The sequence below is a fragment of the Lepus europaeus genome, chromosome 13 (assembly GCF_033115175.1).
Source record: "Lepus europaeus isolate LE1 chromosome 13, mLepTim1.pri, whole genome shotgun sequence".
Taxonomy (NCBI): domain Eukaryota; kingdom Metazoa; phylum Chordata; class Mammalia; order Lagomorpha; family Leporidae; genus Lepus; species Lepus europaeus.
The window spans coordinates 28,448,129-29,297,577 of record NC_084839.1 but is presented as its reverse complement, the minus strand read 5'-3'; the positions used below and the strand labels follow the sequence as shown (position 1 = coordinate 29,297,577).

Genomic DNA, 849,449 nt, shown 5'->3' with positions numbered 1-849,449 from the left:
AGGAAAATCACTGGCCTAATTAGTAGGTAACTTGATATAAAGTAACTTCCTCACTTAAAGTTTCAAGAATGTGCAACAAAGCAACACCCACGGTTGCCACAGCAACACGGGCGCTCCTGACTGGGTAAGTGTTCCTGGGGCTGTCCCAGGTGAAGCCTGAGCGAGACAAATGCCCGCATTGTGCCTCTTGCCTCCCCTTTCCCTCGCTTCCCCTCTGCTGCTGAGCCGCGGCAGCAAGGACACACTAACACACCTTATCCTTCCTGTCTCTGCTCCTTCCCGGGCCTCCATCGCGTGCAGCCCTTCCCTGTGGGCGTCTCTCGCCACCAGTTCAGGACAGAAAGGACTCGTAGTCCCCCCTCCACCCTTGGTGCCCGTGCCCTGTCGGGGGAGGCACCAGGGAGTGTTTACTGACCGGGCACATGAATGTACGGGTGGATGCTGTTCCCCAGGCTCCGGTGGGCTCTTCAGCTCCCATGAGGACAAGTTCCAGATTCCATGCTCACTTGCTTTGACGTCTCTTCCCCTTGCCTTAGCTAAATCCCTATGAAAATGAGCCCCAACCTTCCAACTCCACCTCATTTTGCTCATCTCTATCTCCACCTGCTTTCAGCTGGACCCACTATTCACAGCCTAAATGATTAGATATCCGAAAAACAGCAGCACTAGTTAAAACTCTACCTTTTCCGGCCGGTGCCTTGGCTCAATAGGCTAATCCTCCACCTTGCGGCGCCGGCACACCAGGTTCTAGTCCCGGTTGGGCACCGGATTCTGTTCCGGCTGCTCCTCTTCCAGGCCAGCTCTCTGCTGTGGCCAGGGAGCGCGGTGGAGGATGGCCCAAGTGCTTGAGCCCTGCACCCCATGGGAGACCAGGAGAAGCACCTGGCTCCTGGCTTCGGATCTGCGCGGTGCGCTGGCCGCGGCGGCCATTGGAGGGTGAACCAGCGGAAAAGGAAGACCTTTCTCTCTGTCTCTCTCTCTCTCACTGTCCACTCTGCCTGTCAAAAAAAAAAAAAAAAACACTCTACCTTTTCCATGTTCCACTTGTCCAAAAGCAAACACATCATTTTCTTTCTTTTTTTTTTTTTTTTTAATAACAAGAGGAAGTTTATTTCATTTGCAAATGGGCCGTCTCAACAGCACCCTCTAGCAAACACATCATTTTCTTCCCCATCATCCCATCATTCTTCTTCCCAAGAGCTCAGGTCCAGCGCACATCACCACCACCCCCTCAACCTACAGCACTAAAGCTCACGGGAGCCTCCATGCCTCTCCAACCTGCCCTGACTGCTGTCTCCTGAGGAGCTAACTGCTCCTCCCATTCCATTCCACATCCATGGCTCCCCTGTTCCACGTCTCACTGAGCTCATGCCCCAGCCCTGAGGGGTTCCCTTACTTGGAGTCTGTACGTCCATGGCTGCTGGATTCATTTTCTCTACCGTAGAGCTCAACATTTTCCCATCTTGCTAAAAGAAACTCGGGCTGTTCGTTCTGAATAGACCCCAGGCACGTGAGACTGCTCACAGTCTGGACTGATCTGTCTTTCCTGCTTCTCCTCCCAGCAGGATTCCCGTAGCCACAGCTCTGCCTTTCTGGCTGTCTCTCTGTCTCTCTCTGAGAGCCTGGCCAGACTTCTGCTGGGTCCACTCTCCCTGTGTGCTGCCTCCCGTCCTGCTCTGAGCTCCCACCTGCCTGCATGCCATTTTCCTACACTCTGCGCCTCCTCCCCCACAGCCCGTGTCAAGTGTCACCTCTCCTGGGAAGCCTTTCCCAAACCTTCAGTCACTAGGATTAATGGCGCTGTCCTGAGAGCGCAGCCCGTGGCTATCTGGGTGTAGGTGGGTGGCCAGAGGGAGACAGACAACTGCCCCTGGGAACCTGAACATCGGGGATGTTAAATTTCTCTCCTAGAATGAACCCATAAAACCAGTAATAATGGAAAGGAACGAAGCACCTGCTAGGCTCAGAGGAACAACTCCTGGTACTCAGAACAGATACAGCTCTCGCCCATGGTGGCAACAGAAACCCAGAAGGGACTCCAAAGCAGCACCTGGCTTTTCCCAACCTTTTTCAGGGGAAGACTTTACTGATGGGGGCGGGGCACTAGACTGCAGGACTGAAGTGGTGCTGAACAGGAAGGGACTAGGCCGCTTTCTCCTCTGGTCTCACCTTAACGCTCCTTTCCAGCTCATTCGGGGATCTGTGATTTGGGCTTCTGTTGTCACATCCAGGTGAACTGGACCTGAGCCTGCCAGGGTGACGGCTGGTCTGCAGATCCTATGAATGCCCCTGGCAGCCAGCCCACCGCCATTGCCACCCACGGATCCCATTCAGAACACTTGGCATGAGAATCAGAGGTTACTGTGTGTGGCTGGGGCTTTTCCATTAGGCCAGGGGTTGGCAAGCTGCTTCTGCAGAGTCAATATTTTAGGTTTTGTGGGCTGTGAGGTCTCAGCCACTCAACTTCGCCTTTATAGTGGGGGCCAAGCAGCCAGAAACAATATGTAAACAAATGAGTATGCTTGGCTTCCAATAAAACATTATTTACAAAAACAGGTGGGAAGCCAAACTGGGCCCACAAGCCACAGTTCGCCAGCCGTGGTAGCAAGCTGTGAGCGAGCAGCAGCAACTCTGTATCTCCTCCTTGGAGCCACCCCATATGCACCTAGAGCACGCTACACACTCACTCTGCAGAACTGGACTGAACGCCTTCCCCAGCAGGTCCGTAGGCCTTTGCCTAGCAGTGACCGTGATGGACGCTGAACCCTCCTTCCGGTCTGGAGGAATCTTAGCGGTGCTTCTCCTCGGGGAAGAGCACTGCTTACAGAACCCTTGACACCTGACACCTGATTAACATACTTCCGGGAGGCCTCTGCTTTAGTGTAATAACTGATTTGCCCTCCTGATGGCTGTCGGGGACTGTTAGCGTGTCTGATCTGTGCATGACAAACTGGGAGAATGACACATCACGCTTGTGTCAATTGCCTTCCAAGAGCTACTGGATAAATCCTTGCTGTCTAACCAATTGGTCTAAGGAACTGATTTTGACAGGAGCTGACTGCTTTCTGAAGAAATTTAAAGCAATCAAAGTAAGGATGTGAAACAGGGACGTTCCCTTATCTCGGGAAAGCATACAGTCAACCCTCCACCGTTCATAATATCGGCAGCACCACCACCTGCCTTCCGCTGAGGGTGGTAGGAGCTGCGGCCTGGGCAAGGGGCAAATGGTTCTCCTCCCAGGTTGGCAGCTGTGCCCTGGGCACACTCCACTTTGCCTGCACTTCAAGCCTGCTGCCAAGCCTCACGAAGGAACCCTCTGTCCAGGGCGCGCTATCTTACTGCATCCCTTGTGCCCGAGAAGGTCACTTCTTATTGTTTCTTTTCAAAAACTATTCCCTCTCCCACTGATTCCAGACAGGATGCTCACGTCACCCACACAACGATGACTGTGCTTCTGATGTCGGCATCCTGAGTTCTCGTTCCTTTCATCTCAACTTCTGCAAATCACTATCAGAGACATGTTAATGCATAAGGGTTTGTTCCTATGGAGTTTCTCCCGGTTTCAACTAAGAACTCCATATGAGCTATCGCCTACACCAGTCCAGCGACTTCTGTGGATTCTCCCATTTCCTCTTATCTGACTCCCATCCTCCCTGATCTCTTAATAAGATTGTCTCTCTGATTTCCTAGGGCTCCTCCTTAACTTCCTTCCTTTATTTTGCTCATCATCTCCTGGAGGGAGAGGCAATCCTCTTGGACTTTGCCAGCTCCTTGGCTAGCTAACAAGCAAAGTAATTGTTCACCAGCCCGGGAGCAAGTGGAGGCGGCACCCTGCCTAAACTAGCAAGACAAAGAAGACGCGAAGGTCTTAATTTAGCAGACAGTCTGATCTGGACCGAGAGCCACGTGAGAAGTCCAGACACAAGAACACAACTTCTAGAAGTGGCCACATGCCGACTGTGACATGCTACAGAAGCAGCTTCCATTAGTCGCTGGAGTAGACAAAGTAGCTATGAGTAGGCGAGGAGGGGATTCTGGGATAGGGGTTCCAGCAAAGAGCTCTAGGGAGAGGGGCAGTGGCTTTGGAGGGAGGGAGAGGCCTTGCAGGGTTGGGCCTCCCTGATGCTTGGTTCCCTTGGATAAATTCTGCTGTCCACTGGCTCCCGAGGGCTGGTGGGAAAGTCCTTTGTCCTCCTGCTCTAACACTGCCTCCCTCTTTGCTCCAGGACCGTATTCTACCTGCACAGATCCCTCTGCCTGCCCTGCCTCCTTTAGGGGCTTCTCTCAGGAGAAGAGGCTGTTTCATCTCCTTGTTGCCCAGAGCTGTGGACTCTACCCCACCACTCCCACCCCCATCTCCTTTGCTCGCCTGAGTTCTCCCTGGCACCCATATTCACCCCATCTTGCTTCATACACTGTACCTGAGCAGCAGACCTGGGAGGGGGCGCACGCCCCTGGGCTGCTAGGTAAGGCTCATCACAGGCCCCTCCACAGACTGTCAACACTAGCTACAGGCAGCCTCAGCTTCTAATCCAAATGCTGCCACTTTTCAACTGGGTGAGTGGTTTCATTATTCTGAGCACCATGTCTGATGTGTAAAATATAGACAATAGCCCCAAGCACAGGTACTTAGACACACTCATATTTCCTGGCATATGATCAACTGATATATACATATCTCCTTACCTAGAAAATGGATGAGATGGCACCTGTTTCTTGTGTTTATTTTGAGGGAAGATAAATGAGATGAACCAGCACAATGAACGGTATCCTTAATTAATAGCCATTGTGGGGAGATGCGTGGGCTTCTGGTTAAGGTGACTAACTCAAGTCAGATTAGGTTTGAGAGCTGGTTCTGCCACTAATTAGCTGTGTGATGTTAGTCTCAATTTCCCCAACTATAAAATGGGGACAACTACAGAACCCACATCATAGGATTGGCACAATTAAGTGAGCTCATCCACAGAAGGCACCCTCCTGCGCTCAGCTACTATTCTTGTTGTTCCTTTCATTGTTGTATTGGTCATTCTGTCCCCGCTGCTGCTCCCTCCAGCCATGGATTCGGAGAGACTTGGGTTGTTTGATGGGCCAAGAAGGAGAATAGTGAATGGAAGAACCTAGAAGGCACAAGAGAAACCCAACACTCTGGAGAGAGGAGAATGGATGGTAGGAGCAGCTAGAAGGGCCAGGATCCGAGATGTGGGCCGAGTCAGGCTGAGCACTGGGCAGTCTGCTGCTTTGATTCCTGTCTTACTCCTCTCTCCCATTGCTGTTATTGGCTGATCTGTAGACGTTTGCTGAAACGGCTGTTACACCTGGGTCTCATTGAAATCACGCAGCCTTTCCCTTCGGTGGGTGTTTGCCCAGCCCAGTAACTATATAAATGTTCCATTTGTGATGGAATAGTTCTGTTTCAGATTTTCTTTCCCAAACTAAAAACTAGAGTTATCCAAAACACTGAAGACAATGGCTTGAATGTAACACTCCATAGGAAAAACTTGTCGTTTCCTACCACTTGCCTTTGCTTTACCCTCTGAGTCCAGGCGGAGGCTCCAAAGGGCAAGGGTCGCACAGTGAAGAGGATGGAAAGGCAAGGCGCGGGGAAAGAGCGTTGTTGTCAAGTTTTCCACTTCCTAGAGAGAAGGGCGAAGCTTAAACTAAACAGAGGCAGCTTTTACTTGTTTGGAAACCCAGTCAGGCTCCTTGCTTGGTTCGGTTGCTTAAAGTTTCTACAGAAAACAACGAACTTCTGCCAAAATTACTTTCACAAAGAAAACCTTCTGTTGTATTTGCTGCTGATGGAAGTTACTGTGTGTGGAAGCCAATGAACTTAGCCCCTAGTTCTTGGCTCTGCCATTGAACCACGCGCGGGAGAGGGAGGGAGACTCAGGAATGGGCCAGAGTTTAACTCTGGCATTTTCAAACACAGAAAATGGACCATAGCTTCTCTAGCGAGGAGCCAAGGCAGAGCATGAAATTATTTAGTTGTGGTGAAGTGAAAGGAGGAGTGTTCCCGAGGCAAGGACTTGGAGTCAAGCCTCATTTCTCTTTCACTTGGTTATATGAGGTGTAAATCTCAATTTTCTTGACCATAAAATTGGAAGATAACGCTTGATAATAGGGTTGGCTGAGGCTTACAGGAATTAGAGAGGAGTGCGAGAGGCCCTTCCCAGGAGCCATGTGTGTGAATGTGATAATACATATGAAGATTTTCCTTTTATTAGCTGCAGGAAAAAAAGGAAGTTTCTGGATGTTCTTGAGTATATGGGAGGGTGATGTGGCATTGGTGGCCTGTGCCCTTGTCCTCATTGGGAGCGTATGCTTTCCTGTTCCTGACCCTCACCTCTGGCCTCACCTCTGAAGCCTGGCTTGGAGACACAGCACAGCCTCCGGGCCCAGGTGACACAGTCTTGTTAGAAGATGGGGCAGAACCACGGTTTCCTCATTCTCCCAAGACTCTGTGGCATCTGTGGGGCTCAGGGAAAACCCCAGCATCACAGTGCTGCTCTCTAATGCCACATGGGCCATGAGTGAACCAACATGAGGTCAGGAGAGCAAGGGAGGATGGGTTCAATCATGTAGGAGCTAATTTTAGATGGCCGCCAGGACACTTGGCATCCCTGGGAGAAGAGTTTGAGGGCGTGGGGGTCAGGTGGCTCTCAAGGGCTTACAGTCCTGCAGATGGAGCCTTCAAGTTAATGAAGACCTCAGAAGTTGCTGAAGACTGGGGAAATGTGAAATACTTGTACCTTCTAGTGTTTCAGTGTGGATCGAAAGAGAGAAAAGCCAGGTGAGACACTATGCAAATTTAAAGTGCTATAAAAGAGTGGGAGACTGCTATTAAGGATAAGACTTCCTGGCATCCAGGGCAGCTGGGGGTGCTGCCAAGGTCAGACACAGATCAGGCACAGCAGGAAACCAGGACACAAATACCTTGCAAAGAAATGCACCTGCCACGTTTCAAGCATTCTTCTTCCTAGGAGTGCTGAGGACTCAGAGGTGAGCATCAACAGTTTCTGCTCTTCAGGAGCTCTCAGTCCAGAGATGTTCTCTCTTCTAGAGCCCACTCTAAGGCCTGCTCCAGAGCCCTGGGAAGAACCCGCATGGCCTCCTTGGAGCCCTTGGGCTCGGCAGGGTCTGGGCTCTAGAGAGACTCTCAGGCCCCAGTAGCCAAGTTAGGAGGGATGCCATTTACCCACTGGCTGTTGGGCAAGGCTGCCAGACTGAGGGTTTAGCACAGAGGCCCAGGGTGGGGCTATCTGAAGGCAGACCACATAACTACAAGCAAGCACTCATAGGAACACACACTTGAACTATCTTTATGTCTGTTGGAGGTCACATTTTGCCAAAACAGAGTAGTGTATAAAAAAATTTTTAACATTCCTAGCTAACAATTTCAGCTCTCCAATAAAAGGAGAAACTGGTATTCTGGACATAATTTTAACCAATGAGAAAGAACTGGTTTCTATATAGAAATTATGGGGATCTTGGGAGAATGTGGCCATGTCTTTTGGGAGTCCATAATAGCAAGGAAAGGGAGCATTACATGAATTCCAAGGCAATGTAATAACGAACAACCCCAGGGAAGAGAAAAGGACACAGAGACTCATAAGCCAGTGCGGCCACACAGAAAACTTTCTCATGAACTAAAGTTTTTTTTTACAGGACTTGTTTACAAGTGATACTGTGATACTGAGGGACACATATCCAAGAACCAACACAAAAAATGAAGGTTTATCTAGCAGGCTAAAACCTCAGCTAACGAAAAAGCCAAGAAGCAAATGAGAGTTTTAAAAAAAGTGTTCCGCAATAGATTTAGATTTAGTGCAGAGAAGGAGGGAAAAGAGTGGGAGAGAAGCAGGGAGGAAGAGAGGGAGAGAGGAAGGGACAGGAAGGGAGAGAAGGAGGGAGGGAGGGAGGGGAAAGTCACACAAGATCTGGTCCATGTTTGTTTGTTTGTTTGAGTATGGGACACAAAAAGAGGGACAGGGATTTTTTTTTTAATAATATATTTTTAAAATTTTTAAAAATTAATTTGAAAGAGTTACGTGTGGTAGAGAAAGAGAGAGAGAGTGAGAGAGAAAGAGAGAGAGAGAGACAGTGAGAGAGAGAGAGAGAGAGAGATCTTCCATCCACCTGCTCACTACCCAAAGCCAGGAGCTCAGTACTGCTTCCGGGTCTCCCACATGGATGCAGGGGCCCAAGCACCTGGGCCATCCTCCACTGCCTTCCCAGGCGCATCAACAGAGAGATGGATCAGAAGTGGAGTGACTGGGACTCGAACCATGACCATATGGGACACAGCAACACAGGTAGAGGCTTACCCCATCACACCACCACGCCGGCCCTGGTACATGTGCTTTGATTGTGACCCCAGTTGCTCAGTGATCAATGCATCAGGAAGGGGCTGGGGAGAAGCAGAATTTAGGAGACTCTCATCATCCCTAGTAGAAGGACAGCAGTGGTGCAAACTAAGGGGACTGAGTCAAATCGTAGAGATGTTCATTTGTAAGGCTGTTAAGACAAAAGACAGCATGTACGGACGGCTTGAATGTGGAATTTGAAGGATAGGAAGAAAAATGACTACAGTGATCTAAAAATGGACTTGGGTGCTGGACCCCGAGGGCGCTGTCAAACAGCACCTGGGGACTGAGGGTGAACTGGGCAGATTCAGTGATGACAAGAGGACTCCTGAAAACACATGTCAAGCACCCAGTACGTGACGCACGTCTACCCAAAACTCCAGAAAATGGCCTTGTGGTTTGGCATGATTCTTATCCTGCAAAGGTTATAAACCTTGTCACAAGCACCAGCAAATCTTTCCAACAGAAACTCACACTGCTCCTGGCGAGCAAAGGGAAATTAGCAAAGTGTCATGTATGTGTATGATACAGGTTAAAACATATGAATGCTTTCCGAGCACTTAAAATATAGAAGGCACGCATGCTTTCAACACACATACATAATACACACGAACGCCCAACAGACACAAATACCACAGCGTTTACTAAAGAAAGCACATTCTCATCTTGCTACGTCATCTGGAAAAACTAGCCTTTGAAAAGACCAGTTTTTGAAATTTGATAACCTTAAGACTTTTCATGTCAGAAGAAATCCCAAAAATGAAATCTCCCAAACCTATCCCACCCCAATAATCTCACCTTCCACCTATGGAAAAATGCCCGTCTTAGAAAATCATAAATACTGGGTACTAACTGCAGAGCATACAAGAATTTAACTGTGGCAAAGATTCTTTGCTAGAATACATTGATCTTAAAAAGATCATTAGGCTCAAATCACAGACAAGCATTAAGACTACATCTTTTGCATTGCCTCCAGCTATCGAATGCTACATCAGTATGGCAACAATTAAACTGAAGAGTTCAGACTCCAAATCACAAATGAAACTCAGCCATACCACTCAAACTATTGTTGGGCCACACAAAAGACCACCGGCTGAGTAAAGTTTATGTGGGAAACTCACCCTCAATGTCACGTTCGTTTAGAAGGAAGGCACAAGCAGTAAAGTGTGCCAGCAGGTGTGCTTTTGCATATTTCTCATTCAGAGACATGGCCTGTGGCTTCCACTCCAACGAGGGGGTTCTGTTTGACTGTCTGGACCATCCCACAAACAATTTGTCACACCATAAGAGTGGCACGTTTGGAGACAGAGACAGCACATCTCATATGGTGAAACATGCCCGCCTTGTCAATTATAATCATTGGTCACAGGATAATTTCCTAGACCACATGTCGTGAGCTCACCAGAATGCTGCGCCCATTGAGTAATGGGTGACAATCTCTGCTAGTGAGTCTGCCTGGAAGACATGCTTATTAAAAACCACAAGATATAAATGGCTGAAGCACTCTCCTACAGTAGCAACTTTTGGATGGTTCTATGGAGAAAACGTTTTCAGGGGAAAAAAAAAAAAAAACAAAACTTTTTACTACCAGACACAGGTTTTGGCAGAGAGAATCTTAATGATGTTAGGCTAGGTCTTAAAAATATCTACTTTTGAGATTTTTTCCAGCCCACATTTGTTTTATCCAGCTGTGCTGTGAAACGTCTTTATAGAAAAGTGAACAATTTAAAGGATAATGGAGAGAGGCAGTTCAAGAAAATATGTCCAACAACACATTGTCCATTAAGCTCTCCTAAGAGAGACTCAGTCAGGAGCAGGCATTTGGAGGGCTTCTCTTAAAAAAATAAAATCAAATCACACTACCAGCAATGTGTTCATTTTTGTTCACAAGAGAAAATAATTATGAGCTTTTGGGTCCATGAGAGAGAGAAGCCCAGACAAAAATCTAGGCTTGGCACCTTGGGGGAAGCCACAGAGGACGGAGAAGAGGCCTGGGGGAAAAGAGCCCGGGGGCCATGCAGGGAGGGCTAGCAACGTGGAGGGACAGGCTGAAAAGCTTTGAAAAATAACCAAGTGGCGGTTCAGAGAATGGTGAAAGAGGAGGTGGAAGAGTAGCCTGGGTCCCTCTGTGAGCTCTCTCTTTTTAAAACTTTTATTTAGTAAATATAAATTTCCAATGTACAGTTTATGTATTACAGTGGCTCCCCCCCCCCCCATAACTTCCCTCCCATCCGCATCCCTCTCCCATTCCATCTATGAACTCTCTTTTCCTGAGGCATAAAACCCTTCTAGTTCTTCCTGGCTTAGGAATCGCTGTCCTCAGTGCTAGAAATAAAATAACGTAGGGTAGTTTTAGCACAAAAGGGGAGCAAGTTTTCTTTGCAGCATGTTAACTGGCGTATTAGGGTGATGGAAAATGCTAAGGGGAGGGGAACAGTTGAGGATAGGCACCGCCCCCGTTTTCAGCCATCGTCGCTGTACCCCAGCTTTAGTCGTCCCCAGGAGGGGCCAAGAACACATTGGCTTTAGAGTTCATTCAATTGAACAAATACGTATGGAATATTTCCTGCAGACCTCCACGCAGCCTGGGCAGATTTTCTAAGGCAGTGCCAGCTCTTTGATCACTGGGGGCTCTGACATCTGCTCCTGTCATCTGCACATTTATATACTCACTCACAGCAAAGCTTATGGCAAGACGGAGGAATAGCAACCAGAGGCCCCAGCGAGCAGTATGACTTGCCCAAAGCTACAAGAGCTGAAGACAACAGCACCTTACTCTCTCAAGCTAAAAGGTGACCAATGCAATTGGATTATAGAACAGTCTACGTGTTGCTGAATAGACAATACTGTTTGGAGGTGCAGCCTAAGCTTCCCAGGCTAGCTGAGCCTTGAGTGCAGTGTTATGGCCCCACTTATAATGGCGCTCAGCCCTCCCATAGCACTTGAGCCACCACCTCCTCGCAGGTTCTCTTCGGTACACCAAAGGCTAAAGGGAAGTTACCTAACATGATGCTCAGGAACAAGCCCATGGTTCTCTAGCTACATCTCAAGACCCTGTGAAGTGCTGGTGCCCACCAGGACAGCCTGGCTTTCCTGTGTAGCAGCTCCTCTGAGCCCATGGAATTCCACAGCCATTCTGTGCCTCAGGGACTGTAATGTGGCCAAATCTGGCAGCCTGGCTCCAGTAGTCACATGCTCAACCCCAAGCTTCCAAGGTCTTCCAGCTTTTGTCCTGCGCTCTCTTATATAGCCATGTGCTTGCCAGCTTGCTCAATTCAGGCTTTCATTACCCTCTGGCCCCCATGTTCTATCCATTTGGGGGCTCTCCGTTAAGTCAGGGGACTGACTGCTGGTGGAATTGCAAGCACCATAGCAAGTTATGGAGAAGAATTGGCTGGGGGAGATAAAGGAGGCCCCCCATCCCTCCCCTCCCGACCTCCCCACCAGATCCCATTCTGGGCAGTTTCTCCACGGGAGCACTCCCTCCTACACTCGTGCAGGACTGACGGTTCACTCTGGGGTTAAAGACTTCAGGCTGGGAGACCATGGCTCTGTGCCATCTCAGCCACTCACCTCTTTAGGCCTTATTGATAGAATCAGTCTCATTCAGTAGGTACCTTAGGTGCCTTCTAATTTTCTAAGGATGTGATGTTGTGAGAGAAAATGGTATCAGTTTTCTACCTTTTTGGTGAGAAAGCTTTCTATACATACAGAAAGAAATTATTCTCTAAATTGAGAAACTATTCATAGCCTTTAATAGAAACAACAGGGGCTGCCACTGTGGCATAGCAGGTAAAGCCACTGCCTGCCGTGCTGGCATCCCATATGGGCGCCAGTTCAAGACCTGGCTGCTCCACTTTTGATCCAGCTCTGCTATGGCCTGGGAAAGCAGTAGGATATGGCCCAAGTACTTGGGCCCCTACACACACCATGGAGGACCTGGAAAAAGCTCCTGGCTCCTGGCCTCGGATTGACCCAGCTCCGGCTGTTGCAGCCATTTGGGGAGTGAACCAGCGGATGGAAGACCTTTCCTTTTTTTTTTTTTTTTGACAGGCAGAGTTAGACAGTGAGGGAGAGAGACAGAGAGAAAGGTCTTCCTTCCATTGGTTCACCCCCCAGATGGCCACTACAGCCAGTGCGCTGCACTGATCTGAAGCCAGGAGCCAGGTGCTTCCTCCTGGTCTCCCATGCAGGTGCAGGGCCCAACTCCACTGCCTTCCTAGGCCACAGCAGAGAGCTGGACTGGAAGAGGAGCAACCGGGACAGAATCTGGTGCCCCAACTGGGACTAGAACCTGGGGTACCGGAGCCGCAGGCGGAGGATTAGCCAAGTGAGCCGCGGCACCGGCCAGACCTTTCCTCTTTCTCTCTCTCTCTCTCTTTCTGTAACTCTACCTATCAAATAAATACATCTTTAAAAAAAAAAAACCAGAAACAACAAGAACAGCAAAACAAAAACTGATCACACAAAAATTTTTACATAAATTTTTATAGGAGCATCCTTTCTGAGAGCCAAAAACGAAACAAAACAAAAATAGAAACAACCTACATGTCCATCAACTGATGAAATGGTCGACAAAATGAGGTGTATCCATACAACATAATATTTGGTAACACAAAGGAGTGAAATACTCACACAGGCCACAGCATGGATGAACCTCAAAAACAGCACACATACAAACACATCCACAGGAGAAAACAGACGCAAAAGGCCACGTGTGATGCAGCTCCATTCACGTCAAATGTCCAGAGCAGGCACGTCCACAGAGATAGAAAGCAGATTAACAGCTGCCAGGGGCCGCAGGAAGGGAAATGGAAAGTGACTGCTAATGTGTAAGGAATTTTGTCTAATGGGCTATCACGGTTCTTCCATATTGTTCCTACCATTAGTTGATCGACACTTGGGTTGTTTGCACTTTCAGACTATTAATAATGCTATGAACCTTCATACCCACATTTGTGTGTGAACATATGTCTTCAATTCTCTTGGGTACATGCCCAAGGCTGGAATTCCTGGGTCACATGATAATTTTATGTTTAAATTTTTGAGGAGCTGCCAAATTGTGTTGCAAAGTGGTTGTGCCATTCCCTGTTCCCAATAGCAATATATGAGTGCTCCAATCTCTACAGCCAGGCCAGCTCTTGTGATTTTTCTGCTTAAAAAGTTTTTATGATGGCATCTTAGTAGGCGTGAAGTGGTATCCAGTGTGGTTCTGCCTTGTACTTTCTTGATGGCAAATGCTGTGGAACATGTTTGCATGTCCTTGTTGGTCATTTTTATATGGGAGAAGCACCTATTTAAAACTTGGCTTGTCTTTGTATGGCTGAATTGTGAGAGTCCTTTACATATTCTAGATACTAGACCCTTAGCAGATGTAAGATTTACAAATATTTTCTCTAATTTTTTAGACTCTTTTTCTTGATTTATCTTTTGTTTTGTTGACTTCATATCTTTTTTTAAAAAAACTGTTGCTAAATACAAGGTCATGGAGATTTACATCGTTATTTTTTCCTGAACTTTGTATATAGGTCTTTGAACTATTTTAATTTTCTGAATAAAGATTGATTGATTGATTGATTTAGAAAGGCAGAGTTAGAGAGAGAGAGAGAGACAGAGAGAGGCAGAGAGAAAAGTCTTTCAACCATTGGTTTACTCACCAAATGGCCGCAGTGGTTGGAGCTGGGCTGATCCAAAGCCAGGAGCCAGGAGCTCCTTACAGGTCTCCCACATGGGTCTGAAGGCCCAAGCACTTGGACCATCTTCTGCTGCTTTCCCAGGTGCATTAGCAGAGAGCTGGATCAGAAGTAGAGGAGCCAGAACTCGACCTGTGCCATAAGGGATGTCAATGAGGTAGGCTGCAGCTTTACCCACTATGCCACAGCTATTTTAATTTTTGAGTATGCTGTGACATCAGGTTCCAGATTCATCTGTTTACATGTGGTTTGGCACTTGCACTAGCACTGGTTGTTTTTTAGAACACACAAACACACTGGCATTGTGCAGCATGTTAATCCACCACATGTGTCGCCAGCATTGCATATGAGCACCAGTTTGAGTCATGGCTGCTCCACTTCCAATCCAGCTCCCTGTGAATGGCCTGGGAAAGAAGTAGAAAATAGCTCAAGTCATTGGGCCCCTGCACCCATGAGGAGACCTGGAAGAAGCTCCTGGCCCCTAGCTTCAGCCTTGGCCCAGCCTCAGCTGTTGTGGCCAACTGGCAAGTGTACTAGCAGATCAAAGATGGGTCTCTCTCTTTCTCCCTCCCTCCTTCCCTCTCTCTCCCTCTCCCTCTCCATAACTCTGTCTTTCAAATAAATAAATCTTTGGAAAAACACACACATACACAAATATTCTTTCTTCACTGAATGGTCTTAGCATAATTAACCATAGGTGTACAGGTTTATTTCTTAACTCTCAGTCTGCTCCGCTGGGCTCTGCATCTGTCCCAGGTCAGTACCACACTATTCTGATGATTGGATCTTTGCAGTAGGTTTTGAAATCAGGTTATGACTCTCCAGCCTCATTCTTCTTTTTCAAGATTGTTTTAACTATTCTGGGTCAAAATCTTCACACATGATCTATCCACTTTGAAGACCTGTGTTTTCTCCCTGAGATGCCCCACAAAGAGAAGAAGGGACAAGACCAGAATAATGTGAGAACACTGCTGCTCACTAGGCTAATCCTCCGCCTGTGGTGCCAGCACCCCAGGTTCTAGTCCCGGTTGGGGCACCGGGGTCTGTCCTGGTTGCTCCTCTTCTAGTCCAGCTCTCTGCTGTGGCCTGGGAGTGCAGTGGAGGATGGCCCAAGTGCTTGGGCCCTGCACCCGCATGGGAGACCAGGAGGAAGCACCTGGCTCCTGGCTTCGGATAGGCACAGTGCGCCGGCCGCAACGCACCAGCTGTAGCGGCCACTTGAGGGGTGAACCAATGGAAAAAGGAAGACCTTTCTCTCTGTCTCTAACTCTGCCTGTCAAAAAACAAAACTTAAAAAAAAAATAATGTGAGAACACCTTTTCCTCCACGCTCTCACGTCTCTGACTTGGCTCTACTACTTGGTCTTAAAATACAAAAGGATCTCTCTTTCCCCTCCGCCCATTTCACTCCACTATCCCTATGGACTTGTACAAGTTTTCTGTATTTGTAAAACCCACATACCATGCTTATATAAATAGGGTCAAAGGCACCTATGTTCCCCTTTCTGCCAATGACATGTTTCCTGGGCAAATTCTGTGATGATTCTAAAAGGGCTGGAATCCCTGAGAGCCTTGTATTTCTCATAAAGAACAAGTTTAGGCCTTTGGCCAATTATTTCCATTCAGGGCTAATGACTATAAGAAGTTTAACTCTTTCTGGGGAATTAAAACAAAAAGCACACGGCAGTCACAAAGAAAAAAACAAGAGGAAAATGCAGTGCTCTCTATTTTAAGAGTCAGAAGTGATGTACATTTCTGAACATAAATTAGCTGTTTCTTTTACTAAATTTGAAATCAAAAGGAAATGAAGTACTCAAACTATCTATCACAGATAAAGTGTTGTATGGTCATAGAAAAAGGGTATGTAGCCTCAGACTGGGGAGAATTTGAAAAAAGCAGAGATGTGTGTTTCTGTCTGAATCGATCCTGCAGTCAATTATTTCAGCCCTTTTTGTTTCCGATAAACACATTCCACTAAATTAAATATAACAAGCTTTTGCAAGAATGTTCCAGAAAACCATAGGGCAGCACGAACAGTCTGGTACTAGAGGGGCACGTGAGGCACTGGGCTGCTTTCCGAAAGTTACAAGTTTAACAGCTACACTGGGGGCAATAGATTTGGTTCTAGGGGCCTTTTCTGCTTTAATTGGCTTGCTTAGAACATGCCAGAAGTTGCTCATAACAGCAGCCACACAGGAGCAAAGCAGAAGCCCAGGAAATCTTGCTGCTTCAAGGACTCCTGACAACCACGCTCGCCTCCGTTGCAATTGCCCTCCATCAAGGGAAGAAATTGAGTCCCAGAGGCAAGGCAGGCATTCCAGGCTCGGGGCAGCTGTGACCCTTCCATCCCTTTTATCCACTGTAACAACAACATCTCTCGAGAAAGTCTTAGATGCAAATAAACTTAGCTGAGGAACTGCAGTTGGGAGAGACAGAATGTGTTCATTTTAAGACAAAAAACATCATGAGATACCACAAATCTATAAACTCAAAACTGCCTTGCAGAGGATAAAAAGTAGCGCGGCTTAAATGCATAAATATATTCTGCAGATACAAAGCCAAATTCAAACAAACAGACCAACGAGGGATGAGGAATTTCATATTACTGCCTAATCCCTGAGAGTGAAACAAAATAGGCAACAGCGTGATGGTGGCAGCCCCAGCTGTAAGGTTACGACTCATTTAGTGGGGGAAAGATTATATTTTTAGCTTCTGTTTCACAAGATAGCCAATAATACAGCAAACATTGGGACCAGATCTGATGACAAATAATGCTGGCTGTGACAAGCAGCAGGTGGCATGATGCTAAACAAGTTTGGGGCGTGTCTCATTATTAAAATATTCTGGAATAGCAAACAGAGGTCAATAGAGGTACTGACCATGCACTATCCTATAGTGGCTGTGCGTTCGCTGCTTCCTGTCCATCAACTTTCCTGATTGATTTTTTTTTTTTAAGATCCACCTCCCTCCACCCAGGTTTGGTCATGCCACCATGTAGCCTTGAGGCATGCAGTTGCTGTCCCATACAGGTGCTGGCCTCCCCACCCTGTGGTCCTCCTCCCTCCTAGCCTCTGCCCAAGTTTCACCCAGGAGATTTTGCCCTTCTTCCTGCTCTTAAAAATCATACTTCTGGAGAAAAGACCCCAGTAGCACAACCTCTTAAAAACAGTCTACTTGGGAATGACCTGGGCCGGGTCACAGCAGGGCCCCAAAGAGCAGATTGCCAGGGAATCTGGCTAAGACCGCAGGAAGGTTTTAAGTTCCACATAAATCAAGGGCATCCCAACAACTACCACACATTTGTAATGTTACAAAGAGAAGCTTCCAGAACCTCTCTCCCAGACACACAGTTATGGGGCCTATGGGGTTTAGACATGATCTGTTAACACGCAACGGGGAGAAGCAGACAATGGTTGTGGGATTTAAAACGAAAATAAAAAGCGTGCACAGAAGGTGTACAGTTGAGCTGAAGCCACTTGCTACATGCACTTGCTGTGCGCTTGAAATGGAACCAGTGCAGCTGAGGAGCGGAGTTTTCGATTTGATTTAATATTAACATATCTGTCCACTTTTTCTGGATACTCTAATGAAATACCTGAGGCTGGGTGACTTAATTCACACTGTGAAAAGAGGTTTGTTTAAGCTCACAGTTCGGATGTCCAAGGTCAAGGGGGTGCGCGTGGTGGTGACGGTCATGCTGGCCTATCTCCAAGGCAGCACAGGGCATGGGATGGTGAGGGGGTTGACGGGGGAGGGAGTGAATGAGAGTGAGAGTGAGAGACTGTGTCTGTGCCGCCTCTGGCCTCTCTCTTTAGAAAGCCCCCAGTATTCAAGGCTCTCCCCAGACAGGGTTGGCTGGGAGGCATGGAGGCCACAGGAGCTAGTTTTGCAGCAGCAGCCTTGGTGACACCAAGAGGAGGAGCGAGGATCCAGATCTTGGGAGTTTTTCACGACCCTCAGTGTCCTGTGAACCCCTGAGGATGGCCCTGTCAGCCTTCTTCGTTTATTGCACGTGGTGCTCACTGTGCTCTACAGCCTTCGGGGAGGGGAAGCTGCACAAAGTCAGGAACGCTGTCTCCTGCTAAATTCTTGTCACTTAGTCCCTGGTCTGACACACAGGGCCCGTGCTATGACGCAACACCCACATGCCATAGCCAAGTGCCCAACAGTTCAAGTCCCGGCTGCTCTGCTTCTGATCCAGCTTCCTGCTAATGTGCTTGGGAAAGCAGCAGAGGACGACCCGTGTGCTTGGGTCTCGGCCACCGACATGGGAGACCCAGAAGAGGTTCCTGACCACTTGGGGAGTGAGCCAGGAGATGGAAGATCGCTTACTCGCTCGCTCTCTCTCTCTTCCTCTCTTTCAGATAAATAAATATTTCAAAAATTATATCACTTAACAGCAACTCGGGTTAAGAGTTTGGGAATGACATTGAAATGAAAGTGCAGAATAGAAACGAAAAAGACTAAAACCAAAACAGAACAAGAAGCCCCCAGTATTCAATCATGGGGGCTCCACCTTTTGGCCTTATCTAATTCTGGTTACCTTTCCATCCTCTTAATACCTCACAGTGGGGGTTAGATTTCAACACATGAACCCTTAGGGGATGCACTCCAACCATAGACACGCCGTGGAAACCAATTAATTTAGAGTCAGGCTTAAAATCTTTTCCCGTCAGATACAGCTTTCTTGTTCCAGAAGGACTACGCTTGGGTTTAACCACTATATCATGCAAGAGAGTAGTGTGGTTATATATACATTGTAACAAATTCTAAGTATTAATCATTTTTAAAATATCCATTATATATAGAAATGGTACTAGTTAGGATACACTGGATTAAGTAAAATGCAATGTTAAAATTCAGTTCTGGGAGCAGATGTTTTGCCTGGTGGGTAAGACCCCCACATTCCATATTGGAATACCTGGATTTGACTCCCAGTCCCAGCTCCTGACTCCAGCTTCTTGCCCACGTGGGCCCTGGAGGCAGCAGGTAACTGAATTCCCACGGCTCACGTGGGAGATCTGCATTGCATTCCCAGCTCCTGACTGTGGTCTCAGCCTAACTCCAGCCAGTGTGGGCATCTGGGGAGTGAAATAGTGAGTGAGGGCTCCCTCTCTCTCTGTGTCTGTCTCTTTCTGCCTCTCAAATCCACAGAAAAACATTTTAAAACATTTTAAACAATCAATTTCCTTTGACCCTCTTGATGTGCCTGTTAGCTCCACATCGCCGGTGGGGCTTGCACTCTCCCCAGGGGCTGCTCCTGCTCTGTGGGACAACTGAAGATCTTCAACTGCAGAAAGGGCACGGCTGCCGCAGATCAGGGCAGCTGAAAAAGATGGATGAGGAATTACAGATGCTGTGATTTCTTTGGCTTTTATGCAGGGACTCCATTTCTTTTCTTCTTCTTTTCTAAGATTTATTTATTTGTTTGAAAGGCAGAGCTACAGAGAGGTCTTCTATCCAACCTCTGGTTCACTCCCCGGATGGCTGCAATGGTTGGAGCTCAGCAGATCCGAAGCCAGGAGCCCGGGGCTTCTTCCAGGTCTTCTATATGGGCGCAGGGGCCCAAGGCCTTGAGCCATCTTCCACTGCTTTCCCAGGCCACAGCAGAGAGCTGGACCGGAAGTGGAGCAGCCAGGACTCACATCAGCGCCCACATGGGATGTCGGCCCTGTAGGCTGTAGCTTTACCCGTTGCACCACAGTACTGGCCCCAGGGACTTCATTTCTTTCAAACAACTGAGGAAAGTGAAAATGCTTAAAGCTTGACATTTTTACTCTGTAAAAACAAGGCTTAAAATAAGATGGTCAGGATGGAGTTTTGACCCCTCCATTATGTCACATAGTGCCACGTGAGACGCCCTCCTCCCATATCTGAGTGCCTGTCTTCAAGTACTGGCTCCACTCCCAATCCTAGCTTCTTGCACATGCACGCCCTGGGAGGCAGCAGGCGATGGCTCCAGTATCTGGGTTCCTGCTACCCACATGGGAGACCAGGACAGAGTTTCTAGTTCCTGCCTTTGGCCCGGCTCAGCCCTGACTGTTAGGGGCAGTTAGGCAGGGCACTAGCAGATGAGAGCGCTCTTGCTTGCTCGCTCGCTCGCTCTCTCTCGCTCTCTCACACATACACACACACATACACATTGACTCTCTCCTTCTCAAATTAATAATTTAAAAAAATTTTGTATATTCATTCAAAATTATGTTCCCATATTGTCAGTGGCCTCAACCGTTAAATTCAGTTCTTAGACAAGGGAACAGAAAGTATCCTGGGCTGTGGGCTGGGCCAGAGTGTCTACTCTGCACGCACAGAATCTTGGGAGGAATCGGAGTTATTGCGGAGGGGCCGCCCACGCAGGTGGGCCAAGTACTGTCAGCAGATGGAATAAATTACTTCCAGGTCATGCCAGTCCTATGGTATATAGTATAGACAGTATAGATGCTGTCATGATTAGTGCAAATAAATTTACTCTAGCAGGTTACCGAAGTCAGAGTCACTCCGGAGGTGATTACTTTCCCAATCAGAAGAATCAACACTTGCCTTACTCTTGGTGCATTGGTGCTTTTGTGCACATCAGAGCATGGCACACCAGGGATTTCAGCCCCCAACTCAGCCCAAGGCGTGACCTACAAGACTATGCTGAGCCCTGAAATATTCTGATGCCCAAAAACTTCTTCATGAGATCCGCTGGGAACCAGAGCAGCCCCATCATCGCTGCAGAGCCTGGGGACTGTCATGCCCCCTGGGGGAGCCACAGCCACCTTGCCATCACTGCAAACCACAAGCAGCGAGGCAGGGCCAGCAGCCGCCCAGTGCACCTGCCCTCACCACCGCTGACACCAACCTACACCAGGCAGCACCTGCAAAGCAGGGGCAAAGTCACCTCCATGAAGGTTTTGGGGAGCATGTGGTTCAGTGTCAAGAAGGGATGTGGTCTCATCAACAGGAATGACACCAAGGAAGCCGGATTGGTACCCCCAGATGGCCATATAGACGGACACCCCCAGGAAGTGCCTTGCAGAGCAGCGATAGAGAGACATGGGGCTGCTCCTTTCCAATGCATTAAAGTTGTTTACGTTCAGAATGGGAGTTCTCAACCTGGGTACTATGATCTTTTGAGCTGGGTAATTCTTTGTTGAGGAGGCTGCTCTGTGCATTAGAGGGGAGTTAGCAGAACTCCTGGCCCCTACCCACTCAAAGCCAGGAGCACCCTTCCCTTGTGACAATCAAAAGTATCTGCAGACAGTGCCAAACGTCTCCTGCAGGATAAAAGCAGCCCGGTGGAGAATCAATGATTTAAAATATCAGAACATCATTTGTGACATTATTTTACTTTCATAATTTGCATATTGTAACAGCAAGTATGTGGGTTTGGGAATGTGATATATTTGACCTGTCAAATCCTTGGCCAACACATTGCTAGTATGTAGCATGTGCTAGGTATGACTGAGGCAAGTTACTTGACATGTCTGAGCCTCCGTTTGCTTAGCTCTAAAATGGGGGGATCAGTGCACCATCTTCCCAGGGACGTTGTGAGGATTCCTAGAATGAAGTTCCTGCCCATTCAGACTGAAGGCAATTGGCCAAGACCCCAGGGCCTGGGAGGGTGGAGAAATCTCAGTCTCCAGGGTGAGACTCTGAAAGGGGCTGGCAGCCTCCTGGAGAGGGGTAAGCGAGGATCCAGCACCAGCCCATGGGCACGGTGAGTTTTCATGAAAACCTACAGGTTAGACTTTATGTCTGATAACGACTATTTCTAGCACCACCAGCCCTCACCCTCAACAAAATCACTTGACATAAGTAAGGGGTTGCAGTAAAGAATAACATAGTTGTCAGTGTGGTTTACCTGCCATAGATCAGAACCACTGATGAGTCTTTCAGGTTGTATAAAGACTGAACGTTTTATTTCTACCCTCCAATCTAGCGCAGTTACAGTGCTATTGGCACAATGAATAGCCAGGCCCAAATTCAGATGGCTGGGACCCCAGCTTCCTCGCTTGCAAAAATGTCAGGGCCCTGTGGCACAGCGGGTAAAGCCACTGCCTGCAGCGCCAGCATCCCATATGGGCACCAGTTCAAGTTCGGCTGCTCCACTTCTGATCCAGCTCTCTGCTGTGGCCTGGGAAAGCAGTAGAAGATGTCTCAAGTCCTTGGGCCCCTGCACCCACGTGAGAGAACTGGAAGAAGCTCCTGGCTCCTGCCTGCAGATCAGCATAGCTCCAGCCATTGCGGCCAACTGGGGAGTGAACCAGTGGATGGAAGACCTCTGTGTGTGTGTGTGTGTGTGTTTGTAACTTTGACTTTCAAACAAATAAATTTCAAAAAAAGGAAGAAAAAATGACAGGGCTTACAACTGTGCTATACGCCAACAAGATGAACAAAAGTGCCACGATGTACCGGCTAAGGCAGCAGAGCAGAGAACTGCGTCCAACGTGAGCTCTGTCAATAATCTGCAACATGATCTTTGCGTAAGTCAGAACTTTTTAAGACGTGAAGCTCCTCACCTGCTCCATGAAATGATTACTGCTGGTATAGCAACTTCACAGGGGTGTTGTAGAGACAAAGTTAGCCGCTGGTACATTCAAAAGAACATGAAAATGATTAGGTGTTGTGCACATTTAAGATAGTTTTTTTAAACTTTCTATTTTAATTTTTAATTAGCTTTTAACAGAATCAATGTGACTTGCAGATATAATTCGAAGAACATAATGACATTACCTTTATCCCTCAAGACACTTTTTAAAAGAACTGATCTATTAAGTTTGTTTGAAAGCTCCTATTCATTCCAAGAACTGTACACGGAGTGAGGTAGTTGCCTAAGTGTTAGTAGACAGCCAAGGGTGGGGAGGGAGGAGAGGAGGAAACACGAAAACAAGAAAGATGTCTTCCCTTTCCTCAAGGATCTCCCTGGGCCATGGGAGAGACAAAAATGCGTATGAAGGAACTTGGAAAAGTTCACAGAGGAGTGGGCACTTGGCCTGGTGGTTGAGAGGTCCGTACGCATACTGGAGTGCTGGGCTCCCTACCTGCCTCAGCTCCTGTTCCAGCTTCCTGCTAATGCAGATCCTAGGAGGCAGCAGGTGGTGGCTCAGGTAGCTGGGTTCCTGCCACCCATGTGGAAGACTTGGATTGGGTTCCTGGCTCCTGGCTTTGATCCAGCCCATTCTGGCCATTTTAGGAATCTGAAAAGTGAACCAGTGACTAGGATCTCTCTCTTTCTCTCTCTCAAATAAATAAATGACCTTTTATTTATTTTTGTTTATTTATTTGACAGGTAGAGTTACAGACAGTGAGAGACAGAGAGAAAGGTCTTCCTTCCGCTGGTTCACTCCCCAGATGGCCACAACAGCCGGAGCTGTGCCGATCTGAAGCCAGGAGCCAGGTGCTTCCTCCCGGTCTCCCATGCGGGTGCAGGGGCCCAAGCATCCTCCACTGCCTTCCCAGGCCACAGCAGAGAGCTGGACTGGAAGAAGAGCAACCGGGACTAGAACAGGCACCCATATTGGATGCCAGTGCCACAAGCGGAGGATTAACCTAGTGCGCCACGGATCTGGCCCCATAAATGACCTTTTTTTTTTTTAATGACCTTTTAAAATGTTAAAAAAAAAAAAGTGAAACATTGAATATAAGTTCATTTTGGTTTATTTTGCAGCAATAATTTTGAAGTCCATGCATAAACTTTTTCGTATTTTCATATTTCTCATGAATTTTTTGAGGACCCTATATATGCATGCATTTCATACTTTTTTTGCATCAAAGTAAACTTGCCTTTTAATTCCAACTTCCATGAACTTTTTTAGTCTCCTCACTCAGCCATAAATCTCAGCAAGGAAACAGATGAAGTGTTCCCGGAAGTCAGGTGACTTCTCATCACAGAATCAGTGTCCTTCTCAACCAGCCAATGCTAAGAACTTAGGGAGTTGGTGCAGTTGTATGAACCTGAGATAGTAAACTCTGTTCTCCACAGTTTTCATTCTGCTGTAAATCAGATCCAAAGTTAGACTTGAACAAGATGGTTTTGCAGCTCTTTGGGGAACACTATGACTCAAAGATCTGATTCAGAAAAACAAATATTTAATCCATTCATCAAGAAAAAATGAAAGTGATCAGCAGAGAGCCACCAAAGACCCCCCAAGACACTGCCCAAAAGGGACTTTTCCAGACGGGGCCTAAACACACACCTGCATCAGTAGAGAAATAGACTATGAGTTCCAGGGCTTGGAGCCGAAATGAGCGAAGGCAGGCCACTTGGGAAAAATGGAGCAGCTGATTTCCGGGAGCCTGGGCTTTTGTCTGCACCCAAGGGAAGGCGGGACGGAAAGTGAGCCTTTTCTTCGCCCACGGCTTGGTCCTCGCTGGGCCTCCGCAGTTCTCTGGGACCAGCTGAGGGCTGGGGAACAAGGAAGTGCCTCCCTGTTATCTCACCAGGAACACCTCCTGGGGCCCCACCACGGTCAGGCATGCGGGTCAAGCACACACGCTCCCTAGACTCTGCCCTGCTTCCCTTTTCTCTGTCTCCTCTTGTAGTTTCCACCCAGCTCCAGAGCCTGCCCAGGCCGTGCTCTCGTGCGGGCCCTCTGGGAACTATTCACGGGTCCCACACAACCTTTGGTTGTCAGTCAGGTTGACAAGGATGACACTTGGTAAGTGTGAACACGGGCCTAAAGTGGAACTCCTCTCCAGTCCTCAGCACTCCTTCGGATTTTGAAGAAAGCCCTCTTTGTGCCGCAGCAACGTCCCTGCTGACATCCAGCCTCCCCCCAGCTTTCGCAGCCACCCTCTGAGTTATCGCCCTCATTTTCACTGGTGTCCCCTACTCCGTGACCCCTTGCTTCTGCAGTAGTGTCTGGGAAATGGATGTGGTTACACACGTACCCAAATCCCGGATTTGTAGTTCAGATTCACAGAAACAGCCTCGGTTTTTGCCCTGTACACCAGTGTCCTACGGCTACGGCAGCAAATTACCATCAACGTCACTGCTTCAGACAACAACACGCGTTCATTCTCCTCGAGTTCTGGAGTCAGAATGTAAAATCAGCTTCTTTGGGCCAAAGTCAAGGACCAGTAGGGCTGCGCTCTCTCTGGAGGCAGAAGGAGAGAAGCCTTTCCTGGCCGTTTCCAGCTTCTGGAGCTGTACTCTCAGCCTGTGGCTCATGGCCCTTTTCTCTGTCTTCAAAGCCAGCCCTGGCTATGTCCAGCCCTTTCTTCTGTGTCCAACCTCCCTTGGCCTCCTCCCTAGAAAGTCACTGTGATTGCATTTAGGGCCCAGCCAGATCATCTACAAAAATCTCCCCATTGAGAAATCCTTAGATCAATCACATCTACAAAGCCTTTTTTTGACACGTCAAGTAACAGTCATAGGTTTCAAGGGTTAGGACCTAGATAACTTTGAAGGCCATTATTTAGACATGCACATTCCATATCAGAGTATCTAGCTTCAAGTCCCAGCTCTGAGTATCCTGGGAGGCAACATGTGATAGCTCACGTAGTCTGGTCCCTGCCACCCACATGGGAGATCTTCTTACTAAGACATCCTATGGCAAATGGAATGTATCCTTTTATAGCAAACTCACTCCAGTGATAAAAAATGCATTAATCTACCCACCCCACGCCCACTGCCTAATCACCCCCGTTATCCCCTACCTCCCAACACTGCTGGGCAGTATGCTTTTGGGGGAATCATTTCACCCATACCTCCACTAACTGAGCAAAAAGGGGCAAACAACCTGAGCATAGCCAGTACAGAAAATTCTTCAGTGCTACCTCTGGTGGGGGACCACTAAAAACAAACAAGCAAACCAAATCCTCGTGAGTCAGCAGCTGGGGAGCCTTGGTTGGCAGTCACTGGGAGAAGAACAAGCAAGTGTCCCACGAGCAAAGACCACACTCCAGGCTTACTCTTGACATTTTGCAAGGCCAGAGCAAAGGTGCAAATGGAGGCCAACACAGCATACGTCCAGCAAGTTTAAAAACATTAAGACAACATAATGTTAACTAATATGTGTCCTCTCCTCCTGCCTTGACCAGCAGACCTTCTCAGGGACCTGTCAGTCACATTTAGGATTTTGTGGGGCACCCATGGTTCGGTAGGAAACTCGGAGATAGCCCCTGGCTACTCTGCCTTTCTCTTGCTACTTCCCTGTTGAGCAACTGAGGGCGCCTATTCACACGTGGACGATGCCAACCCATACCTGCTGAGCTCCATCGCCATCTCCCACAGAGAGCTGTCCCTGGGCCACTTTCAGGGGGTTGGTCAGCAGCAGCACTGACTGCCCGTGGACAAGCAGACCAAGCAGGGATCTGTTGTAAATGGACCACGCGTGAGGTAGGAGTGAATTCATGTTCTATGCTGCGTCACAGGGCTCACAACAGGTCTTCATTGTCTCCAAGGGTCCAGACATGGCTCAGCTGGGTCCTCTGTCCAAGGTCTCACCAGACTGACCAAGGTGTCACTGGGGGCTTAGGAGACTCTTCCAAGTTCAAATGGCTATTGGCAGACTCTCTTTCCTTGTGACTATGAAACGAATGGCCACTTGCTTCCTCACGGTCAGTAAAAGAATCTCACTTTTTTTTTTTTTTTTTTTTTTTTTTGACAGGCAGAGTGGACAGTGAGAGACAGAGACAGAGAGAAAGGTCTTCCTTTTGCCGTTGGTTCACCCTCCAATGGCCGCCGCGGTAGCGCGCTGCGGCCGGCGCACCGCGCTGATCCGATGGCAGGAGCCAGGTGCTTCTCCTGGTCTCCCATGGGGTGCAGGGCCCAAGGGCTTGGGCCATCCTCCACTGCACTCCCTGGCCACAGCAGAGAGCTGGCCTGGAAGAGGGGCAACCGGGACAGGATCGGTGCCCCAACCGGGACTAGAACCCGGTGTGCCGGCGCCGCTAGGCGGAGGATTAGCCTGTTGAGCCGCGGCGCCGGCCTAGAATCTCACTTTTGAGAATGGCTCAGGCATCTTATAAGGAATTTCACCTAAGTCAAATCCAGAACAATCTTTTTCACTAACTTGCAGCCAATGGATTAAAGTCATAATTGCATCTACAAAATCCCTTCATGTTTGCCTTATGACACAGGATCTTAACCATGGGAGTGACCTCCACTACATCCACAAGTTCTCTCTCCCACACACACTCAAGGAGGAGGAAGAGGTCTCCAGGGGATGGGAACCTTGGATGCCATTGTGGAATTCCTTCCACCATAGTGGGCTTCAAGTGGGCAGCCCCCTATAGCCCTGTGGACTTCTCTCCTTGTTGAGAACAGCCAGAGAATGACTGTGAGGCTTGGGGTGAAGGGCTGGGGCCCCTCATGCCCCAGTCTGAGGGAGGTACTGCACCTTGCTCAGCAGCTCATGATCAGAACCCCATCAGTAACCCCTTGAAGCAGCCCATACTCCAGTGCTGAAAGACTCCTTCCAAGGACTCCTCCGCAGCTTCCCTTCCAATATTTCCTGCCCTTCCCTAACCAGAGTGGTCGCTCCTGGGAAGACAGGAATTTCACAGCTGTATTAAATAGGCTTGATAATTCTGGAGTTACCAGCAGTTGAGTTGGTTGCTTGGAGATTAACATATTGTCAGGAAAATGACTGGTTTTATATTAGAATGTGTAACAGAAAGTTACATCTGCAAGTGAGTTTTGGCATGCAATACAGCACCCTTGGGAGACCATACTCTTCTACTAAAGAGGCTCCCCTTGCATGAATAGTTTTTAGAATTCCCCTTTGGGAAGAATCTTCAAAAGCCTGTGGCATACTTGGAAAAAGTAACCCAGAATAGCAAATCTTCATTCATTAATAGTGGATTTAATTTGGGAGAAAACCAATTTCATCCGTATCCAAAGGCTAGAATCAATGTGCAGGTGATCTAATTGAATTGTAACAGGGTTTTATCAGTCAGGGTTTCCTGGAAAAAAATAACCAATAGGATAAACAGAATCATAACGGGAGATTTATTGTAGGAATTGGCTTGCATGATTATGGAGGCCAAGAAGTGACATGATCCACTGTCTGCAATGGAAAACCAGGAAACCCAGTGGTGCAATTCAGTGCGAGGTCAAAGGCCTGGGAAACACAGGGAGCCAATGGTCAGTCAAGGTTAGAAGCCAAAGGATGGCTGGTGTCCCAGAGTCCAAAGGCAAAGGACCCAGGAGCTCTGATGGCTCCGGGCAAGAAAACACAGACGTTACAGCCCAAAAAGGAGAGGGCATTTGCCCTTCTTCCACCTTTTTGTTCTATTCACACCCTCAACAGATTGGATGCTGCCCATTCACACTGGTGAGGGTGGATCTTCTTTACCCAGTCTGCGGCTTGAAATCCTAATCTCTCTGAGAAACATCCTCACAAACACACTGTGAAATAACGTGTCACCAGTTATGTGGGCATCCCTTACCCTGGTCAAGTGGACACCTAAAATTAATCATTGTGCAAGGTACTACATACAGAAGTGCTTTTCTCAAGAAGCTCATACTACTTACAAATGTGCTCAGAACATGCTATGTGCAACGACTGAAAACATCATGACATACCCAAGTGACTCCCTTGAAGAAAAATGTATTAGTGCTTTGGAGATAACAATGTGAATAGCACAAGCCTATCTACGAACTAGAAAATTTTAATGTTTTACATGACATTAATGAAATTGAGGCTCAGAGAATATGTTTTCCCAAGGTCTCATAATTGTTAAATGGCAGAGTCAAAATTCAAGTCTTTATATCCCAAACCCAGAAATATTACCATTAACTCTGGAAGGGCAGTTATGTGCCACTGTGTTTTCACTGTCCTCATTCGTATTCATGGCAGACTTTGCTGGAAGCTAAGGTGTTCTCTCTGGCTGAGCTAGATTCAGCCCCAGAATCTCCAGGCAACAAACAATGAAATGAGACTGATCGTCAAGGGATTTTTCTTCTTTTGCATTATAGCAGGTTGAAGAAGATAGCACTCATTTTAATGTATAACTGCCAGTATGTTTGTTCAGAATCTAAAGTCATTTCCTTGGGGCTGGTGCTGTGGGGTAGTACGTTAAGCCTTCGCCTGCAGAGGCTTCCCATATTGGCGTCGGTTCTAGTCCCAGCTGCTCCACTAATAGCCTGGGAAAGTCCCAGCTCTCTGCTGTGGCCTGGGAAAGCAGTGGAAGATGGCCCAAGTCCTTGGGCCCCTGTACCCATGTGGGAGTCCCAGAAGGAGCTCCAGGCTCTTGTCTTCAGATCCACTAAGCTCTGGCTGTTGCAGCCATTTGGGGAGTGAATCAGCGGATGGAAGACCCACCCCCCCTCTCTGCCTCTCTGTAACTCTGTTTTTCAAATAAAATAAATAAATCTTTAAAATAAACAGATAGATAGATACATACATACATAAAGTCATTACTCAATTGCCACACAATATGCCAGTGAATGTCTTTTGCTCCTGGGATTTGTAGTAAGTCCTGGACTCCTAGGACTGATGGGGAGACAGTAGATCTAGGTGTTCTCAATCATGTATATTCCTCTTTGCTTGTCCTTTAAAGAGTTGCACAAGCCCCTCTAGACACACAGAAAACATCTCTCTGAAGATACTGTCTCCCCAAGCTAATTATTGCTCCAGTTGGCTCACTAAGAAGCCACAGCCCAACATAAAATCAATCCCATATGAAATGGAATAACTACTTAGCTTTTGGCAGTTTTAGGCTGTGTCTGTTTCCATATGTACCCATTTGTTTAAATTAAGTTGTTCTCCCACCCAGCTTTATTAAAGTGTAGTTGGCAAGTAAAAATTATATATATTTATGGTATATAGCATGATGTTTTGATGTATATATACACACATTGTGGAATGATGATATCATGCTAATTAATACGGCCATCACCTCACATACTGATCATTCTTTGCCAGTGAGGACAGTTAACATCTAATCTCCTAGAAGCTTTGAAGTAGACAACACATTATTAACTACAGTCACCATACTGTACTTCCCATAGATCTATGTATTCTTTAGCTCTCCCAAATGTCTTCATCCTGCCGAAATGAAACGCTGTACCTTTTGATCAGTGTCTTTCTGCTCCCACCCTACTGCCACCCACCCTCTAGTCCCTCTGCTTGTTTCAGATCCCACATATAAGTGAGATCATGCAGCATTTGTCATTCTGTGTCTGGCTTATTTCACTTAACATACTGTCTACAAGTCCATCCATATTGTCACAGATGACAGGATTTTCTTCTTTTGAGAGGATGAAAGTATTCCATTGTGTGTATGTATTGCATTTTCTTTATCCATTTATCTATCGATGGACACTCAGAATGACTCCGTATCCTGGTTATTGTTGAAGACGTTGCAATGAATATGGGAGTACAGAGAGCTTTGCAAGATGCTGATTTCAATTCCTTTGTCTAGGCACCTAGAAATGATAGAAATGATAGCCCTGAGTTGCTTTGCTTTTCAAGTTGAATAAAGCAATCTCATAGTTTGTCCTGCTCTTCCTGCTGATCTGTATTTTTCAGCTGCTAAGTACTTGTTTTTAATGATAATTGAGTGTTTCTCTAAGAGTTCCCGGAATTCAAACATCAGAACCACAAAAGGATTTTTTGGCTTTATTATTGTTATTTCTAAAATTTAACATACCTATAAAAATTGTACACTTTCATGGGGTACTATATGATGTTTTGTGACACTGTGGAATGTATAGTCAAGGTAAACATATTTTCAAATATTTAGCATTTCTTTATAATGAAAGCACCCAAACCCTAGCATGCAGGGTTTTTTTAATAGAGAAAAATACAGTACATTAATATTATCTATAGCAGTTCTGTTAGGTAGGAAGTCAGGAATGAGCTTCTGTGTGTACAAAGGCCTAAGGAGACATCTAGGTCCAGCATCTGCATCTCAAAGTCATCCCGATAACCTGCCAGCTGCAGCCCAGTATCTGCACTTCAAAGTCCTGCCCCTTCTACCGATAACCAGCCTTCCTCTAAGACTTCTCTAACCTGGGCTTCCTCCTGTCTGATAACTTCAAGGGGGAAACTCAGAAAGGAGTTTTTTGTATTTACATCCAAAAAGTCCTTTGTTCCCGGAGGAGCAGAGTGGGGAGGCAAGGCCCATCCCCTTACCCCGCCCCAGCCTCAACCAGACTGCACTCTCAGCCCTCTGCCTCTATGCTGAGCCGCCCACACCTGGCCTGGTGGGCCATGCAACCTCGCTCTCCCCCAGTCTGAGCGACTGGGCGCTCTCTCTCAGGTTCTGTCTGGAGAGGTGCCCATCCATTCGTTCTTTTTTTTTTTGACAGGCAGAGTGGACAGAGAGAGAGAGAGAGAGAGAGAGAGAGAGAGAGAGAGAGAAAGGTCTTCTTTTGCCGTTGGTTCACCCCCAAATGGCCGCTGCAGCCGGCGCACCACGCTGATCCGATGGCAGGAGCCAGTTGCTTATCCTGGTCTCCCATGGGGTGCAGGGCCCAAGTACTTGGGCCATCCTCTACTGCCTTCCCAGGCCACAGCAGAGAGCTGGCCTGGAAGAGGGGCAACCGGGACAGAATCCGGCGCCCCGACCGGGACTAGAACCTGGTGTGCCGGCGCCGTAAGGCGGAGGATTAGCCTATTGAGCCACGGCGCCGGCCTGCCCATCCGTTCTTACGGATGTCCCTGCCCTAATAAACCTTGCTATTTGCTTTCCACTTACTCTCTGTCTCACATCTCAATTCTTTCTTGCGCGAAGACAAGGACCCTTGCAGTTCTCTGGTAACAGTTCCATTAATAGAACCCCAGAACTTCATACCCCATCTTACTATAACCTGGTACCCATCAATCAATCTTTTCCCATTTCTCCTCTCCAGCCTCTGATAGCCAACTCTGATACATATACAGATATGTATCTTTAAGATTTATTTGTTTGCAGGGCTGGCACTGTGGTGTAGTGGGCTAAGCCTCCACCTGCGGGACCATCCCATATGGGCACGAGTTCTAGTCCCAGCTGCTCTTCTTCCAATCTAGATCTCTGCTGATGGCCTGGGAAAGCAGTAGAAGATGGCTCAAGCGCTTGGGCCCTTGCACCCACATGGGAGACTCAGAAGAAGCTCCTGACTCCTGGCTTCGGATTGGCCCAGATCTGACCATTTGGGGAGTGAACCAGCAGATGGAAGACCTTCCTCTCTGTCTCTCCCTCTCTCTCTCTGTAACTCTGCCTCTCAAATAAATAAATAAAACATTTTTTAAAAAAGATTTATTTACTTATTTAAAAGGCAAAATGACAAAGAGACAAAGATCTTCCATCTGCTTGTTCATTCCCCAAAATGGCTGCAACAGCCAGGACTGAATCAGGCTAAAGCCAGGAGCCAGGAGCTTCCTCGAGGTCTCTCAAGTACTTGAGCCATCAGCTGCTTCCCACATGCATTTTCAGGGGACTGGATTGGAAGCAGAGTGGCCAGTACTCAAATGGCACTCTGATGTGATATGTGGGCTTCCCAAGAAGCCATTTAGCCCATTGTACCATCATGCCCACCAACCCCCATTCTATTTGTGACTTCTATGAGATCACTGATTTTTTAGACTCCACAAGAGTGAGATCATATGATACTTATCTTTTTGTCCTTGGCTTACTGGGAATTTTTTAATATCCTAGATAATATCTGATGTATGGTGATATTTCTCAGGAATATTTATCTTTAGCAAGTTCCTTGGATGATTTAATAACTACTACAGGTTTCACTTCAAATTAAAAGGTAGACAATTGTGAATGGCTGTTTTTCTTGCCCAGGAAAATATCATCTATCTTTTATCTGTCTTTTATCCATCCATGCATCTATCCATTCAATTCTTTAAAACCACAGAACAGGGAAGAGAAGGACAAGTGAACTAAATTCCTAAGAACAGTGAACACAGGGGCAAAAAGGGACTGAAGAGTTTACATGCAGGTCAATAGCTATTTTCTAAACAAAGCGCAGGGGTAAAATGATTTAAAATATTAGCAACTTGGGAATAATCTCAAATAGTTTAATATATATGGAATTAGAGTACCAGAAGGCAAGAAGAGAGAAAATTGGGGAAAAGGAATATCTGAAGATACAGCATTCAAGAATTTTCCAAAATTGGTAAAAGATATTAAACAATAGATCTGAGAAACTCAGAAGACCCCAGAACCAAATAAAGAAAAAATAAGTCAGAAGAAAGAATACATTTTATATTTCAGGGGAGGAGATAGAAGGAAGGATGTGGGTGACAGTCTACTTCTCATCAGAAATAGAACCCAGAAGATAATGGAACAGCACCATTAAAGTTTTAACAGGAAAAAACTGACATGTCAACCTCAAATTCTATGTCCAATGAAAATACACCTCAAAGTGAGGGATAAATAAAAATACTCACAAGGAAACACAAGCTGAGAGAATTTCATACCAGCACACTCAAAGTACAAGCAATGGGCCATTTTGTTGCCATCACTACACTCTCTAGGGGTTCTTGTAAAACTAAAGGGGAATTATTCGGGATGGAATCTTGAATCTAAAGAAAAGAATGAAAATGCACTAGAAAAGGTAAACAGTGGGAAATAAGATTATTTTCAATTTTTTTTAATTTTTAGAAGATGTTTGAATGTTTAGATAAAAATAATAGCAAGCATTGTAGAGTTTATAGCATATGTAGAAATAAAACACAACAACATAGCACAAAGAGATGGAGGGGTAAATGGAATTATAGTTTTAATCTATTACTCTGTCCATGAAGTGCTGTGATATTTATTCACTGTAGACAATGATAAATTAGTTGCATATTGAAATCACTAGAGCCTACATTAAAAAATAAAACAAAGAAGCATAGCTAAAAACCAGTAGAGGAGATAAAAGGGATATGAAAATAATAATCCATCTAAGAGAAGGCAGGAAAGAAGGAACAAAGAAACAAAGAGCACATGGAACAAACAGAAAATAAAGCAAGATGATTCATAAACCCAGCCTCTGAGAAATCACGTCTAATGTACACAAGAGACTAGGCGCTGAAATTAAAGCGTGGATCTTTGGAGACGAGATGAAAAAGACATGCATTTTGTTCTGCTGTTTTGGAGAGGAATTTGTTCAAGTCTTTTCTATTTCCACTTATCATCTGCTTTCCTATGGAGTCTTCTACTTTGTTCTATCACTTGGGAGGGAAGACTGAAATTCTCAATTAAACCTTTTTATTTTTCTTTCAGTTTTTGTTGTGTGCATTTCAGAGCTCTATGATGAGGGATACACACATTCAGGATTAGTATAGCCTCTTGATAAACTGACTCCAGTCTGATGATGAAATGTTTCTCTTTAGTCATAATATTCCTTGTCCTGACCTCTACTTTGTCTAATATCAATATATCTACTCCAGCTTTCTCATGACCCCAGTCTTGCTGGTATATGTGTTGCCATCTTTTGATAAAAGAGATACAAGGTCCACAGTTTATTCAGACTTCCTTAGTTTACAGCTAAAGTCTCTTTTCTGTCCCAAGGCCTCCTCCAGGATACGTCACAGTTGGTTGTCACGTCTCCTAGGGCTCTTCTTGGCTATGAGTTTCTCAGACTCTCCTTGGTTTTAGTGACCTTGACCATTTTAAGGAGGTCAGTGTTACGGTCAGGCATTTTACAGAATATCCTGCGAGTTTGGTCTTTTTCGTGGTTAGACTGGCGCATGGGTTTGGAGAAGGAAGGCCATGCAGCTTCTTTCTCAGGGCATCACACATGGGTGCACAACCCACAACCCACAACCTCCTGCTGAGGTCCATGCGGCTCACCCGGCTCCTCCACTGTAAAGCGACTTTCACTCCCTCTTCCCATCTCAGACCCTGGAAGCAGGACACGCTACACAGCCCACACTTAAGGGGTAGGATTTACACGCCCTCTCCTCTCCCTTTGCACACTATCTGGGATTCTCCCACAGGGACAGTCATCTCTTCCCCCTATTTATTTATTGAGTCAGTCAATTGTTTCTATTGGCATGGACTGGTGTTTCTGTTTTATCTCAGACAACAGTCCAATACTACATTACTTATTTTCTTGCTCAAATTGTTTCAAGTTTGGCCCTTAGAAGCCTTTTCACTTGGCTCCTGTACCCCTTTGCTGTGCCTCCATGTGTCTACTATCTTCCCTTTTTGAAGTACTTTCCTACTTGCTAGCACTAGATGGTTAGCCCAGCCCTTTCTGTAAGGACTTCTAGCTCCTTTCATTGGAGAATGGTGTCAGGAGGCAAGACCTGGCTCGGGTGTGCTTGTTGCTACTGGGGTGTTGCGGCTTCTAGGCCTTGTCAGCTGACACCAGGGAAATGGGTGAGGTACTACCTCATGCAGCTAGACAGACCTGCAAACACTTCCATATGCAACCATCTGTAGCTACAAGCCAAATACAAGTTCCTGCTGGTGTCTCTATCCCTGATCTAGCATCACACGGCCCACACTAACCCTCTGCTCTTAAGAGCACTGCTTCTAAAATGTCATTTCTTGTCCTGGCCATTTCTTCCCTCTTTTCCCCTAAATTATCCCACTTAGAAACACTTCTCTTCAGCCTTTATAAAACTTCTTAAGCCAATTTTGTATATTTGCTCAATAAAGTCACTGTCCACTCATGAAAAGTGTTTGCTGAAATATTTAAAATGAGGAAGAAAAAATTACAATTAACTATGGCAGATCTGTATTGCAAAGCATCAACCAACTGGTGCATTGGCTTCTGGCTCTACCATTTGCCTACGGAGTGAATCCCAACAGATATACTTAGTTGTTCTGTGCCTTAGCTTCCCCATCTACAAAAGGGGCAGAGTACTTGACTTGTTCTCTCACTAGGTTGCTGTGGGGGATCAAATGTATTATAGGAGTAAAATAACTTTGCAAAATAGAAAGCAGTGTGAATAGATCTGAAATCATGGAGAACTTTGATCAAGCTCTTAGGCCCATGCATGACATTGTGAGGAGGGAACACTGTCTCATTTAACTCCCCAAATGGGATACCTATTACCATTCTCATTTTCCAAAAGGAAAACAAGGCTTACAGAATTTGAGGATTTGATAAGTGGTAGCCATGAGAGCAAATTGCACTTCCTGGTAACTTACCGTGGGCCCATCACTTCACATGTATTTTTTTAAAAGATTTATTTTATTTATTTGAAAGACAGAGTTACAGGGAGAGTCAGAGAGAGAGAGAGAGGTCTTCCACCTGTTGGTTCACTCCCCAGATGGCCACAATGGCCAGAACTGCGCCCATCTGAAGCCAGGAGCCAGGAGCTTCTTCCTGGTCTCCCATGTCAGTGCAGGGGCCCAAGGACTTGGGCCATCTTCTACTGATTTCCCAGGCCATAGCAGAAAGCTGGATTGCAAGAGGAGCAGCCAGGACTAGAACCGGTGCACATATGGGATGCTAGTGCTTCAGGCCAGGGCGTAAACCCGCTGCACCACAGCGCCAGCCCCTTCCTGATGCAAGCAGGTTCCCATGACAGGAGAGGAAAGTGAGATAGAGAGAGGACTCCACAGCTAGGAGACCACAGAGTTGGCCTTGGAACTCAAGGCGCTCCCCTCCTTATACATATGAAATGTGTCCCCAGGTCTCTCTTAACCATTAAGTTAAACTGCCTCTACCATACTCATTCTTCTTACTGAGGATGTCCTTGAGTATTGAGAACATACTAGGTAGCATTTGTTGGACTCCAGGCATTGCAGGTCCAAAGTGACCAAGACAAAAAATCTCTGCTCTCATGACCCTCACACTAACAAATCTAAGGCAATGCTTTTGTGTCCACACGGAAAGTGTGCATCTCTACCTAGAGTCGCCTATTTTATTTAAGATGACTTAACAGTGCCTTTCCTTAAGGAGTTATGTCAGAAGGAACCTATGGAGCATTGTTGTCACTTGATTTGTTGATTATTTTATCCCAGAAGCCAGAAAAAAAAAAAAAAATGACCGAAGAGGGGTGTGTCCTCCCGATCCATCACAGTGGCGCACTGCTTCCTCTCTCTGAGCACCTCACAGTCTACAGTCTCAGCTGTCCTGGGGCAGCTGGCTCCAGCACCTTCTCTTTGAGAAGAGTCAAGAAAAACGGGACCACTTTAGGACATCGTTGTGGATGGATGTGATGCTTAGCGCTGCTACAGGACAAAGCCAACAGAGAGACGAGGACCAATCCAGAAAGCCACAGAGAAGAGGAGCCAGCACGCAGGTGTGCCTTGGGCAGAGCGAGCCTTCTCAAGGATTTGTTATATTAGATCATGAATCTCATGTCTCAAGCCACCCTGAGTTGGATCTGCAGCTAGAAGCCTCCTCACTGATACGATGTCCCGAACGCCTCTTTATTATTAAGAGCATGTATGCCTGGGAATCTTTGCTATAAAACACCCTATTTCCCAGAGGCACTAGCCAAGAAATTCTCCCACAAACCAATGAAATCCTCAGTCTTTGTGGTCAAGTGCCCTCTGTCTGCCCTCTCCTTCTCCCCAGCTTTATCCCCTTAGACAACGACTCAAAGACACTTGGAACATTGAAATGGCGCTAGCATTACCCAAAGCATTTAGTAAAGCTATGTGGTGCTGACTGGAGACACTTGAAGAGAAACAATGCTTTGAACTAAAGCATGTTTCCTCGAGTTATTGAATCACACAAATGGGACCCACTTAGCCATATACCCCCACTGTGCTATTCATCACCGGCTGCTTTGGTGAGTGCCAAGGGTTTCTTGGGGCCTCCAGAGCACTGCTTCTCCTTTCCAGGCCCATCCTTGATTACATCCAAAAGCACTAAAAACAAACAAGGCATGTTAATTACTAAGGGTTATTCATTATTTTGTTCAAAGCCACAAAGCTCTAAACAATAAGAACAATCTATTTGCTGAATTCACTCACTACAGTCTCCAAACCAGCCAACACAGGCCCAGTCTTCAGTACTTGTTGAAAATGTCCTTTCAGTGTAAGCCACAGAGCCCCTGCAGAAAAGTTATGAGATCGTCCTGTGGGCTGGAAGCCACAATTAAGTCTTTTTCAAAGGACACGCAGATAAGACTACTAGGTAGTTAGGAAATCCGTCGAGTCCCCCCTTCCCCAGAAAGCACAGAGAAGAATGAAATCAACACGCATTATCCCATAGTGACTTCACAAATGCTCCCATTTTCCTGTATTGGCAGCACATATAATTATCATGATGGATATCTCTACGTGACTCACAAGTACAAACGAGAGTCTCATTTCCATTTTCCTCTTTCAGAGACATTTACAATTAAACTTTCAGCCATGATTTCAAAACAGAATGGAGGCCAAGAACAGACCTTGAACGTTCGAAGGGGACAAGAAGGTTTTGCCGCTCTCTGGAGGTGGGTTATGGCTGGAGAGAACACTTGGTGGGACATCCGCGAGGGGCACTGAGGCCAGAGAAAAGCTGCATGAGCACCGGCGTGCCTACTCTGATCATCACACACTTGAGAGACCGAAATTCTAAAGGTGCTCAGGTCCACGTTTTGTCCCCAACTTAGGGCACACTCATTCTGAATTTCCATTTTGCAAGGATCTTCATGTATGCACGTTAAATAATCCCCATATACAATCCAAAGTGCAGCAGCTTCAGAACTGACTCCAATCTGCTCCCCCACTTAATTAACCCACACAGCCACGTCTACTCATTGTGACACCTGAATGATTTTCTTCCAAATACGGGCATCATAAAGTCTCCCATGGCTCCCATGCCAGCCATACAGCCTCATTGAAATTTCTTTTTAGAGCATTTATAGATTTTTGCAGCTTTCCCCTGATTAACAACCATCCCAGAATAAAAGCAAAGTTCAGAAAAGGGCTAGAGCACAGTATGGGGACAGACAGACGGACCTGGCCAGAGTCTGGGTAAGACTCCGTATCCCCAGGCAGGAAGAAAGCAAACCAACAGCTGCTTCTCCACCGCAGCGAAACAACATCTCTCCCCTCTTTATTCTTAAGTACTGGATCTCAGAGGAGCTTAAACAACTGGAAATCAAGCTGTGGAAACAGACAGTGGTGAGGATGACAGAACAATGTCCATGCACTTAATGCCATTGCAATGCACACTGAAAAATGGCTAACATGGAAAATCCTATGTTATGTGTATTTAACCACAATAAGGCCATTTTTGAGTTGAAAATCATAAAACATTTAAGGAATAATCGAATGGTAGGTGAAATTAAAAAATTTAAAACCTAACCTTTTCTTGTGGCTTTTGGGTACACACAAAGGCCTTTAAGAGCTGACGAAGCTCACAAGCAGCCGATGCAGTTCTATTTCTCAAGTGCTGTGTGGACGGAGGCCCACGCATGCCTTTTGCTTTCTCTACCAAGAGAAGCGCAGGATGTCTGATGATTAAAACTCTAAGTGATTCCAAACTTAAAATGGCTTTAGTCTACTTCTGGACAGGGCCCTCGCCACTGCTCTCTTATCTGGACAGCTCCAGTCACACTCATCTATCTGGTCACCCACGTCCACAGGGCACGATAGGAGACCAAGAAATCCAACTGTCTGTGTGCTGAGACATGCTTGTTTCTTGGAAATGCTTTTTTCTATTGGCACATTGCATGGATCAGGTTACTGTGGCAAAGCGCTAACAAGGTGGTATATGGATTTTATTAAACATTTAGCATCTGTTTCCCAAAATCCGCTAGTAAGGGAAAGCTAATAAGGTGATCCCGTCCATTCTCTTACAGGGCCCTGTCTCCTGGGAACTGTGTGCCTAAGGTGCCCCAGGAGTCTCGGGCTACAACCAAACAGAAAAACAAACCATTAGGCGCTCTCTCTGACTCGGCCTTAGTTTACACTCGGCCAGCATATGATCAAAGTTTATGCTCCTTTTCCACATAAGTTATTTTTCCAGCTAAAAATTGCTCCCAGCTGTTCTGGCCCAGATGCGCTGGCAGCCCGTGCTGTGAGGGCCGTTTTACAGGTGACGGAGCACTCAGACAACTTGTGTTCAGCTGGTCGCCAACACAGCTTGGGACTTCTTTCTTTTTGACAGGCACAGTGGACAGAGAGAAAAGTAGAGACAGAGAGAAAGGTCTTCCTTTTACCGTTGGTTCACCCTCCAATGGCCGCTCGTGCACCGCGCTGATCCGATGGCAGGAGCCAGGTGCTTCTCCTGGTCTCCCATGGGGTGCAGGGCCCAAGCACTTGGGCCATCCTCCACTGCACTCCCTGGCCACAGCAGAGAGCTGGCCTGGAAGAGGGGTAACCGGGACAGAATCCGGCGCCCCGACCGGGACTAGAACCCGGTGTGCCGGCGCCACAAGGCGGAGGATTAGCCTATTGAGCCGCTGTGCCGGCCACAACTTGGGACTTCTAACGCCACTGCTCCCCCAGCCTCTACCCCACCCGCCACACACAAAAGCTGCGGTCCCCTGAAGCTTCCCTAGGGGGCACAATCAGAAGGGGATTTCAGTGCTGTAGGCTTTACTCGTGTAGCAAGAGAAAGATAAATTACTCAGCGCCCCCTCCTCCAAGAATTCTGCCTGCTTCAAATGGCCCCAGACCAGTAAGAAAATGATCAGCAAGTGTCCTGGGGATTTAGCTTCCAGGAGAGAGAGGTTTTGATACCTGAGTGAGCCTGTTAAGTCGCCATTTATCTTTCAGCTTCACTCTTCCCTTTTGGTTTAAATGAAGTCATTTTTTGTCACAAAGAGGTTTTTGTAAAATTAGTGCAGTGTTTGGGAAGTTAGCACAACTTGGGTGATTCTGCATCCAGGTTTTCCCAGGACAGTCCTAGGCCATTAACATACATGATCCTTCATTTTAAAGAGTTATTGTAGGGGCAGGCATTGTGATGCAGCAGGTTAAGCTGCTGTTTGGGATGTCAGCATCCCATTTTGGAGTGCCGGTTCAAGTCCTGCCTGCTCCAAATCGGATCTAGCTCACTGCTCATGTGCATAGGAGACAACAGATGGTTCAAGTACTTGAGTTCCTGCGACCCAAGTGGGAGAACTGGATGGATTTCCTGGCTTCTGGCTCCAGCCTGCATAGACATGGCCATTGCAGTCATTTGGAGAATGAACCAAATGAAGGAAGGATCTCTCTCTCTCTCTCTCTTTTTTTTTTTGACAGGCAGAGTTAGACAGAGAGAGAGAGACAGAGAGAAAGGTCTTCCTTCCATTGGTTCACCCCCCAAATGGCCACTACGACCAGCACGCTGCACCAATCAGAAGCCAGGAGCCAGGTGCCTCCTCCTGGTCTCCCATGCAGGTGCAGGGCCCAAGGACGTGGGCCATCCTCCACTGCCTTCCCAGGCCACAACAGAGAGCTGGACTGGAAGAGGAGCAACCAGGACTAGAACCTGGGGTACTGGTGCCGCAGGTGGAGGATTAGCCTAGTGAGCTGCAGCGCCAGCCCTGTCTTTTAATAAATAGATAAATCTTTTAATAGGTGAATAATTACAGTGGTTCCAAGCTGGGATGTGTTTCGGAGACCTCTCCCCATCGTAAACCTCCACCGTTCTCAGCCTCCAGCAGTCTCACGCCATGGTGACGGGACACACTGCAGGAACTGAGTTCGCACCTTAACTCCTTTCGAACATCTGAAGGATGACCACAGTTCCCTTCTCTTCTCCTAGCTGTTCCCTGAGAAGGCACAGCACATGTGTCCTCAGCCGGCGGCCTGATAATGCAGCGTGCCCAATCACGCGGTTCCGGGCTCTCGGTGGTAGAGGTAGGAGATCTATTCGGCCTGTTTCCCACTGCCTCTCACTAGTCTGCTGTGGACTGGGAGGCCCATGAAGCTGCCTGGCCACACATCAGAAGGTCAGTGGGAAATGTGGGAACACAGAGGTTAGGTTAAATGAAATATATGCAGGAAACGGGCCCGAGCAGCATGGTAGAGAGAATACAGACTGTGGTTTGAATAGTGGCTCATATATAGTGGTTTTGGCACTGATTTTATACTTTACGGCCAACCATGATTTATTGCATTATTTGGTAACATGTTTTTCTTTTGCAATAAAGCTTTTTGGCAGCAGTCAGCTTGAAAAGGTCACAAGATCTTTTTAAAAAAATATTAAAATATTAAAGTTGTAGGTGAATGTGTAATTTTCACAAAATATTTGTTGACATCTAGCATCTACTATGGGAATGAGGTTAAGGATATCACTGGCCACCTGGAAACCAGAATCCATTAATTTGCTGAAGGAACAGAGAACTTACTTCAAAAGTTAGAACAGGATGAGTAGCCTTATCTGAAAGGCTAGGGGCTGGAAGTAGTTCAGATTTTATTTTTCAGTTTTTGAAATACTTATATACACATAACAAGGCTTCTTGGGAATGGGACACAAGCCTAGATGCAAAATTCATTTATGTTTCATATATATCTTAAACACAGAGCCTGCATTTTAACTTGCATCACTGATACAAGTGATGTCATGCTATCACTCAACGCATTTCAGATTTTGGAAAATTAAGGATTTCAGATTTTTGAAATTAGGGACCTTCCACCTGTAGTTACTTTAGGTAGAGCATGACCAAGGTGATGATTCAACACAAACAGCTGTATTAGGTGTTTTCATATCATTCTAGGAAGCTTAATTATTTGGAAGGTGGAGTGCCAAAGAGAGAGGGAGAGACAGAGAGATCTTCCATCCACTGGTTCATTCCCCAAATGTATGCAACAGCCAGGTCTGGGCCAGGCTGAAGCCAGGAGCCTAGAATGCCATCCTGGCATCCTGGCATATACACAGTGAAATGATCATTATAGTAAGCCAATTAATTTATTCATCAACCCACATAGTTACACTTTAGTGTGCGGTAAGAGCACTTAAAATCTACTCTTAGAAAATTTCCAGTGTATGCTACTATATCATTAATAATTGTGTCTATAGCTGTACTTCAGATCTCCAGGTTTATTCATGCCACATAACTGCAACTTTAAATTTGAAATTTGCAAATTTAAATTTGAAAGACAAAGAGCCAGAGACAGAGATGAAGACAGAGACCTCTCACCTACAAGTTCACTCTGTTAATGCCAACAGTATATCTGTTGTAGGCAAAACCAGGAGTCAGCAATTCAATCCAGGTCTCCACATTGGTGGCAGAGACTCAGGTACTCAAGCTATAGGGTGTATGTTAGCAGTGGCTGGAATTGGGAGTGGAGCTGAGACTCAAACCCAGAAACCCTGATATGCAGTGTGGGCATCCCAAGTGGTGGCTTAACCACTGTGCCAAACCTTGCTGCCGTAACCACAACCTTGCACCCTCTACCTATGTCTTCTCATTCTGCAACATTTCTACCCCACTCCACATCTTCCACTCTAAGTGTTCAATTTTTTTTTTTATTTCACTTGTAAGGGAGATCACGGAGTATTTTCCATAGCACTACGTCCTCCAGTCTCATACCTGTTGTTACAAAAGGCAAGCCATTTCTTTTTTCAAGCTGAATAATATCCCATGGTGCACCCACGTGACAATTGCTTTATCTATTCATGCTTGGATAGACATTTAGGTTGGTTCTGTGCCTTGACTATTGTCAATAATGCCGCAAGAGCATGGAAGTATAGAAATCTCTATGAGATGCTCATTTTATCTCCTTAGAATATTTACCCAACAGGAGGATTGCTGGGTAACAGGTCATTCCATTTTTTAAAATATTTTGAGGAATGTCCATATCATTTTCCATAATAGTTATGCTAATTTTAATTACAACCAACAACGTATCAGGGTTGCCTTTTCTCCAAACTCTTATCAACACTGGTTATCTCTTAAAGCCAATCTAACAGGAGTGACATCAATTTTACATCAGGACCACCAGACGCTTCCAGTGAGAGGTCAGTAGATTCCACCAATGGCTTATTTTTTGAAAGAACAAATTCATGGCATACAGTTAGGTCTTCATGAAGTCCATTTTGTTGAAGCTGAAAAACCTGACATCTTTCAAATTGTTACTAAAAATCCAGATCTGACACTTCATCACTAAGAAGAAACTTTATTTTTGAGGAAGTAAATTTCCCTGGCCAGCATCCTGGTGAGAACAATATTCTTACTAAATTAAGAACCGTGGGCCGATGCCGTGGCTTAACAGGCTAATCCTCCACCTTGCAGCACCAGCACACGGGGTTCTAGTCCCGGTTGGGGCGCCGGATTCTATCCCGTTTGCCCCTCTTCCAGGCCAGCTCTCTGCTGTGGCCCGGGAGGGCAGTGGAGGATGGCCCAAGTGCTTGGGCCCTGCACTGGCATGGAGAAACACCTGGTTCCTGGCTTCGGATCAGCGAGATGCGCCAGCCACAGCGGCCATTGGAGGGTGAACCAACGGCAAAAAGGAAGACCTTTCTCTGTTTCTCTCTCTCACTATTCACTCTGCCTGTCAAAAAAAAAAAAAAAAAAAAAAAAAAGAACCATGGAGCAGAAATATGCTCAGACTGCAATGGAACGGACATAATTAGAGCTTTTATGCAAATGAGTTGTGGTGGCCTACCAACAGCAATGGGCGCCGGGTTATCAAATTGTACACACACACACACGCTCACACACATGCATGTACACACACTACAAACTTTGCCTTGCCGCCCGCCAACTGACTCAGAAAGCCTCGAGCCTTTGCATCAGTCAGCTGTTGCTGCTTCAACCAACATACCCGAGCGGAGCTTCTCGGGAGGAGAGGAGCCTCTCGGGAGGAGAAGGAACTGGCTCCCAGATTGGAGGTTGTCAGGTCAGCATTGGCTGGGCCCACGACACTGGCATCCAGGAGAGGCTGGTGATGCCGGAAGCAGAGAGAGACACAGGAAGCACGCTCTGCATAAACAAGCCAGCCTCTCGTGAGAGCCGACTTCTGAGGACAGCCCCCTGCCACCTAAAGACCTCCCTCCAGGCCCCCTCTCAGACATCCTCATGATATCAAGTCCCAGCCATAGTCCACCAGCCCTTAGTGTCAGATTTCAGGTTTAAATGTCTCCCTGGGTTTGGGGAGCTAGATCCTGTTCAACCCATAAAAGCCTGCATGATAAACTACTTTGCTAGAAGTACCCAATTGTCCTACATAACTCTGAATTTCCGCATTTTTTTCAAAACCAGTTGGATGTTTTGAAGGATTATTTTTTCATTTGAAAGGCAGAGAGAGACAGAAATATGGAGAAAGATCTTCCATCTGCTGGTTCACTCCCCAAATGATGGCGGGGAGTGGTGGTAGGGGGGCACTAGGCCAAAGCCAGGAGGCTGCAATTCCATCTGGGTCTCCCGTGTGGGTAGCAGGGGCCCAAACACTTGGACCATCATCTGCTGCTTTCCCAGGCTCATTATAAGGGAACTGGATGGAAACTGGGACACCCAGGATTTGACTCAGAGCTCAATACGGGATTCCAGTGTTATGGTTTAACCCCACTGCACCTCAGTGCCAGCCCCCATTTGGAAGTCTTGAACCAAAGTGTTGAGTGAATGGGGTTTACTAAAAATTTCATTTTTTTAAAATATTTTTTATTTATTTGAAAGGCAAACTTAGAGAGACAAGAAGAGACAGACAGACACAAACACAATCTTCCATCTGCCAGGCTGAGCCAAGCCAAAGCCAAGAACCCGGAGCTTCTTCCAGATCTTCCTTGTGGGTACAGGGGCCCAAGCACTTGGGCTATCTTCTGCTGCTTTCCCAAGCCCTAAGAAGAGAGCTGGCGCCAGCGTCTCGGCTCAATAGGCTAATCCTCCGCCTTGCAGCGCCGGCACCCCAGGTTCTAGTCCCGGTCGGGGCGCCGGATTCTGTCCAGCTCTCTGCTGTGGCCCGGGAGTGCAGCGGAGGATGGCCCAAGTGCTTGGGCCCTGCACCCCATGGGAGACCAGGATAAGCACCTGGCTCCTGGCTTTGGATTAGCACAGTGCACCGGCCGCGGCAGCCATTGGAGGGTGAACCAACGGTAAAGGAAGATTTTCTCTCTCTCTCTCTCTCACTGTCCACTCTGCCTGTCAAAAATTTTTTAAAAAATAATAAAAATTAAAAAAAGAGAGCTGGATCAGAAGTGGAGCAGCCAGGACTTGAACCAGTGTCCACATGGGATGCCGGCACTGCAGGTGGAGGCTTAACAAACTACATGTCAGTGCTGGCCCCAAACTTCAATTTTTGAGCTTGAAGCTTTTATAGAATCGCTACCAACGTAACAGTCAGCCACATCATTTGTGGGACCCAGTATAAAACGAGAACACAGGATTCCTGGTCAAAAAATTAAGAATTTCAAGGTGGCAGCGGTAGAAGGTCAAGCCGAGCAGGGGGCCTTCTCAGCAGTGTGCCCAAGTTGTAAGCTACTGAAACCTGCTTCGCAGAAGGGAAGACCTTGAAATGTACTCTGCAAGTGCAAGGCAGCGGAAGGGGACAAAGACTGAAGTCCGAAATCCTCCACCTGTGCCCTGGACTGTGTCAACCTGGGAGAATATTTTCATGCAGCGCCTATTTTTATTGGGATAAATTTAGATTCTGTCCCAGGATAGGATGTAATTGAGAAGGCTTATACTTTTTGAGTCATCTAAATGTGGTGAACCATTCAAAAGAATCCTAAATAGAGAAACTTCTTGGACAAGTTGTATCACAGAAATACTTGTCACAGAAGAGCACTCTGAAGAGAGGTCAAAATGAACTGAGAAAATATGTGGGATGGATTATTTACACGTGTCAATATGTTTTTAGAAGCAGCATTGAGAGCAGCCTTTATTCCGCAGAGTTCATTTCAGCCCGCATGGTCCCTCCCCGCCCTGGGAAGGGACATGTTCTCAGTGGAATAAGCCATGGTCAACAGAGCAGAATCAAAGACCCAGCAATTGCAAATTAATTAATCCCTACATGCAGATAATTCTATGGGAAAAGTTAAGCACAGAAAACCTACTGAAAAATACATCCTGTAGAAAAATAACATGACAAGATAGGAAAACAAACTGAAGTTTATGTACTAATAAGTACAAATAATAATTGTTCTGTTTATTTTTAACATTTAGATAAACATAAGGAATATTAAATTTTGCTTTAATGAACTCAGATGTTATTTCTTCAAAAACAGTTTTGTCTTTGAAAATAACTTCTGTATAAAACCATTTTATAAAGCCATCCATATATGAAATCAATTTGGTGGGGAGGGTGTTGTGGTATATTAGGTTAAGCAGTCACCTGCAAAGCCGGTATTCCATAAGGGTGCTGACTCATGCCCTGGCTGCTCCACTTCTGATCCAGCTCCCTGCTAATGTGCCTGGGAAAGTGGCAGAAGAGGGCCCAAGTGCTTTGGCCCCTGCACTCATGTGGGAAACCTGGAAGAAGCTCCTGTCTCCTGGCTACACTCTGGCCCTGCCCTAGCTGTTACACCATTTGAGGAGCGAGCCAGCAGATAGAAGACCTCTCCCTCTGTCTCTCCTTCTCTCTTTATAACCTGTGTTTCGAATAAATATTTTTTAAAAAGAAAGAAAAATGTTATTCAGCATTTAAAAGATAAATTAATTTGGTGATCAATGAATGCACAGCTCAGAAAGTCATGTCCAGTTATTTTTACGCCTCCTTCACTGTCAAGCACTCGATTTGGATGACACAGTATTAGGTATCCTAGGAATGGTGACAGTAGCCTTCATTTATAGGCAGTCCCCAAGTTTTGATGGTGTAACTTAACAAACGTTTGACTTTACAAATGGTGTGAAGGCAATACACATTCAGTTGAAGCCATTATTTGAATTTTGGTCTTCAGGCTAGGGATGCGTGGGACACGACACTCTCTCTCACCGTGCTGGACAGCGACAGCCAGTGGCAGCTCCCCGTTACCTCTGCCAACCCGAGAGGGCAAACCACAGATACTCTGCAGTGCACTGTGTTGCTAACACTGGGATGTCCCATGTGTTAGAGGTTTTAAGGGCATTTTCAATTCATATTTTCAACTTACAAGGATTTATCGAGATGCAAGTCCATCTTGAGTGGAAAAGCATCTGCCTCAAGCATTGTGTGAGCTCCATACTTAGTGGCAATAGCTCACCTGACCCATGCACCAAGCCTAGGAGAAAGGTAATGGCAGAATCAACCAACTGGGGGCTGGTGCTGTGGTGCAGCAGGTAAAGCCACCACCTGTAGGGCTGGCATCCCTTATGGGTGCTGGTTCAAGTCCCAGCTGCTCTACTTTTGATCCAGCTCTCCGTTATGGCCTGGGAAAACAGCAGAAGATGGTCCAAGTCCTTGGGCCCCTGCACCGGCGTGGGAGACCTGGAAGCAGCTCCTGGCTCCTGGCTTCAGATCAGCCTAGCTCTGGCTGTTGTGGCCATTTGGGAAGTGAATCACTGGATAGAAGACATCTCTCTCTCTCTCTCTCCCTCTCTCTCTCTCTCCCTCTCCCTCTCTCTCTCTCTCTAACTCTGCTTTTCAAATAAACCTTTTTTTAAATAAATAAATAAACAAACAAACAAACCAACTGAACTGACAAGGAATCTGGGCCCTTAGGTGGCTCAGCTGCATCTCCGAAGTCTGGGGCCTGCAGAAGGCTCCGAAACAAAGCCTTAGAGGACTCCCAGAGCCCAGGACTTTAGCTCATCCCCCAGATGAGTTCACCAGAGCCTGGCTTAAAAAGGAACACTGCCCATGGACATTTCCAGGAACAAACCCAGATCTCTGATGTCACCGTGGAAACCTGCTGCCTCCACGCATGACTAACTGATGGTGCGCGCCACGGCTGATTAGCTCTTATCTTCACTCTCTGGTTCTGTTAATAAAGGGTGACAGAAAAGCCCACTCAGTCTCCAGCAGTTCCTGGAGCGCCAGCTCTATCGGTGCAAGGCCCTGTGGGGGTACCAGGACCGTCAGATCTGGCTCCCGCCCCACGAGTGAGGAGGCCAGCAGTGACGGGTGTCAGTTAAAGCATCTGGGCCATTGGGCTTCCACGACCCTTGGTCCTGCAGGAGCTCTCCTCTGGCAGAGAGAGAGAGAGAGAGAGAGAGAGAGAGAGAGAGAGGGAGAGGGAGGGAGGGGGAAGGGAGGGGGTGATGCAGAGTTGGGCTGGACTCCTTCCGCAGCTCTGAGGAGTGTGGCAGCATGATCCCCTGTCACAGATGTGACACTGTATGTTAGTGAAGACACTTGGCCTCCAAAACCAAGCATGAATAGTAGAGAGAGACAAAGAGTGCTTATCAAGATTTTTGGCAGGAGAAGTCCCTTAATTTATGAGACTTTTTGGTGTTATCATTTCGCTAGTATTCTGTGCTATGAGCTGGATATTTCCTTATCTGTGAACACAGAAAGGCAAATAGCTTTTTGAATAACTGGCCAAAGGAATTTGCTCCAAAGAGACCAACAAATTTGGAAAACTCATGAAGGCTTTTTTTTTTTTTCTTTTTGTGCTTTGAAAGATTTATTTATTTATTTAGATAGGCAGAGTGTCAGAGAGAGATCTTCCATTCACTGGTTTACTCTCCAAATGACCAAGGCTGGGCCAGGCCAAGGCCAGGAGCTCAGGAACTCCACCTGGGTCTCCCATGTGGATGGCAGGAGCCCAAGTACTTGAACCAGGGGGCTGGATTGGAAGTGGAGCAGCCGGGGCTTGAACACGCATCGCAAGCAGTGGCTTACCCTACGGTGCCCCAACACTGGCCCCTGTGAAAACTTATTTCATCTCAAAACTCACAACGTTGCATAGAGCACAAGTGCTTTATCCCAACATATACGTGCTTTCCCTTATAAAAGGGGACATGACATCATGATGGTGATAAACCAAAGCACACCAAGTCAAGTTCATATATGAACCACCGGGATCTTTACCAGCCCACTGGTACTGAGGGGCCACCCAGCAGGCTCTCGGAAGCATCTTACAGTTCTGAGGTGGGTGCTTTGGAGAGTTCATGATTCGTTCTATCAGGGAGAGGCGGCACTGAGCACACCTCGAAGTGGCATCTCATCACCGGGACCCCCTGGCCTCAGCTAAGAGTCTTCTAGAAGACGTCTCGATCTTCCTAAGCACGCACTGTTACTTTCTGACATCAACTTGACTTTGGCAGTCTGAGAAAGGATTTCTTGAAAAGTCATTTCAAGTCTGACTCTGAAGCTCACTTCAAGGCAGTCCTTCCACAGGGCAGGATCGTACAAGAACGGGTCCTTTGAGCAGCTGGCAAAGAGAATTTTAGGAAAATCCCTTTCACAGCTATAAAGGAAAGAAGGGCCCACTGCGTTCTCCCCCTCTCCCCCAGAGTAGCTCCTTTCCATGCTCCGAACAGCAAAGGAAACAGCTTCTTCTGGAGTTTTCAAGCACTCACATATGCCTGGGCTTAACGTGGCTAACACGTGGGGAGGATGAAAAACCTAGGATTAATTGTCTCCCCTTTTGATGTCCCCTTTCCTCAAAGCTGACATAATAATAGCGACTCCCGTGCATGCTGTGATGCGCTGCCCGGCTTCCCATTCAGCTCTACAGCCCCAGCTGTCGCACAAGCTGCTGAGGGCTCACAGCCCAGCCTGGCCTCAGATGTGGCCCTCCTGGCTCTTGGTGAACAGCGCAGCCTGCGCGAGGCCCTGCCCCTCCCAGCAGCAGCCCACAAGCCGGCACTGCTCCGCTACTGTCACTCAGATCAGTTCCCTGGGAGATCATCCCCTTGTGCAACCCTGTGTCCCTCCCAGCTCACAGGTGTCCCCACAAGCGCTCCCCAGATAAATCACCTGCCAATGACTCTCCAACTCAGGCAGAGGCAACCTAAGACAATGCACAGAGTGCAGTACCTCCGGGAGGGTGTGGTGCACCCCCCAGGGGAACTAAGTGGTGATGAAAAACAGACTAGCTTGTAGGGGCTGGTTCTGTGGTGTAGCGGGTAAAGCCGCCAACAGCAGTGCCAGCATCCCATATGGGCGCCTGTTGGAATTTCTGGCTGCTCCATTCCCGATCTAGCTCTCTACTATGGCCTGGGAAAGCAGTGGAAGATGGCCCAAGGCCTTGGGCCCCTGCACCTCCACAGGAGACTTGGAGGAATCTCCTGGCTCCTGGCTTCGGATCAGCCCAGCTCTGGCCGTTGCAGCCAATTGGAGAGTGAGGTTGTACGAGGCCCTAATGTCCCTTTCCAATTGTGGCTCCCAGGACACACTCCATGCCTCCCCCCCCCCCCCCCGAAGTGGAAGAGACTGCACCTGCCACCCCTCCTCTTTCACAAGGGCTCTCCAGCATGCACGTGTAGGCAGGAGCCAGGATGTGAGTGGAGGATTCCTGTGCCCTGGGCCAATCGCTGTCAGCCTCCAGGGCTGCAGCCTCCCTTCACTGCTCCGGCTCGGCCTCCTGCTGCTAGAATCCGAATCCCTCCTGGACCATAGAAGAAAGGCGTCCACCAGCTGGAGGTGTTACCCCCCAACACACACTGTGCTCCAGGCCAGCTCCTCTTCCTTGGCGGGATTTGTCTGTCCATCACAGCTTCACAGAAGTCTGGGGGTGGGCCTGGGGGCAGGGGAGGGTGTGAGGATGGTAACTCGAGGGGAGGTGGATGACAGGCAGAGTGGCATTGGGAGTGGCAGTAGGATGAGCACAACACAGAGAAGGAGAGGGACGCGTAGAGAGTGGAACGTAACCAGCAAGGAGGCAAAATGAAACAAGTGGAATTGTGCCAAAAAGCTTCCACACAGCAAAGGACACAATTAAGAGCAAACAGAACCCACAGACTGAGAGAGCAGACCACACATCTAAGAGGATGCTAATATCCAAAACCCACAAGGAACTCAACTCAATAGCTTGAAAATAAGTAAGGTGATTTTCCAATGGGCAAATGATCTGAACGTCCATCTCCAAAGCAGACAGATGACCAGCAGATACAAGGGGGCGTCACACATTCTGAGATCTCTTTGTTTAGTGGTGCATTAAGCCATTGCCTGTAATATTAATTAACAATATGCTATCTAAAAAACAGTCGGGGGGCGGGGGAGGCAGAGGCCCATGGACTACATTGAATCTGTTCTCTTTGTATTAATATTACAATAACATGGAAAAAATAAAGTATCAGGGGGCTGGTGCTGTGGCATAGCAGATAAAGCCACGGCCTGCAGTGCCGGTATCCCATATGGGTACCGGTTCGAGTACCGGCTGCTCCATTTCTGATCCAGCTCTCTGCTATGGCCTGGGGAAGCAGTAGAAGATGGCCCAAGACCTTGGACCCCTATATCTGAGTGGGAGATCTGGAAGAAGCTCCTGGCTCCTGGCTTTGGATCAGTGCAGCTCCGGCCATTGCAGCCATCTGGGGAGTGAGCCAGTGGTTGGAAGTCTCCTCTCTCTGCCTCTCTCTCTGCCTTTCAATTAATCAATCCTTTTTAAAAAATAATATAAAAATCTGTGGAAAATGCACTTTATAAAAAAGAAAAATCACACATGGATTTCAAAATAAACTTAATCTGTTAATTTCATTATCCATGAATTTTAGAAGTATCTTCATATACAAAAAAATGCTCAGCATGTATAATATTGAGGAAATACAAATTACAACCACAATGAGATCTCACCTCACATCTGTGAGAATGGCTAGTATCAAAAAGACAAAAGAAGGTCACATCGTGGTGCAGTGGGTTAAGCCACTGCATGCCATGGTGGCATCCCGTACTGGAGAGCCAGTGTGAGTCCCGGCTGCTCTGCTTCTGATCCTGCTCCCTGCTAATTCACCTGGGAAGACAGCAGAAAGGGCCCAAGTGCTTGGGTTCCTGCTACCCATGTGGGAGGCCTGGATGGAGTTCCTGGTCCCTGTCTTGGGCCTGATGCATTGTAGCTATTTTGGTCACCTGGGGAGTGAACCAGTAGATAGAAGATTTCTCTTACTCTCCGCCCCTCCACCCCAACTCCCTCCAGTGCGGTTGTCTATTAAAAAAAAAAAAAAAAAAGGACAACGATGGGCAATGACATGGGGCAAAGGGGACCTTGGTACTTTGTTGGTGGGGATGTAAGTTAGTGCAGCCATCCCGGAAGGCACTATGGGGGTTCTTCAAAAACTGAAAGCAGACTCACCCCGTGATCCAGCACCCATCCAAAGGATGTGACATCAGAGTGTCAAGGAGACATTGCCCTCCCATGTTTACTGCAACACTAGTCACAACAGCCAAGGTGTCGAAGCACCCTAAATGCCCCTCAATGTGTAAACGATCAAGAAAGCGTGGTTTAAGTACTCATATATATGTGGAATTCCTCGTAGCCTTCTAAAAGAGGAAATCCTGCGCTTGGTGAAGGTATGGATGAGCCTGGAGGACATCATGTGAAAAGAGAAGCCAGGCACAGGAAGGCAGAGGCTGCATGACCTCACTTCTACGGCGCTGCAAGGAAGTTTGTCTCAGACACAGGGCAGCGCAGTGTTCTCCAGATGCTGGGAGGGGGAAGAAGGGGAAAAGGGAGACATTGATTGAAGGGTACAAGGTCTCAGATGGCAGGAATCAGTTTAAGTCATCTATTGCACTGTATGCAACTATAGTTAATAATTATATAGTATGTATTTCAAAACTGCTAAATGTCGATTTTATTGTTTTAATGATTTATTTGAAAGGCAGAGTTACAGAGAGAGAAAGAAAGACAGAGAGATCTTCCATCCACTGGTTCATTCCCAAAACTGCCACAATGTCTTGGGCCAGGCCGGAGCCAGGAGTTGCCTCTGGGTCTCCTACACGAGTGCAGGGGTCCAACCACTTGGGTCATCCTCCATGATCTTCCCAGGCCATTAGCAGGGAGCTGGGTTGGAAATGGAGAGCCAGGACTCGAACCAGAGCCCACACGGGATGCCAGCACTGCAGGCGTGACTTCATTGTGCTGCACTACAGTACTAAAAGTAGATTTTAAATATTCTCACCACAAAAAGATGGTAAGAGAGGTGATGGATATGTTAATTAGCTTGCTTTGATCTTGCCATCACATTTTCACATAGTAAAACATCACACTGTACCCTATGAATACATACAACTATTTTTAATATAGTTATTGTTTGTCTAATTCATATCTAAACTGAGTGGGACATAAGGTTCTGGCTCAGTGGAATTCATAATATCTTCAGTAGTCAACGAGAAAAGTCCTTAAGTACTAGGACATGGTTCAGCTCGTGATGTCATCTACATACTTTCCAAAATTCTAATTTTTACTTAAAAGTTCAAATTTTAATTTGGCAACAATTACCATCAGTTACTTTCCTTGCTCTGACGAGCTCTGTTTTCTGTTTTCAAAGTATCTGCCATAACCATGGTCCGTCACTGGTCCCTCCAAGTCAAAACGGCATCGCCTGGGAAGAGCAGGAACTCACCTGCAGTCCCGGCCCCCCACGGCGTACGTGAAAAGTGTCTGAAACAAGCTTCCCATTCCAACTCACAGAGCAGTTTCAAACACCTGTCCACGCACTCAAGGGTCAAAGTGAAGAATTTTTACTGCCTCATCCCAGGTGTTTGAGTGAAACTGGATTTTGCTTTCTCTCTTTTGTTATGACTACATGGCAACCAAGTAGTACAATTTGGTTTCCCTGCCTTGATTTGAGTTAAAACAGCCACAGCTCTGCCCCCCATCCTCCCCCTCACACACAATGCACGCTCTGAATAACCAGTGCAAATGTCCCCACGGCCAACGAGGCAGATCACGTCTGGCATGCTCCCCCTCCCCCAGGTTTGCAGACCACACCCAGAGAACTGCGGAGGCACAGTGATGGAGCCAGGGATGGTGTTTGCTTGGGGCAGTATGGATGCCACCCATAGCACACTGGTCCATCCCTTGGGGCTGAAACATAAAAGAGGAATACAAATTTCCTGGGGGAATCAGAGCAGCTGACAGGCTAGGGAGAGGGAGCCTGTGCACAGCCTGGGAGGCGTGGCAGACCCGGGGCACACAGAGACTCAGCGCGCTGCAGCTTCATCCGTCTGAGCCCAGTGGCCACCATGGCCCGCCTCACAACGTCACAGTTTACAACCTAGAAGTGACAGTCCACTAGCCATTAATATGTGCCGGCATAGTTCTCAGTCCTCATTCAACCTCTGAAATAACCCTAGGGAATAGATGCTCTTCTGTGACCTGCTTTTACTGAAGAGGAAACTAAGATGGAAAATGCAGAGGTTAGGCCGGCGCGGTGGCTCACTAGGCTAATCCTCTGCCTGCGGCGCCGGCACACTGGGTTCTAGTTCCGGTTGGGGCGCCGGATTCTGTCCCGGTTGCCCCTCTTCCAGGCCAGCTCTCTGCTGTGGCCCAGGAGGGCAGTGGAGGATGGCCCAAGTGCTTGGGCCCTGCACCCGCATGGGAGACCAGGAAAAGCACCTGGCTCCTGGCTTCAGATCAGTGCGATGTGCCAGTGGCCGCCATTGGAGGGTGAACCAACGGCAAAAAGGAAGACCTTTCTCTCTGTCTCTCTCTCTCACTCTCTCACTGTCCACTCTGTCAAAAAAAAATTAAATAAAAAAAAAAAAGAAAATGCAGAGGTTAGATAGCTCATACCGGATTGTACAATGAGGATGGGACAGGGCCACGTGGCCTGACTCAGCGTGTATTAGGGTACGCCCCTTCTCACCAGGGAGACAGAGATCCATGAGCTGCAAACCTGGGAAACACCAACTGGTCAACCTGGGTCACACACCCATCCTGGAACCAATCACAATGCAGGACACACGCCCGCCTCTCCTGGGGACATCCCCAGTCATGAAGAACCACACAATGGATAGCATACACCAACAAGAACGGAGGCTGTACAACACCACCCGAGAGCACGCGTGATGAGTCTCCCCCACACGGTACCTCCTGTGCAACGCCATCCACAGAGAGCTTGGTAAGCAGCAGCAGCAGTTGGGGGTGGTTCTCAGCCAGGGCTGGGCTCACCTTTCCGGAGGTGCTTAGCAACCAGAAGGGAGGATGGGATGGCGTATGTTCTGCAAGGTGACTGGCTAAATTCACTTTCTAACAATGCAATAAGCCACACACTTGTGCATTTTTCCAAGTGGATTTTTCATTCTCATGAACTTTGATTTTTATTAAGTCTGTAGTAAAAAAAAAAATTAAACATGAAGGAAAAGATTCATGATTTTTTAAGCCAGAGTAGCAAATGGACTTCTTAGAATGAATAAAGGATTTATGCCCATGTGCTAAGGGATAACAGGAATAATAATGAGAACCCAAGGATGTAGGGGCATTGGGCTTCCAATGTGTTTTAATTAACATTTGTTCAAGCTTCACTCATTAGCATTATAAAGCAAGAGGAAGGGTCCTGCACACAGGAGTACATGTGCCAGACTTTTCCAATTAGGCATAAAGCATTAGCTCCATCGGCTGCACCTGCCCATGCCACCCTGGGCATGGGTGAGTGATTGCTGGGCTGGGCAGAAGGTGCTGAGCCCACGCCTCCCCATGCCCATCACACCCCTGTGAGCACTGCTCCATTTTCTAGGTTATAGGGGCTTTCTCAACCTTCTAACCTCAAGCTCTCTTCTCTAGCAGATGCAAATATCTCACACTTTAATGCTATTTGAAATTTCAAAATTAATTAAATATTATGACAAAAAACCAAGCCAAGCCACGGGACAAAGTGCTGCTTTGTTTCCATGCCGCCTGCACGGCCCCCGGGAGACGTCCTGCTTTATAAATTACAGGCCTTTTCATTTCCTCCAGGTTTTTGATGAGAGAGCTGGGGATGTGGCCACCAGGTGGGTGCAGTCCTTGGCCGTTACGAGCCCATGGTCTGGCTTCCCGGAGGGACAGGGGCCTAAGCAGCCATTGGGGCGTACCTACTTTGTTCTTCATAAAACCCACAAGCCCTTCCCGAGGAAATAAGCAGCAGTTCGTGGCAATGGCTGGTTTTTATTGAGTGCCTCCGTAGGCCACACACAGCGTGAGGTCTTGCCCATGTGTTCCCTACCTCTGTTCCCACCCCAATCGGGCGGGAGGTGGGGAAGAGAGCCGTCATTCCTGCTGGATGACCAAGGACCCTGAGCTCCAGCGCGACCGTGTGCTCTGCCCAGTGAGAAAACAAGGATGCGGAACGTAGACCCTGCCCAGCCTGGCCCCAGAGTGCACGGCTCTGAGCAGTAGGTCAGGCAGCTCTTCGGCAGAGCTGGGATTTGAACCCTTGCTATTCAAGTCCCAAAATGTCCATGTTACCGCGATGTAGGGGTGGTGGGGGGTAGGGGTGGGGGACGTCTGGCCCACAGGCCACATAAAGCCCACGGAATCATTCAGCCTGGCCCTGCCAAGGAAACTGCAGGGGAGCTCACAATTCAGTACCTCTATAGCAGGCTCATTTTAAAGTTGCTGATTGTGTAGGGCCCCTGAATGATATTATAAATATGCACATGGATTTTGGGGGAAAAAGGTACCCCAGCAAGTATCAGAATAACAGAAGGGACTCACTAGGAGACTGGGGAGGCCTGGTGATTCCAGTTCTAATTCCAGGGCCTCCTGGGCCAGGGTGAACTGTGCGGATGACTGACATGGTGAGGGCTCTGAGCAGTGTGGGTGGGCTTGGACACTAATGAGCCCTGTGAGTGAAAAGCCAGACAGCTGCAGCAGCAGCACTGGGACCCAGAGCTCGAAGCAGATTCACTCACTGTCCCCTTCCACCCCTCTGGAGAAGTTGGTGTGGTCCGTGGAGGTCTCAGAGCCATGCCATGCAATGCCATGAGCCTTAACAATGACCTCATGTGACAGCGATGCTGACTCTCCAGGTCCTAGACCTGCAGGTGCTAGGAATCTGGGCAGTGCTTCAGACACCCTGGGCTGCGGCATGGGTTGTGCACAAGGGCCCCAGGCTCACTGGGTCCAGCTGGAGCTCTGACTTCAGAACTGAGGCAGGGCCAAATTAAGCAAATAAGCAGCTTGCCGTGGCTGTCCCGGGAAAGGAAAAAAGGACAGCCTAAAATGGCCAAGGAGGTGGACAGCAGATCGGGACCCCACTGATTTTTCAGCTAAGTATGACTCTGTGACCTAAGATGATGAAAGACAGTTTGCCCGTATTACTAGACAGACAACTACCAATGCATTCATGGGCATGCACACGGAGACTCCGGGAGGTCGCCAGCCTTCAAGGGGCCCCTGCAATGTGGGACTTACTTTCCTGTGGCCATTTCTGCCATCGTCTCACCCCCATGCCAATCTCCTGTAACTGCCGGCCCCAAGCAGGCTGCAAACTCGACATTGGGTCAGGATGGGCTGGAGGAGGTGCCACCTCTGGACCAGCAACCCTCCTGCCCCAGTGCCTGTAGGGTCCTAAAATTGTGCCTCCAGACCCCCAAACTCCAAAGGCAGACTTCTGGAACAAAGGAGGGCACGATTTCCCTTCCTCCCCTTCCAATGTCTACACCCAGATAGCTCATCCACACCCCCTCCTGGGAGAGGGCCATAGGTAGAACCTAAAAAACAAGCACCGGTGTGACCATGTGTCAACCTCTTGCCGCATTTAGAGTGAAGCTGCAAGACACAAAAAGGCTTCGAAACAACTGAACACTCCCAGGTGTTCCAGCTGCTGGAAATCACCACCTGCCACTAGCACGTGGGACAGGTCCTAGGTCCCTGCTGCCTGAAACGTGGTCCCCGCCCAGTAGGATGGGCCTCAGCTGGGAGCCTGTTGGAAACACAGAGCCTCAGGGCTGGCCTGGCCTTCCAGACGCACAGTCCACAGTTTTATAAGATTCCCAGGGGTGTGCGCACACATTAAAGTTTAAGAAGCGCTGCTGTGCCTCCCTCGGAGACCCTGGCTCCTGGCAGAGGGTTTTGCCAGCGTGCACCATCCCCTTTGCCCAACGCCAGAACCCCCGCAGGTCCACATTCCCACGCGCACTCCTCTGCCTCCGCCCCGCCCGCCTCCCCAAACTCCCTGCGTCTCTCCGGTCGTCCTGTATCCCCCCATCTGCCCCCTTCTACTCCTGACTGCCACGGTAGCCTCTATGGTGTGGCCCCCCCCTCCCCCCGCCCCGCGTGCGCACTATGAGATTTTCCTCTGCACACTGGCGTCCAGTCTCGCCGTTTGTCATTCCCCCTTCGTCTCTCCCTGGACCTGAGCTCCCGGTACTCTTTGCAGATCTGTGCTCACAGTTTGCTTGCCTTCAGCAGTGGCCCCACACGCCTCGGCCGCCTGCAATCCTTCCCCTCGGTGGTGGCCGTGGCAGCTCAGTCACCCCTTCTCTGAGCCGCCCCGTGTCTTCGTTCTCATAGCCCTTGTTTATTTCCACCTGCTCTGGTTTATACACCTCCTGCCCGCTGCTAAGGTGAACCCATGCAAAGCGGGAATCACGGACCTTACTCATGTTTGCTCCTAACGAGGCTGTTAACACACAGCTGACGCCATCAGAGATCAACCCCCAGATCTGAAACACATGCAGCTTCCCGGCGTGTTCCTCATGGGCGTATTTACGAGAACCACAAGTATGGGGGCCTCTTTAACACACTGTGAACCAACCACGCTGGTAGAAAATATCACCATACCTTTAAGTGGGGTATCTTGGAAAACCTGGCCTATCTGATCCTGGAATAAATGGCTGTTGAATAATGAATGAATAAGGACAACTTATTTTTCCTTAATCCAGTGGCAAGTTAGGGCTTAGGTCTCTCCTCTCTGTAAGCTAAACACTGCATTTTGAGACGAGTCAAGCCTTCAGGTGAAAACCAACGGCCTGGGGAAAGCAGGAGTTAAGATGTTCTTACCCTTGGGGGAGCACGGGACGTGACTGTGAACAACGCCGCAGATTTCCGCGCGTGGCCGGTGGGAGTCCTGGCAGTGGGGTGCACACACACGTCCCCCCAGGCCGCTAGGGCAAACGCGCCGGCTGACAACTCCGTTTCGCAGACCGAGGAAAGCTCCCCCAACATGGAAGCTGCCATGGAAGGCTGAGACTCTATAAGCAGTGGAGGGTTCTGATCTACGGCACAGCGACCCCTCCCACCCGCCCGGTGAGCCGGGCTGGGTGCTGAGGATGGGAGAAATGCAATTGGGAAATTCTCCTTCCAGCTGAATTTGCCAGATTTGCTACTTGCAGTTAACTCTCTTACCACGAGCTCTGTTTCGGGGCTGTGCGGCGCAGGGTTACCTAGGCAGGGAGACAGGCGACAACCTGGGCCGCCTGACCCGGACAGCCGGGGCTCAGGTCAGCGCGGATCCCCGTTGCTGGCCACGAGAATGACTGAGGATGAGTCCCTGCCTGTGCCTGGGAAGGGCTTCCGCACAAGGGGCTGCCGGATCAGCTTGGGCAGTCCTCCGCAAAGAGAAGATCACAGCTTGCAGCTGGCCTTGTGGCGCGGCGGGGTAAGCTGCCACCTGCAAAACCTGTGCAGGTCCTGGCTGCTCCACTTCCAATCCAGACTGTTGCTAGTGTGCCTGGGAAAGCAGTGGAAGAGGGCCCAAGTACCTGGGCCTGTGCCACCCATGTGGGAGACGCCAGTGGAGCTCCAGGCTCTTCGCTTCTCGGCGGGGTCGTTGCCACCATTTGGAGACTGAACCAATGGATGGATGCTCTCTTTCTCTTCCTCTCTCTTTGTAACTCTGCCTTTCAAATAAATAATTAATCTTGTAAAAAAAAAAAAGTCTGCAAGCATTGGCAGACAACTATAAGATTCTCAAAATCACCAAAACCTTCCTAAACAAAGTAGAGAGTATTTGCTTTATTTTTTTTTTTCTTTAATCGATTCTTCAGATACTAACTTCTCTTTTTAAGCAGTATCATAAAGCTGTAGTCTTATCTTAGGTGCAGATGTCCGGGGAAGGGCCAATAAGCGAAACACCTTCCATATTTTATCTCTGGAAATTCGGCTCAAAAAACAAAATTCAAGCAGTTTTGGTGTCCGGTCACCGGATAGGCTCTGGTTTTCATGACTAACAGCAGCAGTGTCGAAGGGCTGTTTTTAGAGGCCAAACGTATCCAGGGGTGGGGCCGGGCGCCCCTCGCAGTTTGCTGTAAGAAGCACAGAGGAGGGGGGCAGGCTGCGCACCCTACCTGTTCCACCACTAGCAAATGGAGCTTCTGGCTAACGAGTGTGGAATTGTTTCCATAGAAGTCTTGATGGAATTCAGATCGGCTAAATAAACAGCCAGAGAAACAGCCACAACTCAATTACACTCCCCTGTTTCCAATTAAGTAGGAAACCTTGGGTGCGGTAACCTTGCAGCTTGGCAATCTTTGCCAGAGATGAACTCCTTCAATTTTTCTCAGCTCATCAACAGCTTTTGCTAGCAGGCTTCCCTACTACATGTGTGCAGGAAATCGGAGCCAAGCAGGCTACCCTAAAGCATTAATTGATTCAAGAAACATCTCATGGCCAAGGCTGTGCAGGTAGGGTGAGGCTTGAAGCTTAAACAAGGGGCCGCCACGTAAAGCGAAAGCAAGGATTCCTGCTTATGATTTCCACTCCAACACACTTAAGGAATCATCTGCCATCAGAAATCTAACAGAGAAGCTAACAGACCAGCCAACGACATTGAACCCTTTGGTTCTTCTGCCACTGCTGGTAGCTCTGGGTGTCGGAGGTCAAAATAACCATGATGTCAATATTTATAAAGCAGTTTCCAGCGATGCCTCAGTGCGCCAATCTCTAAGAGGGGCGTGATCTTTTAGGGAAAAGAACAGAATCTTTGTTGTTGTAAGTGTAGCCTGAGTGTCCACCAGGAAGCAGCCAGCAGAACTCACTGCATAGCTAATTTATGATTTGGGGGTCCTATTATGATTTTGGGGGCCTGCAATGACCCCAAACTCATCCCCTTTCTGCTGTGGCTGGTGCAATACTGTGCTACTGTAGCTTCATGGCTTTGCAGTCGGGCTGAGGTTCCTATTAAAGCCTTGTCTGTGATTACCGATGAAGACCTTAAGCAGGCCTGGCACTATGGAAAATCCAAAAGTGAGGCAGGCTTAGGATCTGTCATGCACCCATCCAAGCCTGTCCCACTCATGCTTCGGGACACTTCCTTCCCTCCAGCCAGCCTGAGTCCCAGGGCTCTGACACATCAGTAAAGATCGAATCCTCAGGTGCTTGGTTGTACAAAGATGTAAATGACCCATTCAATGTTAGCGTGTTATTTCTTCAAAGGACTTTTGTACCAGGGCTCTTCATAGAGTTCATGGAAATGCATATGATGAAAACACTATTCACAGATTTCAAGATGTTTTTGCACCAAAATAAACTTAGCTTCTGATTCCATTTTTAAGTGAACTCTTTGTAGTGCCCTTGTATTGACCAAGATTTAAAGCCTGAAAGTGGAAAACCTGCAGCCAAAGGAGTTTCAGAAAGCAGCGAGCTCCATGCCAAAGATGGTCTGCTTTCTGTCTATGTGCGGATGCGGCACCAGATTCAGGAGCAGGTCCCCATGGCTGACTCCCAGGAAACACCTGCTATCCTCACTCTTGGGTAGTCCCAGCCAGTAATTTGCAAAGGTTTGTGAAGGTGTGGTACTACTTCTCCCTTAAATGTTCTGTAGACTTCATTGGTGAAGATATCCAGGCCGGAGAAGGTTATTCTTTCTGACACTAATTGAATCTCTTCATTTGGTTCAGATCTATTCAGATTTGCTATTTCTACTTGGGTCAGTTTCAGTAGTCAGTATCTTTCTAGGAATTTCTCCATGTCATCTAAGTTATCTTTTTTGGCATATGGTTATTTCCTGATAGTGCTTTTTATTTGTAATGAGCATGTTAGTAATATCCCCTAATAATCCCTGATTTTATTAATTTTAGTTTGCTCCCCATTTCTTTCTCAGCTTAGTAAAGGTTTGTCTACTTTGCTGATCTTCCCAAAGAATCAACTTGTGGTTGTGTTGATACCTTCTATGGCATTTCTGTGCTAGATTCCACTCCTTCCCACTTTCTTGTTCTCTTTCTCCTGATTGCTTTAGGTTTAGCTTGCTCTTTATTTCCAGTGTTTTAAGGTGGAATATTAATGATTCCAGGTTATTCTTTAGTTATTTAACATAGGCATTTATACCTCTTCCTTTCCCTCTAGGTACTGCTTTTGTGGCATCCCATAAGTTCTGCTATGTTGTATCTTCTTTTTCACTCAATACTCAATATACTCAAATATTTTCTAATTTCCTTTGTGATTTCTTTTTGATCCACTGGTGATTAAGGAGGAGGGTTAATTTCCACGTATTTATAAATTTCCCAAGAAGTATAAAGAACATATTCTTGTATTATTTCACTTCTTTTAAGCTTACTGAACATTGTTTTAGTGCTTAGCATATGATTTATCCTGGAGAATACTTCACGTGTGCTTGAGAAGAATGTATTCTACTGGTAAATGGAGTGCTCCACAGATGGATGCTAAATCTAATAGGCTTAAAGTGTAGTTCAAGTCTTCCAGTTCCAAAATGGTCATCAGTCCAGTCTTTTGGATCATGATATGATTCAATCAGTAGAAACTGTGCCAAACTGACTAGAACAAAAGGGCCAAGTACAGGGGAACTCCTTCTGCCTGCATGCTTGAGCCAGGATACTGGTCTTTTCCCGATGGACTTGAACCAAAACATCAACTCTTTTTGCATCTTGAGCGTGCTGGCTTGCAGACTGGAACTTAAACAATTAACTCTGCTGGCTCTGAGACTTTTGGACTTGGACTGGAACTACAGCATCGTCTCCCCTGGTTCTCCAGCTTGCTGACTACAGATATGGAAAGTTCTTAGCCTCCACAATCATGTGTGTCAATTCTCTCGAATAAGTAATAAATAAATGCACACACACACACCCTATTGGGTTGGTCCTGTTTCCCCAGAGAATCCTAATAAACAAGATGTTAGCAGTGACATTCTGGGATTATGAGTCAAACATTCAGATGAATGGCACACAGCAGGAGGCTGGATAGCATTACACAGCACTGACTTCTGCACTTTTATGCTGATGTCCCAGTTGAGCCTCCAGATGGCTCTGGATCTACTTAATATAATCTCGTTAAAGATGAGTATGAAAGTCTCCCCTGGGTTTATAGGTTCCCTTCCAACCATATGTTCATGTAAATATTTTTTCCTTTCTTTAAACAAATCCGAGTTGGCTTTCCTGTAACTTGGAACCCAGAGTCTTGCTGCTAATAGAATAAGGACTTGAATAATTTTGCAATTATAATGGTTCAATAGACTCTATTTTACTTAATTGTGGCTTAACATTAAGTCACAACTATGTGTGTCATGGCTTTTAAAACATTTCAGTAGTTTACCAAACACCTGCTCATTCCCTACTTTGGCTTTACTTGCTACCAAAAAGGTCCTGCAAGGCAAGTGTCCATCATAGATGGTGAGATGGATATTCGCATGTACAAAGTTGCCTGGGAGTGCTCTCCAAGATAATACCTATTGGAGAGTGGGGAGACAGACTGTGTAGAGGGAGAGATTGAACACCAGCACAGTCACAACCAAGGGCACAGAAAATTCCAGGGGAGCTCTGCAGCAGGGAGACTTTCAGAATTGCACTGATCTGAGACAAGACTGCTGGGCCTTTGAACCCCTGCATCAGGCAAGGCCATCCTGGGGAGAAGTGCATCATGGCAGTCTCAGTCATCAGTTCTCCATATCCTCACCAGCAGAACGCACACCGTGGCCAGGAAGAAGGATCTGGGTGGTGTGCTACGGCATCCAGCACAGTCCTTCCTCGTTCTATAGCCTGAATTCAAATCCAAGTCTTTCTGGATTTGAAGTCCTGATCATCTCTATGGCTTGTCCTTGTGTCAACACTGTCAGCCTAGTGATGCATTCTGGGAAAGCTAGCACCTGTTGTTGTGTCCACCTTCAACTGCAAATATGCTTCCATCACATTCTTCAGAGCTAGAAGACATAAACCAGGTAGAGATGCAGCTACACCTGACGAATATTGCTAAGAGTCACATTTCCCAGGTAGCCTAATGAGAAGGGGCCTGTGTTGGGTAGAAATTTACAGACAAAATGGTCAGGGCAAAAACTTCATAGGAATCTGTCCACTATGCTAAGCACAAATAAACAGAAAGTGTTATGTTGCCAGACAGAATTCAAGGAGGCAAAGTTATTAGTTAAGATTGAAAGGGAATTGGCAAGAAATATACATGACTTGAGGCATCCTTGTTTAAGAGTAGAACTGAAAGTCCTTGCAATGAGCTTGACCATGCTACAGAATGGTCTCTCTCGCCACGGTTGCCTGGCCCTACTTCCACATTCTTTCTAATCCTCTTTCCTCCTCCAGCTCCAGGGTCCACCGCACACACTGGGGATTTGGCATCTTTAGCTGTGCCATGCTGGACATCCACAGCTGGTGCGCGCAGTCCCTCATCCTGGGATCTGCTTCTCCCTCTGCTCCAACCACTTGGTTCCAGTGAGAGTCCTGGCTGCCTGCCCTCAGAGGTGTGCACTTGACCCAGCCCTTCTCTGGAATGTTTGGCTCCGAACTAAGGAGAGGGAAAGGCATGTTCTCTTCAGCAGAGAAGAGTACGATGCAAAGCCGGGCCTCCCAAGCAGAAACTTGAAGCCCGCCTGCTGAGGAGGGAACAGCAAGGCGGAGGACAGGCGGCCTGCTGGCTCCAGGAGTCTCAGACCAACCACACCCTTGCTCCCTTCAGGGTTGGTTGTCTGAGCCTCGAACACCACTCCTGGGTCCAAGCTGGCCAGAGCTGGGTGTCTGTCCTCCGATTCTTCATTCACCTCACACAGAAGGAGGCAGCTCTTACAGAGAACAGCTGGTACCGCCCTCTCTCCAGGCAAGAGGGTCCTTAAATAAGGAAATAAGGCAAACTCCACTCTTTCTTCTGTATTCTCTATTCAGTCTTTAATGGCGCTCAGAGTGAAGCATTTTCTTATTTTCTCTTAGCCACCCTGTCTTTCAGGCTTTCCTCAAGAATGGGACTTGATTGCCCATCACCTGAGGTCACCAGGCCCAGTTTGCACAGGCGTCCCCCAGGTTCCCTCTCAAAACTGGACTGCCAGGGCTTCCCCAGAGGGCGCCCTTGCTCACCGACCTCGGGCGAATGTCCAGGGAGGCTGGAAGTAAAATCACCTTATTAGCTAACAAAGATAGGCAGCCTTCAGAACCAATCACCTTTCATTCTAACACAGAGAGATTCATCAGGCTCTGATTTTTTCTCTCTTCCTAGATTTAGGAAAAACTGCACACTGAAGGAGTCTACATAGGCCGAATTTCCATCCTGTCTTTTCATATCATTTTTTCATCTCTCTGGATATTTAAATCTTGCTGCAAATGTAGAACCCACACCTCAAGGGACAGGTGGGTGAGGTCTTGAGCCATGGCAAGGAGACTGTGGGATTATCTTTCTCAGCTCTTGCATGCCAGGCCATTAATACATCCAGTGTCAAGTTTGGGTTTTAAATAACTTGGTGACCTTCAATTAAAAAATTTAATTAAAAAAATACATGAAACTTGTTCACCTTATATAAATAAATAAAAATAAAAATAAGTCGGTGACCTTTCCCTCTACTCTTCTGGGACCTCCCGAGTCAGAACACACGCCCATGGCTCCCTGTAATCTCTCAGGAGATCAGTGCTACCCTGTTCAGACAACAAGGCGGGGTAGGATTGGCAAAGCAAGAGTCCAAACACATCACAGCCCCTGAGCCACACCCAGCAGGGGTCCCGGGTCTCTGATGCTCTCACCAGGTACCCATCTGGCACCAAGAATTCTGTCACCATTCTGGAAGCCCACTTAAGGCCCAAGTTCTTCTGGGGTCCCTTAGGAAATTCTGGGGGATGAGCAGGGGACCCAGGAAAGATCTGTCATTCTCTGGGGGACCAGCCAGAGTTGCAATAGACCTGCCTTGGGTAGCTATGAGCCCAGGAAAAACTGAGTTCATGATTCCCCTTCAGCTGAGCATTTTTGATACACCTTTGAGTATCCCCACTATGTCAGGGCCAGGTCCCTCCTGGTAGGTTGGTTTGGGGAACATTAAACAGATGAGGATTTCCACCACCCTCCCACCTCCTGCATCCTCCTGGGAGAGGAGGCTGTTGATATTAAGGAGCTAACGACAGTTCAGCAGGGAGGTGGGTGAGGCCCTTGGCCTTGGCAGCACGCACACGACAGACCTGTGTCTCAGCAAATGCAGTCAGCAGAGAGACTGGGAGTTCTGGCTTCTTTGGTGCAATGGGCTACTAAGAGGTTAAATGTGCCTGAGGCAGGTATTCAACGGGCATTAATAAATCTACAACAAATGACTACAGGACAGGAAAGCAAAGAACAACGTGCCCAATGGCAGTCTCAACCTTCCAAACACTCCTAGTCTGGAAGAGCCGGGAGAAATGTGATCTGTATTAGAGACTTTCTCAGTGATCTAAAAAAACGAATGCATTTGATTTCCCACTGCAGCTGTTTATTGAAAGAGCCATGGGTAGTGGGATGTGAAACCATTGGTGGCTGGCTCAGTTGTCCGAAGACCGAGTGGGTGAGGTGTGGGACCCTGGGAATTGGGAATTCCTTCTTCTTCCTCCTTCTGACCCTTGCTCCCGCTGCCACCAAGGCCTGTGAGCCCTCATCATTTCTTTTGTTAGTCCCCTATGTTTGGAAACACTTGGGGAGACTCCCACACTTAGTCCTAGCCCTGAGTCTCCAGTGCATGCATTGTCTCCATGCCCTTCCTTTATGCCTTGCACGGCTTATTACTGAGAATGTTCGTTCTGGACACAGTTAAAGGACAGAAACACAGAGGAAATCCCCCTCAGCAGGGGTCAGGTCGCTGGGGGGAGGGGCCGAGGGACGGGGAGCATGGTCATCGGGTGTGGCCTCTGGAGCGCTGGGTGGCCTGGGGTGGAGTAAGCAACCTCTGACCTTCCACAATCAGCAGCCTGGCACAGGCTCCTGTCCCTCCTCCCTCCTGCTGAATGTGAGCGAGTCCCACGGCAACATCAGGTAAGCAAGGCAGGGGGCAGGCTTCTCTTAATTACTCTTTTTTCTTTAACATTTATGAAGGCGTGAGTGCCTACCCCTCCCCCTCTCCCCCACCCCTGCCCGATTCCATCCATGCAGGCATAGCAAGAAGAGTAACACTTACCGAGAAGCCAGCACAGGTTAGGACAGGAGCGTGTGACTTTTACCCATCAGTCAGAATTACCTGTAACAGGTGTGCTGGCCACGCCCTCAGCATGGGGTTGGAGGTCCCTGTCCTCGTGGGTCCATGGCTGTGCTCTGCTTTCTCTAGGAGCTGGTTGGTATTGGGCCTCTGGGTCCCTGTCTGTGAGGCTGAAGTCCATCCCAGCGTCCCATGGGTTGTCAGGAGGATAAAACGAAGGGATTCTTGGAAAACTGCATGGCTGCCTGCTACCTAGCAGCACTCAGCCCACTGGAGCTGTTAGCTGATGAGGCCAAATCTGAAATATAACGCACGTGAGAGAGAGACCTGCACCCTCTCACTGTGTGTGGTCAACATCTTTGGGTTGCTGTATGATGTCCAGCTGTCGATTTGTCCTTGACCTAGTCTTGATCAGGGGTAGAGATGCGGAGGCAGCGGCTTAGGCTGGACCCGGTTCAGAGCAGGCAGGTGGGGCCTGAGACTCCGCATTTCTAACCACTCCCCGGGTGCCACACCCTCACCAGGGAGTCTGCTTTCTCCTGCATCCTCCCGCTGCCTCTTTGATTGACCCGAGTTGCCTCTGCCTCCCAAGTGATGCCGAGTCCCTCATCTACACGGCTCCCCCACGGTGGTGGAGGTCCTGGGGCGCCTGGCTGGAGCATAGGTGGGCACTGTGGGTGCAGTGCCAGTCAACTGTGGCAATTCAGGGGCTCTGTACAAGCACTGCTGGCCGTGCAGCTGAGCCCACCTTGTTGGAAGCGTTTCAGGGGGGAGTCATGTTCAAGAAGCCAAAGAAAAGAACCATCCACTCTGGAACTAGTTGCTGGGGGTGGCAGGGAGCCTGGGAGGATCCGAGTGGCACAGCTCGGTGGGGGATCATCTACCTGCCACCCACAGACCTCGGAGTGTTGCGTCCTTCCATTCCAAAACCTCCATGGCCCTGTTGCCTGCTCTGTTGAGCCTCGTGCTCACAGCAATGCAAATCACTACTTTCGCACGTTCTCCATCCGGCGCCTTCTGGAAGCCCACCCCCAGATAGGACATCCTCCAGACTCTAAAGGAAGTGACGCTGGACACCCTCTGTGGAAAGTCCAGGCAGCGGTCGGAGCGTACAGGAGGTGCCTGAAGACCCCTACGAGCAGCAATCTGGGGTGGGGTTTGTCTTCGTCTGTTTTGAGCGGCGCTCACACCACACTACAGGGCTGGGTCATTTACAGGGGAGAGAGACGTATTTCCCCCAGCTGTGGAGGTTGGGAAGTGCAACACCGAGGGGCTGGCACGTGGTAAGGGCCTTCTGCTGGGTCACCCCACGGCGGGAGGCAGAGGGGCAGGAGCCGAACTCAGCCTGTTACCACTCCAGGGAGCTTGGCGTAGCCCGCCTGTGGGGACACAGCCCTTACAGATCCCCTCTCAACACCACCACATCAGGGACCAAGTCTCCAACGCGTGAACCGTGGGGGGCACCTTCCACCCACAGCACGTGTGTTCCTGTGTGTGGACGGACAGTCCCGCCTGCCCAAACCCCAGACATAAAGGAAACTCTACCTGAAAAGGATCTTCCACTGTGAGTTTGCCATGACGTGACCAGCTTTCCACCCAGCTGTTTATCCCAACAGGCACCAGGGAAGCCCTGACCAGCCCAGAGCGTGGGCACAGACACCTGGGGAAGTGGGGGTTCCTCCCTCTCTTCTTCCCCAGGACACACTGTGTTTCCACAGCAGGCCGCATCTGGGGGTGCTGGTGGGGTTCGTTGCTCTTTCCCCCATTTCCCTCACGTCTGGGGATTTTCCATAGTGACATAAATCTCCAAGCCTCCTCCTGGCAAAGTACACTCATTGCTACCTCAATTAGAACAAATGAAATATTTGGAAATTCCCATGGCCTTGGCCAAGACCTCACTAGGGTGGGTTAAAAAACGTCTGACGTTCTGGATTCCCTTCTTTCCATGCCAGCCGAGGGCACATTTCCCTGGCACATCACACCCTCCTGCTTGCCTATTTAGGCATTGAACTTCGTGTGAGCCTCAATGCACAAAAATACACAGGGCAGGAAGGTCACTTACGAAGCCAAACCTCCCAGCGTTGGGGGAGCTTCCTGTTACCAGATAGCTGAGCAGGGGGTCAGCTCTGGTCCCTCCAGCCCTTGTGACCAGGGCACTGGCTCCGAACCAGACAGCTGATGGCTGGGGCAGGACCTGCCACAGTAGGAGTACAGAATGGGGGGGGGGGGGGACACTTGGGCTGATCCTTGTCAGGCTGCCTCTTTCTGGCTGAGGGTGACCTCTTGACACCAAGGTTTCTTTAAAATAGGGACAGTGATCTCTGCCCTGGCTATTTCCATGGGCTGTTGTGGGAGTAAGGGAACATATTTAACCATGTCACTTTGAGAGCCAGCGAGTATTATTCCACGCATAAGAGCTGGGCTGCTCATGAAAGGCGGAAGGAGCATGCTTATCCCCACACACGTGCGTGCAGGGGTGTGCTGGTGGCTAGCCGGCCTTCCAGGATCTGCCGGTTCCGTCGTGTCAACGTTCCCACCGCGGCTGACGGGCAAGCACCCACGTGATGCCGGTGGTCGTTGGGTTGAGAGGCCCGGAACCGACGCTCGGGGCTGAGTACCCCAGTCCCAGAACAGATGCTTTCCTTAAGGAAGGGATGAACACGCAGGGCTCACCATCTGGAGCTAAAGTGGCCCAGAACGGGGCGGACCCACAGGAACGCGGGAGGACCCCGCCGCCCGTCTGTCCGGGATCTGGGTTCCAGGGCGGCGCGGCCTTTGAAAAACAAGTCAGTGGGAAGAGGCTCCCGGAAGGGAGGAGAGGAAGGCGTTCCAGGTGAATTAATTACTCCAGGAAAGAGCTGGAGTGTCGGGGGCTTCCTTGTGCTGAGTCTCAGAGCAAAGGAAAAGTGCTTTGTAAGCCAGTCACGTTGCCATCTCCATCCTCGCGGACTGGGTGCCCCACCCACGTTCATGTCCTCGCTGTCGCTTGTGCCAACAGCAACATCCCCGCCCTGGCTTCCTGCAGGGAGCCCAGAGAACACGGGGCAGCAGACTTGCCCAAGAAGCACCTCTTGGGCACGAACACGGTGCCCAGGTTTCTCAGCTGCGGGATGGAGCGGTGGCTCTCAGGGAACTGAGCAGTGGCCTGGGTACAGCCAGGATCCTTGGAGAGAACTGGGTGCCCGGGGTGCACATCAAACCTTGTTCTCCAGCACTAAGAACAAGCGCGGCTCCTCCGACTTACAGTTCCTGCGACAGCTTCTATGCACCCGTGTGCCCGGGCATGGGCACCCCGTCTAGCCCAGCCCCAGCCCGCCTTAGAGAGCAGAGCAGCTGGCTCAGGGCCTCTGCACAGGCACCGGGAGCGAGGCGGAAGCGAACAGGGCGCTGAGAGGAGGCGACCCCGTCTGCTTAGTGTGGAAGCCAGGGCTCGCTCATCCCGGGACACACATTGCAGACGCAGTCACTGCCACTGCTTTGCAGAGGGGCCCTGAAACAGCCATCAGGAGGCCAAGGGGTGGCAAGAACAAATCCTCCTTTTTGCTAATGCCCTCAGAGGGAGGAGAGGGACAGGGGGGAACCAGACAGAAATTCCCGAGTTCACAGCTAGTCAGTCAGCAGGCAGAAGGAACCATAAGACACCTAGAGAAATGAGACCAGCTCTTCCAAGACAAAACAGCTTAGGGGCAAGACATGACTGCGGAAGTTTGACCTACATTTGGCATTCCTCCCACACCCTTGGGTTCTATCTCCATTCATCAGTTCCTGTGGACCTCGCCTGCCCCTGCCCTCACCGCTGGACCCAGGGTCTTGGAAGGAAGGGAGCGAGCTTCCTCCCCCCTCAGGGCCCTGAGCGCCCAGCAGGGGAGTGTGGAAAAGCAAATCTCTGGAGTTTCTTTTTTCCACATCTTTCAGCTAAGGCTCACCCTATGCTCCCTTTCTCCTCTTGGCTACTGAGCTGTCACCTGCCACCTCCCTCGCTTCTGTACAGGGGACAACAGGGCTTCAGCACTCACACACTTTATGTTCTCAGTCGGACTAGCTATGCTTGAGGGCAGGGACAGTTTATTACTGAATTTTGCGCTCTAAGCCCTCACGCAGTGCCTGACACACAGGAAATGTTTATTAACTAGAAGTGAACGTGGTCAAGGCTGGAGAACAGTGGGTCTCTAATTCCTGAAATCAGGGAATACCTTCTCTAAAACTTGCAGCACAAAGTCCCATGAGGACATGGTTCATATCCAACTAGTTAAAAAAAAAAATGCAATTGGATTAAGATGGCAGAATAGGGAGAGAGCTTGCTGCTAGAGTCAGGAGAAGACAGTTTTAAAAAAGTCAAAGAGTGCAGTCTCAGGGAAGAGTTAGGGAGAAAACAGCAGAAGAAACTACCCAAATTGGAGGGACACAGTGGACCTCATGGAGGGCAAGGACATGCACAAGTCAGGACCCCAGCAGCCCAGAGCCTCTGCAGCAGCGTTGGAGAGTGAGACCAGACTGCAGCAGCCTAAGCCATTGGCAAAAAAGCTGCAGGAAGAGCCTAGAGGAAATCCAGCTTGGAGCCCCATGAAGGAAAGTGTACCCGTCAAACTAGAGGAAAAAAACAACAAAGTGGGGGGCATGTTTTGTCTCTCCCCAATCACCCTGCAAAGGCATCATTTTGTGTTGCTGTGGATTCATTTCTGAGAGGAGGAGTGTGGTGGGGGCAAGAGGCACGGGGTCACCATACAGACCCTGGGTGAAAGCAGGCAAGAGGCAAGCAGCCTGCAGACTCATTTATTTCAGTTGCAACAGCTGCTTATATAGCCAAGGCATCCAATCTGGTCAAGGGGCAGTCTATGCCCTAACCAATCACAGCCTGTTGCCAGGCAGTTTCCAAAGCCATTCAATCACAGCCTGTTGCCAGTCAGGCTCTGTTGCCAGGCAGTTTCCAAAGCCATTCAATCACAGCCTGTTGCCAGTCAGGCTCTGTTGCCAGGCAGTTTCTGAAACCATCCAATCACGACCTGTTGTCAGTCAGGCTCTGCTGTCGTGTGGTTTCCGAAACCATCCAATCACGGCCTGTTGTCAGTCAGGCTCTGTTGTCATGTGGTTTCCGAAGCCATCCAATCATGGCCTGTTGCCAGGCAGTTTCTGTTGTCAGTGGCCATCTTGGCATGGCCTTCTTACCTTCTCATTCCACCACAATTTTGAACATATCTAACAGCTGCCTCAGCTCATGCCCAAGCCCAGGAACCAACCAAGCTGACTCCTCAGTCTGGTGGAGAGAACAGACAAGGGGCTGGGTGCTTGGGACTGTGAGAGGCATGTGTGCCGGGACTGTGAAAACACATAGGCTGCGGGGGAGGACTCGGTGTGGCTGGGACTTTGGGCAGTCACTGCTGGAGGCTACACATAATCAGGGCTTTGGTTATCTGGAGAGAGACATTACTGGGGAATCTGAGCTTACACTGAGGACTTCACAGATCCTTTGTGTGGTCCTTGTGGCAGAGCAGATGAATAATATACTCATTGGGGGTAGTGCCGAGGCACTAGTCTCCTTCGAAGAGAGGAGCTCAGCTGACTATGACAAGAGACAAGAAGAAACCTTCCCTCTGATAGCAGACACTCCACTAATCCAATCAGACAAACTCCAACGATAAAAGCCACCATAGCAAAAAAAAAAAAAAAAAAAAAAGAATAAAGAAACCAATGAGTATCTCCACAAATGCTGAATAACAAATGCACCAATTCAAGAAAAAAGATGGCCGGCGCCGCGGCTCACTAGGCTAATCCTCCACCTTGCGGCGCCGGCACACCAGGTTCTAGTCCTGGTCGGGGCGCCGGATTCTGTCCCAGTCGCCCCTCTTCCAGTCCATCTCTCTGCTGTGGCCTGGGAGTGCAGAGGAGGATGGCCCAAGTGCTTGGGCCCTGCACCCCATGGGAAACCAGGAGAAGCACCTGGCTCCTGCCCTCGGATCAGCGCAGTGCACCGGCCAATGGCGTGCAGCCATTGGAGGGTGAACCAACAGCAAAAGGAAGACCTTTCTCTGTCTCTCTCACTGTCCACTCTGCCTGTCCAAAAAAAAAAAAAAAAGATAAGGAAGACAACATGACACCTCCAAAAGAATACAACACTTTAATACTAGATTGTGAAGATGATTAAATGGAAGAATTGCAAGAAATGGAATTCAAAAAACTGATCATAGGATTACTTAGAAGTAATCAGAAGCAAATGCAGAAACTAATGAAATCCATACATGACATGAAAGAAAATTTCTCCCATGAAATTGAGATCTTATAAAGAAATCATAATGACATCTTAGAAATGAAGAATTCAATAGAACAAATAAAAATACAGTGGAAAGGCTTAATAGGAGAATCAGTGAAGCAGAATAAAGAATATCCAACTTAGAAGACAAAGCACAGGAAATTATACAGTCATATGAAACACAAGAAGAAGAAATAAGAAAACTAAAGAACACTCTTGGGATACTATCAAATGACCCAACATATGGGTTCTAGGAGTTCCTGAAGGTATGGAAAGAGAGAATGACAGAAAATTTCCCAAATTTGGGGAAAGAAAATGACATCCAAGTACAGGAACCACTTAGAATTCCTAATAGACATGACCAGAAAAGATCTTCACCATTGCACATTGTAATCAAACTCTCAACAATAAAACATAAAGAAAAGATTCTGGGGCCGGCACCATGGCACAGTAGGTTAATCCTCTACCTGTGGTGCCGGCATCCCATATGGGCAGCACCAGGTCTGGTCAGGCTGCTCCTCTTGGAATCCAACTCTTTGCTATGGCCTGGGAAAGCAGTGGAAGATGGCCCAAATGCTTGGGTCCCTGCACCCGCATGGGAGACCAGGAAGAAGCACCTGGCTGCTGGTTTCGGATCAGTGCAGCTCTGGCCATTGCAGTCATTTGGGGAGTGAACCAATGGACAGAAGACCTTTCTCTCTGTCTCTTCCTCTCACTGTCTATAACTCTACCTCTCAAATAAATAAATAAAATCTTTTTAAAAAAATTCTAAAATGTGCACAAGAGAAATGCCAGATTATTTTCAGAGGATCTCCAATTAGACTCACAGCAGACTTCTCATCAGAAATGCTACAGGATAGGATAGAATGGTGAGATATATTCCAAGTCTTAAGAGAAAAAAAACTGTCAACCCAGAATACTATACCCTGCAAACTCTCATTTATGAATGAAAGTGAAATAAAGACCTTCCATGATAAATAGAAACTATAAGAATTTGTCACCACCCATCCAACCCTGCAGAAGATGCTTAAGGATGTGCTGCACACAGAAACACAAAACATGGTCATAACTGCAGAAGAAGGTAAAGGAAGAAATATTCCAGTAAAAGTACAAAGGAAATCCAAAGTAAAAAATAGGAATATTTATGGAAAAATGGAAGGGCAGAGTCATCACTTTTCAATAGTCACTAGTCACTAGTCAACAGGCTCAAATGTAAATGGCCTTAACTCTCCAGCTGAAAGACACAGACTGGCTGAATGGATTTAAAAACAAAACATCTCTTTGTTGCCTACAACAAACACATCTCACCAACAAAGATGCACACAGACTAAAAGTGAAAGGATGGAAAAAGATATTTCATGCTAACAGAAACTAAAAAAGAGCTGGTGTAGCCATCCTAATATCAGACAAATAGACTTTAACACAAAAACTGTTAAAAGAGACAAAGAAGGACACTATGTAATGATTAAGGATCAATTCAACAGGAAGATGTAACTATTAAAACATATTCACCTAATTACAGAGCATTTGGCTATTTAAAATAAATGTTAAGTGATCTAAAGGGAGACATAGACTCAAATACAATAGTAATGGATGATTTCAATATCCCACTTTTAGCAATGGACAGATCAATGAGACAGAAAATCAGCAAGAAAACAGCAGACTTAGACACTATATACCAAATGGATCTCACAGATATCTACACAACTTTTCATCCTACAGTTGCAGAATATACATTCTTCTCACCTGTGTTTGGAATTTTCTCTAGGATTGACCACATACTAGGCCCCAAAGCAAGTCTCAACAAATTCAAAAAAATCAAAATCATATCAAGCATCTTCTCAGACCACAATGCAATGAAGCTGGAAATCAGCAACTCAGGAATCTCTAGAACGTATGCAAAAACATGGAGGCTGAACAACATGTTCCTGAATGAACAGTGGGTCACAGAAGAAATCAAAAGGGAAATCAAAAAATTTCTGGAAACAAATGAAGATGACAACACAACATATCAAAACTTATGGGATACAGCAAAAGCAGTGTTATGAGGAAAGTTTATAGCAATAGGTGCCTATATCAAGAAATTGGAAAGACACCAAATAAAAGAACTATCAGCTGATCTCAAGGATCTAGAAAAACAACAGCAAACCAAATGCAAAACTAGTAGGAGAAAATAAATAATTAAAATTAGAGAAGAAATTAACAAAATTGAAACAAAAAAATACAAAAGATCAGCAAACCAACAGCTGGTTTTTTGAAAAAAATAAACCAAACTGACATGCCATTGGCCCAACTAACCAAAAACAGGAAAGAGAAGATGCAAGTCAACAAAATTAGAGATGAAAAAGGAAATGTAACAACAGACACCACAGAAATGAAAAGAATCATCAGAAACTACTACAAAGAGCCGTATGCCAACAAACATGGAAACCTAGAAGTGGATAGATTCCTGGACACATACAACCTACCTAAATTGAGTATTAGGACATAGAAAACCTAAACAGACCCATTACCAAGAAGGAAACTGAATCAGTAATAAAGACCTTTCAAACAAAGAAAACCCAGGACCAGATGGCTTCACTGCTGAATTCTACCAGACATTTAAAGAAGAACTAACTCTACTTCTTCTCAAGCTATTCAAAACAATTGAAAGGGAGGGAATCCTCCCAAGTTCTTTCTATGAAGCCAGCATCACCTTAATTCCTAAACCTGAAAAAGATGCAGCTGAGAAAGAGAATTACAGACCAATTTCCCTGTTGAACATAGATGCAAAAATCCTCAACAAAATTCTGGCCAATCAAATCCAACAAAATATCAGACAGATCATTCACCTGGACCAAGTGGGATTTATCCCTGGTTTGCAAGGATGGTTCAACATTTGCAAATCAATGTGATATATCACATTAACAGAAGAAAAACAACCATATGATTATCTCAATAGATGCAGAGAAAGCACTTGAAAAAATACAACACCCTTTCATGATGAAAACTCTAAGCAAAGTGGGTATAGAAGGAACATTCCTCAACACAATCAAGGCAATTTATGACAAACCCACAGACAGCGTCCTATTGAATGGGGAAAAGTTGGAAGCATTCCAACTGAGATCTGGAACCACACAAGATGTCCACTCTTGGCATTGCTATTCATTATAGTCCTGGAAGTTTTAGCCAGAGCCATTAGGTATGAAAAGGAAATAAAAGGAATTCAAATTTGGAAAGATGAAGTCAAACTATCCCTATTTGCACTTAAACAAACAACCCAGTGAAGAAATGGGCAAAGGACTTAAACAGACATTTATCAAAAGAGGAAATCCAAATGGCAACAGACACATGAAAAAATGTTCAGGATCATTAGCCATCAGGGAAATGCAAATCAAAACCACAATGATGACCGGTGCCGCAGCTCACTAGGCTAATCCTCTGCCTGCGGCACCGGCACCCCGGGTTCTAGTCCCGGTCAGGGTGCCGGATTCTGTTCTGGTTGCTCCTCTTCCAGTCCAGCTCTCTGCTGTGGCCCGGGAAGGCAGTAGAGGATGGCCCAGGTCCTTGGGCCTTAAACCCGCATGGGAGACCAGGAGAAGCACCTGGCTCCTGGCTTCAGATCAGCGCGGTGCGCCGGCCACAGCGCACTGGCCACAGCAGCCATTGGGGGGTGAACCAACGGAAAAGGAAGACCTTTCTCTCTGTCTCTCTCTCTCACTGTCCACCCTGCCTTTCCACAAAAAAAAAAAAAAAAAAAAAAAAAACACACACACAATGAGGTTTCACTTCACCCCAGTTTAAATGGCTTTCATACAGAAATCAACAAATAAGAAATTCTGGCAAAGATGTGGGGAGAAAGGTACCCTAATCTACTGTTAGTGGGAATGTGAACTGGTAAAACCACTATGGAAGTCAGTTTGAAGATACTTCAGAAATCTGAATATAGACCTACCAATGACCCAGCCATCCCACTCCTTGGAATTTACCCAAGGGAAATGAAATCAGCAAATAAGAGAGTTATCTGCACCCCCATGTTTATTGCAGCTCAATTCACAATACCTAAGGCATAGAATCAACCTAAATGCCTGTCAACGGAAGACTCAATAAAGAAATCATGGGATATGTACTCTATGGAACACTACACAGTGGTAAAAAAAAAATGAAATCCAGTCATTTGCAACAAAATGGATGAATCTGGAAAACATCACACTTGGTGAAATATGCCAGTCCCAAAGGGACAAATACCATATGATCTCCTTATTCTGTGATAACTAATAGAGCACCTAAAAGGAAATCTGTAGAAGTGAAATTGACATTTTGAGAAGCAATGACTTGAACAGTCTTTGTCTTCACTATTGAGGAACAGTTTTTGTTTTTGTTTTTCTTAATAGAGAATGAGACTGGGAATGGGAAAGGGAGGAGAAAACGGGGTGGGAATAGGGGTGGGAGGGTAGATATGGTGGGAAGAATCACTATATTCCTAAAGTTGTTATTATGAAATCTGTACTCATTAAATAAAAGGTTTCTTTTGGAGGAAAAATGCTTCTAATGCAGTCCAGGAGTCTTAGTTTCTAGCAGTGTGATGTGTGTTGGTTTAGAAGTGGACCAACCATTGGAACCACCCCCAGTTGAAATCATTGTGGAAACACCTGTGACTGAGGGGAATGAATATGGAGCACATAGCACAATAAACTCACAGCTTTACTGAGAAAACAGCAAAACCAGAGCATGCTGCCTCCACTCTGAGGGGAGCTCTAAATGGGCAGGGACCCTAACACACGTGGCCTGCAGTGACTGGGCTTCTTCCAGACCTACTGCCTCAGTCACAGTGCCGGAGCTGGTGGCACCTGCTGCTCTCCCACAGGGCTTTTCCAACTTTAATCAGCTGATGTGCACTAGGGCTCTTCATGAAGGGACCAAGCACACCTGGTTTCCCCAGCTTCTTTGACCAGAGTCCCTCTGTAGTAGCACTTTGGTGAGTAGCATCTGGGTCCTTTGGCACCATCTTACAATCTGCCCTGTATTTAACTCCAGAAATGCTGGGGCCATGTGAGGACATGCCCAAGGAAGGGCGGGGAAACTGTTTTCCGTCAAGGGCCATTTGGATAGTTATAACATCATTTGTGGGCCATGCAAAATTATCAACTTAACAATTAGTCTGCTTTAGAGTTACAAAATGTTGAGTCCTGCCTGTGGTTGTCCTGGCAGGGCCAGACCAAATGATTTCATGGGCCTCATTTGGCCCATGCACCAGAGATTCCCTGCCCTGAGTGTAGAGTTGGTCACACAGAGAACGAGAAGCTTTGAGTCTCCTATCAGAGACCGGAGGAGGCAGAATCTGAGGAGGGGAGGAGAGCAAACCAGGATGAAGGCCAGAACAGGACAAGTGCCCTGAGCAAGGCCCAAAGTAGTGTGAGAGGGAAAAGAGAGGAGACAGAGCCTCTGGCTTTGGGGTGGCCGTGGCATCTGGGAGAAATCTCATGGAAGAAGTGACCCTGCAGTAGGCTTTCCCCGGCAGACATGAGGTGGTGAAGGGAGAGGGGAGCCCTGTGCAGGAAGGAGAGCAGAGGGACATGGGAGGGACAGACCGCAGTGTTGCGGGTGGGGGTGGGGGAGTGAGGCTCCATCTCTGTGGGTGAAGCACGAGCTGCCTGCTCGGAGTGCTGCAATGGGGACAGATCTCGGGGAAGGGCTTTGGGGTCCCATCATGAATGACACAGCAAAGAACTTGTCCTTCAGGGACAAGTCTGTTAGGTGTTTTAGCAGTGGAGTGATGTATCTAGAGCTTCATTTCAGATCACAGAGGCTTAATGCCTGCCCTTATACAAGTATGGTCTGTTGATTCACAAATAACTCTCCAAGGGGAAGGGTGATTTCCACAAATACAGTTACAGTGAAAGTGCACTGAATTTAGTTGGTGTATCAAATTCCCATCTTTGAACTAACGAAACATATCCAAACTGCTTGTGTACCCAAAGAATCCAAAGATATATTTGTACATTACTAGTTAGTACTATGGATATATCCCAGGGTACTTTAAAAAGTTCATGGAATTAAAAGATAAATTTATTTTGGTATAAAAATCTTGAATCTACAGTTTTTCATACATTTCAAAATGTATGTTATGGAGGGAAAAGCAATGAGAAATCTACTGTATCAGTTGTCTATTGCCATATAATACACGGCTAAGATTAACTTAGCAACTCACAGACATAAATATCTATTATCTCACACTTGCTGAGGAACAAAGTACAGGGACACATCAGTCAGGCCTTACTTTAGGGCTTCTTACCAAGCTACGACCAAGGCACTGGCTGCAGCTAGAATCTCTTCTGAAAGATCAACAAGGAAAGGCCTTGCTTTGAAGCCCACTTTTGTTGGCAGAATTCAGTTCCTTGAAGGCTGCTGGAGCATGGGAATACCTCAGTTTCCTTCCTGCTAGTCTTTGGGGGCTGAGGGCCTAGAGGCCACCCTCAGTTCCAGACTATCTGAGCCTCTCCACGTGGTGGTTTGCTTTATCACTGTCAACCCGAATCTGCTAGTAAAGGAGGAAGCCACTGTCTCATGTAACCTAACCATGGAAATGACATTCCTTCAGTTTGCCAACATATTATTGAGGAAGCAAGGTACTCAAACGTAGGAGATTCCAGAAAGCTCTAACTACCGGAGGAGGGATCTTGGGGGTCACTGTGGAGGTTGCCACCACATCTACACTTAACAAAGTTCATGGCAAAGTGGCTGACAAGAAACTCATGACATTTGAAAATAATTATGCCCCAAAAGGAATTATAGAACTTAGGATCAATGCAAAGAAGCTCCGTCAAGGATAAATAACCCTATGCCAAGCACTCCCTCAGCAAGATGGGACTCCGTTATAAAAACAACCATGAGAGGAGGAATGTCACCCTCCCTTACCACAGGGAACCCCACTCTGCTGCCAGCCGGGCATCTCCTTGGGACTAAGTTCAGCCAGTCTGCTTTCATTCGAGTCCTCAGATGTATGCAGGAACTGGGAAAAAGAAAGACACTCTTTTGTTCTGTGCAGATGAAATAAGATACTCTTCCTTCTGTCTAGTTCATACCCCTTCCTGGGATTGCCTCTTTCACATAAAGAATGTACCAGCTACATTCCTGAAGATGAGAAACCAAATGCTGTCAGGGCTGATTTGTGGTTCTCAGAGGAAGAAAGTAAAGAGAGCCAGGGGAGGTTTTATCTGGCTGTGTAACTGTTAGAGGAGGACAGTGGGACTGGCTAGGTCACTGATGGCTAATGAAATACAGCGTCTTTGATCTGCAGTGCACCATCCATGTAGGGTTCCCTGAGACATTTCCTTCAAACAGGCATTTTTAGAATTCTTCCTGAAAAGCTTCAAGCCTTAGGGTTACCTTTTTCTTTTTTTGCAATGTCCTGGGTTTTGATTTATCATCCCTTATGCAGTTGCGGGTGAGAGTTCACCTTTATTTGGTGAAAAACCATCAAGGCACACATTTTAAGTGCTCACTCTGTCACTGTTGGTGTGTGGATCCTCCCAAGGACTAGCAGAGAGAAGCCAGCACGCAGCCAGTGCTGTGAAGTAAGTGGAGGGTGGCAAAGCCTTGCAATCCAACTTGGCCAGCAGACATTAACAGGGACTTTTTCCATCAGACTGCAGAGCCCAGAGGGAATGCCACAGGATATTAAACATGTCAGCACCATGCTTTTCCAGAAGAAATGTGAGAGGCTGGCTTTGGTCACTGAGATGACCACACTTGATCAATGACTACATGCTGGCCCAGGTTCCTGTGGGTTATTTAGTGCCCCACTATTTAGCCAGACAGCAATGTGAAAAATCACAGGATCTTAATTGTGTGAGACAAAAGGAATAAAGAAATTAGAGAATAAAGTCAAATTATCTGCACTTTTTGGATAAAACCACTGTAGAGTTGTAAAATGTTGCTGTATTTTGTTTAAAGAAGTGCATGGTGGTGAGGGTGGACAGGATGTTAGTCACAAGAAGTGAAGTTTGTCACAAAGTTTTGCCTCAACAAGCAGAATGCTTTCTCAAATGTGAATTTTATGAGTTACAAGAATAATTATTTGAGAAAAGAAGAGGTCCTCTCAAAAGAAGGACCAAAGAGGTATGGAAAAATGAAAAAAAATCTCTAGGGAGGAAAGCAGACACTCAAGTCTACATTAAAAGCCACTGCAGTGTTCCTGGGATGGGTGTTGTGCAGGGAGATAACCTGCCACTTGGGATGTCATATTCCATTCCCATAATGGAGCATGGGCTTGGGTCCCCAGCTACTCTGCTTCTGACCCAGGTTCCTGCTAACGCACTGGAGGAGGCAGTGGTAGATAGGTCAGGTCCCTGGGTCCTCGCCATTCATGTGAGAGACTTAGATTGAGTTCTGAGCTCTTCTTCAGTCTTTAGCCTTGGCTACTGCAGCTTTCGGGGAGTGAATCAGCAAATGGAAGAGATTACGCTCTATGTCACTCTGCCTTTCAAATAAACAAAAATCTACAACTCAGAAGCCTAAAATATAACCATGTGTAACCATGACCCAATAATAAATGTGGCACTGGCATTCCTCAGTAGCTCCTTATGCACCCTCCCGACCAACACCAATCTATACCCACAAGAAACCACTTTCCTGTCTCTTGTGACAATCATTTTCTTGATATTGGTTTTAACACCCAGTATGCACCACTAGATAACATGGTTTAACTTCATCTGCTTTTCAAATTTTTATATTATATACAGGATTTCATGGAAAATGTGCAAGACCTTTTTAAAATTTGAATGAGAGAGAGTGAGTGCTTCCCCCATCTGCTTATTCACTCCTCAAATGAATGCAACAACGAGGTCTGGACTGGGGCCAGAACTGGAAATACAATCCAGTTCTCCCATGTGGGTGGCAGGAATTCAATCAGTTGAGCCATCCTCTGCGGCCTTCTAGGATCTGCATTGGTGGGAAGCTGGAATGGGGAACCAGGGATTAAACCCAGACACTCTGATGTGGGATGTGCACTTTTTAACTGCTAGGCAAACTGCCTGCCCCTTCCCATGGGCCCCCACCCCTCCATGCAGACATGAAGCATGCATGTTTATCCACATCTGGCTTCCTTTGCTCAACATAATGTTTGGTGAGAGGTTCACACATACTGTTACTATGGTGTAGACACAGAAAATTCATCTTCATTGATGCAGACTATTCCATTGTATGACTATCCATCACTGATGTCTCCATTTTCCTGATAGCAGACATTTGGATTGTATGACATTGCTATAAACATTGTTGTATAAAAGTTTTGGTGAATACTTGCATGCATTTGTGCTTGTATATATGTGGGCACTAGGGGTGAAATGGTTGCATCACAAAGTATATACATCTTCCAAGTTAGCAGATACTGACCAACTGTTTTGCAGAATGCTTGTATCAAGTTCAATTGCCATAGCAACATTATAGCGTTGTTGTTACGCCACATCCTCATTAACACTGGGTATGCACAGTAATGTTAACATTAGTGGTTCTGTTGAATATTTGATCATAGCTCACTGTGATTTTTAATTTGCATTTCTCTGACGACTGAGTCTAAGAATATTTTTATATTTTTATTGCAATTCTCTTTTATGAAATGGCTAGCTTTCTTTTTTCCTTGATTTAACTTTTAATTTTTCAAATATTACATAATTTATCTTTTTCCTTTTACACATATGGCAAATATTTTCTTCTACTTCTTTGGCTTGATTTTTCCTTCTTCTTTTCATGTCTTTGATGAACCGAAGCTCTTAATTTTAATGAAGTATATTATTTGACCATTTTTTCCTATGGTTAGTATTTCTTGTATTTCATTCAACAAATCTTTATCTTCCCCAGTGTTGTGATCTTCTAGAAGATTTACCTTTTCACAATTATGTCTACAAGTCATCTGGAATTGAATTTTATGTATGGTGTGAGGTACAGGGGTCAAAATTCACTTTTTTCTATATGGAACCTAAATCACCCAGTACTATTCATTGAAAGAATTATCCTTTGTCTATGCTCTGGCAGTGTCATCAATCAAATGCATGCATGAGTGTATGTGTGTTTCTGGATTCTAAGTTCTGGTCTACTTGTGTTTATACTCACACCTGTATCATACTGTCTTACTGTCACTTTACAATCGATCTTGACATCTGGGAGTATAAGTCTTCAATTTTGTCCTTCAGGACTGTTTCGGTTGGGGCCGGCACTGTGACGTAGTAGGTTAGGCTTCTACCTGCAGCACTGGCATCCCATATGGGCATTGGTTCGTGTCCCTGCTGCTCTAATGATCCAGCTTTCTGCATATAGCCTGGGAAAGCAGTGGAAGATGGCCCAAGTGGTTGGGTTCCTGCACCCGCATGGGAAACCTGGAAGAAGCTCCTGGCTCCTGGATTAGGCTTGGCCCAGCTCTGGCTGTTGTGGCCATTTGGAGAGTGAACCAGTGGATAGAAGACCATTCTCTCTCTGCCTCTCAAATAAATAAACAAATCTTAAAAAAAAAAAAAAAGATTTTTTCGGTTAGTTTCAATCCTTGAAATTCTATATACGTTTAGAATTGTATTTTTACATAGTACAACACATTAAGGACAGAGATCCTATGTGGGGAGTAAGTGCACAGTGACTCCTGTTGTTGATTTAACAATTGACACTATTGTTTATGGCATCAGTAATCACCTGAGGCTCTTGTCATGAGTTGCCAACGCTATGGGAAGCCTTTTGAGTTCACCAACTCTGATCTTACTTAGACAAGGTCATAGTCAAAGTGGAAGTTCTCTCCTCCCTTCAGAGAAAGGTACCTCCTTCTTTGATGGCCTGTTCTTTCCACTGGGGTATCACTCACAGAGATCTTTCATTTAGGTTTGTTTTTTTTGTTTTTTTGTTTTTTGCCACAGTGTCTTGGCTTTCCATGCCTGAAATACTCTCATGGGCTTTTTAGCTGGATCTGAATGCCTTAAGGGCTGGTTCTGAGACCAGAGTGAATTAATGATATAACTAGTACTCAAACAGTACTTTATACTTTGTGTTTCTGTGTGGGTGCAAACTGTTGAAATCTTTACTTAGTATATACTAAATTGCTCTTCTGTATATAAAGATAATTAAAAATGAATCTTGATGTGAATGGGATGGTAGAGGGAGTGGGAGATGGTAGGGTTGCGGGTGGGAGGGAGGTTATGGCGGGGGGGAAGCCACTATAATCCAAAAGCTGTACTTTGGAAATTTATATTTATTAAATAAAAGTTAAAAAAAAAGAATTGTATTTTTAATTTTCACAAACAAATCTACTGGAATTTTGACTAAGATTATATTGACCTTATAATTAAAGACAACCAACATTTTTACTATAATAAGCTTTCCTAATCATGGGCACAGTATTTCCCATGACTTATTTATTTATTTAGGATTTCTTTAACTTCTTTGAAAATGTTTTTGTTTTCTGCTGTGGCATCTGCCTTTATCAATCTTTAAAAAGATCAATTCCTAAGTATATGAATTTTTCTATGCCATCATAATTAGTATTCTTTGAAATTTTTGTCTTTTCAAAATCCCTACAGGCTATGTTAAAGTGTATTGAGAACTATATGGAAGTTCTGAATTTGAGAATCAGTATTTTTTACCAGTTCTGAAGAATTCTCACCTGTTAACTCTTCAAAAATGGATTCTCCATTTTCTTTGTCCTTCTAGAATTTTGATTTGACATATACTTCTGGAAATCTATCCTCTATGTCTCCTAACTTCTCTTTTATTTTTCTTTCTGACAGAAAATGTGCTGTGTTATCTCTAAAGCTCTCCTTCCCTTCACTACATCTTTTTTCAGCTCTATATCATCTGTCATTTAACACAGTAGCTCTTAAAACAGGGTCATTTTGACCACAAGAGACACTTGACAACAAGTGGAAACATTTTGGGTTGTCATTGGTGGGAGGGATGTGCTACTGATACCTAGTGGGTAGAGGCCAGAGATGCTGGTAAACATCCTACAATGCCCACAACAAGGAAGGATTATACATATTCAGCTCATGTATCAAGTGTCAAGGTTAAAAAACCCTGGTTTACCCTATGTTGAGAGACAGTGAGGTCTGTCTCATTCCTTGAGTCATTCTTCCTTCCATGGAATAAATGTGGAATGAACAAAGATGGTATTGTTCTATTCTTTCCCTTCCAACTATGTTCAGTACAAGTATTCTGTCTTCTAAGGAGCACTGAAGTGTGGAGAATTAAATGTTCTTCCAAGAACTCCTGTATCTCACATTTTCCCATCAGTACCACCCTTAAATCCGGGCAAGAGGAGCCTGTACCCTGTGTCTTTCACTTGGAAAAAAGTGCCCTCTTGGTTTTTCCTCCAGACATACAGGGCTAAGGGGACATGCCCACCTAAAGTCTGTACCACTCTCATCTTGCAGATGAAGCTCAGGTACCCCACATCCCAAGAGTTCCCTGCCCAAAGGCTCAAAAGCTTGCATCCAAAGGCAGGAGGTCTCTCCCCTGCATCCTACTCCTGAAGGCACAAGGGCTGCTGCTCTGTGGGCCAACAGGTATGAAGGATGCCCATGTGGAGCTGTTTGTAGATAATATGGACAGACCTGAGATCTGTAATTGGGGTGGGCATATGTTATAAATGAGCGCTGCAGAGCAGGATGGAGCTGGGGAGGCCTGGCTCTTCCTGCACTCCCATTTCTGTAATTTCCAGATGTTTGAGAACTCTAAATGAAACTATGGCCTTCCAAGTCATTATAAAGGCTTATTTGTCAAGATCAAGCCATAAAACAAATGTTATTTAAGTTTCTTATATTGATTATAACTTTGAAATTTCCCATATATGATATAGTATGCAGGCTTCTATTTGTACTCTGGCCCTGAGCACTACCACTGTTCCATGTGTTTTATCTGGAAGCTTAATAAAGTTGTTTTGTTTTTTTTTTAAATCTCCTCAGATATATTTACAAATGCAGCTCAACTTATGATGAGGTAACATCCCAATAAACCCATTGTTAAGTTGAAAAAAATCCTAAGTCAAAAATGCAATTAAAAGACCTAACCTACTGACCATGATAGCCTAGCAACAAGGTGAACTGCAGAGCATCAGGTGCCGACCTTCATGACCACAAGCTGATTCCAAGCTGCAGCTCCCAGAATGCTGTACTGTGTACTGCTAGCTCAAGAAGGATCAGATGCGAAATCTGAAGGGCTCAACTGAATGTGTGTGTCGCTTTTGTACCATACCAAAGCTGAGAAACCTAAAGTCAGTGATTGCCGTTTATTTTGATAAGAAAATGTCTGGGAGGACATACAGAAAAATGTTAGCAGGGTTATCTTCGACAGGGAGGGGACTTGGGGGTGATTTAAATATTCTCTTCTTGCTTATCTACATTTTCTATTTTTTTAAGATGAACACAGGACAGTCCTAAAATTTCCAAAGAGGGAAGTTGAACATTAATCAGGGCACATCTACTTGAGAAAAACTAAGCACGTGAAACACACTCTAGTTCTGTTGCTGTGATGTATGTGTGTGTGTATGTGTGTGTGTATGAGAGAGACAGAAAGAGAACTGTTGACACACAAGCAGGTCTTCTGACTGGACAGCTGTAAAAATACCAAGGTGGCTTTTATCAGCCCTGGCACCAGATAACCCACAGGCCAAAGTGATTACAGTGAGGAGTGAGGAAGGGCACACAGAGACGGAAAGATACCTCGCAGCCCTGTTTCTCAAACGCCACGGCCAGGACCCCAAGGGGATTACAGAAACTGCAGCCAGGTCGTAGGCCACTCCCATCCAGGACTCCTCCAGAGCATCCACAGTGCCCCTTTCTCTGATCTTAACAAGAACTAACTGTGCAGAGCTTCTCACAGAGTACTTCACATACCTCATCCGATAAATTCGGTCTGGTCTGCAGGGTGGGTATCTGCATTTCATAGCTGACGAAATTGAGAGACAGGGAGGGCCAAGGGCTCAGGTGTGATCACAGCTGGGAAGTGAGGCTGGGACTTCAAACCCTCCGAGTGCATTCTGGTCAGTCAATTCCCATTGGTTTTCTTCCCTTTCATTCTTTCTCTTTCTGTTTTCTAGCACCAACTCGAGAAATCCTGTTGATAGGAACTTGGTTCTCTTTCTCCTTCACTTCATAAAAATCCATATTCTTTCCTTTAACCTTCCTCTTATTCCCGCTTGCAGTCCAATAAAAGTTGCTGCAGAATGAAAATGCTGAGAATCACAACGCTCTGGGGTCAGGGCCTAGCACTACTGAGTCTCACGAGGCTCTGGAGAGGGGAACAGAAAAGGCTGTGCCATCTTCAAGTGGTTTCGTAGACACTCACTCACACTGTATGTCTACTGAACCCCTGCATATCCAAAGCACCTTACATGCATCTTATTGATTGCTCTTTCTGTAACATCTCTGTACAGTACAGATCACGGATAGGCTACCAGTAGGGAAACCAAGCTCAGAGAGGTGAAGAAACACCCTTGAGGTCCACAAGCACAGAGCCTTCGAGAAACAAATCTTTGTGAGCAGCACTGTGTGGTAGTTTCTGTGTGCCTACAGATACTGAGCCCTCAGTCTGGAGAATGTTAGCAATGCTGGGGCTTGCTTTTTAACATTAATGTGGTTTACCTTCCCTCACTCTCTCTGGCAATAACATCACAGAAGATTAAAAAACGGCTGATACTTACCATTCAGGAGACCACTTTAGTAATATCAGTTTTCCGCCTTGTAGCCTTTGGCAGGATTCCTTTTTCATAGATCACAATGTTGGCGCAGGGCCAAGAGATGGTGAGGTTGACTCACAGGTCACTGCAGTTTATAAGAAGTCAGAATAATAAAAAGGAAGGCAGATCTGACATCACTGGCAAGGGAAAAATTTTGGTGTTGTGCTAAGTGAACTAATTACAGCCAGCTCTGAATAATATGGGAGGAGGAAAGAACTTGCTGAACAATGCCAAGCCCTAAGAAAAAAACAATGTCTATGTAGAAAGTCAAACTGCTACACTAAGAGCTTGCAAATACTCTCAAAACTGACCATTAGCTAGTTGTTTATCCTGAAGTCAAAGAACAGAAACAACTCAGAGTCCGCTCAAACACTTCTATTAACTATTGTGAAAGACAATGTGCTTTACGGTAATGAGAACACACAGACAGACACACACAAATACACAAACAATTCATTTTTAAATTGCCTTTGCTACAGGCTACCTATCCAGAGTAAAAAGCACCTTTTTGTTCACTAAGCAACAATTTTAAAAACTGAGGAAAAATTTCAAGATAAGGTCAGCTTTCAAATTCACGTGGTGAAAACCAAATGCAGCTACGATTATTATTAGGCCTTGGACTGTGAAAGACTCTAAGAGTTAAAAGCAAACCAACACTACCTTCAGCCCATAAGGGATTACTCTTTTATTAGTATAGTCTTGGGATTAGTGGAAATGTCTGTCTAATGAATGCAGCTACTATATTTGAGCACACGCCTGAATAAGCTACTTGTTGATAGAAACCTATCTATTTATAAGCACTTCTGCATGTTGTGAAAAATCCATCTGTATTACCACAGCATGGCACCCACCATTTGAATAAAGGCTCTTTGCCATTTCACTATAGGGCCTGTTGAATGAACAGGCAGAAAGGAAGTGTGCTGCATCCACTTAACAGATTTTATTCCTCACTCTTGGCCAGTAAAGTAGAGTTGCCTTATCTAAACAGCAATTCAGATCAATGTGGATGTTGTAAAAACAGAAACGTTAAAAAAGAAATACTTTCATCAGACTCACCCAAGGTTTAAACTAGCAGTTCTACTATAATTTGGACAAACGGTCACAAACAGCCCAAACTAGTCCAATCTCTGCTTATGTCATGATCTTTGAACTAAGTCTGGAAACTGGACAGATATTTGCTATCATTGCATCTTCACATTTCTGCTTCCGAAAAGCACACTCATAGCATGTCCAGCAGAAACAAGCACAGTATGAAAGGAATAGCTTGGTATACAATCGAGTAAGTCATCGCTGTCAACAGTGGGGGTGCTCACCACTGCGCTCAGGCTCCAGTTGAGGGGAAGCGAAGCCCTCCACCCTGCACAGGGCCTCCAGTGCATTCTGGGATTCTGTACTTCCTGGTTTCCCATCCCTCAACACACACCGCACTGCTCCGCTCCCCAGACTCAGCTTCCTGCGTGAGGCTCTGGGTGCTGCGAAGACATTCCTCTTCCATTTTCACTCCTCCACAAGGAGGAACCCCATCTGCTACTCTAACGCTTTGGAAAAAAAGGCTGAGGAGGAATCTTTAATATTTTTTTAGAAACTACAGTAAATAATCGTAACACAACTCAAGCTATTATTCACTGGGACCTCTCAGAGTTTCCCTTGGAGAACTTTATGAATGATGACACGCAAACAGTCCAGCTATCCTAGCGATAGAAAGAGAAGGCAGCGCCCAGCTGGCCGCTGGAAAGTTCAGGGCAGCACAGAGAAACAGCATCGGCTTCAGCAGCCTTTGGGTTCTGTGTACTTCACGTTGTAGAGCTGGTGACCCTTCGTTTCCTAGTGGTATCACTCGCAAGGTTCTTCTGATGTAGGGTACAGTGCCCGGCACTCGGTAACTTTCAGCAACTATTATTCACACTGCAGGGGCTCAGTAAACATTAGGGAATCAGAATTTTTCTGTTTTTCCAATGAACAAAAGACTAATTCTGAAAACAAAAAAGTATTAGTGCTAGAAAACAAAAGTTGAAACTTATGAAACAGAAGACATTTGGAAATATAAATATTTAACTGTATCAATGCCAAACACATAAGACCCTCCCTCCCCCCCGCCCCCCCCCCATTAATGATACATAGCTGTTTAAACAGACACTGTAGTTGTTAATAACTCTGAAGTTGCATGAAAGCCAATAAGAGATAGGCCACACTCATTTCACTTAGGAAGAAACTAAGTAAGTGTTAAATAGTAAGTGTTAGCAGGTGGTAGAGACGAGTTTTGATCGTCACAAGATTTTATCTCTCTATATTTTGATTGGAAAATCACAAGATTTTATCTCTATTTTCTTCAGTGATTTACACATAAGATTATTAAATAAACAAACAAGTTTATATCTTAACAAAAGAAGACATTTAATAGTGCTTTCTTTTGTGAAGTGAGGATACAAGGCAGCGTCTTGTGGATTTGGGTCCAGCCCAGCATTGAAGAACATGTCTGGGAAGGGTGACCCTTTGGTTGTGACTGCTATAATCACTTATGCCTTTCTACCTTGAACCCAAAGGAAAGCAAAGTGAGAACCAAAAATTTCTAAAACTCTAAAGCCCTACTTTAGTCTTCTACTGGATTCCTGGAATCCTTGTCCTATTTAGTATTCCTTTTCAATCCATTTTCTATAAGGGTTCACAGCTTGGTAATAATACAGTTTGTCTTAAAATCTTGCTCTACCCATCCATTCAACCATCCACCTGCCCACTTATTCTTCCCTCAGTGGCTTTCATAAGAGATTTCAGAGGACTTTTAATACTAACTTAAGCTACTACCTCATTTCACTCGTCTTTCTCACAGGTATTATCTCTAAGAGAAACTGCACTGGGGCATACATAAGCATTTCAAAAGGCAAGTGTAACAACAGCAAGAGAAGCAGGTGGTTAAGCAAAGAGGGCATTCAGTACTGGAAAGCATCCAGAACCCAAATTAATGAAGAAAGTATTTTTTAAAGATTGTTTTCTAATACTCAATGTTTTTTTGGATTATCAATCTTTAAATTTTCAAAGGCAGTTGAAATTCAAAAGGAACTAGGGGTAGAAATCATACACATCTTATAAATAAGAACATGGAAAAAAACAAGGGTCAAGTGATTTATGCCTGGGACCCAAAATTCAGCAACCCAAGCCAGGACTTAGAATTCCTCACTCTGACTTTTGTACTGAGATTATTAAGCTCAGCTGCTGCCTTCAATATTTGTTTCCACAGACATTACTAAGAAAGCATTTTACTTTGGCATTTTTTTGTAATATGGCACCATTTATAGCTGTCTTCACCCATAATAACCTTATTAAACAACCATCTTTAGGGCTGGCAGTATACACAATGAGGGAGGTAACAACTTGGTTCTGAGTGGTTAATGGTTGAGTCAAAACTTGGTTGTGTCAATTTTTTTCTTGCATTTTCTTGATTTAGAAGTTAAACCATGCTCACATTACTAATTGAGCCAACCCTCGTGTATATTTCTGACAGAAACACAAAAATCTCAAGAAGTATAAATGTTTCCATAGCCAAACACACTTTTATCAGTTTTGGATAATACAGCAGCCAATCTAATGATCCCACAAACTTGTACTATGTGATTTCTTTTCCCTATTTAGACTAAGTTTTTCCAAAGAATGATCCAATTCCTGTGTGTGTGTGTGTGTGTGTGAGAGAGAGAGAGAGAGAGAGAGAGAGAGAGAGAACACCCTATTTTAAAGAGAAAACCAAATCATTTACTTTTTTGTACTAAAATAGTTCAATAATAATAAAAATACTCAATTCTACTGCAACTAGAACTATGACTATAGAAATAGAAAACTTTTTAATTTAATGTACTTCAGAAAGCACAAACATTTGGGAATATCACAAAAGTAAGAATTTAGCTTTAAATTAGAAATTTATTTTAAAAATCATTATCTGTGTTCCAGCCAAAGAGCTCTGAGAGAAAGCCCAGAAGGTGACAACCCCTTTTCCAGAAGCTGTCCCCTGCACAGTCAATACTGATTTCGAAACTGATTGCTGAGGTCTTGGAGCTGCACTACCACGGTGTCCATAGCTGCCATTTCATCAGCTAGCTCCCTGGAAATTTCTCCACTTGCCACATCTGTAAAAAGTTGCTGCAATAAAAAAATAAAGAACTATCAAAGCAATGAAAAATGCTTTAAAAAAACAAAGTACAGAATTAAAATCCATTTTGCTCAATATCATACCATCACAGTAGCAATGGTAGTATTTGTTCTGTTCTCTGGAAAGTGTATGAGCTTTAAAAGTTCAACAACGTGTCAAAATAACTTACCTGTACTTACAAATAACAATGAGCTCTGCTCTTCAAAGCAGCTACCTTAACTACTGGTCATTCATTTCAGTATTACAGGGTAGTTTTAGATAACAGGTGCAATTCATTCAACAAAACAAATCTATTTGCTATTTATGCAAGCAAACCAAATGTATTTTAAATTCAAATTAATATAAATCATACCGTTTATGCTACTTATTTGAAAGTTAACTTCAGTTTAGGCCTCAGAGAACACAGAGATCCTCAGGATTTGGTAAAAGCCAAAGAAACTCCAGCAAAATAAAATAAAAATAAATGTGCCCTCCCTCTGGAAAGGGAGGTTTATTGCAACATACTTCAGTAATACTCCCATAGCTGACAACATTTTGGAATGCTTCTCCAGGGACTGCCTGCTGAGCCAATATGGGCACCCAAGAAAAGGAGCGAACAGGATTTTTTATGACCACATTTTGTGTCTGTGCACACATGTGTGTGCATGTGACTGTGTGCTAACCTGAGGTATAATTTACTCAGCGTGCTGTTTATCTTTTCCACCAGACCTTGACAAGATGAGCTGTACAGATTTTGTAACAGAATGACACAAGAATTGCAGTGTGCTCAGCAGAGAAAACGCCTTTTAGCAAAATCACCTGGACTCACACAGTGTGTATGTTTAAGACAAAGAATCACAAGGTTTGCAATCATAATGAATCTGCATCTCTTCCTAATGTGGGAAGGAGGAAGCAGAGAGAAACTAAGATTCAGAAAGCAGGGATAATTTGCTGAGAGTTCCCAAGAGTGAAGGCAGTGAAGTGTGTTCTAACTCAAGGCTCTCTGGCACTCTGGTGAATGGACCCCATGCCACTACTGCAGCCAATCTGTAACGTGACAGGGCATGCATGGACTGATGGCTTAAGTGATTCTCCGGGTTCCAGGAGTTTATTTCCATGAAATTTCTGGCCTGGCAGGAAAATACCAAAGATTCATGCAAACTGAGCCTATTGCAAACTATTTAACACAGTTATCTCAATTCACTTCCAAGTTTTTGAAGTGTTCTAAAAACAGAGCTTTTGGAAATTCAATTTAGCAAATGCAGTTTATTCCAAAAAGACAAAGCATATGAACCACTACAAAACCAGAGACTCCCAAATTTCATATGCAAAAGGTGCTTCAAAGGAGGCACTAGGAGGCCATTTTTCCCGTTCACAGTGATCCAGCTGGGATCTAATAACAAAATCTAAACATGCGTGATGTTTTGAGGCCTTGTTTTCAGCATTTGAGAACCTACCACAACATGAAAGTACCTGCACAAGCAATTCTATTTAAGTCATAGAACTACTAGATTATGTAAAAGTATCAATGTCCAAGAAAAAATTCTGCACAGAGATGAGGGACCCAGAGTTTATCCTTAAGAAATAAGCAAGTAGGGCCGGCGCCGCGGCTCACTAGGCTAATCCTCCGCCTTGCGGCGCCGGCACACCGGGTTCTAGTCCCGGTCGGGGCACCAATCCTGTCCCGGTTGCCCCTCTTCCAGGCCAGCTCTCTGCTGTGGCCAGGGAGTGCAGTGGAGGATGGCTCAAGTGCTTGGGCCCTGCACCCCATGGGAGACCAGGATAGGCACCTGGCTCCTGCCATCGGATCAGCGCGGTGCGCCGGCCGCAGCGCGCCTACTGCGGCGGCCATTGGAGGGTGAACCAACGGCAAAAGGAAGACCTTTCTCTCTGTCTCTCTCTCACTGTCCACTCTGCCTGTCAAAAAAAAAAAAAGAAAGAAAGAAAGAAATAAGCAAGTAGGGGGGCCAGCGCCCTGGTTCACTTGGTTAATCCTCAACCTGTGGCACTGGCATCCCTAGTTGCTCCTCTTCCAGTCCAGCTCTCTGCTATGGCCCAGGAGGGCAGTGGAGGATGGTCCAAGTGCTTGGACCCCTGTACCCACATGAGAGACCAAGAAGAAGCTCCTGGCTCCTGGCTTCGGATCGGCACAGCGCTGGCCGTAGCAGCCATTTGGGGAGTGAACCAATGGAAGGAAGACCTTTCTCTGTCTCTCAACTCTCTCACTGTCTATAACTCTACCTGTCAAATAAAAAAAAAAAAAAAAAAAAGGAAATAAACAAGTAGGGCTGGCACTATGGCGTAGCAGGTAAAACCACTGCCCAAGACACCAGCATCTGATATGGGTGCTGATTCGAATCTCAGCTGCTCCACTTCTGATCCAGCTCCCTGCTAATGTGCCTGGGAAAGCAGCAAAGGATGGCCCAAGTGCTTGGGTTCCTCTACCCATGTGGGAGATCTGGAAGAAGCTCCTGGCTCCTGGCTTCAAGTTGTCCCAGCTCCAGCCATGGTGGCCATTTGGGGAGTGAACCAGCTAATAGTAGACCTCTCTCTCTCTCTCTCTCTCTAATTCCACCTTTCAAATACATAAACAAATTTGTGTTGAAGCCTGGAGCTTCTTCTGGGTCTCCCAGGCAGGTGCAGCCGTCTTCTACTGCTTTCCCAGGCCATAGTAGAGAGCTGGATCAGAAGTGGAGCAGCCAGGACTCAAACCGGCGCCCATGTGGGATTTGGCACTGCAGGTGGTGGCTTTACCTGCTATGCCACAGCATCGGCACAAAACAACCTTAAAAAATATATATCTATATCTATATATCTATATAGATATATAGATGGGTTAGTGATCTAATCAAAAGTAGAAAACATAATCCCAGTTTGGAAAGTCACAAATATAGTTTGCTGCTTTGACTTTGAGAGAACTTCTGCAAATTTCTGAGACACATATATCTGAAGTTGTGCTGGCATGCTGGGAGGAAATGCAGGTAGATAAATAGGGAAGTAATTACCTAAAGAGGCAAAAATGAGGCCTCAACCAGAAAAGATCAAGCAATTAACAAAAAGACACATTCTAGGAATGTTTTCCAGAAATGGTCTCTACGTGCCATGGACTTTCAGAAGTGAATCAAAATTCATCTGAACCCAAGATTAAATGGTGAAAGTGGGTAAAGATTAGAAAACAAACTGTGCTGGAAGTGAGGTTTTTTAAAATTTTGTTTCCAGAGATGAAAGCCAATCCTGGCTGCACATTAGAAACACCTAGGAAATTTAACAGATCCCCCAGGCTCTCTTCCACGCCTGGATCTGTATCTGCCGCAGAGACAGCCCAGGATTCCAGTCTTCAAAAACGCTTCCTAAGTGATTCTCACACACACCCTGTGCCAGCACTGCTCTCCAGGTTGGTATCGTCAGTAACAGTATGTTTCAGCTGTCACACCTGAGTCACCCATCGAGACAAGTTTTTGTCAAACTATCTACACCACTTAATATTTTTCCCTCATTCATTTTTTCTTGCATAAGTCTTTCTTAAAGACTTTTAAATTACTAAAAATAGTAAACAAGCATAAATATTCATGAAATTATAAGTCTGATGACTTAGTTAATACTTTTTTCTAATATGCATCAAAATACATATTAAACCCAAATGCCACCAGTGGGGATATATGCCATACTTTGAGAAAAGTGATAATAAAGAGAAGAGCACGGTTTAGTTTAATAAACAGAAGAAAGCATTAACGGTTGCTTTATAAGCACTCACTGTGAAGACTCCTCAGTTACCCACATTTACGGTGGTCTAGCCACTGGTCCAATAACACCTTCACCAAGATAAACTGCCTGGCTGTTATCTCAAACACAGCATGGGGCTGCACTAGCCTTGATGTAAAAGATTTAACAGCGGTAAGCTGATCCTAACAACCTTTTTCTCTATGGCAGCTCTAATTAATCCACACGTTGTGCTCACCTTTGCTTTAGACAACAAACCCTGCAAATTGAGTCGAACTGAAGACAGCACTTGCACAGCTTCTTGGGGACTGGATTTGTTTTTACTGCAGTTCATAGCCACTGGAAGACAAAGACACGGGAAATATCCATTAGGAACTGGAATGATAGTTTACAGATACAAAAACCAATTATTCACTCAGAATTTTATGGTAACTTTAGAAATATTTCTACCTGGAAAGTTTTATTTTTGAAAAAGAATTAAAGATTAAGTGCACAGAGACCAGCATTGTGGTGTAGAGGACTAAACTGCTGGCTGTGATGCCATATGAGCACCAGTATGAGCGCCAGCTGGAGTCCTTAATGAGAACTGACAATTGCTGAAGCTGACAGTCCAGGGAAATGGCATGCTTCTAGGCACAGGTCAATTCTTCCTGCATTTTCCTGTTCACATTCAAGGTTTACAGCCCCCTTCGGGAAGAACTGATGCCAACACCATGCATCTTCATTTAGAGAATGACCACAACCAGGCGTTCAAGGTTCTGAGCCACGCTTGGCATCAGTGAAGGTGCTGGGAAGCAAAGCCACTCGCCCTGACAACTCTGCCTCCAGCACTCTGGCAAACCCATTCTCTTAAAACCTGGAATCATGAAGGAGCGTGCTCCTCCCTGGCTGGGCCCGGGCCATGAATGCTTTATCAGGACAAGTGAAGAGTGTCACAGAAACATCATGCCTGATATTTCTCCACTGATTCATTATTGTCTTGTGTTCTTTGAAATTAGGCTCACTAGATTAAAAAAATCAATAACCAGCCCCTATTTTAAAACTACACAAATTAGTGCATGAGTAAACTCTACTTCATACCCTAGGAAACAGACTAGGGATGGAAAGTAGGTTTCATTTTGCAAGCAAACACTACTCAGTCCATAGAGGTTGCCTGTGACTAGCAAAAGAATTTGGCATTGGGGTCGGTGCTGTGGCGCAGTGGTTAGAGCCCCGGCCTGCAGTGCTGGCATCCCATATGGGCGCTGGTTCAAGTCCTGGCTGCTCCACTTCCAGTCCAGCTCTCTGATGCGGCCTGGGAAAGCAGTGGAGGATGGCCCAGGTCCTTGGGCCCCTGCACCCGCGTGGGAGACCCAGAGGAGGCTCCTGGCTCCTGGCTTCAGATGGGCTCAGCTTTGGCCATTGCGGTAATTTGAGGAATGAACCAGTGGATGGAAGACCTCTCTCTCTTTGGCTCTCCTCTCTCCGGGACTCTGTCTTTCAAATAAATAAAATAATTTTTTTTAAAAAAAGAGTGTTTGGCATTAATTAATAATCTCTTCCATGGCCAGCAACAACTAGGTTTGACATTCCTCTCAGGATAATGATTAGACTGACGTTTCTCGGCCAGTGGCTGAGAGGACACGTGGTACTTAGCAATATTAATCCAATTTTCAGAGGGCACAGTTGACCCAGAGATAGTGAGGATTATGATGTCTGTTTCAGTAAAGTTATAACTACCATGGCAGAGGTATTTGGGCTGTTTAACACCTAGTAACTTATATCAAAAACAGCTGTGATTCTTTTTTTAATCCCTTATTTTCATTCTAAGAAAAATAATACTAAAGCAAAAAGACAACACACAATATGTTTCCTTTCTTTCCCAAAGGCATCAAAGACAGAAACAAAGATAAAGGTAGAAATAGAGGTGGGGGGAGGATGGGGGAGTGGAAGAGGAAAGGAGGGAGGGAGAGAGGGAGGAAGGAAGAAAGGAATGAAGGAAGAAAGAATCTGTTGTTTCAAATCATCAGAAAATCCAAGAAGGGTCAGAGTTGTGGTGTAGTGGGTTAAGCCACTGCCTGCTATGCTGGCATCCTATATAGGCACTGGTTCCTATCTTTACCGTTCCACTTCTGATTCAGCTCTCTGCTAATGCACCTGGGAAAGCAGTGGAAGATGGCCCAAGTGTTTGGGCCCTGCACCTGCATGAGAGATCTGGAAGGAGCTCTAGTGTCCTAGCTTTGGCCTGGCTCAGCCCCAGCCTTGGCAGCCATTTGGGGGAGTGAACCAGAAGGTGGAAGATCAATCTCTCTCTCTCTCTCTTACTCTCCCTCTGTCACTCTGTCTTTCACATAAACAAATAAATCTAAAAAAAAAAAAAAAAAAAAAAAAAAAAAAAAAAACCTCCACACTTTACAAATGGGCAGGCACACAATGACAATTCTGCCATAGACAGGTCTCAAGTACAGGTTTCCTACTATGTTGAGACCTCAACGTCTTCTCCAGCTTTCTGATGAGCATGGTCACACTTAACAATAGCAACCTATAGGGAGTAAGCCATGTGTAGACTTTGAAAAAGTCTATTTCCTCTTCAGAATGGGGTGGGGCGAAGGAATATGACGGAGAGAAAGACCCAAAGGAGAAGAGAAGAACAGAAATCCAAGAAAGCAAGAAAGAGCACTGATGTACGAAAGCAACAAAGCCAAGATTAAGATTTATCTTTATAAATCCAAATGTCATTAGAAAGCAAAGCCAAGCATCCACTCAAATATGCTTAAAACACCGTAGGAGCACCAACATATCATTCATTAATGGTAATGGAGAACTTAAAAGAATAGATAGTTGTTTTTCTACAAGTATTGACCTGTTGAAAAAAAAAGCAGTGTCAGTAACAGTTTAAAATTAAGTAACATGAAAATTTTTCCTGGAGCATTTTTCATCTGCATATTTATATTTGACAGGTTTAATACTATCACTTCATGATTACAGAAAATATCTTGGCTTTGACTGGTACTGAGCCAGCAATTCACAGAAATGTTTAGAGTTGGTTAGTTGAAGTAGATAAGATAAATTCTTCAAAGTAAATCCTATCCGGCTATTAATATACATACTACACCTTAGTGTGATTTTCTCTAAACATAGTACCATACCCACAAGGCCAAATACATAAGGACTGAACTCAACCTGAGCCCAGCTATCATGGGCCAACACAAGCCACGTGAATTCTAGTAACCTCAAAACATCTTTTCACTGGTCAGTAGAGATGACCTTAAACTTTTCTACACTGAATTTCAACTGTAGAGTTTAGCACGTCTACCTTATCTGCCAAGGGCTAGGTGGCCCAGGAAGTTGGATATTTACATCTTTTTGGTCAAAGATATCAAAGGCCATAAGAAGAATTATTAACTACCAGGCCCATTTCTAAATTGTTTGAATGTTCTGTGACTTCTTTATAGTCAAGTTAAACTTTATCCTTGTTCGGTTCCCTTTAGCTTTGAGTCCCTTATCACACAGCCTAGACCCTCTACTTCAGAAAGAACAGAGAAAGGGTGGGTGGGTAAGGGTTTAACACTTGAACTCTGTATAAAATATTGCTATGTGTTTAAATATTTTCATTTGTTGTTCCTAACGACCACTGGTCAGTATTTTACCATTTTACCAATGAGAAAAACCAGGCTCAGAGAGTTAAGTAATCTACCCAAGTCACCTACAAGTTCACAAGATACCTGGTCCTAAGGCTTTGGTTTTCCCAGTTCCAAACCTCTGCCCTTTTGCATTGTTTCTTTTTGGCTCCCTATTTGTTATACATACTGGTGGCTGGAAGAAATTAAACAAATTAGGACAGGTTCACAGTACTTGTAATTCAGCTCAAACATTGGAGTTTTATTATTTAATTGGAACAGCAATCCCAGGGCACTGTAAACCCATATTCAAATATAAATATAACCAAAATTCACAAATTTAACTGGTATATTTTTCATTAATTCCAGTAAATTAAAGCAGTCTGTCTGGACCACATTCTCCCAACAAGCATAAAACTTATGCTTTTCATTTTATTTGAAAGGCAGAAAAGCAAAGACACAGACAGAAGAGAGAGCTCTTCCATTCACCAGTTCACTCCTCAAATGCCTGCAAAAGCCAGAGCTGAGCCAGGCCAAAGCCAAGAGCCCACCACTCAACCCAGGTCTTCCCATGGTGGCAGAGACCCAAGTACTGGAGCCACCACTGCTGATTCCCAGGAAGGACAACAGCAGGAAGCTGGAATCCAAGCAGAGCTGAGACTCAAACCCAGGCACTCCAGTACCAGACGTAGGTGTCCCAAGCAGCACGTTAACTGCTGTGTCAAATGCCTGCCCTAGGGATATTTCTTCACAAGTAAGGTTACCCCCAACTAACAGCCTCTTAAGTTTCCCAGAAACAGGGATTCTACTTTGTATTTCTTTTGTATATGCTGTAGCTCTTTGTATATTGCTATGTACTCTACTGAGCTATCTTTATTTATAAAGGAAGAAGACTACAAGTAGTGAAAAAGTTAACAGATTTCCTTTCCCCCCACCACTCCACTAAATCTTATTTTAATGGATTTCAAAATTCTATGACAGATTTTTGGTCAAGTTGTTCCCATTAGAAAGAATTGATTTTTAAAACTAATAACTTAAAGCTGCCATAGACACACAAAAAACAAATAGTTCATAAAATATACTCCTTTCTTACTGCAGGTTTTATGATGCATTGTTATCATTAACCAGTCTGACTATTAAACTTCAATGGCCAATTGAAACAAACAGTTCTGTGACCGTTCTTCTACCACAGATTATGACTGGGGAGGCAGGTGTTGCGATAAAATATTCATTTAGCCTTCTGAGGTTTCTGGGTTGAGTTGGTGACCTTGCCAGCTCCAGCAGTCTTCTTGTACACTGCTTGCACGACATCCATAGCAACTGTCTGTCTCATATATGAACAGCAAAATGACCCAGAAAGAGAGAGGCTTTCAACACACATAGCCTGCTGGGAACCATTCCAATGCTGTCAACATCGCCAGATTTCAATCCAAGACCATATCCCAGCATCCTGCCAGAAAGGTGATCAATCTTTTCCTTCAGCTCAGCAAACTCACAAGCAAGGTGAGCTGTGTGACAATCCAGTACAGGAGTATTGCCAGCACTGATATGGGCGGGATGATTCGGGATAACCTGAGCAGAGACGCCTGCTGCTTCCATTGGTGGTTTCATTTTGCTGTCGTGAGCAGTGCTGCCACAATGAACAGATTTCTACAGGCAGGCTCTGGACACTGAAGCCCACATTGTCCTAAGGAGGAGTTTTACTCAAAGCTTTATAGTGCATTTCAGCAGACTGAATGGAACAAAGGTGACTACCATGCCAGATTTAAGAAAACCAGTCTTCAGACAGACTACAAGGAGGATACTACCAATTCTGTAAACTTCCTGGAGGGGCAGGTGCAAGGGCTCATTAGTTGGATGAAATTTTGGGAGGATGCAATACAGAGCTTCAAGCAGGGTGGTTACACTGGCATTGCCATCTTGGCAGGTGACTTTCCATTCCTTGAACCAAGACATGCTATGCATGACCCCAGTGTGCTGTCACCATGGCAAATAAAAACTGGCACAAATGATACTGTGTTTGGTTTGCAGCCAGTTTTCTTAAGGTAGGAGCTGACTTCTTTAGCAGTTTCCTTGTATCTCTTCTGGCTGTAGGGTGGCTCAGTGGAATCTATTTTGTTAACACCAAACAATAAGGTCATACCCCCATTTTTTTATGCCAGAAGTGCATGCTCATAGGCCTGCCCATTCTTGGAACACAGTTTCAAATTCTCCAGCATCAGCAGAAACAATCACAACAGCACAGTCAGCCTGGGATGTGCCTATAATCATGGCTTAATTTTTTTTTTATTTAATTAAAAGACAGACACAGAGACAGAAATAGACACAGAGATCTTCTATCTATTGGTTTACTCTCCAAATGCCCACAACAGCTGGGGTTGGGCCAGGCCAAATCCAGGAGCCTGAGACTCAATCCAGGTCTCCACATAGGTAGCAGGGACTCAAATACTGGAGTCATCACTCGCTGCCCCCCAGGGTATTAACAAGCTGGAATTTTGGCAGCAACTCCAACCCAGGCACTCTGATTTGTGTTTTTGATAATGTGTCTGTGGCATGGGGCATCAAAGACAGTCATGTAGCTCTTGCTGTCTCCCACTTCCGCAGGGAGATGTCAGCAGTGATGCCATGCTCATGCTCAGTTTTCAGTTTATCCAAGGCCCATGCACACTTGAAGGAGCCCTTTCCCATCTCAGTGGCCTCCTTCTCAACTTCTTCGATGGTTCTTTTGTTGATTCCACCACATTTGGAGAATGGATGGCCAGTGGTGGTGTCCAGTGATGACAAGTTGATGGGAACCTTTTTCTTTCCCATTTTAACTTTGATTTAGTGCTGGTTTTCAAGCAACCTGTGTTTATGGTTGCAAACCCATTGCAAAAAAGGCAACAGATTTCCTTAATACTACATAATCAGCACAACACAGACTCTGCGTGAAGATTATACACAGTTGTAAAGTTATTTCACATATCTCAAAAAGTTTCTCGTTTCTGTCACTTACTCAAACAGTATGTAAGCCTCTATCCTGTTCCTCTGTACTGCTCCAACGTGCCTATTATATAGTAGTTGGCTATAAACGTTTGGGGAATTAAATATAATAATTCCAATGTGATGAAATAATTTGAAATTACTTGCAGTGGAACTTTACTTTTGACTAATATTCTTTTCTATTAGGAAAAATTACAGTATGTCAGATATCAAATGTTACATCAAATACCTTGTGCAAGTCCTAAGGCTCTTTGAACAACTTCCTTAAATGATGCAACATCTTTCTCCCAACAACTGGACTGTGTGTCACACTTGTATGCCTTCAAGAGGTATTGGAAGGCCTGAGGGAAGAGAGAGAGAAAAAAAAAAACATTTAGAATTCACATTTTAAACTGTTTCCTGGAAGTCATATGGAACTTATTCCAACTTGAAAAAAATAGCATCTGTGACATACAGCGCTGTCTTTATTATTCTCATCAAAGAAAGGGTACAGATGCACGCCCCATAGCAATAAGCAATTATAAGAAATCAAACAGCTGTATCTGGATAGAGGCACGTCTCTGTAACCAGGAACACACAGAGGCCAGGATTAGAAGTGTACATATTTCCTTAGCATTTGTAGCCATCAGTTTAGCAGACCTGTTCAGAGAAAAAGGCATGAAGGTGGTGAAAACTATGGAATTTCTGGTTGGTGTGTGATCTCACAGAACTTTAAAGCACTCTCTTTTAAACTCCTACAAATTCTTGAGGGAGAAGTCACAGATCAGAGAATTCAGAGCACCCTTAATTCGATATACGCAAGAGCGCATAATTCAAGAAGGAATGGAGAGACAGACGTAGGAGTGTGTGCATGTGTGCATGTGATATGCGTGCTTCTGACTTACAAGGCAATGGTAGGAGCCAGCTGTGTGGACTGAGGGAGGAGAGAACGGCTAAGAATCCCACAGATTAGCTGTACTGTGGCTAATTCCAAACCCACGCAAGGAGTACATTTGATTTGTTGTGAATGTTTTGAAAAGAAACACAAAATAATTATCCCAACCTTGGAAATTGTGGGGGCTCATTCGAGTTCTAAGATAACAGACTAACAGCACAACGTGAGTGTAACTGGTGTGCTGCTGCAGTTGTGAGAAGGGAAGGGCAACCTTTGTAAAGGACTCCATGTTTAGACTTTGAAAGTTCTCCAAAATCTTTCATCTAGTTCCTTTTGCTTTTTCCTGTTAGTAGTCGTCAGCTCAGACCTAAACACTCTTTCTGTCCTTGTACTTACAGTCTTTAGCAATGAGCCCACAGAAAGGGGTGTTGGGTAAATAACAAGAGCCAGCTGTTTGCTGGAGGGAGGTAGCAGGCCAGAAAGACCCTTTTATAGGAAATATAGAACAACTGTATAAGGAAAATTTATCAAAAATGAAAAGGCAAGTGTTATAACTCTTAACCTGTCCATAATTGAAAGCACTTCTGTTAAAGGCTGAATCAGGGGGCTGGTGTTGTAGTATAGCCAGTAAAGCCACCACCTGCAGGGCTGGCATCCCATACGGGCACTGGTTTGAATCCCGCCTGCTCCACTTCTAATCCAGCTCCCTGTTAATCCACCTGAGAACGAAGTGGAAGACAGTCCAAGTACTTGGTTTCCTGTACCCTTATGGGAGACATAGAGGAAGCTCCTGGCTCCTGCCTCAGCGCTCTGGCCATTACAGGCATTTGGGGAGTGAACCAGGAGATGGAAGATCTGTCTCACTTCCTCTCTCTCCCTCTCTGCCAGTGCCTATTCCTTTGTAACATTGATTTTAAAATAATAAATAAATATATAAAAAATAAATAAAGCCAGAGCTATTAGGCAAGAAAAAGAAATTAAAGGGATACAAATCGGGAAGGACGAACTCAAACTATCCCTCTTTGCAGATGATATGATTCTTTATTTAGGGGACCCAAAGAACTCTACTAAAAGACTGCTGGAACTCATCGAAGAGTTTGGCAAAGTAGCAGGATATAAAATCAATGCACAAAAATCAACAGCCTTTGTATACACAGGCAATGCCACGGCTGAGGAAGAACTGCTAAGACCAATCCCATTCACAATAGCTACAAAAACAATCAAATACCTTGGAATAAACTTAACCAAAGATGTTAAAGATCTCTACGATGAAAACTACAAAACCTTACAGAAAGAAATAGAAGAGGATACCAAAAAATGGAGAAATCTTCCATGCTCATGGATTGGAAGAATCAATATCATCAAAATGTCTATTCTCCCAAAAGCAATTTATACATTCAATGCAATACCCATCAAGATTCCGAAGACCTTCTTCTCAGATCTGGAAAAAATGATGCTGAAATTCATATGGAGACACAGAAGACCTCGAATAGCCAAAGCAATCCTGTACAACAAAAACAAAGCCGGAGGCATCACAATACCTGATTTCAGGACATACTACAGGGCAGTTGTTATCAAAACAGCATGGTACTGGTACAGAAACAGATGGATAGACCAATGGAACAGAATAGAAACACCAGAAATCAATCCAAACATCTACAGCCAACTTATATTTGACCAAAGATCCAAATCTAATCCCTGGAATAAGGACAGTCTATTCAATAAATGGTGCTGGGAAAATTGGATTTCCACGTGCAGAAGCTTGAAGCAAGACCCATACCTATCACCTTACACAAAAATTCACTCAACATGGATTAAAGACTTAAATCTACAACCCGAAACCATCAAATTATTAGAGAGCATTGGAGAAATCCTGCAAGATATAGGCACAGGCAAAGACTTCCTGGAAAATACTCCAACAGCACAGGCAGTCAAAACCAAAATTAACATTTGGGATTGTATCAAATTGAGAAGTTTCTGTACTTCAAAAGAAACAGTCAGGAAAGCGAAGAGGCAACCAACAGAATGGGAAAAAATATTCGCAAACTATACTACAGATAAAGGATTGATAACCAGAATCTACAAAGAAATTAAGAAAATCCACAACAACAAAACAAACAACCCACTTAAGAGATGGGCCAAGGACCTCAATAGACATTTTTCGAAAGAGGAAATCCAAATGGCCAACAGACACATGAAAAAATGTTCAAGATCACTAGCAATCAGAGAAATGCAAATCAAAACCACAATGAGGTTCCATCTCACCCCGGTGAGAATGGCTCACATTCAGAAATCTACCAACAACAGATGCTGGAGAGGATGTGGGGAAAAAGGGACACTAACCCACTGTTGGTGGGAATGCAAACTGGTTAAGCCACTATGGAAGTCTGTCTGGAGATTCCTCAGAAACCTGAACATAACCCTACCATACAACCCAGCCATCCCACTCCTTGGAATTTACCCAAAGGAAATTAATTTGGCAAATAAAAAAGCCATCTGCACATTAATGTTTATTGCAGCTCAATTCACAATAGCTAAGACCTGGAACCAACCCAAATGCCCATCAACAGTAGACTGGATAAAGAAATTATGGGACATGTACTCCATAGAATACTATACAGCAGTAAGAAACAACGAAACCCAGTCATTTGCAACAAGATGGAGCAATCTGGAAAACATCATGCTGAGTGAATTAAGCCAGTCCCAAAGAGAAAAATATCATTTGTTTTCCCTGATCGGTGACAACTGAGCGCCAAAGGGGAAACCTGTTAAGTGAAATGGACACTATAAGCAACAATGAACTGATCAGCTCCTGTCCTGACTTTAGATGTACAATGTAATACTTTATCCTTTTTAGTATTTGTTGTTGTTGTTGTTGTTCTAGTACTATTGGTTGAACTCAGTAATTAACACACAATTATTCTTAGGTGTTTAAATTTTAACTGAAAAGTGATCCCTGTTAAATCTAAGAGTGGAAAAAGAGAGGGAGGAGATGAACAATTTGGAACATGCTCAATCGGACTGGCCGCAAATGGTGGAGTTAGAAATGTGCCAGGGGATTCCAACACAATCCCATCAAGATGGCATGTACCAATGCCATCGCACTAGTCCAAGTGATCAATTTCAGCTCACAATTGATAGCTCTGATAGGTCTAAGAGTCAAAGAGATCACACAAACAAGATAAGTATCTGCTAATACTAACTGATAGAATCAAAAAGGGAGAGAAAGATCCAACATGGGAAGTGGGACACACAGCAGACTCATAGAATGGCAGATGTCCTAAACAACACTCTGGCCTCAGAATCAGCCCTCAAGGCATTCGGATCTGGCGGAAGAGCCCATGAGAGTATAGCAGGTATGGAAAGCCAAGATATCATGGAAAAAAAAAAAAAAAAAGACCTAAATGAATGATCTCTGTGAGTGAGATCCCAGTGGAAAGAACGGGGCCATCAAAGAAGGAGGTACCTTTCTCTGAAGGGAGGAGAGAACTTCCACTTTGACTATGACCCTATCAGAATAAGATCAAAGTCAGCGAACTCTAAAGGCTTCCATAGCCCTGGCAACTCATGACTAGAGCCTAGGGAGATTACTGACGCCATGAACAGGAGTGTCAAATTGTTAAATCAGCAACAGGAGTCACTGTGTACTTACACCCCATGTGGGATCTGTCCCTAATGTGTCGTCTAAAGCGAAGTGATGCTATAACTAGTACTGAAACAGTATTTTTATACTTTGCATTTCTGTGTGGGCACAAACTGATGAGGTCTTTACTAATTATATATTGAAGTGATCTTCTGTATATAAAGAGAATTGGAAATGAAAAAAAAAAAAAAACAACCTGGTGTTAAAATGGAAATGGCATAGAAAATTAATTAATTTGAAAAAAAATTATGTAGGTTCTCTGTCTTTAATGTGCTGTACATTGCTATTTAATGCTATAATTAGTAATCCAATGGTAGTTTTTTCAATTTATGTTGCTATATGGGCAAAATGTTGAAATCTTTACCTAATATATACTAAACTGATCTTCTGTATACAAAGAGAATTGAAAATGAATCTTTACATGAATGGAAGGGGAAAGGGAGCGGGAAAGGGGAGGGTTGCGGGCGGGAGGGAAGTTATGGGAGGGGGGAAGCCATTGTAACCCATAATCTGTACTTTGGAAATTTATATTCATTAAATAAAAGTTTAAAAAAAATAAATAAAGGCTGAATCAGAACTGAAATTGAGCATATTAATTTTATGTTTCAGGGTATTAAACTCTTCCTCCACCCATCAGAAACACAGATCTGCTAAACATGTGCTCAAATGCAAGGGCCCTGGAGTGTACAAGCAGGACTTACCTTTTCATTCTCATCAGGCTTTTCACTCTGCCCATTTCCATACACTTGGGCATACAGCCTCCAGATTTCTCCATCATTTGTCACTCTCGAAGTGACTCTGCCAAATAACTCCTGCAGCTTTCCTTTGAGGCTGGTTGCAACATCTCCACTTCGATCAGCCATTCCATCCATCACTGCCTTGACCAGAATTTTAAGGACCTTGAAAAATACACAGTAAAAAATGGGAAGCTAGAAACCACTAAACAATAACAAAAACACAGCTACCATAACTGTCATCAACAATAACGAACCCTATGAAACTGTCAGCATATCACCATTAACAGTTTCTAAAAAGAAAACTCCAGTCGGCCTGCACCTCAGGCTGACCACCTCTCGGGATGTTTCTCCTCAGGCTCCTTGGAGATCTCATCTGTCATGGGTCCCATGCTTGGCACTCCTCTCTTTTCACTTGGAACACTCTGAATGATCTGATCCACACCTGCACTTCAAACATGGGACCAAGTCTCCTCTGGCAGCATCTGTGCACCTCCAGCCAGACTCTTCTCTGGAGCTCCAAGACCATGCACCCCCAGATCCACCAGGCAGGTTCCATGAACACCTCACCCTGTATCTTCCCAAGAATGAAACACAGATCTCAAGTCTCTTTCTCTCCCCTAATCTCTAGGTAAACCTATCCACATAGCTCCTAGAATTAATAACCTGAGCATCAACCTACCGTCTCTTCTCTCCTATTTCTGCCATCTCTGATTTGATTCAACATCCCCAATGAGTCCTAAATCTAGCCTCTCTTTCCTAATTTTAGGCCTCCTTAGCTTCCATCTGGATTGCTATGATAACATTCTTTTTTTTTTTTTTTTTTTTGACAGGCAGAGTGGACAGTGAGAGAGAGAGAGAGAGAGAAAGGTCTTCCTTTTTGCCGTTGGTTCACCCTCCAATGGTCGCTGCGGCCAGCACATCGCGCTGATCGGCCAGCACATCGCGCTGATCCGAAGCCAGGAGCCAGGTGCTTCTCCTGGTCTCCCATGCGGGTGCAGGGCCCAAGGACTTGGGCCATCCTCCACTGCACTCCCTGGCCACAGCAGAGAGCTGGCCTGGAAGAGGGGCAACCGGGACAGGATCGGTGCCCTGACCGGGACTAGAACCCGGTGTGCTGGCGCCGCAGGCAGAGGATTAGCCTAGTGAGCCGCGGCACCGGCCGCTATGATAACATTCTAACACTGCTTGAAGAGGTCTTGACCCTGCTAATTACTGAATTATAATTAGTTAAGCATGTGAAGTACTTAAAGAATATCTCTTCTTCCAACTACCCAAGGTCAACTTGTCATTTAGCAAATTCTTGGTTCTCTTACTAGAGGGTGCTCAATCCACATTCTATCCCAAATGCTTTCAATGCTGATAGACAAATTCAATTGAGCCCCATCAGAGGATACATCATTTTGAGAAGGCATATTTGTCATTTTACATTAGGCTGTGTCTCAAAGTCAGCGCCCTGAGAGCACAGAAGGTGCACCCTGAATCTTCCACTCCCTTGATGGAGGGATAGCTAAGACACCCAGATCCATCTAAAGGGCCAGCTGAGGAAAGAACTCCTAAGACCTTGATGTGAGGTCCATGGACCACTAGCATTAAATCACCTGGGAGTTAGTTGGGATTGCAGAATCCTGGGTAGAGATGCTGATCCATCTTGGATCAAGATTCTGCATTTCTAACAAACTCCCAGGCAGCGCTGATGTTCATAACCCACAGACCACACTCTGAGGAATAAGGTCCCATGAGACAAGAGCACACATATTTATTCCTACCCTGAACAGGGACCTGGCCATTATATCTTCATCTTATATCACCAGGGTCTAAGGCTTATCACATAAACCTGGTATTTAGCACCAACTCAATAAATACTCATGCCTGACTGGAAAGAAGACCGAATGAATAAACCTCTTTCAGAAAGTATTGATAAGAGATATGGGACCAGTGTGACACATTGCTGCGTCCTCACAGAACTTTCTGACTCAGGCATGAGACACTGCAGAGGAATTGAGGCTCCTCTAGAACATCAACACTTTAACGTGAACTCAGACAAGAGCTCCTGATTACATACAGTGATACAACTAGGTAGGAGAACATTTGTGCTTTTTCTTTCTTGCTTGGACAAAGTATATTATCTCTGTCTATAAATTTACATTACAACCCCAAGTGTGTATTTTAAAATCTGAAAGTCACAAAATTCACATTATAATCCCAGTCCTGGCGCAGGAGAAACACTGTGAAGTGCACTGCTTGCTTCAAGTGATTGTTCTACAAGCATTTCAAGGACTAACTTTTTCTTTTTTTTTTTTTTTAAGATTTATTTTATTTCTTTGAAAGGCAGAGTTACAGAGAGGCAGAGGCAGAAGCAGAGAGAGATATCTTCCATTTTGGTTCACTCCCCAAACAGCTACAATGGCCGAAGCTAGATGGGTATAAGGGCCTAAGGACTGGGGCAATCCTCTACTGCTTTCCCAGGCCACAGCAGAGAGCTGGATCGGAAGAGGAGCAGCCAGGACTAGAACTGGTGCCCATATGGGATGACAGCAACGCAGATGGTGGCTTTACCCATTATACCACAGTGCCGGCCCCAAGGACTAAGATGTTTTAAAAGGGATGGTTTATTAAAATAGTTACTAACGCGTACAAACAAAATATACCAACTGAGTAAAATACTTTGCTTCTCCTGGAATCTCACAGTTGGCCCAACGCTCCATTCCCTCACAACAGCCTACTTGATGAGCTACTGGGGAAGAGTAAGCTTTCAGTCTTCTTGCCAATGAAACATGGAGAGCTTCAACGCTATATGACAGGGAAAGAGTGAAGTGTGTGTGTGTGTGTGTGTGCACAAACGTAAATGAGTAAGGAAGCAGTAAAGTATGTGAACTGAGAGAGGTAGGGAAGGAAGGGAACTGTTGGGAGGGCAAACACTGAAGGCTTCTATTCGGTTGATACACAGATACTGCAAGGGGAAAGGAGCAACAACCAATTTGTTTTCACACTCTCAGTTTTTATGTTCAATGACCAGTAAATGACAGGATCTGGAATTTAGAAGAGGTCCATATCAGAAGAATGGGCAACAACTGTCTTTCACAGCTAGAGTAGATATGGCCTAAACAGACTACTGTTGGGTAACAATAAAGCTGAGGAAAGAATCTTAGGGATCATGTTTAAGAAGAGGCAGATAAACAGCACCCACCAATGAGACTTAAAAATAACAGCCAGAAAAGGCCCTACTTTGGAGGAACCAAAGAAGAGGTCAGCATTGTAGCACTGCAGGTAAAGACACTGCCTGGGTGCTGGTTCAAGTTCTGGCTGCTCTACTTCTGATCCAGATCCCTACTAACGTACCTGGGAAAGCAGCAGAGAACGGCCCAAGTCCTTGGGCCCCTGCACCCATGTAGAAGATCCTGAAGAAGCTTCTGGCTCTTAGTTTCCCCCTGGTCCAGCCCTAGCCATTGCAACCATTTCAGGGTACGAACTAGTGGATAAAAGATCTCTCTTTTATCTCTCTCTGTAATTCTACCTTTCAAATAAATGAAATAAATCTTTACAACAGGGGGCCAGTGCTGTGGCATAACAGGTAGGGCTACCGCCTGCAGTGCTAGCATCCCATATGGGCACCGGTTGAAGACCTGGTTACTTCATTTCCAATCCAGCTCTCTGCTGTGGCCTGGGAAAGCAGTGGAGGATGGCCCAGGTCCTTGGGCCCCTGCACCTGCATAGGAGACCAGGAGGAGGCTTCGGATTGGCATAGCTCCGGCCACTGCAGCCAACTGGGGAGTGAGCCAAGGAATGGAAGACCTCTCTCTCTGTCTCTCCTCTCTGTGTGTGTGTGTGTGTAATTCTGACTTTCAAATAAATAAATAAATCTTTTTAAAAAAGGAAACAAAGTAAAAGGATGTACATCTATAAAAGATCAGGACTGGAATATTCCACTGGATTTGGCAAGCCTAAGGGTTAGTGACTATTCCACAATGAAAGCCAGAACAGAAGATAATTTTAGAAAAGAAGTTAAAATGAAAAACATGACAACTAAGGCAATTATCAAGAAAAATGAAGAGAAAAAAACTTACTATAATCATAGTATCTCCAAAACCCATTCTGAATATCATTTCTATCGTCATATGATGTTAACAGAGAGTGGTCATTGACCCAAAATTTTTTTTTAAGATTTATTTATTTGAAAGGCCAAGTTACGGGGGGTGGGGGGGAAGGACACAGAGACAAGAGTGAGATCTTCCATCCACTGGTTTAATCTCCAAATGGCTGTCATGACCAGAGCTGGGTTGATCTAGAGTCAGGAGACAGGAGCTTCTTCCAGGTCTCCTCTATGGGTGCAGGGATCCAAGCACTTAGGCCACCTTCTGCTGCTTTCCCAGACACAACAGCAGGAAGCTGGATCAGAAGTGGAGCAGCCAGGACTCAAACCAGTGCCTATATAGGATACTGGTGCCACAGGCAGCAGCTTTACCCACTACACCACAGCACCAGCCCCACACCAGAAAATTTTAATATAAATATATTTGGGAGATAAGGAAGGGAAGTAGTAGAAGGGCTGGTATTAATACAGTTAAGTTCCTATTTAATGTAATAGAAAGTATGAGGTAATGCCTTATTTTTAATGAAAAATAAGCAGTATATAACTATTAATATGAACTATAGAAATCTGCAAATAGCAAAAGATGTACTAAAGAATTTCTCCCCTTTGGACAGAAGGATCTTAAGGAGTAGGCAGGGGTAGAGCAGGAAATTACTATATTTTGGAATAAGCCTTTTATTGTTTCTAAACTTAAAAACCTACATACTTGTGCTATTTTAATAAAATAAAATTTTAGTTTAAAAACAGAGACAAGGCAAAAATAAATGTAGTCAAATATTTGCAAAGGTGAAAAAAAAAAAGTCGGCATATGTGAATATTCACTAACTAAACTTTAAAATCTGTCCTGTAATGGGAGGTAGCCTTTAAGTATGTATCCAGGTGACTGAAAGCTGGGGAGGCGGGAGTGCTGGGATGGTTCTGGCTCATGCTCTAGAGTTGCTGACACAGTGTGCTCTCATGAAAATTCATGTATACTGTATACTTTTCCATATGTATATTACATTTCAATAGTTAATAAAAAATTATTCCCTCCAACTAAGAAAAACCCATGAACTGAAGGAGAAATATATATTGCTTTATTTAAAACACTAACAAATGGAGCTAACATCAAGTCTTAAAATGTGGCTTTAGGGGCAAGCGTTTGACACAGCAGTTAAGGGGCTGCTTGGGAGCCTGCATCCCACATTGAAGTACCGGGGTTCAAGTCCTGGCATCACTACCAATTCCAACTTCCTGCTAATAGTGCACCCTGGGAGGCAGAAGATGGTGGCTACAGCAGGAGACCCGGATTGGGTTCCTGGTTCCAGGTTTCTGTCTGGCCCAGTCCCAGCTGTTGTGGCTATTTGTGGAGTCAACTGGCAAATGGGAGTTCTCATTTTCTCTGCCTCCAAATAAAGCATGTACATATGTACATACATACATACATACATACGTATATAAATTTTAAAGGGGTTTCAGAGTCAGAACAGAATTGTATTTTTAAAAACTACTTGAATAATTTTACAGCTTATTGGCTAACAATAGTCTTTTCATTGTTCTAAGTAGCAAATTGGAAATATCACATTCTAGTTAGTCACAAAGATTATAAAAGCAGTAACTTTTAGCATACATTCAACTTTTCTTTAGGGTAGATAGTCATAGTTTAAAGGAGCAAAGAGTGTTACAGTAGTATTTCCTTGATTAAATGAATCACCAACAAATACATTCCCTTCTTGGGCAGTCTACAAGTTTATCAGACAAGTTTATCCCTTGCCTTATCAAAGGTAGAAAAAAAAAGATACAAACTTTTATCCATTGTTGTGGGTAAGCTGTTTTTATTTAAGCCATTAGTAACTAGTCAAAACTATAAATTATTATATACATGTAAGTAGCTGCAGAGTAAAATACTGAAGGTTAAAGTTTTAGAAGTAAAACAACTCTTTCTTGGGAAAACAGAACTCAAAGATAAAACCACAGGGGCTGTGTTGCTCATCTGAAATAAAGACAAAGACAAAGAACTTTAAGTCCAAAGTACTGGCTCTGCCACCTAACTACACATCAAGTGTTTAGGAGCAGCCAGACTATAGTGGGGAAGAAGATCCACATGGGCAGCTGTGGAAGTATGAGCGATGCCACAATATGGGCACTTACAGGGAAACTGGTAAGGAACAGTAAAGAGAACAGGTTTTCTGTTCACTACACACAGGACTGTTGTATTAAAGGAGTCAGTATACACACATGTATGGGCTTTGAAAACTGAAAAGCAAAATAACCTATAAACTAGGATGATTTTCACTGATTCTCAACTACTTGACTCTGTCAAAAGTAAGCAATAAAGCCCTCATCACTGGCTCCCTTACAGTCTTTTCCTGACAATTCAAAACAGGCCTACAGAACACCAGAAGCCACCACTACAGTGCCAGCCCTGATACTTCCCCACTAATTCACACTGTGAGCTATCACTGCGGGCCAAGCCCTGTGTGCTCAGCGTGATTTGCCTAATTTCATTAAGTTCTCACAATAATCCCCGGAAGCAGGCACTTAATTACCCCCACTATACAAATGAAAAACCTGAGGCATGGACACATAAAATCAATTTTCTTAAGGTCACTCAAAAGTGAGTTGTGTGGCTGGGTTTTGAACACCAGTGATATTTGTCTCCTGAGCCTTTATGAGGATGGTGAGTAGCAATCATGATGGAGGCTGACACCTCCACATGGCCCTTCCCATGTTTCAGGTGCTCTACGGGCACACTTAGCCACCCAGCAATCCTATAAGGAAAGTGCTATTGTTATATATATCCTACAGAAGAAGCAATTAGAGCATCGAGACATTAACTCCTCCAAGGTCACAGCCTAGGAAAGGTGGACTTGGATTTGAAATCTCAGCTTGAGTTCTGAATCCTACTCTCAAACATTTGCTGTATTAGTTTACAAAGTACAGCTCCCTACTCCTCTGTTATTTCTTTCTTCCTAACAAGTTCTTTTACATTAGAATGATTTCTCTTTTGTGAAATATGTCTGTTAGCACCATTTAGCATTCATTTTTTCTTTGCTAAATAATCAACCAAAACCAGAAAGATCTTTTCTTTTATAGTTCACTATTTTATTACAAATTTTCACCAAGGCTTTTAACTAATACAAAATAGATGGAAATAAAACCCAATTGATCTATTAGCCATACACAAGCACCACTAACATTAGAGTGAATTTCTAGTCACTTTACTACATGTTGTTTTACAATACAATACAATGTAAACTGTTTTATCTTACCTTTTTCACTTAATGTTATGCTACAGAATTCATTTCATATTACTTTTAATATATCATTTTAATATATTCAAGGTATCTTATTGGGTTGATAGGCCATAGTCTATTTAGCAGTTCCCCTGCAGTTAGACGTGTAGGCTGGCTGGCCCTGAGGGTTCCTTACTGCTCTGCCCTCCACATGCAGAGGTTAGCTGACTCCCAGGGAAATGGCCTGGGAAAACAGCAGTTCCTAGCTCAGGGAAGGGAGCTTTCTTGAAGAACCAGCTACTTGGTGGTAGTGGGAGGCAGCCACGGCAAAGCCCATCGAAGGGTGAGTTTCTCTATAGCACAAGTTAGATTCTGGGCTTTAGCCTCTGCCACCAAGTACACACTATCAGTTGAATGGCAAACTTCCCCAGGGAAGTATGAGTCAACAGGGAAAAAGTACAACATCTGAAAGGGCAACCATAATAAAATAAGCCCATCAAACAGTATATGTGTAAAAGAATTAAAGAGTCATGCATGGGAAAATTTTTAATTGTTTTCATAATATTTATCCTCAGGAAGATAAGAGAGAAGACCAAGGGAATGATAAAATCCCTTGGGTGCAGTACACTAGGATATGAGGAAGAAAAACAGCTGGAGTGCTCTGCCAGAGAAAGACAAGATGAGTCTGCAAGGCAGAGTGTGAAGCAGCAGCTGGTGAAGTAAGTGTAGAATTGTGGAAGCCAAGTGAAGAAAATGCTTCAAGGCTGAGGAGTGACCACTGTCTACAGGATGTGGCAACACAGGCCTTGAAACCAGCACTTGCAGGACACAGAAGACAGAGCCTGCATGGCATGAGTTTCGAAGAGAATGAGAGAAGAGGAAGGAGAGAAAATATGGAAAGATGCCTCTCTTGAGGAGTCGGCTACAAAATGCAGCAGAACAATGGGGTGGTAACTGGGGCAGGGGTTGAGTTTTGTGTGTGCAGTTAAACTATTTATGTATAGCTTGAAAACATCGATAACTTTGAAAAATTAGGACAACAGATACATGCATTCAGTAATATCTTCCCATTTGTAACATAATACAAGTTATTAAGGTAAATGTAATCCATTGTGATTACAATTTAAGATTCACTTGCATATTTATCTAAAAATTAGTCCTTAGAATCCATTCTAAAGATGATTCTTTAGTCTGCTCCCCACCCCTACCCAACTTTGCGTATATTAGAGGTAACCTTGTAAATCTAATGAGAATCTTGAACCTTATCCACATAATATATACATAGCTACATACATGGCTTACTATTTTTTCATGTATGTCAGGTAATATCACACTGTTCTGAAGCCCAGTAATAGAACTATCTCTTCTGAGAAAGGCTAATTTGTCCATCATAGTCCAGGACTCCAGTCTTTTCTATCAATATTGTCTTTGACTAAATATCAGTCTTTCTGAAAGCTTTATTAGTTTTCTATCAAACTCCTTCCAATTCTTTTTTATTTATATGGATTTTTAAAGATTTATTTATTTATTTGAAAGTAGGAGAGAGAGAGAGAGGTCTTCCATCTGCTGGTTCATTCCCCAAATGGCCACAACAGTCAGGGCTTGGTCAAGCGGAAGCCAGGAGCCAGGAGTTTCTTCCAGAACTCCCACGTGGGTGCAGGGGCCAAGCACTTGGGTCATCCTCCACTGCTCTCCCAGGCCATTAGCATCAAGTAGCTAGATTAGAAGTGGAGCAGCTGGGAATCGAACCGGCACCCACATGGGGTGCTGATGTCACAGGTGGTGGCTTTACCTGCTATGCCACCAAACCAGCCCCCTCCTTCCAATTCTTAGCATCTCCTCTTTCACTAACAGATGTTATTTGGTAATGGAAGACTTCAATGTGATTAGCTGAGATCTTGCTCGCCCTCCCTTGCATGTCACCTCCTACCTCAGCTCCCCGTGAGGCGCCTGTTGGATGCACTTTCTTACCTTGATCAACACCACTATTCTCAAAGCCACTGCTATAGCTATTTTCTCCCTGGAACTAGAAGTTCTGGAGGGCTGAATATTGTTCCCCCAAAATTCATGTCCCCATAGAATCTCAGAATGACCTTATTTGGAAATAGGTTCTTTGCAGATGTTATTAGTTGAGTTCATACTGTACCAAGGTGGGATCTACATCCAATGACCTGCAAGTATCCTTATTAAAACAGGATGGGCTGCACAGACACACAAAGGAGGTGAATACGGAGGCGGAGAATGAAGTTAGATTACCACAAGGCAGGGAACACCAGGAGCCACTATAAGGTGAAAGGAAGGAATCTTCCCTAGAGTCATCCGAGGAACAGTGTCAACTCCTTGATTCTGTTCTTCTGGCTTCTAGAACTACATAGACAATGAACTGGTTTTATTGGAAGTCAAGTTTGTGGTAATTTGTTACGGCCACTCTAGGAAACTAATAGAGCAGTCTGAAGTGCAAATACCAGGTTGACATTCCAAACACTAAAACCAATTTCCCAGGGCACTTATTTAGCTTCTAGTAATTACTTTCTCCTTCAAGTTCAGTAGGTAAGAAATAACTGCATGTCACTGTCACAGCCAGTCTCTGCTGTGGATGATGCCCTCCAGCACCTCACTTCATGGGTCAGAAGTCATCCTTCCTCCATGTGCACAAGTTTTAATATCACATTTCTTGATCTTTTCCTTAATGAGACATGGCTTTGTATCGTAATAAAGTATTTCCTCTATCCCTAAGCTTATAAAAACATTCTTTTAGTACTTTTATGAACAGTTTCAGTTATGAGCTGATCATTATCAGGATAGCAGCTACACTTAAACAGCACTCATGTGTGCAGGTACTGTTCCAACTCACCTAATCTTCCTAATATTCTGTTCATTTAATTTTCGCAACAATCCTGTGAGGCAAGTACTACCATCATCCCCATTGTATGAAACTGAGACACAAAGTGTTAAATAATTTGCTCAAGGTCATACAGGTAGTGACTTAGAGAAGTGGAATGCAAACCCAACCTAACTCCAGAGTCTACTCTCTTACATACAACATAATCCTGCTTCTTAAGGAACTTCAATTTAAACATTGTGTTCATCTGAATTTATTTTGGTTTAAGGCTTAGCCAACTATTCCAACATATATTGAATAACCTATTTTTACCACCATAGATTTAAAATGCTATTGTTATCATGTACTAAATTCTCACACCAACTAGAATCTGTTTCTGAATTCTCTATTCTGTTCCATTTCATTCCTACAGCAGATGTTAACTCTTTATATAATAAGGATATTATTAGCTTTTTATGTTTCCTATTTGCTGCAAATATTTTGTCACATATTTCTTTAATGAAGTCATAAAAATTCCTTTGAGTTTTCTTTTACTATGTCAAAGTTCTAGAAATTTGGTAAATTTCCACTAATTTTACTAATTTTTCTCTGAGATAAAATCATGTTTAGCATGTATTTGGTCAATTTGGAATTCATTTGATGGATCATAAAATTATACACAACTATACACCCACATAGATATGCCTAGAAGCTTAGTGGGATTTCTTTTATTTCCTCCAATTGTTTTCTCTGTTGTAAAATACAAATAATTTACCATCCTAATTATTTTTAAGTGTACAGTTCAGGGGTATTAAATACATTCATAATGTTGGGTAACTGTCTCTACCATTTATCTCTATAACATCTCATCTTGTAAAACAGAATTCCTATCCCACTAAAAAAAAAAACTCCCTAAGACAGGGAGGAAGGACCCGGCTCCTGGCTTTGGATTGGCACAGCACCAGCCATGGCGGCCATTAGGGGAGTGAACCAACGGAAGGAAGACCTTTCTCTCTGTCTCTCTCTCTCTCTCTCACTGTCTAACTCTGCCTGTCAAAAAATAAATTGAAAAACAAAACAAAACAAAACAAAAAAACTCCAAATCTCCCTCTCCTCTCAGTTTCATGCACCATTTTAATTTTTATCTCCATGACTCTGGCTACTCTCCAGTACATCAGATAAGTGGATTCATACACCATTTGTCTTTTTTTGTGACTAACTTACTTCACTTAGCATAATGCCCTCACTTTTAATCCAGATTGTAGTAGAGGTCAGCACTGCCTTCATTTTTAGGCTAATATTCCATTGTTTGTATATACCACACTGGTTCACCCATTCATCTGTTGTTGGATACTTGGATTGACTTTCATGTTTTAGCTAGAGTGAATAATATCACTATAAATGTGGTTGTAAAAATATTTCTTTGAGTTCTTTCTTTCTTCTGCCTTTTTTTTTATATAGACCCCATACCCAGAAATGGAACTGCTAGATCATATGGCAATTCTATTTTTAATTTTTTTGTGGTACTGTCATTACTATTTTCCACAGTAGCTATACCATTTTATCTTTATTCTAACAGTGCACAAGGTTTAAAAATTTCTCCATATTCTCTTGCCAAATTTGTTATTTTCTGGTTTTTTTTTTTTTTTGATAGTTGCCATCCTAACAGATATGATGTGGTATCTCATTGTACTTTAGATTTGCATTTTCCTAATTAGTGATGTTCAGCCTCTTTTTGGGTGCTTATTGGACACCTGTATATATTCTTTAGAGAACTGTCTTTTGAAGTTTTTTCCTTATATTAAAATTTCTTCACAATTACTTCATTGATGAGCTTTAGGAGTTCTTCATATATTCCAGATATTAATTTCATATCAGGTACATGATTTGAAAATACTTTTTCCTATCCTGTAGGCTGCTTTTTCACTCTTTTGACAATGTTTTTTACTGCACAAAATTAAAAATTTTTCACAAAGTCCAATTTGCTTTTTTTTTTTGTTTCCTATACTTTTGTTGCCTATACCAAGAAATCACATCAATTCTGATGTCACAAAGCATTCGGCTCTATGTTTGCTCCTAAGAGATTTAATTTTAGCTCTTACAGTCAGGCCTTTGATCCATTTTGAATTAATTTTTGTATATGACATAAGGTTAAGAACTCCATTCTTTTGCATGTGGATATCCAGTCTTCCCAACACCATGTATTAATAAACTGTACTTTCCCAATTAAATAGTCTTAGCACTCTTATAAAAAAAATCTATTGACCAACATTCAAAAGTTTATTTCTGGATTCTCCTACTGGTCTATATTTCTGTCTTTATGCCAGTACTCTTCTGTTTTGTTTACTCTAGCTTTGTAGAAGATTTTGAAACCAGGAAATGTGAGTCTTCAAGATTTGGTCTTTTATATCAAGGTTATTTTTGTTTATTCAAGGTCTGTTGAGATTCCATATGATTTTTAGCATGAGTTTTTCTACTTTGCAAAAACATATATTGGTATTGTGGTAGGCAATGCAATGGATTTGTAGATTACTTTGGGTAGTACAGACATCATAACAATATTAAGTTTTCTAACCCGTGAACACAGTTCTTTCAGTAACACTTTATAGTTTTTGTTGTGCAAGTCTTTTACTTCCTTGGTTAAACATATTAAGTATTTTATTCTTTTTGAAGCTACTGTACATGCAATTGTTTTCATAATTTCCTCTTCAGAATGTTCACTGTTATTGTACAAAAATGCAACTAATTTTTGTGTACTGACTTTGCATCCTACTAAATGGATTTAATTTATTAGTTTTAAGAGGTATTTTTGGTACAATCTTTAGGGTTTTCTACATATAAGATCATATCATCTTTGAACAGCAATTACTTTACTTATTCCCTTTTTTTAAAAAAAATTTTGGATGTCTTTTGTTTCTTTTTCTTGTATAATTGCTCTAGTTAAGATTTCCAGTTGAGATTCCAAGATGGTGGAATAGGGAAAGGATGCACTGCTTTAGGCTGGAGGAAAATAGTAGCAAGAAGCGGAGGTAGTGCATTTCCAGGGGAGAGTTAGCAAGAAATCTGCAGTGGAAATTCTATACAAGGAAGAGGGGATGCCATGGATCAGCATGGAAGATGTGGATGAGCAGCAACAAGTGTGGACACAACATACAATCTGCACAGCCAAGAGCCAGAAGAAATGCCAGCCTTGCAGAATAAGGTGACAGCAGACTGTAGGAACCTGTGCCACTGGTGAAACTGCTGGAGGGAAAGCCTGGTGGAGTACACTGTCTTTCAGTCTGGCCTGGAGCCCTAAGGGAAGTGGGGTACCTGCCTAACCAAACAAAAAGGGGCATGTTTCTCTTTCCCCACCTCCCCACAATGGCACTTGACAACCAGCTGGGATAGGGTGCTATTTTGACACCAGTAGTGGCTGCAGAGGCTCTTGCACATATCTGTGATCCAGGGATTTTACAAGAAGGAAAAATCCACATTCCCAACTGGCTTTGAGTCTGGCTGGGAGGATTGATAGGGGGTTGGACACCCACATAGGACTGTGAGGTGTCCCTATCCTATCAACACATCACAGGCTCCAGGGCTCAAACTGCCAAAGCAGAGCACCAACAGACAGATGGCTCTGGGAACATCTTTGCCTCTCTGTGGACGGAACAGGCTAGTGAGGCACAGCGGATCCTCTGCACCCTGTGACCATGGGAGCCTTATGTGCTCAGACTATGGGAACTCTGTGACTCCATGAAAGGGTGCAGGGTGTAGCTGGGTCTCTGGGCAATCACTGTGTGTGGCGCCAGAAGCTCTGAGGTCCCTAATTGCTTGTAGTGGGTCACTGTAGCAGGATCTGTACTCACACAGGACTGTAGAGATCCTTTGTGCAGTTCACATGGCAGTGCCGGTCAGTATGGTAACCACTGTAGGCTAACTCAGGGCACTGATCATCTTGGAGAGAAGAGGTGGAGGTGTGATTATGCCAACAGAGGTGATCATACGCTCTCCCCTGCTGACAATAGAGGAGATCTAGCACAACCAACTTGGATGTCACCCTGAATACTCGCCTAACCCTGGAGCACTGATCAGAGAATTTGTCATCCCTTGTCCAGCCTTACAAATGATGCTTAAGGATGTGCTACACACAAAAACATAGAAAGATAGTCATCATTTTGAAAATTTGTGAAGAATCTCCCAGTAAAAGTACAAAGGAAATCCATAGCAAACAATAAGAACATCTACAGAAAAATGGCAGGGCCAAGTTGTTACTTATCAATACCAACCTTGAATGTAAATGGTCTAAATTCTCCAATTAAAAGATACAGTCTGACTGAATGGATTTAAAAATGAAAGCCATCTATCTGCTGTCTACAGGAAACACCTCACCAACAAATACACATGCAGAATGAAAGTGAAAGGATGGAAAATGATATTCCACACTAAAGGACAGCAGGTACAGCTATGCTAATGTCAGACATAGTCTCCAATACAATAGTAACAGGGGACTTCTAACACTCCAGTTTCATCAATGGAGAGATCAACTAGAAAGAAAATCAACAAAGAAACAGAGTTCATTGACACTATGGACTAAATGGAACTGATATCTACAGAACCTTTCATCCCACAGTTGCACAATATACATTCTTTTCATCACTGCATTGAACTTTCTATAGGATAGACCATATGCTAGGCCATAAAAGAAGTCTCGGCAAATTCAAAAAAACTGAAATCATACCATGCATCTTTTCTGACCACAATGGGATGAAGCTGGAAATTAACAACTCAAGAATCTACACAAGGAGAGTAAGCAACATGCTCCTGAATGAATAGTGGGTCATAGAAGAAATAAAAAAGGATATCAAAAAATTTCTGGAAAGAAACAATTAAAATTAGAAAAGAAATAAACTAAATTGAAACCAATAAAACAATACAAAAGATCAGTGAAATGAAGAACCGGTGTTTTGAAAAAATAAACAAAGTTGATATTATCATTGGCCCAACAAACAAACAAACAAATAAAAAAAAAAAAAGAGGGAGATGACCCAAATCAATAAAATAAGAGATTAAAAAGGAAATGTAACAATAGATACCATAAAAATAAAAAAAATCATCAGGAATTACCACAAAGAGCTGAATGCCAACAAATCAGGAAACTGAGAAGAAATGTACAGATTCCTGGACACATACAATCTACCAGAAATGAGGCATAAAGACATGGAAAATGTAAACAGACCAAAAACCAAGATGGAAACTGAATCAGTAATAAAGACCCTCCCAACAAAGAAAAGCCCAGGAATGGATGGCTTCACTAGTGAATTCTACCAAATTTTTTAAAAAGAACTAATTTCAATTCTTCTTAAGCTACTCAAGAACAAATGAAAAGGAGGGAATCCTCCCAAACTCCTTCCAAGCATCCCCTTAATTCCTAAACCAGAAAAAGATACAACACAGAAAGAGAACTATAGACCAATATCTCTGATGAACAAAGATACAAAAACCCTCAATAAAATACTAGCTAATCAAATTCAACAATATGTCAGGAAGATATTTCACCCAGACTAAGTGAAACTTATCCCTGGTATACAGGGATGGTTCAACATTCATAAATCAATAAATATGTTACATCACATTAACAAACTGAGGAATAAAAAACATGATTATCTTAATAGATGCAGAGAAAGCATTTGATCATTTCATGATGAAAAGCTTAAGCAAATTGGGTACAGAAGAAACATTCTTCAACACAATCAAGGCAATTTATGACAAACCACAGCTATCATCTTACTGAATGGGGAAAAGTTGGAAGCATTTCCACAAAGATCCAGAATCAGACAAGGATAGCCACTTTTACCACGGCTGGTCAATATAGTCCTGGAAGTTTCAGCCAGAGCCATTAGGCAATTAAAAAAAAACAAAGAGATACAAAAAGGAAAAAGTCAAATTATCCTGATTTGCAGATGACATGATTCTATATATAGGGGAACCAAAAAGCTCCACTGAGAGACTATTCGAAGAGCTGGCACTGTAACGTAGCAGGTAAAGCTGCTGCCTGCAGTGCCAGCAATCCACATGGGTGCTGATTTAAGTCTCGGCTGCTCCACTTCCGATTGAGCTCTCTGCTATGGTCTGAGAAAGCAGTAGATGATGGTCCAAGTCCTTGGGCCCCTACACCTGTGTAGAAGACCTGGACGAAGCTCCAGGCTCCTGGCTTCAGATTGCCCCGGCTCTGGCCATGGTGGCTATTTGCAGAGTGAACCAGTGGATGGAGGAATTTCTCCCTCTCTTTCCCTTCCTCCCTCCTCTCCACCCTCCCTCCCTCCCTCCCTCGCTTGCTCACTCTCTCTCTCTTTCCCTGCCTCTCCGTAACTCTGCAGTTCAAATAAATAAATAAATCTTTAAAGAGAGACAGAAAGACTATTGGAACTCATACAAGAGTTTGGTAAAGTGGCAGGATATAAGATTAGCACAAAAAATTCAATAGCCTTTCTACATAAATAATGCCATGGTTGAGAAAGAACTTCTAAGATCAATTCCATTCACAATAGCTACAGAAAAAATTAAATAACTTGGAATAAATATAGCCAAGGAAGTCAAAGACCTCCACGATGAAAATTACAAAATATTAAAGAAAGAAATAGAAGAAAACACAAAAAATGGAAAAATCTATCATATTCATGGATTGGAAGAATTAACATCAAAAAGTCTATACTACCAAAAGCAATTTACAGATTCAATGCGATCCCAATCAAAGTACCAACAACATTCTTCTCAGATCTAGAAAAAAATGGCGCTAAAATTTATATGGAAACACAAGAGATCTCAAATACCTAGAGAAATCTTACACAATAAAAATAAAGCCGGAGGCATTACCATACCAGATTTCAAGACATACTACAGGGTAGTTACAATCAAAATAGCCTGGTACTGGCACAAAAATAGACACAGAGAAAATGCAACAGATAGAAATTCCAGAAATCAATCCACATATCTACAATTAACTAATCTTTGACAAAGGGTTAAAAATGAATCCCTGGGGTGAAAGGGCTAATCTCTAACAAATGGTGAAGGGAAAATTAGCTCTTACAAGACTCTTACCTTACACCTATATCTTATAAAAAAAAAATCAATTCAGAATACATTAAGAATCTCATTCTATTACCTGATACCATCAAATTACTAGAGAATGTAGGAAAAACTCTGCAAAACACTGTTATAGGCAGACTTCTTAGAAAAAACACAAGATTAGCCTAGTGAGCTGCGGCGCCCGGCACACCGGGTTCTAGTCCCGGTCGGGGCACCGGATTCTGTCCTGCTTGCCCCTCTTCCAGGCCAGCTCTCTGCTGTGGCCAGGGAGTGCAGTGGAGGATGGCCCAAGTACTTGGGCCCTGCAATGCATGGGAGACCAGGAGAAGCACCTGGTTCCTGCCATCGGATCAGCGTGGTGTGCCAGCTGCAGTGCGCTGGCCACGGCGGCCATTAGAGAGTGAACCAACGGCAAAAGGAAGACCTTTCTCTCTGTCTCTCTCTCTCACTGTCCACTCTGCCTGTCAAAAATAAATAAATAAATAAATGAAATGAAAATTTAACAAAAAAAAAAAAAAAGAAAAGACACAAGAAGCACAGGCAATCAAAACCAAAATAGACAAATGGGAGCACATCAAAGTGAGAAGCTTCTGCACTGCAAAGGAAACACTTGGCAAAGTGAAGAGGCAATGGACAGAATGGGAGAAACTATTTCCAAACTATGCAACGAACAAAGGATTAATATCTAGAATCTATAAAGAGATCAGGAAACTTCACAGCAACAAAGCAAAAAATCCAGTTAAGAAAGGGCACAGTACTTAGCAGGCATTTTTCAAAGGTAGAAATTCATATGGCCAAGAGACACATGGAAAATGCTCGGGAGGGCCAGCACTATGGGTTAAAGCCCCGGCCTGATGCGCTGGCATCCCATATGGGTGCTGGTTCTAGTCCCAGCTGCTCCTCTTCCAATCCAGCTCTCTGTTATGGCCCAGATAGCAGCAGAAGATGGCCCAAATCCTTGGGCCCCTGCACCTGCATGGGAGACCTGGAAGAAGCTCCTGGCTCCTGGCTTTGGATTGGCACAGCTCTGGCCGTTGGGCCATCTGAGGAGTGAACCAACAGTTGGAAGACTTCTCTCTCTCTGTGTCTCTCTGTCTCTGCCTCTCCTCTTTCTGTGTAACTCTGACTTTCAAATAAATAAAAATAAATAAATCTTAAAAAAAAAAAAAGAAAATGCTTGGGATCACTAGCCATCAGGGAAATGCAAATTCAAACCACAATGAGGTTTCAGAAAGCTGAAAACAAATCTACCATTTGACCCAACAATCCCACTCCTGGGAGTTGACCATAGGGAAATGAAATCAGCATTTGAAAGAGTTTTATACCCATATGTTTATTAAAACTTAATTCCCAATAGCTAAGATATGGAATCAACCCAGATGTCCATCAACTGCTGACTGGATATAAAGAAATTAGGGTATATATAATAGAATGCTACTCAGGTGTAAAAAAATGAAATTCTGTCTTCTGCAACAAAATGGATGCAACTGGAAACCACTATACTTACTAAATAAGCCAATCCTAAAAAGACAAATACCATGTTCTCCCTGATCTGTGGTAACTAATAGGGTACCAAAAATGTAATATACAGAAGTGAAATTGACATTTTCAGATGTGATAACTGTTCACAGCCCTTGTGTCCATTGTTGAGGAACAATTTTTTTTTCTTCTTACTATTTGTTTAATTCTTTACTTACTGTAGGGTTAATCTTAAAAGTATAAAGTAAACTGAAAGTACATGACTGTAAAAATTAAGAGAGGGAATGAGAAAGGATGGAGGACAGGTGGAAGCATAGGTGGGAGGGAAACTAGGATGAGAAGTATCACTATGTTCCTAAAGCTATATATTAGAAATACATGAAATTTGTACATCTTAAATAAAATTTTAAAAAAGAAAAAAAATCCAGTTGAATAGACATGAAAGTGAGTAACCTCCCTTCATTCTGATCTTAAGAGAAAAAGCTTTCAGGCTTTCATCAAAGTGTGATGCTCTCTGTGAGCTTTTCCTGTATGGCTATTATGTTGAATATTTTTTATTAAGAAAAAGCTTTGTATTTTGTCAAAATTTTTTCCTACATCCATTGAGATGATTCTGTGGGTTTTTTCTCTTTTATTGCAATAATGTGACTGATTATATTGATCATATTTTTTTAAATGTCGAGCCATCATTGCATTTTAGGAACAAAAAGCACTTGATCTGGTGAATAAGATTTTTAATATGCTGCTCATTCAGTTTGCTACTACACTGATGAGGACCTCTGAATCAATGTTTATAAGGGGTTTGTTCTATAATTTTCTGTTGTGCTTGGCTTTGGCACCAGGATAATGCTAGCCTCAGTGGGATAGGAATGAGTCAGGAAGTATTCCTTTCTCTTCAAATTTTTTTGGAAAGTTTGAGAAAACATACTGTTAATTATTTTGTACGTATTTCATGTAATTCATCAGTGAAGCCACTACATCCATAAGTTTTCTTCCTCAGGAGACCTTTCACTACTGATTGAATCTCTTTCCAATTTATAGGCCTATTCAGATTTTCTACTTCTTTGTGATTTCATATTGCTAAGTTTTGAGTTTCTAAGAATGTGTCCATTTCTTCTAGGTTATCCTATTTGTTGGGACACATTTGTTCATAGTACTCTCATATAATTCTTTTTTCTGTAATCAGAAGTAATGTCCCCACTTACATTCCTTATTTTAATAGTTTTAGTCCTCTTTTTGTTCTTCCTTTCAAAGAAATAACCTTTGGTTTCACTGACTATTCCCTACATTTCTATTCTCTATTTCACTGATCTCTGTGTTCTTATCTTTATTGTTTCCTCTCCTGCTAGTTTTGGGTTTGATTTGCTCTTTGTTTAGTTCCATAGGTTGTAAAGTCATGTTGTTAACTTGAAATTTTTATTGTGTTTTAGTGTAAGCATTTATAGCAATAATTTTCTCCCTTAGCACTATTTTTGCTGTATCTGATAAATTTTTTAAAGATTTATTCATTTATTTTAAAGTCAGAGTTACACAGAGAGAGGAGAGGCAGAGAGCAAGAGAGAGGGCGAGAGAGAGAGGTCTTCCATTTGATGGCTCACACCCCAATTGGCCAAAATGGCCAGAGCTGTGTCGATCCAAAGCCAGGAGCCAGGAGCTTCCTCTGGGTCTCCCACATGGGTGCAGGGGCCCAAGGACTTGGGCCATTTTCTACTGCTCTTCCAGGCCACAGCAGAGGGCTGAATCAAAAGAGGAGCAGCCAGGACTAGAACCAGTGCTCATATGGGATGCCAGCACTTCAGACCGGGGCGTTAACCTGCTGCACCACAGCACTGGCCCCTGTTTCTGATAAATTTTAATATATTGTGCTTTTATTTTTATTTGTCTCTAGATGTTTTTGAATAGTTGATTCATTATTTACTTTTTAAAATGCTGCTTAATTTCTGCAATTTTGCAAATTTTTCAGTTTTTCTTCTTTTACTAACTTGACTTCATCCTGTGGTGGCTTTGTTTAATATCTTTTAAAATCTACTGAGACTTAATTTGTGGCCTAACATATGGTCTATCCTGGAAAATGTTTCATGTGCACTTATGAAGAATGTGTGTGTTCTTTTCTAGGTTAGAATGTTCTGTATACATCTGTTTTAAAGTTTGACAACATACAAAATCTGCTCCTTTAACAGCTCTGTTCTTACACTTTTTATTTGATGATGTCATAAAATTATAGTAAACATCATGAAAAAAACACAAACTAATAATTTATGATGCATTATTCTCCAAAATTAAGTAGGAAGTAAAATGTGGGGTTCAAAACCAGTTACAATAATACTAGCATTTAAAATAGTCAATGTATTTTTAAAATGTCTTAGTCATATAGAAAGCAATAAGTGGACATGAAAACTATTGTTACTATAATACTATAGATTGAGTATCCGTTATCCAAATGTCTCAGATTTTAGAGTATTTTAGATTTGCATAGATTTCAGCATTTCTTACTTTAAAATCTGTAATCTAAATATCACTGGGTTTGGAACATTTCAAATATGGATTTTCAGAATAGGAATGCTTAGTCTGTACTAGTTTTTATAACTATCATGTTTTTAGCTTTACTGAAGCCCTTTTCTTTCTTTCTTTCTTTTTTTTTTTTTTTAAAGATTTTTAATTATTTATTTCAAAGGCAGAGTTACAGAGATGCAGAAGAAGAAAGAGAGAGTCTTCCATCTGCGGGTTCACTCCCCAAATGGCTGCAACAGCCAGAGCTGTGCCAATCCACAGCCAGGAACCAGGAGCTTCTCCCAGATCTCCCACATGGGTGCAGGGGCCCAAAGACTTGGGCCATCTTCCACTGCTCTCCCAGGCCATATCAGAGAGCTAGATCGAAAGTGGAGTAGCCAGGACCTGAACTGGCAGCCACATGGGATGCCAGCACTGCACATGGTGACTTTACCAGCTACGCCATAGTGCCGGCCCCGAGATCTTTAATTTTTTATACAGTTTCAAGCTACGGCTTTATAGATTTTCTTTTCTTATTGCAGGGCTTCTTTGAGAATTTCTTTCAAAATGGTAACGAACTCCCTCAGTTTTTGTTTACTTGGATATAAATTTCTCCTTTATTTCCAAAGAACAGTTTTGCTGGATACAAAATTCTTGTGACTTTTTTTTTTTTCCTTTACCACTTTGAATATATCAGCCCACTGACTTCTGTCTTCTAAAGCATATGGGAAACCTGCTGATAATCTTATAGCAGATCCCTTGTGCATGATGAGTGAGAGATTTCATTTTAATCAGAATAAATAACCCGGTAGCCCCTCATATCCTACCCAAGCTGACATCATGCCACTAAATATAAGTGATGGCGAACAAATCCCTCGCCCTCTTCTCTAATTCATTTAGATAATATCCAACTTGTGTTTCATTCTTTATCTTAAATCCATTTCCCGTGTCCATCATGGACCATACATATCAGATGCAGTAAGCAGAGAATAACTAAGACAAAGGCTTCTTAAATGGAGCACTGATTATAATATGCTTAAAAATCTGTACAAAGAGAAAACTATGATTATACTCTTCCCCCAACACTAACCTTGAAATTGTTGGCCAACTCTTAGCAAAATCTTGGCCTAAAGAACAAGGTGTTGACCCTTTGAATCCTGGAGGTCCTCATAGCAGGAAGGAACAGGACTGCCTTAGGTCCCATTACAAAAACTTCCAGGAGGCTGCAGGCCAGGAATTAAGCAATTTCCCACCACTCCTGCTTGGCTAACTCCCTGGCCCACTTGGAGCTCTCAGCGCTGTTTCCTAGACTGATAACCTTGATCCTTGGCTTTCCCAAACCTCAGTTATCAGAGCCAGGCATGTGGTTGAGCATTTTCTTTTTCATTCCTTCAACAATAAATACGTCCATATACAAATAAAAATCTTAAGAGTGTGGAAAAGTTTTAGGTTGAATAGGCCAGACTTAATTCTTGGCTTTACTATTTATTAGCTAAAGATGGGCCTCATCAGCCTTACAAGACAAGTTTACCTTGCTGAGCCTCTGATGCTGCAGCAAAACTAGACATAAAGCCTAAATTACAAAGCTATAAATTCTACAAAAGAAATCCATTATTTTCTTTCAGGTAATTCTCCACCATCACTTGCTTTAAGACTTCAGTGCTGGGGCCAGTGCTGTGGCATGGGGGTAAAGCTGCCGCCTGCAATGCTGGCACCCCATACTGGCGAAGGTTCGATACTGGCTGCTCCACCTCTGAACACGCTCTCTGCTATGGCCTGGGAAAGCAGTAGAAGATGGCCCAATTTCTTGGGCCTCTGCACCCATGTGGGAGACCTGGAAGAAGCTCCTGCTCCAATCTTCAGATCAGCTCAGATCTGACCATTACAGCTATCTGGGAAGTGAACCAGCGGCTGGAAGATCTCTCTCTTTCTCTCTCTCTCTCTGCCTCTCTATAACTCTGCCTCTCAAATAAATAAATAAATCTTTAAAAAAAAAAAAAGAAAAACTTCAATGTAGTCAGCAACCTGCCCCACTGCACTATAACACCACCTTCAGTTTCCTGAAAAAAAAAAAAAAAAAAAAAAAGAAAAAGAAAAAGAAAGAAATCCACATAAAAAACCACATCAGTATATGGGAACATGTATTGCATAATTCTACTTATAAGATATTTGAGAAAAATCACAACTGAACTGTGGTGATAGAAATTAGAAAGTAACTGGGTAGGTGTGTGGCAGGGGTAGACATTCTACTGATTTGAAAAGGGCATAAGAGAACTTTGTATGAGAACGAAAATTTCCATAACCACTTTGAATGGTGAGTACACAAGAATATATAATGGTAAAAATACATCAAACAAATGCTTAAGATCTGTGATTTTATTATATGTAAATTATACTTCAAATTTAAAAAAAAAAAAAACTTTGTCACATACACGTGAAGATAACTGGGAAATTTGCTTTTTAATATAAGCCTCCCCATAGACTTCAAGTCCTGAAATGATGAGAATAATTTGGCATGCCCACACATGATTTCTATCTTCAGGTCCTACTAGCTATATAACTGGTCAACTTTAAAATGGGGAATATTAGCATCCATCAAATGTATTGTATGCTGAATAAAAGATGATCTACATTAAGTGGTAGGAACATAGTAAATACTCCTTTTATGTTAATTTCCTTCACCTCCCCTTCCACATACAAACAACTAATGAAGTATAGATAATGTAATACTTGAATCCTTTTTCCAAAATGATTGCCAAATTATCAAGAAGAAATAAGAAATAGGGAAAAATACCTAAAAAATCAGTATGAGAATTTATTCTGAGGAAAGAAGCAAGGACATACACAGGACCTGTTTACATGGATACCCATGGCATTATTTTTAATACTGGAAACTGAACAGGGACTAATTACACAGAAAAATGAGTCTCAGGATAAACAGAAGTATGTACAATATGGGCATGAATATTATCAGTAGGCACTATCACTGAAAAGTCCTGAAATGATGAGAATAATTTGGCATGCCCACACATGATTTCTATCTTCAGTTCCTACTGGCTATATAACTGGTCAATTTATATAATACCTCTGGGTTTCATATTTATCCACTTTAAGATGGGGAATATTAGCATCCATCAAATGTATTGTATGCTGAATAAAAGATGATCTACATTAAGTGGTAGGAACATAGTAAATACTCCATTTATGTTAATTTCCTGAGTTCAAATTTAAGAAATGGAGAGAGGAGCTGGCGCTGTGGTGCCCTGGCCTAAAGCGCCAGCATCCCATATGGGTGCTGGTTCAAGACCCGGCTGCTCCACTTCTGATCCAGTTCTCTGCTATGGCCTGGGAAAGCAGCAGAAGATGGCCCAAGTCCTTGGGACCCTGCAGTTGCGTGGGAAACCCAGAAGCTCCTGGCTCCTGGCTGTGGATTGGCACAGCTCTGGCCGTTGCAGCCAATTGGGGAGTGAACCATTGGATGGAAGACCTCTCTCTCTCTCTCTCTGCTTCTCCTCTCTCAGTGTAACTCTGACTTTTAAATAAATAAATAAATCTTTATTAAAAAAAAAAATCAAGAGAAAAAAAGGAAATAATATTTATCCACTCACTTCTTATCACAAATACTTTACAAAAAACAGAATACTTTTTAGGTAATTTACCCCACCAGTTTTAAAATGAGTATGAATTTACACATTTGCACACATATGCACACACACAATAAAAAAAAAAACTTAAAATGACATTATCTAAATCCACATCCATTAAAAAATAGAATAAGAAAAGAAAAGAACTCCAAAGCAAATTAAAATAGGATGGGGTCAGGTAGTCTCAAACATGAATACCAGAGATTTTTTAAAAGACAATTGCTGACATAGATGTACAGTTAAATTAAGTAAAATTTTCGTACACAAGATTAAAATATTGTAGGCAGCCTATCAACCGTCTTGGCGTGCACTGACTGGTTGTCATAAAGCCCAGTGACAGAACATCCCAGAAGGCCAAATATGCCAGAGCCCATCAAAAGGTATCTCGACTTCCTTTCAATGATGCCTTTATCACTGTATGGTGATTCAAACTCCACTTGCCAGAGGCTAAACCTGCCATCACGAATCTTTGACATTGTTTTTTAAAAAAAAGATTTATTTATTTATTTGAAAGGCAGAGTTACAAAGAGGCAGAGGCAGAGAGAGACAGAGAGAGATCTTCCATCTGCTGGTTCACTCTCCAAATGGCCACAACAGCTGGATCTGAGCCAATCTGAAGCCAGGAGCCAGGAGCTTCTTCCAGGTCTCCCACGTGGGTGCAAAGGCCCAAGGACTTGGGTCATCCTCAGCTGCTTTCCCAGGCCATAGCAGAGAGCTGGATCAGAAGTGGAGCAGCCAGGACTTGAGCTGGAACCCATATGGGATGCTGGCACTGCAGATGGCAGCTTTACCCACTAAGTCATAGCACCGGCCCTTCTTTGACACTTCTAAAGACAGCTACTGAGGCCGTTGCTGTGGCCTGGAAGGTAAAGCCACTGCCCGCAACACAAACATCTCATATGGGCACTGATTCGAGTCCCAGCTCCTGGCTCCTGGCTTCAATCTGGCTCAGACCCAGTCACTGCACTTGTGAGGAAATCAGCAAGAGGAAGATTTATCTCCCTCTGTCTCTGTCTCTGTCTCGGTCTCTCTCTCTCTCTCTCTCTCTCTCTCTGAGCCTTTCAAATAAATAAATTTTTTAAAAAAAGACAGCTGCTGACAGGGCCTCTCTTTTTGATACAGACATATTACCTCTCTGTGATTATTTCTATATCTGAACACCGGAAAGTTTTCTTTTTTTTTTTTTTTTAAGATAGGCAGAGTGGACAGTGAGAGAGAGAGACAGAGAGAAAGGTCTTCCCTTGCCATTGGTTCACCCTCCAATGGCCACCGCGGCTGGTGCGCTGGGGCCGGCGCACTGCGCTGATCTGATGGCAGGAGCCAGGCGCTTATCCTGGTCTCCCATGGGGTGCAGGGCCCAAGTACTTGGGCCATCCTCCTCTGCACTCCCTGGCCACAGCAGAGAGCTGGCCTGGAAGAGGGGCAACCGGGACAGAATCTGGTGCCCCGACCAGGACTAGAACCTGGTGTGCCGGCGCCGCAAGGCGGAGGATTAGCCTGTTGAGCCACGGCGTCGGCCCTGAAAGTTTTCTATGAAACACTAAAGATAATCATTTCACCTGAGTTCCTAACATGAAAAATATACTAACAGCTACAAAAACTGACATCTTTATAGCATTTTATGCTTCTCAAAGTGCTTGGTATATGAAGAGTATTTTGAGCCTAGCAGGACCTCTTGTTGGTGTTCCTGTGTGCAGATTAGGATTGCAGGAGGGAAGTTTCAGGAAAGCAAATCCTAGGACCAGCACTGTGGTATAATGCGTAAAGCCACAGTCTGCAGTGCCGGCATCCCATATGCGCAAAATTCGAAACTTGGCTGCTCCATTTCCTATCCAACTCTCTGCTATGGCCTGGGAAAGCAGTGGAAGATGGCCCAAGTGCTTGGACCGCTGCACCCACATGGGAGACCTGGAAGAAGCTCCTGTCCCTGGCTTTGGAAAGGCCTATCTCGGGGTGGGCTGCTGCACCCATTTGAAGAGTGAAGAAAGACCTCTCTCTCCCTCTCTCTCTCTTGGTCTCTGCCTCTCTGTAACTCTGTCTTTCAAATAAATAAATAAATAAATCTTTAAAAAAAACACACAAATGTCATTCTTGATGGCTTTTGAAAATATTGAACGTTTATAGAAATTAATTTTAAACTCATTGAAATATTCATGCTCAGATGAAATATAATTGTACTAAAGGAACTTGACTTCATATTCTGAAACTGAGAAATAATGGAAGAATTAGAAGAAAAGAAATAAAAAATTAACTGGCCATGAATTTAAACTTAAAATTTAACTGTCTTCAGAAAAAAATTTTAAATTTCACTTATGTTTATAAGGATGTAAGTTAAGTACTCTGCTAAATCAGGTATAAGACTGAAACTTTTTAAATGAACATCAGAACACAATTGTGCTACGGTTGAAAATATCTTATGATTAGAGGAGTGAGATGCTATGAATATGATCACAAAATATGTATGAAAAATCCACTTAAGATAAAAGTTAAAGTATTCAACTTTAGGCTGGAAAATGCTTTTCTAAGAGATTTTTTATCTTTTTCCAAAAAATGTTCAAATGTATCTCCATGCATTTTGGGGCCCTTTAATTCTTTCTTAGGAAAGGATCTTGAAAGATTTCTAAGCAAATGTTCTTATCATTCCTGTGCATTTGATTCGGTATACAACACTCAAATCAACAACCGAAAGCTGTATCTTTTTGAGATCAAGTAACTATACTCATATTATTTTTTCCATAATTCTCTCTGTTGGTGTCTACCACTGCAACTACCAATAAATCATTCTTTCTTCTCCCCCATACATGTATAGATGTTCAAATACAGCAGTATCATCTAAACATTAGCAAGAATTTTTTTCATTCTGAGGAGGATGAAACTCTTAAGCTGGGGTTATTAGCAAAAAAGAAGTTTATGCAAAATTCTCCCATATTTTTCAGCTACTGTAATTAGAAGAAATAAGGGGGATCCAGGCTGAATCTATTTTATTGTGCATTATTATTTTCAGTACAGGAACTACTTTATGTTTCTCAGGTATCAGTTAGCAATATTTGGCACATTTGGTATAACTGAGTCAACTAAAATCAGCACTATCTTGATGACTTCACAACTTTCTATGACAGAGAAGTAACAGCTTTCAAAACAACCTTGGACGGCGCCACGGCTCACTAGCCTAATCCTCTGCCTGCAGTGCTGGCACTCCGGGTTCTAGTCCTGGTCGGAGCGCTGGATTCTGTCCCGGTTGCTTCTCTTCCAGTCCAGCTCTCTGCTGTGGCTCGGGAAGGAAGTGGAGGATGGCCCAAGTGCTTGGGCCCTGCACCCGCATGGGAGACCAGGAGGAAGCACCTGGCTCCTGGCTTCAGATCGGCACAGCGTGCCTGCTGTAGTGGCCATTTGCGGGGTGAACCAACGGAAGGAAGACCTTTCTCTCTGTCTCTCTCTCTTACTGTCTAACTTTGCCTGTCAAAAAACAAAATAAAACAAAACAACCTTTGGACAGGTACTCCACTTGATATGGTTAGTTTCTTTAACACAGAGGAGAAGATACACATATGCATTCCAGAGTCAGACATAGCTTACAAGAGTCCAAATGTGTCCTTCATAGATGTAGGGAGAATTAAATAAGCTAATTCATATAAAGTGCTTAGAATAGCGTCTGAAACAGAACAAGCCCTCAGTAAAAGTTAACGATTACTTTACCATGTCCCACTTTGACCTGCTCTGTGTCTTGAGAAGCAGGGGGAGAACAAGTGAGACAGAAAATAGAGGCTGGCGCAGTGGGTTAGAGCCCCAGCCTTCAGTACAGGCATCCCATGTGGGTACCAGCTTGGGTCCTGGCTTCTCCGCTTCTGAACCAGCTCCCTGCTAATGTGCTTGGGAAAGCAGCGAAGGATGGTCTAAGTGCTTGGGACCCTGCATTCACGTGGGAGAAGCTCTTGGCTCCTGGCTCTGGCCATTGCAGCCATTTGGGAAGTGAACTTGTGGATAGATCTCTCTCTCTCTCTCTCTCTCTCTCTCTCTCTACCTCTCTCTGTAACTCTTTCAAATAAATAAAATGAATCTTAAAAAGAAAGTAGAAAATAGATGGTTACCTATCATAATCCACACAAATCTGTCTCTTATGGGTAAACAGGAACCTAAATGTAGCAATTTGGGTTTCTTCTGTATAAGGGGACTTAAAAACATTTTTGAGAAAATGAAATTAAAAGATATGATTTTTTCAATGTAAATATTTTGAAATCTATGCTTAGGGGAGGAGTCCTTAAAAAGTATACATAAAATGAACATTATTCATGGAGTTCAAAAAAATTTTTTGTAGCAAAATAAATTTATCTTTTAATTCCATTTTTAATAAACTTTTTGAAGTACCAACTCCCACTGATGCCAAACATGAATGGAGAATCAGAATTTTCTCCAGATCCAAAAATTCAAACTAGTGAACCAATTGCTACTAATCTTTAACAGATATGAAGGACTGCTGAGGGTTAAGCATAGATTTAAAGGGGAAATCCAACTCATATTGGAAGAAAAGCAGATCAGTTAGAAATTGGAGGCACAACACAGAGGATTAATGGGATTAGATTTAAGTGTGATATTTAGAAAGGACCAACCAAAACAACAAGAATAAGAAAAGTAATTAAACAGGTATCAGTTAACTCCTGCAAGTGGTTATATGCTTCTACTTGAAGTCACAGCTTTCAGATGAAGTGCCCAGAACCTGAACCTTAAAATAACCTAGCCAATTAACTGGGCTCTAAAGACCATGTATACAAGTCAAAGGCAGAAACTCTAAGACAAGTGCTCAAATAAGATGAGTTTTGGAATAACTGGGGTAAAGATAACAGGGCTGAAGATCAGTGAGATATTAGATGATATTCCTAATTTTCCATAATTCCAAATTTACCACTTTCGATAATATATGTTGATTATTGCAAATAAAATGTTAAGTTTTCTAGCCTTTACTTCATACCCCATAAGCTCCTACATACCCTACCGTTTTGTATACATGCCTTCAGTTACTATCAAACCCAGTCTGCTTTACTTCACCTTTTGGATAACCCACATATTGCCTTCAATGTCCTGAACTGTCTGAAAGGATAACTTCATTTCATCAAAAAGAGGACAATCCCATTAAACACTACAAAGGAAATGCTGGCCATCGTTTCTATATCGTTCAGATCACCTGAAGGTACGCAGTAAATGCTCATTAAGCGAGTGAATAAACGAGCATGGGATTTCGTTCAACTACCACACGTCACGGGACACACTGAGAAACCCAAAGGAATAAGTAACACAGACCGCATTCTATTTAGTTATACAAGCTGACTATATATATGCAAACCACATAACAGATTTTCAGAACTGACTCACAGTAATACTGAATTTATGACTATACAAAGACATTTTGATTCTGGAATTCCAGAATTAATGTGTAACAGAATATTTGACAAGAGGAAAATAAAGATTTTTTTTTCATATAGTATACACAGTTAACCAAATTCTCTTATGCATAGTCAAGGAAACAAAGTACTTCATATAATCAAGGATTAACATCAAACCCAAACTGAAATAAAATATAAATATCCTACCTGAACATCTTTGTATTTGTCTCGTAAGTCTAAGAGCCGATGATAAGCTTTAATGGCTTCTGAAAATTCTCCAACGTCAGTGCTGGTAAGGATGTAATTTTCCCAGATTTGCCAGTGTTCATAGTTACACTTGAGAGCTTCTTGTAAAGTTCTAAAAGCTTTTACTCTATTGAAAGTCAAATTTTAGAGACAGCAATAATTAATTCTTTTTTATTACAATAAGCTACAGCTAGATGTGTGGACTGTCGCTCCTTAATCATCCATGTTAGTAAACAGATTTAAAGGCCCAAATCATCCCAAGCCACTTCAAATTTCCCACAAAATTCAATGACAGACCCTGTGGTATACACAGCATACATAGGGAGATTGTCTCTTTCTAATCTGCTTGCTAATAACAAGGACATTTTCTCATAATTGGCTATCAGTTACCACATAGTCTGAACGGTCAAGAGCAACTGCAAACCTGCAACACGAAATGTAGTGAGTATAAAGTGGACAGTCCTGAAGTGAGGAGGTCAAAACAAAATGAAAAATGTCTCATATTATAAATGAATCCACAAAACGAAACTCCCACAACCTGTGGAAGGGGAAAAATTTCTATGCCAGCTAGGAAAGACAGTCAACAAAATTAACCAACAGGGCACAAACTTGTTACAGAAAAAACTAATTTTTTTTTTTTGATAGGCAGAGTGGACAGTAGAGGGAGACAGAGAGAAAGGTCTTCCTTTTTGCCGTTGGTTCACCCTCCAATGGCCGCCGCGGTAGGCGCGCTGCGGCTGGCGCACCGCGCTGTTCCGATGGAAGGAGCCAGGTGCTTCTCCTGGTCTCCCATGGGGTGCAGGGCCCAAGCACTTGGGCCATCCTCCACTGCACTCCCTGGCCACAGCAGAGAGCTGGCCTGGAAGAGGGGCAACCGGGACAGGATCGGTGCCCTGACCGGGACTAGAACCCGGTGTGCCGGCGCTGCAAGGCGGAGGATTAGCCTACTGAGCCACGGCGCCGGCCAGAAAAAACTAATTTTAAGGAACAATCTAGCAAGTCCTTAAATAAATGTGTTGAGAATACTGAAAGAGACAAATAAATAATTTACAGTTAAAAGGAACAAGAGATTGTGAAACAATAACTGGCAGAAAAAAAAACAAGGAGATGGGAATACAAATGAACTGGGAATTTTAGAATTAAAATAAAAGAGACATTAAAGTAAACAAAACAAAAACCTCAACAGGTGGCAGAACTGGTCTGAACACAGTTAAAAAGAAACTAGAAGATAAAACTTAGGAATTCATACAGACTTCAGACTAAAGATCAGTAAAGAAAGGAAAAAAGGGAGGGGCCAGCCTGTGGCATAGTGTTGGTAAAGCCACTGCCTGCAGTGCCAACATTCCATATAGGCGCTGGTTTGAGTCCTGGTAGCTCTACTTCCGATCCAACTCTGTTATGGCCTGGGAAAGCAGTGGAAGATGCCCTAAGTCTTTGGGCCCCTGCACCTGAATGAGAGACCTGGAAGAAACTCCAGGCTCCTGGCTTTGGATTGGTACAGCTCCAGCTGTTGCAGCCATTAGGGGAGTGAACCAATGGATAGAAGACCTGTTTCTCTCTCTCTCTCTCTCTCTGCCTTTCAAATAAAATAAATCTTAAAAAAAAAAAAAAAGTGAGAGGTTAAGGGTCAAATATAAATGATAGAATTTTAAGAGTAAATGGGTAAAGAATATCACTATGTACTGAAAAAATAATAGTTGAGCATTTTCCAGGACAGAACAAAGATCTAAATTCTATGTGTATTCAATGTAAATTCTATGTATATTCTATGTAATTCCATGTAAATTCTATAGTATATTCCACATATCAAACATTACAAAGATAAACCAACAACTAGACACATTTTGTGAACCTGCAGAATATAAAGATATTCCTAAAACTTACAAAGGAGAGACAGAGAACAGTATATATTTCATCAGCAATAAAATATGATAGAAGACCACACACACACACACACACACACACAAAGATGTCTTTCTTTTAAAGGCAGCAAAATGACAGAGAGAAGGAGAAACACAGAAGTTGGGGGGGAGGGGGGAAGGGAGGGAGGGAGGGAGAGATCAGTTCACTTTCCAGAGCTAAGCCGGGTCAAAGCCAGGAGCCAGGAACTCCATCTGGGTCTCTCATGTGGGTGGCAAGGGCCCAAGTATTTGGGCCGTCATCTACTGTCTTCCCAGATATATTAGCTGGAAGCTGGATCAGAAGCAGAACAGTAAGGACTCAAACCAGCATTCCAATATGGGATAATGGCATCATAAGCAGCAGCTTAACCTATTTTGCCACAACAGTCCCAATAGAATATATTTTTAAAGTGCTAAGTGAAAATAATTGTCAACCTAAAATTTTATAACCAGCTAAACTTACCACTCAAGAGTAAGTGCAAAACCATTTTTATATGTATAATAGTTTGTCATCTCCTGACTATAACTAAAATAATTATTAAGGATCTCCTCTTGCAAAAATAAAAGGGATTATGAAAAGAAACAAATATTTCTTCAAATTCAGCCATACATAATTTCTATGGGTTTTTTTCTTTTTGTTTTCCTTTCTCCACTCTACCTATTCCCATCCTACCCCAACCCCACACAACAGCAACTGCCTTCAACAGTGCTGGATTAAGACTCCTCAGTTCTCCCATCTACTAAGAAGTAGCAGTGAAGTTATCTGAAAAGAATTCAACAAGTGGATTACTACTTTTTTCCTTTATATCCTTCATTTTCTAATCACAATTTCCTGACCTCAAAACATTGGCAATGAATTATTTTTTCTTTTTGGGAAGTATATCTTCTTTATAAGGATCTTTATTTCAGGATTCATTTACCAACCAAACTATGATAGAGATACTACACTATGAGTGTTGTACACAAAAAGGAGAAAGCTTTCCCAAGGGATTGGTAGTGACATGAGGCATAGGGGAATCAAAAGAAAGTGAAGAGAGCACTTTATGAAGAACTTTGTGATAACAAAGGGACACATGAGATAGTTTAATGGGCCACTTCTAAGGCACAGACAGGATTCCATTGAGGACTGAAGTAACAATCTCATGAGTCCAAAATTAGCTGTCTGGAGTAGCAGCAAAGAGAAAAAAGGAAAAGCAGAAAGAGTAAAAAGGCAAGGACAAATGATTGATTTCATCAGACTCTGCAACCTCACTTTTACACAAAAACCTATTTGGGGAGCAGCAGGAAAGCAAGAAAGTATCAAAAATAGGTTTTTGAATACTATGCAAGAACCCTTAAGAGAGAAGTAATATTTGTAAGATTACTGGGCTGAAAGACAAAGCAGTGTATCGAGGGCCTGAGTTACTAGTAAAACTCACTGAGGTCATTCTATAACTATGAAAGGGAATTTTCCCTGCCCATTGCTCTAAACCAAAATGGTCTCCAGTGAGTTTAACATAATCAGTGGCAATCAAGAACATAATATTATTGTCTGAAGTGCATGGGAGAACAAACAGTACTTTATTTATGAAGACTGTCAATGTACATGGATTCAATGTCTTCAGAAATATCCTGTGATCCACAAAGAAAAACTAAATTCAATTTAAAAATAAGGCCAAATAAAAACGGAAACATATCCATTCTCTAGTGAATTTACTGAAATTCTAGCAGTAGCAATCTTTGCCTTTTCCCTTTCTTTTGCTTTCTGTAGCCAGTCAATAGCCCAGCTGGTTGTCCCCTTTATAAGCTGTTTGGCATCTGCCCTTTCTTTTTCCACTCTAGTTATCTCATGCCTGGATTGTTACAACAGCTGTCTCCTAACTGGTTTCCCAGCCTCCAATTTCCTCTCTAGTCTGTCTCATACACTGCCACTAGATAAATCTTCCTAAAAAGCTTCTTTCTTCATGAAATTACACCGTGGAAATCTCTGGCCTCCTATTATCAAGAAAATAGTCTTAACTTGTTAGTCAGATAATCAACATATCACAGTGTGACTCCAGACTACCTTTCCAACCTTATCCTCATTAGACTCCACATATTCTTTAGCTGGACTATTTTATGTCCTATCTCCTAAACTATTTCATTCATTCATTTCTGTCACTCTGCATTTGGTCACATCATTTCCCCTGCCTAGAGGCTGCCCTCTGGCCCTTCTAACCATCCTTCAGATTTTAGCTTGAGTCTAACATTCTCTCGCAAGCATTCCTGACCCAGGACCATTCACTTTCCCTCTTCTGAGATCCGCACAGGACTAAATGAGCATCTGGCATATAAGCCCTCTATAAATATCACCCACTACTATTACTGCCCTCTTTGTATTCACGCTTGCTACTCATTGCATATAGTTTCCACTGCAAACCAATTTCTTAATAATATAGCATAATATTTTACTTTATAAGCATATTTTCCCTGAAGATTCTGGTTCATATTTATGTACATTTCTTAGTAATGTCTAATACAGAACAAGCAATCTATTTAAAAAACTAATCAACAGAGTTTGCCAATTATAAGTATGCTTACACTACCATGTAATGAAATTTACAATGGAAAACTTCACTATGAAATAAATATTTCAAGCAGTATTGCTTATTTTATTACATATTAAATGTTTTCAAGAAATACTATATATTTAGAAGTCAAAAGACTATGACAGGTTAAAATGTCACATGGGACTTCCTATGTCCCATATTAGAGTGCCTGGGTTTAAGTCCCAGCTCTGCTCTTAATTCCAGCTTCTTGCTAATGCACACACTGGGAGGCAACAGGTAATAGTGTTAAGTTGCTGGGTCCTTGTCACTTTTGTGGGTGACTTGGACTGAGTGCCCGGTCTTGGCTTCGGCCTGACTCAGACCGGCTGTAGTGGGCATTTGGGGACTGAACCAACAGATGGAAGATCTGTTTCTTTCTCTCTCTCTCTTTTTTTTTTTTATAAAGATTTTTATTTATTTATTTGATGATAAAGTTACAGACAGTGAGAGAGAAAGACAGAGAGAAAGGTCTTCCCTCCACTGGTTCACTCTCCCAAATGGCCACAACAGCCAGAGCTACGCCAATCCAAAGCCAGAAGCCAGGTGCTTCCTCCTGGTCTTCCATGCCAGGTGCAGGGGCCCAAGCACTTGGGCCATCCTCCACTGCCCTCTCGGGCCACAGCAGAGAGCTAGACTGGAAGAGGAGCAACCAAGACTAGAACCCGGCACCCATATGGGATGCCGGCGCCACAGGCAGAACATTAACCCTAGTGCACCAAGGCGCCAGCCCCTCTCTCTTTCTCACTCTCACTCTTACTCTCTGTCTTTCAAATAAATAAATAAAATTGACATTTGTCCCTATACCTACCTACCTTCCTACTTACCTACCTACCAATCAGAAGCCAAAGTGCTATGTTACACTGTTGTAAGTCACATAAGAGGGTGGAAAATGGAAAAAGACACAGAGGAAGGCACAATGTTTCAGTGTTCCATCAGAAAAAGATCTCATTTGCAATTTCAAAAGCAAATTTCTTCATATTTGTCTGATATACTTACTTTTGTTTTAATCGGATATAGGAAGTTGATAAATTATTCCAAGCCTCAGCATTCTGAAATGAAATACAATTCAGTTATTGACTATTCTCATTTAGATGAAATAATTGCTGAGACAAAAAATACAACACATGTTCCTTGTCTTAAATGTGCTCTTTAAAATTATAATTTCCAACAAGATATGTTTAAAGGTCTGATACACTAAATTAAACTTTTATAATCAAAAACATTTTTAAAAAGTCAATAATATGACATACCTCTTACAGCTAGTTTGGAATTTAGTCAAGATTTTATTTTTGAATTTAGATTTATACAACAGTTCAACAATTTACAACATAATTTACATAATACACAAATTAATAACAAATCCAAGGCAGTTTAGAATATTAGTTTTTTATCTTATATCACTTTGCTATTTTAACACCATCCTTTTAAAAAAAATTTTTATTTTATTTACTTGAAACATAGAGTTACAGAGAAAGGGAGAGACAGAAAGGTCTTCCATCTGCTGGTTCACTCCCAAACTGGACAAAATATAGGAGCAGTTAGACAACATGGCACATTAAAAAACAATCAACCAAGTGTTCTACCTATAGGTAATCTCAGGGCTGTAGCACAGAAAAGCAGAAACCAAACAAAGCACAGCAAGGTCTTACTGAGTTGAGGAAAAAGATCAGAATCCAAGGATAAAGAGGCAACAAGAACTTGCAGTGCAAAATACCTGGAAAAAGAGACTTGTGCAAAGAATGAACTCAAGATATCTCAATAGACATTCATTTTGAGGTCTCAGGTGAATACTAAGCTGTACCTGTGCAAGGCAAAATTTCTTAACCAACTACCAAAGAGCTGTAAACTGAATGGAGATGTTGCAGGTCACACAGAGCTAGGAGTTACTGGAATTCCAATGAGGAGCATTTTCATTGCTCACCCATGTCAATAAATTCAACCCCATAGGATACACGTCTTCATTTCTCTTAAATAAAAACCAAAATGTGAAATTGATTGATCATATTCTTGATGCTATTATAAGCATTTATCATGTTAACTTTATTTCCCAGTTGTTCGCTGACAGAATACAGAAATACAATTTTTTGCCTGGCGCCGTGGCTCACTTGGCTAATCCTCCGCCTGCGGCGCCAGCACCCCAGGTTCTAGTCCCAGTTGGGGAGCCGGGTACTAGTCCTGGTTGCTCCTCTTCCAGTCTAGCTCTCTGCTGTAGCCCGGGAGGGCAATGGAGGGTGGCCCAAGTGCTTGGGCCCTGCACCCACATGGGAGACCAGGAGGAAGTACCAGGAGGCTCCTGGCTTCAGATTGGCGCAGCACTGGCTGTAGTGGCCATTAGGGGAGTGAACCAACAGAAGGAAGACCTTTCTCTCTGTCTCTCACTGTCTATAACTCTCTGTCTCTCTCTCTCTCTCACTGTCTAACTCTGCCTGGCAAAAAATTAAAAAAAGTAAATAAATAAAAAGTTTTATTTATTTTTTTTTAATTTTATTTATTTACTTAATTATTTTAAAGGGTGAGCAAAGCGGGGGGTGGGGAGGGTGGGAGAGAGAGCACACTCTTTATTCACTGGTAAACTCCCCAAACAGCTGCAACAGCCAGGGCTGGGGCAGGCCAAAGCCAGGAGCAAGGAACTCTAAAAACTCTATCTTGATGTCTCACATAGGCAGCAGGGACCCAGGTACTTGGGCCATCTGCTGCCTTCCCAGGTGCAGGGAGCTGGATGGAAGTGGAGCAACTGGAACTTGAACTGGCACTCTCATACAAGATGCCAGCATTGTGAGCAGCAACTTAACCTGTTGTGCCATAATACTAGCCTCTCTAACACTTTAAATATGATCTACCTTCACAATCTACTTTCTGTTAATAATTTCAATGGGAGATGTTTTTGGTGAACACTGATATTAACGTTCTAAACTAAAAAGTGAAATAATAAAGACTTGAGCAGAAATTCATAAAACAGAATTAAAAAAGAGAAAAATAAATTAAAAATGTTGGTTCTTCGAATCATCAAAATTGATAATCTTTAACCAGACTGACCAAGAAGAAAACAGAGAAGACTAAAATTAACATCAAGAATGAAAAAAGGGGATATTCTCACTATTCTTACAGATATACAAAGAATTAAGAGAATACTATGAGCAATTAAATAACAAATTACATAACCAATACATTATATATCATAGATTACAAGGACAAATTCCTAGAAAGACATCAACCACCAAAGCTCTGTTTTGTTTATTTATTTGAAAGGCAGATTGACAAGATGGAGAGACAGACCGATCTTCCATTAGCAGGAAACTAGATTGCACACCAAGTAGCTGGGACTCAAACCAGCATTCAGATACAGGATGTGGCTGTCCTAAGCAGTGGCCACAACGCCAGCACACCTCCTAAAGCTGACTCCTTAAAATTAAACAGACAATCTGAATAAATCTGTCACATGTAAAGAGACTGATTATAAATCAAAAAACTGCTTGCAAAGAAAGCCCCAGGACCAGAAAGCTTCATTGGTGAATTTTACAAAATGTTTTAAAAAAATGTAATACAATCCTTCACAAAGATTTCCAAAAAACAGAAGTGGGAACACTTTGTAATTTATTCATAAAGCCAGTATTACCCTGACACCAAAATCAAAGACTTAACAAAAAAGAAAACTACAAATATTTCTTACGAAATATAGAAACAAAAATCCTCAATAAAAATACTAGCAAACCAAATTCAGCAGGAGATTAAAAGGATTTCATACTATCACCAAATGGGATTTATCCCAGGAATGCAATGCAAGATTGGTTTAATGCCTACAAATCAACCAACAAAAAATACTGCCTTAATAAGGACTGGTATTGTGGCACATCAGGTTAAGCCACAACTTTTGATGCTGGCATCTAATATCAGAGTGCTGGTTGGAGTCCCTGCTCTGATGCTTCTAATCCAGTATTCGTGCTAATGCACCTGGGAAGATAGCAGAAGATGGCCCAAATGATGGAGCCCCTGCCAACCATGGGGGAGACCCAGAGAGAGTTCAGGACTCCTGATTTAGGCCTGGCCCAGCCCTGGCTGGGCGAATGAACCAATAGATGGAAGATCTCCTCTCTATCACTGTCTTTCAACTATAAAAAAAAAAAAAAAGAATAAATAAATTTGTTTTTTAAAAGATTTATTTATTTATTCGAAGGCAGAGTTACAGAGATGAAGAGGCCTTCCATCCGCTGGTTCACTCCCCAATTGGCTGCAATGGCCGGAGCTGCACTGTTCTGAAGCCAGGGACCAGGAGCTTCTTCCAGGTCTCCCATGCAGGTGCAGAGGATTTGGGTCATCTTGTGCTTCTTTCCCAGGTCATAGCAGAGAGCTGGAGAGGTAGTGGAGCAGCCAGGACTCAAACCAGTGCCATATGGGATGCCAGCACTGCAGGTAGTGGCTTTATTCACTACGCCACAGCGCTGGCTCCAATAAACGTATTTTTCAAAATACTATCTTAATAGAATAAAGGAAGGGAATATGCCACATAGTCATCTCAACAGAAAGAGAAAAAATTCAGTATCATTTTATGACAAAAATAGTCAGCAAACTAGGAATAGAATAGAACTTTCTCAACCTGATAAAGGAAATCTACAAAAAAACCACAGCTAACATCATATTCAACAGCGAAAAATTGAAAGCTGGAGCCAGCATTGTAGCATGGCTGGTTAAGCCACCTGCAACACTATCATCCCCTATGAGCATCAGTTCAAATCTCAGCTATTCCACTTCCAATCTGGCTCCCTGCTAATGTGCCTGGGAAAGCAGCAAAAGATGGCCGAAGGGCTTGGGCCCCTGCCACTCATGTGGTAGACAAGTATGGAGTTGCCAAGTTCCTGGCTTTGGCCTGACCCATTTGGGGAGTAAATCAGGGGATGCATTTAAATGAAACACTTATGTGCAACACTGTACTGGAAGGGCTAGCCAGGACAAGAGAGCAAGGAAAACACAAAGCATCTGGAATGAGAGGAAGAAGTAAGCCTAGGTCTCTTTGCAGAGACCATGTAGTAAAAATCAATTGTGTTTCTACACACTACCACTGAGCAATCCAAGGACAAAATTAAGAAAACAGCTCCATTTATGATGGTAAGAAAAAGAATAAAAATCAGAAACAACAAAAGAAGTGTAAAATGTGTACTCTGAATGTATAAAATAATATATTTCATATTCATGGTTTAGAAGATTCACTATTTTTTTTTTTTTTTGACAGGCAGAGTGGATAGTGAGAGAGAGAGACAGAGAGAAAGGTCTTCCTTTTTGCCGTTGGTTCACCCTCCAATGGCCGCCGCGGTAGGCGCGCTGCGGCCGGCACACCGCGCCGTTCCGATGGCAGGAGCCAGGTGCTTCTCCTGGTCTCCCATGGGGTGCAGGGCCCCAGAACTTGGGCCATCCTCCACTGCACTCTCTCCTATTAGCCTACAGAATCAATGTATCCCCATCTACATCCCAGCTGCCTTTTCTTACAGAAATTGACAGGGCTAAACTTTCATGTGAAAATTCAAGGAACCCAGAATAGCCAAAACAAACAAAAGAATAAAGCTGGAGTATTTACAATTATCATTTTCAAAACTTTCTATAAAATTAGAGCAAACACGAGAGTGGTACTAGCATATATATAGACACGTACATAATTAAATATAACTGGTGATCCATACATAAACCCTTATATTTAGTCAACTGATTTTTCACTAGAGTGAAAAATACTTTTCAGTAGGGGAGAGAATAATCTTTACAATAATTCTGAGACAACTGGATATTCACATGAAAAAGAATGAAGTTGGGCCCTTTCCTCATATCATACACAAAACATTGACTCAACACAGTCCTCAGCCCATGCCTCAGCTGTTGAGGAACAGTTTTGTTTTTTTTTTCCTTTAATTTATCTTATTTTACTTACCCTTTTTTTCTTTCATACTAATCACTGAACTCTTTACTTAACATAGAGTTAACCATATGTGTATAAAGTTAACTGAAAATAGATCTTAGTTAAAAATAAGAGTGAGAATAAGAGAGGGAAGAGGTTGGGAGGTGGGAGTATGGGTGGGAGGGCAGGCACAGAGGGAAGAATCACCATGACCCTAAAGGTGTAACTGTGAAATGTATGAAGTTTGTAACTGTAAAGCAGTATAGTTCTGCATAGATTTGTACAGACTTACTTCTAAGGATACAGCTTAAAAACTTGCCATGGGGCCGGCGCCATGGCTCACTTGGCTAATCCTCCACCTGTGGTGCCGGCACCCCGGGTTCTAGTCCCGGTTGGGGCACCAGGGACTAGTCCCGGTTGCTCCTCTTCCAGTCCAGCTCTCTGCTGTGGCCCAGGAGGGCAGCAGAGGATGGCCCAAGTGCTTGGGTCCCTGCACCCACATGGAAGACCAGGCGGAAGCACTCAGCTCCTGGCTTCGGATCGGTGCAGCACCAGCTGTGGTGGCCGTTAGGGGAGTGAACCAACGGAAGGAAGACCTTTCTCTCTCTGTCTCTGTCTCACTGTCTATAACTCTCTGTTATATCTGTCTATGTCTCTCTCTCACTAACTCTGCCTCTCAAAAAAAAAAACACCTTGCCACGGGATCCCAAATCCCCTTAAGCTGGGTAGTAAGAATAGCACTCTAAGTGCTATATGGATAGGATCAAGTGTTACAGTGATCTTATAACTAGGAGTAAGTGTTTGGTAATAATAACAGAATTAAAAAGGAGTGAATGCTCCAGCATGAGAAGCAGTCCATACAGCAGACTCACAGAATGACAATTGCCTTAAGTAGCACTCTGACCCCAGAATCAACCCTTAAGGTATTCTAGTTTGGCTGCAAAGCCCAGGGGAGCATTTCAGGCATGGAAAGCCAAGACACTGTGGCAAAAATGTTCTACATAAAGGACCTCTGTGGATGGGACCCCAGTGGAAAGAAGTGGCCACCAAAGAAGGATGCACTTTTCTCTGAAGGGAGGAGAGGGCTTCTACTTTGCCTATGGCCCTGTCAAAATACTGAAGGAGTGTGTGGAGCCAAAAGGCTTCCATAGCCTAGGAAGCTCATATCAAGAGCCTCGGGTGACCACTGATGTCATACATAATAGTGTTAATTGTTAAATAAACAACAGGAGACACTGCACCAACTTCGCATGCTGGACTTCTATCCTCAAAGAGTTGTATTATGAGACTTAATAGTAAAACTTGTTCTCAAAGAATTACTTCATTTTAGTGTATTAAGTGGAGGATATCCTTATGTCACAAAAATTATAGTTATGTCTAAGTGCTTGTAAAAGATGTATCATTCTTGGGTTTCTAAAAAGTTTCTTAAAAAAAATGAAATTTCCATCCATATACAATGACTTTGAACAGCCCTTGTCTAGACTGTTGAGGAACAATTTTTGTTCTTCTTATTTTTAATGTTTTTTTGTTTTAGGTTTGTTTTGTTTTTCTTTCTCTGACCTTTTGCTGACCTCTTTACCTAGAACAAAGCTAATCTGTGTATAAAAGTAAATGAAAATAGATGTTAGTAAAAAATAAGACTGGGAACAGAAGAGGGAAGAGGATGAGGGTTAGGAGTGCAGGTGTGAGGGTGGGTATGGTGGGAAGAATTACTATGTTCCTAAAGTTGTATTTATGAAATGCACACAAATAAATAAATTAGTCCTAAGACCTATACTTAAGAGCTAACACTATTAAACTCTCAGAGAAAAAAAAAGTAGGAGTATATTTATGGTCTTGGATTTGGCAATGGATTCTTCTTTTATATATGATACCAAAAGTATGAGCAAGAAAAGAAAAGATAAATCAAGTTAGAGCGCATCAAAATGTAAAACTTTTGTACTTCGCAGTACACTATTCATAAAGTAAAAAAAAAAAAATTAAACAATAGAATAAAATAATTGCAAATCCCATATCTGATGAGGGATTTATAATTAGCATATAAAAAGAACTCTTATAATTCAATAATGAAAAGACAAATAACCAATAACTTAAAATGGGAAAAGGATATAAACAGATACTTCCGTAAAGATGATACACAATGGCCAATAAGCACCTGGGAGGATGCTCCACATCATTTGCCACCAAAGAAATGCACATCAAAATCACAAGGAGATGCCACCCATTAGGATGGTTACAATTGAAAAGAGAGATAACTCTTATCCAGGATGTTGATAAATTAAGACCTTCACACAGTGCTGGTTGGAACATAAAATGTTGCTTTGGAGAAAGTCTGGGGGACTGGCGCTGTGGTGTAACAGATAAAGCCACACCTTAAGCACCACCATCCCATATAGGCACTAGTTCAAGTCCCGGCTGCTCCACTTCCAATCCAGCTCCCTGGTAATGTGTCTGGGAAAGCAGCAGAAGACGGGCCAAGTCCTTGGGCCTCTGTACCAACATGGGAGACCTGGAAGAACCTCCTGGCTCCTGGCTTTAAACTGGCCCAGTTGGGGAGTGAATCAACAGATGGAAGATCTCTCTCTCTCTCTGTAACTGCCTTTCAAATAAGTAAATAAATAAATGAAAGAGAGAAAAGGTCTGGCAGTTCTTCAAAATCATTAGGTATATACCCTAGAGAAATGGAAATATAGTTACCAAAACTTATAAGTGAACATTCACAGCAGCAGTACCCATAATAAACAAAATGTGGAAATGATCCAAATGTTCATCAACTAATGAATGAATAAATAACAAGTGGTGTAGCTGTACAAGGAACCGTTATTTGCCCATAAAAATGAATGAAACACTAACACAGGCTACAATATGGATGGACCTTGAAAGCATTAACCTAATATAAAAGAAGCCAGACACAAAATCCCACATATTGTAGGGTTCCATTTATATAAAATGTTATATTTTATGCTATAGAAACAGAATGTACATCAGTGGTAGTCTAGAGCTCGGGGAAGGAAAGGGTTGATGGTAGGATGAGAAGTTGTTTGGAAAGAAATAGAGTGATTACTAATGAGTACAAGGGTTTCTTATCATGGTATCAAAGATGTCTTATAAGTGATCATAGTGATGGCTGCACACCTCTGAAATTGCTAAAAATCATTGAATTTTTCACTTTCATTGAGTGAATTCTATGTAACATGAATTTTTTCTAAATAAAGCTCAAAAGAATGTAGGTAGAAAATGTAAATGAAACACACATGGCACTTCATTATATACTCAGTTAAGTATATTTTTAAGAAATTATTTTATCAAAATTATTTCCTAAATAAAACTTTGAATAACATAGCTATTATGAAAGGATTCATAAATCGTATTTCTTGAGGTGTGACCTTTCTTCAAATGTATACTTTTTTCCAAAAACAAAGGGAATTACTGTTCTGAACCATACAGTACAATGTGGTTAACTTAGAGATTACTAGATTACTAGAGAGCTGGGGCCAACATTGTGGCATAGTGAGTAAAGATGCCGCCTGCGACCTGGGTATCTCATATGGGCAATGGTTCAGGTCCCGGCTGCTGCCCATCCAATCCAGCTCCCTGCTAACACACCTGGGAAAAGCAGAAAATGGCCCAAGTGTTTGGTCCCCGGCACCCACATGTGAGACCCAGATGAAACTTCTGGCTCCTGGCTTCAGCCTGGCTTGGCCCTGGCCATTGCAGTCACGTGGAGAGTGAACCAGTGTTAACTCTGACTTCCAAACAAATAAATAAATAGTTAAAAAGAGACAGACAGAGAGAGACATTGCTAGAGAGCTATAAAGGGAAAGAACACCAAACTTACATCAGGTTCAAGGGTCACGCAACGCTGAAACGCCTTTGCCGAACCTCCATAGTCTTCCAAGGCCAAATAGGCACAGCCTAGAGAAAACCACACCCCGAGCTGCAAAGGCAAAAGAGACAAAATCATTATCACACATAGAAACATCTACAGGATGCAATCTAGAAATCATTTAAGATACTATCAACAAATATACTACTAGAAAGCATGCAGAACAAAACAATAAATACTTGTCTAACACTATAGTTTAAATATAGGAAATTTAGTAACAGAGATTAATTTTTCCATATAATTTTCCAAGGTAATGTGATGTTCAAAGAATGTACAACTGCATACCTTTTGCTGAGGAAGCACGAACACTGTATTTCCTCTGCTGAGAAAGACCCTGCTTTATGTTAACCAAATTCTTTAGATGCAATGGGAGGCTCTGATTATAAGCCTTTATTTTAGAATCTGATATTATAATCCTGGAATTATTCAAATATGTGTTACTGAGTACTATGTAAAAAGTATGCAAAGTAGCAGCTGATCCACCACTGATGAATATAAAACTTAAGAGGACAAATTTCTGCCTTCCTTCATCTTCAGATTAGTCTACAAATACTTCTCCAGTTGAACCAAGAGCTAAACAACTCTAGTATACAAAGGTACTTCGAAAACTTCATGAAAAAAATGGAATTAAAGGATGAATTTATTTTGGTGTAAAAAAAAAAATTTGAGATCCATGCATACATGTCTGCTGAGACATGCCTGATTTGGTAAGTCGGGTGTTTGTGGAATCATTTTCTACCAGGTCCCTCACCAGGTGTTGCTGAGAGGAGACTGAAATTCCTCTCCCCCACTCCCGGCTCCCTCCCTCCTGCTCGTTCTAGCCCCTTTTAGATGATATGTTTCTGAAAAGGTGCCTTGCATATGGCTGATGAAATGGCTGATGGCATAATCTTATTCTTGGGCACTCAGAGTTTTCTTATTAGATGACTGACTTAGTTATACAATTCCTGCCCAAACGAAGGGAGATTGATAGTCCTCAAAGCATGTCACCGTGTCTGGTATGCATTCCCTGATGTTTAATTGACATAGGGGTAGCAGCTCAATAAAGGAAGTTGACTCATTTAAAAAAAAAAAAAAAAAAAAGAAAGAAAGAAAGAAAATATAGGCTCACGTTTCAGCATGGAAAGCCAAAACACTGTGGCAAAAAATAACCTAATAGTAAGCCTTTGAAGTGGATGTAGGCTACTTAAGGTATGTATCTTCAGACCCCAGAGAATTGGGTGTCAATCATGCTAGGGTTTATGATAGCCACATTCCTGGTGTTGTGTGATTCAGAAGGTCTATCGTCTTGTCTCAGCAGGCAATACTGAGTAATGCTGACATTTCCAGCAGGAATATCTCTGTGAGTGAGATCCCAGCAGAAAAACTGGCCATCAAAGAAGGAGGTACCTTTCTCTGAAGGGAGGAGAGAACTTCCACTTTGATTATGGCCTTGTCTAAATAAGGTCAGAGTTTGTGGACTCAAAAGGCTTCCATAGCCTTGGCAGCTCATGACCAGAGCCTCAGGTGATTACTGATGTCATAAATAAGAGTGTCAATTGTTAAATCAACAACAGGAGTCACTGTGCACTTGCTCTCCATGTAGGACCTCTGTCCTTAATGTGTTATACTATGAGAATTAATGGTAAAACTTGTCTTCAAACAGTACTCTATACTTTGTGTGTCTGTGTGGGTGCAGTCTGCTGAAATCTTTACTTAGTATATACTAAGTTGATCTTCTGTATATAAAGATAATTAAAATGAATCAATGAAGAATGGGATGGGAGAGGGAGTATGAGGTGGGATGGTTTGGGGGTGGGAGGGTGGGTATTGGGGAAAGAACTGCTATAATCAGAAAGCTGAACTTAGAAAGTTTATATTTATTAAATAAAAGCTTTCTAAAAAAAAGAATCACAGAAAATTTAAAAATCAATTTCAAAATGCAAAAATCAATTTCAAATTCACTGGTCAAATTCTCTGACCACACAGTTTTAAGGAAAATTCATTTGGAAACTGTGAAAGAAAAAATTTTCTGCATAACTGCTGGATTAAAAGGGAGATGAAAACTAAAAAAAAGAGAACATATAGGCTCAGAATCAGGACTGCCAGAGTTATTCAAAATGCAAAGCCTGACTGAAGTCAGTAAGATTTGTAAACGCTGAGATTTTAAAAACAGATCAAATAGGAAGTAGCTATTCATATTACAAGAGTTTTTTACATCACACGGTTTCCTCAAAATTCAATAGCTCCTACCAAAAGGAAGATTAAACTGATAAAAATTCAATGAAATTCGTCAGAAATGCAGCTATTATGAGGGGAGTTTTGCTTTCCTTTCGCACACAGGCGGCAGCAGACTGCAGGGGACTTTCTCACTGCTGCACAGGGCCAAGGCAGCGACACGTCAGGGTGGGAAAGGCAATGAGGCGCTCTGCTCTCTGTCCAGAGCCTTGTACAGAGTAGGAGGCTGCCTTCGCCATCCCTCCTCCCTCAGACACTCTCACAAAACGTGTTCCATATGCTGAGGCCTGAAAGGTCTTTAAGTAGATAGACTTTCAGAAAATTAGAGATAGGGCTTAGAAAGCAAACATCATTGGGCAATTTAACACTTTGCCATGAATACTCTAGGGGCTATAAGTAACTGCTCTCAGGAGTCATTACGGAGAACAGATTTTTTTTTTTTTCCCCAAGATTTACTTATTTACTTGAGAGGCATAGTAACAAAGAGAAAAAGACAAAGAGAGAAGTCTTCCATCCACTGGTTCTACTCCAAATGGCCACAATGGGAGGAGCTGAGCCAATCCAAAGGCAGAAGCCAGGAGCTTCTTCTTAATCTCCCAGGTGGGTGCAGGGGCCCAAGGACTTGGGCCATCTTCTACCGCATTCCCAGACCATAGCAGAGAGCTGGATCAGAAAAAGAGCAGCCAGGACTCGAATCGGCGCCCATATGGGATGCCAGCATCGCAGGCAGAGGCTTAGCCCTCCATGCCACAGCGCTGGGCCCTGAAGGCCAGATTTTGTAAGAGGGGTAGGTAAGCCTGAGAAGAGTGTAGGTAGGTATCTAGAGGGAGCAGGCAGAAACAGAGGTACTAGGTAGAAACTAAAAGTAGGCAACTTAAACTGGGCTCACTACTTTGTTTTCATCTGGTTATCTGTAGCATCAAATGTAAAGAACGGCAAGGCAAGAAACCATGCTCACTATACATGGCCCAGTCCGAGAGGGCCTGAAGCCTGATGGTAACTTACAAAACAAGTTAACTTCCAACCAAATCAAAGTTTCAAAATCTGTGTACTGTATTTCAATTCTAAGGTACACATTTTTCCCCATCATTTAACATCTCTAAAATAGAGATGTATCTTAAAACCAGTAACCTGTTGGAATTTTATTGGCAGCACTTTTTTTTCTTTTTATGCAAACAATGCAGTGCCTCTCACAATTGACCGCTTCCTAGATAACAAAGAATGGCTGTAGCAAGTAGCAAGTTTACTCAGCATAGGGGATAGGTGGGTCTCCATCAGGAACCATGAGGCTCCCCCAGCACAGGCACCCTGCTCCCCTGTTCCCTACAGCAGCATCCAAGAGCACAATTTCCCCTGACTTGCGAGTTGTTACAAAGTGAGTCCATGTAAATCCAAGATTTAAATAAATAACTTTATTTCTGCAGTCTACTGGAAAGATTTGTTAGTTACAGACATCTAAAAATAGCAATTACTTGACAGCTCTAAATCAGCCTGGTGGTGAGATTACTATTCATTTACCTGTAAGCTATAAAAACCAATTCATGCTTTGTAACTAGTATCTTACAACCAAAACAAATTGAATAAAAATCACACAGATGACTTAACCTAATATAAAGAGTTATGGTTCTTTTTCCTTTTTACTCTTGGGTATTTTTACAGTTGTTTTAATAACACATTTCAAGGAAAATCCAAAAATTATTAACTGCAGATTTCATCTGCTGATAACATACAATTACAATGGGAGAAGACTCATTTATCAGGAATCATGCAATATCTTATATATTTATTTATAAGTGCAGGATCTTCTAGCTGCTTGTAGCTGACCACTAAACAATCCATACCCTGCTTCTTAACTGAGGCCCTAAGCATTTGGGGGACTAAAGAAAATATTTGGTGCCTTTTTAATTGTTTTCTTTTTGTTAATTTAAACTATTACCCAAATCAACTATTACCAATAATGACTGGCATGTGGTTCAAAATGTTCGTACGTTTAAGCACAGAAAATCATTAAGAAAAACAATATCAAAGAAGCCTCCAAAATAAAAATCCTCACAATAAAGTTCTATGTACTTCAGCAGAAGACCTCTATCATCTAGTGCAAGAAATAGAATGCTAGTTTCCTTACTTGTCCTGGTAGCTACATTTAAAAAGTAAAAAACAGCGGGTAAAATTTTTTTTAGGGGCTGGTGCTGTGGCATAACAGGCTAAGCCTCTGCTGCGGTGCTGACATCCCATATTGCTGCTGGTTTGTATCCCAGTGCTCCTCTTCTCATCCAGACCAGATGGAAGACCTCTCTCTCTGTCCCTTTCTCGGTAACTCTACCTCTCAAATAAATAAATCTTCAAAATTCTTATTTTAATAATATTTTAATTCCACATATCCCAACTGTGATTTCTTCAACATGTTAACATATCAAAATTACTGATACATATACTTTTTTATAACAAGCCTTTGAAATCTAACCCGTGTACCATACTGACAGCATGTTTTGGTACTGATCAGCCCCATATCAAGGACAAACTGCCACATGTGATTAATGGCTGTTGTCCAGGGCAGCACAGCTTGAAACTGCTTCCTTGGAACACCAAGGTAGATCTTGGAATACCTTGAATCCTCCTCTTCTTCCTCCACAAAAAGCCAGCTTCTCTGAGATCCTCCCATGAGCTCCTGCCTCTCATATACTATAGTTACTCCCATTCATCTCCATACAACAGCAGCAAAAATTAATAGCAATTAATGAGCATCTACTACATGTGCTAAGCGCTGACACACCATGAGCTTTCCACAGATTACCTCACATATTCCTCACAATAACCCTGCTGGGTGATAACATCACTCTCTAGAGAGAGATGAAGAAGGAGATGGGAGAGATTCAACCCACTCAGAGTGACTCCAAAGCTCTGGTCTTCTCCATTTGGCCACACTGCCTTCTACTACACATTCTGCTCACCCACAAGCCATGACTTATGACAACATTTTATCCTTGTCACTGGTAAAGAGGTAAGGGAGGAAATAGTGCAGTTAACATGGGATGGAGGCTGGCATTGTAGTATACTGAGCAGATAAAGCTGCTGCCTGTGATGCCAGCATCCCATATGGGTGCCAGTTTGAGTCCCAGCTCTTCCACTTCCAAAACAGCTCCCTGCTAATGGCCTGGGAAAACAGAAGAAGATGGCCCAAATGTTTGATCCTGTACTCACATGGGAGACTTGGAAGAAGCTCCTGGCTCCTGACTTTGGCTTAGCCCAGTTCCAGCTTTTGGAGCCATTTGGGGAGTAAACCAACAGATGGAAGATTTTTTTCTCTCTCTCTCTTTCCCTCTCTCTCCCTCTTTCTTTCTCTCTCTGTAACTTTGCCTTTCAAATAAATAAATAAATATTTTTTTAAAATGTGCTGGGACCTCCCAGAAAACCCATTTTTAGGAACCAGAAGTCCATTTTCCTCCAAAGGCTCTCTGCAGCAGGCTGGGCAAGTAGACCAAGAAGAAGTGGAAGAACAGACGGCTATGCTTAGTTGGAGAGAAAACCTCTCTTCAAAGAGACTGAGCAACAGTGGAGTGAGCTAACCATCTGACAGAGAGGCTCAGTTGAGATTTCTGAGTGCTTCTTTTCAGGGCAATTATGAGGCCAACGAACCATAGCAGCCAATGGCCATTACAAGCTGACAGTCTGGTAGCAGTCATCTCTGAGGACGCCAATACAAGTAATACAAAAGCAGGGTCAGATGTTGTGGCACAGCAGGTTAAGCTGCCATCCCCTGGGACAGCAGCATCCTATAAGGGCACCATCCACCTGCTCCAACTCTGATCCAGCTCTCTGCTAATGTGCCTGGGAAAAGCAGCAGAAGATGGCCTGAATGTTTCAGCCCCTGTCACCCACGTGGGAGACCTGCATGGAGTTCCAGGCTCCTGGCTTTAGCCTAGTCCAGTCCCAATCATAGAGGCCATTTGAGGAGTGAAACAAGAGGATAGAAGATATTCTCTCGCTTTCTCTCTAACTCTTCCTTTTAAATAAATAAAATAAATATTGAAAAACAAGAAATAATGAAAGATACAAGCAATCCAACTATTCTGACTGTGATGCTATCTGTACATAGAGAGAGGTTCAGCATTATTCTTAGTAAAATGTAAAGAGTAGTAATGGTTCAAAATGTGTCTCTCTTTGATTTTCTCCTCTAGAATGTAACAGAGGACCCAGATAGATGACTGAAATCTAAGAGGTTCTGAGTAACTGTATGAACTTGGCTGTGACACTTTATCTCTAAGTCACAGTTCCCCAAGTATTAAATGAGGGAGTTGTCTATGCTCACACTCCAAAGCTCTTTAGACTCCCCAGATTCTGAAAACCCAGGGGCCACAGGGTTCAAAAGTATACTAGTGCCATCTAGTGGCAATACAAGTATATGGATAATTCAAATAATATATTTAGAATTAGCAGGTTTGAAGAGCTAGAAGTGAATCAATTCAACTAGAAGCCTTACAAATCAATTCTAAGGAAGTTAAAAGGGAAATGAGGCCTATGTAAGAAGTAACTGACATAAAGCCACACAACAATTCCTGGTTCTTGATGTGTAATATTGCGATGAAGAGAGTAGCTGCAGTACTTACTAAAACTCAGTAATGAAAAGAAAAAAAAAAAAACAACTCAGTAATTAAAACAGAAATTAAACAGTTTGCTATTCTGAGGGATACCAAAATAAAGCATCACTAGACAATGGGCATAAATTGCTTTTACAATTAAACAGTTCATTTTTACTAGGGTATTTAAAACACATCTGCAATAGGTACCGATTGCTTGTATGCATCTCACACTTTTCTTTCTTTTTTTCTTTTAAAGATTCACTTATTTGAAATGACAGAGAGAGAGAGAGAGAGATCGATCTTGCTTCCACTGGTTCACTCTCCAAATAGCAACAACAGCTGGGATTGGGCCAGGCCAAAGCCAGGAGCATTAGCACGAAGCTGAATCAGAAGAGTGGAATGCTAGGACTCAAACTATGCATTCTAAAACAGGAAGTGGGTATCCCAAGCAGCAGCTTTACCAGCTCACCGCACCACAATGATCACCCGTCACACTTTTCTTTCTTAAATTATAAGCCTGTGGGGTCAGCACTGTGGCTCAGTGGCTTAAAACCCCGTAGCACTGGCATATGCCGTAGCACTGGCATCTCATATGGGCAGTTTAAGTCCCAGCTGCTCCATTTCTTCCTCTTTTTTTTTTTAAAGATTTATTTATTTATTTATTTATTTATTTATTTGAATGTCAGAGTTACAGAGAGGCAGAGGCAGAAAAAGAGAGGTCTTCCATCCGCTGGTTCACTCCCCAAATGGCCTCCACAGCTGCTCCACTTCTGATCCCACTCCCTACCAATGTGCCTGAGAAAGCAGTGGAGGATGGCCCAAATGCTTGGGCCCCTGCATCCATGTGGAACAGCTGGAAGAAGCTCCTGGCTCCTGGCTTCAGCCTGCTCAGTGCTGCCTGTTATGGCCATTTGGGAAGTGAACCAAAGAATGGAAGATCTCTCTGTGTCTCTGCCTCTCTTTCTCTCTCTCTCTCTCTCTCTCTAACTTTTCCTTTCAAATAAATAAATAAATCTTTAAAAAAACTGTAGACTCCAGATTTGATATTACCTGTGATGAGTGCCCACTGAAGGATTCTGAGGAGAAAGGAGAGCTTATGTTTATCTAGGTCTTCTGTATAAAATCAACTGTAGGAGATTCCATAATGGCAGAATAGGGAAGGAGCTTACGGCTCTAGTCTAGAGGAAGGTAGCTTAAAAAAAAAAGAAAAAAGTGGAGAGAGTGCAATCTCAGGAAAGAGTTAGGGAGAAAACTGCAGAGGAAACTCTACACAAATTAGAGGGAGACCATGGATCTACGTAGAGGATGTGAATGTGCGGAACTCAGGACCACAGCAGCCAAGAGCCTCAGCACCAGCTTTGAAGAGTAAGGTGAGACCAAACTGCAGCAGCCCAAGCCACTGGTAATAAAGCTGTGGGAAGAGCCTGGCATGAGTCTGGCTTGGAGCCCTGTAGGGGACACTGTACCTGCCAACCTAGGGGAAAAAGGAGGAGGGGCACATTTCTCTCTCTCCAACCACCCAGCACCAGCGTCCTATAACTACCTGAGAGAGGGCAGGTGTCATTTTGGACATAAGCAACAGCTGTGCCAGCTTGTGTCCATGTGCCCAGCAAGCAGCTGAGAGGAGATGCTTGAGTATGGTTGGGAGAACTGACAGAAGGTTGAGTGCTTTTAACGATGGGAGCCTTGTGTGCTGGGACTGTGAAACATTGTGGCTGTGTGGAAAGGGGCAGGGTACGCTGGATCTCTGAGCAGTCACTGTAGGTGGCACCACACACTCAAGGCACCCTGATTGCCTGTGAGAGTCATTGCTGTGGGATCCATGCTCACACTGAGGACTGCACTGATCCTTTGTATGGTTCTTGTGGGAATGTGGATAATTACTGCACCCACTGGGGCTAGTACCCAGGCATTGGCCTCCTTGGAGGAAAGGAGGTGGGTATGAGACTACATTAACAGAGCTGATTAAACTCTTCCCTCTAATAAAAAGAGAGAGAGAGAGAGAGAGAGAGAGAGAGAGAGAGAGAGAGAGAGATTTACCACACCAAACTTGGGTGTCACCTTGGATACTCCCCTCACTCTGGAACATTGAGCAGAGCTTCCTGGCCATACCCAGCACATGCCTCTCGGTATTCACTGAAAGAGTGGACACTCTACTAAGCCAGAGAGGCATAATCCCAAAATAAAAGCCATCAGAGGAAAAAAAAAGAAAAACAACAAGTATCTCCAGAAATGCCTAAAAATAAACACAGCAATTCAAGAAACAAGAATAAGGAAGACAACATGATGCCCCCAAAGGAACACAAAAACACTTCAATACTAAAATGTAAAGATGAAGAGAGTGAAGAAATGCCAGAAATTGAATTAAAAAAATTGATTATAGGATTACTTAGATATAACCAGAAGCAAATCCACAAATTAAAGATATCCATATTTCACATGAATGAAAATTTTTCTCATGAAATTGAGATTTTAAAGAGAAATCAAGAGCCAGCGCTGTGGTGTAGCAGGTAAAGCTGCTGGCTGCAGGGCTGGCATCACATACAGGCGCTGGTTCGAGTCCCAGATGCTCCACTTTCCATCCAGCTCTCTGCTATGGCTTGGGAAAGCAGTGGAAGATAGCCCAAGTCTTTGGGCCCCTGCACCCATGTGGGAGACCCAGAAGAAGCTCTTGACTCCAGGCTTCAGATCGGCACAGCTCCAGCTGTTCAGCCTGGGGAGTGAACTGGCAGATGAAAGACCTCTCTCTCTGCCTTTCCTTCTCTTTCTGTGTAACTCTTTCAAGTAAATAAATAAATCTTAAAAAAAAAAAAAAAGAAAGAGAGAGAGAGAAATCAAAGTGAAATATTTTTGGGGCCTGCACTGTGGCGTAGCAGGTAAGGCTGCTGTCTGCAGTGCTGGCATCCCATATGGGCTCCAGTTCAAGAGCTGGCTGCTCCACTTACAATCCAGCTCTCTGCTATGTCCTAGGAAAGCAGTAGGAGATGGCCTAAGCGCTTGAGCCCTGCAGCTGCATGGGAGACCTAGAACAAGATCCTGGCTCCTGGCTTCAGATGGGCGCAGCTCCAGCCATTACAGCCAACTGGGGAGTGAACCAGTGGATGGAAGACCTTTCTCTCTCTCTCTCTCTGCCTCTCCTTATCTCTCTGTGTAACTCTGACTTTCAAATAAATAAATAAATCTTTTTAAAAAATGAAATACTAGAATGAAGAAAATTATGGATCAAATAAAAAATGTGGTGGAAAGCCTTAACAATAGACTCGGTGAGGCCAAAGAAAGAATATCCAAGTTACAAGACAAATCATTGGAAATTTTACAGTCAGACAAAAAGAAAAGGCAGAAGCAGCAGCAGCAGCAGAAGAAGAAGAGGAAGAAATTAGAAAACTAAAAAACAGTGCTGGAAATTTATGGCATACTATCAAACAACCCAACATACAGGTCTTTAGAGTTTCTAAAGGTATGGAAAGAGAAAATGGATTAGAAGGCCTTTTCAATGAAACAATCACAGAAAACTTCCCCAATGTGGAAAAAGAAAGCGCCATTCAAGTTTAGGAAGCACATAAAACTCCTAATAGACATGACCAGAAAAGATCTTCACCATGACACACTGTAGTCAAACTCTCCACAGTAAAATATACAGAAAAGATTCTAAAATGTGCATGAGAGAAACACCAGATTACTTTCAGAGGATCTTCAATCAGACTCACAGTGGACTTCTCATCAGAAACCCTACTGGCTAGGAGAGAACGGTGAGATATATTCCAAGTCTTGAGAGAAAAAAAAAAAAAAAACTGTCAACCCAGAATACTACACCCTGCAAAGCTCTCATTTATGAATAAAGGTGAAATGAAGACCTTCCATAACAAACGGAAATTGAAAGAATTTCTCACCACTCATCCATCCTTATAAAAGATGCTTAAGGTATGAAACACAGAAACATTGTTATCACTATGAAAGAAGGTAAAGGCAGAAAATCTCCCAGTAAAACATAAAAAGGAAATCCAAAGCAAACAATAGGAATATTTATGTAAAAATGGCAGGGCCAAGTCACTACTTATCAATAGTCACCTTGAATGTAAATGGCCTCAACTCTCCAGTTAAAAGATACAGACTGGCGCCGGCGCCGCAGCTCACTAGGCTAATCCTCCACCTTGCGGCGCCGGCACACCGGGTTCTAGTCCCGGTCGGGGCACCGATCCTGTCCCGGTTGCCCCTCTTCCAGGCCAGCTCTCTGCTGTGGCCAGGGAGTGCAGTGGAGGATGGCCCAAGTGCTTGGGCCCTGCACCCCATGGGAGACCAGGAGAAGCACCTGGCTCCTGCCATTGGATCGGCGCGGTGCGCCGGCCGCAGCGCGCCTACCGCGGCAGCCATTGGAGGGTGAACCAACGGCAAAAGGAAGACCTTTCTCTCACTGTCCACTCTGCCTGTCAAAAAAAAAAAGATACAGACTGGCTGAATGGATTAAAAAATAAGACCCATCTATTTGCTGCCTACAAAAAATACATCTCACCAACAAAGATGACCTTATTGTAATCACTAAAACAAATAACTTTTATCTTCACTGTTTTAGCTTTTAAATTGAATTTATAACACCCTTTTTAATAATATACAATGGTTTATCTTTGACAACGAATTTCTAAAATTTTACTTAGCATCAATTAATTGGGTAGAAAAATTAAACCATCATGAGAAATATGTTAATGAGTTTTCCATATGGAGCATTTGATATTATTAATACAAACTGGTAAATTTGGGGTAGGCATTTGGCACAGTAATTAAGATGCTACTTGGGATGTCTGCATCCCCTAACAGAATGCTTGGGTTTGAATCTTGACTCCATTTCTGATTCTAGCTCCCTGCTAATGCATATCCTGGGAGGCAGCAGGAGATGATGGTTCAAGTACTTGGTTCCTTACCATCCATGCGGCAGTCAGATTGAATTCTGGGTTCCCAGTTTCAGACTGGCCCAGATATGGCTATTGTGGGTATCTAGGAAAAGAACCAGCAAATGGAAGAGCTCTCTGTCTTTGTCTCCATCACTGTCTGCTTTCCCAATAAAATGAAAATAAACATTGAAAAGAAATTCAAAAACATAAAACTGGCAAATTCAACTGTCTATGGAGTACTTTGGCTAAGACAGGTAGTGCAGAAACAGCTATGACTTCATTTTTCATGTACATGTAAGAAAACCTGAATACTGACGAACCCGAACGAATTTTATGCATTTTCATTTGCTCAAGGTAAAAAGTCAAGATTCAAAGAATGAAAGGAGAATTTACTTTTCATAGTTGCAGGCACATTAATTTAATCTCTGGATCATATGGGAATGCTAAAATTAAAAAGGAAACTGGATCTGAACACAGAATGTTTGTAACTAGTGGCTGGAAGAGTAGGAACAATAAAAGGAGTTTAGATTTAAAAAAAATAGGGGAAGCTGAGTGTTGTTCACCAATTGTGACAAATATACTGAGATATTAATAACAGGGGAAGCTGGGACAGATGTTGTGGCTCAGCAGGTAAAGACACTGTTTGTGATTTTGCCAATCCATATCAGAGTGCCAGCTTGAGTCCCAGCTACCCTGCTACCAATGCAGCTTCCTGCTAATGAGCCCAGGAAGGCAGCATGGGATCGTCCAAGAGCTTAGACCCCTGCCACTCACACAGGAGACATGGATGGAGTTTCTGGCTCCTGGCTTCCACCTGGCTCAGCCTCAGCTCTTGCAGTCATTCGGGGAATGAACCAGTAGATGGAAGATCCCCCTCTCTCTCTTTTTTAAATATTTATTTATTTATTTGAAAATAAGAATTACAGAGAGTGATATGGGATAAGAAGAGAGAGACAGAGAGAGAACCTTCCATCTGTTGGTTTACTCCCCAGATGGTCACAATGGTCAGGGTCTCATCAGAGTGAAGCCAGGAGCCAGGAGCTTCTTCCAGGTCTTCCAAGTGGATGGCAGGGGCCTAACCACTTGGACCATCTTCTGCTGCTTTTCCCATGCTGTGAGCAGAGAGCTGGATCAGAAGTGGAGCAACCAGGACACAAACCAGCACCCAAATGGGATGCCAAGGTTGCAGGTGGCAGCTTCACCCACTATGCTACAATGTCAGCCCCTCCCCAGATTCTTAAGCCTGTTGCTATCCCCATTTCCCACTAAGCTTGCCAACTGGTAGCCAGGTAACTTCCTGTTTCTCATAGGCCCCAGCACAGCACAAATATCCAGCATATACCAAGGGGCTTATAGCGATATTGGCTCAGGTATTTCTCCCAAGAGAAGTCAAGACATGGAGTTGGCTGTCCTTAACGACTTGAGGTAAGCACAGGTCTTACTAGCAAAAAACCTGCATGCTGTTCTTAGAAGGGAACTATGTTGTTTAAGTTGCATCTGGCAAAGATGGGAGTCAGAGGAGACCGGATGTTACTGTGATCCCTCAGATTCATGTATATTATAAAGTGAGAGCTCTGTTCACAACACAGGCACTAAACATTGAACAGTATTAGATGAGACCACAGCAGAGATGAACAAAGTGGGTGCTTATAAAACGTGTCTCACCTTCTTTTAATGCAACCACTGGCAATATAACTCTATTTAAAAATGAAACATGTGGGACAAGCACTACTGTCTGAGTTACCAGGAGAACAGGCTTATGGAAATGGAACGGTGAGCCATGCTTAATGAACTCTTGAATTCATGCCTTTTCTCAAACCCTCTGCCCCCGGGGAAGCCAGCTCGTGTCCTGAACATCTACTCACTTCCCATCACTCACGCAACACCTCCTTCCCATCACATCCCAGCACAAGCTTCCCATGGCCCCAGCAGGACACAGACTGTTCACCTCTTCTGAACTCCCACACCCCTTCTGCCTTTGCATGTCTTCATATACAGAGCCAGCAGCATCACATAACCCACAAAGGTGAGTGACCAGTTGACTACGGAGGAGAGTTAAGGAAAATAAATGTAAAACAGGATGGAGAGTTTGACAAAAGAAAAAAAATGTGCGTTGAGGAGGGGTTGGATTATTAACAGTAAGTAACATCTTCCCTTTTCAGTGTTTCACACGCTGACTTGAGATCAAAGCAATTTCTTTTTTACTTTTTGCATAAATCTAAGAGGCAATGGGAGTAATAATCACCTAGGAACAGGAGTAACAATTCATGTTTTAAATTGGGTCCTGTGACTGTGAGATCATGCCTAGGAGCTTCGCTTAGCTGTCCCTCCCACGTTCTTCTGCTTCTAGCATGTCACTGACTCCAGCAATCTAAGGTTTAATTTTAGTTTCAGAATTGTTTGGGAAAACAAAGCAAGTGGGGTATAGGTGACAGGAACCTCAAAAACACAAATGTAAATGGCACATGTCTTCTGGGTTCTCTAACAAATGCACCAGAGACAATACGCATAGTTTTGCAGCCTAACCCTGATAAGACAAAACACATCTATTTCTGTGCTAACCGGACTTTAGAAAGTTAGCAGGATGCACAAAAGCCATTTTTAGTTTGCCTGACTTCTGTTATTAAACCTAATTGGTTGGGTATGTCTGCAAAAAAGAAGATTAAATTTTTTAAGTTCTATTTTCCTGTTTTCCTTTATTGCAGTACTTAAAGGAAACAACCCAGCACATAGGAGCTCGTCTTCTTCAGAGAAGAGCAGCTGGTGCTCAAGTCTGGGTCTGCAGCAGTACTGCACAACTGAAGCATCCAATGCCTGCATATTTTGGCAGGGCATACAGTCTGCCTGAATTGGATCCATATGACAAGCTGTAAATACCCTTGCATAACATCTGTCTGAACTGTGACTCTGCTTTGAGAAATTGTCATTTCTTTGTCTAAGTAATTAATTCTAAATGACATAATGAGGCCATCAAGACCTGTCAAATCTCCCGTGCAAGTTCCTTCTCATCATCCCTTCCATCCCAGGGCCCCACCCACACTGACAACTGTCAAGGCTAAAACCAAGCTATTACACAGTCTCCTAACCCTGCCTACTTCTAGTGTCTCCCACAAGCAGTGTTGCCAAGGCAATATTTCTGAATTACCTCCCTGCACACCACATTTTTTCATTTAAAACAAAGCCCCAGACAAATCAGCCCCTGAAGGTTTCCTCTGCCAAATAAAAAGCCAAACAATTCATACTCACATTTAAAACCTTTCATAGCCTGGCTCCAGCTAGCATTCCCGCTGTACCTACTCTGTTTCTCTTACTCTCAAAACTTAACCTATTCACTAACCCCTTTGTCCTCTACACACACACACACACACACACACACACACCCTTCTCTGTTTCCAAGGCGTTGTTTGTACTCTCTCCCTGCCTGGAAGGCTATAACCACTACCCTTCCTTTACCTACTCAAGTACTACTTCGTTTTTGAAAATCAAATTCAGCATCCTCTCTTCACTGTCTACCAAAGGTAAAAATGTTCTCTTTGGACTCTAAATAAGTAGTACTTTACGAATAACCCATTTGTTATTTCTTTGATGCACTGAATTGTTAGTTAGTTTTACCTGTGTTCATTTCACTAGATTGTACTGAGGGTACAAAGCAAACCATGTGGTTATCTGTTGTTACTTCTCTATCCTCTGGCTCAGTGCTACGTGCACAGCAGACAACTAGTATATATTTCTCTGAAAAAATGGTCAATGTTCTTCACCCCTTCTACAAATACTTACTGAACGCCTACTATGTGCAAGGCATTGCTGTAGGTACAAAGAAAATCTCAATGAACCATACAGATGAAAATTCTCATCTTCATAGAATTTACATTCCAGAGGAGGAGAAATAGAATTTCTTAAAGTTAAGTTATAAGTAATAGAAGGTGCTAAATGCAATGAAAATAAATAAAGCAGGGAAGGAAAATTAGGAGTCTAGGGTAGAGTGTGATTTTAAATGAATGAGTGTGGAAGACCACTCTGAGAAAGTGACACTGAGCAAAGACTTCAATGAGGTGAGGGAGCAAAGCATGTAAGTATCTAGAATACTCCGGAAACAGAACAGCAAGCGCTAAGACCCTGAGGCAGGATTGTGCCTGGTATATCAAAAAAGAACCAAGAAGATGATGTGGGAGGGAAGATTTAGGGGAAGAAAGGAAAAGAATGGACAGAAACTCCACTGAGAAAAGCCTTGAGAGCCATGAAGGACTCTGGCTGTTGTCAGTAGTGCAATGGGCAACAGAGGGGTAACATACTTGACCCAAGTTTGAAAGGATTAACCTGGATGTTCACTAGAGAACAGGGAAATGGGGGAAAGGAGAGAGGCAGGAAGATCAAAATAGGAGGTCTTATAACTAACCAGGAGAGAAATGATGGGAATTTAGACCAGGAGGGTGGCAGGTGGAAAAAAGTAGTCTGATTGTGTAGATACTTTGAAGACAGATATTTAAGGATTTGCTGTGGGCTACCAGGGAAAGAGAAGTCAAAGATGATTCCAAGATTGGATAGGGCTGCCATTTATAGGGATAGGGGTGAGCTTAGGGGGAATAGGTTTTAGGAGGTGGAGAACATTTCACATATTAGAAATTTTAAGTTAGAGTAATGAATGGGGAGCCTGAGTAAGCAGTTAATAAACAGAATTTCAGAGTTCAAAGGAGAAGACAGGACTGACAAGTGTTGTAGTTGTCCATGTACAGCTGGTATTTAATGCTCTGGACTGGATGAAATCAAGAGAGTGAGTGTAGACAGGGACAAGACTCAATGACTAAGCCTAAGGCACCCATGGGAACCAGCAAAGGAGACTGAGGAGAACAGCCAAGGAGGCATTTGGGAAATGATAATGCGGCCACCCTGAGAATGGACTGACTTGATGCAATAATTTATGTGTGTGTGGGATCTGGCATTGATTAACTGACAGTGTGGCAAGGAATTCATTTTCCCTACTCATGGCAGCTGTGGTTAGGTAAACTTCAGTCAGAGGCTACTATGACAGCAACGATATGACACAGTTTTCTAAGAAAGATAAATATCAGTAACACAATACAGAGTAAGTACTGTTATCTAACAACAACAACAAAAACAGAGTGAAACCAAGTTAGGGCAGGGTTTCTCAACTGCAGCTCTATTGACATAGGCCAGATTATTCTTTATTATGGGGGACAGTGCTGTGCATTATGGGAATCGTGCCCACTAGATGTTGGTCACCCACTGTAAAAACCAAATATATCTCCAGAATTTGCCAAATGTCCTTTGAAGGGAAAGGGAAAAAAAGCACTCTCAACTGAAAACCATGAGTTAGAACAAGTGGTCAATAAAAATTGACTCCTAAGGACACTTTAAGCATTCCTGCAGCCAAGTACACCTTTTACTTGCGACTGATGTTCTGTACTTAGCCCTGTGCTTGCCTCTTTTCCAGGCTTTTTACCAGTCACCTAATTTAGAAGGTTCTTGTCATATTCACCACCTACACTGGGAAAAGTAAACAGATCAACCAATCAAAAAATGCACTCTGCTCCTGATTCCTGTTCTTGTACACCGTATAAGGCAGCAGGTGATGGTGCAAGTACATGGGGCCCTGCCATCCATATAGGTCCACACTTCCAGCTTTGGTCTGCCCCAGCCTCAGCTGCTGCAGTTGTTTGTTGAACGCACCAGCAGATGGGAGCTCTGTGTGTGTGTGTGTGTGTGTATCTCTATACTTCAAATAAATAAATAAACATCTATTTTTTAAAAGACAGTTCTTGAGTCTACCCAGTTCAAAACTGGACACGCAATGCATGTTCAAAGCAACAGTATTTGCAATAGCTAAGAGTTAGAGGCAACTCCACTGTCATTGAATGATGGGTAAACAAAATGTGGTATTTACCTACAAGAGTCTCCAGAGTTAGATGGTTCTGACATCTGATGAGCCTTGAGAACACTATCTACATGAAACATGCCAGTCACAAAAGGATAAACACTGTATGATTCTGTTTTTGTGAGGCACATGTATTAGTTAAATTCATGAGACGGGCTTTTGTGGGCATTTGGGGAGTGAGTCAGCAGATGAAGGATCTGTGTCTCTCTGCCTTTCAAATAAAGTATAAATAAATAAGTTTAAAAAACTCATCAGACAGAAAGTAAATGATCGCTACCAAGGGCCAGAGAGACAGAGAGAGACAGAGAAAGAGAGAGAGAGATCAAGGGGAGATGTTTTTAAATGGATACAGAGTTTCAGGTTTACAAGATGAGATATTCTGGAGATGGGTCGCCAACAATGGGAATGTACTTAACACCACTGTAAGTAGGAAGAACCGTCAGACGGTTCATTCAGAACTGGTAAAGATGACAACCAGAGTTAAGTCACCGCTTGCGCAGCCTACATCCATAGTGAAGTGCCTGGTTTGAGTCCTGGCTCCTCTACTACCAATCCTGCTCCCTGGTAACGTGCACCCTGAGGGGCAGCACGTGATGATGATCCAAGTATTTAGGGCCCTGTTGCCCATGTGGAAGATTCAACAGGTTCGAGTCTCCTGGCTTTGGCAGGCATTTGGGATATGAACCAACAGATGGAACAGCTCTCTTTGCCTGTTTCTCAGTCTCTTTGACTTTCAAATAAAATGAAAACAAATATAAAAAAATGGTTAATATTGGCCGCCGCTGTGGCTCAACAGGCTAATCTTCCACCTTGCGGCGCCGGCACACCACGTTCTAGTCCCAGTTGGGGCGCCAGATTCTATCCCGGTTGCCCCTCTTTCAGGCCAGCTCTCTGCTATAGCCCGGAAAGGCAGTGGAGGATGGCCCAAGTCCTTGGGCCCTGCACCCGCATGGGAGACCAGGAGAAGCACCTGGCTCCTGGCTTCGGATCAGCGCGGTACGTCGGCCGCAGCGGCCATTGGAAGGTGAACCAATGGCAAAAGGAAGACCTTTCTCTCTGTCTCTCTCTCTCACTGTCCACTCTGCCTGTCAAAAATAAAATAAAATAAAATATTTTTTAAAATGGTTAATATAGCAAATTATGTTATTTGTGTGTATGTGTTAACCACAATTTAAAAAATATCACAACTGTTGGCTCCAGAGTCAGACATCTGTATTAAAATATTGCTAAAATGTCCAATGAATTACCTGGCTTTTAAGTAAACCTCCAGTAAATGTTAATAGCTAATTATAAACTACTATTTCCACTAGAATTATACCATAACCATGTATATGTTTTTCAGAAGCCATGACTTTGATTATGCCTTTGACTGGTGAAATGAGAAGACAGTTATACACCATTTTGTAGAAAAAGATGACTACTGGGGCCTGTGTTGTGGCATAGCAGGTTAAGCTACGCCTTTGCCAGTGACACCAGCATCCAATATGGGCACCAGTTCAAGACACGGCTGCTCCACTTCTGATCCAGCTCCCTGCTAATGAGCCTGAGAAAACAGCAGAGAGCAGTCCAAGTGCTTGAGCCCCTGAGCCCATGTAGGAGACCTGGATGAAGCTCTGGGCTCCTGGCTTCGACCTGCCCCATCCCCAGCTGTTGCAGCCATTTGGGGAGTAAACCAGTGGATGGAAGAGCTCGCTTGCTCACTCTCTTTCTTTCTGTCTCTCCTCCTCCCTCTGTAACTCTGCCTTTCAAATAAATTTATTTTAAAAATCTTTAAAAAAAGAAAAGAAAAAAATGACTATTTTTGATAATGAAATTACTTAGTAACAGAACATGCTAAATACAAAATAAAGCTAATCTCTTTCCCCTCAAATTAGATCTTCTCCCATGGATCCATCATGTCACTTAAAACATGGATCCTGTTTTACAAATCTTAACAAATTTTTACAACCAAATTTATTTGTTTATGCAAACATTCAACTTTTTTCTTTGGTTATCAACAATCCATTCAGTATATTGCACTGTTTATTACATAGGTGTTTCTTTCATTACTGATTTCAGCTATTACTTGCAGAGTCCTAGTCTGTCTGCAATTTTGACTCTCGTTCATTTTCTTCCCAACCAAGCTGCTCAAAATGGTATCCAACTGTAAAAGCAACATGAGTATTAGAGTCAACGACAAAGAAGAGAAAGAAATAACAAAATGGAACAGAAAAATTAAAGCAACAGAAAGTGAGGGAAAACTTACCTACTCGCTTTTGGTGACAAGCAAGAAGTAGATTACAGACTACGTTCTTAAATCTCCAAGATAAGCTCACTAGTTATGAGGATAGAAAATGGGTACACATTCAGCAAGAATCAAATCCAGTGAAAACTGCCAGGCCAAGAGCAGGCAGGGTTTTCTGAACTGTCTAACCTGCATGGGATTGATCCGGACCGAGCGTTCAAAGCACTCCACACACTCTTGGAACTCCTTGTTTCGAAGATGAAGGAGGGCTTTGGAACGCTGAGCTCGAGCACTGCGGTGGTGGGACAACTCCCAGGCCTTGTCATAGCAGGAGTGGTCGCGGAGGACATCGCCAAGTAAGCAGTATAAGCTTGGGGTTTCTTTTTTCTCCAGCTCTTGTCTAAGGATTTCTTCTGCCTAGAAACAACAATAGAAGTAACAAAATTGCTTAATCGTAACTAATTGCTAGTTTTTAGCTAATACACATCTTTTATCCCACAAGATCCAAAATTTTATTTTCAACATTTGAGAACACTTGCTGATTTCATGCGCCTAGGACACAGGATGAATAAGAGGACTAGCAGAAGACAAGGGCAGCACAAGTGAAAGAGAGAATGAGATGAATGGGATGAGAAGGGAATGCTACTTTACTGGCCTTCTGGAATCCTCAAGGAAAGTCACCAAAAACAGGCTTGCTTCACAAGAGCCAGTGAACTATTTAGTGCTCCCTGGGGGTGGCACTATTAGGAGGTATGGGCCTAGTGGGAGGCCCGTAGGCCATTGGGGGTATGTCCACAAAAGGCAGCTCTCAAAGAGGGTGTCATAAAAGCCCGAGTTTAGGTCCAAGCCTTCTCTGCTTCCTAGCTCACCATGTGCTTCTTTCTACCAAACATACCCTCCATTTGCCACAGGCTCCTTACCAGAGCCAAAGCTTGTGCTATGCCAGTTGGATATTTAAACTTTTTTCTCATTTTTTTTATTTTGTAGGCAGAGAGAGAACTTCCTCCTACTGGTTCATTCCCCAAATCTTGGCAAATGTTGGGAGCCAGGATCTCAATCTGGATTTCCCACGTGGGAAGCAGGGACTCAGCTATGTAAGTCATCACTTGCTGCCTTCCACAGTGTGTATCAGTAGAAAGCTGGGATCAGGAGCAATGCCTGGACTTGAACCCAGGCACTCCAATATAAGAGGACATTCCAAGCTGTGTCTTAACTGCTAGGGCAAATATCCACTTAGACTATGAATCTTCAAAACTGTGAACTAAATATATATCTCTTATCTTCATAAGCAGCATTTTGCTGTAGCAACAAAAAGCTGACTAATATTGGTATTTTTTCATATGTTCACAATTCATAGGCAACCCATCACTCAAGCTAATTCTGTACCTGTTAATGCCAATCTTTCACTTTCCCCCAACCATGTCCACAACCCATTTCTGATAAACTTAAAGGTAATAAGAGGCAGTAGCAGCCCTAGTTCACATCCTTACAAACATAAACACCTTCATATAAACAGCAGTGGGGTCATCAACAATGCTAAGACAGTCTTTGCCAACAGGGATATAGAAATGCAGAAAAGCCATCCTTTAGTAAACTGAGAACTTAAAGTCCATAACATACATAAATCTGAAAGTCTACTTGATTTTCTTTAGCTGGACATAGCTATAATTCTTCAGCAATATTGTTTCTATGAAATTGTTTAAAACAGGGCTGTGCTTCTGATAGGCTGAAACATCTTTGGATGTTGGCCCTTCTACATTTAATTTGATATGGGTGATGCAGGCTTTTAGGCCTAGTCTGAAAATGGAACCAGAATTTATAAAACAGCTTCAAAGGGAACACTATTCTAACTCCCACGTAGCAAAAATAAACATGAGGTTTTAGAATATAATCAATGTAATTTCTCTATTTCCAAGTAATACAACAGTCACTAATGCGTCTAATCATAACTCTGTAAGGTCACCTATGGAGAGATAATACCCAACCAAAATTACACCTAAAACACTATAATGGCAGCAGAATTTTTGCTGAGATCTGGCAGGAGGGGTAAAAGCACTTTTCTTGACAGACTGGTATTGAAACTTGGAACTCATACAGTCCTAGAAATTCTGAAGGCTAATGCACTTAGCAAGTTCCTTTCTGTCTTATCCAGTTATAGTGATTTCTGTGGTCTGCAATTAAGCAATGCCTATTAGAGAAAATGAGTACAGAACTGACTGCAGGCAGTGTGCCCTTTGGAAAAATGTGATTGGTATCAGATCTGGTTAGGTTTGAAGGAGTGGGTATGCAGTAATATGAGGGGGTGAAACAATGGTAGTCCATGATATCCAGGGATGAAAGAATCACATAAAGTATCACTTGTAGTAACTGAGACTAAAGAACCTACCTAATGCAAGCCCCTGTGTATGCAGAGATGGGATATTATAATGGCACAAGTCAACTGCATAGTTGGCTTGCTGTTTCAAGTTCACTGGTCAGCTCAAGAAAGAAAATGATGCTTGGTGTTTTAAATCTTCAAGGTCAGAGAACCAAGGAATTTTTACAATTACTTAAAATAATTTAGTTTCCCTCGTAGCTGCCAAGCTGGTACATCCAAAGTCAAATGTGGGTCAACACTAGAATTGTTGAATTAAGATGTATGACTAATTCCATTTCTCTTAGCTCTGTGTTAAACTTAGGGTATTTGGTTGGGCTAATCAAATGTTTTAGAGGATGTGAGGGTGATCTGGCTGCGACATCTGTCACCCCACTGATCGCTACGGTTGATTCAGCTGATCTGACTGGCCAGGAGGGTGTCCCCTTCCTCCCTCACTGCTTCATGTGCATCCCTCCTGACGCCGGGCACCGGGAAGAAGAGGATGACCTCACCTGCTAGAGGAAGGCCAGTCTTCGGTCAAGGGTATACAAGCTGCTGCACTCCCCTGCTAGAACCTCCAAACAAGCTCTCAAGTATGTTTCAAACTTCCATTTGGTTTTCTTCTGTAGATTTTTAGTCATACACTATTTTATTATTCTTTAGTGGTTGCCCTGGGTGGACCTGAGACCACAGTAAAGGTGATACTCTGTGACTTTCAAAGCTGGGTGGTTCTCTCAGAATATTTATGTGGAGCCCTGAGCTCCCATGTAAGTAGTCCTTCCGCCTGAGGTCACCATACTGTGAAAAGACCTACACTAACCCATGAGGGAAAAAAATCACATGGAAAGGCCCTATGATTGGACAAGGAGGCAGAATTGCCCAGTTTGTCCTCAGCTGTCTCGGCTCCAGCTACCACTTGACTGAACTGCATGCAAATCTTAAGCCACTGCCTGCTCAAGCTCCTCCTGAATTCTTCATCCACAGAAACTGTAAGAGAGGAAAAAATGATTGTTTTCTTTGTAAGCCACTAAGTTGGAGTAAGTTTGTAACATAGCAATAGTTACTGCAATAGCTGGTTAAAGCAAGAGGTTAAGTCTAGTGCCAGCTGGGGCCGACGCTGTGGCGTAGTGGGTAAAGCTGCCGCCTGCAGTGCCGGCATCCCATATGGGCGCCAGTTCAAGTCCTGGCTGATCGACTTCCTATCCAGCTCTCTGCTATGGCCTGGGAAAGCAGTGGAAAATGGCCTACGTCCTTGGGACCCTGCACCCGCGTGAGAAGACTCAGAGGCGGCCCCTGGCTCCTGGCTTTGGACTGGCGAAGCTCTGGCCATTGCGGCCAATTGGGGAGTGAACCAGCAGATGGAAGACCTCTCTCTCATTCTGTCTCTCCTTCTCTCTTTGTGTAACTCTGACTTTCAAACAGATAAAGAAATCTTAAAAAAAAAAAAAAGTACCAGCACCATGGTCAAGAGCAGAAGACAGCACTGATTACGAAAGGGCAAGACCACTGAATTTAAATAGGGACACTTGGGATGATTCAGAACACAAAAACCCCCAAACCCTCTAAGTTTCCTACACCAGCAGAGGTAGCTCTCCCCTATCTGATAGGAACAGGGCTATCTTCCTCAAGACTATAATGACTGGGTGCTTCCATTCCTCACTGCCTTCAGACATACAAGTAAACTTTCATGCAGAAAGAATTGCAAGATTTTGTGAACTTACAGAAAAACTATCATAATTTAAATCAAGCTGAGCTTAGAGGCTCATCAGAAAGCTCTGATTCACATTGCTAATTCAAGCAGCTGAGGATTATTCTAAATCATTTTCTCAACTGCTTGACTAAAACCTGGACTCAAATGTGGCTCAAACTAAACAGTGGAGATGCCAGAAATTCCTTGGTGTTATGTGGAGGAAGGAATCCAATAACTTAGAACAAAAAGGTAGTTGTTAATTCTTCATTTGCAACCTGCTCACCCACCCCTAACTATGTCCCTTAATTGGGCCCAGGGGATACTCCATTCAACTTGGCTTTGAGAAATACATAGCATATGGGTGAACCAGCTTTCTTGGAAAGTGCTATAGTAAATGTCTTGTGTAAGGTGGGGGAAAAACTTGGATGTCCTTCTGTTGAAAAGAGTTTTCTTATTTCAATGGGAACGATTAGAACCCAGAGTAATAGAGACTTATTGATGGCACTGAGCCTCTAAAACCAAGAAGAACAGAGTAATTTGCAATAGGCATAGCCTGAGTGCTAATTAGAATGTTGGACTGGAATGGCTCTTAAGAAATGAGAGACTGATCCCGAAACTTCAGAACCAAATTAGATGGGCAGCCAACTAAGTGCAAACTTGATTCATGTAATAGAAATTAATTATTTAAAGTAAAATACAACACAGGATTGGAGACCAGATGCCTGCCCTTGATTCTCTATGCTAAGATGCTGTCTCTCACCTGACTCTTATCCCTGAGTCAGTTCACAGACTCAAAGCCTCTGAAGTAAAAATAAAGAAGCCAGTATCATGGAGGAAGGACCCTGCAATAACATAACAAATATATAACTTAATTCCTCTTCCCTGGTCTTCTCCAAAGAAGTAAATGTAACCATTTAACAGGTAATTGGATGCTGAGGAAAAAGACATAGCTCATCCTTTTAGAGCTAGCACTTAGTTCATGCTAATCCTTTGAGACAAACATCATCACTGTGACATGAGAGTGGATTTATGAGAGTCAGTCCATCCCACAGAGGGCTGAGTAGTTCACTGAACCGACCCCATGCTACTTCCCTAGTTCCTGAATACATGATAGAGTTAGACACACTAAGTAATCAGCAGAGCCCCTAGTGAGTGTACCTATATTAAACAGGCCAGGTGAAATCCCTGAAGGTTCCCCTCCCCATTACAGAATAAACCCAAAGCAACACTGCATATCTATGTAAACTCTCAAAAACTTAAGAAGATAACTTGGAAGAGTGTGTGTAGAAGGGTGCATGTGGTGGGGGAGGAAGCTGAGGGGATTTATGAGTGGTATAATCTGCCCATTTCAAATGAGCAACGGGTTCTGGAAAATGTCATGGATTATCACAAACACAATAGTGGTGGCTCTAATTATAGCTATTGTGCAGACATGATGTCCTGATTTTTAGGAGCAAATCATTAGAGTTCCGTCACATGGCAAGCAGATCCTGATACAGCAAATCTGCTTCTCTCTACTCAGCAACTAGACAACTCAGATCCAGTGGGCCTTCACCAGTTCAGACAGAAGTACCTGTGTCTATAACACTGCAGAATCACACAGGCCTTCATTGTCTCACCATCATATTAGACCCCACCAGTCAATGACTTTGATGACACAATCCTAACAAAACTCAAACATTTGGGGCCAACACTGTGGTGCAGCAGGTTAAAGCCCTGGCCTGCAGCTCCAACATACCATATGGGTTCAGGTTCGAGTCCCTACTGTTCTGCTTCTGATCCAGCTCCCTGCTAATGCACCTGGGAAAGTAGTGGAAGATGGCCCAAGTCCTTGGGTCCTTGCACCCAAGTGGGAAACCCAGAAGATGCTCCTGGCTCCTGGCTTCCGATTGGCTCAGCTCCAGCTGTTACAGACATATAAAGAGTGAACCAGCAGATGGATGACCTCTCTCTCTCTGTCTCTACTTCTCTCTGTAACTCTTTCAAATAAATAAATCTTTTTTTTAAAAAAAGTCAAAAAGTTAAAAAATTTCATGTGCCAAAAAGACATGGAAATAATCATACACTTAATACTATAACTTGTCATTAGAAAAATGTTCAATTTATTAAAAACAATTTGATATGTTATCTCTAACTCATCTATTAAATAAAGCAAAGTTTGTAAAATAACTGTTTAATTACATTCACTCTAGGAATGCTTCAATACACGAATCCCTTTTGAAGAAATGCTTTTAGTTTTACCATATCAGAACTCTTCCTTAACTATGCGACACAATCTATAAAACGTTCTTACCTACTGGTAGCTTGTCACTTTCCAAATAAGTCAAATCCCAAATTAAAGAGCTAATCCCCTGCAGAGTCATACATGGTGGATTATGCCACATCACCTTGCTTAAACTGGAATCCCTTTTCCATCTGACTGCTAGTAGTTTGGCCGGAGAGGAACTTGTTACAGAAGTGAACGTCAGAAGTAAATCAACAATCTTTATTGGTGGAAAACTGTCATCGTCAAAAAAAAAAAAAAAAAAAAAATGCAGACATACCTATAGGTCCCAACTTGTTCTTGTTCAATATATCCAACTTGTATTCCCAACTGCGGGGCTTGTCAATAGCAACCCCAGGTCTCTCAGACTTCTACTACATGAGTACAATAGCTTTCCACAGATCCCTCCATGAAAGGGAGAACCTTGATGGTCCCATTCCAATGGCTAGAAATACTTGGCTTCTCAAATCTCCCTGTAAGATCTGACTTCTCCTCTTACGCTACTGTTCAAGCAGATGAGTGATTACCTCCCTCATCTTCTGACTGACTTCTCTAGCTCTTTCCACATTTTCTAAATCCTTATTCCCCAAAACACCCAGAGTAGCTCTGCTTCCAGAAACAAAAATAAGCCTAGATGATATCATCTTTTTTTTCCCTTTTTAACCACTTAAATTCTTTATGTATCCTTTCCATTTGAGAGTGATTTAGATGTTAGTTTTTATCTATTTCATTGTTAAATGTATTATCAGAATCTCCACAATAATTCTGAGACACAGATACTAATATGCTTTGAGACAAGGAAATAAAAGTTTCGATTTCTTGATCAGTTGGTCAGCCCTAAACCAAAAGATACTGAGTTGAAAAGAAACTTGGTTCCAGGGTCCATGCTATTCCATAGGTGAACATCAGCAAAAATGGTGGTTTACAGACACATGAGAATTCCCCCTACTAAAAGGCAACTGCAAAACTGTGAAGTGTCAGAACCAAACTTTTCAGAACTTTGAAAGTTGACCAAAAACTTGCAAATCATACAGGAAGTATTTATTCAAGAGAAATGCCTAACTCTTGGTAAGAATACCAAGGTCTGTGGTATTTTAACTTGCACCATTTCTGTCACTTTTTTTCCAGCTCTGTAAACCTTGAAAATGGAAAGTCTGCAATCCGGATGAAAACTAGTGGCTAGGCAGCCACTGGAGGGAGTAGTATGGGTTTGGAGCTCCTTTAAAAGCTTCAGTCTCAGAAAACTGTCATTATATGTCCAGTCTGATGGTTCCCTGAAAAAGCCTACATTTACAGCTGCCTTTACATGACCTAACTCAGTTGTCTAGTGAAAAACCTAGGTCAAAAACAATTGATTGATTCATCTTGCTGCTGGCTAAGATGGAAAGTAACAGAGCAAACTAAAAAGTTTAAAAGGAAAAAAGGGAAATGAGATATAGAGAGGGACTTAGAAAGCTCTAACATACACCTGGGTATTAAGAGAGTGACAAATAGGTAGACTTGTGCGCATGGTCAAGCCCATGTACATGCTCAGGAAAGACCTGAGAAGATTCTAAACTCTTACCTTAGAATGATCTTGCAACTCTGCACAAGAAGGAAGTGAGAATTCAGGCAGAGAAATAAACTCCCTGGCTCAGTATTGAAAGCCAGCCGATATGAACACAGAACACAATAGCAACGACTGGGAGGCTTTGTTGATTTGGACATTCAAGACATTTTCTATGGAATCTCATTTAGGCATTCTTTGGAACCCAACAAGAGAGCCTCAAATTACATGAAGGAAAAACCAACAGAACTGACAGGAGAACCTACTCTACCTAACAACAGTCAAATAAATCATACATTCTCTCGGGGCCAGCGCTGCGGCATAGAGGGTGAGACTGCTGCCTGCAGTGCTGGCATCCCATATGGGTGCCAGTTCGAGACCCGGCTGCTCCACTTCCAATTCAGCTCTCTGCTGTGGATTGGCAAAGCAGTGGAGGATGGCCCAGGTCCTTGGGCCCCTGCACCTGCATGGGAGACCTGGAGGAGGCTCAAGGCTCCTGGCTCCTGGCTTTGGATTGGCACAGCTCTGACCATTGCAGCCGGCTGGGGAGTGAACCTCTCTCTCTCTCTGCCTTTCCTTCTCTCTGTGTGTAATTCTGACTTTCAAATAAATAAATAAATCTTTTAAAAAATGTATACATTCTCAAATACATACATTTTCTAAGATGTTAGGCCATAAAATACATCTTCGATAACGTTGAAAGAATTGAAATCACAGAAAGTAATCTGGCTTCTTCAATCACAGTGGGATGAAATTAGAAAACAATAACAAAAGAATATATGAGAAATTACAAGTATATATTAATTCAACATACCCCTAAATAATCAATGAGCTAAAGAAGAAATGACAATGAAAATACAAACACACTGAGCTAAAGAAAAACAAAACTATGATGTGTCGGGGCTGGTGCTGTGGTGTAGCAGGTAAAGCCGCAGCCTGCAGTGCCAGCAACCCATAAGGGCGCCAGTTTGAGTCCCAGCTGTTCCACTTCCAATCCAGCTCCCTGCAACTGGGGAAGCAGTGAATGATGGTCCAGGTGCTTGGACCCCTGAACCCATGTGGGAGACTGGAAAGAAGCTCCTGGCTCCTGACTTTGGACCAGCTCAGCTCTGGCCATTGTGGCCATCTGGGGAGTGAACCAGAGGACAGAAGATCTCTCTCTGTCTCTTCCTCTTTATCTCTCTGTGTAACTCTGCCTTTCAAATAAATAAATAAATCTTAAAAAAAAAAAAAAAAAACCTATACTGTGTCAAAGCTTATGAGAACACTTCAAAAAGTTCATGGAAATAGCATATTATAAAAAACTATGCATAGATTCAACTTTTTTTTCACCGAGACAAACGTCTTTTAATTCCAGTTTTTTTAATGTACTTTTTGAAGTACATTCACATAGGGAATAGCAAAAAGAATGCTTACAGTGTGAGGGGGAGCATTGTGGTGGAGTGGGTTAATCCTCCGCCTGCACTGCTGGCATCCCATATTGGCACTGGTTTAAGTCCCAGCTGCTCCATTTCTAATCTACATCCCTGCTGATGTGACTGGGGAAGCAGTGAAGGATAGCCCAAGTGCTTAGGCCCTCTATACCCATGTGGGAGACCTAGAAGAAACTCCTGGCTCCTGGCTTCAGGGGCCCAGCCCTGGCTGTCGCAGCCAATTGGGGAGTGAACCAGCCGATGAAAGACCTCTCTCTCTCCACCTCTCTCTCTGTAACTTTGCTTTCAAATATATAAAACCAATCTTTAAAAAAAAAAAATGCTTATCAGGAAACTTATAGTATAAATAACTATATTTAAAAAGAAGAAAGGTCTCAAATCAAAAACCTAACCTTCCACCACATGTAACTAGAAAAAGAACAGCAAACTAAAGCCAAGCAAGCAGAAAGAAAACAATAAAAATTAGAATATAAATAAACAGATGATAGAGAAACAATAGATAATCAACACACTATAAGTTCTCTAGCTTATATTTCTAAAACCAGAAATAAAAGAGGGGACATTACTACCAACCTTATAGAAATTTAAAAAAATTTGTAATGGAATACTATATGCCACAGGTATACCACAAATATAGGACAAGGCTCAGAATATCAAATCATGCCCACAAAGAATTTGCCTGATCAAAATATTCTACAAATATTTATCCTACTTCTAACTGCACTATATCATGGACTGTGAAGATTCACCAGAGCCTAAGACCTAGTGTTTGCAGTCTTTGCAAAAAAGACAAAATAAAAACATACAAATGAAAAATGTAACAGTAATCAGAAAAATGTTTGCATATGGAAATAATGAGGTATCAAGGATGTAAATTATTTCTCATCAACACTCACCCACCACAACTCTTGTAAGAATGAGGATCACAATGGGTAGTACCTAACTTGTTGTTGAACAACACCAGTTCTGGGCATTTGATTCACTGGAGGGAGTCTGTGAAGACAGCGGGGCAGCTTTCTAGAGAAGGTAAAGGAACACTAGAGCAGTGACCCTGCTCAGTCTGAACTGACCTCTTCTTTTCTCAAACTACTACCCCGCATTTCTGTGATGGGCAAGTTAATTCTTTCTCCTTGAGACCTTACACCTCTTATTCCTGCCAACAGAATTAGCTTTCCCAAGAGCACTACTTGCAGGCAATATATTTCCTTTCTTCAACTAGTCATAGCACATTCCTCTGTCAACTCTCTCTCCAAGATGTTTTAGTTTTTCCTCCCCTCCACTTATCTACTCAAATTACCTAACTTATTACCAAATAATGAATGACAAAAGATGTGCTTGGTAAAATAAATAAAGTACTAGGGCACTATGCACAGCCCACATAACATCACTTTTACAACATCAAAATGTGGGAGGCCAAAATGCAAAACCTTTTCTATCTCTGACCATAGGTTGCTCCTTCCCTATGGGAAAAAAAGGTACATTTTTATAGGAAGCAATAATTTTTCATCTACACATACATTAAATAGGAAAAAAGCACATTCCCAAATGCATAAAGATATATTTAAACGGGCAACTGGCTCTAATGAACCTGCAGTGCCTGCAAAAATCTTGTCAGATACAAACATCAAAGACCATTATCCAACTCACCCACATATACATACACACAAATCCAGGCTGTTTCGATAATATTATTAGCTACTGGAGAGACAGGGAGAGACAGACAGACAGACAGCAAGACAGCAAGAGAGCTCCCATCTGCTGGTCTGCTCCCCAGATGCTCACGACGGCTTGGGCTAGACTTGGGTTCAGAGCCAGCTGTTCCATGTGGATGACAAGGAACCAACTACTTAAGCCATCACCTACTGTCTCCTAGGGTCTACGTAAGCAGCAGGCTGGACTTGGGAACTGAAGATGGGAATCAAACCTAGGCACTTTGATATAGGATACAGGCATCTTAACAGCTAGGACAAATGCCTACCCCAAATAATCTATTTTATTTTGTAATTCCCCACAACTAAGTATTATTCTTAATACTATTTTGAGGCAACAACTGTGTATAAAGAGTAAATCTCAACATTAAATCAAGTCAGCCAAGATTCAAGCAGAACCTACAACTACAGCTGGAATAGCACTCCACTTAATGAAAGGCTATCTGCACCTCTCAGAACAAGGGTCACAACCTCAAACACCCAGAGGTTCTTGCCAATTTTTGAGAAAGAATAAAGTAGGCTCGTGAGTGGGTATCCAGGAGCCATTGCTCAGTTCCATCTAGTGAGTATAACAATATGGGAATCTGGCCTCGTGTTTCCATGTTTTTTTGACCCTTTAAGAGAAGCCAAGAAGCTTAAATCTGAGAAAGCTTAATTGTTTCTAAAACACTATATAAAATGCCTCTCTGGCCTACATGAACCCATATACTGCTAGTTTGCAACTTCAGATTTAGAGCATTAAACTTCCACCCTAGAGTAGACATCAGGTGCTCATTCTTGAACTTCTAGATAACAGAGCTCTTCTTTCTTGAGGGAATCCATTGCTTATGTGGTACAGGTCCTATCAGAGAGGCAGGCAGATGGACTCAGGCTTTTCAGGATTCCACGGAATTCTTCTGTTCGATACATGGAATTGACTGTATTTTCCTCTGAAATTAAGATTGGGCTTCCTGTGGTCATTATAGTTGGTGTGGATTGATTCTCTCTCTCTAAGATTTTATTTATTTATTTGAGAGGTAGAGTTACAGTGGGGGAGGGAGGGACAGAGAAAAAGGTTTCCATCTGCTGGCTCATTCCCCAAATGGCCCCAGTGGCCAGAGCTGGGCCAATCAAAAGCCAGGAGCCAGGAGCTTCTTCTGGGTCTCCCACATGGGTGGCAGGGGCCCATGCACTGTGACCATCTTCCATTGCTGTCCCAGGCCATCAGTGGAGAGCTAGATCTGAAGAGGAGCAGCTGGAACATGAACCAGTGCCCATATGGGATGCTGACACCACAGGTGGAGGCCTAGCCTGCTCTGCCACAGAGCTGGCCCTTGACTGTCTCACAATCAAGAGTCCTAACATCCCTAGAAAACTGTGTCACATAATCCATTCTATAGACTTCCAACTGCAAGCTAAAGATCTGTGAAAATGAAGGAGACTTGAATCAGGCAAGTAGTTCAAATGTCAGTCCCTATATACTAAATGTGTGACCATGATCAAGTTAAATGTCTATTTTGAGAGTCTGGCCTTCATTTGCACCTTACCCCGAAGAAGCTGAAAGAATTAGATGTGAAATGTATCCAGCACTTTTGTCAAGCACACAGTAAGCACCAAACTAATATTTGTCTCCTTCAACTCTCTCCACTGGAAAACCAGATTAGAAAGTAAAATGTTGAGGATTCCCTACCAGAAAGAAGGAAAGGACTTGAAATGGCTTGCAGGAATCTCAAAATTTTCCTGTAAATAATCACATGAGTCAACTATGCACAGTCTCTCCAAGGACAGACAAACCGCTGTTGTCAACCATGAAGTGGGCAATTACCTAACTGAACCAACAGGTACTGAGGAAAAAAAGGCAAGAGAAGAAAACCTACTGACAGTAGGAAATTAAAGCTAAATTTTTCCAATAAGGTTAATTTGAAATAAACATCAAATATTTTATGAAAGTGTGGAAAATCATGAAAGAAGTCCTATGAATCTCAGAAAGAAATCTGAACAAGATACAAGTCAAATGGATTATTGCTTTATAGAAGGATAGCACAGAAAGAAATACTGAGCTGTAGATATGAAAGCCAAAGAGAATTTGGAAACTGTTCCCACATCAACCTCAGCATCTCAGCACATTAAGCATTCTGTCCATGTGTATCTATGTTATGAGACCATAACATCTTGAAGGTAAGCTTAGGTAGTCATCTCTGGAATATGACAGCCAAAATACAAAAAATTCAACTGAAAGTCTCTAAGACTAATTTCTGAGGGCCTTCTGATAAATTTTTTTTTTTACAGGTAGAGTTACAGACATGAGAGAGAGAGAGACAGAGAGAAAGGTCCTCCTCCCGTTGGTTCACTCCCCTAGTGAATCAGCGCTGCACCGATCTGAAGCTAGGAGCTTCTTCCGGGTCTCCCATGCCGGTGCAGGGACCCAAGCACTATGGGCCATCCTCCACTACCCTCCCAGGCTACTGCAGAGAGCTGGACTGGAAGAGGAGCAACTGGGACTAGAACCCGGGGTGCCGTGCCACAGGCGGAGGATTAGCCAAGTGAGTCACGGTGCCGGCCAAGGGCCTTCAGATTTTAAACAGATATATAAAGATTCCTCTCACTTGGAACAAAAGGAAAACTCCTTTAGGGGACACACTCCAGCTGAAATCCATATTGACTGAATTAGAACAGAGTTAAAAACAATTTGTCCTAGTGAATAAAGAGGTCAGACAGCAGAACTCAAATTCCACAAACCCTTTTACCACCTATGTGGCAACTTCTTAGGACTAAAAGGTCTGAGGAGCAAAACTGATAACCGAAAAGGAGATTCTGAGTTGCTCAGGGTCCTCACCCTGGCAATGTATCTTCTGATCAAATGGTCCACTGCTGAGAGGCAACTGAGAATTTCAGATATACATAAGCAAAAGCATTAATATACTGAAAAACATGCCGTAGTGGGACTAACCTACATTTATGATGGTGTGTTTTTTTCCCCAAGTAGTTAGACAGGAAATTTGAAATCTGAGGGAGGGAAAATCCTAGCCGTTTTACTAAGATTCCTTGGCCAGCACCGCAGCTCACTTGGCTAATCCTCTGCACCCCGGGTTTAGTCCCGGTTGCTCTTCTTCCAGTCCAGCTCTCTGCTGTGGCCTAGGAGGGCAGCAGAGTATGGCCCAAGTGCTTGGGCCCTGAACCCGCATGGGAGACCAGGAGGAAGCACCTGCCTCCTGGCTTCGGATTGGTGCAGTGCCGGCCCTAATGGCCATTGGGGAGTGAACCAACGAAAGGAAGACCTTTCTCTCTGTCTCTCTCTCTCTCACTGTCTAACTCTGCCTGTCAAAAAATTAAAAAAAAAAAAAAAAAAAAAACCCTACTAGGATTCCAGGAACAATCTGTGAGGGACAAGGCCTTGGGTTTTCAGTAAAGGATATTGATAAAAGTTCAGAATCAAGTAAAAAGTGAGATAAAAGATTTCAGGAAAATATTCATTCTTGACTCAGAAGGAATTATAAACAAACTTCCCTTCTTAGCTGTGATTTGCAGTTGGATTTTGTGAAGCAGCAGAATTAAAATTCTAATGTGTGAGAAGAATGAGCTTCATGTGAACTTCATCCGTCTACCTTATACGAAAGGGGAATCAGCAGATCAAAAACTATCAGAAACCCTCCTGGCAATCAAAAAAGAGCTCTAGACTCAGACAGAAGCAACTACAATCACTGTCTTTAAAGAATACAGAAATGACAGAATCAGGCTTAAGAATCAGAACTTTACTCCAGGAGGTGGGAGAAAGGCAGGTAAAAAATTTAAGTCACATTCACACTATTAGTTAGATTGGCCTTCTGAAAACAGCTTTAAAATTAAAATAATAACAATAAAAGGGGGCTAGCGCTGTGGGTAGTGGGTAAAGCTGCTGCCTGCAGTGCCAGCATCCCATATGGGTGCCAGTTCTAGTCCCAGCTGCTCCACTTCCAATCCAGCTCTCTGCTATGGCCTGGAAAAACAGAAGATGGCCCAAGTGCTTGGGCCCCTGCACCTATATAGGAGGCCCGAAAGAAGCTCCTGGCTCCTGGCCTCAGATCAGTGCAGCTCTAGCCGTTGTGGCCATCTGGGAAGTGAACCAGTGGGGAAGAGTTCTGTCTCTCTGCCTCTCTGTAACTCTGCCTTTCAAATAAATGAATAACTTTTTTAAAAAATAATAAAGGATATGGGGTGGTTGTTTGGGTTAGGATATCCATGCCCCACACTGGAATGCCTGGATTTGTCTCCTGGCTCCAGCACCTGATTTCAACTTCCTGCTAATGCAGACCCTTGGGAGGCAGCAGGTGTTGGCTCAACTGCTGAGTTCCTGCCACCCACGTGGGATTATGATTACAACCCCAGCCCCCAGGCTTCAGACCAGCCCAATCGTGACCTTTAATTTGGGGAGTGAACCGATGGATGGGAGGCTGGGGGTACATGTTCGGTCTCTCTCCCTCTCAAATTAAAAAACAAAACAAAACTGGTGTGTACGTGTGTGTGTGCACACATGGAACTCACACGTCTTAGGGTATAGTCTAATTCCAGCCTTTCTCCCTGAAGCAAGCAACAAAAGTAGATTCTAATTTTCACTCCCGCAGAGGCATTCAAAGTTAAAGAGAATGACCACTGCGAGTTGCTCTACTGTCCTTGACACAGAAAATAAGAACAACCAGAGAGAGCCAAGAGCTTGCCTAAGGACAACCCTGTTTGCAGAAAGGCAGTTTCTTCATTTAAATTCTTATTCTATGAGCACCAACTGAGAGGTGAAAAGTGCAAAACACTTCACCACACCCTAGCCAGACACTCCCAGCCAGAATCCTATGTGTTGGTGCCTGGTCCTATTGACTCTCTCCTGGAGCCAACTGTTCACTAATTACTTTGTACATTTATGTGTATGACGACACTGTGCTCTGGCTTGATTTTTCAAAGGGTACTTGCCAACATAAATACTCCAGGTCCAAGATAAGACAGAATAATTTAAAACAGGCCTAGTTATTCAATTAACTGATCACCCGTTATTTGCATTACCAAGTTATAGAGTGTTTTAAATTACTTTACCTACTTATTCAAGAGAGCACAACAGGTTTTTAACTTAAACAGCATATGACAATCATGAAATAATTACATATTTAAAAAGGCAGTATATAAGAGACACTTCAAAAACAGCATCACATAAGAACAACATGCCCACAGTGCCTTTAGCATTTACCAAGAATCAAGATTCTCTTCCTAAGATTCTTAAAGGTAACTGTTTATATTCCTGAGAGATTAAAACAGGGGGAGAGGGAAGTCCCTTAATTTGTTTTTAGAGAGAGAATATAATAGCAGCAGTTGGAGAGATATCTTCTGCTAAAGCAGGAAAAAGATGTAAAGTCATCCATAAGGGGTATGCTGTTTGGACATCTGCATCAATGAAATACCTATTCACTGAACACTTGCTAGTCATTCAACCAGCAAAGTATTCTTGGGTAATTTTTATGTGCCAAATTCCACAAGGTTCTAAGAAAGCTGTAAATAATATTGAAACAAGTCTGGTTCTTAAACAGCTTACATTTAGTAGCTCAGATAACCCAGCAAAAGGGGTACGAGAGCTACAGGAGCTCAAAGGAGGAGGGCAACAACAAATTTGAAAGAGAGGGAGGTATCAGGGAAGGTTCTATAGGTTCAGTGGAAAACACTGTCAGGGAGAAACCTGAAGAATAAGCAGGAGTTAGGCGTTGAAGGACACTGTTCCAGAAAGACAATAGCAAAGGGCTGAACAGGGACAATGATCAAAAGCCAAGAAATTACAAGTAGTTTAGCCTTGCTGGAACATCAGTAACAACCTGGATGATACAGCAGGAAGGAGGATGAAACAGAAAAAAGAGCCAGGTGGTAAGGCAACGGGCGATGGATGCAGGAGCCAGATAATGAAGTGTCCGTAATTCATTCACTCTAAAGAGATGAAGCGGGGCTGGTGCTGTGGCATGGCAGATAAAGGCACCAATCTGCAGCACCTGCATCCCACAGGGGCACCGCCGGTTCATGGTCCCAGTTGCTGCACTTCTGATCCAGCTCCCTGCTAATGTGCCTGGGAAAGCAGCGGCAGATGGCCCAGGTGTTTGAGCCCCTGCACCGTCATGAGAGACCATGAAGAAGCTCCTGGCTCCCAGCTTCAGCCTGGCCCAGCCCCTGATGTTACGGCCATTTGAGGACTGAACCAGGAAATAGAAGATTTCTCTCTCTGTCTCTCCTTCTCTCTCTCTTTTGATAACTCTGCCTTTCAAATAAATAAATAAATAAATCTTGAGAGAGAGAGAGAGCAAGCGAGATAAAGGGGAGTTACTGAAGGGGGCAATGACATGGCCAGATGTGTCTTTAGGAGATCACTTTGGCTGTAGCATGGGAAAAGAACTTGCAGGAATCTTTTAAATCATATGATGAAACTATCCTGGAAGAAAAAGGCCCCAAAACACAAAAATCAAGCAACTGCTAAAGAAATCTTAGCTGCTTCAGAAATAAAACATTTACTTGCAATGTAAAGGAAAATATTTTCAGAGTCCATGGTTACAATGATCTGCCAATGTAGCAAAATAAAAGATATGGCTACTAAATCTCAGGTAAACCTTGCTTCTTGGGAACGAGAGGTTCCAATACTTATGTCACCTTACCCCTCACCCTTCACCCCAAGCAGCTTTTGTCAGCTCAGTCTTTGTCTCTCATTTAAGAACCAAATTTGCTCAACAAAATCGGAATTTGCCATCAGCCAGGGGAAACTATAAGTGGGCCAGATAACTTAAAAAAAAAAAATAGTAAATGCTAATGGATGAGAACTAGTTCTGATCCCAAGATCATGCAAAATTAATCTTAGTTATTTTGCAGCATTAAATAATGAGAATGTTTGCAGGTATTATCCAAATTACAAAGTCTGAGACTCCAATAGTGAGGTGTAAACATGAGCATTAGAACACAATAATTAGAATTAGACATTTCTCCAAATTTGCCTTTTAAAAATAAATTATGCTGTTAAGCATTAAATGAAGGATCAAAATTTCACAAACTTCCAGTTAAATCAAAATGTGGTGACAACTACTGGCACATTACCAAACACTGAAAGAATCTCAGCTGTTTGCCTCCCACTAGAAGCAAAACTTTTGAGAATCTGTAGCTAAACTGCTCTGCAAATACAGCATAACAAACACAGGTAAAGGGGGTCTTTTATAGGACAAGTAAATTTTTTGTTTTAAGATTTTTTTTTTTTTTTGAAAGACAGAGTTAGAAAGATCCGTCTACTGGCTTATTCCCCAAATGGCTATGATGGCTGGGGCTGAGCCAGGCCAAAATCAAGAACCAGGAGCTTCTTCCAGGTCTCCCATGTGGATGGCAGGGGCCCAAGCACTTGGGCCATTCTCTGCTGCTTTCCCAGGCACATTAGCAGAGGGCTGGATCAGAAGTGTTGTAACCAGGGACCAGCGCTGTTGTGTTGTGGGTTAAGCCTCCACCTGTGGCACCGGAGTCCTATTTGGGCTCCAGTTCGTGTCCCAGCGGCTCATCTTCAAATCCAGCTCTCTGCTATGGCCTGGAAAAGCAGCAGAAGATGGCCCAAGTGCCAGGGCCCCTGCACCTGTGTGAGTGACCAGGAAGAAACTCATGACTCTGGCATCAAATCAGCTCAGCTCCGGCCATCGCGGCCATCTGGGGAGTGAACCAGCAGATGGAAGAACTTTCTGTCTGTAACTCTACCTCTCTAATAAATAAAATCTTTAAGAAAAAAAAAAAGGGTAGGAACCGTTACTGGAAACAGTGCATAAACGGGGTGCCAGTGTTGCAGGTGCCGGCTTAACCTGCTCTGCCAGAATGCCAGCTCCCAGGACAAATTTCTAAAATCAACCTTTAAAATTAAAATTCTGGGTATGTGCTGCTGTAATTCACACAAAAAAATCAAGACAAAGTAAGTGAGGATACACTCCTAAGAAATAAAATATGCATATTTTCTAGAGTATTTAAAAACACAGGCATTTATCATTATAAGACAATTCTTTCAAGGTCATGTGCATTCCTAAAAATAACTATGTCACAACTACTTAGCCAAATTTGTTCTTGTTCTCTGAAAGGGATGGATTTGTTGTAATTTTTCTCCTACATTTAGAGAAAGTCTCAAATTTCCAAGCATTCTAAAAAAATTTTTACAAAATATGCTTTGGATATTTGTAATTAACCAACTTCCATAATTACCTAATTTGTATATACAGTTACTATTTATTTATTAACCAATAGAAAAAAACTGGCACAGTAAAGAATAATGCAATGGGAATTACAACAGATCAGAAGCCAAGATATTCATTCATCTATTTACTGCTTTGTGAAACAAACATCTTTGTACTACGTTAGTGCCTGACAGTGAACCAGAAAAAAATATTAAAGTCCCTGAGGAAACATAATACTAAATTTCATCAAATATGAGATTCCATCAATCATGAAACAAACTTTTAATGGAGTATGAAATGCTTTTAATTATGAATTTATACTTTGAATAAATCACATCAGCCTACCATTGTTTTGGTTTTTTTCAAGCTATCCAAGAAAAATTTAGCAATTCTTCCTGCCTTCAACACATTGCTTAACATTTTAAATGGCAACTAACTCGTATACATCTCATTACAAAACAAGACTTCATCATTTGGTTGTTTTCAGTTTTGGATCCCAGAAAGCATTTGGTTGTTGCTTTTAGAAAAAAGTAATTGAAACTATGATGTGTCCAATAACAATTATTTACTTCACTAGCACCAAATTTATACCTCTTTGTTGCTGTCTTTTTCTCTATATTCAATAACTAATTGTTTCAATATCAACTCATAATAAAATCTTTTTGAAGTTACTTCAGACAGCAATTAAATCCAGCGCATAAAGTCTGATAATGTGTCTCTGCTTCCACTAAAACGAAGACAGTGAATACAGCTTTAACTAAACCTGTTTATTGACACCTGAGAGCCACCTGACAGCAACTGGAAGATGCCATTGATCGTTAGATCCCCTGAAGTTTCAGAGATGCTAAAATAGGAGAAAATGCAGGGTACTTTAAAAATATGTAAAAACAGAATTAAAACATAAATGTATTTTAGTGCAAAAAATTTTCAAATTCAGGGCTGCTGTTCTGACACAGTAGGTTAAGCCACCAGCTGCAATGCCAGCGTCCCCTAAGAGCATCAGTTTGAGTCCCTGCTGGTCCCCTTCTGCTTCAGCTTGCAGCTAATTTGCCTGGGAAAGCAGCAGAAGATGGCCCACGTGTTTGGGCCCCTGCCACCCAACAGGGAGACCCAAATGGAGTTCCAGGCTCCTAGCTTCTGCCTGGCTCAGCACCTTCCTTTGCTGCCGTCTGGGAAGTGAACCAGCAGATTGAAGACCTCTCTTTCTGCCCTTCCTTTTCTCTAATTCTGCTTTTCAAAAAAATACATAAATCTTTTTTAAACATGTTTTTGAAATTAATAGATCAAAAGTTTGTGGAAGAAAATATTATGAAAAAAACTATACATAGATTTCAGAATGTTTTGTACCAAAATAAATTTGTCTTTTAAAATCCCATTTTCCACAAACTTCTTGAACTACCCTGTCAAAGTGTTAGAATCAGCAGTAACAGCAAGAACACACCTGCGACACTGTGAGGTAAGCACCATTCTGTGTACTTCACATGTCCTATGTCACAGAAACCTATCAGGTAGGTCACATGCTTCCTGATGAGGAATCTGAGACAAACAGGGGACAGCAACGTGTCCAGGAACACAAAGATAGCATGTGGCAAGGCCAGCCTCCGACTCTGGGCAGGCAGAGTCCAGAGGACACGCGCGTAACCACTGCGGCACACTGCCTCTCAAGTAGATACCAATAACTAGCTCTGTGATCGAGGCACAGCGTAAAGGACTCCTTTCCTTTCCAGGAAAGCAGCGAGCTGGAGTGGATGATTATGAAGCTCTTTTCCAGGATGAAAGCATTACATTTCTGTAATCCTCTAAAGTACAACTTTAGTTCTCTGCTGGTTTCTCCTAGAGTCCTTCTCTGACATTAACTGATGAGCGAAAGAAATGTAGTTTTTGCTATTAGTCTAAAACAGACACCCTCAGAAAGGTATTAAAAAAAAAATCTACTTGAACCACTGTTTCTCTTCTTTACGGTGATGACAAAAGGTTAATCGTAGATATAAATGATCCAATTTGTGGGCTTCACTCTGCTTGTGTACTTTACTTAGTCATCTAAAATTTTAATCCAAAATTAACATATGATTTCAATGTGTCAGTTTTTATAGTTACTCACAAGGCAGAACCCCTTATTATTCTTAAAATTCAGTTCATGTATGAAGGAAAAAACAATAGATTAATAACAGATGCAAATATTGCAACATTTTCTCTCTTGACCCAATTTAAGGGCGGAATTAAGTGCGCATTACACACTTAACAACTCTTCTGCCCCAAGGGGGTCGTCACACCCTTTGAATTTTCTTACACAGGCTGAGCCAGCTGCTCTCCCTCTGTGTTAACCTCCCTTCAGGTCCACGGCCTCTGAGCATCAGGCAACCCAGTAATAATTAAAATAATTCCTAATATTTCACTCTGAAGTTGTCCTACAAAACATGAGTCAGCAAAGAAAAAAGATCAAGATGTACAGTATCTTCAAAGGTTTCATTATACTTTCTTCATTATATAAAATAATTCATTCCAAGAGAAATTAAAGAAAACATTAACAAGTTTTCTATAAAAGGAAGCAAAAAAAGAATACAAGTGAATATTGGAAAAAGTGAGTTTAAAAAACCAAAACAAGTGAGAATATATTCAAAGCAAGAAGGCTCTCACCAGTACATCAAATTTGACCATTCCATACCTTCCCATGCTGTCCGGCTCTTTCATAACAAATAACAACATCTTCCCACATTTCCAGCTTCTCAAATATCTGCAGTGCTGAACTGGTACATCCCAACTCAAAAAGCAAACTCGCGAGCTGGCGCTAGAAAAATAGAAAATCAAGTTACGATAATTAATACTTGATGTAAACAGAGTCCTGCTTCACTTACAGGTGTACCCGATCTGCCTTTTCAAGAGTTGCTGATTGGAATAAACACAAGATTTCAATAATCCTTCTTCTACTAAGCATGTGTGATGATAAAATACTATCTTTACTTCAGCAAGATTCATTATAGGCAATGAAGAACTTAAAAACAAGACAGATACTGATCAAAATATCCAATGCATCGAATTTTTTCTAAGAACTGAAGAACTGAAAAGCAAAATCAATATTTCTTTCTTACCTAGAGATTCTATATATATATGATAATCTTGTCATAAAGCTGAGATCCAATAAGCCAATCTTAAAACTTTGAATTGTGAATAAAGATGACATAAAATCTAAGTATTAGCTCTTCTGAACTTTAACCATGAGAGCATCTCTGGTTCCTTCTCACTCAGGTCTACTTAGATTTATTTTTAAGCACGTTCAAACAAACTTAGCTACCTAACTTCTTAGTCACTGGCAGATAAAAAGAAAATTGGGGTAAAGTCAATGAAAGTTAAATGTATTCAAAAACAACTACATTACCATTTATAAGTGGTCCATTTTGAAGTAACGGACAGAAAAATTAGAAGAGTTAAAAAAAGGAGATGAAATTCTTGGATAAGGTATAGTTTCACACTAGTGGGGGTTGTGTTGTTTTCTCTTTTAAATACAAAACTCAAAACTCAAAATATATTTAAGTTAAAAGGCTAATAGAACTAGATGGTCCAGGATTGAAAAAAAGTAAACTAAGATATACCTGAAAATAATAAATGAAATAAGGGGGGGCTACTATTTCTGCACCCCATGAAATGTAGAATTTGGCTAATCTAGAGCTTTTGATTGGACATTTTCAAAAACTGAATATGGCATGTGGAAGCTGGGATAAATCTTCATGCTCATGCAGTAAGGAGCTGAGTCTTTTCACTGAATATATGAAGAAAGTGATATTCACGAGGTTAGTTACTGGCAGAGTAGTGGCTGGGTTACATCTGATTATGCAAGAGAAAAGTGACTTAACTTCTACTTTAATGTAAAAAGATCTTTATCTAACTGCATAAGGATCCTGAAATCCATAGATTCCGAAGCAGATAAACGGCCTAAATTCTATGTGAACAGTTTTTAAGTTTCCTAATGCTTCTGTTCAGAAACATAAAAGGCTATACCCTCAACAGACATGTTCTGTCATAATAATAGCTCAGAGTCTGAATGTTTATACACTTCAGAACAAACTGAACTAAGCACTTAACAAACTAAACAGATCAAGGTTAAAAACACACCCCCAGATTCCAGCAATTCAAACTGTTTCTCTGAGGAAACTATTCTATTTGAAAGATACAGCAAAACTTTTAATTTGCCTATGGCTTACTGAGATTCCTGGCACATACAAAGCAAATACCAATATATAACAACTTTCTAGTTTATTCTTTAAGAATATAATCTTATGGGACAACTGTTGTGGTGCAGTATAAGTTAAGTAGCTGCCTACAACACCAGCATCGCGTTTGGGTCCCAGTTGCTCTACTTTTGATTCAACTCCCGGCTAATGTGCCCCAGGCCTCTGCCATCCACGTGGGAGATCTGGAGTTAGCTCCTGGCAATTGGCTTTGGCCTGGCCCAGTCCTGGCCATTGTGGCTTTCTGGGGAGTGAACCAGCAGATGGGAGATCTCTCTCTCTCTCTCCCTCTCTCTCTTTCTCTCTCTGTAATTCTTTCAAATAAATAAATAAATCTTAAAAAAAGAATATAACCTACTCTAAGAAATCTTCTAATGGGGATTCTGAGCCACTGATTGCTCTTTATAATCCTAAATCATTACCTATGTGCATAATCCACCAGAGGACAGAGACCTCTGACAATAGGGCCAGCACCATGGCTCACTTGGCTAATCCTCCGCCTGCGGCACCAGTACCCCGGGTTCTAGTCCCAGTTGCTCCTCTTCTAGTCCAGCTCTCTGCTATAGCCCAGGAAGGCAGTGGAGAATGGCCCAAGTGCTTGGGCCTCTGCACCCACATGGGAGACCAGGAGGAAGCACCTGGCTCCTGGCTTCGGATCGGTACAGCGCCGGCCATGGCGGCCATTTGTGGGGTGAACCAACGGAAGGAAGACATTTCTCTCTTTCTCTCTCTTGCTATCTATAACTCTACCTGCCAAATAAAAATAAATAAATCAATAAAATAAGATAAAATGACAATAGTTACTAAATCATTTAGAAACCTCTGGTACCACTTGACTCAGCTTAGTCACTGTGCCTCAGCTTCCTCACTTGGAAGATAGGAATATTTCACATTGTTGCAATATAAGGTAACATATTCAGAACAAATGCATATATACTATTAAATGCACTTTAAAAAAAAACAATTATTTTATTTATTTGAAAGGCACAGTTATAGGAAGGTTGAGTGAGTGAGAGAGAGAAGAAAGATCTTCCATTCATGGTTCTCTCCTCAGATGGCCACACATAAACAGGGAGCTGGACCGGGAGTGGAGCAACCGGGACTGGAACTGGCACCTATATGGAATGCCAGTGTCACAGGCGGTGGCTTAACCTGCTATGCCACAATGCCAGTCCCTTAAATGCACTCTAAAAGCTGGTTGTTAGTAGCAGAAGGAAAGGAGGCAAACCAGACTAACAAGTCAGGAAACCAAGGATCTAAATGAGATACAGCAGTATGGATAACACTGGAAAGTTAATTCCACTGGCCTCAATTTCCCTCTCTGTGAAATTAAGAAACTGGACTGGCATTAAGATATTCTGAGTGCTAAAATTATATAAAGCAGGGGAACTACATCTGAATATGGTAGAATCATGCAGACAAGGGGCTGGAATCACCATACCAATGTGGGGCTTTGCATGCTATACTAGGTATTCTCATATATTCAGAAAGAAGAGAGTACTAAAGAATACCTCACAACGTGAACAATCAAATAAAGGCTTTCTTTCATTTTTTTCTGAGGAGCTTGATTAAAAGGTACATTCTCTGATAAAAAAGCCGTAAAGGAATTTGACATCTAAAAAGTTATTCTGGAAGGGAAGCATTTGTGGTTCTCCAATTACTTAATTTCTAAGATTCTTTGCAAAATGCTTTAAAAGTCTAAGATCACCTTAATGTAAAGAGTCATTTGAAGTAGCTGGCAATCCCCAGCTGGGTACTTTTATTCTTTTCACTGAAATCTTTGAAAACGCAGACATAAATTACAATCAGTCTTTCCTAATGTATTTACATTTCTCATGAGTATTTTCCACACCAATGACAACCAAAGTACCTGAACGGCCCAGTGAGGTGGTACTTGACAACAATAGAAAATTTTCCGACGCTCCAATACAGAAGTGGTTTCATCTTCAAATTGGTCTGCAAGAGCCTGAAACACATACAACACAATTTGAAACTATAAATAAGATTCTTACCATAAAAGTTTACGAATGTACATATAAGCAAGAAAGAACCAGGGTCATAGGGCCAGCATTATGACGCAGGGGGTTAAATACCACCTGTGATGCCACTGGTTCGAGTCTGTGCTGCTCCACTTCCAATTCGGCTCCCTGTTAATGGCTTAGCACTTGACTGAAGTGCTTGGGCTCCTGCCACCCATACGGGAGATTCACAAGAAGGTCCTGCCTCCTGCCTTCAGCCTGGCCCAGTCCCAGCCAATGGGGCCATCTGGAGAGTGAACCAGCAGATGGAAGATCTCGCTTGCTTTCTCTCCCTCTCCATGTGTAACTATTTCAAATAAATAATTAAAAAAAAAAAAAAAGATAGGGCCGACACCATGGCTCACTAGGTTAATCCTCTGCCTGCGGTGCCAGCATCCCATATGGACGCCAGTTCTAGTCCTGGTTGCTCCTCTTCCAGCCCAGCTCTCTCTGCTGTAGCCCGGGAAGGCAGTGGGGGATGGTCCAGGTGTTTGGGCCCCTGCACCCGCAAGGGAGACCAGGAGGAAGCACCTGGCTCCTGGCTTCAGATCGGCGTAGTTCCGGCTTGTAGCAGCCATTTGAGGGGTGAACCAATGGAAGGAAGACCTTTCTCTCTGTCTTTCTCTCTCTCACTGTCTAACTCTGCCTGTCAAAAAAAAAAAAAAGAAAAAAAGAAAAAAGAAAGAAAGAAAGAAAGAAAGAAAAAGAGAAAAGAGTAAAAAAAAGGAAAAGAACTCCAGTCATTTTGACAAGGTGATAAATCTGTGTTTTTCCCTGATTTTCTTTAAATGCTTAAAAAGAAAAAAAAAAAAAAAAAAAAAAGGCTGGTAGGTTTCAAACTCAAAGAAAAAGATAAAGAAATGCCAGCTCTAGCTACTTGGTTTGGTTGGTTTATGCTATTTTTATGTGTTGAAACACTATACTGTACTCCATAAAAATATACAAACATTACATGTTGATGAAAAAGTTTAAAAGAAAACAATTAAAAAGTCTGTTAATGTGAATAAATCTATCTACTCCAGGTTTCTTTGAAAGAGTGTCACAATGACTGATCCTTCTGTATAATTTTAAATTGTGTCTTTATCTTACTTTTAAAGTACTTTTATGTCTTAAATTGATAAGCAAAAATCAAATATGTTTAGATGCAGGAAAAAAAACCACAATCACCATTTACATAAATACATACATTAAAAATTTACCAGAGTAATTTTTTTAAAATTACTGGGGCCAATGTTGTGGCGTTTTAAAAAAAACCCTGCCAGCTGCAGTGCTAACATCCCATATGGGCACCAGTTCGAGTCCCGGCTGTTCCACTTCTGATCCAGATCTCTACTATACCCTGGGAAAGCAGAGGAAGATGGTCCAAGTCCTTGGGCTCCTGCACTTGCGTGGGAGACCTGGAAGAAGCTCCAGGCTCCTGGCTTTGGATCAGCCCAGATCCAGCCATTGCAGCCATTTGGGGAGTGAATCAGTGAATGGAAGACCTCTCTCTCTCTCTCTTTCTCTCTCTGCCTCTCTGTAACTCTACCTTTCAAATAAATAAATATTAAAATTTAAAAAAAAAAAACAAGAGTTCCTACAAAGGTTTTCTCAGAGAGCTCGTCTTACTGATGTTAGTTTACTTTTTCTAAGAAAAACTATTCTTTAGCATACCCATTTCATAACTACAAAGCCACTGTGACAGTGCCACTTTCTACTGAATATCAGAGAAAAATCTTAGGAAAAACTTCATTTAGGTTTATTTTCTCAGGAATCAAGTCAAAGAAAAAGCAGATCTATATGGTCAGAGAGCAAGTCCTCACACTCCTAAGCAACAGAGCTGTAAGCCTGGGCATTCACCCATGTAGGACCATCAGGCAGGGGACAACTGCAACTTAGGCACACTCAGGAATCTCTTGGAGGTTCTGAAACTCCTAGTGAGGTACTGAATAACTGAATTCCAGGACGCTACATTAAGAAGCAGACCAACAAGACCAAAACGGCTGACTGTGAGAAAAGGTGCCAGGCCCAACTGCAAAGTTAAGGGCTGGCACCATCCCGTGGTCAAGTGATCAGTCACCAAAACAGCTCACATGTCAACACCAAAGTGAATACAGATGCACTCTGAAATTCCTTGAAGACACACAGACAGCCGCTCATTGCCAGGTTCATCCTCCCCTGCTTCTTCATTTGCCATTCAGTTCATGCTAAGTGTTCATATGTTTCTGATAAATTTAGACCTTCTCTCAACTGAAAACCATCATGTGCTTTTTTTCATAATGCAGTACCAAAATTATTATTTTTTTGCCAGTTGACTAGTCTTCACAGACTTGTATTAATTAGATACTAATGATAGGCACATATAGGGTTATGTAAGGAAATGTCCTTGTCCTATCTGAAGATAAGGTACCATATATATATATATATAAGGTACCATATATATATATATGTTTTTTTTGACAGGCAGAGTGGACAGTGAGAGAGACAGACAGAGAAAAAGGTCTTCCTTTTCCGTTGGTTCACCCCGCAATGGCCACTGCGGCCGGCATGCTGTGGCCGGTGCACTGCGCTGATCCGAAGCCAGGAGCCAGGTGCTTCTCCTGGTCTCCCATGCGGGTGCAGGGCCCAAGCACTTGGGCCATCCTCCACTGCCTTCCTAGGCCACAGCAGAGAGCTGGACTGGAAGAGGAGCGACCAGGACAGAATCCGGCACCCCAACCGGGACTAGAACCCAGGGTGCCGGTGCCGCAGGGGGAGGATTAGCCTAGTGAGCCGTGGCACCGGCCAAGGCATCATATTTTTTTTTAAGATTTATTTTATTTATTTGAAAAACAGAGTTACAGAGAGAGGCAGAGACAGAGAGATCTTCCATCTACTAGTTCACTCCTCAGACGGATGCAATGGCCGGAGCTGCGCTGATCCGAAGCCAGGGGCCAGGAGCTTCTTCTGGGATTCCCACATGGGTACAGGGGCCCAAGGACTTGGGCCATCTTCTGCTTTCCCAGGCCATAGCAGAAAGCTGGATCAGAAGAAGAGCAACCCAGACTAGAACCGGCGCCCATATGGGATGCCGGCGCTTAGGCCAGGGCTTTTAACCCGCTGTGCTACAGCGCCGGCCCTGATAAGCTACCATATTAATAATTTACTCTCCAATACTTCAGGATACAAATAACTTGTAGTATACTTGTACCTGTTTTATAAGTTTGAAAGTTTTTCAAATTATTACAAAATTAATTTCTAAAATTGAAAATTTCCAAGAAAGTAAAAGGGATAGCAACTAAAACTTCCTCAGAAGAAAGAAAGGAGGTGGCTGGCACTGTGGTACAGTGAATAAAGCTGTCTCTTGCAGCACTGGCATTGTAGGGGGTCCTACACTGGAGTGCCAGTTCAAGTCCTGGCTACTCCACATCAGATACAGCTTCCTGCATGTGCATCTGAGAAGGCAGTAGAGGGTGATCCAAGTCCTTGGGCCACTGCCACCTACGTGGGGGACCAGGATGGAGTTCCTGGCTCCGAGCTTCAGTCTGGCCCAGACCTGAGAGTTACAGGATTTGAAGAGTGAATCAATAGATGGGAGAATTTTTTGATCTCTGTCTCTCCATCATTCTGTCTCTCAAATAAATAATTTTTTATTAAAAAATAAAAGGAAAGAAATTTAACATATCAAGGTAAAAGTTAGCCCACGACAAAGAGATCAGTTTCTAAGCAGCGGAACTGTTCCAAGATCAGGGATTCTCTATATGGTACTAGAAGGAGAACGCCTTTGTTAGCCTAAGCAGAGCCTATGGAATGAGCTCAGGTGTGAGAAAACACTGCACTGCACTTCTTTGGCAAGCCAAGATCTTATTCAATCAAGCCAGAACAAACTGAGACAAAATCAGACTCCTAAACCATCTGGGTCAAAATATTTGTAAAGCTTTCTGGCCTCATTTCACAGAAGCCTCACAGCATAAATATTGTTTCTGCTCAACACTATTTAATTGTGAAAGGGAGGGCACAGAAGAATAATTTTTGGCTAAATACAAATGGCTACAATACATAAATGAAGAGATCAGTGAATTACTTATAAAAAAGGGGGAAGTTTTTTTAATCATTACTTTTAGACAAAAGTAACTAATGTTGGGGCCGGCACTGTGGCATAGTGGATAAAGTCACTGCCTGCAGTGTCAGCATCCCATATGGGTGCTGGTTCGAGACCCAGCTGCTCCACTTCCAATCCAGCTCTCTGCTATGGCCTGGGAAAGCAGTAGAAGATGGCCCAAGTCCTTGGGCCCCTGAACCCAAGTGGGAGACCTTGAGGAAACTCTGGCTCCTGGCTTCAGGATCGGCGCAGCTCCGGCCATTGCGGCCAGTTGGGGAGTGAACCAGCAGATGGAAGACCTCTCTCTCTCTCTCTGTAACTCTGACTTTCAAATAAATAACTTTTTTTAAAAAAGTAACTAATTTTCATTTAATTAAAAAAATCAAATGTAACACCATAAAATTACTAACTTCTAATTACTGCAAAATATTTTAAAACAAAAAAGTCATTTGCTGTAGCCGTTATAATTACATAAAACATTAAGTGCACAGTAAATACTTCCTGATTTGCTAACAAATTTTTATGTATTTCAGAGACTCTCAGATACTTATGGAAGATATCAGAGCATCTAAGTGTCTCTGATTCTCTAGGATACTCTCCAAAATGGTAATGACCACAGGAGAGAGCAGGGGAATCCACACTCATTTGAGCTGCATACCAGAAATAAGCCCCTGCACAAGGAACTGATTAACTCATACATACGATAAAAATGAAAAACATAACTCTAACCTATTTCCACTCCCACACAGAATATATTTCTTCCAGCCTTAAGTATGGCAGCCACCTACAGAAGATTTACCTACTAACTAAACTAAGAACATTAAACTACCATACAAAAGGGGTAATGGGTATTTGTCTATTTCCTCCACTGGATCCAAATTATTCTTTTATTTCCTAATTTACTAAAATGATGGGGGGGGGGGGCAGTGACAGTTCAACTCCAGGCTGCTCCAGTTCTGATCCAGCTCCCTGCTAATGGAAAGGCAGCAAAGCATGGCCCAAGTGCTTAGGCCCCTGCCATCCATATGGGAGATCCAGATGAAGTTCCTGGCTCCTGGCTTTGGCCTAGCCTAGCCCCAGCAGTTGCAGCTCTCTGGGGAGTGAACATGGGAATAAAAGTAAAAGATCCCCCCCCCCCCGCCCCGCCTTTCTGTGTGTGTGTATGTGTATGTGTGTGTGTCCCTCTCCCTAACTCTGCATTTTAAATAAATAAATAAATCTTTAAAAAAAAATACAGGGACATTGTTATACTACCTCTCTAGGTTTTCCAGAAAAGCATTCTTTCTAGCAACCCACTCCAAAATAATACCATCAGATTCAAACAAACTGGAGTAACTTTACAAGTGTGGTGAACAGGAGGAGCAAAGGTAGCAAGTAAAGTCACTTGGATTCTGTTCTAGGTCAAACCCCAAAAAGCAAACAGTTTAGCACAACGGCACTTATCTATGAAATGATTTTTTAAATAACTCCTGCACTTCTAGCAGGAGTAAATATGGTTTAATCAAAAGTGTTTTCTTTCAACCATTTGAGGTCTTTAGGTTACTTTTAGTTCTAGAAAAATGAGCCTGCGTCACAGTGAGGCCTTGCTTATTAATGTGTCTATTTATTGTACATGAACATGACATCAACAGTGTGCTCAACAAGAGAACAACACTGCACAAGTTTAGAATACACCCAGGAATGTAGGTAAGTGGTCTCTAAAGCAGTGTGTGCTGCCTCTTCACAGACCTATTTTATTTCACAGACCTAAATGTCATGAATCTCACACTTGGAAGTCATGGCACTAGGTCATAAGCAAAAACTGCTATGAGGAGTTGGTCTGTAAGAGACTACCATCAAAATGGAGAGGGAGAGGGGAATTGAAAGCAAGACAGGGTGAAAGCAAGCAGGCGGGGTGAAGAAAGGTCATTGATAGGAAAGATACAGAGAGTGGGGAGAGGTGAATCAGATGAAATCCAGTCTCAAAGGCAAGGTACACCAGAGAAGACTTCATGCTGCGTGGACTGCTGTGACACCCGACTGTGTTCAAGTCAGAAAATTCGCTTTTAATGTGATTTCTTTCCAAACTTCACCTGAAATTATTTATATATCGAGTGTCCTTTGAGAAATATATTTGTGTCCTAGCACAATAACAACTCCCAAATATTCTACATGCCAGTTAGTACCACAGATCAGGGAATGTCTCTGTGGAAGAGGGAACAAAAGAATAAAACCCCAGAAAGCAATGACATGCTCTTTCTTTTTAACACTTTTGTTTTTAGCAGAGGCAGAACTTACCAGAAAAACTGGAGAAGATTACTTTTGTAAATCAGCACGTGGAGAATGATTACGTGTGTAAGGGTGATTCTGAACATGGACTGGTATGATTGAATTTTATTTATGTGCTCATATCTAAAAGTATGCCACAGAGATCTTCAAAAGAGCAGAGCTAGTCCCTTTCCACTGATGGCTATTCATTCCAACAAGGTATCAAAGTGTTTATAGGCTTTCTGAAGAGCCAAGCAGAAATTAGCTGACAAACTAGAGGTATCCCTGATCATATGTCAGATCACCTTACACTTGCTTTGTCGTGCAGTCTTTGGACATGAATGTGTAGTGTAGGAGAATGGGATTTATTATAAAAGTATGCACTTAATCAAATATATCCAACAGTGGGGCTGAACAGCTTTCTCTGATAGGAATTCACAGTCATTCAGCTGTGATTTACAGAGCACTCAACCTAACTGCAATTTCCAGCTCCCAAGCCCAGGGGAATTTCCAGTGGAACAAGGAGAATGAGAATTAAATTCTATTAACACAGCTACCAAGAAGCAACAATACCATTTACATCTATTGGTAACCCAGCATTACCTAATATATAGGAAATCACAGATCTCAGAGAGAAGACATGTCCAAAGTCAGAAAGCCAGGACACGGGTCAGCCTGTCAGATTCCAAAAACCAGAGCTTGCAGCTTTCAGAAAACCTTATCTCCTAACTAACTGTACTATTATCAGTTCTAAGAAAATAAGCAGGTTCTCATTAGAAAAACATTGAGAGCTCTATTTAATCTTTCACCTAACTTCCATAATACGAGAGTCAGGCCATGGCTCAGTCAAGAAAACACTCAGGTGAGGCTTCTGTTGCAGACGCACACTTCAGTGTGGAGCCGACGGGAACTGGGTCTGCGAATAGAACTGGGGGAACCTAGGTCCCCTAACAGCCAGGAGCAATCCTCAAGGAAACCCAGATGGCTGGTGCAGGTATCCTCTAATCAGAATCATGACCTGTGCAGCAGTTCTTAAACTTTGTTATTTCAGGGCCCCTTTCAGCTCATAAATACTGAGGGACTTCAAAGAGCTTTGGTTTCTGTGTGTTATAATCCATCAATATTTGTCAGAGAAATATGAGAGATTAAAAGATAAAAATGTTACATTAATTCATTTAAAAATAATAAACTGGTGACATCACATAAATGACATGATTTTGTAAAGAGTATACTTTCCAAAACAAGTATTTTTTTTAATGTCTTGAAAAGAGTGGCACTAACAAGTTTTCTAATCACTTTAACGGTTGGCATAACAGACAGCCAGGCTCTCAAATCTGTTTCCATAGTCCTCTGTCACAATACAATATTTTGGCTGAAACTTATAAAGAAAATCTGGCCTCATCAGATACGTAGTTGGGAAAAGGAAGAGTATGTGAGTGGGTCTGTCAGTTAATTTTGGATATTACTCTTCAATACTACATCAAAATTCAACTGTGGCAGCTTCTGAAAGATTACTTGCAAATGTGGAATTTGAAATCCTATGTATGAACTTTTCTGTTAGATTAAATCCCACTATTGTAAAAGCAAAAACAAAAAATTCACTGGTCCATCTTGGACTTTCAATGGATTTTTTACTCAAGCCTGATCTTGTAACATCATGCACTGGTAATTCTGAAAATAAGCTGATCTTCCAAATGTTGACATATTTCATGTAACATCCTAAAATTACAGGCAGCAATATCGACACTGATCTCATCATAAAGGTTTTATCTTAATACTTCAAGTATCAGGAAGCTGTTCAATTATAGATTTAAGTTTTCTTTTTTCTTGGAGGCTTAAAAGTTTATTTTATTTTTATTTTATTTTATTTTTTTGACAGGCAGAGTGGACAGTGAGAGAGAGAGACAGAGAGAAAGGTCTTCCTTTGCCATTGGTTCACCCTCCAATGGCCGCCGCAGCTCATGCGCTGCGGCCGGCGCATCGCACTGATCCGAAGCCAGGAGCCAGGTGCTTCTCCTGGTCTCCCACGCGGGTGCAGGGCCCAAGCACTTGGGCCATCATCCACTGCACTCCCGGGCCACAGCAGAGAGCTGGCCTGGAGGAGGGGCAACCGGGACAGATTCCGGCGCCCCGACCAGGACTAGAACCCAGTATGCCGGCGCCGCAGGCAGAGGATTAGCCTAGTGAGCCATGGCGCCAGCCTATTTTTTTTTTTTTTTTAAGATTTATTTTATTTATTTGAAAGACAGAATTTCAGAGAGAGATAAAGACAGAGAGAGAAAGACAGAGGTCTTCCATCCATTGATTCACTCCCAAATGGCTACAATGGCTGGAGCTGAGCCAATCTGAAGCCAGGAGCCAGGAGCTTCTTCCGGGTCTCCCACGTGGGTGCTGGGGCCCAAGGACTTGGGCTATCTTCTGCTGCTTTCCCAGGCACATTAGCAGAGAGCTGGATTGGAAATGGAGCAGTCAGGACTCAAACTGGTGCCCATAAGGGATGCTGGTGCTTCAGGCCGGGGCTTTAACCCGCTGCGTCACAGCGCCAGCCCCTCAACATTTTATTTTTATTTTAACAAAACCTATCAGTTATTTTCCTTGAAAAGATATACTTATCTCACTTATTTTTGAAAACATTTCTGTCAAATACCCAAGTCTAAACACCCACAGTTTGTCAGTTATGCTGGCAAGAGTGTCCCATGGGAAAACCAGAACGTTCTGCTTTGTCTTGAGAAAGCCAATGCACTTAAACAAGCAGTTCAAGTGTTTCATATTTCCCATATTGTCACATAGAATATTTAAAAGGCATATTTTCAAGGGTGAAGATATACCAGAATAATCTTTATCAAAGATATTTATAGGGGCTGGCGTTGTGACATAATGGGTTAAGCCACCAGCTTTGACACTGGCATCTTATATGGGCCCCAGTTCATGTCCTGAATGCTCCAATTCTGATCCAGCTCCCTGCTGATATGCTGGGAAAGTACCAGAGCACCTGCACCCACATGGGAGACCTGCAAGCTCCTGATTCCTGGCTTCAGCCTGGCCTAGCCCTGGCCACTGCGGCTATTTGGGGAGTGAACTAGTAAACAGAAGAAATCTCTCTCTCTCTCGCTCTCTCTCATCTTCCCTCTCTCTCATCTTCCCTCTCTCTCCATCTCTCCCTGCGTTCAAATAAACAAATGAATCTCCAAAAAAGAGATATTTGTAAATAAAAGTTTCTAAAAAACAAAAACAAAACTGTGAATGTGTGGCAGTGAGACTTACAATGACTATCAGTATAGTTTGGTGTCCCACCTGGATTCAAGTCCAGAGATCAGAGGTTTAACCACCCACTGTTTCCATACCAATGTTATATTAGTCAGCTTGTTACTATAATGAAATACCTGAGGCAATTAATTTTATAAAGAGGAAAGTTTTATTTAGCTCACAGTGTCAGAGGTTCAAATGCAAAATCAGGAATGGGTTTGGCATCTTGTAGACACAGGATAGCAACAGCAAAGCATGTGCAGAGGACTGCATGGCCAGCCAGGAAGCAGAGAGCAGTTGAGCACAATTAGGCTGTTATAACCCACCTCTTCAGAAAACTACATTTTGAAGGCACATCCCAGTGACTGAAGGTTCTCCCACTAGGCCTTACCTCTAACTACCATAATTGGATTAAGTGTCAACACTTTTAGTGTGTCTTTTTCTTCTTTTGAGAGACCAAGAGACAGCAAGCAAGTGAGCAAGAGAGATAGAGAGTTCCCATCTGCTGTTTCACTTCCCAATGTCCACAACAGCCAAGCAGCCAAGGTTGAGCCCTAGCTGGAGCCAGGAGCTGGGAACTCATCTCAGGTCTCCTACATGGAGGGAGGCATTCAAGTGCTTGAGCCATCACTTTTGCCTCCCAGGGTTTGAATTAGCAGGAAACGAATCAGGAGCCAGAGCCAGGACTTGAACCCAGGTATTCCATCCAATATAGGATGCAGGTGTCCTAAGTGGCATCTGAACCACTGGGCCAAATATCTACACCTGCCCCCCTTAGTGCCTATTAACTTATGACTTTGGGGGGGGGGGGTTAAAGTCCTGCATGAGTTTGGGGGCCTAATCATTTTTAAACCAAAAACCAGTATGCAACTATTAGCACTGAGAAAAGATAACTAATATCTCAGTGTTACTATGTACGCAGTTTGGACTAATGGACACCCTGAAACAGTAGAACAACCCCCTGTGGGTCCACAAACTATATCCTAGAACACTTGCTTTGGGATTGGAAGAACAACCTCTCATGTCTACCCTGCACGTGAACAACCTGCAACTTTCTCTCAAAAGTCCTCCAGTGAACATATTTAGTGTTTAAGGAAGTACTTAAAAGTTCCTTTGTAGTAACTTGTTTTAAGAGATTAGGAAATGAGAATAAGTTGGCCTGTCTACAATCTACAAATATTGTCAAGTACAAAGATTCACAAATATTTGCTTATTAAAACCTAAATGAAGGCCGGTGAAGCGGCTCACTAGGCTAATCCTCCGCCTGCAGCGCCGGCACCCCGGGGTTCTAGTCCTGGTTGGGGCGCCAGATTCTGTCTTGGTTGCTCCTCTTCCAGTCCAGCTCTCTGCTATGGCTCGGGAAGGTAGTGGAGGATGGCCCAAGTGCTTGGGCTCTGCACCCGCGTGGGAGACTAGGAGGAAGCTCCTGGCTCCTGGCTCCTGACTTCGGATCAGCGCAGCGCTCCGGCCGTAGCAGCCATTTTGGGGGTGAACCAACGGCAAAAAGGAAGACCTTTCTCTCTGTCTCTCTAACTCTGCCTGTCAAAAATAAATAAATAAATAAATAAATAAAACCCTAAATGAATATTTTTGGTTTTGTTTTTCAAGATTTATTTATTTATTTGAAAGGCAAAGTTACAGAGAGAGAGAGAGAAAGAGAGAGAGAGAAGGAGGAGAGAAGGAGAAATAGACAGATCTTCCATCTGCTGGTTCACTCCCCAAATGGCTGCAATGGCTGGGGCTAGGCCAGGATGAAGCTAGGAGCCGGGAGCCTATTCCTGATCTCTCACGTGGGTGCAGGAGCCCAAGAACCTGTGCCATCCTCCGTGCTTTCCTAGGCACATTAGCAGGGAGTGGATTGGAAATGGTGCAGCCTGGCCTCAAACCAGTGCCCATATGGGATGCCAGCACTGAAAAGAGCAGCTTAGCCCTGCACGACAGCACTGGCCCCTAAATTAATATTTGAATACCCAGTGTTGTCCTTTCTACAAAAGTTAAAGGGGCTGGGTCTACTTGATATAGGGAAATGAGGCAGGGGTAAATGAGCTGGAATTTCTGCCAATTCTGCATTGTAAGTCTATCCTCTTACTTGTCAGTGTGATGTGCCCACCTTCCCAGGATGCACCTGTGTCTCATCCAGGAACAGGGAGGAGGGAGGCCAAGACAGCCACACTGAAGTTAAACTCCATGTGGTGGTGCCATGAAAATTCCAAAAGCCTCATGAGCAACGAGCTCCACCCAGGCCCACTCTGTTTGTTTATTCAACTGAGGCACCACCCCCGATCTCATCACAGAGACTAACAGGAGAGGGGTTCTCTTTTGCCTTTACCCATGTTTGTGGATTCTTCTCTGACCTCCTTCCCCTCTCTCTCCTCATCCGCAACTCTGACACATTCATGATGGATACCCATCTGTGTGTATGTTCACTCTCTATCTCTTGTAAATAAACTCTGCTTCACTTGTACATTGTATGGATGCCTATGCTTTGAATTTTTACCTCTGTGGGGGCAAGAATAAATAAAATTAGGATACCTGGGCCCATAACACAATAATAATAATTAATCACCACTTTCCTGAGTAGGTCTTACACAAATGCAAAGCACCCATTCTTCAGAGAACTCAACTTCAATTGATCCCAGGTAGTATTCCCTCAATACATTGACCTCAAAGTTGCCTCTTGGCAATCAGATCGCTGTTAAATCATAGCACTGGCCTCCAGAGCCTGGAAATATGCTGTTAACCTCTGTGCTGTATGAACTCAGGCATGAGACAGAAAAATATCTGGAGTTGCTAAGGATCAACAAGCAACATCTGCTTATGAAGTCTTTCCCCAGCACACCCATAATCCCCACCCACACCCTGATCCATAATCTCTCAGGGCTAGGCTGAAGAGCTCTGTTTTAACAAGCATCTGAGAGGGCCAGCACTGAGGTATGGCGCGTAAAGCCTTTGCCTGCAGCACCAGCATCCCATGTGGGCACCAGTTCAAGTCCCAGCTGCTCCTCTTTTGATCCAGCTCTCTACTATGGCCTGGGAAGGTAGTAGAAGATGGTGCAGGGCTGGCACTGTGATGCAACGGGTTAAAGCCCTGGCCTGAAGCGCCGGCATCCCATATGGACACCGGTTCTAGACCCAGGTACTCCTCTTCCGATCCAGCTATCTGCTATGGCCTAGGATAGCAGCAGAAGATGGCCCAAGTTCTTGTGTCCCTGCACCCACGTGGAAGACCCAGAAGAAGCTCCTGGCTCCTGTCTTCAGATAAGCACAGCTCCAATCATTATGGCCATCTGGGGAGTGAACCAGCAGTTGGAAGACCTCTCTCTCTGTCTTGACCTCTCTCTGTAACTCTGTCTTTCAAATAAATAAAATAAATCTTTAAAAAAAAAGAAGATGGCCCAAGTCCTTGGGTCCCTGCACACACGTGGAGACCCAGAGGAAGCTCCTGGCTTTGGACTGGCCGAGCTTCAGCCATTGCAGCCATCTGAGGAATGAACCAGTGGATGGAAGACCTTTCTCTGTTTCTCCCTCTTTCTGTATGCAACTCTATTTCTCAGATAAGTGAATAGATAAATTTTTTTTTTCTTTTTGACAGGCAGAGTGGACAGTGAGAGAGAGAGAGAGACAGAGAGAAAGGTCTTCCTTCACCGTTGGTTCACCCCCCAATGGCCACCGCGGCCAGCACGCTGTGGCCGGCGCACCGTGTTGATCCGAAGGCAGGAGCCAGGTGCTTCTCCAGGTCTCCCATGGGGTGCAGGGCCCAAGCACTTGGGCCATCCTCCGCTGCACTCCCGGGCCACAGCAGAGAGTTGGCCTGGAAGAGGGCCAACCAGGACAGAATCTGGCGCCCCGACCAGGACTAGAACCTGGTGTGCCGGCACCACAGGTGGAGGATTAGCCTGTTGAGCCGCAGCACGGGTCTAGATAAATCTTTAAAAGAAAAAAAAAAAGCACCCAAGTAGTGTGTACATACATTCAGGTAAATTTGGGAAATTCTGCCTAAGGATGTTAAGGACAGGGTACACAGGGTATTTTACCTGGAAAAACTAAAGCATCAATTCAACCAACATAATCTGTCCACAAAGAATTTAGGTTTGTCTCTCCTTGGAACTGAAGGTACTTTTGGTGACTCTGGATGTGCGCACTAAGAGGATGTACTTTACTGCATACCCATCTGTAAGTTCCTTTACCAATACCTATTTCTCACTTCTCTGCAACTTTCTGGAGGTTTTCACTTCTTCCTATCCATAAAAAAGTTTATCTTATGCTGTAGTTCACTTGTCTCATGCCTTCATCTATGAATTAGACATTGTCCATTTTTTGCTAAACTGTTATCATGAACTTTGTATCCTAGTTCCAGCTATCAGCATGCCTCTGGAGGCCTCATTTCTTGGCCTTATCAGTAGCCAATTCCACTCATCCACTCACATGTTCTTTTCCCACACAGACCATATCCTGATATTGTGTGCCTTTCATTTCCTTCCCCTCCCACATAAACTGCAGACCCTTGAGAAGCTGAGCTCTGCAACACAGGCTTTCTCACATAAACCTCTATTCACGTCCTCCTGCCTATGCTCATTCAATTCCTTTCCTCCAAGGTTATGCCAAGTCTCCTACTGATACCATTTTGCCTTCTTAAGTTCTCAAGGCCCTTCCTTAAAACAGTATGGTGCAGTGGAGAAAACATGGGCTTAGAATCAGGTAGATTTGGCTTGATTTCTAATCTTGCTATAAGATCCTGGGTAAATTGCTTAAATTTTCTGCCCTTTCCTTTGTTGATCAGAAAAAATAAGTAAATAATGCCTTAGTACAATTACTTATGAGTGCTCAGCAATGATACACGATTAATTAAATGGTAATAAACATACTTAGCTCTGTATAAATCATAGTAACCACAATTATTACAACAAATAAAAGCACAGCTACAATTACGTGAGCAAATCCTAACATACTTTTCCATAACTTTCAAATATATATATATATATATATGCACATGATTATTAATGCAGGTAAACTACAGAGTGAGAAGGGGAGATATGTATTCATATCTTTCACATTTGAAAAGTTCAATGGTGTGGGCCAACATAATACACATGAATTCCAGTATTAAATAGCGTTTCTAGGTAATAACAATTGCTTTTGATCGGTTAGGAAAGATTGGGCAGTTTTATTTTTCTTGAACCTAAACTTTCCCTCCTATAAAGTGAAGACAATAATAATAGTCAACATTAATTGAGGGTTGAATGTGTGCCAGACACTATTCCAAACATTCCACAACTATCAACTCATTTAATCCTTCAACATAGGTATGAGGTTGGCACAGCTGCTATCCCCACCCAACAGAGAAGTGAAGCATAAGAGGTTAGGGAGTTTAACCTTGGTCATAGCAAAAACAGGATCTCTCTTCCTCTTATATTGTGAAGTCTATGGAAAATGAAATCTGGAATTCTTCTGACAACAAACTTCCTTATACTAAGCACACAGAGGAGAATGAAAGTGAGGAGAGAGAGAAAGATCTGATGACTTCCTTAAAAAAGATTGATGTATTCATTTATTTATTTATTTGAAAGGCAGAGTTCTAGATAGAAAGAGAATCTTCCATTTGTTGGTTCATGCCCCAAGTGGCTGCAAGTAGAGAAGCCAGGACTTGAATTGGCACTCATATGGAATGCCAACATCTCAGGCAGTGGCTTAACCCACTGTGCCATGCCAACCCCAATCTGATGAACTTTTTGAGCCTGAGTCCAGCTATCTGTAAGCCTGAAATACTCCTAGGTTTCCAAGCTAAAACAGCAAATTAATTTCCATTTGTACAGCCAATTTGAGTTGAATTTTTGTACCTCAAACTAAAAAATTCCTTAAGAGATCTGTTCTTAAATTTTACTGAAGGAGAATTATCAAGCCTTGAATAGTTCTAAACATCAATCTGTCCAATTAAGGCCCTTATACCTAGGAGAAGGATGCTTAATATGAAAATCAAATGCAATTTCTCAAATTCTGAAGCCATGTCTCTATGTTAGGCAAGCCTGATACAACCCATGTCAGCTTAAATTATTAGATCAAGTGCTCCACTCCACTCCAGTCCTTCCTGAGTGGCCCCAGAATGGCAGCAGTGTACTCTTCTCTCACACAAACAGTTCCACATCTAGGCCAACTCCAAGTCTGCCAACTGTCAGACAGGAGAAAATACCACCAAGCACATGAATATTCTGAGACATGACCACATAAGAGAGAAGTCTTGAATGTGACCAAAAGACCACTTCATAACACAGGTGAAAAGTTTTGTTTTCTGGTGTGTTAAAAAATATAGTGTGAATCTACTCGAGTTAAGAGCTCATTCATGAACTCCCATCTCTTATCACTTCTTATGAGTGCAGAGAGTAGTGATTTACGCATTCATTCATCATTTTTCAGGAAGCCCAGTAAGAAAAAACTGACATGCTTTTCTCTCTTTTCCTTCCCCTTATAAACATGCAGCCAAACAATCGTATAATGCCACTGGGAACTCTGCCTTACCCGCAGTGTAATCATAATCACTACCTTGTTCCTGTTAGCTTTGGCACTGGGGCTTGTTACGATACTGAAAATTGTACTAGAATGATATCGGAAATACAGGTCTCTACAGTTCTCACGTCACCTAAGTACCACATAAAAATAGTCTTTAATTTAGCTAATGCTTTAATAAATACACAATTTAATTTTTTCTCCGAAAATAACATTTAACAAACAACCATCAACCGATCATCCTGAGATTATAAAAATAAGAAAAATGAAGAAACTGAAAACTCAAGAAGCTTACATCCCAGCTGTCAATACGGGTATAATTAGCAAATTAGAAACTAATTAGAAACGTAATTAGCAAACGCTGAAGTAAAGCCAAGAAAGCAGAGTCCAGAAATAAATCATAGATGAACGGTCAGTTGACTTTTCAATAAAGGTGCCAACCAGAATAGGAAGAGGCCAGTCAGTGGTAAGGACAGAAAGTAGAGAGTGGCAACAGATACCTGACAAACAATGAAGACCCTACATAACACAATTCACATATGAGCTATGAGGTACAAGTGAACTTCAGAAAGCCTTCTCACATGAAGCTTAGAATGGAGCTAAGACAAGTCAGAAGCTTGGGTCTGCTAACCCCCAGATCAGTGTTTGGCTCTCGCTAACTCTGCCTGGGAAAAAAAAAAAAAAAAAAAAGCAAGCAAGCAAGCAAGCAAGCGAAAGAAAGAAAGAACCACACTTAGATCATTATTCTCAAGTGGAGATGATCCTCATGAGCTAGTTCTCTGCCCAATTATGGTGCTCTTGCCAAGTGTTACTCCTCCTGACCACATGCAGAAGGCATTCTGATGGGCTACTTTGACCCAAGGTCTGGCTCTGATCTAGGGGCACTAAAGGAGACCCCCACGCTGATACACCTGATGTAGATTCAATTTGAGTTTCCAAAGTCAACCTCAGAACCCATTATCTGAATTGCTGTTTTTTTTTTTTTTTTCCAGACCCTGCTACCCCATCCTTCAACCAATTTAACCTCTTATGATGTGTAGGTGCCTCTCCTAATCAGTGCCAATCCTAACCAGTAGAAGACTTCTGTATCTTTTGCAGTCTCCCTGAGTTGAGTGATCTAATAACTTACAGTGTTTAGTTCACTGATCTATGCACAGCCCATTGGTCACTCTTGTAGGGATGTTGCCATATCCCAGATTGTGACCTCCATAACTCAGGATCACTGGCTAATGTTTCAGACATCCTCTGGGAGGAGGCTGTCCTCACTGAGGTCTCTATGCAATATTGTTCCTGACTCTACCAGCTCCTCTAGATGCCTACTCTGCCTCCCAGGCTTAAGCATACTGCCTACCTGCACCATCTAGAACGGGGTAGAGAATGTCCGGCCTATGGGACACATAAGACACATGAAATCATTTGATCTGGACCTGCCAACACAGCTGCAGGAAGGACTCAAAACTCAACAATTATCTATAGCAGGCTAATTTTCAAGCTGATAATTTCCTATGGCACACGGATGCTGTTGAAAATATCCAAATGGCCTTTGGCAGAAAAAAAAAAAAAAGGTTTCCCATTCCTGATTTAGAAGATAGATCAGACATCACATGTCTTATCAAAGAAGAAAGAAGAAAAAAGGGGAAGAAGAAGGTGGGGAGAGAAGGGAGAAGGAAGAGGAGGAAGAGGAAGGAGAAGAAGAAAAAGAAGAGGAAGAAGAAGGAGGAAGAGGAAGAGAAGAATAAGAATAAAAATAAGAATAAGAATAAGGAGGCCAGCGCTGTGGCACAGCAGGTTAACACTCTGGCCTGAGGTGCCAGCATCCTATATGGGTGCCAGTTCTAGTCCTGGCTGCTCCTCTTCTGACCTGGCTACCTGAGCCATCACCTGCTGCCTCCCAAGCTGTACTATAGCAGGAAGCTGGCATCAGGAGTGGAGCTGGGATTCAAATCCAGGTACTCTGATAAGAAATGCAGATGTCTGGGGCCAGTGCTGTGGCACAGCGGGTTAATGCCCTTGCCTGAAGCGCTGGCATCCCATGTGGGTGCCAGTTCAAGACCTGGCTGCTCCACTTCCAATCCGGCTGTCTGCTATGGCCTGGGAAAGCAGTAGAAGATGGCCCAAGTCTTTGGGCCCCTGCACCCGTGTGGGAGACCCAGAAGAAGCTCTTGGTTCCTGGCTTCAGATTGGTGCAGCTCTGGCCATTGCAGCCAACTAGGGAGTGAACCAGTGGGTGGAAGACCTCTCTCTCTCTCTCTGCCTCTCCTTTCTCTGTGTAACTCTTTCAAATAAATAAATAAATCTTTAAAAAAAAAAAAAGAATAAGAATATAAGAGTGAAGGAACAGGAGATTTGGGACCTTCTCTAAAGAAAAGCATCTCTATTTTACCAACCAGATGACCCGATTACTTCGGCCCCCCAATTCAAGGCCCTAGGAAAAAATGTAGAATGAAGATCCCTACCAATCCTACAAAAGCCTGCCACTTAGAAATATCATGGCCAGAGCCACAGAGTTTGTAGCCAGCCTTCCCATTCAAAGAAAAAAGTTCCCAGAAAGCGAAACCCACTTAATAGAGGAAACTGTCAACATAATCCACTTTGGTATCATCAGATATTTAAGGAAAGGCAATACTCATGAACAAGAAGGGAAAATCTGAACATGATTTACCAAACAGAGAGAATGCACAGAAAGAAGAAGATTTTTTTAAAAAAATTCTAATTAACAACATGCTACGAAATTACATGATATTGTATCTACAAAACAATGAAGAATATTATGAAAAAGAATAATTAGGGTGAGCCTTTGGAATAGTGGTGAAGTCACTGGTTGGAATGTCTGCATCTCATATTGGAGTGCCTGGGTTTGAGTCCAGCTTCCAATTCCAGCTTCTAGCTGATGCTCACCCTGATCAAACAGTTGGATCCCTACCACCCACATAGATTGAGTTCCTGGCTCTGGGCTTTGGCCGGGCCCAGCCCCAGCTATTGAAGGCAACTAGGTAGTAAACCAGCAGATGGGAGACCACTGTCAATTGCTTTCTCTCTAAATAAATAAATAAATAATAACAATCAGAGAAATATAGTCTTTCTGGAAATTAAAGATAACTATCAAAGAATGGGCATGTCGCACAGAAGTTAAGATGCCACTACGGACATGCAAATCCCATATCAGAATGCCTGGGTTCTAGTCCCAACTCTGCTCCTGATTCTAGCTTCTTGCTAATGCATCCCTGGGAGACAACAAGTTTTGGTTAGAGTACTTGGGTCCCTGCTATCCATGTGGGAAATCCAGATTGAGTTCTTGGCTCCTGGCTCCAGCCTGGCCCAGCCCCAGTTGTTATAAGCATTTGGCGTGAACCAGTAGATAGGAGATCTCTGTCTCTTTCTTTCTTTATCTCTGTCCCTCTAATTTCCAAATAAATAAATAAAGAATTTTTCAACTTTCAAAATAAAATTACATGTAAGACGAATATTAGGAATGAAATAATGATCAAAATTAATGATACAGAAGAGAAGGTAAAAGAAATCTCCCATAACATCAAGAAAATATACCAAGATACAAAACTTGGGAAAAAAGAAAGCAGATAGATCTATCAAACTGCAACTGCAGAACTAAATTGGAGGGGTCAGTGCTGCAGCACTGTGGATAAAGCAGCCACATGGGATGCCAGCATCCCATATGAGCATTGATTTGAGTCCTGGCTGCTTCACTTCTGATCCAGTTCTCTGCTAAGATGCCTGGGAAAGCAGAGAAAGATAGCCCAAGTACTTGGGGCCCTGCCATCCATGTGGGAGACCTAAATGGATTTCAAGGCTCCTGGCTTCGGCCTGGCCCAGCTCCTCTGGTTGTGGCCATTTGGAGAGTGAACCAGCAGATGGAAAATCTCACTTTTCTCACTCCCTCCCTCTGCCTCTCTTCTCTTTATAGCTCTGCCTTTCAAATAAAAATATATCTTTCTAAAAAGATCCCCATTTAAAAAAATTTGTAAAAGAACTGAATTAGAATAAGAAGATTATTTTGAGAAAAGGAAGGAGAATAATTAAGGAAATAGAAAACTCCTCTGAATTACAAGAACATGAATACTCATATCTGAAGAACCTAAACTGCACTTTAAGCAACAATAATCAAGGCAATTGACGGTCTAAAAAAAAAAAAAAAGTTTTAATGTATTTATTTGGGGCCAGCACTGTGGTGTAATAGGTTAATGCCCTGGCCTGAAGCACCAGCATCCCATATGGGCTCTGGTTCAAGACCCGGCTGCTGCACTTCCGATCCAGCTCTCTGCTATGGCCTGGGAAAGCAGTAGAAGGTGGCCCAAGTCCTTGGGCCCCTCCACCTGCATGGGAGATCCAGAGGAAGCTCCTGGCTCCTGGCTTCAGATCAGTGCAGCTTCGGCCATTGCAGCCAATTGGGGTATGAATCAATGGATGAAAGACCTCTCTCTCTCTCTCTCTCTCTCTCTCTCTCTCTGCCTCTCCTCTCTCTGTGTAACTCTGCCTTTCAAATAAATAAATAAATCTAAAAAATGCATTTATTTATTTATTTGAAAGGCAGAGTTACATAGAGAGAGAGAGAGAGAGAGATCTTTCATCTGCTACTTCACTCCCCAAATGGCCACAAGGGTTGAAGCTAGCCTGGTCCAAATCCAGGAGCCAGAAGCTTCTTCCAGGTCTGCCACGTGGGTGCAAGGACCCAAGCACTTGAGCCATCTTCCGCAGCTTTGCTAGGCTGATAGGAGGAAGCTGGGTTGGAAATGGAGCAGCAGGGAATCAAACTGGCACCCATATGGAATAACAGTGCCACAGGCGGCAGCTTTACCTGCTAGTCCACTGTGTAGGTCCTGACAACTGACATTTATTAAGCACCTGCCACCTGAGAGACACTACTCTAAATACTGACTCCGGGGTGGGCATTTGGCCCAGCAGTTGAGAAGTCAACTGGGATGCTGTATCTCATATCAGACGGCCTAGTGTCCAGACCCTGGCTCTGCACTGGATTCCAGCTTCTTGCTAGTTTGCACCCTGGGAGGCAAGAGATGAAGGCTGAAATACTTGGGTTCCTGCTACTCCATGAGAAACCAGGATGGTGCTTCCAGTTCCTCCTTCAACTTGGCCCTCTCCAGCTGATTTGAGTTCTGCCTGTTTCCCTCCTTCTGTGTCTGTCCATCTGCTTCTCAAAGAAACATCAGCTCATATACTCCTCATACAACTCTATGTCATATATACACAAGGAAACTAAAGCACAGAGAGGTTAAGTATTTTTTTTCCAGGCATCAGCAGCTATACACGATACAGCTGGGATCTGAAAGCAGGCAGTGTAATTCCAGAGCCCATGCTCAAATTAAGATACATTAAGAATTCCAAGAGTGGAGAGACAATTCTAAAAATTTTCTAAAAAGAAGAAAAGAAATATAATTTACAACAAAATAAGATTTAGACTGTTGTACTTATCAAACCAGGATGCTGTGATATATTAAAGTAATAACCTGGGAAAAAAAAGATGATTTCGAAACAAGAATTCTACGCCCAACAAAATTTGGGTTTAGCCAAACTAAATCTGGATGGGAAAGTACTTTTCCCAAAGATTCAAGTTTTACTATACATGTTCTTGATATAAAAAACACACATGAAAAGGTAATACAGGGGACCGGCGCTGTGGTGTAGTAGGTAAAGCCGCCATCATGCAGTGCTGGCATCCCATGTGGGCGCCGGTTCTAGTCCTGGCTGCTCCACTTCCAATCTAGCTCTCTGCTGTGGCCTGGGAAAACAGTAGAAGGTGGCCCAAGTCCTTGGGCCCCTGAACCCATGTGGGAGACCCGGAAGAAGCTCCTGGCTCCTGGCTTTGGATCAGTGCAGCTCCGGCAGTTGCGGCCATCTGGGGAGTGAACAAGCGAATGGAATACTCTCTCTCTCTCTGCCTCTCCTTCTCTCTCTGTGAAACTCTAACTTTCAAGTAAATAAATAAATCTTTTAAAAAAAAAAGTACAACAGAAGTATAAATATTTAAAGTTATAAAGGAACTCACTAAACAACAAACGTAAACCACTAAAAATGAACTGGGAATTGGGGAAGAACGTGTATCTTTCATTTAAAAATCACTCTGGGTAGACTAAAATATTTTATTGACTATAATATTTTATAAGCATTATTATATGCTGTAATGCATACATCATAATTGTTAATTATAATAATTTATTACTATATGCAGTACCAAAATATTTAATATGCAGATTAAAAATCAAAATTAAAGAGCACCTTCAAAAATAGGGGATTTGCTAAAAAGATTATAGCACCTCTTTTAGCAGAGTGACACACAGCTGTTAAAATGAATGAGCTACTTCCATAGGTATTGGTGTACACAGTTTATCAAACTATTATGTTAAGATATAACAGGGAATAAAGCAGTACAGATTGCATGAGCCCATTTATGTTAAAACATTTACATTTATTTATGCATAAAAAAAGGTCTAAATGGTATAAATCACTGAGATTGGAAAGCAAGTGCTATGGTCTGGATATTAGTTTAAATGCTCCCCAAAGGTCCAGGTCTTATGCTATTATATTAAGAGGGTGAAAAGTTAACCCATCTATGGTTTTTAGCAGAGGGGCCTTGGGGAAGTAATTAGATTGGATTTGATGGGTGGAGCTCCTGTCATCAGATCATGGTGGCTTCAGAAGAGACAACATGTGCTGTCTATGGCCATGTAACACTCTGCACCACTTCACGACTCTGCCAGCAAGAATACCATCACCAGATGCCCAACTAATGGGTCCACATGATATTGGACTGTGAACCTCCAAAATCATCAGCCAAAAGATACCTCTTTCCTTCATAAGTCTTAGATATTTGCTGGAAATATCAAAAAGCTAATACAGCAAGCAAGGGGGAAAAGAAAGCTGTTATTTTATACTTTCTGCTTCCACACTTCTTTTTTTTATAAGTATTCTGTAATTAAAACAATTAAAAACAGTAACTAAGTAAAATACATTTGGCTACTGCTAACCATGAGCTTGGTTGAAGCATTACATATAATGCCTGCAAAGTATAGTAATACTAGCAATGTAAAAGAATCATAACATTTCTTCCTGAAATTATTAAACAAGTATAAGGCCAGTATACAAATCCTGACAGTATATTACTGTGACTAATTCTATCCCATTCAAGAATTTTGTTATGGTCACCCTTAATTATTACTAAAAATTAAACAGCCTATAAAGGAAGGTCTACCAGCTTTCCATAAAAACGTCTCCGCCCACACAGGAACAATGATCTCCATCAACGGTAACAACCATTGTCTTCTGGGTCCTACTCCCATTAACCATGATAAAAATCCGTATTCCTGACAACCATGTATGTGACTACAGTACCAAGAACAGATTTTTTTTTTTTTTTAAGATTTATTTACATTACTTGAAAGGCAGTTAGAGAGAGAAGGAGAGACAGAGACAGAGATCCTCCATCCGCTGGTATACTACCCAAATGGCTGCAATGGCCGGGGCTGGAACAGGCCGAAGCCTGGAGCTTCTTCTATGTCTCCCAAAAGGTACAAGGGCCCAAACAATTGGGACATATTCTGCTGCTTTCTCAGGGCATTAGCAGGGAGTCCGATAGGAAGTGGAGCAGCTGGGATTTGAGCAGGCACGCATATGGGATGCCGGCATTACAGACAGTGCTTTAACCCACTGCTCTACAGTGCTGGCCCCAAATAGATGTTCTTAAAAATAATTCAATGAGGGCCAGCGCCGCGGCTCACTAGGCTAATCCTCCACCTTGCAGCGCCGGCACACCGGGTTCTAGTCCCGGTCAGGGCACTGGATTCTGTCCCGGTTGCCCCTCTTCCAGGCCAGCTCTCTGCTGTGGCCCGGGAGTGCAGTGGAGGATGGCCCAAGTGCTTGGGTCCTGCACCCCATGGGAGACCAGGAGAAGCACCTGGTTCCTGCCATCGGATCAGCACGGTGCGCCGGCCGCAGCACGCCGGCCGCAGCGGCCATTGGAGGGTGAACCAATGGCAAAGGAAGACCTTTCTCTCTCTCTCTCTCTCTCACTGTCCACTCTACCTGTCAAAAAATAAATAAATAAATAAAAAGAAGAAAAAAAGAAAAAAATAATAATTCAATGAAAATTTGTGACATCTGACTTCACCACCAGAGTCAGGAAAGTCAACTTCAGCATGAACAGTCTCCAATGATAGAAAAGTGCTATAATCTCAGACTCCCAATTCAATGAAGGGTCATCCCAGAAATTCAAGGGCAAAGCAAAGGATTCTTGCTGAGCAACCACCTTCAGAGGCACAATTATTTGAACGGGGCAGATTTTCCAATTTAAATTAAAAAGTTTAAGTGATACCTAAGTAATTAAAATTCATTGGAAATATTATTTTCATAATCAACATAAAATATTCTTTTTTTTTTTTTTTTTTACAGGCAGAGTGGACAGTGAGAGAGAGACAGAAAGGTCTTCCTTTTGCCGTTGGTTCACCCTCCAATGGCCGCCGCGGTAGCGCGCTGCGGCCGGCGCACCGCACTGATCCGATGGCAGGAGCCAGGTGCTTCTCCTAGTCTCCCATGGGGTGCAGGGCCCAAGCACTTGGGCCATCCTCCACTGCACTCCTTGGCCACAGCAGAGAGCTGGCCTGGAAGAGGGGCAACCGGGACAGGATCGGTGCCCCGACCGGGACTAGAACCCGGTGTGCCGGCGCCGCAAGGCAGAGGATTAGCCTAGTGAGCCGCGGCGCCGGCCATAATCAACATAAAATATTCTAACATTAACCCCCAATTACTACATTTGTTCTTAGCCAAAAGTCTGAGAAGTGATAACCCCCAATTACTGAATGGAGTTTCCCTAATACTAAGTTTTAAGGAGCAAAATGAAAATTAGAAGACAATCACAAATTTAGTTTGCACAAATTTTTGTCATAATTTTTTAGTTTGGACATAAACAAGATGGCTCCTTTGAGTGTACACAGTTTCAATTAATTTGCTTCATATTTGGGTTATACATACAAAAAGAAAGAAGATAAAGATGTGGTCTTAGGATAAAGAAAATGTTCATTATATGGATTGGGTCAGATGGGGAAGGGAAAGCTGCAGGACAGAGCACTTCTATATACTTCATTGGTTAAAACAAAAAGCAGAGTAACATACTGAAGAATGTAATTACAGTTTCATTCAAGCAGTTTCTGAATCTCAGTCACCAAACAAAGTTTCCATGTGCATTATTTTCAATAATTTCACGAGATGGGGTGGTTTTCAAGGATTTAATTTCCCCAACCTGTAGTTCCCTTCTTCCTCTGCAGATCTCATCACTCAGATTTATTTACTTTTAGGTGTGATGCAATACTTTCTTCTTTCATTTGGATGGCTCACTTAAAAATCCATCAAAGTCTGCCAGTTTTTAGGCCTGCCAGCAGAGCCTTCAACACAACTGCCTGTACCGATGTAAGTAAAATAGTCCAGGGGGCTGGCGCTGTGGTGTATGTAGCAGCTAAAGCAGCCATTGACATGCACTGGCATCCCATATGGGCATTCTAGATGCTTCACTTCCAATCCACCACCCTGCCTGGGAAAGCAGTGAAGGACGGCCCAAGTGCTTGGGCCCTTGCACCCACATGGGAGACACAGAAGAAGCTCCTGGCTCCTGGCTTTAGATCGGCCCAGCTCAGGGCATTGCAGCCACTTGAGTAGTGAACCAGTAGATGGAAGATCTCTCTCTGTATCTCCTACTCTCTCTGTGTGTAACTCTGCCTTTCAAATAAACAAACAAAAAAGGTAAATGGTCCAGACTGTTATTACCTAGCCAGACAAATGGGCAAACCATACCCATATCCCCTCAGCTTGTAACAGGACAAGAGGAAATTTTCCTTAAGGGCCTCTTCTTGCTTATTTTCCTTCCTGTTTAACATGCTATCAGCTTATCATTTTGTATAGTCACAGAAGGGAACAGATGTTCATGGAAACTAAAAAAAAAAGTTTTATCTGTACATGTAATTTTAGATCATTTTCCTCCTATTCTTCAGAGATGTGGTAACTTCAACAAACACAGCAATATCAAATTCTGAATCAAAGGAATTGGCAATAGTTCAGATTATGAGCTAAATGAATCAACAAAAGTAGAAAATTAAACAAATTTTGCATTCATCCTAGCACAAGATCTGGCTAATTTCTGAAATTTGGCAGCTGGTGAAGGGCACAAAGATTTTTCTGAGGTACCACCCTGTAAAACAGAAATAATCACTTCCTAATTCTATGCTACCGGTTGAGACTCAGAATGAAGGGGCCCCAGTACACCAAGGCCAAGGCAAGGGCAAAATGTTAGAGCACAAGGATTTCATTCTTCTTTTAAATTCATGTTCCGGGGGCAAGTGTTCAGCCTAGTAGTTAAGAAACCAGGTAGCAACGTGTCCTATATTGGAGCACTCAGTTTCTTATCCCTGGCTCCAGCTCCAGCTCTGGCTCCTGATCCTGGCTTACTGCTAATGCAGGCCTGGGGAGGCAGCAGGGATGGCTCAACTGGTTAGGTGCCTGACACCGAGATGAAAGACCTACATTGAGCTCCAGGCTCCCAGTTTTGGCCTCAGCCCAAACCCAACTGTGGCAGGCACCGGGGGAGTGAACCAACAGATGAGAGTTCACTCTCTTTCTGCCTCTCAAATAATTTAAAATAAATAACTATTACCCACTCAGTGCATTCCTGTTATTTGATATCTAAAAACATAACTCTCACAGTTCAGAATGATGCAAGTTTCAAATGAAAAGTATATACTGGCCGGCGCTGTGGCTCACTTGGCTAATCCTCTGCCTGTGGCGCCAGCACCCCGTGTTCTTGTCCCTGTTGGGGTACCGGGTTCTAGTCCTGGTCACTCCTCTTCCAGTCCAGCTCTCTGCTGTGGCCTGGGAAGGCAGTAGAGGATGGCCCATAGTGCTTGGGTCCCTGCATCTGCATGGGAGACTGGGAGGAAGCACCCAGTTCCTGGCTTCGGATTGGCGCAGTGCCAGTCGTGGCAGCCATTAGGGGAGTGAACCAAAGGAAGGAAGACCTTTCTCACTGTCTCTTTCTGACTGTCCATAACTCTCTCTCTGTCTCTCTCTAACTCTGCCTGTCGGAAGGAAGGAAGAAAGGAAGAAAGGAAGAAAGAAAAGTACATACTTATATTATCATTCTTCAAAAAGTTCATGGAAAATATGTTTTATAAAAAAAAAATGCATGAGATTTCAAATTATTTTTTGCCAAAAAAATAAATCTATGTTTTACTTTGGTTTTCAGTTAGCTTTCTGAAATACCTTTTTAACATGCACTTATAAACACATAAAAGATTTATTCTTAGGGGTGGCACTAAAGCTCAGTGGGTTAAGCAGTTCAAGCCAGTTCAAGACCAGCGGCTCAACTTCCATTCAGCTCTGCTGCTAAGGGGCCTGGGAAAGCAGTAGAAGATAGCCTAAGTACTGAGGCCTCTGTACCCACGTGGTAGACCCGGATGAAACTCCTGGCTACTGGTTTCAACCTGGCCTAGCCCTGGCCATTACAGCCATTTGGGGAGTAAACCAGCAGAAGGAATATCTCCCCTCTCTCTCTCTCTCTCTCTCTCTCTCTGTCTCTCCCCACCCTGTAATTCTGACTTTCCAATAACAAATACATCTTTACAGAAAAGAAAAGATTTACCTTTATACTTTTTAATTTGTCACTATAAAAGAAAAATGAATAATGACCTTATTACTTCATATGCCAAAGTGAATGTAGGAGATGGGGCCAGCACTGTGGTGTAGTGGGTTAAGCTGCCGCCTGCAGTCTTGGCATCCCAAATGGGTGCCGATTCGAGAGCCGGCTGCTCCACTTCCTGTCCAGTTCTCTGCTGTGGCCTGGGAAAGCAGTGGAAGATGGCCCTAGTCCTTGGGCCCTTGCACCCACGTGGAAGACCTGAAGGAGGTTCCTGTCTCCTGGCTTTGGATCGGCACAGCTCCGGCTGCTGCGGCCAACTGGGGAGTAAACCATCAGATGGAAGACCTCTCTCTTTCTCTCTCTCTCTGCCTCTCCTTCTGTCTTTGTGTAACTCTTTCAAATAAAATAAATAAATCTTAAAAAAAAAAGTGAATGTAAGAGATGAACACAAAGTAAGTAATTTGTAGGTGAGTATATCCTTCAATAAGTGAAGGCATTATAGTAAGAACTGGTAAGAACAAAAGAAGACATTCAAACTGGTTTCTATAACACACAAAGAAGTATTATTCACAGTCTTCTTGAACAAGAAATTTTACTGGTTGAGCATCCCTAACCCAAAAATCTGAAATCCAAGACTTTCTGAGCCAGACCAGTGTTTAAAAACTGTCAGATTTCACAGTATTTAAGATTGTGGAGGTTCAGATGCGAGATGCTCAACTGCTAGAGTAAATGCATTTTAACATTTTAGTCACTTTAAAATTTATAGTTTCAGAGTGAAATGAATTTTAGTAAATAAAATTCAAACCACCCAGTAACTCAGGATGAACAGCTAAGGATGTTAACCATGGAACAGCCCTTCACCTTCCCTCTCTACTTTACACTGGGCACGGCTGCAGAAAGTGGGTCAGCAAATGCCTTACTGTCTCCAAGGGACTTTTGCCACAAAGGCACCTTGCCTGAGATCATGCCAGTTCCTGAGGCTGCTTACGGAAGGAGGACTGAAGGCAAGGGACGGGGGCCAAGCCATTTCAGCCTAAGGGAACACCAAGGTGGGAAATATACTTCCTACACTATGTCGGGCCCTCACCTCAGTTCAACTTTTCCTCAGTGCAATACTGCTTGGTCCAAGTTCTCTTCAATGGTGTTACACTTTAATAACACCTTGCACCCCTAGATCTGCCTCAACCATCTGGAGAAAACAACCTGTGACAACAATTTAGTATATTGAGACAAGAAACAAGATGGTAATTACTGAAAAGAAGGAAGATGATTAAAACAGTGTAAGACAAACTGCTGAGCACATACTAGGCCCTGGGTAAGAAGTCTGCTGATTCAAATGCTGTGCAGGAAGAAAAGCAGCAGATTAAGCCACGGCTTGCCACACCAGCACCCCTCATCAAAGGGGTGGTTTGAGACCCCCAGTGGCTCCACTTCTGATCCAGCTCCCTGCTAATGTGCCTGGGAAAGCACTGGAACATGGCCCAAGAGCTGGGGCCCCTGCACCCATGTGGGAGACCAGGATGGAGTCACTAAATAGTGCCATCTATGAGGAATAGCCATTTACCAGACAACAATCTGGGGGCACCTTGACCTTAGACTTCTACCGCCAGAACTGTGAGGAAGTAAATTCCTGTACTTTACAAATCACAGTCTCAGGTATTTCATTATAGCAGCACAGACTAAGACACGGAATCTGAAATCTTATATCTTTTTGTGACATTTTCAATTTTCCTTGCTAATAAATGTATATCACGGGTAGTTTATCAGACAATATGTGAAAGCAACAAAATGCTACTGTCTCACTAGAGAGGAGTAGTGTTAAATGGAGACTGAGGCCTGGATATGGATTAATTTTACGTCATTAGTGGATATTTTTGCATGAGGATGAACATTATTTCCTCAGACAACTTGTACTTGTGAGATGCTTTATTTTTCTTATTAACCCTTAATTTGTCTGTTTTTTTTTTTTTCTTTTGACAGGCAGAGTGGACAGTGAGAGACAGAGACAGAGAGAAAGGTCTTCCTTTTGCCGTTGGTTCACCCTCCAATGGCCGCCGCGGTAGCGCGCTGCGGCCGGCGCACCGCGCTGATCCGATGGCAGGAGCCAGGTGTTTATCCTGGTCTCCCATGGGGTGCAGGGCCCAAGGGCTTGGGCCATCCTCCACTGCACTCCCTGGCCACAGCAGAGAGCTGGCCTGGAAGAGGGGCAACCGGGACAGGATCGGTGCCCCGACCAGGACTAGAACCCGGGGTGCCGGCGCCACTAGGCGGAGGATTAGCCTATTGAGCCGCGGCGCCGGCCTTAATTTGTCTCTTTTAATGCTCATCATAAACCTCCAAAGCATTATTTCTGCAAGTCAAATCCTAAAATGTGTATTCTGCAAATAAGGAAATGTTTGAGTAAAATGTAAGCCACCTAATTCTTTCATTCATAACATACATGGATGTTTATTTATAGCAATGGAGAGCTGGAAGAAAAACAACATATTAATTCCTACCTGCGTCTGCCTCATTGCTCGTTCCACTCGGCGCGTGCTTCCTCTCTCAAGCTTCGTCCGGAGCATCAAGGCTGCCGTCTGAATGGCCCAGAACTTTGGTTGTGAAAGCAGACACTGATAGAAGAAGAAAAAACAAAAGACCACAGACAGAAGACTTAAATGCTGGATGACCCACTGTGAGTAGGACAAAATTCATTCTTCTAAAAATATCAGGATGCCGTTGAATGCAAATATGAAAATCTCAGCAAAGAAAAGCAAAGGTTTTTCCTTTTTCGATTTGTATTATAAAAATTCATTGTAAAACACAAGAATGCTTTATGGCCTTGCTTAGTATAAGGAGCCTCTAGTTTTAGAGAAAATACTTTTCTAGAAGGGGCATCTCAAGAAAGCCTGGCCTATAACAAAACTATGAATAGGAACATACTGAAACATAACCCCAGGGAAAACAGTGCAGGCCATCAATTCAGAGAAGTAATAGAAACCACTAACATGATTACAAATGTAGTGAAAAATAAAATGGAAGTTTCAGGTAAGAGAAAACAGTAATGGGATGTGATAAATGGAGACTGCTTGATATAATGAACACAAGATCTCATTGATGGGGGTCAGCACTGTGGTGGAGTAGATTAAGCCTCTACTTGTGGAGCCGGTATCCCACTTGGGCACTGGTTCATACCACAGCTGCTCCTCTTCTGACCTTGCTCCTTGATAATGGCTTGAGATAACAGTAAAAGATGGCCAAAGTGCTTGGGCCACTGCACCCATGTGGGAGACCAGAAGAAGCTCCTGGCTTCAGATCAGCCCAGCTCCGGCTGTTGCGGTCATTTGGGGAGTGAACTAGCAAACAGAAGGCCCCTCCTTCTCTCTGTAAATCTACCTCTTAAATAAATAAGTAAATCTTTAAAAATAAAACAAAAAGAATCTCACTGATGAACACTTGGAATTCAATATTGTCTGTGGTTGATAATTCACACATATCTTTCAGCAAAGATGCTGCAAAGAAAGTGAAAAGATGTGCCTGAAAGCTAACACCATTCTTGATAACTGTTGCTTGTTTCTTTTTCTTTTTTTACTTATCTGAAATGCAGAATTATATACATATAGAGAGAGGGAGAGATAGACAGACAGATCTTCTATCTGTTGGTTCACTCCCCAAATGGTCCCAATGGCTAGAGCTGGACCAGGCCAAAGCCAGGAGCCCAGAGCTTCTTCTGAGTCTCCCACATGGGTACAGAGGCCCAAGCACCTTGGTCACCTTCCATTGCTTTCCCCGCATATTAGCAGGGAGCTGGATCAGAAGTGGAAAAGCCAGGACTCAAACCAGCGCCCATGTGGGATGCTGGCATCACAGGCGACAGCTTAACCTGTTACACCACAGTGCCAACTCCTGTTGCTTGTTTTTAAAAGTCAAGTGTGGCTCAGAATCAGCCCTTAAGGCATTCGGATCTGGCTGAAGAGCCCATGAGAGTATTGTAGGCATGGAAAGCCAAGATACCATGGAAAAGAAAAAAAGAAGAAGACCTAAATGAAAGATCTCTGTGAGTGAGATCCCAGTGGAAAGAACGGGGCCATCAAAGAAGGAGGTACCTTTCTCTGAAGGGAGGAGAGAACTTCCACTTTGACCATGACCCTATCGGAATAAGATCAAAGTCAGCGAACTCTAAAGGCTTCCATAGCCCTGGCAACTCATGACTAGAGCCTAGGGAGATTACTGACGCCATGAACAGGAGTGTCAAATTGTTAAGTCAGCAACAGAAGTCACTGTGTACTTACATCCCCTGTGGGATCTGTCCTTAATGTGTTGTCTAATGTGCAGTGATGCTATAACTAGTACTGAAACAGTATTTTTACACTTTGTGTTTCTGTGTGGGTACAAACTGATGAGATCTTTACTAATTATATACTGAATCGATCTTCTGTATATAAAGATAATTGGAAATAAAAAAAAAACCTGGTGTTAAATTGGAAATGGCATAGAAAATTAATTAATTTTAAAAAATATATATTATGTAGGATCTCTGTCTTTAATGTGCTGTACACTCTTATTTAATGCTATAACTAGTACTCCAACAGTATTTTTTTTTCACTTTGTGTTGCTATATGGGGGCAAACTGTTGAAATCGTTACCTAATATATACTAAACTGATCTTCTGTATATAAAGATAATTGAAAATGAATCCTGATGTGATTGGAAGGGGAGAGGGAACGGGAAAGGGGAGGGTTGTGGGTGGGAGGGAAGTTTTGGGAGGGGGAAGCCATTGTAACCCATAAGCTGTACTTTGGAAATTTATATTCATTAAATAAAAGTTTAATTAAAAAAAAAAAAGTCAAGTGTGGAACACATCCTAGTCTAATCGATCCCTCAAAATCTAGGTGTTTATTAGAAGCACATGGGAAGCTTCTGGTATTTTTTTTTTTTTTTAACGTAAATCGTATCTCGAAGATCAGGATCTGGGCATCAATATTTTAAAAAATATCCCTCCTGCTGCCCCCTAGGTAATTCTCAAGTGTAGTCAAATTTGAGAACGATTAGGCTAAGATAACACAAGTATGTATTTTTGGTCAAATTCATTTGGAACTCCAAATTCTCATTAAAGGTTAGTAAGAAGTCCTTCAAGAAAGCATAAACTATAGCACAGTCCCTACAACTCCATACCATACCAAGCCAAGCCAAGGTAAGCCAAGCCAAGCTCATTTCACTCATTGTTGTTAGCTGCCTGGCCCCTGTAGGCATCTGAATTATCAACCTCTAATTTAAACCAACCCCTTTTTAATTAAGAAGAAAATGAAGCAACAAAAGGCTAAATCACTTGCTCATTGCTATGCCTACCCTAACAGCAATAGCTGGTAGTAAAACCTGATCTCCTAAGTCCCAGAACAGCATCCCTATTGTGATTACTTAACTCTGTAAATGAACTTGTACTCATTGAAACAGCTAAATTCAGATATGATAACCTCCTAGAAGTGAACGATACTACCCAGGAAATATAAGAAAGTAGAGTAATGTAAGTACAGGCCTCAGTAAAGAACCTTGGAAACAGTGAAAAAAGAGGAGTAAGCAACAAGTACACAAGCAAGGGATGAGGAGAATCAAGGGCAGCAGTTCAGCACAGCAGTTAAGATGCCTCTTCGGGTACCTGCATCTCATCTCATAGAGCCTGGGTTTCAGTCCCGGCTTCCTGCTAATGCACTCTCTGCAACAGGTGTTCAAGTACTTAGCTCCCTGCCACCCACACTGGAAGCCTGCATGGAGTTCCAGGCTTCTGGCTTTGGCCTGGCCCGGTTCAGCCCCGCCTGGCTGTTTTGGGCATTTAGGGAATGCACCAGCCGATGGAAGATCTCTCTCTGTCCCTCTATTTGCCTTTTAAACAAATAAAAATAAAAAGAGGAGAATCAAAAGAATGGGCTCTTACTGAAGTTTTTTTATTCCCTAGTCCACCTGAGCACCTACTCTGTATAAAGCAGTGCACTGGGCCCCAGTGAGAGGGTATCAAGCAAGACAGACAAGGTCCTGGCCCTCAGGGGACTCACGTCCCAATACAATGCCTATCAGGTAATCTTCTATGACTAACTCTAGAAATTAAGATATTTTCTATCTCCTTGAAATAAAGTTTTCAAGATTAATGTATAATCTTATCTGGTTAGCCTTCTTTAACTTAAATCTACAAAGAGATTTTACCAATATAGCTAGCTATATATGGCATTATCAACACATGAGTGATAACACAGAAGAATTTACAAAACCCATTCTTTAAAATGTGTAACACTATTTAGCACAAGATTTTACTATAAAATGTAACCTCAAGAATTTTCAAAGCAAAGGACTTTTCTCATTAGGTAAATCTGCAAACCTGATTCTACAAATTTTAATGGGTCATAACACTGCCTTCTTTTTCTTCTCATCTCATTAAAGAGACTATTATCTGTGACTTCAAGTCAGCAGGATGGAAGACAACTAAAGAACAGTGCTGTGCAACAATGAGGAAAGTCTCCCAGGTCAGCCAAGGCTGGATTAGAATCCCTGTGCCACCAAGTGACATGACCACCTACGTGGCCCGGGGACGTGACTCAACTTCCCTGGGTCGTTTCCTCCTCTCTGAAACTGGAATGGCAAGCCCCACCTCCCTGAGCTGTGAACATAAGGAAGTCTCTGGGAGTCCTCACAGAGAAGCACGTCTGGCCACTCCAGAGTCTCCCCCTTACTATGCATTTTCTCTCCCTCAAGTCACAGCATTCACTTCCAAGCCGCCCTCAGCATTTAGGCCACAGGCTTGTCGGAGTGAAAATCCAACTTTTTATTGTTAAGACTTATTTTATTTATTTGAAAGGAAGAGAGAGAGAGAAAGAGAGAGAGATGGAGATGGAGAGAGAGAGAGATGGAGATGGAGATGGAGATCGATCTTCCATCCACTGCTTCACTCCCCAAATGGCCCTAATGGCCACAACAGCCTGGGATGGGCCGGCCAAAGCCAGGAGCTCAGAGTTTCATCCAGATCTCCCACATGGGTGCAGGGGCCCAAGGACTTGGGCCATCTTCTGCTGCTTTCCCAGGCGCAGGGAGCTGGACAGGAATTGCAGCAATAGGAACTCAAACAAGTGCCCATATGGGATGCTGGCATTGCAGACAGTGGCTTAACCCAATATGCCATAGTGCCAGGCCAGAAATCCCAGTTCTAAGAAGGTTGTCCTAAAGGTTTTACACCAAAGAGATGAAATATTTTCCTCAGAAATACAACGAAGTCAGGCTCTTTTCCACACTGCAATGGGAACAGAGTTATGCCCGAGACTTTTTGTGAAGATCAAGCAAAACACTCTAAACTGAATGTAAAATGCAATGTGACAGACATTTGAAAAATTGTAAAGCAGGAAGGAGGAATGTAATTACCTTGACTTAGAGATACAAAGACCTGACATAGTTTTTCTGAAAGGAAATTACTATAGAATAGTTATATTAATATATCTTATACAACACTGTTGTCCATGAGGTAATAATCAATCAGAATACGGACAACAGGTTTAAAAAAAAACAACGTGGCCATATTGTGGCACAGCAGGTTAAGCCGCAGCCTGCAGTGCCGGCATCCCTTATGGGTGCTGGTTTGAGTCCCAGATGCTCCACTTCTGATCCAGCTCCCTGCTAATGTGCCTGGGAAAGCAGAGGAGGATGGCCCAAGTGCTTGGGCCCCTGTGCCCCTGTGGGAGACATGGAAGAAGCTCCTGGCTCCTGACTTCAGCTTGGCCCAGCCCTGGCTGTTGCGGTGTTGCAGACATTTGGCGAATGATCAGCAGAAAGAAGATATTCATTTATTCATTTCCCTTTCTCTCTCTCCCCCTGCCCCCCATAACTCTGCCTTTCAAATAAATAAAATAAAACTTTTTTTAAAAAAACTATAATGATCTATTGACTTAAGAAGAAAATTACATTTAAGGATTTTTTCAGTCTAATAATTCAGCAACCAAATCCAACGGCGAGAATACCAATCTAATGGACCAGCTGGTGAGATGTCAGGCCACATATGGATGTGCAGACAAGAGTTGATTCAGAGTCTTCATCATGTCCCCCAGTAGGGAGCTACTGTTCTTAACTCCATTGATTTTAGGACCAGAGAAGTTATCACCCCACTATTTACCTGAATGGGTATCTTGTGCTTCAGGTCTAAACTTAAATGTTACTTTGTCTTAGACCCTTAGCAATTACCTTTTCTAAGTGACTCCATGTCTACCCAATTAATGCCACTAAACTGTACTCTTAAAAATGAATAAAATTCTAGACATTCTGTTCTGCGTATTTTATCAGAATAAAAAACCTAGCGTATATTTTAAAACATTACTGACAAAGTTCTTTAAAAAAAAAAAGCGATCTTACATTCAAGTTCAGTGTTGCTAAAAATCTGACAGTGGGGCCAGCGCTTTGCATAGGGGGCTAAGCCTCTGCCAGCGGTGCCGGAATCCCATGTGGGAGCCAGTTCGAGTTACAGCTGCTCCATTTCAGATCCAGCTCCTTGCTGATGGCCTGGGAAAGCAGTGGAAGATGGCCCAACTCCTTGGGCCCCTGCACCCACGTGGGAGACCCGGAAGAAGCTCCTGGCTCCTGGCTTCAAATCAGCTCAACTCTGGCCATGGTGGCCATCTGGGGAGTGAACCAGCAGAGGGAAGACCTTTCTCTCTGTCTGTAACTCTACCTCTCAAATAAATAAATAAAGTCTTTAAAAAAAAAAAATCTGACAGAACACATAAGATAGAAATATAGCTATATCCAAAATAATGTTTCATTGTGGTTTTTTAAAATCACTAATTATACTTTTGGGTAAAGCACACTGCCTGTATAATCAACATCTCCCAAATTTGAGAATGTTCCTCAAAAGCCAGATTACTTCAGCACATGAAAAGGCTCTGATGAGCTTCTACATGATCAGGGTGATGCCATCTGAGCCAGTGATTTTCCCTCACTGCACCCTCTGGTTCTCTCAGGGAAGAAACCCCAGCTACAAAGGATCTTCCGAAAGTTCCTGGAAAATACATATTAGAAAAAAAAACACACATGGACTTCAAAAATGTTTGCACCAAAATAAACATATTTTAATTGTATTTACAAGAACTTTTTGAAGTACCCTCAACATATTTGGTTAACCAATGTCTTCCCTATGCCTGGCACATTATAGGCCCTCAAGAAAGGGACAAAGAAAGGAACCCCTTCTTTACCTTTTTTAAATAGGGACAGAGGTAGATAGAGGTAGTTTATCTGAAATAGAAATATAAATTAATATGAACTGGTGCTTATGGAAATTACCTGATAGTTCTTCTAGTATTCCCTAGGTAGAATTGGGAACATACTCTCTCAAAGACACAACACTGTGGTAAGTAAGTACATGAAATAAAACTTTTAGTACTATAATCTAGGTGGATCTGTGGCTTATATATAAAATATAGTATTTTCATGTTTAAATATTAGTTTTATCTGGAATTGATTTTATATATACTATAATACAAGGGTTAAGATATCTGTTTTCCATATGGATATATAAATTATCTAATGCCATGTACTGCAAAAACTACCCTTTTCCCACTGTTCTGTACTGCCTGCCACATATATCATATACCAGATGAACCACATACATATGGATCTGTTTCTGTTCTACCGGCTAGTTGTATTTCCTATGTCAAAACATCTTAATTCAGTCCTTTTCAAACTTGAAAGTGCATAAAAATAACCTAGAGTTGTTAAACAACATAGAGTCACTGGCCCCAATCCCAGAGGTTCTGATTCAATAGGGTTTGGATAGAGCCAGAGAAATTCATTTCAGTAAGCTCCCATGTGATGCTGTTGCTGCTGGTCCTAGGACCACACTGATAAGCAACACTGTACTAATTAGTACACTTCTGTAATAGGTCTTGCTATCTACCACACAAGTCCTCCAGCTCTACACAGCCTGAGCTATTCCTAGCCATTAGCAATTCAATATGAATTTTAAAGTCAGCTTTAGTTCCACAAAAAACAACAGAAACAGCAACAACAACAAAATCAAACTGCTGGTAATTTGTTAGGGATTGCATTAAATTATGTAGGTTAATTTGGAGAGACTTGAAATTTTAAAATCTTCAGTTCTCCATGAACAAAGCACATCCTTCCATTTATTTAGGTCTTCAGTAATTTCTCCTAGTATTTTTCAGATTCTTTTTTTTTTTTTTTTTTTTTTTTTTGACAGGCCGAGTGGACAGTGAGAGCCCCAGCAATCACCATTCTAGTTTTCACCTCTTGGAATCTGATCACTCTTGGTACCTCATGTAAGTGGAACCATTTAGTTGCAAATGTTTTTTAAAGTCCACTTATTTTTAACTTCTTATCTGTTAACTATAGTGATTCAATGGAATTTAAGTTCACTAGATTACTAAGCACTGGTTAAAAATCCAAATGGCATTGAAAAAAGCCTCAGAAATGTGGTGTGTTCAACCAGCCCCACTTAGAATTAGGACCTTGTTAAAGAACCTTACGCCAGGGCCCGCATTGTGGTATAGCCCGTAAAGCCTTCACCTGCAATGCCAGCATCCCCTGTGCGTGTGGGTTCAAGCCCCAGCTGATCCACTTCCGATCCAGCTCTCTGTTATGCCTTAGAAAGCAGAAGAAAATGGCCTAAGTCTTTGGACCCTGCAGTCATGGGAGAGATTTAGAAGAAGCTCCTGGCTCCTGGCTTCAGATCAGCCCAGCTCCAGCCATTGCAGCCATTTGGGGAGTGAACCAACAGATGGAAGACCTTTCTGTCTGTCTCTCCCTCTCTCTGCCTCTGCCTCTGCAATTCCGCTTTTCAAATAAATAAATAAATCATAAAAAAAAAACTTTAGGCCATTTGCAACCATGTACTTGTACATGAATGGAACTTCCACCACTTTTACACATCAAAACAGAGGCTAGAACCACTTCATGTGAGTGATAACATCTGTGTGACTGTTTAAAGTTTTCCCATTTCTCAACTCCAATGACCAAAATTGATAAAAGGTGATTCACTGAGCTAATAAACTTTTACTGTATATACTATTTTAAAATACTAATAAATATTTTATTAATATGAATATTAAAATAATCCCTAGTAATTATAATTTTACTTATGGTTACAACACTACATAAAGAATCAATCTACTTAGGCAATTGTTGATGAATAGTATATTTTAAGAACAAAAGGAAGGTATTTGTTATAGATTAGGAGAGCTACTCTGCAAGACTGAGTAGGAATGTATCACTTTAAGACATGCCACCGGGGCCAGTGCTGTGGCATAGCAGAAAAAGCCACTGCCTGCAGTGCCAGCAGCCCATATGGATGCCAGTTTGAGTCCTGGCTGCTCCACTTCCGATCTAGCTCTCTGCTGTGGCCTGGGAAAGCTGTAGAAGATGGCCCAAGTCCTTGGGCCCCTGCACCTACCTGAGAGACCAGGAGGAGGCACCTGGCTCCTGGCTTTGGGTATGCACAGATGCAGCTTTTGTGGCCATCTGGGGAGTGAACTAGCAGACAGAAGACCTCTCCCTCTCTCTGCCTCTCTGTAACTCTTTCAAAAAATAAAATAAATTTAAAAAAAAAAAAAAGACATGCCACATAATTTCACTAAAACTGCAGGAAACTCGGCTAACTGCCTGAAATGAAAAAGGCAGTGAGCACCACTTTAACTCACAATAAAATGTGAATTTCCATAGTACACTAGCCATACTCTCTATATGGGTTTGTGTGTGTACACATATGCATACACATACATATATACTTGGTAATTCAAGCCCCAAAAAAGCAGCAAAAAAAAAATCTTTTGTGATACCTGTGATACCATCAAGGAGATGTCCTGTGTTGTTTCCAATAAAAACAAACTCCCTTTTCATTCTTATCACTGCAGATTTCCAATCATCTTCTTCCCAAGGTCTCTAGGCTCACTTTATATGAGACACAAAGTTTACTCCTTTGAAAATGAAGCAGCTTTCAGAGAGCTGCTTGTTCCACATGGAGAGCAAGACCAGCTCAGACCTCCTGTCATTTAACTATTAGGCTATACTAATGCCAAATCGGATGGTGCCCACCAACGTCAGGCTGACCTTACAAAACAGTGAACAAGGCCGGCGCCGTGGCTTAACAGGCAAATCCTCCGCCTTGCGGCGCCGGCACACTGGCTTCTAGTCCCGGTTGGGGCGCCGGATTCTGTCCCGGTTGCCCCTCTTCCAGGCCAGCTCTCTGCTATGGCCGGGGAGGGCAGTGGAGGATGGCCCAAGTGCTTGGGCCCTGCACCCGCATGGGAGACCAGGAGAAGCACCTGGCTCCTGGCTTCGGATCAGCGCGATGAGCAGGCCGCAGTGGCCATTGGAGGGTGAACCAACAGCAAAAAGGAAGACCTTTCTGTCTCTCTCTCTCACTATCCACTCTGCCTGTCCAAAAAAAAACAAAACAAAAAACAAAAAAAAAGTGAACAAAAGAATACCATAAAAAGCAGAAATATTGACCCTTTACAATGATCTACTTTAAAAAAAATCCATCTTTAAAATCAGTACCAAATGACAATAAATTACTCTATAAATATCCTTGGTAGAATTGGCACAGTACTTCAAATCCCCTATCCTTGTTCTATAGACCATTTAGAATGTCTCAAAGTTGTCTTTCCCTAAAGCTCACTGTTGCCTTAAACAAATCTTCCACTACCACAGCTGAAGCAGCCCAGCAGCTTACATTCCACCAGCCTGTCCCTTTGTTCATGCGGTCTCACCCCATCTAAATGCCATCCTTCTTTCAAGGCCCAACTCCAAGCCTTCCTTAGTGAACAAAGCCTTCTTTGATGCAGTCTATTTTCTTCCTTTCTTAAGAACTATGGATAATATTTATCTTTGTTATCAATTTGTAAACTCAACTCCCTGGTCTTGCTAATTGCATTTATGCATTTATCTGACCTGAGGTAAATTAAAAACTCCATGAACGTAAGTCCGTTGGTTCATGCCTTTGTTTCTTCCACAGGCTCTACTAGTCTGCCATATGGGCGCCAGTTCGGGTTCCAGCTGCTCCACTCCCGATCCAGCTCTCTGCTATAACCTGGGAAAGCAGTGGAAGATGGGCCAAGTTCTTTGGCCCCTGCACCCATGTGAGAGAACTGGAAGAAGCTCCTGGCTCCTGGCTTCGGATGGGCGCAGCTCTGGCCATTGCAGCCAATTGGGGAGTGAACCAGGTGGATGAAAGACCTCTCTCTCTGCCTCTCCTTCTCTCTCTGTGTAACTCTGACTTTCAAATAAATAAATAAATCTTTCCAAAAAAAAATAACAATGAGGGGCCAGTATTGTAGTCTCTCAGGTTAAGCCACTGCCTGCAAATACCAGGAGCCCAGCTGGAGTCCTGGGCAGTCCACTTCTGATTCATATTCCTGCTAGTGTGCCTGAGAAAGCAGCAGAAGATGGTCCAAGTGCTTGGGTCCTTGCAGTCACACTGGAAAGCTGGAAGAGAATCCTGGCTTCTGCTTTAGCCTGGCCCAGGCCTGGTGACTGCAGGTGTTTGGGAAATGAACTAGTGGAGGGAAGGCTTTTCTCTCTCTTGCTCTCTCTCTCTCTCTAACTCAGCCTTTCAATAACTTTAAAAAAAAAATGATAAAAATAGGGCTGGTGTTGTGGCATAGTGGGGTTAAGCTACCACCTGTGACACCAGCTCAAGTCCTGGCTACTCCAGTTCCAATCCAGAGCCCTGCTAGTGCTCCAGGGAAAGCAGCAGTTGATGGCCCAAGTGCTTGTGCCCCTGCAACCACATGGGAGACCTGGATAAGCTCCTGGCTCCTGGCTTCAGCCTGGCCCAGCCCTGGCTGTTGTGGCCATTTGGAAAGTGAACCAGCGGATGGAAGATCTTTCTATCGTGCAGACTCTCTCTGTAACTGCCATTCAGATAAATAAAAAAAATTTTAAAATTGGGGTCAGCGCTGTGGCTGACTTGGTTAATCCTCCACCTGTGGCACCAGCATCACATATGGGAACCGTGTTCTAGTCTCGATTGCTCCTTTTCCAGTCTAGCTCTCTGCTATGGCCTGGGAAGACAGTGGAGGATGGCCCAAGTGCTTGGGCTCCCACACCCGCACGGGAGACCAGGAGGAAGCACATGGCTCCTGGCTTCAGATTGGTTTAGCTCTGGCCTTAGCGACCATTTGGGGGGGGTGAACCAACGGAAGACCTTTCTCTTTCTCTCTCTCTCTCTCTCTGTCTTCTCTACCTGTCAAATAAATAATAATAAAATTAAATTGAGTGAAAATAAATAAAATGCTGTTTAAAGTCTTTTAAGAGATCTAGTGACATTTAAATGATCTTGCTATTATTCAAAGTAGTTTTGATATAGAAGTTTAAAATTAACTATAATGTAAGTTATAAAATATAAACACCTGTGAATTTAGGACTGGATTTTTTACTTAATTTACCCATATGTTGCTCATAGCCATAGGTCATTTATTTTCACTTTACTGGTGAATATTTCATAATTAAAAATCACAATTTATCCATCCTGCTATCAACATTTATTGTCATATTTTTTGCCACTATGAACACAGCCATTATTAAATGTTCTCATCAATACCCACGGGTGCAGATGCAAGAGTTCTCTTAATTAAGGATGGAGCTTTGGGAATTCCTACAATGTACAACTTCTTGATGTTCTACAAAGTCACTCTGTAGTGATTAAGCATGCATTAAATTTTTGGAAATTCTGATCTTTAACTTCAAATTATTTTCAGAAGTTATATTTTCCGTCCAGTGCCGCGGCTCACTAGGCTAATCCTCCGCCTGTGGCACCGGCACCCTGGGTTCTAGTCCTGGTCGGGGTGCCGGATTCTGACCTGGTTGCTCCTCTTCCAGTCCAGCTCTCTGCTGTGGCCCGGGAAGGCAGTGGACCAAGTGCTTGGGCCCTGCACCCACTTGGGAGACCAGGAGGAAGCACCTGGCTCCTGGCTTCAGATCGGCGCAGTGCGTCATAGCGGCCATTTTTGGGGTGAGCCAACGAAGGGAAGATCTTTCTCTCTGTCTCTCTCTCTCACTGTCTAACTCTGCCTGTCCCAAAAAAAAAAAAAAAAAAAAAAGTTATATTTTCTTTCCAAAATACTCTAATAACTAACCAATTGAAACATTCCATATACTTACTGGATACTTTGAATCAGAAAACCCTTATGTATGCAGCCTTTGATTTGTTGTTTGCTGCCTCCAATGACTCCGAATCTTTTTTTTTTTTTTTTTTGACAGGCAGAGTGGACAGTGAGAGAGACAGGGAGAAAAGTCTTCCTTTACCGTTGGTTCACCCTCCAATGGCCGCTGTGGCCGGCGCACCACGCTGATCCGAAGCCTGGAGCCAGGCGCCTCTTCTGGTCTCCCATGCGGGTGCAGGGCCCAAGCACTTGGGCCATCCTCCACTGTACTCCCAGGCCACAGCAGAGAGCTGGACTGGAAGAGAGGCAACCGGGACAGAATCCGGCACCTGGACTGGGACTAGAACCTGGTGTGCCGGTGCCGCAGGCGGAGGATTAGCCTATTGAGCCGCGGTGCCAGCCTCAATCTTGGTAGTATAACTTTTCTTCCTGTCTGTTGATCTTTAATTGGCAGCTCCTTACACAATTTTCATTTGGGATCAGAGATTTTTTCCTCTGGAGAAGACTGGTTTCTGCTGCCGTGGGCCAGATAGCACCATGAATGTAGGATCGCTTCAGACCTTCTTGAGGGTTCTGGCTCCATGGAAAGTTCTAGAAGTACTATTACCCTCAGGTAACCCCCCCTCCCAGCTGCTTGTTGTTCAGTTTCAGTTTCCTGCCTCTCCAGCTCTGCACTAGATCCCAACTTCGCTTTGTGTATCTGTGTACATGAATGTTTGTTTAATTCACCAGTGAAAAGAATGTTTAGACATATCCTCTAACTTCCGTGAGACCAGCAACGGCTTAACAAGTGTGTCCTTTTCATGGCTTTACTTGCTTTGCAACAGGTAGGTCTCTCAAAGTACCCTGTCTGCTATATTTCCAGAATTTGAAGTCTCTGATCTCTGGCCCATTAGTGCTCCTATTCTTTTAATATGTCTCTAGGCTTACTTCTTAATTCCTCCCTATTTCCTATGTTAATAAAGATATTAGTACATCTCCAAGAGAAAGGTACTGGCCAAAAGCGGAGCAATCCCTGGAAAATATCTGACCTAGCAGAGATCAGAGCTCCAGGAAGATTCAAAACGGAAACCTAAAAGATACACCAGAAGGTTGACAGTTCGCTGGCGTCCTGACCATGTGTGAGACAGCCTGCTTAAATCTCCAACTCCAGATAAGAATAGCTATCTAACCTAAGACCATGTCAGACTTTGTTCACTTTCATATAGATTTTTAAAAGAATGTTTTTCTTAACTTTTAAATTTCAGATATTTTCTCATTTTTTTCTCCTTCAGAAAAGTTGTAAGAATCCTACAAAGAATTTTTATATATCCTCCACCCAAATTCTCTAAATGTTAATGTATTGTCATTCAGCAACAGTATCATCTTCAGGCAGTTACAGGATATATAAAAAATGACAGATTTAAAATAACTGAAATCTACTAATCAGCTATTTTTATAGTCATCAACACCTTAAGTTACTTGAAATAGATGTCAATTACCTATGCTAATTTATATAGAAGTGGAACAGTAGGGACACAAAACCAGCACCTATACAGAATGCTGCCTTCGCAGGTAATGGATTTATCCAATATGCCACAATGCCAATCCCTCTGCACTTTTTTCATGTTGTACTTCAAAGAACAGAAGGTTTTAATTTTAGGGAAGTCAAATTTATCACTTTTTTTTTTCAGCTTATAAGACAGATAGAGAAAAACAGAGTTCCAAACATACCTAGGACCAGACCAAAGTGAGGATCCTAGAACTCAATTCAGGTCTTCCACGTGGATGGCAGCAACCCACCCACCTGAGCTATTATCTGCTGCCTCCCAGGATATGCACCAGCAAGATGTCAGAATTGAGTAGAGCTCATACTCAAACCAAGACACTCTGATAAGGGATATAGGTATCCTAAGCAGTGACTTTACCACCAGGTAAAAACCCCACTTTTTTTCTTTTATGGTTCATGCACTTGTTGGCCTAGCTAAATATTGCTCACAACTCTAATGGTGCAACAATCTTACTTGAAGGAAACATTGTACAAATGTTTTGTAACACTGCAGTCAATAATCTAGGATGATGATTGACTTTTACATATAAATTTTCCTTGATTTCTCCAATGAGTCATGAATAAATTTTCTTTTTTAATTGTTTAATTTATACATACACGAAGTTTTCTAGATAACCAATAGTGATTGGTGTCATTCAATTTCCTATGGAAAGTGAATATATTCCATATGATGTCAATGTTTTTTAATTTTTATGTATTTATTTGAGAGGCAAAGAGAGCATAAAGAATGAAAGAATGAGAGAGAGAGAGAGAGAGAGAGAGAGACACAAAGCTGCCATCCACTGTTTTATTTCCAAATGCCACAACAGCTAGGCCAAAGCCAAGAGGAAAGCATTCTGGGCCTTCCACATAGGTGGCAGGTACTCAGCTACCTGGGCCATCATCTGCTGCCTCCCAAGCTGTACTTCAGCATGAAGCTAGCATCAGGAGTGGAGCTGGGATTCAAATCCAGGTACTCTGCTAGGAAATGCAGGTGTCTTAACCAGCATCCTAACCACTAAGCCTGCCCTAATGGCAGTTTTTTATTCATTCATTTATTGAAGATTATTTTACTGTCCCAGCACATGGCCATGGTAATCATACCATATGTGTTTGAAGAGACCATATACTCTGAAAATACTACCAAAAAAACATCAATTTTATCAGGGAAGTTGATGGTATTGTCCAAATTCTCAATGCATTACTGATTTTGTATGCCCAGCTATGAAGACTATGAAAATCTTTGAGTTCTATTTGGAATATTTATCCATTAACATTTAATATAATTATCTGTATGGTTGAGTTTAGATAAAGAATCCTAGCATTTATATTTTGTCCTATTGTACTGCCTTTCCTGTCTTTCTAGATCACTTTAATATATGTTTCAGTTTGTCATTTTAATTTTTCAATGGGCTTCTTTTTTTTTTAAAGGCAGAGTTACAGATGCAGAGAGAGAGAGAGAAGTCTTCCATTCGCTGATTCACTCCCCAAATGGCCACAATGGCCGGAGCTGGGGTGATCTGAAGCCTGGTGCCAGGAGCTTCTTTCAGGTCTCCCACACAGGTGCAGGGGCCCAAGGACTTGGGCCATCTTCTACTGCTTTCCCAGGCCATAGTAGAGATCTGGCTCTGAAGTGAAGCAGCCAGGACTCAGACTAGCACCATATAGGATGCCAGTACTACAGGCGTAACTTTACCTGCTACACAACAGCGAAGGCCCCTCAATGGGCTTTTAGCTAGGAGCTTCTGCAGTTTTTAACTAGTTGCCCTAGAATAATTAATTTTTCACAAGTACTTAGAACAGTATAATTATTTGCATTAAAGGTAGTAATTTTGCAATTATACGGATGCATTAATCTACCTTTGTATTCTTTCTGCATCATTTAGAAAATACCAAGAAATAATTTTTAAAAAGAGAAATATGTATTTTAATGACACTGGAAAGAAAAGGAGGCTCTGTTACATATATACAGATGTTTATGGCTTCAAGTGCTCTTTACTTCTCAGCATCTGAGTTTCCATATGGAACTATTTCACTTTAGCTTGAAGAATTTCCTTTGGCTTCCTTTATAGTGCAGGTCTGCTGACAACAAATTCTTTTCATTTCTACTTTATCTCTAAATGATTTCATGTTGGTCATAATTCTGGGTTGACATATCTTTCTTTCATAAATTAAAAAATGATGTTCTACTGTCTTTTGTCCTTGATAGTTTCTGAAGAAAAGTTCAAAGTCTTTGTAATCATGTTCCCCTTATTTAATGAGTCATTTTTCTGTCTGCTATCAGGATATACTCATTAGTTTATTTTTACCTGGTTGATCAGTATACACAAAATTATGATTTTGTTTTATCTTTCTTAGGTTTCACTATGCTTCTAGAATCCATAAATATATGACCTCCACACATGTTGAAAATTTTAACTATTATTTCTTCAAATATTTCTTTCTGCTCTATTCTTTCTCTCCTCTGGAACTCCAATTATGTATAAATTGGGCTTTTTTAATATTGGAGATAGAATAGAAAGAATGCTTCTATAAATCCCTGTCCATTATTTTAACCCTTTTATTGCTACTGTTCTTCAGAATGGACAGTTTCTAGAGGTCTATGTTCAAGTTCACTAATTCTTGCATCTTCATTAAATGGCTACTCTCAACCAGTGCCATTTTTATTTCACATTTTACATACTTGGATCTAGGATTATCATTTGGCTCTTTTTTATACTTCCTATTTTTCTCTACAAATTCTCTTTTTTTTAGAGCACTTTCCCCTATGTCACTGAGAATACAGAAAGACTTTTCTTTTGTTTATATTGTACCCTAATTCCAGAATCCAGGTCATCTTAGAATTAATCTCATTAACTATTTTTTCTCTTGTGAATGGTTTGCACTTTCTTCATTCTTCATGGTAGATGTTATATTGTGAAGACTAGGAATTTGACACTATTGCTCCAAAGTGTTAGGCTTTTTTTGTTTTAACATACAACTTGGTTTAACTAAAGCTGTACTTGGGGATTCTTAGATGGCTGCTCAAGTCTCATATGAGTTGTTTAATCCTTAATGAATCTATTCAGAGCATGCCCATTATATGCATGGCTCAATGGTGACTGGAAACATTGATACACAGAATGTAAGAATACTCATCTGTGATTCTCTCCTTAAAATATGCTTCCTCCTGCTCACATTCCAGTACCTATGGTAACCCCAAACTCTGTCCTAAGAAAGACTGCAGAATTGTTACTAAAGCTTTAGCTACTCTGAATACAATATACTAAGATCTAGTTATAGGGTGGAAACAACACAAATAAGAAAACTAACCATGTCAATCCCTTCTTCCAACAACTACAACAAAAAAGTAATCTCCAAAATCTTTCTGTCTTTATGTATTCCCCCAATGTCATCAGGTAACCAGAAATTCTGGGGTTTCGTATTTTGTCCATACTTATAATTTTTAACTACAAAAGGATGGTTCTAATCAGAGCTTAGCCACTACAAAACAAGTAGAAGTTCTCCAAAAGCATTTCTGAATCAGCTTGGCAATTTCCAAACAGAAAAAAATAGCCTCCTGGGACTCCAATTGCTATTGGATCTATTTTAAAGCTCAATTTGGGGAGAAATGTCAATTCAACAATATTGAGTCTCCCAATCCATGAATAAGGTAAAGCTCTGCATTTACTTACAGCTATAGCTCCACTCATCATTCCTTGTCCTTTTCAGGGTCCAGATCATGCACTGCAGTTATATTTATCACTAAACATTTGATTTTCTAAATGCTATTGTAAGTCCTTCAAAAGTTTCTTTCCCAATCATTCATTGATATTATATATAAATAAAACTAACTTTTTTTATGTTGACATGTGGTATTCAATTAGATTATTAGTTCTATTAGCTGATTCTTCAAAAGTTTTTTATATACAAAATTATGTTGTCTATGCAAAAAGACAGTTTTACACCTTCCTTTCCAAACTGCACATCTTCCACATCTTCTGTCCTAGCTGGTATTTCTAGTTCAACATAGAATACAAATGGAGAAAGCAATTTTGTCTTTTACCTGATTTTTAAAGTGAGAGGGATTATTTTTCATCAGTAATTTTAGTTATAAATACTTTTAAAGGGGAACCGGAGCTGTGGTGCAGTGGATTAACACCCTGGCCTGGCGCGCTGGCATCCCATATGGGTACCAGTTCAAAACCCAGCTGCTCCACTTCCTATTCAGCTCTCTGCTATGGCCTGGGAAAGCAGTGGAGGATGGCCCAAGTCTTTGGTCCCCTGCACTCACGTGGGAGACCCGGAAGAAGCTCCTGGCTTCGGATCAGCGCAGCTCTGGCCATAGCAGCTCTCTGGGAAGTAAACCACTGGATAGATCTCTCTCTGTCTCTTTCTCTCTCTTTCTCTCTGCCTCTCCTCTTTCTGTGTAACTCTTTCAAATAAAAAAAAAATACTTCTAAAGGTTTATTTATTTACTTATTTATTTAGAAACTCAGAGTTACATAGAGAGAGGGAGAGACAGAGATCTTCCATCCCCTAGCTAATTCACTCCCCAGATGGCTGATATAGCCAGCAAGGGCCAGGCCGAAGTCAGGAGCCAGGAGCTTCATATGAGTATATAACATGGGTGGCAGGGCCCCAAACACTTGGGCCATCTTCCATTGCTTTTCTCAGGCCATCAACAAGGAGCTGGATAAGAAGTAGAGCAGCTAGGACACAAACTGGTGCCTAAATGGGGCACTGGTGTTGTAGGTGGCAGCTTTATCTGCTGTACCACGTTGGTCCCAGTATAGATTTTTCTGTTTTATCTTTTTCTCTTGTTTATTATTTATTTAAAAGGCAGAGTTACAGAGAGAATTCCATCTGCTGGTTCACTCCCCAAATGGCCACATGGCTGGGGCTGTGCCAGGCCAAAGCCATGAGCCAAGAGCTTCTTCCAGGTATTCCAAGTGGGTGGCAGGAGCCCGAGGACTCAGGCCATCTTCCACTGCTTTTCCCAGGCCATGAGTAGGGAGCTAGACTGGAACTAAAGCAGCTGAGATTTAAACATGTGTCCATATGGGATGCCAGGACTGCAGGTGGCAGCTTAGCCTGCTGGCCACAGTACCAGTCCCTACAGGGTCCGGCACTTTATTAAGGTGATAGTTTCTTCTATTCCAAGTTTACTTTCTGTACAATGGTTTTTTTTTTTTGTTTTTTTTTTTACAGGCAGAGTGGATAGTGAGAGAGAGAGACAGAGAGAAAGGTCTTCCTTTTTGCCGTTGGTTCACCCTCCAATGGCCGCTGCGGCCGGCGCATTGCGCTGATCCGAAGCCAGGAGCCAGGTGCTTCTCCTGGTCTCCCATGCGGGTGCAGGGCCCAGGCACTTGGGCCATCCTCCACTGCCTTCCCGGGCCATAGCAGAGAGCTGGCCTGGAAGAGGGGCAACCGGGATAGAATCCGGCGCCCCAACCGGGACTAGAACCCAGTGTGCCGGCACCGCAAGGCGGAGGATTAGCCTGTTAAGCCACGGCGCCAGCCCTGTACAATGTTTTTAAACATCGTAAGAGTTCTTACAATGTAAGGGTGCTGAATTTTTCTAATGGCTTTTCTGTATCTAGATAGGTAATCACTTGGTTTTTCTCCTTCACTATTCTAATAAGGCAAATTGCACTGTTCCAGATGAAACATATTTTGTATTCCTGAGATAAGACCTCTTTGGTCATTACCTAGTACTCTTTTCATATATTGCATTTTCATATATTTTGTCTAGCTTGGAGCTAAACAATAGGAAATAAGTCCAGTACCAGTTATTGCAACATGGCTGGAAAGGAAATTCACAAATAAGCATTAACTTAACACATGGTTAACTGTATAGAAAAAAAGAGATCAGTCTCCAGGTCAGTTTTGATTTGGAAAACACCTGGAAGAGAAAATGCAGCAGAGAAATTATGTAGCATAACGTTTTAGATAAGAAGGTGAGGGCTTGTAACTGCTCTTCATCTTCATTTGGCGTGTCCCTCTTCTCTGTTTGCTATCACCACATTCTCTTCGTGTTTTATTCCCACCAAATTGACTATGACATGTGTAGCCATGGTTTCCTTTTTCTTTGTTTTACCTTTCTTGGGTCTCACTGTGATGACTCATCTGTAACGTCAGGGACTTCTGAAGTAATTAACTGTAGTAACACAAAGTTAAATTGTCCAACAAATGGAAATTTCATGAGTATGTACTTCATTTACATTTATAAAGATGGAGTTAATCAATATACAACATATAAATTATACCAACTTATCACACTGTAGATGTACAATTCTGCAATGTATAAGATGTACAATTACAATCTGACAATTCAAAAAAAGAAGTATTCTCTAGAAAAAATAGATGTTGTCACCTTAATCTGGGAAAATGATTAGGAAACTGTTTTATGTTCATAAATAAGTATTTATCAACTAGCTTTAAATCAACAGTAGACACAGAAAATATATACAATATAATGTGTAACTTCCAGAGGTCTTATTACTTCTTCCATTTCCAGAGAAATCTTGGGACTTCAGACAGTCAGGAGGCAAGCTGCCAGTATCAACTCACACTTAAACAAAACTTTTGCCAATGAAAACTGAAACACCTGTATGAATTAACTAAATTGTTCCCATTTTCAACAATAAAAGGAAATTAAAAACATTACTGAATGTCACTGACTTGGCTCATGTGAAAGGAAATAACGTCGCTATCACAGCTAATTTTAAATTATCAAGTCCATACAGCACAAACGGCTCTCTAAAACATAGGTTATTTTTGCTATGACTCAGTTTTCCTGAAACATGCAGATACAGTATCTCAGGAACAGCACTACGTAATGACAGTATTAAACAAGTAAACCTATTATCTTTATCTCAAGCTTCTGCTTTACTGAATTAAAATACTTTCCCAACATATCTCAAACATATTTCAACATGAAAACAGTGACAAAAATTTCTCCCCCCAAAAAGAAATTTCACTATAATTTGAGTAAACTTTTGGATAGTTGACTAAAACTGAACAAAATTCATGACCAATAAGCCATTTGGGGTTTTTTTCCATTCAATAAATATTTACCTAATGCCAAATAACCATGGTCCTTACCTCTCCAAGTACCTTACAACTTTGTGGCAGCAGCATTAAGATTTCTACTGCACTTGCTCCTCTGTAACAGAGCATGACACCTGATAGTCTCAATAGTTCACAGTCCCGGTTTCCAGCCACGCAAGCTGCTGCCAAAGAAGGAAAATGCACGCCCAGCAAACACAGCATATTCTTTCTTTCCTCTCTACTCCTTTCACTGCTACTAATATAACCAACTCCAAACAGGTCTTAGCTCTCTAGGGTGGGTAACATGGGAACCCGCTCCTACAAAGCAGTGACCAGCTGGCCTGGCACAACACTGAACGCTCTGAGTGCAGCAGCCACTACCTACTCTGGAGGACTTTCTTAGATGTTCTTCAGTTTGACCCTCAAGGTAAGTTTTGAGTGTTGAGGCAGGGACACATTACACCTTCTCTCATTTTGCAGAAGAGGAAGATGAAACAAGTGGTCTTGCTTACCATCATGCAGTTCCAACTAGTGATGGAACCAAGCAGAGTGATACAGCAATAGAAATCAGTCCCATTCCAGGGTTGTAGTATATTTCATTCATTCTCTTATTCTGTACACATTTATTGAGCAACAGCTATTTGTAAAGTAATGAAGTACTATAGCAGGCCTTGTATAGGACCCAGGAAAGAAGAGAGCTCAGTCTCTAAAGCTAGGAATGAGCTAGCACTATGGCATAGTGGGCTAAAGCCTCCGCCCTATGGCGCCAGCATATACAGGTGCCAGTTCAAGTCCCAGCTGCTCCTCTTCTGATCCAGCTCTCTGCTATGGCCTGGGAAGGCAGTAGAAGATGGCCCAAGTGCTTGGGCCCTAGCACCCACATGGGAGATCCAGAAGAACCAACTGCCTCTCTGATCGGTCCAGCTCCAGCCATTGTGGCCATTTGGGAAGTGAACGAGTGGATGGAAGACTTTTCTCTCTGTCTCTGCCTGTAACTCTACTCTCAAAATAAATAAATAAAATATTTTTAAAAATCTGGGCATTCATAGTCCTATAAAAAAAAATGACATTTACATAACTACTTACCCTGTAAGCCAAAAACAACCCTTGAGGCACAAAAGTTTACAGCTGCATCCTCAATGGCCAGCATCTTGCCTGTATATATTAAGCATTTACCATGTATCAGATGAATAAACAGAAAATACACAATATTTTATATACTTTACCATTTTCTTCCCAAAACTTAGTTGTCAAATTATTTTTTTCTATGTTTATTTATTTATTTTTGATTATTTGAGAAGCAGAGTGACAGAGACAGAAAGGGAGAGATCTTCCATCCACTGTTTCATTTCTCAAATATCTACAATAGCCAGGGCTAGGCCCGGCCAAACCAGAACCTGGAACTCCAACCAGGTGTCCCATGCCAGTGGCAGGGACTCAAGTACTTGGGCCATGAACTGTTGCCTTCCAGGGTACACATTAGCAAGAAGTTGAATCATAAAAAGGAATAGCTGGGAGTAGAAACAGGCACTCCTATGTGGGATTTGGCTACTCAAGAGGCAGCTTAACCCACTGTGCCATAAATTCTTTATGCTATATATAAAGTTAACAAATAAACAGGGTTATTTCCAAATAGCTACCTAAAACAAACATGATAGAAAGATCCACATCTACAATTTCTAAGAATACTGAAGAGGGGAAATAAAGCAGTTATCTAGAAGACTCAACTAATATCCAACCAGTTCCAAGATGGCATAGAAAATAAAACTAACTAAAAAAATTAATATTATGGTACAAAGCAAGCTAATTTTCTTTCCACAAGATAAAACTACACTCTTTTGGCTCATCTGACAAATAACAAAGGAAAAAAACATCAGAACAGAATTCGAACTCGATTCCCAAGGTAGCAAAATTTTTTGAAAATCATTTGAAAAAATGATAAGCTTAATCAACTTGCATTCATTAAAGAACATATGCATCTATTTTTAATCAAAAAGGCAAAAAGATAATGACTGACTCCTCCCTCTGACTTTCTCTTCTTGAAAACCTTCTGTGGATCTCCACTTTTCAAACATCTATTACTCCATCCTTGTTTTTCACTGTCATTCTCCAACTGCAGTCTATCCAGCAATCTTATTGTTCTATATCCCATTCTCACCTTAATTCTCTATACTGCAATATAATTCTCTACCCAGGTATTCAACTAAAAATGTCCTCAAGATAAACAGTGCACTGCTCTTCTCTGTCCACGTCTCTCCCGACTGCTCTACACTGCTGAATGCTGATGAGCACCCTATGTGCTAGACACCCATCTTCCCTGGGCTCTATGGCCCAGGCTCTCCTGCTTCTAGCTCTCATTCTCACCACAGTCTGTAGGCTTCCCCACAGCTCTATGCACAAAAGTCACGCACGTCAGTGGTTCTGTCTCTGTTATTTCACTTTTTCATTCAAAAATATTTACTGAGCATCTATTACCTGCATGGGATAAAACAATGAAATAGTTGATCATTGTTCTCAAACCTAAGCAGGTATAAAGAAAAACAGTTATGTTTACATCAGCAGCAAGACACACGTGACTTATAAACTAAAATGATGACTCGTTTTTTCCCCTTAATTTCCTTAGGTGGCAGTATTTCAACATGAAAAATTCAAGTCAAGAACAAATATAAAGCAAAATAATTTACAAGGAAAAAACATGGCAAGGAAAAAGATGCTACTCACTGATGTAAATGCCAGCAGCTCCTCTTCAGTTAACTTATGCACGGGGTTATTCTTTTGGTAATTTGTGCTTTAAATGACATAAACAGTAAATTAATTATAAAATGCAAGTTACACCTAATGAACTATAGTTTTATAAAAGCAAGGTAAAATGCTATATTTTTATATGAAAGCATAACTATAGTATTATAGCAAACATACAAATGTAGCTATGAGTCTGTCAAAAATAAGAAAAAAATTCATAAAATGCTGACAAATAAAATGTGATTGCTATCCTAAATTTTAACAGAATTTACCTTATGAGGAAACCAAGAAACCCAATCTGTGTGCCACTCACACGAAAGAAAAAAATTACTATAGCATCAACCTCTATCTATTAAATACACCAAATAAATAAAGATTACTATAGCACTAAATAGGTAAAAATTAAGAAGTTGTCAGAGCAGAACCCAAATCCTGAAATCCTGCTGATTCTAGTATAACTAATAAAATCATTTTGGAAAACAACTTGGCAGTATCTTATAAAGCAGACATTTACTTATCCTCATCCTAGGTAAAGAGCCCAGGCAAACTCTTGAACGCTTTCCCTTCTGAAAACTGAATAAAAGTTACAACTCCTAAGGTTGCTAGAATAATAATAATGTGACAGTATAGGGTATAATGCCCAGCACACGGCATTGCTCATAAATAGGTGCTATTCGTCTTATTCATACAGTGTCATTATGAACAAGTAACTTTTCTGAAGTAAATGTAAATTCTATCACTGGAATCAAATGTGATAGGACAATTGTGATGGACTTAGAACAGAAAAACAAGGTGTGATCCCTGTTTTAAAACTGACACATAATGTTGGTTCAAAAGTTCCCAACATTAAAAAGTCAATGTTTAGGGAGATGCAAATGCTAATGACCCTGATTTGATCATTACATGGTCTGGGGGTACTTGAAAAACTTTGTGGAAAAATGGAATTAAAAGATAAGTTAGGGGCCTACGTTGTGGTATAGTAGGTTAAGCCTCTACCTGCCCATTCCATATGGGCACCAGTTGGGGACCCAACTGGTCCACTTGCAATCCACCTCCCTGCTGATTCTCATTAGAAAACAGCAGAAGATGGCCCAAGTGCTTGGGCCTCTGACCCACATGAGATATATGGATCAAGCTCTTGGCTCCTGGCTTCAGCTTGGCCCAGCCCCAGCCTTTGCAGTTGTTAGAGAATGAACCAGCAGATGGAAGACCTCTCCTTCTCTCACTCTCTCTGTCTCTCTCTCTCTGTCTCTCTCTCTCTCTCTCTCTCTCTGTAATTTTGACTTTCAAATAAATAAAATAAATCTTAAAAAAAAAAAAAGTTAAGTTGGGGCCAGCACTGTGGCATAGCAGTGCTGGCATCCCAAATGGGCGCCAGTTCGAGTCCCGGTTGCTCCACTTCCGATCCAGCTCTCTGCTGTGGCCTGGGAAAGCAGTGGAAGATGGCCCAGGTCCTTGGGTCCCTGCATCCACGTGGGGAATCCAGAGGAAGCTCCTAGCTCCTGGCTTTAGATCGGCACGGCTCCAGCCGTTTCAGCCAGTTGGGGAGTAGCCAGGAGATGGAGGACCTCTCTCTGTGTAACTCTGACTTTCAAATGAATAAATAAGTAATCTTTTTTTTAAATAAAAAAAGATAAGTTAATATTGGTGTGAAGGTAATTTAAAATCCATGCAAAGGACTTTCATGATATGCACTTTGATGAACTTTGTGAAGACCCCACATAAACATGCTTAGAGTTATCACAGTTGTGTAATCGCTTTTAAACAAATAAAAGGGGACTCCAGAACTGAACTCAAGTTTACTGATAGTATATAGGAGGTAACAAAATGCTATGAGGTAAACACTGAAGGATTAGTTCTACTGAGTTAAAGAAGAAATTTTTTCAAATGCTCCTTTCCTAAATTACCTATTCCTAATTCAATTGGTCTCAATATTGTAACTGTGAGATATTTAATTCTGAATGTTACTATCTCTGATGAAAAATGTGATATTTATATTATCTAAAGCATCTTCCTACAAAATATTCATTACAAAGCTAAAAAGAGTAATTTTACATTGGAGAAGCTAAGTGAATACTACTTTAGGGGTAGGTATTTGGTCTAGCAATGGGGACATAGAATACCCACACATCACATCAGAGTTGCCAAGGTTCAAGTCCCAGCTCTGCTCCTGATTCTAGATTTCAGCTAGTATGCGCCCTGGGCAGCCGCAGGTGATGGCTCAAATGGCTGGATGCCTACCACCCATGAGGGAGGCCGGAATTGGGTTCTCAGCACGCAACTTTGGCCTGATCCATCCCAATCTGGCCATACTAGACACTCAAGGAGTGGGCCAGATTATGGGAGGTTACTCTCTCTGTCTCACACATGAATAAAAATAAATAATTTGCACTTCAATCATGTGACCAAAGTTAACAGCACCAGTAGCAGGACAAAACGAAATTGTGTTCTAACTCCTAGGATGCAATGAGAACCACAACACTTAACTTCTTTGATATCCCTGCTAACAATGCATAAGGTGAATATAATCATTACCATAAAAACTCACTTGTAAATTTCAAGTGCCAAGATCATTAAAGCCAAACAAAAATGAGGAACAATTCCAGGCTGTCAGAGACCACTAAGTTAGACATGACAATTAAATGCAACACATATGATCTGAATTGGATCTTTTTTTCTAAAGGAGATTATCAGAAAAACTGCCAAAATTTGAAAGGGATCTAAGAATTAAAATATACCAAAAGATGATTGTTCACTTTGTGATTTTGACACCTGTTCTGTGGCTATATGCACAAAACACTGTTATTTGTTGGAAATAAACACTGAACTGTTCAGGGATAAAGATATACAGCATGAGAAAAACAAAAGTTCTATGCACTGTCCTGCCCTTGCAACAATTTTGAAAATGTTTTACAAAATTTATTAAAAAATAATTCTATTCTTTGAAACGTAAATATCCTCAAAGGTGAACACAGTCATTCTGACATATCTTCAACAGTTGATTAACAATCTACTCTTGGGTAGGTGATTGAACTACGAGGTAAGATGCCTGTTAGAATTCCTGCATCCCATATTGGAGCTTTTGGGTTTGATGCTAAGCTGATGGCTCAAATAATTGGGTTCCTGCCACCCAAATGAGAGACTTAGATTGAGTTCCCAGTCCTCGACTTCAGTCCCAGACTTGGGACCACTACGGGCAATTGGGGAGTGAAACAGAAGATGGGATCACTGTGTGTGTGTGTATGTGTCACACTGCCTCTCAAATAAATAATGCACAATTTATTAAAACAAAAAATAAATGAAAGAAAAATCCAATGTATTGCTAGCTAAGGCTAATCAAAGAAATTTCCTTTATAAAGGAAAGAAGACAGGAAATTCCTACTTAGCAGCCCAAGTATTCTTTTCATAAGCATTACCAAATGTTCTGTTCATTCACCCACAATCTTTAGGAACTCCTGGAACACAGATTTTCCCCAAATACAACAGTACCAACGTGCAAGGTGTTCGAGGCAGTTAAGTCAGTCCTTAACTTACCAGACTCCAAGGATAACAGCAAGCTCTTCTGCACAAAGGTCAGGCATTTGAAACTGTTCACTGTCTGCTAACTTGATCTCATTCAGAACAGTATCATCGTTGAGCTCAAGATTCTGGTAGAATACAAAGGAAAATATTTGGATCAAAATTTAAATTTGATTCATTCAAAACAATGGTATGTATTATTGCTATGAGGGATAAAGTTAAGCTACCTTTTAAGATTTATATACTATATAAATAATATAGTACATATTATATAATTTATAACATTGCCAATAGGCTTTTCTATCTGGGTGGGACATACTTGGAGGTAATTTACAGAGAGATATATCTTTCTGTAACTCTGCCTTTCAAATAAATGAAGTATTTTAAAAGTAAAATAAAATAAAAAGATCATGCAAGGCTTTGTGGTACAGCAAGTTAAGCAACTGCTTTAATGCTGGCATTCCATATGGGAATGTCACTGCTTCACTTCCAATCCAACTTCCTGCTAATGCACGTAAGAAGGTAGCAGATGATGGCCTAAGTACTTTGGTCCCTGACAACTACATGGGCGACCCCTGACTCCTTGCTTTAGTTTGGACAAAACCTGGCCTTGAAGCCTTTTATAAAGTGAACCAGGGAGCCAGCACTGTGGCATAGTGGGTAAAGCCGCCACTTGCAGTGCCAGCATCCCAGGCAGTTCAAGACCCAGCTACTCTTCTTTTAATCCAGCTCTCTGCTGTGGCCTGAGAAAGCAGTAGAGAATGGCCCAAATCCTTGGGCCCCTGCACCCACGAGGGAGACCCAAAAGAAGCTCCTGGCTCCTGGCTTCGAATCAGTGCAGCTCCAGCCGTTGCGGCCATCTGGGGAGTGAACCAGCGGATGGAAAACCTCTCTCTCTGTGTCTACCTCTCTCTGTAACTCTGTCTTTCAAATAAATAAAAGTAAATCTTTAAAAAAAAAAAAAAAAAAGCAAAGAAAAAAAGGGGGGCCCAGTGCTATGGCATACTAGGCTAAGCCTCTGCTGCTATGCCAGCATCCCATATGGGCGCCAGTCGGTGTCCCAGCTGCTCCTCTTCCAATTCAGCTCTCTGCTTAAGGTCTAGGAAAACAGTAGAGGATGGCCCAGGTGAGAGACCTGGAGGAAGCTCCTAGCTCCTGGCTTCAGATCAGCCTGGCTTTGGCTGTTGTGGCCAATAGGAGAGAGCACCAGCAGATTAAAGACCTTTCTCTCTGTAGTTCTCTCTCTCAAATAAATAAGTAAAAATCTTTAAAAGAAAAAAAAAAAAGTCTGAAAAAGGACTAACAATCAGAATATGGAAAACGTTTTATAACTGATAAAGAGATAAATAACCCAATTAAAACGAGCAAAAGAGTCATAAAACACTTCAAAAAGAACACATACAAATGGGCAATAAGCACACACAAAAATCCTTGACATCAGCAATAAATGGGGAAATACTAATTAAAATCAGAAAGAACTACTACACACAAATTACAATGACTAAAATTAAAAAGATTTACAATACTAAATATTGGCAAAGATCTGAACCAATTAGAACTTTCATACATTGCTGGTGGAAATATAAAAATGGTGCAATCAAAGAAAACAGTTTTCCAGTTTCTTAGAATAATGAGCCATCAATCTTATTTCAATTCTAGTTACCCAAGAGAAATGAGAACATATGTCCACACAGAGGCCAGGCCTAAATGTTCACAGCACTTTTATCTGTAATAACCCAAAACTGGAAATCACCCAAATATCTGTCAACAGGTAAATAGATTTCAAAGGTTATGGTATATTTAACCTATGAAATTCTGTTCAGCTATAAAAAAGAACTACTGACATATGCAATCACACAGATAAATCTCAATAGAATGTTGAAAAAGAGGACAGACACAAAAGCATACATAGTCTGTGATACCAAACATATGAAATTCTAGAAAAGGCAAACTATCTGTAGTCACTAAAAGTAGACCAATGTTTAGCACCAGGATATGGGAGATTAAATACAAAGGAACAAGATGAAACTCCTTGGGGTAACAGAGTATATCTTGAATAAGCTGGCTAGGCCTATATATTTCCCAAATCTTATTAAAATGGGTCAATTTTTCTATAAGTAATACACTTCAATAAAAGCAATTTTAAAAAATGACGCCCCTCCCCTCAATAAAACTAGTGGAACCACAATAGGATATCACAAAACATACACACTAGAATGGAAAAAACTAAGTCAACTGACAACACAAAGCACTGGCAAAGACAGAGCAACTGGCACTCGCATACATTTCACTGTAGGGATGTAAAACAGTACAACCATTTTGGAAAACAGTTTCGTAGTTTCTCATAAAGTTAAAAATATACTTCCCACACAACCCAGCCATTCCATTCCTAAGTATTTACCCAACAGAATGAAAAACACATGTTCACATAAAGATTCAACTACTAATGTTCCAAGCTGCTACTAACAATTCAAATGCCCACCAACAGCTAAATAAATGCATTGTGTTTTATCCACACAATGAAATATGTGTGTGCTTCAAAAAGTTTGTGGAAAATGGAATTAAAAGTATTTTTTATTATGGTGCAAAAATTTTAAATCCACAACAGTTTCTTCAGAAAATGCTTTTTTCTATGAACTTTCTGAAAACTTCCTCACAATATTCAGCAATAAACAGCATGTGACCTGGTATTACAACATGGATGAACCTCAAAAACACAAGGGTACATGACAATTTTTTGTACATGTTAAGGAACTGTATTGTTCAGTTTTCAAGATTATTGTGTAAGGAAGACTGATACAGGTGTTCTATGCTGTCCTGAACCTTGTTAATTACACTTACAATGTATTTTGGTTCCACATCACAATGACGTGTTCCCAATTACCCTTTTATTCTTTTTAGGCACTTTTTTTTTATGTTGTTGCCCTTTCCCTTTGCATTGTATTGCTTTGACAACTATAATTTGAATCAGAGCTGAAAGAGGTCCAGAATAAAGTATATTTTATATTATAAAACTAAAAACACAAGGCTAAATGAAAGAAGCCAGACACAAAGTACATTTTGTATGATTCCATTTATTCAAAAATTCTAGAAAAGACAGGTCTAATTTGTGACAAAAAGCAGATAGTGAAGGGAAATTATCCAGTGGAAAAGGATTTTGAGAGGATTTTTGCTACCTTGAAAATTGTTCTATATTTTCATTTAAAATGTGGTTACACTGCTCTTTGTATTTTTCAAAGCTAATCAAACTGTCCTTTTGAAATAGGTATATTTTATTTAAGTTATCCCTCAACAAGCTTGATTTAAATTTTTTTCTAATTCAATAGAAATACAATTAACACAAAAAAGCCTTTAGGAGCCAAACAGAGCCAGGCAGAGATCACCAATTTCATAAGCCTAGAATTTACTTACAGCTAAGAGGTCAAGCTTTGGAAACAGGGAAAAGCTAATCAGTCGATCTGCTCCAATCACACACCAAAGTTAACAGCTTTTCTTTTCTATCATCCAATTCACTCTAACATAAGCTTAGCATTCATCTACAAGGCTTTAAGTAAAGAGTACTGCAACCCCAACAACTGCTAACTAGGAGGAACACAAAACTTCAAGCTGCTCCTCAATCTCCATTCCAAAAGTTCCCTCTTCAAAGAGTCCCCTAGGCTTAACAGGCTAATCCTCTGCCTTGTGGCACCAGCACACCCGGTTCTAGCCCCGGTTGGGGCACCAGATTCTATCCCAGTTGCCCCTCTTCCAGGCCAGCTCTCTGCTATGGCCCGGGAAGGCAGTGGAGGATGGCCCAAGTCCTTGGACCCTGCACCCGCATGGGAGACCAGGAGAAGCACCTGGCTCCTGGCTTTGGATCAGCGAGATGCGCTGGCCGCAGCAGCCATTGGAGGGTGAACCAACGGCAAAAAGGAAGACCCTTCTCTCTCTCTCACTCTCTCTCACTATCCACTCTGCCTGTCAAAAAAAAAAAAAAAGAGTCCCCTAAATGTATAGAGGCAAGTGTACAGCACACTGGTGATAGTATTTTTTTTTTTTTAAAGATTTATTTCTCTGAAAGGCAAAGTTACAGAGGCAGAGAAAGAGAGAGAGAGAGGTCTTCCATCTGCTGGTTCACTCCACAGATGGCCATAACAGCAGGAGCAGGGCTGATCTGAAGCCAGGAGCTTCTTCCAGATGTCCTTCACAGGTGCAGGGGCCCAAGGACTTGGGCCATCTTCCACTGCTTTCCCAGAACATAGCAGAAAGCTAGATTGGAAGTGGAGCAGCCAGGACTCGAACCAGTGCCCATATGGGATGCCAGCAATGTCGGCAGTGGCTTTATATGCTACACCACAGCATTGGCCCCGGTCATCTATTTTTACCACAGACCTTTCAAATGGAGTTACATAGGTAATTTTAAATTTCCTAGTAATCATATATAAAATTTTTTTTTAAAAAAGATGAAATGATTTAACCTAATGTGTAAAAAAATGTTATCCTTGTAACATGCATCAACAGGAAATCATTAGTTAGATATTCAGTCTTTTTTTCATACACAGTCTAATGTCTGGTATAATTTTATACTTACAACACATCTTAATTTGGACCAGACAACTTTCAAATGCTCAACTATCACATGTGGCTGATGACTACTGTACTGGACAGGGCAGCATGTGTATGTGTGTGTATGTATAAATATATATACACACATTGATACAACCTGCTTATTAATATCCAATGTTTAATAATTCACTTGTAGAATATCTTTATACATCCAATCTAATCTTTTAGTAAAGTATAATGTGGGAAAAACAAATGACTATAAACTAAGAATATAGTAACTTTTCCAAGTTCTCAGCCAGGGTAGGCAGTAAGGAATTCAAATTCTTCCTCTCAGCCCAAGACTCCCTCCCTCAGCCACAGAAGACCTGAGTACATCCATGCTAGCACAGGGGATTATTTATTTGTGAGATACAAAGAACAATTCAGAGAGTTTCAATCTTTCTTCTTATTCTCTACATTCCTATTCAGCACTTTTTTGAAAGTAAAATGGGTCTGCAGCAGTACTTCCTTACCTAACTGTTATACAAGTCTCCATATTTTTTTTTCAAGGTTTTTAAAGATTTATTTGTCCATTTGTAAGGCAGAGAGACAGGGGAAGGGGAAAGAGAAACTGAATCTGAGAATCTTCCATCACTCCTTTACTCCTCAAATGGCTGCAACAGCCAGGGCTGAACCCAGCTGAAGCTAAAAGCCAGGAACTCCATTTGGATCTTCTACATAGTGACATTGGAATTGGTCTCAAGTACTTAGGCCATCATCTGTTTCCTCCCAAGCAATAAACAGAAAGCTGCATGCAAAGTGGAAAAACCAGAACTTGAACCAGCACTTCAATACAGAATGGGCAATGCAAGTGGCAGCTTAACCCACTATAAGGTCCCCATATTTAAATATTGTTCTGCCTTAGTCCCACTTTACGCTCCTAACATTCTACTGAATCAAAAAATCAGGACATAATTTAGCATCAATTTTATAAATTAATTTATTCAAAAGTCAGAGTTACAGAGAGAGAGGGAAAGACACAGAAAGAGCTAGATCTTCCATCCACTGGTGCACTCCCTACATGGCCGTTGGGCCAGGTCAAAGTTAGGAACTTCATCCAGGTCTCCCACATAGGTAGCAGGGGTCCAAACACTTGTGCCATCATCTGCTGCTTTTCCCAGGTGCGTAACCAGGGAGTCGGATGGGAAGGGGAGCAGCCGGGACACAAACCAATGCCCATATGGGATACATCACAGGTGGTGGCAATACCAGCGCAGCATAATGCCAGTCCCAAACAAACACTTTTATTTTCCCTCTCCCCACTCCAACAACTGAATGATAAAGAAAAGGAACCAGTTCTTTCATGTGTACAATAGGATTGCTAATTATTGTTGGCTTATTGAACCCTGATATCAAATAGCTTTTGTCTATGTAGTCTCCCATTAATAACAAGTCACAAATCTAGGAAGACCCATAGGGGAAAAATTACATTCTTCACTGACAATAAAATTATCCTCCTTCCCCAATTGTTAAGATATCTGTGTTCACACTGTTACATTTCTAATCAAGATATATTTTGTAATTTCTACAATTGATAGAGTGACACTCTTTTTTTTCCTGATGCATTCCATAATTTAATAGCATCATAAGGAAATATATAACTAATCAAACAAGTAATTCTATCATCCACTTGTGACAATAAAGCTATGGTTCTATCTAATCCATACTTACATCACAAAACCTGTATCTTAAGGATAACTGAGAAACAGGATTATCTGAAATTATTTTATTTCAAATAGGTATAAATAAATTCTATATAAAATTGTATAGCATCTTTATACATTCTCCATAATAATCATCATATCCTATTTATCATCAAAGGACACAATTTCATTTGGAGCCTGTCACTCCAGGCCGCTGCCTCACAAGTAACATTTGATGACTTAGGGAGAGAGAGCTCCAACAGTGAAAATGACATGACAGCAGACAACGCAGCAATGCCTAGTCAGCCACCTCCCAAATACCCGTGGGATGAACTTAGACAACCTCGAGGAGATAACCCATATGAGGTCATCCCATCCGCACCCAGTGAGGATCCCCACATTTGTGGCAGTCCCCAGGCACCCCAGGCTCTCAGGGCAGCTGCTAGACCCCATCCCACCCATATGCTTGTCGTTAATCTCAAAGTGGATGCAAAATTCAGGCCCTGGATCCCAATGCCTTTAAAAAGGCTTCTGCTAAGCAAGGGCCGAGGATATGCTTGTGTCTTTCCAGAGAATGCAGGGCAGCCCATTTGGGTACCAGAAGAAACATCAAGCCTGCAACTGACAGTCAACCAGAACCAGCTGAACAAGACTGAGAATCCGCCTTGTTAGCAGATGCACCTGCCCTATCACCCTACCCTGAGGAACTGCCCATAGCCACATCCGCTACTGCTTTATACTCAACTTAACTCTGGTCAGTCATTCGAACAGCCAACAGCCTGTGTGCAGTCACGCCATTCCTGATTGCCACTGTTCCTCATTCCTACCCCATCTGAGCAAGCATTCCTGTGGTCTCCCGTTTGGAGCACTGGTTAGTCAACAACGGGTAAGATCCCCTGTGGGACAACCTAAGACAGAACGGGGTCAACAATGGTATGGCCAAGAATCATGCCTCCCGTTCCTCAAAAATAAACGAAAAGGGGGAAATGTGGTGGAATGAGAAGGCCATGCCAAGATGGCCACTGATAACAGAGCCTGACTGGCAACAGGCTATGACTGGATGGTTTTGGAAACCACATGACAACAGAGCCTGCCTGACAACAGAGCCTGCCTGGCAACAGGCTGTGATTGCATGGCTTCAGAAACCACAAGGCACCAGAGCCTGCCTGGCAACAGGTTGTGATTGGTTAGGGCACAGACCGCTGCTTGACCAGATTGGCTGCCTTGGCTATTTAAGCTGCTGTACCAACTGAAATAAATGAGTCTGCAGGATGCTCGCCTCTGGCCTGCTTTCACCCGGCTCCCGGGGTCTGTGTGGTGACTCCATGCCTCTTGCCCCCACTACTCTCCTCCTCTCAGAACAAATCCACAGAATCCACAACAGAGAACATCACATTTAAAAAAAAAAAAAACAGGGGCTGGGGGCCAGCGCTGTGGTGCAGTAGGCTAAGACTCTGCCTGTAGCACCAGCATCCCACATGGGCACCGATTCATGTCCCAGCTGCTGCTCTTCCAATTCAGCTCTCTGCTGATGGCCTGGGAAAACAGCAGCAGATGGCCAAAGTGCATGGGCCCCTGCACCCACATGGGAAATCTGGAAGAAGCTCTTGGCTTCTGGCTTCCGATCAGGCCAGTACCAACCACTGCGGACATTTGGGAAGTGAATCAGCAGATGGAAAACCTTTCTATCTCTCTCTCTCTGTAACTCTATCTTTCAAATAAATAAAATCTTTAAAGAACAAAAAGAAAAAAAAAAAAAAAAAAACATTGTAAGCACAGCTTACAATGCCAGCATCCCCAAACAGAGTGCCAATTTGAGTTCCCGCTGTTCCACTTCTGATCAAGCTCCCTGCTAACGTGCCTGAGAAAGCAGCAGTTGAGGGCCCAAGTGCTTGAGCCCTTGTCATTCAAGTGGGAGACCTGGATGGAGTTTCTTTGTGCCTGTCTTTGGCTTGACCCAGATCTCTATGTTACTGTGCCTTTCAAATAAATAAATGAATAAATAAACAAATAAATAAATAAATAAATAAATCTTTTTTAAAAACAACAATGCATTACCGAATAAAATACTTGAATTCCAAAATTAATGTCTTCCCACAGATGCTGTGTTATGGCCCAAAACTCAGGCTTATGACAGTTACCCAAGGCTTAGAGAAGAGATAGATTGACATAAAAAAAAACTAAGGAGGGTCCGGTGCTATGGCATAGCAGGTAAAGCTGCCACCTGCAGTGCAGGCATCCAACATGGGAACCGGTTCAAGATGGGGCTGCTCCACTTCCAATCCAGCTCTCTGCTATGGCCTGAGAAAGCAGTAGAAGATAGCCTAAGTGCTTGGGCCCCTGCACACACATGGGAGACCCAGAAGAAGCTCTAATTTCTGGTTCTGGGGAGTAAATGAGCAGATAGACAACCTCTCTCTCTGCTTCTTCTCTCTCTCTGAAATTCCTCCCTTCAAATAAATAAATAAGTATTTCAAAAAAAAAAAAAAGAGAGAGAGAAAGAAAGAAACCTAAGAGTAGAGTTCAGTATCTAGTCATGCAGGGAGAAAATAAAGGACAGAAGCAGGAAGAAGCCTAGCTCCCCGGCCATCAGGGACTGCTGCGGGGTGCTCACCCAGTCCCCGCACTGAGATGGCAGAGTCAGCAGCCTGTGGACCCCTATCCCTGAGTTACTACAGCTCTCCCTGCCATCCTCCATGCTCCTCTGAGAATCAACAGCTGCTCCTCACTGAAGTTGTCATAAAAACACACACTGGGAGCAAGCCCAGGAGATGGACATTCATCTCCTGGGACTACTGACTGTCGCCACTCCTCACAGCCACCCCTGGCTTCCTCCCTCGACGTCACTCTCAGAACACAGTAAGATTCTAGTTAGTGTTCAGTGTGCCCCAGGTAAATCTGCTTGTAGCCTCTAGAAAGAATCAAAGCAAAATACAGACTTTAGGTACGTTAAGATCACCAAAATGAAAACCAAAAGTGTGGGCTAGGGCAATCTGAGATAAGAAAATATCAATGCTAACAGCATCCACTGAAGTGAGTAATGAGACTTATAAGCAGGTAAACTGACCAAGAGTCAAATTCAGGCTACAAGAAGAGAATTCATTACAAACGTCAAAAGAAAAAAAAAAAAAAAAAGCACTGAGGCAGCACAGAACTAATTAAAAGGAATTCTGACCATCTTTTTTAAGAAGCTCAAGAAATTCCAAGTCTAAATGTTCAAAATATCAACAGAAGGCAAAAGTAAGGAGACAACCATGGTAGCAGCTAGAGAAAGTTGTCTCTTGTGGCTAGTGCTGTGGCACACCTGGATAAAACGCCACCGGCAATGCTGGCATGCCATTGGGGTGCTGGCTCACATCCAGCTGCTCCACTTCCCATCCAGCTCCCAGTAAATGCTCTTGGGAAAGCAGCAGAACATGGTGCAGGTCCTTGGGCCCACCACTCACATGGGAGACGTGGATGTATTTCCAGACTCCTGGCTTCAGCCTGGTCCAGCCTCAGCTGTTGTGGCCATGTGGAGAGTGACCCAGCAGATAGAAGATTTCTCCCTCTCTTTCTCTCTCTCTTTGTCTCTTCTCTATAACTCTGTCCTTCAAGTAAATAAAATAAATCCTTTTAAAAAATCAGTATCTTGGTCTACCCTTGGTATTTCTTCAAGGGGTAACAAATAACTGCATTATTAATTAATATTTATTGCATTGTACAAACAAAACAGCATTTACCTCTACTTATGAGTAAAAAAACAACAAAGCTTAAACACAGGGTATCCCTGTCCCAGTCACCTTGAAAATGCTCAAGAAAGGATAAATTAAAGTCTCTCCCCAATCCCATTCCATGTTTCTTTGGTATTCACTTATTGAAAATGGTAGCCTTGGATATTAACTGAATTGAAAAACTTACACTCCAACCTACCTTGGCTAAGTGTTCCTGAGGAGTAGGTGCTGGACTGAATTCATGGTGCGAAAGAACATCCCCTTCCCTTTTTACATCCAGAATGAGTTGGGCCACATAATTTTCCTGGAATCGTGTCCTTTTCCCTAAAGCACCTGAAAAAATAAAATAAAATTATATTGATACATTTGTTAATTAGATCTACAGGAAGAGTAATAATTTCACAGAGTTTTAGAATTTATAAGGTGTTTCGTCCATTTCACATAAAAGAAACCTGAAGCCCACTGATGTTAAAATGACACAGTTATACAGGCAACAAACTATACAGCCAGGACTCAAATCCAAGATTTCTACCACCAGATTCCACACACACTTTTTTATATCAACTACTTCCCTTGTCAAAAGACTAACACACTAAACTTTTTAGGTAGAAAAATCATCCTTATCTTTATATAGAAGATTAAAAAACAGTTTCTGAGGTACAGTCACTTGTTCAAGATGCCTGGGCTATGGGCCGGCACTGTGGCATAGTGGGTAAAGCAACTACATGTAATGCTAGCATCCCGTATGGGCGCCGGTACAAGTCCTGGGTGCTCTACTTCCTATCCAGCTCTCTGCTATGGCCAGGGAAAGCAGTAGAAGATGGCCCATGTCCTTGGGCCCCTGCACCTGTTTGGGAGACCCAGAGGTAGCTCCTGGCTCCTGGATTTGGATTGCCACAGCTCTGGCCATTGTGACCATTTGGGGAATGAACAAGCAGATGGAAGACCTCTCTTTCTGCCTCTGCCTCTCTGTAACTGCCTTTCAAATAAATAAATAAATCACTGGCCGGCGCCATGGCTCAACAGGCTAATCCTCTGCCTTGCGGCGCCGGCACACTGGGTTCTAGTCCCGGTCGGGGCACCGGATTCTGTCCCGGTTGCCCCTCTTCCAGGCCAGCTCTCTGCTATGGCCAGGGAGTGCAGTGGAGGATGGCCCAAATGCTTGGGCCCTGCACCCACATGGGAGACCAGGAGAAGCACCTGGCTCCTGCCTTCGGATCAGCACGGTGCGCCGGCCACGGCGGCCATTGGAGGGTGAACCAACGGTAAAGGAAGACCTTTCTCTCTGTCTCTCTCTCTCTCACACTATCCACTCTGCCTGTCAAAAATAAAAAATAATAATAATAATAAATAAATAAATCATTAAAAAAAAGATGCCTGGGTTTGTCAGTAACACAGCCAGACTAAAAGTTAGGATCTTCAGGTTCCAGATCACACAGTATAGTACACTGTCTTCCTCCAACACCACAATTTTTTTCATTAAGGTTCTGAAATAACTGTATCGAAACCACTTTAAAAGAAACAAAAGCTCCAACATTAATTCTGTGGAAACACCAGGCTAACAAGTCTGGATGTTAATCTGTGATAAATTCAGGTCCAAGTCAGCCATCAGCATTCTGAACGTGTTACACAAAAGACAGCCACTGAAAGAATTTAACACAGCTTCCTTTTTAATAGTGAGCCTGCAGCTGAGTGGTAAAAATAATAACCTGATTCTCATTTATATTTGTGAGTCCCAAATTCACATTTTTAAGTTCCTCACCCCTAAGTTGGAAAAACAGAATATATGAAAGATTACATGGTAAATATACCAGCAAAGATGAATATACAGAGAACTGTACTATTAATTTTAACATAGTATTAAAAAAGTCTCCCAGGACCAAAATAATTAAAAGCACAATCCTTGAAATTAACCTCACAAGTTATATTATATGTAAGTATATTTTCAAATACAGACAAGACTCCAATGTATACATGGCATTAATCCAAAACTTATAAGCTAGATATTAAATAATTTTTCTCACACAAACAATATAATAAAAGGTGGCTAAGACCCCAGCCAGGCCACAAAGTCATATTTAACTCATAATACATGTAAAGAATTTTACTGCTAGCACTAGTTCAAGAGAAAGCACAGAAATTGGGAGTTAATAATAGGCCTTAGAGAGAATCTAGACGTAGCACAGGGAGGACAAACAGGGTCAACCATTTCAACAAAAACAGACAGACAGTCATATCTTGGAATGCTCAGTCCAGCTTCAACAGTTTTAAATGCTGTGACTAATTGATGATGTCTGACCAGCATTCACTTATACAATATTGAATGCCAGCTACAGTGTGAGACATTAGGGTGAGCAATATAAAAAAGAAAACAATGTTTTTTATTTGTATTCAGAAGAAACATAGAGAACTTAGGAGAAATTCTGTAAATCATTTGTTCACTCAGTAAATATCTGAGTGTACACTATATAACTATATTATAAGGCAACGAAAAAACATCTGGCACAGCGGGTTATGGGTTCCAGTTTGAGCCTTAGTTGCTCTGCCTCAGATCCAGCTCCCTGTTAGCATACCTAGGAAAGCAGTGGAGGATAACTCAAGTCCTTGGGCCTCTGTACCCACATGGGAGACCCAGAAGAAGCTCCTGGCTCCTGGCTTCCAACTGGCTCAGCTCCAGCCACTGCAGCCATTTGGGGAGTGAACCAGCAGATAGAAGACCTGTCTCTTTTGCTCTCTCTCTCTCTCTCTCCCTCCCCCCTCTCTGTAACCCCTTCAAATAAATAAAATAAATCTTTAAAAAAGAAAGAAGAGGCTGGCGCCGTGGCTTAACAGGCTAATCCTCTGCCTTGCGGCGCCGGCACACCGGGTTCTAGTCCCGGTCGGGGCGCCGGATTCTATCCTGGTTGCCCCTCTTCCAGGCCAGCTCTCTGCTATGGCCCGGGAAGGCAGTGGAGGATGGCCCAAATCCTTGGGCCCTGTACCCGTATGGGAGACCAGGAGAAGCGCCTGGCTCCTGGCTTCGGATCAGCACGATACACCGGCCACAGCGGCCATTGGAGGGTGAACCAACGGCAAAAAGGAAGACCTTTCTCTCTGTCTCTCTCTCTCTCACTATCCACTCTGCCTGTCAAAAAAAAAAAAAGAAAGAAGAAACATCAAGTAAACAATATGGTCTAAAATTCTGCTCTTGAGGAACTCCTGGTTAGGATCCTCACATGTCATATCTACTCTAACTTCCAGTTAACGGGCATCCTGGGAGGCAACATAATGGCTCTAGTAATTGGGCTCCTGCAGTGCACATAGCAGATCTGGACGGAGTTTCTGTCTCCTATCTTCAGCCCAACTCAGGTCCAGCTGTTGTAGCCAGTATGGAAGTGAACTAGGAAATGGAAGCCCTCCTGCAACTCTCTCTCTCTTTTTCTTTTTCTCTCTGCCTCTTTGCTTTTTAAATAAAGTCAAATTTTATTTTAAATTCTCCTCTTAAGTAATACCAAAAAAGCAAGATGGAAGCAATAGGGGAGTATTTACAAAAAAGACAATGCAGAGTCCAAACTAAAGCTGGAAATCAGAAGAGACCTTCAGAGGCCCACACACAGAACCAAATGGTCAAAAGTTTGTGGAATGCCTGGATGCTGCATACTATTAACATGTGCCTCACCTAGACAATAAATGGGAATCTCAGGGAATAAAGAAAATGAATAATTTCAAATGTATTCTTAAACTATGAATTTTTAAATAAAATCTTCAAAATCTAGTTTTAGAAAGAATAGGATATAGCAAATCAAATTTCAGCATAAAATACAAACTACCAGTATATTTATTAGTTTTATCTTAAAAAAAAATCAGTATGCACAAAAGTTCGTGTCTTACCTGTCAAATTAATTTGTAAGTTGCCAAGGTCTCTAGCAATATTGAACTGATCTTTTGCTTTCTTATATTCATAATAATATAAATATATATATGCACTTTCCAGATAGAATTGAATAGCCAAATATCGACCCGAATCACCTGCAAACAGATTCTCTAGTTTCAACACTGCAAGACAAAAGATATTAAAACTATGATGAGAAAAAATGTATTAATCAGGAAATTGTTAAGTTGATAACATGTAAAGCCAATATTACATTTCCACTTTTAAAGAATTTTAAATGCAGAAAGTAAGGAAGGTAAATACAGTTAACACATAATAGCTATCATTCTCTTGGCTCCAAAAATGAAGCTAAATACATATACAAATTATTTATTTCACACAATCCTAGGAGATCTAATTCATACCCTGCTCTTTCTCAGAGTACTTGTCTTAACTGTGTTATTAAAAAATGTTAACAGAGGCCGGCGCCGCAGCTCACTAGGCTAATCCTCCACCTTGCGGCGCCGGCACACCAGGTTCTAGTCCCGGTCGGGGCACCGATCCTGTCCCGGTTGCCCCTCTTCCAGGCCAGCTCTCTGCTGTGGCCAGGGAGTGCAGTGGAGGATGGCCCAAGTGCTTGGGCCCTGCACCCCATGGGAGACCAGGAGAAGCACCTGGCTCCTGCCTTCGGATCAGCGCGGTGCGCCGGCCGCAGCGCGCCTACCGCGGCGGCCATTGGAGGGTGAACCAACGGCAAAAGGAAGACCTTTCTCTCTGTCTCTCTCTCACTGTCCACTCTGCCTGTCAAAAATAAAAAAAAAAATAAAAAAATAAATTTTTTTAAAAATTTAAAAAAAAAAATGTTAACAGAAGATATTGACACAATGTACTAAATGGATTTGCAGGAGTTAAACAATGAATGAAATGTGATGAAGAGGAGACCAGCTCACAGCTTCTGTCATGGAGAATTCAAAACTTCTCCCTTAATAAAACGGAGGGGCGCAGTGGGTAAAGCTGCTGCCTGCAATGCCAGCATCCCATATTGGCACCAGTTCAAGTGCCAGCTGCTCCACTTCTGATCCAGCTACCTGCTTATGGTCTGGGAAAAGCAGTGGAAGATGGCCCATGTGCTAAGGACCATGACACCTGCCTGGCCCACCTCTGTCCATTGTGGTCATCTGGAGAGAGAACCAGCAAATGGAAGATCTTTCTCTTTTCTTTTCTTTCTGTAACTCTTTCAAATGAAATAAATAAATCTTTTTTAAAAAGGAGGAAGGAACAGATATACAACCATATTTATCTAAGCTAATATAAGTATCAAATAACAACTGAATGAATATTGGTTTGATAATAAGATTCAAATTTATTTCTCAAATACCTGAGACATGAGGATAATAACCTAGAAGCAACATCCGAAATAAAATGACTGTCGAAACTAATTCTAAAGTGGTTGCTTGACACACACCAAAGTTGTGAGGGTGTCAAACATGTCATCTCATTCAACTAATTATTTCAAAAAGAATCCCCTGATGAACCATTCCTCCCAATATTTCCAGGAATGGGTTGGTGAGCATTTCACAAAGCAGTCCACAAAAATGACTGCATAATAAGTGAATGGAAAACGCACTTCCACTGTATGAAGAATGATGATAATTCCCTCATCATTAAAACCGAAAGAGAAGTTAAATTTAATGTCTACTCTGCCTAGAACACAGTATTTCACAAGTTGTATTTTTAATTTCTCACCATGTCTTTGAACTGATATGACTTTAACGTTAAAAAACTGAACTCAAGTAGCTTATTGACTAGCTACCTCCATTAAAAGGCAAAGTCCACCTATTATGTACACATGTATCATCTTGGCTTTGATCTTCTACTCTGTGCTGTCTCTGCTCAACTTAGGTATTCAGAGGGAATAAAGGAGGGGGATAGACACCGAATTTTTTCTTTAAGAATTAGTTTAATCTTGAGGTTCCAGCAGCATGGTCAGCTATCCTCCTCAATAAAAATGCTTAAAAACTTTAATATATTTATATGTAAACTGCTATTCTGGCAACACAATAAAGAAATCCTCAAGGAACAAATAATAAATGAAAACTGCAGCCTGAAGAAGTACCACAAATAATGAAACCATAGCCTTCCCTGAGGTTATCTACCAAACCCTAGGGGTGAGAAAATTATATGGCTCAAGGAACACCAAAGATAAAAGATGAGGCCTAGACTCACCCAAAGCAGGCAGTCCTGCAAGAGATTTACATCTAAAGTTGGGATACAAAGAATTCTATCGTCAATGTAAGGTTAAAATACAGGTAAGTCTACCACTTACTGTGAAAGAAAAAAGCAAGCAAAGTGACAGTAGGTGAAGGGAAAAAAATGCACTCCAAGAATTCTGGTTTTTTTTCCTTTTTTTGACAGGCAGAGTTAGACGGTGAGAGAGAGAGAGAGAGAGACAGAGAGAAAGGTCTTCCTTTTGCCATTGGTTCACCACCCCCAAATGGCCGCCAAGGCCAGCACGCTGCGGCCAGCACACCATGCAGACCACCTGGTCTCCCATGTGGGTGCAGGGCCCAAGCATTTGGGCCATCCTCCACTGCACTCCCTGGCCACAGCAGAGAGCTGGCCTGGAAGAGGGGCAACCGGGACAGAATCCAGCACCCCGACCGGGACTAGAACCCGGGGTGCCGGCGCCACAGGCAGAGGATTAGCCTAGTGAGCCGCGGCACCAGCATCCAAGAATTCTTAACCACAAGCCAACCTTCACACAAATCTGAACACCAAATCCAGGCTATCTATGTAGTCCAAATTTTTTCAATTGAAGTCAGTCAAGGAGGAACCAGGAACAAAAACAAATCCTCTTCAAAAGGAATGCAAGTTCGAGCAGGCGCCGTAGCTCAACAGGCTAATCCTCTGCCTGTGGCACTGGCACACCGGGTTCTAGTCCTGGTCGGGGCACCAGATCCTGTCCCGGTTGCCCCTCTTCCAGGCCAGCTCTCTGCTATGGCCCAGGAGTGCAGTGGAGGATGGCCCAAGTGCTTGGGCCCTGCACCCCATGGGAGACCAGGAGAAGCACCTGGCTCCTGCCTTTGGATCGGCACGGTGCGCCGGCCACAGCGCGCCTACCGCGGCGGCCATTGGAGGGTGAACCAACGGCAAAAGGAAGACCTTTCTCTCTGTCTCTCTCTCACTGTCCACTCTGCCTGTCAAAAAAAAAAAATAATAATAATAATAATAGTAGGCTCCACTCTTGACTCCAGCTTCCCGCTAATATGGATGGACCCTAGGAGATAGAAGGTGATGTCTCAAGTAATTGGGTTCCGGCCAACCATGTGAGTGACATGGACTGAGTTCCTGGCTCCTGGCTCCACCTCCTGTCCCAGGGACGTTGCAGGCATTTGGCGAGTACCAGCAGATGGGAATACTCTCCCTCTGCTTCTCTGTAACTCTACCTTTCTTTCTTTCTTTTTCTTTCTTTCTTTCTTTCTTTTTTTTTTTTTTTTTTTTTTTTTTTTTTTGACAGGCAGAGTAGACAGTGAGAGAGAGACAGAGAGAAAGGTCTTCCTTTTTTCCATTGGTTCACTCTGTAACTCTACCTTTCAAATAAATAAATAAATCTTTAAGAAGTGGTCCTCAAAGAGGCCGGCGCCATGGCTCAATAGGCTAATCCTCTGCCTGTGGCGCCGGAACACCGGCTTCTAGTCCCGGTCGGAACACCAAATTCTGTCCCGGTTGCTCCTCTTCCAGCCCTACTCTCTGCTGTGGCCCAGGAGTGCAGTGGAGGATGGCTCAGGTCCCTGGGCCCTGCACCTGCATGGGAGAGCAGGAGGAAGCACCTGGCTCCTGGCTTCGGATCGGCGCAGCATGCCGGCCGCAGCACGCCGGCCATACCGGCCACTTGGGGGGTGAACCAACAGAAAAAGGAAAACCTTTCTCTCTGTCTCTCTCTCTCTCTCACTGTCTAACTCTGCCTGTCAAAAAAAAAAGAAGTGGTACTCAAAGAAGGAGGTACTTTTCTCTGAAGGGAGGAGAGAACTTCCATGTTGCTTATGGCTTTGTCTAAATACTGACATTTTACCTAGGCATTTGGGGAGTAAACCAGTGGATTGAAGATCTCTAACTCTCTTCTCTGTCACTCTGCTTTCAAATAAACAGAACAGATCTTAAAAAAAAAATTACATCTTGTGTTTCTCAAGTGTACTATATTTTAGGATGATCAAATAGCCCTGTTAAGGGAGAATTCCTTTAGAATTCTAGGAAAAACAAAGTAAATGGAGTGACTGAATTATAAAATCATTAGGAAAGTATTTAAGATTAATAAGATTGAACTTTCAGGGCCAAAATACACCTTGAGTAAGATGTCACCCTAAAGGAAGCCTTCTAAAGTCCTCAATTAGATGGACAGAAGCTATGCTTCCTAAGTTTGAAAAGCACAGAGTCACACAATGATATCTAAACAAGAAAGTACTAGCCAACACCAACACATTTCTACCTAAAAAATCCTCTTTCCCCTGACCCCATTCACTTCTGTCTGCTGATCCCTTCAATTTTTCCATCCTTTCCTTTTTCCCACCCCTCCCCCACCAGCTATTTTCCTCTCTTCCATTCTTTATCCCTTAATTACTATGTATTGAGTTACTACACATTCTTAGAATTGTGCTAGATCCTACAGTAAGGCTAAGACCTGCTTTCCATTAAAAATAGAATAGCGAGAGGAGGAACTAGGCAGCTACAAAGAGAAGACACACCATCATTATTCCATATGTCAATCGGACACTAACTTGTGCACTACTGACCATCAGTACTAAAAGGGGAAATCCATAAGGCTGGGAAAGTTAAACTTTCTCAGAAGAGTAAGTGGACCTTGAAAGAAGGGTGGAATTTGGCTACTACCTCACCTCAAGTCTACAAAGTTCACCAAAGGGTCCACATATGTCTCATTCACTGCTGTACATCTAACCATCTATCATAGTTGGTGCTCAAAAAATTATCCTCAGAGTAAACAAATACTTAAAAACCCTTTCATGGCTGTCACCAAAAAAAAAAAAAAAGATATTTGACATCTTAGTGACCTAGCTTCTGCCTACCTGTTTGAACTACCACCTGTCACATACCATCTAACATTCTTCCCCAATCATTCCAAACTACTGGAATTCCCAGGTACACAAAGATGTTTCAGGTGTCTATGCCCCTTTTTGCGCATATGTATACCCTTTCCAACTTTTCTACTTAATAGCCTACTCTCTCTCCAAGAGTCAATTTAAACATCAGCTACTTTGTGAAACCTTCAACCTCTTAAGTTCAGACTAAAGTTATCTTCCCCATCATGCCTTACTTGGGCCTTTTTTTCTCCCTACATTTATTTTAGCCCCTGTATTCACTAATTACTACATCTAGCAGTGTCTGAAAAACAACAAGCATCTGAAAAAAACTTTTTAAATTAAATATCAAATTGGGTAGAAGATAAATGCCAAAAATAGAACTGAGAATAATTCCAGGCAATCCTTATCTTAAAAAAAAAAAAAAAAAAAGTTTCTTTAAGGACATCACAAAATTGCTATGCAGGAAGAAAAAAACAGTACTGGTGTAGAAACAGGGAGAAAGAATAAAGGTCAAGAAAGGGCCTACATGTCAGCATGTCAGGTACAATCCTTCACACATGAAGAATCATAAGTTCACCCTTAAGTAACTGGAGGGCTGGCCATGCAAAAGGAAAGGTAGGCCTATCCTGTAATTCTCTAATGCTCAACAGCAGTGCTGTCCAAAAGAACTTTTTTATGACTGCACTGTCCAAATGGTAGTCAAACATAACTTATGAGCACTTGAAAGGTGACTAGTGACATTGAGGAAGTTTTTAATTTTCATTTATTTAAATTTACATGGACTTTTGTTGCAAGTATCTACTGCACTGGGCAGCACAGCTCTACGTGGAAGAAACAATGGTTATAAGTGGCAGAATAAAAAAATATGTTTTCAAATTTTTATGTATTTATTTGAGAGGCAGAGAAGACAGAGACAAGAGAGAGTTCCCAACAGCTAGCTCATTCCTCAAATGCCTGCAATGGCTGCAATTGCTAGGGCTAGCCTAGAGCTGAGACGGCAATCCAAATCTCCCATGTGGATGGTAGGAACACAATTACTTGAGCCACCACCTGCTGCTCTCAGGGTCTGCCATCAGCAGGAAGCTGGAATCAGAAGCCAGAACTGGGCACTGAATCCAGGTACTCCAATATGGGATGCAGACATCCCAATCAGCATCTTGCAAACTACCAGGCCAAACATTTGCCTCCTAAAATATTTTTTAATTAATAAAAAGAAACATGTTATAGCAGCTATGAATCCTAACAATAGAATGAGTTCCTTCTCAAATTAATCTCTAAAAGTGTCCAAGAGAGGTAGATGTTTGCCATAGCAGTTAAGACACTGGTAAAGATGCCCATATCCCATATCAAAGTGTCTGGATTTGAGGCTCAGGTCTGCTCCCAATTCCAGCTTCCTGCCAGTGTGCACCTCGGGAAGTAGCAAGGATGGTTCAGGTGGTTCCCTGATACTCAAGTGGGACACCTGAACTGACAATAAGGGACCCATCCTGGCTTCAGCTTGGCTCAGCCCTAGCACTGTGGGCATTTGGAGAGTAAGCCAGCAAACAGGAGCTCCCTCTGAGTATCTCTGACTCTGGCTTTCTGCCTGTTTATACATATGTATGTATGTCTGTCTCTCTCCCTCCCTCCCTCCCTCTCCTTCCCCTTTTCCTTCTAAAATAAATTTAAAATATAAACAAATAAAAGTATCCAAGAAAAGAAGAGATAATTTTATTAAACACAAGCTTCCAACAAGTCCAGCAGTAGAATGAATAAGAGGCTAGGCTATATATATATATATATATATATATATGTATTTTTTTTAATCATATTATTTTACACCTGGAAAGGATTCAAAGATCATTTTATAAGGAAGGAAATCTTGCTTGTAAGCCAAAGGATTTTTTTGAAGCCACACAGGGAGTTATTAACAGAGTAGGAACTAAATGCCAGATTTTAAAATTCTATGCCCTGTTAATTGTCTTGATTGTGAGGATTTCACACACTTACGTAAAATTGTCATCAATCATATGCTTTAAATATGAGTGTTACTGTGGATTAGACTTAATAAAAGCTTTTTAAAAAAAGGCACTATGGGGGCTGGTGCTGTGGCGTAGCAAGTAATGCTGCCACCATGACACCAGCATCCCATATGGGCACCAGTTCAAGTCTCAGCTGCTCCACCTGCAATCCAGCTCTCTGCTAACACCTTGGGAAGGCAGTGAGAGAAGGCTCAAGTCCTTGGACCCCTGCACCCATGTGAGACACTTGGAAGAAACTTTTGGCTCCTGGTTTCGGATCAGCACAGCTCCGGCCATTGCAGTCATTTGGGGAGTGAACTAGCAGATGGAAGATCTGTCTCAGTCTCTGCTCCTCTCTCTCTCCCTCTCTCTCTCTCTTTGTAATTCTGCCTTTCAAATATATAAATGAATAAATATTTTTTTTTAAAAATGGCACACTATATCTACTATTAAAGTATCTTAAGTTCAATTTCAGAAGAGTTATTGTGAGGAATAAACTAGTTAAACATTTAAAGACTTAGTGCTTTGATATGCATACACACTACAGAAATGTTAGCTGTATTATCATTATTGGTTACTAGAATTCTGATCTACTGACCATCTCGGAGAAATCTAAGTGAAAGGGTGAGCAAGACTTGGAGTCAGAAACCTCAGATCACAGTTCTGGTTCTTGGGCAACTTCTCTGAGTCTCAATTCTTTGAAAAATGAATTAGTGAGACATGATGATCTCTAAAGGACCTTTCCAAACAAAAGATTTCAGAACAGGATAAGAGCTGTAGGAACGGAAAAGAGAAACAGATATGGGACCCTTAGGGAAGAACTAAGATTTAAAAACTGGCTAGATGAACAGCATGATGGAAAATAATGAGTCAACTAAGAACACAAAGTTTTCACTGAAGTATAAGTCAAAGATCAGCAGGCTGACCCAGGAGACTCATATATATTATTCTAATAAATCAGTAGGTTCACCATGAAAATGAATATTTGTGACCTTCCATATCAAAATGTCAATCAGTACATCTACAAGGTACATTAAGGGACAGGCAGTTAGCTCAGCAATTAGCCCACATCCCATATCTGAGTTACCTGGGTTCAATTCCTAGTTCCAGCTACTGATTCCAGCTTCCTGTTAATGCAGACCCTGGAAGGTTGTGATGATGACTCCCACGTGGGAGACCTAGATCCAGCTTTGGCCTTGCCCAGCCCCACCTCCTGAGGGTATCTGGGGTATGAACCAGGAGATGGAATTCTCTATCTCTCACTCATTCTGTCTCTTTCATATTCTATCTCTCTAGCACCTAAATAAATTTTTTAAAAAATAAAAAATTAAATAAAAAGATTTTTTTTAAGATTTATTTATTTATTTGAAAGGCAAGAGTTACAGAGAGGCAGAGGCAGAGGAAGAGAGAGAAAGGTCTTCCATCTGATGTCTCACTCCCCAGTGGCCACAACGGTTGGAGCTGCGCTGATCCAAAGCCAGGAGCCAGGAGCTTCTTCCAGGTCTCCCACATGGGTGCAAGGGCCAAAACACTTGGGGCATCTTCTACTGCTTTCTCAGGCCATAGCAGAGAGCTGGATTGGAAGTGGAGCAGCCGGGACTCGAACCGGCACCCATACGGGATGCCAGCACTACAGGTGGTGGTTTTACCCACCATGCCACAGTGCCGGTCCCTTGAAAAATTCTTTCAATGTGGACACAACCTCACTCCATAGGCAGAGCTCTCTGTAGACATCACAGCAGAACTTGTTTTCTCATAGACGGGAACTTGATGACTTCATCTTCAAATAGCTCAAAACCCCACAATAAATTCTTGTATGCCTTTAAATAGTCTAGAGAACCGTGGTTTCCTTTAGTGCAATATATAAAAAAAAAAAAAATGCCTAGATTGTGCTGAGGAACATGTTTCAAGATTTTAACTTTGGCCGGCACCACGGCTCACTAGGCTAATCCTCTGCCTGCAGCACCGGCACACTGGATTCTAGTCCTGGTCGGGGTGCCGGATTCTGTCCCGGTTGCCCCTCTTCCAGTCCTGCTCTCTCCTTGGCCCGGAAGTGCAGTGGAGGATGGCCCAAGTGCTTGGGCCCTGCACCCCATGGGAGACCAGGAGAAGCACCTGGCTCCTGGCTTCGGACCAGCACGGTGTGCCAGCCGCAGCGCGCCGGCCACAGCGGCCATTGGAGGGTGAACCAACAGAAAGGAAGACCTTTCTCTCTCTCTCTCTCTCTCTCTCTCTCTCTCTCTCTCTCTATCTCTCACTGTCCACTCTGCCTGTCCAAAAAAAAAAATTCTAACCTACTCCTTTCACAGATGTGATCAGCCCAGCAAAGTTATGCTGACATTCTGCTAGGCTCTATCACTATGCTGTGCTTGGACAAAAAATATAAAGATCACGATTGAACATAAAATCTTTTGCTTATGTTCCATAGATGGAAAAAGATTCTGGCAACTCTGTGATGATGCTTCCAGGGCGACATTTCAAATATAATATCTTTCTCGGAATGCTGAACAGTACCTCAGTTATAAATGGTCAACACTGAGGTCAAACTGCAGGACAAAACACTTTAAAATAAAAGTATTTATGCAGACCTATTGAGACACAGCCAGAATGTCTAATTATGTCTAGTCACCAAATTATGACTAGATAAAATGAAAAATGCTCTTGACTAGGCTAGAATCTGAGCAAGATCAAAAAAATTCTTGGTCACAAAGAAAAGCAAATGATGTGCTGAAATATGCCGCAGAAAAGAGCTGCAGCCACCTGGGAATGAGTCACTGAGAGTCGTATTTTCTAGATAGCTGAGCTGACTGTTTTAGAATCTAATTTTAACTCTTACAATAGAATTCCCTCTAAAATATACCATGTGGCTCCTACCTGTTAGGAACATAAAGAATGTTTTTTCTTTTCTCAATAATTAAGGGTCAACAATATAAAGATTAGTCACTGAGAAGTGGCAAAGATGTAAACATAAATGCAGTTATACAAGATCGGATAATTGGAATTAAGGGAAGAAACGTCTTTCCTGGGGCCGGCGCTGTGGCACAGAGGGTTAAAGCCCTGGCCTGAGGTACCGGCATCCCATATGGGCGCCAGTTGCTCCACTTCTGATCCAGCTCTCTGCTGTGGCCTGGGAAAGCAGTAGAAGATGGAATAAGTCCTTGGGCCCCTGCACCGTGGGAGACCCAGAAGAAGTTCCAGACTCCTGGCTTCGGATCGGTGCAGCTCCAGGCATTGTAGGCAATTGGGGAGTCAATCACCAGATGGAGGGCCTCTCTCTCTCTCTCTGCCTCTCCTTCCTTTGTATAACTCTGAATTTCAAATAAATAAATGAATCTTTAAAAAAAAGAAATGTCTTTCCCTAAAGCAACTGCATCAAATTTGATTTCCTTAAAAACCAAACTCCAAGTGACATCTTGCTTCTTGTTCATTTATCAATTTTTCCACAAAAGTACAAATGAAGCATAGATGACTGTATTATATGCTGTGCAGTAAAATGGAACTTTTCCTAAGATTAAATCGTTGGCTTAGGGGCCAGCATTGTGGTATACCGGGACACCAGACACCGGCACCCCAAATGGCACTGGCTGTTGTCCCAGCTGCTCCATTTCCAAACCAGCTCCCTGCTGACGGCCTGGGAAAGCTGCAGATGATGGTTCAAGTGCTTGGGCCCATGTCACCCACATGAAAGCGAGGGAGGACTCTCCTGACTCCTGGCCTCAGACTGGCCCAGGACTAGCAGCCATTTGGGGAGTGAAGCAGATATGAAAGATATCTCTCCCTCCCTCCCTCTAACTCTTTCAAATAAATAAATAAATCTTTAAGAGAATAAACAAACAAATAAATAGCTGACTGAATCCTGATGCCATCTTCTTCAAATGCTTTCATTGTCCTCTGGAAAAATCACTTTTGCTTCCCATTAATATCAGTCACATTCAACTCATCCCTGACTTTTAAAACGTGACCCCATCTCATGAAGAAGAAGCTTATCCCAACTGTTCATTCTTCCTTGTACTAAGCTTCTTTACAGAGCATATATCATTTGATTTAAAAAACACAAGCATGTTATGGCATGAACAGTAGAAGACTTAGTCTATGGTCTTCATTTTACTAAACACAGAAAAAGGACAACAGCATTGACTGCTGAATGGAGTATCAATTCTTAATTTTCTCTAAATCCTATTTCATATTCTATTTTAAAGACAGCCCCACACGTAAGCAACGATATTACAGGAAGATTCAAAGTCCCACAGAGTACCTGGATAGGATCAATTTTTTCATAACTTCTATAATATTTTACTTTTTGAAAAACCTCATTTGGAAGTTAACTTAGGAGGCCAGCACTGTGGCATAAAGGGTTAAACAGCTGCCTGTGATACCAGCATTCCATATGGAAGGCAGTTCGAGTCCCAGCTGCTTCACTTCCAATCCAGCTCCCTGCTAATGTGTCTGGGAGAACAGCAGAAGATGACCCAAGTGCGTAGGACCCTGTACCTACGTGGGAGATGCAAAAGAAGCTCCTGGCTTCAGACTGGCCCAGCTCTGGCCATTGGGGCCATTTGGGGAGTAAACCAGCAGATAGAAGATCTCTCTCTCTCTCTGCCTCTCCTTCTCTCTCTAACTCTGCTTTTCAAATAAATAATCTATTTAAAAAAAAAAAAAAAGGAAGACACTCCCTCTCTATTAAAAAAAGAGGTAATGAAGTTAAAATCTGCAATCAAGATGGATAAGGATGGGGCTGGTGCTGTGGCACAGCGGGTAAAGCTGCTGCCTACAGTACTAGCATCCCATATGGGCGCCAGTTCAAGTCCTGGTTGCTCCACTTCTGATCCAGCTCTCTACTGTGACTTGGGGAGGCAGTAGAAGATGGCCCAAGTCCTCGGGCCCCGGCACCCATGTGGGAGACCCGGAAGAAGCTCCAGGCTCCTGACTTCGGATCAGCCCACCTCCAGCCGTTGCAGCCATTTGGGGAGTAAACCAGTGAATCGAAGACCTCTCTCTCTCTCTCTCTCTCTCTCTCTCTCTCTGCATCTGCCTTTCTGTAAATCTGCCTTTCAAATAAATAAATCCTACAAAAAAAAAAAAAAAATGTTCAAAAAAATGATGGACAAGTATATTTGCACCTGGGAAAGCAACAGAGGATGGCTCAAATGCTTGGGCCCCTGCCACCCACATAGGAAACCTGGATGGAGTTTCTGGCTCCTGGTTTTGGCCTAGCACTGTGTTGGCAATTTTAGCCATCTGAGGAGTGAATCAGATGAAAAATCTCTCTGTGAGTCTCTCCCGCTATGTCACTATGTCTTTCAAATAAAATAAATATTTTTAAAAAAAAAGCGCAAATATAAGTATTCCCAAGGACCAACCATGCTTCTTAGAGGGAATTCTAAAACTTTTCCCCTATACACAGTATAAGTTCAGTAACTGTTGTCTATTCTTTTTCACCAAATACATATTAAATATTTATTACTTTCTAGGTAGAATGCCAAGTAGATATAAGTTTAGGAAACATTTCAGCCTTCAAGGAGCTCACAACCTACTGAAAATATATATGGCTTAGTAAACTAAATTTGCTTATAAAAATCTTCTGTAAACCAAAAACTTTTTTGCAAGAAAAAGATAAAAAGAAATTAGAGGGCAGCGCCATGGCTCACTAGGCTAATCCTCCGCCTGCAGCGGTGGCACTCTGGGTTCTAGTCCTGGTTGGGGCGCCGGATTCTGTCCCGGTTGCCCCTCTTCCAGTCCTGCTCTCTGCTGTGGCCCGGGAGTGCAGTGGAGGATGGCCCAAGTGGTTGGGCCCTGCACCTGCATGGGAGACCAGGAGGAAGCACCTGGCTCCTGGCTTCGGATCGGCGTGGTGCACCGGCCACAGCGCACCAGCCATAGGGGCCATTTGGGGAGTGAACCAACAGAAGGAAGACCTTTCTCTCTGTCTCTCTCTCTCTAACTCTGCCTGTCCAAAAAAAAATTAGAACAGAGCTAGATTTCAATAGCAAGCAAAAATCTGACACATACCTTGATCAATACAGTTCTCAGCCAGAGCAAAAAGCTGAGGTGAGCGTTCTTCAAGCAATTGCTGGTGAATATTCACACATCGCAAAGTCCACCACGGCAAGCTCTAGGAGAAAAGCACCATGGAAGCTGAAATTAAGGAACTCTTGACAAAAAAAGTTTCTTATTAATTGAGATCCATTTCTAAAACTGATATTCATAAAATTAAATTTATTCCTCAATAAGCTTATCCATCCACTGTTACGCTTTCAATAATAAGACAAAAATCGGCCAGCGCCATGGCTTAACAGGCTAATCCTCCGCCTTGTGACGCCGGCACACCGGGTTCTAGTCCCGGTTGGGGCGCCGGATTCTATCCCAGTTGCCCCTCTTCCAGGCCAGCTCTCTGCTATGGCCCGGGAAGGCAGTGGAGGATGGCCCAAGTCCTTGGGCCCTGCACCCACATGGAGACCAGGAGAAGCACCTGGCTCCTGGCTTCGGATCAGCGAGATGTGCCGGCCGCAGCGGCCATTGGAGGGTGAACCAATGGCAAAAAGGAAGACCTTTCTCTCTGTCCCTCTCCCTCACTATCCACTCTGCCTGTCAAAAAAAAAAAAAAAGAGCGCTTTAATAATAAGACAAAAATCTACTTCAACATCTTTCACAAGAATAACATCTCACGGCCAGCACTGTGGTATGTATAGCAGGTTGAGCCACTGCCTGCAATGTCCCTTCTGGGCACAGGTTTGGATCCTGGCTGCTTTACTTCTGATCCAGTTCCCTATTGGTGCGCCTGGGAAAGCAGTGGAAGACGGTACATAGTCCTTGGGCCCCTCCACCAACATGCGGGACCCAGAAGCAGCTCGTGATTCCTGGCTTCAGCCTGGCCCAGCCCCAGCTGTTGCAGCCATTTGAGGAGTGAACCAGTGGAGAGATCTATCTCTCCCTCTAACTCTGCCTTTCAAAGAAATAAAAAATAAATAAATAAATAAATAAATAAATAAAAGAATAACATCTCACCTCCATTCTCTCAAGATTTGCATTTTGTTTTAGCCACATGGACTTCCTGATGCCAGCTGGAACTCAGCACTTCCTCCTCTAAAACATTTGCTGTAATTACCCTGCTCTGCTCCAGCTCTCCATCACCACAACCCAAGTCCCAACCCCACTGGGAAACTTCTCCAAACAACCCCACGTCGAGGTAGTTTTCCCCTCACCTGAACTTTCAGAACATTATTTGTACTTCCCTTTGCAAATACGTCATGCTGGATGCATTCAAGTAACCTTTAGGTTCCAGTGTTATTCCCCATCCAGCAAGCGAGATAAGAAATTATATCCCCTTCATCTTTGTATGCTCTTCAAAACAATGTATTTTCCACAAACTACACAGAAAGAAATGCCTTAGATTCAGATATTCCACAAAACGGGCAATCCCATCCACACCCTCATGAAACCTCTTCCATGAAGCCTTCCCCTACAAGTGCAGCACACACTGACTTCTCGCTTCTCTGAACCACTATGTTATTCTTAGACGTTGGTACCACCTCAGGTACCACTTGTTTTTCAAGTATAAAATTCTAGCTGGACCATATATTTTTCAGAGTAAAGATTATATTTTATACATTATCTTACTAATACACAAGCTGAACACAGAGTAACATTTTATTTTATTTGCTGATGTTTGCTCTTGCTTGAATAATACATCTTCATTTAAGAAAAAACAAGAAACAATAATGAGCTGGTCATATAGAGGCATATACCATGAAGAGTAAAAATCTCTATTAATGGCCCTAATGCCATAAGAAAACCCAAGACATTTACATTATTCATCTAGAGCTTAGTCAAATGCATATGCATTTGTGTCTATATATATACAAATACAAGTTACAGAAGGCATCTTTAAAAGACTCCCTGAAGTATCATGGGTGACCAATACTGAATCATCTAAATTAAACTCCTTTATTTTGAACTATTTTATTCATGAACTATATGTCATGAAGATATAAGAAACTAATTTTCCTTTTTTTTTTTTTTTTTTTTTTTTTGACAGGCAGAGTGGACAGTGAGAGAGAGAGACAGAGAGAAAGGTCTTCCTTTGCCGTTGGTTCACCCTCCAATGGCTGCCGCAGCTGGCACGTTGCGGCCAGCGCACCGCGCTGATCCGAAGGCAGGAGCCAGGTGCTTCCTCCTGCTCTCCCATGCGGGTGCAGGGCCCAAGCACTTGGGCCATCCTCCACTGCACTCCCTGGCCACAGCAGAGAGCTGGACTGGAAGAGGGGCAACCGGGACAGAATCCGGCGCCCCGACCAGGACTAGAACCTGGTGTGCCAGCGCCACTAGGTGGAGGATTAGCCTAGTGAGCCGCACTTCCGACCGATTTTCCTTTTCTAATAGAATACCTACTAATAGAAGATCATACTTGGCCGGCGCCGTGGCTCAACAGGCTAATCCTCCGCCTTGCGGCGCCGGCACACCGGGTTCTAGTCCCGGTCGGGGCACCGATCCTATCCTGGTTGCCCCTCTTCCAGGCCAGCTCTCTGCTGTGGCCAGGGAGTGCAGTGGAGGATGGCCCAAGTCCTTGGGCTCTGCACCCCATGGGAGACCAGGAGAAGCACCTGGCTCCTGCCATCTGAACAGCGTGGTGCGCCGGCCGCAGCGCGCTACCGCGGCGGCCATTAGAGGGTGAACCAACGGCAAAGGAAGACCTTTCTCTCTGTCTCTCTCTCTCTCTCACTGTCCACTCTGCCTGTCAAAAATAAAAAAAAAAAAAAAAAAAAAAAGAAGAAGATCATACTTGATGGACAAAAGCACTTTTTTACTTGGATTTAATTTCTTCATTTGATTAAAGGATTCTTCATTCCTTTCTCTACCGGTACACACCACAGCCTAGTTCCCTTCTAAACTGCTACTCATCTCAACTGCTACAACAAATAAATTTTGACCCTGTGACAAAAACCTAATTATTATTACTTTTTATTTAAAAGCAAGATTTATTTAAGTCAGAGACTTCCAGGCAGAGTGGTCAGGAGGGAAGCTCCAAGAGAGGAAACGCCCCAAAAGGCTGGTGGTAGTGGCGTTTGTAAGCACAATTTTGGGGAAGAAGCTGTCAGTCAGCACAAGGCTGGGACAAACCCATCAAAAGACCTGATTTATATTATAATCTTTTCACCCTGTCTGACTAGCTCATGATAAAACAAGACTGGTGGGACACCTAACTTGTTTTACAGTAAACTGGGAGCTCAGAAGGGTGGCACCACTCCCTGGCTATTCTCATGGTCAGACTGGAGACTCCTGAGGAATGGGGCAGGCACTTTTAATCTTGTAAAGGCAACTTCTGGGCATTTTGCACCCTTAACTTTCTAATTATTAATGCTTTTTCTTAGTCCATATAAGGAAAGGTAGAATTATCTAACAAAAAGTTTCAAAACCTTTCCTTGAGGCGTTACCTCATTTTCATTCTTTTCCTATCACTAAATCTAATGAAGTCAGTCTACATTTCAATTATCTGTCCTCTAGCCACTGTCAGAATTAAGTGAGTCAGGTTTGGCAACTCATTCTTTTTCCAGACATCAAGTCAAAAAGACTGTCTTTAAAAAAAAATGACATAAGAAATTGAACAATTAAACGTCCAATCAGTAAATTAATTCAACACATAATCTTTATAGGAGGGAGGGGAATGTGAAACAAACATACAAATAGCCCGTTTTTCTACTGGAAAATAATCTTGTTCCATTGGCCAAGAATTATTTAACAGAAAAATTGGGGCATTAATACAAAAGGAAATATGTAGCCTCACTTTAGACAGTTTCTAGATTCTATCTCCTATTTATAGCACTAACTACAGAATAGTCTGGGAGAGAAATCATGCTGGTCAAGACCTCCTATGTGGCACAGAGAAGCAGTATACTCAAAAGTCACCCCACAAACATTTGCTGACTTATCCCACTCAAGAAAACTGATATTGAGGGAAGTCAACAAGCACAAAGGTCACACGGTGGTTAGGAGGCTGGGCCAGACAAATTAGTCTGCTTTCAAAGCCAAGATTCTTGGTTTTGTTTTTTTTTTTTTTTAAAGATTTATTTTATTTATTTGAAAGGCATAGTTACAGAAAGAAAGGGGTGGGGCCAGCACTGTGGCACAGCAGGTTAACACCCTGGCCTGAAGCACCAGCATCCCATATGGGCGCCGGTTTGAGTCCCAGCTGCTCCACTTCTGATCCAGCTCTCTGCTATGGCCTGGGAAAGCAGTAGAAGATGGCCCAAGTGCTTGGGCCCCTGCACCCACGTGGGAGACCTGGAAGAAGCTCCTGGTTCCCGGCTTCAAATCGACGCAGCTCCAACCATTGCGGCCAATTGGGGAGTGAAACATCAGATGGAAGACCTCTCTCTCTATCTGCCTCTCCTCTCCCTGTGTAACTCTGACTTTCAAATAAATAAATAAATCTTTTTTAAAAATTAAATAAAAAAAAAAGAAAGAAAGAAAGTGGTAGAGACAAGAAAGAGAGATGTTCCATCTACTGCTCCTTTCCCCAGATGGCTTCACCGGCCAGGGCTGGGCCAGACCGAAGCCAGGAGCCAAGAGCTTCTTCCGGTCTCCAACATATGTATAGGGACCCAAGGACTCAGTGCATTTTCCACTGCTATTACAGGCAATCAACAGGCAGCTGGACAGGAAGTAGAGCAACAAGGACTCAAACTGGTGCCGATATGAGATGCTGTCAACAGTGGCAGCAGCTCTACCCACTACACCACAACACCAACCGCAGCCAAAACTCTTTTTAACTCAACATTTACACACTACTAATTCTAGTCTATTACACCTCACGGACTGGGTGAGGGGTTGGGTGCAGAAGGTAGGGAATCATCTTCTTTTACACTTTGACAAAAGTAACAGTATCACCACAACTTGATACATTTCTTAGGAGTCAGGCTACTCAAAAAGGCTAAATTTACTTGGACAAGTGAGTGATACTTTTTGATCACTTTGTCTTCAAGTCAAGTGAAAAGCTGTTCAGCATCAGCCAAGAAATTAAAGTAACTCGCCTCTCCAACCCACAAAGCATGTCATCCACCAACAGCAGTTCACACAGTTACTAATTCTCACACCTTGGGGACAGTACATGGAGTACTTTTCAAATGATACTTAACATGCTGAATGACCAAAGTTTTCAACCAGCAAAACTTAAAACTTAAAAACTACCTCACATTAATAACCATAAGTCTCACTAGAAAGAAAATAATGTTATTTAGCAGCCCCTGCCTTGGTAATATTTACTTTGGGGTAAGTCTATATGTAAAACCCTAAATGACCATTTATCTCAGATCAAATTGAGAGGAAATATTTTATTTAAGCTACTGTCACTAAAAGATCGAAGATAAGGCCCCACATCTGCTAACATATGTTGAAATCCATCTATTAAAAGCTCTTTTAGGGGGCCAGCACTGTGGCTCACTTGGCTAATCCTCTGCCTGCGGCACCGGAATCCCACATGGGCATCAGGTTCTAGTCCCGGTTGCTCCTCTTCCAGTCCAGCTCTCTACTGTGGCCCGGGGAGGGCAGTGGAGGATGGCCCAAGTGCTTGGGCACCTGCATCCACATGGGAGACCAGGGAGAAGCACCTGGCTCCTGGCTTAAACTGGCACAGCGCACCAGCCATAGTGGCCATTTGGGGGTGAACCAACGGAAGGAAGACCTTTCTCTCTGTCTCTCCTTCTCACTGTCTGTAACTCTACCTGTCGAATAAATAAATAAAAAATCTTTTGGGGGAAAAAAAAAAAAAGCTCTTTCAGGGGTAGGCATAGTGAAAAAGACAGTGCAGAATGCCCAGAGTGCCTGGGTTTCATTCCCGGCCTGCTTCTGATTCTAGCTTCCTGTTAATGAGCATCCTGGGAGGCAGCAAGTGATGGCTTCAAGTATTTGGATCCCTGACATCCACATGGGAGACCTAGACACTGAAGACTAAGATGGAGTTCCAGGTCCTGGCTTCCGCATGGCTCAGCTCTGACTGTTGCAGGCACCTGTGCAGGAATTAAGCAGTGGATGGGAGATCTCTCTTTGACTATTTCTCTGTCAGTCTGCTTTTGAAATAAAGTAAAAGAAAAGAAAAACTATTCTAGTACAACTGCTTCCAAACCCTCCAGCTCTTGTAAAAGTAGCTGACAGGGGCATCACCTCTCTTCTTCCCCCTTCTTTAAATATGTATGGAGGGATGGATGGATTTTTATTTGAAAGGTAGAAGGACACAGAGAAAAAGATAGCTCATCCCCCAAATGCCTGCAACAGGCTGGACTGGGCTAGGCTGAAGCCAGAACCCAGAACTCCATCTGGGTCTCTCCCATCATTACCTGCTGTCTCCCAGGTTGCACACCAGCAAGAGATGGATCAGAAGCAGAAGCAGGACTTGGACCTAGGCCCTTTGATATGGCATGCAGGCATCCCAAGTCGTGCTTAACCCACTGTACCACAATACCCATCTCTCTTCTACACTTGATATTAGCCAAAAGGCTGACAAGGCATCCTACCTCTCTCTTCTTTAAAGCAAAGTCAAGGGGCCGGCATTATGGCATAGTGGATTAAGCCACATATGGGTGCCAGTTCGAGTCCCAGCTACTAATGCACCTGGGACAGCAGTGGGAGATGGCCAAAGTTCCTGGGGTCCTGCACCCATGTGAAAGACCTGGATGAAGCTCCTGGCTCCTGGCTTCCGCCTGGCCCAGCCCCAGATGATGCAGCCACTTGGAGAGTGAACCAGCAGATGGAGGCTCACTCGCTCTCTCTTTGTAACTTTGACTTTCAAATAAAATAAGTAAATTGTAAAAATAAAGTCTATATCTAAAGTTAAACGCTTGGGGAAGTAAGCTATTAAACAGTACATACCAACTTTACATTTAGCCAACAGAAATTTTGTGTTTGTTAATACTTTAAGCCAACACGTAAACATTAGGAGATTTCATGCAAGATTTAGATTTACAACTTCTGACAATATAGGGTCTGCATCTGAATCCAACAAAGATGCAATAATCACTAAAAACAGGAGTTGGCAAACTATATCCAGCCTGCTGCTTGTTTTATGCTACCCCCAAACTAAAACTAGTTTTTATATTTTCAAATTATTGAGAAAAATCTAGAAAAGTATCTTGTGTCACATGAAAAGTACATGAAGTTGAGGCCAGTACTGTGGCATAGCAGGTAAAGCCATCACCTGCAGTGTTGGCATCCCATACGGGTGCCAGTTTGTGTCCCGGATGCTGCACTTCTGATCCAGCTCTCTGCTATGGCCTGGGAAACCAGTAAAAGATGGCCCAAGTCCTTGGGCCCTGCACCCACATGGGAGACCTGGATGAAGCTCCTGGCTCCTGGCTTCAAATTGGCCATTGTGGCCATCTGGGGAGTGAACCAGAGGATGAAAGACCTCTATCTCTCTCACTCTCTCTGCCTCTCCTCCTCCCTCTGTGTAACTTTGACTTTCAAATAAATAAATAAATCTAAAAAAAAAAAAAGAGAGAGAGAGAGAGAGACAGTTTGTAATGCGACATCCCATAACAGAGTGCCTGGGTTTGAGTCCTGTCTCTGCTTACAATTCTAGCCTCCTGCTAATGTGCATACTGAGAGGCAGCTGCCAATGGTCATGTATCTGAGTCCCTACTACCCATGTGCAACACCCACATTGAGTTATAGCCTCCTGTCTTTGGTTTGGCCAAGCCCCAAATGTTGAAGACTTAAGGAATAAATGGGCAATTGGAAGACTTCTCTCACTCTCTCTGCCTTTCAAATAAATAAAAATATATAAATAAATTACCCATTCTCAGCTACTCTGGTACACAACAGAAAATGGACTCAGAAGCCTGGGTATGGACCCTTTTCTTCCCTTACCTGAACAGCTGTCAGTTTGTGTCTTATATGCACTAGGATAACGCGTGCTAACAGCAGCAGTATAGGCTTTGCAGTCAGGCTGTAGATGGATTCTCCATCTAGAACAAGCAGGCTCAAAACAGCTGCATCCAGTCTTTTGACCTGAAAAAAAAGTGTAAGTGAAGATGATATAACTTAACAAAATAACAATCTTTATATATTCTGTAGTAATACATGTATTTCCCAGCTAATTCAACCATGAAACAAACGCATTGATCTACCATACAGTTGTTGGCAACAGACAAAATCGTAACACTGCAAATGCCTAGAGATCTGCTAATCCAGCCTGCCCTGACAGGCTCAAACTTTAGAGGAACAAGGCACTCCATTAAAAAAAGTTTAAAAAAGGGAAGAGGTAACTCAAGAAAATGCTGGAATCAAATGAGTATCATTGCTTCATATATTTACTTACAATAAATATCATCTTAACAAAAACATTATGTTAAGGATTTTTATTAAACACCTACATTTCACTCATGCTTTATTAGCTGGCAAATGTCACTACACAGCATGTCTCAACTTCATAATTCCTATTAAAGTCAAACAATCCACAGGCCTTATATATCAAATGTTGTATAGGCCCACAACTATGGACCAGCTTGAACAGGTTTCCTAAAAAAAAAGATGTCTTTGAAAAACCCACTCCTCTACTCAACAAATTTTCTACAATGAACAAAGCACCCATGTTTCTAAAATGTGGATTGCAGAATTTTAACAGCTGCCACAAAATAGACAGCAGGGATGCTTAACTATTAGTAATATGGACTCATTTCACAGGCAAAGGAGGGTGTCCTTTCTCTGTTTTTTATTAGATTGCAGGCATGAGTAAATTTTTTAACTGGAGCCTCAGCTTCATCAATTATAAAATGAAATAAGTGAACTCATAGGGTTTCTTTATGAATTAAACTCAACAGTGGTGGGTATTTGGCATAGTGGTTGCATAGCTACTTGGGATGCCCAAGTGCCTGGTTCAGGTCTCAGCATTTGTATAATGAACCAGAAGATGGAAAATTCTCTATTCCCCCACCTCCTGCCTTTCAAATAAAATGAAAATTTAAAAAAAATTTAAAGAATTAAACTAGATAATCCAAGTTATGCCACAGCACAGCTCAATAGTAAACACTTTGAATATTTAATATTTTGAATATTGTTTAAAGTATTGAATAAAGGCAATAAAGAAATAGAAATGAGTTCATCCTGTTCTACTTTAGTCTTCATTGAGAAGTGCAGAGAAACAGACTCTAACATGAGTTAACCACCACCAAGCTGCAAATAAAGCTTACTGTTCTCAGCACTAAAAGTGGAAGGGATTTTAAAAAAAACAAATTTCAGTAATTAAGGTAACAGTTTGAACCAGTTACAATCGCCTCAATTTTAGAAAAGAAATAGGTCCATAAAAGTGAAGCCGTTGGCCAGCGCCTTGGCCAACAGGCTAATCCTCTGCCTAGCGGCGCCAGCACACCGGGTTCTAGTCCCAGTCAGGGCGCCGGATTCTGTCCCGGTTGCCCCTCTTCCAGGCCAGCTCTCTGCTGTGGCCCGGGAGTGAAGTGGAGGATGGCCCAGGTGCTTGGGCCCTGCACCCGCATGGGAGACCAGGAGAAGCACCTGGCTCCTGGCTTCAGATCGGTGCAGTGCACCGGCTGCGGCAGCCATTGGAGGGTGAACCAACGGCAAAAGGAAGACCTTTCTCTCTGTCACTCTCTCTCACTGTCCACTCTGCCTGTCAAAAAAAAAAAAAAAAAAAAAAGTGAAGCCGTAACTTTGCACACCTCAAACCAATGTTGCTCCTAGCACCCGAGGCTACCTACTCCACAGATCTCCCTCTTCCTGCCCTTGAGCAGGACCAAAAGCTACTGCTAGGCATTAGGAGGGCATCAAAGACTAGGCTAGAATGATTTCTATCCTTCTGATGGGCACAATTACATTATGGGGATGTGGAAAACAGATACTGGATACTAGAAGAAGATCCACTTTGGAGAAGAAATTCATTATGAGTTCAGACTTGGATGAGTCTGAGGTACATGGCGAGAATCCCATTTGGAGGTACTGAATAAATAGGCTAATATATTGATTTATTTTTTTCAAGAATTATTTTATTTATTTGAAAGACAGTTACAGAGGGAGGTAGAACCAGAAAGAGAGACCTCTTGCATTCCGCCAGTTCACTCCCCAAATGACCACAACGGCCAGAGCTGAGCCAATCTGAAGCCAGAAGCCAGGAGCCAGAGCTTCCTTCGAGTCTCCCACACGGGTGCAGGGATCCAAGGATTTGGGCCATCTTCTACTGCTTTCCCAGGCCACAGCAGAGAGCTGCATCTAAAGAGGGGCAGTTGGGATTCAAACTGGTGCCCGTATTGGATTCTGATGCTGCAGGCTGGGGCTTTAACATGCTGTGCCACAGCACTGGCCCCTACTATGCTGATTTACCAACTCAAGAGAAGTGGGCCTTTAGCCTAATGGTTAAGAAGCTTGCAACCCATATCAGAACATCTGGGTTCAAGTCCTGACTCCAGCTTCCTGCCAATACAGACCCTGGGAGGCAGGAGTGACAGTTCAAATAGTGGAGTTCGTGACATCCACATGGGAGATCAGAACTGAGTTCCCAGTTCCTGGCTTCAGACTGGTCCAGCATTTAGGAAGTGAGCCAGTGGTTGGCAGTGTTTCTCCATTTCTCTCTCTCTCTCATCTCTCTCTATTTCTCTCTCTTCCAAATATATATAAAAAATATATTTTTAAAGAGCTCAAGAGAACTTGTCTAACATGCCCAAACTACTTCCATCCTCATGAAATCATGTTGTAACATCCAAGCCAAACTGGTGAAGACAAGAAGACATAAAGCCTGACTTTAACAAAAAGAATGCTGGGTGGTGTTATGGCACAGTCAGGTGCCACACATGGGTGCTGGTTTGTGTCCTGGCTGCTCCAGTTTCAATCCAGATCCCTGCTGTTGTGCCTAGGACAAGAGTGGAAGATAGCACAAGTACTTGGGTGCTTACACCCACATGGGAAACTCAGATGAGGCTCCTAGTTCCTGGCTTCACCCTGACATAGTTCTAGCCATTGAGACCATCTGGGGAGTGAACCAGTGGATGGAAGATCTCTCTGCCTCAATCTCTGTCACTCTGCCTTTCAAATAAATAATTTTTTTAAAAAAATCTTTATCCCAAGAGGGAGGAGATGTACAATTTGGGACATGCTCAATCGGACTTGCCCCAAATGGTGGAGTTAGAAACATGCCAGGGGATTCCAATACAATCCCATCAAGGTTGCATGTACCAATACCATCTCACTAGTCAAAGTGATTAGTTTAAGTTGATGATTGATCATAAAGATGGGATTAAGTGTATAAGGGATCAGATAAACAAGACTAGTGTCTGCTAATACTAACTGATAGAATCAAAAAGGGAGAGAATGATCCATCATGGGAAGCGGGATACACAGCAGACTCATAGAATGGCAGATGTCCTAAATAGCACTCTGGCCTCAGAATCAGCCCTTAAGGCATTCGGATCTGGCTGAAGAGCCCATGACAGTATTGTAGGCATGGAAAGCCAAGACACTCTGGGGACAAAAAAAAAAAAAAAAAAAAGATCTAAATGAAAGATCTCTGTGAGTGAGATCCCAGTGGAAAGAATGGGGCCATCAAAGAAGGAGGTACCTTTCTCTGAAGGGAGGAGAGAACTTCCACTTTGACTATGACCCTGTCGGAATAAGATCAAAGTCGGCGAACCCTAAAGGCTTCCATAGCCTTGGCAACTCGTGACTAGAGCCTAGGGAGATTACTGACGCCATAAATAAGAGTGTCAAATTGTTAAGTCAGCAACAGAAGTCACTGTATACTTACTTCTCATGTGGGATCTGTCCTTAATGTGTTGTCCAATGTGAGGTAATGGTATAACTAGTACTGAAACAGTATTTTTACACTTTGTGTTTCTGTGTGGGTGCAAACTGATACTATCTTTACTTAATATATACTAAATCGATCTTCTGTTTATAAAGATAATTGAAAATGAATCTTGATGTAAATGGAATGGGAGAGGGAGCAGGAGATGGGAGGGGTGCGAGTGGGAGGGAAATTATGGAGGGGTGGGGAGCCATTGTAATCCATAAACTGTACTTTGGAAATTTATATTTACTAAATAAAAAAAAATCTTTATCCCAATCACTTGCATAAATATGGCTATCTGTTCTAGCAAAAGTTCAGATCATTATCTTCTAAATAAAATCCCTAAATAGAAACAGTAAACAAGTAATATAATAGAGTAAGAAACAAAATTATACAAGGAGATAACCCATGATTTCTGGATATCACTGCCTCCAATACTGAAAGCTAGTAGTCAGTTACCAAACCTCCTACTTTTCAATACAAAGCTCTCTAGAGATGATATTCACAAATAAGGCAAGGGGCCAGCACTGTGGCATAGTGGGTAAAGCCTGCTGCTTGTAGTGCTGGCATCCCATATGGGTGCCAGTTCGAGTCCTGGCTAATCCACTTCTGTTCCAGCTCTCTGCTAATGCAACCGAGGAAAGCAGCAGAAGATGGCCCAAATCTTTGGGCCCCTGCACCCACGTGGGAGACCCAGAAAAAGCTCCTGGCTCCTAGCTGCGGATCTGCCCAGCTCCAGCCACTGGAGCCATTTGGGGAATAAACCAGTGGATAGAAGAACCTCTCTCTCTCTCTCTCTCTCTCTCTCTCTCTCCCTGCCTCTGCCTCTCTGTAACTCTGCCTGTCAAATAAATAAATAAATCTTAAAAAAAAAAAAAACTGCTATGTGAAAAAAAGCTTCATTTATTAAAAAAAATACAGCAAATAATACTTAAAAGAAGAAATGAATGAATAAACAAATTTATTTTCCTAGTGTTACTCATGGATCATCAAGAAATATTTAAATGTTTTTCTTTCTTTCTTTTTTTTTTTTTGAAAGGCAGAGTGGATAGTGAGAGAGAGAGACAGAGAGAAAGGTCTTCCTTTTTTGCCGTTGGTTCACCCTCCAATGGCCACTGCGGCTGGCGCATCGCGCTGATCCGAAGCCAGGAGCCAGGTGCTTCTCCTGGTCTCCCATGAGGTGCAGGGCCCAAGGACTTGGGCCATCCTCCACTGCCTTCCCCGGCCATAGCAGAGAGCTGGCCTGGAAGAGGGGCAACCGGGATAGAATCCGGCGCCCCAGCTGGGACTAGAACCGGGTGTGCCGGCACCGCAAGGTGGAGGATTAGCCTGTTAAGCCACAGCGCCAGCATTGTTTTTCTGTATCTTCTTACCCTATGATCTAACACTGACATTCTGAGTTCTAAATGTGCTTCCAGAGATTTTGAAAAATGGCCTGTTTTAAAGAGGATTATTTATATTTTCAATAAAAAAGACAAAGCCAAGGTTATAACTCCCTGAAGAACAATCCTCAGTGATGAGAGCATATGACATATAAAAATGCATATTTATCAACATAATAGTGGAAAAAGCTCAACATGTAGAAGCCCGAGACAAACTTAATATAACCCCAGATTCCATGAGCTCAATCTTTAAGTGTGAGAGATGATCCACTGCTCAGACAAGGGCCTCAGTGCTATTCCTCAGGGGCTGAAAAGCACCAGTCTCAAAAAACAGCTCAACAAATGCCAAAGTCATGTTAAAAGAGGGAAAAATTAATTTCGCTGTGATGACTGTATTCCATGACCATAAAGTATGTTCACAAATATTTGCACCCCACAAGAACCAACAAAGATGAATCAGCACAGGAAAATGGCAGCTAAAACATACCAACGTGCCACTCCCAAGGTTCAAAACTTTAACACCCTCTGTCTTCCAAATAAATGCTACCATCCTTGGAAAGCTGGTAAAGAGTGTAAATATTAAAACTTTCTTGAAAACAACTTGGTATTAACCCTGAAAAAGCTGAACAGCCCTATACCCTATAACAACTCCATTGGTGGATATATGCACATGTAGTGTAGCCTAATATGGTCTGACTGTTGAAGTCTCCCTCAAACTCACATATTGAAATCCTTGCCTCCAAGGTAATGGGATTAGGAGGCAGGGGTCTTTGGCAACTGATTGGCTCATGAGAGTACAGCTGTTGTGATAGGATTCATGGCTTCATAAGAACTCAGAGAGCCAGCCAGCCCTTCTCACCAGGCGAGAACACAGACGTGCAGCGCTATCTATGAGGAAGCAGCCCCTCACAGACTCTAAGTCTGCTCGCACTTTGGTAGAAGTCTCCAGAATTGGAAAAAATAAATTTCTGATGTTTGTAAGTCACAGTAATTTGCTGTCTCCCAAATAGATGGAGAAGGGTTTCTAAGTCTCTTGAAATACTGATTGCCTCTGCCAGTGTTGTGGCTTACTTGGCTAATCCTCCACCTGTGGCACCAGCACCCCGGATTCTAGTCCCGGTTGGGGTGCTGGATTCTGTCCCAGTTGCTCCTCTTCCAGTCCAGCGCTCTGCTGTGGCCTGGGAGGGCAACGGAGGATAGCCCAAGTTCTTGGGTCCCTGCACCCACATGGGAGACCAGGAGGAAGTACCTGGCTCTTGGCTTCGGATCAGTGCAGCACTGGCCATGGCAGCCATTGGGGAATGAACCAACAGAAGGAAGACCTTTCTCTCTGTCTCTCTCTCACTGTCTATAACTCTCTCTCTGTCTCTCTCACTGTCTAACTCTGCCTGGCAAAAAATAATTTAAAAAAAAAAAAATACTGATTGCCTCAGCACTCAAGGTAGCCAAGCATAGCCAGGGAAAAGTAAAAATAGCCTCTTCTTAGCACACTGTAGCAAATACTATCATTTTTAAAGTATGCAATGCTTTGAAAATCTTGTAAATGATTTCCAGATGTGTTCCTAATAGCACTGACCATACCAACAAAAATGGAATCAAGAACATAATAGATGTATAAATTATGGTATGTATATTCACACAATTAGAAAATTATATAACACTAAAAATAATAGTATAGGTTCAAAAGTCTATCACTGAGGGGCTGGCGCCATGGTGCAGTAGGTTAATCCTCTGCCTGCGTTGCCAGCATCCCATATGGACGCCGGTTCTAGTCCCGGCTGCTCCACTTTCTATCCAGCTCTCTGCTATGGCCTGGGAAAGCAGTAGAAGATGGCCCAAGTCCTTGGGCCCCTGTACCTGCATGAGAGACTTAGAGGAAGCTTCTGACTCCTGGCTTCAGATCAGCGCAGCTCTGGCCACTGCGGCCATTTGGAGAGTGAACCAATGGAAGGAAAACCTTTCTGTCTCTCCCTCTCACTGTCTGTAACTCTAACTCTCAAATAAAAATAAAAATCTTTTTTTAAAAAAAGTATATCATATAACAAAGGAAGTCATAAAGAACATATGCTGCAGATTTCACTAATAAAAAGTCCACAGTTGGCAGCATTAAACATCTATGGATACACCTTAGCTGTTAAAACTATGAAGAAAAGCAATGGATTGATGAACACAAAATTCATGAGAATGATCCATGAGAGAGGGAAGCTAAGGATGCTGCCAGGAAGCCTACAGAGGGGACCGTCTATGGCAGCATGTCCCAACCCTTAAGAAGTCACAGCACAGGGAGAACACGGTATTAACCGCACAACAGGCAAATAGAGAAGACTGCTAAACAGAAAGAGAATATAGTTCGAAGGCTCTCAGGAACCCAGGCCCTTCACATTTGCTGAAACAGGAATCTAACATTAGAGGAGCAAGTCAAGAGACATAGTCTATGATGCCAGTAACGTTCTACCTCTCAAGCTAGGTAATAAGTACAAAGGAGACTTAGTATTAAAGCGCACATGTTTCATATGCTCTTGAATATTTGAGTTAGTTCCAACACAAAAATGAAAACCAAGGGCTTGCTCAAAGTTTCCTAAGCTCTGATGTGAAACCCGTCCAGTCTGCTACTTGGCTCCACTCCTGCAGTCACAGCATTTTCCCCACAGCTCCATGCTCTTCTCCTCCCCTCTAGATATCTGCTCACACAACTCCACCAAGAATGCACTTCCTCCTCGTCTCTACCTCCCCACTTCCCACTGACCCTTCATTCTAGCATAAAACACACTCAACTAAAAGGTCTCTTTTGACAAAACATAGTTTCCAAAAATCTCTTAGTTAACACCAGTATCTCTTATGGTCTAAACTTCTCATATAACCACTTTGAATTGTTACTGGAGTTTACAGGCACTTCTATACTCATACAGAAGAAAGAATTATGGATTTGGAACCAGACAATGTGGACTCCAACCCTTCCACAACAAAACCTTTGGCAAGTTTCTTTCACCATTCTGAGCTTCAGTATTCTCATTTATAGAACACCTCAAATCTGTAAAGATCAAGTTGACAACGCACATGAATTAAGCACAATTCAAACTGCCTATCAGTGTTCAGTAAATACTTAGGACTCTTTTTGATGGACTTCTAATCTATATGACAGGGCCTCAGAAGTCAGAAACTGTTTCATATACAGTACGAGAAGGAATAACACATTCCATATAAGGAAATTTCTCAGTCGTTGAAGCTTATCACTTCAAGTAGCAGAATCTTTGGTTTAGGATTCCTTCCCTCTTCACCCCAATTTGGATGAAAACCTTTATAAAGTACAGGTTTCTATGAGTTTTCTTTAAGATTTATTTTATTTATTTCAAAGACAGAGTTACAGATGGAGATAGAGACAGAAAGAGGCCTTCCATCTGCTGGTTCACTCCCCAAATGGCCGCAACAGCCAGAACTGAGCCAATCTGAAGCCAGGAGTCAGGAGCTTCTTCTGGGTCCCCCACTCAGGTACAGAGGCTCCAGGACTTGAGCCATCCTCTGTTTCCTCTCCAGGTGCATCAGCAGGGAGCTAGATCAGAAGCGGAGCAGCCAGGACATGTACCAGCACCCTTATGGGATGCCGGCACCACAGGCCAGGGCATTAACCCGGCGTGTCAATGGCACCAGCCCCTAAAGTATAGTTTTTAAATTGTCTTCTTTTTGACCTTAAAAATGACGACTAACAGTCAGTAGTATGAATCTCAACTATTCTATTGCTACATGGAAATAGTAATTCACTAAGCTCTTGAGTACAGATTCAACACTAGACTTTTCAGATAATGCTCCTTTGGTACTTATTTTCTATCCACTCCACCATCAGATTATTAATATTTATCTCCAATAAGTCAATTCCATATTTCTTTGCTGCTTCTAACTCTGGAAGCCAGGTAACAGGAAACAGGTAGGCCCCTTTTACTATATAAGCTACAGATGCTTATAGGCCTTTTTTCTCAGCTGAGTGACTGACAGCTGTGTTCAAGATCACCAAGACAGTGAGATAAACCCAGATGATCATACTCCTTCTACAGATCACTTCACCAAACTCCTTCTACAGATCATTTCACCTACACATCCCAATGCATATGCGTCCAAAAATGCCTAAGGAACTCAAATGGCAAGCTCAACTGATGAGTTACTAAAGCAGGTCAATAATATTCTTTTCATAGCACCAATGGGCATCTCTGGGCCAGACAATTTAAGAAAGTATTTGTAATATCAAAAAAAACTATCCCTAGTAGTCACTCTTTTTTTTTTTTCTTTTCTTTTTTTTAAGATTTATTTCATTTATTTGAAAGGCAGAGTTACAGAGAATGGGACATTCCATCCACTGGTTCACTCCCCAGATGGCCTCAATGGTCAGGGTTGGGCCAGACTGAAGCCAGGAGCTTCTTCCAGGTCCCCAGGAGCCATTCTTTAGCAGTGTAGCAAAATTTACCAGTTCCAGAACAAACATTAATGTAAGTATGGTAATATAAGCAACTGGGTGAGTGCCACAGGTGTCTGTGTTTTCATAAAAAGAGCAGTTACTAGAGCTCCACAGAATGGGGAAATGTCTGAAGAGGAGACTGAGATTGACAATGGCACTTCTGGAAATAACTGAACATTTGAATAAGCAATCTCAGCAAGACACAGACTACAAAGTCACAACTCTCTCCTGCCTACTACTAACTTTGGCTTATGAAGACCCGTTCGTGAAGAATCAATACCACGATAACAACAGGCATACCTCACTGAATTGCTGGAACAAAACAGATGGCAAAAAATCCTGAGGGTGTAGATCAACAGGAGGCCCCGTCCAGTTACTCTGAACAAAAAGCTGTAAACTGCTCACACCAAGCAGGAATGTCAGCTGCTGTCTGCATATAAACATGATTAAAGAAATAGACATGAGCCACTCTCACCAAAGCACGCCAAGCACACTATCTCATTTCACTTTGACCATGCAAAAACAGCCAACCAACATTTAGTGAGACCATCCTAAAGTAATACTAAAAAAAATTCTGAAACTTAAACAACCTAGGTCTGCAATGTTCAATAGTATAACTATGAACCACACATGGCTCTTTTAAATTTAAATTAATTACAATTAAATACAATTTAAATTCACTAACTGCAGCCAATACCTAATTTGAAACTTTCTAGCAGCTGCATTTTTTTTAAGAGAGAGAAATTTATTCCTTTGTTTTTTTTTTATATATTTTTATTTATTTGAAAGTCAGAATTACACAGAGAGAGAAGAAGAGGCAGAGAGAGAGAGAGCCATCCATGGCTCACTCCCCAGTTGGTCTCAATGGCCAGAGCTGCGCTGATCCGAAGCCAGGAGCCAGGAGCTTCTTCCAGGTCTCCCATGTGGCTGCAGGGGCCCAAGGACTTTGGGCATCCTCCGCAATCCTCCCGCATTAGCAGGGAGCCCAGATGGGAAGTAGAGCAGCCAGGACTTGAATTGGCACCCAAATGGGATGCTGGCATTGCAGGTGGCAGCTTTACCCACTATGCCACAGCGCCAGCCCCCTCTTGTTTTTTTGTTAATGGATACTGGGATGGGGATTGCCTGCACAAATGCTATAAATTTGTTACCAGAATCTAGCCTACATTTTTAAATTTTTAAAAATTTTTTTCATAGTGCTTATGCATATCTTTAAAAAAAAAACATATTTTATTTATTTATTTGAAAGGTAGAGGCAGAGAGAGAGAAGCAAAGAGACAGAGACAGAGAGGGAGAATTGAGAGAGAGTGAGTCTTCCATCTGCTGATTCACTCCCCAAATAGCCAAAACGGCTGCAGCTGGGCTGATCTGAAGCCAGGCGCCTGGAGCTTCTTCTGGTTTCCCACATGGATGCAGAGGCCCAAAGTCTTGGGGCATGTTTCTACTGCTTTCCCAGGACATACCAAAGAGCTGGATAGGAAGTAGAGAGCCAGGACTAGAACTGGTTCCATATGGGCTGCCAGCACCACAGGCAGCAGCTCCATCCACTACGCCTCAGCACCCGCTCCTGAAGATTTATTCATTTGTTTGAGAGGTGGAGTTACAGAGAGCAAGACAGAGAGGAAAGTCTTCCAACTGCTGGTTCACTCCCCAAATGGCCACATGAGATGGAGGCTGGGCTAATACGAAGCCAGGAGCCAGGAGGCTCCTTCTGGATCTCCCCATAGGTACAGGGTCCCAAGCACTTGAGCCATCTTCCAGTACTTTCCCAGGCCATAGCAGAGAGCTAGATCAGAAAAAGCAGCAGACAGGACACGAACCAGCACCCATATAGGGTACAAGCACCACAAGTAGAGGCTTAGCCTATTATGCCACAGCACCAGCTTGGTTTATTTCTTAAGGGGACTAAGTGAAGCCATTCACTAGAAATAATGATAAAATAAAATTGCAGGGGCCGGCGCCGTGGCTCACTAGGCTAATCCTCCGCCTGCAGCACTGGCACCCCGGGTTCTAGTCCCGGTTGGGGCGCCGGATTCTGTCCCGGTTGCTCCCCTTCCAGGCCAGCTCTCTGCTATGGCCCGGGAAGGCAGTGGAGGATGGCCCAAATGCTTGGGCCCTGCATCCACATGGGAGACCAGGAGGAAGCACCTGGCTCCTGGCTTTTGAATCGGCGCAGCACGCCAGCCATAAGTGGCCATTTGGGGGGGTGAACCAACGGAAGGAAGACCTTTCTCTCTGTCTCCCTCTTTCACTGCCTAACTCTACCTGTCCAAAAAAAAAAATTGCAAGCATTTTAAAGATAATCAAGATTTAATGTGGGGTGCTGGTGTTGTGGCACAGTAGGTTAATCTTGCACCTGCAGCGCCGGCATCCCATAAGGGCATCGGTTTGAGTACTGGCTGCTCCACTTGCGATTCAGCTCTCTGCTGTGGCCTGAGAAAGCAGTAGAAGATGGCTCAAGAGTTGGGGTCCTTGCACCCGCATGGGAGACCTGGAAGAAGCTCCTGGCTCCTGGCTTTGGATTGACCCAGCTCTGACCACTGCAGCCATTTGGGGAGTGAACCAGCTGATGGAAGACCCCTCTCTCTATAACTCTGCCTCTCAAATAAATAAATAAATCCAAAAAAAAAGTTTACCTTAAAAAAAAGATTCAAAGAAGTGTACATTTTCTAGTGAAAAGGAAATAGTCTAAAGTCTTGCCTACAACTAAAAACCTTTATGAAGATCAGTGGGTTAACAGTTAACTAATACACAATTACACATCAGTCTTCCATATGAAATTTTAATCTTATACCACTTTGCTTCTCCATTCTGGATGGCCTTCTGCACAAGACTTCTTACAAAAGATGACTTGGGGACCCGCGCTGTAGTGTAGGGGGAAAAGCTGCCACCTGAAGAGCAGGCATCCCATATGGGCGGCCAGTTTGAGTTTCAGCTGCTCCACTTCCGAGCCAGCTCTCAGCTTTGGTCTGTGAAAACAGTAGAAGATGGCCCAAGTCCTTGGGCCCCTACGTGGGAGACCTGGAAGAAGCTCCTGGCTCCTGGCTTCGGATCAGTGCAGCTCTGGCCGTTGCAGCCAACTGGGGAGCCAACTGGGAGTGAACCAGTGGATGGAAGACCTTTCTCTCTCTCTGCCTCTCCTTCTCTCTCTGTGTAACCGACTTTCAAATAAATAAATAAATCTTAAAAAAAAAAAGATTACTTGGTACACCATGAGTTCCAAGGAAACAGAAGCCAGGTTTCTCAACAACTACTAAAATCAGTGCTTTACCCTATCAAGGCTCTATTAGATGTATTCAAAGTCTTCCTATAAAAATTTTAGATAAAATTCTACCTTTCCATTTTGTCCACATCTGTTGAGTTGTCAAGGAATGATATGATCTTCTCCTCCAGGAAGCTGTCAATCTTTTCTTCAGCCATTGTTGTTGAATTAAAAATATTCTGAGTCACTGAATTTAGGAACACAGCCTCATAGGTCCCTTCTAGCAGCAACTGCAGGAAAAATGCACTCTCTGTAATAGAAAAAAAAAAATTAGTACAGTAATCCAAAAGAACAACTTTTTTTACACCGTTAAGTATAACCCTACTAGGTGAATCTACCATTTTAGCATGCAAAAAACTGTGCACATTTAGAATACCTGATACACATTCATCACAACGTACTGACAAAGTCCCTATGACACAAACTCCTAGGATTAGAGACTCCCTCATGCTATTCTGAGCAGCAAGCTGGAAGCTGGAATCAGAAATAATATTCTTTATTAGTAGTTACTGAAACCCTTCTGGGAGGTGGGCATTCCACACGGTCATTAAGATGCCAACTGGGGCCAGCGCTGTGGCTTAACAGGCTAATCCTCCGCCTTGCGGCGCCAGCACACCGGGTTCTAGTCCCGGTTGGGGTGCCGGATTCTATCCCGGTTGCCCCTCTTCCAGGCCAGCTCTCTGCTATGGCCCGGGAAGGCAGTGGAGGATGGCCCAAGTGCTTGGGCCCTGCACCCGCATGGGAGACCAGGAGAAGCACCTGGCTCCTGCCATCGGATCAGCGCGGTGCGCCGGCCACAGCACGCCAGCCGCGGCGGCCATTGGAGGGTGAACCAACGGCAAAAGGAAGACCTTTCTCTCTGTCTCTCTCTCTCTCTCACTATCCACTCTGCCTGTCAAAAGAAAAAAAGAAGGTCTAGGTTCAAGCTCTAGCTGCTGCTCTTGATCCCAGCTCCATAGTAACGCTGTCTCTCAGAGGCAACAGATGCTGGCTCAAGTAGTTGGTCTCTGCCATCCACCGGCAAATCTCAGATTGAGTTCCTGATTCCCAGCTTCTGGAAGGTCTATGTGGGCATTTGGGGAGTGAATAAAACAGATAGATAAATAAATAAAACAGATCTTTCTTTGGCTCTCCCTCCCCATTTCTTGTCTCTCTAAGGGTAAATTCACAAAGATTCCACTGCCGACAGAAAAGCTTCCTTATCCAGAGATCTGGGAATTTCCACACTTGGGCTCCTCCTATTTCTGCTCTTCATCCTCATCAAGTCACTCCAACAGGCTGGTTTACACATAGGTCCCCTGCAACTCTTCTGCACGCGTGGTTTCTCCACTGAACTCCTCCACTTTGTCAGTCTCACCCTTTCATCAGAAACCAGCTCAAATCTGACCTTCCACGAAACTTCCTGACCACCAGCCTTCAGACCGGGGACTGTAAATTTCCTCCTGCCTGACACCTGTGTGTACTTAAACACACACACACACAGTCTTTATATATTGTTGTTATTTCCCTCCCAGGGCCACCTAAATTCCTCAACCAGACATCCCCATCTCCAGCTAATAAGTAAATGTGCCTTTAAACTCTTGATTTTTCTGGCAAATGTGCACCGATCACAAGAATCACACCCTGGCTGCCTCGTTTCAGCTTTTCTGCTTCCCAGCAGCGTTACCTGGAACCAATCAATCAATCAGTGTGGCAATGTTTTCATCCGCAAAACTGAATTCCAAGTGGTACCTACCTTACGTCTGTCACAGGGGTTAGGTGACTGAATGTGAAGAGCTCAGAAAACAAACTGACACTGCTAATGTTGATCACCGAACCTGGACGGTGAGCAGTCTGGGCTAAGCCCTCACAAGGAGCCTGAGCGCCATGCCCACCCTGTCAAGGGCTCAACAAACCCCAAGCCCTAAACCGACAGCTCTGGTTGGGGAGAGGGAAGACACGGGGCCAGAATCCAGCTGCCGGCACCACGCTTTTTCCCTCCCAGCTCCCACGCTGGCCGGAGGCCCTAACAGGTGCATCTCTCTCACCTGAGCCGGAGCTGCCCTCCTGCTTCCATTGCTGCCGCTCGGCCTCAGTGGGAAAGCCCCTCAGAACCGCCAGCTCCGGGGTCCACGCCACCCCGGACATCGCCGAAGCCAAAACAGGTTCCTGCGAGGCCTCACACAGGGGTCAAAGAAACAGAATAAAAGGAAAAAGGCCCACGCCGAAGCCCACGGGCGACTTCAGTGACCGTAAAGACACCCACGGCCCTAGAACCCCGTGTGCGGAAGCCAGCCCAAGGAGGCAGCCATGACAGCAGCGCGGGGCACCCTGGGAAAAACTCGCGTTCCCGGGTTGGCTTCCTCCCAGACCAATGGGAGGTGTCCGGGGTCTAAGCCCCGCCCAGGGGCGGGTCTAAGGGCGGAGGCCGAGCCCCGCCCGCCCCCAAGGGGAGCTTTCTCGGGCAGTGAAGGGAAAGGGGAGAAAAAGGTGTGGCGCCTCGGGATGAAACGCAAGGTGAAGCAGAGCTCTTGGCCATGGTGGTTTAACAGGCGAGCATCCTGCTGACGCGCACCCAGCAGGTGATGGCTCAAGTAGTTGCATCCCTGCCCAGCCGCTAGGGAGACCTGGATGGAGTGTCAGGCTCTGCTTCAGCTTGGCCCAGCCCCAGCTGTTACAGGCATTTTGGGAGAGAACCAGTGGATAGAAGAAATGTCTCCAGGAGGAAGCACCTGGCTCCCGGCTTCGGATCGGCGTATCTCCGGCCATCGCGGCCATTTGGAGAGTGAACCAACGGAAACAAGACCTTTCTCTCTGTCTCTCTCACTGTCTAACTCTGCATGTCAAAAAAAGGAAGAAATGTCTCTCTCCCTCCCGCCCTCTCTCTCTTTGCCTTTCAAATAAAGTTTTTTTTTTTTTTAATTTTTTTAGGGGCCCAGCTTTGTTGTGCAGTGGGTTAAGCCACAGCCTGCTCCAGCATCCCATATGGGTGCTAATTCAAGTCCCAGCTACTCCACTTTTCAATCCAGCTCCCTGCTTGTGTGCCTGGGAAAGCAGCGGAAGATGGCCCAAGTACATGGGGTTCTGCACCAACGTGGGAGACCTAGAAGAAGCTCCTGGATCCTGGCTTCAGTTCAGCCTAGCTCTGGCCATTGCAGCCATTTCTGGAGTGACCCATGGAGTGCAAAATCTCACTCTGTCTCTTTGTTTCTCCCTCCCCCTCCCCTCTGTAACTCTGCCTTTAAAATAAATCTTTTTTTTTTTTTTTTTTTTTTTTTGACAAGCAGAGTGGATAGTGAGAGAGAGAGACAGAGAGAAAGGTCTTCCTTTTTGCCGTTGGTTCACCCTCCAATGGCCACTGCGGCCGGCGCATCGCGCTGATCCGAAGCCAGGAGCCAGGTGCTTCTCCTGGTCTCCCATGGGGTGCAGGGCCCAAGGACTTGAGCCATCCTCCACTGCCTTCCCGGGCCATAGCAGAGAGCTGGCCTGGAAGAGGGGCAACTGGGACAGAATCCGGCACCCCGACCGGGACTAGAACCCGGTGTGCCGGCGCCGCAAGGCGGAGGATTAGCCTGTTGAGCCACGGCGCCGGCCCTAAAATAAATCTTTTTTTAAAAAAATTGTTTTAAATACCCTTGTGTGGGGGCTGGCGCTGTGGCATAACAGGAAAAGATCTTTCTCTCTCTCTCTCTCCTTCCCTCCCTCTCTCCTTCCCTCCCTCCCTCTCCTCTCTATAACTCTTTCAAATAAATAAATAAATCTAAAAGAAAAAAAAAAGGCCCTTGTGTACTGCACCCCCTCTGGACCCCTCCATGGTGCTGGAATGAAAGCAGTGGATGGGCCAGGGGCTCCCTCTTAGGGACTCAGCTCTACATGAGGCCTCCTTGGTTTAGCCTCGCACATTCCCACCTCGTAATCCTCAGCCCCAGCATTATCTGGTGGCCCCAGTTTCTCAGTCTTTTAGGTATTTTTCAATGTAGATAAAATTTCCCTTACCTTTTCCTATTGCCTTTTTATTTTATTTTATTTTATTGAGAGGCAGAGAGAAAGGTCTTCCTTTATCGTTGGTTCACCCCCAAAATGGCCACTACGGCCAGCGTGCTGCGCCAATCCGAAGCCAGGAACCAGGTGCTTCTCCTGGTCTCCCATGCGGGTGCAGGGCCCCAAGCACTTGGGCCATCCTCCACTGCACTCCCGGACCACAGCAGAGAGCTGGACTGGAAGAGGAGCAACTGGGACAGAATCCGGCGCCCCAACCGGGACTAGAACCCGGTATGCCAGCGCCACAGGTGGAGGATTAGCCTAGTGAGCCGCGGCGCCGGCCTCCTATTGCCTTTTTAAGATACCGCTTTCTCTAACCAGCTAGACCTAATCAGTTGCCTAGCTTCTAAATGTTGTCACTCACCCATCTCCCTTTCCCTTGTATCCTTAATTTCCCTTATCTTTTCCATTTTCTAGGGGTTTTGAAGAGGAAGAGAAATCAAATGCATGTGTACAATATACCATTTTTACCAAGAATCTTACACTGTATTTTTATGAGGTTTTTTTTTTTATTTTATAAGGATTATTTATTTATTTGAAAGGCAGAGTTAGAGAGGCAGAGAGAGAGAAAGGTCTTCCATCTGCTGGTTCACTCCCCAAATGGCTGGAACAGCTGGAGCTGCGCCAATCCAAAGCCAAGAGCCAGGAGCTTCTTTGGGGTCTCCCACATGGGTGCAGGGGCCCAAGGACTTGGGCCATCTTCTACTGCTTTTCCAGGCCATGGCAAAGAGTGGGATCGAAGTGGAGCAGCTGGGACTCAAACTGGTACCCATATGGGATGCTGGCACTGTAGGCTGCAGCTTTACCCACTATGCCACAACACTGCCCCCTTACTTTTTTTTATATGACATCTTTCTCCAGGCAGCTTTACGTTTAATACATTTATATGTTTGATCAAAGGGAGGCAGGATTTTCCATTAGCTCAAGCATAGAGAAGTCAGGATTGCAATCAGTATTTTATGATCTTTCAATTTCTTTTCATATTTGTGAACATCCATGTTTAATAATCATAATTTTAAAGTATTTGCAAATCTTCCTAGCAGCTTTATTTGTAATACCCCAAAACTACAAACAACCCACATTTCCATGCAGAGTTGCATTGTGACACAGTCATATGCTGGAATACTATTCAGTTAAATATATTAAATAGAATGAATTCTTATAAAGGCAATATTTAGGATTATCAAAATAATTATGCTGGAGGGGGAGCCATGTAGTCTAAGATTCTGCTAATACAAATCCACAAAGGGAAAACTGATCTCCTGATCTGTAATGATGGAGAGCATATAAGTGGCTTTTTGTTGTGAGGAGGAATGGGGGAGGGATTACAAAGAGCAGCAAGGAAACTCTGGGAGTGGTGATGGTTTATGGGTATATACGCACCCAAAAACTTCACTTGTCTTAGGACAAAGGAAGCCAGCAGGGTAGTCCCTCACTCAACGTGACTGGTGTTCTTAGAAAGCAGCTGTCTTGCACCCAAGCAGAGAGGCCACAGAAGAAACCCACGCTGCTGACACCTGGATCTGGGACTCGTAGCCTCCAGAATGGTGAGAAAATGAGTTTCTGTTGGTTAAGCCACTCAGCCTGTGGTACTTTGCTGTGGCAGTCCAAGCAAACTGATACACTATAAGATGCAATAAATTGAGCTTTGACTTTTTATTTCAGGTTTTGAGTAGAGGGTCCCAGCATCCTTTAACAACTCTGGAGGTTCCACAAGATTATTGTAACATCTTGGCGAGGCAGCATTCCAGGGGACCCTCAGCCCGACACCGGCCCCTCGAGTCCAAACGCTTCTGGTACCAGGAAGTCAGTCTCAGTACTAGGAGATCTAACTAGTCTCACTGTTCTCCCTTTACAAAATGCATCCTTTTATCTTGGCATTTATGATGCGGTAGCTTCTGCAAAATGTCACTAGACCTTGGGGCCAGCGCTGTGGCTCACTTGGTTAATCCTCCACCTGCGGGCTGGCATCCCATATGGGCACCGGGTTCTAGTACCGGTTGCTCCTCTTCCAGTCCAGCTCTCTACTGTGGCCCGGGAAGGCAGTGGAGGGTGGCCCAGGTGCTTGGGCCCTGCACCCGCATGGGAGACCAGGAGAAGCACCTGGCTCCTGGCTTTGGATCAGCGTAGTTCCAGCCGTAGCAGCCATTTGGGGGGTGAACCAATGGAAGGAAGAACTTTCTGTCTCTCTGTCAAAATAAAAAAAAAAAAAATCTGTTAAAAAAAAGTCACTAGACCTAGTACTTCATTGCAAGAAATCAGCTCATTTGGTGTAGAGGTGGGCTCCATTGGCAATTAGATTAGACATAGGTCTTGATAAAATTGTTAGACCTTTGGCTTGGGAGGTATACCCAGAGGTCTCTCTCTGGCCCTGTCACACTTGACCACAAAAAGTAGCAGCCTCAAACAGCAAACGTTCATGATCTCACAGTCTGTGAGGGCCAGGACTCTAGGGGCAGCTCAGCGGAGCGCTTCGGGCTCTGGGTCCCTCCCAGACGTCAGCAGGAGAGAGGCCTCCTCCCAGCTCCTGTGACACAGTCCCGAGGGCCTGGCTGGAAGGCGGCCACAGACATCAGTGCTTTTCCACATGGGCTTCTCGCAGACCAAGAGACCATATAAAGGTGGCAATCTGGATCAGCTGGGGAATATTCTTTCATTTTTACCATATTCAGTTTGTTAGAAGCAAATCTGTAAGTTCAGCCCACAGCCAAGGAGACGAGAGGAAGGGATCACCAGAGCTATCTAAAATGTCTATTTATTTTCATCTACTTGAGAGGCAGAGAGAGAGAGAGAGAGAGAGACAGATCTTTTATCTGCTAGTTTACTCCACAGGTACATGCAACAGCTGAGTCCAGGCCAGGTGGAAGCCAAGAGCCAGGAACTCCATCCAGGTTTCCCATGTGGATGGCATGGGCCCAAACACTTGAGCTGTCATCCAGTGCTTCCCAGGATGTATTATCCTGAAGCTAAGTCAGAAGCAAACCCACCGCCCTCTGATATGGGATGCATGTCCAAAGCGGCAGTGTAACCTGCTGTCATCTTGCCCACCCCAGAGAGCTCTCTTAGAGGCAGCCTGCCACATCATTATCATGCGGCTTACTTGGTCTTTGTTGAGGTTGCCTACAGGGACAAAGTCATGTTCCATGTGTTTTAGTTTTGTCCTGAGTTATCTTTTTCAGAAGAATATATAGGGAGGGCCCGGCACTGTGGCACAACAGTTTAAAGCCCCAGCCTGCAGCGCCAGTGTCCCACATGGGCGCCTAGTCCCAACTGCTCCTCTTCCTGTCCAGCTCTCTGCTGTGGCCCAGAAAGGCAGTGGAGGATGGCCCAAGTCCTTGGCCCCTGCACCCGCATGGGAGACCAGCAGGAAGCACCTGGCTCCTGGCTTTGGATTGGCACAGCTCCGGCCGTTGCAGCCATCTGGGGAGTGAACCAATAGATGGAAGAGTTCTCTGTCTCTCCCTTTCACTGTCTGTAACTCTACCTCTCAAATAAATAAATATTTTTATGTAAATCAATATTTTATATATATGTATAAATATATCCATAGGTAACAAAAGGAGCCAGTGAGCCATTCAGACTGGACATGAGGGACATGAATGACCAATTTGTGAAAAAGGGATTGATTCAACTTTGCCTTGGTCATCTATAAAATCTTTTTTTTTTTTTTTGACAGGCAGAGTTATACAGTGAGAGAGAGAGACAGAGAGAAAGGTCTTCCTTTCATTGGTTCACCCCCAAATGGCCGCCACAGCCGGCGCCCTGAACCGATCTGAAGCCAGGAGCCAGGTGCTTCTCCTGGTCTCCCATGCGGGTGCAGGGCCCAAGCACTTGGGCCATCCTCCACTGCCTTCCGGGGCCACAGCAGAGAGCTGGACTGGAAGAGGAGCAACTGGGACAGAATCCGGCGCCCCGACCGGGACTAGAACCCGGGGTGCTGGCACCGCAGGTGGAGGATTAGCCTAGTGAGCTGCAGCGCCAGCCCATCTATAAAATCTTTACAAGGGCACTCCCTTGTGAATTTGTGAAAAGTCATTTGATTTAATCTGAACTCTAGGGCCAAAGATTATTGGGGCACTGATCACACAGTACATTTTTATTCTTCCACTTGGTTGGGGAATCTGAGATAGGGCCACCAAACACACACTGTGCATCATTCATTCATTTATAAATGAATAGTGGGGCTGCTGCCTGCAGTGCCAGCATCCCATATGGACGCTGGTTCGAGACCCAGCTGCTCCTCTTCTAATCCCGCTCTCTGTTATGGCCTGGGAAAGCGGTGGAAGATAGCCCAAGTCCTTGGGCCCCTGCACCCGCATGGGAGATTTGGAGGAGTCTCCTGGCTCCTGGCTTTGGAGTGAACCAGCAGATGGAGGACCTCTCTCTCTCTCTGCCTCTCCTATCTGTGTGTAACTCTTTCAAATAAATAAATCTTTTTTTTTAAAAAAAGAAATGAATAGTTTACTTAGACATTTTAAAGGTAACCAAAAGAGTGATTTTTGGTATATTCAGAAAATTGTGCACCCATTATCAGTAATTCTCTAGGACTGCCAATCATTTATAGTGGCCTTGAACTTGGCGTGTCATACAGTCTGTCTGTCTCAGAGTCTAAGCCTCTTACTAGAAAAGCTTCTTATATTAAGTCACAGCACAACCACAACTCTTGAATTTTTCCTGGAAAATGGAAAAGTTAAATAAACTAAAGGGAAATTATTATTTTTTTTACTTAGGATAGTGGCCATTTTGAGAAACTTTTGACATATTAGAAAAAATGAGTATGTTTAAGCAGCATTCTAGAACAATCAGGAGACAAAGTACCAGTTTTCTTCTTTATTGGAAAAGTGAGACCTTAAAGAGGAAGAGGAGAAAGCCTCTCACAAGGCTGTGAGCCTCAGCAGCTTACGTCAATGCCATCCTTGCGTGTGTCTCACTTTAATCTTTCCCTGATGTTCTAAATGAACTCTTTCCACGGTGTCTCTTCACAGGGGAAAAATGTAAAACCCCACTGTAACAGATAAAATCAGCTCCAGGTGGTAGGGAACTCAGATAAGGATTCTTACCATTACTGGACACAGTCGGGAACAGAAGCAATAAAGCCCCAATGCTACAGGAACCTAACCTCCGGGACCCCTACCCAGGTCGGCACCTCATCCTAAGATTTCATAAAATTTGAAGAATGAATGGAACACAGATAAGTGTCACAGCTTAGGCTGGGGGGGGAGGGGGGGTTATGGGCTTCCAGCTGAAGGATGAGATTGCATCTTTGTAAGTGATGAAGACGTTCTAGAATCAACAGCCATTAGGTGGCACATATCCGTGGCTGACCTGAAACCAGTGCACTGTGCACCACAGATGTGCACACTATGAAGGATGTGAAGTATATTCCAATGAAGGCACTTTTTTTTTTTTACAGGCAGAGTGGATAGTGAGGGAGAGAAAGGTCTTCCTAAATGTCCAACAGTAAGGGATTAACTAAGTACATCTATATTATGCAGCCCATACTTTTAAGGATAGAAAAGTGCATAATATAGTTTTAAAAAGATGTTAAAAATTTAAATACAAGTTATTTAGAAAAGTATATAAAATAGGAGATACTAGAAAGTAATTTCACATTTTGTATTTTTAGTATTTCCCAATTGTCCATATGAGCTATACATTAGAGTTCAACTATCACAACTGAAAGATTCATTATTGAAAGCAGGTACACCTAACACCCTGCCGTGCTCTGACCACCTGCCCCAAGCCAGAAGCCTCAACACAGTAGCTTGGGTCAGGCTCCTCATTACATGGTTGTTTCAACCTGGCTGCCCGTCCCCACTTCCAAGTTTAGCGAGCTCCCTACAAGTCTGCAGCAGGGTCTGCCCCCATGTCTAGTGTGACAGATGCAGTGGGCAGTCTGCTTACTGTCTGGAAAAGTCTGGGTCTCCCCAGTATGATCACCTCCCAAGACCTGAACCTCGTTATTTCATCAAACTGATGTACCTCCAGCACCTCCACCATCAGTACCAGTTTTTAATTTTGGAAAAGTATGTGAGGTGAAACAACACAACAGCAGAAACTTGTCAGAAAAATAATCAGCTCTGATTTGGGGAATAAATGACCAGTAGGTAACGCCTAGGTAGGGCCTGAAGCTTGCCTGCTTGAGTTGCTAGCACAGTGCTAGGCACATCAGGGTTTACAGACCGCTGTGTCTGCAATGAGAAAATGGGAGTGAGCAACGTGATACCACCCCAACATTCTCAGTGTACCCTGCAGATTCTGGTTTTAGTACTAGAAAGGTACTTAGGCAGTTATTTCTTAAAGACTTTTCCATAAAGATAGCGACTTTATAGTTAAGTTGTATGTGCTTTTGGACCCAGAACGCCCTGTTTCTGCTGGGCTTTGCTCCATCCACTCCCAAGTTTAACACTCACCCGTTCCCTCGCTCCTCGGCTTGTCCACATGCTGACGTTCTTCTCATACCAAAAAACGTGTATTTCTCCAAGCCACCAGTGGGCTCTTCCTCTTCACTCGCTAACTGCCCCAGTCTAGAAGCTCCCGCCTGGACGCCACTGCCAGCTCTTAATGCTCTCCTAGCCTTACTGCAGCGGGCGGGATGATCTTCCTGGAACCCAGCCTGACCAGGTTGCTTCTCTAATCCGTGCTACTTGAGGGCTCTCTGCCAGCTACAGAATGTCAAAGCTCCTTAGGCAAGAAAGGCTTTCGATGCTACCTCATTCGACATTCCCACTTGACCTCTTAAAATCCAGTAACATCTAACAAGGTGCCATTAACTTGATCTCTCCTTTCACCCTCTACTGTCTGGCTAACTTCTTCACTTTCAGATTGTTTTAGGAAGGCTTTCCCGACCATGCATCAGCACAGTGCCCCTTCCTCAGCACTCCCAATGGTACTCAGCAGGTAACTGTCCCAGAACCCACTGCTCACACTGGCAGTAATTCTCATGTCTGTCAATCTACTGAAGTGCTGAGTACAATGTGAGTGCTCAAATGTTTGCTGACATAAAATCTGGAACTCAGATACAACTATTGTAATGGTTTCAAATTTAGTTTTTAGACCTCAGTTTTTAACAGAACATGAATTGGACCTCACGGTGCTGGGATTGTAACTTTCAGTTTATAAAACTTTCTGAGGGCTGATGATGGCCAGAGGAGAAAACAACCCAGCCAGATTTTTAATGATTTCACAAAATCCAAAATTGGAGAGAAATGATATGCTTGACAGCAGCTTTTATCATCCAGCCCTGGGAGTACCCTGAGAACCCAACAGGAAGGAGTCTGGAGAGCGGACAACAGTCCGGCCAGCTCCACGTTTCGGTGACCATGTCCGTCAGCTTCGCACTTTGCATAAACGGACACTACGAGTCCTTCATGATTGTCAGAGTGGCTCACTACCCGGCTGCACCTAACACGAGGGTTCGAGAGCTTTCAGTCTCCTGGTTACTTGTGCTTCTTCTTCCCTTATCAGGCTTATGGAAGTCGGTGCCCAGTACACGAATGAGGACCCCGTCTCCGATTCCACCTTCGTCTTCAGAGCAAACCCTGTTTGCGGAATCCAGGTGCTCCTGGCCCATTCCAGCCTGCCAGCTCCCACAGGCCACTTGATTTTCCACGAATACTGTCAAGAGTCAGCTTAGCTTTTCTCCTGTGGTGATTGGCCTCACAAAGATGTCCGCTGTTTGCTCATGCTTGGGTCTAAAAAGAAGCCAATTCTTTATAGAAACAGCACTTCACACCATGGCAAACTGTTTTAGAAACAAGACATACTAATTCACCTAAGTCTTTATTTATTTGGCTCTAGGAAGAATCTGCAGGAAAATGAGCCTGTATGGCAGGTACAGAATGTACTGTAACAGCACCAGAGGCACTCCTCCCTCCTCCACAGCCTCAGCGTTTCATACATACATGTGACTTCAGGAATAAACCAGATAGTCCAGGAACAAAGAAGCCCTTTAGGAAAACACAGTCAGTTGAGAGTGACTTTTCAAATTGACCATTTCTTTTCATAAACTTAAGTTCAAATAATGGATACATTCAGAGGCCCAAATATTGGCATAGAATAAAATCATGTTCATTTATTTTTTTCTGCATCTTAGAAGGCATAAAATTAAATATGTTGAATGTAATAAATTCATCCATACAAGTGCAAGTCTCCAGCTACAATGTATTTTATGGCAGATTTATTATTTAAAAAATGTACCAGTAAATCAAAAAAGAGGGAGTAGGTCCATTTAACTTTTATTGAAGTGTATGTAGGAGGTCCTCAAAAATCAAATAGGAGCATGAAGATATGGCCAAACATAAAACCTATCAAATTCCGTGACAAGTTGCTGACTTTAAATAGTAGTTGTAAGAATGACCAATATATATTCTTTGTTAACAACCCCTCACTCTACAGTAAAAAAAAATAAAATAAACATTCAGTAAACATTCTTTCCTAAGGTAGTTTCCCTTATAATCAGTGATTTATCCATTTCTTTGTATACACAAATTTGTTGAACATACCAATCAGTGGTTCTCACAATTGAAAAATAAAAGCACAAAAAAGTTTACACTCTTGTACAGGTAAATAAAAGATCACCTTGAATTAAACTGGATCTCCTTAAGGGCGTAGTATAGTTTCATTACCTATTACATAATTAGTTTCTTACATACAAATATTGACATATTTGGCTTGTGCTTCGAAGCCTTTGTGTCTCTGACATCCAGGTGGCCACAGCTCATAGCTGGAAGTCTCCCGGGAGCTCGCTGCTGCTGTTGCTGCTGCTGCCCTGACCGCGCGTCAGCGTCTCCTCCACATCGGCCGCGTCCCTGCACACCTCGGCCTCGGCGGCAGTGGGGTCCAAGCCTTCAGGGCAGGGGAGCTTCAGCAGCTCCTCCCGAAGCTGTGCCGTGTGCCGCTGTGTGGGACAGAACCACTGTGGTTAGAACTGTGAACCTTGGCACTCGAAAGCCACATCATTCAAAGTGGGAACTGGGTTTTTTTTTCTTAAAGATTTATTTTTATTTATTTGAAAGGCAGAGTTACAGAGAGGTAGAGACAGAGCGAGACACATTTTCCATTGGCTGGTTCACTCCCCAAATGGCTGCAACAACGGGTTGGGCTAGGCCAGGCAGAAGCTGGGAGCTGGGAGCTCCTTCCAGGTTTCCCACCTGGGTGCAGGGGTCCAGCCACTTGGGCCATCCTCCACTGCTTTCCCAGGCACATTAACAGGGAGCTGGATTAGAAGGGCAGCAGCCAGGACTCGAACTGGTGCCCATACGAGATGCCAGCGCTGCAGGCCCCAGGAATTGGGTTTTAACCACGCTGCCAACACCCTGCATGTCAGTTTCCTGAGCATCCCCTTGTCTGGCCACCGTTACTAGCAGCACCACAGAGGCAGCGGGACTGATGACAGGGGACATCACTAACTAATACATGTGCTCTGAAATGAATGACACTGACTCTGGCTTCTCCTACACTGGTATGCTGCCCTGGGTGAAATACTTTTCAAAGACAAGTGACTGAATTAAAACAAAACCAATGTGATTTTAGTGAATAAAAACATGTATTTAGCAAGTACTACACCCTATGCAAAATGTTTACAAAATATTTTACATTAAGTTTTATGCAATGCTTGAAATAAATATTTTAAATGATTTCATCATATATTTTTAATTTAGCAAAGGATAAAGATGCGGCCAGATAATGTCACTTCATAGTACCCCATGCCACAATTTATGGAGGGAGGCACTGATGCGAATAGAGTGGCTGACTGTCTGTGGGTGTAAAGTGGGTCTGTCATTTTTTAGGAGGAGAGAAATGACCATTACTGTCACACCAAGGACTCTGAAAAGGGAATTCTATCAATAGCTGACTTTGAAAATTACCTAAGCAGGGGGAGACATTTGGCAGTGGTTAAAAATGGCGTGGGATGTGCATATCCCTCTCAGAGGGCCTGGACTGCAGTCCCGGCTCTGGCTCCTGACTCCGCTTCCTACTAATGCACACCCTGGGAGGCAGGAGGTGATGCTCAGGCACTTGTGTCCCTGACGCCATGAGGGAGACCTGGTGTAAGTTCCAGCTCCCAGCTTTGAAAAGGCTCAACCCCAGCTGTTGAGGGCATTTGGGGAGTGAATCAGCAGATGGGAGTTCTCTGTCCATTTCTGTCTCATTTCTCCCTGACTTTCCACCAAAAGTTAAAGTAAATAAAAACGTATTATAACAAAAAACAACAAAATTAACCACTACTTACACAGGGTAATTTTCATGTATGAGACACTATAAAACTTAAATAAACACATATTGCAACAAAAACAAAATTAGTCAGTATTCACACAGGACACTTTTCATGTATAAGGCACTAAGTTAAACAATGACATTATAAAAGCAGTAAGCAAGAAAGATACAATCTCTGGGACCAGTACTGTGGCATAGCAGATAAAGCCACCGTCTGAAGTGCCAGCATCCCATATGGACACTGGTTCGAGGCCTGGCTGCTCCACTTCCAGTGCAGCTCCCTGCAAACAGCCTGGGAAAACATGGAAGATGGCCCAAGTGCTTGATCCCCTGCACCAACGTGGGAGACACACAGGAAGTTCTTGGCTCCTGGCTCAGTCTGACCCAGCATTGGCCATTGCAGCCATTTGGGGAGAGTACCAGTAGATGGAAGATTTCATTCTGTTTTTCTCCACCTCTTTCTATAGCTCTGCCTTCCAAATGAATAAATAAAATCTTAAAAAAAAAAAACCAAAAAACTAAGAAATTATCACTATAATGATCTAGCTGTTTTAAGACAGTTTTTTTTCTTTGCTTTTTAAAAAAAATTCATGTATTCTGAAAGTCAGAGCTACAGACAGAGAGTTGGAGAGACAGAGAGAGCTCTTCTATCTGCTGGTCACTTCCCAGATGGCCGCCCCAGCTAGGGCCGGACCAGGCCAAGGCCAGCAGCCAGGAGCTCCTTCCAGGTCAACCACATGGGTGGCAGGGGCCCAAGGATTTGGGCCATCTTCCACTGCTTTCCCAGGTGCATTAGCACGGAGCTGGATTGGAAGTGGGGCAGCCAGGACAGGAATTGGCACCAAATGGGATGCTGGTGTCGCAGGTGGAGGTTTTACCCACTACACCACAATTCTGGCCCCAGCAAAGACAGTTTTAAAGTTAGAAGGGGCCAGCGAAGACGGAAAAATATCTGAAGACAGAGAGAGGGGAAGAGAACTAGTGGAAACAGAAGACACAGAAGTGAGTAAAGACAGAATTCTGAGGCCGGAAAAATTGTGGCTGTCTTGACAAATGATTCCTACACGTGGAAAAAAATCCTCCAAAACCATCATGTTACCTTTTGCCTTCTGTGACTCACCCAAGTTGCAAACAAATTCTGGACCTCCCCCAGAGACACCAGAGCCACTGTGGCCAATCAGGCTGTTAAAGGCCCTGTAACTCACACCCTGTACCCTATATTATTCCAAGTACTAAAATTCTGGAAGGCAAAAGGCCTATAGAAGTATTTATGATGGGGATGGCACTATGGCATAGCAGGTAAAGTCACCCAGTGCTGCAGTGCTGGCATCCCATATGGGCACTGGTTCAAGAACTGGCTGCTCCACTTCTGATCCAGCTCTCTACTATGGCCTGGCAAAGCAGTGGAAGATGGCCCAAGTGTTTGCACCCCTGCACCTGGGGAGGAGACCCAAAAGAAGATCCTAGCTCCAGATTGGCTCAGCTCCGGCTGTTGCGGATATCTGGGAGTGAACCAGCAGATGGAAGCTCACTTTCTCTCTCTCTGCCTCTGCCTCTCTGTTACTCTGCCTTTCAAATAAATAAATAAATCTATGACCCTTCTTTATTTATTTTTTTAAACTTTTATTTAACAAATATAAATTTCCAAAGTACAACTTTTGGATTACAGCGGCTTTTCTCCCCATAACCTCGCTCCGACCTGCAACCATCCCATTTCTCACTCCCACTCCCTCTTCCATCCCATTCTTCATCAAGATTAATTTTCAATTATCTTTATATACAGAAGATCAACTTAGTATATACTAAGTAAAGATTTCAACAGTTTGCATCCACACAGATACACAAAGTATAAAGTACTGTTTGAGCACTAGTTTTAGAGTTAATTCGCATAGTACAACACATTAAGGACAGAGAACCTACATGGGGAGTAGGTGCACAGTGACTCCCATTGTTGATTTAACAATTGACAACTTATGATGACAGTAATCACCTGAGGCTCTTGTCATGAGCTGCCAAGGCCATGGAAGCCTCTTGAGTTCACAAACTCCAACCTTATTTAGACAAGGCCATAGTCAAAGTGGAAGTTCTCTCCTCCATTCAGAGAAAGGTACCTCCTTCTTTGATGGCCTGTTCTTTCCGCTGGGATCTCACTCACAGAGATCTTTCACGTAGGTCATTTTTTTTTACCACGGTACCTTGGCTTTCCATGCCTGAGAAACTCTCAGCTGGATCTGAGTGGCCTTCAGGGCTGATTCTGAGCCCAGAGCGATGTTTAGGGCATCTGCTATTCTATGAGTCTGCTGTGTGTCCTGCTTCCCATGTTGGATCCTTCTCTTCTTTTTAATTCTATCAGTTAGTATTAGCAGACACTAGTCTCGTTTATCTGATCCCTTATACACTTAATCCCAACTTTATGATCAATTATCAACTTAAACTGATCTCTTTGACTAGTAAGATGGCATTGGTCCATGCCACCTTGATGGGATTGATTTGGAATTCCAGCTCTACCTTTAGGGGGAAGTCCGAGTGAGCATGTTCCAAACTGTACATCTCCTCCCTCTCTTATTCCCACTCTTTTTTTTTTTTTTTTTTTTTTTGACAGGCAGAGTGGACAGTGAGAGAGAGAGAGACAGAGAGAAAGGTCTTCCTTTTTGCCATTGGTTCACCCTCCAATGGCCGCTGCGGCCGGTGTGCTGCAGCTGGTGCACCGTGCTGATCCAAAGGGGAGCCAGGTGCTTTTCCTGGTCTCCCCTGGGGTGCAGGGCCCAAGCACTTGGGCCATCCTCCACTGCACTCCCTGGCCACAGCAGAGCTGGCCTGGAAGAGAGGCAACTGGGACAGAATCTGGCGCCCCGACTGGGACTAGAACCTGGTGTGCTGGCGCCGCAAGGTGGAGGATTAGCCTATTGAGCCGCGGCACCGGCTTATTCCCACTCTTATATTTAACAGGGATCACTTTTCAGTTAAATTTAAACACATAAGAATAACTGTGTGTTAATTAAAGAGTTCAACCAATGGTATTAAGTAGAATAAGAAAATACTAAAAGGAATAAAATAGTAAGCTGTTCCACTACCGGCAGGACAAGGGCTGATCAAATCATTGTTTCTCATGGTGCCCATTTCACTTCAACAGGTTTCCTTTTAGGTTGTGCACGACCCTCCTTTAAAGGCAGACAGAGCACCTTCTGGGAAGGTCCACTCACCTTGAGAGCAGCTGCGTGGTGTGACATGGTCCTGCCGACGCGTTTATCACTGCTGTACTGCTGGATGTCTGCGATCCACTCCTCACACTGCGCCATGATCTCAACTCTTTTCAAGTAAAAATGCTTGTGTATGACCTTGGTGGAAAAAACAGCCAAGGGAACAAAATATTTTTACCATCAGGATTTAGAAGACAAATTATAAATATAAATAAATAAAGAAAATTATAAATAAAGAAAATTAAAAGACACTGCCATGTTTTGCTGTGCACAAAATTCAATTTTTAAAGAAAAAGATTTATTTTATTTATTTGAAAGGCAATTACAGAGAGAGAGAAAGAGACAGACAGAGACAGAGAGAGACACATCTTCCATCTGCTGGTTTACTCCCCAAATGACCATAATGGCTGGATCAGGGCCAGGCTGAAGTCAGCAGCCAGGAGCTTTTTCTGGGTCTCCTATATGGATTCAGGGTCCCAAGAACTTGGGCCATCCACTGCTGCTTTCTCATACGTTAGCAGTGAGCTGGATAGGAAGTGGAGCAGCTGGGACACAAACTAGTCACCATTTGGGATGCCAGGGTCGCAGGCAGTGGCTTTACAGGCTACGCTACAATGCTGGCCCCACAAAACTCAAGTTACCGAACTCTTTATCATTAGCAGGGAGGAATCAGGCTCATATCAATGACACATGTTGAAACATCCAGTTCTACGGCGAAAATGGGGCATTCTGGGTCACACACTCAGCACATACACATATAATGCAACATATTCAGAAAGGGAATAACATGGAGAAAAGATTAACATGGAGAAAAGAATTTAAAAGGAACTAACAACCAAAACACTTCTGTCTTTAAAAGAGGACTCAAAAAAACTTAGATAAGTAAAAATACTCAAAATATCAAAGACATTAACAGAGAAACCAGAATGGAGCCCTAGAAACAACAGTACTTACCCTTATCTTCTGGTTAACTTATAGACAGAATCTTACTTTATGAAACTAAATTTCCTGACAATGACAGTTAATATTTGGGATTTTAAAAAATTCTATCTTTGAAAAACTAGTAAAATTGTAAGGCAAGTAGGATGAGTCTATTTCTGATAAATTTTAATGGAAAAACAAACAATAATTTGAAAACATATTACTCTGAATTCTGGCTGATCTGCGACAGGGTTCAATGAGCTTATCACTCACAAAGAAAAGGAAGGTGTACCTACAAAGGAAAAATCACGAGGAAGACCTGAATTCGATGCCTGTGGCAACACAAAAATGAGCTAACACACAGCCTGACATGAGAAACATGATAAACCCAGGGAGTTCAAGAGGACTGAGTCATATCTGATTAGAAAAAAATCCGGCAAGCATGGAACAAATGTGCCGTCACTATTGCGAGCCACGTTCTACGTGATGAGGTGGATGATTGTTTCAAATCGGTGATTTGTTTTTTGCAAAGGTCATTTCTGCACTTGGAGTCTCCTGTGTTAGTTCTTTGAGGAACAAACTGCATTTGGGCTGACCATTAGGATGCCCACATCCCAGACCAGAGCGCCTGGCTAAGATACCTGGCTCTGGCTCCAGACTCCAGCTTCCTGTTAATGCAGACACTGTGAGGTAGCAAGATGGCTCAGGTGAGGGGGTTTCTGTCACCAACACGGACACCTAGATTGAATTACTGACTCCGGCTTTGCTCCCAGCCATTGTACTCATCTGGGGAGTAAACCAGCAGATAGAAGCTTGTTTTCTACCTCTCAAAAAAGAAAAGAAAATTCTATGCATAAACCAACACATTATATTTGAGTTAAAAAATTTCACTTGTACTCTTATTTGAGATAACAGAGACATGGACATAGACACACACAGACACACTGCTCTCGTTGACTGGTTCACTCGCAAAATGCCTAGGAAAACCTGGGCTGGGCTAGGCTACACTGAAGCTGCAAGCCAGGATCTCAACCCAGGTCTCCCATGCATGTGGGTGACAGGAATTCTATTTCTCTTCCTTTTCAAAAAATATTTATTTTATGTATTTGGAAGACAAAGTTACAGAGAAACGGGGTGGGGCAGAGAGACAAACCGACAGAGAGGGAGAGAGAATTTTCTATCTGCTGGTTCAATCCCCAAACAAAGGGGCCAGGAAGAGCCAGGTCTCCCACATGCGTGATGCCCACTTTTCCCAGGCAATGAGCAGCAAGCTGGATCAGAAGTGGAACAGCAGGATACAAACTGGCATATAGGATGCTGGCATCCCAGGTGGCGGCTTTACCCATTATACTACAATGATGGTATTACCTAAAAGACATCTCACTGTATTTTGGGACAATTTTATTCTTTCTTTTTAATATTCACTATTTTATCTACCTTATTATCAATTTTTAAGACGAATTGTGAAAAACAAAGTTCAGAATACTAGTTACTGTAAATATAAAGGCAGGTATAATACAAACTACACTCAAAATATCTTTTAAAAAGTCAGTAACATTGCTGGACATACCTCTTTAAAACATGGTGAAGGGTTTCTGATTTGTTCTAACATTGCCCATTTAACTGTTGCCTGTCGAATGTTTCCATCGTACTCTCGAGAACTCTGTGTGCCACTGGGAGTGCCTCGAGAACGCTCGTATCCTGGCTCATTGAAATAAGGCTCAGCTACCAAGATAAGGGACTGCACAGATACCAACACCTGAGGAATAAAGGAAACAAAGAACAGTTATAACAGGAGATTACTATCACCAATGAATCGATATCTCGCTTTTAACCACAAGCAGTCTCTTTCAATGTGTTTCTACATAAATCTATCACCATAAAATTGATGTCCATGATGACATTAAAGTAGCAAAGAAAAACTAAATTAGGTACAACGACGTTTACGTAAGATTTATTCTCTTTTTGGCTGGCACCACGGCTCAATAGGATAATCCTCCGCCTGCACTGCCGGCACCCCGGGTTCTGTCCCGGTTGCTTCTCTTCCAGTCCAGCTCTCTGCTGTGGCCCGGGAAGGCAGTGGAGGATGGCCCAGGTCCTTGGGCCCTGCACCCGCATGGGAGACCAGAAGGAAGCACCTGGCTCCTGGCTTCAGGTTGGCGCGGTGTGCCGGTCATAGTGGCCATTTTGGGGGTAAACCAAGAGAAAAGGAAGACCTTTCTCTCTCTCTCTCACTGTCTAACTCTGCCTGTCAAAAACAAAAAAAGATTTATTCTCTTTTATGTTCTTGAATCCTTGAATAAAAATATATGAATATCCTATTTCCTAGAAATGCTAAAAAAATTTGTTTACAAACATCCCAATCCAACTGAAGTAAGTATGCTCAAATAATTCATACTCTATACGACCATGAAACTAGCCATGCACCATGCACTCTTATTTTTTTTTTTTCCTTTTTTTTTTTTTTTGACAGGCAGAGTGGACAGTGAGAGAGAGATAGACAGAGAAAGGTCTTCCTTTGCCGTTGGTTCACCCTCCAGTGGCCGCCGCGGCCGGCACACCACGCTGATCCGAAGGCAGGAGCCAGGTGCTTCTCCTGGTCTCCCATGCGGGTGCAGGGCCCAAACACTTGGGCCATCCTCCACTGCACTCCCTGGCCACAGCAGAGAGCTGGCCTGGAAGAGGGGCAACCAGGACAGAATCCGGCACCCAGACCGGGACTAGAACCTGGTGTGCTGGCGCCGGCCAATGCACTCTTATTTTTTTATTTTTTATTTTTTTTAATTTGACAGAGTTACAGACAGTGAGAGAGACAGAGAGAAAGATCTTCCTTCCATTGGTTCACTCCCCAAATGGTCTCAACAGCCAGAGCTACACCGATCCAAAGCCAGAAGCCAGGTGCCTCTTCCTGGTCTCCCAAGCGGATGCAGGCGCCCAAGCACTTGGGCCATCCTCCACTGCCTTCCCAGGCCACAGCAGAGAGCTGGACTGGAAGAGGGGCAACCAGGACTAGAACCCGGTACCCATATGGGATGCCAGCGCCGCAGGTGGAGGATTAAGCTAGTGCATCATGGCGCCGGCCCGCTATGCACTCTTAAAAATACTTTCAAGGAAAACTATGCCTGAGGCAGTTTTATATTTTTATTCCAAAGAAAATTAACTGTCACATGATCACAAACACCATTATTTAAATTTTTCAATGGCAAAATGGTCTCATGGTCTTCCGATCATTTGTGAATCCTTCCTTATTCAGCAGCAGGTTTATTTCTGTAAATGTAGACAATACATACTAATAAGGATATTCTAGTTAAAATAATGTTTCTAGCTAATATACCTAGAGAACCAGCTAATCTAACTTCTTTGAAGGCAGAAAAACATCAGATAATCCAGTCACTTCTAAATTTTAAAAGATTAACAGAAAAATAATATTTTCACTGGAAAAGATGATTTAACAATGTCACAGGGTAAGCATTTTAGGAGTCTAGGGACAGGCCGGCGCCGTGGCTCAACAGGCTAATCCTCTGCCTGCGGCACCGGCACACTGAGTTCTAGTCCCGGTCAGGGCGCCGGATTCTGTCCCGGTTGCCTCTCTTCCAGGCCAGCTCTCTGCTGTGGCCTGGGAGTACGGTGGAGGATGGCCCAAGTGCTTGGGCCCTGCACCCGCATGGGAGACGAGGAGAAGCAGCTGGCTCCTGGCTTTGGATCAGCATGATGCGCCGGCCGCAGCGCACCAGCCACGGTGGCCACTGGAGGGTAAACCAACGGCAAAGGAAGACCTTTCTCTCCGTCTCTCTCTCTCTGTCTATTCTGCCTGCCAAAAATAAATAAATAAATAAGTAAGTCAAGGGACACACTTCCTTAGAAAACTTTAAAGAGCATGTACTTGAACCTCAGATATCTAATGTAAGGTTAGAGAAGATTAAACATGGTCTAGAGTAACCAGGTTATGGAAGGCAATATCAACTACAAAAGAATTCACTGCACACGCTTCTAGACCAAGATCTCAAACTCTCTAATTGCAGGGAAAGTGGTGTTTGCTCTGCCTGTTCACTTTCCCCAAATTCAAATCTGACACTTCTGAAACAGCCTCCCAGGGCTTAGTCAGTTCATGTTCTCTCCCTTTTAAAATAATCCTCCTCTTCTAATAGTGTGAATAGATCTTAAGAACCACTTTCCTATAAAAGGAAGAAAAGAGTTTTCAGTTTTTGTAAATTTTTGCCTATTATAAATCTACTTTTAACCTTATCATCTCCTCTAGATAAAAAAACTTTGTAACTCTCGAGCCGCTGCAGAATCAAATAATGATTTACCAATTACTTCAGATTTATGGCCTTGTTGATTTAAAACAGCAAAGCAAAGCTCAATAAAGGAAGCATAAAGAATGGGTATTCTGGGTACCAGAGCAAAGAAAACTGCATTTCAGAATTAAATCTGTGGGTAACTTACTGTCTGCTATGAGTAAAGATATAATGGTTTATAAAGTTTGCACTTGATACGGAAACCATGAACAATTTATTAGCAGATATATTCCCTGGAATATTTAATGGCACAGATTCTTCTCACTTGGCTGGACAGGAAGCATTATCTTCTATTATTTTAATACACCTTTCTGGAAGCATACACATGGTATTTTATTGTAAATGCTTCCTAACTAACTCAGCTCATTGGGAATAATAATATTCACTGCTGTACCAACTGAGATAAAAAAGTCTGCGGGCTGCTTGCCTCTGCCCTGCTTTCACCCGGCTCCCAGGGTCTGTGTGGTGACTCCACGCCTCTTGCCCCCACCATGCTCCTCCTCTCAGAATGGATCCACAGCAACAAACAGGAAAAACTTGCAGAGTAGGTCAACATTACTAGGGTTACCTGAATTTAATTTATGGTAATCTTTCTTTCTTTCTTTCTTTTTTTTTTTTTTTGACAGGCAGAGTGGACAGTGAGAGAGAGAGACAGAAAGGTCTTTCTTCCATTAGTTCACCTTCCAATGGCCGCTGCGGCCGGCGCATCGGGTGATCCGAAGCATCCTCCTGGCCTCCCATGTGGGTGCAGGGCCCAAGGACCTGGGCCATCCTCCACTGCACTCCCGGGCCATAGCAGAGAGCTGGCCTGGAAGAGGGGTAACCGGGACAGAATCCAGCACCCCAACGGGGACTAGAACCCGGTGTGCCGGCGCCGCAAGGCAGAGGATTAGCATAGTGAACAGCGGTGCAGGCCTGTAATCTTTCTTAAACACTGAATTGTAAATATGAGTTTAAAATATGTAGGAAACAGGGCCGGCGCCGTGGCTCAACAGGCTAATCCTCCGCCTTGAGGCGCCGGCACACCGGGTTCTAGTCCCGGTCGGGGCACCGATCCTGTCCCGGTTGCCCCTCTTCCAGGCCAGCTCTCTGCTGTGGCCAGGGAGTGCAGTGGAGGATGGCCCAAGTGTTTGGGCTCTGCACCCCATGGGAGACCAGGAGAAGCACCTGGCTCCTGCCATCGGAACAGCGCGGTGCGCCGGCCGCAGCGCGCTACCGCGGCGGCCATTAGAGGATGAATCAACGGCAAAGGAAGACCTTTCTCTCTGTCTCTCTCTCTCTCTCACTGTCCACTCTGCCTGTCAAAAAAAAAAAAAAAAAAGTAGGAAACAATGACTGTTTCTGTTTCCTAAATGAACAAGCAACAAAGTTAATTTCTATTATTAGTATACTTACTTGTCCATTTGTTTCCTGGGATACTAAGGAATCAACAAGAAGTTTTGAAGTGACATTTAGTAGCATTTTGTTTTATGTATCAAGTGTCTGGTGAAAACTAACATGAAGGTGAAGACTTTCATGAAATCCCTGTATCAAATGTTCTGCAAAGTAAGAACTACAAATCTCAAGTTTTATGAGCTCCAGGATCCCAAATCTCATTATTAATTAAATTACCAAAAAGCTACATCATGTATGAAGAAATATTATAATACCAATAGTGTCTTTTAAAGGTAATTTTGACAAAATTTTGTTTTTTCTTATGCCCTAACCTGAGATTTTAAATCCCAAATATGAGAGTAGAAATCAAAAACTTTTAACATGTGCGGTTCTTTATTTTCTAAGTGAAACTATCAGGAAAATTTTGTTTACTTGCAAAAAGCTTGAGGTCTGAGGATTCCACTTCTCTTCTGGCCTTCCATGCCATGTATTTAAGATGCTTAAACAAACCTGAAAAAGAAGGGTAAAAACAGCAACAAAACTGAAAGGGTGGCTTAAGAGACAACCATCATAACTAGAAGTGAAAGCAAATTACTATTGTGTCAAAGTATCTTGGTTTTATGCCCCCAAATAAATCTCCAGTGGCTTTTCTATTAAAACAAAACTGGTATCTTCGTATGTGGTCCAAACTGTGTGGCATTATAATTTATTCATAATAAAAAATTATGAGGCAGTACCTACTACATGCCAACATAAATAATGTATTTTTAAATGAAAAATAACTCAGTTTCAAAATACAGAACTTTGCAGTGAGGAAAAATGGTAGTGATTTATAATTTTGTAAATTTTATTTATGAAAATGGAGTATGACTTAATGGAAGACACTCTGATTTCATATCAGCCTCTGCATTCAACTTGTGACAAAAGATTGTTATGGCTGGAGGATTCGGATATGGATATGGATCAAATCTGGCCTCCCACCAACACCAGCTGGCAAGGGAAGAGTTCAGAGACTCCCCAGGAAGATACTGAGGAGTCTCGGAGCTCATCGAACACATTTTAAGGCATGGCAGTTACTTGTTCACTTAGATAGTGAGGCTGAACTCAACTCGGGTTCCAAACACAGGGCAATTGGGTCACTGTGAGGAGAAAAAAAAAATGGGGACACCTGATTTACACTTGTAAACATACTCTTGTGATAAAAATAAAACGAGGGGACTATTCCATATAGCATATGTTCTTCTGGCATATAATCATCTAGCAATATTAAAAAAACTCAGATTTTGTGAACATTTAGAATTTCATGTAATGTGCAACAAATCAGAAAATAAGCAGTCCTTAAAAAGAGCAGAGAAGGCCTCTTGGAAGGTCTGTTAATAACCTAGACTTGTATCTACATATCCTTGTGTATTATCCGAAGTACTATCACTCTCATCACCCCATTTTATGTTTAGAGAATTCTTGTGATAACTAATGGCTTTGTCCCTTTCCCTGTCCTTTTCCCTATATCACTAAGCCTTAAGGAAATTAATCTCTCTAATCAACTAAAGTGGCCAGTGCTGTGGTGCAGTGGAGAAAGCTACTGTCTGCAGCTCTAGCACCCCACATGGGTGCCAGTTCTAGTGCACCTGCTCCACTGCCAACCCACCTCCATGCTCATGCATTTGGAAAAGCAGTGCCAGATGGCCTCAATACTTGGATCCCAGCAACCATTTGCAAGACTTGGATAAAGCTCCTGGCTCCAGCCTCGGCCAGCCCTGGTTGTTGTAGCCATCTAGGGGGTGAACCAGCAGATGGACGATCCCTGTCTGTCTCTGTCTCTCTCTGTAACTCTTTCAAAGAAATACCTTTTTAAAAAAATCACCTTTATTATTTCACACTTAAACGCTCGTCAAGTAAAGTTAACATTGCCATGAATATTTTCTCTTCCTAGTCACAGAAATTCTATTCTTTGCTTTTCAAAGCAAAGTTAAGGTCTGCTCCTAGTGAAATCTTTCACAATAAACTCAGGAAATGAATTCTAGTTTTATTGTCTAAGCTAATGAAAATGATGAAATGCTAACTTGCAACCACAGTTCTCAGACAGGCTGAATACCTTTGAAACAAAGAAGGAAAAAGCAATGGAAAACATGGGAACATCATTGATAAAGGTTCTTTTCTTTTCTTATTTGACAGGTAGAGTTATAGACAGTGAGAGTGAGAGAGAGAGAGACAGAGAGAGAGACAGAGAGAAAGGTCTTCCTTCCATTGATTGGTTCACTCCCCAAATGGTGCTGCAGCCAGCGCGCTGCGCCGATCCGAAGCTAGGAGTCAGGTGCATCCTCCTGGTCTCCCATGTGGGTGCAGGGCCCAAGCAACTGGGCCATCTTCCATTGCCTTCCCGGGCCACAGCAGAGAGCTGGCCTGGAAGAGGGGCAACCGGGACTAGAATCTGGAGTCCATATGGGATGCTGGCACCGCAGGCTGAGAATTAACCAAGTGAGGCACGGAGCTGGCCCCAATAAAGGTTATTTTCAAGCACTTGCTATTCACATCATCAAACAAACATCTCCTTGTGAAATTTATACATTTCTTCTAATCTTTTGTCGCATATTAAAGGTTATTCCCCATGGAATTTACCATTAAAATTCCATCAAACTATGCAAATTTACTTTTGAAAGTGATTATGGTAATCATTTGGCCTAGAGATTAAGATGTTACTTGGGATGCCCACATCCCATATCAGACTGCCTGGCTCAAGTCCCAGCTTCTCTGCTTCTAATCCAGCTTCCTGCTAACGTGTACCCTGCGAGGCAGCAGGTGAGAGCTCAAGTAGCCAGGTCCCTGCCATCCCTATGGGAGACCCAGACTGAATTCTGGGCTGCTGGCTTTAGCCGGGCACTGCCCTAGCTGTGGCAGGCATTTGCATAGTGAGCTGGAGGCTGGAAGCTCTTTCTTTCAAATATGACTATTATTCTGCATTTAATTTTCAAAGGTTTACTGTCATATAATGTTTACTACACTTTGTCAGTTTATTTACTTTTGATGGAAATGAATAATTTTCAAAAAATTACTTGAAAGGCAGAGCCACAGAGAGAGAAGGAGAGAGGGAGGCTGAGAGTAAGGGAGACAGACACACAGACTGATCTTCCATCCACTGGTTCACTCCCCAGATGGCCACAATGGTTGGGGCTGGACCAGGCTGAATCCAGGACTCTGAAATCTCATCTTGGTCTCTCATGTGGGTGACAGGGGTCCAAGCACTGGGCCAACTTCCACTGCTTTCCCAGGCACATTAGCTAGGAGCTGGTTCAGAAGTGGAGTAGCCAGGACTCAAACTGGCACCCTAGTGGGAAGCCAGCATCTCAGGCAGTAGCTTGACCCACTGCGCTATAAATGCCAGCCCCGTATCTTCCTATTTTTCATATAAAAATGTAAAACTATTTTATCATAAATTAAACTTTAAAAGTTCACAACTGTGTATGTTAGGGAACATAATGGTAATTAGGATGGCAATAAAAAAGTTATGATCATATGTGAAAAGAGAACAGAGAGGTGATTCTTTTGTCATTTATCTCCTTACAGGTACTTGTGGAAAGACGACTGAGAACTGGAGTCAATGAAAGTAAAAAAGCAGGCCGGCGCCGCGGCTCACTAGGCTAATCCTCTGCCTTGCGGCGCCGGCACACCGGGTTCTAGTCCTGGTCGGGGAACCGATCCTGTCCCGGTTGCCCCTCTTCCAGGCCAGCTCTCTGCTGTGGCCAGGGAGTGCAGTGGAGGATGGCCCAAGTGCTTGGGTCCTGCACCCCATGGGAGACCAGGAGAAGCACCTGGCTCCTGCCATCGGATCAGCGCGGTGCGCCGGCAGCAGCGCGCCTACCGTGGTGGCCATTGGAGGGTGAACCAACGGCAAAAGGAAGACCTTTCTCTCTGTCTCTCTCTCTCACTGTCCACTCTGCCTGTCAAAAATAAATAAATAAATAAATAAAAAAGTAAAAAAGCAAAGAGGCTAAGACAGATAGTGGCTCTGCTATATTCAAAGTAGTGGGCCATCGAATGAACTGAGTTATGTTAGCCCCTCGGTGACTTCATAAGGTCACTGAGTTTCTTAACACTATAGTGTCCCTACGCTTTTCCGCTCCTTCTTTTATTCTTCAAGCTAATCTGTGAATAAAGGGAAGGACGGCATGAAGAAACCTGTAAGCTCTTAGGACAAAAAGTGAAGAAACTGCTCGAATGGCAAAGAGCCTTTAGATACTGCCATGGTTTGAGTATTATTTTAACATCTCCAGTAGGCCCATGTGGTAAAAAGGCTTAGACCCCAGGGTGGCACTACTGGGAAGTGGTAGAACCTTTAGGAGGTGGGAGGTTCTTAGATCACTGAGGGTGGCCGCTTGGAAGATAGTTCTTGCGTGTCTTCTAGAATTATACAGGAGGGGAGGTGGTGTCATAAAAGTCAAAGTTCAGGCACCCGCTCTGTTTGCTTCTTGGCTTGCCATGTGTCCTTCCTCCAGACACGCTTCACCAGTGTCACCGCATACCCTCCCCAAAGGCCAAACCAATGGGCCTGCGGATCATGAACTTAAACTTCTGAAACTATGAGCTAAATGAATCTTTTCTCTTTAAAAAAAAAGACTGCAATTACATTACCTTGCCGTCGTTATAAAGGTTTGGATTGAATCGTACACTGTGACCACCAGTGGTCTCTAGATTCACAAGAGGGGGTGAGCTGGGATAATCTTGAGGAAAATATACATCAAACTCAAAGCAGCCATTTGCATAGGGGGTATCCGCTGGGCCAGTTATCAGAACCTAGTATGCATACAAAAACACAGAGACCTGATGTTACAGTTATTAAATGCTGACATTCAGAACAATACAATCTGACATGAAATAAGAACAAACTTCCAACTGCCTAAATATGTATCTACCAGAATGTGCTAACATGAAAATAAGTTAAACATAAACACAACATTAGAAAATGGTTTTGGATTAGAATTAAAGTGATTTGGTTTTGGTAAAAACAGACTATTCAGAGAGATGCCTTATAGATATCAAGTAAATGTCACGATGAATAAACTTCAAGTCAGCCAACAGCTATTTATTATGTCCTTAAAAGCTGTGGGAGAAAGCCAGAGGCACTAGTGTCTCAGTCTGTGCAAACTATGATTTATGCTTGGGAGATCCACAAACTCCAAGTGTGAACTTGTGTGGTCCAGTTAGTGATAAAGTATCTTTCTAGGCAATAATCCTAAAAAAGATACCACTGTAAGTGCAGGCTAAATAGGCAAAGTCCACAAGACTGCTACAGGAATGTTACACATAAAAAAGCAAACAAACCATGTCAGCAAGCAAAGGATCTCTCATGAGTCAACACATAGAGAAGTGTATTTGAAGAAAAAAGAAAATGAATTAAATCATAAATGTAAAGAAAATATGTTCCCCTCCACCTAGATATCAAAATTGTATGATTTTCTGATGCAGCAGTCTCTCAGATATTGGGTCGGACCATGACTGTGTTAAAACATAAAGGTACAGTTATTATTGTATTACCATTGCTTAATTCAGAGACTTTATGGATTTTAAAATGTGTACACTTCCTAAGAAAGAAAAACAAGACTAATTGTTGAAGAGTGATATTAGAAAACACAAGGTAAATTATCCTGGAGGACAAGGAAGACATCCTATAACCTTCTGTCTACTAAAAGCACTGAGTCCTTTGAGACCGTGTTCTAAAGCTGCGGCATGCAGATAAAGCCTTTACTCAGGAAAGTGGATCTTCTGATGTTTTCTTCTAGATATTTTCAACAGCAGCCTAACATACTCTAATCTTACAACTGCACTCTAAAATAGTCAACAAAGTTTTTATTAAATTTATTAAAATTCACGCTGTTTCTAGTATATATGAAAATCTGAGTAATAAATGACATGAAGAGACAAGAAAAAAAGTTGTTCTTCCTACCTTCATGATGTCAAGCCGCTCCTCATCACAGCGTACAAACACACTGGAGGATGACGACAGAGGCAGGGAGGTGGAAAGCGTCACAGCTTCCTGGGCAAGGCGACGGGCTCTGGCAGCACTGTTCGCGTCACTGGCATTCTTCACCTGAGACATGTAGTGGTAATTTACTTTAAAACCCAATTTCCCATCTTCATCTTCAGAAACCATTTCAAATGTATCTAAAAGGAGGGGCGAAATTAATCCATTGAAAAAGAAGGGAACTGTATTCAAAGATAGTTGTTATAATGACAAAAATCACAAATATGTCACCAATCCTTTTTCCCACACAAAACAGAGAAGACCGCAATATAGACTATAAATGAAAACAACGGACTATAAATATTTCAGCAACACCTATGTTTTATAGGCATTAACAGTGTTGGATGGAAAATGTAATAGAAGCAAAGGCAGGAAATAATGTTTCATCTAAATGATTTAGGTTAAGTAACAGTATAAAGTAGTAATCTATTACCAAAATAGGGTATTTTACTGAAATAACTCAAGATATAAAATATACAAAATACTCTCACTATATTTCATTACTACAAATATATCCAGTCTTTATATACTTCCATTGATTTGGAATTAGAGAACAGAAAAAGCAGGCTGAGAATTATGTTAACAGAACAAAAGATTATTAAGATAATGTTTAAGTGACTCAGGAGAAAAAAAACTATTCCAAGTACTCACCAAGTACACAATGAGCTAATTCTAAATCATTTACTTAGAGCATCTCAGACAGACATATAGAAAAAAGTAGATCTGAACTTCATCTCTGACATTAACTCAATTCCTCATCACTGCATATACAGAGATTTAAATAAGTTCTAATACTAAATTAAAACCAGTTAAAGGAAATACTATGATTATAGGTAATGAGGACTTCTGATCTTACATTCTACATATTTCTAAATACATGGGAAAATAGTGATTTTCCAATTAATATTAATCCTATAAATTTTACCAGGAGCTTATTTAAAAAGTGCAAGGTCCTGGGCTAAGCAATTTGGATCAAATGATACAGAAGGAACTATGTATCTATCTGCCTTCAAGGAGTTCAGGATCTAGAAAAACAGGAAGACCTACAAAAAGTATTACAGGTCTGTGTACTACACTGTTAGAAATCAGAGTGATACAATCTTTAACAAATCTTTCCAAGACAAAGAAACTTTGGTTCATTTCAAGCAGAAGCTACATATATAACTATAACTGATGAGATGCATTATGTCTCACTGAAACTACTGACTGGTTCTTATCAGTAAACTCCTAAACTGGAATTACTCCATCTGCCCAACACTTGTCTTTCGTGGACTACAGGGATAAATTTCTGTTGAATTTCATGAACAGTAATCTACCAGACACCAAAATGGGCCTATCCTTATACCCAGAAGGAAACTTTTGGCATTTATTCATAGATAATAGGGTCTACTAATATCAAAACTTTACTAAAATATTGTCTAGTTGTTGAAAAATACATCCTGTTTCGCTCAGCAATTCCTCTTACATTAAAAAGGAATCAATCATGGATATACACAAATACTTATATATATATATATATATATATATATATATATATATATATATATATATATATTGGTGGCCACTGAGATGCTGTACATGTTACTAAAAACTTGGGAGACAACCCAAAGGTGCACTGATTAAACACAAATGACATTACACAAATGACATTACAACATATGATGGAATATCATAATGCAGGAAAATCATTATATTAGAAAATGTGGGTATAGGGGATGGCGCTGTGGCATAGTAGGTTAAGCCTCCGCCTGCAGCGCCAGCATCCCACAGGGGTGCTAGTTCATGTCCCGGCTGCTCCTATTATGATCCAGCTTCCTGTTAATGTACTGGGAAAGCAACAGAAGATGAGCCAACATCTTGTGCCCCTGAATTCATGGGGTAGACCAGGAAGAAGCTCCTGGCTTCTGGCTTTGGATTAGCTCAGTTCCACCCATTGTGGCCATTTAAGGAGTGAACCAGCAGATGGAAGACCTTCCTCTATGTTTCTCCTTCACTGTCTGTAATTCTGCCTCTCAAATAAATTTCAAACAACATTTTTTAACAAGGGCTGGAGTTTTGGTGAAGCAGGTTCATGTTCCACTTCTGATTCAGCTCCCAGCTAATGTACCTGAGAGAGCAGTGGAAGATGACCCAAGTGTTTGAGCCACTGCCACCTACATGGGAGACTGGGAGACCAGATAAAGCTCCTGGCTCCTGGCTCCGGCCTGGCACTTGTGCCATCTGCTGCTGCTTTCCCAGGTACAGTAGTAGGGAGCCGGATTGGAAGTGGAGCAGTTGGTACTTGAACTGGTGTATATGGGACATTGGCAATGCAGGCAATGGCTTAACCTGCTATGCCAAAATCCTAACACTCTGACTCCACCATTTTATTAGGGATACTTATGTGATCTATTCATCAGTGTTCATTTGTCCAGAGTTCTAGAAAGGGAAAGCTAGGACTGAAAGCATATAAATTACAAGTTCTGAGGATGAATTTCAGGTAAGATTAAAATTATAAGCATAGGGGCTGGCTTTGTGGTATACAGGGTAAAGCCACTGCCACCTGCAATGCTGGCATCCCATATGGGCACCAGTTCTAGTCCTGGCTGCTCCACTTCTTATCCAGTTCCTTACTAATGTGCCTGAGAAAGCAGCAGAAGATGGCCAAAGTGCTTGGTGCTTGGGCCTGCACCCACGTGGGATATCCCGAAGAAGCTCTTGATGCCAGCCTGGCCCAGCCCTAGTTATTGTGGCCATCTGGGGAGTGAACCAGTAGATGGAAGATATCTCTCTCTGTCTCTTCCTCTTTCTGTTTAACTTTCAAATAAATAAATAAATAAATAAATAAATCCTTTTAAAAAAAAAGCATAACAGATTTTGGTCAGTTCTTGGTTTCTTGGCCAGGATGCATACAAATGGGGAGGGAAGAAACAAGAGAAAAACTTTTTTGTTTTGTAGACATTCGGTTTATATTCTATTTTTCTAGGTTTTTAAAGGCCTCCTACTGAAGTCATAATTTTCACAAATTGATGAGATAAAGGTGATACAAAATTTTCAAATGTATCCACATGTAAAATATTTCTGATTTTACATGCAGTTCTTAAAAATTTTTATTTGACAGCCAGAGATACAGACAAAGCTCCCATTCACTGGTTCACTCCTCAAATGCCTACAATGGCCAGGGCTGGGCTGGGCTGGACTGGGCCAGACCAAAGCAAAGCCAGGAGTTGGGAACTCAGTCCTCCATGTGGGTGACAGGACAAGCAGGTTAAAATCTTCAATTTACTGGAATACATGTCAACAGCAATGTTGAAAAACTGAAAGTGAGATCTTCATGCATGAAAAAATTTCAACTTACCAAACTGTAATTTCTTCATAACAGCCACATACTTTTCTTCAAGAGATTTTAACACTGACAAAGGTTTGGGTTTCATAGCCGCCTTCTTGGAGTGTTCACCTAGTTTTTTTTCTGTTATTTAATATTTCAAGATAAATAACATCAGTATGCATTTTAGAAGATTAAACGTAAAACCAATTCATATCAGGAGTTCAAATTCCAGAACATTGCCTGTCTCTTCAGTTACCTTCAGATTTTATTATTTTGAGAATAAAATATTTCTATTTCATAAATATGACAAATCCACTTTCAAAATGGAAGTAAAATAATAAATATAAAATCCTTGTGATCTTCTGTAGCTAATATTTGAAAATACCCATATAAACTAAATTCTGACAGATAGTCTTAATGTACTATTATCTCCCTAATACATTAACATTTTTCAATTTTGTTACTTTCAATGGGAATTAAAAAAAGAAATTTATGATGCATGTTCTTGGCCAGTCACATGCAATTTTAGCAATCTTATCTAATAGAGATAAACATTTTCAAATTAGAGACTATTAGATTGACAAGAATAAAACCTGAAAAGACAGTATTTTTAGGAAAATGAACTTGCTTGAAAACCATGAACTTTACATTGTAAAGCAGAAGAGAAAGACAGTTTTCAGTAGATAAAGAAATATCTTTGGCTTAAATGAAAAGTAGCCTTGCGTGAACAGTAGCGTACCTTGATTGGCCTGTCGCAAACTGGTGGTGGCAGCATAAACTATCTCAGCAGTCTTTTGGATGTCTGGTACCAAAAGAGTAAGTCCTTCTGGTTCTTGATCAGATGCATCTGGTTTTACTCCTGTTTTAACATTTTCCCTTTTAGATCTGAATTTATTTTAATATGGAAAGAAACACAAGGAAAATTAAAATATTAGGACCAAACAATAAACATCTCCATAAATCAATAATAGTGGTTAAAAATAAAAATGCCAGTTTATATTTCACTTGTCATATACATAATATATAGTAGTAGTAGTTTAATTTAGACTCACTACTGCTTTGAAATCTTAGGCTGATGCCCAGGATAATAAAGTTACAAGTTATGCTCCCTTCTAATATAAAAACGGAGAAAAGACAAACATTGTACAAACATCCGGCTCTAAAAGACTCAGATATCTGATTATGTCTGTACATTCACAACTTCCAAAACACAATTAATCCAGAGACAGAGAAATCACTTTTATACCCAAAAGCGACAAGTGTTTGTCTTTTATTTGCTTGGAATACATTAATTTCCAAGAAAAAGAAATACTAGTCCAGAGTAAAATGGAAGTTCGGTGCCCGATATGTTACTACAATGTGCTTCTACACCTGGATCTTTAAACACTAAGTTATAGTTATAGTGCATAAGATTTTAAAGACATTATTATGTTCTTACCAGGTTCTAAACTGTACCAAATTTTGTGACAAACTGTTATCATAGTAGGATGCATTACAACAAAGTTTCTGCATATAAGATATCAAAATTCTTTAAAATTTTCTAGGTGAGTATAATAGCAGTTTAATAAAGATTATAAGAGGTGTCTAAAAAGCTCATAGAAAATGCATATTATAGGAGGAAAAAACTATGTATAGATTTCAATCTTTTGCACCAAAATAAAACTTAACTTTTAATTCCATTTTCTATAAACTTTTTGAAGTAACTTTGTATTCCCTTTTCTTCTACTTCAACTCTCAGCATGTTATTCACATAATAAATACCTTTACGATTCAGCTTCTTAGAAATCTACAACTTCATTAAATAATTCAAAACATACTAAAGTCACATATAAATAAAGAGGTTTAAAATATTAATGCTACGGTATGATTTCAACTACAGATTACAAATTTTTCTAATTGTATACCTACCAAAAATTACTTGGACATTAAGTTAAAATAATATCTTACAGTGTGAGCATGGAGCTTTACAGAAGCATAAAAAGACTAAGGGAATGAAGAAGAATCCTTAGCAAAATAATACTGTGTTACCTTCATACAATTAAATTTTTATCACAAAGACAAAAATCTGCCCAGAAACAATTCAATGCTTAACTGTAGGTAGGTAACAAGCAGTAAACTTAAGAAGCCACAGAGCAGGGTAGCAGGGCTAAATATTTGGATACAATATTATGCATGCATTTTGAATTTGGTTCCTCTATGGAGTATGAAAAAACTAATATCCACAAATATTTCAAACTATAAAGTACATATTATCTCACTTTGTAAGATGACTTAACTGAAGACACATAATGTGTAACTGCATTATTTCCTCACTTCCTGTATCCTCTTTTCACATTTCCTGAGCTATAAGAAGTCACAGAACACTATGCCATTTGGGTAGGCACCTGGCAGACATACTGAAAGCTACTTCATTCTTCAACTTCTGTGTGTACATATGTACATGTGTGTTTCCATGTACACTTAAAAACAGTATAGTGAATGTTTAGAACTTGAAATTTGAATTTTTAGTATTAGAGTCAACCAGATATCATATTTTTTATAGCTATGAAATAAAGTTGGGACTCTGGCTTCACAGTACGTCTGGCCATTTCTTAATAAAGACATGACTCTGGCAGAGAAACACTTAACAGATTATCAACTGCATTTTCAAAAGCTAGTAACAAACAGTGTCAAACACCGAGAATCAGGAAAAGTGCCTAAGTCACTGCACAGTACCCACTCTGATTTACAAGGACTTTTCCCTCCCCAACTGTAAATGATTCTCTATTAGTGAGGCTTAAAAAATTCTTAAGTAAAAGGGTCATTAAACTCTGAACAATATAAGAAAATTATAGTGAGTTGTTTGAGAAAAGGGTTATGGTTACAGCTGTAACAAAACACAGATGGTATCCTAAGCCTATGGTTGATCAACTGACCCACCCTGTGCTCCCAATAAAGATCTGAGGTAAAGAAACATATCTTGCCAAGCAGAGAAGGAAGATATGAAAGGGAAGCTCATTCTTTCTGAAAGGGCATTTTCTCCTTGAAGAAACGAGAACCACTGGCGTGGAAAGTGGACTGTATCAGTGCAATTCAGGGCTTTGCAGTACTCACCACCCCAGCAGACAGGTCACCCCTGGAAAGCGATGGGTTCCGACTTTAGAGCCCTATTCATCGATACCAATTTCCTAATCCCAGTTTTTACAAGAAGATTTCTACATTATTAAAACAGTGCAAACAGGATGGCAAAAATTCTGTTTTTTCGTAAAAAAAAATTAGTGAAAGGATTCAGAGAAGCTTAAAAATATTTTACACCAAATGCATAAAAGAAATGATCATATATATCTCATGTTGAAGACAATGGTTGAATCATAAAGCAGATACATTTTAGACCTTTACACAGGTTCTGATACGAATTTTTACTTAGATAGTCTCTGATAAAACGATACAGAAAAAAGGGGGTAATCTCCAAACAGTGAGGCTATGTCAAATACATGAAGGACACACACTACCTTGCCTATTAATGATTGCAGCTAGTCATCGTCTGACATTAAACTATAGCCAGTCGTTTCTTTTCTACAAAAGTTGCAGGTTACTGTCAACCCATCTGTAGGCCCAGTTCATGAAAAAAGGCCATACCTTAGCTCACATCCTGAAGTCTGTGTGAAAAGCTATTTGAGTTCAAGGCACCTAGCTGGAAGTAGGTCTTTGAGACTGACAATGGATCCAACATGGTAAAAGCAATCAGCGACGGCCGCTACCATGGTATCCGCTGCTTTGTGCAGACGTTGAATCTGGTTGTGATCACTGCCCTGAAGAAATACGAGGAAGCAACTGAAGTTTCTACTGTTGCACAGAATTAGCTGCAAACATTTTCCACTATGCTGTGAATTCCAACTAAACTAATAAAATAAGCAAATTTTGGCTCTATGACATATAATCTGAACTAGGATGTGAGCAAAATGGGCAAGTCTTTCTTCTGAAAACAAAAGGGAAAAAAAACCCTCAAACCTCAACATTTGGTTACACTGAACTAACTGCCTCTACTAACTATTGCTCAAATTAAGCAAGATAATAGGAAGACTAAAGACGTATAAAAATTATGTTTGTTTCTTATCCATCAACTGAAAATAGTTTACTACAGCTATTTTCTTGGTAGAAAATTAGCAAAGACTTCTTTAAACCCTTGCACTCCTAATTTTAAAACCAAAAGTATCATACAGCTGAAATAAACATTTAAAAAGTAGAGTCACTCTGAAGAATTTATCTGGAGTTATGCTGAGAGATCCAGTTTCAGGATTATTAAGGATTAGCATTTTAAAAGAAGATTCTAAAACAGTAAGAGAATGAAACTTCTACATTTACCTATTAAACAATCATATCATGTTCTCTAGTTCCAAAACTCTTTTAGAAATTACAATTTAAAGCAAGATAAAAGGTAAGCTGAAAAAATTTTTTTAGTATTATTACTGCAGAGACTGTTTGCTTCTAACATTTCCAGAAAGAATTTCTGAAATGACCCAGTAAATGAGATGGAGACCTCTGTAAGATGGTTTCTGTGACTGATTTATAGCTTAAGTTTTTTTTTTTTTTAAAGATTTTGATTCCATTTTATTTTCAACTTTAACTCTTTCTAAACAAAGTATCAGTTTAATTTAAAAAAAATTTAAATACAAGCTTAACAGTATAAGAGAAGCAAATACTGAAAATAGAGGTGTAAGAAGCATTTAAAACCATGACTAGAATTCTGTGTCAGAAAGAAATACAGTAACTTTAAAGCCAGAATACACACCAGCAGATATAATAAAGGTACTGCATGCTACTATTGGATGGAGTTGCCATGAATAATACAATTCATCAGTTTACCAAGGGATTTCCAAACCAAGCCAAAGAAATGTTAAAATAAATGCTTACACCCCTGTCTTGACCAACAAATACAAAGTCAATGAACAAGTGAATTTAAGGTCATCAAAAATTTTTCTAGTCAGAAAAATCAGGCTTTTTTTCATTCTGTAGGTGTATGAGGCAGAAGTAAAAGATGAGAAACCAGGAATTGTTTTCCCAATAGACACTGAAGTGGATTTGGAACTAAAATTAATTCTTAACTGATAGAAGCCCTACAAGATCCAGAATAAAAGGGTTGAAAAACAAGAGCCTAACAGTAAATACGCCTTTTATGAAGTGGGTCAGCTAATCTCTTACTGTTTTGCTGGACAAAAAGGAAGTGAGGTATTTCTATAGAAGAACTCAGTTAATTTAAAACATGATGAATGTCTCCATCAGAAAGAAACGAGGAGATGGCTAACAGCAATAAAGGCTGCTTGCTTCAGTGCCCACAACACCGTACACTGAACACCCAGTCATCTGTCCTCAACCAAGACTGAAAGCATGTCCTTCTTTCAAGTTTTTGCTAAAACTCTCATGTATCATATATCAGTGCAGCTCTGGCCATTGTGGCCAAAGGGGGAGGGAACTAGCAGATGAAAGACTCCCCCCTCTGCCTCTCCCTCTCTCTGTAACTCTGAATTTCAAATAAATAAGTAAATCTCTTAAAAAAAAAAAAAGCAAAAAAATTCACAAAATGAACAAGAACAGTGTTTGTAATTGGGGGTGGGGCTATAGCTGCTTTTAGCAACACAGAGAAAACAATTTTCCTACAAACACACTACCCTGATCTACCTAAGTACATACCGAACCAGACTGAAAAGACAACAAAGGTAAAATACTATCATCAGTGATTGAACAATTTTCAGAAAGATGGTTTTTACTAATATAAAATGGGTAAAGCTGACACAATCATTTTAAGTGACCATATATAGCTGCTGCCTTCTCATGCAACAGACAACTAACAAAACACAATGAGGCTTAATCTGCCAATAGTTATTAAGAGGCACAATTAGGATGCTAAGTATACCCAGTGAAATATAATGCCTTTTAATGTCCTATCATAGTGCTAAATTACAAACTCTTCAAGGGGAATACAAAAAAGATGGGTAAGAGGACAATATCAGAAAAATTCTATTAAAATCCACATTATCATACATGATTTTTAAATTATCAAAAGTAGATTTGTTTTTTAATTTAAAAGTGTTTTTACTACATTGTTACCATTTAAGTTTTATATACTGTAAATATTCAAAGCCAGAATCAAGTCCTTTTCTCCTGTTCTCAACTGATCCAACCTAATCATTCATTAGAAGCTTAATTTAGTAGATACATATATATTACATAAAGCCATTGGAGATCTGAGTTCTTATCATAGCTCTGCCACTGAACATCAGGAAACCTCACACGTATCACAGTCTCTGCTGACTCTGCTCTCTCCATTTATTGAAAGGGTAATCTGAGGGTACAAGTGTGACAAGAGGTTAAGAGATTGTGATTCAGCATCCCATATTAAAGTGTGTCAGTTTGGGGGTTGGTGCTATGGCGCAGTAGGTTAATCCTCTGCCTGCAATGCCAGCATCCCAGATGGGCCCTAGTCCTAGTCCTGGGATGCTCCACTTGCGATCCAGCTCTCTGCTATGGCCTGGGAAAGCAGTAGAAGATGGCCCAAGTGCTTGGGACCCTGCACCCGTGTGGGAGACTGGAAGAAGCTCTTGGCTTCAGATCAGCAAACCTCCGGCTATTGTAGCCATTTGGGGAGTGAACCAGTGGATGGAAAACCTTTCTCTCTGTCTCTCCCTCTCACTGTCTGTAAATTTACCTCTCAAATAAATAAACACAATCTTTAAAAAAAAAAAAAAGTGTGTCAGTTTGAATCCCAGCTCTGCTTCCAATTTTAGCTTTCAGTTAATACACACCCTGGGAGGTAGCAGGTGATGATGGGTATTAACGGTTGGGTCCCTGCCTTGAACAGGGGAGACCCCAGACTGAGTGTTCATCTCCTGGCTTCAGCCTAGCCCAGCCTCTGTGGGCACTTGCAGAGAGAACCAGCAGGTGGGCGATCTCTTTCTTGCCTTTCAAAAATAAATAATTTTTTTTTGAGGGGGTGGAGGTGATCTGAGCTAAGAGCCCCTTATAGTAAGCTCTTAAAAATCTATAAAGATAATATCAACAAGTTAATAACTCTGATGTGCCTAGAAAGATATGTTATAAACTATATCCCACTTAGCAACAGATTCCAAATTCAACAATTAAGCCTGCTTGAGATTTTCTAAGATAATCAAGTTAGTGATAATTGTCCTGAAACATCTAGCTCATATAAGGCAATTTGATAATGAATAAATTATGTTTTATATTAATGTACCAGGCTTCTGAGGTAGAAATACTGTATCAATTTATAAATTTCAAGGTTTTTTTTTAACCTTAGGTAACAGAGCAAGTTGTATTTTGGCATTAGAGCAAAGTGTTTTTCAGGAACCAAATAAGGCTTAAGTCATAATCCAAGTGTAAAACCTAGGAGATCAAAGAGCAGCAGTGCTGCATGAAAACAGAAGGCTCCAGACAATGTGCCAATGCTTTCCTCATAAACACTGGAATCAGGGGACTCAGCAGCTTGGTCTTAGTCCTGTTAGTGCTAAGTTGTCAATGTTAAACTCCAATCACTGTTCTCCTTCTCGTACCGCAGAAAAAATAAAGAACAAACTAAACAATTTTAAAGCTGAATTCTAGGGCTGGCACTGTGGCATGCGGGTAAAGCCACCACGTGCGGTGCCAGCATCCCATATGGGCACCCGTTCGAATCCCAGCTGCTCCACTTCCGATACAGCTCTCTGCTGTGGCCTGGGAAAACAGAGAAAGCTCTTGGCTCCTGCCTTGGGATTGGCTCAGCTCTGGCTGTTGCGGACATCTGGGGAGTGAACCAGCGGATGGAAGCTCATTGGCTCGCATGCTCTCTCTCTCTTTCCGTTTTTGTACTTCTGCCTTTCAAATAAAAAAATCTTTAAAAAGGTAGGAGGGCAGGGTAGGTAGCCATAGCATTTCTTTCATGTCACAACATGACCTTGGGTGTAAATGACATTGGATACAGTCTTGTTATCCAATAGGCTGTGTCGATATGATATGTTCAGCCCCTAATAATAAGCAGGGGGTCGGCACTGTGACTTAGCAGGTAAAGCTGCTGCCTGCAGTGCCAGCATCCCACATAGATGCCGGTTCGAGTCCCAGCTGTTCCACGTCCAATCCAGCTCTCTACTATGGCTGGGGAAAGCAGTAGGAGATGGCCCAAGTGCTTGGGCCCCTGCACCCCCTCCCTTCACCGCCATCGTGGAGGACCCAGAAGAAGCTCCTGGCTCCTGGCTTTGGATTGGCACAGCTCCGGCCCTTGCGGTCATCTGAGGAGTCAACCAGCAGATGGAAGACCTCCCTCCCTCTCTCTCTCTGCCTCTGCCTCTCTGTAACTCTGCCTTACAAATAAATAAATCTTTGGGGAAAACAAACAAACAAAACCAAAAAAACAGCTCATGCTGGAGTTCAATAAAAAGAACAAAAAACCTGAAAATCCTACACAAAAGCTAAAGCTGTTATTACCACGTGCATTTTATCCACAACACAAGTCAGACTTATTCTCAAGAAAAAAATGGAAACCAATAAAAGCACAGAGGCTAGGACAGAAATACACTAAACCAAAATTAATTTAAACTGGCAGAACAATAGGAGTAGAAGAAATATTTTTGCCTCCTGTCTACCTAAGGACCAATGTGACAGAAATGAACATGCACTTTTGCCAATTTTGATCTCTCATGGCTGGTATGAAGTAGATGCAGCAGCACTGGGCTCGTGTACAAACGGACATGGAATCACAGGTTATCTCTGGCAGGTGCATGACACTGCTCATGTCACACAGAACTTCTCTACTTCAGACGGATATACTGATTACCCCAATTTCATCATTACACAACAAACACATGTATAAAACCATCACACTGTACCCAGTAAGGATGTGGAATTATATGATATTCAAAAACACAATCCTAAAATAAAAACAAAATCAAGGCTAGCTTAGCCGTCTAATTTCTTTCAATTAAGTAAAGAAAATGGGGGGTGGAGGGTGGAAGGAGTAAGATGGTTAACAGACATCTCCTTTCTTCTCCTTTTTCTACTCTGTTAATTTATATTGCGGAACCAGTGCTGTGGCGTAGCGGGTAAAGCTGCCACTTGCAGTGCGGGCATCCCATATGGGCACCAGTATGAGTCCCTGCTGCTCTACTTCTGATCCAGCTCTCTGCTATGGCCTAAGAAAGCATTCAAAGATGGCCCAAGTCCTTGGGCTCCTGCACCTGCATGGGAGACCCGGAAGAAGCTCCAGACTCCTGGCTTCGAATCAGGGCAGCTCCAGCCATTGTGGCCAACTGGGGAGTGAACTAGTGGATGAAAGACCTCTCTCTGCCTCTCCTCACTCTGTGTAACTCTGACTTTCAAATAAGTATCTAAAAAAAAAAAAAAAAAATTACATTGCAAAGCACTTCTACTTTTAGGGGACTTGAGGATAGAGCCTATGAAACAGCATTTTGCAATGTGTAGGAAGATGCTAAGTGGTAGTACAGTATTAAATAACTGAATCACACAATGAGGAAGCAGCTATGAAGGAAAAGTTCTCAGTAAGCCTTTGGCAATTCTTTAGCACTGGTTAAATTTCTATTAAAAATAGGGAGAGGGATCTGGTGTCAGTGACTATTTCTATTTTAATTTGTGAACTTCTTGCTATTTTATGTTCCTAGAAAAGGCAAAATTATAATGACAGAAGAACATATCCAAGGATGCCAAAGGTTATGGGTGTGACGAAGGCTTGACAGCGAAGGAGCAGCACTAGCACGCAATAGTTGGTAGGGTGATGACACAGTTTGTTGTTCTGTCCATGACTGTGGTGAAATAAATTTAAGCATATTAAAATTCTTGGAACTGCACATCCAAGAAAAATAGTCAAATTCACTCTGATAATTAAATTATAAAAACAAGTCATTGTATCATATGGTAATTACTACTCTTCAGCTTCCTTTTCAAAATTCAATGGTATGTCTAAACAGTTTTTTTTTTCACCTAAAAATGCTGACCACTTTTACTCTTTTCCATTGTTGTACACAGATATACTGTGCCTTAAACCATCCTCTGTGACAGACATGTATTTTATTTTTCCAAATTTCTCATTTTACAAACAAAATCTGGGAGCAATTATTTAGGATAATGCTTCTTTGTACACCTTAGAGAACACTATTTTCTTCACAATAAACAGATCATCCATTTCTTTTATTCATTTTTACTCTTCTGTATATGCCAAATTATATCAGTAATATTAATCATAAGTTTTTCTCAAAACAAAATGTATCCTCTTTTTAAAATGCTATTTGATCTGAAGAAAAAGTCTAAACAAACAATAGTACAAATATAATTGGTATCAGATCTAAAAGTTTTTCCTCACAGGTGTCCAAGCTCTATGGTCTGACAAAGAATTTCTACTAAAAAAAATATGACTTTCAGTTTTCAATCATGAAAACTACTGGACTTACTTGATCAGATTCATATAATTTAATTCTCTTTTGGATCTGGGTAACTTCCAAAGTAATATAGACAAAATGCACCAGGACGTCGTGGCTCAACAGGCTAATCCTCCGCCTAGTGGCGCCAGCACACCAGGTTCTAGTCCCGGTCGGGGCACCGGATTCTGTCCCGGTTGCCCCTCTTCCAGGCCAGCTCTCTGCTATGGCCCGGGAGTGCAGTGGAGGATGTCCCAAGTGCTTGGGCCCTGCACCCCATGGGAGACCAGGAGAAGCACCTGGCTCCTGCCATCGGATCAGCGCGGTGCACCGGCCGGGCCATTGGAGGGTGAACCAACGGCAAAGGAAGACCTTTCTCTCTCTCTGTCCACTCTGCCTGTCAAAAAAAAAAAAAAAAAAAAAAAAAAAAAAAAAAGCACCAGGAAAGAAAACAAACTTAAAACCCATTCACTATTGTAGAAGTTTTCCAGGTTTCCAATTTTAGCTGGGCAACAGGTCTAAGGGATTACTAGAGTAACATGCGAACATGTTTGTAGTCCCACTCTGTCATTCTCAGACCAATACAAAAGATGTAAGATTTTCTAGTAGTAACTGATTATCAAGCCAACCCAGAAGTGTGCCTACTTTTAGAAAACTTCTCCCTAGGATTACAGATTACAGATTCTTTTTTTTGTTTGTTTGTTTGACAGGCAGAGTGGACAGTGAGAGAGAGAGAGACAGAGAGAAAGGTCTTCCTTTGCCGTTGGTTCACCCTCCAATGGCCGCCGCGGCCGGCGCACCACCCTGATCGGAAGGCAGGAGCCAGGTGCTTCTCCTGGTCTCCCATGGGGTGCAAGGCCCAAGCACTTGGGCCATCATCCACTGCACTCCCGGGCCATAGCAGAGAGCTGGCCTGGAAGAGGGGCAACCGGGATAGAATCCGGTGCCCTGACTGGGACTAGAATTTGGTGTGCCGGTGCCGCTAGGCGGAGGATTAGTCTGTTCAGCCACGGCGCCGGCCAAGATTACAGATTCTTATATACAAATAAAATAAGTTATACGTCCAGAAATATTTAGGCTGTGGCATCTGTTTTCTACTGAAGGATATCCTCAGAGACATATTTGCAGTTGCCAATATTAACACAGAAAATAGTGACATATCCCAATGGAAAGAATGGGGCCATCAAAGAAAGAGGTACTTTTCTCTGAAGGGAGGAGAGAACTTCCACTTTGACTATGACCCTATTGGAATAAGATCAAAGTCGGCGAACCCTAAAGGCTTCCATAGCCTTGGCAACTCATGACTAGAGCCTAGGGAGATTACTGACGCCATAAACAAGAGTGTCAAATTGTTAAGTCAACAACAGGAGTCACTGTGTACTTACTTCTCATGTGGGATCTGTCCTTAATGTGTTGTCCAACTAGTACTAAAACAGTATTTTTACACTTTGTGTGTCTGTGTGGGTGCAAACTGATGAAATTTTTACATAGCATATACTGAATTGATCTTCTGTACATAAAGATAATTGAAAATGAAAAAAAAAAAACAAACCAACCTGGTGTTAAATTGGAAATTGCATACAAAATTAATCAATTTTTTAAAAATATCATGTAGGATCTCTGTCTTTAATGTGCTGTACTCTGTTATTTAATGCTATAACTAGTACTCCAACAGTATTTTTTCACTTTGTGTTGCTATGTGGGGGCAAACTGTTGAAATCTTTACTTAATATATACTAAACTGATCTTCTGTATGTAAAGAGAATTGAAAATGAATCTTGATGTGAATGGAAAGGGAGAGGGAGCGGGAAAGGGGAGGGTTGTGGGTGGGAGGGAAGTTATGGGGGGGGGGAGCCATTGCAATCCATAAGCTGTACTTTGGAAATTTATATTCATTAAATAAAAGTTTAAAAAAAAAAAAGGAAAATAGTGACATAAAAGTCTGAGTTACATAATTGCTTTTTAAAGTAAAATGTCTGGAAAGTGAAATATAGACATATCTAGGAAGTAACTTTCTATTAAGTCTATAATACAACAGCAACAGTGATAATGAGCACCAAATTCTTGTTTCTCAGAAATGGTCAGACAGGAAGAGGGCACATGCAACTCTACCTACTGAGATGAAAAGGAGGAAAAATCTCTCTCATGGCCAATTTACTCTTGTTTGAGTCCCAACATAGAACTGCACCAAACGAACGTGTTTTTTTTTAAATGCAAATCCGATCAGATCTCTGCTGACAATCTTTCCGTGCTCATCACCAGGTACTTGCAAAGGTAAGAAAATCTGTGATCACTCTTCATCTTCCAGTCCCTGAATTCCTCTTTCCACCTGGACTACAGCCAGGGTAGGACCAAAGCTCCTGCAGTTCTCTGAATACATAATGCTTCCACTGACTGCTAACATTGCTAGCCTCTTCATTTAACTAATTCCTAGGTATCTGCTAGACTTTCAAACCATCGCTGATTCTTCCTTAGTGTCTTACACTTTTTTTTTTAAGGTTTTTAAAAATTTATCTGAAAGGCAGACAGAGTTACAGAGATACAAAGAGAGATCAATTTTCTATCTGCTGGTTCACTCCCCAAAAGGCCCCAATGGCTGGGGCTGGGCCTGGCCGAAGCCAGGAGCCAGGAGCTTTTTCTGGGTCTTTCATGTGGGTGCAGTGGCCCGAGCACTTAGGCCATCTTCTGCTGCTTTCCCAGGTGTATTACAGGGAACTGGATTAGAAGCGGAGCAGCTGGGACTCGAACTGGAACCCACATGGGATGCCATCTTCACAGGCAGAGGCTTAACTACTATCCTACAAAGCCAGCCCCTTTTAATATGCTATATCTCATGCTATTAAAAGTGGTTAATGAGACCAGTGCTGTGGCAGAGTAGGTTAAGCCTCTGCCTTCAGCTCCGGCATCCCATATGGATGCCAGTTGAGTCCCGGCTGCTCCTATTCCAATCTGGGTCTCTGCTATGGTCTGGGAAAGCAGTAGAAGATGGCTCAGGTGTTTGGGCCCCTGCACCCACATGGGAGACCTGGAATAAGCTCTTGGCTTCTGGTTTTGGATTGGCCCAGCTTTGGCCATTTGGGGAGTGAACCAGCAGATTGAAGATCTCTCTTTCTCTCTGCCTCTCGTATAAATAAATCTTAAAAAAAAAGGTTAACTAATTCCCCTATGTATATGTCTCCTAAGGAGATGCAATTTTCCTGTTAATGTACTCCTGAACATTCAGTAAGTAACTGCTAAATGCATCAATCAGTAATGTTCTTGTTACCAGGATAAACCTCATCTACTCAATATGATCATGGGGGCCAATGTTGTGGCACAGCAGGTTAAGCCACTGCCTGCAGTGTCTGCATCCCACATCAGCTGTTCCACTTCGGATTCAGCTTCCTGCTAATGTGCTTGGGAAAGCAGTGGAAGACTGCCCAACTTTTTGGGCCCCTGCACCCACGTAGGAGACCCAGATGGAGTTCCTGGCTAGGGCCTGGACACCCCCAGCTGTTGTGGCCATTTGAGAGTGAACTAATGGGTAGAAAATATCTGTCACTCTGTCTTTCAAATAAATACATAAAATGTTTTTAAAAACATGATCATGAGTTTCTAATACATCAACCAGATAAACACAAATAATTTGTCCTTCCACCTTCTTAATACTATCTTTCCATCTCCTCTTATAAAACGCTTCAGGCTTGGGGAATGCTAACCTACAGACTCTCCTTCATTCTTTGAATTATCATCAAAATGTCAATAATAATCACTTTATGTAACCACAATTATTGCATAGAGATCTGCAAAGGACACAGTGAATCTAGTTCTTCTTTGAGACTACCAAAGATTTGATAGACTTCATTTGAAAGAAAAAATATTACATGTCTTTCGTAGGAAGGAAAGGAGAGGAGAGAGCTATAAAGAGGGCGGAGAAATGACGAGAAGGTGACATTAAGTACTGATAGGTTAGCAAAGAACGGACTTCATATGTTCTCCACATGCCCAGTCTTGAAAGTAAAACAGGGATGTAATGACACGGCCCTCCTGTGTTCTCCTTCTGATAAAGGCTTCACAGCACAGCAGAGACCAAGAGGGATCTCAACGAAGAAGCATATTCAAACATACTAGTACTGTTTCTCTACTCAGAAAAGCGGAGTTACTAAAACATTTCTGTACAGCCTCACTGTCAGTCAGCTGAAGGAAGCTCCATCAACAATCATCACAAACTTTAAAAGCGTGCTTGTCAAGTCTGAAGTGTCATTTTTTTCCAGATGATCAAACAGAAAAACAAAGAGCTCTAGTTAAACAAAACACAGTTATTCTCTTTTTGAAATCAAACTTTCCTGGCAAATTAATTAACATGTTTTGCACAGATTTCTCTTCTCTAAAAATTATATATGTTATGTAATCAAGTAAAAGAGTAATTTAAGAAAAGCAAGAAGAGTAAAGAGACACTCTAAGCAACCAAATTCCATTCATTCTAATAAGCATATTCTTCGACTATCTTAGAATTTACCACATAAACTCCATTTATACTGGATCCAATAGGAATTACAGCATAGGAAATAAAGATAGATAATTCTATTTTATTTTATTTTTAGATTTATAGCACTACAAACTTGTAATACTGTTTCTAACCGAGGCAATAACTAAAACATTTCAAATTAATATGAATTTTTTTTATCTAAGAAATAAAATAACCTTGGTTTAAAAATCACTCAAGGGGCTGACACTGTGGTGCAGTGGTTAAAGCCCTGGCCTGAAAAGCTGGCATTCCATATGGGTGCTGGTTCTAGTCCCAGCTGCTCCTCTTCCAATCTAGCTCTCTGCTGTGGCCTGGGAAGGCAGTGGAGGATGGACCAAGTGCTTGGGCTCCTGCACCCATGTGGGAGACCCAGAAGAAGCTCCTGGCTTTGCATTGGCTCAGCTCTGGCCGTTGTGGACACCTGGGGAGTGAAACAGCGGATGGAAGACCTTTCTCTCTGCCTCTACCTTTCTTTCTAATTCTTTTAAATAAATAAAATAAATCTTTTAAAAATATATGAAATTTTTTTACCTAAGAAATATAATAGGCCAGCTCAATAGGCTAATCCTCAGCCTGCGGCGCCGGCACACCAGGTTCTAGTCCCGGTCAGGGCGCCGGATTCTGTCCCGGTTGCCCCTCTTCCAGTCCAGCTCTCTGCTGTGGCCCAGGAGTACAGGCCCAGGAGTACAGTGGAGGATGGCCCAAGTCTTTGGGCCCTGCACCCGCATGGGAGACCAGGAGAAACACCTGGCTCCTGGCTTTGGATCAGCGTGGTGCGCCAGCCACAGCGGCCATTGGAGGGTGAACCAACGGTAAAGGAAGACTTTTCTCCCTGTCTCTCTCACTGTCCACTCTGCCTGTCAAAAAAAAAAAAAAAAAAAAAAAGAAAGAAATAAAATATCCATGGTTGAAAAATCACTCAAGGGGCCGGCACTGTGGCATAGCGGGTAAAGCCGCCGCCTGCAGTTCTGGCATCCCATACGAGCGCCAGTTTGAGGTCTGGCTGCTCCACTTCTGATCCAGCTCTCTGCTATGGCCTGGGAAAGCAGTAGAAGATGGCCCAAGCCCTGTGGCACCTGCACCCTTGGGGGAGACCCAGAGGAAGCTTCTGGCTGTTGCGGCCAATTGTGGAGTGAACCTGTGGATGGAAGATCTCTCTCTCTCTCTCTCTCTCTTTTTCTCTGCCTCTCCTTCTTTCTCTGTGTAACTCTGAATTTCAAGTAAATAAATAATCTTAAATAAGAAAATCACTCAAGATTCTATAAATTGTCAGCATTTAGTTACAAAGTAACATCATCATTTCAAAATACAGATATTTAAAGTATAAAAATACAGGAAAAAATTTCCCCTGATGTAGGCAATGTCGAGGCTGGCCAAAAACTACCTGTTTACTGCATATGCTTATGGCAGGAGACAGAGTGGCCAGAGAAGAGAATAGGACATTCACTGAAGATGCATCCCAAAGATATTAGCTCAATTAAAGAATCAAATGTTTAATTAAAACATATTATCTTTACACAATTATGCTGGCTTCCTAGGTTAGTAATCAGGGGAGTACAAGAGAAGATGGAACCAAATATATTACTCTCTCTCAAATAACAGAAAAAATATCGTACTATCAGAGAAAACAATCCCTTATATTTTCCTTCCCTAATAACAAGAATAATATGAACTTGTAGCTGTTCTCTCTCTGCCAACTGGCTCTCCTTCTCATTTCTTTCTTTTCACTGTCTGGCAGAAACCATTAGTTTTTTAAGGACATAAATCAACACAGACAGGGTTATTTGAGCAGTTAATTTTCCCTAAAAGGTGAAGACTTCCTCTAGTCACCAAATCTCTGTCATTGTTTGAGCTACACTATCTAAGTTTCAGCTCCTTAAAATCTAAGCGAGAACACGCAAAGCAAATACAGTACAAGAGGGTAAAGAATTTTAATTCACTACAAAGATCACTGACAAAGAAATATATTTCTACTGGAAAGATAAGTGCCTTAAAAATCAAACAGGCCATCTTTAGGAGAAAAGAACAATCACTGAACAGACTGCTAACAGAAAGGAAAAGGTTTTCTAGGTTAGAGTTCTAATAATAGAATTCATCATATGAGTCTACTATTATAAACTTAAACATTCTTCTGTAAAGAAATAATTTACTGTAACTCTAAGTGAATGCTGAATCCTTTGACTTCTAAGAACAATCATAGCATGAATTATAATGTATCAAAATAAAACAGAAGTAACCCACAAGCCTAATTATTCTTCCTCTAAAATTCTACACTGCAGATGTTTATATGAGGTTTTTATAAACTAGAAATCTTGTAAGTATCCACTAATAAAATGTTAAGTGAAATAGAGCATTTATATACAGCAGAGAATCAGAAATGTTAAGGACAATGTCAGTGAAATGTATTTATTGGCACTGAGAGATGTCTCTGACAGTAATACTGAGTGCAGCTAGCTAACAGTTACTTGTCTAACAGATTGTGGCATCATTTAAGAAATGGCTGTAGCTACCACATCATATAGGGCAATGTCTGATAAGCCACTGAGGATAAATATTTCTGAGTGTAGGATTCAGATAGATACCGTACTTTAGAATTTAATACAAGGATAGCATATATATGTTTAAATAACATGTATCATGGAAACAAAAACACCTAGGGAGCTATTAAAAAAAAAAAAACAAAAAAACAAAAAAAACAAAACACTGTTAGAAGCAAGATCAAGAGAAGCCAACAAAGTAGAGTACCTTAAACGGTTGGTGTAGGTATCAACACAAGTCTTCATTTTGGCTAATAATGTACCAACAGAAGTTTGACACTCTGACTGTTCATCTTCCTCTTCGCCATTCTCTGTAGAAAGAGGCAGTAAGAGCGGCACCATGGATGTACAAGAAGCAATGGCGCGGAGCAATTCCAGCAGAGCTCGATAGAGTGGCACATGTCTTGCCATGTCCAGTACTGTAAAGAGGTAGGAGAGGGAAAAGGACAAAATGAAAACACACGCAATATGAACAAGGCCACAGCAATGCAGTTTCTACCTGGATCTCAAGATTGACTGGTTAATCAGCAAATGGATGAATATAGCAGAAGTTGATAACGCACCAATGGACAAAGTAAAATAGGTACTTCGGGAAATTAAAAAAAAGTATTAGATACAGAGCTATTGGGAAGACTACAAAACCTACCTAATTAAATTACCCAGAAGAATGAAACATAGTCCAAATAATACATTATAGCAGTAAATACATCTATTATTATGAAGTAGAAATATATATATTCTTTATATTAAGTTGAAATGACACTCATTACACCTTATATAAAAAACAATAGGAATATAGCTTGCTGAAAATGTATTTCAACAAATCAACTTTCTTGTTAGCAAAAAAAATACGTTGACTCTGATCAGCTGATGGAAGATTTCTCTTTCTCTATTTTTCCCCTCTTTGACTAACAAATACATCAATAATTTATTAGCAAAATGCCTGCATTCTGTCACACTAATATCACTCATTACCATGAACAAGGATGTTCAATAAAACACATTCCCAATATTGAAATTTGGAAACGACCTATACCCAAATCATTCTATTCCATGTAGCTTTAAAGAGAATGAAGTGGGGTCCGACGTTGTGGCATAGTAGGGTAAGGCTCCACCTGTGATGCCGCCAGACCTGACTGCTCCATTTCTGATCCAGCCACCTACTTATGTGCTTGGGAAAGCAGTGAGAGATAGTCCAAATGTCTGTGCCCCTGCTACCCACGTGGGAGACCTGGAAGAAGATCCAGGTTCCTGGCTTCAGCCTGGCCTAGTTCCACCCATTGTGGCCATCTGGGGAGTGAATCAGCAAAGGAAGACCTCTCTCTCTCTCTCTGCCCCTCCTCTTCTCTCTGTAACTCTGCCTTTCAAGTAAAAAAAAACAAAACAAAACAAAAACAAAAACAAAACAAAATAAAGAATAAGATAGATCTACCTCCCACTATAACTGGGCAAAATAAGTTATATAAAATACATACAGATTGCATGTATAAATTCAAATACTATTCACATTTTATGGCTGGGGAACTACATCCATTGGTACCATTTCAAAATGATTACCCCAACAAGAAAGTAAAACATTTCCAATAAGGCTAGTCTCTTTTGTCTGTCTCCTAATCTACTCTCCATTTCAATGTATATACATTTAATCCTTTTTAAATGGTAACATTTGTGTCTGTTATCTATTTAATAGACACTATCATCTTCATTGTATGCACAGGAAATTAAGACTTATCAGGTTGCACAAGCAGTTGATCAACACCGACACTCAGGTCCATTTAACCTTGGAGCTCTTTCCATTATGTCACGTTTCCCGAGCTGTTCAGGATGGTAGCTACTGACAGGGGCTGGCACTCTGGTATAGTAGGTTGAGCCTCTGCCTGCAGTGCTGGGTCCTGGCTGCTCCACTTCCAACCCAGCTTCTTGCTAATGTTCTGGGAATGCACCAGAAGATGGTACAAGTGCTTGGGCCCCTGCACTCACAAGGAAGACCCAGAAGCTCCTGGCTTCTGGCTTCGGATTGGCTCAGTTCCAACCATTATGGCCATTTGGGGAGTAAATCAGCAGATGGAAGACCTTTCTCTCTGTAACTCTGCCTCTCAAATAAATAAATAGGTCTTTTTTAAAAAAATAAAATGTACAACAAACTAGGAATTCAGATTCCCAATCACACTAGCCACATTTCTTAAAAAAAAAAAAAAAAAAAAAAAAAGATGTATTTATTCATTTGAAAGAGCATCAGACAGGAAGACTGAGGTGGAGGTGTGACTCCAATGTGTGATGCCAGCACCACATGGCAGCTTAACCTGCTGTGCCACATACTGGCCCAGCCCTACTAGCACATTTCAAGTGTTTACTAGTCACGCAAGTCCACAGTGGATGGCGTACAGAATGTTTCCACCAGAAATGCATAGCAAGTTTTCTTAGAGAGCACCACCTTCAAGAGCCAAATTCTCTACAGTCTGTTTCACATACAAGAAATAAAAATATGTGGGTATCAGGATTCCCAACAGATCAGGAAAAAAATCAAAATAAAATTTAAAAGGTCTAAATAGTGGGGAAGAGCATAACTAATATTTTTACTTTTAGAAAACTGACTTTCGGGGCCAGCACTGTGGCTTAGTGGGTTACGCATCCACCTGCAGAGCAGACATTCCATATGGGAGCCGGTTCGTGTCCTGGCTGCTCAACTTTCAGTGGAGCTCTCTGCTATGGCCTAAGAAAGCAGTAGAAGACGGACCAATTACTTGGGCACTGTCCTGGAAGAAGCTGCTGGTTCCTGTATCAGATCGGCTTGGCTCTGGCCATTGTAGCCACTTGGGGAGTGAACCAATAGATGGAAGAGCGATTGATCAATCTCTCTCTCTCCCTCTCCCTCGCTCTGTCCCCCTTTCTATTTGTAACTCTGCCTCTCAAATAAACAATCTTATTTAAAAAATTGACTATCTGGCCGGCGCCGCGGCTCACTAGGCTAATCCTCCGCCTTGCGGCGCCGGCACACCGGGTTCTAGTCACGGTCGGGGCACCGATCCTGTCCCGGTTGCCCCTCTTCCAGGCCAGCTCTCTGCTGTGGCCAGGGAGTGCAGTGGAGGATGGCCCAAGTCCTTGGGTCCTGCACCCCATGGGAGACCAGGATAGGCACCTGGCTCCTGCCATCGGAACAGCGCGGTGCGCCGGCCGCAGCGCGCTACCGCGGCGGCCATTGGAGGGTGAACCAACGGGGAAAGGAAGACCTTTCTCTCTGTCTCTCTCTCTCACTGTCCACTCTGCCTGTCAAAAAAAAAAAAAAAAAATTGACTATCTAAGGAGAATCTATAAAAATATTACTAGAACTAGGGGTCAGTGCTGTGGTATATTGGTCTAAGCCTCCGCCTGCCAGCACTGGCATCCCACATAGGTGCTGGTTCAAGTCCTGGCTGCTCCACTTTCAATGGAGCTCTCTGCTATGGCCTCGGAAAGCAGTGGAAGATGGCTCAAGTGCTTGCCGCCTGTACCCACATGGGAGACCCAGAAGAAGCTCTTGGCTTCCGATCAGCCCAGCTCAGGCTGTTCTGGCCATTTGAGGAGTGACCCAGTGGATGGAAGAACTTTCAACCTGTCTCTCCTTTCTCTCTGCCTATAACTCTGCCACTCAAGTAAATAAATAAAATTTTGAAAGAAAAAATACTATTAGAACTAATATAGGAGTTTAGGAGGGTTTATGAGCACAAAGTTAATTATACAAATACCAATAATTTCCTATAACACAAATGAAAAATCCACAATAGCAAATCCAACCAAAAATACATAAAAGCTTTAATAAGAAAAAGAACCATGCTGCAGGACCAAGATGATAGTTTGAATAAATGGCTACTATGCTCAAGGATAGGCACATTCAATAGAATAAAAATGTCAAACTAAAAAAATATGTATGTGGGTCAAGGTGCATTTGGCAAAATAAAACAAATTTTAATAGTCTGGCCACAATTCTATCTGCAATTTTCATAGGTTTTTTTAATGTAACCTGAACAAAACAAATCTTAAATGAAGATTAAAATGCCACTGTGTCAGCGATTCCAAGACTACATATAACACGTAAAACAAATTGCTAGAAGGAACATCAGGAGCCAGAGGAAGTTGTATTTACAATCATGGTTCATGCATTACAGTGATCCACAAAGGAAAAAAATAGCCACATCAGGAGGAATCCAAACACAGGCTTCCAAGGTTCTCTCCCTCTTCTGGGAAAGGTAACACAGAACATGCTTCTTCCAGCAATGAAACAGTAACAAGTGTGCAGTATTTCTGGTTCATTCCTTAAAGGGCCACAATGGCTGGAGCTCCTTCTGGGTCTCCCATGTGGGTGCTAGGGTCCAAACATGTGGGCCATCTTCCACTGCTTTTCCAGGCCATTAGCAGGGAGCTGGACTGGAAGTGGAACAGCTGGGACTTGAGCCACACCAATAAGGTATACCAGCACTGCAGGGAGAGGCTTAGCCTACTACGCCACAGCACCAGCCCCTCATTTGATTCTTTTATGTATTTTTTACTGTTGTGTTTAGAAATCTTTCCACAATTTTTTTTCTAGTATTTCAAAATCTGTTACTCATGTAACCATTCAGCTCAGCAATCTGCAACCATATTTATGTAGGATTATGATAAAAGCTGCTCTTAGGTCTCTGCTAATGTCAACATTTGGGTTCATCTGTGGTTCTATTGAATGTCCTGTCCCTGGCATATTGGTCAGTCTCCTAATTCTTTATCTGGAAAACATCTTGGAATTTTTTTCATGGACATTTTCTGTTTCATATTGAATCCTCACTGAGCATTCAAACCTGGATTTCTAATTATTTTCCTATAAGAGCAACCAGGGCTCCTTAAATTACTGATTCTAGGAACTGGACAGTGAAAATAGGCCACAAGGGCTGGCGCCGAGGCTCACTTGGTTAATCCTCCACCTGCAGCGCTGGCATCCCATATGGGCACTGGTTCTAGTCCCAGTTGCTCTTCTTCCAGTCCAGCTCTTTGCTGTGTCCCAGGAAGGCAGTGGAGGATGGCCCAAGTGCTCGGGCCCCTGCACCCACATGGGAGACCAGGAGGAAGCACCTGGCTCCTGGCTTCGGATCAGCACAGCTCCAGCTGTAGTAGCCATTTGGGGGGTGAACCAACGGAGGGAAGATCTTTCTCTCTGTCTCTCTCTCTCTCACTAACTCTGTCAAATAAATTTTTAAAAAAGAGAGAAAAAAGAAAATAGGCCGCAAACCTGGAATATCTTGTAGCATCAAAAAGAGAATGCTCTAAAAAACCAAAAGGATGGGGGCATTTCAGGAAAGACACAGAGACAACTAGAAATATCCAAATGGTGAAAGTTCAAACAATATGGGCAACAAAATTATAATACAGATTAGTAGCTGTTTTGGATTGAGAGTGAAGGCAGATGGAAAAGTAGATTTTTTTAAAAATTAATTAATTTATTATCATTTATTAATTTGTTTGAAAGGCAGAGTTATAGTGAGAGAGGGAGAGATAGAAAGAGAAGAGGAGATTCATCTTCCAACCCTTTTTCATTTCCCAAATGGCTATAACAGCTGAAGCCAGAAGCCAGGAGCTACTTTCCTGTCTCCCACACTGGTGGAGTGTGCTGCTTTCCCAGGCACATCAACAGGGAGCTGGATCGGAAGTGGAGCAGCCAGGTCTCAAACCAGCATCCATAAGGGATGCTGGCACTAGAGGCTGAGGTTTTTCACTTACTAAGCCACAGTCCCAGATCAGTAAAGAATGACTTCTAATGAGAAAAGGTTTCTCTGTTGGAATGTGCTCTAAAATAAGATGATGATGATGGTTGTACAACTGCACAGATATAATAAAAACCATGGACTAAACACAATTCATTTATATGTTTATAGCAAGTTAGTTACATTCTAAAAAAGCTATTCAAAATAATGTGCTGAATATAACTCATTGGTAAGTAAAATAAATAGCCATAAGCCTATACTGATATAAACAACTGATTAAATACTTTCCTTTCCAAAGAATTCCAAGTTCCAAATGTACCCCCCTAGTTCAGGGGATGGAGTTTAAAACCATTCCTACTGAGTATGTGAACTCAGTGAAACACTTAAAAAGAATAGAATTTGCAAAGGGCACAATAATTTCTTTCCAAACTTTACATCAGAGAAAGCCAGCAGACATTTTCCTATCCAGAGTTAAGATGACTAGGGTGGTAAGTTATGACGATATCATACACACCTGATAGGATGTGATGGGAACACTACTTTTATTTCTGGAATGTTTTCTCCCACAACCCTTAACTTCAGAATAATCATGAGAAAACAGACAACTCAACATGAGGGAGAATTTTTAAAATATCTGACCAGTGTCATGATCATGAAAAATAAATTCCTACCTATGATAAGAAATTATCACAGATCTGGAACATTGAGAACATATGATGACGAAATATGCCCTTCAAATGAAAATGAACATTAATATAAAACTGGTGGGATAAAAATAAAGCCTATAGTTCAGCTAATTCCTGAACTGATATGAATTTATGATAAACTGACCACAGTTAGAGAAGATGTTAGCATTAGGAAAAGACGCTAATGGTAAGATCACATTGTCTACACTACCTGTGCAGCTTTTGGTAAATCAAAAATATTATAAAGTAAAAACATTCTGATTGGAAAAAAAAAAAAAAAAAAACCTCAAGCAATAAACCCAGTTCAGCTTCCAAATTCTGCCTTATCTTCTCTAGGTACCTAAACCAAGTTTTCAGAGCTCTTTCTGGAGTCAGTGCTGTGGTTATGCTACCCTGTTTTGATCTGTCCTTCAGCCTAGCCTGGAGTCTGGGTTTTACCATACATCATTCTCCAAAGTTCCTGTTATACTTCCACAAATCTATTTGGGGCACGAGTAGCAGGGGATTAGGCTCCATTTTATAAAGGTTTCTGGCTTCAGCCTGCCCTAAGTCCATCTGTTACAGGCATTTGGGGAATGAACCAGCAAGGAGTATCTCTGTCTCTTCCTGCCTTTCAAACAAATAAGAACTAAGTAAACAAAAATGAAAGCATCTAACACAATAAATTCACTTTTTACATATCTAACTTTTTCTTTTTTTTTTTTTTTTTTTTTGACAGATAGAGTTAGACAGTGAGAGAGAGAGAGAGAAAGGTCTTCCTTCTGTTGGTTCACTCCCCAAATGGTCTCTACGGCCGGAGCTACGCCGATCCGAAGCCAGGAGCCAGGTGCTTCTCCTAGTCTCCCATGGGGTGCAGGGCCCAAGCACTTGGGCCATCCTCCACTGCCTTCCCGGGCCACAGCAGAGAGCTGGACTGGAAGAGGAGCAACCGGGACTAGAACCAGCAGCCATATAGGATGCCGGTGCCGCAGGCAGAGGATTAACCTAGTGAGCCACGGTGTCGGCCCTACATATCTAATTTTCAACCCAAGAATCTAACCAGGCTTACTTTGCACTCTAACCTGAAACATACCAATACTATTGTAACAAAGTAATCAAATTATTATTTGTCAGCAGAGTATAACCATTCAGGTGTGGGGAAATACATTCTGCCAAGGGGCACTCGGATATTTATAACTTCAACTGTAGGCCATACAAAATAATCAGGTTAAAAATTAGACTGCTGGGGCCGGTGCTGTGGCATAGCAGGTAAAGCCACCACCTGCAGTGCTAGCATCCCATACGGGTGCCAGTTCTAGTCCCAGCTGCTCTACTTCCAACCCAGCTCTCTGCTATGGTCTGCGAAGGCAGTAGAAGATGGCCCAAGTCCTTAGGCCCCTGTACCTTCATCAGACACAGAAGAAGCTCCTGGCTCCTGGCTTCGGATTGGCTCAGCTCTGGCCATTTTGGTCAATTGGGGAGTGCACCAGTGGATTGAAGACCTCTCTTTACCTCTCCCTGCCTTTCCTCTCTGTGTAACTCTGACCTTCAAATAAATAAATAAATCTTAAAAAAAAAAAAAAAAGATTGCTATACAACGAATTTCAAGACCAGCTTGCGTTTGCCTTGGCAGGGCCAGACTAAATGATTCACGGGCCTTATATATGGTCCTTGGACCTGTGTTCCCCATTCCTATAAAACTTTCTAATTCTTACAACTATAACACTGCCTAGTTTGGAGCTGTATTTTCTCCTTTGGCAGACCATTGGTTATAGAAATTATCCTTGAACAAAATACAATTTTTAAAAGCCTGAAATAGACATCAAGTCCAATAAAGTAACAAATAATTTTTCACCAAGAATAATTTTTTTTAAGATTTACTTATTTGAAAGACAGAGTTACACAGAGATTGGAGTGAATCATGTTGTTGACCTTTGAAAAATCTACTTATTACATACATGGGAGACCCAAAGGAGGCTCCTGGATCCTGGTTTCGGGTTGGAACAGCTACAGCCGTTGTGGCCAGTTGGGAAGTGAGCCATCGGATAAAGGGCCGCCCCCCCACCCCGCCTCTCCAATCCCTGTGTTACATGACTTTCAAATAAATAAATAAATCTTTAAAGAAAAAAAACTATATTATCCTAACAAAGTGGTACAAATCAAGGCAACTGAAAATTCATCTAAATTTTAATTTAAGCAGCCTCTTGTCCCTTCATAAAACTCACCAGTTATAATTATTTAACATACGAAATATCCTATCCCAAATTCTAAATAAAAAGAACTAACATGTGCTGATGAGCACCTGTGGGGAATCACACAGGAGCCCCCAAAACAAGTCACGGATCACCGCTTACCCAATGATTAAACAGAGGTGGCCCATGGCTAAATCCACTGGTAGCCCCCCAAAAAGTTACAGATTAACACTGCCCACAAAGAAGGAAAAATAAGAAATAAAGATGGAGTTACTTATGCTAAGCCAGAAGCTGATGACATCACTTATGTCAAGCTCAACGCTTGTCACAAAGATGCTCCTCATCAGACTGAACAGACATCTCTGGGGAGTCTGATAACGTGAACTATGGACGATAACCTCAAGTTACCTTCCTACTTGCACGGGGAATGGCCGCACCCAAGGAACACTTCAGATACACCCTGTCCTGAACAGCAGATTGGTGGCACTCTGGGAAACTCCGAGAGGGAGCGCAACTGATTGGTGACACCCAGACCCCTACTGGAGACGCCCACTTCAGAGTGGCAAGGATAAAACAAGACCCTTTCTACCACTCTCCATCCTCTTCAGGATCATGCCCCAGTACGTGTGAACCGCTGGATCTCCTCGTACTTGGAGCTGAAAAGCCAGTCCATTACCCTGTAGTGGCACAAGGCGACTACAGATGGCCCAGTATGTCTGAACCTCTGGATCTCCTTGTACTTGGAGCTAAAAAGCCATCCTGCTACTCTGTAGTGGCACAAGGCGACTATGGAACCAAACTCCATCAGAGCCGATACCTTGACGCCTCTTATCAGCCTGCTGCCAGACCTGACCTCAGAGCTGGACCAGACCTCTCGACAGGGGACCTCTCTAACTCCTCACTTTGCAGTCTGCCTGGAAACTCTGAGCCTACTGCCCAGAGTGACAGTCATCCCACGACTTCCTGCCTGTAAGTGACTGTTCTAAGATCCATCTCTCCGAGTGATAACAGAGAATTTGGACTCTGGACTTTGACATTTTCGTGACCGTGATACGAACCTTGAAAACGCAGCATTTATGATGATATTAGCCATGTGTAATATGAAGGAATATGCCTCGAACCTATGATTAATAATACTGTGTTATGCTTTTCTGTACTTATATTAATGTAGTTGAATTGCCTTTGAGACTGTTTTGATGCTAGATGTGTGTTATGATCTGTGGATTAGTAAATATAACTACATAGACTGGTATACAGAGTGGTGAAGCCCTAGTGTGAATTGGTGTGAACAATAAAAACCTTTCATTGAAAAGACAGTCTTGTGTCCTTGTGTTCCTTCTTCTCCATACTCCGACACGTCGCCCTTAAGCCCTGTCGAGCTGCATGACAGTAGGTACTCGTGACAGTACCTATGTTCCAGACATTCTGAGTGGTAACATTACCACAATGTTGTAGCAAGAATGAAATGGCATCTGCCCTTCCTAGTACCTTGTTAGTAATGTATATATAGATATAAATATCTTAATATAGGCAAGTGTTTCAAATTTTATTTGTACTACTCAGCTAATCCTCAAAAGTAGACCTATGCTGCTCTACTTAGGAGAAAAATCTTACAAAATTTCCACCCACACTCTTTGTTAAAACACTGCGAAGAAATGCTGTATTTTGATACAATTCAAAAACTTCAATTGAACTATTAGTGAGAAAACTACAAATATGGACATGCAGTTACGTACTCTGTGTTGCAATTGCTCAGTAAATTTCAGCAATTTATTTCTTAGGCAATCAACAAAATAAGAAAAAACATTACATTCTTTTTTTTAAAAAAACTAGTTTTTAACTATTTTTTAAAATTTTTTGCCAGGCAGAGTTAGACAGTGAGAGAGAGACAGAGAGAAAGGTCTTCCTTCTGTTGGTTCACTCCCCAAATGGCCGCTATGGCCAGTACTGCGCTGATCCGTAGCCAGGAGCCCGGTACTTCTTCCCGGTCTCCCATGCAGGTGCAGGGACCAAAGCATTTGGGCCATCCTACACTACCCTCCCAGGCCACAGCAGAGAGCTGGACTGGAAGAGGAGCAACCAGGACTAGTACCCGGCTCCCCAACCAGGAATAGAACCCGGGGTGCCGGTGCCGCAGGTGGAGGACTAGCCAAGTAAGCCATGGCGCCGGCCAACATTACTTTCATAAATGATAAAATTATATATTTTAGAACTTAAGCACTAATATGATTTCTGATCTCTCAAAAAATAAATCCTTTGTAATATGATCACCTAATAACAAGATGTCAAAGCTCCCAGTTACACATGTATTTTTTTTTTTACCTAGAAATATTTTAAAATATACAAACTTCATGACTTCATATATACAAATTTAGGAACATAGTGATTCTTTCCACCCTAACCTCCCTCCTGCCTGCACTCCCACCCTTCTTCCTCCTTCCTCTTCTACACCCATTTTTATTTTTTACAAAGATCCATTTTCAATTAACATTTTTACTCATAAGATCAATCCTACACTAAGTAAAGAATTCAACAAATAGTATTAAAAAAAACCTATTACTCGTCAACAGTTGAGAAAAGGGCTATTCAAAATCATCACATCTCAAAAAGTACTAAATTTACAGGTGCAGCACATCTAAGCTGAAAATCCATAGAACTCTATAAATCTGAAACCTTTTGAGTGTCAATATGATGCCACAGTAGAAAGTTCTACAAATGACCTCATGTGACAGGTTGTAGTCAAAACACAGATAACACTAAAAATACTGTATAAAATTATATTATAAAATTATTAACACTCAAATATGTGTACTATAGCAAACATTTCTAACAATGAAACAAGATCTCCACCTGGTGGCCAGAGGGACAAGTGCAGACTTCCTAAGCCACTAGTATAAATATTAATGGCGATAGTGGTTAAGAGGAAAAGTTATTCTGGCTTTGAAGAATTAATACAGCCATGACAAGTGAAAGTCAAAATATTGAGAAAGAAATAAAAACTTTAAAAAATACTGGCTTAGCTAACTGATTTAAATTCTTGGAATAAAAGTCCAGAAAAAGGAGACCAGTAACTTGGTGTAGCAGGGTAAGACACTGCTGGGAGCACCAGTATCCCATATGGGCACTGGCTCCAGTCCTGGCTGCTCCACTTCTGATCAAATTCCATGCTAATTCACCTGGGAAAGCAGTAAAAGATGGCCTAGGTGCTTGGGTCCCTGCCACCCACATGGGAGACCCAGAAAAAGCTCCTAGTTCCTGGCTTATGCCTAGAAATGAAATAAATCTTAAAAACAAACAAAAAAAGAAATCCAGAAAAAAATTATTTTTAAGAGAAAAGTTTGTTGCACATAATTAATCAACACAGAATTCTGTGAAAGACTTCAGGTTAATCAGGTGTTGAAGTGCAACACCCCAACAAGAACATCAACAGCTATCCTTATTCTTTAAAAGAACTATTATTTATGCATTAAACTTACGAATCTATTTTAAGTAAACTGGAATCGATGTTAAGTAAATCTGTTTTAAGTAAACTGGAATCATGTTGTTGACCTTTGAAAAATCTACTTATTACATGTTATATATAATAACTGATACTGCGGAGGCCGGCACTGTGTCTTTTTTTTTTTTTTTTTTTTATTTATTTGTTTATTTGAAAGAGTTACAGAGAGGTAGAGGCAGAGAAGAGTCTTCCATCTGTTGGTTCACTTCCCAATTGGCCACAATGGCTGGAGCTGCGAGGATCTGAAGCCAGAAGCCAGGAGATTTCTCGGAGTTTCCCATGTACTGCTTTCCCAGGCCATAGCAGAGAGCTGGATGGGAAACGGAGCAGTAAGACTCGAACCGACGCCCATACAGCATGTTGGAACTGCAGGTGGCAGCTTTACCTGCTATGTCACAGCATTGGCCCTGGCACTGTGTATTAATAGGCTTAGCCTCTACCTGTGGTGCTGGCATCCCATATGGGGGCCAGTTGGTGTCCCAACTGCTCCGCTTCCATCCAGCTCTCCGGTATGACCTGGGAAAGCAGTGGAAGATGGCCCAAGTCCTTGGGCCCCTGCACCCATGTGGGAGACCAAGAAGAAGCTCCTGGTTCGTTGGCTTCAGTTCTGGCCCAGCTCCGGCCACTGCAGCATGGACCAAGAGATGGAAGACCTCTCTCTGTAACTCTATCAAATAAGTAAATAAAATCTTTGAAAAAGAAAAACCAAAACAAAACTGATACTGCTGCTGTAATGCCAGTAAAACAAACATTGAGAGTATACAATGCATTTATATATTAACAGGTTTATAAATTTTCCTCTCAATTTCTTTCTTTCTTTTTTTTTTTTTTGACAGGCAGAGTTAGTGAGAGAGAGAGAGAGAGACAGAGAGAAAGGTCTTCCTTCCGTTGGTTCACTCCCCAAATGGCCACTACGGCCGGCGCTGGCCGAAGCCAGGAGCCAGGTGCTTCCTCCTGGTCTCCCATGCAGGTGCAGGGCCCAAGCACTTGGGCCATCCTCCACTGCCTTCCCGGGCCACAGCAGAGAGCTGGACTGGAAGAGGAGCAACCAGGACAGAATCTGGCGCCCTATCCGGGACTAGAACCCGGGGTGCCAGCACCGCAGGCAGAGGATTAGCCAAGTAGCCGTGGCGCCGGCCTCCTCTCAATTTCTAAAATCTTAGGTATGCAATTATTTCTAACAGCATTTAATAATTTAAAATTTTATAAAGAAACAATCTAAAATTGCAATTTGGTTAAATTAAAGCATAACAACTATAGGGCTAGTAAAAAGGTTGTTAGAGAATTACTCAAGGACTGTCTCACTGCAGTTACTGTCTGTTATCTTTTAATCCCATTTCCAGGAATCTTCCAAAAGACTAGCATGCTCCATCTGTTTTAGATGCCTTATGTTAAGGATCTTAAAATGGGAAGCTAATCCTAGATTATTCAGGATTATCACAGTCACAAGTGCTCTTATAAGAGAGAGGCAGATAGGCTGTTGCTCTGGTGCAGCGGGTAAAGCCACCTGCTGCAGTGCTGGCATCCCCTATGGGCACTGGTTTGAGACCCAGCTGCTCCACTTCCAGTCCAGCTCTCTGCTATGGCCTGGGAAAGCAGTAGAAGATGGCCCAAATCCTTGGGCCCCTGAACCCACGTGGGAGACCTGGAAGAAGCTCCTGGCTCCTGGCTTTGGATCAGCACAGCTCTGGCCGTTGCAGCCATTTGGGGAGTGAACCAATGGATGGAAAACCTACCTCTCTCTCTCTGCCTCTCCTTCCCTCTCTGTGTAACTCTGACTTTAAATAAAATAAATAAATCTTAAAAAAAAATGCAAAAAAAATGTGCTACCATCTAACCTACTTAATTACTAAGGTAATAATTTTGTATGAACTTATCTTAATGTATTATTTCAAATAAATTTTGTTACCCCATTTGAATACAAACATTATTAATTAAAATTATACTGAACAAAGTACCAGATTCAAATACATCTAAACAACAAAATGCCTTTTATCCAGCAAAATAGAGAACTGAAAGATTGAATTTTAATTTATCACATAAAATTTGATTGAATTCTAATTTATCACATAAAATTTTTCTCCCAAATATTAGTTACATCCCCCTCAAACCAAAATGATAGCTTGTTTATTAACATCTTCACACAATCAAAAACTGTCTAAATCATCAACAAAAACTTGTATAAATAGCGATTATTTTGCATGTTATGCAAACACTGAACCTTCTTGTTGAATCTGAACTATAAAAATAAAAGCTCAGGCCGGCGCCGCGGCTCACTAGGCTAATGCGGCGCCGGCACACCGGGTTTTAGTCCCGGTCGGGGCACCGATCCTGTCCCGGTTGCCCCTCTTCCAGGCCAGCTCTCTGCTGTGGCCAGGGAGTGCAGTGGATGATGGCCCAAGTGCTTGGGCCCTGCACCCCATGGGAGACTAGGAGAAGCACCTGGCTCCTGCCATCGGATTAGCGCAGTGTGCCGGCCGCAGTGTGCTACCGCGGCGGCCATTGGAGGGTGAACCAACAACAAAAGGAAGACCTTTCTCTCTGTCTCTCTTTCACTGTCCACTCTGCCTGTCAAAAAAATAAAAATTAAAATTAAAAAAAATAAAAAAATAAAAGCTCAGTGTCACACAAGAGTAATTTTCAACACAAGACAGAAACTTAACAGTTTTTGGTAGGTCATGTATCCTAATAGTATTCATAAAATAAGACCTTAATGATGGGGAGGTGAGGTAAACAGAAACCTTACCCCACCCTATTCAACTATTTCACACAATCTAAAATTAAATTTTTTACTGTCTCAAATATTTAATTTAAGAAATATATTCTACATCTGAAATCTTCTCATTTAAAAAAATGAAACAAAATAGGATGTCATCAAGTCTAAGGGTTCCATGTAAGAGTGCCTAGGTTCAAGTCCCAGCTCTGCTTCAGATTCCAGCTTCCTGTTAACGTGCACCCTGGGAAGCAGCAGATGAAAGCTCAAGTGTCTGGGTCCCTGGCATTCATGGGAGATCCATATTAAGTTCTAGGAACCTGGCTGCAGACTGGCCCAGCTCAGTTAGCAACATATTGATACTTGGGAATGAACCAGCAAATCAAAGATCTCTGGCACTCTTTAAAATAAAAATGAAAATAAAAAATAATACAACTTTAATGATCAAGCCGATATATAAAACCAATCTAACAATTCAAAACATTTAGGAAGGTGTTTAAGGCAGATTGCGAAGTGGTGTGTGTTTAAAGCATACATTCTATCACAGAGGACAAAGTGGACAATTCTTTTCCAAACATGAGGGATTTCCCATCCACCCAAAGCAGCAACTCAGCTGCTATGGAGCACCAGACAGACTATTTCATGATTCATTCCCCCTATTCCCTTTACTTATTCTGCAACTAATGAAATGCATAAATGTTTATTTTCACGAAGAAAAATATGAATAAAGGCAGTGAAGAGGGTAAGGACAAGACAGCTGAAATAAAAAAAATTTAAAGGTCCTGGCTAAAAAAAGTAGATGTTAATTGTTTGTTTCTCTTGGCAATATCAATATGCTTATGAGTCTAAAGAATATATGTTAAGTTTCTACTCTTACTTAGGAAAAGAATCCATTTCTAGGATGATAATTATACAACAATAAACTAATTTCAATCAATAATTGCACATTGACAAAAGTATCTAATACTTTTACTGCTGAATTTTTAAACACTATCCTATTATCAAATACTGTGTAACTGATTTATGCATATTTATTCAAAAATTACTACTGTTCGTAATTTTATATCGTTCAACAAGAAAACAGAAGAAAAAACCCCAAGAATTCAAACATATTTAGATCAGAATATTGTCATGAACTTGTTACTCTTTGTTCTATCATTTTCAATTACAGGTTATTAAGAGAAAAAAATATACTTTCACAGATGAAGACAGAAACATAATGAAAACCTAACACATGTTCTAGTATACAGTACTAAACTGTATCCTATCTATCTCAAGAATAATTATTCAGAAATAAAGCTATCAAATAGCTTAACTGAACCTCATTATTTAAAATGATACAACAAATAAACAAACAAGACCATTCACCCACAAGGATATTTCAAAGGAATCATCACAAAGTGCTTTACCTGAGTCATTTCGTAGGTAAGAGGACATGGCTGGGATGAGGCAGGACTGGCTAAGCAGCTCCAGCAGCACCGAAGGCAGGGCATTACTGTTCTGGCCTCTGCTCTCCTGAGAGGACTGAGCGTCTCCATTTACTGTACCACTAACAGGGTTTATGTAACTCGCAAGAACCTAAACATAAAAATGGTTGAAACTAAATCGCATCATAGTTTCACATACTTTAAAAGCCTGTTATATTAAGACATTCAATCTGCGTACTCAGAGTACATTCAATCTGCGTATTCAACTCAGTCCTTATCTCATACTAGTTTTGAAAAAAAATTTTTGTTAAAATCTTTAAAAGATTATACTGCTTACAAAGGATGGCGCACTATATATGATAAGATAAATGAAAGCAATTCCACAAAGAATTTAAACTTAAAAATTTAATAGAAACTCCGATCTTATTTATGATTATACTTTATTGAACAGATTCAGTTCACAGTTTGAGGGTGATGGAATCTTAGAACTTTATACTAGAATGAGTATATCACTCTAGAACTACAGAAAATTACAGCTTCAATTAGTGGATCTAAGAATTAAAACTAATCTTTTCTTTACACATTAAAGATTTTCTTTACAGCATCTCTCCTGGTTTCTGTAGTAAAGTATTTCCATATTAGTCTGGAAAAGTTAGGAAATTTGAAAAACAAAAATATAATAACTATTTTAGAGTCCACAGACAATATGTTAAAATGAGAAGATGACATGCCGGCACCGCGGCTCAATAGGCTAATCCTCCGCCTTGTGGCGCCAGCACACCGGGTTCTAGTCCCAGTCGGGGCGCAGAATTCTGTCCCGGTTGCCCCTCTTCCAGGCCAGCTCTCTGCTGTGGCCCGCGAGTGCAGTGGAGGATGGCCCAAGTGCTTGGGCCCTGCACCCCATGGGAGACCAGGAGAAACACCTGGCTCCTGCCTTCGGATCAGCGCGGTGCGCCGGCCGCGGCAGCCATTGGGGGGTGAACCAACGGCAAAGGAAGACCTTTCTCTCTGTCTCTCTCTCTCACTATCCACTCTGCCTGTCAAAAAAAAAAAAAAAAAAAAAAAAAAGATGAGAAGGTGACTAAAAAAATACGACTTTCAAACAGTGCATCTTCAAGAGACGGGATAATTTCATCCTTGCTACTTTCCTCAGCAAAAAAACTAAGAGGTAAAAAATTTGCAGTAACAAGTAAAAAAACAGCGATCACTGACCACTACCATCCTAGAATGCACTGGAAGCCGGGAGCACATTGTGGGCATGATAGTAACTGATGTGGGTAAGTCATCAATATTTTAAAATCGCTAAACATACAAAAAACAAAGTAACTATTAACAATAATAATATAAATGTTACAAATATACCTGCAGAAGACAGGTAACGTGTTCCTCTTCCAGCCTCTGTTTAGTTAAGGCCTGTTCCACATCCCATCCTGAAGCTGTGGAGCCTGTTCCAAAACCAGTCCCTTTGGCCCAGTATAACTGCTGTTCTTCTGTTGATGTAGGGTTATGAGAGCTTGACACCTGTGGCTTGTAACAGAATGTAAAAATTTATTACTATTTGCCTTTATTTATTAAAAAGAGCTATTTCTGAGAAGTTTAAATGGTCTGGCCACTGCGGAAAACACTTAGTCAATTTCTTAAAAACTGAGTACTGAATTACTGTATGACCCAGAAATTCCTAGGTATATACCCAAAAGAAATTTAAAACCAATATTAAAACAAAAACATGTAAATATATATTCACGGCAACCTATCCAAAAAAGAAGGAAGGAAGATTAGGAAGGAGGGAAGGTAGGTAGGTGGGAGAAAAGAGCCCATGTGTTCACTAATGGATGAACACACATAAACATAAACAAACACAGTATCATTCAGACTTAAGAAGGAGGTGGTTGTGCCGTGGCACCGTAGCTTAACCCACTGCCTGCAGCACCAGAATCCCACATGAATGCCGGTTCTAGTCCTAGCTGCTCCTCTTCCTATCCAGCTCTCTGCTACAGGCTGGGAAGGCAGTAGAAGATGGCCCAAGTCCTTGGGGCCCTGCATCCACGTGGGAGATCCAGAAGAAGCTCCTGGCGCCAGATCGGTTCAATTCCGGCCACTGCAGCCATTTGGGGAGTGGGGGAGTGAACCAGTGGATGGAAGACCTCTCTCTCTGTCTCTTCCTCTCACTGTCTGTAACTCTACCTCTCAAATAAAATTTAAAAAAAAAAAAAAAAAGGGGGGGGGAGATAAAGTCAGGACCAGTACTGCAGCACTGTAGGTTAAGCATCTGCCTGCAGTGCAGGCATCCCATTGGGGCACTGGTTCGAGTAGAGGCTGCTCCACTTCCAATCCAGCTCTCTGCTAACAGCCTAAGAAAGCTTGGGCCCCTGCACCCACATGGGAGACCTGGAAGTAGCTCGTGGCTCCTGGCTTCAGACTGGCACAGCTTCAGCTGTTGCTGCCATTTGGGGAGTGTACCAGCAGATGGAAGACCTCTCTCTCTCTGCCTCTGCCTCTCTGTAACTCTGCCTTTCAAATAATAAATAAATAAGTCTAAAAGAAAAAAAAAGCGTACTTTAAAATGCTGCAGAGTCCCAAGTTACATATCAGATAACCATACAGCTATAGGTTAGATTCTCTTAATAGTACCATAGCTTAATAAATTCTGGTGTATCACAGTATACATGTGCTTAATTATATTCTTTTACTTTGTAATAGCTTCAGGTATCCTTGACTCGCTCTGTTTCCACAGAAATTTTATATCTGGTTTGTCAATTTCCTCCAAATTGAAATTAGAATTCCATCAAACAGGGACTGATTTGGGAAGAAATGTATTATTTCACTATTATATTTTCAATCAACTGGGATACAAATATAGGCATGGTTTAAAAAAAAAAAAAAAAGTCATGGAAGTGGCCCTGTGGTGTAGATGGTTAATTACCCACCTGTGGTGTCAGCATCTCATATGGGTGCCAATTAAGTCCCAGCTGCTCCACTTCTGATCTAGCTCCCTGCTAATGTGCCTAGGGAAACAGCAGAGGCTTGGGCCCCTGGAAGATCTGGAAGAAGCTTCTGGCTCCTGGCTTTGGCTTGCCTAGACCCTGACATTGTGGCCATTTGGGGAGTGAACCAGCAGATGGAAGATCTTTCTCTCTCTCTCTCCCTCTATCTCTGCCTTTCAAATAAATAAATCTTAAAAAAAAAAAAAGTCAAATATTTTATGAATAAATCTTACAAATATTTTTATAGATTCATTCATAGGTAATTTCTCTTTTTGAGCTACTATAAAATAGTCTTTAAAAGTACATGTTTATTGCTACAAAAAGATGTAACTACTTTTTACATATTGATTCCATATTCATTTATTGTAGTCTCACTAAACTCACATATGCCATTAATTATTCTGGACATTCTATAACAATAAAATCACAAGAGGTTTTGCTTTAGTTTTTGTTCTATTCTTTGTTTCCCTTGTCTTACTACACTGGCTACTAGAGTCTCCCACTCAATAATATGATTCTCTAACATTTAATAAAGGGAAAGAAGACTAGAGTATAAATTCAGCATATGTTGATAAATGAAAAAGATTATTAAGCTTTGAAATCTTCATTCTTCAAGTACAAAAGTTAATTTGTAGTTTTCTGAAGGAGAGAGAAAACTAAGTTTCACTTCTAAATCCTTTGCTTTAGTTACAAAAAACAAAGCCTCAAATCTCTGACATATTAATAAGATCATACAAAGTTTTATTAGGCACTCAAAGTTAGCTTTTCATAACCTAAAAAATTATAATTGAACCTACCTCTGCTTGATTGAGGTTTGAGTTTGGGACTCGTGGGGCATGGTGGCTCAAAGCAGAGAGACAGACAAGAATGAGGTGTAGCGCCCCAATTTCCAGGGCCATCCGTCTTAGAAGCACACCATCATCAGTTGTTAAAGGTGTGGCACTAAACAAGCTACGGAGGACATGGAAAGGAAGGGTCGGAAGCACGTTGGCTGATGGAGATTGTAGTATGTGACCTAGATTAAAAACAGAAGAGGACTCAAACATACTTAAAAACACAGCTAGGAGCTACATACAGAGTCACAAATTATCAACTAACAATGTAATATAAAATCACGTAACTAGATTTAGTATAAAACAGCCCAAACAAAAGAGTAATGTCTGAAAATTTAATCATAAACAGTGTCAGGAAAGCTTTGTAAGACAGTATATAGAAGGGCCGGCGCTATGGTGCAGTGGGTTAATGCCCTGGCCTGAAGCGCCGGCATCCCATATGGGCGCTGGTTCATGACTCGGCTGCTCCCCTTCCAATCCAGCTCTCTGCTATGGCCTAGGAAAGCAGTAGAAGATGGCCCAAGTCCTTGGTCCCCTACACCCTTGTGGGAGACCCAGAAGAAGTTCCTGACTCCTGGCTTCAGACTGGCGCAGCTCCAGCCGTTGTGGCCATCTAGGGAGTGAACCATCAAAAGGAAGACCTCTCTCTCTCTGCTTCTCTTCTCTCTGTGTAACTCTGACTTTCAAATAAATAAATGTTAAAAAAAAAAAAAAGCAGTATATATAAACACCAAAAGAAAGCTGAAATATACAGAATTAAATAGTACTGATACATCGAGATCACTACAAATCAGAATATAAATGTACCAAAATAAAAGGATTAAAAGTTTCCTATGATAGAAAGCAATTGCTTGCCTTGGGAGTGTTTTCAGTAATGAACTAAACAACTAAAGCTATTTTCATTTTGCAATAAAATTTTCTACTATTTTCTAGCCAGAAAGGAATATTAAATGCAAACAAAACAGTGCCACATGACTAGTAGAGGAGACAATTGTTATAGGAAGGGCTATCATAATTATGATATTAATAATTAACAATGAACATTTATTGTACTTGTATATTAACTAAAAATTATCTGAAATAACCTGAAGGTAATTCTTTTTCCACTTCTACTTAAGTTATACTGTCTAGTAAATATGTTAAAATACAATGGCTTTCACCCCCTACACACTTAAAATAGATTAATTAAAAATTCTTGATCAGTTAAAATTAGCACATACAATTTATAAAACTAATCAAGACTACTTAGTACAGAGAACAACAGTAATGATTACAAATACATTTATCGTCAACATTTATGAAAGGCTTGATCAACATAACACAAAAGAAGGATATTTTATCTGAGCTTCAGAGTTTCAAGACACAAAATCATACAGTGTGGTACAGGGTTTCTAAATGGTATGTAAAATAAATCAGTACCAATCACTAAAATTAATGGAGGGGCCAGCACTGTGGCATAGTGGGTTAATGCAGCTGCCTGCAATGCTGGCATCCTACATGGGCACAAGATAGAGTCCCAGCTGCTCCACATCTGATCTCGCTCTCAGCTATGACCTAGGAAAGCAGTGGAAGATGGCCCAAGTACACACACTTGTGGCAGACCCAGAAGAAGCTCCTGGCTCCAGATCAGTCCAGCTCCGGCTGTTGCAGCCATCTGGGCAGTGAACGAGTGGATGGAAGACCTCTCCCTCTCTCTGCCTCTCTGTAACTCTGCCTTTCAAAATAAATAAATTTTAAAATTAATGGAATGGTCACTAAACAAACAATTAAAAGTAACCTATGTGAAAGTCTATTTTTGTTTTTGTTTTTTGACAGGCAGAGTGGACAGTGAGAGAGAGAGAGACAGAGAGAAAGGTCTTCCTTTATCGTCAGTTCACCCTCCAATTGCTGCTGTAGTGGGTGCACTGCGCCGATCCGAAGCCAGGAGCCAGGTGCTTCTCCTGGTCTCCCATGCAGGTGCAGGACCCAAGCACTTGGGCCATCCTCCTCTGCACTCCCAGGCCACAGCAGAGAGCTGGACTGCAAGAGGGGCAACCGGGAAAGAATCCGGTGCCCTGACCGGGACTAGAACCCAGTGTGCCGGCGCCGCAAGGCAGAGGATTAGCTTATTGAGCCACAGCGCTGGCCCGAAAGTCTATTTGTGAGGCTATTCTAAGTGATCTTTCTTTCCTTCTAGTAAATAACAATGCCAATTCAACAGAACAATCAGCATAGCTTTCTATTATCCTATATTACATATTAGTCCATAATACATACTGTTACTTTCCCAATTCTGTTCTCTTTCATCTAAACATTGTCAGCAGATTCAGTCTCATAAAAAACCATGCTCATGACATTAGTATTCTGCTGAATACATTTTAATAATTCTCAATTGGTAATGAAAATAAATTCTCAAATTCTTAATAAACTTTTTCCATAATCTGTTACAACAAGCTGTCAATGCTACCTTTTATCAGCTAGCTTATCTCCTCTGAGTTAGACTCTCAGAGCTTCCAAACACTGTTCAAAACCATTCCTTCATCCTGAAGTAACCTTCCAATGTAACTAATCTATCCACTAAGGTCTCACTAAAAACTACTACACTGAGGCTGGCACTGTGCTACAGTGGGCTAAGCCTCCGCCTATAGCACCAGCATCCCATATAGGCGTCAGATGAACTCCCACCTGCTCCTCTTCTGATCTAGCTGTCTGCTACAGCTGGGAAAGCAGTAGAATATGGACCAAGTATTTGGGTCTCTGCATCTGCGTGGGACACCTGAAATAAGTTCCTGGCTCCTGGCTTCGGATCAGCTGACCTCTGGCAGTTGCGGCCATTTAGGGAGTAAACCAGCAGATGGAAGAACTTTCTCTGTGTCTCTCCCTCTGTCTGTAACTCTACCTCTCAAATAAACATAAAAATCTTAAAAAAAAAAAAAAAACCAAAACTACAATACTTCATCCATATCACTGAGTAGGAAATAATCTCATATACATGAGCCTCCATAATACTGTACTAAGTGCGCTCAAAGCTTTTCGTAACGTGCCAAGTCTATGCACAGTCAAGTGCTGCTCAATGACATGTAAATCTTGAGTGATGTGTCTATTTGGACACCACAGAGTGCAAGTACACAAACCTAGATGATAGAGCCTACTACATGCTTGGTATAAGCGGTCCATAGACCAGGAGCTCTGTATCCAGTAAACATCTTCTGAATAAATACTGAAATAAAATTGAAAGCTCTTTAGTACTTATTATGTCTAATACTGCAATTGAGCCAACACCAATAACAAAGCATCAAAAAGCAACTATGAAAGAAATAAAAGATTAACAATAGGCCATGATTTGTATAATTTTACACAACCTACTTATATATGAATTGATAAAATTCATTAATAACTTACTTCCTTCTCCATCATCTGTCACTCCTAGTACCAATCGAAGAAGGCACTGGGCATGTTTTCTCTCCTTCAGTAGCACTTCAGCATAGCCTGGAAGACGAAGAAATAATCCAAAAGCAGCTAGAGAGTGAGCAGGTATAGGAGACATGGTCTGGACTGATGACTTGATCGGAGGAGGCTCAGCCGCGATGGTTTCTGGTGCTTCATACACTAACTCCCCAGACTGTTCAATAGTCACCCATTCAAACTGATCACTATCCTTTGGCTTTTCCTGAGTGGTGGATGTTACAACTGGAGCACTGACCTAAAACAAAACGAAACAGCGTTTGTTTTGTTATGTGTGCTTTGTCAACATCAGGTTCAATCTAAAGATCTGCAAATAATCTTAGAAAATTTAGAATATAAGGATTAAAAAGGGAAATGTGTTTGTAAAATCAAGCTTTCAAGTGTCAGGAACCATGTAACATCATGACTGGGGTGTTCCGTGGACAGAATCTTTCAAACAAAATAAACTTCTTGTTTCTCTCAAAACTTTGATCCACTTACATTAACATTATTTTTTTCCTGAAATAATACTGGTGATGGTGGTTCCCAAAGGATAACTTCTCTCATTGCTTCAACAATTAGTAGTTGGCAGTGAAAGGTGAGCATAAACATTCCCACCTTCCCTATCCGCGCATTTATTAATTTTTATCAGTACAGATTTCAATTTTATCCTACAGATTACAATCTGTTACTATCACTATTTTGATGCCAAGCAGAACCAGATCTGGTTACCAGAACCCATTTAAAGGAGGTTCCTGCATCCTTTTCAAGCATCCCCATTATTCTATGAGCACTTCCTTCCTTTATAGCGTAGTAAGATAGTATAAGGCACATTTGTACATTTCCTGCCCTAACTCTAGAATGTCTCCAAGGAGATCCAATTTCTTTCAGTGTGGAATAGACACTGCTAGCAGCTGTCAGTTGCTGAACCCTGTGAGCAAGCAAATTCAGGAAATACAGACATACACACGTGTATTTGTGTGAGTACATGCACACATACACTATACATATTTATGTATATACACATATATAATATATATGTCTATATATATTACATATGTAAGTAATATATATATGTACATTTTGTGTGTGCTGATCAAAAATGCAAAAATCATGCAAGACAAAAACAAAACTGTTAGAAGGCTACAGCATAGCACATCAGATGGCCTTGGTTTGCAATGCCCAGGTCTGGCCTGGCCCAGTCTCAACTGTTAAAGGCATTTGGGGAGTAAATGAGGAATGGCAGATATGGGTCTATCTCTCTAGCTTTCAAATAAATCTAAAAGGGAGAAAAGCAGGGAGAGAAAAGACAAAGGGAGAAGGGAAGAGAGGTGGAGATGGGGACGAGAGAGAGAGAGAGAGAGAAAGGTGTGCAAGAAATTCAACATATAATCCTGAATTGGATCTGAGACCACCACCATCATCATCTCTTTGTACTTAGAAGAAAAGATGGATTCTGTCCGTAATTTATAACAATTCAGAGAAATTCTAAACATGGCAAACACAGAAACTTTCCATTTTGTTTAGTTTACTATTTCTCTTTCTCGGCCATGAATAAAATACTTCACCAAATACTAACTAGAAGTTTCCCACTCAAACGTATAATTTCATGATTAGTAACTTAATTACAGGGTTCTTTTCACTCTTCATTTAAAAATGACCCCCACAATTCACATATCACTCTACCGAAGTCATAGAGTTTAAGGATCAATCCTAAGGAATGCAAGACATCACTAAAATGATCTAAGTGCATGTATGTAAGTGTACTTCAGAAAGTTTGAGGGAAATGGAACTAAAAGGTGGGTTTAGCAGCAGACATTCTGGTACAGTAGAGTTAAGCTGTCATTTGGGAAGCCCACATCCCATACTGGAATGTCTAGGTTTGAGTTCCGAACTCCACAAGCGATCCAGCATCCTGTCAATCCACCTGCAAGACAGCAGATGATGGCTCCTGTCACCCATGTGGAAGATCAAAATGAAGATCCTGGCTCCTGGCTTCAGCCTAGCCCAGCCCTGGATGTTAAGGGAGTTCGGAGAGAAAAAACAGTGGATGGAAGAGATCTTTCTTGCGCGTTCTCTCCTGTCTCTGTCGTTACTTCTGCTTTCCAAGTAAGTAAACAAACAAAACTTTCAAAAAATTACTTTGGTACAAAACTTTTTGAGATTTATGCATAATATGCATTTTCTATTAAATTTTGAGTACTCCTTCATATGGATTTCAAAATTTTCTGCAGCAAACTAATCTTTTTTTTTTTTTTTTTTTGATAGGCAGAGTGGACAGTGAGAGAGAGAGACAGAGAGAAAGGTCTTCCTTTTACCGTTGGTTCACCCTCCAATGGCGGCCGCGGTAGGCGTGCTGCGGCCGGCGCACCGCGCTGATCCGATGGCAGGAGCCAGGTGCTTCTCCTGGTCTCCCATGCGGGTGCAGGGCCCAAGCACTTGGGCAATCCTCCACTGCACTCCCTGGCCACAGCAGAGAGCTGGCCTGGAAGAGGGGCAACTGGGACAGGATCGGTGCCCCGACCGGGACTAGAAACCGGTGTGCCGGCGCCGCAAGGCGGAGGATTGGCCTAGTGAGCCGCGGCGCCGGCCCCAAACTAATCTTTAAATCCTATTTTCCATGAATTTTTGAAGCACTCTTGTTCTAGATACACAACAAAAGTTGTGATTTTTATGGCAGCCTGTTCAAACTACTGAAGTTTAGCAAGGAGAGAAGACTATGAAATAGCACAATTGTAACAGTGTGGGAATTTAGGGTAAGTTGAATCTAGTAAGCCTTGTCAGGTGAATTTTTTAAGTACATTTATAGTCATTATTTTATGCTGTACAAAAAGAAAAGTGTGGCACAGAAGTTCCTCTATAATATGTTGTCATCATTTTTTTTTTAAATATTTATTTATTTGAAAGGCAGAATTATAGAGAAAGAAAGGAAGAAGTAGAAAGTTAGAGATCTTCCATCTGCTGGTTTACTCTTCAAATGGCTGCAATGGCCAGGGCTGTGCTAGGCTGAAGCCAGGAACCAGGAGCTTCTTCTGGGTTTCCCAGGTAGGTGAAAGGGCCTGAGGACCTCGGCCATCCTCTGCTGCTTTCCCAGGTGCACTGGCATGGAGCTCGATCAAAAGGGGAACAGCTGGGATGCCAGCATGGCAGGTGGCAACTTAACCAGTAACACCACAATGCTGGCCCCATCATTCAATTTTCTTAAAGATTACATCTCAAATGACAAGAAAACAAACATATTGAGGGCAAAAACAAAAAGCTCTTGATTCCTTAACTACATATAATATGGAAGACTCTCAACCTCATGAAAACGAAAGAGGAAATTAAAATCACTATCATGTATGATTGCCCATTCACCCACCATCCTGGCAAATTTTTTTTACTTCTATGTACATAATTCTTCTCATCTTTAGCTGGATGCAATCAAAATGCTAGTCAACATTAAAACTGATTACATCATGGTACAGTTATAGCATACAGTACATGAAATAAAATTACAGGAGTCATGCAGGCTCACAGACATCAACAAGGAGTTTGGGATAGATATTCAACAAAAGAAGCAACTACAGAAGAAAATAAACTGATATTTATATAGATGTCAAAAGTATGATTATTCTTTTGGTACTTTTTAGGGTATAAGTACTGAAATCAATATAATTTTTTAAACTAAACATTTACATAAACATTACATATATAGTATTCATTATTTCACATACTAAAAAGTAGCACTGAAAGGGTATAAAACACATTCTTTTTTTTTTTGTCAAAAAAAAAACACTTTTTTGTTGTTCAATTAACATTAAATATTTATATTTTCTTTTCTTTTCTTTTTTTTTTTGACAGGCAGAGTGGACAGTGAGAGAGAGACAGAGAGAAAGGTCTTCCTTTTGCCGTTGGTTCACTCTCCAATGGCCGCCGTGGTAGGCGCGCTGCGGCCAGCGCACCGCGCTGATCCGATGGCAGGAGCCAGGTGCTTCTCCTGGTCTCCCATGGGGTGCAGGGCCCAAGCACTTGGGCCATCCTCCACTGCACTCCCTGGCCACAGCAGAGAGCTGGCCTGGAAGAGGGGCAACCGGGACAGGATCGGTGCCCCGACCGGGACTAGAACCCGGTGTGCCGGCGCCGCAAGGCAGAGGATTAGCCTACCAAGATTTATATTTTCAATAAAAGTAAACCAGGACAAGGATAAGACAGCTCAATTGCCCAAAAAGTAAGAATTTATTCCCTTTGAATAATAACTACAATGCAAATAAGAAAACTACTGTAAACTCAATGACCAAGATGTGGTTTGAGAGGCTTTTAGAACTTGTACTCTAGCCATTTGATGTCTTATATTTAAATCTGATACACATATTGCACAGCAAACTTCCTACCACTACTTAGGACTGAAAAGACATGAAGTTTTTCTCAAGGAGTCAAGTATAGTAATGTGCTTACTATCATGTGAGATAGGACCCATTTTGAGTCTTACTCTTTTTTTCTTAAACTTTAATAGGGTTTATCTAATTAAGTCTTAGTGAAAAAAATGTTCAGCTTTTTTGTTTCTCTTTGTTTTTTTAATCGATTCTGGCTCTTTTTTATAGTCCATTGCTTCTTAGTTGAGGTTATTTTATTCTATTTGTGGTTTTGTAAGATGGAAGATCACAATGCTAATCTTAATTATAGGTGGTCCCCAACTGGTTCTATTCACAACAGTACACGATTTTTTGCCTTTTTGATGGTGTGAAACCCTACTTCCAATTTTAAATTCTGATCTTTCCCTAGGTTTGCAATATGCAGTATGATATTCCCCTGTGATGCCAGGCAGCAGCAGCTATGAGACCACGCGCATTAACAGCCAACACTCTACAGTATACTATGTTGCTAAGCTGTGTTAGGTTAGTTAAGTGTATTAAAGGCAATTTTAACAGGATATTTTCAACTTATAATAGCTTTAGGGAACTTGAGAAGCATCTGCATAAGCATTTTAAGCTATAAACTTTCTCGCTACACACAGCTGTAACTATTTCCCATGTTACACTTTCATTATCATTTTTGAAATACAGTACGTTTCAGGCCAGCACTAAGACATAGCGGGTAAAGCCACTGCCTGCAGTGCCAGCATCCCAGTGGGCGAGGGTTTGAGTCCCAGCTGCTCCACTTCTGATCCAGCTCTCTGCTATGGACTGGGAAAGCAGCAGAGAGGGCCCAAGTCCTCTAGCCCCTGCACCGACATGGGAGACCTAGAATAAGTTCCCGGCTTTGGATCAGCCCAGCTCCGGCTGTTGCGGCCACGTCAGGGGTGAACCAGCAGATGTAAGACCTCTCTGTCTCTGCATCTGTCTCTCTGTAGTTCTGCCTTTCAAATAAATAAATCTTTAAAAAAAAATAATAACAACTACGCTATCTTTTCCTTGATCCATGTGTTACTCAGAACTGCTTAGTTCTCACCACTGCTTAGTTTATAAATATTTGAGGTTTCTCTAGATTTCTTGCTTTTATTAACTTTTTTTAAATGTTTAAAAAAAAATTTTTGACAGGCAGAGTGGACAGTGAGAGAGAGAGAGAGAAAAAGGTCTTCCTTTGCCATTGGTTCACCCTCCAATGGCTGCCGTGGCCGGCGCGCTGTGGCCGGTGCACCACGCTGAACCGATGGCAGGAGCCAGGTGCTTCTCCTGGTCTCCCATGGGGTGCAGGGCCCAAGCACTTGGGCCATCCTCCACTGCACTCCCGGGCCACAGTAGAGAGCTGGCCTGGAAGAGGGGCAACCAGGACAGAATCTGGTGCCCTAACCAGGTCTAGAACCCAGTGTGCCGGCGCTGCAGGCGGAGGATTAGCCTATTGAGCCACGGCGCCGACCGCTTTTATTAACTTTTAATCTAATTCTGCAGTAGTCAAGGAACACGAGCATCTTGATTTCAATGCAATCAAGTTTACTGAGGCTTGTTTTCCATTTAACTGACACATTAAAAACTACATACGTTTATGAGGTACGAAGCTGAAACTTGTTTTCTAGCCCAGTCGACACACTGTCTTGGGAAGATTTCCAAATACATTTGAGAAGAAAGCCAATCTTTTGGCTAGAATGCTGGGTCCCCTAAATGTCAAGTAGGTACACAGAGAAGTTTTGGGTTTCTTCCCAATTTTCTATGGTTTTAATTGCTAAGAGATATTTTTTTTTTAAGATTTATTTATTTATTTGAAAGTCAGAGTCCCAAAGAGAGAGGTGAGGCAGAGAAAGAGAGAAAGAGAAAGAGAAAAAGAGAGAAAGAGAGAGAAAAGGAGGGAGGTCTTCCATCTGATGGTTCACTCCCCAACTGGCCACAATGGTCGGAGCTGTGCCCATCTGAAGCCAGGAGCCACGAGCTTCTTCTGGGTCTCCCACGTGGGTGCAGAGGCCCAAGGACTTGGGCCATCTTCTACTGCTTTCCCAGGCCATAGCAGAGAGCTGGATTGGAAGAGGAGCAGCTAGGTGTCAAACCGGAGCCTATATGGGATGCCAGCACTTCAGGCCAGGGTATTAACCCGCTGTGCCACAACACCAGCTCCAAGAGATAAATTTTATAATCAGTGATTGAATATTCATTTACCTAATTCTCCCTTCAGTTCCATCAATTTCTCCTTCATGCTATTTGAGGCTATATTAAAAATGTAGACATTTACGATTAATAGGACTTTTTCCAAATTAGTCTTTTATTAAGTGATGACTAATAATCCTCTTTACTTTTTATATCTTGTCCATAAGTCAACTTCATCAAGTAGTAAAATAGGCAAACCAGCTTTTTTTTTTTTCTATTTTTATTTTTTGACAGGCAGAGTGGACAGTGAGAGAGAGAGACAGAGAGAAAGGTCTTCCTTTGCCGTTGGTTCACCCTCCAATGGCCGCTGCGGTCGGCGCACCGCACTGATCCGAAGGCAGGAGCCAGGTGCTTCTCCTGGTCTCCCATGCGGGTGCAGGGCCCAAGCACTTGGGCCATCCTCCACTGCCTTCCCCCGGCCATAGCAGAGAGCTGGACTGCAAGAGGGGCAACCGGGACAGAATCCGGCGCCCTGACTGGGACTAGAACCCAATGCGCCGTCGCTGCTAGGCGGAGGATTAGTCTGTTGAGCCACGGCGCCAGCCCCAAACCAGCTTTTTTATGTTTAAATGTGTTTCTTGGGGCCTGCGCCATAGCGCAGTAGGTTAATCCTCTGACTGTGGCACCGGCATCCCATATGGGCGCCGGTTCTAGTGCGGACTGCTCCTCTTCCAATCCAGCTCTCCGCTATGGCCTGGGAAAGCAGAAGATGGCCCAAGTGCTTGGGCCTCTACACCCACATGGGAGACCCAGAAGAGGTTCCTGGCTCCTGGCTTCGGATCAGAGCAGCCCCAGCTGTTGCAGCCATTTGGAGAGTGAACCAAAGGAAGGAAGACCTCTCTGTCTCTCCCCTGATTGTAACTCTAACTCTCAAATAAAATAAATAAAATCTTTAAAAAAAATTCTAAAAAAATAATTTTTTTTTTTTTTTGACAGGCAGAGTGGATAGTGAGAGAGACAGAGAGAAAGGTCTTCCTTTTTGCCATTGGTTCACCCTCCAATGGCCGCTGCAGCTGGCGCATCTTGCTGATCCGAAGGCAGGAGCCAGGTGCTTCTCCTGGTCTCCCATGTGGGTGCAGGGCCCAAGCACTTGGGCCACCCTCCACTGCCTTCCTGGGCCATAGCAGAGAGCTGGCATGGAAGAGGGGCAACCGGGATAGAATCCGGTGCCCCAACCGGGACTAGAAGCCGGTGTGCCAGCGCTGCAAGGTGGAGGATTAGCCTGTTAAGCCACGGCACCGGCTAATAAACGTATTTCTTGTAAACAACATTTACTTGGGCCTTGTTTTTCTACTCATTCTGATGAATTTTTCCTTTTCAAATATAGTATTTATTGCACTTATATTTAACATCATTATAGGTATCATTAGGTAACTCAAACACATCAGTTTCAAGAACAGACAATAGTAATGACCACAAGTCACATTTTCTTGTTTCTTTAACAGCTGGTGACTTTTACTATATGTTGTACACTTTCTATCTTTTATGAACTCCTGATTTACCTGTAAACTTCTCTGGACTCTGCTTAGTTTTATTTTAGCAGGTCCAGTTAAGAAGTAGATCACCCTGAACTTCTAGTGACTTTTGTAATTTTTAGGAGAGTTAATTTTGCTTCTGCCCTTATTTCTTATGTGGATCTCTTATTGCTGCCATGAAGTCTTTACTCTCGGACCATTTGGAATTCCATTGGAAAATCCAAGATTTTCACTTGATCCTTGGAAAGACTAGAACTGCTAATTCAGCCTTCTCCATGCTTTACAGCACTTGAAATATTTACAAAGCTTTCAGTCTTCTAGTCCTTAACTACCCTCAAAATTCCTATACATCATGCCTAATTCTGGAGCAAGCTAAGGCTGCACAAGAATTCATGTACAGAATTCGCAGCTTCTACCAGGGGCTCCCTCCTTTCTGAATTCCTCTCCATCTAATTCCAGCTGCTATGGAAGGATCACTCTGAGCACAAGTCTGGATTTCTTGGCCGGCGCCGTGGCTTAACAGGCTAATCCTCCGCCTTGCGGCGCCGGCACACTGGGTTCTAGTCCCAGTTGGGGCGCCGGATTCTGTCTGGGAAACCTACTTCCAAGTATCATTTATGTCCCTGCTCCAATCCACTCTTTCTAAGACTATAAGCTCACAGGTTGGAGTATTTCACTGTCATCCACGTCACACTTTCTTTTAATTCCATATACCTTCCATGCTTCATTTGGATTTCTTCTGATGCATTTTGCAGTTTGCTAATGTAATTTGCACTATCACATCCATCAACTCAATGTGAGGTATCAGTATGAAATGTCAGTTCTTTGTGTTTGCTGGCTTCCAGAAGCTGCTCACGTTTCACGGCTTGTGCGTGCTCCCATCAGCACATCACTTCCTAAACTCCTGACTTCTACTTAGATAAGGAAGGCACCTATTTTCATCAACCCTCCATGTAACTGAATACTCTGGCCTTTAGGTTTTTCCAAGACACTACGAAAACAAATGTGTAGCCAAATCCTTGGCTTTCTCTCAGAGCTTTTCTGACCATAAATATCTCATTTAGCACCTTTTGTGATCTAGATCTAGATCTCCTGAACTGTCAGCTGTCAGCTGCTTGTGTAACAGTACTCTTAACTTACTCCTGTCCTCTCATACTGTACTATAAGCAGTTAGGAGAAAACAGGTTGCACACAGCTTTAGCACCCAGCTTGGAAATCTCAGCTAAATATCCAAGTTCATTATTTACAAGGGTTGCTCTCCACATTGAAGACACAAATGAGCTATGGTTTCTACCACTACATGACAAAGATGCCTCTCCCTACAGACTCCAGTAACGTGTTCTCCACTTCTCTTTTAACCCATCAATACTTCTGACATCCATATTTCTACTACGTCTGCTTATGACAATTTATGCAGTCTTTAAGACAATGAGGGTTTTCTCAACCACGATCCTCATTTTATCCTGAGTCTTCACCAGTATAGAGCTACTACCCACATTTCTATTAACAATCTGTTCAAGGCAAGCCAGGAACATTTTATCACGCTCTTCGATATTCTTCCACACTCTGCCAACTACCCAGTTCTAAAGTCAATTTTGCATTTTTACTATTACAGTACCATCCTAGTTCCAGGTACCAATCAATACACTAAACCATACTGAATACTGTATTAGGAAAATCATTTTCATTAAGTAATAATAATCTTGAGAACGTTGGAGTCTTTTCTGCATCATACAATGAACTAATTGTGATATTACTTTTTCCAGGAAAACATTAAATTTTACTTATATCTTTCTCTGTCAATCACCTTATAACATGGTTATATTATCTTAAAATCAAAATGTCTTAAACTTTTTGAATATTAAGTAACCAATACCCATTTTAAAATACGTACTGTTGTGAGTTCAATTGTATCACCACAAAAGATACACTAATGTTCTAAATCTAGTATCTGTGACTGTAATCTGCATTAGAAATAGGGTCTTGGGGCTGGCGCTGCGACCCAGAAGGGAAAGGTGCCTCCTGCAAAGCTGGCATCCTATATGGGCACCAGTACATGTCTTGGCTGCTCCACTTCCTATTCAACTCCCTGCTAATGGCTTGGAAAAAGCAGCAGAAGATGGCAAAAATTTCTGTTGTTTGAAATCATCCAGTTTGTGCTTGTGTTAAACCAGTTCTAGGAATCCAAGTACCTGTATATACCATATACAAAAACAGAGAGAATCATTCCCCACCTCATTCAAGAAGCACCAAGTGTTCTGAACTTAGAACTCTCCATGTACCACACTACTACCTCATCAATAAAAAGAGCACAGAAAATACATATACCAGCAACAACACCATCAATGAACAAATAAGCACATTAAATTAATATGCTTCTGATATCAGTTAAAATGGAAATGACAACCAAAACTTCAAACTAAATGGCATGTGGGCAATCATATACTTAAGTTACTCTCTCATTTCCAAGAATATCCATAATAAATATCACACCTAAAGAAACATAGAAATGAGAATGTTAGTGTGACAACCATGAAATCATGATGAAGCATCACAATGTGATGAGTCTGGCAGCTGTCCTTGGTATCCAACACTTCCTTAGACCAACTAATTTTCATGAAGCTCTGTACAAGTCGACCCTGGAAAGATTTATACACTGCTCAGTAAAGGGAGGGGCACTTCTAAATGCTCACAAGTTAGTTAACAAATAAAAGAATGAAAGGCTATGCTAAGGAATGATACATCGACTTACGAATCTTACATTACCTGCTGAATTACTTCTGGATATAGCATGGGTAATCTTTCTGCAATAAGAGCCAGTCCACCCATTCCTGCAAAAACTTGTAATGGTGACTGAATGGGACAGGTTTCAAGTAAAGATTCATCCAATATCCCATCCATGCACTCATCGCTTGGAGTGAGGGCCTCATCTTCTGGACAGCTACCAAGTAAATCTCCATGATCTAGACAACAAATTATAAATAACTGGGTAAGTAAGACAGGCTCTATTGGTACAATATTTTTTTCATTTTTTTCAAAAGCACTGACATCACTGCCTTCTCTCTACCAAAGAAAAGGAAATAAACACCACAGTTAGAGCTGGATTAAGGCTAGATAGGACAAAAGACCAGTGACATCTGAGTCGTCATCTACAGGCTTGCTAATCAAAAATATAGTTCAAGGACTGGCAGCATGAGCACAATTCTGTCGAATACAGAATCTCAGGTAACACCCAAGAACTACTTAAATTAAGAAACTGTATTTTAGCCGGCGCCGCGGCTCACTAGGCTAATCCTCTGCCTTGCGGCGCCAGCACACACGGTTCTAGTCCCGGTCGGGGGCACCGATCCTTTCCCGGTTGTCCCTCTTCCAGGCCAGCTCTCTGCTGTGGCCAGGGAGTGCAGTGGAGGATGGCCCAAGTCCTTGGGCCCTGCACCCCATGGGAGACCAGGAAAAGCACCTGGCTCCTGCCATCGGAACAGCGCGGTGCGCCGGCCGCAGCGCGCCTACCGCGGCGGCCATTGGAGAGTGAACCAATGGCAAAAAGGAAGACCTTTCTCTCTATCTCCCTCTACTGTCCACTCTGCCTGTCAAAAAAAAAAAGAAAAAGAAAAAAAAAGAAACTGTATTTAGAACAGTTCTGTAGGTAATTAGTAATCCCACTTAAATTGGAGCTCTTTCCATTAGGAAATGGTTCAAAATTATATGCTATGTAAAAATTAAGTCTTTGAAAGATACTCAGGGCAAATAATATTCATACATTATTCTCTTAAGTACCCAAGTAGGAAAAATTGAATGACAAAGACCAAAAACTAAACAATATACCACATAGGGTTAACTTTGATTCATTCAATAAGGAACAGTAAAAGTTTCGTAGATTCAACACAAAACCAAATCTTATGAACATTTGAAGAAAATAAAAGAAAACCTTGCTGAAAACTTGGGCAAAGAATATGCACAAAAACATATTGAATAGACCTAACAACTGACCATTAATCATGAGGCTTAAAAGTTCAAATAAGGTGATATTTACACTATGAAAATTATTACTTAAACATTTGTGTTAGTGAAAAACTGTAAATAACCAAAAGTTTCAATGATTGGAGAATAATTAAATTTTATTGTATACATATGAATAAATACCCAATCTAAAAAAATCAATTAAAAATACTGAATGGAATATGTAATTAAAACATAAGGAAATGTATGATACTCTCAATTCTAAATGAGGAAGAAATTGTTGAATATAACATTAAATGTAAATTAGCAGTACACTATCAATTCAGGTTCTCACTTTGATTATAAAATCAAAAATAATTCACACAGCTATTATGAAAAAATGTTAAAAATTAACAACACAGGTGTTCAAAAAATGAGTGACATTTTAAGAGGAACGAATACAACTTAATTTCCAAAGAAAATAATGGCAATTTTTTATCTGACTAAACAGGTCATAGAGAAATAAGAGGAAAATGAAAACAAAACATGTTAATTACATCATTTATTAGCTGTAAAAATCCCTTCCTCCTTGTATGACAAACTACGATTTTTTAAGTCATATCACACACATACCTTTTTCAGGGTGCAGTCTTTTAAAAGAATCTGTTTTTGACAGGCTTGGGTCTGTGATAACCCTTGATCCCAATTTAACAGTCAGATCTATTGAGCGATAACCCTGCGGCAGTTTTCGGTCATACAGGAGAGTTAAAAGCTGGGCAAGTGTCATTTCAGCTGGCAATGGCTGGCCTAAAAGTGACATAACGAAGTTAAATCTAGAATTCAAGGAGACATTTACTTGATTCCTTACTACTTTTCGTAAGTTACAGGCAAAAGTTTGATTCTGATCTCAATTTCAAAACAGCCTGAAAATTAGCCATTGGAAATTTTACAAAAATTGATTTCTCACATATGTGAAAAATAGTGTTTGTGGAAATTTTAATAAAAGTTGAAAGTCACAAACAGAGAAAAAGAAAAACCTTTACCATAAATCTAAAACTGGCAAAATTTTCCATAAAGGGCCGAACAGTAAGTATTTTAAACTATGGTCACCAAATGGTCTCTACTACAACTACTAACTCCTGTGCTGCAGCAGCAAAACAGCATTGGACAATATTTAAATAAGTGGGCATGGCTGTATTCTAATTAAGTTTTATTTACCAAAATAAATATCCAACCCACCAGTCACAGTTTTTAATCTCTGCTATATATTTATAATGAAAAGCTAAGAAAATATATTCACAGTTAGTAGGCACTTTTATTAAAAAAAATAGCAAAAAAAGTGATAAAATGGTCATCACCTTGAGAAAATACACTGGTCAAAGAATCTCTTTGGGCTAAAAAGATTGTATTGTTTAACTATCAGAAATAAGAGTTCTACTTCGAAAACTAGTCCCACAAAATCAGTTTCACTTTCCTTTGTATATAATTTGCTGTCAACTCTATAAACAATTACTTTATCAATCATTTTATGAAACATGGACAATAAAATTTAGGAATACAATAACGTGGAAACATACAAGTGGATAGGATTAAGAAGGATCATAACAGGTTACTCCTTTTTTGTTCTCCCATTTCTCTTAGGAGGAACTGTATGGAGAGTCTTATTAACTCATTTATCTCATTAACTGCACCTGGTCAAACATGAGTCTAGAGAATAAAGATCTAATGGACTTAGCTGGAAGATTATTGAATTCTGTTTAACGTTTATTTATTTTGAATATTACCTGCCAAGAGTTTGTGAAATAGATGAAATACTGGGACAGTAATGATTTTGTTGGCAGTCTCTGCTCCTGAGGAAGTAGTTCCCATTTTATCAGGCACTGTCCTCCCCCGCCTGGAAGGTGGGCGAGGTGGGGTAGCAGACACAGCACGTTTAGATTGAGACTTCAGCCCTACAAGAAAACAGTCGGTAAGATTCCGGAGGCCAGGACACTAACGTGACGTAAAGCCTATTTCTGAAATATTTTTATAAAGCAGGCATCCTGAGGTAATGCCGAAAGAGACATGTCTGCTCTAATCTAGTACCTAATCTCCCAATTCTATTTGCCTTTCATGACACACCTTAAGTAATTTTGGTTTTAATCTACAACTATTTTCCAAGAAAGTAAAAAAAATAATGCTAGCTGCAATGGTTTTTAACACATAGATGATCATCCACTGAGTAGAAAGTAGTTTGTATAAATGTGTAAGAAATCTTTTGTTCATTTTTCTCTAACGTAAAACAGATTAGTAGATAAATCTCCTAAGTGAGTAAGATAATCTTTGCTGAGTTTTCTTGTTCAAACTAAAATCATGGCACCCATATTAAGAAAATAACCCTCCAAAATTATCAGTTATTCTTGTTGTTTTATTTTCTTCTGGAAAATATTTTTCATCAATTTTTTCTTATTATCTTTATTTTCCAATTTTATAAAATAAACACAATTAAAAATAGTAAATAGTTTTTCATTTTGTTTCTACTTTGAGTTGATAAAAAGTTCCTTAACAGTTACTAGACCTATGCAGAGTATGATTCAACCTGTGATAAAAGCACCCTATATCAAGTCCAAATGAAAATACGAACTATTCACACATGTGGTAGAACTGATGAAATATGGTAAACTTTGGCTATAAGACAGGTTTAATAAATTCTACTGTCAAAGAGTAATGGATTTTTGCTTACTATTAATCTAATATTGACATCATTAAAAGCTTGCCTTTTCCATTAATATTTTTTACATAAAATTCCTATAAATTAAGCAATTTATAGAAACCCAAAAAACATTATAAAAACTAGAAACCATACCAGAAGCAACAACAACACTATAGTTGTCCTGAAATCCATTTTCCGCCTTAACTTTTTCTTTTTCTTCATGGTTTTTCTTTTCTTTGTCATCTTTTTGTTCACTAATTAGTTTAGCTGTGATACTCGGAGTATCTGTAAGAAAATATCATCTAAAACACACTGCTTTCCAAAATATTAGAAAGAAAGCAATAAACAGCTTAGCGCAATATTAAACAGGATATTATCCCTAATATTCAGGATGTAAAGGAATTTAGAACAAGTGTTACGACATAAACCATGATGTCCAATCCTCACTACTATCATTAACAAACACTTGTTACTGTCCTTCAGCCAGGATATTTAAGTTCTAATCTCTAAGCTGGTCCTCACAACATAGATATCAAAAAACAACATCCTTGGAGCCCATGCTGTAGTGCAGTAGGTTAATCCTCCACCTGTGGTGCCAGCATCCCATATAGGTGCTGGTTCTAGTCCCAGCTGCTCCTCTTCCAATCCAGCTCTCTGCTATGGCCTGGGAAAGCAGTACAAGATGGCCCAAGTGCTTTCGCCCCTATACCCACGTGGGAGACCCGGAAGAAACTCTTGGCTCCTGGCTTCAGATCAATTCAGCTCTGGTCATTGGGTCCATTTAGGGATATACCAGCAGATGGAAGACCTTTCTGTCTCTCCCTCTCAATGTCTATAACTCTACCTCTCAAATAAACAAACAAATAAATAAATAAAATCTTTTTAAAAAATACAATGTCGGCCGGTGCCGTGGCTTAACAGGCTAATCCTCTGCCTTGCAGCGCCCGCACACCAGGTTCTAGTCCCGGCTGGGGCGCCGGATTCTATCCCGGTTGCCCCTCTTCCAGGCCAGCTCTCTGCTATGGCCCGGGAAGGCAGTGGAGGATGGCCCAAGTGCTTGGGCCCTGCACCCGCATGGGAGACCAGGAGAAGCACCTGGCTCCTGGCTTCGGATCAGCGAGATGCACCGGCCGCAGCGGCCATTGGAGGGTGAACCAATGGCAAAAAGGAAGACCTTTCTCTCTGTCTCTCTCTCTCTCACTATCCACTCTGCCTGTCCAAACAAAAACAAAAACAAAATGTCCTTTTCAAAATGAGCAAACTGCATTAGAAAGGCTACTGACAGGGATGACATAGCAGGTAAAACCAACCGCCTGCAATGCCTGCATCCATAGGGTGCCAATTAAAGTCCCAGCTGCTCCACCTTCAAACCAATGCCCTGCTAATGACCTGGGAAAAGCAGTGGAAGATGGCCCAACTGTTTGGGCCCCTGCACCCAAGTGGGAGTCATGGAAGAAGGCCCTAACTTCAGCCTGATCCAGCCCTGGCTGTTGCAGCCATCTCTGGGGAGAAACAAGGAATGGAAGAACGATTGGCTTCTCTCTCTGTCTCTCCCTCTAACTCTGCCTTTAAAATAAATAAATAAATCTTAAAAAAGAAAAAAGTTACGATAACTAAAAAATATGAGATGCAAATATGAGATATCCTCAGAACTTGCTTGAAAGCATTATATTAATTCCTACTTATATTGCAAATGAGAGCAATAAAAATAAATTTCTGTTACAGAAACTCCCTGTTAGTACTTAGAATTAGGACTCTTAGATAGTAAATTAATGTGTTTATTACTATTTTCAAAATGAACACTAAGTGTATGCATAGATACGGATTATACTCTGAATAAGCATTACTTGGTTGTACATAGCATGCTATTAAAAAGTAGGATGTCATATGATAATGTGATTTAGTCATTAAGAAACCTAAAGAATGAATAAACTGTTTTCATACTGGGATTTTTTTTTTCACTGTGTAACTATGAATGAAAAAGATCTTCTTTTAACTCTTCTAATTTAACACGATTATGATATAAATTTTTGTGTCATTAAAAAGGCTCAGAAAATCAAATAAGACAGCCTCTGTCTATTTCATAGTCTTTTTTGAGCATTCGAAAAAATACCTATGATCTCAATTTCTAACTAACTCCTGATTGCATTTAGTATTTTGTGAACTGAGAAAAAAAAATTTTTTTTTTTTTGGGACAGGCAGAGTAGATAGTGAGAAAGAGAGACAGAGAGAAAGGTCTTCCTTTTTGCCGTTGGTTCACCCTCCAATGGCCTCTGCGGCTGGCGCATCGCGCTGATCCGAAGGCAGGAGCCAGGTGCTTCTCCTGGTCTCCCATGCGGGTGCAGGGCCCAAGCACTTGGGCCATCCTCCACTGCCTTCCCGGGCCATAGCAGAGAGCTGGCCTGGAAGAGGGGCAACCGGGATAGAAACCGGCGCCCCGACCGGGACTAGAACCCGGTGTGCTGGTACCGCAAGGCGGAGGATTAGCCTGTTGAGCCACGGCGCCGGCCATGAACTGAGAAAATTTTGTAAATGTTTTATATAAGTGCATAATGCAATAATACATTTTACTTTCTAAGGAAACCAAGGATCAGAATAAAAAATTTAAGTAACTAAAAATTTTCACAAATTCATTGATAGCATAATTGGGAAAAATTTGTAAAGATCACTAGGTGGTATGAATTTATATACCACAAAGAGAAGTTCAACTGATTCCCATTTATACTCACCGGGGTCTCAAACACAAAGTCTAAAAATTAAATAGCGTTCAGATTCTAAAAGGTATTACTGAGAGAAACTTCCTCAATTTCCCATTTAAAACTGTGTTGGGGCCAGCGCTGTGGCTCAGCAGGTAAAACCACCTCCTGCACTGCCAGCTTCCTGTATGGGTGCCAGTTCGAGGCCCGGCTGCTCCACTTCCCATCCAGCTCTGTTATGGTCTGGGAAAGCAGTGGAAGATGGCCCAAGTCTTTGGGCCCCTGCACCCACATGGGAGACCCAGAGGAAGCTCCTGGCCCCTAGCTTCAGATCGGGGCAGCTCCAGCCATTGCGGCCAATTGGGGAGTGTGCCATCGGATGGAAGACCTCTCTCTCTCTCTCTGCCTCTCTTCTCTCTGTAATTCTGACTTTCAAATAAAAATAATTAAACTTTAGAAAAAAACCAAAATATATGAAACAGTTTTCTGAAAATGGGCATCAGGTAGGGTGGGACAGTGATGCCTAGGACATGAAAATAAATGTGGGGAGCACAAGGATTGTTCTTTCTTACTGTCTGCAGTTTCCAGGGCCACAGCTCAACACAGTCCCAGTGTCACTCTATGTTGAGAGTATAGAGCTGGGAATGCAGGAGACAAAGGCAGTTGGCTACAGCTTACAGTGTACATTTCTAGGATGGAGAAATTCCAGAATAGAAAGCTTTAGGGATCTGCAGAGGGTCTCCTTTAATTCTTCAATGTATACTGGTAAGTATAAAGAGAAGAGGCAATGATCACATGTCAGGGAAAGCACCACCCAAAAGTAGCAAGGGAAAGAACCCAAGGTCTCAATGGGGGTGTGAAATATTTTGTGTTCTCAATGTCCAGTCAATTCTCAGCAGAGAAGTCAGAAGGTACAGCCTCAATAGTGGAGCCCAGGTAGCCCTACACCTGCATTTTCAAATCCGCATCTTATTCCTACTCATAATTATCTATTTAAATTCATTAAAATTAAAAATGTAGTTCTTAGATTTATGAGCTATATTTTATGTGCTCAACAATCACTGACCTAGACAACATGGGTTTATATAAAACATACATTATCACAGTGTCTTTTGCCTTAGAGTAAAAGCTGCTCATATTCTACCCAACAAAGCTTAAAAGCAGGTCTTAAATGCAACAAAACTATTTAAAAGTAACGTGTCAACATTTAAGGAAATAGTATCATGTCAAACTTTTTTATCAGTGGCTTGTCCACATTTTTACCTGCTATTTTGTCAATACTATGCATAATACACATCATGTCAAAGGACTACCGGTGCCTGAGTGTTTTGAACATTTTGTCTACTTAGTTATCTTCTTACTTCTTCAAATAATGATGACATCTTGACATCTTCTAGTCATTGAGAGATTTTAGAGTATGTACATATAATGAAATAAAGTTATAAAACCAACAAAATAGCTTACATCTACAATAAAGTTCCACAAAAATACTGAAATCTGACTTGCCTGACACTCTGTCAAGGACATCTGATAATGTTGTTGAGACTGGCAAATGAAGAGTGCGGAACTTGTGGCCTGCTCCATACATTGGATGCTGGATGACATGGCTAGTGGCATTAATTCTACCTTTGTACAGCTGAAAAAAGGAAAAATAATCAAGAAGTGATCTTTGGAATATATTTCAACATGAAACAACTTCAAAAGCACAAAAGAATGAAAAGTCAATGAAGCACTCAAAACAGTTTTATTTTACTTATTTCTTTTATATAGTTTCATTTTACATATTTCTTTAAATGAGGCATGTTTACCACCTGATGTTTTAGATGGTCAACTTGTACATTAGTGGTAACATATTTAATATCCTGTCATTTTTCCACCTCATCAAATCATGCTTCCTGAACTAAAGTAAAATTCCTGTTATTCTGCGCATGGGCAGAAATGGAGTTACCCTACGGAGATTTGCAAGCCCTGTCACTATGTATAAAGACTGTTCTGCTTTGTTAGAAATTAGAATAGTACAGAGGTAATAGCAAGCTTTCACACAAAATTTTAAAATACATTCATATTTACACACAGCTGATGACCAGAAATTGTGAAATACTCACCGGGCAGGGAGACTGAAGAAACATCGTCACTTTCTCATCTTCTAGCATCAACTGTAAAAACAATCTGCGGATAAACCCTGAAATGTTCCCAGATGTTGGAAGGTTCCCTCGCTGAGGAGCTGTCTGAAATAGTTCACAAAGAACCTGACAAGGCAAGAGATTCAAAAACTTAAATGCAGTATTTGTCTATAGCTTTCTTATTTTGAGGAGTAAATGGAAATTAAGGATTGCGGATAAATATATTTTAATATATCAAATCAAAAACTAAAGAACAAATTATTCTACTTTAACGTATATGAATACAAAAGCAGACTAAAGGTTAAAAGTATTAGAAACATTTCTGTGGTTAAAAAGAAACTACTACTTAAAGCTCTTCACATAATGAATACCTAATATAACCAATTTATTTTTAACTTTAGTTAATACCAATGCAGCTGCAAAGCAACAAAACTTTACATAAAAGATACACTAAAAATATAAAGCAAAGTCTCAGAAACTGAGAGATGATGATTAGGCCAGAAGAAGACAGGACACAAAGAATGAAGTCTACAGGTCTGGTACTGTAGCATAGCAGGTTAAACCTCCACCTGTGATGCCAGCATCCCAGAAAGGCACCAGTTGGAAACCAAGCTACTCCACTTCCAATGCACCTCCCTGCTAATGTGTCTGGGAAAGCAGCAGAAGATGGCCCAAGTGTTTGGACCCCTGCACCCATGTGGGAAACCCAGAGGAGGTTACAGGCTCCGGGCTCCTGGCTTCAGCCCGGCCTGGCCACAGCCATTGCCACCATTTGGAGAGTGAGTCAGCAGATGGAAGATATCTCTCTATCCCTCCTCCTCATTTTGACTCTGCCTTACAAAAGAAAAAAAAAAAAAAGAATTCAGGCTACACAAAGGCACAAATCAAATCCTGTCCATGGTTCAAGTTGGTAATTTAAGCAGTCCCTTATAAAAGTATGCATATTTAATATTAAGCACATTTTCCCATTAATTATCATAAAGTATTGTGCTCTTTTCTTTAATTAATTAATTTGAATGGTAGAATTACAGAGAGAGGGACAGACAGAGCTCTTCCATCCACTGATTCACTCTCCAGATGACCACAACCACTGGGACCAGGCCAGGCCAAAGCCAGGAGCATTAAATCCGTCTGGGTCTCCCACATGGGTAGCAGGGACTCAAGTACTTTAATCACCTTCCTGCAGCGTTCCCAAGGGAACTATCAAGGAGCTGGATCAGAAGTGGAGTAGTAGGGACTCAAATGGGATACCTCCATTGCCTCCAGTGCACCACAACACTGGCCCCTTTCTTCTTCTTAATGAAGTTAAATTATTCAGTATTTTATAAAAGTGCTAACTATATTTATATATACTAATATTTTTTGGCCAGGATATAGACTATTAATTAAAGAGGCGGGGTGGAGAAGGCGATTACCAATATAGCATCTCAGATTCTATATGTGAGATTCTTTACATACATCAAAGCACTCAACTTTATTAAAAAAAAAAAAATCCTACTTCATAGTTTAAACAACTTGACCAGAATAATGAGAGCCACAAAATAGCAATTAATTGGCAAAAATAATCTAGAACAACTCCCAAAAGATTTTGGGGCACATAGGTTTAATACAATCAATCATCTTTCATACACAGTCAAAGGACTTGGGTCATCTTCTGCAGCTTTCCAGGCCATACAGAGAGCTGGATCAGAAGTGGAGCAGCCAGGACTCGAAATCGTGCCTATATAGGATGCCAGTGCCGCAGGCGGAGGTTTAACCTACTACACCATGGCACCAGCCCTTACTGGAAAGTTTTTAAAAAGGAGGGTATATGACCTACAGCCAGAACTCCCATCAATTTGCCAATCGTCTCATCATAAAAAAATTTATTTATATGACAGCAAATTCAGAAGAAGGGAGTTAGGCAGGATCAGTACTTTAATTATGAATTAAACTCAGATAGTTAAAACATCTACCCTTAATACATGGCTCCCAATTACCTAATTCCATAGGCTATGAGAAAACTTATTACAATAAGCTATCTGAAACGTAAGATAGCTTTCCTTCTCTTACCTGTGCCATCAGCTTTTGATTATTAGGGTGGCATGAGATGCACTGGAGAAAGAATGCAACAGTTGCATTCTCGATTGCTGTCCGCTGTTGAGTAGTCAACCCCGTGGTAGCAGCTGAAGAAAGAGAGGCTGATCTTACACTGGTCTGTTGCACACCTAAATTATGTGCTGCAGAAGCCGAGCCAGGGTGGCACAATAAAAACAGAAGTGCTGTCCAGAGGGGATTGACTTCAGACCCTCCAAGCCAATCTTTCATTATATGGCTATTGCCAACTTCTGTCAAAAACCTCAGAACAGGAGCGACCAGGTCAGCTGTGATGGGCATCTTACTGCACTGCTGTGGAACATGATGCCGCCTGAGTTTGTCCTGGGAAACATCTATTGACTGCGCGATGTTTTCTGAGTAAGAAATGTGGCTGAAGCAGAAACTAGCCAGACTCCTCACAAGTAAAGAAGGCAAACCTGAGTCTAGTAGCTGTTTGATAGCTTCTGGAGACTGAGAGGAGGAAGCAAGGGTCGCCAAATGCGATTCAGTTAGCGTCAATGGTGCTTGAGCATTTTTAGAGTCATCTGTTAGAGAGGAACTGAGATCCTGCTTTTTGCTATCATCTGTCATGGAAAGTCTGTTGTGACACTGCACTGGAGGAGGTGTGATGCCCATCCAGCCCATGAGCAAAGAAAAGTAGTTGGGGTGGATGTGACACATGGAGCAAAGCAGACTGTCAACAGCTTTCTTCAGAACCATGTTGCAGGGAAGAGACATGGACCAATTAAAAAGCAACCTAAAAAAAAAAGACAGCATGTCATTTTCTTTAGGTTTAGAAAGAATTCATTGCTTCAAATATTTCTATGATAAATCAATCTATACTCAGAATAAAATTATACTTTGATAATAGAAAGACATTGTAATGTAGGATTTCAAAAACTGTTTGTGCTATATAAATTATGCCAGAGTTTAGGCAGATGGAAAGTTAAGTTACACTTCTGAAATGACTATGGGAAAGCAAGTGCTTGATTATAAAATGGTTCTACTCTCTGGCTCTACCACTAGTTGTGTGCCTTAAAAAAATTACACTAAAGAAATCTTTATGTTAAATTTGGCATGAGTGACAGCTTAAATTGTTTGTAAATCAAAAACCTGTGAATGAAGGTCACTAATAAATTGTTTGCTCAACTAAGATGACAGACTAGAGGACAAAAAACCTACCCTTATCTGCTATCGCCTTGCCAGTTACCAAGTAATAAGTTCAGCAAAACCTCAACTGAATACAGTGAAGAAATGTGAATGAATTAAAACTACTTGTCAAAAAGAATATCAATAAAATAGTGTGTGTAGTCATACATCCACAAAAGAAATCTAGTTGGTAAATTTGTAAATAACAATAAACACTATGCACTGTAGGAACACTTATGTAAAGCATTCTGATTTTTAAGAAAAGTAGGCAGTATCACTAATATATCATCTGAAAATATGAAGATAAACACATTCAATTTGTGTGACATCTCATTTCAAAAGTATATGTGAAAATATTATTTTTATTCAAATTAGAAAACAAAAACTCTTTCATCAAGTGAAAACCTAAAGTGATCTAGTACTGGGGAAAAAGGTGTTATGCAAGCATACTTACTCAAAGAGCTCTCTGTCTAGCAGGGCTGGTAAATCATACTCTACAAGCAGTTCGTAACTGTGCCACAGAATCGCAGCTACACAATGTAAATGCGAAGGAGATGGCATCAGAAGACCGTACTCTATTGCTGAATAATTAGGGCACATGTAGTTCATCCTGCCACTTCTCTTCATAGCAGCCACTTTTGCAGAATCACTGACCCATTTTAACAAGGCCTGAATTCTTAAAAGAAGAACATTAATTCAAATAACCAATTATAATACAACTTACACTTGATACAATTTAATACCATCTTTGCAAGTAAGCAAAGAAAAAATTATGAGGTAATATACTAATTTTTCTTGATCATTTTAATCTTAAATAGGAGAAAAAAGGAATTTACAAGCAACATTGACATAGTGGATCCAATTTTTTCCAATAACCTTAACAATTTTAACTGATCAAAAGGTTTGAGACAACACAAATGACAGTAAGTAAGCACCAGTTTCTTACCTCATCTATAACAAAAAGCATTCAAATCTAGAACTATAGGATATACATTTCAACAAACTCACTCTTTCCTTAAATTTTCTCGACCTCACAGCAAATCTATACAATGTAAACCAGTGACCTGGCGCTAATTCTTCATCATGCATTTCATTCACGAAGGCTAGTATTACAAACCTGGACCCTAAGCATTAAATGTTAGTAGCAGCTGCTCACCCTCATTCATTCGGACAACACAATGTACCCTCAAGACATATACTTCCCAAGTGCCACCCTACCCCTACCCCTGTTCCTTACAGCATTTTCTGTGCATGGGTGTGCATTAATGACACGCAGAGTTATCAGATACCTGTCTTTTGTTCCAGGATCCTGAGTTGTTCCAAGCTGGTAAAGAATATCTATCGTAGAGTCAGAAGAGAGTCCATTGAGTCTTCCAAAAAGTAAAGGGCTATTCAAATCTTGCAAAGAATCAAAAGAACAAGTTTGCTAAGTCAGCAAACACAGGACAAGAAGGCTTACTTTATTTATTTTTTAGTTCATTCATTAAAAATATCTTATAAATTTCAACAACAAGAAAAAACAAACTCAAACTCACTTAGAAATTAATTTTGGAATTAGTTAATCACAAATATCACTTAGTCTATCCACCATTATTCTGTGTATATACTTCAAAGCATGCATTTCAAAACTGCTTTGCACCAAAATACATTATATTTTAATACCCTTTTTCCACAGACTTTCTGACGTGCCCTTACACAAAAAAATTAAAATACCAAGTTTAATCATCACCTGTAGGATCACTGCCTGATGCAGCACAATTTCTCAGGAGAATGTCTATAAGCTTCAAGCCAATTCTAGTGGACTGCAGCCCAATTTTGACAAGCACCACTTCAATGTTGGGTGAATGCATTCCACAGTACGGTGACATCAGCAAAGCAGCACAAGTCTGTAGCAGATTAGCAGTAGGTGCAGCTGCACTGGCCATCATTCCTTCCAGATCACTTATGTGAGTAAGGCAATGATGTAATAACCGTAACCAACCAATACTGAAATACAGAAGAAAAAATTACTTGCATGGTCAAGATAACTAATCCTAATTATTGCAGGGGTAAAAAACAACTTTTTGAAGAATAACATATTGTGTTTCATAAATAGCACCAACCAGTATAATACAACTTGCTTAAGAATGCTACAAAAATAAAATATTAATGCAAAGTTTGCCCTACAATATCTCAAATATAAGTACAAGTATTCAAAGCATTTGAAAGCTCTATGCTTGCTCTATTAAAAAAATTAGCCAAGAAATCTTTATATGTAAATAGATGCATATTCATATTAGCATCAACTGATAACGATCATGGATTTAAAAAATGTAAAGTATTGGCACCTTGAGAACACAAAAAAACTGGTAAATTTTGTTATAAGGCAAAACATTAAATAATAAAATTTTTAAACATCAAAAATTTATCAGGAGAATATTGATTAAAGGATATGTTCAGGTCCTATTTGGTCCAAACACAAACCTTGTGGTAACTGGTCCTTAGGTATTACCATTTACGACAAGGTCCCTGTTTCTAAGGCTCACTATAACAGACGGTGAACCCAAACCCTGCAATCTACAAACACACCAGTGTGGATAATCTCAGAGATGTAACACACACACATTTTAATTGTAGTCAGATTCAGGGTTATGCTTCCCCCAAATTATTATCCCTATTATATCTAATAAATAAAATTTTGATGTTATATAGACATCTACAGAAACAAAAAACACCCCAAGCCCTAAAAAAGAAACAAACCACTGAATAAGTAACTTCAAAGCACGGAAAGTTGTTTTTACAAAGGAGAAATAAGACCTACCTTGTTTTGGATACCTGATCTTCAGACGGAAGGAAGGGGTTATTAACTGTTGCTGAAGAAGTGGTACCAAAGGCAGTAAGGCCCAACAACTTGATCTGTGAAAGGCCCAATGTACTGGCATCTCGAGGACGGTGCAGTCTAAGGCAGACGGCAGAAGCCACTTCAGCTTTTACAAGCTGAATTTTTATGTAGGTGAGACCGCTTGTGACAACAGGCGTAGACAAGGGTAGCATATTTACCCCATCTGCACTTACTTCAACAGACACTGAGGACGGGCAGGCTACAGAAAGATAACAGAAAGATCACAAAAGAAAAAGTCAACTAGAATTCTCAGTCTAATGAAAACACTAGTAAATCAGCAGCTTTGGTTTTATTATGAACTTAATAAAATGAAAATTTCTAGACCAAATCACACTTTGTGACTTTCATCATAATTAATTTTAATATCTGATCCACCAAAACAAAAATTGAAAATATTCTTTTCAGAAAAAAGAGAAAATACACAATCTACATGTAGCTGTGCTTCCATGAGAAGGAAAATAAGTCAAAGAGGTGATTACTTCATCATTTCTACTTTACTCAAAATCATCACAAGCAACATGTGACTACATTTAATATGCTGGGGTTTTATTGTTTTAAATAATTTGGGAAAGAAAAATGATTTTGTACCAACTCAATAACAAATATATTGCAATGATTTAAAATACTGAGTTTACACTCAGAGCCGAGTTTTAAAACTGTTTCAACTCTATTCTGTTTCCTCTTCAAAACTGAGTCAATACAAGATTTCCTTAACATTAATTTTGCTAAAAGGTAAGCATCTTAATAAAGTTAACAACTGGCAGCTACTAAGGAAAAACAATTTCTTCCTAGGATGACATAGAAGCCTATGTAATAAACTTCTTTATCAACAAAAATGGCCAATGAAATTTGGTTTTATTTTGAGTGACATAACTTTTACAGTAAGTCCATTACATGCCAAATTTATAATGAGAATTGGGTTAGTCCCTTCCCTTAATCTTCCTTTTCAACTTTCCACACTTTATATGAGCAGATAGTAGAAAACATTAAGTAATCCAATTCCCATAAGAATAAATCGTATACCTTATATTCAAGTCCATGGTTGATTTTAAATCCTACATTTTTTCCACTGAAATACATCATCTTCAATTTCTACTATTATTCAGATGTAAAAAGTACTATTAAAAACACTTAAGTACTGAATTATCTAAACCTATAAAACAGAATCCCTTTGTAACATGCTTCCTATCAACTCACATGTGCAAATTCTAGTTACACTTCAAAAGCCACCATATCTATGAATCACTTCTCTGTCCCAAATAAAAACAACCTCTCATTTAAGATTCTTCCCTAAGTCTTAACTTAAATTTGCCCTTTAATTATAGTTATATTTTGGCCAGCTGAAGCACTGTTACACTAGTATATTTTCCTTCTGCCTTTAGTATTAATTCCATCTGTTTCACCTGTTTTTATTCAATCATTCTAGATTAAAAAACCAATTAGGACATAAGTCTAATTTTGTAAATGAGAAGAAAAGTTTATTCTTCAAAATAAACTAGAAATCTATAAAATTACCGTTTTTCACAAATTTGAGTGAAATATGATAGCAATGAATCAATGAACATCAACATAACAATTTTAGTATTTTGCAGGGGCCAATGCCACGGCATAATAGGCCAAGACTCTACGTGCAGCATCGGCATCCTATATAGGCACTACACTGATAGTATAGGATGGGGGATGAGGCTCTTTCTTTTTTGCCATCACAACTCTCTTTTCATGTTTCAACATTCATAAAGGTAACTAGATATACCTCTCACTCTGAAAATAGAATCATCTAAAAAAAAAAACCAAAACAGTATTTGGTTCTTTGCATATCCCTCATTTCTGGTTCATGTCCCGGCTGCTCTTCTTCTGATCCAGCTCTCTGCTGTGGCCTGGGAAAGCAGTGGAAGATGGCCCAAGTCCTTGGGCCCCTGCACCCATGTGGGAGACCCAAAAGAAGCTCCTGGCATCACATCGTTCCAGCTCTGGCCGTTGCTGCCATTTGGGGAGTGAACCAGCAGATGACCTTTTTTTCTGCATCTCCTTCTGTCTGTCTATAACTCTACTTCTAAAATAAATAAAATCTTTTAAAAACATAATATTGCAAAATTATATTGAAAAGTCACTAAGAAAGCTCAATAAAAAATAGCATTTACCTTTGTGAATACCAGAAAGAGGTTCCTGCTCCACCTAATCTACACTTTCTAAAAACTTTGAATTACTTATTTTATAAAGTCACAATAAAATATCAACGAATAAACATCAAATTAATCACACAATTTTTAAAAACTGTAGTACTATACTACAAAATATTGTAACTTTTGAAATAGCACCCAAATATTCAAAATATTGCAACTAAAGAGACCAACTAGTAGTCTCTTTTCCATTAACTTCTAGCTTCTGACCAATATAAATGCGGTTTTCTTCTAGATTTGACCAAAGAGTATTAAAAGCTCTTGGTAAAGTACTTATATATTCTTCTCTCCTTTTCCTTATATGCTCTTGTTTAAGTTGTTCTGTATGTTTTGAGAATGTATTCCTGGCCTTTCTCATTCCCTCTAAGTTGATGTATTCCTCATAATCAGGATGATGTTTCATTTATTACTAACAGTTTTCCAAGTCGCATGATAATCTCTCACAGTTTGCACAAGTTTTTCAAAATTATCTGTCGCTCTGACAACAAGCTGTCTTTGTGTTTTATAAGCATCCAGATAGGGAATAATTTTAGGCTTGCTACGAGTGTTATCCTGCATTTATACCAGTGCAGTAAAACACGTCTCGATGTTGACATTAAATCGTACTAATGTTTCCACTAAAAGAAGGTTCATTCTGTTTGAAGCAAATGCCTGAATTTCTCAAAGGTAATGATCCACGCATTCATCACATTTAGTTGCTTCTATTATTACAGGTTTTTTTTTTTTTTGATAGCTTGAGAAAAACGTTATTCACAAATTTAAGCTGATCATCAAACGTCCTATTGCATCCCTGACTTACATCAATGCACAGTAAAAATTCACCTACATTGAGCTTCCCTTCAGGCATTTTCTTCCACTCAAAGTCTTGCTCCAAGCCTAACTGATCAGTGCACATGGACATGAGTTTTTCTGCTGACTGCAATTTGGAGGAAGCTGCAAATTTTATATATGGTTGCAAATTTGTACTCCGAGGAGGCAAGAAAGTTTGCTCATCAGTGAACTCTGCCTATTCAAAGACATGAATTTTGCATTCCACTCCATCTTCACCACTTTGTTACTGTCACCTCAGTACAAAAATTGATCACTGTTTACCACTCGTCCTCCAAAGTCAACGATGCTAAGCACAGAAGTATGCACTGGATAATATTTATCTGCTTTTGAATGTACAAATCTATTGCACAAACACAACTTCCCAACTCCACAGTTACTTTTGTTTTTTTCAGTCTGAGACAGTCCTACTGCACTGATAGTATAGGATGGGGGGACGAGGCTCTTTCTTTTTTGCCATCACAACTCTCTTTTCACATTTTGACATTCATAAAGGTAACTAGATACACCTCTCACTCTGAAAATAAAATCACCTAAAAAACCCCCAGTATTTGGTTCTTTGCATATCCCTCATTTCTGTGCAGAAAGGTCTTCAAGCTCATATGGACCATCTTCCTCAGCATCTTTCCTGGCATGCACCACTGGGACGCACATGCGCAGGCAGCCACACACTCAGCCAGGGGCGGAGCAGTGGTGCCCATGATGCTCTGTAAAATACACTTACTTGCAAGAGATGCCAAGTGAGGTTGGATATGTATCTCTTTAAGAAGCACTGCTGCAGGCAAGTGAATGGTGAGGTCACACCAGGCTTCCTCTGGCAGGAAGATGTAGGACCAAGCAGCAGAGCGAGCTCGTCTATGGGGTGGAGTGGCCTGCAAAAGCACTTCTGCAGGTTGAGCAGTAGGACTGCTAGATGTGATTGTACCTGTGGAAAATATTTTAAATGAAATAATAAACTCTCCCCAAACGATGCAACAGAACATTGACAACTATTCAAACCGTAACAATTAAACTAGAAAAGTCAGCTAAAAATATACACATTTGATGCTATTAAAACCTAACCATCATGTCTCCAAAACATCAGAAAATCTAATAAACTGGCAAGGTGTTAAATTCAATAATTGCTGTCCTATTTCTTTATTCTCGTATGACAAATGAAACTAAAATAGTGACTACAAATCTAGCACAGTGATTCTCAAATGAATTTCAGTAAAAAGTAATGTCCAATAAATCCTGCACCTTGAAAACAGTCATCTGTACCCTCAAGTGGAAATGTTTATGAACTGGAAACATGAAAAGAAAAATACAAAAAGAAAAGTACATAGACTGGATAAAGGAAAGAAAGTACCACCTAAGAAGGCACAAGCTCTTTCAACTTTGTCATGTATCAAAAGAAAAATGGACCCAAGAAACTTTAAGTCTCATAAACTGTGCCTCTATATAAACTCAGAAATAAGACTTTCTTGCTATCAGTTTAAATTGTCCTTCTGATCAGCAAAATGTTTTGCCATCCACTTTTTTTTAAATCAATGATAATTAACACACGGATAGTAAAACATAATCAACTTACCTCAACAACTAATTCTGCATCAAACTAAGAAAGAAACTAAAAAAATTAATACCAGTAAGATTTAGTAAAACTGTGCTTACCCAGAGGTGCAAAGTTATGGATCCCTTCCGCATTATCAGGCTCAGAAGCCAGGATTCTTGTTTTTAAAGTGCTGTCAACAGCTTTATTCGGACCAGAATCAAGAAATTTCATAATAGTTGATACCATACTTCTTGCAGTGTTCACAATAGCCCTTGTACTAGTAACCATGTTGTTACAAATTAGTTGAACACCACCTAAATGTACAAAGAATACTGAATGAAAAAACTATTCTTAGTAGAGATGGTCTGATGTATACAGAAGACTAAAAACATGAGAATATAACATAATATTATTGATTACACTCAAATGCGATTTTCAGACTTTTATCTTACCCATATCGTGGAATGCTTTTAATGCATCACTAGTATCCAACACTCTTAAAATGAACCACAATAATGGTTCCGATAACTGGCAGGTAGCAAGAGAGCCCTAAAAGAAAAATCATAAACACTGTGACTTTGGATTTTTCCACAGATTAGGACAATTAAACTTTTCAATACATGCACTATTCTTTTATTTTTAATAAGATGACAAGCTTAAATACACTAAATACAAAATACTTGCCAAAATGTGGAAGAAAATCTTATCAGAGAAGGAACTATTTCTCCTCCAAACACAGAGCAATTTTTAAACACATTTCTACATACTATTAGTTTCTTTCTTACTGTGCATTTTATTTTCTTTCTCACTAAACATTAATTCCATGCTCTCAAATATCTTTGTAATTTCTAACAATGAAATACATGCATTCTAAAAATATGTTTTAAAAAGATTTACATACTAACATAAAACCTTTAAAATGGTTTTAAAATCTGCTTTTGAAAAATCATGAACTAGAATGCAAAATAATAAAACTGGTTCCTCTCATTTAATTTTTAGGAATTACAGGGATCCACACTTTGGTACAGTTGGTTAATCCTCCACCTGCAGTGCTGGCATCCCAGGTGAGTGCTGGTTCTAGTCCCAGCTGCTCTTCTTCCGATTCAGTTCTCTGCTATGCCCTGGGAAAGTACTTGGTTTCCTGCACCCATGTTGGCTTCGGATCAGCCAGCTCTGGCCACTGCGGCCATTTGAAGAGCAAACCAGTGGATGGAAGAACATTCTGTCTTTCCCTCTCACTGCATAACTCTATCTCTCAAATAAATTAAAACTTAAAAAAAAAAAGGAACTAGAAAAAGCAAAAATAATTTATTTTTCTTTTTAAATTACCCTCATCTCTTTTAACTGAAAGGAAACTAAGCAGACAGCATAAATCTTAAAACAATACTCATATTGGGACTGGTATTATGGCCCAGCGTGTTAAGCTGCCACTTGCCAATATCAGCCAATGGCATCCCATATCAGTGTGTCAGTGATTCCCAGCTGGTCCACTTCCCATGCAGCTTACTACTGCTCTCGAGCCTTGGGAAAGTAGCAGAGGATGGCCTCTGGCACCAGGATGGAGTTCCAGGCTCCTGGCTTCAGCCTGGCCCAGATCTGGCCGCTGCAGCCATTTAGGAACAAGCAGAGGAAGACCCCTTTTCTCTGTATCTCTCCTTCTCTCTCTGTTGCTCTGCCTTCCAAACAAGTAAGTAAATAAATCTCTAAAAAAAAAAATAAAACAACTGATTTTCTTGTGTGGAATCTATTGAAAAATTCTGGTATTCACTTCAATTATTCTATTTTTAGGGAAAAGGAAAGAACTATTTTGAGAGACTACGGAAAGAAATCCAAAATTTAAGAAGATATCAAATGTTGGAGCTGGCACTGTGGTGTATTGACTAAAGCTGCCACCTGTGATGCCTGCTTCCCATATGGGGACTGCTTTATGTACCAGCTAATGCATTTCTGATCCAGCTCCCTATTAATGACCTGGGAAAAGCAGAAGATGGCCGAAACACTTCGGCCCCTGCCACCCATGTGGGAAACCCAGAAGTAATTCTTGGCTCCTGGCTTCAGCCTGGCCCTGTCCTGGCTATTGCGGCTACTCGGGGAGTGAACCAACGGATGGAAGCTCTCTTATTCTACCTTTCAAATAAATAAGTAAACCTTTCCAAATTTTTTTTCAAAGAAGATGCTAAATGTGTCATTCTTCTATCACTGTGGGCTACTCTGATGGTAACACTTTGGAGCTGGCATTGTGACACAGCAGGTAAAGCTCAGCATCTCCTATGAGCATAGCTGAGGCCCTGCTTCTCCACTTCTGATCCAGCTCCCTCCTAATGTACCTGAAAAAGAAGAAAATGTTCCAACTGAGTGGGCCCCTGCCACCCATGTGGGAGGCCAGAAGAAGCTACTGGCTCATGTCTATGGTATGACCCAGCCCTCACTGTTGTGGCCATCTGGGGAGTGAACCAGCAGATGGAAGCATGCATGCATGTACAGCCTCTCTCTCTCTCTCTCTCTGCTCTGTCCCTTTCTAATTCTGCCTTTAAAAAAAAAAAAAGTATCACTCCAAGGAAACTTTATTCTCCAATTTTTATTAATAATGTATGGTCTCTCAACTACTGACACCTCATTTCCACACGTTTTAATTTTATTATAGTCATGCATGAATTAACAGTAGAAATAAATTCTGAGAAATATGTCACTGGGCAATTTCCTTGTTGTGTGGACATGACAGAATGCATTTACACAAACTAACACAGCTATGGCACCAGTAGGCAATACAATCTTAGGGCAACACAGTTAACTGAGATGTCATTATAGATTACATCACTGTATCTTGTCTGTTACTCTCTACTTGCACTGCCAGAAGACTACTGAAATTCCTGCAACTGTTATTGCACTGAACTTACTTGTCTGCCCATATATCCACAGGCCATGTATGTTAAAATTGGCTGCAGCATCATGTGGACTGTAGAAGCTTTTTTACTAAGGGTTGTCAGTATGGTAAATAATCCGTCCCCAACTGATATAGCGTCTAACCCACCATGGAAGTTCTCATGCTTGGTGAGATGTAGTCCACTTGCCCCTGGTTGAAATAAAACATTACACATTTTTTAGAAGCATATCCTCAAAACCCAACAAACAGAAAAGCTTAAAAGCTTTTTTTTTCCCAAAAACAAAGAAGGATGCAGAGGCAATAGCTACACACACACACCCATACACACACACATGCACGCACCCTTAGAGATTAAAATATCTACAATAACAATAAAAGAGCATCTTTTCGAGATATTTTGTCAGGTGAGATATCCCTACTGTTAAATAGCAAAAAAATAAACATATACATAGAATTTAGGTAGAATGTATGTATAGATGACATAAAAACTGGTACACCTTAAATAAAACATTCTATTTCATTTTTAATGTGAATAAATATTACCGATCTATAAAAAAATTCGATACACAATTCCTAACTTTTCAAAAATTAGAGATGCTTAGATATAAATTATGGTGCCTGAGTTACAAGTTTGATTTTCCCACAAAATTTAATTAACTCAGTTATTTGTTAAACTTTTCCAATAGTTTTGAAACTGAAAAAAAATTTTTTTTTTTATTTTTTTTTTTAATTTTTTTTTTTTTTTTTTTGACAGGCAGAGTGGACAGTGAGAGAGAGAGACAGAGAGAAAGGTCTTCCTTTTGCCGTTGGTTCACCCTCCAATGGCCGCCGCGGTAGCGCGCTGCGGCCGGCGCACCGCGCTGTTCCGATGGCAGGAGCCAGGTGCTTCTCCTGGTCTCCCATGGGGTGCAGGGCCCAAGCACTTGGGCCATCCTCCACTGCACTCCCGGGCCACAGCAGAGAGCTGGCCTGGAAGAGGGGCAACCGGGACAGGATCGGTGCCCCGACCGGGACTAGAACCCGGTGTGCCGGCGCCGCAAGGCGAGGATTAGCCTAGTGAGCCGCGGCGCCGGCCTGAAAAAATTTTAATATTTCATTTTCATTATAGTTGAAATCATTCTGCAAAAGTCTTCATTAGTAAAAATCAATCATGATATGAGGCTTATAATAAAGTCATTTTATTATAAAGTGAAAAGAAAATACATTCATACATTGCTAAAAGAAACAGGAGTACCCAAAATAATCTTTGATGAATACTTTCAGTACATACCAATTATCATTGCCATGGCACTGCTGTTACACAGGCCCAGAGCAGACAAAATCTGGCTCATAATTTGTTGGTTGGCTAAGACTAAGTCAGCAACATAGGCAGGAGATCCTTGAGTACTGGTGCTGCTTCCATTGACATCTTTGCCTCCTGAGACTTTTTCTTCATCTGATACACTATCTGTTGTATTGCTGGTCACAGACACTCTTGCACTGTATTCTCTATTTCCTGAAAGAGGCAACTGTACTAAAATGTTCACAAGTTTTAACAAATCAAACATAAGTTGGTCTCTTGTCATTTCGCCACAAACTGCCTTTGCATCACCTGGACGGATAAGATTGGCAAAGAGTCCACCAAAGCATGCCCGAGCACCCACAGAGCTATCCGATCCACTTCTAGACATTACTTTGTCCGAGCAAGTGATATAGTGGTGTACTAAAAAAGTGACAGATTCAATCACAGCGGAAATAGTACTAACTGAAACAACTTCAAAATTCTGCTCCAAAGTAAATTCTAAAAGCTTCACTTGGGCATCAAGAGGTCCTTGACCTGTCTGGAAAGCACCCCTGAAAAAACAGAGAGAGGATTAAAACTTAAGTATTTAAGCAGTTGTAAAGGAAGTAACTAAAACTATAAAGATGGCTAAATTATAACTCTTATTATTCATTATTTCATTTGGTAGCAATGTTTCCATCTGTTTCCAAGACCTGATTGTCTCCACTTTAAACAAAATAAAAAAATGGATTCCAAAGAGAAAATTAAGGATAAAGTAAATCAGAGTAGTGACTTTGAAGCTATGAAATGAAATACTTCAGTATCACAAAGCACTCATAATGGCATGAGCACTACTTTATTATACACTCAAACTGCTGCTACTGTAAACATTACACACTGATTCTGATTATCAAAAACAAAGGCTCAAATAAATCACTCTTACAAATCAAAAACTGCACACTTTTTTTATTTTTATTTATTTATTTTTTGACAGGCAGAGTGGACAGTGAGAGAGAGAGAGAAAGAGAGAAAGGTCTTCCTTTGCCGTTGGTTCACCCCACAATGGCCACTGCGGCCGGCGCGCTGCAGCCAGCGCACTGCGCTGATCCGAAGGCAGGAGCCAGGCCATCCTCCACTGCCTTCCAGGGCCATAGCAGAGAGTTGGCCTGGAAGAGGAGCGACTGGGACAGAATCCGGAACCCCGACCGGGATTAGAACCCGGTGTGCCGGCACCGCAGGTGGAGGATTAGCCTAGTGAGCCGCGGCGCCGGCCCAAAAACTGCACACTTTCAAGTTCTGCTTATATCTAAGACACAGAAAGCTGGAAAGAGCATCAACCTCCAACTAATGCCATGAAAAAGTCAAACTAAGCATACAGTTGCTACTTTTCTTGAATTCATCAAAAGGCTAAGTCAAAGGACAACCAAAAAGAATGAAACATAAAACCACAGGCACTTCTAAGGAGGTGGAACATGAGCATGAGCTTTCCTATGGGGTAAACGTAAACAAGGGGGCAGTAGGAAAAAATAGGAATGTAGGAAAAGAAGCAGGAAACAGGGAGAAAGAATTCAGCCAAAATATTTAACAAACTGTTGAAGGCCAACTGCATGCTAGGATGACAAGTAATTCACACTCACAGGTGCCACCCTAGGTCTCACCACCAGCTGCTCTGCTTCCAAGCCAGCTCCCAGCTAATGTGCTTGGGAAAGCAATAGAGGATGGCCCAACTGTTTGGACCCCTGCACCAACGTGGGAGACTGAGATAAAGTTCCTGGCTCTTGTGGCGATTTGGGACATGAATCATTACATGGGAGATCTTGTTCTCTCTCTCTCTCCCTCTTTCTCTCTCCCTCTCTCCCTCCCTCCCTTTCTCTGCTTCTTCCTCTGTAACTCAGCCTTTCAAATAAATATTTTTTAAAATATTTTTAACTTCCACTTTTATTCCAGAATTTTTTAATTTTTAAATTTATTTTCATTTTATTTGAAAGGCAGAGAGACAGAGAAACAGAGCCACACACACACAAACATACACTCACACACAGATCTTCCATCCGCTGTTTACTCCCCAAATGCCTGCAGCAGCCAGGGCGAGATAAAGTTGAAGCCAGGAACCCAGAGTTCCACCTGGTGTTTCACATAGGTGTCAGGAACCCATGTACCTGAGCTTTGATTTGCTGCCTCCCAGGGTAGGTATTAGAAGGAAGCTGGTTAAGAAGAAGCAGAGGAGCCAGGATGCAAACCAGGACTCTGATCTGGGAGTGGGTATTCCAAGCAGCTCCTTAACTAAAGTACCAAATCCTTGCCCCTTTCAGAACAGTTTAAACAGCCTCAAAATAATCATAACCTGGGGCCAGCACTGCGGCGTACCCAGTTAAAGCCACCGCCTGCAGTGCTGGCATCCTATATGGGTGCCAGTTCGAGTCCCGGCTGCTCTGCTTCCCATCCAGCTCTCTGCTATGGTCTGGGAAAGCAGTAGAAGATAGCCCAAATCCTTGGGTCCCTACACCCACATGGGAGGCCAGGAAGAAGCTCCTGGCTCCTGGCTTCGGATCAGCACAGCTCCAGCCACTGCAGCCAACTGTGGAGTGGTAGACCAGCGGATGGTAGACCTCTCTCTCTCTCTCTGCCTCTCCTTCTCTGTATAACTCTGCCTTTCAAATAAATAAATAAATCATTAAAAAAAAATTTAAAAACCCTAAAACTACATATTAACTAATGAAACCATTAAAAGCAAGCAAAGTTTTAAAGTAGTTTCTATTCTTTTCAGATTACAGAATCGAGGAACTAGAGAGAATTATAATGAAATGAAATGGAAAAGATCAGTGAACTTAGCAAGAAACACTTCTCATGCTTAATCTTTACTGTCCCCAATACACAGAAAATTGTATTACTTCTCTATTAAGAACATATGAAAACACTGAAACTTACCTTTCTGTTGAAAGTATGTGAACTAATTTAAGCAAAAATTCACTGAATATTTGAGGACATGTTGAAGAAAGATGAACTTGTAATCGGGTAAGAAATTCTTGCATAGCTTGTGTAGCTGTTGGACCAACCTGAGGAGACATATATATCCACTGAAAAGAACTTCACGAACACCATGTACAGAATCATACACTTAAAAAGTATCAAGCATAAACGCAAGAGCTATACCGTTGACCATTTGGGTACAGGGACCCAAGCAAATTTTCCAGGTACATGGGCTAAGAGGTGGATCAGAGGTGGAGCAGCCAGGACTCAAACCTGTGCACACATGGGATGCTGGATTTACAGGCAGACTTAACTTGCTGTGCCACAACAAGAGATCCTACATCATGTTTATTTAGCCCAATACAGAAAGATTCACCTCAATTACAGAAGAAATATCTTTGTAAAACTTAGCAGTACAAAGAATGTCTGCATTGATTCCACAAAAAACCTTATTCACTATTCAATTTCAAAACAAACAATTTGAGGGGCCGGTACTATGGCACAGTGGGTTAAAGCCCCAACTTGTAGTGCCAGCATCCTATATGGGCACAGTTCGAGTTCTGGCTGCTCTACTTCTGATCCGGCTCTCTGCTGATACACGTGGGAAAGCAGCAGAAGATGGCCAAGGTCCTTGGGTCCATGAACCCACAGGAGAAACACAAAAGCTCCTGGCTCCTGGCCTCAGACTGGCTCACTGGGGCCATTTGGGGAGTAAACCAGCAGATGGAAGATTTCTCTCTCTCTCTCTCTCTCTCTCGCTCGCTCTCTCCCAGTCATTGTAACTCTTCCAAAAAATAAATAAAAATATTTAAAAAAATATATAAAAAAGAATTTGAGCACAGATTAAGTGATCCACAGAAGATCAAACAAAACAAAAACAAGCACACAAAAAATCTAAAAGCTAAAAGTAAACCATGTCACAAAAAACTATTTTCCCAAATTTCTATGTCATCATCAATGAAAGAAATGAAACTGAATTCCATACTACATAACCTGAAGAATGTCCTGTAACATTCATACTTACTGAATTTCCTATATATAATAGAAAAGCTTGCTCTTACAGAACCTTCACTGTGCTTTTGAAACATAAACAAAAGATGAGGAAAAATATTTTATAAAGCAGCATGATCCCTGACACCTTATCTCCACCGCTAACAAGCAGCAAGATTTTGGGCAAAGCAGTTGCTGTATGTTTTTTTACATGTAAAATAGTACAGTTGGAATTACTGTTGCCAGGAGTCTTCCTATTCCAAACTCCATCAATTTATATATAGTTATCACTCAGTAACATGCCTCTGCATCCATTAGAAACCCTGACTAAATCTAACTATTAGTAGTTTCTACCGTTACTTTTCTCCTTGTCTGACTTATTATAACCTACAAAATTAGAGTATGAGGGGTCAGCACTGTGGCATAGCAGGTAAAGCTGCCACCTGCAGTGCCAGCATCCCATATGGGCGCCAGTTTGAGACCCAGCTGCTCCACTTCCTACCCAGCTCTCTGCTATTGCCTGGGAAAGCAGTAGAATATGATCCAAGTGCTTGGGCCCCTGTGCCAGTGTAGGTGACCCGGAAGAAGCTCCTGGTTCCTGGCTGCAGATCAGCACAGTGCCGGCTGTTGCAGCCAGTTGGGGAGTAAACCTGCAGATGGAAGACCTCTCTCTTTCTCTGCCTCACCTTCTCTGTGTAACTCTGCCTTTCAAAAATAAATAGATAAATAAATAATCTTCAAAAAAAAAAAAAAGAGTGTGGGTATTGACTACATGTATTCACCAGAATTTAAATTCTTTTTTTTTTTTTTTTTTGATAGGCAGAGTGGATAGTGAGAGAGAGAGAGAGACAGAGAGAAAGGTCTTCCTTTGCCGTTGGTTCACCCTCCAATGGCCGCTGCGGCCGGAGCATCTCGCTGATCCGAAGGCAGGAGCCAGGTGCTTCTCCTGGTCTCCCATGCGGGTGCAGGGCCCAAGCACTTGGGCCATCCTCCACTGCCTTCCCGGGCCATAGCAGAGAGCTGGCCTGGAAGAGGGGCAACCGGGATAGAATCCGGCGCCCCAACCGGGACTAGAACCCGGTGTGCCGGCGCCGCAAGGTGGAGGATTAGCCTGTTGAGCCACGGCGCCAGCCTACCAGAATTTAAATTCTATAAAGAGATACTGGCAAATATCAGTATCTCTAGTTCCTGGAACAGTACCTACATCTGGCACATAGAAGACTCTTATATACTTACTGAATAAATGAAATAGAATACAACTGTTACGGATCACACAACCAAATAAGAGCATGTCTAAAGGGCAAATCCAGATAAGGATTTTTAACTGCTAAAAATTTTAAAATGAGACCGACATTGTGGCATAATGGGTAAAGCTGTTGCCTGTGACACAGGCATCCCATATTGCTTTTGGCTCATGCCCCGGTTGCTCCACTTCTGATTCAGCTTCCTGATAATGCACTTAGGAAAACAATGGAGGATGGCCCAAACCCTTGGGCTTCTGCACCCATACGGGAGACCCAGAAGTTGTTCCTGGCTCCTTGCTCCTGGCTTTGGTCTGACCTAGCCCATGCTGTTGCAGCCGTTTGGGGAGTAACCCAACGGAGAGATTTCTCTTTGTGTATGTCTCTCTCTGTCTCCCTCTAACTCTGCAATTCAAATAAATAAAATAAATCTTTAAAAAATAAAAAAGAGAATTTAAAAATAACTTTCAAGATAATCATGAATAACTGCCATTTTAAAAAGATTTTATGAATACTAAAAGTTATATGAAAATACAATAAAGCAGAAATATTCATGTAGAAGCAGTGTAACAAGAAATTAAATTGATATGAAAGAAATCTATAGTGAGAGAAAGGCTTATAAACCTTGAGTGATATTTTGTTAAAAAAAATCATTAATATCATAAAATGATTAAGGGACAACGTAAATCTTGATAGTAGAGAATATAAAAAATGATACATTATTTGTAAATTTTTTAATTTCAAAATTTTCCAAGTGCTTCCCTAATTTTTTAATAAGTACTCATTTTTATTCAAAATGTTTCTTAAATAATCCAAAGTATATTACAAAAACATCTACCTACATCAAAACTTAATAACATTACTCTAAAAGATAATTTACCACCTACTTTTATTGTCAGTATAACATCAAAATATTTTATTATATTGATACATAAAAGGCTATTATTAAACACTTTAGCAATGAAAATATTACATAGTTCTACTTTTAAAATACTGTTTCTTAAATAGTATAGGCACTTCACTAGTTAAAAGTATATACCTGTGGACTGTGTTGATTTGTTCCATGTGGACTGGTGCCAGAAAGAAATTTTACTAACACATGAATAAGGTTTGGATCTGAAACCAACAAATGTGCAGTACTTTCCTGAGTTCCAATAGCATTACTGCATCCAGCTATAAGAAGAAAAAAACAAAAAATACAAAAAAAAAAAAAAAAAAACCTCTTAACAAACAGACAATGAAACAAGGTAAAGTATATCTGAAAACATTTTTAGTGCCAGGGAACACTTGGTCATATATCCCCAGTACCTTTGGTTTTTATTAAGAGGTTTTCGTCTCTACTGAGCTGAACATCTCTAATTTCACCTACCATGTATCTCTAGCTGCCTTTTTTCTATGTTTATGAAAACATCTGAGTTTAATGTGCATCTTATCCAACATATAGTCAAGTAAAAAGAAAGAAATGGAGGCAAAAATTATTCCTTTGTACAATTTAAACACATTATATACTGGGAACTAATGTACAGGAAACATCAGTTTTGTGAGCTGAATAACACTCTTTGGGCTAAAACTATTCTCAGTATCACACAGTGCTAATTTTGACCCCATTTTTGGGAAACACTTTCCAAGTATGAAAGAATGGCACTTTGATGTTAAGCCATATTAACAGCTTTGTCAATCTGACAGAACTCTCTAGTTAATGATGTTATTTCTGGGGACCAGCACTGTGGCACAGCGGGTTAACACCCTGGCCTGAAGTGCAGGCATCCCATATGGGTGCCGGTTCTAGTCTTGCATGCTCCACTTCCGATCCAGCTCTCTGCTATGGCCTGGGAAAGCAGTAGAAGATGGCCCAAGTGCTTGGGCCCCGGCACCTGCATGGGAGACCCTGAAGAAGCTCCTGGCTCCTGGCTTCAGATTGGCATGGTTCAGGCTGTTGTGGCCAATTGAGGAGTGAACCAGTGGATTGAAAACCTCTCACTCTCTGCCTCTTCTCTCTCTGTGTAACTGTGACTTTCAAATATATAAGTAAATCTTTTTTCCTTTAAAAAAAGATTTTTTTAAAAAAATGTTATTTCTGAACAGAAATAAAATCCATCCATGTGTTATCATAACCTGATGATGAATGAAGACTGAAATTCACAAATGGCTAATACTTGTTTTCTAATACAAACTCTGATCCCTACTTCACAAGACAATCAAGAATGCCAAACAGAACCTTGACCTAAATGGGAAATGTCAAAATCAATAAATACTATATAACACAGTGGAGTATGTTCATACCACAGGAATGGATAATGTCACAAAAAACACTCCATGCTTGCATTATTTTACTACCCTAAATTAAAAAGGGGAGTTGGAGTGCGGTGAAAAGAGTAGAAAACTTAACAGGATATTAGAATCTGAAAAACAGCCACTACATTCAATAAACATATCTTTAAGATGGAGAAAACAAAACCTAGGAATCTAGTCATACACATTTACGAATAGCGCAGAAGGAAACTATTTTTAAGTACAAATATTCCTTAAAATAACCAACATAAATCCTTGAAGGAGTCTGAAATTACATGCTAAAAGCAATCAGTTTTGATAATTGGCAAGTTTTAAGGAGATAAAAATGTGATTTAAACTTCATCTACTGGGCAATAAAGGGAAGGATATTTGTACTATCAGAATTTAAAAGTACAAAGCATAAGAAAGGTAAAAACAAATTCAGAAAAGGCATATTCAAATGAGGAATTCAATCGGTTCTGACCAGTGTGTCACTTCTTAGAACCATCTATTTTAACAAATACCAAGAATATTAATGTGTATATCAGAGTTAAATGAATATATTTTGAACTTACAGTTATGCTGCATGTTTGTCATGAGTGTTAAGCTATGAAGCACGAGGCACCACGTCCGAAGCAAAGTATTGGGATACCAAGCTAGCACTGTGAGAAAGCTAGTTATTGACGCTACGCAGAAAAGAGAAAAAGGAAACATATTTACTCAGAAGAACGATGTTTACTAAAAACTAAAAACCAAATGAATAAATTCAAAAACAAGACTTCATTTCTTTAAATTAGTTCACTACTTAGTGTCCTCAAAATATACAAATGAAGACTCCCCCATTAAATACAACTCAAACATTGAGAGAGAATAACATCTTATGGTTAAGCTTAATGCTCAGCCTACAACCCATAAATGACGTTATCACCACAAATTGCTGTAACTTCCCAAACTACAGTCTTTTCTACAGCAACACAGCTTGTGTGCTACAAAAAACTTCATATTTTGGGGCCAGTGCTGTGGCATAGCAGGTAAAAGTGCGAGCTGCAGTGCCGGTATCCCATATGGGCACCAGTTGGAATCCCGGCTGCTACACTTCCAATCCAGCTCTCTGCTACGGCCTGAGAAAGTAGCAGAAGATGGCCCAAGTGCTTGGGCCCCTGCCACTATGGAAGAAGCTCCTGGATCCTGGCTTCAGATGGAAGATCTCTCTCTGTGCCTCTGCCTCTCAATTAAATAAATCTTTAATACAAAAAAAAAAAAAAACAAAAAACCAAACTTCATATTCTACAAAACCAAAAGTTGAAAACAATAAGGAATAATGGAAGATCTGGGACAGATTCATGAAAACCAATGTAACTTCACAACAAAAACTGGGTAGCTAGGAAGGCCCAGATATGAAGCACTCATGGCAACTGAAGAAGTGGAAGAAGTTGTTAAAAATGTACAAACACTGCAGTGCCTGGCACTGAGTCCCACCTCTGCTTTCTACCCACCTTCCTGCTAATGCCCCTGGAAGGCAACAGATGATGACCCTTGGGTTCTGGCCACCTATGTGGGAGACCCACATAGAATTCCTAACAACTGGCCCAGCCCCAGCTGTTGGCGTCATTTTGGGAGGTAAAACTCAAATGGGGGGGCTGGCGCCATGGCTCAACAGGCTAATCCTCCACCTTGTGGCGCCGGCACACTGGGTTCTAGTCCCGGTTGGGGTGCCGGATTCTATCCCGGTTGCCCCTCTTCCAGGCCAGCTCTCTGCTATGGCCCGGGAAGGCAGTGGAGGATGGCCCAAGTCCTTGGGCCCTGCACCCGCATGGGAGACCAGGAGAAGCACCTGGCTCCTGCCTTCGGATCAGCACAATGCGCCGGCCGCAGAGGCCATTGGAGGGTGAACCAATGGCAAAAAGGAAGACCTTTCTCTCTGTCTCTCTCTCTCACTATCCATTCTGCCTGTCAAAAAAAAAAAAAAAAAAAAAAAAACCCTCAAATGGAAAATATCTATCTTAGTGCATGTGTGGCTCGCTCTACCTCTCAAATAATTAAATAAATAAATCTTTAAATTTTTTTTTAGGAGCTGGCACTGTGGTTCAGCAAATTAAGCCACTGCCACTGATGCCAGCATCCCGTATGAAAATCAGTTTGAGTCCTAGCTGCTCCACTTTGGATTGTGCCACTGCTAATATACCTGGAAAAGCAACAGATGATGGCCCAACTACTTGGGCTCATGGTATCCTCCTGGAAGACCTTGACAAAGTTCCAGGATTCAGTCTGGTCCAGTCCTGGCCATTACCAATTGGGGAGTGAATCAGAGGATGCCGAATTCTCTCTGTGTCTCTCCCTCTCTCTACGTAACTCTGCCTTTCAATAAATAAGTAATCTTTTAAAATTTGTTTTTTAAATAACACAGTGGAAGAAACAGAAATCTATGGATTAAACCAGGGCTAAGTAGTGCTGATACAATACAAGTTTAAATGGAATCATGAACCAGTTTGATCTGTCACAACAGTTGGAAGACAGATTTTTTTTTTTTTGACAGGCAGAGTGGACAGTGAGAGAGAGAGAGACAGAGAGAAAGGTCTTCCTTTGCCATTGGTTCACCCTCCAATGGCCGCTGCGGCCGGCGCACTGCAGCTGCCGCACCGCGCTGATCCGATGGCAGAAGCCAGGTGCTTCTCCTGGTCTCCCATGCGGGTGCAGGGCCCAAGCACTTGGGCCATCCTCCACTGCACTCCCAGGCCACAGCAGAGAGCTGGCTTGGAAGAGGAGCAACCAGGGACAGAATCTGGCACCCCGACTGGGACTAGAACCCAGTGTGCCGGTGCTGCTAGGCGGAGGATTAGCCTGTTGAGCCACGGCGCTGGCCTGGAAGAGAGATTTTTAACAGCTGAGCACGAAACAGAAAAAGCCTCAGAAATACTTTTAAAAGTTATCTGAAAGAAATTGCTATAACAAGAGCTTAAGACTAGTTATTTTCCTATTGAGATATTTTATTCTACTTTCATATATTGCATCTGTCAAGGAATAAAATAAACTGCTACTGGAAACCGACATCGTTCAACAGGAGACCAACCAGAGAATAACTCACATTTGGGGAAAGAAAAAAAATCTGCTGTAACAGAACAGTCAAAGAAAACAAAACTCTATGGAAATACAACGTGAAGAGCAACAGAACACTAAACTTTAGTTGCGCATAGGAATAGCAGAGTACAGACAAAAATAATTGTTTTTTCTTGCTAAGTCAGTGCGTTTTTTAAAAGATGGGGGCAGAGGTGGCTTCCCCCACTAAAACATAATCCCACCGAAAATGACTAAGCATATTTTTATCTAATCATAATCTTTTGAACTGTTATTTAAACTATATTAATGATTTTTCTTCTAATAAATCTTACCTTGATTTAATGAAATGATAGGTACTCGATTAGCATTATATAAAAAAATGTCAGCTCCATTCTCCTTATTTCCAGACGAACTAGAATTCAGGCTCAATGTGAGCCACAACTGGAGAAGTGATTCCAACTGAAAAAGAATAAATTCACAGAATAAAAACATATTATTATGAAATATTTAAACCTGTATATAAATCCTTATCATAAATAAAGAATTTATCCTGGGGCCAGCATTGTTGCATATCACGTTAAGCTGTCACCTGTAATTCCAGCATCCCATATGGAAGCTGGTTCCTGTCACGGCTGCTCCACTTCCTATAGAGGTCCCTGCTAACGGCCTAGGAAAAGCTGCAGAAAATGGTTCAAGTACTTGGGTCCCAGCAACTACATGGGAGACCTGAAACAAGTTCGTGGCTCTTGGCTTCAGCCTAGCCCAGCCTCAGACATTGTGGCCATTTGGGCAGTGAATCAACCAATGGAAAAATCCCAATATCTCTTTTTCTTTTTCTCTCTCTCCTCTCTCTCTGTGTCTGCCTCTCTGGCTTTCAAATAAATAAATTTCCATTTTGAAAAATGAAGTTATGCTATTAAATACGTCCACCAGTTACTATATAATTCAGTTGACAAGCAAACCTCACTTCAAATTTTTGATGAAACAAAATTTGGTTCAGGGGCTGGTGCTGTGGCAGAGTGGGCTAAGTCTCCGCCTGCAGCGTTGGGATCCCATATGGGTGCCAGTTCGAGTCCCAGCTGCTCTACTTCCAATCCAGCTCTCTGCTATGGCCTGGGAAAGCACTGGAAGATGACCCAAGTCCTTGGGCCCCTGTACTCGTGTGGGAGACCTGGAAGAAGCTCCAGGCGCTGGCTTTGGATCAGCATAGCACTGGCCGTTGTGGCTAATTAAGGGAGTGAACCAGGAGATGGAAGACCTCATCTCTCTGCCTCTCCTTCCTTTCTCTGTGTAACTTTGACTTTCAAATAAATAAATATATCTTTTAAAAAATGAGTTGAATTCAAATTTAGAATTCACCTCATAAATTTTTTACTAAATTACAACAGGTGATTCAAGCCCTGAAGTCAGATTTAGGGAGAAATGCTGGCACTTAGCAGATAAAGCAATCGCTTGCAATGCCAGCATCCCTTACTGGAACACCAGCTGGAGTCCCAACCATTCCACTTTCAATTCAACTCACCACTAATGAGCCTGGGAAACAACATCAAGATGGCCTACATACTGAGACCACTACCACACACATGGAAAACCTGAACAGAGTTCCCGGCTCCCGGCTGTTGCAGCCACTGGGGAGTGAACGAGCAGATAGAAGATTCATTCTAAAGTGTTGAAATCTTTAATGAGTTGGTCTTTATAGAGTATAAAGTTAATTAAAAATGAATCTTAACGAAGAATGGGATGGGAGAGGGAGTAGGAAGTAGGATGGGAGTAGGGGTGGGAGGGTGGCTATATTCCAAAAGTTGTACCTATGAAATTTGTATTCATTAAATAAAGGCTTAAAAAAAAAAGATTCATTCTCTCTCTCCCTGTCTCTGCCCCGCCCCCTCCTAGTCACTCTATATTTCAAATAAATAAAAAAGGAATATTTAATGAAAAAAGAAATCACAGACTTAATAGGAACTAAACAAATACAATAGCTTACAATCCTGGAAATTACAGATGGTCCCATAAGGAACTGAGATCATCAAGTATCTCCAACACTCTTCCCTTGAAGGTTAACAATGAAATCATTGCTATCTGGTTGAATAGGAGCCTCCCAGTTATCAAGCTAGCCTCATTTCTCATAAAGTCATACCTGAACATGATGGACTTGAAGCATGGAAAAAAGTTTGTTGAAACAAACATTTAACATCGGGACAGAAGATAACTGGATAATAAGTTGGTTGGTTTGGTTCACTGCCTGAAAACCGCCTAGAAGTGAATCATCTGTTCCAGTGGGAGACTGTGACACTGCAAACAAACACAAGTATGGTAAAGCGTGCAGAAGACATGGTAACTGGCAGGTAAAAAAATTAATTAAAATTGCACTCTTTACTTCAAAGCTCTATATTAGTATTTCAAAATTCTGCATTTATAATATCACTTAAAGATAAAAAAGACCATAGAAGGAAGCTCCCAAATTCACAAGACTCTCTCAGCAAAGGAAAAGAACTTATTCTCTGGTAATTGTTAATTGCATTTTTTTCCTAATTAAGAAAGGAAGAGAAAGAAAAGTATTACCTAACTAGTGTGGCAGTTTAAAATAATTCAGATTCTGATCCACTGACTCTTAATGCTGACTGCACATCACAACCACCTGAGCAAAGTTTTCCAAGATTCTGATGCTCAGGTTCTACATCAAACTATGAGGAACACTACATACTAAAAAGAGACCCATTTATGTCAGAAGAATAATCAAAATATAAAGCGATGCATGTACCATTTTCAAAAGGACACTCTAGTAAGTTGTTTAAAATAAGAACTGACAATGAAATGGACTACTCTGAGCAATGCTGTGTTGTCTGAGATCACAGGGAGGCTGTGCCGTACAAAAAGGGTTCCCATATCACAAGAAGATGAGAAGTAACAGTACTGGTGTACCCAGACCAAGATTACAGAGCACTGTCTCTGTTTCTCTTCTCTATAGCTTCTAAGACAAGAAATAAATGAAGACTGCAAACTGAAAAGATTCAATTTAACTTACAGAAGGGAAAAAACCTCAAAGTTCTCTACTGCTAAGGGTTGTGAAGGGGAGGAGCAGAGGCGATCATCTTAGGTTGTAGCTACCATCTCTACAACTTTACTCACTCTATTCCAGGGAAGGTGGTGTGGTTTACAGGCCTAAGAAAAATGAAACCATCATCCTCCCCATAGCATGGCTCTTTTATCTGTTCCTGAGACACATGGGGCTATGTAACTGTACTCCTCAGACATGCAGAGGTCTACAGAAGTCTAGCACTGTACATCAAGGTCAGCAAACCATGATCTGATGGCCAGATCTAGCAGGCCACATGTTTCTGTAGCACAGTCATGCCCATTTATTTACATATTATCTCCGGCTGCTTCCTCTCTACCACATCAAAGCTGAGTGCACACAACAATACATTATATGGCAACCTTTCAGAAGAAAAATATGCTGTCCTTTTCTGTGGAAAGGTAATAAATCCTCTCAGTTCTGGGATCAGTTAGCAGGCCCACAGGGTTGTCATTCTATCCTATGCTTTGCATTCTAGTCTTTTAAGATGGTGAAGATTTTATTATCAAAAAAAAAAAAAAAATCCACTGTATGACACATCCATAATGAAATGAAATCACAGTCTGCTAGCTAATCCCTTAGCCTTCTCTAGGAATTTCATTAACTTAATAATAGTACAAAAATAAAAGCATAATTCAGGTTTTGGACTGACTTTAGAGCACTACATGGAGCTATCTGGCATGCTCTTTTACCATTTGTTGATTCCTTGTCTTAATTCTCAATATGCTACTAATTTAGAGGGGGAGAAGTGATACACTCAAACTCACAATACCCATAGAATTCTTAAAGGGGCCCCTGTTCAACACACTTGAAAACAATCAAGAGATAAAGCACATACTGCAATACTCCAAGAAGGGTAGTTTTACTTACATGTAGGAGATGTATTTGTTAGTGCCTGTAAAATGGAATCTGCTTCCAGAGTTGACATCATTTTCAACATAAGTTCTGCCTGCTGTTCAAGACCAACTTCAAGGCGAGCATCTAGGGCTATAAAAAGCAATTAGGGTGGGGGTGGGGTACGGTGGGGTGGGGAGAAAGCATATAGCATATTTGACCATGATTACTCATGTCTCCATGTCCTACAATGAAATGTTGACATCTGAAGGCACAACATAAAAACAGCCTGGTATGTGCTATCAGAGCGAGAGCAGGGGGAAAACATCTGTGCAAGGTGGTTAGAAACAGAAGAGTGGCTATACAGAGAAGGTAAATTAAATAGCAAAGTCATGATGATAAGGACAAAGAGAGCCACGTTTCTCAATGTCAGAAGAAAGAGGTACAGATTTTAAAACGAGAGAATAAGACTCTATGGGGCTAGATACAAAAGTAGGTGCAAATGTCTGTGTACACACACACACACACACTCACACACAACCTAGTTCTGTCCATGAAAAGAGCCACCAAAATAACAAAAAACATCTGGCATACAAATCATAGTTTCTAACCCACGTCCATCCTTTAAAAAGGTTCTGAAATCTATATACTGCTCGCAAAGTGGCTAATTATCACAATGGCGCAGTTAAGTAAATGATGAGCCTGAGGCATCACATTTTGCCAGAAAACAATAAAGGGCCCAAACAATAACAAACACACATCAAGGACAGAGACCAGCCTAAAGGAGATCCTACTGGTCAAATCTGGGATGATTTACACCTCAGAACAAATAATGACAACACTATAAATGTACTTGATGACACTGAGCGACACCCACATCAAAGATATGGCTGAATTAATAAACTGCATGCTATTTACATTCAATCACAATAAAAATAAATGAAGTTATAACCCACTGAGTAAATAGGAAAATTACGCATCCATTAAAAACTATAAGCTAATTCATTTTTAAAAAAATAAATTTGGCGAGGAACAGGATATTTGTATGCTTTATCTCTGCTCCCTGAAACCTCAAAAAAATTATGACAGAGGGTAAAAGAGTAATTCAACAACGGAGAAGCCCAGCAGACACCTCCTCAATTAAGTGATCAAACTTCACACCACTGGGGGTGGGCAAACAAAAATCCCAGATCACCAAACAGCATACAATGAGAAAAAGCATTATTTCTGTGCTTCTCCTGCCAAGATGCACGATCCCAAATTATGAGCAAGTAGCATACAAAAGCAAATTGAGGGACACTGTAAAAAATAACTGGTCTGTAATGTTCAAAAGCATCAGGGGCACAAACTGTGAGGAACAGCTGTAAACTGAACACCAAAGAGATATGACAATTAAGTGCGAGGCATTGTTCTGCACTGGGCCCTTGTGGATACAGGACAGCTTCCAAGCACTGACTACTATTTGAACGGGCTCTCAGTTCTGGATATAGTAACATCAAATTCCTGATTTTGATGAAAGATGCCTCTTTATGTGCTCATTAATAACATCCAGCTTTGTTAAACTAACGAATTAATGTAAGATGAACAACAGATTCTCAAATAGTTCAGGATAACAAACATTCTCTAGAGTGAACTGCAACATTTCATTAAATGTGTGATAGTTTGAAAATTTTAAAGATGTGGCCGGCGCCGCGGCTCAATAGGCTAATCCTCCACCTTGTGGCGCCGGCACACCGGGTTCTAGTCACGGTCGGGGCACCGATCCTGTCCCGGTTGCCCTTCTTCCAGGCCAGCTCTCTGCTGTGGCCAGGGAGTGCAGTGGAGGATGGCCCAAGTGCTTGGGCCCTGCACCCCATGGGAGACCAGGAGAAGCACCTGGCTCCTGCCATCGGATCAGCGCGGTGCGCTGGCCGCAGCGCGCTACCGCGGCGGCCATTGGAGGGTGAACCAACGGCAAAAGGAAGACCTTTCTCTCTGTCTCTCTCTCACTGTCCACTCTGCCTGTCAAAAATTAAAAAAAAAAAAAAAAAATTTAAAGATGTTTTTTAAAAAATTAAGTATGTCTAACCTGTATGACTAGAAAAATGCAAAAATTAAAACTCAATGTGGTTTCATTCTATTTTTAAATAAAATACAAGTGTATAATTAAAGTAAAAAATTAAAATACAATTGAAATCACAGTCAATACCACAGAACCCACAACTAGCTTTTGTTAGGTGTTATTTTAAGAAACAAAAAAATGGACCATAAACAGAAGCTGCTGAACACCGAATGAAAGAAAAACAGCTCTGGATGGCACTCACTGCACAGCTGTGACACTAATAACACACGCAAGCTCAATTTCTCAATGCACACAGTATACATAAATTTAACTTCTTTTAAGGGTAGCGTAGGTCTTAAAATGTAGATATACACTTACCCTGAGACACTGAAACACTAACAGTCTGTGATCCATTCTTCTCTGTGTTTGCTGGTGGCTTTGCTACAGGAATTCCCAGACCGCCAATGTAAGGGTTGTAATTGTATGTGCCATAATCAGCACCCCAGTAATCATACCATGTACTGCTTATTGGCTTAAAAAAAAACATAAAAAAAATTGTGGTTTATTTTTGTCTCTCTACTGAGTGACACATTACTTACATTATCTACACTTAACTAGGATTACAAAAGAAATATTCTCCCCATCCTTTAAATTTCCAAAACTCATTTATAAATCGTTTTATAAATTTGAGAGAGAGAGTTACCTCCTATTCACTATTCACTGCCCAGATGCCCCCAATGGCAGACTATGACTGAGTGGGCTGGACTAACGCTGTGAGTAGAGAACCTAATCCAGCTCTCTCATGTGGGTGGCAGAAATCCAAGTACCTCGCACAACCACTGCCCAGGTCTGTATTTGCTGGAAGAGAATCATGTACTCTGAAAAGGGACGTAGGTCTCCCAACTGCTAGGCCAAAGGCCAGCCTCTTCCACTTCTAATTTTAATGATTTACAAGAAAGGTTCAGTAACATTCTCTTCATTTTCTGCCAAAATCTCCGAATATCTTATCTGTCTCTAGGAAACTAGCATAAGAAGTATCTATCATGAGCTATGAGAACACTACTACTATAAAGTATCACAACTGTCTCCTTTAGGAAAGTAGAGGCTAGTAGAGAAGTATAATCTGCAACAAACTCAGCTTATACAAGACTTAAATGCTGCCTGCAATGCTGGTATTCTATAACTATACTTCCATATCCTTACTAGTGATTATTATAAGATAATCATTGATTCCTACATTAATAAAAATGGTGTAAGTTTTCTTTGTACTACTGGATTTTTTTAAACTACTATAGTATCTACAGTAAATTAGTGCATCTTGAGGACAGTGAATAATGGGTTGTATTTGATGACAAACAGGTATAATTCCCTCTTTTAAGTACTTACTAAGCAGAAAGTATAAGTGAAAAGACAAATTGTGAAGAATATTCTAATGTATCATACCTTAAAAACTTTGGCTGCAAGAGGATCCTTTTCTAAATCAATATCTAAAGGATCAATATCAACTTCCATTAGATCTTGAAGTAACTCCAGGTCAATTTCTTTATCTTTTTCCAAAGAGGAGAGGGGAGGTGCACCTTCAAATAATTCAAAGTTATTGTCTTGGTACAGTATATCACATAACATTTACCTAATACACTGGTTTTAGTAATAGAAAGTTATTTTACTTACATGTAAAACATCTGCCTACTGATTTTAAATAAAGCTTTTAAATATTACACCTAGCAATTAAACATTAAGAAATATGCAAATGTATCACTTTGTAACACAAAATAAACATTGCAATGATCTTTGATTTCCTAGGGGAAATACACCAGTATTAGCTCTTCTTAAATTAAGCCATATTAACTTTTTTAAAAAAGATTTATTTTATTTATTTAAAAGAGTTACAGAGAAAGGTAGAGACAGAGTGGGAGCAGGGGAGTCTTCTAGCTGCTGGTTCACTCTCCAGATGGCCCCAATGAATGGAGTTGAGCTGATCTGAAACCAGGAGCCAGGAGCTTCATCCAGGTCTCCAACGTGGGTGCAGGGCCTAAGGACTTGGGCCATTCTCCACTGCTTTCCAAGGCACATTAGCAGGGAGCTGGATTGGAAGTGGAGCAGCCAGAACTCGAACTGGTGCCCCATGGGATGCTGGTGCTTTAACCTGTTGCACCACAGTGCCGGCCCTACCACATTTATTTATTTGAAAAACAGATAAAGACAGAGAGACACACAGAAAGAGAAAAAAAAAAAAAAAAAAAAAACAGATAAAGACAGAGAGACCCACAGAAAGAAAAAAAAATAGATAAAGACAGAGAGACAGAGACAGAGAGACTGATCTTCCATTTGCTGGTTCACTTCCAAAATGGCTGCAAAGGCCAGGGCTGGTCCAAAGCCAGGACCCTGGAGCTCCATTGGATTTTCCAAGTGCGAAGTAGGGGCCCAAGTCGTTGAGCTGCCATCTGCTGCCTTTGTAGGCACAGGAGTAGTGAAATGGATAAAAAAAGTAGATGAGTTGGGACTTAAACCGGCACTCAATATGCCAGCATTGAAAGGGGGCACTTAGCTCACTGCATCACAACACCAGCACTAAGTCCATGATCTTTGATATTTCAAATAATTATTAATATGCTTGGAATGAATACATTATTCATTCTGTTTCATCCCCTTCCTTACATCCATATGACAGGTAGTTAAGAGAAAAGCAAAGATTTCAACCGCAAGACTGCAATTTGGGGCTCACAGTGGGTTAAGTCATGGCTTGTGATGCCAGCATCCCATATCGGAGTGCTGGTTTGATACCCAGTTGCTCTGGTTCTATTCCAGCTGATTGCTCATGGGCTCTGGGCTTTGGCCTGGCCTAGCCCTGACTGTTACAGCCAGTGCACCTGTGGATTCAAGTTCTTATGTCTCTCCCTCTCTCTGTTACTCTACCTTTCAAATAAATAAATCATAAAAAAAAAAGGGGGGGGGGACTGCTAATTACTTTTTCTATAATAAAAGAGAAATTATTTTGCTCTTTGATGCTTCCAAAATTTAAAGTTGCTTTCTATCTCTTGCAACCCTTAGTTTCCCACACAAGGAGACCACAGATGACAAAATCCTTAACTCAGCTGATAGGAACAGAAAGTCTCTCCCAGAGAGTATAATCTATGTGAATAATAAATGAAGGGCAGTTCACTGTGCAAATCAGAGGAGGATTTCTACTACAGATGAAGAGAGTATTAGACAGAAAAGATCATATTTTAAGAGCATAAAACTAATGAATGAAAAACCAGTTGAAAAATAACTACAGCATCTGACATGTATCGAGCAAGAAGTAACACAGCATTTTAACAAGAAGTACCAAAATCACAAAGGAAATTAATTTACAAATACAGTTTTTAAAAAGAAAAAATACACCAATCCCTCCCACACACAAACACAAATTGGATCATGGAGATCAAGTTCTTTAAATCTTGCTAACTTTACCACAACATATCTTGAAATGTTTTCTATATTTTTACAACACAGCCAAATCAAATTATTACAAAATAATTAGGACATTATATAAGTACTTTGTGGCAATAAGCACTCCTTGGAAAACCAACTTGATATGTACTCATAAGTAAAACAGTTCATGTAGTTTTATAGGGGCAAAGACCTAATGGAGAAACGCTATTTTCATTTACTGGAAAGAACTAAAGAATATTTTAGATAACACAATTTTAAAACTTATCCATGAGTGCACATTCTGATTCGCAGTTAAGATGCGCACATCCTACACTGACGTGCCTGAATCTGGTACCTGGCTAGAGCTCCTAATTTCATCTGACAACGCAGACCCTGAAAGGCAGCTGTGACAGCTCAGGTCATTGGGTTCCTGCCACCCATGTAGAGAACTGGAATTGTATTCCCAGCTCTGGCCTTCAGCCCTGGCCTAGTTCTAGTTGTTGTAGGACTTTGGGGGAGTGAACCAATAGATGGGAGGGCTCATTCTCTCTCTCTCCCCCAAAATAATAAAAATTTACCTGTTATATCATGTGTCAAAGGCTCATCAATAGTTTCCAGCAACTGAACCGCAGACTGCTGAAGAGAGTCATCAGAGTCCCCAGCTGTTGCACCAACATCATCACTCACTGTTCCTTCCTCCATGGCTTCTGCAGCTACTGGAGCCAACAATTCTCCTATATGTAAGCAGACAGTTCTAATTGCTTTAACAATATACACACAGTTTCATAAATCATATTAAACTATACTTTTTTCCAGTTAGAGAATGACAGAATACATTCTATCATAAAAGAATCTAAGGCAAATGAGACTCCACCCTTGTAAGGGATATTAGGATGCACTACAATATTTATGAATATCAAAGACAAATAAATAGTGGCAGAAAACCCAATATATAAGGACAAGCCATTATTGTATTCACTTTACATATATTAACTTACTTATCCCACAACAATCTTAATAAGGTACTTTTAGTTTTCTTAATTGACAGACAGAAGAACTGAGGCACAGTGGTTCTCTCAAGGCCACATAAAGAACCAGTAAACCAGCACATGTCTATCATTAATAAAGAAAACACTAGTTCAATATCTATGCACTTTAACAACTTCTCTAAATACAGATTTGTCACCGGCCTCAACTTTGTTATAATGAGACATTTAAGTTTTTAAGGGGGTTATAATTTATGTAAAAGATTACTTAGCTGAGCAACGACAAGCTCTTTTGTCATAACCTATGAGAAACAAATCCTGACAAACCTGCTAAAATATCTTGCAGCATACAAGTTAAGGAGTACTGAGCCCAAGCACCACCCCACGATATATCTCCTCTGTTGAAGTCAGTCCCAACCAGAAGTAACAGCAGTCTCTCCAGTTGCGGTTCATTGACAATCTCACACAGATGAATAGTTGGCCTTGTAGCATTTGCAATGCGTGCAAGAACCTGTAATACATTTTATGAAATCATATACTTAAATAGCAATTACAATTTTATTTTTTAAAAAGTAACAGAGGCATAGACTAAGTTACTGCTTGGGAAACCTGCATCCCATACGGGAGTGTTGGTTTGAATACCAACTACTACTCATTTCCGATCCATCTTTCTACTGAACTATCTGGGAAGGCAGGGATGATGGCTTAAGTGCCTAGGCACTTAAGAGTTCCTCGCCCATGGCTTTGGTTTGGCGTAGCCATGAATAGTCGTCATCTAGGAGTAAAGCAAGAGAAGGAAGATCTCTTACCCATCTATCAACCCTGTTAGGTTGCCTTTGAAATTAAAAAAAAAAAAAAAAAAAGTGGCCAGGGGCAGCACTGTGGCCTGGCAGGTAAAGCTGCTGCCTGCAGTGATAGTACCCTATATGGGCACTGGTTCAAGTCCCAGCTGCTCCACTTCTGACCCAGCTCTCTGCTATGGCCTGGGAAAGCAGTAGAAAATGGCCCAAGTCCTTGGGTTCCAGCACTCATGTGGGAGACCTGGAAGAAGCTCCTGCCTCCTGGCTTCAGATCAGCCCAGCTCTGGCCGTTATGGCCATTTGGGGAGTGAACCAGTGGATGGAAGATTCTCTCTCTTTCTCTGTCTTTCTTTCTCTGTGTAACTCTAGCTTTCAAATGAATAAATAAATCTTAAAAAAATATATATATAGTGGCTAACATTGTAGCGTGACAACAACATCCTATATCTGGGTGCCAGTTTGAGTCCCCGCTGTTCTGCTTCTGATCCAGCTTCCTGCTCCACATCTGGGAAGGCAGCACACATGATGATCTAATTACTCTGAGCCCCTGCCACCCATTTGGGAGACAAGAATTGAGTTCTTGATTTCAGACTTCAGCATGGCCCAAGTCTAGCTGCTGTACCAATTTGGGTAGTGAACCAACAGATTGAAGATCTTGCTATATCCATTCTGTTGCTCTACCTTCCAAATACAAAATAAGAAGAGGTGAGGAGAGGAGAGGAGGGGGAGGGGAAGGGGGGCAGAGAGGAGTGGAGAGGAGAGGGGCGAGGCGAGGTGAAACCTACAACTACTTTAGCACTGAATAAGTTTTCAATAATGATGTCTATTTTGGTGTCCAATCATTGGAAATGGAATGCCAAAAAATGTTATTTCATGAATTAAATATTACAATGTGGGTAGAGGTGCCGGAATTGTGTCATGGTAGATGAATTCACTGCCTGCAACACCAGCATTCCATGTGGGCACTGGTTGGAGTCCTGGCTGCTCTACTTCCTATCCAGCGTCCTGCTAATGCACCTGGGAAAGGAGCAAAAGATGGCTCAGGTAATTATTGGGCCCTGGCCACACATGTGAGAGACCTAGATGCTGTTCCAGGCCCCTGGCTGGTGAGGTCATTTGGGGAATGAACCAGCGAATGGAAGATCTTTGTCATTCCCTCTCTGTAACTTTGCCTTTCAAACAAATAAATCTTAAAAGTAAAATAAAATCTTAAAATAGTTAAAAATGATTTGCATAAATAGTGAATATGCTATATGAAAGCAGTCATGGTAGCTGACCAGGGCCAGCACTGTGGTGCAGCAGGTTAAAGCCCCTGCCTGCAGCGCTGGCATCCCTTATGGGCACCACTTGGAGTCCAGCTGCTCCTCTTCCAATCATCTCTCTGCTACGGTCTGGGAAAGCAGTGGAAGATGGTCCAAGTCCTTGGGACCCCTCACCCGCGTGGGAGACCCGGAAAAAGATCCTGGCTCCTGACTTCGGATCAGCTCAGCTGTGACCGTTGTGGTCATTTGGGGAGTGAACCAATGGAATGGAAGACCTCTCTTTCTCTCTGGCTCTACCTCTCTGTAACTCTGTATTTTAAATAAACAAAATAAATCTTTAAAAATATATAGAGAGATGATATACATATAATTTGACCTTATTTATTCAAGGTAGCTTAGAGACTGACATACCCTAATTACCTACATTTCAAAATCTCATATTTTAACTACATTTACACATAAGCTGGTATACCCAGGAGTAGACGAAAAAAAGAGTGCATTTTTCAAGGCACAATAAAAAATGCAAACTGAAAAACAAAAATAAGAAGCATTATTATTTTTCTTAATCAAAATCAATTAAAACTTCACCCTATGATAAATCTGTTTCCTACTCCTTAAGTCTATTCCTACAAATTAGCCTAATAGTTTACATACCTTACAAACAAATAGTAAGAGATCTGCATGACATGTAAAATCCATGGACAGGAGAAACAGAACAAGTTTCTGGACTACTGAGATACAACGTTCATGTGCCAGAGTAAATGGAAGAGGTTCTATCTCTGGACTTTCTTTTGTAGTTGTAACTTCTGTGTCTAAATTAGAACGAGACCATTCTGCTGTCCGTCGTAAACGAATTAAATCCTTAAAGTGCTGTACAAAAAAAGTCACAATATTTAAACTAATGTATATTTAATGCATAAAGAACATTTTTTCAGTATAAATTTACTTATGGAATAAGAATATTCACTCAACAAACATAACTTCTATCGATCAAAATATTTAAACAAATCACAAACTTCAAAAATAAGGTGATGGGGCCAGTTTTGTGGATCAGTGAGCTAGGCTAAATTGCAACTGCAAAGCTGGCATCTCATATCAGCACACCAGTTAGACTCTTGGCTGCTTCACTTCCAATTCAGCTCCTAACAAGTGTGCCTGAAAAAGCAGTGGAGAACCCAAGTGTTTGGGTCCCTACCACTCATTATGGGAGACCTGGATGGAGCTCTGGGTTGATGGCTTTGGCCTAGACCAACCATGTCAGCTGTGGCCATTTGAGGAGTGAACAAGGAGGTATAAGATTAATTTTTCTCTCTCTACTTCTCCCTGTTCCCCTTGGCCCACTGTGTCTTTCAAATAAATAAACTTTTAAAATAAAAAAGGCAGAGGCCGGCGCTATGGCGTACTGAGTAAAGCCACTGCTTGTAGTGCTGGCATCCCATATGGGCACCGGTTCAAGTCCCAGTTGCTCTGCTTCTGTTCCAGCTGTAAGCTATGGCCTGGGAAAGCAGTGGAAGATGGCCCAAGTCCTTGGGCCCCTGCATCCACGTGGGAGACCCAGAAGAAGCTCCTGGCTTCAGATGGGCACAGCTCTGGTCGTTGCAACCAACTGGGGAATGAACCAGCGGACGGAAGACCTCTCTCTCTCTCTCTCTCTCTGCCTCTCCTTCTCTCTCTGTGCAACTCTTTCAAATAAATTAATAAATCTTAAAAAAGAAAATAAAAAAGGCAATATTGTTAAAAGCTATACTGATGAATATAGTTTACCTCTTATTTAGAGTGTTATATAGGATTTTTAACAAAATTTAAGAAAAATCATGTTCTACAAAAAGGTAATTGATCAAAACTACCATTTTAAGTAAATATTACTAGAATATCCTGAACATAATTCATACAAAGTTGATGGCAAAGAAAACTAATATAGCCACAAATACAAAACACTAATTGAAATTATTTCCGCATCTATTAAATTATAATTTTACAGTTGAAGAAACAATACCCAAGTTTGCTCACTACATGTAAACATACATATACATAATACACATTTTTATTTTCAATCTACTGAAATTAAGTCCACTTTGAAAGTAAGATACTGGAGAATACATAAAGTCCACATTTATCCTCTACTTCCTTGAGTTAAAAGCCTTTGCCCTCCATTCCATGAGATGTCCAGGCTGGACTGATTTATTCTGTTGATAAGCAGGGAAAAAAAAACTATCTAAATTTCCTGATTATTATTAAAGATACTTAACCAGCCAAATAACTTAAAATACTAAAGCAGAAACTGACTTTTCTGAGAAAATTGCATTACGATGTTTAGATCATACCTTTGAAGTAGCCTGTTTCAGTTTTGCTTGCTCTACCAGGAGTTTATATGAGGATCCTTTGTTGCTCTGTATTTTTTCTTTTTCCATCTGTTCCACCAAAGCCTTCTGTTTTGCTTTTAGTAGGTTAAGTTGCTTTAAAAAACAAAATATTTAATCTTAAATAATGATAAGGACACATTAGGTAAATTATAACTCACTGATTTTATACATCAAATTAATGGAATAAGTAATTCCTTGAAAGATACAGTAATACAATTTTAACTGTTGAGGATTGGAAAAAAAAAAAATGGGAGCAAGTTTTGGCACAGCCGTTAGCGGCCTGCAATACCTGCATCTCCTATCACAGTGTATGGTTTGAGTTCTGGTTCATACACTTCCAGTTCAGCTTCCTACTAATGTCCCTGGGAAGGCAGCAGATGACTACTCAAATATGTAGATTCCTGCCACTCATATTCAAGGCCCAGACAGAGTTCCTGTTTCCTATCTTGTGCCTGGCTGAGTCCTGGCTATTGCAGGCATCTGGTGTGAGCCAGCAGCTGGATGATCATTCTCTCTTGATATCTGTGTCTACCTGCCTTTCAAATAAAACCATTTTAAAAATGTTTTAATCATTTGCAAATTTTGACTTCAAAATGTATCCATTATCATTTTTTTAAGAAAGGCTGAGTTCCAACAGTCATACCGACCACAAGGTTCAAGTCATGATTTTCCTGTTTATTTTTTAAAGATCTGTTTATCTTGAAAGTCAGACTTACAGAGAGAGAAAGGGAAAGACTGATTCTTTTTTAAAAAAGATTTATTTATTTTATTTGAAAGTCAGAATTATATATAGAGAAAAAGAGATCTTCCATCCACTGATTCACTCCCCAAATACGTCCTGGCTAAAGCCAGGAGCTGCTTTTGAGTCTCCCATGCAGATAGATGCAAGGGCCCAAGGATTTGGGCCATCTTCTGCTGCTTTCCCAGGCACATCAGCAGGGAGCTGTACTGGAAGTGGAGCAGCCAGGACTTGAACTGCCATCCATATGGGATGCCAGCACTGCAGATTGCAGGTTAACCCTCTACACCACAGTGCTGGTTTGTGTCCCAGCTGTTCCACTTCAATCCAGCTTCCTGCTATTGTGCCTGGGAAAACATCGGGGAATGTGGTTGGGACCCTGCTACTGAACAGGGAGATCTATATGAAGCTCCTGGCTCCAGATTTTGGCCTGGCCCAGCCCTGGCCATTGCAGCCATTTGGGGAGTGAATCAGGGGATGGAAGATCTTTTGTCTTTCCTTCTGACTCTGCTGTAACTCAACATTTCAAATCAATCTATATATACATAGAGAGAGAGAGAGATTATATGTACATGGGGGTGAGGGGGGATTGATCAGTTCCTGGGTGTGGTAGCTGACTGCTTGGAGTGCCGGCATTGTGGCAAAGCAGGTAAAGCCATGGCCTGCAGCACCAGCATCCCATATGGGTGCCAATTTGAGATCTGGCTGCTCCACTTCCAGTCTAGCTCTGGGATAGCACTGGAGGATAGCTCAAGTGCTTGTGTCCCTGAACCCACACAGGCAATCCGGAGGAGGAGGCTTCCGAGTCCTGGCTTCAGCCTGGCCCAGCCTCGAATGTTACAATCATTTGGGGAGTGAACCAGCCGATGGAGGATTTCTCTCTCTTTCTCCCTCTCTCACTGTGTGTGTGTGCGTGTCTGTGTGTGTTTGTCTGTCTGTCTTCCTCTCTGTAGCTCTTTCAAATGAGTGAATAAACCTTAAAAAAAAAAAAAGATACTGCTTGGGACTCTGGCTGGCATCCACCCTCCCAGTGCCTGGGTTAAAGTCTTGACTCTGGTTAGTTCCCACTCTCCTGGTAATGTGCACCATGAGAAGCAACAGGTGATCCCTTAGGAAGCTACCACCCACAGGAGAGACTCAGATTGAGTTCTGAGCTCCTGGCTTTGGCCTGAACCAGTCCCAGCTGTGGTACTCATTTGGTGAGTGAACTAATGGAAAATACCTGTCTCAGTCTTTCTCTCATTTCTGCTTTTCAAATAAATCAATCATAATTTTTTAAAGAAGATGATACTAAAAATTTTTTTTAAAAATTTTAACAACAAAAAAAATTAGCTCCTTATCTAAGGGAGAATAAAAGCAACTGGAAGACTTTTTGACGTAAGTCATTACAGACATTAAGTGGTAGTTATTATTTTAATACAGGAAAATAACTATTTATTTTTAAATATGTAGAAGGAAATATTTCTAGCATTTAATACTTCTTAGCTTTGCTTTTATGTCAGTTTCCCTCAAGATACTACACAGGTACTTCTGAAAAGTTCTTGGGAAATCAGAACCAAAAAATGTTTTTATTTCTGTTGCAAAAAAGTCTTGGAATTCATGCACAGGTTTTTTTTATCATAATATGTGGTTTTCATGAATTTTCTGAAGATCTTTCAAATTTTGGTTTTTCTGGGGTTTTCTATTAATTAAATTTCTGACTTGTGTAACTGTAAACTCATATGCAACTTTAAAAACAGTACAGAGATCTCTTACACCCTTATCTCAATTTCTCTTAATGATGACATTTCTGAAACTGTAATATATACAATAAGGTACTGACACTGATATAATTCACCAATCTGATTTCTCCAGTTTCACTTGTTCTCATTCATACATTGCTCTGTGTATTCAGCTGCACGTAATTCTACAAGCATTAGTTAATGCATCTGCCACAACAATCAATACGGAACAGTTTCATCTCAAGGATTCCTCCTCATGTTATTCTTTTATAAATCAACTCCCTCCTGTCCCACATGCCGCAGCCCCTGTAGTCTGGCAACCAGCAGTCTGAGCAATGAGCAACCAGCCAAAACTGGAGAAAACTCTCTATCCATAAAGACTCTACAATCTCTGGATTAACTTCCTCATCCAGCCAAACATGCAGGAAGTCATTAGAAAGATATAGTTACAAGTAAATGCATAATTCAGTTATGGATTTCATAAACCTGCCTTCTCAAAGAACATTCTGTAAATTTCAACTTGAAGTAGGCAGGCCTACAGGCTAAAATTGATTAGATTTGTGAACTGGAAGACCACGCCTTAGTCACACCCCTGTGACCTCATGCCCCTACCTGATGCCTTTGCCACGCCCCTTTGTGGCCTCATTCCCCTACCTGGCCATACCTGGGTGCCCACCAGCCAATCAGGTTAATTAACAACTCCCCTTTGGAAATGGGTTAAAAGCCAGACACAGTGTGGCTTGGCCTGGCTCTTCTTCCCTGGCCTCTTGTCAGGAGGGGGCTTGCTGTAGCCCCGTGCCTCCAGGACACAAGGCCTTCGGGCCATGTGCTCTAGGCTTCCTGGCCCAGATACAGGCCTAGATGCTCCTCCACGTGGCTGGTTCCTGGTGCTCGGTATGAACCCCTATTCACCTCTCTCTCTTAAATAAAGCTCTCACTCCCCTCCTATGCATTGTTCTCACTAAATAAAAGCCTAAAATGTACCATGCTGCCTCGTTTATCTGTGCCGGTATTTAGAATTCTTCTCTAAATATTAGGCAAGAACCCTCTTGGGCTTATTAATATCAGGGATTTAGTAATAAGCCTGTGGTGAAATCGTAAGACACCTCAAATTCCAGTAGCACATGTGGCACCCTGGATAGCATTTCTAGGGAACTTTAAAGGGCCACATTTTAGTGTAAATTTTAGGGGTCTTTTCCGATTTCAAACTGTTGACACCTATTTTTTGTTATGAAGGAAAAAATACTAATACCACATTATAAAGAAAAATCCAGTTAGCAGTTATCTTCATGACTATAAAGTATTCCAAAATTAAAACTAGCATGCATACATAATAAAAAGAGTGAATTGAGAAGTTAATAATTACCTCAAATTAGTATTTTCAGAAAACAATTAACATATGAAATATTTGTAATCAAGAAAAAAATTTATTTTCAAACAACCATAATCTTAATTATTGTACAAATACACTGCCTTTTCTCAAATATTGAGAATAAACTCCGAACCCTTTATGCTGCGATATTCCCTACAAACATAAGGCTTCTACAAATCGCAATACCACCATCATAATTAGTGAAATAACACTGATGCCCTACCACCAGTTACTTCCCCAACGCCCTAAGTTTCACCAACTGTCTCATTACTCTCTTTCATAGGAATGAATCAAATGGCAATATTTTACAAAGAACTATCCATTGGTAACACACTAGGTTTTGCTTTCCAACCTCACACCATAAAATTAACACAGCAAGCTTCAGCATTAAGTAATCAATAATTTCCTGCTGAATTGCAAAGTTCTCGAACTGTTTAAGAGCCTCAAAAGAAAAAGGAGCTAAGGAAGAGGCTTCATGATGGAACAAGGACATCAGCCTCAGCCAAAGGAGATAAACTTTGGAAAGTATTCCTTGCCCTTGAAACTCAACTGGGTTTCACACCCTATTGCCTTCTTATCCCACCCTGCATTCTTTTGCAGGTTCCCAAGGGCCCTGCCCAATTCCCCTCGGCTGCTGACCCCTACCCCCTCCCCCAGCCCTAGCCCTCCTTAAAAAGCCCTGGCCCCTGGGAGTGGAGGCCCTCTGCCACATGCTCCATCTAGTACACTCAGGCAATTGGTCACCCACCTCTGCAGATTCATTTTCTCTGATTAAATTCGGTCTGGCTGTAAATTTGTACACTGCCTCCTCTCTGTTCTGAAACTCTTTTCCTAACATTTTGGTGCCCTGTGTGAGGAGGCACCACTCTGCAACTCTTTTCCTAACACTTCATATGATTTATCTTCTAAAAATATCACATTATAGTTGAAAAACTGAGAACTGAAAAACAAATACCAATCCCACCTTAAAAAATTTGACCAAAAGCTCTCACAAATATGCCAGTTCAAAACAATTTTCACAGAAAATATCATTTTATTTGAAATAAATTATACAAATTTTTAAACTACATACAATACACCAGGCTCTGAAAGAATGAGAAGGAAACTCTCAAAAATGTAATTAAAGTCATGATTCAGGAGAATCTGACATCAGCTATAAACTCACTTCCTCAGATAGAAATTACACATCAAATAATATTATAGGTACATTTAGGAGAATTCTTGTAACTAATGTAGCTCGCTCATAAAGCAAAATCAAAAGGATTTGCTGGTATTCTGCAAATAAAATCACATTCTGATACCTGGCCTCTGGTGAAAAAAAGCAGGAGAGGAAGAGGGGAGAGGGGAGAGGGGAGAGGGGAGACGGGAGAGGGGAGAGGGGAGAGGGGAGAGGGGAGAGGGGAGACGGGAGAGGGGAGAGGGGAGAGGGGAGAGGGGAGAGGGGAGAGGGGAGGGGGGAGAGGGGAGAGGGGAGGGGAGGGGAGAGAAAACCCCTCCTAGCACACACAGAAATCCTGCACAAGAGCACTGATGTGGCTGCTGTTCTAAGGAATGCAAATTCAGGGGCTGCAGCTGTGGTGTAGTTGGTTAATGTCCTGCCCTGAAGCGAGGCATCTCATATGGGTGCCAGTTCAAGACCCCTCTGCTCCACTTCCAATCCAGCTCTCTGCTATGGCCTGGGAAACAGCAGTAGAAGATGGCCTCTGCACCCACATGGGAGACCAGGAAGAAGCTCCCGGCTTAGATCAGCACAGCTCTGGCTGTTGTGGCCAACTGGGGAGTGAACCATCAGATAAAAGACCTCCCTCTCTGTGCACCTCCTCTCTCTGTGTAACTCTGACTTTTGAATAAATAAATATTTTTTTAAAAAAGGAATGCAGGCCGGCGCCGTGGCTCAACAGGCTAATCCTCCGCCTTGCGGTGCCAGCACACCGGGTTCTAGTCCCGGTCGGGGCACCGATCCTGTCCCGGTTGCCCCTCTTCCAGGCCAGCTCTCTGCTGTGGCCAGGGAGTGCAGTGGAGGATGGCCCAAGTCCTTGGGCTCTGCACCCCATGGGAGACCAGGATAAGCACCTGGCCCCTGCCATCGGAACAGCGCGGCACGCTGGCCGCAGCGCGCTACCGCGGCGGCCATTGGAGGGTGAACCAACGGCAAAAGGAAGACCTTTCTCTCTGTCTCTATCTCACTGTCCACTCTGCCTGTCAAAAATTAAAAAAAAAAAAAAAAAGGAATGCAAATTCAGTACTGCCTCATATTGAAGAAATTAAAATCCAAAAGATAGAAAGAGGGGCAGATGATAGATATACTAATACTTTCCTAAATAGTTTAACCTTCATCTTTCGAAGGTCAACTGGAAGTCATTAGGAATTTGAGGGAGTGATATGATCAGGTTTGTATGCAACTCTTAGGGTTAGAATGGAAAATAGATTGGATTAAGGAAAAAAAAAAGCAGGGAGGCTGTTTTCTGACTAGGCGAAAGGTCATGGCAATCTCACACTGAAGGGTAGTAACAGAGATGGGAAGGGTAAACATTTTAATGACATCACCAAAAATGTATAAACGACATACTGACACATTTCATAAACAGAACAAAACTCAGTCTCCAGAGTAACTTCCCTAACACTAAGTAGCATATTGAAGTTGACACCTAAGATCTGCCAGTACTTCTCACACAGCCACCAAAATGATATTCTCAATATTAAAATTTTAAAAAAGTACCTGTTTATGATGAACAAGCTGCTTTCTGATTTTCCTAGAATATAATCTATCAAGGCTACTGCTGCCTTTTGAAGATCTTGTTAAACTCTGAGTATGCAGATTATTGTTAATAAAACTCCACTGGTTACCTATAGGGAAAGGAAAAGGTTTATTAGTAATTCCATTAAGCATAGTTTAAAGTAAGGCTCATACCCAAAAAACACAAAGCCCTAATATACACATGTCAATCACAATAAAGCAACTTTAAAGAAAGAAAAGGAAAGCACAGCGAAGGAATCACCAGATGCTTTGACCCCAGTTAAGTAACCGTCACTGCTCTAACCTTGACTCTAAATGTCTTTAAGACATGACATCTCATCTTTCCTTTAGGATAATAGCTTCCTGCACAATAGTTAAATTTAGTCTTTGTTAAGACACAGCTTTGAATGCATCTTAATTCTAACAACTACTATTGCCCAATTCAGACACACATGCTTTTGTGTAGAGAACAAAAAAAGGAAACTCAAAAATTAAAACTAAAAATTATCAAAATAAGGTTGAATAATTTAAAAACCAGTGTAGTTACATTCATCCCCATTTTTTCACAACTATCTAAACAATTCTGTCATTCTTTTGTTCAAATTAGGCCCAATGCCCTATTTTAGCAATAAAAAATCTCCAGTGCTTAACCTAAAAACATCTTTTTCTTGTTCTCTTAGTTCAAATTCATCAAACGCTGAAAAAGGTCTTTCAACAATGTTGCCATAGTATCTGAACAATATAAATCAAGCTGATTTCCAATGTTATTCCAACTTTATAATGCAGTAGTGTTTACTGTAATTGTACATCTTAACAGTACAATGACCCATATATACAAATTATTTTTTTAAAAATCAATAAAAAGAAAATTCCCTGTATATGAGAATTCTCATTTCTTCCAAAACATAATATTCTCAAAAACAACTGATTCAGCTAGAAAACATCTCAAGGAAACTTTTTTAATATACTGGGATTCTGACAATGTATAGAATTACAAATTTTATAGACTATAAAGGCTATATTTACATATTAGGTTTAATATTTCAAAATCTTTTAATGAAATTCCCTGTTAACTGGAAAAAGGAGAAGAAAACAATTGGTCTTGCAGTTTGATTTCCTTGCAGTATACAAAAAAATTACAGCTCAAAAACATAAAATCAGTGAATTTCTTTGAGCATTAAGGCAATCTGCAGGGGCCGGCACAGTAGGTTAATCCTCCGCCTGTGGCACCAGCATCCCATAGGGATGCCGGTTCTAGTCCCAGCTGCTCCTCTTCCAATACAGCTCTCTGCTGTGTCCTGGGAAAGCAGAAGAAATGGCCCATGTCCTTGGACCCCTGCACCTGCAAGGGAGACTGGAAAGAAGCACCTGGCTCCTGGCTTCAGACTGGCACAGCTCTAGTCACTTCGGCCATCTGGGGAGTGAACCAATGGAAGGAAGACCTTTATTTCTGTATCTCCCTCTCACTGTCTGTAACTCTCATTCTCAAATAAATAAATAAAATCTCAAAAAGGAGGAGGAGGGAGGCAACCTACAAGCTAGTTAGAAGACCAACAATAGCAAGCAGAACTCACTATATCAAAATACAAAAAAAAAAATACAAGAACTCCCAAATTTCCCCTCCGTAACTCAATCACATGTCTGTTACTAAAAACTGTTTCCAAGTACACTAAGAAAAACTTTGTGAAAGACACAGTTGTTGGGGCCGGTGCTGTGGCGTAGCAAGTTATGCTGCCGCCTGCAGTGCAGGCATCCCATTAGGGCATTGGTTCGAGTAGAGGCTGCTCTACTTCCCATCCAGCCCTCTGCTATGGCCTGGGAAAGCAGTAGACGATGGCCCAAGTCCTTGGGCCCCTGCACCAGCGTGGGAGACCCGGAAGAAGCTCCTGGCTCCCGGCTTCCGATCAGCTCAGCTCTGGCCAATGGGGAGTGAACCAGTGGATGGAAGACCTCTCTCTCTCTGCCTCTCCTTCTCTCTCTGTGTAACTCTTAGAAATAAATAAATAAATCGTTTAAAAAAAAAAATAGTTGTATTTGAAAATGAAAAGCCACATCCAGACAAAGGAGCCAGTTTTATATGTTTCTCTGGTAAAGTTGATGTACATTTTACATAAATTACATACAGCTGGTCTCCAGGTCACTAGCCGATTGTGGAACTGCTAAATCACTCAAAAGCCCCACCAACATATTATTATAAACTTCTAGTACCTGTCAGAAACCTCTCCCTGTCTTTACCATTCAAAGGTTTCTTTGCAGCTGCTGCTTCATCTTCAACAGTTGCCACGTAATCCAGCAATCTGGACACCAGCATAACAACCCAACTGATCATGGGAATATCTAGTACTCCTATAAAGAAATGGGAGGAAAAAGAAATATATTCAGGTGACTATTAGAGTCCTAATCAGCTCTGATAAACAACTAAGATAAAGTATTTTATAAATCTAAAAAAAAAAAAAAATCATATAATTGTTGACCCTAATATTTAACAGGCTGAATCCAACAGATAAATATTTTATAAACTAGAAAACAAGTAATAAGGTGTTACTGTTAAGACTCAAGAGGGGGCCAGCGCTGTGACACAGTGGGTTAATCCCTTGCCTGCAGCGCCGGCATCTCATATGGGCGCCGGGTTCTAGTCCTGGCTCCTCTTCTTCCAATACAGCTTTCTGCTTTGGCCTGGGAAAGCAGTGAAGGATGGCCCAAATGCTTGGCCCATGCACCCACATGGGAGACCAGGAAGAAGCTCCTGGCTTCTGGCTTCGGATCAGCGCAGCTCCTGCCATTGCAGCTATTTGGGGAGTGAACCAACAGAAGGTAGACCTTTCTCTCTGTCTCTCTGTAACTCAACCTCTCAAATAAGTAAACAAAATCTTAAAAAAAAAAAAAAAAAAAAAAAAAACTCAAGAGTAGCTGAAAATAAAACCTCTAACTCACAATTCATATAGCACTAAACCATGTTTTAAAGATTTAGTCTTACAACATTTATCTGGTTCAAATGAAACTCATTATTATTGCCCAGAACAGTAATTGTGCCTTTTAAAGCATAAACTTTCATAACAAAGTCTGATTTTATATCCAAGTTCAAATAATAAAAATGTAACAGTTTAATAAAGTAGTAACTGTAAGGCACTCAGTTACAGGAAGTGTGCTCCTGCTACAAAGTTTACATGATAAAAACAAATGTGCTGCAGTGGGTCTAGAGTAAGCATTTCTGAGTACATGTTTTATAAAAGGAGTATATATTGGAATTTTATGTTTTTAGTAAAAAGACTACTACCTTCTGTCCGCCTATGCATGGGTAACTGTGGCTGAAGAGGTGACAATAAATTATCCAGAAGATTCAGTAAGCTTTCTAATACTCCACTATTACTAAGTGATCTCTGACCAATGCAGGAAAGTAACATGAAGACTCTAAAAAAGACATTAAAAAAACCAAGTAAGATGATGTTAAAATTAGCTTTTCTTAGTTATTAGTTTTAATTAACATTATCAACAAGAATTCAAACACTTAATGAAGAATGAAATAACTTTACCTTAGACTCAAAAACATTTAATGTATAAAGTAGGAAATACTTAAAAACAGAGACCTACAAATTTCAGGTTCACTACAGAGTATAGTTTACTTCTAGCATGTATTATCGCCTTCAATACACTGCTGCTGAACCCAGGGGCATTCCCAAGACCGTCAGGAGGCCTGCATCATTTCGTCCACACTTAATATTAACATACGCGAGATTTCAAAACCTGAACAATGACTGACACAAACAAGTCACTACTAACAAATATCTTCAATATTTTCTGACCTACCTATCTTGTGGAAAGATGAGAAGCTGCTCTGAATTGTACAATTCCTGAAGAACATTAGAAAGAAACTGACCCCACCATCTTTCACCACCACATAGCTGCACTAGCAGAAGACCAGTGTGTAACCGTATCTTCGGGGTTCCACTGATGCACAAGTGTTTGAACAGCTCCTCACAGGCCTGGGCATGGAACGTGCTCTGCAAAACTGCAGGAACAGAGTGTCCTATTACAAGAGAGAAAACAGTAAAATTTCCTATTTAAGTTTATGCTGTTGTCACACAATCTGCATACCTAGATATGCCTTCTTCTTTACCAGCAACCAGTAGACAATTATAATCTAGTGAATTTTCTATTTATTTTCTTCTTCTATCTAAAAACTCACTGTTTAATATTTGTAGAAGAGCAAATGCTTATATTTCCTATCTGTGAAGCTGGATGTGTCAGACAGATCTGAGTTAATGATGGTACTGGGAATTAGAACCTGTGTCAGCCTTGGTGAGTATTCCTGGAATGTCAAAATGGTTGCTAACTAGATTACAACCACACTCTGTTAGGCTGACTATTTATGAAGTCTTCACTGCTGAATCTTTAACAATACTTACTATTTTGTCATAAATACAATGATATGCATGTCAATAACAAACACAATAAACAAAACCCATCAAAAATCCACTCAAAAGAAAATAAGGAGAAAAAAAATGGGTGATTCTAAGACATTTCATAATCACATTGGAAAGGATATAAAAACAATATACAGAAAATATTAACAAAGAACCTAAAACATGCAACAAAATCACAAACACTCATATATTCCCAGACTTATAAGTATATAAACCAAATACCAACCACTGGAGGAGTGAAGTAGGCTAAGCAAAGTGTCCAGCAGATATCTGATGATGGTACGTAACTGCTCTGTGGAAGACATCTGAATTAAATCTTCTGGATCTGATGTTTCACTCAACATCTTCCGACTTGAACCAAGAGCCACTTTGAGCCTCTGTACTGCATTATGAGCCAAATTTAGTTGAAGCTGTAGCTGAATACAATCTTGATAAGCAGAAAAAACCCTACTGTCTTCCTCCACTGCCTTGTCTGGTTTTCGCAAAAAGTATTGTGCATTATTAGCACTGTTAAGAGGAGGAAGGTCAATACTTTGCAAAAGAGCTTCCAGACGATGACAAGCTAAGTTGTATCTGTAAGCAAAAAATAAATGAATAAACTAATTCTTGCAAATTCCTGTGATGTACATGTACATACCAGCAACTAAATTTCTAAAATATGTCAATATACAACTGTTAAAAAAGAATTATTCAATTTTAGGTATTAATAAATGCAGTTAATTATTTAATCACAATGTTTGCACACATCAAGTATTATTACTGTGACGTGCTACTGCCCAACTTCCTTTTGTTGTTTCCATAAAGTTATAAAGATACATTTTTTCACAAAAATATAAGCAAGTATAAAACTATATAAAAAATACAGTTTTAACAAAATTACAACACATTTGTAACTTTCTACTAACCGGCATTGTATATCCTCCTGTAGAGCAACCATCATCGTTAAATGCTGGTCAATTTCTGGCTGGTTTGCAGATTCTCCTTCTCCCCTTAGAGGATCATGCATTAATTTCAGTTCACTTTCCCAAGGCAAGATATAGGTATGACCATAGTAAAATCCTAAAGGAATTTTGGCTCTTGCATTGGTACTGCCGTAACGTCCAATGACAGTGATCTGAAATGAAAATGTGTAACTACACACACAAATCTGCCACAATAAAAATCTGAGCAATGTATTCAGATACAATATACAGTTTAATTCTTATATACCCAAGTATTTTTCATGAGTTTGTCACAAACATAGAAAGCTATCAATTTCCTCAAAGTAATTTACCTTCATGAATCTGCACACAGGAGGTGGTATTAAGTCATGAAGAATTAGTGAATGAGTACTTATATCAGTGGCCACTACCAACCGCCTTCCATCCATCTCTTCTCCTAATGTCCAAATGTCAATTGACAAAGAAGCCAAGTCACCACAAGTTGGAATCAACACATCTGTCAACAGTATTGACTTGCCAAAATCTAAAGTCACAAATCTCCTTGCTCCTATGAGAGAAACAGTTCATAAAAAACATATCAATCAAATGATGTATCAAAAGCTGTTCAGAGTACTCATTATAAAATATGAAACCCATGGTGTCAGCACTTGTGGCATAGCAGTTAAGTCATTGCCTGCAATGCCACAATATATTGGCACTGGTATGAGTCCTAGCTGGTCTATTTCCAATCCAGCTCCCTGCTAATGCGCCTGGGAAAGCAACAGAATATGCCCCATGTGTTTGGGCCACTGCACCAAGAGGAGGCTGGGATGAAGTTCCTGGCTCCTTAATTAGGTCAAGCCCAACCCCGGCTGCCGTAGTCATTTGGAGAGTGAATCAGCGGATGGCAAATCTCTCTCTCTCCCCTTCTGTCTGTCTATCCCACTCTAAATCTGCCTTTCAACTTTAAAAAAAAAAAAAAAAATCTTAAAAAAAAAAAAAGAAACCCACTTTTAAAGTACAGGACAGAAAAATTACAATCAATCACTTAAAAACGTAAGCTTCATTGACAACATTAGAGCATAAAAAATTAGATCACCAAAAGTAGTACATAATAAGTTAAATCTGTAAGTACTAATCTGCTCTCCTTTCAACCAGTGGACATTACTTTTCTCAGTTTGACAACCAGGTACAGTAAAGATATCAAACTGTATTATTTGACTTTAGTTTTCTTTAAACTCTGTTAAATTTCTCGTAGAATTGTACATTGTATTGGGGTTAAGATGCAAAATCAGTTTGTGTCTAAAAATCACACATAATGAACTACAACTAAAAAATGCCTTGAAAAGGCCCTCAAAGGGAAAAACACATATCTCAATGTTTTCCCCCAATGAGCACATCACTGTCTTTTTAGCTCTGCAAAATAAAAGAACCAAGAGATCTGCAGCTCCCATTTCACACATATTAAAAGGCTAAGTTTGGAGCCGGTGCTGTGGCATAGTAGGCTAAACCTCCGCCTGTGGCACTGGCATGCCTTCTGAGTGCCAGTTCGTGTCCCTGCTGTTCCTCTCCTGATCTGGCTCTCTGCTGTGGCCTGGGAAAGCAGTAGAAGATGGCCCAAATGCTTAGGCCCCAGCACCAGCGCGGGAGACCTGGAAGAAGCTCCTGGCCCCTGATTTTAGATTGGCCCAGCTCTAGCTGCTGCGGAATCGGGGGATGGAAGGCCTTGCTCCCTGTCTCACTCTCTCTCTCTAATTCTACATCTCAAATAAGTAAATATAATCTTAAAAAGCAAAAAACAAAAAAAGGCCAAGTTCAATTAGTGAATCAGAGGGCAGATCATTAATAACATCATAATTCTTTTCATTTTTCATTGCATTGGGGTGAAGGGCAGCTAGTAATCTTTCCAGTTACATTTTACAGTGAAGGAAAACAACTGAACTTCTAGGAACAGTGCTATTTTTGATGGAGCAATTTTGAAAGAAAACAAGGCAGTTACTAAAACTCTCATAAACAGAAATACTACTAAACAACAAACAAAGAACATGGCTCTCCTCCTCAAGGGCCTTAAGGGCCACAGTCATTTGATTACATGGATAAAATAACCAAACTGCAGTATAAACAACTATTTAGATTTCCAAAGGCTACAGAACCACAAATTTTCACTCTAAATGATATAAACATTAATGGAGTTGCCAATCAATGATAAGATGGACATAAAATACAACATTTATTTCATTATGTGTCAAATTCCTTTTTCCAAATAAGGAAACATCCCACTGCAATAAAGCGATTATGGTTTAATAACGAAAAGTGTTACAAGTCTCTAGCCATGCCATTTCCCTAAGGATTTTGTTGAATTCTACTCCTGCTCAAGCATAGAACAGTTGGTAGGATTATAAGCTAAAAACTGTCTATTATCTATTCACAAATGTGTTCTAAATGAAAGCACCTATCCTAGTCACAATTCTCCAGCATATAAGCACAAGATTAACCTAGGTAAAATTTAAACTACACAGAGACCCTGAGTGTTTTTACTATTACTCATCTATCTCAGTTTAAGAAATAGCAGTTCTGTCTGCTATTCACAAGAAATGCTTATACTACATGAATGTCAGTTTTAGGAAAACCTACTTGAGTCTCCATGAAATGGAGGCAGATATATACATCCTCATTACTTCAACAACTAAGCCATGTACTCTCTAACTAGGGTTGAGCAAACGTGCTCAACAGCACTCTTCAATTCTCCTTGGTGAGCAAAGAGCTCAAGCTTATCTAGTGCTCATACCTCGAATCCAACAGCAAATATGATTTATTTGCAAAAGAAAGTCAAACTAAAGAAAGATAATTTTTAATAGGGCCAGCAGGCTGGGCAGAAAATATCTGATGAAAGTCAAAGATTACCTGAATGCATTCGCTCTATAATGATGGACTGGTGAGGTGGAGGCTGAAGAAAATGTGATGCGTGAGAAATTGCAAGGGCTAGACCAGAACCAAGAGGATTCTAGAAAAGAAAAGAGTATAATTCTACATTGATATTACCCTTTATTCTATAAAAATTACCAACGCTACCTAATTAACAAGTCTCATTTCCTGATATATATTCTGTAGCATTATATTTTATAAATATGATTTGATATATAGAGATACACAGAAAGTTACAAGACAATTTTGCCTTCTAAAGTTAGTTTATTCCACATATTTTTTAATGTCTAGGGCAACACCTTTTTAAAACATAATTTACCATTCTGGACTTGTTGGAATTTTTGTTATGTGCAGCAAGATTGACTGTTGGGGAATCAATGACTGAGCCTGGGAAAAGTTGTGCAAGTTCGGCATTAATCACAACGGACACTGCTTCATTGGGTGGAGTGAGTGGTGGAGTCATAAAAAGTGGTGTTGTTTTTGGAGTGGGTGGAATAACATCAGATGGATGAATGAAGAATCCAGGGGCAGCCACTGGGTTGGAAGGCACAGAGTTGTGAACAGGACCTACTGCTGATGCTGCTGACGCTGCTGCAGCTGCTGCAGCTGTTGTCTGATGTAACTTGGCTTCCAGCTTTGCTTTCTGTAAAAGAAGTAAAAGCAACATATATAGACTAATCCTGCCTACCTACTTTGTGAGGAATACTACATGGGCATATATTATGAAGAGAAACACAAGTAACTAGAACCTAATTACACAAAAAGATAAATCAAAACTGGACTCAGCATTAAGTGGAACATTACTTTGTTACATGTACTTTTTTAAATATTGAATATGAAATCTCCTGTGTAACTGAGAACTAGGATTTTCTCAATTCAAAGGTAAAAATGAAGCAGAACGATTAAATGTGAAAATGGAAGCAAAGTTCTGCTTACAACAAAAGATTAAAAGGTGGATTCCTGTGTTGATTAACCTGACATAGTTTTGTCACCTGCATTTGCCAGACATATTTAGACACCAATGAAACCTACAAAACATCTGATGCTATTATTAAATTTTAACTCGTTAATTTAACAGGGCTTTAAAGTATTGTTTTAGCTTGTACACTCCAAATAAATAGTAAGAGGTAATATTTGATCAGGAGTATTTAAACAGAGAATGGATTTTAATTGAAGACTCCACAAAAAGCGTTAATGAAATTCCCTCAAATATGTATCAACTAAAATGCATTCATGTAAGTTAAACAAGTTTAAATATATCACAAAGACTTTACCTCAATTTTTGTTGAAAATGATTAGCTCAGATGGGTCAACCTATTTTCCTTTATGAAAATAACGGTCATTTTATAGTACTTTTTCAGCTTTTGCAGTTTAGAGACAGCATGAACAAAGAGCCAAATAGTCTCCAACCTGTTGCTGAAGCTTCAAAAGCTGCTGCTGTTTCTCTTGCAGCACCTGCAGCTGTTGCTCGGCTGAAGCCATTGCATGAGAGAGAGACTGCAAAGCTACCTGGGCTGCTGAACTCAGGGCTGTCGAGGCTTCCCCAACTGTCCCAGATGATAGTCCACCTACTGCAGGAGTAACCCCGAAGGAACTCACTGGCATAAGACAAGAGGAAAACAAAACAAAACAAAACATACCAGGATGAAGAGAAGGTGCAAAAAGAGACATTCAAGGTACAGTACTTTAACACTAAAACTATAGTTCATTTTCATTTTATAAAAAATCCAGTGATTACAGAAAAAGAAACCTTAACGGCTGTTTCATTCTATAAAAGCACCCAAAATAGTTGGGCCTGGTCTCTTACACAGATAGCAGGGTCTCCCACACAGGTGGCAGAGACCCAACTACTTAAGCTATCATCCACTACCTTCCAGGATATACATCAGCAGGAAGCCAGAAATTTCAAGTAGAGCCAGGACTTGAGACCAGGCTCTCCAATATAGCATGCAGTTGTCCCAAGAGGTGTCATAATCACTGTGCTAATGTACACCACCAAGAATGACTTTGCAAGCAAGTAAAAATTAGCCAGTATATTTTGGAGTTTATAAGTAATTTCAATTAAGAAAAACTTTCACTTAATTTTATTAAAATGAGAGTAATTTTATACAATCTAAGCATAAAAAATTAGTGTTCACTAAGCTTTTGTACAACAACAATATGCCCCTTTACACACAAACAAGATCCAAAAGACCCTTAATTTTAAGAACATCATTCAAAAAGATAAATGACACTCATTTCTCATTTTGAAATACAGTCTAGACTAGGGGTCGGTAATATCCAGCCCACAAAATCATTCGGTCTGGCTCTGTCAAGGCTACAACAGGCAGGACTCAAAATTCAGTAAATCTATAGTAGGCTAATTTTTAAGTTGATAATTTCCTATGGCCTGCAAATGATGTTGTAAACATCGAAATGGCCCTTAGCAGAAAAAAGGCCCCTACTTTGATCTGGATAAATATAAAGACTGCACAGAATATGTAAAGCAACATTTCCTACCCATATGCACCCAGAAGCATGCTCTGCACACGGCCAAATCTAGCACACAGCTTAGCCATAAACATTATCAAGAATGACTCTATGAAATTCTACAAAGAAATTTCTTTTATCTTCCTCTTCAATGATAGTCAAACTCAAATTTCAAAAGAATCCTCTTCCCCTAAATATTTACAAAATATCATATGGAAAAATCTGAGATAAAAACTTAATTTCACAACTTAAGATTTATTTACTTATTTGAAAGACAGAGAGAGAGAGGGAATGAGAAGATGGAAGGGCGGAGGGGGAGATATCTTCCATTTGCTGGTTCTCCTCAAATGGCTCTAGCAGCTATGGCTGCACCAGTCTGAAGCCAGGAGCCAGAATTCTTATCCAAATCGCCCATGTGGGTAGCAGGGACTCAAGTGCTTGAGCTATCACCTACTGCTTCCCAGGCACATAGCAGAATATTTCTGGGGAATCAGAGTGGCTGGGACTCAATAAGGAATGTGGGCATCCTAAGCAGCAGTGTAACCCCCTTACCACAATGTCTACCCCTCACAACTTAATTACTAACATGGCAGCATAAAACCAAAGGCGGGGACAAATCTGATGACAGCATTAATATTTATACAGTAACAGGCCTTTACTGCAAGTTCCACTGGGAAAAGGTGGCCGCTATGGTAACAGCCAACATTCAGTGTACACTATCACGTGACACTGTTTTAATGATTTACTGAAGTCAACAAATGAATAACCGTATGGGCCAGATAACATGTGTTCCTTTTTAGGTTGATTAAGTAAAGAATGGCTCAGGGAAGTTACCCTAGAAAGCTCATAGTGTGACGTGGTATGAGAACCAAGGACACAGGCAGGCATTTGGTGCAGTGGTTAAGATACTGCTTGGGTAGATGGGCCAAGTCTTCGGGTCCCTGCACCCACATGCAAGACCCAGAAGTCTTCAGGCTTTGGATTGGCCCAGCTCTGACTGTTGCAGCCATTTGGGAAGTCAACCAGTGGATAGAAGACCCCGGTCCCCCCATATCTCTGTAACACTACTTTTTAAATAAATCAATCAATCTTTAAAAAAAAAAAAGAAGAAGAAGATACTGCTTGGGACACCAGCATTCCATACCGGACTGTCTGGGTTAAGATCCTGCCTCCATTCCTGATTGCAGCTTTCTGTGAATGTGCACCCTGGGAGGCTACATGTGATGGCTCAGTAGTTGGGTCCCTGCTACTCATGTTGGGGACCAGACTGCATTACAGGCTCCTGGATTCAGCCTGGTCTGGCCTGTTGCAAGCACTCAGGGAGTAACCAGAGGATAGGAGACATTTATTTCTCTCTTTCTCTGCCTTTCAAATAAAAACATTTTGAAAAAGAACGAACCAAGGGCTGCATGAAGACAAATTCAGTGCAAAATACAATGCTAAGTACTAAATTTATATCATCTTAATTGAATGTTTGCAATAAAGCACTATATACTAATTAGGCAATTTATTCCTAACATTATAATTGTATGTATTACCAATAATCATAATCTACCATATAGATAATTAAATTAGAGGAGAAGGAAACAAAGGTGATTTGCTCATAGTGAAAAGGGGAAGAATTCAGGCACTTGCAATCTTTGTAACACTAACAAGTGTTATTTCAAAAAAGTAGAAAGAGGAAGTTAAAAGGTTAAAGTCATTTTTCAGTACCTTATGATCACCAATCAGGACGCTACTCTAATGTTTACTAAAAACCTCTAGCCACTTTTAGGGTGGGCAGACTACAGAAGACATCACTTGAAAAGTACACACTACCTCTGGAAAGACAAGAAATTAGCTCCAATACATCCTTTGCAGGAGAGTAAATGGGTAGAAAGTATCAAGGAATACTTTTTCAAACAATTTTTTATCTTTAAAACTTTCTTTTACCTTCTGAAGGTATGATTTACTTGGGCACATACATTTTCTTTCTTATTTTCTTTTTTTAATTTTTTTTTTATTTTTGACAGGTAGAGTGGACAGTAGAGGGAGACAGAGAGAAAGGTCTTCCTTTTTGCCATTGGTTCACCCTCCAATGGCCGCCGCGGTAGGCGCGCTGCAGCCGGCACACCGTGCTGATGCGATGGCAGGAGCCAGGTGCTTCTCCTGGTCTCCCATGTGGGTGCAGGGCCCAAGGACTTGGGCCATCCTCCACTGCACTCCCTGGCCACAGCAGAGAGCTGGCCTGGAAGAGGGGCAACCGGGACAGGATCGGTGCCCCGACCGTGACTAGAACCCGGTGTGCCAGTGCCGCAAGGTGGAGGATTAGCCTACTGAGCCGCGGCGCCAGCCTAGGGCACATACATTTTCTTAAAATAAAGATTTAAATCCTGGATACTTACTGCCATTATAATTACCACAAAAGAGCCTGATTGATAACTAGTTTTCTTAAAGTTTAATTTCTTTGACATGGCATGTTTCTATTCCAGTACAAATCTAAGAGATTCTACAAAATAACTGTTAATAGTTCAAGAAAAGAAACACAAATTAATTCTGACCCTTCTATAATCTATATACTTCAAAAAATTAAATTTTAATTTAAATTGGCAATCTTTACTACCTAAGTTATACATTTCAATTAGTGGTTATACCTATAACTGAAAAATACAAGGCAATTCTGAATAAAAAGGCACCAAAATAGGGAACTAATTCCTTTTCTAAAAGCCTCTTGTAATTCTAGAACAAAGCACAAGATTAAATTTTCCATGATTTCTCATATGCAAACTGCATTTTCCTTTTATTAAAATGTTGAAGAGAATAAATTGCCACCTGTTTATACAAAACCACCAAGGGCACAATCAGTTAAAGACAATCAAACCCTTCAGAGATTATAACGTAAACATAAAACCAAATACCATTATTCTTATCAATTTCAATTATTTGTGCCACAATAGAATTAACTGCAAGTAAACAATAATCTTATACTGTGGGGATAAAAAAAAATTACACAACACAAAACACAGAAAATTAATAAGATTCTCCACAGATTGTCAAAACTTAAATGTAAGTGAAATGTTTTCAAAACATCAACACCACCACATACATACCACAGTCAAGGACTACTTTAGATATCAAAAAGCTGCTTTAAACCAGTTGGAAAAACATCATTCCCTATTTATTCATCTCAATTTGTTCATAAACATTACCAACTATACCATAAATTTTAAATTCAAGAAACATCTTTATGATGCCAACAGTAAACACAGTGTGGACAGAACACGACTGGCCACCAGCTGGTGACTGTTGATGGTGAGCAATGGAAACATAAAGTGTATTTTAATTTTGCATTCCATTTCTTTCTGCTTGTTATTTTTCAAATTAAAGTTTCTAAGAATGTATACACAGAGAAACAGAACAATTTAAGACGATGCTCTTGTGGGTAGAGGGTGGGAAGTGGGGTACCAATGAAAGGATGTAAAACCTTTTATACTCCCCCCAAAACGCTCTCCCATGAATATACTTCCACTACACACAATAGCAATGAAACTCAGATTATAAACTGATATTTAAATACTTACATATTCCTGTCTTACCAAGGAAAGTGTAATAAAAGAAGGTATATACCAGTAAACGTACTTGCATCGTCCCTTTCTATTCGGGTTCCGTCACTAGTGGACACACAAGTAAAGTGCAGTGGCTCAACTTCCAGAAGTCCAGTGAGAGATGTGAAACTACCCTCAGCAGCTGTGCAACTGCTGACCTTTCCGTTCCCTAGAACAGAAAAAAGACCAGTCTCAGACTATGTGCAGAGATTCCTTAAAAGCCAAGTCATATTGATAATTTTAACAGCTACTCCAATTATAATGAGAAATATATAAATGCATAAAAAAAAGAAAAAGTCCTCAAAAGAGGAAGGAACATGGCAAATTTGAGGAAATGAAAGAACAGAATGACTAGAAAACAGTTCTTGATCCTAAGATCCCTCCACGTATTTTCAAATATTACCAACTCCAACAAGCTTCTATTCACATCAGTGATGCATACATTGATATTTACAACAATAGAAATGTTAAAATGAGAAAAAAATGTAAATTACGTCATGTAGGGGCAGGCACTGTGGCACAGTGGGGTAAGCCACCTATCGTGACACCTGCATCCAGTATCAGGGTGACAGTTCAAATCCCTGCTCCTCCACTTCAAATCAAGCTTCCTGTTAATATGCCCGGAAAGGTAACAGAGGATGACCCAAATCAGAGACCAGGATACAGTTTCCAGTTCCTGGCTTCAGCCTGGCTCAGACCCAGCTGTTGCAGGAATTTGGGGAAATGAATTAGCAGATCAAAGCACTCTCTCTTCTCCCCCTCTCTTACTGTCACTCTGCATTTCAAATAAATAAAAAAATCTTTTGGGTCAGCATCTTGGCATCCCAGCTGCTCCACTCTTGATCCAACTCCCTGATAATGTGCTGGGAAAGCAGTGGAAAATGGCCCAGGTCCTTGGGCCCCTGCACCCTCATGGGAGAACTGGATGAAACTCCTGGTTCCTGGTTTCAGACTAGCCCAGCTGCAGCTGTTGTGGCCATCTGGGGAGTGAACCAGTGGATGGAATATATCTTTCTTCCTCTCTTTATGTAACTTTGCCTGTCCAATAAATACATAAATCTTTAAAAAAAAAAAAAAGAAATAAGGCTATTTATTTTAAATATACTTCAACTTATAAAATAACTATTACCTAAAACAAAAATACTTTAGTAAGAGTGGCACTGTTTTTCCTATTTGCAAATCTCTTTAAAATCTAGTTTATCAGAGGACAGCAGTAGCCCCCTTCCTGCCTCTGCATTCAGTGTGGGTTTTCATGCACATTTTGAAAGAAATATGTGGGGAAAAGTCTGGCCCAAGAGTTGGGAGAAGTATTTTAATCATCAAACATATTCTTTTTTTTTTTTTTAAAGATAGGCAGAGTGGACAGTGAGAGAGAGAGACAGAGAGAAAGGTCTTCCTTTGACGTTGGTTCACCCTCCAATGGCCGCCGCGGCTGGCACCGCGCTGATCCGATGGCAGGAGCCAGGTGCTTCTCCTGGTCTCCCATGTGGGTGCAGGGCCCAAGTACTTGGGCCATCCTCCTCTGCACTCCCTGGCCACAGCAGAGAGCTGGCCTGGAAGAGGGGCAACCGGGACAGAATCCGGAGCCCCGACCGGGACTAGAACCCGGTGTGCCAGTGCCGCAAGGCGGAGGATTAGCCTGTTGAGCCACGGCACCGGCCACAAACATATTCTAAAACTTGAAAAGTGATTTGCTTCTTTTTTTGTAACCTTTATTTAATAAATATAAATTTCCAAAGTACAACTTTTGGATTACAGTGGCTTTCTTCCCCCATAACCTCCCCCTCCTACCCGCAACCATCCCATCTCCCACTCCCTCTCCCATCCCATTCTTCATCAAGATTCATTTTCAATTATCTTTATATACAGAAGATCAACTTAGTATATATTAAGATTTCAACAGTTTGCACCCACACAGAAATACAAAGTATAAAGTACTGTCTGAGCACTAGTTATACTGTTAATTCACATAAAAGTTAGTTACAATGTGGCATCTCTGAAATTTTAGAAATGAAATGATCAAACTCTGTTACATTAAGATCAATTGGTATAGTTTTAAGGAATCTTTTCCCTATGCACAATGACAAAACACTATATGGAAAATATTGGATCACCACTTCCCAATGTTAACATTTCATTATTATCATTCACGTCATATTCCATCACAAAAATCTTTACATGCCAGGAAGCCATCAAGCTCACTGTAGAAGACACATCTTTTCCAAAATTATAATTTTGCCTTAAAAACTCCACTTTTAACATTGGAAAACTGCTCCCAAAGTGGGTTATTTTTACTCTAAGAAAATGTCTGCCAAATAACCACGACATCTTAATGAGCATAGCTTTCTCTGCCACCCATTTTTTTTTTTATAAAGATTTATTTAAGTAGTTTCAAAGAGTTACAAAGAGAGGGGGAGAGCCAAAGAGCAGAGGAGAAAGTGGAAGGGAGAGCGAGAGAGATAGAGAGAGGGAGAGCAAAAGAGAGAGAGAGATAGGGAAATTGATCTTCCATCTACTAGTTCATTCTCCAGATGGTCACAACAACCAGGCCAGAGCCAGGAACTTCATCCAGGTCTCCCAAGTGGGTGACAGGGGCCCCAACACTTAGGCCATCTTGCACTGCTTTCCCAGGCCATTAGCAGGGATCGCAATCAGAAGTGGAACAGCTGGGACACTACTGGCCCTCTCAACCATTCTTGCAAATAAAAATGTGCTCCTTGCCACAAGCATCTTGTTCATCTCAGATCCCTAACAAATGTAAAAATTTAGTTCCCTGAAACAACTGCAGTATACAACATGCAAAAGTTTTTTGTCCATATTTACCATTTTATCATGGAATATTTGGGAGAGGTGTACTAATGTTTGCAAAATCTAATAAAATTAGTCATATTTTTAATTTTTTTATTTACATGTAATACCTGTACATTTCTATGGGGTACAGTCTAGCACTTCTACACATTTATATAGCACAAACTGATCAAATCAGAAAATTTCCATTTCCATATCTTTGTATCTGGAGCCTAACAGTCTCCTTGCCAGCTGTTTGCACAGTATATAACACAGCAATGTGAACTACTCAGCCATGCGCTCTGGAACACTTAGAACCTACTAATTCTAGGTGTGCTTTTTTTTTTTTTTGGCTCTCCTTACCTAGCCTTCATGTAACCTTGGACCACCCACAAAATTAGTAATTTTTACTGTCTCATCATGGACATTTAAATGAAACTGATGTATTTTAATTTCAAATGCATAGTAAGGAACACGCTTTTTGCACAATCGGTACAATTATCGACGTAAATAGGCATTGATCAAGACAAGTAACATCCTACTATCGGAAAAATACTTCTGACTCCAAAGATCCCCTGAAGGGTCTCAGGAACTGCAAGGAATCTACTGACCACACTATGAGAATCACTGGTCTAAGGAAAAGAAAATAAGAGACAAATGGCACAGTATTAAGGGTGAAGGAAAGAAGGTCAAATCACAGAGGATTTTATATGGCACATTAGAGACTTAGAACTTCAGCGTAATAGAAAGCCATGAAAATATATCTTAAGAAGAGAGGCTGAGAGATTAGGTTTGCATACAAAAAGAAAATCACACTCACTGCAATGTGGAAAATGCTTTGAACCAGAGCAACAGACAGCAAAAGACCAGAACAAAAAGTACTACTGTTGTGCAGGTTCAAGGTGGCTGTGGCTGGACTGTAATTGTGTGACTGACCAGGAGAGGTAAGAGTAAGCACGTGTAAAACAATACATAGGAAAAACAAGTAGAATCTGGAAACAGGCTCCATGTGGAGCACAAGAGAGACGCAAGTCGAAGCATCAGGGTGACATTTAGTCAGTGAACACAAGCAGTAACAGACACACTCAAGGCAACATAAGTCATTAAAAGCATGTATGATCTCTTTGAATAAAACCTTTACTGTGTGTTTCAAATGAGTTGGAATAATTAAACATCCAATGAATGCCGGTAACCTCACAGGTGCAAAGGGCGGAGCTGAGGCATTTTACATTTCTATATTTGATGTCTATGCTTTGCTTTTTTCACAATTCATAATTTAAAAAATAAAACATTAACTTTCAAAATTTACATTTGCTGTGGCAGTTATCTTAATGTGCTTAAAAATAAATTTTCTAACATTTTTGTTTACTAGCAATACTTGGCAATAAGTACATTTGGATGAAAAATAAAAATAAAATAGCCATTACTTTACTGAAAATAACTAAAAATTCTAGCACTTGAAAAGATACTACATAGTGTTACAGAGAAACCTAAAGCTTTAAAAATTTGTAGGATACATGTAATGCATACAAAGCTTAACCTCAGAAAGTGACAGCAGATGGAGAAGTTCTTTTCATTCTCTACTCTTGCTTATGATAGTAAGTATATATCAATTTTACATTTTTAAACTAAATAACAACTTTGTAGAATCAGCAAAAGGACATTATATGAAAATGCAAAGGCTACAATTTTAAAGTTTTTTATGAGCAAATTAAAGTACAGATGTGCAATGAAAAATTTAAAAAATGAAATAAATTCACAACCATTTCAAAGGTAACCTTAATATACTGTTATTTTGATTAGAGCAGCAAGGGAGAAGAAGTTAAGATAAATGGTTTAATGATAGATAGAGGTTAAGTTCTAAAGGACATTAGTTCTCCAAAGACAAAATACAGTAACTATAACCTCATAAAACAAACGGTAACTTAAACTCCAGATAAAACATTCAGAAATTCCTTTAATTAAAGAAATCACTACCTGAAAGGACATCTGACAAATCAATTTCGTCTGACTGGACACCAATGCTGCTGTTGTATACATTTTTACAGGAAGAGCCACTCATCTCCAAATCAAAGAGGACTGGATCAAATGGTGAGCTATATAACCCATATCTGAAAAACAAAGCAACGTACTAAGCAATTTCCCATCAGCCATCTAACTAACAAATTACTAATATTTACTTAGTTTTAAAAGCAGTCTAGGGGCCGGTGTTGTGGTATAGTAAGTTAAGCCTCTGCCTGGGGATCCCATATGGGTGCCAGTTCTTGTCCTGGCTGTTCCTCTTCCAATCCAGCTCCCTTATGGCCTGGGAAAGCAGTGACTCAACTACTTGGGGCCCTCCCCCTACATGGGAGACCCAGAAAAAGCTCTTGGCTCCTGGCTTCAAATTGTCCCAGCTCCAGCAGTTTAGGCCACTTGCGGAGTAAACCAGCGGATGGAAGACTTCTCTCTCTGTCTGTAACTCTGCCTCTCAAATAAATAAATCTTTTTCTAAAAAGAAAAAAAAAAAAAAAAAAAAAAGCAGTCTAACAGGGCAGAGGAAGATTCTAACCAGATGTAGCTGACATCACATTCAGGGACTCCCAAGTGTTTTCTCTGTAACTGATACCACAAAAAGGACACTGCCCAGAGACTCCACAACTGTGATTCTGAGTCCAATAAGCTTGCAGCTAATATACTAAGACTGCCCCCTGCAGACCAAAGGACACAAGGGCTACCAGGTGCTTACTTCTGCCTCCTCTTCCTTCATCATTACAAGGACACAATTAGCACAAAGGCTTTGAGTAAAATTTCACTGAAATCATGATTTCTAATCTAATTAGAAAATCACTGCTCTAAATAGAGAAATACTCTATTTTAAACACTGAAGGTCAGGCAACATATCAAATCTAACCTGTTTCTGTTTCTTAAGGCATTTTCATCAGAAAAATACAGTTAATTTACTTACTGTGATTCCACCTATAAAGTTGCCATAATAAATAGGTTCTAATATTTATTCCATTAGCAAAGAATGCCATTCTAAGAATTAAATATAATTTCCCCTGAATAAAATTTGTCTTCAAGAGTTCTCAAATTGTCAAAGAGAATAGTTTTAGAGAAAATTTAAAAAAAAGAAAATCTTATATTAGTATCATTTGTAAAAAGGTAAAGCATAAACCAAACATATTTTTGAAGAAAAACAGTGTATTAGGCGTATTTATGAAGAAATGGTCCTGTGCAAAGGTGGCATCACTTTATACATATTACAATACCTTGTTTGAAGTAAGGCCTCCATTGGCGTTAGCCTGTCCTGTAACTGTCTGGACACAGCAGTAAGCAAAGATGCACAAGCTGTACTGCACCCAGCCAAATCTTCATCTTTAACATAATTCAACAGGACAAAATACCAATAGACAGAACCTAGAAAACAACAATAAAAAATTTCTGTTTCTTCTTTGTCCTCTAACACACAGAACTGCAGGTAACATATTTATTAGCATATCACCTTCTGTTAAAAAAAATCCCTTTTCTGGAAAGAAAATCTTTAAAGGCAACTTATAAAAAAGGACAAATCCTTTGAAGGGATCAAAGAGGACACAGAAAGGCCAGCATTGTGGCATGGGGGATAAAGCTGCCACCTGTGCTGCAGGCAGTCCATGTGGGTGCTGATTTGTGCCCCAGCTGCTCCACTTACGATCCAGCTCCCTGCTAATGGCTAGGAAAGGCAGAGGAAGATGGCCCAAGTGCATCTGCCGTCCACATGAGAGACCCAGATGAAACTCTTTGATCTTGGTTTTGGCCTGGCTCAGCCCTGGCCGGTGCAGCCACTTGGAGAATGAACCAACAGACAGAAGACCTATCTCTCTCTAAGTCTACCTCTTAAATAAATAAATCTTTTATTTTTTAAAAGTGGGATACGGATTTCTATGAAGTACATCCTACTGTATTTTCTTACATTGAGAATTTCAGACATATTCAGAGAGCTGTATCAAGTCAACATAGGCATTTAGATGTAAGTTAATATGAGATGACTTTAAGGGACACTTTATAATAGCTGGAAAATGTAGAGACTACAGGTCCTTTAAGTCATCCTTCCAGAAATACTGCATGTATATGCTAAGATTTTCCCTGCCAATGGATGGCAGTGAGCTTCAAACACTACAATTTAGCAAGAGCATGCAGTAGAGTTATTCTATACTGCCAGATATAAAACATGGCTTCAAAGATGAATCATGCTGGTATGTATTAAACTTGAGATGTCTTAACTATAAATACATTCCATAATTTAAGCATCTCACATCTAAAACTATCCTCAAGAAACTGAAACAAGAGAAACTGTTACAGTGAGCAACTGAGTCTAAAACATGCTACTCTACATTTATATAATAGTTAACAGTATGTTCAAAGTAAATATACTATATAAAACTATAAAATAATCATTTATGAATTGAGAAACAACTTTTTCTAGTTTACTTCAAAGATCCTTGTGAATTTATATCTCATTGAGATAAGTTTTAGAATGGATCAGCTATCTGTAAAACAGAAGATGGTGAGAAATGTATATTTAAAAATAACATTAGATTTATCTTGACTTGATTAACTACATTCATTCTTGAGAGGCATTTCCATGGACTCTTTGGGCATTAACAAAAACCACCATTCCCTTCTAGGGAATTCCAGTTTGCCACAGTTGCCTGGAGTCAAACATACTACACATATATGCAAGGAAACTGGGATGATTATACTTCCTTATGTCATCTACCTGGTACTTGTGGGAATATCCATTTGTGCATCTGATCTACGGCCAGGAAATAACCAACCAATTTAAAAATTTTAAAGAACACATATGAATTAAGAAGACTTGATGTTCACTTAACTGTCCCTTTAACCTTTTCCTAGGAATATTACTGAAATGGAATATATGCCCACCTAATTTTAGTTTATCAACCCCTTTGAAAAACAGAGATAAGCTAGCTACAGAATAAAATGGGCCTAATAGAGAAAAAAGAGACACTAAATAATCCCCACTCTAATTGTATGACATGTTCTATCACTACAGCTATTTGTGATTATCTGAACATACCTCCAGTTGCTGCTGCAGGCAAAAATGGCATGTTATCAAGTAAAGCCTTCAAAAGAACAGATCCAAATCCTGGTTGACATGGGTCACATTTGCCATTACTGAAAAAAATTAAACAAGAAAAATTTCAAAGACATTATTCAATCTCAAACCTAGCATACTACTTTAAAATCTTTCAGATATATTCATTTGATTACAAGAAAAATCTGGCTGGAATATTTATATATATATACATATTTTTTTTTACAATAATCATTATAAATATTATGGGTTAAACCATTTTACTAAAAAGGGCTAACAAGTAAATAAAGTCAATAATAACCATGAGCTGTTAAACACTTATTGGACAGCTTTAGTTTCAAGATTCAAAGAAAATGCTTTGTAAAATGTTACAGAAAAGTCCAATAAGATGGCTATCTGGGGCTATTTTTAAATCCTATGAAATATGCGATAAAAGGTAAGTTTATTTAGTTGCAAAATAATTTTGAAGTTCATGTCTATGAGGGATCTTCAAGCTCATGAAATACGCATTCATGCGTTCCAAACTCACTTTTTAACAATAATGGTACATACTTATGGGATACAGTGGGATATTTCAATACAGGTATACAATGTGTACTGATCAAAACTTGATAATCAACATTTCCCCTTCTATTACATTACTTTATGAAGGCAAACTCCTAGTAAATACTTATGAACAAGCAGAAGAAAGAAGCTAAAGCTTCTTTGCACCAAAATAAATGTCTTTTTTTTTTTTAAAGCTCTTGCAGTGTGAGCTGGCATCCACTTTATTTATTTATTTATTTATTTTTGACAGGCAGAGTGGACAGTGAGAGAGAGAGAGACAGAGAGAAAGGTCTTCCCCCACAATGGCCACTGCGGCTGGCGCACTGCGCTGATCCGAAGCCAGGTGCCAGGTGCTTCTCCTGGTCTCCCATGCGGGTGCAGGGCCCAAGCACCTGGGCCATCCTCTACTGCACTCCCGGGCCACAGCAGAGAGCTGGACTGGAAGAGGAGCAACTGGGACAGAATGCGGTGCCCCGACTGGGACCAGAACCCGGGGTGCCAGAGCTGCAGGCGGAGGATTAGCCTATTGAGCTGCGGCGCTGGCCATAAATGTCTTTTTAAAAAAAATTTCATTTATTTGATGGAGAGAAGGAAGCAGAGACACAGAACATTCTCATTCATTGGTTTATTCCCCAACTGCCTGCAATGACTAAGGCCAGCACAGCCAGGCCTGGTCAGGACCGAAGTCAAGAGCTAGGAACAAAATCCAGATCTTCCACATGAGTGGCAGAAGCCCATATACCACTATCTCACAAGATTTTCATCAGCAGTAAGTTGGAGTCAGAGCTAGAGACAGAAACTGAACCAAAATATTCCAGTGTGGGATGTGGGCGTGTTAACCACTAGGCCAAATGCCCACCCCAAATAAACGTCATCATTTAATCCCATTTTCCCAGGAACATTCTGAAGTACCCTTGTATAACAAGGTTAACAGACTCAGATGAAGAAAAGGCAAGCAGGGAGAGTTAGGAATAAAAGTGTCAGAAGGATTCCCCTTACCAAATGCGTTAAACCACTACTAATAGAGAAGCTTAGTAGGCTTCTTTTATTAACAGACCTACTTTACAAGACATCATAGTCTGCTAACACAAAATTTTTTCTTAGAATCTCAATAATTTTCATCGACATTTGAAATTCTCTTTGGGCCAGTGCTGTGGCATAGCATCCCATATGGGCACCATTTTGTGTTTCAGCTACTCCCCTTCCAATTCAGCTCCTTGCTAATGTGCCAGGGAAAGCAGCAGAAGACGGCCCAGGTCTTTGGGCCCCTGCCACCCACTTGGGAGACCCAGAAGAAGCTCCTGGCTCCTGACTTTAGCCTGGCCCAGCTACAGCCACTGCAGCCATTTGGGGAGTGAACCAGTAGATGGAAGATCCCTCTCTCTCGCTCTCTCTGTGCCTCTCCCCCTCTCTAACTCTGCCTTTCAAATAAATAAATCTTTAAAAAAGAAAAAGAAGAAAAAGAAATTCTCTTAAGCAACACATATTCACTGAGTATCAGATCACAAGGCAGACAAGGATATCACCCAATCAAACCAGAGGTACACCAAAAAAGTATACTTTCAACTTAAAACACACCAACCTAATGCACAATGCTAGAAATCGGGCACACTTATGAGCAATACTTCGTCCTGCCTCAAAGAAGCAAACACGTACAATATCTGAAAGACATTTTCGTGTTTTTGAAAGTAAGCTCTCATTTCCTTCTTTTGAGCTGCAAAACAGTACCAGACATTTAGATTAGTTTTAAAACATCCAAAGAATAAGCAACAGTAGTAAGCAAACTCTCTCTCTTTTTGAAGTATTAACCTTCCAGGTCCATTTGAATGTACTCCAGCTAACCAACAAAGAGTATCCAACACAAGGCTCTGGGCATCTTCTGTGATTTGACCATCATCTACTTTTCTGCAAAGAGTGTTAAGAAGCTTCTCATGAAATTCTGAAAACTGTAACATGGCACATCGTTGCACTCTACAAGAAAGAAACAATGAAAATTAATTAACAAAATAGAACAAATAAACAATCTCTTTGATCACATGATATTTTAAATCATGAATAGCACAACTATGTCTGTAAACATGTTTACAGGGCAGGAATTTACCCTGGCAGTTAACATTCCCATGTCCCATATGGAAGTACTTGGGTTGAGTATCCAGCTGTAGCTCCTACTCCAGCCACCAACTGATGCAGATCTTCAGAGGTAGCAATGATGGCTCCAATGGGAATTTTTGTTTTTCTTTTTAAGATTTATTTATTTGAAAGGCAGAGTTCCAAAGAGAGGGAAAGACAGAGACAAAGAGCTTCCATCAGCTGGTTCACTCTCCAATGGCCACAATAGCCAGGGCTGAGCCAGGCTGAAGCTTTATCCAGCCTCCCACATGGATGAAGGGGTCCAAGGACATAGGCCATCCTCTGCTGCTTTTCCCAGGCACATTAGCAGGGAGGTGGATCAGAAACAAAGAGGCCAGGACTTGAACTGGCAACCATACAGGATGCCAGCATTCCAGGCTTTGGCTTAACCTGTTAAGCTACAGCATCAGTCCCATAAGTGTACTCTTGACATGCACATGTACGGCCATTGCAGACAAGAAAGGTGGGGATTAAACCACTGAACAGGGACACCCTGACTCTGCATCTCCCTCCTTCACAAATATTTCAAACAAACAAACAAACAAAAAAAAACTCTTTAAAATATTATAATGTAGTACTTAATTTGTACAAAGTTTTAGAAGAACTAAAGTTTACAATAATGTATTATACTCTGACAATTATTACAACTTTAAATTAATTTCCTTTCTTATCTATTATTAGTAAATAGCAAGCACAGTGCATACAGCAGTGATAAACCAATGAAGTAGGAAACTTGAGACCCTCACAGATCTAAAAAATTTTTTTAAAGATTCATTCATTTAAAAGACAGAGTTACAGAGAGAGAGAGGGGTCTCCCATCCTCTGGTTCACTCTCCAAATGAACACAATGATCAGAGCAGGGCTGATCCACCGCCAGGAGCCAGGAGCTTTTTCCAGATCTCCAACATAGCTGCAGGAACCCAAGGGCTTAGACCATCCTCTGCTGCTTTCCCGGGTGTAATAAAAGGGAGTTGGGTCAAAAGTGGAACAGCTGGGGCTGGAACTGGCACCCATATGGGATGCCGGAACCACAAGTGGTGGCTTTACATGCAATACCACAGCACCAGCCCCTACAAATGCTTAAGATAAAAGGAAAGCAACCAAAAAGTTCAGGTAGACAGAGACATTTAGCCCCCTATTAAAATGTCCTATAGGAGGTCAGTGTTGTGGTGTGGCAGATAAAGTCACTGTCTTCAACACCCTCATCCCATATGGACACCAGCTGATATTCCAGCTGCTCCACTTCGGATCCAGCTCCCTGCTAATTGCCTGGGGAAAGCAGCAGAAGACAGACATAGTGTTTGGGTCCCTGACACCAAAGTGCAAGACCTGGAAGAAGATCCAGGCTTCAGCCTGGCCTGACCCTGGCCACTGTGGACATTTTGGGAGTGAACAAGCAGATATGAAATCTCTAACTATCCCTGTTGTCCCCTACTCCATAACTGTGACTTTCAAATAAATAAAACAACAACAGGGGAAGACGTTGTAGCTTAGTGGGTAAAAACGCTGCCTGCAATTCTTGCATCCCAGACGGGCACCAGTTCAGGTCCAGGCTGCTCCACTTCCGATCCAGCTGTCTGCTATGGCCTGGGAAAGCAGAAGATGGCCCAAGTCCTTGGACTCTTGCACCCTCATGGGAGACATGGAAGAAGCTCCTGGCTCCTGGCTTCAGATAGAACACCCCCCCGCCCCGCCTCTCTGTCTTTCAAATAAATAAAATACAAGAAAAAAAAATAGGCCAGTGCCGTGGCTCACTTGGCTAATCTTCCCCCTGTGGCGCTGGCACCCTGGATTCTAGTCCCGGTTGGGGAGCTGGATTTTGTCCCGGTTGCTCCTCTTCCAGCCCAGCTCTCTGCTGTGGCCCAGGAAGGCAGTGGAGGATAGCCCAAGTGCTTGGGCTCTGCACCTGCATGGGAGACCAGGAGGAAGCACCTGGCTCCTGGCTTCAGATCAGCGCAGCACCGGCTGTAGCGGTCATTTTGGGGGGGTGAACCAATGGAAGGAAGACCTTTCTCTCTTTCTCTCTTTCTCTCTCTCTCACTGTCTAACTCTGCCTGTCCAAAAAAAAAAAAAAAAAAGCTAGGGTTACACTGAAGTAAATGGATCTGGACTTCTGGCAGTAGTTCTTGTCACCAGCTTCTTGCTAATGTAGACCCTGCAGGCAGCACTAATGATTCAATCAGTTGGGTTCCTGTCACCCAAATGAGACCTAAATTGAGTTCCTAGATCCTAGCTTTTGCCCCTGGGGCCAATGCAGGTATCTAAGGAGTAACCAGCTGATGGGGTAGCACTTACTTGCCTCTGATTCCCCCCAACTCTATTTTTCAGTTTCTCCAATTTAAAAAAAATTTTTTTCTAGCGAAACGTAGGTCATTAAATTGTATATGTGAATTGTTATGTTTACGCTTCATATATTTATTACTATGAGAATATCAGGAGGATGAGACTACCTTTCTTTAGAAATTGAAGTTTTCTTGAATCTTCTAATGGTGACTGAGACCTCTTGAAGTAAATCACAGCCCCGGAGGTTTTCAGATTTACGAGTACCACTTGCATTCTCATTCTTGACATTCGATGATTTTTCCTAAGCATACAATCATACATAACTGAATAAAACAAACCAAACTAAAAAACTTATTTACAATTAATGTTGTGAAAGGAAAAGTAACTGAATTATATGACTATCAAAACATAAATCTTAAATCACAGTTTTTACTCTCATAGTCAATAAATGACTAATTTTCTGCAAAGTTATAAAAGGAGGGGGAAAAGAAATAGTCACTGTTCTAAAACCAAGAATCTAGTGATTAAAGATTATAAAACCAAAGCTGAGTCAACTCCAACTACAGCTCCTCTATGTTCTATGAGATACACCACTTTCTCAACTGCTATTCTCCATTGTTGCAAAATTTAAAAATGAGATAACTACTTCCCAGCTTCTTTTCCTATATCCTCCCAAATGTTTCACCAAAAAGAAACAAAGCAAACAAACAAACAAAAAAAAAAAGGATGATGAACCAGTACAGAACATAGGAAAGGAATCCTCATACCTAAGAAAGTAAACAACATGGAATGAATCAATTCTAAAGTAAAGATAATTATTATAATTATTCCCTACTGAGTATACTTTATAAAAGCTAGAGAATTTGCCTAAAGCTATTCAAGACATTTTCTTAATTATATTCCTGCAAATCATTACAAAGAAAAAATCTTTATTGATGTTTTACGTGACACAAATCAAGTGTCACGTAAAACATCAATAAAGAGCCAAACTACTTTCAGCACTATGCCAACTCCCATCCACAGTGCTTCAAATAGCATCACTACGGCTAAAAAGCATAGTGCCGTACCTTTCCTGCTGCAACTTTAGCCAAGAGGGAAGCCAGTGAGTAACCCTTAGTACTCTGGTGTTTCAGGGATGGAAGTCTCACAACAGGACGTACACCACCATTACAAATGTCATCTGTTCCTCTTTCATTCACCGCTTTGACATGGATTAAAAATGAGCGATATTTTCCTCCTGCCATACCTAAAAGAGCATGCAATGTGATAAAGAACTGAATCACCAAAAAAGTGAATTGTTTTGCATCTTCATAGAGCAAGCTAAATAGTTAACTCCACAAAAAAAAAGTATACTACGTCAGAATTTTTTAATTACATTGTTTGATTATCATATTGTTGTATTATCTCATATGATGGCAACAAACACAAAAAACACTGGAGTTAGCCAGTCTTATGTATGCACATATACAGAGCACTATGATATTTCCAGTATAAAACAAAGGCTTTGGAGTCACTACCTGGATTTGAACACTGACTCCACCATGTATTAGGCATGTGACAAATGACCCTCTCTGTGGTTCCCTTACTTTAAATGTAAATTGAGTGGGTAATGTAAAATGACAAAGTGTCTATCTCAAGAGGTAATTAAAATACATATCGCTGTGCTTGGCACAACAGACAGCACTCTAGTTAAACAGTTATTTTCACTACTATGTTTTGTTTCTTTTAGTTGCATTGTGATAATACTATACAATCTATATGCAAAATTCTTTGCAAAAATACCTTCAGATTCACAGATATGCCAGCAAAGCATTAGTCTACTGATGCCTTACCAGTTATAAACCCTTTTGTGATCACAAAAGCCACTCTGCTTGTTTGTTTCCTGTATACTTCTCTGCCTACTGTGCTTGCACCACCCTGTTACACTGACTGCTGAACTACTCCAGATTCAAGTATCTGGCTACCTCTCAAGCAGCTATTTCAAATATTTTTGGTCCATTTCACATTTTACATTAAAATTTAGCAACCATTTTCTCCAGTTTTAACGATTTAGGGAGGGACTTAAATTAAGTAATAATGAATTCTAAAAAAACTAACACATTCACATTGTTGAGGCTTTCCAGATACATGCATATAATTCAACCCTCCATTGTGTCAGAACCATTATTTTTTTGTTTAACTTTTTTTTTGACAGGCAGAGTGGACAGTAGAGAGAGAGAGACAAAGGTCTTCCTTTGCCATTGGTTCACCCTCCAATGGCTGCTGTGGCCGGCGCACTGCAGCCGGCGCACCGTGCTGATCCGAAGGCAGGAGCCAGGTACTTATCCTGGTCTCCCATGGGGTCCATGGCCCAAGCACCTGGGCCATCCTCCACTGCACTCCCGGGCCACAGCAGAGAGCTGGCCTGGAAGAGGGGCAACTGGGACAGAATCCAGAGCCCCGACTGGGACTAGAACCCGGTGTGCCGGCGCCGCAAGGCAGAGGATTAGCCAGTTGAGCCACAGCGCCGGCTGGCAGAACCATTATTTTTATTTTCACACAATTTAAGCTTCACATGCTCACTACATACAATTAACTTATACTCACTTTTGTAAACTAGTATGAAGTCTATCATATCACAGCCTCAAAAACTTAATCAATGCATGAGATACCATCAAGAAAACAAAGTGAAACTTTGTATTTACAATAGTCTTCCCTCTTTGTCTAGAGGACAACATTGCAAGACCTCCAGGGGATGCCAAAACCATGGATAGTACCAAATCCTATAGATATTATGTTTTTCCTACACATAACATACCTACAATAAAGTTTAATGTCTTTCCCATCTCAATTAAACATTTGTCACACTGTGGCTCTACTTCTGCAACTTGAGATGTGACAGCAAAACTAGGATGAATTTCTTTTTCCTTCTTCACAATTCCACAAACAGCAAATTCATTCTTACCATCAATCTTAGCCACCTTAGTTTAAGATTATTTTTCTTCTCTTAAATAAGTCAAGAACTTTTACTCTTTCTCCTTGAAAGAAGTACTAATAGAGAAGAGGTATTTAGCAGTTAAGAGCTGCGTACCACACAGCAGTCTATAGGTTCAAGTCTCAGCTCCTGATTCCTACTTCTCACTAATGCACACCCTGGGAGGCAGTAGTGATGGCTCAAATAATTGGGTTCCTGCCACGCACGTGGGAGACCTGGACTGACTTCTCCCCTCCCAGTTTCAGCCCCAGACTAGCTCTGGCCATTACGGGTATTTGCGGAGTGAACCAGCTGATGAGAGCTACCTGGGTATCTACTTCTCTGCTTCTCAAACAACCACAATCATACTTTAGCACAAACATTATGAAGGAACTACATGCATTTCAGATTTGTAATTTGGGTGGTAAGCCATTTTCTTGGTTTCGAGAAGGACCTTCACACCTCACTGTGCCTCCAAATTTTTTCAACAATCAAGCTCAGTATTTTATTTGCTTTTTTTAATCGACCTCTGGGATACAAAAAAAGACCTACAACTAATATGTCTACTTACTATCCACATAATAATCAATTACCTTTAAACATAAACTATATTTTGTATCTGTTTAGGATCTGAACTGTATCAAATATAATTAAGATATAATTTGTATCAAATCACTGTTATCTCATTGTATACCAAAAGACGCACCCAAAAAAGCCCTTTGAGTAAAAATAATACAATATGTAACACTCTAATGACATAGGACTCTGAGATGATAAGATAAAAATGGCAGAATATGTCTGATTTCTCAGAAGATCTCTATGAAGTCACACTGCAGTAACTTCCTTAGTTCTTTAAAACCACTGAGACCATCACCCAAAAAGGATCAAATGTCTCACATACAGTAACTTATAAGAGAAAATAACTTCAGAAGCCACCAAGTTGATGGAATTTCTAATTAAGTCCCAAACAAAACACTAAGTTTTCAAGTTCATTTTTTAAAAAATAATTTTTATAATTGCAGTGTTATTCAATTTGCTTTTGTAAAACATTATTACTTCACCTTTAACAAGTTTGGGGCTTGTTAACGTCAACATCCCAGCATGCCCTGATAGATCAAGGCCACTAGCAAGCCACACCGGCCCACACAGAATATCTTCTTTGTGATCCTCTAAAAATGGACATAACCTAAGACCTAAAAAGAAAAGCACACATTTTTCTTTGAAATTAGTTTTTATTTATAAGTTACTATTTATAAACAAATATCTAACTCAATTACATATAATACTACCACACAAAATAGCATACTTAGAAAGAATTCATTGTCATGCTTAGGAACTATAATCAATTATCCAATATATTACATTGATTTCCAGTCCCATATTATTTAAAATTTCACCTCGATTTTCAAAAAATTTATGAGACCATGAATTGATTTCAAATACCAAGGCATTAAAAAACAAGAATGCAAGAATTAGCGCAGCTGTGTTCACAAAGATGAGCTGAAAGTTAAAGCATATTGCCAAAGCAGAATTATTGGTTATTTTTAATCATGTTTTTAAGACCAGTTTTTGCAAGCCATAAGAAATTTGTGCCCAACATGATGCATTCGGATCTCTACTCCTTTTACTGTCATGGACAACAGCTCTATAATTTAACTCACACTGTGATTCCTCTACATCCATGTGCTGCATTTCTTCATTCAAATCAACCAGGGACGGTTTCCCATTTTGTTCCACTTCAATGTTAAGAGCTGGAGACAAAGGAAAGGTGATCTGCCTATCTACTGCTGTTTCTAGAGGATAAAAATATTAGTAAACTTAATTTTGCTTTATATCAATGATTTATGTGCCTATAAACCTAAATTTTTCTGTTAATTTGGGAAATACTTTGATTTTCCTGACAGATGCAACAAAATAGCTGTCAGGAGAGAAGAAAATTCAAATAACTGTTTTATGTACTTTTCTCTCCTCTTACGATAATAAAATATTCACCTGAAGAAATAAATTGTTGGTGACTAAACTAAAAGTTCTTATCCTGTGCTGCACAGTATAAGCACCTGCAGGGCTTTAAAAATACCTATGTCTAATCCTAGACTCAATTAAATCAAAATGTTACAGCTCACAAAAATACATACATATACATACACACACATATTCATACACACACATATATGGTACATATAATTTCTGACACAGAAAGTCTTTCAGATTTAAATATCTGAACTCCTAGTTTTAAGTTGCCATTTTACCTTAAAATCAGTCTTTTAGATTAACTTGTCAAAAAAAAAAAAAACTAAGAAGTAACACCTAGTTTCTATCATGCTAATAAAATGAATGCAATTTATTTTAATAATTCACCATATCAAATTCTGAACTTACAAGAAAGCGAAATAAAAACAGGCATTATTTGGCAATACATATAACAATGGCTTCATTATAAAAAGAATAGTTAACTTCTGGTAATATAGTCTTCACAATCAAGTCTCAGGAAAAGAAATTCATAAAGACAGTAAATGCTAAATTTGAAAATAGTTCACAAAGGAACTAATTCTACTTCCCCAAAAGCATGATAAATTTTATCCAAATTTATGCAATTCCAAACACCACTGAATTACTGAAAAGCTCTGAAATGTTCTCTGGATTACTTTTCTAAATAAAATCAAAAAATACAGCAGCCAAGTAGCTCTGAGGTTACTGATGCAGGGAAGGGCATCAAACCTAGATAACCAAAGTGAAAATTAGTTTCTTTCTTAAAGAAATCAATTACAAGACAAAATCTTCAAACATAATTTGCATCCGTTCTTACCATTAACTTTCCCTAAGCCTGGAGCTTTGTTTTTCAGCAATGTCACTTGTATCTGTGGAATATTAGTGATGTTTGAGTTCAAAACAAATTTGAAGTCCACATGTCCAACCATACAAGCTTTAGGTAGAACCAATTCAAATACATGTTCATCCCAGCTGTTGCTGTCAAATAAAGAGGGAGATGCTAATAATTAAAGCAAAAAACAAAACAAAATGAAACAAAACAAAAAAAACCCTTCCCTCAGCCATAAGCTTATTTCCTTTAATATTACTTTTCTTACTTTTTGATTTTGTAGAGTACACAGTAAAACTTAATGTTTCTCATGGAATCAGAGAAGGCTAAACTTAGGGCAATGAATGATACTACCTTACAAATCAATACCTGTCTTGAGACTTAGACATATCTAGTCAATAAATGATTATTTCTCAAACTGTGGACAATCTTGCATCAAAATGATCACACATTCCTGGGCATCACTCTGTATCTAGGGTGCCAAGTACTCATTTTAAAACAAGTACTGTGTGTGTGCGTCTGGTTTTAAATTTTATATACATGTTAGAAAGTGAAAATCTCCAAGTCATACTCCATCACATCCAGATGTCTACCACATATCTCAAATTCATCATGCAAAAACAAAAACAGAAAAATTCATACTTCTTGATTACCTCTTCCTACATATCACGAAACAGAAACTCCACTTTTCAATTAGCTCAAGCAAAACCTCACTGTCATCCTTGACTCTCCTCTCATCAGATGCTTAATATTTCAGCAAATTCTTTTATTTCCACCTCCAAATTACTGCTATGATCCACCCCACTCTTTTCATAACCTGCATCACTGTCAATATGGTCCAAACTACCACTGCATTTAACCTGGACTACTAGCACAACAGCAATCAAACTAGAGTCCTTTGTGCATCCCTCCCAGGTAATCACCTTTATTCTACACATAGTACTCACAGGAATCCTTTTAGACACTAAGTCATACCACGACGCTGCAGCGTTCACAGCCCTCCAACATCTTCCCATCTCATACAACACAAAAGGCTTTCTGACTGAAGCGTGTAAGGATGATCGGGCGTTCTGGCCCACAGCCACCTGGTCTCATCTCACTTCTTCCCACTCCCCCCTACCTTCACTGCGCACCAGCAACAGTGGTCTTCACACTCTTTGTAGAATTCACAAACAAACACGCCTTAGGGTCTTTGTATTTGCTATTGCCTGTGAATCAGTATCCCCCTGGAGATTAAAAATCCACTCGCTTACTACACTCATATACACTTACATAACTATTCCTTCAGCATACTCTTTTTAACAATCTTCACAGTTTTTATGACCACACAGCATAGTGCATATAAAAGTAGTTCAAAAAGTTCATGAGAAATGGAAAAGTTCAAGTTTATTAGGTACAAAAAAATTAGAAATCGATGCATACACAGAGTTGTCAAAAAGTTTATAGAAAACACATGCTGAAAAAACAATGCATGCATTTGTAAGTATTTTTTGCATGAAAATAAACCTGGTTTTTCTTTTAAATTGAGAGAGAGAGGGAGGGAGAGAGAAATAGATAGATGGAGCTGCCATCCACTGGTTTACGCCTGAAATGCCCACATGATAACAACAGGACCACGGCCAAAGACAACTCAATCCAGGTCTCCCATGTGGGTGGCAGGAAGCCAGTCACAGGAATCATCATCACAACCTCCAAAAGTCAACAAGAACAGGAAGCTGGAGCCTAGCACAGAGCCAGGTACTGAACACAAGCACTCCAAAATGAGAAGTTGGCAAGTTTTTTTTTTTCTTTAGATTTATTTGAAAAGCAGAGTGACAAAGAGAGGGGGATAGATCTTTCATCTGCTGATTCGTTCCTCAAATGCCCAAAACAACCTGGACTGGGACAGGGTGAAGCCAGCAGCCTGGGACTCCTTTTGGGCCTCCCAAGTGGGTGGCAGTGACTCAAACAGTTGAGCCATCATCTTTTGCTTCTAGCACATCAGCAGGGAACTGGATCAGAAGCAGAGTAGCCAAGACTTGAATGACACTCCAATATGGGATACAGGCATCCCTAGCAGCAGCTGAATTCATTTGTATCACAACCCATCCCAGCTAGTGACCTTAACTGCTAGAACAGACAACCCAACCCAAACCCATCTGTACCAACTTATTGAAACCTCCTTGGATCTGTTCACTGTTTTTCCCTATTAGAATGCAAATTCTATGAGAGCCCTACTACCAGAGTACAAGAATATCTGCCTGAAAAAAAAAAACAAGCATTTAAATATTTATGAAATATATTCATGAACCAAGTGACTGAATTATTGCAATGGTGAATTACAATCACTATTGATTGTAATTCTACTGAGAATAAGAATAGCAACTCCCAAAATCAAGATGGCAGATGGAATAGTATCGGTAATAAGAAAAAATTAAGAGAATTACTAGTAACATCCCAGGAACCCCACACTGTCTCTAACAAACACATAATATGGACTTAAAGCAAAGTATCTCAGGAAGAGGTTTTACCTGTCAGTCTGCAGTTTCCAAGTTCTAGTATGCTGAGCAGCATCTCCATGGTGTTGCTGGTGCAAATGCTGAGGGTGCCTCCTTTGCTGCTGTTCTTGCTGAACTTCAACCCAGCATGGAGGAACAGTAGCTGAAAACCGCGGAGTCAAAGTCTCAAAGCGGGTTAGCTCCACTAGAGACGTCAAGATTTCAAGAGTGAAAGGCTGGTCCACCAACAAATCAACTCCTTAACATTAGTGATTGAAGTAATCGAACAGGTTGGAAAAAAAAAAAAAAAAGGAAGGTGAAGTTTTAATTGATGTTTTTGGTCTATTCAATTACAACACTACCAGATACCTTCAAAGCTAATAAAGTAGGCTCAGATTTTCCACTTTCATGGTAGTTAAAAGTATCTTATAAACCTACCAGTAACAATCTGCGTCAGTTTAATATTCTTTTACAAATATTGAATTCACATCTACAAAATGTTTAACATTAGTCAAAACTGAGAAGCTCTTCTTATTTCAATTAAAAATGAATTTTAAAAAGACTTAAATATGAGATCTGGTAGGTTTAGAAAATTTTTTACAAAGAAATATGACTACAGTTCTACAAAATTACTGTAGTGTTAACTCCAGACGACATCTTTTCCTTCAAGTTTAGACCCTTTTTAATCCAAATAAAGCAATATTAAATATTTGTAAACATTTATAGAATCAGTGTCCTTTCATATTATTTCATTACTCAATCTTTATTAAAAAGTACTCTTTGCAGTTTATATAGAAATTCTCCATTCTTCCAGTAACCTATAAAATATTAACACATTCAGTATGTTAGTTTTTATAGCAAATTATATAGTTAACTAAGACAATCAGCCTAGATTAATTACAATAGGCCAGTATATCTCAAGTTGAAGAGGATTCGATGGACAACGAGTCACTTAGAAATATTTGGTTGTCCTAATGGGGACAGTGTGTATACTCCTGGAATCTAGTGGGTAGAAGCAGCCGGAGATACTGCTAACACAGCAGAGCAAAGTCTTCCGACATCAAAGAATTTTGATAGAAAATGCAGTGAAGATTACAATATATTCTACTGGTAATCCCTAAAAATCACTAGAAGTTTGCTCTTGGTGCAAGGATGATCAAATGCCCAAATAAATATAAGTGTTCGTGTTGTAACTGATGTTCAAATGCCCAAATATAAGTGTGAATTATTTCTACTCGGAATGCATTTGAGTTTAAACACACTTTTCATTAACTATTTATTAGAGTTCTTTTAAATGCTATGTTCAAAGGGAAAAATGTGGGCAGTGGTAAGAGCAAAACATAACAGAACAATGGAAACACAAAACAAAGAACAGAGGTAAGAAAGCTCAGTGTGACCTGTGAAGCACAAGAAACAGAATTACATATTCAGGAAATCATGCAAAGTTTCTTGTAACTGGAGACTGAGTTGCAAGCTAGAATGGTTTCATCAAACTCCTTAAAGCGAAGAATGGGTTTTTAAAGCAAGGGGTAACGCGCTATCAGGACTTCGTTTTTGTTTTAAGATTTATTTATTTGAAAGAATGACAGTGATTGGTGGGGAGGATACAGAGATTTTGCATTCACTGGTTCACTCCCCAAATGGCCATAAGGACCAGGGCTGGGCCACGCTGAAGCCAGGAGGCAGGAGCTTCTTCTGGGTCTCCCACATGGGTACAGAGGCCCAAGCACTTGGGCCATCCTTGTCTGCTTTCCCAGGCACATTTGCAGGCAGCTGGATCAGAAGTAGAGCAGCCAGGACTCCAACTGGCACCCACATGGGATACCGGGGCTTCAGCAGCTTAAAAGCAGCTCACCACAGCACCGGCCCTATCATTACTACTCTTGGCGGGGAGGGGGGCCAATTTTGTGGGGCAATGGGTTAAGCCACTACCTGAAATGCCAGCATCCCATATGGGCACCGGTTCAAATCCCAGCTTTTCTTCCAATCCAGCTCCCTGCTAATGTGCCTGGGAAAGCAGCAGAGGATGACCCAAAGACTGCCACAGGAGTCCTGGATGAAGCTCCTGGCTTCCTGACTTCCGCCAGGCCAAGCCCCAGCACTTAATGCCATTTAGAGAGTGGACCAGTGGATGGAGAAGGTCTTTCACTCTTTCTATCTCTCCCTCTCTCACTCTTGGTTAACTCCGCCTATCAAATGAATAAGTCTTTAAAAAAGAAAGAAAAAACTAGCTTTGGAGAGCAGTGTGGAAGATGGGTGGATAAAAAAGGCCAAAACAACAACCACACTAACAAAAAGAAACCTATACAGAGGTTTATGATGGGGCAATGTGAATGTGCAGATAATGACCTCAATGAAAACATACCTTTTTAGGCTTTTAACTCCTGTTGTCATATTAAAATGTTAGCCAGTCCACTGATTTTTACCATACTTAAATGCATAAATTCTCCTGTTTTTCCCTAACTAGAAGAAAAGTCCCTTAAAAGCAGAATAATGTTTTTACCTCTTACACAGTCCTGCTAATATTAATCTACTACAGAATAAAAATCATTTCTCATTTTACTGTGCTGTAACATCTGCCAACTATTAAAAAACAAAGACAAAAACATGCAGTAACAAGTCCGCTAAAATATCAACAAGGAAATGAACTTCTCCTCCTCAAAGCAACCAAAAGTTGATTATGACAACTGAAATAGTGGTTAAAATTATGTTAGAAAGGCTCAGAAAACTTAAAACCATCAGATTTTCCATTTTTAAAAAACACATTTAAAATGTCATATCATACCTGAAATGCCAGGACTTGAAGGATTTGACAAAGGTTTAGAACCTTCTGAAGATGGTTCTATTCCTTTGGAAAGAGATCCATCCACTAGAATATCAGCTTCATCAATATCATCACAGGTGCCTCCAATTTGGAGAAAATGAAGCTCACCACCTAAGTGTAGCAAAATTCCATCAACATTGATATATGGACTATGGATGAACACGCAGATTTTTAAATGCAATGCTACTTAGTTAAGACTTAATTTGCTTTACCATTACTTAACAGGCAGATAAGGAGGACTAGCAGAGTAATATATCCCTGAGAATTTAGAAATTTAATTACCAAAGGACTTGCAAACTGCAAACCAAGTGTAACGAACAAAATGACCAACAGATAAACATATCTGAAAACAAGTATTTACCAGCATTAACCATGTGCAAGACACTGTTTTAGGAGCTTGAATTAATTCATCTAATCATCACCCCAAACCCTTGAAGTAGGGACTATTCCCTGGGGCCATTTTACAGAAGAGGAACTGAAACTCAGTCTAACTTGTAAATCCTAGCAGTATAAAACTGAACAGATATTTCTTGTTTTCTGAAGTGCACACATGGATATGAAAGCAAATAAAATTTCTAGCTTTTATATCTCTGTTACAGAAAAAAAAAAAAAAAAGAGCAACCATTTAAGACAAACATCAACAGAGAATAGCACATTCTAACACAACAATCCGGAGACTCACTTCCAGCATGCCAGAATAAGGACAACGATTATCAGTGTCTGACTGAATACTAACCTATGCTGACACAAGCAACAAAAAGGAAAAACAACTTCAAAATAAACACTGAGGGGAAAAAAAATGAAGAGACCACCTGAGCTGCACACTGCAAAGATTTGGTGAGGTGATTTACAAACCAAAGCAACAACTTCCAAGAAGGGAGAAATCAGAATCCACTAACAAATGAAATATTACAAGACATGCAAAGAGTGACCCATACTCAAGAATTGGGGGGGGGGGGGGGGGCGCAAGGCAGAAAACGGTGCCCCAGGTCTCTATTTTAGCAGATCAAGATTTTAAAGAAGCTATTGTAAATATTTCTATGGAACAAGAGAAAAGCAGGTATAGAAAATTTCAGTAAATAATGTTCCAAATGACTCAACAAAGGAAGACTATATTTTTAATTTTTATTTATTTGACAGATAAGAGTTAGTGAGAGACAGAAAGAAAGGTCATCCTTCCATTAGTTCACTCCCTTAATGGCTGCCACAGCCAGTGCTGCGCCGATCCAAAGCCAGGAACCAGGTGCTTCCTCCTGGTCTCCCAAGCAGGTGCAGGCGCCCAAGCACTTGGACCATCCTCCACTGCCATTCCAGGCCACAACAGAGAGCTGGACTGGAGGAGGAGCAACCGGAACTAGAAACCAGTGCCCGTGGGATGCTGGCACTGCAGGCAGAGGATTAACCAAGTGAGCCATGGCGTCGGTCCCGACTATTTTAAAAAGCACAAAAGGGAATTTTGTAGTTGCTAAGTAAAATCATGGAAATAAAAAGTTCACTAGAGAGGCAAGCATATCTGAGATGGCAGTAGAAGGAATCAGTGAAATGAAGACAGATCAAGAGAAATTAACCAACCTGAAAACAGAAGAAAAAAATTAATGAAAAGAATCTTAGGCCTAAGAGGCAGATCAATTACAAGAACATATATGTGAGGCCAGCATTGTGGCACAGTGGTTAGGCCATCACCTAATCAGCATCCCATGTTGGTGTCAGTTCCCGTCCAGCTACTCTACTTCCTGTCCACTCCCTGCTTGTGTCCTGGGAAGTCTGCAGAAGATGGTCCAAGGGCTTGGTCCCCTGCCACCAGTGTAGGGTACCTAGAAGGAATGCCAAGGCTTCAACCTGGTCCAACTGCAGCTATCAGAGCCATTTAGGGAGTAAAATCAGTGAATGGAAGCTCTCTCTCTTTGTGTCCACCCGCCACCCTCTACCTCCCACCCCCACAGCCCCTGTAAATCCCTGCCTTTCATGTAAATGAATCTATCAAAAAACAAAATGCACATACATGTAACAAACTCCATAAAGAGGAGAGAAACAAAATCTGGAAGAAATAATGGGAGGCCAGCATTGTGGCACAGCAGGTAAAGTGGTCACCTGCAACACTGGCATCCAATATTGGCCCCATTCAAGACCCGGCTGCTCCAGTTCTGATCCAGCTCCCTGCTAATGGCCTGGAAGAAGTAGTGGAAGATTGCCCAAGTGGAAGATGAGCCCCTGCTACTCAGGTGGGAGACCCAGATGATTCTCCTGGCCTCTGGCTTCAACCAGGTCCAGCCCTGGCTGTTGCAGCCATCTGGGGAGTGAACCAATAGATATTTTCTCTCTCTCTCTCTCTCTCGATGGAAGATATTCATTCTCTCTCTCTCTCTCTCTCTCTCTCTCTCTCTCTGTGTGTGTGTGTGTGTCTACCTCTCTTTCAAAATAAATAAAATCTTTGAGGGGAAAAAAAGCAAAGAAATAAAGAACAGGCCAAAATTTCCCAAATTTGATGAAAAACTGTCCACCACAAATCCACCAGTTCAATGAGTCAAGCAGGACAAATACAGAGAGACACACACATACAAAATGTTGAGAGTCAAAGGCCAACAGAACATCATGAAAAGAGCAAGATAAAAATGACACCACAGAAACAGTAACAACGAACAGATGACCTACCAAGAACTACAGATGACAAAAGGCTCTGGGATGGCATTCAAAGTGCACAGAAATTGTCAACTAATAACTCCATCCACAGCATTCTTCACAGAATGAAGAAGTGGAGACACTTCCAGACAAGGGCAGGGTTTAGAGCACAAACTGTATATATTTTACTAAGTCAGCGGTAGGTTCATGTCTGTCGTTGATATTCACATCCCATAATAGAGTGGCGGGGTTTGATTGTGGTTCCCCATTCCAGCTGCCTGCTAATGTATACCCTCGGAGGCATCAGGTAGGGGAGGGCTTTGCAGTCAGGTCCCTGACAGGTCCCAGGCATTTGGGGAGTAAACCAGTTGACAGGAGCTCTCTCACTGTCTCTGTTTCTGTGTGTGTGTGTCTCTCTCAAATAAATTTTTTAAAAATTTATTTATTTAAAAGTCAGAGTTACACAGAGAGAGAAGAGGCAGAGCTAGAGAGAGAGGTCTTCCATCCCCTGGTTCACTCCCCAATTGGCCGCAACAGCCCGAGCTGTGCCGATCCGAAGCCAGGAGCCAAGAGCTTCTTCCAGGTCTCTGAGGGGCAAGGTCTTTAACCGCCCGCCCTTGGCACCAGCCAACAGCTCCAGTCACATGGGCCACTGTCTCCACAGCTGTGGCACTGGCTTGCCCAGACTGCTCCTGCAGTGGCCGCTCCTCTGCTCCTTCCGGTGTCATTCCTGTGTACACATCTAGTTCAGTAGTTGCTTTGGTAGTGGGGAACCTTTTTTCTTCCAACAGCTATTAGATATTTTATAACGTCATTTGTAGGCTGTACAGGATATCCACTTATAAATTAGCTTGCCACAGATTCACTGAATTTCCAGTCCTGCTTGCAGGATTGGGCCTTATAGTAGTGCCCTTCTGCCTCCACCCTCCCCCTTCCCTGCCATGCCCTGGAGCTTCCTGCTCCGCTGTTCAGCCTGAAGGCACCAGACCCTGAGTCTGTTTACGTGTTGGTTTTTAGTGGTTTTATGGATCACAATCTACTTTAGAATAAATACTGACTTCATTTTACTTTTTAAAAATGTACTTATTTGAGGGTCCAGTGCTGTAGCATAGTAGATAAAGCCGCTGCCTGCAGTGCCTGCATACCATATGCCTGCCAGTTCGAGACCTAGCTGCTCCACTTCTGATCCAGCTCTCTGCTATGGCCTGGGAAAGCAGTAGAAGATGGCCCAAGTCCTTGGATCCCTGCACCCACGTGGGAGACCCGGAAGAAGCTCCTGGCTCGTGGCTTCTGATTGGCACAGCTCCGGCCATTGCAGTCATCTGGGGAGTGAACCAGTGGATGGAAAACCTCTCTCTCTCTCTCTCCCTCTCTCTGCCTCTCTGTAACTCTGCCTTTCAAATAAAATAAATAAATTAAAAAAAAAAAAAAAAAAGACCTCACCCCTCACCCCAGTGCTGGGGCTGTGCATTTTGACTGGTTAGGCAGTGCCAGGAGGACTGGAGCAAATCCTTTTCGGCCTTCTCAGGCTGAAGCTGTCCATTCCAGTCTCTACAGGGAGATTTAAAAGGACAGAACCCTTTTGATGAGGGGACTGTAGAGCAAGGGAGGTCTTTGTCAGGTCACTGGCAGCAGAGAAAATGAAACATAAACCTCAGCAGTCACACATGACAGCAAACCCAACCTTTGTAAAAATAGCCTGGAAAAGTCACAAATGGACAGCTGCGGCCAACAAGAGACAGCTCCCTGACTGGAAGAATTACATTCCCAGAGGTAACCCATAACAACAATCAGAAAGTCCCAACCCCAACGATTTACAAAGCACTCCAAGGAACAGCAAAATGTGGCCCATTCACAGGAAAAGGACTCACATACCCGTCAGCGAAGTTAAATCAACTGCCTTCCTTACATCACTTTAATAAAGGCAATAATGGTCAAAAACTAAAGAAAAAGTTAAGTGATCTAAATACAAAAATAGATTATCAATAAAAAGATGAACTAAAATTCTTCAAAATTAAACTCTGTATATCAAATAATACTATCAAGACGGAGAAATGACAACCCACAGAATGAGAAAATATTTGCAAATCATGTGTTTAATAAGGACTTAATATCCTGAATTTATATTTAAAAGTCCACAACCCAATAAAAAATCCATTTCAAAAGTAGGCAAAGAACATAAATACATTTTTCCAAAAACGAAATACAAATGACCAGTAACAACATGAAAACATGCTCAATATCATTCATCATTAGGGGAAAAAAAGCAAAACCACAATCAGATACCGGTTCATACCTATCACTTAACATCTATTAGAATGGCTACTACTAAAAATAATGATAAATGACAAGTGCTGGCCAGGACATAAAAATGTTGGGGACCCGCCTCCCAAATTGCTTGTGGAAATGTACAATGCTGTAGCCTTTTGTGGAAAATCGTATGGTGATTCCTCAAAAAGTTAAACACAAGATTATCATGCTCCAACAATTTCATTTTTAAGGTATAAGCCTTTAAAAAACATGGTAAACAGGCAAGCATTTGACACAGTGGTCATGACACAACTTGAAACATTCACATCCCATACTGGAGTGCCTGGCTCAAGTCCCAGATTCTCTGCAGATTCTTGGGAAGCAGCATATGACGGCCTAAGTACCCGAGTCCCTGTCATCCATACAAGAGATTGCAGACTAAGTTCCAAGCTCCTGGCTTTGGACTGGCCCAACCTTGGCTACAGCAGGCATTTGACTAGTGAATCACTGGAGGGAAGATTCTCTTTATCTCTGTCACTCTCTCTCTCTCTCTGCCTTTCAAATAAAATGAAAATAATTTTTTAAAGAAAGAATGGGGGTTGGCGCTGTGGCACAGCAGGTTAACATCCTGGCCTGAAGCGCCGGTATCCCATATGGGCACCAGTTCTAGTCCTGGATGCTCCTCTTCTGATCCAGCTCTCTGCTGTGGCCTGTGATAGCCGTGGAGGATGGCCCAAGTCCTTGGGCCCCTGAACCTGCATGGGAGACCTGGAAGAAGTTCCTGGCTCATGGTTTCAGATCAGTGCAGCTCCGGCTGTTGCGGCCATCTGAGAGAGTTAACCAGCAGATGGAAGACCTCTCTCTCTGTCTCTACCTCTCTCTATAACTCTTTCAAATAAATAAAATAAATCTTAAAAAAAAAAAAAAAGAAAGAAAGAAAGAAAGAATGGAAAACAAGGACTCAGATACTTGCACACCAAATACAGGTACATCAAAAACTTCATGGTAAAAGAGAAATAAAAGAACAGTTTGTGTTGGTGCAAAAAAAAATTATTTTTGTATTGATAGTGTCATTTGATGCACAAAATTGAAAGAAAGAGAGAGAGAGAGAGAGAGAGAGAGAGAGAGAGAATCTATCTTCCATCTACTGGTTCACTCCCCAGATGGCTACAACAGCCAGGGCTGGGCCAGACTGAAATCACTTTGTCATATGCATTTTTACATGAATTTCATGAATTTTTAAAAATGATTCATTGTATGTATTTGAAAGGTAGAGTTATAGAAACAGAGACTCTTCAACCCACTGGTTCACTGCCCAAATGACCTTAATGGTCAGGGCTGGGACAGGCAGAACCCAGAAGCTTCAGCCGGGTCTCCCACGTGGGTGCATGGGCCCAAGGACTTGGGCCATCCTCTGCTGCCTTCCAAGGCACATTAACAGGGAACTAGAACAGAAGCAGAGCAGCCAGGACACGAACCAGCACCTAAATCAGATGTGAGCATTGCAGTCAGCAGCTTAACCTACTAAGCCATAACGCCAACCCCTACATGAATTTTTTAAAGACTCCTCATAGGCACGGATTTCAAAAAAATTATTTTATTTCTTTAAAAGGCACAATGACAGAGAGGGAGAGAAAAAGAAAGATCTTTCCACCCACCGGTTCACTCCCCCAATCCAGGTCTCACACATAGGTGGCAGGGGTCCAAGTAAATGAGCCATCATCCACTGCTTTCCTAGGAGTATTAGCAGGGAGCCAGGTAGGAACCGGTGCTCTGATAGGGGATGCTGGCATCACAAGCAGCAGCTTAACTCAGTGCACCATCAACATGAACACCAGATTTCAATACGTTTTGCACCAGGGATCACATTGTGACATAGTAGGTGAAGCCTCTGCCCGCGGCACCAGCATCCCATATGGGCGCCAGTTCGTGTCCTGGCTGCGCCTCTTCCAATCCAGCTCTCTGCTAATGGCCTGGGATAGCTGTGGAAGATGGCCCAAGTGCTTGGGGCCCTGCACCCACATGGGAAACCCAGAAAAATCTCCTGGCTCCTGGCTTCAGATCTAGCCCAGATTGGCAGCTGCAGTCATTTGAGGAGTGGACCAGCACATGCAAGACCTCTCTCTGTGTCTCTCCCTCCCTCTCTCTCTGTGAACTCTGCCTCTCAAATAAATATTCTTTTAAAAAGTTTTATACCAAAATTAGTTTTCTTTTAATTATTTTCCTTCACCTTTGTGAAATATCTATTTATAGGAGAATTATAGAAAAAGGTATAAGCCATCCAAGTGTTCATATGTAGATAAATAAACAAAAGGTACATATCCAGTGGCACATGATTTGGTGCAGCAGGTTAAGCCACCAGCTGGGATGCCCACATCCTGTGTTGGAGTGCCAGTCTGAATACCAATTCCTCTACTTATAATCGAGCTTCCCATCATTGCATCCTCTTAGGCAGCAGGCGATGGCTCAAGTACCCAGGTCTCTGCCACCCATGTGGGAGACTGGGATTGACTATTCTAACTTGGCATTGGCCTGGCCAAGCATCAGCTTGTCAAGAGCATTCGGAGAACAAACCAATGGATAGGAATATCCTCTCTCTGCCTTTCAAACAGAGTTAATTTTTTTAAATTGCAACAAACAAATGTAAAAACATTATGAAACAAGTATGTTTAAAAAACAAAAGATCAGATATAAGTATAACAATAATGATAACTATATATATTAATTGATTCAAAAATCAAAAAGCAGGGATTATCCAACTCCAGTAAAAGAAAAAAAATAAGAACCCAACTATATGCCATCTATAAGTTACCCACCTTAGATTCAAAATCATAAAATGACTGAAAATAAAAGTGTAGAAATAATATGACACAAACTGTAACCATTAGAGAACTGTTCATGAAACAAAGAGGAATATTTTATAATGACAATAGAACACATTTATCAAGAAGGCATAAAAAAGAGCCTAACAAAAAAAAAGCATCAAACTAAGACACAGTTAAAAGGAACAGCAATAATTTAACCAAAGAATTGATCTCAATATTAGCTCTAAAAATAAGAGACCTTGATATAAAATGAGGAAGAGCTGAACAATTCCATCAGCAACACACAAGTGAAACATACAATACTACCCAGTGAGTGTACAACACATATTCTTTCCAGTACACATGGAACATTTTCCAGGATCAATAATACACTGAATCGTTAAGTAAGTTTCAATGACTCCACATAAATGATGCTTGTTGACCACAAAGAAATTAAATTAGAAATCCAGAGCACAAAGAAATCTAAAGAAACTTCAAATATTGTTAGGCCAAGCAACACAATGCCAGGTTACACATGGGTCAAACAAGAAATCACAAGAGAAAACAGAAAATAGAACTCATTTTGAGCTAAAGGAAAACAAAACACAAATATCAAAATTTGAGAATGTAGCTGAAGCAGTGTTTACAAGGACATTTAATAGTTTTTAACTGCCTGCATCTGAGAAGTCTCTCACCAACACCTAAGTTTCTATTTCTACCCTTAAGAAGCTAGAGAAGGGCCAGCACTGTAGCCCAGTAGGTTACTGCTTCGCCTACCGCACTGGAATCCTATATGGGCACCAATTCGAGTCCCAGCTGCTCCTCTTCCAATCTTGCTCACTGCTATGGTCTATGAAAGTAGCAGAAGATGGCCCAAGCACTTGGGCCCCTGCACCAGTGTGGGAGACCCAGAGGGAGCTCCTGGCTCCTGGCTTGGATCAGCACAGCTCCAGCCACTGTGGCCATCTGGGGAGTGAACCAGTGGATGGAAGACCTCCCTCCCTCCCTACCTCCCTACCTCCCTCTCTCCCCCTACTCTGTAACTCTTTCAAATAAATAAATCTTAAAAAATAAATAAATAAATAAATAAACTAGAGAAAAAAAAGAGCAGAATAAGTAGGAAAGAAATAATATAATATACATAACAGTGGAAATAAGTGAAAAGGAAAATGAACATCAGAGAGAAAATAAGTCATTTAAACCAGAAGACGGTTGTTTAAGAGAGGGAAAAATAAAATCAACAAGACGGATAAACCTGCAGCCAGACTGATTAAAAAGAAAAGAAAGGACACATGATCACAACTAAGAGCAGTGACATCAGTAAAGTCTACAGACACTGAAGATTATAAGGAGTATTTTGAAACTTTTAATGCTAAAAGTTGTTAAGTGAAACTGATACAAAACAGTTTGTCAATCTCATCAAATAGATGATTTGAATAACTATACAAATAAATGGTGGATATAATTTTCACATCAAAGAAAATCTCCAAGCCAAAAGACTTAACAATTCTATCAAACATTTAAGGAAGAAATCAGACCAATTCTACAAAAGCTCTGTCACAAAATTTAGAGAATATATCTCAACACAACATTTCTATCATACAAGTATTACTGATATCAAAATCAAACAGATTAAGAAATAAAAACAAAAAAAAATTATAAGAACCATATAACATCACTCATGAACATAGAAACAAAAATTATAAACAAAATGTAAGACAAACTGACTCCAATGAAATATAATACATTATGATCCAGTGGTTTTATCCAGGAAATAGCACTCAAAAATCAATCAGTGTCATTCATAATATTAAATGAAAAAACATGATCATGCCAGGAGATGCAAAAAGTATTTATTCATTCCTAATGGAAATTCAGCAAGTCAAGAACAGCAGACTGCAGGAAAGTCTTTCTCCTAAAATTACTAGTATAACAAAGATGAGACCATATGAGGACCAATAATCCCAGACAGTAGGAGTATTAAGGACTTTTAAACCAATTATGGCTCAGCTCTTTAGAATATCAATACAGACAGCTAAGAGTGATTCATTACAGTCACACACATAGTATTATTATTATATTTCCTGACATGTTTCTTATTAATTGGGATATTTTAAATAAATTTCATTTTTTAGGCACTAACATTTGTCAGGTACCGCAACTGCTTCCCTATCCTTACAGTACACTGATAAATTTTAGTCTAGTCATTTAAGTTTTCCTCTCTACTTTCAATGACTATGCAATAAGCATAATATCATCTACCTTTCATTTTAAACTGTCATTTTTAAAAGAAATTCATAATTTTATTTTACACCTTATATAAAGTCTCATGTGTATATGGGTGTACATACTGTATCTGAATTTTTCAAATGTTTTTTTCATCTACGTAAAAGTGAGGGAGGGTTAAGGAGAGAGGAAGGGAGGAAAGGAGTGGAGAGAGACAGACACATAAAAGGACACAGAGAAAGAGCATGATTTTCTATCCCTGGTTCACTCCCCAGATGCCTGCAACAGCTGGACTGGACAAAGCCAGGAACCAAGAACTCAACTGGGGTCTCCCATAAGGATGATGGAGTCCATGCATTAGCAAGAAAGGTGGACAGAACTGGAGCAGTTGGGAATCACATCAGAACTTCCATATGGGATGGGGGCATCCCACACAGCTGCTTTAACCCACTTTGCCACAACACGGGAACCTATTTTTGAATTTTAATCAAAGATAGCTGTATCAAATCTTTTTTTTTTTTTTTTTGGACAGGCAGAGTGGAAGTGAGAGAGAGAGAAAAAGGTCTTCCTTTGCCGTTGGTTCACCCTTCAATGGCCGCCGCGTGCTAATCTGAAGGCAGGAGCCAGGTGCTTCTCCTGGTCTCCCATGGGGTGCAGGGCCCAAGCACTTGGGCCATCCTCCACTCCCGGGCCACAGCAGAGAGCTGGCCTGGAAGAGGGGCAACCGGGACAGAATCTGGCACCCCGACCAGGACTAGAACCCGGTGTGCCGGCGCTGCTAGGCAGAGGATTAGCCTGTTGAGCCATGGCGCCGGCCAAAATCTATTGTTAATATAGTATTAATCTTACTTAAAATTATAACATTTATTAACTGTATATTTATTTTTATGAAAGAGTTTTATACTATTTGAATATACTCAAAGACAAATGTAACATCTATTTCATTAACAACCTGAGTTTTTTTTTTTTTAAAGATTTATTTTATTTATTTGAAAGAGTTACAGAGAGAGGTACAGACAAAGACAAAGGTCTTCCATGCGCTGGTTCACTCCCCAGATGGCCACAAAGGCCTGAGCGGAGCCAATCCGAAGCCAGGAGCCAGGAGCTGCTTCCGAGTCTGCCACATAGGTGCAGGAGCCCAAGGACTTCGCCATCTTCTACAGCTTTTGCAGGCCACAGCAGAGAGCTGTGAAGTTCTTATAGCAGTGCAGTGACACACATATGATCAAAAAGTTAAAATGGGGCCATCATCACATGTTGAGTGAAGGCCCCGCCTACAGCACCGGCATCCCTCCCATATGGGCGCTGGTTCAAGCCCCAGCTGGTGCACCTCCCATTCAACTCCCTGCTAATGGCCTGGGAAAAGCAGTAGAAGATGGTCCAGTCCTCTTCCTTGGGCCCCTGCCACCCAAGTGGGAGATATGGATGCAGCTCCTGGCTTCTGGTTCCTGGCTTCAACCTAGCCTAGCCTTTACCACTGTGGTCATCTGGGGAGTGAACCAGTAGATGGAAGATCTCTCTCTCTCTCTGTAGCTCCCTCTTTCTGTAACTCTTTCAAATACATAAATCTTTAAAAAAAAAAAAAAAAAGTTAAAATGATCTCCGAAATCACATAGTATTTTAATGGTTCTGAAGTTTTCAACTCCAATTCAAAATTTTATTAACTAAATTTATTCAGCACTGCTCAGTTTCTTACATTAACCTAGCTGGATTTTGATATTATTTGAAGATTTTCTTTTCCTTGTCTTTTCACTAGATGTAGTTCAAAGGTAATCTGAACCACTACATTAACCATTATCCTCCTTAGCTAAACTCTCAAAATCTATTCAATACGAGAAAAAACACGGGCCAATTCTCATCAGAACCACAGACAAGAAGCATAAGTACCTCTTCTCAAAGCCCCACTCCTCTGCCCAGCCTTGGGTTCAGTCACAAGGCTTCACCATATCTCCCTGCCCTACCTTCCTACTGTGTTTTAATGGCACTATTCAGGCTACCTGACTCTGTCAGTAATCCTTTTCAGCAACTGCTACCTTCCCAATTTAAAATGTTAATTCTAAATTCTAAATGGGGTCTAAAATGTCACAAAACCGGCTCACCACCAGTCAAATGTTAGGAATAAATAAAAACAAAAAATCTGACAAAACTAGTAACTATTTAAGCATTTTTATTTCAAAAGTGAGCAATATCTGTGTCAGAAATTTAACATATAAAATTTCATTTGACAAGCCTAGGAAATAGGTCCTCTTATCCTAACTCACAAATAAGGAAACAAGGCTTAATGAGTTTAAAGTAATTTGCCCAAGGTTGTAATTTGAACAGATGCAGAGTCAGAACGCAAAGAAACCATCACAGGTTTTCTTCTTGAGGTTAAAGCAAAGAAGATACTGATGGACTTTTTTTTTTTTTTTTTTTTTTTTTTTTTTTAATTTTTGACAGGCAGAGTGGATAGTGAGAGAGAGAGAGACAGACAGAAAGGTCTTCCTTTGCCGTTGGTTCACCCTCCAATAGCCGCTGCGGACGGCGCACCGCGCTGATCCGAAGCCAGGAGCCAGGTGCTTCTCCTGGTCTCCCATGGGGTGCAGGGCCCAAGCACTTGGGCCATCCTCCACTGCACTCCCGGGCCACAGCAGAGAGCTGGCCTGGAAAAGGGGCAACCAGGACAGAATCTGGCGCTCTGACTGGGACTAGAACCCGGTGTGCCGGTGCCGCTAGGTGGATGATTAGCCTGTTGAGCCACGGCGCTGGCCCTGATGGACTTATTAACTTATTTACGATTAGAAACAGAACTGTAAAAGACTTTGAGAGTAGTTAAAACAATAGAAAGATCTCACCACTTCATTACAAAACAATAAATTCCTCTGCATCTCTATGATCTAAGGTTAATGCTCGGTATGCACATAAACAAATGCCATACATGTGGATTTAAGAATCAAAACAAACAGCTTACCTTTGGTGCATGCACACAGCCTATCTGTGCCCGAGCAGTAAATGACAGAAACAAATGTGTCCTGTTCCTCAGTGCCCTCCTTTTTAGGAGGTTCCACTTTGGCCAAAATTTCAAAGTTTGAAAGATCTAGTATTTTTACATATCCTCCCTGAGTGGTTATTACCAGGTGTCCAAGAGTGGAAATGTCAGACTTTCTTTCTCTCTCAATGCCATTCTTTGAGGTTAACTGCATTTCTTCAGCAGGCTCCTCATAGTCATCCTCTCGATTATCCAATATATCTGGTGGAAGCAAAATAAGCGAGGTAATTGTGTCCTGGGGATCTTTGATATGTTGGATTTTTATGGGCTCCTCTTCTAAAGTCACTATCCGAGTGGCATAATTCATTTTATAAAGCACTAAGTATCCACCACTAACATTCCTCTGCTCAGGTTGAATGATCAAAGGAGTCTGTACATCTGCTGGTGATTCATGTTGGATGACACTGAGGTTCGCACCATTCACTACAGCGAGATTTGATTCCAGCTCACCTTTCCGTCTACTACATAGTGCAGAGTTTAATTTATTTAAATTATTCAAGGCCTCTACTTGATTTATTGCACTCAAGGATTCAACAGGGCATGTCCGCAGCCCTACCAATAAATGGATTCCATCAGCACAGGGAGTTATTGAGTCTACACAAAGATTCTCCTCCTCTGCGAACTTCGGCAGCCGCAAGCACTGAACCAGAGTCCCCGGCTTGGGAAACACGGAGTTCCACTTCTCAGAATCTGGAGACGCAAGGCCAGCTGCTGCATCTGCAAACTGCTGAATGTAAGTCACAGGGGGGTCCTGCAACAACAGCTGCTCCTGACTGTCCAGCTCCATCTCAATGATCTGGGGAACAGTAAAGCCGTCATCATGCAAACTTTTACTCATAATATTGTTCATCTGTGAAAAGATTTTTCCTGCTTTCTCATCAGATTCCTTGATGCTATAAAGAAGTAAAACGGGCAAAGTCCTCCTTACCAGAGGAGAACTGAGTTCTGAATTAGTGCAGGATTCATTGTCAGTTGACCCTTGCTCTGATATACTTTCACCCTGAGTTCTGCTTAAACCATCCAGTGACCTGTGAGAATTACTACTAATGGGGGAGGTAGCAGGAGATTTGTATGTTAATAAACCTCCTGCCAACAAACACGGAAAGGGAATGTTGTGTTGTTCCTGGTGCTTTTCTTTTGTCTTCTCATTCTTAGAGTTTGTTAAGCAAGGATTTGCCCCAAGTTCTTCAAGATCCTTAACAGTATCTTCAAGCACATTTGCAACAATCTCCCACTGAAGTTTTTCTGGTTGTTGGAGAATGCTGAGTGCTGTTACATCCAGGCTTATTTCCATGGCTTCCTTTTGTGATGTATGCCCTTTGAAAAGAACAATATTCATTTGATATGGCCTTGTAAATGTAAATCAGAATCTTTGGTTTAACATTTTTCATTTTTCTCACTCATCTAGTCAGTGCATTCTAATTATGTAAGTAAATGAATTTAAAGAATTTTACAAGAAATTTAATCAATACTGAGACAAATCTACTCAGAAAACTGCAAAGGTATTCAGGAGACTCAAAATTTTCAATTCATAATACATTCTCCTGGCAATTAGTGACCAAAACTCCCTTTTTTAAAAACTTAGGTTAACAAGTTAAAAGAGTGAATATATATATTCTATATGAATCACTTTAAATTAATACCAAAATCACAAGATTTCTCCACTTTCATTCTTTGACTAAAAAGACACTCGATACTACTTACACATATGAACACTTTCCCAAAGTCCACAAAAACAATAGAATCTCAGCTCCCTTCCTTCCAACATTTGGGAGGAGTCACTGCACTGTTTCTTCTCTCACCCCATGATAATGATTATTAGCAGAAAATCACAGAACAAAATTTAATTCTAAATGTGAGTTTAAGAAAACACATTACTAGGATGTCAATTTTAATTTTTTTTTAATTTACTTATTTGTTTGAAATATGTAGGAATAAAGAGAGAAGGAAAAACAAGAGACAGAGATTTGGTTCACTCCCCAAATGGCTGCAACAGCCAGATATGGGACAGACCAAAGTCAGGAACCAAAAACTATCCAGCCTCCAACATGGAAGGCAGGGGCCCAAGTACTGGGCCATCACCCACTGCCTTCCTAGGCATATTAGAAAGAAGCAAGCAAGCAAGCAAGAAGCTGGATTGGGAAGAGAGTAGCTAGGACCGGAAAAGGTACTCTGATAAGGGATGCCAGTATCACAAGTGGAGGTTCTATCTAATATACCACAAAGCTGGGCACTATGGTATCAATTTAGATAGAAACCTATCTTCTGAATCATCTGCTAACCTCTAGTTCAAATAAAGTCACACAACCAAATTATCCCTTACTGACCTTTCTTGAAATTGTGTCCTTGTTAAGCTGTCCCTTATAAATAGTACAGAAGTCATTTTTGAGTCCTTACCCTTCAAACATGTTGATCTGTCTATATAAACCTCTACAAGAGATGTCAACCCCCAAATCAGGTATAACCTATTGATATTCAACTGAAAATTGCTTCAACCAACTGTGTTTCTGAATAGTACCAAAGATTACCAGGGAGGCAGCAACAATGACAGACAGATCGCTTTAGGTAGTTTTTGGAGATGCAAAAAAAATTGGAAATGCCTTTACAAATTAGACAGGAGGAACAAAAAAGAGGAAAGGGAATAAATACAAAGAACTCAAGGTGACTGTAGAAAAGCTTAAAATACACCCAAGTAACTAAGAGCACAACACAGACACATGGGACAGAAAATACTTCAAGTATTAATCAAGCTCATTTTACACCATTTTTGTTAGCTATTTCATTCATGATGTCTTCAACATGCCCACTGGCAACTTTATCTGGAATTTTCCATAACATGGGGGTGATCACATTTCACATAACATTACTACCTTCCATTAAGACAGAAACCTCTTCTAGCTAATGTAGAAGAAAATCCAAGTTATAAATATAAACTCTAACTATAGGGGCTGGCACTGTGGATTAAAGCCACTGCCTGCAGTGCCAGCATCCCATATGGGCACCGGTTTGAGTCCCAGCGGCTCCACTTCTGATTCAGCTCTCTGCTTATGGCCTGGGAAAGCATCCGAGGATGACCCAAGTCCCTGGGCCCCTGTGCCCATGTGGGAGATCCAGAAGAAGCTCCTGGCTTCAGACCGGCTCAGTTCCAGCCCTTGCAGCCATTTGGGGAGTGAACCAGCATACGGAAGATCTCTCTCTCTCTCTCTCTCTCTCTCTCTCTCTCTGTCACTGTCTTTCAAATAAAATAAATCTTTAAAAAAATGAAAAAGAAACTCTAACAGTATTAAGCAGATGTTCATTTATTTACACATTTGGCTATACTCACATGATGCTTTCTTACTGTCATGCAGTTTTTTTTGTAAGACATAATTATTTGTTTGAAAGGTAGGGTTACAGAGAGAGAGAGAGAGAGAGAGAGAGAGAGAGCGAGCTATCTTCCATCCACTGGTTCAGTCCCCCTAAGTCTGCAACAGCCAGGGCTGGGCCAGGCTGAAGCCAGGAGCCAGGAGTCCAAAGCTTTCTGCGTCTCCCCCATGGGTGCAGCGGCCCAAGCACTTGGACCAACTTCAGCTGCTTTCCCAGGCATATTAGCGGGGAGCTAAATCAGCAGTAAAGCAGCCTAGACTTGAACCAGTGCCCATATGAGATGATGGTGTTGCAGGCAACAGCTTAACCCACTACACCAAAATACCAGCCCCTGCATATTTTCTCTTACTTTATACTGGAAATTTAAGGTTGAAAATAAAATACTTTATTTAAAGCTGAAAGTAAGATATTTTATAAGACATAGTAGAGTATAATTAATTCTGAGGATATTCAATTGTTTATTGAACTAAACTAACAAACTTAGATAGTTTTTTTTTTTTTTAAATGTTATGGTAGGGACAGGAATTTAGCCAAGCAATTAAGACAAAACACTGGTTAAGATGCCTGCACCCCATATTGAAGTGCCTGGGTTGTACGAGAGCTCTCTCTATATATACATCTGGATAGGTGTGTACGTATGTGCTTGTATTTGTGCACACACATACCTCTCAATTTCTTTTTATTAAGTTACTTTAAGATATCACCCCCCAAAAAGGAAATAAATTTTAGACTGTATATATCTTGAGTATATTTGAAAGACTATAAATAAGCCATAAAATACATATATTAAGTCATACTTAACACAGTATTCAAAGTAAATGACACGTAAAGTGAGACTTTACCAAGAAGGAAAATTTAACAAGTGGTATCACTATCTGCTTCTTCTCAACAACTCAATTAACATCTGTTAAAATAGCACATACACATAGACTGACAAATCCTGCAGTAAGGACATCTAAAACATAATAGATCACAAAATAAACTTAAATACAACACAACTTCAAAAATCCTGCTGTATAGGTACAACCTTTTACTGAAAAGCATGAACTCAGGCTGCACTCACACACTTAGAAACTAAGAAAAATATTCTATAATTCTTCGACCCAATTAATCCATTTAATGGGAATCATCTAATGTTGTAGATACAAGTTTTTGAAATGGTACCTGTAATTTTTTAAATACTTCAGAGAGTGATCACATGTCTCATGAATATCAAGTACACAAAAGGTTACTTCACAAGCCTACAAAAAATCACTGATAATCTCTCAATTTATCAAATTAGTTCAGAAGATATAATTTACTATGCACGAGTAAGTTACAAAACGCTCAACAAGGCCGGCGCCACAGCTCACTAGGCTAATCCTCCGCCTTGCGGTGCCGGCACACCGGGTTCTAGTCCCGGTTGCCCCTCTTCCAGGCCAGCTCTCTGCTGTGGCCAGGGAGTGCAGTGGAGGATGGCCCAAGTCCTTGGGCCCTGCACCCCATGGGAGACCAGGAGAAGCACCTGGCTCCTGCCATCGGATCAGCACGGTGCGCAGGCTGCAGCGCGCCAACTGCGGTGGCCGTTGGAGGGTGAACCAACAGCAAAGGAAGACCTTTCTCTCTGTCTCTCTCTCTCTCACTGTCCACTCTGCCTGTCAATAAATAAATAAATAAATAAATAAATAAAAACGCTCAACAAAGCAACTGAAAATTATAAACTGAAAGAATTTTTTCTTGTACCCTATCTACTTTTAATACTACAAAAAGATCTCTCCAACCCTAAAAGAGGTTGGAGATCAACAAAAATATATGGTAATAGTCTAGCTACTAGGAAAGTGAAATAAAACAGGACAACAGTAGTGAAAGGAAATGACAAAAAGTCAAACAGACACAGATGAAAAAGATAAATGTAGAAAAAGGATAAGAAAACAGATCACATACAAGCAGAATTACAAAAATATGTACTGATATTCTCTAGGCCTAGAGAAAAGAACAAAGCTACAGCACACAAAGGAAAAGTTACATGTAAAATAAAAAGTATTTAAGAACATAAAAAGGAAGGCCTGCACTGTGGTGCAGGTTAAGCCAGCTCCCGGGATAGCAGCATCCCATATGAGCACCAGTTCAAGTTCCAGCTGCTCCACTTCCGATCTAGTTCCCTGCTAACACACCTGGGAAAGCAGCAGAAAATGGCCCAAGTGCTTGGGCCCCTGCTCCCCATATCGGAGACCAAGATGTAGTTTCTGGCTCTTGGTTTTGGCCTTGTTCAGATATTGCTATTGTGGTCATTTACAGAATGAATCAACAGATGGAAGATACCTCTCTCTATTCATATGTGTGTATGTATGTGCCTTTCAAATAAATAAATCTTTTAAAAAGAATGATTTTGAGACACAGTATTAGTTTTTCCTATCAACCAGCATTAAACAATGAAGCAGCCGGAGCCGTGGCTCAACAGGCTACTCCTCCGCCTTGCGGCGCCAGCACACAGGGTTCTAGTCCCGGTCAGGGTGCCGGATCCTGTCCCGGTTGCCCCTCTTCCAGGCCAGCTCTCTGCTGTGGCCAGGGAGTGCAGTGGAGGATGGCCCAAGTCCTTGGGCCCTGCACCCCATGGGAGACCAGGAGAAGCACCTGGCTCCCGCCATTGGATCAGCATGGTGCGCCGGCCACAGTGCGCCAGCCACAGCGGCCATTGGAGGGTGAACCAAAGGCAAAAGGAAGACCTTTCTCTCTGTCTACCTCTCACTGTCCACTCTGCCTGTCAAAAAAAAAGAAAAGAAAGAGAGAAAGAAAGAAAGAAAAGAAAAGAAAAAAAACAATGAAGCATATTCCTTTGCCTTAATATTTCATAAGAAGCAGTTACTCCTTGCCTTAATATCTATGACTTTCTACATAAAATTCATTCTCTATTCACTATTTTCTTTTGGTAATAAGAGCTTTATTTTTTTCAAGTTTACGAGTTTTAAACATGACTTTTATTTAACATAGTATATTATGCAAAAAGAATCTGAATTTGTTGACACATATGTCAAAGATTTAACGTAACTACTACTTTAAAACACCATGTAAATTTTACTTGTGAAACATTACGTACTTACCACTAATTCAAGATGTCTCACACATAATATTTTGGTTTTCTCTGTATATTAGTGAACATTGAGTGTGTATTAACTAAGAAATTTTGAACTGGTATTTAACTTCTGAACTGTGTAAATCTAAGGACTTTAAGAATGTATCAATAACATTTTTTTACATACCTGTCACAGAATCTGATCTGGAATGCTCTTCACTGTCTGAATCCTCCAGTAAATCATCACTTAAATCAAAAGACAAAGTAAAAACAATCTGAATTTCAAAAACAGTATACATGAGAAAGTCAAAAGCAAAGCAGTGTTAAAACCACTGCTACTTATCTCACGTGTAACATATTTAAACTAGATATAAATAGTTGTTAGAAATCATAGCTGAAAATGAACCACCTTAAATCATTAACTAAATGTCTACCTCAACAGAATGTGGAAATTACTAAGAATCTGAAATAGCGCTCACAGAGATCTAAGGGCAGCTACATGAATGGGGTACTTTGGGCAACTAAAGGAATCAAAGCAAGCAGCAGCTAACAAAATCAGACATGAGAGTACACAGTTGCACAATTCTAAGAACTATCCTATCACTGAATTCAGGTCACCTATCTGAAAGCAATTAAAATAGTTGTACAAATAAATACACATGAATATATGTGTACTCTCACACACATGCATTTCATTGTTTTGTGGTTTTTGTGTTTTGAGGGGCCCATTAAGAGTACTATGACACACAGGAAAGCTACTACAACTCACAAGATAGGACCCTCATTTGCTCTCAAGTGGAATAAAAGTCAGCCTCCCTCTTTGTATCCACATTTATATCCCTCTTTCCCCTGTTATCAGAAAAAAAGATATAATTCCAGATCACTCTAACATAAATTAGCATGTCTACAGCAGTTTCTAAAATTCTGGTAACTTCATTGTAAAAATTAAAAGATACTTTTCACAGAAAGAAAAAGCAATTCTCCCTCAATTCTCCTTTTTTGAAACAACATATTGCACTACATCTGAAATGCACAGGCATTTGTAATGCTACTGCATACATTCTGTAAGTTGGTAAACCCCATTAAAGATGCTGAAGGATTCTTACACTCCAAGGCAATGTTTGAAATTTGAGGGTAGGTACACAGATACTAAGAAAGTCTGTCTGTTTGAAGTTTGTCAAGATAGTGTCCATAAACCAATTTCATTTTGTAATTTAAAACAACAAAACAATGCAACAGGCAGGTGTTGTGACATGGCTGGTTAAGCCACAGTTTACAATGTCCGCATCCCATACAGGAGCACCTGGTTCGAGTCCTAGTTACTTTGCACTCCCAATCTAGCTTTTTGTAAGACATGCCTGAGAGACAAGCATCCAGGATGCAGAGAAGAGACAGAGATATCTTCCATCTGCTGGTTTACTCTCTAAATGGCTGAAACGGCCAAGGTTGGACCGTGCCAAGCCAGGAGCCAAGGCTTTCTTCCAGGTCTCCCGGGTGGTGCAGGGCGTCCTCTGCTGCTTTCCCAGGTACATTAACAGAGAGCTGAATGCGGACTGGATTAGCTGGGAGTGGAACCGGTACTGATATGGAAAACTGGCACTGCAGACAGCGGCTTAATCTGCTGCGCCACAGTGCTGACCCTAGTCCGTTTTCAATCCAGCTTCCTGTTAACGTGCCTAGGAAGGCAGCAGAAGATGGCTCAAGAGCTTGAGGGCCTGCCCCCTGTGTGGAAGACCTGCATACAGTCCCTAGTTCCCAGCTTCAGCCTGGCCCAGAGTTTGGGTGTAAAACAGCATACGGGGGGACAGTGCCATGGCGCAGGTTAATCCTCCACCTGTGGCGCTGGCATCCCATATGGGCACCAGTTCGAGCCCCAGCTGCTCCTCTTCCAATCAAGCTCTCTGCTGTGGTCTGGGAAAGCAGTAGAAGATGGCCCAAGTCCTTGGGCCCCTACACCCGCATGGAAGACCGGGAGGAAGCACCTGGCTCCTGGCATTGGATTGGCACAGCTCTGGCCATTGCGGCCATTTGGGGAGTGAACCAGCGGATGAAAGACCTCTCTCTGCCTCTCCTTCTCTGTGTAGCTCTGACTTTCAAATAAATAAATAAAATCTTTTAAAAAAAAAAAAAAAACAGCATACAGAAGGTCAATCTCTATCTTTAAAATAAGTAAATAAAGTATTACATTGTATATCTAGAGTCAGGACCTAAGCTGATCAGGTCAATGTTTCTTATAGTGTCCATTTCATTTCAGCAGGTTTCCCCTTTGGTGCTCAGTTAGTTGTCGCCGATCAGGGAAAACAAATGATATTTGTCTCTTTGGGACTGGCTTAATTCACTCAGCATGATGTTTTCCAGATCCCTCCATTTTGTTTCAAATGACTGGGTTTCATTGTTCCTTACTGCTGTATAGTATTCTATGGAGTACATGTCCCATAATTTCTTTATCCATATTTCTTTTATCTGACTCTAGATATACAATGTAATACTTTATCCTTATACTTTGCGTTTCTGTGTGGGCACAAACTGATGAGCTCTTTACTAATGATATACTGAAGTGATCTTCTGTATATAAAGAGAATTGGAAATGAAAAAAAAAAATAATAACCTGGTGTTGAAGGGGAAATGGCATAGAAAGTTAATTAATCTGAGAAAAAATCATGTGGGTTCTCTGTCTTTAATGTGCTGTACATTGCTATTTGACGCTATAATTAGTAATCCAATAGTAGTTTTTTCACTTTGTATTGCTATATGGGCAAAATGTTGAAAACTTTACCTAATATATACTAAGCTGATCTTCTGTATACAAAGAGAATTGAAAATGAATCCTTACATGAAAGGAAGGGGAGAGGGAGCGGGAGAGGGGAGGGTTGCGGGCGGGAGGGAAGTTACGGGAGGGGGGGAGCCATTGTAACCCATAAGCTGTACCTTGGAAATTTATATTCATTAAATAAAAGTTAAAAAAAAAAAAAAGTGAAAAAATAAAAAGGAAAAAAAAAATAAGTAAATAAATCTTCAGAAAAGAAAAGAAAGAAGATTAAATCAAAAAGACACAATAGGTTTCAGATACAGAGGCTTTTTTTTATATTAAGCAATAATAACCAGGGATTGGCTGCTCCACTTCTGATTTAGCTCCTTGTTAATGTACTTAGGAAAGCAACAGAAGACGGCCCAAGCACCTAGGTCCCTACTCCCACATGAGAGACCCGGAAGAAGCTCCTGGCTCCTGGCTTCAGACCTGCCCAGCTCCACCACTGTGGCCATCTGGGGAGTGAACCAACGGATGGAAGATATATCTCTCTCTCTCACCCTGTCATTCTAATAAATAAATCTTTTAAAAAAGAAGAAGAAGAAAGAAAATAACCACATTACCCAACTCCACTGAGTTAAAAGATAAAGTAGCATTCTTGTGTATGTGTAGAAAGTACACTTTTTTTAAAGCTTTATTTATTTATTTTAAAGTCAGAGAGTACGAAAGAGGAGAGACAGAGACAGAGGTCTTCCAACCACCATTTCACTCCCAAATGGCCGCATCAGCCAGAGTTGACCCAGGCTGAAACCAGGAGCCAAGAGCTTTTCGCTGGTCTCCCACATGGGTGCAGGGGCCAAGCACTTGGGCCACCTTCCATTGGTTTATCAGTCTATAAATAAGGAGCTGGACTGGAAGCAGAGCAACCGAGACTTGAACTGGCACTCATATAGGATGTTGGCACCACAGACAGTGGCTTAACCCATTACACCACAGTGCCAGTCCCAAAAGTAGTATATTTTAAGTAAGAAATTCAAAAGCCTTGACAGTACAAAGAGAATAACCAGATAGATAATGATCATAAATTAGAAATAAAAATTTTATTCTCAAGGTCTTCAAAAATATTATAATCTTCTCTACAACAGTTTATGACAAAAGTTCTCAAACTATTAAATGATAAAAACCATATGGGTAAAATAATAAGATTATATTGGGTGAATATAAAAACTACATGTCAATAAAACTTTTTTTAAAATTACATGGCTTGGGGCCTGTGCTGTGGCGCAGTGGATAAAGCTGTCACCTGCAGTGCCGGCATCCTATATGGGTGCCAGGTTGAGTCTCGGTCACTTAATTTCTGATCCAGCTCTCAGCTACGGCCTGGGGTCCCTGCACCCACATGGGAGACCCGGAGGAAGCTCCTGGCTCCTGGCTTTGGATCAGTTTAGCTCTGGTTGTTGTGGGCATCTGGGGAGTGAACTAGCGGATAGAAGACCTCTCTCTCTCTCTCTCTCTCTGCCTCTGCCTCTCTGTAACTCTGCCTTTCAAATAAATAAATAAATCTTTAAAAAATTTTTAAATCGGCCGGCGCCGCGGCTCAATAGGCTAATCCTCCGCCTAGCGGCGCCGGCACACCGGGTTCTAGTCCCGGTCGGGGCACCGATCCTGTCCCGGTTGCCCCTCTTCCAGGCCAGCTCTCTGCTGTGGCCAGGGAGTGCAGTGGAGGATGGCCCAAGCCCTTGGGCCCTGCACCCCATGGGAGACCAGGATAAAGCACCTGGCTCCTGCCATCGGATCAGCGTGGTGCGCCGGCCGCAGCGCGCTACCGCGGCGGCCATCGGAGGGTGAACCAACGGCAAAAGGAAGACCTTTCTCTCTGTCTCTGTCTCTCACTGTCCACTCTGCCTGTCAAAAATAAAAAAATTAAAAAAAAATAAAAAATAAAAAATAAAAAAAAATTTTTAAATCACATGGCTTAAGAAACTAGAACATACATAAATTGTAATATAATTAGTGTAATTGTGGTATTCTTCAGTTTTTCAACATCCATTCCTACTTCGAAAATAAACATGCATTACTTATATAATACACACCAGATTACTAAAGACCTTTTTTTATTTTCAAGATTTATTTATCTATTTGAAAGAGTTAGAGAGAGAGAATCTTTCACAAACTGGTTCAGTCTCCAGATGGCTACAATGGCTAGGGCTGCGCCAGGCCGAAGCCAGGAGGCCAGAGCTTCTTTGGCATTTCCAACACTGGTGGCAAGGGTGCAAACACTTAGGCCATCTTCCCATTTTTCCCAGGCCACCAGCAGGGAGCTGGATCAGAACTGGAGCATCCAGGACACAAACCCATGCCCATATGGAATGCCAGCCGTGTAGGCCACAGCTTAATCCACTATGCCACAATGCAAGCCCCTTTACTAAAGTCTTTTACAGGACATGAAAACTTTCACAAAGTACTGAGCAAAATAAATAAGAAATGGGCAAATTAAAAATGCTTAGTAGGGCCGGCGCTGTGGTGCAGCGGTTTAAAGCCCTGGCCTGAGGAGCCAGCATCCCACATGGGTGCCAGTTCTAGTCCCGGCTGCTCCTCTTCCGATCCAGCTCTCTGCTGTGGCTTGGGATAGCAGTAGAAGATGGCCCAAGTTCTTGGGTCCCTGCACCTGCGTGGGAGACCAGGAAGAAGATCCTGGCTGTTGGCTTCAGATTGGTACAGCTCCAGCCATTGCAGCCATTTGGGGAGTGAACCAGTGGATGGAAGACCTCTCTCTGTCTCTACCTCTCTCTGTAACGCTGTCTTTCAAATAAGTAAAATAAATCTTTAAAAAAAAAAATGTTTAGTGAAGATTCTATGTGCTGGACCTGGCATGTGGCCCAACAGTTAAGGATCACTTGAACATCTGCAAACCACAGTAGAAATAAGTGTGAGTCCCAGCTCCACTACGTGCTGGCTTCCTGAGAATGCAGGCTCTAGGAGGCAGCTCAAGTACTTCTGCCCCTGCCGCCTGCTTGAGAGACCCAGACTGAGTGCCTGGCTCCTGGTTTCAGTCTGGCCCAACCCCACTACTGCAGGCATTTCGGGAGAAAACCAGCAGATGAAAGATATCTCTTTGTCTTTGTTAGCGTTCAAATAAATGAAAACAAATACAAAAAAAAATTTTTTTAAGGAAATAATGGAAAGAATGTATAATATAAAAAACAGTTCTATACATTGTTGAAAACTAAACATTACTATCATAAAGGTATCTTGGCTAACATCAGCACCATAAATATTCTTAAAGTTAAATTTAGGAAATTTTTACCAATTTGACAAAATATAATACAAATGACTACTGAAACAACTAGACAAAATATTAATTCATTAAAATTTTTCAACATCTTCTTTCTTTAATAAATGCAAATGGTCAAAAACTATTTCTAAGCAAATTATATTTATAATTACTTTGAACTTCTTGGATAAGCTTTAATTTCCCCATTAACATATTATTCTTCAATCTAGTGAAATCCTCATAGGGTATTTTATATAAAACCAAATGTAATGTATGTTTTTCTGAAGTGGGACTTGTCTGGTTCATTATAACCGCTACCAATCAAATAGGGTGAGGGAAGGAGGGAGGGAGGGAAGGAGGGAAGGAGGGAGGGAATGAATCTTCTATCCACTTGTTCACTCCCTGAATGCTCCCAACAGCTAAGGCTGGGCCAGGATGAGGCCAGAAGACAGAAACTCAATTTGTGTCTCCCACATGGGTGTCAGGAACCCAATCACTTAAGCCTTCATCTGCTGTCTCCTACGGTGCACATTAGTAGGAGGTTGGCTGGAAACAGAGTAGCTCAATTCCAACAGGAGATGTAGATGTCCCGAGCAGCAATTTAACCACTGTACCAAATGCCTGCTCCAGCAGTGATCTTTCTGTATGATTTGTCTGTCACTTTCTAAAGGCAGGAAGAGGGATTTAAATCTCAACTCCAGAACACTACCTCCACATATCAGAATGTAGTATTTCCACCAGATATGTGAAGGGGTGCATTTTTACCTAATACACATTTTAAGAAATGGTAAGCACAGGCTGTAATCCTAGAAGCCTATTTTGACTTACTTCTTAATCCTCAAACCATATAACTCACTCCAAGGCAAAGTTCTATTAAAATCAGAGTTTAGAGTAAGTAAAACACCAACTTCATTACATTATTTTTCTGCTAACTTCTAAGAAATTCACAGAAACCAAGCATACTTCGTTTCCAGTTGTACTGGTAAACACGGCTAAGAACTCAGACAGCAGGCAAGCTGCTTACCCACCAAGCTCTCATAGGGATTTACAACAACTGAGAATAAACATGAAGCTGTCATTCAGTCTGTTCTGGAGCTCAGACAACATTTATCTACCTACTAGTAATTTCAACATGTTATTACCAAGAGGAACTAGACAGAGGTATTTTTCCCAACTTGTGAATTTTCCATTAATTCCATTAATGAAACAATTTCCATTAATAAAATCTTACATTACTTATTAAAGAAAGTGCATGCCACTGAAGAAGATGGGAAATAAAATGGTAAATCACTGAATATGGTTTAACAGCGATCACATGTGAGCCTCTGTAGATGAACTGGTAGGCATCCCTATAAATTAGGACATCCCATCAGTTAATCAGGTTACATTTCACATTGCTACCTGCACAATCTTAAAAGAGGTAGCTGTTTTGCTTATCGTAAGCTTAGTGGTCTCTGGAACCCTGCATTGTGCCTACTGGGGAATACCACAAATGTTGCCGTACCATCCTAACCCAGTTCAGAGTGACAACTGCAGTGTTTCCTCAGAATCAAGTGGGTTGGATGGATTTTACTTGGATTATGCTAACCACACACAGATCAGGTAAAGGGGAAAAAAAAAAAATCACGAACCTGTCAGAAAAATCAAGTTAGAGAACAATCCAGAAAAGCAACTGTATCAAAATGTTTCTACAGAGATGATTACAGTGTCTCAACTCACGGATGACTACTGGTATACTATTCTAAACAAGCAGAGCCTCCTGTTTCACCTCAGGTCATTTAACTTTCACTAGCACTTCCATAATTTAAGGTTCTAACATAAAAAGGAAATCTAAAATTTAATTCAACTGCTCTATGAAAAGATTTAATAAAAGGCAAAATCACAAATCTAACCCAAGAATCTTATTTAATAATTTAGACTTTACTTTTCAATGTGGCAATTATTTCCAATGGATATAGATTAAGACAGAAAATATATTTTACACAGTTTGGCATTTCTGAATGTAAGTTATTTAAGCCTCAACATTCAGATTTCTAACCATTTAACTTCTAATCATTTAAATTACAAATTTTTCTGTTTCTTTCATTAAAACACTGAGAATATACAATTTAGAAAAAGAAAACCTGTAACAGTGAACAAATTCACGTACCTATCTCCTTCCAATTTGGGTATGTCTGAGCAACTAGAGGAATCCTCCAGCCAGGCCAAAGTTGGTCTCCTTGAATCAACTCCTGAGTTTGGTTCTCCTGATAGAATAAGTTGCTGTACAATTGCTGGATCATAAGCATTAATTTCAAATTTTAAGTGCACCTAAATGAATAAGAAGCCTGAGTTTACAATTGATTTTTTTTCCAAATTATTTATGTTACTTTAACATTAAAACATACCTTCATAAGTTTGGAAACATCCCAAATGCAAATCTTTCCTCGTTTAGTTGCAGCAGCTAAAAACTGAGGGCAGCTCCCTGACCCAAAGCAAGATATTCTGTCAGTTCCATCCGTACAAGGAAACTGCGCAGGACTTGTTGCAAGAGTGACCGACAATGGCACATTCTGCGTGTGTTCACCCTTCACAAAGGGGCAGTTTGGGGAATGTCTCTCATGTTCAGACCTTTACGCAGATTAAGAAAGGAAAAAGTTCACTGAACAACAAAGCAGTTAACTTCGCACTTAAAACAGAACTCCAGGATCATCATCTTTCATTGTTAGACTTACCTGTCATTCAGTTTCAGGCTCCTTCTAACATACTGAACTATCCACATATTCAACATTCAAACCACACACACTAGCAGTTGTTATTGTAATTGGCTACAAATAAAGTCAGTCTCAGACGAAACTTGGGACAGCGATGCTATAGTATCATTTGTCTTACACTAATACACTAAAAAAATTGTTTATATTTCCTCACACTGGTTTCCTTCAACTGTGAATGAGTAACTACTTTGTTTCAATTTTACTAACTATCTGAAAGCAAGATTTTCAAAGGGTTAAGTAAATGACATATATTAAAAACACAGAGGCCGGCACCGTGGCTTAACAGGCTAATCCTCCGCCTTGCGGCGCCGGCACACCGGGTTCTAGTCCCGGTCGGGGCGCCGGATTCTATCCCAGGTGCCCCTCTTCCAGGCCAGCTCTCTGCTATGGCCCGGGAAGGCAGTGGAAGATGGCCCAGGTCCTTGGGCCCTGCACCCCATGGGAGACCAGGAGAAGCACCTGGCTCCTGCCTTCGGATCAGCGAGATGCGCCGGCTGCAGCGGCCATTGGAGGGTGAACCAACGGCAAAAAGGAAGACCTTTCTCTCAGTCTCTCTCTCACTATCCACTCTGCCTGTCAAAAAAAAAATTTTTTTTTTTAATTTTTATATTTCCATGGCTAAGAAAGGAAGAAAAAGATTTATTCATAAAACTTGCTATTCCTTAGGGTGTATTTTTTTCTACATCGTACCTACAAGTTATTCATATTCACATATAAAACCTGGGCAATTTGCAATACGCAGATGTCTTCCACAAATCCTTTCATACTGCACTCTCAAGCACATGAGATTTTAATCAGAGTGACTCCTAACTAAATCCCGCGGTGTTTTTCCCTACCTTTAACCCAGGTTATAACTTTTCACTTACAGAAATACAAAGACTATACGAGATAAAGTGGAAGACACATTTCAGTGCTAATACCCAATCCCGGCAATTTCCTACCCAGCCTCCAGGTTACCACTCTCATGAATTTAAGTGATATACTTCTAAGATAATTTTAAACAACTGATGTCATTATACATCCCATATGGGCGCCAGGTTCTAGTCCCGGCTGCTCCTCTTCCAGTCCAGCTCTCTGCTGTGGTCCAGGAAGGCAGTGGAGGATGGCCCAACTGCTTGGGCCCCTGCCCCCACAAGGGAGATCAGGAGGAAGCACCTGGTTCCTGGCTTCGGATCAGTGTAGCTCTGGCCATAGCGGCCATTTGGGGGTGAACCAACGGAAGGAAGACCTTTCTCTCTGTCTCTCTCTCTCTCTCTCACTGTCTAACTCTATCTGTCAAATTAAAAAAAAAAAAAAAAAGACTACATTCTACAACATCACAATATAATTTTTCAAGGAGTTAAATAACTGAGAACTGGCAAGGGAAACTAAAAAATATGTATTACAATGCAACAGGGAATAGATAAGACAGAGAGGGGTATCTTCATGAAGACTGAATTCCACCCTTATTTGGAAACTGCTTACATTCAACTCAGCCTGCAGACAGATGAAACTTGAATTTAACGTATAGTGTTTTTCAATGCAACTTGGACTCCATATGCATACTATAACACACTTTAGCAAGTTCACCTCAGTCATGTCACTTGATTACTATTCAAAAGCTTCACACTGATTTTAGTACAAAATAAATGATGTATCTATCTTAAAACCTAATCTGATTCTATCACTAGCCATATGTCCTTTAGCAAATTTTATTATTAATTTAGAATGGGAAAATAATTTTTTGACTGTAAGGATTAAAATGGAGAATATTTTCAATTTGTTCCAATAAAATAACCTTGTAGGGTTAATAGGAAATTAAATGAGTTAAAAATACATAAAGTGGGGGCCAGCACCGTGGGTCACTTGGTTAATCCTCTGCCTGCGGCGCCAGCATCCCATATGGGCTCCAGTTCTAGTCCTGGTTGCTCCTCTTCCAGTCCAGCTCTCCGCTGTGGCCCAGGAAGGCAGTGGAGGATGACCCAAGTGCTTGGGCCCCTGCACCCACATGGGAGACCAGGAAGAAGCACCTGGCTCCTGGCTTCGGATTGGCACAGCGCCAGCCATAGCAGTCATTTGGAGAGTGAACCAATGGAGGGAAGACCTTTCTCTCTGTCTCTCTCTCTCTCTCACTATAACTCTGTCAAATAAATTAAAAATTAAAAATACATAAAGTGTTTAGAATGGAACCCAGTATATAATATATCAATATTTGTGACTACTATTACTATTTCTTCAGGGAAGCTTTTTGTAAAATGAAGTTTCATTACTCAATCTCTATATTTAACCAGATTCTAAAATTTAATACAACAGAATTCAAAAATCATACAGCCACTAATATTACCTCAAAATAGAACTATATACTGTAAGGCCCTCCTTCCTGGATTCCAACAGCATGCCCTGAACAGACCAATATTAAATAGCTGATGTTCACCACGCCACAGTTCATTTTAACATATCCTTTTATTGTTTTGTTCAGAGACTAGTTCTATCATTTGGCACTTCTAGACACTGTACACCAAGCAATCTGAGACTGCATACAGGGCTATCTCACTCCCTCAGGGCAGTGGCAAAAATGCAAGAGGAATAATGCATTGGGATGAGTAAAGTAAAAAATGAATGTACATTTACGGAACTGCCTTAGCTTATCATGTCCAGAAAAATCAAGACTCACCAAGGTTCATCAGTAGGTTCCCAACAAACGAGGCACACACTACAAGTAAAACACATGGCTCTATCATCTCCAGACGAGGCAGGCTATGAAATTAGAAAGAAGACAGAATAGGTTAATCATTACTGAAATAGCTTTCTAATAAAAATTCTTTTCAAAAGTTCATAATTCTAAATAAAACTTTATATTGAGGAAAAGAAACTTAGCCTTTACTATTAGGCCCCAACAAATGTGGGGCCAGCATCAGGAAAAGCTGCCACCTGCAACACCAGTATCCCACACGGATGAAAATTCGATTGAGTCCTGGCTGCTCCATTTCCCATCTGGCTCCCTGTTAATGGCCTGGGAAAACAGCGGAAGATGGCCCAAGTCCTTAGCCCCCTATACTCATTTGGGAGACTGGAAAGAAGCTCCTGGCTTCAGTCTGGCCTAGCCCTGGCCATTACAGCCAGTTGGCACGTGAACCAGCATACGAAATATGGATCAATCAATCTATCTAATGTATCTAAATCTCGCTGTCTCTTTCTATGTAACACTACCTTTCAAATAAATAAACCTTTTTTAAAAAATTCCAAGTGTTTATGAAATGGCTGTTTTACTTGAAAAATCTATGATTTGGTATTTTTGTTCAGTCAGCAAACAACTAACTCAAACACAAAGGCTCACACACACATTCACTCTCTGATCTACTACCTTCTATCTGCATTACTCAATTATATGAAAAGGATATAGAATAGCAGGATCATTATTAAAAACTGAATTCTATACAATTACATAGGAAAAAAGGAAAAGCAAGCTAATCAATTAATTCATGTAATAGCTTATAGAGACACATGAAACAAAATGCTATGCATCAGTTCACATTTATCAAAAAACCTTACATATTTCTACATTATTACAAATATTTTACATAATTATAATGATTAAAAATGTGTGCATGTTTTAAAGTAAATATAAAATAAGTAACATATACTAAATGCACTTACTTCAGAGTAAGTGCACAAAAACATTAATATCAGTTTTCAGGTATATTCCAATTCAGGTAAAGGCTATTCAAAGAATACTAAATCTTGGATGTTTTGTTTAGAGTTGGTCATCTTCTACTGCTTTCCCAGGCCATAGCAGAGAGCTGGATCGGAAGAGGAACAGCCGGGACTAGAACTGGCGCCCATATGGGATGCTGGTGCTTCAGGCCAGGGCTTTAACCCACTGTGCCACAGAGTTGGCCCCTCTCTCTGCCTTTACCTCTCTATAATTCTGCCTTTCAAATAAATAAATAATTTTTTTAAAAACAAAATGTAATACAATGAACAATAACTAAAAAGAAAAATTACCAGACACTACTTAAAAAAGACCCTTAGAAAATGACATTTAAATTAGAAGAAGAGAAATTGTTAGGAAGGATGGTACATACTCAATCCTTAATTTGGCAAAACAATTTCAACAGTTCTAACATTAGCCAATCACCAAAGTTATGTCTTTAAATGGTAACTTGGCTAACTCTAAACAAAACATCCAAGGATATATGGTTTTCTGACTTAATTTTTTGAAGACATTCAGAACACTTAAATACAACTAAGGAATAGTCAATCACTATTAATTCTTAGGACAGTAACATTAATATATTTCAGTTTATTTAAATTCTAAAGGTAAATCAGCAGGTTTTTATTAGATTATTTGTTTTTATTGACAAAATAATTACACATACTTATGTGGTACAATGTAATATTTCGATACATGAATACATTTTAATGATCAAATTAGGATAATTAGCACCCATCATTTCATATATGCAAGATGTCTTTGTAGTGTGAACATCCAAAAGTTTTTTTCCAGCTATTTAGAAATATACAATATGCTATTGTTAACATTGTTACCACACTGTACAACAGAATACCAGGATTATTTTTACAATAAGGAAAAAACTTTTTAATTCAATAAAAGTAAACCTATCTGAGGTTTAATTTTTTAACATTTTTTGAGAAAATTAACTTTGAAAAAGAACCCAAGAATGATACATCTTTCGTGAGACTTAGACATAACAGTAGTTTATGAGACATAAGAATAACCTCCACTTAATATACTAAAACAAAGTAAATCTAAGAACAAGTTTTACTGTTAACTTTCATCATACAACTCTTTGAGGACAGAGGTCCTGCATGGGAAGTAAGTGCACAGTGACTCCTGTTGTTAATTTAACAGTTAACACTCTTATGTATGACGTCCGTGATCACCCAAGGCTCTTGACATGAGCTGCCTAGGCTATGGAAGCCTTTTGAATCCACAAACTTCTTCAATATTTAGAAAAGGCTATAAGCAAGCCGGCGCCATGGCTCAATAGGCTAATCCTCCACCTAGCGGTGCCAGCACACCGGGTTCTAGTCCCAGTCGGGGCGCTGGATTCTGTCCCAGTTGCCCCTCTTCCAGGCCAGCTCTCTGCTATGGCCCGGGAAGGCAGTGGAGGATGGCCCAAGTGCTTGGGCCCTGCACCCGCATGGGAGACCAGGAGAAGCACCTGGCTCCTGCCTTCGGATCAGCGCAGTGTGCCGCCTGCAGCACGCCGGCCACGGCGGCCAATGGAGGGTGAACCAATGGCAAAGGAAGACCTTTCTCTCTGTCTCTCTCTCTCTCACTATCCACTCTGCCTGTCAAAAAATAAAAAATAAAAAAAAATAAAAAAAAAAAAAAGGCTATAAGCAAAGTGAAAGTTCTCTCCTCCCTTCAGAGAAAAGTACATCCTTCTTTGATTACCACTTCTTTCCACTGGGGTCTCACCTACAAGGTCCTTCATGTAGGACACTTTTTGCCACAGTGTCTTGGCTTTCCATGCCAAGACATGCTCTCATGGGCTTTTCAGTAACAGCAGAATGCCTTTATGTGGCTGATTCTGAGGTCACAGTGATAAGCAGGTTTTATGTAGGCTGACATATAACGATTAGATTCCCTAGATTTTTCAGCAGTGCTAAAAGAGTAGTAGACCAATCTATAGTACTCAAAGAGTTCCCTATTAATATACCACACCAAGCTTAAATCATCTGACTTAACTGTCTTTAGCTCAGTAAAGCTTTCTATAACATCCCATTCTCACGTATTTTTATACTAATCCTTCCACTACACATTCTCTTCTTTCCCTACATAAAACTAGGACTCTTTCTTGATTAATTCATCCTCTATCTACAAAACTTCTTACTCAGCTCTTCAATACATGTATTCAGGTTGCTGGGCACTGCCTGTAATGCTGCTTCTATAGTTAGCTAGTGTGTATATATAACTTGTATCCCCATTCAATCAAAATGTCAGGAACAACTGCAAAATGCTTTCACTGTACCCCAAGCATCTATTCTACATCACATATGCAGAAGCAAAAACCAGAAAATAAACTGGAAAATAATTATTATGTTATTGACACATATAAACTGGAAAATATTACTATGTTACATATGCACAAGCAAAAACCTGAAAATAAACATATCTGGACTGTATCACCTATCTGATGACTTAAAAAAAAAATTAGGGGCCAACATTGTGACACAGCAGGTTAAGCCACTACTTCTGAACTGGCATCCCACATCAGATCACCAGCTCAAGCCCCAGCTGCTCCATTTCTGTTCCAGCTCCCAGCTAACAAGCCTGGGAAGACAGTGGATGGCGGTCCAAGTGCCCTTGCCATGCACATGGGAGACAAGGACAGAAGTTCCCGGCTCCTGGCTTTGGCCTGGCCCAGACCTGGCTGTGGCAACCATTTTGAGAATAAATCAACCAATTGAAGATCTCTCTCTCTCTCTCTTTCTCCCTTTCTCCCTTCCCCATCATTCTTTCGAAATAAATGTTATCTTTTTTTAAGTTGTATCTACTTTAAAATAAAAGTTACTAAGCATTAAGTAACTCCGTTATTACTTTTTCCTTTGTGCACCCAATACATGACATAGGAAACAGCCATTCAGTATCATAATGAAAGGTATAGGAAACAAAATTCACATGCATACATATACAAAAGCATACAGCCAAGTGACATAAAATAAGATTTTGAAGAAATTCTAAAATACTTATGATTTTACCCTCTACAATGGCATAATGGAAAAGTACTTATAATCTTTTACCTGATGATAAAATCCAGCTTGAGCCATGGGATCTGGCTGTGCCCACCTGTAGCCTACATGAGGCCATGAGGTAAATGTCTCCCGTCTATTAGCTTCACTATACATCAATGATCTACAAGTAAACACACTTTATGTAATTAAAGTTAGCCATCAAATTACAGTGACATCCCTATTTAACACTGCATAAAAAAATTGTACTGGGTTATCAAAAAAACTAGGAATGGTCTAATAATCTACTTCAAACCTGTCTTAAATTAGAAATGATGACTTTCAGGAACTTCACTTAAACAGGGTGGACAAAAAGAAACTTTTGATTCATTACTGCCTTATGAATATATCTGAAGAACAATTCCAGAGGTAAATTAAATTAACCAATATTGCAAAATTACAGGAAATCTGGAAATGTAGAGCCAGGGAGCTCTGTGCGTTCATGAGATACATAATGGATAAAACTACAACTAAAGCAACAGGCTTTTATCTCAACTCTATAGAGAAAGCATTTAAGATTTGTCATTATGTATGTTTTAAGTAGAAAGCATTTTCCTGTTCCTTCTCCACAGAAATTCTTTCCCAGGAAAGCTACACTCCACAGAAACTTATCAAATAATGCAATCTTCACAAATGCTTTCATATTAAAATGAGAGCCAAATTATAGCCAAAAGCATATGAGTTTATCTTTAAAGGGCCAGAGCAAACCTAGGAAAAGTCTAAAAGACTTCAAGCAATAAAGGACTGTAAGCAATCCCTCCTCTTTCTAGCACTAGCAACTGATAAGAGGAAGGGGGGGGGGTCACTCTAAAGAGACTAGAAAAATACTTTCCTTAAATTCTTCCCTTAAATGAGTGACAATTTCCTTTGCTGCTGCTAGTGCTAGTGACTTTAGAATTACTCTCAGTTGCATCCTGGATTTTTCAAGTTGTTAGGTTAGAAAAGCATTCTCATAAACAGGTTTTATATATATTTAGGATCAGAAAGCCTAGCTCATCTAGGAGTATTACCAAACAAAATAGCAGCATCCAAGAGATCCTAACCAAAAACTTCAACAAACCTAAGTTTAAGAAAATCCTCTTAAGGTTTCTATAAACACTGTTAATGAAACAAAAACCATAACTACATAAAAATTATACCGGGGGAATATTTAAACACCTCCAGAAACACAGAATATCTCACCTAATGGATGCATTTCCTAAAATACAACATTTCCCACAGCTTGCAATGATTTCTTTAGAAACCCTGCAACTGTTTCCAAATAAAGTAGCAGGGCTATTTTATAATCTCAAGATAGGCACAGCTCTCACTCAAGAAACACTTATTCTAATTACTTATTTATTTTTACCCTCTCTAGACATATTCTGAAGACTATTTTAAGGATAGCCATAACACCTCACAGATTTAAAAAAGACAGTCTCTGCACTCCATCCAAAGACAAACATAGTAATATTACAATTTAATATAAAAACTCTCCCCAATGGAAGTTAGTGAAGTCACTTTTCTAAAAAACAGGACAACTGATTACAGTTTACCACAAGATAAACTAATAAATATAGCAAGGAATCTAAGAGCCATATTTTGTGAGAAATTAATTCCTAATCATGCCTTTGCTAACATGAGCATATACTAATTATAAACGTACTTCAAAATGATACATAGGAAATTACAGTTCACAGAAACTGACAATGTGAAAATGTAGGAAATTACAGTTCACGGAAACTGACAATGTGAAAATGTAAAATGCTACATGAGAAGGCAAATGTGAGTATCTAATAAAAATTGTTAGGTTTTATACTTCAGTTTAGCACTTCTAAACTTCAGTACCTTTACTAAGAACAGGATTAACCTCATTATAAATATCAAATCATTTAGATTTTAAATTAATGCACTATTGGATTTTTAGTTTTACATAAAACAGGCACTCAATAAATTTCCACTGAATAAAATGACGACTGAGGTATGATTCTCAGCTTAAATCCATAGCAGGCAGTATAAAAATTCTCCAACTAATTTTTCAACTTGTTTCAAATTTTTATTAGAAAACAACAGATGAGGGGCCAGCACTGTGGCGTAGCAGGTAAGGCCACCGCCTGTAGTGCCAGCATCCCATGTGGTCACCAGTTCCAGTCCCAGCTGCTTCAATTCCAATCCAGCTCTCTGATGAGGCCTGGTAAGGCAGTAGAGGAAGGCCTAAGTCCTTGGGCCAAGGCACCCACTTGGCTGGGAAGGAGCTCCAGGCTCCTGGCTTCAGATCAGCCCAGCCCTGCTCCAGCCATTGCGGCCATGTGGGGAGTGAACCAGCAGAAAGAGGATTTATATTTATTTCTCTCTCTCTCTCCCTCTCTCTCCCTCTCTCTCTCTGCCTCTCTAACACTCCCTTTTAAATAAATAAATAATTCTTTAAAAAAGAAAACAACAGATGCCTCTTTCCTTATACTCATATATGGGCACAGTTTTTACTTTTCTAAAAATGTATCTCAAAGGTCAAAAAAATTCATCAATGACAAATTCTTATATACTAAATAATTTTAATAATTTTATTAGCTGATTCAGATATTACAAAGCAAATACTGAACTGAAGTTTTCAAAATATGGCTTTATGATCACCTTAAATACCTTCAGGGTATTAAAAAGATACACTGTTTTGGCCGATACCGTGGCTCACTTGACTAATCCTCTGCCTGCAGCGCCGGCACCCCGGGTTCTAGTCCCGGTTGGGGCGCCAGGTACTAGTCCTGGTTGCTCCTCTTCCAGTCCAGCTCTCTGCTGTGGCCTGGGAGGGCAGTGGAGGATGGCCCAAGCGCTTGGGTCCCTGCACCCGCATGGGAGACCAGGAGGAAGCACCTGCCTCCTGGCTTCAGATTGGCGCAGCACCGGCCATAGCAGCCATTAGGGGAGTGAACCAATGGAAAGAAGACCTTTCTCTCTGTCTCTCTCTCACTGTCTATAACTCTCTCTTTCTCTGTCTCTCTTTCACTGTCTAACTCTGCCTGGCAAAAAAAAAAAAAAAAAGATACACTGTTTTAACAACAGCAATTAAGTAACAGTTTACATCAACTCCATGTATTCTGAAAGAAATCAGTCTGGTTTTCAAAACATTTTGAGATTATTTGTTAATCACAATTAGACTTTATACCTATTTTTTGTTAACCTCAAAACTAATCAATTCAGTCTCACTGGCATCGCTCTTTATAAGCAAGGTTCATACCTGTCTACAGAACGGCCTGGCCCCACTCCAAGTTCTGGACGTGCACTAGGTAAGAGGTAAGACAATCTGTCCATCACTGAGGACGCCACAGGTAAGGCAGCAACATTTTGATTTATTTTCTTGAGTTCATTTACAATGGCACTGGCAATGGACTTCAATACATGATGAGGAAGATGAAATGTAACTGTGGCCCACTAGAAAAAAATGGGAGCATAAACAAAGGAAAATGTACTCAACAGTTTTAGGCAAAATCATAGCCATTACAAAATAAAGAATTACTTATCAGTCTCAAATCATTTTACACCATTAGTTTATCAGTTAAAGCAGAAACCTACAAAAAAAAAATAAAGTCTCTAATTCAAAAGAGCAAAAATTTGGAAGCAATGGATAAACAGATCAAGAAAATATAGTATACAAAAACAGTGGAATATTCTACAGCCTCTAAAAAGTAGGCAATTCAATCATTTGCAACAACAAGGATGAACCTGGAAGACATTAAGCTAAGTGAAACAAGCCAGGCACAGAAAGATGAATAATACCTAATTATCATTTATACATAAAATCTAAAAATGTTGAATTCACAGAGGCAGAGGTTAGAATGGTGGTTACCAGAGGTGGGGTGAGATTGGGAAAGCAGACATGTTAGTCAAAGGGTACAAAATTTCAACTAGAAGAAACATATCTTGGTCATCTATTGCACAGCACGGTATCCACAGTTAGTATATTTCACATTTCAAAACTGCTGAAAAAGTAAATTCTAAACATTCTTACCACAAAAAAATAATAAGTAAATCAGGTAATGAATGTCGGCTATTTTGGGTTTATCTTTCCACAATGTAGAAATATATCAAACATCACATTGTATCCCATAAATATAAACAATTACTATTTGCAAATAAAAAACTGTTTTAATGAAACCTCAACTAACTACTCTAAAAGAAGACAGCAGAGAATAGTTAGATAGTAACTCATCTACTTACACACCACATCACAGTTAAACGTAAGGAAAATTATCTCTCATTTTTCCTATTCGTGTAGCGTAAGCATAACAACAAGCACAAAGTAAACACTCAAGTATCTCCATTTGTATGAGTACATGTAGACAATTACCATCTTGGGGGTAGATGAAAGCTCAGTTCAGCATAGCAGATCTATGTTTTTGTAGCTGCTGTCATCATAACCCAGCAATAGTAACAAAATGCACAGCCTTACAGTCCTACAGACCAGAATTCTGTCTCAGCTTCACTAATGACAATATTCAAAACATGTTAACTGAAACACTTAATATTACAATAATTACTGAAGAAGTTAGACTGCTAAAATGTTATGATTCTCCCAGAGAAATAAATCTATAAAGTAATTTCAGCTTTACATCCTGCCTTAGGTAACCTACGGGGGGTCTCCACTCTGTCTAGTACATTCTAGGCAGACTAGTAAATTATTATTATTTATCTATATACTTGTGGCGAAAATGACGACTTCAATTGTTTAAAGAAAAAAAGGAAGAAGGGCATTTGGCATGGCAGTTATGACTTCCACATCCACTCCTGAGTGCTTGGGTTACAGTCCAGGCTCCATTCGCAACTCCAGCTTCCTGCTAATGAATGCCCAGAAGGCAGCACGTGATAGCTGGAGTAGTCAGAGCTCTGCCACCCACATGAGAGAACAAAGGCTAAAGCTATCCAGTCCCCATTGTGGCAGGCATTTGGGGAGTAACTGGCACATGAGAGATATCTCTGTTTTTTCAATAAATTGTTAATTTTTTAAAGAGAGAGAGACAAAGGGGGACGACATGGTGGATAGTGGGTAAAGCTGCACCACCTAAGATGTCAGCATCCCACACAGGCATCACTTTAAGCCCCGGCTGCTCTCTGAGGAACAATAATGCAGAAAAGGTCAAGAAGAACTCCCCTGAGGCTGGCGCCGTGGTGCAACGAGTTAATGCCCTGGCCTGAAGCGCCGGCATCCCATCTGGGCGCTACTTCTGGTCCCAGCCGCTCCACTTCCGATCCAGCTCTATGCTGTGGCCTGGGAAGGCAGTGGAAGATGGCCCAAATCCTTGGGCTCCTGCACCCATGTGGGAGACCCAGAGGAGGCTCCTGGCTTCGGATCGGCACAGCTTCAGCTGTTGCGGCCAATTGGGGAGTGAACCATCAGGTGGAGAGCCTCTCTCTCTCTGTGTGACTCTGACTTTCAAATAAAAATAATCTTTAAAAAAAAAAAAAAAGCCCCTGAAACTTTTCTTTCCTACACTGATCTTTTTTTAATATTTATTTATTTACTTATTTATTTGAAATTCAGAGTTACAAGAGAGGTCTTCCATCCACTGGTTCACTCCCCAAGTGGCTGCAATTGCCAGGACTGAGTCAGGTCGAACCAGGAGCTTCATCCTGGTCTCCCACATGGGTAATAGGGGCCCAAACACTTGGGCCATTTTCCACATTTCTCAGACACATTAGGAGGGAGCTAGATCAGAACTGGAACAGCTGGGACAAGAATCAGCACCTGTAAGGAATGCCAGCATCACAGGTGGCTGCTTTCCCTCTATGCCACATTGTCTGAGATTCATACCACTATAAAAGACTTGAAAGACACAGGGGTAATCAAATAATCGCATCTACACATAACAGGTTTGTGTGGCCTGTGCAGAAGAATATAAAAGGATCTGGAAGGACTTTGGATAGTAACCATGAGCGGGTGATTTCAATTGCAGCTGCTGTTCTGGATGAGGTATCTATTGAAACAAATCAACAAATCCCCTGATAGCTGGGTCAGGATAGTCCCCTCAAGGTTAACAAGTTGCTACAACTTGTAACACCAACCATTCATAAAAATATGCAAAGCTTGATGGGTCAAATTGGATTCTGGAGCCAGCATGTAGCTTATGTGAAGTGCTTCCTTGAACCCAATTATCAAGTAAGCTATTAGGCCACCAATTCTGAGTAAGGTGCAGACCAAGCAGCAGCTCTGCAAGAGATCCAGACAACGCTGCAAGGCATCTTGACACTTTTACCTTACAAGCACACCCAATGATACCGACTTGTCCATAGCAAAATTATGCTCTAAGGACAATCACCCAAGGATAACTGTTTTCTTTTTTGAGAAACAGCAGCTGGCTGGCTTCTCACTGGTCTCAGAGATTCATACCCATCCATGAAACAAACATCATGCAATGAGAGCTTTCCACCATGTCCCAAGTGTTACTGACAGACCAAACCACATTAATGGGAACAGGTAGTAAGTATCCTTCATCACGTGTTTCAGAAGAGATCAATCTCAAGGCAGGGTTTTGGCACAGCAGTTAAGCTGCCAGCTGGGAGGCCAGCGTTGTGGAATAGCAGATAAAATCACCACCAATGCAATGCCACCATCCCTTGAGGGGGCTCGTTTGTGAGTCCTGGCTGCTCCACTTCTGATCCAGTTCCCTGTTAATGCGCCTAGAAAAGCAGTGAAAAATGCCCCAAGGAGTTGAGCCCCTGCCACTCTTGTAGGAAAACCAGGTGAAGTTCCTGGCTTCAAATTGATGCAGCCCTGGCCACTGCAGCCACTTGGGGAGTAAATCATCAGATGGAAGACACCTCTCCCCCCCCACCACCTGCCTGCCTGTCTCTGCAACTCTTTCACATAAATCAATCTTTAAAAAAATAATAAATGATGCCACTTGGGACACTCACATCCCTTATGAATGCCTGAGTTCAAGTCCCCGCAAGACAAGAAGTTAGGTCCCTGTTATCCACATAGGTGACCTGGATTGAGTTCTGAGCTCCCAGCTTTAGGCACAGCCCGGTCCTGGCTATGGCAGACATGTTAGGGAATGAGGCAGCAGATGGGAACGGTCTATTTCTGTCTCTCTCTGCCTTTCTGATAGAATAACAGATAAAAGAGATGGGTCCTGAGAAGCCCAAAAGGCAGATGCTGAATAAACGAGTAGCTCAGACTTCCATAATACCCACACCCACTACAATGCCTCCTCATTCCACAGAGACCCTCAGAGGAAACCCCCAAACAAGAAAACCTGAGGGAGAAATGCATGGCGACAGAAACAGAAGCTATGCACAGGCCCACTGACATGAACTTCCCCGCACCAAACTTACAGGTTACAGCTGCTGAACACTGCCTCATCATCCGACAGCTCTTTCCAAAGCTGAACTACCAATAATGACACCATTTCTCAGAGGGTAAAGCCAGGAATCTAACGGCAAGTTGATTATATCAGATTCCTCCAGTCACAGACTGGGCAGCACATATGCATCTTAGGTATGCATTTACATGTTCTGTTCCCAAAGTTTCTGCCTTAACATCATACCACTGCCTGTGGACTAACAAGATGCCCTTTTTTTTTCAACTTTTATTTAATAAATATAAATTTCCAAAGTACAACTTTTGAATTATAGCGGCTTTCCCCCATAACCTCCCTCCCACCCGCAACCATCCCATCTCCCACTCTCTCTTCCATCCCATTCTTCATCACGATTCATTTTCAATTATCTTTATATACAGAAGATCAACTTAGTATATACTATGTAAAGATTTCAACAGACTGCACCCACAAAGACACACAAAGTATAGAGTACTGTTTGAGTAGTAGTTTTACCGTTAATTCACGCAGTACAACACATTAAGGACAGAGGTCCTACATAGGGAGCAGGTGCACAGTGATTCCCATTGTTGATTTAACAATTGACACTCTTATTTATAGCGTCAGTAATCACCTGAGGCTCTTGTCATGAGCTGCCAAGGCTATGGAAGCCTCTTAAGTTCACCAACTCCGACCTTATTTAGACAAGGCCATAATCAAACTGGAAGTTCTCTCCTCCCTTCAGAGAAAGGAACTGCCTTCTTTGATGGCCCGTTCTTTCCACTGGCATCTCACTCACAGAGATAACAAGATGCCTTAATGCACCACCCTGATATTCTTTTTGTTTGTTTGTTTACAATTTGTGTATTCATTTGAAAGGCAGAGCTACAGAGAGAACAGGAGAAACAGAGCTCTTCCGTCTGCTGGTTCATTCCCCAAATGGCCACAATGGCAAGAGCTGGAGCCAGGAACTTCTTCTGGGTCTCCCAAGTGGGTGTAGGGAATCAAGCACTTGGGCCATCCTCTGCTGCTCTCCCAGGCCATTAGCAGGGAGCTATATCGAAAGTGGAGCAGGGACTCAAACCACTGCCCAGAAGGGATGCCAGAGTCACAGGCAGCAACCTAACCCACTGCACCACAGTGTTGGCCTCACATCATCATGATATTCTAGTCACCTTTGCCTCTCACCACAGAAAGAATTTCAAAGCAAAAATAAAAATGTAGCAAAGGGTTTTTGGCTATGGAATCCATTGGTCTTACCATAAGGTAAGGTGAGGAAGCACCTTTTCCTCCAGACATCCTACTCATGTAGAATAGAAGTAACTTCAAAGAAAGCACAAAGGGCCAGCATTGTGGCACAGCAGGTAAGGCTACCACCTGAGATGCCAGCATTCACTGTGGGTGCCAGTTCATGTCCCAGCTGCTCCGCTTCTGATCCAGCTCCTTGTTAATGGCCTGGGAAAAGCAACAGCAAGTAGCCCCAAGTGTTTGGGCCCCTACCAACAACACAGGAGACTGGATGAAAACTGGTTTCAGCCTGGCCCACCCCTGGGCACTGCAGCCGTCTGGGGAGTCAATCAGTGGATCGAAGATCTCTCTCTCTATAACTCTGACTTTTAAATAAATAATCTTTAAAAACAAAACAAAAAGCACAACATGATTCAATTTCCAAAGATACTGCATTCTCTTTCAAGCTCATAATCTAAAAAAGAAGCATCTTTCCTCAGCCTCCCAACCAAAACAGGGCGTTGAGGCATTAACGAAGATTTAGAGAAGCCTCAGGAAACACAGTGAGTAAAACAGGTCCCATAAGCTAAGTTAAACTTGAGTTAGAAAGATTTTCAGTGGCTAACATTGTGATGCAGCAGGTTAATCCACGGCTTGTGGTGCCAGTATCCCATATGGGAGCGCCAATTAACGTCCTAACTGCTCCACTTCGAATTCAGCTTTTAGCTAATGTGTTTCGGAAGGCAGCAGAGGATGACACAGTGTCTGGGCCACTGCCAGACACGTGAGAGACCTAGATGGAGTTTCTGACACCAGGCTTCAGTATGGCCCATCCCTAGCTGATGCAGCCATTTGGAGAAATGAACCAGCAGACAGATCTCTGTGTCTCTGCCTTCCCCTTTCCTTCTCTCCGTGTGTGTGTGTGTGTGTGTGTGTCTCAGCTGCTCTGCCTTTCAGGTAATCTTAAAAAAAAAAAAAAAAAAAAAAAAGTTTCGGGGGCAGGTACCTGGGTTAACAGATAAGATGCCCATATCCCAGATCAAAGTGCATGGGTTCAATTCCCAGGTCCAGCTCCCCATTCCAGCTTCCTGCCACTGAGATACTGAGAGAGAGCAGGTGATGGACACTCCTGTAGATGGATTCCTGCCACCCACACAGGAGACTTCAATTGGGTTCCTGGCTCCCAGTTTTGGCCTGGTCATTGCAGGCATTTGGAGAGAACCACTGGATCACAACGCACAGGTTCTCTCCTCTTCTCCCTCCCTCCCTTTCCCTCGCTCCCCTCTTTCCCCTATACACACAAATGCAATCTGGCTCTCAAATCAAAAATTAAAAAAAGTTTCAAGTTTGAGATGACTTGAAAGCACATTTTATTTTTTACAGGAGAGAAAAAAATCTAGAATTAGAACATTTCCAAGGGAAGGGGGAACAAAAAGTTAAGATGAAGTTAACTCTTGTATTATAAACCCAGATAAGGTAATCTTTTGACTTCTTACCTTAGCAACTTTGTGGTTTGCTGCAGTCTCATGAGATGTATTTTTTAAACCATCTTTGAGCTGTGTGATGAACAAATCGTAACCCTCCGTACTAGAAATATCTACCTTTTCTAAACATGCTGATAAGAGCTGCTGTGCCTAAATAAAAAAGATGACAAAAATTAAACACAAGAAAGGTATAATCATATCTCGTCCAGATATCTTAATTTGTAATGACTATGATTGGCACCATACTAAGCTTACCTACTCCTCTGACTTTTTAAAAAGTAAATACAGGGGCCGGTGCTGTGGCGCCAGCATCCCATACGGGCACCGATTTGAGTCCTGGCTGCTCCATTTCTGATCCCGCTCTGCACCCATGTGGGAGACCTGGAAGAAGTTCCTAGCTCCTGGCTGCAGATCAGCGCAGCTCTGGCTGTTGAAACCATCTGGGGAGTGAACCAGTTGATGGAAGACCTCTCTCTGCCTCCGCTTCTCTGCAAACTCTTTCAAATAAATAAATCTTAAAAAAAAAAAAAAAAAAAAAAGAGGGGCCGGTGCTGTGGTGCAGAAGGCTAAAGCCCTGGCCTGAGGCACCAGCATCCCTGTTTTGGTCCCGGCTGCTCCTCCTCTTCCGATCCAGCTCTCTGCTGTAGCCTGGCATAGCAGTAGAAGATGGCCCAAGTCCTTGGGCCCCTGCACCCACATGGGAGACCTGGAAGAAGCCCTGGCTCCTGGCTTTAGATCGGCGCAGCTCTGGCTGTTGGCGGCCATCTGGGGAGTGAACCAGCGGATGGAAGACTTCTCTCTCTTTCTCTACCTCTCCCTGTAACTCTTTCAAATAAATAAAATAAATCTTTAAAAAAAAAAAAAAAAAAAGAGGAAATATTACTGAGGGCCAGCATTGTGACATAATGGGCTAAGCCACAAATGCTGGCATCCCATATGGGTACCAGTCCTGGCTACTCCACTTCCATTCCAACTCCCTGCTAATGCACCAGGGAAAGCAGAAAACATCCCAAGTCCTTGGTTCCCTGCACCCACATGGGAGATCTGCATGAAGCTCCTGGCTCCTGGCTTCAGCTTGGTCCAGCCCTGGTCACTGCAGCCATTTGAGGAGTGAACCAGCTCTCTCTATCTCTCTTTCTCTTTCTCTGAAATTCTGCCTTTCAAATATATAAAATAAATCTTGGGGGAAAAAAATCTAATTAATCAAATAATGATTTAACAGTCTATTATAAAACTGAATGAGATAAAACAATGTACTCCATGTATTACCACAGAAAAGTTTCAATTTAGTGGTTACTATAAATCACATGAAAACTGAAAAACATACAACAATGAGCAAAAACAAAACAGGTAAAAAAAAATTTCAGGAGATAAATATAAAGTCTGCATTGAGTTCTCAATACTCAAACTGTGCAAAGCCCTAAGAGGAGACGTTCAAAGTCACTATGTAATACAAGCCTTTTGCACTGTTACCCACATGTTTAACATGAACTACCTTAAAATAAATATATGATTGATATAAGTAAAAATACATCTACATTGATCAAATCAATCCTAGAGTCCCATACTTTAGAGAGTGGTGACAGACTGATGTGATGCAGTAAAGGATGCCTGGGATTGTAGAAGATCCACAAACACCATTACATGAACAACAGAGTTGGAATTATTTAAGAAAAAAGACAAAATCATCAGTAGAAATCTTAGCAAACAAGGTGGGGGAGGAGGTAGAAGCTACCTCAATATATATATAGCATGACAATCAGTGTAGCAGAAAAATACTAACTTGAGAATTAATAAATACTCAAATAGTTCACTGTAATTCTTCGGTTCTTTGTAAAAGATGTACATAGCTTAATTTGTATGTTTTAAATTTTATGTTTTGAATACATCATATCCTTTATTAAGACATCAGTTAGTCTACATATATCTATGTATTTTTTTAACCCTACTGCCTGGTCTATATTTCTTATATTAGGAGAGAAAAATTGTTTCAAGTAAGTAGAACTAGTATTTGTCTATCCTAAGATTTTAGACATGCCCCCAGATTCAGGTATTCTGATGACAAAAACATAGCTTCTGCATTTTTGGAAATCAAACTTTTAGCAACATATTTTCAATAGTAATATGTAACAGACTACTGTTACATGACACTCAATATGAAATATAACTAGATATATGTGGTATCTTGGAGAGAAAAAAGCCCATCCAAAGAGAAAATTGTAAACCAAAATACTTAAAGGTACTACACTTAAAATGTATACATTAACACTTTATATGTCCTAAAGATGGGAAATAGGAGGACTTGAAAAATTTGTGCAAAAGAGGAATTAAAAGTTAAGATTATTTTGATGCAATAAAAATTTGAAATAAATGTATAATATGCATTCTGTACAAACTTTATGAAGATCCCTCCTACACTACGATGGTTTATCAACTAATCATATCATTCTGTCAAATGCAAAACAATAATCAACAATCTGAGACTGTATGAAATAGAATACAGTGGTACCTTCTGTCAACTTACCTCCGTAACTGGTAATTCAAGCTGAACCACATCATCCTGCTTTGCAACTGGAGTCTGCAGAGCAGTGTCTAACAACAAGATCCCATTGAGGTCTTTCCTACAGCCTACTGCATAATCATCCACAAACACAACTTTATCCACAGCAGAAATATATTGACATTTCACCTGTCCTCCTGGTTTAGCTGTCAAAAGAAAAAAAAAAAATCAGAGCAACAGTTTAATACCAATTAAAAATAAATCTTTAAATAGAAACTAAATACAATGCACACACACTTGGGCAGGATCCTAGACTAGGAAAAATCACTCTAAAGGAAATTCTGACAATTGACTAAAATGGAACATATACTATGAAGTATCAGTGTGAAGTCATCAAAATCTGAGGGGTTAACACTCAGTCCAGAGGTTAAGACGCAGGTTAAAATGCCCACATACCATAAAAAAGAGCTATGTGCAATACCCAGCTCTGGCTGACTCCAGCTTCCTGTAATGTAGATCATGAGAAGCAGTAGTGATGGCTCAAGTAATTGGATTCCTACCACCCACGTGGAAGACCTGGTTTGAGTTCCTGGCTCTCAGCCCAAGTATTTTATCTTTTTTTTTTTTTTTTTAAGATTATTTATATGAAAGGCAGAGTGACAGAGACAGAAGGGGAGGGGGAGACGGAGAGAGAGAAAAAGAGAGAGAGAGAATATCTTCCATCCACTGGCTCACTCTAAATGGCCACAACAGCAAGAGCTGTGCCAATCTGAATCCAGGAGCCAGGAACAGCATCAAAGTCTCCCAAGGGGGCAGCAGGGGCCCAAGCACTTGGGCCATGTTTCACTGCCTTCACAGAAGCACCATGAAGAAGCTGGATTAGAAGCAGAGCACCTGGGACTCCAGCCAATGGTCTAATATAGGATGCTTCTGACGCAAGCAGTAGCTTAACCCAGTGCTCCTCAACATCAGCTCCAGTCTCTTAAGTTTTTAAAACAAAACTTAAAAACTTGACGACTATATTGCTGTTAAAAAAGAGAGAATAACTATTTGTAGAAATGAACACAAATATTATGGGGCAAAGGAACATGATATATGGAACCTACTCCCAAAGAGGACAAAAGTAGCATGCATATGCATGGGAGAATAACCAAATGTGGTATAAAATTGGTAGAACTGGTAGAACTGAATAAAGGGTATAGGGAAGTTCTTTGTCCCATACTACTCTTGCAAAATTATTTCAAAATTAAAGCGTAAGACAAAACTATTAAAGTAAATACTTTTCACTATTTTTGTTGTTCTTTTTTTGTTTTTGCAAAACACAATCAGCATAGATTGTTGCTGGAAAATTATCTCACAAGTTCCTGAGAGCTTTATACATGAGATGAAATGATGGAAAATACTTTTTATAATCAAACTTGCAAGAACAAGTAAAGAAAGACTCTAGTTTAACCACCACTAGGAAGACATAGTCAGCTATCACTGAATATCACGGTTCCCTGATCAGAAGGATACTGGGGGGGCGGGGAGGGAGGGTTAGCCTTGTCATTAAAACAGCTGTGTCCCACATTGGAGTGTCTAGGTTTGATTCCTGGCTCTAGCTCCTAACTCCTGTTTCCAGCAATGCAAACTCTAATAAAAGACAGCAGGGCTGTCAAGCAACATGTGGAGAGACCTGGATTGAGCTACCAGCTCTTAATTTAAAAACTTTTTTAGAAAATAAGAATATTTTTAATGGAGAGCCAGTGAATACATCAACCATAAAATTGCAAAGGTGATTTTAAGTAAGCCTTTTTTTTTTTTTTTTTTTTTTTTTTTTAATTTGAAAGGCAGAGTTGCAGAGACAGAGATCTTCCATCCACTGTTTTACTGCCCTAAACAGCCACGTCAAAGCCAGGAGTCTGGATCTCCATCTGGGTGTCCCACACGGGAGCAGGGGCCCAAACATTCGGACCATCTTCCACTGATTTCTGAGGCACATTAGCAGGAAGTTAGATCAGAAGTGGAGCAGCCGGGACTTGAACCACTCCCATAGAGGAAGGTGTTCCACTTCAGAAAAGAGCTCCTTGCTAATGCACCATGTGTGAGCACTGGGCAAACACTATGGCATAGTAGGCTAAGCCTCTGCCTGCAGCGCCGATATACCATATGGGCACCAGTTTGTGTCCCAGCTGCTCCTCTGCTCCACTTCCCATCCAGCTCTCTGCTAAGGCCTGCACTCATGTGGGAGACCAAGAAGTTGTTCCTGGCTCCTTGCTTCAGGTCAGCTCAGCTGTGGCTATTGCAGCCATTTGGGGAGTGAACTAGCAGATGGAAATCTCTCTGTCTCTCCCTCTCTCTGTAACTCTGCCTCTCAAATAAATAAGTAAATCTTTTAAACAGTTAAAAAAAAAAAAAATGATGTGAGTGCTTGGACCCCTCCACCTACGTGGAAGACCCAAATGGAATTCCAGGCTCCTGGCTTTACCCTGGCCCAACTCCAACCATTGTAGCCATTTGGCAAGTGAACCAGCATGTGTAAGATTTATCTCTATTTCTACTTTCTCTCTGTAACTTTCAAATAAATTTTTTTAAAAAGCTTTACCAGGTATGTATAAAATATGAGAAATTCCAGGGTTTTTGTATGAGTTGCCACGTTACCCTAGGATACCATATGATGTCACTAGAGATTCCTCAAAAGAATGTGACAGAAAAACAGTCAACAATGTTTTTCTGAACTTCTTGAATTATGTAATACTGGTGCTCAAAATACTGGGCAATAATAACCGTGCTGCTGACAACTTCTTAGAAGTCGTTCCTGTCCATATGGCAGCCTACAACAGAACACTGTTCACTCGGTTGAATCCACTTTCCATTTCTAACTGAGGTAGGGAAAATCATTCTTTTTTTTTTTTTTTACAGGCAGAGTGGATAGTGAGAGAGAGAGACAGAGAGAAAGGTCTTCCTTTTTGCCGTTGGTTCACTCCCCAATGGCCACTGCGGCAGGTGCACCACGCTGATCTGAAGCCAGGAGCCAGGTGCTTCTCCTGGTCTCCCATGGGGTGCAGGGCCCAAGGACTTGAGCCATCCTCCAGTGCCCTCCCGGGCCACAGCAGAGAGCTGGACTGGAAGAGGAGCAACCGGGACAGAATCTGGTGCTCCAACCGGAACTAGAACCCATGGTGCCGGCACCGCAGGCGGAGGATTAGTCTATTGAGCCACGGCGCCGGCTGGGAAAATTATTCTTAAGCACTGAGTGCTATAAGTGCACAGAAGCAGAGGAGGGTTGGGGGAGGGCATTAGGAAACTAAAGTCAACCACAACCCTGAAGATTTTATTTATTTCTTTGAGAGGTATAGTTACAGAGAGAGGGACAGACAGAAAGGTCTTCCATCTGTTGATTCACTCCCCAGATGGCTGCAACGGCCGGAGCTGAGCCAATCCGAAGCCAGGAGCCAGGAGCTTCCATGCGGGTGCAGGGGCCCGGGCACTTAGGCCATCTTCAACTACTTTCTTAGGATATAGCAGAGAGCTGGATCAGAAGAGGAACAGCTGAAACTTGAACTGGAGCCCATAACGGATTCTGGCACTGCAGGCAGAGGCTTAGCCCACTACACCACAGCACCAGATCCCTGAAAGTTCTTAAAATCTCCTATTAACTAATCACATTTAGAAAGAATCTATTTCCAATTAAGGCCATAGTTCAAAGTACTATATGGACACGAATCTGGGATAAGATTATCCAACTCATTAAAGACCCATTCTCTGAATCTTTTTTTGAAAGAGGTTTAATATAGTCTGATAACACACTCAATATGAAATTTAATGATCTGATTCCTGTGAAGTAAAATTATCCTGCAAAGAACAAAGAATATTTTGTAAAACTTTTTACCTTTTTACATGCTTTTCCTTATTTAACAAACAAGTTCAGGGCAAAAATTCTCTAATTTCAGTTAAAAATGAAATCCATGTGGGGCAGGCATTTTTCATGTAAGTTGAGACACCGCTTAGGGTAAGTACATCCCACATCAGTGACTGGTCTGAGTCCAAATTACCACACTTCCAATCCACTTCTTGTTAATGAACACTCTGAGAGGCAGCAGACTCAAGTACTGTGCTCCTGCCACCCATATGGGGATGCCCAGGTTGGGTTCAGGACCTTGGCTTTGGCCTAGCCCAGATCTAACAGTGGCCAGCATTTAGGAAATAAACCTGCAAATGGATGATATCTATCTTTATGTATGTGTATGAGTGTATGCGCCTCTGCCTGTCAAATAAAAATGGAACAAAATTTTTTTTAAAAGAAGAAATCTGGGGGCTAGAGTTTTGGTATAGTGGGTAAAGCTGCCACCTTCAATGCTAGAAACCCAGATGGGTGTTGGTTCAACTCTTGGCTGCTCCACTTCTGATCCAGCTCCCTGCTAATGCACCTGGGAAAGCAGCGGAAGAGGGCCCAATTGCTTGGGTCCCTGAACCCATGTGGGAGACTTGAATGAAGCTCCTGCCTCCTAGCTTTGGCCTGGCCCAGCCCCAGCTATTATGGCCATTTGGGGAATAAACAAGCAGATAGAAGCTCAATCTCTCCTCATCCCCTCTAATTCTTTCAAATAAGTAAGTCTTTAAAAAAATAATAATAAAAATAACAGAAGAAATCCATGTGTGCTTAAGTCTGACCCGAAATTGAGTATTTACACAGCAAAAGATACACCTATTTAACAAGAAGGTAAATTTCAACTTTTTTTATACACAAGAATCATAATTTTGAGCCGGCGCCGTGGCTCACTAGGCTAATCCTCGCCTTGCGGTGCCGGCACACCGGGTTCTAGTCCCGGTCGGGGCACCGGATTCTGTCCTGGTTGCCCCTCTTCCAAACCAGCTCTCTGCTGTGGCCAGGGAGTGCAGTGGAGGATGGCCCAAGTGCTTGGGCCCTGCACCCGCATGGGAGACCAGGAGAAGCACCTGGCTCCTGCCATCGATCAGCGCGGTGCGCTGGCCGCGGTGCGCCAGCCGCGGCGGCCATTGGAGGGTGAACCAACGGCAAAAGGAAGACCTTTCTCAGTCTCTCTCTGTCCACTCTGCCTGTCAAAAAAAAAAAAAAAAAATCATAATTTTAAGAATACAACTTTCCGTTAAAGAGAACAAGTAGGGACTGGCATTGTGGTATAGCAGATAAAGCCACCACCTGCAATGCCACCATCCCCTATGAGTTCCGGCTGCTCTATTTCCAATCCAGCTCCCTGCTAGTGGGCTAGGAAAAGCAATGGAAGGTAGCCCAAATATTTGGGCCCCTGCCACCCATGTAGAAGACCTGGATGAAACTCTTGGCAGCCATCTGGGAAGTGAACCAGCAGATGGAAGATCTCTGTCTGTCTCTTCCTCTTTCTTTGTATCTCTGACTTACAAATAAGCCTTCAAAAAAAGAGAGAACAAGTAACCGAGAGACCTATATTGGAGGTTAACTTTGTCACTCAACAGAAAATGTCCTTTGAGTCTCATACACTGTTATCTCTTAGCCCACTTTCCCTCTGTTTCTTTTGTTCATGGTTTGGTAGCGTTACTATTCAACAATGTCAATAAATTTTAATGCTGCAAATAACATAAAACAAATGTAACTTACAACCCCTATTTCAACTAAATATTCCAGACTTACATCTTAAAAAATTAAATCCTACCTTGACACATTAACTACTTTCTTTTTTCTTTTTTTGACAGGCAGAGTTAGACAGTGAGAGAGAGAAAGAGACAGAGAGACAGAGAGAAAAGTCTTCCTTCCATTGGTTCGCCCCCCAAATGGCTGCTACGGCTGGCACTGTGCCGACCCTAAGCCAGGAGCCAGGTGCTTCCTCCTGGTCTCCCGTGCGGGTCTAGGCGCCCAATCACTTGGGCCATCCTCCACTGCCTTCCCGGGCCACAGCAGAGAGCTGGACTGGAAGAGGAGCAACCGGGACAGAATCCAGCGCTCCGACCGGGAATGGAACCCGGGTGCCAGCGTCGCAGGCGAAGGATTAGCCAAGTGAGCCACGGCGCCAGCTGAAAATATATTTCTTCAAGAAAGTTAAGGGGCTGGTGTTGTGGCATAGTGGGTAAAGCCACTGCCTGCAGTGCCAGCATCCCATATGGGCGCAGGTTCGAGTCCCGCTGCCCCACTTCTGATCCAGCTCTCTGCTATGGCCTGAGAAAGCAGTAGAAGATGGCCCAAGTCCTTGGGCCCCTGCACCCACGTGGGAGACCCGGAAGAAGCTCCAGCCTCCTGGCTTCGGATCGGCACAGCTCCAACCATTGCGGCCAACTGGGGAGTGAACCAGCGGATGGAAGACCTCTCTCTCTCTGCCTCTCCTTCTTTCTCTGTGTAATGCTTTCAAATAAATAAATAAATCTTTAAAAAAAAACCAAACAAACGAACATTAAGCTCTGTTTAGCTAACATTATTAGATTTTCAAGGGAAGTTGGCATAAAAAAGTTACTTTTAGTTTTTAAATGGGGGGGGGGGCAGCATGAGGGAGATTTCTTGCACATTTCCTAAACCTGTTAGAATTTTTAAACTGACAAAGTTCAGAAATGCTCAAGTACCAAATTTTAATGAAGGAAAAACTGGTATATCCTCTATCTTCTTCAGAGGTCAGCAAACTTCTTCTGAAAAGGGTCAGATAACAATTACTTTAGGCTGTGAGAGCTACATCGCCTCGCACAACTACTCAACTCTGCCGCTGTCGTGTATGAGCAGTCAGGCAAATGTAAATAAGCGGTGCGGCTATCTTCCAATAACCCTTGCTGTACTGACAGAAGCAGGAAGCAACAGCCTGAGAGCCACAGCAGTGGCAGGCCACACTTGGCAAACTCATGACTAACACTGCTGATTTGCATTGGTGCAAGTTTTCTTCTGTAGGAAGGAGAATCTTCACAAAAACAAGTTAAAAATTCATAGACACAATTCAGACTGGAGTCAAGATGGCAGAACAGGGAGGGAGCTTACTGCTCTAGTATAGGGGAAGATAGTTTAAAAAAAAGTGGAGAGACCACAGTCTCAGGGGACAGTTAGGGAGAAAACAGCAGAGGACACCTCACACCAATTAGAGGGACACTGTGGACATAGGGTGTGGATGCACACAGCTCAGAGCCTCAGCACCCGCTTTTCAGTGAAGTGAGACCACACTGGAGTAGCCCAAGACACTGGCGATAAAGCTGCAGGAAGAGCCTGGCAGGAGTCCAGCCTGGAGCCCTGTGGGGGACAGTGTACCTGCCAACCTAGAGAGAAAAATAAAGAGGGGATGTGTTTCTCTCTCCCCAACCACCCAACAACAGTGTCCTGTAACTAGCCAAGAGAGAGCGGGTACCATTTTGGACATACACAACAACTGTGCCAGTTTGTTTCCATGTACCCAGCAACCAGCCAAGCAGAGACGTCTTGAGTCTGGCTGAGAGAATTGACAGGGGGCTGGGAGCTCGTGACTGTGAGAGCACTGTGTGCCAGGACTGTGAAAACACTGTGGTTGCATGGGAGGGTGCAGGGTATGGATAGGATTTTTGATAGTCAATGCTGGTGGCTCCACACACTTGTGGCTCCATGAAACCTTGGTGAGGGTCACTGTTCCCAGATCCATGTTCACATCAAGGACTGCACAGATCCTTTGTGTGGTTCCTGTGGCAGCACAGATGAAAACTGTACCCACTCAAGCTAGCGCCCAGGCTTTGTCTCCTTTACAGAGGAGGTGAGCATGAGACCATGCCAACAGAAACGAACAAATGACCCACTGATTAAAAAAAAAAGAAAGATTTACCATGCCGAACTTAGGAGTCACCTTAGACAATCCTCACACTGAAGAACTGAATAGTTCCCTGACTAGACCCAGACCACACCTCTGAGTATTCACTGAAAGAGCAGACACTCCATTAAGTCACAGAGGCCCAGTTCAAAGATAAAAGCCATCACAGAGAGAGGAAAAAAAAATTGACAAGTATATCCAGAAATGCCTAATAATAAATACAGCAATTCAACAAACAAGAATACAGAAGATAACATGATGCCCCTAAAAGAACAAGACACTTCAATTCTAGACTGTGAAGATGAAGAGATTGACAAAATGCCAGAAATGGAATTCAAAACTTGATCGTAGGATAACTTAGAAGTAATCAGAAGCACAAGTACTTGGGTCCTGCACCCCATGGGAGACCAGGAGAAGCACCTGGCTCCTGCCATCGGAACAGCGCGGTGCGCCGGCCGCAGCGCGGTACCGCAGCGGCCATTGGAGGGTGAACCAACGGCAAAAGGAAGACCTTTCTCTCTGTCTCTCTCTCTCACTGTCCACTCTGCCTGTCAAAAAAAAAAAAAAAGAGAGAAGTAATCAGAAGCAGGGGCTGGTGCCGTGGCTCACTTGGCTAATCCTTCGCCTGTGGCACCAGCATCCCATATGGGCGCCGGGTTTTAGTCCCGGGTGCTCCTCTTCCAGTCCAGCTCTCTGCTGTGGCCCGGGAAGGCAGTGGAGGATGGCCCAAGTGATTGGGCGCCTAGACCCGCACGGGAGACCAGGAGGAAGCACCTGGCTCCTGGCTTAGGGTCGGCACAGTGCCAGCCGTAGCAGCCATTTGGGGGGCGAACCAACAGAAGGTCGACCTTTCTCTGTCTCTCTCTCTCTCTCTCTCACTGTCTAACTCTACCTGTCAAATAAGTTAAAAAAAAAAAAAAGTAATCAGAAGCAAATCTAAGAACTAATGAAATTGTAAATGACATGAAAGAAAATTTCTCCCATGAAATTGAGATTTTTAAGGAAAAATCAAAATGAAATATTGGAAATGAAGAATTCAATAGATCAAATAAAAAAATGCAGTGGAAAGCCTTAACAATAGACTCAGTGAAACAGAAGAAAATTTAAAAGACAAATCACTAGAAAGTTTACATTCAGACCCCCAGACACACACACCAAAAAAAAAAAAAAAAAAAAAGAGGAAGAAATTAGAAAACTAAAAGACAGTGTTGAGGATCTATGGCATTATGGGATACTATCAAACAACCCAATTATGGGTCTTTAGGAGTTCCTGAAGGTATGGAAAGAGAGAATGGACTAGAAGGCCTTTTTAGTGAAATAATTACAGAAAACTTGCCTAACTTAGAGAAAGGGATATCCAAGCACAGGAAGTTTCACTATGACAAATTGTAGTCAAACTCTCCACAGTAAAACATAAAGAAAAGATTCTAAAATGTGCACAACAGAAACGCCAGACTACTTTCAGAGGATCTCCAGGCCAGCGCTGCGGCTCACTTAGCTAATCCTCCGCCTGTGGCGCTGGCACCCCAGGTTCTAGTCCCAGTCGGGGTGCCAGATTCTGTCCCGGTTGTTCCTCTTCCAGGCCAGCTCTCTGCTATGGCCCAGGAAGGCAGTGGAGGATGGCCCAAGTACTTGGGCCCTGCACCCTCATGGGAGACCAGGAGAAGCACCTGGCTCCTGGCTTCAGATCAGCGCGGTGTGCCAGCCACAGCAGCCATTGTGGGGTGAACCAAGGGTAAAGGAAGACCTTTCTCTCTGTCTCGCTCTCTCACTGTCCACTCTGGCTGTCAAAAAATAAATAAATAAATAATAAAATAAAACAGAGGATCTCCAACTAGACTCACAGAGGACCTCAAACCCTGCAGGCTAAGAGAGAATAGCAAGATATATTCCAAGTCTTAAGAGAAAAAAACTGTCAACCCAGAATACTGTACCCTGCAAAGCTCTCATTTATGAAGGTCAAACAAAGACCTTCCATAACTAACAGAAATTCAAAGAATTTGTCACCACTCGTCCTGCCCTACGAAAGATGTTTAAGGGTGTGCTACATACAGAAACACAGAAACCTGCTTCATCACTACGAAAAAAAAATAAAGGCAGAAAATCTCCCAGAGAAAGTACAAAGGAAATCCAAAGTAAACAATAGGAATATTTATGGGGAAATGGCAGGGCCACATCATTACTTATCAACAGTTACCTTGAAGGTAAATAGCCTCAGCTCTACAGTTAAAAGATACAGACAGGCTGAATGGATTAAAAAACAAAACCCATTATTTGTTTTCTACAAGAAATATATCTCACTAACAAAGATGCATGCAGACTGAAAGTGAAAAGATGGAAAAAGATATTCCATGACAACAGAAACTGAAAAAGAGCTGGTGTAACCAACCTAATATCAGACAAAATAGACTTTAACACAAAAACTGTTAAAAGAGACAAAGAAGAGCATTATGCAATGATTAAGGGGTCAATTCAAAGGGAAGATGTGACCACAATAAATGCATATGTACCTAATTACAGGGCACCTGGCTATTTAAAAGAAATGTTAAGAGATCTAAAGGGAGACATAGACTCCAATACAATAGTACTGGGGGATTCAATACCCCACTTTCAGCAACGGACAGATCCACCAGAGAAAATCAGCAAGGAAACAACAGAACTAACACTATATACCAAATGAACCTAACAGATATCTACAGAACTTTTCATTTTACAGATGCAAAATATACACTGTTCTCACGGAACTTTCTCTAGAATAAACCACATGCTAGGCTATAAAGCAAGTCTCAGCAAACTCAAAAAGCTCACACCACGCATATTCTCTGACCACAATGAAATCAAGCTGAAAATCAACAACTCAAGAATCTGTAAAATATATGTAAACACATGGAGACTGAACAACACATTCCTGAATGAACAGTGAGTTATTAAAGAAATCAAAAAAATTTTAGAAATGAATAAAGACAACAATACAACATATCAAAAAATGGGAGGGGGAAAGGGCTGTGGCATATCGGGTAAAGCTACTGCCTGCAGTGTCGGCATGCCATATGGGCACCAGTTCGAGTCTTGGCTGCTCCACTACTGATTCAACTTTCTGATATGGCCTGGAAAAGCAGTGGAGAATGGCCCAAGTCCTTAGGACCCTGCACTCAGGTGAAAGACCCAGAAGAAGCTCCTGGTTTAAAATTAGAGAAGAAATAAACAAAATTGAAACAAAACAAACAAAAAAAAAATTACAAAAGATCAGTGAAACGAAAAGATAGTTTCTTGAGAAAATAAACAAACTTAACATACCATGGGTCCAACTAACCAAAAAAAAAGAAAAAAGGAGGGAGATATCAATAAAATTAGAGATGAAAAAGGAAATGTAACAACAGACACCACAGAAATAAGAATCAGCATCAGCAATTACTACAAAGAACTGTATGCCAACAAATCGGGAGACCTAAAAGAAATGGATAGATTCCTGCACACATACAACCTTCCTAAATTGAGCCATGAAGACACAGAAAACTTAAACAGACCAATAACCAAGATGGAAATTGAATCAGTAATAAAGACCCTCCCAACAAAGAAAAGCCCAGGACTGGATGGTTTCACTGAATTCTACCAAACATTTAAAGAAGAACTAACTCCAATTCTTCTCAAGCTATTCAAAACTCAAAAATACAACACCCTTTCATGATGAAAACTTTAAGCAAACTGGATATAGAAGGAACATTTCTCAACACAATCAAGAGAATTTATGACAAACCCACAACCAGCATCATATTGAATTGGGAAAAGTTGGAAGCAATCCCACTGAGATTCAGAACCAGAAAAGAATGCCCACTCTCACCATTGCTATTCAACAGTCCTGGAAGTTTTAGCCAGAGCCATTAGGCAAGAAAAAGAAATCAAAGGGATACAAATTGGGAAGGAGGAAGTCAAACTATCCCGATTTGCAAATGACATGATTCTCTCATCCAAGTACTAACCAGGCCTGACCCTGCTTAGCTTCCAAGATCAGATGAGACTGGGTGCATTCAGGGTGGTATGGCCATAGACAATGACATTATTCTATACATAGTGGATCCAAAAGACTCCACTAAGAGACTATTGGAACTCATAGAATAGTTTGGTGAAGTGGCAGGATATAAATTCAACACAGAAAAATCAATAGCCTTTGTATACACAGACAACCTGAATGTTGAGAAAGAACTTCTAAAATTAATCCCATTCATAATAGCTTTTAAAAATACTTTGGAATAAATTTAACCAAGGATATCAAAGATCTCTATGATGACAATTATACAACATTAAAAAAAAAAAAAGACACAACAAATGGAAAAATCTTCCATGTTCATGGAGTGGAAGAATCAATATCATCAAAATGTCCATACTACCAAAAGCAATTTACAGATTCAATGTGATTCCAATCAAAATACCAAGGATATTCTTCTCAGATACAGAAAAAATTATGCTGAAATCCATATAGAAACACAGGAGACACCGAATAGCTAAAGCAATCTTACACAACAAAAACAAAGCAAGAGGTATCATAATACCAGATTTCAAGACATACTACAAGGCAGTTATAATCAAAACAGCCTGGTACGGGTATAAAAACAGATGGATAGACCAATGGAACAGAATAGAAATACCAGAAATCAACCCATGCTTCTACAACCAACTTATTTTTTTTTTTACAAAGGAGCTAAAATCAATCCCTGGAGCAAGAACAGTCTCTTTAACAAAGGGTACTGGCAAAACTTAACCTCCACATGAAGAAGTTTGAAGCAAGACCCTAACCTTACACCTTACACAAAAATCTACTCAAAATGGTTTAAATATCTAAATCTATGACCCAACATCATCAAATTAATAGAGAACATTGGGGAAACCTGCAAGATTTGGCACAGGCCAAGATTTCTTGGAAAAGACCCCAGGGACACAGGCAATCAGTCCAAATTGACAAATGGGATTATATCAAACTGAGAAGCTTCTGTACTGGAATAGAAACACTCAGCAAAGTGAAGAGGCAACTGACAAAATGGGAGAAAGTATTTGCGAACTATGCAACTGATAAAGGATTAATAACCAGAATATATAAAAATATCAAGAAACTCAACAACAACAACAAAAAAAACCCAGTTAAGAAATGGGCAAAAGACTTAAATAGGCATTTCTCAAAAGAGGCAATCCAAATGGCCAACAGACACATGAAAAAATGCTCAGGATCAGCAGTCAGGGAAATCCAAATCAAAACTGCAATGAGGTTTCACCTCACGCCTCTTAGAATGGCCTTCATACAGAAATCAACAAACAACAAATGCCAGAGAGGATGTGGGGGAATGGGTACCCTAATCCACTGCTGGTAGGAATGTAAACTGGTACCGCCACTATGGAAGACAGTATGAAGATACCTCAGAAACTTGAATAAAGAGCTACCATATGACCCAGCCATCCCACTCCTGGGAATTCACCGAAGGGAAATGAAATCAGCATATGAAAGAGTTATCTGTACCCCCATGTTTACTGCAGCTCAATTCACAATATGGAATCAACTCAAATGTCAACTGAAGACTAGATAAAGAAATTATGGGATATATACACCATAAAATACTTCTCAGTGGTAAAAAAAAAAAAAAAAAAAAAAAGGCAATCCTTTTATTTGCAACAAAATGGATGAAACTGGAAAACATCGTATTTAGTGAAACAAGCCAGTCCCAAAAGTATACCGTATGTTCTCCCTGATCTGTGAATACTAATAGAGCACCTAAAAGACAGTCTATAGAAGTGAAATTAACACTTTGAGATGCAATGACTTTGAACAGCCCTTGTCTTGACTGTTGAGGAACAGTTTTTTTTCCCCATAAAATTTGTTGACCACTTTACTTAGTATAGAGTTAACTGTATATGTATGAAGTTAGTTGAAAATAGATCTTGGGGCCGTCGTTGTGGCACAGCGGGTTAACGCCCTGGCCTGAAGCGCCGGCATCCCATATGGGCGCCGGTTAGAGACCCGGCTGCTCCTCTTCCGATCCAGCTCTCTGCTGTGGCCTGGGAAGGCAGTAGAAGATGGCCCAAGTCCATGTGTCCCTGCACCCACATGAGAGACCCAGAGGAAGCTCCTGGTTCCTGACTTCAGATCAGCGCAGCTCTGGCCGTTGTGGCCAACTGGGGGGTGAACCAGAAGATGGAAGACACCTCTCTCTCTCTCTCTCTGCCTCTCCTCTCTATGTGTAACTCTGACTTTCAAGTAAAATAAATAAATCTTGAAAAAAAAAATAGATCTTAGTAAAAAATAAGAATGGGAATAGGAGAGGGAGGAGGAAGAGGGGTGAAAGTGTGGGTGGGAGGTCAGGTATGCTAGGAATTATCACTATAATCATCAAGTTATATTTATGGAAAGTATGAACTTGATATTTCTTAAGTAAAAATTTTCTGGGGAAAAAATAGTTATCAATCTGTAAAAACAAAAAAATTCACAGACACAATAAACTGCAGAAAACTAAGAAACTAACAAATCTTGAAAGCCATCAGAAAATAATGATACATTATTTATAGGGATGCAGTGATTACACACATGTATCATTAAAATCCAAAGGACTTATTAGGCAGTGGGACACTTACTAATCACTGAAAAAAAATTCTATCCCTTGGGGACTGGCACTGAGGTGCACCAGGTCAAGCCACCACCTGCAACACCAGAATCTCATCCTGGAGTGCCAATTCAAGTCCTGCTGCCCTGATTCCAATCCAGCTCCTTGCCAAAGCAATTGGGAAGGCAGAAGATGATGGCCCAAATACCCGGGAACCTTCCTCCCATGTGTGAGACCAGGATGGAGTTCCTGGCTCCTGACTTCAGCCTGACCCAGCCCCAGCCACTACAGCCATTTATTTGCAGAGTGAACAAGATGGAAGATATCTTGATCTCAATCTCTCTGCCTGCCTGTCTCTCTGTCTCTGTCTCTCTCTCTTTGTTGTACTGTCTTTCAAATAAATAATTTTTTAAAAATTTCTATATTCAGCAAAAATATCCCTGAGGGATGAAAGTAAAATACATTCTCATACAAGTGAGTATTAAAGGGAAATTTTGCCAGCAAAACTACTCAAAATGAATTCCAAAAGGAAGTTCGCCCAAGAGAAAGGAGATTAATAAGAAGAGAAGAAAACAGAAATCGTAAATATAACCAATGATTCTTCAAATCAGTTCTTTAAAATATATTTAACAGCTGGAAGCAAAAATTATTACACTGTCTATTGGGGTTTTCAATGTATGCAAACAAAACACCTGTAACATAAGGGTGGAGAAGGCATCTTTCTGACATCAAGTGATGAAATACTCATTAAAGGCATACTGTGGGGGCCTGCACTGTGGCGCAGCTTATTAAATCAGCACCTACAATGGCAGCATCCCACATGAGCACCAGGTCCAGGCCTCACTTCTGATCCTGCTCCTTGCTGATCCACCTGGGAAGTAGCAGAAAATGGCTCAAGTGCTTGAGACCCTGCCACCTAAGTCATAGATCTGGATGGACTTCCAGGCTCCTGCATTCGTTTGACCTGCCCCAATCAGGGCCATTGTAGTCATTTGGGGTGCAAACCAATGAATGGAAGACCAACTTCTCTGTCTCTCTCTGCTCTCCCTTTCCTAACTCTTCCTTCCAATTTTTTTTTTTAAAGAAAGACTCTGAAAAGTTAAACACATATAATCTTTCGAGTAAGTACTAAAAATAAATTATGATCAAAAACACAACCGATAAAGCAACTAAAAAATCATTCACCTAGAAACAGAAATTCAAGGAAAAATACTTAAATCAAAAACATCAATAATTAATATAAATGGAATAAATATGCCAACTGAAAGACACTGTCACAACATACTCTCTAGCTCTCTCTCTCTTACACACACACACACACACACAGAGGCCCATCCTATGATGCTTATAGGAAACTCTTAATCTTCTAAAAAGGCAAAATTAAAAGTATGGGGAGGGGCTGACACTATGGTGCAGCAGGTTAAAGCCCCAGCCAACAGCGCCAGCATTCCATGTGGGCGCTGATTGGAGTCCCATCTGCTCCACTTCCGATTCAGCTCCCTGCAAATGGCCTGGAAAAGCAGTGGAGGATGGGCCAAGTCCTTGGGTCCCTGCACCCACGTGGGAGACCCAGAAGAAACTCCTGGCTCCTGTCTTTGGATCAGCTCAGCTTGAGCTATGGCAGCCATTTGAGGAGTGAACCAGCGGATGGAAGATCTCTCTCTCTTTCAATCTCTCTCTCTCTCTTCCTCTCCCTCTCTCCCCCTCTCTCATACTCACTCTCTTTAGCTCTTTCAAAATAAATAAAAATAATTTTTAAAAGTATGGGGGAAAGATATACAATGCCAATGTCAAAGATACACAATGCCAATGTCAATATCATACAGAGATCCTAACAAAGAAAATTTTCCAGGAATAAAAGAGAATACTGGCCGGCGCCGTGGCTCAATAGGCTAATCCTCCGCCTGTGGCGCCGGCACACTGGGTTCTAGTCCCAGTCGGGGCACCGGATTCTGTCCCGGTTGCCCCTCTTCCAGGCTAGCTCTCTGCTGTGGCCCGGGAGTGCAGTGGAGGATGGCCCAAGTGCTTGGGCCCTGCACCCCATGGGAGACCAGGAGAAGCACCTGGCTCCTGCCTCCAGATCAGCACGATGCACCGGCCGCAGAGCACCAGCGGCGGCAGCCATTGGAGGGTGAACCAACGAAAAAGGAAGACCTGTCTCTCTGTCTCTCTCTCTCACTGTCCACTCTGCCTGTCAAAAAAAAAAAAGAGAGAGAGAATATTATCTGATGATAAAATGATCAACTCACAAAGAAGAAACAGCATTCCTAAATATGCATGCACTAAGAATCATAAAATACATACCGTAAAAACTAATAGAACTGAAAGGCAAAACAGACATCCATAATCATGGGTGGAGACTTCAATACTCCTCCTTCAGTAACTAATGGAACTAGTACATCGAAAACTAGCAAAGGTTTAGAGAATCTGAATACCACCAGAAACCAATGGACAATTATAAAATATTCTATCTATCAACAGTGGAACACACACCCTTTTCAAGTACATATGGAACATTCATCATGAAAACTCATACCCCGGATCATAAAATAAACTTTAATACACACTAAAAACTGAAATCTATAGAATGATCTTTGATCATACAATGGATTTGGAAATTAAGAAGAGAAAAATAGCAGGAAAACCCTAAACATTTGGAAATTAGTCAACATATTTCTAAATAATCCGTAAGTCAATGAGAAAAGTTTCTAGTGACTCAGAAAATACTTTTAATTGAATGAAAATGAAAACCTAAAACACTGAAATGTCACATGCATAAGCAAGCATTTAGCCTAGTAATTAAAACACCTGGGTTCCACATCACTCTCTCTAAATTCAACATCCAGCTCAGCTCCTGATTCTGCTTCCTGCTTAGACCATGGAAGGAAGGATGACAGCTCAAGTAAACTGGGTTCCTGCCACCCATGTGACTACCTGGATTAGTTTCCAGCTCCTGGCTTCAACAGTCATTCCTGACAGCTGGAAAATAAAAAAATGGATGGCAGCTTGCTCTTGCTCTCCCCACCCTACCACTCAAATGAATTTTTTTTTAAATCTTTTTAATGTCACATGTAGCTAAAGCAGTATGTAGAATGAAATAATTTTATATGCTTGTACTGCAGTATAGAAGAAGGTCTCAATCAATAACCTAAGCTTCCCACTTCAGAAACTAGAAAAGGGCAAAATAAACCCGAAACAAGCAAAGAAATAATAAAGATAATGGCAAAAAACAATGAAATTAAAAACAGAGAAACAGAAAAATCAATATGAGCAAAACAGTAGTTCTTTGAAAAGATCAATAAAACTGGTAAAACTCTAACAAGAATGGCAAACAAAAAAAAAGAGGAAACATACCTACCTAATCAGTAGTGAGAATGAAAGGAGAGACACTCTATGGATCTCGCAGATGTTAAAGAAGGGAAAGGCATTTTAACAGGTTAAGTCACTGCCTGGGACACCTGAATCCCTCAGAGTGCCTGATCATGTCTCAGCTATTCCAAGCTTTCTCTCTGGATTCCTGTTAATGTCCTAGGAGGCAGAAAATATGGCACAGGAGGTCACGTGATACGTTTTGAGCCACTTTCCGCTTCTGGCAGAAGCCGCTATCCAGGCCGATTGACAAGACCAGAGAGAATTCTGTTCTATAGAACTCTGTAGTTGTATGTAATATAAATTCACTGTTTCTGTGTCCGTAAAAAAAAGAAAGAAAAAGAAAGAAAGAAAATATGGCACAAGTACCTGAGTTCCTGCCATCTGACTTCAGCCTGGCCTATCCCTTGGCCTTTGCAGCCCTTTGGGGAGTAAACCAGCTGATGGAAGATACCTCTCCCTCCTTGTCTCTCCCTCTTTTTCTGCCACTCTACCTCTCAAATAAGTAATTAAACAAACATAAAAGAACAACTAACTCTACACAGAGAAACTGGGTAATCTGTATTGACAAATTCGGTACCACAAATGGTGAAAGGGCAACTGAGGTGGAGCAACAATAAATCTACAATGTAAATTAAACAACAAAGATGAAATGTACCAAGTACCAAAATTCATCCAAAAGGAAACACAGTCTGAATAGTTTTGACTATTAAGAAAACTGAATTCACAAATTGTCCAAAGAAACTTCCATGCTCATACAGTTTCACTGGAGAAGTCTACCAAACATTTAATACAGTTAACCCTCCTTATCCATAAGTTTCACAAAATTACTATCAGAAATACTGTCTTTGCAAACTGACACAACACAAGTAAACTTCCATTTGCACCAAGATCTTATCAAGTTCCAATTTGTAAAATAGCCTACTATACTGTACTATACACAAACATCATTCAAAATCAATAAAGAAAGTGTAAAACTAATGTTAGAGTCTCACAAAGGTTTCAAAACACAATTATCTAAGCTGGCACCGCAGCTCAATAGGCTAATCCTCCACCTTGCGGTGCCGGCACACCAGGTTCTAGTCCTGGTTGGGGCACCGGATTCTGTCCGGTTGCCCCTCTTCCAGGCCAACTCTCTGCTGTGGCCAGGGAGTGCAGTGGAGGATGGCCCAAGTGCTTGGGCCCTGCACTCGCATGGGAGACCAGGAGAAGCACCTGGCTCCTGCCATCGGATCAGCGCAGTGCGCCTGCCACGGAGGCCATTGAAGGGTGAACCAACGGCAAAAGGAAGACCTTTCTCCCTGTCTCTCTCTCACTATCCACTCTGCCTGTCAAAAAAAAAAAAGAAAAAAAGAAAAAAACCACAATTATCTAAAAAGAAACCATTTAATAAGAAAAACTTTTTAGTAAACTGTTGTTAATAACTGCACTGAACCATTAAAACCAAAATGAGTGTTCCCAAAAAACAGAAATGTCAAGCAGTAAGTCTGGGAAAGCTCAGTGGCTAGGCATTGCTTATGCATGTAACGAGGGGTAAAGTGGACGGCAGGGGTAGTATTGTTCCAAGCAGGAAAATCAGTAAATACCTTAACATAAAGAGGTCTCTGAAAGACACAGAATTAGAGGAATCAACAGTTTCAAGTTGCAATTTTCTTCATTCACTTTAACCAAAGCTACTCCAGGTAACTTAAGATTATAGTACAAATAAGAGTTATCTGATATCAATTGAGAAAGCTTTGAAAACATAATCACCACTAAAACATTTCCATGCATGGGGCTCAATCCCTAAAAATCTATTCCCTGCAGAATACTCTACGGCCTTTTTCATAAAAATTGTTCACTTGGTCATAATTACATCTCTCAACACCTTGGGAAACATCAGTTATTTTCCTCCAACGGGATGCTGCCCCCAGCTCTAACTACAGAATTTGAGAACTACCCTCCCTGTATGACATTACACAAGAGAACTCACAACCATCTGCAAATAAAAAGTTGCCAATGTGAAAGTAACTCAGCTACAAATCAACACAATACTTCTACAATTTGGAGTGTGTGCTCTTGTGAATTTCTATTTGCACTCACTGTTTTCTGTTTAATATGGATGACACACACCTCTAGAATAGCAGTCACAGATCCTTCATCAATCTTCACATGGCTGATATTTTTAAAGTCAATCCAAGTCAAATTCTAATCAAATATGATGAAAATGCATCTAACTCGGCTGGCGCCATGGCTCACTAGGCTAATCCTTCGCCTTGCGGCGCCGGCACACCGGGTTCTAGTCCCGGTCGGGGCGCCGGATTCTGTCCCGGTTGCCCCTCTTCCAAACCAGCTCTCTGCTGTGGCCCGGGAGTGCAGTGGAGGATGGCCCAAGTGCTTGGGCCCTGCACCCCATGGGAGACCAGGAGAAGCACCTGGCTCCTGACTTCGGATCAGCGCAGTGCGCCAGCCGCGGCGGCCATTGGAGGGTGAACCAACGGAAAAGGAAGACTTTTCTGTCTCTCTCTCTCACTGTCCACTCTGCCTATCCAAAAAAAAAAATCCATCTAAGTAGAAACTTCTCCTGGATGTCTGCCTTGTTGCTATCTCATCTCCCGCAGATCGCTGGCCTAATGTCACCTGACACAGACCCTCCCAGACCATGGGTAAAACAATCTTGCCACAATCCTCATACCAGCTTTCATCTTCCTTATGGCATTTTTACCACCTGACATAATCTATCGCAGCATGTGTGTATCTATAACAGATCTTTTCCCACTGAAAATAGACCCCTATAAAAGCAAGTATTTTAACTGAGCTGTTAAATATATAATAAACTGTTTCATATATAAGAAAACAATCAATTTATAGAATTTTGAGCTTTTAATATATTAAAACTAAAGCTACAGTGTGGTAAAATGCAATAGTCTCTGTTCTTAAGACAACATGAAATAAAAACATTTGAGACATGAAACTAGTTAATCTAGTGGTCTAAATATCCCAGACATCTCTTCCTTCCCTTTCCTCCGTTTTTGCCTCCTCCCTCCAGTATAAGGTCATCCTCCTTGACTTTAAGGACATTTTTTTTTTTGACAGGCAGAGTGGATAGTGAGAGAGAGAGAGACAGAGAGAAAGGTCTTCCTTTTTGCCGTTGGTTCACCCTCCAATGACCGCCGCGGTAGGCGCGCTGCGGCCGGCGCACCGCGCTGATCCGAAGGCAGGAGCCAGGTGCTTCTCCTGGTCTCCCATGGGGTGCAGGGCCCAAGCACTTGGGCCATCCTCCACTGCACTCCCTGGCCACAGCAGAGAGCTGGCCTGGAAGAGGGGCAACCGGGACAGGATCGGTGCCCCGACCGGGACTAGAACCCGGTGTGCCGGCGCCGCAAGGCGGAGGATTAGCCTGTAAGCCACGCGCCGGCTGACTTTAAGGACATTTTAATAAAAAAGCTTAGACTGAAGGTTAGGATGGAGTTCAGACACCTACATCGCATATTAAAGCACTGGGATTCCACAGTCAGCTCTGGCTTCCTGCTAGTGCAGTCCCTGAGAGGCAGCAGTGATAGCTCAAGTAACTGCATTCATGAAATTCACAAAGGAGACTTGGGTTGAGTCTCCAGCTCCCAGCTTCAACCCAGTCCAGTCCTGGCTATTGCAGGCATTTACAGAATGAACTGGTGGATGAGAGTGCACCTGAACTCACTCACTCTCTCTCCCTACATCCTTCTCAAATAACTAACTTTTTTAAAGTATCACAGCACTTAAAACCAACCAAAAACAAATTACAGCACGAAAGAACAAAAAAGAAAGCAACAAAAATATGGCCCTCAATATATCCACCCAGCTGTTAGTAGACAAGCTTCATCATATACTCACTAAATATAACTTAAAATACATCGGGCAGCCTTTATTAGCAGACTAATTAGCTCAGGAGGTCTTACTTACAAAGAAAAGAAAATGCTAAAGGCTAAATAGAAAACCATTCAATTCAAATGAAAAGTGTCTCTCATTTATCCCAGACATGTATACCAACTAAATTTGCTCCTCTAAGGTCCAGGTTCAAAGTCTGAATCTACACTTAGCTGCACATTAGAAACTGACGTGACTTTTTCTTTTTTTGCTTTAAATTAATTTCTTTGGGCGACAGGACACCACCCTTGTACTAAATTAACACAAATCAGAGGTTTTTTATTTTTTCATGCTCATTATACTACAAATTCATATGGCAAACATTCTAGCAGCTTACGCTCCCTCCCACTGGTTCTGACAAAGTGAGCTCCTCTGGGTGAAGCAGGCTGGCATTTCAGTTGAACCCAGTTACCTTTCTCTTTGGCTTCCTTCCTGACAATTTTCCTCCACCCGTTTCAGGCAGGTATCTCAACTCTTTTTTTTTTTTTTTTTTTTTTTTTTTTTGATTTTTGACAGGCAGAGTGGACAGTGAGAGAGAGAGACAGAGAGAAAGGTCTTCCTTTTTGCCGTTGGTTCACCCTCCAATGGCCGCCGCGGTAGGCACGCTGCGGCCGGCGCACCGCGCTGATCCGCTTAGTACATTCAACACAGACATTGGCAAGAATCTTGCCCTTGCTTAAAACAATGTCAATAGCGGCTGGCACTGTAGCATAGTGGGTTAAGCCACCACCTGCAGTGCTGGCATCCCAGATGGGCGCCAGTTTGAGTCCTGGCTGCTCCACTTCCAATCCAGCTCTCTGCTATGGTCTGGGAAAGCAGAAGATGGCCCCAGTGTTTGGGCCCCTGCACCCATGTGGGAGACCCAGAAGAAGCTCCTGGCTTCATATTGGCCCAGCTCCAATCGTGACAGCCATTTGGGGAGTGAACCAGCAGATGGAAGACTTCTCTCTCTCTGCCTGTGTCTTGGCCTCTCTGTAACTCTGCCTTTCAAATAAATATATATTTAAAAAAGAAAAAAGAAAGGGTTCCAATAGCATGCTGGGTAACACTGCAGACTCTTCAGTTTGGCCACAGTAACATTTATAGAGCATTGCTTTGTGAACAGTACCAGTCCATGCCCTTGATGTCTACAATAACATCTTTCTTGTAGATTCCCAAGTAGGGGGCCAAAAGGACAGCTCCATGTTTTCTAAAATGCCTGGAGCACATGTATTAGGTGCCTTTCCTCTATTCCTTTGTGTTCATCATGTGGGCAAATTTCTGGAAGATGGCAGTTGCAATGAAGAAACTGGGGTGACTTTAAGAAAAATAAATGACATATCTAGGCTCCATTCCAAATCATTTAAGTCAGAATATTGAAGCTCAAGCAGACTATTTTTTTTTTTTTTTGGGCCGGCGCCGTGGCTCAATAGGCTAATCCTCCGCCTTGCGGCGCCAGCACACCAGGTTCTAGTCCCGGTCGGGGTGCCGGATCCTGTCCCGGTTGCCCCTCTTCCAGGCCAGCTCTCTGCTGTGGCCCGGGAGTGCAGTGGAGGATGGCCCAAGTGCTTGGGCCCTGCACCCCATGGGAGACCAGGAGAAGCACCTGGCTCCTGCTTTCGGATCAGTGCAATGTGCCGGCCGCAGCGGCCATTGGAGGGTGAACCAATGGCAAAAAGGAAGACCTTTCTCTCTGTCTCTCTCTCTCACTATCCACTCTGCCTGTCAAAAATTTTAAAAAAAAAAGCAGACTATTTTTTAAAAGCTCCCTCACATGATTCTGAAGACAAATCAAGGTTCAGTACTACCACCTTCTGCCATTTCCTCAATCTTCTCTTTCTCTCCTACTTCATAAATCAAAGTAGAAGCACATAAACAAAAGATTTAAATTGCTGATACCGACAATAAATTTCCAAGACATCCCATCTTGCCCAAACTAAAATGTATATCACTTTGTCTAAAAAGTAAGAATATTTACCTCACTTGAAAGACATTTCTGGTGCCAGAGCTGTGGCATAGTAGGTTAAGTCTCCACCTGCTGTGCCAGCATCCCATATGGGCCCTGGTTCCAGTCCCAGTTGCTGCTCTTCCAATCCAGCTCTCTGCTAATGGCCTGGGAAAGCAGTGGAAGATGGCCCAAGGGCTTGGGCTCCTGGCTCCTGGCTTAGCATCAGCCCAGCTCCAGCCCTTGTGGTCATTTGGGAAGCGAACCAGCAGGTGGAAGATCTCTCAGTCTCTGCCTCTCTCCCTCTCTGTAACTCTGCCTTTCAAGTAAAATAAATCTTAAAAAAAAAAAAAAAAAAAAAAAATTCCTGAGTTAAGTCTCAAACTGGATCACAATTACTTCTATTTAGTGGTTTTTTTTTTTTTTTTTAATTTTTGCTTACTTTTTATTCATTTGAAAGATCTTCAATCCACTGGTTCACCCCACAAGTGCCTGCCACAGCCAGGAGCCTAGAACTCCACACAGGTTCTCACTTGGCTGAGAAGGACCGAAGTACCCAAGGCATCACCTGTTACCTCCCAGGTTACACATCAGCAGGAAGCTGAAATCAGAAGCAAAAGCAGAATTGTAACTGCTACAACAAATGCCACCTTAATTACTTCTTTTTAGGAACACTGTCACAGTCACAGTTTTCTTTGTTTAGAAAACCTTTATTTAATAAATATAAATTTTGACACAGACTGTTAAAAAATTAATTACTTTATTCTTTTTGTTACTCACACCTCCTTTATCTCCTCTTTTTTTTTTGTAATTTGTATCTTTCCTATACCAAAGAAGTTAAACATTTTTATATCCTTTGCATTTGAAGGGCTATAGCTTACAAAGGATTTCTATACTCATTGTCTTATTAGATAAAGTAGTCTGGGCAACTTTTATTTGCTTGCTCTAAAGATGGTAAGCCAGGGGCTGGTGCTGTGGTGCAGCAGGTTAATCCTCTGACTGCAGCGCCAGCATCCCATATGGGTGCCACTTCTAGTCCTGGCTGCTCCTCTTCCAACCTAGCTCTCTGCTATGGCCTGGGAAACAGTGGAGGACGGCCCAAGTAATTGGGCCCCTGCACCCCCATAGGAGACTGGGAAGACGATCCTGGCTCCTAATTTCGGATCCACATAGCTCTGGCCCTTGTGGCTATTTGCATGGGAGACTCGAAGAAGCTCCTGGCTTCAGAACAACACAGCTCCAGCAGTTGCAGTCAATCAGGGAGTGAACCAGTAGATGGAAGACCTCTCTCTCTCTCTCTCTCTCTCTGCCTCTCCTTCTCTAACTCTTTCAAATAAATAAATAAATTTTTCAATGAATGAATGAGCATTAATCAAACACAAAGATAAAAAGAACAAGGGAAAAGAAGATAACAGCAACAAAATTTTGGAAGTGAGAAGGCATGTGGAATAATATTAACTAACTTGTTTTCACTACCCCTCCAAGAGTCTCAAAGCTAAATCAGCAGGGAAGAAAGCTGAAAGCATACAAGTACATGTTGTATTTTTCAAATACAGATAGAAGAAGTCTAAAATTAAAATTACTTGAAAGCGTTTTTTAAAGATTTATTTATTTATTCGAAAAGTAGAGTTACAGAGAGGCAGAAGCAGATAGAGAGTCTTCAGTCTGCTGGTTCACTCTCCAGATGGCCGCAACGGCCGGAGCTAGGCCAATCCGAAGCCAGAAGCCAGGAGCTTCTTCTGGGTCTCCCACGTGGTGCAAGGGCCCAAGGAACTGGGCCATCTTCTACTGCTTTCCTAGGCCATGGCAGAGAACTGGATCGGAAGTGGAGCAGCTGGAACTCGAATCAGCACCCATACGGGATGACAGCACTGCAGGCGGCGGCTTTATCCACTACAGCACAGCGCCAGCCCCTGAAAGCATTTTTTTCCAGTGTTTCTCCACTAACTACAACCAAGTTCCTTTAATAGAACCCTATTTTTTTTTTTCCATCTTAAACTGGGAATTCTTGTGCCTAAAAATATGGAACCACAGCCTAGAAGGACCATGTCCAAGATCCTCAGGCTATCTCACTGCTCCCCTCTCCGTGCCTTACATGTACTCTAATACAAAACTCTTGGTAACAAACATTAAATACTGCGTATTCAGGCTCTTCTCTTGCTTATACCATTCCCTCTACACCGCTAACTCCAACCCTTTGAGGCACCACATCTTCTAAAAAGCTTTTCCAAACTGGTGCAGGAGGCGGGAAGAGGGGGATTTCAACCTTAGCTTGCTTACTATCCCCACTTGACAGACACTTGTTGAACTGATTTCTATGATTTTAAAACACCAATACAAAAAGTGCCATTTACTGAGTGCTTAAGGTAGGCCTACAAGGATCGGTTTATCTAATCTCCCCCAATAGCCCAATGAATTACAATCCAATTATGACAGCATAGAAAGGTTAAGTATCTTGCCCAACATCACAACTAATGTGTAGTAAAACAGAGACTGAAACTTAATGGTCTGGCTCCAGAGTCACTGCATTACAACCACTAGCCTGGGCTTTCTTTATAAATGCCAATGGCTTCCAAATCTGTATTGCCAATTGTTCAAGCCTCAACCCTGAATTTCCAAATGCCTTCCAGACATCTCAGATATTTTTAGAGAATTTCAAAATTAACACAACATTTCCCTCTCCCTTCCCAGTCTTTTCCAGCAAAAGTTAGTTACCATATATTCTTGTATTATCTAATTGGGTTAATAACCATTATTCATTCAGCTACCCAAAGTGGGAACAGAAGCGTAATTTCAACCTTGTCAATTCTTCTCACCACTCACATTCACCAAAATGCATCATTTCTATGTCTCAAACTACCTTACATAAGGGCTCTCATCACTGCCTACATCTGAGCATCAGCTCGAAATTTTACTGAACACTTAATTCATTTCATAACCTATGACAGCTTCTACTACTGACATCTTGAAAGAACATGTTGTGTATGTTTTTTGTTTGTTTGTTTGTTTTTTTGTTTTTTTTTTTTTGACAGGCAGAGTGGATAGAGAGAGAGAGACAGAGAGAAAGGTCTTCCTTTTTGCCGTTGGTTCACCCTCCAATGGCCGCTGCAGCCGGCGCATCGAGCTGATCCGAAGGCAGGAGCCAGGTGCTTCTCCTGGTCTCCCATGGGGTGCAGGGCCCAAGCACTTGGGCCATCCTCCACTGCACTCCCAGGCCACAGCAGAGAGCTGGCCTGGAAGAGGGGCAACCGGGATAGAATCCGGTGCCCCAACCGGGACTAGAACCCGGTGTGCCGGCGCCACAAGGTGGAGGATTAACCTGTTAAGCCGGCCGTTGTGTATGTTCTTGTCCTTGCTTATCTCTCAGCTTCAACACTAACCATCTCCATGTACCCTAAATACTAATCTCACTCTCTGTTCCTTAAATTCACCATGTTTTTTTGTTAAAGATTTATTTATTTATTTGAAAGTCAGTTACACAGAGAGAGAAGTTGAGGCAGAGAGAGAGAGAGAGAAAGGTCTTCACAGAAGACCTGGTTCCATCCACTGGTTCACTCCCCAGTTGGCCACTTTGGATCAGCAGCACTGATCCAAAGCCAGGAGCCAGGATCCTCTTCCAGGTCTGCCACGCAGGTGCAAGGACCCAAGGACTTGGGCCATCTTCCACTGCTTTCCCAGGCCACAGCAGAGAGCTGGATTGGAAGAGCAGCAGCCGGATCTTGAACCGGCGCCCATATGGGATTCCAGCCCTGCAGGCAGCAGCTTACCCCACTGCGCCACAGTGCTGGCCCCAAATTGACCATGTCTTTAAAGTCCAACATGTCTATGCACAAACACTCTGACTTATGATGATCATCCCATATCACTCTCCTCCCACGATCTCCATCTTTCAAAATCGATCACAAATACTACCTCCTTTAAGAAGGTAGTCACGTGGTATTCTGCACATCTATTTTACAACACTTATGATATTATGCTAAAATGGCTTACCTAAAAACACCATGTACCATGTATTCCAAGGCAAAATGTTACTTTATTGTGTGCTCCCTGTGCCTAGTTCAGTAAATTTGTGAATGAATACCAATCAATCAGCTCTTCACATCACCTTCCTGTTAACAATTTGAAGTCCAAAATCAATTCTCTCATAGTTTGTAATTTCTTTGTAATGCAAAAAGTATTGCTCTTATAATTATGTCTACTACAGTGTACCCAGCTCCATTCCCACATACATGAAAAACCAGAATATCATGATTTCAATACAGTATCCATGCAAAAACAACTACACTCAGCAATCTTTTAAGTAGCCACTGCTATCACAAAAATTTAATACGAAAACAAAATCAAGCAAAAGAAATTCAAAGAGTACTTTGAAGATACGAGGCACTATTCCAGATATTTACATATAGTTCTTTTTGATTCCCACAGCACTCATGAAGTAGATACTACTTATTATCCTCATCTTACAGAGTATCTTCCAACTTAAAAAGAAACAAGACTGTTTGGCTCCAGAATCTGAGCTTTTACACTGCCTCCTACTAAGTCTAAAACTACTAAAACAAAGACTAACAACAATTCCATTATAATGAAAACTACCTTTGAGCACACAACAGGGAAACCTGGGCAGTAAATATAAACATTATACTAAACATACAGGATCTTAAAAACACAGCAAAACATTAACAGGTCTTGTTATAAATTTACCATAATTACAGGAAAATATTTTTATAATCAAAAAGCAAACTTTTGACATAAACAAGGTCATCAGCTAACATCACTAAAGTCAGTCAACTGAAACAGAACCAAAGTACATATTCAACAGCTCAAAAAGATTACACTGAATTAAGTTTTTTTATTTATTTATTTTTATTTATTGTAAAGGAAGTGAGGTGGAAGAAGCATGTCTTTCTGTTGGCTCACTCCACAAATGCCCACAACAGCTGAGCTGGGCCTAGCCAAGGACAGGGGCCCAGAACTCAACTCCTATTTGGGTGGCAGGGACTCGAGTACTTCAGCCATCATCTGCTGCCTCCCAAGATGCTCATTAGCAAGAAACTGGATCCAAAGCAGGGCAGACATAAAAATAAAAACCCAGGCGCTGACATGGCACACGGGCATCCCAATCAACATCTTTTTAAAATTTATTTGAAAGGCAGAGCTACAGAGAATGGGAGAGACAGAGAAAGATTTTCCATCCTCTAGTTCAATCCCCAAATGGCCACAACTGCTAGGGCTGGGCCAGGCTGAAGCCAAGTGCCAGAGGCAAGATTCTTCCTGGTCTCCCAACATACTTGGGCCACCTTCCACTGCTTTCCCAGGCACATTAGCAGGGAGCTGGATTGAAGTGGAGCAGCCAGGATTCAAACCGGCACCCATATGGCCCCTTCCCCAGACCCCAGCGACATCTTAACTGCTGTGCCAAATGTCCACCCAAGGTAAATTTTCTCTAAAAATTCACAAGCATCCAGAACAATGACTGTTTTCCAGGGCTATTGAAATCCCAATTTTGTACCATATTTATTATATCCCAAAGAGTTAGAGGTGGAAGGCTGAATGTAAAGTTAGTCAGGAAACAGGAACCATTTACAAATTCTATCACTAGGAGACTTTTTTACCCCTCCCCAAAATAATTTTATTCAAAATATTTATTTCTTGAGGACCACATGGGCTTTAAGACTTCTTAGAGCAAGCAACTATGGACTTTACATTTGATTAGAAACTATTATATCAGAGGAAAAGAAAATAAAACCACATAACACTAAATTTCACTAAAGGTAAAGTAGAATATAAACTTTTTATTTATGACTATGGTACAAATTTCTCAAAGTCAGTATTTACACAGGATAACAGGAAACGATTCATAAAGAAATATAAAACTGCCTAAAGGCCGGCACCGTGGCTCAACAGGCTAATCCTCTGCCTTGCAGCGCCGGCACTCTGGGTTCTAGTCCCGGTTGGGGCACTGGATTCTGTCCCGGTTGCCCCTCTTCCAGGCCAGCTCTCTGCTGTGGCCCGGGAGTGCAGTGGAGGATGGCCCAAGTCCTTGGGCCCTGCACCCCATGGGAGACCAGGAGAAGCACCTGGCTCCTGCCTTCGGATCAGCTCGATGCGCCGGCCGCAGCGGCTATTGGAGGGTGAACCAACGGCAAAAAGGAAGACCTTTCTCTCTGTCTCTCTCTCTCACTGTCCACTCTGCCTGTCAAAAAAAAAAAAAAAAAAACAAACTGCCTAAAAATTCTAGTAGCTTTTTCTTTTTTTTTTACATGACGTATATCTGAAATCCAATTCAGAAACTGAAGACATGACTGGTCCTATGCATAAACAACAGCCACTGATTAATACCCATACACATACATTTTCATTTAATTATGATACACAAAAGGGTAATACAAAAAGGTCATGGAAAAACAAAAAAAAATACATTTATTTTAGCGCAAAATTTTTTGAAATCCATTCATAGTTTTTTCAAGACATGCACCTTCCATGAATTTTCTAAGGTATTCTTGTATTACACAAACATCGCTACATACATGGAACTAGTAATACAACACTCTTAACTTCATTCGGACATCTATTTTCTTTGACTGTAATATTTGGCCATGCCAGTATACTAAAAGATATATATGCAAATATATTTTATTTTTTACATTTATTTTTCCATCTACATTTGAATGGTATCTGTCCTCTTCAAATAGTAAGTGAATTTTTTTTTTTTTTTTTGACAGACAGAGTGGACAGTGAGAGAGACAGAGAGAAAGGTCTTCCTTTTTGCCGTTGGTTCACCCTCCAATGGCCGCCACGGCCAGCACGCTGCAGCCGGCGCATCAAGCTGATCCGAAGCCAGGAGCCAGGTGCTTCTTCTGGTCTCCCATGGGGTGCAGGGCCCAAGCACTTAGGCCATCCTCCACTCCACTCCTGGGCCATAGCAGAGAGCTGGCCTGGAAGAGGGGCAACCGGGACAGAATCCAGTGCCCCAACCAGGACTAGAACCCGGTGTGCCAGCGCCACAGGCAGAGGATTAGCCTATTGAGCCGCGGCGCCAGCTAGTAAGTGAATTTTTTAAGTAATAATGAAGATCATGTCAATACTAAACACCCAGGGGCAGGTGCTGTGGCGCAGCTGGCTAAGCCATGGCCTGCAGCACCAGCATCTCATATGGGCACTGGTTCACATCTCAGCTGCTCCACTTCCAATCCAGCTTCCTGCTAATGCACCTGTGAAAGCAGAGAGGATGGCCCAATTCCCTGGGCCCCTGCACCTACAGGGGAGAACTGGAAGAAGCTCTTGGCTCCTGGTTCTAGCCTGGCCCAGCCCGTCATTGTAGATTTTTGTGGAGCAAACCAGCAAATGTAAGATCTCTGTCTCTCCTTTTCTCTCTGCAACTCTGCCTTTCAAATAAGTAAATCTTAAAATATATATATATTTTTATATATAAATTTATATATATATATATATTTATAAATATATTATATATAAATATATAAATTTATATATTATAAATATATATATTTTTATATATTATAAATATATATATTTTTATATATTATATATATATATTTTAAGCACCCAAGAGACTCAAGAATTAACATTCACTAAGTATCTGCCATACATTTGTCATGCACTGTGAGACACTTTTAATGTGTTCAACCACTTAATCGTCACAACCATCTATTAAATATTAATCGTAATTCACAGATGAGGAAACTGAGGTTCAGGAATTTTAACCAGTGAGTTAGCAAATGAGCAAAACTGCAAAATTCAGGACTACCTAATACATAAAAAGCCTATTCTTTCTTCACATACCGCCAAAAGAAAAAAAAAGCTTTTAAAAAAAGTAAAACCGATTTGGAGGACTCTTTCAGCAATTAAATAAATAAGACAACACCTTAACAATCCCTCAGTCTTAGAACTAAGCACTGGATGGGTTCTACAAGATGACTGAAAGGAGTAAATCAGAAAAAAAAAAAAATCTAAGAAATTCAGATTTCAGGTTAAGATCAAAAGACATATAGAGAATATAAGAAAGCTACTCAAACAGTACTTTATACTTTGTGTTTCTGTGTGGGTGCAAACTGTTGAAATCTTTACTTAATATATACTAAATTGATCTTCTGTATATAAAGATAATTGAAAATGAATCTTGATGTGAATGGGATGGGAGAGGGAGTAGGAGATGGGATGGTTGCGGGTGGGAGGGAGGTTATGGGGGGAAAAGGCTGCTATAATCCAAAAGTTATACTTTGGAAATTTATATTTATTAAATAAAAGTTTAAAAAATTTTAAAAAAAAAGAATATAAGAAAGCTTTAAATAAAAAAAAAGTGAAAAAAAAAAGCAAATCACTAACAGGAAATTCCAAGTAAATAAGAGGAACTTTTTTGGGGCACTTATTGGTAAATACAGTGTTCTAAACACTCCAAGTATTAATACATAATTCTCACAATTAGTACAATTATCATAATTATTCTGCAAATGGAGAAACTGACACAGAAATATTAAGTAATTTAGTCAAGGCTACAGTAAGCTTAAAGCAAAACAGAGATTGGGATCTTAACCCAAGCCACCTATCCTCAGAACCAGGCACATTCCTAGATGTTAGATGAAACTGCATGAACAAAGGATACCTAGGAAAGGAACATACTTAATAACATGAAAAATATTATTAAGTTGTACATATGGATTTTTTTTATTTTTAAGACCCAAAGTCAGCAAACAAACATAAAAAAGATACAAATGAGATTATGAAAAGCTGTTCAACATCATTTGTAATTAGGGAATAACAAATTAAAACAACGAGACACCACAACACACCTATTAGAATGGCCGAAATCCCGAACACTGGCACATCCAAATGCTGGGAAGGATGCAGTCCAGAAACCCTCACTTAATGCTGCTGGGGATACAAAATGGCACAGCCACCTTGGAAAATAGTGTGGCAGGTTCTTAACAAAAGCAAGCATACTCTTACCACACAGTCTAGCAATCAAGTCCTGCATATTTACTCAAAACTTCTGTCAGCACAAAAACCTGCACATAGAGGCCAGCGCTGGGGCATAGCAGGCTAAGCCTCGGCCTGCAACCCCAGCGTCCCATATGGACCAGTTCGTGTATAGGCTGCTCACTCCTCTACTGATCCAGCTCTCTGTTGGTGGCCTGGGAAAGCAGCGAAGGATGGCCCAAGTCCTCGGGCCCCTGCACCCATGTTCAGGACCAGAGGAAACTCCTGGCTCCTGGCTTCGGATCGGCCCAGCTCTGGCCACTGCAGCCATTTGGGAAGTGAACCAGTGATGGAAGACCTCTCTGTCTCTCCCTCTCTTTGGAACTCTGCCTCTCAAATAAATAAATAAATCTCTTAAAAAAAAAAAAAAAACTGCACACAAATGTTTATAGCAGCTTTATTCAAAACTGCCACAAAAGCCACCAAGTGTGAATGGACAAACTGCAGTACATCCAGACAATGGAGTATTATTCAGCACTCAGATGAGCTATGGAGACAGCACTAAGGCTCATCAGGTTAAGCTGCCGCCTGCATCTCACACAGTACTGGTTCAAGACCCAGCTACTCAACTTCTGATCCAGCTCTCTGCTAATGTGCTTGGGAAGGCAGTGGAAGATGGTGCAAGTGCTAGGGCCCCTGCACTCACATCAGAAGCAGCCCTGAGTTCTACATTCCTGATTTTGCCCCAGCCCAGCCACAGTTGTTTCAGTCATTTGGGGAGTGAACCAGAGGGTGGAAGATCCCTCTCTTGTAATCTCTTGCTCTCTTTAACACTGCCTTGGAAAGAAATAAATCAATCTTTAAAAAAAAAAAGAGAAAGAAAGAAAGAAATGAGCTATCAAGCCATGAAAAGACATGGAAGAACTTTGAATGTACATTACAAAGTTTAAAAGCCAATCTGAAAAGTATACATACTGTTTGATTTTTTTTTTTTTTTTTTTTTGACAGGCAGAGTTAGTGAGAGAGAGAGAGAGAGAGAGAGAAAGGTCTTCCTTCCATTGGTTCACCCCCCAAATGGCCGCTACAGCCAGTGCACTGCACCGATCTGAAGCCAGGAGACAGGTGCTACTTCCTGGTCTTCCATGCGGGTGCAGGGCCCAAGCACTTGGGCCATCCTCCACTGCACTCCCGGGCCACAGCAGAGAGCTGGACTGGAAGAGGAGCAACTGGGACAGAATCTGGCGCCCTAACTGGGACTAGAACCCAGAGTGCCAGCACTGCAGGCAGAGGATTAGCCTAATGAGCCACGGTGCCGGCCATACTGTTTGATTCTAATTATGACATTATGAAAAAGTCAAAAGTATGAAGACAATAAAAAGATTCAGTGGGGGTGGGGGTGAGTAGACAGAGGATTAAGACGCCGGCGCTGTGGCTTAAAAGGCTAATCCTCCGCCTTGTGGCGCCGGCACACCAGGTTCTAGTCCCGGTTGGGGAGCCGGATTCTATCCCGGTTGCCCCTCTTCCAGGTCAGCTCTCTGCTATGACCCGGGAAGGCAGTGGAGGATGGCCCAAGTGCTTAGGTCCTGCACCTGCATGGGAGACCAGGAGAAGCACCTGGCTCCTGGCTTCGGATCAGCGAGATGCGCCGGCCACTGCAGCCATTGGAGGGTGAAGCAACGGCAAAAAGGAAGACCTTTCTCTCTGTCTCTCTCTCTCTCTCACTATCCACTCTGCCTGTCAAAAAAAATAATAATAATAAAATAAAAAACAGAGGATTAAGGCATTAAAATTATTCTGCACGCATAATAGTAAAATGGTGAATACATGTAATTATACATTTGTCCAAACCAACAGAATGGCTATCACAAAAGTGATGTCCAATGTGGACCATACACTTTAGGGATAATGATTATTAATGTAGCCTTCATCAGTGAAAAAACTGCACTGAGATGTCAGATGTGGGTTGAGGGGGAGATACTGTCTTAAGTGTGGGGACAGGATATACAGAAGTCTGTAATTACTGCTCAATTTTGCTACAAACCCAAAACTGCTCTAAAAATATACTTTAAAAAGTCAAGAAACATCTCTATTTAGTAATCAGTATGTGAGAAATCATCCATGTAACTTACTCATTGATTTACATACGACGATTTGGGGAGTGAACCACATGATGGAAGACCTCCCTCTCTCTCTCTCTCTTTCTCTCTCTCTCTTTGCCTTTGCCTCTCTCTGTAACTCTGCCTTTCAAATAAATAAATAAATCTTCAAAAATAGCTCAAGATAGCAGAAAATATACCAAAAATGGTATGCTGCCAAATTACCAAACCAACAAACAAAAAACAGCACATACTTCAAGGTTCCTCTAGTCTGACTAGAGGAAGTTGGTGTTTTACAAAAAAGAACAAAACTACTGTAGTTAAAAAAGAAAATCAAGAGGCCAGCATTGTGGCATAGCCAGTAAAGCCATTGCCTACGATGCCAGCATCCCATATGGACATCAGTCCAAGTTCCAGCTGCTCCATTTCCAATCCCAGGAAAGCAGCAGAAGATGGCCCAATTCCTTGGGCCCAGGTTCCCAAGTTGGAGACCCAGAAGAAGCTCCTGGCTCCTGGCTGGTTCAGTCCCCGCTGTTGGGGCCGTTTGGTGAGTGAACGAGCGGAAGATTAATCCTTTTCTGTCTTTCTTCTAATTCTGTCTTTCAAATAAAAAATAAATCTTAAAAAACAGAAAATGAGCCAGTTGCATACAACAAAACACAACAGGGAGATAACACTAGTGAAATCGCTGAAGGCCAGAACATGAAGGTCACTGAATGCCGCCATGTTAAGCAGTCAGCTCCGTGCTTCAGACATCTAGATACTAACAGGGAGCAAGTACTTGCCTGACACGTGTATACACAGACAGCTCTTCATCTAACTCAGATGCAGGTAATTTAAAGACATATGCATGGGGCCAGCGCTGTGGCTCAGCGGGTTAACACCCTGGCCTGAGGCGCCGATATCCCATGTGGGCACCTGTTCTGGTCCTGGCTGCTCCACTTCTGATCCGGCTCTCTGCTGTGGCCTGGGAAGGCAGTGGAGGATGACTCAAGTCTTTGGGCTCCTGCACCTACCTGGGAGTCCCAGATGAAGCTCCCAGCTCCTGGCTTCGGATCGGCACAGCTCTGGCCATTGCGGCCAACTGGGGAATGAGCCATCAGACGGAAGACCTCTCTCTCTCTCTCTGCCTCTCCTCTCTCTGTGTAACTCTGACTTTAAAATAAATAAATAAATCTTAAAAAAAAAAAAGAAAAAAAAAACCCGGGGCCGGCGCTGTGGCTCAGCAGGTTAAAGCCCTGGCCTGAAGCGCCGGCATCCCATATGGGCGTCAGTTCTAGTCCCTGCTGCTCCTCTTCCAATCCAGCTCTTCTGTGGCCTGGGAAAGCAGAAGAAGATGGCCCAAATCCTTGGGCCCCTGCACCTGTGTGGGAGACCCGGAAGAAGATCCTGGCTCCTGGCTTTGGATCGGCGCAGCTCCGGCCATTGCAGCCATCTGGGGAGTAAACCAGCGGATGGAAGACCTTTCTCTCTGTCTATACCTCTCTCTCTCTTTTGAATAAAATAAAAATTAAAGATATATGCTATTAAACACAGTTTTAAAATTCACCACCTTTGCCCCTAACTGAATGCATACACAGGAAGTTCTCTTTCCATACTTCAATTTCCAATCTACATCAACAGGCTAACTATAACCCTATATACTGAACCCTATGCATCCATAACAATATTACTCCATCGCTCAATAAAACTCAATATGACTACCCTACTCTTTATCCCCTCAGACAAAGGTAGAAAGGAAGGTGCCTTACTGCCCTTTAACTGGGAAGAGGGGTGATGTTAGAGCCATGATCACCACAGGCATCTTCTCCCTACTCTATTCATAGGCATGTCACTCTGTGCTAACCATTAAGAGTAAAGTTATTAAATAGCTAACTATCCCAAGTAAAACACAAGTGCAATATTCCTTCCCCAATCATCTGAATAAATTATATACATGGGACCCTATACAACCACTGGTAATTATTATTAATGATAAACTTCAATTCTCATACAAAAAGTGTTTCAGAATTTATTCATGGTTACCTTCACATTTTTGCTGTAATCCTTTCATTCTGTTCAACATAAACACTTTTACATATTTCTAATTGCATAATCCTCATTCATGGACTTCTGCAATTTTATCCAATTCCATACTTTCTTGATTAACTAATGTCCCCCAACACACATCAACTAAGTTATTCCAGATTTCTACCTTTACATTCATATTATGCTCCTAAAACCCTTCTCTTTATATTTCTTTAATGATTTATTTATTTTATTTAAAAGACAGAGTTACAGAGAGAGAGAGAGAAAGATTTTTCCATCCACTGGTCCACTCCCCAGATGGCCACAAAGGCAGGGCCTAGGCCAGGCAGAAGCCAGGAGCTTCACTGGGTCTCATGGGTGCAGGGGCCCAAGGACTTAGGCCATCTTCCACTGCTTTCCCAGGCACATTAGCAGGGGACTGCATCAGAAGTACTTGAAGTAGCCAGGATTCAAACCGGCACCCAAACGGGATGCTGAGACTGGCAGCTTTACCCTCCAAACCATAAAGGCAGCTTCAAAACCCTTTAAAAAAAAGAAAAGATTCATTTATTTGAGAGGCAGTGGCAGAGGAGAGCTCTTCCATCTACTGGTTCACTTCCCAAATGGCCACTGTGGCTGAGCTGAGCCAGATCGAAGCCAGGAGCTCCTTTCGGGTCTCCCACGAGGGTGCAGGGGCCCAAGGACTTGGGCCATTTTCTACTGCTTTCCCAGGCCATAGCAGAGAGCTGGATCAGAAGTGGAGCAGCTGGGGCTCCAATAGGCACCCATATGGGATGCCAGCACTGCAGGCGGCGACTTTACTAACTACAGCACGGCGCAGACCCCACAACCCTTCTCTTTACTAACCTACCATTAAAGCAAGAGCAAGTATTTTCTTCCCTTCCATGTCCAGGCATATAAATACAAACATATGTCCAACTGCCCCAACCATTCTGACAAACCTTGACATATATTCCAGTTCTTACATATGGCCTCATGAACTCCTCTAAGACACCTATTTTTCTTAACATGACTTTCTGCAGATGATCGAGGACATACACTCTGACAGCACTTACTCTACCGTAAAACTCACAAAAAGGAATAATGGACATTAAGGACACAAAAATATACTAAAAAACGTAGGGGCTGGGAGGCCAGTGCCATGGCTCACTTGGCTAATCCTCCGCCTGCGGCACCGGCATCCCATATGGGCGCCAGGTTCTAGTCCCAGGAACTGTATCAGACAGTGCATAGGATTAAAAATTAGACTCGTTCATCACTGTGACAGGCCTTTGCTAAGAGGACAGGGCAGGAGACCAGACGAGGAAGCAGAGGGGCAGAGACTGAGTGGAATGGCAGCCTGGAACGTTACCATGTCCTCCTTTTACCGAGCATGCTGTAAGCTAAACCTGCTTGTGTTGGCTCCGCTGTACATCTTGTACAACCAATTACCAAATCATGTCACTGTAACTGACTTTAATTGTGCATTATTTAGGACTTAATGTTTCTTGTTGCCCAGATGTTAGGAAAGAGGAAAGCTTTAAGAAGTATTGACTAGCTTAGCATGAAGACACTCATGCTTAAGAATGCAGGCTGTGGACCCTAGACCCCTACATCACATGGAACTGTGTGGCAAGGACCGAGGTGTGTTCAGTGTTGTTGGAAGTAGTGAGCTGACACACTGAAGACACAGTTCAGTGTGGACCAACTCATAAAACTGCTCTGTAGTTTAGTGCTCAGCACTTTGAAGAAGAAAATGGAGAATTTAATGTATGGTGATTGGGTTAGAGCGCATTCGGGAAAATAATTCACCATGAAGTCTAGTGTTGTGTAGACTGGCCAGTCATTTATATAAAACCCCATCAAAACCGGACACCCATGATTTTAAAGATCTGAAATTAACTAAAGGGTGGAATTTTTCATTGTCTCTACTTTATAATTATCAAAACTTTTTATTTTGTATTTTTACTGCCTTTAATTGAAATAAAATGTTTATACTTAAACATCCTAGTCCAGGAAGAAGCAGCTGGCTCCTGGTTTTGGATGGGCGCAGCGCCAGCCATAGCGGCCATTTGGGGAGTGAACCAATGGAAGGAAGACCTTTCTCTCTGTCTCTCTCTCTAACTCTACCTGTCAAATTAAAAAAAAAAAAGTAGGGGTTGGCACTGTGATGCAGCAGGTTAGAGCCTGGGCCTGCAGTGCCAGCATTCCATCGGAGCACCAGTTTGAGTCCCAGCTGCTCCACTTCTGATCCAGCTCCCTGCTAATGCACCTAGGGAAAGCAGCAGAAGGTAGCCCCACTCCTTGGGCCCCTGCACCCATAGCAGAGACCGGGATGAAGCTCCTGGATCTTGGCTTTAGACTGGCCCAGCTCTGGCCATTGTGGCCATTTGGGGAGTGAGCCAGCAGATGGAGGACCTCTCTTTCTCTCTCTGTAACTCTGCCTTTCAAATAAATAAATCTTAAAAAAAAAAAAAAAAAAAAAAGAATGTATGAAAATAATAAAATCAGGGCCAGCGCCATGGCTCACTTGGCTAATCCTCCGCCCGCGGCGCCAGCACCCCAGGTTCTAGTCCTGGTTGGGGAGCCGGGTACTAGTCCTGGTTGCTCCTCTTCCAGTCCAGCTCTCTGCTGTGGCCCGGGAGGGCAGCAGAGGATGGCCCAAGTCCTTAGGCCCCTTCACCCACATGGGAGACCGGGAAGTACCCAGCTCCTGGCTTCCGATCGGTGCAGCGCCGGCTGTAGCAGCCATTAGGGGAGTGAAGCAACGGAAGGAAGACCTTTCTGTCTCTCTCTCAATGTCTATATCTCTCTGTCTCTCTGTCTAGCTCTGCCTGGCAAAAAAAAAAAAAAAGAAAGAAAGAAAGAAAAGGAAATAATAAAATCAAATTAAATATAATGGGGGGTGGGCTGCGGGAATCGGAAACCCACGAGGGACACAGAAGGTTTCAATTCTGTGATGTTGTACTTCCTAAGCTGAGCTGGGATACATGACAGTCCACTATAATTACTCTTTACACTTTTTTCATATTTGAAGTACTTCTAAGTCACTTTTAAAAAGAAATATCCAGTTACTAATGAGCATCTCCATTTCATACACAGTGACAAGCAGTTATGCCCAAGCCACAGTAACTGATCACTGGGACATCTGGACACCTCTCCCGTTATTTACCTAAGCCAAGAAAAGAAGAAATTATAAGCCCACCACCCACAAGTTTTTCTGAGATCCTGCTTTCATATAGTATAAGGTTGTATCCTCTAAGTATACACAATCCACCTCTTTCAGAACTCTCACATCAACAAAAATCTGGTACCACTTAGTCTTATAGATAAATTCTTTATAACTCACACATCAGAAGTTTCCTTATTTGTCGCTGCTACAATACAAGTGAACTGGTAAATCACATAACTACCTGTATCTGGCTGAACGCAGACACCTGTGTACACTTAGATCTCTGTGCGGAGTCTAACTCTCATCCTGTAACATCCAAATTAAGCCGCTCACCATTTAACCGCAAAGGAAATTGTCATCTCTGCCAAAGGTAACTTAGCCAGGGGATTCCAAAACACTCCAGCCCGTCAGTGGGCGTTCACTCATGCATTCTAAAAGTCCCATCCGCGGTCCAACGTTTACACCACCCACCGAAGTGCCGGCCTCCAATGGTGAGACGCTGGCATACCTGCAGATCCCAATTTTCGGCTCGCTATGGCCAAACAAGAATGGAGGCCCTTAAGTTTCACCTAATTACGAACCCAAGATCACACACCGCCAGGCCAGCCGGGGAAACGGAAGGTGGAAGGTCCGGGCCGGGGGACCAGGTCTAGTCTCCGAGAGTCCGCCAGAGCCCCACAGCCCAGGCAGCCGGCCCGCCTACTTCTCTCCCCAGCGCCATGCAGGCCCACCCCACCCCCACCCCGGGCGCGAAGCCTGCGGTCGGTCCCCGCACCTGCGGGACGCACGGACCGGCCGCCCCGCCACTTCTCTTCAGGAAGGAAAGGCCGACTCGGACGTTCCCCGCCCCTTGCCTCCGGCCACCAACCTCTCCCGCCGGGATCCACCCACCGCTCCGAGCCTTCCGCGCTCTCCTCCAGCAGAGCGCTGGGCCAGCACCGCGTCCACCGCCTCACCCGGGGGCCTGGCCTTCTCCGCGGCGGAGCTCCGTGCCCTCCTCACCTCTCCCTGAGGACCGCGCCACACCGGACGCTCGAGGTCCCACAGGCAACTCCCAGCGCTCCCCAACTCGCCAGGCTTCCCTTCCCAGCTGCAGCCACCGAAGGGCCAGCCCAGGATCCCCCCGCAGGAGCTCCCGGGCCTCCTTTCGCCGCCGGCCCGAGCCCCCAGCCCTGCCCGGCCGCTCCCCCGCCTCCCGAGAGCCGGCCCGGCTCCTCCCGCGGCGGCCCAGCCCCCGCCCGGCGTGCGGCACACTCACCGCTGAGCGCCGAGGCCTGCAGGGTGGCCCCCGAGGTGCCGTCGATGACTTTGATGGTCCCGCGGCTGGTGACGGCCAGGATGGCGTTGAGCGCCGGGTGGTAGGAGAGGCTGTGCAGCCCGTCGGCGTCGCAGCGCATGCAGCCGTCCCGCAGCACCAGCCACTCTGAGACCCCGGCCGCTCCCGCCCCCGCCGCCGCCGCCACCGAGGAGCAGCCCGGGCCCGAGGCCGCCGCAGCCGCAGCCGCCATCTTCCGGCCTGCGCTCTGCACAATCACACTGGGAAGCGGCTCAGTGACAGTCCCGGGAGGTGCAGCACCACCACCAGTCACCATCCGGGGCCAGGGGGCAAGCGGAGCGCGTTAGCCGGAAGTGAAGTCAGGCGCCCGCACGCACGCGAAACGTCGGCCGCCCGGCCGGAGGGGCCAAGCTCGCCGGGAGCCGGCGGGGGAGGGGGAGTAGGGACGAAGGGGGCGGGGCCGGGGGCGGGGCGGGAGGCGCGCGGGTGGAGCATGCGCGGGAGGACTCGCGCGTGCCACGCGCCGCTGGTCCGGCCAGCTCTGCGTCCGCAACGTCCCAGTTTCTTCCTGCGAGCCCAGGGAGTGGCCGCTGGCCGAGTTCCACGCCGCTCCTCGAGAGGGCGGGGGGAGGGGAGGAGGGCGGGCTGGGCTCCCCGCGTTTCCGCTAGGCGGGACCCCAGCTCGGGCGGCTGCGCTGGTGCGCCTTGAGGCCCTCTGCAGCGGTTCCAGCTGTGCCCGGCCGTTCCCTGCCCGCCCGTGGCCGGAAACAGACCTCGGGGTCCGGGGCCCGACTCCGAGAAGGAACCCGACACCCTTCCTCAGCTCGTGCCAGTGACGGCGCCTGCGCTTCCCCTCCCAAAATCTTTGTGTATATCAGAAGTGCCCGAGAATTGGCGACCAGGGCATAGAGTTTGGTTTCTCCATTCGAATTACGTGGATTGTGTGCGTGTGCGTGTGTGGGGGCTAGAAAGGACTCCCAGCAAACATTTTTTGAAACAATTGTTAAATTCAGAGTTAGTTGCAAATATAGTACAGATCTCCAAACCACCTGACCAGTCCTCCTCAGAGATTGCACAGGGAGGTCCAACTTACCCTTCACCCAGTTTCCCTCAACAGTTGCATACTGAGTGAATTTAGTACAATAGCAAAAGCAGGGATCTGACATTTGTATGATAGGTGTATATTCCATTGTTTCAGCAAGTGTAGATTCTAGCGCAGTCATGAAAATGCAGAACTGGATGTTTTGGGGGCATTATCTTGGAAAGGCCTGGTTTCCTCTTTAAAACCGAATCAAAGTGCTGTTAGGATTAAGAATCACAGCACTGGCAGGCATTTTGGCACAATGCTTAAAGTCCTGCTTAGGGCACCTGCATCCCAAATCAGGAGTACCTGGGTTCAAGTCCAGCCCCACCCACCATTCCAGCTTCCTGCCATTGCACTCCCTAGGCTCAAGTCATTGTGTTCTTACCATCAACGTGGAAGGCCTGGCTTGAGTTCATGTTGCAGGCATTTGAGGATTAAATCAACAGATGGGAGCACTTGTGTGCTCGCTCGCGCTCTCTATCTCACAAATAAATAAATTTTAAAAAGGAAAAATATTCAGGGGGTGTTGAAATCTATGATTAGCATAGAATTGGTCCTCAGTAATATAAGGTCATACTAAAAATGATCCATAATGAAGAAGGAGATGGGCGAGGGAATGGGAGATGGGATGGGAGCGGGGTGGGGGGCATGGGAGAAAGAACCACTATATTCCTAAAGTTGTATCTATGTAAAAATGCATTCATTAAATTTTTAAAAAGTGAGAAAAAATATTCAGGGGGACCAGTGTTGTGGCACGGCAGATTCCCCCACCACTTCCAGTCATCCCATATCTCCCATATCAGAGCACCAGCTCTCTACTGCTGAGCCAGCTGCCTGCTGATGTCCCTGGGAAAGCAGCAGAAGCTGGAACTTGAGCTCCTGCTACCCAAGTGGGAGACCCAGTTGGAGTTCCAGGCTCCTGACTTAGACATGACCCAGTCCCAGCCATTGCAGCCACTGGGGAGTGAACAAGCAGACAGAATCAATCTCTCTCTCTCTCTCTCTCTCTCACATCCCCCTCTCTCCTCTCTCTTCTCACTTTCCCCTTCAAATAAATAATAAACCTTTCAAAAAAGTTTTTTCCCCTCCTATTATCCCTTTAGCCAAATCTTTTTTTTTTTTTTTTTTTTGACAGGCAGAGTGGACAGTGAGAGAGAGAGCGAAAGGTCTTCCTTTTGCCGTTGGTTCACCCTCCAATGGCCGCCGCGGTAGCACGCTGCGGCCAGCACAGCGCGCTGTTTCGATGGCAGGAACCAGGTGCTTATCCTGGTCTCCCATGGGGTGCAGGGCCCAAGGACTTGGGCCATCCTCCACTGCACTCCCTGGCCACAGCAGAGAGCTGGCCTGGAAGAGGGGCAACCGGGACAGGATCAGTGCCCCAACCGGGACTAGAACCCCGTGTGCTGGCGCCGCAAGGCGGAGGATTAGCCTAGTGAGCCGCGGCGCCGGCCTAGCCAAATCTTTCTTTAATCTAAAGACTCTCCTCTAAAACAGTCCTGCAGCACAAATCAAGCCTCCCATCTTACTAAGGGAAAACAACTAAACCTGGACTCTGAATTTAAACCAAATGTACTTTCATGCTTCTCTGCATTGAGTAGAATTGAGCAAATTTTCAGTTAGCCTGTGTTCCTTTTTTTGATTGGGAAAAATATTTCTTTTCTCTATAAATTTAGATTGTTTTCACCTGTAAACTGACATTTTCCAAAGCTCCTTAGCCAGAAGAGTTTCTGGAAATATTTCCACAGTCAAAGAAATTTGGGAAACAACTCCTCCTATATTTCTCCTCTTAGGAGGTTTCTGATACACGATAGCGTTTCAGAAGCTCTCAGATTTTGTATAATAAAGAATCTTATTTCACCTCCTTTAACCAGCATCTCACAAGCTCACAGGACCCCAGAATCCTGCACAAGTGTGTGTGAGTGTGTCTTTTTGTTTGAGGACTCTCTGAGACCTCAAAGATGGCAGGTAAGAGGTTAAGGACCCAGGTTCCAGTTCCTTGAATTGAAGTGATAGAGAAATGGAATTGGGACAGACTGGGTCAAGTTCATCTTTCTGCATGCTGCTGACAGCAAATAGCCACACCATTGACGTCATGGTTAGTCCGTGTTGTAGTGATGGTTTTTTTGAAGGCCTCCAGCCAAACCATTTTGGACATAGGTGGTGATTACCTAAAGGAAGTAGAAATTCCTTTGCACTGACAATCAATCTGGAATGAGGAATTTGCTGGACTCGAAAAATGTGGACTCAGAAAGCAGGTCTGATTGACACACAAAATCCAACACCCTTTCATGGGGGAAAAGAAAAGCAAGTCTCAGCAAACTAGAAATAAAGGGAAATTTCCTCGACTTCATAAAAAGCAGTTACTAAAAAGCCTACAGCTAACATCATAGGGAACAGTGGAAGACTAGACGCTTTCCTGCTGAAATCAGGGGCAAGCCCAAGACATCCACTCTCCCCACTCGTGCTCAGCATAGCACAGGAAGTTCTGGGACTTACTAAAATAAGTGCAACAAGGCGAGAAAAAGAAAAGCATTGAGAAAGTAGAGTTTCTTAGCTACTGTGCCCCCCTCACCATACCCCTGCCTTGTACAGCACTATTGGCAGTCAGATAGTTAGAACAGTGGCTGAGGCCTACAGAGACAAACTGCCCTAGAGCTGTCGCTGCTCATTGGCAGAAGGCTAAGCAGGAGAAAGCCTGGACATGGAGCTGTGCAGCAGTGGGGCACAATTAAGTTCAGAGTTGACAGAACAAACACTACCCCTGAAGATTCATTGGTAAATACCATGGCAGCTGAAGTCATGCCATGGCACATTGAGACCACACCAGTAAAACCCACAGCGCACACATATGTGCGCACACACACGTGCACACACATACACACACATACACACACACATGCTATTGAGCCATATACAAGTACTGTACCACACAGATGCTAGAGGTTCATAAGGGAATCAATTAGCTCTTTAGAAATTAATGATAATTAATTACCAAACTCAAAATAAATTAGAAATCATCACCTTACTGCCCAAATTAATTAATCTCTCTGTTGAAGTTTTGGAACAAAGCAAATAATGAAAGTCTAATGCTTTCTAATAGAAAGGTGAATCTCCCAGGAATTTCTTCTATCTCGCCATTACACACATCTTTTTTTTTTTTAAGATTTATTTACTTATTTGAAAAAGAATCACAGAGAGAGGGGGAAAGACAGAAAGAGAGAGAGAAAGAGAGAGAGAGAGAGAGATTCTCCATGCACTGGTTCACTCCCCAAATAGCCGCCACAGAGGGCTTTACGTACTATGTCACAGCTCCAGCCCCACACATGTCAATAAAATTTAGTTGAGGGGGAGGGGGTTGGCACTACAGTTAAGTCACCAATTAGGACACCCGCATCTCATCAAAGTGTCTGGTCCATGTCCTGGCTCCTCCAGGACATGCTTATCCAGCTTCTTGCTAATGTATACCCTGGAAGTCAGCAGACGATGGCTATGGCTCAATTACCTGGGTCCCTCCTACCTAGATTAGTGTAGACTTCTGACTTCAGCCTGGCCCACCCTGGCTGTTGTGGGTATTTGAGAAATAATCTGCAGATGGACACTCTCTCTCTTTCTGACTTTCAAATAAAATGAAAATAAATAAATAAAACTAAGATGCCTGTTTTAAAAAAACAGGTTAAGTATTTGTGAGGCTGTAGAAAAATTGGAATCTTTGTGCACTGTTCAAGGGAATATAAAATGATACAGCTGCTGTGGGAGACAGCATGAGAGTTTTCCAAAATAATTTAAGATCTATTGTTTATTTGAAAGGCATACTGAGAGAGGGAGAGAGAGAGGGAGAGAGAGAGAGAGAAAGATCTGTCTATCTATTTGTGATTCACTCTCCTAAATGATCACAACAGTCTGGACCAGGAGCCAGGAACTCCATTTAGTCTCCCAAGTAGGTTGGCCTACTTGAGCCATCATGCACTGCCCTCCCAGGCGTATTAGCAGGAATTCTGGATCAGGACTGAAGTAGCCTGGACTAGAATCCACACTGTGTTGTAGGATTATGGCTTAACCTGCTACACCACAATGCTGGCCCCTCAAAACATTAAAAAGAAAATTGCCATGTGCGCTTGCAATTCCACTCCGGGGTACATACTCAAAAGAATTTAAAGCCAAGATCAGAGATATCTGGACACCAAAGCTCATAGCAGCATTATTCATAATGGTTGGCAGGTGAAAGAAACCCAGGTGTCCATCAATCAATGACATAAAAGCAAAACATGGAGTATTATTTGACCTTAAAAAGGAAGGAAAGGGTGACACGCTACAACATGGAAGTACCTTAAAATATTAAGCAAAGTGAAATAAGCCAGACATGAAAAGATAAATACTGTTTTATTCCACTTCTATGAGGTACCTGGAATAGTTAAATTCCCAGAGACATACAGTAGAATGGTGGCTACCAGGGGATGAGGGTAGGGAGATGGGGAATTATTTTTTAGTAGGTACAGAGTTTCAATTTTGCAAATCAAAAGTGTTCTATAGGTGGAAGACAGTGAAGGCAGCAGGATAATGTAAATGGACTTAATGCCACTAAACTTTACTCTCAAAAATGGTTAAGATGGGGCTAGAGTTGTGGCATACTGAGTAAAGCCACCACCTGCAATGCCAGCATCCCATATAGGCACCAGTTCCAGACCTGGTTACTCTACTTCTGATCCAGCTTCCTGCTAATGTGCCTGAGAAAGCAGGGGAAGATGGCCCAAGTGCTTGGACTCCTGCACCCATGTGGCAGACCTAGATGAAGCTCCTGGGTCCTGGTTTCTGCCATTGCGACCACTTGGGGAGTGAACCAGTGAATGGAAGCTTTCTCTCTCTGTGTCCCTCTCTTTCTCTATCTCTGTAACTCTGCCTTTCAAATAAAATAAATATTTTTTTAAAAAAATGGTTAAGCTATCACTTACAGCTTCTAAGACCAAATGCTGGCAATGATGTGGAGCAACAGGAACTCTCACTCACTGCTGGTGAGACAGCAAAATGGTAAAAACCACCTTGGAACACTACTTGGCAGTTTCTCACAAAGCTAAACAGAGCCTTACCAAACCATCCAGCAATCAAATTTCTACACACTTGAAAATTTATATCTACAAGAAACCTGTGCAAGAATATTTATAAGAAATATATCTTTATGAGAAATATATCCTTAGAAGAAATAGATTTACAAAAACATATTTATATATATAAAGAATATTTACAAGAAATATCTACAGGCAACCAGCTTTATTCCTGGTCACCCAAAACTGGGAGCAGCTAAGACGACCTTTAATAGATGAATGGATAAACAACCTTTGGTACATCCATACAATGGAATATTGTTTGGTGATAAAAAGAAGGGAGTGATCAAACTACAAAAGACATGGAGGAACCTTAAATGCCTGTTGCTTACTGAAAGAAGTCATCTGTAAAGGCTGTGTCCTGTGGGACTTGAACCGTATGACGTTCTGGAAGAGCAAAACAATAGAGACAGCAAAAAATCGGTGGTTGCCATGGGTGCGGGGGAGAGGGAGGAACTGTGAGTAAGTGGAGAGGGATTTTTAGAGTTGAAGCTATTCTGTGTGTCACTGTAATATTGTGTGTACAACACATTTATATGTTTGTCACAACCAACACAATTGAGTAACACAAAAAGGGAGCCTTAATGAAAACTATGGACTGTAGCTAATAATACGTATCAATAGTGGTTCATTTTTTGTAACAAATAAACCACACTAACAAAGAATGTTAAAAGTAAGACCAAGGGGAAGGGTGTATGGGAATTCTCACTACTATCTGATTATCTGAACACCTAAACCTGTTCTAAAAATAAATTCTATTCAATTTTTGATATGGTTAATATGGTAAATTTCATGTTCTGAGTTTTTAAGCCCAATTTTAAAAAGAAAATTTAAAAATTCACACTCAGGAGAAAACAGGAGCAAAGACAACATTTGTTTATCGTTACTAGGAAAGCATTAAAATTTCCTGATATTTTCCAGATATGTTTTCATTTCCCATCAGTGGTATCTTAGTGTTTTGGAAAGAGGCCAGAGCGAGGGCTGTCACAGGATGTGTACATGTGGGATGTGAATATGATGATTTAAAGAAGGGAAATGCTGTCAGGGGAACAATAACATGTTAGCTCCAAAATTACATCCAGTGCCAAAAATTAAGCTTCATGGAGTTAACACAGATCTAGGAGGTACTGCTGTTGTTGCTGAGTTTGTAAATTATGCTCTGTAGTAATTTGCATACACTTACTAGGTTTGTGTGATGCCCTTTAGACTTGAGAAATTGAAGTTAATTGCTATTAAATATGCCAAGGTTTTTTAAATTTTTTATTCTATGTTTTTTTAAATTTTCTCATTTCTGCTATCCACATGGTTTTTCTGCTCTCCCTATGGAAACTGTGTGATACAGTGTAAAGATGAGTAGTCAAACAAATTGTCTCATATACCTGATGCAATGTTTGGGCCCCTGCCACCCACATGGGAGATGAAGCTCCTGGCTCGAGGCTTTGGTTCTGGCTCGGCCCTGACCATTTCAGCCACTTGGGGAGTGAACCAGCAAGTGAAAGATTGCTTTCCCTCGGTCTCACCCCCCTCTCTCTAACTCTGCCATCCAAATAAATCAATAAAGAAATCTTTCCTTTTTTAAGAGTAAGTATAGGATTGCAGCCTTATACTAAAGAAAGAGCAATGGAACGAGCACAGAAACCAAATAGACTTCAGTAAAATGCCTGGAAAATTCATTTGCTTTTCTCTTTGTTTCCATCTGTTGTCTGATTTTTTTTTTTTTTTTTTTTTTTTTGGACAGGCAGAGTGGATAGTGAGAGAGAGAGAGACAGAGAGAAAGGTCTTCCTTTTTGCCGTTGGTTCACCCTCCAATGGCTGCCGTGGCCGGCGCATCTCGCTGATCCGAAGCCAGGAGCCAGGTGCTTCTCCCGGTCTCCCATGCGGGTGCAGGGCCCAAGCACTTGGGCCATCCTCCACTGCCTTCCCGGGCCATAGCAGAGAGCTGGCCTGGAAGAGGGGCAACCGGGACTAGAACCCGGTGTGCCTGCACCACAAGGTGGAGGATTAGCCTGTTAAGCCACGTGCCGGCCATGATTTGTCTTTTTTATTTTAATTTCTTAAAGATTTATTTATTTATTTGAAATTTAGAGTTACAGAGAGAGAGAGGGAAAGACCAAGAGAGTGGGAGAGAGAGACAGAGACAGAGAGAGAGAGATTCCACCTGCTGGTTCACTCCCCAAATGACTACCATGGCTAGAGTTGGGCTGATCCAAAGCCAGGAGCCAGGAGCTTCATCCAGGTCTCCCATGTGAGTGCAGGAGTCCAAACACTTGGACCATCCTCTGCTGTTTTCCCAGGCACATTAGCAGGGAGCTGGATCGAAAGTGGAGCAGCTGGGACTCAAACCGGCACCATATGGGATGCCAGCACTGCAGATGGAGGCTTTATCCTCTACACCACAGCACTGGCCCCTCTGATTTATTTTTCTAATAATAATTTTGCAATACATTAATGAAAATTTATTATGCCCCCATTACCACGTTACATATTTATTAAGCAACTACAACATGCTACATTCTGGGATACAGCAAAGGTGATAGGAACAATAAAACAAAGAAATAGACATAGTTGCTCTCTCTGGCTTGTTCTATCAAATCGTGATCACTTGCTCCCACGCACACTTCAGGCATTGCCCTCTGCCACGGGGGAAACAGCTAAGAGGGCCCTTACCAGAGCTGAACTGATGCTAGTGCCATGTGCTTGAACCTCCAAAACTATGAGCTCAATAATCTTTTCCCCATAAGCAGCCTGATTTAGATACTGTATTATAGTAATAGAGAGTTGACTAATACAGAAAATCGATACCAAGGAATGGGGTTGCTACTATAACTCTACCTGAAAATGTGGGTGCAGCTTTGGAGTTGGAAAGTGGAAAGAGTTTGGAAGAGCAGTATAGAAAAAGCCTAGAAAGCTATAAGCAGAGTGCTATGGGCAGTTCTGGTGAGGACTCAGAAGATGTATGGGGCAACTGGTTTCAGATGCAAACTAGCCATTCTTACACTGTGGGCAGCTGGCTGCAACGTGTCCACACCCTAAGGTTTTATGGAAAGCCAAAAGCAAGAAAGACAGACTACTTTATCTGGTGGAGAAGATTTCAAAACAACCAAGCATCGGGGATGCACCGTGAGTATTATGGTCACTTTTCGTCAGATTTACAGTGAGATTTGAGGTCAAAAGGCAGCAAAGTGGAAAGATGTGGAAAACTCACAGCCTGGCCAGGGAAAGAGCAATAAAGCATGTTTGGGAGACAAGTGTGCAGAAGAGATTAGCACAAATAAAACGGAGCATGTACTAATGGACAAAGGCAGCTGAGTAAGGCCTGAGGGCATCTTGGAAATCCTCAAGGCAGGGAAAGACATTGTAACACCCTGGTTAACTGCTTGGGACACCTGCATCCAATATCGGAGTGTAGGTTAGAGTCCTGCTACTCTGCTTCTGATCTAGCCGCCTGTTAATGTGCCTGGGACGGCAGCTGATAATGACTTGAGTACTAGAGTCCCTGCCACCCTCATGGCTGACCTGGATGGAGTTCCTGGCTCCTGGCTTCAGCCCGGTCCAGCCCCCAGCTATGAAAGCCATTTGGGAAGTGAAATAGCACATAGAAGACTTCTCTCGAGGCCGGCGCTGTGGCTTAGTGGGTAAACCCACTGCCAGCAGTGCTGGCATCCCATATGGCCCAAGTCATTGGGCTCCTGCACCCATGTGGGAGACCCAGAAGAAGCTCCTAGTTCTTGGTTTTGGATCAGCACAGCTCTGGCCGTTGCAGCCAATTGGAGAATGAATCAGAGGATGGAAGACCTCTCTCTCTCTCTCTGCCTCTCTGTAACTCTACCTTTCAAATAAACAAATAAAAATTTTTTTTTAAAAAAAAGAAAGACCTCTCTCTTTTTTTCACTCCAACTCTCCCACTATCACTCTGCCTTTCAAATAAATAAGCAGATAACATATTTATTTATTTATTTATTTATTTTCTGACAGGCAGAGTTAGAGAGAGAGAGACAGAGAGAAAGATCTTCCTTCCGTTGTTTCACCCCCCAAATGGCTACTATGGCCAGTGCGCTGCACTGATCCGAAACCAGGAGGCAGGTGCTTCCTCCCGGTCTCCCATGCGGGTGCAGGGTCCAAGCACTTGGGCCATCCTCTACTGCCCTCCCAGGCCACAGCAAGAGCTGGACTGGAAGAGGAGCAAGCAGGACAGAATTCAGCACCTCGACCGGGACTAGAACCTGGGGTGCCAGCGCCACAGGCGGAGGATTAGCCTAGTGAGCTGCGGTGCCAGCCAGCAGATAACTTTTTAAAAGATTTATTTATTTATTATCTGAAAAGCAGAGTGACAAAAGTAGAAGAAGAGAGAGAGGTCTTCCATCCATTGGTTTACTCCCCAAATTATCACAACAGCCAGAGCTGGGCTGATCCGAAGCTGGCCTCCTTTTTGGAACTCCTTTCTAGCTTTTTGGAATGGGATGTTTATCCTGGGCCTGTTCCACCAGCTATCTCTTGAAAAAGGTAACTTTTCTTGCCTTACAAGGGTTCACACCTGAAAAAGTTCGCCTTGAGTCTCAAATGAGACTTTGGATTTGGAATTCTGAACAGTACTGGAAGAGCTGAATCTTTGGAATTATTGGGAAAGGAATGCATTTTGTGTTGTGAGATGGACATGAGCCTTGGGGCCAGGAGTGGAAGGCTACAGTTTAGATATGGTTTGAGTTTTCTCCAAAAGGTCCATGTGTTGGAGACTTGGTTCCTGGGGTGCTGGTGTTGGAAGACAGCATTGGCCCTTTGAGGGGTGAGGCCAGGTGGGAGTTCCTTAGGTCAACCAGGGGTGTGCTCTCACAAGAGATTAAAGTACTTTTCACAGAACCCTGGTCAGTTCTCACAAGAGGATTGTGATAAAAAGCCTGAGCTGAGCCTGGGGTGGGCATTTGGCTTAGTGCTTAAGATGTCACTTGAGATACCTGCATCTCCTATAGGAGTGCCTGGGCTTGAATCCCAGTCCACTACCAATTCCAGCTTCCTGGTAATGTACACCCTGGGAGGAAACAGACCGTGCATCAAGTAATTGGGTTACTGCCCACCATGCGGGAGACCCAGACTGAGCTCTCAGTTCCTGGCTTCGGCCTGTCCCAGCACCAGCTGTTGTGGGCATTTTGAGAGTAAACCAGTCTCTCTCTCTCTCTCTCTCTCTCTCTCTCTCTCTCTCTCTCTGATACATAATAGTAATTAAAACAAAACAAAACTCCTGACCCTGACCCCAGGCTTCCTGTGAAAATAAAACAAAAGGAAACAAAAGAAAAAGCAGATGTTGTGATGTAGTAAAGCTGCAGCCCGTGATGTCAGGAGTCAAGAGCTTCATCCAGGACTCCCACATGGGTGCAACGCCTAAGGAGTTTGGCCATCTTCCACTGGTTTCCCAGGCACATTAGCAGGGAGCTGGATTGAAAGTGGAGCAGCCAGGGCTAGAACAAGCACTCATATGGGATGCCAGCTTTGCACGTGGTGCAATGCCATGTGGTTGGCACTGTGGCTCACTTGGTTAATCCTCCGCCTGCAGTGCCGGCATCCCATATGGGCGCCAGGTTCTAGTCCCGGTTGCTCCTCTTCCAGTCCAGCTCTCTGCTGTGGCCCGAAAGGGCAGTGGAGGATGGCCCAAGTGTTTGGGCACTTGCACCCGCATGGGAGGCCAGGAGGAAGCACCTGGCTCCTGTCTTCCGATTGGCACAGCACCAGTCATAGTGGCCATTTGGGGAGTGAACCAATGGAAGGAAGACCTTTCTCTCTGTCTCTCTCTCTCTCTCTCTCTCTGTCTATAACTCTGTCAAAAAAAAGTGGAGCAACCAGGGCTAGCACAAGCACTCATATGGGATGCCAGCTTTGCACGTGGTGCAATGCCACAACGCTGGTCCTTCTTTTTTTTTTTAATTTTTCATTTATTTATATGAGACACAGAAAAGGAGAGAGAGTGAATGAGTAAGACAGCAAGCTCCCAGTTCACTGCTTTGTTCTCCAAATGCCCAGGAGCCAGTAATTCAATTCAGGCCTCTGAAATGGGTGGCAGGGGCCCAATTACTTGCACTATCACCATTGTCCCCCAAGATGTGAATTACTAGGAAGCTAGAGTCAGAAGATGGAACCAGGAATCTAACCCAGGTACTCCAACTCCTAACTGGCTTCTTAACAGACAGGCTAAATGCATAGTCCTAATATATTATTTTTAAAAATCAGGTCTGCATAATATGACCTATGGGCAGCTCTCTGCTCTTGTATATAAAGTTCTGTTAGAACTAAAGATGGGACTACTATGAAAAAAGTTCAACAGGATCACACAAGTGCGGATCATGTTTTAACTTAAAATTTTGATACTTTTTTATCATAGGGTCTTGCATTTATTTTGATTTTTTTAATGTTGCACTAAAACAGGACATATCATGAGTACTGAGGGTTTTGAGATGCCCTAAAATTTCGCACATAACGCAAGTGCCCCATTGGCCTCACCCTACCCAGAGCAGACATTGGAAAGCCAATTAGAGATCACTTCTGTGATTCATTCTAGAGTGCCAGGCACTGATCTATGTTTTGGAGTGAAAAAATATGATAGGCCGGCGCCGCGGCTCAATAGGCTAATCCTCTACCTGCGGCGCCGGCACACCGCTTCTAGTCCCATTTGGGGCGCCGGATTCTGTCCTGGTCGCTCCTCTTCCTGTCCAGCTCCCTGCTTTGGCCCAGGAGTGCAGTGAAGGATGGCCCAAGTGCTTGGGCCCTGCACCCGCATGGGAGACCAGGAGAAGCACCTGGCTCCTGGCTTCAGATCAGTGCGGTGCGCCGGCCGCAGCGGCCATTGGAGGATGAACCAATGGCAAAGGAAGACCTTCCTCTCTATCTCTCTCTTTCTCTCTCTCACTGTCCACTCTGCCTGTCCAAAAAAAAAAAAAAAAAAAAAAAAAGATGATAAAAGTCTCTATCCTCACATAGTGTATATTCCAACTATATGAAGAAATGATTTTAGAGTACGCAAAATGCAATTAAGGAAGTAAAAGAGAGAATCTGGTGTCCAGGAGTGGGCTACATAGAAGAGGGAAGTCTAATGGAACTAGACTTCCCTTGAGTGACAGGAGCCAAAGGACACATGTTCAGGTAGGGGAAATGTCAAAGCAGGCTGGAGCAGGTCGTAGGAGATTAAATGTACTGCCTTGAGCTGGCATGGTGGCGAAGACACACAGAGCTGTGGCTAACATGAGATGTTTTGAAATACAGCCATGAGGTAGGCCCTTGGATGCAACGGTTAAGCCGTTGGTTGGGACGGCCACAGCCCATATCAGAGCACCTGTGCTCAGGCTTCAGCTCCATTCTTCTCTCCAGTGTCCTGTTCATTTGCACCCAGGGCAGCAGCAAGTGATGACTCAACTGCTTGGGTCCCTGCCACCCACAAGGGAACCCCAGCTCTCTCTCTCTCTGTTTCTCTAGCTTTCAGGATGAAACTTTAAAAATGATAATAAAAAGAAAATTGGTGTTATTTCAGTGGATAATGAGGCTTGACTCTCTCAACCTGAATTCTACCTTTCCCCGGGGTATCTCCCTGTGATGTGGATGGAGAACACTTGGCAGGTACAGCTCTGGACATGAATTCCCCCAGCTGGATACATCTGAGTGAGATTTGGAAGGCAGAAGTGAGGTGAAAGCAATTTTCTGGCTCCTTTTGCTTATTTTTCAATGGTAGGCAAAGCTGTAGAAACGTGAGGTTTTGGGGTTTTTTGGGTTTGTTTGTTGATTGGCTTAGGTTTGTTTTGCTTTATGGCACCTCCTTCCGTGTTCCTTCTCGGCTTCCTGAGGGTCGGATGCTGTTGCTGTGGCAACAAGAGCCATGCTGGATTCCTGAACCCTGGAGTGTGTCCATGATATTGTGGTCTTGAACACGCTCATTCTAAGTAGAGGTCTTGGAGGTCACTCTCTGATGAGTCATTTCTGTATTGTTTGAGGAGTCATCCCCTAAAGCCTCGCCTAGAATCCATTCTGCCCTGTCAAAGATTTTCTAAGCACACAAACCTCCATATGAACTCCTTTTATGTATCAAACACTTCTAATGGTTTCTGTTTTCTGTACCAAACCCTGGCTTGTACAATCAACAAGATTTCAGAGAAAAATTTTATATTGCAACATTCTGGGGTGGGAGTTTGGCCTTGCGGTTAAGACATCAGTTAAGACTCCTGTATCCCACATGGAAGTGCCTGGGTTCAATCCCAGATTCCAGCTTCCAGGATGAAGCCGGGGAGGCACTGGTGATGGTGCAAGTGGCTGAAATCCTGCCACTCAGATGGGAGATCCAGATTGAGTTCCTGGCTCCTGGCTTCAGTCACCTGTCTGTTGTAGACATTTGGGGAGTGAACGACTGGATGGGAACTTGCTCTACCTATCTGTCTCTCAAATAAATAAATGGGTTTTTTGTTTGTTTGTTTTCTTTCTTTTTTGTTTTTCTTTCTTCTGCCTAGCACTCACATTCAAATTCTGGTTCTCCTAGCCAGCCACCCACTGGCCTGCCCTGCACTCTCATTCCAACCCTGACTCCAAGCTGATAAGATGTTCAGAGCTCTAATTCACAGCCCTCCGGCTTTGCAGCTTGTCTTGACCTGACTTCGTTCTTGGTTTCTCAGTTTAGCATAATGACCCCTCTGGAGCTGGGTGTCCACCTCTGTGACTCAGTTTCTGAAGAATGGACTTTGGCCTCATATTTTGGATGCTAAAGTTAAAACATTATCAGGTTCCTTGATCTCTGCAAGGGCTCCAGGCTAGAAACCAATTCACAGGGTCAGGACATGCTAGTACTGCTGTACAAACAGTTAAAGAAAAATGCAATAGCCACTATCCTGGACACACCAGTCAGTGCTGCCTCACACACCCTCTCCCATCTGGGACACCCATCGCTATAATATATCCACTAAAAATGCCCCAACGGGGCCTCTAGACCCCAGTTCCAGAACCATGGCCAACCTCAGTTAGGATCACCCATTGACTGTTTCCTTTTGGATGTTAATTAAATGTTTGGAAAAATCGCTTCTGCATATGAGCCTGGAGTGTTGCTGACTGGGCGGTTCCCTTAAATTCTTTTTTTTTTTTTTAAAGATTTATTTATTTGAAAGTCAGAGTTACACAGAGAGAGGAGAGGCACAGAGGGAGAGAGAGAGAGAGAGAGAGAGGTCTTCCATCCAATGGTTCACTCCCCAATTGGCTGCAACGGCTGGAGCTGCATCGATCTGAAGCCAGGAGCCAGGAGCTTCTGGGTCTCCCACGAGGGTGCAGGAGCCCAAAGACTTGGGCCATCTTCTACTGCTTTCCCAGGCCACAGAAGGAAGTGGAGCGGCCGGGTCTCGAACTGGCGCCCATATGGGATGCCAGCGCTTCAGGCCAGGGCTGAGCCACAGCGCCAGCCCCTCCCTTAAATTATTTTATTTATTTATTTGCAGCTGGGATGCTTGCCTTCCATTTATTCTAAGAACCTTCACCTTCCAGCTATGTGGACCATCATTACCCAACTCTTGGTTTTAGGTTCTAGTTTCCCACTGATGCCAGGACTTTCATCTTATCCATCCAACCTTCCTTCAGATAGCTCAAATTTGATCAGTCTCACTAGCTGACATTTTACTGTAGAAATGGCTTCTGTGACTATAGATACATTTTAAGAACCTAAATTGGGCCGGCGCTGTGGCGTAGCAGTTAAACCTGCTGCCTGCAGTGCTGGCATCCCCTATGGGCACTGGTTCGAGATCTGGCTGCTCCACTTCTGATCCAGCTCTCTACTATGGCCTGGGAAAGCAGTAGAAGATGGTCCAAGTCCTTAGGCCGGTGCCCCCGTGTGGGAAGACCTGGAGGAAGCTCCTGGCTCCTGGTTCCTGGCTTCAGATAGCCCAGCTCTGGCCGTTGGGGCCATTTGGGGAGTGAATCAGCAGATGGAGACCTCTGTCTGTCTTTGCTTCTCTGTAACTCTGCCTTTCAAATAAATAAAAATAAATCTTAAAAAAAAAAAAAAGAGCCTAAATCTCCTGCCTCAGTCTCAGGCTCCAGGTCAATCCTAATCTAAGCAACATTTGTAACAATTAACACTTTAAGAAACAGAATCTTTAAAACATTATTAGAGGCCGGCGCCGTGGCTCAGTAGGTTAATCCACTGCCTGCGGTGCCGGCACCCTGGGTTCTAGTCCTGGTCAGGGCGCCAGATTCTGTCCGGTTGCTCCTCTTCCAGTCCAGCTCTTTGCTGTGGCCCAGGAAGGCAGTAGAGGATGGCCCAAGTGCTTGGGCCCTGCACCTGCATGGGAGACCAGGAGAAGCACCTGGCTCCTGGCTTCAGATCAGCGCAGAGCGCCAGCCGTAGCAGCCATTTGTGGGGTGAACCAACGGAATGAAGACCTTTCTCTCTGTCTCTCTCTCTCTCACTGACCAGTCAAAAAAAAAAAAAAAACACTATTAGATATTGAAATATACTTAAATTCTTTAGGGAAAATGAGCACTTACTTCATGTCTATTAAAAAAAATTTTTTTTTGTCTTATAATTTGGGTCTTCTCTTAATGTAGCCACAATCATTGTGACCACATTCTAAAATTGATTTAATTTGTGACTAGAAAGTACTGTTAAAATCAAGACAATTTGGCAATATTAGAATCTCAGTAGATCACGATAAAAGCTGAACCTTCTATGCTGCAAACTCTATATTAGGTTTGTCCATAGTATCTGGATTATTCCACCACAGAGAGAAACAAAGTCTGCTCCAAGCTACATAATTGAGAATATGCCTACTCTTTAAAGAATACTGGTGGCCGGCGCCGCGGCTCAGTAGGCTAATCCTCCACCTGCAGCGCTGGTACCCCGGGTTCTAGTCCCGGTTGGGGCACCAGATTCTGTCCTGGTTGCTCCTCTTCCAGTCCAGCTCTCCGCTGTGGCCAGGGAGTGCAATAGAGGATGGCCCAAGTGCTTGGGTCCTGCACCCGCATCGGAGACCAGAAGGAAGCACCTGACTCCCAGCTTCAGATCGGCACAGTGCACCGGCCTTAGCGGCCATTTAGGGGGTGAACCAACGGAAAAGGAAGACCTTTCTCTCTGTCTCTGTCTCTGTCTCTCTCACTGTCTAACTCTGCCTGTCAAAAAAAAAAAAAAATATTGGTGCTTCCGCTTGCAAGCAACCTAGGATGATAAATTTCAAAAGGGGAGAACATTTAAAGTGGAATAAATTCAGAGGAATGAATATCACACAATTTTTTTCAGAAAGGAGAATCAAGGACATGTTCTAAATTAGAAAAGAAAAAATCCTTGTGAAAACTTACTGATGTATTCTGGCAAAAATCGAGAAAGATGAAGACACAGGATTCAAGAAACATGGCAGCCAGCCGAGAAGCTGGTGAGGAACACCACCAAGATGCAGTAGCACTGGAAACCAACCCATTGCACAGACCATAAGAATGGAATTCACTTCATGCTATAGCTTGAGAAAGGAGGCACATATTTCTTTTCATCAAGAAAAGAAGAAAGCCAACTAGAATTTACAGGAAAAGAAAGAAAAAAAATACAGTGTCTGGATATGAAGCCAACTAAAATGTGGCTTGACAGACAGAACTGAAGGGAAGGGACACTGGAGTCGAAACGTGGAGCACAGAGGAGGAGGAAGTGCCCTGGTGCTGCCCCTGGGCCTGCGCTGAGTAACACTTGCCAGTGCTGTTTACTGCTGTTCAAAGTTTAGAATCGGTTGTAGACAAAACACTGAACATTTATTTTTAGTTACAGAACAGGGCACAGTTGTCATTCACCCTCATGTGATCAAATGAAAAGACACAAAGCAAAGCTGATAGAGGGTGGAGGAAGGGAGAGAGAGTGTGCTAAGGGCTTCTTCTCCCACACTGGGGAAACAAGAGCTGTTCCAGTTGATGAAAAGAAACAGGAGACCAAGGATCTCACTGTGAACTAGGAAGACCTCCAACAGAACAAAGATAGAATAACTATTAAAAACGCCAAGAGGCTAAGAGTTTGCCTAGCAGTTACGACTCCAGCTAGGATGCCTGCATCGCTATCAGAACACCCAGGTGTGATTCCTGATTCCAGCTTCTTGCTAATGCAGACTGGGAGGCAGCAATGATGACTCAGTGATGGGGTCCCTGCCACCAGTATAGGAGACCTGGCTGGAGCTCCTACAGCCTGGCTATTGCAGGCATTTGGGGAGTGAAACAGTGGGTGAGAGTTCTCTCTCTGCATCTCATATTAAAAAAAAAAAAAAAATGAGGGGAGGGGCAGTGGTTTAAGTCATTGAATCCTTACCTTTCAAAGGTGGGAGTAAACACATGTCTAAAATTGGTGAATCAAGAAACATTAGCACAGGAATATTCACAGCTGAAAAGGGACTCCCTGAAAAAGAGAAAGGACATGAGTTGCCTCTGAGAAGTGGTAGGGGTAGGAGTAGGGAAGGAATGGCAGTGGGGGAGGGAGGAGGAGTGGCATTTCATTATAAATCCTTTTGGACAGGCTAGTTTTTTACTACGTGGAAACATTAATTTTGTTTCTTAAAACAGCTAATTAAAATAAAAGAATCAAGTTGTATAGAAAATAGGTAAAATGATTTGTTGTCCTATCGTATCAAATGTGGGGAAATGTCTGTCAGACCCAGGATATCTCAGGATATAGTACGTAATAAAACATCATCATAATCAAATAGCTGTAAGAAATTTGCTTTTTGTAAAAGTTGATACTTTTTTTTAGAGATTTTTAAAATTTATTTGAAAAGCAGAGTTACAGAGAGAGGGAGAGACACAGAGAGAGAGAGAGAGATCTTCTATCTGCTGATTCATTTTCCAAATGGCCTCACTGGCAGGGGCTGGGCCAGGCCGAAGCCAGGAGCCTGGAACTCCATCCCGGCCTCCCGTGTAGGCGGCAGAGCCCCAAGCACTTCTGTTGCTTTCTCAGGCACATTAGCAGGAAGCTGGATCGGGCTGGAGCAGTTGGTACTCAAACCCGTGCTCAAAGGGATGCCAGTGTTGTAGGCAGCGGCTTAACCCGATGAGTCAACACACTGACCCCTCCTTTTTTTTTTTTTTTTGAAAAAAAAAAAAAAAAAAAAACTTCTTTTTAATTTTTTTTTGACAGGCAGAGTGGACAGTGAGAGAGAGAGAGAGAGACAGAGAGAAAGGTCTTCCTTTGCCATTGGTTCACCCTCCAATGGTTGTCGCGGCCGGAGCCCTGCGGCTGGCACACCGCACTGATCCGATGGCAGGAGCCAGGTGCTTCTCCTGGTCTCCCAGGCGGGTGCAGGGCCCAAGCACTTGGGCCATCCTCCACTGCACTCCCGGGCCACAGCAGAGAGCTGGCCTGGAAGAGGGGCAACTGGGACAGAATCCGGCACCCCGACCGGGACTAGAACCCGGTGTGCCGGCGCCACAAGGCGGAGGATTAGCTTGTTGAGCCACGGCGCCAGCCTACCTTTTGTTTTTTCTTTAGCCATGTATTCCCTAAGTAATTTCTTTCTTTCTTTCTCTTTCTTTCTTTCTTTCTTTCTTTCTTTCTTCCTTCCTTCCTTCCTTCCTTCCTTCCTTCCTTCCTTCCTTTTTTTTTTAAGAGTTATTTATTTGAAAGTCAAGAGTTACACACAGAGAGGCAGAGAAAGAGAGAGAGGTCTTATATCTGCTGGTTCACTCTCCGATTGGCTGCAATGGCCAGAGCTGTGCTGATCCAAAGCCAAGAGCTAGCAGCTTCTTCTGGGTCTCCCATGCGGGTGCAGGGGCCCAAGGACTTGGGCCATCTTCCACTGCTTTCCCAGGCCATAGCAGGGAGCTGGATCAGAAGTGGAGCAACTGGGACTTGAACTGGCACCCATATGGGATGCCGGCACTGCAGGTGGTGGCTTTGCCCGTTACGCCACAGTTCTGGCCCCCCTAGATAATTCTTAAAATTTTAATTAATTCATTTTATATACTATTCGAAAGACCAAGCTGGGGAGAGGTCTTCCATCCACTGGTTCACTCCCCAAATGCCCCCAACAGATGGCTCTGCGCCAGGCCAATGCCAGGAGCCAGGAACTCAATCTGGGCCTGCAACGTGGGCAGCAGGGACTCAAGTACTTCAGCCATCACCTCCTGCCTCCCATCGTGCCCAGTAGCAGGAGGGTGGAACTGGAAGTGGAGCTGGGACCCAAACCCAGACACTCCAATATGAGATATGGCATCTTTTTTCTTTTGTTAAAAATTATTTAATTGCCGGCGCCGTGGCTTAACAGGCTAATCCTCCGCCTAGCGGCACCGGCACACCAGGTTCTAGTCCCGGTTGCCCCTCTTCCAGGCCAGCTCTCTGCTGTGGCCCAGGAGTGTAGTGGAGAACGGTCCAAGTGCTTGGGCCCTGCACCCCATGGGAGACCAGGAGAAGCACCTGTCTCCTGGCTTCGGATCAGCGCGGTGCACCGGCCGCAGCATGCTGTCCGCAGCGGCCATTGGAGGGTGAACCAACGGCAAAGGAAGACCTTTCTCTCTGCCTCTCTCTCTCTCACTGTCCACTCTGCCTGTCAAAAAAAAAAAAATATTTAATTTTTCTTTGAAAGGCAGAAAGACAAAGACAGATTGAGAGAGTTCTGCCATCTGCTGGTTCACTCCGCAAATTCCTACAACACCTGGGGCTGAGCCAGACTGAAGCCAGGAGCCTGAAAGCCAATCCATGTCTCCCACATGGGTGGCGAGACCCAATCACCTGAGCCCTCATCTGCTGCCTCCCTGGGCACACACAAACAGGAGCTAGAACTGGGAGCAGAGCTGGGAACTTCAACATGGGACGTGAGCATCCTAAGGGATGTCTTAACCACTGCACAAATACCCACCCCCCAAAGTAATTATTACTTGGTTGTCATTCCAGAGATTTCTAGGCAGATAAGGTAGTCACTGGAATATAACTCACTAAACATGATTTTCTTTTTTAAAAAGATTTATTTTATTTTATTTGAGAGGCAGAGTTACAGAGAGAAAGGTCTTCCATCCGCTGGTTCACTACCCAAATGGCCACAATGGTCAGAGCTGGGCCAATCTGGAGCCAGGAGCCAGGAGCTTCTTCTGGGTCTCCCACTTGGGTGCAGGGGCCCAAGAACTTGGGTCATCCTCTACTGCTTTCTCAGGCCATAGCAGAGAGCTAGATTGGAAGAGGAGCAGCCAGGACACAAACCAGAGCCCACATGGGATACTAGTGCCACAGGCAGTGGCTTAACCTGCTGTGCCACAGCACCAGCCCCTAAACATGATTTACCAACCAGTCTGAGGACCTGGCTAAAAGCAACCTGTGGTTTTTGCAGATTTTGAGGGCAGTTCCTTTCCTAGAGATAATGGTGTAGATCAGCTCTCAGTTCTCAGTGGTTCGTGTCTTCATTTAATCTGGGCCACGCACGTCCCTTCCAGCCTGCACCACCTGGACAGCAGATCGAGGAGGAGCAACATCTTGCTCCATCATTTCCTTCAAGCAGGGACAATGGGAGGAGCTTTACCCGTCTCAAGGTTTGTCAGGACAAACGGCTGTGGTCTGAAGAGCTCCCAAGACCTGTACAGCACGTGAGCCCCCACAGGACTGAATTCTTCTCCATGCTTTCAGTATCATTTGGATTTTTTTTTTTTAAATGAGATTTCCTAATAAATGTCTTTATTATGTTAGAAATTCCTTCATTGTACTAAAGTCACACAAAACCAGTTCTATTTTTCTCCACTATCCTGTAACCCAGTTTGTCTGTGTACTTACATAAAAATCTATTTCTAGGGCCTCCCTTGCCAAATTTTGAGACAAGGGAGGGACACTGATGGTGCAGACAGCACCAGGTCCAGTTTCAGTGCACAAACGAATGAAGAGGGAAAACACGAACATACTCACCAAATAAAAGCGGCACTCATTTTTCATTGATTGACCAAATACCTCTGTGTTAATGTACATGTTTTGTATTTGGCACTAGGCAGCTCAAGCTGGAATATTCTGGATAAAGACAGGACTTGAAGCACTTTTCTATCTCTTTAAATGCTTGACTTTTTAAAACTATATATTGATTCATTTCGCCCAGGATTTCTCATCTTCGGCATTTTGGAGCAGGTAATTCGGTTACAGGGGGCTGTCCTGTGCATTGTGGGCTGTTGGCAGCATTTCTGGTTGCTACCACTAGATGACAGTAACAGCCCCCTCCACGGCCACCCCACCACGGTCTGCAGACATTGCAAAATGTCCCCTGTTGGAAAAACTGGCTCTCCTTGAAAATCATTGAGAGTGATCACTTTTTTAAACAACTAAAGTTTAATTTTAGAGATACTACCACTGTAGTGCCTATTTATTTAGGTGGTGAATTTGTCTTACCTGCCTCTGAAACTTCAAGCTTGAGAAAGACAAATCTAAACCGCCCTGGACTGATAAGGAAAACTGTACATACTGATGGAGCATTGTGTGCCGTTTAGACACAGTGGATTCTAATTATCAGAGAAGATAAATGTGAATTTTGAGCAATGCAGTTGAGTGACATTTTCAACTAACTTATGAAGAGTGGAATAAATAGTTCTCTATTTTTAGCTTAGGGAGGTTTATCTTAAACCATACATGGCTGATAAAAAATGGGAGATCTAAGCTCTTAGGATTTCTCTTGAGTTAACCAGATGGTATGCTTTTGATCTGCCTACAAAAATCTTCCCATTCTTTTAAAATAAAGAGCTTTTTTTTTTTTTACTTTCCACTTTAATATCACATGTTTTTAGATTCTTTCAAAGTAAAAAATATCCAGGCTACATTAGACACTAAAACAAACTATCCCAAGTCCTAGGACTCGTGACAAATGTCGCCTACCTCCATGTTCTTCACTCTCACCTTCTCATCTCTCCACCTAACCTGGCTTTCCTCCATCCTCACAATAACAACAAATATACACTGACTCTTTATTAGGTCCAGGCACCATACTAAGCTCTTGTACACATATTTTAAAATTATTAATGTTTTATTTTGCTTTAATTTCAGAGAGAAAAGTAGCAATATTACAAAGAGCCACTAGATACTTCCCACCTAGGCTTACCAATTGTTACCATCGTACTACATTGCTATCCGCTCCCCACTTCTCATTCCCACGGGCTATCTATCTATCTATCAATTCTCTGCATGTCTTACTGTGGTCTTGTACTTTATTCAGTAGGTCTTAATGCCTTTGCTTTCATTTTTTATTTTGATGTTCAAATCACCCCAGGTTTGGTCAAAGGTTCTTGTGACCTTTCTAATAGCACAAAACAAGTATCCTGGTTCATCTCCTATTTTCCCCTGTCCTGGTCCTGGAATCGGCCATTTGTTTAGAGGGTCTTAGTTCTTTTTGGAAGGAAGCCCTCATTAGAATCAGTGCTTGGCTTGGTTCTTTCTAAGAGAGGATGTAACTCAGAAGGTGAGGTCTTCATGTTATTCATGCTCACTGCTGCTGAGCCCTGGGAGAGGACAGGACTGGGAAACAGACATAACTGTGCGCACTTACAGCGGCATACACATGTGCACTCCCATCTGCTCACTCATCCATCTATTAACGTTTACTCTTCATTACAACCTGATGAACTAGTTACCTCCATTCGTCTCAGATTCTCAGGTTTGAGGCCCTTCTAGAAGTTATATAACTTGCTACAGGTCTCCTGGTTAAGTGGTGATGCAGATTGGAAACTGGAAAATCTGGCTCCAGGCCTACCCTTTTAGCACAAATATTTAAAGATCAAAGGGTTGAAAAGGAAGTCTAGTCTACATGATCTAACATTCCAAGTGAGTGTTTGGCTTTAATGTCATATCCTGTTTTCTACCTGGGGAAGAGGGAAGGCAGCCTGAGAATCAAATGCCCTTGGGAGATTAAAGGTTTACAACCTTGCACTGCCTGGCTTTAGTTGGAGATGGATTTTCAGGCCCTCACGGCAACAGGCTTCTGGTTAGCCTGCCCCGCAATCCGATGGATGTGACCTGGGTTCACCTCAGGCTAAGGTGAGGCTTCATCTTAGCTGCTTGTTCAAACTTCAAAGCGCCCATGCAAAGCAAGGAAATTACTAGAGGATGAAGAGGATTGTGGCTGTTTTAGACAAGGCCAAAGACATTTTATTATTTTAAACTAATCAAGAAATATTACATAGAGGGACTTGGAGAGATTTGAATCCCATCTGTCCAGAGAACACTTGCCTATTCATGTCTATGTTCTCTGGAGGGAGCAAGAATAGTGAGGAATGACTCGGAAGTCAAATTCCATTCGGACAAGGAAGGTAAACGTAGAGTACAACGCCAGTGTGAATTTATCCTTGGAAGATTTTATAATAACAGAAAGAATTACGCTGAACATAAGTGAGACATATATTCTTAACTTTGAGGATGATCTCATGAAAATTTTTAAAAATTCATGTGATTCCAGGATTCTCAGCAGGAAAAACAAAGGCTAGGGAAGCTCTAAAAATGATATTCTAACAAAATAAACTCCAGTGATTCCACTGAGTTAAAAGGAGAGGTGTTCCAGCAGGCAGTAAGATGCTGGCATTGCACTGCAGCTGGTTAAGCTGCTGCTTGCCACCCCAGCACCCCTTGAGCACTGATTCAGTTCAAGACCCAGTTGCTCCTCTTCCAATCCAGCTTCCTGCTGTTCCACCTGGGAAGGCAGCAGAGTATGGTCCAAGAGTTTGAGGTCCTGTCACCCATGGGAGATGAGGGTGGAGCTCCTGGCTCTTGGCTTCAGCCTGGCTGACTGCTAGCTGTTACGGTCATTTGAGAAGGAAACCAGCAGGTAGAAGCTCGCTCGCTCGCTTGCTCGCTCTCTCTCTCTCTCTCCTCCACTTCCTAGCCAGCTCCCTGCTAATGCTCCTGGAAAAGCAGAAGATGGCCCAGGTGCTTGAACCTCTGCACCCACGTGGGTGACCCAGAAGAAGCTCCTGACCTCAGCTTAGCCCAGTCCCAGCCATGGCAGCCATCTAGAGAGTGAACCAATGGATGAAAGACCTCTCTCTATGTCTCTCCATCTCTTGCTGTAACTTTGACTTTCACATAAATAAATAAATGAAAAAAAAAAAAGATGAATAGGCCAGCGCCGCGGCTCACTAGGCTAATCCTCCGCCTGTGGCACCAGCACACCGGGTTCTAGCCCCGGTTGGGGCGCTGGATTCTGTCCCGGTTGCCCCTCTTCCAGGCCAGCTCTCTGCTATGGCCCGGGAAGGCAGTGGAGGATGGCCTAAATGCTTGGGCCCTGCACCCCATGGGAGACCAGGAGAAGCACCTGGCTCCTGACTTCGGATCAGCGCGATGCGCTGGCCGCGGCGGCCATTGGAGGGTGAACCAACGGAAAAGGAAGACCTTTCTCTCTCTCACTGTCCACTCTGCCTGTCAAAAAAAAAAAAAAATAATAATAATAATAATATGTCGGCGCCATGGCTTAACAGGCTAATCCTCCGCCTTGCGGCGCTGGCACACTGGGTTCTAGTCCTGGTTGGGGTGCCGGATTCTATCCCGGTTGCCCCTCTTCCAGGCCAGCTCTCTGTTGTGGCCCGGGAGTGCAGTGGAAGATGGCCCAAGTCCTTGGGCCCTGCACCCGCACGGGAGACCAGGAGAAGCACCTGGCTCCTGGCTTCGGATCAGGGCAATAAGCCGGCCACAGCGGCCATTGGAGGGTGAACCAACGGCAAAAAGGAAGACCTTTCTCTCTGTCTCTCTCTCTCACTGTCCACTCTGCCTGTCAAAAAAAAAAAAAAAAAAGATGAATATAAAAATAAGACAGACTTGAAGGAGACTCTGATTAAAAATCACCTCTCTACAGACCCAAATATACCTGGAAACTCGACATACTGCAGAGCAGAGGGGAAGTGCTGAATTACCAACTCCTGTTGGGACAACTGGTTATGTGGAAAATAGTAAAACTGGATTCCTAATTCACACCATAAACAAAAATAAATAACAGAAGGTTTAAGTTCTAAATAAGAAAAGCAAAGATTTAAAATAAGGGAGTCCTGAGAAAAGAGACTATTTTAATGACTTTGGAATAGAAAAGCTTTTAACAAAATTTTTAAAAAAGTAGTGGAAAAATATTGATGTTAGACTACGTTAAAGTTTAAATATTCTGTACAACCAAAAATAACATTCACTAAGTAAAAAGAAAATCCTCAGAGTAGAATATATTTGTAAGCACAAATGGCAAACAAGGGATTTGTTTCTTGATTATATAAAGAACTCCTACAAATCAATATAAAATAGACAATCCAATATTGCAATAATAATAATAAAAGTAGCAACAGAGCATGAATAGGTACAAGCTCCTTTACATAAGACCACACTTCCAGCCAATGGACATGAAAAGTAATCAGGGACAGAAAAAATATGAGACACCATTAGAATGACAAAACTTAGGAATTCTGAGGCTATAAAGCATTTGATCTATGAAGCAAAGGGGTAGGTTGGTGTGTCCACTCTGGGGAGCAATTTGGTAACCTATAGTGAGGAGGATGTGCATACCTTAAGATTCAACAATTTTTTTTTTTTTGACAGGCAGAGTGGACAGTGAGAGAGAGAGATAGAAAGAAAGGTCTTCCTTTTTGCCGTTGGTTCACCCTCCAATGGCCGCCGCGGTAGGCGCGCTGCGGCCGGCGCACCGCGCTGATCCGATGGCAGGAGCCAGGTGCTTCTCCTGGTCTCCCATGGGGTGCAGGGCCCAAGGACTTGGGCCGTCCTCCACTGCACTCCCTGGCCACAGCAGAGAGCTGGCCTGGAAGAGGGGCAACCGGGACAGGATCGGTGCCCCGACCGGGACTAGAACCCGGTGTGCCGGCGCCGCAAGGCGGAGGATTAGCCTAGTGAGCCGCGGCGCCGGCCAAGATTCAACAATTTTATCTTTGGGTAGAGAAATGTTACTTGTGTACACAAGGTGCTTTGAAAAAAAGTTCATAGATACATTCTGTTTAAGAGCAAACATTTGGCAGGAATATAAACACCTCAACCACAGGAGAATGGGTTCATAATTAGAGGGATAATCATTCAAGGATATTTTTAGGGTAGTATAAAGAATAATGTACAGCTATCTGTATTCTCACAGATGAAGCAGGATGGAGAGCAATGCATACAGAAAGGTGTCTTTGACATAAGAATTTAAAATACGCAAGACAATCCTCCATAGATATTGCTTCAGAATGTATACATACGTAGTACAATTCCAACAAATACATGGAATGGAAAACCGCCAGATTGGGGTGAGTCGTCAGCACCTGTGTTGATGAAGACTGCACTAAGAGACCTTCAGGGCCAGCGCACCAGAGGGTGAGAAATCCTGCTGGGTGCCAGTCACACACATCCAGGTCGCAGCTTCTCTGGCAAGCCCACAGCACTCAGAGGTGAGGACGCTGAGCTTTCAAGTAACCACATTTTGTAATGTGTTGTTCGTTAAGTATGCCAACTGTTTACCGTAAGCCTTGCATCCCTGTGCTTCAGATAGAGGCTAAGAAAAGCTTCACTTTATAGAATTTTGTAGTATCTTTAATGCTTAAGGTGATGTGATCATTTTAACTATCCACATGGTTTTCAGTGAGTTCCATTTTCTCTTACTTCAATTTCTGAAGTATCAGTAAGTCCTGAGGTTTTTGCATGTACTGAGCTACAATCACATATACTAGATAATACGTCCATGTCTTAGTACCATGCACAGGAAAACAAAGTATATTACTCACAACGTGACTGCAGAGGAACCTAGAGGATGGACACACACACAGCAAGAGACTTATCATAAGGAATTGACTCACACGATTGTGGAGGCTCACAAGTCCCCCGGTCTTCAGGGTGAGTCAGCAAGCTGGAGACGCGAACTGACTGTGCAGTTCCCATCTGAACAGTGACAGGCAGAGGCAGGCAGGAAGAGCTGATGTTGCAGTTTGAATCCACAGGCAGGAAAGAGCCAATGTCCCAGCTTGAAGGCAGTCACGCAGAACTCTCCCTTACTGGCCGGGATGGGGACGTGTGTGGTGGGGAGGAGATCGGCCTTTTGTATTGTATTTTGGCCTTCAGCCCATTGGCTAAGGGCCACCCACATTAAGGAGTGCACTGTGCTTTTACCCAGCCTACCCATTTAAACATCAATCCCATCATCCTCACAGAAAAACCCAAAATAATGCTGGACCAAATATCTGGGCAACCTTCGTCCAGGTGACACACAAAATGAACCATCACAGATAGGAAAAGTATCAAAATGCTATTATGACCGGCGCTGTGGCTCAACAAGCTAATCCTCCGCCTGCGGCACCGGCACACCGGGTTCTAGTCCCAGTCGGGGTACCGGATTCTGTCCCGGCTGCCCCTCTTCCAGGCCAGCTCTCTGCTATGGCCCGGGAGTGCAGTGGAGGATGGCCCAAGTCCTTGGGCCTTGCTCCCGCATGGGAGACCAGGAGAAGCACCTGGCTCCTGCCTTCGGATCAGCGCGGTGCGCCAGCCGCAGCACCCCGGCTGCAGCGGCCATTGGAGGGTGAACCAATGGCAAAGGAAGACCTTTCTCTCTCTCTCTCACCGTCCACTCTGCCTGTCAAAAAAAATGCTATTATGCAATTTATAAGGTGATGTTTCCTTTGGATTTGGCTCTATATTGTATTTCGAATGGCATATTGTATTTCCTTATTAATTTTCTTCTTCCTCATGCTTTGTTTTATAAGTTTAATCACATTATTTTTCAACAACTAATTTAATGAATCTTAATCAGAAAACATTATGCTCTTGATCTTTAATTTTCATTTTTCTTTAATTTTTTTTAAGATTTATTTATTTGAAAGGCAGAGTTAGAGTGGGAGACACACACACACACACAGAGAGAGAGAGAATCTTCCATTGGCTGGTTCACTCCTCAAATGGCTGCCATCGTCAGGGCTGGAAGCCAGGAGCTTCATCCAAGTCTCCCATGTGGGTGGCAAGAACTCGGGTACTTGGGCCATCACCTGCTGCCTTCCCAGAAGCATTAGCAGGAAACTGAACTAGAAGTGTGTAGTAGCCAGGACTCAATCCCAGACACTCCTCCGTGATATGCAGGCACACCAGGTGGTGGCTTATCCCCCTGCACCAGAACAATCACTGCCACTCTCAAATTTAAAACCAAAACTGGTGCCAAAGTTGTGGTAAAGTGGGTTAAGTTGCTGCTGCCAGTTCAAAACCTGGCTGCTGTGCTTCAAATCCAGCTTTCTGCTAATGTGCCGGGAAAGACAGTCGGTGATGGCGATGGCCCAAGTATTTGGGCTCCTGCCACCCATGTGGAAGACCAGGATGGAATTCCTGGCTCCTGGCTTTAGCTTGGCCCACCATTGGCTGTTGTGGCCATCTGAGGAGTGAACCAGTGGATGGAAGTTTGCTTGCTCTAAGTAGCTCTTTCAAAAAAAAAAAAAAAATTTCTATAGAACCCCTCTGCCAAAATGACATTTTCACCAAAACACTTTTCATAAGGCCTAATTTCTAAAATAGTCTGATATTCAGAATGTTTGCTCTGACTTCAAAATTCCCAATAAGGAAAACATACAAGGAGTAATTTTTTTTTTTTTTTAATTTTTGACAGGCAGAGTGGACAGTGAGAGAGACAGAGAGAAAGGTCTTCCTTTTGCCGTTGGTTCACCCCCCAATGGCCGCTGCGGCTGGCACACCACGCTGATCCGAAGCCAGGAGCCAGGTGCTTCTCCTGGTCTCCCATGGGGTGCAGGGCCCAAGCAGAGAGCTGGCCTGGAAGAGGGGCAACCGGGACAGAATCCAGAGCCCCAACCGGGACTAGAACCTGGTGTGCCGGCACTGCAAGGCAGAGGATTAGCCTGTTGAGCCACGGCACCGGCTGCAAGGAGTAATTTTAAAATGACTTTTCTAGCTCCAGCACTAAAAGCTGTCCAGTGAGATTAAATATTTCCCATTGTCATTACCACCATTTATAGCTATTTTACATTCTCAAAGTTTTTACTTTTATTATTCAAAATTAATGACAGTAAATACACAGCTTACTGAGAAAATATTTAAAGTGATTCATGTTTATTGCCTCATTTAGAAATATTCAAAATTAATGATTTTGTGTCAAATTAAAATATTTGGAAATCTTTCTACAACTTTAGCTGAAATTCCTTAATATTAAACAGTACTTCTGTTTAAAATCCAATCAAGCTCTCAGGCATTTCTTAGTGGCCTTTTTTCAATACCTACAATAAAATTTATTTATTTATTTATTTATTTATTTTTTGACAGGCAGAGTAGATAGTGAGAGAGAGACAGAGAGAAAAGTCTTCCTTTTGCCATTGGTTCACCCTCCAATGGCCGCCGCGGTAGCGCGCTGCAGCCGGCGCACCGCGCTGTTCCGATGGCAGGAGCCAGGTGCTTCTCCTGGTCTCCCCTGGGGTGCAGAGCCCAAACACTTGGGCCATCCTCCACTGCACTCCCTGGCCACAGCAGAGAGCTGGCCTGGAAGAGGGGCAACCGGGACAGGATCGGTGCCCCGACCGGGACTAGAACCTGGTGTGCCGGTGCCGCAAGGCGGAGGATTAGCCTGTTGAGCCACGGCGCCGGCCAAAATTCATTATTTTTATTCCCATGTTACTTTCAACTCTATAGATATCAATGAAAGTTATTACTGTATAAATGGTGATATTTTACCTTTTAAGTAAATTCAGACATGTTTATATGTAATAACAAACTTTATAGTAATGACTGAAAATTTCCTTTTTTTTTGTTGTTGTTTTTTTTTTTTATAATTTTTTTTTTTTTTGACAGGCAGAGTGGACAGTGAGAGAGAGATAGAGAGAAAGGTCTTCCTTTTGCCGTTCGTTCACCCTCCAATGGCCGCCGCGGTAGGCGCGCTGCGGCCCGCACACCGCGCTGATCCGATGGCAGGAGCCAGGTGCTTCTCCTGGTCTCCCATGGGGTGCAGGGCCCAAGGACTTGGGCCATCCTCCACTGCACTCCCTGGCCACAGCAGAGAGCTGGCCTGGAAGAGGGGCAACCGGGACAGGATCGGTGCCCCGACCGGGACTAGAACCCGGTGTGCCGGCGCCGCAAGGCGGAGGATTAGCCTAGTGAGCCGCGGCGCCGGCCTGAAAATTTCCTTTTTTTTAACCCACCTCCTAACATGTTGTGAATACGTATGTTTTGCAAATGAAACTATACATCTAAATTTTGGTAAGTCTATTTATAAGTTTTATTAAATGCTTTGAAAAGCTTGGATTATATTTAACATTAACAACAAGGCAACAGCATATGGTATTAATTCGAATGGTTCTTTTAAGATTTATTTATTTATTTGAAAGTCAGATTTAGAGGGAGAGGGGGAGCGGGAGAGGGAGAATCAGAATGAATTGATCTTCCATCTGCTGGTTCACTCTCCAGATGGTGGCAATGGCCAGGGCTGAGACAGGCCAAAGCCAGGAACTTCATTTGGATCTCTCATTGGGTGACAGAGGCCCAAGCACTTGGGCCATCTTCTGCTGCTTTCCCAGGCCATTAGCAGGGAGCTGGATCAGAAGAGGAGCAGCTGGGACACAAATGGGCACCCATATGGGATGCCGGTGGTGCAGGCAGCAGCTTTACCTGCTAGGCCACAATGCTGGCCCCTGAATGGTCCTTTAAACATATTTTAAAACACTTCTTTGAAACTCTTAGGTAAAATTTTGGAAGTCATCATTTCAAATTCATTATTGTTGAAATTGATTCATACATTCTCTAAATTTTCTCAATGACTGCAAATGTTTGTTTTTATTTATTTGAAAGGCAGTGACAGATAAAAAGGGAGAGACAGCAAGAGAGAGATCTTCCATCTGCTGGTTCACTCCCCAAATGGCCTAAAAGCCGGGAGCCAGGAACTCCATCTTGGTCTGCCACGTGCATGGCAAAGACTCCAGTACTTGAGCCATCATCTGTTGTTGCCCAAGTGCATTAGCAGGAAGCTGCATCAGAAGTGAAGGCAAGGCAGGACTTGATCCCAGGCGCTCAGATATGTGATGAGACATTCCGATGTGCCACAATGCCTGCCTTACAACTATGAATTTTAAGTGGACACGATTGCTTCTTGGATGAAACATGTATTCAGAATTTCTTTTAAAAAGATATATTTTATTTATATGAAATGCTGAATAATACAGAGAGAGGGAAACACGAGAGCGATCACTTCCATCTGCTGGTTCGCTCCCCAAATGGCCACAATGGCCAGGGCAAGGCCAGGGCAAAGCCAGGAGTCAAGAGCTTCACTGGAGTCTCCCATGAAGGTGCAGGAGCTCAAGCACTTGGGCCATCTTCTGTTGCTTTCCCAGGTGCATTAGCATGAAGCTGGTCAGAAAAGCTAGGACTTGATCTGGTGCCCACATTGGGGGGCCAGTGTTGTGGCTTTTCAACACTAAGTTTCTGATAATTGCTAGCATTTAACATTTATATCACAGTAAGCTATACTTTTCATTTCAGGAAAAAAAAAACTTTTATTTCGTATTAATTTTTGCACAGTATCAAGAGACATTTCTGGATGTTTCAAGCCATGTTCCAAGTTTCATCATGTTCTTCAATAGTTTTTTTTTTGTTGTTGTTTTTTAAACATTTTTTTATTTGAAAGGCGGTTACAGAAAGGAGAGATAGAGGAAGAGATTGTCTATCTACTGGTTCATTTCCTGAATGGCCACAATGGCCAGGGCTGGGCCACGTCAAAGCCACTAGCCTGGAACTCCAAGCACGTGGGCCATCTTATGCTGCTTTTCCAGGTTTTTTGCTGGTTTTCCTGGTTAGCAGGAAGCTGGATCGGAAGTGGAGCACCGGGACTCAAACCAGTGCTAAAGTAAGATGCTTATGTTGTAGGCTGAGACTTAACCTGCTGTGCCACACCACTGGTCCCCTTCAAAAGTTGTAGAGTATGAACATTTACAACATTTAAAGGAATATTAAGTTCATCAACATCTTGCTGGCACTTCAGTCTGTGTGTTGGGTACGTTGTATTTTTTGTGTACAGCTTTTAATTCAAGTCTATCCATTCAGAAAGGCATACTTGTAGGAAGTGTAGAGCTTGTTAAATTTCTACAAATACTCATGTAATTATCATCTAAGTTGAAAAGACAAAATAAATTAGCATCCCAGGAGCCCAGTCCCTGTACTGTCAGTTACTTTCTTCCTTCTTACTCAGAACAACAGCCTGTTTGGGTACTTTACATAATCACAGATATATATATATATATATATCTTATGTAAACACAAATATATATATTTGTGTTTGGAATGCTCTTGCTATAACTTTGTTTCTGAAATTCATCCTTATCTTACATGTAGTTATAAAGCTTCCAATCGGGTTGTATTCTATTATGTGCACACACCAGAATTTCCTTGTTAATCTGGATTTCCAACTTTTGCTAAAAATGGTTCCAATTATAAATGAGGCTGCTATGAATGCTTGCTGCTCTGAGACAACAGTCACATGCCACACACAGTTTTAAATAGAATTAAATTGAAAATCAGTTCCCCAGTTTCACTAGCCACATCTGAAGTGCTCAACAGCCACACACGGTTAGTGGGTACTGCGTGAGGGGCACAGAATACACAATCTCTACATTAATGCCAGTAGTGCATGCATGGAGAACACACAAATTGCTGCGTCATAGGATATGCATATGTTGGGTATTTATTGATAACACTGTCAAACAGCCTTGGGATGCTTATTATCAATTCTTCAATTTAAAAATGTTCAAACACTGTACTTTTTACATGAGAATTAACAATATACTAACAAAAAAAAAAACCCTTAAACTACTTAGAAGCAGCAGCAACTGTAAATAAATCTTTAAAAAAAAAAAAAAGTAGAGCCTTGGCAACTGAAAGGGCTCAAGTTATTAACTTGTATTTAATTACAAATGAATTTGTACATATTTACATATACTTAATATTCTCTCCCCTTGAGTTTTTCCTTTATATACCTTGCTCAATTTACTTCTATTTTAATGTTTTATACATTATATAACTGCCCATATTTTATCCACTTACAAATATTTCCATATTAAGAAAATTAGTCCTTTACCTACATAGTCTTAAAATTTATTTCCTCCTTTGGGGCCAGCATAGTGGGTAAAGCTGCCACCTGCAGTGCCGGCATCCCATATTGGCACTGGTTTGAGTCCCGGCTGCTCCACTTCTGATCCAGCTCTCTGCTATGGCCTGGGAAAGCAGTAGAAGATGGCCTAAATCCTTGGGCCCCTGCACTGACATGGGAGACCTGGAGGAAGTACCTGGCTCCTGGCTTCAGTCGGCACAGCTCCAACCCTTGCAGCCAACTGGGGAGTGAATCAGTGGATGGAAGACCTTTCTCTCTCTCTCTGCCACTCCTTTTCTCTGTTAACTCTTTCAAATAAATAAATCTTTTAAAAAAAATGGTACGAATAGGAAGAATTAAAATACGCCCCCTCTCCCCCCCGTTTCTAGATAAATTTTCCCCATAGAATTGTTTACAGTTAAGGGTTTTGGTAATTTCTCTTTTGGCTTCTGTTTTGTTATGCTTTTGAATGTATTTTTTTTTTAAAGATTTATTTATTTACTTGACAGTCAGTTACACAGAGAGGAGAGGCAGAGAGAAAGGATCATTCGTCTGCTGGTTCACTCCCCAACTGGCTGCAACGGCCGGAGCTGTGCCAATCTGAAGCCAGGAGCTCCTTCTGGATCTCCCATGCAGGTACAGTGGCCCAAGGACTTGGGCCATCCTCCACTGTTTCCCAGGCCACAGTAGAGAGGTGGAGCAGCCGGGACTTGAACTGGTGCCCATAGGGGATGCTGGTGCTTCAGGAGACGGCTTTACCTGCTATGCCACAGCGTAGGCCCCTTGAATGTATTTTCAAGTTTATTTTCATCTACTTAAAGAGCTAGAGATAAAAGAGCCAATCTTTCATTCACTGGTTACTCCCCAAATGCTTACAACAGCCAGGGCTGTGCCAGGGCAAAGCAAGGAGCATAGAACTCCATGTGGGTTTCCCATGTTAGTGTCAGGGCCCCAAGCACTCCCAGGATGCATCAACAGGAAGCTAATGTAGCCAGGACTTAAAACAGGTACTCCAATATGGGATGCAGGTGTTTCAAGCTGTGGTTTACCCTACTGCAACAAAATATCCACTCATTATGCTTTGAAAGTCTTACCTTCTCAGATTAGATGAAAAACTTTTTGTAAAAATTATTAAATATACTGGTAACTCACTTTGATAAAAGGGGAGAGGTACAGATCCACTTTTATACTTTTCAGAGTGGCCTACTATGTTTGTCAAATTCTGCTGGTTATCTATCTAGTATTCATTCTTCTTTACTAGTAGAATTCTAACTGTTCACAGTAGGAATGTGCCCAGCTTAAAATACTTTCCCAGGCTTTACTGCAGCAAGGAGTGGTTGGGTGACTCAGTTCTGTCCAGTGAGTGGGTCTTCTCAACAGATTTTAAGGACAACTTTATTATTATTTTTTTATTTGAAAGAGTTACAGAGAGAGGTGGAGACAGAGAGAGATCTTCCATCCGATGGTTCACTCCCCAATTGGCCGCAAAGTTTGGAGCTGTGCCAGTCGGAAGCCAGCAGCCAAGAGCTTCTTCCGGGTCTCCCACATGGGTGCAGGGACCCAAGAACTTGGGCCATCTTCTACTGCTTTCCCAGGCCAGGGCAGAGAGTTGGATTGGAAGAGGAACAGCCTGGTCTCAAACCGGCGCCGACATGGGATGGCGGCGCTTCAGGCCAGGGCGTTAACCCGCTGCGCCACAGTGCCAGCACCAAAGGACAACTTTAACTGACATGCACCACTAGGCTTCTTAACCTTCACCTGTCCTCCTGCTTGAAATGGAGATGTTGGGCCAGCGCTGTGGCGTAGCAGATAAAGCCATTGCCTGCAGTACTGGCATCCCATATGGGCACCAGTTCCAGTCCCGGGCTGCTCCACTTCCTATCCAGCTCTCTACTGTGGCCTGGGAAAGCAGTAGATGATGGCCCAAACCCTTGGGTCCCTACACCAGTGTGGGAGACCCAGAGGAAGCTCCATGACTCCTGGCTTCAGATCGGCACAGTTCCGGCCGTTGCAGCCAAATGGGGAGTGAAGCAATGGATGGAAGACTTCTCTCTTGGCCGGTGCCGTGGCTCAACAAGCTAATCCTCCGCCTAGCGGCGCCGGCACACAGGGTTCTAGTCCCGGTTGGGGCACCGAATTCTATCCCGGTTGCCCTTCTTCCAGGCCAGCTCTCTGCTATGGCCCGGGAAGGCAGTGAAGGATGACCCAAGTCCTTTGGCCCTGCATCTGCATGGGAGACCAGAAGAACCTGGCTCCAGGCTTCGGATCAGCGCAATGCGCCAGCCGCAGCGGCCATTGGAGGGTGAACCAACAGCAAAAAGGAAGACCTTTCTCTCTGTCTCTCTCTCTCACTATCCACTCTGCCTGTCCAAAAAAAAAAAAAAAAAAAAAAAAAAAAGGCTCCTCTCTCTGTGTAACTCTTTCAAGTAAAATAAATAAATCTTAAAAAAAAAAAAATGGAGACATCACATCTTGAGACAATGAAGATGAAGGCTACTCATCAAAATTTCAGAGTAGAAAGATAAAACTGGCTTGATTTCTTGGTAACACTGCTAAACTGCATTGTCAGTTCCATATTATGCATCTTTGGATTGATTACATAAGAAAAATAAAGTCCCAGTGAAGCCAATATCAAAAGATTTTGTTTCCTGCAACCAAATACGTTCCTTCTGATACAGTATGCCACTTATACAACAGTTCATTGCTTTATATCAATTTGACATGCTATCTTCATCATATATTAACATCCCATGTACATTTCTGGAAACTATCCTGCTCCACTGATGTAAATAATAGTTCTCATCTGCTGGTTCATTCTCTAGATGCCTACAACAGTAGGGCCTGGGCCTGGCTGAAGCCAGGAGCCAGGAACGCACATCTAGGTCTTCCACGTGGGAGGCTGGGACTCAAGTACTTGAGCTGGAGTCAGGAGCCCAGGTCTCCAACCCAGGCACTGATAAGGAAAATGAGTTTCAAGTTGTGTCTTCACTGCTGCATCAAATGCCTGCTCCTAAGGCTTTGTTTGAAAACTTTTTTGAAAAGTTATTTTATTTGAAAGCCACAGAGAAAGTGATTATCTTCATCCACTGGTTCACTTCCAAATGCCTGCAACTGCTGGGACTGGGCCAGGCTGAAGCCAGGAGCCAGGAACTCCATCTAGCACCCAAGGAGACTGCAGAAGATGGCTGAGTTTTCAGGGAAGATGTCTCTGAAGAGGTGGTTATGAGACGTGTGAACACAGAAAGACAGCTGTAATGTGACGCTAAATGAAAAGACTAAGATGCAAAGTGGCAATTTAGAGTAAATGTGCAACTGTTTCAAAACAATTTTTAAAATATTCAAAATGATACACATTAACAAATACATAAAATCAAACACCCACCAAAGAAATATCTTCATACTCCTTCTAAATAAAACCTCTTCTTCCCATTGAGGGCAGCCACTAGCCTTTTATGGTGGTCACTTTCTTGCTTTTTATAAAAATAACTTTTCCTAAAGAAGAATGGAATGGGATGGAATGGGAGATGGAGTAAGAGGTGGGACAGGACTGGTGGTAGGTGGGAGGGTATGGGGGGAAGAACCTCTATATTCCAAAAGCTGTACCTAAGAAATTTATATTTATTAAATAAAAGCTTTCTAAAAAATAAAAATAACTTTTCCAGCTGATTGTGATGTTATGTAACTAGAAATTAACTACAAATCATCAAACTGTACACTAAAAAAGGATGAATTACCCAAAGGAAATTAATTTGGCTAATAAAAAAGCCATCTGCACATTAATGTTTATTGCAGCTCAATTCACAATAGCTAAGACCTGGAACCAACCCAAATGCCCATCAACAGTAGACTGGATAAAGAAATTATGGGACATGTACTCCATAGAATACTATACAGCAGTAAGGAACAATGAAACCCAGTCATTTGCAACAAGATGGAAGAATCTGGAAAACATCATGCTGAGTGAATTAAGCCAGTCCCAAAGAGACAAATATCATTTGTTTTCCCTGATCGGCGACAACTGAGCACCAAAGGGGAAACCTGTTGAAGTGAAATGGACACTATAAGAAACAATGACCTGATCAGCTCTTGTCCTGACTCTAGATGTACAATGTAATACTTTATCCTTTTTAGTATTTGTTGTTGTTGTTGTTGTTGTTCTAGTACTAGTGGTTGAACTCTGTAATTAACACACAATTATTCTTAGGTGTTTAAATTTTAACTGAAAAGTGATCCCTGTTAAATTTAAGAGTGGAAAAAGAGAGGGAGGAGATGTACAATTTGGGACATGCACAATCAGACTTGCCCCAAATGATGGAGTTAGAAATGAGCCAGGGGATTCCAATACAATCCTATCAAGGTGGCATGTACCAATGCCATCTCACTAGTCCAAGTGATCAATTTCAGTTCACATTCGATGGCTCTGATAGGTCTAAGAATCAAAGGGATCACACAAACAAAACAAGTGTCTGCTAATACTAACTGATAGAATCAAAAAGGGAGAGAAAGATCCAACATGGGAAGTGGGATACACAGCAGACTCATAGAATGGCAGACATCCTAAACAACACTCTGGCCTCAGAATCAGCCCTTAAGGCATTTGGATCTGGATGAAGAGCCCATGAGAGTATTGTAGGCATGGAAAGCCAAGATACCATGGAAAAGAAAGAAAAAAAGAAGAAGACCTAAATGAAAGATCTCTGTGAGTGAGATCCCAGTGGAAAGAACGGGGCCATCAAAGAAGGAGGTACCTTTCTCTGAAGGGAGGAGAGAACTTCCACTTTGACTATGACCCTATCGGAATACGATCAAAGTCAGCGAACTCTAAAGGCTTCCATAGCCCTGGCAACTCATGACTAGAGCCTAGGGAGATTACTGACACCATGAACAGGAGTGTCAAATTGTTAAGTCAGCAACAGAAGTCACTGTGTACTTACATCCCATGTGGGATCTGTCCTTAATGTGTTGTCTAATGTGCAGTGATGCTATAACTAGTACTGAAACAGTATTTTTACACTTTGTGTTTCTGCGTGGGTACAAACTGATGAGATCTTTACTAATTATATACTGAATCGATCTTCTGTATATAAAGAGAATTGGAAATAAAAAAAAAAAAACCCTGGTGTTAAATTGGAAATGGCATAGAAAATTAATTTTTAAAAAAAATATTATGTAGGATCTCTGCCTTTAATGTGCTGTACACTCTTATTTAATGCTATAACTAGTACTCCAACAGTATTTTTTTTCACTTTGTGTTGCTATATGGGGGCAAACTGTTGAAATCGTTACCTAATATATACTAAACTGATCTTCTGTATATAAAGAGAATTGAAAATGAATCATGATGTGATTGGAAGGGGAGAGGGAGCGGGAAAGGGGAGGGTTGTGGGTGGGAGGGAAGTTTTGGGAGGGGGAAGCCATTGTAACCCATAAGATGTACTTTGGAAATTTATATTCATTAAATAAAAGTTTAATAAAAAAAAAATTTGTCTTTGGAGCTGGCATCCTAATGTCGCAGTGTCTATGTTTGGTATCTGGCTCTGGCTCCTGACTCTAGTTTCCGGTTAATGCAGACCCTGGGATGGCTGAAGTAATTGGGTTCCTGCCTCCCACGTGGGAGACCTGGGTTGCATTCCCAGCTCTCAGCTTCAGCCCCAACCCAGCCTTGACTGTTGTGGGTATTTGAGGAATAAACCAATGGATGGGAGCTCTCTCTGTCTCTTTGCTTTTCAAATTAAAAAGAAAAAAAAAAAAACATTGCTGAGAGAGATAGAGAAATTAAATTTGTCCTAAAACCAATTTCTTGAAACCTAGTAGGATCTTATTTTAGGAAAGCATATGAAATGCTAAGTGGAAAGTACTTCAACAAAATGAAATCGAGAATTAAAGGTGTCCATATGATCTGTTGAATAAATAAAATAGAAAAATTAAAAAAAGGATGAATTATATGGTGTGTAAATTATACTTCATTAAAGCGGTTTAAAAAGACTTTGTACCTCAGTATCTTTAAACACTAGTTTAATTTGCCTGTTTGAACTTGTATAAAGTACTGTAGTACCAATTCTTTGGTGTCTTTCTTTCACTAAACATTTATGGAAATCTCCATGTTCACTGATTTTCACTGCTGCCTAAGATACCATCATAAATTTACTTATTTACTTATCTACTTATTCCATTTATCCATCTATTGGATAACTTCTTTGTTGATAGACATGTTTCCTATTTTTGGCAATTATGAATCATGCTGCTATGTATATTCTGGTACATACCTCTTGTGCATATGTCAGGCATTTCTTTCAAAATAAAATCTGCATTACAGATTTTGCTATCATATGTGGCAGGGAAGACTGCACTTCAGTCTATTATCATAAGCAAGAGTATTTTACTGTTTTCCACAGAGAGACCATAATGACCACAGCAGATTATTCTGCTTAACCATGAGTTGTCGAATCATCAAATGATGCTTACTATTTTAGAGATATTTTGCGTAGACAACTGATTAATTCTACAAAAGCCAGTAAGATCATTATAAAAGAGCAAAAATACTGATTGCAATCACTTATTCTTCAAGAAGTACTTTTTATGGGAAAAGCAGCAATCTACATTTATATTATTTTTTTCACCAGATGACAAATTTCTTCCCATAAATCATTTTGTGTGATTTCATTTGTTCTTGCGCACTTTGGTAAACTATTTGTTTAGTTCTTAATAAAAATTGTTCAGTGTCAACTGTTATACAAAAACCAAGGTTTTTATTCTCAGTAAGTCTCATTTATACTTGTAAATGTTAATTTAACAAAATTATTACAGGTAGGAATGCTTGCTTTGCCTTAAGTACTAACAACCTTTACATTTCACTAATTACAAGTAAAGTTTAAAGCATCTCATAAAAATATTTCATATTAATATCTTAATTTCAGTGGTTGCTTGTGTATCACTGAATTTTTTGGAAGAGATCTTTAACGAACTTTTCTCAAAACACTTGTAAAACTGTACCTTCAAATTATAAGCTTGCAGTCATCCTACTGAAAAAAGCAAAGTTGAAGCCAAGGTTATCACCTATATAAAACGTGTAGTGGGGCCGGTGCTGTGGAGCAGTAGGTTAGAGCCATGGGCTGCAGCACCAGCATCCAATATGGGACCTGTTCCAGTCCCAGATGCTGCATTTCTAATCCAGCTCCCTCCTAGTAACACCCGGGAAAGCAGCGGAGGATGGCCAAGTCCTTGGACTCCTGTACCCATGTAGGAGACCCAGAAGTTCCTGGCTCCTGGGTTTGGTCTGGCCCAGCCCTGGTCATTTCAGCCAATCCAAAGCCAGGAGTCAGGAGTCAGGAGCCAGGAGCCTCTTCTGGGTCTCCCATGTGGGTGCAGGGGCCCAAGCATTTGAGCCATCTTTCACTGCTTTCCCAGGCCATAAGCAGAGAACTGGATGATAAGAGGAACAGCCAGCAAACAAACCAATACCCAAATAGGATGCCAGCACCACAGGTGGAGGTTTAACCTACTATGCCACAGCACTGGCCCCTCTACTTCCAAATTCTAACTTCAGCATACCAAAAATATTCAAAATGGAAATCTAAGTTTCAGGTTAATAAAAAATGATTTGCATAGAGAATAGTCTCTTAATCTTTTTTTTTTTTTTTTTTTTTAAACAGGTAGAGTTATAGACAGTGAGAGAGAAAGACAGAGAGAAACGTCTTCCTCCTGTTGGTTCATGCCCCAAATGACCGCTAAGCCCGGCGGTGTGCCGATCCGAAGCCAGGAGCCAGGTGCTTCTCCTGGTCTCCCATGGGGTGCAGGGCCCAAGCACATGGGCCATCCTCCACTGCACTCCCGGGCCACAGCATAGAGATGGACTGGAAGAGGAGCAGCCGGGACTAAAACCCGGCGCCCATATGGGATGCCAGCGCCGCAGGCGGTGGATTAACCAAGTAAGCCATGGTGCTGGCCCCTATCATTTCTTTTCATAATACTGCATACATCACAAAGTATGTACATGGCAAAGTCTAAAATGTACACTAGTATGTTATAAAGGAAATATATTCACAAGTAGAACTTCCTTCAGAAAGGATGATTTGAACTGCAGATATAAGAATATCTAGACTTTTTCAGGCCAGAATCATATTTGAGGAAAATACTAAAAAATTATTTATTAAAAGATTTTCAGACATTTAAAATGCTGCTAAGAAAATAGACAAATGACGAATAGAGCAATTGTAATTCAATTTTAAAGGGAAATTGGAAAGCAGTATGAGGACTAAGAATACAATTTTAAAAATCTATGGAGAATAATACAATACTATGTTGTTTACATAAATGATGTATCAGTGCAGAGAACTGCTGAGGATGATTTTCAATGCTATTAAGACTTGTTTTATGGGAGTGAAAAAGTGTCACAATTTACTGAAGCATAAAACTGGCTAAAATGTACATTAATTAAAAATATAAATAACAGTCATTTTAAATATTCATCTGGTGCCAATCTTCTGGCACAGCAGGTTAGGCTACAGCTTTCAATCCCACATCAGAGCGCTGCATCCCACATCAGAGCACTGTTTCAATTCCCAGCCTGCTCTGGTTCTGATCCAGCTTCCTATTAATGCACCTGGGAAGGCAGTGGAAGATAGTCCAAGTACTACCACCCACATTACATTGGCCTGCACCTGGCTGTCGTGGCCATTTGGGAAGTGAACCAGCAGATGGAAGATCTCTCTGTCCTGTCATTCTCCTTTCAAATTAAAAAAGTTTCAAAAAATAAAAATATTCAACTTGGTGCCAGCATTGTGGCACACTGGGTTAACGCCCTGGCCTGGAGTGCCAGCATCCCATGTGGGTGCTGGTTCAACAGTCAGCTGCTCCACTTCCCATCCAGCTCTCTGCTGTGGCCTGGGAGGATAGTGAAGACGGCCCAAGTCCTTGGGCCCCTGCACCCACGTTGGAGACCCAGAAGAAGCTCCTAGCTCCTGGCTTCAGATCAGCACAGCTCCAGCCGTTGCAGTCAATTGGGGAGTGAACTATCAGATGGAAGATCTCTCTCTCCGCCTCTCCTCTCTCTGTTTAACTCCGACTTCAAATAAATAAATAAATCTTTAAAAAAATTCAACTAATCCTGTGAATATGAAGAATGTTTTTATTAGACTATGGAAACATTTTTTTCAATGTTTTGTTACACCAGCAATTTTTAAAGAAATGATTAGATTCTAAATACTTAAAAATAATGATTTCAAACTAAGTCAATGCAAATTTTCACCAATTTCGAACTCTGTATTAATATCTGGGGAGTTTGGGGAGTAGAATTATCATTATATACAGAAAGGTCTTGACTTTAGAAAAAAGCAGGAGAGGTCAGCATTATGCACAGTGGGTTAAGCTGCCTCTTGCAACATCAGCATCCCATAACAGTGCTGGTCGGATTCCCAGCTGCTCTACTTCTGATCCAGTTTCCCGCTAATGTGCCTGGGAAGGCAACAAATGATGGCCCACGTGCTTGTGCTCCTACCACCTGGGAGATCCAGGTGGAGTTTCTAGGCTGTTACAACCATTTGGGAAGTGAACCAGACAATGGAAGATCTCTCCTTCTCTCTCCCTGCCCACTTTCTTCTCTGCCTGATGCTTTGATTTTCAAATAAATAAATAAATATTTTTTTCTAAAAAAGCAGGTTTTATAGTGACTCTAATTTTGCAAATCTTCTTAAACTACTTTGTAACAATATTTGACTATAAATAGACTTGATTTTTAATCAAAATTTCAATTGTTTTATAATCAAATTTGAAACAGAAGTAAACACATTAATTGGAGGATTACCACTCTAGGAGTACTACAACTGACAACATCTAAAGCACACATACTCAACTAGAAGAGACAAGGGACATACAGACATCTGGCCCGCTGTTTTAAAAATATTAATGAATAATTATGTTGGAAATCATGATTTAAAATTATTATGACTTAGAAAACAATAGTATAAAAAAAATCAAGGACAGCACACTGTTAATGGTCAGCTTATTTTAGCAGCACTGCACCTCATGTAGAGCGAAAAATCATGTTTTTAAACTGACAATCTATTTTAACTACTTTACTGATTATCACATGAAATACATTGGTTGACTTTGAAATACTATAAATATTATATATACACCCTATAAAAAGCAGTTCCCAATATAAAATGCTATTTTTAAATGCCTTTTTTAGAACATAAATACCTCATTTTATTAAACTGTATCATTAAGAATAAACATGATTCATATAACTGAAATCTTAATTCATACCTTAAAAGCAGTAACAGTTAAAAAAAATTAAGCCATTTTTTCATAGAGGTGGTCCAAAAATAACCTTGACTTATAGTGTAGTAAAATTTCATCCCCTGGTCTCGACTCCTAAGCTTTCTGAGGAAGATTGCACCGTCAGTACTATGAATGCTGAATACAACAATCTGCAGTAACAAAGCATCAGGAATTTCTGACCTCAGGAATTTCTCAAGTATGACAAATGTCCTTCCTTACTGTTTCATATTAGTTCAAATGCTGCATCTCCGGTGCTTCTAATTGTTTTCCTGAGGATGTTTAAAAAACAAAATCAGTATGTATAACTTTCCACATTATTCCAGCTCACATTATTCCATGCTCCTCATGTTCCCTACAGTTTACTTTAAATCTTTTTTTTTTTTTAATTGGACAGGTAGGATTTGGGTAACAGAAAAGAGATGGGTTTAATCTCTTGCTAATCTGTAGGCTTGTTTCAAAGGTGCTGAATATTTTCTGATGGGTAAATTTGCTAAAAAAAAAAAAAAAAAAAAACACAGCAAGCAATGGCAATGTTATCATATTGAGGATAGCAGTTAACTCTTCCAGGTGAGCTCAGAAAGGATAACAGAATAATTTACTAATATTAGGTATTTTCTATTTCATAGGCATAAATAAAACATTTTATCCATTTTACAAAGTAGTAATAATTAGAAATATATCTAGAACCTATAAAATTATCCACAATATAAATGTCACTAACAAAAATGTCTTAATATTTCCCTCAGCAAAAATTGTACATTTGCTATGGAGTACCCAATTTTTGTTTAAATATCAAGCAATACAGGACAAGATGTTATAAAACAAAACATACAGCTGGGAAGCATTTTATTATTTTCTACTTCATGTAACATTGTTCAGGACCACACAATCTTAAAGATGTTTTTTCCCACAACTTTTCTGATTTAGGAATACCACTTAAAATATTTACTGGTGCAATAAATATTTTGTGTTCCTAAATAGTCATGATTTTACCAAACGTCATATCCATTATACTTCTTGCCCCTTTTGTCAGAAAGATTAACAGAAACTTTAAATTAGATGTCTGGACATTCAAAAATAGTTTTTAAAAGTTTATCCAAATAAACCAAATCTATATCAACAACCACTATTTTTAAAATTATATGCCATTTTAAAAACAAGTTTGAATTTTTAAATAAACAAGATTAAGATCCAATTTAAATGAAGTTTTAAGCATCAGATTAAATATCTTAATTTTTAGGCTATCCAGAAATATATTTTGTGAATAATTATTCCATAAATATATATGTATAAATATAAATATATATCTACAGGATCTGCAATGCAGGAGAAAATTCTTTAAAGGAAAAGAATTGCACTTTTAGGTTATCAAGATGTTATCAAATTTACCCTTCATGTGAAATACAATTACCAATCCAGGTGCTTTTGGCACAAGTTTTTATGTGAATATTGACACAATCTTAAAAACACAATGCTTTTATATTTTATTTGCTGGAATATGAAGAATCGAACAGAATTTAGCATTCTGACCAAAAAAATCCCAGATAACTGCAATTACTTAAACACAAATAACAGTTTTAGAAAGATCTTAAACCTGCATTATGTCTGGAACACGTAAAATTTTACCAGCAACAGGTTTGCTTCAATCCCTTGGGCCAAGAATTCCCAGCCTACACACACATTTGTCTTTTTTTTTTTTTTTTTTTTTTTTACATTTGTCTTTTTCTACTCACGTATGACTTGGCTCACACCCCAGTATATAAGGACAAAAAATAAATGTATAATAAAAAGATTGGATAAATCAAGAGAGGCTTTTTGGTCTTGAATTCTTCACCCACTAACAATGAAGCAGCACTGTAGGCAGCCCAAAACACACCAAACAGCTTAAAAAAAAAAGACAAAAGGCAGCATATTAGCAAATTAATTGACTTTTTGGATATCACAGAGTAAAAATAATGTTCACAGTATTTTAAAAAATCAATCATCAATTGTGGGAAGTGGTAAAATTTATTAAGAATGATAAGTCCTTAGTAAGAATGTTCATCTTTGCTCTGTTCCTTCCTTCTGTCAATGTGGTGTTTCCTGATCAAATCTATCTAATCGTTAAGAATCACCTGGCTGGCCAATTAAGAAGAGACGTGAGGGACTCACTTCAGTTCTGCACAAATACTTTTTAAAGGAAGAAACCAAGGATCAGTCTTTCAAAAACATGGGTCTCTGGTGACTAAGGTCGGGTAATTTTTAAAAGAACTATTACTAAGCCAAACTGCTGAAAGAAAACTGATCCCTGCAAAGTAGAAAATTTTCTTTTTCTTCTGAAGAAACAGAGAAACAGAACTAGTGAAAATTTTACACAATGTTTATTATCACAATGTTTTCCCAGAAACAGGTAGAAGTACAGAATTAAATGAAACAGAGAAAAACAGATCACTTTTCAGTCAAAAGTTTAATTAAATAAAATATACTATTAATTTTCTGATTATACACACACCTAATTTTAAAAATTTTCACTGGAGACTTACATAGTACTTACTTGTACAGTCATAAAAAGGCATTTTACAGCATAAGCCAAAACATGAACTTTTAAGAAAGAAATCAGGGAATTATGGAAATACAATCTAGCACAGAGCAAGGTTTCTCAACCTTGCAACACTGAAATTTCAAGCTGGGAACTCTTTGTGGTGGGGTGCTGTCCTGTGCACTGTAAGAAGTTTAGCGACATCCTTGTTCTCTATCCACTATATGTTAGTAACCACCCTCCCTCCCCAAACAACACACACATACCATACCTGTGACATGCCAAATGTCCCCTAGGGGACAAAATTCAGAAAAAGCACAGGTATACATGTAATAAAATAAATACTGGCACACTGAAAATGTAGTTGGGATACTTTCTACTGTGCTTAAAAACTAAAAAACCTACAGAACTGAGTAATTCAAACATACAAAAAAAAATAAGGAACTATATGTCATAATTAGATTTTTCAATTATAAATGGTTGAAAAATTGATATGTAATAACGATTTCAACAGTTTGTACCCACACAGAAACACAAAGTGTAAAATGCTGTTTCAGTACTAGTTATAGCATTAATTCACATTGGACAACACATTAAGGACAGAGATCCTACATGAGGAGTAAGTGCACAGTGACTCCTGTTGTTGACTTAACAATTTGACACTCTTGTTTATGGCGTTAGTAATCACCCTAGGTTCTTGTCATGAGTTGCCAAGGCTATGGAAGCCCCTTGAGTTCGCCAACTCCGATCTTTTTTAGACAAGGTCATAGTCAAAGCGGAAGTTCTCTCCTCCCTCTGAAGGTACCTCCTTCTTTGATGGCCCATTCTTTCCGCTGGGATCTCACTTGCAGAGATCTTTCATTTAGGTTTTTTTTTTTTTTTTTTTTTTTTTTTTTTTTTTTTTGCCAGAGTGTCTTGGCTTTCCATGCCTAAAATACTCTCATGGGCTCTTCAGCCAGATTCGAATGCCTTCAGGGCTGATTCTGAGGCCAGAGTGCTGTTTAGGACATCTGCCATTCTATGAGCCTGCTGTGTAACCTGCTTCCCATGTTGGATCCTTCTCTCCCTTTTTAATTCTATCAGTTAGTATTAGCAGACACTAGTCTTGTTTATGTGATCCCTTTGACTCTTAGACCTATCATTATGGTCAATTGTGAACTGAAATTGAAATTATGAACTGAACTTGAATTGAAATCAAAATACTAAATTGATCTTCTGTATATAAAGATAATTGAAAATGAAATCTTGATGCGAATGGAATGGGAGAAGGAGCAGGAGATGGGAGGGTTGTGGGTGGGAGGGAAGTTATGGGGGGGGAAAAGCCATTGTAATCCATAAGCTATACTTTGGAAATTTATATTTATTAAATAAAAGTTAAAAAAATTGATATGTAATAAAGACTTAATGTTAAATAAAATCAATGCTTGTAGATTAAACTATAATGCTAGAATTAAATGATGAAGAGTATTGCAACACACTTTGGACTGAATTAAGAAACATACAATAACTCTCTACCCATAGAAGACTAAGTTAATAGGAAAATATTTTGGCAAAGAACAAATCTGAAGTTTAAAAACAAATAAAAAATTTTGTTCTGAATTTTTAATGATATAATTTTTCATTTTATAATCATACTTTCCAATGTTGCAAAAAAAAATTTTAAGGTCCAACTTTCAGCTGAACTATATAACTAAAAATGACCAAAGGACAATGGCTTTAGCAATTTTGGAAATGAACTCAGAAATAATCCAATGAGTTTAATATAAGATAATACACAACAGAACGTAATCCTAAATGATTCAGTAAAGTGGCATGATATTCCTAAGACTAGAAGAATTAAAGGTCAGCATGAGATAGTTCCTGTACTGTAGAACTTTTCAGTGAAGTCCTAATACTATCAATTAAAAATAAAAAGATTTTAGGGTTGGAACAAAGAGGAAAGCACAGGCTTCTTTGTCCCTAAGTGTTCAAATACAAGAAGGTTCTTCAAACAGTTCAAAGAAAACGGATTTAAGAGGGAAGTTTATTTTGGCCCTCCAAATTTTGGAAATCTAAGCATACTTTTTTCGTAATGTACATTAAATGAACTTTTGAAGCATTCATGTACAAATATCATCTCAAAATATTCTTTTATAATTTTTGTAACATCAGCTACCAGCTGAGTGTCTAGTCTGTGCCAAGTACTACACCAGACATTATGCATACTTTTAAATCTACATTATAAACCCTCAAAATTGGTTAAGATTCTCACTGTTGAGAAAAAAAATTCTAAGAACCAAGTGTAAGAAAAGTTAGACACTTTCAGAAGGCCAAACTGTAAGGGGCAGAGTAAGAATTTGATTTCATTACTAAATGGTTTTGAAATTCAACTCTTTTCAATATTAATGCTTAGGTATCAATATTAGCTGTTAGACCAAATTCTAAAAGAAACAATTATGTCTTTTCTACTGTAATTAGTTATAGTCTTAAAATAAAATCTCATAAAAGTAAGTTGCTCTGGCTACCTAAAAACAAATTTAGTGCAGAGGGGTCAGTACTGTGGCACAACTGGTTAAGCAGCTGTCTGCAGTGCTGGCATCCCATCTGGGTACCAGTCGAGTCCTGGCTGGTGGGAGACCCAGTTGAAGCTCCTGGCTCTTGGCTTCAGTCTGGCCCAGTGCTAGTCAAATGCAGCCATTTAGGGAGTGAGCCAGCAGATAAGAGACCTCTCTGTCTGTCTGTCTCTAATTCAACTAAATAAAATAAACCTTTAAAAAAAATTTAGTGCAGAAGCTACAAAATAGCAGTTCTGCAAGTGGTGGTCTTAAAATGTTCCATTTTCCATAAGGAAAAGACATTCACGGTATAATATAGATATATGTGCTAAAACACCCATTTACTTCTTGAAGTTGTTCAACATTAATACTGAAAGTTAAGTTGTATTCCTATTAATACTCAATAGTATCAGTAAATGTTTAAAATGCATGTATGTTACTCTTAACACCGTGTAAAGAAGTCCTGATCTCTGAATTATAGAAAACTGAGTGTACTAGAACCATGTCTACCACATTTGATAAGGAAGATAATATTCAAACAAGAGTAACAGATAGTAAATAAATGTATAATGGAATTAAATAGCCACAAAATCTAAACTCATCATATACAAAGAAAAAAAAAAATTCAACATTAAAAAAAGTGTGACTACAATATCCTGAAAACTGATGAGCTCTTTGTTTTTCCCCACCTATTTTGTAATTATCAGTGATTAAAAGAGGAAAACAAAATTCAATTAGAAAAATCGGTGTTCCAAAATACTATCAACTGTTTTTGATGACAATATTCTTTGCTACAGGACTTTTGCTGCTTCAAAATAGTAAACTACTTTATATGATACATACTACATAACTTACTTTTATAAGTGTAGACACAACTTCAAATGATCCAACCACCAAAAGTATAGGGGCTATTACAATGAGAGGAAGCAATGAATATCCTATAACTCCAAGAACTTGGCCATATGCAACCTGTAAATTTTAAAAATTTTAAATAAATATCATAGAAATCAAGATACTCATTTTAATCACTACTGGACATCATATGTTCTTTGTTGTACTTTCATAAATGTGGGAAGTAAAATCTCACCCATTACAGTTTAAATTACTATGTAGTCTCTGACCATGGTTTCAGTTACCATCAATTTACTGATACTCAAGTCTACATTTCCAGTCCTTTCTCTCTTGAACTTCAGCCATCACACATCCAATTACGTTCAGTGCATCTCTACAACACACTACACATTCAACCACTTCTGTTAAGTGGCAGGAGGTTTAAATGCATCACAACTGGGGCCAGTGTTGTGGCACAAAGGGTTAAGCTGCAACGCCAGCATTCCACATGGATGCCGGTTTGGGTCCCGGCTGCTCCATTTCCAATCCAGATCTCTGCTAATGTGCCTCAGAAAGCAGCGGGTGGTAGTCCAAGTACTTGGGCCTCTACTGTCCACATGGTAGACTTAGACGGAGTTTCAGGCTCCTGGCTTCAGCATGGTCCAACCTTGGTCACTGCAACTATTTGGGGAGTGAACCTGCAGATGGAAAATGTCTCTCCTCTCTAACTGTGCCTTTTTTTTTTTTTTAAAGATTTATTTTATTTATTTGAAAGACAGCATTACAGAGAGAGGCAGAGACAGAGAAAGAGGTCTTCCATCTGCTGGTTCACTCCCCAAATGGCCGCAGCTGCGCCAAATCCTTGGGCCCCTGCACTCACATGGGAGACCCAGAAGAAGCTTCTGGCTCCTGGTTTTGTTCTGGCCCAGTTCTGGCTGTTGTAGCCATTTAGGGAGTGAACCAGTGAATGGAAGATCTCTCTCTGTTACTCTGCCTTTCAAATAAAAAATAAATATTTTTTTAAAGATTTATTTTATTTATTTGAAAGAGAGAGTCTGAGAAGAGGGAGAAGTTTTTCATCCACTGGTTCTCCTCAAATGGCTGTGATGGCCAGAACTGGCCAATCCAAAGCCAGGAGCCAGGAGCTTCTTCCAGGTCTCCCACATGGGCGCAGGGGCCCAAGCACTCTGGCCATCTTCTTGTTGCTTTTCCAGGCACATTAGTAGGGAGCTAGGATGGAAGTGGAGCAACTGTTCTTATGGGATGTCAGCACTGCAAGTGGCTGTGCCACAAGGCTGTGGCCACAACGCTGGCCCCTGTATTATGTTGTTTGAGATGTCTGCATCCCATTTGGGAGTGCCTTGATTGAGTCTTGGCTCTGCTCCTGATTCTGGGTTTTCACTAACACCACACTGGGAGACATTTGGTGAGGGATCAAGTAGTTGGTTTCCTGTCACCCAGGTGGGACACCTGTATGGAATTCCTAGTTCCTAGCTCAGCTTGGCTGTGGGTATTTGGAGAGGGACCCAGAAGACAGTAACTCTCTCTGCCAATCTGCCTCTGTCCCTGTCCCTCTCTGCCTATCTGCCTCTCAAATAAATTTTTTTAAATACTTGTAATTTAAAAAATATAGTTGGTATATTGATAGTCTTCAGTAGATAAATATTTAAAATTACTTTAATTTCTAACAGAAAATACTAATATATATAACCTACATAAAGAACCTTGGGCGGGGAGCCAGTGGTGTGGCACAGTGGGTAAAGCCACTAACTGCAGTACCAGCATCCAATGTGGGCACCAGTTCAAGTCCCAGCTGCTCCATTTCCAATCCAGCTCCCTGCGAATGTGCCTGGGAAAGCAGCAGAAGATGGCCCAACTATTTTGGGCCTCGCTATCCACATGGGAGACGTGGAACAAACTCCTGGCTCATGGCTTTGGCCTGGCCCAGCCCTGGCCATTGCAGCCATTTGGGAAGTGAACTAGAGGATGGAAGTTCTCTCTTTTGCCCAGATAAATAAAATCTTAAAAAATAAAAATCTTGGCCAGGGATTATGGTGCAATTGCTCAAGCCACTGCTTGGGACACCCATATCCTATCATCCTATATCAGAGTGCCTGGATGGAATCCCACATCTGCTTCTGATCCAGCTTCCTGCTAATGTGCACACTGGGAGGCAAATGACAACTTAAGTACATGGGTCCTGGCTATCCATGTGGGAGAACAGGATGGAATTTCTGGTTCCTGTCTTTGGCTTGGTCCAAGACCCTGGGCATCTAGAGAGTCAATCAGTGGATGAAAGGTTTCTCTCTCCCTCTCCCTCCCTCCATATCTGTCCCTCTCATTCTGCCTTTCAAATGACAGATAAATACACATTAAAAAAAAAAAAAAAGATTTTATTTTTTATTTGAGAGGTAGAGTTCCAGACAGAGAGAGGGAGAGACAGAAAGAAAGGTCTTCTATCTGCTGGTTCACTCCCCAAATGGCTGCAATGGCCAAGCTGAGTCAAACTGAAGCCAGGAGCCAGGTGCTTCTTTCCTGCATAGGTGCAGGGGCCCAAACATTTGGGCCACCTTCTACTGCTTTCCTAGGCCATAGCAGAGAGCTGGACTGGAAGAAGCGCAATCAGGACTCAAACCGGTGCCCAAATGGGATGCCAGCACCACAGCGCCAGCCCTGATAAATACATCTTAACTTAGTAAGAATCTTGGGGTAGGCATTTAGCTTAGTGGTTAAGACATATGTGTCACACTGGAGTATCTGGTTTGATTCTCAGTTCTAGCTCCTGACTCCAACTTCCTGCTAATGCAGACCCTGGGAGGCAGAACTGAGAACCTGAATAATTGGTTTCTGGCTCTTGGATTGCCTTCTCAGGTCAGTTTCAGTTTTAGCTGTTTCAGGCATTTGGGGAGTGAACCAGGAGATGAGAGCTTTCTCTGTGTCTAGCTGTCCCTCTTTTTCTCACTGCATCTCAAATAAATTTTTTAAAAAGTAAAAAAATCTTAAAAAAGAAATTTCTTGGCAACCTGGTATCAAAAGTTTGAAAACTGCTGTAACAGAACAAATCATATTCTTCCTTAAAAAGCTATAGATTGCTTGATACGTAGGACAGGATATTTTCTCTCCTTGTCCTTCCTTGTAATATTTATTAAGCACAATACTGACACACTGATGGGCTTAAGGGAAGTAGCATAACTTAAAAGCAATCCTGAGACAAGAAACAGTAAAAATTAGCATAGCTGAGGATTGTATCTCTAGTATTCATAAAAAACAAAGAGTATTCTCAAAATTGACTACTTACTTCTCCACCAAGAACTCTGGCCAGTAAGAAAATTGTTAGTGAACCAAATATCCAAATGGTTATAATCCATGAGACCACCTTTGGGGGAAAAATTCATGACATTAATATTTTTATACCAAATAACTTAATAATTTTCCAAGAATTCAATTCTCTGCTATGTAAGATAGTCTGACATTCCCAATCTCACTCAGATCATGAAGAAGTTGTGCAGTTTTTAGTTATCTTTCCAAAACTTAATAAAAATACAATATATTATACAAGCTTATATCCAAACAGAAAATTCAATATTAACACCTGTCAACAAGAAAAGCAGTGGAGAGGAAGCATACAGATTCCACCCCATCACCCAACCATGTGATCCTGTTATCATAATCAGTAATGAAACTTATCAGGTACCCCCTGGCACAGAAAGGTACAAATCATTTCTGTGATACTTATGCCTAAAGTACACAGCCCCAGTACAATCATGAGAAAACATCAAGCAAACTCAAACTAAGTGCCAGTCTATGGGGGTATAGTAATCTTCTGTTTTTTCCCTTAGAACTTGTTGACAAGTGAAAGGTTATATAAAACAGATGAAACTACAAATGCTGTAGATGAAGGAAGGTGGTAGGAAGCAGACCAAACTCCCCATTCATTTTCAACGGTTTTTACAGTGTTCAGCAGAGTAACTGATATAGATTACACTACTAATAGGACTAGTATAAAAATGTTAAGGGTCTTGCAATGGGGAGGCTATTTTTGATTATCTGACTAACTAATCTTAAAAGAGAGAGGGAAATGGAGATTTGTATAAGTGGAAGAGAAGTCAGTGTGATCACAGACAGACACAGACACTGCATGGATGCAGCCAGGAGCCAAGAAACGGCAGCAGCCTCTGGAAGTGAAAGAGGCAAGCGATAGATTTGCCCTGGATCCTCCACAGGAACCAGTCCTGCTGACATTTTAATTTTAGTCCTTTAAGACTCATTTTGGACTTCAGACTTCAAGAATTGTAAAAGAATAATTCTGTGGTTTTTAAAAAAAGTTTTATTTATTTATTTGAAAGGCAGATTTATAGAGAGAGCTTCCATCTGCTGGCTCATTCCCCAAATGTCTGCAAAGGCTGAAGCCAGAAACTCGATCTGGGTCTCCCAAATACCTGGGTTCCTTCTGCTGCTTCCAAGGCACATTAGCAGGAAGCTGGATCAAAAGCGGAGTAGCTGGGACTCAAATTAGTGCTCATGAGGTTTAACCTCTGTACCACAAATGTGTGCTGTTTAAAGCCATTAAGGTTTGTGGTAATCTGTTAACAGCAACATGAAACAAATTCACTTCCAAATCACTGTGCTAAGAAGTTCTCTTTTCCTCCCCAATAGCCTTTAACTGGGGATATGAGAGTATGACGTGTCCATGTAGTGTTTTGTGATAGTCCCTGAGACTAGGACAATGAAATTAAAATATCAGTAGGAGTATAAAAACAAATACTGATAGGATCCTTGTCATTATAAAATAATGTTAAAATAATTATAAAATAATGTTCATTTTAAAAAACATAATTAAAACTTAACAAAAGGTAGAAACACGATTATGTATTACATGTTACGTTTCAAAGTCTTCTCCCTTTGGGAAATCAGAAAGGCCACTTTTGGTGACTGGTCAGTTCTGGTCAGCTGTGAGTAGTCCACTTGCCTTAATGCTTTCTATGTGAATGATCAATGTGGAAAAGTTTGGAAAGCATTAATCCTTAGATTACCCTTAGTACTCCTCACTCAGTAATTATGGACCACTTTTAGGGATGAGCAAGTGAGAAATAATGATTAGAGGTAAGGCATTTTCCATAATGTGCTACAGTTAGTATTCAACTATATTTAATTTTTGAAACTCTTCAAAGACTTAGAATTTGTACCAAATTAAATATACTTACCCTAAACTGTCCATACAATGATATCATGGAAAAGAAAAGAACAACAGCCAGAGGACCCCAAAAGTCAGGATTGTCTCTCACCACTTGTCTATTAAAACCAAGTGATGGCATTGGCATCAAAACACATCGGATTTTGTAGTAAATATCCTTTAGATCGATATCCAATTCTTCTCTATAATTTTAAAAGAAAAATTCTGAAGACACACACTTCTGAATACCAAGACAGTTACAAAAGAATTTAAAATAAGTAGAAATATGATAGCATTGTCTCTACAGGTCAGCAACACATCTGCATTTGAAGTACCATACTGCAGTGATTCTAAGGTATACATTGTTAACACTTAAACCTCTCTAAAACTGGGAAACATCTCATAATCACTGGGGTTTTACAACTGTTGTTAGCCTGAAGTGAAGCCCAGTGCTTCTTCTAACTTCTGCCTTTCCTTCTATCATTCTCTTGGGGGTGCACTATCATCAATCTAAGACAGCTTTAAACAAAATTTCCTGTTTGAGACTTTTTGGGACCAGATTGACAATTCACACTGTCTACTCTATGTAACCAACCTGAGGTTTACATTCTCAGGGGAAATTTTTTCTTTCAATACCCCACACCCAGTGTCAAACTTCTTTCCAAGTAGTAGATTATTTTTTACTCATCCTTGCACTAAGAAGGTAAACCTCTGATGTTCCCAATTTCTGCTACCTGAAGCACTTTTTTTTTCATTAATATGTAAAGTAAATTCATTTTATTATCTATAGCACCTGAGATTTGATGAATTATGGCATATTAACAAAGGATGTCTAAGCACATAATCTACCAATAATCATAACAATTAACCTGGTAATGCCTTCATCTTATAAAGCTGTATGTTCTTTTTTCCAAAACTGTTAACTGTTTCGCATTTTTTTCCCCAGATGATGGGTAATTTTTCAAGTACAATGAATTTTTCAAGTACAATGAAGACAGTGAAAGTCTCCCTATAGTTTTATACTCATCAACAGCTTCGCAATTTCTATAGGAGCACTTCTGGAGTGGGAATCTTTTTGCACATCTTAACTGGACTTACATCTTAATTTTAAGAGTTAGCACCTAAAAGGCCTGCTTTTTTAGACTGCATGATTACTTGAGATAGCTGACAGTCCCAGAAATTTGGAGTATATCTCTCTATATATATAGTGTTTTATACAGAATCATCACTCTTTTAATTTTTGCCATTCAATAGATTAACAACTTATTTCAGTTTTAAAAATTACTAGTAAAATTGAACATTGCTATAGCTTTTGACCCAAATGGTTAATATTTTCCATATCTGTCATTAAATAACATGAACAAATACAATCATTCCACAGACTAGTTCTAAAAAACATTATTTTTACATACAAGAGAGGCTTGTTATCTTCAGGATCATCATCTTCAACTTCCAAAAGCCAACCATACCCTCTTTGTCTCAGAAATGTAGTGGCTGTAGATTCTTTGATAAAATCTCCACCAAGGTTTAATTTGACATCTGGGGATGCTATTGAACCACTGAGATCTTAGAAGAAAAGAAGACAAAAAAAAACCACAACTGTATGCCAAGGTATAAATGTATAAATCTTAAATGAAGGAACATATATTCAACTAAAAGAAGTACCATTTGAAGATTTCTAACTATGAATATTTGCTATCGTATACAACCTCCAAATTTTGTAGTTGATATTTTTAAACCATCTTTATTTTATTTTTTTTTATTTTTACAGGCAGAGTGGACAGTGAGAGAGAGAGAAAGAGAGAAAGGTCTTCCTTTTGCTGTTGGTTCACCCTCCAATGGCCGCCGCAGCTTGAGCGCTGTGGCCAGCGCATCGCGCTGATCCGGAGCCAGGAGCCAGGTGCTTCTCCTGGTCTCCCATGCGGGTGCAGGGCCCAAGCACTTGGGCCATCCTCCACTGCCTTCCCGGGCCATAGCAGAGAGCTGGCCTGGAAGAGGGGCAACCGGGACAGAATCCGGCGCCCCAACCGGGACTAGAACCCGGTGTGCTGGCGCCGCAAGGCAGAGGATTAGCCTATTGAGCCATAGCGCCGGCCTTTAAACCATCTTTTATTTTGCAAGAAGAGAATGAAAGATAAAAGAGGTGAAACAACAGAAAAAAAGATTTCTCAGCTTATTTAACTGGACTGGTACCAGAATTTAAGACTTAACAATGGGGGCTGGCAGCTGTGGCACAGTGGGCTAAGCCTCTGCCCATGGCACCAGCATCCCATATGGGTGCTGGTTGAGTTCCAGCTACTCTACTTCTGATCCAGCTCTCTGCTATGGCCTGGAAAAGCAGTAGAAGATGGCCCAACTGCTTGGGCCCCTGCACCCGCGTGGGAGACCCGGAAAGAAGCTCCTGGCTCCTGGCTTCGGATCGGCACAGCTCTGGCCGTTGTGGCCATCTGGGTACAGTAAGCCATCAGATGGAAGACCCCTCTCTCTTTTTCTCTCTCTGCCTCTTCTCTCTCTGTGTAACTCTTTCAAATAAATAAATAAATCTTAAAAAAAGAAAAAAAAGAAAAAAAAATTTTGGCAAGAAAAACCAGAACACTCAACAATCTTCCTTCTATGGAGATCATCTTCAAACAATACTAAAGTCAGCTGCTTTATAAAGAAAAAATAAAACCAAGTTTTTCATATATCATATAAACAGCTTAATCTGCACAGTACTCTAAATTCTAGGTTACGTTTTGATAACTGCTATTAAAATCTTGGCTTAAACTTCAATGAGTAACAATTATGAGTCACTTTCTGGTCTGGTTATGACAACTCCTGCAATTAATTATATTAAAAGCCCACATTCTGAAGCTAAGTCCTATGTTAGCTACTAATTAAGACTGCTAATCATGAATGTCTCTGGGGTGCAGCTTCCTATTCAAAGTTCTTTCAAGTCAAATAGTATATGATTTTATAGTTTTTATAAGGGAGTTTACTTAAGCGTAGAATATACGTACTGTTGAAGTCACTGACCTTCTCTACCCAGTTAAAATACCCCTGTAAATGCTATCACTGATCTTTTTTTTAAAGATCCTTTTAAGAATCACCTAATTTGTGTTTATTTTTTATTTATTTGAGAGACAGACAGAAACAGAGAGCACCCACCCTCTGGTTCATTCCCTATATAGTTCACTTCCCAAATGTCTGCAAGGGCTGCACCAGGAGCCACAAACTCAATGTGAATCTCCCACATAGGGCAGGGACCCAATACCTGAGCCATCACCTGCTGCCTCTCAGGGTGTGCGATAGCAGGGAGCTGGAAGAGGAGGAGACAGGACTCAAACTCAGGCACTCTGACAGGGTATGTGGGCATGCCAAGCACAACTTAACAGCAAGGCCAAATGCCTGCCCCTATCTTTCAGTTAAAAAATATTCTCTGGCAGGCTGGTGTTGTGGCGTAGTGAATGAAACTGCTGCCTGAGATGCCAGCATTCCAAGTGGGTGCAAGTTCCTATCCTGGTTGTTCCACTTCTGATCCAGCTCCCTAATGGCCCAGAAAAGGCAGAAGATGGCTCAAGTACTTTAGCCCTTGTCACCAACATGGGAGACCTGAATGAAGCACCTGGCCCCCACTTTCAACCTGGGTCAGTCCTAACCATTGCATCCACTTGGGAAGTGAACCAGGGGATGGAAGATCTCTCTCTCTCTCTCTGTGTCCTTCCATCTCTCTCTGTAATTGTTTCGAACACATAAATAAATCTTTAAGAAAGTAATATACTTAATATAAATTGAAAAACAAAGAGGTGGAATTTAAGTAAAATTCCATTCTGAAGAGGTCATTTGGCCTAGTGGTTAAGATGCTAGTGCCCCATACAGGGTTACTTGGGTTCAAGGCCATGTTTGCTCTTGCTACTGGCTTCCTGCTACTGCAGACCCTGAAAGGCAGTGGTGATGACACATGGGAATGGGAGACTTGGGTTGCATTCCTGCCACTGGTTTTGGCTCCAGATGGGACCATCACGAGCAACTGTGGCACTCTTTTTGTAGGTCTCCGCCTCTCAAAAAAAAAGTTTATAATTTCATTTTTTTGACAGAATCATAGACCGTGAGAGAGAGAGAGACAGAAAGGTCCTCCCTCTACCGGTTCACTCCCCAAATGGCCGCTACGGCTGGCGCTGTGCCGACCCGAAGCCAGGAGCCAAGTGCTTCTTCCTGGTCTCCCATGCAGGTGCAGGTGCCCAAGCACTTGGGCCATCCTCCACTGCCCTCCCGGGCCATAGCAGAGAGCTGGACTGGAAGAGGAGCAACCGGGACAGAACCCAGCGCCCACATGGGATGCCGGTGCTGCAGGCAGAGGATTAACCAAGTGAGCCATGGTGCTGGCCTATAACTTCATTTCTAATATGAGGGTACTTCAAAAATTTATGAAGGGGGTGAGTAAAAAATTTGTAGAATTTAAAGATAAGCTTAGGGACAAGCGCTGTGGCATAGTAGATGCTGGCATCCTATATGGATGCCGGTTCGTGTCCCAGTTGCTCCTCTTCCAATCCAGCTCTCTGCTAATGTGCCTGGGAAAGCATGGCCCTAGTGCTTGGGCTCCTGCACCCACATGGGAGACCTGCACAGTGTTCTAACTCCTGGCTTCAGACTGGCTCAGCTCTGGCTTTTGCAGCCACCTGGGGAATGAACCAGCAGATGGGAAGACCTTTCTCTGTAACTCTACCTCTCAAATAAATAAAATCTTTAAAAAAAAAAAAGGCTTATTTTGGTGTGAGAAATCTTGAAATCCATGCACATTTCTTTCTTTCTTTTTTTTTTTTTGACAGGCAGAGTGGATAGTGAGAGAGAGAGACAGAGAGGAAGGTCTTCCTTTTTGCCATTGGTTCACCCTCCAATGGCCGCTGCGGTTGGCACATCGCGCTGATCCGAAGCCAGGAGCCAGGTGCTTCTCCTGGTCTCCCATGCGGGTGCAGGGCCCAAGCACTTGGGCCATCCTCCACTGCCTTCCCGGGCCATAGCAGAGAGCTGGCCTGGAAGAGGGGCAACTGGGATAGAATCCGGCACCCCAACTGGGACTAGAACCCGGTGTGCTGGCGCCGCAAGGCGGAGGATTAGCCTGTTAAGCCACGGCGCCGGCCACATTTCTATATTATGCATTTTCTATACACTGTGTGAAGGTCCCTCCCTCATAGGTATAAAGAGTGCTTTTTTTTCCTTGATTCAACAATATACTAACTGATTTTTAAAATATTTATTTATTTGAAAGGCAGTTGGAGAGTCAGAGAGAAAGAGAGAGAGAGGCCTTTCATCTGATGATTTACTCCCAAACAGCCACCAACAGATGGTGCTGTGCGAGGCCAAAGCCAGAGGAACCTGAAGTTCTTTTCTCCCAGGTCTTCCAGCCTCCATCCCCAAAAGCCAATAACGTCCAAGCTGGACCAGGCCAAAGCCAGGAGCCAGGACTTCTAACAAGTCTCCCACATGGATACAGGGGCCCAAGGACTTGGGCCATCTTCTGCTGCTTTCCCAGGCCCATTATCAGGTAGCTGGATCAGAAGTGGAGCAGCTAGGACTTGGACTGACACCCATATAGAATGCCAGCATTTCAGATGGCAGCTTAAACTGCTGTGCCACAGTGCTGGCCCCTCTTTATTTTTTTAAAGATCTACTTCTTTACTTGAAAGACAGAGTTATGAGGCCATCGCCTGTAGTACCAGCATCCCATATGGGCACCAGTTCGAGTCCCGGCTGCTCCACTTCCCATCCAGCTCTCTGCTATGGCCTGGGAAAGCAGTAGAAGATGGCCCATGTCCTTGGGCCCCTGCACGCGCGTGGGAGAACTGGAAGAAGTTCCTGGCTCCTTGCTTTGGATTGGTGCAGCTCCAGCCTTTGCGGCCAATTGGGGAGTGAACCAGTGGATAGAAGACCTCTCTCTCTGCCTCTCCTTCTCTCTCTGTGTAACTCTGACTTTCAAGTAAATAAATGAATCTTTTTTAAAAAAAAAAAAAAGGCAGAGTTAGAAAGATATATAGACACTAAGAGATTGGAGAGAGAGAGAGACAGAGACAAACAGACATCTTCCATCTGCTGGTTTACTCCAACAGACAGGGCTGGGCCAAGCCCAAGCCAGGGGTCCAAGCATGAGGCCTAAGTACAATCTTCCACTGCTTTCTGACACAGAGAGCTAGATTGGAAATGGAGCAGCTGGAACTCATACAGGATGCTGACACTGCAGGCGACGGATTAACCCACTGTACCACAATGCCAGCACCAAGAAATTTAGATAAGGAAGCCACAGCAGTCACATTAGAGATTTTGAAATTATGAGGTTAGAAAGGACCTCAACAATCATTCTCTGGCCTCTAGAAAGGATTCCACTTAAAAGTCCTCATCTAAACCAAAGATTACATAAATGACTGTATTAAGGAACATTGTGTTAAAAAATTTTATGCCTCAAAAAGACACTTTTAGCTTAAAAATGTGGTATAAGAGGTTTTCATTGAAAATTATTATGAAAAAAAAAGTGCACAGATTTCAATGCTTTTGCACCAAAATAAACACCTTAATTTCATTTTCCCATGAACTTAAAAAATATTTTTTTTTGACAGGCAGAGTGGACAGTGAGAGAGAGAGAGAGAGAGAGAGAGAGGTCTTCCTTCCGTTGGTTCACGCCCCAAATGGCCGCTACAGCTGGCGCGCTGCGCCGATCTGAAGCCAGGAGCCAGGGGCTTCCTCCTGGTCTCCCATGCAGGTGCAGGGCTCAAGCACTTGGGCCATCCTCCACTGCTTCCCGGGCCACAGCAGAGAGCTGGACTGGAAGAGGGGCAACTGGGACAGAATCCGGAACCCCAACCGGGACTAGAACCCAGGGTGCCGGCGGCGCCACAGGCAGAGGATTAGCCAACTGGGCCGTGGCGCAGGCCTAAAAAATAACTTTTCATTTATTTGAGAGGTAGAGAAACAGAGAGAGATAGAGAATGAATTCCCACCTGCTGGTTCACTCCTTAAATGCCCACAGCAGCTGGGGCTGGGCCTATGCTGAAGCCAGGAGCCAAGAACTCAACCCAAGTCTCCCCACACAGGTGGTAGGAACCTAGTTACTTTTTTTTTTTTTTTTTTTTTTTGACAGGCAGAGTGGATAGTGAGAGAGAGAGAGAGAGAGAAAGGTCTTCCTTTGCCGTTGGTTCACCCTCCAATGGCCGCTGTGGCCGGCGCATCGCGCTGATCCGAAGCCAGGAGCCAGGTGCTTCTCCTGGTCTCCCATGCGGGTGCAGGGCCCAAGCACTTGGGCCATCCTCCACTGCCTTCCCGGGCCATAGCAGAGAGCTGGCCTGGAAGGGGGCAACCGGGATAGAATCCAGCGCCCCAACCAGGACTAGAACCTGGTGTGCCAGTGCCACAAGGCAGAGGATTAGCCTGTTAAGCCACGGCGCCAGCCATGGAACCCAGTTACTTAAGCCAGCATCCTTGCCTCATAGGGTGTGTGAGTTAGGAGCCAGAGCTGGGTATTAAACCCACGTTCTCAAATGTGGGATGTGATGTCTTTTTTTTTTTTTTTTTTTTTTAATTTATTTTTTTTGACAGGCAGAGTGGATAGTGAGAGAGAGACAGAGAGAAAGGTCTTCCTTTTGCCGTTGGTTCACCCTCCAATGGCCGCCAGGGTAGGCGCGCTGCGGCCGGCGCACCGCGCTGTCCCGATGGCAGGAGCCAGGTGCTCATCCTGGTCTCCCATGGGGTGCAGGGCCCAAGGACTTGGGCCATCCTTCACTGCACTCCCTGGCCACAGCAGAGAGCTGGCCTGGAAGAGGGGCAACCGGGACAGGATCGGTGCCCCGACCGTGACTAGAACCCGGTGTGCCGGCGCCGCAAGGCGGAGGATTAGCCTAGTGAGCCGCGGCGCCGGCCAGGATGTGATGTCTTAACAGGTAATATTAAATGATAGGACAAAGACCTGCCCCTTGAACTTTTTAAAAAAGTACTCTTGGGGCCAGTGCTGTGGTGTAACAGGTGGGGCTGCCGCCTGCAGTGCCAGCATCCTGTGTGGGCACCGTTCAAGTCCCGGCTGCTCCACTTCTGATCCAGCTCTCTCCTGTGGCCTGGGAGAGCAGAGGAGGATGGCCCCAGTCTTTGGGCCCCTCCACCCGTGTGAGAGACCTCGAGGAAGTTCCTGGCTCCTGGCTTCGGATAGGCGCAGCTCCAGCCGTTGTGGCAGGTGGAGGAGTGAACCAGTGGATGGAAGACCTCTCTGCCTCTCCTTCTCTCTCTCTGTAACTCTGACTTTTCGATGAATAGATGAATCTTTAAAAAAAAAAAAATGTACTCTGGTAACACTTTCTGTGCCATGCAGAAAAGGAAAATGTGAAGCAAACACATAGGAACTCCAGAGACAGCAATCTGATACTTCTCCCAATATCCCCACAGCACAGTTAGCTACAGATGGGGGGAAAAATTACCCCACAAGCATAGCTGATTTAAGTTAAATCAGAGAACTAGCTAGCTTGACTGTCAAACATAGGATAGTATCCAGAGTAAATCACTTTTTTAAAATAAGATTTATTGAAAGGCAGAGTTACAGAGAGGCAGAGGCAGAAGCAGAGGCAGAGAGAGAGAGGTCTTCCATCCATTGGTTCACTTCCCAAATGGCCACAATGGCTGGAGCTACGCCAATCCAAAGCCAGGAGCTTCTTCTGGGTCTCTTACGTGGTCTCCCATGAGGGTGCAGGGGTCCCGGGACTTGGACCATGCTTTCCCAGGCCATAGCAGAGAGCTGGATTGGAAGTGGAGCAGCCAGGACCCATATAGGATGCCGGCACTGCTTTACCAGCTACGCCACAGCGCCAGCCCCAACCACTTATTTTTTCAAGTGTATTTATTTGTTTATCTGAAGGCAGAGCAACAGAGAACTAAAAATCTTTCATCTACAGTTTTTGTTTTTAAAGATTTATTTATTTGAAAGGCAGAGTTACAGAGAGAGAGATCTTCCAACTGCTGATTCATTCCCCAAATGGCCACAACAGCCAGGTTGAAACCAGAAGCCAGGAGCTTCATCTGGACTCCCATGTGGGTGCAGGGGCCCGAGGACTTGAGCCATCTTCTGCTATTTTCCAGGCACATTAGCAGGGAGCTGAATCAGAAGGAGCACAGCCGGGACTTGGATTGGTGCCCATATGGGATGCTGACATTGCTGGAGGCAGCTTAACCTGCTAAACCACAATGCCAGACCAGCCCCCTCATCTACTGTTTCACTCCTGAAATGTCTCCAACAGCTGGGGATGGGCCACACCAAAACCAGGAGCCCAGAACTGTTCCTGGGTCTCCCACGTGGGTGGCACGGATTCAAGTATTTAAGCCATCATATGCTGTCTCCCAGGCTGCAAGATCAGAAGTAGAAATGAGATAGATGACCCAAACCACTTCCTACTCAGTTGAGCCACAATGCTTATCCCAAAATACAAAATTTGAATCAATACCTTCATAATATTTAATATTCTTTTCATTTCCTAAGTGAAAACACTGTCAACAAATAAATATGGGATTTAAAAGGATACATTATATAAGGGGACTTAAAAATTTTATGGAAAAATAGAATTTTAAGTTTATTTAAATCTAGGCATAGCTTTTTCATAATATATAGTTTCCATGAATTTTTTTTTTTTTTTTGGACAGGGAGAGTTAGTGAGAGAGAGAGGCAGAGAGAAAGGTCTTCCTTCCGTTGGTTCACCTCCCAAATGGCCGCTGTGCCTATCCGAAGCCAGGAGCCAGGTGCTTCCTCCTGGTCTCCCATGCAGGTGCAGGGCCCAAGCACTTGGGCCATCCTCCACTGCCTTCCTGAGCCACAGCAGAAAGCTGGACTGGAAGAGGAACAGCCGGGACAAAATCCGGCGCCCCAACCAGGACTAGAACCCGGGGTGCCGGCACTGCAGGCGGAGGATTAGCCTAGTGAGTCGCGGCGCCGGCCTATAAGTTTGTCTTTTAATCTCATTTTCCATAAACTTTATTTATGAAGGACCCTTTTATAACTATCAAAACAAGGACACTGACACTGGTTACAATCCAATTACAATTATTATTACAACTACAATTAATTAGCTACAGACCCTATTCAGATTTCACCAGTCTGACGCACACTAATTTGCTGACATGCACAAATTTACCGAGTTCCCAGGTTCGAGTTTTGGCCTCCATCCCACTCATGCTTCCTTCCCCCAAACCCCCAGGCACTTTGGGCATCTGGGGAGTGAACCAGCAGATGGAAAGCTCTATCTTTCTTTCTGCCTCTCAAAAAGTATATACACTTTAATTAAAAAAGCAATTTTTCAGTTTTTAAACAGGGAAAAACTGCTGTTTTGAATTCATTATATACCATATCATACTTCAATAGCATGTTATATAAAAGAAATCTGTGCTAAGATATCCAGGGATATAATAAATAAAAAGCAAGAAAATTTTACAAAGGAAAAACTAAAGATTCTTTGGTCTACATTGCTTACTTTTTTTTTTTTTTTTTTTTTTAATTTGAAAGGCAGAGAGAATCTTCCATCAGCTGATTCACTTTCCAAATAGGTGTAATGACTGGGGCTGGTCTAAGCCAAAGCCAGGAACCCAGAGCTCCATACACGTCTCTCATGTGAGTGGCAGGGGCCCAAGCACTTAGACCATCTTCCACTGCTTTCCCAGGCACATTGGCAGGGAGCTGGATCTGAAGCAAAGCAGCCAGGACTTGAGCTGGCACTGATAGGGGATTCAGGCGTTGCCTTAACCTACTGCACCAAGACACTGGCCCAATTAACTTGTTTTAGAAATCATATACTTTCTGGGAAGGGGTAATTTTAGAGAGTAAGTTGAATGCTCTGCCACAATGACAGAGTAACAGAAAACTGTGGATGAGAGGTTTTTCTGCTTTTTAAAAAAGTTAAAAAGTGACATTCAAACCTTGCAATAAAGCCAACAGACAAAATCAGATTTGTATTTTGGAACACAGTTTTAGCTGCTACATTATGTACAAGAGATTTAAGAGGGGAGCAATTGGAGCTGAGTTTGGTCAGGAGGCTATAGTTGAGTATAGACAAGAAATGATAAGGCAGAAGACTTGAACTAAGGCACTGTCAGTAAAGAAAGAAAAAAAGATGAATTTTATAGTTGCTCTAGAACTGTTCTGAAATAATTTTATGACTAATTAAAATTATAAAGTAGAGAGATGAGATGTTTCCAGCCTTTGGCAAGAAAATCTATATCACAAATATTAAGTCACTTTCATTTCAGTACCTTCCTCATTTTCAATACTGATCAATTCATTAATCAACAAATACTATTAATCATTTACTTTTTTTAAAAGATTAATTTACTGAAAGGCAGAGCTACAGACAGTCGCAGGGAGAAACAGAGATTGTCCACCTGCTGATTCACTCTCTAAATGGCCACAATGGTCTGGGCTCAGCCAGGCCAAAGCCGGGAGCCCAGAAATTCATCCAGGTCATCCACGTGGGTGGCAGGAGTCCAACTATTTAGGTTATCTTCAGCTGCTTCCCTTGGCACATTAGCAGGGAGCAAGAGTGGAAGTGGAACAGCTAGGACTTGAGCCAGTGCTGATATGGGATGCCAGTGTTGCAGACGACAGCTTACTGTGCTGTGCTACAATGCTGGCCCCAATCACATACTTCTATAATGCCCTGAGTGACATATAGAAGTGAGATATTATAAAGAGTTTATAATCTACCTGAGGGTATATCCAAGTGACAGAATATTATTCAGCTACAAAAAGTAATAGGCTAGTGTTTCACACTGGAACATAAATGAAACAAAAACCTTATGCTAAATAAAGGAAGCCAAACCCCAACGGCACATATTATCCCATTTATATGAGCTATCTACAACAAACCATAGAGACAACAACTAGATCAGTGCGTGCCAGGTACTGAGGAGGAAGGATAAGTGGTTAAGTGACTACAAATGGAATGATAAAAATGTCCTAGAATTAGATAGTGGCTATGACTGCCCAACTTTGTATATAAATTAAAAACCACAGAATTGTATGCTTTAAAAAAAAAAATGTTTGGGGCCAGTGCTGTGGCACAGTGGGTTGGTTAAAGCCCCAGCCTGCAGTGCCAGCATCCCATATGGGTGCTGCTGAGTCCTGGCTGCTCCTCTTCCAATCCTGCTCTCTGCTATGGCTTGGGAGAGCCGGAGATGGCCCAAGTCCTTAGCACCCTGCACCCACGTGGGAGACCGGAAGATGCTCCTGGCTCCTGGCTTCGGATCAGCTCAGCTCTGGCCGCTGCAGTCATTTGGGGAGTGGACAGCAGAATGGGAGAACTCTCTTTCTGACTCTAGCTCTCTGTAACTCTTTCGAATAAATAAAACCAATTCTTTAAAAAATTTTTTTTTATTATTTGAGAGGTAGAGTTACAGAGAGAGAGTAGGAGAAAGAAAGACAGAGAAAAGTCTTCCGTCTGGTGGTTCACTCCTCAAATGGTCACAACAGCTGGAGCTGGACTGATCCGAGGCCAGGAGCCAGGAGCTTCTGGATCTCCCACACCAGTGCAGGGCCCAAGGATTTGGGCCATCGTCTACTGCCTTCCCAGGGCATAGCAGAGAGCTGGATCAGAAGAGCAACAGCTGGACACAAACCGGCACCCAGGCGGAGGGTTAACCTACTATGCCACAGCACCAGCCCCAGAACTGCATGCTTTTTTTTTTTTTTTTTTTTTTTGACAGGCAGAGTGGATAGTGAGAGAGAGAGACAGAGAGAAAGGTCTTCCTTTTTGCCATTGGTTCACCCTCCAATGGCCGCTGCGGCCGGCACATCGCGCTGATCCAAAGCCAGGAGCCAGGTGCTTCTCCTGGTCTCCCATGCGGGTGCAGGGCCCAAGCACTTGGGCCATCCTCCACTGCCTTCCCGGGCCATAGCAGAGAGCTGGCCTGGAAGAGGGGCAACCGGGATAGAATCCGGCGCCCCAACTGGGACTAGAACCCGGTGTGCTGGCGCCGCAAGGCGGAGGATTAGCCTGTTAAGCCACGGCGCTGGCCAGAACTGTATGCTTTAAAACAGTGAAATTTATGGTATGTGAACTGTATCACAATTAAAAAAAAAAAAAACTGACTGAAATTTCATACAAAATCCTACCATTACTGTAAAGCACACTCTTGTGTAAGGACAAAACAATGAATTTTGTTGACCGACCAGAGATGCCATAGGAGTAAAGAGGCCTAATCAGAGGTGGCAAGAAGGGTATGGAAGCACAGAATCTGAATTTGACTAGGAGAGGTGACTGGATCTGCAGAGAAGTCATTCCAAGGAAAAGACAAGGCACAGAAGCCCAAGGCCTATGACAGGAACAGGAAGATAAGTTCGGGACAAATTTTTCAAAACCTAAATATTGGGCAAAAGAGAAGCTGGTGCTGTGGTGCAGTGGGTTAAAGCCCCGGCCTGGAAAACCAACATCCCATATGGATCGCAGGTTCAGGTCCCAGCTGCTCCACTTCCAGTCCAGCTCTCTGCTATGGCCTGGGAAAGCAGTAGAAGATGGCCCAAGTCTTTGGGCCCCTGCACCCACGTGGGAGACCCGGAAGAAGCTCCTGGCTCCTGGCTTTGGATCAGCTTAGCTCTGGCCATCATGGCAACTTGGGGAATGAACCAGCAAATGAAAAACCTCTCTCTCTCTCTCTCTCTCTCTCTGGTTCTAGCACTCTATGTAAGTCTGTCTTTCAAATAAATGAAATAAATCTTTTTTTTTTTTTTTATTGGGCAAGTGTTTCTTTATTCATGTTCTATGGCACCTGGACCCTGTGAGATGCTCTCTATAAAAGGCTCCATAGAAGACACAACCACAGTGCACACAGGAGTGCCATGAAGGCATCAGCTGTACGTGTCACCCATGTATTACCCATTAGTGTGATATGTCTACCTGGAGTTTCAGAAGGAAGGGAGATTTGGTCTAGTGGGTAAAATGCCACCTGGGATGCCTACACTCCACATGAGAATGTCTGGATTTGAGTCCTGGCTCTGCTATTCCAGGTTTCTGTTAATGCACACCCTGGGAGCCATCAAGTAGGTGAGTCCCTGCCACCCACGTGGGAGACCTGGACTGAGTTCCCAGCTCCCAGCTTCAGCCTGGCCCAATTCCAGGAATTTGAGAGTGAACCATGGGATAAGACATCTCTCTGCCTTTGAAAAAAGAAAAAAAAAAAAAATTAACACTGAAACCCCAGTAACAGCATCATTACTTACATATACTGAGCACTTAACTCTCCGAGATAACTCTACTAAGTGCTTTACATTGGCAATACTATTTAAACACGTGTGTATTATCACTGTCAATTTGTAAATGCAAAAACTGGGGTTAAGAAATGGTAAAGGCAGAGTTCTAGGCTCCTGGCTTCAGCTTGGCCCAGCCCTGGCTGTTGCAATCATTTGAGGAGTGAACCAGCAGGTGGATGATCCCACTCTGTATTTCCCTCTCTCTGCCTTTCAAATAAGTAAATAAATCTAAAAAGAGAGAGATAACAAAAAGGGTAAAGGAGCTGGCGCTGTGACACAGTGGGTAAAGCCACCACCTGTGACATAGGCATCCCATATGGGTGCCAGTTCCAGTCCCGGCTGCTCTGCATCCGATCCAGCTCCCTGCTAATGTGCCTGGGAAAAGCAGCAGCAGACGGCCCAAGTGCTTGGGCCCTTGCACTCAGGTAGCAGGCCGGGAAGAAGCTCCTGGCTCCTGGCTTTGGATAGGCCCAGCTCCAGCCACTGTGGCAATTTGGGTACTGAACCAGCAGATGAAGACCCCCCCCCCCACATACTCCAAAACTCTGACTTTCAAATAAATAAATAAGTCTTAGGGAAAAAAAAGATTGGGAAATTAAAATTGATATTCCTCCCTAAGCACTATGCTACCAAATAGAGATAAATATTTAGTATTTTGGGTTGTTACATTTCAGTTTAAAAGAAACATATCAGCTATGTCCCCTTGGATAAAGTCTTTTTAAAAAAATTTTAACCATCACTACTTTTGAAAACAATGCTCCTCAAATGGCTAATGAAGGAAAAGAAAGAAAACAACTACTGTACTCTGAGACCCTATTTAGGAAAATCTAGGTTCTTCTCCAGATCGAAACTTCTATTAATTTCTTTTTATATCAGGTAGTCAATGTGGTCACTAGACAGTAAGTGGTGTACAAAGTCTAATAAAAGTACAATTTGAGGGAGAGGCATTTAGCTTAAGGGCTGGGGCACCGGTGTGCCATACCAGAGTGCCTGAGGTTGACTCCTGGCTCCGGCTCCTGACCTCAGCTTTCTGCAGGTGTGGACCCTGGAAAACAGCCAGCAGGGCTCAAATAATCGGGCTCACCACCCATGCGGGATATGTGGATTGAGCTCCTGGCTTCCAGCTTTGGGGGGGCCTGGCCCAGTCCTTTCAGAGTGAACCAGAGGTCGGCAGTGCTCTCTGCCTCCCAAATTAAAAAAAAAGGAAAATTTGAGAGTGACCAGCAGAAAAAGATTCAGATTACAAGGAAAACACTTTTCCTGCGCTGTAGAAAAATCTCTCCGGCAACTGCTTCCTCCAAAGCGTTTACCGCCCCCTGAAAAACAATCTGCAGACACTAGCAGGGGGACACAGTGGACCCTCGGAAAGTTTCCAAAGTGTCTGTGTCCACTTCTCCGAACACTGAGGTCAGGCGCTATAAAATGCAAGGAAAACGGGGAGCCAGGCAAGATAACAGAGTCAGTAAGAAAACCGAGCAAGTCTGTGGTGTGTGCAGAGCAGAATCGAACCCCAGGCCCCCCAAAAGTTACCTACTGCTAAACAACAGAGAAACACAGCTCTTTCTTGTTCCCCTTCGTCGACACCTTCCCCGGCCAATCTAAACATCTCTTCGCTCACTGCGAGGTATTTCAGAAACAAAACTTCCTAGAATTCCCGTGAATGCACTCGGAATGAGTAAGCGACCCAGAAAAACCTGGCACCAGCGCGTGGTGCGGGGAGCTAAGCGCCGGCCGCTCCCCGGCCCTCCAGGGCCTCTCGGAAGGCCCAGCAGACGCCCAGGGCTGGAGAGCGCTTCCTGCCCGTCCGCGCCCGGCCCCGCGCCGGCCCCGGCGTCCTCACCTTCGGCGTCTGCAGAGGAGACAAAGGTGAAGTCCCCGGTAGTGGGGACGTACGCGGGGGGCGGGCCCGGCGGCTGCATCTCGCGGCCCCTCCGCGCCGGCTGCGGCCGCGCCGGGACCCTAAGGCGGTCGCGGCGCAGACCCGCACGCGCGCCCTTCCGTGCGGCCTGGGAGCCGGCAGCTACAAGCTGGGGGCCCCGGCCGGTCGCGAGCGCACAGGGCCTCCGAGCTGTCCTGGAGCCCGCCCCACTCCAGTCCTCTCGGTGGCGACCGCCCAGGCACCACGACGCCGGCGCCCTGACAGGACCATAACAGTGACAGCGCCGCGTGGATTGGCCCTTTGTAATGCGCTCTCCTATTGGCTCCCGGGGAAAGGTTCTGATTGGGCCTTCCTGTTGTTGACTCCGGAAGTTTCCGTGGACAGGAAGTCCCCTCAGGTGTCCGTCTGCGCTGTGGCTGTTTTTGTTAGTTTTGACTCTCATCTGTTCAAGGTTTCCTGTACCAATTTCTTCCGTACACGCTGAGTGGATTAAAGAGTTCTAGAGCTAGGCTGGTTTCAGCCGCCGTCTGGGATCCCATTTCAGTTGCCATTAGTAATAATTGTATGGGATCTTGACTAATCCTCTTCCTCACCTGTAAAACATCGGGGGTTTGGATTGGAGGATAGTAATAAGAAAGCAGATAAGGCCTGGAGGTAAGCACTGGCTTTTAGCCACATTCCTTTGTGAGAGAGGCAACGGAGGCCAGAGAAGGAAAGGTAGTCAGAGAATCCCAACGGGTTGGAAGTCTCCTGGCTTGGAGTCAGGTGCTGTGTTTCACTGGGTCCTGTCAAACTTGACAGAGTTTACAGACTCGCCTAAGTTTTTCAAACGTTTACGTTGAATACCCAAACTACATAAATAGGGCTTTGAACTTGAAGTGAGAGCGCTTTGAGGAAGACTGAGCGATCTGGGAGAAGTGCACGATGGACAGCAGTCTGTAGAGCGGTGGGAGGCTTGACCAGTCATGTGTTGAACAGACGTTCAGGAAGGTTTTCTCACAGAAGGTAGCAAGTTGTACTTCAAGGACAAGTAGAATTTTGCAGGCTAAGAGGTGTAGGGGCTAGCGGTCTGTCACAAGATGCCTGACAACATTTAATTGTCATGGGCAACGGGAAGATAACTGCTTTTACCTGGACTAGGTTTCTTGGGAAAGAAGGTGTGCGGATGACATTGCAGACCGGGAAGGAAGAGATTATGGTGGTAGACTCATTACAGGAATTAGACTGGGTCCCGCATTGTGATACAGCAGGTTAAGCCACTGCCCGCAAACTCACATCTCATGTGGGTGCCAATTCATGTTCCAGCTGTCTTATTCCAGGTCCAGATCCCTGCTAAAGTGCCTGGCAAAGCACCGGCAGATGCCCCAAATGCTTGGGCCACTGGCATCGCTATGGGAGACCAGGAAGAAGCTCTTAGCTTCCACAAGGCCCAGCCCAGGCTGTTGTAACTATTTAGAGAGTGAACAAAGAGATAGAAGGTCTCTTTTTATCTGTAACTCTGCCTTTCAAATAAACAAATAAATCTTACACACACACACACACAAAGGAATTAGAGCAAAGGAGTGACATAAGCAGACCTGATAGAATGATCATATTTGTGTGTTTTTTTTTTTTTTACTTGGAGAGCAAAGACTTCTATGAAGACTTTTGCGGATACATAAGTTAGTCTTGGACTATGATTGTAGCACAGGGGATAGGAAAGAGGAAGGTGGTATGAAAGATGATAGTTAGGAATATGGGGCTAACAGCACAGCAGGGTAAGCCACTGGTATAATGTTGGCATCCCATGTCAAAGCTTTGTTTTGATTCCCAGCTGCTGCGTATCAGATCCAGCTCCCTGCTTATGTGATCGGGAAAGCAGCGGAAGACAACACAAGTGTTTGTGCCCCTGTCACCCAGGTGGCAAACCCGGATGGAGTTTTAGACTCCTGACCAGCCCCAGCCACTGCGGCCATTTGGAACCAGCAAATGGAAACTTTCTCTCTGTCTCGCTCTTACTCTCTCTCCCTTTCTTTCTGTCACTCTGCCTTTCAAATAGGTATTTTTCTAAACAGAGAATACACGGGACTTACTGATCAGTTGGAAGAGATTGGGAGTGAAGAATAGGAAGGAGCCTATGATCACTTCATGTTTCTTGCTCAGGTGCTTAATCAAGTGAAGAAATAGAGAAAAGGAGCTACTCTGGTGAAAGGAGAGAGTTTAGAGAACCATCAGTTTAAGAATATGCATGGGGGCTGGTGCTGTGGTGTAGCATGTAAAGCTGCCACCTGCAGTGCCAGCATCCTGTGTAGATGCCAGTTCGAGTCCTGGTTGCTCCACTTTCAATCGGCTCTCTGCTGTGCCCTGGGAAAGCAGTAGAAGATGGCCCAAGGCCTTGGGCCCCTGCACCTGCGTGGGAAGCCCAGAAGTTCCTGGCTCCTGGCTTCGGATCAGCGCAGCTCTGGCTGTTGCAGCCAGTTGGGGAATGAGCCAGCAGATGGAAGACCTTTCTCTCTCTCTTTCTCTCTCTCTCTGTATAACTCTTGACATTCAAATAAATAAATCTTTTTTAAAAAAGAATATATATGAACTACTTAGTTATTTTTAAAATATTTAATTTATGTATTTTAAAGGCAGAGTTGCAGAGAGAGGGAGAGACAGAGAAAGAGGTCTTCCATCTGTTGGTTCACTCCTCCAAATGGCCGCAATGGTCAGGGCTGGGCCAGGCTGAAGACAGGAGCTTCCTCTGGGTCTCCCACAATCGTGCAGGTGTCCAAGGACTTGGGCCATCCTTTTCTGCATTCCCAGGGACATTAGTAAGGAGTTGGATCAGAAGTAGAGCAGCCTGGACTGCCCATATGGGATGCCTGCACTGCGGGTGGCGCTTTACCTGCTATGCCACAATACCGGCCCCTTAGTTATTCTCTACCTCATAAAGCCCCAGTACTCAGAATAGAGTTCTGAATTGAAAGCATAGCACAGCAGTCAACAGTGCATGGCATAGTAATTTTTTTAAGATTTATTTATTTATTTGAAAGTCAGGGTTACACACAGAGAGGAGAGGCAGAGAGGCAGAGAGAGAGGTCTTCCATCCGATGATTCACTCCCCAGATGGCCGCAATGGCCGGAGCTGCACCGATCCCAAGCCAGGAGCCAGGAGATTCCTCCTGGTCTCCCATGCAGGTGCAGGGGCCCAAGGCCTTGGGCCATCTTCTACTGCTTTCCCAGGCCATAGCAGAGAGCTGGACTGGAAGTGGAGCGGCTGGGTCTTGAACCGGTGCCCATATGTGATGCCAGCCTTTCAGGCCAGGGCATTAACCCACTATGCCACAGCACCGACCCCTTTTTTCTTTTCTTAAATAAATATATACTTATTGGAGGAAACAAATATGAGAAATAACCTATTGCCTATATTGATAACTGCTGTTAACTTCTTGCCATAAATCCTTTTTTTAAAAATTTTATTTATTTATTTATTTATTTTTGACAGGCAGAGTGGACAGTGAGAGAGAGAGAGAGACAGAGAGAAAGGTCTTCCTTTGCCATTGGTTCACCCTCCAATGGCCGCCACGGCCGGTGCACTGCAGCCGGCGCACCGCGCTGATCCGAAGGCAGGAGCCAGGTGCTTCTCCTGGTCTCCCATGCGGGTGCAGGGCCCAAGCACTTGGGCCATCCTCCACTGCACTCCTGGGCCACAGCAGAGAGCTGGCCTGGAAGAGGAGCAACCGGGACAGAATCCGGTGTCCAGACCAGGACTAGAACCCGGTGTGCCGGCGCCGCAAGGTAGAGGATTAGCATATTGAGCTGCGGTGCCGGCCTCCATAAATCCTTAAAAATTATTTTACTAAGCATTTTACATATACTCTGTCTTCTTTTTTTTAATTTTTCTAATTTTTTTTTGTTTTATTTGACAGGCAGAGTTAGACCGTGAGAGAGAGAGAGAGACAGAGTGAAAGGTCTTCCTTCCATTGGTTCACCCCCCAAATGGCTGCTATGGCCAGGTTAACAGCCTGGACTGAAGTGCTGGCATCCCATATGGGTGCCAGTTTAAGTCCCGGCTACTCTTCTTCCAATCCAGCTCTCTGCTATATCCTGGGAAAGCAGTAGAAGATAGCCCAAATCCTTGGGCCCCTGCACCCGTGTGGGAGACCTGGAAGAAGTTCCTGGCTCCTGGTTTCAGATCGGCGTAGCTCTGGCTGTTGAGACCATCTGGGGAATGAACCAGTGGATGGAGGACTTCTCTTTCTCTCTGCCTCTCCTCTATCTCTGTGTAACTCTGACTTTCAAATAAATAAATAAATCTTTAAAAAAAAAAAAGGCAAGTCTTAGTCAATTTGGAACAAAAAATTTGGCCAAGGCCTGGGAAAGCAGTGGAAAGATGGCTCAGGTTCTTGGGCCCCTGTGCCTGCGTGGGAGACCCAGAAGAAGCTCCTGGCTTCGGATTGGCATAGCTCCATCCATTGCAGCCAACTGGGGAGTGAATCAGTGGATGAAAGACCTCTCTCTCTCTCTCTTTGCCTCTCCTTCTCTATCTGTGTAACTCTGATTTTCAAATAAATAAAATAAATGTTTTTAAAAAAACTTTTTTTGAAATCCTCATATAATTTTTTCTAATATGCATTTTCCATGAGCTTTTTGAAGACTGTGTGTGTGTGTGTGTGTGTGTGTGGAGAGAAAGAGAGGGAGAGAGAGAAAGGAGAGTGAGAGCAAGTTAGGACAATAGGACAATAGACACAATGTACCCTTACTTTCTAAGGAGGCAGTCAAGAAAGGTTGACCTTCCTTAATTAAGACACACTGAGAAGTTACTCAACAGGGTTTGGCCCAATAACTTCCCCTTTCTCTGGCTGTAAGGGCAAGAGGACTAGCAAAACTCCACAACTCCAGAACAATTGTCAGAGCATCTAGGGAGAAAAGACTTGTGGCATTTCTCCTGGCTCCTCATTAAACTGAGAATGAAAAGCATTGAGTATTTACAAAAGCTTCAAGTCACAGAACAGCCAGCCCTCTTGGTGCTTCCCCGTACTATCTCCTGCGACGGCTGTCACAATCCTGGGCAAGGTGGGAAACTACTATTTGACTGCTAACAAGCTTAAATGGGGGCCAGCATTGTGGCAAAGTGGGTTAAGCCCTTGCTTGTGATGCCAGCGTCCCATTTGAGTGGCAGTTCAAGTCCCAGGTGCGCCACTTCCAATCCACCTCCCTTCTAATGTACCTAGGAAGGCAGTGGAAGATGTTCCAAATGTTTGGGCCCCTGCCATCCATGTAGGAGATCAGGATGAAGCTCCTGGCTCCTGGCTTCAGCCTGGCCCAGCCCTGGCCATTGTGGCCATTTGGGGAGTGAGCCAGCAAGCTCTTTAATCTGCTAGCTTATTCTGCAAGTGGCCTCAATGGCCAGGGCTAGTCCAGGCAGAAGCCAGGAGCCTGCAACTCCATCCAGATCTCCCATGTGGGTAGCAGGGACCCAATTTACCTGCACCATCTTCCACTGCTTTCCTAGGTGCATTAGTAGGGAGCTGGATCAGAAGCAGAGAAGCCAGGATTTGGAGCAGTATTCCAATACGGGATGCTAGGATTGCAGGTGGTGTCTTAACCCATTACACAACAACACTGGCCTCTTGAATTCAGATCTTTTGTGCTGAAGCCTAGGCATTTCCAATGTGCTATACTCTCAGGATAATAAGGGGTGAGAGAGACAGGGACAAAAGGCAAAAGGGACAGGGACAAAGCTCTTGGAACCCACCCAGGCTGCCAAAGTTTCAAGTTAGTTATATTTTCTAAATGCATTGAAAACATGACTGTGCACCTGTTTGCAAGGGAAACTGGAGAGCCAGTGAGAGGTATGTGCTTGAATGAGGATGGATATAAATGTATTTCTTTTACCATGATGCAATACTATACTAGTCTCCTATGAGTGCTGCAACAACATACTGCAAACTGCATGGCTTAAAGCAACAAAAATTCATTTCTCTCCCAGTTCTGGAGGCTGCAAGTCCAAAGGCACTATCAGCGAGCTGAAGTCAAAGTGTCTGATTGCCACGCTCCCCCTGGAGGCTCCAGGGGAGAACCCACGTCTTCCCTCTTGCAGCTTCCTGTGGTATCCACCACCCTTGGCTCATGGCCATCTCACCCTAGTCTCTACCTTCGTGGTCACACTGCCTTCTCCTCTCCTATCTGTTGCAAATGTCTCTGTCTGAATGTCTCTCTCTCTTGTTCGCTCTCTCTCTAAAAATATTTTATTTATTTGAAAGGTAGAGTTACAGAGAGGCAGAGAGAGAGAGAGAGAGAGAGAGAGAGAGAGGTCTTCCAACCGCTGGTTCACTCCCCAGACAGCTGCAATGGCCAGAGCTGTGCCGATCCGAAGCCAGGAGCCAGGAGCTTCTTTCGGGTCTCCCACATGAGCACAGGGGCCCAAGGCTTTGGGCCATCTTCTACTGCTTTCCCAGGCCATAGCAGAGAGCTGGACTGGAAGTGGAGCAGCTGGGTCTCGAACCAGTGCCCATAGGGGATGCCAGCACTGCAGCAGGTGGCTTTACCCGCTGCACCGGAGCAACAGCTTATCTGCCTCTCTCTTATAAGAGCACTTGTGACTGTGATAATCCTGAATAATCTAGGATTAGCTTCCCATTTTAAGATCCTTAACATAAGGCATCTGGAGAACACAGTTTCCAGGCTAGGACCTGACATATTTGGGGGCGGGGTATTATTCAGCCTATTACAACCACATTTCTTTCTACAGTTCCCTTTTTATCACCTGGTATTACATCATTTTGTTATTACAAAAGTACTAGGTATTTGCCATAGAAAATTAGAATCTATAGGAGTGGGCATTAACCCCAGGGTTAAGATGTTCACATCTCATATTAGAGTACCTGGGTTTAGTTTTTATCTCAGGCTCCAAATTCCAGCTTCCTGTCAATGCAGACTCTGGGACATTGTAGGTGTTGGTTCAAGTGATCGGATCCTTGCCTCCTACGTGAAAGATCTAGATTGCATTCCTGGTCTTGGCCCCGACTTCAATAAAGTCCCTACTGTTGCAGGCATTTTGGTAGTAAACCAGTGAATGGAAGCTTTCTCTCTCTCTCTCTCTTGCCTCTCAAAATAAAAAATTGTGTTGCAAGAAAATTAGAGGGGCAGGCTTTGTGGTGCAATGACTTAAACCACCACTTGGGACTTCTGCTCCCACTCCAATCCAGTTTCCTGTACATATACATCCTGGGAAGCAGCAGATAATGGCTCAAGTATTTGAATCCCTGCCACCTCGAGCGAGACCCAGACTGAGTCACCAGCTCCTGGCCCAGCTCTGGCTGGTGCGGACATTTGAGAAGTGAACCAGCAGATGGAACATCTCTATCTGTCACTCTGCCTTTCAAATAAATACATAAGCACTTGAAAATACCATACACAGACAAGCAAAAGAAGCAAACTTCAAGTGACTCACTCTCCTACTCTGCAGAGAGAAGCACCATTACTGTTTTGGTGCCGAACTTTGCAGTTTTTTCTCCGGAACATATACTGACCTAAAGCTTTCATAGCATTTTAAAAATCCAACTGATGGCACCACGCTTGATCTCACTTCAGAGAATCCACCCCACAAGTTAGAACACGCTGATGATACTCCCTAGTAAACCCAGAAAGCAGAAATTTATTTGGGGAAAGGTGTAAACATTCCCCTATGTCAGACAGGTTGTCAGCACATGCTTTTAGAAATAAGAAGTTACGGCCAGCGCCGTGGCTCAACAGGCTAATCCTCCGCCTAGCGGCGCCGGCACACCAAGTTCTAGTCCCAGTTGGGGCACTGGATTCTATCCCAGTTGCTCCTCTTTCAGGCCAGCTCTCTGCTATGGTCCGGGAAGGCAGTGGAGGATGGCCCAAGTGCTTGGGCCCTGCACCCGCATGGAAGACCAGGAGAAGCACCTGGCTCCTGCCTTCGGATCAGCACGGTGCGCTGGCCGCAGCACGCCGGCCACGGCAGCCATTGGGTGAACCAATGGCAAAGGAAGACCTTTCTCTCTGTCTCTCTCTCACTGCCCACTCTGCCTGTCAAAAAAAAAAAGAAGAAGAAGTTACATAATGTAAAAAAGTTCCTGGTAGTTTGTGCAAAAATTGAGGAAAGGATATGCAAGAATATCATTCTCAAGAGAAGCTCAGGGATTTCTCAATTCTTGGAGCTGTGTATAAACTGGCTTCCTGGAGTCTGTGACCACAAATGTTGACTGCGTCTGTGTCAGCAAGAGCCTGGCTGTTTGCTTGCAGGAGGGAGGCCCCAGGCATCAGCAGCACCATGGACTGGTATTGGAGATCTGTTTGCTCTGTGCTAACCTTGCGTGGAACCCTGAGGACTGAGAATACACACATATCCTGAAAGTCTTCTGGAATTCAAGTTCTAAGAGGTAAGCATGGGGACCAGCACTGTGGCATAGTAGGTTAACCCTCCACCTGAGGTACTGGCATCCTATATGGGAGCCACTTCATGTCCCAGCTGCTCCTCTTCCAATCCAGTTCTGTGCTATGGCCTGAGAATGCAGCGGAAGATGGCCTAAGTGCTTGGGCCCTGGCACCCAAGTGGGAGTCCTGGAAGAAACTCCTAGCTCTTGGCTTCAAATCAGCCCAGCTTCAGCCACTGAGGCCATCTGGGGAGTGAATTAGTGGATGGAAGACCTCTCTCTTTCTGTCTCTCCCTCTATCTGTAACTCTGCCTCTCAAATAAATAAATCTTAAAAAAAAAAAAAAAAAAAAAGAGGTAAACATGACCTTGACCACAGTAGCAATACACCTTAACCAAGCAAATTGGTTCATTTTATGTCTTGCTCCCTTCTTCCCTTCTCTATCATAAAAATACATATTGAATTTTCAAAACACTTTGTTTCATTTTTAAGCTGTAGAATAACTCAACAGCAATAGGCGCCGTGTGTTGTGAATAAACAGGAAACAGCTGAGTCACTCCTTCTCCGGGGGGATTTCTAGTCCGGCAGCTTCAGGCTCAGGATCTGCTGCTTTCCTGGTTGCTTCTGCCTCCTCTCATCTTCCATTTCTGAGGTGGTGGTGAAGGGGGAGGGATGGAGACAGACAGGGACAGAGAAACAAACTGGTTCACTCCAAATGCCCACAACATCCAGGCTAGGCCAGGTCAAAGCCAGGAGGCTGGAATTCCATCCGGGACTCCCACATGGGTGGTGGGTGTTGCCTGCGAAGGTGTGCGATAGCAGGAAGCCAGCTCAGAAGTGGAGAAGCTGGGACTCAAACCAGGTATTCCAATATGGAATGAGAGAGTCCCAAGCGGTGATGTAGCCACTGTGCTAAGTGCCTGCCCCCCCGCAAGTGATTCTTACTATGCTTTTTTTTAAAAGATTTATTTATTTATTTGAAAGTCAGAGTTACACAGAGAGAAAAGGAGAGGCAGAGAGAGAGAGAGAGAGAGAGAGAGAGGTCTTCCATCTGATGGTTCACTCCCCAATTGGCCGTAATGGCCGGAGTTGTGCCTATCCAAAGCCAGGAGCCAGGAGCTTCTTCCGGGTCTCCCACATGGGTGCAGGGGCCCAAGGCCTTGGGCCATCTTCTACTGCTTTCCCAGGCCATTGGAGAGAGCTGCATCAGAAGTGGAGCAGCTGGGACTTGAACTGGCACCCATATGGGATGCCAGCACTGCAGGCGGAGGCTTTACCTGCTACCAAACAGTGCCACCCCCACCCCCACCCCACTATGCTCTGTAAAAAAAAAAAAAAAAAAAAAAAAAAAAAACCTTGTTCAATGGTTCCTCTTTTTGCGTGTTTTCCAGATCTACAGGAACACCAGGCCTCACTGTGAAACAGAAAGCAAATGAAACAGATTGAAAATCTTCAATCTGTGGAGAAGAGGGCAGCTGGATTGCTCAACCAGGTACTGTGGGAAGAGAGAATGGGATTTTGAGATTGTGGAGCCAAATATTAAAATTTGGGTTTACATCCACTTAAAGCTGTGCCTGGGAGGTATAGAAGTCTTAACACAAAGAATGCGGTTTGGCATGCTGGGTTTGCCTCCTGGGAAACCATTAGGGGTGGCTGACCTGACCCCCTGGGTGGTGAAGTGCACCTGGAGTCCAAGGGTTGCATTCGTGGGTTTACTGTGAGAGGGAGGGAGGGAAAGGGCCGCAGGTGCACTTGTCGGTGCTCCACTCCGACTGTGGTGAGAAGTGTAACAGATTGCACTGGGAGGAGCTGGGGGCTCTTAGTGCATCTTCTGCCCCCGTTACTGATGAGGAAGCTGTCGTTTGGAGAGAGAAGGCAGGGAGATCAGGGTTTACAGAACTCCTATTTTGTGATCCACTCTGCCCATACATTCTTTCAGTTGATCCTTACATCCCATGTGGAGAGGCAGAGAATGTGGATCTGGCCAGAGACGTGCTGGAGGTCACACAGCCAACTGTCTCCAGCTCTAAGATGGGGCCTGGTCTCCTGCCATGCTGTAAGGAGCTGGGCACACTTCTCCCATGCTGACTGCATCCATCTACTCGGGCTATCAAAAAAAAAAAAAAAAATCAACCACGGCAGGCTGCGTGGCTGAAATAACAGGCATTGACTTTCTCATCAGTTCTGGTGGCTGGACATCCAAGGTCACGCTGTCTTCAGGCTTGGTGTCTCCCGAGCCTGCTGTCCTTGGCTGCAGATGGTGCCTTGCCTCCCCTCCTCGCTCTCACACAGCCCTGTCCCCGTGCCTGTGCATCCCTGGCAGCTCCCTTGGTGCATCCAAATTTCCTCTTCTTATAAGGTCCCGTCCACTTAGATTGGAGTAGGGCCCACCCTACAGCCTCAATTTAATGTAATTATCTCTTTAAAAGTCCTGTCTCCAAACACAGTCTTGTTCTGAGGTCCTGGGGTTGAAGGCTTCAACGTAGGTTTGCAGGGGGGACACACTTCCTCCTGTGATGCTAATGTTAACAAGAATATGTGAGTATGGAAAACTTCTTGGCCTCTTCCTCTGTCTTCTCCCCTCCCTCCTTTATTCTGTATTCTTACTAGACCTGTTGGGGAGGTAGACGGGAGAGAAGAATCAACAGTTGCTGCTACTTACTGAGTCCTTTCTGTGTGGGGCCACTACCCCCTCACTGAGGACCTTCAGCTTATCAGTGGCATTTGAGCCACACAATGGACCTTTGTGTACCTTCCTGTGCATCCCCAGCTCTTGCCTTCAGATCTTTCTCCATGGCTCCTTCTCTATGCTGAGAATGGCCTTTCCTGCCTGGCACACTTTGGTTCCTTTAAGTGTAACGCAAGTCACCTCTTCCCGCTGGAATCCAACAGTCCACGCTGGCAGTCTCACTACGAAACTGACCTTCGACCCACAATAAGAGAGACCTCTTACATGACCACCTAGGGCCAGGATAAAGAAATTACAGAAGCAAAATTCCTGTGAAAGCATACAGTGCTTCTGACAGTTTTAGCTTAATTCCATCTGTAAGCAGGCTGGCTGTGACCCACTGTCACTGCTGTGTCTCATATCCTGAGTGGACCAGAGTGTGGAGAGCTGCCCTAGAGAACATGCTGGTTTCCTCTGACAGCTGTCCCTACTTCTCTCAGTTCTGAAGGCTCGGGCTCCTCACGCAGGTGCACTTGGAGAACTGGGCACAGCAGGTGCGGCTCTGGGCCCTGCCCATCAGCCATCCAAGCTCGAAGTCCTGCACTGATCTCATTTTCTCATCCAGGGTTGGAAGTCTGGCTGTAGCATCCTGACTTTTTGTATATTGGCAGAGTCACCTAACATTGTTGCAGTTTGAACAAATCATTTAGAATACTTCCTTTATACAATAGTATTTCCTATAATACCCGTGTAATGAAATGAATGTTAATAATGGCCCAAAAAAATGGGGCTGGCACTGTGGCATAGCAGGTAAAGCCGCCGCCTGCAGTGCCGGCATCCCATATGGGAGCTGGTTTGAGTCCTGGCTGCTCCACTTCTGATCCAGCTCTCTGCTATGGCCTGGGAAGGCAGCGGAAGATGGCCCAAGTCCTTGGGCCCCTGCACCCACATGAGAGACCTGGAGGAAGCTCCTGGCTCCTGGCTTTGGATCAGCTCAGCTCTGGCCATTGTGGCCAATTGGGGAGTGAACCAGCAGATGGAAGACCTCTGTCTCTCTCTCTGCCTCTCCTTCTCTCTCTCTGTAACTCTGACTTTCAAGTAAATAAATAAATCCTCAAAAAAATGGCCAAAAAAGAAATTCAATGACAATTTTTGTTAAAAAAAATTTAACTGTGGAAGAATACATGCAATGAAATTTACCATCTTAACTATTTTTAATTTTTATTTAAAATTTTAAAATTTATTTTATTTTTTTAAGTATTTATTTATTTTTATCTGAAAGTCAGAGTTACACAGAGAGGAGAGGCAGAGAGAGAGACAGAGGGGTCTTCCATCTGATGGTTCACTCTCCAGTTGGCTGCAACAGCCGGAACTGTGCCGATCCAAAGCCAGGAGCCAGGAGCTTCCTCTAGGTCTCCCACATGGGTGCAGGGGCCCAAGGACTTGGGCCATCTTCTACTGCTTTCCCAAGCCATAGCAAAGAGCTGGATTGGAAGAGGAGCAGCCAAGACTAGAATTGGCACCCATATGGGATGCCGGCATTTCAGGCCAGGGCGTTAACCCACTGCGCCACAGCACTGGCCCCAAAATTTTAAAATTTATTGAAAATTCATTTATTTATGTTTGAAAGGAGAGAGGGAGAGGGAAAGGGAGAGAGAGTGAGAAGGAGAGGGAGAAGGATAGAGAGAGGGAAAGAGAGGGAGATAGAGGGAGAGAGAAGGAGAGAGTGGGAGAGAGAGGGAAAGAGCGAGAGAGAGGGAGGAGAGGGAGAAGGAGAGAGAGGGGGAGAGAGAGGGAAAGAGGGGGAGAGAGAGAGAGAGGGAGAGAGGAGAGAGAGGAAGAGAGGGGGAGGGGAAAGAGAGAGAGAGGACTTTTAACTGTTGGTTCACTCCACAAATGGGAGTTTGGAGCTCCATTTGTGTCTCTCCCGTGGGATGGGAGAGATGTAAGTATCTGAGCCATCATTTGCTGCCTCCCAGGGTTCACACGAGCAGGCAGCTAGATTGGAAGCAGAGCAGGCCTGAGCCAGGCACTCAGATGTAGGCTGTGGGCATCTTACCCCTGTCCAAACACCAGCGCCAAGCTGCAATTATTCAAATATCCAATCCTAAACTTGTTCAAATTTGTTTACCCTGACTTACGCATTCCATCCTTTGCTCCTCCTACTCCTGACCTGCCCTGGTACTTGTGCCTGTGGCCCAGTGTACACACCCTTCTCTTGGGAGCTGTAAGTAATAAAACTTTGAGTGGCATTGAGTTCTGTGTATCATCACTCAATCTCCTTTATTCAATTCTGGGTACAAAGTAACCACAGACTAGAAAAAAATTCATAATACAAACATCTGACAAAAAAAAGTATATCCAGAATTGGTGAAGAGCTCCTAAGAGCAAATAACAAAAAGACTACCACTTTGTAAAATGAGCAAAATGTTACAGATCCTTCACTAAAAAATTTATGAGTGAACAATGAAGTACTGTGAAGTACATCATTAGTCTTCAAGAAAAGGAAAACTAAGGGCAGGTGCTGTGGCACAGCAGGTGAAGCTGCCGTTTGGGACACCTACATCCTATATCGGGCTACCTGATTTGAGTCTGGCTACTCTGTTTTTCCAATCCAGCTCCCTACTAAGGCACCTGGGGACAACACATGATGGCCCAAGTACTTGGTTCCTGACACCCTCTTGGGAGACCCAAGTGGAGTTCCTGGTTCCTGGTTTCAGCGTGGCCCAGCCCTGACTGTTGTAGGCGTTTGGGGAGTGACCCAGCTGATGGGAGATAGTGTGTGTCCTCTCTCCCCATTCCCTCCCCTGTCACTCTGCTTTCAAATAAATAATTAAAAAAAAAAAAAAGGAAATCAAAACTACAATGAGATACCACTACCCCCATCTTAGAATGACTAAGATTATAAGACCAATAGGGCAGACATTTCCACTACCAGTGAAGAGACCTCCATCCTACACTGAAGACCCGGGTTTCATTTGTGGTTCTGGCTCCTGACTCCAGCTTCCTGGAGGAAACCTATTTGTACAAAGCAGGTTGAATGCCATTGTAGAAAGGCTGGTAATTTACATCATCCAATGAAGGAGGAATCGTTAAGAAAATAGTAGCAGGGCAAGCGTGTGGTGCAGCAGTTAAGTCGCTGCTTGGGATGCCCACGTTCCATAGTGGAGTCTGGTTCAAACTCCTTGTTAACATGCCCCTGGGGGCCGGCGCTGTGGTGTAGAAGGTTAAGCCTCTGCCTGCAGTGCCAGCATCCCATATAGGCACCCGTTTGAGTCCCGGCTGCTCCACTTCTGATCCAGCTCCCTGCTAATGCCCCTGGGAAAGCAGTGGAGGATGGGCCCCTGTCACCCACATGAGAGGCCCAGAGAAGCTTCTGGCTTCCGCTTGGCCCAGCCTCAGCAGTTGTTGAGTAGTGGATCAGCAGAAGAAAGACTCTCTCTCTGCCTCTCTGTAACTCTGCCTTTCAAATAAATAAATAAATCTTGAAAAACAACAAAAACATGCATCCTGGAAGGCAGCAGTGACGGCTCAAGTACCACCAGCTATGTGGGAAACTCAGACTTCTGATTTTGACCTGGCCCAGCCCTGCCTGTTGTGGGCATTTGTGGAGTGGATCAGAGGATAGAAGATCTCTCTCCATCTCTCTCTTTCTCTCCACTCCCAGTTCAGAAACAGAAGATGATAGTAGGCAGACGCAACCAGGAAAGAAGCAGGCCCTGATATAGGAGACGCCAGAGCCAGAAAATTCACCTTAAGAAGAAACAATTTACTTGTTTCCTATCTACTCACAACATAAAAATCCTATTGCTGTTAGTTTATTCTCTCTCTCTGTCTGCCTTTCAAGTAAAATGAAAACTAAAGATTTTAAGAAGAAAATAGTAACACAATAAGATGAAATATGCAGTTATTAAAAAACCTAATTTGAGGGGCTGGTGCTGTGGCTCAGTAGGTTAATCCTCTGCCTGCAGCACTGGTATCCCATATGGGCACCAGTTCTAGTCCTGGCTGCTACTCTTCCAATCCAGCTCTCTGCTATGGCCTGGGAAAGCAGTACAAGATGGCCCAGATGCTTGGGCCCCTGCCACCCATGTTGGAGACCAGGATGGAGTTTCTGGCTCCTGGCACAGACCTGGCTATTGTGGCCATTTGGGCAGTGAACCAGTAGATAGAAGATCTCTCTCTCTCTCTCTCTCTCTCTGCCTTTCAATAAATAAATAAACCTTTACAAAAACTAATTTGAAAATTAGGACATAAAAATGTTCACATAATATTAAACAAAAACACAATATATAATTGTTGGTGGGGCCGGGACTGTGGCGCAGTGAGTTAACACCCTGGCCTGAAGTGCCACAGTGCTGGCCCCTCTTTATTTTTTTTAAAGATATATCTTTTTACTTAAAAGGCAGAGTTATGGGGCCAGCGCTGTGGCATAGCAGGTAAAGCCACCGCCTGTAGTGCCAGCATCCCATATGGGCACCAGTTCGAGTCCCGGCTGCTCCACTTCCCATCCTGCTCTCTGCTATGGCCTGGGAAAGCAGAAGATGGCCCATGTCATTGGGCCCCTGCACCCGTGTGGGAGACCTGGAAGAAGCTCCTGGCTCCTGGCTTGGGATCGGCACAGCTCTGGCCGATGCAGCCATCTGGGGAGTGAACCAATGGATGGAAGACCTCTCTCTCTCTCTCTCTCTCTCTGCCTCTCCTCTCTCTGTGTAACTCTGAATTTCAAATAAGTAAATATTTAAAAATATATATATATAATTGTTGGCATACATTTTATGTGAAAATAGTGGCTTTTATAAAGCCATTCTATACTGGCAACTTGCATATATGAGATGAGCGACAATTTTAAAATTATGACATTTAAAATATTTTTATAATTATTAATTATGGTTATTACAGAGAAACAATAGTGTTCATAATTTCTCTATGGAAGTTACACTTTTTTAATGTCACCAGTGAATTAGTTTTAGGATGAAGGAGAAATTTCATGTTCTGATGGTATGTATGGTTTCACAGCAGGAACAGTTACAGCAAAATTGCTCTGGCTATGAGTGTCACATTATCCCCAGGTGGTGCTTTTCCAAGGGGATGGTATAATTAAAAAGATTGGAGCCAAATAAAGCAATTCTGAGAGGGTTTCTTTTTGGATGGGAGAGACTCTGGTAAAAGAATATTCCTTGTTCTTTATTTAGCTTTTTTTTTTTTTTTTTTTGACAGGTAGAGTGGACAGTGAGAGAGAGAGAGACAGAGAGAAAGGTCTTCCTTTTGCCGTTGGTTCACCCTCCAATGGCCGCCGCGGCTGGCGCGCCGCGGCCGGCGCATCGCGCTAATCCGATGGCAGGAGCCAGGTGCCTATCCTGATCTCCCATGGGGTGCAGGGCCCAAGCACTTGGGCCATCCTCCACTGCACTCCCTGGCCACAGCAGAGAGCTGGCCTGGAAGAGGGGCAGCCGGGACAGAATCTGGTGCCCCGACCGGGACTAGAACCCGGAGTGCCGGCGCCGCAAGGCGGAGGATTAGCCTAGTGAGCTGCGGCACGGCTTGTTCTTTATTTAGAATAGCCTCAAACCATAAACAAACCCAGTAGCCATCAGCAGGAGAATGGATAGATAAGCTGAGAGTATTCATGCAATGGCATACTACTCAGTGGTATAATGGTAGTAGTACTCATACAAGCAACAGTGTGGATGACTCTCATAGACATCATGGTGAGCGAAAGAAGCAGGACACAAGCACACATTTGGTTCTATTTATATGAAGTTTTAGAACAGGCAAAGCTAATTTATGATGAAAAAATGAGGACAATGAGTGATTGACCTTAAGGATATAGTAGAAACAGGATGGCATTGGAGGGGGCATGGATATTTTCTAAGGAGCGGGCAATGTTTTATGTCTTGGTTGGTTGTTGAAGTGTGAGCATTTTCCAAAACTCACCCAAGAATATGGTTAAGATCTAAGCTTTCACTCTATGTTAATGTTTCCTTAGAAAAGAGTAATAACTTAATATTAAATTCTAGTTAATGATATGGATGTAGAAGTGTAAGTCTGAAACTTATGTTGAATGTACAAAAATTTAAGTAAAGTAGATTGATGAATGGATAGAAAGATAGGCAGTTGGACTGATACATGATAAAGTGATTATAGTAAAATGTCAACTGTAGAATCTAGCTAATAGGGCTTCTTTGCACAATTGTTTTAACCCTTCTGTGTGTTTGAGAATTTTCAAAATAAAATCTTAAGGGACAAAACACACGAATTCCCAGCGCAACCCCTTCCACATAACCAGACCCACTCACGTGGCTTCCCTCCATCTGGTGGTTTGAATTCTCTTCCTGTTTTCCTCTCTTCCCCTTCATGTCTCTGAGTCAGGCTCTGTGCCTTCATCCTGATGCAGGGGTTGTGCAGGTGTGTGGGGGCTGAGGGAGAGCATACTCTGGTTCCTTTGGTTCAGGGGTGCACACAGAGTCATTGCAATTTCTGGGCTCCCCGCTTTTCAGCAGACTTTAGAATGGACAGAAAGGCAAGAAAGCTGTTTCTCACATCATGTTGGAGGATGAAATGCCAGGGGTATGGCTGAAGTAGGAATTTGTTTCTTATCTTACAGCATCCCTTTGGACATCACTCCCAGTTATCGTTCCCAGCTGCTCACAGGACACAGGGCACGTGCCTCACGCTAGCATTTGAGGCTTCCCAGGGCTCTTCATGTGTGCCTTGGCAGCATCACACCTTTGTATCTCTGCAGTTACTCCTGCTCCTGTCTCCATAGCTTGGCTCATCTTCTGCCTCTTCTCACCTCCACTCCACCACAGCCAAACCACCTGCCTCATCCCACATGCTTCGCTTTCTTCACGGAAACATCCCCCTGGCTGATTCCAGCACCAACTGCTCTTTCCCGGAACAACTGGACAGGGTTTATCCTCCGCACATTCACTGTGACACTTACTCCTGCTAACTAATTCCAAGTTGCCTTCTTAGCTCTGACCAGAATCAATAGGAAGGAACTTTAAGATGAAGGGTGGCCGGCGCCGTGGCTTAACAGGCTAGTCCTCCGCCTTGCAGCGCCGGCACACTGGGATCTGGTCCCGGTCGGGGCGCCGGATTCTATCCCGGTTGCCCCTCTTCCAGGCCAGCTCTCTGCTATGGCCCAGGAAGGCAGTGGAGGATGGCCCAAGTGCTTGGGCCCTGCACCCGCATGGGAGACCAGGAGAAGCACCTGGCTCCTAGCTTCGGATCAGCGAGATGCGCCGGCTGCAGCGGCCATTGGAGGGTGAACCAATGGCAAAAAGGAAGATCTTTCTCTCTGTCTCTCTCTCTCTCTCACTATCCACTCTGCCTGTCAAAAAAAAAAAAAAAAAAGAAGGGTAATGTTTCAGATCAGCATAGGCCAGGGGCAAAATACACGGAGTTTTTTGGGAGGAGGGCTAGACCATAAATAGTGGCTTTGAGCAAGCTTTTTTCTGGTTTGGGCCACCATTTTCTCATCTATAAGAACAGGGGTCCTGCCCTCTGTTTGGGGCAGGCGCTGTGGCACAGCAGGTTAAAAGCCCTGGCCTGAAGCACCGGCTTCCCATATAGGCGCCGGTTCTAGACCAGCTGCTTTACTTCCTGTCCAGCTCTCTGCTATGGCCTGGGAAAGCAGTGGAAGATGGCCCAACTGCTTGGGCCCCTGCACTTGCGTGGGAGACCTGGAGGAAGCTCCTGGTTCCTGGCTTCGGATCAGCGCAGCTCCAGCCATTGTGGCCATCTGGGGAGAGAACTAGCAAATGGAAGACCTCTCTCTCTGTCTCTACCTCTCTCTGTAACTCTGTCTTTCAAATAAATAAAATAAATCTTAAAAAAAAAAAAAAAGAAGAGGGGCATTAACCAGCTAATTTTTCCTGCCCTTCCAGCTGATAGTCTCTGTTTCTGGTTTGTCAGTTTTACAGAATGAAGAGTAACTTTACAGCAAGAAGATAGCATTGGGATCTTCGGTGACATGTCCATTTGGAAACTATATCTTCTACCAAGATATACTGATATATTTATTCAGAACAAGTAAGTACAATAGAAATAACACCTGCTTGTCCTAAAATGTGCTGCTAATATTGGACAGAAGACCAACATAAGCCTTCTTCTGAGCAGTTTGATGTGTGATTTTTCAATAAATATTCTGTTGTTTTGGAAATTCAATCACACATATGGTAACCTATGATAAAAGGCAGAATCACAGTTAGGACACATGTACCCAAATAGTGACCAAGGGTGTGTTAAAATTTTTTTTAAGATTTCATTTACTTATTTGAGAGGTAGAGTTACAGACAGTGAGAGGGAGAGACAGAGAGAAAAGTCTTCCACCCACTGGTTCACTTCCCAATAATTTTTTTAAAAATTTTATTTATTTAAGAGGGAGAGAGTGAGAGAGAGAGTGAGAGAGAGAGAGAATGCATGCTTCCATCTGCTAGTGCACTCACCAGATGCCTGTAACAGCCAGGACTAGGCTAAGGCTAAAGTGCGGGAGCAAGGAACTCCGCGCAGGTCTCCCACGTGCCTGGCAGGGCCCCACGTCCTTGAGCCATCACCGCTGCTTAGGTGTGCTTTAGCATTAGCATTAGCAGGAGGCTGGAACTGGGAGCAGGCCAGCACTTGAACTTTGAGATGGGAATATGGTCATTCTAAACAGCATGTTAACCACTGTGCCAAAAGCCTCACCTTATATGACTTAATGTAATGTCTATTTAAAAAAGATCTATTTATTTATTTATCTGAAAGAGTTACAGCAAGAGAGGGAGAGACAGAGGTCTTTCATCCACTGTTTCACTCCCTAAATGGCTGCAACAACTGTCTCCCGTGTGGGTGCAGGGGCCGAGCACTTGGGCCATCCTCCACTTCTTTCTCAGATGCATTAGCAGGGAGCTGGATTGGAAGTGGAGCAGCCGGGACTCGAACCGGTACCTATAGTGGATGCTGGTGCTGCAGATGGTGGCTTCACCTGGTGCACCACAGCACCAGCTCCGTCATCAGTTTTTAAAACAGAAAGTATCATTGCCCTCACTTTATAGCTGAAGAAATGAAGCTCCAGAAAGGCTGTTCTTGTGAACTCGCACAGGCCTTTGGGCTTTTCTGAGGCTGCGAATCTTCAGCTGTAAAATGAAGGCCATGATTAGACACAGACTTCCTAGTTACCCCTGAGGGAGCATGTAGAAGAGGGCAGAAGGAGAGTTAGCAGCCCTGTATTGGACAGAGGCAGGGTTGGGGCAACATTCCAGCGAGGTTAGCAACAGAAAGCTGTGGTGGTGGGAAAGGGAAGCTGGGGCGGATCCTGAGGGGCTGGAGTAGGTCACGCCAGAGGACTTGAAGGGTTGGGAGAAGGACATTCACTCTCCAATCAGTCGAGAAAGGTGGCGACACGCGTTGTGGAACAGCAGATTAAGCTGTGCCCACCTCCCTTGTTGGAGAACCTGGGATTGAGTCCTGCCTCCTCTTCTGATCCAGATTCTTGCTAATGCACCCTGGGGGGCAGCAGATGAGAGCTCAAGTGCTTGGGTCCCTGCCATCCTCGGTGAGACCTATATGGAGTTCCTGGCTCTTGGGGTAGGTCTGACCCAGCTCAAGTCATTGTGGGCAGTTAGGGATTGAACCAGCAGATGAGAGTTCTATCTATCTATCTATCTATCTATCTATCTATCTCTGCCTTTCAAATAAATAATTAAACTTAAAAAGAAGAAAGAAAGTTTAGAAATCTAGGAGTGTCCTAACCCAGGAAGAAAAGTGGCACAGAGAATGAAGAACCAGGAAGACGTCGGTCTGGTCCATCATGGAGGAAGGGTGGGTGCAGCACCACAGTGTGATGTCCATGTATCAGGCAGATCTGACAGAGCCAGACGCAAAAATGACACAGCTTCCCAGGAGACCAGGAGACATGAGGGGGCTTAGACTGGACACAGTGACAGCCCACAGAAAAGATCAAAATGGCCGGGGCTGGCACTGTGGCTCACTTGGTTAATCCTCCGCCTGCGGCGCCGGCATCCCATATGGGCGCCGGGTTTTAGTCCCAGCTGCTCCTCTTCCAGTCCAGCTCTCTGCTATGCCCGGGAGTGCAGTGGAGGATGGCCCAAGTGCTTGGGCACCTGCACCCGCGTGGGAGACCAGGAGGAAGCACTTGGCTCCTGGCTTCGGATCGGCATAGCTCTGGCCTAAGTGGCCATTTGGGGGGTGAACCAATGGAAGGAAGACCTTTCTCTCTGTCTCTCTCTCTCTCACTGTCTAAATCTATCTGTCAAAAAAAAAAAAAAAAAAAAAGAGCAAAGTGGTCTGCGGCAGATAAAATGTACTATTCTTTGACTTATGACTAAAGAATAACAGCTAAAAATAGTAGCTAACAAGTGGTGAGCTATTATTTTATGTGAGACATTCTATATGAATTCTCAGGGCACCATGATAAGTTAAATACTTTTCTCGAGGTGGGTGCTTTGCCTCATGGTGAAGATGCTGGTTAAGACACCCAATCCCATGCTGGGGTCCAGAGTTCACATCTGCCTCTGGCTCTTGATTCAGCTTCCTGAATCAGCTTTCCTTGATTCAGCTTTCTTGATTCAGCTGGTTCCTGCCACCCATGTGGAAGATCCAGATTGAGTTCCTGGTCCTGGCATCAGTCTGGCCGAGCCCTTTTGTGGCCATTTGGGGAGTGAACCAGTGGATGAGAGAGCACTCTCGCCCTTGCCTTTGCCCTCTCTCTCTCTCTGTCTCAGATAAATACATTAAAAAAAAAAAAAAAAAACCTGTTCTCAACCTATGGTTCAGAAAAGGAATCAGTGGTATGCTGGAACTTGCTATTATTATTTTGTGAAACTTGGATGCTGAATTTTTGGTTTTTTTTGTTGTTGTTGTTGTTTATTTGTTGATACATGTTGTTGGCTTGAAGTTGACCAGGGTGAGAATATTTATACAAAATAGGACCTTCATTCCCAGAGAGCCAGTTTGTTAAACATTTAGTAGTCTATCACCGAGGTAGGCTCCAAGAAGTTTAGCAACTTGCCAAGGTTACACAGACCATAGCAATGGGCAGATCTCAGGCCAGACTCATTGCTTGAATATCCATGATCCTACCACGCTGACCCCCCTGAGGATTCTTCCATACCAGGGAATAAGGCTACTCACCTTCCCTCATCACCAGCCAAACCACCGTGCTCATCTTGGACTCCGGGGCGAGGGATGGGAAGCTTTGCTGAGCTTTTCTTAAGGGGCTGCGATTCAGCATTTCTAGAACTCATGATGGGGCCAGAGGGGGGCGCATGCAGAACCCTTATGCTCTGAAGACAGGAGCAGATATGCATCTCGGATATGAGTAATTGTGTGTTTTCCCCCCATCTCCTCAGTGAACTTCATAAAGGAAAACAGTCAAGTCCTCATTCAGAGGATGGGCATGACTGTGATAAAGCAAATTACGGACGACCTGTTCGTATGGAATGTTCTGAATTGTGAGGAAGTCAACATCATTCGCTGCGAGAAGATCGAGCAGGATGCTGCGAGAGGGATCATCCACATGACCTTGAAGAAGGGCTCAGAGGCCTGCCACCTCTTTCTCCAGTCCCTGGAAAAGTGGAACTATGCTCTCTTTCAAGACTTGAATGGACAGAGTGAGTACTAGTTTGCTGGCACCTATTTCTATAAGCAGAACAAACCGTGGAGAGCATCCCCAAGCCCAGGACAGGGCCTCTGCTCTCCTGCCTCCTCGTATCGCCTGGCACTGGGCTTTGATTCATGCTAAGGAAAAGCTCAGAGCCTCTCAGGAACCTGCCACTGGATCTGTTGGGTGGTGGAGCCAGATAAGTAACCTCAGGGCCGGGGAATAACAGGTTTGGCATGGCCTCACTCACAGTGTAACCAGACAACAGTTGCTTTGATTGAATCTCAGCATTGCTTAGTCTGCCCATGGGTGAGTGGCCCACTGGCTACTCCTTGACCCAAGCATCGTGACCAAGAGCGCCTGAAGGACTCAAGGAGCATGATCCTGATTTTCATGAAATAGCCATTCCGTTTCTGTCACCTTGCACATTACACCACGATGGATTTTAGTCAGCATTAAGGCTTACCCTGCCGAGTGCCACTCCTAACCATCATTCGCAGCCCATCCCTCACTTGCATGCTGGGTCTTAGCCAAAAGTCTGAGAAGTGATTCCTCCTTTACGTTCTTATCCTAGACACTGGCTCCCCCCATTTATCCTCGGCTGCTGTGAGATCTGGTGGTGGAAAGGAGGAAGCAGATGGCCCAATGGGGAGGCGGGCAGAGGGAGCCATGCAAAGCCATGGATGTTTGGAACTCTGTGCCAGCTCAGAGTTGGGGAAGGAAATTAAAGTTCCTAAGGCCAGAGTCTCAGCACCACGGCCCGTCAGCTGCCTGGGCCCTGGGCTTTAGGGAGACACAGAAAGGTATGGGTTTCACATCACCTCTTCTCTGCCAGGTCTTTTCCATCAGCTCTCAGAAGGGGACTTGGACGAGTTGGCTCAGGATTTAAAGGACCTCTACCACATGCCATCCTTTCTGAACTTCTATCCCCTGGGCGAAGACATCGACATCATTTTTAACTTGAGAAGCACCTTCACAGAACCTGTGCTATGGAGGAAGGACCAGCACCACCGCCGCGTGCAGCAGCTGACCCTGGGGGACCTGCTGGGGACGCTGCAGAGCCCCTGCATCATCGAGGGGGAGTCGGGCAAAGGGAAGTCCACTCTGCTGCAGAGGATTGCCATGCTCTGGGCCTCGGGCAAGTGCGACGCTCTGGCCAAGTTCAAGTTCGTCTTCTTCCTCCGCCTGAGCAGGGCCCAGGGTGGGCTCTTTGAAACGCTGTGTGATCAGCTCCTGGATGTCCCTGACATGATCCAGAAGCGGACCTTCATGGCTATGTTGCTGAAGCTACGCCAGAGGGTCCTCTTTCTCCTGGACGGCTACAACGAATTCAAGCCCCAGAACTGCCCAGAGATCGAAGCCCTGATTAAGGAAAACCACCGGTACAAGAACATGGTGGTCGTCACCACCACCACGGAGTGCCTGCGGCATGTCAGGCAGTTTGGTGCCCTGACTGCCGAGGTGGGCGACATGACGGAGAACAGTGCCCAGGCTCTCATCCGGGCAGTGCTGGTCAGGGAGCTGGCCGAGGGCTTGCTGCTCCAGACCCAGACATCCCGGTGCCTGCGGAATCTGATGAAGACCCCTCTCTTTGTGGTCATCAGCTGTGCCATCCAGATGGGTGAGAGTGAGTTCCACTCTCACACGCAGACCAAGCTGTTCCGCACCTTCTACGAGCTGCTGATACACAAAAACAAACACAGGCACCAGGGGACCAGGGCTGGCGACTTCACACACAGCTTGGAGCGCTGTGGGGACCTGGCGCTGGAGGGCGTGTTCTCCCGCAGGTTTGACTTTGAACAAGAGGATGTGTGTGGCGTGAATGAGGACGTCCTGCTGGCCACGGGGCTCCTCTGTAAATACACCGCGCAGAGGTTCAAGCCTAAGTATAAATTCTTCCACAAAGCGTTCCAGGAGTACACAGCAGGGCGGAGGCTTAGCGGTTTACTGGCATCTCGGGAGCCAGAGGAGGTAGCCCAGGGCAACAGCTACCTGCAGAAAATGGTTTGCATTTCGGACATTACGTCCATGTACAGCAACCTGCTCCTATACACGTGTGGGTCGTCTGCCGAGGCCACCAGAGCCGTGATGAGACACCTCGCAGCAGTGTCCCAGCATGGCAGCCTGCACGGACTCTCGGTCACCAGGAGGCCCCTCTGGAGGCAGCAGTCAATGCAAAGTGTGAAGAACACCACTGAGCAAGAAATCCTGGAATCCATCAACATCAATTCCTTCGTGGAGTGTGGCATCAATTTATTCCACGAGAGTATATCCAAATCAGCCTTGAGCCAAGAATTTGAAGCTTTTTTCCGTGGGAAAAGCTTATATATCAACTCAGAGAATATCCCTGACTACTTATTTGATTTCTTCGAACATTTGCCAAACTGTGCAAGTGCCCTGGATCTTGTTAAGCTGGACTTCTATGGGGGGCCTCCAGTCGCAGGCGACATGAGCAGGGTCGGCACGGAAGAGACCCCACAAACCTACATCCCCAGCCGGGCTGTGTCTTTGTTCTTCAATTGGAAGCAGGAGTTCAAGACTCTGGAGGTGACGCTCCGAGATTTCAGCTGGCTGAACAAGCGAGATATCAAATATCTGGGGAAGATATTCAGCTCCGCCACAAGCCTCAGATTGTACGTTAAGAGGTGTGCTGGCATGGCTGGGAGCCTCAGCGCGCTCCTCGCCAGCTGCAGGAACCTCCAGTCACTCCTGCTGGAAGCCAGTCCCCTGACGGCGGACGACGAGCAGCACATCACATCGGTGACCCAGCTGGAGACGCTGAGCGTTCACAAGCTGCAGACCCCGCGGCTGCCAGGTATGGTCACCCGCAGCCGCTTCTGGGATAAGCGGGCCCAGCCAGGCGCTCCACGTCACAGCTCAGCCAGCTTCATCTGAGCACTTCTAATCGTTTATAGCAGTGGTCAGGCCTTAGAAGGGAGGTGGGAGAGCTGGGAAGGGAGGCCCATATAGGTGGGAGGCTAGCAGCTTGGTGGGCCCAGGGGAGATCCCCAGAGCTGAAGCCACGTGGTCTCATTGAGAAGCTATTTTACACACACACACACACACTTACACACACACACTTACACACAAACACAGACACACATACACACACATACATACACACACATACATACACATGCATACACACAGGCTTCTGCAGAAAGTTCATGGAAAAATGGAATGAAAAGAAAATGCACATTTCCACAAACTTTTGGAAGTACCCTCGTGTGTGCATGTGTGTGTGGTGTACAAGGTTAAAATAAATGCATGTACTATTTTTAAAATATAAATAGGAACAAAAAGTAGGTTAAGCTCATCTTCAACACCACCTTCCCCTTGTCAGCACCTCCATCTCTACCTGACACCCACTGCTTCCCGGCCAAGGGTCTCCCTGGCTGGCGTCAAGTCTTGGAGGAAAGCCAACTTGTAAATTAACCACCTTCAAGGGCTGGTGACTCCCTGTGAGTAGATGCTCGTCTGGGAGATTATAGTGTGTACCCATCCACCCCCATCCACCACATTGTGCAACTAGAAAGGATCTGGGGAGCAGATACAGTCCATCATGGAGACATTTCAGACTTCAGACACAGACACATGGGAGTAATGTTCCTGGGTAAAGGAGTCTTCCCCAAATTATAACTATCGCTAAAGATGAGTGTCCGTACCACCTGCTTGGACCAGCTCGGGGCCCAGAGCAGGGACTGCTGTGAAGTGTGAAGCCACAGACCACAGGAACTTCGTTCTATGTGACCAGAGCAACCTGGGTTTAGTTTTCAGTCATAAGAAATTTCCCATCCAGCTCTGCCTCACTTGGCGCCCTACAGAAGAGTTTTCTATTCTAAGAATCTGGGATCTTTTGTACAGATAATCTTTGTGACCTCTTACTCAATGCAGGAATCCCTTCTATAAGAGTCTGGATGTCACCTGACTTTCTTAGGCTCCCTTCTGGGTCAAGAAGTTAAGTCTTCTCTCAACATCCATTTTCTTCTACTGCTCTTGCAAGGTGATAGTCCACGTGCTGAAAGTGGTCTATGTGCCATTAAGCATCTGAAATTCTTTGTGCCCCAGTCCAACGGCCTCTCTAGAGACTGTCCTCCCTAGAGAAGCAAGTCTGCTGAGATTGGGAGACACAAATGAAAATCAGAGTTTCTCATTTCTCTTGAAAATCATTCAATTTGGCAACTGTGTGCCCCCATCCTGTGAGATAGGATCTGCACGCAGTGAGGCAAAAGGAAAAATGTCTTCTAGACCAAGGTGGCCTGCAGCTAGCTAACCTAAGTGCATCTGGACTTTCTTGCGAAATATTAACATTCCAGGGATTAGGTAAGGGAGAACCCAGGATCCAACCCAGTCGTAATGACTGGGTTATCCCACAAGATCTTGGATGACCACCAGATTACCTAAAGAGCAAGATGACAGACATGACCAACAAAAATGGCTGTGGTCTTGTCAACTGGGTCCCTACATCTCACTGTCCAAGTCCAAAATGTTTTCATCACCCCCAAAAACAAACTCCATAGCCATCAACAGTCACTTCCTATCCCCTCCCTCTCTCATCCTCTGGCAACCACTAATCCATTTGTTCTCTCTGTGGATTTGCCTATTGGGGACATTTCATATAATTAGAATCATACAAAATGTGGCCTTTTGTGTCCTCCTTCTTTTATTTACCATGATGCTTTCCAGGTTCATCTGTGTCTGAAAGGGGCCCCAATCTTCATATATTGACAATGTAATCATCAATGTGTTAAGAAGTGGGGACTGGGAGCTTTCATGGACAGGACTGAAATCCTCATAGAAGAAGTATGAGTTAGTTGCCTCCCAAATTTTCGCCCTGTTTGTTCTTCCGCCTGCCACCACAGGAGGATGTGACATTCAAGACAACGTGTCACAAACAGAGAGGGGCTTCATCAGACACCAGATCTGCTGGCACCCTGATTATGAACTTTCCAGACTACAGAAGTCTTTCTGGTCCTTATAAATTGCTCAGTCTCAAGTATGTTGTTAGAGCAGCACAGATTAAGACAGCATTGCACTTATTTGTATTATCAAATACAGTTGTGCCGTGTGGGTGTTTTTGTATCGTCTGACCATTTTACAGGTGAGGAAGCTGAGAGGCAGAGTGGAAGTAGTTTTCCCGATTAGAGGTGGCAGAGCACATGTGTGAATCTAAATAGCTCGAAGCCTATGTCCCCATCTCCATTTTATGCCACTTCTTGTCTTGTCCTAGTTCATGCTATGTATGTTAATTGTAAGGTAAGGCCAAATATATGGCAGCCAGTTGTTTTTTGTTTTTTGTTTTTACAGTGACGAGATAATCCCTTCCCTTTTTAATGCAAACTCAAATAGATAATTGGGGCTAATGTTTCGGTGCAGTGGTTTAAGCCATTGCTTGAGGTGCTGGCATGCCATGGCAGAGTGTTCGTTTAAGTCAGGGCTACATTGCTGCTGCTTCTTTTTTTCCTCTGTGATTTATTTCTTCAAAGATTTATTTATTTATTTGAAGGTCAGAGTTACACAGATAGAGGAGGAGAGGCAAAGAGAGAGAGAGAAGTCTTCCATCTGCTGGTTCACCCACCAATTGGCCATAATGGCCAGAGCTATGCTGATCTGAAGCCAGGAGCCAGAAGCTTCCTCCAGGTCTCCCACACAGGTGCAGGGGCCCAAGGACTTGGGACATCTTCTACTGTTTTCCCAGGCCACAGCAGAGAGCTGGATCAGAAGTGGAGCAGCCAGGTCTCAAACTGGATCCCATGTGTTGGCTTCACCCACTAAGCCACAGCACTGGCCCCTACATTGCTTCTAATCCACCTTCCAGCTAATGGTCTGGGAAGGCAGCAGCAGATGACCCATGTACTTGGGCCCCTGCCACCCATGTAGGAGACCAGGATGGAAGTCTTGACCCCTGGCTTCAGCCTGGCCCGGAGCTAGCTGTTAATGCCACTGGGGGAGTGAACCAGCGGATTGAAGATCTTTCTTCCTCTATGGCTCTGCCTTTTGCATAAATAAATCTTTAACAAATTAAATATATAAGTAAGCCAATAAAGTTCTATCTATGCCATCCCATTCTACAAGAGGCTTCATGTTAGTGAGCCAAGGGCATCTTGCTAACCCCACTTTTCCTCTGCTCTGTTCAGCTCTCTCATTGCCCCTGCCTGGGTCAAGGCCCTCTGACCCACCCGTTCTTCTTCCTCTTTCATCTTTACTCAGAGTCATCTTGCCCTTCCCCACAGGGGAGAGGATGTGTCTAGGTTTATGCATGAAATAAATTTCAATATCTTCAGTGGGAAGTCCTCTTTAACCCAGCAATAAACTAAAATGTGAGCCCTTTAAAATGCATGCACACACACAGATATGCACGTGCATGGTTTTGGGGGAGGACTCCAGGGTGTGCCTCAGTAGAAAGCTGGAATCAGAAGCAGAGTCAGAACTCAAATCCAGGCATTCCAATATGCGACGTGGGCGTCTTAATTGCTGTGCCAAACACCTGACCCAAGAAAGGATGTTTTAAAGAAATATTTCTTCAGAATTTCTGTTTAGTCTTACTTTACATTTCAAAATGTTACTGGTAAAGGAATGCTTTTACAGAACATTAGGCAATGTTTTGGTTGCTTAAGAGTTTTAAAAATCTATGGGGCCAGCATTGTGACACAGTGGGTTAAGCCACCACCTGCAATGCCAGCATCCCATATGGGCATCACTTTGAGCACTGGTCTCGCTCTTCAAACTGTGGTGCTTGCTATGTGGGCAGCTGGGCAATGATTAAGATGCTTGTCTCATTCCAGCTCCTTCTCCCTTACAATTCCAGCCTCCTGCTAGTATGCACTCTGGGAGACAGCAGGTGATGGCTAACGTGGTTGGATCCTTACCACCCACGTGGAAGACCTGGATTAAATTCTTGGCTTCCTGACATTGGAGGAGTGAACCATCATATGTCTGTCCATCTGTTTCTCCCGCCCCCTCCCCCTCTTTCCCTTGCAAATAGAACAGAACAAATTGGGGCAAAAAACTGGTTACAAATTTTAGATTTTGGGTGGAAAATAGCAGATATCACAATCAAATTTTACTTCTATTTCACGCATTATACTTTTGGGGTCAGATATTTCTTTAGAAGTAGGTAATTCCTAGGTTGAAGGGGCCAGTTAGAATGACATGATGCTGGCGCCATGGCTCACTAGGCTAATCCTCCGCCTTGCGGCGCCGGCACACTGGGTTCTAGTCCCAGTCGGGGCGCTGGATTCTATCCCGGTTGCCCCTCTTCCAGGCCAGCTCTCTGCTGTGGAGGATGGCCCAAGTGCTTGGGCCCTGCACCCGCATAGGAGACCAGGAGAAGCACCTGGCTCCTGGCTTCGGATCAGCGCGGTGCCAGCCGCAGCGGCCATTGGAGGGTGAACCAACGGCAAAAGGAAGACCTTTCTCTCTCTCTCTCTCTCTCTCACTGTCCACTCTGTCAAAACAAACAAACAAACAAAAAAAGACATGACAAACAGCATTCCTAACAGGCAAGAGGCCTTGGCAAAGCAGCTTTAAGGAAAGGCCAGCTACCAGGTTCAGAAAGTATATTCTCAGGAACCACACACTGCCTGTAACTGTCCCAGGTTGTTTTTCAGTATTTGCTTTATGCTGTTAACAGTTGCCTATGTTCTGGCTCCTATAATCAGAATACATAGACTGGTGGCTTAAACACCAGAACTTTATTTTGCATAGTTCTGGAGATGGTGAAGTCCATGAGCAACAAGCCAGCCCACCCAGGTCCTGTGAGGGCCCTCTTCCTGGTTGGTGTTTGCTGTGGGGTTGCAGGAGGGAAGTGGGGGCAGACGACCACCTCTGGTCTTCTCATCCTCCTTAAGGACACAAATCCCATCACGGGGCTCCACTCTCCTGACTTCACCCAAACCCAGTGCCCTCTCAGAGGCCTCACACCCAAACACCATCGCAGTGGGAATTAGGGCTTCAACGTATACATTTCAGAGGGGACACACACATTCAGTCCACAGCAATGGTAAATAAGAAACGTTTTGGAAATAAAACCTTTAACAAGATCCTTTGTTCAGTAAGGAATAGATTCACATCCTTTGTTTCAAATACAATCAGCCCCTGGTATCTGCAGGAGATTGGTTCCAGGGCTCCCTGCTGATAGGAAAATCCAGATGCCAACTTGCACGTGTAAAATGATGCTGCTCACAGCCTCCTGTGTATTTCAGATCGTCTCCAGACTACTTGTAATATCAATGCGATATAAACCCCATGTAAATAGTTACTGCATGGTATTGTTTGGGGAATAGTGAGGAGGAAAAAACTTGGCATATATTCAGCCAAGGGGGGGCGCATTTTTGATCCTTGGTTGGTTGAATGCACAGAAGTGAAATCTGTACTTTTTTTTTTTAAGATTTTTATTTATTTATTTGACAGGTAGAGTTACAGACAGTGAGAGAGAAAGAGACAGAGAGAAAGGTCCTCCCTCTGTTAGTTCACTCCCCAAATGGCATCTACGACTGGAGCTACGCCGGGATCCAAAGCCAGGAGCCAGGTGCTTCCTCCCAGTCTCCCATGCAGGTGCAGGGCCCAAGCACTTGGGCCATCCTCCACTGCACTCCCAGGCCACAGCAGAGAGCTGGACTGGAAGAGGGGCAACCGGGACAGAATCTGGTGCCCATATGGGATGCCGGCACCGCAGGTGGAGGATTAACTTAGTGCAGCACCGCGCCGGCTCCTGTACCTTGTTTTTTACTTTACTATTTTCCAAACTTATTATAATGTGGCTGTGAGAAAATAATTTTTCAAAATGGTTTTTTGAATTCTGTAGAAGTCCCTAGAGATCATCAGATACACCAACAACAGACTGAAGCCAGAACCGCCCTGAAACGGCTATTTTTCTTCGCTAAGTGCATTATTTATCTATGATAAATCACAAACCTTAAATTTTCAGTTTCTATTTAATGTCAACATTTTTTGCCGAGTGAAAATGGTAACTATTGCATATATAATGGAAACTAACACTGGAGGTATAAACCCACCGTGTTTTCCAAAATATTGACTTGCTTTACGGCCCATAAGAGTGGGTCAGCTTGGTAAATATTCCGTGTCCATTTGGAAAGGGTGCACAGCCTGCCACTGCTGGTTGCAGTATTCTGTCAATGGCAATCCGATCAGCTTGCTTGCTAGTGCTGTTCGCATCTTCCTGACACTTACATTGGTTTTCTGACTACCTGTCTATCACATGGATAGAAGGGTAAAAAACTATCAGATCATTATCGTGTATTTTTCAGGTTTCACTTCCATCAGTTTTGTTACTTGTACTTTGACATGTTATTATTAGGGTGCACAAACATGTGGGGTTTGTTGTGGTCAAATGCTTGCATTACCACCAAGTTCACATGTTGAAACCTAGTGCCCAGTGTGATGGTATCAGGAGCTGGGGGGTGGATCCCTCATTAACAGGCTTAGTGTCCTTATCAGAGAAGCTCCAGAGGGTCGTCTTGTTCCTTCCACCATGTGAGTGTGAGGACATGGGGAGAAAGCACCCTCAATAAGCCTGGAAGCAGCCCCTCACCAGACACTGAATCTACTGGTGCCTAATCATGGACTTCCCAGCCATCAGAACTGTAGGAAATAAATGTTTGTTGCTAATAAGCCACTTAGTGTATGCTATTAGGGCACGTCAGAAAGTTTGTGGGAAAATGGAATTCAAGAAGTTTAGGAGTGGGCAGTTAGCCTAGTTAACACGACTTCCCACATCAGAGTACAAGGGTTCGATTCCCAGCTCCCAACTCTAGCTTTATGTTGTTGCAGACCCTGGGAGGCAGCAGATGGTGGTGCAAGTAGCTGAGTGCCTGCCATGCACCTGCGAGATCTTCCTAGCTCCTGGCTTCAGCCCCACTCAGCCCTGGCCATTGTGGGCACTTCAGAAATAAACTAACGGATGGGAGCTTGCTCTCTCTTTTTCTGTCTTGCCCTCTCAAACAAATAAGTAATTTTAAAAAGATTATTTTGGTACAAAAACATGTAGAAACCATGTAGAGTTTTTTCATAATTGGTGCTTTTATGAACTTTTAAAGGCCCCTCACATTTGGTTAAAGCAGCCTATGCAGACTAAGACAGGAGCTATTTTGTCCTATTGATGAATTGACCCCTTATCATGATGAAATGACACTTTATCCCTACTACTGTTCTTCATAATCATATCAGCACTGGGGCCATCATTGTGGTGTGATGGGTTGGGCTTCCACTTACAATGCTGGCATCCTATATGGGCGCCGGTTTGATTCCCAGCTGTTCCACTTCTGCTCCTGGATTCTGCCTGGCCCAGCCCTGGACACTGTGGCCATTTGGAGAGTGAACCAGCAGAAAGAAGATCTATCTTTCCCTCTCTTTGTAACACTGCCTTTCAAATAAATAATGTTTAAAAAATCAGTACTTGTGTTATCGCTAGTGTTACTTAAAGTCTACTTGGGTGTTCACAGAGCTACCCAAGCTTTCTTTTGATTCAAGTTACCGTGGCATATCTTTCTCTACCCTTTTAATTAATTAACTTATTTATTTATTTATTTATTTTGACAGGCAGAGTGGATAGTGAGAGAGAGACAGAGAGGAAGGTCTTCCTTTTTGCCGTTGGTTCACCCTCCAATGGCCGCTGCGGCCGGCGCACTGTGCTAATCCAAAGCCAGGAGCCAGGAGCTTCTCCTGGTCTCCCATGCGGGTGCAGGGCCCAAGCACTTGGGCCATCCTCCACTGCCTTCCCAGGCCATAGCAGAGAGCTGGCCTGGAAGAGGGGCAACCAGGATAGAATCCGGTGCCCCAACTGGGACTAGAACCCGGTGTGCCGGCGCCGCAAGGCAGAGGATTAGCCTGTTAAGCCATGGCGCCGGCCCTACCCTTTTATTTTTAAGCTATTTCTGTCTGTATCTAAGGTAGGTGTCTTGTAGGCAGTATATCATTGGGTGTTGCCTCTTCATCCATTTCAACAAAAGCTACCTTTTCATGGAGTATTTAGATCATTTACATGTCATGCTATAACTGATAAGGCTGTGCTTAAATCTACCAACTTATATGTTTTCTAATGCTCTGTCTGTTCTTTGCTTCCTTCTTCCTCTTCTTGAACCCCTGTTTTGAATGATTTCTTGTGTCTTAAATTTTTTTTGATACTATCCTCTTGGTTGAAATTGCATTATTTCTGATGACAAATTTGGGGAGAATTTGATTATGCTGAGTCTTCCAAGCCATTGAGTATGGTCTATCCATTTATTTAGATATTCTTTATTTTATTACCATTTTGTAGTTTTAAACATATAAAACCAGTATATGTTTTGGTAGATTTATACCTAACTTTGTAATTCTTTTGGCACTAATTTAACTGGTAATGACTTTTTCTGGGGTGGGGGGTGAGTTTCTAATTGCTTATTGCTACTATATGAAAATAAACTGATTTCAATGTGTTGACTTTATTTTTTCTACTCTGGTAAATTCACTTAGAAGATGTTTGATTTTGTAGATTCCTTTCAATTTTTGCCATAGACAATCATGCTATCTCCAAAAAGAACAGTTGTATTTCTTCCTTTCCAGTCTTCCCATAATGCAGTGTTGAATAGGGGTGTTCACAGTGAACTGGCAGCCTTGACCTTGATCTTGGGTTTTCACCAGGAAGCATAATGTCCGGAGTTTCCTTGTAGATGCTTGTCATCAGGTTTCATCACCAGCCCCCCTCTACTCCCAGGTTGCTGAAAACTTTGAGCAGATGGATGTTGAATTTTATCAACAGGTCTTCTGCATCATTTTATATGATTATATAATTTTTCTTCTTTAGACTGCTGATACAGTGAATTATATAAATTGATTCCTGAATATTGAACCAACCCTTAACTCTGTATATGAGTGGAAAGCCCTTTTGATGGTGGTATAATATTTTCTTATGTAGAAGTAAATTCCATTTGCTATTTTGGTAAGGATTTTTGCTTCTATGTTCATTGAGTGATATGGGCCTGAAGTTTAATTTTCTTGTACTGTCCTTGTCCGAGTTTCATATCAGCTTAATGATGGCTTCATAAAATGAGTTGGGACTGTTCAATACTATTCACTTCCCCCTGAGTACTGTATTAGCTGCAGATTCTGATGTTTTCCTGTTTATTTGTCAAAATTTGACTCCTGATTGTTTAGAAGCATGTTGTTCAATTCCCAAGTGTTTGGAGATTCCTCTGGTACTTTTCTGTTATTGGTGACTACTCCAATTCCACTGTATTTGGAAATTTTACCTGTAGCTAAGTAAAATGCTGATCATTAACCAAAAAAATGCATTTTTATGTCAATTTCGTGGTCATTTCTTTCCATGGTGACAAGTAAAATCTTTTGACTGGTAATAGAAATAACAGTAATAATAAATGACATAGTAAGAATAACCAGTAAATGTCAATTGACCACGGTCCAATCCTTTTTGTTTTGGCAGGTGGTTTGACGGACAGCTTGGGTAACTTGAAGAATCTTGTGAAGCTCATACTGGATAACATTAAGATGAATGAGGACGATGCTATAAGGCTAGGTCAGATCTTTGTCTTCTCTAATGGTTGTATTAATGTAAGTTCAACAATAAGAATAGTTAGCTTAAGACTGTTTGACCTTGCCTGTATCTGTACAAGCAAGGATTTTAAAAAAAAATTTATTTATTTGAAAAGCAGAATGACAGACAGAGAGAGAAATGTTCCATCCACTGGTTCATTTCCCAGATGGCCACAACAGCCAGGGCTAGGCCAGGCTGAAGCCAGGAGCCCAGAACTCCATCCAGTTTTCCTTATGGATGGCAAAAACTCAACCATTTGGGCCATCACCTGCTGCTCCCAGGGGCATTAGCAGGAGGCTGGACTGAAAGTGGAGAGCCAGAAGGTGAGCCATCTGAAGTGGGATGTGGGAGTCCCAAGCAGCAGTTAACACCCTGCACCACGGCACTCACCCTGGCAAGAATGCTTGTATGTACTTGGGGGTTTGTGGCTTCCCTAGAGATCTTCCTGTATTTCCATTACAATACTTTGGCACTATTTTTTCCAGTTGCATACCACTAGACTCTAACCCTCTGGGAGGATGAAGCCATGATATATTTTTAACTTCCCTCTCTCTGGTTGATTAGCTATATTTATATTTAAAACATAGAAACAATATTTTAGAAGTCTATATGGTGGTTTCATAATTGAATGAAACTTCATAAACAAAGTGGAACATAAGAAAGACTGACTTCCCCGAGGTCTTAAAGGTCAAGGTACCACCCCCCACACACATACACCACCAACAGTCTGGTTCCGCCATTAAGAAATCAGAATTAGAACGCATCAGCCATTATTACATTGGTAATAACTTACTGTTTCCTAAGGCGTTCCTGTGTGATGGGTTGGACAATACACAGGGCAATTTTACATCCCTCACCTCGGACCGTCACAGCAGTCCCTCCATGAAGGTGTAATAATCTCTAACGTGACAGCTCAGGGGCTGGCTCGCTTGCCCACACTTACACAATTATTAAGAAGGGGATGCAGCCGTCCAACTGACTGCAAAGCGTGCGCTCACAACCCCTGAGCTATCCGTACTCCAGGACGACAATCACTTTCACTGAGCGCGGACTGTGCCCAGCCGCCTGCTAAATCCCTAACGCATGGTATCCGCACGCTTCCCAAAGCCCGGCAAGGCTACGGCCATCAAACTTGGATGCTTCGTTCCTGTAGGCCAGCGTATCTTCAACAGAAGGACACTTAATGACACGCCTTAAGGAGCTATATTAGCGAGTTCACGCCTAAGTCATCCTAAGCTCCATATTAGGTTTAACCTAAGAAAAAGTGAGATGTTAGGATGCTTTCAATTGTGCTCTTGATACACGATCACTCTTCCCCAGGGCTGAGTAGTCACAGGCTGTGGTCTGCCTTACAAAGCATCACCACACCATGTCTCGCCTTCCTTACAAAGCATGACCACACCATGTCTCGCCTCCCAGGCAGAGTTTGTCAGGTTTGGAGGCAGCTGCACTAGAAGTGCTCCCAGCAGCTGAGGTCACCGTACTTGATCCTCTGAGCTTAGTGCCCGCCTCTCTAAGGTTTTGGAGGAGGTTTTTGTGAAGAGCTAGGATAAGAACACACATGGACATCCACTAGAAATGGTACACATCCACTGTGGTTTTTCTCATGCTGCCAAGAGAATGGCCTGCACCTAAGTGACCTTTATGTGGTCAGGAGACTGGAAAGTGAGAGTTGAAAGCAAAATGATTTGCTTTGGCTCTCTGCAACTTGAAGTCTCTACAAAAAAAGAGCCTTGCAAGGTCTCTCTGTGCACTTGGGTTTGGTCTGCTTTTTAGTCCATCAGCCTGTGTTTAAATCAAGTGAACGTGGCTTCCTCGTGCGTTTCCTTCCCATCTCCTTACAGCTGACACCCTGACAAACCTGAAGAAGATGCGTCTGTTTCGTTTGACCCACGTGTCCGACATCAGACGGGGAACGGATTACATTGTCAGGTCTCTGACCGGCGAACCCTGTGCCCTGGAAGAAATCCAGTTAGTGTCCTGCTGCCTCTCAGCAAACGCTGTGAAAACCCTAGGTAACAGCTGGCTCCCTTAGCAGTGAGCTCAGGGTCACAGAAGTGGGGTTCCTGGACGCTCGGGCATGCTGTCTCTCACAAGGAGAGCTGACCTGTAAGGGAAACAATAAAGACACCAAGGTAATGTCCAACCTGTTTTTAATGAGTTTTCTCCATGATTGGAGGTAAAATTAATTAGTGATATATAGTAGGACAGAATTTCAAAATAATTGAAGTTGTTATACTTTGAAGAAAAGGCAAAAAGAAAAACATAGGCACATGAAACCTGCCATGTGTCCTGCTATATAATTCCTGCTTACAGATATCTCAGTGAATGGATAAATAAAACACTGAGAGGCAAAGCCAGGGATTAAGAGTTCTCAGGCCTCTGATTCTTGCCCACAAAACCTCACAAGCTCCTCATTCCCTAGATGAAGATGGCGAGGATAAGAGAGTTGGGCGACTTTCCCATGAGGACATGACCAGAGTACCCCATGCTACTTCAGACTTTGTGTGACTTGCAGTTTGTTAGAACTGAGGACTGGCGAGTAGCTGCCCATCTTGCCTTAGCCATGGGAGGTGGGGGTTGTGCCCACCCAGGTCTCCTGGGAACCGTAAGAGAAGTCAAGCCAGAGGAAGCTTTGCATCTCCATCAGCAAACAGGATGAGGGCTCAGAATCCACCTTGGGATAGTTAGAAACGCATATATAGTTACTTTACATTTTGAATGACCTTTTTCTCCAGCTAGGAATCTTCACAATTTGGTCCAACTGAGCATTCTTGATTTATCGGAAAATTACCTGGAAGAGGATGGAAAGGCTGCCCTCCAGGAACTGAGTAAGGACAACGCAACCCCGCGCAGACCCTCGAGTGTGTGCCCTGGGCAGTGGAACAAGCACCGCAGAGCCCTGAGCCCTCTGTGCCCTGTGTGCCTTCCTAGGGAAGGTCCTTCAGCCCTCTCTGTAACTGCCCTTACAGTGCAGCCCCGTGTCATTCATTTATTTATTTGAAAGGCAGAGTTAGAGAGAAAGAGAGGGAGACACAGAGACATCTTTCATCCACTGGGTCACTCCCCAAATGGCTGCAACAGCCAGGGCTGGGCCAGGCTGGAGCTAAGAACTTCCTCCATGCCTCCTACTTGGATGGAGGGGCCCACCAAGCTCTTGGGCCATCCGCCACTGCCTTCTCAGGTATATTAGCAGGGAGCTGGATCAAAGTGGAGCAGATGAGACTTGAACCAGCATACATATGGGATGCCTGCATCGAAGGCAGTGGCTTAACCCAGTAGGCTCAATGCCAGCCCCAGGCCCGTGTCTTTTGAGTGAGAGTTTGCATCTGCTTATTGTCTGAGAGGAGGCAAATTTGCTTAAGGAATTAGTGGTAATGATTTTTAAGGTGTGGTAGCAATATGTGACTATGGTTAAAAAAGAGAAAGCGCTGAAACCTCTTGTAGACTTGTCTCCTAGTAACATAAGAGGAATCGAGTCAGGATTGAGCGAGGTTGTCTGTTTGTTATTGTTGATGCTGGCTCAGTAGCACACACAGTGGCATTCCGGTAGTCTGATGTTCGTATGTGCTTACCTACTTCCATAACAGCAACCAGAAGACAAGGTGATTCTCAGTGCTGATCCGGTAGGCCAGTGGGCCACAATACGTAACCATCACTCCTCCCCCCACACGCCTTCTTCCTTCATCTGTTTGAGGATGATCCAGTCCCTGAACCCACTCTCTGTTTCTTCAAGTTGATAGGCTGGGCACCCTGGCTCAGCTCACTGCACTGATGCTGCCCTGGTGCTGTGATGTGCGCGTCTGCCTGGCCAGCCTGCTGGAGCAACTGTGGGGCACCCCGCAGCTCATCAAGCTCGGCCTGAAAAACTGGAGCCTCACAGATGCCGAGATTAGAATTTTAGGTAGGTGCACCTGCGTGCGTACACAGGCACGCACACACATACACACTCACAGCCAATAGAAAGGGGATTGGGCATTAAAAAGTTCTTTAGGTGGTTTTATTTGGTCCCTTTATTTTATTTAAGGAATTAGATGATTTACAGTGTTAGCCCTCCTTCAGGTTTCTCAGCATTTTGCCTACAGAATTAAAGGCAAAGGATTCCCAGTGGCTGACAAAGTATATTACACAGCTATTAGCAGCTGCCCTTCCCAGCCCTAACTGCTTGAATTTGGTAACATCCTTCCATCTCTGGACATTCGTAAATCCTTCACTGAGTGGCAATGCATGGAAAAGTAGATGTTGGGGGCTGGCGCTGTGGCGCAGTGGGTTAAAGCCCTGGCCTGAAACCCTGGCATCTCATATGGGCGCCAGTTCTAGTCCTGGCTGCTCTATTTCTAATCCAGCTCTCTGCTATGGCCTGGGAAAGCAGTAGAAGATGGCCCAAGTCCTTGGGCCCCTGCACACCCACATGGGAGACCCAGAGGAGGCTCTTGGTCCCTGGCTTCGGATTGGCGCAGCTCTGGCCGTTGTGGCCATCTGGGGAGTGAATTAGTGGATGGAAGACCACTCTCTGTCTCTACCCCTCTCTGTAACTCTTTCAAATAAATAAATCTTTTTTTAAAAAAAGAAAGAAAAGAAAAGTAGACCTGCCTGTGTCTTAAAGAGAAAAGCAGCTGGAAGCTGGAATGTCTCTAATGACCTAGTGTTGACGGTCATTTCTAGTCATTTCTGCTATGTCCTATTGGTTACACTGGTCGCGGGGACAGCTGCGGGGCGTGAGCACAGGCAGGTTAGCGTCATTGCAGCCACCTTGCTGGCTGTCACACTAAGTGAAGGATCGCTGAAGACAGCCTTGACCACCATCATGTCCCTCCCAGATTTTTATTTTACATGAAAGTCAGAGTTATAGAGAGAGGGAGAGAGAGACAGAGATCTTCCATCTGCAGGTTCACTCCCCAAATGGTCGCCATGGCCGGGGCTAGGCTGGGCCAAGGCCAGGAGCCAGGAGCTTCTTCCAGGTCTCCCACATGGGTGCAGGGGCCCAAGGACTAGGGCCATCATCCACTGCTTTCCCAGGCACATTAGCAGGGAGCTGGATTGGAAGTGGAGCAGCCAGGTCTCAAACCAGCGCTCATTCGGGATGCTGGTGTCGCAGGCAGAGGCTTAATCTGCTATGCCACAACGCCGGCCCCTCCCTCTCAGATTTACGTGCACAGCTTTGCGGCATTCAGCGCAGTCACACTGTCATACAGCCAGACCACTACCCATTTCCATGACGTTCCCCTCTTCCCCAGCTGAGGCTGCACGCATTACCCAGATCTCTGACCTGCTCCTTGTGTAAAACCTCTCCTGGAGACACTTCCCTCGCCAAAGCCTTAAGGGTTTTGCCTTCCTTAATGGTGCTTCAAGTTCTGGACCTTTCTTTCCCTTCATACCTAACTCCACTTCCATTTCCTCACTCTCTCGGCCCCTCGATCCCATCTGGGGAGAGTCTTCCAGGCCCTTCCTCTATCTGGGTGATGCTGGAGGCTCGTGGCTTCGGGACAGACTAATGAGCTAAATAATGACACATCCCTCCCAGGTAACCCGCGTCCTGCAGGGAGGCCTTTGGGGAGTGTCCAGATCACCATCTTGAATTTAATGTCAGTGGAATCCTGCAGTATCTATCTATTCTTTTGTACCCACTTCTTCCACTCAACATTGTGTGTGAGATTCACCTGTTCTAGCTATGTGGTTCCAGTTTCTTCTCACTGCTGTGCCATGTGACTCTTCCATAGCTCATCTTCCCATTGTACCATTGATGGATATTTGAGTAATTTCTAGTTTCTGAATACTATGAACCTATTGACAGATCTCTGTTGAGTCTGCACCCAAGAGTAGTATTTGTGTTAAAGGCAAAGAGTATGGATCAACCTATGTTCAGCTTTAAAAGACAAGCCAGTTTCCCTATGTGCTTGTATCCAATATAGGTCTTTATTTTTGTTTATTGATTTGAGAGACTGGGAGGGACAAGGGTGGTGTAGGGGTGGGGGTTCTTTCCCCTGGTTTGCTCTCCAAATGCCTGCAGAGGCTGGGGATGGGCCTCGGTCAGAGTCAGGAGCCAAAAACTCCATCCAGGTCTCTCCTGTGGATGGCAGGACCAATCACCTGAGCTATCACTGCTGACTCGCAGGGGCTGCACTGGGAGGAAGCTGGAAATGGGAACAGAGCCAGGACTTAATGCAGGCATCCCAACCAGCAGCTTAACCTCCAGGCCGAAACCCACGCCCCACGCAGGTTTTTAAGAATCACTGGATTTCTTTATAACCCACGGAGAGCAGATTTTTTTATTCCGGATTCCAGATTATTTATTCCATATGAATTGTGACAACGTGTTCTTATGTCTCTGACCTGCAAAACTGTGACAGCTTTGAGGACACGGCTCATGCCACTGAACTTGGTATTGAGTGTGCAGTTGTCCTTGGATATCTGTGGGGACTGGATCTAGGACCATCCCCCAGCAGATGCAAAAATCCATGGCTGCCCAAGTCCCTTACATGACGTGGCACAGTATTTGCATAGAACCTCTTCCTGTATACTTTAAATCATCTCTGGATTACTTATAACACCTAACACAGTATATATGACATATAAATAGTTGTTAACTGTATTGTTTAGAGAGTAATAAGAAAAATAGATCTGCACAAACTCAATACAGACAAAATTTTTTAAAAATGCTTTTATCTGTCTTACTTATTTGGAAGGCAGACTGACAGAGAAAGAAAGAAAGAGACAGAGAGAGTGCTCTCTGTTGGTTCACTCCCAAAATGGCCACAATAAAGCCAGGAGCCTGGAACTCCCCAGGTCTCCCACATGGATGGCAGCAATTCAAGGATTTGGGCCATCATCTGTTGTCTCCCAGGCACATTAGCAGGAAGCCAGGTCAGAAATGGAGTAGTTGGGACTTGAACCCAGGTACTCTGAAACAGAATGTAGGCACTGCAAATAGTGGCTCACACCCCCGGACACAATTTCTTTTTCCCAAATATTTTCTGTTCACAGTTGGCTGGATCTTCAGATGAGCAACCTGCAGACACTGAAGGTCAAGTGTATGTCCCCAGGGCATGTTCCTAAATATTTGTTGGATGAATGAACAAATGAACTTATACGAGTCCCACAATTGCTCTGAGGTATAAGCTCTGGTGTGTGTGAGTTCTTAGAGCCTCTGGCTTTCCTAGACTAAATGCTGTTTTCTGGTACATAAAATCATGCCCCCAAATCTAAAACACAGGTATGTGATTTCACACCCTCTTTGCAATATGCAAACCAACCAACTTTCAAACTGGAAGCCTCTACTTAACGTTTCCTGGCTGTGGTCACCATGGGTGCAGGCCCGGCTTAGGGGTTCCCAGTCCCATTTGGCAATGGCATATGTGGAGCAGACACAGTAAGCCTTGAGAGGGGATAATAAAATGCAGACTGGTGACAAGAGATGGACAGTCTAATGAAAGAAAGGCCACACAGGGTGATGTAGGGAAGAAACACTCCATGGCACGGGCCATGTACCATGAAAAACAGGGTGGCTGAGATGCACCGCAGGTGTTTATCAAAGGTTTTAGACACTTCCTGGTCCTCACAGAAACTTAGCCCTCCCCGCCTTGCCAGGAGTGGCTTTTTACTGTCTTGATTTTCACACCTCTCCAAGTCCAAAGGCAAGTCCTTGACTTTTTCTAACCTCATTAAAAGTTCCTACTTCCATGAGGCTTAGGCCACCTGCCTGGGCCAAGTTCCTTCCATTTTTATTGCTATGAAGTAAGAACTTTGGTCACTTTTTAGTGTTCACTGGAGACTTTGGCTGTCTTCCAGAATTCCTTGCCCTCTAACTCCTGTCCCTAGGATTTCCTTTCCCACGTGAAACTACTCAACTAACATAGGACCTTTCTTTTCAGAAATCTTCCCCTATGCTCTGCTGAACCAATCCACTCTATGAGCATGGAATGGCCAATTATGGAAATTTACTTAAAATTGCTCTACTTCCTTGTTACCAAATTCAGATATCCCACTCTCAAACCACACCCCCCATATTCCCATCTTACTTACTCAATGGCTCCTAGTCATCAGTTTTTATTAATCGACCCTTCCAGTCCATCGACCCTACAACTTCCTGTTTCTCAGCCCCTTTCTACCTGGACTTTCCATTCCACCTGCTTCCCATGCTCCCTCCATGGGGACACTGTTCAGCTCTCGTGACCTGCAGTACCACAGGTCAACCTAGGGTGGAGAGGTGAAATGGATGTGATAGCGAAATGAGGGATGATGTCTCTGATTAAAGGAAGAGATGCAAAGAGAAAATGAGATGTGGGATGTGAGGGATGAAATGAAATACAGTGAGTGGGATGTACTTTCCTGGAAAAACTCCAAGGCTGGTTCTCCCTAATTTTCTCTTTTTGTACCTACACTCAGGCTACTGGAAAAAAGTCACAATTTAGCAGATAGACACCTTACACGCTAGTATTGACAAGCTTCCACAGAAACATTTAGCACCAGATGGGAAGCAAATACTGTATTAACAAAACTTGTGGCACATAGCAAAAACAGAACTTGAAGAAAACTCTCATAGTCTTAAATATCATCAAAATACATCAAATAAGGCTGAAAATTAATGTTAAGCTTCTAATTAAGAGCCAAGAGATCAGCATAAATCCTAAAATAACAAATCAGAGAGTATAGGTCAATAAAATAGAAAACACAAATACAGCAGTGCCCCCCTTATCCACAGTTTTGCTTTCTGTAGTCAGGAGTGATCTAAAAATATTAAATACAAACTTACAGAAATAAACAAGTTATGAGTTTTAAATGCACACCATTCTGAATGGCAGGATGAAAACTTTGTGCCACCCCGTGCCATCGCAGCATGAAGAGACAGGGCTGATTCTAAGTTCCTATTGCTAAGCCAAAGGAGCAAGTCTCAAATGGCTGTGTAACGTCTGATTCCAATTATTTGACATTGTGGAAAAGGCCAAAACTACTGTGATAGTAAAAATCGTCAGTGGTTGCCAGGAGCTTAGGAAGACAGGAGGAAGAGTTGAACAGGTGCAACTTAGGGATTCTGGGGGGCAGTGGAGCTATGTGGTGTTATACTGTAATTGCTCATGCATGACACCATTTATTTTTCAAAACCCACAGAACTTTATAGCACAAAAAGTGAAGCTGCACGTATGCAAACTAAAAAATCTTTTAGGAGGTCTGGAAAACCTCTTAATACAAAACAATCCAACAGGAGCAAGTGTTTAACATGGCAGTTAAGACGCCTGAGAGAGCTTGGGTCTGATTCCCGGCTCCATCCCCTGACTCTAATTTCCCACTAACGCAGGCCCTGGGAGGCAGTGGCGATGACTCAGTGGCTGAGCAGCTGCCATCCGCATGGAAGGACCGGCCCGAGTCTCAGCCCAGTCCTTGTTGTATCAGGCATTAAGGGCACGAGCCAGTGCATGAACGCATTCTCTCCCTCTCCTTCTCCTTCTCCCTCTCTCCCCTCTTCCTCCCTCTCCATCTCAAATATATTTCAAAAACATTTTAAAAATCCAGCTGAATCAACCTCACTTAAAGGGATGAAAAGAAAAATATTGACGTAAATAACTTTGGAAACCAGTTTTCTCTAAAAACTAAAGGGACAAGGGACAATATGAAAACCCTGCACTCAGATGTTTTAGGGCAGAGTATCCCACAGGGATGCAGGCTGAAAGTGTTGATACTGCCTATGCACACACCGCAATTGAATGGCTGAGTGTATGTGTGGCAAACGGTAGGAGCCAGGTTATTTTCTGTTAGGGTGGGATTTTACGGCAAGAGGAGGCGGCTAGGATCATCCATGTAGTCATGGATTACAGTTAGAGACATCAGTTTGAACTCTCAGCTTAATATAGATACAAATGACTACATATAAAAATGCATATATGCATAACACATACATGAATATGTACATTCATAGGCTCTGCTGTACACATACATATATGTCTTTGCTTTGTCCAGTGACATAAAGCACAAAAACAAGTACACACCAGAAGCAACGAGTACACCTCATACCTAGATCGTGGTTTCCAATTCCATTTTTCAATGCAAGCAGTCAGGGAACTTTGGAGAAATTGTATTATGAGGTCAGGAAATGCAGGGGATGAGTCTAGAGCACCTCGCAATCTCAGAAAGTGAGGAAGAAACCAAGAAACCCAACTTACAATGACAGGGCCACGTAAGAACCAAGTAAAATACACAGAATGGCCAACACCAGAACAATTTCACTAGCAAAATGAAGTTGTAATGGATTATATTCCATAGCATAAAATAAATATCCATGAGTTTGTATTATTATATAAAGATCTGAATAAATAAATGGTAGAGCAGAGACAAATATCTCATGTAAAAGAATCCCAAAGAGTTATGTAGATACTCCACCATGAGAAGTGGAGCCTAACTCCCATTACTTAGATGCAAATATCAGCTTAGTTAACAGGGAAAGATATCCTGTGTACATGGACTGGGGAAGACTTAATGTCACTAACATGCACTATTCCACAATTTGATCTACAGACTCAATGCAAGCCCTTCAAAGACCTCAGCTAGCTGCTTTGCAGTAACTGACAAGCTCATCCCAAAAATCATATGGAAATTCAAGATTAGCTAAAATAATCTTTAAAAAGTAGACAAAACAGATGGACACACACTTCCCAATTTCAAAACTTACTACAAAGCTATAGTAATCAAGACAGTATGGTACTGGTATAAGGATATATATAGGGGCTGGCACTGTTGCTTAGCAGCCTGCAGCACCAGCATCCCATATGGGCACAGGTTCACATTCCTGCTGCTCCACTTCCAATTCAGCTCCCTGCTATTGTGCCTGGGAAAGCTGCAGAAGATGGCTCATGTCCCTGGGCCCCTGCCACCAATGTGGGAGACCCGAAAGAAGCTCCTAGGTCCTGGCTTCCACCTGGCCCAATCTCAGTGGTTGCGACCATCTGGGGAATGAACTAGCAGATGGAAGATCTGTCTCTCCCTCTCTCTCTCTAACTCTGCTTTTCAAATAAATAAATCTTTTTAAAAAGGATATATATATATATATATATATATAACCACTGCATATCCATATGTAGAGAAGGACCCCTATCTCATAATATTTACAAAATTTAATTCAAAATGCATCAAACACTCACATATAAGAACTAAAACCATAAAAGTATGTAAAAAATATAGGAGTAAATCTTCATGACTTCTAGTTAGGCAAAGCTTCATTAAATATGACAACACAAATCAGAAAAGAAAAAGAATAAATCAGACTTCAATAACATAAATCATTGTGTTTTAAAGGACACCATCAAGAAAATAAAAATACAATACATTCAATGGGAGAAAATTTTTGCTGATAAAGAACTTCTATGAAAAGTCCTACTATCTAGAATATTTAAAGAATTCTTAAAACTCACTTATATAGACAATCCAATTTTTTAAATGGACAAAAAAACCCCTCAAGATACTTTTCCAAAAAAAGACATATAAATGGCCAATAAACACTGGGAAAGACATTCAACAGCATTAGCCACTACAGAAATGCCAGTAAAAACTACAATGAGATACTAGCGCACACCCACTGGGATGGCTACAATGAAAAAGACAGCGACAAGCGGTGGCAAGGATGTGGAGATAACGGAACCCTCATATGGTGGTGCTTGGGAGGTAACACCATGCGGCTACTTAGGAAAACATTCTGGGAGTTCTCCCAAAGGTTAAACACAGCTAGCAAATGACTCAGCTACTCCATGCATAGGCACTTAAGAAAATTAAAGTCTATGTCCACACAAAACACTACTTTTCATAGCAGTGAGTTTAATAACCCAGAAGTGAAGTAGCCCAAATGTCCATCAAAACAATGGATAAACAAAACATGGGATGCCCATACAACAGAGTATTACTCAGACAAAAAATAAAAAAGGAATGGAGTACTGAAACATGCTATTATTATCAAGGATGAGCCTTGAAGGCATCACAGTGAGTCAGGTCGCCCAAGCGCACCTATTGTTTGATCCCATTTATAGGGATTTTCCAAAGTGACTCCACCCACACAGAAAGAGGATGCGAGGTTGCCAGGGGCTGGGAGGAGGGGATGTGGCAGCCAGGAGCTCCTAGTAACTATAGAGCTGCTTTTTTGAGATAACTGAAATGTTCTGGAATTAGTGGAGTACAGCTTGGTTTCTATACTGAAAGACACCATATTATATGCTTTAGAAGGATGAATGTTACGATATAGAAATTATATCTCAAAAAATCAGCCCTGGAACTAAAAAGTATATCCTAAACAGTGTCATTTTTTTTAAAAAAGCTGTACAGTACTTGTCAAAGTCATCTTACTCAAAACCCAAGGAGAGGATCAACTCCCAAGGCAGAGGAGGCGTTACCTCCGGTCAGGAAGGAGGCAGCCACCTTGCTGTCCACGCTCTTGTTCGCAGGCTGGGCAAGATTCATGAGAGCGCGAGCAGGTGAGCAGGTGAATCAGAGAATGAGCCCAGTCTGAGCACCTGAGAACCATTAAGCTGGTGAGCGACACTGAGCCCTTCCTGCGCCTCCGTAGCAACACCTTACATAAACTGTGCCAAACCTCATTTTCCTCGGCTCACCCGTTCTCCACACAGCCTAGTTCATAGAGGATGGGCTTTTCCTCTCCTCCTCCAGTTACGTCATGGGATCACTTGCTGTCCGGAGGAGCCTGTTCCAGCAGGGCATCGTGTCCCAGCCCTGCCCTCACTCTCGGGCAGGGTCATCATCTCATCCATTACGCCCCTCATCACAGGCTCCCTCCTGTTGATTTCGAAAGTTACCTAAATCTCTTTTTTTTTTACTGAGAGGCACAGACATATTTTCCCATCTGCTGGTTCACTTCCCACACGTGCACCAAGGCTGGTGCTGGGCCAGGCAAGCTGGGAGCCTGGAACACAGTCCAGGTCTCCCACGTCAGGAGCAGCGACTCAACGACTGGAGCAGGCACCTGCTGCCTCCCCAGGTCTGCATTAGCAGGTACACAGAATCCGGAGTGGAGCCAGTGTTCAAATCCACTTGAGACGGGATGCCAGCGACTTAACTGCTAAGCCAGATGCCCGCCCCTCCCCTTTTAAAGAAAACCCAGAGTCCTGTCTGCCCCTTTAGTGACCATTCTCTCGCCTCTCCTTCAGAATGAAAGTTCGTGGAAATGGTACCTACCTCCACCCCGTCTCCTCTTCCCAGTCCTCTGCTGCTTCCGGCTCGGTCTGACCCTACACGTGCATGTGGTTAATGCAGCGGCCACCTCACACCTGGAACTTGCTCCATCTCTCTGCGGGGGTGGACGCGGAGCTCGGGCCTTGTCAGAACACCCCTTTGACTTCTCTGTCGCCTTGGCGACTTCTCCGTTTCCTTCGCCAAGGCAGCTCCTTCAGCCAGGTGCTCAGTGCTCCTGGTTTTCCTGAGAGCCTGCTCCTAGGCTCTCTGTTCTTCCTCCGTGATTTCTTTTAACCGCAAAGCATTAATTACACACACCTCTAGCCTATAAGCAATCTGGGACTACCCGATAGAAATCCGTGCTGGCTCAGAATCTATTTCACCTGTTACAACAAAAACCCTTTGCTTTTTCGAACTGAAATGTTTGAGGTTGAGCTCTGTTATCTGGCCTGTTCTCAAAAAGAGAGAGCCAGCACAGATCCTGCTCATGGTCCCAAAGCTCGGGGTAAATCCTGGGTCTCATCATTCTGCCACGTGGAGGCTGCCATCATATTTTTATTTTCCAAGAGCTCATTCTTATTCTCCAATCTTACTTAAAAATGTATCCTATTTTGTTGAGTGGATGCAGTAACCTTTTTTAAAAAAATAGATTTATTTATTTATTTGAGAGGCAGAGTTAGAGAGAGGGAGAGACAGAGAGATCTTCCATTCACTGGTTTACTCTATGAATGGATGCAATGGCCAGGACTAGGTAGGCTGAAGCCAGGAGCCAGGAGCTTCATCCGGGTCTCTCACATGGGTGCAGGGGCCCAAGCACTTGAGCCATCCCATCTTCTGCTGCTTTCCCAGGTGCATTAGCAGGGAGCTGGATCAGAATTGGCGCAGCCAGGACTCGAACCAACTCTCATGTCGGATGCCAGCGTTGCAGGTGGTAGCTTTACCCATGACACCACAGCACTGGCCCCAATGCAATAACTTTTTACTATGTCTGAAATCACTGGTTTTTTTTTTCCCCCTTATGTTGCCTCGTGCCGTGGTTTGAATGTGTCCCCCCAAAAGCTTAGTCCTCGATGCGACAGTGTTGGGAGGTGGCGTCTGATGAGAGCTTGTTAGCTCATCGGGGCTCCATCTTCATGAAGGGGTTCAGGCTGATTACCAGGAGGGCTGGAGGCTGCCCCTCCCCCCCTCCGTGTCCTTCTGCCATTCTCCGTGAGATGCTGCAGCAAGAGGGCTCCAGCCACGCGCTGGCCACTCAGTCCTGGCCTTCGCAGCCTCTGGAGCCGCGAGCCAATACCGCATGGCATTCGGACACCTGATTTCTCCTTGGCTGGTGTTTAATCTTGCTCTTCCTTGTTGGAGGCTGTTCTAAAATGTCGCAGAATCCTGTGCTGTTCTCTTCCCATTTCAGGGTGAGGCCCAAGTGGACAGGAAGCTCTGTGTGTTGGAGGGAGGGGTGATTTTTGACTGATTAGCATCACTGTAGGGCCAGTCCTTGGCGGCAGCCCAGTTTCTCCTGGGAAGGCTCCTGCAGGGCACAGAACCGAGGCCCACGTTCTGGGAGCCTGTTGCTTTTATGTACTCCCAAGGCATCCGCCTTGCCACACCCACAGCCCGCCTTGCCACACCCACAGCCCGTAGCCCTCCAATTACTTCATCTGTATTCGAGAGGAAGAGAGGGAGGTTCCCCATCCACTGGCTCACTCCCCAAATGCCAGCAATAGCCCAGGGTGGGCCAAGTTGGAACCAGGCATCAGGAATTCAACCCAAGACTCCCATGTGGGTGGCAGAGGTCCAACTATTTGGGCCCTCACTGCCGCCTCCCAGGGTCTGCATTAGTAGGAAGCTGCAATTGGCAGCTGGAGCCAGGACTTGAACCAGGCACTGCAGTGTAGAAAGTAAACGTGTTTAGCACTAGGGTGTTTGCCCTTGCTCCTTCATGATGCGTGTCTCTGCACTGTGTTGCAGGCCCGAGAAGATGGGGACTGTATGTGTCTTGTTCACGTGGCCCCAGCACCCAGCGCCATCTGGGCTACTCAGTATGCTGGAATCATTGCTTGCTTGTTTTTTGTTTTGTTTTGTTTTTTGACAGGCAGAGTGGACAGTGAGAGAGAGACAGAGAGAAAGGTCTTCCTTTTTTCCGTTGGTTCACCCTCCAATGGCCACCGCGGCTGGCGCGCTGCGGCCGGCGCACCGCGCTGATCCAATGGCAGGAGCCAGGTGCTTCTCCTGGTCTCCCATGGGGTGCAGGGCCCAAGCACTTGGGCCATCCTCCACTGCACTCCCAGGCCACAGCAGAGAGCTGGCCTGGAAGAGGGGCAACCGGGACAGAATCCAGCACCCCGACCGGGACTAGAATCCAGGGTGCCGGCACCGCAGGTGGAGGATTAGCCTAGTGAGCCATGGTGCTGGCCTAGGAATCATTGCTAAGAGCCCTGGCACTGGCTCAGGTGAACCACAGGGTTATACAGGGGACATACTTAGGATACAGGAACCCTCAGGATTAGAACCTGTCTACCTACAACATCGGAGATTTTGCCTGGACTCCCACTCAAAGCGTTTGCCCTCTCCACAGCCCACGTAGAGCTGTAGCTCTAAATATCACAGGCTCTGTTTTTCTCAGATCAGGGACAGACACACTGCAGATTAAGCGCACAAAAGCCACGCCCCTGGATTATAAAAAAATGCTGCTTTTTCTCGGTGCCTCTGCTTCCACCCATTCTAATAATGACCCGAGAAGCTCTCTTCCTAAGCAGACGGTGGTACCTGCGCAGAGGCATCACCTGAGGGTGCGACAGGCCTCTGGAAGCCCCTTGCCGGGCTGCGATCTGTTCTGCCACTCAGAAAGGAAGAAGGAACTGCCCTTGGGGGGAAGCCGCCTGCAAAAGGCACAGCAGCTGCGCGCCACGCTGGGGAGCACACGGAGCAGAGGCGATGGCAGACAGGCCACGGGATGTCAAGGGCAGGACAAGGCCACCCGCAAGGGCTGAAGGGAGGAGGGAGTGAAGACTATGTCCCAGTGAGACCGGGCAGAGGCTCAGCTGGCGTAGCAGAAACTGAACTATGCCATGGCGTGGATTGCCCTCTTGTGGGATGATCCGGGAATGAGCCGCCCAGGCAGGTGGGCTGGCTTTGTTCTGCACAGTCCCAGAAGACTTTTTCACCTCCATTGCTTCAGAGTGCTACCGTCTTTGATTTCACGGTCATGGCTGGTCACGGCCACATGAGTATTTCAACCCAGAGCAAGGGGGCAAAGTGGAAGTGGAGAGCTTCCTCTGTTCCAAAGGCACGTGGAGGTGGCATACATCACTTCCACCAAAACTTTCTTGGCAAAAAATTTAGCCACATCTGGCAGCAAGGGAGGCTGTGATAGGAGAGGCCATATGTTCCGATAAAGTTCTATGTAAGTGGGTTGGGTGTTTGGCCCGGCAGCTAACCCATATTGGAATGCCTGGGTTTCAGTCCCAGCTCTGCTCCCGACTGCAGCTTCCTGCTAGCATTCACCCTGGGAGGCAGCAGGTGCTGGCTCGCATAGTTGGGTCCTGCCACCCACGTGGGAGACCTGGGTTGAACTTCTGGCTCCTGGCTTTGGCCTAGCTCAGCCCCAGCCGTTGTGGGCATTTGGGGAGTGGAACCAATGGATGGCGGCACTGTCTCTTTCTCTCTTGGCCTCTCCCTCTCTATCACTCTGCCTTCCAAATAAATAAAAATTTTTTAACAGATTTATATATTTATTTGAAAGGCAGTTATAGAGTGAGAGAGAGGCAGAGAGAGAGAGAATCTTCTATCCACCTATTCACGTCCCCAAATGGCTGCTATGAATGGCTAGGGCTGGGCCAAGCTGAAGCCAGGAGCCTGGAACTCCACCTGAGTCTCCCGCCTGGGTGGCAGGGACCCAAGCACTTGGGCCATCCTCCACTGCTTTCCCAGGCGCATTAGCAAGGAGGTGGATGGAAAGCAGAGCAGCTGGGACTCGAACCGGTGATCCAAATGGGATGCTGGCACTGCAGCTCACAGCCCCCAAATAATTTTTTCTTTTAAATGAGAGCCCAGAGACGGTCTCGGTGGCAAGTTAACATGCAAGGTTGGGGCGGGAGGAAGGCACATAGCCCCCGAATCCTCCTCCTCACCTGCCGTTGCCTGCTTACACACGCGAGCACCTTCACGGAGGCCTCGCAGGGCCCACTCATGTTAGGGGTGACGCGGACCTGATGGGCTCTGTAAACTCAGGGCCTCGTGACAGGGGTGAAAGTCCCAGCTGACACTGAGTGATGCGCGGTGAGGCGAGCACCTAAGCCACACGCTGTATTTGCAGTGGACAAACTGCACAAGGCCACACGGGGGCATCTGCCCCCAGAAGCACTTCCCCTCAGGGGCAGCTGGTGAGCACCCTTACTGCAGTGGCTAAGGGTAGATGGTGGCAGGGCATACCTGGTCCTCTGAACCTGCATAAGCTGCTCAGACAAGAACGACCACGCCTGCCCGCAAGTCCTCACTCCTGGCGGCCGGCACCTTTTAGTCTTTGCTTGTTAACCTGAACACCGGAAGCCAGGCACGAAACCTTTCCGGCACTTCAGCTCTTTGTCTTTTCCTGGGAACAGCAGGCCTTCTGCATGGAGACAATGGCAGGGGACTTCAACACCTTCTCCAGGAAACAGCTCTTCCTGTGTGGAATCCAGACTGGGTCTTGGACCCTCATTTGTAAGACTGACAGGAGCTCATGTCTGTCTCTCAAGCAGACCAAGTTTATTCCATCGCAAATTAAACCTTGCACACTCAAGGCCGGGTGAGGCCTAGCGGAACTTCAGATGAGCTGGGACGCGCAGAGTGGACTGAAAAAGCAGGAAGAGCTGTCTCCTCCAGTTTGTGGGCGGCAGCCCAGAGTACAAACCCGCAGGGAAGACAGCTCCCTGGTCCGTCCGCCAGGCTGCCCTGCCTGGGTTCAGGGGAACTTAGTCATGCTGAAAAGGCCAGCAAGCGGGCAGGGCGAAGGCTCAGCACAGCACCCGGCACACAATTCATGTGGAGTCTTCCGAACTCCCACGTGCATGGTGCTACAGGGCCTGGAAGACAGGGAGTTCTTCCTCTTGCTAGACTCACCTGGTTCCAATACCGAAACACCTCGTACCATGGGAACACAGAAATCACACCTCAGAGGCCTGCCTTCTTGGCCTACCACAAGGACAGGATCTCCACACTGATCTTGACCTTGTGGAATGGGGGAACTTCCTCAAAGGGCAAGGAGGGGGGTTACAAACAACCCACCCAGCAGCAACAACAAACACCCAAATCTTCCCTCAAGTTTATAGTTAGGCCGTTCCACAGCCAAAGAACCAATGTCTCTGCAGCAGGAAAGGCCCTCCAATTGCCGAGGTCTGGATCCAGTTTGGAAGACAGGTGCTGAGTATCTGAGAGCGCCTTTCACATCTCAGTTGTTCAGCACCTTTGCATTTCCTCTAAGTCACACAGAGGGAAATGCGGACACCACCTGGCTATACTGCTGGTAGTTACCAGGTTCCCTTAGGAAAAACCCAATTTAGAAATGCAATGGACCATCCTCACAGTCACTGCCCTATCTAGAGAATTCTTGTTTCTTCCTGAAGCAAGGCACTAATTCAAACGTGGTCTTTTCCAGATGCAATTCTGGTGTGTGTGTGTGTGTGTGTAAATACACAACTCTCTTCAACAACTGTTTTTCTTCCAGCTAACAAACGTGTTTCTTTACCCAGGTGCATTTTTGGAAGAGAACCCTCGGAAAGACTTCCAGCAGCTGGATCTGGGAGGGAATTGTGTGAGCAGTGCCGGATGGCTCGCCTTCCTGGGTGTCTCTGAGAATCTTAAGCAATTGGTGTTCTTTGACCTGAGCACTGTGGGATTTTTCCCCGAGGCAGCACTGGTGAGAAAACTTAGCCACGTGGTAGCCAAGTTAACTTCCCTGCAGGAAGTCAGGCTTGCTGGCTGGCAATTCGATGAAGATGACCTTAGTGTTATTGAAGGTGATTTTAAACTAGTAACTGCTTAAATCAAGAGGTCCTCAAGCCAATGAATGCCGGGGGACCCCATTACGTCTTACCTGGAGACTTAAAAATCTTGGCCAAAGAAAGCCAAAGAAAAAGGCAAAGTGTGAGAGAGTTTAATTGGATGACATATGTAATCATTCCATGTCTCAGCTCTCCGATTACGATTCCTAGCTCCCAGAAGGCATCTTGCTTGTGTGTTACTCTTGGCCCCAAAAACAGGATACAAAAAGGGATGTACCAGGCCTGCCGCTGTGGCATAACAGGTAAGGCCGCCGTCTGCAGTGCCGGCATCCTATATGGACACCAGTTCAAGACCTGGCTGCTCCACTTCCGATCGAGCTCTCTCCTGTGGCCTGGGAAAGCAGTAGAAGCTGGCCCAAGTCCTTGGGCCCCTGCACCCGTGTGGGAAGACCCTGAGGAAGCTCCTGGCTTCAGATAGGGGCAGCTCTGGCCATTGTGGCCATTTGGGGAGTGAACCAGCAAGTGGAAGACCTCTCTCTCTCTGCCTCTCCTTCTCTTTCAAATAAATAAATAAAAAAATCTTTTTAAAAAGGGGGGGATGTAGCATATGCTTATTTAGTACAGAACCTGGCATGTAAGCGACTCTCATTAAATCACCAAGAAAAGCTACTTAGAAATTAACCAAAATGACCGAGAACCAGAAAGAAAACTCCACAAAGATTCTTTCATTCAAACAGTTTAATTCAAACACTCTGGAATGTTAAAAGCACTTTCTGGTCCGAGAAGCAGTCTGGACTCCCCCCCCCCCCCCCCCCGGGGTGGGCATCCTTCATTCAACCAACAACTGGCTGTTTAAAAAGGGAGCAGACAATCATGACTTGGGGGGATTAAGAAATGTATCCCATTCTTTTGTTCACTACAAAAGAGAAGGCTACCCTGCTCTCTTCTTCGAGCACCCCTAAAATAGCTCTCCCCCCAAAAGAAACAAGTCTTAGAGAAATCTCTCTAAACAAAACATATTTAAATTGAGGTGAGTCTGAAAAAAAAAAACCAAAGATCTAAACGATGCTAGCCTGTATCTGACCTTAGTCCCATGGCACCTCGAATTAATGGCTTGGGTGTTGGTGTAGGCAACATTTAGCCTCTGTATTGAGGAAACACTGGACATTCTGGCCTAATGTGTTTACCAGTTGGGCACATATTCTGCAGATTTAGTCACACAACTTCAGAGTTGCTATTTTAAGAGCAACAAATTCATTCCCCTCCCCGACTTTACAGATGGGAAAGCTCAGAGAAGTTCAATGCCTCGTCCATGGTTACAGGACTACTTATACAGTGGCAGCACCAGGACTGGCATCCAGATCTCTTGCTTTCTAGTAATTTCTCCCATTACAACAACGACTTCCTACACCAGGGCTAATCACACTCCATGCAGCTCATTCTCAATCACAAACCACAGGCCAAGTACAAGTATGCATGGGTCTCAAAAATTTTTTTGCACCCAATAGTTATAATTTCATTTTTCACTAACTTTTGAACCATCCTTTCTATTTAAATCAGACTTCTTTGTCTGGCTTCAGGTGCTTCTGTGGCAAGATTTACTAAGGGTGTTGCCTGTAGGCTACACTAGCTCAATTCCTTATTTTCAGCTCCAGAAGTTAGCCAGAGCCTGGAAGTAAGATTCTCTATAAATTAATGCATAAGCCAATGTCACCTGTGAGGTTGTATTACTGGGCCAATTGCTCCCCAGTCACAGTGTCCTTTCTCAAGCAGTGAATGTGGGTGTTAAAGCACCTTTGGTGGGACAACTGCGCAGGTGCTGCCCTTGAATGGTTATTGAGGAAGTACCACTAAACCCTGTACAGATCTGTGATCCAGAACCAACTGCACCCTTTAAAATCCCACAGGGATGAAGAAGCTATGCAGCAGGGCAGCACATACCTGTGAATCACCACCCAGTGCATGGCCCAAAAATCACGTTTAAATGAGGTTAACTTAGGAAAAACATCCTTTAACGGCAGGCAATAATGGGCAAGTCATCATTGGAGAATGTAACAAAGGAGAAAGAACAGGTGGCCTTACAGTATTTTATGACGTCTCTTTCCCCAGCTGTCAGGTAGCACGGGCTGTATTTCCTCAGTAGACCAAATGCCTGAACAGGGTCACAGGCGGCCAAGACAATGACCAAGTCCTCACTAAGCAAGAGGTACTCAGAACATGACCCCTTGTTAGCCCCGGTGACTCCGACTCTGCTTGGCAGAGATGGCTGCTGGGACGCTCACCATTCCACTGTGGAAAGATGGGGAGTGTCGCTCCTATTTAAAAGAGGAGGAGTTGACTGAAGAGACTGGTGGTGCAAATTCTTGAAAAACAAGTCGCCAGATCGCTGGGTAATGGCTGGGAAAACCGGAAATCTCCAGGAATACCAGATTCTAAGAACATTGAATCCATTCTCAAAGTCTTTTTTTAAAACCGTCATTAGAGAACTCATGATAAAATGAGACAAAAACCTCCAGGTCACGAGCAACTGCTGTTGGCCATGACTGAGCTTGCTGGAAAGTCCTTAAGGTGCACATTGGGAAACTGAAAATTAAAATAACCCGTATGATTCTCACACCTCACTACAGTTAATAATTCAAACAAAAAGCTGGACATTTCCCACTGCAGACCTAACAATACCGTATTCTATCATGTAAGGTCCATTAGGCTTTGGTAAAATTATATAACACGGAGTCAATTCGTCATGCAACTTTAAAATATATCAAATGCCACAGTATGTATGAAATTTTGTAATACATTCTATATAGTTAATAAATCAGAAATTAAAAAGTCAACCAACGAAAATGTGACCGAAAAATTCCATCATTATGTCAGTATTTGATTATAAGTAGAATACAGACAACTGGGATTCTCCTGTTGTGTATCACCAAATATTTGGTATTCATTTCATCAAACTAAAACACTGAGAACCATAGACTATTTACAAATGTATTGAAATTTCTAAATAAAAAAAAACTTCAACAAAAATCCTATAGTTAAAAAATTATATTGTGCCAGACAGTAGAATATATTCTAAAATTTCTGATAAAAATTTTTGCTTTTACGATATAACTCAGAAGGACCTCAAAGAAAAGTGCAGCATTTAAATTTGGAAAAGCTATAAAAGAGACTTTTTCTTTTTGCATGGACATTTTTTACCGTTCCTAAAATGTGTAGTAGTTAAGAAGTATGTTTATAAATTTCACTGAAGAAAATATTCTATTCTAGTGACAGATTCATTCTACCAAGTACCTTTCTTAGAAAGGAAAGGTCATATCGCACCGCAGTCAACTGCAAAAACAAAGATAGCAAACTTCAAATTTAGAGAAAAACACTTTCTAACGGAAGCCTCTTAAAAGCCTGTAACACTTACAAGGATCTCACTGCTGCAAATACATTTTACAAAAATAGAGTTTATAGATTTCATGAAACGTGAACAAACCTATTAGTCTCTACCATTCTGCGTAAATGACTGAACAGTCAATGCAAAGTTGGACTACTAAATAATGTGGAACCAAGGAGTCAATATGCTTCATAAAAATCAAGTTACTGTACATCACGGTCTTGGTTGTCCAATTCTGTTATTACTGGTTCCAAATCTACTTGGCATATTGGTATAACCAGTCCTGAACCCCTGAGTTGCTCCAATTCCTGGAACTCCAAGTCCTTGATTAAGCATGTTGCTATAGGACGTGTGTCCATGATTAAGACCCAAACCGTAAGGCCTTGTTTGTGTGTTCAGAAGAATAACTGGGTTCACATTTTTTCCAGGGGTGTTAAATGAAAATTCTGGAGGTGGACTACTAGGTTTGGCTGGAGTTGATGTAACAGGGTTCAAGTCATCAGAACCTTTTAACAGAGGCATTGGAATTATGTGATGATCTGAAAGGTTTAGGACATTGGCTGCAACTGGTCCAGAGAGTAAGGCAGGCCGAATCCAATCATCCTTAAAAATCTGAACAGTCAGAGTAGACACTAGGGTGTACAGTCTGTTGGTCACATGAGCAAGAACCATTTGTTCATTTGCATCTCGCCGAATTCGCACATGCACTGATCCAGCCTAAAAGGGACAAAATCATAAGACTGCTTAGAATTACAGTATGAAAACTCTACTTGAAACAAGTAGTTTATTTAATGATTTGGATAGTACTTGATTTTTTTAGAAAGCTAAAGCTTAATGTCTTGACATTTCTTAAAGATACTTACTGATGATTCCCAACATTCAGAGTTAATGAAATGATCTGTGACTCTTTAAAATGCTTTGAAAGCGAGAGAGAGGGAGAGATCCATGTAGGAAGAAGGAAGGCATATTATAACCCAAGGCAGAATATAAATGAAATACGTGAAATATGCAGTGGAAGGAGAGAAAAGGTATGTTTGAAGCAGAAGACTTCAAACGAAGATGGCATTTGATCTGGGGTCAATGACTGAATGGAATTTCGCAAAGTGGAGACAGGCATTCTACACAAAGAGACTATCAATTAAAAAGTATGGCATGGGGGCCAGTGCTGTGGCGCAGCGAGTAAAGCCGATGCCTGCAGTGCTGGCGTCCCATACAGGTGCCAGTTTGAATTCTGGCTGCTCCACTCCCAATCCAGTTCCCTGCTAATGTACCTAGGAAAGCAGTGGAGGATGGCCCAAGTCCTTGGGCCCCTGCACTCACATGGGAAACCTAGAAGAAGCTCCAGGCTTCTGGCTTCAGATCGGGCCAGCTCTGGCTGTGGCAACCATTTGGAGAGTGAACTATTAGATGGAAGATCTTTCTGTCTCTCCCTCTCTCGGTAACTCTGCCTTTCAAACAAATAAATAAATCTTTAAAAGAAAGAATAAAAATTATTAATTACCCTGCCATCCAGAGATAGGTGGTCATTCTCCATATTCTTTTCTGTGTTTTAACCCAAACAGGATCACTGCTGTACTGGCTATTTTATTATTATCTACTTTAAAAACATATATGGTAGCTTCCTTCTCAGCTGATCGGTTTACTTCTAACTGTCACTGCAGTGCTCAGTGCTCTTTATCTCCCCAGTAACCAAGGGGAGGAAACTTCAGATGATCTTTGCTGAGTCCTCCCTTGGCCGTGGCTCTCAGTTGAGAAGCAGGTATTCCACTTGTGCTCCCAGAATATGATGACTCCACCTGTCCCTGATTCCACTGTTTCTGTCCAGGCTCAGCTCCCCTCGTTTCTACCCTAGACCACTGCCCCCATTTCCTGCCTGATTACCGGTCACCCACACCTACAGTTTTCCTGAACTCCGATTACTTTACTTACACTCCACTGCTGCTGTTAAATCCAGACTCCTCAGCACTCCAGGGCTTCTGCTAGCCCTCTCCTCTAACCTATCTTTTTCCTTTCTTCTTTCCTCCTTCCTAACTTCTCTCTCCTCCTCTTCTTTTCCTGCCACCTGAAATATCTGTACTTTTAGACACATTAGTATTATTGCTTATTATCCAACATGCCGTACTTGTAAAATTTACCTTATTTTAATTAACTTCTTTATTTTATTTATTTGCAAATCAGACTTAGAGAGAGAGACTGAGAGAGAGACTGATCCTCCACCTGCTGGTTCACTTTAAGACCAGGACAAAGCCAGGAGCCCAGCGCTACTAGGTCTGCCATGTGGGTGCAGGGGCTCAAGCACTTGGACTATCCTCTGCTGCTTTCCCCGGCACATTAGCCGGGAGCTGGATCAGAAGTGGAACAGTCAGGACTCAAAATGGTGCTCACATGGGATGCCCGCGCTGCACTGAGGCTTAACATCCTACGCCACAGTGCAGCACCCTTACTCTTTTCATTGAATTACAAGCACTGTGGCACAGCAGGTGAAGCCTCTGCCTGGAGTGCTGGCATCCCGTACGAGCGCTGGTTTGAGTCTTAGCTACTACACTGCCAATCCAGCTCCCTGCTAATGTGCCTGTGAAAGCAGTGAAAGATGGTCTAACTCCTTGGGTTCCTGCACATACATGGGAGACTCTGAAGAAACTCCTGGCTCCTGGCTTTAGACTGGCCCAGCTCCAGCTGTTGCAGTCATTTGGGGAGTGAACCAGTGGATCGATGATCCCTGTCTTCTGCCTCTCCCTCTCTGTAACTACAACATTCAAGTAAAATAAATAAATCTATAAAGAACAATAATAAATTTTTTTTTTTTTTTTTGGACAGGCAGAGTGGATAGTGAGAGAGAGAGACAGAGAGGAAGGTCTTCCTTTTTGCCGTTGGTTCACCCTCCAATGGCCGCTGCGGCCGGCGTACCACGCCGATCCGAAGCCAGGAGCCAGGTGCTTCTCCTGGTCTCCCATGCGGGTGCAGGGCCCAAGGACTTGGGCCATCCTCCACTGCCTTCCCGGGCCACAGCAGAGAGCTGGCCTGGAAGAGGGGCAACCGGGATAGGATCCGGCGCCCCGACCGGGACTAGAACCCGGTGTGCCGGCGCCGCAAGGTGGAGGATTAGCCTGTTAAGCCACGGCGCCGGCCAATAATAAAAATTTTAAAATGTCGAGCAGCCATTCCATGTTGGCTTCTAGACAAAATTCACACTTTCAGAAAAGAAAAAATTACTAAAAAACATATATTGCACAGAAATTAGCCAAATAGTGAATTTAATTCCAATGCGCCTGAATCTATGATTTGGAAGCTTAAATACAAAACAGGAAAAAGAGGCATAAGATAGAGAAATTATCTATACTGCTTGAATTTCAAGTATAGCTTATTACTTTTGGTAAGACAAGTCATGTCTAGAAATCAAATCACCTATGATTTCTCCCTTTTCTTTGCCACTATCACTACACAAAGCTATAAAAGATAGCACACTATCTTTCAGTATGATAAGAAACCAAAGTTCTGAAAATAAATGAAACTATTCAGAGTCTGAACTTGAACGGTCTATGATCACGACATATGTGGTCACCTTAGGCTTTTGTGACATTGATTATTTTTTTAAAAAAGACTTTTGAAAGATAGAGCTGCAGAGAGAGGTAGAGACAGAGGTCTTCCAGCCACTGGTTCACTCTCCAAATGGCTGCAAAGGCTGGAGCTGAGCTGATCTGAAGCCAGGAGCCGGGAGATTCTTCAGAGTCTCCCACATATGTGCAGGAACGCAAGGAGTTAGCCAACTGGGGAGTTAGCCAATTGGGGAGTGAATCAGCAGATGGAAGATACCCCTCTCTCTCTCTCTCTCTCTCTCTGCCTCTCCTCTGTGTAACTCTGACTTTCAAATAAATAAATCTTTAAAAAAAAAAACAACCTCTTTCTCTCTCTGCCTCTCTGTAACTGCCTTTAAAATAAATAGATAAATCTAAAAAAAAATAAAATAAAATCTCTGGGGGATTCCAAGATGGCAGAATAGGGAGGGAACTTACCGCTATAGTCTAGGGGAAGATAGTTTAAAAAAAAAGTGGAGAGAGTTTAATCTCAGGGAAGACTTAGGGAAAAAACGGCAGAGGGAACTCCACCCACATTAGAGGGACACTGTGGACCTACACAGAGGGTGTGGATGTGCACAGCTCAGAATCCTAGCAGCCGAGAGCCTCAGCACCAGCTTTTGAGTGAGGTGAGATCAGACTGCAGCAGCTCACTGGCGATAAAGCTAAAGGAAGAGCCTGGCAGGAGTCTGGCTTGGAGCCCTGTGGGGGACAGTGTACCTGATAGCCTAGAGGGAAAAAAGGGGGCGCGTTTCTCTCTCCCTGACCACCTGGCACCTGTGTCCTGTAACCAGCCCTTTGGACACATGTAACAGCTGCACGGCTTGTGTCCATGTGCCCAGCAACCAGCGAGAGGAGACGCCTGAGTCTGGCTGGGACAACTGACAAGGGGCAGGGTGTTCATGACTTTGGGAGCCTTGTGTGTTGGGACTGTGGAAACACTGTGGCTGTGTGGGAGGGCGCAGGGTGTGGCTGGGTCTTTGGTAGTCACTGTGGGTGGCTCCACAAACTCAGGGCTCCCAAATTCCCTGGTGAGGGTCACTGCTGTGGGCTCCATGCTCACACTGACTGCATGGATCCTTTGTGTGGTTCTTGTGGCAGTGTGGATGAATATTCTACCCACTGGGACTAGTGCCCAGGCTTTGGTCTCCTTGAAGGAGTGTGAGACTATGCCAACAGAGCTGATCAAACATTCTCTCTAATTAAAAAAAAAAGGGGGGGGGGTATGGTGGTTTACCATACCTAACTTGGGTGTCACCCTGGATACTCCCCTCACCCTGGAGCACTGAACAGAGCTCCCTAGCCACATCCAGCACAGGCTTCTGGGTATTCAATGAAAGAGCAGCCACTTCCCTGTGCCACAGAGGCGTAGTCTGAGGATAAAAGACCTCACAGGGGAAAAAAAACAAACCAGCAAGTATCTCCACAAATACTTAAAAATAAACACAGCAATTCAAGAAACAAAAAAGGAAGACAACATGGCGCCTCCAAGGAACACAACACTTTAATACTAGAATGTGAAGGTGAAGAGTTTGAAGAAAGGTGGAAATGGAATCCAAAAAATTGATCACAGGATTGCTTAGAAACAATCAGAAGCAAATCCATGAATTAAAGAAATCCACATATGACATGAATGAAAATTTTTCCCATGAAATTGAGATTTTAAAGAGAAATCAAAACGAAATATTGGAAATGAAGAATTAAATAGATCAAATAAAAATGCAGTGGAAAGCCTTAACAATAAACTTGGTAAGGCAGAATAAAGAATATCCAAGTTAGAAGAAAATCACTAGAAATTTTAAAGTCAGACAAAAAAAAAAAAAAAAAAACCAGAAAGAATAGAAAGAAGAAATTAGAAAACTAAATAACACTGTTGGAGATTTATGGGATATTATCAAACAACCCAACATACAGGTTTTAAGAGTTCCTGAAGGTGTAGAAAGAGAGGATGGATTAAAAGGCCTTTTTAGTGAAATAATTACAGAAAATATCCCTCATTTGAGAAAGAAAGGGACATCCAAATACAGGAAGCTCACAGAACTCCTAACAGATGTGACCAGAAAAGATCCTCACCATGACGCATTGTACTCAAACTCTCCACAGTAAAACATAAAGAAACGATTCTAAAATGTGTATGAGGGGCCAGCGCCACAGCGCAGCAGGTTGACACCATGGCCTGAAGCGCCAGCATCCCATATGGGCGCTGGTTCAAGTCCCAGCTGCTCCACTTCCCATCCAGCTTTCTGCTATGGCCTGGGAAAGCAGTAGAAGATGGCCCAATAGCCGGCGCCACAGCTCACTTGGCTAATTCTCCGCCTGCTGCTGATCCTCTAGTCCCGGTTGGGGCACCGGATTCTGTCCCGGTTGCTCCTCTTCCAGTCCAGCTCTCTGCTGTGGCCTGGGAAGGCAGTGGAGGATGGCCCAAGGCCAGGAGAAGCACCTGGCTCCTGGCTTCGGATCAGCGCAGCGTGCCGGCCGTTGCAGCCGTTGCAGCCGTTAGGGGAGTGAACTAACAGAAGGAAGACCTTTCTCTCTGTCTCTCTCCCTCACTGTCTAACTCTGCCTATGCACCTGGCTCCTGGCTTCAGATTGGCGCAGCTCTGGCAGTTGCAGCCAATTGAGGAGAAAACCATTGGATGGAGGACCTCTCTCTTTGCCTCTCCTCTCTCTGTGTAACTCTTTCAGATAAATAAATTTTTAAAAATAAATAAATAAAATGTGCATGAGAGAAATGCAAGATTACTTTCAAAGGATCTCCAATTAGACTCATAGCTGACTGCTCATCAGAAACCCTATAGGCTAGGGGAGAATAGTGAGATAAATTTCAAGTCTTCAGAAAAAAAAAAAAAAAAAAAAAAAAAGCTGTCAACCCAGAATACTGTACCCTGCAAAGCTCTCATTTATGAATGAAAGTGAAGTAAAAACTTTCCATAACAAACAGAAATTGAAAGACTTTGTCACCACTCGTCCTGCCTTAAGGATGTGCTACACACAGAAACATGGTCATCACTATGAAAAAAGATAAAGGCAGAAAAACTCCCAGTAAAAGTACAAAGGAAGTCCAAAGTAAACAATAGGAATGTTTATGGAAAAATGGCAGAGCCAAGTCCTTAATTATCAATAGTCACCTTGAATATAAATGGCCTCAACTCTCCAGTTAAGAGATACAGACTGTGATAACTAACAGAGCACCTTAAAGGTAATCTATAGAAGTGAAATTAACAGAGATGCAATGACTTTGAACAGCCCTTGTTCAAACAGTTTTTTTTTTTTTTCATACAATTTGTGGGACTCTTTACTTAGTACAGAGTTAATCATATGTGTATGAAGTCAACTGAAAATAGATCTTGGGGCTGGCCGTGGCGCAGTAGGTTAATCCTCCACCTCAGCACCAGCATCCCACATGGGTGCTATTTTGAGTCCCAGCTGCTCTTCTTCCAATCCAGTTCTCTGCTGTGGCCTGGAAAAGCAGTACAGGATGGCCCAAGTACTTGGGCCCCTGCACCCACATGGGAGACCAGGAAGAAGTTCCTGCTCCTGGCTTTGGATTGGCGCAGCTCCGGCTGTTGTGGCCATATGGGGAGTGAACCAACAGATGGAAGGCCTTTCTCTCTGTCTCTCCCTCTCACTGTCTGTAACTCTACCTCCCAAATAAATAAATAAAATCTTAAAAAAAAAAAAAGAAAGAAAATAGATCTTAGTAAAATATAAGAATGGGAACAGCAGAGGGAGGAGGAGTGTGGGTGGGAGGGAGAATATGGTGGGAAGAATCACTATATTCCTAAAATTGTATTTATGAAAAAAAACCAAATAGCTATATATTAAAAAAAAAAGAAAAAAGATACACACTGCATGAATGGATTAAAAAACAAAACCCATTTATTTGCTGCCTACAAGTAGAAGCACATCTCACCAAAAAAGATACACACAGACTGAAAATGAAAGGATGGAAAAAGATATTCCATGCTAACAGAAACCAAAAAAAAGCTGGTGTAGCCACCTTAATATCAGACAAAATAGACTTTAACACAAAAACTGTTAAAAGAAACAAAGAAGGGTAGTATGTAATGATTAAGGGATCAATTCAACAGGAAGACGTAACAATTATAAACGTATATGCACCTAATTACAGGGCACCTGGCTATTTAAAAGAAATGTTAATGGGTCTAAAGGGAGACATAGACTCCAATACAGTAGTATTGGGGCCTTCAAAACTCCAATTTCAGCAATGGACACATCAACCAAACAGAAAATCAGCAAGGAAACAACAGATTTAATCAACACAATAGACCAAATGGACCTAACAGATATCTACAGAACTTTTCATCCTACAGTTGCAGAATACACATTCTATTCACAGTACATTGAACTTTATCTAGAATAGACCACATGTTAGGCCATAAAGTCTCATCAAATTCAAAAAAATTGAAATCATACCATGCATCTTCTCTGACAACAATGGAATGCAGCTGGAAATCAACAAATCAAGAATCTCAAGAAAATATGCAAACACATGGAGACTGAACAACATGCTCCTGAATGAACAGTGGGTCATGTATAAAGTTAACTGAAAACAGACCTTAGAAAAAATAAGAATGGGAATAGGAGAGGGAGGAAGATGAATGATGGGAGTGCGAGTAGGAGGGAGGTAGAATGTGAAGACTCACTGTGTTCCTAAAGTTGTATTTATGAAATGCTTGAAGTTTGTATACCTTAAGTTAAAGGATTTTGGGCAAAGATAAATAAATAACTAAAGGCTCAACACAGTAAAAAATTTTCAAAATCAGAACTGCAGTTAAAAATAAACCTGCACTTTTTACTTTTGCAACACTTTCATATTTAGCAATTATACTGCCTATAGACTTATATTTATTCAGACAATTCAGTATTATGATCACAACAGCATTTGAAAGAAAACGAATAAAGAAAACTATCTCCCAATTAATATCAATTAGGTAATTGAGTCCAACTACATTTTAGACTCTACTAGACAGAAATAGGAATCAGGGCCCAGTGCAGTGGCATATTGGGTAAAGCCACTGCCTGCCACGTTAGCATCCCATATCAATACCAGTTCGAGCCCCAGCTGCTCTACTTCTGATCCAGCTCCCTCTTAATGTGCCTAGGTACGCAGCAGAAGATGCACCAAGGGCTTGGACCCCTGCCACCCATGTGGGAAACCCAGAAGCAGCTCCGGGCTCCTGGCTTCAGTCTGGCCCAGCCCTGGCCATTGCAGCCATTTGGGGAGTGAAGCAGCAGATGGAAGATTTCTCTCTCTGTAACCCTGCCTCTCAAATGAATAAAATAAAAATCTCAAGAAAAAAAAAAAAAAGAAAGAAAGAAACAGGAATCAAAGGTTCTATGAAAATTTTATCTTTGTAGTTTTAAAAACTTAAAAATATGCTTTAAGTTATAACTGAAGTAGTACATAGGAAACATACCAATGAGCCAAAACCAAGGGTCCAAAAATGTTCATTTCGGACTTCTAAAACTCCATCCAAGGTAGACACCTAATCAAAAACACAGAAACAGGTTACCACAGTTGTCACACATCCAACATAGTTCAGTCATATTATAGACTTGCTCTAGGCCTTGAAATGACACATCCAAACCCTGCCCAAGGATGCTCATTAGCCAACATAAATCCCAGATCACTTAAGACACCTGCCTGCTGGTTCAGTACTGACCCATGACCCTGTCTTCTCAACTTATCTGCCTCAATCTTTCTAAAATGAGGTACGGACCGCTCAATTGGAATCTCTTCCCTGCACTTCTTCAACAATGTATTTTTTTTTAAAGATTTTGTTTGTTTATTTGAGAGGCAGAGTTACAGACAGAGAGAGGGAGAAACAGAAAGGTCTTTCATCCATTGGTTCACTCCTCAAATGATCGCAACAGCATTAGCGATCTGAAGGCAGACTCCAGGAACTTCTTCCAGGTCTCCCACGCAGCTGGAGGGGGTCCAAGCACTTGGGCCATCTTCCACTGTTTTCCCAGGACATTAGCAGGGAGCTGGATCAGAAGTGGAGCAGGCGAGGCATGAACTGGTACCCATATGGGATGCCGGCACTGCAGGTAGCAGCTTTACCTGCTATGCCATAGCACCAGCCCCATGATTTTTTTTTTATTATTAATTAATTAATTTGAAAAGCAGAGTTACAGAGAGAGGAAGAGACTGAGAGAGATTTTCCATCTACTGGTCCACTCCCCAAGTGGCCACAAGGAAGCCAGGAGCCTAGAACTCTGGGTCTCCAACTCCATCTAGGTTTCCCATGTGGGTAGCAAGGGCCCATGCACTTGGGCCATCTTCCACTGCTTTCCCAGGCACATTACTAGAGAAGTGGTGCAGCTGACACTCAAAATGACACTCACATGGGATGCCAGCATTGCAGAAGGGGCTAAACCTGCTGTGCCACAAGTCCTGCACCTGTATGGTTCTTTTAATTTTAGCAACATTCCATATATTTATACACAGCACTTGTGGTATCCATTCTGTGTGTGTGTGTGTGTGTTCTCTCCCATCCAAGTACTAACCAGGCCTGCTTAGCTTTCAAGATCTGATGAGACTGAGTGCATGCGGGGTACATAGCCACAGACTACTTAGTTTTCTAGATGACTTCTTTCCCTGGATTCCCTTATAACACACCTCAGCACAACAAGGATGTTATCAGCATACAGACCAAGAGAAAATTCCAAGGCCAGATACCCAATGTCAGCCCTTGTACAGTGGCGGTGGAGACATTTGTGGGGCCCAGCTTCACTACCTGAGACAAACAGGCAGCTACATTGGTAAAAATGGCCTTTGTGGTACTGACCAGCAATGGTTTAAAACAGTTTGAATGTCTCCGTAATAAAATCATCTTATTTCCTCCTTAGTTAGCAGATGGAAATTTCTGACAATAAAGTTGAAATCCCCAGAACAAGATGTTAGGTAGTAATGCCACCAACATGTCAAAGTGGGCTTTGACTGCACACCAATGTCACATCTGACTACAGGGTCATAAGAAACTAAGCCCTGAAACAGATGACACGGTGGTCTCGAAACCATCACCTCCCACATTTCTTTCAAGTAAATCTGATTTTCAAACTGAGCAATTACTCAAAGTTTTCAATTTTTGCCACCATGTTACAGCCCCCACCTCATTATTACCAAGAACACAACCATCCCTAAAATAAATTCATGTAGGGTCCAATACAGTATTATGTATACGTACCTTTACAATTTACTAATATAAATGAAGGTGACAATGTTTACTATTCCATCTTACCTCTCTGATAAGTTTGTCCAACTGACCAATAACATGGGGTGGTGTTGTCTGGGGGAAAAAGAAAGTATAAATAATGTAGAGAGAAAAAAGTTCCCATGAATGATCCAGAAACCCCTGCAAACAGACTGTGAACCAGGCTCTGCTTTGACTGCTGCCCTATCGTGATTTTAAGAAGAGCAGTTTCTTTCTTATTTACTTATTTAAGATTTATTTTATTTATCTGAAAAGCAGAGTTGGGGGAGCACTGAGAGAGAGAGAGAGAGATCATCCATTCGCAGGTTCACTCCCCAAAGTACCACAATGGCTGGGGCTGGGCCATGCCAAAGCCAGAGCCTATAACTCCATCTGGGTCTCCCATGTGGATGGCAGGGTCTCAAATACTTGGACCATCTTCCACTGTTTTTCCAGGTGCAGGGAACTGGATAAGAAATGGAGCAGCAGAGACTCAAACCAGCGTAGCAGGCGGTAGCTTTACTCACTAGGCCACAATGCCAGCCCCATGGGAAGAGTAATTTCAACTGAGGCAACATTAAGAATTGGCTGCACTCTAGAACAAGTTGACTTATGGAACTAACCAACCAACAGAAAATTTCCAATGGCTTAAAAAATGAAATTCTATATAGGACACATCACTTTATAACTATTATCTTATTGTTATTATTGCCTCTGAAAATGAAGCCACAACCCCTAAGTTTTAGAAGAGGAACAAGGGTAGTAAGACAAAAGAACAGGGGCCAGCACTGTGGCATAGCAGGTAAAGCCACCACCTGCAGTGCCAGCATCCCATATGGGCGCTGGTTCGAGTCCCAGCTGCTCCACTTCCAATCCAGCTATCTGCTATCGTCTGGGAAAACAGTAGAGGATGGCCCAAGTCCTTGGACCCCTGCACCCATGTGGGAGACCCAGAAGAAACTCCCGGCTCCTGGCTTCAGCCAGCAGCTCTGGCGCAGCTCCGGCTGTTGTAGCCAACTGGGGAGTGAACCAGTGGATGGAAGACTTTCTCTGTCTCTCTCTCTCTCTTTCTCTCTTTCTGCCTCTCTGTGTAACTCTGAGTTTCAAATAAATAAATAAATCTTAAAAAAAAAAAAAAAGACAGGAGAACAGCAGAGTGTACACACACATCCATCTTGGGAAGCTAGCCTCCTATTCAGGGACTTGTCTGCAGATATTCCTATTGTTTCAACAAGCACTGATTTTTCTTTTCCTTTTTTCAACTTGACAGAGAGAAAGAGAGGAAGCTCCCATATGCTGATCAACTCTAAATGCTTACAACAGCCATGGCTGGACTGGAGCATAAGCTGGGAGCCAGGAATGCAATCCAGGTCTCCCATGTGTGTGGCAGAAACCCAATCTCATCAGCCATCTCTGCTGCCTTCCAGGGACTAAGTTGGCAGGAAGCTGGAAATAGTATTCAAACCCGGACACTCCAATGTGAACTGCAGGCATCTTAACTTCTAGGATGAAGTCTCACTTTCAATTCATCGTTTTTCATATTAAGTTTGAAATGTAAGTCTTGCTGGGGCTGGCGCTGACACAGCAGCTTAGGTAGCAGCCTGCATGTCAGTATCCCATATGAGTGCTGGTTCGTGTCCCTTCCACGCCATTTCCAACCTAGCTCCCCACTAGTGAGCCTGGAAAAGGAACAGAAGATGGCCCAAGTATTTAGACCCTGCACTCACATGAGAGAATCAGATAGAGTTCTAGCTCTTGGTTTTGGCATGGTCCAGCCCCAGCCATTGCGGCCATTTGGGGAGCGAACCAGCAGACAGATGACCTCCTCTTTCTGTCTCTCCCCCTCTCCTTGTAACTCTGCCTTTCAAATAAATAAATATTTTTTTTTGAAAACAATTTAAGTCTCCCTGGCCCAATAACAGAAAAGAATCATAACCGGATTACTCAGTAGTCAAAGCACATTTACTGAAGGAAAATAAGTATCAAAAGAAAAAAACAAACAAAACAAAACTAAGTGGGGCCAGCACTGTGGTGTAGAAAGTTAAACCTCCACCTGCAGCGCTGGCATCCCATATGGGCACTGGTTTCAGTCCTGGCCACTCCATTTCTGACCCAGCTCCCTGCTAAAGGCCTGGGAAAGCAGTGGAAGATGGTCCAAATGTTTGGGCCCCTGCACCCATGTAGGAGACCCTGAAAAAGCTCTTGGCTCTTGGTTTCTGCTTGGCCCAGTCTTGGGCATTGTGGACATTTGGGGAGTGAACCAGTGGATGGAAGACCTCTCTCTGTCTCTGTCTCTGTCACTCTGCCTCTCAAGAAAAAAAAAAGTTTAAAAAAAAAGTAACATTGCTTTCACTTGAAACATTACTAGAGACAAATAATTTTAAGTTCATGATTTTGTGATCCATCAAAATACAAAAGAATTTATGTTGATTTTACTGGCCAGTGAAATTTCATCTGGTTCTTATTATATGAATTTCAGAAATTATGGTCTGAAAATTTCTTTTTTTCCCTCCCTCCTTTTCTTTTCTTTCTTTCTTTCTTTTTTTTTCTTTCTTTTTTTTTTTGAGAGGCAGAAACAGCACAAGAGCTCCAAGCTTCAAATTCAAACACATACAATTTCTTAATCTGGTAGGAGAAGGTGGCAAACAGGAAGCCTGCACACCGAGAGAAGAGCCTTACCTGGAGCAGAACTTTCCCGCTGTACACACTCATGGGGTACATAGTGCCAAAGGTCATCAGGGCAATGGCTATTGCAGAGGCCGTATCTACAGCAAAATAATTACTAAAGGAAAAAACAATTCTCAATCCTAAATGCATGGCTCACCAGGCATCTCACAACCCAATCTACTCAACATGAATTATCTCAAGCAATGGGACTGTATCACAGATGGCTGCTATAGGCAAGACCACATATCAAAGAAAAAAAACCCAGTTTTTAGAATCCTTTCTTGTCAAAGTTAATAGGACAATAACTAATAATTGTTAAATAGTGTGATGAGACACATGTGAGCATTTCCCCACCATGTATTTTTCAATCTACTTCTCAACTACAAAGATTTCAAATATATTACTTGCTTGAGCAGATAAATTAAAAAAAAAATCCTTAACTAGTAAATTCTGATACAGAGACTAATAGTATTCGTCATCATTCTACCAATTTTCCTGTAAATAATAATTCTTTCCGGTAAAGTTGTTCAGAATTCCCCAGAATTTCACAAGAATCTCTATAAATCTGTTACAGCAGCACTACAGCTGAAGTGGAGCACCTCACGCATGGTTTAGACTGTGCTGAAGTTCTAGTAACAAGACAGACTGAAACGCCAGTGGTTACAAGCTGCTCTTGTACTTTTTTAATTTTCCCACAAGCTGAAAATAGGCACATGAGTAAGACATAGTCCCCAACACAGAAACAGGAGAGCCACATGTGAAAAACATAAGGAAGTACTATGGGTAAAAAGTAAAATTGTCTATATAGGGTACCACAGATGCACAAGGTTCCCGTGGATGGGGAAATAATCCAGAGAGGCTTAACAAGAAAAGCACGGCCGGCGCCGTGGCTCAACAGGCTAATACTCTGCCTTGCGGCGCCGGCACACAGGGTTCTAGTCCCAGTCGGGTCGCCGGATTCTATCCCGGTTGCCCCTCTTCCAGGCCAGCTCTCTGCTGTGGCCCGGGAGGGCAGTGGAGGATGGCCCAAGTCCTTGGGCCCTGCACCCCATGGGAGACCAGGAGAAGCACCTGGCTCCTGGCTTCGGATCAGCGAGATGCGCCGGCCACAGCGGCCATTGGAGGGTGAACCAACGGCAAAAAGGAAGACCTTTCTCTCTGTGTCTCTCTCTCTCTCACTATCCACTCTGCCTGTCAAAAAAAAAAAAAAAAAGAAAAGCAGAGGTGCCATTTGAGCTGAGCCTTCATATATGAGTGAGATGATGGGAGGAAGGCTTCAGACAGTGAAAGCAACAAATGCAGGGTGTAACAGAGCAATGAAATCACAGTTAATTGTACACAGCTGGAAACCAGTAAGGTTGGTAGGGACCTGATAGCACAGGACTCCATGCTAACAACATCAAATTTTCATCAACCTTTCTTTGCATGTTTCTGGCTACCCAGCTGCGTATACTTAACTGTTCCATCAGAGCGTTATACCCTTGCACTTAAGGCCATTACCTGCAGCCTCCCAAGGAATTTATTAGAAGGAAGCTGGAACTGGAAACACAGCAGGAATTGAAACCTAGGCACCGTGACATGCGATGCACCCAAGGGCTGTCTTAACTTCTGTGCCAAACACTCATTTCCAGATTGGCAATTTTTAAAGATTTATTTATCTATTTCAAAAGCTGAGTTACAGAGGGAGAGAAAGACAGAGAGTGAGAAAGAGAGACTGAATGAGAATCTTCCATCTGCCAGTCTGCAACGGCTGGGGTTGGGCCAGGCCAAAGTCAGGATCCAGGAGCCTCATCTAAATCTCTTAAATGGGTGCAGAGGTCTAAGTACTTGTGCCATCTTCAGCTACTTTGCCAGGCTCAGTAGCAGGAAGTTGGGTCAGAAGTGGAGCAGCCAGGACTCAAACCAGTGCCCCATGAGGATGCTGGCATTGCAGGCAGCTGCTTTACTCACTATGCCACAACACCAGCCCTGGCAATTTTTAATGATCCTATTTATAGCAAAATATAAAATGACTATTAACTGTTGAAAATGAAAATTAGAAGATCAGAAAAGTATTTTAAATAGGCCAAGGAAATAATAAAATAGGCCTTAACTGGGACAGGAGCAAAAACAATGGGAAAGAAGGGACAAATGAAAGTTAAGGAACATTTAGAGCTTGTGTGGCAAAAGGTGAGAGGGGAAGGAGGAGAAGTAGGTATTTAAGAATGCATTTTAGGGGCTAGTGCTGTGGTATAACGGGTAAAGCCGCTGCCAGTGCTGGCATCCTATATGGGCACCAGTTCGAGTCCTGGCTGCTCCACTTCTGATCCAGCTCTCTGCTCTGGCCTGGGAAAGCAGCAGAAGGTGGCCCAAGTCCTTAGGCCCCTGCACCTACCAAGACCCAGAAGAAGCTCCTGGCAGCTCTGGCTGTGGAAGCCAGTTAGGGAGTGAACCAGCAGATGGAGGATCTCAATTTTTTCTTTCTCCCTCTCTCCCTCCTCCCTTTCCTTCTCTCTCTGTATAAGTCTTTCAAATAAATTAATTAATTTTAAAAAATACAGTTTAGGGAGTGGGCACTGTGGTGCAGTGGTTAAACTGGTGCTTGGGATGCCTGTATCCCACACCAGACTGCCTGGGATCAAGTTCCACCTGCACCCTCTGATCCAGCTTCCTGTCAATGCTGACGGGAAACAGTAGATGATGGGCCAAGTACTTGGGTCCCTGCATCTGTGAGTGACCTGGACAGAGTTCTTGGCTCCTGGCTTCAGCCTGGCCCAGCCCCAGCTGTTATGGGCATTTGGGGAGTGAACCACCAGTTGGAAGATCTCTCTCTCTCTCTCTTGTTCTGCCTTCGAAATTGATAAAAATGAAAAACATTGAAAAAAATTGATGCTTTGGAGTTCTTTTTTATTTATTTATTTATTTGACAGGTAGAGTTACAGAGAGAGAGAAAGAGAGAGGGGGGGAGAGAGAGAGAGAGAGAGAGAGAGGGAGGGAGAGAGAGAGAGAGAGAGAGAGAGAGAGAGAGGTCTTCCTTCCATTGGTTCTATCCCCAAGTGGCTGCAACGGACGGAGCTACACTGATCCAAAGCCAGGAGCGAGGTGCTTCCTCCTGGTCTCCCATGCGGGTGCAGGGCCCAAGCACATGGGTCATCCTCCAATGCTTTCCCAGGCCACAGCAGAGAGCTGGACTGGACTGGAAGAGGAGCAACCGGGACAGAAATAAGCCTATTGGAGTTTAGTAGATATCTGCGTAGAAACAAAGATCTGGGAATCCCACAGAAGTGTCAACTGAAAAACAATAACTCTATTGGATTTCTTCAAGGATAATGTGTAAACCAGGAAGAAGAAAAACTCAGGCAAGATTCTAGTACACACTAGTATTTAAAGGGTAAGTAGCTGAAGAATCACATGTCACAAAACGTTAAGCTTTTTAAAGCAGCCATAATGTCTACTTCCTAAAAGGCTTTATTTTTTAAAATTGCTTAGCACCTACTTGCTCTTCTCCCTCTCAGCAACAGCAGCTGTGGTTTAGCTCTCTCTCTTACCATCCTCTCTGCTGCACTCAGCAGGTTCGCAGCAGGGAACTTAAATTGTTTTCCAGTCTGCATTACAGACGGGTGAGATGTACCCGTTGAACCTAGTCCCCTTCATTTTTCAGAAGATGACACTGGAGGACAGGACCCTAACCAAAGTTACACAGGTCAAAAGCAAGATACTAGAAGCTAGAGCCCGACCTATCCTGCTGACACCCTTAAAAGTCAGTCAACAGGCTAATCCTCCGCCTTGCGGCGCCGGCACACCGGGTTCTAGTCCCGGTCGGGGCACCGATCCTGTCCCGGTTGCCCCTCTTCCAGGCCAGCTCTCTGCTGTGGCCAGGGAGTGCAGTGGAGGATGGCCCAAGTGTTTGGGCCCTGCACCCCATGGGAGACCAGGATAAGCACCTGGCTCCTGCCATCGGAACAGCGCGGTGCGCCGGCCGCAGCGCGCTACCGCGGCGGCCATTGGAGGGTGAACCAATGGCAAAAGGAAGACCTTTCTCTCTGTCTCTCTCTCACTGTCCACTCTGCCTGTCAAAAAAAAAAAAAAAAGTCAGTAGCCCCAAACTGAAACACACCTGACAGAAAAAAAAAAAAAATACTTACTTAATTTCAATCAGCATATATGTAATACAAAGAGCAAATGCTCCAGCAAGATCAATCAAAACAAATGGATTCATTCGGGGAAGGAAGATACTGCTGAGTCCTGGAATAATTCCACACAAGCTATGAAGAAACAAAGAGAGTAATCACTGGCAGATCACATGTGATACTAACAAAAGCTCTGTAGAGGACAACTTGTATTTCATTATCAGGTAACAGATCTCTTAAAGAGGACTTAGGACCAATGCTCTTTAAGCTGTAAGGTCTCTCTTGCATTGCAAATTAAGTGAAAGGATAAGAATTTGAATGGTATGATTCACACAGGAACCTCAGCACTGGCATTAAATTCCCATGACAGATGCATTTCTCGTGCATTCTTTTAAGACTATGGTATAACGAAACTCCATCATATCTTACCTTCGAGTCAGATCCGCAACATGCTCTTGAAGCCAGCTTGTACTGGCAGCTTTAAGAAGAAAATACTTAAATTACCTACAGAGAATAAACTACTGCCAGAATTACTTGACTTCTTTAATTTAAAAAATTTGTCAGTGACTCTACAATCTTAGAAAATGAAAATCTATAACTTTTTCTTCTTTTATGCTCTTCAGATACTAAGTCAAAGGCAGTTTTAACTATCATATACAGTTGACCTGAAGGAGTTAGTGAGTTCATGTCCCTGTTACTGTGAATTCAAGTAACACACTGTACAGCAGTGCTGCCTCACTAGCGTACTGAAACTGAATCTCAGGTATACCACTTGTTCACTCCACCAGCATTCATTCCATCTTGTCTCTGCACAAGAAACATCACAGCTCAAGCACCCTCTTTCATTTACCCAAGGTGTTACAGAAATATTGGTGTATTTTAAAAATTTATTTATCTGGATTCTGTCCCGGTTGCCCCTCTTCCAGGCCAGCTCTCTGCTGTGGCCAGGGAGTGCAGTGGAGGATGGCCCAAGTGCTTGGGCCCTGCACCCCATGGGAGACCAGGAGAAGCACCTGGCTCCTGCCATTGGAACAGCGCGGTGCGCCGGCTGCAGCGCGCCTACCGCGGCGGCCATTGGAGGGTGAACCAACGACAAAGGAAGACCTTTCTCTCTGTCTCTCTCTCTCACTGTCCACTCTGCCTGTCAAAAAAAAAATAAATAAATAAATAAAAAAAATGTATTTATCTGAGACAGATATACAGAAGGAGAGCTCCCATGTACAGGTTCACTCCCAAATGCCCACAATAGCTGGGTCTGGACTGGACTGAAGCTGCGAGCCAAGAATTCAACCCACGTCCTGCCAACCACATGGGTGGCAGGAATCCAACTACTTTACCCATCATCACTGTCACCCAGCGTCTGCATTAGCAGGAAGCTGGTGTCAGGATCTGAAGCCAGAGATCAAATCTAGGCACTCGGGGCCCAGCACCATGGCTAACTTGGTTAATCCTCCACCTGTGGCACCGGCATCCCATATGGGCGCTGGATTCTGTCCCGGTTGCCCCTCTTCCAGCCCAGCTCTCTGCTGTGGCCCGGGAGGGCAGTGGAGGATGGCCCAGGTGCTTGGGCGCCTGCACCCGCGTGGGAGACCAGGAGGAAGCACCTGGCTCCTGGCTTCGGACTGGCGCAGCACCGGCTGTAGCAGCCACTTGAGGGGTGAACCAACAGAAGGAAGACCTTTCTCTCTCTCTCTCTCTCACTGTCTGTAACTCTACCTGTCAAATAAATAAATAAAAATCCTTTAAAAAAAAATCTATGCACTCTGATATGGATGTGGGTGTATTAAATGGTATCTTAATGACTAGGCTAATGCCTGCCCCTTCATTTTTTTACGTGTACTATGATGTAAAAAAGATTGCAAAGTCCATAGAAAAGAACAGTAGAGCAGCTCAGAAAAGACTCTGATGCCAGAATATCTGGTTTTAAAACCCAGTTTTCCTTATAACTGCATGTGTGGCCTTGGCTAAGTGATTTATTCTACTGGTATACCTCAAAGTAAAATGGAGATAATAAAATTATTTCATAAAGTTATGGGGAGAATTAAATAGGTTATTCCATATAAAGCATTTAATCAAGTGCTAGCATACACAAAATGTTCAATATTATTTTCCTCTCAAATTTCAAATAATTACATAAATCTTGACGTTTCTCGGGACCTTCATTTCCAGCCAATGAAAATACAAAATATATAACCTTTCTGAAAATAAATTTGGCAGTATGTGTATATATCAAAGCCTTTCAAAAACATATTTTTAATCTAGTTAATGTTTTTCTTTGAGTCGGAAAAACATAACTTGATAAAAAGGGTAAAGACAGCATTATTTATAAAAAGAAAAGTTAGAAATACATTAGATAATATATATGTGTGTATAGAAAAAAAGTAAGTAGAATAAAATAGAAATATTAACAGATGTGGGGTGAGGGTGTGGAGCAGCTGGTTAGCTGCTGCGTGTGAAATGGGCATCCCATATTAGAGTGCCAGTTCACATCCTGGAAGCACTGCTTCCAATTCAATGCACCCAGGAAAGGAGCAAAAAGTGGCACAAGTACCTGGGCCCCTGCAACCCACATGGGGGACCCTGATGAAGCTCTGGGGTCACGGATTTGGCCTGACCCGGCCCCAGCCATTGCAGTCATTTGTGGAGTGAACCAGCAGATGGAATATCTCTTTCTCTGTCTCTGTCACTCTGCCTTTTTTTTTTTTTTTTAAGATTTATTTTATTTATTCGAAAGACAGAGTGACAGAGAGAAGTAGAGACAGAGAAAGTCTTCCATCTGCTGGTTCACTCCCCATATGGCCACAATGGCTGGAGCTGTGCCGATCCGAAGCCAGGAGCTTCTTCCGAGTCTCCCACGTGCAGGAGCCCAAGGACTTGGGCCATCTTCTACTGATATCCCAGACCATAGCAGAGAGCTGGATCAGAAGAGGAACAGCCGGGACTAGAACCGGCACCCATATGGGATACTGGCGCTTTAGGCCAGGGCTTTAACCTGCTGCACCACAACGCTGGCCTTTCTGCTTTTCAAATAAATAAATTTGTAAAAAAAAGTGTCAATAGATGCTATCTCTTAGTCTAAGATATCAGTTTTCTTATACCTTTCTGATCTTTATAGAAAGATAGGATTTCTAAGTCTTTGTATCTTTTTAAAAATCTCTAGAATGAGTGTTATACTATTTTTTTAAAGATTTTATTTATTTATTTGAGAGGTAGAATTACAGACAGTGAGAGGGAGAGACAGAGAGAAAAGTCTTCCACCCACTGGTTCACTTCCCAATAATTTTTTAAAAAATTTTATTTATTTAAGGTGCTTCCTTCTGGTCTCCCATGTGGGTGCAGGGGCCCAAGCACTTGGGCCATCCTCCACTGCCCTCCTGGGCCACAGCAGAGAGCTGGGCTGGAAGAGGGGCAACCGGGAAAGAGGGAAAGAGAAAGGTCTTCCTTCTGTTGGTTCACTCCCTAGATGGCCGCGTCGGCCACTGTGCTAATCCAAAGCCAGGAGCCAGGAGCCAGGAGCCAGGAGCTTCTTCCCGGTCTCCCATATGGGTGTAGGGGCCCAAGGACTTGGGCCATCTTCCACTCTTTCCCAGGCCACAGTAGAGAGCTGGATTGGAAGAGGAGCAGCCGGGACTAGAACCAGCACCCATATGGGACGCTGGTGCCACAGGTGGAGGATTAACCTACTGTACCACGGTGCCAGCCCCAAGTGTTATACTATTTTTTATAAATTAGAAGCTTTTTCAAAAAATTCTGGTAATCACAATTATCATTATTCAAATTTCTAATTTATGTAGTACCTCTTAAACTCGCTAAGTCATACAACTGAAACTCATGTTCATAGCATATATGAAACTGCTTAGATGCCGGCACTGTGGTGTAGGAGGTTAAGTCTCTGCCTATGGTGCCAGCATCCCCTATGGGTGCTGGTTCAAGTCCCAGCTGCTCCACTTCTGATCCTGCTCTCTGCTAATGGCCTGGGAAAGCAGTGGAAGATGGTTCAAGAACTTGGACCCTTGCACACACATGGGAAACCTGGAAGAAGCCCCTGGTTCTTGGCCTTGGATTGGCCCAGCTCCAGCCATTGTGGCCACTTGTGGAGTGAACCAGTGGATTGACGATCTCTCTATCTCTGTAACTCTGCCTCTCAAATAAATAAATAAATCTTTAAACTTGTATGGAATTTCAGAATGTTTTCATCTTTGTAGGTCTCACAGACCCTCTTCCATTTGTGCTTCTGTATGTTTCAGACTGTAGTATGTCAACACACCCCACTTTGGTTTTCACCTCATTTTTCCATATTAGTGTTTATAACACCCTTTGTGAATCAGTTATAATCCCAATACCCTGAAATTATTGAAACATCAATAAATATAGAACACTAAAGTGAATCAGATAGAATTTGTAAAGCCTTCTAAACAAGAGAATATTTCAAAAGCAAACAATTTTGCTAACTGCAAATATATGCCCATCCACCACTGCTAAACAGAAGTTCCTCGGGATTTAGTTAATAAACAGAATATAATTATTTACCGTTAGTTCATCAACTATTCTAAGAATAATGATGCTTCTAAAATGTTCACAACAGGGGCCGGTGCTGTGGTGCAGCAGGTTAATGCCCTGGCCTGAAGCGCTGACATCCCATATGGGCACCGGTTCGAGACCCGGCTGCTCCACTTCTGATCCAGTTCTCTGCTATGGCTTGGGAAAGCAGTAGAAGATGAATCAAGTCCTTGGGCCTTTGCACCCACGTGGGAGACCTGGAAGAAGCTCCTGGCTTTGGATTGGCACAGCTCTAGCTGTTGCAGCTATTTGGGGAGTGAACCAGCGGATGGAAGACCTCTCTCTCTCTCTCTCTCTCTGTGTAACTCCGACTTTCAAATAAATCTTTAAAAATAAAATGTTTAAAACAGAAGTTGGTGTTTTGGTGCAGCAGATTCAGGCATCACCTGTGACACTGGCATTCCAGGTTCAAATCCTGACTGCTCCACTTCTGATCCACCTCCCTGCTAATGTGCCTGGGAAAGAAGTAGAAGATGGCCCAACAGCTTGGGTCCCTGCTACTCCATGTGGGAAACCCAGAAGGAGCTGCATGCTCCTGGCTTTGGCCTGACCCAGCCCAAGTTGTTGCAGCCATTTGAGAAGTCAACCAGAGGATGGAAGATCTCTCTCTCTGTCTTTCCTTCTCTCTAACTGTACCTTTCAAACAAATAAATAAAATCTTAAAAATAAAAATAAAGTGTTTATAACAGACTTTTCTAAAGTACATTAAACATCTAAACTCATTCATTTTATTTGGCAAATATTTCTCATCACATATAATAATATATAGGTCAGTGCTGCATATCTTTAAATAGTAAGTTATTTAAAGGTTGAACTAATAAGATTTTGTTGTGGGGCTAGCACTATGGCGTAGCAGGTAAAGCCGCCACTTGTGGCACCAGCATTCCTGGATCCTGGCTTCAGATTAGCTCGGCTCCCGCCATTGTAGTCATTTGGGAAGTGAACCAGCAGATAGAAGATCTCTCTGTCTTTCCTCTATGTGTGTAACTCTGCCTTTCAAATAAATAATCTTCAAAAATTTTTTTGGTTTTATAATTATCTGCTTAAAGACTTTAGAATCCTTTGGGTTCATTCCCTTTTCTCTTCAGAATATACTTTCTCAATGACTATAAGCTAATGAAACAAAGACTTTTTATAAGAGATTAACTAGATTTTTAAAATTAATAGTAAATAAGAAACATACCTTCAGAAACATAAGCAAAAGGTTTATTCCGAATAGAAAGCATCGTGAAAAGGTTGAAAGAAAGAGCCACAAAAGTACCAACTAATAATCTTCCCCTAGAAAGAACAACAATAACATTCACCTTTATTTATTCCTTGGAAATATCAACGTGTAATTTTGCTATGCAGAGAGACAAAGAGATGGGAAAACATAGTCTGCTCCCAGGGTTTAGGAGTTTCAGAGCTGGAATTTGAACTTGGTTTCTAGCCTCATAACCCTTGTCTTGTCTACTGTCACTCTTTCTTACCCAGGACAAAAAAGAACTCTTAGCATTAATATCTTCTTACAGATAATTGCTGCTACAAATTTGCATTAACGATAATAGCCTTTGGTTGATAATATACAAGACATATCAGAAATATCTGAGTTGAACTCATCAGAAAAGGCAAGGCCCATATAATAGGCAACAACATGACTGGTACATATAACTCTCTTCTATTTTGGGTGGTCAAATTTGATTTTAGAAGTATAGAAGAAGCTGCATCTGGAAACAGTGAGGGACATGCAGCCGAAACAGAAAGGCCTTCTTGTTTAGTAAAAACCATCTGGGACTTGGGGGCATGAAAAGAAGGAATCATGGGATTTGGAGATTTGTGAAATATCAGTGAAAATGTGTACTGCCACACTCTGAACACTGGACAACATAACTTACTTAAGATATCAATTAATAATTGGAAATCAAACTAGTAATTATATGTCAAAAATAAAATCTTACGTGTGTATCTCAGGCTGCTCCAAAAAGCGTTCTGCACTACAAGAAAGAAAAATGTATTAAATATAAGTTGTAAAGTTGGAAAGTTTTGTAATTATAAAATTACTCCACCTTTCAGTTTAAAACAGTAGTTGAATATTATAATCAACTAGTGATTATAAGCAGTGACAAGGCAAGGCAAGGAGGCTCACAAATCAGCATTAATATGTACCACCAACTCTTTGTTACCAAACCTGCTTCAAGGCATTTATACTAAGCATAATCATGTCTGACAGAATCTTCCATTCACACCCGCTTATGACTGAATTTAGACCATCAAAAGAAGAAGTAAAATATATGGGAAAGGTAGAAAAGTCTAAAATATAAAAAACTCCAGCACTGCTCATTGTAATCTGTATACTCTTCAAACCAAATGTCCTTCACTGGCTTCTTTCATGTTCCCAAAGGTGTAATAGGTAGAATTTAGAATAACGTCATACACAAACGTACCTTTCTTTTAGTATAAAAAGGGCTCCCAACTGTGCCAAGACGGTGGAGGCAAATACAGCCAGGACTTCTAATCTCTCAAACCTTAAATCAGAAAATCCATCAGATCACTGTAATTCTTTCAGTTCACAAAACGGTCTCTTTAGAACACACATACTCACTTATTCACTCATTGAATAAACACATACGCAGGATACCCAAGTCAGACATGTTTGTTAGAAAAGACTGCAGAGTTTCTAGAAGGATAAGGCAATAAAAATCCAATTAAGAATGCCATATTCCAGGTAAGAATACCAGTTTGAGTCCTAGTTACTTCACTTCTGATCCAGCTTCCTGCTAATGCACCGTAGAAAGACTTTGGCCCTTGCCACCCATGTGGAAGACCCAGATAGCAGGGGAGTGAACCAGCAAATAGAAGATCTCTATCTATTTCTCCCTCCGTCACTCTGCCTTTCAAATAAATAAATTTAAACCAAAAAAAAAAAAAGAGGGGAGAGAGAGATGGCTTTGTGGTAGAGTGGGTTAAGCCACCACCTGTGATGTCATCCCATGTGATGAAAGATTTCTCTGACTCTCTATCTCTTTGTAACTTTGCCTTTCATATAAATAAATAAATCCTTAAACAAAAGAGAGTACCTAGGAGTAGGTGTTGTGGTACAGCAGGTTAAGCCTCTGCCTGAGACTCCCACATTCCATATTGAAGTGGCAGTCTACCTCCTGGCTACTATGCTTTTTTTTTTTTTTTTTTAAAGATTTATTTATTTATTTAAAAGTCAGAGTTACACAGAAAGAGAAGGAGAGGCACAGAGAGAGACATCTCCCATCCACTAGTTCACTCCCCAACTGGCTGCAATGGCCAGAGCTGTGCCGATCTGAAGCCAGGAGCCAGGAGCTTCTTCTGGGTCTCCCAGATGGGTGCAGGGACCCAAGGAGTTGGGCCATCGTCTACTGCTTCCCCAGGCCACAGCAGAGAGTGGGATCAGAAGTGGAGCAGCCAGGACTTGAACCAGTGCCCATACTGGATTCCAGTGTTGTAGGCTGTGGTTTTAAACCACTGAGCCACAGCACAAGCTTTAAAATGTTACTTTTTTAAAGGATTAATTAGAAAGGCAAAGTGACAGGGAGAGAAGAAGAAGAGAGGGAAAAAGAGAGAGGAAGAGATCTTTCATCTGTTCGTTATCTCCCCACATGGCTGCAATAGTCAGAGCTGGGCCAGCCCAAAGCCAATAGTCATGAACTCCATCTGGGTTCCACAGGAGAGTGGCAGGAACCCAAATACTTGGACCACCATCCACTGTGTTCCAGGTGCATTATGTGCAAGATGACCCAAATCCTTGGACCCCTGCACCCATGTGGGAGATCCAGAAGAAGCTCCAGGCTCTTGGCTTAATATCAGCCCAGCTCTGCCTACTGTGGCCATTTGGGCAGTAAACCAGTGGGTGGAAGACCTCTCCCTCTCTCTCTCTTTCTCTCTGTAACTCTGCTTTTCAAATAAACAAATCTTTGAAAATAATAATAAAAATTTTTAAAAATTCATGAAAAATGGAAAAAAACACCTTATTTTGTTGCAAAAACATTTGAAATCTGTGCAGTTTTTTTTATAATACACATTTGCCACAAATTTTTGAAGCTCCATTGCATCAACATATATCACACTGGAGCAAGCATTTGGCCTCGCAGTTATTGCACTGCAACCCCTATAAGAGTATATAAGTTTGACTCCAGCTGCAGCTCCCAACTGCAGCTTCCTAATACAGACCCTGCAAGGCAGTGGCAATGGCTCAAGTAACTGAGTTCTTGCCACTCACAAGGGAGACCTGATTGCATTCCAGTTTTGGTGCCAGCCCTATGGACAGCTGGGGAGTGAACCAGTGGATGGAGCACTCTCTGCACACGCTAATAAATCAATGTTTTTAAACAAAAATCCCATCTACTTTAATCTATAAATAGTACACTTACATGAAAATCTTTTGTATTTTCTCTAAAACAAGATATTCAGAAAATTTTAAAGAACTTAATGTAAACATTTTAATTGTATAATTTTATACTTACTATAACATTATAAAATACATTTTGTTGCAGAATTTTATGTTTATAAAATATCAAAGAACCTAATGTGAAAATCTGATTTGAATATGATTTCCATAGGACCAGCACTGTGGTATGGTGGGCAAAGCTGCTGGCTGAGACACCTGCAACCCATAGGGGCACCAGTTTGTATCCTGGCTGCTCCACTTCTGATTCAGCTCCCTGCTAATGGCTTGGGAAAGGCAGAAGAAGATGTCTAGGTGTTTCGGCCCCTGCCATATACACGGGAGACTTAGATAAAGTGTCTGGCTTTGCCCTGGCCCACCCCTAGCTGTTGAGGCCATCTATAGAGTGAGCCAATGAATAGAGACTCTGCCTCCACCTCTCTCTCTCGCAAATAAATAAAAAAAACTTCTAAAAAATATATGAATTACATTACTAACAGATTTCTTGGAAAACGCTTTTCTATTTACTTTCACTATTTTTATTTTTAATATTATTTATTTGGAAGGCAGAAAGAGAGAGAGAGAGAGATCTCCCATGCACAGGTTCACTTCCCAAATGCCTGCACAGCCAGAGCATGGCCAGGTAGAAGTAAGGAGACAAGAACTCAACTTAGATCTCCCATGTGGAAGGTGGGGACCTATTTATTGGAGCCAACACATGCTGTTTCTCAGTGTCTATATTAGCAGAAATCTGGCATTGGGAGCAGAGCAGAGACTCAAACAAAGGCACTATGATATAGGATGCAGCATCTCGAACAGCATCTTAATCACTATGCCAAACACGCAACCCTACCACCACTTTCTGATCACCATTTAACTTAGCAGGCAGCATTTGTTTTCCACAAATAATCTCAACACGCTCTTTCCTGCTCACTGCAACTATTATTTTAACAGCAATATGTCAGCAGAAAATGAAGTAATTTGAACTTACCCAAATGAATAGACAGGGCTAGGTTTCCTCATCATTACCCAGTAACTTATTAAACATGTTATTAAGCTAAATGAAAAGAAAAATAAATTTAGTATTATAACTAGAGCTAGACAAGAACACAGAGAGAAATTAAATTTTCAGAATTCCTAAGTTGCTGGAAGTTACCAGTGTTTATACGTACTACAAAAATAAATTATTATAATATCCTAACATTTGGTATACTTGGAAGATGACAGTTTTAACATGGGAAGAAATTGAAGTAGGTTGTAATACATTATTAAGTCAGTTAATTAGAATCTAAAACTCCTATTTTCTCTATTCAAACAATGTTATCAATTTTAAATGGTTTCCATAATGGATAATGCTAAAACACACAATAATAGTGGTAATATATTTTAATTGTGCACATATACAATGAATTTTAATTTTAATTAGCTTTATTGAATCTTTGTTAAAAATTCATGTAACTATAACCTTGACAACATTCTGGAAGGGGTAAAATCATACTGACTTTTCAAGTATACCAGGGATTCATTCCCAAACAACTTACTACAGTGTGATACCCAGGAAACAACTGTCTATTTCAGACCCACTTACATAGATTTAGTTATCTGATTAATGAGAAGACATTCTTATTTATTTTAGGATTTATCTGAAATGCAGTTACAGAGAGGCAGAGGCAGAGGTAGAGGCAGAGTCAGAGGTCTTCCACCTGCTGGTTCACTCCCCAAATGGCTGCAACGGCTGAAGCTGTGCCAATCTGAAGCCAGGAGCCAGGAGCTGCTTTCAGGTCTCCCACGTGGGTGCAGGGGCCCAAGGACTTGGGCCATCTTCTACTGCTTTCCCAGGCCATAGCAGAGAGCTGCATCAGATGTGGAGCATCCGGGACTTGAACTGGCACCCATATGGGATGATGGTACTATAGGTGGAGGCTTCTTCACTTGCTACACCACAGCACTGGCCCCTGAGAAGACATTCTTATCACATATTCCTGTCCCATGGCTTTACTGGACCATGCTAGACTTCCTGATATCAGCTATACAGATTTTCAAATTTTAATACAACTGGACTTAGTGATATTTTTTGACTTCTAAGTTCTGTGTCATCTTTAAGTATTTTCCACGTGTTAAATTCTCCTAAGAGTTTAGGTCTCAGGGCCGGTGCCGTGGCTCACTTGGCTAATCCTCTGCCTGCGGCGCCAGCATTCCGGGTTCTAGTCCCGGTTGGGGCGACGGGTACTAGTCCCGGTTGCTCCTCTTCCAGTCCAGCTCTCTGCTGTGGCCAGGGAGGGCAGTGGAGGATGGCCCAAGAGCTTGGGTCCCTGCACCCGCATGGGAGACCGGGAGGAAGCACCTGGCTCCTGGCTTCGGATCGGCGCAGCACCGGCCGCAGCGGCATTAGGGGAGTAAACCAACGGAAGGAAGACCTTTCTCTCTGTCTCTCTCTCACTGTCTATAACTCTACCTGTCAGATTAAAAAAAAAAAAAAAGTTTAGGTCTATTATTCAACTTTTTATTTTGTTTATTTTTTTCTTATACAGTACTCTCATCAGTGAGGGATTTGTTTCAAGATCCATAGTGAATACCTAAAACCACAGATAGTACCACACTCTCTATACTGTTTTTTCTTGTCCATATCTACCTATGATAAAGTCTATAAGAAATGGGCAACACTAAACAATAATATTATAAATATAATAATTATAACAATATGCTGTAATAAAAATTCTATGAGGGGTTGGCACTGTGGTGTAGTAGGTTAAGCCATCCCCTGCAACAACTCATATGAGTGCCAGTTCAAGTCCCAGGTGCTCCACTTATGACCCAGTTACCTGCGACAGCAGGCTACTATGTGAGCACTCCAACACTGTGATTTAATCTGATAACCCAGAGGACAACTAGGCAACCAAGGGATGGGTAGTATATATAATGTGGATACACTAGACAAAGAGATGATTCATAGGCAGGATTCAGTGAGTGGGACAGTACAAGAATTCATCATGCTACTAAGTATGCAATTTAAAAGTTATTATTTCTGGAATTTTCCATTTAATATTTTCAGATTATGGTTGACTGCAGATAACTGAAACTACTGGAAAGTAAAATTACAGGAGATGAAACCACAGATACGGAGGAACTACTAAGAACTTAGAATAAGCTCGTTTAGTTTGCTAAATTAGGGACAATTGACATGTTATTATTTCAAGTGTTTCTATCTAAGAACATGGTTTATCTTTCCATTTTTGTCAGGTCTTTTCTAGCCCTTCAGAATTACTTTGAAGTTTTCTTTATACAGAATGTGTACATATCTTCTTATGCCTTGTTATTATTCTTTTTTATTTCTGTTTAATTATATATTTTATTCCATATGTCTCTTGTTTATATGTTCTATGTTGACAGTCTGCTTATTTAGCAAACTACTTTTCTTTAAGCAAAGAAAACTTCTTGTGGCCAGCGCTCTGGTGTAGCAGGAAAGGCCACTGCCTGCAGTGCCAGCATCCCCTATGGGTGCTGGATCGAGTCCTGGCTGCTCCACTTCCAATCCAGCTCTCTGCTATAGCCTGGGAAAGCAGTAGAAGATGGCCCAAGTCCTTAGGTCCCTGAACCCACATAGGAGACCTGGAAGAAGCTCCTGGTTCCTGGCTTCAGATTGGCTCAGCTCTGGCTGTTATAGCCATCTGGGGAGTGAACCAGCAGATGGAGAACCTCTCTCTCTCACTCTCTCTGTGTCTCTGCCTCTCTGTAACTCTGCCTTTCAAATAAATAAATAAATCTAGAAAAAAAAATTTCCCATAAATTCAATGCAATCAATTCCTTATTGGTTCTAAAACATCACAGAGTCTTTCTAAAACTTACCTAAAAAGATCAAAAATGGTCAGGTAGGTATAGGCAGTTAAAGCTGCAAAACAACAAAAAGACTAATTAAAATGGCACTGAGGGGGCACATGGTTGGCCCAGCAGTTATAGCACCGGCTAAGATGCCCACATCCCATGTCAGAGCACCTGGACCTGAATGCCAGCTCTGCTTCTGAAGCAGACCTGGGAGGCAGCAGTGATGGCTCACATTAACTGGGTTCTTGCCAACCATGTGGGGGGCCTAGGATCTGGCCTGATCCAGCCCCAGTTGTTGCAGGCATTTGGTGAGTGAACCAGCACTGGGAATGCCTTTGTCTATCTGTTTATCTGTTTCTCTCTCTACCTCTAAGGAAAAAAATGTTATGGAAAATTTTCTTAAGAAAATATAACCAGTCTATAAAACTGTTCATAATAGGAGCGTCCATTAACAACAAAAAAAATGTTTTGAGTCATGGCCAATCTCATATAGGCAAATCATAATAAATTTTGTTTATTAAACAGCCAAGGTTGTTAGCATAAAACCTCCCTTTAGAACTGGATTTCTGCATCTTCAGAAATGAAGCAATAAATACATAAAAGGCCTGTGGCTATTTTTCTGTCTGCTTTCAGTACTATTTTAAGTGTATTATTTCAATAGCAAGAAGAAACTAATGAAGCATAAAATCATAGTTGGTCAAGATCACACACACACAAAATTCTCTTTTTAAGTAAAAGCAAGCAAACCTCAAAATCTTATATAAACTATATAGATTAAAGGTTGTCAAAAGATTTATTTATTTATTTAAAAGGCAGAGTAACAGAGAGGGAGAGTGAGAAAGAGAAAGAGAGAGAGAAAGAGAGAAAAATGCTTCCATCTGTAGGCTCACTCCCTAAAAGGCTGCGATGGCTGGTGTTAGACCAAGTTGAAGCCAGGAACCCAAAACCCCATCCTGGTTTTCCAAGTGGGTGGCTGCGGACATGTACTTAGGCCATCATCTGCTGTTTTCTCAAGTATATGAACAGGGAGCTGGGGCTGGATTGGATATGGCTCATCCAGGACTTGAACCAGCTTGAACCAGCGTATCATATGAAATGCTAGCACCACAGGCAGCAGCCTAACCCATTGCGCCACAACACTTACTCCTACATTCAAGTTTTAATCTATCTTGTTAAAAAGAAATCTCAGGGCTAGAACTGTAGCAAAGCTTAAGCCTCTGCCTGCGGTGCTGGCATCCCACATGGGCACCTGTTCAAGTTCCCAGCTGCTCCACTTCCGATCCAGCTCCCTGCTAATGCCCCTGGGAAAGCAGCAGAAGATGGGCCAAGTATCTGGGACCCTGTACCCACATGGGAGACCCTGATGAAGCTCCCAGCTGTTGTGGCCATTGGGAAGTGAACCAACAGACAGAAGATTTCTCTTTCTCTCCCTCTCTCTCTCTTTCCCTCTCTGTATCTCTGCATTTCAAATAAATAAGTAAACCTTAAAAAAAAAAAAAAAGGAAAAGAAAAAGAAAAGCAAGTCTATTTCACAATAGATTCAAAAGTTTGCTTTCTTTAATAACATCTTATTTAAAATGATAATGTAGTAACAGATCAACAGACTTTATGGGACAGTTTTAAAGATATTCTCATTTAAATCACTAGAGTTATATACATTATATATTTTAGAATAATAGCCTATGTAAAGAAGATATATTTTTATTTAAAATCTGAACAAGTGAAATTAATAAACAACTCCATGAAAATAAAAATGGAAACATACCTATACTATTAGTGGAACTGCACCACATAAGCAGGAAGCCAGTACATATCAAGTTTATCGCACCAAAGAGCAGGATCTTCCAGGACTGCAAAAAACAAAGTCACTCTTATTTGTACAGTGCATCTCAAGTTAGTGTAATTTATACTGATACACAAAGGACTAAACACAACTTCCTCCAAAAAGTCTCTGTCACATTTTCTATAGCTCTATCAAGCAAGTTACTACTTTAATACACAAATCTAAAACAGTAATTTCAGAAGGGCTCAAGAGAAAATCAGTTCTTACATAGAACCTCTCAAATAGTAAAGAAAAAAATGCATACAGAGACAAGAATAAAGCAAAGACGGTAAAATATAAGTAGCAGGTGAATCTGATAAGACATGATGGTGTTATACTAATCATGCTACTTTCTATTTATCATATAAGGCATACAAGATAGAACTGCGGAGTAGAGGACAATCACAGTTTAGAAGTTCTGAGAAATGGAAAGACCTGAGATAAGCCTTGACAGCCAGGATGTAGCCAGAGGGAGGAGGAAGAGCACTCCAAAACCAATGGAAGAAGAGATCAAAAAGTGCTTTTTAATTTTGTTCTGCCCTACTTCCTAAAAGAAAGAAAACCTACGCTTCTTTGGGGGGGGGGGGGAGAAATTAGCAAAAAGACAGTTACTTGGAAGCAAGTTTTTAAAAAATATTTATTAATTTATTTGAAAGGCAGCATGAGAGAGACAGAGGCAGAGAGACAGAGATCATCATAACAGCCCTTCTGCAGGTTATCCTCTGTTTTGAGTCCCTTTACCATATTAAGTTTTGTAAATGGACTTGAGGCTACTTTTCTAGAAAGTCGCAGGCTATTAGCTAAGTGCTACTCTTCACTTCTTTCAAGCTAACAATTTCCATGTCCATTCAATCAACTTATACTTCTTTTCTTGTTCCTTTTTAAACCTCTATCTTCCATCTGAGTTCAAAGACCATTCTGTCTTATACCTAATTACCTCTAAAGCTATACCGGTTTAATTCTGCAGCATACCAGGTTAAGCTGCTGCTTGGGATACCTACATTCCATTTCAGAGTGCCTGTTTGAGTTTATTCTACTCTGCTTCCAATTCAGATTCCCCCTAATGTACCTGGGAAGGCACTGGATGATGTCCCAAGTAGTTGGGTCCCTGTCCCTCTTGTGGGAGACTTGGATGGAGCTCTGGGCAACTGGCTTTAGCCTGGCCCACCCTGGCTGTTGCAAGATTTGGGGAGGGAATCAAGAATGGAAGATTTCTCTTTCTCTCTGCCTCTCCTGTCACTCTACTGTTCAAATAAATAAAGCTTTTAAATAAATAAAAAGGAGGCCCAGAACAAATTAACTTCTGAAAATGGAACATATAATTCTAACACAAGAGCTTTGCACAGTGGCAGTATCGCAACCAGTGAGCTTTATCAGAGGTGCAATTAATGCTAATAATTACCTGGCTTCAGCTCCTGACACCAGCTTCTTGCTAAGGTAGAACCAGGGAGGCAGCCAGTGATGGCTCAAGTAATCAGGTTCCTGCCACCCACATGGGAGACCTGGACTGAGTTCCTGGTACTCAGCTTCAGACTGCCCAGTCTCAGCCACTGCAGGAATCTGGGGAGCATTCACGTGTTCTGTATCTCTGTCTCTCTACATTTCCTTGTTTCTATGTCTATCACATAAAATTTCTATGAAAAAAGACTAATTTATTTATTTTAAAGATAGAATTACAGAGACAGAAGGAGAGAGATATCCACTGGTTTACTTCCCAAATGGCTGAAACGGCCAGGCCTGGGCCAAGCTGAAGCTAGCAGCTAAGAGCTTCTTCTGGTCTCCCACGTGGGTGGTAGGGGCCTACGCACTTGAGCCATCTCTGGAGCCCCAGCACGCACACCAGTACAGAGCTGGATTGGAAGTGGAGCAGCTGGGACTCAAACCAGCACTCATGGGATGCTGGTATGGCAGGCCACAACTTAATCAGTTGCATAACCATGACAGCCCCAAGAACATTATTTTCAAAAAAATTGCAAAACATGGTGCCAGCGTTGTGGCATAGCGGGTAAAAGCCACTGTGCCACCAGGTCCCATATGGGCAACAGTTCAAGTCCCGGCTGCTCCACTTCCAATCCAGCTCCCTGCTAATGGCCTGGGAAAGCAGTGGAGGAAGGCTTGGGCCCCTGCCATCTATGTGGGAGACCCAGAGGAAGCTCCTGGCTTCGGTCTGGCCCAGTCCCAGCTGTTGCAGCCATCTGGGGAATGACCCCGCAGATAGAAGATTTCTGTCTCTCCCTCTCTCTCTGTAACTCTCTCAAATAAATAAATCTTTAAAAATGTTACAAAAAAAGTTTCCTTAAAACACTTCAGAATCAGAAAAAAACTAACTGAAGCCTTGCTTCCTCCCACCAAAGCAAATCAAAAGCACAACAAACAGCAATTTTACACTTAAAAATACTGGTTTAACATGGAAAAAATTCAAACTGTAGTAGGATCAAGAGTGATTTCAATTTGCCTTAAAAAATTATTATTTTCTTTTTTTTACTATTACTGGATTTTTTTGTGCAATAGTTAAAATTAGGGTTAAGGAATACTTACCCTTCGGTCAGCTGCTACAAGTCTAAATTCGTGTAATAACTTCCCAAAAAAAGATCTTTGTGGTTTTCGAAAGAGATGAATTGTCCCCTTTAAAAACAAAATACATACAAGTCAGCATTCAAGTAACTACTGTTCTGCAGAGGTCCTGGGATGTGATACAGTAGTAACAACAACTAGCACAGACTGAGCAGTCAACACCTGCCAAGCACTTACCCTATATTCTTGCATGTATGTATTGATTTACAACAGCCCTATGAGGAAGAAACAATGCTTTCTAAAGTTGTCCAAAGTCATACTGATAGTAAACAGCTAAGAAGGAATTCAAATGAAGGCCCACACTCTATTATAAATGGATAAGGCAAAGTGAAACAAAACGGTATGCCAAGGAGCTCTATTAAGAAAAAATACTACTACAGTTATGGTTAAAGCCACACACACAAAAGTTCTGGCAACTATTATTACAGTCAAACTCCTGTGGTTCTCTCTGGGGCTTTCAAAGTGTATGACACCCTCACTAGTGTCTGTGCCCCTGCTGGGGCACAGTATGGGACCAGCACGGAAAGGGCTTAGCTGAATTACAGTGAGAAAGGAAATCAAGTGGCAACTACATGGGACTCCCCACCAACATGTAGCAAAACAAGTGGGGAGCCTTAGCAAAATGGAGAGCTCAAGCTCAAATGAGAGACTATACTACTTCTAATAAAGGCAGTATCCAGGGACCAGCACTGTGGGTTAGAAGGTTAAGCTGCCTCCTGCAGTGCCAGCATACCATATGGGCACCAGTTTGAGTCCTGGCTGCTCCATTTCGGATCTAGTTCCTCCATTTCCAATCCACCTCCCTGCTAATGTGCCTGGGAAGGCAGCAGAAGACAGTCCAAGTCCTTGGGCCCCTGCCACCCATGTGGGAGACTGGGAACCTCGGCTTGGTCCAGCACTAGCCATAGTGGCCATCTGGGGAGTAGACCAGAGGATGGAAGATGTCTCTCTCGCCTCTCTGTTATCTCTGCCTTTCAAATGAATACATAAATCTTGTCAAAACAAACAAACAAAAAATAAAGGCAGTATCCAGTATCAGTGCGAGAAAATATGAGCTAGTCAATAAATAATCCAGTAAGGGGCCAGCACCGTGGCTCAGTAGGCTAATCCTCCGCCTTGCGGCGCCGGCACACCGGGTTCTAGTCCCGGTCGGGGCACCGATCCTGTCCCGGTTGCCCCTCTTCTCCAGGCCAGCTCTCTGCTGTGGCCAGGGAGTGCAGTGGAGGATGGCCCAAGTGCTTGGGCCCTGCACCCCATGGGAGACCAGGAGAAGCACCTGGCTCCTGCCATCGGATCAGCACGTTGCGCTGGCCGCAGCGCGCCTACCGCGGCAGCCATTGGAGGGTGAACCAATGGCAAAAAGGAAGACCTTTCTCTCTGTCTCCCTCTACTGTCCACTCTGCCTGTCAAAAAAATAAAAAATAAAAATAAAAAAATTAAAAAAATTAAAAAAAAAAAACAAAACAAAAAAAAAGAAAAAAATAATAAATAATCCAGTAAGTGTAATGTTGCATCCTTCCTAAATTCCTTACTTTATTATTTGAAAAATATAAAACTATAAAGTACTTCTAAAAAGTAAATATGTATAATTTAAAAATACTGGAGCTGGAGAGAACTTTCTTAATAAATATAAAAACAAGAAGCTATAAAGAGAAACAGTTAACTATATACTACATATTTCCGTATGGGATTATAATACCCTAAAGGAAAAAAAGAAAGAAAAACACTAGGAAAGAAGAATTGTGGAAAAACCTGTAATTCATGATGAACAACTTGCCAATTTCTCTATCCACAGTGCTTCTACAAACTAAAAGACAAATGACTCAATTAAGAGCTGTATATTGAGGGGCCAGCGTTGTGGCACAGCAGGTTAAGCTGCTGCCTGCAGTGCCGGCATCCCATACTGGCACATTTTCAAGTCCCAGCTACTCAAGTTCGGATCCAGCTCCTTGCTGATGGCCTGGGAAAGCAGCAGAGGATGGCATACGTACTTGGGCCCCTGCACCCATGTTAGAGACCCATTAGAAGCTCCTTGCTCCTGGCTTTAACTTGGCCCAGCCCTGGCCATTGCAGCCATTTGGAGAATGAAGCAGCAGATGGAAGAAAATTTTTTTTTTCTCTCGCTGTCTCTTCCTCTCTTTAACTCTTTCAAATAAATAAAAAATAATTTTTTAAAAAGGCATTAGAAGCATAATTTTTATATCCAAATAAAGACCAGTGTATGTGTTAACCTAAGGTTCTTTTATTTTTTTGTTTAAAGATTTATTTATTTATTTGAAAGTCAGAGTTACACAGAGAGAGGAGAGGCAGAGAAAGGTCTTCCATCTGCTGGTTCACTCCGCAGATGGCTGCAACAGCCGGAGCTGCCCTGATCCGAAGCCAGGAGCCAGAAGCTTCTTCCAAGTCTCCCATGTGGGTACAGAGGCCCAAGAACTTGTGCCATCTTCTACTGCTTTCCCAGGCCATAGCAGAGAGCTAAATCAAAAGTGGAGCAGCCGGGTCTTGAACCGGCGCTCATATGGGATGCCGGTGCTTCAGGGCAGGGCGTCAATCACAGGGCAGGGCGACAATCACAGCATCAGCCCAAACCCTAAGGTTTTGCTAAGCTAGTCCAGTTTAAAAGAAACAATTCTGGGGCTAGTGCTGTGGTGCAGCGGGTAAAGCCGCCGCCTGCGGTGCCAGCATCCTATATGGGTGCCAGTTTGAGTCCCGGCTGCTCCACTTCCAATCCAGCTCTCTGCTATGGCCTGGGAAGGCAGTAGAAGATGGTCCAGGTTCTTGGGCCCCTTCACCTGTGTGGGCAACCCAGAGGAAGGCTCCAGCCATTGAGCCACTTGGGGAGTGAGCCAGCAGGTGAAAGACCTCTCTCACTCTGCCTCTCCTCTCTCTGTGTAACTCTTTCAAATAAATAAATAAATCTTTAAAAGACACACACACAAAAAAATACTATTTTCATTTGAGATGTTATTAGTGTTAATTGAAATATTCTTTCCTTAAAGAACTGTGGGAGGGGGCATTTTTCTTGGTCCCAAAGATAAACTGTGCTTAGTACTGCTGTTGTCCCTGACTACCAGCCCACAAGTCGAGAGAATTAGCAAGGTTCTTAAAAGGCAGAGGGACATTTCTGATGGCCATCTTGATATTGAAAATAAAACAAAAATACTAATGGTCATAAGTTTCCAAAATTGTTATTTGCTCTCCCTACCAGGATAAACTCCAAATTTTACAACCTGAAATTTTTATCTTTGAACCACTTAGCCTGTTCCTTCCAATCTTACCTCACTTCAGAGAGAAATCTTGAACTCCACCCAAACTGGACTACCCCTTGACTCATGATCACATCTCTCTTGAGTACAAAGGCCAGAACTGTCTCATCCAAGCTCCACTAGCCCTGCAACAGCCTCTTTCCTTATATAAGTGAGAGAAATGAATATTAGATTAAGGTTATTAGAATAGGGCTAAAAAGTTTCATGCCTCACCCCCCACATTAAGCCTTCCAAGATCATTTTCATTTGTGGTACTGATAATGTAGTTGACCATAGGATTGCCTTTATCTTATTATCTTGACTTGTATGGTTTTTTTAAATTAACTTTTTTAAAAAAGATTTATTTATTTATTTGAAAGTCAGAGTTACAGAGAGAGGAGAGGCAGAAAGAGAGAGAATGTCTTCCATCCGATGGTTCATTCCCCAGATGGTTGCAATGGCTGGAGCTCTGCCAATCCGAAGCCAGGAGCCAAGAGATTCCTCTGGGTCTCCCACGCAGGCACAGGGGCCCAAGCACTTGGGCCATCTTCTACTGCTTTCCCAGGCCACAGCAGAGAGCTGGATTGGAAGAGGAGCAGCCGGGACTAGAACTGGCGCCCATATGGGATGCTGGCACTTCATGCCAGGCGTTAACCCAATGCACCACAGCCCCGGCCTCTAAATTAACTTCATAACTGGTAAGGACAAATTGTCTTTACATGTTCTAAGAAAGCATGGTTATACACATTGCATGTCCTTAATACATAACACATGAATGACTCAAGAAACCGTTTTCCTACTAACCTTTAAAAACAAAAAAGTTAAAGGGCCGGAGCAGTGGCCTTGTGGGCTAAGCCTCTGCCTGTGGCACTGGCATCCCATATGGGCACTGGTTCATGTCCCAGCTGCTCCTCTTCCAATCCAGTTCTCTGCTTATGGCCTGGGAAAGCAATAGAAGATGGCCCTGCCCACATAGGAGACCCAGAAGAAGCACCTAGCTCTAGCCGTTGCAGACATTTGGGGACTGTACCAGAGGATGGAAGACGTCTCTGTCTCTCCCTCTCTCTGTCTGTAACTCTACCTCTCAAAAAAATAAAATAAAAATATTTTTTAAAAAAGTTAAATGCTATTTTCACTGTATTATTTTTTAAAGATTTATTTTAAGATTTATTTATTGTATTGAAAAGTCAGTTACACAGAGAAGGAGAGAAAGAAGTCTTTTTTTTAAAAAAAGATTTATTTATTGATTTGAAAGAGTTACAAAAAGAGAGAAAGAGAGGCAGAGAGAGAGAGAGGTCTTTCATCTGCTGGCTCCCTCCCCAACTGGCTGCAATGGCTGGAGCTGCGCCGATCTGAAGCCAGGAGCTTCTTCCGGGTCTCCCATGTGGTGCAGGGGCCCAAGGACTTGGGCCATCTTCTACTGCCTTTCCAGGCCTTAGCAGAGAGCAGGATTGGAAGTGGAGCAGCTGGGACTCAAACCAGCACTCATATGGGATGCCAGCACTGCAGGTGGTGGCTTTACCCACTCCACCACAGCAGCTCCTCCCTATATTATTATTATTTTTTTTATTTTTGACAAGCAGAGTGGACAGTGAGAGAAAGAGAGACAGAGACAAAGGTCTTCCTTTGCCGTTGGTTCACCCTCCAATGGCCACTGCGGCCGGCACGCTGCGGCCAGCGCACCGTGCTGATCCGAAGCCAGAAGCCAGGTGCTTCTCCTGGTCTCCCATGGGGTGCAGGGCCCAAGCACTTGGGCCATCCTCCACTGCACTCCCAGGCCATAGCAGAGCTGGCCTGGAAGAGGGGCAACTGGGACAGAATCCAGCGCCCCGACTGGGACTAGAACCTTGTGTGCCGGTGCTGCAAGGCGGAGGATTAGCCTGTTGAGCCATGGCGCCAGCAAACTCCCTATATTATTAATACTAATTTTTCAAGCAGAAGAATGTGGTACCATAGCTTATTCAGTGTTTTAGAAAATAGATATTTATTGAAAAATTTCCCCAGACTAGCCTTTACAGAACACTAGGAATACTAGAGTCAAATATGCAGGTCCTGCTCCCAAGGAGCTTACAGACTAGGAAGTGAGAACACAAGTAAACACACAACTTCAAAGTCCTGTGGCAGGGGCTACATGTTAATCACAGAGACACATGGAATCCGAATGTAACTATCAAATTAAAGCTGTGAGTTAATGAAGTTGTATAAACTGAAAAATCTCTGAATTTTAATCATTTCTTATCCCTCCACCTTCAGATCCCGAAGACAAGTGTTTTGGGCCAGGGTAGGTTTTCATGATATATAAGCACTTTGTGATGCTTTATGTGACAAAACTGTGGCTTATCTATTTTATTTTTTTAAGATTTATTTATTTATTTTACAGGCAGAGTTAGAGAGAGAGAGGGGGAGAGAGGTCTTCCATCCACTGGTGTACTCCTCAAATAGCTGCAATGGCCAGGGCTGGGCTGATCCGAAGCCAGGAGCTAGGAACTTTATCCAGGTCTCCCAATTGGGTACAGGGGCCCAAGCAGCTGGGCCATCTTCTACTGCTTTCCCAGGCCATTAGCAGGGAGCTGGACTGGAAGAGGAGCAGCCAGGACTTGAACCAGTGCCCAGATGGGATGCCTGTGCTACAGGAGGATGCTTAACCTGCTATATACCACAGCACTGGCCCCAGTTGCTTACCTATTTAAAAAAAAAAAAAAAAGCGTAAAGTGAGGCTGACATTGTGGCACAACAGATTAAGCCAGTGCTTGCAATTCCAGTGTCCCATACTGGAGTGTGGGTTTGAGTCTTAACTTCCCTACTTCTGATCCAGCACCCTGACAATGTGCCTGGGAAAACAGGCAGAAGTAGCCCAAGTACTTGGGCCCCTGCCACTCATATGGGAGACCCAGATGTAGTTCCTGGCTCCAGGCTTTGGTCTGGCCAACCTCAGGCCATTTGGGGAGTGAATTATCAGATGGCAGCACTCTCTCTTTGTGTGTCACTCTGCCTTTCAAAAAAATTAATTGAAAGGGAAAAAAAGCATCATCAACGTATAAAAGAGAAGCACATAACAAGGTATTTGGACCTTGGGGTTAGGCTTATGAAAAAGAATTAGGGAGGGGCCAGCACTGTGGCTTAGCGGGTAAAGCCTCCACCTGAATACCAGCATCCCATATGGGCCCCTTGTGTCCTGGCTGCTCCACTTCTGATCCAACTCTCTGCTATGGCCTGGGAAAGCAGTAGAAGATGGCCCAGGTGCTTGGGCCCCTGCTCCCACATGGGAGACCCTGAAGAAGCTCCTGGCTTCGGATCGGCACAGCTCCAGCCGTTGTGGCCAATTGGGGAGTGAACCAGCAGATTGGAAGACCTCTCTCTCTCTCTCTGCCTCTCCTTCTCTGTGTAACTCTTTCAAGTAAATAAATAAATCTGAAGAGGAGGGGAGAAGGGGAGGGGAGAAGGGGAGGGGAGGGGAGGGGAGAAGGGGAGGGGAGGGGAGGAGAATTAAGGACCTGTAAGTTATACTGATAAATATGGGTAAAAATTAGGTTCAAAGGCCATACAGTAAGATCAGCAAGCCACTGAGTGAGTGTGCGTGTGTGTGCGTGTGGGGGGTGGGGTGGGGTGGGGTGGGGTGGTTATGTAAAACATAGGCTGTAAAGGCCAGAAGCTTCACTATGGATGGCTCTGTATCATATGTTGACTAGCATTTGTCTACAGGAAAAAAAAAATTAAGCAAGGTAATGACGTGAGCAAATTGTAGAAATTAACTCCAGCTACACAACAGTGAGGGTGTTAAATAAAAGCACAGCTGAAGGTTACACAGCCATAGCCAAAAGCAAAACAAGACAGAAAAACAAGGTAAACTTTCACCCATTTTATGTGCATGAATTTACACATTTTCTGTGTGCATAAGAACTACAGAAAACTGCAAAAAAAAAAAAATGAGGTACACTGATAAGAAACTTTCTTGACTGTTTCCACTGAATGACAACCGCTTAGGCACAGAAATGTAGTCCCTTTCTCATTTGCAGGCTTTTATTAAGAGCACCATGAGAGGCCGGTGCTGTGCCGAAATGGATAAAGCCACTGCCTGCAGTGCCAGCATCCCATATAGGCGCCAGTTCTAGTCCCAGCTGGTCCACTTCTGATCCAGCTCCCTGCTAATGTGCCTGAGAAAGCAGCAGAAGATGGCCCAAATACCTGGGTCCCTAAAGCCATAAAATACGTTAATTCCTTTAAACGAAATCTAGAGAAAATACCACGTCTCAGTGACCACAGCGTAAGCAGGGATCTTCCCCTGGTTCCTGCAAACAGCGGTAGGGCGCTCGACAACACCCGACGTTCTGCAGCCACTGCTTACGGAACCTGCCACTCGATAAAGCCAAGCTGCCGAGGGAGCCGTCCGCCTTAAATCGATCCTCCAGCCTATGTCCCGGCGGCTCCAGCCATCACGGCTGTCCGGCTGTCGTGCTGGTGAACCTGTTTTCAGACTGCAGTCGCTGACGCCAGCCGACTTTTACTTCTACATCACGGAACTCTCGCCCGGGGGAAGCCCTAAACGCGCCCGCAGCTGAAGGCCGGGAGCCCGAGCGGCAAAGGGCCGGGGGGAATCGGGCTCTGGGGGGAACCTTTGGGGAGACAGCCGCTCCTCCTGGGGAGCCCCGACCGCCACGACGACGACCTCCGTGCTGCGCAGCTCAGGGACTGTCAGGCCACTTCGGGATGGGACACGTTACGTGGAACCCCCGAGGACAGAAACCCTAAACCCTCACGCAACTCACCATGATAAGGAGCCGCACAGCTCCCGCCGGAAGACGCTCTGGAGGTTCGTTTTTCCCAGTGCGGAAGGGGTGGGGCATCAGGGACCGATTGGCTGCGGGAGACTCCGGGGCGGAAGTGCGTGTCCCGACTCCAGGCCACGCCCCCTTCCCGGCTACCTCTGCGCTCTATAGAGGCGAGGCAGCGGCTAGAGCGGCTTGAAGGTGTTTGGTAGCCGGAAGAGGAGTTTGCGTTAACGGAAGCACTTTTACCTGTATTGTGTGATTTAGCCTTATGAATTAGATAATAGTCCCGTTTCCCAAGTGAGGAAGCGAAAAGATTAAGAAATTTGCCTGGGTTCATCTTGTTTGCCGTAGTTGACTTTGAAGGCTGACCAATTACGGAGTACCGTGATCTACTTCCCAAAATCCTAAGTTGCTCATTAAAGTTAATTTTATTATAGAAGTATTGTCGGAACCAGCTATGTGGCCTAGCAGGTTAAGCCCTGCATCCCTTCAGAGCACCAGTTCCAGTCCGGGCAGCTCCACTTCCCAGCCGGCTATCCGCTGTTGCGCCTGGGAAGGCAGTGGAAGAAGGCCCAAGTGCTGGGACTCCCGCACCCACGTGGGAGGCCGAGGTGGAGCTCCAGGTTCCTGGTTGTGCCCTAATCCAGCTCGAGACTTAAACTGCAATGACTGGGCTGGGCCAGGCCAGGCCAAAGCCATGATCCAGGAGCTTCTTCGGGTCTCCCACGTGGGTGCAGGGGCCCAAGCGTGCGGGCCACGTTCCACTGCTTTCCCAGGAACTTTAGCAGGGAGCTGCATCCAAAGTGGAGCAGCCAGGACTCAAACTGGCGCCCATATGGGATGCTGGCACTACAGGCCGTGGCTTTAACCCACTGCACCACAGTGCCACTCCCTGAAGAAAAAATTGATTTTTAAAAATGAGAAGACTAAACACCAAGTAGTCCATAGTCAGCTTTAATTCATTTAATGAGCCTTCAAAATAAAATTCTGATTGAAAGCCAGTCCCTCTCAAAGATTTTGTAAATCTGCAATTTTCTCTTTCTATTCAACTGTACCTGTTGTAAAAGAGATCTTTTCTTCAGAGTTTTCTTCAGTAAAGCAAAAATCACAGTGTAAACTTACTAGAGGGGGCCTGTGCTGTGGTGCAGCAGGCAACAGCCCTGGCCTGCAGCCCCAGCGGGAGTCCCGGCTGCTCCACTTCTGATCCAGCTCTCTGCTATGGCCTGGGAAAACAGTGGAGGATGGCCCAAGTCCTTGGCCCCTACACCTACGTGGGAGACCCGGAAGAAGCTCCTGGCTCCTGGCTTCAGATCAGCTCTGACAATTGCAATCATTTGGGGAGTGAACCAGCAGATGGAAGACCTCTCTCTCTCTCTCAAGCTCTACTTCACTCTGTAACTATAACAAATAAATCTTAAAAAAAAAAATACCTTACCAGAGCAGAAGTCAGATTTACAGACATTAAATGAAATCCCAGCTCTAGAGCCCCAGCTTTGGCTCCTGACTCCAGCTTCCCGCTGGTGCAGATCCTGGGAGGCAGCCAGGGATGGCTCAGGTGACTGGGCTCCTGCTACCCACATGGGAGGCCTGGATTCAGTTTCTGGTTCTGGTCTTCAGTCCTGCCCAGTCTGGGCATGGAGAGTGAATGATTGGAACCCTCTTCCTCCTTTCTCTGGCTTCTCAAAAAAAAAAAAAAAAAAAATTTAGTTCACAAGATGCATCTGCAGGATGCAACCACCCCAATATAGCTTCCTGCCTGTGTTCTAAATTCAGTGCAAACATGAGTTATCCTGAGTGTCCAGCGCTGCCTGATGTTGAGGCCTGGGCCAGGTCTGGACTCATCCTGCACCCTGGCTCTTCCATTCTTCTATTCCACCCACGGAAAGAGCACCTTCTTCCTGGTCATGAGGGAGAGCTGAGCACACAGAAAATGGCACCTTCAGGGAGGGCTGTGAGAAAGAGCAGTAAAGGTTTCATACTAGATATGCTCTGGAAAGCTGTCCCAAGGATGTCAGGAACTTCCAGCACACGCGAGGGGTCTGCTGGGCTGGGATGCTGTTCGGTCTCAAGCGGTCAGGGGACAGACTGCCGGGGAAGCGGGTGCTGCACCTGGCCTGGAAGCAGCCCCTGTCCAGGATGCTGTGGGACCCAGAGCACCCCTCCCTGGTGGGGAGATACTTTGAAACCAAACATCTCATTCCGCATCAAACATTTTCCCAGAAGTTTTATTTATTTGAAAGGCAGGATGGGAGCAAAAGCAAGGGTGACTAAAATCTTCCACCTGATAGTTCATTTGTTGGCTCCCAGGACCATTAGCAGGAAGCCAGATAGAAAGGAGGTGGGACTTAACCCCAAGCAAGGCTTGACCAACTGTACAAGGACCACCACTCAGCACACTTATAATTTCTGCATGTATGCATTTATATTGCTACATGAGTTCATGATTTATTGTCTGACATATAATTGTTCCAAATTTGTCCAGTGGTAGCCCCTTCAACCTGGTTTGTGTCACTTCAAATCATCATTCTTTTTTTTTGACAGGCAGAGTGGACAGTGATAGAGAGAGAGAAAGGTCTTCCTTTGCCGTTGGTTCACCCCCCCAGTGGCCGCTGCGGACGGTGCACAGCGCTGATCTGAAACCAGGAGCCAGGTGCTTTTCCTGGTCTCCCTTGCTGGTGCAGGGCCCAAAGACTTGGGCCATCCTCCACTGCCTTCCCGGGCCACAGCAGGGAGCTGGACTGGAAGAGGAGCAACTGGGACAGAATCCGGCACCCCGACCGGGACTAGAACCTGGGATGCCGGCGCCGCAGGTGGAGGATTAGCGTATTGAGCCGCGGTGCCGGCCAAGTCATCATTCTTTTAAACCGTTTTCTGGCACAAGATTCTCCAGGCTCATCTTTTATTTTCCTTGCCCATGCCTGGACTTAGCCATTTCCTCACGGAGTCTCGTTACCTCTCATGTGCTCCCTGTGTCCACCCTCACAAGTCCTCCAACACGAGTGTAAGTCTCAACCCACCTGATGTTATTTGATGACGCAGTCTTTGAGAGGAACTTTAGGGTAGATGATAGTGACAGCAGTACCCTGGTCATGGTATTCATGCTGTTTAAGACACCAGATTTTGTGCTTTTTCTGCCATGTAAGAATACAGCCTTCTAGTGGTGGCCACCTGGAAGCCTTGAAGACAGCCCTCAACAGAAACCAAATTAGCCAGTTCTTTGATCTTGCACTTCATAGCTCCTGGCACTATGAGAATAAATCTAAGCCATCCCAGACTATGGTATTTTAAAAAATATTTTAAAATATTATTTGAAAAGCAGAGACAGACATCTTCCATCTGCTGGTTTACCCCCAAATACCTGTAACAGCCAGGACTTGCCTAGGCCAAGGCCAAGAGACTGGGACTCAATCCTATATGGGTGGCAGGGACCCAAGTAGCCATCCCCTGCTGCCTTCCAGGAGCACATTAGCAGGTAGCTGGAATTGGAAGCAGAGAATCCAATATGAGATGTGGTCATCCCAACGGACATCTCAATTGCTGGCCAAACACCCAACCTCAAACTACGGTATCCTGCAGGCTTCTAGTTCAACCTTTCCTTTGCTGTGTCTTTGTGGAAAGCCCACCCAATGAAAATTTTCCTTTCCAGAAATTATACATTTCACTTCAGATTTTTTTCATTACCAGATTTTCCTTTGTGTTGGTAATTTTTAGCCATTGAAAATCTCAAACTGTTGTCTCTTTTCCTGTAAAATATAACACATTTCAAAGCTCTTTAAAAATCATTCTGTACATTCCAATAGAAAGGTCATCCCTGCATCATTTCCAGTTTCCTATTCTCATTTTTTTTTCACATGCTTAGTAATGGTTACTATGTACTGGACTTTGGTTTACATTATGAAGACTCTGGATTGTTTTCTTCTGAAGAATGTTGTTCTGGCTTCAAATTATAAATGGAAAACCTCGATGCCGTGAAGGTTTGATTTCAAGCTTTGTTACACTGACTTTTCCATTTTGTCATTAGTTTAAGAATGTCAGTGCTAACACGTCCTTTCTGGATTTCAATGAGAATTTACTCAACTCCTCTTAGTGGAACTTGAATTTCAAACTCTGTATCCTCAAGCAGCTACTTTTTTTTGGCTGGTTTCCCTTAAATATCACATTGTACATGTTCAATTTCTGAATCCACCAAGGCTCTTAATGCAGATTTTGGGCCTGTCTGCTCTCTGAAGCCTCCTCAAGATTTCCAGCTGTTCTAGAAGCCCGATGACTGCTCATCCTAGCCAGATTGCCCCATTCTACTGCAATTCCTAAGTGAATTATACAAACTGGAAATTTCCCTACAGGCTGCAATCAGTTAATGTGAATCTCTTCTAATTCTCACACAGGATTTTGCACAGTTCCCGCCTGGCTTGGGTTGCTCTCCAGTCCTCTAATCATTGCTTTTTACATTTCTCCAAGAGCTTCTACCTGTTAGTGTCAATAAGTCAGTCAGATACAAGGTACTCCCTTTCTCATTATCAAACTGCAACCCCTGAAATATCAAGTTTTAAATTAAAACAAAACAAAACAAAACTAAAGACGAAATAAAGTTGAGCATTTATTCCCAATCCATTAGGAAAAAAGTCCACTTGATGTGGCTACACATACCCTTTAATTCATTTCTTCTGAAGAAAAGTACAAAAGACTAGACTAAAATCAGACAGGCATTTAAAGGAAAATCCTTTGACTATTTGACTAGGAGTCCAAAAACAAACTGTAAATGCTTCATTTTTCAAAAAGAATTAGTTTTTATACAAAATATGAACAATTTTACACTATAAACAAGGACTGCTGTATACACACTTAAATTAGAATTCTGGTATCTGCTTGACCTCCAATTTGTCTCCAGCACAAAGTATACTTGCAGGCCATGATCTAAGAACCTGAAAAGGCAGACGTCTTAGAATAAGTTTTAACCTTAACACAACTGGGAAGACGGCACTGATTCTTTCCTGTGGCTCAATGTCTTGCACATCAGTAAGTTTTAATTTAGTTTACAAAACTCTGCCATATTAACATGAAGAACACATTAATGCTTAATGTTTAAGGATTATGTTCTAGGAGATAATACAACAGAGTGCAACACAAAATCTAAAAGGTCACAATCTAAATCTAATATTAATCCAGAAAACCTCAGCAACTCTACCTTTACTGAAAAAGGCAAACTTACCCCTTAACTCCTACTATATTATTACTCTATTTTCATGGCCTTTTTATGGAAAAACAAAAACAAAAACCAAAAAAACCCACAACTTAAACTTGGTCATACTAACTCAGAGCAAACAGTCTTCCAGCACTAGTCTTTACTTCACATCTTGCAACATTTAACACCTATATTTTCTAAAAACTTTCCAAATAGAACACTCATGACAATTTTAAAGGAGATTATATTTTAAAAGTTGAGCCTGTTTTCTAAACATTTAGAATGTTAATTCCTCTATAAATGAAATTTTATGGCTGGCGCCATGGCTCAATAGGCTAATCCTTCGCCTTGCGGCGCCGGCACACCAGGTTCTAGTCCCAGTCGGGGCGCTGGATTCTGTCCCGGTTGCCCCTCTTCCAGTCCAGCTCTCTACTGTGGCCTGGGAGTGCAGTGGAGGATGACCCAAGTGCTTGGGCCCTGCACCCCATGGGAGACCAGGAAAAGCACCTGGCTCCTGCCTTCGGATCAGCGCGGTGCGCCGGCTGCAGCGCGCCGGCCGTGGCGGCCATTGGAGGGTGAACCAACGGCAAAGGAAGACCTTTCTCTCTCTCTCTCTTTCACACTGTCCACTCTGCCTGTCAAAAAAAAAAGAAATTTTATAAACTTTACTAACAATGTGATTTTATATTTTCCCAAATCTTCTCATCATGTGTACTTCATCAACATCTTTCATTTATCAGTGTTTTATAAGTGATGCTTTAATGTCTGTGGTAATAAAAAAAGATACAACAAATCCTAATATATGCATAGCTATGGCTTAATTTTTTTTTTTATCTCAGCTCTTATTTTTATTATGCAGGGCATTCTATGATTAGAAGAGACATGTTTTAAGTTATGGGTACAAAGAATACATGATCTTAAGAAATAATACATTTATATTGTAATGAATCTTTAACGAGAACAAGATTAACTTAAAAAGAATGTATAATGTCTTCATTTTAGAATTCTTCTATAGTAGGTCCAGTTTCTAATTTTAATATATTTTCTTAAAACCACTGACATCTTTCGAAAAGTCTGCTACTACTATAAAATTATTCTTTTTACCCATGACATTTTACATAGCATCATTTAAGCACCAAAGAAAAGTTCTGTAAACAAGCTTTTAACCAGTAAACTAAGGGCAAATATCCATTTGCCTTTATTATAATATTTAAAAGGCCATGATATGAGTTTCTACTTTCTACAATGACATCTTTATAATAAAAACCAGGCATATTTATACAAACAACAAACAATATTGTACATTTCTGGGGAACAAAAGGCAGATCAACAGACTAGAATTTTTTAGTAATAAAGTGAGCACAAGAAACTTATAAAATGTATGCAATGTATAAAAATTCAGTATTTTTTTAAAGTTTCATTGAAGGGACTCATTTTTAAGAATAAAAGATGGTAGTTCCACTGGCTTATAATTATCCTGTAAACAGTAAGAAGGTAATAAGCAATAAATTAGAAATGTCCTAGCTCCCAGAATTTCCCTTTGCTTGCACTAGAACCACTTTTACAGCAGTTAAAATTGGCCCTCTTAAATATTTGAGTAATTCTAGCAGAAAATAAATTCCATTAGGAATAAGTTAACAGTCTACAATAGATTTCTGACAAGTATATTAGAAAAAAGATACTGCACGTCACATGAGGACTGATCTACATGTTATATGACAGAGTAACTCAAGCTTTTAAACCATCTGCATTTAGCCAGATTTGCTTTGATGCTATTATATTGCTTTCTAACTGTTTGGTAGCAAGGGAATAGAAAAATAAAAAGTGAAAAGATCAACAATTGTTTAAGGTCTGTAAATTTATGAAGAAAAAAACCTTCAAAATAACTTTTTCCTATTACTATTACTTAGGAAAAAGTTTCATTTGGCACACTGTAATTGTAAAAGGAAACAAACCAATTTAAGAGTGGTTGGCATTCCAATCACCCATAGTTAAGACAAACAGCAGGAAAGCAAAACAGGAAAAACTACAATTTTAAGGGCAAAAAAAAAAAAAAAGATGACAAACAAAGGCTCTTGTGTCTTCTACCATTCGCGGTCTCTGGAATACTTTCATCTGCAACACATATACAAATTATTATTTACATTATGATTATATTGGAAAAGAAGACCAGAATCAGTCTTTGTTGTGCTCTAACTTAGTGTCCACTGGAACAACCATGACCATCAAGGCAAGAAGGCCTTAAAACAACAAAATAATCCATTTGCATTTTGAATTTTATTTAAACTTGTGTTCTGGTTCATCTTCAAGTTTGGTGTACAAATAATTTTTAAGACTCAAGTCCTGTAAACTTAGGTCAAGCGTCAATAGCTGACACCTGTTCAATGCAGATCCTTTCTTGCTTGCTTGCTGTATGTTCTGCAGGCTTACAAAGGTGTTTCCTTAAACGGTGGTATCGCCAAAGTCCTTGTTCCAACGAATGTATGCTTCTAAAGTCTGAGGGCTCACGCTGCGTTTGATCTTTTTCAAGGATTCAGTGAAGTCTGATAATCGAATATTTCTCATCTAGATTTTAAAAATGACATACAAATGATAAACAGTTGGTAGCTAAGAATGGATTAAAATAACAATGTTGCTATTTATTATTGTTACAATAAATATGCATAAACAAATTTTTAGAAAATCAAGTCAATCATCTTAATACATTTTCTATATTCCAGAAGAAATATTAAGCTTGCTAGATTATATGCCTTACAAAAATCTTAATACAAGGGGCTGGTGTTGTGGCATAACAGCTTGAGCTGCCATCTGCGATGCCAGCATCTCACTTGGGCACTGGTTCAAGTCCTGGCTGTTTTGCTTCTGATTCAGCTCCCTGCTAATGAGCTTGAGAAAGCAACAGAAGATGGCCCATGTGCTTGGGCCCTGCACCCATGTGGGAAACCTTGATAAAGCTTCTGGCTCCTGGCTTCAGCCTCGCCTAGCCCCAGCTGTTGCAGCCATTTGGGCAGTGAACCAGAGGACGGAAGATCAATCTCTGTAATTCTTTCAAATAAATAAACCAATTAAATCTTTTTAAAAAATTATGAATCAGAGAAAATGAACTTGTGGCTTATACTTTAAATGTGGATTTTTAAGGTAACAGTAGCTAATCACCAAAGTGTGAATTTGGAATTCTCTCTTCCTAAGCTTCACTCATACCAAACACACCCTGAGAAAACTAGAGTATTTAACTTGGGAAGAAACATGCAAGAATTTTATGGGTTTTTCAATAACATAGCTGATTAACCACAATACACAAAACGCCTAATCAGATCATTTCAAGTTTTCTCAGAAACTTGAAGAAAAAAAGACTTCCAAATTGTACTTAAATATACTTAATCTCTGTGTGAAAATTACCAACCCCTGTAGAAAATTGGGCAATTGGGGCTAGCAACTGTGGCTCAATGGGTAAAGCTGCCACTCTAACACTGGCATCCCATACGAGCATCAGTTCAAGTCCCTGTTCATCCATTTGCCATCCAGCTCTCTGCTATGGCTCAGGAAAGCAGCGGAAGACGGCCCAAATCCTTGGGCCACTGCAGCTATGTGAGAGGATCTAAATGTTCCTTTCAAATATATATATATATTTTTTCTTTTTTAAGATTTTATTTGCGAGTCAGAATTAGAGACAGAGAGACAGGGAAAGATCTTCCATCTGTTGGTTCACTACCCAGATGGCCACAATGGCCAGCACTGTGCCAGGTGGTAGCCAGGAGCTCTCCTGGGTCTCCCATATGGGCACCAGGAGCCCAAGCACTTCAGCCATATTCTGCTGCTTTTCTCAGGCCAACAGCAGGGAACTAGATGGGAAGTGAGCAACCAAGACATGAATCAACACTCATATTACTTGCCGGCCCCAGTAAAATAAATCTTTAAAAGAAAAGGGAAGGGGGCCGGCACTGTGGTGTAGTGGGTAAAGCAGCCACATGCAGTGCCGGCATCCCATATGGGCACCGGTTCGAGTCCCGGCTGCTCCACTTCCGATCCAGCTCTCTGCTATGGCCTGGGGAAGCAGTAGAAGATGGCCCAAGTGCTTGGGCCCCTGCACCCATGTGGGAGACCCAGAAGAAGCTCCTGGCTCCTGGCTTTGGACCGGTGCAGCTCCGGCCATTGCAGCCATCTGGGGAGTGAGCCAGCAGATGGAAGACCCCACCCCCACCCCGGCCTCTGCATCTCTGTAGCTTTGCCTTTCAAATAAATAAATAAATCTTATTTTTTTTAAAAAAAGTTTATTTTCACAATATATAAAACCCTCAAATGTTTAATGATTTTTAGTTTTTACATGATTGGATAAGAAAATTTAATGAATATGCATATTTTTCTCCTCTACTGAAGAATATAAGAGAATAATTTCATAGGCCATCCTATTCTGAAATGAAGCCGTCAATCTTTTCTAGGGTCTAATTAAATACATCAAAAAAAATCCAAGTAAAAAAATACAGGTATTGTAATACAGAACACCCATGTAACGGAAACAATTGATTAGTGGCATACCTCACTTGCAGACATGTTCTTTACCTGTTCCGGTTTCAGTTCTGTAAAATATAAAAGGCAGGCACTTAAAAAAGAGAGGAGATTCTGAAGTTTAAATTGCTGCAGGGTAAAATCTAGTAAATGATCAAAAACAATCCATTCATTGTAAGCCATTACATTAAAAGAGAGACACATTAACACTGAGGGTACATAAAATTTATTAGTGCTTACAACAGAATAATATTCCTTCTGAGGAATAACTGAGAGGGATTCAATTTCTTGCACTGTTGCACAAAAGAACAGACTTCACTAATTTTCAAGCGAACTTTGGGGCCAACACTGTGGCATAGCAGGTAAAACCGCCGCCTCCAGCGCCAGAATCCCATGTGGGTGCTGGTTTGAGTCCCAGTTGCTCAACTCCCAACGGAACTCTCTGCTGTGGCCCGGGAAGGCAGCAGAAGATGGCCCAAGTGCTTGGGCCCCTGCACCCACATGCGAGACCCGGAAGAAGCACCTGGCTCCTGGCTTCGGATCAGCGCAGCCGTTGTGGCCCACTGGGGAGTGAACCAGCAGATGGAAGACCTCTCTCTCTCTGCTTCTCCTTCTCTCTCTGTGTAACTGACTTTCAAATAAATAAATAAATAAATAAATCTTAAAAATAAAAAAAGAAAGTGACCTTAAAAGGATGTAACTAGTTCTTTACAAAAGGCATTAGTTTGACATTTTTATCCCAAAACTTTCGTCTGCTTCAGATAACAGCTACAAAAAAAAGAAAGATTCATACATTAGCTATTCTTTTTTTTTTAAGATTCATTTTATTTATTTGAAAGGCAGAGAGAGGTGGAGATAGAGAAAGAGGTCTTCTTTCTGCTGGTTCATTTCCCAAGTGGCTGCAACGGGACTTGAACCAGCAACCATACGCCACTGGGGCTTTAACCCACTGTGCCACAGCGCCAGCCCCTAGCTATTCTTTTTGAGTCCACAAACTAAATAGGATTTCATGCAATTGGCAGCAAGAAAGTTTAACCAGAGTTTCAAAATACATTCTCAAGGTTACATGGTTTATTTTCCAAAGCAGCAGTTCTAAATCAGTAATTTCACTGTGGGAAATATGTACCAGTATTAAACAAAGAAGGCAAAAAGTTTTGGTATGATACAGGCTTTTAACACAAATTATGGCAGAAATGACATCTTTCTCATTTAATTGCATTCCATTGTACTATGAGTGAGAGAAAAAGGGTAGAGACCTAACTAGTGCTTGTGAAACTACATGTTCTTGGCTGGCGCCGTGGCTCAACAAGCTAATCTTCTGCCTAGTGGCGCCGGCACACCGGGTTCTAGTCCCGGTCGGAGCACCGGATTCTGTCCCGGTTGCCACTCTTCCAGGCCAGCTCTCTGCTGTGGCCCAGGAGTGCAGTGGAGGATGGCCCAAGTCCTTGGGCCCTGCACCCCATGGGAGACCAGGATAAGCAACTGGCTCCTGCCTTCGGAACAGCGTGCCAGCCACGGAGGCCCTTGGAGGGTAAACCAACGGCAAAAGGAAGACCTTTCTCTCTGTCTCTCTCTCTCACTGTCCACTCTGCCTGTCAAAAAGTAAAAAAAAAAAAAAAAAAAGAAACTACATGTTCTATTTTATCATCACAGCCAATATTGCTGAGTGCATATCTGACCGCATCACCTATCCACTGTCCCTGCTGGCTATGGACAGGTAGATGAGAACATCTACTCTAAAGTGATATCAGGGGCTGGTGCTGTGGCGCAGTGGGTTAACGCCCTGGCCTTCAGTGCCGGCATCCCATATGGGCACCAGTTCGATACCCGGCTGTTCCCCTTCCAATCCAGCTCTCTGTTATGGCCTGGGAAAGCAGTAGAAGATGGCCCAAGTGCTTGGTCCCCTGCACCCGTGTGGGAGACCCAGAAGAAGCTCCTGGCTTCGGATCAGCGCAGCTCCAGCTGTTGCTGCCAACTGGGGAGTGAACCAGCAGATAGAAGACCTCTCTCTCTCTCTCTCTCCTCTCTCTCCTCTCTCTGTGTAACTCTGACTTTCAAATAAATAAATCTTAAAAAAAAAAAAAAAAGCAAACTTAAGAGAAGGCATAAGATGCTAATATTTATAAAAAAAGTGGTATCACAGTGAGTTTAACCAAATCAATCAGTTGTGATATTACACATTCAACAAATTAACTTGAATCAAAACAGAGCAATGAATATTTTGCTGCAAATCGTCAAACATAGTAAGAAAAATAAAAACTTTTTATTTAAGTTCCTTTAGAACTTTAGAACTTATATTAGAACACTGAAAGAAAAAGAGCCAGAAAACAGGTAAAGTCCACTTCCCCTTTTAAAAAGATTTATTTATTTGAAAAGCAGAGTGATAGAGGGAGAGACTGACAGATCTTCCATATGCTGATTCCCTTCCGGAATAGCTGCTATAATAGCCACATCTGTGCCAAGTCAGAGCCACCAACCAAGAACTCCATCCTGGTCTTCCACACAGGTAGTAGGAATCCAAGTACCTCAGTCATCTTCTATTACCTTCCCAAGGCACTTCAGCAGGAAACTTGTTGAGAAGCAGAGTAGCCAGGATTTCAATGGGCACTCCAATTAGGATGCCAGCATCCCAAGAAGTGGCTTAACCTGCTGCACCACCTTGCCCCCTTTACAAGTACTACTCTTCTCTGCTTGCTAAGACTAAACTGCTGCTGGGATGCCAACAGCCCATACTGGAGTGCCTGAATTTGAGCACCAACTCGGCTTTGAATTCCAGCTTCCTGCTAATGTTCATCCTGGGAGGAAGCAGGTGATGGCTCAAGTATCTGGGTCCCTACCACCCACATGAGATGTAGGTTGAGGTCCAGGCTCCTGGTTTCAGCCTTGTCAAGAGCTAGTTGTTGCAGACATTTGAGGAATAAATCAGCGGTTAGAAGATATATCTTTGTCTGTCTCTCTGCTTTTAAGAAAAAAAAAAATTAAAGAAAAAAGTTTTTTTCCCCTCAAATTTTTCCTGCTCACCAACTATGAAGAAGTACAACTTGTCATCTAGAACAGGAGTCATCAAGCTTCTCTGGCTCATAGATTATTTGTTAGGTCTGTGAGCTAACAATGGTTTTATATATATTTTTAAAAGATTTTATTTATTTGAACAATAGAGTTACAGAGAGAGGTAGAAACAGAAAGAGAGGTCTTCCATCCACTGGTTCACTCCCCAAATGGCCACAATGGCTGGAGGTGAGCTGATCCAAAGCCAGGAACCAGGAGCTTCCTCCAGGACTCCCATGTGGGTGCAGGGGCACAAGCACTTGGGCTATCCTCTGCTGCTTTCCTAGGCACATTAGCAGGAATCTGGATCAGAAGTGGAGCAGCTGGGACTTGAACTGGTCACCAGATGGGATGCCACTGTTGCAGGCCGGGGCTTCAACCTGCTGTACCACAGCACTAGCCCCAGTTTTATTTTATTTTTTTTTTTTGACAGGCAGAGTGGACAGTGAGAGGGAGAGAGAGACAGAGAGAAAGGTCTTCCTTTGCCGTTGGTTCACCCTCTAATGGCCGCCGCGGTAGCGCGCTGCGGCCGGCGCACCGCGCTGTTCCGATGGCAGGAGCCAGGTGCTTCTCCTGGTCTCCCATGGGGTGCAGAGCCCAAACACTTGGGCCATCCTCCACTGCACTCCCTGGCCACAGCAGAGAGCTGGCCTGGAAGAGGGGCAACCAGGACAGGATCGGTGCCCCGACCGGGACTAGAACCCGGTGTGCCGGCGCCGCAAGGCGGAGGATTAGCCTAGTGAGCCGCGGCGCCGGCCCAGTTTTATATTTTTAAACAGTCGTTTAAAAAAATGGTGGTGACTATGCAACAAAGATCATATGTGGTCCACAAAGCCCAAGATATTTTCTTGTTGAACCTTAATTTAGAAACAACTTGTACGAAGCTTTCCATTGATAAATGTACATTGCTTTCACACTCAAAAAAAAAAAAAAGATCCTTTTGTGGAGATTTCTCAAACTTCTAAAGTGGTATAATAAATAGTTCCAAATATTCAAGCTCTGTACACCTACCTCGGATAGGACCTAGTGCTGCATCTTTTGCCAAAGCTGTCAGATCACTTCCTGAGTATCCATCAGTCATTCTGAGAAGAAAGAAATATCACATTATTTTAAAAATTGTTTAATAGGTTCAGAGACAGACACAACAGAGAGCTAATATCTGCTGGTTCATTCCCAAAATGTCCATAATTATCAGAGCTGAGACAGGCTAGGAGCTAGGAGTCCAATCTAGGTCTCTCTAGTGGGTAGCAGGACCCAACTACTTGAGCATTACCTGTTGCCTTTTTTGGTGCACTTGAATAGGAAGTTGGAATTGGAAGCAGAGCTGGGACTCAAACTCAGGTTCTCTGACATGGGATGTCAGGTGTCCCAGATGATTTCCTAACCGCCAGGACAAACATCCAGCCCCGCTGGATGTTTTCATCTTGGCTAAGTTAAAATCTCATGTAAGTAGGATGGTGAAAACTAGTTTGCCTTTGCCATTAGCAAGCTAAAAGGGTTTATGTTTGATTGTCAGGGCACAGAGTGGTCCCTTTACTAAAACTAAAACAGTCTGCTGCTAGTTCCTTATAATGCCTCCGATTTTCATCATTAGAACTATTGCTTTAGATGAGGCATGCCATCTCCAGGAGGTCTATTCAATTATGTCCCCTGGAAAGCTAACATCTACAAGTCCCTGGAAGTCAACTGACATGTAACTGCATTTACTTTTCTATAATTAGTCTTCAGCCTGACAAAGAGCACTCTCTTGATGGAATCAGAGGAAATTTATGTAATTTAAGAGGAGGACACACAGAATCAAAGAAAGGGGTGGATATAAAATATTGGCCCAAAGATGCACACCTGAATAGTATTCTGCACTGAAAAGTCCTGGGCAGCCAAGAGATTATCAAAGGGAACTGAGATTAGTAAAGGGGGATCAGGAATTTGGCATCATACTTAAGATGCTCCTTGGGATACCATGCATCCCACAGTGAAGTGTCAGATTTTAGTCCTGGCCCTGCTCCCAATTCCAGCTTCCTGCTGCTAACGTGCACTCTGGGAGGCAGCAGGTGATAGCTCAAGTATTTGGGTCCTCACCACCTACAAGAGAGACAGACCCAGGTTCACTTCCCAGATTCCGGCTTTGTGCTGCCTTAGCCCTAGCTATTGTGGGCATTTGTGGAGCCAACTGGCAGATGGCAGATCTCTCTTTCAAAAAAAAAGAAGAAATAGGGAAAGGAGGAAGGCAAAGAGGAAGAGGAAACTAAGAGGTGAACGGGAAAAGGGGAAAAAGCATTTACTTATTATACAGTATGTTAAACAATAAAGATCAAACATTATTGGCAGAATTCCTCATGGGGAAGACAAGGAACAGCCCCTACTTCGACAGGTATTTAACTCATTCTTCATAGCAATCTGGGAAATTAGGTTTCTTTTCTTCCTTTTTTTTTTTTTTTTGACAGGCAGAGTGGACAGTGAGAGAGAGACAGAGAGAGAGAAAGGTCTTTCTTTGCTGTTGGTTCACCCTCCAATGGCCGCTGCGGCCGGGGCACTTCAGCTGGCGCGCCACACTGATCCAAAGCCAGAAGCCAGGTGCTTCTCCTGGTCTCCCATACAGGTGCAGGGCCCAAGCACTTGGGCCATCCTTCACTGTACTCCCGGGCCACAGCAGAGAGCTGGACTGGAAGAGGGGCAACCAGGACAGAATCCGGTGCCCCGACCGGGACTAGAACCTGGTGTGCCAGTGCCGCAGGCGGAAGATTAGCCTATTGAGCCACGGCGCTGGCCGAAATTAGGTTTCTTAATAAAATTACTTGGTATTCACATATTTGTTCACTACTATACATTATTCTATGTTGTCTTGGGGTGACTAAATTTCAGGATTGCATCTTCCATATTCTGGTTATACTTATGCAGTCTGTTCATAAAATATTTTTAAGATAGAAAAAAGAATTCTGAATAATTAAAAAGAATAAAATTTATGTGAAAATATCTATGTTAGTATGGCAAATATCAGATGCATTAAACTGAGAAATTAGTAATATCACTTTCAGATTTAATAAATTTTAAAAACGATATAATACCATCATCAGATATTTAGATCATGTCTTCTACAGGATATAGAAATGAAAATTTAGATACCATATGTATAATAAGAGGTAAGAAATAAAGTAAAGGAGGCAGAGAATGAGACAGGAAGTTTTCTCTTTTTTTAACGAAATTATTTATAAGGGGTGGCATTGTGGCATAGTGGCTAAAGGTACCATCTGGGATGCCAGCATCCTATATGGGCACTAGTTTGTGTCTTGGGTGCTCTCCTTTGATCCAACTCCCTGTTAGTGGCTTGGGAAAAGCAGCACAAAATGGCCCCAGTGTTTGGGCCCCTGTATATACATGGAAGACACAGATGAAGCTCTTGACTCTGGCTCTGGCCTGGCTCAGCCCTGGCCACTGTGTCCACTTGGAGAGTGAACCAATCAATGATTGGACTTTGTCTCTCTCCCTCTCTCTCCCTTTCTATCTAACTCAAACTTTCTAATAAATAAATCTTTGGGGGGGGGGGGGAGAAGAAATTTTGCTTACTTACTTTTCTTTACTTGAAAGGCAGACATACACACACACAAACATATACACAGGGGTGTGAGTAAAGATCTTCCACCCACTGGTTCACTCTCCAGATCCCAATGCAACAGATGGAGCTATATCAGGCCAAAGCCACGAGCCTGAAACTCAATTCAGTCTCCAACATGTTTAGCAAGATCCCAGGTTTACAAAGTTGGACTCAGAAACAGAGCCAGGACTCGAACCCAGGCACTCTGATACAGGATGCGGGCATCCCAGGCAGCATCTTAACTGCTGTACCAAATGCCTATTCCAACACAAGAAGTGTTTTTTTTAAGAATTTTTTATTTGAAAATCAGAGTTAGAGAGAGAGATAGAGGGAAAGATACAATGAGAGAGGTCTTCCATCAGCTGGTTCACTCCCCAAATGGCTGCAATGGCCAGAGCTGGGCCAGGCTGAAGCCAGGAGCCAGGAGTTTTTTCTGGGTCTCTATTTGGGTGCAGGGGCCCAAGCCTCAGGCCATCTTCACTGCATTCCCAGGCCATCAGCAGATGGATAGAAAGTAGGACAGCTGGGACTTGAATCAGTGCCCATATGGGATGCCAGCACCACAGGCTGCGGCTTTACTTACTATGTCACAGCACCAGCCCCAAAAGTTTTCTGATAAATGAATTCTTTATTACATATGTCAGTTTACTCTAACATAGAACAAAGAAGCCAGTGCCGCGGCTCAATAGGCTAATCCTCCACCTTGGGGTGCCAGCACACTGGGTTCTAGTCCCAGTTGGGGCGCTGGATTCTGTCCTGGTTGCCCCTCTTCCAGGCCAGCTCTCTGCTGGGGGCCGGGAGTGCAGTGGAGGATGGCCCAAGTGCTTGGGCCCTGCACCCGCATGGGAGACCAGGAGAAGCACCTGGCTCCTGGCTTCGAATCAGCGTGATGTGCCGGCCACGGCGGCCATTGGAGGGTGAACCAACAGCAAAAGGAAGACCTTTCTCTGTCTCTCTCTCTCACTGTCCACTCTGCCTGTCAAAAAAAAAAAAAAAAAAAGCTGAAAGATAGGCTGGTGCCGCAGCTCACTTGGCTAATCCTCCGCCTGTGGCGCTGGCACCCTGGGTTCTAGTCCCAGTCGGGGCACCGGATTCTATCCCGGTTGCTCCTCTTCCAGTCCAGCTCTCTGCTGTGGTCCAGGAAGGCAGTGGAGGATGGCCCAGGTCCTTGGGCCCTGCACCCACATGGGAGACCAGGAGGAAGCACTTGGCTCCTGGCTTCAGATTGGCACAGCCCACCGGCTGCAGCGGCCATTTGGGGGGGTGAACCAATGGAAAAGGAAGACCTTTCTGTCTGTCTCTTTCTCTCTCTCTCTCTCCTCTCTCACTAACTCTGTCAAAAAAAAAAAAAAAAAAAAAGCTGAAAGATAATCCAAATCAGATCACTCACCTTGCAAGTTGTGCTAGTTCTTTTTGGCTCAATGGGCTTCCTTGCTTACACAATAGGTTTTTAAGTAAAAGCAGTCTTGTCTGAAAAAAATATTAAATAATTATGAGTCCTACATAATTTATTATCAGAATTAATCTTAATAAGCTAATCATTAGCTTAATAAAATATACAGATATCAGATTCAAATCCTGATTGTCACCTTGAAGCCTCATTCACGTCTATTAGGAGAGTTACTGAGGGAATTAAGGAAGGTAATCCAAACAAACCACTGAGCAAGTAGCTGCTGAAAGTACCAAGGATACTAAGGATCTAGAGAGCCACCCGCAGCCTCCGAGGGTGTGCAAGAGCAGCAAGTTGGAATTAAGAACAGAGCTGAGACTTAGCACGCTGACATGGGATGTAGGCTTCCCAAACAGGTATCTAACACTGTACCAATGTCCACCCCCATAATGCGGTTTCACAACATTGCTCTCACCCCAGAAGTTCATTCACGTTGGTTCGCAGTTGATTCCCATTCTCATCCTGCACACTAGCAGTCTGTATAAGTCTTTCCAAATTTGTCTTTTCTGGATATTTCATATAGGTGGAATCATATGATATGTAATTGTGTCTGGCTTCTTTCACCTAGCATGTTCTTAAGTTTCAAGCGTATTACGGTACATAGCATGTATAGCTCATTCCTTTCATTGCTGAACAATATCTGTTAAGTGGTACACAGGCTGAGTTTCCTTTAGTGTTTGGGACCAGAAGAGTTTTGGAGTTCGGAACACATATACACACCTGAGATGTCTTAGGGATGGGACTCAACTCTAAACATGAAATTCATTTATGCTTCATATGTATCCTATAAACACAGCCAAATGTAATTTTATACATATTTAAATAATCTTGTGCATGAAACAAAGTCGCATCGTGTGAACCTCTCACTTGTGGATCAAAGTTTTTATTAACACTTGAATTTCATACTAAGAATTCTCTATCAAATTTGTTTATCCATTCACAACTAATGAATATTTTAGTTTCTTTGCAGTGTTTGGCTATTATATTAATATTGCTGCTAAAAATACTAGCACATGTCTGTGTATAGACACTTGTCTTCATTTCTCTTATGTCAATTCATAGGAGTAGAAATGCTGGATCTTTTTTTTTTTATTTTTATTTTTATTTTTGACAGGCAGAGTGGACAGTGAGAGAGAGAGACAGAGAGAAAGGTCTTCCTTTTGCCGCTGGTTCACCCTCCAATGGCCACCGCAGTAGCGCGCTGCGGCCGGCGCACCGCGCTGTTCCGATGGCAGGAGCCAGGTGCTTCTCCTGGTCTCCCATGGGGTGCAGGGCCCAAGGACTTGGGCCATCCTCCACTGCACTCCCTGGCCACAGCGGAGAGCTGGCCTGGAAGAGGGGCAACCGGGACAGGATCGGTGCCCCAACCGGGACTAGAACCCGGTGTGCCGGCGCCGCAAGGCGGAGGATTAGCCTGTTGAGCCACGGCGCCGGCCGAAATGCTGGATCTTAAATTAAGTTTCTATTTATCTTTATAGGAAAACACCAAAGTCTTCCAATGTGGCTGTCCTATGGACTGGGAGACTCAATGATGAGTATATGGTAATTCACATTTTTGCTTAAAAAATTTTAAATATAGGTGCCAGTACTGTGTGGCATAGCAGGTTAAGCTCCCACCTGCAATGATGGCATCCTGTGTGGGCATTGGTTTGTGTCCCAGCTGCTCCATTTCCAATCCAGCTCCCGGCTAATATGCCTGAGTAAGTAGTAGAGGATGGTCCAAGTGCTTGGGCCCCTGCACCCATGTGGTAGACCTAGCGGAAGCTCCTGGCGGCTGCTAGGCGCAGCCTCAGCCTCTGTAGCCATTTGGGAAATGAACCAGCAGATGGAAGATTTTCAAATTCTGCATTTCAAATAACTTAAATAAGTACATTTATTTAAAAGTCAAAGAGTTATAGAGAGAGAATCATATACACAGAGAGAAAAAAGGGAGGCAGGGAGAAGACAAAGAGAAAGAGAGAGAGAAAGAGATCTTCCATCTGTTGGTTCACTCCTCAAATGGCTGCAACAATCTAGGCTGGGCCAGGCTGAAGCCAGGACTCAGGAGCATCTTCTGGATCTCCCAAAAGGGGGTAGGGGCCCAAACACTTAGTCCATCTTCCACGCTTTCCCAGGTGCATCAGCAGGGAGCTGGATCTGACATGGAGAAGCCAGGTCTAGAACCAGTGCCCATATGGGATACCAGTGTCACAGATGGCAGCTTTACCAGTTACTCCACACGCAGGACCCAGATAAATAAATCTTCTAAAAAATTTAGATACATACCTCCTCATTTGGTAAAGACACATATACACGCTTGATGAAACGCCTAAAAAAAGGATTAAAGCAATTTTAGAAAAACAAGTTTTAATTTAAAGGTAACTCAGATTAAGAAGCAAATGATAGGAAAAGAGCTTTAAGTATAATATAGAGTACCTGAATGTATTTTACTAGGTATCAATGTAAAAAGATGGTTTTAATTATCCTTTTAAAATTCTCTAATGTTTAAAAATCCTTAATTCAATGCTATTGGAATTAAACTAATCAATTATATACATGTATGCTTTTAATAGCAGTAGTGCTTACAAGCAAAAAAATAAAGTGGAATAAAGAGATTTCTACAGAACTAAAATTAAAAAGGCTAACAGAAATATGAACTTTACCATCAACAATCTAAGAAGCATTTGTAGAACTAAAATACATGAGGTGCTGCCATAGATGGCAAAAAGTATACTAACAAAGGCAGCCATACACAGGATCTGCACTGCAGAGAAGGACATGGCTCTCAGAATTCAGTTTTCCAAGGGAAACAGATACAGCAGATTACAACGCAAAATTAAACCAACTGCCCACGTTCAAACAGATAATGCCAAGCTAGGACCTTCAGACCATGTGAATCCTACTTGGAAAGGCAAGGCTGGCTGAACAAAGAATCTCAAACACACTTCATCTCTGTAAGAAGGCATTTAAGTCTGGCTGGATGACAAGCTGTCTAGTTGTGATGACCACTAATTTTTAGCTAATGAAAAATAAAATCAACCCTATCTCTTATTTACATACACATTTACTTCATTACCAGGTAATGGCTGCACTATGAGTTACACTACCTGTTAGCCCAGAACATACTAAGAGATAACTCAGCATATTTTCTCAATCTCTTATTTTCTTACCCTTTCCCCTAGGATATCCTTCTAAAACTAGATTTACCAGAAATAAGCTCTTAAAACAAAACAAACAAACAAAAAAAAGCAGCACTGGACTCATTAAAAAGAAAAAGCCAAAATGAGGAAGAAGAAAACCCACAAAAAACAAAGTTGATGAAGAATATGAACAAGAAGACTTTGCATACAGATTAAAATAATGACCAAGTATCTTTCCATGAAATAATAACTTCCATGAAATAAAATTAAGAAAATAACTTTTTTTATGAAACAAGATATCAATGAGACATGAGCTTAAGTAAATGACAAAGATTCAGAGAAATAAGAGAAGAGGATAAATAATATAGCACAGGTCAGGAAAGCAATGAAAAAAGAGAACTACAGAAAAAAAGACTACAGAAGTAGAAATACTACAAAAGTGGTAAAACGGAGAGCAGATACTAACCCAGTAAGAAAGAAAAGTAACAGACTTGGGAAGACAAGATATAATGTAACAAAAAAAGTTTAAGAACTTAATAGTAATAGTATTAGTTATGGAAGCCAAAAAGATGAAATACAATAATAATTTATGTGCAAAAGGAAAAAACCAGGCAAATAAACTAAAAAAAAAAAAAAAAATAGCATTCAAAATAAATTTTCCCAAAGAAATTCTAAACTATCAATTTAAGAAGCATTAAGTCAGCCGGCGCCGTGGCTTAACAAGCTAATCCTCCACCTTGCGGTACCGGCACACCGGGTTCTAGTCCCAGTTGGGGGGCCGGATTCTATCCCGGTTGCCCCTCTTCCAGGCCAGCTCTCTGCTATGGCCCGGGGAAGGCAGTGGAGGATGGCCCAAGTGCTTGGGCCCTGCACCCGCATAGGAGACCAGGAGAAGCACCTGGCTCCTGGCTTCGAATCAGCGAGATGAGCTGGCCGCAGCGGCCATTGGAGGGTGAACCAACGGCAAAAAGGAAGACCTTTCTCTGTCTCTCTCTCTCACTATCCACTCTGCCTGTCAAAAAAAAAAAAAAAAAAAAAAAGAAGCATTAAGTCCTAGGGAAAAGAAACAAAAATCAATCAATAGATTTTTCAAATAACTAGATTTCTATGACTGAAAATTATATCTAGCAAAAAGAAAAAATTATGTTAATCTACAGATGTGAAGCAAAATAAGTCTGGATTCAGACTTCCATACTGTTGATGCCCAATCCTAGGAACAATGGAGCAAAGTTACATTCGTTAGGAAAGGAAAACAGCAGCAAAAATTTTATGCTGAGTCCAGTTGTTTTTCCAGCACCAAGGGAATAAATTTGCTGAAACATATCCGACAGTTCTCCTGAACCCTGCTTTGACCAGCTTCTCATGAAGCCAAATAAAAGATGGTAAGAAGCAATTTTGGAAATTAAAGATAATTTAAATTAACCCAGCACCACAGAGTAATTTATCTAAAACCATAAGGTGAAGACCAAATTTTCCTGATGTCATGGTGGATCTGGCCTAACAAGAGGCCAGAAAAATAGAAAAAATAGAAAAGAAAGTAACATAAATGTGTGGCATGAACATGTGAGTAAATATGTCCACAACAGATGTGTGAGCTTCCACATCGATCTCCCTACCTGAGAACAGCCTCATCAAGCTCTTGTGGCCTGTTAGTTGCACCCATTACAAGCACTCTGTCATCTCCAGCAGACTGTACCTACAAGCCAAAAAACTTTTCTCAGTACTTTTAGATAAAGAAAAATATAATAAGTTACTTATATTTCTATTTTGGGTCACTCAGTCGGAAAATACACATGCAATAACACTATTACATTGAAAACATCATCATCGACACTTACACCATCAAATTCTATTAGAAATTCAGTTTTTAGACGCCTACTAGCATCGTGCTCGCCTTCTCTTCTTTCACACAAAAGGCTATCAACTTCATCTACAGGAAAGACAAGGACAGGCTTTAATTAAAGGTCAAGCATGTCATCACCTCAGCTTAATTTAGCTCATTAATATTTAAGATATTGGGTCCTACAGAATTGTTAGTTTTTAATCACACCTTCTTTAAACCTTTTATTTCTGAATAATCATTCCTATCATTTCCATACAGGGAAATTTCACAAATATTCAACAAAGTTGGCAACCAAGGTCTCACCTATAAAAATTATAGAAGGCTGAAGTTCTCGAGCCACAGCAAAAAGAGCTCTCACCAATTTCTCTCCTTCTCCCACCTAAAGGAAGGCATCATATACTGTTATACACATAAAATCTAACAAAATCCAAGTCTTTTAAATTTCATAATTGAAAATCTAGAACCTAGGAATTCATCTTCTTTGCAGCAAGAAAAGATTTGTTTTGAGGAACTGGGGAGAGGGGAAGGGAGTTAATGAACTATCCCTTATTTTAGAAAACATGCTTTTCCCTTAAGCATGGGTTAAGCAGGTTTTTTTTCAACTTAGTATTTTATTGTTATTATTTTTTTAATATTTTATTTACTTATTTTGAGAGGTAGAGTTACATACAGAGAAGGAGTGACAGAGAAAAAGGTCTTCCATCTGCTGGCTCATTTCCCAAATGGCGCAATGGCCAGAGCTGAGCAGATCTGAAGCCTGGAGCCAGGAGACTCTTCCAGTTCTCCCATGTGGGTGCAGGGACCGAAGCACTTGGGGCATCTTCCACTGCTTTCCCAGGCAATTAAGCAGAGATGGATCAGAAGAGGAGCAGCTGGGACTAGAACCAATGCCACAGGTGGAGGTTTAGTCTACTACACCACAGCGCTGGCCCCATTATTTTATTATATTTTAAGGACATTGATAAGCAGTTTAAAAATTGAAGTATATTTCTGTTTTCCTTTATACTGCATTCCTAACATTTAAGAGTGGGATTTCTTAGGTGAAACTAGTGAACAAAGGGAAGGCTAGGGCAGGCAAAGAAATGCTACACATACTCTTTAAACTTTAGACTGCAGAGTATGTTTACAGAAGCAGATAAACTGGATTGTTTGCTCCTAAACCAAACCTGCTCTACTAAGAACATCCTGAAAACTCATTTTCACAATACTGCTGTGACAAAATATTTCAAAGTAACAACTTGCAAAATTTCACAGGGGAAACAAAATGTGATGAGGAAAAGGTATTACTTTATAGTTACTTAACTACTTTATAAAATCGAGAAAAGATTCCACGTTGTGGCACAGTGGGTTAAACCACCACCTGAAAAGCTGGCAACTGATTTGAGTGCCTGTTCCAGTCCCAGCTGCTCCACTTCTGATCTACATCCCTGCTATTGCACCTGGGAAAGCAGGGAAGATAGCCCAAGTACTTGGGCTCCTGTCACCCATGTGGGAGACCCAGACGGAGTTTTAAGTTTGTGGCTTCGGCCTTCCCCATTCCTTGGCCATCGCAGCCATTTGGAGAGTGAGCTGGCAGATGGAAGATCTTGAGCTCTCTCTCTGTAACTCTTTCAAATAAACCTTTAAAAATAATAAAAAAAGATTCAACTTAGCAGAAAGTACAAAAGAATATTATTTTATCGGTGTCTGTTATTACTAATTTTTCAGTTTAGTACTGACACGTTGAAGACCAAACCTCACAAAAATTTTGAAGACTGTGGAAAACATTTATGTGAATATTAGTTAGAAATTAATCATAAACAAATAATACTTTAAAAGCATATGAACTAGGGGCCTGCCCCACAGTAGTGGTGAGGCTGCCACCTGCAGTGCCAGCATCCAATATGGGCGCCAGTTTGAGTCCTGGCTGCTTGGCTTCTGATCCAGCTTTCTGCTATGGCCTGGGAAAGCAGTGGAAGACAGCCCAGGTCCTTGGTCCTCTGCACCCACATGAGACACCTGGAGGAAGCTCTTGGTTTCGGATTGGCTCAGCTCTGATCATTGTGGCCATTCGGGGATTGAATCAACAGGTGGGAGACTTCTCTCTCTCCCTGTCTCTGCCTCTCTGTAACTCTGCCTTTCAAATAATAGATAGATAAATTTTTTTTTTCTTTTTTTTTTTTTTTTTTTTTTTGACAGGTAGAGTAGATAGTGAGAGAGAGAGAGACAGAGAGAAAGGTCTTCCTTTTTGCCGTTGGTTCACCCTCCAATGGCTGCTGCAGCCGGCGCATCTCGCTGATTCGAAGCCAGGAGCCAGGTGGTTCCTCCTGGTCTCCCAAGGGGTGCAGGGCCCAAGCACTTGGGCCATCCTCCACTGCCTTCCCGGGCTATAGCAGAGAGCTGGCCTGGAAGAGGGGCAACCGGGATAGAATCTGGCCCCCCAACCGGGACTAGAACCCGGTGTGCCGGCGCTGCAAGGCGGAGGATTAGCCTGTTAAGCCACAGTGCCGGCCAGATAAATGTTTAAAAAAAAAAAAAAATGAAGTATGTTTGTAAAGATATTTAACTACAGATAAAAACCATACATATAATGCTGATGACAGAAGCCACACACACACAAAACACTATGATTACATTGCCATTGCATCTACTCAAAGGCAAATTAGTTTTGCCTCTGATGTTAGTAGTCTAGTGGTTGGCAGGGAGAGGAGTAAATGCATAGAGACAGAGGAGGGGACAGCATTGTAGCATAGTGGGTAAAGCCACCGCCTGCAGTGCCAGCATCCTATATGGGTGCAGGTGCGAGATCCGGCTACTCCACTTCTGATCCAGCTTTCTGCTATTGCCTAGGAAAGCAGCGGAAGATGGCCCAAGTCCTTGGGTCCCTGCACCCATGTGGGAAGACCAGGAGGAAGCTCCTGGCTTCAGATCAGCGCAGCTCTGGTCATGTGGCCAACTGGGGAGTGAACCAATGAAAAGAAGACCTCTCTGTCGCTCCCTCCCTCTCACTGTCTGTAACTCTACCTCTCAAATAAAATAAATAACATCTTAAAAAAAAAAGAGCATCTTATATGATATTCCTTTTTTTTTTTTTTTTTTTTGTGGAGACAGGCAGAGTGGACAGTGAGAGAGAGAGACAGACAGAAAGGTCTTCCTTTTTGCCACTGGTTCACCCCCCAATGGCCGCCGCGGCTGGCGCATCTCGCAGATCCGAAGCCAAGAGCCAGGTGCCTCCCCTGGTCTCCCATGCGGGTGCAGGGCCTGAACACTTGGGCCATCCTCCACTGCCTTCCCGGGCCACAGCAGAGAGCCGGCCTGGAAGAGGGGCAACTGGGACAGAATCTGGCACCCCAACCGGGACCAGAACCCGGTGTGCTGGCGCCGCAAGGTGGAGGATCAGCCTGTTAAGCCACGGCGCTGGCCATCTTTTATGATATGAAACAATGCCTTCTTTTATGTCTTCAAAAACAAGATCATATATGAGGTAAAATATTCAATTCTTATCACACTGTAAGCATACTGACAAACTGGAATGAAAACAGAGGAAGAGAACTCAGGTAATAACTAATCTAAAAAAAAAAAGTAGATAAAACATTAAGTTACTATATATGTGGAAGGATATATAAGATTTCTGCACACTAGTATATAAAAATTTTAAAATATTACATTTTAAATTTTAAAAATACTTTTGAAATATAAACTTGCCTCAAGATATATAAGAGGCATCACAGGACTGGGAGCTAAAATCACGGACTTAACACGGTTTCAGAAACCATAAAGATGAGAGAAAATACTTCTGAAAACAAGTACGGATAAAAATGAATGGCTCTCCGATTATGGCCTGAGAAGGCAGTGGAAGATGGCCCAAGTGCTTGGGCCCCTCCACCTGCGTGGAAGACCCAGAGGAAGCTCCTGGCTTTGGATCGGTGCAACTCCGGCCGTTGTGGCCACTTGGGGAGTGAACCAGTGTATGCAAGACCTCTCTCTCTGTCTCTCTGTTAACTTTGCCTTTCAAGTAAGTAAATAATCTTTTTTAAAAAATCGAATGGCTATAGGGTGACAAGTATGGTAGTTACGACACGAGTGGGACCTCCACATCCCATATTGGAGTGCCTGGGTTTGAGACCTGGCTCCACTCCCAATTCCAGCTTTCTGCTAATGTGCAACAAGGCAGATGGCAGGTTATGGCTCAGCTACCTGTGTCTCTGCCACTCATGTAGAGATTCATTTCCACCTTATCTCCTGCAGGCACTTGGGGAGCAAACCACAAGACGGAAGATACCTGTCTGTATCTCTGTGCCTTTCAAATGAACAAAATACATTTTAAAGTTTTTAAAAGAATGGTTGCTATAAAATATTGAATAAGGGCTCAGGTTCTTAAATTAGAATCCACTGGAGCTCAAATCCTAGTTTCCTCCTTGATGATTATGAGGTCCTGAATACATTACTGAATTTTTCTTCACTCCCTTCCCTTAATCAAGAAAACAGGTTAAACAGCATATATACTTCACATGATTATTTATTTATCCCACCAATATTTATTTAGCACCTACTAACTGCCAGATACTGCTCAAGGTACTCTGAACACAAGCAGTACCAAAGGCATGGAAATAGTTCCTGTCCTCATGGTGACTGCCTTCCAATGGAGGTGACATTGATATGGGATATAACAAATAACTATCAATAACTGACAACTACAGTATCACAAATGAGAGGAAAATGATTCTAGGAGAATTCTAAAGGGGTTAAGTTTCAAGGTCAGGGAAGGTTTTTTAATTTGTATATTTAATTTTATTTGATATATAGCACTATGACCTTACTGTAGCTGAAATCCATTATAGGATTTTTTTCTTTAATGATTAGTCATCTCCACAAAGACAATGATATTGCTGTGGAAGACCAATGGAGGGGGGAGAACTGATAAATTTATTTACAATTCCCTATGTTGTAAACATTTAATCTACATACTATTAGTAACTTGTAATGAGAGATTTATATAGACAAGAACATGATGCCCTGTATTTATATTTGTATTCAGCAATAGCATTTTTTTAAAAAATTTTTTTGACAGGCAGAGTGGACAGTGAGAGAGAGACACAGAGAGAAAGGTCTTTCTTTGCTGTTGGTTCACCCTCCGATGGCCGCCGTGGCTGGCATGCTAAGGCCGGAGCACCGCACTGATCAGAAGGCAGGAGCCAGGTGCTTCTCCTGGTCTCCAATGGTGTGCAGGGCCCAAGCACTTGGGCCATCCTCCACTGTACTCCCGGGCCACAGCAGAGAGCTGGCCTGGAGGAGTGGCAACCGGGACAGAATCTGGCGCCCCGACCGGAACTAGAACCCGGTGTGCCGGCGCCGCAGGCGGAGGATTAGCCTATTGAGCTGCGGTGCCAGCAAGCAATAGCATATTAAAACAGAACATCAGATGTTTTTTTGACAGGCAGAGTTAGACAGTGAGAGAGACAGAGAGAAAGGTCTTCCTTCTGTTGGTTCACCCCCCGAATGGCCGCTGCGGCCAGTGGGCTGTGCCAATCTGAAGCCAGGAGCCAAGTGCTTCCTCCTGGTTTCCCATGCAGGTGCAGGGCCCAAGCACTTGGGCCATCCTCCACTGCACTCCTGGGCCACAGCAGAGAGCTGGACTGGAAGAGGAGCAACCGGGACAGAATCTGGCGCCCCAACCGGGACTAGAACCTGGGGTGCTGGTGCCACAGGCGGAGGATCAGCCAAGTGAGCCGTGGCATTGGCCTCAGGGAAGGTTTTAACATTTCCCCTGACCTCATTCATTCACCTGAAAAACGAATTCAAATAATAAGAAAGTAGTGTTCCTGATAAAGTCCCAAGGAAGCAAAAAGTCTAATCATATTTGAAGAACTGCCCAGAGGCGAGAGGGGTTCTTAGCAAACAGATTTGAGAAACTACGGCTCCAATGGCAGTGTTATTTCTATGATATAGACAGTGGCTATTTTAGCACAATGAAACAAAATACTCAAAAGGTTGCTGAAGTGTCGTTTGCCTCTTTAAAAAAATTAATTTGAAGGCCGGCGCCGGCCAACAATTAAGTTTCTTTCTAAGCAAAGCTGAATACTGTGGCAAATTCACAGCACTAAAGCTACCCTCTGAGGCCTTTATGGAGAGAAACTGTCCATAAACCATGTGATGACCAACTGTGCATCTCAGTGTACTGAAAGTCAAGTCAAGGAAATACATTCTTCCATCAGATTCACATTTCACTTTTTTTTTTTCTTTATGACAGGCAGAGTGGATAGTGAGAGAGAGAGAGACAGAGAGAAAGGTCTTCCTTTGCCATTGGTTCACCCTCCAATGGCTGCCGCGGCCGGCGCACTACACTGATCTGAAGGCAGGAGCCAGGTGCTTCTCCTGGTCTCCCATGGGGTGCAGGACCCAAACACTTGGGCCATGCTCCACTGCACTCCCGGGCCACAGCAGAGAGCTGGCCTGGAAGAGGGGCAACCGGGACAGAATCCGGCGCCCCCACCGGGACTAGAACCCGATGTGCCGGCGCCGTTAGACGGAGGATTAGCCTGTTGAGCCATGGCACCGGCTCACATTTCACTTTTTAAACATATCTGTCAAAACATCTTCAACCATGAAGGTTTTGATAAGGGGCAGAAAGAGACTAATACACCATTGGGCAGCTATAGAAAAGTGAAAGAAAGGGAGAAAAAGACAAATTTGTGCAACACTATTTGGCAGTTTTGCAGTATAGTTAATTCTATTCACACACTGATTCTACACACCAAACTTCTCTACTTAATCCCAGTGGCCCATAAGGTCAACCGAAAGTGAGCAGAAAAACAAAATTAAATGGTAGTACAAAACAATTTAGAGAAAACGGGACGGAGAGAAGGTAGAGGGGGTTGATGCTTGGTACAGCTGACGCTGCTGAGGATGCCTACATATTGCCGAGCCTAGGCTGGAGTCCAAGCTCTGCTCCTGATTCCAGTTTCCTACTAATGTGCACCCTGGGAGGCCGCAGAGGACAACTCAAGCAATGGGTCCCTGCTACACTCAAGGGAGACCTAGACTGAATGACCTTCTCTCAGATTCAGCCTGGCTGAGCTCAACTCATGCAGGAATTTGGAGAGTGAACCAGCAGACAGAGGAGTTCCATTTCCCTGTCTCTCAAACAAAGAAAAGAGGGAAGATCTGTCATATTTTATTTTAGAATCAGAAATCTAGTTCAAGCCCTACTTTGTAATACCTAGTGGTGTCCCTGAGATATCCCCTTTACTTAAAGCTGAAATGGAGAGTGCTGGTATTGCTTGTGGGCTCCATGTGTTTCTGGTGTATGTGACCTGATGTAGAAACACAGTCTTTGCAGATGACCAATTTACACTGATGTCACTCAGGTGGGTCCTAAGTCAATGTAACAGTGACCTTATAAAATGGGAAAATTAAAGGCAAAGACAGGTATGCATACAGGAAGAACGCCACGTGGAGATAAAGGAAAAGATCAGAGTGATATATCTGCATACCTAAGGACTGCCAAAGATTGCCAGAAAACCACCAAAGCTACAAGAGAGGCCTGAATACATTCTCCTTCACGACCTCAGAAAGAACTAACCCTGTCAACACTTTAATCCTGGACAAGACATTTCTATCACTTAGACCAGCCAGTTTATAATACTGTTGTTAAACAGCCCCATCAAACCAATACAGCATATGACACCACAATTCTAACTTTATCTATTTTTAAATTTATTTAAGTAGCACAGAGACAGGCACACAGATGGAGAGAGAGAGAGCTCACATTCATGGCTTTATTCCCCAACTGCCCACAATTGGTGGGCCTGGACTGGGACAAAGCTGGGATCCAAAACAGATCTCCCAAGCAGAAGGCAGGAACATAATTACTTGAGCTACCACAATCTCCTAGGGTCCACATTAGCAGGAAACTGCAATCAAGGGATCAAACTGGAGATCAAATCCAGGCACTCTGATAAAGTACGCATCTGGTATGGTAGGCATCTTACCTGCTAGGTCAAATGTCTACTCCAACAACTCTAACTTTAAATGAGCCCAACAAATACATATGATTTCTTCCTTTGGAGACTGACTTGTAGGCCGGCACGTTGGCGCAGTAAGCTAAGCCACTGCGTGTGGCCCTGGCATCCCATGTGTGTACCAGCTGCCCATCTTCTGACCCAGCTCTCTGCTATGGCCTGGGAAAGCAGAGAAGATGGCCCAATTGCTTGGGCCCCTGCACCTGCCTGGAAGATCCAGAAGAAGCTCCTGGCTCCTGGTTGTGGATCTGCCTGGCTTCAGCTATTTGGAAGACCTTTCTTTGTCTCTCCTTCCCTCTGTAGCTCTACCTCTCAAATAAACAGAAAAATATTAAAAACAAAAAACAAAAAAAAACCTGAATTTGCATCATATGTAAATAAAAGATAAAACTCAGATAAATATTTTTGTGAAATATTACCATTTATACTTAACATAGTGACAATGAGGTAGTATTTTAAAGCTTGACAATACTAAAAAAAGAATACTCACGTATTTTGAAGTTAAACTTGCAGCACTTATATTGAAGAAGGTTGCATTTGATTCTGCAGCTACTGCTTTAGCCTTTAAAAATTATAAGAATAAATATGTTAGTTCAGTATCTTAAAAAACATAGCAACATTTGTAAGTGCAAGAAGAGATTCTCTAAAAATCTAAGTGATCTTGTAATTCCCAGCACAGTGGCCATCAACACATTTCCTTCTCAGCAATGAGGAAAGGCTGCACTTCTTTCCACCCTCTTCTGAGAGTAGGAAGAGAGGGAGGGAGGAGAAAAGAAAGAGAGGAGGGGAGAGAGAAGGCTACTATCATCTTAGTTTGGAAAGATGGTTAGGAGAAGATAATCAGCTGTTTGTTTTTTCCCATCTAGAAGAGCTATGCAAAAGTAAAGAGGCAGCCCTGATCCTGGTTTAAAAAAAAAAAGTGGGGTATAAGGATACCAAAAACAAAAATCTGTGCAACACTGATTATTTAAACACAACCAGTAAAGTCATAAATAATCAAGGGTCAGAAAGCTATTCCAGTATAGTAAGGTAAGACTTCTAAGGTAACAATTTTAATATTTTACTTACAAAACTAATGAACATATACACCTAATTCAATCAACCAAAAACATATTACTGAGGCTAACGTGCATGGTTTTACATGTATTCTTGCATTAAGAACTTAAGCATATCACAGAAAAAAAGCAAGCCATAAATAGACTCAGGAATAATATAAAATTTGTATTATTTATTTCATATTATTCCTAATGTCTCAACAGAATATTCAAATTTGAAAAGAATTCTCACCAGCATTGTCTTCCCATTTCCAGGAGGACCAAACAGTAACAATCCTCTGGCAGGAGCTCTGAGCCCTGTGAACAACTTTAAAATACACACTTCAGTTCACAACCATGATTCTGGAGACCATTTTTCCTAAACATTTGAAGTATTGTCACATATGAAACACTGATTTTCAACAGCATCCTCCCAAACAGAGGTGCTCATGGCTTTAAAGGGAACACATAAATAATAAGGTGGTATAATAATTAAGAACAGAAGAAAACAGGATGAAATTTCATCAAATCCTCAGTGACCAAAATGAAAGCAGAGAGGTTAAACAACACAGTAAACACTGGCCAGTTTGAAGACAGGTAATTTTCTCTTCATCAGAAATCCCATCAAAATAATACTTAGAAGTATGTAAATCTTGGAAATAAAAACAGGAAAGGAGGTAACATAGGAGACAGTAACTCTGTGTAAAAAGAAACAATAAAATGTGGTAGATTACTTAGCAGAGTGGAATGAACAGCTGAGTGCCTGCTTGTGAAAGGATTACCCAGACACAATAAGCAAGCTAATGGTAAAGAACACCCTGCAAGGAGCAGGCATCACAAAAACCACACAAACAGATCAACTCGTGCTCCTGCTCTCCATGGAGAGCAGTCAGGCAGATACTAACCACAACCAAAGGAGTTTTATCCTCTAGACAAGTGGAACCACAGTCTACAAACTCAGGGACAGCAGTCATGGCAGGAGTCAAAGGTAGCACCAGGCTGAAAACACTCATCAGTGAAGCTCTATACTCAGCTCTCTACCACACTTGCAGAGTGCCAACCACGTTAGTATTTGGGGGAAAAAGTTACGTCTGCACTGAATAAGGACAGGTGTTTTTAATCATTATTACCCAAAAAATACAGTATGGAAACTATTTACAAAACATTTAAATAGTATTATAAATACACTAGAGTTGATTTGAAGTACTAAAGATGTGTATAGGTTATATGAAAATATTATACCATTTTATTGAAGCTACATAAACATTTGAGGACTTTGGTATCTGCAAGGGTTCTGGAACAATCTATAGACACTAGAGATAATTGTACTTTTAGGATGAAATGGCTAATGTTCAACCTCTTAGTACTTTGAGTGGTTTTAGGTTTACAAAAAATTTACAATGTACACAGTTGCCATATAACACCTCCTACCTCCTCAATTGTCCCTATTACTAACATGTTCTATCAGTGGTGCATTTGTCTCAACTAATAAACCAATATTCACACATTATTATTATTTAAAGATTTATTTATTTGAAAGGCAGACTGAGAAAGAGAGAGATGGAGATTTCCCATCTGCAGGGTCACTCTCCAAATGGCTGCAACAGTTGGGCCTGGGTCAGAATGGAATCAGGAGCCAGGAATCAAGCACTGTACCCTGGTCTCGCACAGGGCTGGCAGGGGCCCAAGTACTTGGGCCATCATCTGTTCCTTTCCCAGATGCATTAGCAGGAAGTCAGAATGGACATGGGGCAGCTGGCACTATGATGTGGGATGCAGACACCCCAAGCAGCAGCTTAAGCCACTGTACCGTAACATTTACCTCTTACATTATTAGTAACTAACATCCGTAGTTTACATATTATGATTCACTAATGCATGGGTTTTGACAAATGTATAACATGTATCCACCACTACATTATTGTACAGAGAAGTTTCACTGTTTTAAAAGGAAACCCATACTGGTGTCCAGCTAATGTGTCTGGGAAAGCAGCAGAAGATGGTTCACGTGCTTAGGCTCCTGCCACCAACATGGAAGACCCAGATAATATTCCAGGCTTCTGACTTCAGCCTTATACAGACATGGCTGTTGTGGTCATTTGGGGAGTGAACCAGCAGATGGAAGATCTGGAGTTCCAGGCTCCTGGCCACCTGGGGAGTGAACAAGCAGATCGAGGATCTCTAACTCTACCTTTCAGATAAATAAAACAATCTTTTTTTTTAGGGTCCCTGTATTCTACCTATTCATTCCTCCCCCTCCCCCTAGCAGTCACTGATCTGTGAGTATATACTGCTTCCGCAGTTCTGTCTTCTCCAGAAAGTCATCTGTTGGAATCACAACAGTATGTAACCATTTCAGATCAGCTTCTTTCATTGTACAATATACATTTAAGTTCTTTATCTCTTTTCATGACTTGATAGCTCTTTATTGCTGAATAACATTCCACTATACGAATATATCAGTCTATTTATCCATTCACCTAATATCTGACATTTTGCTTGATTCCAACTTTTGGGAATTCTGAATAAAGCTGTTAGAAACACATGTAGGTTTTCATATGTATCTAAGTTTTAACTTAGGATCACATGTTAACAGTATATTTATAGTTCTGTAAGAAATTCCCAGTTTCCCAAAGTGGTTTTTCCATTTTGCATTCCCATTAGCAATGAGTAAGAGTTCACGTTGCTCTACATCCTTGCCAGAATTTAGTGTTGTCTTTTGGATTTTAGTTATTTTAATAAGATGCATTGGTATGTTATTGTTAGTTTAATGTGCAATTTACCTAACAATGTACAAAGTTCATGGGCAGGCACTGTGGCGATGCTGACTGAAAAACTTCTTGGGACAGCCACAATTCCCTATCAGCATGCCAGTTTGAATTCTGGCTACTATGCTTCCAACCAAATGCCCTGCTAATGCTCCTGGGAAATAACAGATGATGGCTCAAGTGCCTGGACTCCTCCCACCCAAATGGGAGACCTGGATGGGAGGTCCTAGCTGCTGGTTTCCGACTGACCCAGCTGTGGTTGTTGCAGCCATTTGGGGAATGAACCAGCAGATGGAAGCTATCAAATAAATATTTTTAAAAAAACCAAACTTTTGGAGCTCGCATTGTGGCACAGCAGGTAAAGCCTTCACCTGAGACACTGGCATCCCATATGGGCGCTAATGCAGCTCCTGCTAATGGCCTGGGAAAAGCAGCAGAGGATGGCCCAAGTGTTTTGGCCACTAGCTACCCATGCAGGAGACCAGGAGGAAGCTCCTGGCTTTCGTCTGGCTCAGCACTAGCTGCTGCAGGCATCTGCGGAATGAACCAGCAGATGGAAGATCTCTGTCTCTCCCTCTAACTTTCAAAAATAAATGAATTAAAAAAAAAAAAAAACTTACATGGAAGATATTGTTAAGGAAATGAAAAGATAAACTGCAGACTTGGAGATAACCTTTGCAAAACACATTATCTGATGAAGATCTGGTAGCCACGGTATAAAAAGAACTTAACCCACTAAGCTACAATGCCAGCCTCTCATTGAAGGTTATAATTTTAACAAAGTTCAAATTATCAATTTTTTTCTTTCAAGGGTCATGTTTTGGTGCTGTATCTAAGGAGTCACTGCAAAACTAAAGATCACCTAGCTTTTTGACCATGCTGTCTCTAGGTTTCAGTTTACATGATATGCTTAGCTTTATGATCCATTTTAACCAACTTTTGAGCGAAATATGAAGCCTCTGTCAAGATCTGAATTTTGCAGATGAACATCCAGTTGTTGAAGCATCATTTGCTGAAGTCTATTCTTTCTCCATCGAATTGCCTTGCTCCTTGGTCAAAGATCAACTGCCTTTATTTATCTAAGTCTGTATTCTGCTTTGTTATACTGATCTATTCCCTTATCGGTGACATTAGTGTTGCTTTTCTTTTTCTTTTAAAGATTTATTTATTTACCTGAAAGTCAGAATTGCACAGAGAGAAGGAAAGGCAGAGAGAGAGTTCTTCCACCCGCTGGTTCACTCGCCAGATGGCCGCAATGGCCGGAGCTCTGCCAATCTGAAGCCAGGAACCAGGAGCTTCTTCCGGGTCTCTCACACGGGTGCAGGGGCCCAAGGACTTGGGCCATCCTCCACGGCTTTCCCAACCATAAGCAGATAGTTGCATCAGAAGTGGAGCAGCTGGGACTCAAACCAGCACCCATATGAGATGCCGGCACTGCAGGCGGTAGCTTTATCTGCTACGCCACAGCTACACTATAGTGGTGGCTTTACCCACTACGCCACAGCTCAGGCCTGTAGTGTTGCTTTATAAGTCTTAAATCAGGTAGTAGCAGTCCTCTGACCTTGCTCTCCTTCAATACTGTGTCAGCTATTCTGGGTATTTTCCCTTTCCATATAAAACTCAGAATTACTTTGTCCATATACGCATAATAACAGTTTTGCTTGAGGTTGAGTGAATCTATCTATCAACTTGGGAAGATATGATACCCTGACAATACTTAGTCTTCCTATCCATTTATGTGATATGTCTCATTTCATGTAGATCTTTGATTTCCTGTATCAGTGTGGTAGTTTTCTTTACACAGATCTTACACCACAGATCTCGTTTGATCCACCTACGTATCTCATTTCATTAATGTAAATGATACTGTGTTTTGATTTCAAATTCCAACTGTTCCTTTCTGTTACACAAGAAGGCATTTGTTTATTAGTTTTGTATCCTACAATGCTACTATAGTCATTTAATAATTTTAGTAGTTTTTTTCGTTATTTTCTGTATAATCACATTATCCAAAAATAAAGATACTCAACTATTTTTGACTTACAAAACAATTTTATATGGCTAACCCTAGCAAAAAATGAAGTCTCCTTCTACCAATCTTCCAGAACACCAACAGTCAAGTTTATACTCTCTAAAAAAGAGGCAAAGTCTTTTTAGACGATCTGAATAACTTTCCCAAGTTGATAGGGAGTAGAGGGGTAGGGTGGGCTATGCTATAGACAACAGGAGAAACCCAAGTGAATAGCAGGCTTATTGCCTGAAGCCTCTGCAATTAACACCCTCCATCAAAAAGCTCCATTTGCCCATACAATTGAGCAGCCCAACTCTTTTTCTGTTCCATTCTAGTATGAATGGAGAACCAGACATTTGAGAGAAGCTTCCGAAATCAAAGTTTCAAGCGAAAAAAGAAAACAAGGAGTTGGCACTGTGGAGCAGTGAGTTAAACTGACACCCGGGATGCCAGAACTCTGTTTAAGAGCACTGGTTCTAGTACTAGCAGCTTTACTTCTGATACAGCTCTCCGCTAACGTGCGTGGGAAAGTAACAGAAGATGGTCCACATCCCTTTTTTTTTTTTTTTTTTTGAGAGGCAGAGTGGATAGTGAGAGACAGACAGAGAGAAAGGTCTTCCTTTTTGCCGTTGGTTCACCCTCCAACGGCCGCTGCGGCCAGCTCATCTCGCTGATCCAAAGCCAGGAGCCAGGTGCTTCTCCTGGTCTCCCATGAGGTGCAGGGCCCAAGGACTTGGGCCATCCTCCACTGCCTTCCTGGGCCATAGCAGAGAGCTGGCCTAGAAGAGGGGCAACTGGGATAGAATCCAGCGCCCCAACTGGAACTAGAACCTGGTGTGCCGGCACCGCAAGGCGGAGGATTAGCCTGTTAAGCCGCAGCGCCGGCCCAGTCCACATCCTTTAGCTCCTGCACTCTGGTGGGAGACCCAGATGGGGTTCCAGGCTTCTGGTCTTGGCCTGGCCTAGCCTCAGCCATTGCAGCCATTTGGGAAGTAAACCATCAAAGAACTCTGCCTGCTACCTGCCACCTCCTTTTCTCTCTGCACTCCCCCATCTGACACTCTTTCAAAGAAAAACAATAAATTTCTAAAAGAAAAAAGAGAAATGTAGAATTAACAGAAAACAATGTAGTAATCAAAACTAAGCAAAAGCCTCAATTAATATTCTTTACAGACATAAAAGATGATACTGGGTCTCTGAAACAAGAACAGGAAGCTACAGAAAGGATAAACCACAGGACAACAAAGCGCTTCTAGAAGCTAAAATTATCTGAAATTTCAGGGAAACAGTTTGGAAGATAAATTTTACAAAACCTCCTAGCAAGTAAAACAAAGTACAAAGGAATGAAGATTAAAAAGAATTTAAAACCAGAAAACAAATATAAGAGGGTTCAACGATCATCCAAATGGGGTGGGCATTGGGGCACAGGGACTCCCACATCTCAGACTGCAATGCCACTTTCAGTCCTGGCTATTCTGCTTCTGATCCAGCTGCCTCCTATCGTGCCTGGGAAGCAGCAACAATGGATCAAGTACCTGAGTTCATCATAACCAGTGGGTGACTCGGGTAAAGCTATGGGCTCCCAACTTTGGCAAGGCCCAGCCCAGGCTGTTGGGGTCACTCAGGGCAGTTAACCAGTGATGGAAGTATTCTCTGTCACTGTGCCATTCAAACACATTTTTTTTTTTTAATAAACAAATCGGGGGCCAGTGCCGTGGCTCACTTGGTTAATCTTCCACCTATGGTGCTGGCATCCCATGTGGGTGCTGGGTTCTAGTCTCGGTTGCTCCTCTTCCAGTGCAGCTCTCTGCTGTGGCCCGGGAGGGCAGTGGAGGATGGCCCAAGTGCTTGGGCCCCTGCACCCACATGGGAGACTGGGAGGAAGCACCTGGCTCCTGGCTTCAGATCAGCCCAACTCCAGCTGTTGCAGCCATTTGGGGAGTGAAAAAGCAGATGGAAGGCCTCTCTATCCCTCCCTGTCTGTTTGTCTGTAACTCTGCCTCTCAAATAAATAAATAAGTTTTTAAAATAAATACATAAATCTTAAAAAAAAGAAAAAGATCACTTTGAAAAAAATTTAAATTTTTTAAAAATTAAAACTACTGTTACCATATATAAATTATTCTATCACAGCCCAAACATTTCTTTACTACTACTGTAAATTCAGTAATAGAAGACATATAGGGGCGTTGGCGCTGTGGTTCAGCAGGTTAACCCTCTGCCTACGGTGCCAGTTCTAGTCCCAGCTGCTCCACTTCCAATCCTGCTCTCTGCTGTGGCCTGGGAAAGCAGCAGAAAACAGCCAAAGTGCTTGGGCCCCTGCACCCACATGGGAGACCTGGAAGAAGCTCCTGGTTCCTAGCTTCGGATCAGCTCAGCTCCGGTCATTGCAGCCAACTGGGGAGTGAACCAGCGGGTAGAAGACCTTTCTCTCCCTCTCACTGTATGTAACTCTACCTCTCAAATAAATAAATAAAATCTTAAAAAAAAAAAAAAAGACATATAGGAAAATGCTAATATAAAGTCCTTACCTCAGGCCTCAAGGAAGGAAGAATGACAATTTCCTGCAAGGCTTGTTTTGCCAACTCTTGACCAGCTATATCATCAAATTTAACAGCCGTTCCACTAAAAAACAGAACTTTAGTTAGTTCCACAATAGAAATACAGTGATTATAATATGAAATCTAAGTTCTATGACATGTAGTCATTTTTATGCTAATTGTGTAGTTATTGTTAAATCAGTAAAGCAATGCTTTTCTAAATTTATAATAAATGAAAACTAAGAATATAAATCAAGGTATTTATTATCTATGTAATCTTTTTAAAATGAAATTTAAAAATAAGAATTGTAAAATAAAACACTTTATATGGCAACACTTACTTGTCCACAATTTCATTCATTATAAGGTTTGCGAGATTGCTGTCTACATTCCTGAAATTCTTCAAGTCTTTCTTTTTTCGAGCAGCAGTTGTAGGGGTAGAAGGTTTATTTGTTCTATTTGTTTTTGAAGGACCCTTAAAGTATACAAAATTTTAATGTGACAAAAACCTACATATTTTTAAAAAAACCAACATACTTTTAATGCAATAAACATTTACATAGAAGGAAATAATTTTAAAAATAAATTTAAAATAAAATATACACTATTAAATAAAACAGACTGGGAAAGCAAACAATATAAATCCCTAATTAAGGTTCTGAAGAAATTAAGATTTGCTTCAGAATAGCAAGGATAAAAAAAAAATCTGTATATTTAACTTAGTGGAAATATATCAATTCTCTAAGTATTTCTAATAAACTTAGGCAAGCATAAAATATGCAGAATTTCATACTGGAAAAAGCACAGAGGTTAAAGTTACTGTCTCAGAATACCTTATGGGTGGCAGCTGCAGGCCCAGACCCTTGTCTCGCTCCAGAAACCATGGATAAACCGCTGCAACTAGGTGCTCTGTGGTGACCTGAAAGACCTGTGGATCCAGTTTTCATAACTGTTTTTGAACGAGGCAGTGAATTACTAGTGTGTGTTAAGGGATCTTTTCTTTTTGGAACAGCTCCACTTTCTATCAAAAAAAAAAAAAAAAGTAAAACCATCAGGATTAGAAAATTGGAGTAAACATTATGAAAGTAATAAAAAAAGTTCAAATTTGTAAAACTAGACTAATATCTGAAATTCAGAAATAATTAAATGTAAGATTCCATTCACAATGTATACTAGAGTGTTTATGGGGACAGTCAGAGGGGATATGATCATGGTCATTTCATTCTTCTTTTTCCTGATGTGCATTTTTTCATTTTGTTATAAATAAATGTAATAAGAAACAATATCACTTGTGGAGACAGAAAGGGGATATAAAAAGTTATCAAGGGGCTGGTGCTGTGGCGCAGTGGGTTAACGCCCTGGTCTGAAGCACCGGCATCACATATGGGCGTAGGTTCAAGTCCCAGCTGCTCCACTTCCAATCCAGCTCTTTCATGGCCTGGGAAAGCAGTGAAAGATGGCCCAAGTCCTTAGGCCCCTGCACCTGCTTGGGAGACTGGGAAGGAGTTCCTGGCTCCTGGCTTCAAATCGGCACAGCTCCGGCCATTCTGTTCATTTGGGGAGTGAACCAGCAGATGGAATACCTCTCTCACTCTCTCTACCTCTAACGCTGCCTTTCAAATAAATACATCTTTAAAACAAAACAAAACAAAACAAAAACCTAAAAGGTAAATTTCTTTAAAAAAAAAAGTTATCAAGCTGGGGCAGGCATTTAGTCATTGGTTAAGATGCCAATTAAGATGCCTGTGTACTATTTTGGGGTACTAAAGTTCAATACCATGTTCCAGCTCCTGAATCGAGCTTCCTGGCTCATGTAGGTCCTGGGAGGGAGTGGTAATGGCTCAAGTAATTTGGTCCCTGCCATTCGTAGAAGACCTTGATTGAGTTCCTGGCTCCTGGTTTTGGCTCAGCCCTGGCTGTTCACAGCATTCAGCGAGTAAACCAATGGATAGAAAAACCCTCTCTCTTCCTCTCAAATAAACAAACAAGCAACTTAAAACTTTATCAAGTAAATAAAGCGCACAAACACTGAAGAAACAAAATAAAGTTCAAGGTATCTGTGACAGATTATAGACAGGAAAAAAAAAAGTATTCTACTTTGATTTCAAGCCTTTTATGATTGTAGAATACTATGAAAGCCTCCACCTTGGGCCCATCAAAAGAGCTTTCAAAACTATACAATTTTAATTGGAAGATTATGGGCCCAGCTTTGTGTATCAGGTTCAGCCAGCACTGTGACAGGTGCATTCCCTATCAGAGTAAGGTTCAAATCCCAGCTATTCTATTTCCAATCCAGCTCCCTGCTAATGTGCCTAGGAAGTTAGAAGATGGACCAGGGCTGGCAATGCGGCATAACAGGTAAAGCTGCCACCTGCAATGCCAGCATCCTATATAGGTGCTGGTTTGAGTACCAGCTGCTCCACTTCCAATCCATCTCCCTGCTAACGCACCTGGGAAAACAACAGAAGATGGCCAAGGTGTTTGGGGCGCTGCATCCACATGGGAGACCCAGAAGAAGCTCCTGGCTTCGGTCTGGTCCACCCCTGGTGTGGCAGCCATTAGGGTAGCTATTTTGAAGTCTTTGCTAAATTCAACATCTGAATTCACTAAGAGCTTCCACTGACTACATTTTTTTTTAAGATTTTATTTATTTGAAAGGTACAGTTATAGAGATGGAGGGAGGGACGGAGAAAGAGCGGGAGCAGAAGAGGGAGAGAGAACAGCCAAGGCTGAGCCAGGCCAAAGCCAGGAGTTTCATCCAGGTCTCCTACATGAGTACTGGGGCCCAAGCATTTTGGCCATCTGCTGCTGCTTTCCCTTTACATTAACAGGAAGCTAGACTGGCTGTGGAGTAGCTGTGAATTGAACCAGATACCAATGGGGCAGGCAGCAGTTTAACCTACTCTGCCACAATGTCAGCCCAACCTTTTCTCTTAAGGGTCCTTTCCTACTTTGAATGTCTAATAATAGTGAATTCAAAACTAGACACTGTACATAACACATTCTAGTAACAAGCAGACTGTATTATGACTACAACCTAACAAAGGTGAAATAACTCATCCAAGTGAAACATTCCAGAATGTTCCAGAAGCAGCATTAATAAACAAGGCTTGAGCCAGCCAGCTCACTCATTAGGGCTGTGTATTAAACACCAACCTGTATAAACTATGAAGTTAATATGTTTCTCAAAAGAGAAAACAGAATTAGTGGGAGAGATGAAATTACTTGGGACTTGAAATCACACAAAGTTCAATTTCCTCAAATGGATCCCATGAAGAGAAAGCTATCTTCTTTTGGGGGGTGGAGAGGACGGCAGAAAAATATAATGGAATCTAACGTGCGGAATGAAGATGACAATCAAAATAATAAGGCAAAGACATACCAGCTTTTCAGGGTTAGAGATTTTTATTGTGTATCCTAATAGGATGAGAACCACAAATACACATTTTTGACACAACTATTTCATGTGGTACTTTTTTTCCCAAAAATTCCTTTATAAGAATGTCAGTACTTCACAGCCATTCTAAGAGAAACAGGTAAAATACTCATATTTGTGCTTAAAATGAAATTTTAAATCAGATGTAAGGAGGGATGGGGAAGTGGAGGCAGGCATTTGGCCTAGTACTTAAGTGGCCTGGGTTTGATCCCCAGCTCTGTCTCCTGACTCCAACTTCCTGCTGATGCTCACCTTGGGGACAGGGGTGATGGCTTAAGTGAATGGGTTCCTGCTACCACATGGGAGACCTGAATCGAGCTCCCAGCTTCTTGTTTCATCCTGACCGTATCCTGGTCTTGCAGGCGTTTGGGGAGTGAACAGATAACACCTCTCTCTATCCCTTTGCCTCTCAAATAAATAGGGGAACAGCAAGGGGGAAAATAGTCAATGAATCTGCACGTTGAAGACTAAACCAAAGTGAGAACTTCTCAAGAGAGGTAATGCCACAAGGTAGTTGATGAGACCAGCTGACCTCTGAACACAGAAATCCATGAACTCTTCCTAGTTTCTATAAAACCTTAAATGTTGTGTACTGTATGAATAAAAATGGCAATTGTCTTTTAGTCTAACCCAGAGTTTTTCTACTAAGAGTAGTATTTATTAAAATTTAAGCCCTGAAAATGAAACTACTACTGAAAAGGTCACCAACAAAACTAGCTGATGGGGATGGCGCTGTCACGATGTGGGTTAAGCTGCGGCTTACAATGTCAGCATCCCGTACTGGAGTGCCTGTTTTGAATTCCAACTGCTCCACTTCTGATCCAGCTTCTGATAATGCACCTGGGAAGGCAAAGGAGAATGGCCCAAGTACTTGGGCCCCTGCCACCCATGTGGAAACTAATATGGAGTTTCTGGCTCCTGGCTTTGGCCGCACCAGGGACCTGGTAATTGTGGTTCTTTGGGGGACTGAACCAGTGGATCAAAGAGCTGGCTCTCTCTCCTTTTTCCTGTATTACTGTACCATTAAAATAAATAAATCTTTAAAAAAAAAAAGAGCTAATATATAAGGAAAACTTATATGTAACGTAAGTTAAAATTTTTCTTAAAAAATGTTTCATGGGACCAGCGCTGTGGCGCAGCAGGTTAACATCCTGGTCTGAAGCACTGGCATCCCATATGGGCGCTGGTTTGAGATCTGACTGCTCCACTTCCAATCCAGCTCTCTGCTGTGGCCTGGGAAAGCAGTGGAAGATGGCCCAAGTCCTAGGGCCCCTGTACCCACGTGGGAGACCTGGAGGAGGATCCTGGCTCCTGGCTTCGGATTGGCACAGCTTCGGCTGTTGCAGCCAATTGGGGAGTGAACCATCGGATGAAGACTGCACTCTATCTCTCTGCTCTCCTCTGTAATTCTCTTTTTTTTTTTTTTTTTTTTTTTTGACAGGCAGAGTGGACAGTGAGAGAGAGACAGAGAGAAAGGTCTTCCTTTTGCCGTTGGTTCACCCTCCAATGGCTGCCGCGGCTGGTGCGCTGCAGCTGGCGCACTGTGCTGATCCGATGGCAGGAGCCAGGTGCTTCTCCTGGTCTCCCATGGGGTGCAGGGCCCAAGTACTTGGGCCATCCTCCACTGCACTCCCAGGCCACAGCAGAGAGCTGGCCTGGAAGAGGGGCAACTGGGACAGAATCCAGTGCCCCGACAGGGACTAGAACCCGGTGTGCTGGCGCCACAAGGCAGAGGATTAGCCTAGTGAGCCATGGCGCCGGCAATTCTCACTTTCAAATAAATAAATCTAGCTTTAAAAATAAAATAGAACAGAAAAAAAGAACATGTTAACCATTTAAGATCAGGAGGTTGTACAACATGCAAATAAAGCACTTTAGAAAGTGCTTATTTGTTCTGTGTTTGTACACTGAAATGACTGAGATACTGTATTTCCAACACAGTCCTGTAAAAACAAAAAATTAAATCTACCATTACAGAGTCAAATTAATACTGTCAGGTAAAAATGGCTGTACTTTGCATGCAAGCTTCATTATTTTACATGTTAGTAACCTAAACTCACCTGACTGGAGATGTCCATTGCGGCATGTCAGGTTAGTACTATCATTATAGACATCCGTTTGTGACTTGGAAAACTGCATAACTGGTTGCAGCTTCTCTATGCAACAAAGGGAGTTAAAAAAGAATAAAATAAATAAAAAGAAAAAATATATAATCAAGAAATAAAATGTGCTTGTGAAAATAAAAAGTTACGCAAGGTGTTACAGTGTTGTTACATGATTATAGTTTGCATCTATAAAAATACTCCTTAAAAATATAATTAGTAGAAAACAAGACATGAAAATAACAAAAATTAACAAGGTAACAGGTGTGTTCAAAATATGCCCTATGCAAGTCTTCTAACTTGAGATACCCACATATTACTATTATTACCAGCAAATAGTTACTAAATATCTACTATGTTAACATAGTAGCCTAATGAAGTAGCCTAGTGAAGTAGGCTAATGCACATAAAAAACCACTATGCTGGAATGTATCATGGACATAAATAACTTTATCTGGTCTCTACCACAGACACTTACTTATTAAATGTAATTGGTAACTTGGTCTCTGCGCTGTGGTGCAGTGGGTTAAAGCCATGGTCTGCAGTGCTGGCATCCTATATGGGCACCAATTTGATTCCTGGCTGCTCCTCTTCTGACCCAGCTCTCTGCTAATGCACATAAAAAAGCAGCAGAGGACGCTCCAAATCTTTGGGCCCCTGCACCCATGTGGGAGACCCAGAAGCTCCTGGCTTCAGATCTGCCTAGCTCCAGCCATTGTGGCCATTTCAGGGGAGAACCAGCAGATGGAAAAAAGACCTATCTCTCTGTTTCTACTTTTCTCTGTAACTGTCAAATAAAACAAATCTTTTTGAAAAATGTAACTGGTAACCTACAACACAAAATGTATTTTTTCAGATTTATTTATTTGAAAGACAGAGAGACGGAGAGGTCTTCCTTCTGGCTGCTGGTTCATTCAACAAATAGCTCCAATAGCTGGAGTTGGACCAGGAGGAACCAGGAATTCCATCTGGGTCTCCCACATGGGTGTTGGGGACCCAAGGATTTAGGCCATCCACCACTCTTTCCCAGGTACTTGAGCAGGGAATTGGATCAGAAGTGAAATAGCCATTACTCAAGTGGTGCTCACTTGGGATGCTGGCATTGTAGGTAGCAATGCTACATCACAACTGCTACACCACAATGTAGACCCCAACAATATATTAAAAAAAAAAAAAAAAAAGAAAAAAGAAAAAATTTTCATAGCACAAAAAATAAGAGACACAACTGAGAAAGCTTTATGGGTGAAGTAGGCTATGAGCTCACTAGCTTTTGAAGGATTTGAAAAGAAAAAGAGAAAGGACATCTAAGGAACAAAACAGTACTTTTTAAAATCAGCACTGCAAGAAACTATGAATGTTGAAGAGATACTGTATTTCATTACATGAACTAACATACATCAGGCAAAAAATAAAAGCTATGAAGGCCAGCAGTGTGACACAGCAGGTTAAGACTCAGCTTGCGAAGCCAGCATCCAATACGAATGCAGGTTCAAGTCTGGGCTGCTCCTTCTCTGATCCAGCTCCCTGCGAATGTACCTGGGAAAGCAGCAAAGGATCCCCATGTGGGAGACCTGGATGAAGTTCCAGGATCCTGGCTTCAGTCTTGTCCAGCTCCAGCCACTGTGACATTTGGGGAGAGAATCAGCAGACAGATCTCTGTCTCTCTCTACTTCTATAACTGTGCCTTTCAAATAAATAAAATGTCTTTAAAAAATAAGTAAAAACAAGAAGGCAGAGTGGAATAAGCCACAGAACTCTGTGTTCGTCTCCTATCATTTGTTTACCAAACACAGACAGTTGTATACATAAAAACTACTTCTGAAAAAAAAAAACACCCACAGACACTGGTAATAGAAGGTGTGTCTGGGCCAGCACCGCGGCTCACTAGGCTAATCCTCCGCCTGTGGTGCCGGCACACTGGGTTCTAGTCCCGGTTGGGGCGCCGGTTCTGTCCCGGTTGCTCCTCTTCCAGTCCAGCTCTCTGCTGTGGCCTGGGAAGGCAGTGGAAGATGGCCCAAGTGCTTGGGCCCTGCACCCGCATGAGAGAACAGGAGGAAGCACCTGGTTCCTGGCCTCGGATTGGCACAGCACGCCAGCCGTAGCGGCCATTTGGAGGGTGAACCAATTGAAAAGGAAGACCTTTCTCTCTGTCTCTCTCTCATTGTCTAACTCTGCCTGTAAAAAAAAAAAAAAAAAAAAGTGGGTGGCTGGGACACACTTTGTTCATACTTGAACCTTTAAAGTTTTGTACCAGAAGCAAGTGTGGCACAGCAAGTTAAGTTGTAGACTCTGGCATTCCATATCAGAGCACTGGTTTGAGTGCCAGCTGCTCCACTTCCATTCCAGCTTTCTACTGACGCATCTGGGAAAGGATCAGAGGATGGCCCAAGTAATTGGGCCACTGACACCCATATGGAAGATCCAAATGAACTTCTAAGCTCCTGCCTATAGCCCTGGCCACTGCAGCCATTTAGGGAGTGAACTAGCAGATGGGAAGTCTGTCTCTGCCCTCTCTTCCTGATGTTTCTGCCTTTCGAACATTGATCAAATGATCAACTTTCTTTCAGTAACTCCACCTTTCAAATAGATGAAAATAAAACAAACATTAAAAAAAATCTGGGTCTAGCACCTAAAGTCCAAGAGAGGAGCACTGAGACTTTCTGTGTCAGTCTACAGCACTGCTACCGCACTCACTTTTTCTACTTAAGTCATTAATCTATATGCTAGTTGACCTATACACTGCTTCAACACTTAACAGTGATATGACCTTGTTTTAACTTCAGTTTCTTGAGATCTTAATGATTAAATAGAACAAAGTATATAAAGTACATACGCTACGCTGCACCCATGATAGGGACTCAGTTTTTACATTTTCATTTCAAAGTTCCCACAAGCAAGCACCATGCTTGGTTTATGGTACTACCACATAATTTGGAACAGGTTAAATAGCAGTTACCTTTTTTTACACAAAGCATAAAGCACTGCAGTTTTTTATTCCAGAATAGGTTGATAAAATATACTTTTGAGCTTTTTCTTTTTTTTTGGGTAGCTAACAGGTCATTTGATTTTTCTAAATTATAATAATCTTTAAATAACCATACTGAGAAAGAAACCATTTGACAGAAATATAACTTAGAAAAAACACTGAATTGTAAATGTCTTAACACTCTGATTTAACAAGAAGTTCACTAAATTATTAATTACATAGTAAAAATACCAAATTAAATTCTCAACTTTAATAATTAATAAGGGGGTTGGCACCATGGCGTAGCAAGTAAAGTGGTGCTGACATCCCATATGGGTGCCAGTTCTAGTCCTAGCTATTCCAGTTCTGATCCATATCTCTGCTGTGGCCTGGGAAAGCAGTGGAAATGGCCCAAGTCCTTTGGCCCCCGCACCCACGTAGTAGACTTTGAAGAAGCTCCTGGCTCCTGGCACTGGATCGGCCCAGCTCCAGCCAAGCTCTGGGGAGTGAACCAGCGGATCGAAGACTTCTATCTCTCTGCCTCTCTGTAACTCTGCCTTTCAAATAAAATAACTTTTAAAAAATAAACAAGCCTAGGCCATGTCTTCAAAAATCCATCTATTTCTATGTACAAATAAAGATTGATTAGAAATGCATTTCAAGCACGTATATTCAAACAGACTTATTATATCCACTTATACATTAATTGATACCTAGAAGCTGTAAACGGTCCTTGGCCATGACTAAATTTGTCATCATTTTAGCTTGAAGGCGTCTAGCTCTTTCACACTGTTCACCTAAAAGAAAAAGGAAGAAAATTATTAAAATATCCATGTTTCAGGGCTTACATAACAAGTAAAGCTGCCGCCTGTAGTGCTGGTATCCCATGTGGGCAACAGGTTGAGTCTCAGCTGCTCCACTTCCAATCCAGCTCTTGGCTACGGCCTGGAAAGCAAAAGAATATGGGCTAAGTCCTTGGGCCCCTGCACCTATGTGGGAGACCCAGAAGAAGCTCCTGACTTCGGATCGGCACAGATCCAGCCATTGCGCGAACCAGTGGATGGAAGATTTCTCTCTCTCTCCGTCTCTGCCTCTCTGTAAATCTGTCTTTCAAATAAATAAATAAATCTCTAAAACAAACAAACAAAAAAAGCAACGTTTCAGCCTGTGCCGTGGCACAGCAAGTTAAGCTGCAGCCTGTAGTGCCAGCATCCCATGAAGGTGCTGGTTCCCAGCCACTCTACTTCCAATCCAGCTCCCTGTTGATGTGCCTGGAAAGGTAGCAGAGGATGGCCCAAGTCCTTGGGCCCCTGTACTCATGTGGGAGACCTGGAAGAAGCTCCTGGCTCCAGCCTGGTCCAGCTCTAACCGATAAGGCCGTTTGGGGATTCAACCAGCAGATGGATGATCTCTCTTTCTCCCTCTCCCTCTTTAATCTCTATCCTCTCTCTGTAATTCTGACTTGGAAATAAATAAAATAAATCCTTTAAAAAATGCACATTTCCCTAAGTAATTCTTTCAAGAAAAATATCACCCCAATTATTCTCAGGGCGAGTCAAGGTCTTAACAAAGAAATTTTTAAAATATTATTTTCAAATAATATCCACAAAAAAAAAATCAGTTACAGTTCCTCTTGACAGTTTCAGGTCTATTGTAGTATTATATTTAGTTCACAAATATTTCACAGAGCCTAAGATATTTTTCCCTTACATTTCAAAATACTTAATATTGGGATGCATTTTATACTAAGTGCCAACTTAATGCTATCAGTCAGACTGCAGTAGTAAGGCTTATCATTTCCTGTGCCTGCATAAATTTGGTTATAGCTATTAATACTGCTGTCATATCTATACCCACAAAAGAGTAACATGGCCACCTTGCTAATAGTAGGTTAAGTTGCCCCTGCCTTTTTTAAAAGATTTATTTATTTGAACATCAGAGAGTAACACAGAGAGAAGGAGAGGCAGAGTGAGAGAAAGAGGTCTTCCATCCGCTGGTTCACTCCCCAATCTGCTGCAACGGCTGGAGCTGTGCCAATCCGAAGCCAGGAGCCAGGAGCCTCCTCCAGGTCTCCCATGCAGGTGCAGGGGCCCAAGCACTTGGGCCATCTTCCACTGCTTTCCCAGGCCACAGTAACGAGCTGGATCAGAAGTGGAGCAGCCAGGACTCGAACCGGTGTCCATATGGGATGCCAACACTGCAGGTAGTGGCTTTACCCGCTTTGCCAGAAGCTGCCCCTTTCAACACCAGCATCCCATATCTGAATGCAGATTCCAGTCCCAGCTGTTCTGCTTCTGAACTACCTTCCTGATCATGCACCTGGGAAGGCAGCAGAATTTGACCCAACTACTTTGGACCCTGCCACCTATGCAGGGGACCAGGATGGAGTTTCTAGCTCCTAGCTTCAGCCTGGCCCAAACTTGGCTGTTAAAGCCACTTAGGGAGGGAACGAGTTGATTAAACATTTCTTTTTGTGTCTCACACTCTGCCTTTCAAACAAATCATTACATCTTTAAAGAGCACATTTAAAGATAGTATTTCTCTAATTTCAATTTGATGTGATAGGAAAGTATGGATGAGCAAAAACTGCTTCACTTTGGAAAAGCCAACTATGAGGTTGCAAATGTTTTGCCTACTATTTAAGATACTGGTTGAAACCCCTTTATCTGGTACCAGAGTGCCTGTGTTTGATACACACTTCACTCCAGCTTCCTGCTAATGTAGATGAGGGAAGGAAGCCATGATGGCTCAAGCAATTGAATATCTGCTACCCAGCTCCTGGCATTGGCCTGACCTAGCCCAATCTGTTATAGGCAGTTGGGAAGTAAACCAGTGCTCGCTCACTCCCTCTCAAATAAATAATTAAGATATATTTTACTTATTTGAAAGACAGAGTTAAAGAGAGAGGTAGAGTCAGAGAGAGAGAGAGAGAGAGAGAGAGACAGACAGACATCTTCTATCTGCTGGTTCACTCCCCAAATGACCACAATAGCCAGAGCTGAGCCAATCTAAAGCCAAGAGCTTCTTCCAGGTCTCCCATGTGAGTGCAGGGGCCCAAGCACTTGGGCCATCTTCTACTACTTTCCCAGGCCACAACAGAGGGCTGGATCAGAAGTCGAACAGCGAGGACTCAAACCAGTGCCCATAAGGGATGCTGGCGCTGCAGGCTGGGGCTTTAACCTCCTGCGCTACAGTGCCAGCCCCATCAAATAGATTTAAAAAAAAATTTTTTTTAATGCCAACTGTCAATCAAAATAAAACATTAATAGTAATGTTTTAGTATATAACCAAGAACACTATCCACAAGTACAAAAGGAGTTTATGGATCAACTATTCCTTCCCTTCCATATTAAGGAAAGGATTAGTATCAAAAATAGGTTTAAAACATCAGACTGATCACCAATAGTAGGGCAAAGAGGACACAAGTAATATACTAGTAATAACCAAAACAATCAAGCCTGAGCATATTTGGCTATAATTTCATTTTAGAGGAGGTAAAACACTAAATATAAGCCTACAAATGTTAAACGTTTAAATATTTTTATTAAGAAAAATAGATTTGAAGGCCAGTGCTGTGGCATAGCAGGAAAAAAGCTGCTGCCTGCAGTGTCAGCATCCCATGTGGGTGCTCGTTCGAGTCCCAGCTGCTCCACTTAACAACTAAAATGCTGTTAGAGGAATAAATTTTATTTAAGAAAAATTTATTTTAAATTAATGAGTTTTTAAATATTTTACTGTTAGAAAACAAACACAATTTCAGTAATAATTGCTCCACTTCTGAGCTAGCTCTCTGCTATGGCCTGGGAAAGCAGTAGAAGATGGCCCAACCCTTGGCCCCCTTAACCCACATGGGAGACCTGGAAGAAGCTGCTGGCACCTGGTTCCAGATCAGCCCAGCTCTGGCCATTCTGGCCACTTTGGGAGTGAACCAGATGATCAAAGACCTCTCTCTGTCTCTTTCTGCAATTTTACTTTCAAGTAAAATAAATGAATCTTTAAAAAAAAGGGAGGGGGGAAGGGAGGGAGGAATGAAGAAGAAAAGAAAGAAAAAAAAGGAGAAAGAGAGAGGGAGGAAGAGAGGAAGGGAGAAAGGGAAGGGGGGGAGGGAGAAAAAGAAAGAAAAGATCTGGAGCCGGCATAGCATAATAGTAAGACCACAGCCTAGAACACCAACATCCCATGTGGGCACTGGACCTGTACCAGCTGCTCTATTTCTGACTCTATTTCCCTGTTACTGGCCTTGGAAAAGCAGCAGAGGATGGCCCAAGTGCTTGGGCTCCTGCTTCCCATGTGGGAGACCTGGAAGAAGCTCCTGGCTTTGGTCTGGCCCAGTGCTGGCTGTTGTGACCATCTAGGGAGTGAACCAGAGGATGGAAGATCTCTCTGTCTCTCCCTGTCTTTATTTCTTTCAAATAAATAAATAAATCTAAAAAACAGATCTTATATTAGGGCAATCAGATGAATATAACTTTTCTTTATCAGCTATTTATTACTTGAAGTCAACCATGGGCCAAAAATATTAAATGGAAAATTCCAGAAATAAACAATTCCTATGTTACAAATTGTAGCCTGAGTTGTGTGATAGGTCTTAGGCCATCCTAGTCTGTCCCATCTGGGACGTCAATCATCCCCTTCTTTGTCCAGCACATACGCACAGTATATGTGCTGCCCATCTGCCAGTCACTTAGTAACTATCTTGGTGTCAGTCTAGCTAGGTCAGTAATATCTGTTTTCACAAACTGGGTGTCTTGGAACATACTATTCTTGAAAAAAGGGGGACAACTATACAATCTGGGATGGTTATAAGCAAATGTAAATATCACTTTACCTTGTCCTGTAACTATGACAGCAATTCCTTTTTCTAGTTCTTCAATACCTTTCTTATACCATTCCACAGCTTGTTCCTTCTGTCCTGCTTTAAAACAGAAATAATATTTGTATATATCATAAGCATAAAAAGTAGACTGCACATTTCCCAAAACATGCTGCTGATACATAAAGTTTGATCAAGTAAGTCTGAGAAACATCACTGTCTGACTTGTTAGTACTTTTAGCATCTTAATGTGTACATAAATCTCTAGAAGAAGGAATATAATCATAGTGTTTCTCAAAATTTTATAGCTCTAAGTCCCTTTATGCTTATCATCTCAAAATATTGATACTAAAATGCTGTTAGAGGAAGAAATTTTATTTAAGAAAAATTTATTTTAAATGAGCTTTTAAATATATTTATTGTTGGAAAACTAACACGATTTCAGTAATGAGAAAAAAAGCACTGTTTATCTAATTATATTCAAATCTGATGTAATGTATTCCTTGTTCTTTACTTTCTAGAGTAAGCTTTCATCTAACAAATGATTGAATCATGAGAACTGGTACACAGAATTACAAATGTGATATTGAGCAATACATTCCTATTTTTCCTAACCAAATGACTTATTTACAACATTAATTCATATTCTAAGTTTAGCTTAAAAAATCTAAAAATTGAGCATAATCTAAAGGCATATAAGCACAGATAATTCTGTGTAAAAGGACACTTACATGACAATCTCATTGTTTTTGAAAATTATTTTCTTGTCCTTAGACTCTGCAATGCCTTAGAAGTGGCTAATACTAAGATATAATAGGGAAAAGGTAGAAACCAAGTTCCTCATTTTTTAACAGCTCATGGACCCAATTAACAAAACAAAAATTTGTCATTCCTCAGTACTATTTGAATTTCAAAATCAATAAAGCATCATTACTCTCTCAACAACATAAAATAAGTCTTCTTAAAATCAGGACTAGGCCAGCGCCGCGGCTCAACAGGCTAATCCTCCACCTGTGGCGCCAGCACCACGGGTTCTAGTCCTGGTTGCCCCTCTTCCAGGCCAGCTCTCTGCTGTGGCCCAAGTCCTTGGGCCCTGCACCCACATGGGAGACCAGGAGAAGCACCTGGCTCCTGCCATTGGATCAGCGCGGTGCGCCAGCCGCAGCACACCAGCCACAGCAGCCATGGGAGGGTGAACCAACGGCAAAGAAGACCTTTCTCTGTCTCTCTCACTGTCCACTCTGCCTGTCAAAAAATAGTAATAATAATAATTCAGGACTGATATTGTAGAACAGTGGGTAAAGCTGCAACTTTGACACAGGCATCCCATATGGGCACAAGTTTGAATTCTAGTTCCTCCACTTCTAATCTAGCTCCTTGCTAATCTGCCTGGGAAAGCAGTGGACAGCCCACATGCGTGGGCTCCTGCACCCACATAAGGAGACCCAGAAGAAGCTCCTGGCTTTAGATTGGCCCAGCTCCAGTTACTGTAGCCATCCAGAAAGTGAATGAATAGATGGAAGATATTTCCCCCACCGCTTTTCTTTACCTTTCAAATAAATACATTCAAAAAGAAGAAATGCTATTTTCTGGGCCGGCCCAGACCACTACCATCCCAGTTGAGCTCTGGTTGGAGTCCTAGCTATACAACATCCAGTCCAGCTCCCTGCTAAATCTCTTGAGAAAGTAGTAGAAGATGGCCCAAGTGCTTGAGTCCCTTTAATCTATGTGGGAGACCCAGATGAAACTCCTGGCTCCTGCCTTCAGCCTGGCCCAGCCCTGGACCCTGTGACCATTTGGGGAGTGAACCAATGTTTGGAAGATTTCTTTCTCTGCTTCCCTCTAACTCTGCGTTTCAAATAAATAAATTATAAATAAAAGAATAAATGCTATCTCCCAATGACTGTCTGTTTTCTACTCTTTCTTCCATTTGCTCATCCTGGAAAAAAAAAATCACTAACTAAATACACTGATTACCATCCAGCCCCTTGCATAAGATAATCTCCTAGTTATTACAATATCACTAATATATTCCCCTTGCCTAGTAGAGAATAACTACTCAATAAATACTTGATAATCACATTAAGAAACCAGTATGAGTTTTTTGTGTCACTCAGTTTAGATGTCCACCTTACTGTTTCCAGTAAACAAAATATATTTACGGAGCCAGCATTGTGGTACAGCAGGTTGAGCTGTTGCTTGCAACGACGGCATCCCACATGGGTGCTGGTTCCTATCCCAGCTGCTCCACTTCTGATCCAGATCCCTGCTAATGTGCCTGGGGAGACAGGAGAAGATGGTTCGAGTACTTGGGCCATGGTACCCAGGCAGGAAAACCTCCAGTAGCTCCTGACTTACACATGGCCAGGCTCCAGCCACTGCAGCCATTTGGGTAACGAACCAGCGGACTGAAGAGCTCTCTCTCTCTCTCTCTCTCTCTCTGTGCCTTTCAACTAATAAATAACCAAATCTTAAAAAAATTTAAAAAAATACTAAAGGGGAAAAAATCGTGGGCAAAGAACAAAACTTACACTTTGCCAAAGAGAAGACATAAAAGGCAAAGAAGCACATGAGGGGCCAGCACTGCAGTGCAATGAGCTAAGCTGCTGCCTATAACACTGGCATCCATATGAGCACCAGTGTGAGTCCTGGCTGCTCCACTTCTGATCCAGCTTCCTGCTAACGGGCCTGGGAAAGCAGCCGAAGATGCTGCTGACTTAGGAGACCAGGATGGAATTCCAGGCCCCTGGATTTCGTCTGGTCCAGGTCTGTTGCAGCCATTAGTGGAGAGAACCAGTGAACCAAAGAGCTCTCTCCCTCTCCTTTTCCCTTTCCCTCTCCCTGTCTCTGTCTCCCCCTATCTCTAGCTCTTTAACTCTTTCAAATAAATACATAAATCTTAAAAAAAAAAAAAAAAAGGCAGATGTTATTAAAAAAGAAAAAGCACATGAAAATATGCTTAACATCTTTCACTGTTAGGGAACCACAAACTAACACAAGACACCACTAACTCATATAATTAAGAATGGCGGGGGCCAGCGCTGCAGCTCACTAGGCTAATCCTCTGCCTGCGGCGCTGGCATACCAGGTTCTAGTCCCAGTCAGGGCGCCGGAGTCTGTCCCGGTTGCTCTTCTTCCAGTCCAGCTCTCTGCTGTGGCCTGGGAAGGCAGTGGAGGATGGCCCAAGTGCTTGGGCCCCTGCACCCACATGGGAGACCAGGAGAAGCACCTGGCTCCTGGCTTCAGATCAGCACGGTGCGCCAGCAGCAGTGGCCACTGGGGGGTGAACCAACAGAAAAGGAAGACCTTTCTCTGTTCTCTCTCTCACTGTCCACTATGCCTGTCAAAAAAAAAAAAGAATGGCGGAAACAGAACAAAGAAACCTCAAAATGTACCTAGACTAAGTGCGAATGGGTAACTTGTTTGCTGATGGAACTGTAAAATGGTGTAGCCAGTTGAAAAAAGAATGTGGTAGTTTATTATGACATTACCCATGTACTTAACACATGACCCAGACTCCTCCTTATATGTACCCAAAGGAAACAAAAACACCTAAGACTTGCATGTGAATTCTTATAGCAGCTTTATTCACAACAGCTAAAAACTGGAAACCCAAAAGGTCAATTCTTCAGTGAAAGAATTAACAAATGGTACATACACACCTGGAACACTGCAACAGTGAAAAGGAACAACTGACACGTGAGGAACACCGATGAATCTCAGAAACATTACGCAAAGTGAAAAATGCCAGACACAAAAGGCTAAATGGGGTACGATCCTATTTATACGATACTCTGAATACAAACCAGAGACAGGTCTGATCAGTGACTGCCAGGAGCTGAGGGCAGGTGAGAACACAGGTGGTGAAAGGGCAAAAGAACTCCTGGGGTAATGAAACATTTGGTGTAGTTTATCACCCTGGTGGACGCTACCAACTGCTTGTTAAAACTCAAATCTTCCCAAAACTCAACTACACCCCTTATATGTAAATTTTATCATATGTATCTCAATAAATCTGATTTTTAAAAGTAGTTATTTCAACATTTATATGTAAGAGTTTTCATTGTGGGTTGCCTTATTCAATACCAGATCTAAAATTATTCATTACCAAATTTAGATTAGAAGAGGAAAAAAAACCTTTTGGGTCCAGTGTTGTGACATAGCAGATAAATCTGCGCCTGCAGTGCTGGCATCCCGAATATGGGCACTGGTTCGAGTCCTGGCGGCTCACTTCCAGCTCTCTGCTACGGCCTAGGAAAGCAGCAGAAGCTGGCCCAAGTTCTTGGGCCCCTGCACCCATGTAGGAGGATGGGAAAAAGCTCCTGGCCTCGCATCAGCACTGCTCTGTCCATTACAGCCATCAAAGGAGTGAACCAGCAGATGGAAATCCTCCTTCTCTTTCTCTAACTCTGCCTTTCAAATAAATAAATACATCTTTAAAAAAATCAAACAAAAACCTTTTTAAAGACATCTGTTCTGGAATAATTACTTCCCAAAACAGTGTAAACTACCAGAATAGAAGAAGGGATCACTTCCTGCCCATTAGGATGGCTACTATAAAAAATTATCCAATATAGGAGTGGGAATTTAGCCTGAGAGTGAAGATGCCTATGAAGGGGCCAGCACTGTGTCACAGTGGGTTAAGCTGCCGCCTGCGATGCAGACATCCCATATGGGCACCAATTCGTGTCCCAGCGGTTCCACTTCCAGTACATCTTCCTGCCAATGTGCCTGGGAAAGCAGCACAGGATGGCCCAACTTCTTGGGCGGCTGCACCCATGTGGTAAACCAGGAAGAAGCTCCTGGCTTCAGCCCAGACCAACCCTGGCCATTGCGGCCATTGTGGCCATCTGTGGAGTGAACCAGCAGATGGAAGATTTCTTTCTCTAACTCCACTTTTCAAATAAATAAATAAATAAATGGCTAACAACAAAAAAACACAGGGCTAGCACTGTGGTGTAGTAGCTATGCCTCCACCTGTGGCGCTGGCATCCCATATGAGAGCCAGTTCAAGTCCTGGCTGTTCCACTGCTGAAGCAACTCTCTGCTAATATACCTGGAAAGCAGCAGAAGATGGCCCAAGTGCTCCAGCCCTTGCACCCATGTAGGAGACCCGGGAGAGGCTCCAAGCTCCTAGCTTTTTTTTTTTGACAGGCAGAGTGGATAGTGAGAGAGAGAGAGACAGAGAGAAAGGTCTTCCTTTGCCGTTGGTTCGCCCTCTAATGGCCGCCACGGCCAGCGCACTGCGGCTGGCGCATTGCGCTGATCCAAAGCCAGGAGCCAGGTGCTTCTCCTGGTCTCCCATGCAGGTGCAGGGCCCAAGCACTTGGGCCATCCTCCACTGCCTTCCCGGGCCATAGCAGAGAGCTGGACTGGAAGAGGGGCAACCGGGATAGAATCCGGCGCCCCAACCGGGACTAGAACCCGGTGTGCTGGCACCGCAAGGTGGAGGATTAGCCTGTTAAGCCACGGCGCCGGCCACAAGCTCCTAGCTTTTAATCAGTCCAGCTCTAGCTATTGCAGCCATTTAGGGAGCAGACCAGCAGATCAAAGATCTCTGTCTCTCCCTGTCTCTCTCTCTAACTCTGCCTCTAAATTTAAAAAATAAATCTTTAAAAAAGATAGCCATATCCCACAACAGAGTGCTTGGGTTCAATTCTGAGTTCCAGCTCCTGACTCTAGTTTACCAATGCTGCAGATTCTGGGAGGCACACTGATGGCTCAAGTAACTGGTAATTCTGTCTTTCAAATAATGAAAATAAACACAAGACACTGAGTTGAACACACACACAAAAAAGACACTGGGTTTAAGTTTGGTTCCCCCACTTACAATCTAGTTTCCTGCTAATGTGCATCTGGAAGCCAGCAGATAATAGCTCAAATACTTAGGTTCCTGCCACCCAAGTGGGAAAGCTGGATGAAGTTCCAGGCTCCTGCTTTGGCCTGGCCCAGCCCCTAGCTACTGCAGACATTTGGAGAATGAGTCAGATAACAGAAGATCTCTGTACTTCTCTCTGCCTTTCAAATGAAATGAAATAAAAATGTTTTTTTCTATGTTAAAAAAAGATTAGAGAACATTTTCATTTTCCATAATTGTGCATTATTTTATTTAGGTACAAGGGAACTTGAAAAAGTCCATGGAAGATGCAATTAGAAGATAAGTTACTTTGGTGTAAAAAAAACTTTCAAATTTATGCATGAAGAGTCCTCAATAAAGTAATGGGAAATGCATTTTATGAGAAAAAATGATGCATGAGTTTCAAAACTGTTTTTGCATTAAAAAACCTCATTTTAAATTCCATTTTCCACAATTTTTTTCAAGTACGTGGGTGTTACACATACTAACAATGGATGCACTAACAATATCCCTATTTAAAAGGAATTAAGTTGGGGCTGGCACTGTGGTACAACAGGTTAAAGCCCTGGCCTCAAGCGCAGGAACCCATATACACGCCGGTTCTAATCCTGGCTGCTCCACTTCCTGTCCAGCTCTCTGCTATGGCCTGGGAAGGCAGCAGAAGATGGCCCAAGTCCTTGAGCTCCTGAACCCGCGTGGGAGACCTGGAAGAAGCTCCTGGCTCCTGGCTCCTGATCGGCAGAGTTCCGGCCGTTGTGGCCATCTAGGGAGTGAACCAGTGGATGGAAGACCTCACTCTCTAACTCTTTCAAATAAAATAAATCTTAAAAAAAAAAAAAAAAAAAAAAAAAAAAAAAAAGAAGTAAGTGTGGATGAGGTGTTCTAGCGCAGCAGGTTAAACAGCTGCCTGGGACATCAGCACCCCAAACTTGAGTGCTAGTTCAAATCCCAGCTACTCCACTTCTCATCCAGCTTCCTAAAGGATTGAGAAGCAGCAGATAACAGCTCAAGTACTTGGGTTCCTGCTACTCAAATGGGAGACTGAGATTCAGTTTCACTCTTGGCTTCAAGCCTGGACCACCCTCACTTTGCAGCCATTTAGGTAATGAACCAGGCAGGGATGGAAGACCTCCATCTCTCTGCCTTTCAAATACACACACACATACATACATATTTAAAAATAAGTAAATTAATTAATAAGAGAGGGGGCTAGCACTGTGGTGTAGCGGGTAAAGCTGCCACCTCAATTGCCGGCATCCCATATGGGCTCCAGTTTGAGTCCTGGCTGCTCTACTTCCAATCCAGCTCTCTGCTACAGACTGGGAAAGCAGTAGAGGATGGCCCAGTCCTTGGGCCCCTGCTCCCATGTGGGAGACCCAGAAGAAACTCCTGCCTCCTGGCTTTGGAACAGCTCAGCTCCAGCCATTGCAGCCATGTGGGGAATGAACCAAAGGATGGAAGACCTCTTTCCCTCCCTCCCTCCCTCCTTTCCTCTCTCTTGGCTTCTGTCTCGCTGTAACTGCATTTCAACAAAATAAATAAATCTTAAAAAAAAAAAAAGAGAGAGAGAGAGAGAGAGAGATGGAGCCAGCATTGTGGCCTATCAGGCAAAGCCACCACCTGGAGCTAGTTCCAGTCTCCACTGTTCCCCTTCCAATCCAGCTCCCTGTTAATGGCCTGGGAAAAACAGCAGAGGATGGCCTAAGTGCTTGGGCCCCTGCCAGCCTCAGCTGCAATGGCTGTCCGAGAAGTGAACCAGCATATGGACGATCTCACTCTGTCTCTCCCTAATTTTTTCAAATAAATAAGTAATGTTTTTTTAATAACTAGTTGTGGCACTAATTCCTAATAGCTCCTGATTAATCTCTCACAGTTCACTATATTGGAGCACTGGTTTGAGTTCTCGCTATTCTGCTTCCAATCCAGCTTCCTGCAAATGTGCCAGGGAAGGAAGTAGTACATGGCCAAAGTATCTAGGCCCCTGTCACCCATGTGGGATACCATGATAGAATTCCTGGTTCCTGGCTTTGACCTAGCCTATATCTGGCTGTTGCAGACATTTGGGGATTGAACTAGCAAATAGAAGATCTGTTTCTCTTATCTGTTACTCTGCCTTTCAGATACATAAATAAATCTTTACAGTAAAGATTTATTTTCCCTTTTTTTTTGGGGGGGGGGGGACAGGCAGAGTGGACAGTGGAGGGAGACAGAGAGAAAGGTCTTCCTTTTTGCCGTTGGTTCACCCTCCAATGGCCGCCGCGGTAGGCGCGCTGCAGCTGGCGCACCGCGCTGTTCTGATGGCAGGAGCCAGGTGCTCATCCTGGTCTCCCATGGGGTGCAGGGCCCGAGCACTTGGGCCATCCTCCACTGCACTCCCTGGCCCCAGCAGAGAGCTGGCCTGGAAGAGGGGCAACTGGGATAGGATCGGTGCCCCAACCGGGACTAGAACCCGGTGTGCTGGCGCCGCAAGGCGGAGGATTAGCCTACTGAGCCGCGGCGCCGGCTTATTTTCCCTTTTAACTTGCAAGGTCTGAAACCCATGTATAGAAATCATTTGGGCTGGGGCCGGTGACATAGCATAGCAGGTAAAGTCGCAGCCTATACTGCCAGCATCCAATATGATCGCCAGCTGGAGACTCAGGTGCTCTTCTTCTAATTCAGCTCTCTGCTACGGCCTGGGAAAGCAGTCAAAGAGACCCAGGTGCTTGGGCCTCTGCACCTGCACGGAAGACCTGGAGGGAGCTCCTGGCTCCTGGTTTCAGATCAGCCCAGTTCCGGCCATCAAGGCCATTTGGAGTGAACCAGAAGAGCAAAGATTTTTTTTTTTTTTTTTAAGATTTATTTATTTATTTGAAAGTCCAAGCTATACAGAGAGAGGAGAGGCAGAGAGAGAGAGAGAGAGGTCCTCCATCCACTGGTTCACTCCCCAACTGGCTGCAACAGCTGGAGCTGCACTGATCCAAAGCCAGGAGCCAGGAGCCTCCTTTGGGCCTCCCACACAGGTGCAGGAGCCCAAAGTGTTGGGCCATCTTCCACCACTTTCCCAGGCCACAGCAGAGAGCTGGATAGCAAGTAGAGCAGCTGGGACTCAAACCAGCACCTATATGGGATGCTGGCACTACAGGCAGCGACCTCACCTACTACGCCACAGCGACAGCCCCAAGAAAGATTTCTGTCTCCATGCCTCTGCCTAACTCTTTCAAGTAAAATTAGTAAATCTTAAAAAAAAATCATTTAGGGGTTGGGGTTGTGGCACAGTGGGTTAAGCTGCTATTTCAAAAGCCCACATCTCATGCTCAAGTGCCTGTTTGGAGTCCTGGCTATTCTCCATTTCTGATCCAGCTTCCTGCTTTGGTGCCTGCAAAGCAACAGATGATGGTTCAAGTACGTGGGTCCCTGCCACCCATTTGTGAGACCTGGATAGAGTTTGTCTCCTGGCCTTGATTGGCCTAGGCCTGGCTATTGAGTTAACCAGCAGATGGAAGGTCTCTTTCTCTGCCTTTCAAATACATTTTTTTAAAACAGTTAAGTGTCAACTTAAAAAAATAACAATATAGTTCCCATTTACTGAGGACCTCCAACATACAATCATGTGTAGGAACTAAGCATTTTAGAAACATTATCTCAGAAAAGAAAGTAACTTCCCAAAATTCTGTATGATCAAGAACCAAATGTCAATCTAGGGACAAGCTTTTGGCCTCATGATGAGGATGCCTGCAACATACTTCAGAGTACCGGAGTTTGATCTTTAGCTCTGGCTTTTGATTTCAGCTTCTTGCTAATGCAGACCACTGGAGGCAGCAGTGAGATGGTTCAAGTAGCTGGTTCCTGCTACCCACATGAGACCTGGATTCAGTTCTCACCTCCATGTCAGCTGTTGTGGGCTTCTGCACAGTGAACCAGTGGATGAAGCACTCTCTCAGTGTGTCTCTCAAATAAATACACAAAAAGAAAAACAAAACAAAAAGCCCTTCAACCTATAAAAATAAAGTGTAAATTTGGATAAGAAGTACTGTAATTCAAAAGGGGTTAAAATTAGACACTCAAAGCTAAAAAAGAAAAATAAAAAACCAGTCCCCAATATCTAGGAGCTGGGCCAGTAGTATTATACAGGGCTTGGCTGACTGGTACTCACTGCCTGAGATCTACTGCACAATTTCACAGAGTATCAAAATCAGGTAAGGTCAATCTCTATGATGGAACAAGACCACTCCATAATTTTGTCTAAACACATATAAAATATTAACACTATCCAAACCATGAAATACCAAACATCCCCCTCATCCAGCTAATGGCACCTGCTTCTAAACCAATTAGAGCTCTAGCTCTCATTTTTATCTTCCCTCTTTCTAGATGGGATTTAAGATACTTACAAAATCACTCAGTTCATGACACCATCCAATCCAGAGCAAAATCCTGGTTCCTTAAACCCTCTTACAAATATGAGCCCAAAACCTCTAATATCTTTTTAGCACACTTTTCCTAAGATGCACCATAGTTCCCCATAATGCCTACTCTGCCTACAAACCCCACTTATTCAACTACAGGTACATACCTGGTAATCGCTGACTGGAGATCACTGACAAAGCCCACTAACAATACCAGTTAAGGGCCAGGATAAAGTAAAGCCACTACCTGCAATGCCAGCATCCCATATAGATGCCAGTTCGTGTCCCAGTTCTTGCTAATGGCCTGGGAAAAGCAGAAGATGGCCCAAGTGTTTGGGCCTGCACCCATGTGGGCAACCCAGATGAAGCTCCTGGCTTGGGCCTGGCTCAACCCTGGCAGTTGAAACCATCTGGGCAGTGAACCAGCAATGAAAACTGTCTCTCCCTCTCTAAAACTGTTGGCTTTCAAATAAATAGATTTTAAAAGAAAAAACAAATAATACTAGTTAATTCTCACCCTATCATAAAATATCAGCAGTGGAACAGTAAAGATGTATGAATAAATACAGCATGTCTGTACTATACCTAAGTAGCTGGCAAAGCATTTCATTGTCTCTAAATAAATCATAAAGGAGCCAGCACTGTGGCATATCTTGTAAAGCTACCGCCTGCAGTATTGGCATCCCACTTGGGAGCCAGTTGGAGTCCTGGCTGCTCTACTTCTGACCCACCTCTCTGCTATGGCCTGGGAAAGCAGTAGAGGATGGCCCAAGTGCTTGGACCCCTGAACAAGCATGGGAGACCTGGAAGAAGTTCCTGGCTTCAGATCGGCCCAGCTCTGGCCATCACAGCCATTTGGAAAGTGAATCACTGGGTGGAAGATCTCTCTCTGCCTTTCAAATAAATAAATCTTTTTTAAAAACATCAGATTCTCGGCCGGCGCCTCGGCTCACTAGGCTAATCCTCCGCCTTGCGGCGCCGGCACACCGGGTTCTAGTCCCGGTTGGGGCACCGATCCTATCCCAGTTGCCCCTCGTCCAGGCCAGCTCTCTGCTGTGGCCAGGGAGTGCAGTGGAGGATGGCCCAAGTGCTTGGGCCCTGCACCCCATGGGAGACCAGGAGAAGCACCTGGCTCCTGCCATCGGATCAGCGCGGTGCGCCGGCCGCAGTGCGCTACCGCGGCGGCCATTGGAGGGTGAACCAACGGCAAAGGAAGACCTTTCTCTCTGTCTCTCTCTCTCACTGTCCACTCTGCCTGTCAAAAATAAAAAAATAAAAAATAAAAATCAGATTCTCAGATTTTTCTTAATTACCAAAATGAATGGCTGCTAATGTGATTCTGTTCATAGATGTTTTATTCTAGAGAATGTCTAGAATAAAAAATTGTTAATAATTCACAAAGCAAGAAGAGAAAAGCTATTATCAGCATATGAACATCTTTACTGGCTTTGCAGGAGTAGTAAGCCCAGTGTAAAGAAAATTAGTATTGAAATGTAGACAATTTATTCTTCAGCAAAGAAAAGTCCAATTACTACTGGGTGTAGCAAAACAAATTAATAGGACAAGCAGCAGGAAGGGTTAGGGAAGATCTTTCTTCAATAACTTAACATCTATTTACTGACTACTCCTTAACTGTTATTAGGACAGCTAACTCAGTTACAAATTCATAGAGTTTAACGGTACTCAACCTTAGGAAAAATATACACTGAAAACTAGAAACAGAACAAGGGATAAAGTCCCTAAAAGTGGTAGCCTTGGGGTTGGCGCTGTGGAAAAGCAGTTTAAGCTGCCACCTGCTGCTCCAGCATCCCGTATAGGCACTGTTTCAATTCTCAGCTGCTCCACTTTTTTTTTTTTTTGAAAAAACATTATGTATTTATTTGAAAGGCAGAGTTAAACAGAGGCAGAGGCAGAGAGAGAGGAAGAGAGGTCTTCCATCTGCTGGTTCGCTCCCCAGATGGTCACAACAGTCAGATCTGCAGTGATCGGGAGCCAAGAGCCAGGAGCTTCTTCTGGGTCTCCCAAGCAGGTGCAGGGGCCCAAGCAGCCAGGACCCCAACCAGTGCCCATATGAGATGCCGGCACTGCAGGCGGCAGCTTTACCCACTATGCCACGGCACTGGCTCTCGCTCCACTTCTGATCCAGCTCGCTGCTAACGTGCCAGGGAAAGCAGTGGAAGATGGACCAAGTGCTTAAGCTCCTTCACCCGCATTCGAGAGCAGGAAGAAGCTCCTGGCTCTGGCCTGGCCCAGATCCAGCTGTTGCAGCCATTTGGGAGTGAACCAGTTAATAGAAGATATCTCTTGGCCGGCACCGGGGCTCAATAGGCTAATCCTCTGCCTTGCAGCGCCGGCACACCAGGTTCTAGTCCCGGTCGGGGCACCGGATTCTGTCCCAGTTGCCCCTCTTCCAGGCCAGCTCTCTGCTGTGGCCTGGGAGTGCAGTGGAGGATGGCCCAAGTACTTGGGCCCTGCACCCCATGGGAGACCAGGAGAAGCACCTGGCTCCTACCATCGGATCAGCGCGGTGCGCCGGCCACAGCGCGCCGGCCACAGCACGCCGGCCGCGTCGGCCATTGGAACCAACGGCAAAGGAAGACCTTTCTCTCTGTCTCTCTCTCTCACTGTCCACTCTGCCTGTCAAAAAAAAAAAAAAAAGATATCTCTTTCTCTCTCCCTCTCCCATTCCCTCTCTAACTTTGCCTTTTAAATAAAATAAATCTTTTTTAAAAAGTGGCAGCTTTTCTGTTGCTTTAGTGTAAATGTCACTAAATATTCTTTGTGTAAAAAAGTGTAATTTACTTGATAAGCAGTGAGAGATGCAGCAACAGAGCAAGATTCATAGAGTGACAGCACCCACCCATGGATTTACCCCCTAAATACCCACAATGGCTTCTTGGCCTGGGAGAAAACCAGAACTCAATCCAGGTCTCCCACCATGATGCAGGAACACAATCACTTCAGTGACTACCACTGCCTCCCAGGGTCTACATTAGATATCAGGAGCCAGCAGTTGAGAACCCAACACGGTCACTCCTATGAGACACATGAATTTAACTACCAGGACAAACACTGGCCACTATTCTTGAAGAGAAATGTTTTGTGTTTATTAAAAGTACTTTTTTAAAGGTATGATACCATTTTAATGTCCACTCATCAAATTATTTCCTGGAAACTTTAAAGCAGAACCATTGGATCCAAGGCTTAAGTAGGAAGTTAATCCTCTCAAGATGGTAGGTGTATAAAAGTTTTCAGGAGTAAAAAAGTTATCAAATCTGACACTTTTGATTTCTACTCTCCATTCTCATTTTCTGAAAACAGAGGGGGACAGGCATCTTTGGGTAATGCATTTTAAATAAAGCACAAGTTTGAGTTATAATGAATTACAAACTATATGGTAATTAGTTTTTTAAAGCCTGCTGTTTTTGTACCTTAAACTGATCAAAAAGAAATAAAAATCGATTGATTTATTTAGATGATTTCTCTCCTTGATGACAGATTCGTCAACCCAACAACATCCTGAGAAACTGGCCCTCCCTCACACACCCTGGGCCCTCACTCTTTAGTCCCACAAATGTGAGAAATCATAGCACACCTAGATCACCTCTACCTCTGTATTCTTCCAGGAGACCTCAGGCTTGTCTACCTTCAGGAGCCATGCAAGACATGTTAGGTCACGTTCTAGTTAATCCAAAGAAATACTACCACAACCTCCTTTTCTCCCCCATGTATTTCTTTAAAATAAAATAAAAAAAAAAATTATTTGAAAGAGTTACAGATAGAGGGAGAAAGACCTTCCATTCACTGGTTCACTCCCCAAATGGCTGCAATGGCCAGGGTTTGGCCAGACCAAAGTCAGAAGTTTCTCCTAGGTGTCCCACATGGGTGCAGGGGCCCAGGTATTTGGGCCATTTCCCACTGCTCTCCCACGTGCACTAGCAGGGAGCTGGATATGAAGGGGAGCAGCTGGGACTCAAACCAATGCACATATGGGATGATGGCACTGCAGACAGCAGCTTTACTTGTTGCGCTGCACTGCCAGCCCTCCTCTACGTTATTTCAAGAATCCAGTTACCAAATTTGAAAACCTGGCAGTTTAAAATAAAAAGTGTAATACTATTACTCTGTTCACCTAAACTCTGTTTTCGGTTTTGCTCAGCATCTGCTCTTTAAACTTCAGTTTCTGAACATACAAAATGGATATGCTAGATTATCATTCTTCTAGGGAGGTGCAAAATTAAAGAAGATATCTATAGTGGGCTAGGCTGCCACCTGTGACTCGGGCTGATCCAGCCCCCTGTTAATGGCCTGGGAAAGCAGGGGAAGATGGCCTAAGTGCTTGGGTCCTTGCACCCATGTGGGAGATTTCGACGAGGCTCTTGGCTCTTGGTTCTAGCCTTGCAGCCCAGGCCACTACAGCCATTTGAGGAATGAATGAGTGGATGAAAGACCTCTCTCTGTTAACTCTGCCTTTCAAATAAAATAAATTTTAAAATAAATTAAGATACCTAGAAAATTCAACTCTGAGAAAAATGTGTAAATGTACATAAAATACAGATGCATTACTTAAAATACATATTTATTCAGCCGGCGCCGTGACTCAGTAGGCTAATTCTCCGCCTTGCGGCACCGGCACACCGGGTTCTAGTCCCGGTTGGGGCACCGATCCTATCCCAGTTGCCCCTCTTCCAGGCCAACTCTCTGCTGTGGCCAGGGAGTGCAGTGGAGGATGGCCCAAGTGCTTGGGCCCTGCACCCCATGGGAGACCAGGAGAAGCACCTGGCTCCTGCCATCAGAACAGCGCAGTGCGCCAGCCGCAGTACGCCTACCGCGGCGGCCATTGGAGGGTGAACCAACGGCAAAAGGAAGACCTTTCTCTCTGTCTCCCTCTACTGTCCACTCTGCCTGTCAAAAAAAAATACATATTTATTCATCACATAATAAATGTCTTAATACATTTCACTCGAGAGGAAATGTGTTTTTCTCAAATATTTATAATGCAAAGCTGTGCAAATTAATGGTATCTAATAAATGTTTGTTCTAATGAACTGAACTCACATATCCTATTAAGTAAACAGAATTTGCTGTGCTATCCCTCTCTTTTTATTTATTCATTTGAAAGGCAGAGTTACAAAGAGGCAGAGAGAGAGGTCTCCCATCCACTGGTTCACTCCCCAGATGGCCACAATGGCGATAGCTGCACCAATCCAAAGTCAGGAGCCAGGAGCAGCTTCTGGGTCTCCCACGCTAGTGCAGGGGCCCAAGCACATGGGCCATCTTCTACTCTTTTCCCAGGCCATAGCAGAGAGCTGCATCGGAAAATGGAGCAGCTGGGACTCAAACCAGTGCCCATATAGGATACTGGCACTGCAGGCGGTGGCTTTACAGGCTACACCACAGCACTGGCCCCTATACTCTCTTAAAATAGTTTGGCTTCAGACAAAATAAGGGCTTTACAGCAATTCAGTTTCAAAGCTGAGTATACCACAAGAATAAAATTCAAAAGAGTCATCAGATAAACATTTATACACTATTATCATTCCAAGGTACCAAATGTTTCATTAATGAAGGCCACTATATTCTGAAATACCCACATCACCTGGCGAAACAAAGTGAGTGCCTGTTAACACTATGTTCAGAAGCTAAATTACTAAGGGAATGGCAGTACATGACATGATGAGCCCTTTAATAAATTTACCGCAGAATTACAAGCCTTGAAGACTGCCTATTCTACTCATTTCTATTTGTCCACGTAAACTTCGATGCAGTGGAAAAGAGGGAGAACAAATTTCTCCTGGACTTAGGATTTGTGTTGTCAAGGATGGCAGAGACACAAAAAGACTTCAATTCAAGTTGTCTTTCAACCACTGGATTAGGGCGGAAGCACAAAAATTCTCAATAAGCTAAAGAAAAACTTTTAGAAGATAACCATGATGGGGCCATCGCAGTAGGTTAATCCTCTGCCTGCAGCGCTGGCATCCCATATGGGCGCCGGTTCTAGTCCCAACTGCTCCTCTTCTGATCTAGCTCTCTACTGTGGCCTGGGAAAGCAGTAGAAGATGGCCTAAGTCCTTGGGCCCCTGCACCCACATGGGAGAACAGAAAGCAGCTCCTGGCTTCGGATTGCCGCAGCTCAGGTTATTGAGACCAACGGAAGGAAGACCTTTCTCTCTGTCTCTCCCTCTCACCGTCTGTAACTCTGCCTCTCAAATAAATAAATAAATAAAATCTTAAAAAAAAAGGTAACCATGACAATATAAACTCAGTTTTTAGGGGAAAGTGAACACACAACTAATTTGTTTCAGTTTGAGCTAATTTAATTTGGCATGTGAGGGGACCAACTGTGGAACTCAAGAGTTATCAGTCATTCTGATATCCACTTTACCAGATAAAATATAACTAAAGTAAAACAAACAAACAAACAAAAAAAAAACAGTGAATAGAAACATCAAGTAGGAAGAGGGTATATTACATATAAATTGAAAATTAAAATATTTTAAGAGGATGCAAACGTAGACATATGAATATATGACATTGAAAAGTCAGTCATGAGCCTAAATCCAAGGTCTGAATTGTGTTATTTACACCTCACACAGAACTGCTTGCCTTTCAAGCCTAAGAGCTTAGGGTCTTGTTAAGCACCTGGGATTTCCTTTTTCTTTGGTCTTATTCTATCTCTCGACTCCCATTTTCTTTCATCTCTTGTGAAACACACTAGTGAAACAATCTATCAGCAAACGCATTCCCAGCATCACACAAGGTCTCGGAGTAGATGAGAAAGCCTCGGAGGATCCTCCGGTACCAGCTTACTGCAGTGAAACCCTGCTTCCCTAGGAGGGCGGTGGAGAGCTCTCTCCACCCTCCCCGAGGGACCCTGGTCGTCCCAAAGAGGCGGTCAAGAACGCAGAGCCTCCTTCCACAAACACACAGCCCTCTTCCTAACCGGCCGACCTTCTGGTGGTCTCTCAGCCTCTGCTCTGTCCTGACTCCTCAACCATGAACACCTGCCTTCCTGTGCCCTAACTGCTCACCCAGGCCCACAGATACACAGTAACCACCACGACTGAGCTCTGGAGGTTGGTAACAGGGAGACACTACAAATGAGCTGCAGATGGTTTCTGTTTTCACTAATGGGCAACTCACCCCAGTACCTAATTGACACAGGTGAACAAGTGCTGTTTGGGAGAAGGCAAAGCAAGATGGCAGCATACTAGAGGTGAGGATGAAAAGGAGAGATTTTTGAAATGTTATCAGACTCCTTCTAATTTCATTTATCATAAAAAAAAAAGTTCACTACCAGTGAGCACAGGTTTGGAGTGAGCTGCTTTAATCCTCAGAGCTTTAGTTTTCCGCTCTGTATAAGAGCCGACAGCATCTGTAGCTTCAGTTCACAGGGTCATGGTGAGGCGTAAATACGCCGATACATGAAAACAGCACACTGCCTGGCACCCAGGAAAACTGAAATCAAGTTAGTTTCAAAGAACCTGCAGGATGCAGCAGCCTTGCCTTCCGCTGGAAACATACATCTCTGTTTTGGGTTTCATTGTAAACGGATACCTCCAAGTTTTCTCAATTCACTCAACATTCTACTTAGAGACTGAAGAGGCCACCTTGCAATACTTAAACACTTGCTTACTAAACACCAAAGCAATCAGAAGCAGAAGTTTCAGCTAAAATACAACTTTCCTTAAAGAGATTCGGGAATCATTTTACCACTAAAATTAGTCTTGGAGCTTTAAAAACTAAGCCGCATTCAGCTGCCCTCATCCTCAGCTACTCGCAGAATCAAGTCACCGTTTGTTCTTTTTACTGACACTTCAGTACTCTGCTTTCATTGCAAGCCTGTAACCCGGCACAGCTTCTTCGGTATCGAAACCTGGCCGGGAGGCAGCCACACACTGTGTCCAGGGCCAGAAAGGATCCCTGTGGTCACGCTAGGACAACTGTCACTGTCACCAGCGCGTCCGGGCGCCTCTCAAGGACTCGGATCGTGCAGCAGCGTGGGGGCAGGCTGGTGTCTGAAACAAAGTCCACGGCGAGGGCGCGCTGAAACGGGAGAGGTCTGGCCGAGAGCCGCGGACGAGGGTCTGACCCGCACGGAGGCAGTCTCCCGGGGCGGATCGATTCCGGGGCCGCGCCGCTGCCCGCAGGCGGGGGGCGCAGGTGTCGCCCGCCCCAGGCGCGCCGCCGCCCCCTCTCCCCCAGCCCCCCAGGTACCTTTCTCGTCCTCGTCGATGCGCAGGGCAACGGAGATGTACTCGAAGGCCTGTTTGTGGAAGGCGCGGACGCGCTCGGCCTCGCCGCCCGGCACCGGCTCCGGGGGCGAGGCCGAGGCGGGCGCCGGCGCGGCCCGGGAGCTCCTCTTGGCGGCCATGAGGGCGCGGGAGAGGCGCTGGCAGAGCCACACGAAGAGGAGCCCCAGGTGGAAGGCGACCAAGCGCAGCAGCGCGAAGCCGACGAAGAGCGGGTAGGAGAAATAGTACAGGTTCCGCTTATGCGGCGACTCGGGCGGAGCGGCCGGCCCGGCGGCGGGAGGGGCGGGGGCCAGGCAGGGGGGCGGAGGCCTGGGAGGCGCCGGGCTGCTGGCGCCGCCGGAGCCTTTCTTCTTCCCTCGTCCACCCGGAGAATTCATTCACAGCTCCCACTGCCGCCGCCGCCGCCGCCATAACCCGCCTCCCGCAGACCGACGGCGACCCAGCGACGGCGGCGACTGCTTCGACGGCGAGGGCCACAGACCCCCCGCGCGCCGGCGGCTCCCGGGAGCTCGGCACCTGCCCGCGCCGCCCGCGGCCCCGCCCCTCGCTCGGCCAAGAGCACAACCCTTTCTCCTCCTTCTCCTCCTCCTTCGGTCGGTGGCTCCAACACCCCCCCCCTCCGCCCTCTCAGCGCCAAGGAAGCTCCGAGCGCCGGCCGCGTACGCACACGCGCATGCCCTTCCGTGCCTTTCTCCGCCGCGCGCGCACGCGCGCACGCCGCCGTCTTTGTTGACCTGGGCTCTTGTGCGCGTGTGCGGCGCCCGCCACTCGGCCCTTTCCTCGCGGAACTACACTTCCCAAGGTGCACTTCGGCTCCCACGTAGCTCCGCAGACGGCGCTTGCCCTGCGAGCTCCTACCAGCAAGCTGGAGAATCGCCCCTTGAATAGGGAGACTGCGGCTTGGGGCTGCCAGTAAGTTTGCAGCGCTTCTATCTCTCGGTGGCGTGGTTTCACCATTTCTGCCAGTTGACTTCACTCTTTTACAAAGGTTGATGGGTCTGAATTCAGGAGCAGTGAGTATACGGACTGGAGTTAGGGGAGCAGGCAGTGAGGAGACAAACATGAAGTCATCCCACGTGAAAAATGTTACCTCTACGGTGAGGTCAACGAATCTAGGATTTTCACTAAATTAGCACGAGTTTAGATGTCTTGTCTGAAGAATTAACTTACTCGAATACGGACTTTTTAGGTTTCTGCGCAGCACCCTGTAGTTTGCTGAGGAAGCCGTGCTGTGGTTTTCCTGGCGTTTTTTTGTTTTAAGTCTACTTGGCTTCCCTTCCTTTGGGCAACTATCCACTCACCTCTGCTCCCAGGGTTCTCCTGAGTTGCAAACACAGAACTCAGGATCAGTCGGGCAATGAGACTCCCCTGGGAACTGGGATCTTGGCTGGAGAAGGGCTGAGAGCGAAGGTGGCTGCCACCGACTGCTCCACGGAGCTCCCCGGCTAGAGCATCCCACTGTGGTCCCAGAGCAGCCGAGTTCCTGGGCTGGCCGGATGATGTAACCTATCTAATACACTTTGGTCTATTTCTCTTCCCCCGTTTCCCCCGCTTTCTCTTTCTCCCCTCCCTATCCCCCTGTCTCTGTTTTTTTCTCTTCTCTTTTGACTTGAGTTAGCCATAATTGTTCCTTGTTGCCTAAAACAGAAGAATCCTACAAAGTCCCCATTATTTACAGTGTGAGGTCTACGGAATCTCAGCATCCTGCCACAACTTTAATGATTACGCAGCAAGACTCTCCTTCAGGTATCCTAGGTTACAGCAAACACGACCTGCTCCCCGTGTGCCTTCTGCTTCCTCCTCCTGCCTCTGTGCTTCTGCTAGTTCCACATTCTGAAATGGCCTCTTGCAGATGATCAATTTTCTTTCCTGCCTGCCCTGCATAGCCCTCTTGTTATCTGTGGTTAATTATACTTTTACATATAGTTACATAGTTTTATATGTTATATCCATACATATATAAGCAAAATGTACAGAACTTAAATGTGCAAGTTAATTTTTTTTAACATTTATTTTGGGTCAGGTGTTATGGATCATTGAGTTAAGCTACCACCTGCAATGCCAGCATTCTATAAGGGCACCAGTTCAAGTCCCTGCTGTTCTACTTCCAGTCTAGCTCCCTGCTAATGTGCCTGAGGAAGCAGTGCAAGATGGCCCAAGTGTTTGGGTCCCTAACCAGGAATGCCAGGAAACTCCTGGCTCTTGGCTTTGGCCTGACCCGGCCCAGCTCCAATTGTTGCAGCCATCTGGGGAGTGAACAAGTGGATGGAAGATAACTGCCTCCATCTGCCTTTCAAATAAATAAATCTTTAAAAAAAAAAAAGAGTGCAGGCCGGCACTGTGGCTCAACAGGCTAATCCTCCGCCTAGCGGCGCCGGCACACCAGGTTCTAGTCCCGGTGGGGGTGCCGGATTCTGTCCCAGTTGCCCCTCTTCCAGGCCAGCTCTCTGCTGTGGCCAGGGAGTGCAGTGGAGGATGGCCCAAGTACTTGGGCCCTGCACCCCATGGGAGACCAGGATAAGTACCTGGCTCCTGCCTTCGGATCAGTGCAGTGCGCCGGCCGCAGCGCGCTGGCCGTGGCGGCCATTGGAGGGTGAACCAACAGCAAAGGAAGACCTTTCTCTCTGTCTCTCTCTCTCACTGTCCACTCTGCCTGTCAAAAAAAAAAAAAAAAAAAAAAAGTGCAAGGGTAGACATTTGGCAAAGCAGTTAAGCTACTGCTTGGGAGGCTCACATCCCATATCAGAGTGCCTGAGTTGTAGTCCTGGCTCCACTTCTGTTCCAGATTACAACTAATGCACACCGTGGGAGGTAGCAGGTGATGGCTCTCGTTCTTGGGTCTCTGCTACCTACCTGGGAGATGTGCTTTAAGTTCTGGACACCAGGCTTTGGCCTGGCTTGGCCTTTGCTGTTGTAAACATTTAAGGAGTAAATCAGTAAGTGAAATATTCATGTGTCTGTCTCTCTTTTTCTCTGCCTTTCAAATAACTTTAAAAACAAAGGATGGGCATGGTAGCATAGCAGGTTACGTTACCGCTTGTGCTGGTCGCATCCTATTTCAGAGTGCCTGCTTTGAGCCTCTGCTACTCTGCACTTTGGAACCAGCTGCTTGCTAATGTACCTCAGAGGGCACAGAGGATGACCAAAGTACTTAGGTTTCTGCAAGCCACCTGGGGAGACCCAGGTGGAGTTCCTAGCTCCTGGCTTCTGCTTAACTTAGCCCGGGCTCCTGTGGACAACTGGGGAATGAACCAGCAGATGTAAGATACATCTCTCTCTGTCCCCCTTTCAAATAGTAAATAAATAAACCTTTAAAAAACAAACTATGGGGCTGGCGTGGTGGCGCAGTGGGTTAACGCCCTGGCCTAAAGTACCGGCATCCCATATGGCCGCCGGTTCGAGACCCGGCTGCTCCACTTCCTGTCCAGCTCTCTCCTATAGCCTGGAAAAGCAGTAGAAGATGGCCCAAGTCCTTGGGCCCCTGCACCCACAGGAGAGACCTGGAAGAAGCTCCTGGCTCCTGGCTTTGGATCATCACAGCTCCGGCCATTGAGGCCATCTCGGGAGTGAACCATCGGATGAAAGACCTCTCTCTCTCTCTCTCTCTCTCTCTCTCTCTCCTCTCTCTCTGTGTGACTCTTTCAAAAATAAATAAATCTTAAAAAACAAAAAACAAACAAACAAAAAAAAACAACTAAACCTGTCTGATTAAACAAAGGATGTATCCAGTTCCTGGAAGCACACTGTAAGCTCCTTTCTAATCTCAATCTCTGTTCTGTACCCTCCAGAAGAAGCCACTATCATGAATTCTGCATCACCCATTTTTTACCTGTTATTTTAGTTTTGCAATATATTTATACGACTCTAAACAATGTGTTGTATAGTTTTAACTGGTTTTGACTTTATATAGATGTAATCATATTGTCTTTTCTTTTTTTAAAAAAATTTATTTGAGCCGGCGCCGCGGCTCACTAGGCTAATCCTCCGCCTTGCGGCGCCGGCACACCGGGTTCTAGTCCCAGTCAGGGCACCGATCCTGTCCCGGTTGCCCCTCTTCCAGGCCAGCTCTCTGCTGTGGCCAGGGAGTGCAGTGGAGGATGGCCCAGGTGCTTGGGCCCTGCACCCCATGGGAGACCAGGAGAAGCACCTGGCTCCTGCCATCGGATCGGCGTGGTGCGCCGGCCGCAGCGCGCCTACCGCGGCGGCTATTGGAGGGTGAACCAACGGCAAAAGGAAGACCTTTCTCTCTGTCTCTCTCTCACTGTCCTCTGCCTGTCAAAAAAAAAAAAAAAAATTTATTTGAGAGGCAAAGTTACAGATAGCAAGAAGGTGAGACGGGGGTGTGGGGGAGAGATCAATCTTCCATTTACTGGTTCAGTCCCCAGATGGCCACAATGACTGGAGCTGGACCAATCTGGAGCCGGGAGCTTCTTTTGGGTCTCCCACGTTGAGTGCAAGGGCCCAAGCACTTGAGCCATCTTTTGCTGCTTTCCCAGGCCATTAGCAGAGAGCTGGATTGGAAGAGGAGCAGCTGGGACATGAACCAGTACCCAATGGGATGCTAGCGCCACAGGTGGAGGCTAAACCTAGTATGCCACAGCATGGGCTCCTACCTGTATTCTTAATTTGCTTTTTCTCCTCAATATTTAAATGTTTGAAATTCCTCCCTGGTGATTTTTATAGCTATAGTTTATGCTCACCACTATGTAGTATTCCATTATATGAATTTATAGCAATTTATTTTAATGTTCAGCCATTGACTGATACATAGTTCAGTGCCAGTTTTGTTTATCTTTGCTCAAATAACTTTTTTTAAAAAATATTTGTTTCTTTGAAAGGCAAAATTACCCAGAGAGAGGGAAAGACAGAGTTATCTTCCATCCACTGGTTCACTTCCCAAATGGCCTTAACAGCAAGGGATATGGACCAGCCCAAAGTCAGGAGCCGGGAACTCTATTTGGGTCTCCCATGTGGGTAGCAGAGGCTCAAGTACTCTGGCTACCTTCTGCTGCTTTTCCCAGATCATTAGCAGGAATCTGGATTGGAAGTGGAACAGCTGAGACTTGAACCTATGCTCATATGGGATGCCGGTGTTGCAAGAATTGGCTGAACCTGCTGTGCCACAACTCTGGGCCTTTAGCTGGTTCTTCTACTGGCCTTCCCTGGGGTCGTCCATGTGCATACAATCATCTGATGGCTTGACTCATGGCCTAGCCAGCTTCACTTGCAGGTCCACGGGTTCTTTGTGGCTATTGGCTGGGACATGTGTCCCTAGCAGGATAGCCCAGCCATCTATATGGCATGTGGTGATGTGAGAGTATGAGTGGAAGCTGTATGGCCTCGTGAAGCCTAAACTCCAAAGTTGCACAAGGTGACTTTGCTACATTCTGTCATTGAAGCCAGTCACAAGGCTAACTCCAGTGCAACAGCTATGAACACAAACTCCACATCTTGATGGAGACATGGCAAAGTAGCATTGCAAAGGGACATATAAGGATGAGTGGAATTGTAGGCATTTTTGCAAGTAATCTAGCATAATGATTGTGGGTAGAATTTCTTTTTACCTGATATTCAAATAAGAACTTAAGTGTATCTTCTCATTTTAGAAAGCAGTTCCTAACCATTTTTCTGAACCGTAAAAATCTTAGTTTTTATCACAGAATTCAACTAACATATGTATAAGGAGGTAACAATAACAATGATGATGAAGACTACTATTTGCTAACATTTACTGAACTCATATCCTAGGCTTAGTTAAGGTAACTTTTACCCTCATATCAGTCATCAATACTTGAATTAAGCATTATTGCCTCTAAATTTTACAATAAAAAATTTGAGGCTCTGGGCTGGTGTTGTGGCATAACAGGTAAGTCTGCCTCCTGCAACACTGGCATCCCATATGGGCACTGGTTTGTGTCCTGGCTGCTCCACTTCTGATCCAGCTCCCTGCTATGGCCTGGGAAAACAGTAGAAGATGGCCCAAGTGCTTGGGCCCCTGCACATGCATGAGAGACCTAGAAGAAGCTCCTGGTTCCTGGCTTCAGATCAGCTCAGCTCCGGCCATGTGGCCATCTGGGGAGTGAACCAGCAGATGGAAGATCTCTCTCTCTCTTTCTTTCTTTCTTTTTTTTTTTTCTTTTAAGATTTATTTGAAAGGTAGAGTTACAGAAAGAGGGAAACAGAGACAGAGAGATCTTCCAACTGTTGGTTCACTCCCCAGATAGTGTAACAGGCTCTCAAGGTTCAAATTCTTTAAAATATTTTGTTTTTTGTTTTTTAATTGTTTGACCACAGCTATTATCATGATGCAACTTTTTTAAAATTAATATATTTATTTGAAAGTCAGAGTTACACAGAGATAGAGGAGAGGCAGAGAAAGAGAGAGAGAGGTCTTCCATCCTCTGGTTCACTACTCAGATGGCCGCAGCGGCCAGAGCTGTGCCGATCCAAAGCCAGGAGCCAGGAGCTTCTTCCAGGTCTCCCACGTGGGTGCAGGGGCCCAGGACTTGGGCCATCTTCTACTGCTTTTCCAGGCCATAGCAGAGAGCTGGATCAGAAGTAGAGCAGCTGGGAGTCAAACCGGTGTCCATATAGGATGGCACAGTACATAGTGCTTCTGTGATTTAAGATAAAAATACAGGCTTTCAAGAGCATCATTTTTGGGGTGGGCACTGTGATGCAACAGATTAAGTTGCTGCTCGAGATACCCAGATCCCACATGGGAGTGCCGGTTCAAGTTTCAGATACAATGCTTCAGACCCAGCTGCCTGCTAATACATCCTGGAAGGCCGAAGAAGATGGCTCGAGTGCTTGGGCCTCTACCACCTGCATGGAAGACCCAGACTGAGCTCTGGGCTTCTGGCTTCAGCTTGGCCCAGCCCTAGCTGTTGTGGGCATTTGCAGAGTGAACCAGTAGAATGAAAGATCCATCTCTCTCTCATTTTTTTCTCCTTTCAAATAGGTGAAAATAGATAAATCAGTAAACATTATTTTTTAAAAGAATTACATTTTTACATATGTTTGTGTTTTGTTAAGTACATCTTTGGCCCATGGGGCAGGAGTGATCTTTCATTTCAGGCATCCAGATGCTGGGTTTCTGACCTTTGGCCCCCTGCTTGCTGCGTCTGCTATCCATTTGCACCTAATACTCGCTGTGCTTTTCTGCACTTTGCCATTGTTCTGTGTGGTAGAAATATGGAATCAAGGGTCAGCAAGGCTAGGATTGGTATTCTGATTCTGGACTTTTTATTTGTTTGATAAGGAGCAAGTTCTTTAGTTACCTGCTTTGCAAAGTGGTGTAATAAGAATTAAATTACAGTGTGAAAGAGTACATCTGAAACCACTAGCATAACACTTGCAACATGACAGGACTCAGTAAACTTTATGAGTATGTATTTTTGTCTTATATACCTGCAATGCCATTCCAAATTTCTGGCTCAACTGGGGTCTCATTTTTTTCTTTTAATATTCCTATGCCCCTTGGAGTTATATGTCAATCTCAAATCCATTTTGTAAATTAACATCACCTTAAATTTGTGTCAAGAAGAACAAGGCCTTGATGTTATCCTTGCTTTGTAATTAATGTGCCTGGACTGAACATCCTAACTATCCTAACTTTCTTAGCCATTCAACCTAGAGTGTTACAGCCTCCCAGGTTTCAGATTATAAGAACTTTCAGGACACTTAATCTTGAATGAAATCTGGGCCAGTTTCACTAGGACAAAAAGGAGGAGCTGAGTACTGTGCTAACTAATCCAGGACATTCAGTCACTTTATCTCTCTATTCCTTGAATTTATTTACCAAAGTGCCTCCCACCAGCTGACTTTTGGGATATTTCAGTTCGTTTGCTTTCTAAGGAACGCCCCTACCTTTCAGTTTGAGAGATATTAGATTATTTTAAGCAAGGTCCAACCACAGATATTCAGGATCACTTTTCAGCTAAAAAAAAAAAAAAAAAAAAGGCACATCTAGACTAGAGAGGAAATGACTGATTTTGATAAAGGTAGAAAACCTAAAATAGAGAAAAAATGAAAAGATATGGTTGGGGGTGGGGGTAAGAGGAGTCAAATAACAGTTTAGGAATGGATTCTGTTGCTTTGTTGGAAAGCAAAAACATAACTGTGAACAATTTAATTATTTTCCTGAATTGTGTCCACACTTGGCACACATTCATTCATTTATTCAACAAATAGTATTAACACAATGTCCTGGGCAAGGAGCAACATGCCAAAATTCGTGCAGATAATTAGATCATGTTTATCACATAATGCAATGGCCAAAACTTAAAACAGCAGCAGCAGTCAGGCATACAACATATATGAATTTTATGTGGGGATGTCATGGCAATCAGAAATGCATATAAGCAAAACAGGTGTTAAGTCTAGTGGTTAAAATGCCTGTGTCCCACTTTGCAGTAGCCCAGTTTAATTTCCAATTCAGGCTCCTGATTCCACCTTCCTGCCAATGCAGATTCTGGGAGGCAGTGAGGGAGACCTTGATTGAACTTCAGGCTTCAGGTTCTGATCACAACCTAGTCCATTGTGGGCATTGGGGAAGTGAACCAGCAGATGGGAGCACTCTCTCTTGCCCTGTCTCATTTTTCCTCTGCCTCTCAAATGCAAAAATAATGCATATATAATGGGAGAGACCATAAGAAACAAGAGGGTGGCATCCCCTAAAAAAACAGGATAGCTGTTTCTCAGCTACAGCTACTTTAAAAAATTATTCATTTATTTATTTGAAAGGCAGAAAAACAGAGACAGAGGTAGAGACATACAAGGATCTTTCGTCCTCTGGTTCACTCCACAAATGCCTGAGACAGCCAGGGCTGTGCCAGGCCAAAGCCAGGATCCCTGAATGCAATCAGGATCTCCCACATAGGTAGCAGGAACCCAGGTACTTAAGCCATTACTGTCCAGGGTGTACATTCGCAGAGAGCTGGAATCAGGAGTGGAACTTAGATCATCTGATATAGCATGTGGGTGTCCAGAGAGGCATGTTGCCCACTGTACACACAAGATGCCTATCCTTCAAGCTGGTTTCTCTCAAGAGAAACCATGACTCTGAATTTTACATGAAATCTATTGGCTAGGACATATCCGCTCAAAACTTGAAAACAAGCCAAAATGAAAACTCTGGGTTGTCACTTGGAAATTCTCTAGTTTACAGAGGACTTGTTACTTCCATGAAACTGTGAATGAGCTCATGGTTTTGAAATAGTAGGTGTAGGTGTAAGTATGAATTGTTACCTGACTTGCCCAACTTGATTTTTGAAGCTAGGAGTCTGTGGAAGCACAGCAGAGTTGGCTACACAGAATTTTAAGTGAATGCCTGAGGAATGGCAATGTAGATGGCCACGGTATATTCAGTGTTCTTTTTATTGAAGATTTACTTTTTATTTATTTGGAAGGCAGAATGACAGAGAAAGAGAGAGAGGGAGGGAGGGAGGGAGGGAGGGAGAGGGAAAGTATCTTCTGGTTGGTGCCGCGGCTCAATAGGCTAATTCTCCGCCTTGCGGCGCCGGCACACCGGGTTCTAGTCCCAGTTGGGGCGCCGGATTCTGTCCCGGTTGCCCCTCTTCCAGGCCAGCTCTCTGCTGTGGCCAGGGAGTGCAGTGGAGGATGGCCCAAGTGCTTGGGCCCTGCACCCCATGGGAGACCAGAAGCACCTGGCTCCTGGCTTCGGATCAGCGCCGTGAGCTGGCCGCAGTGCGCCAGCCGCGGCGGCCATTGGAGGGTGAACCAACGGCAAAGGAAGACCTTTCTCTCTGTCTCTCTCTCTCACTGTCCACTCTGCCTGTCAAAAAAAAAAAAAAAAAAAAAAAAGAATCTTCTACCTTCTACCTGCAGGTTCATTCTTCAAATGGAATTCGGTCTCCCACATGGGTGGCAGGGGCCCAAGTATACAGAAGCTGGATTGGAAGTGGAGCAGCAGGAACTCAAAAATTGAACTGATGCTCCAATATGGGATGCTGGTGTCACAAGCTGCTGTTGATCACACTGTGCCATAACACTCAGCCCTCAGTTGGTACTCTTAGCAAAGTAGTTACATATATAAATGTGGTCTTATATTCGTGTATTTATGGTGGACAGAGCATGCTTATTCCAGCACACATGAAAAGCAGAGAAATGGGAACTGTTAGAACTAGATAAATGTTGGGACATAAAAGGTGTTGCCTCTTTTCAAAACCGGTTGCTACCCAGTGCATTGGTATTAGAAAGTCTTCTATCCTGAGAGCCTTCGCGGCATCTTCTCAGATACCTGGGTTTTTCCTCTTGGTCCCTTCACTGCATTTGTCTGTATTATGTTACCCTCAGTCCGCCCAGAGATGCTTTTCCTTTAAGGCTTCCTTGTAATACTTAACTCTTTGCTCAACACTGCACCAAAGATACCTACTTGCATTTATCCCAGCTTCATCTGAACTCCTTCAGGGTGTGTGGTCTGCAGCATCCATCCGTGCCTTCATTCAGTTGTCTTGTGCTCTTATGGAAACATGTCATGTGACTATATATGATCTAGCTGAACTAGAATACAAGTCGACAAGGGCAGGAATGATAATATATAAATATATTTTAAACTCCTCACGAGGTTAGGATCCCCCAAATCACTCCAGGTTTGGTGATTCCCTAGGAGGACTTAAAGGACTCAGTATATAACCATAGCCATAGCTATGATTTATTATAGCAAAAGGCTACAGGGCAAAATCATTAAGGGAAAGGTATATGGGATTAATTCTAGAACAAGCCAGGTACAAACTTCTAGGAATTCTGTCCTGGTGGAGTCACAGAGGATGCATGTGATTCTCCCAGGAATGAGTTCTGACAACATATGTGAGCTATTTACCCAGAGATTCTCATCAGAAATTCTGTGCTCAGGGCTTTTGTTGGAACTGATCATGTAGGTACCCTCTGCCTGACACAACAAAATTCCAGGTTCCTAGGACAGCAGTTCAACATAAACCATACTGTTTGCACAATAGTTTAGGCAGTGAGCCATCCTTATCATTGAGGGAAAGCTTTAATATCAGTATAGGGAACTATTGCTCACCCAAGTCCCCAGACAATAGCCAAGGGTGAATCTTGCAAGAAGGCCTTTCTAAGGACAGTAGAATTAGCTCTTTTTCTACACACTCCCCATGAGGACTAAGTAAGTAATAAATGCTCACTAAGTGTTTGAGTGCAGAGCAAAAGAATGAACTAGAAGAGTCTTCTTTTAGCACCATTATACAATTAATTAGACCCACTCAAATATTCTTCTAAAATTTTCATGTGTTACTTATAATAAAAAACTATGTATTTCTCAGTGAAAGAAAACTCATTAAATATTTTTACCCTTTGAATTTTAATTTTTAGTTAGTTTTTAACAGATTCAATGTGATTTATAGACACTATACCCTTTTAATTTTATAACAGATTTGTATTTTGGGTTAAAAAAAGCACAGTTCTACCGGCGCCTTGGCTTAACAGGCTAATCCTCCACCTTGCGGTGCCAGCACACCGGGTTCTAGTCCCAGTTGGAGCGCCGGATTCTATCCCGGTTGCCCCTCTTCCAGGCCAGCTCTCTGCTGGGGGCCGGGAGTGCAGTGGAGGATGGCCCAAGTCTTTGGGCCCTGCACCCGCATGGGAGACCAGGAGAAGCACCTGGCTCCTGGCTTCGGATCAGCGAGATGCGCCGGCCGCGGCAGCCATTGGAGGGTGAACCAACGGCAAAAAGGAAGACCTTTCTCTCTGTCTCTCTCTCTCACTATCCACTCTGCCTGTTAAAAAAGAAAAAAAAAAAAAAAAAAGCACAGTTCTAACAACCTGAAAGTTTCTGAAAAGCAGACTTTCCCTCCCATGTTCCCTCTTCATCACAGGTCACCACTATTAAGTTTGGTATGTGTCTCTCCAGCCTTTGTCCTATACATGCATAAATATGAGACATCTTCAAAAACTTCACAGAACATTTATTATGAAAAAACTATGGATCTTGATTTTTTTCACCAAAGTTAGCTTTTATTAAAAAATATTATTTGTGAGGCTGAGAGACAGAGAAAGAGACAGACAGACATACAAGGTGAGACTGCTTTCATTTGCTGGTTCACTCCCCAAGTACCTGCATCAGATGGGGCTGGGCCAACAGAGAAGCCAGGAGCTGAGACTCAATCCAAATCTCCCATGTGGGTGGCAGGAACCCAACTGCTGCCTCCTAGGGTGCACATTAGCAGGAAGCTGGAATTAAGAATCCGAGGTCATATCAAACCCAGGCACTAGAATATGGGATGCAGGCATCTAATACTAGGCCAAACATCACCTCTCCCCAAACTTAAGATTTGATTTCATTTTTTTCTACTAACTTTAGGAAATACTGTCATATATTTGTATATGTGAAAAAATAGAATCATGGTGTAAGATTTGTATACAACATGTATTTTTTACAAAATTATGTTGTAAATGTCTTTTCACCTATAGATCTATCTCATTATTTTCTGTGGCTACATTGTATACATTTGTCACAACTAATGAACCAAGACAGATACATTATTATTTTTTAGACTTACTTATTTACTTGAAAGGTAGCGTGTCAGAGAGGAAGAAGGAGAGGCAGAACCTGCTGGCTTGCTCCCAAAATGGCTGCAACAGCTCACAGTGGGCCAGGCAGAAGCCAAGAACCCAGAACTCCATTTGTGTCTCCATAAGGGTGGCACATTAGTTGGAAACTGGATGGGAAGCAGAACCACCAGGATCTGAACCCACACTCCAATATGGGATGCAGTCCCTGCAAGTGGCAGTTTAACCACTTGCCAAAACACCCCAGGTAGGATTAATTCTGCCACTAGGCCATGTTCTTGCGATTGTTCAGGGAGGGCAGTCATTCAGGCCTGTGGCAATCCATTTAGGACATTCATTTTATCAAAATCACTGGTACTTTTTGGGCACAGCAAAGTTGAGACTTGTTATGAGAAGTTTTGCTTTCTCTCCTCGAATGTGAAAAAGAAAGCACCTAACCCTGGATCCTTCTAGTAATTGTCTGTCAACCATGAGAAAAACAGCCTGAGGATGAAGCTGTATGGAGGTACCTGTGGGGGTGGCCATTTGGCCTAGTGCTAAAGATTCCTGCATCCTCTATCTGCGTGCCTGGATTTGACTGGATCTGATTTTTTTTTTTTTTTTTTTGAAAGAGTTAGAGAGAGAGGTAGAGACAGAAAGAGAGGTCTTCCATCCGCTGGTTCACTACTCAGATGGCCGCAACGTCTGGAGCTGCGCCAATCCAAAGCCAGGAGCCAGGAGTTTCCTCCAGGTCTCCCATGTGGGTACAGGGGCCCAAGGACTTGTTCTGTCTTCTACTGCTTTTCCAGGCCATAGCAGAGAGTTGGATTGGAAGAGGAAAGCCGGGACTAAAACTGATGCCCATATGGGATACAGGCGCTTCAGGCCAAGGCTTTAACCTACTGTGCCACAGTGCCGGCCCCTGGACTTGTGGCTCTGGCTCCTGACTCCAGCATCCTGCCAGTGTAGACACTGGAAGGCAGCAGATGGTGACGCAAGCAGTTGGGTCCCTGCAAGCCACATGTGAGATCTGGACTGAGTTTTAGCCCCAGCCATTGTGGATATTTGGAAAGTGAACCAGTAGATGAACCTCTTAGACTGAAAAAAGGTTTGTGGAAAAAAATTAGTTTTTAAGATTTATTTTATTTGAAAGACTGAGTTAACAGAGAGAGGTAAAGACAAAGAGGTCTTTCATGCACTGGTTCACTCCTCTAATGGCCACAATGGCCAGAGCTGGGCCGATCTGAAGCCAGGAGCCAGTAGCCAGGAGCTTCCTCCAGGTCTCCATGTGGGTACAGGGGCACAATGACTTGGGTCATTCTCTGCCGCTTTCCCAGGTGCATTAGCAGGGAGCTGGATGGATAGTAAGTGGAGAAGCCAGAACTTTTACTGGCACCATAGGGGATGGCAGTGCTGCATGCCAGGCTTAAACCACAGCATTGGCCCCTGTGGAAAAAAATTAAAAGATGTTTTATGGAGGCAAAATTTTTTGAAATCTAGACAGTTTTTTCATAATCCATAATTTTTTTTTTATTTTTTGACAGGCAGAGTGGACAGTGAGAGAGAGAGAGAGAGAAAGGTCTTCCTTTTGCCGTTGGTTCACCCTCCAATGGCCACTGCGGCTGGCGTGCTGCGGCCAGCGTACCACGCTGATCCGATGGCAGGAGCCAGGTACTTCTCTTGGTCTCCCATGCGGGTGCAGGGCCCAAGCACTTGGGCCATCCTCCACTGCCTTCCCCGGGCCACAGCAGAGAGCTGGCCTGGAAGAGGGGCAACCGGGACAGAATCTGGCGCCCCGACTGGGACTAGAACCCGGTGTGCCGGTGCCGCAGGTGGAGGATTAGCCTATTGAGCTGCGGTGCCAGCCGATAGTCCATAATTTCTATGGACTTTGTGAGGACCCCACACGTATAGACAAGTAATAAAGGTGAAAAGATAGGAAAGGGGGCTGGCGCTGTGGCGCAGTGGGTTAACGCCCTGTTCCGAAGTGCTGGCATCCCATATGAACCAGCAGATGAAAGACCTTTCTCTCTTTCTCTACCTCTCTCTGTAACTCTGTGTTTCAAATAAATAAAATAAATCTTTAAACAAACAAACAAACAAAAAAAACAAAAAGGAAAGAAACAATGTAAGATCTGTTGAAAGTCAGAGTTACAGAGAGAGGGAGAGATGGAGAGAGATCTGCCATCCACTAGCTCACTCCCTAAATGGCTTCAATGGCCAGTGCTGTGCCGTTCTGAAGCTAGGAGCTTCTTCCAAGTCTCCCACGTGGATGCAGGGGCCCAAGCACTTGGTCCATCTTCTGTTGCTTTTCCCAGGCCATTAGTGGGGAGCTGGATTGAAGTGGAGCACCCATGACACAAACCAGTGCCCATAATGGATGCTAGCATCACAGGTAGTGGCTTAACGTGCTATGCCACAATAGTGGCCCAAATCAATCTTTAAAAATAATAATAAAATAGCACTTGAGAAATTTCAGAAACAAATTTTAAAAACTTCATATGGGAAGTGGCAGAAATGATTGACAATTTAGGGATTAGGAATGACAGTAAGATTAGCCTTTTCATTAATTTTTGTTATTCTCATTGCTGAGATGATGTCTATATCATAAGAATTAGAACACATGTATTTGTAAATTTATTTTAAAGGCAAAGAGACAAAGACAGGTTTACAGACATATCACGCCTCATGGTTCATTCCTAAAATGCCTGCAACAACCAAGTCTATACCAGGAGCCCAGGACTCAGTCCAGGTCATCTCCTACTGCCTCCTAGGGTACTCAGTCACAGGATGCTGGAATTGGGAGCAGTCAGGACTTTAACCCAGGCATTCTGGTATGGGATGTGGGTATCCTAAGCAGCATCTTAACTGCTATGCGATACATCTGCCCCTATTTGTTAGATTAAAAAGTCTACTTGGTTTATGTTTATCAAAATTTCTGAGATATAGATGGAGATAAGGTTGCTGCTTGGACATGGAGTTTGGTTTTAGAATTTCTGTTTTTCTCTATTAGCCACAAAGGTATTTCGTGGAAAGTTGCTTACCAAATCCGTAATGTACGTTTCTCCGACTGCTTGAGCGGAGGTTGGGTGTTCTTCCCCACAGTGTTTAGACGGCCTTCTATAAATTCTGTGTATTTCATTGTAAGCATATGTTTGTATGTGTAGTGTGCTAGATCAAGTTCTTCATTTTCCTAAATACTTTCCTTTTTGCTGATTAAAACAGCAGCAGTATAACAACAAAAAGTAGAACATTGTTATGATAATAAAATGATGATGGCGCTGCAGCTCAATAGGCTAATCCTCTGCCTGCAGCGCTGGCACACCAGGTTCTAGTCTCGGTCGGGGCGCCGGATTCTGTCCCGGTTGCCCCTCTTCCAGGCCAGCTCTCTGCTGTGGCCTAGGAGGGCAGTGGAAGTGCTTGGGCCCTGTACCCGCATGGGAGACCAGGAGAAACACCTGGCTCCTGGCTTCGGATCAGCATGGTGCGCCCGTCGCAGTGCACTGGCCGCAGCGGTCACTGGGGGGTGAACCAACGGCAAAAGGAAGACCTTTCTCTCTGTCTCTCTCTCTCACTGTCCACTCTGCCTGTCAAAAAAAAAAAAAAAAAAAAAAAGATGAGGTGTAGATAGAACAGAATGAGTTTCACTCACATTTATATAATTTCAGTTTACAATTTAAAGCAATTTCAACTATATTGCCTCCTCTGTTCTTCCATGTAAGTAATAATTGTTATTCTAATTTTACATGTGAAAAAACCTGAAGCTCAGAAAAGTTAAACTCTGCTTAATTGTGCATGGCAAACAAGTGAAGGAACTCTTCCAATCACAGATCAAGGTTTCTCTATTACACATGCCTAAATAGCTATCAATTGCCTAGTAGATTTTTTTAAACATATATTTATATATTTATTTGAAAGGCAAAGTTACAGAGAGGCAGAGGCAGACAGAAAGGTCTTCCATTTGCCAGTTCACTCCCCAGGTGGCTGCAACAGCTGGAGCTGCAGCAATCCAAAGCCAGGGGTCAGGAGCTTCTTCTGGGTATCTCACACAGGTGCAGGGGCCCAAGGTGTTGGGCCACCTTCTACTGCTTTCCCAGGCCATAGCAGAGAGTTGGATTGGAAGTGGAGCAGCCAGGACTTGAACCGGCAACCAACTGGCACTTCAGGTGGCGGCTTTACTGGCTGCACCACAGCAGCGGCCCTGTAGATTTTTATCTATGGAATGTGTCCTAAGTCTGTAAAAAGCAGGTCAAACAAGTATTTTTTCTTCATTATTCTAAAGTCTAGAATTCTAATTCTAGAATCTTTACAGTCTTCCTGAACCTCCAAGAAAGTTAAGTCTAGAGATTATTACTTTGGTGCAAGTACCTGTTTTCTCTATAAATTCACTTTTTTTTGAAAAAATAAAGAAGACCTGTAAAATAATCAAATAGAAAGATGGATATAAGAAGGTCTTTGACTTTGAAGAACTGAAAACCTAATTCTGTTTAATCATGAATGAAATGTAAGGCAGAAAGAGGTAAGTAGGAACATATAGGAAACAGGTGAGAGCCCTGAACACTTTGGTACAAGTCCAAGTAAGAGTCAAGTGTCCTTCTCATTCATTAATTCTTTCCTCTTTGAATAGTAGATATTGGTTGGCTGGCGCCGTGGCTCAACAGGCTAATCCTCTGCCTTGCGGCGCCGGCACACCGGGTTCTAGTCCCGGTTGGGGCACCGGATTCTGTCCCGGTTGCCCCTCTTGCAAGCCAGCTCTCTGCTGTGGCCAGGGAGTGCAGTGGAGGATGGCCTAAGTGCTTGGGCCCTGCACCCCATGGGAGACCAGGAGAAGCACCTGGCTCCTGCCATTGGATCAGCGGCCATTGGAGGGTAAACCAATGGCAAAGGAAGACCTTTCTCTCTGTCTCTCTCTCTCACTGTCTACTCTGCCTGTCAAAAAAAAAAAAAAAAAAGTAGATATTGGTACAAATTTCTGACATAATCATGGTTCCCATAGTCATCTTTAGAATCATTAATAGCCTATCAAGTCATTAATAGTATATCAAAACTGAGTACTCTGCAGTCTCTTCAGTTAACTTTATACTTCTTGTTCTTTTCTTGCTAATTCAGTTCCATCTATCAGTTTTTTCCTCCTGCTATGGCTTGTTTTCTCAAATTTTAAACTAATTTTTATTTTTTAAAAAATTTATTTATTTGAGAGGTAGAGTTACAGATAGAGAGAGGGAGAGACAAAGGTCTTCCATCTACTGGTTCACTTCCCAAATGGCCACAACTGCCGAAGCTGGGCTAATCCAAAGCAAGGGGCCAAGAGCTTCTTCTGGGTGTCCCATGTGGGTGCAGGGGCCCAAGGACTTGGGCCATCTTTCACTGCTTTCCTAGGCCATAGCAGAGAGCTGGATCCAATGTGGATCAACCAGGACATGAACCAGTGCCCATATGAGATGCTGGCGCCGTAGGCAGAGGTTTAGCCTACTATGCCACAGCTCCAGCCCCCTCAACTATTTTTTTTTTTTAAAGATTTATTTATTTGAAAGACAGAGTTACAGAGAGGAAGAGAATGAATCTGTCTGCTGCTTCACTTCCCCAGTGGCTGCAATAGCTGGGGCTGGTGCAGGCTGAAGACAGAAACCAGGCACTCCATCTGAGTTTCCTTCATGAGTGGCAGGAACCCATGTATTTGAGCCATCATCTGCTGCCTCCCAGGCCCACTACCTGGAAGCTTGATGGGAAGCACGGGGTAGCCCAGATGTGAATCAGGCACTCTGGTAAGTGTTGGAGGTGTTCCAAGCAGTCATTTAACCTACTGTGCTACAATGCCTGCCCCTTAAATAATGTTTTAAATGTGAAAACTTTTAGTGAAGCTTTTTGTAAATCACACCAATAATTTTATCTAGATTGAGAGAAACCTAGTTGACAACTATTTTGTGCTCCCACCTTTAGTGAATGTTTATATAGTTTCAGTAGTGTCAGTATACAAACATCAAATTTTGACTATGAAACAATTCAGCTTAACATATATTACAATGTACCAGATACCATGTGAAGTAACACATGGTTCCTGCCTTGAAGGAGTGCAAAATTAGATTCTATCTTTACTAAAATCTTCAGCACTTGGAAAATGTAAATTAGCAGCTTTCACTTGTTTCCTGGAATTTGGAAATATTTTTTCGATTCCCAGTGTGTACGGTAAAATGTATGGACATTTAAGATAATATGACCATGCATATTACTATTGTCTTTTTTCCTCAATTATCTCTGGTCATACTTGCTTTTAATTCCCATTCTTGAAAAATAGAATATATATGTCAATTTATATATCTTGTACATATGCATGTACATATTTGCATTAATCTACATGAAAAATCTTCAAAATGCCATATGTACCTGTTATCCATTTATAATACTAATCAAATATACATGAAAAAATAAAATCTTAAAAATGTACCCACAACTTTAGCTCCTAAACAAATTTTACTTTAGATCTTTATCCATGCAGCTTTTAACAAGTACAAGGGGAAGGCATTGTGGCACTGGGGTCTAAGCTGCTGCTCCTGTGTCCACATCCCATACCAAAGTGCCTGGAACTGAGTCCTGCCCCTGCTTCCTACTAATATGCACCCTAGGAGGCAGCAGATGAAGGCTCAAGAACTTGAATTCCTGCCACCCGCGTGGAAGACCTGCAAGAAGTTCCAAGTCTTTTACTCTGGCCCAGACCTGGTTGTTTTGGGCACTTGGGAGCAAATCAGCAAATGAGACATTTATTTTTTTGTCACTTTGCCTTCAAAATAAACATTTTAAAAAGCTTAAAAAATAGGGCTGGCACTGTGAGTATAGCCACTACCTGCAGCATTGGCATCCCATGTGGGCGCAGGTTTGAATCCTGCCTGCTCTACTTGCAATCCCGTTCCCTGCTAATGTGACTGGGAAAGCAGAGAAGATTGTTAAGGCAAACAGCGGCAGAGAACATATTATTACCTCAGTTCTTTGTCTCACATGGAAGAGAGATTTAAAAGCAAGATTTATTAGAGTCAAAGGCTTCCAGCCAGAGCAGCATGGAGGGGAGCTTCCAAGGGAGGAAAAAACCCAAAGTGGTCCAAGGCAGTCAATTTTGGAGAAAAAAAAAAAAACCTGACAATCAGATCAACGTTGTTATGAGGGAGGGACAAAACACCTTTTTGCAATCCTTTAACTTGTCTGGCTTGCTTAAAAAGAGCCATCATTAAGGGTTGGATACCTAATTTGTTTTCATTGTAAACTGGGAGCATAGAAGGGTGGAGTCAGCATCCCCTTGCTTTTCTCCTAAGATTAGAAGTGGGCAGGCAGGCACTTCTGACCTTGCTAAGGATAACTTTTGGGGGAAAGCAAGTACTCTACAACCCAAATTTCCACTGGGACCACCCTGACTGCCTGTTAACCCATCTGAGTCCTTACAAGATGGCCCAAGTGCTTGGGGCCCTGCTCCCAGGTGGGAGACATGAATGACGCTCCTAGCTTTGGCCTGGCCCAGCCCTGACTGTGGTTGCCATTTGGGGAGTGAACCGGCAGATGATATTCTCTCTGTCTCTGCCACTGACCTTCTTCCTTTCTTTTTTTTTTGTTTAAAGATTATTTTATTTATTAGAGAAGCAGGGCGGGGTGGGGGGAGGTCTTCCAACAACTTCTTTATTCCCCAAATGGCTGCAATAGCTGGAGCTGGGCCGATCTGAAGCTAGGAGCCAGGAGCTTCTTCCAGGCCTCCCAAGCAGGCAGGGGCCCAAGGACTTGGACTATCTTCCACTGCTTTCCCAGGCCTAGATCAGATGCGGAGCTTCTGGGACTCAAACTGGCACCCATATGGGATGCTGGTACTGCAGGTGGCGGCTTTACTGGCTATGCCACAGTGAGACCCCTGTAACTGACTTTCAAGTAGATAAATAAATCTTTAAAAAAAAAAACCAGCAAAATAAAGTATTTAAAAAGTACTTAATGTTATATATTTCCACAAATGTAGTGATTATTTTTATTTATTTATTTTTTTTTTACAGGCAGAGTGGACAGTGAGAGAGAGACAGAGAGAAAGGTCTTCCTTTTGCCGTTGGTTCACCCTCCAATGGCCGCCGCGGTAGCGTGCTGCGGCCGGCGCACCGCACTGTTCCGATGGCAGGAGCCAGGTGCTTATCCTGGTCTCCCATGGGGTGCAGAGCCCAAACACTTGGGCCGTCCTCCACTGCACCCCCTGGCCACAGCAGAGAGCTGGCCTGGAAGAGGGGCAACTGGGACAGGATCGGTGCCCCGACCGGGACTAGAACCCCGTGTGCCGGCGCCGCAAGGCGGAGGATTAGCCTGTTGAGCCACGGCGCCGGCCTAGTGATTATTTTTAATTTTAATGTCAATCATATTGACATGCCATAATTTGGTCTTCAAATATTTATATGAAGTTATCAAGTTTTCACTTCACAATGGGCCACTACACATGGGAGTCAGTCTATCACTTATATTTTCATGAAAATAAATGAATTCACTGGCAAGAAAATACCTGCTTTACCAGATCCTGTTTGCTACTCTTACAAAGTGTATGTAGGTGCAGTGGAGTAGCCAGGGAGGCCGCCGGCCTGCAATGCAGGCATCCCACGTGGGTGCCAGTGAGTCCCGGCTGCTCCAATTCCGATCCAGCTCTCTGCTGTGGCCTGGGAGAGCAGTGGGGGATGGCCCAACCTGCACCCACGTGGGAGACCGGGAAGAAACTCCTGGTTCCGGATTGGCACAGCTCCGGCCCTTATGGCCATTTGGGGAGTGAATCAGCAGATGTTAGACCTCTTTCTCTCTCTGCCTCTCCTCTCTCGGAGTAACTCTTTCAAATAAATAAACAAATATTTTTTAAAAAGTGTATGTAAGAAGGCTAATTATCTTTTGTAGTTTTTTTTTTTTTTTTTGACAGGCAGAGTGGACAGTGAGAGAGAGAGACAGAGAAAGGTCTTCCTTTGCCGTTGGTTCACCCTCCAATGGCCGCCGCGGCTGGCGCGCTGCGACCGGCGCACTGCGCTGATCCGAAGCCAGGAGCCAGGTGCTTCTCCTGGTCTCCCATGGGGTGCAGGGCCCAAGCACTTAGGCCATCCTCCACTGCCTTCCCGGGCTACAGCAGAGAGCTGGACTGGAAGAGGAGCAACCGGGACTAGAACCCAGGGTGCCAGCGCCACAGGCGGAGGATTAGCCTAGTGAGCCACGGCGCCGGCCCTCTTGCAGTTCTTACAAATTCAATAGTACCAAGGGAAAAAGAGCACGATACAAACCTAAGGCCCCACTCACAACGCATATTCGCAGACGTGAGGCTCAAATAAAAGCTGACACTAAATCCCCACACACTGGTTCTTCCCTCCGGCGGAGCCCGCAGCCTGGGCCTATGATTTTTCTGGCGAGAACCATTCAATAAGCGGTGTCGGGTTTCCGAAGGAGAGCTTCGGCCGAAGTTACCGGGCATCTTCCGGCTGCTGGCCAGGCCGAAACCCTGGGTGTGCAGTCGGGATTGCTCCATGGCAGCCGCAACTCCGAAAAGCCACAAAGACTCCCAGCGCTGGGCGCCTTCCCGCCCCAGCCCCACCGGGAGGCTCTGCGCAGGCGCGGCAGTTGTGCGACATCCGTCACTTACGGCCGAAGCGGTTTGCGCTGTACAGACCTCTTAGTTGGAGCTGTGCAAGACCGCTTAGGAGCAGCTTCGGCGGGCGCGGGTAATCAGCTCCCCTTCCTGCTTTTCTTACTTCTTGTAGGTAGTTGGGGCAGCCCTGGAGCTTCTGTGCCTGCTCGGGGCCTCCAGTCATGGGCCGTCCTGTCGTGCTCCTCGCATGCTGGGGGGGCTGCGCTGGCGCCCCGGTGGGGGTGAGGGGCGGGGTCGAAGCTGGGCTGCGCTCCATCCCGGCGTCTCCGGGTTGGAAGCTCCCGGGTAACTCTCAACTCTTGTTTTCCAAGACTTGGTATCCTGGAACTGACTCGCGGGGCCCGCCATGGAGCCAGAGCAGATGCTGGAGGGACAGACGCAGGTATCCGGAGGCCCCTGGATTCGGGGTGGCGACGTGCAGGGAGGCAGCGGGGAACGTGGCTCATGTCTGTGTGACCCTGTTGTGTTTTCTAGGTTGCAGAGAACCCGCATTCTGAGTACGGTCTCACAGACAACGTAGAGGTAACTCGCTCAATTCCTGTGCCGGCTCTGGTCGTCTCTTGAGAGCTGGAGAAAACTTGGGATCCGTTTTTACTAGGTTGCTTTGCGCCAGGGGAAATTTTGCTACCATGAGCTGAATAGTATCAAATTATAGGTAACTAGTTTGACTAGACGAACCAATTACTTTTGAGCCAAGAAGTCTAACTTAAAAGTCATTTTGAGAAACAAGCCCACATTACTGAGGGACATAGAAACATTTTGCGTGGTGGGTAGGAGTGCCTCGGTTGGGATGTTAAGGTGTAAAAATGGATGAAAGTTCAGCTTGTTGGTCTTTGTAGAATATTGTGTTGGTGGAGATACGCTTAATGGCAGAGCTCAGTAGTAGAAGCCATTGGAAGCTGTAACAGAGTAGACACTTTTTATCTTACAAGATTTAGTCTTGACTCAGAGAATACAAGTAAAAGCATTTCAAAGAAGGTGTACTTTTTTTTTTTTGTAGGACTTTTAAGAGATTGTGTCTTAAAAAAAATGGAAGGTACTTTTGTGAATGAATGAGTAAATACCGACTGGGACAGATGAATTGACCACAGTTAGGCAAATAGAGACTTCTTCTTTCTTTCTTTTTTTTAAACAGGCAGAGTGGACAGTGAGAGAGAGAGAGACAGAGAGAAAGGTCTTCCTTTTTCCCTTGGTTCACCCCTCAATGGCTGCTGTGGCCGGCGCACCATGCTGATCTGAAGGCAGAAGCCAGGTGCTTCTCCCGGTCTCCCATGGGGTGCAGGACCCAACCACTTGGGCCATCCTCCACTGCCTTCCCCGGGCCACAGCAGAGAGCTGGCCTGGAAGAGGGGCAACCGGGACAGAATCCGGTGCCCTGAACGGGACTAGAACCTGGTGTGCTGGCGCCACAGGTGGAGGATTAGCTTATTGAGCCGCGGCGCTGGCCGCAAAGAGACTTCTTAGAGAAGATTTATGTGTTATCTTAAAAAAATAAAGACATGGGTGATTAAGTTTGAATAAATGAGCGCAGGAGCATTTCTGTGTATAGTGATAGTAACAGCTGCTAATGTTTCTTCAGCCCTTTTGTGATGTGCCATACACACTGCTAAGCAATTTGCATCTATCTTTACACCTAAGGCTCAGTTGAGTGACTTGTCCACTGTCACCCAGGAAGTAAGTGGAAAGCTGTAATTTTCTTTTAAGATTTTTAAAAATATTTGCCTGTATTCTTTTATATATATATATATATATATATATATATAATTTATTTGAAAGGCAGAGTTACAGAGAGAGATATTGGTCTTGTATTTGCTGGGCACTCCCCAAATAGCTGGGGTTGAGCCAGGCTGGAGCCATGAGTTTCTTCCGGGTATCCCACTGGGGTGCAGAGGACCAAGCAGTCGGACAATCCTCTGCTGCTTTCCTAGGCACATTAGCAGGGAGCTGGATCGGAAGTGAAGTAGCAGGGATGCAAATCGGTGCGCTGCTGGTTGCAGCTTAACCTGCTGTGTTACAGCACTGGCATCAAGAGCTGTATTTTAAATCTAGGCAGGCTGATAGCTTTACAGTAGGATTAATTTGTATTGCAACTTCTAGAGTTCACTGGCATGGCTACTTTGTACCTATAAAATTGCTATTACTGTATACTAATTTGACCAGTAGTAAAAAGAGTCCATCTTTTTTTTTTTTTTTTTTTTTTTAAGATTTACTTATTTATTTGAAAGGCAGTGCTAGAGACAGAGAGCGAGCGAGCTCCTCCATCCACTGATTCACTCGCTAAATGGCAGCAGTGGCTGGAGCTGGGCCAATCTGAAACCAGGATCCAGGAGCCTCTTCCGGGTCTCCCACATAGGTGCAGGGACCCAAGTACTTGGGCCGTCTTCTGCTTTCCCAGGCAGGGAACTGGATGGGAATTGGAGCAGCTAGGACTTGGAACTGGTGCCCATATGGGATGCTGGCACTGTAGGCGGTGGCTTTCCCCACTATGCCACAGTGCCGCCCCCCCCCCATCTGTTTTCATAGCACAAATTTTAATTGAACTGCAATGCTGAATAAGGTGACTCTATAAATACACTGTTCTAATCTTTTAAGAGACTTTTAAGGTGTCCTCACAGTCTTTTCTCAATGTTATTTGTACATGAAGGCAAAGCCTTGATACTGTAGAGCAGGGTTGGAGAATGTTTAACTCACTGTGGGCTGTATAAGGCCCTAGAAATCATTAGATCTATCCTGCTGAGGCAACAACAGGTGGAACTGAAAATTCAATAAATTGGCCGGCACCGTGGCTTAACAGGCTAATCCTCCACCTTGTGGCGCCGGCACACCGGGTTCTAGTCCCGGTTGGGGAGCCGGATTCTATCCCGGTTGCCCCTCTTCCAGGCCAGCTCTCTGCTGTGGCCCGGGGAAGGCAGTGGAGGATGGCCCAAGTCCTTGGGCCCTGCACCCGCATGGGAGACCAGGAGAAGCACCTGGCTCCTGGCTTCGGATCAGTGCGATGCAGCGGCCATTGGAGGGTGAACCAAGGGAAAAAGGAAGACCTTTCTCTCTGTCTCTCTCTCACTATCCACTCTGCCTGTCAAAAATAAAAAAATAAATAAATAAAAAAGAAAATTCAATAAATGTATAGTGGGCTACTTTTTAAGTTATATGGCTGGGGAATGATGTTAAAAATATCCAAATGGGGCCAGCACTGTGGCATAGTGGGTAAAGCCCATTACTTGCAGTGGCCCTTGGTGGAAAAAAGGTTCTCCACCCCTGCTGTAGAGCATTGATGCCCAAGTGCTGCATCCCAAATCCTTAGACCAATTTCCATGAGAAAAAATAAGGATAGTGGAGAGTGTTCATTATATTATTTCATGACTGATAGACTTGTTTCTATAATTTTTTAAGAAAAGATTTATTTATTTGAAAGGCAAAGCAATAGGGAGGGGGGGGAGAGAGAGAGAGATCTTCCATCAAGTATTTATTCCCCAAATAGGCACAACACCAGGGCTGTGCCAGGCTGAAGGCAGGAGCCGGAAACTCCATCCTGCTTTCCCATGTGAGTGGAAGGGGCCCAAGAACCTGGGCCATCTTCTGCTGCCTTCCCAATCATATTGGCAGGAAGCTGGATTAAAAATGGAGCAGCCAGAACTTGAACTGGCACTTCAGTATGGCATGCTTACCCTGCTGTACCAGAGTGCTGGCCTCTGTTTATATAATTTTAGTGCCCTTTTTTGAATTAATGGTGATAGTAAAATAGTAATTTAAATTTTTACTTGGCAAAAAAAAATAAAAAAAAAACAGTCACCATAGTTTGTATGTATGAATGTATGTATGTATTTAGGCTTGCTTTTTATTTATTTGAAAGGCAGAGTGACAGAGAGAGAGGTCTTCCATCTGCTGTTTACTCCCCAAATGGCTGCAGTGGCAAGGCTGGGCCAGACAGAAGTCAGGAGCCAGGAGCCCCTGTGCGTGGCTGGGGTACAAGCAGTTGGGCAGCTGCTGCTGCCTTCCCAAGTACATCAGAGGGAGCTGGATGAGAAGCAGAGCAGCCAAGACTCAAACTGACTATCAGATAGGGCATGCCGGCTGTGCAAGCAGTGGCTTAACCCATTGCCCTGTTGATGCTGGTCCACTTACCTTACCTTTTTTTTTTTTTTAATTTGTACATTTTGGAAGTCTGGAAGCTACTGTTTCATAGCTGCCTCTCTTTCAATTCCATTTTCTTTCCTTTACTGGCTTAGGAATTTTTCTTAAGTGGTCAAGTAGCATTGTATCTTCTTGTTTGTTGTTTTAAGAACCTTGTAACAGAGGCTGGCACTAGGCTTAGAAGGTTAGGCCTCTGCCTGCAGTGCCAGCATCCCATATGGGTGCTGGTTTGAGTCCCGGCTGCTCCTCTTTTGATCCAGCTCCTTGCTAGTGTGCCTAGAAAGCAGAGGAGAATAGCCCAGGTTCTTGGGCCCCTGCCACCCACATGGGAAAGCAGGATGGAGTTTCTGGCTCCCACCTTCAGCCTGACAGGCAGAGTGGACAATGAGAGAGACAGAGAGAAAGGTCTTCCTTTGCCGTTGGTTCACCCTCCAATGGCTGCCGCGGCCGGCGCACTGCGCTGATCCGAAGCCAGGAGCCAGGTGCTTCTCCTGGTCTCCCATGCGGGTGCAGGGCCCAAGCACTTGGGCCATTCTCCACTGCACTCCCGGGCCACAGCAGAGAGCTGGCCTGGAAGAGGGGCAACCAGGACGGAATCCAGTGCCCCGACCGGGACTAGAACCCGGTATACAGGCACCGCAGGCAGAGGATTAGCCTATTGAGCCGTGGCGCCGGCCATTTTGCATAGTTTTTAGAAGATACTTTTGCTGGGAGTGGATCTGCTTCTCAATACATAATGTCTTTTTTTTTTTTTTTTTTTTAATTTTTGACAGGCAGAGTGGACAGTGAGAGAGAGACAGAGAGAAAGGTCTTCCTTTAGCTGTTGGTTCACCCTCCAATGGCCGCCGCGGTAGGCGCGCTGCAGCCGGCGCACTGCGCTGATCCGAAGGCAGGAGCCAGGTGCTTCTCCTGGTCTCCCATGGTGTGCAGGGCCCAAGGACTTGGGCCATCCTCCACTGCACTCCCTGGCCACAGCAGAGAGCTAGCCTGGAAGAGGGGCAACCGGGACAGGATTGGTGCCCCGACCGGGACTAGAACCCTGTGTGCCGGCGCCGCAAGGCGGAGGATTAGCCTAGTGAGCCGCAGCGCCGGCCAATACATAATGTCTTTTGCTGCTTTCAAGGTTTTCTTTTGTTGGGTGGGGTCTGGCGTTGTGGTATAGTGGGGTAAAGCTGCTACCTGTGATGCTGGCATCCCATATGGGCACCAGTTTGTGTCCTGTGTGCTCCACCTCTCATCGAGTTCCCCGTTAATGGCCTAGGAAAGCAGTACAACATGACCCAAGTGTTTAGGCCCTGCCACCCATGTGGGAGACTCACATGAGGCTCCTAGCTTTGGCCCGGCCCACTACTGGCTGTTCTGGCTGTCTGGGAGTGTACTAGTGGATGGAAGATTGACATCTCTGTCTCTGTCTCATTTTCAAATAAATAAACATCTTTTAAAATTTTTTTTATCAGTTTAAAAAATATTTTTAATTTTTGATTTATTTGAAAGGCAGAGACAATGGTCTTCAATTCACTGATTTACCTCTTAAGTACCTCTAGCATCCAGGGTGGGCTAGATGAAAGCCAGGAGCCCGGAAGTCAGTATGAATCTCCCATTTGGGTGTCCGAAACCCAAGTACTTGAGCTATCATCTTCTGCCTGCCGGGCTACACATTAGCAGGGAGCTGAAATGCAAAGTGGATCCTTTCCTCAAACCTAAGCACTCCAGTATGGGGTACAGGCATCCCAAGCTACAGCTAACCACTGTACCAGACACCTACCCATGCCTGGTAATTTCTTACTGGATGCTGGGCATTGTGAATATTACCTTGTATAGTATTTGATACTTTTGTATTTCTTGAGACATACTTAAATTTTGTTCCAGGACATAGTTAAGTTACTTGGTAATAGTTTGTTCCTTTTGAGGCATGCTTTTAAGTTTTGTTAGGTGGGAGCAATCCAGCTTTTAGTTTAGGCCTGATTACCTCCTCATCAGTGTTCTACTTAGTGCTCCAAGTATTAGGAGGTTTTCCTACTCTGGGTCATGGAACATGAACTGTTCTCAGCCCTGTGTGAACTCCAGGCATTGTTCCTCCTGCTTCTTCCCGGAGGTTCTTTTCCTTGCCTTGAGTGGCTTGCCTCAGACCCATCCACAAAATATTCACTAGGAGCCTGGAAGGCAGTCCCTTTATAGTCTCTCTCTGTATAATTCTCCTCTCTCTGCCATTTTCTTTCAAAGTACACTGCCCTGCAAATTCTAATTGTTTTTGGTCTTCAAATTTACAATGGTGTCTTCTCAACTCAGTGCTTCCTTCTCATGCTGCATCCTTTAAGTTCTCTAGGCAGGAAGATGTTACTGGGGGCAACCTCAGGGCTCACTGTGCTTTTTGCCCCCTTTTTGTAATCACTATTCCACAGTGTCTATTATCATCTCATTCTTTTTCTTTTCTTTTTGATAGTTTGGATATATTAATCTTCAAGGTTAATTCAGTATGTTGACTTAACTAAAACATTGGCAGTTGACATATATTAGGTACTCAAAAATGTTCAATATATAAGAGGATTTAGTTAAGTAATTTATTATAGGATATATAAGAGTTGTTTAAGCATTGCTGTTTCTTTTTGGGAAAATTGTAATGTTATGTAACTGACTAATTTGTATTGTACAGAAACACTCTAACAGGAAGTTGGAACTGTTTTAAGAAAATACATTTTGAGATTTCAAAGGTTGCCTCAGTTTCTCTTCTTTTAAAAATTTTATTTATGTTACTTACTTGAGAGGCAGAGAAAAATAGAAAGGAGGACAGAGACTGCTTCCATCTGCAGGTTCACGTCTTGTGTGCTCAGGAGCCAGAAACACAGTCCTGGTCTGTCATGTGAGTGGCTGTGACCCAAGTGCTCGGACTATCACCTGTTGCTTTCTAGGATGCCCCTTAGCAGGCAGCTGGAATCTGGAGCCGAGCCAGTGTTAGAACCCAGGCACTCCATTATGGTGCTGGTGTGCCAAATGTTATTATTTTTTTTTTTTTAAGATTTATTTATTTATTTGAAAGGTAGAGTTGCAGAGAGAGAGAGAGAGAGAGAGGTCTTCCTTCCACTGGTTTAGTCCCCAAATGGCCACAACAACTGGAGCTGGGCTGATCTGAAGCCAGGAGCCCGGAGGCTCCTGCAGGTCTCCCACGTAGGTGCGGGGGCCCAAGGACTAGGGCCATCTTCTGGTTTCCCAGGCCGTAGCAGAGAGCTGGATCAGAAGTAGAGCAGCCAGGACTCGAACCAGTGCCCATATGGGATACCAGCATTGCAGGCTGCAGCTTTTACCTGCTGCCATAATGCTGACCCCATGGCACTAAATGCCCACCCCCAACTCAATTTTGTTTTAATTGTGATCAGGGTGAAGTTCTAAACAATAGTAGATTTTGATCTGGGAGAAAAAAACTCATTCAAGATGATAACATCAGGTTTTAGAAATATCAGGTTATATGATCTTTTCTGCAGTGGGAAGGTGAATTTTTCAATGGCTAGAATTTGAGGATTGACAGTATGCTGTGGGTAGTATACAAGAAAACTTTATGGGCTGGTGCTGTGGTGTAGTGGGTTAGTCCTCCACCTACAGTGCCAGCATCCCATATGGTCTCTGGTTCTAGTCTCAGCTGCTCCTCTACCAATCCAGCTCTCTGCTATGGCCTGGGAAAGCAGTGGAGGATGGCCAAAGTGCTTGGGTCCCTGCACTGGTGTGGAAGACCCAGAGGAAGCTTCTGGCTCCTGGCTTCAGATCAGTGCAACTTCAGCCATTATGACCATTTGGGGAGTGAACCAGCAGAAGGAGGACCTTTCTCTCTCTCTCCCTCTCACTGTCTATAACTCTACCTCTCAAATAAATAAAATCTTCAAAAAAAACTAAAGGAAACTTTATAGGAAATGATTATCTAAGTTCCAAGTTTAGATTAAGAAAACTAGAAAAAATAGTCTGATGTAGTTATGGGAACTATATTGGGGAACCATGGTGTGTATATGTTGTAGATTAAAGTTCTTTTTCACTTTTTACAAAATAAAATTCAATCTAGAAAAATGATTTTTCTTTGTTGACTCCTACCCAGTTTGTGATCAAAGAAAAAGGTCATGTAACTGGATTTCTATCAAGATTAATGTTTGTTTTTAGAGCCAGTTATTTCTTTTTTAAACATTTATATTATTTATTTGAAAGGTAGAGCTAGAGAGAGAGAGATATCTTCCATCTGCCGGTTCATCCCCCAAATGACTGCAATGGTAGGGGTTGAGCTGATCCAAAGCCAGGAGCCAGGAACTTCTTCCAGGTCTCCCACATGGGTACAGGGGCCCAAGTACTTGGTCTTTGCTTCCACTGTCTTCCCAGGCCATAAGCAGAGAGCTGGATTGCAAGAGGAATAGCTGGGACACAAACTGGTGCCCACATGGGATGCCAGTGCTTCAGGCGGAGGCTTGGCCTGTTACACCACAGCAGGTGTAGCAGAGCCACTTATTTCTAATATGATAGATTGTTTACAAGACAAGTGTTTTTATTTATTTATAAAGATTTATTTAATTTATTTGAAAGACAGAGATGGAAGAAGGGAGAGAGAGAGAAAGAGGCCTTCCATCCACTGGTTCACTCAAATGGCTTTGATGACCTGGGCCTAGGCTGAGCCAAAGTCTGGAGCCGGGAGCTTCATCCAGGTCTCTCACATGGTGCAGGGGTCTAGGCATTTGAGCCATCTTCTGCTGCTTTCCCAGGCACATTAGTGGGGAGCTAGAATGCAAGTGAAGCAGCCTTGACAGGAACTGGTGCCTGTATGGGATGCTGGCTCACAGGCTGTGGCTTAACCTGCTGTGCCACAACACCAACCCCAACAAAAATGTTTAATAAATTAGTTTTCAGTGCTCTGGTTATCAGCTGAATCTATGTGAAAACTTCCAAATTTGAAAACAGTGAATAGAAAATAATGGTAATGAATTATAGCTAGATTCTGTGGTGTTAGCCTCTGGGCCTGAAGCTTGCTTTCTTTATTAAAGAAGAGAGTTTACCAAGTATTAACATATCAGCATCGGGAGTGGGTATAAGCTTCAGTGGTTAAGATGCCTGCATCTTATTTTAGAGTGCCTGTGTTGGAATCCTCGCTCTGCTTCTGTTTCCAGCTTTCTGCTAATATGTACCCTGGGAGGCAGCAGGTGATGGCTAAAGTAGTTGAGTCTCTGTCTGCCACTTCATGGGAAACCTGGATTGAATTCTGGGCACTTGGCTTCAGCCTGGCCCAGCCCCAGCTGTTGTGGGCATTTGGGGAATGAACTAGCAGATGGGAGATCTCTGTCTGTTTCTCTCACCGTTTTTCAAATAAAATAAGTAAATAAATAATTAAAAACATACTAGCACCAAACTTAGATTGTCCTTGATAAAATAGTATCTGTGGTATAAAAACTGAAACAGGACTAGTTTTCTTGCTGTGATTCATTGATAGTGAATGTCGTTTCCAGAAACTTTGAAACATACTGAAAGAAGGTATTTGAATGAAAAAAAAGAGGGGGGGCGTTGTATTTACTCCTTAAAAAGGCAGGAGGAAAGAGAAGGAGAAGAATCTAGAGATATCCCACTAAAAGCATGAGATATTACAGTGTCTTCAGAGATTTGGTAAAAGTTTCAATGAAATTTCATAGATGTGTCTGAATTTATTTTGGTGTAGAGGTTTGCAGTCTAGTGCCAGATTGCTATGCATTGATTTGCCTTTTCTATTAGTATCATATTTCTGTTGATTTTATTTAGCATTGGAATTAATGTAGTTATTTGGAATATTCATCCATTGTTTTTTGAATTCACCAGAGGATAGTAGAAAATGAGAAGATTAATGCAGAAAAGTCTTCAAAACAGAAGGTGGATCTGCAGTCTTTGCCAACCCGTGCCTACCTGGATCAGACAGTTGTGCCTATCTTATTACAGGGACTTGCTGTGCTTGCAAAGGAAAGGTAAGACAATAGTGTCTGCCAGTGGAGCTAGCAGAGAAAGCAGAACAGACTTCTCTAATTGGAAGAACATTAGTTATATATGGCTACCTTTTACTGTATAAGTTATGAATAGTAAAGTTTGTCTTTAAAGAAGTCAGCCATAATTTCACAGTTCACACATTACATTCTTTCTCTTGGTATTACATCATGTACATGTTTGTAAATTTTGTATTCTCTTTAACTTAATATAACAAAATTTTTCCTTGTTTCTATAGTTTTTATGAATATAATTTGTTATTGTAATACCACAACTAGAGTATTTCTCCATTGTTGAAGATTTAGGCCCAATTTCCTTTGTTTTTATGGGTCACTAGGTATTTTATCTATTTCCATGCCTCTTTTGCTTTTGTTTAATGCTTTCTTATGGAAAATTCCCAAGGTTTTCTAGTTTAAAGGACATGATTCTTATTATATAATATCATATTTCTGTCCAAAATTTTATCCTTAAAGCCCCCGGGGGAAGGTGTTTGGTACAGTGGTTAAGTTGCCACTTGGGACACCTGTATCCCATATCACTGTTTGAGTCTCAGGTTTTAAGTCTCCACTCTGCTTCCACTTCTAGCTGCTAATGTGCACTCTGGGAGGCAGCAGGTTATGGCTCAATAAATTGGGTCCCTTCCACTGATGTGGAAGCCAGATTGAATTGCAGCCGCCTGGCCCAGCCTGGCCCAGCCTGGCCCAGCCCCTCCTGTAACATGCATTTGAACAACGAACCAGTGGATGGAAGACCTCTGTCTGGCTCTGTCTTTGTCTCTCTACCTTTCAGATAAAATTGAGAGTAAATAAAACTTGTGCCAAAATGCTTTAATTAACATTTCCTTATTAAAGAACTTGAGGGAGATATGCCTTTTAGTAAGACTTAGAATAGATGTCTTATTTAGTTAAAGATTATACGAATAAGCAGTAAATAAGTTTTTGATTGTTTATTTATTTGTAAAATAGAATTTATTTTGACAGATTTTTTTGATTCTATTACAACTAAAATGTGGATGTCATATGTATACACTGAAGGAGAAAATTTCAAGTTTTCAAGTCACAATCTATTTTAAATATAATCTTAAAGTAAAAATGCTGGCAAAGTAATTTATCAGATTCACCCTAAGTATTATGTGAAAAATGTCATCTATGTGTAGACAGTTCAAAAGGATGTTTACAGTGCTAAGAGAAGTTTTGCAATCATCATAGATGATTTTTAGTATGTCTTTTCATAGTAGTTTTTTTTTTCTTTTAATATTTATTTATTTGAGGAGTAGAATTAGAGAGGGAAAGAGAGAAAGGTCTGCCATCCTCTATTTACCCCCAAAATGGCTGCAGTGGCCAGAGCTGAGCTGATCTGAAGCCAGGACCTTCTTCTAGATCTCTCATGTGGGTGCAAAGCCATCTTCTGCTTTCCCAGGCTATAAGCAGAGAACTGAATTAAAAGAGGAGCAGCCAGGACACACACAGACACCATATGGGGTGCCAGCACCATAGGTGGAGGCTTAGTCTACTTTGCCACAGCACTGGCCCCCATGGTAGAGTTTTAAATAGCATCTCCACAACTTTTCATCTTTGGAGTTGTTTTCCTAGTAAGAGTAATTTATGTAAAGATGTTAAGCATGAAATAACACCTACTTTTATACAGATACTTCTCAGGTATGCTCTGTGTTCCAGTATTAAAATTATTTTTTTAATAGATTTGTTTGTTTGTTTGTAAGAGAGAGAAAGAGAGAGAGAGATCTTCCATCCAGTAGTTCACTCTCTAGATGGCCACAATGGTTTGGTCCAGCCAAAGCCAGAAGCCTGAAACTCCATCCAGGTTTCCTAGGGTAGAGGCAGGGGCTGAAGTACTTGGGCCATCTTTGCTGGTTTCCCAGCCCATTAGCAGGGAGTTGGATCAGGAGTGGAGCAGCTGGGACTTGAACTGGGATGCTGGCTTCTCAGGCAGCAGTTTAACTCACTGTACCAGTATGCCAGCCCCTAAAATTATTATTGATTTACATTTTGAATAAAAATAAGCATAACAGAATTTACTACTGAAATAAATATTGATTGCTTTAATTGGTCACTTAGAGTTCTCTGTATGCCTTGAAGATGCTATGGTCATTTTCTTTTAATTATTTGCTGAAGGATAATATAATAGAAAATTACACCATAGTTGTACAGCCTGATAATTGTTAACAAACTAAACATACTTCTGTTGTACTCAAATCAAGAAACTGAATACTGTCTGTCTCTCTTGCGACCCCTTTAAGTCTCTGTTCTTGGTAATCATCATCATAGTGTCAGTGTGTCTTTGAAATACGTGTTTTAGAATTGAGTTCATAGCCGAATTTAAGCCATATAATAATTTCAGAGTTCGTTGTTGGCTGATTTGCTTGCCTATCTCATTTACCGTATGATTATAAATACCCTTTGACTGTAAAATGAAAATTTAAACTTCAAAAGGTATGTTTTCATTATGAAACATTATGTTTAAATTCACACATCTAGTGAGTATATGTCTCAACTTTGGATTTCTTTTCCTTTCAGACCACCAAATCCCATTGAATTTCTAGCATCTTATCTTTTAAAAAACAAGGCACAATTTGAAGATCGAAACTGACTTATTGGGAAGAACAGAAATATGTGATTGATATTGCAGATTTATGTGATTAAGAGGCAACTTAAATTGCCATGATTTTCTCCCATTTTGGAAGTATCAGAACCTTCAGGACAATAAAATATTTCCAGAGTTGCAGAAGAGAACAGATCTCCCTTATTTTGATTTAATTACCATAATTATTTAATGAGCATATTCTGTGCAATTTATTCTCATATTGTCTATATCTTTGTTTTTAAAATGACCTTCACAATAAACTATCACAAAGCCATTATTTTAAAGTAGTTTTTATTCTGTTTGACAAATATTTTATGCGGTTGAATTATTTTCATAAATTGTTTCTTTCTTGTGTTTTGTAATGCAACAGAGTGAAAATACAGTGGAGTCAAGTATAAATTAAAAACCCAGGGCCGGTATTGTGGCGTACTGGGTAAAGTTGACACCTGCAACACAAGCATCCCATATTGGCGCCAGTTCAAGTCTTGGCTGCCCCACTTCCAGTCCAGCTCTTGTTAATGGTCTGGGAAAGCAACAGCAAATAGCCCAAGTCCTTTGGCCCCTGCCACCCACATGGGAAGCTCCTGGCTTCCCCCTAGCCCCTTCCTGGTCATATCGGTCATCTGGGGAGTGAACCAGTGGATGGAAGATACCTTTTTCTCTCTTTCTCTGTCTCTGTCACTCTTTCAAATAAATAAATGAATTTAAAAAAGAAAAAAGAAAAATTCAGCTAATTTTTCTCAACATTGTCCTTGGGCCTCTCTGAGTTGGGATCCGGTAAGTCAGTAACAAACATCACAGGTGATTCTAATGGATAGTAAAATTCACAAACTGAAAAAAGCATTGTAAAGGGAGTGCAATATCCTCCAATGCTGT

At 42.7% G+C, this 849,449-nt stretch overlaps 7 protein-coding genes across 20 annotated transcripts; 2 read left to right on the top strand and 5 right to left on the bottom strand.

Moving 5' to 3' along the window:
• Positions 1-92,619: 92,619 nt before the first annotated feature.
• Positions 92,620-306,036, bottom strand: TTC27 (tetratricopeptide repeat domain 27). The gene is made up of 20 exons (XM_062209233.1): positions 305,755-306,036; positions 303,800-303,977; positions 300,766-300,895; positions 290,712-290,852; positions 282,864-282,966; positions 269,779-269,943; positions 266,108-266,241; positions 255,984-256,096; positions 252,429-252,495; positions 228,521-228,634; positions 198,171-198,266; positions 194,740-194,862; positions 173,099-173,326; positions 153,062-153,160; positions 144,339-144,391; positions 138,836-139,001; positions 108,408-108,605; positions 103,419-103,530; positions 96,847-96,947; positions 92,620-92,899 (listed from the first exon to the last, which is right to left on the bottom strand). Exons 1-20 carry the CDS (start codon positions 305,852-305,854, stop codon positions 92,777-92,779), a joined length of 2,544 nt encoding a protein of 847 aa, XP_062065217.1. The 5' UTR covers positions 305,855-306,036; the 3' UTR covers positions 92,620-92,776.
• Positions 306,037-315,492: 9,456 nt separating this feature from the next.
• BIRC6 (baculoviral IAP repeat containing 6) lies at positions 315,493-571,021 on the bottom strand. Of its 8 annotated transcripts, none has more exons than XM_062209225.1 (74): positions 570,669-571,017; positions 529,719-529,900; positions 527,207-527,344; positions 520,406-520,599; positions 517,207-517,318; positions 513,110-513,192; positions 510,091-510,313; positions 509,853-510,013; positions 501,868-501,926; positions 495,185-496,579; positions 482,297-482,446; positions 479,545-479,770; positions 477,023-477,183; positions 475,878-476,009; positions 475,278-475,409; positions 472,331-472,509; positions 471,431-471,564; positions 468,660-468,821; positions 468,433-468,564; positions 466,287-466,384; positions 464,476-464,623; positions 463,202-463,335; positions 458,460-458,606; positions 453,795-453,982; positions 452,704-453,027; positions 452,364-452,463; positions 449,813-450,027; positions 449,445-449,653; positions 448,766-449,112; positions 447,923-448,142; positions 447,393-447,526; positions 446,324-446,461; positions 444,098-444,225; positions 437,508-437,639; positions 435,838-436,053; positions 433,449-433,632; positions 432,714-432,869; positions 430,165-430,298; positions 429,100-429,253; positions 426,717-426,833; positions 424,908-425,062; positions 423,103-423,229; positions 420,289-420,399; positions 418,482-418,615; positions 415,170-415,297; positions 412,251-412,813; positions 410,994-411,169; positions 408,549-408,645; positions 408,216-408,410; positions 407,290-407,490; positions 403,477-403,756; positions 402,406-402,662; positions 401,966-402,074; positions 401,131-401,352; positions 399,504-400,284; positions 397,434-397,577; positions 396,835-396,964; positions 392,786-392,917; positions 391,725-391,892; positions 390,574-390,747; positions 388,768-388,964; positions 377,928-378,228; positions 374,511-374,728; positions 372,092-372,256; positions 370,712-370,880; positions 354,731-354,941; positions 337,824-337,969; positions 337,115-337,225; positions 333,700-333,917; positions 332,388-332,549; positions 328,191-328,268; positions 323,657-323,845; positions 321,169-321,303; positions 315,493-316,646 (listed from the first exon to the last, which is right to left on the bottom strand). In XM_062209225.1, exons 1-74 carry the CDS (start codon positions 571,000-571,002, stop codon positions 316,467-316,469), a joined length of 14,676 nt encoding a protein of 4,891 aa, XP_062065209.1. In that variant the 5' UTR covers positions 571,003-571,017; the 3' UTR covers positions 315,493-316,466. The 8 variants fall into 8 exon arrangements, 7 of the variants coding, with proteins under 7 accessions (XP_062065209.1, XP_062065210.1, XP_062065211.1 ...); XM_062209226.1 differs by having other exon boundaries at positions 475,878-475,967; XM_062209227.1 differs by having other exon boundaries at positions 458,472-458,606; positions 475,878-475,967.
• Positions 571,022-614,928: 43,907 nt separating this feature from the next.
• YIPF4 (Yip1 domain family member 4) lies at positions 614,929-642,555 on the bottom strand. Its single transcript, XM_062209224.1, has 6 exons — positions 642,287-642,555; positions 627,620-627,773; positions 626,239-626,410; positions 624,333-624,410; positions 621,059-621,172; positions 614,929-617,034 (listed from the first exon to the last, which is right to left on the bottom strand). Exons 1-6 carry the CDS (start codon positions 642,363-642,365, stop codon positions 616,897-616,899), a joined length of 735 nt encoding a protein of 244 aa, XP_062065208.1. The 5' UTR covers positions 642,366-642,555; the 3' UTR covers positions 614,929-616,896.
• Positions 642,556-650,563: 8,008 nt separating this feature from the next.
• Positions 650,564-697,035, top strand: NLRC4 (NLR family CARD domain containing 4). Of its 2 annotated transcripts, XM_062210175.1 has the most exons (10): positions 650,564-650,697; positions 652,083-652,183; positions 661,280-661,396; positions 664,717-664,977; positions 665,803-667,782; positions 677,407-677,499; positions 679,362-679,532; positions 680,256-680,348; positions 681,254-681,421; positions 696,411-697,035. In XM_062210175.1, coding segments are annotated over exons 3-10 (3,060 nt in total). In that variant the 5' UTR covers positions 650,564-650,697; positions 652,083-652,183; positions 661,280-661,395; the 3' UTR covers positions 696,704-697,035. The 2 variants fall into 2 exon arrangements, with proteins under 2 accessions (XP_062066159.1, XP_062066160.1); XM_062210176.1 differs by lacking the exons at positions 681,254-681,421; positions 696,411-697,035 and having other exon boundaries at positions 680,260-680,321.
• A 402-nt stretch (positions 697,036-697,437) lies between these two features.
• Positions 697,438-742,876, bottom strand: SLC30A6 (solute carrier family 30 member 6). 3 transcript variants are annotated; one of them, XM_062209221.1, is made up of 14 exons: positions 742,798-742,876; positions 734,751-734,837; positions 732,156-732,240; positions 730,415-730,457; positions 727,560-727,625; positions 724,599-724,679; positions 724,113-724,148; positions 723,359-723,453; positions 718,045-718,093; positions 717,631-717,750; positions 713,519-713,621; positions 710,888-710,935; positions 709,061-709,129; positions 697,439-700,761 (listed from the first exon to the last, which is right to left on the bottom strand). In XM_062209221.1, the coding sequence occupies exons 1-14, from the start codon at positions 742,873-742,875 to the stop codon at positions 700,258-700,260; spliced, it is 1,464 nt and encodes a 487-aa protein (XP_062065205.1). In that variant the 5' UTR covers position 742,876; the 3' UTR covers positions 697,439-700,257. The 3 variants fall into 3 exon arrangements, with proteins under 3 accessions (XP_062065207.1, XP_062065205.1, XP_062065206.1); XM_062209222.1 differs by lacking the exon at positions 710,888-710,935; XM_062209223.1 differs by lacking the exons at positions 730,415-730,457; positions 734,751-734,837; positions 742,798-742,876 and having other exon boundaries at positions 697,438-700,761; positions 732,156-732,241.
• A 4,508-nt stretch (positions 742,877-747,384) lies between these two features.
• Positions 747,385-814,182, bottom strand: SPAST (spastin). 3 transcript variants are annotated; one of them, XM_062209218.1, is made up of 17 exons: positions 813,672-814,182; positions 795,225-795,311; positions 791,110-791,193; positions 787,390-787,485; positions 782,727-782,914; positions 782,235-782,368; positions 781,885-781,978; positions 774,828-774,902; positions 774,031-774,102; positions 765,844-765,919; positions 765,536-765,627; positions 765,314-765,393; positions 762,844-762,886; positions 760,519-760,598; positions 756,548-756,618; positions 752,519-752,559; positions 747,385-750,547 (listed from the first exon to the last, which is right to left on the bottom strand). In XM_062209218.1, the coding sequence occupies exons 1-17, from the start codon at positions 814,084-814,086 to the stop codon at positions 750,425-750,427; spliced, it is 1,851 nt and encodes a 616-aa protein (XP_062065202.1). In that variant the 5' UTR covers positions 814,087-814,182; the 3' UTR covers positions 747,385-750,424. The 3 variants fall into 3 exon arrangements, with proteins under 3 accessions (XP_062065202.1, XP_062065203.1, XP_062065204.1); XM_062209219.1 differs by having other exon boundaries at positions 795,225-795,308; XM_062209220.1 differs by lacking the exon at positions 813,672-814,182 and adding an exon at positions 797,372-797,438 and having other exon boundaries at positions 795,225-795,308.
• Positions 814,183-814,517: 335 nt separating this feature from the next.
• DPY30 (dpy-30 histone methyltransferase complex regulatory subunit) lies at positions 814,518-848,850 on the top strand. Of its 2 annotated transcripts, none has more exons than XM_062209217.1 (5): positions 814,518-814,621; positions 836,180-836,250; positions 836,343-836,390; positions 845,814-845,956; positions 848,507-848,850. In XM_062209217.1, exons 2-5 carry the CDS (start codon positions 836,215-836,217, stop codon positions 848,577-848,579), a joined length of 300 nt encoding a protein of 99 aa, XP_062065201.1. In that variant the 5' UTR covers positions 814,518-814,621; positions 836,180-836,214; the 3' UTR covers positions 848,580-848,850. The 2 variants fall into 2 exon arrangements, with proteins under 2 accessions (XP_062065201.1, XP_062065200.1); XM_062209216.1 differs by lacking the exon at positions 814,518-814,621 and adding an exon at positions 835,833-835,941.
• The last annotated feature ends 599 nt before the right edge of the window (positions 848,851-849,449 follow it).

Bases quoted from the DNA above. Each gene is read 5' to 3' on its own strand.
- SPAST (XM_062209218.1), bottom strand. From the start codon at position 814,086: ATGAATTCTCCGGGTGGACGAGGGAAGAAGAAAGGCTCCGGCGGCGCC. The intron at 774,903-781,884 runs GTAAGGACTTTA...TGTATTTTAAAG, and splicing joins TTCCTTCCTTGAGGCCTGAG to TTGTTCACAGGGCTCAGAGC. The intron at 765,628-765,843 runs GTGAGACCTTGG...TCTTTCCTGTAG, and splicing joins GCCTTCTATAATTTTTATAG to ATGAAGTTGATAGCCTTTTG.
- DPY30 (XM_062209217.1), top strand. From the start codon at position 836,215: ATGGAGCCAGAGCAGATGCTGGAGGGACAGACGCAG. The intron at 836,251-836,342 runs GTATCCGGAGGC...TGTGTTTTCTAG, and splicing joins TGCTGGAGGGACAGACGCAG to GTTGCAGAGAACCCGCATTC. The intron at 845,957-848,506 runs GTAAGACAATAG...TTTTCCTTTCAG, and splicing joins GCTGTGCTTGCAAAGGAAAG to ACCACCAAATCCCATTGAAT.
- BIRC6 (XM_062209225.1), bottom strand. From the start codon at position 571,002: ATGGTGACTGGTGGTGGTGCTGCACCTCCCGGGACTGTCACTGAGCCG. The intron at 425,063-426,716 runs GTAAGTAAAACT...GTTTGTTTGCAG, and splicing joins AACAAATACATCTCCTACAT to TGTCACAGTCTCCCACTGGA. The intron at 403,757-407,289 runs GTAAGTGTATTT...ATCTTTCTGTAG, and splicing joins TCACTTGGCATCTCTTGCAA to CCTGCCCGTCCTCAGTGTCT.
- SLC30A6 (XM_062209221.1), bottom strand. From the start codon at position 742,875: ATGCCCCACCCCTTCCGCACTGGGAAAAACGAACCTCCAGAGCGTCTT. The intron at 724,680-727,559 runs GTAAGTTCAAAT...TTCTGATTTAAG, and splicing joins AGCCCTGTCTATTCATTTGG to GTTTGAGAGATTAGAAGTCC. The intron at 709,130-710,887 runs GTAAGATGGAAT...GTTTTTGATTAG, and splicing joins TGGACAAACTTATCAGAGAG to GTGTCTACCTTGGATGGAGT.
- YIPF4 (XM_062209224.1), bottom strand. From the start codon at position 642,365: ATGCAGCCGCCGGGCCCGCCCCCCGCGTACGTCCCCACTACCGGGGAC. The intron at 627,774-642,286 runs GTGAGGACGCCG...TTTTCTTCTAAG, and splicing joins CTCCTCTGCAGACGCCGAAG to ATCTCAGTGGTTCAATAGCA. The intron at 621,173-624,332 runs GTAAGTAGTCAA...TAAAATTTACAG, and splicing joins CCAGAGTTCTTGGTGGAGAA to GTTGCATATGGCCAAGTTCT.
- NLRC4 (XM_062210175.1), top strand. The intron at 680,349-681,253 runs GTAAGGACAACG...TGTTTCTTCAAG, and splicing joins GGCTGCCCTCCAGGAACTGA to TTGATAGGCTGGGCACCCTG. The intron at 681,422-696,410 runs GTAGGTGCACCT...TTCTTTACCCAG, and splicing joins TGCCGAGATTAGAATTTTAG to GTGCATTTTTGGAAGAGAAC.
- TTC27 (XM_062209233.1), bottom strand. From the start codon at position 305,854: ATGTCCGGGGTGGCGTGGACCCCGGAGCTGGCGGTTCTGAGGGGCTTT. The intron at 269,944-282,863 runs GTATGTGTCAGA...TTTGTCTTGCAG, and splicing joins TGAGAACTGTATTGATCAAG to TGTTGAAACTAGAGAATCTG. The intron at 96,948-103,418 runs GTATTTGATGTA...TTTGTCTTCCAG, and splicing joins AGCCTTAGGACTTGCACAAG to TGGCTATGAACTGCAGTAAA.